At 42.8% G+C, this 1,153,433-nt stretch overlaps 8 protein-coding genes, 1 non-coding gene and 1 pseudogene across 17 annotated transcripts; 3 read left to right on the top strand and 7 right to left on the bottom strand.

Annotated features, from left to right (window-relative positions):
- Window positions 1-14,664: 14,664 nt before the first annotated feature.
- Window positions 14,665-21,942, bottom strand: CRIPT (CXXC repeat containing interactor of PDZ3 domain). The gene is made up of 5 exons (XM_012755848.3): window positions 21,777-21,942; window positions 20,242-20,307; window positions 19,482-19,536; window positions 15,851-15,954; window positions 14,665-15,577 (listed from the first exon to the last, which is right to left on the bottom strand). The coding sequence occupies exons 1-5, from the start codon at window positions 21,790-21,792 to the stop codon at window positions 15,513-15,515; spliced, it is 306 nt and encodes a 101-aa protein (XP_012611302.1). The 5' UTR covers window positions 21,793-21,942; the 3' UTR covers window positions 14,665-15,512.
- A 67-nt stretch (window positions 21,943-22,009) lies between these two features.
- PIGF (phosphatidylinositol glycan anchor biosynthesis class F) lies at window positions 22,010-53,648 on the top strand. Of its 3 annotated transcripts, XM_012755829.3 has the most exons (7): window positions 22,010-22,130; window positions 23,969-24,217; window positions 25,738-25,829; window positions 27,148-27,264; window positions 40,083-40,191; window positions 52,409-52,501; window positions 53,342-53,434. In XM_012755829.3, the coding sequence occupies exons 2-6, from the start codon at window positions 23,990-23,992 to the stop codon at window positions 52,499-52,501; spliced, it is 639 nt and encodes a 212-aa protein (XP_012611283.1). In that variant the 5' UTR covers window positions 22,010-22,130; window positions 23,969-23,989; the 3' UTR covers window positions 53,342-53,434. The 3 variants fall into 3 exon arrangements, with proteins under 3 accessions (XP_012611283.1, XP_075856830.1, XP_012611256.1); XM_076000715.1 differs by having other exon boundaries at window positions 52,409-53,648; XM_012755802.3 differs by lacking the exon at window positions 52,409-52,501 and having other exon boundaries at window positions 22,013-22,130; window positions 53,342-53,648.
- RHOQ (ras homolog family member Q) lies at window positions 46,877-92,313 on the bottom strand. The gene is made up of 5 exons (XM_012755841.3): window positions 91,595-92,313; window positions 90,980-91,038; window positions 57,648-57,812; window positions 57,249-57,344; window positions 46,877-54,008 (listed from the first exon to the last, which is right to left on the bottom strand). The coding sequence occupies exons 1-5, from the start codon at window positions 91,734-91,736 to the stop codon at window positions 53,853-53,855; spliced, it is 618 nt and encodes a 205-aa protein (XP_012611295.2). The 5' UTR covers window positions 91,737-92,313; the 3' UTR covers window positions 46,877-53,852.
- An 18,937-nt stretch (window positions 92,314-111,250) lies between these two features.
- On the top strand, window positions 111,251-118,680 carry ATP6V1E2 (ATPase H+ transporting V1 subunit E2). The gene is made up of 2 exons (XM_012756844.2): window positions 111,251-111,299; window positions 117,766-118,680. The coding sequence occupies exon 2, from the start codon at window positions 117,869-117,871 to the stop codon at window positions 118,547-118,549; it is 681 nt and encodes a 226-aa protein (XP_012612298.1). The 5' UTR covers window positions 111,251-111,299; window positions 117,766-117,868; the 3' UTR covers window positions 118,550-118,680.
- Window positions 118,681-145,143: 26,463 nt separating this feature from the next.
- Window positions 145,144-154,980, bottom strand: TMEM247 (transmembrane protein 247). The gene is made up of 5 exons (XM_076000448.1): window positions 154,751-154,980; window positions 153,338-153,706; window positions 149,237-149,425; window positions 148,857-148,884; window positions 145,144-145,265 (listed from the first exon to the last, which is right to left on the bottom strand). The coding sequence occupies exons 1-5, from the start codon at window positions 154,856-154,858 to the stop codon at window positions 145,144-145,146; spliced, it is 816 nt and encodes a 271-aa protein (XP_075856563.1). The 5' UTR covers window positions 154,859-154,980.
- A 73,522-nt stretch (window positions 154,981-228,502) lies between these two features.
- On the bottom strand, window positions 228,503-317,452 carry EPAS1 (endothelial PAS domain protein 1). Of its 2 annotated transcripts, none has more exons than XM_012755873.2 (16): window positions 316,892-317,452; window positions 266,649-266,839; window positions 257,407-257,558; window positions 256,887-256,971; window positions 253,336-253,454; window positions 253,030-253,235; window positions 244,988-245,094; window positions 238,872-239,019; window positions 237,993-238,207; window positions 237,161-237,351; window positions 236,501-236,611; window positions 234,694-235,184; window positions 233,680-233,806; window positions 233,435-233,549; window positions 232,942-233,115; window positions 228,503-230,717 (listed from the first exon to the last, which is right to left on the bottom strand). In XM_012755873.2, the coding sequence occupies exons 1-16, from the start codon at window positions 316,915-316,917 to the stop codon at window positions 230,566-230,568; spliced, it is 2,610 nt and encodes an 869-aa protein (XP_012611327.2). In that variant the 5' UTR covers window positions 316,918-317,452; the 3' UTR covers window positions 228,503-230,565. The 2 variants fall into 2 exon arrangements, with proteins under 2 accessions (XP_012611327.2, XP_012611316.2); XM_012755862.3 differs by having other exon boundaries at window positions 256,875-256,971; window positions 316,892-317,099.
- Window positions 317,453-382,177: 64,725 nt separating this feature from the next.
- PRKCE (protein kinase C epsilon) lies at window positions 382,178-860,715 on the bottom strand. Of its 3 annotated transcripts, XM_012755903.2 has the most exons (16): window positions 860,130-860,714; window positions 859,391-859,928; window positions 684,985-685,048; window positions 567,002-567,161; window positions 564,857-564,891; window positions 563,470-563,555; window positions 559,302-559,431; window positions 542,263-542,405; window positions 539,460-539,556; window positions 537,614-537,813; window positions 534,797-534,970; window positions 464,017-464,171; window positions 416,938-417,076; window positions 411,619-411,807; window positions 406,593-406,739; window positions 382,178-384,691 (listed from the first exon to the last, which is right to left on the bottom strand). In XM_012755903.2, exons 2-16 carry the CDS (start codon window positions 859,736-859,738, stop codon window positions 384,545-384,547), a joined length of 2,214 nt encoding a protein of 737 aa, XP_012611357.1. In that variant the 5' UTR covers window positions 859,739-859,928; window positions 860,130-860,714; the 3' UTR covers window positions 382,178-384,544. The 3 variants fall into 3 exon arrangements, with proteins under 3 accessions (XP_012611357.1, XP_012611348.1, XP_012611365.1); XM_012755894.2 differs by having other exon boundaries at window positions 859,391-860,714; XM_012755911.2 differs by lacking the exon at window positions 382,178-384,691 and adding an exon at window positions 400,046-400,075 and having other exon boundaries at window positions 859,391-860,715.
- LOC142870033 (small ribosomal subunit protein eS7-like) lies at window positions 759,336-805,888 on the bottom strand (annotated as a pseudogene).
- Window positions 860,716-897,836: 37,121 nt separating the features above from the next.
- LOC142870263 (U6 spliceosomal RNA) lies at window positions 897,837-897,943 on the bottom strand. The gene has a single exon (XR_012918696.1). It is a non-coding gene; the product is annotated as a U6 spliceosomal RNA (small nuclear RNA).
- A 3,660-nt stretch (window positions 897,944-901,603) lies between these two features.
- SRBD1 (S1 RNA binding domain 1) lies at window positions 901,604-1,136,061 on the top strand. Of its 4 annotated transcripts, none has more exons than XM_012755996.3 (22): window positions 901,604-901,662; window positions 907,077-907,156; window positions 909,969-910,149; window positions 912,533-912,919; window positions 916,396-916,562; window positions 921,909-922,026; window positions 923,070-923,208; window positions 926,124-926,220; window positions 927,547-927,682; window positions 934,787-934,890; window positions 941,338-941,445; window positions 945,439-945,596; window positions 948,202-948,292; window positions 949,005-949,112; window positions 1,023,174-1,023,265; window positions 1,030,587-1,030,669; window positions 1,086,410-1,086,516; window positions 1,087,744-1,087,920; window positions 1,089,550-1,089,729; window positions 1,110,052-1,110,236; window positions 1,113,526-1,113,755; window positions 1,135,768-1,136,061. In XM_012755996.3, the coding sequence occupies exons 2-22, from the start codon at window positions 907,077-907,079 to the stop codon at window positions 1,135,771-1,135,773; spliced, it is 2,934 nt and encodes a 977-aa protein (XP_012611450.1). In that variant the 5' UTR covers window positions 901,604-901,662; the 3' UTR covers window positions 1,135,774-1,136,061. The 4 variants fall into 4 exon arrangements, with proteins under 4 accessions (XP_012611450.1, XP_020144173.2, XP_012611423.1 ...); XM_020288584.2 differs by lacking the exon at window positions 1,135,768-1,136,061 and adding an exon at window positions 1,121,834-1,126,750; XM_012755969.3 differs by lacking the exon at window positions 1,135,768-1,136,061 and having other exon boundaries at window positions 1,089,553-1,089,729; window positions 1,113,526-1,114,423.
- Window positions 1,136,062-1,153,433: the final 17,372 nt, after the last annotated feature.

The following is a 1,153,433-nucleotide window of genomic DNA, read 5'->3' as shown; positions in this document are numbered from 1 at the left end:
ACTGAGGTAGGCAGAGCTGACCTTTGCAGAAAATGCATTCAAGGAGACAGCAAGTAAACTAGTCCTTTCTACTCAAGGTGTAGACCAAGAACCAGTGACATCGATGCCACCTGAGAGCTTGCTAGAAACGCAGACCCTCAGTCTCATCCCAGACCTCCAAAATCAGAATCTGCATTGTGACAAGATCTCCAGGTGATTTGCACATGCTCAAAGACTGCTTGGGATCAGGTGTTTGTATTCATATGTCTCTTTAAAAATGAACAGACTCTCTTTCATTTCGCTGTCTAGTTTTAATTTTGGATTTTGATTTGCTTTTAAAAGAATGGTACTTGGTGCTCAGCGGGGCATGGCCAGCTCGGTGCAGAGGGAGGAGTGGTTTATTTATTTTCTTTTTACTGTCATTTATTTTGTTTTTCCATCCCTTTCCCTGGCTCCTGGCACCTGTACCTCTGGACACTCCTGTCGGGGGATTAAAAAAAGTAAAATGACAACAACAACAAAAAAGGTACAAAAAAGAAAAAGAATGGTACTAAATACTCTAAGCTTCTGCCATTCTTCTCTATAAGAATCTATAGAAATTCCTGATAGCTAAATTTTCTGCGGTCTGGTGATTTATTAACTGGAAGGAAAGTTCTTATCCAAGCATCTTTGCATGTATTTACACAATGAGAATTGTTCAAGAAACTAGGCCTTAAAAAACCCAAAAGTATATTTTTTTAATCACTAAAGACGTTTACCTTATGTTCACTATAATTGGGTACATTCTAATTCTTTGCAGATTGCTAATCTGTCTATGGTATGTGATTGAAACATAATACTAGATCACATCTCATCAGGTCACTCCCTGCATCCCATACTGTCCTCCCATCCAGAATTCTAGATCCATGACATTTGTTGTAATGTGGAATTCGTGATAACTCTGATGGAGAAAGTTAGACACTTATGACACCAGCACATGGATAGGACTTGATATGACATCTCAGTAAGAAGTGATGGTGGCCCTAGGTCTAACCTTGGTCCCATTTCTAGTATCCACTCATGGAAGTTGGGTGAGTCCATTCAGAAAGGCAGTGTGGTATAAAGAAAAGTGGACTAGAAAACAGAGTGAGAAAAAAATAGGCTCAGGGCTGACACATGTCAGGTGTGTAGTGTCACTTCTCTGAGTCTCAGTTCCCACCTATAAAATGCAGGGAGGGGGAACTCAATGGTTGTTAAAGTTGCTTCCTGGTCTAGCATTACGTGAGCCTAGTTAACTATGAGTTAGCACATGGGTAGTTATTCATCAAACCCAGACTATATAATCCCCCAAATAGAAATGGCCACACAGTCCTTACATCCAGACACAAAAGTTGAGAAGGCTGGTTACCATGGCAACTGACCTTCATGAAGTCATTTATAAATTCAATTCTGTAAAGGGACAATATTATGTACTGGCACCTGCAAAACTCCATAATGTTTCCTTTGCTTTCATTCTTGCCCCGGGCTACAGTGCCAAGAATTGTCGTATCTGGAGAAGCAATCAGAGCTCTCAAGCTGCCTTTCGGTCTGCTAGAACAGAAGGTGCTGACAGGGGTGGGAGGAAAGGAAGGCCTCCGTTCAGTTTACTCACTCTGCAGCCGCCCTTCACAAACTCCAGCAAATATTTTGCGATGTTGCAAGGTGTTACGAGAAGTGAAAGGCAAGCTGTGATTCAGCTGTTATGAAGACTTTGCAAACAAAAAAGAGTGATCTGTTTTGCAGCAGACTATTATTTCTGCCAGAGCCCACAGACTGAAATACCAAAAGAGGGATTTCTGCAAGACATTGCCATCATACATATTAGATTTTCAAAACAAGAACAATTTTAAATTATTTGGCCTAGCAGGTCCCCACCAGGCGAACCTCAAACCTTGGGAGCTATGGAGTTACTGTAAGGTATGTGCATGTTTTGTCTATAGATTGAGTGAAAAACGTGCTCATCCATATGGATTATTTTTCAAATATGCATAAATGTCATTGTGATGAATCAGCTCATATTAAAAGTAGAGTTAATACCAAGCTTGGGTTTAAGAAAAAAAAAATATATTTTTGATGTTGAAATGCAGTCTCCATGCTTTTCAGATCATTTGTCTTGATTCTTGGGCCAGAGAATATGGACACCTTAACGTTAGGAGAGAACATTTTCCCCAGTTATTGGCTCTACTTTCATGGCATATGTTGGATAGTGTAGTCACCATTTGGTTTCCAGAACCTTAACACCTGTGAGGAAGACATTTAAGTGGCTAGTTGAGTACTGCTCCTCCATGAGATATGTCATCTCTGAGTATATATATAAGCTGTGAGCTGTGGATACAATTCTTAGTCCACACAATTGTATAAGAAATATAACCTAATTTTGATTTCCAGTCTACATTTGTTTGCAGCGTCAGAAACTTAATCGCAGTGAACTCATGGATGTCAACCTCCCCTTTCCCTGGGGTTGTGTCTAGATTCTGGGAGGGGCTTCTGAGATGCAAGGGGTGCAGCAAGGGGAGGGAAAGTGAGGAAGCTGGTCCTTAAGAGCATCCTTCCACACTGGCATTTACTGGGACATCCTTCGCTTTGTTTGCATGGCCCCTTCAGGTCCAAGAGCACCCTCCATTTCTCTGGCATCCTCTTGGGCACAAGGAGACCTGCTTCAGTCTCACTGGGGCGTCAAAAACTTTGCATGACTGCCTAAGTTCCCTTTAGTGGGATCCATTTCTTCTCTGAGTTCTTGTCATTTTTATGGGGCTCTACTGAGGAATGTGTCTTCTCTGCTCCGAAGTCCCACAAAAACTTCTGGGATTGTGTGTCGCCTTCCCAGAGTAAGCCTGGGGACTAGGTGACTGGACCCGGCAAAATGTCAGCCCTACCTGCCTTCCCACGAATTCACTTCCTCCCCACAAGAACAGGGAACCCTTTTCTACTTTCATTATCTTTTCTTTCAAATATTTTATCTGTGGCATGTTTGTTTGCTTCCTTCCCCTAAAGGCAGCTTCTGAAACCAAAAGCCAGGAAGACATTTTAATTCTCTGCCTCTGCTATCACATCTCTTCTGCGAGATAAGGAGCACAAACCTGGCCAGCTGCCTGAATGAGGGGAAGGAACAGGAGGCAAAGGAATCAGCTAATATTACTCTACCACATATAAAAATTATTATAGATGTTATGAATCCAGGGCTTGCAAGAGAGGAGGCCAGGCCCAGATGAAATCAGACACTGAGCAAAAAGTGAATTTTTATAGAATAATCAAAATAAGCCCCAGCCCTTGTATAGTTTTTCTGCTGACTCTTGATATTTTCTGCAGTGTGGCATCTAGAGCTAAGCGCCTGGACTTTTGGACACAATGCTGAAATCAAGAGGTCTTTCCTAAGGATTAGGTGAACATTGAAAGCTCCATCAGTCCTGTGTGAAAGTGCTTCAGCATGTTGGACTGGGGTCCTAGGAGAGGAAGGGTGGGGAGAGAAGAAATGGAAAGAAGCCTTATACTGCCAATGGCCACCACCTTGAGGCTTGCTTCCATTCAAACTCTCTCTGGAACTTCCCTGCCTCCAGGGCTTTTGGAAAGGCAGCTGCCTCTGACTCTACTGTTTCTGTCCCAGCCGGATCTGAAGTACCTTCATTCATTCATTTATTCTTTCATTCAAAACCACTGAATTCCTATGGTGGGCTATATACTAGGGAAGGAATAAACCTGTTTTAGTCTTGGCAAACTTATCTAACAGTCTCGTTGAACAAAAAAGACATGGTCTCTGGATTTGAGGATCGTACAGTTTAGTTGGGGAAGGGAAGAGCCCATGGTAAGACAAGGGAGGGGAGATTTCAGTGGTATGATGGAGAGAATACAGGTTGTAGGGAAGAGAAGGCTTCCTGGATAGAACAAAAAGGAACAAATAAAAACTTGAGAAAGGCAGTGACAGGCCTCTGGGGGCAAGGCAAGCTCTACAGGTCATGCCACAGGCTAGACCTCCTTTTAAGAAGAAGGCTCAGGGAGCAGCTGGTCTGGCTCTGGGACCAGCCCCAAATTTCCAGTAGCAATGATGACTATATGTTTCAAACTTGGTGATTATGAACACACATTTTTCTCATTTAAAAGAGCTAACTGCTGGGTGCCTAGGCAAAAAGACTCAACTTGTGATGTTTGAATCAGGAGCCTATGGGAGGAACACGGGGGTGGAGGGTCCTTCACAATGCGAAAGCCTCAAACTCTCTTCCTTGGAAGATCCTATATTTCAGGCAAAGAGGGGTTTGGTGTCAAAACCACAGAAGAGGCACCAGAGTGCAAAATTAGAGCTTTTCAAGCAATGTATTTTTATCATTAAACTCTCTATGTTATAATTCTAACAGAGAGGGTGGAGGAGAGCTCTTAGTGATCATTCAGGGCATTCAGCAGAGATACTAGAAGGGTCATGCCTTAATAGTGGGGCTAAACTATCCTTAGAGTAAAACCTACACTACATCCTCCCTAACAAAGCTCAAAGACAAGCTTCAAAAGAACAAACTTAACCAAACATAATATCCTGCAGGCGGTGGTGGTATAGTGGTGAGCGTAGCTGCCTTCCATAATATCCTACAAGAACAAAGCCCAATACTTGAGAAAAAGGACAAGAAAATACAAGTACTCAACAACATACTATTCACAATGTCTAGCATCCAATCAAGATTTACTAGACAGGGTAAGAAACAGGAAAATGTGATCCATAACCAGGAGAATAATCAGTCAATAGAAATGATAAATGTTATGGACTACTTCACACCCAGATACGATACAAGTTTCGGAATAAGCAGATAAGGCTGTTTAAGCAGTTTTTATAACTATGCTCAAGTATTTAAAAAAAACATGTACATTAGTGAAGAGAAAACTGAAAAATATAGTAAAGAATAAAATGGAACTTCTACAGATGAAAAATACAATATCTGAAATTAAAAGTTCCTTAGATGGGATTTAATGGCAGATTAGGCATTGCATAAGAAAATAGAGAAATTTGAAGACATAGCAACAGAAACTATCTACAATGGAGCACAGTAGGAAAAGATACTAATAAAAAGCTGACAAAGTCTCAGTGACGTGAGCAACAATATCAAGGATCTAATATACATTTAATTGGAGTTCCAGAAGGTAGAGAGAGGGTAGCAGATAAAAAAGTATTAAAAAAAATAATGGCCAAGATTTGATGAAAACAAAGAGCTATTATCACCAACATGCTTGCTGTCATTATCCTTTTATTTTTTTCCCCCTCAATCTGAACCCGACCAGGATTATCTGTATTTGGCTTGCTTACATCATGTCCTGGTGAAGCTCATGTTTTCTCCTCCATGCTTTACTGCTTAGATCAGCTGACAGAAGTGTTTCATCTTATAGAAGTGTTTTCTCTAACCTATCCTTGAGAGCTGGAGGTAGTTAAGATTGAGTTTAGGGACCAAATTCCTGCTGTACATGATCCATAGTACATGACCAGTGAATGGCTAGTACATGGCCTACAGTACAGGCATGCCCAGACCATAGTGAGTGCTGTGTTTCCCAATATTAACTCATTACTTTACCCACTGAATTCCCTGGAAGGTATTTTTGTATACTTTCCAAAATGTTGAAGCCAAAACTATGACTCTGTAGCTTATCTTCAATTAGGTACTTTTACTTTGCTCTTTCCTTGCACAGACAGATAGGTTTGTGCTTGCTCCTAAGATTTTATGTTAAAACTTTCATTCTAGTTTATATGTAAAAATTGCCAAAGAATATTAAACACTTGATAGTTTTGGTGACATTAAAAAATATTATATGAAGTAGGCTATTTCAATGATCTCAGCAGAGTTGGGGGTAGGCAGTAAGAGAAGAATGGATGGGAAGAATGCAGGGGACCCAAGGGAGTTTTCAAAGTACACATACTTCACATCTCCCCATAAAGACAATTTTCTTTCTCTTTTTTTTTTTTTTTGAGACAGAGTCTTGCCTTGTTGCCAGGCTGGAGTGCAGTGGTGTGATCATACCTCACTGCAGCCTTGAACTCTTGGGCTCAAGTGATCCTCCTCCATCAGCCTCCTGAGTAGCTGGAAATACAGGTGCATGCCACCACATCTGGTTAATTTTTAATTTTTTTTGTAGAGACAGGGTCTTGCTATGTTGCCCAGGCTACTCTCAAACTCCTGGCCTCAAACAAGCCTCCGCCTCAGCCTCTCAAAGGGCTGAGATTAGAGGTGTGAGCCATCATTACTGGCTAAAGATGATTTTCACTCTGTCCTTATGAACACTCTTCCCTCAGATCTAGAAATGCCCAATTCTGTCTGATATTTTGAGTTTCCGCTGTAATGTCTCTGCTTTAGAGGGGCCTTCTCTGATCACACCTTTCACTCAGTTACTCTCTGTCACTTTTCACACTCTGCAAGCATGTTGTTCGCTTGGTTACTATGTACTTCTACATTATAACCACCACAGTGTGAGCTCCGTGAGGGCAGAGAGCTTGTCTTGTTCACCACTGTATCCTTGGTGTCTGAAACAGTGTTTGGGAAATATTAGTCTCACAAACAATATTGTTGAGTGAATGTTAACTGAAGACAGTAGGCACTTCATGTGACTGCTATGGAAGCACAAACAAAACTGAAACCCCCCCTAAAAAGTTATGTAAATTTTGAAACATGTAACTTCATTCATATTTGTTCTCTAAAAGTTTTGCTTTTCATATCTGAGTCCTGAGTTTGATTATTTTGTGCATGGTTAAGACATAGGAATCCAGTTAGAATTTACTGAAGAATTTCCCCCCGATCTACAATGCTACCTGTATTATCACCTTTCCATATATGTACTCAGCTACTCCTGGTCTCTCTGTTTCTGTTTTTGTGTCAGTATTTCACTATCTCAATACTTGAGCTTTACAATAAGCTTTGATACCTGGTAGAGCAAGTTCCTCCAACTTATTATTCTTTAAAAATGCCTTTTGGCCCTTTGCTCTTCCATATAAATTTTATGATTAGCTTGTTAAGTTTTATCTCATGCAATAAAATATTGTAACTTTTTATATAAGTGACTTAGATACCTTTTCCTACACTTATTCTTCTATTTTTGGTCCTATTATACATGGTATCTTTTAAAATTAAATTTTCTGTTTTTGCTGTGTGCAGAAATGCATTTTACTTTTGTGTATTGATCTAATTTACAATAAATTGGATACACTAAGTTATTCATACTAATAATTTGCTATGGATTCTTTTGGGCTTTTTATGTAGACAATCATCTGCAAATAAGTGTTATTTCTTCCTTCTGATCTCTATACTTCCCCCACCGGCTTTGTCTTTTTTTAATTGCCATGGCTGGGATCTCAAGTACAATGTTGAATATAAGTGGTGATAAGCATTCTTGTTATTGATTTTAAAGAAATGCATTATAACAGTTGATATGATATTTGCTGTGGGCTTTTTCATGTTATTCTTTATTAGGATAAGGAATTTCTATTCTAGTTTACTAAGAATTTTCATTATGATTGGTTGTTGAATTTTATCAAATGCTTTTTCTTCACTTATGAGATGGTCATGCAGGTTTTTTTTTTTTTTTTCTTTGTTAATATGGGTAATTAGTAGATTTTTAAAATGTTGGCTAATCTTGCATTTCTAGGATAAAACCACATTGGTCAATCACAAAGTAATATTATTGTTATGCATTGCTGGATTACTTTTCTAATATTTTCTATCTTTGCTCACAAGTGATAACGACCTATTGTAGTTTTCCTTTCTTTACAGTATTTGGCTAGTTTGGGAAACAACGTTATACTAGCCTTATAGGTGAGTTGAGGAGTATTTTCATTTTTCCACTGCTTGAAAAAGTTGTACAAGTTTATAATTAGGTATTATTAGAATTTTGGTATAACTTGCCTATAAAACTATTTCATTCTGGTTTCTCTAACTCCTGATAAAACTTCTCTAATAAGACCTTTCAATTTTTTTTTATTTACTCTCAAGTCAGTTTTAATTATATTTTTAAAGGAAAGTTTCCATTTCATCTGTTTTAAAAAAATACATTGACATAATATGTAATCTTCTGTTCTCTTTTTGATCTTTGCTGTATCTATAATTGTGTCCCATTGGTTATTCCTAAAACTGACTCTTCCAGACTTTATCAGGCTTGCTACAAGTTTTAGAATTGTATTAGTTTTTACGAAGAACCATTTTTTTCTCCATTGAGCTCTATTTCATCTATTGAAATTTTGTTTTACATGTAATTCATTTATACCTTTTATTTTTATTAATTTCTTCTTCCTACCTACTTCGGATTTTTTGTTTGTTTCTCAGACAGGATCTCATTCTGTTGCCCAGGATCCAGTGCAGTAGCATGATCATAGCTCACTGTAGCCCTGGATTCCTGGGCTTAAGCAATCCTCCTGCCTCAGCCTCCCAAGTACCTAGGACTACAGGTGCTTGCAACCATAGTTGGCTCATTTTCATAAATTCTTTTTGTTTTTGTTTATTTATTTTATATCTATATATTTTTTTTTAAAAAAATGCTCAACATATCTAATCATCATAGAAATTTTTTTTTGTATAGATGGGGTCTTGCTATGTTGCCCAGGCTGGTCTCAAACTCCCAGCCTCAAGCAATCTTCCCACCCCAGCCTCCCAAAAGGCTGGGATCACAAGCAGGAGCCACTGAGACTGGCCTAAATTCGTTGTTTTTCTAACTTGAGTTCAATTCTTAGTTCATTGTCAGCCTTTCTTCTTTTCTTATATAAGTATTTAAAACTGTATGTTTCTCCTCTAAATTCCACTTAGCTGTATCCCACAGTTTTGATAAAATATTATCATTTGATTCTCTAATTTTCACCATGATTTTCAACTCATTGGTTTAGAAAAGTGCTTTAAATTTCCAAATATATGGCTTATAAAACTATCTTTCTATTATTGATTTCTAACCTCAATGTGTCATGGTTAGAGACTGATTTTTCTGATAGCAAATTTCTGTAAATTGTTGAGACCTGTTTTATAGTCTAGTACTTTTTGTAAATATTCCCTGTATGCTTAAGAAGAATGTGTATTATTCACATTTGGAGCAATTTTGGAGCAATATTGGAGCAATGTTTTATACATATCCATTAGATCAAACTTGTTAACTGAATTATTCAAATCTTACTGCATTTTAATCTTTTGGCTGCTTGTTCTATCACTATAAGAAGTATATAAAATTTTCCACTATAATAGTTGTCAATTTTCACTTTATATATTTTGAGACTATATTATTAGAAGTATATAATTTAGAATTTTATCTTCTTTGAAACTTGAACCTTTTATCAGTGTGTAATTACCTTCTTTACCTCTAGCACCACTTTTTGCCTTAAGACTTTTTCTCTATATTAATATAACTATATCAACTTTATTTTGGTTATTATCTATGTACTGATATTAAACGCACATTTAGTATATAATGACTGAAACTTTTTAAATCAATTTGATGATATTTATCTACTTTAAGTGGAAACTTTGGTATATTCATATTTGGATTTACCTCTCCTTCCTCGCTTTGTTCCTTCTTCTTCACTTTTCCCTAAATTTTCTTTTTTCCTACTCTTTTATTGACTTCTTTTGGATTTTTCCTCTTCATTCCACATATCTCTGGTTTGGAAGTTATACAATCTATTTTTATTGTTTAAGGAAATTTTAACATGTATTTTTTAACTTGACTAAGTTGAAAGTTTGTCAGTATCTCTTTCTTCTTCCTGAATACTTAATCTGATCAACTACACTATATTATTTTCTAGTGTATTAGTTCTCATCATCCATGCATTAGATATTATCATCTTATATAGTCAATGTTTGTCCACAGTTACTTACTTTTTTTTTTGTATATATATTAGTTGGCCATTTGATTTCTTTCTATTTATAGTAGAGACGGGGTCTCACTCTTGCTCAGGCTGGTTTTGAACTCCTGGCCTCGAGCAATCCGCCCGCCTCAGCCTCCCAGAGTGCTAGGATTACAGGCGTGAGCCACCACGCCCGGCCGTTACTTACTTCTTTACCATTTGAGTCTCACCATTCTTTCTTGGATTTCAGATCTTCCTTTTGAGTTCATTTTCTTCTTCCTGAAATATGCCTTTTCCAATGTCGTCTAGTGTGAATCCGTTCTTTGCCTAAAAATGTCTATTTCACTTTTAAAAAAACTATTTGTTATAAAAAGTTTTATATGTAAAAGTAGAGAGAATAGCTTCTTTTGGAACTTTGGATGTATGTCAGACCTCTACCTTTCATGTCTCAATTTCTATTTAATATTTTCTATCACTAGATCTTCATGAAGTTTCTGGAGAGGTTTTCAATTTTTTTCTTATGCATTCTTCCCAGGCCTAAGGCCATGATACAAAAGTGTATTTCTCTGTGTATACATGTTCTAGAAAACCACTAAAATCGTTGCTTTTCAGGGCTCCATGCTTTTTGTACACATCTCTGATCTAACCTCCCCACCTCGCTGAAGTCCTGGGCTTTGTCTTCCATGGATATGATGCCCTTTAAAACATAGGCTTTAGAGCGTGAGAGTTGGCAGATATTCCCAAGGCAAGCACTGGCCTTGGTGCTACTTTACCCTTTGAATTTGTACTTTTTTCCCCCTAGCCTCTGGAGATCATTACTTCTTGCCAGTTTAATTACACTCATATTTTAAATTTTTCCATACGTGTATGCATGTATATATATTTTTTCCAGGCTTTTTGTTGTTGTATGGTAAGTTTCTCTGGCAATCTTATTCATAATGCTGTTGGACACTTAAGTCCCTTTAGTTGATCTTTAAGTTGCTTTAGTGCAAATCTTTTAGCATCATGGCAAATTAAAAACTGAGAAAGAACATCATTGCCATCTGGTGGAGAGACCTACTATTACCACATCTAAATGAGATCCACTGTGACTCATGGCCTTATTACCTCCAGTTAGTCACTGGGTCCTGCTAAATTTTTTTATCAGGTCTTTCATATCTGTCCCTTTATCCATTCTTCCAGTTCTACTTTAGTCCAGTTTCTAATTTTTTTTTTTTTTGCTAAAATCATTGCTCTTGAGCTGGTCTCTTCTTTTAGTTACTATTCTTTCATTATATTTTCCTTGTTCTTAGTGTTGAACTTACTTTTACAATTCTACATTAATTTGATGCGCTGTTTATCAAGTTCTTGCTTATGAACAAAAATTTTGGAAACAATAACAACAGTCTGACCAGGGTTGAGAAGAAAGTAGAAGTCCAACAAATATTGGCTGAATTGAAAGTATTTAGCACCATTTGCTCATTTGCCTAATTCATCAGAGAGGCAGTATTTGCATAGAAATTCCAATATTGTTTTCTGTAATAACATTCAGATGAATGACACTGACATATGTAACACTCCTGTGGGCTTACCTAGATTTTTTAAAAATTATTTTTAATTACCAAAGGAATATATACATGTCTAATATAAAAAAATTCAGAGTTCTATAAATGAGTAATTATATTGATGATGCTCAGCACCAGGGTTCTCACCATGGAAGAAGAATATGGAATGGGGAAAGGCAAGGAAGAATCCTGTGTGGTTGGACTGGAATCAGAGATGTCAGTAAAAGTTGTACTTTCTAATATGTTTCCTAGCTCTTTCTGTCGAAGGGGCCGAAAAACAATGACAACCTAGGAGGCTCTGATCTTAGTTTCTAAACACCATTATCCATTAAAAGAAACTAAGAATCTTTGGAAACATGGCTCATTCCAGGGCTGATGTAGGAGGAAAAAAAACCTAAGAACAAAAACAAAGGTAAACTCGGAATATCCTATGCTGGAAAGTAAAGAATTGCTCAAAGAACAATAAGATCATGTCAAAAAGACCCATAAACCAGCTTGAAAGGTCTCCCACTGGCCAAATTTGGAATATGTTGATATTAAAACAAATGATAGTAATGGACTGAATAATACAGGAATCCACGAGTTTATACTAATATACTCAGAATGCCACCTAATATAGAGGAATGATAAAGTTGGAAAAATCACCAACAATTCAACCATGAAATATCACTGGATGTTAAAATTAGTACATGAAAATTTATTGAGAAACAGAATACTTGAGAGTCTCTAAGAATTTCCCCATAAAATGCTTATTAGTTTACTAGAAAAAATTAGAAAATTTACAATGTAGAAATCTAGTAGCTATCACCTAAGACAGGTGATCAGAATTAACATCCTTGTACGAGATAACTGACACCATATGATGCACATGAAAAGGACACAATGTCAACTTCTGTGGTACTCCTGCCAAAAATGCATAAATTCAGTCTAATAATGAAGAACCATCAGAAAAATCCAAATCAAGGGACATTCTATAAAAAAGCTGACCCATGCATTTCATGACTTTGACATTTTTGAAAGACTGGTTGAAGAATTAATTGTTCCAGATTAAAGGACATTGGAGACATGACAACGAAGTGTAATGCATTATCCCTGATTGGATCCCAGACCAGATTTGATAATAGTAACATATGCATGTAAATTTTCTAATTTTGATAACTGTGCTATGGTTATGTAGGAATACTCCCTTGTTCTTAGGAAATACAAACTTAAGTATTTAGGGGTAAAGAGGCATCACATCTGTAAAAAACACTCAAGTGGTTCAGAAAAAAGCACTTATTCTAAGCTGATGATAAAGGGAAACCTCTAAAGAATGACAACTAATAAATACATTAAGAATAATTAAAAAACAGAATTTTGCAAAAATTCTAGTAAAAATTTATTCAGACAAGTATCATCAAAGGATACTAAATCCCAAAGGGGCAGGTTTGATGAGTAATAGAATTATCAACATGGTCTCAGAGTTTCTCCTCACAAATTACCCACTAATCACAAAAGGAAAAACAGTAATATACAGTGGAGAAACTGGACATCTTACCTAAGTCATCAAAATTAACATTACCAATTAGGGACAAAGGGATCTTCTGTGCATCTGGGTGGGATATCTGGAAGACACATCACATACAGTATTTCAAGCCCCACTGTACAACCTGAATCTAACCATGAGGAAACATCAAACTGAGGGATATTCTGCCCTTTAGCTGCTCTGTATTTTTCAAATATACTAATATTGCAAAACACAAAGAAAGCCTGAGGAACTATTTCAGATTAAAGAGCCATGACAATAGAATATACAATCCTGGACTGGACTCTGTGGCTAAAAAAATATTACCAATAAACAACAAATGAAATTAGAATATGGGCTGCAGATTATAATATCGTATCAATGTTAAATTTCTGAATTTGATAACCGTATGTAGGCAAGATAGTATGCTTATTCTTATGACATATATATAGTATTAAAGGGTAAAGTGTATGAGGTCCATAACATACTCTCTAAAGGGTCAAGGATAAAAGTATACATCAAGAGATAGAAAATGATAAAGCAAACATGGGAAACGTTACAAAAGAATTCCAAGTACAGAATAAAGTATACATTTTTCTTCTACTTAAAATTCCCAAAAACAAATATATGCATATATGTGCATGTATATTTCTAAGACACTAAAATTGTTAGTACTTCCTACACTCCCCCAGGTAAGGGAACTAGGAGCTAAAAGGTATTTGAAGGTTGGCATAAGGGTTGTAAAGGGTTAAGTCTATTTTCTCAAACTTTAGACCCACTACCGAGAAAAACAGTATTACGTTTCCAGTGTTTTCCATATGGATACACTCACTTCTGCAAACATATGTAATTCTTCCATCATTTTGACAGCTATATATATTAATGAATGAATGTATAAAATTTACTTAAGTGTTCTATTGGTATTTGTTTCTAGTTATCTTTTTAAATACAATCTGAGATTTAAAAAAAAATAGGTTCTTTCATCAACTTTTACATTTACTTTGATAAAAGTTATGTTTGGCCTTAATTCTGTCATCTTATTTTGCTAGTGTCTGTTTTTATGCTTTTCATTTAAAAAATATTTTATTGGGGTTCCTTCTCATCTAGTAACTACTTCTACTCAATTTATGTCATATTATTATTATTTAGGCAGTATGAAGATTTATAATACTAACAAAAATCTTCATAGAAGAACCCCAGTTTGGCCACTGGCTCCATTTATGGAAGGCTACTCAAGGGGTGAATATAAAATATGAGTTGGGCAAATCTAGATTCCATTTGATTCCTGAAAAGAGCACGTTTCTCTAAGTCAACCAATCCAATCTTTAATGGCTCTGGGACATTCTCTGATCATGTCCTGTTATGAGTCCCTTGTGTTATAATTTTAATTAAAAACCTCAAACAGATCAAATCATGAGGAAACTTACTGCTCAGAGATATTATTTATATTTTATATATTCTTGTGATTTTTCTGGATATGAATAAATAACAATATATCCTAGAAAAGCATATTTGAAAAACCTTAAAGTTAAAAAGTTACAATTATAATTTTCAGAGTAATTTAAAGACAAAAATGCTGTATCTATATCATGTCTATATCATGTGATCATCTAATACATGATCACACTATTTATTCTACATATTTTATGGTGATATGTATTTATACACACTACAAATGGAAATAGGGAATACTTATTTGGTCTTCCATAGCAGGCTATAGGTTCTAAAAGCAGAAATCCTGAACTTCTGAAGGCAACCTAAGAAAAATATTCATTTGAAACCTTAAAGTAGTCCTTTTAGCAGTCTACATTATAACAACAACAACAACAAAAGAGTCAAGATGTTTGCTTTGTTCTATTTATTTCTTTTTGGAAGTCAAAGCAGGCAGCTAAAAAAAAGTTTGGTTTCTGCTTCAAAGAGCTTTTCTCAAAGAGTAGGGATTCATTTTCATTACACATCAACATGGATGAACACCATTCTTCTGGTTTTCATGACAATTTGAATTCAAGGTAATATGTATATGTTTTTCTGAAATCCAGTGTATTCATTTGGACATACGGGTGGGTGTACCTTGTGCTCTTGTTCACATATGGAAGGGACTAGCACTTTGACTTCAAGAACAACTTTAAAATCACAAGTCCAACTTGTCTTTGATTTGCGTCTGGGCTAATTACTAAGGAGCCATTCAGCAATAATGGCCTCAAACATTTAAATATCCTATGAAACTGCAATTAATTTAGAGAAAGCTGATTCTAAGCACTATGCCACCAGTAACAGAATGAGGGAAGAATTTTAAGTCTGGATGCCAAGTTCAGAGCAAAATATCTGTAATCTTCTTACTTTTGCAATATTTATAAATAAAGTGGGGGGGATAAGAATTATATGAATAATGTTAAATAAAAGTGCATACAAAACTGGGGAATGATTTTCAGTAGATTTGCCACTTATTCTAGTTCAATAAAATGCTTATAAAGAAAATAACCACTTAAAGCAGAAGACTAGTGACATTGTTGCTGTTTAGAACTTCTTGAGAGCAAAAGAATGAATATCAATCAACTTCCCTGGTTTAGACTTATTTGTCTTAAAACATGTTATTTTATAAGTTGAACATCAATGTTATGCCTTGAAAATTCAAAGCAGAAGGTAAAATTACATAGAAAGCCAAAAAACTTCATCAATACATCTAGACAGATGTTTGCTTGTAGTTTTTGGTATCTAAAACCTTTTTTCCACACATCGCGCAGATACCTGAAACAAAAGAAAACGTGAGCAATCAAATCATAATAGTAATTGTTTGGTTAATTTAAGTCAAGCTTAATTTAAGTTAAGCTTAAAACATCATGTAACAGCATCAGAAAATAAATATTTACTTTTAACTATTAACAAGTTTTACGTTCTATTTTGACTCAAAAAAAGGTTTTGATTAATATAATTTAAGAAAGGCTACTCCTTTTCTCTTATCCAAATCAGCAGCAAAATAGGTTTGATATGAATAAAAAATGGTATTTAAAAGGAACTTACCCTTTTTGTAGGCACAGCCCTGGCAATAATGAGAACCTGGTTGGTGCACAGAACTTTTACAAATTCTGCAAGTGGAGAACTTATTCTTTCCATATGGATCAAATCTAGAGAATTTTTAAAGATAGAGAAATGTATATTACACTAGAAATACTCATTAATAACCTTACTTATACAACACCCAGGATTAATCCCTGCTCTCCATTCCCTCCATCAAACTCTACCATTGACAGGCAGTCTGGCTCTTCCAGTTGACCACTGTCTAATATGCAGCACAGCTCTGCTCCATGTCATCTGTATGCTTATGAAGAGTCAGTTGTACAGTACTTATACTCAAACCTCTTCATATCAGTTGTATCTGCCATTCTATTTGCATGACATAAATATTATGGAAACTGATGAAATGTGAGTGCAAAAGAGTGACTGATTTCATAAAAACTAAATGACTGCTTTAGGGTGACAGATAAGTGTGAATTATTAAACCTGATACTGAATGAGGTATGGGTAAGACAACTGTTAAAAACTGGGGGAAAATCATAAGAAAAACTCCAAACTTTAAGTGTCAGTTTTTGCTCCACTTCAAGAATAATGAAAATATATATTCTGGTCATGATTTATGTGAGGATAATGAAGTAGAACTCTTATCAGCAGATTCATCCTTAAAAGGCCTTGTCTCAATATCAATGATTGATGAATGCATCTACTGTTACATGCTTTAATTTAAAATAAGGTATATGTATCTTTTAGTGATTGCCTATATTAACTGACATTTTCGATTAACTGACCCAATCCCTTTGGATAAAGGAGCTTTTACTATACAAAAATGCCATCTTATAGTGACTGGATTACAAAGTAACTTTAGAAGAAATACTTTCTCCTAAATTAGCAATAATACTCTGATGTAAAAACTGCTTCCCTAAATACAAAATGAGTTTTTGTAATAATCCTCATATACTGAATATCAACACTGTCCTAGACCTGGTATCCTCTCTTAAGGTAACAGCACAACAGCCCATTTTCAAAGATTAAGTTTTTCAAACCCAAGAGAATATCACTGTACTCCCCACAAGAGAAGAGAGACACTATCTTTCTTTTCAATAAGCTCAATTTGTTTGTACCTGTATGTCTGAGCATCATTTTTTTCTTAAAACCATATTTTACCACTCTAAGATATACAATTTAATCCCTGAAATCCTTCAATAAATTAGAAGAACTTTTTCTTTCTTAAAGTAATGATGCATTGTATAAATAATGGTATCATAGATTTAAAGCAATAAGTAGTAAGCTTTCTAAAGTGTGATATTTAGAGTACCCAAAAGTAATAGCTACTTTTTAATGATATCAGGGTAAGTTTGGGAGCATACATAAAAGAAGTATAGAAAACCATACAATCTGCACAAATAACAACTTAGTCAATAAAAATTGAATGGTCTTAGAAGACATCAATAAGTCAGTCAACAACATATAGTGTAACATTGCATAGGAAGACTGAATATACCATGATGTTTTATATCCATTGTTTAATAAGCACCTACTATGTGCCAGGCACTGTATGTAGTAAAAGCTTTGTTGCTATTATTTCTAATCTTTGGAATGATGTCATAAAACAAGTATTTTACTCATCCAGCAAATACATACTGAGTGCCTACTATGTGCCAGCTACCAAAGATGAACTTAATAGACAGGTCCCTATCCTCATCAAGCTGATATTCTATGAGAAGAGATAATAAGGAAATGGACATTCTAATAAAACAGGCAAGCTTTTCAGATAGTGATATGTATTACAGAGAAAATTCAAACAAGATACTATGGCAGAGATGAAGGGAGGAGAGAAGAGATTATATGCTAGTTAGGGAACCCTTTCTGAGGATGTGACACCTCCTCCTTGGGAGCTAAGACCCAAATAACAAGAAAGAGCCAGAAGCGTAAGCTCTGAGGGATGAGCTTGAGGAGGGAGTAATAAGTACAAATTGTTTTAGATGGGAGTGGGCTTGGCATATCTCATGAGGATGGTATGTGATGAATGTGGAGTGTGGTACAACAGAAGTGAGAAAGGACAGAGGGGTTATATCTTAGAGGACCTTGTGAAAACATGGTAGCAGGTTATTCTATGTGGAAAAAGAAGACGATTGGTGAGTTTTAAGCAAAGGAATTACATGACCTTTTTAAATGACCACTCTGGTTACTCTGAGGCAACTGTAGCAAACCAGAGACAAAGAAGCAGGGAGATAGAACATTTTTACAGTATTCAAGAAATAACAGTGGTTTGGAAGAAGATAATAGCAGCGAGATAGACAGAAGCAGACAGATTCAGGTTACATGTTGGAGGAAGGTCCAAAGAACTTGCTGATGGATATGGGAAATGGGAGAAAGAGAGGACTCAGTGAGAAATTCTAGTTTTTATGCTTCAACAACAGGATTAGACAGTGGTGCCACTTACTATGATGAGAACACTAAAGGAAAAAGAGGTGGCTGTCAGACATCAAATTAGGTATGTCAAGCAAGCAGTTAGGTATATTCTTGGAGCTCGGAGAAGTTAGGACTAGAGATATAAATTTGGGAGTCAATGGCGTACAATTTGAATTAAAACCAGTGGATTAAAGTCACTGTGGGAGAGTTTTGAGAGGAAAACCAGGAGAGTGTGGTATCCTGGAAGCCAGGAGAATAAAGAGTTGCCAAAAAGAGTTAAGAGGCTTAGTAAGATAAGAATAGAGAAGTAGCTATCAGTTTTAAAGGTCACTTGTGATCTTGACAAGAGCAGTTTGAGGGCTGTGGTGGGGATGAAAGCTTGATAGAGACAATGAAACTTAAGGAAATTGAGAAGTGTCTAGATCAGGCGTCCTCAAACTATGGCCCTTGGGCCACATGTGGGTGTTTTTGCCCGTTTGTTTTTTTACTTCAAAATAAGATATGTGCAGTGTGCATAGGAATTTGTTCATAGTTTTTTTTTTAAACTATAGCCTGGCCCTCCAACGGTCTGAGGGACAGTGAACTGGTCCCCTGTTTAAAAAGTTTGAGGACCCCTGGTCTAGATAAAGCTTTGGAAAATGTTTGCTGTGAAGGGAAGGAAATTGGATGGCAGTTGGAAGGATTCATGGAGTTTAAGACTGGATATAATAAAGCATGGTATCAAAAAACTGGTTTTAAGATAGCAGATATTTTTATCCCCATTCTCAGATGAAAAAGTGGGGTGGGGAACCTCTGGCCTCGGGGCCATGTGGCTTTCTGGATCCCTGCATGTGGCCTTTTGGCTGGATTCAAATTTTACAGAGCAAATCCTTTTCATAAATCCTAGACTCTAGATTAAAATTTAGGTCAGACTTCAAAGCTTATGATCCTTCCACATCTCTGTGCTCTTTCTGATTTATAGGACAATTAAGAAGTAGATTAAAAAGTCATGTTTTCTAGTGAAATTGTAAAAAGAGAGTAGCAGTAATACCTTCATATACTTATACAGTGAGGAGGAACATGGTAAAACAAGCAGGTTGTAATAGAGTTTGGCTTTGCCTGCTAGGAACTACCTAACTCCATGTTTTGTTGTGATGGAATGGTGCACACAAAATTCACTCAAGTAGGCTTGAAACTACAAAGAGTAGAAATTTATAAGCCCTCTTCTATGAATGCTCTTACCTACCTGGCTTTTTTTGAAGTCAAAGCTTTATTTTCATTTAGCTTTCTTCCACCACTTTCTGTATCAAAATAAAATACATTTTAGTGGGTTATTTCTATACATTGAACATATAACAATTACTTAAAAAGTTCATTCTTTGACCTTCTCCCAATGAAACAGCCTATATCTAAATTTTTAAAACCCTCATTTAATAGCTAGGTTAAGGCTCTACTTAAAAATAAAACAGAAGGGAAGCAATAAAAATTTGTGTAAAATACAAACTTTTGATTTCTCAGACTCAGAGTGGTACTTTAGGAATGAGTCTACATTTACTGTATGTACTGAAGCCACTACTTTGATGTCATAGACTTAAATAGAATGGAAGGGTTTCTTTTCCTTCTAAAACATATTTTACTATATGTATTTAATGATAATGAAGGTGAAAACAGTTTAAATGATTTGTTCAAGAATATGAAAATCAGGTGAAGAGAGGGGAAGTTAAATAGACTGTAAGCTGAATCAAATCAAATACAGTGATATAGTTATCACCTGAAAATAATTTACTACTTTTGCTATCTCCTGCCTACCATATTAGGAACCTGTACATGTAACTGAGAGAACTAAATAGAAGATATTAAATCATTGGTGGACACAATAATCTTTAATGTTTAATAGATGAAATACTCTGAACACATAATGTTCCATTTTACAAATAATATAAAAGTAAAAATGTTATTCACAGAAAGTTCTTGATTTAATTTCAATTTTCTAAAAGAAAAAATACCTGTGGTATTCCTAGCACCATCTTTCCATGTATCTGGAGTGATAACAGTACCAAGTTTCTTTTCACCTGTTATAACAAGATAGTAAAGGGGGAATTAAAATTTACTATCTAATAAATACACTACATTGTGTCTAAGGTTCACAATGGTATCAACACCCATACTACAGTAGGAGCCTGTTAATGCTGGGATAGGGGCCAGTGAACTGAGACTCAAGATATTAACTGTGGCTAAGTAAAATCTGAAATATAATAAGATAATTATAATGGGCTTTCACTGTTTAAACAAATCTGATAAGTCTACTCATTCCATAAACATTTACTAAGCATCTATTATGTAAAAACCACTATACAAAGTGCTGACAAAAATAAATCAATTAATCAGACAAAACTCTAGATTTCAAGGACATTATAGTACGCTAATTTCTCTAACAGCAGTCTTTAACCTGAGTTCCAAAGACAGACCTTAGGAGATATGTTAACAAGGGGGAGTTGTACACAAACCTTTTGTAGGTCTTTTTTTTTTTCTGGTAAGAGTCTATAGCTTTCAACAGGGATTACAGACTTTCCCCCCTCTCCAAAAAAGGTAAGAGCCATTCAACCAATATATAAGCTAAAAATAAAACGTATAACAATTGAGAACTAGAATAAATTTAGAGCTAAAGTACTAGGAGAAATTCCACGCAGAAAGAAATAACCCTGGCTAGGGAAATCCAGGATAGTTTTGTGGCGAAGACAACAGAGAGTATATGAATATGTGGCATAGGACTGTGAAGAAAGAGGAGGAAAAGAGGCTGAGGGCAAAATAAATAAAGGATACATCCTGAGGAAAGGCATGGAAAGCTCAGAGTACACATGGGCACAAAGAGTAATTTGGTTTGGTCTAGTCTAAGTGTGTAGAAGGTAAGGGTCAGTGAAGATGAAGTTAGAAAGATAAGCTGGGGCTTTATTGTGGAGGGTCTTGTATGCCAGACTCCAAAAATATAAACAACCAATTATTCACCGCACATTGAAAAAGTATTAAAGGTTTTAAGTTAGGGAAGTAACAAATTGTACTTATGTGGAGGTTCGATTTAAATATCTGCTAGGCTTACTCTAAGCCATATCCCGGCATAATGACGAGTAAGAAAGGGTAAGACGAGGTCCCTACCCTTCGGTTCTAGTGCCCAGCATTTGGCAGGAGTATATAATACTCGTTGCATTAACGAAAAGGAAAGGTTAGAAAATTCAAGAGGAAAAGGTGTAGTCAATGTTTAACTGAGCATTTTTTATGGAAGGGGGGACTGATGAGCTATGAGACTGGGGGGAGGCAACAGAAACAGGCAAAGAGGTGCAGAACTGAGACTGTTCTGAATACAAAATATACAGAACTATAAGGTCGTTGGGGAGGGACATGGATAGTTTATGGTGACGGTAGGAGGACAGAGGCTAGAATCAGCGACCTTTGGGCGAAAAAAAAAACAAAGAAAAGGCAAAGTTCCTGGCAGAGTAGTTAGGTGCTCCCAGCCTCCTCCCGCAGAAGCGGCCTCTCAACTCACATTTTTCGCACACCATCCTTTCGCCGTGTCTTCCCTAGAATCCAAAGCAACAACAGCTTGAAAACATCAACACTACAGCCTTCAAAGGATTCCCCTTCCGGGTTACGTTAATCCACTTCCGGCTCCGAAGCCCGCCGCTCTCGCCTATCCCTCACCAGGAAGGCCGCGGGAGGAATAAATGCGACGAATAGGCGCGACTGTTCCATTAGCCCGCCCATCCCTCTCTGCAATTGGCTCTGCGGCCCTGCGTCTCCGCCTTACAGACCTGCGCCTGCGCGAGGGTCAGGGCGTCCTGTGGTACCTGACGGTGGGAGGCAGTAGTCCCCCCTTCTCTTCCGCGGGCGGGAGAGTTAGGTAAGCCCCGCTGGACGCCCCCGGCACGCTCGTTTCCCAGGAGTGCAAGCCACCCCTGCCAACTGCCGAAGTGGCCGTGAGTCGGCGCCCGCGGCCCGCCTGCCGGCCGCTCGAGCGCCGCTCTTCCGGCGTGCCCCTGGGGCTGATCCGTGGATGGATCCTCTTTCCGATCCGAGTGTCATTCTCTGTCCTCAGTTTTCCCGTCTCCAACACCTGTGCTCTTTGGTTATGCCTCAGCGCGTTCCTCGCTGCGCACACTCCCGCCGGCTGAGGCTTGGGCAGAGTCCCTGACGACCCAGTTTGGGGTGGGGCTGCAGATGGAGGTCGGGAGGTTCCCGTGGATGATACTGTGGGAACGGCTTGGAAGCGCCTTCTCTCCGCTCTGCGCCTGTCTGACCGCCGCGCGCACGACTTGCGTCCTCGGGGGCACGCAGGGGTCTGACTTAGCGCTGGTTGCTCAGGAGGGTCAAACACTTTCCCTACTCTGGTTCCTTCATTCATTCAGCAGACATTTGAGTTTGGGTACTTCCCACTGTATCAGATCCGAGTCTGCTGATGGCTGCTGGGATTCTGAGAGTGGCCCAGAAAAATGTCCGTGTTGAGAGAATAGATTCCTGATCTTTTTGCCCGCTTACAATCAGATGGGGATAGAATCTGTGGGAAACTTTTTTATTATCATTATTATTATTACTCCCCCACCTGCCCCGATTCTGTGGGAAACTTTTTTCTTTGTCCCTTCTTGCCACTCTCTCTTTGCCCGATCCCTTTATATCTCTGTATATCTTCATATCAAAGAAATTAGCCTTTAAAATGGCTTTATCGGTTGGGACCTTGGGTGTGTCTCTCTAGCCTGTTTATCCAGTTTCCTTATAAGTAAAATATTTGCCTTTGAGAATTATTGTGTGAATTAAATGAGAGCTATTAGGATAAGACCCACCTCCACTCTAATACTTTTCACACTAGTGGATGCCCCTGCCATTCCCGTGTGTGTGTGTGTGTGTGTGTGTGTGTGTGTGTGTGTGTGTGTGTATGTATTTGTTTATATTTTTTTCTGGAATGTTTCTATTTTCTGAAATATTCACCAGTGCAGTATACTGAATATTACTTTAATAAAGTTCTTAGTCAATACAATATATGAACTCTCAGGTGATTTAAATTTATATATGTATTTAGAGACAGTAAATTTTTTTTTCCTTTTTCCAGTCATGTTCTACTTTTGATTGGAAATTAGCACCTGTACCTTCTCATTTCGGTATTTCTAGGGCACTGGGATCCGTTAGTTTAGCGTGATGCTCTTTGAACTTTCTTGATTGCACTGGCCACCATTTGAGTATTTGTGCACTTGGTGTCACTTGGCATTTCCTAGAAGATGTGAACTATTGTAATGTTAGATAAGGGTAAAAAATGCCAACAATTTAGCCCAAGTGTATCATGAGGTTTCTAGAATGCATAGGTTATATTTCACACAGAGGTGAATCATTTAATCCATAAAGTTAGTTTCATCTCTGTGATTTTGGCAAAAAAAGCAAAATGAATTGTTTAATTGGTTCTAACACATGATCCTTTTGCAGAAACCAGTTACAATATTTAAGAAATTAGTAAATTTGTCCTTTTTAGGCTCTGAGAGATATTTGTACCATATTAAGAAAATCATAAGTTAGAATAGAATGTTAAGTCTATATGTGGGTGTACACATGTGTATCTTCCTGTGTTTTGATATAAATACATTGCCCATAGAAAGTTGATTTTAGTTCACGGCTTATTTTTAGGGGTTGAAGCATTTAGAACAAAGAAAAAGTCATTATTATATATACTCTTCTTAATTTGTTTTTCATTAGGTAGCCACACAAGAAAACGCCATGAAAGATAATGATATCAAGAGACTACTGTATACTCATCTTTTGTGTGTATTTTCAATTATCCTAAGTGTCTTCATTCCATCATTCTTCTTGGAGAACTTCTCAATACTGGAAACACATTTGACATGGTTGTGCATCTGTTCTGGTTTTGTGACTGCTGTCAATCTAGTGTTATATTTTGTAGTGAAACCAAATGCATCCTATAAAAGAAGTTCATTATCACACAAGGTAAGGTTTACTTCTTAATAACGGATTTTTAGATGGAGCTAGTGTTTCTTTTAATGGAAGAATAAAATATTAGTCACATCCTCACTGGGTTATTTGCAGTATGAGAACCTGGTGGGGGTTTTTTCCAAATTGGTAGCCTGTTAGAATTGCTGGAAGCCTGCCCACAATGATTGATAGATCCTTGCCATGCATTAATTGTGGAATTATGACTCGTTCAGTGGCTATTATAGCATTGTGAGTCAATATAATTATTGTTTTATGTCACTATTGAAAACAAATACATGTGACAAAAAGAAAATATGAGCAATTTATATTCTCAAAAAAAATACATGTGGCAGTCTATTTTTAAAACTTATTCTGTAAGACATTATAATTTATTTTCATTTGTTTTTGCACTTCTGAAAGACACTTAATGGGTTTTTCAGAAACTGCCAAATAAGTGTTTGTGGTAACTCTCATTTTGAACATAGCCTTCCTTGACTAAACAATTAAAGTTTTCAGATATTAGAATCAATGGAATATTCACTGCATTGTAACATTTGGCTATTACTTTAATAAAGTCCTCACTTAACAGTATTTCATACTATGTATAAACTCTCAGTTAATTAAAAAACACCTTTACTGCCTTATGATTTAAAAAATTGAGTGTGCATTTTATAATTATATCTTAAGCTCCAAATCAAGAAGGTCCCATGTGCTTATTTGTAGACATTCTAGGTCTTTTTCCATATGGATCTTATAGTAATATGAATGTGGTTTGGGGGATTATTTAGTATTTTGCTTTTTTGGTGCAATTTTCCCAGGAGTTTTGTTTTAAAATGAAAAAAGTTATAGACTTTTTTTTGCAGATATTTCATGTATCATCACATGATAACTATGTGTTTTTGTATCCTATCTCTCTGTTATTGATAAATATTGATTAACAGCCTAGCTCAGTACATACCATAGAAACAAAAACTGTTTTTGATTCTAATGTTGAGTGGGTGGGTGGAATGGGGGGTTGATGTTTGCCTTTTATGCTTTTTACATTCTGTATTAAGGGTTGTGTATGTGTGTGGGCAGAGGACATATGTTCTGACTTGAGGATACTCAAATGCAAAGAACATTCAATACTTTTTTTTTTTTTTGAGACAGTCTCTATCTGTCACCCAGGCTGGAGTGCAGTGGCCTCATCACAGCTCACTGCAACCTAGATAGAACCCCTGAGCTCAAGCGATCTTCTAGCCTCAGCCTCCTGAGTAGCTGGGACTATAGGCCTGTGCTAGCACACCCAGCTAATTTTTCTATTTTTTGTAGAGATGAGGTCTCACTCTTTCTCAGGCTGGTCTTGAACTCCTGGCCTCAAATGATCATTCTGCTTCAACCTCCCATAGTGCTAGTATTACAGGTGTGAGCTACCACATGCAGCCATCTATATTTTTACACATTATGGGAATAAGTTGTATTTGTAGATAAAATGGAAGAGTTTATCATCCTTTAGGCATTCTCTTGAATCTCCAAATTATTCATTTCTCTTTTAGGTAACCAGATTCTTGAAATGCTGTATCTACTTTCTTATGTCTTGTTTCACCTTTCATATAATTTTTGTTCTGTATGGAGCACCACTAATAGAGTAAGTTTGACATTTTTACCTGAAATGTATATTTTAAAACACTCATTTACTAAACACTATGCTAACTCTTGGCAATTAGCAAAACCTGTGGTATGCTTAATTAATGGATCAAGTAAGGATACCAACATCATTGCCTTTCTTTAGCAGTGTTATTCTTTTAAAAATCAGTGGAATAACAATTCATTAAATGTTTTTATTATCTGGCCTTCTATTAATTGCATGTTGGGAGAAGGGAGGGTAGATGAGAAACTATACTATACCAATAAATGGGTGGTCCTTAGAACCTCTAAGAAAACTTACTATAATGATATGTATGTTAGTTATAATTAATGTATGAGATCTTAGTAAATGTGATTCCAAAGTACTTGAAAAGTTTGTTTTCTTAATGAAGGTCTACAGATTCCTTTATTCAAATAATAAGCCGATGTTTACGGTTTAAAGGTATAATTTAGCTCAATACTTTTTAAAAATGGACCCACTTTTAAGTTATTTGAAACCAAATTCATGAATATTTCTTATATAATGTTTATTGTAGCATGGGAAATGTCAGTTTAGCAATAATTAATGATCATAGTGACATAAATGATGAGATATAATTTTATATATTTATAAAATATATAATTATATATTAATACATTTATAATTATATTTTATAATTTATAATATATTTATAATTAATTTTATATATTTATACATAGCTATGCATACACTAAACTAACTGGTTATTCTTTTCTAGACAGAGAAGACAAGACCTTTGTTATGGAAAACGGTGGTTTTGGTCTAATCCATTTTAGTGTAGAATATATGTGTCTGGAGCAGTGCTTCTCAAAATATGGTCTTTGAACCAATAGTGTAAGCATTTTATTGAAATGCAAATTCCAGGCTTCAGTCAGAAACTCTAGGGGATGGGGCCCCCTAATCTTTAGTTTGTCCAGCTCTATAGGTATTAATAGTTCAAATATAAGTTAGAGTTGAACCACTGGTTGTAGAGAAAGTTCCAGAGATTATTAAAAAAGAAAGCTAATTGTCTAGAATTGAGTTTTTTCTTGCAATGGAAGTCTCAGTGAGGATCTTAGGGTCTTTAACACTTTTGACATCTATTATGAAAACCAGATATTTGCTAAATTTTTTGGCCAAATGCAAAAGCTTGCATTTTGATAATAAATTTATTTGTAGTCATTATTTTGGTGGGACTCATGGTACTTCTCAAAGTAAAATATGAGAAAATACTTTTATATTTATTTATGTAACAAATGTGATATGTGTATATGTGCACCTTTAACACTTTTTAAAAAATTAATAAAGTTTTTTTTTCTAGGTTGGTGTTGGAAACATTTTTATTTGCAGTCATCTTATCTACTTTTACTACTATACCTTGTTTATGTTTGTTAGGACCAAACCTCAAAGCATGGCTAAGAGTTTTCAGTAGAAATGGGTAAGTTTTAATTTATATTTTAGTGATGTTTGAAACTTCTAAAAATTAAAGAAGTATTTTTCTATTCATGGCAGTTTACTGGTTATTCCGTGTGCATTTTTCAGCATTTTATGGTTCTGGGAGGTGCCTTAAGGGGCTACTGTGGCTGGGGACTGAGGACAGGGAAGGCAGAAAGGACATAAGCCCCTTCCTCCAGTTCAGCAAAATCAGCTCGGCTTTTTCCTGTATGGTAGACTTCCACTTAGTCCTTTGTTTGAAAAAGTTTCTGCTACCAAAAGAAAGCTTTGAAAACCATTGCTCTGGGATAAATTGGTGCTGTGATAAAATTGCTACAAATGAAATTGCTTACACATATTTCATAATGTAGAAATGGGGTCCACAACCTAAAAATGTTTTGTATGACAGTGATAATTTCTTGTTTAGCCTTTTGCATGGTAAGATATCAGAGTGCAAGTTTTATAGGATTTAATTTTCTTATCACCCATATATATTTTCAGCATGGCTAAGTTAACATTTTAGTTTCTTGAAAGGCATTAAAATGATATGTACCAGAAATAGTTGAGTACAAATTAAGAAAACCAGAAGATTTTTTTATCCTCCTTATCACTCAGCAGCAAAAACTTCTTGAGCACTTACTCAGAGCTCTGTTATGCTAAACTATTTGTGGATTCTCAAGTATTATCAGGAAAATGCTTTCCCTGAGAAGCTTTCATGTTCAAAGGACAAAAATGAAATGAGCAAAAAATATAAAACTAAAATTGTGTAAACCCAACAATAAGTTCTGTAGGAATTCATAAGGGTAGGGGATCCATAAAGAATGGAGCTGCAGAGAGGAATGATCTGTGACAGACTTGGATCAGGAGTATAAGACTTGGTGAGATGGAAAAGGAAGGGAAAGACGCCTTATGCAAGAGGAATGAATGAAAGCATAGAAACTGAAATGAACAGGGTCTTTTTGTGTCATTTGGAAGGAAATGGCCCAAGGAGAGCAGAGAATATGTGCTAGGTAGCTTGGCTTCCATAAATTACTGACTTTTTCCTTTTGAAGTTACTACTATTTGTTTGCCTTTAGAACCATCTTCTAGTATTCATAAAGTCTCCTGAAAACAAATGTGTAACAACTGAAAACTTTTTCCACATTGTTATCATAGTATCCCAGATGGAATTAATTTCTTTTAGCATTTTAGTCTGAAAATTTTAAACAGTGAAAACTGATTAAAATCTTATTGGTTTGGATTGGTGATTTATCCAGTTTTAAATTCTGTGTCTCATAATTAATGTCTATTTGGGGGAGAAATTATCATGTGATTTTACAGTTCTGCTATAACATGGCATATATGTTCCTAAAAAATCACTGCGCTATACAAAATGGGCAATAAAAACCTCAGATTTTATAAGAAAGTTGGGGTTAGGGATGTAACATGCAAAAAATTGATCAATGACACATAAAAAGAACACGGGAACTTAAAAATGGTAGCATAGTTTTACACGTTATATCTGTGGTCCTTAAACCCCGGCCCAGTCTGTGGGATGTTAGGGACTAGGCCACAGAGCTTCACCACCCAGCCCTAGCACCTGGAAACCGTTCCCTGGTGCCAAATAGTTTGGGGACCACTGCATGGTTAAGAAATACAGCCATTCCTCATTTTATTGCACTTCATTTTATTTCACTTCACAGATACAGCATTTTTTACAAATTGAAGGTTTGTGACAACCCTGCACCAAGCAGGTCTATGTCATTTTTCTAATAGCATGTACTCTGTGTCTCTATGTTACAATTTGATAATTCTCACCATATTTTAAATATTTTCATTTATTTGTTACGGTGATCAGTGATCTTTCATGTTATTATTGTAATTGTTTAAGGGGTGACGTGAACTGTGCCCATATATGATAATGAACTTAATAAATGTGTGTGTTCTGACTGCTGTACCAACCGGCCATTCCCCTATCCCCCTTCCTCTGTTTAGGCCTCCCTATTCCCTAAAACATAGCAATATTAAAATTAGGACAATTAATAACCCTATAATGGCCTGTAAAGTATTCAGTTGAAAGGAATAGTCACATATCTTTCACTTTAAATCAAAGGCTAGTAATGACTAAGTTTAGTGATGAAGACACAGGAAGCAGAGATGGGCTGAAAGCTAGGCCTCTTGTGCCAGTTAGCCAAGTTGTGAATACAAAGGAAAAGCTCTTGAAGGAAATTAAAAGTGCTACTCTAGTGAGCACATGAATGATAAACCAGCAAAACAGCCTTATTGCTGAGGGAGAAACTTTCAGTGATCTGCATAGAAGATCAAACCAGGCACAACATTCTAAGCCAAAGCCTAATCCAGAGCAGGACCCTTAACTTACGCTCTTCAATTCTGTGAAGGCTGAAAGAAGTGAGAAAGCTGCAGATGAAAAATTTGATGCTGGCAGAGGTTGGTTCATAAGATTTAAGAAAAGAAACCATCTCTATAACAGAAAAATGCAAGTTGAAACAGCAAGTGCTAATGTAGAAGCTGCAGCAAGTTATCCAAAAGATCTGGCTAAAATGGTTGATGAAGGTCGCTGTGTTAGCTAAACAACAGATTTTCAATGTAGATGAAACAGCTTTATAGTGGAAGAAGATGCCTTGTAGGACTTTCATAGCTAGAGAAAAGTCAATGCCTAGCTTCAAAGAACAGGCCGACTCTCTTCTTAGGCGCTAATGCAGCTGGTGACTTTAAGTTGAAATCAATGCTTATTTACCATTCAAAAATCCTAGCGCTCTTAGGAATTATGCTAAATCTATGCTGTGCTCTATCAGTAGGACAACAAAGCCTGGATGATAGCACATTTGAAGCATGGTTTACTGAATATTTTAAGACCACTATTGAGACTAACTGCTCAGAAAAAAAGATTTGTTTTCAAAATATTATTGCTCACTAACAATGTACCTAATCACCCAAGGGCCCTGATGGAGAAGTACAAGGAGATTAGTATCACTTTCATGCCTACTAACACAATATCCATTTTGCAGGAGTAATTTTGACTTTCAAGTCTTATTACTTAAGAGATGTATTTCATAAGGCTGTAGGCTGCCAAAAATGATGATTCCTTTGATGGTTCTGGGCAAAGTAAATTGAAAACCTGGAAAGGATTCACCACTTTAGATGCCATTAAGAACATTTGTGATTCATGGGAAGAGGTCAAATATCAACATTAATAGGAGTTTGGAAGAAGTTGATTCTAACCGTCATATAGGACTTTTAGGGGTTCAGGACTTCAGAGGAAATAACTCCAGACATGGTAGAAATAACAAGAGAACTAGAATTAGAAGTGGAGCCTGAAGATGTGACTGAATTGCTACAATTTCATGATAAAACCTTAACAAATGAGGAGTTGCTTTTAATGAATAAAAGAGAAAGTAGTTTCTTGAGATGGAATCTATTCCTGGTGAAGATGCTGTGAATAATGTGGAAATGACAACATAGGCCTTAGAATATTATATAAACTTAATTGATAAAGCAGCAGCAGGGTTCGAGAAGACTGACTCCAATTTTGAAAGAAGTTCTGTGGATAAAAATGCTGTGAAATAACATTGAATACTATACAGAAGTCTTTCGTGAAAGGAAGTCAATCAATGCAGCAAACTTCATTGTTGTCTTATTTTAAAAATTTGCCACAGCCACCCCAACTTCAACACCCACCACCCTGGTCTGTCAGCAGCCATCAACATGGAGGCAAGGCTGTCCACCAGCAAAAAGATTACAACTTGCTGAAGGCTCAGATGATTGTTAGCATTTTTAGCAATAAAATATTTTTTAATCAAGGCATGTACATTTTTTGGAGACATACTGCCATTAGACACTTACACACTACAGTATAGTGTAAACATAACTGGGAAACCAAAAAATTCATGTGACTGTTGCGCTATTTGCTTTATCGCAATGGTCTAGAACCTAACCCTCAATATCTGCGAGGCATTCCTGTACATAAACATTACATTAAATATGGCTCTTTTCCTTGGAAAAGACTTGAAGTTTGCTTTTGGAAGTAGATGTGAGAAAATTTGCCTCCCACATGTTACTGCGAAATTATAAAGATGATTGTTGGAAATCTGAGGGAAAGTCAACACTAGATATGGATGGGTGTGGCTCATGACACATGTAGTAAACTGAGGTTGCTGGCATACAGTCTTTGTAAAAACAGTATTGAGAAATAATACACATACCATACATGTCACCTATTTAAAGTATACAATTCAATGATTTTTAGTCTATTCACATATATATTACCAGAGTCCATTTTGGAACATTTTTATCACCTCAAAAAGAAACTTTGTAACCCTGTATCTTTTAGCTATCACCTCCTTATCTCCCCACCCTGCCCCCCAAGCTGTGAGTAACCACTAATCTACTTACTGTCTCTATAGATTTGCCTATTGTGGAAATTTTATATAAATTGAATCATATATGATCTTTTGTGACTGCCTGCTGTTAGCACAACGTTTTCAAGGTTCATCCATGTCATCTGACATATGTCAGGACTTTGTTCCTTTTTATGGCTGAATAATATTCCACTGTATGTATAAATATATCACATATTGCTTACCCATTCATCAGTTGTTAAACATCTGTGTTCTTTCCACATTTTTATTATAAATAAGCTGGTGTAAACATTTGTATATAGGCTTTTCTGTGGACATATTTTTATTTCCCTTGGATATAGGCCTCAAAGTGGAATGGCTGGGTTATATGGTAGCTCCATGTTTAATCATCTGAAGAACTTCCGGACTGTTTTCAAAAGCAGCTGCATCATTTTGCATTTCCATGGCAGTATATGAGGGTTTTGCTTCCTCCACATCCTGTAAAACACTTATTATCTGATTTTCTGATTATCCTATCCTAGTGGGTATGAAGTGAGTTACCATGAGAGGGTAACTTAAGTCTTCATGTCTCCACCATACAGTAGTGATAGTTCAATTTCTTCTTAGCATTTTTACCATATTTCAAAAATTTACTATAGATAATATGTCAAATTTTGAATGAGGTAGGAAATAATTTGATAGATTAACTCAATAAACTTCAGAGTTGGCCTTTTTAAATGTTCACTTTTACACAAAAATATTTAAAAATTCAAAGATCTAATTGCTCTGCAATGATAACGTGAAATATAAAAAACCAATTACTCATATTGAAATTGTCCCAATATGCAGTTAGCATTATTTATATAGAATCACAACTTTAATTTCAAAGAATTGTATTATTATTTAAGCATGTTGTTCTAAATATGGGAATAATACCTTTTCCTACTCAATGATTTAGACCAGAATTTAAAATTGTAATTTGAAGTTCCCACAATATAGTTCTAATTCATAAAATGTATTTAAAATAACTTAAAAGTATTGATTGAAGATTTTAGAACTTTAAATATTTTTATCATTCATTCTGTTTTAATATATAAGATACAATAGAGTTTTATGTATTTTTTTAACTTAAAGGTGGCAATATGATTAATTCAGATGTTCGGTGTTAACAGGCCAATTTTGAATTAGCATGACACCTCACTCAGTGTTGAATCAGTATAAATGTTTTATACTATTTTTAGATGAAATAATTTTATATACCAATTTTTAATGCATTTGTTAACATGTTTATAGAAAACTTAATATTGACCAAATAGATGATAATCGTATGAAGACCAAGAACACAGACACTTTGAGCTGGAGAACTGTGTAGGAATTACATCCCAAGAGTAAGGGATCACTTCTAATACTACTGAGATGTAATACATAATTAAATGACACTATTTTAACAAGATTTTTCTTAAAGTAAATGTAAAGATACTCCAGGAAAACAAAAGAATATTACTGTAAAGAAACTTGAAACTTCATTTGGTTTCTTAAAATATTCTGCCAACTTCTTGCTGGTATACTTATTACTGAATATATTCAATTTGTACTAATTTAATTCAGTTTTTTGCCTTGGTGTTATAGTTATTGTGGGTTTTTTTCATTTGCAGACTTTATCATAAAGGAGAGTAATGATCTGACTACCATATACCGGTATTTTTCATAGAAGCGTACGTTTTGATTTGACAGTTCTTCTATTCAAATGTTTAAGTTAGAACCTGATCACTTTTGGTGAACTCTTTTCCTGAATAGGACTAAACACAAATCTGTGGTGGTCTTGCCAAAGTGAAAACACTCAATAAGACCTATTTGTGTAGACAAAGACAACAAGCCTCTTTTTGTAATCTTTGTCAAAATGGGCTTTATATTTAAAAAAAAATACGTGGACATTAAGAGTGAAAAGACTGTGAATGACCAAAGATTTATTCATATAAAAAATAGGTAATTTAGCCTGAATGTGAACACAAAAATTTAGTGACAAAAGAAGCATTGGTTTTAATATTCATTCAGTGGGGAAGGGAAACCTTTATATTAGAATTCTGTAAAATGTCTTTAGCCACTGGGAGGAGTTGTACAGTGTTTCATTTTCAGTTGAAGAGATCAACAGTTTCAAAGATCAAATCCATTTCAACAAACACTTTTGATAACTACCTATCTAAGCCACCAGTGTTTACTTGTGAACTACCCTCAGGTGCCTGATACAGCGTCTGGCACATAGTAAGCACTCAAAATGGTCTATTTCAATTAATGTTTGATATAGTGAATTCCAGTGGAGTTAAATAATTTGGACAGGTATTTGGAGCTCATTGTCATGAAGATTGTTCTGTAACATTGCTTTAGTGACTTTTAAAGTTTGTTCACAGTAGAACAGTGAGCCATTCTATTCTCAGCCCTATTGACTGTGCATATATGTTCCTTAACTGTGAAAAAATTAGCCAATAGCCATAGAATTCAGATGACTTAATTATGGAAACTTATAAATGAGAAAAAAATCGATATCAGTGATACTATAAATTAGTTAATAGAAAGGATTTTACCTATTACATTTATTTTATCTTAATCATTTCTTTATTATAAAAGAATGTATATATATGTGTTTAGAAAAAATTCAAATAACAAAAAATACAGAAACATCTTAATAATCCTGTTTTAGGCAATGAATGAAGAGGCAATGAATGATTACTGCCAGATTTTATATTCTTTTGATTTTACATATGCATATAATGTATATATAATTTTAAAACAAAAATATTAGTAGTTAAGCTAGTCACTGCTTTATAACTTGCTTTTTTCTCCACTAATATGAATATCTTTATATGTGTAAAATCTACCTCTTCTTGCATAATATCCTTAGTATATCTTTACCTATAAGTAACACAAAACTTCAGCTTATATTGGTTTGAGCAATAAGAAAACTGATTATGTCACTTGTTGAGTTTGGCAGGTTCTAGATACAGATAGTCAGGGTACGATTAAGATTCTTACTGATTCTCCTGGTTATTTTCCTCAGGCTGGTACTGAGATGGCAGCAGCTTCTCTTCTTTGAGTTTTCCTAATCTCAAGAGAATGGGATCCCCATGATTTAATTATTAATAGTCTAATCATCAGACTTGAGATGAATGTTGAGCAGTTAATCATCATTACAAGTATTCCATGTACTATGATTTGTTTATTTTCCTACTAAAGTTTATTATCAAATTTTCATGATTATAAATAATGTTGTTATGAACATCTTTGTACCAAATAATTTTGTATGCTTGTGCAAGGGTTTCTGTGGACTAGATTTTTAGGGTAGAATTCCTAGATAAAAGGAAGTTGATGGACACTGTCAAACTAAAGTTATAATTTAAAGAATATGTATATACCTACATAAATATTCCTACCAGTAGAGTGTAGGTTTCTTCAGGGCTGTTTACTTTTTCTCAATGTATCAGGGCTGCTGCCTACATGGCTCTGCCAAGGGGGCAGACTGTGTACTATAGTTGCTTTGTCTGATTTCTAAGAGGAAACATAAGCCCTATCCACCAATTTTCAAAAGTTTAATTTATGGAGCCACCATTTATTAAATTTCAGCTGAATATTACTGATTGTATCACAGAGATAACATTTATCTTACTCTGTCTCCATGCTCTGTCCCTGCCTCATGCTACAGAAAACTTGATAGAAAATAATAGCCAGTCCTCAAAAGGCAGCTTTGAGGCAGGGAAATTGGTGCTAGTTAAGATGGGAAGACAGCTTCAAAGATAATTCACTCTTTGTATCTGAGCAGGGAGGTAGTCAAAGCAGCCTGCCTGTGTGAAGTATCAGCAAGATAAAAAGAAATGGCACAGCAACCCTAAAAACACACTGTAGAAGAAGGAGGAAAAAAGGGCATGCAAAACACAAAGAATCTGGTCTGGAAGAAAATGCTACCCAAGAAACAAAAACTCCTCTACAGTTTACCGTGGAAAAATATTGTTAAGCATATGGATTCAATAAAATAAGGACAAAGATAATGAAACAATGAGGTGGAGAAGTTGATTACAGAATTAATGAAATAAATTGAGAATCCAAACCACACCATTACAGATCATCAATTAGAAACAGCAAGAAACATACAAGTTAGGGAATCAAGTTTTAGCATGGAGAAAAGAGTTGAGCTAATCAAAATGAATGAAGAGTAGAGAGGGAGTTTGGAAGAATAAAGCAATTAGAGAAGATATGATAAATATAGAGAAGAGACAAAAGAGATTCAAACATTAGTTAGTGCCCCTAAAATACAAAACAAAAAATAATTCAAATATATGATAGAAGATACTTTCCCCAAATGATGGAGTTGTTGACTTTGTACCTTATAGGGAATAGCTATATTAAGAATATATTGAATAAACTAGGGCTGGAGAAGAGAATATAAATACTATAAAAATAGCATAAGCAATAGAAGTTGTACAGTATGGCAGGGGGAGTTAGAGAAAATATAATTGTGCTCCCCATATACTCAACTATTCTTGCTGTCTCCAAATGCTGAGCCTGTTTGTTACAACCTCTTCAGGGAATAAGGATTAAATGAAATTCTACATGCTAAACAATGACTCCTCACCTTACACCTAGCCCTTCTCCCAGCTTGGCCCAAGTACTGGCAGCCAGGCTTATACAACATTTAGGCAGACTGTTGAAATATTTCTTTCTGGGGAAAATAGTACAAAAGAAAAATGTATAGAAATTGACATTTGGGGAAGTTCTAAGGAAAAGTCCAGGTTCCTGCCCAATCCCCAATACTGTGAAGCTCAGTACTAGGTAGTCATCTTACTCATACACAGTGACAATCCAATCAACTATTTAATGTTTCACTTTGTTGTTGTTTTAAAATGGCCTTACTGAAATATAGCTACATTCTGTAAAATCCACCCATTTAAAGTGCATAATTCTATGTTTTTTAGTATAGGCACAATTGTACAACCATCACCACAGTCTAATTTTAGAACATCTCATCACACCAAAGAATTATATTTATTTTGAGAAAAGAAATGTAATTGTGGTTTACTGTGTAGTTCATTGTGATTAGTATTTCCATAATCATAATATAGAGACACTGTGCTGTTGATCCAGCCAAAAGGGGGACATGTTACCATTGAAGAAGGGCCAGTGAGTCAGGAAGAAATGAGTATGTGGAGGTGAGGGCTTGTGGGTAATAGGTGCTAAATTCTCTTCTCCCATAGTAGAAAGCAGAAAGTAACTAAATCTTGAAAAATTTATACCTAATTTATATTCTTTTAAATTTGAGCCAAATAGAAGAAACAACAAAAAGAGTATCTGCCTCAGGAGCAGAAATCAGGAGTGAGGAGAGATAGACTTGGGAGGAAGGGATGGGTATATTCATACTTCATGGGTGTGGTACATACTGTCTGGGGGATGGACACGCTTGAAGCTCTGACTCAAGTGGGGCAAAGGCAATATATGTAACCTAAACATTTGTACCCCCATAATATACTGAAATAAATAAAAAAAAGACAGGCTATAGAGTTTTTCTAGTTTTAAATCAGGTCTTGGTTCCATTTTTTCTACTTTTATTATATGTAGGATCATAAGCACTCCTGGATACACCAAAAAAACAAAATAGAGGACAACCTTTTAGATGTTTGTACTTTTCATTTTAATAAACATAAGATGGCCACAAGTGTGCTGGAACAATAAAAAATGTGAAGACATGGATCTTGTCCCTTAGCCCAAGGAACTTGCCAGAGCTTAGAGGTTAGAAAGATAATGTACATAAATTTTCCTGAAACATCTCTGATCATGTGTTGCCTTGATTTAAAACCTTTAGTAGTTCCTTTAGTTTGACATTTAAGGTTTTTCTAAAATCCTAACCTAAATCTACTATAGTGAGATACCATTTCACACCCACTAGTATGACTGTAATCAAAAAAGATAATGACAAGTGTTAGGAGGGGGTGGAAAAATTGGAATTCTCATACACTGCTGGTGGGAATGTAAAATGGTTCAGCCACTTTAGAAAAGTCTGGCAGTTCCTCAAATGATTAAACATAGAGTTACCATATGACCCAGCAGTTCTACTCCTAGGTTTAATCCCAAGAGAAATGAAAGCACATATCCATACAGAAACTTATACATGGATGTTCATAGCAGTATTTTTTATAATAGCCAAACACCAAAGACCTAAATATCCACGAACTTTTGTAGAATGTCCATACAAGGGAATGTCCATTCAAGGGAATATGATTATAGGAGGGCAGAGAAGGGGCTGGGTATATTCACATCTAATGGGTGCAGTGTGCACCATCTGCAGGATGCACACGCTTGAAGCTCTGACTCGGGTGGGGCAAAGGCAATATATGTAACCTAAACATTTGTACCCCCATAATACTGGGGTATTACTGAAATAAAAAAAAGAAAAAATAAAAAGAAATATAGTACTGATTCATGCTACAACATGGATGCACCTTGAAAAGATACTAAGTGAAAGAAACCAGTCACAAAAGAGCACATGTTATATAATTGCATTTATATGAAATGTCTAGAATAGACAAATCCATAGAGACAAAGTAGCTTAGTGATTGTCTAAGGCTGGGAGGAAGGAGAAATGGGGATTGACTGCTAATGGGCAAAGGGTTTCTTTTGGGGTGATGAAAATGTTCTAAAATTGACTATGGTGGTGGTTGCACAACTCTGTGAATATACTAAAAACCATTGATTTGTATACTTTAAATGAGTGAATTGAATGGCTGGAAAAGGATTCTCTAGGGTAATATTTTACTATAATAAAATTGTTTTTAAAAATCCTAACTTTGTTTTTCCAACCTTATTTCTCATTCTTCCTCTCTGCTTCAACCAATTTCACTTATATTCTCTTGTCTGCAGTGCAGCTTTTTCTCCAGTTCTGTAGTTCAAAACCTAACACTACCTATTCTTTCAAATCCAGCTGAGCTTCCTCCTCTTCCATAAAATAGAGTAAATTCTTCCCAGCAAAAAGTAGTCTCTGCTCTCAACCTCTACCACACTTTATGTCTCCAGGCACATCACTTTATGTATTACAACATAGAGGAGTTATGTGTTAAGTGGAGGCTTAGTCAACATTTGTCAACCACATATAATCACAAATTATCCTAGAAAGTCCCTTAAATTGCCTGAACAGTACAATTACATTCATCTTGGCTAGTTTTTTTTTTGTTTGTTTGTTTTTTATCTTCCAAGTTTGGAATAGATTCTTGTTCTACTGAATGCTAGTTGAAAAAACTGACTTGCACTTATAGGTGTTATATAAAATAATAATAATAAAACCCAGCAAATAGTACAAATTTGGATATGCAGTGATTGGCTCCAATCTCTTCTCAGCCCCACTTCTTAAAGGAAACAAGCTAAGGCTCGCATCTTGTGTAGTTGAGGGGGAGGGTAGGTAGGGGATGCACAGGTGATGATAGAAGGATTGGTTTACAAACTGACTTGTTATCATTTGTGACTTCTTTAATTCAGTGCATATTTTATGTGTAATAATTGGCCTGTTTGTAATGAGAGAAATAATCTAAAAAAACAAATGTTTTCCCTTTTTTACCCATGCTAGCTGGAAAATGCTGCTTTTCATTAACTTCATAGTAACTCTACCCTGCAGTTTAAGGAATTGAATATTTGGACCCTACTTTATTGCATTGTGGTGGGTTTTTACTCTATTGTAAGCAGGCTCATGTTCCACACAACTAGGCATTCACACTGTGAGGGATGGGTGAAAACCAAGACCTACTAAAAGAATGGCAGAGTTATCTCTTTCCATCTTTATATTCTAATATGTGCACTTAGTAAATAGGAATGGTAGGCAAAATCACTGGACCTTTTGAAATATGTTGTTCTTATTCTCTACCCCTTTCCTACCAAATAGTTTGTTCGCTTAAATGAAATGTACTAAAGGAAACACTAGTTGAATAGATGATGCTCCATCTATAGAATGGACGTATATTGTAGCTGTCACCAAGAGAAAACAGAAAACCAAAACTGGTTTATAACTTGATGCATGTGAGTTTTATTTTGAAGGATGTGTGTGTATACATATGCATTTATGTAAATATGCATATATTCTTCAAAAAATTATGTATTTGTTCATGTATAAAATATTTCTGGAAGAATCTGTAATAATTTGGTAATAGTATTTGCTCTGGGGAAAGGACCAGGAGATGATGATAAGGGTAGGAGGAAGACTTAACCTGTCACTGCAAATGATTTCTGGTATTGTTTGATTCTTACTACGTGTACATATTACCTTTCTAATGGAAAAACATTTATATCTTCTTTCCAATTAATTATTCATAGTTCATGGTAAATATTTATATGTCATTTTGAGATGCTCATTTTAAATGAACAGAAAAATACATATAATTTGTGCTACTGCTTGTTTAATTCTTCAGCAGCTAAGATACATACCACCAGTGATGTACATATTTGTGTTTTACAGAGTTACATCCATTTGGGAGAATAGTCTCCAGATCACTACGATTTCTAGTTTTGTAGGAGCATGGCTTGGAGCACTTCCTATTCCACTGGACTGGGAAAGACCATGGCAGGTTGGTTTCAATTACTTAAAGCAAATGTTTGTACAATGATAGTAAAATTGAAGAAGCAAACTTAGTATGTATACATATACTGTTTTGTTGTTCAATTAAGTGGGGATACTGATTCCTTCTGTCACTGTAATTTAAACAGCTTTTTATTGGGGCCTGTCCCAGTGCCTCAGGTATCCAAGTTAGCCTGGTTCTATCTTCCAGTACTATTTTTTGTACATGTATCAATGAATAAACAAGCTTATTTTGTGAATACATATAGGAGTGTTTAAAAACTTAGAGTAGAAGTTGTAGAAATTCCCTATTTTCAATTTTGATATTCACTGCCCTTGTGGCCTTAGTTCATATTTTTTATATAGATTGATGGCCAAATTTGATATTGATCTTAAAATATTTTTTAAAAGCATATAGCGAAGTAATTTTTGAAGTACCATAATTTTTGATATGTGATACCAGAGGAAGCTCACATCAGATGTTTCATTTCCTATTACAATGAAATAAAGCTAATGTGCTAGGTAAAGCACTATGAGATAAGTGCTGTTTTTAGCCCCATTTCACAGATGAAGAAACTGATACCTAGAGAATGTGACACCAAAGTCACTGAACTAGTAGTTGATGGTTATATCTTTATCTTAATATTAATGTCTTTGTAGTATGTCTTCATATGGTTTCTTTATAATTTATTTAACAAATTCACTATTGATCATTTAGATTATTGACACTATGTTACTATAAAAACACTGCTGTGATAAACATCTTTGACTCTATAGCTTCATGAATTTTTCTGATTATTTTCTTAGGGCAATTATTCCCAAATAGAATAGTGGTATTAAAAATAAATATATATTTTCTTTTTCTAACATGAAGAGAATGTTTTTCTGATCACAAGGATAATATATATTTATTTAGAAATTTTAAGAAATATTAAAATCATTAAGACGACAGTAAAAATTATTTTTTTCCCAGCCACCCAGAAGAAACCTCTATTTGTATTTTGTTTTTTCTTTTGAGACAGAGTTTCTCTTTGTTGCCCAGGCTAGAGTGAGTGCCGTGGCATCAGCCTAGCTCACAGCAACATCAAACTCCTGGGCTGAAGTGATCCTTCTGCCTCAGCCTCCTGAGTAGCTGGGACTACAGGCATGTGCCGCCATGCCCGGCTAATTTTTTCTATATGTATTAGTTGGCCAATTAATTTCTTTCTATTTATAGTATACACGGGGTCTCACTCTTGCTCAGGCTGGTTTCAAACTCCTGACCTTGAGCAATCTGCCTGCCTCAGCCTCCCAGAGTGCTAGGATTATAGGCGTGAGCCACCGCGCCCAGCCTTGTATTTTGGTGATAATTTTTACAGTTCTCTCTCCATGTGTACAACTATTCATAATACACGTTATTTTTAATCTGCTTTTTTCCTCTCAACAGTATATTATGGAACTCATTCCATATCAGTGAAATTTACATATATGTAACATTCCATTATTTGAGCACACCAGTTTTTTATGAAAGGACATTTAGATTGTTTCCAGTGTTTATTATTAGTATTTTATTATTATTATAGTTATGCTTAAATATACATCTTTGTGTATTTGTCTAAGTTTTTCTTTAGGGTACATTCATAGGTATTGAATGACTGAATTAAATCTTTAATACATACCTCACTTGCCAAATGTGGGATCCAGCTTGTGTCTTGCACATTGCTGCCTACCTTTAGGTCCACTCTCTGTGCTTTCGGTTAGATGTTGTGTCTTCCACACAGTTGAGTTATTCTTTCATATTAAATAAGTATGTTGGATTTGACCTTTCCTATTGTGATTCTTCATTCACTATGTGAAATACCTGGATGGCAGTTTGTGATTTATAAAGATGTTGAAAGATTTCTAGTGATACCCAAAATCTATTGCCAATTTACTGTTCACATGTCAGATACAGGGTGCTATGCTATGTTATCAACACCATGTGGCAAGAAAACTTTGTTAAAAAAAAAAAGGCCTTCTTAATTTTAGCAGTGTATTATCAGTTAAAGATTATTAAAGAGAGACAGCAGAGCAGATTTAGAGGGAGGTGAATGTATACATAGCAACCAGGGAAGAAGAGAGCTTTATGAAAAAGTGACTAGTCAACAGTGTTGAATGTTCAGTGATACCTGAAGTCTCAGCGGGAGGTTTGGGGTGTATGGTGTCACAGACACTCTTCCTACACTTTTAGTGTTAGTAAAGGTTTCTTTTACATTTCCTCAGCCATCTCAGTGATTACTGGGAGATGGAAATTTGTACTCAAGCTGGTATCTTATGGCCATCATCTACACATAATTTCATTCAACAGAGTGTGAATGATTTCTAAATTGGGGGACAATCATAATCATTGAAAAGTATACATAGAAAAAATTTTTAAACTGTAGTAGATTCATGATTTAAAGTATTGCAATTAAATCTAAATACAGGTATTGATAAAGCACCATAGGACATCAGTTTTAATGAGTTGGTAAGATAATGTATCATAAACACATCAGTTTGTATATAGATAGGATAATTTGAACATAAATGTTTGATATCTTATACATAATTTAAGTCTTTTTACACAACTATGCAGAAAGAAATTGAATTATGGGGAGTAGATGTGCTTTATAAGATCTGAGTTTAGGTTTGCTTAGAAAATATATATATTAATTATTTATAATCCAATTATCCATTTGGGGATTGTTCAGACTTTTAGCTATTGACTCATTTTTCTACCTCAGTACTTGTTTACAATAAGGGGTAAGCGGGATCCAAATTGATGGTATCAGACCTTTAAAATTAATATAAAGTTTCCAATTGAATTGACTGTTTAAAAAGACCTTCTAACTGGCTAACTCAAATTAACAAGAGTTGGTCTTCATTATGAATGTTTCATTCAGCTGGAATATTACTGGCTGTTTAATTATCTTACTGTTGAGTTGTTTTTAGAGTATTCCAAGTTAATGACCCACTTATTCACTATCATCTTTAAAATTATGATACATACTGATAGAATTGATGTATAATTAAAAATCTTTTATTCATATAATACTTACCTGCCCCTGGCCCTTTTAGCAGTTATTTACTATTAAGCTAAAGAAATGATGAAGTTTCATTTTTTCTTTTACTTTTTATTTGCAGCAAAGTTTTTTGTTACTGTTATTTTGTAATAATTCTAACTACACAGAACAGAATCAGCCAAAGAAGAAATAACTCAGATAAGGGAATATGGCATTTCCTAAAAATAGAGATTTTGCCAGAGCAAAATTTTGTAAAATAATACTGTATACATTTTATGACCTAAAATATAACATGTATTAAGAAGAGATGTCAGTTCTTTGTTCGTTATAGCCCAATACAGATTTGGTATGTTTGTGCTGCTAAAGCAAGCTTTTCAGGATTGTGATCTGGTTTTATTTATGTTCTAGTCAGAGAAACAAGAGTATCTGGTTATACAATTATACTTTCTTTAAACACACACATATACAAAACCCCACAAAAACTATCACATACTATAATTCGGTTTTCTCAACTCTGAACTCAAATCGGATTTTGTATAACCTTCCTGAGGCCAAGCATAAGATAATAATGATATGAGTTCTGTAATGAGTTGTTTCAAGCATATTTATATTTTTAAAATTGTTTCTTCACTAAATGATCAGAAAGGCCTATTGAAAATATGTAATCTCAATGAAAAGGTATTTTCACTTCATATAAATATCAAGTGATTTTAAGTAATGACAAGTGATCAATGACATTCAGCATCTTTATAGTCAGAGGAAGCCTTGCCTTTGTAAAAGGCAGCACAGGGATTTGGTTAAAGAGAATATGGAAGGGTGGCTACCCACTACATTGTTGGTCATCTTTGTTGTTGTTGTTTTTAATATTTGAAAGTCATCTTGCTTCTCATCCCTGCTTTAATTATTTGTCTTAAAATGTCAGCAAGAAAATAAACATTTGAATTTCTCATAACCCAGACAGCCTCCTTCATAGTATATTACTGACAAAATAAATACTGGGACTGCAGAAAATCTTTGCACATTGTAATTTAATCCTTTATCTGTTGTAATTAAATAGCTAATCAATAAGTATTTGTTATTACTATGTGCAAAGCATATATTCTAAGTAAGTATAACAGATATTTAAATATCACCCAGGCCTAGAATTTAATCACTTGATAACAGTAATTTAGATTCAGATTGTGATTTAGATTTAGATTCAGATTTAATATGCTTTGAACATTTTGTAGAATATGTAGCTGTGAGCTGGAAAATGTCTTAATTTTTCCTTTTATCAAAACATGGGCTAATATTTCATGTTATAAAAAATTAGTGGAAGGTTAAGAAATGTTGGTTATTTTGAGCAAAGGAAAGTGACCATGAAGTTGTTAAACCCACATTTTATTAGTAGGTAGGCAGAACATGATGATTAGGAATTTTGGCATCAGATTACTGGATTCAAATCCTGGCTCTGCCACTTGCTAAAGAGAATTAAGTAATAAAATCCTTCTAAAATACTTAGCTCAGCACCTGACACATAGTTTTTGCTTAATTAATGTTATAGGCATTTGTGATCTATAAAGGGAGTAGTTTAATGATTCTATTTTTAGCATTCCAAAAAATGCAAATTTTATTATTTATTTGAGTTCTCTTGTTAGAAAGTATGTTCATTGTCTCAGTGTGTTGTTTTATTCTTTCTGCCCATCAGTCATTCACTTGGCAGAATAGACTCTTAATCTGTCTATTTCTCTGGTATTTAGTTATACCAATTTAGGGTATTTGGATTTCATATAATTTTCAATCCTGTCTGACATCTCATTAAGATAACAATAGAAAGAAAATGTAACACATGTAGCTCTGTGCATGGGACTTGGCACTATCACACAAGTTATTTAATCCTGACAACTGTAGTGCAAGGTAGTTTCATTCCCATTTGTACATACTAGAAAGTCAAAGTGGGGGAGGGGAGGAGTACACATCTTGCTCAGCATTACTTGCCTGGTAATAAGACAAGAGAGCCCCACTACTACACCAGGACTCTGGAAACACAGCTTTTCTTTTTTAAAAATGGTCATAGTTTAGGTCTCTTTGGAGTAACTTGAGTAGTTATTATATTGTATTTCTTTCCCCACATTGTTTCCTTTAAATTCCATGACCAGTCTGGTGTCTGTATTTTAGGCCATAATTTAATACATTTGTTGGAGAGTATTTAAAGCTAATATGCAATGTTTTTGTGCCTAAGAAACCTACAAATGCTTTTAAACTATGGGCTTCAATGCTACTATCTCTAAAAGGAATCAGACAACCAATTCTCTTCTAGGATACTTATTTCTTATAAAGGTAAAAAGAAAAATTGATATTATAAATTATTTTAAACTGAATTTGAAATTTTTGATTTTTAGACACTTAAGATTATCTTTGAAACAACTGAAAATTGTTTAAAAATATTTATACTCCCCCTCAGCAAATAGATGAGGCATTGTTGTATTTAAAAATCCTTTTTTGTTTTCTTCAGTTTTACCAGGTTAAAAATTTAATATTTGTGAAATATATATTCATTTTCTAAAGTCATAGATGTCATAAATAATGCTTTCATAAATTAAAACTAGAGATCATAAGATTATAACTAAATGAATTATTGCAAAATGCCAGAAGGAGGGATAAAACTAAGCTTATGGATTCGATTGATTAAAGAGTTACATGTTTTTAGGTTAATTGGTATTTGTTACCAAAGGGATTATACTCTGTTTTAGACCAAAATAAAATATTAATATGTATTATGATTTATAAGATTCAAGCATAGGAAAAATGTTTAACATTTAACTGATAAAAATGATTTTGGATTTGTAAGGTATGTTTATTGTAGGATAATCACATTGATAATGCTCTGCTAGCAGACTAGTGAGAGAGAGTAATGCTGGCCAAGTTAACTCATTTGCATGAATTGTGGCCAGCACCAGTTAGTGGCACTTGGACAAGAATTCCAAACCAGAGACTACAGTTCCACAAATAACTCTTCCTAAATTAGTATTCTTAGTCATAGGGGAGTGGTCAGATCATACACAGATAAGTGCAGATTTATAAGCAAAGGAATATATCCAGATGAGTAGATTTGTCTGTGCATGTATTTCTCCATTAAATAGTAGTATTTTCTTTAGGAATATCTGGAAAAACACATTGCTTAAGACCAAATTCAGAGAATATAAGTGATCATTTAAAACCAATAGATCAGCAGGCTTTGAAGGATGAATTCTGTCAGTCATGCAAAAATGCAAATTTGTGGTAAACACAATCAACGAAACAAACATTGAAAAGTACTCATGAGAGATTTAGAACTAGCTGCCTGGGTTTGATCTTCGTTGTTATCTGAAAAGAAAGCCAGTAATCCCAATGGTTGTGAGTTGTTCTAAATGTTTCTAGGTGTTCTGATCTGGAGATAAGTCCATTTTTCCATGTTTTCTGAAGCCCTCCAAAATTATAAGTAATTTTAAAAATTATATTGGAACACATTTTTTAATTTTATACTAAAATATGTTAGAATATGTCCAGAATTAAATAATTTAATCTTAGTTTATACCTTAACTGCTTGGTTTATAGTAGGGGCTCAGTAAGTAGTTTGAGTTTTTTTCCCCAGAAATTTCTTATGATTTTGACAATAAATAGTTTTGAATGAATGAATGGAGTCATTTATATGAGATTTTAAAAATTAACACAAATGTCTACCAGTGATTTTTTTTTTTTTTTTTTTTTTTTGAGACAGATTCTTTACTCTGTTGCCCTGGGTAGAGTACAGTGGCGTCGTCATAGCTCACTGCAACTTCCAACTCCTAAGCTCAAGCAATTCTCCCACTTTGACCTCTCAGAGTGCTAGGATTACAGGCATGAGCCACCGTGCCCAGTGTGGTTTAAAAACCAATATCTATACTTATTTTGCTTCTTAGAATTTATGAAAAATGACAGGAGTAGAGAATCACTCTTCTGTTTCTGAGGGGAGGCCACAAATGGTTAATGTAATACCAGTATGTTGTGTAGCTATTGAGAGTTTTCTCTTGCAAGCTTTATACTCCCCAGACATTTCATGTGAAGAATAAGAATGTATTAAAGATGATTGCATTCCAAGGGTAAGGGAATGGTTTCCACCACACAGTATAACACTACTCATGAACTATTCATTCTAAACTGCTGGTTCTACTTATTTAGCAGTGTCAGTGACCTAAGGAATAATTAGTGTTCACATAAATTTAATTTTTTCAAGTTAAAATATGTAACATACAGAATAATACTGCAACATGGTACTTTACAGCTTTCATGACAAATTTAAAAATATTACTTCATTTAAACAACAGTCCCACATTTTAAGTACAGTAGGTACTATTGTCCCTGTTTTATAGATTGGGAAATTGAGGCTCAGATATTAAGTGACCTGCCTAAGGTCATATGGCCAGTAAAGCGGCTGAATTGGCCCTAAAACTCAGATCATTCTCACTCCACTGTCCTTGCTGCTTCCAAGAAAAGCAAAGTAAAGCTCCCAAATAAAATATGACATATTTTAGAAAATAGTTTAGTATCTTAGTATAATTATTTTTAAGATTTTTGTTGCACATCATCTAATTCTAAGTAAATGACCATCATTATAGGAAACCTGCAGCAGCTTATAAACTGCCAGAATCAGTAGTGATATACCAAAATAGCTGTTATGTAGAATATCAAAAACTTGTGGGTATAATTTTAATGATATTACAAGTTTAAAAATCTGTTTGTACTTACTGTATATGAAAGGAACATAATAATGTGCATAATATAATCAAATAAACTGTATTTAAATTGCTCAAATCATGTAATTACAACCAAATGCCATCTGCATCATTGAAATTGATCCTTCAAATTCAGAAACCAAAAGTAAAGAGTCACTGTTAAAAAAAATACTTGTTACAGTAGAATGATGCATACCGCAGGGATTCTTAACCATAAGTCCACAGATAGGCTTCAGAGGTCTGTGAACCCCTGAAAATATATGTGCATATATACATATAGACACACCCACACAAACATATGTATGTGAAGATCACGTTTGATAAGGAAACATGAATTCTGTTAGATGTACTTTTAAAAAATGTTTTGAAAGTACTTTTAGGAAAGTACTTTTAGAAAATTTGGGTAGTTTTTTTTTTTATTAGGAGCCGTTTTAGAGGTTTTGTATTTGGGGAATGATGCTGGTCTAGATTGTAATGGCAACTTATTTCATATGTGCCTATTATGAATATAAAGGATTATTATCACTAAAGTTAACATGTACTGGTCAGTTGTACCATGTGCCAGATACTGTTACAGGTATGGTTCTAAGTACCGCATAGTGCATTATCTCATTTAATCATTGCAATCTCCAGATGATTTTTATGACAATCCTCATTTTGCAGATGAGGAAACCAAGGCACAGAAAGGTTAAATGACTTGCCCACAGTCACCTATTTAGTAAATGGCAGAGCCAACACTCAAATCCACTCTGTTTTATACCAAAAGTGGTGTTCTTAATCACTATTCTGTACTACTTAAAACATGCTTTGAAAAATATCAAATGCTACATAGAAATGTTAGTACATTTTTCTTTCCTAAAACATAAGCAGAGAGTTCTATAGCAATGCCTGATCAGAAACAAAACAAAATCAGAAGAGAGCAGTATGGTCTGCAGTTGGAAATAAGCTTATGTAATTTTGAAATGTCTTTCAACCAGCAGTAATATTGATTTATATAACAGAGAAAACATAAAGTTTACATCTGTATTTTGTATTATAAATTTGCATTATATAATTTGTATTATAAATTTAGCTTATTAAGGTGAAACTGTTTTATTTCTAAGAGAAAAATAACTTATTCTTGGTACCATATACCCAGACCCCATGCTGTGTAATATTGGGCCTTTGTTAATGTTGATTATTTTAAGAAAACACTGGCCTTTTTCAGTTTAAGTGATGAAGAAAATACATAAAAAGGTGTCATTTGACTTAGAAAAAGAACAACTATAGTGCTTTAAGCAGGATACATTTTTTCACATGATGTAACCACTCATATTTTAAAAGAGGTTTTTTTTTAGTGGTAATCTTAACAATTGTACCCACTTGAGTTATATTATATTTTTATATGCAACACAGGTTGTTTTCTTATTTAGTGATTTTTTTAAAAAACATTTAAATTTATTTAAAAATGGATAAAAAGATTGTCATTTTGGTGGCAAACACTTGTGAATGACTTCCTTTATATGAATGTCTTTGTATGTCTTTATATGAATGTCTAAGTTTTCTATTTTCCTCAAACAAAACCAGATAATTATATATAGCCATCTCAGATCACCATAATTTGGAGAAATGTTTATAGTAATGTAGGCAAATTGTCTGTTTAATAGATGATACCATTTTTAAAAAAAAAATCCTATTTGTAGCATGAAGAATGTTAAATAGAAACATTTCTATATGTGAGATCAAGAAATAGTTTTGTTTTTTTTTTTGAGACAGAGTCTCACTTTGTTGCCCAGGCTAGAGTGAGTGCCGTGGCGTCAGCCTGGCTCACAGCAACCTCAATCTCCGGGGCTCAGCGATCCTACTGCCTCAGCCTCCCGAGTAGCTGGGACTACAGGCATGCGCCACCATGCCCGGCTAATTTTTTGTATATATATTTTTAGTTGGTCAATTAATTTATTTCTATTTTTGGTAGAGACGGGGTCTCGCTCAGGCTGGTTTCGAACTCCTGACCTTGAGCAATCCGCCCGCCTCGGCCTCCCAAAGTGCTAGGATTACAGGCGTGAGCCACCGCGCCCGGCCAAGAAATAGTTTTAAATGGAAAACCTTAGGATCTAATTATGAAAATACATGATTAAGACAATTCAATATGAATTCTTTCATCATGGTGTAGTCTTTACAATTTAAAGCAATTATAAGAAACTTAGTAGGACATTGCTTGAGGAGTAGATATTGGTGGGCAACCTCCCTCAATTCCCTTCAACTGTTCCTTTTGTCATTCCCCATCTTGGTATTCAAAAATCATGAAAATTGCCCTTGGATAAAGAAATTCTCTTTAAAAAAAAATAACTGTGTTACAATAAGTAATGCTTATTTCAGAAAAGTACAAAGCCTGATCCATTATAGCAAACAGTCTTCTAAGCCATTCCAATAATTTAATTTGCTGATGCCATGGATTTCTTGAGATTTATACAACATTGAATAGCAAGTGTTCCAAGATTTAACCCCTCATTAGACAAAAATGTTTTAACCAACATTTCATTTTTGGCATTCTCTTGAAGGTGAAATATGGCAGTTTAAACAATGTGTGAATGTGTTTGAAAACAAAGACCTATACTGAAATTACAAAGTGATTAAAATACAGTTTAGTAACCCAAACTGGAATTTGGCTGGGACTCATGAGGGATTACTATTCTCCCTGTACTTTGACAGTGAGCTTCTTAATGAAGTGTAGGTACTCACACTCTGCCAGTGATGAATAGACTCACAGCATGAGAAAACAGAGGAAAGAATATTATCTCAAATGTTTACATAGGATGTTAAATAAAAGCTACTAAGGTAAAAAGTTCAATGCTTTACATAGATAGTAAACTATGCGTATTATTTTATTTGTAACCCCATATGTTAAGAAGGGACGCTGTTAAGGTAACAATCACTTAAAAAGCAACAACCAATAAACCAATATTTAACTTGGTATTTTAAATTAATAATTAAAAATCAAATGAAACAGCATCTAAAGTAACTAATAACAAAATACATTAATTCAAGCTCTACTTATTGGAAATATGATAATTCAATATGGACTAACCTAAAATGTACCTGTAGAGATAGAATATGGGAGCCCCTAAACTTATTTTTAAGAACTTTAGAACTAATTCTCCATATGCAAAAACTGATTAACTACAAATTTCTTTTAAGTTCATTCATACATGACATTATTTGAAGCAATGTATTTGTATTTCACTAGCAAAATTCATGTCAATAAAATATTTTTGAAGCATTTTATTTTCTAGATATTTCATTAGTTTGAAATAGTCATTCCAGGGATAAGTCTGAATTTCTATAGAAACCTAAGCATTTAATGAAGACACATTTCTGAAAATAAGGCAGTTTTTCTATAATCTGCTTATGAATAGAAAATAAATCTTTGGTTTTTAGTTAAAGTGGTAGGAAGGATTTTTGCAAAAAGAAATACTAAAGATCCAAAGCAATTAAAACGTTCTTAATAAGCAATAGGAAACTCCAAACCCCATCAAGGTCAGTAGAGTACCTAAGGCACCTCAGGTTCAGATAAGACAATCATCTTGCTTAGAGTTCTTGTAATCTATGTACATGATTTTTACCATCTTTAGAATGTGAAGCTGAAAAGGTAATGTCCAAAATGATTATTGTGAATAAGAGAAAATCATAAGAGTTGATAAATGGGAGAGACACTGGAGATCATCTGTCCTGCCTCCCATATTTATCATAAGATGAGGAAACTGAGGCCCAGTCAAGAAAACAGAGGTGACACCAGTTTATGTTTCCAGATTCCTACCTAGTTCATTTCTCTTAGGGCAGGACAAATTCTAGATTTTAACTTTCATTGGCTAGTAAACCAAATGTAAAGGGTTTCAGAGATGTGAATTTGAAAAAAAAACAAAACAACCCATCAAATCCCCACAGTCAAGTTGGAAATGTATAATACTTTACTGTCTTAATTCCTTTTTTACCATGTGTTGGACAACTTAGCGCATATGTTTAATTGATTTATACAGTTCCTTTCAATTCTACTAAAAATAACAGACCAAAATTAAATAAATTACATAAGATTCTATTTGAGCATACATAAGGCCATGATACTTAATGTGAACCACCATTTCTTGGGATAAAGATATCCAATGTCCAATTCAGAGAGAAAACTTCTCTCTACTCTTCAATGGGGAAGATGATGCTTATATTTTCTAAAAATCTCTACAAAGCTTACATAGAACAAGACAGTACATCCTAGATTTGTGACTGATATGAGCATTTAAGGCTGTCATTTTCAAGTATAAAAGTTTAGTGTTCCATTACCCAGTCTGTGCAGTAGACATAGTTATAAGCTAAAGTCATGGAAATTAACAGAGGCCCACCAAAGACATAAAGAAATCATAATTTAGGCAACAGCAAGTTTAAACATAGGAAAGACTAGAAAAAAATATGGATTAGATTATGTTTCTCTCATTTGTGTTAGGTTGTTCATACTGAAGCTCTAACACTATTGTCTGTTGCTTGGCATTTGGAATATGGCAGATCCACAGAAGACCAAACAAAGAAGCTGAATTAGGTAATAGAACTAGTAATTAAGATGGTTCACCTCTAACACAGTTCTTTGGCCTATTCCCCCCAGAGAAAGATTAGAAATGGCTCCAGTATACCAGATAAGCTTCACAGATGAATGTTAAAATTTGTCTCCAACTTTTTTTTTAAGCTGAGCCTTAAAGCTTGGGACCAACACACACTGCTTGTGGATGAAATAAATCAACATTACGTCTTGTTTGATGTACAATTTTGACATGTAATATGGCTGGATAAAATTGCTATCTGAAGCCAGTATTTTGTTTAACCTACACTCTAGGTGTATACATAAGTTGTAGTTTTAGAACTTCTGCTATAGTTCCAACATTTATGTCTGAAAAGTGGAAGCAGCTGCTCTGTTATAAATTCCATATGACATGCTTAGATTCTAGGTCTTTTCTCTTTAACACAATTTAAGAAAGTTTCTTGTGGTTTGGTCAGCATACACACTTCTAATTTCATTTGATATACACAGCCAATGTGGGACTTAAAAAAATACCAGCTAGTTCAGAGAGCTAAACTGAACCCAGGATTATGGCAAAATCTGACCCAAAATTTTAATTTGTAATTTTAGCATGTATCTCATGCAGATTGGGGAGCATCAAACTAAATCTACAATTGCCAGAAGCCTTGTTACAGTTTAATGCACATTAACTAAAATGTGTACATTTTTTAGTGTTCATGATAAATGCAGTTATGACCTTATTACACTTTTGGCATTCTTTAAGAAAGCACATTAAGCTTTAATATAGAAATATTTAGGTTACACTTGTGCTCAAGTAATAATAAAACATTTGTTCTTTTTTGATCTCATACATTCTCTCCTCAGGTATGGCCCATCTCCTGTACGCTTGGAGCAACCTTTGGCTACGTGGCTGGCCTTGTTACTTCACCACTCTGGATATACTGGAAGAGAAAGCAACTTACGTACAAGAGCAATTAGTTGGAGCAAAGGGAGAAGATACTTCTTTGTGCAGATTCCATATGGGCGGTGCAGAAATGTATGTGGTCAAAGGCAAGCAGCTCCATTTACAGCACTGTTTTTTATGTAGTAATATGATGTGATTGTAGCTTTTTAAACTATGAAACCCCTGAGAGATTGTACCTTCTAGTTGAAATAAAGTATTTATAATAGATTGTGGCTTCAGATGCTGTTTACTGCTTCTTAGACCTTTAAGAAACATTCTTAATGAACTTTACAGAATTCTGAGGACAGGTTTCTTTTTTTTCTTTCAAGTTTTAAACTGCTTCATTATGTATAAGAGGTCTGGGTATAGCTATAGCATTTCATCTGCTTTCTGAGAGAAATGGACAGTTTCCTTGGCCACTGAAGATGTTTCTCACGTGATCAAACAACAGTTTATACATCTTGATCCTATTCTTTTTTTTACTGTGTGTTTCTTTGGAGTTAAAATGGCTATGATAGCCTCATCAAAAACAGTCTTCAATCCCTTCTGGGTTAAAGCTGAACATTCCACATAGCAGCATGCTCCTATCTGGGAGGGAGGAAAAAAAACCACAAATATAAATTCTTTTTTATATAATTGGTATGATACAAACACATCATTATAAGGAAAATTATGAAATACAGCTATGCAAAAAAGAATAAAGTCATCATCCATATTCATATTCCCCAGAGATAGCCAATTATTAAAATACTAGTGATGTCCTCCTAGACTTTCCATGAAAAATTCTTTTATTCATCAAATGTTTATTGAGTATCTACTGTACGTCAAGCACTGTTTAGGTGCTGAGAGTACATAAATGCACTGAACAGAAGAGCCACATCCCTGCTGTGTGGCACTTAGAGTTGCTTAGGTTACACTGGGGCAGAAGCACACGAGAAGGGAATATAGAGCAGACAGTGGCAAATGCTATGCGGAAAAACAGAGTGAGGGAGCCGCAGAGTGCTGAGGACAGCGGTGGTGGTCAGGGAAGGCTTCCCAGTGGAGAAGTTTGAGCACTGAGGAATATCTAGGGGAAGAGCTCCAGGCAGGTGGGGCGACAGATGCAAAGAGCCTGATGCAGAAGCATGCGTGGAGCTTTCAAGGAACAGTATCACATTGAGAAAGTGATACTTGAGCTGAGACCGGAAAAGAGTGAAAGAGTGAATAACATTCACACAGGGAAGAACATTCCAGGCAGAGGGAGCAGCAAAAGTATAATACAAAGGTCCTGAGGTAGAACTTTGGGGGAATGGCAAAGTGTCATTGAAGGCCAATGTGTCTGGAGTACAAGTGAGGCCCTGATATGGACTTCAGCCTTTACTCTGCATGAGCTGGGGACCCCATTGGAGGATTCTGAGCAGAACATGGACCTGACTGGGCTGACACTGTTAGACTTATGCTGGCTGCTGTGTTGAGAACAGATTATCATGGGGCACAGACAAGCAGAAAGGAGAGTTGGAAGTTGTTCTAGTAATCCAGGTCAGAGATGGAGGAGGCCTGAACCAGGCGGAAGGAGGAGACATGAGAAAGAAGTGTCTGGACTCGATGTGTTCTGAAGGTAGAGCAATATGTTTTGCTGAAGGGTTGAGTGTATGGTGTGAGAGAAAGGGAGAACCGGGTTAGAGGGTAAAATTAGGAATTCTATTTTGAACATGTTAATTTTGAGATGCTTGGCCACCCAGATGGACTTGTTGAGTCAACAATTGGGTAACCAAGTCTAGAGTTTAGGGAATAAAGTGGTCCAGGCTGGAGACAGAAATCTGGGAATCTTCACTTGTAGACTGTTCAAACCATAAGACTGAAAGCAGCTCATCTAGGTCTAGGCAGTGGGTGTGGATATAGAAGAAAAGAGATCCAGGAAGCTGAGTGCTGATTCCTGGGACCTTCAACATTCAGAGACCAGGGAGATGAAGAGATGGAGGAGAGAGTTGGTTCAAGAAGAACTAACTGTGCCAAATGCTGCTGATAGGTCTAGAAATGAGATCGTATTGTTTTGCAATTACTCTTTTTCTCAAACTACATAGTAGATATTAACATCTCAATAGATATTTTAGTATGAATTTTTAATAGATACAGGATTATTTTGCCATTATAAACAATGTAGCATCTTTGTAGCTAAGCGCATCTCTAATAATTTTTTATTATAAATTGACAAATTATAATGTGTAAGTATTTATGGGGTACAAAGTGATGTTTTATATATATATACACAATGTGGAATGATTAACTCAAGCTAATTAACATCCATCACTTCAGATACTTATCATTTGTGGTAAGAACACTTGAAATTTACTCTCTTAGCAATGTTGAAATATGCAATCCACTATTATTAACTATAGTCACCATGTTGTGCAATGTATCACAAAAAACTTATTCTTCCTGTCTACCTGAAACTTTGTACCCTTGGACCAACTTCCTAATAATTTGCCTAAGATAAATTCCTACATATGGAATTGCCTGATCAAGTGTCCATGCTTTTAAGGCTTTTGCATATTGTCAAGATTACTTTGATTCCATGACCAATAGTACAACAGAGTGCCCATTTCCCTGCACCCTTGGAACATCAGGTATTATAATTAATTTCTCATTTTTTTGCCAGTTTTATTGGTGGAAATTCAACTTACATTTGACTACTAATAAGTTTGAACATACTTCTTCCTCTTAAACAGCAATCTGCATTTTTTTGGGGTGAATTCTCCATTGATGTTCTTAGACCAATTTTCTATTGGGATATGTATGTCTTCTTCTGATTAATTCATACACAAGGAGTTCCTGTATATTAAGGATGTTAACTCATCTTCCTACCATACATGTCAAATTTTTACTTTATTTCCGGCATTTGATGTAGTATTTTTTATGTAGTTAAATCATCAATGTTTTCATTTATGACTTTTACCTTTATGATACTTAGAAGTTCCTTCTCTCCCCAAGATTACAAAATTGAATATATGGAATTTCTAACGTGACTTGTTAGTGAAGCCATTTATCTTTTGCTTTAGGAAAAAGTGTCCTCCAGAAAGTTTTCTTGCTTTGTTTAGCCTCCTGATAGTACATTTTAAAAGTCCTTATTAGATTCTGTTTCTACAAAGTCCTATTAAAGTCACAACATTTAAAAAATAGAATCTAATAACATTAGGGCCAAATGGAGAAAAAAGTAAACCTAGCTTTGGGGTGAGGAAGAATATATGTTAAAATGTATGATGTGCATCACTATTACACATTTTTAAAATGCTAATATTTTCTACCCTCTTTTCAAAAAAGATTGGAGGAAATTTCAACACATTTCTTTTCAAACCTAACCATAATTGTTTGGTTTTAACCACAAATTTAAACTGTCATCCTATGTTGCTCCACTACCTAACTCAATGACTCTTAACAGAAGACAGAGCCTGATTTGGCATAGTATGAATGTTTAAGAAAGGCTGAAAATATCAGCACCTGCTTCTGATGCCTCTTTCTATATGTGACTCTTTTGAAAAATACTGTTGGCAGTGAAGCACAGGTGTAAGAGCCAGGGCCCTGGAGTCAGGCTTTGGAATGAAAACCATCTTTGCCATTTATTGCCTGCGGGACCTTGGGAAAGTTACCTGACATCTTCAAGCCTCTGTTGTCTCTTCTGTATAACGGGGGAAACAGACGTACCTACCAAGTCAGTAAGGATTAAGTGAGCTAATGCATAAAAAGTACTCAGCACAGTGCCTGGCATACAGAAAATGCACAATAAATGTTAGTTTCAATGACCTTAGCTGCTTCTACATTTAGTTTTAAATTCTGTTAATGTTCCATTACCTCTTTTGCTAGTTTCTGTCCTTGTTCCACACATATAGGTTTTTCTTTCATATCATTCAGTCTTGCTAAAGTTTTGGGGTCATCTCGGAGATCAATCTAATTAAGAAAGGTCAATAATGTCCCATAATATTACAAGTCTTTAAAGATAAAACATGTAATCCCATTTAATTCCCACATACAAAAAAAGATTAAACAAAAGAACTTAATTTTTAAAAACTAGTAATATAATTGCTTTCTTTTGACACTATTTTTTCCAAAAATAGATAAAACTTACTAACTTGCAGCTGAGATTGATTAAACACATGCAGCATTTGCTAAACCTTGGGACCATTTTTCTGAGAGCACCCCCACAACACACCAGAGTTTATTCTTAAATGGGGAAAATCAAACCAGACATACCTGAGTTCCTATTAATAAAAAGGGTACATTTGGTGCATATTCCTTAAGTTCTGGTACCCACTCCTCTTTGACATTTTGAAATGAGGCTGGATTGACCACAGAGAAGCATATAAGGAAGACGTCGGTCATTGGGTAAGATAAAGGCCTCAGACGGTCATAGTCTTCCTAAGGAACAAAGAAAAACCTCAGAACATATTTATATTTACATTTCTATAGTGTTAATAATGTGCACATCAGACTAAGTGGTCAAAGACACCAATTCAGGAGCATTCCACAGATGGAAAGTATAGCATTCCACATAAAACAAGATAATTCCACTTGTTTTTATTCTTCCTTTTGAAGTTCTGAGCACCAGTGGGGGAAAAAATAGGGCAGAACTGTTAACAACTACAATGCAAACTTTGAGAAAATACATTGTGATGAGTAACACTGTCACTAGTAACATTTTTAGCTGAAAAGTTTGCACAAAGAATCAAGTATAGCTAGATGTGGTCTAAGAATTATAATTTATAATAACTAATATAAACTGAATGTTTGCTGGTCTATATGCTCTCTCATGGATTATTTATTTATAAAATCTTGTAACAACTGTATAACAAAGTACCTACCCTTGTCCCTGTTTTTTCATTTGAGGAAACTGAGGTACAAAAGTTAACTTGTGGAGGGATGACAGTAAGTAAAGGAGCTGGGATTCACACCCTGGCAGTTTCTACTCCAGAGCCTACGCTCTTAACCAGTGTACAGCTTCGCTGAGATCTTCAAGCTTTGCTTTCCCTGTTTATATAGTTTTCTTTAGTGTGTGTGTGTGTGTGTGTGTGTGTGTATGAAAATTATTTAAAGACAGAAACATATACAGTAAAATCCACAAAAATCCCCCTTTTCTCCCCAACTTTCATTCCCTTTCCCAAACATTTTCATGTGTATCCTTCCCCCAGTTCTATTTTAATGCATGTATATACCTATAACTGTACATATTCACACGTGTACATAAATGAAATCATGCAATACCTGTTGTTCTGCACTTTCTTTGTCATGGAGGTCTTTTGAAATCAAAATATGTTAGACTTCCACATTATTTTGAACTGCTGCTTCGTGTTCTACAGAACAGATATGGTCTGATGATTGTTTTAGCCTCTCTCTACCATAAAAAGTGGTGAACGTCCTGTTTTGCACAGACCATTTTGTGTGACACAAAATTCTGCTTATTTACATTCTAGAGAGTGAGCAGAGTCAGGATTCCATTTTTGGCATGGCAGACTCTCATCTGGTTTCAAGGAAACTTTATTTTTAGCCTAGGCCACCTCCCCTCGTAAATGACCCACTTCACTACTAGAACTAAATGCATGTGGAACTAAGGGAATATTAAAAACCTCTTCCACTTGGAGTTTCAGCAGTAGTATTTCCCTCGTGGAACAATTTTCCTTTCACATCATCTGACATTTTTCTTAATATAACTTTCAAGTCAAGCATATTAATATCTCAAACTCTTGCCTTCAGTGGTTAACCCTTCTGTTTTTCTGTGATGCTTTTGAAAGGCACATCTATGATCTCAGCTGTGGACATTATAAGATTTCTCAGGTGTTGGCTATCACAGGACAAGAGGGGAAATACCATCCCCAATCTTCTGCACCTTTTATTTTTAAAACTGGAGGCCTCTAAATGGTTTGGACAAAAGCAGTGCTTTGGTGTTAAGAAATTAGTAATGAAGAAATCAAGTAGAGCGGGTATGAACCATGTTACAGCCCAGCCAGTTACTACAAGAAGACTACTATCAAAAATATAACATGTTTTTAAAAATCAGGTTGTGTTAAACAGTATGGTTGGATGCATTAAAGGTACTTCCTGTACTCTCCTGCCTATTTCAAACTGCAAGTCAGTGAGAAAAGAAAGAGACCGCATTTAATCCTGGCATCCTACCCATCAACTCTATGCTTCTGAGCAAACCTGCAGTTGGCATAGTCTAGGAATGGGGCGTTTTCGTTAAAAATCACTCCTCATCCATATTTAGATTTCCAATTTTCACAGAAATAGAAATGGGGATACTATCCCATAGGATTATGAGGAATAAATGAAATAATGCAGCTAAAGCACTAAGCATAGAACCTGGCACAAAAAGAACTCTACCAATGCTTCAGCATGAAGCTTCATTCTATGGGAAATGGATTCTCCTAGCCCTCTGCAAACCTATGCAAGGTCCCATGCATCCCACACTAGTCCTGGCTTTGCACTTCCTTCCAACCACAGAGAAGAAACTTCTTTGGTAAGAAATAAAATTCTCTACACTGGCATCAAAACAAATCAAACTAAAGTCTCTTGAGGGCAGTATGATTTTCAGATTAATAAAAGAGAATGACATATTATTAGTGTACAAATTAGTTATTTTGGAACTCTATATCCTTAAGACCATTTAAAATGTAACAAAGAAAAGGTTTATATTTTTTAAGAAAGCCAAATTAGATATTTTAATGAAAATTTTACTTTTCAAGCAAGTTTACCTCCTTAGGGAAATAGGATTGTGCACTTTCTCTAGGGGGAGATGACAAGAAATGAAAAGTAATTGAATGTTAAGTTCTCCAGAAATGCTTAACAATATTAATCCAAATATTCTACGGAACATAAATCTGCTGTAGAGAATCCTTTTATAACCACAGTGAAGCCTGACTTCAGAGAGAGTCTTGTGGGCACAAAGGAAGGCAATTAGACCAATCATTTCTAGGTATTTGTTAAACCACAGATTTTGTTAGAATAATTAAAATGTGAAGAATTGGAGTTATAAACAAAACAAAACAAAACAAAAACAAGTGTGTTTAGAACACCTTGGAGAAAAATGTTGCTTTTTAAGTCTAAACTATCTAAATGAACTCCTTCTGCGTGTCATCTCTGGCTAAATAATTGGCAGTTATTAATAAGAATGAGACCATTCTGCTTCCATTCAGCCTGAGTAATTAGAAGTCTAATAATAGACAGCAAATTTAAAAAATAAATTATCCCTTGTGCATACTTCCCTGCAACATGTAAAATGGTTTATACCCATTGTACAGTATCTTGAGTGCATTTAATATAAAATGTTGGATGCGGGGATAAATACATGGAAGCGTGCAGAATCTTTCAGCTCAAGCCATACATTTTAAATTTGAGAACACAGAGAACCTTAAATGTGGAGCAACTGCCCTTACTTTAAATGACCGCTTATCAAAGTCAGAGTTTCTCATAGCCAACTCTCCAGCGTCCTCCTAATTAACAAACCAATTATATTATAGTTCTAATAAAAAAAATGTAGGTACTTAAACATTTCAGCGTGGTAACTGGAACATTCTCAGGGGTAGACAAAAGCATATTAAAGACACCTGTCTGACATCAAGACCACGAAAAAAATGGTGCATTCAGTCAATAGGATGGTTGGACTGCTTAGTAAACTCTTTTATCTTCTTACTCTGACCAGGTACCAGAGTTAGCAATTTTCAAAAAGTATATTCTGGCAGCTTAGTGATTAGGCTTTCCATTATTGAAGAGTCCTCTGTATGTGAGAGTAACAACCTTAACCCTTAAAAATATCAAACACTTAACACCTGAAAAGAATCCACAGCCAACAAGAAAATGAAGAAATGTGCTCTGAGAGGAAACAAAAGACATTCCGATGCAACAGAGAAATGCAGCCAATGACCACCTGTTGGAGACCCCTCTTCACGTACAGCTCAGCCAGTGGTGCCCAAATGCCTCTCTACATCTGCACTATTCTCGTCTCCTTCAATGTGGACCGGGTGTTCCCTCCTACTTCAGTGATCTTTGTTGAAAATGCATGTTTTTAGGATGTCTATGTCTATTTAAAATGCATATACAAAACATGTATTTTAAATAAAACCACTCACATTGGACAGTTTAGACTCTACCATGCTTTGTTGGCTGGTATGCTATCACACAATGGCCATTTAAAAGCAATCAGCAGGCCTGGCGCAGTGGCTCACGCCTGTAATCCTAGCACTCTGGGAGGCCGAGGCAGGCGGATTGCTCGGGGTCAGAAGTTTGAAACCAGCCTGAGCAAGAGCGAGACCCCATGTCTACTATAAATAGAAAGAAACTAATTGGCCAACTAATATATAGAGAAAAAATTAGCCAGGCATGGTGGTGCATGCCTGTAGTCCCAGCTACTTGGGAGGCTGAGGCAGTAGGATCACTTGAGCCCAGGAGTTTGAGGATGCTGTGAGCTAGGCTGACGCCACAGCACTCACTCTAGCCTGGGCAACAAAGCAAGACTCTGTCTCAAAAAATAATAAATAAAAATAAATAAAAGCAATCAGCAAAGATTTATTGAGACTATACTGCATGGAAGATGTTCTAAGGAAGCATATGCACAAATAAAAGACATCATTGTGCCCTCTGGAGCTTACAGTTTAGTTGGGAATGCAAGACATAAACATATAAAAAGATAGTCATAGATGACAATGGGAGAAGCAAAGTGTAAACTGGAGTAGGTGAATATATAAATGCTTATTAATCTAAGAAACATTACCAAGCACTTACTATGTGCCCAGGAAAGTGCTAAGTGCAATCATCAGGGAAATGAAGGAAGGACAAGATTCAAATACTACCTAATTTTTAAAACATCTTGTAAACATTTGCAAAGCTCTTATTAAAAATCTGTATGTTAAAAACAAGGCAACGAGCTCGAATGAGCAACAGTACCCACAATGCGCCTCTGCAGACCTCAAAGCCACAGCCGAGAAGAAAAGAAGACACCGCCAGCTGGTGTGGGAACATGCCCCAGGTTAGCACCCGGGAGGAAGAATTCTCACTGGTGGGGAGATACACACAAATGTGGAACTGTCTTACCTCTTAAGAATTTCACATATGTTCATATAGTGAAGTTCATATATGTGAACATAATATTACAAATCAGAATATGGTAAATATCACAAGTAGAAACTAGGGGACACTAAGAAAAGACTTCGCAGAAGAGGCATCCGAGTTGGTCCTTCCAGAATGGAGAGGATTTGAAATATACAACCTACTAGCAACGTGGTCTTGGTCTAGCCCCTTATTTCTTAGTTTCTGTCTGTAAAATGGGAGAATGTCAGTGACAAATGCGGTGAAGACCATAAATGACTACAGGAATATATTACAACCCCAAGATAATCCAGGATGTCTACTTTGATTTAGGAAATAGTCATTTATCAAAACCTCCAAGAGCTCTCCTCCATAATAACCTAGAACAAGAAAAAGTATGATAGACAAGCCCAAGCCTTCCAAAATCTAACATAGCTTCTACTTTAAGAGATATATAAAATGTATAACAAGTAAGAATGACCCTGACAACTGGTGCCTTTGTGGCACATGAAGTAGCAACTCTCTGTCACTTCCAAGGCACCCGGTAGTAACCCCATCTGAAACACATGTTTCTAGTGAGAAGCCCAAAATAGGCACCAGGCGTGGCTCCTGAAACCCTCCATCTTCAAAGGGGCGATACTGAAGAGGACCGAAGCTAGTTTCTGAAAATGAAAAGTGTTGGGTCATAAATCTAACATATACTATAAGCATTTCCACACTAATTCTTGGTAATAGTAGTCTATGGAACCTCATTTCCTTTGTGTAGTCATTTTGCCACTTTTGAGTTCAATTTATATTTAACTTTGTGAAATGAAAATATCACTTTTCACTTCTTTAAAAATAGTACTACTACCTCCCCGTACTGTTGGATTAAAAAAAATTGGGAGAGAAGAAAAAAATTTTTTTAAAAGTGCTACAAATTCCTAAGAGGTAATTATTTTTCCAAAACTTTTTAAACATTTGGTGTTTTCCTTTTTAATCTTCAGTTCGGTTGTGAAATGGTATTTATATATATCACTGGCCTGATTAGTTCTTAGTAAAAGAATGCTTGACATTGAAGGTTTAGCTTCTAACTTTCAGCAACTGTCACCTTCATATATTTTGATTCATAACAAGTCAGTCTCCTAATTAATTTACTAATTATTTAGGGGCCAGTGAACCAGATCATGGGCTTCTTTTCCATTGCTACCTTCCTTTGGCCACCAGACCGGTCAGAACTCCTGCTTAGGTGAGCTGGAGGAAAAAAAGAGAAAATTGACATCTGGTGGAACAGAAAGAAACCAGCTAGAGGACTGGCCTTGTCATTAACTGTGTCATTATGAACCAGCACTTCCTCATTTCTAAAAGTAGGGAACTAAACTACAAGATCGTCCTGTCACATGGTGAAAAATGCTAAAACTAACACTTTTTACCCTCGTGAAAAGCCCTAGTAACAGATTTAATGTGGGAGGAGGTTCAAACTACTGGATAAAAATCAAGTTTTAGGATTCCATTTTATCTAAGCTGACCCCACAAGGCAGAGGATCAAGACTTAGCTAAATATGGCCCTCAGGCAAGCTTCATTTCCCCATCTGTGAAGGGAGAATAAATATAGCATACACATGTTAAGATAAATGAGAGAGCTGGTCAAGTGTTTTGAGCTCTTCAGCAGACAAGCCTGACTTTCCAAAAAAAGACAAACCACAACTTCAGAGCCAGTGCTATTTCTTTTGTGCATGGTGAGGTGACTTCCCTAGTTGTAAAGAATTTAGAAATAAAATTCTACATTGTGTGGAACTATAATGACAAGTCTCTTTCACTAACACAGAGGTCAGGAAGCCTTAAGCTTGCAGCAAGAAAGTAAACGTAAGGTCCCATTTCCATTCGGTATCCTCCCTTTTTAACTTTTCAGTACGCATTTCATGGTGATGGAATATTCATTCATTCATTCCAATAAATGTCTGGCAACTAGTGCTGAGCACTGTGCATATACGAGTGAAAACAGACATGGACACTGCCCCCATGGCGTTTAGAGTAAAATAGAGACGGAGGCACATGGTCTCAACTAGGGTGGTACAATTCTATGTCTGGGGGACATTTTAGACATTTGGGGGGTGCTTTCAATTATCAAAATGAATGGGGGGAACACTACTGGCATTTAGGGGTGGGAGCCAAGGGGCTATATATCCTGTACGGTGAAAACAGCCCCGGGCCCTGCATGATTATGGAGTCTACAGCCAGACATTCATAAATATGAAAAATGATTTTGTAGGAAAGCAGCCTCTGGTATGGCAAGAGTGACACCATCTTGGAGTGAAACTGCTGGGATGACCAATGTTTGACCCCGGCTCACCAAGGTGTTCCCCTAGCACAGACAAGCTCTCATAAAGAAACAAGCTTGTAGCACAGATAACCACTTGTAAAGATGCTTATCTCGCTTTCCCAGAGGTCATAAGTTTCACAAGAAAGTCCAGGACATGACCAGCTGCACTTGTCTTTATCCTAAGAGCCTGCCTTTAGAAAGGGTACTTTCTGGAGGATGGGTGCAGGGATGCACTGTCTGGCGGCCACCCTGAGACATCACTTCTGTTTGTAAGTCCCTGTTAAATATTTCTTTCTGAGACAGTGGATTTCTCAGCCTCTTTCTTCTCAGCTTCCTTGGCCTTTGGAGGTAGGTTTGCATAGACCTGCTTACCTCGGAATACCTTTTTTTTAAATTTTTTTTAATTTTATTTATTTATTTATTTATTTATTTATTTTGAGACAGAGTCTCGCTTTCTTGCCCAGGCTAGAGTGAGTGCCGTGGTGTCAGCCTAGCTCACAGCAACCTCAAACTCCTGGGCTCAAGCGATCCTCCTGCCTCAGCCTCCCGAGTAGCTGGGACTACAGGCATGCGCCACCATGCCCGGCTGATTTTTATATTATATATATTAGTTGGCCAATTAATTTCTTTCTATTTTTATGGTAGAGACGGGGTCTCACTCAGGCTGGTTTTGAACTCCTGACCTTGAGCAATCCGCCCGCCTCGGCCTCCCAGAGTGCTAGGATTACAGGCGTGAGCCACCGCGCCCGGCCCGGAATACCTTTTATAATTACAAGAATCTAGGACCCAACTCTGTGTATATATAACAATAAAGGCTTTTGCCTGACTTTAATGAATTTTCTAGGAAGGTGATTTCAGTCCAAATTGAAAGAGAAAGACTATATTTTATTTGAAACATCACAGGGGTTGCTTATCATTGTAGGAAATCACACACCCCTGGCAATATTGCTCTTAGAATCCAAGTCACCAAGAAAACATAACTATGTCAGTCAACATTTGTTGTTACATCAATGGTAATTCTACCTATAGGTGTGGGTACCTTTTTATATCATTATGGTTTCTGGAGTATTCAGCCCTGGAAATTAGGAATTTAATACCGGAATAAATGTTTTTATGATGAATTACTTTTATTTCTCTTTCTTATTCCTGCTAGGATGCTACACTGATTTAAAATCATCTGTATTGGGAGGTTATAATACCTACAGATTTCATTTTAGGATAAATAAGGGAGAAATACTTGTTATAAAAAAAAAGGGTGATGGGTCTGACATAGTTGAGGTATTGAGTCAGGCATTTAACAAACTGGGACAAAAATGACTATAAATGCAAATTGGGACATGTGCTATAGAAGGAAAAGAGCCAGGTTCTAGAAGAGAGAATAGCCAGGAAGACCAGCTTCAGTCTGGGCAGCCAGAAAGGCCTCTCTGAGGGGGCAACCTCTAGCCAGAGACCTGAGCCAGACACCGGACAGTGTGTGCAGAAGCCCCGAGGCAGAAAAGCCCTGACATACTGAAGGCCCTGGGACAAGGCCAGGGACAGGTGGGGCTGGAGAGGGAGCTGGCCAGGACCGTCAGGGCCTATATGCAGTCAAAAGTCATTAAAAGGAGAGACAAGGGAATCACAAAAGGTGATTTTTCAAAAAGACAATCTAGGCTGCTTTGAGGAGAATGCACTGGAGGCAGGCAGGAATGCAAAGGGAGAGGTTATTACAGTAATTCAGCTGAGAGAAGACAGAGGCTTGGACTAAGAGGTAGCAGTTGACAGCTAGAGAAATGGCAGATTCTAGATATGTTCTGGAATTAGTCTCAGACTTGGGTGATGAGCTGGATGTGGGGCTAAGGAATAATTTGGGTTCTGGCTTAGGCAGCTGGATGGACAGTATCTCACAGGGATGAGGAAGACTGAGGGTGAAGAAACACATTAGGGAGAAAACTCTAGAGGCCAGTTTTGGACATGTCAAGCTTGAGATGTTAAGCAGGCAGCTGGAGGAGATCTCCGCCTCTAAGTTCCAGTCCTGGCTCTAATATACGCCCCTTTTTGGCTGAACTGGAAGCATCTCAAATTTGGAATTTCTGAACTAAACTCATTTATTTCTTCCCCTTCGAATCTGCAACTCCTTCTGTGTTTACTATCTCAATAAAAGATATCACCACCCAATCAGGCTGCAGCAGCCAGAAACCTGGAAATCCTCAGGATCAACCCCAAATGCATGCAGAGCATCAAGTCCTAACCTAAACGCACATCAAATGAGTCACCTGCCCATCTAGTCTCACTGTCCCGTCTCCCTCTCCATACTTCTTCCCTGGGCCGTGCCTACTGGTCTTCCAGGCTTTGGTCTAGAAATCACTTCGCCCAGCAGATCTTCCCTGAATCCCCACGTCAGCTCAGGCGTCCCCATACTCCATAGTTCCATAGCACCATGGGCTTCTGTCATCCTGTTTTTTAACTGCAATATAGCTGCCTCTTTTCTTATCTGTATCTTCCACGGGCTCCCCGAGAGCAGGAGACTATTGTTCAAAGCCTGGCTCATGGTACCTGCTTATTAAATTCTTGCTGAATGAATGAGGGTGGCATGTGGGAAGGGACCATCAGAAAGGTTAGCGGCAGGCAGATGGCGGGTGGCTTGTACTGTGCTCGCCTGTACCTCCTTCTCTAGCTACAAAGCTGGAGAAAGTAGATCAAATACCTGAATTCTTCAGTAACAGGCTCATTTCCCAGGCTGCTGTCATCACTTTCAGCCAGGAATCAAACTGCCTCCTGTGATCAGGGCTGTTTTTCTGTGCCACACCAATGGGTCCACCCCACCTGCCTGAATAATGTGAGCTCTAAATAGGAGAGCCTCAGACTGAGTGATACTTTCATCATTTTGGTTCCTGCTACTGCTTTTCACCACAGCCTTCTTCTCATTGTCTTGACATTTATTAAATATTTTACCTAGGCATGAAGGACATTGTCTACGCAGCATCCTTCTCCTACTTCCTCCTGATTGAATTCAAGATCCACCCCCTCCTCCACACAGAAACATGCCCCTGGGGACCCTGACCCGAGACTTGGCTGTGAAGAGAGTCCCTGGTTGGATTAAACCAATCATTGGATTTTATTCCCCAACCTTGCCCCTCCCACACAGTCATTGGTTCTTGGGTGGGCACATGACCTATGTTGTCCAATCAGAACAAAGTATTCTGTGGCTTGTCTACGGTAGTTCCTCCCACGGCAGTATATAGGGCTTTGCCACTGATGCTCCTCTCCCCACCCCACCCCCCAGGATGTAAGACTGTAACACTCACTGGCCCCATCTCTGCTGCTACCTGGGCCAGTGCCATGGTCTCTCTCTCACCACCAGTGTATGTTCATGCAACAGCTCAGTCCCAGACCTGCACTTATGCCTGGGACCGGCTATTGGAAAGGAGACGTATAGGCCTGACACTTGCACCAGAGCGCCCCTCTCACCCTTTACAACGCTCGGGCTGCAGAGGCTAGTCTTTCACTGACATACATGCACACGTCCTTAATAATGCAGATGGCAAGCAGCAAGAAGACTCCACTTATTACACTGTGATTAAGGCTGAAATGCTGCTAGAGGATGCACATCTACAGGATGCAGCCAATCTGTGTGGAGGAGTTAAGCCAGGGTTGGGAAACCTGTGGCCTTAATTCAGGCCACATGTGGCCTTCTAGGTCCTAAGTGCGGCCTTTTGACTGAATCCAAATTTTACAGAAAAAAATCCTCTTATTTTTATTAATACCTTTTTGTTCATCTTTTAGATTTTTATTTTTTTTTTAAATGAATGTACTTAAAATACCATAGACTAAAATAAGTTTCAATGAAATAATCCTCCCAGATTGACTGGCACAATTAGAACATTAATAAGCCAAAGGGCTAAGTTGACAGCTGCTACACTCAGGGTTTAATTCTAACCTCCGCCACCTGACTGGTACCCTACTACCACATGAGGCTGGTTGGCAAGAGTTTATGGGGGTTGAGTACACCCGAGTCTGTCATAAGCTTTTAACAAGGAAACTGTGTTTCTATTTGAAGTGGAATTGTGAACAGTTGCAGAGCTTGACAGTATTTTTTTTCTTGTCCTTTTTTGAGACACAATCGTGCTCTGTCGCCTCAGCTAGAGTGCAATGGTGCCATCATATAGCTCACTGCAACCTCGAACTCCTGGGCTCAAGTGATCCTCTTGCTTCAGCCTCCTGAGTAGCTGGAACTACAGGCATGTGCTATTGCACCTGGTTAATTTTTCCTATTTTTAGTAGAGATAGTGTCTTACTCTTGCTCAGGCTGGTCTCTAACTCCTGACCTCTAGGGATCCTCCCGCCTTGACCTAGAGTGCTAGGATTACAGGTGTGAGCCACCGCACCTGGACTCAACAGTATTTTTTAATTCTGTCTGCTTAATAGCCCATCATGTCAAAAAAGACCAAGGGAACACTGAAGGAAGAAAACAGATTTTTTCATGGGGATTGGAAATTGTGATATTTTCTTGTTTCTGCTAAAGATAAGATGATTTGCTTGCTTTGTGATACTACAATAGCAACATTAAAGAAATTCAATGCTCATCGGCATTATAACACTCATACGGACCACAAACATTTTAAATTAGAAGGAGAAGCATGAAAGGTTGTATTACAGAAATGAAAAGATGAAAAGCAAAAGCAAAGAAAATTCTTTCAGGCAGCAATAAGACCTGGAAATAAAGCCACTGAAGCAACCTGTAAGGCAGGGGTCCACAAACTTTTTAAACAAGGGGCCAGTTCACTGTCCCTCAGACCATTGCAGAGTGCGCACTGTGGGCCCGGGACGAGTCGGCTGGTAAGCAGCACAGGCAGCAGTGGCAAAAACATCCAGGAGGCCGGATAAATGCCACCTGTAGGCCGTAGTTTGAGGATGCCTGCTATAAAGTATAATAGCTTATATACTTGGGAAAAAAGAGGAGCCATTCAGTGATGTAGAAATTGTAAACGAATGCATTGTCAAAGTTGTAGGATGCTTAGACCCCAATAATGTTTCAAAGTACAAACAACTGCCTCTTTTAAGAAGAACCATAACTGACCTATATAGTATGAATTAGACTTCAACTTAATAGAACAACTGCATGCAATACTTCAAAATGAAAACATACATTATTCAATTGTTCTGGATGAATCAACTGATACCACAGACTTGGCACAGGTTTTATACTTCATCCGGGTCATAACAGAAGATTTTCTTTGCTATGCAGTGTTACTGGCTTTGGGCACTCTTGTGAATAGAACATGGGGAATAGATATCTTCAACAACTTTCAAGATAAATGTTGTTAAGCTGTACTGAATTTGGTAAATTTAGTGAGTGTAAGTACTGACGGTGCACCTTCCATGACAAGAAAACATGAGGGTTTATTGCACAGATTAAAAAATGTATTAACAGATAAAGATGCTCTCATTTCTTTTCATTGTATCTTGCATCAGCATCTCTGTGCTAAAGCTACGATTTTAAATGACACTTGCAACAAGCTATAAGTATTGTTAACTATATTCATGCAGACGCAACACAGCATTGTCAGCTTCATAACATGCTAAAGTTGAACAATGAGATATTCAGTGGGGATTTGCCATATCATTCTAAAGAGTGTTGGCTATTGCAGGGACAGGTGTTAGCCAAAATTTTATATCTTTGAGAACAGATAAATTTTATGAAGAACAGGATCAACAAAGTGAATTATTGAAAGAAGCTTTCTATAGGAATGCAGCATTTCTGTGTGATATCATGTCAAATCAAAATGAATATTTCTTTGCAAGGTAAAACTAAGTCTACATATGATATGTGGCCCAAAAGCCCAAGCATTTCGGAAAAAGCTATCTTTTTCAAAACACTTCTTCACAAGGAAATTACGTATGAATATTTTCCTCAGTTAGCAAAGGTCACTGATGAGCAGGATGATATATGTGAGTCATTTGAAGAATATGCAGCTGTTATAGACCTATTAATTGGAAAAGACAATGAAAGGTTCACCGACTTTGAGAATCATGACATCATACTCGAATTAGCATTTCGGCCTCACCTAGTTGATATCACCAAGGCACCTAAAGAACTACAGATGGAATTGATTGAGCTCTCAGTAGATGACACTTTAAAGTCACTGACGCTAAGAAAGATGCAATTGAAATATGAAAAATGCAGAATACCCACACCTTTGGCAAAATGCCTGAAAAATGCTTTCTTGTTTTCAACCACTTATTACTGTGAATCTACATTCCCCCACCTAACTAACCCAAATCAAGATAACCCCACAAATGACTGATACCCATCTAGAGAATCAGCTGAAACTGCGGGACCTCCATGCTGCAACCAAACATTCAAATGCTTTCCAACAAAAAGCAGATATAACAAAGTCATTAACACATTGACTGCCACACATGGAAAAAAAAATTTCCCTGGGGCCACAATGTTTTATTAAAACAAAATGACCTTTTCTAATTTGTTATTTTTTATTGTTTTCTGTGTGTGAGTGATATGCAATGCAACCCATGTTTTTAGAATTAAATCTTATTAATTGTAACAATAGGAACATAAACAAGATTTTCAGGAACCAACTGCAGGGTTTTGCTACACGAGGCCTGCGGCTCAAAGCTAGCCTGAGTTAAATACAACTCCAATGGCAGTCAATGTGCGAAAAGGTTAGTTAACTTTAAAATTAACAAATGTTTTTCACTTTTTGAAATAATATTAAGTACATAATAGCTAGATTTTTACAAAATAATGTACGTTTTTAAGTATATCTAATTGAAGTTTCTTGAATGCGGCCTTATTTGAATGTAGCTAAGTTAATGCGGTGCTCCAGCAAGAAAAGGTTCCCCACTGACTAACAAACTCACGTGCAATCCGAGTACTTGAGCCCAACTCTGCTGGCGAAACACACACAGCACAGTCTGCCAGCTGAGGATGAGGAAGGCTTCCCAGGAGGCAAAATCAGGATGACCTCACAAACATCTGCATATAGCAGACCTTTTAAAAAATATACACAATTTCTGTTTGGGTGATGAAAATGTTTTGGAAATAGAGATGGTGGTTGTACAACATTGTGAATGTACTAAACTAAATGTCACTGGATTGTATACTTTAAAATGGTTAAATTTATGTGAATTACACCTCAATTAAAAAATACACAGATTCACAAGTGTGCAAAGGTGCGACCTTGCAGATATACACACACACTCTCTCTCTCTCTCTCTCTCTCTCACACACACACACACACACACACACACACACACAGACACGCACGCAGGCACAGATTTTCCTGTAAATTCAGAGAGGCGCTGCATGCAGAATTACCCTGTAGGAAGTCCCTGGAGCCCAACCCATCAGCTCCTCGCAACCTGCGTTAATCACCACTGCACACGCCACACTGCTGAGCCTGGCTTATCCTCCTTGCACAGGTCTGCTACCCTCCCTGTTCTGCATTACTTCTCTTCATCTTTTCCTCTCCAGCTCTGGCCTTTTGGCACTACAGAAGGTTCCCTGCGGGGCTCTTCCAGGCCTGTAACAAGCAGCCTCATCGCATTACTGCAGCCTGTTTAACTCACAGCCTCCTCGAGAAGAGTGCCTGCTCGCGCTGTCACGGGACCCTGACTGCCCACTGGACCGCCATCGTCAGCCTAGGAGACAGCGCAGCTCCCACTTCACTGGTGAGCAAACGGGGGCTCCAGGACGCTCACTCCATGTCTAAAGACACACGGAGAGTTGGGCAGAAGCGAAACAGGGTGCAGTTCTCCTAACAACCAGTTTAGGACCCCCTCCCACCCCTTCTGTTTCAACCAGGCAGTTATTGGAGGTTTCAGACACAGACCTTCTGAATCTTTGAGTTAGGCTTCCCAGCTATGTGACCTTAGCAAGTTACTTATCTTCTCTCTTTCGTTTATCTGCAAAACTGACCACTAACACATCCTCCTCTTAAGCTGCTGGGAAGGCAAAATGAGCTAAGGTATGAGAGGCACTTAGCACTGTGGTGGCTGCTAATTTACAAGCACGCCTGCCTGGTGGTGCTCCCTCTCCACTCAGTTTCAGCAGATTTGGGGCAGAGTAACAAAGAGGCAGAAAATGAGAACTGAGGGTAAAATCAACTTTGAGAAAAACAGGCAGAGAAGTTTTGCTGGTTTAAATAAGTGCATATGTTCACACGGCAGGCAAGGACCAAAGTTAGAAAGTTTATTTAAATACCTAGAAAATAGCTAAACCAATATACCTCAAACGTGTTCCTTAAAAAAAAAACGCTGGTTAGCGAGCCCTGGGAAGGGAAAAGAGTCCAGACGCACAGGGGCTTTGCCGTGGCGGTTGCGTCCCCCCGGCGCAGGCAGACACACGTCTGCACCAGCGCCCTCTGCATCCCAGGAGGATGAGCCAATGTGACAGCTGATTTCAAACTCTAAAGCGCCTGGCTAGGGAGACACATGCCATTCACCTGGGCACACCGAGAGCCAGTGAAACAAAATCAAAGAGAAGCAACCCTACAGACCAGCAACAACGACAACAAAACATAACTTGTAAGACAAGCACCAGACAAACTGTCATTCCAGTGCTTCACGTGTCCATTCTCTTTTGTGTACCCTCACAAAGCCCTCGGAGGGAGTGCTGGGACAGGTGCTGTCAGCCCGCCCTCCCTCCAGGGCGGTGAGGTCCGCAGCTAAGCCCAGGAACCGGGTGACGACGTGGTGAAACAGCTGGGCTGGTAGGGGTGGGAGGGGGTGGTTTCAGACGTAGAGGTGTGGACCCTGTGACCTGGTCAAACTGTACAGCTCTTAGCGTCACCCTGTGCTGCCCACCGAGTCCTGCAGTCCATGGTCAAGATTGTGTTATATGCTACCTGGAAAATCAAACAATGTATGTCTCCTGTCAAAGGGCCACTGGCTTAGTTAAGCGATCTAGTGAGACACCCGCAGCAGGGGGAGGTTACGAGAACAGAATGCAGAGCTGGAGTCAGACAGCCTGGGCTGAGGTCCAGGGTTGCCTCTCAGGGCCATGTGTGTGACCTTGTACAAGTCATTTCCCTGTCTCTGAGCCCACTTCCCCACCCATTAAAAATAAATAAATAAGGGCAGGGGGAAGGGTTGACCATATGACCTTCCTCATAAGGTCACCATTAGGATTAAATGTAGGTACAAGATTAATGAGGAGAGCCCTAGCTGCTAAGTGCCACGAGAATTCAGAGTGGAGAGAACACGTCCACCTTTGAGGACAAATTGATATTACCTGATGTTCTTTGCTAACCTCCCCATCAAGGCACCAGTCTCCAGAAGACTTGGCCAGCACCCCACTGCACCCTTTAGAAGTCCCAAACTCTGCAGCCGGGTGTTCCAGGGCTGGCTGTGCCAGGCATCAGGCTCTTTTTTCCACCTTAAATGTGATGGCTTCCCTGGTGAACACCTCCTCTGTAACCAAAGTGAACACAGGCTGCTCCCACGCTCTCCCCACCCACCCCAACCTCTGCCGTGTGACTCTTCCTGTGCTTTCTCTTGGCCTGGAAGATCTTGTTCTAGCTGTGCCCCCCTCCCACCCCAAACCCACACATACATGCCACCTCTTCACCCAGAAAAACTGTCCAGACACTCACGTACCATCCCCAGAGCTGGAGGCGCCCTTCCCCACCAACCAATGTCATCGACACTTAATGATACAGCCATTATATACGAGGGCTGTCCAGAAAGTATCCAGCCATGTAACCACTCTCAGTATATTAACAATGGCTGGATACTTTCCGGACAGCCCTTATATATATTAACTATATAGAACCTGGGGTTGATAGAGTAGGATACCCCTGTCATTTGAGATAAAGACACATTTTGAGAACTAAATTAATGAAAATCAAATTATAATGGTTATGGCAGCCTTTTGACTAAATTCAAATTTCACAGAACAAATCATTTTAATAAAGGGATTTGTTCTGTGACATTTGGATTTGGTCAAGGGGCCGCAGTTGGGGATCTGGAGAGCCACATGTGTCCTTCAGCCCACAGGTCCCTCACCCCTGGCTGTGGCCACTTTAAGTCATCTAAGATGACTGAGTCTTGAAAACACCCAAATCTAATCAAGGTGACTGAATGTAACTAAAGAAAGCTGTAATATAATAAAGTATGTTTTGGCTTGTCTGAAAAATATGTTAACTGAAAAGTCTTGGTCCATACAGACTCTACACTGAGTCTAGCAAAGTAGAAATTGCATAATTAAAATATTAGTGTCCACCCAGCTCTGCCCAATGGTAAAATGCTGGCCCTGGTGGACACAGAGATTCTGACCAGGAAGGCCATGCAGTTCCAGGACCCAGATGATATCCTATTCCTTTTGCTCCAAAGCCTGAATGCCAAGCAAGTTCCTTATGAATTCATTTCCCCACGTGCCTTGAGACAAGCACTGAAAAGCATATCCACCACTAAATTTTTCTCTTCATATTTATGTTTTATAACTATAAAAGAGGAAGACTTAATTTTCAGCCAATTGGACACACACACTTATCTTTGATCACTCTAAATCCTCTAACACATACAGTAATTTAAAAAAAAAAAACCCACAAAGAAAAAACAAACAGAAAAGGAGACAACAGCAAGAAAAATTTAGAAGCTAGACAGCAAAAGAACAGGTGGAACCAACTTAGCAGACCCAGGGAGGCAAATCCTGCTCAGCCAGGAGGGTACTCCCTGGGGGTCAGAAGGCATGGGAACCAGAGGAGCATGTTCTTCTGGAAGAGGATGGAAGTTGGAGCCACACACCAGAGGGTGGACTGAAAGTCTGTTTAGGAAGCAGTTTGATCCCAGGTCCCCTTCTCAGTCATGGTAAACTCTCTCCTGAACCCTGGTGAAAGGCAGAGGCTATTTATTCTCTGGAAAGGGTAGAACAGGGCTTTCTGGGTGGGAGAACCCAGGCCCACGCAAACACACTAAACACATAAAGCCCCAGCCCGCTTCTTCTCCTTGCCTCCCAGAATGCTGGCCGCCCAGCATGAAACCCTCAGGCAGCAGAGTAGACCCTTTTCTAGGGACTGTGACCAGCCAACGAGGAAAGGCCAATGTCACCTACTGACATTACAGGTTCCCAAATAAAAAGGACCCAACAGATCACCCCACAACAGTGGTTCTCAACTGGGGGTGGGGCAAGTAAAGGGTGACGTTGCCCCAGGGGAACATCTGGCAATGTCTGGAGTCATTTTTGATTGTTACAACTGGAAGAGGTGTGTTACTGGCATCTAGTGGAAAGAGGCCAGGGATGCTGCTAAGCACCCTACAATGCACAAAAACAGCCTCCACAACAAACAGTCCAGCCCAAAAAGTCCACTGTGCTGAGGCTGAGAGACCCAGTCCTGCAGGGAAGACCAGAGTCAGCCAGCCCCACCCACAGGCAGCGTCTCACACGCATGGTGCCTCTCTCGAAAATATGAATAGAATTTGACGAAGATTAAAACGAGAGACCATGCAGGCAGCCAGAAACTTCAAAAAGCGATCATTTATATCCTCAGAGAAACTGGAGAAGATATTCCTTCAGCAAACAAAACCTAGAAAATGCTAAGGCAAAAAAGGAACATCCAGAGAACAGGAAAGGGGTCTTAAAAATAAAAACGAGAATCACATTTCAAAAAAGGAATAGAAGTAAGAGATCATAAACTTGAGGAAATTTCTCCGATATAGAGAAAAAAGAGAGAGAGCACAAATATAAGAAAAGTGGGGGACCACTCCAGGAACTCCCACATCTAAACACTAGAAGTTCCACAGTAACAGAAGAGACTGACTGGAACTGAAGAAATCAAAGAAATAAACCAAGAAAATTTCTCAGAACTGAAAGACATGAGTTTCCAGACTGAAAGGCCTATAGTAGCCAATGAGACCCTACCCCAAAGCCTGTGGTTGTGAAATCTCAGGAGGGTGAAATGGCAGATTCTAAGCTTCCACAAAGGAAAAACAGGTTCCTGACAACGGATCCAGGATTGAGTTGGCAGAGGACTGCTAGACAGTGTAAACAGGAGACGAAAGACAATGGAACAATGCCTTCACAATTATGAAGGAAAAAAATATATTTTCAAATTATCAATCAGGTATGAAGGAAATGAAGGAAACATTTTCCAATATACTAGGTGTCAAAGAAGTTGCCTACAATGAATTTTTTCTCAGGAAACTAATAAAATATACATTCCACCAAAGTGAGGATATAAATCAAGAAGACATGAGTCCTGAAAACGAGGATCTAATACAAGAGATAAAAGCAAAGAGAATCCTAACAAAGATGAAGGGAAGCCCCAGGATAATAGCTGAGCATCAGGCAAGAGGCACCAGCACAGGTGGGAGTAGGTTAAAAGGCTCAGAAGAAATGGCTCAAAAGAAGAAACAGACAGAATGTCAGAATGTCAGTTGATAAGTCTAATTGCATGGAGGGCAAGTTTAGAGTCAAATAGTTAAGACAAGCAGTGAAAACTAAGCAAGGGAAGAAAGAAGATAATCATTAACTCCGGAGAAACAAAAAGTGTTGCTGTACAAGAAGGAAAAAATAATCATAGTATGCCATGTGGCTCAGTTGTGACAACATAGTCACAAAAATATAAACATTGCTCATTGGTCAAACTGAAATTGCAATATAGCTACTGGGAAAGGGGGGATGGGAAGTGGAAGGTATGTTTGAAAGAGCTAAAGCCTCATTATTCATGGTGTGAAGTCAATAGAGAGTACCTGTTATTAAAATAAACAGCTAAGAGCTGAAAGTGGTTACCTCAGGGGAGTGGGAAATGTCCTTTCTCTGGGGGAAGTGGATAGGGATCTTTTGTTTCCTCATAACAGGTCCTTCCAGAATTGCAGACTCTTTAAACCATCTGATATATATATAACTTTGATATTAATAAAAAATAAAATCACTTTTTTAAATTGGGAAAAACAATAAAGTATAAAGAAGTAAATTTCTGAAATTATTCAATATCACCTAGAGCCAACCCCTTTAACATTTTGACTATTTTGTTCCAATTTTTCCCCTGCATGTTATATACTCATGCATTTTCTTCAAAGTTTTAATCATGCTACATATATAGTTTTGATTCCTGCTTTTTCACACTTAACACATCATTAGCCTTTTCACATTTCCTTAAATATTTGTTGAAAGCACAGTTTTTAATGGCTATTACTCTAATATATATCATTCTATGATTTAACAAGTCTTTTTACTATGCTTCAATGTGTTTATAATTTATCAGTATTATAAACAACACTGTGAAGAATATTACTTTATGTAAATCTCTGTGAACCCTGAACGTTTTCCAGGTATACATTCATAGAAACAGATCACTGCAAATTCAAGGATCTTTGCCAAATTAAGCTCCAACTAGCTGTGTCAGTTTTTATTCCCAAAAATAGCCCATAGAATGTCCACTTTCTTATCTTCAAGGTATCAATTTTTCCCATCTTATCCAATTTGATCGGTGAAAAAAAAAGTTTTGTTTTACATGTCTTTGCATAGTATATTTCCATTAGCTATTTGCTTTTCTCCCTTCATGAGCTATTGGTTTTCTTTTTATGTCCATTTTTTCACCAGGACCACATGGAAGATTAATTCATTGGCAACCTCATTTATAGTCTGATCTCTTTGGAGTTAACATAAATGAGACTCAGGGTCCTGATGATCAGAAACACTCCAATAAAACCATTTCTGAGTCTAGGTGGCCCCACCAAGACCCTGCCAATCTGGCAGACTCTAGCCAAGTAGCCAGGTAGTCGGGCACCTTTGGGACACTTCTCATGCTTTACTATTTTCATACGTGTCCAATTTTCTACTTGCATTTTGGCCAGCTGTATACATCTTCTCTTCCTACTGGACTCTAAACCCCTATAGGAAGAGAACCCTATCTGATGGATCTCTGTGTTCCTCTCCTCACTTCCGTTTAATGGATACTCATATATTTGATGAACAAAAAATATCAGAGGTGGATAGAGATGGGAGAAAATGTGAAAAGAGGCACTGAGAGAATAAGAATACTGAACCGTAGTGGGGACACCTCCCCACCTCTACCTGGGGCAGGGATGAAGTCCACACTGGGAGTGAGTGTCCAGCAGAACTTGACTTTCTGCCTGAAACCTCGGAAATGGTTGGGGTGGGAGTGGGTGGCCATGTAAGCAAGACTGACAAAAAGGAATAAAAAGGAAAGGATTATTCAGCCATAAAAAGCAATAAAATATTGATACATTCTACAACATGGGTGAACCTTGGACAACATTACGCTAAGTGAAAACAGCCAGACAGAAAAGGACAAATATTACATGGTTCCATTTATATGAAATGTCCAGAATGGCAAATCCATAGAAACAGAAAGTAAATTGATTAGTGGTTGCCAGGGGGTAGAGGAGAGGGAAATGGGGAGTGACTGCTAGTGGGTGTGGGGTTTCTTTTGGGTGTGATGAAATTGTTCTGTGAATTATATTCCAATAAAGAAAGGAAAGAAAATGAAACTTACATGTCAAGCAGTTTGATTGACCCGGAATTTCTCTGAGTAATTACTTTCTTCATAACACCAGCTTGTTTGGACACTGAGACTTCCATACTGTCCTATTCGGGCAACAGGAGGCAGGAGACATTGAGGTCTCCCTCCCTGTCAAGGCCGAGCTGTGTGAGTCAGCCCCTCCCTGTGTCCCTCTGGAGGCATACCTGACAGGAAGCTCAGTGAAGGATCCTCCGGCTCCAGCCCTGCTGGATGGAGAACAGAACATTCCCACAACCAATATTTTATCCGAATAGACCTGGCAGCCTTTCTGCTAATGAGCTCCCTGAGTTAAGAAGTGAGTCCCATTGTACTTAAATGGGCAATTCATTAAAACCACCATCTATAACTTAATTTTAAAGCCCCTCAATAATGTGTAGACAAGTCAGAATCCCCTTTCAAAGGAGCTGATAAGAGAGCCAATACGGAGGTGATGTAGAGTCATGGGAAAGGTTCTTTCCATAATAATCCTGCCAATAGCCTCCCTAAATCTAACACACACCTAGTTCCTATGGGGCCCCCAAGCCTTGTACCAAGTGCCATGTGCCACATGCAGTCCCTACTGAAGGGAGGGAGGCTTACAATCCACTGGTATGGGGAGAGAAGATTTACACATGAATAAAACCAAAGGCTGGGTTGCAGCCAAAAGGAGGGACTCAGCCTCCCAGGGTGTCCCCAGCCTCAGAAGGACTTCTCACTTTCTACCGCCTGGAGGAAGAGAAGCTCCCACCTACATCAAAAAGCCCCAGAGTCCCCTTCCCATCCCTCCAGGGCCAGAGAGGCCACTAGAAACACCTTTGGGCAATAAGCTGAACTCTGAATCAGCTTATGGGGAAGACAGCCCTTTGAAAATTAAGCTGGAGTAAATGGAATTTTAATTGAACTGGATGGTCAGAATTAAATGTTCTCTCTCTCAGTGGCAGCTCTTAGAGGGGGCATACTTTGAGCCAACTCATTTATAATCCCAACTATGATGCCATTTTTTTAAGATGGTTTTTCTAGACAGCAATAAGTTTGGAAAAAAAGAAAAAATGTAATGGAGGAGGAGGGGGAGGAGGATGGAGAAGAGGAGGAGGCTAGCAAAGAAAGCTGAGGTCAGCTGGAGAAGGAGTAATTACTGCCCGAGATGGCTGTTTGAGTGACACAGCCCTTCCTCTCCCTCCAGCCACGCCTCGTGACCTGCCTGGGGAGTGTTCATACAAAAAGGGTGTCACTGCCCATCTGAGGCTTTGGAACTAATCTGGCACAAACCAAGCTGCCATACTTCTCAGGGTCAGGGTGTGTCACACCTGGAGTGGTGCCCTCAGTCATGGTGAAGAGACCCCAGTCCAGGTCTCCTCTCTGTCTGGCTGTGAGGGAGAAGAAATGGCTTGGCACTTAGGCCCCACCAAGGAACACCCAAGGAGCCTACTGGGTGCACAGCCTAGGCTAGACAGCACTCTACCAGAGCCAAGGGTGCCTTATGAAATTCCACTTCCACTTTCTCCCAACAGTGCTTTGGCCCAGCTCCACCAGGCAAGCTGGGTGGGCAGCGCCAGTGGCTGAATGATTCAATTCACTGCAACAACTATGGAGAGTCCCAACCATGTGTGAAGAACTAGGAATGACGGTGTACGGGGGTGTGTTTGGTGGGGTGGGGTGTTAAAAATGAATCAATCATGTTCTCTGTACTCCGGGGAGTACAGGGAGTGTGTGAGGTGGGGGTGCATGAGTGTGGCGGGGCGTGGGGGTGAAGGTGGCTTGCTAAGTAAGAGAAGGTACATAAGGACACAAGGAGTCAGTAGCTCAGTGACTCTGGCATTTTAGTCTGCACCTGAATCACCTGAAGGGCTTTTTAACAGAGTTTTCTTAGTTTCTGATTCACAGGATCTAGGGTAGAGCCTAAGCACTTGGATTTCTGCCAAGTTCTCAGGAGATGCATGTTGGTCCGAAGACCACACTTTGAGAACCGATACCATTATTCAAACCCTTGTTGAGGATCAAGTATATGTAAGAATCCGATCTGAGCACTTTCTCCACCTAAAAAGCAACTTGGAGAAGCCCTTGCTCAATTTAGCTCTTATTAGCACTTCATCTCCTTGGAAGGACAAACCCGGCCTCTTCTGTGTCCCTGGCAAACAGAACCTGGCTCCCCTCCCACCAATCATGGTGGACCAACCCTCCGCTGCACTGTGGGTGCCTCGGGCAAGGCCTGTGCCTGACCTATCTCGTGACCCCTGCCCTGGCACAGGCCTGGCCCAGATCTGGTGTGCAGGCAGTATTTGCTTGCTGGCTGGCTGAATGCTCTCATCAAGTCCTGACTGTGACCACAGGAAGCAGCCCAGGAAGGAGGAAGCCCCCGCAAGTGTGGTGGCAATGGGGATGGCCTGGGAAGCTGAACAAGGCAAAGAGGTTTTTGGGTATGTTCAGGTAATATTCAGATGAAAGAGGGACAAACAGATTTGAAGAGCCAGTTTTCCCCTAAATAAAGAAACTCTTAAGAGGAGAAAAGTCTGGGTTAGCCCCCGTGGGACAGAAAAGACACCTGTCATTCACAGGCTGAAGCTGCCATGCCTGGCAGCATCCCAAACAGCAAGCTGATGTCAAGTCCGAGGCTGGCAGGCAAAATAGAGCAGATAGAGCCCAAAGGGGCAGAGAGGGGACACTGCCTCCCTGGCTTGAGGAAAGTCTGCCTAAGCTTCAACATGGGACATTTCCCCATCCCTCCCTCCTGACAAGAGGCCAGAGCATTAGGCAAATGGCATGAGCTTCTTCCATACATTGATCAGCAACGTGGCCACCAGCACCACCCCAGGCATGCATGGTGATTTATGGACAAAATGACAAAACACCCTCAACTTCAGGGAGGGGGTGCAAAAGCTTTTATTACAGGAGCCATTTAGCAGCAGCCCTTACATGTTCCATCTATAGACACTGCTCCACCAACTCTTTTATCTAGAAAAGCAATATGCTTAGAATGTACTTTTCATGTGAAATATTCAACAATAGAATATATGCAAAGTAAAGGGGGCATTTCACATGGTCAAGCTGACTAGCACGAGTAATTTAACATCAAGAACCAGGACTTGGAGTCAGACAGCCTGCCCAGTAATCTTGGCTTTGCCTTATACCAAGTGTGTGGCCTGGAGCAAGTCATTTAACCTCCCCAACCTACAAAAACTTCCTTTACTCACAGAGCAGCTGCGAGGCCTCAAGCAGGTACCAGATGCAGCATGCTCTGCACTCTGTAAAAATGCCATTTGATGATGAGTGTGTCACTCTTAAGCCCCAAAGTCTACCCTGAGCTGGCAAGTCCGGGAATCTGGAGAGATGGCTGGTTCACTATTCCTCAATTTGAAAAGAAATAGTGACAGCAGTAAAGGCCCCTTCCCCCACTTTCTTTTCTTTCTATTAAAATCAACAAGCAACAGGGCACCAGATTAATATCTCTGTAATTACTAAGTTGTCAGTCACTGGGTGAAAAACTCCATAATTTAGTTAGCAACCCTACTGCACATGTTGACACTGATAGCAGGGATCTGGGGGCCATGAAAAGACACATTTGGGCCACCCCCATGCCTGCCCTTCCCACCCAGCATATGAGCTTTCTGCACCCCTCTGCCTGCATGACCTCATTTAGTCCCATGCTTCCCGAACCTTCGCTTCATAGCACACAGAGAAAATGTGCTGGGTGGGGGGGAGCCACGGATAAGTGACAGAGGTGGGACCGCTCAAGCTAGAAGGGACAACCTGAGCCCTAGGTTGTTCGGGAGCTGAGAAATTCTGATTTGATCTAACAACCCTACAAGAAGGTACTATCATAATCCCCATTTTACAGATAAGGAAAGGAGGTTTTAGGAGGTCAAGCCCCTTGCTGGGAAGTGGCAGAGCTGGGGTTGGACCCTGGCAATCCTACTCTACTGCCTCCCATCTCTTCCTGCAAACCCAGATCTTCCGAAAAGCTCCTCCCTGCCACCTCTTCCTCTTTGAAACCCTGCAGCACTCAATTTCACACGATGAACTTCCCAGTTGGGTAGTGAACCTTTCTGTGGTCTGATCCCCCTGTCTTCTCCCACAAAAGGTCTGAACCCAGAGCAGGCACCGAATCAACACCAGCTGAATGGAGACCGTGTGGAGCCCTCCAGGGCTGGCCTGCGCCTGCTTCTGGCTACCGCTGATTGAGCACCAGCCCATACAGGGCAACTAGATACATAACCTCTAGTCCTTACGGCGATCCTTCAATGTCAAAATATCTCCCCATTTTACACAAAAGAAAGAGGGACTCACAGAGGTGAGCTGGCTGTCTGGTAGTCTTACAGCTACAAAGAGGCAGAGCTAGGGTTCAAAGTTCATCTGGAGAATCTGAAATCCACACTCTTTCCATTGCCAAACTGCCTCCTTCTCAGGCCTGGGAGCAAGCAGTCTCAGGAAAGATGCAAAGGCCTGAGCCGGAGTGACAGTGTTAGGGGACAGGCCCACTGGTGACCGCGAATCCCCCTGGTCTTGTACAGGGACAAAAGTGGTGATCTGACCCATACCAGCATGCCTGTTACTCCTCGGAACCCTGGAGACTTTGACTGTATTAACAAAGCTTTTCTGGGCAAGGGGTTGTGCCTGAAGCTGTTACTTAGCAGCTATCACCTTAGACTTTGGTTAACCTTTTAGCAGAAATGAACTGACAGCCAAATTAGCATCAATTCATTTGCAGACATATTTGTTGCGTGCCTACCATGCAGCAGGCACTGGGCTGGGCACCGGAAATGCGGTAAAGAACGACAGATAACCTTCTTTCGTACAGAGTAAGAACCGGCCCAGGAGGTGCTGGTAGTGGGTGCAAGACACCTCTACCCGGGGAGCTGGGGGACCCCTGAGAGCTTGGACAGCCCAGCCCCCCTGCACGAAACGCAGCTACGGCCAGAAACTAAAAGAGGAACAGCAAACTGCTGAGGGCAAAGAACCTGGCTCTCTGCCCCAAGCACGCCAATTTAGGGCCCCTCAGGGTGAGGGGAAATTCAGCTGAGGGTCAGGAATATTAATTGTTAAAAGCCGAAAGGAAGGGGTGGGCTTCTGTTTTGTCTCTCTGTAACTGCTTCCACTCCCTCCCCCTGCAGTGCCGCTGCTCCGTGTCTGAGGCCTCGTGGTAGTACCCTCTGCTGCCAACACACGTGCCCTCGCTGGAAACTGACACCCCCGTGGAGAGCTGCTGTGTTCGTTTTGTTTTAATACCATTAGATCTCGTCTCTGGAAACCCCAAATTCCACAACAAAACCACAAAAGCCCGATCCTCCAGAAGACCTCTGACCCATGGGGTTTAAAGCAGCGCTTCTCACCCTTTTCATCCCACGGCACCCACAGCAAGCGACCACAGACGCTGGGCACCCTTGAGGCCGGCCACTGCCCCAGGCTCCCAGAGCTCAGAGGACGGCCTCTCCGCACACCTGTGACACTCGTGCCTCATCCACCTGTGGGAAAGCTTTGGTTCAAGGAGTGGAAATGTCACCAAACCTCAGGAGAATCACGATGGAAGTGGAGAAGACACACGCATCAGGGGCCAGGAGAGGTGAGGCACAAGCGGAGACCAGTGAGAGCCACAGGGACTGCCCTCCCCAAGGTCCCTGCCTGCACAACCCACACCCGCACCAGCGTCCGCGTCCGAAGCAGGGAACACAGGGCATTCGGTGACAGCAAAGGCTCTGGAGTCAACAAAGGCCGCGCACCTTTCCAACATGGAGGAGGAAACCAGCATTCCCATGTGGCGAGGCGCAGACTGCAGATATAAATAGCTCCTAAAAAGGTTAGCAAAACGCACAGATGACAAATCTACAGTGGGTTACTAAGGGAAACCAGGATGCTTAGCGCCAGCACCTCACCTGTTGCAGCTCACGTCTGGAAGGAACCCCGTGGCTCCTCCCAGACTCCACTCACTGGGCGCCTCAGGGATAGAGCATGGCGCTGCAAGGACCTGGAGCCTGGTGTTGCCAGTGGGCATTTCCTAAGCCGGCGGTCCCAAACCTTTTTGGCATCAGGAACTGTTTTCATTGAAGACGATTTTTCCGCAGACCGGGGAGGGGGAAGATGGTTTCAGGATGATTCAAGCGCATTACATTTATTGTGCACTTCATTTCTATTATTATTACAGTGTCATATATATGATGAAATAATTATACAACTCACCATAGTTTGGGGACCCCTGTCCTAAGCCTACTGATGTTCCCTGCAAGCTCTCTCCAAAGCAGGAAAACCTTTTTCCTAGTCACATGCCTGGTTCCCACAAGCCTACTCACTCCTAATTTCCTTATCTGGGAAAAGCCCACCTGGAAGGGTGTTGCAAGGATGCCCTGCCTGAAGCTGAGTGGCAATACCCCACCCTTTGCCCTTCCCCTTTCCTGTCTTACTGGGCCCTTGGGTGCTGCCCCATGAAAGGCAGCAGGCGCGCCATGGGAGGGCATGCTGACTGACGCTGCCTCCGGTGGAGATTCCCTTCTGTAGGGGAAGTGCCTCCCCGGCACCCAGACAGCTTGCAGGGCAGCCACAGCTGCTGGGTTATGTCAAGTGTGAAACAAATGTCACTTGTCATTGAAAAGGAAACCCCAGGGGACACCGAAGTAAAGGATATTTGTAGCTGTCATGGATGCATCCCTGAACTTGTATGTTTAAGCTACTGGCATAGCAACAGTACACCCCGAAGCATACACATGGACTTCCACACACTGAGACAGTGGCTAAATCTGGAACTCTAGGGATCCCAAACCCACCCCCAGCACATATCCTCCTGAGTGGATATTCTGGGACCTGGATAAACTGGGCTTCACTCCTGCCCTGCTCAGGGTATCAAGTTCTGCCTTTCTGCCAAGGATTAAGAGATCAGCCCGGAGCCCACAGCTAGAGAGCGGCTTGCCAGGCAGCTCCCCACCAACTTGTCTGGACGCAAGGAGAACTCTTCCCACTTCCCCTTCACTCCACTCTGTGCAGAGGCAGGAGGGAAAATCTCATCTCTCCCGTCCCTCCCCGCACAGCCCACGGGGCTGGCTGCTGTGGAGCCTGCACTGAAGTCCTGAAGGCCGGGCTAGAAAGGAGAAGCTCCACACAGGCCCAGGCAGGAAGCCAACCCTCCCCCACCAACACAACCCTCCCCCACCAACACACTGAGGCCCCCAGTGAGGAGGAAGGCTCCGCTGTCAACTTCTGCTCCAAAATGTTTGGCAGTCAAAATGTCACACTGCTCCTGGACCACCTGCGGGCTTGGCCAAAAGAGGGAGGGTTTCCCTTTGGCAGCTCTGCTGGTGCTGGTGAGTGTGCTGGGGTTGCTGAGGGATGTCCCCAGGCAGAGCACATGATGGGGACTGGTGTCCAACACTGTCTCACTCCCATTCTCTTTCTCTCTCTCTGCTAATAGCAGCAGAGGTCAAGTGGAAAGCAGCCTGCTCTAGAAGGCCAAAGGCCATCTATAACAATCATCCTGTGACTGGTAGATTCCCAAATATATAAATTGGGTAAACGATGCCTGTGGCTTTGAACTTGACTGAGGTCAAAGAGGGGGCCAAGAGTGAGCAAGCAGACTGGAGGTTCCAACCAGGGGGAGGCACCGTTGCTGTTATTCAAACACAGTGAGTACCCACGTGCATGAACGAACATTCTGAACAGAAGGCAACTGCCTTCCAGTGCCATAAGCTTCTTCCTCATCCTGTCTTACCTCTCTGAAACAAGAGCCAACTGAATCCTACATACCCTGTATGTTTCTCAAATTCTGCACAGAAGTCTGAGCTACTTCTCTTACATCAGTGGGGATGTAGGCTCTAGTTAAGAGAGAAAGCCGGCCAGGCACAGTGGCTCATACCTGTAATCCTAGCACTCTGGGAAGCCAAGGCAGGAGGATCTCTTGAGCTCAGGAGTTCGATACCAGCCTGAGCAAGAGCAAGACCCCATCTCTACTAGAAACAGAAAAATGAGCCAGGCATGGTGGTACATGCCAGTAGTCCCAGCTACTTGGGAGGCTGAGGCAGGAGGATCACTTGAGCCCAGGAGTTTGAGGTTACTGTGACCTAGGCCTAAGCCACAGCACTCTAGCCTGGACAACAGAGCAAGACTGTGTCTCTCAAAAAAAAAAAAAAAAAAAAGACAGAAAGCCATCTGACACAACAGGGTATTGATGGCAGAGAGCATTTAGCTTGGGCCCATTGGTCCAATGATGGGGACTAGGGGAATTATAAAGTGCAAGGCTGGCTCCATACCTCTTTTAAAAAGGTCCTAGGATCTAGCATTCTAGTGGAATTTCTATTGACACCAGGCATAATAAACTGTTATCTGCCACCTCCGACTCCTCCCCATAAAACTACCCATAGTGAAGTACCATATTCTTGTCAGATTTATTACAGACCTACTAGGCATGAAGAAGTATCAGCTGCTTTTACATATGTTAAAGAGTTTAAATCAGGCTGCAACCCTGCAATGTAGATTCTAATTATCCACATTCTTAGATCTCAAAGAAGGTAGATAATTTAGCTAGAATCATACAATTAGAGCAGCAAGGTGGAGATCTGAGCACAAGCCTGTTTGGTTCCAAAGCCTGTGGGCTTTCCTCTGCTGCCCATCAGGCTTAAGAATTTCTATACATATGTGCGTATGTATATGAGTGTGTATTTAATTATCATTATTATTATTGTAAGATGAATCTGATATGGATTCTAGAGGCATGGGGTCTTAAAGACCAAGTGCAACACAGGAATCTCCTATATAACATACATGAACAGGCATCTGAGCCAGACACTTCTACCTATGCCAGCAACACGGCATCAACCATGGTACATCTCTACCTTAAATTGATTCTTTGCACTCCCCAGGTGCTTAACATAGCATGAAGTATATGATGGGTACTTGTCACTTGTTCTCATTAGTAATAAACTCTCAAATGCTGAAAGATGAAATATCACTAATTCTGGCTAGGCATGGTGCTCACACCTTTAATCCCAGCACTTTGGGAGCCCAAGGCAGAAGGATCACTTGAGACCAGCCTGGGTAACATATGAGACCCTGTCTCTACCAGAAATAAAAAAAATTATTCAGGCATGGTGATGCATGCCTGTCGTCCCAGTTACTCGGGAGGCTGAGACAGGAGGATCACTTGAGCCCAGGAGTTGGAAGCTGCAGTGACCTATGATGGTGCCACTGCACTCTAGCCTGGGTGACAGAGCAAGACTCTGTCTCTAAAATAGAGAGAGAGTGAGAAAGAGAGAGAGAGAATAAAGAAATATCACTGTGATCCAAAAACGAAAGTCTTAGACACTAGAAGAAACACCAAGGGGGCCTAAAACATATCTTGGCCCACAGAGTTGATGTCCCACCACTGGGAAAAGCAGTAGTATTTGTGCCTTTCTAATATGTTGATCCTGCTTGGTATGCATCTCACAATCCTCCACCAGGAAGAGGAATTATGATGAAACATGTGAGTGGGTTCAACTTCGGGTGATTCTTTGGATCTAAGTCCTCTCCTCTATAGAGTCCTCTGTAGCCATACAGAGAATGGCTATGAAGATTCCAGGTACGTCTACGGGCATACAAACAATCCAATCAACCTGTTGGCAGCTCAGCACTCCCATGGCTTCCTGTGTGTATAACCACCTCTAACTAGAGCAGATTCAGACCCTCATCCTAATCCCAGCAACACCCCCAAGTAGCTGTGTGACCTCAGGCAAATAACCTAGCTTCTCTGAGTCTGTTTCCTCACCTGCAAAAATGGAGTTCCACTTATCTCACAGGGTTGTTTTGTGGAGTAAGCAAGGTAACATTTGCCTGCGGCTGCCCCAGGCCTAATATGTAGAAGGAACTTAGTAAATACTAGTAGGGTCTGAATGTGCTCAGAAAAGCTCTGACGTATATATGCCCTGTTGCATAGGAAGTGTGGTCAAAAATGATCTTGGTGACAAGAAAAGGAGATAAGAGAAGGGGAGGTAGTGAGAGAAGTTAAAATTAGAGGCAATTTTAAAAGCCTCCCTTCTTTCAACCACTAATGTCAATCTCTTGTTTATCAAATGTACTACTTAAAAGTTGGTCTTATTTGATTGAGTTCTGCCTCTTGCTCCCCACATCCTTTGATGAAGGCAGAAGAAATAACAGGTACAGGACAGGTTAACCAAAAGGGACTCAAGAAAGCTGAGAACTGATTGTACTGACCTGGGCCAGTTTGGTGAAAGGGGGTGGCCTCAGGCACCTTGAAGTGCCAGCAGTTCTCTACCCTCAGATGTTCCTCTAACTTAATAGTTTAGAAACCAGAGGCCGCCATCAAGGCATCTCCACCACAAGACATTTTTCAGAATCCAACCCAGACTCTAACCTAGTACCACAATTCAGAAATCCAGCTGTAGACAAGCTCTAAAGAACAACACATGGTGTGTGCCAGGCTCAGTGTTAAGCATTTGGCATACAATATATGCCCAGGAAGATGGTGTTTTGTTTTGTTTTGTTTTGTTTTTGAGACAGGGTCTCGCTCTGTTGCCCAGGCTAGAGTGCAGTGGCATCATCATAGCTCACAGCAACCTCAAACTCCTGGGCTCAAGTGAGCTGCCTGCCTCAGCCTCCCAAGTACCTGGGACTACAGGTATGCACCACCACATCCAACTAATTTTTTTAAATTTTTTGTAGAGACGGGGTCTCTACTCTTGCACAGGCTGGTCTCGAACTCCTGACCTCAAGCAATCCTCCTGCCTTGGCCTCCCAAAGTGCTAGGATTACAGGTGTGATCCACCGCGCCAGACCCATTTCACAGATAAGGAAACTCTACTACCGGACTTTTCTCAAAGACACTCTCTATGAGCCTTTGGGTCCTTCAGAATTGGAGTCTGCATGACGTGTGGAAACTTCTACCTGAGTCCTCAAATCTAATCATAGCTCAGTAGTCTACAAAACTTCACACACAATCATCTTAGTCCCAGAGCAAACGTTGATCTGGGAAGAGGTTGAAGCTGGGACAGTAAGATGAAGAGAAGACCCAATCTTTTAGGAGCACAGCCTGGTCACTTCTGATTTGCAAACACTGGCAAAAGGCTGCATTTTCTTTCTACAGAACAATCTCTCCCAAAGAAAACCCCGACAAAGTCACCTGGCCTTGGGGGGGGGGACCTCTTCCTCCAAGATTCAAATTGAACTTCTAACCCTTCTTGGCCCACACCCACCCCAGGGAGTGGCTGGATGGTTGTTGTTTCTTTTCTTTTTTCCCTGTGGTCCTCTGGTAACACCACAAATTACGTTTTCAGGGACTGGAGTCCCAGAGTGCAATGATGTTGTAATAAACATAACCAGGACCAAATGCCTTCCCATCATATTAGATGATGCCATTTCCCACCAATCAGGCTCCTCGGGCAGGCAGACCACTCACCAATGAGGGACCAGACAGAGGCTGTGAGGGGGAGACCTGGTCATCTGCAACTAAAAATAAGGGCGCTTCGTGATTGGTTGCTGCCACTTTGCAACAGGAGTTGGGACCCACACACCAGGCGCGCCACACAGAACGACCCACACAGGCAAAAACTTTCCCAGCCCAGGGGCTCACATAGGTGGGCTGATCTGGGTTGGTTGGTTTTGTTCGTTTTCCTAATTCACTGACTTGATAAAAGAAATAAAGACCTAATCCAGAGGGAGCCCCCAACAGACACACCCTCCCGCCTAGACACCTCATTTTCCAAGGCCCTTCGCAGCCACACAGAATTGGGGAAAGGGAGGGGGGTGCCAGCCAGAGTCAAGACACTCACCTGTCCCGCCGTGTCATAGAGTCCCAGGAGGTACTGCTTGCCCCCCACGGTGACGCTGACTGCAAGGACAGAAGTGGGGGCGGGGAGAGAAGCTCACAATGACCTGGGCTCTGGGGCAATTTCACTCCCCACCTGGACCCTCCTCTCCCAGCCCAGCTGGAGGCGTGTGGGTGCTCTCCGGGAAATGTCACCCATTTTTCCCTTGCGCCCTGCTCACTGTGAAGTGACATGGGGCCGGGGTGTGATGTGGCCCCAGCTGTCCACCCCAAGTCCCATAGCCACGTCTTGCCGGGCCCTCCAAATGTTTCTCCCAGGGGCTTGGGGCAACAGGGGAGGCGGCAGTGGGAAGGTCACGGAGGTCGGCCCAGGGCGCCGAGGGGGTTGGGGAGTGCGGGGAGCTGGGGAGGAGGGGGGTGTAGGAGGAGGGGGTGGATCCGCGGGCGAAAGGGTGCCAGCGGCAAAGCCGCGGGGGTGGGGCCGGCCGCCTGGCAGAGGGCGCGGCGGGGGAAGGGTGGGGAGCGCGCTCAGGGGAGGCAGCGAGGGGGCTCCGCCAAAGTTGCTCCAAAGTTCCCGGCCCGGGGAGCGGCCCCTTAGTCAGCAGTTCCCATGGCTTACCTGCGTAGTGGTCGAAGACGGTGGGCACGTACTCCTCCGGGAAGGCGTCGTTGGCATAGCTCATGAGTAGGCACGTCTTGCCCACCGCCCCGTCGCCGACCACCACGCACTTGAGCATCAGCGCGCCGGGCCCGTGAGCCATGCTGCGGCCGGCCGGCCTCCGGGCATGGTCCCCCCGGAGCCCCTGCCCCGGCCCTGGGCTCAGCCCCAGCCCGCCTGGGGGGTCCGCCGCCGTCGCCGCCGCTCGGCGCAGCAGGGCCGTCCCCCCGGCCCCATGCAGCGGCTCCCCTCGCCGGAGGGGAGGGGGCGGCGGGCCCGGGGAGCAGCCGCCGCCTCTGTCGCTGCCCCGATCCCCGCCCCGGCCCCGGTCGCCGCGCCCGCCCGGTGCCCCCGCCGCTCAGCGCCCGCGCCCTCACCCCGGCCCGGCCTCCCCAGGAGGATCCGCCGGATCATAAGACTGTCCGGCCCCGGGGGAGACGGCAACTTTGGGGAGGGCAGCGGAGGGGAGGGGCCAGGCGGCTCTCCCCGCCCCGCGCCGGCCGGCCCCCTCCCGGCTGGGCCCCGAGGAGGGCGGGCCCAGGCGCCTCCCCCGAGCGCGGCCGCCCGCCCCGCGCCCCCGCCCCGCGCCCCGCGCCCCGCCAGCCGCCGGCGCGCGGCCCTGCCCGCGAGCCCAAGCGCGACTCCCCGCCAGGGCTGCGCGGAGGGGCGAGAGGGAGGAGCCGAGGAGGAGGGAGGGGGAGGAAGGTGAGGCTGGGGGAGGGGGCCGAGAGGGAATCGCTCGGGAGGAGCCGAGGGCTCCTCGCGAAAGTGCCCGCAGCGCCCGGAAGCGTCCACAGGCCCCGATGCTGGGAGGAGATGAGGAGGCCTCTTGGGGAACCACGACGACTTGAACGATGACGCAACAGTCATGCAAAATTATACATATATATTTAAACTCCACCCGGAAGGCAAGAGCCATCCTTTCGGCCTCTTAAGTGCACAACGGAACTAGAAATCAGGAAGAAAGGCCATGAGGGTTAAATTTTTTTCTTTAATTTAAAAGGCGCGCAGGGTGGTGGGGGAAGGGTGACAGGGGCATCCCTGAGCTGGAAAGCAAGGACCCCAGGCTTATTGTTTGGTCCCCGAGCCACCATTGCATGCCTTTCACAGCAAGAGCTTGAATCATTTACTATGAGACCGGTGACTAAAGGACTACAGCATGTTGAGTCACTGAAGCACCCCCCACCAACCGCCAGAGAAGGGAGACCCCTTCGGCTCTGGACCGGGCAAATGTACCTGTGCTCCCCCTGGAGGCGACATTCTCCAAGGACCCCTTTCGGTCCCCAGTGTCCCTCGAAGGTATTCAGTTGTAATCCCGGAGAACCCTCACTCTCTAAAATTTGGCCTGTGATCGAGGTGGCAACCCCTGCCCCTCTGTCTGGCAAAGCCAGGAAACACCCGTCTGTCCAGGTCCTGTTCACTGGCCGAGAGTGTAGCTCGGAACATTGGCACTGGGGCGAGGGTGCACTCCACGCTGACACTGCACCCCCTCCCCCAGCTTGCTGGCTTGAGATAAATCTCTTCCTTTCATCGATTCTCAGCGTTATCGAAAACCAAAGCTGTGTTGAGACGCAGCGCAGAGGTCACTGGACCATCTCTCTGGGTTGTAGGTAGTGGGCTGAGACCTCGGAGGTGGAGTGGTTATCCCAGAGGCTCACAGCTGCTCACAGCGCTCAAGGACTTGGGGCGCGCTTTGGGAAATGCTCACTGTTACATTCCCCTTCCTCACTCTCCAGGCCTGAACTCAACCTGGCATCTGATTTCCACTCTCCCAGGAAGACTTCAGCAATTATTTCAAGTTCCCCGCAGATTCCCATTGAGCATGTCTCCAGGCCCCGCCCTTTGGCCCTTTGTGTCTGCAATGTGGGCGTTTGCATTGTGGGCGTTTGTATTGAGGGCTGCTTTAGATGTACTGAATCTGGAAGATACTTTGTATGTATTGAATGGCAGGTTAAGGAGGGCAATACAGTGCCTTGAGCTCAAATCTTGGTTCAAAGCTGGTCTCTGCGACTTCCTCAGAGGGGAGGAGAGGAGGGCTTGCCCCATTCTTTGCTGGCAGAACCATTTGTTCAGGCAGTATTTGCCAGGGCCAGTATTCTGAAAGGAGAGTCTATCAGAAGAGGTTAAGCTACAGGAGAGCACTCAGCCGGGAGAGCTGAATTTGATCCCAGCTCTGACACTGATAGCAGTGTTGCCTTGAGCATGTCCCTTACCTTCTCTGGGCCTCAGTTTCCCTACCTATAAATAAATCCAGGCCCCTGGGTTCTGGATGCTCTGGTAGAAGCTCTGGGAATGTCAGACCACGCCAAGTGGGGAACTGATGTCAGATGAATCATTCAGTGGTGACTTCATCGGTGACAGTGACCTCATTCTTTTGGCCCATGGAGATGCCAAAACTGATTGCCAGGAATACTTAGAGCTCTGGGGCCAATCCCATGTGGTGTGTATATGGGGTGTGTGTGGGGGGGGAGGTGATCCAGGATGCCCCCATGTCAGCCCATGAATGCTTTAGCTGGATGCACCAAACAGATCTCAACAGAAACCTCACTTAATCAGGAGCAATGAAGACAATGCCCCAAGTGGTAAGATAGTTCTCAAATTTCAAGGATTTGAGAGACAGGAAGCAACTTTGTTTCTGAGTGTCTCATAGGCTGTCTGCTTGCTCTTCTCCTTTTGTTTTAAAACTGCAAATGTTGAAAGAGATAGGTCTATGTGAAAATAGTGAAATTTCTACTTAGCCTTCTTCTTTTTTTCCTCTACTCCCTCCTCCCCTTCATTGATTCATCCCGTATTTCAATAAGCATTTATGGAGATCTATTAGATGCCAGGCTTTATTCCTAGGCAGGGATGCAGAGCTGGAGAGCCACAGTCACGCAAGGGGGGCGGTGGGAACTGATGAGCAAACAGGTAAGTACTCTGCAATGTGAGCTGCCCTGTGCTAGAGAACAAAGAACAGGCTTCTGGAAATGCAGTGGAGGCATTTAGCGGGAGAGTTCTGGGTGTGTTGAGGAAGCATTTGTAGAAGCCGTGTCATTGGCCTGGGGCTTAGAGGCTAATAGGAGTAAGATAAGAATGCCCAGGAAAAGCCAAGAGCCCTTCATCAGGGCAAAAAGAAACAGTACACAACCTCCAAGGAATGGCAACCTCCCAGGAATGGCAACCTCCCGGGAATGGCGAGCTGTCTAAGGTGGACAGAGTGCAGGGGTGCAGGGGAACTGTTTATATTTCTTTGGGAACCATATAATGCAGCCATTCTATGGCTTCTGACAGTGAAATGAAGAATGCAGGGCCCCACCCTGGTTGGGCAGTCTGTGCACTGTGCAAGGGCCAAGAGCCATGGCCAAGGGCACTGCTGGGGAAGTCTGGCCCACGTGCTACCCACAAAGGCACGGCCCCAGCTCAAGCCTGTGTTCATAGCAAGAAAGGGCATTTTTTGTTTCCTTATCACAGTTGAGCCCTCTGCTTGTCAAACCCTGTGCCCATAGGGGTGCATCTAACCAGAAGGAGGCACATTCTACTTAGCAAAAGATGAAGGCACTTATCTATGTAGGCAACAAGAGGCCCTGGGAGTGAGGAAGCAATGAAGGGAATAAACAAGAACTTGTAGAGCATCTGCTGTTACTATAGCTGTGTGCTGTACCCAGGCACTGTTCCTGGTATTTGATGCTCATTGGTAAAGGTCATCTTATTTCATCCCCAAAGCAACCATGCAAGGTAAGATTTGTAGAGAGTATCTGCTGGTTTGTCCATCCAGAACAGCTCCATTTGCTTCTGCTAAATGCTCTTTCTGATTTAATCTCTGTCATCATGTGGTTTAGATGGAAGCTGTCATCTTATTGCACATCCTGCCCCTATCTTCTGTTGATTAGCCCTAGGTGGGTATGTGATACAAGATGTGACAATCAAAGCCCTTTCCTGAGAATTTGGAATTTGGGATTCACAGCAGGAGTTTCTCCTCTTTTACTGACGACACTGGGCAATGTGAGCCATTTGTGTTTCGGCCATTCACAAAATAGCCAATCCAAAGAAGCGAAGCTAAAGTGCAAAGGGAAGCAAATATGGAAAGCCACACCCACTCTTCCCCATACCCCTGCCAAAAGAGGCCAAGAAGAAACAGACCATCTGTGAGTTCTTAATTCTAGTTATCCCTGAGACCCTCTTGTGCTACTGTCCTTCCATCCATTACTAGAGTTAATAAATCTTCCTCTCTTTTTGCCTAGTGAGCAGGGGTTAGTAATCTGTCACTGGTAACCAAAGGAATCCTGACTATCAGTCTTACCACTATCGTTTAGATAGGTGATGTGCAGAGAGATTAAGACACTTGCCCAAAGTCACACAGCTGGTAAGTGGCAGAGCTAGGTTTCAAAATGTTCTGTCTTCAAAGCTCATGCTATTTGCCGTGTTCCACGTTGATGAGGTATCAAAAGTTTTTGAGTAGAAAATGACAAGTTCAGATCTGTCATTTGAGAAGGTCACTCTGGTACTGCTGTAGAAAATGGATTTGGAGAGGACAAGGTGAAGGCAGAGAGAGTGAGGAAGAGACAGAACAAGAAAGTCTGAACTGAACATGGCAGTGGGTTTCAGAAACATTTAGATGACAGAATCCACAGACTTGTGTGAGGGAGAACAAGGATTCTAGATAACTCTGAGGCTTCTGCATTGTTGTGACTCCATCTACCTTCTCCTTCTTTCTTTTCCTTTTTAATCTCCTCTGTTGCTCTTCTCTCACTTCTTCTTGGGTATCTTCTGCACTTGTTAAACCTTTCCCATCTCCTGTTGATTCCTAACCATGCAACCAACTGCCTAAATCAAGCTGAGAAGTAGAACTCCAGAAGGACAGTAAGGTTCTAAAAGACATTCATTTTTGTCATTTCATGTGTCCCCTACATCCACTTAAGAAATGGAAGAATGGACTCCCATAGATCATTTGGTGTGGTGGAAACAATGCTTTAGGTTGCAAGTGACAGAAAAGCCAACACAAACCAGCTTCAACAACAAAGGAAGTGTGTGGACTTCTATAATGGAGAAAAATCCAGAAGTAGCTCAAGCTTCAGGTCATGAATTGATCAGAAGCCTCGTTCTTTTTTATTCAGCAATTTTCTTGGTTTTTCTCTTCTCTATGGGTCAACTTTCTACTTATGTTGCCTTCTCTCTTGGAAGCAAAAGGCTGCACCAGGTCCAGGCATCACCATCCATATACCACACTGCCCTGAAGGAGAGAGAGCTTCTCTTGACCCACTTATTGAGCAAAGCCTTGGACTTCCTCTGATGAGATTGTTTAGTTCATCCCTGAACTAATCATGGTGGCCAGCAAAACATCAGGTGGCAGTTGTCTTAGGCCTGTGACAGCGGTTAGATCTATCCTAATTGGGCTTGTCAGGCCCACCCCACAGGGGCTGGAGTGTTGCCTCCACCCAGATTCTATGGTTTCACACAGGGGTGGCAGGTACAGAGGAATGCATACTGGAAAGGCAACCAGCAATATCCATGACAACTGGGCTGTGGCTTACCACTCAAAGTTCCTAGGCATTCTCTAGGATACTTTGGAAGTAGAGAATTTTAGGAGAGAAGCAATGTGAAGAAGAGGGAGGTGAGAAGGATTCAGGTCAAATCCATGAGTTGTTCCGCATCTTAGGCAGTTGGTTTGTCAGTACAAGAGTCCATGCTCACTCTGAATCCCTGAGTCTTGGCCTGCTGTCTTCTCCCTTTCTGAACCACCTTTTTGGAGAGTATTGGTAAGGAGGTAAAATGGATATAATTCCTTTATCCTGCTGCTGCCTTACTCATCTGTCATGCTTCTTTCTGCCACATATGCCCAGAACCTTGAGACTGCAGCCTCTTCACCCACAGGGCTCTTCTGCCCTCCAGACTCCACCTGGCCTTCCATACGGCATAATGCTCTATGCCATACTTATCCCTCTTTTCCTACCTGTCACTAAAATCTCCCATCTGTACCCTTTTCTCTTAGGGCTCAGGTGTAACGTACATTTCACAATAATTTGAGCTGAGGGATTAATGGCTTAAATATTGCAGCAATTTCTTAAAGGTCACTAGTCCCTAATGGTCAGGATGATAAATAAATCCAATAAGATTGGCTCACTTGGTTTTCATTTCCAGTTAGAATGTATCTAGATCCCTTTTTCCAGTTCATTACATAACACAAACTCAGAAGTATACCCCAGCCTCTGAGACTTTTGGCTTGAGCACCCTTAATAAAGTTTTGCCATTTTCATTTCTAACTGTTTTCTGCTGCAACCTGAGGTCAGGAGACCAGTCATTGTGACTGATGGCATTGCCACACATTGCTGAACTATAGGAAAGGACACTTCCTTAGAGTTGCTGGTATGGAAGGCTCATGATCTGGGAGTTGTCCCCTCCTATGAGATCCAAAGGTTGCTGCATTACAGATCCCTCTTCCAGTAAGGAAATTAGTGATTTATTCTATCCTCCTAGTACCAACAGTGCCAGAAAACCAAGACTCACTTACAGTTGTTCCTCTAGAGTGAATATTTTGGTCACTAAACATCAGAACCACACTAAGTTTGGAGAATCTGCTACTTCATGAATCTCAATGGGAAGAAAACAGTATCTCTTATAGAAGCTGGAAATTACAGGCTGGTGCTTTCTTTGTCAGACTTAAGAGCTAGTGAAACTGAAGTTAAATATAGGGCACACTCTCTCTGGGGGTTGCAGCTTTAGTGGTGGGTACACAGTTTAGTTCCTGACACAGGAAGTGACACATCAGGGCAGGCAATGGTGGTGGTGTGGTATAATTGAGTTTCCAGTTCAGAAGTGACAACTGTACACATGGGTTGTCTAGAGTTTGGTGGCAGCAATGATACCAGAAGTGGGTTTTCTCATTGGAATAGTTCCTATGCCATGTGTTGGGCACTGTTCCTGGCTTCAGCAATGTCTCTAGCTCCCCCCTGCCAATCCTGTGAGCCACCTATGATCCTTTTAAGATTTATTTTTTGTTTAATCAGCCATAGACAGCTTCTGTTGCTTGCAACCCAGCCCTCTGAGAAGGTATTAGAGAAGGAGATCACTATATTAAATACGCTTTGTGTAGGGAGAGTAGAAATTTCTGCTTCTACCATACCCAAGATTTACTTTTCTAGTATGTAAGCAACTTGAAAATTGCACAAAATATATGAGATCACTCTTTCTCAGCAATTGGACAGCACAAAGCACAGGACTGTGATTCTTGAAAGACAGGAACAAATGGGGCAAACCTTGCTATCACTCTAACTTTCTTCTGGAAGTGCTTTCTGAATTGTAACACAGTGAACCCAAGGGTGAACCCAAGCAGAGCAGAGTGGGCTTGCTGAGTTGAGAAGATAACTGGGGAGACTTCTCAAGGCAGAGTATCAGAGAAGGATTATAGCAGGAAAAAAGTTTCTGGGATCCTTTTGAGTCTGTCACTGAATACTAGGTTGCATATGTGTAGGGTGAAACTTCACAGTGTTAGGCAAAGAACTACTAGGGAGCTGGGAGCTGATTGGTTCCCAGAGTTCACATAAGGTTGGGAGATGTTTGAATTTCAAGCTGCCTATGTGAAAAGACCTTGTTGAATGTCTAGAGAATTCAGGAGAAACCCCATAAGGGCTAAATTAGCTCCATAGTAGAGGTTACTCTAGATATCCCCCCAACAAGGCTTAGAAACAAGCCTCAAAAAGAACAATTCATCCACTATTACCATAACTGCCAGCCAAAACAAATGTCATCATTTTTTAAAGAACAACAAAAAAATACAATTAACAACATAAAATTCAGCATGTTAAAAATTACTAGACATTCAAATAAGTAGGAAAATGTAACCCCAAATCAGGAGAAATATCAGTCAATAAGAAACAAACCCAAACATAACAGAGATAATGAAGTTAGCAGACAAAGACTGAAAAAGGATATAAAATATACACAAATATTTAATGGAAAACATGAATCTAGTGAGGAGGGAAAGGAAAGATATTAGAAGGAACCAAATGGAACTTCTAGAGCTAAAAAATGCAGCACCCGAAGTGAATAACTCACTGGATAGGCTTAAGAGTAGAGACTGGACATTGTAGAAGAGAATATCTGTGACATTCAAGACATAGCAATAGAAACTATCCAAACTGAAACACAGAGAGAAAGAGAGAAAAGAAAGGAAGGGAGGGAGGGAGGGAGGTAGGGAGGGAGGGGAAACAGAAATATAGAGCCTCAATCACTTGTAAGACAACATCGAATGATTTAATATACATACATAATTGGAGTCTCAGAAAAGAACTGAGGGTAAATGGCAGCACAATTCACTATTGCAAGGATGTGTGAACAACCCAAGTGTCCGTGGATTATTAAAATTTGGTATATGTATACAATTGAATATTACTCAATTATAAGAAATGACAGTGATCTAGCACCTCTTATATTTTCCTGGATAGAGCTTGAGCCCATTATCCGAAGTGAGGTATCACAAGATCGGAAGACTAGGCTCCACATGTACTCGCCATCAAATTGGCACTGACTGATCAACACTATGGTGCTCACACAGTAGTAATATTCTCCAGGGATTAGGGGGTTGGGGGGGTGAGCTCACAACTGATGGAGACAGTGAGCATCGTGGAGGGGAAGGGCATGCCTCTAATCATCACTTGGGTGAGCAAAGACATAAAATGTAACCAAATATTTGTACCCTTATAATATCTTTAAATAAAAATAAAATAAAATAATTAATTAAAAAAAAGAACTGAGGATAATGATTTGAAGACATTATGGCCAAAAATGTTCCAAATTTAATGAAAACTATAGACATATAGATCCAAGAAACTCAACAAACTCAAAGCAGGATAAACACAAAATAAACCATATCAAACTGGGCACTTTGTAATGAAATCACTCAAACCCAGTAATGCATAGAAAAAAATTAAAAGTAGGAAGGGGAACAAAGATAGAAATAATTACAGACTTCTCATCAGAAACAATGCAAACCAGAACTTAATGGAACAGCATATTGAAAGTGATGAAAGGAATTAAAAAAAAGGAAAGCATTGTCAACCTAAAATTCTACATTCAGCAAAAAATATCCTTCACAATTGAAGGTAAAATAAGTGTTTTTTTAGACAACAAAAGGCTTAAAGAATTTTTTTAAACCAGAAGATCTGCACTACCAGAAATATTAAAGGAAGTTCTTGAGGCAGAAAGAACATGCTGCCAGATGGAAACTTGGATCTATAGAAGTGAAGAGCACCAGAAATGGTAATTATATGGGTACATATGAGACATTTCTTTCTCATTTAAATAATTTCTTTAAAAGATAATGGACCATCTATAGCAAACATAATAGCAATATGTTACATGATTTATAACATGTAGAAAGAAAATCTATAAGAAAAATAACACCAAGGAAAATCAGAAATATATAAAATCATGATATATCTTCTAAAATCTTTACATTATGCATTAAGTGGCATAGTATTATTTAATGTCTTCGTCCATTCCAGCTGTTAGAGCAAAATACCTTAGACTGGGTAATTTATAAATAACAGAAATGTATTTGTCATAGTTCTAGAAGCTGGGAGGTCCAAGATCAAGATGTTGGCAGATTCGGTGTCTGGTAAGGGCTCACTTTCTGCTTTTGAGATGATGCCTCGTTGCTGCATCCTCCGGAGGGGAGGAAACAAGTGTTATGTCCGCACATGGTGTAAGGGGCAGAAAAAGGGATGAACACACTCTGTTAAGCCCTTTTATAAGGGCACTAATCCCATCCATGAGGACTCTGTCCTCCCAAATCAACTCCCAAATTTCCTACCTCTTAATACTATCTCCTTGGTGTTTAAGTTCCAACATGAATTTTGAAGGGACACATGCACTCAAACTATAGCAAAGGTAGACTAGGAATAATTAAAGATGCATATTGTAAAACCTGGAGCATTCACTATGAAAATACAAATATATAAAACAAAGATATAGCTAATAAGCCAATAGTAAAGACAAAATGAAATAATAATAATAATAAAGGCAGGAGGGAACCAAGACCATCCAATAAATCTTGCTGAGACAGCTAGATAACCACATGCAAAAGAAGGAATTTGGATTCTTGCTGCACAACGTACACAAAAATTAACACAAAATGAAAGAACAACCTAAATACATGAGCTAAAACCATAAACTCTGAGGAGAAAACATAAGGATAAATCTTTATGATTTTGGATTTTGCAATAGTTTCTTAGATATGACATCAAACACACAAGCAACAAAAGAAAAAACAAAACTGGACTTCATCAAAATTAAAACAAATGTCTGCATCAAAAGAGTATTACCAATAAAGTGAAAAGGTAACATACAGAATAGAAGAAAATGCTTACAAATCATATATCTGGTCTAGCATCCAGAATATGTTAAAAATAAAGCTCTTACTACTCAACAATAAAATAATATGTATGTATGTATAAATGTAAATAATCCAGTTTTTAAAATGGGCAAAGGAGTTGAATAGACATTTCTCCCAATAAGATATACAAATAACCAATAAGCACATGGAAGGCTGTTCAACATCATTAGTCATTAGGTAAATGAAAGTGAAAACCATAATAAGGTATCACTTTACACCCACTAGAATGGCTACAATTAGGGGTAAGGGAAGGAAAATAATGAGTGTTGGTGAAGATATTGAGAAACTGGAACTTTGTACATTTCTGGTGGGAATATGAGATGGTTCAGCCTTTGTGGACAACAGTTGGAGGAAAAGTTAACAATTCTACTGCTAGGTATGTAGCCAAAAGAATTGAAAACAGGCACTCAAACAAATACATGTGCATGCATGTTCATAGAAACACTATTCACAGCAGCCAAAAGGTGGAGACAGCTCAAATGTTCGTCACTGGATGTGTGGATAAAGATTCCACACAATGGAATATTATTCAGCCATAAAAGTAATGAAGTACTGATACATGTTAGGATGTGGATGAACCTCCAAAACAGTATGCTAAATGAAAGCAGCCAGACATAAAAGATCACATATTGTATGTTTCCATTTATACAAAATATTCAGAACAAGTAAATCCATAGAGATAGAATACAGATTGGCGGTTGCCATGGGCCAGGGGTGGCAGAGCAAGAGGGGAAAACGGGGAGCAATTGCTTAACGGGGTTTCCTTTTTGGGGTGATAAAATGTTTTGAAACTAGATAGTGGTTATACAACATTTAATGTACTAAATGCCACTGAGTTGTTCACTTTAAAATGGTTAATTTTGTGTTATTGTAAAATTCACCTCAATTTCAGAAATGCACCCCACCAACCAAAAAAAAAGTGAGGAAAAAAAGGAATAAAGAACAACTGGGACACATAGAAAACAAATAGCAAGATGATAGGCCTAAACCCAACCATATTGGTAATTATATCATCTGTAGCAACACCTAGGGAGGGGGCTGGGACAGTGACCCTACTCTCCAGGGAAAGGGGGGAAATGAGAACCTTCGTGTTTGAGGACTTAAAGGACAAGCTGTCCTTTGACCTCTGAATGAGGGCTGGGGAAGGGAGGAAGATGTTGGTTCTGGGTCCTAAGTGGTGGTAGCCTGACCTACCCTGAGATAGTGGCAGAGTCTGAGGACATGACCGCCCCTCCCGCCACCACCATCTCATCCCTGTGCACAGGCCAGAACCTCCTCTAGGCTTCTGTTCTCCCTCTCCTGGAGCCACCCTGGTGTTTCACAGGCTCTAGGGAGCCAGGGGATCGTGGACCGGGAAGGGGAGAGGGTTCTGAACGCAGGTGGTCAGAGACTCCCTGCGTGCTGGAGATGTGTGTGGCAGAGCAGCTGTGGCCTGAACTGAGAGTTCCCCAGACCTTCAGTTAAAGGTGGGAATTTTAACCTTCAATCCCTTTGCAACAAAGTAACCGAACAGGTTATGAAAATACTGAAATAATTTTATGCTGGTTGCTAAACACTCTCTCCTTTGAGCTCCTGGGGTGCCCCAATCACCCCAGGCCTTTCCCTGGATCCCTCTGACCCCCTGGTTCAGTATCTAAAGGGTTACTGTCTGGCTGAGCAGAGGGTGGTCAGGACCCTGTTCTGACTGAGACAGGACCACTCTGGTTGGCCAGGCGTTAATTACACTGTCATCCCTGATTAGAGTGTGAGTTAGGCTGTGGGAGCCTTCCTGGACCTCCAGGTCACCTCTCTGAGTAGAATAGACTTAACCAGAGGGCCCCAGGCAAATTCATTTAAGTAACTTACAGTTAACAGGTTCCTCTTGAGCTCTGTCTTCCAGCAATGTGGGCTGGACAGGAGAAGCTTGTTAGGTTTAGAGCAGAAACCCGAAAGTATCATAAAGCCTGTGAAACAAACGCTGCAGGAGTCTGGAGAGTCCAAGGTTATAAATCTAACTCTGACCACAGGCAGCTGCAGCCACATCGCCATTCCTATTCCCCCTGATAAGGAGGAAGCTACCCCCTTCCCTATCTCTATAGGTGTTACTACCCAGCCCCCCAAAACCCTCTATGAAACCCAAGGCTTTCCCCTCCCTCAGGGTGGATGCTCTTTGGCCTCCAACCATCTCCACCCAGATTTCAAAATTAAACAGCATTGTGCTACACATGAGGCTTCGTTGTCTCCCTCTCGGCTCTGGACCTAACAAAAGTGTCCCTCTGTGGCAGGACACTGTGTCACCTTTGCATTCATTGTCTTCACCATTCCTCTTTCCTGTCTAAGACTGTTGACGATCTATAGGGGAGACAGTTTCCTTTCCCTTTAGGGGAGACAGACTGCCTGTCTATTCGCCTATGGGTCCAACAAACCGTTACTGTGAATACTAAGTTCCTGCCGTGTACTAGACTCTGTGAGAAGTGTTGGGAGATCAGGCAGGTGATGCTTGGCAAGTGACAACGTCTAACATTCTAGCTAGCACTTTACCAAGCTTGTTCGTGCCTTCTGTTATTTGACCTCCTTAGCTCCACCTTGAGGGTGACAGACTCCTCATTAACATCCTGATTTTACAGATGCAGTTTTGTGTCTTTATCAAGGTGAATTCCGGCAGATTGTGCGCGTTTTATCCAGATCGCCTAGCCTTTGAGTGACATCAGGACAGGGGTCTGAACCTCTGATGCCAAGTCCAGTGTGCTTCTCGTGACACCAAGCTGCTGCCCATGGAGCATCGGAGGCAGACAGAGGCTTCCTATTTCAGGGAAGGCCTGGTCCCAACCCTCGTCAAGGGGGAGAAGGGAGACCTGCCTCAGAGGAGTTACATCCTGTGACGTCCCGTGTCTACCCAACACACAGGCATGCCCACTATTAGCCATGTCAACTGCTTACACACCATGTAGCTAGGGTCTCGGGCCACACTCCCCCACCCCCTGTTTAGGGGGTGAGTGCTTTCACAAGTGGATTGAGTGGGTACATGAGACCTTCCAGGGATCTTCTTAAGTAACAGTAGATGGTTGCTTTCCTGCTTCCTAAGTAGGATGAATTCAGTCAACTTGTAGGGCAGGTTTTTCAAACATTTTATACTGCAAATGACAGTGACAAATATGTTTTTCATTGTGAACCAGAAAACATACATATACATATTACATTTGTGTGGGTATGTATAACAAGTAAAGTTGGATAAAACGGTACTTAACCTTACTGCCTGTAATGAATTCTGGATTTTCTATCCCATTTGGTTTCATTTCTTTTTATTCAGTAGTCTCATAGCCCACGAAAGGGTCACAGTCCACACTTTGAGAAACCCTGGTACAGGGCTGTGTCGGCTGGCTGAGCACCCTGGCAAGCAGCTCGGGCCGAGACCTCGGGACCACAGAGGGGTAAAGAAAGATCTCTGACAACGTGACAACAAAAAAAAAACAAACAACCTGATTAAAAAATGGGCAAAGAACCTGAGTTGACATTTTCCAAAGAAGATATGCAAATGGCCAATAAGCACATGAAAAGATGCTTAATATCACTAATCATTAGGGAAATGTAAATCAAAGCCACAATGAGATGCCACTTCATGCCTATTAGCATGGCTATTCTGAAAAAGAAAAAACAAAAAAACAAGTATTGGCAAGGATGTGGAAATAATGGGACCTCGTGCATTGCTGGTGGGATTGCAAAATAGTGCAGTTGCTGTGGAGAATGGTATGGAGGTTTCTCAAAACACTGACCATAGAACTACCATATGTCCAGCAATTCCACTTCTGGCTGTATATCCCAAAAATTAAAAGCAGTGACTGGAACAGATATTTGTACATTCATGTTCATAGCAACATTATTCACAATAGCCAAGAGGTAGAAGCAACCCAGTGTCTATGGGTAGATAAATAGATGAACAAAAGATGCTGTATATATGCAATGAAATGTTATTTAGCCTTAAAAAGGAAGAAAATTCTGACATATGTACAATATGATGAACTTTGAAGACATCATGGTAAGTGAAATAAGCCAGTCAAAAAAGGATAAATATCATATGATTCCACTTACAGGGTACCTACAGTAGTCAAATTCATAGAGACAGAAAGTAGAATGATGGTTGTCAGCAGCTATGAGGAGCTGTGGAATTAGTATTTAATGAGTACAGAGTTTTAGTTTGGGAAGATGAAAAAGTTCTTGAGACCGATGGTGGTGTTGGTTGCAAAACCATGTGAATGACGGAGGTGGGCGGATCACTCAAGGTCAGGAGTTCGAAACCAGCCTGAGCAAGAATGAGACCCTGTCTCTACTATAAAATAGAAAGAAATTAATTGGCCAACTAAAAATATATATAGAAAAAACCAGCCAGGCATGGTGGCTCATGCCTGTAGTCCCAGCTACTTGGGAGGCTGAGGCAGGAGGATTGCTTGAGCCCAGGAGTTTGAGGTTGCTGTGGGCTAGGCTGATGCCATGGCACTCACTCTAGCCTGGGCAACAGAGCGAGACTGTCTCAAAAACAAAACAAAAAGGCCGGGCGCTGTGGCTCACGCCTGTAATCCTAGCTCTTGGGAGGCCGAGGCGGGCGGATTGCTCAAGGTCAGGAGTTCAAAACCAGCCTGAGCAAGAGCGAGACCCCGTCTCTACTATAAATAGAAAGAAATTAATTGGCCAACTGATATATATATAAAAAATTAGCCGGGCATGGTGGCGCATGCCGGTAGTCCCAGCTACCCGGGAGGCTGAGGCAGAAGGATCACTCGAGCCCAGGTTGAGGTTGCTGTGAGCTAGGCTGACGCCACGGCACTCACTCTAGCCTGGGCAACAAAGCGAGACTCTGTCTCAAAAAAAAAAAAAAAAAAAATTTCAAACTAAATAGTCTGAAAAACAAAACAAAACATGTAAATGTATTTCAATGCCACAGAAGTACACACTCCAAAATGGTTAAATGGCAAAATTCATTATGTACATTTTACCATGATAAAAGAAACAAAAAGATTTTACTTTTATTTATTGTTTATTGCTTTGTTCATTTTCGAGACAAGGTCTTGCTCTCTCTCCAGGGCTGGAGTGCAGTGGTGTCATCATAGCTCACCACAACCTCCAACTCCTGGCCTCAAGTGATCCTCTCACCTCAGCCTCCCAAAGTGCTAGGATTATAGGCATGAAGTCACTGTGCCTGGCCAGATTTTACTTTTAAAATGGAATTTCCAGCTTGCCCAAAAAAGCAGATCTTATAACCCTCGGTTCACATTTTCTAAGGCAGTGAGGCATGGCCCTAGGTAGTGTTTGCCCCTATAGACAGGGATAGAACTGAAGGGCTTTTCTTTTGGGGGAGACTGCGGCTGGAAACCTTTAGTAATGTCACTTTGAAGCAAATGGCTCTTGGGGAGAGCTTGACTGCTTTGAAGTAACCTACCTGCCTTCAGATGTTTTAGAAGGAGAAATTAAGTTGTGAATAACATAGATTATTTTGGGAGAAATGTTTCTTCCCCTGCCTGTAGGCATTAGCTTTCTCTAGCCCTTACGAAAGCCCACTTTGTCACTGGGGGTGGAGTCCTTGGAATAAAATTGTATGTGGCCCTTACTCATCTGCAGCTGAAGCAGAGACAAAGCTTTTCAGGTACTTCTGATTTTCTCCCTAGGTGTCTCCTGTTACTTTCACACCAATGCACTCTCTTGCTCTGTTTTCTCTCCCAGATTACTCCCGAGGGAACAGGGCGCCTGTTCCTGCTCCCCCCTCCCCTTACCCCGGACCAAACTGCTCTGTCCTGTGTAGGCCAGACGCTGAGCCCCCAAGCCTGACACCTTGGGACACGTCTCCTTCCATTCTTAACACCTCATCTCATACACGGCACCTCCTCTGTGCAGTCTCCCCCCGGCATTGGGGTTATAGCCAGACTCTCCTGCCCCTGCCACCGCCAGGCTGGTGATCTTCCTGAACCCAGGTTTGGCCAAGTTTCAAGCCTGCTCAGAGCCTTTGATGGGCTCTTTTGCTTAATGCTGCAACTCTCAAGCTGACCTTTCCAACCTTGCCCAGTCTCACTGCAACAAACAAACCTGTTTAACCTGTACCCAGACCTCCTACCTCTTCCCACCACTGTCTCCTTGCCCACAGCATTCTCCCTGGCTAGACTGTCTTTCTTCTTTCTACTATGCCAGAGGTCCGTCCTTCAATGCCCATATTCCCTCCTCCTGCCTGCCTGACCCTGCGCCCACAGGACCACTCCCTCTCTGGAAACCCCGAGGCATTGCTTAGAGTTGGGTCTCTATAAAGACTTGATCGATTCTTGTCCATTTGGATAGATTCTCCTTAATGAACACTACCAACTTTCTACCTTTTCCAGGTGACTTGCCTGCAAGTTAAGGTACTATGTTGATGTGCCCTGAAACCTCATTTTCTTGTCTGAGTTTTCCTAAATTGATTTATGTCCTTTTATTCATCTCCATCCACCTCTCTCCCCATTGGTGTTCTAGTGTTACTGATGGGAGTTCTCAAACCACCCGCTACCAGGTTTCACTGTCTGCAGGGCAATGCATTATAAAAGAGCCCATGATGAGCTGGGAAGAGAGGCTTAGGGATGGGACCTCTTCATGCTTAGCCTTCTTGAAATTGCTGATTCCTGACACACCACACTGCCACGTAATGACCTGCTCATGGGTTCCTCTCCCTGCTACATTGTGGGCTTGAGGGGCAGACCTGGGATCCGCCTTGTTCTTTATTTCTGGTGCTCTCACAGTGCCTGCCACATGTAGGTGTTCAACAAATACAACAAAGACAGGAGAGGGGGTGCCCTCTTCCCACATATTTAATATTTGGAATCCCCAAAGGAGTCATTACTCCTGTGAATTTTCCCACCCGTTTCCTGGGCCCTGCAAGTTGCCCTGTGCTCCCAGCCCTGGAAAGCCCCTTCCCTTCCTCACTCTGCCATCTCTAAGTGTCTGGAGGCCCACGCTGGGTGCTGCCTCCCTTTTTGCCAGGGGTGGGGAGCCCACACCCAGACACGTCTGGCCTCAGACGTGCTCCCAAATCCCAGCTGGAATGAACAGTTGCTTCAGGGTCTGGGCAGGATCCAGGCTGACAGACACATTTTGCCCACCGAGCATTCCCACCATTCCTTCCTCCGGCGGGGCTGTGGATGCCGGGCTTCCGGATCTTCAAGTTCGTGTTTCCTCTAAGGCCTCTTCCTACGCCCACAATACACAATCACCATTTGGCACTGTCTCCTTCCCCGAGGCCATAGAGAGGGGCTTCTTGGATGCTGGCAATGTTCTATCTCATGACCTAGGTGGTAGTTACAGAACATTTGCCTCATATTAACTCATTAAACCATACATTTACATTCTAAGTGCTTTTCTGAGTGTGTATTACATTTCACAACAAAAAAGGCACAAAAACGAAGTCGTCCCTCCTGCTGCCAATCCATGTTTAAGGAGCACCTGTCTGCACCCAGCCCTGCTTGGGAAGGAGATTCTTATTCTGAAGGTTTCCTGGAGAAAGCAAAAATATTAATAACTGGAACAACAGAGGACACTGAATCCATCTCCGAGTTGTGTCTGGAAAACAGGCCACGCTGGCGTCATTTTGAGGAGGAGTCCGGAGGTCAAGGAGATGGTTTAAGGTGGGGCTTAAACTGGGCCTGAGAATGTGGGATTTATTTAGTGAGTGGAGGAAAGGAGAGCAGTGCATTTTAGCCAAGAGAACAGATGAGCCACAGCTGTTACGTGGGACTGAGCCTGATGTGTTTGGGGGCAACAAAGAGACCCCAGAAGTGAAGCATTTATGGGATGTGAGTCTGGCTTGGAGAGGCCGACCTGCGGCCCCAGCCCCAAGCACAGGCAGGGAGCTGCGGCTTGCAGCGCAAGCCTGCCTCGGGGAGTGGAGGGGTCTGAGCCTCCATGCAAGAGCAGACGTGCATTTCCCATTTTTTGGTTTGTTTTGTTGATGTGCTCAAGCCACAGGCCCATGTGGGCTTATAATTCCCATCCCAGACAGACTGGAAGTCACATCTGCCAGACATATTACACGGGCACGCGCATTCCTGCAGACACTTGCTCAATCCCTGAGCGCCCGCCCCACCCTGCAGCTGCCTTGGAGCCCAGCATTAATGAGCTGTTTAGAAGTGGAGGTGCAGGGAGGGGATGTGAGAGCTCAGGGACAGGGTGCGAGGTGTGTGACAGGCTGCGAGGTGACTCCACTTCACTCCCTGCCCAGAGCCCCAGGGTTGGGGAACTTCCCCCACCATCAGCAAGGATATGGTGACAACCTGAGATTTGGGCGAAGGTGCCATGAAGTATTGAGATGGGGTGTCCCTAAGCTCCAGGCAGGGCTACTAAGTTTAATGCAAGGAGGCAAGACTAGGATATATTTCTGCTTGAGTGGAAATCAAATCATTCATATATCTGACTGTGATGTGGAATGAAGCCTAAATCAGAGAAGGGATAATAATAATATTAATAGTAGTAGTATTAATAGTAACGATGATAGTAATAGCGACTACCAGGCATGAAAATTAACTATGGGCCCAGCATTGTGCTAAACATTGACTTCTCTCACCGAATCCTCACAATAATTCTAGGATGCGGGTGCTATTATTATTTGCATTAGACAGATGAGGAAACTGAGGCTTCTAGGGCTGCGCTGCTTTTCCAGAGTTGTACAGATGGTAAGTGCAGAAGCAGGATCCGAATTCCGGCAGTCTGGCTGCGCGGCCCGAGCTGCACAAGCTGGGATGCCCACCGAGGCCCGTCTGGGCCTTGAGAGGCTGCCCTCCCCCATGGGCCCGAGCACGGCAGCCCCCATGGCGAGTGTGGCTCCCTTAAAGAGCATCTGGTAGATTTTGCTTGTGCTGGTTTCTTATTAAACAACCATTGGATTTGGCCTCACGTGTGACTCACACACAGGGAAAGGGGGCCATGATCTGCCAGCATGACAGCTGTGTTTTTCATTTGTAAGTTAACAAATTGGCTGTCTGGGTCCACATACATATCTGCTGAGATGAGCCCACCCCAGAGCTGAAGCCCACCGTGTGCCAACTTAATTGAGATTCTAAGTGTGCCAGGACAGCCCCGGCCACGGCTCGGCTGCCAAGGAAATCCCTGTTGGCCTCCTCATGGCAGACTTGGCCAGCCTTCCCCAGTGACAGCCTGGCTCTTTGGATTCACGCTGCCTGGTCAGCCTGCGAGGGTCGTCTGGACAAAGAGGGAAACAAGAGTGCCAGGTTCCAGAGTGCTTTCCAAGTTCCACATTCTGCGTGCAGACTCCCGGCGCCGGAGCAGAGGCTGGCCCTTGGCAAGGGACTGGTGAGTGTTCTCTGGTATGTTTTTTCCTCCACACACATGTCCTGGAGCTTCCTGGATCTTGCATCCTTTCTGCTTTCATTGATGGTGGCTCCCAAAGCCGGTGACCAGCACGGTTACTCAGGTGCCAGTCTTTTAAAATCATTAATTGACTTGTCTTATTTAGGAGCAGAGATTGTTTTCCTCTCTTTACAAAAACACAGTTTTTAAAAGAGTACATCATTAAATAATGGGGAGTAGATGAGCTAATGAATTTTCCTTTTAACTTCCAATGACAGTTTATAAGGTTGAACCCAGGGGCTTGGCCTTTGTCACAAACACTGGGCTGTTTTTCCACTAAGCTCATTCAGTGATACCTCTTTCTGGGACATCCTTTTGTGTGTGTGTGTGTGTGTGTGTGTGTATGGTCCCCCAAAACACATAATGTGACATCTACCCTTGTAAGTTGTTAAATGTACAGTCGAGTATTGTGAACTACATGCATATTATTATACAACAAATCTCTGGAACTTTTTCATCTTGCATGACTGAAACTGCACACCCATTGAAAGCAACCCCCATTTCCCCTTCCCCCAGGCCCTGGTGACCATCATTCTATTTTCCCCTTCTCAGTTTGAGTACTTTAGATAACCCATGTAAGTGGAATCATGCGGTATTTATCCTTCTGTGACTGGCTTATTTCACTTAGAATAAAGTCCTCGAGGTTCATCTATGATGCAAAATGTGACAGGATTTTCTTCCTTTTAAAGGCTGAATAATATTGTTTTATGCATATGCCATATTTTCTTTATTCATCATTCATCAATGAACATTAGGTTGTTTCTACCTCTTAGCTATTGTGTATAATGCTGCAATGAATGGTGTGCAAATATCTCTTTGAAATCCTGTTTTCAATTCTTTTGGGTAAATATCCAGAAGTAAGATTGCTGGATCATATGGTTCTTCTGTTTTTAACTTTTTGAGGACCAGGGGTCCTCAAACTTTTTAAACAGGGGGCCAGTTCACTGTCCCTCAGACCGTTGGAGGGGTGTTGGAGAGTGCAGTGCACATTCCACACACGCGCACTGTGGGCCCGGGATGAGTCGGCTGCTAAGCAGGACAGGCAGCGGTGGCAAAAACACCTGGTGGGCCAGATAAATGTCCTCGGAGGGTCGCACGTGGCCCGCGGGCCGTAGTTTAAGGACGCCTGCTCCATACTGTGTTCCGTAGTGACTGCACCATTCTACATTCCCACTAACAGCACACAGGGGTTCCAGTTTCTGTACATCTTTGCCAACACTTATTTTCTTTTTCTTTCCTTTTTCTTTATAATGGCTGGTGTGAAGTGTGAGGTGATGTCTCATTGTGCTTTTGATCTGCATTTCCCTGATGATTACTGATGTTGAGCATCTTTTCGTGTACCTCTTGGCCATTTGTTTGATTTGGGGGGGGAAGTGTCCACTCAGGTCCTTTGCCCATTTCTTAATCAACTACTTTGGGTGTTTTGTTGTTGTTGTTGTTGTTTTGCTATTGAGATGTAAGAGTTCTTTATATATTTCAGATATGAATTCCTTATGAGATACATGGTTTGCAAATATTTTTTCCATTCCATAGGTTGCCCTTTCACTCTGTTGATTATTTGCTTTGCTGCACAGAAACATTTTAATTTGATGTAATCCCATTTGTCTATTTTTGCTTTTATTGTCTATTCTTTTGGTGTCATATCCAAGAAATCATCACCAAGACCAATGTTATGAAACTTTTCACCTATGTTTTCTTCCAAGAGTTTTATAGTTTCAGGCCTTATGTTTAAGTCTTTAATCAATTTTAAGTTGATTTTTGTGTATGTCTAAGATAAGGATCAAATTTCATTCTTTTGCACATGGACATCCAGTTTTAACAACTCCATTCATTGAAGAGATTATCCTTTCCCCATTGTGTTGTCTTGGCACCCTTGTTGAAAATCATTTGGCTGCAAATGTAGGGTTTATTTCTGGGCTTTCCATTCTGTTTCAATGCTTTATATGTCTGCCCTTATGCCAATACATACTGTTTTGATTACTTTAGCTTTGTAATATGTTTTGAAGTCAGGAAGTGTGAGAACTCTAGCTCTGTTATTCTTTCTCAAGATTGTTTTGGCTATTTGGAGTCCTTTGTGATTCCACATGAATATAAGGATTTCTTTTTTTCCTATTTCTGCAAAGATTACTATTGGGATTTCAACAGGGATTACACTGAATCTGTAGATCATTTTGGTTAGTATGGACATTTTAGCAATATTAGGTCTTCCAATCTGTGAAGGTGGGATGTCCATTTAATTGTGTCTTTAATTTCTCTCAGCAATGTTTTATAGTTTTCAGTGCACAAATCTTTCATCTCCTGGTTAAGTTTATTTCTAAGTATTTTTTGATATTATCGTCAATGGGATTATTTTCTTAATTTCCTTTTCAGATTGTTCGTTGTAAGTATATAGAAACAACTAATTTTTGTATGTTGTTTTGAATCCTGCAAACTCGCTGAATTTATTCATTCTAACAGTTTTTTTGTATGTGGAATTTTTAGGGTCCTCTGCATATAGGATCATGTGATCTGAAGACAGAGATAATTTTACTTGTTCCTTTCCAATTTGGATGCCCTTTATTTATAATTATTTCTTGCTTAATTGCTCTACCTAGGACATCCAATACTATTTTGAATAGAAGTGTCCAAAGTGAGCATCCTTATCCTGCTGCTGATCTTATAGGAAAGACTTTCAGTTTTTCATCATCGAGTATGATGTCAGCTATGGACTGTTCATAAATAGTCTTTATTATAGTGAGACAACTTCCTTCTATTCTTAGTTTTTATCATGAAAAGGTGTTGAATTTTGTCAAATGTTTTCTTGATATCTATTGAGATAATCGTGTGATTTTTATCCTTCATTCTGTTAATGTGGCACATCACACTGATTTTCATGTGTCAGACTATCCTTGTATTCCAGGGATAAATTTCACCTGGTCATGGGATCCTTTTAACAGACTATTGAATTCAGTTTGTTAGTATTTTGTAGAGGATTTTTGTATCTATAGTCATCAGGGATATTGGCTTATAGTTTAAAATTTTTTTCTTGTAGTGTCTTTGGCTTTAGTGCCAAGGTCATGCTGGCCCCATAAAATGAGTTTGGAAGTGTTTCCTCTTCTTCAATTTTTTTGGAGGAGCTTGAAAAGGCTTGGCATTTTTCTTTAAATATTTAGTAGAATTCACCGGTATTGCCATCTGGTCCTGGGCTTTTCTTCATTGGGACATTTTTGATTCAATCTCCTTATTATTTATAGGCTTGGTCAAATTTTCTGTTTCTTCATGAGTCATTCTTGGTAGGTTGTAGGCTTCTAGAAAATGATGCATTTCTTCTAGGTTATTCAATTTGTTAACAAATTATTGTTCATAGTAGTCTCTTATAATCCTTTTTTATAGCATCAGTTGTAATGTGTGCTCTTTCATTTCAGATTTTGAGTCTTCTTTTTTTCTTAGCCTACTAAAGGTCTGTCAACATTGTTTCTTTTAAAAAAAAAACCCAACTCTTAGTTTTATTGATTTTTTTTCTATTTTTATACTCTCCCTTTCATTTATTTCTGTTCTGATCTTTATTATTTTCTTCCTTGTGCTTAGTTATTTCTTCTCTTTCTACTTTTTGAGGTGTAAAGTTAGGTAATTTATTTGAGCTCTTTCTTCCTTTTTAATGTAGGTGTTTACTGCTATGAACTTCCCTCTTGGAGCTGCTTTTGCTTCATCCCATAAGTTCTGGTTTGTTGTATTTCATTTTCATTTATTTCAAGATATTTCCTAATTTTCCTTTTGATTTGTTCTTTAACTCTTGGTTATTTAAGAGTATGTGGTTTAATTTCTACATATTTGTGATTTTTCTAGTTTTCTTTCTGCTGTTGCTTTCTTGTTTTGTTCCATTATGGTTGGAAAAGATACTTCATATGATTTTGATCTTTTTAAATTTGTTAAGATTTGTTTTATGACATAATGTGATATCTCCTAGAGAATGTTCCATGTGCACTTGAGAAGAATATGTTGTGTGGAATGTTTTGTATATGTCTGTTAGGTCCATTTGGTCTATAGTATGGTTCAATACTGGTTCCTTACTGTTTCCTTACTGGTCTTCTGTCTGAATGTTCTATCCATTTCTGAAAGTGGGGTATTGAAATCTCCTACTATTATTGTGTTGCTATTTCTTCCTTCAAGTCTGTCAATTTTTGTTTCATATATTTGAGTGCTCTGACATTGGGTACATATATATTTATAACTGTTCTATCATATATGTGAATTGACCCTTTATCATTATATAGTGTCTTTGTATCTTGTGACAGTTTTTGACTTTATTTTGTCTGATATAAGTATGGCCACCCCTGCTCTCTTTTTGTTACTATTTGTACGGAATATCTTTTTTCCCTCCCTTTACTTTCAGCCTACACATGTCCTTAACTCTAATGGAGTCTCTTGTAGACAGGATATAGTGAGATCTTATTGTTTTATCCATTCAGCTACTTTATGTCTTTTGATTAGAGCATTTAATCTATTTACATTTAAAGTAATTACTGATAGGGAAGGACTGACTTGCCATTTTATTAATTGTTTTCTGTCTCATAGCTTTTTGTCTCCCTTTTCCTTTCTTATTGTCTTTGTGTTTTCACTGATTTTTTTGTAGCAACATGCTTCAATTCTTTTCTCATTTTCTTTTGTGTATCTTCTATAGGTATTTTCTTTGTGGCAACCATGGGCTTACATAAAATATCTTCTAATTATAGCAATTTATTTTAACCTGATAACAACTTAACTTCAGTCAAGTAAAAAAAACTCTTTCCCCCACCACATTGTTATTGATGTAATGAATTACATCTTTTTATATTATGTATCCACTAACATATTTTTATAGTTATAGTTACTTTTTATATTTTTGTCTTTTAACTTCTATACCAGAATTAAAAGTGATTTATATACCACTCTTACAGTAGTATAGTATTCTGTATTTGCCAATATATTTATCTTTACCAGTGAGCTTTATACTTTACTTTCAAGTTGTTGTCTTGCGTCCTTTTGTTTCCAATTGAGGGATTCCCTTTAGCATTTCTTGTAAGACAGGTGTAGTAGTGATGAACTTCTTCAGCTTTTGTTTATCTAGGAAAGTCTTTGTTTTTCTTTCATTTTTTAAGGACAGTTTTTCTAAATATAATATTCTTGGTTATCAGGGTTTTTTCTTTCAGCCCTTTGAGTATATCATCCCATTCCTTCCTGGACTGCAAGGTAACTGCTGTGAAATCCACTGGTAATATTACAGAAACTCTCTTAATTGTGACAAAACTTTTTTCTCTTGCTGCTTTCAAAATTCTTTATCTTTTGATAAAATTATAATGTGTCTCAATGTGTAGTTCTTTCAGTTTATCTTAGTTGGAGTCCATTAGACTTCCTGAATCTGATTATCCATTTACTTCCCTACTTTTGGGAAGTTTGGGGCCATTATTTACTTAACAGCTTCTTGTCTTTTTCTCTCAATCTTCTCCTCTTGAGGCTCCCATAATGTATATTTTTGTCCTCTTGATGGTGTCCCGTAGGTTCCTTAGACATTCTTCACTCTTTTTCATTCTTTGTTTCCTTTTACTCCTTTAACTGAATAATTTCAAATGACCTGTCTTTAAGTTCACTGATTCTGTCTTCTGCTTGATCAAGTCTGCTGTTGAACTCCTCTAGTGAAGTTTTCCATTTCAGTAATTGCATTCTTCAGCTCCATACTTTCTGTTTGGTTCATTTTTATATTTCTGTCTTTTTGTTGATATTTTCATTTTGTTCATACATCATTTTCCTATGTTTGTTGAGCATCCCAGGTAGCCATTTAAAGATATGGATTCCCAGACCCTATTGGTAGAGATTCTGATTCGGTAGGTATGGGGTGGGACCTGGAGAGCTGTGTTTCTTAAAGATCCCTCAGGTGATTCAGATACACATCCAGCTTTGCAAACCACCCCCAGTAAAAAGACTACCCTCAACTCCTCCTACCTCCCAGATCTTCTCAAGGTACAATTAACCCTTCTGTCTCCAGGCACCTTATGAATTGAATTCTGTCTAACCATCAGTTTCTTATGACTTTTCCCAGGCTTTTTCACCCAAAATGTGGATACACTTTCCATTTATGAATTAATTTTATATTTCTACTCTGTTGGTGTATTATCTAAATCTTAGGCCATCACTGCCTAAAGAGCTTCTGGATAGGTCTGCCCTAAGTGCCTCGTTATTATTTGATGACAAAAAGACAGCTAGCGCAGCAGGGATGGAACTCAGTAGACCCAGGTTCAAGCCTTTGTTCCTCTAGACTATGACCTTGGACAATTTATTTTCCCTCTCTGGGCCCCTGTTTCTTCATCTGTGAAATGAGGGGTGTATGTATGGTCTCCATGACCCTTCTCTTTAGGCTCTGACTTTCTCTCTCCCTCTCTTGTGCACTCTGTAGCTGAGGGAGTGGAACTCTGAAGACACTCCTGAAACTCTGCCCTAAATCAAAGGAACCAGAGAGTCCACCAGCGCTCCCTCCACCTCCCTTCCTGAGAGCAGCCATGGCACTGAGTGACGTCGATGTACAGAAGCAGATCAAGCACATGATGGCTTTCATTGAGCAGGAAGCCAATGAAAAAGCAGAGGAAATAGACGCCAAGGCTGAGGAAGAATTTAACATTGAAAAAGGACGCCTCGTGCAAACCCAACGACTGAAGATCATGGAGTACTATGAGAAGAAGGAGAAGCAGATAGAGCAGCAGAAGAAAATCCAGATGTCCACCATGAGGAATCAGGCAAGGCTGCAAGTCCTGAGAGCCCGAGATGACCTCATCTCAGAATTGCTCCAAGATGCAAAGCTGAAACTTAGCAATATTGTGGAGGACCCAGACATCTACCAGGAGCTGCTGGATAAACTCGTGCTCCAGGCTCTGTTCCGACTGCTGGAGCCTGTGATGATCGTGCGCTGCAGACCACAGGACCTCCTCCTGGTAGAGGCTGCAGTGCAAAAAGCCATCCCTGAATACATGATGTTTTCCCAAAAAGATGTGGAGGTCCAGATTGATCAAGAAACATTCCTGGCTGTGAACGCAGCTGGAGGCGTGGAGGTTTACAGCGGCAATCAGAGAATAAAGGTTTCCAATACCTTGGAAAGTCGACTGGATCTCTCAGCCCAGCAAAAGATGCCAGAAATACGAATGGCCTTGTTTGGAGCTAATGCCAACAGAAAGTTTTTTATATAAGCCTCCAGGAAGTGAAGCTCGTGTTGAACTGATAAGCCATAGAAGTCAAAGTTATTTGGGTAAAGGAAACTATTAATGTTTCCTCCTCTTTGCTGCTCTGATATTGTTCTATGTCTTTCATTAAATACTCTTTGAATAGCTGAATGCATTATAAAGTGTTAACTTTGGCATAAAACCCAAATTAGTGCTCAGAAATTGAATTCCAGTTCATCCATACATACCACACCTTCTGTTCTGTTCTGTAGTCTGGGATAAGGAAGGTCAAGGCATATGTTCTTTAGTTTGGCCTTGGGTGAGGGGTGAGTGGGGTTCCTGGCCTGTGAGTCTGGGTGCTCTATGTTTCTCTAATGTGAAGTGAAGCGTGATTTCCTTCTTTTGTTTCAGCTTCAGTATCTGAACTTACGTTATTGAATGAGGTTTAGAGGTCTTCTCTAAGTGTACAGGGCCAATTTCATGGGCATATGACCGGCATAGTCACACGGGAGTCCATGTTCAGAAGGACCCAGAACTTGGGGTTTCATGCTCTGTAGCTGCTGCCCTGAAATTCCTAATTTTATCTTTGGATGTGTGTTTTGTAAGTGAAGCTGGATGGACCAGCTGTGCCAGAGGTTTGCAGCCATGGCTCATGCATGGTGTTGGCTCCCAACACCTACTCACCTCCATGGGATGGGTTCATGGGCACCCACTTTCCAGCCCCCTGGTAGCCTGGACACCGCCTTCCCCTACCTCACGCAATGAACACTGCTGCCCTCTGCCTCTGGCCAGGGCCTGGTGTGCATGCAGGAAAGGCCACAGTGGGGTTGTGCACGCTCTGTGGACTTTCAGGGCCAGGCACAAGGGTCGCCATCTCTGTTCCTGCCTGGCAGTTTCATGACACATTCAGTAGGCAACTGAGGGAGGGTAAGTCTGTTGCCCACCAGATACTGAGCACATCTTGGTGTAGAGGTTTAAAAACCCCGAGGTAACCTGTCTGCTATGGGGCAGTCAGCTCACTGGAAGGGGAGATGCCCGGTTCAACTTCCAGATCCTGCCCCAGGCACCGTGTACAGGTCTGGTGGCTGGTGGGAAGGGGAACCCCACCATTGTCAAACTTGCAGGACCCTTGGGAGCTCTACGCTTGGCCTGCAAATGAGTTCTGTCCTTGTGCCCGGTGGAGTGCTCCCTTGGACAGTTCAGTGCCAAGAGGAACTTCAGCTCACCTCTTCTGCCCAGCTTGAGGCACCTTCTGGGAGGAGCCAAGAAACACAGATGGTGTAATTTTGGTTATTCTGCATATGGGCATTGCACAATAGAAAAATGAATGGTAGAATTCATGCTAATAATTTAAAATTTTAATTTTTCTTTACTTAGGGAGGCATTAAATAGAAAATAAACACTATGAAAAATCAAGAGAGAGTCTGCAGAAGAAAGGAAAAAGCTTTCTATTTTAGTGCCTTTAATGGTACTTCTTTTTGAACAAAGGATCTCATATTTTCATTTTGCTCTGGGCTCCACAAATTATTAATGTAAAGCTGGTTGTGTGTGTGTGTGCAATTTAAAGTCTAATCTCTGCCCGAGTATACTTTATTTATTAAAATAAAAGTTTTTTGAAGAAAAGAAAGCCCAAGCAACTCTGCTGAATGCAAAGCCACACACAGTCCTGTGTGGCTAGGACTGTGTAGGGAACAGAAACCCCATGAAACTCACACACGGAGTAGGGGACAGGCTACTAGTAAACAGGGACATGCCACAGGACCTAGGGGCAGAAATCAACCATGGTCTCAGGAGAGGGCTGGGATTGGGACTCAGAAAGCCATCTGAAATCCTCCGTATGGTCACTTCCCTTTCTTTAAGGAGTGACTTTCTCTGCTGTCCAGTTGAAATGGGGCAGTACTCATGCTACACGATGCCAAAGTATACCTGTTATATAGGTCCAGAAATAAACCGCTTTCTCTAGAGTCAATTCCACTTTCCTAGAGGGAGTCCATTTGGCCCAGCTGCGGTCAGATGTCTACCCGTGGTCCAGTTGGTGTCTGCGGCAGTTCCCAGAGAAAGAAGGAACTTTCTTAGTTGAACAGACTCCCCTAAGGAGAGTATCTTCTATGCCAGAAGATACCCCCAAGGGTATCTTCTATGTCAGATATTTTGAGTTTCAAATTCAGTTATTTGGTGAACATTTTCTAAATGCCAGTGAGGAGCCGGACCCCGTGCTGGGTGCTGGGCTGCAAAGAAGATGATGACTGGTCCTGTCATTAAAGTGGCAACAAGATAGTGTGGCAAGTGTCAGCCTAATGGTGGTGTGAGATCCTGTGGGAAGACAGTGACAGGAAGGGAGGGTCACAGGAGGCTTCCTGGGTGCTGGCAATCAGCTGGGGGAAGCACCCCAGGCAAAGGAGGGAGCATATGCAAAGGCCCTGTGGTGAGCAAATGCAGGGTGCGCTAGAGGAACTGTGTGAGGTTCAATGCGATAGGGTGTGAGGGGTGACAGGGAAAGGACTGTGGATGATCTGGGAAAGATAACCAGGGCCTTGTCATGGGGTGCTCCATGCCCTGCTCTGGAGTTTTGGCTTAATTCTGGTGGGTGGGTGATGAGGTCAGTGAATGACCTTACATATGAGTGAATGAGACAATGGGAGCTGCACTTTTTAAAAGATTATTCTAGTGTTGATGTGTGTGGGACACATCAGTGGAGGGGAGACTGGAGTCAGGACACCTGTCGGGGGGTAGGGGCGTGTTTGTCAGCCTCAGTGAGAGACGATAAGCAGATGAAATTCATGACACACAGGCCTGGGGAGACTGGAGTCAGTGACTTACGTCCCCTCAATCCCTCCTCCCCACCCTCCTCCCCAAAACATTTCTTCACTCATCCAGGGCTTGAGGCTTTATTACAGTTTCACATGATCTTACATATTTTTTCTTCTAAGGGTCCCCCTATCCTCACAGCCTTCCCCCTTCTCTCCTCACCATCGTCCCAGGCTCAGCCAAGCACCCACTTCCTGACTGACCAGGCCCCCCACTCCCAGGGAGGCAGTCCCCACTTCCTGCGGTCACCCAGGAGTGTCGGGACGTCCTTGGCTCACCCCAGCTCTGGCCTTCTGAGCCGGCCCCATCTGCTAGCAGCCCTCCACATAAATTCATCTCCCAAACAATGGCCAGTCATGGAGATTTTTATGAAAGGTTTTGTGGGAAGTTAAGAACTTTCCATGGTACCTACGGGTAGGTAGGTACCAAACATTCCCCTATGTCCCATTTAAACATCTCTATTTACAAACAGTGGATCACATTAAAAGAAAAAAAATTATGAACATCTCTATGTTTTCCCAACTATTCTATCTCCGGGAGCTGCCACATACTCTTTCTCCCCAACTTCTCCTCCTCAGCCTCTCAGCCCTGTGGGTTCCAATCTTCTCCCTCACCATGTCCCCTCAGTGAAGCAAAACCTGCTGGCTAATCGAGCTCTGGCTTCCCACAGTCCCTGGCTGTAAGGACAGCATCTCTCATGAAGGACTTTTCATGCACTGCCTTTATTTACTATTAGCTACTTTATCTACTCATTGTTTTAGACACAGTTCTCCCGGGGCAGGACTGTGTCTTGGTTCTTCTTTGCATCCGCTGCTGCCTTGTGCTTTTGTGCCTGACACTGGGTGCACACAGTAGCTTCTGAATAAGCATTAATGGCTGTTGCATTCTTCCGGGCTGGCCCTGGTTCCTGGATGGAGGACTCCAGGGTTTCTCTCCCCTTCTGGCCGGTAGATGAGGCCATAGCAAGGAGCAGGCGTGTGAGATGGGGGTCAGCGGCAGGTGTCTGCACTGTATTCCAGGGATCCTTCCAGGTAAGAAGAGCCTTGTGTACTGTTCCTGGGGAAAGTTTGCAGGATGGGAACAGCCTGAACTCCGGGCAGGCTATGTCCCTGCCTCTCTTCAATCCAGTGGCTGGTTACCTCCTTGATGCGCTGGAGCGTTTACTGCTTCCCTTTCCTCCCTGGGAAACTAACAGAAGGGCTTTTGCTTTGGACTCGGGTGCAAGGACAGGGGCTGCGGAAGGGCTGGGCCTGGTCTGTGTCCTCCACAGAGGCCTTAGCCGTGGTAGAGGCACATCTTAGCCTTCTAGTCTATGTGGCCCCCACGGCTAGACTTGACCTCTGGGTTGGGCTGCTTGTCCCCATTGTGTTGAGCACAGACCGCTGCACCCCTCTAGGGGTCTTTGCTTTAGAAAGGCTTGCACTGGGCACTTTCTGCAAGTTGACTGGCACAAACTTCCGTGCATTCTTTATTAGCACTAACATCCTCCCCTTGAGAAGCATGTTCCTTGTTGGAGTTCCTTGGTCCCGTGAGCCCAGAGGAGCAAACTGTTACAACCGCAGGCAGGCACAGCCCTTCCCCACACCTCCCTCCTCATTAGCACTTCTCCCCAGCTGCCAGGGAAGCTGTCTGCTGCCGCTGCAGAGGCTTTGCCACCCGTGTGGCTGCTGTAGCCTCGCTCTGCTGCGGGAATCTGAACGCACAGCAGGGGGTCCTGCCTCGCTTGCCCAGAGGCAGGCAGGGGTAAGGACTAGGTGGAGGCGGAGTGCAGACTTCCTTCTGATCCCGAGCTGCCTGGAGAGCCGGCCACGGAGAGGATGCTTTGACCATGTGGCTGTTAGCGTGGAAAGGCTAGTAGGTGCTCACGGCATGGGTGGAGAAGGATTTCTCACGCAGAGATTAAGACATATAAAAGTAAAAAGGTTTATTTTATCTTTTTAGAAAAATAGAACGACAGAGTGAAAGAGAGAGGAAAGGCGGGGAGAGTGGGGAGATGGCCTGGCATTCCAAAGAAAGAGAAGGGGGTGCCAGGGTGAGGCCAAGTGGCTTGCTGATTTTAAGGGGGCTGAAGAGAGAAGAAACAGCGATGGCTGTCCGTGGATAACCAAAGCGGCGGCAGGTAGATAATAAAACTGCAAGGATGTCAAAGTCCAAGACTTGGTTTCCTGCCCTTCCTTGGAGAAGCGATTATCACAGGAGATGTGACTCTGTCCTCAAGATATGGTTGAGGCTGTAGCTTATTTTCCTGCTGTTTACTCATGAACTCTGTAAAAGCAGATTCTCAAAAAACAATTTTGAAAGAGAGAGATTTACATCTCTTTTCCGTCCATTCAGCTCTTTTCAGAAGTTGTGCAAAACAGCACTCCTGCAGGGTGCCTGTTAGTGGGAGAACTCTTGGATTGATCTTTAACTGTTACTGGGGAAATGGTGGCATTAGATATTTTCCTGTTATTTTTGGAAGGCCACACTTATAGTGGCAGCACCTCAGAGAAGGCAGGGAGACCAGACTAATAGAACAGAAAATGCTGCAGGGCTTCCTTTCTGACCCTGGGGTCATAGGATCCCCAGAATTGGGTCAGCAGATCTACTCCGGGGCTCAAACACTCCCCCCAATCCTCAAGCCCCCACACCTCTGGAGGGCAACTGCAGCCACTTGCTGGGATCTCCAGGGACATTGCTCAAGTCTTTGTCCACTTCCTATGCTCTGGCCAGTGTATCCCTATACTCCTTCCAATTCATGATCTCATCTCTGAAACCCCACTCCTTGACAGTGCTGGGAAAGGTCCTTAGTCTCTCCTCCCACCCCTACCTCCCTATGCTCTGTCCTAAAGTTTGATAGACCCTCAGCCCTTCACGACACCCCATGCTTTCCTGCACAATCTCATGGCGCCTCTGTGGCCTTGTCCTACAGGACAGCATTCCTTTCACTGGGAGGCCGGTTACCCGACTTCCCTTGCAGGTGCAGCAATGGGGGATCCATCCTGGCTGACCCTGGCCCAGCAGCTTGCCGTCCTGGAGCCATGGGATTAAGCTTGTTGTCTACACTGTGAGATGAGCTTGTGGAGGGTGACATTTACCTCATCCCAGCTGCTCCCAACCTGAGTGGACTCATGTGCTTGAACCCCAGGAGGTTTAGAATGAGAAGGGACCTTGAGAGCCCAATGATTGTTTGAATCTGAAGCCCAGAGGAAGCAAGGAGCAGTCTAGGGTCATGAGCAGCCAAGTCTCCTGGCGCCGCAAACAAAAAGCCTGACAAGGCTGGGTTGTCATTCCTTTTATGAAAAGCTTACTGTATATGTTTTTCAAGAACTTTGGCTTCCAGCAGGACAGATATGATAGGAAATGCACAGCCACAGCGAGGGCCTTGGAAAATCCTCCATTTCTCCTTCCCAGGGTGTTCTGATCTCAGGGCTCAGTCACAGTGAAGGCCCACACAGAAGGGGTGCCTGTGGGTGATGCATGCGGGGTGTGACTTGAGGGGGCCCCTGAGGAGGTCAGCTGAGAGCAGGGTGGGTGCGAAGGTGGGCCCAGCACGCAGCACCTAGCCCAAGGCTGGCTCAGAGCAGGTGCTGGTGAGCCTCTGAAAGGAGGAGGGAAAGGAAGGGAGGGAGGGAGGGAGGGGCAGTGGGAGGAAGGGGTAGCAAGATGGATTGGGGCTCAACTGGTGGAAGGAGAATGATGGGGAGTGTTTGAAGATTCTTGTCTTTGCTTCTGTGGAACTGGAGCCCTGGATTTTCACTCAGGTAAGTTCATATCAACAGACTTTTTTATTCATTCATTCATTCATTCCACAAATATTTACTGAGTGGTCACCAAGTGTCAGGTGCTCTGCCAGGCACTGCCTCCCCTACAATGAACAGACAGCCAAGGCCTCGGCCTCCACAAAGGAGCGTTCTAATATGGATGGGGCACATGAGGGGTCGGGGCTCATGAGGGGACCCTGAACAAGCAGACAACAGATGGTTTGGAGGTGATCTAAGTACTAAGGAGAAGGGGTATGGGCAGCAAAGCCTTCACCGCCCCTGCTCAAGTAAGGCCTCTTCCTAGGTCTCCCTCCCACCTCAAGGATGAGAAGGAGCCAAGGACAAACACAGTAGTGGGGAGGAGGGGAGTGGGAAGACGGGAAGGCATTCTAAGCAGAGGGAACAGCAAGCATGTCGCATTTGCCTTGGTCTGCGCAGGGTGCTATAACACAATACCCTAGCTTGAGCAATTTATAAACAACAGAAATTTATTGCTCACAATTTGGAGGCTGGGAAGATCAGGGTGCCAGAAAATTTGATATCTGGCAAGGACCTGTTCCTTATAGATAGTACTGTCTGTGTCCTCACGTGGCAGGAGGGGCGAACAAGCTCCCACAGGCTGTCATTTACAAGGGCACCCATCTCCCAAGGCCCTGCTTTTCAATACTATCACACTGGGGATTGAGTTTGAACATATGAATTTCGAGGAGTCACAAACATTCAGGCCACAGCAACACTTGAACCTGAAGGGCATTGGGGCAAACAGAGCTGTACTGGTTTGAGGAGTAAGAAGACCATGGAGCTCCACTCCAATGGAGTGGAGCCAGATCTCACACTCGGGGTCTTGTGGGTGGTGTTTAAGGAATTTGGATTTATCTCAAGTACCATGGGCAGCCATTGGGAGCTGGCAGGCATGGAAGGGACATGGCCTTATTTTACCATGTGCCCATTTCTGTGAGGGACCCAACACAGCCTCATCCCTTACTTGCTCAGAAAAATCTCACCAACTCCACAGAAATAGCAAAGCCAATGCCCAGTCATCAGCCAGCTCAGACCAATGCATAGGTCTTTATATAGACCTTTAAACACTTGACACTTTAAAAAAACTTTTCTGTAAATAGCATTTGGGGCCAATGATATATCCTTTTTTCTTACAAAGAGTAACATTAACTTCACCCTTGTCTTCAGTAGCACAAACTGCTAATGTCATGGTATTCTATGGGTTCCACCCCAATGTGGGAACAAACAAATACACTGTTTGTAGAAATCCTTTGGGATGGCAAGTCACCTTATCCACGCACTGCCACTCTCCTTTCTCCTTCTAGGGACTTGCCTGCCAGCAGGATCGGTAAGCCCGGACTTAGCTTCCTTTCAACCTTTTGTGCCGTTACCACACTTGTGGAGTCTTTCAGTTTTCTCTTAGCTCTCTAAAATATGTTTAAATTTCTGAACTGCTCAAGTCCCATGTCTTTCTGCCTCCTTCTGCCTTCTGGAACCTTTCCCCGCTGTGTTCTGGAGTCTTCAGGACTCTCAGCCCATTGGTTTGTTTTGTGCGCTTTGGAGTCTGGGTCTGTATCCCTGGAAAGGTGGCCTCCCCTTTGCCTGTCATTTCCCAGGTTTTCTCTACCTTAAGCCATGGGCTTCACCTAATCCCATGAAGGGACTGGGGTCAGCGTGAGGAATGGGGTATTGGCTCTGGCCCCATAAGAATCAGAAAGATCTGGAAAGCAAGGATGGCACTGGGTTTATCTTGAATGAATGAATGGAGCCTGGCTCTGTGGAATCACAGCCTGGGCTTTGACTGATTCCTTTGGGCTTTGGGTCGGACTCAATTCTCTCTGGCTGTAGTACTGACATGGAAAATGTCGGGCGCCAGTTCGCGGCCGCTTGCCACCTCCCTGATGCTCTGCAGGTCCCCGGGCTAGCGCTGCGCAGTTGGAGGGCACGCTGCTGGGGCCAGGCCTGCAGTGGAGCCGCTGGGCCCCGCGGTGGAGCTGCCCGGGGCCCACGTGCATCCAGGGCCCCACGTGTCGCGTCGCTGGCCCATACTGGCATGCCCCCAGGCCCTCGTGCCACCTCCTGCTTCCAGCCACGTTAATCCCGTTAATCCCGCTGTTGTTGATTGGATGTTAAAGCTTGTTGCTGATTGGATGTTAAAGCTTGATGTTGATTGGACCAAGGGTATAAAAGCAGGAGGAGAACAAGGAAGGGGGGTCCGAAGATCAGAAGACAGGAAGAGAGCCGTAACACTAGGTGTGCTGAGCCTGCCAGAGGAATAAAGGCTGTTCTCCAACTCTTCGTTTGCCGGTCGGTTCTTTCCCCGGTCAAGAGCTGTAACACCAGCTGTACACTTGCCATAACATTTTGGTTCCCTGACCGGGAAAGCCGACCGAGCTGGCCCTTGGAAGCCACCGGGACGGCGGACGGCAGGCTACTAGCGGGCACTGAGCACCATCTCTCTCCTCAAGAAAAGAGAAGTGGAGCTGTTGGCCAAGGGCAAGCTTGCCAAGGTCTCGCTGAGGGAGGAGAAGCAGGGGCACTGACGTAGGCCATGCTGCGACAGGCCTCCTGGCAGATCCTGGCCTCCACGGTGCTGTTGGCCAGGGGCAATAGCAGGAGGCTGAGTGGGTGGGTGCCAGGCGGAGCGAGCTGGAGCTCAAGGCCAGGACGTCGGACAAGGTAGGGTCCCCGGGACCTGCCCGAGATAGGCCTGTCACTGGGACAGAAGAGGAGCCCCATCAGCTCCTAGTGGTAGGCCCGTCAGTGGGACGGAAAAGGAGCCCAATTGGCTCCTAGGATATAGGCCTGCCAGCGGGACGCAAGAGGAGCCCAATGGGCTCCTAAGGGTTAGGCCCATCAGCGGATGGAAGAGGAGCCCCATCGGCTCCTAAGGACAGGGATCCCCCAGGGGAGGGAATGTGTAACCTCTGAGTGAATGTGAGTGGAGGGAACAGTGACTGCTTGCGGTCATTGTGTCGGCAGCCCCACAGCTTCAGCTATGGGGTTTGTGTGGGTCCTAATCTGGGGTTCTGTGGCACGTCGGCACGACGGCTATTGCCAAGACGTGCCTAAGTTCTCTCGAGGGACGCAGCTAAGCGGACACCTGAGAGAAACCCCTTCCCCTTGTCTAGAAAGGGGAGGAGCCAGAGCAGGGACAAGAGTCTGGGCAGGGACAAGGTTCAGTAAAGGAGTGTTGTCAGGCAGTGTAGGGAACAGGAAAGCTGGTTAAATCAGTTGAAACATGGGAGGGTCCGAATCCAAGCCAACAGTTGTTAGGTGCATGCTGATAAGTTTCATGCGTTCAGTGTGGAGAGGTGACTGCGACTGTACCCTACACCCCACCACCATCGGCTTCTCCACCACTGGCATCTCCACCACTCATCCGCCAGTTGCGGTTTGCCCGGGCCTTCCAGATGCCTCTGCATGAAATGCAAGGTCCGCCGCAGGTTCAGGATGACAGAGCCATCCAGCCGGGGCAACCTGCCCTGTATTATCAGCCTTTCTCCACCACTGACCTATTGAATTGGAAACACCATACGCCGTCCTACTCGGAGAAACCACAGGCCCTCATCTACCTGGAATCTATCTTCCAGACTCACCGTCCCACGTGGGAAGATTGCCGACAACTCTTACTGGCTCTTTTCAGTACCGAAGAACGGCGCGGATCATGACTGGAACTCGGAAGTGGCTGCAGGAAAGGGCGCCGGTGGGCACCCTGGATGTGGAACAATGGGCATCACGAGTGGTGCCCGAGACCAACCCAGAGTGGGATTTCAACGCACCAGAAGGGCAAGCGGCACTCGAGCGGTACCCAGAGGCTCTTCTCCAAGGAGTACAGGAAGGGAACAAAGAGCCAGCCAACACGAACAAGTTGCCCTAATTACCCAGAAGCCAGAGGAGTAACCCTGTGACTTCTACGAGCGCCTCTGTGAGGCATACCAGATATACACACCTATTGACCTGCAGGCAGCTGAACACCAGAGAATGGTGAATGCAGCGTTCGTTGGGCAATCGGCCTCCGACATTCGGAGGAAGCTGCAAAGACTTGAAGGATTTGCATGCATGAGTATCACACAGTTAATGGAGGTGGCCCAGAAGGTGTATGTCAACCAGGACCGGACCGCTCTGAGGGAGAAAGAGCAGAGGATGGAGAAAAAGGCTGCCCTCCTGGCTGCTGCCCTCAGTAGACCTGACCCGTCCAAGAGGCCCGGAACCCCACAAAAGGGGAGAAGCAGAGGATGGGCACCCCTGGCAAGAGCCCAGTGTGCCAGTTGCAAGGGGTTTGGCCACTGGAAGAATGAATGTCCCCACAAGAGAAGTTACCTGTTGCAAGGGAGGCCCCTGTTTGGGACTAAACCAGAAGCCCAAGAGCCAGTGGGGCTCGCTGGCATTGACTCCAAGTTGGGCCGACCGGCTTCCTTCAATCTTGGCCCTCGGGAACCCATAGTCAAGATAAAAGTAGGGGGCCAGCAAATGACATTCATGGAGGACGCTGGAGCAGAACACTCAGTTGTGACATCCCCGTGACCCCACTTACAAAGCAGGAAACTATAGTCAGAGCTACCAGGACTCAGGTAGTCAGACCCTTCTGCCAGTCCCAAGTATGCCAACTGGGGGGTCATCAGATAAGGCACGAGGTCCTCTACATGCCAGACTATCAAGTGCCTCTCTTGGGATGGGACTTGCTGAGCAAGTATGAGGTAGACGCCATCCAAAGGACTGAGGAGCTGGAGGAGGCCAAAGAGAAGCTGGCGGAGAAAGATAAGGAGTGCGCTAACTTGAGGCACAACCACCAGCGGGCAGTGGAGTCCCTGCAGGCCACCCTGGAGACCCAGGCCCGCAATGAAGCACTGAGGCTCAAGAAGAAGATGGAGGGTGACCTCAAGGACCTGGAGCTGCAGCTGGGCCATGCTACCTGTCGGGCCACGGAGGCCCAGGCGGCCACACGGCTGCTGCAAGCCCAGCTGAAGGAGGAGCAGGCAGGGTGGGATGAGGAGCAGCGGCTGGCAGCTGAGCTCCGAGAGCAGGTGCAGGCCCTGGAGCGCCGGGCTGCGCTGCTGGCTTCTGAGCTGGAGGAGCTGCGGGCTGCGCTGGAGCAGGGTGAGCGCAGTGGGCGGCTGGCAGAGCAGGAGCTGTTGGAGGCCACCGAGCGCCTCAACCTCCTGCGTTTGCAGAACACAGGCCTCCTAAACCAGAAGAAGCAGTTTCAGGTGGATTTGGCCCAGCTGAGTGGGGAGATGGAGGAGGCTGCCCAGGAGAGGCGGGAGGCAGAGAAGGCCAAAAAGGCCATCACCAATGCCGCCATGATGGCTGAGGAGCTGAAGAAAGAGCAGGGCACAAGTGCACACCTGGAATGAATGGTGCGGGAGCTCCAGGCCTGGCTTGAGGCTGAACAGGCTGCCCTCAGAGGTGAGAGGCAGGTACTTATGGGGGTACTGGCGCAGACTGTGGGCCCCTGGCAGAGGCCTGTGGCCTGTCTGTCCAAGTGGCTGGACTCAGTAGCGTTGGGATGGTCGCCTTGTCTGCAGGCAATGGCAGCGACCATCTTGCTAGTCAAGGAGGCGGACTGGCTTGTGTTTGGGCAGGGTGTCCATGTGCAGACCTTGAACCCTGCCACCTTCCTTCCTACCGGGCCAGGGCCCCCTGACCATGACTGTGCCAAGGCCGTGGAGGAGGTCTGTGCAAGCCGGCCAGACTTGGGGGATGGTCCGTTGCCGGTGCCTGACCTGGAGCTCTACAGGGACAGCAGCAGCGACACCCAGGATGGCAAACAGTTGGCTGGCTACGCAGTCACAGGGAGCGAAGTCATCACATCAGCCCCTCTGCTTCAGGGATGGTCAGCCCAGAGGGCAGAGTTATGGGCGCTCATCCAAGCTCTCAGGTATGCCCAAGACATAAGCACCAATGTATATGGATTGTCCCTAAATCTGGTCAGACTGAATGGGACCACTGGTCTGGACTCTCATCGGAATTGGACTCAGGGCCTTCGCCCCAAGAGACTGGACTAACTTGCTTTGGTAATCCTTTTCTGGGTTTACATGGGGTGCCTCTGTGTTCTTGGTTGGGGCTCTCTGGGAAGAATACGTAAACCAATCAGGAATTGTAACTACCAAAGTCAAAGGGCTAAAAGATCCTTCTGATGGTAACCATGGGCCCCAGCTTGCCCAATGCGGTTATTAGATTCATAGAGAGGTTGATGCCTTTGTGTAAACTGATAAGGGCATCAAAAGGGGGGAATGACATGGAAAATGTCGGGCTCCAGGATGAAGGCGCTTGCCCCCTCCCCGACGCTCCGCATCTCCACAGGCCAGCTCTGCGCGTGGCCAGTTTGAGGGCACGCTGCTGGGGCTGGGCCCCGAGGTGGAGCTGCCCGGTGCCCTGCATGCCACTGCCTGCTTCTGGCCTCATTAATCCCACTGTTGTTGATTGGATGTTAAAACTTGTTGCTGATTGGATGTTAATGCTTGATGTTGATTGGATGTTAAAACTTGTTGCTGATTGGATGTTAAAGCTTGATGTTGATTGGATGTTAAAACTTGTAGTTGATTGGACGCTTTTTGAGCCCTACCAAGGGTATAAAAGCAGGAGGAGAACAAGGAAGGGGGTGGGGGGTCAGAAGATCGGAAGGGGAATAGAGAGCTGTAACACTTTCTGTGCTGAGCCTGCTGGAGGAATAAAGACGGTTCTCCGAATCTTCATGTGTTACTCAGTTCTTTCTCTGGTCAAGAGCTGTAACGCTAGCTGTATACTTGCTGCACCTATATGACCCTTGCAAGCCACATCTCTGTTAAGTGAGAGACCAGGGCCTGAAGACCAAATCTACCCACCCCCCAACCCTGCTAACCCCTGCCCCAGTGCTTGCTTCACCAGCAGTCACTGACTCTTGACCTCTTGGGTCCCTTATCCTCCTACTGGGGCAAGGTTGTACCTTAAAGGATGTGGGGGAGAATAAACTGCAAATCTACTGGCCTCTGTCTTCATCCAAGGGCAGGGTATGTTCCCAGGGAGACTGCTTTTGGGAACAAGGGTGGCTGTGTGTAGGGGGGAGGTGGGTGGGTAGAGGAGTTTGAAGGGTGGGTGGGAGAATGCTTTAGGCCTTAGGTGTTCCCACTCCAAAGACAAAGAGCATTAATAGGGCATGCTTCCTGCCTCCAGGCTCACCCTCTGGAGGGAATCCACACTTGGATCTCAGCATTTAGGGTCTTAATAATAGCAGTCTGTATTCTCCAGGCAGCGCTGTGCAGCCCAGTATGTAAGGGAATCAGTGTAGTTTGTAGGGCAGAGCCCTGGGCTGGGAGCGTGCAGGCCTAAGGTTCTTTCTGGTCCAGGGTTGCTATTCATTTGCTAGTTTACTCTAAGTAACTCACTCACTTTCTCCATGCCTGAACTTTCCTACTGGTAAAATGGGAGAGAAAATGCCTACTTTCATTGGGGTGTTTTAGCAATGAAATGAGATAAACAGGAAGCACTCTGAAAGGCAAAAGAAAGTCTTGTATGTTCTATGCTAATTTCGCTAATGAACCTCAACTCAGTGAAACTAATTTTACTATTACAGAAGGAATAGAAAATGTTAAAGAAGTGCAAAAATGTCTTTAAAATCACATATTATTTTACCATCCTGCTACAATAATCATTTTCTCTTTCCTTATAGATTTCACAGTGATATGGTCAAACAATTATGCATAATATATCTATCATTTTGTACCTTGATTTTTCACATAATGGTATCACTTGGTTTTTGTAATCTTCATTTTCAATGCCTGAAAACTATTGCAACTAATATATCTATATCTATATATCATAATTTACTTAACTAATCCTGTAGTAATTGACATTTGAGCTACTTTCAAGTTTTGATTATAACAAATAATGTTGTAATCAGCATATGGCTTTTTTAGTAAAATCAATCTGTATATACCATGTTGTCTAATTATTAATATACACATATTGTAGAAAATTTAAATCACTGGTAATTGCACCACTAAAGATGTAGTAAAAATGTAAGAGTCTGTCCTCTCATTCTTTTTCTCTGCATATACTGTGTGTAAGGACATATGGGTATATATACATGTCACTGGCCTGATGGTATATCTATCCTGATTTACTAGTTACTATTGTGGCAGGCAGTTAAGAGTTTGGGGGCTAAGAGGCTGGCCTCCAGACTCAGATTAACCTAGTTCAGACCCAGCCCCTGCCACTTGCTTAGCCTTAATAAACTCATTAAGCCTCAATTTTCACACTTTATTAGGGAGTCAACTTTGGGCAATTTTCTTCTCTAGGCCAGTTTTTAGAAGAGGAAGAATAATAGTATCTGTCTCTTAAGATTGCAAGAACCAATCCATATAAACCTTTAGCAGAACGTCTTGCACATAGTAAGTGCTCAACAAATACCAGCTATTGTCCGTTTTTCACGACGTTCCATGTCGTGAAAAATTCTTGAAAATCACCATTTTTAATGACTTCCTAATATTATATTGTTCTTTTATACCCTAATTTATTCAATCCCATTGTACATTTTGTTAGTTCAAGAATAAAGCAGTGAACTGCACCTAAATCTTTGCCATGGTTTGGAATATTTCCATCGGCAAGCATCCTAGAACTGAAATTAATGGGTTAAACAGTATGACGATTTAAAAAGACTCTTATGTCAAATTGCTTTGGGAGATTAAAGAACCTGGCTAAAGCATGCTTTCCAAACTGCAGCAGCAAGAAGTGCAATCTTAGACTTTTTTCTCCTTCTCTCCCCTCCTTTCTTAAATCTTAGCGTGTGGAGCCATACCTTTCAGATTCCTAGACTTTTAAGACGGTCCCTTGGTGTGAAAGGGGCCAGAGCACCAGAAAGGGAGGAGGAGGCAGAGCAGGTTTGAATGTCATAAACGCCCTGGACTGTCTTAGTAATTGTATCACAGTTGACAGATGCAGCAGCGGTCACATGACCCGAGCATGACCTCATAGTTGGGGGGGGCGGGGGTGCAAGGAGCCGGCCCAGCAGCCACAGGAGGAGGGGAGGGCGTTTTCAGCACCCCAAGTTGGCAAATTACTTAAAGGAGACCTGGGGAGTTGGGAACTCTCCTTGGTTGCCCGGGCAAAGGAGAAGGAAGCCGCTAGGAAGCCCAGACTTCTCAAAGCGCTGGGAAGCCACACAATTTAACAGCACGATTAGCAAGCATTTGCTAAATGCCACTCTGTGTCCAGTTCTGGCTGCAGGCCAAGCTCTGTGCCAGGCACTTTACAGACCTCATCTCACTTCATTCTGATTACCCACGTCTTCCTGCTGAGGAGACAAACAGACGAGAGAACTCTGGATTCAGCTGGGGAGTGAGGACTAGTCCAAAGTCACAGTCAACTGCAGGAAGCAGTGGGTGCCAATCTGCGCAAAGCGGGGTTGGACTGGGGCGAGGGAAGCCAGGGCCAGGTGGGGTGGGGGTACTGCCGGCTGGGAGAGCTTCCCAGAAGAAAGGAAAGGTTGAGGCAGGATGCAAAACCACAGACCAGAACTCCCCTTGTCCTGACAGGATGTCTGGAGTAAAGAGAATGGGATTTTAGAGGAGCGCTGAAAAGAAAACCAACGCAAGAGCAGAGGATAGTATAGATAGGGTGAAAGGGGACCTCCTTGGCTCTTTTCCCAGCCCCCCAGCACCAGTGAGCATTTACCCCTAACTTTGATGGTGCCCCCTGGTCCCCGAAACTCTTGATGTTTCCTCAGTTCTAGGCACATTTCCCTTGCCAGCAAAGTGACCCTCCATGATCCTGTGCTCTAAACATTTTTCCTGCAGACTCCTAAAAGAGTTTTGAAAATCTACATACCCCCTCGCATATTTTTAGCCACAAACACTTAAACATTTTTTACAAGTTTAGATGGGTACACAGAGTCTACTTTCTGGTGTATTGCAAATATTGACATTTTAAAATACTCTGAAAAACATTTCTAAATGCAATATTATAGTGATTAAATACCACTATCATGCCTTTTAAAAATACACGAACAAATTGGACAAATGTCATCTTTTTTTTTTTCTCTTTGGACTTATTTTCCATTCTATTAGACTTCCCCTACAGAATTTTAGCCTAATATATTTTTATGATTGAAAGTCTTTTATATATCATGCTATTATACTTCTATCCAACAAAACTATATAAAATGAATTCATTTTGAAATTTTTCTGTGACCATAGCCTCTAAATGTTAAAGAACATTTTGTTTGGATTTGTACCATGATGATTAGTACACAATCAAAACAAATGCTTTACACATTTTAATAGATAACAAGGAAGAATAAAAAATAAAATTTAATTGGAAATGCATCTTTTAAAGAGATGAAGCTTTTTTCCTCCACCCCAATTAGTTCATATATCCATGGATGAATATTACTTATTTTTAGAAAGGATCAGAGTTTGTCATTAATTCCATTTCTGTTTTTTGGGTTTTTATGGGTTTTGTTTTGTTTTTTAAGAGAGGGTCTTGCTCTGTTGCCTGGGCTAGAGGGCAGTGGTGTTACCATAGCTCACTGAAGCCTCAAACTTCTGTGTTCATGTGATCCTCCCTGTAGCTGGGACTACGGGCACATGCCACCATACCTGACTTTTTCTATTAATATTTTTTTGGTAGAAACAGGGTCTTGCTATGTTGCTCAGGCTGGTTTTGAACTCCTGGCCTTGAGCAATCCTCCTGCCTCAACTTCCCAAAGTGCTAGGACTAGGCATGAGCCACTGCGCCCAGTCATACTCTGTTTTTTTGTTGTTGTTGTTTTTTTAATATTAATGCAAGAGCTGAGCTCAGAAACTTTCTCCACATTAAGTACAAGGAAATGCAAGGGCTTTTGTATAGCAATGCCACTCAATTGCATAAACTTATTTTGAGTTATATGCCCAAAATCATATGGGCAGATCATTAAAAGTCTGTCAGCTGATAGCTAGAATTGATTCTCCTTCACTTTGAATGAAAGCAGAAAATTGGAAGCAAGTGGATTTGCCCAGTCATCAGAGTCACTCCTTTTCTCCACATGGATATGAGGATTGAGATTGTCCCTCTGCTTCACCAGACGTTCTCCCCTAAGTAGACGCACCATGGTGAGTCTGGGATGGGTAAGAGGTGTTCCTTTCTTGTAGGAAATGGGAGAAGGACATCATGCAGTGGGGCAGCAGGGAAAGCCAGTATCGTCGTCCATAAGCATGTCTACAGACAGGTCACCTGGACAAGACAGCCCTTGCAGAAGTTGAGAACTTGGTCCTGTGAGTCACTGAAGGGACCCATGCCACAATGTGTACCCTTCGGAAAGTCTCTGTCTCCTTAGGAGCGCCTGCACCTTAGTTTGTACTGGCTCATTGCTGGACTGGTGAGCAAGGGCAGGAAAGGCAACGTGCAAGGAGTTCCTGTAGGCTCTGCAGGTCTGTTTATAGGAAGAAAGGTCACCTGAATAGAAGTGACCTCCCTTAAGGGTGACATTCCCTCTGTGGGGCCTTTCTTTGAAGGAGCCCCAAACCCTAGACACACTAGCCACTGTTTCTCTCTCCACACCCAGACTCTTCTCTCAGAGCCTTCCTTCTCCTTCTGGTTCAATCCAATTTGAGGCCTTTAAAGAACTCACTTCTTTTTCTTCTGTGCGGTGCCTCTGAAGGGCAGGATGGGTCTGCACCAGACCAGTCAGAGTGGAGAGGAGAGAAGACGGTCGACTCGGGCTGGGGAAAGCTAGAGTTCTGTGAGACCACGACAGAATGCTGGCCTCCTTGGCTGGCTTGCCTCTCCTTGCCAGCCGGGGCATGCTCATTCCTGGGGCCATTGCTGGCTTCTGTGGCGCCTTTGTGTCCTTAGAAAAAGGACCCCTTTGGGGCAGATGCAGCACCACGAGCCCATGGGGTGTGCAGCACAGGACACCTTTGTGCTAAGAAAAAGGCTCTTCTTCTTCCAGGCTGATGCAACCCAGTGCCAACGGGCACAGCTTGGCCAGGGGAGGGTGGGCTGGATTCCAGCTCCCATGTGTCCCCTCAGCTGGGCACCTTTGGCATTGCACAGCTGCACAACCATATGGGGCGTGCTGCTTGTTCCTGCCTGTCTGCCTTGGAGCACACTGTTCCTCCTGTCTGGAGTTGCTGTCCTTCTAGCTAGATTAGCCAGATCCTCCTCATCCTTTAAGGCACATTTCAGGTGCCACCACCACCCTCTTCATGAAGCCACGTTTCTCTAGCTCACAATCACTCCCCCTTCTCCAGCTTCCTGCAGTGCCTTGAGTCCACAGGTGTTAATTACACTGGAAATGATGGGGGTTAGGTTAGAACAGTGGTTCTCAGCCCAGAGTGATTTTGACCCCCAGGGGACATTTGGCAGTGTCTGGAGACATTTTTGGTTGTCACAACTAGGGCAAGGGGCCTGCTGCTGGCATCTAATAGGTAGAGGCCAGGGCTGCTGCAAACATCCTACAAGGCACAGGACAGCCCTCTGCCCCTCCCCCCAACACACACACACAGTAAAGAACTTTCAGGCCCCAAATGTCAACAGGGCTGAGTTTGAGAACTGTGGACTGGATGATCTGTAGTCTTGAGAACATTTTGCATCATACCCAAATTATACTGTGGGTTGTTTTTTTACACTCTGTTTAAATGACTTCAGTATCAGTGTTAATTCCTCAACCAGATGGTGTCTTCTTAGAGGCCAGAGACCATGTGACTTGCAGTTTACTATCCCCAAGGACACTAGCACTGGATCCCCAGGGCTTGGACAGTCAGGATAGATGCACAAGAAGAATGAGGGGCTACTGTCTGGCCTGCCCCCAGCCCTGCTGTCAGATGTTTCGCATGAGCTTCTGGGGAATTCCCTGCCAAATGGACTCGATTATATAATATCTTAAAAAAAAAAGTCAAGAGGGCCAGACAGACATGGCATCCCTTGGCATGGCTCATAGAATCACCCCGATCTCCAGCCTCTGCCTCACTATATGCCCTGATCCTTGGACTTAACGGAGAAGATGTTATTGAGAGAAATCATTAAACTTCAAGGCTGCAGGCAGCTGTGCGTCAGCTAGCCTGGAGCAAGGGATCTATGCATGTGTTCCCCAAATCCATAAATGCAACCTGGGAAAACCTCGCACTAAGATTCACTAGAAAGAAAAGCTCTGATAGATTTCTCTCTTATATGTAGCACCTCCCCGCAGGTCAGGGCCTAATATTGGTGGGGGCCCAGGAAAAGAGGACAAAGGAGGTCTACAAATCATGTGTTTAAATATATTATAGCCATAAAGCAAACTGTCATATGATCTGGGCTCCTATCTTGACGAATAAGTCTTTGTAATGACCGAGAAGGTGAAGTTTGAATTCAGCATCCCATACTCCTTAGATTGCCATGCTGGAACCTGGTGGTTGTAGGGAGAGCTGGCTCCAGGCCTCCCCCCGCCCCCCAGCCCTCACCTCCTGTACTCATAGCCCATGGTCTGCTATCCTTCTCCTCCCACGTCCAGCTCTGCCTCAACCTTTGAGGGGCCTGGTATGGGCATTCCAGCCTATGTAGCCAAGTTCCAATCACACCTCGTGTCTACTCACCTGCAATTCAGTCTGCCCTTGGGAAGACGGACCTGGTAAAGAGGCCTCCAGGTTCTAGAGACAGGTTTGGAGCCATGGGCAAGGAATTCCAGGGTCCTGTATACCCAGAGTATGGTCTGTGAAGAAGGAAGTGTGAGTGTGTGTGGACGCGTCTTCTGGGTCCTATAGACTCCTTCCCACAGGGAAGGGTGAGAATGGAGGAGAGCCAGAGCGAGGTCCCAAATATGGATATCCAGGTCTGAGCGCAGTGCTGCCTCCCAGAGTGGCAGCAGCCACATGAGCTTCTGGAGGCCAAGCCCCTGCCCTCACCCCCACCACAGATGACTAGGCAGGAACCTTAAGAGCCTTGCTTTTTTAAAAAAATTAATTCAATTGCGATATAATTCACATACCATTTGATTCACCCATCTAAAGTGTACAATTCAATGGCTTTTAGTATATTCATAGAGTTGTACAACCAACCACTGCAAATTTTAGACCGTTTATCACCCCCAAAGAAGCCCTGTACCCCTTTGCTGTCACCCCCCAATCCCTCTGTTCTTCCAGCCCTAGGCAACCACTAATCTACTTTCTGTCTACAGATTTGCTTATTCTGCACATTTCATATAAGTGGAATCATACAACATGTGGTCCTTTGTGACGGGCATCTTTCACGTAGTGTAATATTTTCAAGGTTCATCCAGGTTGTACTTCATTCCTTGTTATTGCCAAATATTTTATTGTACAGATATCGCACATTTTATTTATCCACCCATCAGGTGCTGGACGTCTGGGTTGTTTCCAGGCCTTTCATGGACAACTTGCGAGCACAGTGCCTGTGTGTTGGCAGTGCCCAGCATATGCTTGTCTGCAGGGTTTCCCACTGGGCATCCCTTCTCAGCCGGGCCCTGCTGCCATCTCTTTTGGCACTGTCATCATTCCAGTCCCTCATGGCACTAGAGCAGAGCTGTTTTCTCTCAAGCATGGGGCTCCCTTCCCTGAAGGCAGACACACATTCTTTCATGTGCCCCTAAGCTCTCTGCTTCTCCCCATATCTCTCAAACTCCCTTGTTTAGGTTCATGAACTCATCTTCCTTCATGGAACAGGCTGGGGACAGATGCTATGATATCTCCTGTATTAGCTGTCGCTGGGCCCTGGTGCCAACTCATATAATGGGAAAGTCTTGCAGGATTCAGAACTCTTGGCTGTAAGTGACAGAAACCCAGTGCAAATCAAAGTTAATAGCAAAAATGGAAACTGAAAAGCTTAGGGATGTCTCTTATTTCAGGCAGATCCAGGGCCCCAAATCATGTCATCAATGACTCACTCTCTCTTCCTCCTCCTCCTCCCTGCTTCCTGTCTGTCTTCCCATCTCTTGGGTCTATTTTTCTCTTTATCAGCTTTATTCTCACATAGGCTTTCCCCAGGTGGAACAAGATGGCCAACAGCAGCTCTGAACATATACTCTACCAGCTTAGTTCCCAGTGGAAAGAGAGTTTATCTTTCCAAGATTTCCAGCAATGGGTTCTAACTCAGGTTTGAAACTCACTGGTCAGGCTTGGGTCATGTGTCAACATATGAGATCTCTGCTACACATGATACATAAATTCTTTACAAGACTCTAGAAATTGATAGCCAAGAAATTACCCTACTTGGTGAGGGTAATGTTCATGGTGAGGCTTGGTGAGAAATTACCCTACTTGATGAGGCTCTGTTCATGTCATTGAACATGAACAGAGCCTTTGTCTAAGAAATTATAGGCTTTATGGCAGGACAGTAGAGAAAATATTTTGAATCCAAGAGGCCTTTGGGAGACCCAGAGGCTCAGGAAGTAGGTACCCATTCATCACATCCAGGTTAGGTTCTAAATCTCTTTGACTTAATTTCCTAGTAATTTATTCATGCCAGGGATGAGCAGAGTCGGGATGGGGGAGGTGTTAGGGGGGCCAGGAAGTCTGAGACAAGGGTGCCTGGTAGAGAGGAGAGAGTTTGTTGTAGGCAGCAGCACAACATAGCTCTTCTCTGACATCCCCCTCACTCTTTCTCCCCTTCCTTGTTCCTTTGTCACCATGGCAACTAATGATGCTCCCTCCTCCTCCTTCCCTCTCTGGCTCACTCTGGTCCCCAGGCCCTACTTGCTCTTTGTCTGGCCAGCTTCACAGAGCCCTTGCCAGCCCCTCCCCGGATCACTCAGCCCGGACACCCAGCCTCTCCCTCTCCCACCTCATTTCCCTACTCCCAGGCCTCTGTCTTGCTCCTTCCTTCATCTTGATCCAGGCTTTAGCTAAATTCCCATCTTCCTTCCAGAAGTTGTATGAAAATTAGATCTTTGCCACTCTAACCTGATTTGAAATGCATTAAGAGATCTGTCTCTTGAAACACCTCAAGGTGAGGCAATTTGTGAAGGGAAGAAGCATCCCTTGCTGCTGCTTCGGTGCTTAAACATTGTTAGAGAGTGAATCACATTCTATTTTTGTACTAGGAGTGTCTTCTGTTTAAAGAAACCCCCCAGCGTGTCTCTGAGCGAAACAGAGACTCTATCATAAAGGAAATAACATCTCAAGTTCAGAGATTGTGAGCTGGTAGCCCCACAGACTTTTGTTAGGTCCACAGAGTGGCTAAGGAAAATTGAGCCAACATTTAAAAATCAGCAGGTATCACATACAAGTCAGAATCTGTGGCTGCCTTTGAATTGGACATGGGGCTGCATCTCCACATGGTGGAATGGGAGGGGTGAGTAGAGGCTGCTGCTTCACTGACTCTTCCTTCCCTGCCAGTTGCACCTGGCCAGCTTCCCTCTTGTCCCTGACCCACCTGCGCCCTCCTGGCATATGAGTGTCTGACCCCAGCCCTAACTGATCTGTTTGAGAATGAGAGGGGTGCATGTGTGTGTTGTACTTAGGGTAGTCATCTGGAGTTCCTTTGAAGTTCACCTGATACCCAAGAGCAGACGAGCTTTCTATCATCCACTATGCTTCCAGAGTCTTCCAACCATCGTTTTCTAGGAACCCACTCATGCCAGCTCAAATACTATCGGGCTTTGTATCTATGATATAGGAATTGCCCAGAAATGAAAGTCAGCAAGTGTGAACTGTAAGATTTCTCTCTTTAGCTAACCACCTCCTTCTTCTTTCATACACCTGCTCCAGTCTCAGATGGGCTGTGCCATCATGGTCTTCAGGAAAAGAGCCAGGCATGGCTGATTTAAGAGCAAAGATCCCCAGGCTGCCAGTTACAGATTCACTGTTCTGACTGGGGGAACCTGGGAGGGAACATGGGGTGGGACCCAGGCCTTTGAATATGGAGCTGCTGCCATGTACAAAAATGGCAGGTGTGGGGAACAGGTGGGCCAGCAAGTGAGGACTTACATCTGTCCTCTCTCAAAGCCTTTGGTGAGGGGGAATGTGAGCATGGTTAGAATAGAAGGATACATTTATAAAGAGAAAAAGTTTGAAGCTGCTACCCTCAGCTACACACATACAGAGAGACATATAGTGGGACCACAGAATAGCATCTGAAATACAATAACATATGTTATCAAAGCAGCTCTGAATCTTCATCCATGAACCCAAATTAAAAAGACACAGCATAGTTCTTTGCTTTCTTTACAGCAACTTTCAGCTCCTTGCCACACTAGGTCTCTGCCCCATTCTGGCTGAGCAAGCTCAGACAATTCCTGAACCTCTCACCTGTTTTCATTCTGTTTTCTCACCTGCCAAGTGGGTGTTTTGGGGAGTATTGTTTTCCTCAAAATTTGTATGTTGAAGCCCTAATTCCCAGTACCTTAGAATGTGACCTTATTTGAAGATAGGGCATTTAAAGATGTGATTAAATTAAAATGAGGTCTTAATCCGATCTGACTGATGTCATTATAAGAGGAGGAAATTTGGACAGAGGGGACACCCGGGATGCACACACAAAGACCACATGAGGACACAGAGAAGGCAGTCATCTGCAAGCCAAGAGAGAGGCTGCAGTAGAAACCAAGTCTGCCTACATCTTGATCCTGGACTTCGGCTTTCAGAACTCTGAGCAAATAAATCTGTAAAGCCACCCAGTCTACAGTGTTTTGTTAAGGCAGCCAGAGCAGACTAATACAGCAGGGGTGCTAAGTGCTCCTTCACGGAGGGCTGTGGATGACATAAAGTGCATTGAACAGAGCATAGCGTAGCGTTCCCTAGGTGGTCAGCAAATATGAGCTCCCTTTTGCCTTTTTCTAGAAACCTTCACAGAACTCTATAGTTCACAGAGACTTTCTCAGATTGCCTGTTGTGCCCTTTCTTTTGTTCATTTGATGGATCATTCAGTTTTCCTTTACCTACTGAGCTCTGCGGACTCACTGCTGGCCCTGTCTATGGGGTGGGTGGTCCATGCAGCCACACTATGAGCTGCTCTGGCATTTCCAGGGCCCAAACCTAGAGCTGGTGCTCAGAGAGGGGCTGCCCCCTGGCAGCAAGGGTGTGGTACTGGCCCTTGCTGGGGTGAGGGAAGCTCCTGAAACCCCACCCACACCTCCCACCTCCTGCCCAGAAGCTCCCCTGGCTCAGCACTTTCTGCACGGCTTCCTGGTGGCCGGCTTCCAAGGCCTGCCATCTGCCCCAGGACCTTACAAAGGCTCCTTTGATGAAAAGTTTGAGGCAAAGTGACTGAGTCATTTGACACAAGAGGTTTAAGGGGTAAAGAGTGTAGATTTCTTCTCCTATTTTTGTATTTTCTAGCCCAGAGAAAAATGATCAACTGAATGGGGCTAGGGGCATCCGGAAGCCTAGAGTGCAACCTGCTCCCTCCCTCTTGTTGGAGTCAAAGCCAAGGACAGAGCATCTCTCAGGGGGCAATTTGAGAGGTACCACAGAAGCCCCTTACCCCTGTCTGCTCCATTTCCAGGCGGCTTCAGGGGTGTGCTGCCAGAGCAGGGGCTCCCCAACCTGCACTCAGGGGACCCTGTGCACGGTTTAATGCTCTGCTGTCACTGTCTTGGAGATCCTTATGGTTTCTGAACAAGGGACTCTGCGTTGTCCTTTTGCACAAATGCTGGAGCCCATCCTCCCTACCTCTCCCGGTTCTTGAAATTCAGGTCAGCAACCACTTCCCTTCACCAGGCGCATTCAGCTCATTATTACACCGACTGTCACTACAACCCTGCGAGGGGCGGACATCCCTGACTCCGGGTCCTTTGTGGGGATTTGCCCAATGAGCCCAGGCCTTTTGATGCCACCCCTTTGCTCTCTTCGAGGAACAAAAATGCCTCCCTCCTGGTGCTGTCTGTAATCCCCTCCTGCTTAAGTGTAGGACATTTGCAAGTCCGAAACCCATCCTCCACTTGCTCTTAAGAGCCTACAAAGCCCTCTGAGGGCGCTTAATAAATACTGACTAATGAACCTGCAGCTGCTGCTCCTTTGGCTAATTAAATCTAAATAAGTCACAGACTTTAAATTATGCAACAAGGCTTGGCCAAAACAGCTTAAAAAATGTGGGAGCCCCAGCTTTTCTGCTGGGCCCTGTGGAAAAATCCCATCTTTTAATCATACTTAACCTTGGTGAAGGAACAGTGGCAACTTTTAAATAATGAATGAATGTATATTAGCAAGATTTCCCCACAGCTACCCACAGGAGTCAGATCAAAAAAGGGACAGAGGCAGACACAGGCCTGGGGGGATTCCGGAACTTTCTGGTGAATCCTGGAGTGCACAGTGAAGTCATTTGGTTCCCAGAAGCCCAAAGCAAGGACTGGTGAAAGAGCCCCGAGGGAGGAGGGGCAGGTGTGCTACCCCCAGGCTCAGCTTCCTGATGTGGCACCGGCCCCACCAGATCTCCTTGGAGCTCCCCCAGTGCTCTGGAGGCGACACACTCGGTCATTCTCCCTCTCTCCTCTTCTTCTGTTTTGCCCGCTCCCCCTCAGGACCCTCCAGGTCAAGAGCAGCATCTTCCCATGAGGATAGGTTCAACTGGGTCTCATCAGCTAGAGCACCCTGCCCAGGCTCTGAGGTGCGTGAATCGCTAGGGGATGTTGTCAAAATGCACCCGATTTCCAAGTCCGGGGTGGGGCCTGGGTGCTGCTTGTCTAGGAGGCTTTCCAGGCGAGGCCGTCGCCGCTGGTCCACAGATCGCACGCTGAGGAGCGAGGATCTAGGCTTTCCCACGCTGGCTACATATTAGAATAGACTGGGGCACTTTTAAGGCTAGTAAATCATCTGTGGACACCATCTCAGATCAATTCAGTCAGATTTTCTGAAATCAGACCCTTGGCTGTGGGTTTTTGTTGCTGTTGTTGTGGTTTTCTGGACCGAGCTAGAGTCTAGATAATTTAGAGGTCACCCACATGAAGCCTAGAAAGCTTAACCGACTTGCTCACAGTCACCTGCGAAACTAGGATTACAAACAGACATGGCAGGGCAGTGGCCTTTGGAACCAAGCCTGTGCCCCTTCCCTCCTGTGGATTTTAGCAGTCTCTGTGACTCCAGTCCTGCCCTTGGGCTCAGGGTTGCAACCTATGAGATTCCATTTGGAATCTCATAGGAGCAGAAAAGACGCTTCCTAAGCCTGCCTGAAATTTTACTCTTAGTGGTTCATTATTTGGGCAGAAGGTGAGCGGACCTTTGTCCTGAGCAGATCTGTTAGCAGCTCAGGGGCAGTGGGCTGCTCAGATCCCCCTTGACTGGCATTGGGCTGCTTTGTGGGATCTGGGATGAGGAGAGGGAGGGACCCTGGAGTCAAACCTGCCTCCTGTTGCAGCTTTGCCAAGGGCACCCAGCACAGAGAGGCAGGCCTTTCTAAGTCAGCTGCCCTGGCTGTGGAAGGTCATGGGGCCGCAGGCAGAGGGCAGGAGGATGAAGGCAGAGCTGCTCCAGGCATGTGTCCAGGGAAAGCCGTGACCTTCTGCTGTGGTATGTGGTATGTGGCACTCTTCCTTAAGGCACAGTGTGGTGGCGCCATGCCCAGATTGGTTACAGCTGTGCTACATTCAATGGCCCCCAACCCACCGAGGCTCTCATGCTCAGCATCCCGGGAAGGGAATGGGCGCTGGGCCTTAGAAAGTAGGGATGGTGGACACGCTGCTTATTCTCTACCTCCCCTCCCCTCATTCTGTTGAATCCTAATTTTGTTCAGGGCTGCAATCCTAATTTTGTTCAACTACCTCAGACACCCTACAGCTGGACACGGCCACAGGACCTAGGCCGACCAATGAGAGGTAAGCAGAAGGCCATGGGTGGGGCTTCCTGGAGAGCTTTTAAAAGGTAGCTACTTTTTTCCTCCCTTCCTCTGACCTGGAGTTGGGGGTCGGGTATCTGGAGCTGTGTTGGCCATTGGAAGATCATGAGGCTGGAAGCAGTGGGATGAGGTAAGAGCTGTGTGCTCAGGATGGGCTGGGTCCTTGACAACTTCCTAGAGCAGTTTCACCAGCCAGGGACTGGCTACCTGGGACTTCCTGCTATGTGAGAAATAGCAGAAATAGCATGACCTCTACTTGGTTAGGCCACTGTGGCTGTGTTTCTTTAACAGCTGAACACAATCCTCAAACTCAGGACCCCAGTAAGAACGTTTTTGGATTGGAAATGGGTAGGTCAAGGCAAGAACATGGTCCCCAGAAAGTAGAAGGGAAAGGAATCCTTTATTTTTTTGTTTGTTTTTTGTTTACCATCCCACTCTATAATCTTTAGTCCCTATTTCCCAAGGGCTTAAATTTGTATTCTTCAGACCAAGACTCTATAAAACTTGGCCCCAAACCAATTTTCCAGGTGTGCTACCCTTTATACCATTCACGGAAGAGTGACCCTTCTCTCCTGAACACAGACTGTACACTCCCACCTTGATCTTGGCTTGTGTGAGTGATCCCTCCTCATGTCCACCTGTTCCAGGTTTACCTACCCTTGTAGGCTGCTCCTTCAAGGAGCCTTCCCCTATCACCCCGGGCTGCAGAAAGCTCTCTTCCTTCCACCTGCTTTGTAACTGAGGTCTATATGCTGATAGCTTCTTTACATTTTCAGGTGTGTTAAACTCATCTCGCCTGCAAAGTTGGGAGATCTCCAAGGCAGGATTTTGGGAGCATGGTAATGTGGAAAGAACCTGTGCTCCAGAATGATCTTGGGTAAGTCATTTGACTTATTTGAACCTTGGCATCCTCATTTGTGAAATGGGGAAAGTACATGTTTCTACCTCCCAGGGTTTTGGTGAAGATAGCCTCTGTAAGCACTTTAGTAGGGTGCCGGCGCCTTGGCGTTGGTGCTGAAGAGGTGCTTGTATGTTAGCTTGTTGGCTTTTGTCTCATTGGTAACTGCTTTGCTGTGCCTTTTTCCTATGCTTTGCATCTCTCTTGCTTCTGATTTTATGTTTTGTATTGAACCAGGAGACCTGCTCTAAGTTTGGGGAGTGACCGTTGGGTTGCTCTCATTTTCCTAGAGGGCACATCTTGGGCAGCTGGCTTCAGTCTTCAACTATAATAGGAGGGCTGGAAGGGGAGACTTCATGCCCATGGATAAGCATGCGAGATAAGATGGTAACTTAACTGCTCAAAGGAGTTAACTGAGTCTTTCTCTGAAAATTTTAAAGGAAAATGAATGTATTTAAGTCCTGTTTTTACCTGGTCACAGGAGGATGCGCTAACGGACCTCATACCACTTAGTATTTTTCACAAACTCCCAATTCTGCCTGTTACAACAAGGTATAATAAATATGTGGGCCTTAAACTTTTTGCTGTTGTGATCTCCATCTTTTTCCTACACCATGCCAGAAACCCAGATCCAATAAAATGATTGTGAGAAGTGACTATAGCACAAAGTCCCATCGTGGAATGTTTAAGGAGAAATGACAGTTTTATCACCACCTAGTTAAGTACCTGCCACACGCAGCTATAAATGGGGATGGATGTATTGAATTGGGCAGAAAATGAGAAGTCACCATGGAGTTAAATGGCATGATAATGTGTGCTGACATTGAAGTCCCAAGGCAGTGTTTTTTCCATGTGGTTTCACTGAGCATCACTCAGAGAGTCCAGTGAGACAGAAACTCTTGTCCTGCTTAAGGCAGAGCCCTATGCGGGGAAGAGGAAGGGTCAATAGAGCCTTGAGCGATTGCACAGCTGTGTCTGGCCTCGTGCAGTCTGGCGCATTCTCACTGGAGTAAAGTCTCCTGTGGCATGGCCAGCCGTCCTTGCTGGGCTGGGGGGCCGGAACAGCTGGCGATCTGCTAGGCATTGTCGGAGAAGGGTTGGGGAGCTGGCCACTGGCCGAGCTGAACTCCTTTCTTTGTTAAATACATTCTGGGCAGCTTCATTTGTGCCGGCTCATGAGCCCTCTAGTGTTCAAAGTGAGTTCCTTTTGGTTGCTTATTTGCTGGGCAGGGAACATGTCCATTGTGGACTGTTTATTTGTTTTGTATCTCTGTGTGCAAGTTGGCGTGTTTGTTTATGGGTTAGCTTTCCTGCATTTTTGTAAGTCTGTGCTTAGGCTGGTGCATGGTGAGTGCGTTTTTTTTTTTCTCTTCCTACTTTTCCAGTAGGATAGTATCGATGACTTCTCTGGGCCCAGTTAGGTGTTTAATTCCTCCTTCCCTGGGATCCCTAGGAGGATGTCCTTATCTTGCCACCTGCCTCACCCAAAGATGCACTGCTCAGTGATGGGGGTGCCCTTTGTCCACTAGATTCTGAGGCCTGCCCCGGGCTCCCTCTCCTTTTTAATCACATATTACCTGAAGGCAGACCCCAAGCCTGCATGACTGGCTGTGTTCAGTTCTGCCAGGCCCAGTGCTAAACAGAACCTTGCTAATGGCCCGGTGATGATGTCCTAACATGTTGGCACAGCTGGAAAGAGCTCAGGAGTCTTGGCTCCTGTGTCAGTTTCCTGTTGCTGCTATAACAAGCCACACACTTAGTGGCTTAAAACAACATAGATTTATTCTTTTACAGTTCTAGAGGGTCAGGCATCTAAAGTGGGTTGGCAGAGCTAGTTTCTTTCTGGGGCTCTAGGAGAGAGTCCATATTCCTGCCTGTTCTAGCCGCTGGAGGCTGCCCACATGCCTGGACTTGTAGCCCCAGTCACTCTGGCCTCTGTTCCCACGGTCACATTTCCTACCTTTCACCTTCTTGCCTCCCTTGTATAAGGACCCTGTGATTACAGTGGGCCCACCTGGAAAATCCAGGGTCATCTCCCTACTTGGGGTCTTTGACTTAATGACATCTCAGTGTTTTCTTTTTGCCATATAAGGTAACATGTTCATGATTCCGGGAATTGGAACATGGACATCTTTTTTCAGTCTGGGACTACTCATCAGCCTACCGCAGACTTCCTCCACCTCAGAGAAGATCTAGGAATGTGAATCGATGCGGTGGTCATGGTGCAATTCTGGAAAGGCTTTCCAAACTCCTCCTTCCCCATAGACACCTCCCTACTCCACTAACTTGTGAAATCCTCCTCTCAGAGCATGAAGTCTGGTCATCCACAGTGAGAACTCAGACTCATACAAAGGGCCCGAACATGCTTCTTCTCACTCAGGTGTGAGTGGCTGACACCCCAAGAGTAGGTTCTGATTGCAGGGAGGCACAATGTGAGGGGAGGCAGTGCCAGGGAGGCCGGGGGGACAACTGGGATCATGTCCCGATAATACTCCGGCATGGGGGTGTGGTGGGGGCAGGATCCCAGTGATGGAGTAAAGGCACTTGGAAGTATGACCAGAAAGTTTTAATGAAACAGAGCAAAATGGCTGCAATGCAGAACAGGTAGTGCTTGGAGAAAAGAAAGAAGACCATCTCCTTGGTGACATAGATTATGTGAATAAAGATGAAACAGTACAGGAACATGGCAAACTGGTTCTGGGGCAGCATGAGGTCCTGGAGGCCTCCCGAGAACTGTGGGGGAGAGAAGATGGTGGAGCTGGTGGCGTCAGGCAGATCTTGGTTCAGTCTTGCTCTGTCCCTGCCCGAATGTGACCTTGGGCAGGTCCTTGGCCTCACCTAAGGAAGGGGTAATGGTGCCTACTTTACAAGCTCACAAGGAAAAAGAGTGAGACGAAAAATGAAAAATTCCTAGTAAAGGTAACTGGCATACAGAGGGAACTCATTATTTTGAACTTTGTGAACCTGCTGCTCTTCCTTCTGACTGGGACGCCAGGCCAACACCTTTCTTTCTCATCATGTTCCATACTGTCCATTGGAGTTACGAGTGTGGGCAGTCTCTCTCTCATTCCAAGCTCCCCAGATCTGGATGCTGGGATTTGGGAGTGTTCTTTGGACAGTTTTCCCTGACATACAACCTGATTTTCTAGACAAAATGGCACGATCAGAGGGTGTCCCTTGGGCACAAATGACTCTCTGGGTCATGGCATGCATCGCCGGGGTCAGTCCCTAGTCCCTCAGTCCAGGGTTTGGTGTCTCCTGGAGGCAGGTGGTGAGAGATGGGTGTTAGGGCCTCCCTCACAGCATTGGGCTGGAGAAAAACAGCTGGGCTTGTCTGGTTGATTGTGCCTGTGAGCTGCTCTTTTCTGGAATCTATATAATTGGGGTCTGACAGATCCCATTTTAACTGTAGAAAGCACCAATGTATAAATAAGGCAAAAGTTGATATAATGATTTTGATCCATAGTTAAGTCATTACCCATGGGTTATTCTTTAAAGTATTTTTAAAAATCGTGCCACATTTTTTTGAAAACAGCCAAGTGGCAGGGACTGAGATGCCCTAAACTGGCTAGAAACACACTCAGATTTTCATTGTATTGACAATACTACTTTATCTGTCCATCCATCTATCCAACCACCCACCTAGAAAAAGAGAAGAGGGGGAACTTCACGATCAAGTCAAATCCTTACCTTGATTTGACTTGCACAAAAAGCGAAACACTTTTGTAAACTATTACCAAAGGCTGGGGATGGGACGTATTATTGTTGAAATAGCTACATATAACGTGAGGGCAACTAAATAAAATCTTGAGGGCAGAAAGTGACTCCAGTGATGTTGCCTTTAAAATGAATAGCGAGGGAAGCCAAAGACCAGAGGAACACAATGTTCTGATGGGAGTGGAGGGCTGGACCAACCCAGCAGTTTTCTGTGGCTCAGTGTGGCTCTGGGCCTATGGACTCTGTCACCTTCCTGGAGTCTGTGTGTTTTCAGTCTGAAAGTGCTGGTGGGTAATCATTATATTTCTGATCACAAAACATGCATTTGTGAACCCTTTAGACTTTTCAAAATACTTTCAATGGTCTAACTTTTGAACAGAAGACAGAGACAGATAAGACTATACGCCAAGGATTTCCATCTCATCCAGCAAGGAGAGAGATTTTTCAGTCTAAAAATGGGAAATAAATATGGTTAGGAGGAGACACAGACCAAAGGCAAAGTACAATACCATATCTGCTTTAAGTAGTTTCAGGCTCCAATTCATGACAAATTTTATCCTAGGATACTAAGGAAAAGCACAAGTTTGGAAATGGAACTTAGGAGAATTAAAAAATATTAGGAAGTGTTTTGTCAGCATCTTAGATACAGGTAAATATTTTCCAGATTTTCAAAAAGAAGGGGGGAAAGATCTTAGTAATCTCAGTTCAATAAGCTTGACTTGGCTCAGTGAAATCATTTAGTGTGTAATTAAGCAGGTATTTTGTGAGCAAGAAAAAAAAATTATGACACCAACTTGTATTCATTAATAACAAATCATGCAAAACCCACCCCATTTTCTTTTAAAAAAAATAACCAGTCAACTGGGCAAATGCTATAGGTAATGTAAAATCTTAATTCTGGGAGACCATTGACAGTGTGTCTCAGGACAGGTTTTTGGATAAGGTAGAGAAATGTGACCTGGATAAAATGTAACTTAAGGGTACTGATTCATGGAACATTGCTAACCTGTAGGGAGATCTGTTAGTGGTATTTATTTTAGGTCATATCCTTCTCAACAATTATAGCAGCGACTTAGATAAAGACAGAAGGCAAGCTTCTCAGAATTGAGGATGACTCAGAGCTGGGAAGCATAGCTAATACATTACATCCTAATAAAACTGAGAAGTGATAAATGTAAGTTGCTGCATTTGGGTCAAGAAGTGAATTGCATGAGTACATAAATATGGTAATAGCTAGCATTTATTGAGTGCTTATCTAATGTGCTGGGCTCGTTGCAAAATGCCTTGCATGCATTCTCTCATTTAATCCTTATGACAACACTATGAGGTAGGTACAACCTCATGGATGAGCAAATCCCAGAGCTTAAAGAGCAAGAAAGTAATTTGCTCAACATCGCACAGCTCATAGATGGCATAACTGGGATTTTCACCCAGGACTGTCTGACTTTAATGCCTAGGCAACACTGCTTTAACAATGACATCTTCCACTATTGAGTGCTTATGATGGCCTAGCCACTGTGCTAAGCTCTTCACATCCCGTATAATCTCAAATAAGCATTCTTATCCTCATTTAGTACAGATTTGGAGAGAGCGGTACATTCTTGTGAAAAGATGGCTCGGCTCTTACAGTTGACTACAAGGCAGTGTGACCCAACAGAGTAAATGTAGACCTGATGGGAAGGAGATGGTTCTATTAAGGTCCACTGGCCAAAGCTGGGCGTGGTGGTATGCACCTGTAGTACCAGCTACTCAGGAGGCTGAGGTGGGAGGATGGCTTAAGGCCAGCAATTCAAGGCTGTAGTATCCTGTAAAGCCCATGAATAGCCTCTGAAGTGGGATTTGAGTAGTCTCCAGCATCACATTTTGAGAAATGCAGAGCTGGGGGCATGGCTCCTGCCTGTAATCCCAGCAACTGGGGAGGCTAAGACAGAAATATTGCTTGAGCTCAGGAGTTGGAGACCAGCCTGGGCAGCATAATGAGACCCTCATCTCTACAGAATAATAAAAAATAAGCTAGGCATGGTGGCGAACTCCTGTATCCCTAGCTACTTGGGAGGGTGATGCAGGAGGATCCCTTGAGCTGGGGAGTTGGAGGCTGCAGTGAGCTATGATCTTGCCAGTATATTTTAGGGTGGGTGACAGGGTGAGATCCTGTCTCTTAAGAAAAAGAAAATGCAGGCCAGGTGTGGTGGCTCACACCTGTAATCCTAGCACTCTGGGAGGCCGAGGCGGGTGGATAGCTCGAGGTCAGGAGTTTGAAACCAGCCTGAGCAAGAGCGAGACCCCATCTATACTATAAATAGAAAGAAATTAATTGGCCAACTAAAATATATATAGAAAAAGTTAGCTGGGCATATGGTGGCACATGCCTGTAGTCCCAGCTACTCGGGAGGCTGAGCCAATAGGATTGCTTGAGCCCAGGAGTTTGAGGTTGCTGTGACCTAGGTTCATGCCACGGCACTCAGTCTAGCCTGGGCAACAAAGCGAGACTCTGTCTCAAAAAAAAAAAAAAAAAAAAAAGAAAAAGAAAAAATGCAGAGAGGAATTGAAAGTGGTGGAAATTCGGTCCTAGAGGAAGTGTGGAAGACTTTCCCCTTAATTTTCCCTTAAGCTATCAAAAGGGCCATTGGGTGGGCGATGTGGTTTTGGGCTCCTCCTAGCCTCAGCTCTCCACGGATCCAGCTCACCACGGAAGCTCTGGGAAACAGAGCCATCCCGTGTAGGGAGGCGGGCTCTAAGGCCAGGAGCAGCCCTCTCTGGAAGTGACCCAAGCCATGACACCCTGTGTGGACGCTCAGTCCCTTATAGCGAGATCCGGGATGGGATCTGCAGGGCGGATGGCTGCCGTGCAGCAGGGAAGGGCCACCCCTGCTTGCCTGTGCCTTCCCTCCCAGCTCTTCCCTTCCTGTCACCTACCAGGTTACCTACCAGGTCACCTACCAGGCGTGATGCCCTCGGGGGTGACGCCTGCTGCTGCAGCTGCTCCATCACCTGCTCGTGCTGCCGCTGCCGCTCGTTCTCCTCATGCAGGTACTTGAGCCGGGTGAGCTCGAACTCCATGCGCATCTTCTCCAGCTCCATCTCACTGGCGGCGTTGTGCTCTGTCCCCGAGGACAGAAGCCACTCTGGGGATTCGGGTCCGTCACCTGCCTGGCCCTTGGTGGTGGTGCCAGACTTGGGGGACGGTGACTTAGGTGGCCCTGGATAGCCTCCTCCATCCTCACAAGTTTCCATCTCTTCCAAGTAGTCATAGGAGGAATCTGGCTTTGGAGGCTCTGGCTTCGGAGGCTCAGCCTCCTGGGGCAGAGACAGGAGAGGGGAGGGGGAAACAGAGAGGCCTCAGAATCTGTTGCCCACCACCCCGTGGCACTCCCGCATACCCAGGCCACAATGACTGGGGTGTTTGAAAGAGAGTCCTGAATTTAAACATCTAGACCGAGTTCTCACCAGAAGCATGCTTACCCGGAGCTGTCCTGATCTGAGAGTTGAGAAGAGAGCAAACTAACATTAAGGGGGCCCGAGAGTTGCAAGCGGAGACATTGCGTGTTGAGAGGGATGTCTGTCTTCCTAGAGGTTTTCAAATCACCACCTCCCCCCTCACCCCATGGTTAGGGGGACTGGTTAGACACTAGTTCTTCTGGGGGCTACAGAGGGAGAAGGGATCCCCAGGTCTGCACCGAAAGAGCCTAAACATATGGGCATCAGCAAGAGGACCGCGGGAGCCAGGTTCCATCCACAGAGCAAGGAAGGACCCCACGTGGGATGGCAGATGGACGAGATCAAAGCCAGCTTCAAGTGACTGACTTCGCCATCTTATGAAGGGCTACCTGGTCCCTGGTGACAGCTGGGTACCAGTGATGGGGAAGGGGTACATGTCACCTGCTCCTTTTTTTTTTTTTTTTTTTTTTTTGAGACAGAGACTCGTTTTGTTGTCCAGGCTAGAGTGAGTGCCGTGGCGTCAGCCTAGCTCACAGCAACCTCAAACTTCTGGGCTCAAGCGATCCTGCTGCCTCAGCCTCCCGAGAAGCTGGGACTACAGGCATGCGCCACCATGCCCAGCTAATTTTTTCTATATATATTAGTTGGCCAATTAATTTCTTTCTATTTATAGTAGAGACGGGGTCTCACTCTTGCTCGGGTTGGTTTCAAACTCCTGAGCTCAAACGATCCACCCGCCTCGGCCTCCCAGAGAGCTAGGATTACAGGCGTGAGCCACCGCTCCCGGCCTGTCACCTGCTCTTCTTGGCAGCTCTCTGGAACCTCAGCACTCAGCTCCAATCACGTGTCCCTAGAGTACCTCCCTCTCCCTCACTGGGGCAGTGAGAAGGGACACCCCCTTACCAAAGAAGCCCTTGGCTTCCCTTCAGACACGGAGTCCACAGGCACCGTCTTGGGGAAGGTAGGGCAGCTTTCTCCGGCCCCCCGAGTTTCCATCTCCTCTGTTGCCATCCAGAACACCACAATGCTGCTAACGGGGGCCAAAGGACATCTTTTGAGGCACTAACATTTGGCCTCACCAGATTCCACAGCCTGGCCACCATCACAATCCTCTGTCCTCACAATAACCCACATTCTACCTGGTTGCTAGGGCCCCTGTGGTAGAGAGTGTGACATCTTTGAGGTGTCATCAAGCACTGCAGAATGGGCCTTTACAGCCCCTAAGGACTGCTTTGAAAACTAAAATCCCACCACTTGAAATCCAGATTTCCACCATCTGAAGTCTATTCCCTTGTGCTACTCTTTTAAATGCAGATTTTATTGGGTTGAGTCACAATTAGCTCCATAAACCCTGTTAAGGGCTGAACCACATCCTGAACCACATCCCAAGTTCATATGTTGCAGTACTATAACCCCTGGTACCTCAGAATGTGACTATTTGGAGATAAGGTCTTTAAAATGTTGATTAAGTTAAAATGAGGTCATTAGAATGAGTCTTAATCCAATATGACTGGTGTCTTTAGAAAAGAAAATTCAGACCCAGACATGAACAGAGGAAAGGGGATGTGAAGATATGCGAGAAAGTGGCCATCTACAAACCAAGGGGAGAGACTTTGGATTAGTTAGAGTTCCCCAGAGAAGCACAAACAATAAAAGATATGTAAAATGATATTTATTATAAGGAGTTGACTCAGACAATTATGAAGGCTGAGAAGTTCCAAGATCTCCTGTCTGCAAGCTGGGGTCCCAGGAAAGCCAGCGGTATCGTTTCTGATCTGAGTCCAAAGGCCTGAGACCCAGGACCGTGAGTGCTGTAAGTCCCACTCCAAAGCCAGGAGAAGACTGGTGGCTCACCTCAATGTCGTCAGGCAGATAGAATCCGTCCAACCTTCCTCTGTCTTTTTGTTCTTTTGGGGCCCACTCCAGATTGAAGGAGACCCATCCACATTGGGGAGGGGGGCAATCTACTTTACCTAGTCCACTGATTCAAATGCTAATCTCTTCCAGAAACACCCTCAAAGACAGACTCAGAAATAATATTGAAGCAGACATCCGGGCATCCAATGGCCCATTTAAGTTGACACAGAAAATTAACTATCACAGATTGATCTCTCTCAGCTCTCGGAAGGAACCAACTCTGCTGACACCTTGATCTCAGATGTTTAGCCTCCAGCACTGTGAGCAAATGAATTTCTGTTGCGTAAGCCATCCAGCCTGTAGGACTGTTACAGTGGCCCTATCGAATGTGTGCAACCCCATCCTTCACACTCCCTGGGGGTAGAGTGGGTTGGGGGGAGCAGTAAAAGAGATCAGAAGGCTGGGGAATATATTTTGCCATCTTCCATTTTGTGAAAACCCCAACAAAACCTTTTTGGTATTTGAAGGCAGGGTTGCATTATGGAAAAAGGAAGGCTGCATTTGAATTTGAGCTTTGCTACTTTCTCTAGCTGTGTGACCAAGGAAATGTCATTTTACCTGTCTGAGGCTTAGGGTACTCATTTGTAAATGGGATGATGATTTATGTACTTCCCTACATTTCAGGACTGATGTGAAAATAAACTACTGTGTTTAGCCTACTCCCTGCCCATATGGGGACTAAGCAAACGATAACAATCATTGTTGTTATTATAAGGAGTGGGTTTGTCACTGGAGAGAAGAGAGTGCTCAAGGTTTACCTTCTGTCTTTCCTGCAAATACTTAGCTGAGGTGTGGCTTTTCTCTCTGGGCATTATGGTAGGGACCATGTGATCTATCTCACAGTTGTTGTATGTTGTCCATCCTGCCTCAAGCACTAGGAGTAGGATTGCCAGATAAATATAGGATGCCCAGTTAAACTTGAATTTTAGATAAATAATTTTTAGCATAAATTTGTGTCAGACACATTTCTCCTAAAAACTTATTTGTTGTTTATCTGAAATTCACATTTCACTGGGCATCCTGTGTTCTCATTTGCTACTCTGGCCATCTTAACTGGGAGAGACCTGCCCAAAGAAACAATTATATATGACCAAATAATTGAGGCAGCTTTGTTTCAGGTGTCTCTCATCTACTTGGGAACAGTGGGCTAGCCTGGGCACACTCCTCTCATGGTGATGGAAGAGGCACATGAGGCCTCGGAACTGGCACACTGTCACTCCTGTCTTACGCTGTTGGCCAAAGATGGTCATATGGCCAAACCTGGACAGAGTCAAAGGACGGGGAATGTGCTCTGTCTGTTTAGTGGGAGGAACTGGAAAGACATAGAATCAAAGGTGTGGCTACAGAGGATGTAGAATTGGGGCCCACTGGGCAACGTCCCGTGGGAGTCAGGAGGTCAGTTGTGGGAAGGTTTGGTGGAAGAAGTGACACGAAGGGAGGGTAGGATTTGGGTGAGAGGGAAGATGAGCATGAGCAGTCTTGACTAATGATGATTTTCAGACTGCTTCTCCATTTCTGCCCTCTGCCCTTCTCCACCCTGCCCTTTCCCTAGGAGGCTCACATCTGTGAAACTGCATTCATTCATTTAACAAAGCACTGTATTCCAAAGCAGAACAGAGCCTGGCATTCTCATTACCTCTGTCCCTAGATAAGACGATCACAAACCTGTCCTTTAGGGCTGGGAAGATAGGTCTCATGAGCCTCTGGTTGGTTTGGCACTGGTGGCCGCATGAAAAGAGCCTCCGCCTCCCCCATTGAGCTCAGGGAAAAGAGTCTACAGTACAGCCACACGTGGGGACAGGGGAGACAGGATTGCGTGGGAGCCCAGCAACAGGGATGAGGGATGACTCTGCTGGACCCAGGGCAGCTCCAGTGCCCAGCAGTCAGAGCTGCCATGCCGTCGTGTCTTACTCACTGTTAGAACTTGGCTGATTCTGGTATTTCTGCTCCTGTGTCCTCTCACTTCTCATTGACATCGTCCTCACTTTTTTTCCTGTGCTGTAGCTTCACTGCATGCAAGGTTTCTGCTTCCTCCCAATTTCAGCTTCAGCTTCTCATGGTCCTTCAGGCCCGGACCATATGGCCTTTCTGCCTCCTGTGTTGTCTGTCCTAACTGTCGGAGTTGCTTGTTATTTCCTAGAAGACCTTTCCAAGGGCAAGAGTCAGAATGTGCTGGCTTATCTCCACTAGGGCAGAGCTTTTTTTCACTGTAGCCCCGGGGCAGCCTACAGATTGGGAAGGTGGCCAGCCCAGTTCACTCTGCGGTGAAGCGGAAGGATGGGAGGGCAGGCTCACAGGGCACAGTGCACAGCAGGCTGGGGTTGTTGGCAGCAGGAGCTGCGGGTGGGTCAGTTTCCCTTAGAAAGGGCCCTGGGCATAGCAAGCACCATGCTGAAGATTGATGGGCATGTTCACAGGGCGATGTATCAATTATAGGCTTGGCAAATAACCAGGCGAGAGGCTTGTATATCAGTACGGTGCCCATAAGCTTTCATGTACATTTTCTCATTTGCTTCTCAGAATGCTCTTGTGAGGCAATTTAAAGCAGATACAATTACTGTACCTGATAAATAAGGAACTTACGTCACACAGAGAGATGAAGCGATGTGTGTCTGCTTGCAAACCACATTAGTGGTTGAGCCAGGACCTGAATCCACGTTTCCCATCTCCTTTCCCTCTGGGTTTTTTTTTTTTTTTTTTTTTTTTTTTTGAGACAGAGTCTCACTCTGTTACCCAGGTTAGAGTGCAGTGGTGTCATCATAGCTCACAGCAACCTCAAACTCCTAGATTCAAGCAATCCTCCTGCCTCAGCCCCCTCAAGTAGCTGGGACTACAGGTGTATGTTACCATACCTGACTAATTTTTCTTTTTCTTTTTCTTTTTAATAGAGATAGGGTCTTGCTATGTTGCTGAGGCTGGTCTCGAACTCCTGGCCTTAAGTGATCTTCCCAAAGGACTGGGATTACAGGCATGAGCCACCACACCCAGTCTCCCTGTATTTTTATACTAGATCATAAAGATGGTCTTTGGGGCTCCAACTCTAAGAAGTGAAATGACTTTCTGCTTCATAAAAAGAAAAAACTCAGTATGTACATACAGGTTTATTAATAGCATTGTTTATAACAGCAGAAAACTGGAAACAAATTTCCACCAGAAGGGATCTGATTAAACAGTTGGTGCTATATCTATCTCAAGAATACTATGCAGATGTTTAAAAGAATAAGATTAAAGAAAAAAGAATAAGATAGCTGCATCAGTGCAAATATCTTGTTCTCCAAGATACATTATTTACTAGAAGAGCAGGAGCAATGTTCCCATGTGTATCTAAATATGAAAATATACTATCCTCCTGTATACCTAGAATATGTCTGGAAAGACACATAAGAAGCTGGTTCATGATGGCCATCTCTGTGGTTAGGGAGCTGAGGGATTGGGGTTTAGGGTAGGAGGGGACTGATTCTTAACTATATATCATTTTGTACTTGACTTTTAAAAACCACACGCATATATTACATTTTTAATCAAAATTTTAAAAAGGTATCTGGAGGAGGGAGCCGTGCTCAGCATAAGTAAAGTTTGGAATGAATAACTTGTTCAAGTTGAGGACAGACAGGTATCTTCAAGCCACCTGGTCATAGCCTTGTCACCTTTTTTCCCTACTCTCCAATCCTGGGTTGTCCTACTTGATTAGAGATGGATGTCTTATTGCTAAAATGTCCTCTTCTTTTTCTGGCTCTTAGCTACATTCTCTGTTGTGGATTTCAGACACTTTCCTCAGGTGTGCTGGAGTATTTAGAGGATTATAATAGTAACAATTTAATGGGCACTAACCATGTACCAGGCACTGGGAATTTTTCATGGATTATGTGACTTAATTTTCAGAGCAACTTATGAGTTAGGTCCTATTATTATTTCTGTCTTTATAGAAGTCAAAACTGAGTTATGGAGAGGTCAAGTTACCTGCCCAGAGTTACACAGCGAAGAAAAGGTGAAGCCAGGATTTAAGCACTGAAGTCCTTGTATTTAATCCCTTCCTGCACAAAATACCTAAAGTGGTTTTTGGCCAATACAGGGGGTATCCAGGAGAAGAAGGTGACTCAAGGTGATTCACTGGGGAAATCAGACTGAGGAGGGAGCAAGGACTGCCCAACGAGGGCCTTCCAAGGAAGATGCAGGGATGTGTATGAATGCACGTGTTAGGAGTTTTGTCAAGGCCTAGTCAGGAGACAGAAACCACACAGTCATTCCAACAGGGAAGGTAGAATACAAAGAATTATTAACTAGCAATAGGCAATTGGCTACTACTTAGAGGGTAAAGAGAACTCTGTATATCTAGAATGGAATACATTTGGAAGAGGTGGCCCTCTAGGCTGAGATTCAGACCTCAGTGGAGAGGGTATGGCTGAGCCACTGAATAGCGCAAAAGTTTGCCGAGGTCAAGGTCAAACAGGTTAATGCTGGCAAGCAGGAAACTGCTTGCTGGATGCTAAGAAAACTAACTGGGAAGCTGCCTGGAGGTGTTGAACTTACCAGGAAGTTACTGATGAGAACTTCAGCTGGGAAACTTTTTGGAGAGCTGCCCCCAAGGTGCTACTGAAATTCTCTGGAGGTTAGCGCAGCTAGGTGTTCTGCATGCAGGCCAAGCATTGGCAGGTTCCTGAGAGTAAGAAAAAAGGCACTACAGAACCAGGGAGTGAAGCCCCTTCCTGCGGTGGTATCTCTCCAGTGCCCTCTACTGACACAGTTTAACGTCCTGCTGGCCGGCAAGAGACACGTGCACAGGGCTCAGCTTCAGGATCACGAGCAGGGCAGTCAAGGGAGGATTTGCAGCTGAGAGGCAATGAATTGAAAATTGGCATAGTCTGTCCATACCGGCAAGTCAGTTCCCTTTCAACACACCTGCCGCGTTGCCCTGGGGCAATGTTCTGCCTTTTGAGAAGTTCACTCAAAAGCAATATTTCACAAGCCCCTTCTGTGTTCATGACCCTGTGCTAGGCACTGCTGGGAAATATCAAGTTCATGATATGCGATTCTTACCTTTGTGGTGTTTATAATCGAGTTGGAGAGAGAGGAAATGCTTCCTGATGTTCCCTAAATACATCCATGCTTGCCTGCCTTTTCATGGTCAGTTTCCTCAGCCTAGAACATCCTCTTCCCCTTGTCTCCACCTGTGAAAGTCACCTCCAGCCTCCAGCTACTGTCACCTGTAAAACTGTGTGCTTTGCAGCTCTCTGGCTGCCTGGTGACAAAATGGTCTGGATTGATGTCATCTCTCCCACCAGGTTAGAGGTGGCTGAGGGCAGAACGCTCTACCTTGCTCATAGTAGGTGCCAGTAAAGGGTTGGTTTAACCAAAGCCCCTGCCAGGTGGCTGACTCCCTCCTGGGTAGTGAGTGTGACAAAGGCAGGAGGGTCAGATGGTCAAAGAGCTATCTATACCTTCTCCTTTTTGTGTTTACATACCCCGAGCAGAACCAGAGCCCTCACTTCTTAACCACTTTCCTACTTTTATCTCTCTACCTTGATGTGGGTGTGTATCAGCAGTAGATGAATTCCCACAAAGTGGGATGTAAATCAAAGTCGTATAAGTTTAATTCTATTTTAAAGGCTTGGCTTGTAGGGTGACAGGTGTGGGAACTTTGCAGTTTAATAGAAACTTTGTGCATAATTTAACAAAGCCACTTTCCCCAAATTTATGGAAACCCAGTGACCGCTCATATGCTGGGTTTGGTAAAGCAAAGCCCACTACGGTGACCTCGGAGAAATCTGCATAGAGGTACTCTTGGTCTCTAACGAGGTTGGAGCTCCCAAAGGGAGGAATGCTTCCAGGAAGAGCCTGTGTCAGGCCGAAATCCTGGCCTTTGGTTATGCAGAGCTGGAAGGAGCCCTGGAGACCCTCCAGCCTGGACACAGGTAGCTCCTGGTAACAACCTATTGATTCATTTGGGGACCAGTGGAATGGCCTAGACGATGCTGTGTAGCATTGAGGAGTCCTGGGCTTCTGGCCCCAGCGCTGCCATCTGCTAAGCCAAGACCGAGGCAGGTCATCGAAACCCTCTGTGGGCATGGCTTCTACCTGGGAAAATGGGGGCAAGTCGCAGCCCCACTCCCTATGGGTGGTACCATTGTCCCCACCTTACAGCTGCTGGGCTCGGAGAGTAGTCCTGCACGTGCTGCTGGTGCTGCTCCTAAATGGCCTTTTGCTTATTTCTTTCTTTTTAATTTATTTTTAACCCTCTACCTTGAGCACAATATCACCCGGGCTTTCAGAATGTGCGTTCTTGGCTTGGTGCTCAAACTGGCTCAGGTGAGTGAGGAAATGGAAGGTCTCCCCTATGACGTTGTTGGAATCTGCCTCAGTAAAGCCTCCTTGACTGTTTCATCTGACACCCTTTTTTCACTTTGCGTTAGTTAACACAAAGTAAACTTATTTCCGCAAAGAACTCTCTTCTCTCTGCGCTTCTCCATTCTCTCCCTCCCCTCAACAACAGGAGAGTGACCTCAACTCTGTGAAGAGTGTTGGCCAAGACTGCCCCCTGGTGGTTCCAGTTTGTCCTTGTTAAGAGGTTTTCAGCCCAGTTTTTCCAGAGGTTCCTGCTCCTGGCCCTTTCCAGAATTATCTGAAGGTCACCCTAGAAGAGCTGAGCCCACAAGATCGTTGGGAGGGATGTCAGCTCTAGAGAATGCCTGGTGACAAGCTGAATCTGCAGCACTGGCTTTGTGAAGGTCTGTGTTCCAGGCAGGAGATGAAGGCAGGGAGGAGTATGTCATGTGCAGGAATACCTGGGAGCTGGGCAGACCATGCCATGGGGCCAGAAGTGGGGGCCTTCAGCATTAGGGACATCTAGCAGGAAGCGGTCAGAGGCTGTCCCAGCAGGCAGGTAGAGCGTGCTCCCTGGAGGCTCCTTCCGGCAAGCAGGAGACATTGGCAACCAAGACAGCCAGCAGCTGGGTTTGTCCTGTGGTGTGGGGTAGGGCCCCAGACCTTTGAAGGGATGTAAGGCTAAGAGATGGGGGACAGAAGAATGAGGGAGGAGGAGGGGAGGATCTGGCAGGGAAGCAAGTTCAGGGCCAAAGAAATTACGTGAGGGGCTAAGAGTAAGTGTCAGGTCTGGACCTGGGGTAGCAGGTCGGGGTCTCAGTTTCCAGAATTGGGGAGTGGGTTAGAGTAGGCTCAGCTTGAGGCTGACCTGTGTTCATAAGTGCTGTGTGATCCCACAGGTGACTGAGAGGCCCCTGGACTGATGGGAGTCCCCAGAGATGAGCCACACCCGTGGGAGAGGAGTAGATGCCTCCAGCTGTATGAGGGGCCGTCACTCCAGGCCCGTTTAGATTTTTGTAAGATTCCATGTCAGACCCGAGCCGGGCAAATTCTGAACACCCTTAGCTTGGTAGCTTGTGTTTCTTTTCTTTTGGGGCCCTTGCTCCCTGGGACAGCTTAGGCCCTGCCCCTTCCCTAAGTGTGCACCTAGACACTGCTCAGAGCCCCAGGAACTTCCCTGCCCAGAAGACAAAGCTGCCGCTGGAGCTGCCACCCAAGAGGGTTCCCATCTAAGAATCACGCTGAGTCCTGGTGACTGACCTGCCACGCCACTCTTCCCAGGCATATGTGCGTTTGCACCAATATTGACACCTCTTAATGCCAGGAAGTAATTGTGGGTGCAGAAGTAGAATAATGGGGGAGATGGCTGGGAGCTAGGGGAAGGCTTCTCAGAACCCTTCCTTGTGTCGCAAGACAATGAACACCCATCAGCTTACAATACTTCACGTGGGACCCACCTTCAAAACCCAAACCGGGGCCATGGCTGAGTTGTCGGTCTGCTGGTGAAGACGCTGCCTTCATTGCTGGCAGGTTCAAAAACAGCTCCCTTTTCCAGGGGCTGTATTGGCACCTGGGTCTTGCTGCGGTTTATAGGAGTTTGGACCTACCTTTGCCTTCTGATGCCAACTTTAAGGCAGCATTCCCCAGAGAGTATTTCTCAGGACCCAGTCCCAAGGGATGTACATTGAAGTTCAAGTTTCCATGACCAGATAAGTTTGGGAAGTATTGTATACCATACTCTCTTGTTGGAAATTCGTAATTCCCATCTGTGTATTAAAGGGTCTGAGAAGCCTAGCATTGAAGGAACCTGTGCACTTTTGTTTAATGCAGATTTTCCCAAGTTTGTTTGACTCTAGACTCATTTTTTTTCCCTGTGTGCTCTGTGTTTCCTTCCCTCAGAACTACTTTCCCATGGAATTCACAGGGAACCTGTTTTAGTGACACTGGGATCATTATTTGAGGGTGGATCAAAATGAAGCTTTGACCTGCAGAAGCTGCTGGAAAGCCTCTGACCTTGGTGTGCACTCCCTGCAGCTTCAAGGGACTTCTGTGGCAACCCTAATCCACTTCTGTGATCTGCCTTCACTACCCTGGGTCACACTCACGACATGGGATTGGAATTAGGGTTGCCAGAGTTAGCAGCTAAAAATAAAGGAAGAACAGCTAAATTTGAATTTCAGATGAACAGCAAATACTGTTTTAATATGAGTCTTTCCCAAATGGTATCTGGAAGATGCCTGGGAGGTGTGGAGATGCCTCTGGGAACAGGTGAAGCCTGAGAGCTCTACAGAGGAACCACGCTGGGACCTTGGCATTGTTCCCTGCTACCGCCTCCGCCAATCATTCATTAGGGTGTGTATGGGATGGGCCTTGGGCTAGGGCTCCATGTGCATGACTTTGTTTCATTCCCTTCATGGGAGATTGTTATCACCTCTATATGCAAAGAAACTGTGGCTCAGAGAGGTTAAGTGATTTGCTCATGCCACACAGCTTTTAAGTAGCAAAGTTGAGATCCAAAATAAGGTTTGTTTTACTCCAAAGTCTAGTTTGTTGGACTTCCTCTTGGCCTAGGCACTGTCACACATCTATAGACTGAATTCTAAATTGTCTCACAAAAGATCCCATACTCTTCATCTATCTCCCCTCTCTGAGACACTCTCTAAGGTTCCTAGTGACCAGTATTCTACTAACTATGTTGCTGACCTATGGGGTATAAAAGAAGTGGTGGAAGTTTCCATTAGACAACATTTAATTGAACTTTCTCTGCCCTTGATTTTTGCTGCTCAATGTTGGTCAGATGTCACCTTCTCTTTGACCATTTCCCTTTTTTGCCCCAAGCAGACTTCCTCTTTTGGGGCCTTGTAGCACGCGGTACTCTCTCTAGTGCACTAATCACATTCAAATGTTACTATCAGCTCACGTGTTTCTGTACCTTTAGGGCTCAGGCTTTTGGGACAAGGACTGTCAGATTCCTGTCTACCTAGCATGGCACCTGGCACATAGTAGGTGCTCAGCTATACGATGCTATACGCTCAGTTGAACGATGAGTGAAGCAAGACATGCTGGAAATGGCAAAGAAGCATATCATGAAGTGCGTCTTTGCTATAGAAAATGAAATTTATTATTGATTTCTTGCCATTTAAGAGTAGTTTTTTTCAAGGCCCTTCTTCCCTGGTTCATTTTCAAGTTTGCCCTAGAAACCTGGGCCCGAGATCATCTCTGGTAGCAGTACCGCCTTCATCCAGGAGATGGCAGGCGAGGCCAGCAGGGAAGATCACAGGCAGTGGCCCAAACCAGCCTGAACAGGTTACCTTATTTCATGAAAGATGCAGAAACCCCCAAAATATTTGCCAACACTAAAAATGTGCATTGAGGATAAGAACTAGACTTGGGGGCAAGTTCTCTGTCTGATCCCCGTGGAAAGAGGCCTCTTGGAAAAGGTGCTTGAAGGGAAAACATAACAGCAAGCCATGAAGGGGCTGCTCTTCATAAGCTCCCTTTAAGTAGTGTCACTTGAAATGCCGTGGAAAAGGAACTCCATATAAAACTCCCAAACTCTAGATGACTCAGGAAAACATCCTTCTTGCCTGGCGAAGCTGGAAGCTTGTTTGCTTTGGAAATCACTCCAGCTCCGTGGCCCCTGGTGGCACCTCCTCCCCTCCCCGGTTGCCGGGAAGCTTCTGATGGGGTCACGGCCCCGTGGGTGAGTCTGTGCTGTCCACAGAGGTCAGGAAGGACTTTCCGACTGGCGCTAACTGGCAAAAGGTGACAGCCTAACAAAATGGCTTGGGGAATTTCCAGCACAGATGGGAATCTGCCAAACAGCTCTTTCGCAGGGCTAAGGAGGCCTCCCAATACTTTCTCCTGGAATCAGCTGTAATTATGAAGGTGAGGCCAACATTCCCACCCCGGGCCCCAGGGGGCATAGGCGTGACTTGTGGGAAGAGGTGAAACACATTCTCAAGCCTGTCCTAAAATAGACTTAAAGGCTGCAGGCGCCCCCACCCCCATTTTTCTTCTGACCTAAATCTTCCCCTGGAACCGAGCTGGGCTTTGGGCCAGGGTGTCAGCCACGGACAAAGGCGCCCTGTTTCCACGGCCTGGCCACTGTGTCTTCCTGCACTGTCCGACACATGGTGTCAGACTCCCCGAGTCAGCGTGATTACATAGAAATATACAAAGGTGACACTTGCCTCGCAGTCCTACCTCCCAGGAAACTAAAAACATCGCCCCCTCAAGTTTCTGCCACATGGCCGGGGCGTGTGGACAGGAAGCAGCCCACCCCCGCCCTGGGGCCGGCTGACCACGTGGGGGGTGCTGGGCTGGATTCTGCCATAGCCAAGCTTGCCCTATTTTTTCTGGCTGACTGGGAAGCCAACCATTACTCACTGCTTCTCCTCAGGGTCTTTGGACCGTGAGCGAGAGATGTCCTCGAGATGGCCCGACCTCCCTCCCCCGCTGCCACCACCTCCCCCGTGCCTGGCCCCTCTGTCGCTGGCGTTGCGGGGAGAATGGGAAGGCCTGGGCTGGAGACCAGACTACTTCTGCTGACCCAGCCATGGCCGGGCAACCGTGGGGAGCGAGTCCTTCAGCCCTTTAGGCACAGTGTCCGCTTCTGTGAAACAGGGATCATGACACGTGCCCTGCCCAGCTTGCCAGCTGTCTGGAGGCCACGGTGCAGGTGACAAACGGGGGTGCATGCACGACGGACATGCTCTCTGGGCCTGGGAGGTGGAGAAGACGAAAGGGATTTGGACGTGTGCACGTGGAGGGGCAGGGTGTGCCAGGCGGGGGGATGGTAGAAACTGGCACAATGACAGGAATCCATGGGACATTTCTTAAGGGACAGAGGGTACATCGTTCTGGCTTCACCAAAAGCGGTGCGTGTGTACACACAGGTGCAAGTGCACCCGCAATGGGGCCGTGCACCTGGAAGCTTGGTAGGAGGTCCAATTAAAGAGTGCCTTGCAGTCCTGGCCGATGACGCTGGGGAGTGTTGCAAGTTTCTAAGGAAGGGTCACATGCAAAGTAGTGTTAGGAAGGTTAATGCGGCTGTTTGTGTATGAGGGAGGGTTGGGGAGACCAAGGAGAGGGGCCCATTTAAGAGCCGATCGTAAGTTCTGGGCCAGGGAGAAGGTGTGCGAGACCGCAATGGAGCCCGGGGACAGATGTAAACCATTACACCTGAAGAATCAACAGGACTTGCCTGAATTTGGGCCTCAGAGACTGGGAAGGTGGTGGTGCTGTGGAAGGAACAGGCAAGGCCTGGCCCGGGCAGAGAGTTCAGCTTCTCGGGTATTGCACCTGAAGTAATCGTGTCTGTCTGGTCACACGTAGGCAGTGATTGGGGGGGGGGGAGGCAAGGAGAGCCGATGGTTGGACAGGGCTCCCCCAGCAGATTCTCCTCCTCATCCTGGTCTCCTCATCCTTCTAGAAGGTGTCCTCCACCCCGGCCTGGTGTCCTGACTCAGCTTCTAGCTGCCAGTCAGTCTAAAAAATGGGCCTGCCAGCCTGGCTCTCTGTGAGCTCTGCCCCTGGCCAGAATGAGCCGTGCCCCTGGCTGGCCTCGCGTCACCAGGGGCTAGTGCTCCTCCCCCTGCAAAGCCACGACTCGGCTGTTCTGAGGGTAGACGGAGAACTCAGCCATGTTTGGCAGGCTGTATTTGGGGAGTAGAGACAGGAGTTCTGCCCAAGGATAGGAGAGAGAGAGAAAAAAGGTGGTAGGAAATCTTCTGGGAAGAACAAAAGGCAGCGAGAGACATTTCTTTCCTCCAGCACAGGCCCTTTCAGACAGCTGCTTATATGATTGATGGAGACGTTTATTTGCTGCCGCTTTCTTGGAGTCACCCACCTCCACTCAGTGCTCGGCACTCCCAGGAGAACACTGCTGGCATTGTGAGGTGTGCATTTTCATTCTAAGGGAGTCGTAGGTGCAGGCAAGTTGTTGACTGAATGTAGAACTGGCAAGAGAAGGTAGCTAGAGCAGCTCACAAAAAGGAGTTGGGGCTGGGGGAGAAGTCTGAATTCTGCCGGTTCTGAGTCCCCTCCGCCCTCCAGACCTCAGTCTTTTCATCTGTAAAATGAGAGTGCTGGGCCTGACGGGCTCCAAGCTCCTTTTGTACCCCGACATTCTGTGATTTATTTTGTGCCATGGTCCCAGCCTGGAGCAGGGTTTTGTGGGCAACAGTGGAGACAAAAAGCACAGACTTTACCGTCTAGACACGACAACTACAGAATTGGCCGTGCCACGCCTATCAAACGCTTAGGATCAGTCTTGAGCAGCTGAACAGAATTCTGGTCGTGTAGGTCAGTATAAATCCTCACACTGTCCTCTGTTTGGTTCCTATCAAAAGTCTGTTTTAACAAATGACTTTTTTTCCATCACCTGAGTCAAAAAAAAAAAACAAAAAAAAAAAAGAAAGAAATTGACTTTTAAGAGAGATGGTCAAAGATTAATTTTCCAATATTTTTAAAAGCAATGAAACGCTTTTGCAAAGGAAATTTTACATGGAATTAAGAAAAGACAGATAAAACTATGGCTGTTTTGGCAGAAGGGATCTAGAGGCCAGGTCCGCAGTCCCTTCCTCACACCCTCCCCGCCCCGCCCCGCCCCGCGCTCCTCTGCGCGCTCCCTGCTTCCCTACAGAACCCACAGGCTTGGAGCAGCTTCTAAGTGGCCGACCTAAGGGTCAGACAATCCAGTGACAGATGTGGGGACAAGTGAGCTCCCTGATTCATGTTCGTGTGAAGCCTTCACCTTATATCAAAAGTCACTTGAAGAACCAGTATGTGAATTCTTCTGATTTGCCATGGAACTTTCTTTGAAGACACACGTGTGTTTTGTTGACCATCACCCGATATTTGCTATGGAAGGCCCTCCCCCTGCCCCTCTCATAAGACATTTCTTTCAGCAGGGAAAACTTTATCTTTTCCCCAGGAACTGAAATGTTTCTCAGCAATTTGTTCTAAAACAAACAAGCACACAAAACTTTCATCTCCCTCTAGAGAAACTCTGCCATCATAAGGCTCACATCACTCAGTGCCTTTCCCTCCTTGCGCCATGTTGGGGGGGGTGTCGTGGACCCTCACTTGGCATCCATTTTCAAACTCCTGTGTGTCTTCTGTACCTGACAGCCTGGATCACTAGCAGCAGCATTCCCCAGGTTCCCCTGCTCCTGGGATTCTAGATTTAAGTCAGTTTCCACCATTAGGTCCGCCAGTGCAATCTCTAGAAGGTGGACATGCAGTGGAAGCGTCTACATGCTCTGGCTCTTGCTGGTGGCCAGCGCAGTTCTGGGGTGTGGAGGTTTCTGCAGCAGTGACTCACTGTGCAGCTGCTAGCTCATGGTGTCAGGGCCCATCAGTGGGGTGCAGTGCTCCCCCCGATCCTGGGATAGGAGCTTTGGCAGTGTGTTCTTGATGTCAACAATTCCAGGAGCTAAGCTTTGGTTCTCTGCCCTTCTGATTACGGCAGAGATGGCAGCTCCCCTGCCGGGTGAGTTAGATGGCAGGGTTCTGGTTGTCACTTCTGTTCTTTTTTTTTTTTGAGACAGAGTCTCACTTTGTTGTCCAGGCTAGAGTGCTGTGGTGTCAGCCTAGCTCGCAGCAATCTCAAACTCCTGGGCTCAAGCAATCCTCCTGCCTCAGCCTCCCGAGTAGCTGGGACTACAGGCATGTGCCACCATGCCCGGCTATTTTTTCTATATATATCAGTTGGCCAATTCATTTCTTTCTATTTATGGTAGAGACGGGGTCTTGCTCTTGCTCAGGCTGGTTTCGAACTCCTGACCTCGAGCAATCTACCCACCTTGGCCTCCCAGAGTGCTAGGATTACAGGCATGAGCCACTGCACCCGGCCTGCATGTCAGTTTTGACTGCCCAGCCTAGAGCCCTCTTCTCCTGCCATGCCCGCAATCCATCGTGTAAGGTACACTAAAACCCCTGACTTCACCGCTATACAATTCATCCATGTAACAGAAAAACACTTGTACCCCCTAAATCTATTGAAAAATTTTTAAAAAGCCAACTAACAAGAGTAGATTCTGTTTCCTATTCTTGAACCCTAACTGATATCCTCAGTCACCAGGATACTTAGGTCCAAGTCTTTTTGTTTCTTGCTCCTTATTGAAGCTGCTTAGGGTCTCTGAGCCTCAGTTTCCACACGGATAGCTCCATGACAGCAACAACCCACTGAGATGTAATTGTTTCCTTGTCCGTCTCCCCATTGGTTCCTGCCTCCCTCAATGACTTACACCTACTGTGGCTTCACAGCTTCCCCAGCCCTTCCCCTTGCCTACCACCTGACCCTCACGTCCACATGGAGGTCAATAGCCAAGGTCTATCATGGTTACAAGGCCACAGGGTGATTGCTGTGGTGGTGGGGTATATACACGATATGGGAGCCGAGGCAGAGTGTTCTGGGTGGCGTGAAGGAGTCAGATGAGGCTCTAGGAGGACGGGGAAGCTGAGCTATAAAGAATGAGGTGCGGGAAGATGGGTGGGCAGTGGAAGGACTCGACCAGCAGAGGGAGAAGCACCCACAAGGGCGGGAGGTGTGAGCGTGGTGCCTGCAGTGGAGATAGCACGTGGTGCAGGACTCTTGCAGTGGGGCGTTGGTGGGGTGGTGGCCTGTGTGAGAGGCCTGCTGTGCCTACCCCAGGGAGCTTAGGTTCCCCCTCCAGATGCCTGAGCAGCTGGGTGAACAGGCTCTGGAGGAGGCTGTGATGGCAGCTCACATACAAGGTGATTAGGAGGTGGCCAGGGACCGGGGGTGGATATCTGAAGGTAGGTATATTAGAATTGTCCAATGTTCAGCTGGCAGTTGACACCTTGGGTGTGGGTGATTTTTTTTTTTTTTAATAGGGAGAATGTGAAGACTAGAGAGGGAAAGATTTAAAATACAGCTGGGAGGCACATCCATACTTGAAGAGAGACCTACAGTGGAGGCAGGGGGAAGTAGCTGGAGATAAAGAAAATTAAAGGAGGAGAGAGGTTCAAGGAAGATGCCATGGTCAGCGGTGTCAGAATGACAGGTATGACCAGTAAGGTGAGGACTAGAAAGTTCTCTTTGGCTTTGGGAGGACTCTGGTGACCTTTGCAATTCCATTCATTTTCCACAAATATACATTGAGTGCCTACTGTTTACCAGGCACTGTTGTTAGAGCTTAGGCTATATCAGTGAATAATTCCATTCCAGTGAGGGGAGATAGCTCATGAAGAATCAACACCACAGATAAGTATATTTACAGCATGTTAGAGTACATTGATACCTTATCTTAGGTAAGAGCTATAGATAAAAAATGTAGAACATGTGAAGGGGAAATCAGGAATGCTGGGCAGGGTTGCAGTTTTAAATATAGTACTCGTGAAGTTGCATTTGAGCAAAGACTTGAAAAAGGCAGAGAGCTGACCATGTGAATGTAGGGAAAAATTTCAGGCAAAGAGCATGGCCATTAAAAAGGTCTTAGGCCTGGCATGTTCTGGAGCACTAGCAAGGAAGCCGGGTGGCTGAGGAGTGAGTGTGGGAGAGTAGCAGGAGAAAAGTCAGCGAGGTCAGGCGTAAGGTGGAGGCAAGTTTCCAGGGCCTGGTGGGTACAGAAGGAGTTTGGCTTCGAGGAGCCACTACAGAGCTTTGAGTAAAGAAATGACAGGGTCTAAATTTGGCTCTAAAAAGATCCCTCTGGCCACTGTATTGCTAACCGGCTATAGGCAGGGTGACATCCTGTTGTAGTGATCCAGGCTTGTTGGGTCAGGGTGGTGGCAGTGGAGGTGGTTAGAAGTGGTCAAATTTTGGACATGTTTTGAAGGTCAAGCCATAAGGATTCCTGATGGATTGGGATGTGGGAAGCAAAGGAAAGAAGAAAGATTACTTTGAATCTCTTAGCATGAGCAACTGGCAGCATGGTATTACCTTGAACCGAGATGGTGAAGAGGGTTTCAGTTCAAAGACAAGAAGTTTGGCTTTGGACGTGCTGAGTTGGAGCTGTCCATTGGACATCTGAATGAGACGTGGCCCTGGCACTTTCAGTAGTGTGGGAGGGCTGGAAGCTGTGTTGGTGTCCCCATGTTTGGAGGCAACTGGGGAGAAAGTGGAGGCTGACACTGCAGACCAGGTGTCTGTGGGCCTGGCTGAGAAAGAAGGGTGAGCGGTGTGGAAAGTAGGGGGGAGGGGTCGAAGGAGACTTTTCAAAGAGAGAAGAGGCATGAGCTTGTTTACATGACAAAGTGAACAGTCCGGTGGGAACCCAGATGCTGGTGGTCACTGAAGAGAGCTTGTTCCCGAGGGAGCCAGGGCCCTGGGGAAGTCAGTGATAACAGATTCGTCTGAACGTCCAGAATGTCTTTTCCCCCAAGGAGGGGTGAGCCTGAGGACATACGCAGTTAGATTTCTAGGTGGCGAAGTCGGAGGGGCAGGAAGCTGAGAGATTTTACGTATCTGTAAAATTAAGAATTAGGCACAACTAAGAGAAGGCAGTTGGGTTGGGAACTTGAGGAAGAACGTAAATGTTTAGAAGAAATTTGCGGGGCGTCATTCTTCACTGGGGTGAGATTTTCTCCAGCAGCCCTACAAGTAACCCTGGTCTAGGAGGTGGACATTTAGATTAATCCAGGATTAGGAGTTTATCGGGAGGACATGCTGGGAAGACTGACTAGAAGGTGATAGAGCCGAGGTGGTTCACAAGGCAGCAATGGCAGCGAAACCCTCTATGGTGTCTGGATGGGGAAGTGAAGCCAGGAGGCACCAAGGGACAGGGAGGACCAGGTAGAGTCTGGACCTGCGATGCCAAGGTGAGGTCAGAGAGTAGGTGCAGGGGGAGGACCTGATTGAGAGCTGCAGGGATGAGAGGCTGTGATCTGGAGGGTACTGAGGCTAAGACTTGAATGACAAGGTCGTTCTTAGGGGTCTTAAAATGGAAGATGGGACTGGGGGATGGACGGCCCAGAATGGAAAGGAAGTTGTCCCTGGAGTTGGGAATGTTAAGGACCCGGAGCCTGGGATGTTAGATGTCATTTACACAGATACAAAATCCTCCCGTGATGGTACCAGGAATTGGATGAAAAGGAAGTCGGTGGGTCTGGAGGGTAAACGCCTCAATCTAAGTGGTGGAGAGGCCAGGTCATCCCTAAAGGATAGTGATAATGGAGTTGAGGTGACACTTGGCTTAACCACCAAGGTTGAGGGTTGAGGTTTGCCCAAAAGCTGAAGGGCAGCAGCCTGGTAAGTTTGTTCTGTTTCCTGAAGTCCCTCTGCTTACATCTGCACCTCTCCGACAGCCTGTGTTCCATTCGGCCTCCTGCTGTTACTGACTGCCCCCCCCCCATCTCTCTCTTCCATGATATTGTTAGGTCCTTGAGGATGGGTATAAATGTTGGTTTAAAAACGTAAGGTGGGCCAGATTGTGATTTCTGCCACACACACTGCCTGAAAGAAATGGCCCCAGCTTTATTCTTCTCCCATCAACCTGCATTTTCAAGAGGAACGCCCCGTTACCTCAAGGTCTGACGACTTCTGGCCTCATGTGGAGAACAAGAGAAATGTTAGATTCCCATGTCTCACCTCCTGAGACCTTGAGCTCTAGAAGTGTCCATGAAACCAGAGCTTGCTCAGGCCCCAGAGACCCGATAACTGATGGGGGGAAGCACAAGGAACTGGAAAAGATGCCCAGCCCAGAAATGGCTGCGGGGAACCAGAGACTCCCGCAGAAGGTTACTTGTGCGGTGAACAGCAAGCCGCATGCAAAGGCAAATGTTGAATTTGACGTGGAGCTTTGTTTCCTTATGTCAGAATAACAGAAACTTTGGATCAAAGCCTCTGGGACTAATGACAAAAATATTAAATTAAGTGTAATTATATGCCACTCAGAGACTCCTGGGAAGCCATTCAAATATGCAAGGGTCCTGTGAGAGGTGGGGTCCATTCTTCCTCGTGGAGAAAGGCTAACTGAGGACGAGGGGTGTGGAGTGGAGGTAATTGTATTTGATAAACTCAATTACACGTCTCCGCCACTGTGATGTGTTCTGCTTAAGCAATGGAAAAATGATTATGTGTTCTACCCCTTTGATGATCCAAGTGAACAAAAGTAGAAATAACCAAGTTTCTAGTACCTGGCAACGTGGCGGCAAGACCAGATCCGGAATTATGGAAGACACTTCAGGACTCATTAGTACATGTTGGACTGACCTACTTAACCTGCTGGTGGACAGCAGGTATTTGAATGCCAGGCACAGAGGGATGTCGGTTGTCCCCTGAAGGCCTCTATCTGTTTAATACTCTGGTTCCTCCTGCACTTACCATAGGCATTGCCCATCATTGGTTTGGGGAATGCTCTGTTTCACAACCCTGAGCAAGGAGGACTTGCTGTTTTTTGGATATAGTTGTACACACAGTTGCCTACATTATTTTCTCTTTGGGGTGACTGTAAAAAGGCAGCTTTAGGTCACACATCAATTCCATGCTAGCTCTTAGAGACCTAGGTCAGTAAAAATTAGCAAACAAACCAAAACAAAACCCTAGCTTTAGCCAAAAACTAGTTGTGACTTGAATTGGATTAGCAACATTCTTTTCATAGCAGTCTGAGTGCCAATGTTTTGCCTCCCCAGTTTTTAACCCCTCTATTTGTCCTACCTTCCAGACTCCCATGTCTTGCTATGCACTGACTGCTTCCATGGGCACTCAGATTCTATCCTGTCTTCTCTTAAACCTTCCCATTCTGCCCAGCTGGTCTCCCGCTCTCTTCCCCAGGGACCCCACCCACCTCTGAAGAGTTACCTGGACTCAGCGTAGTCTCTCAGCTAGTCCAGTGGTTGCCTCCCAAGTAGCCCTCCCCCACCTCTCCTCTCAGGTCTGCCCCCCCCCAACTCCAGCAAGAGTCACAGCGCATGCCCTTGTGACCGTCTCTGGGGCAGTGGCGGCCACCACCCAACTGGCCTCCTCAACTTTATCTTCTTGTCAACCTGCCATCTATGCTGTCCTTCTCTGCTCTTTGAAAGCAAAGCAAAACAACACAACATGTAAAGGACCACACTGCACATGGCACAGCGGTCGAGAGCACAGGCTCTGGATTTGGAGGCCCAGATTTCCACCCCAGTCCTACCACATCCTGGCTGAGAACCTTCGTTTCTTCACTGGTAAAACTGGGACTAAAAATAATCCCCACTTCAGAGGGTTTTTGTGACAGATGAGTGAGCAAGTCTATAAAGGACAGTGCCTGGTACAGAGTTGGCATTGAATGAGTGTAGCTGTCCGTAGCCTCATGGAAACCCTTCAGTGACTGACCGCAGCTCAGAGCCCTGGTTTTCACGTTGTGATTTAGGAGGCCTGGGATTCATTCTGTCAATGTCAGAGAAGTGGGGAGCATTGACATATAAAAGATTATTCAGGGTCTATTTTGGTTTCAAATTTTTATATTAACGTTTTCAATTAAAAACTAGTTTTCCCTTAAGCTTTTAAGTTTAGCTTGTAATAATCTAGCATTTAGAACCATGTTTAAAGGGTCTCCCATAATTTCCCCTAAAATATTCAAACTGCCTTTAAAATTCAATATATTCTATTTTTATTTAAGTGTTCCAACTGCGTAATTAATCAACACTATCTTCTGAAGTATTTCATAATTTTCAAAATATTTGAGATATATATGGTAACTCTGTTCTTTATAAACTTAAAGAATATTATAATTTTCAACTTAAAATTATACTAAAAGTAATAGACACTCTAAATTAGCATCAGAAGTCTAATTTGTTAGATATTCTAATATGCAAATTCTCTTAAATATATGGATTAAAATATTAAGTTTATACACATTGTTCCTAAATTTAATATCCTTTAGGTGGATTTGATTTATTTAATAATTTCTATACATAAGTTTAAATCTCCTAGGACTAGAAAGGCATTCATCTATTAAGAAAACAAATGTGTCATCTCAACTTGAGTGACTTGGATATAAATATTCTAAGTTTACTGACCAGAGAAAGACCCTGGCCAGGGCACAGGGCCTGACTCTTGCCTATGACACAGCAGCAGAGTTCCTGACTTCCAAATATCAGCTCATTCCTCAATATTCAATATCAAATTATGCATTGCCTCATATTTGGTCAACATCTATTACTTCACCAATATCACAACAAACTATGCTACTCTATTGGTCAAAGTTTCCATTTCTTTGGCTTTCTTAAGGTATATACATGTATTTTACTCCTGGCTCTTTATATCCTTGAAAAACAACTTCATCATATCTTTGAATTTTATCGTCTGATTAAAGAATAGAGAAAGTCCTGGCCACCCTCCCCTGTGTTTCACACTCTAGGATGGCTACCACTGTCACAGATGTTAAAATGGTATCCACAGTCCTGGCTTCCATTTCTGCCTAATATGAAGTAACAGGGACTAGTTTGATCCTCCCGCCTGAAACAACAACAAAAATCCCCAAGGTATGTGAAACAATGGTTCTGAAGACTTTGGACATGAGGCAAAAAAAGGACAGTCATCCCTGAAAGACAAAAAAAAAACAAATGAGCTGAGTCCTACAATTTCCATAGCTTATTGCTTGGAGAAAAATTTCAGGCTGTGTATTAGGAAGGGGGAAGCAGAAACTGTCCACCAGTCTCCCTGAGTTAAGTAGGTAGAGCTAGGAGTCTGAGGAAGCTAAGGTGGCTGGACTTTGCAGAACAGAGAAAGGGAGGGGCAACAGCTACACACAGAATTATAAATGTCTGTAGAGGGTCCTCAGGTTTTCTGTTGTGTTCTGATCAGAGCATGCATATTGAGGAAACTACTTGAGGCACCTGAAAGGACTTGTGGGCACAGTGGTCATCAGAGATCACACAGAAATGAGAAAAGTGCTTAGTCCTGATAACCAGACCAAAAACCCTCAAAACTTACAGTATATTGGGTAGATTGACTAAGCAGGGCCTTCCCTTGGTAATGGGGAAAATGAACACTAGACTAAATGCTGCTCTTATGCATAAAAGCAAGATCTGAAAGGATAAGTATTTCCAAGTAACTGTATTCCAAAAATAAACTTAAGAATAATTACAGGAATACAAAAATATATAGCACTCAACAAGATAAAAATCACAATGTCTGGCATCCAACCAAAAATACCTAGGAATGTAAAGAAGGAAACAAAAAATGCAACCCATTAAGAGGAGATAAGTCAATCAGTTGAAACTGATCAAGAAATGATAGAGATAATGGAATTAGAAGACAAAAAGCAATTATAACTATATATCATATGTTCAAAAAGCTACAGAAAAGATTGAACATATCAAGTAGAGAAATAAAAGATATTTTTTAAAGACTCCCCAAAATACACTAGATGAAACTAATGACAAATTATAAATTGCAGCAGAACTTGAAGCATAGTAAGAGAAACAATTTAAAACAAAAGAGAAAAAAGACTGAAAAAAATGAACAGAGTATGAGTGAACTTCGAGACAACTTCAAGTGGTTAAATATGCATGCATTTGACATCCCAAAGGTGAGGAAAGAGGGATGGACAAGAAAATTATTTAAAGAAATTATGACAAAAAATTTCTAAATTTGCTAAAAACTATAAACCTACAGAGACTCAATGAACCCAAGAGCAAGAAGCATGAAGAAAACTAAAGGCACATTACAATCAAATTGCTTAACATCTATGATAAAATCAACTGGACAACCAGGGAAAAAAGAGAAAGATAAGAATAACAGAATTCTCACTGGAAGTGGTGTAAGTGAGGAAAGAGGGGAGCAGCGACATTTTTAATGAAATAAAAAAAATGCTGACCTAGAATTCTTTACCCAATGACAATATTCTTCAAAAACAGTTATAAAATAGAGACTTTATCAGACCTTAGATGAAAGAATGTATCACCAGCAGACCTGCCCTATAAGAAATGTTAAAGGAAGTCTTTAAGCAGGAGAAAAATGATATCAGTGAGTAATCCTGGATCTACATAAAGAAATTAATAGTACCAGAAATACTAACTACCTAGGTAAACTTAGAGTTTTTCTTGTTATTTAGATTTCATTTAAAGATAGTAGACTTTTAAAGCAAAAATAATAACAGCATAATATGTTTTATAACATCTGTAGAAGTAAAATTTATGTCAGTAATAGCACAAAGGGCAGGAGGGGAGAAATGATTGTATACTATCATAGGCTTCTTAGTATAATATTTGAAATAAAGATGTGTGCTGTATAGGAAAAACAAAAGGTTATCATTTCTATACTCTCAACACTTATGACACCAAACATTTGTGTGTCATTTTTCACACCAAGCAATTCTCCAATTCTCTGTGGACACCAACTAAGTATCCTACGATTCAATTAAAATCTGACAGTATTTGCCTGGAGTTAGCCCCAACCTCACAGGTTAAGGGCTTAGTCCCATCCTACTGCCTGTGACTTCAGATGCCTATCACAAGTGGTGGATCCCCAGTTTACCCACAAATTCTGTCTGATTTGGCTACAGATCAGAGATTTCTATGAACCCCTCCTCAAGTGTTATCATTTCCTAGAATGACTCACAGAACTCAGTAAAACACCCATGTTTACCAGTTTATTACAAAAGATATTACAATGGCTACAGAAGAACAACCAGATGAAGAGATACAGAAGGTGAGATCTGGAAGTGTCCCAAGTGCAGGAGCTTCTTTCCTCATGGAGTTGAGGTGTGTCACCCTCCTAGCATGTGAATATGTTTATTAACCGAGAGCTCTCTGAAGCCTGTACATTAAGAATTTTTACAGAAGCTTTATCATATAGGCATAATTCATTACTAATTTAGTCTACAACTCTTCTCTCCTCCCCAAGGATGGGAGATGGGAGATGAAAGTTTTTAGTTTCTGATCATGGCTTGGTCTTTCTGGTGACCAGGCCCCATCCAGGAGCACACCAAAAGCCACTTCATTAGAGCAAAAGATACTTCTATCACCCAAGAAATTCCAAGGGATTTAGGAGTTCTGTGTAAGGAACCAGAGTCAAAGACCAAATATTAGAACCAACATGCTCCTAGCATTCCCATTGCTTAGGATATTATCAAAGTTCTTGGAGCTCAATGTTAGGAACTAGAGTCAGAGACTAAATATATTTCTCTTCATTTCACATTATAAACTCAATGGAGTCTAGCTAATAAGCCATCAAAAGAGATAACACAAAAACTCAATCCAAAAGAAGGTAGAAAAAGGAGAAAATGGGAGCAAAATAGATAAGACAATTAGAAAACAAGTATCAAAATGGTAGATTTAAACTCAGTCATATCAGTAATCACATTAAGTGGAAATGGTGTGAGCTCCCACATAAAAAGGCAGATATAAGATTGGATAAAAAAGCAAGACTCAACTACATGATGCCTACAAGAAACCCATTTTAATTATAAAGATTTAATCTTCACATTTAAGGATTAATATAAATATTTTAAACATAAAGACACAAATAGGTTTAAAGTAAAAGGATGAACAAGCTATCCCAACTTTAGTAGCTATATTATGATCAAGCACAGTAGATTTCAGAACAGTGAATATTACCAGAGATAAAAAGTCATTTCATAATGATAAAAGGGCCAATTCATCAAGAAGACAATAATCCTAAACATTTATGTACCTAATAACAGAGCTTCAAAATATATGAAGCAGAAATTGATGGAACTTCTAGGAGGAATAGAAAACTCTACAAAACAAATAGAAAACCAGTAAGGATATAGAAGACTAGAACATTATCACCCAACTGACCTATACAATAATTGATACTGTATAGATCATTTCACCTAGCAACAGCAGAATGCACATTTTTGTCATGTACACACAGAAAATTTACCAAGATAGAACATATTCTGGGTCTCAATACATTTAAAAGAATTCAGGTCATGAAAAGTATGTTCTCTGATCACAATGGAATTAAATTAAAAATCAAAAGAAATATGTATGGAAAATCTTCAAAATTTGTAATATATAACAAATAATATATAACACTTCTAAATGTAATATATAACACTTCTAAATAACACATGGATCAAAGAAAAATCAAAAGAGACATTAGAAAGTATTTTAAATGGCATGGAAATGATATTATGGGATTTCAAAATTTGTGGTATACAGCTAAAGTAGTACTTAGGTGAAAATTTGTCGCACTAAAATGCCTATATTAGAAAAGAAGATTTCCAATCAGTGATTTCATCTTTCACATTCTTAAGGTGAAAGCAGTATAATAGCAAACAGAACCCCAAAATATAAGCAGAAGAGGGGAAATTATAAAGATCATAGTAAAAAATACTAATATACACAGACTCAATGGAGAAAATCAAAAGTTGGTTCTGAGAGGTCAAGAAAAAATAAACCCATCACCAAACTTATCAGACAAAAAGAAAACACAAATGGCCAGTATTGGTATGAGAGAGATGATGTCATTATTAAGGGGATAATAAGGGATATTATGAATGTTATGACAGTAAATTAGGCAACTTAGAAGACATGGAAAAATTCCTTGAAAGACACAGACTACCATTTTTCCCCCACATGAAATGAATAACATGAATATTAAGTAAATTAAATTTGTAGGTACTTGAAGAAATTAGAACTACATTTTTAACAATATGCAGATTTTCACTAGATTGATATTTTTTTCCCAGTTTTTCAAGTGAATGTGTACAATTGTGTGTATTCATGTACAGGAAATTTTCACACATACTTTTCTTCAGTTAAAATAATTTTCAAGTTTCTGAACAAAATTTCTCCCATGAATGCCAAGTACTTGAGAGAAAGGTCTATACTTCCAAGCAGAGCTGCAGGCAGGAGGTTTCCAAGTACTGAATATCTATCTGGAGATATCAAAGCCTGAATCCCTGGATTCCCCTTCTTCTGTGAAACTACATGCTTCCCAGGTGTTTGCAAGGACTAAGAGTGCACTGCTGCGATGCTTGCGTTGTGAGGGACCCTTCCAGGCACACGTGAGGGGCTGAGCCACAGTCAGCCCAGTGACTTGGAGACCCCATGCTTCTCCGGGTCGCCATCTTCACTTCTGCACCTAGCAAGAGTTTCAAAGCTGAGGATGAGGCTCTCATGTAATATATGTGGGGCAGTTTCCCCAGAATCTTGAATGACTTGAATTTAGGACATGGTAGTCTGTTCCAATTTAATCAGTATAGAATAAGTTTAAGGCCCTCCTCAGCTCTAGACAGTCACTGGCTGGAAACCGGAGGGAGGCTGAACGAGTTCTTGTCTCTAATTGCTCAGAAATGTGTAGAGAGGAAAACAAGGCCATGATTGAAGGAAGACACCCAAAAGAAAACTCAAGGGGACACTGGCTGTTAGAGAAGCAGGACTGGAGACACTGGGGTGAGATGGGGAGAATAAGAAACAGAGTAGCAGCTATTTCCCAAAGGAAGACTAAGCTCAGGGCACTGAAATAGGTGGAGTGCCAGCAGTTTTTTTTTTGGTGGATGTTGATATTAGCGTTAAGTACACTGGTTGGCATGCCTCTTCCTGTTGCGAGGGGTTTAGAACCTTTCAGGCTAAGAAAACGAGGCATTAGGCTTATTGCCATTTTCTGTGGGATTTCTCCCATGTATGTAACCTTCAGAGTGAACAGGCTGTGGCAATATCAAAGAAACATCGGCTCAACCAAACCAGCTCCAGTTTACACGTCTTGGGGGAAGGGAACTGACCTCAAAAATGTAATGCTGGGAAAAAACCTAATCCTGAAATGATCAAATATTTGTTTCAATTATTATTAGCCATGCAAACAATTTTAAGAAATTAATGGAAATTTTAAATATCAGTCTATGGGGGGAGAGGGAAGAAGGAGAACCTGTCTATCAAATGCTTCCCTCAATATCATTTCAACTATTTGTCTTAAAAAATTTTTTTTTCACATCCTATGTATGCATATATGTCTTATGGGGTTATGACCTTATGATATGCAGTTTTTTTCCACATTGGCATTTTTACATAGTTGCTTCATGGATTTAATTTTTCAAATCATAAATTGATGATTTATAATTGAATAAATTTCTGGGGTACAAAGTGATATTATGATTTATAAATATAACATGGAATAATTAAATCAAGCTAATTAACATACCCATCACCTCAAATACTTAACATTTTTGTGGTGAGAACATTAGAAGCTTCACAGATTTTAAATGATTTTTGCTCACGGCTGCATAATCAATATATCTGAGCAGTTCCGAGTTTAATGAAATATTCCTCTTAGGTTGAAGAGCTAGGTTGTTTCTGCTCATTTCCTATTAGAAACAGTTTGGCCACGTTAAATTTGGCCACGTCAAATTTAATGATTTCTTGAAGAGGAATATTTTGGGTGCAAATTAAGGAACAATTTAAGGAAGGAAAGCTAAGCCAAAGTCTCAAAGTGGGCAAAGGAACTTGAAACCACCGCAACAGAAGGCCGTTGTCAGTTGTCCCCTACCTCCCTGGATGTCACCTGAGGTTGTATGTGCTACTGGATGCTTTGGAGTTTGTTCTGCATCCCCTCCACTGTCCTGTGTTAGGTCCACCCAGATGCTGTGTGAAAGTGACTGTATTTTATGCTCTTCTGTACAGCAAGAGAAGTGTGGGTTCCTCTTTTTAATACTCTGATCAGAAAAATCCAAAGTTACAACATTTTCCACTTTGCAAAGGGGGTAGTTGGCTTTACAAAACCTTACCTTTTAATTTTTAAATTTTCATTTCAGAATACTACAGGGCTGCAAATGTTTTGGTTACATGAATTGCTTTTGTGCAGTTTGAGTCCATGTTGTAAGTGTGCCCATCACCCAGATAGTGTGCATTGTGTCTGTTAGATATGAATTTACTCAACCACTCCGCCCACTCTCACCTGCTTGATTTCCATTGTGTTTTACTTCCATATGTGCATATAAGTGTTGATGGATTAGTTCCAGTTTAATAGTAAGTACATGTGGTGTTTGCTTTTCCATTCTTGCAATACTTCACTTAGAAGAATAGTCTCCAGTTCTCCAGTTCCATCCAGGTTGTTACAAAAGGTATTACTTCCCCATTTTTTTTTTGTGGCTAAGTAGTATTCCATGGTATACATATACCACATTTTATGAATCCACTCATGTTGATGGGCAGCTGGGTTGATTCCACATCTTTGTGATTGTGAATTGTGCTGTAATAAACATTTGAGTGCAAGTATCTTTTTGATAAAATGGCTTTTTTCCCTTTGGGTAAATGCCCAATGGTAGGATTGCTGGATCAAATGGTAGGTATACTTTTAGTTATTTGAGGTAACTCCATATTGCTTTCCACAGAGGTCGTACTAGTTTGCAGTCCCACCAACAGTGTGTAAGTGTTCCTTCCTCTCTGCATCCATACCAGCATCTGTCATTTTGGGACTTTTTGATAAAAGCCATTCTCACTGGAGTTAGGTGATATCTCTTTGTGGTTTTGATTTGCATTTCTCTGATGATTAGAAATGTTGAGCATTTTTTCATATGTTTATTGGTCATTAGTCTTTCTTCTTTTGAAAAGCTTCTGTTCCTGCCTCTGCCCACTTTTTAATGGGGGTGTTTGATTTTTTTCTTGCTTGTTTTGCTTGAGTTCTGTGTAGATTCAGGTTATTAGCCCTTTCTAAGATATATAGCATGCAAATATTTTCTTCAATTCTGTAGGTTGTCTGTTCGCACTATTGATCTTTTCCTTGGTTGTGTAAAAGCTTTTTAATTTGATCATGTCCCATTTATTTATTTTTGTTGTTGCTATCATTGCCTTTGGGGTCTTCTTCATAAATTCTTTGCCTAGGCCAACATAACAATCCTAAATATTTATGCATCTAACACAGGTGTGGCCAAGTCATAGGGCAAACCCAACTTGATATAACCAAATTGATAAACAACAGCATTTTAATAGCCAAAGACTTCAGCACTCCACTGACAGAATGGGACAGATCTTCCAAGAAGAAAATAGAAACAATGGACGTAAATGGAACTCTAGAACAAATGGGCCTGACAGACATTTACCAAATAGACATTTAGTTTCAGTAAAACTACTGAATATACATTCTTCTCATCAGCTCACAGAACATTCTCTAAGACTGATCACATCCTAGGATACAAAACATGTCTTAACAAACTTTAAAAAAATAGAAATTATACCATGTATCTTCTTAGACCACAGTGGAATAATATTAGAAATCAATTCCAACAGAAACACTAAGCCATACACAAGGACATGGAAATTAAATAACCTAGTTCTGTATGATTCATGAGTCAAGGAGGAAATTAAGATTAAAATCAAAAGATTCTTTGAACTAAATGACAAAGCAGATGCAAGTTATCAAAATCTGTGGGATTCAGCAAAAGCAGTCCTGAGAGGAAAATTCATAGCTGTAAATGCCTACATTGAACAGATAGAAAGATCACAAATCAATAATCTAATGAATTATCTCAAGGATTGGAAAAAGAAGAACAAATAAATCCCAAACCCAGCAGAAGAAAAAAATAACAACTCAGAAAGCAGAACTAAATGAAATTGACAACAAAAAAATTATATGGAAGATTAATGAAACAAAAAGCTGGTTCTTTGAAAAGATAAAATCAATAAGCCTTTCATTAGGTTAATCAGAAACAGCAAAGAAAGGACCTTAATAAGCTCAATCAGAAATGAAAAAGGTGACATTACAGCTGATACCGTGGAAATATAAAATATCATCTCTGAATGCTATAAAAATCTCTATGCACATAAAATTGAAAATGTGGAGGAAATGGACAAATTCTTGGAAATGTACAACCTCCCTAGGCTCAATCAGGAGAAAATAGATCTCCTGCACAGACCAATATCAAATAATGAAATTGAAGCAGCAATAAAAAACCTTCCAACAAAAGAAGTCCCAGACCATATTCTTTCACACCCAAACTTTACCGGATCTACAAAGAAGAACTGGTACCTATACTGTAGGAATTATTCCTTAACACCCAGAAGGAAGAAATCCTTCCCAACTCATTCTACAAAGTCAATTATCACCTTGATCCCAAAGCCAGGAAAGAACACAAGAAAAAAGAAAAAGTTTACAGACCAATATCTTTTATAAGTATAGGTGCAAAAATTCTCAATAAAATCCTAGCAAACTGAATTCATCTGCACATCAAAAAAATAATCCACCATGACCAGGTGGGCTTCATCCCAGAGATACAAGGATGGTTCAACATATGCAAATCTATAATTGTGATTTGCTACATAAATAGAGGCAAAAGCAAAGACTGTATGATCCACTCAATAGATGCAGAAAAAGCATTTGACAAAATATGAAACCCTTAAATAAGGAATGATCTCTGTTGTATCTGAAATGTTTTATTCCTGATCGGACTTCTGCTTGGGAGAAGAGACAGAAACCAGGGGAACTTTACCCCAAAGGCTTGGATGTGTCCGCTCCCTTGAAGATCTATGGAAAAGCCACAATATACAGTCACACATCATGGGATTCAGTTTACAATTCAGGAAGGTCAAACCAAAAGAGCTAGAACGTTTTTGCCAAGTTTCAGAGCCCACTCTGCAGTAGAACAATAGAATCTCAGTCTTGGAAAGGACTCTGTGGCCACTTGTCCTGCTGACTGAGGTCTCCTGGCAAATGGATGTGGAGCCTATTGGACTAGAACGTTTCCTGAGACAGGGAGATCAGTACTCCCATGAGCTACCTATGGATGCACTAATTGTGGGCAAGTTTTTCTAGTGACAATGTCATCTGCCTTCCTGGACCTTCCCCTGGTGGTCTTTGGTTCTGCCCTGTGGAGTAACACCAAATAAACCCATCTTCTCTGTCCATTCTTCAGTTGCTTTTGGCCATCACTGGGCTTCTCTGGAGCCTGCTGTTGCCCAGCCTGAACACCCTCATCCCTACTTGTTCCTCAGCAGACCCTTGCCATTCTGCTCAGTCTCTTCTGGGGAAAGTCCAGTTGGTCAATATCTGATGTAAAGAGTGGTACCCATCAAGATGTTTCTGGAATTGGAACTTGATGAGAAATCCCATTTAAAGTCTCAATGGGTAGAGGAAACCCCCCCTCCAGTGACTTTTTCTTCTTTATTGGGCAGTGAAAGTAACAAACAGAAAAAGTACACCTACTGATTCAACCCAACTTTAGTTATCTATTTTTGGCTCTCTGATAGGGCCAGTTACTTCCTGGGGTTATTAGGGAGTGGGAAAGGGAGAATGGATAAAGCAACACCAGAGAAGAAGAGCTGGGCTTGATTTGTCTCTTCCCAGCACAGAAAATGGGACCTCTTGTATTTGCAGTCCTAGAATGCAAGAGCTGCAAGATTCTTAGAGGTCACTTCCATCAACTTCCTGATGTATGTATGACAATGATGACATGAGAGATTTAACGATAAGTCCTAAGCCAAAGCCCAAATCTCTAGGGTCTTTTCCATCAATTTCTGCTGCCTCCCACCCCTCTTCTATGCTTGCTGTCATCTTCCACCTCTGCCTCTCTCCTGAGGCCCCTAATCCTTGCTCCCTCTGACCATTATTCTTACCTGAAAGCTTTATTTTGAAAACACAAGCACCAAAGTCATAAGTTACCTTGGCACCCCTTTTTCCCATGAGAATCTTTTGCACTGTGGTTTGTGGAGGAAGCTGACTTTAGCAATCTAGGTGATGTGGTGGTTTTGAAGAGAGAACCGTGGCTGCTAAGATAGCATATGTGTCTAAATCCGTCAGCAGGTGCAAGAGCTATTTTGTCCCATTGGGGCTACAGGAAATGTATTCACCCAAATGTGCAGGTCACAGATAGGTCAGAGAGATAGTACAGTACCAGGGGTCAAACCAGCCACAGTGTGGTTTCTATAGACATTTGATCTCTCTAAAGCCAGGGGAATAGAAATGCCCATCTCTAGAAAATGCCTTAGTGTTCACATGGGCACTCATAGGAAGAAAACTAAACAAAATTTATGGAGTGTCAAGTGCTATCTTTAATTTTAGACTCTGGTCTACTCACTGCCTCTAGAGTATTTCTTGGGCATTCCAATTTGTTTTATTTCTCTATGCTTTCATTCATCCATTCAATAACTATTTTTGAATGCTTCCTTTATGCCAGTGACTCCCCCTTTCCTGCCTATCTGAATTCTTCTCAGAATCCTTTAGGATTCTACTGAAATCCTATGTCTTTTGAGATGCCTTGGTTGTCCACTCCAGCCCACATATTTCTTCTGCTGTTTTTATTTCCTGTATCTCTCATCTGCTTTGAGCACTTAATGCTCTTATGTGTAAGCTTTGATAACTGGCCTTTCCAATTGAATAGACAACAAACTGAGCATTTGTTTAGCCATTTACAGCCAACCAAGTTCATATGCATCATTCTTATTACATCCTCACAACATTCAGGCTGCCTTAGTATCATTCTCATTGCAAAAGTGAGAAAGCCGAGGGCTCGGAGAGATAAGAAACTTGCTTGTCACACTACTGAAGGTAAGGGTGCAGGACTCAAAACTCAGGTTGGTTCATCTGCTCTAAATCTTCTGCCTTTTCTCTTTCATAGCACTATACTCGTCTAAACTTCCTTTTATTCTCTAGTGCAGGAGTCCTCAAACTATGGCCTGTGGGCCACATGCATCCAGCTGAGGACATTTATCCTGTCCGCGGGGGGTGGGGGGGTGTTTTTGCTGCCGCTGCCTGTCCTGCTTAGCAGCTAACTCATCCCGGGCCCACAGTGCGCATGTGTGGAATGTGCGCCACTCTCTCCAACGGCCCTCCGACAGTCTGAGGGACAGTGAACTGACCCCCTGTTTAAAAAGTTTGAGGACCCCTGTAAGTGGGTCTTACACATTAACACTCAACTACAGTCTCATTGATTCAATTGTTCTGAAATTTTCTGCTCTAGTTTGATAGCTATAGAAGGACATATTGACTTGGAAACCATCAAGGACATATGGAAATGTTGGATTGAATTATGGCCATTTCTGTTTCAGTTATTATCTGAGTTGTTTGGGTTGAGCCTGGCAGAAGACAAGAAGATGAAAATAAATACATTGCCACTATAAAGTAGCTTGTTAGTACACGTTTTAGCTACCATATCATGTTCTGCCCTCAGAACAGAAATCATTCTTTGAGGTGAGTACTCCTGTAGAGAGAGTACAATTGAATTGTCCTAAACAGAACAGGTGGGTTGATACTTGACATCTAGTGAAATTCTGTACTTTCCATCTAAGTGCTTTAGCATCCATATCAACTCAGTTCAAGTTTGCTATTTAAATTGAGAGTTCGGCTTTGCTTGTATGTGTGTGTGATTTTTTTTGTTTGTTTGTTTGTTTTGTTTTTTATGTGGTCTCTGGAAGGTCTCTATTCTAGCATGAGTTTAAGAAATTAGTTCTATTCTTTTAATTCAAAATTATGTGACCAAATTAGTTAAGGGTCCCTCCTACACTGGGTGCCAGATTGATCTATTTACATAGGTAATCATGCCATCTGTAAATAAAGATTAACTCATATCTCCCTTTCCTATTTGTACACCCCTTGTTTTATTTTCTCATGTTATTGCAATAGTTAGGGCTTCCAGTATGATGTTGAGAAGGAGTGATGAGATTGAGCATCTTTCCCTTGTCCCTGATGTTAGGGAGAAAACATCCAGTTTTTACCATTAAAAAATGATGTTAGCCGTAGGGTTTTTATAGATATTCTTTATCAAGTTGAAGTTTCCCTCTATTTGTAGTTTACTGAGAGTTTTACCATGAATGGGTGTTAAATTTTGTCAATTGCCTTTTCTGAATCAATTTATATGATCATATGGCTTTTCTTCTTTAACTAATTAATGTTATAGATTACATTGATTGATTTTCAAATTTGAACCAACCTTGCATACCTTGGATAAATTCCACTTAGTCATGGTATATAATTATTCTATACATTGTTGGATTCTATTTGTTAATATTTTTCTGAGGATCCAGATTGATCTATTTAAGCCACAGCCACAAATAAATCACTCCCTTATTAAAAAGCCTCGATGATTTCCAAGTGTTATCAACTAAAATCCAGATCTTTCAGTCATTCAAACCCCTCTATAACCTGGCCTCAATTTACCTTTCAGTACTTTTCTTCCACTACTTTCTGCGAAGTATATCTATTTCCTTAAATTTTTTCTGTACTTTCTCACCTTCCTAGGTTTGAATGCCCCATTCTGTTCATTTGGTATGTGGCATAGCAGTCAACTCTTTTCTACCCTCATTCTCAGAAATCTTATTTTTCTTCAATATCTAGCTCAATAACCCTTTTTCCATATTGGTAACTGTGGTGATTTTTTCCATCTTTGTAACTTCCAAAATACAGTATTTCATATATAAGGTGCTTAATGTGCACTTTCTGAAATGAAAGGAACCTGGAATTTATGGCCTTGTTTCTTAGAATATGACTTTCGGTCTTTGCTGTTATATTTTAGATATTGCAGTCATCTAGTTCAGGTTTGCAACCAGAGTAGCAATCCCCTTTAAATGATCTCACACAGAAAGCAGAAAGTTGTTTCCATGATGAAATGTTCACTACCTCATAATCTATATATTATTGCTGGACTTTGTAACTGGGGGGTGGTTTATGTGATATAAATTGAGCCAAAGCTTGTCGCCTGTGATTTCCATCATTGGTACGACAGTCACTGGAGGAACTTGCAGTTGTCATGAAGTGTAGGGAGATAGTCTGGTGGAGTAGAAAGAGTTTAGGCTTTAGCATTGGGCAGTCTTGGGATCAAAGCTCACTCTGCTACTTACTATTAATAGCTGTGTTGTCTTAGATGAGTCAATGCATTTGCCAGAGCCTCTGTTTCCCCATCTTAAAAATGGGGAAAATAATACCCATCTAGGAGAGTTGTTAGAACTAATGACAAAATATGTGCACGAAGTAATTTATGTAAAGCTTCAAGTACCAGACCCGGAAATAAAATGTTTCCCAAAGAGTAGCAATTATTGTGAATCCCCTGCAGTGCATGCTGTACTCTACTAGGTGTCATGGGGGAATCAAGAATATATGAACTAATCCTTTCTACTTAAGGCTAATTTGAATTGCATCCCAAGCTCATTGCTTCAGATGAGTAAGAGGAGAAACTTTGTTCCTTCACTTGCCTAGAGCATGAGTCCAGCTTGTCAGGCGAAGGTAGTGACTTCCAATGGGGTCAATGTCATAGTTTCTTGGGATCAGAGCTGGCCTCCTAGAACTAATTGATAATTGATCAGTTCCATTGAGGTTGCCAGTCATGGTTTGGGAAGTCCAGACTGTTAGTGTGATGTTTGTGTGGGAAGGAAAAAGTGAAACAGACCCTCAGGGTTTATTGGTGAGCTGTAGACAGTGGGGCAAGAGGGTGGAAAACAAATGAGAGTTCCTTAGAACTTTCTTTTCACATCATCGGAAGACTTTGTGGGAACAAGTAACTATTTTCAATGACAACAACTCATAGTGATATCTAAACCTATTTTGAAAACCATTGGTATACTCTTTCTTCTTCTTTCTCATACTAGCACTCTCATTTTATGACTTGTGAAGATAACTGTGTATGGCTCATTTTGGCTAGGCCATGCAATATTTTTCAGCTGTGAGCTGGTATTAGGATCTAATGTTCTGGGCACTTTATTAAATGTTTTGTGGTCTTAGCAGGTGATTTGTAATAGCTGCTTTGAACATATTCTAGGCTAACATGCTAGTGGCTGTTCTCTATGACATAGCTTTTGAAACTTTGCCACATACAGACACAGAACTAATTCCTATGGGAAACTTTGCTGTTCTCGTTGGACTGCTTCTGGGTGGAAGTTCATGGATTTTCTTGCTGGCTCCAATCCCAATTAGACTCCTTAACTTGGCAAAAGAGAACATTGGTCTGGTCCTCCACTTGCCAAAGCATATCTAGTCTCCTTTAATAGAAACAATAGACTATGGGAATCTCAAGCTTTTGCCTGATAGCATAACTTCCAATTCTGCAGCTCTATTCTTATCCAGAAGCTCATTTTTAAGAATTAATATTCCTGGAGGATTGCTTGAAAGATGAGCCATGCATCTCTTTCTTTATATTACAAGCATTATTCTTGGGTAAAAGGAGACTCATCAGATGGCTACAGACTTTAGACTGAATTGTCTTGGTCTTTCAAATAATTCATTTGATGAATTGAACTTTGATTTGTGTCATTAGTCTACATTGAGGAATTGAAACCTGTTCTTGTATTCATTGTGGGTCTTATTGAAGGTGGAATTCATCCCAAACCTGTACCTTGGGGTAGGTGAAAATTCTCCCTGGTTTCAGGACGAGGACAACCTGTGCTTCATTTGGCACCTGTTATCTTTTAGAAACCAGGAAACTTGCAACCAATATTTTCCTCTGTGAATTTGCCATGGGAAGCATAGTCTGACATTTGTGGCCCTCTCTTTACTTAGCATTGTGTCTTAGCCCCTTTATTTATTTATTTATTTATTTATTTTGCCTACTTTATTTTTCTTTCTGCCCAAATTTCTCATTGAGATAAAACTTTAATTGTACTGCACAAGTATCTCTAACTGCCACAAATCCCTTCATGAGCATGTTAGGTCAAGTCTAAATTTTTGAGAGCCTACTGTCCCTTGATGGAGGTCAGCATGGTATGTGGGAAATTCCAGAGGAGAGAGCAAAGAGGGGGAGTGTTTGTCTTAGAGAACAAAGGTCAGCATCTGTTTGCATCTCACTTCTGCAAAACCCTCTTCTACCTCTCATTGGTTACATGCAATGCACTCAGACCGTGCGGTTCTTCTTTCTCAGGAAATCATGGAGGAGTTCCAGAAATGGAAAGTCCAGGCGCATTTGCCAGAAATCCCATCATACTTTGTGGGCGATTGGGGTCACAATCAAAACTAAACACACCCTTTGTCAAGACCTGGTAGCCCCAGTCGGCCTCACATCTTGGGAGAACCAGCAGCTGCTCTGAGCATGGTAGAGTCTCACGCATCTCTGTGGCTCTGCTTGTAATTGCAGGGTTTTCTTATTTGAAAGACCAAGACAATTCAGTCTAAAGTCTGTAGCCATCTGATGAGTCTCCTTTTACCCAAGAATAATGCTTGTAATATAAAGAAAGAGATGCATGGCTCATCTTTCAAGCAATCCTCCAGGAATATTAATTCTTAAGAATGAGCTTCTGGATAAGAATAGAGCTGCAGAATTGGAAGTTATGCTATCAGGCAAAAGCTTGAGATTCCCATAGTCTATTGTTTCTATTAAAGGAGACTAGATATGCTTTGGCAAGTGGAGGACCAGACCAATGTTCTCTTTTGCCAAGTTAAGGAGTCTAATTGGGATTGGAGCCAGCAAGAAAATCCTGATTAATTCACCCACCAAAGAGCCAGGTGGGCCTGGGAGCTTGATAGAATCCTCATGAAGAGGTAGAGGGTCCCAGGATGACTCTCAGAAGTCATGCAGTCCTCCAGCTGACTATGTCTTCCTTGGCTGTGGCCTCTCCCCTTGGGCTCCCCCACCCCTGTGTTCTGTGCCCTTTGCTCAGCCTACAGTGGCTTCCCCTCTTCTTAAACACTCAAGTACTGTGCATCCTTTGGCACCCAACTGAAGTCCTTCAGATTTGCTCCATACCTCTGGCAGTCCCTCCACAGCTGGAACTCCTGCAGCATTTGGTTGGGAGCATGCTTGGCCCTTAAATTCTGCCATCCCTGGCAGAATTTAGAATTTCATAGTCATCCTATGACTAGGCCGGTTATTTGTCCATGGCTCCCCTTCAACTAGATTTTAATCTTCTAGATGGCAATGTGTATATCCTAACCTTTTCATTTCTCACATTAACATGATTCTGAGCAGCAATAGGTACTAAAAGTAAATTCCTCCTCCTCTTCCTCCTGTTGGGTATCGTTCTCTTCCTGTTCCTCCTGCTTTTCCTTGTTAGCTGTATATGGGACACTGTATCAGTCAGCTTTGCTGTGGTAACAAGTAGCCCCATACTTCAGTGGCTGTATAGAACTTAGATTTATTTCTGTTTCATGAATACTCTGAGTTTGCTGTGGCCCTGCACCCTGTGTCTTCTCATCTGAGCCCTAGCTGAAGGAGAATAAGCCATGGCCAAAGGAAAGTGCAAGAGAGCTGGAAGAAACTTTCATTGTCCCTCATGCTTTTCACTGTCATTTCCATTCACATCCCATTGGCCCAACCAAGTCACATGGCTGAGCCTGCCTTGGGCAAGGAAGCATAACCCACCCACAGGAAAGCACTCAAGTTACATGGCAATGGGTGGGATGTGTGATCATTTTTCAAGGAAGGGAGTCAAGAGTTGGGAACAATGAAATATTTCCAAAGACTCCTAGATGACTGGCTCTGCTTGGTGCATTACATAAGACAATGAATGTTCAGCTCCAGGTAAAGTAATTTATGACTATTTTATAACAAGGAAATGGAGACTCAGATAATTTAAGCAGGGTTTGAATGAATGAATGAATGCATTTCTTTCAGTTTCTTTGCCAACTGCTAATGCCCAGGTCCCACCCCCTAGTGACTCCAGTACCATCTTACAGTTTTCCACTGTGAGACTATAGACAGTGCCTTTAGTAGGTCCAAACAGATTATTTGTTATCTCTCAGATTAATATATTTACATATTAAAGAAACTTCTGGAGAGACCTCAATCCCTGATGATGAATCTGATGGTGAAAACTTCAAGCACTACACAAAGGAAAGACTAACAGAGCCTTGGACACTTTCTTATTAAATGTTCCAAATCACTGGTCTCAAACCATTGGTGGGTCTCGACTTGAAATTAATTTAATGAGTCATAAAAATATATTTTAAAAATGAAATAGAGTAAAAAGTATCAGACTGTATCACATATAAGGATAAGCATTGTTTCATCAAATTTATATCTTAGTTATATTTATATGTGTGGTATGTATACTGAATTGCAATGTACAATCTGTTTCTTGTTGAGTTGACATCAAAAAGGTTTTAAAAGCCTTAATACCGCATTCAGCTCATTCACTGGGTCCATCTTTTCTAAGGTCTGGTGCAATAAATAGTCTTGAAGGGCAAAGTCCATCTTTGTGTCCTATGCTGCCATGGAGAGCTGACCTGGAGGAGAAGAGCCGCCTCCCTTCCAGGTAGCCAGTGCATAGCCTAGGACTAGGCATGTTGTAGATTTCCAAACAAGATATGCTCATTATGTTTTATTTATAAAAACAAGATGGTTGATCAAGATACTCTTTAAGCCCACTTCCAACTCTATGATTTAGTGATTCTATCTCTTTTGTTACAGAAAAAAAGTCCACCAAAATACCTTATTATCTTCTTGATAACATGCACCCAAAAACATTTTGCATATTTTGGGTTCTGTCCTGCCTCACTCTTATGTCTGCGTCACTAGATGTTTTTAAATACTTGAATGTTTGCTGATATGTGAGTACGGTGGATATTTGTTGCTTTGGTCAGCCTCGCCCTCTCCCCTGCTAGTTCTGCTCCTATTTTCTATTAACAGTTTCAGCCCAAGTGGTTGAACCAATGGATACATGTGTGGCTCAAGCAGGGCCAATCAGAAGCGTTCCTTGAGGATCTTCTATAAGGAAGCTGATATGGAGTTTTCTCTTTCTCTGGACTCGTAGCTGGACACTTAAAATGGTGTTAAGCCTGGAGTCATTGTGTGTTTCTGCCCCCTGTCTGTATGAGGAGGCTATATGCAATAGGGATGAGGGGCATACTCAGGGAATGCATATGTGTGGGTAGTTTGAGAGTGAAAGAGAGACAGCACAGAGCATGCTAAGGGACAGATAGCATTGTTTCAGCTCTTGGTCCATCTGACTTGATGCCAGATTCACACCTTTTTTCTGAGTCACACGAACCAATATATATCTTTTCTTATGTGAGTTAGTTTCAGTTTGATTTGTGTCCCTTACATCAGAAGGAGTCTGATCAACACAATGGATATAACATTTGGATGGATTTTTGAAAATACCACTTTTGATCCAGATGTGTTCACATAACTTCCATAAAAACAACAACAAACAAAAAACAATTCCTTTTTTCCTTCCAGAAGTATTTACTGAGCACAAAAAATGTGCCATCCATGATGTTTGATCTGGACAATAACAACTCATATTTATAATATGTTGCACTACAATTTTTTTCTAATACTTGCTTAGTGTAAAAAAGTAATATAACATTATTAAAGAAAACTTTTCAAAGACTAAGATTTGGGTCTATTTCCATCAATGTATTTTTTTTTCAGTTTTCCGTGTTTTCATCTAGTGTTTCTCCATCTGCAAGATATATTATAGTTTTCCGTGGTTGTAATCATGGTGTTCCCGGATTTGGAACTCTACTTTTTCTCATAAAATTTCATATTAATCACATTTAACTTCTGTGTAACAGTTTCTCAATCTCAGCATGATTGACACTTCTATGCATTGCAGGATGTTTAGCTGCATCCCTGGCCACTCCCCATTAGATGCCAATAGAACTCATCCTTCCTCAGTTGGAACAAATAAAAATATCTTTAGACATTGTCAAATGTCTCTTGGGGGGCAAAGTCATCACCAGCTGACAGCCATTACCGTATACTATTCCTGCGATTTGATACCATAATTTTCTTAACCAGTGCCCTATTGTTGGACACTTAGGTTACTTCCAATTCATTGCTGTTATAAATAATGCAGAAATGAATAGTTTATGCATATGCCTTTTTATATCATAAAATTGACTTCCTGAGAATAAATTCAATAAGGTCAAGAGGTAGGAATACTTTTAGGGGTTTTTATACTCATCAATTTGCTTTTCAAAAGAATTCAGTCTCAGTACTAGGAACAATGAGTGAATGTAATAGTTTCTAGTTTCCTTGCTGTCTTGCCAGTGTATCATCTAATATGTTGCAATTTCAATATAATTTAAGCATGATGTGGTAAAAGGAATCTAGACTTTGGAGTCAGACTGGTTTGGACCAAAACTCCAAATAAGCACTGTTAGCAGGTTGACCTCAGGTAGTTATTAATACTTTATCTCTCAGCCCCTATGTCCTTGTTTACAAAATTGGTATAACAATTTCTACCTTGCAGGGTTGTTGTGCTTAAAAACAGCTATTATTAACTGTCATTATCCGTTATTGCCCTGGATGCTCGAAATACCCATGCCTATGAGGTAGACAGTAGAAGGTACTATTTCTGTTTGATAGAGGCCAGAGACAGGCAGGAATGTACTGGGATCACACAGGAGACCTGTGTTCCCACAGCGCTAGAGATTTATTGCGCCAGAGAGGCTGCTGCATTCCAGCCATCTATATGTGCTTCTACCGGGTGCCCATCCTGCTGGAGGCTGTGGGGGCTGCCAGAGAAATGGGTGGCAGAGATGACTGTCTGACACCACGCCTGGCAATGCTAAAGATTCCTGCACTCTAGGGATGAATTTCTGTCCTTCATTCCCAACACCTTCCCCGTCAGCAAACGGAGTGGGGAGGAGGCAGCCCTATCTGGACATATGTCCCAGTTGCCTTTACTTTCTCCTAACTCGTGCCTCGCTTCTGCTCTCAGCCCTCCACAGTCCACTCTCCACTCTTAATGGCCTCAGCCATTAAGAGGAAAATCAGATCTCATCTCCCCTCTCTCGGGTCCTAAGAGTGGCCTTCCATTGCACTTAGAATAAATGCCAACTGGCTACCGGAGTCAGCGACTTGCCTCAGTGGCTGTCCACCCTACCCTTTGGAATCACCTGGAATACTTTTTAAAAATATTGATACGTGGGCTGCCCACAGACCTATTAAACCAGAGTCCCAGGAAAGGGGGGAAGTTGTCGTGAGTACTTTCTAGAAGCTGCCAGTTGATTCTGTAGTGCAGCCGGGGTTGAGAGTGGCAGCCCGCATGTGGTAGCTGCCTGCCTCTCTTAACTCCCCTTGACCTCCTATTCATTGCCCACACCCCTGCCCCACTGGCCTTCTCTCTGCTCCTCAAGCCCAGATAAGCACAATGGGACCCGCATCCCGCGTGCAGCCTGGAATCCTCATCTCGAGATCTTCACTTGACTGGCCGCACGTGACTTGCTTCTCATGCAGTGCTCAGCGTTCAGCTTCTCAACTAATCTCTCTGACTCTGACCATGTTATCTGAAATGCCTTCCACCCTTCTCTCTCCAGCTTCTTTCTATCAAGTTACCCTGTTTTCCCTTCTTCATCGCACTTGTCAACATCTGAAATAAACCTTAAAAATCTATTTATGTCCTGTTTTATAGAAGAATGCCAATTCCACGAGAAAAGGGATGGTTTTTTGCTGTAGTCACACTTCTCTCCAGGATCCTGAACAGTCCCTAGCATTTAAATACAACCGAAGGCTTGCATCCCAATTCCACATCAAACTGTTACACCTTCTCAAAGATCTAAAGCATTAAAAAAAGCACTCAAATGGAATAGATGTGTTCAAAGGCATGGAATTTGAATATATTTTCACTGAAAATTCTAGCTCATATAAAAAAATAAATTCTTTCATACAAGTGTTTCAAAAACATTTTTGTTTCTTCTAAACTACGCAAAATTATTTACTACAGTAAAAGGCTAAATACAAATTATAGTTGACCTATTAAAATTCTGAAAAATTATTTAAACCTGAAACATTTGAATATTTTTAGTATTTATTTCAAACACATTATTTTTATAAAGATAGAACAAGTTTTGTTCTAGCATTCAGTGTTTATCTAGTTGCCAAGATAAAGAATCAGAATTACATTTAATGCATATTACAACTAGATCCACATATATACAAATTTAAGAATAATATGAATTGATTAATTTTACTAAATGTCTATCATGAACAAATATTGTGAAATTGACAGTAACTTGTGAGTACTTCAGAATCATTCGTTGGAAAACAAAAGGAATAAAAAATGGACATTGCACACTGCTGGGAAATATTTTTTTAATAATGGAAGGATCTCTTGAATTCATGACAAAACTTAGGATTTGGCAAGTTAATTAGTCTTTTACCAAAGTGCTTTGCTATTTGAATCCTCTCTACATTCTAAGAAAGTGTCCATTTCTGATGTTGGCAGTAGCAAAACCCACAAATCTTCCTGGCCTTCCATGGGTAGAAGAGATTCTCGGGGGTTCTGAATGGTGTTGGTAATGAGAATAAATGTTTAGATTATGAATTGTGTTGTGTTAGGACAGAAGTAATGGATAGACGTTACCATGTGTCCTTTAGTGTATGTGTGCACGTGTGTGTGTGTGGTGCAAGGTTTAGATGGAAATTCACTTTTTCTGCATATGGATATCCAATTGTTCCAGCACCATTTGTTGAAAAGACTATCTTTTTTCCATTAAATCACCTTTGCATGTTTGTAAAATATCAATTGACCATATCTCTATATGTTCATTTATAGACTCTATCTTATTCCGTTGGTCTATTTTTCTATTCTTACACTGTATTTTTTATAATGTCATTATTACTATAGTTTAATAATGTCTTGAAATTGGGTTGTGTAAGTCCTCCAACTTTGTTTCCAATTTTCAAGGCCATTTGTGTTATCATTTGAATTTTAGAATCACCTTACCAATTTCTACAAAAAAGCAAGCTGGAATATTGATTAGGATTGCATTGAATCTATGGATCAGTTTGGGAGAATTGACATCTAACCAATACCAAGTCTTCTGGTTTATGAACACATTATATCTCTTTAAGTTTTCTTTATTGTGTTTTTCAGCATGTCAACATGTTAATTTTTAGTGTATAAACACCTTTTGTCAGATTTCTCCCTATTTCATATTTTTGATGCTATTAAGGATATTTTTAAAACCTTAACTTATATATTCATGGTTAGTATACAAAAATGCACCAGGCTTTTTTTTTTTTGGTATATTGACCTTCGACCCTACAATCTTCCTAAATTTGCTTATTAGTACTAGTTTGCTTTTTTGTAGATTCTGTAGAATTATCTACAAAGGTTATCATGTCATCTGAGAATAAATATAGTTTACTTCCTCCTTTCCCATCTGGATACCTATCATGTCATCTGAGAACAAATATAGTTTACTTCCTCCTTTCCCATCTGGATACCTTTTATTTCTTTTTGTTGCCTTATTACAATGGCTAAAACCTCTAGTATCATGTTAACTAGAAGTAGTAGGAACAGTCATCCTTGCATTATTCATAATCTTGAGGGAAAAGAGCATTTAGTCTTCTGTCATTAAGTAATATGTTACCTGTAGGTTTCTTACAGATGCTCTTTTTCCATTTAAAGAAGTTTTCTTCTATCAGTTTGTTGAGAGTTTTCTAAAATCAGGAATGGGTGTTTAATTTTGTCAAATGCTTTTTCTGTGTATATTGATACAATCATATGGTTTTTCCTTTTTAGTGTGTTAAAATGAATCACATTGATTGATTTTCAAATGTTAAACCAACCTTGCATTCTTGGGATAAACACCACTTGGTCATCATCTATTATCCTTTATATAGCATTGAATTCAATTTGATGAAAGTTTTTAAAAAGGATTTTTGTACCTATGTTTATGAGGAACATTGATCTAATTTTTTTTTTACTTGGATGTCTTTGTTTGGTTTTGGTATTAGGAAAATGCTGGATTCCAATAATGAATTGGGAATATTTCTCTTCTTCAATTTTTTGAGACGAGTTTGTGTAGAAATAATGTAATTTATTCCTGAAATGTTTGGTAGAATTCATCAATGAAGCCATTGGAGCCTAGCAGTATAAAGCCATTCAGGTTATTTATTTCTTTTGAATGAGCTCTGGTATTTTGAGTCTTTCAAGGAATTTGTCCATTTTATCTAAGTTTTTAAACTTATTGGCATAAAATTGTTCATAATGTTCACCATAAGCAATTTTGAAATATACATTATTATTAACTATGGTCAGCAGGCTGCACAATATATCACTAAACTTATTCCTCCTGTCTGACTCAAACTTTGTACCCTTGGACCAACATCTCCCTTTTCCCCAGCCCTTTACCCCACACTTTCTGGTACTACCATTCTACTCTCTGCTTCTATGAATTTGACTTTTTTAGATTTCACATATAAGTGAGATCATATAGCATAACACTTTCCAGGTTCATTCATGTTATCCCAACCGATAGAATTTCCTTCTTGTTTAAGGTTGTATAGTATTCCATTATGTATATATACCACATTTTCTTTATACATTCATCCACTGAGTAGACCTTTAGGTTGATTATGTATCTTGGCTACTGTGAATAATGTTGAAATGAACATGGAACTGCAGATATCTTCTTGACATACTGATTTTAATTACTTTGTGTATATATAGCCAGAAATGGGATTGCTGGATATTATGGAAGATCTATTTTTAGTTTTTTGAGGAACCTCTATACTGTTTTCCAAAATAGTCTTACTAATTTATATTTCCACCAACAGTGTACCAGGGTTCCTTTTTTCCCACATCTTCACCAACACTTTTTAATCTTTTTGATATAGCCATTCTAACAGTGTGAGTCTCATTGTGGTTTTAATTCACATTTCCCTGATGATTAGAGATGTTGAAGATTTTTTATGTATCTGTTGACCATTTGCATATCTTTTGAGAAATGCCTATTCAGGTCATTTGCCCATTTTTGCATATATGTTTATCAGGGTTTTTCTTTTCTAATTTTTAATGTGAATGCTTAGATCACTGAATTGAGACATTTCCTCTTTTCTAAGAAAAGCATTTCAGTACTGTGAATTTTCCTTAAAGCACTGCTTTTGCTGCATCTCACAAATTTTGATATGCTCTATTTTCATTTCTCTTCAGTTAAAAATGCTTTCTAATTTTTACATTTCTTCTTGGACTCATATTTCTGAATATTTGGGGATTTTCTAAATATTTTTTTGTTATTGCTTTTTAATATAATTCCATTGTGGTCAGAGAACATATTTTATGTGACTTAGAGTCAGATTGGTTTTTAGCACAGAATGTGGTCAATCTTGGTAAATATTTTATGCATACATTATAATACATATTCTGCTATTGTTGGGTAAATTCTTCAATAAATGTCAATTAGGTCAAGTTGGTTGAAAGTGTTTTTCAAGTATTCCATGTCCTTACTGATAATCTGTCCACTTGTTGTACCAATTACTGAGCAAGGAGTATTGACATTTCTGAGTATAATTTGGATTTTGCAATTTCTTTTTACGATTTCATAAATTTTTGCTTTATATATTTTGAGTCTCTGTTATTAGGCTCATATAACTTTAGGATTATGTTCTCTTGATGAATTCACTTCTTTTAATGAAATGTCTCTGTTTATCCCTGGTTTTCTTTGGTTAGTGTTAAGTGGGGTATATCTGTTCGTTTACTTTTAACCAATTTTTGTCTTTATATATAAAGTGCATTTCTTACAGGACACATATAGTTAGATTTTGCTTCTTTATCCAATCTGACATTCTCTTTCATTTAAATGGAAGCATTTAGACCATTTACATTAATAATATTAATAATATAGTTTGGTTTAATCTTCTTTTTTATTATTTTCTATTTGTCTCATCTGCTCTTTGTTCCCCTTTTCCTCTTTTTCTCCCTTCTTTTGGATTTATTGTCTGTTGTTTTTTATTCTGTTTTATTTTCTTTGTTAGATTACAGTTATAACTCTTTGTTTTGCTTATTTAGTGTTGCTTTGGGGTTTATAATATACGTATTTAACTTATCACAGTTTATTATCTTCAAGTAATACTGCTTTATGTATAATATGAGAAGCTTACAAGAATTAACTTGCATTTCTCTTCTGGCCTTTGTGCAATTGTTGTCATACATTTCAGTGTTGTGTATGTTATGAGCCTCACAACACATTGCTCTTTCTTTTGCTTTAAATAGTCAATTATATTTTCAAGACTCTAAAAATTAGAAAAAAACTCTTTTTTATATACTGACATATTAATCCTGTCCTGTACTCTTTATTTACATATTAGCTGATATTTTCCTTCCACCTAAAGAGCTTCCTTTAACATTTCTTTCAGCTTTTATATTTCTGAGAAAGTCATTATTTTGTCTTTGTTTTTGAAAGATATTTTCATTGAGTCTGGATTGCCAGGTTGACAGGTTTTTTCTTTTTTCTTCAATATTTTAGAGATTTTACACTACTGATTTCTAGCTGACATTGTTTCCAGTGAAAATTCTGATGTAATTCCTACCTTTGTTACATCATATGTAGCATATCTTTTTTCTCTGCCTGATTTTAAGATTTTCTCTTTCTTAGTGGTTTTAAGTAACTTAATTATGATGTTTTATGTTGTAGTGTCATTCATGTTTCTTTTGCTTGGGGTTTGAACTTTTTGTATCTGTAGATTTATAATTTACATCAGTTTTGGAAACTTTTGGTCATTATTTTTTCAAATAGTATTTTTGGTATCCTCCTCTCTCCAATTACATGTATTTTGTTTACTTAGTTCACTGATCTTCTGTCCCCTCCTAGCCTCTAAGTTGTTTTTTGGGTTTTTTTTTTTTGTTTTTTGTTTCCCCTTGGATACTTTCTATGGCTATGCTGTCAAGTTCACAAATCTTTTCTTAGGCAGTGTCTAATTTCCTATTTATCCTATCCAGTGTTTATTTTAGACATTGAGGTTTTCATTTTTTGAGTTTGATTTGGGGTTTTAAAATATTTTCCATGCATCTATTTAATAGATTTAATTTTTCCTCCACCTTGAACATATGGAACATAGTTATACTAATTATTTAATGGTCTTCTCTACTAATTTTATCATTTGTGTTATTTTCATGTTTCTATTGATTGATTTCTGATTGTTTTTCCCCCCCTCATATGGGTCATATTTTCCTGTTTCTTTTCTTTTCATGTCTGGTATTTTTTTTAATTGAATGCCAGACATTATGAATTTTACCTTTTTGGGTGATGGATATTTTTGTATTCCCACAAATATTCTGGAATTTTATTCTGGAGTGCAATGAAGTTTTTTGGAATTAGTTTGATACTATTGAGTCTTCCTTTTAAATTAGGTGGGATCATCAGAACCTCTAGTCTAGGGATAAATTTCTCTATATTACTCAGGCAATACCTTTCTGCCTACTTTACCGGATATACCATGAATTATGAGGTTTTCTATTCTGGCCGATGGGAATACAAACCACTCCTGTCCCTGTGTAAGCTCTTGTGATTTGTTTTCTCTCTCTTTTTTGGTGGTCCGTTCACAGCCTCAGGTTATTTGCTCAGATGAATGCATTGATTTCCTTTCAGCTGAAACTAACAGGAAGTCTCTGCAGATCTTTGGGCTCTATTCTATGGACAAACCAGCTATATGGTAGGCACTATTATGCCCATTTTACAAAGAAAATTGAGGTAAATTTCATGCCCAGGGTGGGGGCAGGGCACAATTAGTAGCAGACAGAGCTGAGATTCAAATCCCACTGTCCTAACCGCTTTGCTATACTGCCTCTTTATATATGATAATTCAGATGGTTTCTAGCACACTGACTGCCACACTAGGAAAAAAACATTTTTCCTTGGGACCACAGTGTTTTATTATGAAAATAGAATAAAAACTTTGAAAACAAAATAATCCTTTCTAACTTAAAGAAAAATTTGTTACTTTTTATTGTTTTCTATGTGTGAGTTACATGCAACTTGAAAAATAGTTCTCGTAGCTCCCAAGGTGAAGAGACATGAGTTACATATGCTTCATGAGGCCCTGGGCTCAAAACTAGTATGAGTTAGATACAACTCACGTGGCAATTAATGTCCTAGAGTTGATCTACCTCAAGTATGATTTTTGTGGCTGAGCTCCTGAACGCTCAGATCCTCATTAACAAGGTCAACCAACTGCTCCAAATTATACAGAACTCAGACCATTCTGTAATTTGTCTCCATTTTCTTGCTAGTAAATGCGATTTCAACTTGAGAAAATGTCTTACCCCCAAGCCATTTAAGAGCTGCTCAGAATGTTGAGATCCAGTTCTTCCTTTCCTTTATCACCCCTACAGGCAGGGTCCTACCTGGTGTAGCCTTGTCCCTTTTTCAAAAGGCAGTCCTATACCCCCTTAAATATCAGCAAGTTAGCTGCCTGAACATCACTTCTACAATGGATGTTGGCTTTTGTGCAATGAATAGCAAGCTGGAGTTTCTCAGTCCAATCTTTTACAAGAGGTGCAGGCAGCCTCCAGCCCAGCTTCTCCCTTCAGACTGCATTGCCATACCTGTGGGGAAAGCCAGGTCAGGGGCATTAAAAACAGAGTCCTTGGTGTTTTATTCAGGACTGGAATCAGTTATGGTCTGAGCTGATAGAGCACAATGGCCATGATTGAAGAAGAATATCTGCATGACTTTGCTAACGACTTTAAAACTGTGGGTCCTGCGCTGCAGTAGCTTGTATTTTGCTTGGTCTGCTGGGATTCAGACCACAAGTTTCTTGGGAGATGAACCAACCTTCAGGAAATTTCAGGAAAAGGTACCTTATGTATTACTTGCCATATGCATGGCTAAAACCATTCCATTCTTGTTTGTTTATACTGGCTATTTAAAAACCCTAAATATAAATAAATATTCATAATTATAAAGCATGTAATTAGAAATCAATAAAAATAAAATGATAAATACTAAAAATAGTAAAATTATTTTGGACACTATTGTCAACATAATGTGGTGATGTGCTGATCTGATGATTTATTTTATGAAATGTCAAAATAACTTTTGGGCTCTGAAAGTCACTCTAAATCTGTAACTTTTGTTTGAAAAATCATAATTTTAAGGGCTGTCTATGACTTAGAACCTGCTTTTGGCTAATAACCACAAGTCTCTCCTTACCTAAGTGGATATTTTAGTCAAAAATTTAAAGGAAATATCAATATTTGGCTGAGGAGAAAGGGTTGGTCTATTTGTTATTTGCACAGTGGGCCTATTTATCTTATTTTTATGTTTTAAACCAGGAGCAACAGAACTCTTGGCTTTATTTCTTCCTGCCCTCTTTGAGCTGTTCATGTCTGTGCTTGGCAGAGAAAAGAACTTGGAGAAATTGGCTGCCCCAGTGTGTGATTTCCTGGTCTACCAGGGTGGGGCACGAAGCAGGTGCTCCTGGAACATTCACGGGTTGTCAGGTGCTTATAAGGGGCTCGGAAGGTGCCCACCTTGTCTACACAGCACAGCAGCATCATTTCCCAGTGCTCTGCTGCCTCCAACAACCTGGGCCGGTCTAGGCCTTTGCAGTTCCCTGTGACAGACACTGGCAGCTGGTGACATGTAGGGCTGACAGTGACCCCTAAACCTTGGAGATGAAGTAAGTGAAGACGCAGGGAGTGATGTGCAGCCGGAGGAGGCCGGTGTGCTCTGGGGTCTCCCCAGTAGCAGATGCATGAGGAAAGGCCTGCACTCACTTGGATGCCCGGAGGTGAGATGGGAAATGTCATTTAGGTCCAATTGTTAGAGCTCAGGAGTGTGCCATCTGTGTGGGTGGGGCGCATGAGATATAGGAAAGTGGGGGTCAGAGGAACAAATCTGGTAGGGGGTACCCAGCAGGTCTCCCCAGATCTATCCAGAGTAAGAGGAGAATCAAGTCTGGGGAATGGGGGGCATTTGGCTTTCTTTTCCAAGAGCACTCTGAACGTGTCTTTGGGTAACCGTCACCCACCCATAAGGACATGTCCACCGTCTGGCTTCTCAGCTAAGACTGTACACTTGGTGAGGGCCCTGGCTGGTCTGGGTCTCAGCTGGTTCTGCTGCTCAGCACCAGCTGTGGAGGGCCATGACCGGAGAGGTGAGCTGTGCCCCCGGGGGAGACTGCCTCAGCAGGGGGAGACCTGCCCTTCCTGTGCCCCACTCCTGCGCCCCAATTCAGACCTGCCTTGTCACCAGAGCATCCTCCTGCCTCCCAGAGGCTGTGCCCCATTTCTGTGTTGCTGCTTTTAGGCAGGGGGGAACATTCTGGTCACTATCACACATACTAAAGTAAATGGATACATTTAATATGGTTTTTATAAATCTCTTGCATTTGGTCAGCATCAGTTGGTTACTAATAAGTATTTTCATCTCTGTGTGAATGACAAGATCCTCTTTGTGGTCAGTTGAATCCAGACTTTGACCATGGTAAATTTGCCAAGAAATGTCAAAGCAAATCATCCCATGAGACCCCTTGGTCTGACCACCCTGTTGTCACCCAACGTGTGACCCCACCTCATTCAGTTCAAAGCCTTAATGCAGCTGGGAGCCTCCTTAATACAGGAGGGAGCTGTGAAGTGTGCAGGTGAATGTCTGGGCACCAGGGCTGCCAGGTTCAAGTTCTCACTCGAAGCTTCCTGGCTATGTGACCTTTAGCAAGTTAGGCAACCTCTCTGGGCTCAGTTTCCTCACAGGGATGACGACAGTTAATGAACTCAGCATGGGTAAGGGATTAAGTGAGTATAGACATGTAAGGACTCCACGCAGGGCCTGGCACACAGGAAATGCTCAGCAAGTGTTTGCTGTGAGTATTCGAATATTCCTGAGCATTGCTGCCCCCTGAATTACTTCTCAATAGTCATCTTTCTTCAACAAGGCCCTGAACCTGCCCTCTTCGCTAGTCTGTCCATCCATCCATCTCTCTGTCCATCTCCATCTAATAGGACCAACACGACTAGGTCAGCACAGCTATATCCCTGTTTCTGGGACAGCAAGCAGCATTCCGAGCCCTGTACGGGCAGGACCAGGCCTGTGTTCCTTCACGTCTGTACTCTCAGGACCTTGCTCAGGGGCGGTCCTGAAGAGGCGCTCAGGAACCTTTGTGTGGTAAAGAAACGTGCCCAGCATTTGTCATCCCAACTGGCCAGGAAGGCGTCCCTTCTGGGCACAGCATGGGCTGTTGGCCAGCACCTGCTCAGCTGTGCCAAAGGCAGAGGGTGGCAGGACACACGCCCTGGCCAGCTTTGGTAGCTGCATTAAGAATCCTTTCTTTGCTGGGGGGCGGGTGTTTGTAGGGGGGCTGATGATGGCATTCATACCACCAGCACGGCTGGGAAGCTCTGGTCTCTGCCACCCCCATGCCCTGCTTCCTGGGCACCAGCTTGAGGTAGGGGGAGGAGAGAGAGAAATTCAGTTATGCTACAAGGGGAACTTAGCCTAAATACATGGTTTGTCAAGAACTCTTAGCCAGAAAAATTCTAATCAGGCTAGTGAAGTGACATATGAATTTTAAAAAATAGATCAAAGCTTGTTTTAAATTTCTCATGGCTTCCAAAAAAGTGGATACCATAAATCCGTGCGGGAGAAACTGTGCTCCATTAGATTAACTCATGCAACAATTACTGAGAAGCCACTATGCTCTAGGCCTGAGACACCACAGTGAACAAATCTGACCCATCGGGCCATGCTGTGCCACCAGAGGACCCCTGGGGAGGAGGCACGTGCTCTAGGGCACCTCCAGCAGCAGGTGTAGGGGCGTGTGCATCATAGCCGCTTCCAGCCCTCCTCGTCTGGGGTCTGTGTGATGTAGGATAAAAGCGCTGAGTGGACACTGAAGGTCCTGGATTCTGTCCCTAGTGCGTCATTTACCCACTGAGTGGGTAAATGGACAAATAGTTTCTTCATGTGTCAATGGGAGAGTCGGACTAATTAATGGTCTGTGAGGGCCCTTGAGGACACACATTCTCTGCTCTCTGAAGCACACGACTGTATGTTTCTCGAGCTTTCTTTTCTGCTGCTGCTTCATGGCCCAACATCAGCCCTGTATGTGCCTGGACCTGTATGTGATGGAGGGGACAGGTGGAGGTCGGGAGTTTCTCCCTCTGCCTCCTTAGCCTTTCCTCCCCCCGACGTGAAAGTGCTGCAGGAATCTCAGCACTGGGGACGCAGCTCAGAAATGCCTGGCTCCCTGTGTGAGGGAGCCAGTTCAACCTCTGAGCCTCCGCCCACTCCACTCAGCGATGACCTGCTGGGTGTTGAGAGAAGTGCCAGGCGCTTCAGGTGGATTTGGCTGGGATTGGGTGACTCAGGGAGCTGGCTCCTGATGTATGTGTCTTCATGGGAGCTCACCCGAGCCAGTGACACACCCAAGTGGGACCGGGGCCAGTGGTCTGAGGTAAACACCTGAGTCGCTTTTGTCAACAGGGCCTAAGGTCCTGCCCACATGTGGACTGGGGACATGGCTGGGCCTCGCCATGGCCCAGGAGAGTTGGCCCACATCCACCTGCAGTGTGTGTTGCCTCCCAGAGCTGAGCCTAACCCTTTCAGTCCTCCGCTCCGGCCCCCTCTGGGGAGGAAGGTAATGCTGTCCTTGTCTCACCGGCTCCAGTGGTTACACAACTGGCTCCAGGCACCGGGAGGGCTCCAGGCCCGCCCGTGTTCTCTCTGTGGGCTGCGGGCAGGGCAGGCAGGCAGACAGGAGGCCCAGACCTGGGCCTGGCCCCCTGCCCTGTGGGCTGGGGAGAGGGAGGAGAAGGTGCCTGCTGGAGCCTGGGGGGCAGGTTCCTGGCTGGCCAGACCTCATACCCTCCCCAACCACCCCGTGACAGAGCCCCTCTTTCCACTTTCAGGCCCTGCCTTCTCTTCCCATTCTCCTACGTTCTCTGCCACCTCCTCCCTCCCCCGGCTCTGACTCCACCCGCTGCCAGCCAGGCTCTCAGGTGTCTGCAGGTCAACTGCGCAGGAGGGTCAGGAATGCGGGCTGTGAAGACCACATCCGGGCTCTCACACTCAAAGGTTTTTCAATTACCACGTTTCAGTTTTCTCATCTATAAATGCAGATAACAACTGTGCCCTTTTCAAAGGGTCAGTGTGAGATTTAAATAATTCCCGTAAAGCTCCAAGATTTGTGCCTAACACCCGTTATTTTATCATCTCTGCTCCCTGGCTCAGACCTGTTGCTGCCCCAGGCTCCCCAGCCCTGATGGGTGGCTCCGTGACCCCCCAGGCCACCTTGCATTCTGCCTGTTCTCCATCCCCACATCCAGTGGTCTCCAGGCCCCAGGACTCGCTCTGCCCCCCCGCCCCCCCATTCCTGTGGCTGCCGCTTTGCTTCTCTTTCCTACCACGGCGAGCTCCTGGCTCCTCACCTCCAGCTCACCTCTTCCTGCCCAGAGCCTTGTGATGTGATCACTGCATTTGATCGCAATGAAAAAGGCCGCCAGGAGCTCACTGTTCACTCCAGGATCAAGTCTCTGAGGTTGGGTGCAGCCTGGCAAGATCTGGCTTCTGCCCATCTTTCTGGCTTCATTTTTATCACTTGCTCCCTATAGCAGCCACACCAAACCCCAGCCCATGCCTCTACTTCCTGCCTTTGTTCGCGATGTCTTTGCTTCCCAGATCCCTTCCCTGTGTTCTTCTTCACCTGCCAAATGCCTGCTTTTTCCTCAAGATGATAATCTTAATAAATAAATTTGCAGGCACCACAATAACAGTGCTTTATGTGCATTCATGTGGTCTTTTCAACACCCTCATGAAGTAGGTACCATTTACAGATGAGGAAACTGAGGCACAGAGAGGCTAGTAAGTTGACCAAGCTCATAGAACTAGTAACTCCAGTAACTGGCAGATCCTGGGTGCGAACCCACGCAGCCAACTCTAGAACCTGCGCTTGGCTGCTACGCTACACCTCAAGCCCCTCCCAAGCAGGTGCTGCCCTCCCACCGAAGCCCACCTGGCCTCTACAGGCACTGCCTGATGCTTTCCCTTTGGTGCTGGATGACCGTTGCTTTGTCACAGCATTTTTTTGGCACATTGCTCCTTCCTGTGAGCCTTTGGAGGGCAAAGACCATGTTCTGATCATTTTCACATCCCCGCCTCCCCTAGTGCTTGGCACGTGGTGGGTGCCCCATACTTAGTTACTAAAACAGGAGAGCTGGCGGGAGTGGCAGTGGAGCAAGAGGGAGCCACCACCGAGGTGCTCCTTCTAAGTGCCAAGTGCTGGGCTGGGCTAAGCACCCTGCACACCTGGTCCTGAAACTCCAGGAGCTGGGGTGTCATATCCGTCGTGCAGAGGAGGAAACTGAGCCAGAATCACTTTGCCTGCCAAGTGTTCATCCCCCGGGAAGTCTGGCAACCCTAATGCCCAGCACTGAAGATTCAGTATGTGTCTGTTCAGTTTTTTGTCCCACCAGGTTGTGTGTGCCCCCAGCCTGTGTCTCTGCCTCAGCTCCCTGAAGGAACCAAGGCCTGGGGCATATTTTGTTCCAAGATGCTTCCTGCACCTTCTATCTCACACTTCTTGTGGAAGCTGAAGCTCGGAGAGAGCTCTGGAACCTTCTCTCAGCCATCTACAGGTAGCCATTTTGGTGTGGATGTGCCAACATGACCTTGTCCAGATATAAAACCCCTGGTTATCTTTTTCTTTTTACATTCCTGAGTTAGAAGTTCCACAGATCTCTGCGGGTCATGTCACCCTACCTCATCTTTCCCTTATCCCTTCCTCAAGCCCACCCTGCCCCTGGTGTGGCCAGGTTGGCCCCCAAATGAGGAGGGGGTCAGGGAAAAAGTACAGCATTTGCATGTTACTTGGTAACTTTTCAGAAGCTGCATGTAGGACTTGTGTCCCGTTGTTTTGGTTCTAGGTGGCATTAAAGTGTCCCCAATGTGGGCCCTGTTCCAGAGTGATATGGTGTGGGGATTTCCCAGGGAGAAAGGTGGGGGCTTCCTAGTCTTGACCTGAGATCATGCTTGGCTGTGGTGGTGGGTGGAAAGTCAATGTTCTTGGCCTGTGGGCCCAGCTGGCTCCCTTCTGGACAAGGGGAGGGGTTCTAGGAATCCCACAGGACACAGAGCCGGACTCGGTGTGCACTGGGCAGGCCACCCTGGGCCCAGGTGGGACTCTCTAGGACCTGGAGGGAAAGTGCTTAGCTGAGCCAGTGCAGGCTTTGGACCTAGACTGAGATCCAGCTTTGCCACTTAATGTCTCTGAGGCTTAGTAGGCTTATTCATAAAAGGAGGATAATGATACCTTTCCCTTAAGTTTGTCGTGTGGGTTAAATACCTATATGTTGCTAAAGCTGTTTGCCCTTTAATCCTAATCCAGCCATGGGCCTGTGGTTTCTCCACGCTTACCCTCGTTTCCTGACATTTCTTTAGCCTCCCTCCCTCCTGCCTGGCAGAAGGCAGCAAAATAGTGAGTCTTCCTTATTTCCAAGAAGGATTTCCATAGCGCAGTGGTCTGGGGATGAGGATATAAGGGAACTTTTTGGGGGTGATGAAAACGTTCTCTATCTTGATTATGGTGATGGTTTTGTAGGTGTAAACAAAGATCAAAAAGAGTTTAATACTTTAAGTATGTACAGTTTATTGAACCTTGCTTATACCAAAATGAATTTGGGGAGAAAATTAAAAAGATAGTTTTCAAATGAGCACAAAGGATGAAAAGGCACTTTCATAAACATTCACATTTCATTAAATTACAACGGAACACTGCAAAAGGAGCAGGAAGCGTCGTCAGTAGTCACCTCAACAGACGACCGGTTATCTATCTGTGTGCTGGCCCAGTATGTGCAGTATTAACTCATGAGGTGTGCAAGGACTGTTTGTGGTTATATTCTTCATGCCCAGCCCAGGTACTAGTGCAGAGTATGCATGCAAAAAAATTGATGAATGAATGAATGATTGAATGAATAAATGGACATGGAACCTTAAGAAGCTGCTGGACTTTGAAACCAGGTGTTCTATCTCAAGTCTACTTTTAGGCAGGAGAACTTTGCTAATAATTTCCTCCTGTTTCCCCATCTGGTCTGGTCTGTCCAGTATGCCACTGGGACCCCATGTGATTTGCCTCCCCTGCTCCCTGCCTGTCACTTGCAAGCCTACCCTCTACTCCTTCAGAAAACCTGCTTTTCCTGTGCATGTCTCCTGGGGCCTTCGCTGCTATCTGATAGCTTCATCTGCACTCAAGTGGAGGGGGGCTGGGGTCAGGGTGTGTTTTCCTCCTAGGTAGTGTGTGTTCCATTCTGAAGAAATGCAGACCATGGGTCCTCAGTCTCATCTGATGGCCTCTGAAGCCCTGCCCTTCTCTGGCATCCTATGGTGCTGTCACTCCTGGACTCCACTGTGAGGCCAGTACTGCGTTTCTGTTTTGATGAATGAGTTTATAGTCTGACATGGTACAAAATTCATAGGGCACAATGGTGTAATCTTTCTCTCACCCTGAGACTGTGTCCCTTAGTCCTGTCACAGAGGCGACCACCACTGCTAGTTCCTTGTGTGCCCTTCCAGAGATGTTTTAGCATATGTAAACCTAGAAATGTGACTTCATGGACTTGGCCCAGATTTGGCTGACACTCGTTTGTGTGTTTTAAACACTGGTATTTTATTGTTTAAACGCACTTGATTTAACGCATCAAGTTTAACGCACTTGTTTAAACGCATTTGATTTACTCAAATAGTCTCCCTGACATTTAGGCTTAAAATGATGCAGCTGTGAATATCCTTGTACTTGTATCTTTGTGTGCATGTGGAAGTATAACTGTAAAAATCTTAGAAGTACAATTGCTGGATCAAAGGATATATATGGCATTTCAATTTGTATAGATATGACCAAATTGCCTTTCAAATATAGTTGCAATTTATACTTCTACCAACAATATAGAGTGTCTGTCTCCCTACATAATTTCAATATTTTATTAAAGTTTTTTTTCCAGTTGATACAATTTTATTGTGGCACAAAATTCATGCAGAGAGGCACACAAATCTTAAGTGTTTGGTTAGATGAATTTTCCCAAAGTGAAACATATCCATGTAACTACCTTCTAGGTCAGAAATAAGAATAATAACAGTATCCCAGAAGCCCCCTGCCTGTCCCTCTTTGTCACCACTCTTCATTTTGGCAAAGGTGACCAATAGTGACTCTTAATACCATAGGTTAGTTTTGATTGTACTAAACTTTTACATAGAATTCATATAATTTTTGTAATCTATTGTTTCTAGTTTCTGACACTTAGCATTTATGAAATTCATCCACCTTCTTGCATGTGGCAGTGGTTCATTCATTTTCATTGCTATAGCATATTCCGTTTTATGAACACATCACAACTTGTTTGTCCATTCTACTAGTAATGGACATTTGGGTTATTTTTAGTCTGGGTCCATTGGAAATAATGCTGCTGTGAATGTTCTTAACCCTATTTTTTGCAGGACAAGTACACACATTTCTCTGGGGTATAGGTAAGAGGAGAATAGCTGAGTCGGAGAGTAAGCTTTATGTTTAGCTTCCCAAAGTGGTTGTGCCAATTTTCATTTCCACCAGTTGGAGACCTGAGAGCCCCAGTTGCTTCATGTCCTCTCTAGAAGTTGGTGTTTGGGACAGGCTTTTTCAACTTTAGCCATTCTGGTGGGTATGTAAGTGGTTTCTCATTGGGACTTTAGTTTTCATGCTCCCAGTGATTACTGAGTTTGAATACCATTTTATACTTTTGTTGCCTCCAAAACCTTTGTGAAATATCTATTTCAGTCTTCTGCTCATTTTTACATTGGATTGTCTGTCTTTTTTTCCAGTTTTGTTTTTTGGGTGGATTTGAGGAATTCTTTATATGTCCTGGATTCATATGAGTCTGAGTTAGTTGTAAATATTTCAGATATCTCCCATTCTGTGGATTGTCCTTTCATATTCAAAAAGTCTTGCCTACCTTGAGGGCATGAAGATATTCTCCTGTGTTATATTTTAGAAGCCTATTTATCTTTCACATGTAGATCTCTATTTGACCTGGAAATTTTATATTTACTGTAAAGTGAGAGCCAAGAATATTTTTTTTCCCAATATGGATATCCTATTAAAGCAGTACATTTATTGAAAAAACTATCCTTTCCTCATTGCTCTGCAATATTACCTTTGTCATATAGAGAGTGTCCATGTATGAGTGGGTCAATTTCTAGACTGTTTTTTTCTGTTCTATTGATCTATTGGTGTATCCTTATACAATACCATTCTGAGAATTTTTAAAAATATTTTTTTCAGACTACAAACCCACATGTACCTATAAACTATATTACTAGTATTCTGATTTTGATTGTGCTTAATATATATAGCTAAATTTGAGGAAAACTGACATCTTAGACATACTAACTTTTCTAATCCATGAACATGGGATAGCCCTTTATTGTTTTGGTATTTTATGTTTTTCAGTGTTTTCTAAAGTTCTATAGTTAGCATTCTTGTACATATTTTAGATCTATTTTTATTTTTTTTATTGATTTAGTACATGTCATTTAAAATTATAACTTAATTATTTCTTGTTGGTATATAAAAATATAGTTGATTTTGTATATTATCTTTGAAGTCAGAAATTTTGCTAAATTCTCTAATAAACCATAATGGTTTATCTGAAGATTCTTTGGCATTTTCTATGTATACCACCATGTAGACTGTAAATAATAAAATTTTTCCCCCTTTCTAATCCTCATACCTTTATTTTTGTTATTATAGTCATTGGTTAGTTTTTCTAGTACAATGTAGTATTAGGTCATTAAATATGAAAAGTCCAATTTCGAATCAACAGTTTAGTTTTTTATATCTCAAACAAGAAGCAATACAATTAATCAAATTATGCACCTAAACTAGTGACACAGTTTTGCCATCTTAACAGTAGCTTGTTTATGCCAGCAGCAAAGAAACATGGAGAGTGAGTGGTGATGAAATCACGAAAGATGTTTTCCACAGTTTGTTGAGAATTGAATATTTTTCCTTGCAAGAAGTGGTCCAAAGCCTGGAAGAAGTGGTAGTTAGTTGGTGCAAGGTCTGGTGAATACAGTGGATGACAGAGTTTCCAAGTCTAACTTCTGTAGTTTGAGCAGCATTGTTTGTGTAACACATGGTGGAGCATTGCCTTGCAAGAGGACTGACCTGTCTCTAGTGACCAATCTCGGCTACTTCGTTGCAAGCATCCTCATCATTTCATCCAGTTGGTTGCAGTAGACATACGCTGTAATGGATTGACCAGGTTTCATAAAGCTGTAGTGGACAATACCAGTGATGAATCACCAAACAGACACCATGAACTTTTTGGATGAAAATTCTGTTTTGGACTATGTTTCAGTGCTTCATCTTTATCCACACACTGTGCCACATGCCTGTGATTGTTAAAAAGAATCCATTTTTCATCACCTGTAGCAATACACTGTAGAAATGATTCGCCTTTATGTCATGACAGCAAAGAAAGGCAAGCTTCAAGCCACTTTCTCTTGTGACTCTCATTTAATTCATGCGGTACCCATCTATCCAGCTTCTTTACCTTGCTGATTTGTTTCAAATGGTCCAATATTGTTTGTTGGAATAGTAATGTCAAACTTTGCTGCTAATTTACACGTAGGTTGAGATAGATTTACTTCTACTACAGCTTTCAACTCATCATTATCCACTTTGGTCTCAGGTCACCCATGAGGCTCATTTTCTCTCTTTTTTTGAGACAGAGTCTCACTCTGTTGCCCAGGCTAGAGTGAGTGCCGTGGCATCAGCCTAGATCACAGCAACCTCAAACTCCTGGGCTCAAGCAATCCTCCTGCCTCAGCCTCCCGAATAGCTGGGACTACAGGCATGCACCACCATGCCCGGCTAGTTTTTTCTATGTATATTAGTTGGCCAATTAATTTCTTTCTATTTATAGTAGAGACAGGGTCTCTTGCTCAGGCTGGTTTTGAACTCCTGACCTCAAGCAATCAATCTGCCTGCCTCGGCCTCCCAGAGTGCTAGGATTATAGGCGTGAGCCACCGCGCCCGGCCGAGGCTCATTTTCAACATTAAAATCATCACAATGAACTTCTCAAGCCATTGACGTACTGTGTGTTCATTAGCTACATCCTTCCCAAACACTTCGTTGATATTTAGAGCTGTCTGTGCTGCATTGTTTGAAAACTCATTCAAAAATAATGAGGATTTTTGACTTATCCGTGGTTTCAAAAAAATTGCTCTAAAAAAAAATTGGAAAGATAATCACAAGCCAAACTATGTGTTTGAAAGACTGAGGATGTACCTTCACAGTAAACATAAAACGAGAAGTGTCAAAGTGAAACGTCAGACATCAACTGTCAAATTAGTACTTAAAGAAATTGGACATTTCATACTTAATAGCCTAAATATTTAGTCTTTCTCCCCTTTTCCTGAGGGCTCCTAAAACCTTTGGAATCTCCAGAGTAATAAGTGTCTTTTGTATGTTAGTGAGATGACTGGTGGCTGGGGCCCCCTAGACAGCATCAGGAGGGGGCGGGGCCAGGGGCTAGTCACCAGAAAGACCCAGGCATGATTAGAGGACTAGGATTTTCAGCCCTGTCCCCTACCTCTAGGGAGGGAAGAGGGGCAGATGATTGAGCTGATCACCAATGAACAAAAATTTAATCAGTCATGCCTAAGTAGTGAAACCTCCGTAAAAACCCAAAAGGACTGGGTTCTGGGAGCTCCCAGATAGCTGGACACATGGGAGCTTCTGGAAGGTGGTGTACCTGGAGAGGGCACGGAAGCTCTCTGCCCCTCTCCCATACCTCACTCTGTGCATCTCCTCCATATGCCTATTCATCCATATCCTTCATAATATCCTTTATAGTAAATGGGTAAACATAACTAAAGTGTTTCCCTGAGTTCTCTGAGCCATTCTAGAAAATTAATTGAACCCAATGAGGGGATTGTGGAAACTCCCAATTTACAGCTGGTCGGTCAGAAGTACAGGTGACAACCTTTTGCTTGTGACTGGCATCTGAAGTGGGGAACAGTCTTGGGGGACTGAGCCCTCAACCTGTGAGATTTGATGCTATCTCCAAGTAGATAGTGTCAGAGTTGTGTTGGATTAGTGTGAGACGTGTTGTGTTGAGTGAGTGTGAGAGGGGAGAATAGGAAAAACAAATTTAGTTTTTCCTATTGCACTTCATGTTGAATAAAAGTGATGATAGTTGGCATCCTAGTCTCATTTCTCTCAGAGAGAAAGCTCTTAGTATTTCACCATTAAGTATGATGTTTGATGTAAGTTTTTAATAAACATTCCTTGTCTGATTAAGAAAATTACATCTATTCCTAGTATGCTAAAAGTTTTTGGTTTTCCTTTTAAATACATTTAAAATTTTACCAAATGTGTTTTCTACATCTATTGAGGTTTCTTTCCTTTATTCTGTCAATATGGTAAATTACATCGATCAATTGTTAAACTAACTTTGTATTTTTGTAATAAACTCAGCTTGCTCACAATGCTTCATCCTTTTCATGTATTACTGGGTTTGATTTGATGTTTTGCTGAAGATATTTGAATTGATGTTTGTGAGAGAGATTGGCCTCTTCTAAGTTTCCTTTCTTGTAAGTTTGCTTGTCAAGCTTTATGATCAAGGATACACTGGCCTCATAAATGAGTTCAAAGTGTTCCCTCTTTTCATATTCTCTAAATATATGAGATGGAAATGATGTTCCTTAAATATTTGGGAGAATTTAATGGTGAAGCCATCTGGGACTGAAGTTTTCTTAGTGGGAAAATTTTATTTAAGGTTTTGATTTCTTTAGTAAATATAAAATTGTTCATACATTCTCTTTCTTCTTGTGTCAGTCTTCATAAGTTGGATTTTTTTCAAGGAGTTAGACACCTAGCTTAATGACATAAAATTGTTTCTAATATTCTTTTAGAATCTTTAATTTTAATTCCTGATATTAGTAATTTGTGCCCACTCTCTCTTTTCCTGATAAATCTAGCTAGGTTTTAATCAATTTTATTAGTATTTTCAAAAAACTAACTTTGGCTTTTTTGGTCTTTATCTATTTTGCATGTGTTTTCTATTTCATTAAGTTTTCCTTTTATATTTATTTCTTTTTCTATTATGTTTAATTGCTCTCTGCTGTCTAACTTCTTGATATAAGTACTTATATCACTGGTTTTAATTCTTTCTTCATTTCTAATATATCCATTTAAGGCTATAAATTTTCTCTTAAGGATGGCTTTAACTGAATCCTAGAAGCTTTGATACATTGTTTTCATTAAAACTCAAGCTATATCCTAATTTCCAATGTAATAATTTTTGATACATGGGTTAATTAGAAGTATATTTCTTAAATTTAACACTTGGTGATTCTTAAACTACATTTGGTTATATCTAGTTTAATTTCTCTATGGTCAGGGAATATACTCTGAGTTATTTTAAACCTTTGAAATATGTATGGCTTGCTTAGTACTAGTACTGTAGCCTAATACGTGGCCAATTTTAGTAAATTCCCCCGAGTACACTTAAAAGAATGTCTATTCCATAGTTATTTGGCACAGAATCTGTCAATTAGATCTTGTATACTTAATTGTATGCTTCAATATTTTATATTCTTGTGTATTTTCTTTATTTTTAATAGAGGTATAATTCACATGCCAAAATGTTCACCCTTTTACAGTGTAAAATTCAGTGGTTTTTATATATTAGCAAAATTATGCAATTATCACCAATATCTAATTCTAAACATTTTCACCACCCAAAGTGAACCTTCCTTATTTCCCCTTTCTCCAAGCCCTTAGCAATCCCTAATTTACTTTCTGCATCTATGGATTTATTTATTCTGGGCATATCATATAAATAGAATCATATAATATGTGGCCTTTTGTGTGTGGCATCTTTCACTTAGCATAATAGTTTCAAGGTTCATCCCTGTTGTTGCTTGTATCAACACTTCATTACTTTATATGGCCGAATAGTATGCCATTATGTGGCTATACCACATCCTGTTTATTTGTTCATCCATTGATGGATGTTTGGGTTACTTCTACTTTTTGCCTATTATGAATACTGCTAGAAACATTTGTATATGAATTTTTGTGTGAACATATATCTTTGATTCTCTCAGGTTTGTCCCTGGAGTAGAATTGCAGAATCATATGGTAATTCTATATATAACTTCTGGAATAATCACGTATTTTTTAAAGATTCCATTTCTCTGCTCTATTAGCTTCTTAGTTACACGTTATTTTACAGTTCTTCTAGTGGCCACCCTGTGACTACAGCATGCATCCTTGACTTTTTAACATCTAATACAGATGAGTACATTTACCACTTTCTAGACAATGCAAAGATTGAAAGCCACTTAGCTCCATTCACCCCTTCCTATCCTTTGTGTTATCATTTTTGTGTGTATTAATACCACATTTAAACCCCACAATTATTATTAATGTTTTAACAGCCAATATTCACTTAGATTTACTAATTTTTATTCTATTTTCTTTGCATCCCTCCTGCATTTTCTTGTTTTCATTAGGTATCATTTTTAGTATAGTTTTAGATTTACAGAAAAATGGCAAAAGTGTTACAAAGAATTACTATATACATCACACTCAGTTTTCCTTATTATCAACATCTTACATTAGTATAATAACTTTCTTATAAGTAATGAACCAATATTGGTACACCATTATTAACTAAAGCCCACACTTTATTCAGATTGCCTTAGTGTTTATTTAATGTCCTTTATTCTGTTACAGGATCCCATCATCTAAGAAACCACACTCTATTTAGTCGTCCTGTCTCTTTGGGCTCCTCTTGACTGAGACAGTTTCTCAAGCTGCTTTGTTTTTGATGACCTTGACAGTTTTGAGCTCTGATGAGGTTATTTTTTAGAATGTTCCCCAGAGGGCATTTGTCTGATGCTTTTCTAGTGATTAGACCAGGGTTGTAAGTTTTTGGGAGGAAGAACCACAGAGGTAACGTGTAATTTATATCACATCATGTCAAGGGGACATACTATTAGGGGCCCTTCAAAATCCTGATCCCCACTACCCACCCTCTCCCGCTGAGTGTGGGTAACTCAGATCATTCTAGAAAATGACCACATATCCCTGAGTAAAGATGAGAAAGGAATTGTAGATCGAATATTTTCTTGGGGAATTTCAGTCGCCACATCCCTCTCGAGATATGACCATCTTGCTGTGCTGGGTGTAGTTGTGTTGAGAGACACGTGTTTTCCTTACAACATGGTCTCTAGATATAAGCCTACTCTTTCATGTGATGCCCGTACAGAGAAACCACAATTGTCCCAACACTGGAGGAAAAGCTGACCGTGCTCGAGGGGTGGGGGTGGCAGTTTTCAGCATGCTCACACCTCCCTTGGGGATTCGTTCTCACGAGTTATCCTGGCTCTGGTGGTTTTTATGCTTTACTCACTGGCTTTAGATGTAACTCCGCAGTATCTCTCAAAGAGAACAGTAATTCTTAGAGATCATGCAGTCTAAATCCGTATTAAGGAAGAAAAACATTTTAAAAGCTAAATTCACCATAATTTGCGCTATTTCTTCTGCCCTACTTCTCCTCTGTTTGTCCTGGGTTTCCATGGGGACATCTGTCTCTAATGGCCATGGCTTATCTACACAAAGCCCTGAGCAAAGTTTTGAAATTATAGTTTTTCTTTGCCTTTGCCAGATATCCTTAGACAGGGCATTGTGCTCTAAATAGCTTTCTTTGGTGATCAGAGTAAAGATATTAGTTCCCTGTTACACTGAGAGAGCAAACACTGAAACATCAGGGAAAGGGTGCGGTTTGTTCTTGAGTACACTGGCGTGAGCTGAACTCTGCTTTCCTGCACCAATGGTTGAATGCTATCCTGTGGAGCCACCCAGAAAGTTCTAGACCCTACGCTTCTCCGGATATCTGAAGGTGGGCTTTTGAGCTCCACAAATCTCATTTTCTCCAGGAAAACTCCTTCAGCTTCTCCAGTCATTTTTTGTGACATCGTTGAGAGTCCCTTCCCTGTTTTAGTCACCCTTCTTTGAGTAAATTCCTGTTTATCCCTCTATTAAAACCTGGTGCCCAGAGGGGGATGTGATAAATTGGGGTGGCTGTCTACTATGGGATTATCAGTTCCTTTTTTCTCAGTATTGTTCCTTTATTAGTGTATTTCAGGGTTGCATTCTTACTATTACTATTATTTTAGGACATAAATGACTATAAATAGCCTATAAGATATTTTTCAAAACTCCAAACTCTATACAAAGGCACTTCCTCAGCAAAGTGAGTGTATTTCTTTTGTTTTTTGTTTTATTTTTTATTTTTTTTTTTTCAAGATTCTATTTGTATGGAAAAGTGAGTGTATTTCTACTAACATCTTGCTTTCTTCATCTCCGAATGGGAGTGGTTTTGATCCTATGAGCTCATAGAACTATTGTGATGCACAGATGAGATCATCTGTGAAGCGCAGCACAGGAAGTGATAAAGTTAGCTGTGACTTTGTGGCTGGGAGTACTGCCCCAAGTATTCCTACTCCCACCTCCGCCTCTCGGCGGTGTGCACCTACCTGGCAGAGATCCGCAGGGCAGGATTATGTGAGGGGACAGGTCTTCCTGGAGTGGTTTGAGAAAGGCCCCTTTCTCCTCTTTCATGCTTAGAAATACGCCCTCCAGGAGCCTGATACAATGCCCGGAGTCTACCTGTCACCCCTGTGAGTCATCATTGGACCACAGGAACTTAAAGATCAGTTGGTCTCATTCCCTGACCCCCACGAGGCTGCAGATGTGGCAGACGCTGACCCACAGCTGGCCACCAGAGTCCTCTAGTCTCTTTCAGAAGTTCTCCCGTGAGGGTGTGAGTGACCAGGGAGGGGTCCTAAAAGGGGATGCTGGGGCTTGGAGGGTCTCAAATGGCAATCTCCTACCAGTTGTGCAGTTTCTTTCAGAAATTGAATGACCCCATGACCAGTCCCAGGGCCTGAGCACAGGCCAGCAGGGCTCAGAGTTGGCCCCTGGCAGGTGGGGCACTGGGAGTGACTGGCCATCAGAGCAGAGCCATCTAGCCCGGCCGGCACAGCTGGTGCTGTGTGTTCCAAGACGAGCAGTGGCAGGAGTGGACACACGTGCTCTGGGCATCCCGAACCCATGCAGGCCCACCTACCCTCGTCTGAGTCATCTTAGTTGGAGCGCTGCTGTGGCCTTTTAGTGAGGTCCCCGAAACGATGTCAATGTTCATGCTCAGCTGCTCCCGCCTCAACCAAGCTAATGAGGTGGGGAAAACGTTCTTTGTTTTAGGCCAAGTGGGTCCTCCAACTGCAGCTGTCTTCCTTTTTTTCCGTATAAATGGTGGGCCCACCCACAGAGTTGAAAGCCAAGGTCAGAACAGAGGGGAAGGGAATTGTCCCCAGGCCACCTTCATACCTGCTGTTAGAAAGCAATGAACAAACACAGACCCACTCTATGTTCAATGAGCACATACATGTATGACAGTCCCTAGGTGCTGTAGGAGGGGTCAGCCCCCCAGCCTCCGGCTTGACCCCCTCAGAGCCCTTTGGAATAATATGCCATCTCTCTAACTCTCTTCACCCCAGCCACCAGTGCAGACCAGGCCTTCCACGTTATTGGTGACCGGTCACAACCTGGCCCATGTCCTGCGACAGTTCTATACATCTACTTATCCTCTCTCACCCTCCACCCCTCTGGATTTTTCACTGCACTCTCAAGAACCCTGTCTGATGTCAGCTGCCTCCTAAAGCCTCCCCTCTCGTCTGTGTGTGCCTTTACCCACTTTCACTGGAGCCTGGCCTTTTCCCAGGTCCCTGCTCCCTGCAGCCACTCAAGGTGAGGCTGGTTCTCTTCCCTGCAGGCAGGTGTCAGGCCTGGAGGTGGAGGGACGTCCTTTGCTGCTGCTTCCAAATCACTTCCCCTCCTTGCCTCGCCCCCTCCTGTCTCTCAGTCATCCTCCCTCCAGTGGTTTCAGCCCGGCCCCTCTCTCCCCTCCACCTCTCCTCTCACTGCCTCTGGCCTGACCTGGGCAACCCTGCCAACACCCTGGCTCCCTCGCCTCCACAAACTTCCTCCTCCACTGGGTTGCAGCCACCTCTGAAATCTCAGAATTGGCTTTCATTTTTAAAATGTTTTATGTTTACATACAGTCAAATTCTTTTTCTGATGTACAAGGCTATGGCATTTTTTACACATGCGTAGATTCTCACAGCCACCACCACAGACAGTAAATATATTTAACAATTCTTATACTCCAAAGAACTCCCTCACGTCGCTCCTTTATGTTCAAGCCTCTTCCACCCCTGCTTTTCTCTGTTCCTGTATTTTTGCCTTTTCCAGAATGTTGTATAAATGAATTATACAGAACGTACCCTTTTGGTACTGGCTTCTCTCACTCAACACAATACTTTGAGATTCATCCATGCTGTTGCTTGAGTCGAGCATGTTAACATTGACTGCAGAGTATAGTAGTCCCTCATGCGAATATACTATCTTTTTTTTTGTTCATACCCCTGTTGAAGAACATTTGGATTGTCTTCAGTTCTTGGTGATGATGAATAATGATGCTATAAATATTTGTGCACAGTTTTTGTGTGAATGTAAAATTTTCACTTCATTAGGATAAGTACCTAGAAGTGGGATTGCTGTGTCCTCTGGCAGGTGTATGTGGGATCTCAACTTTCAGTTTCCTCTCCTCTGACAGCTATGACCTGTCCACGTGGTTCCCTTCTCCAACACGTCACACTGACCACTCTCTGATGTCACTGAGACCTCGAATCCACGGAGCCTACCAGTTTTTCACTATCAACCTCTTCATTCCTTTTCTTTCCTTCTCACCCAACCTAATATTTCTGGTCTATGTCCTTCTCCTGGACGTTCCTAGCTCCCTCAAACATATGCTCCTGGCTGCACCACAACCTGGTAAACTCAGCAACCACCCGTTCAGCCTCCATTAGAGCAGAGCAATGTGACTGGAGAAAATCCACAACTGTGCTAGTGGGTTGATTCATGACAACACATGTCACTTGAGCTCCCAGTACTATCAATCTAACCTTCTAAAGGGACTATTCTATATTTGCATCTCTTCAAACCTCTGCCAACCTCCTACACCACTGAGGAAATAGAAGTGATTAGAGATTGCTGGGCATCTTTCCATCACCAATTTCACCTGACAGACTACACCCCAACCCCATTCTCTGGGTTCCCCACTTTAAGTCATGAGCTGCCCATGCTTCCACCCAAGCTGCCTCCCCACAGTGCACTGGATTCCATCCACACCCACCCTACTTTGTTAATGACTTCACTCCTGCAATTATTCCTTCTCTTTCCTCCTCCATCAGTCTCTCCCTTTGCTATCGCCACATAAACATTTCCTAATATAGTTTATCTTTAAAAATGACATCCTGTTGGATATAGTTGCTCACACCCATAATCCTAGCACTCTGGGAGGCCAAGGCATGAAGATTACTTGAGGCCAGGAGTTCAAAAGGAGCCTGAGCAAGAGAGAGACCTTGTCTCTATAAAAAATAGAAAACATTAAGCTAGGCATGGTGGTACATGTCTGTAGTCCCAGTTACTTGGGAGGCTGAGGCAGGAGGATCACCTGAGCCCAGGAGTTTGAGGTTGCAGTGAGCTATGATGATACCACTGCACTGTAGCCCAGGTGACACAGTGAGATTCTGTCTCAAAAACAAAAACAAACAAACAAAAAACAGTAATGTAACAGAAGAGAAACCTGACAAACACTGTCTTGGCTAAGTGATCAAGGTTAAAATCAACAGTGATAAGTCAGGTTGATAGCAAGTACCCTTGATGTAATGGGATGAGATAAGAATGGCACTTTGCCTCTGTGGTTTTCCTCCCCCAAACCCACAGCCCTGTCTAAACAGAAAAACATCAGAGGAATCCAAATTGAAGGATGCCCTACAAAGTACCTGACCAACACTCCTCAAAACTGTCAAGGTCATCAAAACCAAAGTGACATGATGACTAAATGTAATGTGGTGTCCTGGATAGGATCCTGGAACGGGAAAAAAGTAAAAACTAAGGAAACCTGAATGAAGTGCAGACATTAGATGTCAATGTACCAATATTGGTTATTAATTGTGACATGTGTTCCACAGTAATGTTAATAATAGAGTAAACTGGGTGCAGGGAACTCTTAGTTTTACAACTTTTCTGTAAATCTAAAACTATTCTAAAATAAAAGTTTATTAAGCCCCCCGCCCCGCATGCACAAATCCTCCTGAACCATACCTTCCTCCAGCTCCACTCCATTCCACTTCTTTTCCCTCACAGGGAACATTCTCGAAAGAGCCGTGTATTGTTCTATGCCCCCCCCAGCCAGCTCATTCCTTAATCTACTCCAACTAGGCTGCTGTCCTTAACCCCAAGCAAAGCTGCTCTTGTTAAGGTCAATGACGGCCTGCCTCCATGTTGGGCCACTCCCAGAATCAATGTTTTCCACCGTCTTACCTTTCAGTCCAGCGTGTGGCCCAGTTCTCCATTCTCTCCTTCCTGACACACCCTCTTCTCTTGGCTTTTGGGATACTACCCTCCTGGACTTTCTCCTATTCCTTGGCTGTTCCTCCTCTGACTTTTACCAGAGGTCCAGGCTCTGTCTTAGGACTTTGTCTTTGTTCTTTGTTGTCTATGCCCTTATCTTGTAGTTATATTTCATCCCATCTCATGCAATTAAGTACAACTTACCTACTGTCGATTCCCACATGGTACCTCTAGCCTTAACCCTATGAGGTAGGGACTCCTGTCATGCCCATGTGACAGAACAGTAGACACAGGCTCTCAGATGTTAAGGAGCTTCCTTGAGGTTACACAGCAGGGCTGGGATTTGAACCCAGGTCTGTCTGACTCTAGGCCTTTGCCTCAAGCTGCCAGGTGCCCTGCTGCCCCCTCCCTCCATCCCAGCCCCTGTCCCTACTGGTCCTGGGGCCTCCTGCATTTGCTGCTCATTCCAGCTTCAGGCTTTTCTCCCCCTGGTCCACTGCTGGAATGACCTCTTTTCTTGCCCCCACCTCTAATTGTCTTCTATCCGAGCTGCGGTGGGGAGTCCAGGCTGGTGTCGTCCAGCCTACTCTGAACTCTACAGGAGCTAGATCTACCCTAAAGCAGCCAAGGACTCATTTGCATCTACCATTATCATGCTTTCTGGCCCAAGTACAGCCACACACTTGGGGACAGGCAAGTACAGTAATGCTGGCACCATCGGGGAAAATGTGGGCCGTGGGCTGCCACCGTCACACACCATCTCATACAGTGATCTGAGTTACCCAGGGTGGCTTCTGTGTCCTCTCCTAGCTGATAAGGTTTTAGCGGGATCATGACTTCACAGAGTATCTAAAGAACTTCGTGTATTAGATGGGATTAGGGGAGTTACTTCAAAACCCTTTCTCCTGGGTCATGGGAGGCCAAGGAAGGTTCAGTTTAGGGATGAAGGAATTGATTAGACTTCACTGAGGTCACAGAGAGGCCAAGAAGTTCCCACAGGGGTTGCTGAGGTTAAAGGAACATTTGGAAGAAATAGGGGTGACCTGCGATCATGATCATTTTGAAAGAACTGAAAGTGCCCGAGGGACATGACAAGGAAGAGGCCAGGACTTGCCAGGCTGTGGTGGGAAGGGCGGGGTGGCAGGCCAAGTGCTGGCTGGGAAAGCGAGAAGAGAACTGACCTCGGGGCAGAGGACGGGGTCCCTCTCATTTGCATGGGCTCAGTCTCAGTCCCCGCAGTGCTAGTCTGGGCTTTGCCTTCCGCCCTGCCCTCAACTCACTCTGAGACTGCTCACTCTGTTTCCCTGGGCCTTGGTTTCCTCATCTCTAGAATGAGGAGGTTGAAAATACAAGTGAGAGGCTTGGGTGACATCATTTCTGGGTCCCTCTCAGCATCCTGAGTCAGTCTGAGATGACACATCCAGGGCTGTCTCACTGGCCCTGGGTCACCCCTGCCTCAGGAGAGGAAGAGCTAGGTTAACCCGACCATGTTATGTAGGCTTCCTGGTAAAGGTTCTTTTTCGCAAAAAGTAAGAGATGGGCAGGGGTCCAGGAGAGGAAGGCTGTAGGTGGCTGAGTCTTGCATGTTGTAAAGGAAGTGAGTCTGCATTTCCTTGATCTCCAGATAAACCACAGTTCATCCCCATCCGCAGTGGAGATGGGCACCAGAGACCATGCTGCAGAACGGGATCAGTTTGGCCCTGCATGTGTCAGAGGGGACAGGCTTGGCCTCCACCAGGTGGGGCCTCCTGGTGCCTGGGGTCTGAGTCCCCCCTTAGAGAGCTTTCTCCCCTGGAGGCTGCCAACCACGGCAAATGCTGAGATGCCACACCCACCGGGGGTTGCTTGCCTAGAGGGAACACATCTGCAGTGAGGAGGAGCCCCAGTGGCTGAAGGGTGCCCATTGTGTGCAGAAGTGTGTGTGCCTGCTTGGCTCCTCTGCCCTTGCACACCCGGCCATGCAGGCACATACCTACTCTGAAGCCACCTGCATTTCAAAAATAGAATATAAAATCAGGAGCAGGGCCAAACTGATTTAAGTCAGTCTTCACTGGATTGCTTGAGACAGAACATGAAGCAGTGACGGCTTGTGTGGGTCCTGTGTCTTATGCTTGAGTGCTGTAGGGAGGCTGAGACCCTTTAAGCCATCAGGAACCATGGTTTCGTTGGGCTCCCTCTTGATTGCTTGCTGGACTTGGGGGCAAGAGGAGCTGGGAGCTGCCTGGCACCCCCAGGGGCAGCAGGGCACACTCACAGCCTTCGTTATCGGTAAGGCCAGAGGTTTTGCCCAGGACAGCACTATGGACCCCATGGACCCACTGAAGCTGTTGGGGGCTGGGATGGTGCCCTTCCAGGCCTGAATCCTGAAGTTGCCAATGCTCAGAGGCATCTCTGCTCTTGAAGGATGCGCTGAGATGTGTCATTCACAGAAGAGCTTCAGAAAAGAATGGGGCAGGGAGCCTGGCAGAGCCCAGAAACCCAATCTGAAGTTCTGAGCCCCAAGTTTGGGAAGCGAAGAATGAGCAAAAGAACTAGGTCTAAAGGTTAAAGTAATAAAGACATGCATTTTCTATTTGAAAAAGATTCTGTGATAAGACCCTGTATTCAATCTCCCAGCCAGTAGTGTAGGATATGAAAGGAGAGAAGTTGTCCAAGAACTTATTTTTCCCATCAATAAGCTATGACTTGTGTAAATCACTTAGTAAGATTCTCAGTTTTTTCTGCAGAATGGGTGCTCATAGCATGGCTTAGATGGGATCAAGTGAGCTAACAAGGTAACATGTGAAACCACACCGCACGGACCAAAGTAGTACTAGGCACGATGCACGCTGCTGGAATGGCTAGTTCTAGGACTGAAAATATGAGCAGAGGGCAACAGGGTCTGCAGGTCACAATTTGGCAAAATAAAATTTAGGGAAGACATTGTGCTCATGTCTAATTCTGGGCTTGCACTGTACCATCTCTGGCCAAGGTTATCTTTGTTCTTCCCATCCACATTCTGCCTGGGAAGGCCCCATTCCACCCTAGCCCCCTCCAAGATGAAGGTCTTTCTGACCACTAGAGCCCAGGCTTCCCCCTTCTCTTTGGACCCTCTATCCCAAAGTGCAGTGTGTGAACACACATGGACCAGCATGGCTCTCAAACTGCTTTGTGTCATTTTCTGAAAGCAGGGACCATGACTTCTTTGCTTGGGTTCCTCACAGGGTACAAAAAAGCGGCCCCGAGGAAGATGGAAAAATACCAGCAGAAATATGGAAAATACAATATGGCTTCTCAGTCTTAGATAACTGCCAAGTATTAACAACGGCCTGTCCTCCCTTCCCCAGCTTCCTGGACGCTCAACTCAGTTGGCTTGTATGTAAAGGTCAGTGCCAATGTTTGTTTTCTATAAACTAATATATACTTGACATCGGTGTAGCCCATGATAAATCCACAGGAAATAAGAGCCGCCAGCAGTGGTAGGATCAGAATACTTTAATAAGATATCAGTGTCAAAATACATTTCCTTATAAAGTTAAGCTCCCATATAGTTATAATGTTGTCAGTAGGAATTCGACAATATAATAATGTTCATGAAAACGTTACATTGACAGGTAAGGTTAATATGAAGCCTGGAATAGTTTTCAGAGTGTTTTAGTAAAACTGCAAGGGTAAAATGCCCTTAATGCCTGGGCAACACACACAGGAAATCAAATGCCAGCGTTTACGTGTCAGTAACCCTTCAAGTCCTGCTGCCGTGTGTTGGGCAACGCTGTGCTGCTAAAATATGATTGAGGCAACATTATCACATTTTTTTCTCATATAACTTAAATTGGTTTTGAAAGTTAGTTTTTGTTTTGGGCAATAAGTCCATCTGGGCTTACCAAATTCTTGGCCTGATGTGCTTTGTGTGTGTTTAGAATCTTCCTTGTACCCATGACAGAAAAGTTCCACATAATTGGTATTTAAAAACCAAAGGGGTTGTCCCTCTTACCCAGTGAGTTACAGAGTGCTCTGGGAACACCGTTTTCAGTGCTTTCTACCTATACATATCACCACCTGTGACCCGGACACTCCGCGAGGGCGGGAGGCTGGGGGGGAGAGGGGGGTGTCTGCCAGCTGCTCGCCGACAGGGGGCGCTGCACCTCGGCCCCGCCGTCCTCCCTGTGCGTGCCCGCCCGCCCGCATCCAGCGCCACTTGCTCCTAGGTCGTGAGCTAGGAGGACGTGGCCCGGATCACTACACCGTTGCTGAAGCCTTCGTTTGCTTCCTGGAATTCCCATCTAGACCATTTCATGGTAGTCTGGAAATGCTCTCATGTGCCGCGTGAAAGACAGTCAGAGTCACAGAGCTCAGTGCACTTGAAGGGCTAGCAACAGAACCTTAAGAAAAGTCAAAGCACTTCCCCTCCCTCGGCATTCTGCCCACCCCCGCCCCGCGCCATCAGACCCTCCTGGCAGCGATAATAGTAATAATACATACATAGTACATAGCGAACGTGAGGAGACAGCGCGCAATTATCCCACTCAGTGACTCCACGTCTCGGATTGTTTTGTCACACCTATGGCCTATCGCAAAAGCAAGAAGCCACTAGAGAGACCTTGAGCAGTGTTAGTTGAGGCCCGCGGGAGTACTGTACAGTTCTGCAGTGTCCGCAACACCAAGAAAAATAAAATTAACAGCTTAAAAAAAGATCTTAAAGTGATTTTGTGAGCAAGATTCCATTTCCTAGTTTTTAGATATTATAAAGTACCCATATATGATAAACATTTAACCCAGATATAAATTTTCTTTTTTTAAAAAAAACTCACTTATGTTTTTGAATAATAATAATAATAATAAATCCACCGAATGGGGGTGGGGGAAACACCAAACAGTTTAGGAAAAGCCACACTGTGCAACCTTCACAGATTAACCACAGACGTTGGAGTTCACCCTTCACATTTCTTTTTGTCCAAAAGTCATATCAAAATTAGAGCAAAGTAGAGGCTTAAAAAAAAAAAAAGAGTTGAAATTTACAATATGGTGATTAGTTTTACAAAAGAAAGAAGAAGGGCGTTGAAAGGGGGGGAGCCACAAATCAAGTTTGGAAATCGAAATCGTTTTGTTTCTCTTTGGCAACAACAATAACAAAAAATCTTTTTGATTAAATGAAGCCAAAGCTTTCCCTACAGAGAACAAACATACACCAAATGTGTTAGTATCAATGTTTGTGTGTGGGGGGGAGAGGGAAGGAAAGAAAACCTATGGATAATATAAATTAGAAGTAATTGAAGGTTGGGAGAAAAAAATCTCATAAAATTTAAGAACATTTTCATTGACAGAGCAAAACGGAACAGGTAAAACACTTGTGTATTTTAAAAATATAAAGTGAGCATCTCAGAAAAAAGGCCACTGCTTGGTGACCTGGGCAAGTCTGCCAGGTTAAGTCCATCCTGTAAAAAGTGTGCTGGCGTTAGAAATACCTAGTTGCAAATACAGACGGAGAGAGTGAAGCTGGTGGGACGGCGTCGGCAGGGCTGCTGCCGGGCGGGAGGCCTGGCTCAGGTGGCCTGGTCCAGGGCTCTGAGGAGGTCCCCTCCTTGCAGGAGTGTGGAGCTTCCCGGCACGGGCACGTTCACCTCACAGTCATATCTGGTCAGTTCGGGCAGCAGGTAGGGCTCAAACGAGGGCCCCAGCAGCCGGCTTGCTATGCCTGCAAGAATGGTTGGTATCGTATCATATTTGTAAAGGCCCAGACCAAACATTTGGAAGAGTGTCTGTTCCATAAGAGTCTGGCGGGGATGAGAAGGGCATGTGCAGAAAGAGGCGTGTCCAGTTTTTGTGACTGGTGGGTAGGGATGGGGCAGCCCTCATTTAACTCTGCTGCCTCAGTGTCATCTTTCCTGTGACCTGCTCCATGCTCAGGGATGGACCCCGCAGAGAATGCATCTGCCTCCAGACCCATCCCCCAGGTAGGGTGCTGAGACCCAAGGAAGGGAGAAGCTCCAGTTACAGATAGCGGCACAGGTGGGGGTGGGGGAGCTGGGTAGAAGGCCCTCATGAAGTCTCCCAGGGCAGGGAGGATGAGGCTTTCGGAAGAGCCTGGGTTGCACACCCTGTGCCTGTCGTGCACTGGCAGCGAGGGATTTCTGAACCATCTGGCACCTGCACGTACATGCAAATATACACATGTGCACATGCATGCACACGCACATAGAACATACACACGGCCGCCTCTGAAATTCAAGGGCCTGAAAATCCAGTTTCTGATCAGCACCCTCAGCAGCCCCTCCTCCTTGCCCCTGGGCCTTTCTCAGAAAAGGTGGACAGAGGGGAGGCTCAGGCAGCAGCAAACGGCCTGGAAGTGGTGCATTCTGCTCCTCCAACGTGAGGGGCCTGCTTTCCCTTCCTTTCTTCACCTTGAACCTCCTAGCCCAGATCCTTCCTGGGGTCTACACCTGCCTCCCCAAGCTGGGACAGCTGCAATGGATCCATGCTCCCCATCCCTTGCTAAGTTCCCTCCTTCTTTTATTCATGGTCAGAAATAACCCTAAGTTGAAAAGAATATGATTTCCCCTTGATTTCAATATTCAAGGAAACTGTGGGCTTCATAACAGGAAGAATAAGACTGGCTACCTTCTACTGAACACACATGTATAGCAGTCACTGAACTCAACACTTGACATGCAAATCTCTCATCTAAACTTACATGGTCAACGGCAGAGCTGGAATTGGAGCCCTGGTGACACCACAGCCTGGACTCTGAAGCACAGAACTGTGATTTGGCCCAAAGTATGTTGCTGAGGAAATTGCCATCTTTTAGGACAGGGGTCTGGTATGTCTTTACAAAACCACAAATTATGTTCGTGCCAAACAGAAACCATTCTCGTGAAGAGATCTATGTTTTGCAAGATGCTGTCAGACTAAGGCAGGCCAGGGTCACAGGCATGCTGCAGCTGAACCTTCCAGAAAGCAAATCCTGTAAGGCAGGCCTGCCAGAGCTCTCAGTCTCCCCTCCCCATGGTGTGTTCTCTGGAATGTTCTCAGCCCAGCTCCTGCCTGAATTCAGTGGGGTCCCCAGGGTGTCAAAGGGGCTTTAGGCAGTAGGGCGACCTGAAGACCTGAGTAGAGGACTTGGGCTCTGGGACTCTCAAGGTGGAAGGAGCCCTGGAGGTCACCTGACCTGGGAGGGCTCCTTCTAAAGCACTGAGGACAGATGGCCTTCCAGCCTGTGCCGCACTACTTCTGGGGTAGGGGAGCTCGCTCCTCTGGGGTTAGCTGCCTTTCCCTGCAGCAAGCTTGTCCCCGCAGGGAGTCAAGATATGCTGCCTTGTGTAGTCTGCGCCTGTCCTCACCCCCACCGCTCCCCAACAGTTCCTGGCCACCCCTTCTTTTTTCTCCAAGCACTCTTGTCAGTCAATAACCCTCAGTTTTCAGAATAATGTCCTAGCGGTGGCCAAACCAGAGTGTGGCCTTCTTGTCTGCCTTCTCTTTTGCTTTCTCTAGCCTGAGTTTGAATTAGTTTTTTGCTGTTTTGTCATGTCTTAGACCCACCACCCAGGAGCCCTGTAACCAATATGTCAGAAGGAACTTGTGAAGAGGTACCCCAAATCTGAGGGGCCCTGAACCCTGGGAATCCAGCAGCTCTCTTGGTAAGTCATTGTCAACCACCCCCTGCACACTCCGGAAGAGAGACAAGGCGGGCTTGGCCCTAGGGGACCCAGCATCATGGCAGGCGGAGGAATCCTATGTATGGTACTCAGCATGGCACCTGGGAGCGGGCACTCAGCAAAGGCAATTATCATAAGTCTCTGATGCTTCTCCGAATGCTGAACTCCTGTTCTGGGAGGGTGCAGGCCCCTCATCTCCTTGCCCCCTCAGGCCTCTCACACACAGCAGACCCTAGGATATGGGTACCAGTGCCTGGGTGTACCCACCTGACACCTTGTGAGCCGGTGGCAGGCCATAGTCTTGGTATTGGGTGGCATAGCATGGCAGGGGGAACCCACTCTTGGCATTCTCGCCAGGACTCATGGTAGACGGTGGCTGTGGCGGTGGCAGGTGTCTCAGGGGCTGGTCCAGGCCCCGCATGGGGTTTTGGGGAAACTCATCTGAAAGACCAAAGCCAGAGAGTGAGGGTGGCACTGGCCCAAAGAGGATGGGAAGGGCCGCAAAGACTCCAGCATCCCCTTTCCTTCACAAAGGTGCTCCGAGCCACCGGGACTACAGCCGGCCCCAGGGCCTCAAGCCCAGAGATTTCTGACAGCCTCACCCAAGCCAGAGCTGAAGGCAGGGCAGAGGACACTGTCCATTCTGATGGGGCCCAGAGATGCAGGTGAGGCCAGCGGTGAGTGAGCAGGGGAACCAGGATGGGCCCCTGAGCCACAGCCCCTCCAGCAGAACCCCCAGAGGCCCCGGCCCACTGCTCACCATTGGGGACGTTTGTATTCAGTGGTTTGTCGGGCATCAAAGGGCAGCTCCCACCCCTGAGGTTCTTCATCCGTTTCCACATCAGATGTGAAGTGCTGCTGCCTGGTGGATCCACCTGGGTGTGGGAAGGGCAGATGTAGAGGGGAGAGGGCCGGGAACCAGTCCCCAGGGTGGGCAGGTGTGGACGGCTCCACACCCCACCCTCCCACCCAGCCTACCCTGTGGCCAGTCAGGGGATGGCTCACCCCACTCATGTCCTGGAAGGCTTGTTCCTCATACTCCAGCTGTCGCTTCAGCTTCAGCTTGTTGGAGAGGGCTACCATGGCTGGGCTCATCACATCTGGGCCCCGAGACCCATAGCCCTTTGCAGACCTGCCAAGCCCAAGAGAGCGGGCCGTGAGGGAGTCTGGAGCCCAGTGCCACCCCTGCCTGCGCCTGGTCTCGAGGCCTTTCCGGACCCAATACTCATGACTGTGGCAACTCGAAGACCCCGAGTGCTGAGTCTATGGGCTGAGTACCTGCCCTGCCTCCCTCCTCGGATGTGAATGGCTCGTGCCACCTCCCTGCACACGTGCCCACCTCAGCTGTCCCCAGCTGGGAAACGTCTGCCTTGAGGAGGGTTTTTCCTGCCCCTGTCTCTCCCTTGTCATGCCCAAACCACTCCCCTCCCTTTTGCTCCCACTGAAGACCAGTCAGGTACTCTGTGAAGGGCAGGTACCCCAGACAAGCATCCCCAGTGGACCCTGGGAGCTGCAAGTCATGGACCAACCACTGTGGTTCGGCCCAGCGAGCTGTCAGCTGGGTGAAATGGGGCACGTGGGGAGAGCTGAAGGGGAAGGCAACACTGGCACCTGGGCACAGCCCAGAGAGTCTGTTGCGGTGGGGGCCCCAAGCAGTCAGAAGTTAGGGAGGAGGCATGGGCATCTTTTCACTTTCTCAACCAGGGTTTCAGGGGAGAATTGAGAATATAGTCACCCCAGTAATTTTCTGTGTTCTGGGGCTCAGATGATGAACCCTGGGTGAGAAAGGCACATTTGGGTGTTCTGAAGGGAGACAGCCATACAGCTTCAGGACTCTCAATAAGCCCCTTCTTTCCTTTTCCTGTCCTCATCCCTGATAAGAACCGGCCTCACTTACTTTAAGGTGATCCCCCCAAAGCCTGAGCTGTCAAAGTGCAGAGAAGGGCTAAATGGAGTGTCAGCTATCCCCTAGCCTAGTGGTACCTCCCCGCTCAGCACAGCCGCACTGGTGCCACTGACCTTGTCTTGAACATGGAGACGTGAGGCGAGGAGATGGGGGGCCCCACTGGCGGTGATCCCAAGGACTCCGTGTGCTGATCCCCAATGGGCCACTTCGTGGGCCCGAAATGTAATGGTGGATCCGGGGGCCACTGTGTGTTGGATCTGCCCCCCATGGAAGAGAGAGGGGTGCTAGCCTGGCCACAGCATGGTGGCAGGGACGCCTTGGTTCCAGCATCAAAGAAGATAGAGGACATGGGCCGGTGCTCGGGCTCTGTCTTCTTGCTTCCCAGCTGCTGCTGATACTTGTCCAGGAGGAAGGGACCGTGGGATGTGGCAGGGGCCAGTGGCTGGAAGATGTTTGTCATGGTACTGAAGCAGTGCTGGGGGGTGGGCTGCGGGCTCTCTGGCAAGAGCTGCTCCTCTGGGCAGATGGGGCTCAGCTGGAAGTCTTCCCCGTCCATGGGGATGTAGGGTGCCAGTGTCTCCAAGTCCAGCTCGTTGAAGTCCGTCTGGGGAAGCAAAGCACGGCTGAGAGGCTCAGGATTGGCTCAGCCTCATGAACGTTATTCCAGCTTAGCCCCTTATGTTTCCCAGGCCCCTGCCAGAGCCATTTATCCCAAGCACAGCTTCTCAAACACCTCCACTCGCTCCCTAGGGCCTACCAGGAAGGCCTTCTATCTCGTGACACTAGCCTTTTGCCACATTTGTCCCCTCTACACCCTGTACTATGAATCTCCATGTTCCACACTGGTGCCACCTCCCCAACTGACCAGAAACTCCCCTCTCTCCAGTGGCCAAGCCAGCCCACCTCTTCCATAAAGCCACCCTGCCTACTCCAGCCTGCGCTGGTTCTCCCTTGACACTTGGGCATTGAGGACGGCTTGTCCTCCTCTGCCCTGGCATGGACCTAAGCAAGCAGGAAGTGCCTGAGGTATATCTGTGGACTCTCCCTGAGTACAGCCAGGCCCAGGCGCAGAGGGACTTTTGTTCCAATTAGTAGATACTCAGAGAGCATCCCTTAGGTTTCCAGTGACACGATGACAGTACAGGGAACACTCAATGGAGATGCAGAAGCCAGTTTCTGCCTCCAGAGACTGATGCCCTCCCTGGGGCAATGCTGCTTACTAATGAGTACAACTCTAGGAAGTGTTGAAGGAGCAGCAGCAGCCAGCTGTGATCAAGCACTAAGTGATAAATCCTATAGGAGAGAGAGGGCAACGGAGAAGCTGAAACAGGAAGGTTTGCTAAAGATCTGGAATTAGTGCCAGGTAAGAGACAGATTACAAACTGAGGAGCAAGGTGGACATCTGGACAGACAGGCCCAACTAAGACAACGGGGATTCGTGGTCTTCCCTGAGGTTTTGTGAACATGCACCCATCCGCCCTCTTCCTCCCTGGGTGCATAGTTTTTGCAAAAACATTAGGCCTTATGTAATAATGAATGTGTTCCTGAAAAGTTGTAGGTAAATGAAAATGTATCAAATAGATGTCAAACTGCATTTCAAATAAAATTACTAAAAAAAAAATCCCAAGATGAATGTCTTTGTGAAGAGATGAATTGTCCCCTATGTTTACAAATGTTTGATGAATCTGGATATGGTTTTGAAATGTAGAGCCTCCTTAAATTTTAAGTGCTATAGTTTTTTCGTGTGCACTGAGAAAGTTATCCAAGTAGGAGATAAATTGTGAGTTAATAAGGAACTAGATTTGACAGAGGGTGAACACAGGCTCCACTTCCCTACACCCACACCCATTTGGGGGACCTGGGCCTTTGCCCCGCCAATCGGCGGGTACGAACCTGCCTGATCTTCTGCATGACACCTACCTGGGTGCTGCATTGGTCCTTTGCTTCTGTATCCATGGCAAAGAGCTTCTCAATCACTTCAATCTTCAGGTTATCATCCAGAGAGGAGTAATAGTCTCCAGGGCTGCTGGGCTGGGGGCCAGGAAGGAGGGGGATGCAGTCAAGGATATGGCCCTAGTCTCCTCAGAAGTCCAGCACAGAAGGAGAACTACATCCTCGGACCCACAGATTCAACTCTATTCCACCAAATAAATATTTGTAGAGGGAACACTACTAACGAGCCATGTGAATTGTGTCAATGCATCAACGTCTCTGAATCTCAGTCTCCTCAGCATAAAACGAGGCTAGCATCACTTCACAGGTTGTCTTGAGCAAACAGGAAAAGGCTTCGACCCTCAGGGCTCTGTAAACTACACCCTGCACAAGACGGGCACTGCCCTGCACTGCGGCTGACCTTGGGGCTCAAAGCCCTTCAAGGAACTTATTTCAGTGGGGGTGGGTGATGGACACTAAAAAGCCAGGAAACACCTCTAATACCTGGCAGGTAAGCGCCCTGGCCACTCTAGGGGGTTCTGTGATCACTTGAGGAGGAAGAAGACAGCACTTCTGTCCCAAACAAGGAGTCAGGGGAGGAGCCCACCCTCTCCACATCCTCACCCAAAGCAGGCGGGGGGCGCTTACCGTGGAACAGCTGCTGTTGCTGGTGGCACTGGGGGTGGTGCTGCCCGCGGCAGCTGCCTGGGGCACGGTGAAGGCAGGCAGGCTCCCGGCCTCGCTCTGGGTGCTGTGGCTCCTCACTTCTGCCCCCCATGGCTGGCTTGGGGGCAGAATGGCCTTGCCGTAGGCTGAGGACTCCTCGAAGTTCTGGCACCCTGTGGAGACAAGGACCTAGTGGTGAGCTCCCACAACCCCTGGCTCACCCCAAGGCAGAAGTAGTCCAAATGTTGCACAAAACGTCCTACAAGGGTCTGGAAGGGCTGAGAGCCCTGCTGGGGACCACACTGACTTGCATTCCAAGGAACAGGCAGGCATTGTAATGAAGTTGTACACTTGAGGGCTTAATCCTGGGCCTCAATCTGTTCTCTGTCTGTGTTTCTGGAATTATCCCTCTCAGCCGCATTCTAGTTCAGCCCCCCCACCTAAACAAGCAATCTGTCCTTTGAGACCCAGGTAGAATCTGCCCTCTCTTTGTGATAACTCCCCTTCTTCTCATCTCGGGCCCTCACTGACTGTGGTTTAGAATCCACCTCTCGGGGGGTGTCCTCTCTTAACCCCTCCTTGCTCAGCACTCCATGGGGTCAGATCTGGGAGGGTGTTGCTCAGTGGCAGGTGTATATATTGCTCGTTTGTGCCCAGCAGCGCCTGGCCTCTAACAGGTGATTAGCAATAGTGGGGAAGGGGCAGGGTATCTTTGGTTAAGGAAAGGTTGCAGCCAGGCAGGCCTGGTAAGGTAAGAACTCTCCCCCACCCCCAAAGGGGATCCATGGGCCCAGCTCAGCTAAGAAGCACCCACCGAAATCCAGAGAAATGATGGCATCTCCCGGGGTTGGGGCCAGCTGGGCCAGCTCCTCAGGCTCCTCCTTTAGCTTGGTGAACAGGAAGTTACTCTTGTCAGACACAGCTATGTCACCACTGCTGTCAAAGATGCTGTTCATTGACATCAGGTGAGGCTTGAAGAGGGACTCTGTCTGGTCCATGGAGAACACCACATCGTTCTTTTCAATCTCGCTAATGGGACAAGAGAGCCGGTCAGGCCTCCCACATTTTCTAGCAAGATCCTTCTGCTCCCGCAGACACATGAAAACCCTGATAGCTAAGCTCTCAAACAAAAAGACGGTGGGGACCCTGTGTGCTGGCATTTTGTAAAGAACTACACAATGGAAGTGTGACTTGTGGGGGAGCCACCATGAGAGCAGCCCCTGAACGGGTCTGTTTCGATGCTGTTTACTCTCAGACTTGAGCAGGGTGGTGTGCAGAGGCGGAATGCTTTTGCTCGCTTGTTTCACCCTAGCCATGAATTTCTCTACCTTTCTTACCAGATGTTACAGGGTAAAGGTGTTACATTTTTTCCCCCAGAAAGCAAGAGCAATTCTTTTCCCTTTTTCCTCATTCAGAAAATATTCAAGTGACTGTGTGCCATCTGCCTCCCCCCTCCCCTGTCAGAGGCGTGGCATAAATGGCAGGTGGGGTGGGGAGAAGGGCAGAGCAAACTCTCAAGTGTCCCACTGTTCCCAAGCGTCCAAGGGAGGCTGAGACCCAGCGCAGTGAAGAGCTCCAGGATGTGGTACCGTGGGCCCTCCCTCCCCGCCTCGCACCCTCCCACCCTCCCACTCTCCCAGGAGCTTGGGCGCCCACACCCGGCCGCCGCAAGGCCCCGCCCTCTCGCGCTCACCTCAGGACGTAGTTGACGCACATGACGCATTGGGGCTGCAGGTTGCGAGGGTTGTAGATGACGGTCCCCTGGGTCTCCAGCCACACGTAGCCCCCGTGCTTGGCGAGCATGCGGTACTGGCCACTCACCACCTGCCCCTTGGTGCACACTGTGGGAGGAGAAACGGAGCAGGGCTCAGGAGGCGGGGGAGCGGCGGGAGACCCCACGGGAGGGCAGTCTGCAGGTGGCTGGACGGGACGGGGCGCCAGGACAGCGAGGACCAGGGAAAGTGACCTGGACGAGAGCTTGGAGATCATCCCAGCTAGCTCTCCATTTTAAATACAAGAAAAGGAGGTTGAGAGAGGTTAAGTGACTCGCCCAAGGCTGTCTAGTGAGACAGTGGCCCATCACCCATCCCTTTACCAGTGGCTCACAAGACCAGCTCAGCAGTAAGCAAGAACCTGCCCTATTTTCCTCAGGGGGTCCATGCCGGGTGAGGAAGGGCCGCCTCCGCCAAACTCCCAGGCCGTGGGGACTCACAAGAAGGCTACTTGGAGACAGCCCAACCTCGTTGCAGACCCACCACCAATGCCCTGCTTGTGAATAAAAGCCTTTTTTTTTTTTTAATTAACACACTTGATTTTTCCAGGTTATTGGCCATTGGTTTGTGACCCACAGCAAGGCAAACCACCCCACCCTTTCTAAGCGGGGTGGAGAAAGGGATGGGACGCCAGCAGCCTACACAGTTTCTTTATAAGACCCGATAAGTCCTTTACACTCCCTCCAACTGCCCAGTGAGGCTTCCAGATTGTTCTAAATGGTCGTTTAAAAGGTGTTTTTACCATCTAAAAACATTGGGGAGAGAGTTCCACACCCCAGACTCTCCTTCTCCCCCGTCCAGAGTATTCTATCCACTCCCATTAAAAAGGAATCAATATATCCCTTTACATTAAGGACTACTAATGTTAGAATTTCTGGTATTTTTCTGGACTCCCCATTGACTTTCATTCTTTGGGATTCATTCTTCAGAACTCTAGCTTAGAAGAGCATTGGGAAGAGGTATGGTGGAAGGATCAGGAAATCTTGCTAGCATGGAGACTTCGGGAAAGAAACAATTCTTCTTGGTTTTGGTTTTTCTCCTCTGCAAAATGGGACATCGATGATAATAGTAGCAATGATAATAACTATCATTATTAGCTACCCACTATACCACTGCTAGTTGTACTGAGCATCAAATGTACTTGCCTGGCTTATCAGGCACACACACATTGACTGAATGCCGTGGACAAATGTTATACAGGAAAAGCTACCTCCTTCCCAAAGCTACTAATATGTATGGTGCCCAGGCCCTATCACTGACAGTTTGTAACATGTTTGTAGATGATGTCCTGAAGCATCCCCGTGGGAGAATATCCAGGTTTTCTGTAAATACAGAGAGTCTCCTAGGTTCTTCTGGTAGGCTCATGGGCCACCTCCCCATTCACCAGCCCCATACAGCTGAGGAATGCAGCTTGGTTTGTACTAATGCTGCCTGTAATCCTTTACACTTATGTTTTGCTTGGCACATTTTACCCTCTTAGAAAATTTAACAAGCACTTGTAAGGTGCAGCAGTGACTGTAACTTACACTGAGTAGTGCTTTGCAGTTTCCAAAACTGTCTCATAAGATGAATTCATCTCTGCAAAGCAGTTAGAACAGTGTCTGGCACATAAAACACTTCAGAAGGGCCAGTGTCGCTGTTACCTCGTTTAATAAGGAACATCATCAGGTATCTATTATTATTCCTATTTTACAGTGAAGAAATTGAGGCTGAAAACTATTGAGTGATTTGCTGAAAATTCCCCTCAGTGGAAACAGCAGGCAGAATTATAGTCCCAATTAAAGACTTTGTCTAGGCTTTTTTTGTTTTTCATTTTAAAAAATCAACTTTATTGGGGTTTAATTTATCTTCCATCAAAACTACACCCATTTTAAGCACACAGTTTAATGAGTTTTGACAAATGTATGCACCTATGTAACTATCACCATGGTGAAGGTACAGAACTTTTCCATCACCCCCAAAATTCCTCATGCCTCTTGGCAGCTACTCCTCATTCCCACCCATGGTTCCAGGCAACCACTGACCTGCTTTTTGTCACTATATATTGGAATTGTCTTTTCTAGATTTTCATATAAGTGGAATCATACAGGAGTATTTACTTTTTGCCTGGCTTCTTTATACTCAGCATGATTCTGAGATTCAACATGTTGTTGTAGGTATTGTGGTTCATTCCTTTTCATCGCTGAGTAGTAGTAGTCCATTGCATGGATGTACCAAAATTAGTTTATTAACCACTTCAGTGCGAGCATCGACTATAGTCAATAGCCACAGATAAACATACACAACCGAGCATCGACTTAAGCCGACAGCTGTGATATGACTTTTCTAATTTTTCATTTATCAAAATAAAATTGTGAACATTTAAAAATAACGTAATAAAAACATATATATATATGTTACCTATTCTGATTTACATTACAAGTAAAGCTGCCTGTAAAGTAAAACAAGCTTTCAGTGCTTTAAAGCTTTCCTCATCACACAAGAACAAAACGGATCCGTCGTCAATGCACAGCACAAACTATCGTGCAGACTGTGAGTGCCGGCTGTGGGCAAGGTTTCGCGACCGGTAAGCGCCGTACCGAAGTGGTTAAATCGCCTGTTGATGGGTGTTTGAGTTGTTTTCAGTTTTTGGTTATTATGAACAAAGTTGCTATATATATTTGTGTATAAATCTTTGTATGGACAAGTATTTTCATTTCTTGTGGGTGCAGCTAGGAGGGTAATTGCTGGGTTATATGTTAAATATAGGTTTACTTTATAAGAAGCTGCCAAATTATTTTCCAAAGTAGTTGTATCATCTTAGTTAAGTCTTTTTGACAAAATGCTATGCTGTAGAGAAGATAAATATATCTTCTTTTAACACAAGGAAACAGGCCAGAGGATTGTGACTTGCTTAACATCACACAGGATGAATGACAGAGTCTAGGCTAGACAACAGGTCTTATGGTTCCTAGCACAATGTTCTCTTACTATAATACCTTGAGCCACATCTCACTGGGAAGATTAAATTTGCTGTTGTCACTGTCCTAAGCCATTGTGGGCTCCTCTGCCTAGGAAATAACTTTTGTCCTCTCAGCTCTCCCTTTATCCACGCTAGTGAGGCTTCCCTGCTGCAGTAAAATGACTCTTTGCACAATTTCAAGTGCCTGGAGTTAACTTATTTAGACGGTTCTTAATGCAAACCCAATTCAGGCTCTTATTCTTTTTGATCAAACAGTGCAGCAAGCAAAGGTTTTAACTGCATTTCTAGCAATTGCAGGCGAGGGCCTGTTTTGTCAGGAGAATATAATTAATGCCAGCTTTCTAATCATCTGCTCATTAATGCCAGCCATGGTGAGGGGCCTGCTACTTGGTTGATAGGCTTTTTATGGTTTTTAATCTTGTTTTCTTAAGAGCACATAATATCCTCAATACAACAAAGAGAAGCCAGCCTCCAACCCCCGCCCTCTGAGGATAACAATGTATAAATTATTAATCCATTTGGAAATTATGGCTTTCAATGATCTAAATCTGGTTTTGGACTGAGCTTCCCCAGTCATTTCAACCATACACCTTCACAGGCTAAGACACGCACATGCATAAATTTGGGAACACAGTGTGTGAACCTAGACCAGCCTAAAACCTGAGCCTTCACTTATTCCACAGCATGAACGTGAGTCTGAAGTGCAACTTTATTTGCAAAAACCCAAAGATAAATGGAGAGAGAGAAAGAGAGGCTCCTGTCATACCTGACATTAAATCAATTCCAGCCCATGTAGATCTCCCGTTGCTGGATGTGGGCTTGCTGGCTGGGCACAGGCTCAGAGCTCAAGGGGACTTTACTTGGCTCCATCAGGGCAAGACGAGAGCCTGTGATTTCGGTTTGGGCTGTCAATTACCTTTAAGTGTACCTAATGCTTAAATACATGGATTCACAGTAAAAAGCACCATAGTTCCCCTGGAGTCAGCAGAAAACCAATAAGAAAAATTTTTAGCCCAGTCCTTTTTATGGATCAAGGATATTCTAAGAAGAAGAAGAAGAAGAAGGGGGAAAAGCCCTTTTTATATGCCAAGCGAGAAGTCATAATTTTTGTTCCCTTTGACAGTAGCTTCTTCCGCTTTCCCATCCTAGAAGATAAAGTACAATGATGTTGTCCTCCAAGAATTCTCATAAACTTTATGTTTCTTCCCTGCTTTGGCTTCACCCTTGGCTTGTAAGGAAGTCTAGTCTTTCCCCCAATTTCACATCTAAAAGCAGGAAGGCCCAGACAGCCAGGCCCTGGGGAATCAGTATGTCAGCTGGGCCAGAGCCAGGGCCCCTGCGTCCCAGTGCCTGGATGATTCTGTCAACCTGCCTTTGGGAGCAAGAACCCCTCGGGGACCAGAAAAGTATGGGGGAATCCCAAAGGGAAGGCTGGAACCAGATCCTCCGATCTCAAAGCTGAGGCAGGTTACGTAGGGCTGGGCCACATTCATGGGCATACAAGAGTACCTCCACCTTCCTCTCCCAAACTGTGGTCCCTGAATGGGGCTGAATCTAGTTTGTTTTTTGTTTGGTTTGGTTTGGTTTTGCCAGAGAGCACAGTAAGAAACTTCTCTGAGATATCATAATGAGCCCTGCTGTCAGATCAAATTCATAAGCCACGGGGAAGCAGGGGAACCAATCAGAAGGAGACGCCACTCCGTAAGACAGCATTAACTGTGCTGGCAGCCAGCTTACAGGATTGCCGATCTGTCCTAAGGCTGGACTAGGTGGATGGATTTAGGAACAATGGAAACGTAGATGCACATCCATTTTTTTCATTGCCAGCAGGGCCGTTGGGAATCTTTTCAGACTTAATTTGCCCATTTGTAATCCTTCTACAGTCCCCTCAGCACCACCACTGTGGGCACTTGTTTTGAAGCATTCTTTTCCAAATGTAAGTTTTACCCATGGATTTATTATTCTTTAGTGCTTGTATTGTACCAGACACTGTGTGAGATACTGAGGTTAAAGATATGAAGATAGGAGCCACCCTGCTCCCAAGAAGCCCACGGTCCTCTTTTTTCCTCAGAAATAAGATCAGGGAAATTCTACCAATGTCTATTGCCCCCAGTGGGCCAAGAAGAGAGTTATAAGCCCAGAGTCCTTGCACACAGAGGAGTTGTATGGATTCAAGCACATTGTCCTGGATTACCTGCACCCGGGAAGACTGAATTGGGAACATGGCCAAGTCAACACTCTAGAACTGCTCTGTCCGATATGGTAGCCAAAAGCCACGTATGACTATTTAAAGTTAATCAAAATTAAATTTTAAAAATTCAGTTCCTCAGTTGTACTAGTCATATTTCAAATACTACAGATGCCATAGGTGGATGATACAGACACAGAACATTTCCAAAGCAGAAATTGGGCAACCCCGTTCTAGAATCCTTGCATAGCTCAAGTTTCTTTCAAGCTGCAGAGATTCCATTTGCCATCACTGGGTTACCCAGAGGGCCTTTTCTTGACCCATCAAGCTAGCTATCAGAGCCCCATGGCCTGCCTCTGCACATGCAGTAAGTTGGTCCCATACTATCTTCCTCTGTTCTGCTTGATCCTTCCTCATCCTTCAAGTCTAACTCAAGAGCCTCTTCCTCTCCCTTCCTTAACTCCCCCAGCCCTCCTCTTCCATGAATGTGTGTACTTGCACCTATAGTGCGTACCCAAGTTGATTACATGCTGTCTAATAGTACTCTCTACGGGGCTGTTCCACAGGGTGTAAAAACAGGTGATCACACAGGGACACTCAGTGGAGGTGTTATGTGGGACTGAGATTCAGCCTACCTTCCCCTCTGCAAGCTGTGTGCCCTGAAGTGAGTTTGTCTCCCTGGAAGACAGATCCTTTTTCTAAAGTGCATGAAGGTGTCATGTAGGCAGCCTTGTTCTCTAACCATCTTGAGGGCATGAGTCTGGTCTGCCACACAGGATGGTGTCTCTATGAAGGACATGACCTGGTCATCTTCTCACCAATCACATCCTACTCAAGGCCAGATTCCACAGACACAAGGAAGCTGCAGGGGCACTCCCGGAACTTACAGTTCTGGTGACTTTTGGTCATGTGCTCTGAGTCCAGCGCATGGTAGAATTCATAGGCTGAGCGGCCGAGCAGCTCCTCAGGATGATAACCAATCAGTTCTGTGATTCTGAATTAAAAAAAAAAAAGGAATGTGTGGGGAAGGAAGACCACATGAACTTGAGGTCTGTGGGCAGGGGCTCAAGGAGCTAAATCCAGAAGATCGATCAAATGCACACATTCAGATGAACACAATGCAGACTTTCTGCTTATGCCATTTATTGGAGCAAAACAACATTGTGCTCAACTTACGACTGTGGGTTTGCCCAAACACTATCTTCCCTCCCCTTCCTGATGTCAAGTCTGGGAGGAAGGAAAAGCACCTATTCAGAAGACTCCCTTCCTGCCACCCCAACTGCACACACAGGCCATTCTCCGTGGACCACTGGAAGGACTCACACACCCTCTCCCCGCAGTTTTTGCAGATGAGGGAACAGATATCCAAGGAATGCAGATGATTTGCTAGATGTCCAGAGGCAGAGCAAGAATGAAAACTGGGGCCTCTAGTTGCTATGTCAAGCTCATTCTAGTAGAAGGTGCTATAAATAAAAAGTGAAAATTATGTGGCCCTGGGTGGGAAAGCAGTATGGAGCCACCATTGTGTCTATGTTAACCACAGCATGAGGAGCTTGGGCAAGGAGAACCCATCTGTGCTTAAACCTTCCCCTCTACTCTCAGCATCCCCTCCAAACAGGTTAGCTTGCATACGTCTGTCAAGACTAAATTGTCCTAAAATACCAAGTCCACCTTGCCACTCCCCTACTTAAGCATCTTCTGCTTTCCCTTATTGCCAACCACATCAAGAGTAAATGCTGCTTAACTTCTAAGTTGCCCCAGATTCTAGTCTCTGTCTTTTGAGCAATTTGATTTTTCAAATCATCTGCAGCACGTCACGCACCCTCTGCCCTGGCAGACCCCTCTCCTTGCAGTTCCCCACACCTGGCAAGTTGTCTTTGCTGCAGAACCTTTTTATGCCTTCTCTCCTCCTTTCCTCCCCAAGCCCTGACTCTTGCAGGGCCAGCTCAAGGCCTCACCCTCTCCACAGAGCCCTCTCCAGTTCCTCCAGCCCTCACCGATGTCTCTCATGAAGTCCTAAGGGATGTGCACAATGTCACAAAGAAATACATTTGTCTCTTCACATTAGGCTGTCAACTCCCAAACCTGGGAGAGCTTTCTCCCTTTTGCCTCTCCTACACGGGCTCTTAGTAAATACCCGACAGCTGACTAGCAGAGCCCTGTCTATCCCAGCACTGCTAAGGAACCTGGGCACTGAGGATCTACTTATCTTCCTGCAACATGATTAACTGTCTCAATGCACACCATGTGCTCAGTCATACATACACACACACACACACAGCCTTCCACGGAACCCCTCATGACATTCAATCAGCCTTTCTTCATTCTACAGGGCATCTGGTTTTGAAGTGGGCAGAGAAGAGGCAAGTTCTCTGTCTGGGTGACTCTGGGGGTTAAAGCCTTTGTCAAACAAGGGGCGGCTCAATGGGGCTGAGAGGCTTAGGGCTCAGCTGATTCAGCCCAGTGGAGATTTCTCCAGTGAGATCCCAGAAGCTCATTTGTGCCAGCCAGCTGGTCTCAGAGTAGAAGGATCTGTCCCTTCAGTTGGCTGCAAGCAGAGAGGTGTCTGAACTCATTGGCAATGGACAAATTCTCTGACACCCTGAACCTGCTACTGGCACCCAAGGGTGGATATTGAGAGGAACAAGGAGACAGAATAGTGCTGGTCTTACAACCAGCAGGCTTTGCTGTTGGGTCAGATGCCTTTCAAGCTTAGCCTGGGAACCAGAACTGCACTGGTGAGTCCTGCTGACAATAGGCTAGGCATTCACAGGCTCGCTGATTTGCCAGATAAACTGCTTCTATTCCTGGGCAAGTCTAGAATTTTCTAGAGACCCTCCGAAATGAGTCTATGGGCATTCTGGGAAAGATACAATTCTACTCCCTGAAGAAATTAAATTTCCTTTCATGATTAGAATCTTTAAATTAAAATGTTCAAAGTAAATATTTGTTATAATCAGCCTCATAATAACTTTTTTAAAATTATCTAATTAACGTATCATCCATTCAAAGGGACACAATGGGCATGTTTTGGAAGTGGAAAAACAAACCTAGATTTCAGAATTGCCAGATATCTTCCCAGTAGCAGCTTTCATTTATCTTGTCAACTAAAATAAATATTTAATGTCTCTTTCTTCATTCCTCTAAACAGACTACTATAAAAACTGGGAAATACACATATCCCCAACACAATTGCAGAACATTTGAGTTGTCAAACTTCACAAAGCCAGGAAACCCCAACTTGAAGCTCATGGTCATTCGCCCCCATGTGCAGGCACGTAGACGCCAGTGTGGAGGTGAATGAACCGGGCTTGTTTATAAGGTCACTGCGACAGCACACAGCGGCCTTTCCCCGCTCATTTCCCTGGGCTCCTGACAAGCCTCCAGAGCCGGGCCGTGATAACAGTTCCATCTGCGCTCTCCATTGGGGCAGGGGAACTATTTTTTTCTTTCTTTCTAATTAAGGGCCCCTAACTCACTGGGGAAAAAAAATCAGTTTGGTATCACTGATAAATTTAAAAGTCAACTCAGTAGGGCTGTTCTGTTTTAAGAGGGGAGAGAAATGTAAAAGGATTGCACCAGATTGCAAAAATGAGAAGACACTTTTTAATAATGAAGTGGAAAAAGAGGTGGACCAAGAATGAAGTGAGGAAAGAGATGCAGACACAAGGCAGCCACAGGAGGCAGAGGAAGAAGAAAATAGAAAACACAGAGAAAAAAGGGTTATTAAATTCTGAAGTTAGTATTGCCCAAGTAAACATGTGGGTCAGATCTTTGGGCTTTGGACTTCAGAATGGGATATGCCTTCAAGATTTTCCATTTTACATTTCAGCAAGATTCTGCTGAAATGTAAAATGAATTATTCATTGCTCTTATTTTTTTTTATTTTTATAAAATTGTTTTTATCCTAAGAAAGGTTCAGAAGCTCTGTTCAAAATGAAGAACCTGTAACTGAGTGGTAGGAAGAAAATTATTCTCTTGGCTACAGCGTCAGTTGCTGTTGCCTCAAAAGGCAGAAGTCCAGCCAGAGCCCTAAGATGGCTGCTCTTCTCGTCCATGGGGGGCACCACAGCCACACTCCTGGCCACTGCCACTGCCCAGAGTCATGCAAGGACCGGCTGCATTTCTTGTCCCTGGTCCCTACATGGGTAAAGGATTTGTTGGTAAATTAATCAACTGAACAAGATGGTTAGAGAGCACTTAAACTATTTAAGAGGATAAAAGTTTTAAGTACTTCACAACCACCTATTTGTTTTCCAAAGAATGTGTTTGCTAATAAATACCTATATTACAGTCTGCTCTCTTTCCATCCACCCTGCTGGCAATGGCCTGTCCTAGGCACCCCTCGAGTCACTTCATTTTCTCTATATGTGGTTATAAACTTTGACACTGCCTTTCCTCAATAATGTCTGGACTCTTCACTACCTCAGGTTTCAGTGCTGTTAGTTTTCATATATTTTCATCCAGATTTTGTTAGCTTTACATAACAGTGATCAAGTCTTGCGTTTTCCTCAAATATTACATGATTAAATGAAATCTATACCACTAGCTCTGTAATTAAAGGGTAATCAGTTTCCATTCTGTCTGTGGAGTATTCCAGGCTCCCTGTGGGGGGAATTTATACCTAGGAAGGCTGTGTGTGTGTGTGTGTGTGTGTGTGTGTGTGTGTGTGTGTGTGTGTAGTACAACTCATGGCTCTTTGCGATTTTCTTTATTGATATTCTCTTTATGATCATCCACTTTTTCCTCACTTTACCATCTTTGCTATTCCCAGCTCCTTTGTACAAAAACAATTCATTGTAAGTTTAGCCACAGAATGTTGAATGCAGGCATCTTAACTTGTTCAACTGTCAGTTCTGATATGATTATGTCCCATGTTGCCTTAATTCAATGACAAAATAGGTTGACCTTAAATTCTTTATCTGTAAAGATTAAGTGACTCTCTTTCTTAATTTGAATTTTTAAATTTTTTTTAATTTGAATTTTTTACTGTAATTTTGAAATAATTTTCCCTGGTGATACTGCTCCTATCCACACAATTTGCTTTTATAATTTATTTCTAAGATACAGGAAGAATCATAAAACTAACAAAATTGCAAACGTGTGAATTAGAAAGACTGCCCAGCCTCCTTGACAGCCTGGCTTCCTTCACAGTTATTCTCTTTGGCCACTAGATGGCACCTCCACATGAATTTAAGAACCGCCCCATTTTAAAGTTAAGCTACTTGGGAACCACTTTTGCCTTCCTTTTGGATGAATGGAATGTTCTATTTTGTACTATTCACTGCAGTTTCATTAAGTGGCTTATACCTCAAGCTCTAAACTCTTGGAGATCATGAATCATCTTTTACTTCTTGGATATAACAGTCTCCCGCACAGGGTCAGACACACAGCAGATGCTCAATAATTTACAGTTCATTACTGGTTGAATACTGTTATACTCAAACAGAATAATGCCTATGTTTGAGTCATAAATGGAGAAGACATAATTAATGACACTGTTCTTTACCCTTGCTTCTTTAACCTTGCTACTCAACTGGCTCACCTGTCCAGTGCAGTTGATCACACACACATAAATGTGACTGACATTTAAATTGTTACAAAATTCTTTTAAAAATATTTCCTATGCTTCAGATAATTAAGATAGGACACAATATGTTCCTGTAATCCTTTGTTAAGGGGAGACCAAATGCATTTTAAACCATCCCTACTCCTTTATTCAATTTCAGATGTTTCAGAGCAGGCTGTTTAGGTTCGATTGATTTTGGGAAGCTGGGAGTTCAACACAAGATTAGAGTCATCTTTTCACTCTTCTTTTCTGTTTTACTTTTCTGCCCCCTTTCCTCTCTTTCTCCCTGAGCCTTTTATTTGATTGTGTCTGTGGTCTCAGTGCACCTAAGGAAAGTCTCAAACTGCTTCAAAAGTGATTCTGTGGATTCTAATTGCCTTACATTTTCTTCAGATTCGAACTTTATGGGAAAACAGTCCCCTTTGCGGGAAATCATAATCCCTCATGTGTGTCAGATGTCATTAAAACTAGCAAATTTCCTGATTAGCATGGACAACTCCACCCACTGTTGGCGTCATATGCAGGTTTTGGTTTCAGAAGCATTTGTCTCTGAAGGGTATTAAGGAGAGAGTGTGTGTGTGCACCTCTCCCTATCCCAACACAAGGTGTGAAAACAAAACAAGCTACCAAAACCAAAAAATCTCAGTCCTCATCAAAGCAATTGAGAAATAACACTTACGGATTAAGGACTTAAAATAGTCATTTCATAAACTGTCTAAGCCATGTCTGTGCCCTTGTTAACTAATCTGCTAATCGGTTAAACACAACTTCTGTGTGGCACAGCATTCTGTGTCTTTAAATGCCTCTACATTCAGTTCTGCAGCACCACTGAATGCAGACTTGGGGCCTTGTAATTAGGTTTATTGAAAGGCAAGATTCTGCTGAAAATGCAATGTGTCCTGCACAACTTATAAGCAATATCACCGTCCACACTATGACTCACAAAGCCCCAAATCATAGGTTCTTTTAAGCCTACCATAGGTTCTCTACTCTGCCTACCAGTCCTGAACCAAAGTAAGATGTCAGCACAGTGTCTCTCCCCTTTCTGTGTATACTTCCTCTCCCACCACATTTAGGCACTCAATTCTTTGTGGTTTTCCTCTCTTCTTCTTTTACTCAAAGGTTAGTGCTTTCAGAAAATTACCTGAAATGCATTCAAACCAAGATAATAAATAAAAGATAATGTTGAATTACCCTTTCCAAGGGATTTTTTCCCTCACTTTAACAAGAATCAGAGTTCTAAGCTCTTTACAAAAATTCCTCTTTTCTATTAGCTGGCAGGAGGTGGGGGCAAGTTATTTTCTATGACTGAGGGTTTTCCCAGTGTTTAAAGAGTCACATTAGGGATGTGCTTTGCTCACCAAGGGCTACATTGACTCTCCTCACCCACAGCACTGGAGACACTCCCAGGCCATGCGGCTGAGGCATCCTGAGCCACTTCACCTCAAAGCCAGTGACATGTGGGCTCTGACTGGGATTTTGCACGCCATCACAGAAGACTACTGAGAGGTACCCGGAATAAGGCTGTTTCCTTTGCCCAGAATGTTTATTTGACTATAAAGATTGCATCGGATAAATAACTTTACCTATATCATGGATTCCTCTGGTGTCTGCTTTGGGAGCAATCTTTCTGTCTAGTCGTCATCATCATCAACCATATTCACAACTATAATAAATGCTGACTGTGTTGAAGGCTAGGACAAAAGGCTTCACTCATGCCATCTTCTCTCTATGGGGTTAGAGCACCTCTTTCTGCTTATATAACTACCCACAACCTCCAAAACCCTTGAGTCTGGACCCCACTGTGGTCAGAACTGGGGCACAGGAATGACCTGGGGATACTTTTACAAAAGTTCTGGAACTGTGCCACAAGTAGTAGTCAATTCTAACAAGGGGCCAAACACCAACACCAGGTCAATCTGGAGTCACAGGGGAGAAAGAGATACCCACAGGATGCCCAGCTGATGGGACAAAGGTGGGTGGGCCTGGGGGTGGCTGAGCAGGAGCTCTCTCCCTGGGGTCTGGTGGTTTCCTGCTGCCCAGGGAAGACAAGGCTGATTCCAGCTGGTGGTCTCTCCTTCCTCTTCCAGGCCCTCCGCCACCAAATGGCTTCAGAAGTGATCTTGACTCCTTGAGTTTAGTAGGAGATTTTGCTTTGGGGGAGGCCAAGGACAGGAAGTAAGATATAAGCAATAACAAGAAGCCTTCCTATGTTATGGTGTTTGTACCTTTCAAAGTGCTCTCATAGCCATCACCTCATTCTACAATGACGCTAGAAGATGAGAGGGGAGTGGCGAAGATCTGCCACAGAAACTGTGACTCTGGCAAAAAAATGATGACTCTAGATACCGCAGAAAGCTGAGGTCAGGCTCAGTGACCTCTGCCTTGAAGGCACATCCAGGGATGTGAGTCAGCAGACATAGTACACTTACTCCAGCCAGGCCTTTCTCCTGGCCTTCCCTCCTTCCCTGGGCCCAGCCATTGCCTGAGGCATCTGTCTCCCTACCTGCCTCCTCCCATCCCTGGTCACCAGGCCCCACATTCCCAGAGGCAGGGCCAGTGGACAGTTAGGAGCTGCAGGGCAGTTTAAACACATCCTCCCACGATGCCCCAGCCTCTTCCCCACATGTTTCTACCCTTGCCTTGAGCTAAGAACTAGGGATGAGATGGTTTGCATGTACAGTCTTTAGGTGCCCTTTCAACAACTTTAATAAAGATGAGAGTAAGAGCTAACACTCAACATTTATTGCTGGATTTGAATTTAGGCTGTCCCTGCTCTTAACCACCACCACTACTATGTCCCCTAAGAGAACTTCCAGCTGGGCCTGGCCTTGGGGGTTTGAATCTGGCTTATCTCCCTCTACCGAAAAGCCTTTAAGATCAGTCTGGACAAAGGTCAGAATGGAGCTACACACAGGAGGGGCAGAGGTGGACGGAAAGCTCAGTCAGTAATGGCAGCCGTGGGTCAGTTTTCAGGCCAGAAGCCAATGCTCCAACTGACTTCCCCACTGTGAATACTGATGGAAATCTCCAGGCTCTTCTCTCCCTGGGCAGGATTCAGGAGCCTGATACATACATGGAGAAATATGTACACAGCACAATGATGACAACAGGGTTGAGTCCCAGAACAGCTCTGCAGACACACCCTGAAGCTGCGTCAATCAAGACCACCCAATACAGTACTGGGAACCTCTGAGATGCACGGGAGGACTGAAACAGTGACATAGGCCCACAAACATGCACCTGGAAATACCATGTTTATGCCCTGTCCCACACATTTAACACAGGCACAAGCACACACACCTGCAGGTAAGACCCAGCCCGCACTATAGACTTCAGCACGCACTATTGGACCCTCACCTGTCGTCACAGTAGGTGAACTTCATGTCCATGCTGTGGCGGCTCAGGAAGGTCTTACTGTCCAGGGGGATGTCCATGTGGGACGGGTGCTGGATCGGTTCACACATGATGATGAGGCAGGAGAGCAGGGGCTCCTTGTAGCCACAGAGGCTACTGTGAGGAGGGCAGTTGTCATAGACTTTTACCTGGCCAGTGCAGTGCAAGACCTGGGGACCAGCAAAAGAGGGTCAGACGTGGGGCTGAGAGTGCTGGGGCAGAAGCAGGACTTTAGGCATTCCCGCCCCCAGCCCAGGCCCATTGCCCTACCTTCCAGGTGGCTGACTTGAGGTTGACAGTTCGGCCTCTGTTGGTGACTGTGCACTTCATCCTCATGAAGAAGTCCCTCTCTGTGGACATGTCTTTGCTTTTCTTCCCAAAACCAGAGCCTGGATAGGGAAGGGTATATGGAGGTGTGGAATCAGTTGAACTTAGCTTTATGTTTATGTTCACGGGAGAGGCTCAGCTGCAGTTTTTCTGGGAAGCTTATCGTTTGTTTCCCAAGCATCTGCTCTCTTAGCTCCTGTGGCCTGCCGTGAGCACTGAGCTCCACCTTGGCCTGTGGACTGACAGTTTCTTATCTCCAGCTTGTCTCCTCCACCAAAGCATAAACTCCTGAAAGGCAGCAGCTGTTTTGTCATTTGATTTCCCATTGCACCTGGCACATGGTCAGTGGTCACATCAGAGCAGCAAGGCAATGAGGGACTACTAGCCACTGTCTGAGCAAACCTCTCCTGGGGTAAGACCCAAGGTTTCTAGCAGGAATTTCAAGGGACAGTCTGGGTGAGGCCACTCCCAGGGTATAACCTCACAGGTTAGAATGTCCCTCAGATACTGCTATCCTCTTTATAACCTGTCTCCTAGGAACTTAAACCCTCTTGCACCCTATTTGCAACCTGCAATAGCTGCATTTGGAATAATATGCCATTAGCTTCCTCCCTAAAGTGACATATACATCAAGGCTCTAGAGAGACCCCTGGTCCAAATCTCCTGGGATTTGGTAAGCAAGTCCACTTTGAAGATTAACTCAACATCGACTATATCTTCTCTCCGCCAGAATTAAATAAATCACCAAACGTATAGCTTTCTTCCTTAGAGTCTCCAAACTGTCTACTCACTCAGAACATTTTCCACCTCTTGTAAAACCAAGCAATAAATGCAATGCCATCTGAGTCCCTCTTGTCCATGTTTAAATTCTGCCCACACCACCATCCCTGTCCTGGGCTTGCCAAGGTACATTCCTGCCCCCTTCCAACATTACAGAATAATCTAGAACCTTGTTTCAAAGAGTCACACTCCTCCCTCCAGGCAAAGCCACCACCTCCGCACTTAAACTTTCAGAGAACCTTGATTTATTTGACTGATGTATTTCTGAAGAGCAATGTGTCAAAGGAACTGTGGCACCTACACTGAACTTAAACATCCTTAGGGGAGTCCACTAAATAACAGACTGAATGGTGAATTTTTTTTTATTTTTCTCCAAGAGAGTGTATTCCTCCATCATGGTAATAAGGCCATCTCTACCATTCTTAATTATGTTTCTTACAATTGTGATTTTCACAGGTGGGGTTTGCATCTAGTGAGATATGCCTATAACCTGGGGCCTGGCCCCACTGCCAGGACCAGCCCAGGTGTTAGGGACGAGGGTGCTGGAGGGATCTACTTGTGTTGTTTGGGTTATTATTGAGGCCTCCTAACTGGATTCTCCCCATTCTGACATTTGATCATGATTTCTAAGCATAGCTCCAAGCAGATCACCCACCCCATCCTTGCCCCAAAACTTCACAGGATAAAGTTCAAGGCCCTCCACCTGGCTTTCAAAGCCTCCCGCAATCTGCCTCATGGCCTTATCTTCCTCTCAGAACTCACGCTAACCCTTTACTTCTAGAACACAAGTCCACAACCGGCCAGCACCTTCAATGAGGATTTGCTGATGCACTGTTTGACAGTCCCAAGGCCCCGATACATGGACCAGGAGATCTGAAGTTCCACTCAGATCAATAGAGGCCACTTGGCTGTGAATCATGCACTTGAGAGTGGGAAGGTCCTAGACTTTGCCTTGTCCAAGACCATAAAAATGAAAAGAATGACTCCAAGGAACAAAGAAATGAGGAAATTGGTTTAGGTCATGGAGTCAAACTGAGACTATAGTCAGTGATTGAACTAAGAACCCAAAAGTCAAAGGGGTTCTGGAGTAGAAAAGACATCACAGACTTTTTGGTGTTCTCAGACTTCAAGCACCTGCTCTAGAAAGTGATTCAGAAACTCTGGCACCAAATGTTCCTCTCAACACAGACTTTCTCAGCAGCCCAGACAAGGCAGTGAATAGCCATGGCTATGGGGTGCTTTCCAGCCTTGCACTCTGGGAGCCAGGTGGCCCAAGGCTTTTGGGGGGCATAGCAGAGAGATGGGTGGGAGGGCAGTGGTGGTGGGGGAAGGGAGGCGGTTGTAACTCTGTGTTTTGCAGGCCCAAATGTGGATTGTAGGTTCTGTCTGCAACAAGGGTGGAGGTGAGCCAAATGAAACATCTGCTTTTGCAGCATGGGTACTAACAGGAGCAAAGCCTCGTAGGCTTAGTACCATTGCATCTGTTACTCAGCTTGGACAAGCACAAGCCCTATGGCAGTGACAGGTAAGGGAGGTTAAAGAGGACATCTAGATGTGGGCAGAATCTGCCCAGACCAGTGACAGAGTCTCAGGTTCAGAAGGGACCTTGACAGCCATTGAGCCCCTCTGCTGTCCAAAGATTCAGTCCTCTGGACAATATCCTCATTCATGCCTTTGCCTGAATGGCCCCGGTTATGAGAGATGAAGCTCTACTGTCATTGCAAAGTGCTTTCTGCTTGTGTAGGTCCTTTCATCCACTGGCACCTGCTGAGTACCCCCACAGGTAGGGTCCTGTACACTAGGACTTTAAAAATCTCTTCTCCATCAAACCTGCCTGTCCTATGTCTCCAAAGGTGGCTCCAATGAGCCACGCCTTCTGCCACTCACAGCCTTGTGTAGTTCCCTCCCACGCTGGCCTGTAACATCCTCTAACCAATAAAACAAGGCAGAAGTGTTGCTTTGCCAACTTCAGGACTAAGTCTTGGGAAGGCATGACAGCTTCCACTTTTGTACTTCTGGGAGCCCTGAGCTGCCAGGTAACATGTCTGGCTACCCTGGAGACAGCATGGGAAGAGGGAGAGGCTCTAGGATTCCACAACGTGAAAAAGCAGTCCAGCTCTCCCAACTTTCCAGCTGAGCCCAGGGTTCCAGCCACCTGCTACAAGGTCCCAGACATACGGGTGAGCCATCTTGATCACCCCAGCCTAGTCCATGCCCTGGATGACTACACCCCGGCCGGGTATCACTTAAAGCACAAGACCTACCCACAGAACCTACAAAATCCTGAGAGCTAATAAATGATTAAGTCCTATATTTTAGGTGGTTTGTTACACAGCAATAGACAACTCCAGTGGTTCCTACAGGAACTTTGGCTCACAGAGGAGTTTATTGGTTTGAGTGGCATCATTTGGCAGACATGCTTGACAACCAGGTGATGAAACCTCCTAGAGACAGTGTCCTAACCCAAAGGAGTCCCCTAAGTAGTGTGGGATCAGCAGGAGGTGTTTCTGAGCAATGCATCCTTTCCATGCCCCCCAATCTCATTTCACAGGCGACATGCTTACACAGAGGGCCAGCCTAACGGACTTTTTATGGTTGTCAGTTTTTACTGCATCATAATGGTCTTCAGCCATCTCTCCTATGGTCTAGACAAAGAGAAGGCAGGTTCCCTCCCAGGTGGGGCAAGAAGGAAGTAAACATACAGTTAAGGATACCATTTTTGAGACTCAGGTTTTCACGGATCTCCTCGTGGTCACAGGGATGAGTGAAGTCAAAGATACTGTGTCCTGTTAGCTCCACCTGTTTTGAAAACAAGGTTAGGCTCCATTATTCCTAACATCAAAGTAAAAGACCTGAGAGGAAGCTGAGCCACCTTCCAGATCTAGAGACAGGGAGGGGGTTGAACCAGGTCTTCTCATAATCCTAGTCCAGCGTTAGGTGCACAGGCATAGGGACGTAATAGGGGACCACTGATGAGGACAGGCTTGAGTCACGATGCCTGGCCTGTTAAATCCAGTCCACAGAGAGCTGCCCATCAGGACAGCCACAAACAATGCCAAACTCAATGCCAAGGAGAGGGAGCATGTTACTGAGACTGTGACCTGAGGTCAGTGAGGGTCAGAGCGGGCATGGGCAGGGGGCGGTCAAGGGTCATTGTTACCAGCACCTTTTACTACCTTCTACCCCCAAATGGCAACATTTCCCTTTTTTGAAAGAGACAGAGGAGGGCGTCACCTGTGTGAGTCCCATGAACTTGCTGATGTTTTCTGACAGGAAGATCATGTCACCATCCTGGGTCACCACAGCAATGAACCCCTCCAGGGCTTTCAGGTACAAGTTATCCATCTGCTGGTCAGCTTCAGCTTCAGACTCATTTTCAGAGCACACTGGAGAGAGAGGGGGTTACATGGCTCTCGTGAATGTCATGTAAAAACGGCCGTGACTGGCACGGGTAGGTGTCTGCTAGGGATGGCTCAGAGGCATCAAGTGAACTTTTCTGGAAACACACACTACAACCCACCTCTATGTCTGCCACATGCCCAAACAGCACAGATGAGCACTGCTACACAGAGGACACCCTGGCAGGGGCTTGGAGGACAGTGTGCTTGTAGTGACAACAGTGCTTGTGGTGTTAGCGGTCTCAGTGGCAGTAGCAGTCATAGAAATAACAGTCATGGTAGTAGTAGGAACAAAGATTTTAGCTGCTAATATGTATTGAGCAGTTACTACACGAAAGGTATTGCACTAAGCATGCTATACCATCTTCACAATGACCTACCCTGAGGTAGGTACTACTCTTCAGCATGTTTTACATACGAGGCTCAGAGAGGTTAAGCCATTTGCCCGAGGTTGGGAAGGTTGGAGAGCTAGCAAGCCTCAGCAGCTAAATCCAGAAGCCACACTGAACCATTTACAGGCTTTGGAGTTAAACATAAATTCTATTCCTAGATCAGCCTCTTATCAGACTATGACTTTGGGTAAGTAATAACCTCTATGAGCATCAGTTTCCTCATCAGCTAAACGGAGATAACAATTTCCATCTCTTTGAATGGTAAGAATGAAATATGTATGTAAAATGCCTAAAATGGTATCAACAATAGTGAATTCTTTCCCCCTCTGCTCCCTCCAAGACACTGTCACCTACCCTCAAATTACTCAAAGCATAGACGAGAAATATGTTGCACATAGAGATGCAAAGCGAAACAGAAGTTCAAGGGTGTCATAGTGGGGTGCCCAAGGAGGGTTACAGACAGTAAGTGCTCTGAGGATCAGAGGAGGAGAGGGTCGCTGTGGGGTGCTCAGAGACAACTGTACCAAAGAAGAAGTATTTGAGGAAATTAGTGAAAAATAGAGATTTCATTCTGTAGAATAAAGAAGGGCCTTCTGGGCTAGATAGGGTTGAGTGAACCTGGAAAACATATGGAGCAAGCTCCCTCCTAGGACTGAGAAAAGGCCCATGTAGCTGAAGAGAAAGATGTTATTTCCTAGTCTCAGAGATTGGACTGGTGAGATAGGTCTGGTATCCTGAAGGGACCTCACATTTCAGGCAAAGGAGCAGAGAAGTAGCACCTCAAGGCATTGCTTTGGGGAGATTAATCTGACTATGGCATGGAGAACAGTTGGGAGACAGTGAAGCCCAGAGGTGTCAGCCAGAGTGAGGAGGCAACTGCATCACTGGCGGCTGGAGAGGTGCTAGAAGAAGCCTGAGAAAACATCACCCCAAACCATCCACTTTGAATACCCTGGCCTATCAAGTATACCCCTGCTGTCTGCAGAATGTGGACTCAGCTCTGGTCCCAGACAAAACAACCTCTCAGGCCCCTGGCCCTTGGTTCTCATACTCAGGCCACAGACTTTACTTCAGCCCCTCTTTTTATAGTTCATTACTGAACTGCAAAGATACATTTACTTATGAAAATTTGTATTCATCCAGTGTAAACATCAATCCAAGTATGCCTCACTTGATTTCTAGAACAAGGTGATTAGAGAGTAATTTGTCACTCTCTTAACTAAAAGGAGTCTTTCAAATGCGGACTATTCTAGGGAATGTAAAATGCAATTCAATTTATGGGCCACTTGGCAAGGAACACATCAACGCTGTGAAATGTGGTTCAAGGCGCTTGCTGCGAGGGCACTGGACTTATTTCTCTTTTCTGTTTTTCCTCAAGCCCCTTACATTAAAGCTCTGGGCTATCTGCCATTATTCTTCAAGGAGAACAAATCCAAATTAGGAGATGTTCCTACCAAGGGGCATCCATGGCACCGGTCACCTTTTAGGACATAGGATCAGAGAATGTGCTGAAGTCACAGATGCTGCTATTTCTGCAGAGGAACAGAACAGGGCCTGTCCCTGCCTTCAGAGCCAAGAGTGAGGTTGTACAGGGGTTGTAGTGTCCTGTTGGCTTTCCCTGTTTTACAAAGATGGTAGAACAAAATGAGAGGAAGTCTTTCCTCTTCACAGTCTGGTTCAGGCAGCTAGCCTACGGAGGGGAGGACCACTGGCCAAGGCAAGGGCCTTATACTGCACACACCCCCACACCTGATCCCTGCTAGGGTCTGCAGATAGATCTGCTCTTTGCCATCTAACTAATCAGCTGAACCGATGATGAACTAATGTCCCAGGTGGAGGTGCTGCCACGACTAATGTTAGCTTTCCCAGGTAACATCTTCATTAAAATGGGGCTTCAGGAGAGACAATTACTTAACACTTCCAAGTATGAGTACGCAGCAAAATCACCTGCAGGGCTGGCTAATGCAAAGACTACCAGGACTGGGATTGCTATATAATTTGCGTGGCCCGGTGCAAAGAAAAAACACTGGATTTCTTATTGAAAACTTAAACCTCTCCTGGGACCCTTCTAGGTGTGGAGCCCTCTGAGACTGTACAGGTACATACCCACACACTGGCCCCACCCAAGAGTTCCTGACTCAGTAGGTCTCAGGTAGGGGCTGAGAATCTGCTTTTCCATCAAGTTCCCAGGTGATGCTGATGCTGCTACTCGTAGGACCACATGAGGAGCACCATTGCCTCAATTCAAGGTCCTAGAGTGACCCTAATGCTGGGGAGACCAGCCTATTTTGGCAGGTGGTGACTTATTTGGGGGATGGGTGAGAAGAGGTTTTCAGCACCATCTAAGTCACACCAGATAGCTGACCACCTTCTACAGACAAGCACAGGCCAGCCCTGTGGTTTCTGGCCTATTGAGAAGATATTTTTTCTTCAATTTCTTTGATCTCAGTGGTAATGCTGACTTCAAAATCTGGAGGAATCCCAAAACAACCCTATTTGGGTTAACTAGGCCCAGAGGAAATAGTCCTGCTTAAAATTTCCTGTTTTTAACAGTTCCAACACAACCAAACGGGTTTCCACCCATGCCCAGCACACTTGCTTCCAGGAGGTGGCGAAATTGGCTACAGCAGCATGGGGTCAGCAGGCCTCTGGGAGGAAGGGACAAGGGCACTCTAGGGCCATGAAGGGAAACAGAACGTCTTGAAACTGAAGGCACAATGGCTGGAGGACCAGGAAGCCAGCAGGCGGCCCCTAGGGACCCTGGGACAGAGGGCAGGGAAGGCCTTCCCTCTGCAGAACTCTTTGCTCTCGCGGCACCTGCCCATTCTTCTGAGAGCTTCTGCAGGAGCCAGGCCGGGTTGCTTGCATCTTGGGAGCTGAGAGTGAACTAGGTCCAGGAGGCAGGCCATCACCCAGGACACCAGGAGGCTCGTGCCATAAATCTGCTGAAGAGTCCTCTGCTTTTTTTCCTGTGAACATCATGTCTTCCCTGATGTATCATTAATAGCAACTCAGTGTTAGGTATGTGGAAAACTGCACTCATGCCCTACACAGTTATTATGTTTCTACCATGTACATACATGTCTGCCTTATGCTAGGCACAAAGTAATCTGTCCCCAAGTGTCACTTACTGTGTTCTCAGTTCTGTCCTAGGGAGACTCGGGGACTCTGAGAGGTGTAAGACAATCCTTTCCCTCAAGGAACCTACAGACTGGCGGGGAGGACAAAGATAAACCGCTGCAAGGCCACACAACAGTGGAGCAGAAACCCTCAGTGCGGGATAAAGTGAGGAGCCCACAGTAAGTGCTCAGTAAGCCACCAACCGGACCCTTAAATCTCTTTAGGCACTAGGGCTCAGTTACATGCTTCCCAGGAGCCTGCAGGGTCTGACCCCAAAGAAGGAGGACGGCCGTTAAATCCAGAGGCGCTCCGCAGAGACGGCACACGCTCGGCCTGGGGAGCACAAGATTCTTTAATGCTAAAAATAACCGCAGTAAACAGGCTTTGATGACTCCCCACAGCCAGGATATGCGCGGGCTGAGGTTTTGGAGCACTTTTTCCGGAGCACCACTCATTTCCTTCAGGCAGCACTGCCCCTGTGGGGCGGGGCCTCCCAGGCAGCAGGAGCTGTGCATGTGGGCTGAGTGGGCAAGACGGCAGGGCAGAAGCCCCCCGGCGGTCTCGAAGGCCAGGCTGCCCCCATGGAGCTGCTGGTCAGAACGCTGGCTACATTTTAATCCTCCAGGGTTACTTTCTTTCTTTGTTTCCTACTCTGAGAAGTTCCAGATCTGCTTTGACCGTACTTAAAGCCATTCTGATGGGGTCTTCCCAGTTGAGACGTCCTTGGCAGTCACCACTTGGTTATCATCACACAAGCTTTCCTGCTAAGGGCTTTACCTAAACTGATTCGGCAAACTTTGCCTAAACTCTCCCAGGGCCTGGAGCCCAACACCCACCTTCCTGGGTGTGCCAACTGCAAAAGCACTTACTGGATCATTAGCCACAACATTAAACCCCACCACTAGCAGGCTTGGGGTATGCTCACACCTTTGGCAGAAGCCACTAAGTCCTACCTGATCTTGCTGGGCTCCTAGAGAGTCCTGAAAGTCCACTAGTAGAAAGGCATCCCTCTGTTCTTCACATATCTTATTATCCTCTCTAACCCTCTGTGTTACCCTTCAAAAGATGTAGCACAGGGTGGGCTCAGCAAACACCTACTAATTGAATGGACTTTTTAGTTTTAGCTAAGGGAGTGATCTGAACGAGGTCCGTGTCTCTGGAAGAGATCGTACATTAGCTGCTCTCAGCATCAGCATCCTTGCATGAATCAGTGTATTGGCTTCTTTCCAAACAGGATGAAAAAGGCCTTGATTGGAGAGTGGGTGGGAAAGGGGGTGGAGCAGTGAAGATGTGGGGGAGAAAGCCTGGGAAAAGAAGTCTGAAAGTAGGGTGTAAGAGGGCACCAGAAAACATATCTGCCTCCACAATTCTGCGTTCTTTGCCCCACTTCTCCTGCATGGAAAGATTATAGTAAACTTTAAAACTCCCTTGTCCCACATTGGAATGTATTTCCCTCAGCAGTCTAAAGATCAGGAAATCAAATCTCTCCTTAAGGCTAATGCCTTCACTACACAAATGCCATTGAATCGATAATAAGCCTCCCGTTTCTTCTCAGAAACCTCACTTCCTGCTGATCTCCAGCTCCATATAAAATGAATTTGATTTCACCATCATGAGTCTGGAGAAGCCTGAAATCAATTTTACAGTGAAAATCAAATTTCGTGTATTTACTGCTGTCTAACGCCCTCAGAACGCAGACCCCCGTTGGGTCACGGTTCGTGGGGCCCATCCTGAAAGGGGATTTGAGACAATCGAGTGGTATTTCCACTGATGTTCCTGTGAGAGTGTTCTGTCGTCGCCCAGCGTGGAAGCTCATATCATAAAGCTATTGTTTCAGTTTGCTTCCTGTGATACGAATCTCAATTCGGCAGCCCAGACCCACAGCCTGAGTTTCTCAGCGCTGAGGTTTCCTCTCCAACATTCCCACACAGAACAGCCTACTGTGAAAATCAAAGGGAAGCGTGTTACTAAGTAAAGAAGAAATTTTCTAAAGCAAAACTTGGTATTTTTTAGCCTTTTGAACTCGGAGGTATGCAACCAGTTATTTCCTATTATAAAGTGAGCCAAAATTGGTACTCACCTTTGTTAGAAATGCTTAAATAATGAATTTGTGGTTTGTTTTGGCTTGGAAAAGCATGGCAACTCTGCATTTTCATAGAAATTGCTAAAAGGTGGGTAAGAGGACGGCAAAGGCTTACACTGGGTTTCTGTTTACATCATTTCTACAGAAGCCTATATTTACTATAAATCAATATACTTGCTTGTAATAATTTTTATTTCTGAGCTATAATTTTATTTCTAAGTTATAACTTACAAGCTTAATATGTGATAGGTTAGAGGATAAGATCTTTTATACCTATTATCTCAATCCTAAAACAACACTGCAGAGGGAATACCATTATCACCTTTGTGGAGATGAGGAAACTAAAGCTCAAAGAGAAAAAAGAAATTTGTACAAGGTTGCAGAGAAAGAAGGCAGCCAACTGAGATTCCAATGCAGGTCTATCTGCCCACAAATCCTATACTCCCCTTCATTATTCTACTTGTGTGGGAAAAGTAAAATATGATTAAAAAAGAAAAAGATGCTGCCTTACAATTTCTGATAACAATTCAACAGTTGGTCTAGAGCAGGGGTTCCCAACCTATGGTGAGTTGTATAATTATTTCATTATGTATTACAACATAATAATAATAATAGAAATAAAGAGCACAATAAATGTGCTTGAGTCATCCTGAAATCATCCCCCCTCTCTGGTCCATGGAAAAATTGTCTTCCATGAAAACGGTCCCTGGTGCCAAAAAGGTTGGGGACCACTGGTCTAGAGAATGTGTGGCAGGACCCTGGGAGAGAAGTCAGAGAAAAGGAGATGTTCTGAAGCCATCTCTTCCTCCCCTGGCTGTGCATGTTTTATGAGAACTTCTCCTTCAAGGACACCAGAACCAGATGGCCAGAAGTGGAAACTTTTTATCCTTTTCCATCATTTCTTTCCTTGCGACAGAGAAGACCACAGCTGACATGCTGAGGGCTGTGGTCTATCTGGGGTGAAGCCAGAGGGCAGGCAGTCTGTGTCCACGACTTTCAACAGCTCCTGAGTTGGGACACGTGATGTCCTGCCATGACCACTCTGGTCTTATCTCTGTGAGTGTGTCTAGCACACGAGGGTTCACACCAGCACACAAGGGTTTACACCAGCACATATGCAGGCAGATGTGCTCAGAGGGCCCGGCCCCCAAATGTGGCTGTCTCCAGGCCAACCTCTGAACCACTGAGGACAGCAGGCTCATGTATGGGCAAGCATGGAAAGCAAGGCCCTGCACCATGCAAAAGGATAGGAACAATGCTCTCAACATGTGAGGACCTCCTCCTCACCCCACAGCTTGCCGCCGGCCCTCAGGTGCCTCCATTTGACTTTGGTTCCCTGCTTTTCTCCCCTACCCTCAACCCCCATGCCTTCTACACATCTGTGCCTGACCAGGTTTGCAGAATGCTCCCATCACCCCATGTCTGTCTTTCCAATGGACCAAGATCCAAAGGGACCTGAATTCCACATGCAGGTTCACCATGTGCTAAATGTGTGACTTTGAGCAACCTTAATTTTTTTGTGCCTCACTTATCTGTGAAATAAGGAGAAACACTCTGCAAGTCCAAATTCAGTCAGATGGGTGTCTTAGGATTAATATACAGGTTGAGCATGCCAAATCTGAAAATCTAAAATCTAAAACACTCCAAAATCATACATGATACTCAAAGGAAATATTCATTGGCGCACTTAGAATTTTGGATTCTCAGATTAGGGATGCTCAAACAGTAAGTATAATGCAAAAATACTCTAAAGTCTGAAAAACTCCAAAATCTGAAACATTTCTGGTTCCACACATTTCAGATAAGGGATACTCAACCTGTATTACTCCTTCTGGAGCTTTCTGTTGGTGGAGGAGTGGGGGTGGTGATGAAGGAAGCAATAGTTAACCCAAAGGAATTAATATCTAAGAGTAGAATTCCAAGTACCATGGCAGAGAAGTAGAGAAGACAGTGCTGGGTGCAGGGAAGGGGTCTCCATCTAATCATCAAATCCTCCACTGTCTACTCTGTATATATGTAAAGATAATTCCAACATTACCAGACATTGCCCTCAGCTGTCCAGGAGTACAAGCCTCTTTAGAAGGAGGAGGTACACAAGTGCCCTGCGATGAAGTCTCTAAGCCTTTCTTACATCCATCCGGCAATCCAAGCCTAGCCAGCGCTTCAGCACAGGGTTCTCTTTCTGCAGCATCCATGACTATCAATCAGCCACTGCCCTGCACTGTTTCTTTGGAAGTATTCAGAGAGCATGTCTTTGCCCTTGGTTCCCCCCATCCTGCCTGCACAATGGGCCTCGTTAGGCTCACGGTACAGGCTTAGTCTTCTAACCCTTGGGCCCACTGAGCCGTCCTATTTTCTGAAAGTCTTTCCTCCATATCCTTCCTGTGCCGCAGGGCCCAGAATAGCACATGCTGGTCTGGCCTCCCCGCCTCACGCTGGATTCCCTCTGCTCAGGGTTTCTTTCCCAGAATAGCCACTTCATAACAGGATGGCAGAATCAACCCGTCTCCAAGGCACCAGCTCACTCAGGAAAACCAACCACAAAAGAGCCTTCCCTCCCTGACGGTCTCCCTCGCATTCACCCCCTCAGACACTGCCCACCTGTAGCACCAGACCAGCGTGGGGGGGGCCTCGTGTTGCCCAGTTTCCTTACAGAACTGACTCACTAGATGACACTTTCACATGGGCTCTGAAGCTGGAAGACTCCTCAGGACACCTCTCTCTGGTCAGGACTAACAGGAAATGGCTTTTTGAAGTATGTAACTCTCTGAGAAAAAAAATGTTTTGTGAGCTCCTGAGCCGCAGAGATAGCAGGGAGGGTGAGAATTAGTTGGTTCCTGGAGAGGGTGATGCTTCAGGCTGTCATTCGTCAAGGATGGCCCAGGGTGACTGAGTGCAGCAGGGCCAGGTGCTTTACAGACACATCTCGGTCAGTTCTCACAGGCACCCTGAGCAATAAGCATCTTTAACCCCACTTTACAGATAAGGAAACCAACATTCAAAGAGACCAAATGATTTGCCTGGCATATAGCTGGCTAGTAAGAGGGAAAAGATCGTTTGGGCACACCTCCTCGCCACTCTCAAGAAGGCAGTTGGAAAATAAGGATTAAAATGCTTCCTATGGATTCAATCTAGGGTGCAATACAGGTCTTATGGCCAGAGGGCCACAAATTGGGAAGTCAACAAAAGCTATTCTTGTTCTCACAGCCCCTGCGTTCTCCCAGCCTCCAGGTGCCCATGCTCTTTCTTAGTCCCGCCTGCCCCGGCCCTTTGTCCTTGGCTGGATTCATTGCAAAGGTCATTGCTGAGAGGAGATGTTTTGCATGGAGTAAAGCACTACTGAGGGCATTTCTGAAAGTTCTGCAGAATGAACATTCCTGGGAAGGAAAACTTTCCAACTCTTGCACAATAGGAGCCCCCTGTGTGTTGGGACATGCTGGTAAGGCTGCCCTCTGCCCAGCCTGGGGGACCTGCCAGCCTCACCTGAGGACAGGAGCTTTTGTGTTCGCAGGAAGCTGATAGCCAGCCGCATGATGGAGGCCTTGTCCAGATGGGAGCTCACGCTGTGAGGCAGAGGCAACTCGTGGGCCAGCTCGTAGAACACTTCCGTCTCCTTGCTCCGCCGGCACCTCGCAGCATCTCGGGACTTCTCCTTCCTCCTCTCCGAGCTACTCCTAAATTGAGAGAGAGGGGGTTAAGCCCTAAAAGATCATTGTCATCCTATTACATACCTGGCCAAGACATCCCCCTGGCCCCCCAACCTCAGTGCAGTCAGACTCTTCCACTGCACTGATCTGGGCCTACACCAGTCGTCTGAGCCACATGCAAGCCACATGAAACCTGTTTTATATCGTTTGTTCTGCCTCTGTGTGTACTGGTGTCCTCTCAACCACCTTCCTCCTCTTGCATTCCCCATGGTGTCCAGAACAGGTCTTCGCGTGGGTGGGGGTTGGGCAAAGACTTGCTGATTAAATTACTTAACTAGCAATGCCTTGGACCTGACCTGGTCCTGGGTTATCTGGGGACAGGGGTTGAGTATCCAGGGATGGAAGGAGAAGGGTGAGGAAGCTATCACCAGGGGCCCCGGTGGCTCTGTCAAAGGCTCTGGAGAACAAGATAAAAAACTATTCTCTTCTTCTGGATAAGACACATTGAGAAAAAAATGAAGCCTAGTACTGGACCTTAGATCTCATTTCATATCAGAGAGTGATTTCCACAGTAAAAATTCAAAATGCAGTTATAGCCCAAGAACACTGAGTCAGACATTCATCAGTCTGGAGTACCAAAGTGCATACCTGTCAAGGGTTAAAAGGGAGTGGCACAAATATGTTTTCTCCCTAAGCCCTGCCAGGACAGGCTGCCAGCCTGTCTCATGCTCATTGTCCTTTTTGTTGCAGGATGGAAAGAAAGGTGACCCACACTAAAGCATCCCTTTTTCAGGAAGTCCTCAAGAAATCCTGGATCTTCTTATAAAGCCCAGGTCCCATTCTAACACAGGAAAGTTTAAAAGGCAGAATGTCTGGGTTGGAATTCTAACTTTTCTGCTTGCTAGCTCTGTAAGCAAATTATTTAAAATCCTTAGCTTCAGTTTCCTAATTTGAAAAATGATAATAATGGTATTACACTTCAGAGTTATAGTGAAGACCAAATGTAGGAATTTACATAAAATCTTTGGCACCAGGCCTATCCCAACTATAAGCAATCAGTGTTAGTTAATACTAATTTAAAAATCTGTCCATGAAAAGATGATTATGAGAAGAAGTTACAAAATAGTACAGGACAATTCTATTTTCTAGAAATTTATGTATTATACATACTACTTCCTATAAACTATATAGGAAAAAGCCTAGAATAAAATAATAACATAATTATAGGTATCACATAGTACTTACAATAGTCCAGGTACTATTTTAAACAATACGTTAGCATCTTTAACTCACACAACTACCTTTGGAAGCAAGTATTATTATTATTTCTAATTTACAGAGGTGGAAGCTGGCCCCTAGAGGCTGGGTAATCTACCAATGGCCTCTAGCAGGTAAATGCCCACTGCCCAGGCTTTGCACTGGGCAGGTGGGCTCCAGAATCCAGGTACTTAACCACCAGTGACCGCTCTGTCTCTCTCTACTCAAAACTGTTAGTAGTCAAAGGGAACTGAAGTGGGAGGGGAGGGATGTATTTTTGTTTTGTTTTTTGCTTTGTTTTGTAGTGCTTATCAGTATTTTCTTATGTTTCCAAAAATAACCTATAATGCTTGTTTAATAAAGAAACAAGCTTGGTTTTTATTTTTTTTTAAAAGTGTCCAATGCAGTTGATGGCTCTCAAGGCCTCAGTCCAGCCAGCTCCAGCAGGCTCACTCTGTTCTGCCTTCCAAGATTTCCAAAGCCAGGGGCTGCTTCTCCTTTTGTTTGGCTTTGCAGCCTGTTATCTGGACAGAAGAATCAGTATTTTGGGATTTATGGAATGTTGGCATGCCTCTCAAACCCCTCAAGATTTGGGGCAGAAGCACTGTTTTGACTTTACGACATGCTTCACTTAAACAGAATGTCCCGCTCCATAGATGGGTGAAGTGTCATGTACTCAGACTGCAGGAAGAATTGACCAATAGCTGTTGATGGCCGGGGAGAACCTTCAGAAAAATTGTGAAATGAGCGAAACTGTTTTTCTTGTCCCATGTCCCTTTTCTGTTTCCTTTATCTAACTCCTGTTTCCTTCTCTCCCTGACTTCCAACTCTCAAGATTACCTACCCCTGCACCCCACCCTTTCCCATCCTCAGAACTTGCCCCAACTAAACCTTTAGTGGCAGTTTGTGTATTAGTCCCTCCTGTTCTCATTTTAACCCTGACCTTCGATTGTGGAGAAAAAGGTTTGGATTGCGGATTAAAGGTTTGCAGGCATTCTGGCATAGGAGAGGAAAGTGGGAAGGGGACGGGACACTGAAACTACACACACTACGCCGTGGGTCAGGAGGGCCGGGTAAAAGGTGCTGAATTCCATTCTCCAGCATTAATCCCACTCTCCAACAAAAGAATCATCAACACATAACCCAGTCATTGGGGGCACCTAGAGAAGCCATCCTGGAGTGGAAGAGATCCCAGCACAGGCTGTGGCACTCGCACCAACATCTACATGCACGAGCTTCCCTTTGCCATTGCTCCTTCTTATGAGTAGAAGACCTGACAAGGAAGAGAGGAAGAGCCAGGTAGGGGAAAGGCAATCAGAGTCAGTGCTCTCTCTGAGAATGGCATTTGACATTGGAGTCCTGCTATGTTCTTCCAACCATGCAAACATTTATTGACACCAACTTTTGTACCTCCTGCTGCACCAAGGACTTTACATATATTATTTCATTACAATCTTACTAACAGCGCACTATTGTAGGTATGGTTTGCACAATTTACAGATGTGGAAACCGAAGCTCAGATATAATGTCATTTGCCTAAGGTCACAAAGCCAATGCCCATAGAAGCCCTTGGAAGGTCGATAGCCAGTGAGCAGACATACTAAGAAGCGCTGAAACACACCGAGGCTCCCTAATTCCATCCTTGCAACCAAGGTGAGCATGATAGGCATTATCATCCGCCCCCTTTCACAGATCTGGAAACTGAGACCAGACCAGGCTAAGTTACATGCTTAGGGCAATCCAGCTAATCAGTGGCAGAGCTAGGGCTAGAACCCTCCCTCTTCCTGAGCCAATACTCTTTTCACTGCTTAACTGTAGGAGATAGTGGCTTTAGCAAGAAATAAAGGAGCAGCAACATCTTAACTTTTTGGAAAAAAAAAAAGATTGAGAATCTTAGGCAGTTTTTTGGTCTAAAAGCCAGGGAGGTTAGAATTTCAGCTGAACCTAGAAGGGCAAATCACAAAGTCCTTACAATGTTTTAGGGGTTCAGAAAGCACTTTTTGTTTTACATGTGTTATCTCATTTGATTCTTGAAACAACCCTGAGAGATAGGAACTATCATTCCCATTTAATAGATGAGGATGTGTAGATTTAGAGAGATTAAATAGTTTGCTACAAAACATTGTCTCAGACCTAGTTCTTCTGGGTCCAAGATCAAAAGTTTTTCCATTGGCAACAAGGAAACTATTATTTATTGTACAATTGTGATATGCCCAGTGCTGTGTTAGATAATTTCCCACAAATTGGATGTTCAAACACACTCTGGGGAGAAGAGGAGGGCTGAAATGAGAAAAAGATATAGTGACAAAAATTCTGTGGGGGAAGACTCTATCCTTGAGTACCCATTCACTTTAGGAAAAGATCTGGAACCTCAGGAGCAGGATTAAGAACCAGTGTACGAGTTCCAATGGGGTGTTGGGGGCCTCAGCAGATGCAGGCCCCTTGCTGTAGGGCTTAGTGTGCGGTGGGGTGTTATCAGATGCAACCCCACAGTGCTCTGTAAAAGCAGCAAGTCTGATCCTGCTGCAGTATCTATCCACACTGCAGGTGGAGGGAGAACAAGCACTTTCTGTTTTCTTTTTCTTTTTTGACATTTTAATATGCAGAAACATACTCACTCTGTCCAAGTTGGAAACTCACATTCTGAGACATTTGATCCCAACTAAAGGAAGCAGCCACGTAGGAACCCAGCAGCCAGTCAAAAGATAAAACAAAACTGACTGTGCAGAAAAAAACGACACCAGGTATGTGCTATAGCTTGACCAGGAAAAACCTCTTTGACCAGAGCTTCATTATCGTAAAAACATCTTCTTAACTTTTGGGTCATTGCTCCAAGCGTGGCTTAGGGATCCCTACTTAAGTCATTAATCTAAAGATGATCTGCTTTTGGTCAAGATGATCCTGGCTTCTGACTTCGACATGAACACAGCCTCAAGTGGGGCCCTAAGATGTCACCAGCTGCACCAAGGGGATGGTTGCTTAATTAGCTAGATTCCTGACATTTAGAGTGATTAGGACTCACGTGCCTAATGCCTGGGGCCATCTAGGTACTGAAACAATATGCCTATTACACTATACGGTTAAATGGCTTAGCAGCAGAATGGATTTCAGCAAGTCACTGAAGCTAATTAAGCCAGCTTGGGTCAGTCTATTGGTTGGTGGTGAAATTCTGTGCTGGTGCCAATTCACAGGAGGCTGTGAATGGAGGAGATGAAGGTCAAATGCAATTGGGAGGGATCTAGTGACCCTTCAATAGGGCGGTGTGGCTGCTGCACAGTGGCTGCCCGATGGGAGAAACACGCCCAGCTTCAGGTCCCAGAGGCCAGGAGGACCCACTGGCCCCCACCTTAGCAGCTGATTGCTTCATAGATTAAATTAGAACAGAACCAAAGCCGGTGGTTCTCAGTCTTGGCTGCTCACTAGAATCACCAGAGGACCCTTAAAAATCTGATACCTGGGTCCTATCCCTGGAGATTTGTGATTTAATAGGTCTGAGGTGCAGGCTGGGCATTGGTGTTTAAAAGCTCCCCACGTACAGCCAGGGCTGAGGACCACTATTCAAAGCAGTCTGTTTCAAAAGGGCTTTTTTGGGGGGTGAAGGGGGTGAAATTTGGAGTTAAATGTTTTTTTGAGATTCAAACAGCTGTGTCACCTTAAAGAGTAGGAGGAAAAGGATACTGGGGGCTAGGTGTATTTCAGAAACAATCTCGTTTGATCCTCCCTTAAATTACGCAGCGTTTTTGCTCTCATTGTGCAGAGCAGTGGTTCTCAACTTTGGTTTGCATCAGAATCACCTGGAAGACTTATTAACACAGAGATTCCTGGGCCTGTGATCACATATCTGCAGAAGACTGAAAACCCAGTTCACTTCTAAAACCTAACTACGATCTTTCTCCCTCTATTGCACGCTGCACCCACAGTCAGTGTCCCAGCAAATTTGGAGTCACTATTATAAGCCAAGCAGTTATTTATCTAGGAGCTGGTGTATCTGTATACCAGATGCTGTGGCTGATAGAAAGAGGGAGGTGACAATAATGAGACAGAGATTTGAAACAGAGGACACAAAAAAGGCAGCTACTCCCTAAAACCACCATCTTGGGAGAAGCTTATAACTTAGTCCCAGTAGGTGGCCATGGCTCTAAGAATCTAGAGAAGTAGTTAGAGTTAATTTCAGAGCCACGTAAGAAAATCAGGCATGACTCTTTGTAGGACACACTTCACTTGAAACTCCAAACAATATCATCCAGCCTACCCACCCCTTTAGTCTCCAGACTTGGCTGTGGATAGATCACGGTTGTTTGAAAGAATACAATGTGCCCTCCAGAGATAAGGCTTATGCCACAATTGAAGGTATTCAAAAGAATGGTCCTGGCTCTGAGAGCAATTCCAAAGGAGTGGCAAAAATGTTTTAGATGAAGGCAATGTTCCAGTGGCCAACTTTCTGGGTACATTCTGATGTTCAAAGCCTGTAGTGATTAGTAGGGGAATCTATTACACAGAGGAGGGAAAGGCGTCAATGTTAGCCAGTCAAAATAGAAGATGTTAAGTTAGCAAATTCAGGAGGAACTAAGCAGATCAGACAGACCTTGACAAGGGTAAAATGGCATCAATACACTTTAACATACACATATACGTCTTGTGAGGGCATGGACTCTGTCCTGAAGGACACCACAGCCCAGCTGGGAGGTTAATAATCCAGGCTAGTATATCAAAAGTCCTACAAGAGGCGACAAAGAAGACATGAGGGCTGGAGTGGCTAAAACAGGAATGGATGCTTTCACTCACCCTTTCCCTGAAGGAGGAATCCTGGAAAGTCTCCCATATCTCAACCTCCCCTCACCCCTCCTCTGGGGCTGAGCCGCAGTGCAGCTCCCTGACCTGCTCGGATGGTCTGTGTCCCTGGAGCGTAGGGCCTGGACTGCATTCAGAGTTGACAGTAATGTCTGGGGCCCACCCAACATGGCCCTCTAATGGTCAATTCTGCTTGGGGCTGGCTGGAAATGCTTATCTGCTGGTCTTCTCTGCCCTAGGCAGTCTCAGAGAAGGGAGCAGCAGATTCAATTACCAAGTAGCCCATCTGGGGCTCCAGATAACGCAGCTTCTTGCATAACCTCAGGACATGTGGTGTCCCCAGCCCAGCTGGGAAAGCTGTGCATGAACCGCACAGGGAAGCTGTGATGAACTGTCCCTGTGCTGTGGCTGATAGAAAGAGGGAAGTGAAAATAATGAGACAGAGATTTGAAATAGAGGACACAAAAAAGGTAGCCATTCCCTAAAACTACCATCTTGGGAGAAGCCTATAACTTATCCCCAGCAGGTGGGCACAGCTCTCAGTATCACCAAGCCTAAGCCTTAGCGGATGTTATGGTCTGAATGTTTGGATCCCCCCAAAGTCATATGTTGAAATCTTCCCTCCCAATGTGATAGTATTTGAAGACAGGGCCTTTGGGGGTGATTAAGTCATGAGGGTGGAGCCCTCGTGCATGGCATTAGTGCCCTTTTAAAAGGGGCCCAAGTAAGACCCTTTGCCCCTTCCACATGTGGAGACACAGTGAGAAAGCACCATCTGTGAGCCAGAAAGTGGGCCCTCGCTAGACGCTGACTCTTCTGGCACCTTGACCTTGGACTTCCCAGGCTCCAGAACTATGAGAAAGAAATCTCTGTCATTTCTAAGCCACTTGGTTTATGGTATTTGCTGTAGCAGACCAAATAAAGACAGCGGGGCACTCTTAATTCTACACATTAGTGAATAATACCACTTTACATCTGTATCACACACTATAGCTTATAAAGCCCATTATAAGTGAATCTGTAAATCTGTTAAGTGAATCTGTAAATCTGTTAAATAAATCTGTAAATTTTACACAGTAGGATAGAAACAGCAGCTACCATTATTCCCATTTTAGAGATGAGAAAATTGAGGCTTAGAAAAATAATGAGAATAGGTGAAATTGAAAATCCCCCGAGTTCTTTCTCAAGGCCCCATGGACAGACAGCAGGCTGCCAAGTGGCACTAAACATTACAAACAGACCTTCATTATCCATCCATCTGGTAACTCAGCTTTTTCTAAAACACGATTCTCTTTTAAAAAATGCTTTGGTGGAGATAAAAGTGATACATATTGAGTATAGGCAGCTTAAAAAACACAGAAAGGTATGAAGAAAACAAATGGAGATCTCCTTGGATTTATAGATTTTTTACTTTGCTCTTTTTATTCAACATTATGTCACATTATTAAGAATTCTTTCAAAATGTTCCTAAAAAGCCAGCAATAGAATGCTGTGCGGATGGATCACAATGCATTTTACTCTTCTTTTACTGCTGTTCAGTTATGGCTTCTAATTTTTAGCTGTTATAAATAATACTATGATGACTACCTTTATACCAGGTCTTGTTTTTTAAATTATGTTTTATAATAAAAGATGGTATGTATCCAGCTCGCTGCCAGCTTCCCGTAGCGACCTCACAGTGACACGCCCTGCCCTGCCCCTCTGGAAGCTGGGTGGAGAGATCTGGCAGCATCAGCGTCCCTGGGGCCACAGCCGGCATCACTGAGCCCGGGAAGAGGTGCTTCAGAGGGAGAGATCCGAGGGAAGGAACGCAGCATGTGCAACTGTCTCAGCCTTGGACGGGGGCGCAGCCTCCTTTCCCTATCTAGTCACTGGCTCTCTTGGGCTTCCTCCTTTCCTCATGCCATGTGCAGGTTAGACCATGCGAAGAGAGATGACCTGCTATGCTGAACTGGAGATCTCCTTTGACTCCATCCAGCTACAGCTCTGAGAAGATGGCCACTCTTCCTGGTCAGCAGGATCTCTTCCCCTGATGCAAACATAAAGTGTCCTTTCCATCTTCCCCGCCCCTCACCGTATCCAGTGCAGTGACATGTACAGAAGACTCGGTGGCACCCCCACCCATGAAAAGGGGGAGGAAGCAAGCAGCTGCGGGGCACGTGCCTGGCTCTCCACTGCTCCCTGTGGCCTCTCATGTTCGCTACCACCCAAGCCCTGACACTGTGCAGACTCCAGCTAAGGGGCTAATTAATTTCAGCAAGCTGAGACACTGCTGCTGCTACTGTACAACTAGGAAACATCCACGTATAGTACTGTCCAGGAATAAAGAACTCGTCATACTGCTCTAGTTCAATCCTGGAACAATCTTGTGATGTAGCTATAACAGCGTTCCCATTTTACACATGAGGAAACAGACCCCAAGGATGGGAGTGGCATGCCCTGCACCCTCACCAGTGACGGAGCCAGCACTCGACCTGCATCATCTGGCCCTAAATCCCACACTCTTGATTGTAATTGGGCAACCGTTCCCCAGATGCCAACAAGCAGGTCCCTCTTACACATTCGAAAGCTTTAGCTGAGCTGGGTATATTGGAGATGAAGCTCCTAGGATACTTAATTTGATGAGCTTTTGGATATATATACTCAGTCTGGGAAGCAGCAAAGCGGGACACCCTAGCCACCCTCTTGCCCTAGCTCAGACTGTCAACTGGCAAACTAGCCCCTGTGGGATAGTTTTCCTTCCTTGGCTTGGAGGTATCTGTTTTTTAAAAAAGCCAAAACCAAACTCTTAATTTTACTTTGGTAGTAGAGCCTACAGATGGCACAGGCTAAGTGTTGCATTATCACTAGACTGTTTTCTTTGGTGCCACTTCTCTGGGCTTGAGGGTATTTCCCCACACCGAAGCTGCTACCAGATCTGATTTAGACTTTTTTCCTTGGGGCTTCTACCCATCAGCAGCCTTCTTCCTTTGGCTCTTTCAGGCTTTCAACAGCACAATCTGTGGTTTGGCTCAAACCCTTGTGTGTGTGCAGCCATCCTGTTCCTACAACACTGCCTTCAGCTAAGTAAGTTGACAAAGTTGACAAACAAATCACACGGCAGCAGGATAAAGGAAAAGGTGGCTCAGGGGTTTGGGGACAGCAGCTCTAAACCGTAAGTAGAGGCCCCGCCCTCCAGCCTCACCTGTCGGGGTGGGTGGCCTGGCTCTCCGGGGTACTGCTCAGCCCTGGTGGCTCGGCCACTGGTGGTGTGTTGGGCCTGCAGGGGACTTGTCCACTGGAAACTACACCTGTAAGGGATGCTGGGACTTTGACGGGAAAGCAACTGCTAACCTGTGAAGATCCAATTACAGCAGGAGCACTGGCCAGAATGACCAGGCCAACATGGCTCGGCCAGATCAAGATTCGGAGGCCAAGAAGGACATTGGAATGGAGGTGCAGCTGTGGGCTTTGCCCCTCCAGGACCACACGACCCACAGTGTTTGCACCCTCACAGCCGGGCTTGCACCAACGGCTGCTGAGCCCCAAGGCCATGCAGCTGCAGTTTGTGCTTGGTTTTTATTCCAAGGATAGGCAGGCTGACACTGGTCTGCCCACCTGCCTATGACCTCGACCTCTTCACCTAGATGGGGCTGTGTGCTGCAGCTGCCCAGCTGTGCCACTGCTGGCTGGGGGCACCTGCCAGGACCAACCCACACAGACTTCATACTACTTTAATCACCTCTTTTGAAATCCCACCTTAAGGATCACCTGAGGTCAGGAGTTTGATAGCAGCCTGAGCAACATAGCAAGACCTCATCTCTACAAAAAATTTCAGTTACCAGGCATGGTGGCGTGCCTGTAGTCCCAGCTACTGAGGAGGCTGAGGCAGGAGGATCGCTTGAGCCCAGGAGTTTTAGGTCACAGTGAGCTGTGATGACACCACTGCACTCTAGCCCAGGCAAAAAGCGAGAGATCCTATCTCAAAGAATAATAAAAAAATATAATATAATACAGGAAGAGGTTAAGAATTAGTATCCATAGGAATACAGACATGACAGCTGAAATTTTAAGCAAGAAGTGTTAAAGTGATTTGAAAGACTTAATGCACTTCAAGGAAATTATTTCTGTGTTGGCAAAACTTGAGAATAAATTGGTCTTGAATCGAAAAAAAGTAAAGCATAAGTAGTACAAATTGGTACAAACTGGAGACATTGGATAAAAACCACTTCAGTGATTTAAGTTCTGCAAATTCCTCAAAGCCATTCACTGTTCTAGATGTTTCATAAGAATTCTAATCCAACTCTTAATTAGACTAAAAGGTTTCCATCTGGGAAGAGTCATGGGGCACACACAAAGATGTGTAGGTGTGCGCGCATGTGTGTGTGTGTGTGTGTGTGTGTGTGTGTTTTGTCAACTCTGAGTCAAATCTGGGGTCTGAACTAGTGCTGCTGACAGCTGCCTGTGGAGTCATGCACAGCAGCACTTCCCAACCTCTGCTGTGCACACGCATCACCCAGGGTCTTGTTACGGGGCAGCTTCTGATCCAGCAGGGTCTGGCTGGAACCCGAGGGTCTGCATTTCTAACCACCTCCCAGATAAAGCTGATGCTACTGGTCTGTGACCTCACACTTTGAGTAGAAAGAGACCCAGGGACACGTGAGATCTGGACGCCAAAGACACAGCGAAGATGCCTTATGGCAGGGTTAGTATTACCTGATGCCATCTTTATCCACAGGCACCTGAAGTCTAACAAGTCAGGTCTTCTCTTCTGCCAGGAAGAATCTTGTTCTCTTTATACCTTTCTTTATGGGATTTCACTAAGCCCTACTTTGATGTCCCTCCCCACTTCTATCACCTCACCCTCCCTATTTCTTAAAAATCCATCCCGAGGGCCAGCTCAAGCCCCACTTTATGCAGGAGAGTCCCTGGCCCCCTAGCAACTTTCCTTGTGGCACTTCCCATCCACATTACTTACTCCCTGGCCCTTATTAAAGGTCCCCTGTCTCTTGCTGGCTTTTCGATGCAAACATCCTGCCCCTATAACAGGACTGTAAGTAGAAGACACAACATCTTCTACTTTTGTGTATCCTTCACAGGACCTTGGGCCAGGACAGACAAACTGTGTAAATACTTGCTAATTGCCTGGAGGGACGATTCAAGCGTGCCCTTTACTCTTTTCCTTTCTCTCTCAGGAAAGAAAAACTGATCCCGGCTGGCTTGGCCTCTATCCCCAGCCCAGGGCCATCGCTCCACTCCCAGGAGCTGCAGCCGGGCCAACTTAGATTTCATGTTGCTCTCTGCAGCTCCTCTTCCCTTCAGTGAAGAGTTAAAGCATTGGGAAGGCTTCTTCCCGCTTGGAAATCTCCATTTCCTCCTGCAGCACGAACAAGAGGACTCTATGGACAGAGGCTGTGCGAGCCAACTGTGCAGGGAGTGAACTCATTCTGAATGGGGCTCTTCTAACGGCCGCCAAGTCAAGTCATTAAGATGCCATCCCCGAGGTACAGCCCCCAGCGTCACCTCTGGGTATCCATATCCTCGTGCCTGCCTGCAAAAAGGATGAATGGTGAGCACAGAGCTAGTGAAAGCAAGCTCTTTCATGAGCAAGCATGAGAGGACCCCGTCCTCCCTGCTGCAGTGGGGGTGGGGCACTGCAGAGGAGCAGAAGTGGAAGCCAGTCCTCCTCTCTCCCACCCACCCCCTTGACCACGCTGAACTAAAATGAACCCTCTGATTTACATGAGGTTGCTAAAGGATTGCTCCCCAAAAGGCAACCAAGGAGGTGGGGGAGGCTAATAACATTAGAGAAAATATCTGCAATGCCAAAAATAATCCCTGTGTCATGAGAAAACAGAGCTGGGCTGCCTCAGAGGCCAGCGCTGGGTATACTCAGGAAGGAGGGGGCAGAAGTCCCCCTGGCAGTGTCGTCATTCTGGGTGGAAAAAAGAAAAGGCCACAACTGGAATGGACAGTTGTCGGAGAGAACTCTTTTCAAGTACAGAATATGATTTTAAGGGGTCAGGCAGTTTAATTTCAAAGAAAATAACATTTGTTTAGTCTTTTAATTTATTTCAGACACTTAAATTTCAAAGAAAATAACATTTGCAGTCTTTTAATCAGGACTGATGCTTGATCACATGCTAATAGTGAAATATCCTACGATCTGCCTTACTAATCCCAATTTGATGCCAGAACTTCTGGTGCCTGGAATTTAAAGTATTTCAACACAGCAAGAGATGGGGGGAAAGCACAGGATCCCTCACTCTTCTGCCCCCGTCCCATAACCCCTTCTCCCCACCCTATTAAAGAAAGAAAAAGAAAAAAGAAAGCAAACTAAAAGGAAAAAGGAGAATGAGAGAAAGGAGCGTGTGGAGAATCTCTCCTGGGCTTTATAAAGCACCAAATTCGGGGCCCATTACATGGTTACATGTCCAGCCCTGTGGGATCTGGTTCACTGCCAAAGGGCAAGCCCTCACTTTCTCCCAACTCTTCCCCCTTCCACTCTGATGAGAAGTGAGATGTCTGGTCATTTGGGAGGCTATCCTCCATTCCTTTGCAAAGAAGTCATCAAAAGCCACAAGAAATGCTAAAAGTCTTTCCCAAATTACCATCATGTCAAATGATAACATTGAGCAATTTGGGACATGAGACTGTATTTTTTTTCCCCCAGCAATGGCTTATTCCCTCCACTCATTCAACAAATATTTATGATTCCCTCTTCACGTGCTGGGGCTGTGAGCACTAGAATGAAACGTGGAACTACGACTCCTGACCTCAGAGAGCTTGCAGAGAAGAGTTAAGTCCTGAAGGGACTGGCTTAGTAGTCAGTCAGTGCTACAGGAGTTTGAGAAAGCCTGTACGCCTAGACCAGACAGGGAGAGCTCTGTGCTGGAGGTGGGATTGGAAGGAGGGAGGTAATCAGGAGGGCAGAGGGATGACAAAGGCCAAGATACCACTGCAGGTATGAGCCCATCAGGGGGCAGGTGTGCTACTGGCCAGGCGACAGGCTACAGCAGGGTGGGGAAAATCCATTCATTAGACAAACCCTGTTGAGTATCCATGAGGTGCCAAGCACAACAGAGGGATTTAAAGAACAAAAGGACAGATAAATAAAGTCAGATGATCAGTTAACGGCCTATCCTGTTGATGAATTAGTGGCCAAGGTGCCAGGTGGTGGGCAGTGTGAGCACCCAGCCTCCATGCCCCTTCTGCTGGTAATACTTTTGCCATGCATTGTGAGAAACCCTCTTTTTTTGGCACCAAAGCCAGGGAAAATGAATCCCTTTGTCAGAAGCTCTAAATATGGCAGCAACACTTGGGCTGCCACAGACTACAGCTTTGGCATTGTCCACAGAGACCTCTGCAAGGCATTCCTGCTGAGCAGTAACTCATAAATGTTACCCATGAGATGGAAAACAAACTGCATCCAAGGCACATGCCTCCTCTGGCCCCAGCAGTGTTTCATTTATGTCCAGACTTTGGCCCCCGTCTTCCGGCTGTTTCCCCTTGTTCTCACGTACTTTACTGCTCATCAAGAATAAGATTTGAATCAGACCTTGGAGAGGGGGACAGCTCACAAGCCCACCACCCTTTCCCCCAAACCTCTTTCAGCATGGAAATGGCTCCCTGCTGCTCTCATGAGAAAGTCCAAGCTCGACATGCCCCACGGTCCCCCAGCTCCAACCTTGCTCTCCAAACTTACTAATAGCTCCCAGTGGTTGGTGGCTGTGTGCCTGTTCTAGCCAGACCACACAGTGTACCGACACCCCTAAACTCAGCACCCTTTCTGCTGCCCAGCCGTGTCCCCAGTGGACTTGTTTCACCTGAAATGCTCTCCTTCCTTTCTGACCTTCCAAACCCTGTACTTTGAGAACCAACCACCTAGCCTACACTGGTCTCTCCTCCACACCCCTGCCCTGAACACCTAGGGAATCAATCTGTGCCACTTAGCTGCAAGGTACCATCACATTATTCCTTATTTTAAAAGTCTCCTCCGAGGGCACAGGAAAATGTCAAACTTCTTAAGCATCACAGTATTTTGCCCCAACACTAAAGTGTCATGTAGATCCTTCAGACATGGTATAGTGAGCTGGAGTGAAGATTAAACCGGCCACCTGGTCGCCAGCTGTAGGATCAGCGTGGCAGAGTTCTAACGTTTCGGTGCTTTCCAGTAGAAAGTGGATGAATAAAGATGAGTGAGGGTGGCTGTACCCATCACTAGGTTTCTTAATACCTCATGACTCCTCACTGTCCCCAGGAAATAGATCCGCATATCCTCAGGATGTTTTCACACAGTAGTGGCTGGCTGTGCCTGCTGTCCACATCACAGGTGTGTTCAGTGAGCCAGCTGCCAGTCAGCTCTTACTGACACAGGTGAACAAGCCCTGACAAGGGCAGACCCCTCCCGTCCCCAAGAAGCCAGGGAAGTTTCTGCCTCAGATCCCACCTCCTTGACACAACGGAACAATCTGTTGCCTAATACCCCCGACTGCCCGGAGCCCCCACCTCACGTGTGTGGGTACCCTGCGTGGAGCCAGATTGCTGACGGATGGATGCCAGGATGCCAGGGCTTGGCCAACATTCCACCCTTTGGGTGATGCAATGTGGAGGTGAGAAAATGGGCCAAGACTCAGGAAAAAAAAACACACACACATACACACACCATACACACACACACACACAAGCTACTAAACACAAAAATCCTAAGAAACAAAACAAAACAAACAAAAAAACAAATTAAAAACCCAATGGCAATCCTAAAGACCAGCAAGTGGGGTTAAAGAATGACCCACACTTTGGAATAAACACTCCCCTTAGCCTAAACTTCAATTTTTAAAATTCTACTCCCCTAACCTTCTGCCTCTCCCCCAACCCAACACACACACACACCAGACCAGGAGGGGTTAACAGAACCCAGCTGCTCCTCTTATCTGTCTAACCTGCTAATGGGGAGTTTCTGCCACAGAGGCTCTGCCAGTGGTTTCTGCAAATCACTTTTATTAGAGATAATGTCATTTTTACCTCATTATCTAGCCCAGCAGTCAAAGAGAAAACAAATTGACATTTTTTTCTGTGAAACACCACTTCTGCCCATTAATACTGACAGGTGACAGGGAACTGAAACTCCTGGGCCACACTTCTCAGGAGCTTTTGGTTAAAAGACTTGGCACTTAGCGCTCCATTTCCTGGACAGAGCAGAGCACACCTGGAAGCCTCTTCGCAATGGTTGGTTTCTGTGTCTGTGACACTTGCTGCCCTGACTGCTCAAGAAGGGACCGGTGGTGACGCCATGGCCAGCCCGCCTGCACACTCAGCTCTGCCCCGGCAGATAAGACAGTTGTATAACACCCAGGCAGGCGGGCGCAGGAGCACTGTTAATTCTACTTTGTGGAAAGCAATAATTAACATGTGAGTCAGCAGCAGAGAAAGACTTTAAGCCTGGGGAAAAAACCACCCCAAAGTCCTGAAGCCTCAGAGGCAGCGCAGTGTTCGATTTGACGACTTAGAAGATTAGCCCCAGTGTGGGGGGACCAGAGTGGAGGTGGCTGTGTAACCCCATTGGTTCTCCTAAGTTGCCTCGCAGCTGCATCTGGGATATCCCAAATCCTGCTCCCAGTGGATAGAAAGAAAATAGGTTCATTTTTTCCAGAATCAACTAAAAAATGGTCTTTTCTGTTTTCCTTCTTAGTTGTTTCCCTTAATTATTTTAAAATGTTAGATTTAGCTTTGGATTCATTGGAGTGATTTCTGATGGCCATAAAGATTCTGACAAATGTATCTGTCCTTTTCCCATGGCAGTCTGCCACCCTATGCCACCTAGAAGAAAGTCCTAAAGCCACTCTCACTTAGATTGAAAAAAAAAAGCACTTCTCTGCACTTTAGCATTTTTGTAAAAAGTATGGCTATTTATGTTTGGTGAGCTCTAGCTTTCATTAACTTAACGTTTAGTGAGTGCCTACCACACACCAGGCACTGGGGACAGGTCCCTGCCCTCCGGGAGCTGACAGCCTAGTGAGGGAGATGGATAAGCAGAAAGGCCAAGGGCCACAGGCCAAGGGGCAGAGGCAGCTGGACTGCCTGGGCTTGAAGGCTCAGATACTTATTCTGTGCCCTGGAGCAAGTGACTTAGTTTCTCTCAACATCAGTGTCCTGTGAAACACTCTATATAACTACCTGCCTCATAGAGCTCCTGTGAGAATTAATACATACATCTAACATGCTTTGAATCATGTCTAACACATACCATGCACTCAACACGGTGGAAGCTATTGCTGCAGAACTCAGTAGCAAGTTCTTTGGGAGCAAAAAGGATGCCATAACCCAAAGTGGGAAGAAAAGGTGGCTCCTGGAGGGCTTTCTCAGTTGAGATTTTAAGGACAAGAGGGAGCCAGCCAAAACAAGGAGGTGGTGGAGGGGTCCCAACAAGATGGGGCAGGATCAGGCCTGGTGAGGAGCACAGGTTGTAGGCACACGGGCCTTACTGATCTTGCTGACCTCCAGAACGATGACCAGGGCCATCCCTCCTGAGGTGTCCCAAGGTACCCTCAGCCGGAAGCAGAATCCTGGGTTAGCTGAACCATGGGGCAACCTTATTGTGGTATTTCTTCTTTTTTTGCATTCCTTGTGCTTTGACAATGAGATGATTGTGTGGATATTACAAGAGGTGATTATCTCCATGGGCACTGAGCCTGTTTTAGCGCAAAGACCTTGCCATGCCAGAGCCAAGACTTCTGAGGTCACAGCTAAGTTGCCAATTGTAGAGAACCTCTGACAAACCTCAAGGCCACCAGGGACTCTGCTCTTTGCTGGAAGGGGCTTATTTTATTAACATAAGCTACACTGCACAGGTGCTGGGCAGAAGGTAGCCTGTGCGTGGGATAGCTTCAATTCAGGAACTGTGCACTAGACATCTATGTGTGCCTAGCTTTGTGTGCAGGGATTTGAGGGAAGAGAAAAGGCAGCCTGTGCTGTGAAGCGATAGCAGCTCAGAAAGGGAGCTGGATTCTGGATTCTGTAAGCCTTTTGTCCCAGATCTCTGTGGGAATGGGAGAGCATGGTGAAGCTCACAGGGGCCGGGGGCAGAGGGGTTCAGAGCTTGTTTGCTTCTGTCATGATTAAAAGCATTAACATAGAAACTTGGAGTAAAAGTTTCTAGAAAATATAAACAAAATATTATTGATACTTCTATGTGTTACAACAAACACAGGACATCATAAATGTTCTAGGACCTCAATCAGAATATTCTCAGCAGTTACACATTCTTAGTTGTTTTTAAGCCATTCTGTGACTGATTCATCTCCATGCCTGCAGGTGAACTTCATGGTTGTAGGGCAATAGCTAGGGAAATTAAAATGTGTAATATTCCACAGAGGCAGGCAGAGGTTATACAGACATCAGTGGTGTTTTTGCCTTTAAGAAATATTTTTTGGCTTTTTGAAAAATAGAAAGTCTACAGAGATGAGCACAGGCTAAGGAACAGGCAAGGTCTCCAGGAAAAAAGACTTGTCTTGGAGAACTTTGAGCATCTTCCTGTTTTATCCTGGATATCCCCTTACCTGAGACTAGGATAGCCTACATGTTCCTCTCCTACCTTGCAAGGACCATCAGAGTAGGGGCTGAGTCCTGGGAAGGAAAGAGCATTCTAGAAACAGTGGCTCCTACGCTGTGGTGGCCGAGCACTTAGACGACAATCCCGGAACCAGAGTTGGAAACCAACCCCAGCTCTCCACTTTCAGACATGGCCTAGCCATCCAGGAAGGATTTCTGGAACTGCCCTTATTAAGGGGAAAAAAATGTAATATGTAACTCCACTTAGAAAACCCAGAAAGCTCTAACACTCTATCTAAGTTCTTAAGACTTTTTCTTTTCTCCATAATCTCTGGCCAAGTTCAAAGGTGAGCACTTTCCCAGAGGCTCATTGGGAATAATGTCTATTTCATACATTTCAAGGTTGCAAAGTTTGATTCCATCTTGCTTATTTGAGGAAAAACAAAAGAAAAAACAATTGTTTATGAATGAAAAGGAGGAGGGAACAGGGTATCAGGCAAGGATACAGTTTGGGAGAGAAGAAAAAGGTGCTTGGAAGACTAGCCTGGAAGGCAGACTTGTATTCCAAGCTTGTTCCCCTCTGATCTGCTCTGAAGAGTTATAACGGGAAGTCACAGTGCCCTTCGCCTTTCTGAGCCTCCATGACCCCATCTGTCCTTCCTACTGTGGTAGGCGCTTGTGTGAAGGTGTGTTTTGATGCAAATATGTCTTTGTGCCTTCACAGAGGGGCTATATACATAAAAAGTAGTGACATGTCATCACCAGGATTTCTGGGTTCTGTACCAGGAAGGAAATTCAGCAGAGAGCTCTATGAGGGGCTGTGATCTGATCTGAAGCCAGGAAGTCACACACTGGGCCAGCAAGCTGGGCCATCACTGCTGACTTCTTGGGTGATGGGTAGGAATTGTCAGTCCATCAGGGAGTTCATGCTTGCACCTCATCTGTCATTTCCATCTCATTTCCTACCCCCCCCCCAATAAAGCACTAGATCTAAATGGACTGCTACCTCCCATGTTGGGTTAGTGAGGAGTGGGATGGGGGTACAGGTTGGGGGACAGGAAGTATTTGATGCCACCACCCATCTTAACTGCCAACTTGGCTTCTACTCATTCAAGGTCCACTCAAGCCCCTGGCTCACGTCTTCCAGAAGGAGCCCCTACTCCCTGCAAGTGACCTCACTCACACTTGGCACTTAGCAGTCTCTACCAAGTATGAAGTCTCTTGTCACCTGTGTAAGCCAGGGTCACTAACAGCCCAATCTGTATATAAACCCTGAGGAACCAGAGGACAGTTAGACTGCAGGAGAAACTTGGGGTTGTCGCCAAGTTTTCTCAGAACCTAAGTTCAGACACTGCTGGGGAGGGAGTGTCTGGGGCTCCCCGCCACCCCCTAAGGTGGGGAAATTTTAGGACACAGAAGAATTCATCTTTGATAAAGAGGGCTGGCTCAGGTGAGGCAGGACTAAGCAGCTGTGGCCAGGGGCTCTGCAGAGCCTCCTCCGCGCTGCCCTCCAGAGGTGGGGCTGAGAACCTCCAATGTCCGCAGCTGTTCCAAGCTGAATAGTGCAGACCACTGGGCTTTTCCACAAGTCACTACACAGATGAATTTTTTTGTGTGCCTACTTTGTGCAAGGCACTATGTTCTAATGGAATTATCATCCAAGAATATATGGAAAGCCAGTTTAAACTTTATAGTTTCAATTCATCCTATTGTTTTAGGCAAGAAGTTTTATAAACTTTGTCCTAACTTAAATCCCATATAGGAAACTTTTGTTTTTCTACAGTTCAATTTTAACTTAAATATTAATGCCTATGTTCCAAGCCTCAGAATTCAGGGATTTCGTAAACAGGTCTGAGCTCCTGTCTAAAGTCTTTGTGGATCTAAATATTGGACAGGTTGCTATGAAATCTCCTAACTACTCTGGTCCACTCTAAATTCTCTATTCCTATTTTCCCATGGTCCATGCCACCAAGTTTTTTATTTTTACTATCCTCTTATATTCTCCTGTATATTAATATTCTCTCCTCACTTAGATTATAGCTCCTTGAGAGCAGGAACCACATATTCTACTTTTTCTCTTTTCTATTATGCCTAGCATGGTGCTGGGCACACAGCAGGCACTTAATATATGCTCAACCACAGAACCACGGCATTTTAGAATAAACAAATGTTAGCATTTGTCCAGTCTAATCCCTTAATTGTGCCGATGAGGAAACAGAGATTTAGAGGTTGCAAGTCACTAACTCAAGGTCAGCGCAGCCTCTCCTTTCTGGTCTTAGAGCTAAGACCAACCTTTATGAGAATAAAGCCATTACCTTCTGACGTAGGGACTACAGTGACCCCTGTTTTATGGTCAGAGAAACAGAAGTACAGAGTGTTTAAGTAACTTATCCAAGATACCACAGCTAATAAGAGGAAGAAGCAGGCCTTGAACTTAGGCAATCTGGCTCCAGAGCCTGTACACTTAGCCCCCTCTCCTGTTTTTCCTTCTTAAAACCCCTAGAACCATTCCCATATTGTGGTACAGAACTTACCATCTCCTGCCTTGACTGTGATCACCTGTATGCCTATCTTACCCCTACCTGGCCCCCACTAGACTGAAGCTCCTAAGGGCAGGAACGAAGGTGTGTCCTCTAATTCTCTGACATCTTCAGCCTAGTGCCTGCCCTACAGTGGGTGCTTAGTGAATAAAACTCCAAGAAAGTACAAAGGAAGTATGGTAGGCTAGTAAGGCAATCAATTTCCTCCTCCTAAAATGTTGTGCAGAACTTTAAATACTTGTTTTTCCCCATGGAAGAGATAGGAATCTATCAGGAGTGCAAACACCTTTGCCAAGACCTCTCCACCCTGGCCAAATGTTGCCCAATTCTTGCACAACCATGAAGTCACATGGGAGGCTCATCCCCTAGGCAGGTGATCCAGCCACTCCTTTCTGTACCCATTCATGGTTTTTACCCCCATATTCTTTCATTCTGCATGGAGGACTTCATCCTGGACCCGTATTTAACTTAAGCCACATCAGGAAGTCTTAGTTCCCTTGATATTAGGCAGCTAGGACTGGAAGCCTAAAGGGAAAAGCAGATTTTGCACTCCCCCAGCTTCTCCCAGGAGTACAAATTGATCCCCTGCTGGGGGAACAGTCAGCAACAACTACACAATTTGAGTGCTTCCCAAATCCACACAGGAGGGGAAACTAGGCTATTCCCAGGAGAAACTGATGCCTGGAGAGAACTGCCCAAATCCCAGAAGCACAGAATCATTTCAGATTGAATGTCACTCTTTTCTCAAATATTCAAAATAGCACCCATGCTATTCCAAGGCTGCCCATTATGAAAAATAACGGGGCCCCATAATCACAGTTTTCTTTGCAGGAAGTAATCACTATACCTTAGCTATTTTCTCTCTTCAGGATTTAAATAGGGTAAGGGGCTTTCACTAACCTTGTAGATAACAGTTTTCTGTTTATTATGTATTTTATGTCTTTGTTTTAAAAACAAAAAGTCTTGGCCAGGTGTGGTGGCTCACGCCTGTTATCTTAGCTCTTTGGAAGACTGAGGCAAGAGTACCACTTGAGGCCAGGAGGTTGAGACCAGCCTGAGCAACACAGTGAGACCCACCCACCTCCACAACATCTAAAAAAAAAAAAAAAACTTGTGGGTGCAATGGCACGGCCTGTAGTCCCAGCTACTCAGGAGGCTGAGGCAAGAGGATTGCTTGAGTCTAGGAGTTCAAGGCTGCAGTGAGCTATGATCATGCCACTTCACTCCAGCCTGGGCAACAGAATGAGATTGTGTCTCAATTTAAAAACAAAAAAAGAAAGAACAGAAAAGAAAGCCCTAACATGAATTCTGAAAATCATCTTGGTAGCAGAATGTGAAGTTTTCTGCCATATTTATCCATGTAGTAGTTATGGATGAATATAAAACATACTGGAAGTGAGGGAGTTTTTCTGTGACAATTGGCAGGAACAAAGAAACAGGAACAAAGAAAATGGTTATGGAATTCATCCTCTGACACCTGACTGACACCACTAGCACAGAAGCCAGAATTCTCCAACTGAGCAATGGAAAGGCTGACAAACCACCATACAATTACCCTCTCCTGATCCTACCTGCCTGGATTCTCAGCTGAACTCCTAGGAGGTCACCACCAGAGTGAGTCATGCCATCCTTCACCTGCCTACAGGACATTCTTACATTGAGGTTATTAGAGCTTTTACCACGAATGAAGCACACCCTTGGTGCCTCTCCCAGTCCCTCAGCCCCAAGGAAACACCCACATCAGCAGAATTTTTCTTTATGCTATCTTGCATGCTCTCATTCCCATCTCCAATGGACAGGGCAAAACGGATTTTCCCACAAAAGGAACTAAAAAATTCCAAAGGATATTAATATTCTAATGCAATGTACTAATGGTTTTTAAAATCCCTTCTTATGTAAGGCCCTAATCTAGTATGTCCAAGAACCACTGCCCCCTAGAGAGCACTGGTTCAAGCTGGTTGGAGGCGCCTTCCTTGCATTAAAGAGCGGGCTCCTCCCAGGAGCCTGTCCTTAGGAGATTTTCCTGTTCCATCTGGAATGCTCAGTCCACCCAGAAGAGCTACAGAACATACCTATATATTAAACAACCTCTCTATCAATGGGGAGCTGCGGAATCCAATAGTATAGTGAAAAGCCTGTACCCGAGCTGGGTGGGACAGAAGACAGACTCAGGCAGGCTGTGAGGCTGGCTCCAGCCCAGTGTGTCTTCACTACAGAGCAGAAACATCAACCAGTTTGGATTTCTCTACCCTTGACATTTAACAAAACAGCTCCAAATGGAGGACTCTCCCTCTCCTGTTAAGCCTTTTATAAGGTGCAGTTAGTTTCCCACTTACGTAACTGCTTTTAATACACGCCTTTAAAACTTACTGCGGAAAAAGTCTGGCATATGGGAGCTGCCCAAGGATGACCATTTTTCATTCTAACCAGTCTTGTCCACCATGAGGCATGTCACAGCCAAAGTGGGACATGAATGCTCCTGGTAACTGTGTCCTGGTTTGGCCAGAGATAGCCCTGGGCCAATCTGTTCTCATGGTTACTTTTCTTTTCCCCACCTCCAACATACATCTATGCTTTGTATTTTCATAAATAAGATTTGTATTTTCAGATCATGAATATTTATTGGTCATCTACTGCACACAGGCCTTGCTAAGCACTGTAGGGAGCCCGAGACATATAAAAACAATTCATCCTGCCCTTGCTTTTAAACTGCTTACCAACAGCAAATGAGACAAGAGGTCACACTGTATACACAATAGCCATAGACTAAATATTTGTTGTTTGTAGTGATGAAGGCCAGACATCATGTGGGCTGGCACAAACATGCGAAAGATAGTGGTAGGTTATTTCAGAAAACAGGAGACTCAAACCCAATACAGTTTGATTTGATCACTCATGTATATCTTTACAAAATTCTGCTTTGCCTTCCCTTTGGAAAACAAATAAGCAAGTACCTTAGGGACGTAACAGTGGCAACACCTCATACAATTCACACCTTTTAGAAGGGGGAGGAAAAAAAGAATTATTCTTTTGATGAGTTTGGTCAGTTTTCTAACAAACTCTAATTTCATAAGAACAAAGAAAAGATGTAAATCTATGGATGGCTTGGGACTCAGATATTATGGAAATTCAAAGTGCTATTCCCCTGTTCAATCTTGTTTATTGCTCTTGTCCATTTGTTAGAGGATTTCACTGAGTGTGGACACAGTACCTCTGGCACCTACTTTATCTTTCTTACCAAATATTTATCGAGTACTATTTTATGTCTGTCACTGAACTTAGCCACAACTAATGGATTAACTGATTTTTAGAACAAAATGTAACATGTATGAATTAGACAAAATACGGCAGCTTTAAAAAAATCTCTTTATTACCTCATCTAGATTTTAAACTTTTTAACTCTAGTTATGATCCATGAGGTCCTAGCACAACTTGGGAATATTGTGCTTCTCACAGCTCCCGATCCACCAATCCCTTCCCCCCTAAGCAGCCTAGACTAGAGCTCAGGCAAGGTCCCTTTTCGGCTGTTAACAGATTGATCTGGTAACGTCTCCATCTGAGAGAGGCTGTGTGGGTTGGTACAGGGATAATAAACTCCAGTGCCCACAGATGGGTATATCTGGCTATCCAGAAGAGTATGTGAGGGATTCTAAGGCCACCTCTGGGCTCAGAGGTGCTGTGATCTATTAATACTGCCTGTCCCAGGGGTGGATCAGATGAAGGAACCTCCAATGCCCTTCCTAATACAATGGAAATAGCAGCAGCTTTGAAGTGAGGTCCCCCAGCTTCAAATCTAGGCTCTGGTACCCACAGTCTATAAGACCTGAGGCAAGTCATTTGGCCACTCTACATGTCAGCTCCTTGTCTATAAATGGAATAATACCTGTTTCACAGGGTTGATATAAAGCAGTGGTTCCCAAAGTGTGGTCCAGGGACCAGCAACATCAGTATCACTTGGGAACTTGTCAGAAACACAAATTCTCAGGCCCCATCCCAGACCTATTGAATAAGAAACTATATGGTGATGTCCAGTAATCTGAGTTTTAATAAGCCTCCCCCCCACCAGGTGGTACTGATACATGCTAAAGTTTGGAACCTCTGTCATAGAAAGTCATGTATCAAATTGTAAGTCCTGCAGTACTTACAAGGAAAGTAGTCATGTTTTTCATCAGCTACACAGTGATTAGCAAAGCGCCAGGCTTTTACAATAGGTGCTCAACAAATTCTAACTTCTTTTCCTTTCTTGTCAAAATACATGCTGCCAACATAAGAACCTATGGGGTGGGGAAGAAAAGGGGTTTGTATATTGCTTCAGGCAGAGAAATTAGCTAGTGGGGCAGTTCAAAGACCTAAGCAAACACTTGACAAGATTGTCTGGGTGATTTCCTCCCCAAGAAGAGGGAAGAAAATGGACTCAGGCTGCTGAAGCAGAGGACAATAGCGATTATTCTCAGGGAAGAATGTCAGGGAAAGGTACCGAAACATCGCCCTAAACCAGGAAGGATTATGCAGGGTACATCCAGCCCGCAGCAGGCTTGCCTTAATCTCATTCAGAGAGGTTTAGTTATTTAAGTCCCAAAGGCCTCTATTTAAAATAGTTTCACCTGCTGCACAGTGCAAACTTCGAAAACAAGTCTAGGAGGTGCCTATACTATATATAATAATAACATGGTGACTTCCTTCCTCCTGACACCTTTCATTGACAACAAATTTCATTACTTTGAAATCTCTCTTGCCTCACAGGTATAAACAGTGGGGCAGTGATTTTCATTCCCACACAGGCCATCATGTGTGTGCATATGCATGTGTGTGTGCGCCTGGGGTGGTGGTGGGGACAGTATGTTTACAAAGACAAATAAATCGCTAATCATTAGGAAAATGCAAATCAGAACCACAATGAGATGGAACTTCACACCCACTAGTATGGCCATTATGTAAAAAACAAAATGGCAAGTGTTGGCAAGAAGTGGAGAAACCGGAACCCCTGTGCATTGCTGGTGGGAAGTAAAATGGCATGGCTGTTGTGGAGAACAGCACCGCAGTGCCCCTGAAAATCAAACAGAATTACCATATGACCCAGCAGTTTCCTGTGTAGGCATATGCACAACAGAACTGGAAGCAGGGACTCAAACGGATATTTGTACACCCATGTTCACCATTATTCATGACAGCCAAAAGTGGAAACAACCCAAATGTCCACTGACAACAGAATGGATAAACAAAACGTGGTATATACATGCAATGGAATATTATTCAGCCTTAAAAAAGAATGGGATTTTGATACATGTCATCACACTTGGATAAACCTGGAAAACATTATGCTAAGTAAAACAAGCCAGACACAAAAGGACAAATATTTTATATTTCCATATATACGAGCTACTTAGAATAATCAAATTCATAGAGAAAATAGAACAGTGGCTGCCAGGGGCTGGGGGGGGGGGTCGTTAGGGGAAGAAGCAAGAGGACTTATTGTTCAGTAAGTACAGAGTGTCGATTTTTTTTTTTTTTTTTTTTTGAGACAGAGTCTCGCTTTGTTGTCCAGGCTAGAGTGAGTGCCCTGGCGTCAGCCTAGCTCACAGCAACCTCAAACTCCTGGGCTCAAGCAATCCTTCTGCCTCAGCCTCCCGAGTAGCTGGGACTACAGGCATGTGCCACCATGCCCGGCTAATTTTTTTATATATATATATCAGTTGGCCAATTAATTTCTTTCTATTTATAGTAGAGACGGGGTCTCGCTCTTGCTCAGGCTGGTTTTGAACTCCTGACCTTGAGCAATCCGCCCACCTTGGCCTCCCAGAGAGCTAGGATTACAGGCATGAGCCAACGCGCCCGGCCCAGAGTGTCGATTTTGAATGATGAAAAATCCAAAGGGAAGCACAACAATGTAAAATGTACTTAATGCCACAAAACTGTACACTTAAAAATGGTGTAAATGGTAAATTTTGTGATATGTATATTTTACCACAGTAAAAAGAAGAGTAGTTAACCACCTTAGTCCCACTACCACCACCAAAGGTAAAAGACAACCCCATGCAAACCTACAGTACTCTTAAACTCCCACACATTAAAGTCAATGTCTTGAATAGAAAGGGCTCTGAACCATCTCCATGCTTGAAATGCAAAATGATAATAGTAGATACATCCTTTCAAGGCAAACAGTTTTCCTAATTTACTTTGGCTTGCCACACTCCAAACATATCTGCTGAAAATGGAGATCTGGCTGTGGCTTTCCGGTGTGTTTCCCCGGTGGCTTCAACATCCCATCCTCCTTTCCATTAATGAAGGTTTGCTTCGACCTTTCCATTAGCCCACAAACGACTATTAAAAAAGCCATTTATCACATTAACACTGGGTACTGCAAAAGTCATCTGCAAGCAGCGTGCACTTTTCCACGTAGGAGTTGCCATGCCAACAGCTGCTCCATGTTTATTGTACAGAAGTATCAATTTCAACAAAGTCTTGTTTCATAATTCCGAGGACGAATTCAGTCTTTTTGTCCTTCTCCACTCCCCAAATGTGCACACATGGCAAGGACCTCACCAAAATCAGGTAATGACCAAGTAAGGGAGCAATTACAAAATCAACTTGCTAAATTTCTACACACTGGAAACTTCGAAAAGTAGGCAAAGATTATTATTTCCTCTCTTTAACTCTTATTTCCATCCTCATTCTTTAGGAGCACAGAGTCAAGGAATTTGATGTAATAACAGTCTGGCCAGTAATTCTAGAAAAAGGAGTCCGGGGTGAATAAACTGAAGGAGAGACTATAATTATGCAAATTGCTGAAAGAGATCATTTGCCTGGAGAGCGGACAACTATAAACAAAATGAGGTAAAATCCTTGGATTCTACTGCTGCCAAATTTTGTTGCAAATTTTTCTTTAAAAGATACCTGTGAGCTTTTAAATAAATGTGTTTAAACTGAGTGGCATTATCATGCTCTTTGATTTAGACAAAAAAATTCTGAAACAGAGAGTTTTAGGAATCAATTTGTCTTAACTAAAAAGTAAACCTAACAAGCAATTCCCAACCATAAGCAATTATCCCCAGCCTCATACTAAAATTTCTGATTCAATAAAAGAAATATTCAATCCAGTTAAAAAAAATGAATCAAAGAAAGCAAACAAATGCTAACTTCATTATGTTGAAGTTTACTGTAAACCTTCTGCCACACTTCCAACTACGACCATCAGTGGAAGAGAAAAAGCTAATCACAACCCTTAAAAATACACAATTTTCAAAGATGAGATAGAAACACTGTGTTGACAGAATCTTTTTCAGGTAAACTATTGAATTTTTAAAATAATCTCCCAACTGTAAGCAATTGGAATGATACTATATATTCTTTCAAGTTTTCAATATCATGAAAGCACTACTGTATAAAGAAGAAATGTGCCTTTTTAGAGATAATGGATTGTGTCACAAGATTTCAGGAGGGCAATAATCAATTAGAATTTAAAATGGAGCTTATTTGAAATCTTGGTCAGAGGAACACCACTTCAGAAAAACTTGTTCTACCAGGTAGTGGCTCCTTGCTCAAAACACACACATGAGCCATGTTGGGAGATCATTTTATCCAGAGTGAGACCTAGCCCAGCCCTGGAAGCTGTCATCATTGCATCCTCTTCCTATGTAATCAAGTGAATTATTCTAAGCCTACAGAAAGGCCTACACAGCACATAACCTTTTATTTTGTAGTTATTTCTGGGACATCAGAACTAACACATTGGTCAGAAATACAGGAGAGATGCTGCTTTGCAGGTTTGAAAATAATCTTTGGGCTGGTTATAGCTTGTTTTCTGAGCCTGGACATGTCGATGAATAGGGGTTTCATTATGATACTTCTGCAAGTGGAACTTAATACAGCTATTTATTAAATCTTTCTATCTTGATAGCAAGAGATAGTTCTGACATACTGCTGTATAGAAAACGCATTTTCACAACAGCATATAACACAACAGGTACACCTCATTTCACGGCACTTTGCTTTACTGTGCTTTGAAGATACTGCATTTTTTACATATTGAAGGTCTGTGGCAACTCTGTATCCAGCAACTCTACTGGCACCATATTTCCAATAGCATGTCCTCACATCCTATCTCTGTGTCATATACTGGTAATTCGAATATTTCAAACTTTTTCATTATTATTATATCTGTGATGAGTGATCTTTGATGTTACTATCTTAATTGTTTTAGGGCACCACAAACCATGCCCATATAAGACCGAGAACGTAATAAATGTGTGTGTTCTGACTGCTTCACTGATCAGCCATTCCCCCATCTCTCTCCCTCTCCTGGGGCCTCCCTATTCCCTAAGACACAACAATATTGAAATTAGAGCAATTAATAACCCTACAATGGCCGGTAAGTGTTCAAGTGAAAGAAAGACTCTCAATGTCTCTCACTTTATATCAAAAGCTAGAAATGATGATGCTCAGTGAGGAATGCATGTCCAGCCGAGTTAAACTGAAAGCCAGGTCTCTCCTGCAAACAGCCAAGCTGTGAATGCAAAGGAAAAGTTCTCGAAGGAAATTAAAAGTGCTACTCCAGTGAGCACACAAATGATAAGAAAGCAAATTGGCCTTATTATTGATAGGGAGAAAAACTCAGTGGTCTGGATAGAACACCAAACCATCTGCAACATTCCTTTAAGTCAGAACCAAATCCAGAGCAAGGCCCTGACTCTCTTCAATTCTATGAAGGCTGAGAGAGGTAGGGAAGCTGAAGAAGAAAAGTCTGAAGCTAGCAGAGGTTGGTTCATGAGGTTTAAGGAAAAAGCTGTCTCCACAACATAAAAGTACATGGTGAAGCAGCAAGTGCTGATGGAGAAGCTATGACAAGTTATCCAGATCTAGCTAAGATGGCTGATGAAGGTTGGCTACACCAAACAACGGATTTCCAATGTAGAAGAAACAGCCTCTATTGGAAGAAAATGCCATTGAGGACTTTCATAGCTAGAAAAGAAAAGTCAATGCCTGGTTTCAAAGCTTCAAAGGACATGACTGACTGTCTTATTAGGGGCTAATGTAGCTGGTGCCTGTAAGTTGAACCCAAGGCTTATTTCCCATTCTGAAAATCCTAAGGCCCTTAAGAATTATGCTAAATCTACTCTTTCTATGCTCTACCAATGGAACAACAAAGACTGGATGACAACACATCTGTTTACAACATGGTTTACTGTTTTAAGCTCACTGTTAAGACCTACTGCTCAGAAAAGAAAGATTCCTCTCAAAATATTACTGCTCTTTGACAACACACCTAATCACTCAAAAGCTCTGATGGAGATGCACAAGGAGATTAATGTTATACTCATGCCTGTTAACAACAACATCCATTCTGGAGCCCATGGTTCAAGGAGTCCTTTTGACTTTCAAGTCTTATTTAAGAAATAATATTTCACTTCCATGAATAGTGACTCCTCTGATCTGGGCAAAGTCCATTGAAAACCTTCTGGGAAGGATCCTCCATTCTAGATGCCATTAAGAACATTTGTGATTCATGGGAAGAGGTCAAAATATCAACATTAACTGGAGTTTGGAACTCCAAACTTCATGGATGACTTTGAGGGATTCAAGTCTTCAGTGGAGGAAATAATTGCAGACATAGTAGAAATAGCAAGAGAACTAGAATTAGAAGTGAAGCCTGAAGATGAGACTGAATTGCTGCAATCTCATCATAAAAGAATCATGAGGAATTACTTCTTAGAGATGAACAAATAAAGTGGTTTCTTGAGATGGAATCTATTCCTGGTGAAGATACTATAGGGAAATGACAACAAAGGATTTAGAATATGACATAAACTTAGTCAATAAGGCAGTGGCAGGGTTTGAGAGGAGTGACTCCAATTTTGAAAGTTCTACTGCAGATAAAATGCTATCAAACAGCACTGCATGGTACAGTGAAATCTTCCGTGGAAGGAAGACTCGACAGATGCAGCAAACTTCGTTGTCTTATTTTAAGAAATTGCCACAGCAACCCCAACCTTCAGCAACCACCCTGGTCAGTTAGCAGCCATCAGCCTCCAGGCAAGACCCTCTACCAGAAAAAAAGATTACAACTCACTGAAGGCTCAGACGAACATTAGCAGATTTTAACAATAAAGTATTTTTAAATTAATGTGTGTACATTATTTTCTAAGACATAATGCTATTGGACACTTAGACTATAGTATATAGTGTGAACATAACTTTTATATGCACTTGGAAACCAAAAAATTCATGTGACTGACTTTATTGTGATATTTGCTTTATTGCAGTGGTCTGGAACCAAACCCACAATATCTCTGAGGTATACCTGTATTCTGTAATTGTGTATCAATATTTATCATACAGAAGAAAGTGTGTTCACTAAAGTGTTAACAGTGGTTATCTCTGGGTGGTGGAATTTTGGTGATTTTTATCTCCCTGCCTTCTTTTACTATGACTTTTTATAGGGAACATGTATATTTTTTATACTCCGAAGAAAACAACTTGGCTACTTTAAAAATAATTTTACAGGAGACGACTCATGGAGATGGGCGTGTGTGTATGTGCACATAAGCTCGCAGGGTCTCCCTGACTCCCTCTGTGCTAAAATCTTCCACCAAACAGTTTGGGGAGCCCTGCCCCTCCTGCCCTCAACCCTCTGGGCCCAGAACACCTCTGGGTGACGTTCACACTCCCCGTCCTCCCTCCACATCCTGCCCTCCCTATCCAGCAACGTCAGGGAGCTGCTCCTGCACTAGGGCCAGCCATTCAAGAGGCAAGGAAATATTATGCAAGAGCACAGGAAGTCAGAGGAGACAGGATTCTGGGCAGGCCTGGCAAGGAGTCTGTGTGAACTCCAGCGAACAAGCAGACTTTGCTCAGCGGGGCCGAGGCCAGCAGAAAGCCTTCTCAGGGCAGCAAAGGAGAGCCGTCTGCCTCTTGTTTCTGGACAGTGGGCGGCTATCCAGAACTTCATGTACCTGATGTAAGGCAGATAAACCCAAGTCCCAGTATTTCTACTTTTTTGGCCCAAGTTCAAGGTGACTCCCCGACACTTATGTGCTGTGACTCACGCTGTCCCACAGTGTAGTCCCCCTCCCCCAGCACAATATGAATATGACTTCATTCAGTAATTTTCAAACCTGTTGCTCTCATGGCCACCAGCTCTCTGGATCGGTCCTCTCTCTCACTGCCTCAGACTGAAGGACACAGCACCTCCAGGCTGCTCGGAACAATCGTCTCACATGAGACAAGTTTACATGTATATATGTGATATATATTGTTTTATATTGATATATATATATATGTATGAATCACAATAATGACCCCTTCTTTTGAAGTAATTTACATTTTCAAAGCCCCGATCCAACTGGCAGGGCAGAGCTCACAGCAGCCATCTGCTAGACGTGGAAACCGAGGCTCAGAGGGAGCTGCAGCATAGTGGTGTCAGAGTCAGGAGCCACGTCTCCTAGTTCAGGTGCTCTCACTCACCCGACGCCTGCCTCCCTCTGCCTGGCATCAGGCGATGAAGACACAGCCCCTCTTGCAAACACAGCTGGGCCTTCTTGTAGAAACCACTGGGCTGCCCACCTTCTGTCACACCTCAGCCCACTTCCTTCTTGAGCATGGTAGTCCTGCTGCTGTCACAGAAGTGGGTCGGGCCACACCCCATAGCGACTTCCAAGTCTCTGCCCCTCCACTCTCACAGAAGGGGGAGTTCCTTTCTCCAACCCCTGCCGACCATCTTTACTCTCCCACATTCCCCCTAAGAGAGCAACTGGAGCAGGAGTCAGGACCAGGTGCCACTTGAAATCCACCTTATAGTTGGAACCCTAGAAGGGATCTTTGAGCCCTTCTTGTCTGGTTCCCACCTACTGTCCATTCTGAAGATGGAGAAACTGAGGCCCAGAGAGGTCATTCAGCTGGTTAGCACTCCCCTTCCTGTCCAGCAGGCTGCAGGAATTCTATTAGACACACAAACCGTACATTTTCCCAAGCAGAAAGTGCCTAGATGTGAACGGAGCGAGAGCTAGGGCTGGGCAGAAATGGGCTGTGGTCCTGGGAGCCCCCTCCCCCGACAACTCTGCCTCTGTGGAGGAACAGGCAGCGGAGTTTCCAAACGCAGGACTGGTGACACAGGGAGCAGCACCCTCCCAATCACTGCCGCTCTCCTGACAATTGGTAATTGTGGTGAGAACCACGGTGGCGGTGGTGTTCTCCTGGGACTCTGCTGTGTATTTCCAGACACCACCAACACACAATGGCCTTTACTCCTCCGGTACAAACATTGCCAAATAAGACAAACAATAACATCACCACGGCAGAAAAATAAGGTGCCAAGAGAGGTAGCACGGGTCCGTGGAAAGAGTCTAGCTAGGGCTGGGAGCTGTTCATGTAGGCGCTGCCATTCTCTGGTTCTGTGACCACATTGTTGTGCCTCGATTGTTTCATCTATATGACGTAAACAACTGCTTTAATCTCTATCAAGAGCTTTGGGAAAAAATTAAGCACTGAGCACATATAAGAAATGATAACACTGAGGACAAAGACTCAGCAACCCTGGATTAGCTATTTCACTTAACAAAATATTTAAGCAGCAGCTCATATGTGCCAGGCACTGCCCCAAACACTAAAAATACGGTGGCAAGCATGTAATGTGTGGTCCTCACCTTCCCTGATCTCACAAACTGGGGGAGGGTGTGTGGGAGTGTGTGTGGGGGGGTGTATGTGTGAGATAATAAGCAAACAAATAAATTACAACTTGGAGGAAGTGTTGTTAAAGAAAAAAATGAGAGCAGGGATGGAGATTAAATGAGGGAGGACAGAAAAAGCTTCCCTGAGGAGGTGATATTTAAGCTGGGACCCCAACTCGGCTGGCCAGCCTCGTGGGTGGGGCTGAGGGACAAACTTAGGCACAAGCGGTATGGAGATGTTACGGATGATGGATCTGAAGTGAGAGCTGAGTGACCCACCAGGTCTCACAGTCTGCATGCAGCAAAGCCAGGCTTCTGCACCCAAAGCCCCTTTCCTACTTCTAGTAATACCAAGAAGCCAAAGTATCTTCTGGGTGTCAGTATGCACTCTGTTTCTAGATCTTCCAATAGGCTGTCTGATCTCTTAAAGACCTTGGGCAAGTCCCTTACTCTCTTTGGGAGCCCACAATTAGTCCTTGCTCATAAGACACAAAGCAACAGGCAGGACCGGAGAGGATGGTGCAGAGAGAGCCCTTAGGTCTAGAGATTTGTGTGTGCTACATGGGAGGCGAATTCCCATTCTTGACAGGGTCCCAGCTGGCAGGAACCTTCTCCATTTCCACAGGTGAAGGGGGAACTGACCAGACATGGAAAGGGGCATATCTGAGGCCAGATCACTTATCAGGAGTCCTGGGAGTTTCCTCTATCTCTTGGTGTTATCAGATTTCCTCACCTCTCACGATCTGAGCAAAAACATAACTCATACCCTGAAATCATTATTGGCAAAATCCCATAATCCTGAAAAGCCCAGCCAGGGGGGAAATTTAAGGCCCTGAGAGCAAGAGTCTCCTAGATTCTCCAAAGGTTCCCTGCCACCTGCAATCAAATCACTTCAGCAGGTAATAATGTCCCTAATGATTATATTGCTGTGCTTGTTAATAATGATGCCTTGAAGGTCTGCACTTTATACTTTTCAAAGGTCTTTCTATTGAGATAATGGCTGCAAAGTGATTTTAAAAACACGCTTTAAAAATGTATGGTTTTTGGCCGGGCGCTGTGGCTCACGCCTGTAATCCTAGCTCTTGGGAGGCCGAGGCGGGCGGATTGCTCAAGGTCAGGAGTTCAAAACCAGCCTGAGCAAGAGCGAGACCCCGTCTCTACTATAAATAGAAAGAAATTAATTGGCCAACTGATATATATATAAAAAAATTAGCCGGGCATGGTGGCGCATGCCTGTAGTCCCAGCTACTCGGGAGGCTGAGGCAGAAGGATCACTCAAGCCCAGGAGTTTGAGGTTGCTGTGAGCTAGGCTGACGCCACGGCACTCACTCTAGCCTGGACAACAAAGTGAGACTCTGTCTCAAAAAAAAAAAAAAATGTATGGTTTTATTGAAACTCTAGCTCATTTCAATCTCATAACAGTACTCTGAGAAGAGTAAGGAAGAACGTATGTCAAACTCCCATTTAGAAACATGCAGAGAGGTCACATACATTAGAGAAAGATCTAGAATAGTCTTTCTGACTCCTCTGAACCTCGAACAGAGGCAGGCTTTGCCAGGGACATGAAAAAACAGAAGGTGACTTGGGAGCATTTATAATCTGGCAAGACAAAGGCCAAGAAACACAGAACCCTTGTGGTCATCCTGACACTAATTTTGGAGGCAAAGAAATTCAAGTGGGTGAAAGTTTGTCCCTCTCCAAAATAAACATGTACTCTGCCTTGGCCCTGCAGATCTAACTCAAGAAGAATTAAGCTGTCGTCATTACCCTGGTAATATCTGGACCCATACAAGGAGCGCCAGGTGGCCCAGAATCACAGGCTTACGTTTGGTTTCAAATGTGCTCAAAAGGGTGGCTCTGGAAAGAAGGAATCAATGCTCACAGCTGCCTCAGACTCCCTCCTGCCTGGGTGCTCTGGTCACCGGCTTTCCCAAGGCCTTGGGCTGGCTGGTGGCCACAGTGACCACACCTCCTACAGGTGTCCCCAGGTCCCACCACCTCATTAACTGTGGTGGAGAAAGGAGCTTGCAAAGAGTTCAGCAGAGGCAAGGTGGCAAAGTGGAATTTTTCTAAAGGACTTTTTTACTTTGGAAAGGAAGAGAAAAGAAAATGAACACAAAGGAGTAGACACGATACCTACTCACAGATTAGCTTGGTTAGGACACCTTCCTCTTCCTTCCTGAGGCCTACCTGGAGCTGTGAGAAGGTAGGTACTAGACTCAAATTTCTAGCGATGGCAATATTTGGGTAAACACTTTCTAGCCTACAGAGTTTCTTTGGGCATCCCTGAGGCAACTTCCCAAGGAATGCCCAAGGCCCCAGACAGCCCCCTGGGCTGGGCTGGGCTGCGCTGTGCTCCAAAGGTCTCTGGCATCTTTTGCTGTTCCTAACAGTCCGGGCTTCTTTCCTCCCGGCTCCAGGACTCAGCTCCCCTAGACTCAAGTCTGGTCCTCAGCAGCCTGCACACAGTAGGCCCTGTGGAGTGAATGGCTGCAGAGCCAACCACTGAACCAACCAATCCTGCCTGGACGGGGCAGCAGTTTCCCAGTTTACCAATTACCAGAGGGATAGAAAAGGAATAAGAGACCAGACATGTAGTTGTCATTATGAGGTTAAATTCTAAGCCAAGAGATTTTAGGAGCTATAGCCTCCCTCAAAGTACCATTGGGCAGAGTGAGCTAAAGTGACTTGGATGAGACTTGCTGGCCTCAGCTGGTCCCTAGAGTGGGATCTTCTCCAGTGATTTGGGATCTCTGGCCAAGGCCTGGCCCACAAGTGTTCAGCTGTGACCTTAAGTGCTTCTAAATTCCTCCAGGGGAAAGGTTACACCTGCTGGGGGAGGGGAAACGCCCAAGTTGCCTAACCCAGGTGACTCCAAAGAGACAGCTCTTTTTTTTCTCTCCCTCTTCTGGCAACACTGGCCCAAGAACATCAGAGCCAGGGCTTTAGGAAAATGGTGTGGTCAAATACCAGGAGAGGAGAAGGTCAAGGAACAGACTGGCCACAGCACCCTGTACAGGGCATGTAATGAACAGTTATTGGTAGAGAATGACAAAAGGGGTGGTCTGACTTGGATTTGGCTGTCTTATTCCCTACGAATAGTGGGTGTTAACGGGACTGCCCTAACTTTCCATAATGATCAGACTCAAAAACCTAGAATCTGGATGAGAAAGGGCAAGAAGGAATAAAATGAAGGGCTTATCAAATCACCAAGAGGGCAAAGGCTTTACCAACAGAATGAGAACATGGGGATAAGCATCATTGCTATTTCAGATGTGGCCATTCTATTCCAGCTCCCACTCTGCACACTGGGAAACTCACACATGGCATTTATTACCTTAAGGGGTGGTATGGTCCAAAAAGAAATATATACCAGAATGATTTGGGCACATTCACAGATGACTGATTTCCTAGGGGCTTTGAGGTCAACATTATGGAGGATGACCATGGCTCCTCCAGCCACCCCTTGGTGCTCACATGAAAGCAAGGCTCCTGGGTGGAGGGAGAGTGGGGGTTCCCTGAGCAGCTCCTCATGTCCCAGAAGAGGCAATGCACTCCTCTCCTGCAGCCCCAAGGCAGCCAAAGATTCCACCACATGACTCAGGGAAGCCTGTCCCTAAACTTCTCAGCACCAGCGCAGGCCTGGTCTTCATCTTCTGTCTGTTAACAGAGCTCCAGATTGAGCTCCAGAAGGAGCCGGCTCACCAGCCCTGGCCTGCACACCCTGTTTATTCCTGCCTCCTCATTTTATTCATGCTGCTCACCTCAACTGGAACGCCCCATACCCTTCTGCCTACCCAAGTTCTACCTAATATTCAAGACCTAGATTTTAATGCTCCTCCATTAAACCTCCCTCTAATCTATGCTAATCACTTCTCTTTCTAACTATCCCCAACACACAAGATCTATTTACCCTTATTCACTCTCACTTAATTACTGTCAATCTTCCACAGTGTGCTCAATATTTTATCTAAGCTAGTTCTGATTTCCTAACAAGATGGAAACATCATAAAGACAGGGCTAGGACACCCATTAACATAAAACATCTTACACTGGTTTGAACAAATCATTCTAGGAGACTCTGGGTACAAGGTCCATCTACTGCCTCTTTGTAATCTCACTGTGTAGTGAGCTCCTAAAGTAGTAGTGAGTAGCACAGCTCCTTAATTTGGTAGGTAACCTACAAACATTTACACACAGTGATGATGCCACAAACCTCACTACTGCATGGTGGATATCCAATAATATGGGTTATGTTGCTCTAAGCAAAGGTGTCTGCCTATGCTTCCAATCCTCCATACTAAGCTCCCAAAGTTCCTGACATAGATAGAATTACTCAATCTATAATTACTGAGCACCTAAACAGACCTCTGTTCTCAAGTCTGTGGGAAGAAAGAACAGAATAAGATGACTGGGTCCCTACTCTCGAGGGACTTACCATCTAAGTGGTGATCAAGGACGAATACACACACACACATATATACACACTCAAAAGCAAGTTGTAAAAGCATCATACAAATAACTAAATACAGTCTGAAGACTATATAAACACAGGGTAACCAATGTGCAGCTAATCAGGGAAGGCTTCCCAGGGAAGATGATCTCTGAACTGAGAGCCAGTTCCCTAGTGTACAACTTCTCCACTTGGCTTTTTAACCTTGGGATTAAGCTGGAGCATTTCTGTTTGGTTGGTTCTTGCCTTAGTGTATAGAGCATTCTTGAAGTGAAGTGCTGACATAGTACTAGCTTGATGTTTGCACTGATGTAAAGTTATGCATTAACAAGACCTGCCTGTGATCCTCTCAATTTTTTTTTTTCCTTTTCAAGGGAAATGAGTAAAGGGCTCAAATCCACATGAACAGAGAAAGTAGAGCCCAAGGGGAAGGCTTTCCAAGGGAAATCAACAGAGAAAGTCTATGATTTTTTTTTTAAACTGAGCATGATTTCAGAGCCTAAAAAATGCAAGGTATTACATGACACATCAAAAAATTAGACATCCCTGCCCTTCAGCAGCATGCAATATTGTTAGAAAGGCAAGAACAAATAAAATTTCATTAGATAACAAGGAAATATAATCAGGCTCTTTGGCAAACATAACCAAAAGCTCGTAATGCATGGAGGAGAAGGAGGTGCGAGTGTCAGAATTATTATGCTATGGAAGGTTCTGTGTAAGTTGTGGAGCTTGGGCTCAAAAGAGGAAAGTGGGAGCTATTTGAGTCGGAAGAGAGGAAACGGGTGGGAATGAGCACTGCAACACTGCCTTTGGGGCAGAGGGAGGAGGTTTGTATATCAGGAACTCAGGAGCACACTGGATGGTCAGGAAGGGGCAGAGAGCCAAGGTGGGGTCCCTCATTGACAGCAAAGTGAACTCCCACTGCCATGTAGGCGGCCTTGGGAAGAAAATTAGGCCAAGGACCCATGTCTTCATTCAGGCTCTGAGTGTCTGGCTAACCCTCCTCCTGAAGAGAAACACCCAAATCCACAAAAGATACCCACTTACCACTCTGAAGATTTTCTGTGCTCCAGGACAGGGCAATCCTGCCAAGGAAGCCTAAAATAGGGGCCGAATCGGCACCATGGAGAACTCTTCTGAGGGTATGGGAAAGCCACCATGGGAGCCAGGATGTCTCCCAGTTGGTCAGACAGCAGGGAAATGCATAGGGGCACCGATTCCCATGGAATGCCAGGAGAGTCAGGGGAAAGGGGCACATGGTGGCCTAGCCACACAGACCAGGATCTGGCCTGAATTCCTGACCACTACACAGGACCTCCCCCAGAGGGAGGGGCATGTCAGCTGAGGCAAGATAAGCAGAGTGGAGGCAAGGAAGCCAAAAAGCCAGAGAAGAGCCTCGGCTCCCATGCCCCACCCACCATTAATACCCCTAAATCCCGGGCATAGAATAAAAGACAGATTCCTGTTGCACAGCGATATGGTTACATTTATAGAAGCTCCCTTGTCACCAGCAAAATGTGACCTTCATACTTTCCTTATCTTAATATCTGGGTAAACATTTGTTGTGCAAGCACACAAATAAAGGTTCTAAAGGTGAAATGTGGTGTGTCTGGTACACCGCGCCACTCCAAACCCAGGCACCAGAAAGCCCTCTTGGCTCTGCAGATGCCTTTACCCAGGGCACCAAAATTAGCTTTCGTCAACCTCAGCCAGTGCTGCAGTAAATGCTGCCATTCCAAAATAGCATCTGAGAACTCTTGGAAACACAGGAGAAAAATACAAGGGTATGGTGGCTTACGGAAACTTACTGAGAAGGCAATTCCACTGGAGTGCTTTTTTAACTAAATATATAGGAAATGAGCATTATGAGGATTTATTCTGGGAATCTTTTATGGGGTGAATGATATTGTTCCAGCTTACTGAATTCCCGCATTTGGCATATATTATATATATATCCTGATTTACTCTGTTAAGCACAATTGTTTTCATTCAGAAAAATATTGTCGGGGTAATATGTTCATAAAAGAACATTTATCAAATGACCTGTGCTTTGACCAAAATTTGACTTTCCTAACTTTCCAGAGTCCTATTTGTTTCTAGAACACTCTCTAAAATCAGTTTGTCCCGTTTTCCCAAACATGTGATAGTCCATAAGTGATTCTTAAAATTTTGTCTTGAAATTCAGAAGAAAGGATTCTCAAACAGCCCCTGCATAAGCATAATTTTCTGTTGTTTCTACGTGGAATTCATAAACAAAGCCAAGTAACTGATTTTTTTCTGTGTTCTTAAAGGCATTCTTTCCTGCAACTGTATATGACGTATTTTTCCAGGACAATCTTTCTCGATATTCCAAAGTGCTTTGGCAACAGGAAGTCATAAAAGGGGCCTGTAAATATTTGCTGTAATTATTCATTAGTAATGAGAAGAGTGGACATGGAAGTTTGAGTCACCCCCTCTATGCTCCTGGCTCATTACCTGCCACAAGGGCCCGAGGTAGTACACGGGGGTCCAGCCTCACCACCACACCTGGGCCCACTGCAGACAGTGTGGTTTGCCTCTTTCAGCAGCTCCATTTCACAAATATAAAATGAGGAAAATGTGTTGCTCTTCTTTCTCCCTGCCTCCTACTCAGACGCAATCAGGACAAATCTTATACAAAGTGGTGACAGCATGAAAATATATTATCAAGAGTAAAATATGTGTATTTGTTAATACTATATTAACACCACATCAAGAGACAGAGAGACAAACTGGCTAGACACACGGCACAGTGATTTAAATGATTATTATCAAAAAATACTCATATATATATATTTTTTTAAGAGAGAGTCTCACTCTGTCACCCAGGCTGGAGTGCAATGTGGCACAATCATAGCTCATTGCAGCCTCAAACTCCTGGGCTCAAGCGATCCTCCTGCCTCAGCCTCCCAAATATCGGGGACTACAGGCCTGACCTATAACCTTGGCTAATTTTTCATACACACATATATATATATATATATTATATATATATATATATATATTAGAGATGGGGTCTTGCTATGTTGCTCAATCTTGTCTTGAACTCCTGGGCTTAAGCAAAGCTCCCTCCCATGTCGCTGGTAGTCATATACTTTAATTGATATATTTTAAAAGATTTATAAAATGCTTCTGAACTTTCTCAGACTAAATCTATGCATCCTATTATTCATAGAAAACTACTCACTCCATGCAGTCATAGGCCAAAATCAGGCCTATGGACTAAACCATGGACTAAAAATGAGACCACAAAACTCAACTAAAGCTGTTACAGACCTGATCAACGTCTAAGCATACTATTAGGCCATACTCTCAGCATGTGGGGCAGCCAACACAGCAGTGGGGATTAAACTCCAGCATCACAACCATGGGTATAGCATAATGGATCCATTTTCCCACCCATGTGCTTGATTGCACCGCCTAACCAAATAAAATCACTACATCTTTTATGATTACTAGCACTTACCTCTTAGGTTTGATTTTTTTTTTTTTGGTTGGAGGGTTCCATTGGAGAAGGGGTGTTCAGGAAGTCACTGAGAGTATATAAGAGACTTCTAACAATCCACTTCCATGGCTTTGTAGAGTTGAGAAAATGCCAGATGGGTACATGGCAAATAAATACATTTTTAAAATGAGGTCATTTACCTTTTTGACAAGCCACCTTTCTGAAATATTTTTCCACATGAGAAAAGGATCTACTTCTCAGAGTCATTATCTGGCATAGAAATTACTTGTAACTTTAAAACTGAAAACTCTTTCCAAGTTAAGGGGGAGGGAAATGTACCTCCTGGGAGCATGGGAAGCTTCTGGTGGTGACACCATGTATAATAAGAGTTTTGCTGACATGCAAGAGGCCCCTATTAACAGCCTAAGGCAGTTAAGCAAACCAGTATTTCTTGAGAAATTAGAAAAAACAAAGCCACTTAGAAGTAGATGACATTCTTGTCCACCTGTCTCTTCGGCTCCAGGGATCTCAAAGGGCCTCTCCGCTCTTCTTGAATTTGTGCTTTCAGGTCAGTTCTGTGGCTTCCAACAGTGAGACCAGACACCTGGCACCAAATTATGCCCAACCTCTACTTGAAAATCACAGATGCTGTTAGTGGCACGTACCCATGAATGGCCACCACACAGACTGTCACGTGCAACTGCCGACATGGCTGACTTCTCTCTCTGTTATGATCTGCGTCAGTGGGATCTGTTTCACATCACTGGGAAAACTCAAGAAGCGCTCCAGGTTCACAGTGCAGAGGCCAACGGCGTGATGACTGAAGGCTCAGAGCTCATGAGAGAAAGGGCTCTATGAAAATGTAACACATTATTATTGCAACAATCGGAGCTATTCTTTATCCCCCCATCCATTCCTTCCTGTGCTTGCAATTTCAAAGGATCAAAAGAGCTAGAGGAAGTCCTGTGCATCTTGATTTGTAGATGGTTCTTCAGAAGCCACAGAGGAAAAGCTTCTAACAGGTTCTCCTGCACAATGGAATCCAAAGGCTGAAGGAATTATTGAAGTCTTGCCACCAGCAAAAGGTGGGAGGTGGAAAGCTTTGAACTTCTTGGGGTAGTTGAGAACCACCTCCTGTCAGAGTTGAGGGAAACCCACAAAAAATAAGAAATTTCAAGAGTTCTAAGTCCACCCTTCAGATCTTCAATCCCTATCTGCTTGTGAGGTTTGATATAAGTGATGAGTCATAAAAGAGAAAAGTAATTATGATAATTATAAATGCAACAAAGGCAGTTATCATTTATAGAGTACTTACACGAGTCAGTCATGGTATTAAATACTTTATAGCTATCCTAGGTAAGGTAAGGAGGTATGAACGCTGGTCGGGATTCAGACTGGAGACACCTTACCCAGCTCTGCCCAGGCTACCAAATGACCCTGGGCAGTTAACCTCTCTGTACTTCAGCTTTCCCATCAGTGAAGTGGGGATAACAACAAGGCTTACCTCACAAGGTTGTGATGAGGATTAAAAGAATGAATCCATGTAAAGTTCTGAGAACAGTGCTGACAAATAAGACTAAGTGTTCAGTTTTTTGTTGTATCTTACTGCACATAGGATTTCTATTAAGGACACGTACATTCTTGGTACAGGAAGGCCCTCAAAATAACTATTTGAGGATGATGGAAAATGTGAGGATAAATTTATTTTCACAGCCATTTTTGGAAGCATTAACAAAATGAATCACATCAGGCTTAACCCTGTGCAGGGCACTCGGCTCCCCCACCTTCCAAGACTGAGGGCAGACGTTAGGCGTACAGGCTGCCAGGGACAAAAAAGGTCACACTGCACTGCAGAATCTCCATTAGATGCACACACCACCATCCTCTGCCCTAAAACAGGTAAAGACACTGGCAGTGCAATGTACTGGGACCTGAGCAGAAAGATCCCGAAACATACATAAGACAGTCACCAAATCAGACATCCAAGAGCAAGGGCTTGCCTTTTCCAGATCATAGAACCTTTGAAAGGCTATTGAAACTTGAACAGATTTCCTTCAGAAAAATATGCTTATATACATAATACCTTGCACACAGTTTCAGACATTCATACATCCCCCGAACCCCATTCATAAAGCCTAGTTAAGAAGCCCCGTCTCCCGCTTCATGGCCTTTCTGGAGTCATAGCAGTCTCCGCTGTTATCCTTAGTGGAACAGACACCTCTGGCCTATTGTACATGGAGTCCTACCAGATGTCCCCTCCACTCCTGCACCCAAAGCAAGTGTGTCGTAAAGAACAAACATTTGATCTGGGGGGCCTTTCTGTCTGCGGTGTAAAGTGCACGATAGGGAACACATGATAGGGACCCTCCAAGTTTTCTTCTCTCTCACTGCCCCAAACACTGACTTCCCCCATTTGACCTTCACTGGGCGCCAGTCTGTGCCCTGCTGGTCAGCACCTACCCTATTTGGTTCCAGGGACACTATGAACCAACTTCTCCATCCCCAAATACAACACACTTAAATAATTGTGTGTGCTTGAGCATGTGGTTACTACCCGAAATGCTCCTCACAGCTTCTTATCTTTAGCTTCAAAATATTTGATTCCTACAGAAAAGTCACATGCAAGCTGCCAGCTATGCATATTTTCAGTTAACTTCCTGCGTCTCTGTTTTTTCCCCCGAGTCTAAGCAACTTGATGACAAGACTATGTGCCCTATTTCTTAGTCTTCTCTTCACCATTTTAGCTAGATTAGGAGGTGTTCAGCACACATTTGCTGTCTCATGTATTTATATCCTGGTATGGATATATCAGAGCTGGTTTCCATGATGAGAATATGCAGTCTGGTCCTGGGGGAGAGGGGGGTGTTGCAGTAAAGGGCACTGGGCCCAGGGAGCAAATATTGCTAACTTGACAATATTGGTAAAAGCTAGACCTGCTGTGAACTACCAGTGATGGTCAGTACTGAAAGCCACCAGCAAAGGGAAGATTCATTTGGCTAACATGAAAAGGGAAACTAGCATGTTGGTATAGGACAGAACTAGGGAAAACACAAAAAGCAAATGCTACGAGATAGAATAGACTTCCTGAAAAGTAGAAAAGCCTAAATCTTGAAATAATTAATGACAGCAAGTATTTTCAAGTGTATTGGGCTAAAATCCTGGAGCACTGATAATTATCTAATTGATTCCTTCTATTTCTAAACACTTTACACAATAAATTCTTAGAAAGTTGAGAATCATCCTACACACACAGAAACATACACACACACAGATTTACATTCTAAGTAAATTAAACTGTTATAGTCTCATAGTTTCCACTCCTAGTAAAAATGCCACCTCACACAGTGCAAGAATCAACAGCCTAGGACAGAGGTGGGGAACCTATGGCCTTAAGGCCACATGTGGCCTTCTAGGTCCTTAAGTGCACCCTTCCGACTGAATCCAAATTTTACAGAACAAATCCTTTTATTTTCATTAATATATTTTTGTTCACGTTTTATATTTTTATTTTATTTTTTAAATGATCATAGCTAAAACACTAAAGAATAAAATAAGTTGCAATAAAATAATCCTCCCAGATTGACAGGCACACTAGAACATTAGTAAGCCATGAGGGCTAAATTGACGGCTGCTACGCTCATAATTTAGTTCTAACTTCCACCACTTGGACTGGTACCACTACCACACCAGGATGGTTGGTGAGAGTTTATGGGGCTGGAGTACACCAGTCTGTTACCAGCTTTTTATCTCTGCAAGAACAAATAGTTAAATTCTAAGAAAAATAGAATTAGCAATGTGAATTATTAAAAGAGAGAGGTACAAAAGGTTGTACTGCAGAAATTGAAAGATTAAAAGCAAAGATAATTCTTTCAAGCAGCAATAAGACCTGGAAATAATGCCACAGAAACAACTTATAAAGTAGCTTATATACTCTGGAAAAAAGGGAACCCATTCAGTGATGTAGAATTGTGAAAGAATGTATTATTGATGATGTAGGATGCTTAGACCCTGATAACATTTCGAACTATAAACAACTGCCTCTTTCAAGGAGAACCCTAACTGATTGGCAACATGGATTAGCCTTCAAATTGATAGAAATTCTTGCAGTACATCAAAAGGAAAATATATATTATTCGATTGCTTTGAATGAATTAACTGATACTACTGACTCAGCACAGGTTTTATACTTCACTCAGGTCATAATAGAAGATTTTCTTTGCCACAAAAAGTTACTCTATTTGGGCACTCTTGTGAACAGAACACAGGGAGTAGATATTTTCAACAACTTTCAAGATAAATGTCATGAAGTTGGACTGAATTTGGTAAATTTAGTGAGCATATGTACCAACAGTACACTTTCCATGACAAGAAAACATGAGGTTTATTGCCCAGATTAAAAAAAGGATTCACAGATCCAGATGCTCTCATTTCTTATATCTTGCATTAACAAAATATTGTATGCTAAAGCTACTATTTTAAGTGACACTTTCCAACAAGTTATCAGTATCGTTAACTATATTCCTGCAAATGCAACACAGCATTATCAGTTTCCTAACATGCTAAAGTTTAAAGATGAGATATTCAATGTGAATGTCCATATCATTCTAGAATATGTTGGCTATTTGCAGGGACAGGTATTAGCCAAAATTTTATCTCTGCAAAAACAAATAGTTAAATTCTAAGAAAAATAGAATTAGCAATGTGAATTATTAAAAGAAAATTTCTGTAGGACTGCAGTATTTCTGTGTGATATGTCAAATCAAAATGACTTGAATATTCCTTTGCAAGGTAAAACTAAGTCTATATGTGATATGCGGCAAAAAAATCCAAGCATTTTTTAAAAAGCTATTTTTTTCAAAACCCTTTTCTTCAAAAGGAAATTCTAGATGAACATCTTCTCCAATTAGCCAAGGTCATTGATGAGCAGCATGATATATGCTAATCACTTGAAGAATACACAGCTGTTATAGATTTATTAATTAGATAATACAATGAAACATTCACTGACTTTGAGAATCATGACATCACACTCAAATTAGCATTTCAGCTTCACCTAGTTGATATCACCAAGGCACCTAAAGAACTACAGATGGAATTGATTGCGCGCTCAGCAGATATTTTAAAGTCATCGTTTGATGCTAAGAAAGACCCAATTGAAATATGAAAAGTGAAGAATACCCATGCCTTTGGCAACATGCCCCCAAAATGCTTTCTTGCTTTTCAACCACTTATTGCCGTGAATCTATATTCTCCTACCTAACCCAAATCAAGATGCCCTTAAGGTCACAAATGACTGTTACCCATCTAGAGGATCAACTGAAACTGCAGACCTCCACGTTGCAACCAAATATTCAAATGCTTTCCAACAAAAAGCAGACACAACAAAGTCATTAAAATGTTAAGTTAACTTTAAAATTAACAAATAGTTTTCATTTTTTTGAAATTATTATATACATAGTAGTTAGATTTTTACAAAATATTGCACATTTTTAAGCATATCTAATTGAAATTTCCTGAATGGGGCCTTATTTTATTACAGCAAAATTAATGCAGCCTGCCAACATGAAATGGTTCCCCACCCCTGGTCTAGGAGCTGCTTGAATGTTCTCTACTTCACAAAGCAATCTGCTCCATTGGCGAGCAGTCCTTGGTTTTGTTTAATGAGGCCGACCTATGTACCGTAAATATATTTTTGTTTTCTAACTGAAATAAAGGGAGAGCACTACGACAATGAATTCATACTTCCAAAAGTTTACAGACACTGGGACCAGCACCAATTCTGCTTCCTTTCTGTGCAAAAAACAAAGAGAATCACTCCTGCTGCAGCCTGAAGGCTTTTATAATTATCTAGAAAAGCAAATCTCCTTTCTATAAGGTTCAGTGGTTTGGGGGGTGTAGTGAGGAAGGGTGTTCTAATCCTTTGGAAATCATCCTGTCTAGAGGCATTTTAGGGCTGGGAATACTCTTTTGTGAATAGCAAAATCCATACTTAATGAAAGTAATAAACCAGGGTTCTGATTCTTACCAGCACTGGAGAAGTCATTTAATCTCTCTGGGCCTCAGTTTTCTTACCCAGAAAAAGAAAAATTTGAGTAGATGGTTTCCACGATCTCTTATAAAATAAGTCTAGGTTCCCCTTAAACAACACTGAAAAACCTGAAGCCACGGCATTCTTTTGAACTTCATGAAAGCTGTATGAATTAGTATTTAAATATCTGAACCAATAATGTATTATATCAATTTTGTTTTATCCTGTGTTTCTGGTAATGCCACAGAACTATATCAAGATTAATGAATATTTATTTAAAAATGCTTAAATTGAAAAAACCCATCTAGCAATATTTTTCCCTTCCAAGTTGAAAAATGGTAGAATTTGATTTGATTTTAGCAGAGGAACAACCAAATCCAGCTGTCAGGGGTAGGGAGAGGTAGCTTGAAAACCTCTGCTCCAGCTGTCTCCAATTCCCCCTCCATGGCTCACCCTGCACTAAGCAATATTAGATAAGCATTCCTGGAAAGTGCTTGGAACTCAGTCTGGCTTTGGAACTGGACTTTGAGCCCTGATTATCCAGGACCTCATTTACATTTACATGACCTATTCTCCAGTCCTCACACATCTAAGGACTTCCATACTCTTTTCTCTCCCAGAGAAAGGACTCAGAAATTGTTTTATCAGGAGGCAAGTCACCTATACACTTTCTAGCTCCTCCTAGAATCAGGAACCCTGGCTGGTTAATGAGCCTTCCACTTCACTCCTGATTGATGGGTGCAGAAAAAGACGAGTAAAAGTACAGTACCCTCACCAAGCATCGGTTCTGATATCTTTGATGTCATTGCAAAGGCCCACTGCCACCAAAAGTCTTCTATCAAGACCAGCCAGCCAGCTAAAGTTCAGAAAGCAAACTCTTCATTATCAAACACTAACATATCCATCTGCACATGAATGTTATGGGACAAAATAATCTGCCCATTTCTTGAGGGGCTATAGTTATTATAGAAGGAACACTGAAAATATTCTGTGCATTTTGAGTTTTCGGGGAGAAATGGCTCAGTAGAAACAAAGAAGCACGAACATTTAAGAACTACCTGGTAGGCAGAATCATTGAGGGAGAACTCCCTTGGTGTCACACCGCTCTTGTGAGGTGCTCAGGAAAGCTACACTTTCTTGACAACGCCAACTTTCAATGTATTGGTTCACATATTTCAATTACATCTTGGTCCCTAAAGAATCCCCTGCAAACATAGCCAGGCGTAAAGAAAATGAATCTCAAAACAATTAGTTCAACAGGAATTGGACAACCTCACTGGACTCTGGATGGTGCGGGCCACGCTGTTTGTTCCGCCATTCTGCTACACAAAAATCCAGGCAGGTCGCAGAGGGCGGACAGCCGGCGCACTCACCAGCCAGGTGCCCCAGCTCGCACGGCGGCCGCTCGGCGTTTCGCGGGCAGTCCCCGCAGTGGTCTTTAAAGCGGCCAGCCCGCCAATAATTTGGAGTCTAATTAGGCAACTTTCTTCCCGCTCCCACTCCGACTCCCTCTCTCTCTCGTCAGCCCGTTAAGGAAAGAGGTACTGTAGCCAGGTGTGTCGCAATAATTTTTCCCCTGCTCCCAAGTTTCTCGCGACGATTAATATGCAGCGCAAAACTGCACAGAACCCGGCGCTGAGGCGCGCAGGTGACGCTGACATTTCACACATTTGTCAAGATTACCATCAGGCCCCACCTTGATGATTGCGGATTGCGACATTCGCTGATAGGCATCGCAGTTGTAAAATGTGCAGTTTAAGTTCCCTCGCCAACTCCGGAGCAGAGAGTGCTCGCAGTGGGGCTGTCTGTAAACTTGTATTTGGATTGTTTCATCAATACTTTTGGCATTATGATCGGTTTCACAAGATGCACTAGAATCGTAAACTCTTCCTTGCTTCGCTGTCCTCAAAAGACCCCCCTCAAAGGACCCCAGGGCCACTCCGAGGGCCCCGGGAACCGCCAGCCTCAGTCTCGGGGCTCCCTCGCTTGTCTCAGGCCTTGGGGGCGCGATCGCGAGCAGGGGGACTGGGCCGGAAAGAGGGATGGGACCCAATCCCCTCCGCTGGCGATCCCGCAGTGAAGGGCCTGGGCGCCTGGCCAGGACGCGCGCGATGCGCTCCCGTTTATCAAATCCTTATCGGTGCCTGGAGGTGGGAACCCGAGGACATACGGCGTCTGGCGCCGGTCCCGCAGTGGCAGTCAGCACAGGCGCAAATTAACCCAGGCACTGAGCCCTCAGGGCCAGTCACCCCCTCCCTTCACGGCTCGGTCCTCCTCATCCCCGCACCACCTCACCGCCTCGGGGGTCTCCAGCCGCAAGTTCGAGCCCAGCCCCCAACAGGCTAGCTCTGCCCAGCCGCCGCCGAGTGCGGCGATGGAAGCTCCAGCTCACTGGACAGCACGAATGGAGAGAGGAGGAGCGAGGGGCCAGGTGGCAAGCCGCACACTTTTGCGGAAGGTGAGGCCGTAACCACGTCTGGCGGCAGTGCTGTGCGCTCCCACCCTAGCTCAGAGAGAGCCGGACCGGGAGCGGCCGGGAGGGGGCGGGAGGGCAGCGAGAGTTGGCCGTAGTTGCCTCTCACCCAGTGCCGGGCGGCTCGCGAGGGCGGGCAGGCGGGCAGGCAGTGGCTGCCCTTCTCTGTCCTCTTAGGAGACAGACACCCGGACATGCCAGGGGGGCCCAGTGTCGCTATCCCTACCCTGAATACCAAGACACCTGCCCCCGCAGGGCAATCCAGGTCACTACCCACTCTCGGGCAGAGTCAAGGTGCAGGGTGAGGGAAGGGGGTTCTACAAGCTTCAGTGGGGTGTGGAGCCCGGGAGCGGGGCCCACCGCCGCGTCCCGACAACTCGGCGGGGGCGCGCACCTAAGCCGCGCTCCGCCCCGGCCCCTTGCCAGTGTGGGGCTCGGCGCGGGCATACGAGAGCATTTGGAAAGACCCAGAGTTAAAGATAAGAGTGGATGCTGCCCCAGCATAAGAGACCCGAGAAGTCGAGACCACCAGCCGAGAAACGTTTCAAGCCCTGGCCACAGTTGTCTGGTACAGGGGCTGGGAGAATTTGAAAGGCACCGCGGGAGCACCTCCGACCTCCAGGGCCATCCCCCTCGGCCTCTTGGCCTCCCTGCACCCGCGGATTCGCCACTCCTTTGAGCCACAGAACTCTCCACTGCGAAGCCGAAGCTCCGCGTCCCAAGACGGGGCACCTGCTCTCTCCCTCAAAACTCTCCAAACTGATCCTCGGGCCTCGAAGACCTCCCCACACTCCTCTCCCAATCGCTCTCGGTCGCGCCAGCCCCGCGCACCCCCGGCCATTGCTACAGACCAGCTCCTTCATTTGCTTGAACGCCCGCTTACCTTTTCTTCTCCTTGTCAGCTGTCATTGTCGCTGTGGCCCTTTGAAAAGCCGAGCACCTGGGCTCCGCGGCGGGTGGTGGCTGCAGCCGCTTCCTTCGCTGTGGCCCTCGTCCGCTCCCCGCGGTCCGGGCGGTGGTAAAGGTCCTAGTGCTCGCAGGTCCCGAGCGCCCCGCACAGTCAGGTGGAAGTTTGCGGGCGTCTGGCTAGGTGCGGGGGAGGGGGGTGAGGAAAGGTGACTGGGAGGAACCTGCGTGCGGAGGCGGGGTCGGGGAAAGGAGTGGGTGGAGGTTGTCAGACGCGAAAAGAAGCGAGAAAGGAACTGAAGTTCCTTTTTCCCTTGAAAAGGAGTCGCTTTTCTGGGTTTTCAAAAAAAGAAGTGGTTCGAACGACCGGAGCTGGAAGGAGTCCGAGGCCGGGCGGGAGAGGCTGCTGAGATGACCATACAGTCTCAGGACACTGCCGAGGATTGTACGGCCGCCTCAGGATCGCTGGGCGGGAGGGCGGCGGGCGCCGGAGCTGTGCGGCGGGCCGCTCCCGAAAGTAAGGCTCCGCGGCTGCCAGCCCACTTTAAAAACTCCGGCGGCCGGCGCAGGGGAGGGCGCGGGGGGCGCGGGCGCGGGGGCCGGGGGCGGGCGCGCGCCGGCAGGCCCCGCCCGCGCCGCGCGCCCGGGCAGCCCACTGCCTCCGGGCCAATGGCGAGGCGCGGCCGCAGCCTCTGCCCTGACCCCGGCCCGCCTCCTGCCCTGCGCTCCGCTCCGCTCCGCTCCGCTCCGCGGCGGCCCGCCCGCCCCGCCTCCTGCCTCCGCAGTTCTCGGAGTTTGTTTATGAGGTCGCAGGGGTGGCGGGTAGCGGGGTGGGATCCCACGCTGCGGAGGTGCAGCTTGTGCGCGGATAAGCGGCGGCGAGGAGCGGGGCTCCGCGAGTGCGCCACGGCGCCGCTGTCCTCCCACCCACGCGTGCCCTTGGGAGAGGACAGACCCCGGGCGCCGAGCGTCCCGCGCCGGCCGGGCCTCGCAGAGACACCATGCTGCCCTCCCGCGTCCTTTGCCCCGCGCGTGGCCCCTCGGTAGTTACGGGGTGGGGATAGTTACGAGAAGCCCAGCGGCCGCGTTCCGGGCCCAGGCCTTGCGCCCCTTTTGGCGGACTTTGCCGTCTGGGAGGAGAGGCAGGGAGATCTGCTGTGGGTGTGGCCGCGGGAGAAACAGTGCGCTAATAATACTGTGCTGGGGCTGTGCCAGCTCTTCCCTTCCCTCAGCCAGCACACCGGTTGCTTGCGGGCTTGTGCTGGGCGGTTTGGTTTTGGCGGGACGCGGGAGAGGAGGGCCTTCGAGCCGTCTGACCTGCCGCCCCCTGCTCTTAACACCCCGCCACCAGAGCTCCGGAACAAGCGAGTTCAGAGTTGGAGAGATTAGCATGGCTCCACAGTGTGCTCGCGAGCTGACAGTTGGCCCCGTGTCCTCAAGTCACTGCATCTCCAGCCTGCCCTTTGCGACTCCGGGGTTCAACTGAAGTCCTAGGAACGTGACGGCTACAGGTGTTGGAGACTAAGTTTAAGGGCTCAGGCAGGCAGGCAGAGCTTAGGGATTTTTCAGCTGCGCCTTAAACGCTGCCTTAGACGCCCGCCGGCCGGCCCTGGTGCGCCTGTGCCCCGCGGTGAGCTGCTCTCCCATTCCCGAACTACATTACAGTGACCTGGCAGAAACATCTCAGGAAGGGACTTGGGAGGCCCTTAAAATTGTGAAGCCTGGGGAAGGGCCCTTGGACTTCACAGGTGTGAGCTGAGAAGAGCCAGAGAAGTGGTGCGCACTGGACCGGAAACTGTGCTGCGGCTCTCCCTGCAGCCTCTTGCAACATTTCCTATTAGAATAATCTATTAATACATAAACTGATCTTCGGGGGAGGGTGGGTTTGTTTCAGTGCCATGTTACACAACAAACACATATTTCCCCCCTTGTACGCAGGAAGAGGGTTGGGAATACTTTTCAGGAGCCTTGGGAAGGTGGAAAGGGTGAAAATCCCCGGCGAACTGGGCATTAGACACATTTTCACATTTTCCTAGCTCAGAAAATTTCTCATTTCCTGAGCTCTATGTATACAGACTTCGAAATCAAACATCATGCCTGATAGTCAATAAATTCAAACGAAGATTGCAAATCTCTCTCTAAGGAGCTATTTCTTGGGGCTGGTGGTTTCAGGAATGAGATAATTTTGTACTGGGCTTCTCCAATCAGCCAATTCCAGTGGACACATTTAATTATCTAGTGAGGAATTCAAATTGGTAGACAGTTCTCTCTTAATCAACCATAAACTTATTTCCCTCACTTGTGACTGGAGGAGGGGGAAAAGGCATGTTGGTGGCTTCCAGGTGCCCAAAGTCGTTTGCCACAAGAGCTTCTGATTCCTGGGCTGTGCTTGGCAGGTCACAAAGCAACACCTCCAACCCACAGAGAACATTTCAGCAGGATTAAGTTTATGAAATTAGCTTTTTAAATTTTTTTTTAAAGAGGAAAGGTAACAGGTCACTCAAGAGCACATCAACTATATTAATATAGCTCCTTCCCCAGGGCCAACCTGCCTGCTTTCCTAATTGGGATTTTGCCCTATAAGTGAAAGGTCCCCAAGCTAAAATAAGCAACTGGACAGATTTTGTGGAAATCCCAGACTTTGAAGAGTCCGAGATTTTGGCAGTGTTTGAGATTCACCAAAAGCCCTATATAATTCCCAAAAGGATTGGACCCAGCCTTGCTTAGAGTGGAGCTGGGTGGCCCAATGACCTCTTAAGATTTCTTGCAGGATTCAGTTCAAGAACCTTTGCAGGAAGGAGCTAAGAGTGTAAACCAGATGCAGGCTTGTGGCAGAGTGCCTATTTTACTTTTTGGAGCTCATGGAGGACTAAAGAGGAAACCTTTTTGAAAGGTGATGGTGGAAGTGGGGGTGAGGGAGCTGGGTCCCAGGGTTTAGAGGGGTGTGTCTCCAGAGACGTTGATGTTTTGGCCACAAGGGGCAGCAGAGGACACTGGTAAGCAATGCTCCCTAGCTGCTTAAAATGGGAACAAACTGCCTACCTCCCAGCAAATCTCCCCACCTGTCTCCTGACTCTGGATTGGACAGCTTGGAGACAAAGGCTATGGTACCAGGGGAACACCTACTTGTTTTCACTAGGGCTGAGCCTGGGTCTCTTGCTTCCTCTCTCCTTTCTAGAGTGTACCCTTGAGAGGACAGGGTAAAGATAAGGAGTTAACTTACAAAATTGGTAGCAAGCAGACACCTGAGATGCAGTGGGCTGGTGGGAGAAAGATGGCCTTAGTGGTCCCATCAAAGTAATAGTATGGTCCAGGATGTGGTTGGAAATGAGGTTGGAATGGATGGGATCTCAGAGGGGAAGAGATCTTGCAAGGCTGGGCTTTCCCATTAGCACTTTACAAATTCTAATGCATTGTCACATACTGGGCCTGGGACCAGGAAAGGCAAAAGAGGCCCCTAGGGCTCAAACTCTAAAGAGCACTCTCAGGGTTGTGCCAATACACCAGTCCCTGTGCTGCTACATGTGTGATCTCACGTAATACCCATCTGACCCTTGTCTAGCCATTTAGCTGGTTTTGGAGTGGGGGACATGGGAGGTAGAAAGGAAGGACAAGTTGGGAGAGGCCACAATTCTTCCTCTATGAGAAGCTTTGGCTGAGTCACTCCTTCCCTCACACTTGCATGCTACTCCATCCAAATGAAACTAACCCCTTTTGTGACTTTAAGAAAAAAGTCTATCCTTATACTCCCCGTCACTTAACTCCAGGACTAGAAAACTATATCCCCCTGCATTTGGCTTCAGGCCAATGCCATGAGATATTTCACACAGACATATGCTATATCAATTGTTAAATGTTGTGACTTTTGACCCCACAAATTCAGAATTTGTCATCTTTCAAAAGGAGTTCAGTGATTTATTTATTTTCTTTTGAGGAAAGGGTCAAACTTTTTTTTCTACTTGAATTCCTAAGTGCTTACTGATAAGAAGGAGGCAGTTTAGAGACCCCCAGTGTCCTCACCCCTCACACCTGGGTTACCAATGACTTAGAGACTAATGTCTCCATTACTAGGTCTAGGGATGAGGTTTTGCCCAGGAAAGGTCTTCTGTGTTTATCACACTGTCATCTAGACAATCGTGAAGGAGTCATTGGTCCAGGGCCACAGTGCATTGCCTCGGGGAAAGTGCAAAGCTTCAGTCTAGTAGAAGCACTAATGGTTTCCTTCCCTCCAGGAGCACATTTGATCACACTCCATTTACAATGTGTATTCATAATCACTTCGGAAATCAACACGCATCTGTTAATGTGGTAATGATTCTCTTTTTCTCCTCCAAAATATTTTTAAATTAGCAAATATATACAATTGACAGACTCTTAAAATTTTTAAATATGAAAACCAAGAGCAAAATCATATAGTCTAAATAACAGGTGTGCTAAGAATTTAGTGGCAGTGGGCAGGAGAGTAGAGAGAATGAGTAAGCAGAAAAATCTGGATTCTCAGCCATATCCACTGCTAAGACCCAGAGAAGCCTCATCTGGACTGGCCCAGCTGCCAGGCTGATAGGTGTGACCTCTGAGGTGGCAAAATAGCACCCGTGTGGGAGGAATGGCCAATAAGAAGGACATGCCAGCCCCACCTTAGGAGAAGGCATGAGCAGAAATGAAGGTGCCCTGTCACTGAAAATGATGACGTTGGGCCCCAAGCATCCAAGCTGCCCTGGAGCCTGGGTAACCGAGAGTGACACAGAGTGGGAGGTCAGAGACACCCTCCTCATCCTGTGGTGTGGCTTTGGCCTGCAGCAGGGTTTTAAAATGGGACTCTCCACCTTGATTTCAACTGAGATCCCAAGACAATAGGTGCCAACTACCCCCACTTCCAAAATGCACAACATAAGAAAGAGCTCCTTGAAAATGGCTTTGCATGCCTTCTCTAGCCACTGTCCACCTCAAGGGAGTACATGGATGGATGGATGTAGAAGAGGACTAGAAGCTAGAGTTCTAGAATATAGTTGTCAGTGCTGTGGACACTCCCCCTCCCCATACCAGGGAGAAAAGGAGGATGTTCCTTGCTCCTCTCTCTGTGCCAGTGACTGGAGCTTACAGGATGCCATGTGGAGAGCTTGATGCCTGCCCCCGGGGCTCGAGGGACACAGGAGACTGCCTGCCACTGGGAGCTGGCTGCAGTGGCCGATTGCAGGGGGCTGCATGTGGAGGTTACTCCCTCTTGCCTACATCATGGCAATGCAGCATGTGGCAGGTTGGGTTCCTGGAAGATGAAGGAGGTTTGTTAGGGAGTGTTCTTAGGATAGCAGCTGGGGGAGGGAAGGGGAGGAAACAGGATAGGAGAGTTAGAGGGAAACCCCCCATCTGAAGCTGAGATGGCCTTTCAGAGTTGTCCCAAGGCAGAGTGAAGGGGCCTTTCCACCCCTGCACTGATCTGTCATTGGTACTGGCTGGCTTTGGGGAAGGGCTGTGACCTTGGGCAACAGTTCCTGGGGAAATATGTCCTTCGTTCCTCAGGGGGAATCTGGGCAGTGATCACAGGGTCCAGTATGGTGCATGACATCCAGGAACCAAATGTGGAACCCACAGAGGAATAACCACCTGGGACTTTTCAGGGGGTCCTGTTCATGTGAGCTTCTTCAAGGAGACCTTGGTAGAAAAAGGTGGAGGTGCCACTGGAGGCAGAGGCTGAGGGGGGACCGTAAGTGGCTAGCTGAAGGAGAGGCCCTGCTGGAGCCATGATGGATAAAGTCGCAGGGAACTGGGGTGGAGGGCACATGCAAGGACCCCACAAAGATACCAAAGAGGGAAAGACCCGACATGGCCAGGGAAGATCAAAGAGAAATTGCACCCATGCAAGAAAGGAAGAAAGGAAAGGAAGAAAGGAAGCAAAGAAGGAAGAAATGGGTGAGGGGAAAAAAGAGAGGGAGGGAAGAAAGACCTTTCCTACTCCTTACTTTCCCTCCCCCAGGAGGGGCTAAGACAGGCCAGTTTGGGGCTGGGGGTAGAGGTGCTAGTGGGGGAAATGTTGGCATCCTCAGTGTCTAGCAGGGAACCTGGCATAAAACAGGCACTCAATAAATAATATACAAAGAATGTAGAAAATGTGTGCCCCTTTATGGTTTCCAGTGGCTGTATAAGGGCTTTCTGTATCTGCATCATTCTGGGGCCTGAAGGTGTTGCTGTTACAGGGGAGAGGGACGGGGGCAACGTCTAAAGCTCACACTGACATATCCCACATGCGCTTGCATGCACATGCGCATACACACTCATGTACCTCCCCAGGTCCCAAGGCAAGGAATAGGTTCCCACACAAACTTCACTGTAAACTTTTCATTTGTCTTGAGTACATACCTCTGTCTTTGCCCTTTGAAGAAAACCAGGGATGCAATGCTGAGAATGTGTCTGTAAATACTTAAGAGTTTAAACTCTGAGGATTTCCTCTTGTTCTCATCAGAGGGTTGTGGTGTGTGGTGCATGAATCCTGGGGTTGCGAGGCCAGCGGTGCCCACTGTTTCAGTGATCTGCTGCAGTGGAGGGAGGATGAGACACACACATTTCAAAATCTTTAGACAATGAGTCTTAGCATGCCCTTTCTTAATTGTTAATTTTAAATCATAGCAGATTAGCTCTCCTAATTATTTTTATCTTAAGCTAAACTAAAATGTATCCTGATCATATAGTAATTTATGATGGAGAGATGCCTTCTGGTCTAAAAACATACCAGTGGTAAAGCTTTAAGTAGATGACTCCAAGGTAGAGAGCCCAAAGTGAAGTTCATATGCCCGAGGTTTTAAAGAATAATTAAGGCCCTAATTACAAGAGTACTGGAAAGAGAATCCCAAGCTATTATAACTTTACCTGTTAAGAGTAAGTAGGAAGCTCATTTTATAAATAATAAAATGATCATGTTTACACAACGCAGATTTCTTGAAGCGTCATACCCTTTGACTTCATGCCTTCTAATCTTTGTGGAGTTAATTAATTCATCCATTCATTCTATTCTTCAGCTTATTGTCTAGTCCATACTCATGGATGTGGTTGAAACTCAGCTGAGAAAGATGAAGGACACTTGGCTCTGCCCTCTAAAGCTCACCCTCTACTGTTGGAAACACTTCTAAACAGATAAAATACTACACCTCCAAAATGAATACCCTGTTTTTTGGGTGCTCAGAATGGGAAACAACTCTATCTTGGGATGGGAATGTGAGGGAAAGAGAACTTATGGAAATCTTCCAAAAAAGGTGACATTTTGGCTAAATCTTGCAGGGTGACTGGGAGTTTCCTAGTCAGAGCAGGTAAAGAAGAGCATTCTTGGCTGAGACTAGGAACTGAGTCTTCTTTTAAAACTCGTAAAGCAAAAGACAGGCCGTAAGAAATGACTCAAAAGACCCTTTGTGGAGATTTCATTATTATTGTCCATCCTAGATCATCAGCTGTTACTGACTTTCTACAGTACTTAGAACACCTGAGCTGGTGTCTGATAGGGCATCTGAGGATGGCAGGAACACCTGTGCTGGAGATGAATGGGCTGTGACCCTCATCTTTTAGCCATGACATTTCAGCTTTCCCACCTTGGATTTGTCCCCAGTAATTAAGTGGCCATCACAGCAGTAATGACCAAAGCACAGCAGTGAGTATTTCTCTGCAAACTGTAGGGGCATCTATGGAACTGAGCATGAATGTTCTTGACCTGTGCGGCTCTTGGCTCAGGTTACTAGGTACCTTCTTCAAGTTCTTCACAAGAAAAGTTTATCTTTCTTGTTTGACCTAATTTTTTACAAGATTGTAATGTTCTCTTTACACTGAAATTTTGCACAATACACATTAGCATCAGAGCAATATTCTTGTGAGGTCTAGAGTCTTCTAGAGTAACCCCCTCTAAGCAAGGAGCCAATTATTGCAGCCCTGAAGTTGGAGGGGACACCAGTTGGTATGAGTGGCCCTGGAAGTGTAGACAGTTGGCTGTGGAGGCAATGGCATCTTGGGGTCAAGGGCAAATCAAACTCTCCCCTCCCCATAGCCCAACTTGGGAGTTATTCTTAGGTGTAAACGACACAAGAGAGGCCCCTAGAGCTGGGACAAGTGGCCCTAGGCAGAGTCCTTGGGCCCTGTAATTTTCCACTAAATTCCTTACCTGGACATTGCCCCCACCTGCCCTCTGTGCCCATCCCTTCTCTTCTTTCTCTCTTCTCTATTTCTTCCTTTCTTTTTCTGCATTCCTCTTGCCCAGTGAATATGTCTTTCCCCCCCCCCAGAAGTTTCTACTGAGTTCAAAGGTTTCAATGACCAGACTGTCCATAACATGGTGATCACAGAGATAAGAAGACCATTTCCATTACTTTCTCCAGATGAGAGACAGCAGAATTAATGAGGCTCCTCTCTCCAGGCCTGGCTGGACTGTTTTAGAGATGTTGGAGGGAAAGATGAGTGGCTTTAGGTCACTCAGGGCAGTACCAAGAACACAACACTGTGCTGCTGGACCTTGAGGGTGACACTGTCCTGAATATGGGGGACAAGAATACTGCACAGGTATGGCAGAGAGAGCCCCAGAGATGGCATTAGGAACAAATGATGAGGTCCAATTTCCTATTTGTTCCTATATTTATTTTTCTGCCAAATTAAAGGAACCCTATCTTCTTCATACAGTAGAGAAGTAAATGAGACATGGGATAAGGAAAGTCTAAAGCCCAGTATAAATATAAGGGCTTGAACCCAAGGGCTTGAACTGAACTGGTTCAAGGTGAGCTGGCGTAGACCTGGAATAGAAGGCAGTTTCACAGTTGCTTCTTCCTCCTTTGGGGCTATAAGTCCCTGCATAAGAGGGTGCTGCAGAGCTTGGGGAGGTGGGAGTGAGCGGTGGGCTGAGTGTGCCTTGGAGTCTGAGGCCTGGAGCCCAGGTTCAGGTCTCCATCAACCTGACGACCCCTCTGAGTCCCGGTTTCCCCATCTCCAAGATGGAAATTCTAATATTTCCACCTCGCAGACTTAGGGGCAGAATCAAATGCAATACTGAGCCCCAACTCACTGTATAAAAATGTAATACAAAGGTGGTTATTAACATCCTATCATTAATATCATGGTGTTTCTTTTACCATGATGGATTTCTAAAGGGGGAGCATTCACAAGATCATATAGTCTCAGAAGGAACTGAAAAAACTAAATCTTTCCCACTAAGGAATATAAATCCAGTACATTTTAAAACTGAGTTTTTATTTAAATAATCTAACATCAGTTTGTATTAACATTCGGAAGCATTTCTACACATTCAGCAAGCCCCCTCTCCCTGGAGTGCGCCCTGGCTGAGCTGGAGGCTGTCCAGGTGAACTCCCTCCCTTCTCCCTGAGCAGATGGGCGGGAGCATGGTGAGCTTCTGGTTATATTTCTAAAATAGTGTTGAGAGAGAAAGAGAGGCAGGCAGGCATGGAGGCTCACCTGACAGGAAGGGCAGGTTTTCCTGCCCTCCCTCCCCACCTGCCCCACCCTAGTCACCTCGTCACCTCAGAGGAGCTGTCAGCCCAGCCCCAGGAGTTAGAGGGTGCTACACTGCCCTGGCCCCACAGTCTTTCTATGAGGCTCTGTCATTCCTCCTGATTTCCCCTTTTATCCACCATCCTCCCTGTACATAGAAAGAAACTCCTTCTCCTACAGCCAGGGGGTTCTCCAAGAAACCCCTTCTCCTACAGAAACCCCTAGTTCCTACAGCCAGGTCCTGGATGGGCTCAGGTGCTTATTCCGCCACTAGCTGGAGCTGGCAGTGCTGAGGATGGCTCTGGAAGGGAGGATGAGGGGCCACCTGCAGGAGCCTGAGGAGTGGTTGGCCAGGCTGTGCTTGGCCCTCCCAGTGGCACTGGCCTGGCCTTCCCCTAGGCTCCAGAGGGACCCAACACTCTGAGTCCCAGGCCCCAGGAAGAGAAGCAGTCAGGCTGTCTGACTTCTCCATCTTCCACCAGCCCCCCTGCATCCCTTGACTCAGCCTACCCCCAGCCCCTGGTCACTGCTCCTCTATGGGGCACAGACATGGCTGCGTGTTGCTCGTGAGTCATTCTTCGGGATGCGGGGATGCGTACTTCCTGCCTGTGCCCATCCTCTCACACAGCGCTCGATGCATACTTGCTAGCTGACTGAGCACTTGTCTTCTGCTAGATTGAATGGCAAACCAGTCCCAGGAGGTCTGAGCTTGTCCTCAATCGTCTCTGGCCAGAGAGGTTTCCAAGGTTTGGGGAGAAATAGAGAGTGCGACAAGTGTTTTAGGACTACACACCTGAGGACAGTAAGGAGAGCACAAGGTCTTGGAACCAGACTCACCTGGGCCGACTCCCTGCTCTGTAGTTCATCTTACAGCCTTGCACAAATCCATTAACTTTTCTTAGTATCAGTCTCCTCATCTGTAAAATGGGGAGACAGTTGCCTCCTTCAGAACGTACTGTGAGGATTAAGTGATCGCTAATGCACATTCCATGTTCAGGCACAAAATCCACCCACAGCACCACTCAAGGTGGATGTGTGGATAGGGTCTGTCTTCTTGCATGTTTTTGTTGTTGTTTGGTTGGTTGTTTTTGCTTTGTGTATGTGTGTGTTTAAGCAAAATGCCCTATCACTGAGATCTGGCCTGCAGGGCCAGGGCTGGACACAGATAACATACTGCTGGAGAGATACTAAACCCTTCCTTGATGTGTCACAGGCTTTATTTCTCACTGAGGACAGCAGTGGGTCCCTCGGCAACATCAATAACCCACAACTAACATGTGGTGCCCTCCCCAGGGGCTTCCGCTGACCCCCCGTCCCCTGATTGTGTAGGAGATGTGAGTGACTCAGCCGTGGGGCCGGGCTGGAAGCTGGTCTCCATACTCAGATGTCACTCCCATGGCTTACACAGGGGCAGCCTCCGCAGAGGGAAAGCCACAGGGAATGACCCTCGCTCTCTCAGTGGGGCTTCTGGTGATCAGTGACACGCAGTTAAAAGATGTCCGATCAGGCCCTTGGAGCACCCCTGGTCTGGGAACGGGAAGGAAGGGTCTGGTTGGCACTGGGGTTACCTGGTTGAGTTTGGCCTCGTTAACCAAATGAGCTAAACAGCCACTGTGCAAGAGACCTCTTAGAAGCCACAGTGCCCATGGAGGAAATTAACTCAAATTATTGTTACACAGATCCCACTTAGTCAATTGCATTTAGCAAGTGTCCAGTATACTGAGAAGGAGGAAAGATCGCCACAGCCTTTGCTTTTGTATAGCCCTTTGTTCTTTAAAAGTAACTTTTTAAACAGCATGTTAGGGATTCCCGCCTTGGCCCTCTGAGATAACCCTACAAATAGATTACAGATAGAGACTAAGTGACTCTCCAAGATCACAAGGCATGTTGAGGGATCCAGGGATCCTATCTCTCAGTCCTTTGTGTGTTTTGTTTGGTTTTTCTCTTGTAACTGCCACAGGCTATTCTCTACACATCAGCCAGAGTCATCTTTTAAGCCTCAAAGGAGACCATGTCATTCCTGCTCACACCCTCCAGTGGCCTCCCGGGAGAGACAGAGCACAATCTGGACAGCTAACCTGGCCCCTCCCCCCTGCACCTTCATGCTGCCCTCCTCCCCCACAGCTCTCCACAGCCTGCCTCCTCCTCCTCGGCCCCAGGGTCTTCCCACCCTCCAGGTCACTCTGTCCCACTGCCTGTTTTCGGCTCTCTGGAATCATTTGCTTACATGTGTGTTTCCTGTCTCCCCCCAGCAGAGCAATAGCTCCATGGGGTCGGGGGCTTTGCTTTGTTCATGCTGCATCCCTAGTCTCTAGAATAGTACCTGGTACATAGAAAGTCATCAATAAAGGCTTTCTGAATGAATGGATATTGTACTGCATTGATAAAAGAAAGTGAAAAAGTCCAGGGAGAGAGACTGAGGAAAAAGAGGATGAAAACAGTGAATAGCTACTATGAGAGACTGCACCAGCTCTGCTGTATCAGCCCCGCCCCACCCAATCCTACAGATCTGATCAACAAACCAAACAGACAGTGATCCCAGAGCGGACTTTGACTCTAGATGGGCCCTTATCCCTAGGCCTGACTGCTAAAACTAACACCTTCTCTAACTTTAACCCTGCCCGTAAGCACCACACTTAACTTGGTACCTTAGTCTCAATGGCAAACCCAAACCCATATGCCTGAGCCCCTCTACTCAATAGGCCTGTCCTAGACCCAGGGAGCCAGTGGCCCTGACCTTATCCCAGTCCTACCATAGGTCACCTTAACCAACTCCACCTTACTTCCCTAACTGGAAAACAATAGGGGGTGTGGACTAAAATCAGATACTCTGAAAGCTGGAAAAGACCTCAGAGATCATCTGTTTTCTTCTCTTTTTTTGGTTAATATTACAAATTAATATATGCTATTATTGAGTTTTTATTTGTCCCATTGGTTCTTTGTTCCCTTTCCTTGCCCTCTTTTGGATTAGTCAAGTATTTTACCTTTTTTAGTGTTTAGTATTTTTAGTATTTTACCTCCTCCATTTTACCTCCTCTATTTGTTTTTTAGTTAAACTCCTTTGTTTCATTTTCTAAGTGTTTGTTTGAGGGATTACAATATGCACCCTTAATTTATCATGTAGTCTACCTGGAATTTGCATATAAGAATTAAACCAGGATAATTCCCTTTGTTCTACTGTCATCATATATCTTAGTCCTGAGTATGTTATAAGCCCTATTATTGTTATTGTTGTTGCTTTAGATGATTGTCTTTTCAAGAAATTAAGAGCTGAAAAGATTATTCCTTTAAAGTTACCACTATACTTGCAATTTCTGATGCTCTTCATTCTTTTCTGTAGGTCAAGTTTCTGTTTTGTGTTATTTCCCTTCAACCCACAGAACTTCACAATTCTCTTCCCCCTCCATGGACACTGCAGCCGCTCTCTCCTTCCATCCCTGTTCCACAAAGGCTCCAAAATCGGCAAGTTTCCATCCATTTCCCACAGTGCAGTTAACTGTCAAGATAAGTTTTTAGGCATTTCCAAACTCCCTAAGCACACGTCCAGATGGAGCCATTAGAGAGAAGAGAGGGCAATTAATGTCACCTTCCCCTAAAGGTCTGGAATACAAGATTAAACTACTGGATTTATCATCTTTTCACCTTATTTCCTTCCTGGAGGAGAAAGGAGAGCATCACACCCTTTTCAGCAGCAATCTGGTCCCCTGCAGTCACCCTGGGTGTTCATCTAGCCCCTCTCAGCGCAGGCCCTTTGGTAGCTGAGGAGAAAAGTGGGGGTGGAGCGGGTGCAGAGTGCACTAGCTGGGAGATCACACGCACCCATCCCAAGGAAGTTAGCAGTCCAGTCTTCCCTTTCTGGTGCTTCTCCTTCTTCTCCCCCCTTCTTTCCCAGCCAAGTAGCAAAGATCAGCAGAACAGTGGGTTGGAATAAATATGATCAGGTAAGAAAAGACGGTCAAAAGAAGTCCTTAGATTCTGGGCTCTGCTGAGGATGTTGACTCTGAGGCCCCTCCTATCCCTAAATATCAGTGCAAGAGATAAGAAAAGGCCCCCTCAAAGCCTTGGGAATCTACAGGTGAGGGTGAATCAAAGGTTGTGCTGCTATACATATGGCAGATTTGGTGAGGATGTGGGTGAATGGCTGGTGGCTGTTCTCTGGAGGGTTATGAAGGATCAAGGGATGCTAGGAGTTGTCCCTAAGTTTGGAGGCAATGATCAGAGAGATGCACAGCTGGCACCAGGCCAGGCCCCTGCCTGGCTCCCAAGTGCCCAGCATTTTGTTCCTTCTCTTTCTCCATAAATGTCCTCAACCCCTCTAACAGCTGACCCCTCTAACCCCTCTAGTCATCCTACAGAACAAACTCAAGTTCAATGCTTAAGACTTTCATAGCTACTGGTATTGTTTCCTTTCCTCTTATTTCTTCTGATCAAGAGCTCTGGAGCCACTCAGACATGAATTCAAATCCCAGCCACTAACCAGTTGACTGTCCTTGGATAATTCACTTCCCTCATTGAGGCTTGGCTTCCTCATCTGTAAAAATAGGGATATTTTCTTTATTTGGAAAATTCTTCAAGAATGAATATAACGGACATTGAGTTAATATCCTTAAAATATAAAGAGTTCATCTAAAATGACAGGAAGTACACTAACAATAAATGCACAAGGGTCATGAAGAGATAATTCCAAAAGATTAACTACAAGTAGCTAATACATTTCAAAATATTTAACATTATTAATAATAAAAGTAAAAATTAAATAAATGCACATTTTGCTTATGAAAGGCTACTACAGTTTTGAATCTATAATAGTCAGTATTGGCAAGTGTGTGGTAAGAAGGACAATCTTCTGATTATTAGGAATGCTTTTTGGAACACTATTTGGCAATATGTACCAAGAGCTTAACAACGCTTGTACACTTTGACCTAGTAATTTCACTTCTAAGCATCTGTTTGAAGGATATAATCAGAGATGAGGTTAAAGATTAATATTCACAGATGTTCAGATGTTCATCATACAGTTATTAAAAGGAAATTTTTGGAAACAAAAATATAAATGCCCATGATTAAAAGAATGCTTAAATTGGTTATAATGCCCTCTTAAAGTGGAATCACACAGCTATTAAAAATAATATTTTTAAAGATTGATAATACACTGATTATAATTTAATGCTTGCTGATAAGCAGGATGTGGTATTGTATATAACATATAATCCTACTTTTATGTAACCATATTTATTTACACATATATGTATGCCATTAGAAAAAAAAGACCAAGAAATAAACACCCCAAAATATTAATAATAGTAATTTAAAAGGTTATGGATGATATTTTCTTTTTAAAATTTTTTTTATAGATTTAGAGGGGATAAGTGCAGATTTGTTATAAGATATAACTCAGAGTGGTGAAGTATGTTTTCTAAATTTTTCACAATAAACAAGAGTTACTTGTAAAATTAGAAAATAAAACTGGTGTCTAAAATCACAATTACACTGTTTGACTCAGTAACTCCTCTTCTTCAAATCTATCCTTTAAAAAAATCAGAAACTCAGTGAAAGATATTGGTACAAAGATGCTATTGAATCATTGTTTATACTTTCAAAAGATAGAAAAGTGGCTATCTAGCAGTTAGAGAATGGTTAAGAAACTAGTTGTGTCACCATATAATGGGACACTGTGAAGCCACTAAAGATGCTTTTTTTAGAATTTTTAATGACATGAAAATATTTTTGTTATAAAGGTCATTTTAAAAATAATATAAAATTATATATATAATATGATATCACATACTTTTAAAACAATTTTAAAACCTAGAATATACACACTTAAATGCTAACAGTGGTTTATCACGAGATTATATATGATTTTTATTTTCTTCCATATACTTTTATTTTTATGTACCATATTTATAACGAACACTAATTACTTTATGACCAGACCTTTAAAAAAAAGAAAAAAGAACAATGGAGAAAGGGTGGAAGAGGAAATAAACTTCTGTGTTTGGTAACGGAGCTAATGGCAATTATTAAGATTGCTAGGAAGATTTGATGGCGTAACATGCATGAATGTGACTAGCACATAACAGGTGCTCAATAAATACAGGTTCATTCCCTCCCCCCTTCCATTCCCACACTCATCTTCCTCATTCTGAATGAACTCCATTGCCGTTGACAGTCTGTCTCACTCTCCTTCGCTTGAGTAATGTTTGTCTCCCCAGCGGGTCTGTTGGCCCAAGTGGACTGAGCTAGCTCCTTCCCACAGCTCTTCCTTCGGGGCAAGGTGCCAACAGGAGCTCCAGGCAGCCTTGCTGACTAGGGACAGAAGAATAGGGACAACACCTGCTTCCTTCCACTCCAATAACCTATGTACATGTTTTCTTCTCAGGGTGATACCTAGAGAGGTAAGGTTTGCATGGAGCTTAAGTGAGAGGTGAGCTTCCTTGTAAATGGTTCCTTTCTCCCCTTCAACCTAGAGCTGGCAGAATGGTTAGGGAAAGAAGGCAGGGAGATGGCTCCAAGAAAGGTTCCTCCCTTGCTGATAACTGGTATCCCACCATTAAAACTTAACTAACGACGGTTATGTAATACTCTTCCCATGCACCTTGTGCAATGCAGATTTCCTTTGGTGGACAAACACATTAAGGCTGTGGAACTTTAATATGCATACATTTATCAGCTCCCCTTCAGAAGGCAGGTATGTGAGGAGCCCAGCATGTGGGAGCTGAACAGGGAACTACTAAGAATAAACATACCTGGGGATTGGGGTTTGGAATGTTTCTATTAGCAAACTGGTACTGAGTCTCCTGCCATGTGCCAGACACTGCTACAGACTGATATAAGGCAAGGTCTGGTTCTCAGGTCTCTGACCCTGTAAACGAGAACTAAGACAAACGTCTGAAAAATAACAGCAAAAACACATGGTAGAATAGAACTGCAGGACTGAAGGAACCTTAAAAGCTTTCCAGGTTGACTGTTTAATTGGTTGTCAAATGACTGTTGCGATAATAAGCACAGGGATACAGGGCTCAGAGATGACTTGAGCCAGGACCGCCTGGGAAAGCTTCAAGTGCAGAAGGATTGTTAGGACCAGGGAGGCACAGACGATTGGGAAAGGCGCTCAGGACAGAGCTGAGAAGCACAGAGCTGAGAAAATATTTGAGGGACAGTGTGTAGACTGTTGGAAGGAGGTTGGTGAAAGGGAGAAATAGGAAAAAGTGCACTCAAGGGAGTTGAGTTTTCAAAGGACCCAGGATGCCAGGTTTGGGTGTCTGGACTTTGTCCTTTGGACAATAGAGGCCCTACAGGTTTCCAAGCAAAGAGGTGACTTGGAAAAGAGAAGTCTGTCAAGGTGACTCTTGCATTGGCAGGAGAGGGTAGGAACTAGTAGGAGTTCGAGACAAGGTGGTGAGTCAGTCATTCCCTGCCATCCAGGTGAGATGATGAGGGCGTGGAATAGGATTGGAGGTGGGAATGAGAAGAAAAGGACAGTGGCAAGGGACTTCCAAGGGAGGACTGGTCAGGCCTTGGGGACTCTGTGGGGGCCAACCTGGCAGCCTGGTACACTCTGGGTGTATTTTGGCCTCAGCTGCTGAGGCGCCACTGCCCCAGGAGTGCTCAGAGTCCCTGGGGGAGCGAGAGGAAGCACATTTCTGACCAGAGTTTCCAGGAGTTGTGCACCAGCCGGGACTGGCACCCAGGGCAGGGGTGGAGTCAGGGAGAGGGGCGGCTTCTCCTATTCTCTTGGACAACAATGCACCTCAGCCAGCCATTTTCTGTGGTTAGAATGAAGGCCTTTCTCCCCGCCAGTCCCTCACCCGCAGGAAATCCGTGTCCCGGGAGTTCACAGCTGTGAATACAGCCTGTTATATAGCTAAAGACAGGCGGGGGCAGGCCTCTGGGGCCCTCTCAGGGACCCAAACAGCCAAGCTCCTTTACCGGGTACCTGAGGACACGGAGGGAGCAAAGCCACGGCCCAGTGGGGCTGCAGACGAGTCAACACACTGCAATGTGGCCAGACACCTGTGGCCACACAGACGGTCAGTACACCTCTCTGCCAGGTGTCATATAAACAGAGAATGAAGCTAGAACATTCAGGGGAAGTGAAGAAAGGCTTCACAGAGACAGTGACGGTGACTTTGAACAGAATCTTGAAGGGAATGGCAGAAGCTTGTCAGGTACATTGCATTCCTGTCCTAGTGCCTGAAGCATCGTGGTGCACACAGAGAAGCCCGAGTCACAGGCCACGCTGCAGGGTACAGTGCAAGTGGAAAGGAGGGTGGGGCGGGATGGAATTGGAGAGGTAAACAGGGACGTCTGCGGCATGCCAAGGTGCATCGATCTTAACCTGAGGATCCTGGGGGGCCACTGGAACTCAGACGTGGCCACTGCCGGCACCCCCTCGGATATTTTTTTCCTTTAGCTGAGCCCTGGGAGTGCAGGTGAGGCACAGATGGCTGAGGGAGAAAACCAGCTCTGTGTAACTCACCTTCCACCAGGCAGCCTCCCACTTCAGGGCTTTGCACGACCTGTCTCCTCTATCTAGAATGCTCGTCCCCTAGACACCTACTTGGCAGCTCTCTCACCGCCACCTGCTCTGTTATTAATTTCTCCTGCCCTCCATTCTTTCTTGTCTTCTTTCCATGGTACTTACCATCTACTGTAGAATATCCTCACTTATTGTGTCTATTATTTACTGTCTCTCCCTGCTAGAATGTAAGCTCCAGGTGAGCAAGGGTCTTTACCTATTTTGTTCCCCAGCTGTAACCCCAACATCTGGAACAGTGCCTGGCACATACAGACACTCAGTAACTATTTGTGGAATGAATGAATGAACGAATGAAGGCAGAAACCACTTTTGTAAGCCCAGTGTCCAGCACAGAGCTATAAGAAGTGTGCATGTATGCAGGAAATGCTACTATCATTAGGGGCCCCCAGGCTCCCCAGCAGACCTGGCTAGGGCTCCCCAACCTGGCTCGAGTTCCCCCATTGCCTGCTGCCCAGCAGGGCACTTGGCATGGCCTGCAGCGAACGTGCCACTCAGAGAATAAAGTGCTTCCTCGGCATGGCCGCCCTGCCAGGCTGCCCGGGCAGGGCCATGGGTCCCGGAAACGCCTCCCCTGCAAGGCCGGCGCGGTCCTCCCAGCCAGCGCGCAACAATGAGTGGGCTGGCAGGAAAAGCCAGCGGCCAAGGAAGCCTGGGCGGAGTTTTCTAGGAAGCGGCCCTTGCCTGCCTCGCTGTGTCAGCCTGGAGGAGAGAACTGGGGTCGTCAGGCGAAAGCCCCGTTGGCTAGCCGCCTCTCTGCTGCGCGACAGGTCTCTCTCCCGCCCCTGACTCCCTCTAAATAGGGCCCCAAGCAATGAAAATATCCCAGTGTCCTGCTCCCCATTCATGATTTTAGAATTACCTTATATTTATTTATATAAAAAGAAAGCTACACAAACATATAGAAGAATAGGATTGGGGCATGAATACAAGGCCATTTAGCTCTATCTGTAATGTTTATTTCTTGCAAAATAAAATGGTTGAAAACAAATGTGAAAAAGAAACCTTAGCTTAAATTTTAGGTGGTGAAACTATGGATGCTAGTTATATTATTCTTTTCACTTTTCTGTAACTTTAAAATAACTCAAGATTAAAAATAAAATACACATAAGGAAGAGCAACAAAATTCATATTTTCTTTTGCATGAAGACTTGGAGGTTAGCTGCATTAATGAATGTCCTGGGTTCCAGCGAGGCGTTGCTGTGTAACCAGTTGGGAGACACAGGCACCATGCGGTGTGGTGGGGCAGAGGTGGTTTGCTGGATGGGGGTCAGGATAGGACACGGTGGGACACAAAGGCACTTTCTAAGTGTCTCCCAAGTCTCACCTTGTAGAGAGCCACCTGTTCTTCCCACATAAAGGGCCAGCCTTAATTCTTTGGCTTCCTGCATGCTTTATTTTCTGTCTCTGTCCTAGACCTCAATTATTGCCACATGAATTGGATGGTGGAAGAGTTGGGTGAGCAGAAAACAAGAAAACCGGAGAGAGGTCTCTGGCAATAAGGGGCAGCCAGTGTCACTTCCTGATAATTCAGGTCTGTGTCTATCACTGCAATCTCCAAGTGACAGGGCATTTATAAGGGTGTTCGTGGACTCAGGAGACCCACTGAAACCCAGCATACTCTCACTCCCAGGCCAATCTTAAATAGCACCCTCCAGATTCCAGGAAATATATGAAAATTTATCAGATCTCTATTTATGCACAATCCAATGCAAGTACAAGCCATAGGAGGTTTTTTTCCTGTTTTTGTGAGGAGACAAGGGAGTAAGCCTTTTTTAAAAATAATGTTCAGGGGATCTCATAGGATCTCATAAGGTTGCTGTAGACTCAGCCCCATCTCTTTAACCTTCACGAAATTGATGACTCTCAGGTGGTGGCTTAGTCACACTGTGGTAACCATAGGCTGGGAGACATTTATTTCCCACAGTACCTGAGGCTGAGAAGCTCTGGTGTCTCTTCCTCTTCTTATAAGGGTAATAGGCTCATCCTGAGGATTCTACCCCCATGACCGCATCTAACCCTAATTACCTCCCAAAGGCCCTGCCTCCTAGCACCATCACATTGGGGTTTATGGCTTCAACATATGAATTTGGGGGGAATACAGTTCATAACAGGTGGGAAGTGTCTTGAGAACCAGCCCTCATGGATGACATAAACAACCCCTGTACATCCTGACTAATGCATATGGAGTCTTTCTTTGAATTTTCCCATGGCAGGAAGCTCCCCCGACCCTCCATCCAGGGACATAGTTCTGTTCTCTGGGATGTACCAGATTTTTCTAGTCCTTCTCATATTTGTAGGCCAAGTTGTCCTTTCTCTAGATAAATGCCCTGGTGCCATAAGTCTCCTACTTTCTTGGGGGACATGTCTGTGCAATGGGAATGCTAATCCCAACAGTACTCTGAAATCCTAAGAGATCCTGAAATACCTCTGACACATCAGAGAAGGATGGGGAAGGCTTGCTTGACAGAGCTGTTGTTGTTTGAATATTGGTAAATGATCAATCCACTAGCCAAGGAAGTGAAGGTTTGGGGTTAACCAAGCTATATAATCACCCAGAGCTATTTACTTCCTGGTCAGCTGGATCATAGAGTTGGTTGAAGATAGACTAGCCTCCTAAAATTGTTTAATTTAGGGCTCACATTTGGCTCAGAAATTTCAGGACTTCTTTGTAGGAATATCTTTTAAATCACTGCCCCATGAAAGTGTTCAAATATTAATTCCTCAGGAAATGGAAAGCTAAGAATCCTCCACAATTGGCTCAGAAAATACACACACTGACAGTTTAGTCCAACCTAAAATCCTTAAGACACACGTTTTAGATAGGTTCAGATGGCCCTTCAGAAGTACCCACTTCAGGGGTTGGACACAGAATTCAGCTCTAGCAAATGTTTGTTCTGAACAGGAAGTGTTGGCCAGTATTCCTAATCTGCAGAGAGCTGGCTGGGTGGGGGCTCTAATTACAAAGGAAGAAAGGGTGCAGGGGTGTCTGGACTTTCTTCCTAAGCCACCTCATCCTCCTTCCTGCCTCACCCAGAATCCAGCTCAGCTCCCTGGTGGCCCCTTGGTATCTCCCCCTCTGCGCAGAGATTTCCTTCAAGAGACTGCAGGCACAGGGAGGGAAGGCCTGAGTGTGGAGCCACAGTTTTTAATCTGGGCTGCCTGCTGACTCATTTTGACCCTGGGTAATTGCACTGGGCTGAGCACAGCGTCTCATTCAACACTGTGCAGCTCCCAGCGCCCCGCCAAGCATCCGTACATGTCAAGAGGCCTCGGGAGAGAGAGCATCCGGGAGAAGATTTAGAGACCCAAACAGCCACTCTGCAAAACAGGGCTCCAGCTTCCCATGTGCCTCAGGGCCACAGGACAGCTCTTAAAAATGCCTCTTTGGGTTTCTTTCTGGGCCTGTGTGGGCACCCAAGTTCTGAAATACAGAACCAGTAGATGGAGGCAAAAATGTCAGCTCTGCTGTGCACAGAGCTGCTGAGGACCAAGGACTTCCTAATGGGATCCCCAAGAAGCCCAGCCTCAGCACACCCCCACCCAACTACCAGGCCCCAGTCAGGGTAGGTCCTTCACTGATGCCCTGGCTAGAGCAAACAGGGAGCGCCGGCCACCACTATGAGGCGTGTCTGACCGAGTCGGCTGTTCACTCAGTCAACTCAGGCAGTTCACCTGCCTGTCATGGCGGGGTCCCGGGCAGAGTAAGCAGCCCGGAATTCCCTCCCCATGAAAACCAAAGAGTGGGGAAGAAACCACCCCCATCTCTAGTAACTTATTTCTGAGGAAATGAAGGTTGAGATGTGGGGTGAGGAATGTTGGTGAGGAATTGTGGGGAGTTGGAAAGCAGCCACTGAGGGAGGCTGGCAAGTCTCTCGGGCAGGCAGGGCGGAATTCAGTTCAGCTCTGCAACACTCGTGAGCACCCACTTTGTGCCAGGCACCATGCTGGAATACAAGAAATGCAAGATCCCTGCCTTCTGCATTCGCAACTACAGCCAAGTCACATGGTGCGGCCTGGAACTGAGGCATGAGTAGGGTGCAGAGGGAGGGGTGGGAGCGACGTCCCTGCAGGAGACATTCTGAAGAAGGTGAGCATATATGGCATAGGCCTGGTGAGAGAGAAAGCACAGCTGCGCTGGGAAAACCACATAGCTTAAATGACAATCCTGTCTAGAGGCAGGGGACTAGGCTAGTTAGATCACCTCTTAAAATTCCAGACTGTCACTGCTGGGGTGTTTATGTTTAGAATAATCCCTCAAGGAGAGAAACAACAGTCCCACCTAAGTCCCCAATCAGCCAGACTGCTTTACCCAACGCCCCTGCACTCAGTGTGGCTGCTTCCTGCAGAGTTTCAGGAGACACTGGCACCCTGCTTGTGTGTGTGTGTGTGTGTGTGTGTGTGTGTTCTCATGGCTTTCTAGGGTGATCTGCTCCCCAGGTGTTCTTGCAGAAGCTTTGGAGGCCTCACATCAGTCCCCAAAGGAGCCCAGGTTGTCTTCCCAACCCTTTTGTAAAACTGTTCTGCAGAAGAGACCTTGAAACCAAATGGAAAATCAGGTTTGGGGAAGTTTCTCGATCTATTAGTATTCTCTTTGTTAATATTAGAATTGTCTTCCCTTTGGGACAACATGTGCTTTAACCCTAGAGAAGGGACCAACCTTGTCCAGTGGCCCTTCTCAGTCACAACAGTCACAGCTCCAGACAGTGTGACTGACAAGATCTCCCAGGTCTTGACAAATTGCTCCAGGCTACTGCCGCTGCCACTACGCCCAGGTAAACCAAGGTGCTGGCTTCTGTGCCCAGAACACAATTGTGCCAGCTCTGCACAGCTATTGCCCTCACTAGTGCTCACATGCAATTAAGGTCCGCCCTGATTTAGTAAGACGTTAATGTTGAACAACAGCAAGGGATTAACTTAAGCACATGGGCTTGGACACTCCGTGTGCGGAATTGATTTGTCTCATCTGGGGCCACAGCCTGTTCTTTGGCAGGGCTGGGCCTGGGAGGCCACAGGGTTGGTAGAGAGGGTCATATCAGCCAAGGATGACTTCCAAGGGCAAGTGTGCAGGGGAGGAGTGGGTGGGAATTGTTTGTAAGGCAAACACAGCCCAGCAGCTTCTAGCTGCCAAGGGGTTTATCCAGGGGGATACGTGTGGAGCTGGATGCAAAGAGGTTTTAGCCAGGTGCTGTGTGGGCTGGGGCCAGAGGCCTAACCTCTCTGGGTCTCAGTTTCCTCTCTAGGTCTTTAGCCAGGAAGCTACTTGTCCAGGGAGGATGTCATGCAAATGAAATGCAACCTTTCAGTCACATTGTAAACTCCTAGCAGGGAGTAATGGGTTGAATCTTCTAGGACCCTTGGCACTTAGAAACTAGGCAGCCAAACAAATGTTTATTGAACAAATGAATGAATCTGTTTCCTCCCTGTCAGAAATCCCCCATCCCAAAAAGGAAGCAAGTTTTGGGTGAGTCACAATTATTCCAATTGTTGTATCCAAGACCCTCCATTTCCATATTGTCTATAGTTCTAGGAATTCACTGAGAAACATCAACAAAGTAAGGCTTTGCTTTATGAAGGAACAATGCTCCCAAAAAGCTGGGTGTAAGTCAGATTTTTTATGAAACAATCTGGTATTTTAAATGCACAATGAAAACTGGCTATTTTAAGAATGCAGTGAATTTGTATTAAAAGCGAATAATGTACTACATAAGTGTAAGGTAAAATCCAGCTAAATCACAGAAATTACGCACATACATAGACACACTTACTGCACCTTCCCACATCTGTCTTTATCTGTTGCTAAGCGTCCGATTTCAAATAAAGATTACATTACATTATTAAAAAGAAAAAAAATCACTAGTGCTGTTGCCTTTAAAAATGCAAATGATGGGTAGGGATTCTCCTAATCTTCCAGGATTGCAGCTACTGATTCCCAGTAGGGTGAGCGGGGGAAACAGGCTGGAGAATCACTAATCACCAGTTGCTGATTTGCTTCTGGGAAGCCAGTGAGTCATGGGGGGGCTCTGTGGGCACCTCACCAATGACAATGAGTCCTCTCCCAGAAGCAGCAGGATGGGACCCCACAGCCATCTGGGCAGACCCAGCCTGGAGTGTGCAAATGGAATAGGAAATGAACAGACTCCCTCCATGGAGGGCAATGGTGCAATCTCTAAACCCAAAACAAATTCTCCTAATTGGGCTTTGTGGTCTCAGCCGCGGGAGGCAGAGGCATTGAGGGTTCTCTCAGTGGGGCAGAGTGTGTGGGGGCTGGGAGAGGGGCAGGCATTCTCTCAAGCCCCAAAACTTATTCCCTGGGGGTGGGGGGGGGTTGGCGGTGGAGTGGGGGTGGGGGGAGGGCAGTGTTTGGGGGGGTACTGGGACAGAGTGGTGGATTGTATTACCGTTCACCAATAATAGAGAATGCTCTCCCTGCAGGATTATAATTTCTTACCTACTTTAAGCCATGTGACATGCTTTAGCCCATGAAATGTGTGCAGAAACAACCTGGGTCATTTCCAGGCAAAGGCTGCAAGAGCCAGCACCCACAGTCACCACCATGTTCCAGAAAGTGGCTGCGGCATCATCCTGGATCCAGAGGGATGATGGTACCGAGAAGACACCCCCCCCCAACCTGTGGTAGACACGTACAAGGAGCGAGAAATAAACCTTTGCTGTTCAAAAGCACTGAGATTGGGGACTGTTTATCACCATGACATAACCCTGCCTACATGGATGGGTTCATGCATGAATACAAATGGGCTAAGGGTAAATCCTGTGGGAAGAGCCCACAGAACCGAGGACCACAGGTAACCTGGGCTGAGTCCCCTCAGGGGGGCAGGCAAGGAGGATGGAGGGCCCGCATGCATCTCCCAGGTTACTTCTGAGCACAGAGTGGCCAGGCCTTAAATATCTGAAGGAGAAGGCTTGTCTTGTCTCTGGGAGATTAAGATAATCTTCAAAGAATCCTTGTTAATGGTTTCCCCCAAAGGGACAAATATGGAAAGCTTTCCTTTCTGTACTCTGACCTTTCCAGTCTCCTGCCGATCCCTATCTGTGGGCTGAGCAGAAGCTGATACCCAGCCCTGTGGCTCTGCCTCACAGAACAAGGTGCGTTCCAGACCCAGATCACACGGACCCTTGTTGGGAAGAAAAATCGAACCTGCAAGAACTATGTGGAAGTGAGATAGTGCAGAACTGAGTGAAAAACTTTGCAGTCCTTTTTTTTTTTTTCTTTTTAAAATAAGATATGCATAACATAAAATTTACCATCTTAACTATTTTAAGTGTACAACTAAGTGGTATTAAGAACATTTACATTGTTGTGCAACCATCACCACTATCTATCCACAGAACTCTTTTCATCTTGCGAAAGTGAAACTCTATACCCATTAAACAGTAACTCCCCATTCTCTCCTCCCCCCAACTCCTGGAACCACTATTCTACTTTGTCTCTATGAGCTTGACTACTTTTGGGTATCTGTAGCACTTTTTGCTCATGCTGAAGGACAGTGGTCTCCAAATATTTTTAACCATGGACTCCTACCAGTTAAATATCCTCACACACATACCATCAATATATGTATAATTGTTAATTTATAAATTAGGGGCTGGGTGCAGTGGCTCAAGCCTGTAATCCCAGCAATTTGGAAGGCTAAGGCAAGAGGATCGTTTGAGGCCAGGAGTTTGAGACTAGCCTGGGCAATTTAGCAAGACCCTATCTCTACAAAAAGTAATAAAATAAAATAAAATTAGCCGGGCATGATGGTATGTTCCTATAGTCCCAGCTACTCAGGAGGCTGAGGTGGGAGGATCACTTGAGCCCAGGAGTCCGAGGCTGCAGTGAGCTATGCTTGCATCACTGTACTCTAGCTTGGGTGACAGAACGAGACCCTGTCTCTAAAAATGAAAAAATAATTAATACATGTATACCACTTTACTAATATATTATATATATTGGAAAACATACAGAGAGCAGGGAAGTTTTTACTCCTTTTTAAAACATTTAAAAATAATTTTAGACTTATAGAAAAGTTGCAAAAATAGGACAGAGTTTTCACATACCCTTCCCTTAGTTTATCCTAATGTTAATATCTTCCATAATCATAAGACACTTATCAAAACTAAGATAATAACATTGGTACAATACTATTACCCACACTGCAGGCTTTATTTGGATTTTTAGTTTTCCCACTAATATCTTTTTTCTGTTCTGGGATCCAAGCCAGGATCCCACATGGCATTTCGTTGTCCTGTCACTAGCCTCTTGGCTCACTCTGGGATAGTTTCTGTTTTTCCTTGTTTTTTATAACTGGGACATTTTTGCAGAATGTCCCTCAATTTGAGTTTGTATAAGGTTTTCTGAGGTTTCGGTTGTGGTTACACATTTTTGGCAAGAATACCACAGAGCCAATGTGCTCTTCTCAGTGTATCATATCAGGGGCTAATGGGGGGGGCAAGTGTTTTATTACTGGTGATGTTGACTTTGATCAGTTGGTTAAGGTGGTGTCTGCTGGGTGTCCCCACTGTCAAGCTACAACTTTAATTTGTAATGAACAAATATTTGGGGGAAGACACTTTGAGATTTTGCAAATATCATCTTTCTCCGCAAACTTTTGCCTACTAATTTTAACATCTGTCATGGATCTTGCCTTCAGCGAGCATCACTGAAGTGTTCTAAGGGCGATTTTTCTATTTCCTTCATTCCTTCTACATTAATAGTTGGAATTCTTCTAAAAGGAAGAGATGTCCTTTCACCCCCATTTATTTATTTCTTCAATTATTTATTTATCTATAGCAGTATAAACTCACAGATATTTATATGGTTATAATCTAATATTATTATTATTATTTCCTTCATGCTGCCTCTTTGTCATCAACTTCCTCCACCCTCTGACAATCACTGATCTGTTCTCTACCCTTATAGTTTTGCCTTTTCCAGAATGTCATATAATTGGAATTATACAATCTGGAGACTCTTGGCTCAGGCTTCTTTAATTGACAAAATACATTTAAGATTCATCCATGTTGTTGTTTGAATCAATACTTTATTCCTTCTTTACTGCATCCATTGTACGGATGTACCATAGTTGCTGGTCCATTCACTGTTTGAAGGACATCTGAGTTGTTTCTAGTTTGGGGCAATTATAAATAAAGCTGCTATAGGCACCTAGCCATAGGCTTTTATGTGAACTTAAGTTTTCATTTCTCTAAGGTAAATACTCGGGATCTGGATCACATGGTCAGTGCATGCTTGCCTTTATATGAAACTGCAGACTGTTCCCAAAGTGGCTTGCCATTTGCATTCCCATATTAGGGATTTTGTAGTTGTCTTTTGTATTATTTGTTTACTGTTTAATGGGTGTGTAGCGGTATCTCATTGTGGTTTTAATTTGGTATCGCTGATGACTAATGATGTTAAACAACTTTTCTTTATATTTTAAGATAAAAATAAATGTGATTTAAATGCCTTGGTATTTTCTAGCTTTACCCTAACATTATGTAACCGTTGATTCTTTAGAGGCCAAAGCTATAGGGGGTGAGAGGATGGAGAACTCAGCCAGGTGAGTCCAGCAAAGCACCCGGGTGGTGGGCGTGGGGTGGGAGTGATGTTGTTACACTGGCCCCTTAGCAGTGTGGAGGGTCTGGCCCGGCAGAGGCCAGCCCACTGCTCCCTGACTCAAAGTCCTTCAAAGGAACAAAAGGACAGCAGCAGGCCTGAGGAGCAACCAACCTCTGCTTCATTCTCAGACCTAGTCACTACTGTCTCCAATATGTCTGTTCCTTTCACACCACAACCTCCTTCATTCTTCCAAACCACCCTTTGAGGTACTTATCGTGGCTATTCTTGTTTTAAAGATGGAGAAGCTGGCTGGGAGAGGTTAAGTGACTTGCCCAGGCTTACCCAGTTATAGGCAGCAGAACCAGGGCTCTTGTTTAGGTTAAGTCATTCTAGAGCTTATGCTTTTGCCATTATCCGTGTGTGTGTGTGTGTGTGTGTGTGTGTGTGTGTGTGTGTGTGTCTGTGTGTGATGGTGCTATTGTTTTTCACATTCAATTATTAATAGTTTAGGCTTCATTTTCACAGATAAATTCATGTACTCTAGAAATATTGCTGAGTGTCTACTACAGGTAAGCAAGTCATGTGGGGGTTCAAAGATGAATAGTTTAGATAGATGCATAGTTTTTTTTGCCCTCGTGGATCTACCCATATACAAATAATATAAATTCAATGACTCTGGCCTGTACCACTTCCCACAATGCCATGCTCATATCCAGCTGCCTACCTGACATCTCCACTCAGATGCCTAAGAGATTTCTCAAACTAAAATGTCTAAAGCCAGACTCCTTGCTCTTCCCCAGGCCCCACCAGCCCCTCTTGTGTTCCCCTCAGTCACTGGTCACCCCTCCCTTCCCCATAAGCCCTGGAGTCACCACTGACTTCATTCTTTCCATCAGCAGGACTGTGGGTTTCACTTCAGAACGTATCAGAAGCTGAACACTTCCTACCTCCTGCATACACCCCACCGCTCACAGAGCAGGGCCCACTTCCCCTTGCTGAACCGACTGCTTTCAAAGCTGAATCTAATTAGCTGGGATTTTGTACCTAAGCAGAACAGTGAAGACTTCCTGTCCATATCTTTCCCACACCAAAGAAATGTAAAACAAACCCAGAGTGAAATTGCACAGCTTTAAAGTGAGAGTTTTTCATGTCCCCCCATGAATCCATGCACAGTGGCTTTGGAGGCTCTTCTGCCAGGTGGCAGGTGTGGTGTGGAGTTTCTCAACCCTGCCGTCTATAGCCATTATTAATCCGGTTACATTGCCCAGCTGGTGCTCACATCACTGGGGTGTGAGAGAGGAAGGCTGCCCAAACCAGAGTTCCTCCTCACTACAGAGCAGAAGGCCTCCCTTTCCTTCAGCCCAAACCCAAGCCTTTCCTCTCTGCTCCCTGCACTGTCCTACTGTGCAGAAGAACTTGGCTGCTGGTACCTGTGCCACCTCCTCAGCAGAGACACACCCACAACCCTGAGTCACTAACGCATTGTCTCAACACACACAAACTGAGCTCCCACTGGAAACCAGTTCCAGGACAGAGCTTCTTGATTGTCCATGCAGGGCAAGGGAGACAGAGAAGGCCCATTCTTGCTCCTGTGGAAGTCCTTTGGCTCAAGTGTTCAGCCTCAACCATGTAAGGAAAGCCATGCTTGCCAGCTTTAAGAACTCCAGGATGGGAAGTAAGGAGAGATAATTGAAAAACAAAAAATAGACTAGATGACCTTGGAGTAGGGAAGATATCTCTAGGGAGAAAAAAATAACAATACAGTCCCCAAATAGTATATCAATATCATGTCAGTACTTCTTAATATTTTTCAAAACCTTCCTACATATTATCTTATTTTCTCATCACAACATCATGTTAAATAGGCATGGCAGGGACAATTATCTCCAATTAATTGATGAAACATCTGGGCTCAGATAGGTTAGTGTGTCACCCAACCCTGCAGAGGGAGTCCGTGGTGCAGCCGAGACCAGAATTGGAATTTTCTTTCTCCTCTACCAATGACAAGGACATTATCCTATTACGGTGATGTCATGTGAGGCATGTATGTGTGTCTCCTAATTAGATTCATCTTAGCCAATTAAGCACCATAATCTTCTGGGAGGACATTAGGTGTTGCTCTTGCCCCAGCCTGCTTTGATGTGTGATTGGTTGGCCGAGATGATGAATACCACAGTGACAGGTTGGCCACCAATAGCCCACAGGCTTCTGCGTGAAATATTTTGTTAGGAGTAGTCTTTATGAATGTTGGTGTGGCCAAAATTCCTGAAATGTTATTTGGGTGCCTGCAGTCAATTATGTGTGCCTTAGCAAACACCTGTCTTTGGAAATAATATAAGGGCAGAAGTCTGTCTGCAGTCTCTGCTCTCAGGAAGGGTCCCCCATCTGAAAGAGGAGGCTCAGTCCCCATCCTAGCAAGTCACCTGTGTAGAAGGAGTGATGAGTTCATGCTGTCAGGTAATGCTGCTTTGGTTGGCCACCCAACCTGCTCTGTAGGTTTCTGAGGGCTTTTGGTCCAGAACCCTCTCCTTCCCCATGTGGAACTTGATGTGAAAATTTTCCTGCTCTAGGCTTTCCTGGTCAAATTCTGCTCCTATACTAGTCAGTGTAAGAGCCTAGGCATGCATTCTTAGAGTGGGGCGGGGGACATTTTAAAGCAGAAATAAACTACTTAGCAACACCAACTGCTGCCCTGCCAAAAAGGAGGGGTTAGTGTGGCCATATCTGATCATTTTCTAAAAATAGTTGGAAATTAAATTTTTTATTTTTTAGAGACAGAGTTTTACTCTGTTGGTCAGGCTACAGTGCCGTGGCATGATCATAGCTTACTGCAGCCTCAAACTCCAGGGCTCAAGCGATCCTCCTGCCTCAGCTTCCCAAGTAGCTGGGACTGCAGGCATGCACCACCATACCCAGCTAAGTTTTCTTTTTTTTGGTACATGTGGGATCTCACTATGTGGCCCAGGCTGGTCTCAAACTCCTGACCTCAAGAGATCCTCCCACCTCAGCCTTCCAAAGTGCTAAGACAATAGGCGTGAGCCACTGCACCCAACCAGAAATTAGATTTTTAAGTGAAATCTCCCAATATTTAAATATTGCCCCCCCCAAATTTTAAACACTGTAAAGCTCAAATAATACATTTCTATAAGCTAGATTTGATTTTTCCTCTAAACTTGTTATGTTGAAAATTTTCGAATCCAGGAAAATTAAAAGATGAGTAGGATGAATATCCATATTCCTTTTACCTACACTTGCCTACTATTAGTATTTTATACATTTACACACTTGTTTTAATCCCTCTTTTTCTCTCTTTCTATATGCACATCTTTTTGGCTAAATGGTTTGAGAGTAAGTTACAAACATCGTGATCTTTTACCCCTAAGTACTTCAGCATAGTATGTCCTAATAACAAGACATATTGCTACATAGCCATAACACAATTGTCACATTTGAGAAACTAACCATGATGCAATATTATCCAATACACAGTCCATACTCAAACTTCTCCAATTGTCATAATACTTTCCTTTTTCTTTTTTAAATCCATCATCTAACCTCAAATCACACAATGTACTTAGCTGTCAAGCCCCTCTAGTGTCCTTTAATCTTTAACAGTTCCCTTGCCTTCTTTGTCTTTCATGACATTGACAGTTCAGAAGAGCCCAGGCCAGTTGTTTGAAGACTGAGTCTGGATTTATCATATGTATTCTTGTGACAGAAGGTCAGACATTTTTGGCAAGAATACTATACAGGTAATGTTATATCCTCCTCTGTGTATCACATCAGGAAGTAAATTATGTCACTTTGTCCCATTATTGATGGGACAAGTTTTTGTTTTTTTGTTTTTTGAGACAGAGTCTCATTCTGTTGCCTAGGCTAGAGTGCCACAGCATCAGCCTAGCTCACAGCAACCTCAAACTCCTCCACTCAGGCGATCCTCCTGCCTCAGCCTCCCGAGTAGCTGGACTACAGATGCGTGCCACCATACCCAGCCAATTTTTTTCTATTTTTTAGTAGAGATGGGGTCTGGTTCTTGCTCAGGCTGGCCTCAAACTCCTGAGCTCAAGTGATCCTCCTGCCTCAACCTCCCAGAGTGCTAGGATTACAGGCATGAGCCACCACCCAGCCTGGTGGGACAAGTTTGGCCACATTGTTAAGGTGGTTTCCACTGACTTTCTCCATTGTAAAATAATCCTTTTCCCTTCATAACTAATAAGTAATATTTTGAGACTGTCACGTCTGGTTCATTTAACACCTTTGCAGGTGTCTTGGGAACACAAAAAGAGACAGTGGTGCAACAGTTACCAGATGCCTGGGTTCCCAAACACTAATCTGAGGCCAGCTGCATTGCAACCCTGGTGCCTCTGCAAGCTGGGGCCCCTGGGCCACTGGAACTGAGAATTGTATTTTTATAAAAAAGCAGAACATTGTCAGTCCAAAACATAAACACAAACTAGTGTAGATACAAGCTTAAGTGCAGTTATGTCGGACTATAGCTATATACACTGGGCACATTGGATTGTAGTAGCATACTTTGGACATGCATGCAAAATAGTATAGACATAAACTCAATTATAGTTACACTGGGAGGGCCATACTTACTCTCTCCTTCTGGGCCTCAATGTCCTTATTTGTAGTATAGATCATGTTATGTTTTTTCCAAAAGTCCATTTTAGCTGTAATATTTTCATTTTTTAAATTATTAAATAATAATAATTATTATTAAACTATGTGTAATGAATTTTCCCATATTATATCTCATTTAAGTTGCCAAGAGCTCAGTTTTCACACATGAGGATTTCTGAGGCTGAAGAAGGCTAACTTCCTATAGTCATAAGCATAGTCAGCAGTGAATTGGGATTTGAATCCTTAACCCATATAGAGGCAGAAATGGATTAGTAGTTGCTGGGGCTGCGAGGAGCGGTATGTGGAGTGACTGGTTAATGAGTACAGGTTTCTTTTTCTTTTTCTTTCTTTTAGACAGTGTCGCTCTGTTGCCCCAGCTAGAGTGTAGTGGGGTCATCATAGCTCACTGCAACTTCAAAGTCCTGGGCTCAATTGATCTCCTGCTTTAGCCTTCTGAGTAGCTGGGACTACAGGCGCACGCCACTACACCTGACAAATTTTTCTATTTTTAGTAGAGACGGGATCTGGCTCTTGCTCAGGCTGGTCTTGAACTCCTCAGCTCAAGCAATCCTCCTACCTTGGCCTATCAGAGTGCTAGGATTACAGGTGTGAGCCACTGCACCAGGCCTAATGAATACAGGTTTCTTTCTGGGGTGATGAAAATATTCTGGAATTAGATAGTGGTGATGGTTGCACAACATTGTGAATGTACTAAAAGCCATACAAAGTACCCTTGAAAATAGTTAAAATGGTGAATTTTATGTTAGATAAATTTTGCCTCAACTGAAAAAAGAAAAACAACAAGCAAAAATAAAGAGTGTGATTTTCAGCCGGGCGCTGTGGCTCACGCCTGTAATCCTAGCTCTTGGGAGGCTGAGGCGGGCGGATTGCTCAAGGTCAGGAGTTCAAAACCAGCCTGAGCAAGAGCGAGACCCTGTCTCTACTATAAATAGAAAGAAATTAATTGGCCAACTGATACATATATATATATATATAAATTAGCCGGGCATGGTGGCTCATGCCTGTAGTCCCAGCTACTCGGGAGGCTGAGGCAGAGGGATCGCTTGAGCCCAGGAGTTTGAGGTTGCTGTGAGCTAGGCTGACGCCACGGCACTCACTCTAGCCTGGGCAACAAAGCGAGACTCTGTCTCAAAAAAAAAAAAAAAAAAAAAAAAAAAAAAAGAGTGTGATTTTCATAATACCATGTTGACTTTCTGGTCAAAGATTAAACCAGAAATTAAACAGAAATATAAACAGAGTTGTGAATGGATGCCAGTTCCATTGCTCTTAAAATTCATAAAAGTGAATACTTGGAAATAACCTAAATATCCAACAAATAGGAAACTAGTTAAATAAATTTTGAGCTAGCAAATGAAGAAACATTATGGAGCCATTCCAAATTATGTTTTAAAAAAGCTTTTAATGACATAGGAATGTGCTTATAATGTAATGTAAAAGGAAAAAAAGGAGGGCACAACACCATATATAGTTCCATACAGTACACATGTGTGCTTAAAACAGCTCTGGTTGGAATAAACCAAACTGTTAACATTTGGATATATCTGGGTTGTGAGATTATGGAAGATTTGTTTCCTTCTCTACACTTGCTTGCATATTTCAAGTTTTCTCTAGTAAGCATTTGTTACTTTTATATTAAGAAAAAAGTACGATGAAAGTTATTAAAACAAATTTAGTGAAGTTTTCCTTGCATTATCTCTGGCTCTGGATATAGTTCCCAGGACCCCTCCTCCCCTGCACCCTGCCCAGATAAATAACAAGCAGATAAATATTTCAAAGGTCCTGATCTTAGATGCTGCCCAATTCCAGCAACAGATTAAAGGGACACTGCCCTGCTCTCAGGCCCAGAGCTGGTTATGGCCCCGGAACGCTGTCTGTTTTTATGGCTGGAAGCCCTAAAGCTTCTTTCAGGAATCTGGACAGGCCTTACAGGAAGCAGCTGGTCACCCATAGGCCGGGGAAGAAGGGGGCGTGGAAGCTCCTCATGTTCGGGGCCAGGGATGTCCTGTTAAAAAGCTAACTGGCACATGAAACATTGTCAGTCAGTAACATCTCAGCATGCCTGAGCTTGTCAGCTTCCTGAGAATGGGTTGATAAGAAGAGAAGGAAATCACACCCCCAAGAATAATGACAAAATCAAAGTTAAATTTCTTTAGCTCCTTAGGCATTGACTCTGAGAAGTGACTTTTATAAATATACAAAATTAGCAAGAATTGAGGTCATTTCAGGGCCCTGGGCTCTCTGCCCTAGCTGTACACTGGTAACAGCTGGGAAGCTTTATTTAAAAAAAAATACCAATGCCCAGCACCACCCTCAGAGATTCCAATATCATTGCTCTCACGTGGGACCCAATCATCAATATTTTCTTAGCCCCCCACCCCTAAGATTCCAGCCAGGGTTGAGAAGTACTGGATTTATGTATCTCCTTCCAACAGCTCTTTGCTTTTAAAATAAAAGTATAGTGGACCCTTGAACAACAGGGGTTTGAACTGTGCGGATCCAGTTATACAGATTGTCTTTCACCTCTGCCATCCCCAAAACTGCAAGACCAACCCTTCGTCTTCCTCCTCCTCCTCAGCTTACTCAACGTGAGGATGATGAGGATGAAGACCTTGAAGATGATCCACTTCCACTTAATGAATAGTAAATATATTTTTCTCAATAACATTTTCTTTTTTCTAGCTTATTTTATTGTAAGAATACAGTATATAATACATAGCAGGCAAAATATGTGTTAATTGATTATTTATGTTATCAATAAGGCTTCCACTCAATAATAGGCTATTTAGTAGTTAAATTCTGGGCGAGTCAAGAGTTACACAAAAATTTTTGAGTGTTGTTCAAAAGTTAACTGTTATTTTTAAAGTGCTGCTAATAAAAGCATTTATAAGCACTTGACAATAAGGGATTTCTGCTTTTCTGAGGAACAATTTACCTTAAAAAAGAAAACCCTACCTTACAGTTGGACATAAGCAGGATTCATAGCCTTAGACCCCCTCATGCTACTGTTCGACAGAGAGCCAAAGGAAATGATCAGAGATGCAAGCAAAGATTTGGAAAGATGCTATTTATAACATCAACATTTTTGAGACAACATTATCATCTGTTGTTTTCGATTCCCTGAAACCTGGAACAAGTTGAAGTTGGTCAAGAAGAAACTAAGAAAACAAGCAGGTAAAAAAATTTAATACTAAATTTGTAGACTTGGGCATGAGGATGGTTGTTTACCTCTCTGTGTGAATTGGGTCCTTCTCTTTGCAAACAAAGGAGACATGAGGGTTAACTCAGCTAAATGAGGGTTTTTTTTTTTTGAAAGAGTACAGAGAAGTAAAGAACAGGAAACAACCTCAAATGCACTACACAGCCAGATCTCAGGGAGCCTGAATCACCAGTTGGAAAATATGTTATTGTTTAGGAACAACACAGCTGGAGCAACATGGGTATCTGGTTACCCCCTTAGCAACGGATGCTGAAGTTCCTTCTGTCAAACTCCATCGTTATGGCGACAGGGCCACTCTCGTCCTCTGGCTGCCCTGAGCCTGCTGATACTGACTTTCTGAGCCTTTCCAGGACACACTTTCCGGAAGGACTCTCATTTGCTCTACCAGTCTTTTAATTCATTAAATCAAAAAATTTATATTAACTACCCTACTAGGTACCAGGCTGTTCTTAGGCATCAAAGATGAGGCATTAATGGCCGGCGCGGTGGCTCACCCCTGCCATCCTAGCACTTTGGGAGGCAGAGGTCATTGCTCAAGGTCAGGAGTTCGAGACCAGCCTAAGCAAGAGCGAGACCCCGTCTCTACTATAAATAGAAATAAATTAATTGGCCAACTAATATATGTAGAAAAAATTAGCCGGGCATGGTGGCACATGCCTGTAGTCCCAGCTACTCGGGAGGCTGAGGCAGGAGGATTGCTTGAGCCCAGGAGTTTGAGGTTGCTGTGAGCTAGGCTGACGCCACGGCACTCACTCTAGCCTGGGTAACAAAGTGAGACTCTGTCTCAAAAAAAAAAAAAAAAAAAAGATGAGGCATTAAGCAAAACACACAAAGTCCCTGTGCTCATGGTGCTTACACTCGAGCAGAGGAAGACAGAAAACATCACATCTCTCACACCTCAGAAGGGAGGCTCGAGGAGAGCGAGGTGCAGAGGGCAGACACCAAATTCCCCATTTTGATTGTGTAGACATCGGGACTGCAAAGGTGCCAATGTCCCTGGAACCCACAGAACTTTCTGGAAGAAGTGTGGTGAGCGAGCCTCACAGAGTGACCCAGGGTAAGAAGGGCAGGGATTCTCTGTGTGCTCTGGGAAGCAGGTGCTGTGACGGGACGCAGAGTGGCCGGGGTGGGCAGACAAAGCCAGTTTTCCAGAAGTAGACTAAAGCCACGAAGAGGATTGTGCTGAGCCCGAATGTGTTGAGCCTGACGGCGAGCCGAGGGGACGCTGGCGTTAAGAGAAGCAGGCGCTGTGAATTGGGAGGCCATGAGAGGAGAAAGCCCCAAGTGACCCAATTCTAAACCTCGTGAATTTTCTGCTCATTTCATTTTGAGGAGAAAATGTTGCAGCCATAGAAAAATGACCTGTAGGAAAATACAGCAATATTCTTACTAAAAAATAAAAATAAGTCAGGGAGTGCTCCATGCATAGAAGAATAAAGCATCTGTGAGGGAGAGTGAGAGGGGAGGGGCCGAGTCTCCTGAGCTCTGACAAGCTGAACTTCAAGGTGAGGTCTGAGGACAGCAAGCAGAGGGCCAGGATACTGAGTGCTGGGGTGGGGGCAGGGACTTGCTGTGTTTGAGGAGGAACAAAGGGCCCGCATGGTGGGGCACAGTGAGGCCACACAGGCCACACCCACACAGGCCACACCATGTGAGGTCTTTCAGGCCATCATAGGGGCTCTGCTTCCCTCCTCCCCAGGAGAGATGGAAGCCCCTGGAAGGTTTAGGCCACAGGAGTGATGTGATCTACTTTTTTAAAAAATTAATACACTCAATTTTTTAAGAGCAGTTTTAGGTTTACAGAACAATTTCTGGGAAAGTACAGAGTTCCTACATGCCCCCAACCCCCTTTCCCTATTGTTTACCTCTCGTGTTACAGTGGTGTAGTTCTTATCACTGATGAACCAATACTGGTATGTTATTGTTAACTAGATCCATAGTTCATAGTAGGGGCCACTCTTTGTGTAGTACAGCCTCTGAGTATTGGCCAATGCGTGTCGTGATCTACTTTTATGTCATGAAGGACCATTCTGGCTGCTGGGACGGGCACATGGGGACGAGGATGGAGCAAGGAGAGGGCGGAAGGCTGCTGCAGGTCTCTGGGTGGGGCACAGGTGATTCGGGACTGGGTGGTGGCTGCCGAGGGGGAGCCAACAGGAATTGCTGATGAATTGCACGAAGGCGGGTAAATGTTGGAGAGGAGGGATGCGGAATGTCAGGAGTCTGGTTTTGGTCATACTTAGAGATGCCATCTAAGCGGCCATTTGGGGTGGGAATGTAATACATGGGTGGTGTTTACGGGAAAGGTCTGGACTGAAGTGTACATTTGGGATTATCAGGACATTCATGGTCAAATACGGGACCAGATGACCTCAACTACAAAGTGAGTATGAATAGTGAAGAGAAAGAGCACTGAACTCTGGGATCCGCCAACATTCAAAAATCAAGAAAATAAGTGGATCCTGCAAAAGAGACCAAGAAGGAGCAGCCAGTAAAGGTGTAGGGGAACCGAGAAAGGGGGTTCCTGGACACCAAAAGAAGAAATGCCTCAGGGAAGAGACAGTGATCTGAACCACTGCGTCAACTGCTGCTGGGAGGTGGAGGAAGATGGGAAGTGACCACCGTGCATCATTTTGCAACACGAAGGCCAGTGGTGGCTCTGACAGGAGTGGAAGGATGGGGGCAGAAGCCCACCTGGAATGAGTTTAAGAAATGACTGGAGAGGGGCTCCTCCTTGTCGGAGACAGTGAATTTAGACAGCTCTTTTGAGGAGTTTTGAAATAAAGTGGAGCAGAAGAATGAGGCTGTACAGGGTTTGGGGTAGCAGGAAAGTTTTGGGGTTGAGGGATGGGGTTGGAACACCATGTGTCGTGGGTCACCCAACCAGCATCCTGCTGAGCACAGCCCTAGGGCACAGAGAGCTCATACCTGCTACCTTGCCAGCTGAGGGTTGCCCACACCTGTGCCTTGTGTTTTTGGCTGGGCCAGATTGAGGGTGTCATGTGGCACCAAGCCTGATGACCCCCTGGATGGGAACTTCCTGGGGCATGGGCACTACAGCCACTCAGGCATCCAGATAGAGGGAAGTGTTTCTGACCCACACTTTGTATGGCCATTCTGGGATGATCCCTTTCTTTAAAGCAAATGATACCCTTTTAAAATAAATCTGAGAAAGATACCTCTTTGTTTATAAAACTGAGCATCTATTATTCTGAAATATTGCAGCTCCTCTTCACAGATGATCATAACACCTTTCTCTGTAAGAGAACTTTATATTCTTCTAAGCTTCTTCACAGTTGGGTTACATTTAGATCTCTCAACCCCCATGGTGTAGGAAGGGTAAGTATTAATTTCCTCATTTTACAGTGGAAGCCCAGAAAGGTTAGAGACTTGACCAATGTCAAACAGGAAAGCTGGTATTAGGGCCCAGGTGTCCTGGCCTTGATTTTCTCAGGTTGTCTGGGTGACCAGCCTGCCCTGAGGCATATCACAAAATGCCTTGTCTACCCTGAGGTTCAGGTGTCCTGTATGTGATCCACACATACAGCTTTGACCCGATTTGACAAACAGGACATTTGAGCCCTGAGAGCAGAGTGACACCCAGCCCAGTTGCCTCTTCTTTTCACAAATTCTCCTGGATTTCTCAAAGTCCTGACAGCAACGGCCATGAGAGCAGCGTGGCCATGTTCCAGTTATTTGCCCTGTCACTCTCTCAGGCGCTGAGCCCTGCCGGAGGGAGGTTTTCTCCCTCGCGGGGGCCTAGCCCCCTCAACACTGGACGAAGTCTGGCCTCTGCTGTTACCTCCCTCTCCTTTCCAGGCCTTTCCATCTTGCTTCCCAGGCCACCGGGAACACAGGACCTGCCCTGAGACACAGAGAAACTGCTTTTCCTCCTGGGAGAAATCAGCACTTACAAGCGAGGGGCTCAGAGGGCATAATTGTTGCTGAGGGCATTTTGGGTAGCTCCTGAGGCTCTCTGGGGGCAGAGGACTGTCCCCGGAAGCATCAAACACCCGCTCTGCCCCATGCCATAAACGCTGACCTCTCACCGCCAGCTACCCCGGCAGCCTTTATTGGCTCTCTCTGTCTCTGTCTCTGTCCTCCCTCTCTTCCCCCGGCTCTGCACCCATCACACTGACTGAGTCACCTGGAAAATGTGAGAAATCACTTAATAAAGAACTGCCCTGGGGAAATGGGCAGGTAAAAGGCTTTAAATAAATGATTTCATCTCATGCTTAATTTAATAAGAAGTATGCCCACAGTACCTCCGCTAGAAGGAAGATAGACGGCAGATAAGTGGACGAGATGAACACGCTGTCAGTGCTGGAGCAGGTAATCCCCGTGAGCCGAAGTTTCCCTCTCCGGATACGAATGGGGCCGTGCCAGGGAAAGCAGCTCTCTGCCTTGCCCGCGGACAGGAGCAGGGACTGGGAATCAGGCCAGCCTGATGTCGCGTCCAGATCCAGCTCTTACTAGCTGTGTGACATTGGGGAAATCACTTGGCTTCTCTGAGTTGCATCCAGGAAATGGGGGTGTCAATACCCATCCAACTTGTCAGTTCCACATATATATATATGCCAAGTGCCAGGGACCATGCTAAATGCTGGAGACACATAAGAAGGACCAGCATTTCAGGAACACCACAGGCTGACATGAAATGGCAGGAACACTGGAACACAGGGTAGGGGCCACTTCACAGAGGGGCTGGAAAGCCTTTCCCATCGCAGAGGAAGAGGTGTGGTTGGCATTTGGTGGCAGAGAGTGAGACATTCTGGAAAGACTCCTGTTCTGCTGATCATTTCTACTCTCTTCCTCTCAGCTCTACAAAGTTCCCACTGAAAGGAACAGGAATGAAATAGGAATCAAAATTGCACTTAATAGCGGCATCAGTGCAAGTCTTGGGCAAAAGGTGAGTTGGAGCATGGGGCTTGCACTCTAAGCTGAATAAGACTTCTTATTTCTCCCTAGCCCTGATCCAAAGTTTGTGAGCTCACCAACTCGTGGCTGGGGTTGCATGGCAGAAATCAAGGGTAGAGGGGAATCGTATGACCAGGTTTGTAGAGTAAGATCTGGCTCAATTTACTAAGTTAACTTACCCATCAGCTGGATGGAGAACACATGATGCTTGTGATCCATTAATGCTCAACTCTTCTCTTACCTCTGTATGGGACCAAATCAGCAGTCCTCAGCGAGAGCATTCAGGCTAGCACCTCTCCTTGGGAGTGAGCTGGGAAGAAGTAGCAGATAAACTTGGCATAGGCTATTGGTTATCAAGAAAACAAATCAGATCATAATGAAACACTGTTTTACACCTATTCAATTGGTAAAGTTTTTACAAGTCTGGCAATACCAAATTTTTAGAGTATGTGGATCCACACCCATAGGGTGTCTTGTACATAGTTGGTGGGAGTATAAATGGGTAGCTATTTCTAAAAAACAGTTTTGTGTGATTTTCTAAAGTTGAAAATGAACATAATCTATGTCCCAGGTTTTCACTCACTCACATGTACTCAGGAAACATGTGCAAGAGTATTCATAGCAGTACCCTTCACAATAGCAAAAACCTGGGAACAGTCCAAATGTCCAGCTACAGAGAGTGCAAGATTATACTGTGGCATAGTCTCATATAAGGGTTAACATAAGTAAACTGTAGACAATATGAATAAACCTCAGCAGTGTAACATGACGTGAAAAAAGTAAGTGCCCTCCCCAATTACATGTAGCAAATTTTTGCAAAGTTACAGATAGGTAAAATTTTAAAAATATTTTAGGAAGATACAATAAGACTATTAAAAAGGAGTACAAGGGAACGAAGGGTACAGGATTTAGGATTAGTATTACGACCTAATTGGTAGCAAGGAAGGGACAGTTAGCTGTGAGGAGTGACCACACCACTGGGTGTAATTCATAGAGACAGAGTAGATTAATGGCTGCCAAGGGCTGAGGGGAGGCAAGGGGGGGAAGTGATTGCTAATGGTTCCAGGGTTTTTTTTTTTTTTGGAGTGATAAAAATGTTCTGGAATTAGATAGTGGTGATGACTGTACAACTTTGTCAATATATAAGCCCCACAGGATTGTACACTTAAAACATAAATATATGATATGTGAATTATATATGATATGTGAATATCTTAATTTTTAAGAACACTATAAAACTGTAGTAAGTAATATAGTGTGTTTGATTTAAAAATAGATAAATCGATGGAAAATTATAGAGAGTCCAGAAATAGATCCACAGATATATGGCTGAGTGATTTTCGACAAAGGTGAAGAAAGGATAGCCTTTTCAACAAATGATCCTGGAAAAACTGGATATATGTATGCAAAAAACAAAAGAATTTTGAGCCATACTTTGAACCATATATAAAATTTAACTCAAAATGGATCATAGACCTCAATGTAAATTCTGAAATGATAAAAGTTCTGGAAGAAAACATAGGAGAAAATCTTGCAGTTCGTCCACACTGCCTAGACTGTGCCAGGGCACAATCTTGTCTCCCCAGAGCCAGTCTGGTAACCAAGACCAACCTTGTCTCTCCAGAGAGGCTTGAAGATTACCAAGGCCATCCCCTGCTTCCCTCATGATACACAACACAAGGCCAAATCATAGACATAAGTCCTTTTTTCCCCAATTTTTTGCTAAAATATGCATAACATAAAATTTACCATATTATCCATTTTAAGTGGACAGTTAAATGGTATTCAGTACATTCATAATGTTGTCCCACACCGCCAGTACTAGCTCCATAACTTTCCATATCGTAAAGCAGAAACTCTGTACCAAAGGCCAGGAAGCTACATGAAACATCCCTTGTGAGCAAGTCACGCTTGACACTTTTCACAGATCATTTTACATTTGAGAGGCACAGAGGGAAAGTGACAAGCCCAAAGTCACACAGCCAGGAAGTGGCAGTCTCTCCTGTCTGTGACCAGTGAGAGTGGACGATTGTGTTGGGAACACCCTGTGTGCCCGGCTGCAGAGGACCCGAGTGCCAGGCTAAGACATGTGTGCTGAGGAACATTTTGAAGCCCTTGTGGACACTCCACAATGCAGTCATCATGCCTCCAGATGCTCAGAGACTAAGGCGCTGCGTTTCCATTTAGCAGGCGCAATAAATCCTGCACCGCAAAAGGGTTGCTCTGAGACATGGACACATGCACAGGTGCAGACGCACACAAGCCCATGCAGTGGGACACGCATGCACACAGCAGACACACAGAGATGCCCAGAGAGCTGTGCGGTCGAACAGAGCCTCCCTGTGATCACGGAGAGACCTCCTCTCGCCCCAGATGGCACGGACCTGCGTGCAGACAGAGGCCCCCAGGCCAACCCATGCACAGCATAGTGGGGGCCCTTCGGATTGGAGTTGGGGGGGTTGTTTGTCCTTCTGCCTCATGCTTTGTCCCAGTAGGTGCCCACGAGAAGCCTAGGCCAGCGGTCAGCAAGCCAGGCCCTTGGCCGTGAGCTCCCTTAGGCCGTCAGAGCCCTTCCCTGCACCATGGTGTTCCTCTCTCTTTGGGAATGAGAGAACTTTCTGGGGAGATGGAACTATTCTATAACTTGGATGGTAGCTGCACCCAAATTGTCAAAAATTATCAAATGGATATGTATATTTGAGTGTGTGTTAATTTATCAACTGATATCAAGTTGTGACATCATTATGCCAGTTATATGGGAAAAAGAAGTTGAAGCCTGCCTTTGGTGGCTCTTTGAGCTCAATGGGGGCTGGAGTCCCTCTGCGGCTCTGTTTGTGGCAGTCCTGGGGAGGTGCAGGGACCCCGATGGAGGCTTCATCTGCACCTGCTGTCAGGGTGTATGCTCTTGCACACACAAGCACAAACACTCATGTACACACCTACACCTAGATGGAAGGAGAGAGAGGCAGGGCAGAGGAGCTGTGAGACACTAGCAGCTGAGCTCCCAGGGATATTACAGTCTCCCGTTTGCCCACAGGGCTGGGCACCGTGGAGGCACTGGCAGTATGTGGGGGGGGGGGGAGGGGACAGAGAGGAACATGCCCCGGGCTGCAGCTAGAGTGAACTGGCCATCGCCCCAACTTCACTGTCTGTGGGCCATGTTCCTGGCCTCCCCCTCCTGGGAGCCCTCCAGAAGCCCTGCTGGGCTGAATCAGCTCTCTGTCTAGGAGCGGGGCATTCATCCACAAAGCGAGATGCTGGAGCTGAGTCAGAGCATGGGGAAACTTCGGGGACGTGAGGGAGAGCACGGGGGAGCTGTCCACACCTCCCACCCCACCCAGGCCACCACAGCCGTCCAACCACATCCAAGGCTGCCCTGGCAGGACCTCCACGCACAGCCCTGACACTCAGGCTCCTGCACGGCCCACAGGGACAGAAAGCAGGACCCTAGTTCTGACTGAGGAGGAGCTGGTGCAGGGTGAGGGGGGGAAGGGGGTGGTCTTAGAGCCCTCAGGGTATTAGTGTTTAAAATAATTGTAAGATGCATCTAAGAAAAAAGAGAATGAACTTTGGGACCATCTATTATGTGGAATTATCCAGATCATTTATTCACTTATTTGTCCAACAAAATATTGCCCAGAAAGCTTATTATATTATATGCAGTGCTCTGTGTTAGGCACTGGGACTGTATGCAAAGATGGAGAAAATAGTCTCTGTCTCCAGTGTTTACAGCCCAATGAAGGGGACAGGCTGGCAACAACTCACAATAAAAGAAAGAAGGAAATCAGTGCTAACAAAAAGTTGTGGTCGACTAGCAGTAAAGACCTAGAATGAGGGGTTCATTCTAGCTAGAGGGGTTTCGGGGAGGCTTCCTAGGAGGGCAGGAGGGGTAGCATTTATCTGAGCTTGAAAGCTGAGTGTCCCTGGTTGGGGGAAGAGCATGGGCAAGATGAAGAGGGCTGGAAGGGTGCCATGTGATCTCAGCAGCTGGTCCCCTGGAGGTGGTGCCTCGGGGCTGGCTCTTAGAACGCCGGCCAGTCCACCGCAGGATGAGAAGACCAGCTTCAGAAACTGTGTGACCCACCTCCCTGCTCTTATTTTAGCCAATTGGATCAGCCTGGGCACCTGCTCCAAGTCCAGTCGGGGCCTGGCGAGAACATGGAATATTGGGACCCATTGGATCAATAGATCCTTTCCCCAGGGGATTTTGAAGTAGTGAGATAGAAAAAGAAAGACAGTGGGCTGGTAGTGAGAGCAGAAGGGAAAATGCAAAGAGAGAAGCAGAGGGGCGAGTGTCCTGTGGGGCCAGAGCACAGAGCTGAGGAGCAGGTGGCCCCGCCTCTGAGCCCCTATCTGTACTCCACGAGCTCTGACCCTGCTGTCTCCTCCAGTCTCCACGAGCTCTCACCCTGCTGTCCACCTTGACCTTTCTTGTGGCTTGTCCCAGTTTTTGCCAGAAGGTCTAGCCACAGGTTGATCCCCTGTGCAGCCTCACCTGTCCTCCCAACCCACTTCAGGAAGCAACCTGATCTTACATGAAGGGATCTTAGCATCATAATGAACAAGCCTGGGAGGGCAAGGTGAGGCCTGGAGTTCTAGTTCAAGGACAGTGGGGCACTGGGGAGGTTTTGGAGGTGTTTGGGAAGTCCCTTTGGTGGCAGAATGGAAAGTGGTTGGGAGGCATTCCCTGGCTCCAAGGGCATTTGAAAGGGATATGGGGCAGGGGCTGTGGAGGGACAGACTGAAGGAGATGGCATAGACCAGACTTGGTGACAGGTGGATGAAAAACAGTCAGAGCTTCCCAAGTGCAGAGACCATGAGGAGGAACAGGTTTGGGGAATGGGAACTGGTAGAGTTGGATAACCTTATAAGACATGATTGTGCGTGACATAAGCAGGGAGCTAGCCCAGGGAGTGGGTCAGGGTGGAAGGAAGGAGAGAGAGAGTCCAGGTTGCGCAGCCCAGGCCTCCTTCACATCAGCAGGTAATGGAAGGTGTGTGGGAGGTCTGGAGCTACAGCAAAGACAGGTGGGAGAAGCAAGAGGTCTGCACCCATTCTCTTTGCTTGGCCTTCTCAGAAGACAGAGTGGGAAGGAAGGAGGCCGTATTCATTTCCTAAGGTGGCCATAACAGAGTACCACAAAGTGAGTGACTTCAATCACAGCAGAAATGTATTGTCTCATGGTTCTGGAAGCTGGAAGTCTGAAATTGAGATGTCAGCAGGCCACACATAGTCCCTGTAGGAACTTGGCTTTTGCTGCAACACACCAATATCTGTGATCACATGGTGTCTTAGTCTGTGTTGTCATAACAGAATACGAGAGACAGGATAATTTATAGAAAACTGAAATTTGTTTTCTTACAGTTCTGGATGCTGGAAAGGCCAAGATCAAGGGGCAGGCAAATTTTTTTTTGCCTAGAAAGTATCAGGTCTCTGCTTCTAAGATGGCACTTTGAACGTTGCTGCTTCCTCCAAAGGGAAGGAGCATTGTCCTCATGTGGCAGGTGGCAGAGGGGCAAAAGGGGTGAATTCCCTCTGTCAAGCCTTTTTACAAGGGCTCCTCATCCCATTCATGAGGATGGAGCCGTCATTACTGAAACATCTCTCAAAGGCCTCACCTCCCAACACTGCTTCTTTGGGGATTCAGTTTCAACATGAATTTTTGGAGGACACAAAACATTTAAACCACAGCACATAGCATTCTCCTTGTGTCTGTATCAAAATGTCTCCTTCTAAGTGCACCAGTCATGTTGGATTAGGGCAACCCTAATGTCCTCATCTTAATTGCATCTTCAAAGACCCTCTTTTCAGATAAGGTCATATTCACAACTACTGGGAATTAAGACTTCAACAGATCTTTTGGGGGCATAATTCAATGCATAACCAGGGCACCCTAAGACAGCTAGGGGTTATCAGGAAGAGGAGAGATGGATGGGCTCTTGATAAGAGGAGCCCGATGAGGTTAGAGGGGGAAAGAAACAACTCCACCCATCCCAGTTTGTGCCTAGGATTGACCCACAGACCCCCTTATCTTCTCCATGAAGGAGTCATTCCCTCCCTCCTATCTTTGTCCAGGGCTTCTGGTTTTCTATGGACTGTTCCCTAAACATAGCTCCAGGATATAGAGAAATGGCAGGGATGAGGAAGAAGGAGCTCTGCCCAGACTTGAGAGCCCTGACAGTGTCCTCATGGGACTGCAGTGGTGGCCTTCCAGCCATCCAGGCCATAGAAAAGCCAAGTACTACCCTGGAGCAAGGCAGGAGCTGGCTTTCAACCACAAAGACTGACCATCCTCTCAGGTGGGTCAAGATGAAGTCACAGCTGAATGACTCTGGCTGGAACTCTGCCTCTCCTCTTGGGTCTAAGTAAGGAGGCTTCAAAGGGTTGAGGAACAAAGACATCCAACAGTGGTAGAGATGACCCAATTAAAAAATGGGCAAGTGACTTGAACATGAACTTCATGTAAAAGGACATCCAAATGGCCAATAAATATGTGAAAAGGTGCTCAACAAGCCCACTTCTAATATTTGTGGGGCCCAGAACCCCTAAGTCTAGCTATATAGTCCAATTAACATTTCTCAATATTTCAAGGTTATTGAGTTAATAAATTATTAAGTAAAATATATTCTATCCTCCTAACTTTGCAAATATACATTCACAGTGACCTGGAAGGCCACATTCAAATTCAGAACTTTCAGGTTCCTGGGAGTTCCATGCCCAAATGTGTTGTTCAGGAAGAAGAGGCCCCCTGGCCTCAGCTTCCATCCCACTCCCCTTGTATTCTTGCCCTCTGCAGAGGACCTCACACTTACATGAAGGGATACTCCAGCCTACGTGTCCAAGCTCCAACCTCACCCCAGCCAACTTTTGTCCTACGGCTGCCCTGGAGATTATAGAGGATGAAGACACATGGTTCTGTCTACCCCAGGAGGATGGGCCTGGGGAAGTAGCCCATGCAGGCCCTGGAACCTGGTTTGGGAACATTTGGCTGATGGATTCCTAAGTACCAGCCCCACACCTGATGAACTGGATAACTTAACCTCCATCAACCTCAATTTAGTATAAAGACTCTTCTAGTGGGTTATTATGAAGTAAAAACATTATCTAACTCTAATCCCAATTCAAATGTTAGTCCAATAAATTTAATGATGCTGGGCTGGGTGCTAACCTATCAGCTTGGCACCGGGCAGGGAGGTTCCACCAGGCATAGGTAACAAGCTGAGATGGGGCCAGGCGCCAGCCAAAGCCCTCCTGTATCTCCCTGTGGCTGACTAGCACCAGCCACAGTAGGAGCCTAGGCTGTGCCCCTGGGGCCCCGTCTGGCCTCAGATTGATCCATGGCCTTGGCTGGGAGGCCTGACAGGGCACTTGGGGACCTGGCACTGGCCCCTGCAGCTGTGTCTGCCAACTGGGCTGGCTTGTGTCTTGGATGCGATGATGTGTGCTCCAAAAGTAGGAAGACCTATTTTTGCTCCATCCACAAGCCTGTGTCCAGAAAAAAAAGTTAAATTAAGCTGATTTTGGTTTTTTCTTGGCATACAGAGTCCAACTTGCCTACTTTTTAACAGAAGTAGTGATTTGAGAATCTCTTGAATAGGAACAATGAATCCTAAATGCACAGGTCAAGGAGGCCAGCAAAGCAGGGACAAGACATGAGGAAAAGGGGAGTAAGAAGGGCTTGAGGAGAACTAGGGGGAGAGAGACTGATGGAGAGAGACAGGAAAAACAGGAAGGAGGAAGAAAAACTAGTACAGATGCATATGGATACCCCTAAGGGCCACCAAAAGAAGAACAGACACCAAGAAAGACAAATGGACAGAGAAAGAAAAGTGACTCTGGGCTTTGAGGAGTGCATCAGAGAAGTGGTGAGGTGATGTGTGTTTGGACGGGACTTCATCCTGGTTAACCATTATTCAAGCTCTTCAACTATTCTACTCTGTGAACCTACACAGGGTCCATTCTCAATGAACCAACCCAAGTGGTACATAAAAGAGGAGTTAGTCTCTGTTCTTCCAAGTGCTGTCTCAAGCCAAAGGGGCACATTCTTCTACAACATCCCTGCTGTGTCCTTGAACAAAGGCAGGAGAAGGGTTAACCTGGAGCAGACAGGCCCTTGTAGACAGAGTCCATCCTACCTGGTGGTGAGGACAACTAGAGAAAGAAAGTTAACGCCTTCTAAATAGCCTTTCAGAATAGCAGGGGCCCAGGCCCAACCAGGGCAGGTGGGACACCTGGGCCCAGTGGGCCACTGCTTCACAAGGTGAGATCTGAGAATGCCAGGGAGACAGCCTGCCCCAGAATATCTTGGCACATGGCTGTTGTCTTGGGAAATCCTTTCTCCATCATTCTGGGGATTTCCTTCTCCTTTTCCTTGTATTGAATCCTTTGTTTCCTGGATCCTCTGTTTTCCCAAGGTTTCTGAGAAAGGGTGTGTGGGAGATAATTTCTCTTAACTTTCATATCTAAAACTTTCTTTATTCTACACTAAAACTTGATTGATGATTTTTCCTGGGTATTAAATAATAGGTTTAAAATAATTTTTTCTCAGAATTTTGAAAACATTGCTTCATTACATCTTCATTGTCTCACATTGACTTTGAGAATTATGGAGTCATTCTGATTTTAAACATTTGTATGTGACATTCTTTTCCTTTTTAGAATCTTGTGAGATTTTTTTCTTAGACTTTCAGTGTCCTGAAATTTCACCATGTTGAGCATTGGAGAAGGGTCTGCCTCGGTCTACTGTACTAGAAACTTGAAGAGCCCTTTAATCTGGAATTTCATGATCTTCTCATATTGGAAATTTTCTTCTACTATTTCTTTGATTGTTTTTGCCCCTTCCCAGTGATTCTTGCTTCCTACAATCCGTGCATTGGTGCAGTCTCTTCCAATGTTGAAAGGGATGACCTATGTGACCAGGAGGATATTGTGAAGGTGACAATGGATGACATCAAGGCTAATAATAAAAGATATTTCAATCTTTTTCTTGGACCACTCACTCTGGGGAAAGCCATTTGTCATGCCATGAAAAGACTCAAGGCACCTTATGAAGAGACTCAAATGGGGAGCAACTGAGACCTTCCACCAACAAAGGACACAAAGTTGCTAGTCACGTGAATGTGCCACCTTGAAAGATACTCTAGCTACAGTCAACCTTAAGAAAACTTCAGCCCTGGCCAACATGCAACTGAACCCCATGAGAAACCCTGAGCCAACCATTTGGCTAAGTCTTGAACTCATAGCCACAGAAGCTGAGAGAGATAAAAATGTTTATTATTGTTTTAAGACACTAAGTTTCGGGGTAATTTGTTAAGCAGCAATAAATTATTGATATATACTCTCTTTCTGTAACCTCCAGTTATTGGGTGCTGGATCTTTTGAATAATTTCTATAATTTTCTAATTGTTATACTTATATTTATCATCTCAGTGTCTCTTCATTCTACTTTCCTGATAGTTTCCTCATCTTTAAATTCTTCTGTTTAAGGTCATGATGAAGTAGTCAGCATCTATTAGTGAGACTAACCTGTTTGCCACACACACACATACACACACACACCACTAAATATTGAAAAATATAACCACCAATATTTTGGGGGCACTGGATACCTAACAGTGCAAGGTTGCAAACCTTAAGAAAAGGGAAACATGTAAAATGAACTCTATATTTACTCTGAATTCCTTCCTGGAGGCATTTTCCTAACTATGATACAAGAAAGTAGAGCCCAAGAAGAGAGAGAAAGTCATGCTGGGTAGAGGAAATAGCTATCAGAGTTTGGGGCTGCTAGGGTCAAGGTTGGGATTTGGAGGGGCATGATGTTAAAGACAAGAAAGTCACAGAGAAGGAGTATTAAAAATCTGTGTCAGGGTTTTCTTGAATCCTTAGCTTAATCCTCAGATGTGGAGGCACAAACTGAGACCCCAGGAGGTCTAAAGGAAAGAGCTGTGGGGTAGGGCCCACCAAATGAACAGAGATTTTAGAGATTGCCTAGAGCTGGGGAGGAATTAGAGATTCTTCATAGCCCAAGTGAAGAGGTTTTGATGAACATCTTCAGCATTCAATAGAGCCACAGAAAAGCCATGTTCTAGAAGTAAGAGGCATACTTTAAAATGGCAAAAATCAAATAGACCTGCCCTAACAAAAGTGAAAATCAAGGTTCAACTGGAAGAAGGTGGTCCACAGTAAAATAACTGCCTTTCCAAATAAAATTCAACACTCTTTGACCAGAGGTTGAGAAATATTTCTATAAAAGATCAGAGAGTAAATATACTGGGCTTTGTGAATTTCTATTACAGCTATTATACTCTGCCTTCATAACATGAAAGCAGTCATAGACAATATGCAAACAAATGGACATGTGTATGTTCCAATGTGACTTCATTTTAAAAGCAGGCAGCAATTTGGGCTGTGGGCTATAGTTTTCTGACCCTTGCTTTAGATAAAGATAATATAATCCTGAGCTTCTCAACTGTGTCATCCACAACATCCAACTTGCATTAAAAACTTAGTAATCATGCAAAAATCCAGGAAAGGAGGATCATCAATCAAGAGATAAAAGAGTCAATATAAGTAGATATAATCATTGAAGGTAGCAGACAAGACTTTCTAAATAATCATAGTTCATGTAATAAAAAAAAATAGGAAAAATGGATAAATGGATTAATAATGATGTATTTCTACAGAGAATTAGAATCACTAAAAAAAATCAATGGACTTTTAAATAATAGCATAATGCATATCTGAAATTAAGAACTCATTGGACTAGGTTGTCAAAGGAAGTTGCCATCATTTGCTACATGACAAAAAGCTGAAGGTATTGTGCAGTTCTTATGAGACATATTATCTCTGAGTAAAGCATAAAGTTGTTCTTGTATAAGGTTGGAGAAGGGTGGAGTTCAGGACTGGCAGAGTTGTAAAAGTAGATCTATTCAGGAAATCATTGGCTTTTGGCTATGGAAGCACAGATTCTTAAGTGAGGCTGTTACTGATTGACTGGCATTGAGAAGCATGGTTACTGAAACAAGTTGAAATCAGTCAATTAGGATGAATATAAAACCAGTTTGGTGATTGCTTATTGCTGGAGAGTATAGTATCTTCATAAGAAAATAGGAACGTTTTTATTCTCAAGCTGTGTGGGGCGCGGTGACAACGCCATTACAAGATGGCGCCGATTTCCGGTGGCCCGCCTGTAGTAAACAAGTTCAGCGCATGCGCAGAGTAAGTCCTGGCCTGTTCTATAAGTATGCATATGAAGGATCTTAGCTTGGCCTATCAGTAATAACCCTCGCGCGCTTTTAACCTATCCCCATCACTTCCCTCCTTCCTTAGAGTATATAAGTGTGTGAGAGCTTGTGCTCAGGGTCTTCCGCATCATGTAAGTCTAAAGGGAACCCCATTAAAGCACTGTCAGAAGAACTCCAGTTGCCGCGTCTTCCTTGCTGGCGAGGCGGGCGCGACAAAGCTGAACTATAGATTAGACACAGAGAATACAGATTTAAAGGACTCAAGGAGAAATTAAGAAAAAATTTCTAAGCTGAAGCACAGAAAGAAAAAATAAAGGGGGAAAAATCCAGAAAATAGCATAAAAGAGATATGAGACACAGTAACAAATATCCAAGATATATATAATTGAATCCCAGGAAGAGAAGGGAGTTAGAATAGGAAAAAAAGCAACATTTGAAAAAATAATGGTCAAGAATCTTCAAGTCATTTTATTGCACTTTTTTTTTTGTGCCATCATTTTTAAGAGCCTTTTTTGGAGGGTTGTTGTTTTGAATCCTTCACCCCCTTTAAAAATGATGTATTATTTTCATTTTAAAATTGCAAACTTCCTTATCTCTCTGAGGATATTAGGGATAATACTTTTTGTATGTATGATGTTTTTTCTCCTTCCAAAATAATTTTTGTTTCTGGTTTTTTTTTTTTTTTTTTTTTTTTTAGACAGAGTCTCACTTTGTTGCTCAGGCTAGAGTGAGTGTTGTGGTGTCAGCCTAGCTCACAGCAATCTCAAACTCGGGGGCTTAATCAATCCTGCTGCCTCAGCCTCCCAAGTAGCTGGGACTACAGGCATGCGCCACCATGTCTGGCTAATTTTTTGTATATATATATATTAGTTGGCCAATTAATTTCTTTCTATTTATAGTAGAGACAGGGTCTTGCTCTTGCTCAGGCTGGTTTCGAACTCCTGACCTCGAGCAATCTGCCCGCCTCAGCCTCCCAGAGTGTTAGGATTAGGATTACAGGCATGAGCCACCATGCCCGGCCTGTTTCTGTTTGTTTTCTAAGACAATCTGATAAACACTTTAAAATATGTATTTTAGGATATTCAAAGAACCAAATTAAAAAAAAACTTTTATCAATATAGAGAAAATATAGTCAAAAATAAACCAGTTACAGGTAGACATAATAAAAGAAATGAAGACCAGCAATCCTTGTTCACATTCTGAAACTCCAAAACTTTGAACACTTGGAGAAGTATAACATAGACCTACGGACAACCTCCAGATAGCTTGGGGTAGGGATTCTCAGAGAATTCTGTCAGAAATTTACTCCTGGGGATAAGAGTTCCACCTTGCAGTGATAAGCATGTATCCTTAAACACACATTTCAAGATCTGTGAAGGACAGAGCAGAAACGAGACAGAAGTCATGGGCAGAAGTGGGTGGGTCGGGGGAAGCGTGTGAGGCATGGGTAAAGTACAATAAAATACTCACAGAATAATAAGACCGCCTCAGGATAGCACATTGTAAAAAATTATAGCAAAAATAATCCCATGAAACTACCTCTTATAAATTGCTGGGCCAGGAGAATACAACTCATTTGGGAAAGGGAAGTAATTATTAATATGGTAAATTATATAAGGCAACCAAGAGTTCAGGTCTTCTTCCCAGCCATTTACCCAGGTAAATTATCTCAGGGCCATCATAGCTTGGGGTGACCAGGCCTAACCTCCAAATTTTTCCTCTCCCAATAATTCCTCAGCCTCTGGCAGGCTCTTTGATGCTTCTAAGAAGATTTTTTATTTTTATTTATTTTTATTTTAGATAAGATTTTTAAAAATGTTATATGCTGCTTCTTTAATTTTTCTCAGCAGCAGGGTAGTTTGGAGTTACTTAGTCCACTATGATCAGAAGGGAACTCCCACTATGTAACTTTTCATGTCTTTTGATTTGTGAGCCTTGTTGAATGCCCCACCTTTCTAAAAACTTTTTTAAAAAAATAGACAATGCTAAAAAATTTGAAAACTTGAATGAAATGAATACATTCCATTTAGCAATATAAATGGTAAGACGTTTTTCATGAACAAAACTTAAACAAACCAATGAGATCTAAGCAGGTCAATCAGTAACCAAAATCCTTCTTCTCCCAAAAGGCACCAGGCACAGATGGTTTTACATGGAAACTGTTCCAGAGAATAGAAACATACATAAATTGTTTCAGAGAATAGAAAAATATGAAAAAAATACAACTTATTTTACAACATATATTAGTTAGGTTTTTGCTTTGTTCATGCCTTGTAACAAATAACACCCTGAAACTCAGTGATTTACAACAATTCTCACTCCGTTGTCTATGGATCACTATACATCATATAGTTATGTCAGTCAATATAGAAAAGGCACTTAATAAAATCCAACACTGATGTTAAAGCAAAGAAACAAAACAGACTTCATAGTACATTGATATTAGAAAGATGAAAAGAGATACCTTTCCAAACCTGTGGTAATCATTATACTTAATGTTGAAGCTATATATTTCCCATTCAAACCGGGAGCAAATCAAGACTGTCTACTATCATGGTTTCTATTCAAATTGTCCTGATTTCCCTTACCAGGTAGGAGGTAGGAAGATTAGGAATTCTTTGACTAATGGCTTTATTTTTCTCATGAAGCGTGAGGCAAAGTCATCAACTGCAAGTGGGTGAGAAGCTGTCAGAGGTTTGATGAGAGGAGAGGGGAAGGTATTGACTAGTCATCTTCTAGAGTGGGACAGCACGCTTACTCAGGGACCACTGAAAGATTGCCAGGAAAAGTTAAATGTCTGCTGTGTTTTGTGGTGATGAAGGGAGGGGGGAACCCGTGAGCTAGAGTTTGCGATGTTCCCAACCAATACTTAGTTGCTCAGGGATAGGCGTGGTGAAACCGTCAGGTTTAACCAAGTCTAGGGTTTTTCCAGGTAGTAACACAGAGTCACCAGGAAGCTGAGAGTGTTTGAAAGGGGGTAATAATGAGGTCTAAGCTGGGCAAAGAGGCATGTGAAGACAAAAGGATGATCGTGAAAAACTGATAGGATCCAAGGATATGAAGCCTCCATAAAGTAGAAAACTCATCGAGAAGACACAAAACTGGGTGCACTTTAGGCTAGAAGGCTGCGGCATGAGGACGGGAGGCTTGTGGTTGTGTTTTAGAAGTGCTGTGGTCACTGGTATTGAATAGAAGTGCTCCAGCTCTGGGGGCAGGAAGGGTGGCCCAGTTAGGGTTGAAGAAAAGTTGGAAGGAAGGAGGGAACTAGGAGATCAGGGGGTTAGAGTGGGGTAGCCATGTGAATGTTAGGGTCTCATAGAATGAAGTCAGGAGAGAGAAACAGTTAGTCTTCAATGACAGAGGGGAAGGGCTGAGGTCAGCCGGGGGAGGGCAATGGCAGATGATATGGGGAAATAGATTGAGAGCCACAGGAGCTGGGATCTTGAAGGAAGCAGGACGAGGCTTGGGAATGTTAATGGAGGGCAAGGAAAACACTCACCCCACTTCTATAGCCCGAGGAAACCAGCCTCCACAGGGGAGGGCTCCGGACAACAGGTGGGTTTCTGTAAGGGTGTGAAGGAATGAGGGGTCTCAGGGCAGGTGGGGCTTTCTGAGGTGGTCTTGAGGTCATGGAGGTCCAATGGGGAGGTTTGAGAAAGGAGGAATAGGCAGGGCATTGGATAAAACTAGGCCTGGAATGATCAGAGCAGCAAGACTCTGGAGGATGCTGGGCTTCTGGTGAAGGTGGCAGTAAAAGGAGGTTAGTCAGTCTCACGGGAGGGCTAGGAGAAGACAAAACATTGTAAACCGCCATCTTAAATCCTTGTCTCGGGGGCTTTGAGGCTGGGGGTGACAACAGCCTTATCAACGCAGATGGAATTGATGGTGGAGGTTGAGCTGGCTTGGCAGAGGTTCCCCTCAGGGGTCCTGAGGGAAGTTTCCAGAGAGAGCCAGGAGGGCAGGAAGGAGAACTCTGTGGAGGTGGGTATGAATCAGCAGGCCCACAGCCCAAATGCAGCTCATCCGGTGCAGTGACTTCACAGGGCAGCACTTGGGCAAGTTTGTGTTTAAGGTGCTGGGAGAGATAAGGTCCAGAGGAGATGGTTTAACCAGCAAGTGGTGTCCTGTCCTCTTATTCTTGCTAATAAACAACAGACTCCAGGATGCTACTCGCTTCACGTAAACACTAGTTCCAAGGAACCCCTCGTGGCTGGGGAGGGAAAGCCCTAGGAAACGGCTGCTGCCCACCTTCCCTTAGTTCCCAGAGACGGGGCTGAGAGGTCTCTCCCTACACGCCCTCACTGGGCACCGCCCTGGGGCCTGTCTTTCCAGGCGCCACACTCTCTTTCCTCCAACAACTCTGTGAGGCAGTGGTGAGCGTCTCTACTTCGCCAATGCAAGGAACTTGCCTAGTGTTATAGAAAGTGGCAGATGCCTTAGACCTGGCCTTCTCACACTCTGTTTCCCTACCTCCCATTTGATTCTTCAAACATGCCTGGGCACTGTGGCAGTCACTCAGAAGCTGGGGACACTCTGTCCACAGGAGGACAAAGTTTTACAGCCCTAGTTGCACATGAGTTCACCTTTAAAACCCTCCACCCTCAAATTCCTACTTCATGAGTTAAGGGGTGGTGCCCAAGAGTTGCATTTTTACTTGAACATATTTGGAAATGATGATTTCAATTTATGGAAGTTGCCTTTTGTACAGGGTGGGAGGCCCTCTTGGGCCACCAGCAGCTGAAAGAGACCATTTAAGAAGCAGAGTGGCCTGGCTTGGGTCTCCTGCAGCTCACTGGGGTGGAAGAGACAGCCCAAGGCCTGACAGAAGCTCCCCTCCACCCTCCACCCCATCTTCTCTGGGGGGCCTAAAATCCCACTGCCAGAGATTCATTCCTTGGGTTGAGGTTTGTCTCCAGCTAAAAAGCAGAGCTCTCTCAGCTGAGGGAGTGGGTGGGCGGTTTAGGGAAAGGAACATTAGCCATTAACAGTTGAGCGGGGTGAGTTTGCCAGAGCAATGCACAGCTGGAGATGAAACAACAGAATAGCTGATGCTTACTTGGGATCAGTGGTGCTGGGTCCCTGCCCTGGCAGGAAAGAGTGACTGTGAGAAAACCTGACAGGACCTGGGCTCTGGAAGCAACTAGGGGGGAGTGGGGAGAAGAGCCCAGAACCCAGCTCAGTAGAAGGAGGCCTGGGACCGCCTGCCCAGATCTCCTGCAGTGGAGCACACAGGGAATCTGGAGGGACAAGGATGGCTCAACCACGGGGCCAGCTACAGGGGTGGGTAGAGGGAGAAGTACAGAGGGAGATGGGGTGAAGCCTGGGAGAGGGGCCCTGGGGAGGGGGTACTATGGACAAAGCACCCCCTTGGCCTTGGCTAGGGAGGGCCAGGGAAGGCTTCCCAGAAGCCTTTTGATGGCAATCAGAAAAAACAACCCAATGAAGTGGAGGGTGGTTGAGAAACAAAAGGTGTAGCAGAGACCAGCAAGTGCACCGGCACCCGAAATGACATATGGGGAGGTGGGGTGGGGTGGGCTGGCCGGGAGGGGAGGTGAGGCTGGGGCCTTGCTTGGGCTGCACTGAGGCTGGGCTGTGGCCCACGGCACTTGTGAATTCCTGGTGCCGCTCTCCATTTGGCAGCTTCAGAGGAAAAGGAAGGTGGAGGAGCATAACTGATGTGTTGCTGCGCTCTGCAAACCTCAGGGCAGGCCCTCCCTGACCCCAGAGAAACCCGCCTGAGGCTCTGTTGCTTCCCATGACCGTCCACACTGGTGCTCAGCTGGCAGAAGCTCTTCCACATCTTCTACAAAATAATTCGGGATTTTAAAAGACTTAGTTTACCTTGATGGAAACAGGAGTTCAATCCCTGTGCCCAATTCCTGGGAGCCTTTAGCTCCAGCCAAGGACCTAGCCTGCTCTAGCAATATTTTTTTCTCCCTTTCTCAGAGGTGCCTGGGGGCCACTGTGCCTCTCTGGGCAAAATAAAACGGCAGATTAAAGAATTACAACCTTAAAAAAAAACACTAAAAAAGAAAGTCCAAGAACAACAGGAAGTTGGACAGGAAGTTCCCATAGAAGATGAAAATATTTGAGAGTCATGCTGAGAGCCGAGGGCTGAGGACTGGGGGATTTCAGGGACACGTAGTTTTGGAGGTGGTGGTGTTCCGGGCCACCCAACCCTCTACCATCCCTTCATTTCATGGGGTGTCCCTAGATCTGCTGGCTTGGCCCCGTCTACTCCAGGGTCTACTCCAGGGCCTACTCCAGGGCCTCCAGGCATACTGTGCTTAAGCAGGCACACGTGCACACATGCCAACTTTGGCAAATGCTTGGCAGATGCACCCGTGTGCACATGTATGCACATACTCATGCCACACCCCCGCCACACTGATGTGTGCAGACTGAATCTATTTGCACACAAATGCAGAAAAGACAAACACACTCAGAGACATCGAGTGTACAAAACTGTAAAGAAAGTAAAAGTTGGAATCTAGGCCCTTCCTCTTCTTTTGGTGCTTGCCCACCTCTTTCCCAGGGTTCTCACCCTCTGGTGATACCTGGCTGCTGGAAGGCTTCTCATGGGCATGTCCCCATGCCACCAGGGCAGCCCTCCTGGGGCAGTATTCTAGTTCTTTCTAGACCAGTGGCTTTCAAGCTTTTTCATCTTAGGACACTTTTATATTCTAGAAAATTATGAGGACCCCAAAGAGCTTTTATTTACTGAGCTATATATCTATTAACATAGTGGCATTGCTTTACATTTTTATAAATCTCTTCAATGTGCAGGTGAATAGAAGGCAGCTGCATTCTTATATCTGCTTCTGCATCAACTGCCTTAAGATACGTTTTAGTTGCAGCATATGAGGAACATCCAGTACCACAGAGATACGTGGTTGGAAAGAAGAGGACCTCAGGGATCCTTTATCTGGCAGCTGATGTCTCTCAGTGAGTCCCACACCCCCACCCCACATCCACATTTTGTGTGATCTCTTCCTGTCACGTGCGGGCTGGACCTAGTGTTTTGCTTCTGAGGAATACATGTGCAAAAGCGACGTGATATCACTGTGAAGACTGAGTTGCAGAGGGACTGGCTTCCATCCTGAGCACGCCTCGTTTGCTCTCTTGCTCTGAGGGAAGTCGGCTGCCTGTTGTAAGCTGTGCTGTGTGTGGAGGGACCCACCTGACGAGCAGCTGAGGGCGGCCTCCGGCCAGTGTCCAGTGAGGAGCTGTGCCCGCAACACCATGGCAGAGAGTGTGGAAGCAGATCTCCCCTCGTGGGGCCTTCGGATGAGACTGCGGCCCCCGCTGAGCCTGCACTGCAGCCTGTGGGAGACCGAGGCCTCCAGCTGGGCCACGCCCAGACCCTGGCTTACTGTGAGATACACATTTTGGTTCTAAGCTGCTATGTTTGGGGGTGATTTATATTAAATAACTAATACACCCATGAAAGGATCTTAGGGACTTCCAGGGGTCCTCAGACCTCACTCTGAGAACTGCTACTCTCGGTCTGTCTTCACCTGCTCCCAGTCAGCGTCCGTTTCCTCTTTCGGTGTCCTGCTGTCAGCTGATACGGGGAAGAGGACTAGTAAAGGGGCGAAGCCCTGCGTGGGTGGGTGACAGGTCATTCCAGCCCCAGGGCTGGGGCAGTGCCTGCATGTAACCTTGCCACTCCCTGACGGTGGACTTCCAGGCTGTGTGCGGCAGGTTTCTCGGGAGTGGCCCGTTTCCTGCTCAGCCTTCCCACTCATTCTTCCCTACCCCAGCGCTCCCTGGGGAGTCAAGCATGACCTTGCAGCTCTCATGCTGGGACTTAGACGGCCATAATCGCACCATCGTCCTATTTCTTCTGCCTTCTGGGTCAACACATGGATGGCCAGAATCTGACTTTGTCCTCCCATGGGTGAAAAGTCTGCTATCTGAATCAGCACATGTTCCTACAGGTCCACCTGCCCCGCCTCTCAGTGCTTGAACCACTGGCATCCACAGCTCTTTTTACAGATGAAAAGAATCTGGACAGGATTCAATGGACTCCATGGAATCCCGTCAGGATAGTGGCAGGATCAGAAAAATGACATTTGCATGAAGGGACTCCTGAAGCCTGTCTGCTGTGCAGAAGTGGAAGGGCCTGTGCTCTACAACCTGCCCCCTGGAGTAACCCCAGCCCCGGCCATTGCACCTCATGCCCTCGGCCACTTCCTGCTTTCCCCTGCCGGCATGTGCCATGGAGGGGATGGGAACGTTGAAAACATTTGGGCACATTGTGTCAGTGAAGAAGAACACATGGAGACCCTGGCCCTGGGGATGATGTGACCAACCCAAGGCCACTCGGCAAGGTAGAGACAGCGTCGGGGTCTCAAACAAGACTTCTGCTCCTCGCCTTCCACCACGATCTGCCTGAGATTAGAGCTTCACAGTGGGGCCTACCGCCTCCCCCGGCCATAGGGGCCGTGACAGCTGTGCTGGGCTCACAGGACCTGGCACTCCATAGCAGCTCAAGAAATGACTGGGAATAGCTGTGTTCAAGTTTGGTCTGTGGCCAGGGTTAGGTTGCTGGGATCAAAAGTTAGTTTCTGACAGGGTCAAGGTTAGAGGGTTGGTCTGTAGCCAGGATGGGGGAGTCAGCCATAGGAAAGGGCTGGAAAGTCAGTCTTTGTTGGGGGCTCAGCCAATCTCTGGGTTTGGAAGTCAAACTGGCTGGGGTGAGAGGTCAGCTGGGTGAGGTCTCAGCCCATGGTCAGTGTGTTCCTTACAAAGCTGATATACCTCCCTGGTCCTTCATGCAGTGTCCCTGGCATCCCGAAAGTCCAATTTCTTGAGCAGGGGATGAAGGAGTCAGCTCCACCTCCAGGGTAGAGGGAGCTGATGGGACCACACTCCCAGATTGGCGTGGCCTTGCTTCTAGGGCTGTCCTCAGCAGCTGGCCTGGGACGCAGACCCTGCATGAAGTGCACAGCGACTAAAGAGATCTCAGGCCCTTGGAGGCATTTCCTGTTTTCCAGTGAGCTGAAAACTCAGCTTCCTGCTTAGAATAGTCCATAGGGATGGTTTCTTTTTTTGATGGCGGGCGGGGTGTCTGGGGGTGGAGGCTTTGTTGGACTTGAGGACAAACTTTCAGGGCCCTGCTAGGAAGTGGCAGGGGAAGAAGGGTGGGAAAGGAGAGAAAGAACCCCCAGGCGCCTCAGCCTGTGTTCTGGCTGTCCCTTGGTGCTACTGTCCAAGTCCTTTAGACAGACCAACACAAGTCTAATTGCACATCAAACAGTCATAGACATCTCACACGGAAGTGAAGCTTCCCTGGACAGAGAAAGCAAAACTGTGCAAGAGGACCTGTGTTGGGGTAATGACCTGGAGTGCATTGAGAAGAACTGGGTCTTTGGTGCCACCCAGACCCCGATTCTAATCATGGGCTTGAGCACTGATCTGCCCCTGTGCTGGCTGTGCTGCTTGAACAGCCGCCCAACCTCTCTGAGCCTCAGAGCCTTGATTTCTAAAACAGGGCATCCAAACAGCCACCCCCCAGGAGGAATAGTGCCCGGCCTATGGCATGCACAATGAGAAGCAAGTCTCCTTCCTTCCAGCTCAGCGCAGAGGGGAGAGGGACACAAAAACACATCTGTTTCCCAAACAATCCAGGCAGCTCCACTTCCACTAAAGTGAGGGCTCCAGGCTGGTGCTGCTGTCCCCCAACTCCTCAGGCCTCCCTCCTACCCCTGCAGGCACGCTCTGGCCCCTACTCAGCACTCAGCTCAGCTCTGGCTCTTGCCTCATTGGGTGGCAATTGGAGAGAGGGGCAGTGGGAAGACGGAATTTCCTACGTGGCTCCGCCCACCTCGCCTTTAGCTGCGTTTATCCTCCCCAGCTGAGACTGTCCGTTCCTCTCCCCCTGCCAGGGATCACCCAGGAGTCTCCCCCACCTGCCCTCTGCAGGCTGTGAGGGAGGGTGGACAGGGCCCACCAGCCTGGCCCATGCTCGGAGTTCACCTGGCCCTTGGCATACTGTCTTTTGCGTAAAGTCACCCTTGCCTCTGGGTGACTGGCATCCACTAGAATGGACCCTCATCATTGCCTTTGGAAAGGAGCCTCCATAGAGCAGCTGGCGGCACCAAGTCAACTGACTAACCACCCAGGGCAGCGCCCAGCTGAGGCCCACAGTGCACCTGAGCAGTGAACAGCCTAACACCCCTCTCAGTCTCTCTCCTCCCTCATTCTTGCCTCCTCCTGGCCCCCCTGCCTTTCTTTCTCAGGACAATAAAGCAGGAGTAAGGTAGATTTAGTACATCTGGCAATAATGTGAAAATTTCTATTAATATTGTAGATGCCCACATGCGTAGGTATCTTGGGTGGAGGCAGAGCCTGGCCCAGTCCTGGTGGCTCTGGGTTAGCATAACCCTAGATGAAAGTTCTCTTAGAAAACCAAGCCCTCCAGGGCCCCTGAGAACTCAGAGGTGAGAGTGGACAATAGCATAATCACAATGTTGTTCTGCTCCAGGAAAAGCCACCACCCGGATGGGCTCAAAATCTCAAAGGAGGGTCTTTGGGAAGGTCCATTTGATTTGAGACCCCAGAAGAAAAACAAAGGCCCAGCAGGCCCTGGTGTGCATTGGGGAATCTACCCATTTCTCTTACCTCATTCTCCCGTCTGCTCTCTGGGACGCTTCCAGGAGCACAGGTTCATTCATCCGGACCTTCTCTCAATTGCATATGAATACAGTTCAGCCTTAGGGAAATCACAGCCGCTTCATGCCTCCCTGTGATTCCGTTGGTGTGGCTTTATTGCTTCTCTCCATTGCACATGCCGGCTCTCAGGACGGTTCTAGATCCAGGCAGAGTGATCCGCCCCAGGCCCTGCAATTTAGAGGTAGCCCTTCTCCAGCTGCTCCCTTTCCAAGGGTCCAAGTGAACCCACCTGTTTGGCAGCTCCTAGTTCAGGAAACACAACTAGCACCCCAGAAGCCCTTTGTGTCACCTCCTGTTGTGACCTCTCTTCTCCACAAGGGTAAACGCTAGCCTGACTTCCAGCAGCACACATCACACTTCCTATGAAGGGAATCATGCAGTGTGCACTCCTCTCTGCCTGGTTTCTTTCACGCAGCATCGCGTTGCGAGATTCGCCTGTGTTGTTGCATGTAGCTGCCACCCATTTACTCTCATGGCTATACAGTGTTGCATTGAGTGCATGCTTCGCAATTCATGTACTCGTTTTACAGGGTAGAAAGCGCCTGGCTTTCTCTCCAAGAGTATCGTTGAAGGTGGATAGAGAGCAGTGGAAGTCCTCTTCCACAGCAGGGATACTGAAGCAACTGACCTTTCTCACAGCTTCAGTGGGGTTTGAGGAGCACAAAAATTTGACAGGATGAGTTCCCTCGCCTCCAGGACTTTGGGGCTCTTCTCTGCCAGGGCACTGGGCAAGGGGAGAAAAGACTGGGCATATCTCATTCAGTGACATGCTTGCGGATGTCTTCTGACCTGCCTAGAACGGCTTTTGTTCTCCTGATTTTTTTTAGCTTTATTCAGTTATAACTGACAAAGAAAAATTATATACATTTATGGTGTACAAAATGTTTTGATATATACACACACACATATAGTGAAATAAATCAAGCTAACTGACATGTCCATCACCTCACATACTTATTTTTTGTGGTGAGAACATTTAAGCTCTTCTCTCTCAGCAATTTTCAAATAAATCCACAGTGCATTATTAACCATAGTCACCATGCTGTACAACTGATCTCCAGGACTTGGCCTAACTGGAACTCTGTACCCCATGACCAACATCTCCCCAATCTCAGCCCCTGGCAACCACCGTTCTATCCTTTACTTCTATGAGTTTAATGTTTCTTCTAATTTTTGTTTAAATTCAGGAAAAGACAGACAAGCTGGTAGGAAACTTGCTTCTCCTTGGGTGATCACTTATCTAGAAAGAGCTGCCCGAACTGGAGAGAAAAATGTGTGATAAACATAACTTTCTTGGGGCGGATGTGGAAATTCATGCTTACGTCTCCAGAGAGGCAGTCCATGTTGCTGATGGGGGAACATGGTGCGGGGAGAGGCCTTTCTGGATGATATACCAAAGCCTTGGAGGATTTAAGAAGAAGTGACTTTGTGGGCTGAAAGAGTGACAAGTTAGGCCATCCCTTTACCTTAGGATGATAAATAGTAAAGCTGCAATCATTTCCATAATTTTAGGGAACGAGGAGTTTTGGTCAACTGAAATTTCTGGTGTACTTCTGAGTTTCAAACATTCTTGAAAAATCTGTGTTGGAGAAAGCTCTCTTGCACCACCTTGCAAAACCAGGGCAGCAGGAGTGGAATGACAGAAAAGGAGCCCCAGAGTGCAAGAGGAACGTGGAGAGCCCAGGGGTCACCAGGATGGCCACAGACATCAGCTGAGCAGGGGAGGTGGGCCCCAGCCAAGCATGGAGCCCCGCTGGCCAGCCCAGTTCCAGGCCAGCCTGCAAGGAGCTCCCAGGCTAGGAGGAGCTTCCTGGCCCCTAATTCCTGAAGTTCTGAGCACCAGGCAAGAAACTGAGTCCCAAAAAGGCTTGAATGGGTGTTGGTTGCAAGGAGGTCCAGCATTTGCCTCTCTGGAAAGATAAAAATACAAGTGCCCTCTGCTTTCTCGGCCATCCCCCAGCACCCCAAGACAGACAGGCCATGTCCGTGGAGAGCCATGTCTGATGTGTACAAGTCCCCAGTATCCTGTCTGGCAGCACCAGCAGCGGAGAGGCGGGCAGGGGTGGGTCAGGGGAGTAGGCAGACATGGTCATTGGCAGCCTCTGTGCATCTTCAGAGGAAGAAGCTAGAACACATCCAGGTTTTGAAATTTTGGAATCTCTAATGTACAAAAGGCAAAAAGCTTCATTAGTGCCACTTTGCCTCTCGCAAAGCAGATAAAAATCCTTATTGGGACTGAGAAATAAGACTTAATGTCATTGTATTTATTAGGTTCTGAAACAATACACATTCACATCCTTTTGAATACAGTACATTTGGCACAATAATGTTTACAACGAAATAACACTAATGAATGGCAAGAGATTAAAATTACATCCAGAAAGGAAAAAAATATACAAATAAAGCATCACAATACAAAAAAAAAAAATCCCTAAAATTGAATATACTTTATAGCCAGAATTATTTTGCACATAATTTAAAAAGAGGTAATTTTTTTAGACTTCCTTTTTTTATTTTTAAAGCAAGAATGCATTTTTTTTTCACCTTTGGAGGAAAAAAATTATGTTTCCACTTCACAAGGTCCATACTGAGAGAACACAGGAGAACAACAATCCTTCATATATTTTTTTGGCATTTTTTTGCACTCTTTTTATTTTGAGAGAGAGAAAGAGAGAGGGAAAGAGAGAGAGAGAGAGAGAGAGAGAGAGAGAGAGAGAGAAGGGGGTGGGTGTTGGAAAGAGTAGAAAACTGGCAGAAGTGTAACAGTGTGTCTGCTTCTAAACTCTTGTGAAAATGAAAATGAAACAATGATTACTCGAGGAACACACTAGTCTTTTTCTACAGACCTATGCTGGATTTAAATTTGCCTGCCTGAGAATTTCATCAGCCAGAGGCATCCCAGCCAGCCTGGCTTTGGGTGTGCAAGGGGGACTCTGGATCTGGCTGGCTGCCTGCCTAGCTGCCGGGTGGAATGTAGTATTTGACTTCCCAGCAAAATTGCCAGTTGTCCTGTAGGAAGGGCCCAATCCCCGCTGCCATGCAAACACTACCAAGCCCTGGGCCAAGGCCATTTGGCATTGCACTTAGAACTTGCTTGGTCATCCAGAGTTCATAATGGTGACAGAAGCAGAAGAAAGATAAAGCAGTAGTTACACGTAAGTATGATGGGCAGTATTGTCATGTCTTCCTAAAAAAATGAGATGATGCCACCGTGAAGATGTTTCTGTGCTTGTACTCAACTCCAGAAGAAGTCTCTCCCCAGCATGTCAAGTTACCGAAGATAAATTAAATTAATCTAATGTTCGTCATCACTTCACTGGTATGCCAAACACATGAATTGATGTAGCATAATATTTAATATTTGCAGTTATCATAAGAACAGATAATAATTACACCTGAGTTTTTAAAAAATAAAAACAAAAGAGAACTGAATGTCATCATTAGTAACAAAGGCTATGACCAGCCAGATGCAAATACGGACACGAACTCTCCATGGGCTCGAGATCATCACTGTCCAAGCTTTGAAACTACCATCACAAACATTCCTTTTTCTCCTCATGTCTATCAGGCAATAATAGAGCATAGGAGAAGTATATGTGAGATTTAATATAGCTTAATATATGTTTACATCTTTTAAAATAAACCAAAATGAAATAAACAATACAAAGAACCCCCTCCCCCTCCTCCCCCCAAAAGGAACACACCTATCTCTTGGTAACTTGAACCAATACGCTTACAGAGTATTGCACCTAGACATTATTATAATTATTCTTTCATAGACTAAAGTTTTTATAATATGCCTGAACATGCAGCAGTTGATACCTCTATATTCAATGAATTAATTCCACAGGCCTTGCAGCAAACACTATATACAAAAATCTCAAATGTACAAAAGGCAAAAAGCTTCATTAGTGCCACTTTGCCACTCACAAGTATATATATTTAGGGGCAGCTGGGAAATCCACGTGCAATAGTTGGAATGGATTCCATTCCCTGCTAAATCAGTTCAGTGAAATAGGTAATCAAATGACCTCCGGAAACATATACACAAAGCCACAGAGAACCCTTGGAAATGAAAGAATGTAACACTGTTAGCATATCTACAGGAGATAACATCACAGCTGTTAAATAGTGTCCACATGAGTTGTCATTGCATGTCACACAAAAACAAACCTCTGAGTATATCTTGCACATTGTCAGTTTTCAAAGGAGTTGCTTTGCAGTCTCCTGATACCCTTTGCATAACCCATGTGTAGCCTCATTCTGCTTATTCCAAAAGCAGATATTTCATACATAACTTTACATGTTTAATCTGTAAAAACCACGACACAGTAGTACTACCATTTTGTAGAAGTACACAAAAAATAACACACCGCTGCAGAAAATAAATAGCGTTTATGCTAGGAACTTAGAGAATTTGGGAGCCAAGTTTTGCTAGAACCCCAGGGTCTCGGCCATTGCCGTGTGGCCTTGGTGTTCCGAGAGAACTTTAATAATGGGGATTACTGCTTGTTTCCTCTTCTCTCAATGCACACAGCCCCCACGTGCCACGAAAGCACTGATAGCATAAACCCTGAACAACTGGTTTCTCACTGTATAGTAGCCCTTTAATATCTACCTGTATTCAGATTGGAATTGATATCTTATGGCCAATTAGAAAGCAAATCTGAGAATCTATTTTTCAAATGTGAATAGAGTTCAAAATCAAATTTCTTGTTCCACAAAGAGTGATATTTTTTTCCCCACAAGATACAAACTTACATGACTTCGGCATGCTCAACTGCTAAAACCAAAGCAGGCAAGAGTCAGCCACTCTAGAACAAACCAGCAGCTAGCCCACCGTGTGTCTCGGTCTCCCTCCCTCGCAGGGCGTGCCCGAGGGTGCCGACCCCCACAGCAGCAGCACCCGTCTCTTCTAGACGGAAGGGCAGGGTGGCAAGCCAGGGCGCAGGAGGGATGACAAGCGGGGGGGTGGGGGGGTGTCACGATTCTATGTCCCACGGCAGAGCCAGAGTCTTCTTGGTTGCTTTCTTTTTTTTCCTTGTGGTACAAGAACTGAAGCTGTGGCACTGCCAGGAACCCCCGCGGAGTGGAACCAGGCTTGCCAACGGTCCAAACACGGCAGCGCGTGCAGCTAACTGCTGTGTTACTGGTGAGACAAGAACCAAGAGCGCCTTCTGGTCACCAGGTGGGCGAGGGAAGAGGTGGCCTGGGGTGAGGGAATGTAATAAATAGAGAGTGGAAGTGGGACTGGGCTCCAGGGAGGAGGAGCAGTTCGAGACTTTCTGGGCCTCTGGAACACAGGAATGTTCTCGGCACCCCTTCTGCAGCGTCAGCAAGCGCCACCCGGAGCGGCTTCAGGGCATGAGGTCTTCGCCAAAGTAGGAGAAGCCTTTGAATTCCTCCTGGTTGATCTGCTTCACAATCGCTTCGTCCACAAGCGTAAGGACTGGCTCTTCCCGGGTAAAGTCTTGGTCAAAGTTATTGACATCTCTTTTGGTTTTCTGTGGGAAGAAAAGAGAAAGCACTGAGTCGAGGCTGGCCTCCCTCCCGAGGGCCCCCCGCGGGGAGTGGGCATCTCGCTGACCAGCCTGTGGCCGAAGCGGGCCTCTAGCTACTGACAGCAGACACGGGGCTGTTCCAATGAGGTCACGATGGATGGCCCCAGGACCAGGAGGTGACAGAAGAGGAGAGGAAGAATGAGTCAAGGTGAGAAGGAAGAAGGGGTGAGAGGATATGATGGAAAAGCAGGGAAGTGGGATTCCAACAGACTGTGTGTATGTGCACGTGTGTGTGTGTATGTGCATGTACGTGTGTGGGGGGCTGTGCACACGTGCGTGTCTGGGGAGAGTGGGATGCAAAGCTCCCATCTCACACCAGCTTCTAGCAACTGCTGTAACCTTCTGGCTTCAATGAGACCCCCTCCCTGTGACCCAGGGAACAAACTTGAATCCTCTTCCCACAGTGTCCCTAGTGGTCTTTCTCCCCTAGAGGTGGACCCCCATAACCTTGCCATGTCTGCTTCATATGGGGTGCTCTCTACAAGTAGAAAGATGGGGAGTAGGGCAGGACCATCTTCTGGGAAGTTGGCCTCAACCCCCACCTGCTCTCACCAGGAACTGTATTTTGTGCTCTCACATTTTTTCTATTATTTCACTCAACACACTGACTTGCAATGATGTGTTTATGCTCTTGCCTAGACCAAGAGCTCCTTAACGGTGGGGACCTTGTCTTACTTAACCCTGGTTTCCCATCAGTTCCCCTTCAATAAGTGTCTATTGAATGAAGTGAGTAATTTCACTACTGATTCCCCAGCTCAGAAGGACATACACCCAGTTAGAGGTTCAAGTTCCCAAGTTCAACTGTGTGGCTTATGGTTTCTGGGGGGTTAGAGGGCATAAATCAATCAACCCACAAATAAATCCTAGAATGGGGAGAAAATCAGAAAGTATAAATTATGCTCTCTGCCATTAGGGGCTTAGTGTCGAGTTGGGGAGTCAGTATTCCTGTCTAGAACACACTGCATTAGTTAGAAAAACTTCCATGGAGAAGTCAGGGCTTGGGCTAAGGCTTGAAGAATGGGTCACAATTGCGTAGGTAGAGACGGGAGGAAGGCAGCTTGGCAGGAAGAAAGACAGAACAAAGGCAGGGGGCAGGAGCACAGAAGATGTAAACGTAGGACAATGGGTTGGCCAAGCTCCTGGGCAGAGTCCAGCGTGGGGGTGTTGGGAGGCCAGGCTGGAGTCCAATGGCAGAGGCCTTCGACTGTGGGTCCCCTCTCCCCCAGTACAGAGCACAATGCCAAGCAGATTGAAGACACTCCAGCAATACTCTTTCAGACACTGATTAACTGGTATTACCCAGGATTAGTGACCTGGATAGTAGAATAAATCTTGTGGAAGCATTAGCATTGTTATTTGTAGGAGAAATAATATTAATATATGCTGTACCCTATGGAAACCAGTCATCTAAAAGATGTTAATAAATAGTCCATGAAGAAAGTGGTTTGGAGACAAAGCTATATTTTGTACTCCGCTCTTGGAAATTGGCCATGCACACTGGCAAATTAAAGTCTCTGAGAAATTCTAGAGTAAGAAAACCTGATTCTCTTTGTTTAGGCTAGTCTTCCTCAAACTTGACATAAACTTTTCTTTTTCTTTTTTCCTGAGTAGTTTATTAAAACCTCTGCTGAGAGCACAATTCTATGGAACGCGAGTTAGGAAGTGTGGGTTTACAGTTTACAAAGCATCTCCACATTCACTTGCTCATCTATCTTGCACTTGCAGTTGTGATAGTCCTGATTTTACAGATGAGGAAGCTGCGACTCAAAGAGGTTTGGTGATTTGCTCGGTCACACAACTAGGTAAGGGCAGAGCCGGAACGCAAATCGGGCCTCAGCATGGTGCCTTCCACAGTGTGGAAGGTCTGGAAATCTGAACAGTGGGGAAATGGGAAGACACAGCAAGGGTGAAGTTCAACCAGGAGACATTTAGCTGAAGCCCCTAGGCTAAAATAAAGCCAGAAAGACCTTCTAGTGGGCAGGCACGGGGGGAGAGGGTTGTGGGTTGGGGAGAGAGTGGGGAAGGTGAGCCAAGTGGGCTGCACAAGGGGTCTGTTTTCAAATGGCCCCAGATTGAGATCAAAATTTCAAATGGCACAGAACAGGGGCAAACTAATTTTTACCATCTTTTTGCACCACCAGTCCTGCTTGGTGTTTTCTCTCTGAGCTTGAGCTGTACAGTTCAGTAGGTCTCAAAGACCTTGGAAAGGGGACAGAAGGGAGACACAGAAAACCCAAGGGATTTGCAGAAATAACAACCTGCAGCTGAAGGACACCTGTGTTGCCCCTTGAGATGGGACAGCTCAGGAGTGGTCATCTCTGCCAGGAGGACTGCCCAGGGCAGGAGGACTCTCTGTTCTCCTTCTCCAGTGTGTACAGAGCAAGAGGAAAAGGAGGGTCCTGCTTGGCGAGGGACTTGAGAGAGGAACAAAGACCATCCCCACAGTGACGCACATTGGCACACTTGAGGCTGGCGGGTGGTGCCTGGGGAAAGGGTGTGGTGACGTCTCTTCTGAAGATCTCTATCGAAGGAGGGATAGATTCACTGATTGAGGAGGGCCACGGAGTAGAGGCCCTGAGTGCTGGTGAAATGAGGCCAGAGGGAAGGACTGGGGTGGGAAGGCAGCTGTTGTCAGTGTCATCTCGGGAGGCGACCATACTAGCACTGGAGCAGCAGGGGTGGCGGCAGGGTGAGGAAGAGAGTCGGAAAACCTTCTCAGTGCCACCACTAAGAACGGGCACGCCCAGGTCTATGGTATTCTCAGGGGCAGAGATGCCTCCTTCCCAGCTCCCTCTCACCTAGTGCTAACAAGGGGAGAACGCGTATAAAGACCTTGGAAAACCCATAAACTCCCTGGCATTGGCTCCCAGTTTACATAATTGTTCGTGTTTCACCTACTGGTCATTAGAGTCTATCAGTTGTAGAAACAAGTTCCATTTCCTGAGGCCGACTGGGCACAGTAATGAAGCTAGATGCTATAGGATGTCTGAGTTTTACAACTTGCTGTTTGTGTACCAGGGACCCAGGCTCAGTCAACACAACCAGGGATGTTGTTCCCAGAGGACCTCTAGCTCCATGGCAGGCTAGCCTGGAGAGCCACCGAGCTCAGCTCCAGGATTCTCAGGGGTCCCAGACTCATGTGTGGCATTTGAGAGAACACGCCATTCTTCGTGCCCTCCAGACCTGGTTTACTCATGCCCCTGCACAACTTGGCCCCTGCCCTGTTTTCCTTGGAGACATTTTAGGTGCGTGTCAGTTATCCATTTCCAATTCAAGTAACCAACATCCCCACTGTGTGCAATTCCTGACTATTAACATTAGAGGCTTGGGAAGTTCTCCAAAGCAAGTATGTCTGGGAAAACCTGTCCCCTATTAACGGCATGTAGGCAGCACAGCATGCTCAGGTTTGGAAAGGACTGCAGATTATATTTTTTACTCACTGACTTTATTCTTTGAAAAGCTACTACCTCCCTCAGAGCAGGCACAAGGCTTAACTTCAGGGTTCCAAGGGGCAAACTCTCAGAGACACCTGTTTATCCTGATCCCCCGTCATCCACATGCCTCCCCTAATGCCCACATGCCAGACCCGCGGCCCACTCTGCACAGCCGCAGAGATGACGCCAGGACCCGAAACAACACTCTCACTCTGCAGACCTTACCCCCACCCCCGGGAGGCCTTTCCCACACCCTGTGGCCCACACTTAGGGAAGGCTGCAGAGAGTAGGAGAAACATCACTGGCTGGCCTCGCATCTTGGTTCGATCCTTTCCTGCTTATATGACAGTGGGAAGTTAACCTCTTGAGCTTTGGTTTTTTCATCTGTAAAATGCAGGTGGCAATAGGCCACCTTTAGGGCTGAGTCAGGTGTGACATCAATTGCCTTGCACATAGCAAGCACCCAATAGATGTGAGTCTCTACCCTGCCACCAAATCTTAGCACTCACGTGAGCAGGTACTCACGGCTTGGCTATTAATCAACACAGTCCATGTGATCTGCCACTGATGAGCTTCTAGAAGGTCATGTCTGAGTCTTATCCTTCTCTGTACTCCAGATCATGAACTAGTGCTGCACCAGGGCCTGCCTGAGCACCTACTTTCCTCTAGTAACCGAGATTTCTCCATGGCCCCCCACTGCTCTCGGGACACACGTACCTTCTTCTAAGGCCGGCAGGATCCCGTCCTTGCCTACTGCCCCAGCTTCATCTCCCCAGTGCTGCAGGAACACGGGGTTCTCTGGACTCGCCCACTTCCTCTGAGAGACCTTTGCAGATGCCCTCTGTCTGGAACGCCCTTCCCCCTCCTTACCTCCTGCCCTGTGTCTACTCAATTTCCCTGCCTCGACCTAAATGCCCTTCCTTTAGGAAGCCCTCTTTGCCCCCCCCCCCCAAGGCTGGCTTGACTCTCTCCTAACTTATCATAGCACTTACTACACTGAGGAGCTGCCTCCTTTCAGCTAACCTGTAGTTCCTTGCAGGCAGGGACAGGGCTGGGCTCATTCTATCCCCAGCCTAGTGCTCTGCCTGGCAAATACTGAGCACTTGATAGATATCTGCTAGAAAAAAAAATTAATAAATGTACCTCTCCTACTGCCACTTTATCTAGAGCCAGCAAAGTGATCTGGGTTCAGGGGCAGGGGCTACTATCCTGCCAGAGGGTTTTTTCATTTGGGGAAGTGGAGGCAGAGAGGAGGGAGAAGGTTGAGGTCTGATTCACGCAGGGCCTGGGGCAAGGCAGCCTGGATCATCACCAGGCTCCCTGGGGTTTCTCTCCCAGCACTTGGGGCACCAGAGTTCTCTAATTGCTGATATGAGATAGAAACAGAAACAGGTTCAACCGGGGTTAGGGAACATTCCATCACGACAGTTGCATTTGAAGACTGGGTAGGTATGTCCGTGGCTGGTGTCAGGGGAAAGCAGCATTCCCATGCCCTTCAGCATCTCTTTAGAAACAAGGTCTTGGATTTGAAAGACTTGGGGCTGACATTTGGGGAAGGACACATTTCTGGTGTCTGCAGTGGCAGAGGGAGGTAGAACTTAAGGAAACATTCTCAGGCCACCCCAGATCCCGCTGAGAGACTGTGTCTGAGAAGCAAGGCCACTGGGCTGCCGTATAAATCAGGCCTCGCCAAGGCCTGGGCGCAGCGGTGGCCCCACACCGAGACGGGCAGGCGGCCCGGATGCTCGGGATGCCCTCGGCCTGTCTGGCCAGCAGAACCTCTCACGGCTCTCCACCAGGAGGTCGTAAACACAGCTGCAGTCGCAAACACAGCTTGTGGAGCAGCCAGCCATCGCTGCTTCTGTCTTCATCTGACGACCAGATCAGTAGGTGACTTTGTCCTACAGCGCTGAGAAAATTCTCTCATCTTACAGGCCGGAGCCTGGGGCTGGCTTTTATGTCGCCACCTTGCTGGTCCCTGCCTTCTTCCTCAACTCTGCTTGGCATGACAGCAAAAGCATAAATAGCAGAGTGACCCCAAGCCAGGGGGCCTCTGCCTCATGGGTGTGCCCAGAACTAGGGAACATGCTGTCTCTACATGGTCTCCAACACGCCACTTCCTTCTGTGTCACGTGTCAGGCTCCAACTCCCCCTTACGTCTCCCCTGACACCAGCCTCTTCCTACCTCACCCTCCTCCCAGCTCCTGGTTCATGCATGAGGTCCCTTCCGATGTGTGTGTCATGTTCCCTTCTCATGGCCCTCTACCTACCGCAAGGCAGCAGACACAGCACACACTTCATGTTCATTTGCTAGAAATAATTTTATCCACTGTAACAGTCAACCCCCAAATCCCTCCTAACTTTGAAATATCAATATTCTTATGTAAGTTCCACTTTTCTCTTTTAAATAATATTCTAAAAGAAAAAGAATTTAAATAATTAGAATGCCATCTCAACATCAATTAACTAGACCTTTACGTATTAATAGATACATATATTCATTATACCCACACATTCTAATTCACAGAGCATACTTGCACATGTTTCTATACACACTGGCGTGTGAAGTTAAATGGAATAAGGAGAGTATCACTGTTAGTGCCTTGCCTGGCAAAAAAAAGAGGGTTGGAACAGAATTTAACTCACAAGTTAAAAATGTCTCTGAACATAATCCTTCATCCTTCTCCCCCTTTACAATTCTGTTAACCAAGAATTGTTCATACTTTTGGGTTTTCTTTATAGGAAACAGGGCAAAACCTGCCTGGCACTGGGCTGCCTGTGGAACTTTCTATAGCACCCATCTTGCCAGGAGCTGTTGGTAGTGCCCCATTGTTTTTTCATCCATGTTCTTCTTAGAAGGTGGTGGCTGGAGCTGACTGTTGATTGCTGACTCTGTGGTCTCAGGAATGCTAAGTGTAGTGGCATTGCCCTCTACTTCCTGGGAGCACTTAAATTGGTGTTGTTTGTCTAAGATAGTATCAATGTTTTATCATTTCTTAAATAGCTATTAATAAAACACTGATGCTATCTTAGTGGTGCTGATCCAATTTAACCCTATCATGGGTTGAACTATGTCTCCCAAAAAAGCTATGTGAAGTTCTTCTACACACCTGTCCTTCAGAATGTGACCTCACTTGGAAATAAGGTCTTTGCAGGTGTGATCAAAGTAAGATGAGATCATTAGGTGGGCCTTAATCCGATAGGACTGGTGTCCTGATAAGAAGGGGAAACTGAACAGAGACAGACAACACAGGGAAGACCAGGCTGGAGCGTGCAGCTGTAGGTCAGCGAATGTCTGGGTTTCAGAGGCAGCACGGCCCTGCTGACACCGTGATGTCAGACTTCCAGCCTCCCAAACTGTGAGACATTTCTGTTTTCTAAGCCACCCGGCTGTGGTACTCTGCTACAGCAGCCCTGGCATACCGATACAAACCCCAATCTTATTTTTCTGAAACTGATTTTTTCAATCTAAAAGTAATCCTTTGCACTTAACCTTGATTTTGTCTTACTTTGGGGGACCTATTTCTAGCTGTCACAATCACCAAAGGTAACGACTCTGTAACTTACCTCTCTGGATCTCAGTGTATTCATCTAGGAAGTGGGGATAATGAGTACACCTGGCTTTCTGAGGGTTATAAGACCATATAGGTAAAGCCTGGGTAAACTTTAAAATAGGATGTAAATGTCATTTTAGTTCTGTCCTCCATCTTATCTGCTATATTCTTCAGCCTTATGACATCCTAAAATTTGATTGGCATGCCTCCAGTTTCTCTATTAAGACATGTATAAAAATATTGGTTAGGACAGGGTCAGGCCCAGAGCCCTCTGACCTGCCTCTACAGCAGCCCTCTCGCAAAGGGGACAATGGGTCCCACCCAGTACTCTTTGGGGGTATTATCACTGAGAATTAATTAACCAGCCACGGTCACTTTTTTCATCTTGCTTATGAGGATGATATCAGAGATTCTTTCCATTGCTTTCCTTTTTTCTTTTTATAAAGATATAAAATACCTGCAGCATTTCTCTGTTAGAAATGAAGTTAATTAGCTCTAAGTGATTACCGTCCCCCCCCCAAATGTCCATAAACTATCATCTCATTAAAAACTCCTAGAGACTTGCTTTAACAACATCCACCTCCAAGTATCCCAAATCCACATTTTCCCCATTTCTAAACACTGGGAGACTATTGGCCTGTCTCCTACAGTTTGGTCTCACTGCTCTATCCCCTCATGTCCAAATGACTGCATAATAGGCACAGCAGAGTTTTCAGTAACCTGAGATGTAATTCACCTGGGTCTCCACTAGAATCACCTGGGGGAGCTTTAGACAATTGCGATGCTGGTTCCACTTCAGAGATTGTTTAAGCAAGAGACTGACTGACTTTATAAATGTTGCCAACTAATTCAATTAAAAAAGTGGTCCCCTGGCTGAATGGGTCTCACAGTCCTCCAGTTTGGGGCCTTTATGCTATTCTATTTAAAAGGTGTTTATTACACATTTTAGGGGAGATGAAAACGAAGACTCATTTGTTCTTTGAGCACAAATGATTAGCTTCATGGCAGTTAAAAATGGAAAGCCGCTCAGTTCTGGCCATTCCTGGGTCCAAAGGAGGGGGTCCTGGCAGGCCAGATTTGGTCCATGGGCTGTAGTTTGCCGACCTCCATCCCAGAGAATGACTCCAGGGCTTCCACGAACCTTGCAAACAAGTGTGTTCTGTGTGTAGACATACTTGGATTTTCCTGGAGAGTGTACTGTATCAGCTTCCCAAAGGGGGTTAGTAACTCCACTGCTAAGAACCAGGGATTTAAACATTTCCCTTACTAAAAGCCTGACTTTCTTATTGTACTCAGAGAGTACAATAACTCTCTCTGAGGAAACCACATAGAGAAGCCAGCCCTGAGAAGTATTTTCAGGACCTGAAATGTCCCTTTGGCTTAAGTCTTTCAGACCACGGGGGTCCCCAGCACAGCACATCCCCTCTGGCCCCAGCAACCACACGGTGCTCTGCGGGGAAGGCTGGAGTGTCCCAGATGACAATGGCTGAGAATGTCCCCCAGATGCAGACTGTGCATGTAGGCTCTTTCCAGAGGTATCATCTAAGTGCAGGTGAAGGTGGGGCGCAGTGGCTCACGCCTGTAATCCTAGCACTCTGGGAGGCCGAGGCGGGCGGATTGCTCCAGGTCAGGAGTTCGAAACCAGCCTGAGCAAGAGTGAGACCCCCCGTCTCTACTATAAATAGAAAGAAATTAATTGGCCAACTGATATATATAGGAAAAATTAGCTGGGCATGGTGGAGCATGCCTGTAGTCCCAGCTACTTGGGAGGCTGAGGCAGGATTGCTTGAACCCAGGAGTTTGAGGTTGCTGTGAGCTAGGCTGACGCCATGGCACTTACTCTAGCCTGGGCAACAGAGTGAGACTCTGTCTCAAAAAAAAAAAAACAAAAAAAAAAAACAACGTGCAGGTGAAGACCATTATCTCAAAGCATTAGCCCCAAACACATTATTGCTCCATTCTTTCTAAGGAGGGAGGCATTTCTGGGCAGTTCTGAAGGGTGGTGCTTATTCCTGTTCCTCAGACCCTCCCAGGCCCACCGGGCCCACACACATGCACAGCTTTGGCTGCGACACCAGTTGACTCTAAAATTTGGTAACAAAGACAGAAAGCACAAGTTCCAGCTAGGAGGCATTTGGGGCTACATGATCACAGCGAGTCCACGTTGTCCACAGTGCACACTGGCCCTGTGGAGATCCAGTCTGGGGCTTTTACGTGGCCTGGAGCTGTCTCTATGTGGCCCAAGAGTCTTGGCTCCCAGCGAGGCTGGCAGCGCTGGGGGTGAGGAGGGCCTAGGGCGTCTGTCTCCAGCAGTGCCCAGCTCAGCCCAGGCTGGCAGGCTCTGGCTAACTGGAGACCCTGGGAGTCCCCAGGGGACAGCAGAAAGCAATGGGCTTCTCTCTGCAGTGGAGCCCACTACCCCTCCAAGAGCAGAAGTGAGAGTGTGAGAGGGCTTGGTTTCCTCTCAAACTCTGCAAACGGGCTCTGAAACTGCTCCTGAGGCTACAAAAGAGAACGGTCTGGTGCTGCCATGTGGGAAAGGAAATGTCCCTTTCTGGGAGAACCACCCCCAAGCCAGGCTAGTCTCCATCCTGCACCTTGACACCCCCTGCCCCCTTCTCTTTCCTGGCACTTGGGTAATGAGGGATAAATGATGGCTCAGGTAGGTGCTGGCTTGTCCACTAGACTGGAGCTCCACACGGACACCTACCTTGTAGTTCCAGTGCCAGGGCAGTGCCTGTTCAGCTTCAGGTGGAAAAAATATCAAAGCTCGTAGACAAAGACTTTGCCAGGTGCTGTCACTGCACAAAGTGCCTTAAACGCCTGACTCTTGTAACCCGCACACCCACCCTACAGGGAGGCGATGCAGCCGCAGCCCCATTGCAAAGACGGGGAAACAGGCTCGGAGGCGATAAACAGCTTCCCCAAGGTATGCACAGGCCCAGCGAGGGGTGGGGTGAGGACCTGAGCTGAGCTTGCTCTGACCCCGAGGCCTGTGTCCCTGGCGTGTGCCATCCTGCCTCCCACTGTGAACTGCTGGGAGGCATCGATGCGGCCACCTGTGCTAAGGCACAAAGCACTGTGCCCAGCACAAGGCACCAGTTCAGTGGTTTCTGTCAATAGCGGGCTGCTGTGCTAAAAACAAACAAGTGCATCCTTCCATGTACCCCTCATGGTGCCTGAGGCCACCAACTCCACTAAACCTTTTGGGGTCATTTCTCAGACACCAGGGGTGAAGAGGGGCATAGCCCTTTGACATTGTGTATTATGGCCAACAGTAAGAAATATATTTTATTTATAACCTAGTGCGCCAGCCCCAGGAAAAGTGTAGCCAGCTGTACTTTGTCTCCACTCTATGTGATGCATTCGGTGTGCTAGGCTATATTCCATTCTCTTGTTTCTATTCTGTCCTATCTTATCCATCAGCTTTTTTTGTTTTTTGCACCTGATTCACTAAATTGATTTTACAACCCACTAAAGGGAGACCTCAGGGTGCCCGAGACTAAACATGACGCAGAAAATGCTATGTGGATTTCCAGGAATCAAAAGCGTGGGAGGAGACAGCACCCTGCCTGCCAGGGCTCGCCTGGGGCCTGCACTTGCTGGCGAGGCTCTCAAGTGAGCTGGCCCCACCATAGCAGGGCGAGGGGGCTGGACCAAGCCTGGCGATGCATCTTGTGCCCGTGTCCCCAGCCGGGAGCGGGCAGGCAAACAGTGGCGACCTGGACTCACTCTGCTTCTAACCGGGGGCCCTTTTTCATTTATCATCTACTTTTCAAAACAGTGTCATTGTCAACAGCTGTTAGAGTTTAGCTATTCCAGGGATATTTTTGGTGCCCAAAGAAGAAACTTTTCCAATCTGGTCCTGGCAAAGTCCATGTTCCTACATGTACCCATCTCTCCCCCGCTTATTTATGAAAATGTTCCAAATAGAGTTGTCCTGGCCCAGGATTTATTATTGCACTGCCTGTTGGCTTTGAAACGGGAACTATTAATATAAACATTCTAATATGTGACTTGCAAGTCAAGATGAGGTCACCCTCCTCCTCTCACCATTCAATAATAATTTCAGCTCTCCTTATGCAGGGTCTTATGACCTCAAATTCCCAAGCATATACTGGAATTGATCTTGAGCCATAAAGAATAAGAAAATAATTTAAAGATGGAGCTGGAAAAATATTATAGGTCTACAGAATTCATTCACTCATTCCACAAATATAGATTGAATGCCTACTATGTGCTGGGAATTGTTCTAAGTGCTGGGACACACCTGTGAACAAAACAGATATGACTCCCCCCCTTGATAGATGAACTATGCATTGCAAATTGTTGACCTTAGATGAGGGACACACGAGGATTCATGAAACGGTTCTCTATACTTTTGTATGTGTACGAAATTTTCCTTAATAAAAAGTTAAAAATTTAAGTCCCAAATCTCAAAAACATAATGCTGAGTGAAAGAAGCCAGACACAAAAAGTGCATGTTCTGTGGCTCCATTTACATGAAACTCTGGCAAAGACAAGTCTAATCTCCAGTGACAGAAAGCAGAACAGGGTTGCCTGGGGCTAAGGGCACCAGGGAACTTTTGGGGAGGATGTAGATGTTGTATATATTCGTTGTACTGGAGGTTATATGGGTAGATACATTTTTAAAATGTATCAAAATGTACACTTTAAATGGGTGCATTTTACTCTACATAAATTTTATTGGAATAAATTTGATTAAAAAACCCTGCAAATCTCCACCTTCATGGTGCATGTTGACGCGACTGAGGATGGAATCAATCTTAGGGATTACTTAATTCCCTCATTTTACAAGAAAGAAGTAGAGAGAGTCAGTGACATGCTCAGGGTCTCAGAGATTGTGACAGCAGGTACAGCACCCAGCTCTGTCCAGCCTTTCCCCTTAGCTCTCGGCCTGTGAGACAGGCTGGGTGTTTAACTCTGGAATGCCATATTTTGAGGTGACTATATTCTCAATTTGGTAGAACACCCCCACACCAGGTAGGCTGAATCTACCATGCCTCCCCAGAAAGGCTGCGGGTCCTGCTGCTGCGAGAACTAGCTGAGATGCCCGCTGCTGCGGCAGGAGGAAGGAGTCCGGCTAAAGCCCCAAGTCAAGGTCTGGTTTATTTCCTAAGTCATCTCAGTTGATAAGCTCCACTCTGGAGGGCTTATCTTCCCATCTCCCTACTTAGAGCAAGTAGATTTCATATTTCACTGGCCCAGTCATTTCTGGTCCCTCTTCCATGCTCAGCTGGGCTCACACACCTTAAGTTCTCCCAACATGCAAGCTCTGCACTCCAAGACGACCTCCTTTGAGGTGCAGTAGGTCCCAGAACATGCAGGGTGGGTGGTCACAGCTAAGTGGCCAGGCCTTCTCCCTTTGAAGAGACTGAGGTTGATGTGGAACCTTAAGGGATCTTCACAAACCCAATATGCATTTGTTAAATCCAAGAATCCTAAAATAATGTTTGAAGTTCAGTGTAGAACAAATCTAATTCTGTAACTGCCCCCTCCCCTCGAGCGCAAATAATGGGAAATAAACAGGGCACTAGGCCCCCCAAATGCTAACCTGGATTCCCCAGAGCTTCTTTCCTCCATGATAGGTGTGCCCTTGGAGATCTAAGGCCCTAAACTTGGAGGTTGATGTGGGCAGGGAACACTGTCAGCTTGAAAAATGCCCCTTGGGGCTTGTACCCTTCCAACAGCAAATGCTGGCTGGAGGCTGAGCCCCTCTAGGGGGAAGCCTTGAGGCTCTGCCTGCCCTAACTTCAACACACGTGAACCAGGCTCTGACCACTGACCCTCTGTTCATGGCTGCTGGACCATCCTTTAGCACTGTCGCAGAGAGGGACGGGACAGCCCTGGATGGGTGTTCTGCAAGACCAGGGGTGGGAAGTGGCCTGACACAGATCCAGGCCCCAGGAGCCACCCCTCCCAGGCTGTTTGGGGTGGGGGTGGGGGCTTCGTCTTCACGACATCGCTCCCCCTCTGGCCTCTAACCTTGAGAGGCAAAGCTCAAAACTCCTCTTCCAAATGAGCACCCTGCTAGGAGCCAGGTCCTGGACTTGACCCTACTGCTTATTATTCCTCAAGCATCTCGTGTTCCCAAGTGAGTCTTCTCCTGCCATCTGAGCTTCTCAAGGTGGAGATGTTAGGGTGGTAGCAAGGGATTCCTTCCTTGTTGTCAACCTTCCCCTCCAGGGCTCCACAGAGGGCACAGAGTATATGCTCAATAAATCCCTGTATTGGAACTGATCTGGATCCTGCCTTTCCCTTTCTCCCTTCCTACCCTTCCTAGCTTTCTCTGCCAAGGCCCAGCTCCTCTGGGAAACCTCCCCTGATTTATTCAGCTCTCCCCTCCTTCCATCAGGCATGGCCTAGCAAGTCTTCCCACACTCCTAGGTGGGCTGTGCTACTCCAAGTGCTGGTGGGGCAGCGAGGAAATGAAGTTCAACAAACAGAGGTTTGATGAACCCGGGAAGGCCTGGCCCAACCTAACAGCCATTAAGTCTCAAAGGAAAACTCAGGAGTTATAGAAATGCCCCACCGAGCCCAGGCCAGCCCACCCCAGGGCTCAAACTCCTCCCTGGGTGGAGGTGGGGATGGGGGCTCTGAAATGTCTTGTCAGTCAGTGCTCCTGCCCCAGGCCACAGGAGTGCTCCAGCCGTCAGAATTCTCCGACAGCAAAATCTCTTGTGCAGGGTCAAAGCTTCTCCACTGAGGCTGTTTAGCTCAGAAATATTTGGGACCCTGCTGTGCTGGAACCGGGTGTTGGGGACCACTGCCATTTCAGGGCTGGGGCACTGACCGCTTCGCACTGAGAATGAAGGCAGGAAATGTAAAGGTGGTGCACAAGTTCATAGAATAAAAGGGGAACTGATGACTTGGTGAAACTTGGGGTGCCACCCTGAGAAGCAAAGAGGCCGGGGGATGCTAGCACCTGGGGTGAGGCATGCTCTCGCAGCACCTCCCTCCTCCTGTACTCCCCCAGCTCCAACCAGTGGCTGTGCTAGAATGACATCTCTTCACCCTCCCCTGCGGACTCTGCACTGTGCTCCTAACCAGACGCCCTTCTGCCCTGTAACAGCTGGTGGCCGGCTGGATGGTGCATCTCCTTGTCTGAACTCTGGCCCCTCTGTGCCTTGGGAACAGGAGTTTTATCTAGTCCGGCCTCCCTCAGCCTCCGATCCCCTGCTGCTCCCCTCACTGTCAGCACCCACACCACCCAAGCGCTCAGTGGATATCAGGCACTGTGCTAAGCATTTCACATAATTACGTTTGTTTACTCTTCACAGCAACCCTGAGTGGTACACACGTGTTATCCCCATTCTATGGATCAGCAGACTGACGCTTAGAGAGGTGAGGACTTTCCCCAGATCCCACAGCCCAAGTTGGACCCTGGTTGCATCTGATTCCAAAGTCCAGCCTCCAAATGCCATACCACCTCCTGCAATCCTTAACTCTTGCTTCTTGGAGTCTTGGGATGAGTCTTACCAGGCTGGGGTGGGGGGTGGTGAATGCAGGGAGAGGAACTAAAATGTACTGAGAGTCCACAGTGCACAAAGGAGCTCAGGTTTGTGACCTAACGCTGTTTGAATTCTAAGAGGGAGGTTGTCTCATCCCATTTTACAGATAAGGAGCTTGGGGCTCAAGGAGCTGGGGTGAGGTGGCTTCTCAGCATCACGTGGCGATCCTGTGATAACAGTTTTATTCCCACCCACGTCTCTCTGAAGTCAAAGCCAGTATCTTGTCCACTGTGCCATGCTGTCACCTGAGTCAACTACCAAAAACATATTTCTGGACTTTTCCAATGTCCTCCACCTCCGGGCCAGAGCCCTGGCTGTGGGAAGGATCTTGTGGCCTGTTGAATGATGAGGGCTCCCCCTCCGGGACGGACACCGTCCTGGGGCATGTCCTCAGGAAGGGCCACAGGACCCGGCCTCGCTCATGCCCCGGCTCTGCCAGGATGGAGGATGAGGATGGCACCTAATGGACCTCTGCCCCGTGCTCTCAGGTGGTCCCTGGGCAGGTGGGCTGGCTGTGGGGGAAGGGGCTGCCTGTTCGGCAGGGCTCCTCCTCAGGCTGCTAAGTTGGTGAGGTGTGAGGGTCTCGAGCCCACTTCCCAGGTTTTCTGTCAGCACAGCCCGGTCATGCAGGAGCATGCAGGAGAGGCCTCCCTCGGGGTCCCGCCATGCTGCGCGGATGGCTGGATGGAAACGGATCATGAGGTTGGAAGGGGCCTCTGTGTCACCGGGCCTGAGGGCTCACCTACCTGGAGAGACTCCCCACTCTGGAGGCCTTACCTTAAAGAGGGACATTCACACTGAAGCAAACTTGAAAAGAGAGAACACGTACACAAGAGAAGTTTACTCGGCCAGCATTTCCCTCGTTGCCTCTGGCTCCCACTGAGGGCAGCTAGGTTCCTGGGGAGGCAAGTCTCCCCCTCCTACACTGGCTTCCCCCCGTTATGGCGCTGAAGCCCTGGGAGCCAGAATCTCAGAGCCGGGCGCGTTTGGAGGCAGGGACGGGCACACAGGAGGGAAGCCAGCAGGGAGCAGAACATCCCCAAGGTCTCCCAGGTCAGATGCTGCCCTTCAACCACACTGAACATATCACTCTGCCCCCTACGGCCGGTCCCCAAAGAAGGCAAGCCCACTGTAACACAGACGCTGAATGTGCTTTTGTTGGCAATTAGATAATGCCACCATCTAGGGACAGAATCTTCAATGGAACAGACCAGTCAATTGTACGCGTGGAGATTTTCTCTGGTATCAAGGGCTTTGGCTCCAGCTGGCTTTCCTACTCCCCGCCAGTCCCACTGCCGGGGGCCCTCACACCAAACATCCCCGCCACCATGTGCCCTTACCCTGAAGCAAGCCACCCCCCTAAAATTGACTTGAGTCCATAACGGTGCAAAGTCTTTGGCTTGGTGTTGATGACATTTCACTGGCCCCAAATCAGCTGAGTATGTGGGTGGACAGAGGGTAGACAGGAGGAACACCGAAAAGCAAGTGGGAGGAGGGAGAATACCTAAGAGAGCTGGGAGGACCAACGAGAGGAAACTCTCCACACTGAAGCAGGGCCTGCTGGAAACCATGCCGAGCGGCATTAGCACAAAGTGGTGTTGACCTAAACTCAGGAAACTCGGTGAGACTAATGACAGCGAAGGAGTCAGGGCAGGGGTTAGGCAGGCAGGCTTAGGAGCCTGGGGACAGAAACCTCAGTTTAGCAAACATCTCAAGAAGGCGAAAGCCTGCAGGGGATGGCAGCCAATTGAGGTATGTGATGGAACATGACCAAAGGCCAAATTCCAGCTAGGAATCTGGACAATCTCCTTGGCGATATCTCCAGGGGGGCGAGCCTCCTGTGGAGGGGACGGAAGTCAGGCCCACCAGCTGTTCTGCTGCCTCATGCTGAGCCTCTGCTGTGGAAGGGGGGTGGACTAGGGACCCCCAGCCTGCAGCCAAGCCACCCTGGGCAGGCTCTGCCACAGAAGGGCTCTGGAGAAACACGCCACTGCGTCTCCACTCTGTTAGTCCTAGCCTGGGTGACATGACCGATCTTAACCTCACCTCCAGCGCCTACCACCTGACAAAACCAATTCCTCCCTGAGTCAGACAGGCATGACACCTCCGGGCTATGCAGATTCAGTGCAGTCAGCAGGTCCCTGGGGATTGGTGGCTTTCTGGTGTGATGCTAACAGGACATGGCTCAGGAGGTGGTGGAGCTGGCCCAAGACACAGCAACCCTGCAGCTCCCGCCCAGGCCCCACATGTTGGGCAGAATCGCCCTGGAGGTCTTCAGTCTCACCAGATTAGGGGCACCTGTGCATCTGGTTTCCTTGCTCATTTAAACACAAGCCCAATATCTCCTTGAAGCCACCACCAAATCGTAAAGCTGATGATGTTTGCTCATAGATTTGATCCTTTCCCTTCTCACAGTGTTTGTCCCTTGACTCAGAGTCTGTCACTAAGATACAGGATCTGAGAACCTCACACCATCCTTGGCTGCTTGTGACCCACTATCCTGGCTGCTGCTTCTCAGTGTTGGGCTCCAAATCAGCTTTCCCTCCTCCTCCTGCCTATCTAAGCCCTTTCTTTCCCAGCTGTCCTAGGAAGGCATCTGATACATCCTCAAAGCATTGACACCTTAAGCCCAAGGAACACCTTGCCTGTCTTGTGATGGAGCCCTTTGCTTCCCAGTGTCTCTCTAATGATCTCCTATGGGTGACAATCTATTTTGCCTATCGTCAAGCTGACTCTGCTTACAGATAGTAGAGCTGTCCTCACTGCTGTTATCTGAGCTATGCAGGCACCCACATCCCTGGAGTTAACCCTGAATTGGTTAGAGAGGGGTGAGTTTTCCCATTAGTGTTTTGTTTTATTTTATTTTTGGAGACAGAGTCTTGCTCTGTCACCTAGGCTGGAGTGCAGTGGTGTGATCATAGCTCGCCATAGCCTTGAACTCCTGGGCTCGAGCAATCTCCTGCCTTAGCCACCCAAGTAGCCGGGACTACAGGTGTGTGACACCATGCCCAGCTAATTTTTTTCTTTTTCTTTAGAGACAGGGTCTCACTATGTTGCCCAGGTTGGTCTCTAATTCCTGGGCTCAAGCGATCCTCCTGCCTGAGCCTCCCAAGTAGCTGGGACTACAGGCATAAGCTACCATGCCTGGCTTCCCATTAGTTTGCAAGGCTATCTGACATGAGAAATACAGTATGTTCATCACTGCAGTGGGCTTTAATCCAACTTCAAATACATTTCTGCTACACATAAGCCCACAGATGACTCAGACTGGTGCCACTGACATTTTTCAGAAAACAGCTTTCAGCATAGGGACAGATTTGGGACACTTTTCCAATCTGCTAACCACATGTGGAATATTCTTTTCTTTTCCAATTTTGATATTTTTCCTGAGAAAAATCTCTAGTCCCACAGATGTAAATGTGATCACACATTTAAATAACTTGAATAAGTCATTAAAGACCTATAGCTGAGAACGTGCTAAGGATTAACATTACTCAGCTCAGAGTGGGACCAGAAACACCTCTTGCACAATGTCAGTTTTCCATTTTATCTTTCCTTTTTCCAGATGTTCTAATTTTCTCCTCCCAACTGAATTCAAACCAACCTAATGAATGCCCTCTCCCCTGACCACCCCACAGCATCGAGGTTAATTCTGAAGGTCCGGGGAGGTGGGGAGAGTAGGAACATGCACAGGAGATGATTTCCAAGGTCATGATGAAGTCAGTCTATAGGAAATCTGACTAGGACAGTTTTGAAATTAGTGGGAGCTCCTGGGTGGCCCCGTCCTCTCTCTTTGTTCCTGAGAGCCTACTTGAGCCCCTGGCAATGGACATGAGCAGGGTCCTGGCCTCTGGTCCCAGGTGAGGGCCTCTCCAGAGGCCAAGGAAGGAAAGCATGAATGCCTTGTGTTTCAGGTGTCCAGGTAGCAGTGGGGTCCCACCTGACCCCCTGGTGGACTGACCCCCGACCCAGGGATGTACTTCCTCCTGCTGGTTCTCAGGGCCATCTTGCACCCCTGCCCACAGGAGCACCTTCACTCCTGCCAGGGACAGCATTACGGGGGCCCCCCGTCTGCCTGGGCTGAGGTGAAGCCTGCATGTTAGTGGAGTTGGTTGCTGCTGGCCGGCCTCCCTCCCCATTCATTCTTCCCTCTTTTCCTCTCTCCTGTGTCCAAGTTCTTCCCCATCCCTCAGGGCCTCACCTGCTCACCTCATGCCTATTCTCTGAGGCCCTTCCTCATTCTTCCCACACTCTGTGGGGAAGCCCATGGAGGTACTGCTCAAACCGGGACTCCTCTCAGAAGGTCTGCACTTCCGTTTGGCTCAAAGTCTCACACTAAAGGTTGGAAGCCCCACTGAGGAATTCCTGGTTTCTGTTCATTGGGCCTGGATTCTCTACTTGGACCTACTTCTCATTTTTTTTTTTTTGGGTTGATGAACTTAGATTAAACAGAAATTAAAATTCACCCTCACATCAGAGCCTGTAGTTTCTCTTCCCCTTCTGCTAGGCTTCTGGCATCCCAACTCTCCCATTTTGCTGGGGGCACAGCTAATCCTGTCCCAAAAGGCCAGAGACCCTCGGCCATTGGGCAGCCTGGCACATACATGCAGGGATCCCTGTGGGTGGGCAGCAGGGGACAATGGCCTGAGGAGCTTGGGCCCCAAACCCTCCAATCTACCAAACCCACAGCATGGGCTCAGCATGGTGGCCTGGAGCTGTGGTGGGGGTGGGCTGGAGTGGAGGTGACGCTGACAAAGAAAGAAGGTGAACATAAATCTAACCTGTCCCAGGGTGTGTGCTGTCTAGTGAAAACCATGAAGACCAAAGGAGGAAGCACATGAGGAACGGAGACAGGACTAGCGTCCAGAGACAGTCAACCCCACCTGCTCAAGTGTGGCTGAGGTCTGGACCACACCTGCCCACTGAGAGCTGCTCTCCCCAAGCCCTCTGTGGAACATTCCTAAGAATTCCCTTGTTGTCCATAATGGCTCCCCAGAAAACCTTTCCGAATAGAATGGAATTCTCCTCTGATGGTTTACAAAGCACAGGAGGGTCTTTTCTGTACTTGGAGGTGGGGAGAGAGGGCTCATCTGACAGAATGCCAATGACCACAGCTGGCCAGATGATCTCAGGTGTTCCCTGCCTGGGATCCCAGCCCCACAGCCCTGCGGCTCCTGCCCAGTCAACTCTTGTATTACACAGTCCCCTTCCACTCCCCATAAGCCTGCCAGATGGCTACCCTGATTTTCAGGCTGAATAACAGATTGCCTCCTTGGGTTACAAAGCAACAGAATTAAGATAAACATACACACTCTAACTTTAGGGAGTACACCATGACCTTCTCCCCACTCCAGCAGAAGGCCACCGCCAAGACATGGTCTTTGTTCTATCAATCCCAGATTTCAGTTCTATTCCTCTTTTCAGGCTCTGAGCTTCAAATACCCTTTACGTTAGGTTATTAAGTATGAAATGTCTGATTTCCTTAAGCACTAAGTTTGATAGTTGATATCTTTGACATTTCACTTTGACACTTCTTGTTTTATGTTTATTGTGAAGGTACATGCTCAGTCTTTCAAACATACATTCTGGCTTTTGATTTATCTTTCAAAAATTTTTTAAGCACAATTTTTGTGATACAATAGATAAGTCAAAAATTCATTATTTTCAAATATGAGTTCCATCATGGAATGAATGCAATGCAGACAGCATGAAATATCAATGAGGTGTTTTAGAAGGATGTGGCTAATGAACACATAGTACATCGATGGTTTGGGAAGTTCCATTTTGGTGATTTTAATCTTGAAAATGAGCCATGTGGATGACCTGAGACCAAAGTGGATAATGATGAGCTGAAAGCTGTAGTGGAAGTGAATCCATCTCAACCTATGCATGAATTAGCAGCAAGGTTTGATGTTACTATTGCAACAATATTGGACCATTTGAAACAAATTAGTAAGGTAAAGGAGCTGGATAGATGGGTTCCCCATGAACTAAATGAGCGTCAGCAGAGTTGTCTTGAAGCTTGCCTTTCTTTGTTGCCACAACATAAAGGCAAACCGTTTCTATACTGTATTGTTACATGTGATGAAAAATGGACCTTTTGGTCAATTGCAAATATTCAGCACAATGGTTGGATAAAGACGAAGTGCTGAAACACAGTCCAAAACCGAATAGTCATCAAAAAAAGCTCATAGTGTCTGTTTGGTGGTCCAGCGCTGGTAGTATCCACTACAGGTTCATGAAACCAGGTCAGTCAATTACAGTGGATGTCTACTGCACCCAATTGGATGAAATGATAAGGATGCTTATGACTAAGTGGCCATGACTGGTCAACAGAGACAGGCCAATCCTCTTGCAAGACAAGGCTTGATCCCATGTTGCACAAACAACACTGCTCAAACTACAGCAGCTGGCCTTGGACATTCTCTGTCATCCACCATATTCACCCGACCTTGCACCAACTGGCTACCACTCCTTCTAGGCTATGGACCACTTCTTGCAAGGAAAAATATTCAATCCTCAACAAGCTGTGGAAAATGCCTTTGGCGATTTCATCACTATTCACTCTCTCGGCTTCTTTGCTGCTGGCATAAGCAAGTTACTGTTAAGATGGCAAAGCTGTGTCAATAGTTTAGGCGTGTACTTTGATCGTATTGCTTCCTGTTTGAGATACAATAAACTACACTTCTGATTTGAAATCGGACATTTCATACGTAATGACCTAATAATGCCCTCCCTCCAGTGGCATCACAACAGGCCCAAGAACCTGGAAGGCAGAGGGGAGAGTGGGGCGGAGACGGACAGCCCTCCGAGAGGGCCACGGAAGCGAGGTGTCCCGGAGCAGGCCTCCCAGAGGCTGCCACCAGAGCCGGCTTCCCCAGCCGCCAGTCACCGAGTCCCACCCTCACGCTCCGTGCTAGTTCCACGTAATGACCACAACTATTATTTCGATACTATTTTCCTTTAAATTGGGTCATTTAGAAAAACCCAGTTATTGATAAAGAAACCTTATTCTCTACCACACATGGCAAACTTGTATCGTTTGTAATTTTCCATTAAAATAAATAAATCTCTATTAAAACCAAAGGCTTTCTCTGTGGCCCATACAAGTCATAATCTTGGTCCCTGCTGCAGGTTACGCATGTGTGGCTGTAAATGCTTAGGGCCTAAGAGACTCTCTCTCAGGGAGAGTCTTGGTCACCTCCCGCCTTTGTCTTTTAGGCTGTAAAACATGCCCCCAGACCACTCTCCCTGGGCACATGCAGCCTGCCACACGTGCCCAGGCCCGACCCGCGGTGGGGAACGTGTGTGGGGCCCGACTTACAATTCGTGGCTTGAAGGGTGGCTTGATCTTCTTCTGCTCCAGGAGCACCCAGTCGATCTCTTTGAAGAAGGGGTGCTGCTTGATGGCGTCCTCGCCGTTCTGCGCTGCCACACAGCCCAGGCGCTTGTGAGGGTTCTTCGTCATGAACTGCAGGGACGAGGACACGAGTCAGGGTTAGTGACAACAGCCTGGCTGGCACAGGTTGTGAGGGAAAGATGGATGTTGGCAAGGGCAACGTCTTCAGCGTCACCTCCCAAGTCTGTTCTCTGTACCTTCAGGGACCTCACCCCTTGGGTTTTCTTTAACTCTGACACAGAATTTACCATGTGCCAGTCACCATCCTGAATGTAGCATGCATATTAACTCATCTCATCCTCACACAACCCTGCCAGGAACTCTTATTATCTCTATTTTATAAGTGAGATACTCGAAGCACAGAAAGGTGAATTACTTTGGCCAAGGCCACACAGCTAGTAAGGCACCCAGCTGGGATTAGAAACCTAGGCTCTTACTAACTCTCTGATCCCCTCAGCCTCTCAAGTCTTCTCATCAGGGAGACTGAGGTCTGATAAGCTCATTTACAGTGAGAGGGAAACAGTCCTTCTGGACAAGGTAGGGAAAGAGGGCAGGGCACGCACGTGAAGGTAAATCAGCAGACGTACCTCCAGCTGCTTTGTTTTTCCTGAACTGGCCTTTCTCCACTTTTTCTATATTTGAATTTGGAATCTCTACGCAAAATGCTTATGTTAGTCAAAAGTTAAAAAAAAAAAAGGCTTATTGTTTTTCAATGCTCATATGTAAAAATACCACATCGGTGTGTTGATATTTTCTTTGGTGCTAGTCATATTTTGGTTGGTGTCTTGTGATCCCTACACACCCAGGTGAACTTATTATTCTGATTAAATGAGTCAGTCCTGATGGTAAATATTCATTTAATTGAGCAGATGTATACCAATATCACCCTGAACAAAAGTGCCAGTAGGTGGGAATGGTGCTGACAGCCACCCAAAACAAAGGCGTGCATGTGTGTGAGAGACAAAGGGTTATGTTTCGCAGTGTGAAGGTTGAGTATATATATTTTAGAAAGGAACCTGAGAAGACAAACTACAACCCAAAGGAATAAATTTGTAATGGTAGAACTTCAAGCTTCATCCACAAGGCAGATTTTCTGGGACAGGGCGAGTCTCCTACTGTCTCTTGCCTGGGGCCTCGAAACCAAAGCACATGGGCCCAGGTTAAAAGCTACTGGCCTGGGAGAGCCACAGACAAGAGAATGTGGAGAGTAGATGGGAGTGAGGAATGGTCCCACAGCATTTCACTTTCCTAATCCAACCTACAAGTCAGCAAGGTGAGCCTGCTTCAAAATCTCCGGTGGCCCACACCGTAAAGTCCACATTCCTTAGTCTGGCACACAGAAACCTCTCAGACTGAACCCTGTCTACCTTGCTGGCCTTTTGCACACTTTATTCCCTCTGGTTGAACGCCCCTCTCCAGTCCCTAGACATTCTCTAGGAATCAGGCGAAATGCTGCCTCCTCTGTGAAGCCTCCCCAGATTCCATCCTCTTTTGATATCTTGGACCCCATGTTTCTTTTCTATTTAAATTGTCATTTATCTAAACATCTCTTTCCCTTGGTGAGCTGTGTGATTTGGGAATCAGTCCTATCTGCCCAGCACCTGGCTCCCACTGTACACTCAGTAAACCGTCATGACTGAGTAGGGGGCTAAAGGCTGGGCTTCAGGGCACAGTGCTGAGGAAGGGAGGCAGCAGGATGGCCACGTCCTGTTGCATAGGTTGTATACTGCATAATTGCATAATGCTATGACATAAATGGTCTTCCCTAGAGTTCTGTTCCACCTTCACATAGGCAGCAGCCCTCATAGACATGGCTCAGTGGCCAGAGTCATGGGCATCCTGGCCTAGCCTTAGAATCAAGTGACAATGTAAAGAAATGAAGTGTTTCAAGTCCAGATGAGTAGTAGACTCCTAACTTCCTCAACCTATCCTGTCCTCACTCTTTCTGGAGGGGAAGTCGCAGGGCCAGAGGTAAACACAGAGGTCTGAACATCTTAGGAAGCTACCTCGGAACCAGAGGCTCTTCTCACTTTGCCCTCACTGGCTAGTTAACATAGGCATAACCTCGAACTTCTGAGTCTCTGTAGTTCAAAGTTTTCAACCTTGGTGCTATTAACATTTGGACTGAATACTTCTTTGTCATGGGGGCTTGTCTTGTGCATTGTAGGCTGTTTAGCAACACCCCTGACCTCTACCCACTATGTGCTAGCAGCAACACTCTCCCACTTGTGACAACCGAAAATGCCTCCAGACTTTGCTGAATGCCTGGTGGCAGGGGCAAACTTGGCCCTAGTTGAGAAGCACTACTCTAGGTCCCCCAGAATGGAAGGGTTCAGCTGGGGTGGTGGCGGAGAACTCACAGGGAGGTGTGCTGGGCTGGTGTCAGGGCCTGGGGCGGTGGCCAGCTCTGCTGGGCATGGTGTTCTGGCCGCCTCGGGTGCTGGAGGTTTTCCCTCAGCTATTCAGGTGACTTGGGACAAGATGGGGCTCTGGGAATTAGAGAAGGCAAAGGTTCCCGTGTCTACCCCAGGGCAATTGCCCAGAAGAGTCCTCTGTAGAGGTTCAGAGTTGTAGCTCCAAAGTGCAAGAAGCAGAACCAATGCATAAACGTGTTGAGATATATCACCAAGTGGAGAAAGCAAGATATGCTCAGCATCCTAACATTTGTAGGAAAAAGGTGAAGAAATAAGAATTTATCTTTGTATTTGCTTGTATATATCTAAATAAAATTCTGGAATGGTATATAAAAAAGTCTAAAAACAGAGGCAGAGGGGATAGGAAACAGGCGGATGGGATCAAGAGTAAGACTGAGACCTTTCACTGTATTCCATTTTATGCTTTGTGCTTTTTAAAAAAGCATATGTATAAATAAGCAAGCAAATAATTTAATATATAAAGCCTTAATATATAAACTGGACAAAAAAGTATTACATTTGAAAAATTGGATAAACTAGTCCCCCAAGCAAGATTCCTTCCCACTGGGTGATGTGCCCTTTCTAAAAAAGGCTCTGCTTCCCTGTAGGAAAGGAAAACGGAAGATGTGGGGGGAAAGTCAGGCCAAAAGAGCCACTGTGGAGTACTGAGAGCCTGGCCTTGCAACTGCCCAGTGCTTGTCTATTAATGTCCCTTTTCTCCTCTGGACATCCGTTAGTCTCTTCTCTGCACCAATCGCTGTGATGAGTGACAAAAGACATGCTCCCTGCCCTCATGGGGCATGCAGAAAAGGAAGGGAGGCCAAGAAGAAACATAATTAGGCCAGAGAAGCAATTAATCGAGGTGGTGATGAAGGGCAGGAGGGAAGCGCAGCAGGCTCTGAAGGTGCAATGGGAGACGCCCCTCTTGGGCAGGAAACTTGGCTGTTCCCTGGGGAAGCAACATACAGGCTGGCACCAGAGGAGGAGCAAGAAGTACCCAGGCAAAAAGGGGAAGGCGGAGAGTGGTCAGGGAAAAGGAACACCAGGGACGTGCATTCTAGCACCTGGACTCTGGCCAGCGTGGCTGGAGCCCAGCAGACCAGTGGGGACAGCTGAGGGGTAGACAGGGCCCCACATAGGACCTTGGAGGCTACATGGGTGTGTATCTAAGCACAGTGTGTACTCCTCGATGAGTTTAAGTAGGGCACAGGGCGTGAGATGGTCAGACTGGGATCACTGTGATTCTCCCATTAGGAGGCCCTGCACTTCACCAAGGGAGAGGCGGTGGTGGCTCCCGCTGGGGTAGATACGGTGGGGGGATGGAGACAGGTAACTCTACAAGGCAGGGTGACCGACGGCTGTCACACGCACCAACACTCACTCACCATCTAGCACATGCCTGGCATGTCAGAAGCACTCAATAAATAGTATTTCAATGAATCGATGAATGGGAGAAGGGAGGGAGCATGAGGAAGAAAGGGAAATAGATCAGGAAGGGAGAGAAGGAAGGAGGTGAGGGAAAGAGGGAAGGAGGGAAGACAAAAGATCTACAGAGAAGAGCGGCGTGTATTCTGATTCCGCATTTTAAAAAATACCGCGCACATGTCCCTAGACACCTACTAAATGGTCTTAGGTCTCTTAAGTCTTTTCATGTAATGACTTACGTTAATTAATTATGGCAAGTCATACTGATTTTTCACCTATAATAATGACATAAAATTTCTTTGTAAAGCACATATAATTAAGTAACTACTCAGAGTCAGTTAAAAGAACCCATAAAGCAAATAACAGTACAGAAAGCCCTGGAATATGGCAAATTTTGCGAATGTGGTAATCTGATGGGTGAAAGCAGGCAGGGCTGGAAGTCAAGGTTCCTGGGCCTTCACCCTGGTCCTGCCTCAGCCCAGTGGGTGACCGTGGGCAAAGTGGTGGGTTAAAGTCCCCACACGTCAGCTTTCACGGAGTCCAAAAGGAGTAGGCAGCACCCCTTACTGATACAGTGCGAGTTACATTGCAGAAATGGCTGTGTGGAGAAAGTATGAATGCATTTCCACACATGAGGGATCATCTGTAGGGGCAGGGACAGTCTATGACATGTCTAAGTCTTGTCCAGGCCTATCCAGGTTGGCTGTCCAGCCACAGTGATGGATGCAGGTGGGCAGTGCTCCCCAGTCCCCATCACAGGCCCCGATGAAGGCAGGCCACAGGTGGCATGCAAGGAAGGCGTGGAAGAGGCAGAGGTGATGTCAGCGCAGTTGGGTTGGTTCTGCTCCCTTTGAAATGCTGCTGGAGGACACCGATGTACACGGTGCCCCATCCCAAGCACAGGCACGCCGTCCCTTTCCCACAGGCAGAGCAAGTCACCCCAGACCCATTCTCTTGGAGGCAGCCCTCTGAACTCTGCCTGAACGCCCAGCGGGACCTGTGCTTAGCTCCTCCCGTTCAGCGGTGAGCGAGGCGGGAGACAGAAAGGGGGAGAGAGTGCAGGGCGGAGGATCCCACGGGAGCAGAGCCGCGGGAGGCGCGCAGAGACTCACGGCTTTCAAGATGCTGACGGCCTCCTTGCTGAGCCAGACGGGGTACAGGACGTCATCATGGAGGATGGACTCAAACAGGTCGTCCTCGTTGTCAGCCTCAAAGGGGGGCTGCCCGGCCATCATCTCGTACATCAGCACCCCCAGAGCCCACCAGTCCACGGAGGGGCCGTACTCCAGCTCCTGCAGGATCTGCTCATGAAAGACAGGCAACATCAGGGACCACCAGTGACTCCCACCCCCGACAACACCCAAGCCACAGACTGGCGAGGGAAGGCCTGCATCTTCATTTCCAACTTGCTTCTTTATAGAGTGGAGCCCCATGTCACATACAGCAAGGTTCTAAATTAGCAAATTTAGTAAAAATCGAGTTTGGGAGGCACTGTGTTGGGGCCATTTCTCCAAAGTCAACATCAGCAAGCAGTCCACCCTCCAGTGGGAGCAGATGGCCATTTGAGTGCAGCAAGGTCAGGTCTCCCATCCCACTCGGTCCAGGGCATGCTGCATCTCATTCCTTCTTAAATGGTGACAATATTGGATTTACATGAGCCCTGAGCTCCTGGAAAGTGCAGTTAATGTGTCTCTGCACCCTTCAGCATTCGCCCCACAAATGCAAGACCATCACTCTGCAGCATATTCCAAGACAGGCCCATCTCTCCATCATTCCTCATGACTCCCGTGTGACTCACTGATGAATCCCTCTTTCACCTGCCTCTGTAAGCCCCAGGCCCCCTTCCGTGCCTTTGGGGCCATCCTCGATATGAACATTCTCCCTACTGCCATAGCATCTCCTTGACTGCCTGGTGCATTTTTTGTCTTTGACAACGGTCACTTGTCTTTATCTATTGTCTCTTTGTCCCTTGCTTTCTTCCCTCTGGCTAAATGTGTAGAATCAAAATCACTTAGATGACATGCACGTATGACACGATGCTGCTGAATGCGACACGCCATCAGCTTCCTGTAGAGTGGTATGTAAGGACTGAAGTGGTATAGACTGAATCATCATTTCAACACAAGAGAAGAATTCTACTTAAAGTTGAGAAGCTGCAGGGCCTTTTGAAAGCAAATAACTGCCCCTTCCTAATTTTCCTGGAGCACTGGCCCCGTGTTACAGTAGGTGATGGAAGACCAACGGGATATTTACATTCCATCCCAAGTCTGGTACTAAATTTTTGGGTGATCTCAAACCAGTCAATTGACTTCCTCACTTATCAAATGAGGCTCAGATTTTCAGTTTCATCTCACAAGATTAATTCAGGTAGAAGAGTTTAAATGCATACTGTAAAATACAAAGCGCTATCTAAGTTTTTTCTCATGTATCATATGTGTGTGTGAACCAGATCCAACAGGAGAAACTTGAATGTAATACCACCTTTCAGTTGTATAGAGCTTTGTGTTTTGCAGCATGCTTTTAAATATTATATATATATGTATATAAATATGTAGCATGTCAATGATGTGTGTTTGGCTCAGAGGAAAAATAAATGCTGAGCTGTCCCCATTGCTAAGGAAGGGATTGTGAAGTGACGTCCCCATTCCGCAACTATTTTCTCTTCTTATCAATCAGAGCAGGATTAGACATGGCCCTGCCCAGAAACAGGAGGACAGATGAGATGACCTCTCCAATTCCATAAATCATTCCAAAAAGTGAAGAGTACAGAGGAGAGGCAAGGCTGGAAAGCATGTCTCAAAAGGGGGAACCCTTTGAGGATCCTGAAAAAACAGGCAAAGTCCATGTCTTGTCACTCCAGCTTGCAGGACACCTGGAGCAGGTAAATTCTCAGGCCCGGGACAAGGCTCCAATTTAGTTCTCGGATTGCAAGGTGGCCAGGGAAAAGGAGGCTTAATTTGAGAATCCGATTTTTCTGTGGTCTACTGAAAACATTCCTCTAGAGGTTACAAATTGCGTGGGACTAAATAGAAAGACTTGGATAGAAGCATTTGAAAAGAGTAAAAACACTCACGGTTTAGGAATCTTCTGAATTTACAGTGAAAAGGAATGTGAAAGAATGCAGCCAACTCTAAATTAGTCAGGGCTGATAACCTGTTTGGTTAGCACCTTTGGTCTCTTAGCACAGTGCTTTGTGTGCACTATCCGTAAGATCAGAGCTGCAGGCTCCACTGTCCTGAGGGGCCAGTGATGCTGTTCTGTGATGATACAAAGCCAAAGCCAGCTCCTCCCTCAACCTTGAAAGATCCAGCACCCAATCCAAAAGCCTGCCTGTTCCTAAGATTTGCAAGCACTTTCCACATACTACTGCCTTTTTGTTATTTTTTCAGGGCCCACTGTCTCCCCTATGCATCCATAAAGCCAGAGAGAAGGGGTCTAGCATTCTCCTGAGCCCACCACTGTGATCGGCCCACTCTGTCACCCAGGAGACAGCCGACGTGTCGTGACTGGCTGGCCCGTGTGTCCACTCTGCACATCTCACTGGGCATGCTCCCTTCTCTCCTGGGCTCAGGGTGCTCTGGGTGCTTCTCTCCATGGGGTGGGGAACAGTGGCCACCAGGTGGCCTGTGTGTGCTCAGACTGATGGCATTGGGGAAACCACAGAGTGGCCATGCCCACTCTGTGCCAGGCCCCCTTCAGAGCCTTCTCGTTTTAGGTGGCATCTCTTGTAAAATTCCTTTTAGGCTTGGCCCTAATTATCTGCTTCCTAATCACCTTGTCAACAGTGGAGCTGGTGGGAAGGCAAGGCTTTGCACACCCTGGGGAGGCATGCAGCATGGCAGCCACCCCCTTGAGTGGGTAAGAGCTGGAGTGGAGGAGAAGGGCTGGCACTGGGTCTGAGGACACCAGGTGTCACCCACGGCTGGCAGCCACCTCCTGGAGAGCAGGGACTGGGTGTGGACAAAGGAGAGGGTGCCATGGGGGTTTGCCAAGGGAACATGGTGGGAAGGGACACTCCAGGGCAGAGCCAATGCCTCAGAAGGTGTCTCTGGTTTCAGGGTTAGCCCGGCAACTCCTAACCTCTCCTATTTGAATAGAGGTTTATACTTTCTGATGCATTTCCACACTCTAATCTTATTAGATTCTCAAAACAGCTCGATGAGGTGGGTAGGGCGGGAATTATGACTCCCATTTGAAAGATGAGGAACCCGAGGCACAAAAACATTTTGTGACTCTATCGGGGTCACATGGGAGCATTAGTAGTCAAGTCTGGACTTGAGTCTCAATTCTCAGAACTGTCCCACCCCGTGACAAGGCCCAACAATGACACTGCCGATCCAGCTGCACTGAGTATGGACCAGGCACCATGCTAAGTGCTTCAGAGGGGTCACTCCATTTAGCTTTCCCGAGACCCTGGATGAAGGCAGCGACACCTTTATCAGCCGTAGTTTGCCTGCAGTAAGACCAGGCATCCTCTGTCACCTCCAGGACAGCGGTGACTGCACAGGGGGCCCAGAGGGTGGAGCGGTCAGAGCGTGTCTACGCCTCGACACGATCAGAGAGTGAAGCTGCTCTCTCTGAGTGTCCCCGAAGGGCTGCTCTTCATGGGGATTGAGGGTGTTTTGTTCATTGTAAAGTCAATGTTTGTCTCGCGCTGGGCCCGGAATGGCACACTGGGCTCTGGCACTGACTCACAGAGGGCCTGGAACCAAGTATCCTGATGACAAACAACGAACGAGGAAGAGGAGAAAAGCAGGGCCCTGTTGAAAGCTCTCACTTTCATTTATTTCTCCTTGAAGGTTGAATTCCTCAGTGTTCTTGTTAAGGGAGCACACTAGCAGAGAGACTGGAATCGCTACTCTTCAGATCTGGTAGAAGATGAAGGTTTTGAACAGGATTTACCTATTCCTCACCACCCTCACTCCTAGACCTTCCTTACAGTGGGGTCTCCTGTGTCCCATTTGTCCCACACTGCTGCTGCTTGTCTTCTTCCCGGACAGGTCTGATTAGGCCCCTTCTCCACTGGAACCCTCAGTGGGTCCACCAATCCCACAGGATCAAGGCCACATTCTTTTCTCTTTTACTCTAATCTCATTCATTCTATGAGCACTAAAACTCCTAGGTTCTAGCTACTATACTTTTTAACTTTTCTGATAAAGGCCAAGATGGTTTCATCTCTTGGCCTTTGCTCTTGTTGGCATGTCACACGTTCTTGTTTACTCATTCGACAAACCATTACTAAGAGCCTGATTTGTGTGCTGGATCCTGGGAGTACCCAGATTAGAAACACAGACCCTGCCCTCAAAGGATCAGAGCCTGGGCACACCGGAACCTTCTTTCCCACCTTGCCCCCATCCCAATCCTCCCTGCTGCTTTGAGGAATGCCCTCTCACCCTCTCTGCTAAAGGAAAACCTGGCTGTTTGCAACTGATTCATCTGCCAGGTGCTCCAAGCAGCTTTCCTTGATCCCTGAGGATACCAACTTGTTTTATGTACCTATTTGTTTTGCTTAATAGGCTGTTTACTCATCTGTCACTCCCTTTAGACCAAAAGTTCCTTTAGAAGAGGGAACAGTGTCTCAGTCAATTCTTTATCCCCACGTTGCTCTGTGTCTAGCAGGTGCTCAAACAATGCCCGCTGAAAGGAACGGAGGCTGAATGTGCTAACTGATACCCATCCACCATGGGCAGTACTCAATGGGAACTGGAACTTCCTTCCCATCTTGCGAGCCTCAGAGCCATCAAGATCATTTTGAGTAAGTATTTTTTGAGTAAGTAGCTAGGACAGGCCACATCCTCAATCTAAATCATATCACACTAGGTCTCTCAGTTTGGCAAGACTGATCAGGGGAACTCAAGGCAAAAAGCACTTCACAATGTGCAAAACATCCAAACAACTTTCACGACAGGCATCCGCTGGTGAGGCTCACAATGACATCTGATCTCAGGTATAAGGAGGCCCAGCCACTCTCCTCTTCCTGCTCCGGATGCAGAACTGCCCCTCCACTGGAAAGGGCAAGTGATTCTTGGTTTTACTGTAAGCAAATTATAGCTGATAAAGCCACGTGCTTCCTTTATCAAATATGTTCCTTCATTCTGATTGTTAAGACATGAAAATAATGATACAAGTCAACAAAATTCTCTCCGTCCGAGATTTATTGGTGGTTCTGGACTAGGATGGGGCAGTGACGTTCAGTGAGGAGTTGCCCAGATTTGGGGAAGAGCCTCTTACTCTCAGTTCACTCGCCATCTCCCCCATCACTGAGGCTTCCTTATAGAGAAATCAGCAAACCTTTTACTTCCCCTTTTCTTCCTCCTCCTTGGAATCCATCCTGGTTTTCCAGAGCCTTCTCCCAACACCACCAGATGACCCCAGTGCATGGGGTTGGACCCCTGCCACCAGGAGGAGGAGGCCTTTGCACACGGCCTTACCTCGGGAGCTATGTAGTCAGGAGTCCCGCAGAATGTGGTGGTCGTCACTCCATTCAGAATCCCTTCCTTGCACATCCCAAAGTCGGCCAGCTTGCAATGACCTTCTGCGTCCAGAAGGATGTTGTCCAGTTTCAAATCCCTGTAAGACAGGCCAGGACCACATGGTAAATGAATGCTTCACTCACCCAGTGCAGTCTTCTTGAGTTGGAGAGACATGCATATCCTGGGGAAATCTCTAGAAAAGAAAGCCCTGAAGGATGCTTGACCTGCCTGAACCCAATCTCAGCCCAGAGGCTCTGTCTTGAGTGGGCCAGTCTCCTGTGTGCCTCCATCCTCCTAGCAAGAGGGAAGAGCTTCTGTAACCCCAGGGATATGTCAAGACTGCTGAGATTTAATAAAGTCAGTAACTGCTTAAGGAAGCCCTACTATGCCCTGAAATTCATATTAATCAGACCCTGCTATGAAAGAAAGAAGTATCTATCCCCATCCTTCATGAATTAACCACAGGATCAGCTGGAGGACCAGCCTGTCACATGTGAACATCAATGCATCGGACAAAACCACCGAAGAGCCAGGTGCTACTTTACAGGGCACTAGGTGAGCTGCTACATTTCAGAAGGGAAGACCACGGCCAGCTAGTGCAGGCAGTGAAGGCCTCCAGGAAACAGTGCCCTCAAGAGCAGCTTAGATAGAGGGCAAGGGTTGGCCAGACCACGAGGAGGGAAGGCAGGAGGGGAGAGAAGGCTGACACAGCAGATGCAAAAGGCAATGAAGAGACCAGAGAATTGAGCCCCAGGGAGGCAAGACAGGCATGTTAAAACCTACCTTCAATAGTCTAGAGTGCCAGGAAAAGGGTTTAGGAAATTCACATGGAGAGCGATGAATGTAGCCTGCATGAGCACAATGTGTTTGCAAGATCAGTCTTCCAGGGGCAAGCAGGCCTGGGCAGGGGGCGAGGGCAGGAAGGAGGGTGCATGGGCCTCCATAACCTGGACCTCCAGAACCCACGTGGTCCTTCACAGTGAGTGAGGGCTATAGAGGCATGCTGGCCTCAACCAGCACAGCCTCCTGGGGTCCATTTTACTATATAAAATACAGGGTGCTGGGTAAGAATTCCCCCCTCCCCCCACCATGCCTGGAGACCCAAGACTTGACCCTATAGAAGAACCTGGACAGGATGGAGGTCCCCACCCTGGGCCCCCTTAAGCAGCCACTCTGGATTGGGGGGGTCTTGTAGAGAAGGCCCACCCCTCTGCATGCAGAGAGTGGAAGAGGCCTGCTAGCATCGGGACTTGAACTTCAGCCCTTGTCAGGGATCTAGGTCTAGGTGCAAAGGAAGCACTTTAGGACTTGTCTGCATTGCACCTGTAACCCCACTTCCGCTCACAGCTGGGACTGCTTGAGAAAAAAGAACACAAAAAATGTGCTGCTTTAAGTGAATGCTCGAGGACTACAGAAAGAACAGTGAGAACAACCAACCAAGCTGAGCCACCAGGACCAGGGCTCCCCTGTCCTGACCCTGGTTGCTGTGTGTGGTCAAAGCTCACCTCTAGCTGTGGGTGGGACAGCAGTGACATGAACACCAGGCTGAGCTGCAGGAGGCTGGTTGTGCCTTGGCCCTGGTAAAGTCACCTTGCTGGTTGGTGGCCTTATCTGTCAAGTGGGATGACACATCCCTGCTTGCAGGCTCGTTTGAAGGACTAATGAAAGTAGAAGGTCTTTAATGCCAACGCACCCACTTCCTTCATGCAGACACTGAGTTGGAGGGAAGTAGGTGTCCGTCCTGTCTGCCCATTTGCAAATGTCTGCGTCCTCGGGAGGCAAACTCTTTGGTGCCCACTGAGTCACGCACCCCTGCACGCCCTCACAAGCAGCACAGCTGACCCCATGGCACATGCAATAAGCACAATGTGACACTCGCTGTGAAAGGAACAATGATGCTTCTTCAGCACCTCAGTCTACAAACCACATTCAAGTGAGTTGGGAAGAGCACGCTCGGCTACCACTCTTGCAAGGATAAGTGAGTGGAAACCAGAAGGTGGCCAGTGACGTAGGTGGTGAGGGCTTCTGTGTGCGGCACTCCTCGGCCCTCTGTCTCAATGTGGGTTGACTTCTTCTGGTGCTGGCCACCAAGCCCAACCTTATAAAATACCCCAATGCCACCCCTCTGAGCACTCATTTTTCCAGTCTTTATGTCCAAAGGAAGGCCTTGTTCTAATTTTGTATGAATGGGATGGATTCAGAACGTTCCAAGCAGCCTGAACCTCGCCCCCATTCTGACTCAGGGGGCAAGGCCTGGCCTCTCTGCTCAGGTGCCTACTCCTCTCAGGGAGGGGTGAGAGAAGGTGGGGACAGCCCCAGACACACACCGTGCCTTTGCTGCCTGCCCTCGCTTCTCCCTGCCCCAGCCAAAGGCCCAGTGTGGCCACCACTGCCAAATGTGTTCTGCAGCTGTCGTCTGACACAGCCAAGATACTTCTTCCCACCGTCCTGCCACTGAAGCCTGAAAGCCGGTCTGTGGTCACCTCCTCCAATTCCCTCTCCACTGTCTGCGTTTCTTGAAAACTCTAACTCTCCACATAACACCAAATACAGGAAGAGTCAGAGACTTATGTTCCTGCCCTTTAGTGACAGAAGAAAGTGTGGTTCAGAAGACCTCGGGGAGCCAGAAAGGCCATTGCTAGAACTTTATTCTGCTGGGGTTTTTCTGTTCTGTTAAAAAGCAAAGTGTTTATACCTCTGGGACCAAACTTGCCTGGCAGTGGGCTCTCAGTGGGAAGCAGTTCTCAAGTGGTGGGTTTCAGCAGATGGAAGAGCTCAGGGCCATGATTGTGGGGGCTGGGGACAGGAGAAAAGCAGTGGGGAAGAGGGAGAGAAAGGAGGGGAGGGGAGAGAAAGGAGGGGAGGGGAGAGAAAGGAGGGGAGGGGAGAGAAGGAGGGAGGGAGAAGGTGGGGGAGGGAAGGAGGGAGGGAGGAGGTGGGGGAGGGAGAGGTAGGTCGACATTCCCTACAAGATTTCCTCATGGTTTTGTTACCCCTAGAACCCTGAATTTCTACTTCTTATTCCTGCCTCAGGATTCTCCCACCTGTAGGTTTTTAATTCTGCCTCTCCAAATGGGGTCCTTTAGGCCTCCCTGGGGAGGAGGGTTGGGAACAGTTGTTCCCCAGCCTTACCCACCCAGAGGTGGGCTGGCAGGCAGGGTGGGGGGGTCTCTTCTGGAGCCTTCCCATTGGTGCTTGGGACAATATCAGTTGGTTTTCCTCAAACTTGTTGACAGCTTTGCAAACAAGGACAAGTGCCTAGATATTAGTCCCAAGCTACTTTTGAGGATGGAGACTTTTTTTTAAAGGAGTCACTTTTTTTAATAGAGGGTGGGGGGAATCCAGCAAAATCCCTTTCCTTATATATGAGCCATTTTGACTTTGACTTACACAATTTTTTAATAGGTTCATTCAGTTTTTTTCAATAGGTGATACATTCATGTGTTCAAAACACCAAAAAGTATCCAAGGGCATATAGTAAAATTCTCCTTCTCACATCCATTCCCGAGATATCCCTTTTTTTCCCCTATGGATAATTGCATTTTATTCATTCCTTATGTATCCTCTTGGTCATATTTTATACATAAATAAGAAAATGTGAATATATATTCATTTTTCCCCTTTTAACTAAATGGGAGCTTTCAATATATATACTTTGAAACCTTACCTTTTTCACTTGATATATATAGTAGGTCTTTCTGTCTTAGCACTAAAGAGCCTCCTAATTCTTTATGGCTGCATACTATACCATATTTATTGGAGAACACTTAGGATGCTTCCAATATTTGCTATTATCATCAGCACTGCTGTGAATAACCTTGTACATGTGACATTTTGCACAGGTGTGAAAGTAACCATACACATTTCCTAGAAAAGAAATTTCTAAATCAGACACTCAAGAATGTGAATTTTGATGGACATTGCCAAACTGCCCTCTTTAGGGATTGAACAATTTACACTTCCATCAGCAATATATGACAGTTTCTGCTTCCCACATTCTTGCCAACATGGTGTAGTACTAAGCTTTGGTAGTCTGTTGAAAATAGTATCTTGTATATTCTTAAGTTACTTTGTAAGTTTCAGCATCTTTTCATATACTTAAAAGAGATCTGTATTTTTTTTTCTGTGAACTGCTGCTCATTCTTATTTTGTAGCATTTGCTTTTTATTGATTTTTAGGAGCTCTTTCTATATTAGGAAACAAACTGTGTGTGCAATAGGAATCACAAGTACTTTTCCCAGTTTATTGTTTGAATTTTGACATTGGTTATGGTGGTTTGTCCTTAATATTATTTTTATGTACTAATAATTGATGTTTTATTTCATGGTGTTTAATTTTGATGTTTTATGAATTGATGTTTTTGGCTTTTATGTCTTAATTTGAAAGCCTTTACCCATTTCAAAGTTATAAGAGCATTTTTCCCAAGATTTCTTCTAGTACTTTTATGCTTTCATTTTATAAACATAAGTCTTTGATGTATTTGGAATTTGTTCTGACAAAAGGTGTGAGGTATACATCTAATTTTACTTGTTTCCAGATGTCTAATTAAGTTGTCTCAATGCCAGATATCTAATAGTTTATCTTTTCCTCATTGACTGAAACACCACCTTTATCAAATACTGATACTAAATCTCCATATGTACTTGGATTTTTTCCTGTACACTTTATTCTATATCATGGCTCTATACCACACACTTTTAACTATTATAGGTTTATTGTATGTTTTAACTCCCAGTGGGGCTAGTTTCCTTATTATTCACCTTTTCCAAAATTTCCTGGCTATTCTCACTTGTTTATTTTTCCATATGGACTTTAGAATCATTGCTCTAGTTAAAAACAATCCTGGTGATGTTTTTACTAGGAACATGTTTAAAGTTATAAATTAACTCAGGGAGAACTGAATCTTTATGATGTTGAGTCTTCTCATCCAATAACACTGTTTGTCTTTCCATTTGTTCAAGTCTGGTCTGCATCCCTTAGGAGCATTTTAAAGTTCTCTCATATAGATCTTGTACATTTCTTGTGATATTTTATGGCAGACTGATTGCTGGTTGTCCTGATATCCATCTCACTTTCTTCCTTTGTAAGAGAACATTGTTTTTTTTTTTCTTTTTAAGCCATGCACATAGCTATGAACTAGAATTAAAAGCCACCCTTCGAGCTGAGTGTGGTTATGTGACTAGGTTCTACTAATCAGATGTAGGACAGTCTCTTTAAAAGGAAGAATTTTACTCTTTTTTTCTTTTCTCCCTCTATCCTTTTGCCTGAATGAGGATATAATGCCTGGAGTCCTACAGCAGCTATCTTTGACCATAAAGACAAGGACCAAGCCCCAGGAAAGGTCACTGGACTGTCCCCCTCCAGATAACTTTCATAGAAAAAAGAAATAAAATTGAATCTTATCTAAAGCACTTTCGTTATGTTAATTGCAATGGAACCCACTTCTAAATAGTACAAGCTATTATAAATTCCCATCATAGGTGACACTCATTCTGTATTATAAAATGAGGTGTTGCTCAATACAAAACAAATTTTTAAAAATAGATTCTTACTGTAAATGGGGTAATTTCTTCCATTATGTATAATATATGTTTGAAGGTGTATTCTTATTGGCTTCTGTTTATCATCTTCTGCCCTGCCACTAGACTGAACTGGTTTTATTTTTGTAAAGGCATTTTCCAGTTGACTTTCCAGGATTTTTCAAACTATCTGCAATTAATGATCATTTTACCTCCTTTTCAGTATTTACATTTCTAATTCATTTGTCTTTCTGATTTGTGTTGACTAAAACCTCAAGAACGATGCTAAATAATAATGGTGACAGCCATTCCAGCATTTCCTGCTCAGGCAGAATGTGCCCGGGTTGATGGCTACTTCACTGCACTCTCCACTGGACTGAAAACTTGTGAGAACATCCATGGAATCACACTGCTGTCACCCCAGCTGCCAAGGGCCACACAGGATGTGGGCTGTGGGAAGGGGAAAGGAGCAGGCTCTCCAGCACCCCTCGAGTCCAGGGTTTCTCAACCTCGGCACACTAGGGCCACACTGACATTTGGAGCTGGATAGTTCTTTGCATGGTAGGGGGCAGTGTCCTGTGCATTGCAGGATGTTTAGTAGCATGGCAGGGGGCAGTGTCCTGTGCACTGCAGAATGTTTAGTAGCATCCCTGTTCTGTATGTATTAGATGCTACTAGTACTCCTCCCCCACCCCGTGTGACAACCAAGGTCTCCAGATATTGCCAGATGTCCCTTGTAGGGCCTCTAGTGGAACACCACTGCTCTAATCTAAGTCTTAAGCAGTGATCAAGGCTCTGAGATGGCCTGGCCCAAACCACTAAGCCAAATAGAGATTTGGGAACAATACTCTGGCTACAAGGAAAGGATGCATTTGCCCGGAGTGTCCTCTGCAATTTATCCCGGGGAGACAGGATCCTGACTGTACTAACCCTACTAACATTGGGCATCAACCACCCCCCCCACTTAAATGCATGATGAAAATAAAAGAAAAGGTAACATGACCACTTGCCCAAGGTTACACAGCTGGTAAGAGGCAATGTGGAGCTGACCCCCCATGACTGCCTGTGACCACCTCTATTTGGTGCTTGGATGAAAATTCCTTTGGGCTGGGAAAAGATGGCTTTGTGGTGAGGAAGAGAACACAGAGCCTGAGAGGTCACAGCCACTGACAGGGATGGCTTGATTTAGAGGCGGGATGGTATAATCAAGGCTCCCCTGGGGTAGGAATGCAGATCTCTTCCAGAAAATCAAAAGACGTCAAGAAAAGGAAATTCCCTAAACAATGTACTTTAAAAAATTCTGTATACCCTATTTGAGGGGAAAGAAAAAAACATTTTGTTTTTAGGGAAAAAACAAAAAGTTTGACTTATAAGACCAACTCAACTGTACTTACTACTTTTTTAGGATACAAAAATGGAAAAGGATCGTAAGTGAGAACAAGGATCCCTCCAGTGACTTTGCTGTGAGGTGGGGAAGAAATGGTCTAATGCTCGGGGAGAACTGGCATGTAGTAAGGTCTTAATATTGGGGACAGCTGTTGGAGACAGGATGAGACCAGTGGTGGGTCAAAGTGTACCTTTAACACGACGAGAAAGTAACCGTGGATGTCTCTAGCAATGTGTCTGGATAATCTGAAATGCAATTTTGGCTTCTAAGAATTGCCTCTCAGGCATAGCTATGTGCGCATCTCATTCTGCGTACGATGGTTTACGTATAAGGGGCAGCTGTCGGTGCCTACGTGCTGGGATCTGAGACGCGGAGCGGGTCCTTCCACTCCTCTCTAACCCATACTCGGACAGGAAGTGAGGCGGTTCTGAATCTGCCTCCTAACCCTGCCGCTTACCAGCTGGATGACTCTGGGCTGGTCCCAAGTATCTCTGAGACTCGGTTTCCTTGTCTGTTAGGCGGGAGATGATACCGAGGGCCATAGCCTATGTCAAAGCTCTGGCACGGTACCTGACCCGTGGCGGTTACCCCGGAAATTCTTCGCCAGGGGTCTCTCACACTCATTTCTTGAGACACACATCCTCTCCCAGGGCGAGTCACGAAATCCCTAACACAGTTCTCAAAGAGTACAGAGTTATTGCCTCTCATCGTGTATAAGCCACTGAGACAGACACGGAGGGAGGAAAATGTGAAGCGCATACAAGTGTAACACACGGGAGAAAGTGGCAAATGTTGAGAGAATGTGAATCACAACAAAACTGAGACGTTCAGCCTAGTCTAGTGAGAAAGTCACGGCATTCCTTTCCCCAGGGCTGGGGAATGACACAAAGTTCCCCAAAGAAAGCAACGGTGGTGAGTGTGTGCGCTCACGGGTAGGGGTGAGGCCGCACAGGTGCTACGAGTCAGGACACATGACAGCTGCTCAGGACCAGCAGCCACTGGGGGATGTCACAGACAGTATCCTCTCACTCCCCTTAGCAGCAGCCCTGGGTGGCGGCAGCATTGCCCACAATTCATCAATAAACAACTTGGGGGGTAGCAAGGCCAGTGAGGTGGCTGGGGCTTGAACTCAGGTATTTAGTGGAATCCTGTTTTCCTCACACTACACTTCAGCTGTCTCATCTGAATTCACCCCTTTCCCATCCGGAAAAATGTATTTTCCCAATTGGAGAGTGGATTCCCCAAGAATAAGGGCCAGAAAACTCTCCTTCTGTAAACCACACAGCATTTAGCAAAGGGTTGGCACACCTTAATATATCAGAAATAATGAAAAAATTTGCCATAAAAGCACCCGTAATGCCACTGTAGTCACACATTTTATTTTCTGATGCCCTCACTCGCCTGGCATGCTAGTTCCACAAAGCTGAGGCATGAATGCTACACACATGAGAGCAAAATTCCTCCAGTTACTTGAAGATAAAAGATTAGAAAAATTACTTCACTTCAGAGAGCAGGCCCTCAAGGGAGACTGTGAAGAAACCCTGCTTGTTTTTGGACAAATAGTGGAGACTTGTGAATGACTGTGGTTTAATCAGATGGGAATAGAAGCCCTTCTGGAAGACTTTACCAAACACCTTCATGAATTTAATGATATACTCAAGAGAAAGGCAATTTTTTTCCCTCAACATCGTGGCAAGTGCTGGTGACTGGCAGGCACTCCTCCCAGCATCCTCTGCGTCAGTACTTCCCATCACTCTCAGGAACGCCAAGTCCCTCAAAGACCACCCTAGGCCAGCCGTGAAGGCAAGCAAAGTATTCTGTCACCTCTCCGTGAAAAAGAAAAGCATAATTTGTTTCAGAGCCCAAGATAAATGATTTATAAAGTCTCCATTGCAGTGCTCATAACTAAGAGTCGATGCTATAATAATATTTCATTCTGGACCAATCTGCAGGGAAAACTGCAGGGAAAACTTTCAAGTCTTTTCATAGGAAAATTCAATCATTTAGGTGCAAAATCATAGCTACATGCCCCTACCCACCTCTCAAAGGCTTCTGTATTCCCAGCTTGGTGTCAAGATTTTTAGTGCATTTCATGCCACAAATACTCCATGAATCTGGTCAAACTATTATTATCCCTATTTTCTAATGAGGACAAAGTGTTTGTGGGGTTATTAACTGCCCAGGACACACAGGTGGCGAGTGAGTGACAGAGCCCATCCTGCCTGATGCCATCGCTATGCTCTTAACCACTTTGCTATGTTGTTTGAGGAGAGAAAAAAAAAAGATATCGTGTCCACACTTTGTCCTCTCGTGGCTAGAGAACACAATTGTTGCTGCCAGGGTGGTGCTTGTTTCTAACTCAGAGAAAGACATTTATAAGATGCAACTGATAAACTAGACAGTGCTATTTTCACCAAACAGGTGGCCTCTCGTCTGGAGAAAGCAGACTCTCAGCCACTACACGGACAGCTGGAAGCCTGAGGTGTCCAACAGCGTCCTGAGGCAGAGCCAAAATAAATAGCCTGCTACCTGGCTCATCCTGCCAAGGAGAAAAAAATAATAAATCGCCTCTGGCTGTACCTGGGCATTAAGACTTGGAATCACTGCAGAACAGCTTATCTGATTGCATGATTGTCCAGTTGCTTTTTTTAAATCAGCAATAATGTAAGTATGTTCTTATCCCCAACGTTCATGGATAAAATCCTGACCCTCACTGATGGGAAATAGGCATTGCCTTGTGGCCCCAGCATGTGGATGAGCTGCCCTGGCATTCACGACACTCATATCTAGTCCTCTCAGCCCTCTCCGGGCCAATCCACTGGCTCGTCAACACAGCCGATGGGGCTGAGCCCAGGACGGGGATGACCTTGAGCAAGTTCCTTTTCTGAGCATTACCATCCTCAAGTATGAGACAAGACGGCTGGATGAGTTAGTCCCCAAGGACCGTCCCCGTCCAGGATCCTGGGAAGTGAAGGCAGCTGGAGCCCATGAAAGAACTTGCTTGAACTTGCAATCCTGAACTCGCACACCAAACGTTTCTCTTTCCACTTCGGAGCAAAACTTCGCCAGCAGGCATTTTTATATAACATGTAAATCAGATGATGCTCTCCTGCTGCTTGCCTTCCTCTGCGGCACCCCAGGAACACAGCTCTTCACATGGCGTGAGCAGCCTTTTGTGGTCTCCGCCAGTCTGGCCTACTGGCCTCACCCCTCACCACGCACCCTCATAGTCCAAGATGGGGGCCTGGGGCCTTCGGGGGTTTCTGTCTCCTGCCCTGATATCCTAGCACTAGAAACACTGCCACCATGAGCATCTGTCCCCCACAGCGGACGCTCTACGAGGGCAGGGGCTTCGCATCCCCACAGTGCCTGACGCAGCCCGGTGTCCCCCACCTGCTCGTCAGATGCGTGAAGGAACGAGTGAGTAGAGAAGTGAAGTCAGGATCTGACGCCATGCAGCCACGTGACCTGAATGCACATTCCCAGATAACATAAGCAACTACTAAAACATTTTAATGGAAAACCATTAAAACGAAGGGCAACACCATCAGAGGCGACTGAATCTGACATTCTCTTGCACCCTCCAACCCATTCTCCCCACTATACTCGGGAAGAGTCCCAAACAACAGGCTCCTTATCATTTGCGTCTGTGCCTCCATTCCCTTTCCCCTCTTGGCCACTCTACAGCCCATCATGTCACCCATGACCTTTCTTCAGTCACAGCACTTTGGTCAGTTTCTTCATGGCAATGATCACAGTTTGTCATTATTCTGCTTATTTCCCTGAGCATTACTGGTTTCCCTCTCATGAACATGGCAATAGGGACTGTGCCTTTGTGTTTACAGCCTGGTCCCCACAGCCCTGCAAAGTGTCTGGCACTTGATGTTCTTGGAACATCAGGATGAAGTAAGGGGCAGGGTCTCTATGAAGTCCATTTTAGTGACAGACTAGTTGATGATGTGATTACAACTACTAACATCCACTGTCTACTTGGCCCTACGATGGAATAGTTCCATAATATTTCCTGAGTTCTACTAAGAGTCTGTTTCCGTGCCAGGCATTGGGGACACTGGGAGAAAATACATAAATACCTGTCCTCAAGGAAGGGTCTGGGGTCTGGAGGGAGAGACAGACACGAGGCCAGAGCACTCAGGACGGCAAGTCCTACACCAGAGGGACAAATAGGACATCATTGCTGCACTTAGAAGGCAAGGGCCGCTAGTCTTGCCTTTTTTGGGCCCAGCGATTTGCAGCTCCAAGTCTGGCCAGAACTCTGTCATCACAAAAGGGCCACTCCAGCTAAAAGACCAAGAGTAACCTTTCCGAGGGTGTGCCTGGAGCCTAGCGGAAGTGGACTGTAGCACCCAGAATTCCCGGACAGAAAGGCCAGAAAACCATCCTTCAAGCTCCCTTGTCAGGGAAGCTGCCAAAGAAGCTGCCAGAACCAGTAAGCATATGTCTCCCGTGTCCAGCCACATAAGGAGCCACGTGCGAGGAGATTGGTCAGCTCCTTGTAGGTCACTCCGGCCCAGATAAGGAGCAGAGGAAACACAAATGTAACTCTGCACAAGTTGAGGGGAATGTAGGGAAGGCACGTCTTCCTGGAAAACGGGGGTCACCCAAGTCACTTGGAGGGTATCAGAGGCCTCCTGCCAGGTCAGGGGGCTGAAAACGGACTGACCTCTAAAGGGATAGAAAACAGATTTTATTATTCTTAAAAAGGAAGTCTTACATTTGTATTTGTTTAATTTGGCCACAGAAGGTATTTAATTTAGGACCATGTGGGGCTTTTCAGCTGATCAGAAATGTGTGAGTGTGCGCTCACGTGTGCGCATATGCATACATGCCAGTAAGGAAGAGCAGAGGACTGAGGACTGCAGCATGCCCACGCGCATCTGCGGTCCTAGAACTGTGGGCTAAGCGGGGAGGTGGGTTAAGGAGAGTCCTCCTCTTCATCAGGGAGGTTACGATCTGGGAGAGTTACAAAACAAAGGCAAGTAGAGCTACAGGCAGCCTCCACTGCTCCATTTGGTAGACATTTACTGAGTGCCTGTCAGGTACTGGGGAGGTCCAGGTTTTGGAGTGAGATGAGGATGTAGCAACTGCTCAGCTCACCTATGCTGAGTCTGGGGTGCCTTGGAGACATCTAGCTGGACACGCTGACTACATGTCACGTGTGAAGCTTTGGGCTGGAGAACATAATGATGTGAGTGAGATTTTCTGACAGAGGGTTCACATAAGTGTGAGAAAAAAGAAGAGGCTAGAACTAATCTGCAAGCAAAGCCCAATGCTCGATGCCCATGACCTGCAACAGAGTAGCCAGAGAGGAGACTCAAGAGACTGGTGGCCAGGAAACCCAAGAAGAGGGAGAATTGCAACCCAAGAGTGTGGTCAGTTAGTGACAGGGATCTTAAGTTCCATGGTCCGGAGATCTTTTTATCCAACTGAGGTCCTTCATTGCTTTTTCTTTTTATGCTCTAAGGCTCCAATTTAGGAATAAGTAGTAGTAGTTGTACTTTTTGAGAAATGCCTTTCCAGACCAATACTGTCTCATGTACCAGCGGCTGCCCAGTGAACAGCTTTAGTAGAGAAATGAACTGTAAGTCTCAAACCTGCCAGTGGGAAAGGGGAAAGGGATTTCCAGAATTCCACCAGGGAAAAAAGAAGAGCAACAACTCTGCAGGTGATACTGGGAGCCGTGCCCTTGCACAAGGCAGTAGCAGCCCCGTGTGAAAAAAAATCATTCAGAGAAGACTCACGGGTGCTCCATGTTTCTCCACGAGCCTTCCATAGTCCTCCAACCAAGAAGGGTCCTGGAGCTTCTCTGCCTCCTCTTCCCACCCCAGGCGGTCCCTGAGGAGCAGGGCAGCCAGTGCAATGGTGCCCTATCCCAGTAAGTCCAAAGTTCAGCATTTCTGTGCCCCATCTTTCTTCTCTACTCCCCTAGGCCCAATGCATACTGGTTGCCCTGATGGCACTCACTCCCATCTGGGAGCGTGCCTGTAACCTTGACATTTCATTACTTCCTTTTCATTAAAAGTCATCCTCTCCCCAACTATGAGGTCTCCTGAACAACTTGCCAATCTGTCCAATCTCATTGAGCTACAGTGGACACTTACAGCTTGAAACATAACCTCCCCCAAGGAACCTGCACAGATCAGGAGACCTGGAGAGTCAGCAGACGTGAAGTGACATGGGGCACAGCTGCGATGCCACTTCTCAAATCCTGGCACGAAGGCTATGGATTTCCCTCTCTGGGGCCCTCCTTGCCACCACTGCCTCGGCCCACCCACCTCTGAGTCCATCCTCAGGCAACCGCTTCCTTTTTTCTCTTTTAACCCTAGGATCATTCCTGGAGCAGGATTTGGATTTTCTTGATGTCATTCAGCTAAAACAGCTAGAACAGAGTGCTGTTCATTCCCTGACTTTGCTGACAATTAACAGCTGAATTTATCCACACACTAGAGCAGTTTGTTTGGCCATAGATGTGGATGAAATATTGGTAAGCTATATTCAACGACGGGAGGTACTCTGAAAAGGTTAATCCATTCTCTGCTTTGGGAAAAGTGACACAGTTTTTAAACAAAGTCTCTCACTTACAATTCAGGTCATGTATGTGTACCGAGGGCATGGGGCGCACACACAGACTCTAGCAGACCCTCACATTTGGCATTTACAGTTCTACTCTTCTCAAACTGCCCTGAGGGTCCACAACAAGCAGCAACCTCTCCCTGTGCAGAGTACATATTTTAATGTGCGTTTTAATGAAGCTACGTGTGGGGTAAATCAGCCGGTGAGCAAATGAGCCAGACCAGTGGAGACAGCAACACAGTCTGTGAAAGGAATATTTCTCAGCCAGAAAGCAAGTGTCTTGACAAAGTTAAACACAGTAATATGGAATCTGTTGGTGGTTCTGATCAATGAAAATAAGTCCTTTAAGTACTCTATTCTGAAATAAAGAAACAACGATTTGTGAATTTATTTTAGCAAGTGCTATGGCAAAAACTGAAAAGCTTCAGTGAAAATTAAAAAGATGGTTAACGTGCTATAAGAACGTGCCCAGGAAACATATAACTCTCGGCATCTGTATGTATTTCCGTCACACTATATACTTTATTATATATACATAAAGTACATATTTAGTATATAATGAAGTATTGTGTGCTGAAATATATAGTATGCTTAACATAATAGATATATAGAAAAAGAAAGATGTTGTGAGTTATTGTTGCCTATATATTTTATATATATATGTGTGTGTGTATATATATATAATGAAATATTAACATATATGTGATATAGTAGTTATCTGGTATGAGAATGAGCCCAAGCAACATATAACTCATATCTTACTTTCTCTGTCTCATCTGTTAATCACACTATAAACTTTATTATGTACATGAGGTATATATAAAGTACATATATAATAAATTATACAGTATGATTAATATATACTATATATAGATGTTGAAATTTTGTTACCTTATATACATACATAAGAAAATATATATGTAATAAAGTATATATAGTATGATTACTACATATATTTAGTATAATCATTTATATATACATGTTTCATACAATATATAATACATGTACATAATATATATTATTAATACATAAAATCAACAAAAGTTTAATTGTAAGTGACTTACTAGATTATACTTGGTGGTGTTGCTCTCTTCACAATTTTGTATTATTTTTACCAACCCAATGGTTCATGCTAATAGACATGAAAACAACAAAAACTACTCTTGAAACCTTAAGAATACACAAAAGCAAAATCTGTCATCTTATCAGGCTAAAAAAAAAAAATCACCATTCTCATGTGCTAACAGTCTCTAATGGAGGTTAATTAAACAAATGCTAATTTCCTAATCTGTTGATGACTGTCAAACAGTTTTTATTGCCAGAGATTAGCTGTTATGATATACACCCACAACCATACCTGCTCTTTTTTGAAAACATAAATGTTCTGATTTAATGGAAAATCACTGCAGGGCATAAGTATAAACTATAAAACAATTAAAATAATAAATCCAAATGGCAGCAATCCCCAGTGAGTCTTACAACATCAAGCTAAGCAGCTGCCATCCGCAAAGCTGTGCCCTGGGCCCTGCAGGTGCTGGGGCAAGGAACAGGCACAGGCAGCTTCCTGTGGGTCACCTTTGGCCAACAAGAACCCGAGGCTGGCTGGAGTCCCTGGTGAAGGAGTGAAATGGTCAGCCTGGGGCTCAGGCGGTTTCAGGGCAGAGGTTGCCCACAGGTTCCTAGTCAGCTCGTTTCCTTTCCTAGAAATAAAATCATCCATTCCTGCATTCAAATGTTTATGGAGCAACTGCTATGTGACATGCATTGTTCCTGGCACTGTGGAAACAGTGGACAGTTCCATGTCCTCTTACAGTTTACATTCTAATGTAGAAAGACAATCAACAAATACAGCAGTAAATAACCTAATGTTGAAGAGTGAAAGTGCTATGATCACTTAGGCGGAGATAACTCTGGACCATGCCCTTGTTTCTTTCTCATTAATCAGCAGATATGTATTGAGCACCTTTCACATGCCCCGGCCTTTGTGAGAGGATTTGCAGGAGACAGAACTCTAAGGCTTGGCTTCTGCCACCCACAAGTGAAACAAGGAGAAAAACATAGACACTGTGCTCAGTGATAGTGCTTGGTGAGCATTTACTAACGTGCCTCGCATAGATGACCTCATTTAATTCTCCCCAAAACTCTCTGAAATGGGTATTATCACCTCATTTTAGAAGTGACAAATCTGAGGCTTCGAGAGGGTGGATAATCTGTCAGAAGCCCACAGCTAGTGTGGGGATGGGGAACTGAAATTTGGAACCCATGGAGCAAACTCTTAACCACGCCCTCCCTGCATCATGTGGAGGCTGGGTGGTAGAGAACAAGTCTTGAGAAACCATGAGTTTCCTGTAGAAGGACCCACACCTGCTACACCATCCACGTCCACATTCTCAAGTCCATAGTGCCTACTCTGGTCACCCTCTGATGGTCTCATTTCAGGATCACCAAAATTTCCAGCCCAGAAGATCTTTAGGGATGTAGTCACCCAGCCTTGGCTTCTTCTCAATAATGTCAGTTCATTGGTTTATCAATCTTATTTTTAATGGTCAACCAGAGATCTAGACTTGGAGCCCACAGAAAAGTGGTTAAAAGATCAAGGATTAAGGGACATTACCAAAATGGGGATTCTCCACAATGCCACGTAAGGGTTGGTAAGGAAGAGGTGCCTAAGACTGAGCAGGAAAATGTGACGCCTCATGCACCTGAGTTTGATGATGCCTCTTATGATTAACAGTGTGTGAATATGATGATTAATTTCACTGGGGCTCAGGTTCCTAACCTGTGAAATGGGGATAACAATGTTCATTTCAAAGGCTTAAGTGAGATAATACACAAAGGGTTTCTAACAGTTCCTGGCAGAGTGGGAGCTTGACAAATATTCATTCTAATTCCCTTAACATGGGCAATTTCCAAACTTGACCATTCAAACCACTAGTTTCTTACTCTTCTCACATACAAAAAAAGTACTACTGTCCATCACATAGATTTGAATATCTGCTCCTTTTGACTGACCATATTACAAGTGACATGTAACAGAACAGCACAACAGCTAACCACCACCACCAGAAGGAGAAACCAGAATGAAGATATATAACTTGGATCTCATTTGAATGGTTAGCCTAGGAATTGTAGAATGGTTGCCGTACTGGATTGATTTTATTTTTATTTCCCCCTGTTGCAGACTTTGTCACAGATAGGGTTGTACCTCGGTGTTAGTCATGTCACACAGGACACCAAGGCTTGCCCATCTTGATACTCCTGTGACTTTCGAGGCAGTGGCACCAAGACTAAGGGCTGTGAGCTGACCAGGGTGTGGTTTCCCACCGCGGTGGTGTCCGACCTCCTTGGTCCCTGCCCATTTTCCCACTGATTTTCTAGTTTGCTTGTTGTGTCTGTGAGCTGCTCCATGTTTCTCTAGCAAATTCCTTATCTGTGCTTGTTAGCCGGAGCTATGGTTATGACGAAGCTCTCTGACCAAACCCCCTAGTCCCAGGGCCAGTCTAAAAACCCCCTGTTCCTCAGTGGTAGCAGGTGTCCCATGATGACAGGCACTCGCTGTCACAGGCTCACAAACTCGGAACTATCTTGGGAGCCAGGTCAGTGCATCTGAAGGTGGAGAGGCCCTGTTGGCCATCACACATTCACAAGTGCACAGCACTGGTTGAAAGCAGGGACCGACACTGTGAAAAGCAGTCATGGGCAGCACGGCCAGCACTGCCAAGCGCATCAGGTCTCCATGCCCAAGGCCGAGACAAGCATTAGTCACTCGATGTATGTTGACATGACCACAAACATTCAGAAGCTGGGAGGTTAGGATCACATGCTGGTCAGGGCACGCACATTCTCTTATTAAAAAAGAAAAAAAAGTCTATACAGCTGTTTCTACTCCAGCTGAGAAATAAAACATTAAGGGTATTATTAAAACCTGGAGGAATCACTGTGGGGGATACTGTTTTGGATCCTAAGAATCCAGCATTTCAGTGATATGTGAAGAAAATATCAATGACAAATTGTTTAAGGGCAAGGGTCAATGATTTTGAACTTAACAAACCTGAGAGCTAAATATAGAACGGACACTGAAACGCTCACGCTAACCGGAAGGCCCAAATCTGCCGGCTCCCTGGCCCTTGGGCCTTTCTCCTTCCATATTTGTCCCTTAACCCCTAGGCTAAGGTCTAGAGGCTTAGAATAGCACCAAATGACTTACATTTTGAAGCTCACCACCACCCATGTTTCAAAGGCGCTCACCTAGGTAGGATAAGTCTGTTAACGCTGGGTCTCTAGAACACTGGGCACCACTGGGGTGTCTTTACTATCTGCAGGCGTCCTCAAACTATGACCCACAGGCCACATGCGGGTGTTTTTGCCCGTCTGTTTTCTTACTTCAAAATAAGATATGTGCAGTGTGCATAGGAATTTGTTCATAGTTTTTTTTAAACTGTGGTCCAATGATCTCAGGGACAGTGAATGGCCCCGTTTAAAAAGTTTGAGGACCCCCGACCTATAGCCTTCCGCCTTCTCGCCCTGGGCTGTCCTCAGTGGTGCCCCTGACCCCGCCTTCAGCGCCTACTGCCTTCCGTGCTCTTTGTAGCTCTGCCCTCGGGCTCAAGGCTGTGACAGCAGCACTCATCCTCCACTGGCAGTGCTCGAGGGAAGAGGGGGAGAGTTCACAGCTGGCAAACCCTTACCACATACCAGGTTCTGCCATAGGGCCTACAGGGAGACACACCAGAAAGCTATGAAATAATTAACACTAGGAAAAGGCTTTTAATCTGGTGTTAAAATAGGATATATGTGTGTGTGTGTATTTAAGTATGAGTAAATATCAAATGAAAGGTATAAATATGAAGTGTTCATTTCCAGGCTTTTGCACAAACTGCTCCTTCTGCCTGCAACACTCCTCCCCTCTCTTTATTGGCCAACTTCCGTCACTTCCTGTGGGACGCTTTCAGGGACTGCCGCAGTTAGGGTCAGTGCCCCTCCTAAGGGGTCCAAAGCACCTGGACGTCCCCTGCTAAAGTATTCACACAAGGAAATGTGAATTCCCTCACTAGGCAGTGTGGTCCACAAAGAGGAGACACAGGGGTAGGGTCTGGTTCCCCACCATCTATCCCCACAGTGCCTTGCACAATGCCTAGCATATAGGAGGCACTTAATAAATACCTGATAGCTAGGAACGAACAAAGAGGCTAAGAGGAGAACCAGAGAGATCTCTGTGGGCTGAAGGGAGTCCACTTCCAAGACAGCAGGCTCCTTGGAGTGCTTACTAAAGAAACATCCATTAAGTAATTTTCTTCTGGAAACAGCATTGCCTGTGCCACAGCTTGGATGGCAAGCTGGTAAAACAACACTGCCTGGGCCCACTCGACAAGAACCAACCTGCCAGGGTGTTAGTACCCTGGCTTGGCAGTCCAACCCTGCCGCTTACGTCTGCCGCGCTGTTGGAGCAGATTAATGTGTCTTAAATCATTTCTAATCATTTTAAACAGGTACTTCGCTTAGGTACGATGAAGACACGTACAACTAGATTTTGATTCACACTCCATTTTGCTATGGCAATAATCATGTATGGAATGGACTTTGATTTTCATGCTTATTTAATCCTAATGTGAATTAAGAATGACTCACTGTCATTGGCTAAACATTTGTTTTTCTCAGAGACTCCTTACTTATGTACCTACTAAGTGTCTCTATGCTGCAAATGTATTTTTATGACTTTATTTATTGGCATATGTATATTTAGAAGAAGGAAATTATTCAAAGACACCAAAAAGTGGAAAAATTTCATCAGCTGGACTTTGCTAGATGAAGTCAATGACTAATTCATTTCTCTCCTGATGATAGATAGTTAACCATATCTAAGAAATCGATACTCCTTACCTAGCTCCTTTTAAGGCTTGCATGTAACAGCCACCTCTCACTCAATATACCAACTCAGAAAAGATTCCTCTTTTCCAGATAAACTGATTCCCTTAAATTCAAACTTTTATTTTAAATCCAATCAGTGTAACCTAAAATGTACCCTCCCTCAAAAGTCACTGTTACCAGCTGGTTACAAAGAACTTTCTAGAGGAGTAACCAAACAATCCCCTTTGTCAACCACATACTAGGGAAAATGCCAATTTTTCTTTTCTATCAGATTTGGACTAGTGAGTTCTACAGACTGCACGAACTACAGTACTGACCAATTCATCTTCCCTAAGCTATTTCTACAACTATTGGAGAAATGCAATTGAAAATAAATTAGACGCCAATTTTCCAAAGTTTATATATATATATATATATATATATATATATATATATATATATCTAAGCATGCCAGTGAAGAACTTGAGAAATTGTTACAGGGAGAAAGTATTAGGCAATTAGTAGCTGAACTAGGCAAGACACCATTGCAAATAATTACCAAAGTGTCCATTTGTGCCACTGTGAGATAGGCCAAGTGAGACATCTTTTATTCCTGGTAATATTTAATTGTGTATAAAAAATTCATCTTAAGACTCATCATATTTACCAATTCAGTGGAGGTTTCTAGTGAAGAAATATTTTTAATTGTTTAGGACTACCTGATATCTATAATCACACAACACTGTCATCTTTATCATTGCCCACATTGACTATGTAAGGATCTTTGCTAGATACAGTGGAAGATCAGAGAAATATAAGACTGGGAATGATCCCAGTCTTTAAAGAGTTTGTAGTTGTCAAATGTAGATCATTAAGTGAAGTGTTGGGTACAAAGAATGTGCTCTCCCTTTCTTCTACCTATAAGCACAAACATAAATGCAGAGCCATGGATTTACACAGTCATTTTTAACTTAAGTAGGAGCCTTTAATTGCAGAACGAACACTAAGTTATAGAGTAGTGTCAAGAAAACTGATCAAATGAGGTTTCACAGGTGGGTGGGGACAGGACTTGCTTATATTAACATCAGTTGGTAAAGTTGAACTATTCTTTAAAAGGACATTCTGTATAGACAGTGATCTATTCATATTCCTTATTATGTCTCAGAAGGTACCACCACCATTAAAATTAGAGATAAGGATAGTGTTAGCTGCCTGACACTAGTATCTCTTTATTAACAAGTAAACATTTTAAAATCACTTTTCAAACTAATGCAGCCTGGTGAAATTGCTTGACAATTGCCAACTGCTTGAACTCAGCATTGCCTTGAGTTTGCTTCCCTTCGATCAGTCATGTGCTTCATAAACATTTGATTCTTCTCTCATTGTTGGTAACTTGATTTCTTTGCACTTGCAAAGGCAATAATCTTCCCTACCAAACAAACACCTGAGAGGGTTGAAGAAGGAATAAGATACTTACATTTCCTTTTGATCTATGTGATATGGAATAGAATTCTTAAGGATTCTAAGAGCAAACAGGCCAAATCATTCATTCCCTCTACAACAGTAATTCCTCGCTTGTGTGCAGTGCCTTTGACTTCCCCCTAATTCTTTTATCCTCATTATTTCACTGATCCTCATTTCAGCCTCACTACCTCCCAGTTACTGTCCCACAGTTGGAGGTAATAGTTCAAGACATGAAAGTGTGTGATTTGCTTATCTTTTTACTCTGAGTTTCCTCTAAGCAGTGTGTAGACAAAAAAAAAAAAAAAAAAAAAAGCTCAAGTGTTTTCCTTTGTAAAGCTTTTCCTTTTCTTATATTTGAACATTTTTGCAGTGAACTTGAGCAAGCTTTCTTCTTAAAGTTTAAACATATATTTCAGAGAGAGGTTTCAGAAAAATCACGGCCATTGGCAGTGATCTTGCTGCAATGAACAGTGGCAAGGTAGTCTGGTGAAGTTTTCTGGAATATTTTCTCAAGTTTTACTAGGGAGAATGGAAATCGATTTTATATGAAAACTAATCTGGCTTCACTAGGACTCTCCCAGTGAAAATGGGGCAAATGCTTGTCGGCGCAGCAGAGAAAACGCATGGGGCTCGGTTCCAATGCTGCGCCCACACTTCCTGGCCATGAGACCTTTTTGCTTCATGTTACAACCTGGAGCTTCAGTTTCTTCATTTGCAAAATGGGATCAATACAATATCTCACAGGCTATGTTCTTGAGGGTTAAATGAGAGAACATACAGAGAATGCTTACTGCCAAGCCCATTTTAACCCCTCAGTAATTATTACTAATTGTTATTGAAGTCAGTAGCTTCTCATATAAACTCAAACCTGGGCAAGGTCAGAGGGGTACAGTGAGGGCTTCTTAGGGTGATCACTAAGGTCAATTTGCAAGAAACCTAAGCATAAAACTTACCTATGGTCAAAATGGTGGTTGCTTCTCCAGGGGTGAGGGAGGTATGGATTGGAAAGAGCATGGGAGAGCCGACTGGGTGCCAGAAATACTCTCTATCCTGATTTAGGTTATATAGGGGTATATTTATGTAAGATTAATTAACATCTAAGAACTGTGCGCTTTACTGTAGGCCTATCATAACTTAATATGAAAAAAGAATGTGAAAGGAAGGAGGGAGGGAGATAAGACAGGAGGGAGGGAGGAGTGAAGGAAGAAAAACAAAAGGGAAAAAAAGGCAGGGGTGAGCCTAAATGAGTTTTCTCTTGGCCTGATTTGCTCCTTTGAAGTTCCCCGCAAACCTAATTCAGGAGAGGCCCTCTCAATATGTGAGCTGAATGGCAAGAGAGAACATTGGTATCTTTATTCCACAATCAGATCCTAAATTCCTGTCCAGAGGCATTCATGAGCATCACTTTGATACACATGTAGGTGCATGAAGCCCTGGGGGTATGGATTCAGAGATGGCATGCCAGTCTGTTTTCAATCCAAATGTGCTCAGTGACATGTGCTGAATGCCCAGTGCTATTTGATTCTTGCACTGCAATTGTTGAGCCTAACCATGAACCATGAACTCCTGTTAACCAACTGGCCAACATTTGTTAGCCATCCCCTACAAGCCCGGCACCATGCCAGGTCTGGTACATTCATTATGGGCATCTGTAACATCTCACAGTGCACTATGTGCTTCTCCACAGACTGGGCAGGGAGCTGTAGGTACCTGCATGTCAAAGACAGGAATGACTTCACTGGGTACCCCAGGGTCAGAGAGAATAGAACCAGGAGACTTCTCTGGGTGTGCAGGCCTATCTCAGATCATGGGGATAGTTCTTGCTTAGACCCATCTCATGCCATCAAACTTTCAGGGCAGTCTGGCCCCAAGAGGCCATAAACAATACAATGTCTACTTTACAATGGGTGCGGAAAGGTGGAAATGGAAACTTTCACCTGTGCATTCTTAATCGTTTTAACCCCAAGAACATCAAACTATTATTGGCATAAACCTCCTCACAAAAGATGCTAAAAGGGTAGGTGAAGATATTCTGGTTAGATCAAGCTGTGATGATTAAGTGCCTTTTAAAAAAATTGTTTTGTTTGAAACAAAATTTGTCTGAAGAGAAATGGTTTTGGTTTGGAAATGAATCCAATCAGTTCAAAAGGATACTATGCTTTCTTAGATAATAAATTTTACAGCTTTGACTAAGTTGGGCTGTTTAATCATCTTCCTGATCATGTAGGGCAAGAACTACATGTTCATGTTGAACACGCATGAGGGCCACAGTGGTGGGAAATTGATGGCAATGGTTTAGTAAGAACAGAGGATTATATTTAGACTATTCCAGTTTTTACAGTATGGAGAGATTAAACATCTTTAATTAATATTTACAGAAAAACAAAACCCCAACCCTCAGGTTTTTCAAACATGGGTAAAATCCTTTGAAAGAAAGTTCAATATAATCTGAGAGTTTAAGTTGTAAAACTTGTTGAGTAGAGAAAGGCAATGAAATCAGAAATGGAAGTCTCTGCCTTATGCCTTTCTCCTATCTTCAGAAGTATTCAAAAACATTTACCATCTCAATCTGATTTCTTCAGGGTCTAAAAACCTGTCAAATCTGACTGTATTCCACCTAAAGATCATGGCAAAATTTGCATAAGACTATGGCTGATGAGTGAACCTGAGTTCAGCCATTTTTTTTCCTCTTAAACAATGAATGCTGCCACTAAAGAACCAAATTCTATTTTTGACTTGAGCTCCTTACTGGGAAACTGAGTTTTCTAAGCCTATTGCCCAGAATAACAGCATCTCTTGGAGCCTTGTGAACAAAAGAGCCTTGGGGCTTAACAGAAAGAGCACGGGCATCTCCTAGAGGTGCCCAAGTAGTTTCCCAGCTGCGCATTCCCAGGGTCCTCACCAACTGAAAATCAGGAGAATCCCACAAGTTCCAAGGGAACATTTTAAAAGACACATGATAATTACTGACTGCAACAGTTCTATCTAAATTCCAGCTGCAGGAATTGAGAATCCTGAAGCCAAATTTAAGATGTGCTAAATGAACGGCACTCACAGACTGGGTGGGTGTTCCTTGCTCGGCTTTGATGAGAATCTAGCGTGCTCTCCCTGCTGCTGGAACAATGTGTGTTTCTCTGTCTATTCGCTGAGAGGGTCTCTTTGCAAGTGTTTCTTTACTCGATAAGCAGTGATGGGTTCTGAAAAAGAAATTGCTGGAAACAGTATTACCTCTCCTATCACTAATGCAAACCATACTATAAAATGAGGCACTATGCCAGAAACTAAATTCATCCTGTTCAGCCTAGAGAGATTAGAAATTGGAAGAATTAACACAAGTCCCCAGGGCCAATAAACCATACTTAGAACCATTTTGTGTTTTATACTCATAAGAATTTTATTTATGATAAGAATTTGAATGTCTTCCCCCTGCTTTATTTATAAAGATTAAGTGACATCATTTAGCTAAACAATGCCCTAAAAAGAACTAATAGCCCAAGTTGTTTCTATCGTTTAGGAAGGGGGGGGGAAATACCCTAACAAACACTGTTTTTTTTCTCTTTCACAAAAATAACAGAAGGAAAGCTGCTACTGTAATCAGCAGTGATTGCAGGCATTTCCTGTATTTTTATATCAAGCTGGTTGTTGTTTTTCCATTACATACCCAGTGAACTCCAGTTAGGTCAAGACTAAGGAAAAACAGGACCAATTATGCCTTCAACCCCACAAATCTGCCTACTTAGCTCTGCTAATTTTATCGTGTTGACTCCCCGATTCCAAGGGGCCAGAGACAGGAAGCCCCTGGAGGGCCAGTCGCTCTCTCCCTCCAGGAGGGGCACCCCTGCACGTCCCCTCTGCTGCCCCAGTTACTCTCCAGCGTCCCAAGACGAAACTTCTGCTCCACCTGTCACGGGCTGTGGTGCAGTCAGGTTGGTCAAACGAGAGGGACTTCGGTCAAGTCTCTGCTTTCTGAGAGGCTCCCAGGGTCAATGTTACTGCCGTCAGATAGGTCAATGCTAAAGCCTCCAGAGTCCATAGTTAACATACGTCCATCTCTAGGAATCTCATTCTTATGCTTTATCTGTAAGAAGGGCAAAAATCCTCTTCTTTATGCCTCACTTTCCATCTCTTTGGCATTAAGTCCCTTTCTCCTTGCTCTGTCTTCTGTGGTTACAAGAGGTTGCATTAGGAGCCTCTTCATTGGAGTCAATTATTATGCAGTAATAATGACATAATAGCCTCAGCTCCAGTTTTCTATTTTGTCACCTCAAGGCTTTCCATGAAAAGTGTACTCTGCTGTGTCTCTGCATCTTTTGATAATATTTAACACCTTGCTTGTAATACCAGATCGCACTGGCTCTTGCAGCCAACCCAGGGTTTTCACAGCTGCCAGTAGCTAGTCTCTCTTTTAAAGCTTCAGAAAAGCTGTGAAAACCTTCTTTATCAATTTGAGATTATAAAAAGATGACAAGCTCTTTGGCCTTTGTGCGGTTCCTTTCTCCACCCTGCCCCACGGCTACCCAAGTGCCCACTCTGCGCTGAGCGTGGGACCGCAGGTAGGTTTCCTCCTGGTGACACCGCTCATGCTCAAGTTAGACAATTAGCTCATTGTTTTAAAAGATGCCAGAGGAGTCTCTCCAGTTGACGACTGCACACAACTGTCTTCTAAGCTGTTCCTCTAGGGTTACTTGGCTCTGACAGTTTATTCTGCAATTATCCATGCTACTTATCAATCCACAGTTTTTATTTTTCACATTAATTCCATTGTTTTATGTAATTCAGCATTACAATTTCACAGACTATTAGAGCTGGGGTAGACCTCAGAGGTAAACAAATGCCATTTTGAAATAGTTTTACAGGATGGAGGATTAAAAATGTTTTTCTAGTCCTTCTTCAGTTACCTCAGATGACCCTACTCTTCAAATACAGGTGTACTTTCAAGTCAGAACCTGACACCCTTAGCAACAACCTTGCAGCCAACTGACAAATATTTAGTGATTACTGGCCATGTACCTGGCCCCATGTTATGGTATTATAAGGGAACAATAATAACAAACACTTACTAAACCCTTCCTATGTGTTTTCCCAAGCATTACCTCATTTAATATTCACGATAATCCCAAGAGGCAGGTATTATTACGATCCAAGTTTTAAAGTGAGAAAATTGAGGAAGGACAGAAGGTGAAAAGGATGGGCCGATGATCCACCTGTGGAGCCAGGGTCCCATCCCAGGTGTGTCTGGCTCATGGGTGTGTACCCCACCACCCAGGCTGCGTGTCGGCTTCCCCAGAGAGCACTGGACCTCCTTTACACTTTCTTTCAGAATCCATCATCTCAAAGCCACTCAGAAAAATCAGAGTTTTTTCTATATACGCACATATAATTTTTGATACAAAAATGATTATCAGAAATCAGATTTATCTCCAAAGCAAGACTGTTAGCCTCAAAAGAGACTACGTCTTCACATAAAAACCTAGAGAGGAATCTGAAAGTATTCAAAGTAAAAGCAGTATTTTTGCCCTGAGAACCAAGTCTCCCAAGAGGACACTTAAGGAAGAGGACAATGGTCATTTGGATGTGTAAACTCTGGTATGTTTGCTTAAAAAAAAAAAAAAAAAAAAATCAGTCTATTTCCTTATGGCGAAATTGGGAAACTCCCAGCCCCCGATGCCCTCATGTACTTTCTGGAAGAGCTAATTTGGTATAATCTATAGTACTCTGATAGTCAATTGTTTCCTTATTTACGAAATATCGAATTGGGTTCCTAGCTGTTAATGATAAAATCTTTTATTTCATGTTCCTTTTTATATGAAATTTGACCGATAATTTTCTTTACTCCTGGCTTCCTTTTAAACAACAGCAAGAAAAGCCACCACAGAATTCTTCAGATTCTCCAAGTGAAATGTGTTTCTGCTATCCACAGTTTTGTTTTCCCCTCTCCAAACCTAACTACTGAAGTTCATTCTCAGTTACTACTCTTTCTCCTTCTCCTAATTCCAGTATAGGAGGTTCTCCCTCCTCCTATTTCCCTAGCCAGTTTTCAAGGAGTTTTTTTCTTTGTATAGGCAGTATTATTTGTGATTGTGGAGTTAGCATCTCTGCCACCCACAGTGGAGAGTAGGGACAAATGTATAGACCATGAGCTTGGCTAGCAGGCAAATGGAAGCTGTGGGGTTAGTCTGGTTGCTGGCACAGACCACATCCCATCAGTCGAATGTCCCACTTGACTTCAGTTGAGGGCAGATAGCAGGGGTGGAGTGGGAGGGGTGGGGAACACATTCTGAGGAGAACCCAGCCTTCTTATTTCATAATTGCTCCATGGTGTCAACAGTTCCAGGTTACCTCAGCAGTTCTCCAGTCTCCTTTCACATTGCTCTTAATCATCTTATTTTATTTGCAACTAGGATAAAAGTAACCAGGTCACAGTTACCAAATGCTTTTTACTCAGTCATAAGGATGTTTTAGATCAGAATCCTGTGGATTGTTGCAATGCCCACCTGTGGACACTGACTCCTTGAGCAGTTCTACAAAGCAACTCTCATTTGACATTCTGCATCATGGAGGAATGTGGCCGCCTCCCCAAGCAGGCTTGAGCTGCTACACAGCCCTGAGCTGGGTCCCTGGGAGGATCCGAGAGAAGGTGAGGCCACGGTCTCTGACCTCCAAGGACTAACAATTTAGTTGGGAAGATGAGACTAAAAAAATATTTTGAGACTGAGCAACTATTGTATCCCTACCCGCACTCCAAAATCCCATTAGCCACAGGGCAAATGATCATTCACCTTTTGGGGAAATCTCACCCCAATCCCCCTGCCCCTGTAACATTATAAACAAGCTCTTTCCCTCTGTAACTTTGGTTGACTAGGAACCACAGGTTTCTAATAGCAAGGAATTTTGTTTGTCTTACATTGAAAAAGACAAACAAAGATGAAGAGTCATACACAGAGATAAAAGCAAGCAAATGCTGGGAACACGATCTCTGAGCAGAGTTCCCCAGGGTACCCTCTGTGATGGGGCGCTAATTACAGAGGGGGAAGCAGCCTGTGTCTGTTCCAAGCAGGTTCTAATTATAGTTGTGTATCTTGCTTCTACCTAAAACACTGACTTATAATTCAGACAAACACACTAAAAGAACATGGTAGCTTTGAAGCAAGCACTGATGCACACAGATTATTTCCAAAATCTGGTCTCATGCATGCAAGGATGTGTCTCTCACGGCCAGACACTGTGTCATAGACACATAAGCGTTCCTTGAGATAGTTATGGGGTCCCCACTGGAGAATGCTGGGGAGCTTGTAGGAAAACAGGGCTTCTGGGTTCTTTACATCCCTCCGCTTATTCTTCCAGCCATGTGCTTTATCTCTAGACAAGACAGACTGAGTGGAAATTTTTCACTGGGGATTTGGGTTTTATGAGATATGCATTTTTTTCTGCAAAATACAATTAAGGTTTACAGACTCTCACCAATAGCAATCACCTCCCTTACCTCACAGGAACCTGGCAGCGTCTGGGAACAGGCCCTGAGGAAGCGCAGAAGGCCAGGTGGTAAGAATCCAAGGTGACAGCCCGAGCTTACGACCTTTATTCTGCTTTGTATAGTTGATTATTTCATGTTCATGGGCTAAAAGGCTCAATATTATTAAGATGTCAATTCTCCCCAACATATAGAACTGAGAAGTACAGGTGTAAAAAAGAAAAAATAATAAGGCAAAAATTATTAAATTAAAAAAAAAATTCTCCCCAACATAATTTATAGATTCAATATAATCCAAATCTCATGAAGCTAATTTATAGATATCAGCAAACTTATTCTAAAGTTTATATGAAAAGGCAAAAGACAGAGGAGAACAACACAACGTTTAAGAAGAACAACAAAGTTGGAGGACTCATACTACCCAATTTTAAGATTTACTATAAAATTACAATAACCAAGACGGAATGGTATTGGGGAAAGAATCGTCTTGTCAACAAGTGGCGCTTGAAAAAGCAGACATTTACATATGTAAGTAAAAAAAAAAAAAAGAACTTAGACACAGACCTTACACTTTCCATGAAAATAAATTCAAAATAGATCATAAATCTAAATATAAAATACAAGCTATACAACTTCTAGAGAACATAGGAGAAAATCTAGATGACCTTGGGTTTCGTGATGAGTTTTTAGATACAACACCAAAAGCACAATTCATGAAAGAAATAATTGGTAACTTAGAATTTATTAAAATTAAGGATTTCCACTCTGCAAAAGACACTACTGAAAAGGCAAGCCATGAAGTAGGAAAAATACTTGTAAAACACATATGTGTTAAAAAACATGTATTCAAAATACACAAAGAACTCAACAATAAGCAAACAACTCAATGAAAAAAATGGACAAAAGACCTAAAAAGACATCTTGCTGAAGAAGATATAGATGGCAAATAAGATATAAGATGCTTAACATCATTTATCATTAAGGAATTGAAAATTAAAAACAATTAGATACCATTACACACTTACTAGAATGGCTAAAATCCAAACACACCACTATTTACTGGAGAAGGAGGCATAGAACAACACACATTATTGATGGAAATGCAAAGACAATTTCTTACAAAGCCAAGCATAGTCTATCACATGATCTAGCAATGGCTCTTCCAGGTATTTACCCAATTGATTTGAAAATGTATTTTTACACCAAAATTTCCATGTTTATGTTATGAATAGCAGCTTTATTCATAATCACCTAAACTAGAAGCAATCAAGACATTCTTCGATAGGTGAATGGGTAAATAAACTGTGTACATCCATAAAATGGAATACTGTTCAGCAATAAGTGGAAATGAGCTGTCAAGCAACAAAAAGACATGGATGAATCTTAAATGCATATTGCCAGATAAAAGAAGCCAGTCTGAAGAAGTTAATACTGTATGGTTCCAACTATGTAGCATTCTGAAAAAGGCAAAATTATAGTGTTGGTAAAAAAAAGGTAAGTGGTTACTAGGAGTTTTGGGGAGGACTGAATAACCACTGGAAATTTTTTAGGCAGTGTAACTATTCTGTATGACATTGTAATGGTGGAAATATGATACTATGCATTTTTGAGAATCCATACAAAGCCAGGCATGGTAGCTCATACCTGTACTCCCAGTATTTTGGGAGGCTGAGATGGGAGGACTGCTGGAGGCTAAGACTTTGAGACCAGCCTCTGCAACATAGCAAGACCCTGTTTCTACAGAAAAATTAATCAGGCATGATGTCACATGCCAGTAGTCCCAGCTACTCAGGAGGTTGAAAAGGAGGATTGTTTGAGCCCAGGAATTTGAGGAATATGAGTTATGATCATGCCACTATCTCTAACTGGGGTACCAGAGTGAGACTGAGATCCCATCTCAAAAAACAAATAAAATAAAAACAAATAAAAAAAACCCCAATAAGACAATAACCAAAACCCTACAGAACTTCACAACACACAGAGTGAACCTCAAAATACACAGATTTTAAGAAATCATTTAAGAAGTTGAGAAATCCCAGGATGGAATGCAAGATGTGACAAAATAATCTATCTGTATTACATATATACGAAACAACTTCTTGAAGGGTATAGGGAGAATGTGCTCACCTTAACAACTTTGGAAATTAGTGGAGTCTATAAGACTTTATACAAAAGAAACTGCATAAGCACTATACTTGATATGGGCTGCTTTGTTTCTCCCAAAATTCGTATGTTAAAGTCCAAACCCAGGACCTCAGAATATGATTGTATTTGGAAATAGGGTCTTTAAAGAAGTCACTAAGTTAAAATAGGCCATTAGAGTGGATCCTAACCCAATCTTACTGGAGTCCTTATAAGAGGAGGAGATTAGGACACACAGAGAAATAGCAGGGAGGCAAGTGCAGAGAGAGGGGACTGTGAAGAGGCACCAATAGGGCAGCCATCTGCAAGCCAAGGAAAGAGGCTTGGAAGGAATCCTTCCCTTATGGTCTTCAGAGGAAATCAACCCTGTTGGCACCTCAATCTTGGACATCCAGCCTCCAGAACTGTGAAAAAATAAATTTCTGTTTTTTAAGCCCCTCAGTTTGTGGTATTTTGTTATGGCAGCCCTTGCAAACGAATACAGTACTCTAATTGATAAAGTTGTTTCCCACGGCAGTATGGGTGAACAATTCTGATATCACTCTACATGTGTTGGAGGAAACAATTAAATAGACGGCAAATGGTGGGAGCCGGGCTTCTTACTGTTGCAATGAGAGGAAGCTAGAATGATCCACATGGTAACAGATCAGAATTAGAAATACCAGTATGAGTTGATGTTTAGCTTAATATAGATGCAGATGTTTCCATATAGAAATATTTATAGACATGTGTATATATATAAGTATACATATAATTTCTTGCTTTGCCATGTGAGAAGACCTAAAAGATATGACACCCCAGTAGCAGGGAGCATACCTACCACCCAGATCTTGGTTTCTATTACCATTCTCCAATAAAAGGAGCCAGGGGGATCCTCAGAAAAATACCTAGGACTGGGGTGAGAAGTATACAAAAGGAGCTTGAAGCATTTTGTGGTACCAGAAAGAAAGGATGTACTCCCCCGCCCACCCCTGCAAAAAAACCCCAACATAAAACAAAATGAAAAACAAAGAAAACCACAACAAAATACTCAGCAATGATGGAGGTATGTCAAAGAGACACAGGAGCCAACTAAAAGAGCTCCCAGTGAGCAGATCTAGCACAATTTGAGCAACAAAATAAAGTAGTATTGGATTATAATCCAAAGTAAAAAATAACTATCTAGGATCGACCTTGGTCACCTGGCTGAGATACTGTTTGGCAGGTTTCTCCATTCTCTTTTGCCCCCTTTCCATACTGTATTCTTTGGAAGGAAGTCACTGTAGGAAGCCCACACTTAAGGAGTGAAGATTATGGTCTGTTTCCTTAAGGGAGGAATAGTTATTTAGTATTTTTCTAAAAGGAGATTTATCTCCTCCCTCATTATTTATTTGCTCATTTATTTATACCAGTATGGTATAAATCAAGGTCGATACCAACACTAATAAGTCATGTTGAGAGTATATTCCCTTGAAATGATGTGATGAAAATGGGAATTCACTCCTGTGGTCATTCTCCCCCAAATCCATAATCACAGTCTAATCACAAGGAAAACATCAGACAAATCCCAACTGAGAGATATTCTGCAAAACATCTCAAATTGTTAGGGTCATAAAACAAGGAAAGTCTAAGAAACTGTCACAGCCAAGAAGAGCTAAGGAAACATGACTAGAAAAAGTAATGTGATATTCCAGATGAGATCCTGGGCCAAAAAAAAAAAAAAAAAGGTATTAGGTAAAAACTTAGGAAATCTGAATAAAGTATGGGTTAGTTAATAATAATACATCAATATTGGTTCATTAATTGTGACGAATGTACCATCTGAACATAAGATGTTAATAATAGGGAGATCTGGGTGTGGGGTATATGGGAATTCTCTGTGCTATCTTAGCAACATTTCTGTAAATCTAAAACTGTTCTAAAATAAAAAGTTTGTTTAAATAAAAATGGTGTACCTTAAAATCAAAAACATCTTAAATTTATTGAACTATGGCATTATCCCCACTGTACAGATAAGGAAATCAAGACCAAAGATATGAAGTAGCAGAGTTCAGAACAGTTCTTATACGGGACAGTTTCTCTTATCTTCCTGAGGAAGTTTCTGACTACTGGTCAGTGAGGACTGTATGCCCCAGCGGTATGCTGGTAAATGCGTAACAGTGGCTTTCCAAAGGGGGGAAAAAACCTTGATCTGTAGTGTCTGCTGATTTTCATAGTATAAATACTCTCAGGACTGCTGATTTGAAACTACCAACATTGAACACAGGCTTGGGAAGAGATTGCACAATCAGCTTTCCCAGTGGGTGCTGTAGCTGGCTCACACCAGCTCATGAGCACACTGTTAAATCTTCATAACTCTGTGAGCTGGCTGTTAAATATGGGTAGCTTGCACCTGGACCCAGGGGAAGTATTCACATCACAGAAATCCTCAAATGCTACAACAAGTCAGAGTTTGGGGTATTTTTTGAAACCCAGTTTATCAGCATATCATCAAAACACCGGAGTGGCAACTCAAGGTTCCGTCTGTGTCATTAAGAGACCAAGTGTCCTTGGACAAGTTACACAGTGTGAGGAGTTTCAGTTTATTCATCTATAAAAGATAGAATGAGAGTAGCTAAGCTCTCAAATATTCTTCCACCTCTGATATTCTATTAAATAGTAGGCTCATCTTTCACAGGTCCCACGTGTTGTCCAGATACAACCCAGGATACGGCTGCTTCCAGTGCTCTGACAGTCATCCTGCAGCCCTCAGGCTGGGGTCCTGGCCTCCCCTCTGGCCCTATTGCTCACCAGGCCTCACCTTGTGCTCTGAGTTCCAAGCAAATAGAAATTCTTTAGACCCACAGACCCATTTGGTGTTCCCCCCTCCCCACAGCAAGCCTTCCCACATCCTGTTCCCACTTTTCTATGTCTTCTTACTCTGGCCAACTCCTTCTTATCCTACTGGGACTCTCTGGGAGAGGTCGCTTCCCCCAGAAGGCCTTCCTCGACTTTCTGTAGGTTAGCTGAGGTATCCCTGCTATGTGTTCCCCGGCAGCATGTTATAATTCCCCTATCATAACTCTTAACCAGTTTCTGCTTTTATTGATTGTTTTAACATCTGCCATCCCTGCCCAAATTCAAGTGCTGAGAGGGCAGAGATTTTGCCTCTTTTCCTTACCATGGCATCTCACAGGCCTACATCTGGCACACCAACAACTTAGTTGTCGTTGACCGAATAAATGAACATCTGCTTAAACACACTGATCTCCAAAAACAGACTTTTTTCTGGATTGCTCCTCAAGACAGATTGTATAAACTCAGACAGAAATCCCCTTCCGATAGCCGCTTTTGCATAAGCAAATTCACAATAAAGGAGGGGATTTCATCAGAAAGATGCACCACTTCCGAGAAGGTGTTGACACATGGGTGTGGGATTCTCAATTCCGACAGGACCAGGACTTTCTAAGCAAGCATCCCCTGCCCTGTGCCAGGAGTTCTGGCTCATGTGGTCAGTTATAGCCCTTGAGGGAGCTCTGCTCACCACAGGGATAAATACTTAACTTGGCAACATCAGAGCCTCAAAATGGTATTTGTTTTAAGAAGGATGATTGTGGATAAATTAGAGAGGGAGGAAAACCCATAGACCGTGATTTGATATGCAGACAGCAGAGCATGGGACCACCTGCCAATGAAGTCCCACATTCCAAGGAATTGCAAGAATCATGTGCTAGCATCTCTAAATTCTCCTTCAGGGGCACCTGGGCATTCTTGCTACTTAGCTTCAGTTACCCTCTCGAGCCTTGCTGAGGTCATTTTGAGACAGCAATTTTAGAAATTCATTTCTTGATTCTGTTCAAGGCATTCCAAAACTAAACAATCTTAGGATAACAGAGTTAGATCATTCAATCTGGCCTTCGTATTTTATGGGCAGGGAAACTGAGGCCCAGAGAGGAGAAGACTAAGGCCATCCAGCCAAGGCAGAGTTCATCAGGGTTCTGGCCCCTGAGTCATAGCCTGGTGCTCTTTTCATTGAAGCAATTCATCAACCAGACATTGTGAAGACAAAAAGACATGTGGAGTGGGGCAATGCACACAGGAAGGAGGCCCAGGGAAAGGCTGGTCCAGCAAGAAGTCCATTAGAAAATGTCTTCTGTGGCCAAATATATTTAGAAAATCCCCCCCCTTACCCAGAAATGTTTTCTTAATAAATTTGAACAGGGAGGTCAAGAAATCATGGGCCATTGGGTACAATAAAAGATTTATCCATAACCCGTGGAAGCCCTATGGGATCATTCAACCAAGAGTTACAATGCAGTGCAAGAAGTGCTAAAATATAATGTAAGGGATGCGACCTTAAAAGGAGGAAGGAATAACTAACTTTGCTAGAAAGGGCTAGGGAAAATGAGCTGAAGCTGAATCTTAAAAGAGGAGAAAGAGTTAATGAAAGGTATCTTGTTCCAGGAAAGGGCATGGCATTCCTAAGCAAAGGTGTCAAGCGGTGGAAGGATGTTGTGCCGTGACTGTTGATGCTCAGGATCTAGGTAACACACGCACATTGTGTGCGGGTGTGCCACGGGGTCTGTCAACGGGCACCCACGTTAGGTTCGAGACGTGACCTGGAGAGGAACTTGGTGAGTAAAGCCCTTGGGAAGATAGGAGGGGTTATCATGCAGGGTAGAAAGTGACCCGTGTATGATCTGAGATGAAGCCAGTGACAGGGTCAGCTTGTGGATGGCTTTGAGTAAGCAGCAGAAGAGGTTGGACATTATCTGGAGATAACACAAAGTCACTGTAGGCTTCTGAGCAAGAAAGTGCTCTAACTCCTTGCTTTATGAGAACTAAGCGGCCAGGAGTGGTAAGAGACGAGACCCAGAAAGAGAAAGAAGGTGGCAACAGCCAGCAATATTGCTCTTCAGCCTGTTGCCATGTGACCAAGAAGAGAAGCAGATTAAGTGTGGTCCCAACAGCCTCCACTCACTATAGCACCCCCTACTACCCCCCCCCAGCCTGAGTCCCCTCGAAACCAGCAGCCAACTGGGAGGGACCAGCTTCAGATCCTCCTACAGGACTCTGCTTACCATGGCAAAGCTGCCGATTGTTTGCTAAAACAATTCCCATTTTTAGCAGCTCAATCATTAGCCAAAGGCATTAAAGAAACAAAAATACTATGACCAAACCTTGAAGAATTTAGTCTCTGCTGCTGAACACATTTATTATTAGTAATATTTGTTCCAAGATCTCTGCTTTCTATAGAACATGGCATAATCATAAAATAAAAGTAATTCACAGATAACAAATTTCCCTTTACAAGACAGGTGTTGATGTCTCAAATGAGCCCTTGTTTGGACGATTCTACCCAGGCAAGGCATTTCCATCAGTTTGCCACCGGCAGAATACATTTGTGGTAAGATTTTTTGAGATGGACAAAGTAAATCTTATCAACTGTGCGCTTGGCCACTAGCAGCAGCTAATATTTAGCAAGCATTTACTGTGTACCAGACACAGTTGTAACTGGTTTAGTTTTATTGACTCATTTTAGCCTTGCAATATCTCTGTGGGGGAGGCAATAACCCCATGTTACACATAAAGAAACTGAGGTTTAGAGAAGTTAAGTTCCTTGCACAAGATCATACATCCAGTGAGTAGCAGAGGCAGTTTAAGCCCAGGGTTTCCAGAACTGTTCCTTAAGCATCGTACTGGGTCTTCAGCTTTTTGCTAGGTACCAGGCGACATGCAAAAAGCAGGAGATGACAGAGTCCCTGATAACTTTTTCTTTGAACACACATTACTAGCTGAAACACTCAAACAAATTTAATCAGGAATTTCCCCCTGGTTCCAAACTTCCTGTTTGCTCTGAACCTCTGATGTCAATGGCAGTCAGAATTCTACTTCTGAGCTGGGCAGCAGTACGGTGGCTTTCTCAGAGGAATGTAAACTTGGCTCTCATCCCAACCAGCTCCGTTCTCCTCTCTCCTCCCTTCCCCTTTGTCATGTCACAATGATTTCAGCCCCCATTATTACCAGCAGGTAATGCTGCATGACATCAGTTTGGGTATAGATGATCTCACCTGCAAGTAAATTTAAACCCATAAAAAAGTGACCTGAAAAACTCCTGAAAAATTCATGTTAGTATTTAGCATTCCTCTGTTAAGGGGCCGAGCCCTTCAATGATACAATACAGTAGAGGGACAGAACGGGTCTTATTACTCCAATGCACATTTCCAAAGTCAGCTTCTTTACTGGAACAAGTCCTGGAGCGGGTGGTGGGGAGCTCATGAAAGTGGCCGAGTGCAAAGGGAGACTGATGGGGAAATCGAGGCACCAAAAATACTGTAGCTTTCCAGTGCAAACAGAGCTGTCAGCTGTCCCAGGCCTTGGTTACTGTCATGCACATGTATTGAAATGGAATTTTGCCTGGTGGTGAGATCAGAGCCCTGCTGTCGACTGGTCCTTAACTTGCACAAGAGACACAGACTGGCACGTCCACAAGCCTGCTCCTCCCTACAGGGGCGTTACTGCACTGCCATCATTGCAGGTGTGTCTGCACCCCCGCAGACGTGGGCTCAGCCCCCAAAACAACCTCCAGGAGCATTTTTATGCTCAGCAGCTCATTTAGCTCTTACAATTTATGTCAAGTCCATAAGTCTGGCTGTATTTTTAAATATTTGTTAGTAGCACCATTTCATAGAGGAAGAAACTGTGCTCAGAGAGATGAAGTCATTTGCCCAGGGCTACACAGTTAGTAAGCGGCAATAGTGGGACTTGAACATAGGTACTCCATATTCATTTGCTAGAACTGCCATAACACAAAACTACATATCAGGTCACCTAAACAACAGGAATTTATTTTCCCACAGTTGTGATGGCTGGAAGTCCAAGACCAAGGTGCCAGCAGGGTTGGTTTCTTCTAAGGCCACTCTCCTTGGCTTGTCTCTTTTCTCCTGGTGTCTTCACATGGTCTTCCCTCTGCTTGTCTGTATCCTGCTCTCTTCTTGTAAGGACACCAGTCATATTGGACTAGAGCCCATCCATATGGCCTCATTTTGCCTTAATTACCTCTCTAAAGGCTCTATCTCCAAATACAGTCAACAGTCTGGGGTATTGGAGGTTAGAGCTTCAACATATGAATTTGGAGAGGACACAACTCAGCCTATAACACTCTCTGACTCCAAAACTCTATGCTCTCCATTCATCCAACCAATAGTTTTAGAGTTTACTAGGTGCTAAAGATTGTACTCAGCAGGTCTGCAAATGTTTTCTCATGTAATTTTCTAAATAGTCTAAGGAGGTCCACATTAGAATTCCCACGATACAACGAGGAAACTATATTTCCAGCATTTTAATTATTCTGCCCAAAACACAACGAAGATGAGGCAGACCCAGGATTCAGTCTCAGTCCTCTGACCCCAAACTCTGTGTCGTCTCCAATATCCACCTTAGCTTCACATACAAAACCATGGCTGGCAGCAAAAGGGACAAGGTGACACCCAACAATGGCACCCTCAGCTGGTGGTGGGATATGGCAAGATCTCATTTTTAGAAAGATCATAAATCCTAGGGATAACAAAAATATCTACTTTATAGGACTGGTGTGATGATTAAATGAGTTAATATATGTAAAGTGCTCAGAATAGGGTCTGGCTCATAACAAAGGCTAAATAAGTATTTTGCTATTATTGTTGTTACTGCTACTGCTACTGTTACTATTAGTATTGACTTCTGCATAAAGAAGGTAGATTTTGAATACCCACAACTACTTTTCTCCCTTCCCACAGAGATGGGGAGAACAGAAAAAACAAAAACAAAAAAACAGCAACACAATTTTGGAAGCTGGGAAGCAAATGGATGAGTGGTAACTCACTCAGTAGACCCAAGAAAACTGAGTCTTGAACCAGCAATGGGGAAAGATTAATAAAATTTATGCTGCAGAATTCCACCCCCACCCCCAAATCAGGCATAATCAGTAACAATTACATGCAGGAATGAGGGTGATGTGGAAAGAGATAAAATAAAGAGATGTGGCTGAAAAGCTATTATAAATCCAGATTCTCTTTTTCTCTGCTCCAGAGGTTTATGGGTTTTTCTCTGGAGAAGAGAAACAGGGTCTCCAGACTGGACGGGAGCAGGCGTGGGCACCAGGGTACAGCACTGAAAACAGGAGGATTAAACATCCGTGTGCTCCGGAAGCTGGGTCCTCCAACCCTCTTCCTTCGCTTGGCTCCAGAGGTGCTGGCTGCCAGGCCCTCTCCCTTCTGGAGGGACAGGACTCTGGAAGAGTCTTCCCAGGGTAATCTAAGGACTCCAAGAGGAAAGGCTTAAATATTTTGAAAGACACACCCAACTAAGTGGTCAGCCAGATAAATCCATAATGAACCCCAAGTTGATGAATCTAATATCTGAATGATAGTTCCAGAAAGAGAAAACAGAAGAGATGGAATCATTAAAGGAATACAAAAGACATTATCCAGAACTGATTTTCCAAATTGGAAAGATCTTACCCAGGGCCCAGTTCAATGAATGAACATAGACCTATACCATATCATTGGGTAATTTTAGAATAATGGTGACAGAAAGCTCTAACTCGCTTCTGGAAAAAAAGAAATAGATCCATACAAAGGATCAAGAATCAAAACCGCGGCTCCAGACTTCTCCATAGCAACACTGAGAACTGGAAAACAATGGAACAATGCCTTAAAATGGAATGAAAATGGCTTTCAATCTAGAACCCTATTGCCCAGTTAAACTCTTCATTGAGTCTAAGAGCAAAATAAAGATGATTTTTAGATATAAAAGGAAGGTCTTGAAATTTTACTTCCTATACATTTTTTTCTCAGAAAACTCCTGGAGGTGCTTCACCACATTGAGGGACCACACAAAAAAAGAGGCAGACATGAGATACAAGAAAAGGAGCTTCAGCTGGGAAAGAGGGAAGAGGAAGCTGAGGGTAACAGTGAAGGGAGAGCCCGGGGACAGCTCTGTGGCAGGCATGGAGAGCATCAGACAGACTGCAGCAGCTGAGAGGTCCCAGGAGAAAGCCACCCAAGAATGAGAAACTGACAGAATACTGATGGCATCTAAATATCCTAAGGGGAGACATGGACCATCTGTGGAGAGTTGGTGGTTGAAGCAATTCTATGTACATAGAAAACAAAGAGATAATTATTAACTTCAGGGAAAACAAACAAAAAGTATAGGAAAGAAAAAGTAATGCCAGCATATCACCTGACAATACAGTATTCACAGGCATGATATTGTAGACAATATATATTCATTTAATTTAAATTATAGTAAACTATTAATATATTGAGAGGACAGGAGGTTGGGAAGGGTGGATAGTGGGTGTGAAATAGAACTGAATCCTCATCTTCCTAGTGGAAAGTCACTAGGTAATGCCGAAAATAAATTTTTAAAAAAGTAACAACAAAATAATGTTATTTAGAAATACAGAGGTCCATGCCAGAAGAGTGAGCTACAAGAGTTGAAGGTGGTTGCATTTTCAGAAGGGGAAATGGGGAAAGGGAGGTCAGAAAACCATTAATACTTTTTATTTCCCTAAACACCTTGTAGAACTGTTTGACCCTTTATCTACATATGTATCTTTGATTAAAATAACATCTAAGCTTTATACTATCTCATTGTGTAATCCTGGGTGAGTTACTATCCAATTTTGATTTCTAAGTTCTGCATCTATAAAATGGAGGAGTTGGATTGTAGTCCCCAAAGATATCCTTGATTTAACATTCACTTGTGATTCCAGCCACAGTAGCTGATATCCTCCCATTAGAGACTCAGCCCTTACAGCCTTATACGTTTTATGTTAAAATGTCATTTTCTATAATGGGTAGGGGGACACTGACAGCTGAGAACAATGCTCTGCAGGGAAAATGATCTTCAAGGACCCTCAGGGACTCTCTAAGGGCCAGGTCCTAGAACCCTGGCAAGGCAAAAGAAGGGGATCACCCTACCTCCTTCTGCTCCCCCACTTTGTATCAGTTTAAAAAACTTGACAACGTATTGAAAGGAGATGGGACTAAACATTAGACCTTCCAGTTACTAATGCAGGTTTAAACGGAGGCCTTCATCAAGTCAAGAAATCCCTAACTGTGCCAATGGCAGGACAGGATTCCATGAACAGAGGCACACACTTGCCCCTCTGACGAGCAGGACAGCGGGACAGAGTTTATATCATAACTCCATATTCATTTTCCGGGGAGGCCCAGCTTGGCAAGCACAGCCAGGGACCTTGTACATCCCCCCAGCTCTTTCTAGGAAAACCCCACCTAAGCCCTGCTTTCAGGCCTTGTCCCTAGCTCTGGAGAGAAGATGCCACTTAAGACAGGTTTATAAGGTACACTGAGGTCTTGACTAAATCTTTGTTCCTTGCTTTTAATTCTTTATTTGTTGTTGTTACATTTTATATCTTTGCCTCTAACCCTAGCAAGGGCTAGAGGTATGCCCTTCCCCTCCACAAGGCTCACCACAGCCCTCAGATGTGGGTCTACCCCCCAAACCCCCAAATCCCTGGCGAGCACCACCACCATCTGAGCACCACAGTGTTAATCAGTCAGTACCAATTTGATGGCGAGTATATGTGGAGCCCAATTTTCTGCTCTTGTGTCACCTCACTTTGGATAATGGGCTTAAACTTAATCCAGGATAATATACCTTGCTTTTAATTCGTAAGTGACTTTTTATAAACAACATGGTCAACAAGGAAAGCCTTTTCTAAGCACCTCCCGCGTGCTCAGGCAGAGGCCGCGCACAGGTGCCCTCTCTCCCCCTTGTTTCCCCACTGCCCGATTGTGGTGCCAGGCGCCGGGAGGACTGCTCGCGGGGAGTGATGGCAACGGCTCAGCAAGGGTCCAAAGGCTTGGACAACTTAAGGAGCAGGAGAAGTTTAGAACTTACAACTTCCTCCTTTGGTGGATAAAGACCAAATTTTAGTGCTGGAAATGACGAAATGTTAGTCATGCACAATACATTCCATAAATAAAATGCCTTGAAGTTTCCTACTTGTCTTCACATCCGCTACCATACTCTGACTTCCAGCAACCACTCTCGACTACCTTTTGGAGGAGACGAGGCAGGTATTATCTGAACTTCACACCAATGGAAACCGGTCACAAAGAGCTTCTGGAACTCTGTCAAGAAGATTTCTTGGGGGATTCTCTAGAAACTCTTAAACTGTTTTACCCTTGCGTGGCTATGAGGTTGGTGAAAGGAAACTAACTTAATGTCTTGCTTTATTGCTTACTTTTTCCTTTTTCCTATGACTACTGCTTTTATAATTTTTAAAAAAGAGTTTTAAAAGGCAAGAAGGATTAGGAATCCCTTTTTGGAGCCCAGGTGGGATGGAAGATCTGCAGTGTCCTTTGAATAGATATTAATAAAAATCAGTTTGAAGCACAATAGACTAGTTAACATTTATTGAGGACTTACTGTGTGGCAGACATTATTCAAAATTATTTAGACCTATTAACTCATGACATCCCTACGACCTCGTGAGATAGGTACAACTATGAATCCCCCTTATAGACGAGGACACTGGGGCACAGAGCCCTCGGCCAGGGCTGTGGAATCTACGTCCTTCACCCCCCTCATGCCGCACAGTGCTCCTGGCCTCTGGACCATCAATAGTAAGACGATGCGGTCATCTGCCATGTTTTTCCCTCTCCTCCCAGGGTCCCCAGCTCCCCTTGCTGTCTAAGGCAGATCACAAGATCTCTCTTCCATGACACATGGCCAGAGGAGCATTCTCTGAGAGTCATTGAGCCCACCCATATGACCTTATTTTGGAAGAGGAAAGATCCAAAATTTAAATAACATGCATGAGCGCTGAGCATTAAATAGAGGAGGAGAAAGTTCCCTAAGTCAATTTAAGGCAGAAGACTAGCCCTTCAAAACCTCCACCTCTCATGGTGTGTAAGTGTGTAAGGCAGGGAGTAGTTTAAAAGCCATGGTTAGGAAGAGTGCAAACAGATGATCGAATGCATTCTTCCACCACAGCACAGAGGTGGCACAGGAAGCCCCAGGAGGGGACACAGAGACAGAGCCCTGTGGCAGCCTGGGGTGGGGAGCCTGACCCCAAGAGGGACCAAAGGAAAGGGGGCTGTGCCTATCAGCATGGGCTCTCTTTCAAGTGTGAACCACTGGCCAGAGGAATGACTTCTCTCAATTCTTGGACACTGGCCAATTAGCTAATTAGTTTGCATATAAATTCCAACAGGAAGGCTGGAAAATTCAATCTTAGCTTCAGCGATGAAGTTCACCCTCCAAAACCTGGCTTTGCCGATCTCCCAAATAAATCTTCTCTATCACACAAATATCGCACAAAATGTGATCTCTGCCTGGCTTCGGAATATCCAGAAGCAAACGGGCAAGGACACACACAGCCTGTCAGCCTCACACAGGCCACCGCACTCAGCCTTCTGCTGGCAGCTTGAAACATAGTCCTCATGAATCTATAAAATAAGAAGGAATGGGGTCCTTTTCTTCCTTGTAGGGTCAAGGAAAAAAATTGTGTTGTATATTAGGAATGCTTTAAACAGAGAATTTCAAGAAATACACACCTATGAGGCAACCCACTGGGTTGGAAAACTCTGGAGCAATACAGACTGGAAGAACAAATATTTATTGACCACTTACTACAAGTACAGCATGGTCTCAGGCCAACTAGGTAAGCTCTGTCATGTGGAATTCTCAACACGGAATAGGTGTCATGAGCAAAAACACAAGGTCCGCAAAGGGAACCTGCTAAACGCATGTACAGAGAGACACTTTGTCGCTCAGAGAAGGCGTGCTCCACCGCAGGCAGGGTGGTCGGGAGGGGGCTGTGAAGAGCTGGGGTGCTTGGCACCATCCTCAAGGCAGAACAGAATTTCTCTCAACCTGTGATCCCCAATCACCTGGGGCACACTTTAAAAAAATACAGATTCCTGAGCCCCATATATCAGATTCATTGAATCAAAAGCTTCAATTCCAGAGTGTTGCCCTAGAATCCATATTCTTTCATATTATGATGATGGCAAAAAAATACACAAAAGTAGAGAGAACAATGAACTCCATGTGGCCATCGTCCAGTCTCAGCAATCACTAGCCCAGAGATGCTCTTTTTTTTTTTTTAACCTATATCCTTATGTACTTTCCCTCCTCCAGTGTTATAAAATATATATACATTTTAAACTAGGACCCTGAGGCAGTCAGACCATGGATGTGAACTGGGAACCATTGATCAAGATGCATATTAAGAGCAAGGGAATCCCAGGAACAGTGGGCACAGAGGCTCAGAGGAAGGAAGGAGAACAGTGTTAGGGGGAAAATGGCAAGTCATTTGGGGTAAGTACCTACATAGAAGGAATGGGGGTAAGGGCCAAAAGACCGGGGGTGGACAGGGCTCTGTTAACACATATGGTGTCTTTCTGAGAAGCACAAAAAGGCAGGTCCTCTGGGCAGAAAAAGCGCCCCTTTCCCGGGGCTGAAGCCACCCAGGCAAGGGGAGTGGGGCTGGATACCTTTGACTTCCATGCCGGGCCCAGACCACAGAGCCGTGCACCGCGGCCCCAGGGCCAGGCCGTGAGGGGTCTGGGCCCCAAAGAGGTCTGGACTTTATCTGGTGAGGGTTGAAGGTGCTAAGAAGGAGAGCGTGTGATGGTCTGTACTTTAAAAGAATACTGGACAGCAATGGAGGAGGCGGGGGCGGGGGGAGGAGGAGGGAGAAAACCAAGAGGCAGTGAGTGGGTTGAGTCAGTCAACTACTGCAAACCAGCCAGGGAAGAAGGGAGAAGGCCTCAAGGTCAAGCCTTGGTGGGGGGAGGTTTGGGGGAGAGATCTTGTGTGGGGTTCTGGGGATAACTGGGGACTGGCAGAGAGAGATGCTGGATTTAGCGATATGTGAGTCACTGGCCTAGGGAAGTTATTTGAAGCCGTGGGAAGATTGTGATTGCCCAGGGAGAGTATTTAGGGTAAGAATAGAGGGATGAAGGCCCTGGGGAAAACCGGCCTTTGAGGATGAAGGGTAGGAAAGGAAGGAGAGCCAGCCAAGGTGGTGGAGATTGAGGAGAAATGGTCGAAGGAGAGAGGGAGAGAGAACAGCACATAGAAGCCACAAGAGCAATTGGTATGGCGAGAGGAAAGCATTTGTTTAAGGAAGCAGGGATTTAAGGGAAGGCTGAGTTTTAGAGTACCTAGAATGAGAAGCTAAAGAGCTTGGAGATGGGCTTGAAAAGGCAGAGTGACAAGTGTTACAGAGTATAGCAGACTTGGTCAGTCAGTTACATTTCCTATGTCCGTCATTGACTGAGTATGGCCTTGGACGAATTATTTAAGGTGAGTCTCTGCATCCTGTTAGTAAAATGTAGAAGGCTGTACCCACTCTACTAGGGATGGCATGGGGAAGGCATCTCAAGGAATGGCAGTTTTTTTTCTTGTCATTGGCACCTAGCGATGCATCGTCTTGTTGTATGATCTTCCACATACTCAACTCCTGCATCCTACCTAGCTTGTAAATTGCTTTGGGGATGGGGACTAGGGTTTGAAACTAACTAAAGTCAGTGGTCATATGCTGGTATTTACTATGCACAAAACAAGAACAGGTTGAATAAAAGAAGATGGAGAGTTTTAAAAAAAGTAGTGGTCCTTAAGAGAGTCTGCAATTTAGTGAAGGATCCACATTTGACATCTAATCCCAACACAAGGCAAGCAGTGGTAGGTATAGCAATGAAAGTCTCAAATTGCAATTCATTCCCAAATGAGAGTGTGAGGGATAGAGAGACCTCGCTATGGCCAATGGGACCAGGCAGGTGGTATTGCACGAGGCTTCGGGGCTGGACAGAGGAGGTGGAGAGAGAGAAGCACAGCAAAGTTGGGAGTTGGCAGGTGAATTTGAGGAAAGTTAAGAACCCTTCATGGGTTCAAAACACAGTGTGTGGGAAATGAGGAGAGAAAGGTGTATTGGGCTGTGGCAGACACAACCTAAGGTGACCACCAAGAAGTCACACCCTGGAATAATCCCATAACCCCCTTCCCTTCCTTTGAATATGGTAGAACTCACAACTTACCTCTAACCAACAGAATAGAGCAAAGCTGATGTGATATCACTACTTTAATTATGTGACATTGTATGGCAAAGGCAAAGGGATTTTGCAGATATATTTAAGGCTTCTAATCGTTTGACTTTGAGTTAATCAAAAGGAACATTATCTTGGATGAGCCTGATTAAAACCATTGAAAAGAGGGTCCCCGAAGTAGAAGACTTAAAGCAGAAAAGACTTGCTCTCTTGCTGGCCTTGAAGAAGCCAGCCACAGGAGTTCTACAGCCTCAAGGAAAAAAAGTTCTGCCAATAAGCACATGAGCTTGGAAGACAAGCCCAAACTTGAGACGAGAATGCAGCCTGGCTGACACCTCAACCGTAGCGTGTGAGACCCTGAGCAGAGGACCTAGATAAGCCACGCCTGGACTCCTGACCATTAGAAACTGCTAGGTAATAAGCAGGTGCTCTTTGAAGCCTCTAAGTTTGTGGTAATTGGTTATGCAGCAACAGGAAACAAATCCATGGACTGGTGTTGCAGAGAGCCACGAATAGGAGGCTAAAAAGTATGGGCTTTATTATATGGGCTATACCAAAGCACTGATTATTTTTTTACCTTGCTCTGGGAAGCTAAGAAATGGCAGAAGGAAGAAAAGCCTGGTGGGGGGGTTGATCAGACCTCCTCTGAAGAATATGTAAGCCAGGGCATAGTTCCCAGGAGGTCAGTAAATTTTAGGTGAGTGACTAAGTTCTAGGTTAAACCAAACCAGCTACTCTTCTACCCAATTAAAGAAAAAAGGGGGGGGGGGAAAGAGGAAGAAGCAAAGACCAAGAAATTGGCAGCCAATGAAAAAAACCTTAAGGAACTTCAATGTCCTTGTTGCTAATTATAAATATTTACTCCTCCCAGAATTCCTGACCTCACAGAATAGCCTACGTCAATAGCCTTGCTCCCTTACTGGAAGATCAGCGTGCGCGTGCACGTGAATGTGTGTGTGTGTGTGCATGCGCGGCGAGTGTGTGTGTGCGCCTGTGTGCGTGTTTCTTGGAAGGGGACTGAACAATAATAAAGGACAGGACGATCTTCAAAAAGTCACTTCCTGTCGGACATTGCCTAGTTCCCATTCTCCACCCCCGACCCCAGATCATAAACCCTCCAGCTCCCTAGCAACTCCTCCTTCCCTGATTCTATCTGCTGGAGACGACTAAGCTAAACAAACTCAGGAAGTGGCAAGAGATTGGGAAGGGGAGGAAGCTCATGGCACACAAGGAAGAAGTAAAGAGAATGCCCTGGTATTCAAGGAAGAGGGTGGAGGAGAGAGAAAAACCAAGGTCGAGCCAAGGTCACCTGGCGCCAAGCCTTTAAAATGTCCTGCTCGAGCTTTAAATCAAAACTGGCACAAACAGTGGGTCAAATCTCCTGGGGCCATTCAAATATTAACGTCCACAGTGATAAACAGCCCCCAAAAAAGTCCTCTGTTCGCAAATTGGAACAAACAACTACAGCGGGTTGCTAAGAGACCACTTGGGCAGGAGCCAAAGTCAGTTCATGTGTCTGATGAAGTTTTTATTTATTTTTTTTTTATTTTCACTTTTTGCTTTCAGGAAAAAGAGGAGAGAAGAGGCTACCTGTAGATGACTCCATGCTGGTGGAGAAACATGAGGGCTGACGTGACCTCCGCAGCATAGAACCGTGAACGGGGCTCGTCGAATTTTCGGGAGCGCTGAATCTGAAACATGAGGTCTCCACCATTTACGTACTCCATGACGAAAAAGAGGCGGTCCTGAAAGAAGAGAAGAAAATGCCATTTGGGTCATTTCACTGCAGCCGCCCCCACAGGCCAGCATCGAGTGAGCCCAACGCAAGATAACCAGGACTCGGGGGGAGGAGCCTCAGAGGTGGCTGAACCCTGGTAGCACCATCCAGAAAGAAAACAAAGGAATAAAGCACACGAATTAGGGTAGGAAATGTCTTACTTTCGTGGACATCAGCTTGATCTAGTGGAAGCAGCCTAAAATGGATACAAAGGGGACTCAAGCCTTTGATTTCTGTTACTACCTTCAAGTGTGGCCTTGGACACGCCTCTGCCCTTTTGGAGGCTCCAGATACCTTTGTACATGTGGCAGGCTGAATAAAATCCTCCAGGAGATACCTAGGCCCTAATCCTTGCAGTGTGTGAATGTTACCATATATGGCAAAATCGGCTTTTGCAGACGTGATTACGGATCTTGAGATGGGAGATGACCGGGGACCACCAGGGTGGGCCTTAAATGCACCCACAAGCGTCCTCATAAGAGGGAGGTAGAGGGGGACTCGAGAAGGGAGGAGGTGGCCGAGTGACCACAGAGGCAGGGTTTGACGTGATGCAGCCACAAGCCAAACAACACGGGTGGTCACCGGAAGCGTTCACCGGAAGCGGTAAGGAACTGAACCTCTGGAGAGAGAACAGCCCAGCCAACACCTTGACTTTGGCCCAGCAATGCCAGACTTCCAGCCTCCAGAACTGAGAGAGAATAAATTTCTATTGTTTTAAGCCACCAAGTTTGTGGTCATTTGTTAACGCAGTCTTAGGAAACCAATACATTGTGACACGGAACAATGAGACTGAGAGACCGCCGCCATTCCAGCGAGGGCCACATTTAACCCTGGAGGACATTCCTGATAGGATTCCTATGGACTCTTCCCTCTGGGCAGCCTTCAGAACCACCAGACCACAGTCACACTTAACCGGAGATAGTCCCTTCTTATCTGCAATCCATGATAACGTGGAGAGGATGCACTGGAATTCACTTTGCACAGTTTCTCCACTTGTCTAAGATCCTACCCTGGGGAATGTTGGGTCAGGCAGCACGCAACGAATGATAAGTCATCACCACCCTGGGGCTTACGGTCCAGGGCTGGAGATGGGAAACACACACGCGAGGCATGACAATGCATTAAAGACACCAGGAGCTGACGGATTCAGAGGAAAGGGAGCTCTCTGACCTAGGGGCCATGGAAGATTCCAGATGGAGCTGGCCTTGAGAGAAAGAGAAAGTCAGGGGTGGCAAGAACCAATGCCAGCATGTGGGAACAGAGTGAGCATGTTCAGGGGCCAGAAAACTGAGCAGCTCAGCGGGGGACAAAGGCTGACGCAGTCAACGGTGAGGCGTAAGAGACGGGAGGGGTGGAGTACATTCTTAACATACGTAGTCCACGTGTGGCTTCCAGGAGGATGAGAGTGTTATTTTCCATGAAGACTGAGTAAAACTTACCACTGATACTTCTTTATGCTTGAAGCATATCTAATTTATTATTGACAACTCTTTGAAAATAAGTCCATAGTTAAGAATTGTTACTAAATCAATCTACCTTCTCCCCAACCACAATCTCCAGAATTATGCAAGCTTTACTGGTATTCACAAAGGGCCCAAGGTCTAGCTTCTCTTCCGTTTGTCTTACCCTTCTCCTTCAAGGCCTGCCTCATTTTCTCCCCACAGTATATTCTGTACCCAGAAGTACTGGGCTGCCTCGCCGACTATTCGTTCAATCATCCATCCGCCATTCGAGTCCTCATTTCAAAGTCAGATTTGCAGGCCAGCCCCAGCCCATGAACTCAGAATCCCTGAGGTGGGACCCAGGCCCAGTAGCTGTTAAAGCTCCTCAGGTCACTCCAACGTGTAGCCAGGGGTGAGAACCACTGACTTTTGTGTATCTAGTTTTTCTCAAGGTATTTTGCATCTGTGCCATATATAAGGATTATAAAGTATTCCAGTCTTTTTGTCTTTTCAAACATTTCCCCAAGAACAAGGGTTTTCAGACTTATGTATCAGAATCACATGGGAGTCTTGTTAGAACATGGACTCTTGGGCCTCTAACTCGGAGTTTAATTAAGATTAAGATTAAGAAGATCAGGAAGAGACTCTGAAAATCTGTCTCTGCAACAAGACCTCAGTGGTGGGTGAGGTTGACGCTGCTGGTCCAGGGACCACACTTTGAGTCCCTCTACACTAGAGCACTTGGGGACAAACCTTTCACGTGGAAAGCACAGCTGTATCATTCGTTTAAACACTGCCCTGGTCTAGCTCAACCACACGACCAGAAACAGCTGCTGATGTGCTCACTCTATAGTCACCAACCCTGGATTTGGGGTTTAGCAGCAATGGAATATTTTCTTGACTGTGTTTGAAAAAAATCCAGATCTTTAAAGTGGAAAAATCCCCGCTTTGCACCTTCTTCCCTGGTGGATTTTTGTTCTACTGACACTGGACACACAGTTTTTAAGAATAGGGGCTGTGGAGTAAGCAAGAAGAGCTTCCACGCTGACTTTGCCACTCACTGGCTGCAAATGACTTCGTCTCTCTGGGCTCAGTTTTCTGGTCTGTAAAAATGAGGATGACACAGAAACAGGACCTGCCTTACACACCTCTTACGAGGATCAAATTATAGGTTAAAATGCCTGGCTCAAAATTGGCGTTCCATAAAGATCGTCTATGACTATTATTAGCAACCATATTATATTAATAGCTGTTATTATTTTTATTATTATCGAGTCTTCATTTTCTCTGATCTCTCAGCAGCTTTCTTCCCCAACCACCTCCTCTTCCAACAAACACCTGTTTCCTTTGGCTTTCGGGCTGCATCTCTCCCTACGTTTCTGGCAGGGTTTCTTCTGCTCTCATGGGGGCTTCTGTTCTTCCCAGCCATTAAGTGCTGGAATCCCACAAGGCTGGGTCCTAGGCCCTCCCCTTCCTTGCCTGGTGCCCACTGGGGGACTCATCTACACCCAGTTTCTAAGGCCCCTCTATGCAGAATGACTCAGAAGCTTGGCCCTCCACCCTAGACCCCTGCTCCACGCTCCAACTCACCTGTCCAACTGTGGTTTGTTCAGACATCTCCCTCCAGGTGCCTCAAAGGCACTCAAACCCAACGTGTCCAAAACCGACCCCATCATCTTCCTCACCAAACTGGTCCTTGCCCAGGGTTGCCTGTCTCAGGCAGGGCCTCCCCGTTCAGCCAATTTTATAAGTCAGAAACCCAGAAGTCATTCTTAATATCTCCCTCTCCCTCATCCTCACATCCCTCGCTGAGCCCTCTCGCTTTACTTATTGTGCCTTTGCACCTGTAAACTTCTCTGTTTCTCTCCAGCTTTACTACCGTCAGGCACACCATTCTGGCCCAAGCAACAACAATCTCTTGTCTAGATTCTTGCAAGCGCCTTGTCACCAGTACTTCCCACAAATGCAGATCACACTATTGGCAGAAGAACCCTGCTGAAATGGAGATATAATTGCAATGCACCCCCTTCCTCCTCTCATCCTACTGCTTAATTCTTAAAAAAGGCTTCCTGTCACTCTTAGAACACACAGAAAACTCCTTAACATGCCTCAAAGCCTGTGTGATCTTCCGAGTCATCTCCCTTCCAGCTGTCCCTAGTTCCCTCTGCTCCAGGGCCTTTGCTCATGCTGTTCCCTCTGCCGGGAATGTTTTTCCCTCTCTTTTGCCCTGACTAATCCTTCTTCACCCTTCAGATTTCAGTGCAGCCATCTTTTCTTTGAGGAAGCTGTCTCTGACTTCTCAAATGAGCTCAAATCCCCCCTAGCGTGCTATGCCCTGTCGCAGCATTCAGCACAGTGAAGAGTTTTATTAATATCTGTGTAATTAATTTTCAACTTTCTCCCCCAGTTGTCTGTATGCTTCATGAAGGCAGAAACTGTTGGTAATTCTGGCCTGCTGTTTTTTAAGGGAATTACGTTAACACATAAAAAAAAGCTGCTATAATTCCCCTTAAAAACAAGCACTGGCTGAGCACCATGGCCTATGCCTGTGTAATCCCAGCTACTTGGGAGCCCAGGAGTTTGAGACCAGCCTGGGCAACAACATAGTGAGGCCCAGTCTCTAAAAAAGAAAAAGTTTAAAAATAAAAAGAAAATTAGCCAGATGTGGTGGCATACACCTGTAGTCCTGGCTACTCAGGAGGCTGAGTTAGGAGAATCCCTTGAGCCAAGAGTTGGAGGCTGCAGTGAGCTGCTTGTGCCACTGCACCCCAGTCTGGGCAACAGAGTGAGATCCCATCTCTAAAAACCAGTAATCAAAAAATTAAAAACAAGCCCTATGTGGATAGAAGAACTCAAAAAAGATTAGGGGGCTACAAGCAGCAGAGTGGTCTAACACTTGCATCTGACAATTTTTACTGCTAGCTAAATGTGAGTCAGCCTGTTGCAGAGAGCCTGTTGTTTGCAGAATCTGGGGATAGGTGTCTACTCTGAACACTTCAGCCACAGAGGGTCTGACTGTATCAACAACCCAGTATTTGGTGACAGCATTGGACAATTGTTTTGCTCCGTAGATAGATGTCTTCACGTCCCAGTGACATGGTCAGCTCTTTAAGGAACACATCTCATTCTTCCCAGCAACCCCAGTTAACACTAGCTCAAAACTCTGTACCTGGGGAGGCACTCAGTAAACATCTGCTCATCCAACATTCAGTAAACATCTGCTCATCCAGTGAGCGTCACGAGAGGAAGAAGTTTTGTTGTTTAGCTCCTTACCATATTCCCAGCAACCAGAGCTGAGCCTGGCCTAGCGGGTTCCTGGTGCGGAAGGCCTGAATCCTTGGACACCCACTGTGGACTCGGGTTGCTAGAAGCTCAAACGTAAACCAGAGTTGGCTTCCCCATGTTACTTCTGTCGTTATTTGGAGCTATTCTAATTTTAGCCCATTTTGAACTTGAGTTTTAATCTGCTTTCTACTCAATACAGCTCAACCCACATGGCCCCCAAAGCATAAGTAACCTTTTTTACACATTAGGGGTGTTTGAAAGCAAGATACGTTTTTTACTTCCTCTCCCTCTATTCAGTGAGTTTGGATTGCTCCTGACCTCCAAATCTAACACATTCGAGAAGCATGTTTTGATGTAGAGTGAGAACCTCAAGTCATTCTGGGAACTGCTTAATTACATAAACTGAAATCAAAAGCAAGCTGGCAGCCCAGCGGCTACTCATTAATCCTCTCTTGGCATGGGTAGAAAACAAAACAAAACAAAACACCAACTTCCTGGTAAAGTAAGCAAATATGTTTTCTGAAGTAATCAAAGATTTTAAAAGCCTTATTCCACCACCTCCTCCCTTAATCTCACCTGAATGTCTAAAAAGTTGCGGTCTTGTGATAGCAGGTAAAACAATAAAATTAGGAAAGAGATTATGTGTCACGGCCATTTAGGGTAAGAATAGTTAATAATGACCTACAAGCTGGAAGGGCCACACGTGTATGTAATTCCCATTGGGTTCCATTTTCCCAGAGCACTAACCTTTCCTGCCTTTGAAGGGAAACCAGGCCCGCCCTGTTCATCTTTCAAGGTGTGACGGGTAGCCTGAGGCCTCCTCTCAGCAGCGCCGCGTGTCCTGCCAGTTAGGGGTATTTGGACGCACATTCGCCATCATTTGTTAGCTGTTTTTAATGTGAAAAGATTCTATACCTTTCAAATCAATTTCACAAGAGTATCCGACAAAATACCGGACTAGGAAGAGTCCCCCTTTGATGTGCCAGTGACCACATGGACAATTTCCCCAGCGTACCATCTAAGGGCATCACGGGTCCTCAGTCCACACTCTGGGACATCTCTTCCCCTCCATGTCTACATCACCTCACCTATCAATTCAACAGGTCTTTCTTGGGCCCCCAGCCCTCAGTTGGGTGGCTGGGGGATATAGAAGATGATAAGCCATGGCTTTGGTTTCCAAGAGCTAGGAATTGAACCCAGGAAAACGTAGAAAGCAACACAAAATGCTGTATCATTATGTGCTAAACTCTCCCGTATCGAATCAGATTATGAAACTTATGCATCTGGATCATATCTTCTTAGCCCCTCCTAGAAAATAATCATCTATCACCCAGGCCTTAACACTAACAGAAGATCATTGTAAAAAACAGTCATGTGAAAACTCCTTCTATATTTTCTGCAATACAACTGGTATTGACGGAACTGGCCATTGTTATAGGAATTTGGTTGAGATAAACCCAAACTGGAGCAAAGACTACAATACACTTGAGTAACCTCCAGAACTATGTGAGGTGAGGTGGGAGGGGAAGGCAAGTAAGAAGCACTTGCCCTAAGGGCACAGGTAAGCAGAAAAGAAGTAGGAGTGAGCCCAGTAAAAAACAAAACAAAAACAGAACCTTGCTATTTAGGAAACAGTGCACAGCCCCTGAATGTAGGTAGGAAGGAGACAGATGGGCTGGTGGGTGGTGGGGTGGCTCTGAAAACACAGGGAAGTGAAGAACCCTAGAAATCTTTTGAGTCGTAAAATACCATAATTAAAGTTGATTTTAAGGACAACTATTCTGGCAGCAGGGTTTAAGACCGATTGTAAGAAGGTAGCCTGAAGTTATTCTCTCTCTTCCCCATTTCCACTGCTCTAAATGTTTTATCATCTTTGAAAAAGGAAAACAAGCAACCCTCATCCTCACTGCTAGTCTTCCTTGGTAGAACCAAAGGAAAGATTCGACCACTTGAGCAAACTTGACGAAATCAATTTCATTTCTCCATTTCTGAACGTGAAGCCGCAAAGAAAGTACAGCTGTCGTTACAGTAAGTGAAAAAGTAGTAAATAACGAGTGGGGCTTTCCAGCTCTCAGGCAGACAAGCCATGTGTAAACTGCAGGCAGAGCCCTGTGTAACTGGCATCACAGAGCCGTCAAGTGTGTGTTGTTGGAAGGGTGGTATAGAAATAAAATGAAAGGATCTTTTCTCCTTACTGGGGACTTCCCTGCCAATTCTCAGAGAATGAAAGAGTCTTATCTGAGTAAAAATTATTTTTAGTGATATTAATTGTCCTAGGCAATAACAAAAAATAATCCTCTTGATGCTTAAAAAGTCATTTTCACACTTCTTCTAATAGGCCTTCTCCCTGTTCCACCTGCCATGGTTCAAGGCCTTGCATGAGTGTAATGACCTTGTTGTGGTCTTTCCCCAAATTCAGAGTTATCACAGCCAAATTCCTATCTATAGAAATGACCATTGCATCCACACCAATAGTAGTATGGGAAATACAAAATGGGCTTTCACATGAATTTTTGTTTTCTTTCTTAATGCAATATTGTTGTTTTTATTCATTTCTCTTTTTAAAACTACTTTTGAGGCCAGGCACAGTGGCTCATGCCTGCAATTGTAGCACTTTGGGAGGCTGAGGTGGGAGGATAGCTTGAGGCCAGGAGTTCGAGACCAGCCTGAGCAAGAGTGAGACCCTGTATCTACAAAACATAGAAAAATTAGCTGGGTACGGTGGTGCATACCTGTAGTCCCTGCTACTTGAGAAGCCGAAGCAGGAGAATCACTTGAGCCCTGGAGTTTGAGCTTTGCAATAAGCTATGATAATGCCACTTATACTTTAGCCTGGGCAAGAGAGTGAGACTCTGTCTCAAAAACAAAACACCCCAAAACACATACACAAATTAAAAAAAATAAAAAAGACTACTTTTTGAGACTGGATTGACATACAAAAATACTGTACATATTTCATGTGTACAACTTGATGAGCTTGGAGATATGTACACGCCCATGAAACTGTCACCAAATTCATACCATAAACATATCCATCACCTCCATATATGATAAACATATCCAACACCTCCAAGTCTCTTCTCATTCTCATTATTTGTGCGCATGTGTGTGAGAGAGGGAGATAAGAACACTTCACATAAGATCTACCCTCTTAGCAAATTTTTAACTGCACAACACAGCACTGTGGAACTACACAACACAGACACTGCACAGCGGATCTCTAGCACTTACCATCTTGCATAACTGAAACTTTGTACCCTCTGACTAATACCTCCTGATTCCCCCTCCCCCAGCCTCTGGAAACCACCATTCTATTCTGCTCTCTGTTTCTATGAACTCAATTACTTTAGATTCATCATATAAGTGGTATTGCATAGTATTTATCTTTCTGTGTCTTGCTTATTTCACTTAGCATAATGTCCTCCTGTTTCATACATGTTGTTGCAAATGGTAGGATTTCCTTCCTTTTTAAAGTTTATTCTATTGTCTGTAGATATGACTGTTTCTTATAATCTCCTATAAGCCAGACAGGGTAGAGGCTGGTCTACCTTTTGGTAAAAGAGGAGATGACTTTTTTTTCCTTGGGGGAAAATCTTAATCTGATTAGAATTAGCCAAATAGTAAAAATTCCACACTGCTGTCTGCTGGTTGAGAAGGTATAAACTTCATTTATGCACATCTGATATTTGTTTCCAACTGCTTAAAACTATGATTATTTGACTTAAACGGGATATCCCAAGTTTAAAGTGACCTAAAGCTGCACCAAACTGACTCACCCAATAAAACTCAAACATTTCCTGTCTCTAATTAGAGCTAAGACCCAGGGAACAATCTCCAATGACTGTCACCCTGACCCACACACTTGCATCTGTGTGTGAGAGCCAGGAAAAAGGAGAAAAGTTTTGGTCCAGTAGATCAGAGAACACTTCCTTTTACCGGGGTCACTGGCACCTATGAAAAAGAAGTTTCTATCACACGATAAGACAGTACAAATGGAACAGCCCCCAACTAGGCTGTGTTTGGTAACACCAGCCACCAGAGCAATCTGCCATGAATAACAGCAGCATCTGAAGTTCAGCAGGAATGGTGTGTCATTAGTGTCCTCTTGAAAATGACAGAATTGAGAGAGTTTAGACGGGGAACCCGGCCAATAAAAAGCACAGTGGTGCTGTTTTTTGGAGGCTCTTTCTTTCCTCCCATTGCATGAGCAGCATCAATGCTCCGGCTGAATCATCATTTTCCAGCATCCTGGCTTCCTCCTGGTCTCACCCCACTGGCTGCTTTCTCCATAATTGCCGTTCGTGGGGCATGGCATCTGGCTGCCGTCCTCTGCCCCCAGCTGTTCACCTGGACATCAGAAAAGCAGTAGGATGTCAGGAACCTTTCCCTGCGTCATCCACACAACCTTGTGGCCTGATCATCTTGCAGAGGTTTCATGCTCTGTTGGGGGCCTGTGGCCTACCCTATTATGGCCAAGATGATGACATAGGCCAAATCTGTCTTTGATGTTACCAAGAGATAATTTAAACAGAAAGAAAAAAAAAATTAGTTGCTCATAAGGGCCCACTGGCACCGGGAGTCAGCTGTTTGAAGCCAAAGTTAAGGATGTATGGGATGTTCCTTGCAAGACTTTTTAAAGTAGACATAAAAATATTCATGTTCCAATTCCATTTCCCCAGCCCAGCCAAGGCCCACATGATAGTTTGCCATCTACCAATGCTCTTCCCGGGAGCTCAGACGGTTCCCCACAATCCAGTGCGTGGACTGCAAGCTCTGCTTGTTCCCCACATGTATGCCTTCCTGTGTCCCCAGCAGGACAGACGCGGCCAGCAGCTGGTGCTCACAACACCCCTTTCTTGTATATGCCCATCTTTCAGCTGAGCAAAGAACTAAGGAGTCTCTCTCGCCTCCCACTGATGTTGGAGCTGGGCGCCACACAGAACAGCCCACGTGGCCACTACTCTGATTCCAGAAACTCAAAAGTCACCTTATCACTTCCTGTGCCAACAGAAAAAGCTCCTACAGATGCCGTGCTGGAGTTCTGATCTCATGTACTGAATACCGTTGTAAATAAAGCCTGCAGTACTGGGTTAGGTCAATCCCGGAACCATTTTATTGCTGCTGCTGCTGCTGCTGCTGCTATGTTTGTTGTTGTTGCTGCTGTTTCTTCTATCTTTGTTTTTGTTTCTTTGCTCGCTTAAATTCTATTTAGAAAGAAATCCTGATTACTAACCAGGGGATTAGAATGTGCCCACATAGATATTAAAATGACTGGTCGATTCAGTGAAAAACAATCAAGGAAACGTTTTTCAACCTTTTGTACATAAAACAACCAACCAGTTAACTGTAACTTCACTTTACAACCAGCTGCCAACATCATCAGAGTTCTTTTCTTTCCTAAGAATATGCAAAGTTCTTGTGACAGTTTTAAAGATAAACAACATGCCAGGAAGCTGACCCCCACATAAAGAGGTACACATCAATATTTCCCTTCAATTGTTGGAAGGAAACATAACTTGCTTAGATGGAAATATTTATGCTGCTCACATCACATAAAGAGGGGGAAAAAGCTGCCCCCTCCTCTTCTTTCTCCCCTTCCACCCCACCCCAGTTGGGTGTGACAGTCAGAGCTGAACCTACCTCCAAGAAATGACACGTGAGAGCAACTGTTTAGCCTGCAGACCAGATAACACGTGCACACTGTGGCCTGTTCAGCAATTATCCAGGTATCCAACGAAATGGCATTTCTCCACCTGGAATGCTGGAAGGACGGTGTCTCTTTCCCATTCCAAAGTGCACTCATTCACTAGGACATGACTCATGCCTGGTAAATTCAACCACACTGACCCTTTCCCTTCCTGATCTGCCACAGGGCTTTCTGTCTGCACCAGTTCGGGCCCTTGATTATTCTCAGAACAGTCTTTGGGAGGAGCAGGACGGAGTCTGGAATGCAGGAAGCAACTGTTCTCGTTGGGTTCTGCTGGTCAGATCACACAGTCAGCGTGGTGGCCGATGCTGGGCACCGCATCTGACGCTGACAAACTAGAGCTGGCCCAGAGGGAGGCGGACAGACGGGAGGGTGAGGAAAAGCCAGGAGCTACGAGGAGCAGCTGAGGAATGTGCCATGGTCCAGTCTCAGCCGGAGACTGACAGTCTGAACTGAACCGATGAACAAATGAGAGAACTATCAAACAAAGGAACACACTGAAAGGAAACTCTTACAACGTTTGAAGGATTTCCATGTTGGAAGGAGGTCTGGTCTGTGTCACTGCAGAGGGCCAAACTAAGACAAACGGTAGAAGATACAGCAAGGCTCCCACCACCCCGCGCCTCATTCTGCGGGGAGCTCCTTCCGCACTGGGGATGCCGGCCTCGGCTGGATGACTGCTCTTGCAAGGCTGTTGACAGAGATACTTCTTCCTGAGAGGCTGCAGCAGATGGCTGGCTGCCCATTAGAACCTCGTGGTAGCATTTTAAAGCATACAGATTTTCAGACCCCGCCATCAGAGCTTCCAACTCTGGGCGGGCCGTTGACATGTGCATTTATTTTTAAATTTCCCAGGTAGTTTCCTGATTAGCGAGGTTTGGAAGCCAGTGAATGGAGAAATTGCTGGGGTGCCTTCTAACATCAAGATTTGGTGATTCTTTGATCAACACCTAAGTGCAGATACGGGAATGACATTCATCGGGCGTCAGGCAGGTGGAGGGGGGAGAAGGGGATGGGTATATACATACAAATGAGTGCAATGCGCACAGTCTGGGGGATGGACACGCTTAAAGCTGTAACTGGGGGCATTGGGGGAAAGAGCAATATACGTACCCTAAACATTTGTACTCCCATAATATGCTGAAATAATAATAATAATAATAATAAAGATTTGGTGACTCTATTGTATCTTTTTTCTTTTGGCCTGGCACGAGATTTAATTCTATTGCATTTTGTTCTGCATCTTCCACTAATAGTTTCATGTATTGGTAAATCCACCTAGAGTATAAATTCTTGACCAGGGGTTCTAGTCTTCTATCCTAGCACACCAATGGACAAGGTGCACTCCCACCAAAGGCTTTCTACACGAGGGGTATCTCGTGGTGTTACTAGGGCCAAGTCTCCTGCATCTGGTCATGCCCCTATAGTGCTTAACACCATGCTGGGCTCCTCCAAGCCATTCCAGGAATGCCATCATAAAGCACTTACTGTGTAGTTGATACTATGCTATATTGTGTGTAACTGTGGGGTCATATGAAATGAAATCAAGGGCCTGACATTCCCACCCATATCTAGATAGCTGTGGTTTCACTCCACGATTATATTTCTTGTCCCACTTGGCTGACTTTTAGTCTTATAGATGTGTTGTTGGATTCACATGCATGGCTGCCCGGAACCAAGTAAACCATTTCATGATGGCAAGAAAGCGTGGTTGACATCTCCACTCTGCTAAATCCCCTTTCATGTGTCTGACTCCTTTAATAAAGCCAAAATCAAAATGTGCTAAGCCAGGGGAAACTGGCAACTTGGAAATAATATACTAACACACACATACAACTCAATCCTGTGGATTCTGAACACTTGATCACATTGTTTTAAATCTTAAGTGGTATGGTCGGTGGCTGCAGGCATGCTGAAGAGGATTTCCATACCACTTCACTAATACTTTCATTTGGTGACAGATAGAGCATGAAAAGGGGTTTTTTGTGTGATTATTAAATTCTTTGATCTCCATATTTCTATTCAGGTTTACTCTGAATGCTGAGCAGTGTGGTGAGATAAACTTATGTTTGGTATAATAGCACAGGGTCCTCTGCAAAGAATTGCTGAACCATTGTGCTCTTGTAATGAGGTGAATTCCCACATGTGTTTATTTAAAATACATGAGCACTGGCTCCAGTCAATACCATGTAGTCTACATGAAGCAGGCACACATAGGTACGGTAGCTGTAGAAGCAGAACAAAAACAGCCTGTGTTTAATCTGTTCACAAATCTTTTGTTCTTAACTACCTGGACAGGTGGTGGCGTAGACACAGCAAAGGAGAGTTTCAGGACTGGGTTGAAGCCTTGACCCTGACTGAGAGCCGAAAATTTGGACAATAGGCTGGTCTCTCTCACTGTGGCAATCCATGATCTCAACATACTTGTTAATGCCTAGAGGAATTATTGGGAACCTAGACTGAAACAGTTAATGATCTGTTTGCCATTAATTCCTGTTTGTGTTACTCTTTCTGAGAGTACTCTTTAAAATTTTTGGGTCGCTTTCCTTAACCTCATTGTCACTCACATGGCGTGTAGTGGTCCAACTCAGCCTCCGGCCCATGACTGCCTGGATTCAAATCCTGGCTCAGCTACTTACTGGCTCTATGGACTTAGAAAAACTGTGGGGTTGGTTTCTCCAATCTGTAAAATCGAAATTCAATAGTAGCTACTTCATGGAAAATCAAAATAGCCTATGTTTAGGGTGGGTACGTAGCCCATAAAAACTGCTCAGGAAAACATGTGCTCTCATTTTTCACTCACAGGCTTCCCTTTAGTAGCTGCATATGGCTTGGTGAGGAACAAATCTCAAATCACTTGATTAGTGTGTATTTCTAGAGGGCTTCAAGAGCTACAAACTGGGTTGGAGGAATGAGAAACTCCAATGAAATAAAGGTTAACATCACAGGATAGTATTTTATTATTTGGGAAGGAAGGCTCCATGGAAAAGCTGGGACTTAGAGGGTTGGGGCATCAAAAGGAATAGGGTTCGGGGTCTTCCTGGAACAGAAAAACCAGGAAGACAGAGAGATCTTCATGCATTTTGTACACTTCAAGGACAGTGATGAGACGTAGGTGTTTGGAACAAACCAACTCCATCTTGGCCTTTCTGTTCCTTAGAAAAGTATAATCTAAGGCAAATGTGAAGACACAATTAACAAGATTAATAATAGTTTAAATTTATTGAGCACCTGCTATATGTAAAGCATAAGCTGACTTTTCCATTGATGCAAGGATCTTGAGAGCAAATGCTATTATCCACATTTTATGTGAAGAAGCAGAGGCTCGGAGCAGCTGCCTGACTTTCCCAAGGCCACAGAGCTTGTAAGCAGTACAGCCAGAATGTGAGCCCACATGGGTACCCGAACCAAGGTTTTTTCCATTGTACCAAGAGTCACCTACAATAAGGATGTCAAGAAAGCTCACGTTTCATACACACACAGAAAATAAAGGTGCTCGAGGCTGAGGTTCAAGAATGTGCATCCAGGCCTGCACACGAAGCCTATGCTCGGGTTGTATATGTAGGTGGTCTTGAGTGTTTAGGAGACAGACTATGCTGCTTTTTGGAGAGAGACAGTTTTTCTTCCTGTGGTCATAGGACCCTTGGCCTTCTCTAGAGTCAACCTAGAGTTTAGGTGAACATAATATCATATGTTTTATACAGTGGTCTTTTTCCTAGCAAACTCCACCATCTGGACCACCACTGTACATCTATGAGAGAGAAAAAGTCTTCTGAGTGGGAAGGAAAACTGTGGTGCCAAGATTCAACAAGCTACACAACAGCAGAAGCAAACACCATTCTCGAATCCATTGGCCAAGTACCACTTTGTAGCTCTGTAGGCAAAATTCAGGTTAATATTTTAGCCTTAAGAAAATTCCAGCTCATTAGAGCAGAAAGATGGGAAATTAGGGTATATGTGACCACTAGAATTGCCCAAAAACTGTTAATCTGGGACTATTGAAATAGGAATGGCAGTCCTGACTTCTCATACCCCTGAAGGCATTATTATACCAAAGTTACCAAGTAACACTAAAATAATATTCAAAATTCTTTTTACCAAGAATTAAAAACATGTGCTAGCTTTATTATTACACCAGCAATGCTACTGGTATGAATGCTTATGCAATGATTTAGTTTGGAAATTTATTTCCTATCAAAGTGGTTTCCTGGTTTATAAGGGCCCACATTAACTTTGCAATTTGGAAATCTGAATTTCCTAATAAATCCTAAATAAATTAACATATTCAAAATAGTAGAAACTTTTTTAAAAGATTAGAAAACATGAATGAGTTTTATGTTCTAAGCTATGAGCACCATTTAAGTGTGTGTTCTTATCGTTGATTTAAAATTTTTTTTGAAGTATACACTTTCTAAAAATCCCTACTTATAGAAATATACCATAGATGTATTATCCAGCCAAGGCCTACTTTCAAACTTCAGAAACCACTTCAGAGAACAGTTATATGAATTTCAACTTCAACAGTTATGTGATGGGCAGTCTGGAGAGATTTCATCCCACAGGTGGTGAGCAGCAGGTAAGTGAGAACACAGAAGAGGCTACCATGTCAAAGATAGTCTTCTAAACACCCTGGTTTGCTCACTAAAGAACATGCCACTTCTCTTCTTCAAAGATTCTTTGAAGAATCTCCATTGCTATTCAGATCAAAACCTCAATTCTCTGCAAGAGTGCTTTTTAAACTTAACCATGCATAAGAATCAACTGGACACTTTCGTAACACACATTTCTGGACCACACTCAAATATTCTGAGTCTGTAGGTCTAGGTGGGGACCTGAGATTTTGCATTTCTAAAGAGCTCCCAAGTGACTGATGCAATGCTGCTAGCATAGGATCCCACCTGGAGTAGCAAGGGTTAGACCTGCCCCTATCTGGTAGAAATCTAAATTTCAACTTGATATTTCTCAGCTCCCTATTGAGTTGATTTCTTTGCATGTCACCACCACTCCTTGCTCTTGGTTACTTCTGAATCATCAATCAACATCTTCAAGTCCCACCTCTCTGTGTGTCAAGCACTTCCTGTTCTCCTGCTCCTTGGTGGCACCTTTTCAAATGAAGACAGCCCTTAGAGAATTCTTTCTCTTCTGAATTCATGGCAACTACCCATCTGATGATTAATCCTATTCTGCATATGACAACCTTATACCATTGCCTTATATTGTTGAGTCAGAAAAGGGTTTTTATAACTTGGTGTTATTTTTCTATCAGTCTTCATGAGCAGGAATTATGCCTGAACATAACCAATAAATAATTACTGATTAATTAGACATATCAATCAGTATATTTAATCTAATTCTGGTTCTGCTTGGCTAAGGTTGTCTGAATTGCCAAGGTGGGTGAGTATCATTACTCTAGACAATCCAGTTCAACACTGTTTTATGGTCTTGGTTCCCAGGCCAGTCCCTGAAGTCTCTTTTTGAATCCTTTACTGGCCCTAACAGAGGAGGCAAGCTCATAAATTAGATAGCTGATTACTTAAGTGGATTCACCCAAGTAGATTACTTCTCTTTATCCCGGATACAGACCAGCCATGACCTTCCTTTGAAGAATCCTAAAGGGGGATTCTATTCACCAATGATATGAAAGTGCAAGCAGACGACCAGAGTCTCATGAACAATGAAAACAAAAGGTTTTTTAATGCCTTCTGACTAATTCCTTAGTGATACAATCAGTGAACCAATGAGAAAACCCTGCCTTCAACCACAGTATGATGTAAAAAGTGTTCATTCTCTTGCAATGCTGACCTACAAGCAATCCAATGCCAGGAAACTCTAAACAAATGCCTGGAAAACTGATATTCCAGATTCACATGACTTTTTACTGTACTCCTACCTTGAGTCATGTTCTTGGTTTGTGGAGTTAGGAGAGTAGCCAAGTAATTGTTATTAAGTGAAGTGGCTTCATAAGGATGGGCAACCCCTCTACTTTGGACCTCCAGGCTCTGCTTTAAACTAGCTGGAAGTTTCATGCATCAATTTCATGAATGCCAATCAATCTTTAGCAGATGTTCTGTGAACATCTACTAGATGTAAGCAGTGTGCCTCCATCACATAAACTGCTCATGCTGCTGCTTCTTATAACTCCAAGACGTGTCTACCCTTGAAATTATACTTGGCATTTCATTTTGTACCATGTAGGCTGGGCCCAAAGCTGAATATGCACTAAACACGCAGAAGAGACAGAAGAGACGGCCAGGCAGCAAAGGCCAGGCCACAGCGCAAAGTTCACTCCCTAGGGCCGACGGGTCCTCCCCTCCCCTCTGTCAATGCCTCTCAGATGCCACATGGGCTGTTGCCGATGACTCTCAACCACTGCTTTAAGTACTATTCTTTCCCCATAATCCAAACCGTGTGAACCAAATTATTCTGATGGATGAGGACTCACTATATAGTACACGTCATTCATTTGGCACTTGTTCAAATAGGATATGGTGATATCACATATAGGACCAAGCTGAAAATTTATCTTTGTAAAGAAATACATTGCTTAGGTCTATTAACAGCCAATTCAAATACATAAAATGTTTTAATAATTTAAGAACAGAAAGAGCTGTTTGAGCACATCAGTAATGCCCATCTATTTAACAAATGTGCTGACTAAAATCACTCTTATTCTTTTATCATGACAAGCTCTTCAGAACCTCTTCCTAGAGACAATTTGCTAGCAATTCTGATTCCCGTCCATGTACAGAATACAATGCCATCTCTTTGAACACATTACATATAATTTAGATTAACTACCAGTTCTAATTGCCCAAATTAGTTTTCTTTGCCATGTATCTCTGTTTAGATAAGATAGAACTCTGCCAACTTGGTTAAAACAAAAGCACTGACAAAAGAATAATTATTCTTTTGGTTTCCTATCACCGGGAAGACAGATCTCACCAAAGAACTAACTCTCCTCCTGTCTGCGAAGCCCAGGACATAGTTCCCACGTACTTATAACCAAGGGTCAGCCTGTGACAACAGTTGTCTGCAGCCTAACATCACAGTGAGAAACTTCTGTCCTGCTCAGAGCATCCAAATGGAAAATTTATGAGAGATACAGACACATCAGTTCACAGACTATGCCCCAAGCACTAGAAATAACTTATTTTCACAATTTATTTGAACAAAATGTACTGGATAATATAAAGTTGTTAAATGAATATGAGTCTAAGATTCCTAAGTGGAGCAGATGGTTCTCTGTCCTCTTGCTCTGGAGACTGGAAAATCAAGATGCCAACATATAGCACTAGCCTATTCAACCTCTGCGTATCTATTTTCATTCATAAATTTGTGGGAGGCTGGGGAGAAAGGGAGGGAGAGAAAGTGAGATATAAAAAAATAAAGTGAGGCAAGTGACTCCCATTACTTCAACGTTGTCTCTGGGGTGACTTCAGCCAAGCCTGCATTCAAGTGGGTATGTTGGCAGAAACAAAGAGGAAAACAGATAAACAAAACAAAGGAAAGGAAGTTGATAAATGCTCCCCCTCATCCCCAGGCCACAGACAAGGACGGGTCTAGGTCTATGGCCTATTAGGAACCGGGCCGCACAGGAGGACGTGAGTAGCAGGTGAGCAAGCAAAGTTTCATCTGTATCTACAGCTGCTCCCCATTGCTCGCATCACCGCATAAGCTCCGCCTCTTGTCAGATCAACAGCTGCCTCAGACTCTCACAGGAGTGCAAACTACTGCAAACCGCGCATGCGAGGGATCTAGGCTGCCCACTCCTTATGAGAATCTAATGCCTGAGGATCTGGGGCGGAGCTGAGGCGGTGATGCAAGTGCTGGGGAGTGGCTGCACATATGCATCATCATTAGCTAAGTTTGACTGCACAATAAATATCATGAGCTTGAATCACCCCAAAGCCATCCCCGCCCCCACCTGTGGAAAAATTGTCTTCCATGAAACTGGTCCCTCATGCCAAAAAGGTTGGGAATCGCTGCTCTAGATCACAACCTGCTACTCCCACACCCTTCAAGGGAAATGCCAAGGGAAATGCCAAGGTTAAAACAGTGGTTGGTCTATCAGCATCCAGCCCCTTGGAAAGTGTGTGAAATAGTCTCTGGAGGCATGCTAGACCTTTGCAAATGGGTGGCTGACCAATACAATACCAGAAGAGACAGTTAAGGCAAATTATAAGCAGTAGCATTCTACCAGCCCCATAGGTACAAGGCAAGAGTAGCTTAGTGTCCCTAGAGACAATGCCATCGGCTACAGCATGGATCAATTGGTCTATTTTCCAAACTTTCATAAATACATTCCTGGACTCAGTAACATGACTCAAAGCACCTGTGATCATTTATGGCTTGGAAACATAAGAAAGATATTTTAGGATAATTTTCCAATGGGAAAATATTTAAATTTTCTTTTTTATATACGTTTCTGACCTCTAATGGCATTAGATCTTAATCATGAAGATAAAGCGAAGACTGATTTTAGAACAGGAAGGTAAAAGAGATTCTGCTAAAACCTGAAAAGTAATTTCCCTAAATTTAGTCACAACAGATCTTATCTGAACTGTGGCCCTCACACACAAATAACTTTTGGCTGTTCAGATGGGAAAAACAAATCTTTTACCAAAATATCCGTGTTCTTTTTTTCTTTCTTTCTTTGCTTTTCTAACTCTAGCTTAACTGGACAGATGAGAAGATGGCAGGGCTCTTGTTGGTGGAGTCAGAGAGTCTCTGCATGAAACGTCTACTTTCACTTGTTGGGAAATAGACTATTTCAAGAGCGTATTAGAAACTGTGACAAACCCCAAACACTGTTTCTCATCTGGATTCTTGGAGCAATTGCTTAGTTCACCCACAGACACACTCCCTAACCCCCAGATATTAGATAAACAACATTCTTTCAAGACACAGGTCTTAAAAAGTCATTTCCCGCTTTTCTCTTTCTTATGAACAGGCTTTCGGGTTTAGATTGTCCGGGAATTGCATTACCACCCCCTTCTCCCATTCCTTTACCTGTTTAAAAAGCAGCTTGGAGAGTTAATATCATATCATCTATGATTCCCAGCTCTGAAGTGTGGAAGAATTTAAATAAAATATTTTCAAGGGTCAAGCATGTACAAGGGTCAAATAACTTAAGAGCATGGTCATGCAAGTTAGAAAGTCAACACTTTCTCCATATTCTGGTTAAAAATGAAGAGCAACATCTGCAGAAAGCTTAAGCCCCCCATGAGCATCAACAGTGCCCCTCCCCAGCCATGTGGGAAGGCAGATAAATTCCACAAGCCATGGATTTAGACAAGCAGTGAGACAAGCGAGCATCAAGTAGCAAAATTCTCTAACCCTAAGAAGCGTGAAGTGAGAGCCCAACAGAACAACAAAATTCTGTAAATGTAACTTTGCCTCCTGTCCATGCTTATCATGTTACCAGTTTTTTTTTTTTTTATTTTTATTTTTTTTTTATTTTTTTTATTTATTTATTTATTTATTTTTTTTGATTAGAGACGGGGTCTTGCTCTTGCTCAGGCTGGTTTTGAACTCCTGACCTTGAGCAATCCGCCCGCCTCGGCCTCCCAAGAGCTAGGATTACAGGCGTGAGCCACCGCGCCCGGCCATGTTACCAGTTTTAGACCAACAGTTGATTTTCCAATGTCCATAGTTTGTACAGTCACCAAAATCAGAGTATTACCATCCTTAGAACATGTTTCCTTGTATCTCCCTAATTCTTCTTTTTATCTAATCTAGAAAAGAGATAGTATTCAGTAAGACTTTGCTTCTGGTGCAGGCTGCTGCTGATAATCTAAACCCCTTGGGCTACGATTTAAACATGTTGCCAGGACTGTCCTTTCCATTATCATCTAATACCATTTATTAAAGAAACCATTAGTGCAAGGAAATCTGATTAATTTGGAGTTACCAATTAGTCAGTATTGAGAAATGCACCATTAATTGAAGTTTATGTGCACTTCCAGTGTCAAAGGAGTAAGACTATATTTTTAAAGGTGGTTAACCATTTTTATAAACAAGAAAACATTATTAGCAAATGAAAACTTTGAGGACTAAAAACCTTATGATAGTTAACAACTCTTGGGGCTTAGAGAAGACCTGGGATTCTGCAGAGTAATTAGAAACGAATATTCTTTTCCTTGATGCAAAGGTCTACGAAAAAATAAAATTTAAATAGAAACAAAAGAAATGAATATTCTACTTCCTTTCAGGTTGAATAATTGTATCTTAAACGAGTTTGATAGGAGAACGCTACTACAATTTAGGCAGAAGAAGAGTCACTAGTAAGGATTTTTACCCCACAAGGAAGTGAGAGATTAGGCTTTGTCTAGCCAATAAAAAAAAAAAAAAAGAAAGAAAGAAAGAAATCTTTTCCTGTCCCTTTCAAGATGGTCACAGTTGCTGAGTTCTCTGTGCTGGGAGCATGCTTGGCTTCCATTTGCAAATGCAAGAGAAAACAAACAAACTTGGGCTGCTTCACATAGCTTTTCCCAAAGATGGGTTCCATCCCTCACCAGGTGGGTTTCTGAGGGCCCAGACCACAGAAACTGTCTGGGAGTCTGTACTCAAAAGCCCAGAACAATTCAGAAATTATTTCAGCTGTTTTCATTTTATAAGGAAAACAAAAACACCAAGTAGGAACAAACACATGCTTCTATGTATCTATTTTTAAAAGAAAAGACAACTCTGCCCCTGACTTGTAGTCTATTTTTTTCTGTTAAACTTCAGGATCTTGCACATAAAAGAAAAGTATTGATACAATGCTGGAAACAGGGGCAGTTCCAAAATGTCTTCTCCCAGAACATCACACATTTGCTCACCTAGATAAAGCATTTCATGTCTTCAGTCTCCTCTTCCTGGCACTGGACCCATCAAACATAAGGAGCTGCTACTTCATCAACATCCCCAGGTTCAATATTGGCCCACTCAGCTCTGCCTCTCTAACCGTGATCGCCCTCTAGTGGCAAAAGCTGTTAACTGCAAGCTACTCAGTAACTTAATTGTGAATACAAAATGATCAGCTCGCCCACTGGGCTGTCTTTGTGATTTCCAAGAATGCACTTAGTAAAATGAGAGAACTTCCAGAAGATGTGTGTGTCATTGTTTTAAGTGTAGGAAAACCTACATTAATAAGCTGAGCTTTTATTCCTTGATTCTAGTTAAAAGTCGGGGAGGGAGGGTACGGAAGGGATGGTCATTCCAACAGTAAAGAGAAGACAGATTATTCTTGCATTGCAAAGAGCCTCAGGCATCATTCTATGTAACTTTCCTATTTATTTCTAAGTCCCCAGAGTTAGCGTCTAGTCCCGAATTCCCAAGGATGGGTTTGGAATCAGAGCAGGGCATTCTTGGCATGCCAGCTTCTTGTGGCTTCCTAAGGGAGACATTCTGGCTGAGAGTTGCTACATGGAGGACACATCTGCCCAGAGAGCACCCATGGGGATGACCTGTCACCAGAACACACACGCTAGCCTGTGCACTGGGCCAGAGTTTGCTCCTGAAAGGCTAAAACCCTATCCTTAGCAAGAGAGTGGGGGCCATGTCCGTCTTACTCATTTCCATGTTCCCAGCATCTGGCACAGTGCTTTATACCTAGGAGGAGTGCAAGAAGTGCTTAGTTTATGCATGAATGAGAGCAAGATGCTGAAAGGGTGCTCAGGAAAGCAAGCACAATGCTAACCTCCAGGAGACTCTGATTTCCGCAAAAACTAAAAAGGGGGAATTAAAAAGTCTACTCCAGGAATGCTTTACAGACACAAGGACACACCTTGGAGGCCACCAGGGAGGCAAGTCTCCTGCTCACTTCAGTGAAAGAGGGATTCCCCTTTTATAATTTTATATAGGGAGCCTCTCTGCAGGATTCATTTTAAGGAAGGATTCCATTAGTAAAACCGCCTGAAACTACTGCTCTAGGACATTGGCCTCCACACAGTAACAATGAACCTGAGAGAACTGGTTTCCTTTGGAGCTACAGAAAAGGATGATAACTAAGTTATAGGGGGGAAATAGAATGCATAGAAAATCACTAAAGAAAAAAAAGCTGACTGTAAGATTGGCAGGATTAGATAATTTCTTTGGGTCTCTGGGATGGACATGCAGATGCAGGTATCAATGGGAAAGCACTGAGGGGTGTCTTAGAAGGGAATTCTTCTGGGGCCCTTTTCCCACTTGCCCACTGGAACTCAGTGGCGCTGGAGGGAGGACTATTTTGTGCAGCTAATACGAGAGGAGACTGTTTGCCCTCTCTGGTCTTGCCCGTTTCCCTCTGCAGGACGACTCTGCCTTGGTATGCGTGGCACTCAAGGGCAGGAGAGCTCTGAGACAACTTACTTAGCCCTGCACTGCTTGGCCTGCCCCAAGTCTCGTTCACAAGAGGCATCATGAAGGCTTGGACAGTCTTCTCTCTTGTGGTGGTGGTTCTTGGGCTGCCCAGGCAACGCTCACGGAAGGAAAGGGCTGTCTGACCTTGCGTATGGTGATTGTACATGAACTTGCCACCTCAGTCATTCATTTTGTTAACTTCTACTTTTAGGGGCTGAAAATGCATTTCTAAATTGAAATCGTATGTTCTCTAGAGAAAAGATACACAACAAAACTGCTCTTCTCCCAACTTTTGATAGTATGCAATTCAAAGCCACAGATATGCCCTGATGCTCTTTAATAAATTACAGAATAATTCACATTCAATTTATTTAGTATTTTTTCTTAAGTCCTCTAGTTTTTTAAAATTTGGTTTTAATTTTTACCACAAATGTGGTATTAAGGCAAACGCATGACCTTGAGCACAAAGCAGTAAAGAAATCTGCAATAAGAAACACTCTTGGCTAATGTCTATAAAGTTGTCTTGAATTGACGTTTATTTCCAAAATAATTCAAATACTGAACTAAATGAGCAAATTATAAGTGGCAAGCAAATGGCCCAAACCAAACATTGTCCTTTATTATTATTATTATTTTTAGAGATGAGGTCTCACTATGTTGCCTGGGCTGGAGTGCAGTGGCTATTCATGGGTGCATTCATAGTGCACACAGCCTCGAACTCCTGGCCTCAAGTGATCCTCTCACTTCAGCCTGCTGAGCAGCTGGAACTACAGGGGTGTGTGCCACCACGCCTGGCCTCTGGGCTTTGAGAATCTTGAGATGCACAGGCATGGTGGGGAACAATGAAAATGGTTAACTACCTCACAAATTTGCTTGGAAATATTAGCAGAATCACTAATCTCTGCAAACGTAAGACACTAATAAATCCTAACGGCCTTGAAGATGAGTTTTTCTAAATCAGATTCTGGAAACAGAATAGAGAAGACCTCATGCCATAAGAGCTGACCAATCATCTGCATTGTTGCTGGTTAAAGGAGTTGAGTGGCAAGAATCGTCCTTGCTTGGTACAATGACTTATGTGCTGAGGCCACTGTATCCAAGTTTTGCAGAGGAAAACTTATCTGATGAAAGGAAAACAACTAAAGTGCAGGTAAATAAGCATTAATACTATTTTACTTAAAAGTGTCATTTTAAGTAACAGAATACAAGATCCTTCAATGTGACTAAACCATCACCATTTGGGACATCTGGAAAACTGGAAGCATCTAGGCCCATCCTGCCTTGGTGAGAAGTCCAACGTTCCCCCCACCGGGTGATTCGCAGAATGAGTCTTGCATTAATATCCTTACCATAATTTTCTGATTTGAAACAACTCTCACCTCTTCTTCCCCACTGCCTGTTCTTTCCAAGCCGGGTTTATGAGAGTTAAAATTCAGATCCTTTGGCTTCTTCAGATGAAGTTTGGTTTGATAAAATAAATATTTAGTGTCCTAAACAATGAGCCAGTTCCCTCGGGAACATTTCATTTCATCCCCACACAATGAGCATCTGGATCCCAGCCAGTCCTGTTCCGGCCTTCCAGAGGCTGGCTGGATGGCACGGCCAGCTGATCTCCTCTCGTCTTGCCCAGCCACGGGCCACTGAGCCCTGGGCATCTGTGTCTCGCCAGGAGAGAAGGCCCAAGCCCACAGAAGCAGCAGACACTAGTCTCCCTGCAGCCTTGCCCGACACCTGCACGGACTTGCTCAGGCCACGTCACCTAACAGCGGTCCAAACAGGTGATCCCGTAGGTTCCTCACAGCTCGAACTATAAAGTGCCGAGGAAAGCATGAATTTGTCTGTTTTGCTGTCACAGACTGAAAAGTGAGGGCGGAGGGCTGGGGACTGAGTTAGGAGGTAACTTGAGGTCTGAATCAAAACTTTGGGTCTTATTTGGCATCGGCTAGCAAATGGTCTCTTGCTTTTCTGTGTTCCGGCTAATATGGAAAAAAAAAATCACTGTAAATAATCCCAACAGAGGTATTTATACTCAGATCTTTTCATGAGTTTCTGCTCATGTGATCCTCAATCCTCACAACAGCTTGGTGAGGGAAGCAGGGCGGCTACCCTGGTCCCCATTTTTATAGCAGAACAGACTGACTCCTGAATGCTTGAGTAAAATACACAAAATCAAACAAAACAAAAACACCAGATCATATAGTCATTCGCAAATTTAAAAAGTTTGGAGACAGAATCTTTGTTTTCTTATTCTCTTTCTAATACTTTATATTAATAACTTTAAACTGTGTGTTAAAGAACCCTAAATTGGGCAGATCAGTTGGGGAGAAGAATATATTTTGCAAAGATCACTACAGAACTATTTCCTATTCCACACGTCCCTGGACACAGGGTGGGCTTTTGTGGCAGAAATGATGCCATGTGACTTCTGGGCCTAAGTTATAGAAGGTAATGTAGTTTCCACATTGTTCACTGGAATATTCTCTCTTGAAGTCTTCAGCTATGCTGTAAGCAGTCTGACTGCCCTGCGGCCACCATGCTATGGGGAAGCCCAAGTCATGCCACGCAGAGACCACGAGGAGAGGCTCTGAGACTCCACGAAGAACACGAGATGCCCACAGCCAGTCCCCGGCTGCTGCCGTCCCCAGCCCCCACCATTCAAAGCACCATCTGACTGCAACCATACACCGGCCCTGTCTGAGCCAGAACCAACCAGCTGAGCCTCTAAGTGTTGAGGTGATTACAATACCTTTTATAGCAATAGTAATCAAAACAGCTCCGAGTTCCCCCTTTAAGTCAGAGCAGAAGTGTTTTCATCTGTTTATATACTTAGGTTGTCTCATTAATATTAGAACCATGAATTCCGCCACCTAAAAAAGTTTGAAAGCTGTCTTTAAGAACAGGAGAAGGTAATTTCAGCCCTGCCACCTCCTCCTGGAAGGACAGCATGATGAAGACAAAACCTAGCTCAGGCTTGTCTGGTATCCAATATATATTTTTAGATAAAGAAATAGTTATTCCTAATGCAGAGTAAAGCTCTTAATGAAAAGAGATTCAAGAGGGAAAGTCTAAAATCTGGAAACACCAAAACTCACTAATTGCTGCTAAATTTTTGTCTTAACACAATATCTTTTGAGAAAGGAAAGATGAAAGGATTTGGGGAAAGTGCCATACAACACCTCCAAATAACATAGAGGGAAGGAAGAGCTTATAGAAGAGGCCTCTATTAGGAAAACTTAACTTCATGTAAAAGTTACCATATGCTGAGTTTACACATGGGCAGATGGGCTGGGGGTACTGAACTGGGCTCTGGCTTCAGATATTTGAAGACAAAGCACACCCACAGGAAACAGATCTAAAAGTGATAAGCCTGAAAGTGATGTAGTAATGAAAAGGGTTCGTGAACCAGAAATATTAATAGTGAAAAAGATTAAGATAGAATGTAATTATTGTTTCCAAACATGGTAACAGCAGATACAGCCGATTGAGTTCCCACTAACTTTGCATATCTGATTCACACCTCTATACAGTTTGTTTCTATTTTACAGATGAAAAAACTAAGGCCTAAGGTCACAGACTGTGTTTATAGCAAAGACAACAAACTCAGGAAATTGAACTCCTAAGTCTTGTGTTTTTAACCACAATGGGCTGGCATGTCAAAATCAGACTTACTGAGCACTGTTCCAAAGGGCAGAACCGGGACTGAGAAAGGAAGCCGCAGCAAGGCTAATGCCTGCCATCAGTGGCTCACAGAGAGGACTGTGTACCTATAACAGCAGGGGTAGGGAAGAATTGATAGTTACAGGCAGTGAGCTTCCTGTCACGGAAAACACACAAACAGAAGCTAGATAACTAGCTTTGATGAGAGATTGAACTAGAGGATTTCTAAGGGACTCCTTCAAACCCTGGGATTCCGTGCACGGTTGAAGTTGTAGGGACTCTAAATGTGTATACACACTGTCCTAAGAACTGAAGATTTCTCATCCTCCTATAATTCTTCTCTAATACTTTATATGCATGGATGTACACTCCTACCAGGCAGAGGTTGGGGGAGTAGACGACATGGCAGAAAAACACTACAGAAGTGTCAGGAGACCCTGGCTCTGACACTTAACGTGCTCTGCCACCTGGACAGAATCACTCATTGTCCCTGCACTGCAGTTTCCTCAATGATCAAATGCCAGTGATAAGAGGTGGTACCCAGCATGGTGGAGTCAGTCCCACACCAGACTGAATGACACCCCAGTTCTGCATCTCACTAGCTGCAAGCCACAGAGTCACATTTTGCCTCCATTTCCTTATCTGTAAGACAGAAGCAATGGTGGCACCCACCTCCTAGAGCTGTGGTGAGATCTTAATGAGTTAATAATCTCTAAAGTGCTTAAAACAAAGCCTGCTGCATAACCAGCACAAAATAAGTGTTAGACCAGGAGGCTGTGAGAGAGAAAGATGTACACACAGGACAACTTTGAAACAAGAAGCAACCGTTTGTGCTGGTAGGAATGTAAAATGGTAGAGCCTCTATGGAAAACAGTATGGTGGCTCCTCAAAAAACAAAAATAGAATTTTGATATGATCCAGAAATTCCACTTCCAGGTATATATTCCCAGAGAACTGAAAACAGAGTGTTGAAGAGATATTTGTACACACATGTTCATAAAAGCATTATTCACAATAGCTAAGATGTAGAAGCAACCCAAGTGGCCATTAACAGGATGAATAGATAACCAAAATGTGATGTACACATACAATGGAATATTACTCAGCCTTAAGAAGGAAGAGAATTCTGACACAAGTTACAACATGGGTGAACCTAGAGGACATTATGCTAGGTGAAATGGGCCAGTCACGAAAAGCCAAATACTGTATGATTCTATTTATGTGAAGTACTTGGAGTCGTCAAAATCACAGGAGAATAGTGGTTGGCAGTGGGTAGGGGGAAGAGGGAATGGGGAGTTAGTGTTTAATGGGTATAAAATTTCAGTTTTACAAGATGAAAAGAGTTATGATGATGGATGCATAATATTATGAATGTATTTAATACCACCAAACTATACACTTAAAATGATATATTTTATGTGTATTTTACCACAATAAAAAAATTGGGAGGAAGTAGTAGCAATTTTATATTAAAAAGTAACAACATGGTAAGGTCCCTTTCCTTAGTTTTTTCTAGGTCCAAATTTCTTAGCCTGCAAATGTCTACTGGAATCCAAATAGCTTTCTCTTCAAAGTGGAGATTCGCACTGTGTTCATACTGTTTTCTCTCTCACATCCAGTTATTTCTTTGAAATCAATGAAGTCTCTGACAAGAAGACAATCTCATCCTCCTGCCCATCTCTCTTCTGCCAGTGCCCTCAGCCTTCGACCGCCTCATCCTCAGAAGTCCACAGGCAGTGGTGTGACAAGCTCTTATGTCAGGTTTATAATCTACTTGGTGTGAATTTTTGTGTCTGGTATGAGAGCAAGAATTAAATGTCTCAGTGCCATAATGGGGTGGGGAATCTGCGGCCCTGGGGCCACATGTGGCCTTCTGGATCCTTGAGTGCAGCCTTTTGACTGAATCCAAATTTTACAAGTTTGGATTTGGTCACGGGGCTGCATTTGGGGATCTGGAGGGCCACATGTGACCTTGAGGCTGCAGGTCCCCCACTGAAAAATTGACTATAAACATAAGGGTTTATTTCTGGACTCTAAACTCTGTTCTACTAATCTGTCCACTCCTTATTTGGGTACCACACTATTGCGATTACTGTAGCTTTATAGTAAGTTTTGGAACCAAGATGTATAAGTCCTCCAACTTTATTTTTCAAGATTGCTTTGCCTATTTCTGAGTCACTTGAATTTCCATACAAATTTTAAAAACAGCTTGTCAATTTCTGCAAAGAAGCCTGCTGGGATTTTGCTGTGGATTGCATTAAATGAAGAGGTCAATTTGGGAAAAATGGCCATTTTTAATAATAATTCTGTGTCTTCCTATCCATAAATGTGGGCTGTTTCTCTATTATTTAGGTCTTCCTTAATTTCTCTTAGGAATGTTTTGTATTTTTCAGTATATAAACCTTCAGCTGATTTTGTTAAATTTATTCCTGAGCATTTAATTGTTTTTGATGCCACTATGAATAATGCTGTCTTAATTTTGCTTTTGGATTGTTCACTGCTAGTATATAGAAATTCTATTGATTGTTATATCTTGATCTTCTATCCAGTGGCCTTGCTCTACTTCTTTATTAGTTCTAGTAGGTTCTTTTGTGTATATTCATCAATATTTTCAGGGTTTTTTTGTTTTGTTTTTTTTGTTTACTTTTTTTTTTTTTTTTTTTTTTGAGACAGAATCTCACTTTGTTGCCCAGGCTAGAGTGAGTGCCGTGGCATCAGCCTAGCTCACAGCAACCTCAATCTCCTGGGCTCAAGCGATCCTCCTGCCTCAGCCTCCCGAGTAGCTGGGACTACAGGCATGCGCCACCATGCCCGGCTAATTTTTTGTATATATATTTTTAGTTGGTCAATTAATTTCTATTTTTAGTAGAGACGGGGTCTCACTCAGGCTGGTTTCGAACTCCTGACCTTGAGCCTCCTCCCGCCTCGGCCTCCTAGAATGCTAGGATTACAGGCGTGAGCCACCACGCCTGGGCTTCATCAATATTTTCTACATATAAGACTGTGTTATCTGCACACACTACCTTTTGAAAGTGGCTCTAACCTTAGATACATACTCAACTACTGGAAGGAAGAGGCTGTGCTGAAAGTGACACAACTTTAGATTATACAGCTTTTCCACTCCCTTTCCACACACTGAAAAGCACCACTGAATATTTGTTCCTCACTTTATTTCAGTAAAGTAAAAATGGGGGGCAGGTAGAGAAAACAATGCCTACAAGTAGAAAAACCTCAAAGAAAATAGGAAACAGCCCATAAGCAACTCACATGCAGCATGTCCTCAGAGCAGGTGCTAGATCCAGGAAGTACCTTCCAGGTTCCCCCAAGAAGATAAGAGCCACCTTTAAATCAGCAGCTTGCGAGAATGGCAAAGGCACTCGGGATCAGCCATGCCATGGGCCACATAACTTCTCTTTCCTCATCTGTACAAGAGAGATGGTGACATCTGCCCTGCCCACGGCTCCCTGACCTTATCAGTCATGGCTCAGAGAGAAAGTGACAGTGTATATATGGTGCACTGGGGTATGTGGACAGACCCTGCCACCAGAGATCACCAGCCCAGGGACTACCACCCTAGGCCACCCCTGGGCTGTCCCCAGAGCAGAGAGGAGGAGACACATTGCCACCTGCCTGAAACCCACCCATAGGATCCTGGTTGGGAAGGTCAGATTTGAGCATCAAACAACACGAGCTGAAAGGTGAAGGTGTTTTGCGAATTGTAGTAGCACAGAGAACTTGTCATCTTACTCCTGTGGGAGGACATGAAGTCATCTCAGTACTGAGTAGTGGTCTTGCCTGAGAGAGCAGCACCCATGGTGGGGGTACTAATTTCTCTAACCTGACATGACATGCAAGCTGTCCTCCTTTTCCTTTCCCTCTCACTGGGTGTGGGGAATGGAGAGAGAAATGAAGTGACAAAAGTGAGGAGAGGTGAGAAGAGGGGGTTACTGTGACTTAAGCCTCCTCAGATGGTGCATGGAGGGCACTGGAAAAAACCACGGTTTTTTTTTTCTAGAAAAGAGTAAGGCTTTGACACAAAAGAAGGAAATAGAAGAAGATGCATCCAAAAATGTATCAGTGTGCTCCTAAATTATTCCCATGGCTGGAAATAAAGAAAATCAAAGATCTGACCAGTCACGTTCTTTTCAGGCCATGGGTGGCAGTGTCTGGAAACTGTCCCCAGTTACCTTTGGAACCTCACCTGGGGGCCAGTGCTGGGGTCATGGGGAGGGGACAAAAACCTCTCTTCTTTCCCAACTCACAAGGTCACACCTAATATTTTATAATCCATTCAGCTCACAAGGGAGGGGCAAGGAGAGAGGAGGTGAGGAAGGCAGGCAAGGAAGCCAAAAGACTAGAAATAATGTTTTTTCTCCACCACAGCCCACACAGTTTAAATCCATTAAACTCTGAAGTGATTACAGAAATTAGACACCTTTTAATGAGCGGAACACTGGGGCCTAGGTGTGCCACAGCCCAGGCATGCAGGGACGGCTCGGCAAATAAACCCTCAGACAGCTTCTCACGGCTCAGGGATTAGAGGGAAGACTGTTTACTTAAATTTCATAAACTCTACAATCACAAAGGGCTCCTAGGAAATTACCAGTGCTCGAGTCTTGGTGGCAGTGCCTCTGTCAAGCTTTCCTGCCTCGGCCCTTTTCTTGAGAAAGGTAAACGTGATTTAAGGGAAATGACTTTAGAGACCTGGGCACGGGCATCCACGCCTCCAATTCTGCAAGGGCTTTAGGTTCCCCATCCATCCGTGGGGGCTCCATCCTCCATCCTCCCGCCTTGGCCATGGTGACCTGGGTGCAGGCACCTCTCAGAGGACTCCCCTGGGCTGGCACTGTGCTGGATTTGGTAGATAGAAGGACCTGCCTGGGCTTTGCTCCAAGGGTCTTACAGTTGTGACAGGAAAATATAGATAATATGAAATCAATTGCAGAACACAAAATGGCATGTTCTCAACAGCTAAGCTCATGTGAAACACAAGGAATCAGGCAGAAGGAAGCCCATGACGGGGGTCAGAGTGGCTTTCTGGAACAGGAGGGACTTAGGAGATTTCAGAGCGGAAAGATGAGGGGAAACCCCTCAACATTTGGTGACCTCCATGAACTCAAGTGAGAATACTTTGCCACAGCTACAAGGAAACGAGAAGGTATTTTCTGCAGCGAGTATAAAACTTGCGGATGCTGCCCCAACCACAGTACTTCTCCAGAAACACTTCAGGCAAAAACCAGGCTGGCTGCCCAAGGGCTGGACTCTGGTCTAGGCTCACACTTAATTGCAAAATGTGTATGTAAAAGGCTTTGTACCAATCTGGAATATGTTGTCCCATCTCCTGCTGTCCTATCTTGGGCCACATTAAGTCAACAGAAGCTTAAAGGATCAGAGGCCTAAGAGAGAGAGCTGGGCTGTGTGCACTGCCAGGACTGGAAAGAAACCAACCAGTGCAGAATTAGTCCAGTGATAGCAGATCCATCACACTCCAAACCCACTCTGCAGGCAGTGACTAGTCAGGAAGCTTCTAAGCAGAAATCCTGGGGCCCCTGGAGACCATCAGATAGAGTAAGTGTAAGGGTTATGGTAACTCAAAGTCCAGGAAGGATGGGCCTGGGCAGATAATCTGATCCCAAGTCCTAAAGGAGAAAGAAGGTCCTTGTCTCTTCCTCCTGTCCTTCCAACGCTGACTATGAAGATCAGAGTCACCTCCATCAGAGGACTCCAAGGCAGGCCCTGGGACTCTAGACTGCAGAGAAGAGCCTAACAAAATAGCTCATAGAACCTTTCCTCCTATGTAGGTCAGACAGAGGCATCACTGGAGGGCCACTATGATCCAGGCCCAACTATCAGCCCCTTTGGATGTAATAAATGGTTATATCATAAATTTCAGGATACAAAGTTAACATACATAAGTCAACTGATTTCCTGTATAGCAGTAATCAATTGCAGTTGAACTTGTGATTAAAACACAATATGATTTACATTGGCTCCAAAAAAGAAATACTTGAGTATAAAACTAACAATATATATGAGGAAAACTACAAAATTCTGTTTAAAGAAATGAAAGAAAATATAAATAAGTAGAGATATCCCAGTTTTATGGATGAGAAGACTCACCATTGTCAAGATATCAGTTCTTCCCAAACTGATCACCCCCTTTGATTTGTGCACATGGAGGGACATGAACATGCAGAGCACATTCTCTCTGGTCACAGTGAACTGGGTCTTGCAGGATGAGCGGCATTTCCCCAGGTGGAGAAGGTTCTGAGCTCACTGCCTGGGCCCAGTGCATTTCCTACCCAAAGGAAAAGCTCACCTGTCAGCCACAGGGTGCCCCCTGACCAGAGAGAGAACTGGCCAAACGCCCCAGGCAGAGATCACTTCCAGCTGTCATCTGACTCCTCCTGGAGAAAGATCAAGACAAAAGGGGATCAAGGACCACTGGGCAGATCTCAACACTGGGCAAACCTGCCCCTCTGTGCTAAGACCTGAGGACCTTGCTCAGAAAGCCATGTGCCCTGTGGGAGGCACTGGCAGAGAAGTTCTGTCGGGACACTGAGTCCAGGGAATCCCACATGGGTCCCTGTTGGAAGTGAAGAATCCCTGCAAATGGGAAATTGATGGGGGCTGGAAACAAAAGGAAGACACAGATGGGACATTCCCATTTTATTAACACTCTTGGGACTTTTCAAAATGCTGTCATTTGAGCCTCAGGACATCTCTGTGAATGAAGCTGGGAAGGAATATTGTCCCCATTTCACAGATGAGGAAAATAAGGCTCAAAGATATCATGTAGCTGCCCTACAGCTAGGCAGAGAACGAACAGAAAATAGAACTTCATTCTCCCTTTTTCCCATTTGCCCATAAGCAAGTCACTAAACCTTACTATGGGGGGCAGGTGGACACATTTGTGGAGTTCCTGACCACTGTGCAGTAGACGGGTTAAATTAAAAGACAATGACTTTATGACTATTGGTGATAATTAACATGTGTTGGCCTTCCAATTTTCTAAGAACTTTTTACATTTAATGAGTTACCCAGCTCATCCTTGTGAAGCCAAGGGAGAATTGCATTTTAAAATCAAATTCAATTTTCCAGGATTTTTTTGGTACTTGACAGAAAACTTCCTGTATGTCGGTTAAAGGTTAGCAATCAGTGGAAATGCTTTGATGGGATTTATTTTAGGCCAAGACATCCACTCTATTGAAATTTTTTTCCTCCAAGTTTTTGCTTTTGAATCATTTATCACCCTTACTCAAAAATAAACAAGTTAATTAATTAAGTAAATAAGGGGAGAGGAATAGGGAACCACTTTGATTTGACACTTTGACTAAACAACATTGTCCAGAGTCTGTCTGATCAAATTCAGAGTTTTGAAATGCACAGCTTCCCAAACATGCAGCATCTAACATGGACCAATTGGCCTGAGTTTTGTCATGGTCTCTAACTCAGCAAGCTACCCAGGGGGTGCCAACTAAACCCTTCTGCTGACTACACAGCACTGTGAGCTCGCAGCCTATGGGGGTGTGTGTGTGTGTGTGTGCGCGTGCGTGCGCGTGTGTGTGTGCAGATGCAGAGGGCATGATCACCTCCTAGAACAATGTCTTCCATGATGTGTTTTTCCTGCCTCTTGTTCCAGCCACATGTCTCACTGCTCTATAAAAGAGCACCTGCATCACCAGGTATCAGTTGTTTTTATCAACACCCAATGAGATCTTGTCAAGTTCAAATACTCAGGATACCCTGGGACAATTGGAGATAAGATTTTCATACTCTTTTTCTAGTGAGTACTTAGAAAATGGTTTATCCAAGGAGATATCAAACAACACAGTTCAGTGAAAGTCCTTGGTCACTCACTTGCCTGGCCCAGCCTACTCTTAATCCTGTACCTTGAAACTTCTCTAACTGGGAATAAATATGGCCAGGAAGCCTGGGTCTCCAGGGAAGAAAATGCCACCGAATTCCTGCCACAAGTAGTTTTTGGATATCAGATACCTCTCTCCTGACTTAAAAAGAATTCACTCCAGAAGGGACAGTGAACAGGCTGAGAATGGCCCTTCCCTGCTGAGTTGAGGACAAAGGCAGAAAACTCAGGGTCTGGCACATGATGAGCCTTAAAGAGCTGATTGCTAACTGGTAGATGAAAGTGGAAATAGGGCTATTCTAACAATGCTCACTCAATGACTGCACTGGGAATGAACAGAGAGCGTGGAGCCCTTCCTGAATCCCATCCAGGGGGACCCTGGCTATTGAAGTGTTCCAAGTTCTTATTCATAGGATGGTGTTTTCAAGTGGATTCCTGAGGGTGTCTTGTCTGTGGTGTAGACCCTAAGGGCAGTGCTCTAGTGCTGCTGCGGTAGGTACACAGTTGGTTTCCTCCACTTCTTCTAAACTTTCAACCAACTATGTACACCTGACCAATAAGAAGAACCCCAAATTAAGCCATCTTAATTTTTTAATTTAAAAAGTGCCATATGCTTAAACTTTTCCATTTTTCCATATGAGATGTATACCAAAGAAACCCTAACACTGAGATTCTCAAACTTGAACATGCAGAAGAATCCCCTGGAAGGCTTGTTAAAAATCACCTGGGCCTTGTCCCAGAGATTCTGCTTCAGAAGCTGATCTGGATGAGAAGCAAGGGTTCAGAGGGCCTTTGAGGAACACTGTCCTATGGAGCTAGGTGTTACCACATACTGCTGGGAAAAATGACCTCTAGAGCCACAGGTAGGATGAGCGCAGAGTCCATATCCAACAAGCAGCATGCGGAGACAGGATGGGGACAGGAGATGGCTGCTTGGTCAGCCTTTGAGCAGCTGGTTTGTTCTGAGCAAAGAGTGGCAACGGATCCTTTAGGAGTTGGGTCTGCTCTTGTGGTTCTTGCCCAATACTTCTACCGGGAACGAATCTCAGCCATAGCTTGTGGGGTGAGTGCGGCCCTGACCTCTCCGGAAGGAGGGGAAGCATTTCATTTATTGTCAGACAGCATCTTCCTGTGACAGTCAAGGATGTCCTCTGTGACTCAGGCCTCCTTCCAGGCGATGTCCTTGCCCCCCAGGGATGCTATTTTAATCTGTCACCTGCTCAGTTCCCTCTGCCAGGGCCCCACGCTGGAGGTTAAGACCTACAGTCTAACCTGCTCCACTTTCTGTAGCAGAGGGGATATCCTTTGGTACCCGAGAGGAAGAAGAGAGAAGGAATAAAGCAATGTGCAGATCCTACTCATCAGAGCCCGAAAAGTCCCGCCAATACTATTACAGTAGCCTGAACATCTCTGCCAACCAGTGAAGTCAGTAATAGCCTACCTTAGGCAGGAACGAAAGACAAATAAGTCAGCATGAAGCAAAATCCTGCACATGTCAAAGAGGATAGTCAAAATTACTTTGAACATCTCTCAAATATCTCAAATTTTTTGTTTCTCTTTAACCATAGCACACAATACTGATGACCTAGTAGATATATATGTATAGACACATGTGGCCAACTTATTCACACATGGAGGTGTGTATGCATGTATGTGGGTGGGACATTGTATATGTGTACACACACAAGTAACTGAAATTAAAAGTTTGCCGGTATAATTCTTATTTTTACTGTATGTGTTGCAGTGTCGTATTTTCTATCTCACTCTATTTCGTTAAAGTAAAAAGGCTCATGGAGACACACTAAATGAATTTTGTGATCTACTGGAAACACACCTTGGGAGTTTGGAAAAATGCTGCTTTAACTTGCCTGTGGAGTACGGGCTGTGTGGCTTTGTGTCTACTGCTCTGGAAAACATGAGAATATATGCTATGAGCAATAAAGTACAATACAAACTAATAAGGTACAAACACATTCTGCAACAGTCACCAGGAACCACGCTCGGGGGGGGGTGGTGTCTTCTGTGGGAAGAGGTTCCCAGCTTGGAGAGGTGAGAGGGGCTGAGCAGGTCCACAGCTCCAACAACATGCCCTCTCCGGAGCTACGTGCCAGCCACCTTTGATTAAGTTAGCATAAATTAAAGCCTTGCGTGTGGTGACCCCACAGTGGTCCTATTGCTATCAGGAGCTGTACAGCGTTCCAGGTTTCCACAGGACTTTGCATTTAAAATTCTAAAAGACACAAACCCTAAATTTAATAACAGCATGCTAAATTCGCATCCCCATCAGCTCAAGAGTAAGAAGAGAACATTCTAAGCACAGTGTAAATATGTCTTTAGCACAGCTAAAGACAACCATATTCTATGAATGTCTCCAGCCAAAAATTCTGTGATCACACTTGAATCAGAGGCCACAAAGCACCGGATGAGCTCAACTTAACGGCCTCTGCTGGTCCTGTCGGACACATACCAACCGTTTTAGGAAATAGCACATGCTGGGTAGAAGAACTAATAGAGCCACTTGCCTGAGTATTTTGTAAGGAAGAGACTATTATGAGAACGGCAAAGCTGTTAAGTGTTGCCATATGCTACCAGTACACACCGCTGCGGGGCCGCTACTCAGAGATGGAGATCTAGATCTGCCGGTGGAGTCGCACTTGCTCCTCCAGTCAGAGGAATCGGGTGGACCAAATACCTTCTGGCTTTGTCCCCATGTCATCCAGGGATGAGGCAGCCTTTCCCCACAGTGGGACCCACAGGCTTCTATCATCTGGTCTCAACCTACCCGCCCAAACTCTTCTTCCTCCCTCCTGTCCCCATTCTGGCCAGGCGGGTGTCCTCATCATCTTCCCTAACTCTGACCCTCCTCTACCATACACAAGTCCTCTCATTCTCTCTCTCTGCTCATACCCGTCCTCAAGTCATCACTCTGGCCTGAATGTTCCCCCACCAATCACCCCAGGGAATTCCGGGATGCCATTAGGCCTCCTCGGTGAACTCCTGCACTGACTACCCACTAACTGGGACTGAAAGTTGCCCTTTAATTATTTCATGTAGCTACGTCTTCCTTACTAAATAAGAATGCAAGAGCCAAGCCCAGGCTGTCTCATGCATCCATTCAACAAATACCGTGTACCCACTAAGCACCAGGCTACCCTTCTCTTACAATCTCCTTAGTCTCTAAACCAGGGTTTTACAGAGTCCCAGTCTATATGTATATTATAGAATTGAATTTAATTCACAATTTGGTGACCAGGATTAAAAAGGTACTTTGGTCCCCAATCCAAGGTGGCTGGCATGAAATCCTAGCAAGGACAGAGCCCATGATGTCACTCATCACTGCTATGTCCGGGACACTCCAGCCAGACACTCATGACCCTTCCTATGCAGAATGGTCTTCCCCTTTCAGAGTTCCACATTTGCATTGAGATGGTTGTCATAAGAATAAAAGGGAGACTCCTATATAAGAAGCCACTATATATATGTCAATCATAAAACACCCACATTTTCAGGACAAATTGAGAAGAGTTATGACGATTCATGGACATAGAGACATTTCTCTCTGATTCCTTCCATCTGGAGTTCCATAATGGAGACCCGGGAGAACAGTCAAAAGTAACAGGACCCTTTCTTACTTTACTTTCTCTGAGACATCATCTCAGTTACCCAAAACCCTGCCCCATGCCCCTCCTCCACCTCATCCCACCACCTTTACACACAGCCAATAACTCTTCCTGTTTATGGATAATGACGAAGCTCAGTGTATGTTTCCATTATTTGCCATAATACCTTATAGGCAACAATTGCCTGCCTCTCCCCCCAGCCCGTGTGTGTGTGTGTGTGTGTGTGTGTGTGTGTGTACTATGTAACTGACCTCAAAGTTAAAAATTTGTAATGTGCTATATATTAAAAAAGACATCAACTAGGCATTTCTAATGTTACTTAAAAAAAAAAAATGAAACAGTTACCACATGTATGACTCTTACCCTCCACTGTTGGACTGAAATTTGTTTCTCTTGCCATATAGGCATGTCTACAAGAAGTCCAAACAAGCTGAGTTATATAACATAGTTCATATTTTTAGGGGCTATAATTAGAGTGATAAGATTATGGCAATGATCCTAGAACAGATTAAGGACATCATTGTGATGAAAGAGGGCTTTGGGTCAGTGGAAGTACAGATCTGAAACTGTTTTTTTTAACATGACTGGCACAAAGATCAGTAATAAGCCCATATTTACAGAACACCGTTAAAACACTTTTTCTGAAGGCCCCACAAAGCTTCCCCACTTCAAATGTTTAACTTGGATGGGAAGTTGCCTTGTGATAGAGAATGAAATCATAAAATAAAGAGGGTCCCTCTCAGGAAACTACCACAGTTCTACCAGGGCTTTAAAAGACAGGAGCTACAGAGAGGCAAATACAGTTTCTGAAACTTTCTCCTTCTATTAAAAAATGCTAGAGCAAACAGCAGTGCTGACACAGTGATGTCTGGAAATCAAAATGCTGACCAGGGCGGTGTCAGTGAGTAAGGATGCCCGGGAAGAAGTCTGGAGTCAGGCCGGAGCCACGGTACTGCTCGGCCAGGGAGAACTAGGCGAGGGTCTCTCTGGCTGGGCTTTTGGGAGTGCGCCTCAACCCTTCACCTCTGGTGTTTTATAATATGGACAGAAACCTCCCACGGAGGCGGCCTGGGGAGATCTCTTCTCCCATTAGTTACTTAACAGAATAGAGTTCAGGGCTCACGCCATTCATTGAAATTAAACAGAAGGACCAAGAGGGGCTTATCAGCTGGGCTTTCAGTGGGGGCATTTGCCACGGTTCTTCAGAGGCGAAGGGAAGAACTGGAAGTGGACGGAAGTAGCTCTGAAGCCCGGCCGGCCAATCTACCCTGCGGTTAGACCTGGGTTAAATTTGGAACAGAATCTTGGACTCTAACCTCTCCTGTTTACTTTTGTTTGTTTTCTCTTCTTACCAATGTTCCCTGTAAAAAAAAGTGCAGCTTGTTTACCAGGCAGTAAACAAATGGAAACATCTTTTTTCAAAAAATAAAATAAGAATAAAAAGTGGCAGCATTATTCTTCTGGGACATCGGGGCAAAGAGTGAACAGGAAGGGAGAACTCAGAGACCAAACGTGGGTCAGCTGTGAAAGCTACTGGGGGATCAGTGAAATCCACACACTGTAGAGACCAGCAAGCCCTGGTCCTCCACAAACTGCTGATTTGGCAATCTGGACTTTTCCTTTTCACATTAACCTGCTATTTTCAATAACATCAACATTAACTGGCTGGTATTTCCAGTAGTCAGAATTTAGAGTTTAGCTACAGCTCATATATTAAAAACTATAACCAAAAAATAAAATAGGATTCCTGGAAAGGGGACTGCCATGTCAAATTACATCACCACCATTGATACAGAAGTTGTACATTTTGATAACTAAAAGTTAACCACTGAAAAGAAACGCTCATGCCACGTTTTCAGTGTGGAAAGTAAGACTATTCGAGCTGAAATGTTAAAATGGAGGCTGGCTTTTTCAACATCAAATTGTTGGCAGGGCAGTGCAGTTTCAGGGCAAATTTCTCCAGCTGAAAGACTTTTAAATTTAAGTAAACAGTATAATGTAAGCTGATCTATACAGTACTTTGCCATGATGCATATGGAAAGGTATTCACAAGGAAATACTTCAGTATAATGTTGTTCATTCCACATTAAGGAAAAAAGCTATTATTTGTGACTTGGCAGTTAACTTAGTAGACAAATCCAAAGTCACTGCCATCATGGTTACTTGGGCCAATACTTGTGAAGTTTATCCAAGACAATGTGCTGAGATTCCCACAGTTCCTTCAAATGCTGCAACTTTCCACACTGAAAACTTTTCTGCCTTTCTTCTAGAAGCCAGCACAGATCTGACATGAGTTAGGGTGGGAAGAAATATGCACATGTGTTTTTCTCTCTTTAAAACCCAATGTGTTCCCAAAGTCAGTGTATGTGGCTCTATAAGTATATTTGACTTAGGAAATCCAAACATCAGGTAATGACTTATGGAAGGAAAAAACAGTAAACCAATCTCTACATGCAAAGCATTTTAATACTGCTTTAAAATTCTGTCTTGGGACATGGGTGTACACAATACTCTAAGATCAAGGGTAAATCCTATGTCTCAACTACAGGTACCAATAGGGGAAAGGGTGAGACTGTGTCCTTGCAGTAAACTTGAAGGCCTGTGGGTCACAAACCTACTTATGAAATGAATGATGCCACTTACTCATGGACAGAAATGATTTTCAAAAAGTCAGAGTGTGACGGTTATGCAGAATGATTTTGAATACTGGAAATATAAGCAGTACCCTAATTAACTTGCAAATTTCTCATTCCTGGTACATATGGCAGCTTTAGCTGTGACCTAGATAAAGAGCAAAGTCTGAACTACATTTAAACTTGAGATTAGTGTGTTTGCAAGCTTTCGGGAAATCAACTTTCACAGTGCAAAGCTTACAAGTAGGGGAAAGGTAGGGGCAGTGAAGCTGTAGATTTTATCACGGCCTGCCCGAGTCTTACTAGTCCTTACTGTTAATTCTGTGCATAAACAGATCTCTTTCACTATGGTTTTCACCCAATTTCCTTCTAGGTTCACTCTAAAATTCTAAACTCTAGGTTGGAAGATGTAGGGGCAGATTCTGCCATTTCCTTGAGACTGTTAGCAACCTGCAGTAAAAGAGGCCTGGTGTGACACTCTCCCCACACCCTGTTAAGTGCCCCTAGAAGTCCTAAGCAGTGGCCCTCAACCCCCCCTCCAGAATGCTCCCCCAGTCCCCACTGTGGGGATTCAGTCTCAATTCTGAGGTGAGCGAGGAGGTACTGTGTTTTTGAAGCAGCCCAGGTGATTCTAACTGGAGTCAGGGCACACAGTACTGTCCTGAGGTATCCAAAAAACTCTGCCATCTGCCATCCTCTGGTCACCCTCCAGTATAACTAAATTGCAGTCCAATTGCTGTTCACCTTCACAATTCCTATGTCCCTCCCCCACATCTTCCTCTCACGTGGGTCCACTCCCCAGAGTGCCCCTGTCTCTCCAGTGCTACCAGCTAAAACCCTACTCCCCCTCCAAGGCCCAGTTCAGTTCAATTCAGGGAACATCCCCTCGGCATCTACCGGAGCCAGACTCTGTGCTCGGCTCTGGAACACAGAGACACACGACACGGGCCCTGCCTTCAGGGAACTTCCAGCCACAGTTGATGGATGTGTTGACCAGGCCGAGAAATTGAAATCTTCTAAGATAGTCACTCACATTGAACGTCTTCCCTCAGTAGGTAAAAATGGCAACTCCAAAAACAGCATAGGCCCTCGAGCCCAGCAGCCCATGGGCACAACCACAGTCGATTCATGTAGAGGATAAATAAATTCTAGGACACTGTGGACACCCACAAACGACCCCAGCAATTGTAGTCTTTGGTGTGAGCCCAAACATGGGCCACAAAGGGAACTAGACACTGGGCCTTGTGACTAATTGAGAGGCCTCATATATGTCTCAGCCTGAACGTCAATATCGTATCCTTAATGATGTCTAGAATAAACAACGGGAAGGATATTAGCCAGAGCAGGCTTCTGGAAGAAGAAGACTGAGCCAAACCAAAGATTTGACTTAGACCCTGGAAGTGTTTTTTGTTTTGTTTTGTTTTTTCATAACATAAACCAATAATGCAGCTAGGAAAACACGGTCAGTAGAGATGGAAGGACAAGCCTCGGGGGAGATTTATTTAGCAAGAATGTTCTGGAACATAAGTGTGGGGACCTGAAACTCTGATGGGAGGAGCTCAAATTGTGAAGAGAAAACGGCCCCAAACTGGCAGCTGGTTTCCAAGCTCCCTGGGCCCACTGCTCTCCCAGGACAAGGTGAGACAGATGGAGGACCTGGGTACGAAGCGGTGAGCAACACATGGGAAACCGGAAGAGAGACCAATACTAACAAAAAGCATAGCAAATTACGCATGTCACATACTTCACTCTGTATCTACTCCCGTAATCCTCAAAATCAGCCTCTCAGAGGAGATTATCTTCGTTCTGCAGATGAAGAAATTGAAGCAGAGACACGCAGCTTGACCAGAATTGTCCAGCCCGTCAGAGCAGAGGTGGAATTTCAGCCACGTTAACCACTTACGGCTAAGTTCTCATTATCACACTGAACTGCATTTTAATCGCATCTCAGATGCCTGCGGAACTAGGAGGTAAACTGCACTTAAAAAACATGTTCTGAAGGTACGCTAAAACCCAGGAACCGAACTGTCACTTCAGATGTTAATCACTGAGATCCAATGCCCAACCTGAAGATGTTCACACAGTTGTCACCACAAAAAGTAGGAAACTTCAAAGTAATTAGCCTTTTCCCACCTGAAGATGTTCAATTGTTGCTACTGCAAAAAGTAGAAAAACTTAAAAGTTAATCAGCATTTTTTAAAAAAAGAAACCTTAATAAACCGCCTATTTCTGTCATTCCCCTATTTGGAGTTGGTAAAGTAGCTGCGTTTTATCTTTACGAAGTATGGCTAAGCCTAGAAGCTTGATGTCACCGAACAAGACTGTCACAGGAAATATCTGTGTATTTGAAGTTATTGCCATGTCTTCATTCCATCTTTTCAGATACTTAACACCACATCACTGAGGACCGTGGCGAGTGCTGGGGAAGATTTGGGAGGAAAGAGCATTTGTGGGTCAAATCGTTTCTCAAGCCTCTTCTGAAACCGGTTCACATTAAGTTCACACTTCACTTGGGAGCTAACAGTGGTGTGAACTTTTGGCCTGTGAGATATCCTGCCCACTGGTAAGCAAATATGTAGTGGGGACAAATAGTTTTTATATAACCCTTCATTGTGGAATGATAAGATCTGGGGAAACTTTTTCGCCCTGGTTTAAATTTCTTTATTCAAATGTCACACTCAGAAAATTCCCCATCCCGCTTTGCCAAGACCCGCCATTTGCTCTCGTCTTCCCAGACGAGAAGTTGGCATTTGCTGCCAGTGTGTCTTTTAAAAGAATTTTACATGCTCTATAGCCTCTTGATTTTTCCCTCAAAATTACACCAAGAGTATAAATGGCCTATAAGGAAGAGAAATACGGAGGAGGGCCCCCAGCCAGGCAGTGCTATACCCGACCTCTCCCCTCTCCGTCCCTCGGGCTGACGCTGGACACAACAGAGACTGCTTCTAAGTCACCATGGGAGGCACCTGCACACACATCACTGCAGCCCAACCTCGAAACCACCCTCTGAGATGGCCGTTATCACCCAACCCCCACTTTTTTAAGATGGGGAAACTGAGGTTCAAGGAGTTTTAGTAATTTGCCCAAAGTCGACCAACACCAAAATTAAAGACCACACACTTATCTGGCTTTGAAGGCAGCGATCGCTCCCTGTTTGCTAGAGCTAGGCTGCCACCTGTAAGACTTTCTCCCTGACTCCCAAAGGCCTCCGGACACCCTGTCATCTGACGGTAGCTGAGACCAGTTTCTGTAGGTTGAAGGGTGGCCTGAGACGGAACAACAGCCCCACAATGTCCTGCCCTTGGAAGAAAGGTTTGGGAATTGTGGTTGTTTCCTTCAAAAGTATTGTTACGAGGCTGAATAATGGCTCGGGTATTTTTCTCCCTGTTGAAAATGGCAAGTAACACAATACTTAGCTATAATGTTACCGACCTGGGGACATAAGCATCAACCTGGGGATATTTGAACTCCTCCAGAGTGGCTTATGTAACAGTGCATCACTAAGCCAAGTGGCATTAGTGGGCAATCCCTCTTTGCCAGGTCTTAGAGTCGCAATGCCCCTGCTTTTCTCACGCGTGGGTAAGGAGGACCCACGGAAGGCGGGAAGAAGCGAGCCCGTCCCAGGGATTGCTTGCAGATAAGGAGTTTGGGGACCTTATCTCCAGCTCTGGCGTGCCTTTTAAGTCCAGAAACCCACAGCAATACTTTTCATAAGAATAGCTCCCCCCACTGTCCCCCGCCTGTGGGATTCCAGTGGTTCCAGAAAGGCCGAAACAGAATTCCTGCAGACCTCAGAGATTTACGTCTGGGGAGGGTGTCTGTGGCTGGGAGGGGACCCTGGCAGAGTGATAGTCATCACTGGAAGGGGTACAGGAAAGTTTGAGTCAGCAAGTGGAGGGCCTGGACCCAAGTGTCGTGCACGGCAGCGGGGGGAGGCAGGCGGGTGACGGGCCGGGGCAGCACGTGGGGAGCTCTGAGAGCTGGCGTCTCAGCCCGCCGGGAAGGAACCTCACGCCGCCAGGCTGACTTTCCCGGTCCTCGGAGACCCTCTAAACATAGCCCCCGGCTCTGTCCCTCTAGTCCCTCCAGCAGTCCTTCCACTAGGCCCCCAGCAAACTCGCCTTGGGGCCTTGTTTACTCTTCTCCTGGCAGGAGCATCCTCACAGGGCTCACTTGGCTTGCAGTGTCCCTACCTCTTGCAGGAGGCCGGCCTTGACCGTTCCAACCCAGAGAGGGGCTCCCTCCCGAGTGTTTAAAACTGCCTGCACCCCTCAGTGTGTGCGTGCCACGTCCTGCCTCGTGTAGTCGCCTACCTTTCTATGCAACTACATTCTTTCTTTCCTAAGATGGTCAGGTGCCTGCCTGCTCTGACCCCACCTGGGCCTCCCCTCCCCTCAGCTCATTCTGCCTCCAGCCATGCTGACTCTGAAATGCCCCGCACTCTCTCACCACAGGGCCTTTGCACTGGCTGCTCCCACTGCCTGGAGCACTCCTCCACCAGGTTTGTGAGCGGCTTGCTCCCGCACCTCCTTCACGGCCTTGCTCAGATGTCACTATGATTGATCAGAGACCGCTCTACACCAAAACCCACCTCTTCCCAGCAGTTCCACCTCTCCCTGCTCTGTTGGTCTCATTTCTTATTACCTCTTGACATCACGAATTCTTAATCTTTCTTTCTCCCTCTGCTTGAAGCTCTACAAGGGCAGGGTTTCCAGCTGTTTCGCTCACTGCTGGCGCTCCCATGCTTAGGGCAGTGCCTTGCTGGTGGTAGACACGACAGGTGCTGCACGAATATCTCTATTATTATAGCTCCTTTGCCTACATAACGTTAGGTTATATGCATGTGTGGAATCAGACTTACTACATATATAACATGCCATGTATGTACACTGCACATAGAAATTTATATTTACCTTACTGTCTACTATATATGGCATATACCACACATATGCACATATGTATGTGGTCAGTGCTCAACTGAGACTGGTTATGAACGTTATTCTCTTCCTAGGCTCAGACCTCTGTTGGTTTTTCATTTCCCATGCTCCTTCCCCCAGGCTGGGAGGGCACCCTTGGACTGAAGAGGAGACATATGGGTGAGAGCAGAGCAGGCAGTGAGTGGGAAGGACAAATGTCCTGTTTCAAGTTAGCTGGATCTGCCTGAGGGGAGCCTGCACTTGGGGCACGGTCCGGTCACACGAAATGCTGGCCCTGTGTGTCCGCCTGCCCACAAGGGAGGTCTGGGTCTTGTTCTCTGTGAGAAAGGAGTTCAGGTTCCTGGGGCTACAGGAAGGGCTCTGGGCTTTCTGGCCACCTTTAATGCTGATATTTAATTCTGATATTTCTATAGAATAATCAAATCAACCTTGAAATGTGGTCTCATGAGTGGTGGGCAGGCCTGTTAGTATGTGGGGACAGCTGGCTGATAGAGGCCGGGAACATTCTCTGCTTGAAAGCTCTGAGATGAGCGTTCAGCCTGGTTTTGCCGAGCCAGGGTAAAGGAGACTCCGTCTGAGGGAAGAGGATGGGCGAGACCTTCAGCTCCAGAAGGACAACCGTGTGACCATAGGCTGCTTCTAAGAATGGACTCCCTTGGTCAAATCCCCTCCCAGAACCAGGATCTGCAGAGACTACACACAGTGGGGCTCTCTGTGTGGTCACTCTAGTGCTGCAGCCCCCAACCCCAGGTACTGGTCCATGCTCAGTGAGGAGCTGGGCGGCACAGCAGGTGGTGAGCAGCAGGCAAGCGAGCAAAGCTTCATTTGTACTTATAGCTGCTCCCCGTCACTCACGTCATCGCCTGAGCTCCATCCCAGCAGCGGCATTAGATTCTCATGGCGCAAACCCTGCTGTAAACTGCACATGTGAGGGATCTAGGTTGCACGCTCCTTAGGAGAACCTAACGCCTGATGATCTCAGGTGGAGCTGATTTAGCGCTGGGGCGTGGCTGCAAATGCAGATTATCATGAGCAGAGAAGTTTGACTGCACAATAAATGTAATGTGCTTGAATCATCCTGAAACTGTCCCCTGCCCTGTCTTTGGAAAAATTGTCTTCCACAAAAGCGGTCCCTGGTGCCAAAAATGTTGGGGACTGCTGCTGTAGTGCACAGGAAGAATGTGCCAACAAACAAGCAGTCCCCAGAGCTGCAAACCGCAGAACATACCATCGGTAATGAATCAGGCTACTGCTCGTCAGCCTCTGGTATGTGTATGACACTATGCTAGAAATCATCTAATCTTCCCAACAAGCTTCCAAGGTAAGGCAGAGCAGTTCATCTGCCCAAGGATTCCCCGTGGTTAGGCAGCAGAGCCTAGCCAGGACTCCTGACCCGGGTTCTGTCCAGAATGCCAGGCTGCCTCTCCTAAGCCACGGCCTCAGGGTGCTCCCAAGGCCATGGGAGGGGAGGGTTACAGAGACTGAGTTACCGTGGAGTCCCTCCAAGTGTGGGAGGGCGGGCTGCGGAAAGGAAGCAGCAATTCTGGCATTGAGTTTTGATGGATTGGCGGCTAGAGAGCTACAGGCAATGTTTTCAAAATTAAGAATTGGAATGGAAGATATTCGACAAAGGTAGAATACCAAATATGCAAGCATGAGCACACAGCCCACCTCAAGAGATTAGGAGGGTAAGCCCTAATTACTGCTACATGATTTACTGAATGCTTCCTATGGTCCCAGTGCTGTTGGGTGAGTGCTTTACCCAAGTTAGTTCATTTAAACCTCCCTACAACCCTATCGGCGGGGATAGCCCCCATGTAAGGACCACATGGAAGTGAGTGCTTCAACAATCTGTAATAGATAAGTAGCATTAAGGTACAAGTACTGACATGCTGGACTCTCACAGGCCACAATCTTAGCTCTTGGGAAGCCCCAAGACACCCTATATTTCAGAGCAGAGCTTCCCAAAAGCTCAGTGTTGTTATCTCCAGCATGGCTTGGGCTAAGACCTCTTCTGCTGATGGTGGGCGGGGCCATCTGCCTAGACTTGGTACTGGTACCAGGTCCTTTAATGACAAATTTTAGGAAGCCTTGGCTGATGCTCTCTGAGCCTACGGCTTCTTCCCATGTGAAACATGTGCCTTTAGGCTGATGAAGTATCAAACTTGAGGCTGCCCTCACCCTTCCTCAGCTTATTCCACTTATCAGAAATGCTCTCTTCCCCCTCTGAGTCATCAGTGCAAATCCCGCAGTCCTCCAGGCTCCTCTGAAATGCCACCTCCCACGCCCAGTTGGCCCCGACTCTCCAGCCGCCCAGCATCAGAGTCTGTCAAATCCTGCATTGCTCACTCCATTTCACACATAGCTTCTTGAGGACCTCATAGCATATGGATCTTCTCCTAATCCCACCAGGCCCAGGCAAGTCACTTGCTCACTGATTTTCCAAAGCCAACTCTCCAACACTAGGTGGCTACAACATTATCAGGTACTATTTCTTAAAGTGTGATCAACATCCATTTTGCTTTAAAAAAAAAATGCAAATCCCTGAGCCCTAGAATCAGTATCTCCAGGGGTGGGACCTATGATTTTCCATTTAGCCAGCTCCCTGGGAGACCCGATGCACTAATGTTTGAGAACTCTGCCATAACGGACAATGCAATAGTCCACTTGGACAGCAAGATCCATGTCCAAGGGCCACCTGAAGACAGGGTGTGGAGCTCTGCCGTGAATACTGAGGAGGGACTTCCCACCACCATGCCCAGTGAGGAAGATGAGGAGCGATGGGTACATGGCCCCTCTCTTGCTGCCCAAATGGTGATGTGGTGATGTGTTACTGTCAATGAAAATGATACGCCTAAGTCCATAACTAGTGTTTGGTTTACCTTTCCTCCTCTCTAATCCTCACAGAAATATCTGATCTTTGTAAATACTACACGTAGATTTGTCGTGGTGTCATGCGTGGAAGCCACCTGATCTATGCATCTATGCTTTTCACACTGATCACAGATGAGAATGGGCCTTTCTATTCTATCAGTTCCACAAACGAAACCTTGACCTTTACAATGTACAAGCAGCACTGACAATGGCTACTTCAATCCATACTTTGTTTCTAGCACCTAATGAATTTTTGGCAAAGAGCTCTTTTCTCGAAGCTGAAAACACTGAGAGGCCACAGATGTGGATGTCTCAGCTGGGAAATATGAAGTCTTGATATCCCAAAGAACACACACCTTGGAAGAGAAACTTAAGCCATGACTAATTAGTCATTCTTTAAGAGGAAATTATGGAGAGGATTAAAATGTTTCATCCCTTTCTCTCAGCTTCCCGATTAGAACCTTCTAGGGTTACGTAAATCACTTCTTGCTCCAGGCAATCTGACTCCAGGCATCCATGCACCATTGTTGCCTGGGTATTTTTCAGCCTAGCCAAACTCCCAAGTCCTCCTGGAACTTTTGGAGATGACCAGGATGCCAAAGAACACACGGTAGCCTCTAACCAGCTCACAGCTAGAGGCAAGCAGGTGACAGTTCCGGAAGGCTGGGGGTGAAGGGGTGACCTGACCATAATTAAAGGCAAGTGCTGCTGATAGGGCAAAACCCCCACCCTAGGGCCCCATGGCTGAACTCACTACCGATTGGATGTTAAAGTTTGTTGCTGATTGGATGTAAAGCTGGTTGCTAATTGGATGTTAAAGCTGGTTGCTGACTGGACGCTTTTTGAATCCTACACCAAGGGTATAAAAACTGGAGAACAAGGAATGGGGGGTCAGAAGTTGATGCTGAGCCTGCCGCTCGGTTCTTTCCCCAGCCAAGCGCTGTACCACTTGCCGGAACACTGCCAGCACACTCGTGCGCATTTCGAGAGGGTTGGCAGATTTCTCAAGCAGAAGTCAAGTGCTAGGGCTCGTTCCATAGGCAAAGGCTGTCCTCTCTCCCCTTTCCAAAATGAACATTGCCAGGAAGAAGAGGGGCATGGGAACAAGTCAGGAAAGATCCAGTCCCAGCTCTTCATGAACCCTGGCCCCTTGAAGCAAGTCCCCTCACTGATTTGTGCCTGTTTCCTCATCTGTCAAAGAAAAATATCCCAGCACCCTGCCTATCTCAAAGTAGCATGAAGACACGGTAAGAAGATAGTGCTCAAAGGACTCCACCAAGCAGGTTACAAGTTATATGCACACCACATGCCAGGTGCTGTGCCTCGGGCTGCGTATGTTATAAGGACTTCTCAAGGCAGGCCTTGAGGGCAGCACTATCTCCTCTCTATAAGGAGGTTATCCAGGTTCACTGGCCTTCGTAATATTTCCTGGAAGTTTTACAGACAAAATAGGTCTCTGGAAACTAAATTCCTGTTCAAAACGATACCTTATTCCTAAGGAACTGTCGGATGAGTTTGTGTGTTGGGGGAAGGGGTTAAAAGCAAGTCTGGGTCCTCACCCATGCTAACTGCAACCAAGTAGTAGAGGCTGTGAGCAGCACGTGGGACGTTCGGACTCTATAGCCACGTGCTGAGGGGGAAAACGGCAGACTGGCAGTGAGCAGCTGTGAAGTCAGCTGATTTTAATTCCATAAATGACTCCTGCCAAGCGCGATCGCACTGGCTTTCCCTACGTCACTGCCACAGGACACGCTCACTGAGCACTCACCCTGCTAAGTGGGTTTTTCCAACACACAGAACGATATAAAGGCTCAGGAAATTTGTGTGTCTTTGGATGTTTATAGTTGGTTTGGGGAGAGAAGACGTTTCTGCGTACAAATCTGAACAGCTATTCATGCTGCCCACACTGAGTGTCGAGCGAGATAGGACATTAATAAACGCTAGAGGGGTTCAGAGGGACGGAAGGGTTCATGAAAGAGGCAGGATGTGAGAGTGGCGGGGCTGGGTCATCCTAGGGAGAGGGAACAGGCAGGAATTCACGTGCCAGCGTTTCCAGAAACTGGGCAGTGAGATTGAAGAGGGCAGACTGAGATCCAAATGAATGAGATTGACATTTTATTTTACAGGCCATGAGTGATGCCCAAAGTCTCAGCACAGAATGCCAAGAGTGAGAAGAGTGAGCAAGCTCACTGGGTCTATTTGTAAGGCTCCCTTCCATGAGTCATCCTGTTTAAAGTAAAAATGAAAATGGCTATCCCACTCTAATCTGTCACTCCAGTTACGATCCAAAGAGGCACTGAAGTATTCATCCCTGCTCACATGGAGCAGGGAGCTTGCTACCCCGCACGTGAGAAGTTGTTTAAAAAGAGGATGCCCTGCAGGTAATGAATGATACATATGGGACCTCGCCAGAAACACACACTCCAGAGAAGTTCCCACCAATCACAAAAGGAAACAAGATGAAAACTATCTTTAGGGAGAAGAAATGTACTTATGCCAATGTGGATGGCAGAGATGGCAAGGATCCTAAAGTTTGTGGTGCAGGAAGACATCACACAGGACTAGGAGGGACAAACGATGGATTAGGAGAGGAGGAAAAGGTCAAAGTCATTTCAGAGAATTCCTTTTTGTTGGGATGCAATTAAACTTGGTATAGGCAAGTGCTACTATAGCAGCAAGCCTAGGAGACGTTGATTTCAGACATCCTAAAGGTAGCATCTTCACACCTGGTGTGTCCCCAATCACACCTGAAAGATGCAATCGCTTCTCAGAAGGAACAGCGATGGGGGGGGCAGAGACGGCACTCCAGGATCCCCAGGGTGGGGCCAGGTGGAACAGCCATGTGATTTTGATCGTTGTGTCTTCTGGCCCACTAGTCATCCCTTCCTTTCCCACACATGGCAGGTGGCACTGCCCCACTGCCCTCAGGTATTCTGGGAGGACAGGAAAGGCTTACGCCCAGCCAGGGAGCCAGGAAAGCCCTCCAGGGAGCCCCATGGTGGGTTTAAAGGTCATGGGCATTAGAAAAGGTTTGTGTCTGCCGTACTGTTGAGAAAATAAGCTTGTTTTCTGACAAGTCTGCTGTCTCTGAGCGTATCAAGAAGGTTCTCCAATGCTGTCCTGTCCATGCGCAAGGGGACACCTAGAATATCGTCCCTGTACTCAGACAATGAAGACATTGAGGACACTGTGTTCCCAGGACTTGAGGACTTCAGGGAGCGATCAGCTCAGTCACCCACTAGTTTATCAAGTGAGGGCTTTTTTCACTCCCTGATAGGAAAGAAGTAGCTTAACTTTCAGCGGGTTTACAGAATCTTCTAGCCGTGTTTTGCTGGTGGATTTTCCTCCTCACAGAGAGGGCGTTTAGAAGAAAGTACAGTATGGGAAACACTCACTCAGGTACGCCACTTGGGAAGGCTGTCATTATTCATGGAGCCTTGTGTTACGAGAACCCCAGCAAATCCCCCTCAACATTTCTTCCCACTTACATCAGAAAAAAAAGAAAGTGAGCTGCAGGAGTTTGACATTTTCTTACAGTTTCCTTTTCCTGACTCTCTCTGAACGGGATGATGTAGTTGTTTGCTTTAAGGCTCAGGAGTCAGCCAGTATTGTATGAACAGCTTTCCCACCAAAAAACACCCGTAGTAAGACAAACTCCTCTCCGTGATGTGTGAGCAATTCGCAGTGCATGAACAGGCTTGCTCACACGCTTGGTCTCGGACCTGCTCCGGCTCCTTCCTGTTGCAGGAACCACTTGCCCTGGGGTGGGGGGATGCAGGGAGGCCTTTTCATTTCATCAGCGGTGGTGTCAGTGGGGGAAATGAACAAACAGGATCTTCACTGGTCCCACCTCCAGGCCACTTTAGTGGCTCCCTCTGCTGTTCGCCCCTGTGTGGCATGAAATTCTGAACCTCAGTATGCTTATCCAGAAAGTGGGGGAGCAGTAAAACCATCAGAAGTGTGGAAAAGACGAAACCACATCTGCAAAGTTGTTCACGGGCTGAGGCAGCCCCATGGGATGGTGAGCGCCAGAGGAGGGGAGCAGAGACTACTTGGATCACAACACGGTCCTACCACTTACTAGATGGGTGATTTTGGAGACGTCATTCTCTTTCCATGGCTCAGGATACTTACCTCCTAGGGGCACTGCAAGGATTAATCAACATACATAAAGAGCTTTAAAAAATGACAGGTATGTAGTAAGTGCCATAAAAACGTCAGCGGCTATTATTGTTGGCTTATGGAAAACATTCTATAAATGTGAGCTACTAGTGATGGCAGCAAGGAAAGCTGTTACTTCCAATCGGTGGTGGGGACAGGGGAAGGCAGCACAGCAAGGGGCCATGTCCCCATGGAGAATATGCCAGAATCTGGAAATAACACATCTACAGACTAAGAATAGATTTTGTGTATAATTTTATAGATTAAAATGGAAGATATCTACGATTTTCATAATATTAACTGCCAAATGAAATGTTTGACCATACCTTAGCTATAAAATATGGCTAAAAAGATGCTGAGAAACACCAAAGCTGTGGCAGCTAGGAGAGATTTCTTCCCTTCTCAGAGCTGCTTGTTGAAAGACACTGGGCCAGATTATTCTCTAAGAGCCCTCAACCTTTGAGAGGGAGGCCCTCAGGTGGGCCAGCATTTCTGTGGCAAACCCCTAGTCTTCAGCTCCATCATGGTCTTGGAAAAAGGACAGGGTTTGTGCTTCATCCTTCCAGCTAAAACCATGTGACCAGTTGCCACACTTCCTGTCCCTGAGACAGACCTCACTGCCAAAGACAACAGGAAAATCAAAATCCTTGGGCATGGTTTTTATTAAAGTTAGAATTTTCTTGAGGGCATGCCTTTGTTTAAGATTTTAACATCTATGACAGTTTAGATACTTTCATGTTCTTGTTCTCCCCCATATTTTATTGTAAAATTTACCTACAAATATATAAAATGTACATATGTATTTTAAAGATCAAATAAAACAAACTCCTTTTTAGCCGTGACCTACCTAGACAAATAGAGGACGGTCACCGGTCCTCAGAAGCCCCTTTAAACCTCTAATGGCATCACCTCCCTGCCCTCCCCAGGGACCCAGGACTTTCCTGGTAATCACTGCCTTGTTTTCCTTTATAGTTTTGTCACCTACATATTCACCTCTAAGCAATATATTGTTTAGTTTTGCCTGTTTGGGGACTTTATATAAATGGAAACACACTGCATGTATCTTTCTGGGACTTGCTTCTTTTGATCATTTGTGTGCATAACTCTTTTTAAATTACCAGTTCTTAGGGCTCATGTCTCTCTTCTGAAGGGGTGTCATTTTCTGTTTTAAAAGTGCTCTTGAAAAACATCCCTCAAACATGACCCCTTAAAATTCATGACACAGCAAATAAGCTGATTCATTCTGCTCCCTTGGATTCAAATTGTCTGCTGCAGTGAGGGAAGCTGCGGCCAGTTTCTTACCTTTTCGATCCAAATACCTCCTCACATCAAAGAGACATTTTTGGAAGAGTTAAAGATCAAGGAAATGCATTCAAACTTTCCAAAGGGTACTGTCTTCCAAAAAGGTAACTTTTTTCCAAGCACCATATTCCTAAAATCTTTGCACAGTCTTTCATGCTTCTTCCTGGTTTTGTGCAACTGCCCACACCACACTCCCTGTTCTTGTCATTCTTTACCCATGAGGTGTCAGTGTCCCTTTTAATGGAATTGGGATATTAAGTTTTACATCTTTTGAATAATCTTCATAGCTTTTATAGCTCCCTAACTTTGTGCCCCGAACTCCAATAAATGTCTATTCCTTTAAACAGGTTTTTACTCCCATAGTCCTGCAAACTGTTAGTACCATTTCCCCCATGGAGGAACAAACATTTGAATATCTGTAGTTTATACTAAATTTAGTGTCTTCTAGATTTAGGAATTAACAATTAGCTCCAGGAGCTAAACAGAATGATGTACGAGAATCACAGCTTGGGAGCTAGAAGCATCTGTCATTTTCAGTTTTTGGAAGGCCCCAGCTTGTTCCTGCCTATGGCATTTGCAAGGTTCTGACTTGGTGTTTACCCGGCGCCTAGAACACAGGCTCTTTGGTTCCCACAGCAATGGGCTGATACTCGCCCCCTCAACCCCTGATTAATGTGATTTAAGGCAGTAGAGGTCAACACTGGCCAGGCAGTGGATGGGAGGATTCAAACTACACAAACATCCAGATCTGCCTGGGACAGGGTTTATTCCTTTTATCACAGTATTACAACCCCACGGGGCCGAGCTCCTTGGTCCAGAAAGGATCTCAGCGCTGTGCTCCTGAGGGGTAGGCGGTACCCAGGGTTCTTGCTCCTGTGACAAAGTCCTTCATTCAGGAGAGAGTGTCCCTGAGGGAGCACCTCAATACTTATGCCTCGGATGTCTCCAATTTTTGTAGTATATTTACTTCAGCCACTCCTTCCCTCTGTCCTTTCTGACTTTCTAAGATGATTTCTGCAGCACATGTTTTCACACCAAATCTCTCATATTCCGGTTCACCTATTTTGCTTACCTTCCTGGGTAGACCAGCACTTCTTTGGACACTGGTACTAAGCTGAAGACCATACCAGGTATTTAAAAATACTGCCTGTCTAATGTATGCTGACCCAGAACACGCCTCCCTGGCTGGCGGCATGCGCTCCCGACGTCTCAGCGTCTCTGGTTCTGCTCCTCCACTGCTACTGTTTTTAATGCTCCAGGTTTCAGTTACTCTGCCACCCCTCAGCTGCCCTGTCCAACAACACAAATGGCTCTTGTCAACCCAGGGACTTTTCTAGTGAATTATTTCATAAACATTTCATAATAGAAGTTGGCTTTTGTAAGGTGAACGATCACACCTGAATTTGTTTTTTCAAGTCAGATTTTCAAGTCTTTTTTTCCATGGAGCCTGCTGATACTCCTATGTGAAGTCTGTCTATCTCCCGTGTGTGGACTTCAGAAAATACTTCCCAGATCTCTAAAAAACTCTCCCAAAGGAATAAAACTCGGGGTGAGTTAGATCATGGAAGTATTTCAACATTAATGGCAACATGTTTCATTTTGTTGTGTTCATGTTTTTAGTGTTAACGTTGGTGAATCTAGAAAGTCTTCTTAAATTAGGGCTTGATAAAAGAGGTTGGATTTAAACTATTACCTGACAGAAAAAAGAACAGGCATGGGTTGGATAAATAGTGGCAGAAACATTGAGAACAAAGATCACTTTCCCCAACCACTCTTGTCTTCAGATTCTTACTGCACCTTCCCCGCTCATTTTTCAGGGCTAGGGAAGGCCACCAATTTCTCAGGCCCAAATCCAGTCAGCTTGACTCGAAGACGCAAAGCCAGGAAATAAGCTTAGTTCCCTGGCAACCTGCACATGAGTTTCCCCATAAAATGGATTACCAATGGCTGGTGAAACCCAAGTGAAAATCATACTGACTCAACAAGGAGTTAATTTGTACCTCCTGCCATATTGAGGGGTCTGACTGAGAGAAATCTCTTTGCCTGAGAAGTGATCATTCCTGGCACTGTCCCTGAAACATCGTGGTAAACACAAAATGCTCCAGTGAGGTCAAAAGTGGATGTTTCAACTTCCTATTGCCTCTGCAAAAAACGTTCCCATAACAGGAAACAGAGGATCTATTTTCCCCTCTATTGCTTTCCCAGTACAACTCAGATTGCTTGCCTAAACCACCACCCCTAAAGGGTTATTCCAGGGTGCCCTGGGCAACACACGTAAGTAAATCAGTCACCCCGACATAAATCTACCAATTACCATGTTATTTACACCTTGATGTCTTGGAAGTTTGGTTTATCTTCAATCTTCAGGAGCCTAATCTCCCCTGGGAATTTGGACAAAATGAGGTTTCTGGAAGCTTAATAACTGGGTCTAGACCTAGGCTCCACCATGTCCAACTGCGTGACCTCTCTTTGGGATAACAGTCCTACCTTATAGGGTTGGTTTGAACACCAATTGGGTTAATATACATAAAATGCTTGCAGTTGAACCTGGAATGTAACAAGTACATGTCAGTTTTTGCCACTGTTGTCACTGGAGCCAAGGATGACCCTGAAACAGAAAGCAATGGCTTGCCTCTCTCTTTTCAGGCTACACCAGCAGCCTCCAAAGAGAAACCCCCAGGGTGTCAGATTCATCCAAGTTGTCCTTCACTGGAACCAGTAACCTCTTCTTCCCACATTGAGGAGCCAGCCCCAATGTGTGACTCCCCTCCCAGTGAGGCAGGCAGAAAGAAGAGTTACCCAAGCTTTAGGAACATACAACCAAAGATGTGGCCCTCACATTAACCAGTTCCAGCTCTAAATTTATAAACAGATTAAGCAACAAAAAATGGTATGACAAAGGATTCATCTCCTAACTGGGTATAACTTCTTGGGAGATAAGGGATGCCCTCCTGACTAAGCCCTTGTGAGATGACTAGACAGGTTACAGGGTTAGGTCATAGCTATAGTTAATGACAATATGGGCTCAGGCTGGCAGATGGGTAATATATATTTTTTTCTTTATGAAACAAGTATGCCCCTGTGGGGGCAGTTTTGTCAACAATGGTTTCTCAGTTCTGTTTCATGAACAGTTGGCCAACTGGCCAGAATAGGTCATCATCACAGGCAAAGAGAAACATGGCAAGGCTCTCAGTCCAGCTTGGGGTCTATCTGTATAAAGGATACTGAAACCACTAACTGGATAAGACAGTAGCTAAAATGTATTGTGCTCCCTGCATGCTAGAAACTGTGTTGTGCTTTAATGACACAGTAACTACAGGTAGATCTTCTGATGAAGGGGCATCAGTCATTGGAAAAGTGAGTTTGGAATCCTAACGTAGACAGCCTTGTGAACAGAAAGGCTTCGATCAAGGTAGAAGCACTTACTGAATTGAGCTCTGAAAAAGAACACTAAACAGAAGTTCACTGATTTTTATCATTGTCCTTTTCTTACTCATGCATTAGCAACAGATAAATCTGTAGTGATCCAATGTATGGTTCTCAGTGAGTTCCATTTTCACAGATTTTTAGAATCAGATTCTGGAGGCATCTTATAGATCATGTAGTCTGAACTCCCCTTCCTGTGTCTTCCCCGAATCTTTCATTATGAACGAGAAAATCAATGTCCAGAGAACTGTCTCAGGGCAGGCATCAGGAGTGGCAGAAGCCAGGGCTAGATGCAGAGTTTGGCTCCTGATGCTCTCTTTGTGGTATTTCGTGTTCCTTACAAATCAATAGGGCACACACAAACACAAATAGCCAAATGGGCTGTACCCACCGCCTGGCAAGATCTTCAAAGTCAGAGCATTAAGGGCCAAAAGGGTTATCTAAAGTATTGAGACCACCAGAACAAAAAGTTCACGTTATATGAGGAAAACCAATTGCTTCTGCCGAGTCATCTCAACAGGCTAGGCCGGAGCTTCTCTACAACATCAGACCACTATCAAAATTCAACATGCACCTAAAAATAGACACACAAAAAAAGGTAAATCCTGAAATCCAATAGATGGCGGGTGTTGGGGAGACACAGGAGGTCTGACGTCAACCATGAGGAAACTGGCTTTGTTTGGTGAAAGGGTTAGATAACTTGGGCCTCTAGTTTTGGATTTCAAGATGAAACTTTTTATTTAAATTGGATCACTGTGTACGCACTGAACCATGGGCGAATGACACTTTAGAAGTGTGTAGATCACTTATTGCAATTGGCAGCAATCCACGTTCTCGTTTCTAATCAGTCCAGGGCTTCACAATCAATATTTTCTAGAGTGCTCAGTGGACTACTCTGCTTGCCTCACAAGCAGGCTGGCCTCCCCAGATGCAGCGGGGAAATCCAACAGCCATGGCAACTCTTCCTGCAGAATGTGTTCCCCACTGCCTCTGGACTCTTGGGTTATTGAAATGCCCTCCTCACCAGTATCTCTGCTTTTCATTTCTCCCTTTAATCCAGGCTACACAGAACTGTCAGGTTGCATTTTCCAAGTCATCACTTCCTAGAATATCTTTAGGGAATCTTTATGACTTCTAAAATAAGTCCAAACTCCTTGCCTAGCATTGCAAGAACTCCACAATTTAGCTAGAACCTTGTGAAGTTGTCTTGCTCACAGCTTCCTAGCCTTAGTCTGCTGCTCCAGCAGGACATGTCGTCACACTCCCTAAACGAGAGGCCCGTTCCTGCAAACTCCTTCCTCCCCACCCCCAGCAACCACCCTGCAGAGCACAATGCTCCTTCACCCTGTCCCTGTCACAGTGGCCCTTCTCTCCCTTAGAGGGCAAAGGTGGGGTTTGCTGGTCTGAATCCCAGCTCTATGACTTTTAACTCTGTGTGATCCTGACTAAGAGGCTAAGCCGCTCTGAGTCTCATTTTCCTCATTTGCCCAAAGAACTGGCAACAGTACCTATATCCCATGGGACTTGCGTAAGATTTATGAAATTAGCTATTAACCACTGCGTGCAAGGCTTGCCACACAATAGGTGCTCTATGAATAGAAGTCTCTCTTTCCTCGTTAGCACATACTGCCTTTATTCTAAGTTACTGTTTGATGTATATTGTGTCGACGCTCTCCTTGAACATAGGGTCCCAGTCCCCAAAGGCACCTAAAGATGTTCTGGCATGGAGCAGATCCCCATGATCCATGGAAGAGTGTCATATCCCAGTCACACTGGCCTCTGTCTGTGCCTGTCAGCAGTGAGCCAGAAGGCTGAAACACGTTCTTTTGCATATCTGCAGGCACTTCTGTGCGTGACCCAACCAAATGAAAGACGGCACTCACGCAGAATGAGAAATTCCGAAATTTCATCACTACCAAAATCTCGGGAATGTGCCCACTTTAGTAATGGAAGGACATCTGTAACAGAAACCTCCATGAAACGATGCCTGTACATATATATTAGGCTATACAGGGGTAGGTTTAGAAAAAAAATCAAGACTCACTCTAAACTCTCAGTAGAACTTGTAGTGGTTTGAAACTTTTTTCCCCCTGAAAATGAAACCCTTTCTTCAAATATTATCTTCCTTGGAAGACTAACACGTGCAGCAGTTGGAAGCAGGGCTGCTCTGCCGGGAGGAGGAGGAGTATGCAGGTCCTCCCGCCACAGTGCACACAGGATCTGTGTGTCCACACGTGCACACACAGGTGCACACCCTGCAGCACTGAGGCAGCTCCACAAAACCTACTGTGACAACTGGCCACTTTAGAAGAATAAGCAAGTGGTTTAGGGGGAGTGGGTAAATATGCTCCTTGGTGGTGAAAAAAAAAATGCTCACTAGCCAAACATACACAGTAAGTTCTCATTTAATGTCACCAATAGGTTCTTGGAAACTTCAACTTTAAGTGAAATGACGAATAAGGAAACCGATTTTACCACAGGCTAATTGATATGAACAAGAGGTAAGTTCCTATGGCATAGTGCTGGGCACAAAAACGTCGAACTTCTAAAAAGTGCTTAGAACACTTCTACTAGTAAAACGGAAGTAACACATCTAATATTACACATTGGAGTACATGTGAGCTATACATTTAAGAAAGATTAATAAAAACAGACAAGAGCATTATTTACCCACTCACTCCAGTTTAGGGCGCCCTCCCGTCACGGAACACGCTGGCACACACACTCTCTCACTGGGATCACTTAGACACGGCGACTCATGTAACACGTACAGCCCTGGCATGTGGGAGAAAACCAGAGTGGCCTGGAGAAAACCCAGGAATGCCTGGGGAGAACGTCAGACTCCACGCAGACCATAGCCCCACCAGAGAATCGAATTTTTTTTCTTGTCAACATTATAACAAACCGACATTATTCGAGGATCTGCTGTGTGTGTGTGTGTGTGTGTGTGTGTGTGTGTGTAATGTCAGAGAAATTTAAATCTTGGTTTATGTTATGTCAGTGTCAAATAGGCTGTTTGCAAGTCACACTCAGGTTTGTGTCACACAGAGAGATACGGACAGGAGGAGTCCTGCTGCGGCGGTAACCGCCAGCCCGGGACACTCTGGGCCACGCGCCTGGCTGGCTGGTGCTGGCGTCGGCTCCACGGGAAGCCACGCACTGACCATCGCCCGCATCCCCCGCACAGAACTTCTCTACTAGAGGCCCTCAGGTGCTGCAGAACCCTGGAAATCACCCGGCTGAAGAATGTTTGGTGACAAGAAAAAATAGTTATACTATATTTCTTAGGTGAAACAGCTTACCATAGAGTATGATACCAATTTTATAAACAGATATGTGGTTTTCAAAAACTGGAAATATACACATCAAAATGTTAGCAGCAGTCGTTTGAATTGTTCTTATTTTCTTGTTTGTCCTTTTCTGATTTTCTAAATTTTCTATAATTAAAAAATATTCTTTGTGATTTAAAAAAATCATCTTTTTTAAAAAAGGCCAACAGTTTCTAAAAGAGAGTAAAGCATTGAGTCCTGGGCAGGAGTAGAGGCCAGCACTTCTCACACGTGGTGCAATGAGCATGCTCCCACTAGGCTTCAAGTTCACGAGAGTAGGACACATGCCTACCTCTTCCCTGCACGTCCCCGTGTTGTCCTGGCAGGGCCACAGCAGGTGCTCAAGAACCAGCTGTGGCTGAAAAGACAAGTGTGAGATCCTCGCCCTGCTCCAGCCCATTTTGGATAATAATTCCTGTGCCCACACCCCCTTTCTCTTCCCTTCTTGTGCTTTCAGAAAACAGAACCATTTCCAGAAATGGGCTGACCAACCCAGCTACTCTTGCCAGCATAAGGGGAGTTCATTTTTTTTTATTCCAGTCTCACTGAGCCCAAGTAAAACAGAGCTGCCACCCTCAGACTCTTTCTCATGTGTGACAGTAAATGGGGGCTGAGGAGAGGGGATGTGCAGGTGAGAAAATGTGAGGGAAGAGTTGGAGGAAGAAAAACGACGTGAACAACAAAGGCTGCTGGGAAACCTTGATTCCAGTCTGGATTCTACTACCAACAAGTTACAAGTCCTCACAGGGCCTCAGTTTTCTCATCTGTAAAATGGAGTTATCATGAATCTCTAGGGAAATGCACACCACAACTACAATGAGTCATCAGAGTGGCTACTATCGAAAGACCAGAAAATAACAAGTGTTGGCAAGGCTGCGGCAAAATCGGAACACTTGCACACTGTTGGTGGGAATGTAAAATGGTACAGTCGTGATGGAAAATATTTTGGAGTTTCCTCTAAAAATTAAAAATACAACTGCCATATGCTCCAGGAATCCTACTTCTGGGTATACAGCCAAAAGAAATGAAAGCAGGATTTTAAAGAGATGTTTATACACCCATGTTCATGGCAATACTATTCATAGTAGCTAAAACGTGGAAGTCAAAGTGCCCATCCATGCATGAAAGGACAAACAAAACATGTTCTATACATAAAATGGAATATTATTCAGCCTTTGAAAGGCAGGAAATTCTGACATATGCTACAACAGGTATGAACCTTGAGGATATTAATGCTAACTAAAACAAGCCAGTTACAAAAAGAACATCACTGTATGATCCTACTGTATGATCCTACAAGGTACTTAGTCAAAATCATAGCGACAGTAGAAGGGCTGCTGCCAGGGGCTTGGGGGAGTGGAATGGGGAGTTACTGTTTAAAGAGTTTCAATTTTACAAGATAAAGAGTTATGGAGATAGATGGTAGATGGATGCATAATATAAATGCATTTAAGACTACTAAAGTGTCATCCCAGGGATGCAGGGATGGTTCAACATATGTAAATCTATAAATGCAATTCACCACATAAACAGAAGCAAAAACAAAGACCACATGATCCTTTCAATAGATGCAGAAAAAGCTTTTGACAAAATTCAACACCCTTTCATGATACGAACACGTAAGAAAATAGGCATAGAAGGGACATACCTAAAAATGATACAAGCCATATATGACAGACCCATAGCCAACATCATACTGAATGGGGAAAGATTGAAATCATTCCCACTTAGAACTGGAACCAGACAAGGCTGCCCACTATCTCCACTTCTGTTCAACATAGTGCTGGAAGTCTTGGCTACAGCAATCAGACAGGAAAATGGAATCAAAGGTATCCAAATAGGGGCAGAAGAGATCAAACTTTCACTGTTTGCTGATGATATGATATTGTACCTAGAAAACCCCAAGGATTCAACCAAGAAACTCCTGGAACTGATCAATGAATTTAGTAAAGTCTCAGGATACAAAATCAATACACAGAAATCAGAGGCATTCATATACGCCAACAACAATCTAATTGAGAACCAAATCAAAGACTCAATTCCCTTCACAATAGCAACAAAGAAATTAAAGTACCTAGGAATATATTTAACCAAAGAGGTAAAAGACCTCTACAGGGAGAACTATGAAACACTGAGGAAGGAAATAGCAGAGGATGTAAACAGATGGAAATCCATACCATGCTCGTGGATCGGCAGACTCAATATCATCAAAATGTCTATACTACCCAAACTGATCTACAGATTCAATGCAATACCTATTAAAATCCCATCAACATTCTTCACAGATATAGAAAAAATAATTTTACGTTTCGTATGGAACCAAAGAAGACCCCGAATATCAAGAGCAATTCTAGGCAACAAAAACAAAATGGGAGGCATTAATATGCCAGATATCAAACTATACTACAAAGCTGTAGTAATTAAAACAATATGGTATTGGCACAAAAACAGGAATATTGACCAGTGGAACAGATGTGAGAATCCTGATATAAAACCATCCACATATAGCCATCTCATCTTTGACAAAGCAGACAAAAACATACGCTGGGGAAAAGAATCTCTCTTCAATAAATGGTGCTGGGAAAACTGGATAGCCACCTGTAGAAGGCTAAAACAGGACCCACACCTTTCACCTCTCACAAAAACCAACTCACGCTGGATAACAGACTTAAACCTAAGATATGAAACTATTAGAACTCTAGAGGAAAAAGTTGGAAACACTCTCCTAGACATCGGCCTGGGCAAAGAGTTTATGAAGAAGTCCCCAAAGGCAATCACAGCAGCAACAAAAATAAATAAATGGGACATGATCAAACTACAAAGCTTCTGCACAGCCAAAGAAATAGTCATGAAAGTAAACAGACAACCTACAGAATGGGAGAAAATTTTTGCATCCTATGCATCCGATAAGGGACTGATAACTAGAATATACTTAGAACTCACGAAAATCAGGAAGAAAAAATCAAATAACCCCATTAAAAAGTGGGCAAAGGACTTGAACAGAAATTTTTCTAAAGAAGACAGAAGAATGGCCAACAAACATATGAAGAAATGCTCAACATCTCTAATCATCAGGGAAATGCAAATCAAAACCACAATGAGATATCACTTAACCCCAGTGAGAATGGCCTTTATCAAAAAATCTCCAAACAATAAATGCTGGCGTGGTTGCGGAGAGAGAAGAACACTCCTACACTGCTGGTGGGACTGCAAACTAGTTCAACCTCTGTGGAAAGCAATATGGAGATACCTTAAAGCGATACAAGTGAATCTACCATTTGATCCAGCAATCCCATTGCTGGGCATCTACCCAAATGATACAGTGACACTCTACAAAAAAGACACCTGCACTCGAATGTTTATAGCAGCACAATTCATAATTGCAAGGCTGTGGAAACAGCCCAAGTGCCCATCAATCAAAGAATGGATTAATAAAATGTGGTATATGTACACCATGGAGTACTATTCAGCTCTAAGAAACAATGGTGATATAGCACACCTTATATTTTCCTGGTTAGAGCTGGAACCCATACTACTAAGTGAAGTATCCCAAGAATGGAAAAACAAGCACCAGATATATTCTCCAGCAAACTGGTATTAACTGAGTAGCACCTAAGTGGACACATAGGTGCTACAGTAATAGGGTATTGGGCAGGTGGGAGGGGGGAGGGGGCGGGTATATACATACATAGTGAGTGAGATGTGCACCATCTGGGGGATGGTCATGATGGAGACTCAGACTTTTGGGGGGAGGGGGGGAAATGGGCATTTATTGAAACCTTAAAATCTGTACCCCCATAATATGCCAAAATAAAAAAAATAATTAAAAAAAAAAAGACTACTAAAGTGTATACTTAAAAACTATTAAGATGGTAAATTTTGAGTTATGCATATTTTATAATTAAAAAAACGTTGGAAAAGAAAAAAGGGAGTAACCATACTTACCCACAGAGACAGAATCAGGCAGATGTGAGATGACTGACAGAAGTGAAGGTATTTTTAAAGCAACGGTCCTATTTTTATACACGTCCTCCTTATATGCAAAGAGGTTACATGAGGCAATGGCATCCAGATCCCCAGCCAGCACACATCCCCTTCTGTCCCCAGGGCACATGAGCAGTAATAACCTCTACCACCGTTCTTTCATCACACGATTGAATGCTCTTGTGCATGAAGACCTGGGTGAAATCCTCCTGGCTCCATGAAGCCTTGCCTGAGTGTGAAAACCTGTGATCTCCCTTCTCTAACTGGCTGGGGCACACGCAGCCCACCTTGCACACACCATTCCTCCTCCAGAGGAGAGAGCATATCCCCCCACCCCCAATAGTTTGACCAAAGGCCCTACCATAAAAGTCTCGTTACGCCCGGCAAGGATTTGCACACCACAAGCACTCACTAAAGATGGGTTACTTGGCTGATCGGAAGAAATGGCATCATTGTGCAGCCCACTCTCCAGCGAGGACTGTCTGCAGAGAAAGGAGATGGAGTTCCCCAGAGGCTGCTTCTGTTGGTAACTGATTCCACCAACACCAAGCTTGCCAGCTCTACCAGGGATCATCTTACTGAAATCTGTTGCAAACTACTGAGGCCGCCTCCATTTGAAGTCTCTCACTGGCAAGCAGACTGATCTCTGGGTGGCTGCCTGACCCATAAACCATCTCAGTCTACTCTCTCGAAGCGCCCTCAGGTCCTGCCACAAACTCTCCAGCTCCTTCAAAGTCCCGCTGCCCAAGACAGACAGCCTGATCTAGCAGGAAACAGACCCATACTTTATTCAACTGCTTTCACAGTTCTTTTAGATTTAATTTGACATAGCCATCTCTTAAAAAAAAAAAAATCTACCAATGGCCTATTTTCTTACTGTGTTTCTTGCCTTAGTGTTTGCTGTTCTTTGGAGTTAGAAATCAAACTAAATGTTAGTGTTCCTTGAAACTATACTTTTTGCCTCATTGTCAACACCCCTTCTCAGAGGTTCTCCGAACTGCTAATGCAGATTATTAAAACTCGTTTCAAAAACATCCCCAGTCGCTTTTTAAGGATTTTTCCACGCTGCTGCGTTTTCCCCAGGGCAGCAGGGAGGTTGGCCAAGGGAGATTCTCTAGGAGTTTACCCTTTGTTTCCTCTGCAGCAAAACCCTCCAGGATTTGGCTTCCCAGGCCTGGCAGGAAATGCCAAAGGGTGGGGGATGGGTAGGACTGTGTGGAGATGAAAATTTTTAAAGAGGAAAAATCATGGGTGAAAATTATCCAAGACAGGTTTTGTGGGATCCTGTTGGAGAGAAAGGATTCAACGATAGGGGATCATAAATGCAAATACACAGAGATCTAAAAATCCAGGAATTTTATTTCCTGTAAGTTCAAACACAAAAGCAAAAACAAACCTACCTCTTAGTGGCTGTCCTGTTCCTAGCGGTGCATGCAGGGGATTGAAGGAAGAGGTGATTTTTGAGGTCACTTCTCCCCCTAGACCCTGACCAAGCCCACAACTTTTCAGGTCTACCAGCATGGTGGGGAGGGCTCCCAGCTTTACCTGCCCCTCTCTGCCAGCCAACGTCTGATCTCGAAGACACAGGAATCTCCCACCTTATTTCCTAAGCTCCCTTTCTTTCTCCCTTTTCTTCCTTGCTGTGGTCCAGCCATTATCATTTCCTTGGAAGAAGTAGGAGACAGAATGAGTTGGGAGCTCTAGCACTGGAAAAATAAAAATGAGATTTGGAAATAATTTTTAGGTTTTAACTACTATCTCTTTGCCCCTACCCTCTTCTGAATGCTTTCCATGCTTCCAGGTCCGGGTTAGTTTCTACCTCCACCAGGAAGCCTTCCTGACTGCCTTCTGCAGAACTTTAGGTGTGTCACCTATGCGGATCCACTGGAAGAGCTGCCATGCTCTAGCACATCACCTCTTGTATGTCCGTTTCCCCAGTCTCTGTGAGTTCAGAGTTAGTATGTTTTTAGCTTTGTAGCCCCAGAATCTAGCAGTGTTTGGCACATAGTAGATGCACAATAAAACTTGCACATTCACTGAATTAATTATAGGCCATAACTTTTTTTTCAAGCAAAAAACTATATATATGAGAAAATATGTTCTTTTTCATATGAGAAAATATTAAACACTACTGACAGTAACTTAATGTCATCCATTTAAAAGTCATCTGGCAGTTGTAAATATAAAAATTTTAGTTTCTCATCCATATCTAGAAATAGAATTCTTTATAGCTTTGCCAGTTTCCATAAGCATAATACCTTTATAAAAGAAGAATCATGTCCAGAGTTTTTTAGTTGTAAGTGGGAAGACATGGGATGAATGACGTTACTCTGTCTTAGCTAGGACCAGAAGTCCCTTATCGCCTTTTCTGTACCTTATGCTCTGACAGCTAATTAAAAAGAATTTGTAGAATTCCTTCCTTGGCTCAGGTTCCTCTAGCATCCTAAAGAGCATACTGCGTAGTGTGAGCTCAAGTCAAACATAATGGTTTGAATTTAACTGAAATTAAAGTACCAGCTTCATTTATTGGCCTGTCTGCCTTTTCTCACTAGCACAGGGAAGCTCTTTCACTTTCACTTGCTCTTTGTCCGTCCAGATCCCGTGGAGAATGCCCAGAACATACGAGCTGAGGGCAAGTAGACTCAGCACAGAAAAGCACAAATCACTTTTCAGCTTGGTCTTTCTGTGCGCTGCGGTGGCCAGAACTGACTACGCCATGATGACTGACGCCAACGTGTCTGCACGATCGTCACCGCCAGTTGACATATAAGACAGGGTACCCCCACTTCACACGCTTCTAAGTCCTGCAAAGCAACCTGTAGCACGCAGGACACGGCCTGAGCTGTGTGCCATTTAACAGGAAGCTCTCAAAAGAATGTTTCCAAAAGGACTATTTCTTCCTACAAGCTAAAAAATAATGTCTCACCTACAAATAATTAAACCTGACTTAACATTATTGCTGCTGGGTCATAATTAAACAAGAATGAAAGAACTCTTAATAGGATTGCGATCAAGTCTTTGTGTTCCTGAATCATGTGTTAGAGTCTTAGTTGAAACCAGGTTTCAGAGGAAACACCCTTTCCTTTGAGGAAAAGTGAAACTCAAGCAAGATCGAATTCTATGGCTACCAAATCCAGCTCCCATTCCCACCCAAATCCTGTCCAAATCCTCCTTACCCTTCAAATCCTGGGGCTTCAGACCCCTTCCTCCACTAGACCTGAAGACACACCCCGCCCTAAGTCCTCTGGGTTTGAATACTCCCACGCAGAGTACAACTACTCAGTGCTGTCTGCTGTTCTCTGTGCTTGTGGCAGTTAATATAACTTCCCAATCCCTTATTCAGTAAACTTCTCCACTTGGGAAGCATCTTCCTTTTGCTGATAACTCCACACCCAGCACCTACCTTAGAGTTAGGTGAATAATAGCTACTCTTTAAAACCATGATTGATCATCATAGGAAAAGTCACATATTTTTAAAAAGCTGGGGGTTTATAAGATGATTCTTCATAAGATTCCTTTCATAAGATCCTTCAGTGAGGTTGAAATATGATTCTCTTAAGAAAAATTAGGTGAATATACATCTGTTGTATAAAGCAAAGTATTCTACTAAGTAGTGGTTAGTGCAAAGTAACCATGCCTATCTATAATCTCTGAACTACAGAGAAAACTCCTCCTCTCCCACCCTCCCCCTCCAATCATCCAGATCTCAACATCCATGTCAGTTTGATCATTGTTCTGCCATAAAGAAAATCCATGGTGTCATTCAACAGCATTTTGTGCTCCAAAGCTCCCATACAGTAAGGAACCTCAGCCTCATGATTCTACAGTGCACAGAGGAGAACACTGCTGACATTGAAGATACTCATTCCCACTCCCTCACTCAGTCACCAAGCTGACCTTCATTCAGCTGCACCTTCCCAAGATCTACCATGTCCGGAGATCCAAACAACCAGACCAGGCCCCTCCTAAGATGTTGGACCTCTTGGCAATGTGTCCAAAGACAGAATGCCAGTGTGACTCTCTTCCTGGGAAGCCACCTCTGACAGAGAGATGGCTATCTGCTGGGGACAGAGGGGTAAGAGGGTTTCCCCATAAATGGGACACTGTGCTGGGTCAGGCACAAGAAAGCAGAAATGTGATATCACAGCAAGGCTTCATTGGCTTGGGAGTCCCAGAGACCAGATGAAATGCCAGGTCTGACTCTGCCAATATGGAGTTTCTGTGGTCAGAAGACTTTTACTTCTATGAAACCCAGTTTTCTCACTGGTGGGGCAGGAGGGGGTGGAGAGAGAGAGAGTAGAAAATGTGGCTTTGAAAAAAATCTTTCAAGCCTCTGATTTTGACAGTGAGCACCTACTAGGTGTGAGGTCCTACGACAGGCGCCATGGACATAAAGATTATGATACATTTTTCATTAATCTGGAATTATGCTCTAGTGGAAAAAAGAAAGTTGACTCCAGCACTGAAACTCTCTTATGTTAGACTCTGTATATGCACATACACTCCAAACCCATAAATGTCGGGCATTACACAACACACATCAAAAATGCAGATAGCTATTAAGTCTTATACTTGTTCAGAGAAAGGGATAGGTTATTATTAAATGGGGGTCTCTGAGGAAAGTTTCATAGACAAAGAAACATAAGTGTCTTTGAAGGATAGCAGAATGATTTTCAGAATATATTTCCTATTCTCCTCAGAAATCAGAGGGATAGAAAAAAATTCCATCAGACCAGCGTTTCTCAGTGTGGAATAGGTGTGGGGAGGTGTATGTGAGAGAGAAATGGGGAGCTTGGGATCAGATAAGTTGAGAAAAAGTAGACCGAACAAAGATAATTTTTCCCCATTACAGGTCTCCTCAAGAACTCCAACAAACAAACAAATATGTGTTGAGACTCTCCAAGAGAGGTCAAAAATACAGTGACCCCAACTAAGGGCCAGAGAGTCTTTTTTTTTCTTACAGCTTCTGAAGAATCCAGCTTCTCAGGGTTCCGGCAAATACCCTTTGAAGAACAGTGTACTGAAGAGACTGTCAACTCCCTAAGGTCTGGGCCTGGGTCTGGTTCACTTTAGCACCCGGTATGGCACATGGGAAAGAGTCAATGAAACATCATAAAATGCAAACTTGCTGAATGACCTGATGAGTAGTCACTGACTTCTAAGTGAAGAGACCAGCACGCCCAATGACACAGAGGCAAGATTACGCCCGGGAGCAAGACATCACCTCTCTGCGACTTCACCCCCACTGTCCAAGCTCCAGGTGGGCACAGGTAGGAGTTTCAGGTGAGGTTGTCTTTACCTTCTCAAGAAACTAACTCCTACAAATCCATTGGTCCTCAAAGACTAACTCCCCTTCCCAAAAAGGATAATAAAAGCTTCATGGAAAATGTTGGCATTTCTTTTCTTTTCTAAGAATGAGGAATAAATCCGTTATAATATTCATAGGACAGACTCTAGGATGTAGTGACAGATTTTCTTTGTTTCTTTACTGCCACCTTCTGGTTTCCAGGCAACTACGTGGCAAACTAAAAATGCCACCTCATATTTGTATTTCACTATGAAATTTTAAGCATTTGCTCACACCCTTTACCTCATACGCTATTACATGAGTTAGAAGTGACCGGGGTGGCCTTTACTCTTTTTCATTTGACCCAAAAGTAACATAAAATTTAAATGATTTGATTAGTGATAGAAAGTTAGGAGCATACCAAGGACTAACCGTGCCTGTTGGTTTTTCCAATGAGCAAACACTGGGTTTTAGCCGTTTGGCTTTATCCAGCTAGATTTGCAAAGAGTTCCACTGTTCTCTCATCCCTTCACAAGCACAACCTTGAACGGAAAATCCCATGCCCTTAAATAAAGAAGATGATGCTGTTCAAATATACCCTGATCTTTTCAAGGGTAAAATCCATTCCACTTTACAAAGTCTTTGAGAGCACAATGTAGAGGGTCTAAAATTGATATTTTATCTGATAATCTAGATACCATAATGCCCTATGCAATGCTACCTCAAGAAGGTCGTTAGCCAGGTATGCTTCCTGAACATACCTTGGTCTGGAAGCAGCAATAGAGTTGGGTTAGGTACGGGTGTTTCCGTGCCAGAGCCAAAATCCTCTTCTCTGTCATCGTGCAGTCCACGTCATCATCCTGAAGGATGACATCCTTCTTTAAGACTTTCACAGCATACACTTCATCTTTGCCCTTGAGTTCCGCCAACATGACCTGCAATTGATCAAAATGGCCCCATCAATCTATGCATGCATAAAATCAAAAGAAACACAAGTTAAATGCCACATACTTTGAAAACTAATTTTTTCCCTTTAATTTTAAATACCACAACAGCATTAAAAAATGTTTAGGAAAAACTACTCATTCTTATATAACTACTATAGTTTATTTATTTTTAATTTCTGGCACAGTGCCCAGGCATAGGAAAAAGAAGTCCAATGCACATCTATCTACGATTAGTCATACCTTCACGTATGCTCATCATATTTACAATATAGTACAGCAAACAGAGTAATTACTTTTAACTGAATGTTACTTTGTAAGCATTTTCTACATGCTCTCCATTATTATGGTTGCTTATACTCAATTCAAATAAATACACTATAATTTATTTAACCATTTCCCTCAAATCAGACACCTACGCTATATCTAATTATTAAGTATCATAAGTAAATAGCATTGAGTATTTTGTACATAATATTTTCCTGTTTCTTTTGGGTTACATGCTTAAGACAGATATCCACAGAAGTAGATTAAAGAATTAAACATTTTGCACATTTCCTGACTTATTTTTAAAAAGGATGTGTAATACAATGTGCCACTAGCAACACAAAAGTGTTTTAGTTTCATGCAATTTATCAACCTTGAGTGCTTTCACTTAAGTTTTTTTTACTCATTTAATAGGTGTGAAATGTTACCTCAATGCTATTTCAACTTGCACTTTTTTCTTTCTCTTTCTTTCTTTTTTTAAGAGATGAGGTCTCACTGCATCACCCAGGCTGGAGTGCAGTGGCAGGAGCTCATTTCACTGCAGCCTCGAACTCTCCAGGGCTCAAGCAATCCTCCCACTTGAGCCTTCCAAGTAGCTAGGATGACAGTGGCCAGCCACTGTGCCTGGCTCTGAAACTTTAAAAATTTGTTTTCTAGCTATTTCTTTTTATGTGAATTATTTGTGAACTAGTTATCTGCAATGTTATTAATTTATTGCAAATTTATAAACATACGATAAAGATATCAACATTTTATTTTCTGCAAAGATTACTCTAAGCCTGTTTTATGATTTTTTGTTATTTTTTTCTATTGAAAAGAATCATTTCTCTTTATGTGCTTGAATCTATCCTTGTTTGCCTATGGTTTCTTCTACAGCTTTAAAGCTGGAGACATGATTCCTTTTGCAGAGAGCTAACTAACAGTTCTATTTTCTGAAAACGTTCCTGTATTTGATACTTTTGCATTCATTCACCTACAAATGTCACAAGCCTTTCTTTTTTTAAATAACTCCTTAGTATTCTAATGGAAGTTGTCAAAGCTAAAAAGCAGCCACTCAAAATCTTGCTGAGGGCACTGGGGATGATAACCTGAACACCCTTTGTCACCCACAAGTCACTCACTCTTTAAAACTGGCTCACACTTTGGCTGTGATTTTTCCTAAGAAGCAACCTAAACTCTCCAGAGTTAAAGTGCTTATCCTGACTACACTATATGGAAACCTGGAAACCGAGTCTGATCGTTCCCTTTGAATCTCACTCAAAATTAAATCAAGTCCTGTCCATATCCCAGAGTCATGCCTAGCCAGAGGACTGGGGTCTGCTTCTTATTTAGCCCGTCTCTAAGGAATGTGATTGCTTCAGCTTTTACTGTTCAAGTAAACTCTAGTTACCTCCCGCCACCGTGATCTCAAGATGAGATAGGGGCAGGTGAGATGGCTGGGAACCAGCTGGAATGGGCCTACAGCTGTCACCTTCAAGAGTGCAGCGCACGCGAGGGCATGTGACCCCCAAGAGCCGCCTGGTCCCGGAGGCCCCAGAAACATGACACCCAGGCACAGCTTTGAGAAGAGCCAGGGGAGAGCCAGGGTGAAATGCTAACCAGATTCCTGAGCTCTCCGCCCTCCTTTCTTCTTAATGAACAGGGTTTTTTTTTCCCTCTTCCATCTCACCCAGCCATCAGGATGGTGGATGATCACCATCAAGGCTTTACTGAGCACACTGGAAGCCACACCCCACACCACTGTGTCTCCAAGGGGAGCAGGTATGGGGAATTGGCCCCAAGGGCAGAGGACATGATCCAAGAGATGATTACTCTCATTCTCTTGCCACATGAGGAGGATAAACAAAACATGTATTAAGTGTCAGAAAAACCGTTAAATAACATTTAACTTCCAAAGTAATGCATGCTAAGATTTGCTTTGAACCCTAAGTTCACTGGAGGCAGAGATTCTAGAATTCATTTTCAAAGTCTTCATAATCAAATAGAACAGAATTTCAGATGATGGATCTCTGAAGGAGGGAAGAAATGTATTGATACTATCATTGACGATGGAATGTTCAGTATATATACAGCACTGTAAACTTTTTGAAGTGCTTTCCAATCCACTGTCTCCCTTGATTCCTGTCCCCATTTGACAAATAAAAAAAAAGCCCTTAACTCTAAAGAGGTTAAATCACTACACTAAGGTCCCATGGCCATTAACAGTTGAGCCAGGGGTCCCGTGTGCTTGGCCTCGGGCCATTGCCACCCGACAAGGAAGGACAGCATAAGCCCGCTGAAAGGTTCTTCTTTAATCTTAGGTCCACCAGAGGCGGCATTGCCAAGGGGCAGAGGAAACCAGCACTTCCGCCCACGCGTGCCACAGACCTTGCCGAAGCTGCCTTTGCCCAACACCTTGATGAAGTTGAACTCGTCCAGGCCCAGGCGCTTGGCCTGGCCTTGCCGGACTTCCCCGTTCTCGCCAGGGCCCGCCAGCTGCCCGTCAGCGGACGACGCTGCCCGGTGCTCCTCCCCTCGGTTGTCGAATGACAAGGCCTTCCGGATGTTGTTTTCAAGTTCTTTCAGTTCTAGGCCAAGGGCAACAAGATGCCGAGTTAGTGCACAGCTCGCGAACCCTTCCCGTTTTAGGACTCATTCCCAGAATTCCCCGTGAGCTCCCAGCCTGCTGTCTGGGGCTTCATAGCAACAGACCCAGAGTGGCATCCCACACGCCTTCCTTTCTTTGCTCAACACATGCTCGTTGGCACCTAACGTACAGCAGGGCCCAGCTGTGCAAAGAGGACGACATAGTCCCTGCCCTGTCCTCACAAGCTCCTTCAGATCGCACCGGACCTGGCCGCCTCGCTGAAGCCTCCCTTGCCAGGTGGCCCCTCTATTCTTCTAAGAGTAGCACAGGACTCCAGGCCTTCCTAGAGCGCTGTGGGGTCAGGGGCAGCAAGGACCTCCCAAGTTTCCTTTGAAGATTAAAACTAATCGACATCACAGTAATCACTGGTGACGCGATTATTTCAACAACTGAGACTAAGAAGGCTTCACACCTCCCAAGGTCTTTACCTGGCCTTGTTGCTGGGTTTATTCTACATATCCATCTCACGAGATTATCTAACAAAATGAGCAACGGGTTCATCACTAACCAAAGAATTGCTTCCCAGGGTGATGTGATGCAGATTATCTCCTATGGGGAGGGAATTCCCCATAGGAGAACCATGAGACGGCCTTGTGCCTCCCTCCTGAGCATGTGACCTGAATTACCTGCGGCTGATAAGGCTGGGTGCTCCTCTGACCTTTCCTATGTGAAGAAGCTTTGCGGTTAGCTACTCATTCCCCAAGACACACACTCTACTGTGCAGGAACGGGCGTCTTGAGCAAAAAACAATTTTAAGAGATGCTTGAGAATAGCTGGGATTACAGACAGGGAATGTAGACTAGTAAGCCCTGGGAGTGAGAATCAGGCAGGAGTGACCACATGCCCCTTGACAGAAAGATCTTCAGCTTCTTTTCAGAAGGACAGAGGCCCCTGAGGGCTCAGCTCACAGAATTCCGAGATCTTTCTTAGATCTGGAGTTTGGCTCCTCTGGGATGTGCTGGCTCGCTGGGGAGGGAAGCGGGGGAGGGGCAGCGGAGTCCACAGCTATTCCCACACCAATTCAGCAGCTACCCGTCACTCTTAACGCAGTGTAATTTTTAATCTCACCACGGAGCTAAACGTTTCTGTCATTAAATGGATTTTGGAAGGCAAAACTAAGCGTTTGGGGACTAAAGGCCCTGACTCAACCTGATCTCAGGTTTGGGGTATGACAATGGGAGGGGTTGTCAAATTCAACTTGCGTGAGTGGTCTGACTGGTCTAGGGCCAGACACTGGGCAGAGAGCTAAGAAAAGAAGCTGGACCGCTCTCCATCCCCTAAACCAAGAACCAGGGAAAGGGGCCAGGGACACTAACAAACCGTAACATCACATACTCTCTCTCTCTCACCCTGTCCTGGAAGGAATTTAAGGCAGGCATGGCCATTTAAACGCCCAGCCCTCAAGAAAGCCTTGCAGAGTGCAGAACAACGATTAGATCGACAAGGAAAGGGTGTCTGAAGACCTTCCAAGGTGTCTCTAGCTGTGTCCACTAACAAGGTCATGCCTAGGTGAAGAGGCCTAAGTGCCTGCCTAGGTCTTTCCGGTGACAGAGCTCAGAGGTAAGGAAGCAAATCTGAGGCTCTCACCCTGGTCACAAGGGGAGGTGGGTGCTGACTTGGACCGATCGTCCTCGGACGGCGAGCTTCCAGAAGCAGGCTGCGGGGACTCAGCACCAGCAATGAGCTAGAGAGGAGAGAAGGAAGGAAAAGCCGTCAGAAGAAAGGGTTCAGGATATGACAACAAGCGCTGCGCGGGCCCCTGGTGCGCAGTGGCACTTGCTGGACTGATATTCTGGAAGACTCCAGGCTTCAATTGCCAATTAAAGGGAAGAAAAACAAGAGTATCTATTTGTTCAATTTTTATTCTATCCATTCTATCCAAATACAGGTGACCTTTCCGAGCAAAGCTCAAACCTTACCTCTTCCAGAAAGCCTCCCTCTGTCTATCCAAGCAATGCAAGTTATCTCATCAAAGCAACGTGACACATTGTCTCCAACACCTGTTTGGTACTTACTATCTTCTTCAGCTTTATACAGTTAGTATCTTTATGTGTACATTGTGTGAGAGCGGGGTTCTCTCCTCAACTGTAAGTTCTCTGAAGATAAGACTGCCCAGTGCTTTTATCACCCCCAGTGACTTGCATAACAGACGCTCAGTAAGTATTTTCAGACGTACTGAAATTGTTGGCAAATTTTAATAGAACACTCTCAGTGACATTTATTTCTTGGCACAGCCACTTAAGTTGCCATTAAAGTCAGCAGTTTGGGCTAAGTCACACCACAAACACGTCTGGTCCCTTTCACTCTTTTTCCGCCCACTGTGAGCATGTGTCCTTTCCGGATGGCGGGCTCTTGTAAGGGGCAACACAGGGAACCAGAGCCCCGGGAAGGCTTTGCCGTTTCCGGCCCAGGGCACCCTCCCCCATCCTGTTAGACTAACTCGAGCTGTGATGTGGCTTTTTCCAGCTTTTGCATCAGGAACATCGCAGCAATGAAGACATCAGGACTTCTGTCCTGCAGCCTTTCGCCCCACACCTTCCTCAATTTCTCCACGCTGGCTTCTCACTGTCATGTCCCCCACATCCACAGTGGCAGACGCTGTCCCACTGCTGACATCACAGCCCGTGCACGGATGGCAGAGAGGGCAGGTACTGCGTTTCTTCTTTCAGTGTTTTAGGACAAAGACCCTGTCTTTACCTCTAACCAGAAAAAATAAAGAAAGACCCATATCTCCTGAAAAGGACTTGCTAGGGCTCAAACGTGTCTAACGCTGTCATCAGTGTTTGCGGGACTCTCCTCTCCAGCGGGGGCCCTGGCGTTCTTGGGGACTGACATCCCGGCTCAACGCTGACGCCTTGGGTCAACAACCGACGTCCTGTTCCCACCAGTGGGATTTACAGAGCCGAGAAGAGCCACCAAAACTACAAAATCTCACAGTTAACCAGGGAGAAGAGAATTTTTTCTCTGAAACCCTTGTAAACCAGCTTTGTTTATTGAGAACCGAGCGAAGGAGAAGTTTAAGAAAATGAAAACAATCCCTCCCTTCCCACGTAAGAGAAAAGGCTCTTCTGGGAGGCAAAGACATGGGCAGGTTCTAAAATGAGCAGATAACTAGGAAACTCGGGGCCTTTAAGAAGGTGTTTCAGGGCAAACTTCAGGGAGAACATTTGGGAGTCCAGACTGCAGGGCACCTAGAGTCAGACTTGCTTTCCTAGCAGAGAGCCCGGGGCTGTCTGACAGGGAGCCTCCAGGGCCGCTCCCCCTGCACCCTTTCACCAGCATCTCCTGCCCAGTGAGCATGTTTCTGATTTTCTCATAAGGTACTTTTCAAAGACCTCTTCAATTTTCTAGGCGAGGAGCCAAGGCTGAAGAAGAGCCTGTAAACAAAGTGCTACAGATGCCTTCAGCTCTATTCACATCTGTGGGCCCTCGCTTGGCAAAGTACCATTTGAGCAAACGGATCTCTTCCTACTGATATTTGGAATGTCACACAGATCGGTCTCCAAAGAAAGGTCCAGATGTTTCATGTCATGGAATATTAACAATATTCCTCAGGCAGCTCAGTGCTGGTACTAGCACGGATCTCTTTGGCTTTCTCCCTAGAAAAGAATGTGGTTCCAACTCTTCCTCCATTTATCCTCATTATAATAATACCAGGGGCAAAGTTCAGGAGCTGACATTGCTTTCCATGCCAGTTCTGGAGGCAGATAAGTTTTTTTTTTTTTTTGGTCTCGAGTTAACCTTTTTCTAGAAGAAATTCCAAAGTCCTCATCTCAAAGCTTATATTTCTCTGGGAAACATAACCCTTGAGGGCTTGCCTTGTTTTCACCCCACTTTTGGAGCTGAAGGAGACTTCAATGTTACCTGCCTGGCCTCTTTTTTTTTTTTTTTTTTTTTTTTTGTAATTTAAGCACATACTGTTTACAGTAAAATACCTCAAACCCACGAATCATTTTTTTTTTTTTTTTTTTTTTTTGAGACAGAATCTCACTCTGTTGCCCGGGCTAGAGTGCCGTGACGTCAACCTAGCTCACAGCAACCTCAAACTCCTGGCTCAAGCAATCCTCCTGCCTCAGCCTCCCGAGTAGCTGGGACTACAGGCATGCACCACCATGCCCGGCTAATTTTTTCTATATATGTTTTTAGTTGGCCAATTAATTTCTTTCTATTTTTAGTAGAGACAGGGTCTCGCTCTTGCTCAGGCTGGTTTCGAACTCCTGACCTTGAGCGATCTAGCCTGCCTCAGCCTCCCAGAGTGCTAGGATTACAGGCGTGAGCCACTGGGCCTAGCCCATGAATCTGAAAACCTCACTTCAGAGCACCCTCAGGAAGCCAGCACAGAGACGCTAGCCCAGAAGTGCTCCAGAAATGCTAGCAAATAGCCAGTTACCTTTTTCCTCCTCTGGCCACTGTTTGTGATTTTGTCTGGCGTGACACCCAGGTCGGCCAGCACTTTGGCGATTCCTCTGGCGTCCACGCCACAGTTGGGGGCCACGTTGGTCTCACATCGACGGTGGACGTTCATTTTGCACACTGTTAGGAGACATGGAGAAGAGAGTTCATGGCCTAAAACTACGGTTTTATCTGATTGTATGAGATGTTCATGAAATGCTACATGTTCATTTGACATTGAATTTGGAAAATGCAAAAAAGAAAAAGAAAAAGAAATACCACCCATCATCCCATCACACAGAACTAAAATAATCTATCAAACCACCTTGTAGAGACAACCACTGTTTCTAGTTACTTCCTTCTAGCCATTCTTTCTACACATATTAAGTATAGATAAATAAATATCACATTTGTATTTCCAGCCAGGGAGAATAAAGACTCTAGGAGAACTTAACTCCTTTCTCTGAAACAAAGTTATTTTGAATTTTGGACCCAAATGGATCATATGTATGCAGTCTACCCCATTAATCTGCTAAATGTTGGAATATTCCTGAGAGAGGAATGCCCACAGTTGAACTTCTAAAGCTCCTTTCAGATCTACAGCCTGAATTCACTGAACACTTTTGTTTTTCCCACATCACTTGGTTGTCCCTGGGGTAGGACATCAAAGGTGAAAGCATAAACTGCTCACTTCCAGTCAGCATGTAACCAGCTTAGAAGCCAGCACTCCATTCTAACAAGTAAAAAGCTGAACAAATTATAAAATCAACAACTCTTCTTAGAAATATCTGTGAAGCAAGCTGCTGAATTATCCCAGGGCAAACGGCTGCCCCCAAATTGGACAGCCCACCAGGCAAACACAGAGAATGACAAGTTACTGGAGCAGAAACCCCTGCAGGAACAGCGCCAGGGGAGAAACACTTGAACTGTAACTGGCCAAGTGCTGGGGGCTCGGTGCAGACAAGCCAGAGTCAAAGGCTCTAGGGGGGATCCAGTCATGGGGGGACCCCAGGCTTTTGTGCATTCCGCCCCCAGGAGTTCAACCCGATTCTGACAGTAAATATGAGAAAAATCCCCTCATGGTTTCAGCAAGAGGAAGGAGAAAAAGAACCACTTTTGAAATAGGCCAGAGCATTCTGCTACTCTTAAGGCTTTCCCTTAGGAGAAGCTATTTTACCAGCACTTAAGCTACTGGGGTTTCATCAGCTCCAACTCCCAGCCCACTCTAGCCACCCTGTCCCACCAAAGGGAAGACTGAGAAGCACTTTTGAAGTTCACAGTTCAGAAGCACAGGCTCAGTGAAGACCTAATCGCGGGCCTGTAGACTGCTCTCTCTCCCTGCACACCTTACCCCCACATTATGAAAGGCCTGTTTACTGCACTTCCTTTTATCTAGGACGTAACATCTGGCTAGCAAGAGACAATTGCAAGGCATACTAAAAGGCAAAAAACACAGTTTCAAGAGATAGCGCAAGCATCAGAACTAGATTTAGATATGGCAGGGATTTTGGAATATCAGATTGGGAATTTAAAATAGCTATAATTAATATGCGAAGGACTCTAGATAAGGCACACAGCATGTTAGAACAGATGGGCAATGTAAACAGAAGTGGAAATTCTAAGACAGGCTCAAGAAGAAGTGCTAGAGATCAAAACCACTCACAGAAATGAAGAATGCTTTTGATGGGCTTATTACTAATAGTAAACTGGACATGGCTGCAGAAACAAACTCCGAGGTTAAAGATATAGCAATAGAAACTTCAAAAATGAAACAAAATAAAGAGAATAAAGACTGGCGGCGAGGGGGGGGGGACAAAATATCCAGAGACTGTGGGAAACTACAAATGGTGCAACATGTGCATAAAGAGAATACCAGAAAGAAAAGAGAAAGGAAAAGAAATATTATATAATTAATGACTGGAAGTTTCCTCAAATTAATATATGACACCAAACCACAGATCCAGGAAGCTCAGGTAATAGGAATCAGGATAAATGCCAAAAACAAGCAAACAACAACAACAAAAAAAACTATACCTGGGAATATTTTCAAACTACAGAAGATCAAGACAAAAAAAAAAAAAAATCCTGAAAGAAGTCAGAGGAAAAAGAATCTTACCTATAGAGGAAGAAAAGATATATATATATATATATATATATATATATATATATATATATATATATATATATATACAAACCATGCTACCCAGAAGAGAGTAGGGTGAAGTATTTACAATGTTGAGATTAAAACCCCACCAACCCAGGATTCTCTATCCTACAAAGATATTATTCAAAAGGAGAGAGATGAAAGGTGTGGGTCTTGTTTCAGTCTTCTACATGTGGCTATCCAGTTTTCCCAGTACCATTTATTTAATAAGGATTCTTTTCCCCAGTGTATGTTTTTGTCTGCTTTGTTGAAGATTAGTTGGCTATATGAGGATGGTTTTATATCTGGGTTCTCTGTTCTGTTCCACTGGTCAATGTCCCTGTTCTTGTGCCAGTAAAAAGCTATTTTAATGACTATAGCCTTGTAGTATAGTTTGAAGTCTGATAAATTGATACCTCCTATTTTGTTTTTATTGCCTAGGATTGATCTTGCTATACGGGGTCTTCTCTGGTTCCATATGAAGTGTAAAATTATTTTTTCTATATCTGTGAAAAATGATGATGGTATTTTGATAGGGATTGCGTTGACTCTGTAGGTCACTTTGGGTAGTATAGACATTTTAACAATGTTGATTCTGCCGACCCATGAGCATGGTATATTCTTTCACCTCTCATAAAAATCAACTCACGCTGGGTAACAGACTTGAACCTTAGGGGTGAAACTATTAGAATTCTAGAGGAAAATGTTGGAAATACTCTTCTAGACATTGGCCTAGGCAAAGAATTTATGAAGAAGACCCCAAAGGCAATCACAGCAGCAACGATAATAAACAAATGGGACGTGATCAAATTCAAAAGCTTCTGCACAGCCAAAGAAACTGTCAAGAGAACAAACAGAAAACCCACAGAATGGGAGAAAATTTTTGCAAGCTACACGTCTGATAAAGGGCTGATAACTAGAATCTATTTAGAACTCAGGCAAATCAGCAAGAAGAAATCAAACAATTCTATCAAAAAATGGGCAAAGGACATGAACAGAAACTTCTCAAAAGACGACAGAATAATGGCCAACAAACATGAAAAAATGCTCAACATTTCTAATCATCAGGGAAATGCAAATCAAAACCACAATGAGATATCACTTAACTCCAGTGAGAATGGCCTTTATCAAAAAGTCCCCAAACAACAAATGCTGGCGTGGATGCAGAGAGAGAGGAACACTTCTACACTGCCGGTGGGACTGCAAAACTAGTTCAACTTCTGTGGAAAGCAATATGGAGATACCTCAAAGCAATACAAGTAGATCTACCATTTGATCCAGCAATTCCACTACTGGGCATCTACCCAAAAGATCAAGAGTCACTTTATGAAAAAGACACCTGTACTCGAATGTTTATAGCAGCACGTCACAATTGCAAAGCTATGGAAACAACCCAAGTGCCTATCAATTCATGAGTGGATTAATAAACTGTGGTATATGTATACCATGGAATACTACTCAGCTTTAAGAAACAATGGTGAGGCTGGGGGTGGTGGCTCTCGCCTGTAATCCTAGCACTCTGGGAGGCCAAGATGGGTGGATTGCTCGAGATCAGGAGTTCGAAACCAGCCTGAGCAAGAGCAAGACCCCATCTCTACTATAAATAGAAAGAAATTAATTGGCCAACTAATATATATATGGAAAAAGTTAGCCGGGCATGGTGGCACATGCCTGTAGTCCCAGCTACTCAGGAGGCTGAGGCAGGAGGATTGCCTGAGCCCAGGAGTTTGAGGTTGCTGTGAGCTAGGCTGACGCCAAGGCATTTACTCTAGCCTGGGCAACAAAGCGAGACTCTGTCTCAAAAAAAAAAAAAAAAAAAAGAAACAATGGTGATATAGCACCTCTTGTATTCCTGGATACAGCTGGAACCCATTCTACTAAGTGAAGTATCTCAAGAATGGAAAAACAAGCACCACATGTACTCACCAGCAAATTGGTATTAAAGGATCAACACCTAAGTGGACATATAGGAATAACATTTATTGGGTGTCGGGAGGGTGGGAGGGGGGAGGAGGGGATGGGTATATACAACATCAACGAGTAAGATGTGCAAAATTTGGGGGATCGACACGCTTGAAACTCTTACTCGAGGGGGGAGGGGGGCATGGGCAATATATGTAACCTTAACACTTGTACCCCCATAATACGCTAAAATAAAAATAATAATTTTTTAAAAAGTAAAGGAGAAATAAAAACTTTCTCAAGACACACAAAAATTGAGGGAATTTATGGGCAGTTGATCTGCCTTGAAAGAAATGATAAAAGACATTCTCCAGAGAGAAGACAAATGACATACCTGAGAAACTGGGATCTACATAAAGGAAGAGCAGGTGAAGAAATGTGAAGGGGTAAGTGAAGGTAAAATAAAAACTTGGTTTTTTTTTATTCTTAATTGATCTAACAGATAGTAGTTTGCTCAAAATAATAACAATGTGTCCGATTATATGTGATCGTGGTATATATAGGCTACATATGTTTACACGTAAGTGAAATAAATAAAAGCAGTGAGATAAGGGATGGGATTGGAGGAATTAGGATTACTGTTATTATAAGGTACTTATACTACCATGAAGCAGTATAGTATTATTTGCAAGTGGACTTGTATTACTTCTAAATGCATATTGCAAACTTTAGAGAAACCACTAACATAAATTGAAAGAAAAGAAGTATAACTAATATGGCTAAGAAAGGAAAGAAAATTAAATCATAAAATGAATGCTCAAATTAAAACCACAGAAAGCATAAAAAGAGTAGAATACCAAAATAGGATAAAGAGCAAGGGTAACAAATAGAAAACAGTATCAAATATGGGAGATATTAATTCCACTGTATCAATAGCTGCTTCAAATGTTAATGATCTAAATATACCAGTTAAGAGAAATCATCATAGTGGATTATAAAACAAGACCTAATCATACATTGTTGATAAGAAACCCATTTTAAATATAAAAAATCATAGATTAAAAGTAAGGACCTGGAGAAAGACATACTGTGCTAACATTAATCAAAAGAAAGCAGGAGTGGCTAATTTCAGACAAAGCTGACTTCAGAGCAAGGCAAATTATCAGGAAGGGAAAGGGGCATTTCTTCAAGAAAACGTAATCCTTAATGTGCAAGTATCTAACAACAGAACATCAAAATAAGTGAGGCAAAAACTGGTAGAACTACAAGGAGAAATAGATGGCTCCACTATTACAGCTAGAGACGTCAGTACTCTTCTATATGAAGAGAACAGCAAGCAGAAAATCATCAAGGACATTGTTGAACTCAACATCATCATCAATCAACTGGATATAACTGAAATCTATTGGTGACTTCATTCCGTAACAGCACGATACATATACTTCTCAAGTATATGAAATGGACCAATTGCTTGAAAGATAATCTACCAAAAGTCATGCAAGAAGAAATAGACAATATAAATAGGCCTATATCTAGTAAAGAAATTGAATCAATAATTGATAACTTCCAAAACAGAAAACAATAGGCCCAAAAGGTGAATTCTAACAAACATTTAAGGAGGAAGTTATATCAATTCTCTATAATATCTTCCAGAAGATAGAAACAGAGGGGATACAACCAAACTCACTTTATGAGGCCACCATTATTTTAATAGCAAAAGAAAACAAAGACATTACAAGAAAACTACAGACCAATTGCTCTTATTAACATAGATGCAAAATTCCTCAAGAACTTATCAGCAAATTGAATCCCACAATGTACAATAAGAATTACATATCATGCCCAAGTGGGATTTATCTTAGGCATGCAAGGCTGGTTCAACATTTAAAAATCAATTAATGTAATCAATCATAGATTGATTACACAGGCTAAAGAAGAAAAATCATATAATCCTATCAATAGATGCAGAAATAGCATTTGACAAAACCTAACACCCATTTATGACAAAATATCTCAGCAACCAAGGAATAGAAGGGAACTTCCACAACTTAGTAAAGAACATTTACAGAAACCCTACAGCTAACATCATACTTAATGGTAAGAAAACAGAAGATTTCCTGCTGAGATCAGAAATATGACAAGGATGTCCTTTCTCACTACTCCTTTTCAAGATTATACTGGAAGTTCTAACTAATGCAATAAGATAAGGAAAGGAAAAAAATGTATGCTAATTGGAAAGGAAGAAATAAATCTGTCTTTGTAGATGACATGATTATCTATGTAGAAAATCCAAAAGAATCAACAAAAACTCTTGGAACCAAAGAGTGATTATAGCAAGTTTGCAGAATACAAAGCTGACATATGAAAGTTACTTGTTTTCCTATATAACAGCAATGAACAAGTGGAATTTAAAATTAAAAACATAATACCATTTTCATTAACACCCTCCAAAATGAAATACTTGAGTATAAATTAAATACAACAAAAACGTAAAATATCTATATGAGGAAAACTACCAAAACTTGAAAGAAATCAAGGAAGAACTAAATAAATGGAGAGCTATTACATGTCCATGAATAGGAAGACTCAAAATTGTCAAGATGTCAGTTCTCCCAAATTTGACCTATAAATTCAATGCAATCTCAATCAAAATCCCAGAAAGTTATTTTGTGGATATTGACAAACTGATTCTAAAATTTTTATGAAGAGGCAAAAGATATAGACTAGCCAACACAATATCAAAGGAGAACAATGAAGTCAGAAGACTGACACTACTCAATGTCAAGATTCACCAGAAAGCCACAGTAATCAGGATAATGTGGAATTGGCAAAAGAATAGACAAATAGATAAATGGAAGACTAGAGAGCCCAGAAATAGGCTCATATAAAGATAGTAAAGTGATCTTTGACAAAATAACAAAATCAACATAATGGAGCAAAAAGTAGTCTTTTCAACAAATAGTGCCAGCATAACTGGACATGCAAAACAATCTAGACACAGACCCTATACCCCTCACAAAAATTAACCCAAATGGATCACAGACCCAAATGTAAATTGCAAAACTATGAAAGTCCTAGAAAATAATGTAGGAGAAAATCTAGGTGAGTTCAGCTATGGAGACGACTTTTTAGATGCAACACCATGATGCATGGACATGATCCATAAAAGAAATAACAAGCTGAACTTCATTAAAATCAAAAACTTTTGCTCTGAAAAAAGAATAACTATCAACAGAATGAGAAAACAGTAACAGACTGGGAGTAAATATCTGCAAAAGACATATCTGATAAAGGACTGTTATCCAAAATAGAGAACTCTTGAAACTCAACAACAACAAAATGAACAACCCAATTAAAAAATGGGAAAAAGACCTGAGCATAAATCTCATCAAAAAAGATATTCAGATAGTAAATAAACATTTGAGAAGATGCCCTACATCACATGTCATTGTGGAATTACAAATTAAAACAACGAGATACAACTATGTGCCTATTAACATGGCCCAAATCCAAAACACTGACAACATCAAATGCTGGTGAGGATATGGAGCAACAGGAATTTTCCATTCATTGCTGGTGGGAATGCAAAACAGTACAGCCACCTTGGGAGACAGTTTGGCAGCTTCTTACAAAACTAAATATGCTCTTACCATATGATCCAGCAATTGTGCTACTGGTATTTGCCCAAATGAGCTGAAAACGTATGCCTATACAAAAACTTTCACATAAATGTTTAAAGCAGTTTTATTTATAATTGCTCCAACTTGGAAGCAATCAAGGTATCCTTCAGTAGGTGAATGGTCAAACTGTGGTATATCTAGACAATGGAAAATTATTCAGCCTTAAAAAGAAAGGAGCTATCAAGCCATGAAAAGACATGGAGAACATTAAAGGCTTACTAAGTGAAAGAAGCCAATCTGAAAAGGCTACACTCTGTATGATTCCAACTATATGACACTCTGGAAAAGGTAAAACTATGGAAACAGTAACAGAATCAGTAGTTGGCAGGAGTTAGGAGAGAAAGGGATGAATAGGTAGAAACACGGAGGATTTTTAGGGCAGTGGAACTCTTCTCTAAGACACAATAATGGTAGATTCATGTCATTGTAAGTTTGTTCAAACTCACGGTAGAGTATGACACAAGAGTGAACCTTAATGTAAACTCTAATCTTGGATAATAATGTGTTGATTAGGTTCATCAATTGTTTCACATTGACTATTAACCAATGTACCATTCTGGGGCAGGATGTTGACAGTGAAGAGACCATGCATGTGTCAGGGCAAGGATATATGGGAAATCTCTGTACCTTCTGCTCAATTTTGCTGTTAACTTAAAGCTGTTCTTAAAAAAAAAAAAAAAAGTCTATTAAAAGTTTTTAAGAAAACAAAACCATCCCTGGAATGAAACCAGGCAGGATGGGGCAGACCTCCGGAGTGCTCTGCAAAATCTGATTACTGATGGCACGACACCCCTCAACCAGGCTTGGAGAGGTCAACTGGGCCACTGAACCAAAGATGCCCACGGGCCACAGGCAGGGTGGGTGTGGTGGTGGGCGGGGGCTTTCTCAGGCAGCAACACCCGACAAGAAAGCACCACCACAGCCAGGCCATGGCGCTGGCTCGACCAATTGAGCTATTGCTAATGACCACCTGAAAACACCACCTGAAACACTCTGCTTGGAATTTTCCATCCTACTCCCCTTAGCAACAGCTGCCCTGGACTCTCACTCATCTTACCTGCTCTGCCCACTAAGCCCATGAAGGCCCTCCTCCTCTGCCTCTTTGTGAGATGACAGACATGGCGAGAATAGAGCCAAAGGGAGAGAGAATTTCGTGGCCTGGGCAACTGCTCTAAATAACTTAACCACCAGCGCCCTCTGGTGTTGAAATGCTGGACCTGCCTGTCCTGACAAAACAACTTAGGCTGGCTGGTCAGCAAAGCAGAAATAGTTTTGAGGACTTCACTTTTGATTTTTAAAAAGTATTATTTTTTGCCATTTCTCTGGGATACCTACACAGCCAACTCAGTATGTAACAAAAAAATTGCAATCACACGTCAGGTAAAATAGACGACATGAGACAGTGACTCTGAAAGTGCTTTGAGAATCCTGGAACCAGGGACACAGCAGGCCTAGGAAGGGGAGCCCCAGACAATCCAGGCAGTCCCAGTGGGAGCACAGGCCCTGAGGGTGTCACTGGAAGGCTGCAGACCAGCAAAGGAGAGTGGATGTGCCAGGTGGAACCAAAAGAACTCTGAGGGGCACTCACATTAACATGACCAAAAGAACACCCAAGGCCCTTCCCCCATCACTACTGGGGAGCACCCTTTAAGGCCTCTCTTTCCAGGATACTTCCTATTGCCCACTTTCACTGGATGAAGTTGTGCAGGGAAGCAACAGAGCAGCTTTGCCCAGGGCCGCCTATAAAAGGAGAATCGCTATTCCGCTACTGCACCCAGCTAGTCACCACGTATTTGTTGAGCACCTGCTATGTGTTGGGTGGCATAGCACAATTCTATTAGGACAGATTGGGCGGCTTGGGCACACTGACCTTCATCTTCTATACATATTCTACTGTCACTAGGAGAGACTTTGTTTCCATCTGCTTTATAGCCGAGATTGATGACCTGAGAACAATGACAGAGCCATGCCAAGCCTGAGAAGACACTCAGACCTACGTGTGCTGCAGGAATTTCTTTATCTGAGGGTAATTTGGCCCTTCAGGGTAAGCCAGGGCAATGGCTTGATTTCTTAACAGGTTCCAGTCAGTCATGCCATGCTCAGAGACAGAAAGCAAACAATAGTAAATAGGAAACTGCACGCTTGTGTAATAGAAGTTGTCAGGGTGTGGGGCAGAGTCACTGACTGTAGCATCTCAGGCAAAAGAGGAGGAAGAGGTTAGAGCAAAGCCCACTGGGGTCATGCTGGGCCAAATGTCACCAGAAAGAGATTTGGGAGTGCTGACCACAGCGGAACCATCACTCAGAGCTTTCCAAGGACCACGACTGGCCTACCGTTTGCTACTCAGCATTCCCCAGACAAGAACTCGGACTGAGTCTCTCACCGACCTTCAGTGTGTGTGGGGAGGCATTCGTCGTGGTCCCCAAGCATTGCCAGGTCCCACTGCAAAGGACCTCAAATCGACTGAGAGCACTCCCATTTGCTCCCTACTCCCCATCCCAGGTCTCTCTCCTCCCTCAAGGTGTGGCTCAAGCCCCATCTCCCTTTCCTGACCACCTGGCCCTGCTGCCCCCTTGCCTGTGAATTGCTCCCCATTATTTCCGATTCACTGCCTGAATGATGGTCCATTATTTCATTTGTTATATTTAGTGCCTGAGTACAAGTTTCTAGAAGGCTAAAGAAGTTCTGTATTTCCAAGTTCTCCATCACACCTTGCACAAACCAAGGTGTTTTTCAGTGGGTTCTAACTCTATGAAAAGTAGTAATACTTAGGCAGCATAAACAACTATCAGACCAGACCCCAACAGAGAAACCAAAACTCTAAACTCACATGAGTTTGTGTTGTCCACAGAAAATTAAACGTCAACGCAAAAGAAGGTAAAGCAGTCCATTAACACAACCTGAATTAAAAACCAACCAACAAAAGCACCTTTGTGTCATTCCCTCCTTGTGTAATTCAACCACCAAAATAAAAGGGCTTAAAGTTCCTCTTGGACTTCTAGGAACCTTTCTTCCATAAATATTTATACATATGCACAAAGACGCATGTATGAAGATGTTTGCAGCAGCATTGATTAAAATAGTGATGGCACAGAAACAAGTAAATGTCCATCACGAGGCCAATATTTAAATACTCCATGGAGCATTGATAATCTGGACTTTCAAGCAGTCATTAAAAAGAATAAAACAGACTTCTATGCACAGCCTTGGAAAGACCCCGAGATGTATCGTCATAAAAGAAAATTACAGAACAACACATACAGGATTGGATTAAATATCGACTGAGTACCAAAGTTCAGGCTATGTTCTAGGTAGTAGGACAATAGCAGAGAAAATAGATAAAAATCTCTGCACCCGTGGAGCTTATATTCTACCGGAGAGAGAGAAAAAATATGTAATTTAGAATGTGAGAAGGTGGTAAGCACTATGGTGAACAAGATCAGAGGAAGGTGATGGAAGGTAAGAGATGAGAGCTTCAGTTTCTGAAAGAGTGGTCAGCGTGGACCCCACAGACTGGACAATCCTGTTTGTGGGGTGGGATTGGGGGTACTGGTGTGGTGGGCAGCCCCGAAGCTGGTTCCTGGTAATCCCTGCCTCCTGACATTCACATCCTGACGGCATTTCCTCCCACTGAGTATGGGCTGGACCTGGTGACTGTCATCTAATGAACAGAGAATGTCAAAAGCGATGAGATGTCCTTTTTGAGGTTAAGTTACAAAAGACTGGTTTGTGTCTTGGGCATCCTCTCTCACTTGCCCGCTCTGAGGAAGCCAGCTGCCACGCTGTGAGTTGTCCTGTGGAGAGGCCCACATGACAAAGAACTGATGTCTCTGGTCAACAGCCATGTGAGCGAGCTCAGGGTGCATCTTCTTCCAAACTTTCAGATGAGACCACAGCCCCCACTATCAGCTTGACTGCAACCACACGAGACCCTGACTCAGAGGGATCCAGCTAAGTTGCATCCAGATTTCTGACCCACACCAACTCTGAGAAAATAAATATTGGTTGTTTTATAACAATAAGTTTTAAGATAATCTGATATGTGGCAACAGACACTAACACAGTGTGTGTATAAGTGTCCATGCAGGAAATGTATATTAAAAAGCCTGAAGGGACCCATAGCAAAATGTTAGTAGCAGTTGAATCTGAGGATGGAAGTGGAAAGAAAATATAAAGATTTTCATTTTTTTTAACATATCTAACTTAAGTCTTGCTTGAACCTTTACAGTGAGAACAGTCAGAATGTATTTATGTATTGTGCTCTTTACAATTCTAAAAATAAAAAGTTGAAGGTATGACAAAGGGCCTAGTTGTTAAAAATAAAAGGACTGACATTTCCAGAAATGCTGAAAATTAAAAATTATTTTTTGTTTTTAGTGTTTTTAAAATACCCCAAATACCTTTTTTAAGAAAGAAAGGAGGGACAAAAGGAGGCAGACAGGCCTTTACCTTTATGGCTTCGCACAGCCTCCACGAGGTACATGGCTAAGGTTGCTCTGTTTTTGTTATTTTCATTCCTATCCTTCAGAAGGCAACAGGGCTACTGGGGTTAAAAGTCAGGGACGCCAAGCCAGGGTGACCTGCCTGTGATCCCCGGCCAGACAGTAAGAAAACCAGGACAGCTCCCCCAACTTCTGGCCTGTGACCTCCACAGCAACCCCCCCCCAATTCATTACTTCCTGGCGAGTAGGTGGCACCCTGCCCCTTAGCACACGAAAACAGCCTTGGACCAGAGTGCTTAGGATAGTTATGAGAGAGAGGCAGGAGCCGGGAAAGTGATTCACCAGGAATGTGCAGGCCAGGCCTTCCCAGAACACACCTTCTTCCCTGAGCTTTGCCCTCATCCAGGTGGACAGGGAGGTGCAGACAGCCCACACCAGATAGGGATGAGAAAGAAAGAGGACTTCTACGGGGCCCTGCAGGACAGACAGCAGGCTTCGTAAGCAGGTCTGGCTTTCCTGTGAAATTTCCCTCAGCGTCTAATGACTTCAGGGGTAAGTGTGGAGGGTGGGCCATGGGGCAGGTGAGAAGCCCAGATCTTCTTTAAGGAAGGAAATAGCAATCGTAAGGGATTGGGCATCTTTCCCTCTGGGGGAACCTGACTCCATGTGTCAATGGAAACATAAAACACAGGTGGAAAAGGGCCCGGGAGAGGCTCACTATGCAGGTGAACACGAGGCTGGAGGCGGTGACACTGTTAAAGTGGAGAATGAAAAGGATCTGGCTGCCCCAGAGGCCAACTACGCTAACACTGGAACCTTGGAAGCTAATCTGTGGACTGGGTAGCGATGCTTGGAGTGTTCAGGAGGATCCACGAATGAGTGTGGAGAGAGTGTCACACGGCAGGTGCTTGAATCATGAAACAAAAGAAAGGAAATATTTTACTTGTTTGCTTAGTGCCAGTGTTTTTCTGCCTTTGATTAAGGAGCTCAGTTACCCAACAACTGTGTGAGCATCCTCTGTAGGTCTGGCCCCCACAGCCGTGAGCAGGGGAAGGACCCCCCCCCCATGATGCAGGGAGCCCCCACAGTTCCTTGTTGTATGCCTTTGTGCACCCCTACTCTCACCAGTAAAACAGAGGCAGTGTCATTACATCTACCTGGCTCATACAGGGACAGTCCCCAGAAAGAACATACACAATGCATTCTTGAACCTGTGTGGCTTGGACACTTTTAGGTTGAAAGGAGAGTGACTTCAGGACAATCTCATGAATCCCTCCTCGTAGAACCAGCTCTTGAGAAACCTGTTCTGCTGAAAATAGAACCTATCCCAGCAGTGGGAACAGTAACAAAGCTGAAGACACAGACCAGCTTCCCAGATGGTCGATCTCCAGCCAGGACAGGGACACTGGGTCTCCCCCCGGGAGGCCCCACCAGTATGGTCCAGGAAGAGCACCAGCCCAAGCCAGGCACGAGACCAGCTCCACCGGGCCTTGCTGAGGGACCCACGCAGGTCACCAAGTCTGGATTTCTTTCTCTTAGTAACCACAGCTGTAGAGCCAGGCTTACACCTGGGCACAAGCAGCCCCTCGGCCCATGCTGGCCTCTTCTAGCCCCAACCCCTCTCTAGATTTCTTACCCACAGAAACCCTGAGAAAGTATTGGTTGTTTTATACCAAAAAGTTTTAGGATAATTTGATATGCAGCAAAAGACACTAATACAGCGTGTGTATAGCTATCCATGCAGCAAATGTATACATAAAAAGGCCTGAGACGACCCATAGCAAAATTTTAGGGCAGGAAGTCTGCAGAGCCAAAAAGGCTTGTGGGGAAAGGCTCTCAAGACACACATAAAACGGAAGATTGTTCAGGGCAAACTACTCTGTATGATACTATAATGTCAGATACATGTCATCGCATATTTGTCCAAACCCATGGAACATGCAGCACGGAGAGTGAACCCCAAGGTCAACTGGAGACTTTGGGTGATGATGATGTGTCGTGCAGGTTCATCAGCTGTAACAGACGCACAGCTCTGGCAGGGACGCTGAGTGGCGGGGAGGCTTTGTGTATGGGGCGCGGTGGGGGAGGTATATGGAATTCTCTGTTCTTTCCATTAAACTTTACTGCTGTAAACCTAAAACTGCTCTAAAAATTAAGTCCTTTAATTAGGAGGGAGAAAAGCCACAGGAGGATAGCAGCAAGGGGGAAATGGCCCGGTGACAACATCAGAGGGACGGAAGAGGGAAAGTCTGTGGACTTTTGCTGGGGACCTGCATTCTGAACAGTCTTCGCCTTTCAGCCTGTGTGTGGCCGACTCCCCTCCCGGTTGCTGGGCTCCCGTGCACGGATATCATTGCTCCAGGCACCCTCATTCTCCCCTTTCTTTCCTCGAACAGGGAAAATAGCATTTCCTGCCTAATGAGGGCTGAACACATTGTCCCTGGGCCCTGCTTTCTTCTGGGTCATCCAGGGATCCTCAGCCCCAGCAGCAACATCTGGGCTGCTTTCCTAAAGTATCAATATTTATGAGGTGATGGTATCTTCATTTAGATTCCCTAGATACATCAATAATTAATACACTTACTAAAAACCAGACGTCGCCTCGTCAGAGTCCTACCAGAGCGGCTCTGCTCCCCGGTAACCACACTCATCTTTCCAAAAACACATCACTCCTCCACCAAGAACATTCAAGATTCCCACTACCTTTCTTTTGTCCTCTCCCTTGGTTTTCATCTCTCCTGAACGATTTCAGGCAGACCTTGTTTCGTTCAGGGTCTAGAAAGCATTAGACAGGATCCTCGAAAGGGAGGACGGAATGGCCTCCCTCCGGCCTCCAGAGAGGCTGGAAGCCCCCACGGGACAGAGGCTGTGTCGACAGTCGGCACGTCCTCACGCCCAGGGTCAGGACCATCTTCACTCCCCACAACAGCAATTCCCAACCTTTGCCACCCTCTGTGTGCCTTTTCCACCCCCAATTCTCCTTCAACTTCACGAAGAACCTCCTGTCTCAGAAAACAAGGGAAATTGTCATATAACACCCTCAACAGGTTAGAAACTTCAGTGATCGTTTTGCCCACTCCCCTCCTCCCGGGTTACTAATCTGGACACAGAAAGCCATCTGCACCAGGCCTGGGGGAGGGATACCATCTTAACTCCTAAGGCCCACCGCCTGCCCTCCCCCCCTCCATCATCTCTCATTTTTCACTTATCCCTAACTAATACATTCTGAAAGTACTTCCCTCTCCATTTTCACTTCAGCCTACGCACTTGGGCTTCCATCCCACTGTCCCACTAAGACGGCTCCTGCAGAGGTCACTAGTGGCCTCCTGGTTGTTAAATCCAACCCCATGTTTTATGTCTTGTCTTAAGTAACTTCTTGGGAGCATTTAGTACCACTCACCACTTTTTAAGTTTTAAGACTCTGTGCTCTTTTGGCTTCCATGGCGCCCCTGTCTGCTATTCTTCCTCCTACCTGTGAGGTCTTTCTCTCCCACTGTCCTGGCAGGCTCATCCTTGGATGCTGGTGACCTCTCCCTCCCTAGCCCACCCACAAGGTTCTATCTTTGACTTTTCTCTGTTCAAACTCAAGGTACTTAACCTTGGAGAGTGACATCTACTTTATAGCTTTAACTGCTACTTGGATATTGACAAATCCCAAATCTAAATGCTCAGGCTAGATGGTCTTCTCCCCCCAATGTCAGTGGGAATGCTCAACAGTTGGACGGCTCCATGAACACATCCAACGGTCGCCTCAGGTGAACATGTCCCCACCTCAACTCCACCACCTACCTCTGCCTCCAATCCTGTCCTCCCTGCTGTATTCTCATCTCGGGGGCTGGTGTCACTATCCTTTCAGTTGGATCTGGTCACTTTGTCGAATAAATTCATCCTCCTCACTCCCATTCCAGCCATTACCTTATTTCTTATTCTCAGAATTTCTCACTGGGATCCCTCTGATGACCAATTTTTTATGTCCTCAATTTATTTTCTTATCTACTGCCTATTTTTCCACAATGGGAATTTATTAATACATTTAGTATGAAGAAAACACTATTTTAAAGTAATGCCCATGCAATATTCCTGCCCACTAGTTCATGGCTATCCAAACCTGTGAGCAGGATGAGCCAGCTTATAAAGCTGGACACTCCCCACACTCCCAAAATATGTTCCCACCTCCCTGCGTTACGTTCTGTCCCGTGCCACTTATAGGGTGGACGACTCACAGGCATAACAGGAGACAGAAGGAGAAACTCAAACTCAAAAGTCAAGATTCAAATCCAACTTCTGCAAATAAGCTGTGTGACGTGAGTGGTTACTCAGTCTTGGAGCCTCAGTTTCCTCACCAGGGACATGAGGATAGTATCGCCTGTGCTCCAAGCCTGTGAAGGATCAGTAAGATTCCTTATGTGACAGTGTTCTGGCACCGCTCCTCTCAAGAGGAAGCTCTGAGCCATGGATCGTGACAGAAAAGCCCAATTCATATCCACCACTTACTTCATGTCCTCACTTCAAAAATATTTCTTCCCCTCTGCTCCCACGTATCTTTTCTTAAATTATTTCTATACTGTTGTAGACTCATCTTGCCTCCCCAGCTTGTTAATTATCCTAAGAGGTGGTGGGAGGGGGGATGTCACACCCTCCTCCTCCTCCTCGGTGTTTCCCATCACAGAGTCTGGGACGGCCTCAGCCCAGTGATGTCTAACAAATGCTCAGAGTTGCTAAGGAGGGCTTAAAGAGGGCTTGTGCTCAGTCCTTGTCCATATCTGGATTGTACTTCCTAGGCTACAAGAACAGACAAGGGATTTTTATGAAGAGGAGAAGTGGGGGCGGGCAGGGGCGGGGCCTGAGGGTGGGGCAGGGGGCAACTTACCTTTACACTGCAAACCCTGCCGCAAGAGGCCCCAGAGCAAGGACCCACAGTGGTCGCAGAAGGTGGGGACCTTGTAGTTGTGGATGCCGAACTTGTGGGGCATGTTGACGCTGAACCGCTGGGAGCCCACCTGCGGGAATGGCAAGACACAGGGTCACCGCCCAGCTCCTTTCTTCCCTGGAGTTCTCGTCACCGGACTCTTACAGAACTTCTCTCCCAGATGGCATGTGTTGTCGTAGGTGGCAGCCCTAGCGTGGCTCTGAAAGCTTCCCTAGGTGGGAGGTGAGGCAAAGGGAGGCTCCACCCTGGCTGGACCTTCACTCCGGGTGGCCCGTCAGACCTGCCAGTCCAGGCCTGCCCCCCCTATTGGCCACCCCACACCAGGACTTCAGGCCTCTACAGGACCACAGCACACAGCCCTCGATTTGCACCTCACACTTGGGCTACTCGTGAGATGTCACCACGGGCCTTCAATGCTGCTTGTGCATGGAAGCACCGCCCAGGCAAAGGGTCTTCCAGCAGCTCAACGGGGGACACGGCATTGGATATAGCAGCAGGTGAACTCAGCATAGTCCTGGAAATCATGGGTCATCTGTTAGGACTAATAATAATTGGGATAAAGATAGCCAAATACAGAGTGGTGACACTAACTTGTCAGTGTTGATCACACGCCAGGCACCATCATCTCAGTTAGACCTCACCACCCCTCCATGGGGTGGGCCCATGGTTACCCCGAGTTCACAAACAAGGGAAGAAAACATGGTGGGACTGAGAAACGTGTCTATAAACCGATGAGAGGCAAAGGCAGGCTTCCAGCCTGAGTGTGGACTCACTCAGACCCAGGCTTTCCGCCTATGACGCTGCCTCTCGCTGAGTACTGAAGGGGTACAGAGAAGGCGGCAAGATGGAAAGGGAGAGAGGTGGGAACAGTCAGGACTCCAGGCGTGGGACCTGTGGGTCTGAGGTTGCCACAAACCACCGGGGTCTCAGGTAAGCCCCTTGATGCCCCCCAGTGCCAGGTCACAGGACCGCGGGGTCAGTGAGACAGCAGGGTGGAAGAGGTGGGAAACACCAAGAGCCCCACAGAAGCAAGGGGTCTTCAGCGTGGGCCACTTCCCTGGGCTGCCTTTGCCCCTCCACAGAACTACCCTCTGCTTGTGTCTCTAGTGGAACAGACACCTGAGACACCTGTGGGCAGGGAAGGATGTCGCTTTTGCTGCCCTGGGAGTTAGGAAGTAGTCAGCATGCAACTAGGCAGCGGGGCCCTGGCTCCCTGTGAGTGACAGGCCCCTGTGGGGACTAAGGAGAGGGGAGGCAAAGGCCGGACAGGGGCCCAGGCTGGAAGGCAAGCATAAAGGCACAGGTGCCCATGTGCTCTGTGTCACCTGACCTCACACCACGTTCCCCATCGCCCAGCTCCAAGGAACGGCTGGTCCTTCCACTGGACTAAGATTTTACTGATTCCTGCTTCGGATGCACGGGCTACCAATTAGGGTTCTTGCCTGAGTACAGGATTCCCAGGATTTATTGAAAAAAATTGAAAAAAATTGTACTTGCTCCTGCTTGGATTCATAGCTTGGGTGTGCCTATTTGTGAATACAGACGTGTCAACTTTGTAACTGCCTGCCTCACCGCTGAGGATGTATGAGATCACTGTGCCCACTCCATTCCTGCTAATCCCAAAGACACGGCAGCTCCCTGAAAACAGAGTCCTGCTCTCCTCCCAGGAATAGCCCCAGCGAGAGAGGAATGACAGACTAAGGTGGGAAGGTGGGAAAGCTGTCCCAGGTGACCGGGAGATTCAGCGTGGGGTGGAGAGCACTGTGTGGCCCTCAGGTGGGACCACTAAAAACTCTACGGTATCAGAACGGTGGGAGGAGATGAAGGACACACACGCGAGCACACCACGGAGTCAGACAGACTGGGAAGCAAATCCAAAGACTGAACGGCGCCGGTCGGATACACACACGCTCCTGCTGGGGAAGACAGAAAAACAAAGGGGCGAGCAAGACTCAGAACACAGAGAGATCAGAAAGACAGAACTGTGAGATAAAAAGAGAAAAGAGGAAGGTGACAAAGGGAGACAGAGCATTCCTTGGTTATCACAGCTGGAAGCGCAGGGAGGGTGCGAGTCCTCAGCTAACACAGACACAAGACAGGGGGGCTCACCAGCTATGTGCTCCTGGTGCCAAATATTTAAGGATCCTGTCCTCGGAGCACCTTTGATAGGGAGGAAGGCATTAGAAGCATGGTGTTTAAGGGTATCTGTGTTTGCGGTATGTGTGTACATATATGTGTGTGCACATGTATCACACTAAAGGTGGTCACACAGAAGAATGAGCTCCGAGCTTGGTCTCCAGCAGAGGTTTGCCCATGGCCCCAGAGGGCCAGATAGGCTGCCGCTGATGGAGACTGGCCTTGGGAGGCTTGAGACAGTGGCAGGGAGAACCAGGACAGGTCATCGACCCTGCCCAGCTAGGAAACCTAAAGCCTCCCTTCCTCAATCCCTGGTAATTTGTCCCTTGGGATACATGCCAAATCAGAGGACACACCTCACTGGAGAGTTTTCACTGCTCAACATGCCAGGAGAGACAGTCAGAAGAACTAGATCACAGATGAAGCTGGGTTCTGGCATTTCCAATCTCAACTCTGTAACCTGAATGGCATGGACTCTTACAGGACTTTTCCCTCCAGGGAAGTGTGGACAAGCTTTAGAAACCTGCAGAGCCTCACAGGGGATGAGGCCTGTGAGATCCTTGAGGGTTGGACTCCTGTGCTCCTTAGTTCCCAGGGGACATGGCACAGTGCCAGCCATATAGGACATGCCTAATAAATGTTCACTGCAACGTCCACAGGCAGGCAGGCAGGCAGGCAGGCAGGCAGCAAGCAGAGCAGGCCACGAACTTGGGAAAGCAATGGGGGTAACAGTGTGCTTGGACCACGAGCCCAGACCAGGAGTCAGGAAACATGGGTGGCTGACTTGCAATTGTCAGCGAGACAGGAGGACCCTTGTGAACAACTTGGGCACTCCTGGCTCAGTCTAAGCCTGTCCCTTGCTGCTTCCCAGAGATGGTGTGAAAGCAAAAGGAGATAGAGGATAGGAAATGCCTCAATACCAAGATGCTATTTGCTTGAATTATTGTCTCCTGTTGGAAGCCAAACTGTAGACCTTCTTCATCATAAACCAAGCTGATTATAAACCTACCCAGGGCCCCTCTCTTTGATCCTCGACTCTAACAGGCTGTGATGATACAGTATTATTTCACCTAGAATTGGAAGCATGCCTTTGAAACTAGCTGTTCTGAACACAGAACACCTATACCCACGTTCACACTTGTCATCTTCCTCGAAAGGTTTTCAGTCTACCAGTGGTAGCTTCATTCTCCCAACCACTCAGTCAGGGGAAATGTAGCTTTGCTACTGAATTTTCTTGCTTCCTTATCCCAATGATGTCCTTAATAGCCCATGTGACAACAGTTCCTGAGAGTCAGAGGCAACACAGTGCAGCGGTCAAGGGCTCAGACCCCAGGACAGACCACCCAGGTTTGAACGTGGCTCTTAGGCATGTGATTTGGGGCAAGTTAATTTGACCTCTCTGTGCTTCTCTCTGTTTTAAAATGAGAGTAACATCTACCACACTGAGGTTGTTATGGAATTAAATAATATATGCTAAAGTGCTTAAATCAGGGCACGAAAGTGCCCACTGGCTGCTATTATCATGGTTATTTCCGCCTCCTAAGTACTCCTTGGGCTGCTCATTCCACTCCATTTCCCCATCAGCTCATTAAAGATATGGTCCCTGCTTGTGTGTCGTTCTATCACTGTTTAGCGCCTGCGTGGAGCGGGTGACACATCAGCCACTTCAGTGTTCCGATGAGATAACAAAATAAAAGGATTCACATTTTCCTTGTGGGTGTGAGCTCTGGGATCGCACGGTGCTTGGCATAGTAACGTCCACAGGGACGAGACTGACCTGGAGCTGCTCTCATCACACAGACCCCGCCTCCTGCCAGGAGACCGTGGACAGCTCCCTTTGGTTTTGGTCAACACATCCAAGAAAGTGGTGGGGTCTCAGAGAGAGGTGGTTTTCTCGGGGACCACAGAGCAGGCAGTGAAGGGAGGGGTTGGCAGTGAGGAAGCCCAGTGCTCCCATGTCACAAATACTTACCTGGTCGGGAGTCTCCTGTCTCTTTAATCCAGCGCACTTGGTGATTATGAGCTCGTGACATCGCTTGTGGACCACGCAGGTGCAGACTGCAAACAGCAAAGATGGGATGGTTGAGTGACAAGGGAGCACCTGTCCCAGGGTCCAAACAGGTCTCAGGGGAGGGACAAGGGGAGCCACGCCCCTTCTGTCACTGAGCCCTAATACCCTCCCCAAAGCTCATTATGCAGTTATTTCAAAACACTCTGCCACCAGAGCCATCAGGATTTTTTAAATGCTCTGGAGAGCAATGACACATTTATAGTCAAAGGCATCAGCAGATTTCTCTAGTTCAGGGAGTACTGATCAATTTTCTCACTTCCATATGCCAAGGTCAGGGAACAACTTCCTTCCCATGGAACACTGTCTACTAAAGGTACAGTTGCCCCGTGCTCCACTCCGGATCATGCCAGGGAGGCTGACGTGATACAGGGAGAACTGCAGCAGGCAGCACAGGAGCTCTCAGGCTTTTTTTATCTGGTTGAGCCCTGACATGCCAAACTTCAAAGTTCCTGTTGCATTTAAAATGTCTACAAGGAGCGAGCTGTAGCTCTGTCTCTAGTGCCATGTGGCAGTCTGGGTGATAGGTAGCCAGGAGGTAAGTATCTCTCTGTCTGTACACACGTTGTCTGAGAGACACAGCAAGCTCCCACAGAACCTGCCCAAGTTCCCCCAAGGGTGAGACCCGAGTTAAACAGCACCGGGCAAAGAGACGGACTGACTTTCTTGTTCTAACCGCATAGAAACCTCAATGTGACCACATCATATTTCCACCCTCCAATTCTGTACAGCTTAACCTTGCATTTGTAGTCAATTAACTGGAAAACAAAATAATCTTAAATACCTTCAAGGGAGATTTAAGATTTTAAGAGCTAATGATTCTACAGAAGAGACAAGAAAGCGATCAGCAAGGAGTATTCAGTGGTACTGCATTAAATGAGCAGGGTGGGGAGCTGCTGGCGTACACAGCCTGGCTCAGGACACAGCAGGACTTTCAGGCAGCCTCTAGGTGAAGCAGGATGTCTCATTAGGAAAGACGAAAGTGCTCTCTGCTCCAACAGGTACTCAAAGGTGGGGTGGACTGGGGGCTTGCTGAGACCACAAGGGCACCTGGAGATGGGTAGCACCTGCAAGGTGCCTCCTGTATATATGCTCCTATCTATGCACATGGGAGTAACAGCCAGGCAGGGACAAAGAAAGCAGGGTCCTGCCACTCCGAGATGAAGCATATGCACACAGACTGTAGAGAGCTTCCAAATGTGATGAAACCCAGCATGTGCTTCCTACAAGCATTACTGATCTGGAGCTAACCGTGGGCCTCTAAAGATTTAGTTCATAAAATACCTCTTACCTTGACATTGGTATCCCTGCTTTCCTATGACACCCCTGGAAAAGAAAATACAATCATTTAAAAAAAGTAACATTTTACCAGGTCAAAAAAAAAAAAAACAAACAAACATGCAAAGCCATGCAATTCTGGCCCCTACCCACCTCACACCAGTGCATCGAGTCCAGGAGCAGTGCGATCTTACTTCTACTTGCAGGGTGCCTTAAAATGCCTCTTTCTAGAAGGCCACAAGAGGGCAGCCCTGGCATTTGGAGAGGGTGAAGGTTTGGCCAGTGTCAGAGCTTGGTTTCCTGTACAGATAACCACTCCAGCGGGGTCAGCAGTGTTCTGGAAAGCCACAACGACCCTGCTCGCTCGGGGCAGGCCTCGACCAGTCACACATCCCTTCCTCGTGGACAGCAGGGGCATTCCTTGTCTCCCAGCACCGGGACACGCTCCGCGGGCTCTCTAGCTTTCCCACTGTGGAGAGGAGCTGCGGCTGGCCTGGGCGTTCTAGAGACCACCAAGGGATCGGGGCCAGCCTGTGGCCAGGACTCAGGGTCCAATCCACCCTTTAGAAGTTCCTTCCATGGCCAGAGTAGGGTCCCCAGGGCAAGGCTGAACGGCAGCATGGACACAGATCAAACCAGCCGGGCCTCGCCCTGTCCTCAGTGTACCAACGCCGTCTTGTCAGCAAGCTCCCTGCGGTTCCCAGCCCAGCGGGAGAGCCAGAAGTCATTCGGCTACACCCCAGGGAACCTAGAGCTCAGCAGTGCTTGCCCTGGGCTTAGAGGACACCTGGATCTACCTACGTAAGGCCAATCACTCAATTCATGACCAAAACATGGAACGTGGAGGTCAGAAGGCCAAGTCCGCCCCGGGAATTAAAGCTGTCTGTGGCTGGAACGGGGTATTATTTGTGCTTCGGTTGGGCTGAGCTTGCTCTGAGCCGCGTCGTCTCAGACGTCCATGCCAACCTTGGTGACTTGCTCGATAACACCATGGGGATGAGACAAGAAACTCTCAGATACTTCAGGCGGCCAGGGGGTCCTCAGAGCCCAATTCAAATGTCCCCCGGCTGTGTTCACACTGAAACCTGGCCTCACGCACCCTCTCCTGTTGAATCTGTGTGTGGGGAAACCTCTATGTCAGCTCCGAGCAGCTCAGAGAGCTTGCCAGACAGGCTAGGGGGCATACGGAAAGCGTGACGGTTACAGACAGGCTAACTGGGGGTGGAATCGTGACACTCCGACACTTCCTAGCCAGAGGACATCAGGCTAGTCTCATTTTCATTTCTGAGCTTTGGTGTTGTTAGTGGAATGGTTCCTAGTTCATAGAATATCGGGAAGATTTAATTAGATATTTCCAGTGCCTAAGATAGAACCTGGCATATGGCAGATGTTCATTAAAAGTCCTCCTCCAACCCTAAGACAAGTGCTCCATATCCTTCTCTACCTCCCAAAAGGCCTACTATCTACCCTCTCTGCCTAGCAAATTCCTAGTCATCATGAAAGGAGACATGCCACCTCCTCCAGGAAGCCTTCCCTTACCACTCCAGCCAACACTGTTCTCTCACTCCTGTGATATTTCAATAACCTAGTAGAAGCACTGTTAGAACAGCTACTAAGAATTGCTTTGTATTACAGATATTGGCAATTGAATATTTTTAACTTCATTATGAAAAAATTCAAAGGTATAAAAGTAGAGTGGCAAATATAATAGATCCTCATGTACCCATCACCCAACTCCAACAATTTTCAATACATGGCCCCTAGCCTCTCTCCCCTCCTTCCAGAACTGGTTTTTGAAATAAATCCCAGACATTATATCGTTTCATCTGTAAACAATTCAGCTTGCCTAAAAGATAAGGATTCCTTTTACAAAACAAAATCACAATATCATTATCGGCTATAAAATCTTAACTCCTTTGATATATAACTCTAGGTGAAAAGTCACTAAGAATCATCATTTCTTTTTCCCATTTATTCTCCCACCCCATGCACCACACACACACTTAGCTCCCTCCCCGTAGAAAAATCTTCTGTAATTGGATAAGGAAGAAATAAAGCACATTAAGCACCTTTTACATGAAGTTCCTAGCCTCTCCCGCCCCATCCCTGGCTCCTTGCCGAAGCCATAACTCAGGGTTCGCAGGAGAGAGGCGCTTACCAGATGAAATCTCTGCAGTGGGAGCAGTAGGTGGGCTGCCGAAGATAGGTGGCCATGAACTTGTGGCCATTGACCTGGTGGACCCTGCGCCGCACGGCCCCCTGCCGCTTCCTCGGCCGCATGCGCTCCCGGAACACGCGCTCCTCATTGTCTTTAGGGGCTGGGGAGGGACAAGAGCAGAGAAGACCACAGAGTCTGGGTTAGTACGCCTTCGAATGACCTCCTGCTGGAGAGTGACTCCGTCCTTGGGGGGGTGGTAGGCAGCCTCCCCCTGGGGAGGGGTTTGAGGGTCCAAGGAGTCTCACCGCTCAGCCGCAGCGCGTGAGCGCACACGGGGCGGGGCTGCCCAGACCACGCATGTCGCGCTGCACCCACGCCGCACCCTCGGGTCCGTCCCCGTCCGCATTCTGCGCCCTGCCGCCCGCCTGCCGCACGTTTCACGGGCCCGGGGTCAAAAGGCTCAAGGTTTAAAGCTTAGTGCGGTTTCTGAGCAGAACGCCCCTGGACAGACAGCATTTCCTCGCCCTGAGCATCGGAGGGCAGCGAATCCCCACACCCCAAGCCCCCTGGCTCAGAGAAGTAGATGCCTAATACAACTGCCTTCTGCCGTCTCCCTCCTACCAGACCAGGACAACCCTTACCAGAACCCAACCATGCTGGCACCCTGGCCTTGACTTCTGCCCTCCAGAACTATGAGAAGTAAACGTCTGTGGTTTAAGCCGCCCAGTCTTCGGAAATTTGTTATGGCAACCAGAGCTGAGACGGCCATAGTGGGTAATGTTTATCGTGGGCTTACACTGTGGCAGGTGCCATGCTAAGCGCGTTACATGTAGTAACTCACTGAACCCCCACAACAACCCTACTTGGAGGGTACTACTTTTATCCCCATTTCACAGGTGTGCAAAGTGAGAAACAGAGAGGTTAGGTAACCTACTGCTGTTAACTCAGCTATTAAGTGATGGAGCCCAGATTTTAACTCAGAGAGTCGGGGAGAAGCCAATGTTCTCCTGTGCACACACTGCCCTGCCCACGCTGCCTTCAGCAAGTCCCCGAAGCTCACATCACAAAATAGTCGCACTGCTCGTAGCATCCGAGGGCAGAGCGGGCAGGCTCTGGGTTCCCTGCCAGGCTCCTAACACCTTCACGCAGGCCACAGAAGGCCCCCCTCCACAGCGCTGCACAGCTTCACATGCACTGGATGGCTTCGTGTCCCCAAAGACCTCCTGCACCAGGGAGGTCGGCCAGGGCCTGACCTCCCACCCCAACAGCGCCAGTCTTCAGGGGAAGCAGCTCTGCTCCCTCCCGGGCCTCTCTGAATGTGAGCTTCCCTGCAGGGGCAATATCAGGTGTGACCTGAACAGCTCACTAATCCAAGGGCACCTTGTCATCTAGAAGGGGTAGGGCAGAGGACAGTGAGACTAGAGGAGGAAAAGGGCAAGAAGGGGACCAAATGCCCAGCATGTGCTTTTAGGAGAAGCAGCCTCCGAGCAAACAGGGAGCTGTCCCCTGGGTGTGCCCTCGGCACCCGGGCTACAGCTTGAAGGGACTCAGCTGGCCCAGGTGGGGGTCTGCTCCCTGGCCCCCAGCCTGCCTGGGTTTCCTTTTTAACTAGTGATTATTGCGTCAAAGAGTGTCTGACTCTGACCACCTTCTGGGCACAGAAATCCCATCCCACTTCCTACTCCTCCCCCACCACAACCTAGGGGCCTCAAGCTGCTGTCCAAATTCTCACAGGAAGACCTCAGTTTGTTTTAATATAGAGACATCTATGCACGTAAACAGACAGACACACACACACACACACACACACAAACCCACAGAAGCATGCCGAAAATCATTCAGTCCTCCACTTACAGGTGATTTTTATTTCCACTTTGTACTTTCACTATATTTAGAATATTCTCATAAGCAGAAAAAAAATGCAATAACCAAAACCCCAAACCTATTCAGCGGCCCTTGCTGCAAACCCATCTACAAAAATCTAATCCAAAAACCTCAGTCCTGGGCATCTGCAGGCAGGGGATGCAAATTCTCTGGCGTCTTTCGCGGAAGGGTTCACCACGGAATACGTTTAAGCAGTAAGCCAGTCGCCTAATGCATTTAAGATGCGATCTGATTCACAAATCTCTCAAATGTACTAGTCGTTTTCATCCTGGAAAACTCTATTTTCAGTTAAAAGGGCGACGAGTCCAATGTAATTTTCTCAGAGGCACACTGCCATGATGGTGGTTGGAGTTCTCCCTCCGAGCCTTGTTTCTCCACTTTTTACAGAAATGAATGATGAAAAATGCTCTAAAGTATGTTTACATTGATTTAATGGGGCGATATGGCAAACAATTCAACTGCTTTTATTTTTAAAGCCCTCCCAGTGGGTGCGCTGAAGCTACGGAAAGTTGAGGGGTGGGGGACGGGAGGGCCTCAGGTGCAGAGTGGGAGGCAGACAGCCAAGGACAACTCCTGCTACGTCAGGGTCTGAGCTCAGCCTCCCCAGGGGTTTCTACTGCTCCTCTCCAAGAGCTCGGCTGCATTACCTTTCAAGTCAGATTCTATGTCAAAGAGCTGGGGGGAGAGAGGCTATGGGAGGGGAGGAAGGAAGCCACACAGCAGGCAACGGGAGAAAGGAGTGCAAGTCTGTGGCTGGTGTAAACACCTCCAATTCCACATTCCTCCGGGTAGGGAAGCCAAGGGTCAGCCTATAGTGTCCGGCCCCAAGCACAGAAGCCAGCCAGCCACAGGGTTCCCCAGCCCCCAAGAACCTCACAGCAGGGGCCTTGAGTCCACCACCAGGAATGAATGGGGTCCTTCAGCATTTCCCACTGCTGTGGAGTGGGGCTCTTCCAAAATGCAGTTCCCATGTATGCATGGATTTATTTCTGGGCTATTTCATTCCATTGGCCTGCATGTCTGTTTTTATGCCAGTATCACACTGTTTTGATTATTGGAGCTTTGTAATATATTTTGAAATCTAGAAGTGTGATGCCTCCAGCTTTGTTCTTCTTGCTCAAAATTGCTTTGGCTATTCAGTCTTTTGTGGTTCCATAAGACTTTTAGGATTGTTTTTTCTGTTTCTGTAAAAAAACTTGCCTTTGGGATTTTGATAGGAATTATGTTAAATTTGTACAGCTCTTTGGGAACTATGGACATTTTAACAACATTAATTCTTCCAAATCATAAAGAGTCCATGGATCTTCAATAAGGGTGGCAGGAATATACAATGGGGGAAGGACAGTCTCTCCAATAAATGGTGCTGGGAAAACTGGACATTCATGTACAAAAGAATGAAATTGGACCCTTATACCATACAGAAAAATCAACTCAGAATGGATTAAAGACTTAAATAAAGACCTGAAACTGTAAAGCTCCTAGAGGAAAACATAGGGGGAAAAGTTTCTTGATGTTGGTTGATCTTGGCAATGATTTCCTGGACATGATATCAAAAGGCAACAAAAGCAAAAATAAACAAGTTGGACTACAAACAAAAAACTTCTGAACAACAAAGGAAAAAATGAGCAGAATGAAAAGGCAACCTACAGAATGGAAGGAAATATTAGAAATATTTTATTAATAAAATAATGGAAGAAACCATATACCTATTAAGGGTTAATATCTAAACTACATAAGGAACTTACCACAATTCAATAGCAAAAGACAAATAATTCAATTTAAAAACAGGCAAAGGAACTGAATAGACATTTTGCTAAAGACAACATACAAATGGCCAATAGGTATATGAAAAGATATTCAACATCACTAATTATCAGAGAAATGCAAGTCGAAACTACAATGAGATATCACTTCACACCTGTCAGGATGGCTATTATCTCCCCCCCCCAAAAAAAAAAAACACACAACACCCAAAAGACAACAAGTGTTGGCAAGGATGTGGAGAAAAGGGAACCCTTGTTCACTGTTGGTGGGAATGTGAACTTCTATAGCCACCATGGAAAACAGTATGGAGGCTCAAGAACTACCATATGATCCAGCAATCCTTTGGATGGATGTACATCTAAAGGAATTAAAATCAGGACCTTAAAGATATATCTATACTTCCATGTTCACTGAAACATTATTCACAAAAGCCAAGACATGAAACAACCTAAATACCCACTTATAGATGAATGGATAAGGAAAATGTGGTATATGTATACAATGGAATATTATTCAGCCATAAAAAGGAAATCCTGCCATTTGGGATAACATGCATGAACTTGGAGGATATTATGCTAAGTGAAATAAGCCAGGACAAATACTACATGATGTCACTTAGAAGCAGCAGCTAAAATCGTTGAACTCATAGAAACAGAATGCAGAATGGTAGGTGATGGGAGTTAGCAGGGGACTCAGGGAGGTATTAGTGAAAGGGTACCAAGTTTCAGCTAAGCAAGATGAATAAGTCCTAGAGATCTACCGTGCAGCATGGTGCCTATAGTGAACGATACTGTACTGTGTACTTAAAATTCTGCTAAGAAGGTAGATCTTACATTAAATGCTATCAAAAAAATAAAAATAAAATGCAGCCTTCATGGCAGAGGGAATACATCATGTGTGTATAGTGAGAGAGTGTGTATATAAATGTGTATGTATATATTAAATATGTATGATTTATATAACATATTGATCTAGGATAGTATGTTATATATAATATACACATAGTTTTGTTAAACTGTTTGAAAGTAGCAGGCGTAGTAACACTTTGCCCCTAAATACTTCAGCCTTTATCTATTACAAAGACATCCTCCGACATCAGAGTCGAGAAATGTAACATGCTATGACATTATGTAATATGTTGTTCATATTTAAATTTTCCCAATTTGATACCCAAATGTCCTTCATAGTTTTGTTCTTTTTAAAATTTTAATGCAGGAGCTAACCAGAGCTTGTGTACTGCATTTGGTTGCCATATTTCTTTTGTCTCCTTACTTTAGAACAGTTTCCTTTACTTTTTTTCCTTTTTTGATACATTATGGAAAGTTCAAGATGTCATTTTATGGAATGTTTCACCATCTGAATTTATCTGATTGTTTCCTTGCAATTAGTTTCAGATTAAACAGCAAGACAAAAGTTCTATGTATCTACAAATTCAAATATCTCCATCAAGATTCCTGTAGACAACTGTTTAAATGACATAAACATAAAATTTATGGAAGAAAGATAAAATCACACTATTAGGAATTTTTAAAATGCAGAGCAGAACAGTCTTGTCATACTACTAACATACCATTCAATACCTAGTTAAAGCAACAAATATGTTTTAAAATGGTATTATCCATGATTGGCAAGGCTACTATGAAACTGATTTATTCATTATTCATTCATGCTAGAGGCAATGTCAGCTGACACAACGTTCTTAGAAAGTAGTATTACAATACAGAGCAACCACCACAAAGAGATTAACATCCTTTGATTTGGCAATTCCTTAGGAATTAACTTTAAGTCAATAATTAAACAGAAACTAAAAGCTATACTTACAGATGTTCCCTTTGCATCTCTGTATTAGCCAAACAGAAATAACTTGACTAACATTAGGAGAATGATCCAATGAATTATATCACATCTACAGCAATTTAGAAGTGGTGAGGAAAGACCATAGAAACAGGGAAATGCCACACAACACCGTGAAAACAGAATGCACAATAACGCAACCCCATTTAAAGCATAGTTGCAGTTTGTAGGTAACATAAGATTTATGCTCCCCTAGGATGATGGAATTATGTATTCTGATATTTGAAAAAATGTTCTCTAATGCTCTTTAATGACTTTTTAAAGCTTTTGCTCTGCCCAAAGCATTTGGTAATGAGTGGCTCCCTCGCGCTGCGGCAGCGGGGGCTCCTTGGCATAAACAGGAAGGGAGGGCACCGGAGGCTGCCTCAGAGAGCAGGAGGCACGAGACAGACTTCGCCAGCTTCCCGGTCGCCTGTGGCTCTGAACTGGTACCAGACCCGTCCCACAGCACCTCTGGATCGCTCTGAAGGACGCTCGTTGCTGTCACTGCCATGCTCGGCTGGCGTGGTTGTTCATTTGCTGTGACCTCCGAGGCAACACCAAGGCTGGCTGGCCTCCCAGAGGGCCCACCTGGCTCTTTGGAGGCCCCTTATTTTATGGCTGCATCTGCCACACTGAAGAAGGGGTGACCTTGAGTCGAAGAATGGCTGAGACAAAGCTGGATAACTTTTGTGAAACTTTCCATGGAAATGGAGATCTTGGCTGTTCAGATACAACAAGAATTCGCTAAGGCTTAAAGCCAGGCAGAGATACCCTCTGAAGCAGCTTCAAGATCCACAGGAACCCCAACCTCCAACAACATTCCAGGAGTGTTTTCTACTTGATTCAATCAATCTACCAACTTCAAGATGCTAGGAGCTTTGTAAAATGAATGCTTTACAGCACCAACGCACAGAAGGCCCTATGACAGGCTTTGGGCAGGTGCCAAGAACAGCAAAAAGGAGTCTGCACCTTGCACTGATTATTCGGTTTATCTAATCTCACCTGGCCCTTTTCTTCGGGATGGGGGAAAGATTTCTCAGTGTAGACCAGAACAACACTCAGAGGCACAGGGAGAGGCAGACCCTGGCACACACCTCTTATGTCCAGTGTGGTCACTGAAGGTTTCACTGCTCTGCTGTCATCTCCCTCACTGGCCACCTCTCTTCCTGCACACGAAGAGAGTAGACAGAACTGAACGCTGCCCTCACACGACATCATGGGCACCTTCAACCTCAGCGTTCTTGGGGTGACTTTCAGTTTAAGAGTATCTAGCAGGCAATTTGAGATAGGCTCAGACTTATCTGGAACTCCTGGACGCCAGCACTTCCCCAGGGTATGCGTAGCAAAGATTGCCCAACTCAAGGGTCTATCTTGTCCCGACCAGACTCAACGATACCCAGTAGGCATGACTGGCACCTCTGGGCACCACTGCCATTCCTGCCTTTGTGTTCAGGGCACACAGGTCTATCCACAAGCAGGTGTGCTGTGGGGTCTTCCTTTTTCCTGAGCCCTCTCTTTTGACCCCCCTCCCCCATTTCTGCTAGTGTGGTTGAATGAGGTGTCAGGAGACTGGACAAATTTTGCCTTTATCCCAAACTTGCTTTATGTCCTTCAACAACTCACTAACTCTCTTTGGGCCTCTTTTCTGCTCTATCAAGGGGAAGGGAATGCAATGGCTCATCCCAAACCCCAGGCTGGCAGGAGCAGCACAGAGTCATGTTGGAGTTTGAGGCAAAAGGAAAAAGTCATCCTGATATATCTTTATTTAAAATTTTCGATATTTTCATAATTAGTTTTTTAAAACTCTATTAAAATATTTATCTTGTCATCCCAGGGATGCAGGGATGGTTCAACATACGTAAATCTATAAATGCAATTCACCACATAAACAGAAGCAAAAACAAAGACCACATGATTCTTTCAATAGATGCAGAAAAAGCTTTTGACAAAATTCAACACCCTTTCATGATACGAACACTGAAGAAAATAGGCATAGAAGGGACATACCTAAAAATGATACAAGCCATTTATGACAGACCCATAGCCAACATCATACTGAATGGGGAAAAACTGAAAGCATTCCCACTTAGAACCGGAACCAGACAAGGCTGCCCACTATCTCCACTTCTGTTCAACATAGTGCTGGAAGTCTTGGCTACAGCAATCAGACAGGAAAATGGAATCAAAGGTATCCAAATAGGGGCAGAAGAGATCAAACTTTCACTGTTTGCTGATGATATGATATTGTATCTAGAAAACCCCAAGGATTCAACCAAGAAACTCCTGGAACTGATCAATGAATTTAGTAAAGTCTCAGGATACAAAATTAATACACAGAAATCAGAGGCATTCATATACGCCAACAACAATCTAATTGAGAACCAAATCAAAGACTCAATTCCCTTCACAATAGCAACAAAGAAATTAAAGTACCTAGGAATATATTTAACCAAAGAGGTAAAAGACCTCTACAGGGAGAACTATGAAACACTGAGGAAGGAAATAGCAGAGGATGTAAACAGATGGAAATCCATACCATGCTCGTGGATCGGCAGACTCAATATCATCAAAATGTCTATACTACCCAAACTGATCTACAGATTCAATGCAATACCTATTAAAATCCCATCAACATTCTTCACAGATATAGAAAAAATAATTTTACGTTTCGTATGGAACCAAAGAAGACCCCGAATATCAAGAGCAATTTTAGGCAACAAAAACAAAATGGGAGGCATTAATATGCCAGATATCAAACTATACTACAAAGCTGTAGTAATTAAAACAATATGGTATTGGCACAAAAACAGGAATATTGACCAGTGGAACAGATGTGAGAATCCTGATATAAAACCATCCTCATATAGCCATCTCATCTTTGACAAAGCAGACAAAAACATACGCTGGGGAAAAGAATCCCTCTTCAATAAATGGTGCTGGGAAAACTGGATAGCCACCTGTAGAAGGCTAAAACAGGACCCACACCTTTCACCTCTCACAAAAACCAACTCACGCTGGATAACAGACTTAAACCTAAGATATGAAACTATTAGAACTCTAGAGGAAAAAGTTGGAAACACTCTCCTAGACATCGGCCTGGGCAAAGAGTTTATGAAGAAGTCCCCAAAGGCAATCACAGCAGCAACAAAAATAAATAAATGGGACATGATCAAACTACAAAGCTTCTGCACAGCCAAAGAAATAGTCATGAAAGTAAACAGACAACCTACAGAATGGGAGAAAATTTTTGCATCCTATGCATCCGATAAGGGACTGATAACTAGAATATACTTAGAACTCTCGAAAATTAGGAAGAAAAAATCAAATAACCCCATTAAAAAGTGGGCAAAGGACTTGAACAGAAATTTTTCTAAAGAAGACAGAAGAATGGCCAACAAACATATGAAGAAATGCTCAACATCTCTAATCATCAGGGAAATGCAAATCAAAACCACAATGAGATATCACTTAACCCCAGTGAGAATGGCCTTTATCAAAAAATCTCCAAACAATAAATGCTGGCGTGGTTGCGGAGAGAGAGGAACACTCCTACACTGCTGGTGAGACTGCAAACTAGTTCAACCTCTGTGGAAAGCAATATGGAGATACCTTAAAGCGATACAAGTGAATCTACCATTTGATCCAGCAATCTCATTGCTGGGCATCTACCCAAATGATCCAGTGACACTCTACAAAAAAGACACCTGCACTCGAATGTTTATAGCAGCACAATTCATAATTGCAAGGCTGTGGAAACAGCCCAAGTGCCCATCAATCAAAGAATGGATTAATAAAATGTGGTATATGTACACCATGGAGTACTATTCAGCTCTAAGAAACAATGGTGATATAGCACACCTTATATTTTCCTGGTTAGAGCTGGAACCCATACTACTAAGTGAAGTATCCCAAGAATGGAAAAACAAGCACCAGATATATTCTCCAGCAAACTGGTATTAACTGAGTAGCACCTAAGTAGACACATAGGTGCTACAGTAATAGGGTATTGGGCAGGTGGGAGGGGGGAGGGGGGCGGGTATATACATACATAGTGAGTGAGATGTGCACCATCTGGGGGATGGTCATGATGGAGACTCAGACTTTTGGGGGGAGGGGGAGAAATGGGCATTTATTGAAACCTTAAAATCTGTACCCCCATAATATACCAAAATTAAAAAAAAATTAAAAATAAAAAAAAAAATATTTATCTTGATTACTGAAACTTTGGATGACCCTTAAATTTTGCTCCTACCCGAGTCCTGACCCTGGGAACAATGGCTGACAAAGGTCTGTGTGAAGTCTTTTTTTATTATTTTATTTCAGCATATTATGGGTGTACAAATGTTTAGGTTACATATATTGCCTTTGCCCCATCCAACTCAGAGCCTCAAGCATGTCCTCCCCAGATGGTATGACACCACACCCATTAGGTGTGAATATACCCATCCCCTCCTCCCCCTGCCACCTGCCCGACACCTGATGAATATTATTACTATATGTGCACTTAAGTGTTGATCAATTAATACCAATTTGATAGTGAGTAGATGTGGTGCTTGTTTTTCCATTCCTGGTATACTTTACTTAGTAGAATGGGTTCCAGCTCTATCCAGGATAATACAAGAGGTGCTAGATCACCATTGTTTTTTGTGGCTGAGTAGAACTTCATGGTATATATATATGATATTTTGTTAATCCACTCATGGATTGATGGGCACTTGGGTTGTTTCCACATCTTTGTAATTGTGATTTGTGCTGCTATAAACATTCTAACACAGATGTCTTTTTTATAGAATGTCTTTTTTTCCTTTGGGTGGATGCCCAGTAATGGGATTGCTGAATCAAATGGTAGTTCTACTTGTAGCTTTTTGAGGTATCTCCATATTACCTTCCACGGAGGCAGAGGTTGCACTAGTTTGCAGTCCCACCAGCAGTGTAGGAGTGTTCCTATCTCCCTGCATCTACACCAACATTTATTGTTTCGGGACTTTTTGATAAAGGCCATTCTCACTGGAGATAAGTGATATCTCATTGTGGTTTTGATTTGCATTTCCCTGATGATAGAGATGTTGAACATTTTTTCATGTTTGTTGGCCATTATTCTGTCTTCTTTTGAAAAGTTTCTGTTCATGTCCTTTGCCCACTTTTTAATGGGGTTGTTTGATTTTTTCTTGCTGTGTGAAGTTCTTTCTGTGTACTCCATGCTCCTCAGAGGGCAGAGGGAAAACTGCCTAGTGCCCCCCACCTCATCTAGTTTGTTGTGGGATGGGCAGGGGAGCCTTCCAAGACCCACCTTCACCCTGGGGCACTGCAGGATGGTTCACAGAACTCACAGGGTAAGGACCAGAAGTGGAAGAAAAGCAACATTTTACTGCCAAAAAAGTGATGGGTTCAACAGCAACTGTTGAACCTCTTCTGGCATACATCAAAGGAAAGGTTTTCCCCTGCTATGATCAGGGTGGTGGGGCGTAGAGCACCCTCTAGAGCCTGTTGTATGCATCGTGTCTCCCCACATCTGGGGCGTGCATGGGGGTAGCTGCAATGGCTGCAGTGGGTGTATTTACAAGGAAACCCACAAATGCTACAAACCAGGACTTTCTTAGGGAGCTTGTTGTTAACCATGTACCAGCACACCACTGCTCCTGAGGAGATTAGACAAAATACAGTCATAGTTTGGGTGCTCTCCCCCCTTTACCCTTCCCAAACCAGGCTGCATCCACGGAAGCAGTCATCCAATACTGACTTCCAAAACCCCTGCTTCTTTCCCTCCTGCCCTGGAGCCATCACAACACCTTTCTGAGAAAGAATGAAACAGTCATCATCCCCATCCCTGCAAAACCTACACTGACACACCCACTGCCCCCACCCTGCTGCAGTCCAGCTGCCTCCAGATGTGACTCACTCGCCACCATAACCAAGTCAGCATTATCTCCCCATCCATCAGGGCCTTTGTGAAAACAGAATCCAACTTTAGACTTGGAAAACCAACAGGAAGATAGGGTTGGGTAAAGGAACACTAACTTAGCTCTAGAGCAAAAGCAGTAAGAAATTGACTTGTTTGAAAAAGGCTTTTCTTGGAACCCAAGCAAAGAGAGATTCTAGTCCTCAAGGTAATTTCACAACATAAAGAAAACAATTTCATTGCCTACACAGGAAGTATTATTACAAATATAAGATACCTTTACATATACGCGGGGGTTAATACAAATACATGAGATATTATCGCTCATCTACACAACATGTAAGCACCTTACGTACATGCTCTAATACCATGAGATATTATTATTCTTGACTTACAAAGAAACCAAGGCTCCCAGAGGTTAAATGTGTATTGTGCTGATGGTGATGCAGCCAACAGCAAATATCAGCTCAGGAATTCCTACCCTGGCCGGTCCATCCATCCCTTCCACAGATGGCGGAATGGCTGGGGTCCCACTGTGTGTGAAGAAGTACCTCCCGGGTGCTGACCACCCTCCCCTGCACACGTCTGCCCCTGCTCTCTCCTAGAGATGTAGACCAGAAAGCTGAAGGGGCTGATTAAATCATAGCGCACCCACATAATGGAATTTAATACAGCAGTTTAACAAAACAGATATGCTATGACCACCAAGAAACTAGTATGTGTATATTCATATAAAATGAGAAAAATACATATACTCAAACATACATAAGCAAAAATACTCATGAAAATTTCTGAGAGGGTATATAATAAGCTATTCATTCTAAAAAATGTTTACTATGAGGATACCAGATGCCAGGCAATGTTCTGGGCATAGACCACACTACTCTTGGCCACAAAAGGGCTAGTCCGTGGCCATTCCCTCAATTTTGCTTCTCAGAAATTAATAGACAGGTCTCCACTAACAAAGCATGGAACTGCCACAATATTCCAGATGACGGTGGTTATGATTAGCAGGTGCTCCTGACAGAAGTGAGAATGGAACCTTCCTCCCTCAACCTCTGGAGAGTTCCCTTAATTTTCCCTTTCAATCACTCTCTGGTTTAACCTTATGGGCTTATTGGTTAAAAATAAAATTGCAAGGTCAAGGGAAGGAAAAAAAAAACTAGGTACTAAAAATCAAAGGAGCATTGCCTTTTATTTTCCATAGAAAAAATAGATAACATTTTCAAGTGAAATAAATGCTTTATGACAGTGAGTTTTAAATATTAAGTAAATATTTATGTGACACCAAAGAATATGTTCTATGTGTTGTCCTCTCACAATACGTTAAAGAAAATTTCTGTTCAAAACAGGAAAGAGGAAACGGCAATTAATTCTCTCAGAGAGATTATTCTGTGCTGTGTCTTCCCAGAGACGTCTGAGCGGGGAGGCCTGAGATTGTCTGCGTGTTTTATTCTGTGTGTAATCTAATCAGAAGAGAACTGATGGCATGTCAAGATTAGCATCTCAGATTTAATATAAACTGTTTGCTTCCTCTACATTCTGAATGATCTGTGCTGTGGGCATGGCAGGACTTATGCTCTGTCTAGTTAGGAAAACAAAACGGTGGTTACTTTGTACTTTACAGGGGAAAAGAGTGAAAACCTCAGGCGTGGATAGGTTAGGGAGAACAGCGCTAGAGAAAACATTGGCAATGGGAGAAACGGGAGGGTGACGCCCAGTCCCACTGTCCCATGGTTCCCAACGCCGAGCACATGTATGCAACCCGGGGAAGCATGGAAGGCAGCGATTTCATTTGTAGTCATTCATTCACCCCTTCCTTGTTCATTCCTCCCCCGTCCATTCAAAGTATCAGAGTCACAGTGGACCTTTACTGCATGGGCCTGGCACCCAGGAAGAGTCACTACTTCCAGGAAGAAAGTACAGAACAAAAGCCCTGCAGGCAGACCGGCGGAAAGCTCAAAGAGCAGCCTGGGAAACCAGCCAAGTGGGGCACCAGCCAAGGGTGCGGCCAGAGTCCCCGCTGGTGCCAGTGACGGCCTGGGATGAGTCACAGGAAACTGAGCTGTCGCTGAATTCCTGGGTACCTGAGCACCGTGGTGCTCATGTTCCATGAGGTCAGATTCTGTCCATTATTCCTGCTCCTAAAATATTGTAGTAACACACGCCTGAGGGACGGCAGCGCCAGAAGTCCCAGCAGGGTGTCTGTCTCTCTGTCCCCAGGGGGCTAGTTGGTGGATGTGGGGAAGGGGCAGGGGCAGTGCCAAGTTTGACATCCCCCCCCTCAAATAAATAACAAGCCTCATAATGCCACTGGCACTGCGGACAAAAAGCTTATGGGGTTATTTATTGAAAAATCCGCACCCTTCCAGTGCTGCTTGTAGCAGCCATTCCCTGTCACCAGTCAGCGCAGGCCGGGTGACAGGTGAAGCAGAGAGAGCTGAACACCACGCCCTGTCGCTGCCCGCCTGGCTCCCAGCTACCTCACCCCGGGCTCCGTGCAGCATCTCAAAAGTGAGTGCCCACACAATTTCCTGAAATACCACAATGAGCTAATCTCATTGTTTTCCCCAACTCTTTCTTTCCTAAGGTGGTTTTGAGCTTTTACTAATTTTAAAGCTAAAATTTAAAAGGGAAAATCATGGCCTCTCCCAAAGAGAAGTGGAGTCCTGGCAGGCTTCCCAGGAAGCTGACCTGTGGGTACTTCTTATTACACTACCCGGGAAGAAAGCAGAGTTGCAGCGACTCACAAGATAAAAGCAGGAAGTAAAAGGCAAGAAGGGTAAGACAAAGGAGATGGAGAAAGAGACAAAGAGGATGTCAAGTAGTAAAAATGATTATTAAGCCACAAAGTGCAGGCTGGTAATTGACTAAATGAACCCCACACCTTCCCAGGAAGGAGAAGGATTTGTTTTATGTAATACAATTAATACAATCTACTCTCCCTGGTCCTTTGGTTCCTACTGACCAAGAAGTGAGCTCGCCTCCTTCCCACCCTCTCTGCATTAACCTGGGCCTACCCAGTCTCTAGGGCAGGGCACTGGGGAGGTGGACCTTCCTTAGGAAGCTTCGTGTAGGTGAACAAGCCCCAAGACTTTCTACAGAAACAGCTTCAATGGCCACAGGGCCTGTGAAACTTATGTCTTTTCCTTGTGCTTCAAAAACAAGCTTCAGTTGAACAACTTCTTACAAGTTTTGTGTTCCACTGAGACTAACCAGAACTTTGCATGTGGAGAGGAGGTTGAGAAGGTCAAAGCAATAATACTTTTAATAACTGAGAGCATCCCCTCACCCAGCCCACGCTCCTTTAGGGCTCGCAGGCTCTAACATGCACACACATGCACATGCATGCAGTGTCACTCTCCTACCCCTGCCGCTGGCATCTCTCCCCAGCCCAGGGAGATTGTAGCACAGGAAACTTGCCAGAGTCCCAGTTATTCAGGCCTTAGGGCCTTGGCAACTCTCATCTCCCCCAAGCTGCCTCCCATAGAGGTATGAGAATGCTGGGAAAAGAGTTACTGCATGTGGGGAAAAAAAATCTATTTTTAATAGCTCTGCAACCAATAGAGCCATCAGCCAAACGTGGGGCTGCATACCTGTGAACTCCCATACAGAGAAAATGAAAACTGCCAAGAGGAAAGGGGGGGGGGTGTTCTGAACCTAAGCAAACATTCTGAGGCCACAGATGCTTAAGAGAAATCCAGTTAGCTCAGTTTGTAGTGCTAACAAAGAAAAACTAGAGATTGAATTCCCCAAATGAATGAGTTATCCTTATCCAGAAGAAAAATATTACTGGCCACAGGCCCTATCTTGAATCTCAGCCAGACGTCTTGTAGATTCCTGGTCACCAGGTCTCTGGGGGGAAAGGAGGAATGGTTCAGTATTACCTAACTTCTTTCCTAAAGTACAACTCCCATCCTACACCTCACAGACATCAGGGCAGCCCAGGAGTGTGTCTTTACTTACAGAAAGTGTCAATTTCCTAACCCCCAACTCTCAGACCTGCATGCATTGCAGTCACCTGCCTTCCCTTTCAGCTGGTTTTGATTTAAGCAGTAACTGGGAAGAGGTAGCAATGCTGGGTGGGGGTTGAGATCTCCTGTACAGTCTAAGGCCTCTCGAGAGTCCCTCACAAGGGACTGGCACTGCCTCCGGCCAAGGCAGGCTCCCAAGTGTCAGCACGTCTGGCTGCCCAGCTACAGCTGCTCCTGATTCCTGACTCAATGAAAGACATATCTGTTATTGTCTTAAGCTGCTAAATTTGGGATAATTTGTCATATATCGATCGATACTTAGTTCAAGAGGTAATAGATAAGCCCACAAGAGATATGCAGGGTAAACACTGGATACAATTTTTTTTTTTTTTTTAAACAGTGAGACTTGTTCATTCACTCAACCAATATTTACTGAGTGCTTCCTAGGTGCTGGGTACTGTGCCTGTACTTCCTGTTACACAGTAATTCTGCCCATGGAGAGGGGCAGAAAAGCCAGACTATGTTAGAATCACTGTCACTTGGAAACCAGTTCCTGTGTAAATTGGGTTAGGCCGGCCTGGCTCCTTACTCATGGCAGCTGGGCATTCAGAGGCACTGGCAAAGTGCTGTTATACTAAATAAAATGATCCCTACTGCTCCCAGCTCCTGTGTGAGCTTTATCCCCTAAGCTTGAAGCTTTCAACCCTGTCGAAACATAAATCCTCTGGGAAGGCCATTATGAGTTTAATGTAGGTGAATTTCAGATCCTTTTTAGAGAGGTTGTGCTGGGAGGGTAGGAAAACTGTGGGGCAGTAAAGGTCATAGGACCTGCCAGGACAGTGGTGGCAGGAGCTAAATTTTGGGAATTTTACAGTCCAAGGCTGATGAGTCCTTGGGATATCTATAGAAAAAAGATGAAATCCATTAAAAATCATGTATTAGAAATAATATTTACCATTTGTGGTATAGTAGGTGATTAAGATGTATTTTTTCTCTCTTGAAATGATCCTACAAGATTGGTATTAATATCATCATCTCTACTAAACAAATGAGAAAACTGGGGCTAAGAAATTCTAAGTGACTCACCCAAGGGCACATAGTGGTGGCGGAGCTTGGTGTTGTACAAGTCTGATTTGGAAGTTCCTGTTTTCTCCACCGTATCACACACATTAAAAAATGAATTAGACACCTCCCTCTTTTATCTCATAGAAAAAATAAGCATGCTGTTTATCTTTCTCTAACAGGTGGTTTAAAGATTTTTTTATATATAAATGAATTTTCCTTCTCAAATGCTAGAAATGAAAAAGCTATAAAAAATTATTAGCAGATTGGAACAGCAGAGGCCAATTTCTTTTAAATGCATATTGGGTCTGACAAAAAGTTCCCAAAGTTTTTTTTGGAAACTAGCCTGCTGGCAAAGAAAGAGAAAAAATTAGAACTCGCAGAGACAATTCCCTCTCAGGCCACGATACACACGCCGGGGAGCACAGAGGGGTGACAGAAGACCAGAGGCCCTACTTTTAGTTCATTTGTACTGACAGAGTTTTCAAAGGCAGGAGGATAAGCAAGGCGATATGAGAGCAAATATAATCATCACACAGGCAACACCCTCCAAGAACACAAAGTTTATATCTGCTTAAGACAAGCAAGGAAAACAATTTCAGAGCAAAGTGTTCCCAAAACCCAATCCAAGTGGTCCTGTATCCAGTAGGAATACCTGGCTATGAAGAAAAGGTCTATTTTCTTCTCTAGGTTAGTCCCCTCCCTCGATCCTGAGGCTACAAAGATTGACGTTACTGCCTCTAGTTTTACTTTTCTTTTCTTTTCTTTTTTAATCATCATCCTTGTTCTCCAAACAGAAGAGTTAGCAAAGGCTTCAGATCAAATATATTACTGGGAAATTAGAAGTGAGAGTTTAAAGTATTGCGTATGTCTGTGTTTGTGTGTGTGATTTAAGGCAGGGGAGATAAAACAAGGACATGACATTATATCTTTTGTTCTTTCAAATCACCTGTCTGAGGAAAAAAGATCGCAGTGCTCGAGAAGGCATCCGTCCTTCATTCTAGAGACACCCTGGCCTCTCTGGCTGGCAATCCTGCCCCAGGTGATTTGTCAGAGAAAGTTCTTACTGCATCTACTGTCAGAAACAGCAAGAGCACAGCAGCCACCGTCCTCTTGCCCTGGGGAAGCTTGGTGCTTTTTAGAAGCCCACACAGTGTTGGTCCCCCTATTTGCAGTTCAAGAGAACTCCAGCTGATTTCTGGGTGACGACCACCTGAAACTTATAAGATCATTGACCAAAAGAGCTTCAGAAGTTGATCAGCTGACCCTGACATGTGTCTGCCTGAAGTTGACACCCTGCTTGAAACCTTTTCTAGGGATCAAAAATGAAATCTCACTCCTTAAGAACTCATTTCCCATGGGACTGTGGTGGCTAAAGGATTCTAGAACAATGTTTTAAAGGCCAGAGGAGGAGGGGAAACAGTTCTTTAAAGCAGACAATGGCCACACAGTCTTGTCCAATATGAATTAATAGAACGTGGAAGAACTTAGATTAGGTCTATTAACACAACTTCATCACCAATATCTTCCAAATGAACTAAATTCTGAGGTTCTCTCCTTCTTAAATTAACAGTGAATTTCAAACTTCAGTATGCATCAGAATTACTAGGAGGGTTTGCTGAACCACACATTGCTGAACCTCACCCCCAGAAATTCTAGCTCAGCAGGTCTGGGGAGGGGTTGGGTATCTATCTCTAACAAAGTTCAATGGTGATGTGACCAGGACCACATTTTGAGAACTGTTTAGACCTTATTATCTGAATTACCTTAAAATGATCAACTTATTTATTCAAAGTAATTAGAGTCCTGATTAAAATGTAGAAAGCTAGAAAAACTATCATTCCCATAACAAAAAATTAGATAGACATATAGATCAACGGAGTCCAGAAATTAGTTCATATATGCATGTTCAATTGACTTTCAAAAGTGCAAAGGCAATTCAATGGATAAATGACCATCTCTTCAACAACCGGTGCTGCAACAATTGGATGTCCATTTGCAAGAAATAGGCATAGACCCATACCTTGTATAAAAATAAACTCAAAATGGATCATAGAAATGTAGAACTTAAACTATAAAACATTTGTAGGAAAACAAAGTCTGTGATTTAGGGATTAGGTAAGGATTAGCTATGACATTAAAAGCACAATTCATAAAAGATAAAAAGGTATTCAACATTAGTTTTCAAAAAATGTAAATTAAAATGACAATGAAATATAATACCACTACATACTTACTAGAATGGCTGACATTAGAAAAGTAATAAAGCCAAACTTGAAACTATCAAGTGCTGATGAGGACACAATGCTACCACTGCATCTTTCCTACACTCCTGGTTGGAATATAAAAAGGTTCTGCCACTTTGGACAATAGTTTGCAGTTTCTTATAAAATCAAACACACATTTACCATACATAATCTAGCAATCCCATTCCTAGGTGTTTATTCAAATGGGAAACTTATACTCACACAAAAACCTATATGCAAATATGTATACCAGTTTTATTTATAATCACCAAAAACTAGAAACATCCAAATATTTCTCAACTGGGGAATGGATAGCCAAACCAATTGGTGTACAGGGGTCCTCAAACTTTTTAAACAGGGGGCCAGTTCACTGTCCCTCAGACCGTTGGAGGGCCGGACTATAGTTAAAAAAAAACTATGAACAAATTCCTATGCACACTGCACATATCTTATTTTGAAGTTAAAAAAAAAAAATGAGCAAAAACACCCGCATGTGGCCCGCGGGCCGTAGTTTGAGGATGTCTGAGCTATACAGTGCAATTCTACCTGGTGTGATTATGGACATGGGCAACAACATGGATCAACAACATAAATCTCAAACGTTCCATGGTAAATGAAAAAGAGCCAAAAAGCTACACATGTCATATATGAGTCTACTTAAACGGCATTCTGGAAAAAGCGGTGTTACAGGCACTGACAAGATCAGTGGTTGCCAGAGGTAGAAGGTGGACACAGGGTTTGACTACCAAAGGGGAAAGAATTATGGTAGTGGTTGCATGAACACATGTATTTGCCAAAGCCCAAAGAACTATATGCTAAAAAGAGTAAATTTTTAATGCAAAATTATTTTTTTAATGAGAGAAAAATTGGGGCAGATGTACTATATCCTCAGTCCTGTGTTAGGAGCTGCCAAAGATACAAAATATGGCCCTGAGAACAATTTAGAATAAACATATGCCTAAAGTATGTATGTATGTATTTATTTACATTGAGATGAGATCTTGTTACATTGGTCAGGCTGGACTCAAACTCCTAAGCTCAAGCGATGATCCTCCTACCTCAGCCTCCCAAAGAGCTGGGACTGCAGGCGTACCACCAGCATGCCAAATGCACATGGACAGCCTACAACAGAGAACTCAGCTGAGCAGAAAGACTAGAAACACAGGAGCACAGAGGAAGCTGGGATATCTGGCATGAATGAGGTCCCCTCAGCTCTCTGGTTCTCCTTTCACTCCACCTGCTTTCCATACTTCCTCTCAGGCTCTTATCACCCCAACCAGGTGAGCCCTGCCTACGCCTCTCTGAAGTCATGCTCCTCCCTCCCTCCTAGCTTCTCACCTGGCCCTCCTTCCTTCCTGGGCCCTCCTCCTAATCTAAATCCTTCCGGTCCTTTAACTCTTCTATGAAACTTTTCCTTATGAGAGTAGTCAGGGATCTCTTTTTCTTTGAACTGCCGTAGTACTTGGAGTCTTTACTATTCAGTTTGATACTCAACCATTAAACATTTAATTATACACTTTGAGCGCTTGATGTGGGGTTCGTATTGTTTCCTCAGCTAGACTGCTAGTTACTGTAGGGAAAGAAGGAACCCTGAAGATTTCTTTTGCATCCTTTCCCCCAACCTCACCCCCAATACCCCCACTGCCTACTTCTAATCATTATTAATTGAATGAAATACCCAAGTATTAATAATGGTAGGTAAGAAAAGCAACATGGTATCAAACATATTGTGTAATTCATCCACTTATAGCTCAAAGTCACTGTGTTTTTCTCCTCACATACAATATGATGGAAATGTCTCTTGACAAAATAGAAGCCATCCTCCATTCTAAACAATTTAACAATCCCTACAGGGCCCACAATAGCATGCAGTAAGTACACATATTTCTTGGTATGTAATGTTTCCATGCATAAGATTCCTTTCATGATAGCACACTGAAATGAAGGTTCTCTCCCCCACTTTATTTTAAACAATAATCAAATTCTATACATTTCTTTTCTAGAAGTCTGTGGCCAAGTATCTTGAATTAATATGTATCCTGTGCAGATGTTTCCTGTTTCCATGCATGCTTATGTTTCAATTTGATAGGCTGATTTAATTAGTCTTTTAATCTGCAGAACAGTGATGCAAGAACAACATCATGCTGGGTTAATGTCATCACATTCAGAGTCTCACGTTACGTTTCATTACATGTTCTTTAGCTACTTTACAGTAAGGGATAAATGTACAATGCAATATTCATAAGGAACTATTTGATTACAAGAACATTATCTTTTCTTTGGAAGTTTTCTACCTGGCTTCTCAACTCTTGACTATTAAATTTTTAGTGATAAGATAATGGCCAGTCCTCCTTTGGTTTGGATATACAAACTCCTTTCAATAATAGAACATGCGGGAATGAATTTGAGAACTGTTTTTCTCTCTGCCCAGAATTACTGGGGCCACACAAGGACCCCATGCACTCTAAGGCCCCTTCAAGTGGGGGCAAAGAGATTTGTTTTTTCAAAAGTCAGAGCTATAGAACATGACATTTGAATGTCTTAAGATTTTTAACAGGCGAAGGCACTAGATCAGACTGCAGAGGAGGGGTGGGGCAGCTTATATGCCTTAGGAAAACAGCTTTTGTGAATCCATTCTCCTTTCTGAAACGTCGACCCTGTCTCTGCTTTGCCCACATCAACTGGTAGAATGGATTCAGCAGGTACATAAAAACAATTAGAATGTTGCATGACACGGACTCTCAACCCTGGCTGCACAGCAGACTCACCTGGAGAGTACTGAAATACACCTGTGCCCGGGGTCCACCCAGACAACTGAATCACAATCTCTAGGGTAGAGCCAGGCACTGGTATTTTTTTTTGAAGCTCATAAGAGGATTCTAATGTGCAGCCAGTGTTTAGAAGCACTGACAGGAAGAGTGGGTGGTAGGACTATTAAAAATCAGGAGAGGCATCGAGGCATGACAGCATCCATCCAGTGGCTCTGACTCAGCAGCAGCCAGTGACACTCACCAAGTGTTTTGGGTTCAACACCATTTTGGAGCACAATGCATAGCTGGTTACGCCAGGAGAGGTATTCCAGAGGAGAGGAAGGGGGAGCTGGGTGTTCAGGAAGAGGAAAGGGAATGGGGAAGAAAAAAAGAGGGAGGGGGCTAATGTCCCAGCCCAATTAAAGAGCGTATGACAAGTGCCCTGGCCTGGGGTTCCAGTCATCGGGGATAGCCTGGGCTCTGACTCGTGTCACAGTCAGATATGTGACCTCTGGGTGAGGCTCTTGGTTTGGCCTCATCTTCCAAGATAAAATTACACGAGATAGTTCTGTGTTTCTCAAGTCCTTTCTGTTTCTGAGATCCTCCAGATTTGTCCCATCAGAATTACCAGGGCATTAAATATGCACTGCCTGGACCCCATGGCAATGGGGAAGGGGCTTCAGCACTGAGTACCTCCCCAGGTAATCTAATGCAAGTGATAAAATGTGAGCATTATCTATGGTTATTTTAGAGCTGTCATTACTTGAGAATTCCATTATCTCAAACACCGCTCAGTAATGTCAAGAAAGGCAACTGGCTTGACCTTCCTGTCCATGCAATTAGATTTCAGGGTGAACTCAGCCTACCGTGAAAAGCAAATTCTCATCCTGCAATCTATAGTTTTATTTGGCTGCTGTGTTTTGTCCTGTTAGGTTAGAAGCTCCTTGAAAACAGACCCCAGTTGTCTAATAGAATCTTAGTGTTATGTGGCACATTATGGCTTAAACGAAGCACTTTCAGTATTCTTACTTTTTCTACAAAAGTTGTGCTCCTGGAAAGCTACATGCCAATGAACTTTCCATCAATCAAACCAAATTTTCAATGTGCAGTACATTAAATTCTGTCTAAGGGAGCCCCTGTGGTGAGTGCTTTTGAAAAGTGACTAAATCTTTTGGTAATGCTAATAATTACACCTTAATTCAACTGTTTGGTAAATCTAAATTTTAACATAGCAATGTCAAGGTAAAATAGGGGTTGCTTTATGCTTGTTTAATTTGAACCCTTAACAAGAGCCTGGAGTAGTTTATGATAAGTTCTCTTGTAGTTCATGCTCCTTTAGAATGTATACTTTCAGCAAAAGGGTGGTTTTATTAAAGTTTGCGGTGCTTCTGTGTGTTGAGCCAGTTAGAGAACAGCACAGTGACAACTTTTGTATGCTTCCAAGGCCCAAGAGCAGCGTGGTATAATTAAAGGAGCATAATCATGGAGCTGCGGTCTTAGCTTCTTCTGCTCACACCACCTAGTTGTGTGCCCTCAGAGGGATAAGGAGTCCCTTATCCTTCTCTGGGCTTCAGTTTGCTTATCTGTGTGGTGGAAATATCAGACAAGGTGATTTCTAAGTCCTTTTCAGCTCTAATATTCCAGGATTCCAGGATCAGGTGAGGTTGTCATGTTTTACAATCCTAAAACCACTCTATTGGTATTTTGATTCAGCTTGGCACAAACTCAGAGGATGAGGTGTGGGAGAACCAAGTTCACCATGGGTGGCTATACAGGTTGTGCATTGCACAAAAGTATTCGGCTTTTGCTACATTTGCCTCCAACACAGGGCTGCACTGGCTCAGTTGGGACCCTCATTTTTGTTAGGTGCCGATGGTCAAGTTTGGTACTAGGGAGAGCAGGACATTTAGACCTAAGGGCAGCCTGAGCAACAAAGTGAGACTCTGTCTCAAAAAAAATTAAAAAAAACAACAAAGACCTAAGGGCAGCAGAGCACAAGTGTTGTGGTGCAGAACCACATTTATTTCTGCATTTCTGTTGAGATGCAGAAATAAATTAATGGCTAAGTGTGGCTCAATGCCAAAAGGACCATCATTCCAGGCTCAGAGGAGCCTTGGCTCAGGTGTGGAGAGCTTGGACACATAAGTATTGCCTAGTTTCAGTGAGGAAATCAAGGTTAAGAGAAAATGATGAAAGCCCAAAGACTTTCAAGACAAAGGGTTGGATCAGTGACGACTGTGACAGGAAACATGATTTCCTGGGAGGTCTATATGAAGCTCTTTCCTAGATGACCTGGTTCCTCCCTAAAACCTTAGGTTAAGGTTGTCTAGGCAGGCGTCCTCAAACTACAGCCTGCGGGCCACATGCAGGTGTTTTTTGCCCATTTGTTTTTTTCTTCAAAATAAGATATGTGCAGTGTGCATAGGAATTTGTTCACAGTTATTTTTTAAACTATAGCCTGGCCCTCCAACAGTCTGAGGGACAATGAACTGGCCCCCTGTTTAAAAAGTTTGAGGACCCCTGGTCTAGAGCATGCTTCCCAATTCTGGCCACTTATCAGAGTCACCTGGGAAGCTGGTGCAACCACAAACTCCAGATTCCATTGGGTGACGCTTGAAAATTTGTAACTTTAATCAGCTCCTCAGGAAATCTGTTGCGTCCAGCACAGCACTAGACAACATGCCAGTGTCTGAAGAACACTGGTTTACAGCGATGGTCTGGGCACTAGGCATTTAGCCACGGGAAGGAGTGGAGTGCAATTCATAGTCATGACCAGTGATCAACAACAGGGGTTGGGATGTGCAAGGACACTATATCTGGGGCTTTCTGTCATGGTGGCCCAGTCGATATAGTCCCAGGTCAGGGGGCCACCAAGTAGACAAAGATACGCCAAGGAAATGAGTCTAGTAGTTTAAGGACTTGATTACAGGAGCCAGGTTCTCAGAGGTCCTCTAGGAACACTAGTTGTCCCACTTGTCCATTGCTGCTGCTCCCTGTCCCCAAACACTTCTTATTTTGAGCCAACAGAAGTATGAACAGAGACTGGGGAGACACAGAGCTGATCTGCATCCTGCCCCAAGATAGCCATCTCTCTCTGCCCTCCATGTGCTTGAAGTAACCTTTTTCATTCCATGGCTTATTAGACACTTGGCCTGGGACATCAAAGCAGGCATCTTGTAATCCCTGAGGAAACTGGGGCAGAATCCAAAATAAACTCCGCTAATGACCTTGAAAGCTATTTTCTTCTCACCCAGCCAGAGTTCCTTATGCAAATGTGCTGTGACATCTTTATCAGCTATCTTCGAAATTAGAATGTGAGATGCAGAAATAAATTAACTCTCAATGACAGTCACTGAAATTCTACCAGCAAATTTCAAGTTAAAGCTTTTCCTAATCAAAAGAATCAAATGCATTCATCTAAAGACTAGACATTGGCTGATGTCCATTATATAATAATAAATTACCTGATCTATAAAGCAGTGATCTATTTTAACTAAGCATTAGTTTTAGGTAAACAGATTTCATTAAAGGATAGGAAAAATAACCCAACTTAGCTGAAGACAGCTTCAGCCTTTGGTCAAAATTTCATTTCATAGAAAACTCTTTTGTTATATTCCCCAAGATACCAATTAGGGACATATTTTCTAAGAATTCAGTTTGGGCAAGTGTTCTGCTTCATAAAACTTAAAAAGAAATTAAAAACTTGAGTAGATCTATAATCATTCTAAAAAGTCAGGAGTTCAAAGTCAATGTATTTCCAATTTAAATCTTAATAGGTTTCTCATGGAATAAGAAGCTGATCCTAAAGTTAAAAAAACAATGGGCCAAAGAAGGTCAATAAATTTAAAAAGTTGATAAATAAAAATAGTTGAACTTCAAGTTCCTTAAAAAAATGGAAGCCTCTTCTATTATATATCAAAATTTTACAGCTAAAGCAATTAAAACAGTGTATATTAGCTTATTGGGACAAATATACCAAAAGAATAGAACAGAAATCAGAAATAAGAGGTTCAACAAGGAAAACAGACTGATGAAAACATGGTCCTAGGTGCATAGTTGTCAAATTGGGAAAAAAAAAAAATGAAGAATTAGACCCAGGTGTAAAAAGCAAAACACCAGGACTTTCATTTTAAAATTAGGAAAGTATTTGCATCATTTAGACAGGGAAGGATTTATTAGACAGAATGCAAAAAGCACAAACCAAATAGAACCATATTAAAATGTAAAACTTCTACTCAGAAGATGCCATAAACTGTGACAAGCTACAGATACTGAGAGAAGATATTTGCAACAGATGACAGACTCAGATTTGGTCCAATATATCTCAAATACTCCTACTGTCAAGAATAAAAACCAACAACCAAAAAGAAAAATAACCATAACATATAAATAATTTCTTTCAACAGGGAGATAAAATTGGCCAATAATGCTAAAAGGATCCTCAACTTTAAAGGTAACCACAGAAATGCAAACTAAAGCAATGGCATGCCACATCACATTTATTTGTTGGAAGAAATTGTAATCTGATGTTACTGAGTGTTGGTGAGGCTGTAAACAAACTTGTGCACACTGCTGGTGGGGATATGAACTAACACAACCACGTCGAAGAGCAATCTCACAATAGGTAACTAAGCTCATGAGCTATTCTACAACCCAGCAGTTCCTTCCAAAGTGTATCTCACAGAGAAAGGTGTAAGACGTATACCCAAGGAGACACATACAAAGATGTTCACTGGAACACTCTTTGTGGTAGTAAAAAACTGAAAACTTAAATGTCCACCAACGAGTGAATGGATAAATACCGTATTATCGTATACGGAATACCATAATACAAATGAACCAGATCTACTATATCAACACATAAACCATTAAAACAGTGTTCCATTTAAAAAGTTACAAAAGAATATGTACAGTATACCATTTATATAAAATAAAATTCATAAGACATTTACAGGCACACATTTAAAAAAAAAAAAAAAGGATACACATATGAATGGACTAAACACCAACAGCCCACTAGTTTCCTCCGGGGTGAAAGGAATCTCTCCCTAATGGGGAGATTTCTGTGCTTCAACTATCTGATGTTTTATTTCTTCAACAAAGCAAATGAAAAACATCTGAAGCAATTTTTTTATATATATTTGCTAACTATGGGTAACGAGGTAATTAGACTGTCACTAGATTATTCTTGCTTTTTCATCTATGTTTGAAACGTTTCCAACATTTTTTAAAGGTTCTGTAGGTCTATGTGCCAGTGAGCATTTGTTTTGAATGTGCCACACTGTGGTATAGCACAGACTCAGCACACTGAATTTGAAAAGGTGACACAAGAACGCTAGTGATTGTCCTGCACAGTACAACTTTAAAACAGATGCAATTCATAGATTAATTCTTCCCCAGAGCTGTAGTGACTAGCCAGTATCTAGCACTTAGACATAGGTAAGCAGTGCCTGAACGTGGTCTATGACAGGAGAGAGGAGGGAGTTTTATTACTGCACAAAGAGGACACCACTTCTCTAACTTCCTCCTGCCTCTCAACCATTTTTATACTTCCAAACTTTACTGGGTAAAATAGGCTATGAAAGGGACATAAGTTTTATAGCAAAAAATTTTGACTTCAAAGAAAATCCTGAAGAAGTTTTCTAGTTTTATAGAAACCCTGTCTATAGCAAGCGCCACCACAACAAATTCAGAAACTCGATGCCTATCAATAGGTAGGTAATTAGAAGGTAACCAAGCAAAATGTCAAAGTGACAGAATGATGATTATAGAGACTAGGCGACAAAATGGACAAATGTTTGCTAACAAGACAACTGAAAACAGCACACTGTGACTAACCACATAAAGATGTCTCCAAATAGCCAAAGATCAAATGATGACATGTAAACACTAAAACTGCTGTATCAGTACTGTATCATAAACATTAATTTCTTCTTTAACATTTGGCGGTTTTCTTAGTATGCATCATTTATGTCTTTTCTTGGTAGCAGTTTGAGATAATTCACATACAATTCACCCATTGCAAGTGTACCATCAACTGTTTTTATTATATTTACAGGGCTGTGCAACCATCCTCAAAGTCGATTTTAAATATCTTCATCACCCCAAAACCTAAGCCTCATACCCTTTACCAGGCATCTCTTATTGCCCTGGCTCCCTCCCCTGGCTCCTGGCTCTAATTTTCTTTCTGTCTGTATGGATTTACCTATTCTGGACATTTCATTATGAATGGAATCATAAGTGGTCTTTTGTGACTGGCATCTTTCACTTGGCATGGTGTGTAAGGTTCATCATGTTGTAGCTTGTCTCAGGACTTCATTTCTTTTTACTGCTGAATAGTATTTGATTGCATGGATACATCACTATATGTGGGAAGGTTTTTACAACAACAAACACACTGGGTGACGGGGAGAGGTTCAGAGAGTTTTCTGTGTGCCCTATTCTGTGAATTACTTTCAATGATACACATCAGCGTCTAGGTCTTCTGGGTTTGCTGAGAACACATATCAGTCAGCAGTTCTTAGAGCTCCCGGCTGCTACAAGCCAACAAGAGGCCACTTTCTATGCCCAGGGTACACAGCAGCTGCAACCCCTCTGTGGAGCAGTGACAGCTGAGGCTTGCACTGGCACAGCATTCGGAACTGTTCCAGAATGTGGTCACGCCCATGTTTATTGGACTTCCCCCAGAAACCCCTGAAGCAGGTAGGGGAGGCATTGCCCCAGCAAACCACACTGGTATCTTTATCACAATCTGGTTCCACTGACCTTTAACTTCATCTCTTCCTCCAAAAACCTCGTACAACTGGCTATCTCCCAGGGCTCCGGCACAGATCTCCCCGAGATTAGGGGCAGTGAGCTGGCAGAGTGACTCTCATCATCTTTGCACTTCTTTGAACAAGAGCTATAAGGCTGATGTCTTTGGGATTAGACAAGTTCTCCAGGCCCTTGCCTATTCTTCCCTCAAACAGATGTTTTAGCTGTGCCCTGCGAACCCCAGGAAGAGCTGAGCCAGCGTGTCCCAAGGTTCATGACTTGGGTCATTTATAACCTGTATCGTTTCCATAAAATTTAAATGGAAAATGGATTCAAGTGAAGTGACCCAGAAAACAAATGAGAAAGCAAATAGGCCGAATGGCCTTATTGTGTGGTTAGCCACAGTTGACTGAGCGTGACTCATGGCCACCATGATCTTATCATGGGTCCTGCGGTCTCAGAGCCCAGTGGGAGGCGGGGATTGAGGAGATGCAGCAGGGTTCCTTCTGGTTCTTTTAGGGTGGTTCTGCAAGCTCTGGCCACTGTGGCAGGTATTCAGCCAATATCTTACATGCTGGGAGGGCCTGTGCCACGTTTATAATCAATCCTGGCAGGTGAGGATTAGTGACAGCCCATGTCATTAATAAGCACAAAGTAACTTATACATGCAGAGGACTGAATCCACTCCATTTTTTGGTTTGTCATCACCACCACCCAATGATGGCTTCACACGTAGGTGTAAGTGGCCATTCGTGTGGTCTCTTTTTAAAAAGAGAAGCCCTTCACCAAATGGTCTTCCCACCAGTGCCTGACATTCACCATCAGCAAGTCATCCCTTCCTCTCAAGAGGCTGTACAGACTAAGAGTTCTGGCTTTGGGGTCAGATGCCTGGATTCTAATTCTGGCTCTCACAGACTTGTAGCCTCTCTTGAAAGTATCTCTAAAGAAGGAGTAAAAACAAGAGTATCTGCCTCACAGCAGACTGAGGGTTGAACCCGGTAGCTCACGGAAAGCACTGAGCACAGTGCTTGGCACACAGTATGTGCTCAGTGAGTGACAGCTGTGGGTGGTGTGCAGTGTGGGCTTCCCCAGGTCTCCCCTAAGACTGAAATCCTCCCCAAACACTTCCTACTCTTAGTGCACTGGTGTGTCTGTCATTCTCCTGCCTAATGAGATGGATCTGTGGCAGCTGAAGGCTCAGGGAAGTGGAAGGACCATTACTGGAGAGAACGAGGGCACTGAAAGGCTGGAGACATGAAGACAAGTGTCCCCACTTTACTGAGGGCCACCTCCCTAGCCATTTGCAAAAGGGTTGAAGGGAATTCACCAATCTACATGTCCAAGAATGTATAAATGAGGTCACTTGAGGTTCTTGCATTTTTGTTTTTAAATTGAGGATTAATTTACATAAGGAGGAATGCATAGACCTTAAGTTTACAAGTCAGTGAGTTTTGACAACCATATATACCAGTGCAACCTGGGCTGTCTGTTGTGTACTGTACTGGCTCAAAGGCATTTCTTGCAGAGCTCATCCATCAGGAACACCTGCTGGGAAGACACAGAATCTTTCCCTACAGTGCTGGTACCCTGGGGCAACCCACAACATGAGGAACAAAAGTAGCATTAAAAAGTCCAAATGGAGCAAATGGAACTACAATAGTTAAGCAGAATGGAGAGAGCTGAGTCACCAGTGGAGTGACTCAGTCCTAAAAGGCTTTGGGGTCAATGAATCCAGGCAAGACTAAGCATACAACGGCCCTGTGGGGTTGCCCAGGTGGCTGAGCACTGGAATAGACTCCTAACACCTCTGTTCTTTCCACACCTGACTCAGCCATCAGCCCACCATCGATCTGCCTTTGAATAACTCACATTGCAGCTCGGTGCCTTCGTTTCCAAACCTATAAAACAATGCAAGCAGACCAATTTTTTGTGTGTGTCTTTTCTAGCTCTAGCAACTTAAACAATCCTGTGTTGATTATCTGAACAGGGCAGCTTCCCTCCCTGGTGACTCCAATTTCTCCTTTGTTTACTTAACAGACACAGCCTTCCCTGCAGCTGTCTGGAGCTTTCTGCAAACTGGGGGCTCTTCTGATAAGGAGGACACAGAAAGCAGGAGAGGGAAGGCTTGGTTTACTCTAAGATAGAGTAACTTAGCCGACGCATGAGAACTTTATATTCCTGTGTCCTCCTCAAAGGCATTGGGGACAGTGGAACTGGAAAGCATTTATAGGGGGAAAAAGGCTCTGGAAAGAGGACATTCTGGCCTGTGTAATCTCAATGATTTTGCGTCTTGGTAGGAAAACTAGTTCTCGTCTTGTATGACTAAATTCTAACCAACCTGCAAAGTTCACTTCAAGCGTTGCCTTCCCCTGGAAGCCTTCCATAAGCCCCCAGCTCCAGGGGTTCACGGCGAGTTCCTGTGGCCCTCTACCGCACCCTCCTTTGGGCACGCATGATCTGTGCTGTAGCATAACTCCGGCCTCCTGGCTGAAATGCTATGGCTCTTTTACTTTTTCGTAGGCTAGGTAAGTGCTTTGTACCAAGTAAATGCAAGATCATTTTTTTTAAATGGAGGAATAAAAAGAATGAATGTTAGTCCATGTCTTTTAAGAAATTCACCTCTTATAATATTCAAAAGCAGAAAATTACCTAGAATGAGCTTGCATAGTATCCTGAATCTTCACTGCTGAATCACAGCCCCAAGGATGCAATTATTCTCTTTGGCCAACATGATTCATCAACATTCTGTGGCATTATAAGATGCCACAGAAATTGGAATATTATCTGAAATAATTATAATCACATGTATTTGTGTAGCACTTTGAAGCATATTAAGAAAAGAACTGCAGCAGCAGCTAACTCTTGGAAAATGGAAGCAGTTAGGCAGGGGGGCAGCTTTTCTTTTACACCTTAAAGCAGGGGTCCACAACCTATGGTGGGTTGTATAATTATTATAACAGTAATAACAGTAATAAAGTGCACAATAAATGTGATGTGTTTGAATCATCCTGAAACCACCCCCACTGCCCCGTCCCTAGTCAACGGAAAAATTGTCTTCCATGAAAACAGATCCTGGTGCCAAAAAGGTTGGGGATTGCTCCTTAAAACACTCTTACTTACTGTTAAAAATGTTTTATAATAAGCATATATGGTTTTATTATTTAAATGTTTAATTAAAAGAAGCTTACAGAGAATGTTGATATATATGCTCATTTACTTACATATGTATTATGCTATATATCATGTATTTTATTGTTGAAAAAACTGCATCAAGATTAAGTGACCTTCTCAAGAATTAATTACAGAACCAGAAAATAGCATGCACTTAAGCAACAAAGCACAGGAAAGAGGAGAATTTGTATTCCATTTGCATTCTAAACCTTCCGATGGGGACCTGGTCATTAGACCAACAGCGATTTACTGAGTGCACACCCTACACCAGCTGCTCCCCTGGGAGACCCGGGGACCTTTCAGATCACAACAGCTGTGTGCTCCTCATATGCAACATGTCACACATGACATATTGGTTATACTGAAATTTACAAGAGGCTTGTTCTTTTATAACCCCTAAATGGATTGCAGGAAGGAATATATTATCTATATTGTATTTTTCCAACCCCACCTGCATAATTTGGAAGTTGACAACCAAGGTTATGTTATTGTCCTAATTCACACATAAATTTTTCAAGGCATCTCAGGGTACAACCCAGATAAGCAATATCTTTGGCCAGAAATGTCTCTTTAGTTGGTGCTTTTGGAACTTCACTAGCACAGCAATTCATTCTGTCAACACGTAACAGGTAGAACTAGAATCAGTGTTTTATAGGAACTGTGTTGGGTGGACACAAGACAAAAAGTTTTTAATGCCTGGTCCCTACGCATCTCCAAGCAAGAGTGTTCACATCCCATGAACTATGCCAGAAGTGTCATGCCTCAAAAAACAAATTGAAAATAGCAATTAGGTTTTAGCTCCTAAGAGTTTGCTTTGACAGCTCTCTGGAAAGAAAGAGCCAACCTGGACAAAACTTCAGCTACTTGCAGCAGCCTCTTGCCTGGTTCTCATATTTTCATCAGTGTTGAAGAGTTAAATCTGTCCTGCAGCAAGTGTCTTTCATTCTAGTGAACAGCCCCCCTCCTGTCCCCTAAAACCAGTGAATTTATCACTTTTTAGCAAAACCCATCCAGGGAAGGCTATCGTGTAATCATAAAATCCTAGGGGCTCAAGTGGACCTGAAAGGTTATCTAGGTCAATAGCTTGAAGTTCCTCACAGGCTTCTCCATTGCATGCTTGAATTGCTCGATGACCAAGGCACCACCCCAGAATAAGCAGGTCCTCAGTCCCGCTGCAGAGGGAACTGTGCTGACTGAATCTCCCTTTCCCCTTATTCAACTGTTCATCCTTCGAGCTCTAGCTTAAGTCCTGCATCCTCCTCAGGGAGGAAGTCCTGCATCCTCCTCATCCTCCTCTCACTACCCCACCCCTCCACGGCCCTCCTGGCTCTGGGCTGCACTGTGCAGCACTTTATAAATAGTCATCAGCGTATAGCTTGATGTAGGGCTGTATTGCATCCCAATCCAAACAGCACTACATTTCTTAAGCCTGGAGAGCTTCTACCTGCCCTCAGATCACCTAATGCGGTAGACAAATATACTAATGGCGTCTACTCAATACTTGAACATGCAGATAATGCCTAGGTCACTAAGCTCCAGTCACTGCGCCCACACTGTCTGCTGGCTTCTTGAGGCTCCTGGCTGATCTCCGCCAGTAGAATGGGTTACGTCAGGCAGCAAGTGGCCACATGAGGGCTTCTCCAGGGGATTAACTATGCCGCTGTGTCCCTCTTTAGGTTAATACATAAGTCATTTATTCACCTAGGAATTGGTATCTATTAAGCATTCAATGACTGTAGATTACTAAGCAAAGGGTATGTGCTTGCATGTGAGAGTGAGTTAATGTGTGCTGTGCATGTGGTGTGTGAACACTTGTGAGTGTGCAGATGTGCACTGTGCGTATATATGTACCCAAGTATATGTACATGCCCCTGGATACCAGCCATCCTCTCTGCTCTCTTTGCAATTGACATTCCTGGTTTTTCCATTTCTTCAACCTACTTGGATCTGCTAAGCCAGAAGTCTCCAAATATTTTTGACTGCAAATATCAGCAAAAACTTATGTGTTTCTTCTTATAAATTATAAATATATATTGCTAGCAATGTATACATGAAATATTAAAGCTACATCACTTTGTGTCTTAGGTAAGAAAGTAAATATAGATAGAAGGTCTATTGTTTGTTCCTCAAATCCCAGTAGCTTGTCTTGCCCAGCATGTGCTGTGTGCAAATCTGGTCATTCACCCAACTCCTAAATGCACGCACACGTACGCTGCTGAGGGTTAGTGTTGGAGTACTGGAAGCAAATATCGGGTGATGAACCAGATACGAGTTCTTTTGTATAGGAGATCAACCTCTAATTTGCATCGCTCACTGATGCCAGTTTCTAGGAGCCAGTGAATGAGTAGGAAAACGGAAGGCGGCAAGAAGATGCAGAGATGGGTTTTAAAACATCAAGTCAGCAAGCAAGGAGACGCATGGAGGTTGTAGCGGAGGCAGGGGAGGGTACTCCTGTTTTCCGAACATACTTGGCGGTAGTTCACAGCCAGCCCCGCATGGTGAGGGGCTGGGTTACACCCACATCTCAGAAATCACGGCAGACTCCAGCGATTCACAGCAAGCATGCCTTAAAAGTATGTTAGCTAACTGCTCTGGAATCACTTAAGTAAAACTTTAATCTATTGCATTTTTTCTTAATGACACGGAGTTGAAAATTCCTCTTTAAATGTCTTAGTAACCTAGTCAAAGAGAGGTGCCCATATGCTACCCTACAGGAGAATATGGCACAAAATGATCAAAAAGCAGTGAGTGGAGAAAGATCAGTATGAAGGCCCAACACCCCCCCCCCCCCCCAGCAAGGCTTATTAGGGAATGAAACGGCGACCCCAGAGAAAGGTGGTGATGCCGGTTTTATACAAGCCTGTTTCTTGCCTGTTGCTACTGAGATGCTACGGAAATAAACTCTTAAGATCTTTAATATTAATACTTCACACTTGTATCATACTTCTCTCTCCCAAAACACACCAATACTCATTACTTCATTGAAGCTTCCAAGTGACCCTCGGAGGGTATAATGTATAGAGATCTGTTTTTGTGTTGTTTTCATAGTTTACAGGAGAAAAAATGACAGGCAGAGTTACAGTCTGGCACCTCCTCCCGCTGGCAGGGTGCTCTGGGCGGGATGATTTCAGTGAGGACAGCAGGGTTGGATGAGGTTGAGCCAGCGTGGAATTAGCCTACTGCACTGGATTCCTGAGTGTTGACTCAGCCACAAAACTTCACAAGGACAGAGCGCTGAACAAGCTAGAATGATTTAGGAACGAGATGCCCGCCATGCAAAACTGGGTAAGAAGACCCAGCGTCTGCCCTCGGGGGCTTACAATCCAATACAGCCCCAACGCTTTATCAGGGAACTGTAAATAAGTGAGGAAAAACCGGCACAACTTTGCAAGTATAAGCTTTCTCAACTTAAGCAAATTTGTGCATTTGTTTAACTTTGTTCCGAAAGTTGCTAAAAGAGGCGTGATACAATGAATTTATGGTTAATAGGCAACATTGAGGCAGCAGAGAAGGGATCCATGAGTTAGGAAAGAATACAATTTGAAGGCCAGAAAAAGTTTGCAAGCGGAATGAAAAGCTGCTGCAAGGAAGGGTCAGAGTGTGAGGGGCAGGTACTAAAATGTCCAAAGGGCCCCAAAAGGTCGATCATGGGGGTAAAGTGGGGAATTTAGGGATACAGGGAGAGGGTCGGGAGTATACAGGCTCTAATTCACCTCAGATAGTCCCAGATTGGCCTGTTTTCTCAAAGTAATTATGAATAGTGCTACTTTTCATTCTCAACTGCATCCTTTCTTGGAGGATAAATCAAGTTGTCACTCTAGTTCTCAAAAACTCACAAGATGCATTGAATTGCCAGATAGGTTCTCTCCAGCCAAGCCTTTTACATACAAGCTTACTTCCACATTTCCACAACCTCTAGGGAGCTAAATACCTCCCCCATTAGCCCTGCCCTGAGGCAAAGAGCCCTGCTGTTTTCTCTTCAGCAGATGGTTACCTGAGTGTGAATAGTCTTTCTTCATTTCTGGGGCAACACTGACTCCTGAGAATGGTGCTCCTGAGGGGCACCAGAGGTGGAGAAAAGGAGGTGAAAGAGGAGAGAGACAAGAGATGTGGGGGTTGGGACCCTCTGATCAACATTAACAGCTAGTAACAAGCAGAGGGCTCTCACTGCAGAGACACCAGCATGGTGGCAACGAGAGTGAGTGGACCTTGGGTCTGGTGAGATCTGTGTTCTGCTCCCAGATCCCGTGGCCATTTGCTGAGCCTCAGTTTCCTCCTATCTTTAAAAAAAATAGGGAGTATAATATCTACCTTCCAAAGTTTGTGTGGCATTTAGCACATAATCATATAGTGTACCTGGCATGAAGTAGGAACTCAATAATGGCAGCTATTATTAGAACGATGATGTATATATACCTAAGAAGAATTTTAAAACCAAACCACCCGAGATGTGGGGCCTGTCAGTTTCAGCCTCCACCCCATAACGCTGTGGCTTAAGTCACCAACAGAGACATAGGAAGCCCTAGGTGACCTCTGTGGTGGGCCAAGGGACACAGCTGTGGCTGGGACACCAACAGCTTCAGACAATTTTAAAGGAATAGATACAACATGAATGGAAAGTTGGGTTTGTCCTCATCCCAACCAAAGGGGATCACCTTGCTTGTCCCTGGGAGCGTTCTTCTTTCATGATCACTGCCCGAGGAGTACATAGAAGGCAGCCCGCTCATCTAGAGAGTTCAAAATCCAGGCACTGTGAGCCTGTGTCTGCACCAGGCTCTGGTCTCAGTGCTAGAGATTCAACATCACGGCCCAGGCAGGTGTTTGGTAAATGTCTAGCTGATTATTGCCTGAGAGTAAGAGGGACTGGCAAAGCTATAGCTTTTGCCCCTGCCTCTTTTAACAAGAACACACCCCTCCTGCAAGAAGCTGGGGGTTGGAGGAAGTCTCCCACAACCGGGAGGGGACATGCCCTACAACAATGGAAAATCTGTGTGCTCCCAAAAGCCATGCTTCACAATTCAAGTTACACTTAACTGTTAAGACAACAATAATAAAATAGTCAGAGATTATGCAAGAAGCAGAGGTTATAAGGGCTGCAGGCTGCCTTGGTGCATGCTCTGGCCTCCCTGTGAGGTTGGGAAAACCCGACTGCATTTTCCGAACCCTTCCACCAGGGCCACACGGGGGCACACGAGTCAACACTTTGGATCCGGGCTCCTGCTGGCTGCCTCTCTGTACAGAAACACGTTGGAGGAAGAGGAAGACACTGACGAGGGCAGAGGCACTACTGGATGATTCCTCACTTGGCCCACTGCCACTGAGGCAGTGACTCAGGCGGATCGTCCTTGGAGATTTCACAACCATGTGGGTGCCGGCCCAAAGGTTTCCCTCACTTTCCAAGCATAGTCTCAGCACTTAGGCACGGGTTCCTGAGTTCTTACTCAGGGGGAGGAGGCAGGGAAACTGTGTAAAATAAACACAATGTCCAAATAAAATAACCTCCTGATACCCAGGGGAGCAAATGAATAACCTGCAAGGAGGGCCTTGGAGGACGGTGGGGTGGGCAGAGCCATAGCCTGCTCTCCAGCGGGTCACGCAAGTGTCATTGACACGAATGGCACGCTGGCCCTCCGCGCCTGCCCTCTCAGGGACAAGAGCCTCAGCTGCAGGGCAGCAGGCTGGCTCCTGACAGCAGCCCCCCACGCCCACGGGTCGCTGCCTCCACACCGCCACATATGGGAACCTCAGGGGACAGACCCCTGGTGTCACCAGGCCCGGAAGCCACAGGCAAGCCCACGCTCCAGGGCTGCAGTACAGCTGCCTTCCACAACGGGACCGACCCAAATGCACGCCGACACGGCAGATGCAATGGGAGGCTATTGAGATCCCCACCTTCTATTAAGAGTTCAGCTGAGCTGCGATTTTATGTGAAGATTTTAGAGAAGAAACACTTTCTTCCTCACCATTCAAGACTTTCCTCTCTCACCCTTCCGTACCAGAACTAGACGGAGTTTATCACTAGACGCTCATTTTTGTTTATAAACATGGAATAATATGTACATTTTGAAGTACTTTTTTTCCTAGATAAAACTGTACTTCAAAGTAGTTCTTAGCTTGAGGCCATCTCTGGGAGGAGGGGGTTCATTCCCTTCTGCCCTCCTTATCTGTAGTGAATGGAACAGTGTTTGGTTAATAAGTAGATTGAAGCAGAGTATCATTTGAAGTAAGGGAATATGCACTTTAAATATTTTAAGCTTAAAACATCTAAAAGCAAATATGTATACTCATTTACCAATAGCAGAAGGCCACGCTCTATAAGGGGTGGTCCCTGTTTTGAGTTCTGCATGGCCTTTCATAGATAATGGATTATCTAGGATTTCCAATTTTGGTTTCTTTTTAGTGGAGCAAAAACTTAATGACACTTTTCAAGTAATCTGAATTCAGAATCTTTTTAGAGATAATCCATACTTCCAGCATTTTATTCTTCTCACATGTAATTCAACAGTAATTTTATTAGCAATTCATCCTTATTGACATTTTCCATCATTCGACTTAGTTTTTATAGGAATTTCACTCTTCTCTCATTAGTTTACATAAGATTTAATCAAAACCATGTAATTGCAATAAGAACAAACACACGTGACTTGATAAATATACAACTAATGATGGGGCAGATCTGGGAGGCAGGAGCAGAGAGGGGGCTGTTCCACCACGGGCAGGAGCTCTCGGGTGTGCCCTGAGGCAGAGTCAAGCTTAGCAAGTCAGTTAAAGTGGAGTCTGGTTGAGAGAATGCCTCCTAAACTTTGATAGAAATGTATGAAAAGTTACAGACTCAGCATTTATAATAAGGTAAATTCACTCGATATAATTTACATGCAACTGTTCCGAAAAAACAAATGTGTACCTGAAGCCAGGAGTGATTACACCATGCACTCCTCTACCAACCCCTGACCCTATTACCACCAGCCAAAGTTAACATGATTTCACTACAGTGCTGCCCAAACCCTATGTTTGTGCCGTAAGCAGCCTAATTGCCCTAGGGTCAAAAAACTACCACCAATTGAAAAAGTAGTCACATAAGGGGAAAGGGGAAAGCAAAGCTTTTAGAAGAAGTCATGGATGAACATCTCTATGACCTTTCGGTAGGAAACACTTACTTAAACAGAACAGAGTACAAACCATAAAGGAAAAATAATTGATAAATTGGACTATGTTAGTTGGAAACTTCTATCAAAATATGCTCTTTAGGATTAAAAAGGCAAGCCACAGACGAGAAGGTATTTGTAATTCATATATTCAAAGTCTCATCTGAAATCTATAAAGACTGCCTATAAATCAATAGAAAAAGGCAGACAGTCTAATAGAAAAATGGGCAAAAGACTTGAGCAGGTATTTCTAAAAGGATATCTAAATAGCCAATACTCATATAAAAAGGTGCTCAAGAAAAATAGTAAGTTGTCAGGAAAATGCAAATTAAAATCAGAATGAAATCCAAGGATGAATGGATAAACAGAATGTAACATATGCATACAATAGATTAGTCTTAAAAAATGAAATGCTGACACATGCTACAACATGCATAATGTCCTCAGGGTTCATCTAAGTGAAATAAGCCAGCCACAAATATATAAATACTGTGCCATTCTACCTATGAGGTACCTAGAGAAGTCAAATTCACAGAGACAAAGTAGGATGCTGGTTGCTAGGGGCACAGGGGAGGGGGGAATGAGGAGTTAGTGTTCAATGGGTATGGAATTTCAACTTGGGAAGATGACAAAAGTTCTGGAGATGGGTAGTGGTGATGGTTACCCAATAATGTGAATGTACTAAATGCCACAGAACTATGCACTTAAAAATAGTTAAAATGATAAAAGGGTTTTTTATGTTTTACCACAAGAAAGATGATAGAACACACACCTACTACAGCTACAAACAAAAGCGACATCAACAATACCAAGTTTTGGCCGGGTTGTGGAACAACTGGAACTCTCTCAGCACTGTTGGGAGTATACACTTGTGCAGTCATTGTGGAACACTCACACTGTCTACCAAGGCTGAGCAGCGGCAGCCTTCTGACTCAGCAGTCCTATTGCCAGGTATGCATTCAATGCCAATGCATACACATCTGTTCACCAAAAAGACATGAACTAGAAAGTTCATAGTAGCATTACTTGTACCACGCCTAACCCGGAAATAACTGCATGTCCATCAACTGCAGAATGTCCAGAGGCATTCCCACAGTGGACTACGCTACAGCAATGAAAATCAAATCACATACAGCACGGATGAACCTGAGAAATAGTGCTGAAGGAAAGAAACCAGACAATATACACCCTATGAATTTATTTAAAATTAGAAACCAGTCAAAACTATTCCATGTTCTTGGAAGTCAAGAAGGCAGGGCGAGGGGCATGGCTAGAGGGGAGAATTGAGGGGGCTGGTCAGGTTTGCCTTCATCTGGATGCTGGCTACATGGTATCTTCGCCTTGTGAGCTATACGCTTACCAGCTACACGTTTTTCTGTGCCTGTGTTACCTTAAAAATATTGGCAAAGTCAGTCATATGCAACATCCATATAAAAGATTAATTATGGAATATTTAGAACGCTAAGAGCATGGGGAAGTTAAGCCCTGATGGAATAGTGAAGCAAAACAATGCATGTGGCTTCAACTAGAGTGTGATTTACCATCAGGGGGTTTAGGGAGTGGGGAAAACAGGTCATTGAGATGATAGCACCAGAAGGTGCTGTTAGACCATTCCCACCAAAATCATTCCTCTTGACATCTAATCACATGGAACCTTGTTTTGTTATTAATACTTAAATATTTGGGGAGTTTTCACCTTAACTATAAACTCCCCGAAAGCAGGGACTCTGGGGTGACTTCTCTAGCACAAATCACAGCAACAGGCCAGGCACAGTGGCTCATGCCTATAATCCCAGCACTTTGGGAGGCCAAGGCAGGACGGTTGCTTGAAGCCAGGAGTTTGAGTCCAGCCTGGGCAACATAGCAAGACTCCATCTCTACCAAGAATTTAAAAATTAGCCAGGCTTGGTGACATGTACCTGCCACCAGTAGTCCCAGATACTCAGGAGGCTGAGGCAGGAAGACCTCTTGAGCGCAGGAGTTAGAGGCTGTAGTGAGCTACGATAGTGCCACTGCACTTCAGCCTGGGTGACTGTGAGACCCTCTCTCAAAAAAAATTAAAGTAAAATAAATCACAGCACCGAGCACAAAGCCTGGCATTCCCTAAATAACAAAACCACTTATTTAAAAATATACTGTTATACTAGAATTAAATGACAGCAAGTTAGATGTGTTATCAACAAATGCAAGGACTTAACAGAAGTATTAAAATATCAATCCAGGGGCAAATTTATTTTAAGCAAAGAGCTTAGGCTTTGCAGCATGACATATCTTGGGTAAATTATATAATGTCCTGGCCTCTGCTTTGCAACCTCACAGTGGGGATAAGTAGTGACCTCAGATGTGGTGTGAAGATGAAATAAATTATGAAGTACATCTGAAGAAACAGGGGCTCAGAGGGACAACTATGAGTCCAGCAGCACCCAGGCAAGTATGGTAAGTTGCCATCTCCTAAAGGCTGTGTACAATCTGCCCTGAGCAGAGGAGGGGGCAGAGGAGGAACCTGTCTGCCTCTCTACGCTACATCTCCTCAAGCCTTCCTAAAGTCAGCTCTCAGGGGTCTGCACACGAAGCCTTTCTAATCTGTCACCTGGAATCCCTTCTGCAGCCACCAATTTGAGTGAGACAAAGCCAAGGAAACAACGGATGCATTTAATGGATTCTAGGTGCAATAAATAATGCAAGTGATAGTGATCTGTTCTCAAGCATGAGGCAGCAGAGTTCATTATGAGTAACTACAACTGCCGGGCCCTTCACAGATAAAATACAATTGCAAGGTGGGCAGCTAGAGCCTTACTTTGGAGCCCGTCTGCGGGACGTTCCCTCCTTCACCAGTGAGAGGCAGGGTGGTGTCTGAAGATGATTGGATTCTGGAGACATGCCCTATGCTTGTAAGATTTATTGAATAGCCAGCATGAGCCACCACACACTGTCCAAGATCTGCCACTAACAAATCATATATAACTTTGGTCAAATTTTCTGAACACCCTAGGCCAGGGGTCCTTAAACTTTTTAAACAGGGGGCCAGTTCACTGTCCCTCAGACCGTTGGAGGGCTGTTGGAGAATGCGGTGCACATTCCACACGTGTGCACTGTGGGCCCAGGACGAGTCGGCTGCTAAGCAGGACAGGCAGCGGCGGCAAAAACACGCAGCAGGACGGATAAATGTCCTTGGCGGGCTGCATGTGGCCCATGGGCTACAGTTTGAGGACGCCTGCTAGGCCTTCATTTCGTCATTTTTAAACTGGGAAGCAGTACCAGGCCATCTTTGGGTCTCTTATCAACCCATGATTCTCTAATCCATGTGCTTTCCAAACACCAAAGTTAACCTTCCTCTAATTCACTCCATGAAGTCTTGTTCTGCTATCTTTAGAGTCCCCATGTCCTCATTTGTGGGGTGTCACACAGAACAGTAATCAGGTAACTGAGCTGGACAGACATGCCATCTGACTGCCAAAGCAGACCAACATCAGACTTGAATGCAAGAGCAGAGTTCATCTTTCACACCACAATTTTTAGAACCATAACAGCTACCTGAGGAGATTTGTCCATTCAGAGATTCAACGAATGATTCCTACACCCAACAAGCCTCTATTTGGTGTCACCTTGGCCCAGGCACTACACTGGGTGTTGGGGAACTTGCGACAGTGGGTTGAGACAAAGTCCCCGCCCTCAAGGTGTGCGTGTCATGTAAAAAATGCAGACACTAAACTCGAATCACCCACAGCATGGGGCTGCAAGGGAGGGTTGAGCACATTGTAGGCAGAGGGGAAGCAGCCAGGAGAAAGAGAAGGGAAGGAGGTTCTGGAGATGAGGGAGGAAGAAGATAGGGATAGAGCTAGAGGAAAACAATATTCCCTGCAATTCTTACCAAAAAAAAAAAAAAAAAATCCCTACTAGTAACCGATTTCCAGGCAGAAAGAACAATTTGATAATGAGTTTTCTAAGTGTCTGGCTTTGAAAGAAGTCAAAAGTGAGCTTGATTTAGCATCTTAACACCTGGCCACCACCCAGACACTGCCTCCTTCTGCCCTCCAGGGGCAACAGCTCCCTGCATCTTCTTTTGAATTCAGTCCCAGCCCTAGTGGGGGGTGGGGGAATGACTGGGAATTGAACATGGTTTCAAAGCCACAAAATGGAGAGTACACACCAGAGTAAAAGCATGTATATATGGGCATCTTCCGCTGGGAGGAACTGCTCCCCTATCACTCTTTGGTATCTCAGACTAAGACTAAAGCACAACTCCTTTTTCGCTTTTCCATTCCAATTAGCTGCATATTTTTAGCACGTGTTATATAAGGCTCATCTGCCCAAATTCGTTGGCTTGGGGCCTTTCTTTCCTTTCATTTCACTGGCAGATTGACCCGCGTGGTAGGATGACGAGCAGATCATGACAAGTCTGTAAATAGCCTGCCCGAGGAGGGGTGGACGGGAAGAGAGCTCTCGAGATGAAGTGAGGGTTTGTATTTGGCATGCCAAGGCTAAATCCATCCCTTCTAAAAGGGGAAAGCAGAAAGAACTTGTAATTCCAAATCGAACTGCAGCGCAGCCGCTAGGAAAAGGCTGCTCTGTCTACAACAAGCACAACAGGCAGGCGGAGCCACGCACCCACAGAGGCCCCCAGACCCCCAGTGCGGCAGCCAGCCTTGGGCACAAAATGCTTCAGGGGCTCCTTCAGCTGCAGGAAAGTCTAATTCTGGCTGTCCGTGTGCTACATGCATCAGTTACAAGCCTTTCTAGGAAAAAATGCCCCTCTGCACTGCTAGTGGAAGGCAGGGAAAAGCATGATATAGAATGGGGAAACCTTGCCTTAGCCCCATAGCCCCACCTCTGCCTCAGTTTCCCCCGCTCTGGCAGAGATGCCTCACCTGTCTCAGGATCAGCATCCTTGTGTTAAGAATATCTACCATCACTTCTACACACGGGGCTGTGGGAGGATGAAAGTGGAACAATGAATGGGTCCAGAAGAGTATGAAGTTATACTCAAATGGGAAGCATCATCCTTACAGGTCTGCACCATACCTGCAATCACATGCCCCAGGCAACATGTGCAGAGGTCCCTGGGGCTAAGCCTCCTCCTCCCATAGACCACAACAGAGAATGAGTTCTTCTAGAATCAGTTACTTGCAGAATTAGAGCCTAGCAAGGCTTGGAAAAAGGAGAGAGGCTACTCTGTAAGCCAAGGACTTTTAGTGCTAGGAGTACTACCTTAGAGCCCAAAGGAACACACAAAAGCCAGACACCCTTTCTCAGCCCCGGGCTCACTACTACGTATGTTGTCAGCACCACGCAGGTGCACCCACCCTCCCCTGCCTCCCAGCCAGTAAAAGCCACGCAACAGCCAACACTCACCTGGAAGGCACACATCTGCGTGAAGCCTTGGGTATCTCAAAGACTATTTTAAGTCGCTATGGAAAAGCTGTTCTAGAGCTAAAGAAAAATAAAGCTGTATTATTCCCCTCAGCATACACCAGCAGTTAGCAATTACGTGTTTACCTATTTAACAGAAAAATACTCACATCCCCATCACCCTCTATGAGAGCAACGTGGCTTTCTGCTGGTTTACAATCGTGGAGACAAAATCCGCCCTCCACCGCCTCTCGGCCTGGGCTACAGAATCGAGTAACGTCTGCCAGGCCGCATAACCCTCGGAGCAGCAGCTGGTCTCTGCACGCTTGGTCCTCGTTAGGCACCGGACACTGTGGATATATACAGCCCTTGCGGTCGGGAAGACCTGGATTCATGTGGCTTTCCTACGTGACCTTGAGGGAGGTATTTTGTTTTGTTTATTCCATTTTCAACTGTGTAAAAATGGAGGTGAGAATGCCTGCTCCCCGGGGAGATGTGAGGATTAAGTTAGATGGAGTATACGGGAGTGCTCGGCGCAGTGAGGGAGGCCCACGAATACTAGGCTCCTTCTCCAGGTTCCAGTCCCAGAGAAATCCAACTCAATTTGTTAATTCACAAATTATGTCTCCACTTTTTCACATCCCCTTTCTCTGACAACACTGGCCTCCCATAACCCCCCACATATATATACATTCTATACTTCTCACTAGCCTGTGTCCTACTTTTCAGCCCAAACTTCTAAGCTCAAATTCTATTTCTAGAAACCCCTTTGGTGCTTCTGGCCCACAGGAACCCCTCTGTCTCAACGCTTCTAGCCATGGCTGTCCATGTCACGCAATATCCATAGACAAGAGAGACAGTGTCTTAATAACTTTTTTTAAAAAAGCACTGACTTACAAATCCTCCTCAGCTTCCATCTTTCAAGTGGAGATAATGCCTGCTCTGTCTACTTCATAGCTTTACTTTAGGATCAAGTAAGATTACCTGCATGGAGGAGCTACATGTAATCTGCCAGTATTATGCAAATGTGACGTCTCCTCCTCTTCATCACCACCACTATCATTGCTGCCACCATCCCTCCAAAAGAAGAGGTCTAGGCGTGGCACTCACACCCCTCACTGATTTCACCAGCCCCTTCCTGACTTGCTGGGTAATGGGAACTCCCTCGTGATGGGCTTTTCTCTGAAGAAAGTGGTTGTGGATATGGCATTGCCCTGAAATAAGTGTGGATCCTCCCCCTTCTCACACCCACTGGCCAGGGCCCTAGAGAAAGGCGAATTCAAAGCTAGCCGAGTCTCCACGCATACCACTGCAAGCCCTGGCCGTCAGCTGCCAACCAGCGGACTGAAAACTCACGTCTGCCAACCTTGTCATTTCTCAAAATTTCAGTTATTTATATTTCCCCAGTTTGTGAGGTGCAAGTCCCAGTTTCCTGGGAGGCAGAAAAAAATGGACACAATATTCTTTTAGAAACTCCCAACCCAAAGTGGATGGTACTGAGATTTCTAATATTCCTCCCCCCTGAAGTCTCCCAGTCTGATTCAACCTGCCCAAGTTAGCCTTGCCTGCCCCCTGAAGCCCACCACTCAGGGATCCCCACATCTGGGCCAGGAGTGACTACCCCATCATTCTGTTTGCTGACGCAAAACCTTTAAGTCCTACCTCAAGTCCCACCCGCTGCAGGAAGTCTGCCCAGGGTTCCCCAGCACACAGTGACTGACAGCTGCCTTCTCCACCCTCACTCCTAAGAGCAACCTCCGTCGAAGTGACCCTTGCCCAGCCTGTGAGCTCCTGCAGCACATGCTCCAGAATTCTCCCTTAGGTTCATCACTCAGCAGGGCGTATCTTAGGTATACAGCAAATACTTTCTGACAAAAATTCATAAAAATGCAGGCTGCTTTGACACAACAGGTGAAATACGTTTCAGGACCTGTAAGACAAGGAAAAGGGAAAGCCCAGACCCTTCAGTACAGCCCTAAGTCTCAGAAATGAGAAACCGGACATCCTAAAGAGTCATCTTTGAGTCCAGGCTGCCCACGTCAGGCTCCAGATCTCTCTCTTCCTGCTCTGAGACCATAGGTGGCCTACCCTTGTGGCAGGCTGGGTCCCTTTAAAACACCCTGCCCAGTATCATGTGCCCTGGCCCCCTTCTCTGTTCCTCAGTTTCCCCTCACTGAGGATACCCAAGAACTCTGGCTGCTTAGCCCTGGCTGCCACGGGCCCACAGGCTGGTGCCCTGGACTCAGAGCTGTCCACATCCCAGCTGGCTGAGCACCGAGGCACCCAGAACTCTGCTAGTGTCTGCACTGCCCAGGCCTGGCTTTGGTAACTGGCCTATGCCCTCCACCATGTCTGTCTGTCCTCAGTGCAAGTTTTCAGCCAGCCATCCTCTCCTATGCTTTAGTTCCTGTGGAACTCTTTGCTGCCACCAATATAGACTAGAACATTCAGGGTTTTTTTTTTTTTTTTCAGCACTGTGCAAGCCAGTAATATAATAGCAGCACCTCTAACTTTGAGAGCACTGTATTTGCCAAGCACTTTTCTATATACTTTATGCATATTAATCCTATTAAGCATCACCACAACCGTTAAGGTAGAGAAGTGGGTCCTGTCATTCTCCCTCTTGAGTTCAGTAACCAGCCAAAGGTCCCACTGCTATTACAGAAGGTGGCAAAGCCCAGATTGCGTCTGGCACAGGAGCCTGTGTGCCAGGCCTCTGCTGTCCTGCCTCCACGGAATGCCCACATACGGAGAAGATGTTTCCTCTCGACCCATCCCAACAACCACTGTTTTCTTAATGTCTCCCCTGCCTTCAGCCCTTCGGCTTCCTCTTTAAAAACAGCTGGCCTGGTAAAGGGAGCCTCGACTTTGGCATAAGGACTTCTTTCTCTGGCAGTGAATGTATTTGTTTTACCTCTCCTCAAACAAAAATGTGCCTCACTCCCTGTTACAAAGATCAAGAAACAAGTTACTCAGCACAACTAACTTGCCAGGCCGGGAGTGAACAGCCCAGCCCCCGCCCGTGAGGAAAGGACTCCTGGAGGAGAAGAAGGAACTCGGCTCAGTGGGATGGGTCCGTTCGTTTATTGAGAATTACAGCCTATGGAAAGAGTGTTTGCTCCCCCGTCTCTGTCAGTATCTTCAAGGAGCCCAGGACATGCAAACTCATGTTTAAAGGACTCATTCACACCTCCTTTCTCAAAGCTGGCCGGAACCCCACTCCCCCCACTGCCTGCTGCCTGTACCCAAGAATGCTCCACTCTGGTCAGTTTGGTCCCCTACATTCCTGTCACATGCCAAGCTCACTCCAGCCACCTCCCTCTGCTCACAGAAATCCATCCTCCCAAGCTGACCCAGACCCACCTCCCCACGGAGCCTTCCCAACCCCTTGAACTTGAGGGACAGTCCCTGCAGCCCAGAGCCTGCACTACACCCATCAGCACACAGTTACACACCCTCGTGCAGTTTCACCTGTGTCTTCTCAACTTGTCTGGAAGCAGAAGCCTCGTGTCTTATGCTTCTGTATCCGCCATACCACCTAAGGCAGGGCTGAGACCACAGGAAAGGTGACAGCCACACACCTGGCTGGGTGACAGAAACTAGAAATGTCCCTGGGCTCTGCTCCACCTCTAAGGCTGGTTTCAAAACGACAGTTTACAGGCCAGAGGCACACATCCTATTGACCCACTTGGCATCTCTTCCTCACAGAACTTCAGGCCCCACTCTGTGAGCCTCAAGGGTCGGGTCACGGCTTCCCTACACAGGCACCTGTCAGCTGAACGACTGGTGAAATACTCCCAGCTTATCCGGCTCACCTATGCCCTGTCTCAAAGCTGTCAAGATCTCAGGAAGAGGTAAATGTGTCACAGTATCAGCCCAGGGACCTATAATTTCCGCATTTTCCAGGAGACTTTTAGTGCCACACGCTTTCCCACCAGAACTTTCCAAAACACTCTCCACTCAGGCCCATGTCTAGTTATTTGCCCCCATACAAATCAATACTCAGAAAATTAAAAAGCACTGTTTTCCTCCCCTCCATCAGAAGCACAAAGTTCAATTTCTGTTTCTTTCCTTTATTCAGCTTTACAGTGGGTGTGTGGTATTTTCTCTCCTTATATCTCAAGAATCATCGAGCCCTGTAAAACCGGGGATATCGGAACATGATCTTTTGTGCACTTACTATTTCCAGTGACTAATACCTGAAGGATGTACCCTCAAGTTACAGGGATTTAACATAAAATCGGAATTGCAAGAGAAAGGTTTGGTGGTTCTTGGGCGTTCGGGCACATCCCAGTGCTGGATGAGATACACGCGTTTGCACTGTGTGGTCTCAACTCCGTGATAATCTCCAGGCAACCAAAAGCCAGCTGCTTAGCAACACAAGCCGGGGAATCAGCTTGCACGTCTCTATTAAGGAGCTGCTCCTGCCTGGTGGTGAGCACAGGCCTGCGCTGGAGGAGCCCCAGGCAGCCGCTGCCAGGCAGAGACTGGGCCACATGGGCTGCGGGTGGGGGCAGCCCCGGGGAAAGGGTTTAACAAAGACAGTGGGAAGGGAGTAGGTGGCAGGTTGTCCAGAAGTTCAAGGAGGAATTAAAAATGCAGCACAGGCTACAATTCTAGGGCAGGCAGTTAACCCTCTCTACAGAGGCTCTGAAGCACTTGCTTCTACTCTTCTGTCTCTGCTCTGGATGTTCCTCCCTTGGGGGTGGAAAGGGGCTTGGCCTTATAAACTAACACAGGTGCTTAGCAGCTCAGCCAGTACAAAGAATCCTGGAGCCTCTGGTCCAGCTCTTTCCCCCGACCCATGCTAAATACGATAGGAAAGCTAACAGGAATTTATGAAACTGCTACTTAAATTTTTACAGAGCTCAAGCTTTCCCAGATATTGTTGAGGACAGAAACAAGAGTAGAGGGCCCAAGAGAATGTGGCGATTTTGGATCTGGATACCTGGGCTGGAGACCAGACTCTACCATCACCCAGCTCTGGAGCCTTGAAGAAAGTGCTTCCCAAGCCTCACCCATAAAAGGAGGATAACGATACTGACCTCCGAGTACCCCAGCGTAGTTGGGGGATCAAAGAAGATGTGCGTCTGGAAGAAGTTTTGCCTTTCTGCCGAGCTATGCTATTAATATGATAAATCAAGGCACCTCACCTAACTGGACGGAAAGAGACGTCAATGTATGAGACAATGTGACATAGTGACAGCTGTGTGGCAAAGGCTGCTCAGGCTGCACAGACAGGGAGTCAAGAGCCTGGAGTCTTTTTCCTGTTGCCTATTTGCCAACCTCCTGCCTGAAAGCTGGGTGGAGGAAAGTACAGGAAAGGCAATTCACACCAGTCCAGAGGGGTCTTTGGGGACAGCTCCTTTGCAGTAGGTGTTAGCTGGTCTCTGTCTTGAACTGATTCTATGGATTTTAATTATCCAGGCTACAGCAATCCCCCAGAGTCAGAGATAACCTCAAATTGATGTCAAGGGAGAGACACTCATGCTATCTCCACCCCAGATCTTTCAACTTGACCTCCCGAGGGAATATCGGCTCATTAGCAAGCACATTCACACCAAGGACTGACCTCAGGAAAATACAGTCCCACAGAGGAAGAATTCCCCTACCCAGAGTTTGCTTTTGTGATCTCAGAAACCTGCCCACCTATAATCTTATCTGAATCTTAGTTCAACTTCCCTATATGAGGGAGCATGTGGATGTGAATCTAATTTTATCCCTACTACTAGATATCCAAAACAATCTAGAAATTGCCCAACTGCCTCCATTTATTATTCAACCTAATTCAGTCCAAAGTGATAAATATGGATTGAGCCCTTTCTGTGTGGCAGACATCACACCAGGAATATGTCAAAACGAAGACAACACTGTCTCCTCTCAAAGGCCTTGCGGAAGAGCTATAGTGCAGTCTCTCCTGCCTACTATAAAATGGCACGTGGAAAATGACAGTGTTTGATCTGTATCTTGGGGTAACTGGATGAAGTACTCACAGCCAGAGCTGAGTGACCCAGGGCTCTGGCCAATAGGCCACCCTCTCTCTGCCACCTACCAGCTGATGGCTTTTAGCAAGTGACCCAACTACTCTGTGACTGAGTTTCCTAATCTAGAAAATGAGGACAATAGTCACCAACAACTCACTGGGTTATTGTGAGGAACAAGTATGCTAACACACGCAAAACTTAAAATGGTATCTGGCACATGAGTGCTCAATTAAGGTCAGTGGTTGTTATTTCCCCCCATTCCTCTTGGAGGGGCTCTGTTTGCTCTTTTTATGCAACCATTTCCATTTCCTACCATCTTTGCCCACAACCTCCCTAAGAGGCCCTAGGAATTCCAGCAGCTCTATAACTCCACACCCCTTTTCCTCTGGGCAAGTCTCCTCTTCCCGAGAAGTTGAGGAATTCTACCAAGGTCTCTGCTGTGTAGAATAGCCACCTCTCTGACACCTTTACCTGGCCTGTATTCTTCAGTCTCCTTTGGTCCACTGAGGACCACAGCTCACATACATAGGGATGAACTGAGAGTCTGGCTGCTTGTTGGAAATGCCTGAGCAACAGGCATACGAGTGGGGTGGAGCACTGGAGGAGGAGGGAGGGGGACAATTGTTCGGTTGACTTTTAAAAACAGCTTTATAGAGATATCACATGTCCTAAATTCACCTATTTAAAGTATTCAATTCAATGGTTTTTAGTCCATTGAGGGAGATATGTGCAACCCTCATGCAACCATCACCAGTTGTAGAACATTCATCACCTCAAACAGAAACCCCTTTTCCTTTAGTTGTCACCCCCTATCCTCCAACTTCCTATCCCCTGCCCTATGCAACCACTAGTCTACTTTCTGCCTCTACAGATTCCCCTAGTCTGGGCATTTCACATGAGTAGAATCATCCAATATGTGGTCTTTTGTGCCTGGCGTCAGTTACTAGCATGAGATCTTCAAGCTTCATCCATGTCAATACTTCATTCCTTTTTATGGCTCAATCCTAATCCCTTGTACAGATATTCTGCATTTTATTTATCCATTCGACAGCTGATGGACATTTGGGTTGCTTCTGTTTTTCAGCTATTGCGAATAATGCTGCTATGAACATCCCCGTGCATGTTTCTGTGTGAACATGCACTTCTATTTCTCTTGGGATTACACCCAAGAGCGGAATTGCTGGGTCCTAGGGCAACTATGCTTAATCACGGAGGAACTGGAAGACTTTTCTAAAGCAGTTGTGCCACTTTCCACTCCCACGTTCAGTCCATTACTGAGGGGCAGTTAGAAGGCCTCAAGCTGCAGCCTTGACACACTCACCATCACCTTCCAGATTGTCACTCTCAGGCTAGTGTCACTTTCCTTTCCTCCCTGAGACTTCCAGGTATATTTTTCTCTTACCAAACAGAAGCTTGATTGAGAATTGTTCAGAGCCTGCCTGAAGGTTCTTACCTACCAGGGGGCTACTAGCTCTGGAGATTAGAGTGACCAGCATGTCTGGACCAGCTGGGGCCATGTGTGCAGGTGGAAGATCTGCAGGTCACTCAGCAGCTGGCCAGGATGAGGAAGGCCAGTTCTTGGGTTCTCAGCCCCTACCTCCCTCACTGTCCCCAGCATCTTCCCTGCACCCACCCACATTTTCCACACCTGATGGACACTGGTGCTAGGGTTTGCCTGCGCCACAAAACGCCCTGCACTCTTGGGGAGCTTCTGACATTTATTTCACTCTGTTGTCATCTGTCAGAAGGGACCCCTTGCATGCCATGGCATATGCCCATGGGTCATTTCCTGTGCTTTTCTCCAGCCCACACCCTAGAGTCACAGAAGCCCTGGATTTTAAAAAAAGAAAGGCATTTTGTGAAAACGACCTGTGATCTTTCCACCGACTTCCTCAGTTTTTCCGTGGCCAGCTTTGTCTCCTGGGAGCCTTCCTCACACTACGTTTCCGTGGCGTTCTCAAAAGTGTGAGCCAAACAGCACTGGGTACCCCTCCGGTGCCACCCTGGGGAGAGGGGTAGAGGAGAAGGACCCCCAATTCAAGCCAAAGATGAGGCAGAAGCACACACCTCGGCAGAAAGGCAGCAAGTCAAGAGACTGGAGGCAGAAGGCCAGCACCTTCCATGCGCTGGCTTTCCTGTAGTCTCTCACCAAGTAATTGCGGGATCACGTGCCCTGGAAAGGAAGCAGCTCTGCGGTGCCAAGCCAGTGCTCCGGTGCAGCTCAGCCTGCCCACACTCTACGCGCGTGCGGACAGCTGGCCTGTCCGTGTTCACTCCCTTGACAGGCTGCCTGTACCCATAAGCTCAGGAGCCCAGGTCACCGACTCTTTTCCCGTGTCCCCCCTTCCTTATCTCCCCATCCCTGACGTCTTGTTTTCAATTAAACTAAAGTGAAACCAGCTGTTTCCGTGTAACAGCCTTGATTTACATACACCTTACCAAGCCCACATGGGCCGGCCTCTGGCCTAGCTGTTCTGACGCGCTATCCGGGTGGCTGTCCCCCCCCAGCCGGGACACCCTGGCCATGCCAGCTCTGCTGGGGCATGCACCTCGCCTCGAGGCCCTTGAAGTTGCTTCTGCTTCGGTCCCTCAGCACGCTTCAGCCCAGCCCACGCCTCTAACCCACGCAAGCCTTCCGGGGCTGCGGCCCACAGTGACCCCTTCACTCACTGTCAGTGCCACCCCTCTGGCATTGCTTGTCATCCATCTGCAGGCCTGTGATGTCTCGATATTATGTGTGAGCTACACGCCGTTGGTATTTTATTTCCCCTCAGGGGTGTGTGTGTTCGTGCCATAGATACCACACTGCTTAGCTTTTCAGTGCTGCCCCTCCCGTGCTCTTATTGACACAGGCAGCTCCTTGAAGACTACGCTGCCTGACAGCAAAGGGGGACACGACTGAGGCAGAGCAAGGAGCCTTGAGATTTCCAGCCTCTGCAACAGTCTATATAACACAGCCTGTTGTCCTCTGGCTTCTGCAACACACAAATGCATGGGACAGGCTCTGAAGACCTGCGCCTCTCCCCTCCCCTCCCAACTCCCGCTGCCAACCTCAGCCCCCCCCAAGCTCCCACGGCGCCCCACTCCCAGCCTTTGCAGGCCCACCATGGAGGACTCAGCCCAGGAGAAGTAATTCCTGTGTGCGCCTTCGGTTTCCAGCTGGTGGACAGATTGGTTTACTATATACAACCATAAAAGCTTCAGGGATTTGGTTGAATTTAAGTCATCTGGTCTTAAAGTAACTATAGAAACCTAAAAATGATTTATATGGCGATTTCTCTCTCTTCCAATTGCATTTACTGTCTGAACCCTGTTCTGCTCTGGTCCTGTTCTCCAGTCCTTGCAACATGCTAGTTGAATAGAGGCTTAATCTCAAATACATATTGTTGATAAAACTGTGTGGTACGATCGGAGCTTAACTAAAAATACGTGAGTTATAATACAACTTCAAAGACAGCTAGAGTAAAGCCCCATTACCAACTAGGTAAGAGATAAAGCTAAAGCCCGCATTACATACTACCCACCTGTGGGGAAGGGCATATACCACCTACCGCTTCTATGGCCAGCATAGAGATTTCACCTAAGTCTCAAATAGATTTATGAACAAGACACTCTAATGGGGCTTTACTGTGTCTGGATAGTGTGCTCTTTTAAAAATTCTATAGCCTAGAGAGATCAGAACATCTCAGAGTCTCAATTTGGCTAACGTACTCAATTTCAGAAGATGTGAAAATTGTCCAAATAAAACATTTTTTGTGGACTTTGTCAAATAAGAAATTTTCCCCAATGCACAGAGAAGAACAGAACTATTTCTCTCTCCTGTCATAATACTACACCTTAGACAACTTCGGAGGAATGAGTAGAGATAGGAAAGACCAGCACAAAACCTACCAGACAGCACACGCAGAGACCACGCTCTCCTGTCTGTGTTCTTTCTTTCTCAGCACGCCATCTCTCACCTGAGCCCCAGCATCACCCTAAACTCTGCAAGTTCTGCCACCTTTTCACAGTAAGTGAAGACTCTCCCAGACAAAACTGTCCTAATTTTTCTCCCTGATAATCCTGTTTTGAGAGGATGTCACTGCTGCAGAACTAGCCATGGTGACACAGACCCTGCTGAGTTTTCTTCCAGGTTTCTTTGGTCCACCCACGTCTCTTGCCATTGCCCCCAGGCCAAGGGCACAATGACTGAACCGACACCAAAACGAGGCCATGACTGGGCTCCGCCTGCACCGCCCTCTGCTGAACAAACCAACCAACATGGAAAAGATCGTGTGTTTGGGAAAAACTTGGCAGAGACTTGAAAATCTTCATCCATCTCTAGGAGGCATCAGTGCTTTCCGTTTGTCCTTTGTTTGCCCTTCAGGTAGAAGGGACTAGCTCCTGGAAAGGCCCTGAGGGAACCTACATCTCTAATGATGAGGGGCTGAGTTCTTCGGGATTCACTGGATCCTCAGTAATTTCTACAATACTCAACAACACACACCTCAGCCAATTCCCAATCTTAATATTTAAACCCTTTCTTCTTGCAAATTCATACCATAGATCTTAAAAATGTGCTTAGAAGCTAACAACAGATGTGCTGGCTGAACACTTAAGATCTATCCACTCCTAAAAAATGAGATAAAAAATACTCTCCTTGTGCTGAGAGAACAGCATGCCCGACTCCTCCATTGTATTATTTTGCAAAAAACTTCAGGTGTTAAGGAAAGAACAAAAGTCTCTTCAGTCTGAGATACACTACGGAAAATAATGGCAAAAGGATACTTTTTTCAGTGGCTGATAATAAGGGCCTTTGGGGCGGGAAGACCAGGAGAGTTCCCTATTGGATACGCATGGGTGATCCCCCACAGCTGGATGCTCCTGGATGGTTATACATGCCATTCATGACTACCTATGCCAAGCCAATAAAATCAACATTTGATTAATTCGCCATCAGTGAATGATGCTACAAACTCTACAAATTCCTAATCTGATTATGGCTCATTGACTTTAACACAAAAATGCCACTATTTGCTGTTAAGAGCCGAATACCCACCTCCCAGTTAATAATCAAAGCAGAGGTCTGTAGAGCGGGCCACTCAGCCAAGCAGCCTCACTTTACAAATGAGGAAAGCCAGGCCCAGTGACACCAGTTAGCTTGCCCAGGATCGCGTCAGCAGGAGCAGAAGCAGAACTCCCTGCTCACAACACCAGTTACTCTGTACTTAGTGTACTGTGTTCTTTTTGACAAAAGAGTAGTTCAGAGATGCTAAAGTAGGACAAGGAAAAGTGTTGCTAACATCATGAAGGATTGTCCGGCCCGAGCATTGCTTAGCTGGGGAAAAGGAAAGCTTTAAGAGAAAACAAAAGCTGCTTTTTATCCTCTGAAGGGCTGTTAATAATGGATTTGTGGAGCCCCAGGGGGATTGATCAAAGCCTGCAATGGTGAAAGTCATGGGCAAGCAAGGTGTGAGGAAGGCCCCAGAAGTTTCTAATAAGATGCATCCTACAAAGAATGGGCTGCATTAAGCTCTGTGAGGAAGGGAGTTCACCAATTAGGCTCTTAGTATATCTGTCTCCCTGGTGTGAACAGGGAGAGAATGTTAGCATCTAAAGCAGGCGACCTCAAACTACGGCCCACAGGCCACATGTGGGTGTTTTTGCCCGTTTGTTTTACTTCAAAATAAGATGTGTGCAGTATGCATAGGAATTTGTTCATAGTTTTTTTAAAACTATAGTCTGGCCCTCTAACAGTCTGAGGGACAGTGAACTGGCCCCTGTTTAAAAAGTTTGAGGACTCCTGATCTAAAGGCTTGGCTAGCACCTGCCAGAAATGCAAAAGGAAATTCTCTTTTACGTAGGAGTTTGAAACAGAGCAGATCTTAAATTTGGTTGATAGTTTGAATCTCTGTAAATACCTTCAAATACAGATTACTAAAGTCAGTGGGTGAAAACTGGAGTGGAAATAGGTAAATTTAAAAAAATTCTTTGTATGATTCCAACAACTGGCTAAATAAGGAATCACTAAAATAGATCAGTAGCTCTCATACCTTTTGGTCATGACCCATAGTATGAAAAACATTTTTACATGAATCATCAGGATATACACATATTTATATTAGTGTAACAAACAGAAGTTTCACAAAAATAATTGTTGTTCCTAATGCATTATGTACTTTGATATTTTCCATTTTTTCAAGTTTTTTTTTTAAAGGTCAGTTGACACTCACTAAATTCATTATACAACCCACTAATGAGTCATTTTAGAAAATACTGAACCATGTATCACAGTAAAGGTGAGAAAAAGAAGGTGCCCACAGAAAAAAGGAACCATGAGTTTAGATCCACTCGGTGTTCTGCATGTGGTTTGGTTGTTTTAGGTGCAGAAGAGATGGGGCCAACGAAGACCTTGAAGAGAGTGCTCATTCAAAAAAATGCGTTTAAAGAGGTGGTTGTTATAACTAAAAAACATCACTGGGTGGGTAGTTACTGGATCCTTTAGAAGCAAAACATCTGAGAAGCCCATGCACATGACTTATTTTCCCTTGGAGAGCTTTGGAGAAGCAAAGATCAGGCTAATCTATCTAGCTTAATTATGCTAACGACTGGAAGGGTGTTTTCTTCCTTTGCATCTGATTATTTGAAGAAAATGGCTGTTAATTAAAAATGCAGCAAAACTTGCCCAGAGCTCCATGTGCTCCATCATCCTATGGTGAAGGAGGACTCTGCCTCCGGCTCGGGCCGTCTTTGCCATCTCTGGTGAAGGTGAGCGCTTGGAGGTCAGCCGAGGACACCAGATGTCTCGCGCCATTCAGAGAAAGGAAGTTGCATGTCTCTCCACAGTTCTGCTTTTGTCAGCCCAGTAATTCAGGTCCTCTGCCTCATACCTGGGTTACTAAAACATAACATAGGGGAAAGCACAATGGCTTCTTACACTTTAGTGTCCACGTGCATCACCGGGGATCATAAGATGCAGATTCTACTTCAGTAGGTCAGGTGAGGCTCCAGTCTGTTTCTAGTCAGGGCCCAGGTGATGCCCACGATCCTAGTCACTGGGCCGCACTTCGAGTAGCAAGGACCCAGCACTCAGAGTCAAGTATATTGGGATTTGAATCCTACTCTACCACTTTTTATTTGCAATACCTTTGGAAGACATTTTTAATAACCTTTGCTGGGATCAGGTGGGGGTTTCTGCTTATAACAGTAATGTAGAAAAGGGGAAATTATTTTACCTCTCTGAGCTCAGCCTCCTCTGTAGACAGAAAAACATAATCCTCATCTCAGGGGTAGGGTGTTGAACGCTCTCACCTGTGCTCTTTCCTCGTAGTCCTGAAAGCGGGGTCTCCCTGCATTGCTCAACTGCCCCCTCTTTCTAGCCAATTCACTGCTATCTCACCTCTGCCCTTCAAATTCCCTTGCCATTGCTCTCTCCCAGGGCACCAGTGTCCAACTCCAGCTCCTCAGTTCTCTTTTCCACCACTCTTGAACACCTGAGACTGGTAACTATGCCTTTGGTCTTAAAATGCTCTTTGGTTGGGGGACCAGCCCCCACCTCCAAGTTTCCCTCCTGCTCCTCTGGCCAATCTTCCCCCATCTGCTTCATAGGTTCTTCTGCCCATCTCATGCATTTGGGGATTCCTCAGACTCTGTCTTTGGCCTGGCTTTCCAGAAGATTCTTTCTAGACACACTTCCTGGATCATCATGGCTTTGGGATTATCTATATGCTGATAATTCCCAAATCTAGACCTACAGCACAGAACACCCCTGAGTGAGCTCTAGAATCAGGGATCTGCCAGTCCTCCAGATAATGCGTCCAGTAGATATCCAACTCCACTGTCCAAACAGAATTCTCACCCCTTCCTCTGGTGCTCCCATAATCAGTCACTGGACACCTTATTAGCTCTTCTAGTTACTCTGGCATTTACCCTCAACCTGGTGTGTAGTATTATTTTTTAAATTCACATATGAATTTATTATCTCCCTAATTAGATAGTAAACTTCTTAATGCCCTCACAGCACCTAAGCATGATACTGCATGCATATTTGTAATTTAAGTTGCCAGTAAATTATATCAGGACTGGAAAGTGAATTACACTTCACTACAAGAAAATGGTAAAGAAAACCGTATCCGCTAACAGCTCTCAGCATTGTTAATGGCTTCCACCCGGGAAGAAAAGTATTAGGCTCCATTAAGTTTATAGGCCACAAATAAAGTCTCGGTAAATTCTGCATCAAGGGAAAAAGAAAAGCAAGGATATCCCGGTTTTTCTAAGATTCAAGGACTAGATGCTCGAGTTGGGCTGGCCGGCCTCATCAGGAAAGCCTTTGATCCTGGACGACAGTAAACACCGTGTACTGTGATGTGTCTGTCTGTGTACCCGGCGCCTCTCCCTGACCGAACACCAAACATCTGGATGGCAGGGGCAGTATCTGCAGGTTATGTCTCAAGCAGCCTAGGATTGTGCTTAATACGTTATTTGTTCGAGTGAGTTAGTGAGCAAGTGAGTAGATAGAAAAATTGCCTACTGATGTTGAAGTAGGTCTCTCGGCAAGAAGTCCTTCAATTGGGAGCTGGAGAGATTAGGCCAGGCCACAAGACTGCCAGCAGCTCTCAAATGTGCACGTGGCCCTTCCCCAGATGCTGAAACTAAGTCATCCAGTCGGGAACACCAGAACCCAGAGCTCCACTGCACAGAGTCTGCACCAGGAGCCAAGAGCTCTTGTCTAGCAGAATAAAAGCAAACACTTCTCAGGAGCATCTCCCCGCATCTCATAGCACCTCTCCCTACACGAAGTAGTCACGACACCCGCCACCTCACTTCCCTGTAAATCTGTGAGTTACACCAAACATACTTGATGACGGCACTTCTTTAGCCCATTCATTAAGGGGCCCCTGACCATGAGTTCGAAACATTTCAACATCACCATGTAACCACTGTGTCTCCAGAGTGGCCAGTGCAGAGTGGGCTTGACCTTCATCAGGACATTCATTCTGGGCGCAAGTGTGGCTCACTCAGCGGCCCGCAGAAGGTGTCGAGGCAGCAGATGGCAAATCCGCATGTGGCCCATTTCTAGAACCTGAAGCTAAGTCAATTTTGTCATCATTTCCAAACCCTCCATCTCACAGAGTTTTTTCATCAAAGCTTTCTCTTTGAAATCTACTCTGTTAGAAGCCTCCAAGTTCAACCTGGCTGAAACCAGGGGCCAAGAATGGGTCCTGGCTGCTCCAGCGGAGGTTTCTGGCGAGATATATTTCTAAGGTGCACTCCTGAGGCCACTGCATGCCACCGCAAAGTCCGTCTCTCCTGCTCCCCCGGGAGGCTCCTTCCAGCCTCCTGAATGATCTCTACCAGCAAGAGCTGTCCAACGCCTTCTCCTCGGGCTTGAGCTGTGAGCCTCACCCCTCCACAGTCTGGGCCCCACAGCATGTGGCAGAACCCCAGCTCCCATCCACTCGGCAGGAAACGATACTCCAAAGCAAAGCATCCCTCCCTCTCTATCCAACTGAAGACAGCAGGCCCCGGTGACGGCCATGCACGATTTCATTCTTATTTTTCCTTCTACCCTCCTTGCCCCTGGAGCTTTCTCCCAGGACAGTGCCCAGACCCTGCAAATGGAGACATGGGGACCTGTATCTGTTACTCATTAGCCAGCTATCTCCAAGGAGGGCATTTACCCCTTATCATCTCTGACACGGAGTAACCCCTTCCCTGCCCATCTTTCAGTGTTGTGGATACCCCATGAGATAATGAAAGTACTTTGAAAAATACTTGCCATTATTTGTGGTATTATTTTTACTGCTATAACAGCTATGCCCCGCTAGCAAAACTAGGGAAAAGAAAAAGGCCCTGAAACACATTCACTGCCTTAAACTCAGTTATCAAAATGTTTAGGAAGAATTTTCCCAGCAACTTGGCAAACTAAAAAATCTCTATTTCCTTCTAGTTTGTCTTCCTCAATAAAGACAAGAATAATATGACAAAATAACACCACCACCATGAAGCAGCAGCTGACATATAACATCTATTAAGACATATCAGAGACTGGGGCCATTATAGCCTCATAACAATCCTACCAGGTAGGTACATAGGTGTTATTTATTAAATGAAAAAGTTAAAACTTGGAGAAGGTAAAGTAACAGAGCTTCCAAGCAGCAGTGTAGATAGAACATAGGCCCACTGCCCTATCTGCAATCACTGCCCGGCCACCCCTCACCTTCCCTGCAGCCAGATAACATTAGCACCTTAGTTACCCTGAGGCCTGGAGGGCTCCTAAAGTCAGAGGAAATGGACTGACAAAGACTGAGGGGTCACCTCATCCATCCCTCCCTCTGCCTCCAGCTAACAAAGAATATTCTTTTAAAGCAATTTCCCATCTGATCTCCAGGGCTTAGGGGAGACAGGACTACATGCAGCCCAGAGTTGTGGCTTCCTAGAAAGTGAAAGTCCCAGCCCTTTCACACCAACTTGGACATTTGTTGACCTATTATCCCAGGAGACTCTTTGTACCAGCACCATCTGCTCCATGGCTTGTGTTCTCAGTGATTTGTTTTTGGGGAAGAATGGTGGAGAAGATTGTGTAGGGCTGAGGCTGGGCAAGGTGTTTATGGGAAAAAAGGACAACCTCAAAAAAAAAAAAAAGAAAAGAAAGAAAAAACCTTGTCTACCTAACGTTGGTAAGCATTTTCCCCGGGTTGCAGTCAGAAGAAATTTGGAAAGAAAACCAGGCCAAAGGTTAGTATCTCCTGGGTAAGGGCAGAATCCTCAAGGCTTTGCTCAGGTTTGAATGAAGTACACAGATGGGAGCTGCCTGCTGCACTCAGCCCTGCTCTCAAACACTGAAAAAGCCCACGAATAGGGACCCTAGTTTTTCACTTTGTGATCCGCATCACTTCTCGCCCTAATTCCCATTCCCCAGTCTCTTCCTACACATCCGCGATGCTCAAACCCTCCTCGGCACTCGCTCCCTGGGGGGCCTTCATGCTGCACAGCTTGCCACGCGGCAGTCAGCGTGGGCCTCCGTCCAGCACATCCTGAACTACTCATGCCCCCTGACCGGGCCTGCAGCGCCACCCCCAAGCCTCGCCTATGCTCTCCTCCACCCTTGCAAACTTCTTTCCTGCCCCTTCACCACTGACGCAGCCCCCTCTAATAGGTGGGAAAGAGATAAGGAAAGGAACCAGTGTTCCTGGGCACAGTGCTGGCCTCCCCAACAGACATTAACACCCAAGATATTAAGAAACCCACCCAAAGACCCTGAGCTAATAACTGGAAGAGTTAGGGGCCTGTGGGGCCCCGTCTGCCTGTGGATTGTGCTCCCAAGTTACCCTTCTACTGTACGCCTTGTACCCCAGTGCAGTGCTAGGATGGAGAAGCATATCTGTGTACACAAATGTCCCCCCAGCGGAGGGCACATCCTTGAGGGCAGGATTCCTGTTCTCAGCACTTCCTAGCCTCCGCACCACCACCTCCTCCTCATGTCCAAGTTACTCCAAGTCTGTGACTCTGCATGCAGCCACTGGGACTCAAGAACCACTGGGTCACAGTGACAATGGCCTTCAGAGACACTTACGGCAAGGCTCGGGTTGTACGTGACATTTTCTCCTTAATACAGCAATTTAGCAGTGGCATTCCTAGAATCATTAACTACAAATGGAACTGCAAATCATTATTCTTAGGTGTCTTGTTTTGCTTTGCTTTTTTAAGTACCTTGTGGCATGGGTTTAGGTGCCTTGCTAACACACTCCTGGGCACTCGGCTGGGGCTGAATTTACTGGAAAGGGCCATTTACAAAAATGCCACTCTGTCACTTATACCTTGCACATAAGCAGAAGTGTGATTCCGGTTCTATTTGAGGAAGAAGGCAGTAGTCTGTCTCCATGGCAACCCCAAGCAGCATGTGGAACTACAGCCTAAATAAGGTTTGGGGAAAATTGTGGTTTGGGGAAAATTGTGGTTTGGCCACGTGTCTGTCCCACCTTGTCATGGGCAGCGGCTTGGAATACCTGCCCAAAGGAAGGAGACAGGTATAAGTGACCTGGAGGGGACATTCCAGGAAGAATTCCAACAAGTGCTGCCCCACTGACTCCTGTCTGGGTGGCTTTCCTAAATGCCTCATTGTGGAACGTTAGCTTCCCCAGGAAAACTAAGCACAGAATGTGTGTGAAAGAAAGAGGTAGGGGGAGAGGGGTTGAATAATATAAAACACTTTCTAGCTGATTTTCCCTATGGTTTTTTTGTTTTTGTTTTTGTTTTTTTTTGTTTTTTTTGAGACAGAGTCTCGCTTGTTGCCCAGGCTAGAGTGAGTGCCGTGGCATCAGCCTAGCTCACAGCAACCTCAAACTCCTGGGCTCAAGCAATCCTGCTGCCTCAGCCTCCCGAGGGGCTGGGACTACAGGCATGCCCCACCATGCCCGGCTAGTTTTATATATATATTAGTTGGCCAATTAATTTCTTTCTATTTATAGTAGAGACGGGGTCTCGCTCTTGCTCAGGCTGGTTTCGAACTCCTGACCTCGAGCAATCCGCCCGCCTCAGCCTCCCAGAGTGCTAGGATTACAGGCGTGAGCCACCGCGCCCGGCTTCCCTATGGTTTTTTATTTTGCTGATTTTTGTTAGCTTTGTTTGCTATTTTAACATCTTCTAAGTGTGAGAGCACTTTCAGCTATGCCCTTTAGGAACAATATGACCAACATCATTCCAGGAACAGTCATGACATAGGTGCAGGCTGGCTGAACCTTTAGAATTTCACGTGATATGGAATCATGATGTTCCGGACAGGGCAAATCATGACCCGAAGTATCAGCACGTCTATTACAATCGTCAGTATCATCTCCAGTAAGAAAGCAGCATCCATCCCAGCTCTGTTATCCACCACCTTGTGATCTTTGGCATCCTCAACCAATCTAAGCCTCATTTTCCTAGGGATGATAACTTTCTCTCTCATCTCATAATGGCATTCTGAGTACCAAATAAGATAATGACCGACCATGAAAGCACTTTGTAAAATATAATCCACAAATGGAAGGGAGTGGTACTATTATATTAATAAATGTGGGATGTAATGCAGAAATGTTGCATTACTAATGATGTTATTTTAGCAAAATGGTTTGGTGTTTCTCTCCACCCACCTTCTTCTAAGTTTGAAAAAAGATGGTGAAAGAGAAGCCTCCCTGGCAGGCTGGCTTCAAGGTTAAGGCTCAGTCATGCATTTCTACGTGGCACAAAGAGTGTCTAATCGATTGGGTACAGAAATCGGAGTGCTAAGTAGAAAGCTGCCCGAACAGAGGACTGTAGGCTCAGAGCAAGGACGGGAGGTATGCATGTGTCTGTTGCTCAGCCTGCCTGCTTCTCCCCCTGAGGTTTTGCCCACCCTGGAGGATAATTCTTCCCACACAGCGAAGCTAGAGCAGCTCTCCCAGAGCAGTCCTCCACCCTGCCTCAGTGGGATCTCATTAGTCTCACCCAGTCATGCTCCCATCTGGCTGGTGTTGAGGAACCTGTGAGTGTGAGAAGGAAAACAGAAGTAGTTCACAAGGACTGATGGCTCTTGCTGGCAAAGATACCCAGGCCATGCCAATGTGCCCTCAGGACCCGCTACTCAGAGGAGGTCTGTGAACAGCAGCATTGGTCAGGGAGCTGGTCAGCAATGCAGAACCCGTGGCCACAAGCTTCCCTGCTGGATCTGAATCTATGTTGTCCCCTGCATTCACCAGGGGACTCACATGCACAAAGTTGGAGAGGCTGCGCTACTCTGGCCCCTAAGAGTGGGGGTGGAGTGGTGGCCAGGGTGAGGACATCCTTGGGTAGGGCATTTGGTGAACTCTCCCACCTGCCTTGATCCTGAGGAACTGCTGCGGGCCCTGCATCCAGATCACTTCGGGAAGAGGAGTGTCGCCCAGGGCACAGCAGTTCCCAGCAGGAAGCCAACACGCTGGCTCAGCCCTTGGGACAGTGACCTCTTTCTTCCTACCTGGACAGCCTACAGCCTTGGCTCTTTCGCACTATGGAGAATGCAACTTCCCAATTGCCTAGGCCTTTATCGAGAGGGTGGGAGGGTGGATGGGTCACTTCCGGTCACACTTCCTTAGCAGGTGGGAGCAGACTGGGGCTCTAGGTCTTTAAACCTCAGTACCTCGAGCTCCTGGTCCCTTCCCTGCCAGGCTGTTCTCCTCTGCACACAGCCCAGGCCTGGCTGCCTCATCAGCACTGGCTTCTTCCCAGCACTTGGGTGCTATAGTATCTGTTTCCCTTTGCCCTGTGTCTGGAAAGCAGGCCCAGGAAGCCAGTGATGAAACTGGGAAACCAAGACCACGAAGGGAAACGAAGGCACCACAAAGGGCTGCAAGACCTAATTAACTCCTTCCCCTCCGAGTGGAGCAGGCCAGCACCCAGGAGGCCTGGGCCCCACCCTTGCCTGTCCATTAGCCACCTGCACTCTGGAAGAGACTCTAAGGTCTCCTTGTGCTTCCCCTACCTCAAAACTGGAGTGATAATTGCACTCCCCACCTCAGAGGCTCGAGGAGGATGAAATGTGACAGAATCCTGTGAAGTGAAAACTGGAGGGACGTGAGAGAATGTTCTAGACAAGGTGTTTTAATACAGACATCAGGCACTGTTCTCAGCACTTTGCTAATACGAGCCCATGGAATGGCACAAGGCTATGAAGTGGGCACTACTGTCACGCCCGTTCCAGAACCGCCTTGGAGAGGCGGCCACGGCAGATCTGGGCCTTGTGCTCCCCCTGCCCGGAGAGAGCAGCCCATAGGACAGAGACCGTGAACACGGCCTGTGAGGGACACATACGTGTTGTAGCAGGGAGCTGGGCTCCCCACACCCTCGCTGTCTCCACTGCACGGAGAGCCTGACTGAACCTGGTGGAGCCCTCAGAGGTGTGCTCCACCGTCACCACCGCCCCGTCAGGGACAGCTCCTTCCCCAGTTCCACAGGAGGGTCACCACCAGGAGCTATTCAGAGAGCACCGTGGAAGACCTCAGAGCCCTTCTTGGCTCCCAAATCCAAACAGTCTAGCACATTCAAATGTTCCCTCAATATCAATTTGCCTGCCTGATTCCTGAAAGTCACTCGACAGGGGCTGCCTTGTCTCTCCTCTTGCCGGCTGCCAGTCCACTTAAAGCCTTTCTCAGTCAGACGCTGTGATATTAAAGGCTCATTTTCTCTTCTCTCAGGCTTTCTCCTCCTTTGCCGACCTCATCACGTAGACAATTCTAGCGTTTTACCCTTGCTGCTGAGCAATTTAACACGCTGAGTGTCCCCTGACCTCCTTTCCTCCGTCACCACCACGCTCAGACTGCCACTGCCTTATGTGGGAGCCGGTCAGGACCCACCGGCATGGGCCCTGCAGTACGCTGAGGGGAGACGCTGCCTGTGTCCCACGTGCACTCAGTCCCACCCCCGCGTTCTCTGGGACTGGCAAGCAGAGGCCCAGTGTGGCCCCTCAGAGAAGGGCAGAGACCCGCAGGACACCACCCCAGCCAAGTGAGGGGTGTGACCCCTCTCCAGAGATGGTCTGAGAATCAGGAGTGCCAGTCAGTGCTGGCCCCGGGCCTCTGCAGGACAGGCACACACAGCAGGCACCTCAGGAGCTGCTCGGCCATCGGTGCCCAGAGCTGCCGCCTGCCGGAGGGTGGGCTGGCCGTGAGGGATGGAGGCCGCGCCTCCCGCTGCCCTTCACACGAGGCAGGCGGACAGGAGCATGTGTCACCTCGTCCAGGCAGAGGCAGCTTCCCCCAAGCTAACCCAGCAGAACGAGATCAAGGGCCAGCCTTTCCATCACAACAGCCAGGCCTATGTTCAAGATCAGAGGAAAGATGTTCTGAGAGAACACTGGAAACCTCCACCCTCCTTCCCCACCGCCGACTCCAGCGGAGCCAGGCACGAGCACTATGGGTAGAAAGGGCTTGCTTTGGTTTAACCATGGTGTTTCGGTTTTGTTTCAATAAATGCACAATTTTAAGTTAGTATCTCAGAGCAATTCTGTGGCTGGAGATCTGTAGTGGTTTAATTAACCCAATTGCCTTCGACTTCCTGCCTCCAGAAACTTGTTCTCCGCACCTTGGCAGCGTCCTGCCCCACGCAGAGCCGCCCGTGCCTCGTGAGCAGCGCAGCTTCCCGCGCTCTGCGCATCAGCCTGCCTGGCGGTGACCCGGGTGACCAGGAGATGCTCAGCAGTCCAGGTGGTCAGGATTTCAGCCCCGGTGAGCAGCTAGTGGCCTTCCCTCCCCAGCTTTAGCAGTGTGTCACTTGACAAGCAGCAAAAGAGCAACTGGCTTTGGGTCTAACTAACTAGGATAACTCATACCAGATTCCAGTGTGCTACCGGAATAGCAAGTCATGCTCTGTGCCTGGGTCACGTGGTGGGGAAGGAGGGTTGAAGTGCCACCCTCCAGGCCCATCCCTACACGTGCACACACATGCACAAACACATCCTTCCTCCCAGCGAGCCTCTTGGACTAAAGACTCCAAGGACATTACTTCCCACTGTGGGAGCCATCTCTCGCCCAATCTGTAACCCTGAGTCCTGAGAATGGAGCTGGGTAAGCAATTCAGGTCCATGTGTGTGTTCAGGGACTGAGTGGCACAAGCCAGTCCCCATCCACCCTTCAGTAGACACCTTGTCTTCGTGTTACCGGCAGAGTTCCACCCCCTAGCCTCCGCCCATCTCCCGCTGCCCACCATCCCCTACACAGCACCAGCAGAGTTTCCAGCTGGGGCCCTGGCCAGCCCATCAGTCCCTTAGTAAAGACCTGGAGGGCCCAGAGAAAATCCTGCTTCACCGGGCTTTCAGGAAAACACAGGGCTCCAATGGGCTTAAGCTGTGTTTTACTAGATGGCAGGGTGTTTTTGGCCAATTATTAGAGCTACAGTCTACTACGGTCCATCAACAACCAATTTGGACTCAGTAAAATAGATTCCAATTCCCTCAGCACTCGTCTCCTAGCAATCAGCTCATCGATATACATAATGTTTAGAAGCTGGATATTGATTGTGGAATCTAATGGACTCATTATTCAGGGTTCAGTTTGACCTCAGGAATAACATTTATTGGAGCTTCCTTCTCCTCCCACTACCAGATTCCAAAACCGGGTTAGGGTGGGGTGTGTTGGAGAGCAAAGAGGCTCCTGGGGCTTGGCCACACATCAAGGATGCTCATGACCTGGGGTTTGTCCCAGCCAGTGTGAAGTAGCCTGTAATGCTGCCTGCCCCCAGCATTACTCCGGATTAACAAGGAGCTGCTGTTGCCATAGGAGACAGCAAGCACCAGGTGGATGATTAGCATTGGTGGCAGCCAGTGAGTCTGTGTGGCACCGTGCCTGAAGTGATCTGGAAGCTCTGCTGGAGTCTGTGCAGGGGTCAGCAGAAGCTGCAGGCTCTCCAGCTTCCACACTCTGGCTCATGCACAGCCCCGACTGCCCACTCCCTGGGCTCCCCCACATGGTCACAGCACAGGGGCTCCCTGTGTCAGCAGCACATTCCACACAGGGGGAGGGGAGCGGGGCACAGCTGGGCCAGGCAGTCCAGGCACCTGGCAAGTTGTGGGAGACCTTGTCCAGAAAGGGATTAGTTTGAATTTTTTTTTTTTCTTTCCTGCTGAGCGATCGCTGAGCAGAGCCCACTTACAGTAAGCCCTGGCCAGTTAGCGATTGTCACTAAATGTAGAGCTAGGACATTTTACTTCTTGGCGGGGGCAGGAATACTCAGAGCCCAACCCACCAAGCACACCTCTCTCCCTTCTCAAAACGCTCATCCTATCCAGAGTCAATACAAGGAGACATGGCTTTTTAAGCCATTATCTTGTTTTTACAGTGAAATAATTTGGTGTCCTTTATTACATTTTAGATTCCAAAAATGGAGGGTGGCTGATGTTAAGAAGCCTTATCTCCTCCGCACCGAGAGTTGCCCCCAGACATGTGCCTACCCCTGCATTGTTCACTGCAGGCAGGAAACTTACCCTCTTGGTTTCGAGACTCTTAGATTCACACACAACTGGCTTCTATGAACCCATAAGTTTTTTCCATTCAAGAGAATCTGAAATGTTGAGTTTTCTGGAAACATTTTAGATCTTACATTTGTCTTTAAGAGCATGTGAGCAAATAAAATACCTGCCAGGATACAACCTCTCATATACAAATGCTCCCAAACTGAGTGGGATGTGACAAAAGCCATGGGGGTGGAGAAGGAGCTGGAAGTATTAACCTGTCTCCCTGGGGGGGGGGGGGGCTCTCTAGAACTTGCAGTCACTGTGTCACCTGCTACCTTGCCTTGGCATTTTACATCACTTTCTGGCCCGTGTGTCCAGCTTCCTCCAAGCACCTGGCACAGGGTTGCCAGACATAGAAAAATACAAGATGCCCTGTTTTGATTTCAGAAAAAAACATGATTTTTGTACAAGTATGTCCCATGCAATATTTGAGATATAGTTACACTGAAAAGCCATGCAGAGTTGATCTAAAGTTTAAATTTAACTGGGTGTCCTGTATTTTATCTGACAACCCGACTCCTGCCAGTTCTTTGAGCTTTCCCTTCTGTCACAGCCCAGCTGCTGTGACCCAGGGCTCTATTGCAATGGGATGGTGAGGCCACTTGTTTGAGGCATAATCTTTTCCCCTATCTCAATACAAAGAAAAGGATAACAGTGCAAAAGCAGTTTTTTAAAGCCTGTGTTGTGTGTCTATTAGTATAGTTAGGAAAAACCCCTGAACTGGGACAGTCCTGGGGCATTTCATTCCAGGCTGGGATCCCTAGGAGGCCATTCAATTCACTGGTTTCTTTAAACGAAGCCCCTCTGACTTTCTTCCAATCAACTCCCTTGGGTGTTCAGACCACTGAAAACATGACTTTTGATCATGACTTGCACTACAAAACACACTGGAACAAGATCATTTAGGCTAGCATTTCCTTGGATCCTCCCTGGGGGTGGGGGGATAACAAAACATGGTTCTATGAATAAGCAGGAAACTGCATGCTACACATGCACATCTGGGAAAATCACTGAACATCAGCATGTGAAAGGCCTGGGGAGTCTTGCAGTGTGAGAACTCAGTTGCTTAATGCAGCACAATCCAAACTGATTTGGCCAGAGCCCACTGACGTCCACTTCCCCCTGTTATTATACCTAGCAGAGCTACAGAGAACTGGATATTAGAAACTTGTAAACATTTTCCAAACATGACTAGCCCTTGAGTTAATATTTCTTTCTACCCCCTAGTTTAGGTCTGAGGATATGGATTCTTCAGCTGTCTTCCCAGTCAAGCTCCAGACCAGCTCGGTCATAAGTCTTGCTTGAAAGTCTTACTCAAGTTCCACCTCTAAGAAACTTCCCAGACCACCTGACCTTCCCTACCCACTATGATCACTTCTTTTGTTTGTTTTGACTTTTCATCAAGCAGTAATTCCCAGCACACCTGTCACCTCCCATGCCCTCAAAGTATGAATCCAAATATCCTGATTTGGCTCTTTCCCTGTTGTTTTCTGATGACTTCGTGTCTCTGTATTTGGGTCCTCTCTGCAGACTTGAAGCTGCTTGGGGGCAAGACCCTCCTGCTGGACCAGCACCTCACGGGAGAGGCGGTGGGAGAGGCGGTGGGCAACCTCTCACGGGAGAGGCGGTGGGAGAGGTGGTGGGCAACCTCTCATGGGAGGGGCGGTGGGAGAGGTGGTGGGCAACTTTTCACAGGAGAGGTGGTAGGAGAGGTGGTGGGAGAGGTGGTGGGCAACCTGTCATGGGAGAGGCGGTGGGAGAGGTGGTGGGAGAGGTGGTGGGCAACCTCTCATGGGAGAGGTAGTGGGAGAGGTGGTGGGCAACCTCTCATGGGAGAGGTAGTGGGAGAGGTGGTGGGCAACCTCTCATGGGAGAGGTAGTGGGAGAGGTGGTGGGCAACCTCTCATGGGAGAGGCGGTGGGAGAGGTGGTGGGCAACTTTTCACAGGAGAGGTGGTGGGAGAGGTGGTGGGCAACCTGTCATGGGAGAGGTGGTGGGAGAGGCGGTGGGCAACCTCTCACGGGAGAGGTAGTGGGAGAGGTGGTGGGAGAGGCGGTGGGCAACCTCTCACGGGAGAGGTAGTGGGAGAGGTGGTGGGAGAGGTAGTGGGAGAGGTGGTGGGAGAGGTGGTGGGAGAGGTGGTGGGAGAGGTGGTGGGCAACCTTTCACAGGAGAGGCGGTGGGAGAGGTGGTGGGCAACTTTTCACAGGAGAGGTGGTGGGAGAGGTGGTAGGCAACCTCTCATGGGAGAGGTGGTGGGAGAGGCGGTGGGCAACCTCTCACGGGAGAGGTGGTGGGCAACCAGGAGGCCTCTGGGAAGTCCTTGTGGGCAGAATTACGCTTATTTACGCCTCTGTGTTCCAATCTTTGCAGGTTTCAGAGACAGTGGATGGCTTTTTCCAGAAGAGCCATAGCTAGCTTCTCTCATGCACCAGGGGACATGAAAGATTAATCCTGAAGCTGCCTTTTCTGAGCACCACCTCACATCAGTCACCACGTCCTTGGCAAACACCCTACTCCAACAAAAGGCAGAGAAAGTGGGAAATGACCCTGAGAGGGTCTGAGAGTGAGATAATTTCCCAATTAGTTTGTAAATCAAAATTCCCAAGAATTACAGCATCTACGACCTAGAAATTCAAATGATTTCCATTCTGTCCTGGGAAATAACAGTTTGCAATCCTAAGGCAAAGATGGCCATGTGCTCTTATAGAAAGAAGAGACTGTAAAATGACCTGTTCTTAAACTCTGAAGTCACCATACTCTTATTTAATGTGCCTGGCTGCACTTCAGAGTTTTAAAGACATTGTGCTGTGAGCTTCACTGCAAACCAAGGCAGGTACAATCGAGACTTCTAACGATTCAACTGTGTTTCCATATTCTTCAGGGAGCTTTCATCTTCTACACCCTGAGATTTTTGACTTAGAAAAATCTGGGGGAATAAAAAAGAAAAGAAAAGAAAAAAATGATCTGAGTAACAACAGGGGAGTCTCTAAGACTCACAATGGGAAATCTAAACACATTGTACAAATCAACTGCACATACACTTCATTGTCCCAGAAGCACATTTCTTTCCATCTCAAGTCAATTATAAAAAATTCTTCAGACTCTACACGCAGAGCTTTAAATAAATAGCCTCAGTTTCCAAGGTGAAACAGACTGTTTTCCTTCTAAATGATAACAAGTAACAAAAATGAGTAATAATCTTTTTTTTTTTTTTTTTTTTTGAGACAGAGTCTCACTCTGTTGCCCAGGCTAAAATCCCATGTCAGCCGAGCTCACAGCAACCTCAAACTCCTGGGCTCAAGCAATCCTCCTGCCTCAGCCTCCCGAGTACACCTTGGACTACACCACCATGCCTGGCTAATTTTTTCTATTTTTAGTAGAGATGGGGGTCTCACTTTTGCTCAGGCTGGTCTCGAACTCCTGACCTCAAGTGATCCTCCCACATTGGCCTGCCAGAGTGCTAGGTGCTAGGATTACAGGCATGAGCCACCACACCTGGCCAATACACTGATTTTTAAATCAATTATTTTCTAAAAGGCATAAAAGTCTTTCCAAGAAGGCCTAAGGCAAACTTTATTGGATCTACTTCCTAAAAATATTAAGTGAGAAATATGGAACAGACTAATATATTTCCTGGGTGAAGACATTACCATGTTTGAGCATTTGGTATTCAGTAAGAAACATTTTAACATTCTAAAACACTAATGCCTTGCTTGTCCCCAGCTCAATAATCAAGCAACCAATTAGAAATGCAACACAGACATTTGTTGTATTTCAATTGCAAGCACAATTTGAAGTTCTACATTTTGTAGCAATTTTTCTATTTCTTAGACATCTCAATGAGATTTCTAGTAAAATGGAGTCTAAGTATATACAGTAGGGTTTTCTGGATCAAATAATTTCTAATCATTTGGGATTTGGCCCAAATGTCAATTCTTTAGAGTCCTTCCCTGGCCATCACAGCTAAAACATCCCTAGCCCACACATATACCACATGGCTTTCTACCACCAAAGATACCCAATTTTTCAAAGTTCTTGTGGTACCTGTATTGCCTTACTCATTTGTCAAGTGTTTATCATCCGTCTCTCCTCGTGGGAAGCCCTCTATTAGAAGATCTCCTTGCAGACAGACCGTCTGTCTTGTTCAATTCGGTATCCCAGGGCCTAGAGCAGGGCCTGGCAGCATAAGTTTGTGAACCAATTACATTCAGGAATTTTGTTTTACCATGGTAAAATATGCATAATCATTTTAACCATTTAAGTATACAATTCATTGTCATGAAGTATGTTCATGGTTCACACTGTTGTGCAACCATCACCACTATCTATATCTCCAGAACTCCATCTTCCTACACTGAAAATCTATACCCACTAAATAATATCATCTCCCCTCCCTCTAGGCCCTGGTAACCACCTACTCTATTTTCTTCCTCAATAAATCTGCCTACTCTAGAACTTCATCTGTGAAATCATGTTGTCTTTTTGCAACTGCTTTTTGCCCAATGTCTTCCAAGTTCATCCATGTTGGAGCACATATCAGAATTTCCCTCCTAAGGCTGAATATTCTATTGTATGTATAGACCACATTTAGTTAATCCATTATCTACTGACATTTGAGTTCTGTCCACCTTTTGGCTACTGTGAATAATATTATGAACAATGGTGTACAAATACCCATTTGAGTCCCTGCTTTCAGTTCTTTGTGATATACACCCAATAATGGAATTGCTGGATCATGTGTTAATTCAAATTTTTATTTGAGGAAACACCATACCGTTTTCCACAGCAGTAGTACCATTTTGTATGCCCACTAGCAATGCACAATGCACAGGGGTTTCAGTTTCTCCATATCCTTGTCAATGCTTGTTATTTTCTGGTGGTGTTTTTTTTTTTTTTTTTTTTTTGCCAATTGTGTTTTATCTGAAGCAACAGTTTCCACTTAAATCTGTTGTAGATTAGAAGATCTAATAAGAAACTGAACTGACTTGGTTTATCATGTAATATATAGTCAGAGGTCACAGACAGCTAAATAAAAATAATTTACCTGTCACAGTTCAGCCTGAGCTAAGAGCACAAAGATTTTTGGATAGAGTTGCTTCATACTGAAAATATAACAACAATGAACTGATTTCTGTGTAGCTTTCTCCCCATGCCTGTGGGCAGCCTCTTCTGCAGGTGGCCCCCGTCTACAGCAAGTGGAACCGCAGGTCGAGCTGCCCCGTGCAGCACTAACTGAAGGCCCCGCCACTGCTGGAGAGCACGCAGGGCCTTTGGAAACCACGTGGGGTTGGCCATGAAGGCTTGGAAGGAGGGAGGAGTGGCAGTTACAGTCATCTGAATGCAACTGCCTGGCTTCATCTTCGCCCAACACTCTAAGAGCCTAGGAATATCGGTGGGGGGAAGAAAGCTTAATTTCCAAACAATTTCCAGAGCTACGTGACCTCTGATGGAATAAGACCATCTGAGAAAGCTGTTTCCTGAAGCTCACATCAGGCTTAGGGAATGAGGTGTGAGCACAGATCCAGGAATGAACATACATCCTGAAAGAGTCCACGGAGGGATGGCCTACCTAAGACGGGGGCTTGCTTTCTTCTTTGCACATCTTGCCCTAACTGCTGCCTTTCTCGTGGACTCCGCCTTAGTGTTCCACTAGTCTCCTCCCCATCTCAGAGCCTCCCCTAGGACATACTGATCTGGCTACAATAGTAACCAATTCCTCCTGTCCACTCCACCTATTTCTGTGTCCCACCCCTCCCATCACCCAGACTGGTTCTCTTTTCCAACAGTAACACCAGTGGTGATGACAGTAACTGCCAGCATCATTTATTGCACTACAGTTCACACAACACTGAACTGCATTCGTTTATTTGGTCCTTAGCATAACCTGATAGGAAAGCCAAGGGGATGTCTGACTCACCAGCATAGGTGAGCAATATGCAGTAGAACCAAGCCTCTGGGCTCTAACGACCCAGTCCCCCTTGTATTAGTGGCTTCCTGTTTCTTAAGTGTCACCCAAGTACATACTATCGTGGAAAGTCAAATTCCCTATTCTTTGGGACTGCTCTCCATCACCAATGCAAACAAAGACAGCTCTCAGTGGATAGATCCTAGTCACAGGAACATGCGAGGACCGAAAAGTGATTTCATGTGTTTGTGGTTGTTCTAAAATATATCCACAAGTTTTTTCGGACTCCTGTCCTCAAGAAGTGTAGCTTAATCCCCTCCCTTCTAGTGTGGGCTAGACTTAGTAACTTGCCTCTAATGAATAAGGTGAAGTGATGATGTGAGACTACAGAGATTGGGCCACAAAAGCCATGTGGCTTCATTTTAAAAAAAAAAAAACAGAATTAAGCTATTACCAGTGATCTCTATCACTGATAAGCCTGTGGTGGAGAATCATACGAGTGCCTTTTGTATGCCTGCCCACACACATCCTTGGCATAAGCCCATGGATGCATGGACAGATGAATAGAACAGGTTTTTTTTTGTTTTTTTGTTTTTTTTTGAGACAGAGCCTCACTCTGTTGCCTGAGCTAGAGCACTGTGGTATCAGCCTAGCTCATAGCAACCTCAAACTCCTGGGCTCAAGCAATCCTTCTGCCTCAGCCTCCCAAGTAGCTGGGACTACAGGCATGCGCCACCATACCCAGCTAATTTTTTCTATATATTTTTAGTTGTCCAGCTAATTTTTTTGTATATTTAGTAGAGACGGGGTCTCACTCTTGCTCAGGCTGGTCTCGAACTCCTGAGCTCCAACAATCCACCTGCCTCGGCCTCCCAGAGTGGTGGATTACAGGTGTGAGCCGCCGCGCCTGGCCTAGAGCAGGCATTATTGCCTATACTTAAGCTAGAAGTAGACAGCTTTGTAGATAATTTGAATGTTTAATACAGTTACGTATTTCAAAAGATGTTATATTTAATAACACCAGCATAGTTATTAATGGTCATTTTCTTAGACATCCTTGCTTTGAAGGCTGCATGTGAAGTTCTAAAGCACACTTCTGTCACCTCTGGCTACTTACAGACATGTGTAGATTTAATCTCAGGACTTGCCAACTGCATATATTTTCTCTGCAATCCAGTCAAAGAAAAGTATTTGTAGACTTCACTACTTTGATAATGGTATTATAACTCAATTGCCTATTGTCTTGTAAGGAAAATCTGTATATTATACTATTTATCAAAAAAGCCAATTTCTCAATTCAGATATGTAAACATAGTACATAAAAAAACAGGAAAGAGGAGTTAGGAAAAAAGCTGAAGGTTGTAGGGGGAAGGCAACAAGCACATAGGTGGTCACAACATCCTTTGGGAATGATACTTACAAGATGACAGGATAGAGCAAAGTGGTTCTTAACTCCTTCCCAGCCATGGTCACTTAAAGTGGCCTTCAGCACACACCTGTAGTCCCAGCTACTCGGAAGGATTGCTCGAGTCCAGGAGTTTGAGGCTAGCCTGGGCAAGATACTAAGACCCTGTGTCTAAAACTCAAAAGAAAAAAATGAGTCCATGACTTTCAAATTTCTTCTTCTTTCTTCTTTCTTCCCTTAGAGCCTGTGCACATCACCTTCAGGCAGGATGGGTAACTGTGAACATTTAACCAACCTACAAAGAGCTATGTGCACCTAAGATGAGGTGAAGCAACCTGGTCAGGCAACACAGCCAGGTTCAAGTCAGGAACTAGGACCCAGATATCCTCACGCCACAAAGGGGCAGTATCTAGGCTGGCCAACGCTCCTTTGCGGGTGACTGCACGCTCTTCTGCACGTCTAGGACTGCCATCGCAAAGTGCCAACATCTACCTAAAGTGCCCTCCTCCGCCTGAGGCTGTCCTCGGGGACACATTCACAGTGACCTTCGGCCACAGCCCAGACACCAGCTCCTCTGGGAGCCCCTTGCCCGTGCCCCCACCCTTCCATATTACACCCCACAGCGCCTCCTCTACCCCCACAGGGGCCTCGCCTTGCCAGGGCGACTCCTGCTTCCCTAATACACAGGGATGGGAGCCATGTCCTCCTCTGGGCTTCCCCGGCCCCTACCGCGGCATGCGAGCTCAGTACAATTTGATCCAGCTGAGACGGAAAAGCTGACATCATGTACCCTGCATGCCATAAGAGTGACTTCTACTAGATGAATAAAACATGATCATTCTGTATAAACTCAAAAAAGCATTTTTTTCTCCCTAACCAGATTGCAGATTAATTGGGCTTTTCCTGGTATCCCACAGTTATTCCCCTAAGTCACCGCATGGCTGCCTTGCTTTGTGCGGCTGTATCGTTTCTCCCCACCATGCGGGACCTGCCAGATGATATCAGGGACACACACGGCCAGACCTCCCCTCGATATACAGTAGAGGCTTTCTTTGTTTTTTAAAGAGAAAGAAAGTCTTCTTTTTCCTCCCACTGAAGCTCCCTTAAAGTCAATATAACCAGCACCAGGCTCACCACGGCTGGGAAATGACTATTCCCACACCTGCATGTGTTCCAAAGGGTCACATCTACAACTGGGAGTGACCAGAAGTGAAAAGAATGGGATGGAAGTCAGCCTGTGAACATGTGCCTAATCTACATCATTTAGCCTGGGAAAAACTTATTTTCTCAAGAGACACTGGTAAGCCATAGCATTCTCCCTACCGTGAGGCCAGATCCTTGTAACTACTGCCCTTAACAAGTAACCCGGTCTTCTTAAATTCTAGAGTTTACCCAGGTAGAAACATAAGCACTGATGAGCTCACTTAGAAGAAATTAAAAAAATCCCAAACACTTTTCTCCACTCTAGGGGAAGTGGAAGGCAATTACTGCGTGCCAGGCAGCAGGGAGAGTTTCACATACACGGCAAAACTCGTCCTCACACAGACTCCATGAAATGGCACCACTGCCACCTCCTAGGGTGAAGGGAGCTGCAGCTCAGGCAAGTTAAGTAACTTGCCCAAGTCCGCCTTCCTTGACGCCCTAGCTAGGGTGCCCCACCTTGACAGATCCTTCAGTGTTAATGCAACACTCAAGATCCCAGAGCATTCCATCTATTTCCTCCTTAAGTTACCCTATTAATTTTTACTGGCTTCTTTATTGGACTGTTAACTTCCTCTCCCTAAAGATGTCTTCACCTGGTGTTAACCAGGTAGTCACTGTTCAAAGTAATCAGTTTCTTTAATCTTCTTTCAAACAACCTGTTTCCTCAATCACTCTGAGTGGGATAAGTTCCAGGCCTCTCCTCAATGATTCTGGTATTGACTGCTTGCCAGCTAAAACCAGGGCCCTAAAAGAGACCTTCAAAACGGATATCATGACAACTCATCACCTTTAGTCAATAGACATGCATTTATTGAACACCTGTTATGCACAGCCCTGGGTGACAATGTGTGTGCTGATCAGGGTGGTGTTTGAATGCTTACTATGTCCAGGGACATTATACGTGTTACCTTTCTAATCTGGGCTATGTTTACATCCATTGTACACGTGAGCATACCAAGACTTAGGTCAGCAGTCCCTTGCCTAGAAGCAGAGAGGCTGGGACTGTGGCCTTAGCGCTCCAGCCTCTCCAGGGGCTCCCACGTGCTGCTTGGCACAGAGCTAAGAGTCCGCAGGCATACTAAGAACAGACTAGCCCCGGTCCTCAGGGGAAAAATAACTGCAATTCAAGTATTTGCAGTGGGATCAATGCACCAAACGAGCGGAGCCTGAGGTGGGAGGAGGGGACGCTGGAGATGGCTCTGAGCAGAGGTTCGTGCGCCGCACTGTGCTGAGGGCACAAAGGATGATCCTGGGGGACACCTCCCCCTCAGAGCCCCCATCACACCACTCTGTTGCCAAATTTCCACAAGTTCAGAAGAACACGTCACTTCTTTCTTTCCACCCAACTGCTCAACTGAACTCTGTGCACACCCTGACCCTTCACAACCCTCCCTCTTGTCCTTCTGTACTTGAACTCTGCAGTGAATGTGGCCTTCAGGGTCCTGTGAGGGACACAAACAGCCCAACTCAGGGGCCCTTTTCAACACTTCCCTGAATGGCAGAAGAAGCTGAAGGGAAAACGGGCAGGAGGCCCGGGCTGACTCCCGTGGTGAATTCCCTGAGACCACTGGAGAGGCTGCCGTGGAGAAGTCCCCGCAGTCAAGAGCAACCCCGCGGCCTCCATTACCGACTGCTGCGCTCCCAGCAGCTCTTCCTGCAAAGAGCACAGCGATGCACGTCGGAGGCTCCGTGTTGGTGCAAGCTGTGAGGACAATCCATTTGCTACCGGTGTGTGTGGGTAAATCCATATCCCATTAAGCAGCCAATTTTGCTCAAGCACATGCCACTTTTACTTCTGTTTCTACAGACACATGCCTGAGTCTCGGAAAACCATGCTCCTTGATGCTGGGCTACTGCCAGAGCATCCTTTAAACCAGGTGGGCACTGCCAGTGCACCTGGGAAGCATACAACCTGAATCTCCATTTGGTTTGTACAACAAACAGAGCAAAAGCTTAACCACCCCGCCGTTCCAGACTCACTCGTCACCCCCGCACCTCCTCCACTGCAGCTCGCATGAGTCCTCAACTCACCTATGCTCAGCTTATGACTTATGCATTTCACATTTTAGTTTCCTATTCCTTTTTTCTTTTTTTTCTTCTACAAAAAAGAGGAAGCATCAAATATCTAACAAGCCCCCATGTGTCCAGCACTGTGCTAGCCAGTAAGAGAAACACAACAGACAGTATTTCTCTACGGCACACTGCCCAATGATTTTATCCATCTCAATAGACAGACGTGAGACACGAAAGGGCTTGATGAGCAACGACCACAGGGGCTCAAAGAAATCGCTCATCTGTGCGGATGTCAGTGGACCCAGGTGGAACAGAGATTTTGTTAGGTAGAGAACAGGGCCTTCTGGACAACAGAACTATCAAAGAACAGTCATGGAGGTACCAAGGTACAGACTGTGACTGGGGACATGCTTAACTGGAGAGAAGAGCTTCTAGAATTACAGATAAAGTCTGAAAATGGAGACCTGATGGCAACTGTGGAAGGGAGGGCCAAGATAAGGAGGTAGCATTTATCTTCCTGGTGGAAGATACCAGAGATCTGAGCCGCATACGGTCTTGGTGAATACTCATGCAGCAGTGGCACCGTGTAGGAAGGATTGGAGATGGGAGCTACTGGAAGGAGTCTGCACAGGAGATCCTGGGGCACCTGACAGCGAGGAACACCTGGGCTCTCAAGCAGTTGCCATGGGAATGGAAGAGCAGGAGCAATAGCTGCAAATGGCATTTTCAAGGAAAGTGAAGACTTTGTGACTGCTGAGAACAAGGGAAGGGAAGCAGCCCAAGGTAACAGTGATATTCAGAGTGGACACTTATCTCTGTGGGCACTTAGTGCTGACACCCCCTCTATCTGGGGAGATCCCATTGCATAATTCTTCCTGAGAGGCAGAGCCCAGGTCTTCTACAGAAGCTGGAGGGGTTTGACACTCCTTTCCTCCTCCCACTGGAAGCCACTGTTCTAGTGTGTGACCAACCTCCAGACAGTCCCACCTGGGACTTGGAAAGTTGAGGGGGTGATGAGGACACAGGGATAAGTTAGGATTCAACCTCAGAGGCGCCCCCCAGCTGTGATGGCATCAGGGGTGGCAGCTTTGGTGGCTCAGCTTAGGCTGAGCTTCCTGTGGCATGGCAGAGTGTGGTTCTCCAACAATACCCCAGGCCTGGCCATTCTTTAACCCAACAGGCTTCCGATAAGTTCCTTTGGTTAGAATCACTGTCCATTGCTTGCTGACAACTTACTAGTATCTGTGCCTCTCCTCAAAGCCTTCATCACCGACACTCAGACCACATACAGCCTAGCTCTGAGCAGCCACAGCACACGTAGACAGAAACACTCACTGAGCACCTAGTTTGTGCTCACTTCTGCCAGCCAACATTCCAAGGCCCAACTGGACTATAAGCACTTTCAGGACAGGGGCTGATGTCGTCTCCTAAACTCACTTCTGTGGCCTCATCCCACTCTGTCTAACAAAACCTGATTTTACCCCATCCCTTCAGCTAGCAGAGTGCCTTGTGCAGGGTAGGCACTTTATATACCTGTGGAGTGACCTGAATTTATTCTAAGCAAAATCTGAAGAGCCCCTCATAAGAGTTAATAGTCCTTATTGCTATGGTGCTAAGAAAGTTTGGTAAAAATATGAAGACAAAGAACAGGGACAGCATACAAATATATCTTTATGATAATTTATTTCAAAATTATCCCATGGGAAGAAGAAACAGGTACAGGTACAGATGAAGCAAGACTGGCCATGAGTAGGTAACTTTTAGAAAGTTATCACAGCCAGGAATAGGAACATGGGAATTATGATTTTATTTTTGATATTAAAATTTTCTATAAAAACTTTAAAAGATTAAATCATCACTGTCAAAATTAAATGACTATCCTTAGGAATCTAAGTGTGCATGGAGAGGGAACTCAGGCCCCCAGTAACTGGGATAAGTAATTGGTCCAGGACAGATAGTAAGTACTAAGCACAATGTTATTAGGAAAAGCTGGGATTTAGCAGTAACACCAAACCTCCATTTATTAAAGTGCTTGCAGGGGGAAAAGGCACTTCAGTAAGAATCAGTGTGGGATTTGAGCCCAAGAGCACAGAAGGGGGAGGGTTGGTGATCTAGCCACTGCCTAGCTCATGCCATTCCTGCCTGCATTTTGATCTTTATGAGGACGAGGAGGAGTTGACCTTTGTGTACATATGAAGCTGGTATCTGTCTCATAACTTCAAGCTCAATAAATCACGACACAAAAATTTAGGGAGCCAGAAACATGTCTTCAGAGTCGTGAGCATAATTTCCACCTTTTGACAAACTAATTCTGTAACTGCCATTTCCTTATTCCTGGGCTACACATAATCTATTTAAGGCACGTCTGACTTCCTATGGGAACCCACCTAGTGTTAAGCCAAGGTGTATACTCAAGTGTGAGCACTCCCCTCTTCCCCAAACAGCCAGTACCCTGTGTAAATGCTTAAACTGAGACTTCAAGGACTAGAGAATGATATATATGTGCTACAAATTCTTTGTTAAATAGTCAAAGTAGAAAGTCAAAAATCAATGAAAGATTTATTGTAGGACATGAGCTTATCTTTGAGGGTGTCTTCTCTTTATCGTCTGCATCATCTGGTTTCTGGAGGGGCCTAACAACTACATTTACACCAGTCCAGTTCTCAGCACTGCCCCTGGAGCTTTGCCGTCCTGGCCACAAATCTTGATGAGGTGGGGTCTGCCTCCTCCAGCCACCAGGCTCCCTGCACTCATATCCGTGGTGTTCCTTCTTCCACCCAGGACACTCTCAGACACCCAGACACCTGCTCTGCTGCCCTTCCCCTCCTTGAGCTAAATGCAGCTCCTTTTCTGTAACACCATCTGCTTTTATAACAGATCAACACAAGTGAAATGTGGTCTCCGATTGATTAGGATTTTATCGTTGTAATTTCTAATCATGATCACAGGCTGCCTCGTTGGAGGACTCTAAAGATGACTCTCAGGCTGTCTGGATTCCTGAGAGACCCCTCTGTCCACGCAGGCTGGTTTCACGGGTCTGGGTCACCTCTCTTCTGGGTCTCCCTGAAGGGCAGAGCGCCACCTGCACTTCGAGAACGCCTGTCATCTTGACGGTAAAGGCACGTGATGGAGGCCATTGCAAAGGTCGACTCCTCCCAGATACAAAACCTGTTCTCCGTGGTACTCTCTGGCTTCCTCCTCGAAATACTGTTTCCCACATTTGTTGGGAAACACTGCTTCTGCTTTTTAAAGTGGAGCTTTCCTGTGGTCAAATAAGTTGGGGAAACCCTTGTGTGCTATATCCATATCTAGAAGCTAACATTAGTGTAGTGAAGGCCCTGCGATTAAGGCAACTTCTTAACATTGTTTCCCCAAACAACATACAGTGAAATTAAGAGTTCTCTAAAGCTCCCTTTGAAATGTTGCAATGACAGCTTAACAGTCTCACAGGAGCTAAGCAAAAGCCAGTGGACAAACTTGTGGCATTTTGCTAGTTTTAGTTCTTTGCTGCCTGTTATACCAGGGTCACCCATACATGCACACTCCCAAAAAGATCCCATGTTCTAGCTATAACCTCAGTTCTGTCCTCCTCAGCTGACTCTGGAAAACTAGGTCTGTTTCCACTGACCACAGAGCACAGATGATATGGGGCACTGGTTTTCAACACACGTTCTATCTTCCTTCTAGTGTGCCCACCTGTCCTAAAGAGGGTGGGCAGCTAAAACCCCATTTCTCAGAGCCTTTGCAGCAAAAGTTCCAGGTGTGATTTGGGTTTGGTCAATTAGACATATTTTTATGAGATTTAGAAAGTGAAGAGAGGCAGAGACCACACCTTGTTGGCAGCTACTATGTGCTCAGCAAGCAGAATCCAGGAGACACCTTGCTCTTCTATGACAGTTTTAGCCAACATTCCAGCATCCAGGTACCAACATCATTAGGTGCCTGGAGGCAGGGCCAGGACATCACTTGTAGGTGCTGATCACAGCAGATGTAACATGGTTCCAGAACTGCCAATGTCATGGCTCCTGATCACGGGACCCTCTCAATCATGACGGTTGCAATGTGGGTCTGGAGAAGCAGTGTCATGATTGTAGGAGGGGCAGCAGCTTCCTTGGTGGTCTAGTTTTACAGCATGGTTTGGGGACACTTATTCCTATCCTAACTACCACCTAGAGACCTGTGTCTTCAGAACTCTTAACAGTTCTATGAGCGACTTAATTCCCTACAGTAAATCCCTTCCTCCTTAAGTTTGCTATAGTAGATTCTGTTTTCTGCAACTGAACCTTGACCCACACCCCAATTAAGCTGTGTTCCAGCAAGGATGATCTCAGTCTCACCTTGATGGCCATGGAATTTCAGACAGGTCACTATGTTCCTTCTAGGTAGAAAGCCTCCTACATGGCCGAATGTAGCCAAAATACTGAAAGCATAGCCTACAAAGCTGGCTTTCTGCAACCAAGCACACATCCTGGGGCAGGTCAACACAGATGTCTGACTCCCAAGCACTAATGAGACCTAACTTCTGAGTAGCAACCTTGTTATAAACCACCATAGCTAGGAACCCAGGCAGCAGAGTTTACAAGGAGGAGCAATACACCGTGGTTCTAACTCCATCCTATGTTACTTAAACCTAGTTTCAGACCCGTTCTTCCACATGAGGACAGTGACAACATCCACTCATAGAAGATAGCAAGGAAGAGAATAGACCCAAAAGGTCTTTGAATAAAATTAGAGAATGACACTACTGTTAATACTATTATTACTTGCATCCAGAAATTACAACCAAGAGAAGAGGACCTTTTTCCACACTTTTAAAGATACTCGGTAAGTCTTTAATACTTATAACTTTTCAGCACATTGGCATTTAGAGACAAAGGTTTATGAGCATCATAAAAAGCCAGCACTCAAAGTGCTGTGTTTCCTTTAAGATTACAGCCAAGCACTGGAAAGATTTTAAAGAAATTCATTTCACTTCAGCTGTACTGTCAAGACATTGCAGGGTTGTTGTTTTCATGTTGGTCATCTTTTTGTGCTATAGGAGATGGCTGGAGTAGTTCCTTTATGTGTACAGTTATGGAGTTCTGGGGTTTTGTTGTTGGTGTTTTGTTTTTAAGCAAGTCTGTTTCTTTTGTTTTGAGGAGACAAATCAGTATGGCAGGTTTGTTTCCCTGGTAGCCTTAAATGGCCAAGTCCCCTCTGGGTCAATCCTCTTCATAAGATGTCCAGGTGTACCCTAAGATAGCAGACAGCCACAAGGCAGGGGTTCCCAGGAAGGGATAGTCAGGACAGGAGGGAGAACAGGCAGCAGCCAGACTCAGGCTAAGGAGCTTGAGCTCTCAGTGTGCAGAGGGACAATGGATTAGGAATTGGGACACCTGACAGATGGGAAATGAGGCACCTGCAGCCAGAGCTCCCTGGGCTGAGGGCGGCTCTGCAGTCAATTTACCAAGCACTCTAGGGCCAAGAACAGAAGCCGTCCAGCATGTGGAACCCAGAGCCCATGTCCGGGACAGATAAGAGTAACACCTGCCAGCAAGAACTGGGTCAGTGGCAAAAGACCCAGAAGGGCCCTGGGAAAGGAGGCAGTGGCCACTGACCAGGGAGTCATCTGGTGGGAAGACTGCAAGCTCTGTAGAAGACTGGGCCCAACCTTCCTGCCACACCTGACTCTGACATTACTGGAACAGTCTTCATTAAAAACAGACACAACCATATAGGATTCCTTGGAGACTCCCTAATACATTTAAAAATAAGACCATTTTTTAAGTTGTCTCCTGTATAACATTTTGGGACAATAGACATAATAAAGGAAGCAAAAACCCACACACAGGTTTCTGGATTTTTTTTTTTTTTTGAAACCATGAGAGAAACCATTTCATACTGCAACATGAAATCATGTTGTACTATCCCCAAGATATTCACTTTAGGATGTTTGAAATGTTTGCTTTAGCTAGAGAACTAAATCCCATTTGTTGTCAATGACAGGCAAAGAAATCTGGCTGGGCTATGACTATGCACTACCCAAACTGCCAGCCAAGCCAGATGTAGTCAAAGAGATACGAATTCATGTAGATTAACTGTAAGTGAAGTTGACCGGGCTTGTTTTATGTGTAGGAAGACATTTTAAGATATACATAGCCACACTTCTACAACCCAATAGCAGCTTCCTCCAAGCACACTGGAGAATGAGCTACAAACATAAATGTCCCAGGCAGAAGGGCTCTGAAAAGCAAGGGCTTCTGAAGTGAGCTTTGCTGTATTCTCTAGGGTCTAAAAAATGGAAGCTTTGTCAGGTCCTTCCCTACAGACACACACATTTATTTGGAAGTCACATGGCATGATTAAATTTAACTGGGTGGAGCAGTGGAAACCCACAGTATTAACCACATAATTCTTTCTGAGGAGAGATTCATTCTGCCAAGTGCAAGAGAGATAATTCTGAAAGCTTTGAGCCACTGGCTGCTTTGAGCATTTGTTTTAAATCTAGAGGGACCAGGATATAAGTCAGTATACCTCTGTTCACTGTGATACTGTTTATAATAGCCAAAATACTGGGAACTACCTGGGGATCTTCATTTGGCCTCTTGGTTAAAAAAAAAAAATTATGGCCCATCGAATAGATCACGTGCAGCTCATAATTTGATGTTTGTGTGCCCATGTGTACATGCACAAGTGCAAACAATTTCTGGAAGGACAGAACAGAATTCACCTCTGGAGAGTAGAACTGGCTGGGGGGAGGGGTTTCTTTCATTCTTCACCTTTCTGTACAAGTTGAGTTTTTACCATGAATATTACTTCTATAATTAGAAAAGCTAGCCACAAAAAGTAGTTTTTAAAAAGTCGTTTCAAGAGCCCACAGGCAGGGAGCTCTGAAGAGTTCACGGTTAGCCTGCTCAGTCACTGACAGGCTGTAAAGGTAGAAGCGTTTTGCAGCTGTAAAATTCCTTACAGTTTACAAGACATATGCTACTCCTGTTATTCCTGTAATATTGTCATGGGTGTCAAGACGAGACACTTCCTGCAGCAGTTACTGCTCCCACTTTAACTCCACAGAAATGGGGGTTCCAGAGGCTAGATGACTTGCCCAGAACCGCAGGGGTGAAGCAGGGGGACCTGGACTTGAATCCAGGCCTCCTTCCTCACCACCATCCTATCTTCATACCGTGAATCCAGGCAGGTCACTTTTGATTTACCCAGCAATAAAATGGAGACATTATCACAGCCATCCTTTCAACAAGGGAGACAATAGCAGCAGTTCTCTTTTCCAAAGAGGAAACTGAACTCAGAGGTTAAGTAACTTGTCCAGCGACAGAACTGGAACTCAGAACGTTCTCACCCCAACCTCCTGGCTATCATGCCAGGCCTCTCCAGACTTCCCCCTCTACCTGAAACGGTAGTTTTAGGAACCCAGATGTCCACAATAGTCCTGGTTTGTGACTATATGCAAAAACAAGTATTCTAGAAACTATGGCAGGGAGGGGCCAGATGGCAGTTCCCAAAGCCACCTACTTTCAAAGCATTTGCCAAAAGACAGCTCTGCACCCTAGAAGGCCCCAAGCAGCCTTATGGAGTCCAAGCTCTCTGCGGAATAGGAAAACTCCTCAGCTCTGCAAAGCTCTGGTGATAAGAGAAGCAAGCTCTAAGGAAAGATTCCTCGGACCTCCCCCCAGGCTCGAGAACAGGGACTTTCTCCCACCCACTCTGCCTGTGCGGCGACCCCACACCCTGTTCCCACAGGGCTGTGCAGAAGTGGATATGTCAGCTCAGCCTGCTCTTCCTTCCTGCAGGACAGGGAGGGGAGGGAGAGCCACTCCTTCATGAGGAAGGGGCTAGCATTGTGTAAGAGTGTAAACTGGCATTGTGGTCATGGGGACTCACGTTCGGCACACACAAGAAAAAACATAAGTATGTGAAAACTACGATGTACACTTTAACTCCCCCCACCTCCAAAAGGCAAAGTCCTGCACAGATGAGCAAGGGGAAGGGCCAGTCAGGATGGCACATGCAGAGAGGGGCAGTTCTCCACTACTTTGCCACTGGCACAGGGGGCTCACCCTCTAGGAGCCTCCCACGGCTGGCTCCTCCAGACCATCAGACACTGGTCACAACTCAGTCAGTAGCAGCAGCTATCATGGGCTTCCCTCGGCTACTCGCCCACACCACGGGCCAGCCAAGAGTCATCCCTGCAGGGGCACCCCTGAGTCCTCTCTAGTGGTACTGCAACGCTGCTGCTTTCCATCAATGCAAACTCAATGACCAGTTAATCTCTACAAAATCAAAATCCATACTTGGCTCTATTCACGAGCAATCTGTTTAGAGCAGTCCCCAAATGGCAGGGTTGAAATGCAGTGCACACGCGGACCAATGCACAGAATGGCTGGCTGGAGGAGTCAGTACCCAGAAGAGTACTATGATGTGACTGTGAATATATGAAGACTTCCCTCTCTACCCCCCCCCCCTTTTTTTAACCCAACTAAGATTTAAGCCCAGAGCACCAAATATTTGAGCAATGACTGGCCATCGAAATGCATTGCTATGGAGTGTGGTTTCAGTTAGGCTTTGCCAGATGAACACATGTCAAAAACATGCATTTCATAAGTAGTGGCCAGCTTTGTTAACAACTTCTAAGTCCTTCTGAATGGAGCCTGCCTGCTTCCACAAAGGTATGTCCTGCCAGAGGCAATGACAGAAGCCAGAGCTGCCCTGGAGTCAGCAGACTCAGAGGTGCCACATGAACATTTGGAAAATGAAGTTCCGTGCAGGGCCAAAGGGGAAAGCGGGATCATGGGTTCCAGCTCTTAACGAAGGCTCTTTCCATTCACTTTCTGCCAGACCCTTCTCCATTGCTGGGCAGGTCCCCAGGGTCAGGGAGTCATTGGGAATTAAGTTAGTTTTCTGGATAGTTCAAGAAAGAAAAAAACCTACCAAATATTAAGGTAAGGAAGGGCATCTAGGAGAAAGCCAACCAATGACTTTATTCTGCAGTGATGATTTTCCAAACACCATTTTTCTCCAGAGTAGTTGAACTCCAGTCCCTAATACATCTTTGTAGTCTGCAATCCCATCAGCTTCAGGAGGACCCAGTATTATAGGGTAACTCATCCACTGAGGCAGCAACCAAGGCCACTGCCTCAGACCACTTATGTGATTGAAGGCACCAGAGCAAAGATGTTGCATTAACCCCAGTACGATGTTTGCTTACAAACAGCAACAGCATACACCTAGCACTGCATGGACAAAGAAAATATTCCAGCCATCTGGTGGGACAGCACAAAAGGACAACTGAGATGAAAACAAATCCTATAACTTCACAGATTCTATGTGGAAATGTATTAGCACGAAAACTTTAACCTGAGATTCAGAACCTGGTCTCCACATTCATTGGTTGATACAAAAGTAATTGTGGTTTTGGACCATGAATTTTAAATCATTACAACTAGGCTCAACCACATCTTTATTAATCCAAATAGGAACCATTACAAACAACACATTTTTGCCAATGAGAAATAAAATTGTTTATTTCTGTAGCATAAAAATCCATGCTTTGGGATTCCATGAACTCTTGGGAAGCATTTTCACATCCTGCTGGTTGTGGAAGGGTTTTCCCTGCAAAAAGTTGTCAAGATGCTTGAAGAAGTGTTAGTTGGCGAGAGGTCAGGTGAATATGGCAGATGAAGCAAAACTTCGTAGCTCATTGCATTCAACTTTTGAAGCACTGGTTATGTGATGCGTAGTTGGGTGTGGTTGTGAAGAATTGGGCCCTTTCTGTTGACAAACACCAGCTGCAGGCATTGGATTTTTTGGTGCATCTCATCAATTTGCTGAGAATACTTCTCAGATATAATGGTTTCACCAGGATTCAGAAAGCTGTAGTGGATCAGACCAACAGCAGACCACCAAACAGTGACTGTGACTTTTTTTGGTGCAAGTTTGGCTTTGGGAAGTGCTTTGGAGCTGCTTCTCATTCCAACTGCTGAGCAGTTGTCACATACAATCCACTTTTCATCACACATCACAATCCGATCATGAAACGGTTCATTGAAACCTGCAAGACGATGGCACTTCAAATGACAATTTTTTTGATTTGCAGTCAGCTCGTGAGGCACCCACTTATTGACCTTTTCCATCTTTCCAATTTGCTTCAAATGTTGAGCAACTACGGAATGGTCCACGTTGAGTTCTTTGACAACTTCTCTTGTAGTTGTAAGAGGATCAGCTTCGATGATTGCTCTCGATTGGTCTTTGTCAACTTCCAATGACTGGCCACTGTACTCTTCATCTTCAAGGCTCTCATCTCCTTCACAAAAATTCTTGAACCACCACTGCACTGTAGGTTTGTTAGAAGTTCCTGGGCCAAATGCATCATTGATGTTGCGAGTTGTCTCTGCTGTTTTCACAACCCATTTTGAACTCAAATAAGAAAATCACTCAATTTTGATTTTTGTTGAACATTATCTCCATAGTTCAAAATAAACATTAAATAGCAAGTAATAAGTCATTAGCAAAATAAATAAGGTGAGAAATGTGCATTAAAAGGATGTACATAACCACATTTATTTAAGAATGTATTCCAAAATCAAACACATTTCAACAATGCTAAAACCACAATTACTTTTGCACCAATCTAGTAATGTTTGTGGGCACTGCAATATAAATAATTAGCAAATAATCTACTACATGGTCCTACTACATATGACTCACATGCAGCTTGTACCACAAACAAGCCACTGCATGAGATCAACACAACCCAAACCTGTCCATACCCAACTCAATAAGACAAGTCCACTGATGTTGCCCTGGGATGTTTATGGCAATGTTGAGTTGTCATAAGAATTTGTAAATACTTCCACTCAATTTCTGATCATCTCTCTTCACTGAGCAGTAGCAGACAGTTCGCAGACTGTACCATCCTTGGGTGTGCTCTGGGGATTAGGCTGGAGGACAAAGGAGTGGCCATCCCATATGAAGATGGTTGAAAGTGTATGTGCAAGGGCCACCTCCTAGTGTGCTATTAGCAAACCCAGCCAGTTTTATAGCTCCAGTAAAAACACGGTAAAGAAGTATCTGGCTGGGCCTTAGATCTGGCCTTTAATTCAGACTTTCCAACTGACTCAAGGTATAACCCTTCACTTTCACATGAACTTTCCCCTTTGGAAAATGACAGGCTTGTTCCTGGTAGCCTCTGAGGCCCAGGCCCCTAGCTCCCAGGGGCCATGCTCCCCTCTAGACCACCTATATGCCCATGATTCCTCATGTCACATCTCTAACACGGACCTCTCCCAGGAATGCCAGAGCCATGCATCCATCCCTGACCATCTCCCAGACATCTCCGGTTTGACCTGGTTGAAATGGAGCTCCAGAGCAGGCCCCCACCCCTTGTCCTCTCCCACATATAAGTTAACAGCAACTCCATCCTGCCAGTTGATCGGACCAAACACCTTGGAGCCATTTTTGATTTCTGCCTGTATCTCACAATCCACTTCTGGCATGCCAATAAAATTCATTTCTACCTGTTCAAATATATCCAAAAATGTAACTACTACTTATCTCCACCACCCTGACCCAGGCCTTTGCCCCTTGCTGTCTTTTCTTACTCAGCAGGCAGAACAATCCTGTTCAATCTCGGGTCAGTCAGCTCCTCTGCTGAGAGGCCTCCAACAGCCCCTACTTTACTCCAGAGACTTAACCGGCCTGCAGAGCCCTGCACACTGGCTTCTGAAGCCTCTCCCATCTTGCTTTCTACCCTGTGCCTCTTCGTGTTCCCTGCTGCGGTCACACTGGCTCCCATGCACACTAGGCCTTTGCACTTGTTTTCTCTGTACAACTTGCTCTCATTCCTGCATAATCCGCTTCTTCATTTCCTTCAGGAAGTCACCAATGGGTCTCCCTGTTACCCTAACATCTCAGGCTCCCTATCCTCTACAGTTCATACCCCCCTTTACTGCTTTATTTTCTCCATCCTCGTCTATGGTCTGTCTCCCCAACCAGAATGTAAGCTCTGCAAGGGCAGATCTTTGTGTTGTCCACTTTCTATCCCCAGTGCCTACTGCAGTGCCTGGCACAAGGTAGGTGCTCAATGTACTTGTGAAAGGGTGAAGGAGTTCTGCGGGTCACTGGTCTGGCTGGTCCAAGGTCCTCAGGTTGTCCCCTCTCTACTTGGTCAGACTCAGAAAGAAAACACCTCAGTGTGTGAGGGCGAGATTCTGGCAGGTGGCAAAGAGGGCTATCACCTGTCTGAGAAGAGCGAGGTTGTCATTCCGTAAACCCTCACCACCGACCTGGCTCCCAAAGCCACCACTCTGTACTCTCATCTCTGCAAAGGAAAACACCCCATGGGGATGGGGTTTTTAAAACTTAATCCCATGTAAACCCTTCAGCTGTTTACCTGAATCCCATTTAATCTCCTATAGAGATACCTCTAAGTCATCAGCTCTCAAAGAGTCAAAAAATGCAGTCCTTCTGAAGGTGTTTTTATTGCTCTTGCTGAGAAAACACGCTTTAATTTCTATCAAGAGAAGTGCAAAGGCACAGAGCAATTATTTATAGTCTCCCCCACCCCCACCCATTATCTAACCACAGGTTCCCCAGAGCATTTGATCTCCAACAGGCACAGGGTTTTATCTGCTGAAGTGCTCCTCTGGACAAAGAGCCAGGGCCCCAGCTGCAGCTGCATGTGTGAACCTGCTCGACCTGCCACTTGTCCCCACCAGGGAGGGCATGAAATGCACTCAAAGCTAGAGCCAAACACAAATGGGATTTTACTTGAGAGGGGGCGAGGCCAAGAGGCCAGGCCAGACACGGAGGGAGGGGGCTTTCATCTCCGCAGTTAACTGAGGTGCCTGTTTTATCTGTCCACATGCGGCCACAGTCTCTCTGGAAGGAACAGGATACCCTGGAACCTTTGCAAAAAACAGCATTTGTAGGCCCCTGGAGCAGTCTTCACTCTGAGAAACCTTCTCCAACATCCCTGACGGCCAGGCCTCACTGTTTGCCCAAAGCTTCTGGGGACAGGCGGGCTCTGGGAACCCAGTCACCATCTTCTGGGAAGCCTGTTCCTACTGAGCGCGGTTGGTCCCACCCAGGGTTTATTCCCTTCAAACTCCTGAGGTCTCGGACGTCACTGAGTGCCGTGTGCCCAGCACTTCTCAGCTCACCTCATTTAATCACCACAAGCCAAGGAGAGAGAATTAACATTCCCATTTATTAATACGAATGAGGAAGTCCTGGTTTAGAACTGTTACAGAAGCCTGCCTAAGGTCACACGGCTTCGGGTAACCAAGAGAAATTGGATTTGAGCAAAGTGTGTCTGGCTCCAGAAGCTGCATGCTTGACCACAGGGCTCTTCCCCCCCACCCCCGACCCCCACCCTCCACACACCATTTTCAAAACTGATTCCAGGATGCTAAGAAGAGGCAGGCTGGAATTTTGCCCTGCATGTCTGATAAGAGAAAGACAAACAAAAATACCGACAGTGAAAAACTTGCCTGTGAATTTTTATTAAGAGCATAATTTAAATGCCCAAATAAATAGTTGATGTTAAAATATGTAAATAATGACTGAGAAGGAAGAACTTTTTTCCCAGTTATAGTTTTAAAACAGCTCAGCATCTCAAGAACAGACAGACACACTGGAGCACGCTGCTAATAGCTCAGTCTGCACAGGACCTTTCTTCTTGGAAAAAAAGAGTCAGACCTCTTTCATGGGATCCCCTTATCCCCAAGCACATCCCAAAGTATGCTGTCTTTGCATTTCTAGCCTGGTCAGTCACCAAGTCCCCTGACATTCTCCCTAGAGTAGAGTAATACTCCAGAGCACTTCAAAAGAAAAGACTTAGGGATGAGAGGAGTCCTTACCTCCAGGCAGCTGCAATGGGCCTGAAGGGAGCGGCTAATCCAGAGGCTTTCCCTTACAGGTGAGGACACTGAAGGCAGGAAAGGAGAGAGCCTCGTCCTAGGTCACAGAGCTCCGCCACAGAGCAGCACAATGAACCGTGGAGACAGACTGTCCAAGCCAGGACCCCATCTGAAGCAAGCTCACTGGGTGTGCCCTTTAGGTACTCAACCTCTCTGCACTCGGGACAATGGAAAGAGTGGTTGGTCCGACCTCATCCAGGGCTGTTACAGGGGCAGGGAGAGCAGGAGGCACAGGTAAAAGGCTCAGCACTGTGCCTGGCACATAATAGGTGCTAAATGAATGGTAGATTTCTGTTTCTTATCATTATGACCAGTATTCTGTGGTTTTCATTGTTATTAATATTAGCAGTTACTAGCAGTACTTTCAAGTAGGACAGAGGACTTATTCTCTGATCTAACCCTCTCTTCCCTAAGGACATGGCTGGAATGCACAGTAACTCAGTCATAATGACAGTAACAACAACTAACATTTAGTACAAGAATGATCTAAAGCTATTAGTGAATCTCAGTCACTAACAATACCGAGTTACTCATCTTTATTTACATTTGAAGTATTTCAAATACTGTACAAATTGTTTCTCCAAATTCCAAATACTGTACAAATTGTTTCACCAATATTTCTACCATCTCCTAAAGTTGACTACCTATCACAAAGAACCTAGAAGGACAAGAAAACCCCTGTACCAAAGGAACTTTTCTTCTCCTGAAAAATTCTACCAATTATTTTAAAATGCAAAAGTTCAGGAGGGGAAAAAAAGGCTCAGGAAAGTGGAGCTGGCAACCACTCACATGGCACTGTAAATGAATTTGCTCAGTTTTCCTTCCTCACTTCATCACCCAAGACAGACTGACTGCCCAAAAAAGGGAGTAGTGTTTGACAGGAAAGGGAACTCAGAATTCTGGTGTTTTGAGGTTTTAGGATGGATGTTCTTAAGCCAAGCTGGCCCTTAGAATCACCTGGGGAGCTTTAAAATAAAAAATAAAGATAATGCATGCTATATATATATACACATACACACACACGCCACACGTTTTGTTGTAGTGGTTGTTGTTAAATCTTTGCAGATAATTTCAGTCTGAAGCCAGGAACTAGGGAACCATCATTATAGGGAGGACAGGACAGCCCAGGTGACAGCTGTGACCACGGGGGTCTATGGGAAGACCTGGCTGGAATGAAGGGTAAACACTTTAAAAACTTAAGTGGACTTCCTCGGCTGACTGGGAGAGGTTCAGGAGCAGAAACAAGTAGCCTTGGGCCGTCTGGCACAAGTGAGGAGGGAGGGAGCGCCGTGCTAACAGCCCACAGTGCTGGACTTGGGCCCTCCCACTCCCTCCTCCACAAGGATGACACACAAGAGACAACTGCTTGTCTGTATGCCAGCAGTGAACAATTGGAATTTGAAATTAAAACCACACTAGCACCAATGGGAGAGGAAAAAAAGACAAAAACCCTCAGACATAATTCTAAAAAAAAGACGTACAAGATTTATATGAGGAAAACTATAAAGCTCTGATGAATGAAGTCAAAGATATTGACGGAGATTCCTCCATTGGATTTTAAAAGCAAACTGTCCAATTGTGTCTTGTCCTGATCGCCTTCACAATGACAACTGACAGAAAAATTCCCCAAACAAAAGTAGCCCCATGATCTGCAGCTGCAAATAAGCATCTCCGGCCTCCACCCTGTGGGCTGCAGCAGGGAAGGAAGCTCCGAAGTAGGTTTGCCAGACAAAACACAAGGAACTTGATGGTATAGTTATGTCCCAAATATTGCATGGAACAGATCGATACTAAAAAAGTTAGATTATTCATAGTTTGTCTGAAGTTTGCATTTAACTCAGCCTCCTGGGTTTTTGCTATATCTATTTGCCCTACTCCAAGGCCTCACTCTTGCATAATTTGGAACAAGGAAAAGCAACAAACCTCTTAGGTGTATACATGCGAGTGCTTGACATTTTCCAAAGCCTTTTTTCCCCTACGCTTTTTCTCTCTGGATTTTACTGTATGTCTGAGAGGAAAGCAGGACAAGTCCCCCATCCTTATTAACCCAAGGAGACAAAACCAGGCCCCAAGCAACAGAGTGAAGGTCACGTGTGTCAGGAACACAGCTGGGCTGAATCATTCTTAAGTACACCTATTCAATTAGCCCAGCCAGGCTCGCCCCTGGCTGTGCATTAGAGACACCTGGGGAGCTGCCAAAGCAACAGATTCTGATTTAGTTTGTCTGGAGTCAGGCCTGGCCATCTTTTTTTAAAAACAGTCTACCATGGAAAAACTTACAGATACATAAAAGTTCATAAGGATAGTGAACCCCCAGGGACCCAATCGCCCAGGTTCAACAATTACCAACTCATGGCCAATCTCGTTTCTCATACCAGTGCTGTCCAGTAGGATTTTCTATAACGATGAAAATGTTTTATAGCTGCACTAATATGGTAGCCCCCAGCCTTATATGACTATAGAGCATTTGAAATGTGGCTGGTGTCATAGAGAAACTAAATTTAACTTTTTTAAAGTTAACCTAAATAGCCACAGGTAGATAGTGGCTATTAGACAACACAGACCAATGCTCTCACCGGCTTCTCCTCCCACCATGTTATTCTGAAGCAAACCGCAGGCATGTTATCTCATCCATACCTTTTAAAGCTTCCAGATGACTCCAATGTGAAACCACAGTTGAAAAGCAAAGACTAGCGGTCTTAGCCCATTTGTGCTGCTGCAACAAGATACCTGGGACTGGGTACTTTATAAAGAAACAAACAAACAAAATACCTTATTTTCTTACAGTTCTGGAGGCTGGGAAGCCCAAAACCAAGGCACCTGCAGGTTCGATTGTCTGATGGAGGCTCCCTCTACTTGCAAGATGGCGCCTTACTGCCGCGGCCTCGGGAAGGGAGGACACGGCACCCCCACCTGGCAGAAAGGCAAACAGGCTGGATGCTGCTGAGAAACCTCCTTTGTAATGGCCTTCATTCCATTCACCAGGGAGAAGCCCTCATGGATTAATTACCTCTTAAAGGCCCCACCCTTTAATACCATCATGTTGGCAACACCTGAATTTTCGAAGGGACACATTCAAACCATGGCACTAGTCAATCAAATATTCAATACTATAACATTCCACTTAAAGAACAGACTTTCAGCAACCTTATAACCTTGAAAACAGGATTCTCAACCTTGCGTGCACACTCAACTCACCTGGGAAGCTATACCTACATCCAGGCTCCACCTCCGGAGATTCTGATGTATCTCTTTGGGATCTATGACCCATATTTCTCCTCCTCCTCCTCTTTTTCCCACAAGTCTCTCATATGATTCAAATGTGTAGCCAGGGTTAAGAATCACCGCTTGAGAGTCTTTCTACATAAAGCGTGCTCCATCACTAGCAGAATTGGCATCACCTGGGAGCTGGTAGCGGCACAAAATTTTGGGGTCCACCCCAGACTTTCTAATTCAGAATCTGTATTTTAACAAGGTCCCCTGAGTGATTTATATGATTTATATGCACATTAAAGTTTGAGATGTACTACTCTAAAACAGTAGTTCTCAAAGTGGTTCCCTGACCAGAGGTCTCAGGTTTCCTGAGACTTCTTGTTAGAAATGCAAATTCCTGGCCTCACCCATATCTCTGGGGGTGGGGACCAGCAAGCTGTATTGTAACAGCCTCATGCTGTTAAATAAAGTGATGCTGATGCACACTCAAGTTTGAGACCCACGGCTCTGGAGCCTAAAACACAGCTCCATGTTACTATGGATCTATAGCTCCAAGCAACAAGAAATGATTGTGAAAACAAGTACTTTACTTCAAAAGAGAAGCTGAAGCTCAGGCTCCCACACAATTATACAGAAAATATCTCTTTATAATCCATATGAATGGTGGGGAGGAATTAAGAAAGCAAGCAATCCAGGGTCCTTTGGTGTAGGGACAAATCCTACACCCCTCACACTTCTTAGAAGAGCACAAGCCAGTAACTGATGTTCATAAAAATGTCCAAAACATTAAACACTTAAGTTCTGTACATTCTCCTTAAAAAGGCAACTAAGTTCACATTTAATAAATATTTCTATTACAACATCTTACATTTCCTTCAAGTGAAAAATAATTGCTTAGAACAGTCTACTGTTCCTAAAAATGTTGACGAACAAGAAGAAAGGTTACATCAGGGTGGTATGGTAGGGGGTACCCAAGGCAATTCTCCAGAGAAGTCGTTGTTGGGCTTTTAGATGTCTTGAGTTCTTCTGAGAACTGGTGCAAAACTATGAACCTTCTTCCCTTAAAATACACATCCAGAACATAAAGAAAAATCTTGTATAAAATACCAGAGGATTCAGGACCCTAAAGGCCAAAGGGTCTGATGTTGAAGGCACCCATTCCGCTGCGAAAAGCAAGCAGAGAACAGAATGGGGCTCGCTGAGGGGCAGAGCCATTCAGACCCAGGCTAAATCCCAGCTTTCTCCCTAACCAGCCAAATCAGAGCCTGAGATTTCTCCTCTACCAAAAAGTAGCTGTAGAAAGGGCAGTTTTATTGTTGTCATTCCACAAATAGGGAAAACGAAATCTGTAAAAGTGGGGGGCTAGTCGAGGTGAGCCAGTGGCAGGGTCAGACTTTCAACCTCAATGGCCTCCCAACTGGCCAGTCCATCACCTGGCAGGACACAACACTGCCTTTCAGACATCTCCAGTGCAGCAAGCACACTGTTCCCATCGCTGCTGTCTAGCTCAGCCCCACCCACCTTTACAGCCTGTCTCCTACACGTCCAGATGAAGTCTGCCATCCGTGACCACCTGTTCTCTCCCCTGTAAAAAAGACCCATCTCTGCTTGCAAGCCTTATTCCAAGCCAAGAAGAGTTGGCCAGTCCATCTGTTAAGTCTCAGCGAATCCCAAGCAGAATGAGCTCCCAAATGCACTTACCCTGTTTAAACACCCATTCCTACTACTAAAGCATGAACTCCTGGAGCGCAGGGACTGCCTGTGGTGCATCTCTGCATCCCCAGAGTTGGCCCATGAGCACCTAATGAGGGAGGGAGGGAGGGTGGGAGGAAGGTACCACTCCCACCCTCACAGATAGCACTCCTGTCTGAAGGCCTGATTCATAGCAGAGCAGCCTTTGGGCCTTTGCGATGTGATTTTACCCTGGTATTGTTGTGTTCACAGGCAAGCCTGTCTCCAGGACTAAATTCCAAGCCCTCTGAGGATGCAAACAAGTTTTCCTACCTTTATGTAAGAAGTATCAAGGGCCGCATTATACAAGCCCTGAGACTTTCCATTTTCCTAAAAATCAAGTTCTTCCAAACAAAGTAACCCCTAGACTAGGGGTCCTCAAACTTTTTAAACAGGGGGCCAGTTCACTGTCCCTCAGACCATTGGAGGGCCGTTGGAGAGCCGTTGGAGAGTGTGGTGCACATTCCACACATGCGCACTGTGGGCCCGGGACCAGTCGGCTGCTAAGCAGGACAGGCAGTGGCGGCAGCAAACACCCGGCGGGCCAGATAAATGTCCTTGGTGGACTGCATGTGGCCCGAGGGCCATAGTTTGAGGACCCCTGCCCTAGATGGGAGGGTCTAGGATGAATGCTAATGAGAATTTCAGGAAATGGGGAGCCTAATTCTGCATCCCCAACTCCCAGGAACCCTGAACACTTTAACTGGACAAACTTCAGGTCCAGCAGGCCTCTCCCACAATCCCCCAGTCCCTCAAACCACACATATTGTCCCCAACTGCTCCCTTCTCCTGGAGCAGCGGGACCCCAGCCAGCAGAGGGAGTGGAGCCTGCAGACACCAGGGAGCAGAAGAGAGAACAAGAAAGTCTGTCTTTCAAAATGGTTCTCAGCCAGCATGCTCTGCTCTGGGGCAGGAAGGTGCCTAAGTTTTCAGTGTGCATGTAGCCCCTGCCAAGCTTTGAGTCCAGAAGCACACTGTACAGTGATCATGAGTGTACGTGTGCACGCACACACCACACACAGACACACAGCCTGGGGCGGGGCAGCACAGAGCTGACTTTTGGTAACAAGCTGCCTGTGCCGAGTCCTAGCAGTCCCCAAAGCCGTGAGCATTGCAACCTATTCCCATCCTCTGTAGGCTGATCCGGCAATAGGCTTCCTAGCACTGCAGAGGTCAATGACTCAGAGTCCAGGTCCAGGAACACAGGAAGCCTATGAGGCAGCCAAAGGGACCCCCACCCCTCAGACTGCACAGGCAGGTAATGCCTGATGCCTTCCTGTACCCAGTGCCACATTCACTTCTGACAGTCTGGTTGGGGGCGTTGGCACAAAGAAACAAGGCACAGTAACCTCAGCAAGGCCCCATGAATCACTAAGCGGTTTGTGACCAGGAAGTTTCGTGGCTCTTCAAAGGAAGCCAAGCTGCACTGGAGAGGGCTCCAGGAGGTGGCAAGACCTGGAAGGAGGAGGAGGGGGCAGACTGTTGGGCAAAGAGGAGGAGTCATGGTATAGAGGGAGGCAACGCAATAAGGAACTCAGAGTAACAGATTTTGAATACTGTACACATGTATACAGACTCCCGGCAAAAAACACCAGTGAGTAAAGGGATGGGGGTGGGGGAGCAAAAGTCCCTTGGTCCTTCTTCCCACTTCTCAGAGTAAAAGTCTTTGTGCGTCGACAAAACTCCAGCGTGTGTTTCCTCCTTTCCTTCTACACAAATGGGATAACAGTATACCTACTATTCCAACTTACTTTTTTTACTTAACCATTTATTTTTAACATCTTTCCTCATTAATATATAAAAATAAGCCTAAAGCCTTATAATGATTGTTTATTATTCCATTGTGAGAGGCACGCAATGCCCCTTAGCTGTATTCATGTAGCTTGTTTCCAATATTTCGCTGTTTTGAACCTGGCACTTTGTCTCTGTGTTACCTGGGCAGGTTCATCGGTGGGATAAACCTGCAGCAGAATTTTTGGGTGACAGAAAACTCCGATTTCATTCTCACCAACAGTTCAAATGGCATTTACTGAGTACCTACAATGTGCAAGGAAGAGGTAAGAATAAAAGAGCATTTATTTTAGTAACACTGAAAAGAAGCTAGTCTTGGGGGCATGACCCCAGTGTGATGAGGCCATTAATTGAGAGATGGGTTAAGGGCATGTCTACTCTATGTTTTTGCTAGTGTGTGTGCATGTGTGTACATATATACATACACACATGCATACACACATGTATATATACAAACACATGTGTCTGTATGCATATATATTTATGATAAATATTAAATGTGTAACTTAATACACGGGTAACAAAACATTACTGCATGACAGTAATGTTATATGGCATATTTATCCCCAATTTTTACACATCATAAGTTCTTTTCACTGTCTTCAGCACAACCCAATGTGTTATAAATTATGTGCATAAAAAATCACCACGCACAGTTTCAGAATTATCTCCCAGGAGTTTCAAGGATTGCCTGTGGAGGTTAGAACCAAATTAGTCTCTTGCCTCAAGCCCACCCCCACCCTAATACCAGCCCCAGCGTCAAGGAGCATTCGCATCAGGCAATAGCTCAGCTTGCTGCTTTCCCAGCCAGAAAACCAGTGAGTAGGAAGCAGGCCGGCCCACTTGAGTTCTGATTTCCTGAAAAGCCACATTCTCACTGCACTCCCTACCCAGGACCCTTCTCTGCCCCCACCCTTTCATCAAAAGTGAAAGTGTTACAGCAACAGCACATGAGCCCTGGCATCAAAGATCTGCGTTATTCACTGGTTCCCAGAAAAACACTTGTCTGGGACACGGGTTAAGGAGTAGCCAAGAAGAGGTCATTGATCTCTGTCTCCAGGGCTCCGCGGCTTTGGCATGGGGAGGGGCCCAGGCTTTCCAGATGTTCCACTGAAGGGCTGGACCGGCGCCAGGAGAGTCCTGCAGATCTACAAAGGGATGCCTGTTCCCAAGTGTGCACCATGCGAAATCACAAACTCAGCCCTCCAAAGTGGGCAGGGCCTTCAGAGAGACTTGTGTGGTGACCGTCTCTGTCTGCCCTCACTCCCTTCACATCCACGGCCACCACATCCACTGCACCCCTCCCCCTGAGCCCTCACGTGCACACACATTTCCCCTACGCTACCAGCTCTGGTTTCTATAGCAACAAAGCAAAAGCCAACAGGGTTTGCAAAAGCAGCAAACTTGCCAGCAACCATCCAGAAGGGCGAGGAGAACAGCCTGGGAAATTCTGGCCTCACCCTAGCAATCTGCCCTCAGAACAGTGCCAGCCCATCAGGGGGCCCAGGCTACCAAGCTAAAAACTGAGCTCTTAGCTCCCCAGGGTATAATTCCTTCCTCTGGCTCCACCCACCCTTCCTGGAAAGGAAAAAGCCAGAGATACACAGAATAATACACTGTGTAAGTTTACAAGTTATCTGAACAGGGTCAACCCCTAAATACAGCATTTGGGGGATTATGTAGCAATGATAACATGACTAACTCCACTGATTTTGTCATTCACTGACCAGATATTTATTGAGAACCTATTATGTGCCAGGCACTATGCCAGGTTGCCAGGGATACCATGATAAACAATTCAGATAAAACTCTTGCCCTTGGGAGCTCACATTCTAAAGGGGCACATGAATAAGTAAACAAACAAATAATAGTGTCATAAGGCACTAAATGCAATTTTAAAAAAACAGCTCAAATAACAAAAAATATTCCTACAGAGTATATTATGTATAAAAATAGAAGCAATAGGATGATACAGAATGAAAACTAGACTTTCTACATAATATATACGTGATGCTCTGCTTTCGAAATGAGCATTCACACACATACCTCATTTTGCCATTGCTAACACTGAGTGAGTGTTAGCAATGGTAGATGTTCCACTGGTGAGAATGCATCAGTGTGTTCATTTACCCAAGCAGAAGCATGTCTGGAAGCCTGATCATGGGAAATGATTTGTTCAAGATCTACCAAGTTCCACTTTACAAATGTTCATGAATCAGACAACCATATATAGAATGCAAAGATTAGCCACAAATTAGGGAAAGATATTGCAATATATATGACTGCCTCTGAAATAATAAGAAATGCACAAAAACATAGAAAAATGTGTGAAAAGAGTGAACAGACATTTTGGAAGAAAAGTTGAAAACCTGTAGACACACAAAAAGATTCTTAATATCATCAACAGTCATAGAAATAAAAATTAAAACTATAATGGTACATCACTCACTATACTGATAGAAATTTAAAAGTCTGATAATACCAAGTATTCCTAAAGATATAAAGCAATGGGATACTGCAACCACGTCTGATGGTAGCATCCATGGATATAATCACTTTGGAAAACAATTCATCATTACCTTGTAAAGTTGAACATACACATACCTATCAAACCATCAATTCCATGCCTAGGTAAATAACTTAAAGAAACTCTAGATAAATATAAGTGTGTCCCAAAATATAATATTGTCCCTAATAGCAAAAAATTGAAAGTAATCCACATGCATATGAATAGGAGAATAAATGAATTTTGTATATAACAGAATAATGTACAGCAATAAAAATGAAAGAACTCCAGCCACACACACATCAATATAAATGAATCTCAAAAGTATAACATTGAGTGAACCATGAATTTATATAGGATGACACTATTTAAATGAAGCTCAAAAGCAGGTAAAACAAATGAGATATAGGTGGTAAACATACATACAGACAGTAAAAACATAAAGAAATATAAGAAAATAATCAATACAAAATTCAGGGTAGTAGTTACCTTTGGGGAAAGAAAAGGCAAAGACAAGATCAGTGCCCAGGGGGCTACAAAAGCACCAGAATGTACTTTTTCTTAACCTGGATCATAGGTACGTATGACCCACGCTATGTAAATTTAGAATAAAAATAGTGGGAGGGTAAGGCTGATTTAAATTAAACTCCAAGGACAGACTGATTGAAGGGAGGAAACAAATCACAAGGGGTATTTTTTCCTTAAGTCGAACAAAGAAATCATCCTTTGTTTTCTAAGGCAAAGAAGCCTGGTGAAAATCTCATGCAGTTAAATCCAAAGGACCCTGGTTTTACTTACATTTTAAAATAAAATATTTTACATTTCATTTTGATTTATGTTTGATTTACATTTTAAAAATAAAAGCAAAATAGGTTCCTCTCCAGGCACAGCCAGGTGTTTCTAGTTGGCCTGGCAGTGGAGTGGTCACAAGGGCCATAATTACAGCCAGGGAGAGGCCGAGAATCTGAGGGACGTCTGTAATTAAGCAGGTGAAGTCTGTCTTCCAAGCTCCAGCCTCTCTGCCAGTGGCCCCGGTGACCCCAAACCCACCTATTACAGGCAGTTCTTCATCCCTTCAGCCTTCAAACAACACACGGGCCAAACATGGACGCTCAGCTGTCAGCTGGCCGTCACATTGCATGGGGGTGCTTTCTGCCCAACTGAGCCACCTCCAGAGCTTCGCCATTCTTACCTGGCACCATTTACAGCAGACATTCCTTCATTCATTTAACAAATATTTCCTAAGGACCATGTATCCTGGCTCCATGTTAGGCCGTGACATTACAGCAGAGATTAAAATAAACACAGTTCCTGCCTTGAGAGAGCTTAGATTCTACAGAAAGTGTTGGTGCAATTATTTGAATATTTTATTGCCTTGTACACTTTCTTAAAAACTATCAAAATGATAGGTAAGAAAAACATGAACTTGTTGACCCTTGTGGTGAGAAAGAGAGATCTCTTCTACTGAGAGAATAGAGGCTACTAGAGCAAATTGTCAAACCTGTTGTCTCAGCTGGACCCTCCCAGCACTTAAGCAGGTTGACGGGCTGCCCAGATGATTAAGTGAAAAAATTTTTTAAATAAATTAAAAAAAAAAACAATGCTGGAAACATTATCAAAGATTGTGTCTAAACAATGAGACATAATGAGAGGATTGTATAACGCAATTTACTTCTCTGGTAATAGAATCCTCCATTATCATGTTTAGCTGAATTATCCAACTTTCACTCCTTTGACTTTCAGATGCATCTTTAGAAAGCATAACATGCAAAATTAGGGAACTAACTGCCTACAAACCTAGCTGTTGGTCCTTTATTCGCACAGCCACTATGGATAACAGTATGGAGGTTCCTCAAAAACTTAAAAACAGAACTACTATATGATCTAGTAACCACATTACTGGGTGTACATCCAAAGGGAATGAAATCAGTATGTCAGAGAGACATTGGCGCCTCCATGTTCACCGCACTGCCCACAATAGCCAAGACACAGAATCAACCTCAATCCCAACTAATAATGAATGGAAAGAGAAAATGGGATATATACATAATGGAATATTATTCAGCCATAAAACAAAATGAAATCCTGTCATTTGTGGCAACATGTATGAACACGGAGGACATCATATTAAGTGAAATAAGCCAGGTACAGAAAGAAAAACACCATATGATCTCACTCATATGTGGACTCTAAAAAAGTTAAAATTCACTTATTTTATGCAGAGATGGAGTCTTGCTATGTTGTCCAGGCTGTTCTCAAACTCCTGGCCTTGACCAGGCACGGTGGCTCATGCCTGTAATCCTAGCACTCTGGGAGGCCAAGGCGGGAGGATTGCTCAAGGTCAGCAGTTCGAAACCAGCCTGAGCAAGAGCGAGACCCCATCTCTACTAAAAATAGAAATTAATTGGCCAACTAAAAATATATAGAAAAAATTAGCCGGGCATGGTGGCGTGTGCCTGTAGACCCAGGTACTCGGGAGGCTGAGGCAGAAGGATTGCTTGAGCCCAGGAGTTTGAGGTTGCTGTGAGCTAGGCTGACGCCACAGCACTCTAGCCCAGACAACAGAGTGAGACTCTGTCTCAAAAAAAAAAAAAAAAAAAAAAAAAAATTCCTGGCCTCAAGTGATCATCCTACATCTGTCTCTCAAAGTTCCGGGATTACAGGCCTGAGCCACTGTGCCCGATCTATTTCACAGACTTTTTTTCCTCTATCTTTTTATGGCATAGGCCTTAGGTTTAAAAAAACCAATCAATAAATAAGCATTTGCCTTATTATCCTCCATTTGTGTATGCTTATGAAAGTTATGTGTTAGAAAATTCAGATCTTACAAAAGACCATTAAAAGAATAGTCTCCTAATGGAACAAATGGAAACATCTGTTCACTAAAATCAGAAAAAAGAACTGCAACTACCCAATCCAGCCCTCCAGCTAATACATGCCTATTTTCTATAATATTTTAAAATGTTCATTTGGTCTCCACTTGAACACCCCCAGAGACAGACCACTCCCCACTTACCGTTCAAGTATATTTAACTGCTGGCAAGCTCTGCCTCTTAGAGGCTTTTTCCATGTACTGAACTAAGCTCAAATCTGCCTCCCCGTAACTCCTTGTAACCCCTCTGGTCCTAGAGCTGCCTAAAGAGCCACAGAGCAAGTTCTACTCCCTCTTCCACTTGGCTACACTTTAAGTTTTTAAAGATACCCACCAGATCTCACCTACTACTGCTAAGGCTCCTGTTCTTCAGCCAAGAATAACTGGCCTGGCTGCCTGGTGGCAGCTGTAAGGAGTGATTAGAAAACGTTCTCATTGACCCACACCTGTAATTGAGAAAGTCTGCAATGTGAGAAGCCACAGTCCTGAGCACTTGCTGAATCATAGCATGTGAATGCTATCATTGCAATCCAGTCGTGGGTCCGAAAAACCCAGAGATTTGCTCACCTTCAGTGGGCCAATCAGCAGCATGGCCAGGAACAGAATCCAAGTTTCTGATTTCAATAAAGGGATTACTCTCACTACACCTCACCGTGAAGCTGCTTAAGGCTAAATTCAGTGTATCCAATTGGAGGCCTTGTGCCCAGCACTATTCCTCAATAGTGCTTGCACTAACCAAGGCTCCCACAGACTTCCTCCGTGCCTCAATGGAAACCTGTTTTGCACTGGGTTTTGGTGGTCTGTCTCCATGTCTGGTTCCCCACTGGACTTAGAGGCCCCAAGAACAAAGGTGGTCCTTGTTCCTAAACTGGTTCTATGCAGTCAGAACGGAAGGCTGGTGCTCCAGGCTGGGCACTGCCAACCATGAAGGCAGCAGGGAGCCACTGCACTGAGCCAGCCCTGAGCTCTGGGCACATATTACAGAAACCTCTGCCCTCGAATGGCTTGTGCCCTTGAATGGGGCAGGCGGGGCACAACCTGGACTGTAGTTATAGATATGCTGTAAATGCGTGAGTATTTGGTTGCACAGAAAGACAAAGAGGAGCAAGGGGGCAAATCCAGTGCCACGAACCAGCAGAGATCAACTGGCGGGGTGGGCCCGTGTGGGAAGGCTCCCAGGAGGAGGCAAACTTAAAATCAAATTTTGAAAGGAATAGAGAAATAAACAGGGAGGGAACAGGGTATTGTAATTGGGGACTTGGTGTGCACGGAGGCACAGAAGTGGCCTTAGAAATCCCCTAATAAATATCTGGTATAGAAAGCTTAAACATTATGCCCACGCCACCCATGAAATTGATTGTACAGTGGAATATGAAATAAACGATTACCCGAAACAAAGTCAGTCCAAACACCTTGTTTATCTCCATAGTTTGTTTTAAAAGTGACAGCTTTTCCTGTTATTTTCATTTAGTCACACATTCATTTATCCAACAAGTAAAAATTATGCCCTTACTGCGTACCCAGCACCTGATTCAGAACTCTGTCTCTGCATTTCCCCTTCCATCAAAAGCAGGTGCAACCTGCCTACCTCAGAGAAGGATCACACAGAGGTAAGTTCTAGCAAGGTCCCTGGGTGAGTTATTTTAATTAAAGCCCCAGGAACCAGGAGAAAATTAGCACAGTGGGATCATATTCAAGCACCACTCAATACTTCAGGGTATTTATAGAAAAACAAACACAAAAACAGAAAATTCAATATCCTGACTGGTTGCTTTTAGAAGGGTTACTTAGTGCTTTGTTTTCCTGGTATGAACGGTTTCTTGTTCCCATCTCTGAAGAAGACCGATGCTGTCCATTTTGACCTTCTGCGGGCTATTAAAGCCAGAACAGAAACCAAGGCCTGGGCATTGCCCAGCCTCCCTGACAACACTGAGTGCCTTCTCAACCCCTTCCCCAGAAGAAAAGAGGACGGGGAGAGGGATGAGTCCGTACAGAAAGGGACTCAAAGGCATTGACTTTGAGAGGGATCAAATAAATGATTGGGAGTTGGGGAAGAGAGAACTCTGTACATTTCCATCTTAATTTTCAATCAAATAGAAGCTGGTGTCTGCTCAGCACGGGTCAGAGGAGAATAGCTCAGGTCGTACGAAGTGTGGTCCAAGGAGCAGCAGCAGGGGCATCTCCTGGAAGCTGGTTAGCAATGCAGAATCTCGGGTCCATCCCAGGCCAACTAAATTATCTGCATTTTCCTAGGGTCCCCAAGTGATTCACAATCATACTCTTTAAGCCTCATTTTTCCCCAAATGCAAAATAGGGCTCCTAAAACCTCCCTGGCAGCTCCACTTAGGCTTAAATAAAATAATCTCTGTATAGAATGGGAGAAAATTTTTGCATCCTATGCATCCGATAAGGGACTGATAACTAGAATATACTTAGAACTCACGAAAATCAGGAAGAAAAAATCAAATAACCCCATTAAAAAGTGGGCAAAAGACTTGAACAGAAACTTTTCTAAAGAAGACAGAAGAATGGCCAACAAACATATGAAAAAATGCTCAACATCTCTAATCATCAGGGAAATGCAAATCAAAACCACAATGAGATATCACTTAACTCCAGTGAGAATGGCCTTTATCAAAAAATCTCCAAACAATAAATGCTGGCGTGGTTGCGGAGAGAGAGGAACACTCCTACACTGCTGGTGGGACTGCAAACTAGTTCAACCTCTGTGGAAAGCAATATGGAGATAACTTAAAGCGATACAAGTGATTCTACCATTTGATCCAGCAATCCCATTGCTGGGCATCTACCCAAAAGATCCAATGACACTCTACAAAAAAGACACCTGCACTCGAATGTTTATAGCAGCACAATTCATAATTGCAAGGCTGTGGAAACAGCCCAAGTGCTCATCAATCCAAGAATGGATTAATAAAATGTGGTATATGTATACCATGGAGTACTATTCAGCTCTAAGAAACAATGGTGACATAGCACATCTTATATTTTCCTGGTTAGAGCTGGAACCCATACTATTAAGTGAAGTTTCCCAAGAATGGAAAAACAAGCACCACATATACTCACCAGCAAATTGGTATTAACTGAACAGCACCTAAGTGGTCACATAGGTACTACAGTAATAGGGTATTGGGCAGGGGGGAGGGGGGAGGGTATATACATATATAATTAGTGAGATGTGCACCATCTGGGGGATGGTCATGCTGGAGACTCAGACTTGTGGGGGGAGGGGGGGAAATGGGCATTTATTGAAACCTTAAAATCTGTACCCCCATAATATGCCGAAATAAAAAAAATAATAATAATCTCTGTATAGTGATCTGGCTTGAAAAAGTTAGTTTTCTCACTTCCTCTTTCCAGGCACCCAGTTGTGTGCAAATTTCTCTTGACTTTGACCCAGAACTACAGAGCTAGAAGGAGCCCTTAGTGCCTGCCCGCTCGGTACAGAGCAAGCCATCAGGCCTAAATAGAGTAAATGACTTGCTGCTGGATGTCCCCTAGGTTGGGAGCTCCTAAAGGGCAGGGCCTATGTCTTTTCATCTTTGTTTCTTCAGCCTTTAGCATGGTGCCTGGCAGACAACAGACTCTCAGCATAGGTATGTTGAATGAATCAGTCAGTCAAGTAATTAACAATTGTGCAGCAGGAACTAAAATGCAGGTCCTGATAATTCACAGTTACACCTGAAAGTGAATTTAACTCCCCCTGAGTTCACACTTCCTGATATGTTCACAAGAATTCACACTTGGCTAATAGAGATCATGGGTTCCTGTTGCAGAGAATGTCTCTCTCTTTGAGCTAAACATCACCATTATTTTCTTTCATTTTTTGTTTTTGTGGGTTTTTTGTTTTTTTGTTTTTTTTTTTGATACTCACTCTGTCACCTTGGCTAACAAACAGTGGTATCATCATAACTCACTGCAACCTCAAATTCCTTGGCTCAAGCAATCCTCCTGCCTCAGCCTCCCAAGTAGCTGGGACTACAGGTGCATACCATCATGCCTGAATAATTTTTCTATTTTTTGTAGAAATGGGGTCTTTCTCTTGCTCAGAGCTGGTCTCAAACTCCTGGCCTCAAGCAATCCTCCCACCTCAGCCTCCCAGAATGCTAGGATTACAGGTGTGAGTAACCATGCCCGGTCACCATTATTTTTAATCTCAGGAAACAATCAAACTTGAGTGCCTGGGAAGTAGGTACGGCCCACTGGCAGCTGGCTTGCCCTGCTTAGCTGGGCAGAAGGCACCAAAGCTAGTGGAGCCACTCAGTCTGTGGAGACTGACAAGCCTGGGGCAATCTCCAGCAGATGCTACCTGCTGCATAAAGTTCCACCGAAAATGCCACGGGGGATTGTCCTTCAGACCAGGCGTGAGCAGGCTCCCTGGACTGAACGCTGAGGGGTCTTGCATCACCCACTCTGCAAGAGTCCAGGCCACTTACCACCTGCCTCTGCACGGCAGGAGCACTCTGTCCTCGGTGACAGGCACAGTCTTGGGGAATCCCTCATTTCAGTGTATCCTTTACATATTAGAAGTGTCTGCCAAGCAGTAAGTAAGTGGAGAGGATTATTTCTGGAGTTCCCTGTCCTTAGCCATGTTGTTCTGCAGATACAGTGAGTCACTCCTCCCTGACAGGGCTTTCCGGAGCCTGTTGTAGCCTCTGGCCATGAGCAAGTCACTGTCTCTGAGTGTATGGGAATGGTCACATTTCCATCTAATTCTTGTCTTTTTTTTTTTTTTTTTCAAAATTTCTAAGTAATTTTTTAAATAGCTCAGACACATACACGGGGAAGAAAAGTAAAATGATAACCTCAGCAAATGTTCCCCCCTTTTAAGATTCTCCCTTTCCCTTTCCAGAGACAACCACTGTTCTCAGTGTGTTATATAGCCTTGCAGAGACAGCCCGCGTGCGTGTGCACACACACAGTCACCTGCACGCGCAAACACACACACGTGTGCGCACACACACACGCATGCTTGAATGTCAGCCCCCCAGGGCAGGGAGGATTTCTGTTTTTATTGTTCACTTCTTTGCCCCCAGCACTGAGAAGAGAACTCGCATACAGAAGGTGCCCAATAGCTACATGTTGAATGAATGTATAACTTAAACATGTTCTGGAAAAGTTCAAATTTTGGTCAATCAAGTCCCAGTTCCCCCCATTATTTTATCTCCTGTTTGGATGAATCGTCAGCAGGCAGTGGCTCTGTTTCCCCACCCAAGGAAAGAGACAACTGTTACTGCCTGTCAGGGTTGCCATGGGGATCTAATGAGACGGGGTGGAGGTGTTAGTGGCTGCCATTTATTGACTGCCTACTCAAGGGTGAGCCCTCACATGGCAGAGAGGCTACCTGGTGGCCCCACTGCCCCTTGTCCTACCAACAGCTACCCAACAGCTAAAACACAGTATACCAGGGTTTGGTATATATTAGATCAAAAAATATGATGCTTCCAACTAAAGAAACTGTGGATGAGAGGGAGGCAGAGTAGCTGGTTCAGAGACATTCATTCTCACCTGTGTGCACATGGGCAAATATTCACCCCTACCCTGGCCCCCACAAGCTCACACCAAAGGTTTATAATAAAGGAGGAGGATAAAAGCCCCAGTGTTAACAGCTCAATTAAAGATGGTAAATGCACTGGATTGTGAAAATGTGAATGTTTCAACAAAGCTAGGTAATAAGGAACATCAATAAAACTGTTAGCACTGGCCAATTTCAACTGGATAAAAGAATAAAGTAATTGGTCCTGAAAGACAACTCTCTAAATTGGGTTAGATGCATGGAAATACCCTTTTCTTTTAAGCCAAATCATAAGAACATCAACAACAATAAATGATTAAATTACAGGCCACTTTGACCCAGTATGATCTGAACTGCGAACAGGAATTTCCTGAAACAATCTTTGGAGGACGCAGAAATGATATATAGCAGGACAAGAGAGACAGAATCGGAGACCCTGTGAACAAACATGGATCCTTGACTAAGGATCTATTATAAACCCACCCTTTCTGTAAGCTTATTTCTTCAACATGATGATTCCTTCTTCAATTGCTTCATTAGTAAGACAGGCGCACAAGTCAACAGGAAACATACATCTATGCTCCCATAATGGCAGAGGGGAAAGAGGCTCTGCTCTCCAAACACTCGGGATTCAATTCTGTTTTTCATCTGCTAATGGCTGGCATTTGGTGTTGTTAACCGTGGATGATTCATTTCAGAGGAACTGCTGTGCATCTCGAGGCTATTTGAAGGGAAATGAGAGTTTCTTGGCTTATTTCTCATCAAGCATTTTAGCAATGTCTCTTTGTGACATTATAAACTCCTTAATGGGGGCTCAACGTTTTCAAGCTGATTCCCCTTGTCTCATCTGGTGCATATGGTCACTCCTAGGAACAAGCAATTATTCCATCAGGACAATGCCCGAAATATGGAGAATAACGGGCCTGCTGCCCAGGTCTGAGTATCAGTGGCAGCAAGCAGTTATGCTGGGGGTGAGGGGTAATGTGGGTGTAGATTGTAGGGTCAATGTTTTTGAGCATTTGGATTTTGTTATTTTGTTGTTGTCTGCACTCCACGTACCACTAGGGCATCTGACATGTCCACGCATGTATGGACAACCCATGGGATGAGCAGGACCAGGATCGCATTACCTAAAGCACATCACAGGAGGGAGACGTCAGCACCACAGAGCTGGTGCCCAGCTTTGAAAGCCCTTGTTTGGGAAGCTGGGGGCTCTCCTTAATCTCTCAAATAAGGTTTCTTATTAGAGACAGAACAGAACTTGGAGAGAAAGCATGGAGTTCCTGGGCTTGATTTGAGGACATCTTACAAAGGCCAGAGAGGAGGAGAATGCTGAGGATGGTTGAGTGATTACATAGGACTCTATAAGAGTACTAAGTGAGAAGAGACAATAAAGGGAGGCTATACCTGGGCTGGCTCTTCTAAATGCCTCAGTGCATAATTGTAAAATGTGCTCTATCCAATGTCTCAAACTTCTCTAAACCAGACCTAGAGCACTCCTCCTCTGATACAGTATGGATACTTTGCCCCTCAAAATCTCATGTTAAAACTTGATCTCCAATGTTGGAGGTGGGGCCTAAGGGGAGGTGTTTGGTCATGGGGGCCGATCCTTGGTGACATCCTCCAGTAATGAGTTCTCCCTCTATTATTTCCTGGGAGAACCGATTGTTAAAAAGAGCCTAGCACCTCCTTCCTCCCTCTCCTTCTCCCCCTTACCCTCTTTCTCTCTCTCCTTTCCTTCCTCTTTCCCTCTCTCTCCCACTCTTTTTTTTTTTTTTTTTTTTTTTTGAGACAGAGTCTCACTTTATTGCCCAGGCTAGAGTGAGTGCCGTGGCATCAGCCTAGCTCACAGCAACCTCAAACTCCTGGCTCAAGCAATCCTCCTGCCTCAGCCTCCCAAGTAGCTGGGACTATAGGCACACGCCACCATGCCCGGCTAATTTTTTGTATATATATATTAGTTGGCCAATTAAGTTCTTTCTATTTATAGTAGAAACGGGGTCTCGCTCTTGCTCAGGCTGGTTTCGAACTCCTGACCTCGAGCAATCTGCCCGCCTCGGCCTCCCAGAGAGCTAGGATTACAGGCGTGAGCCACCGCGCCCGGCCCCACTCTTTCTCTTATATCATGTGATCTGCACATACCAGCTCCCTTTGCCTTCTGTCATGAGTGGAAGCTTCCTGAGGCCCACACCAGAAGCTGAGCAGATGCCGGCACCATGCTTCTTAAACAGCCTGCAGAATCATGAACCAAATAAATCTCTTTTCTTTATAAATTACATGGCCTCAAGTATTCCTTTATAGCAACAGAAATGGACTAAGACGTCCCTCTTGGAGGTCAGGGTGGGAGACAGACCTTGACCATGAAGTCACATCCAGAAAGAACTGCCTTTGACCTTAAAACACAGATTAATCATTGGAGGCATTTCATTTTCTTGCTTACAGAGCATGAAAATTTCTGCCTGCAACACTGATGCCTGTCTTTGTTTGAACATTCTTAGAGAGTACAAACTGCAGCCATTTAATTTATCCTGCCTATCCAGTCATACCCAAAAATAAGAGCTTCAAAGCTATCTTGATGGCATGATTCCCTCTGCTCACAATGGCCTCTCCACTCCTTCCTCGCCAATTCAGCCTAAGCCCTGCTTCTTCCTTTAAGTTTTCCTGGGTTATTACCATTTGGAGAACTCTTGGTAACACCAAATTAAGCATTCAATGTGATAGTGCCTTGCATTGTCTGCTAATGCTTTCATCTTGTAGGTCTTGGATTCTTAATTGAATTGCAAGCTCCTCAAAGGCAAGAGTCGAGTTTGACACTTATATGAATGCCATCTCTCCTTTTCCACTTCCCTCCCCACTTCCCAATCCCTAGACCCAGCATAACACCGAGCTGGGCACATTTGCTGAGATGTGTTGGCAACTATTGGTCATTGAAATGAATGGTTCTTTTTAATTCTCTAATAACCAGAGGCATGGGATTAAATAATGTAGAATTTAGAAAAGAAGTGGAATTCTTAGGAAGTGAAGCTTCACTGGGACTTTGAAATCTAAAAGAGCCTATCTAGATATATCCTGCCCACTGGCTGAGGCAGAGTTTCAAGAGAAAGTCCCTCTCCACCTCCATTTCTACCCTGGAGGCACTGTTCTAATGCCTGCCATCGACACAGAGTCTTTGGGTACAAAACCAATGACTTTAACCATGAAGGCAGGTAGATCTTTCAGTAGGAAAGATCACTAATGCACTGGGATTTGAGTCAGGTCTAGTTTCAGACCAGGGATTAGTTATGGTCCATATTCCAGAGAGCCTGAGAAGGATCCAACCATTCCAGAACTGGCATCAAGGGAGCTTTCACTTCTAAGAGAGTAGAAAAGAGATCTGCTTATTTCTGAAAGGGACTCTCTGGGTTGCCTTTGGACTCAAAGCTGAGAACTTTAGCTTTATATTTCTATAAAAAGCTTTCTGAAGAAAAGAATGAAAATAAAAAGATCAGTGGGGAGGTCGCTGCCATGTGGCAAAATCATTACTGGTGCCTGGACCATTGCCTGGGGCCTGGGCCAAGTAGGGCCCCCTACTCAACCTTTTGGCTTAGAGCACATCACCTGACTTCTCAATTTTACCATCTCCCACATGGAGGTAATACTTTCAGGCACTTACTAAAGTTAAAATCTCTACACACACATTATTACTTCAGAACCAGGCAAAGCTGGTTTGATCACGTCTTCCTGTGCAACTTGAAAAAAGTACAGAAGAGAGTTGCTAAGATGACTTGAGATTTCTAAAATATCTCTTCTGAAAGGTTAAGGGATTTGATTGATTCAGCTTGACCTTAATAACAGTGTTCAAATATATGAAAAGCTTTTTACTCATGGGCCAAGGAGAGTATGGGGACCACATGTTTTCAGCCCGCACTGAGCAAAGATGGGACAAACCCAGGCTCTGACAAGGAGAAGTCTCTGACAGTAAGGGCCACAGGACACAAAAGTGTGGCTCAGAGATGCCACAGAATGTCTTTCTGGGAATTACTTCCTTCAGGGAATGGTGAGGAATAAAGAGAGAAGATGATGGGGAAAACTGTGGCAAGGTCTGAACTCTGCAGAGAGCAATCTCCTAGCCCCTGCCAGATATATTATTCTATCAGTTGCCTCTTTGTTTCCTTCCTCTGCTCTTGGCCCTTGTGAACATGCCACACCCCAAAGTCAGAAGGCTGCCCTGGAACTATTTCCCGGAACACCCTGACTGCTGCTCCTTCATGGGCACTGGGTAGAGCTATGCCCACCTCCTGCCCTCAGGTCTAGAGCTTCAGTTTATTTGTTGAGCATCTCTCATATGCAAGGGCCCTGTACCAAGGCACTGTACTCATAACAATCCTATCATCGCACCTGTCATAGGTACTATCATCCCCATTTTGTGGGTGAGAAATCTGAAACTCTAAGCCAGTAAGCACTAGGGCCTGGATTTCAATCCAGGTCTGATGGGTTCCCAAGGCTATGCTCTTCTCCTCCATCTGTTTGGTCCCAGAGAGGAGACTGACCACTTTCTGCAGCATGTATCTGCAAAAAAGGGTGGGGGGTGCATCCTGCTCCTCATCTTCTGCTTCCACAATATGCAATATCTCCAGAACTCGATTTAACTACATTATCTGTGATGTATGTGTTGCAAAAATCATTCAAATCCTTTTGTATCCCCACATTTCATTGGAGAAATAGGAGCTCCAAACATACCAATGAGGCCTGCTACTTGTTATTAATCTTTCTATTGGTTTAGACTCTGAAGGACTCTCTGAGATGAGTATAACACCAGAATGGAAGGCAGGGAAAGAGGAGCCTATAAGTCCCCAGGTGAAGCTCTGACCATCTCTCATCTGGAAGTCTGCGAATAATGGTGCCTTGCCATATTATTATAAAGAATATGAAATAATATGTAAATTGTGTGATATCAAAGGAAGAAATACTAACGAATGTGCACAGCAGGAAGCAATCATTTGCACACTTGAGAATTACATTGCCATGTATGCTCCTGTTACCAGGGCTAATTATGCCTTGATTTAAGTATCTGGTGAGCCTAGAGTGCCATGCTTACTGGAAACCCCTGTGATTATTACTCAGGATATTAGTAAAACACTAAGCAGTACCTGAGACTGGAGCCTCACATAAGAGCATTCTGAGAAGGTTTGCAACTTGCAATAATGTAGGTAAAGTGCCTAGCACCATATCTGTCAAAAAGAATCCATTTCTTACAACTCCTACTTGCTGTGGATATTAGCCACTGTTAGCTGTGAGCTCTGACAGATGTCTATTCAAATTGTACCAAAGGATAAAAATCACATGACCAGAAATGACCTTAACTGTTATCCTTAAATCTGGGGTTAGGTTGCCTGGTTTAGCTGAAGCACACATCGGTCAAATCCTATTAGGTAAACTGCACAGGACATGCAAGCAGTGGAATTTTATTAGACAGTTAGAATCACATTAGCTCCAGCTCTAGCAGACGTAAATGCCCAGGCTTCCTAACAGTATGTTGGCAAGAAAAAGAATCCTTTGGCACATCCGAGAAGAAGGGGGTGTATTCACACCATCTCACCCCCACACCTTTCTCTAAGCTCTGTGGAATTTGCATGTGTTGTAAAGTGTGTGCAATTCCTATGAATATATCTTTTCCCATTGATGGGGCTGGAGCATTTGAGATGGGGGAGCCGAAGGGATGTTTGATGGCAGAATAATGGAGTAGTGGAACTTCAGCTGTGCTTCATTTCAACTGTCTTTTCCCCTTTCACAGAATACAGAGTTAGGTATTTTCCCTAAAGAAAGGGACTTACACAAGAATCTGTAAATGTACACAGTCTGCAAATCCAAGAGGGTAGCTGTGACAACCATGCTTCGCCCCAGACCCATCTCATGCGGTCCAAGTAATAAATGCTGTGGTTTCTCATCCTCTAGGGCCTCCCCTCACCCTCCCAACCCTTCCAAAACCAAACCGCCCCCAGACTAGAGTTCCAGCAACAGGATCGGCAGAGCAGATGTGCATGACACAAACAGCAAGATCAGCTTCCGAGCAGGGATGACTGAAAGTCCTACCCACCATCTGAAGAAAGGATCCCAAGTCCAGGAAAAGCAAGAAAAAAAGAGTAGAAAAATTTCTTCTTTTCTTCAGAGCAACACATGCTAGCACTTTACAGATTCTGGCATGTGTCAGCGTTGCTGAAGTAAACTCTGTTTTCTTTAGATGAAAGAGATAAAAAAAAAGACTCAGAATTTATCCCAATGAAAATTACTTTGGCTATTCACATGCAATAAGCTGTAGAAGCAAGAAGAAAAAAATCAATTGCTTCTGATTTATTTATTCATTCATTTGTCCATCTCCTTTCCCTCTAACGTAAAAAAGGATGTCTTCTATAATTTTGCAACCAGTTTATTTTTTCAAAGAAAAAGAAAATAGTCCAAGCCTAGGTTGCCCAGCATCTCAGCACAGGAAATACATATTTAATTAATTATCATAGATTATGATAATTAATTCCTTGCACACAGATTATGCAAGGAAAAAAGGGGTTTGATTTTGCCCATCAATCGCTTGGCCAGAGTCTATAACTGGACTGAAGTCTGGTGACTTCAGATCACTGGCTGTGTTGAAAGCAACTGCAAGGCTTCACCTCACTGGTCACTTTATTACTTAATCCGGGTGGTGAGTATTAAGTATACTGGTACTCATTTTATTTTTCTTCAAGTCCTTTGGTAGGTCTTGAATATTTCATACTAAATATTGTTACATCCTCAAATCTTCTACAACGGATTCTATTCTGGGCTGTGCAGAGCTGAGAGCAGAGAAGGGAAGTTGGAAATGCCAAAATGTAATTGCAATAAAGAGCAGAAAATGTAAGCATCCAATTCTGGAAGGATGTTTAAAGTTTTAAACCTATGCCAAATAATTGAGAGCTATGAAAAGAGGGCTGAATTCTATTATAATCCCCACATACACACAATTATTGAATTATTCTGAACACCTGTTGAGACTGGGGGACACATGAACTGAATGGAAACCACCAGGCACCACTGTCCAGAGCATCCCTTGACCTGTTCTTTTGACTTTGCTCATATAAACTCTCCTCTCACCCTGAACCTTAGCTAAACATTGAGTATGGGGTTGTGACTTTCTGCTTATGATTCCAGGCCCAGGTTTCTCAGGCAGGACAACTGAGGGAGTTGAATGTCCATCTTTCCTTTGGAACACTGCCCCCAAACACCATTTTTTCCTCACTGCCAAGAGGAGCTACCGGTGGTATGGCAATCTCTCTGCCATGTCATGAAAGCCAGTGGTCTGTCCCCCTGGCCCCAGAGAGAGGAGGAGGAGAGGAAGGACGGTCCCAATAACTAAATTTCAGTCCTAATCCCCAGCCTTCCTTACAGCTTAAGCTGCTGCCATCTCCTTCCTTGTTCCCGTTTGAACAAGGTTTTATTTTCTAGCCTTTTTTCCTACCCTGACTGCTCAGTCCTCACCGCCTAGAAAACCCTTAAAAGGTATTAAGCGTATTAAGTGAGCAAAGAAAGGATCGAAAGATGAGGGTGTGAGAGGAAGAGAAAATCTATACGCTGTCTAATCAGCCAGTGGGCAGCAGATGTTCCCTCGCCCCATTACTTGTCTTTAAGAGCAGAGCTTTTGCCTGCGTAAAGAGCTGATAAAAGAAGTAGCACTTCTGTAAAAGCTCTCAAGAAGTAAGATTCTCAAGTTTGGCACCTTATTTGTTTCATTTTTGAATACCGTTAGACCAACTGGTTTTACTTCCTTCCCGCTGCACACACACAAGCCCCACAGGAGCCTCCCGGGAGAGGCTGCCACCCCCCCCCCCCCCGGCACGCAGCAAAAACGCCTGCTTGATTGGCCTCACTTGGTAAGTCAAAAAGCTTCCCTCTGCTTCCCCAAAGTTAACAGATGGCTGGTCCCTTTTGGTACACAGGCGTAAGCATCTTCAAAATAACCTTTTCAAGTATGCCAATTAATTAAATGTCACTTTAATATGTCCCAGCCAAGGAGGGAAAGGAGAGACCCAGAAGGCAAAGGGTCAATGGAAGGGAACAAGAACAAGAGGTCACACTCTCCTCCTACCTTCACCAGATGACCCCGAGAGATCGATGATCACATACACTTTTCCTTCTGGCTCCAGATCAATCTGCAATTAAGAAAATGACAGTGACTCTGTTAGTGCATCGTGTGGGCAACCTGAGAGTTCCACCACATTTCCACCCCAAACGTAATTCATCAATCTACAAGGTGTCGAATGCTAGGTGAATTAGGACTGAAAGAGAATCGGCATTGACTGGATGTCTACCGTGTTCCGGGTGCAGTCCTGGGAGGTCGGATGCAACCCAATGCATAACGTCATCCTCTGGTTCTCAACCAGGAGTGAGATTTTGCTCCTCGGGGAACACTTCACAAATGTCTGGAGACTTTTTTTTTCTTTTTTTTTTTTGAGACAGAGTCTCGCTCTGTTGCCTGGGCTAGAGTGCTGTGGTGTCAGCCTAGCTCACAGCAACCTCAAACTCCTGGGCTCAAGCAATCCTTCTGCCTCAACCTCCCAAGTAGCTGGGACTACAGGCATGCGCCACCATGCCAGGCTAATTTTTTCTATATATTTTTAGTTGTCCAATTAATTTCTTTCTATTTTTTTAGTAGAGAGAGGGTCTCGCTCTTGCTCAGGCTGGTTTTGAACTCCTGACCTTGAGCAATCCGCCTGCCTTGGCCTCCCAGAGTGCTAGGATTACAGGCGTGAGCCACTGTGCCCAGCCTGAAGACATTTTTTAATTGTCATGACTGGCGAGAGAGTGCTGCTACTGGCATCCAGTGGGTAGAGGCCAGGGAGGCCACTAAACATCGTACAGTGCAGAGGACAGCCCCCCACAGCAAAGAGTCATCCAGCCCCAAACATCAGTCATGTTGAGGCTGGGAAACCCTGCATTACCCCGTCTTATACATAGGGAAGCTGTGCGCAAAGTTCCAAGGTAAGTAGCAATGCTGAGATCCCATGCCAAGACTGTCTAAAGAAACCCATATTCTTTATACTATACAAACTGCTCCCCAGGGAACTAAGAGAAGCACAAGACACTAACTAATCCTGTTCTCGTGGTATTTACAATCTCATTGGGGAGTTGAAAACAGAAAACAATGCTGAACTCAGCTTAATGATGAAGGACAGAGAACAAATAAAGTATGATAAAGTATCTGATGAGCCTGAAATCAGTATAGAAGAGCTATCTGGGAAGTCTTCATGGAGGCAAGAAAGGAAAGGCGTGCAAGGTGGAGGAGACAACATAGCACGGTACAGAATGTGCAAGGCACTCACGTGAGATGGCTCAGGTCATGTTGACTGCACATGTGTTCTGCAAAGCCCATGTTCTACCAGGGTTGTGAAGAGAGAGTCCACACTGCTAACTGCTTACCTCTGACCACCTCCACCCACCCGAACCTCCTCCCTTCCCATCCCAAATCCAGCTGACTATGTATAATATACAAAGCCAGCCTGGTGCAATCACATGGAGGGAGAAAAGCCAGAGGGCCGGGCCTCTGGTAGCTAGAGCCATCTTTGCAAGGTCTGAACTATCCTTACAAAACCGTGTTCTCCACAGGAGAGAGTAGTAACTCCGGAAGCCCTGGATCACCACGTACCCCCGCTAGCCTCTCCCGCCTCCACAATCCCATCTGTCTGCACAGAGCTTTCACTGGCTCACGAGTGCCAGCCTCTGTCCCCAGCAAGCTGTGAATTTCTTGAGGGCAGGAACCGCTATCCCCTCCCTTTCTTTTTCTGCTGTCCCCAGCAAAGAGCAGGCACACATTTAGCAAGGAGGAGTCAATCTGGTAGATACCATCTCCTCCTCCTTCAAGGTCAAGGTGAATTATCACCTCCTCTCTGAAGCCTTTCCAGATAGGCCAGGTCAGAATTAATTACCCCTCCTCCCTGTTCCCACAGTACACCAGACACACCTTACTTGTGACTCCCATTAAACTGTGATATGTTGTCCCTGTATCTGTCTCCCCTGCTAGACAGAAAGTACGACAACCATATTAGCATTTGATCTTCAGCTCACTGTCTCTTAGGAAACACCCAGTATACATATTGTGGAGGTGGGAGCAGGCTCTATGTTCAGAACGTCCGCAGTCTATGCTGGGATCATTCACTGCCCCGCCGCCAGCCCCCTGCCACAAAGCCTCTGTCCCCCGGAAGGAAGCAGGCACGTGATCTACACTAAAAGGACATTTGCTAAAAGGACATTTGCACAAGGGAGAAGGGAAGCCGAGGAGGCTATACCATGAGCCCCACACACTCCCGTGAGGCAAAGAAACCCAGCCTGCACGGATGCTCCCCAGGCCACCCGACGTGTCACTCCACACACAACCAGGTCCCCACAGCCGCTCTTTATTTCCTGCCTCAGCCTCCAATGTGTGGGAGCACTTAAGGTTTCCCTCAAACTTTCATTTTCATCAATGAGGGTCTCCAATGCCTCGTAGGTGAGGCCACGGGTGACAGCGCAGGGGCTCTGTCGGGACAGGGAGTGAGCACGTCTGCACTGCCCCTCAGGTGCCCCCAGGGGCACTCACCTGAGTTTGGGATCCTGAGTTTAGGATCGTGATGGGAACCAAGTAACAAACTGATAATTCCAGGAGATGAATTTTCTCATCCCTCCCACACCAAGAGCCCTTGATTCTAAGTTTCTGGGGAGAGAAAATGTTGTCCAGAGCTCTCAGCACTAGCATTGGCCCTCACCACGAGTATGACCCAGCCGTACCCTCGATACAAACAGGAACACCAACAGCCAGCTCTTCTGAATAGAGCCAAACCAGAATCTTGTCCCTACCAAAGTTCAAAAATATCAGAGGCCTTCTTGCCCAAAAGCATGGAATTTAAATAATGTATGCCTTTTAGAGATTAGATCATCCCTATTAAACCCTGCTGGCAAAATGAAACACTTTCTCATATCCTCCAAGTCAAAGATTTCCCACGACTGCGATCTCTATTGCCAAAGTACAATGCTATCTGTAAAGCTGCGAGGGAGACGGCCAAGGAATGAGACGTCTCCGGGGGCGTCCACAGGCAGGCAGCATGCCTATCTTTGCAGAAGGGGAGTGAGAACTCGTGGCAGGGAGGACAGGTCATTGACGATAAAATGTATTCGGATATTAACATTCAAGATAGCAATCAGATACCATTTTAGCACCCACTGCAGCCTCCATGCTGGCGAACTGCATTCTCAAACAGAAAAATAGGAATTAAGCTATTAAACATGCCAAAAGCAACAAAGAGCTATGCAGCCTGCACAGATGGCCGCAGAGCACTGGCCCAGCCCCCAGCCAGCCCAGTGAGGAGGCTCTGAGATTCCATCTAGGGTGGTGGGACTTCAATGCCCATGACTGGAGGGGTCACCAGAGTATAAAAGGTGGAGAAAGTGATGCAGCTTCATGGCCAAATTGGTGTAATCACAAATTTTGCTCACGATGACACGGTCTGGATAACGAAACAAGGTAGGCAGATGCTCAGCCCTGTGCAAGCCTGCAAGCTGTCAGTCGGCATCAGGACCAGGCGGCCGCAGGACACAAACACAGGCCTGCTACCTCCGCCACCCATTCTCCGAGTTTGCTCTGAAGCCCTTCTCCTGCGTGCCAGCTGCCTCCCAGTTCTTCCTATGTATCAAATCTCCTTGGACCTCGTATCTTTACTTGACGCATCTTCCCAGCTACTATCTCTGTTTTCTTTGACTCTGATTCTCTTTCATGCTACAGTGCCTTTGGCTACCCCTCTAGCTGGGGCCAAGGGCCAGGAGGTGGAACAGTGGGGGAGATAAACACACCCTTTGGCATCAGACCAAGGCTGAATCTCGGTTTTGTCCCTTAGTATCCGAGTAACCTCAGGCAATTATTTATTCTCCCTGAGCCTCAACCTCTTCATCTGTGAAATGGGTTATCATGAAATTCCATGAGACATGCACACGCTCTTGGCATTCCCGAAATCCCCAGTGTGTGGTGGGTCAAAGAGAACTTGCTGGCTGTGTGTCCCGAAGCAAGAAACGGCCCTCTCTAAACCTCAGAGTGCTTGTCAGCGAAAAGGGGCCAATAACAGGCCCAGTGTCCTTTGGGCTGTTGTGAGGCTGAATGAGATACTCCATGCAAAGCACTTAGCATGGCACCTGGCCCAATGTTCTTTCTACTATAACAAACTTTCCCCCAACAAAAAAAGTATCTTCTTGCCCAAAGTTGATATTATTACATGTTATTCAAGGATATCTTGTGACTTTGCAGTGTTCTTGTGAATATCAAATAAAGAAGTAAGGTGAGATTATTGTACCCAGCCTCACAGAAAGCCAGGGGCAGGGGAGGCCATACCCCGGACCTCAGAAGGTCCTGAGGTGCTCATGAGAGAAGGGCAAGCGCCAGGTGATCACGTATTTTCTGAGCCCCTACTGTGCCTCAGACACCGTGTTGGCCGCTTTACCCGCATTAGTTCCTAAGTCTCCTGTGGGACTGCAATATTCCCCACTTTCCAGGTGACAAAACTGGCGCTCTGACGCTTTCAGCCAGGAGTCCCACCCAGGTCTGCCTGGGGCACACGGGAGGGGTTGACAGAGCTCCCAAGTCACACTCACCATCCCCAGCCCCGCCCAGCCCACGGGGGCTTCTTTGATGACCTGGGCACCTTCTCCGTCCTCCAGCCCACCTGTCTCTGTTGGGTCACGCTCCTGTGCAGGTGTAACCGGCTTCCCCGGCCCAATCTTTAGACACAGCAGTGTTTCACATGCCTGGACCACCCCAAGGGCCCTGGGGGAAGATCTGGGCAGAAACAAGAGCCCCACTCATGTGAATTGGGAACAAAGTATGGGGAAGAGCCAACACTATAGGAACCCCCAAAATGACAATCTTTGAAAAGCAAAAATATAGGGACTTTTTTGGGGTGGTGCTCGACCATTTATTTATATTTTTTTATAATTTTTATTTAAAATTATTCCATTCTTCTTTTTCTTTTTTTATACTGTCTGACCTTTCAGTGTACATCGACCATTTAAGTACAAAGCCCTTCATATATGTTATTTCATTTATGCCTCATGATTAATCTACAAGGTGACAAGTGTCATTAGTGCCATTTTATGTCTGAAACAGCTGGGGTTAAGGAAGATAAGTGACCAGCTACACGACTCCAGGGCCACCATGCACTCCTGCGGCTACGAAGCAGTCCCCAGGAGCTGGACTGGCAGAGTTCAACTCACACCCTCCACTCCTACCATCCCACGCCTGCCCAGCACAAACTCCGACCACCAGGACAGCACGAGCGGAAGGACCCCACCCACGCAGCATCTTCAGGCCACCAGCTTGTGTGCTGCTGAGAGCGCCCTGTGATCCATGGGTATCTGCCTCTCAGTTTTGGGGGTGACTGGGTTCAAGCGACGGTGGTCAGAAATCAAAGTCAAGCTTCCCCCTAACCATAGGCTCACTTTTCACCGGAGCCCTCTAAGCAACCATTCCTCAGGACAGCCCACAAGGTCACGCAAGCAACGTGAGTTTCACTTCCGTTCCCATGTGCTGTCAGGCACAAAGGCTTGGAGAGAGGCAAAAAGTACCACAGGACGATCGTACAAAGATGAATCCAGAAAGGATGAGAAGGAAGAAAGGAAGCTTGCATGTCTTTGTTCCATCAATAAGGTCCTACATAATCTATCGCTTGTTCTTTCTCTTTTTTTACTTGGAGGGTGGAAGGGAAACCACCAAAGGAGAAGCCTCAGGCATTCATTCCCAGAGCAGAGGACCCACTGTCCAAATCCTGCACCGCCTTCAGGGATGGACTTTCTCCCCTGGAGGCACCGTGGGCGGCACGCTCCAGTCCCCAGAGCCGCATGGCGTGGAAGAGGGAGAGGGATAAAGCAGGAGACATTGGAGCGGCAGGCCTCCTCCCAGCCGCTGCTCTGGGAAAGCACAAAACACTGAGACGCTACAACGGGCAACTCTTAAGCATCGGCTGGGTGCCAGCTTTGAGGTTAGAAGCTAATTAAATCAAAGAGTCTTTATTTGGGGTGGAATTTGCTACTAGCTTTATTGGTGGAGTGTACTGACTGGTCAAAAAGCAGAGGGTATACATGTAATCAGATATTTGCAGGGGTCCACTCTGTTAACAGGCTTATAATAGCACTTACTTTCATAAAATAAGGGGAGGGGAGGATTATTTAATTCCTCAAACACCTTCCATTGCAGTGCAAAGATCTGCAGGCTGAAGAATACATCCCTGCAGGGCGGGACCCTGTCTGTCCAGCACGTGGAAGGGATCCAATACGTATTTGTACATGTTGGCTCAATGAACGAATGCCCTAAGTTTAAACTACTTCAATATATTCATAAAACTGGATGTGCACAGCTTAATTATGGAGATGATTTACTTGGGAAGCCATCCGCCTATACATAAAAGTTCATGGTAGCTTCATTCCTAACAGCCCCAAACTGGAAACAACCAAATGTCCAATGACATAAACAAACCATGCTGCATCCATGTAATGGAAGTTTGCTCAACAATAAAAGGAAAGAACTGATACATGCAACATGGACGCCATGGGAAAGGAGGCAAACACAAAAGAGTATGTACTGTGGGATTCTGCTTCTATGATGTTCTAGAGCAGGCAAAATGAATTTATAGTGACAAAAAGTGCATCCGTGATCTCCTGGAGGTGGAGGTGGCCAGTGAATGCCAAAAGGCAGAGGGAGACTTGCCGGGTGGTGGGGGCATTCTACATCTTGATTGTGGGCGTGGTTATATGAATGTATACAGTTGGCAGAACACATCAAGGCCTACACTTAAAATGAATGCACTTAATTGTATGTAAATTATACCTCAATGAAGTAGTTTTTAAAAAAGGAAAAGAACTTATTTCACAGAAGGATTCCTGCACAAGTTTCCTTTAAATAACAAATCATCTTCCCACCCTCAGAGCATTTAAAGTTTCTTATTCCAATTTTAAAACTAAAAGGACTCATTCAGAGTTTTTCAAGAGCACATCTGCCACACAACAGAATGTACACCTACCTGTGCAGGCGCACACGTTCACACACCCACCCACGTGTGCAAACACACGCACAGCCACACAGCTGAGCCACCTTCTCCTGTCTTCTGTGATCAAAATACGGTAATGGCAAGAAAAACACAACCAAAATGTAGGTTCGAGCGTCTGCTGAATTATTTAAATCTGTCTGTGTGTTTGTGGACCTGAATTTCCTCATAGATAAAACAAGATAATTAGACCAAATGCTCTGAAAGGGCTTTTAATGACCTTAATGACCCAAATATCCATGAATAGGAGATGCTTTCAACAATTACGGGACATTGTATGGTAGATTGCTATGCAAGCCCTCGAAAAGAATGAAAAAGATCTAAACATACTGACTGATAATGGAACTAACTCTGCAATACATTAAGTGGGGAAGAAAAGCAAGACACAATGTGTTTATTAAGCCGCGCCGCCGTGTGACTAAAATGGGTGTGTGTGTGGGTGTACCCGCCACACACACACTTGTTCTGCACAGATCACCGCTAGGACTCTTAGCCAACAGGAAACGAGGGCTGCCTCAAGAGATTTATGCCAGGACATGTGAGAGGACCAGGAATCAGCAGAGGGAGGCTTATTCTTCACCCTATGCCCTTTCGAACCATTTGGTTTTTAAAACTGTGTTCTGAGCTAACTTGTTAAAAATGTAAGTCAGTATCTTTTTTAAAAAATAAAGTGTCCCTTTTACTTCACTGGCTATTTCTAATCTCCAGTCCCCCAGAGGACAGCTTGCTCCATTTATATCAGACACACCTTAAATAAACACCCCTCAAAACTGGCTGAAACATTGCTTTCCCATCACGGGTGACCAGGTCAGGGAACCAACTTAGTGGCAGCTACCGTCTCCTTGTGAGCTCCTCCTGTTGGCTGGACCGGAGGCCTACGTTGCAGATGCTGGCTCTCAACACACCGCAAACAGAGTCAACTCAAGTTGGCACCTGCTTCCTCTTTTCAGCAAGCTCAGAAATGGCCCGGAGAAGTGGCTCCCTTTGATGACAGAGGTGGCTAAAACAAGTAACTCTACGAGTACGCAAATGCTTTCCTGGGCTGGGAAAACATCTAAAGGTGCCGAACCTAGCAAGAGTCATCTGGCCACAGCATAGTTTGTCTATCGGCTTTGAGAAAATGGCAGTGCATGACTGTCTACGCTCAGAGGAGGTAGTGAGTGCAAACAGCAGGAAATGTAACCACTTACCCCGAGCATTCTGAAGCAGATACCCTACTACCAATTTGTACTTTGCATTTTTGAATTTTGTTTTGCAATGATCCCTATCACTGGCTGTATTTGAGTGTATGTGTTTTATTTTACATTTCCTATTTCTCACACCCAGCCAATATATTGCAATGACCGAGAGTAAAGGCTTTAAACCTAGCCTAGCTGGGCTCCAATCCCAGCTCTTTCTATCAGAAGTTCTGTGGCACTTGTTCTGATTTCCTCATCTTACAAGTTGAGAATGTCAGTAGAACCTGCTTCAGGGTGTTGGGAGGATTAAATGGGATGGTGAAGCACTTGGCACTGTGCCTGGTACAGAGCTAGCTTTCTAGAAACATTAGCTTTCAGGTCATTATTGTTGTTGTTAATATTTCTCATCTAAACTGTGAGTGCCAGTCTAGCAGGGCCATGTCCTTCCTTTGAGGGTCCACAGTTCTTGATCCAGGGCCAGGCATAAGATGGGTAATCAATAAAGTCTCCAAGTGGAACTGAATGAAATCCATGTGGCACAGAGGCAAGCTCAGGCAGGAGCTCAGGATTTTGCAACCAGAAAAATTATCTCTATACCATGACCTTTTCTATCTCTGTAATACCACAACCTGGTAGACTCTTTCACCAATGGCTACTCACAAAGATATTCAGCTCTTGGTTCTCTTCTAGGACATTATTGCTGTTTCCTTTCCTTCTGAGCTCCTCAAGAAGAGAGACTGTTCTATTAATAATAATTACAACTCTAATAAACACCCTTTATGGAGCACTCTATATGTGTCACCTATGTGAAGAAGGCAATATCTTTATTCTTAACCATCTCATGAGTGATAAAACTGAGACAGGGATTTAAATAACTTGCCCACATTCTCACAACTGGAGGAAGAGGAGCACGGATTGAAGGAAGGCTCTGTAGCTCCAGACCCGATGCTTCCAATTGCTACTTTGGGGCATGGCAAGCGGCCCTGAAGATGGCAGGAGCCCCAGGAGATTTTGAGGCAAGAACACAGTGTGAGCTGTTCATGGAGACCAATTGTGTAGATAATAACAGAGTTGCTTCTTGAACGCAAGAGCAATGGAAATAAAACTCCTCCATTGTCCTCCTGGTGCCCACGGTTCTAAGGTACACTAAACCCACAGCAAAACTGATCAGAGGCTCAGATGATGAAACAAAAATAGGAAGCAGGATGCCCAACTTCAAGGAATAAATGCACTCCAGGGAATATTCCTGTATTATAATATTCTGTGTAGCAAGTCCTAGTCACCATTACTTTTCATCACATAGTTGGAACCATGTCCTATGAGAAAAAGAATCGTTTTATAAAAATCATGGAAGCATGAAATTTAAGAGTCAGAAGCAACTTAGAAATCCCTTGGTTCAAATATGCAAAGAAACTAAAACAAAGGCTAAGATGTTTTTTTTTTTCTTTTCTTTTCTTTTGTCTATCAAATAAGCCAAAGTTTCCTTTGGTTATGTAGTTCTGTGTTATTTTCTTATTAAAATATAACCCAAACTAACTATTGTGATGTGTTCAGTTTTAAGAAACCAAAAACTATGTGTCTGTCTGCTTGTAGTGAAAAGCAACTGTTTTCTGCCCCACCATTCCCCAGAGGGAACCAATTTTAAGGATTTCATTTGGTTTTTCTGGTGGTCACTGCTACAATTCTAAATAAAATGTTTGTACCTCAATTTCCCGATTTCTTATTTTAGACATTCTCTCTTGCCTTGCCACTGTGATACACGAGGATTTAGTTCATTTACCATCTCCCTCCTCTTTCCCCCTCCACAAAATAATTATACATTACAAAGGCTCAGTTCCTTCTCTGTTCTCTACAACTACAAAAAAAAAAATCTAAAATAACAATATATCCCTTGACCCTCTATATCGTAACCAGAGGACATTAGCATTTCCAGCGTTCCCCACCCCCTGCCCCTTCCACCTCCATCATTTGTCACTTTACCATTAGACTATCAAGGTTGACAACACTGACATTCTATTCTCTAGCCATAGTTAAGGTCCAGGTTTTGTGTATATATTGGTTCTAAAATAGGACAATAGTATTTACTTATTATGATTTTGTAAATAATATTGCATATATTTTCTTTTCCATGGGCCCAATATGACGACCTACCTGCCACTCAATGGAGAATATACCTAACATAAAATTCAAATGGAGTCTTCTTTTCTAATTCTATCAATTGACCTCCTCAGATCTTAGGGCCCTCCCACAGTCCTTTTCTCTCGGGGTATGCTCATCTCAAGCCCCTACTATCCTCTTCCCCCTGATCTGGGGTGACAGTCTCTGGTCTGCTGCAAAATTGTCATGATGCACATCTCTTCACTGATCTGCTAGGCACAGCCACTGTCGTTAGAATCCATTATCTTCCTTGTTCGGGGCTATTCCCTTGTTTTTGCCGGTGAAGTACATTCTGACTGACATATTAAGAGTGAGGAGAAAGCCAGCTTTCTAGGCTCTCGCCTACCTGTCCTCACACATAATTGATAGTTTGGTTGGATATAGAATTCTAGGTTAAAAAAAATCATAATCTATCAGAACTTCCTTCTAACATCAATATTGCTGATGGACTCTGAGGTCAGCCTGATTATTGTTGTTTAGTAGAAGACTTTGTTTTTACTCTCTGAAAGTTTCAGAATCTTCTTTTTTTTTTTTTTTTTTCTTTTTTTTTTTTCTTTTTTTTTTTTTAGCGACTGCAATCATCTGGCACCAGAATCTTCTTGATCTTCAATGTTCTGTAATTGCACACAGGAATGTGTGTGTCAGGGTGCCTTTCTGGATTCATTGTGCCCAATGAAACTGAATTTGTGGGAAGTGCTCTTCTACTTTTGCTTTGTTATTGGCCTCTTCTCTGCTTTCTTTCTTTTCTGAAACTCCTATTATTCAGATGTTGGACCAGTAGGATTGATCCTTATGTCTCTTACCATGTGTTATATTTATTTCCCTTTATCTTTTTATTCCATTGTCTGGGAGATTTTTCCTTGACTTTATTTTACAACCGTTCCTCTGAACTTTTTTTATGATAATAGGTTGACTTTCCAGAAGTGCCTTCTTATTTGCTCATAGTTTGCTCTTCTGTTTTTGCTTTGTAAATGCAACATATTTCTAAGGATACCAGCCCTACTTTCAGTAGGGTTAGATGGTGGGTGGTGGGAGCTGGCCATTAGAGCAGGAGACCCCGGAATGAGAAATAGTTTCTACTGGAAAGCTAACACCCACACTGCTTGGCTAATTCTCCCCAAACCAGTATACTATTTTCTTTTCAAAGAACTTCCAGTTTTTTACCTGGGAGGGAATCGCAGTCTGCCTCTAGGTGCTTCTGTAGTGAGAGTGGAAAGTATACAGTTCCACATACAGACCTTCCAATTGTCCCTTGTTTTCAGCTGCACATCTCACTCCTACCACCTGGGCTAAGTGTAGTCTCCAAGCCTAAATCCTGTTAAGGCTCTTCAGAGAAACTGGCACTATGCCAGGTTTCTGTGCCCTCTGCACATGTTCTGGGCTGTGGCTCCTGAGTGCCTCTCTTCTGCTCCATTAGTTGCCACCATACCCTCTACTTTCATCTCTCAGAAATTGGCTGAAATCATTTGATGATGGCCTCTTTCTATTCACCTGCTTATTACAGACTCCCCTGCACCTTTTTTCCATTTTCTTTTATTTGGTTGGGGTCTTGGGTAGGCAAAGAAATAAACACATTTGCTCCAAAACCACCTTAAATACAAATTCCAAAAATGTGACATTTAAAATACTATTCCGCAGTGCTGGTGAGAGTGAGGGAAAGATAAACACTATTACACGCTGATGATGAAGTGTAAGTTGGCACAAAATTTGTGAAGAGTGTTTTGGCACTATATAACAAAAATTCTCTGACCTTGCAACTCCACTTCTGGGAATTTATCCCAAATCACACATGTGCAAAAAGATTTAACTAGAAGAATGATCATTACAGCATTTTTTAAGAGTGTAATATTAGAAACTATTGTTCGATAATAACAAATTATTTAAATAAATTGTTGCATATCCAAACCATTAGATACCATGCCATTATGAAAAAAAAATCTTGTTGAATTATATTTAATAACATGGAAATATATTCACAATATGGTATTAAGTGGGGGAAATGAGATTATAAAGGAATATGCACTTTATAATCTAATTTTGTAAAAATGAAATGTGTATGGGGTAGGTACATACACAAAGGATAAAAGTTGGTCTATGGGGAGTAGAATAATGTGTGATTTTTTTTCTTTGTGCACATTTATAGTTTCTAAATTTTCTACTTTTCTTCTACTTTTCATTATAACTTTTGTGTAAATAAATCTGTTGTTGCTTTAAGAACACTATGGAGCTCAATCTCCTCAATTACAGGTAAGGAAACTCAAGCACAAAGAAGTTAACCAAGCCATTGAGGCACCTGAACAAATTGCCCACGACTGAGGGAGGGAGGGAGGAAGGAAGGAAGGAAGGAAGGAACGAACGAACGAACTGACTTTCAGATCTTTAAGGTACAAATTAAAAATGAAACAAATTATTTTAAATTTACATATTATAATATTTCCTGAAAAGTGTAATTTTCCAGTCAAATGGTAATAGCACTCAATCCTAGTCACCAATTATAAGCGGTAAGTAGCCAGGTGTATTCCTTAGTTGGATAGAGTCTGAACTTCTTAAACAAAAGCTACAGTCGTAGCTCAATAGATTTTTTTAACATATTCACTGCCACACTAGAAAAAAATTTTCCCTGGGGCCACAGTGTTTTATTAAAATGATCCTTTCTAATTTGTTATTTTTTATTGTTTCTGTGCATGAATTATATATATGCAACACAATCCACCTTCTTAGAATTAAATTGTCAATATTAATTATAACAATAAGAACATCGACAAGTAAGATTTTCATGAACCAACTATAGGATTTTGCTTCCCAAGACCCTGGGCTTAAAACTAGCCTGAACAAAATACAACTCACACAGCAGTCAATGTGTTAATAGATTTTTAATCTAGTTTTAAAATCCTTTGCTTATATCAAATTTACTTCTCTATATGATATTGTTCCTTCACTTTTGTGAGGTAATCTGCCACATTTTTATAGTTTATACAATGTTACCATCAAACTACATTTTATATAACAGGCTGTTGTAACAACATAGATTTCCTTGATCAGGTGATTAGCAAACATTTCCACTATGACATGACTCTATAGCACCTATCACCTACTTATCCAGAGTAACCATCCTTGTTCCTACAGGAATCTTTTGAAACATATTCTCCTATTTGTCTTGAATGTTTTACAAAACAGGAAAAAAAGAAAACCAAATAATAATTTTGATTCTCTATGACAACCAAGCATAGATCTCAAAATTATTTAGTGTACAATAAAATAGAATTTATTAGGCATGTCTAAATCAGTGACATTATACCTTCAATCCAATATTCATCAGTTGACTCTGTTTTAAATTTTGAAGGAAAACATCAAATTTTTAAAACTTAGATTTTGTATCAAAATGAAGAAGATATAAATAAGAAGTGTGGCATAATTTTCCATTTTCTGGGACAGAGCCTATTTTAACATGTAATCTAAGGAGTGCATTGGAAAGTCCAACTGGGTTTTCTTCATAACTAAGTGAATATATGAGTTTTCAGGTAAAAATTATATATGAATGCAGTGACTAGCTATTTTCTGAAAATGGGAAACCGTCCCTATACATTCTGTGCTTATTTTCCACATCAATATGAAGTCCTGCCTTTAAAAATGAACAGGCGAATACAGCAGGACCACAAATTAGAGTTCCATGTGCTAAAGCCCACAGCAACATCTGACCTAGAAGGAAAGATATTTCCTGAAGTACATGGCAAAGAGGGCCTGAAAACTGTTCCAACTCTGAATATCAGAATAGTTCCTTCATTTGTGGCTTTCTAACTTGGCTATTGGATTGCCATGTGATATGTTGGGCAAGCCCAGATAAGAGTGATATCACATGTACGATGTGTTGCACACTACAGGAGAGGGATTCTATGAACTTACATCCACTTTGTGAGGACAGTTTAGAGCCACTGATAACAATTAATTAAGAGAGGCAGGGCTTGCTTGGAATAAATAGAAGAAATAAACCACTCCTCAAGCACAAGGAAAAGTGCTCAGCCTTTCAAAGACATCGAGGGAAAAGGAAGTTTAAAACTGTCAAGTATATCCTTATAATAGTCAATGCCTTGTTTATTGCCCAGTGTAGATATAACTGGGACCTAGTTTTCATTAATAGATCTTTTCTAACATGTTGAACCTTCTCTTGGTTTTCATTTAAAGTATCTCCTGCCTTGTTTGCGAAAAGGAAATTTTCAAAGTTTGGGTTTGGAGAGTGTGTTCACTAATCTAAGGGCATCCAGGAAAGCTTCCTGGTTTCAAAGAAGTGAGGGCAGCCCTGTGGCTATCCGGGGGCAGAGAGAGAAGCACATGCAAAAGCTCGGGATGGGAGAGGACCCGGCCCTTGCCGGGTCGAAGGAGATGGGTATGATGGGAGCAGGGTGGAGTAGTTGGGGATGAGGGCAGAGAGGTGGACCACAGCATGTACTTTAGCTTTGGCTCTGGGTGAGATGTGGAGCCAGTGTCAAGGGCGAGCAGAGCAGGGACATGTTAAGAGTCACATGCCAAAGGATCCCTCTGGCTGCGTGTAGAATAAACTTTAGGCACCAGTGGGTATGCCGGGGGACCATTTAGGAGGCTGTGGCAGTAATTCAGGGAAGAGACAGTGGTGGCTGGGAAGGAGGAGGAGTAGTGGTGATGGGAATTGGTCAGATTCTGGATATAATTTGAAGATATGGCCAGAAGCATTTGCTTAGGGACTACATGTAGTGCGTGAGATAAAGAGAGGGGTCAAGGATAGCTCGGCGACTTCTGGCCTGAGCAAAACACAGAGCTGCCCTTGGCCAAGCTGAAGACTGAGCAGAGCAGGGTGGGAGCGGGGCACAGGGGCAGATCTGGCACAGGCCACATCGGAGTCCCTTATGAGACAGCTGGGGACAACTGCATCTATGCATCTAAGTTGAGGGGAGAGATCCATGCTTAAATCTGAATTTGGTACTCACCAGCAGGTACATGGCACGGATCCACAATCCCTGACCCACAATCCTGACAGCCACAAAGCTCTAAAAACTAAAAGTTTTTCTGCAGTCTGGGTCAAAATCATATGGCAACAAAATCTGACCCAAACTAACATCAGGCTATTTATTGACTATATTGCTTCCACTTAATATGAATGTTTACATATCTGTGATATAGGAATATTAAAATTTTTCCATCATGAAGGTCTGCCCCAGAACCTACTGGGGGTCGGTATGTAATATACAGAATATACACTATCACTTCTAAAATCCAAAAAAAATCTGAACTGCCAAATAAATCTGACCCTAAGTGTTTTGGATAAGGGACGTGGACCTGTAGTTTGAGCCATGAAACGGAGGAATGAGGTCCCACCACACAGATCGGGAGGCTGAGGAGAAACCTACCCAGGTGTCTGAAAAGACCTCGATACACAGGCCCGACCTGTACTGCCCTGGGTGGAGTCCGCTTTCACTTTCCCTCCTTCCTCCTTCCTAACCACCACCACTAAATATACACACTCGTCACTGACATGTAGCTTATAAAAGCCTTGATTCTTTTAACTTTCTCTATGTCTTCAAAAGAGATGGAGAAAAAGAAAAATTTCTATCACACCCCCCACCCACACCCGTACACAAACACACACTGTAATTTTTATTCAACCAGTTGTAACACCAATTTCATGTACCATTAAACTAACCGCAGTTTTTGCAAGGTGGGGTTTGTGTGGCAAGGCAAAAAAATGTCGAAAAACCGAATTTATGCTTAAAGTTAGCATAAAGCCATTTCCTGTTGCTGAGAAGCCTGTCTGCCTGCTACTGTCACTCTAACACGTTTGAGTGTCCCACCCCCACACCACTCAACACCCCAAACCCCCACATTCTGTTAGGACACAGCGGGAAGGTTGCAGGAGGACACCCCAAGTCCCAAGCCTGTTGCAGGAAAATATTGGCTTGTACCTGAACCCCCTGCCCAGGGTTCCCACTAAGTACAGCTCATGTTTTAACGCAAGACGCAGAAAGGGGTAAGAAGATCAGAACTGAGGCCAGGTAACCATGACGCCGACAGAGCTGCTGCCATGGAAGCCACTGTTCCACATCTATTCCTGGGGAATAAAAGTGCTCCAGACCTGGCAGGTCTGCTGGAGGTAAGTAGCCTTGTGACCAGTGACAAATACAAACAAAAAGGTGATTCCACTCCCCACCAAATGGACACACGTCCTACTGCCTCTCCCCGCTCCTGCCACCCAACCAACTACTCCTGCCCTGGCTACGGCTGCTGCCGAGGCCCAGAAAACCTCCACAGCGACCTAAATCATGGGCCCATTCGACTCCTAAGGAGGAGGAGAAAGATGAGATGATAAATCTCTTCAGAATATCGAGGAGCCTTTCAGTAACAGATGAACAGCACGCAACTAATAAGAAAAACCACACAGAGGGAGGAGGTGGTGACAATTAAATACCCACTGGAAAAGTGGGCATTGGTCACGGTAACTGCAGAAACTGGGTGGTAGAGATACGCGGGTCCATTATTCTGCTCTGCTTCTGTATGCATTTGAAAGTTTTTGTAACAAAATGTAAAGAAAATAAGGAGAAAGAGAAGGAAAGGGAGGCAAGGAGGGAGGAAATGATCAACTTAAATGCCCCAGTTGGACTGTCGCCCAAAGGCTACTTCTAGGTACCATCAGGCTCTCAATCTGGGATGGAGTCCTCCCACCAGCACAACCCAAAGCCCCTGAGGGGACAGAGGGGTGAATAAAGCCAGGCCACAGCTGGCACTCTGGCCTCATCACACCCCTTGAAGAGGCTCTGCAGCCCTCGCCCTGGTCCTCTCTTGCAGACATAGTAAGTGGCAGTTGTTTTTAGTGCTTTGTTCAAGATTCACAATGATAAATGCTTTGGAGAAAAGGAGTGGATCCCTTCATCTTTTCCTTTCTGACTTCAAAGGCTGTTTACCGTAGATGATGCAGAGGATTAATGGGACTAATTGTTTTGATGGCAGGACTGTCCTGCCGGAGCCTGCAAATCATCCTCGACTCCCTTCTTTGCCACAAGGTTACGTCACCACCGCCGGCCGAACCTGGTGAGCCTGCACGCGGCCACGCCAGGTGTGCAGAGTCAGCAGCACTGTGCAGGATGGAGGCCGTGGCAGCCCGGAGGGTGAGAAATAAGCCTGCCAACCCCCAGCGGTGCCCAGGCAAAGCCAGTGATCCAACGAGTGCATCCTGCAAATGCAGCGCTCAGTCCCCGTCAGCCAAGCCAGACCCGTATCCTCACTCCTCCCAGGAGCTGCGAGCCTCTGGGCAGGCATCTATGTGCCAAAACTCCAGCGTCACGGGGACAGATCCAGCCGCCCGGAGCACACGCAGCTTGGATGCCTCTGTGGCTGCCAGCAGCAGAGCTGGGCACACCCTCAGCAGTGGAACCTGGCCCAGGGAACAACCTGGGAAATCACAAAGTGCAGCTACAGCAACAGTAGGGAACACCTGAAGCTCTGTCACAGGCAGGTGGACGCTGCTCTGCGAGGAAGCCTGCAGGTGGCATTTAAGGCACGCAGCTGGGGGTGCCCGCCCACCATGGCCGGCTCGTGGCTTCCTTTCCGCCTCCCCCCGCCTTGACTGCTGTGGGCTGATCGTCCTGCAGTGTGACATACACCCTGCTACCCAATTAGTCAAATGTGAGAAAACCACCACTTACTTCTCCTGGAAAGTCAAGTTACTCTCTGATTCCTTAATTCACTGATCTCTCAGCGAATGGCTGGTTTCCTGATTGAACAGCATCCAAAGGTTTCAATAGCCTGTCTGAGAAAGTGAATTCAACAGCTCAGCCATTTGGTGTGAAACAGTTTCCACCCAATTTCAATTCGTTTTCACCTGTTTATCCTACTGATGAACCTCGGAGCCCCAGGTGCGTTGTCTGAGGCAGTGAGAAGGGCGTGGTTGCCGAGGCCAAACTTCTCAAGCCTCAGGAATCACGGCCTGGGAGTCCACCCCAATATTCAGAGTCCCAGTGGAGCCCCTTCATTCTCTGCCAAGTGGCCTAGGGCACAGAGCTTGTCGGCAAGGGACAATCTCAGTAGGATCCTGGGCTCTTTGGGCACAGGGCCCCACTCATCTTTGTCTCCCCTGGCCCTAGCGGGGTGCCTGGTGGAATGGAGTGGGACTGAGGGTGTAACAGGTGTGAGTGACAACCCAATCAGAAGACTACATAGGTAATCACTTATCTGTGATTAGGATCAGTGTTTTGCCCATTACATATCAATTATAGGCCCTTTAGTGGGAGATAAGAGTAATTATTAACACGAGTTTGGCATAAGGGAATCATTACCAAAATTAAAAGTTAAGAAGCAACTGTCCTGACAGAGACAGAAGGTTAGAAAGCAAATGCTCCTAAGGCAGAGAAGAGAAGTCAGTCTTACGGGAAAGATTTAGCCCTTGATGATGCAACTCATTCAGTGAGTGACACAGATTCTGCATCGCCAAATGCACCCCCCACCACCACCACCTAAATTGCCAGGTCATCTTAGCGAAGTAAGTTGAAAGTGCAAATTCCACGGCACAAAGCTCTCTCCAGCCCGGAGTCATTACAGGGCATCCAAACCAGGCAAAGAGAAGCAGGCAACCTCACAGAGCTGGGGATTGCTGACAGTCACCCTCACATCCATGTCCAAGAACCGACGCATCAGCAGACACCCCTGACGCTGCAGAGAGCTTGCGCCCCGGACTCGACCTTCTCTGCAGGGGCCGCCTGTGGGTGCACAATTCAGGCTGCTTTCTAGTTTTTCCCAAGAGCCCACAGCACTTCTCTCCAGGGCTGGCTGTAGTTTCACTCTCTGTAAACCAGCGGTTAAAATGCTACGAGCCTTCCCCAAACCGCAAAATTACTTTTCTCTCTTTTGGAGGTGACAGTAACATTTCGCTTCCCTGTCTCTGTGTGCCTTTGTACGCACACAATTTGATGTATACAATAACTGATATATGCTGACCTTACACAATAATTTCTGAAAAGACACACACAAAGGACTCAGAGAGAGCACGCTGGACAAGCGCCAGAACCTTCTGCAGCCTGTTCTCCCGGGCCCTGCATCTGGAGCCAACCCAGGGCCCTCCCACGCCCGCCCCATATCCAGTCAGCCACTAAGCCCCCCACAAGCCATTTGTCATAAGGTGCTGTGCCTACCCTTTGGTTCCATCCCCAGCCCTGGTGCCAGTCCTCACAGCCTCCGGCCTGACAGCTCCTAGATCCTCCCTCGCTCTCCAAGCGCGAGTCCACACCGCAGGCAGAGACATGCCAGTGGCATGTGAGGGAGGGTGCAGGCAGGACAGTGGACGGGCAAGCCTGGCATTGGCAGTGGTACATAGGTACAAGAGGAGCACGGGCACAGTGCAGAGGACATGGGTCGCTGCGTTGAGGAGCTGAATGTCAGCCCGAAGACAGAGGGCGGTTTAGGGCAAGAGGCATCATGACGGCAGCCATATTGTAGACCGTGCTCCTCTTGTACCTATGTACCACTGCCAATGCCAGGCTTGCCTGTCCCCCGTCCTGCCTGCACCCTCCCTCACATGCCAGTCTCCAAACCGGCCTTACGTCAGGCTCCAGATACATTCCTTGTGGGGCCCATCCTGACTCCTCATTCCCTCCCCCAGCACTGAGCATCAATGAGGTTACCAGGAACTCCCTTCTACCTGTATTACTAGTCCCCAGGTAGGCTCCACAGGTAGCTCTTTAGGGACATAACCCACCCTATACCCCACTTCCACCATCCCTCAGTCCCCAGGGCCTGGCAAAGGGTCCCACATGTAGGAGCTGATCAATAGTCATTTGTTGTTTGTTCCACTCCAGGCTGGGATGCTCTAGCTCTTCCTTTGGCATCTACAGCTTAAGGGAGATAATGACTTCAACTTCTAAATACTCAATGTGAAGTAAAGTAATTCTAGACATAAATAATATTTTTTAAATGCTGCATGCACCTCCTTTCCAGCAATCAAGAAGTTTCTACACTGTGCAACAAGGGAGTAGGCCTGCAGCCCACGAGATGACCATGGGGCACCAGAGGCTTGCAGGGTGAATTGCCCAGACCAGCCTTGGAAGTTCTGAGCACAGAGCCTCCCCCACCTCCCAACCCCAAGCTTGGCACCCCCACCATTGAGGCTCAGAGATGCTGTGCAATCTCTTGTGTAAGAGGATTTGTCACCAGACCTTAACAAGCTTTCTAGGGATGTGGGAGTGAGAGATAGGACCTCATAAGATTTCAGCTTGCTGCCATGGGGAAAAAGAGACAGAAGGCCAGGTTTCTTGCCTTGCTTCTGCCACTAAAGTCCATGCAAGCCAAGACAGTCTCTCAGAGCCTCAAATACCTCAACTGTAAACTCTTGCAGGGGCAGTGTAGAAATCTGCAAATCATGCATCAAACAGAAAGTTTAGGATGATCAAGAACTCAACAAAGGAAGAGAGAAAAGCTTTTGGTTTGAAAACTCCAGTGGCATTTGTGTCCTGAAACAAGACTCTAGGACAAAAAGCCTCTAAAATTTTCAACTCTGTAATCCCTACTGTCACAAGTCATTTCTTTTGCTGGCATTTAACATCCTTCAAAACCCAGCCCCAGCTGACATCCCCAGCTCTCCCACCCCCTTATGCTGCAGCCATATTGCCCTCCTACTCATCCAGGCCTTCCCCATTCTGCCCTTCCTGAGCACAGTTTGTTCTTCCCAGACTTCCCCCTCTAAAGAGTCCAAATAACATTTACCTAAAGGTCTGGGCCTATTTGCACCTGGAATCTGCTTCCCTCTCAATGCTGGAGTCCCTCGCAGGCACGTCTACACCTACATCCTTCCTGCTGGTCCCTGGAGGTTTCCCTATCCCCACAATTCCCATGGAACATTGCTGGGCACTTAAAACATGCTCAGTAAACTCTTGTTGGTTCAATGATACAATACCAAGAAGAACCAAAGCACCATGAAGTTTCCATTACATTCAGCTGGAAAATCCCCTTGAGGATTTTCACCCCTTTGGTCCAATCCACTTAAAATATCTCCTTTATTTTGCTCTGAGCTCATCTCAGTGCTGTGAAAGTTGTACATCCAGGCTCCATCTGCAACCTCAAACCAGTGATCATTCCCCACCCCCATTAAACTCACTATTACTTTTCAGAGAGGCAGCCACTCCAGAATCTATTATGAAGGCAGTGGCTGTGCAAGGACACAGCCCAAAGCCATCGTGATGCAATTATTTCCTCGTGTCGCTGCTTCCCTGTAGTCGTACCATTGTTCTTCATTTACCCAAAGAGCTACATCTGAAGCTTTATAGGAAAAATGAACATGGCATACTATACATTCCACGTTTCCCAGTGAACCACCACGGGCTTCAAAGCCTCAGTTGATGGCTCTCAAGGCTTGCAGTAGAACAATCTCACAAACCAGCTTGCCACACAATGCCATCCGGATCCTTTAACCTCCCACATCCCATCTGTAACTAGGTGTGTGCTTCCTTCCAATCGCCAGAACTCTCGTCCCTGGCCCAGGAACATGAAAAGCCACATGCTGCTAACCAGTCAGCTTGGCAGAGAGCAGGCTAGAGGAAGAGAACCATCCCAGAAACCACAGTCTTGGAAGAACAGAACCGCCACTCAGCTCCGAGGCTAAAACAATTAAGGACAATGTGTCCTCTTGGACTCACACTATAGACCCTGCCTCACAACAGTGGTGTTCTCACTGACGGCCCCAGAGGAAAGGCAGTGTGCCAAGCCAGGTGAGTTCTCAAGACGAGAGGAGAAGGGACACCATGTAGGACTTGAGAGCCAGACTGCCTGGGCTCCAGCCCCACTTAGCAGCTGTGTGACCTTGGGCAAAGCCATTACTCCTTTCATGACTCACTCTAGATCTGCAAACCAGGAACAACAGCACCTACCTCCTAGGGTTAGGATGGTTTGATGAGTTAAGTTACATAAACATGCATTGAAACTACACCTAATAGAGTAAATATTTACCATCCTCATCACCATCACCCTGGTTATTATCATCATCATTATTATTACTTAGTCCCCTTTACTTTGTTTAGGCAGGAGAGCCAATGCCTCACTCTCAGTCCAGAGCTTCCTGTCTCAGGAGGCTTCACCTAGAAAAATCCTTTTTCCTCCCTCCCTCCTTTTTGGCTTTTAACATTTCAAACACCAAATATCCATTGTCCATTCAAGCCATCTCTTACTTGCTTTCTCTCCTCAGCAAACACCCTGGATTCTTGCAAGCTACTGAATACACTTGGTAGCAAATGCAAGAATGTTGACACAGGTTTTTATCATTACACATGTTTCAGAACATGCGTGGTGAATGCTGAAGCAGGGCAAAGGAGAAAATGCGCAAAAAAGATCAAAAACAGGTCGCCACCTCCTCGTATTACAACTGCTGTGGTCATTCTCTGCTGAAGCCAGGGGCTCTTTTGAGTTTTCTGTTCTTCTGAATGCAAACTCCCAGCTCAAAGAGCTGGCTCGAGAAGGAGATAAGGCAAATGGGAAAACCAAGGATGAAAGGAGGGTAGAAGGGTTGAATCTCAAAGTGCAAGATGAACCCTTTAGATGTTCTCTTTCAATAACACAGTTTCTGAGAGACTTGGCCACCAGAGTCCTGTCCTTCCTAAGCACACATCTGTTACGATGACTGAGACCCAGGATAGTTTATTCTTTCTCTGCTAAAACTTCCGGTGGGGTATTGATCTCACAAATGTTATCCTTATGGCTCAGTTGAAAGTCAACTTTCAAATCCAGAAGGAGATGTGGGGCAACCAGTTCATCCATTTTCTGAAGCCAAAAACATAGAAATCTACAAGTCACAAGACTGATCTTTGTTTACGCCTTCAACACCAAATATTTGGAAGGAACACTTTGATGTAACAAAAGCATGTTCTGTGAATGCCAAAGGAGAAACAAAACAAAACAAAAAACAACAACAACTTAAACTTCTATGTGGCAGATAATAAATTTTACCTTATGGACCAATTGATGATGCAAAATGATTATAAAATTCCTATTGCGCTAAAAGGGAGAAAGTCACAGAATTATAAATGTGTCACCCTCTTTTCTCCTGTCATGCTGGAAAGACCAAACTGATTTAAACCCTGCTCAGCCCTGGGACGGAAAAGGACAAGTTCCCGGGAGACTGAGCCTTGTCTGATTGCTGCCACAGCTGGATGAATCCTGCCTCCAGCTTGCCCAACACCTCGAGAGCAGGCAGTGAGCTGCCCACCCGGCTCCTCCCGCTGTCTGAGCGCAGGTGGAGAGGGAACCAGACTTACCTAATAAGGCAGGATTCCTTTCCCAGCTTCTCCCTAGTCAACAGGGTGACTTCAGGCAGGCCACTCAACCTAGCCAAGCCTTGGAGCTGGCTGAGTTTCAGGGTTATGTGAGGATTTTAAAAAAATAAGATATTTGATTCATGATAAGACATAACCTTGACTGAAACGGATGATGCATTTCTATAATTAAATAGGATTACTCTGAGATTAAAAAAATATATTTTTTTAAATAAAAAAAATTAGGTATTTGAAAGTTGGCACCTGGCAAACTGTAAAGCCCAATAAGAAATTAGCTACTGCTATCATTGCAAAGTCCAGGGGTGCAGCTTGGAGTGCAAAGAGCTGCCAGAAAGAGGTCCCTCCCCTGGGGCATGTCTCTACACACACAAACACTCTCTACAGACAGTGTATCATTTGAGTCTTCCCAACCCCCTACTTTCCATGCCTTGACAGATTTTTAGTAATACTTACTGTTACCATAAAAGTTTAAAGTAGTAATTATAGGAAACATGTTTCTAATCATTTAATCCTTGCAACAACCCTTGAGTAGGTACTCTCTTTAAAAGTGCTACACCTCTGAAAGGAATTAAACCTACCCCCCCATTCATACCTCGGGCCAGCTCAGCCTCTAACAATGAGGGGAAGGGAGGACTGACAGGAAAATCAAGGAGGTCAGAGGGGCCATCCACACTCGGGGTGGCGCTGGGGGCAGGCAGGGCACAGGAGTAGGGCTGTGCAAGACAGCGCAGAGAGGAGAGGAAGAGTGTTCCAAAGACAAAGGCCTGGCGCTTGACAAATAATTATAATAAAAATATGGCAGGAATCTAAGGCTAAGGAAAGAAAACAAAACCAACAAAAGCCAGGAGTTTCACAAGAAGTTTGGAGTCTGGCCATCGCTGGGTTGCTCTGTCTCCCTGCTTGACAAAGAAAAGCAAGCACCTCTCTGGCGTTAGGACCGGTGAGTTATCCACCTATATGCTACGTCCTAGAGAAAGTGCATGTAGTCTCAGCCCCATGAAAAATCACTAATCAATTGCCCCAGGACATCCCCAAAACTTTTCTTTTGGAGACAGGATCTCACTCTGTGCTGGGGTTAGAGTACAGTGGCATCATTACAGCTCACAGCAACCACAAACTCCTGGGCCCAAGCGATCCTCCTGCCTCAGCCTCCTGAGAAGCTGAGACAATGGCCACTTATTCCCACACCTGGATAATTTTTCTGTTTTTTGTAGAGATGGGGTCTCGCTATGTTGCTCAGGCTGGTCTCAAATTCCTCAAGCCTCCTGCCCTCAAGCCTGACCTCTGGCCTCAGCCTCCCAAAGTGCTAGGATTACAGGTGTGAGCCACGGCACCCGGCCTACCCTGAAAATTTTAAACCTCACTACAATCCAAGGGAGAGTGAACAAATACCATTCTGCCTGGTCATTTAGGACAGACGGTCCTTCCACATTCATAGTTGGTCTGGAGCTCAGAGAAGAGCTAAACAGAGCCTCCCTCCAAAGCAGATCCTGGAATGACACTCTCACTGGGAAACGCCAAACATTAAACTTTTATATTATGCAGTACCAGGCCATGATCACAGTAGGAATTTCGGTAGTTGTGATAATGCATGAACAGATAAATACGTACAAACATACTTAAAGATATGTCTTTCCAGTAGTCCTCTCAGACCAAGAGAAAATGGTTAAATGGGAGCCCCATCTATACTTGGGATATGTCTTGCTTTAACTGCCAGATTCATAAAGGTGCCATCAACACTCTTAGCGTCTCACGTGTACTTCTTGGCAGTCACATCCTTCAGCCCAGGGCTGCCATGGGCTTGGTGGAGTGGATACTAGTGCTCCCACTTTTCAGATGAGAAATGGAGACTCAAGGATGTTCTACCCAAGGTCACCTCACCCGAAGGTGGCAAAGGCAGGGCAAGAACCTATCAGTTCTAACAGTAGCAGCTGCTAGTAGTGGTGATTTTCTGCTCTACTCCATGTCATTCCTCAACAACATCCCCAGTTCTTCCTTACAAATAAGACATAGAAAGTAGTATATTAGCTGGAATGTTCTATCAATAAAACATTCTCCCTGCGTGGAGACTCTGGTTGCAAACACCTGGTTGTTTGCAATCGTCTCGGGGACTTTCGCTCCGGCTGTCTCTACCCTGGAGTCACTGGTCAGGAAATGCTCCTTGGGCGCTGCTCTGTCGAGGTCTAACGGAGGGGACCTGAGAAGGAAAAGACGAAGCACCTGTGGTTGGAACCTGAAAGGAGACAACAAAATGCGAAGAAGCGGGGAATGGAGGCCACAGGGCAGAGAATGGCTCGGCTGGGGCAATCTGGGAATCTGGGAAGGGAACACCTGAGCTTGGAGGAGAACGAAGGACTCAGGACACCCTGGAATCACACCCTGCCTGCTATGGCCACAGCTCAAAGAACACACTGCTTTCTTTTGCCTCTAGAACCAACACTTTGCCAAAAGCATTTCTTGGTAAACACTGTAGAAAAGAAAAATCACATTCTTGACCCTGAACCAACAAAGAAAGACCAAAGAAGAGAGGGGGCAACTGGTGTATCAAATTTCCTGTATAATCCTCTTATGAGATTAGTGCCTTCTTAAATGGTAATGAAGTTCTGGCTTGGGGACTAAATTATCCCACTGAGTAATTCTTCTACGGGGAGGAGGATACTTAATTATTTGAAACAGGGTGGGAACAGACACCCCTGCTCTCCTGCTCTACGCAAGTACAGCTGGAGCCATGTCCAACCAGGCGCATGGAGCTTTACAGCCAAATGGAACTTAGAGGACACCCAAACCGACACCTTGTTGGTTCATTTTTGGAAAAGTCACATTGTCACAGCTTCCATGCCTGGGATCCTTCTTGGGTCTTTTCTGTTCATAAGGGCCCATCAGGACAACTGCAGCCTGTAGTTAAAGTGCTGCAAAAGACTCCTCTCCCTCTCCCTCCAGCAAGAATGAAGTGTCCTGCAGGACACTGTCCAGGGCTAGGATATTTCAGCAACTCTGTTGGTTGCATCAAATATTCTTGGCACCTAAGCCACCTCCCGAATGCACCTGGGGTAGAAAGAATCAAGATGCCTGGCTCACACCTCTAAGCAGCTCCAACCCTTGGAGAATCGGGGCTCCTCATTTCCTCCCAAGCCAGTGGTGATGAGGGATTATCTATCCCTCCTTTTCCACTTACAACTGCATACTTTGTCCAGGAGTTTTATTTGCCTTCCTGGTTTTCAGCATAGAAGATTCCTAAAATCCCATGGGAGGAGGAGTGAACTCAGACCCCAGCAGGGGTGCCAGGGGTGAAACCTGAGTTCTGGACAGAGGCAGGGTTCTGGCCGCCAGCTGCAGTCAGCAAACTGCCACCTTCCACGAAGGGAGCACTTCTGCAGAGTCCCCCATCTACCCTCGGCTGCAAGGCAAGGGTACGGCCGTTTCAGTACTTAGGTCTGTGGTTCTCTAGGAAAATGGCTCCACATCATTCCTGGTGGGCTGATTTGATCAAATCCACTGGATCATTTCCAGCCTCCAGCTCTGGCTTCAAGACTCTTTTCAACCTGACACCAAAGTCACGCTTGGGTTCCTGTCACAGCAAGCCACATCATGGTGGCAGGGGAGTAGTCACCCTCCAAGCAACTCCAACCTGAAATCCACCTATCCAAAGCCCTCCTTTTCTCAGAACCAGTCCCTCTGGGGGCGGGGGTGCTGCAATTACCCTGCCCACCCTGGGGGATCCGGTCCCTGATAAGGTCAATTTATGAGATTCGTGTTGGACGTACACTGACGATACTCAGGTTTGAATTTACTGCCTGTGTTCTTGGAGGTGTAGATTTCACAAATACTCAGCCAGTCTCAGCTGTATTTATGCCCCAACAGAAGAGAACCGATGCGGACGTTCTGGAGCACGTGCTCCATGGGCTATGCCGGGCACCTCACATGATCTCGGTGATTCCTGACAAACACCCCACAGGGGCATTTCCATTTCACAGAGGAGGACTCACGGCAGGCCACAATTTAGACCCTGCCCTGTCTGCCTTTCTTCCTCCTTGCTGTAGAGTGTGGCCTCCAGGACCAGGGCTCTGAAGTCGTGAGTGCTGGGCCTGACTTGGCTCAAGTCTCTGGGTGATCTTCGTGCTCCTCCCTGGACCTCAATTTTCTCTTTTGTGAAAGGGGAGGGGTGGCTTCTGAGGTTCCTTCCAGCCCTAAACTCGCACATCCCACGTGGTGTCTCGCAGGAGCTGGGCACATGGTTGGAAGGAAAGGGGAAGACAAAACTGCTGCCTCCTTGTACGCCCTGCCTCCTCTCTGCTCAGTGAGTGACAGGCCCCTCCATTAGCACCCGAACCTGCTTCACAGCGAGAGTCACAAAGTGCTGGGCATCCAGCCATCACCCCAGCATGCCCATTCCTGCTAATGCAGTCAGGGAGTCACTTTAAGGCCATTTTTTTAAAATGACCTGTGTCCAGTGCAAGGCCCTGGCAGAGTGAAGCCAGCAGCCCAGCCCAGGCCCTGGGAGGCAGCTGCGCTTCTGAACGCAGTGAGATAAGTGCCTCAGGAAGGTGTGATGCCTTCCTGGCTGGTGATTAGCACTGGATGAGATAATGCAGAATTCCCTGAGGTTTTGCATCCTGGAACCAGACGCCAAAAACTTATGAGCTCCATCCCAAACAAGGCTCGCTTCTGGGCTTCTAGCGGGGCCAGGAAACCCCAGAAAAGAAATTTCCAATAGCCATTTTCTTCCAATTCTTGTCCTTTGTGTTTTTCGTAACCAAGCTAAAAACTTTCCTTAAAGGACCTGCCAAGGCTTAACAACACTAATATGCCCACTCAGTATATGAATGCGTGCCTGGTGGACTATTCCTTTTACTGGTGTGTGTTGTTTCACGTGAGTCTTTCCACAACAGATTGTAAGTTACACAAGAGCAGACACCAATGCCACTAACAATTTACTTCTACTCCTGCCACCACTACCACTGCTGTGATTCCACCTCCACGGCTCCTGTCCCTGCACTGGGCACGTTAAAATCAGTAGCACATTTAACTATCATAAACTACTGAAGTTGGTATTATTATTATCATTTCACAGCATGCACTTTGTGCCAGGTGCTGATATTATGTGTGTTTTACATCTATCAGCTCAGTTAACCCTAATAACAAGCCTGTGAGGTTGAGTATTAACATTACCCCCATTGTACGGAAGACACTGAGGCACAGAGAGGCTAAGTCACCTGCCCAAGGTCACCCAGGAGGTGGGAGGGGAGCCAGCACTGTGGAGTCTGGGCTCTTGACCGACACCGTCTACTGCCTCCCACGTGGTCCCCAGCACAGGTGTGGCACACGACAATGCCCCATAAGTACTTGCTCTACTGGCCGACGGTTCAACAGTCCCTCTTTAGTCTTCGTGTTTCAAGCAGCCTTTCTGCTGCCAAGAATAGAATTTCCTACATGGGATGTGTGGCTCCTCTCTCAGTGGGTAATAACAATCCCTTACATTTGAACAATGCTTTACATTTCTCACAGGCGCTGACACGTCCCCTCCCCTCCAAACACAAGTCTGGAGGACGTTCCTGTAAGGCAAGCAGCACCAGTGCAGTGAAGCTGTCTTACAGAGGCAGGATCTTTACTCAGAGCATGGCGGTGACTCACCCGAAGTCACACCGCTCGGCAGGGTGGAGGCTGAGGCTAAAACCCAGGCTTGTCACCTCTTGGTTCACTCTTCTCCCCACTTTAAGAAGAGATGACTACAAATAGTGCAAGAGACTCCCCTGTAGTGCATCCCCCAGACAAGCATGAATGAACGAGTAAACAAATAAATGGCAGGGGGTGCACGTGCAGAGGTGTAAATATCTGTAATAGCTACCATAGTTTCCATTTTTTCTTTAATATTTAAGGTTTTAAAATAACATTAAACCCAAGTAGTTCAAAATTTAAGAATCACAGAAGGATATGGAGTGAAAAGACTATCTTGTGTTTTTATTCTATGGTTCCATCTTCTCTAAGCCTCCCGTTCTCCCCATAATTGGGCGACCTATCGTAATAATTTAGAAACCTCATCCCCTTCCCAGCCTCAGACTAACTTCAGTTTTTTTTTTTTTAGAGCCACACATAGATGGTGAATTTTATTTTATTGACAAAAGATAACACAGGACCATGGTATAAGTTCAAAAAGAACTAAAAACAAGTATAATGCAAAGTTGGTAGCCTCCCTCTTTTCTCTGGCCCCCAGTAACTCAGAGACTACTAGTCCTATTTTTCCTTTCACTGAGACCCTATGCATTGACAAGCACATTCATATTTTTTCCCAGCTCAAACAGTAGACTATCATACATACTCCTCTGCATGTGTTTTTTCACTGAACATTGTATCTTGGAGATCTTTAGATTAGTACTTACACATCTGCTTCCTTCTTTGCGTTGCTACATAATGTTCCATTCTATGGATGTCCCATAACCTACCTGACCTTCGGTTGCTGCTCACTGCTTGCTATCCACAGCAATGCTGTAGGAGACAGGGGTGGTGGCTGAGGCAGAGGCTGCTGGTTCCCCCTGCCCTATATCTGTGTTCCCTTTCTCCCACACAACAGAATTTTCTAAAGACCACATTTCCCAACCTCCCTTGTAACTAGCTGTGGCCATGGGACTAAATTCTGGCCATGGGATGTAAGGAAATGCATATGTGGCCATTTTAGGCATTTCTTTAAGAGAAAGCAGAGGTACTCCTTTAACTCTTCATCTTCATCTTGTGGGGAAAAACTGTGAAGGACTTTCCAATGGACAAAAGTTATGACTGGGTGTCCTATCTAGTGTTCTCTTCTGTGTTATCTCAGACTTTCATTGTCTCTGAGCTGTTTTACAACTCTTTGAGTGAAAGAATATGATAATAACACAAAGGTGTCCTATCACAAAATTGAAAATTTCGCATAATATAGCTGAAGTTGATATTGCAGTGGATAGTGATCAATTTTGCATCTAACTATAGGTTCATTCCAGCATTCCTGGTGGCTTATATATGTATGTGTGTTTAGTTTTCCTGTGAACCAGCTATCACATCTTACTGGTTCCCTCATTAATTAATGAGTTAAATTAAATCTTTGCCAGGTGTTTATTTTATATTTGTCTGACAGTCATGATTTTATCTTTTTAAAAAAGTATCCTTTAATAATCCTTTCCTCCATGCTGCTGCCTAGAGGAGAAATGCCACTATATTGCACAGTAAGACTGAGACTACCCCTAGATCAGCAGTCCCTAGTCTTTTTGGCACCAGGGACCGGTTTCATGGAAGACAATTTTTCCACCGAGGGTAGGCTGGGTGGCAGAGGGCAGCAGAGCCCTGAAGATTGGTCCCTAATAGGCTGAAGACCAGTATCAGTCCAGGGTCCAGGGTTGGGGAACCACAGCCCTAGATGAAGAAGCCCACGACTCTGTGACCTCAGGGCACAGTGCCCACCTTGGGCTTCCACTCAGACATTTATGTGTGGAAAAAATACACATCTATCTTCTTTCAGTCACTGTTATTTGAAGTTTTTGGTTACAGTCAAACCTAACAATGAAATGACTTCCAGGAGAAATTTTTACTAATAGCATATGTAGTGATTTCATCTCTGTGCAGCTGCAAATTCTCCTTTATACTGTTCTTGGCAGACATCATTAATCAATCGTGGTGCTTTTTCCACCCAAAGCTCTTACTCAAAATGCTTCTCAAGGTCATATTCTAGGTGGCCATTAGTACCAAAAAGAGTTATGAATGACATTTAATTACCATTCTTGCTACAGGATAACAAATCGGTACAAGTTTCACAATTATCCAGGTTCTAATACAAACTAACTGATTAATATGGCTCTCATCCCTGGGAGGATTTAGGGCAGCAAACTATAGGGACCTGTAGAGTGTCAGGATGAGGAGGCGTCTCCACGATCCCACCAGCCTAGGTCCCTCCCTGCAGTGAGCCTCTTCCCAGACCCACACTCATGTAAATTACAGAGGAAACGCATCACCAGCATAGCTGGGGACTACTGGGTGCTAGATTCTGGGCAGACTGGGGCAGGGTACAGTAGTCATTTAGGAAGACTGGCCTTGCAGTGGGAGAGGGCAAGACATATGCAGAGACTCCCAAACTCTTCACATATATAGTTCTACCCCAGCCAGTGCCAGGGACTGTTGGAGAACCAGCACCAAGCTAGGAATCAGGTCCGATTGGCGGTGTGACTAAGCAAGGCACTTTCCCCCACTGGGCCTTTCTCCATCTGAGACTGGACTAGACGCTTCCCAGCCCTAAAATCATATACTTCTTTCTACCTAGAACAAAACAGTCTCAGCCGCCTTGAGCGCACCTTTAGCTCAGCAAGGCCAGGTGCAGAGACAGCCCTGCCACTTACCCCAGCTCCTCGCCACGGGGGCTCTGATCCTGGCAGCTCCCGGGCAGCTAGCTCAGCAGCCGAGGGAAGGGCTGGCACCAGCAGTGACTTTGGCGTTTTTCAGACTCTACACAAACAGGAAGCCAGGGAGGGGTGATAATTGTTTAATCAGCTCTCCAGCAACACCTGTTGGGTTTCCTCTAATGATGTGAAAAGTCCTGCATCTAGGGAATAACAGTTTCTTATGCTTGTTAGTGTTGATCGTGATGTACCAGCAAAGATGACAGGGAACAGTATTCTCCAGATAATTTTCTATGGTTCTTTTTCTCTAACCTCAAAGACTGCAAATGTCAATTCATCAACTAGGTATATTTTGAGTGTCTACCATGTGCCCTTCACTGGCACTCACAATGGTAAAATACACATAGAATGCTGAAGGGGAAACAAAAAACTGGTTGGCCAACCAGGCATTTGCAACTCTGACTTGGGGTACAAGACCAGTTAATTGGAAATAAATGTGGCCATGAGGGGGTCAGATTAGAAGGGTTACAGATGATCAGAGAAGGGGAACCACTGTGGGCTGTCACGACCAGGAGTAGTCTGGGTGCACTGAGATCTGAGGGTGGCCTTGGAGGATGAGTGGGCATTCAAGAACAGTCCAGGTGTAGGGGGTGGCCAGCAAGGGAGACCAGTCCAGGGGAGCAGGGAGTGTGTGTCAAGCAGTAGGGAGAGAGTGTAGAAATGGCGTGGGACAGGGTTGCAGCTCCCAAACTTAAGCTTGCATCAGCACCACCTGGAGGGCTTGTTAAATTGCTGGGCTCCACCTACAGTTTCTGATTCAGGAGATCTAAAATGAGGGTCTCAGAATCTGCATTTCTAACAAGTTCCTAGGTTATGTTGATGCCACTGGTCCAGGGATCACAGTTTGAGAACCACCAGGCTAGACTGTAGAGAACCATGAATGCTGAGCTATTGGGAGCTCGGGAAGATCTTCCTCAAGGAAACAGAAATGAAATAAGAATCATGATTTGTTTAATGTGCACCTTGCTCTTTTCCATTTGTATAAATGGCCTTTCTGTCCCCTTTATTGTTTTCTGTTTCTCTATAGATGGGATTAGTAGACATCAACTACTACCTACCACATCTATTCATACTCTCACTTCTCATTTCTGTGTGAAACACATTGCTTTTTAAGAAAAATTAGCAGCCGTGATTGTGGGCCATCAACAAAGAGCAGAAAACATGGTCCCGTTGGAGATTTCATCTTCTTTAAAAGTGCCAAGTATAAGAAGCCCATCTTTGGTCATTCCCCTGTCACTATATGTGAGTGCCTACTATGTGCTAAGCACTATGCTTTACACATTATCTATTTTACATCTTTGCAATAACATTGCAAGGGAGAAAACCGAGGCCGAGACAAGCTTAATAGCCCAGTTGGTGCCACCCCTGCACCCTGTGGCCTGTTCTGGTCTATCCACCCAGACCTGCAGAAAGCTTTTGGAAGCTGTTCCAGCACTGTATTGTCAGCCTCAGCAAGGTCTACCTGCAGTGGCTCTCTAGGCAAACTGTCCTCAGAGACCCAACTACTAAACAAGCCTCACAGAGGCTCTGAATGGCAAGCCCAACCTACCTGCACAGGACCCTGGGGTCTCAGAGCTTCCTGACCCTCCCCTCCTATGTCCCTGACACACACATACACACACACACACACACACAGGCCCTCCTTGCACACTCACTTCCTCACCTACCCTCGGGTCCTCCCTCATCTGCACTCAACCTGAAAATAATTGAAGGGAAAGAATCTAATTATCTAAGTGAAATAAGCCAGTCATAAAAGGACAAATACAGTGTGATTCCACTTACATGAGGTCCTAGAGTAGTCAAATTCATAGAGACAGAAAGTAAAGGGTGGCTGCCAGGGGCTTGGGAAGAGGGGAAGGGAGGCTTAGCATTTAAGGGACATGGAGTTTCAGTTAGAAGATAAAAAAAGCTCTGGATGGATAGTGGCAACTGGACAACAATGTAAATGTATTTAATGCCACTGAACTCTACACTTAAACATAGGTAAGATGGTAAATTTGACATTATGTATATGTTACCACAATTTTACTTAACTAAGCAAACTAATTAAATGAATGAATGAATCAAGTGAAAGAAGAGCACTAACTGCTGGGGGAAGGGCCTGGTTGAGGGCCACACTGCTGACATGCAAATCATGGAGTAATGACATGTAGATTACATCTTCAGGTCTCAGCCCTGCTCATTTACATGGGCTTGTCTGGTTGATGAACCAGCCAGGATTCCCAGAGCAAAATTCTTCTATAATCTTCACTCTCCATGCCGTATGCGTGGATTAAAAACTTTCTCCGGCAAGTCTGGGATGAGGGCCCCAGTCTCACCTCCTCCGATATCCAAGCAGCTAAAAGCCTGCACCACAACTGCTAGCCCGAGCTCAACGTAGCAAACATTTGGCGAGTCAGAGAGCAGGGAGCTCAAGAGCATGCAACACGGGCACGCTAGATGGCTGTGTAACCTTGGGCCAGTTCCTCGACCTCTCATTCCTTTCCATGTAGAGCAGGAGAGCTGTGCGAGGACAAATAAAATAATGCATGCACGTGCTTGGCGTAAGCTTCGGTAAGCGAATATTCTTTCAGGTTAAGTGAATATTCTTTTGGTTGCCAGGGTCTGTGCTGTACGACCCACTCCTGTCCTCTGGGAGTCACAGCCCAGGGAGGCAGATGAGGAAAAAACAGACCCAAGTAAACAACACCATGGCGCCCGTTGTGTGTGGGCACGAAGGAGAAGGGACACTGAACCCAGCCAAGAAAGGAGGACTCATCTCTAATTGTGTAACCTTCCCTCACCAGGCACTAAACTTCTTAAGGGGACTTATGCATAGTGGCACTATGAGCACGAAATCATGCTCTCACTCTGGGTTTGAATCCAGCTGTGTGATCTTGGGCAATTATTTACCCTCTCTGTGCCTCTTATCTAGAGTTTACTTATCTATAAAATAGGGATCATAATAATAGTGTCTAACTCATGTGGTTCCTGTAAAGATTAGATAAATTAGTGCTCAGAACAGTATCTGAAAAGGAGAGAAATATATTTACGGCTTAGTTATTCTGATGCTTAGTCAGGGTTGAGACCCACTCCATTATTTTTTCTAACAGCTCTTGGCACTGGCCACACTGAACTGAGCTTGCTCCTACTGGCTGTTGCAGCTTCATAAAGCACTCACCAGAGTCATGCATTGAGCACCGATGGCAGGCATGACACTGGGCCGGGTGGTGTGGGGGTAGTAATGAATCAGCACAGACAGCCCTGGCAACCCAGGACCTCCTGCCAAGTAAGGGAGAAACAAGTTCCTGCAAGATAGTGCAAGATCTGAGGCTTGGCTCACACTGTGCGGCTCAAGGTCCCTCTCCCTGATGGGGTACAGATGAGGGCCTGGAAATCCTGACTTCTATCTTTGCCCATTAAACAACATTCTCTCTACAGAATCTCTGCAAGTTTAGACAGACTGTTTTATGGGACCCTCCCCCACAAAAGCATACTTCGTTGTGTAAAATTAACTAAGTTTACAGTGTATACAATATTGGGGGGCGGAGGGGGAAGAAGCACTCCATTACTAAAACATTTCAAAAACAATTTACTAAACATTTATTCCATTGACCTAAATAGAGCATAACCCACAGTGACGAGCCAGCACTCATTATTGCTGAGGATGGTGACAAACCCATGACTGTCCAAATCCAAGCAGTCAATAAATATTAAAGGCCAACTACAGTTGGGAACCAGAGAGGGATGAAATTTAAAAGCATCCCCGTGACCACTCTCTTAACTCAAATGTGACAAGCAGGGCCAGGGGGAGTCTCGCAAACCCTTCCCACTATCTCTGATAACGACAGTGGGAAAAGCGTAGTTGCAATAGTCGCAAGCTACCTTCCAATGGTCCCACACGCCTAAATGGAGCAGAAACTGTCCATGTGGCAAAAATTCCAGTGGGAAACAAACACTGGAAATTTGACTGTGTTTCGGGTTGGTACCAGCTCCTATAATGCCAAACTCCAAAGTACTCACCCAACATTCTTATCCTGGGATTTAATTTCAGTGTATTATTTTGTGGTGCAAAATGGTCATGGCTAAATGACCAGATCATCTTGTACAATTCAAACCCTTGGGTATGGACCAAATCTTGCTCTCTTGAGTCTAAATATTCTCCTTTTCATTCAAGGCTCATGGTGTTTGTTAATGATTTCTCTAAGATCCACCACTATCTGAGACATATTAAATTATGAATTTCTCCTTAAAATTGGTTTGGAATACTGTATAGAAATCAAATGCCACCTTTCAAGCCATGTTTTCCTTTTATTGAAAAAGATAGGCATCTGTCTCCACAAAGCTACATTTTGTGATACCTTTCACACAATTTGCCAAATGGTTCCAGTCTAGGCTGCTTATAGTTTACCTAACACTTGAGCCTTCCTCAGTAAACAGCTGACAATAACAGTGACATTATATCGTATCCAGATGTGAGCTGTGCTCTCCAGTCAACTCAAAAAGTTGAACAGTCAAGGAAATCTTAAATCACCCATGCAATATAGTGTATATATGTATATGTTCATACTTCTACGTCCACTGATCTTAATTCACACTGAAGTTTGAGGATCACTGAACTGATCTCTACGGAAGCAATAAAAGGGAAACCTACATGCATCCAAAGCTTTCTGGCTTTAGAGATGTACCAAATCTCTAAATCTCTGTGAAGGGGGGCAGAGTGGAGAGGGGGGCAGAGTTCTAAAGTGGCCTGACCTCCCCAGAGAGTTTACTCCATTTGCTTTTAGAATGGTGCTTTAATCTCATCTGATCTCAGAAGCTAAGCAGGGTTGGGCCTGCTTAGTACGTGGATGGTAGAATTGTGCTTTAATACATTTTAATTTGTTTGTTCTTGTGAAGATTAAGCCAGAAGACAGAACCTCATCTTCAGTGAGAGGCAGGCTGTCAAAAGCCTTATAATAGTCTACTCTGCTGAGATCTTTAAAACACATTCACATTAATTACAGTAGTTCATCTAATCTAAGACACCATCATTCTAACATGGATCATTATTTTATGCATCATTAAGAAAGAAAAAAATGGGGCCAATTAAAGTATAACAAGCTACCTCTGCAAGATGTATCTGGAATTCATAGATGTTAAAGGGCGAGAATACGTCTTAGACTCAATGAAATCCAGTGTTGCTTTCAAATCTCGGCCTAGGTGGTGAGTATTGTTATCCCCATTTTGCAGAAAAGGAAAGGAGAGGTGCAAGATTGACCCCAGCAATAGACTAGTGTACGCAGCAACACTGAAACTCTGGCTTGGGTTTCTGGACCAGCTCTGAGCACCATCCTCAGTCCCACAGCGGCCTCCCTCAGGCTTAGCAACCAGCCCACAGTGCCAGCCAGGAGACATCAGGGAAGCATGCCCTCCCTGGGACTTCGCCTCCCACAAACTCCCCCACTCTGGCTGTGCCTCACAGGCCCTCCACAGCCTCCTCTCTACCTGGCTTCCAAACTGCACTCCCCACCTTCCCTCCCAGCACCTCGGCCCAAATGTCCACCATCTCGAACTTCACCGAGCCCGAAGCCTGGGAAGCAGTCCTGCTCCTCCCTCACCCTCAACACTCAGCAGACCTGCGGGTTCCACCCTGCCCCAGTCCTCCCCTTCCTGTTCCAGTGACACAGCCGCAGGTCCTACCCTGGCCACCTTTCGCCTGGATCCTAGAACAGCCATCTAACTGGATTCCCTCCTCTGGCCTTCTCCTCTTCAAATCTATCCCTGAACAATTTCATCTTTAAATCCAATGTCTAATGAGGCACTAAAAATGGTCTTCCTAAAATCCAAAATTTCCTGGCCACTTTTAAACTTAAAACTCTTCCATCATGGCTTATGAGATCAAGGTGAGACAGTCCTGAGCCCAGAAAAACAGTCCCCAGGTGTAGCCGACTCTTCTTCCTCACATCTCTCACCACACCCCATCAAAACTTGGCACACACAATCCAGAACACCCCAGTGCTGCCACCCACCTCTCTGCTTTTGCCTATGCTGTTCCCCCTGCCTGGAATGCCCTTGCCCAGGCTCATTCTTCTGAGGCTTGCTGAGGAATCTATCCTGACCCAGGCAACTGTCGTATGTCCTTATGAGTGCACTAGTCTCAATGTAGTGTCATGATTTGCTCTTCTGTCTGTCTCGTCCAGTGGATTCTAATCACCGGGTGAGGGTGCATGAGCTGGAACCATAGTCCATGCACACTTGTATGTCAGTGCGTGGTACACGGAGACAATGAATGTAGATTTGTAGAAGGAAGGAAGCCAGCTTTACTAGTAGCTCTACTCCAAATCCTTTCTCTAGTTTCAATGGTGGGAGTTTTATTTTGTTCTGCTGCCTTGAACCACATAGGTCAAAACTCTTCATGGGGTGTAAGGCATGGACTTGACCCACTGCCCAGCAGCCCAGTTCTGCCAAGATTGTGGCTCTCCCTTGTCCTTCTTTCCAGCCCTTTGTCCTTCTGGGGAATGGGGGCTGCCCTTGATCTCCAGCCCAGACAGGGTTCTCATTGCCTGTTGACGGAGTCTGTAGCCAGCTGCCTATTATAACCTCCCTTGGCACATGCCAGGTGCCAGGGGTCTGCCTGGGCTCCAGCCACTCCAGGCCTGGCCCCAGACCACGGCTGATGACACAAAGAAGCTGACTGCTCTCTGGGGTCAGAGCCCCTTGCGTGGGGCTTTAAGGAATGGCTGCTGCCTGGGCAGAACGATTTCCCATGCTCTCAGGGGTCACCTCCCGTGCTGCTCATCCTGGCCCATGGAGCTCTTTCTTGTCTTGTGAAAACACTCTGACCCGCACTTTGCCCGGCAGTGGGGCCTGACTGCAGAGTTTAGAGCACGGCTGTGTGCCTTTGCTGTAACACACCATCCAGGCTCAGGCAGCCGAGCACTCCTGCACCACCACCACCCCTCCCACCTCCCCCTGCAACCATGTTTTCATCCACTCGACACCATACAACCTAGAGCACTAAGGGGGAAACGCCTCCCTGATTGGTCAGCCTGGAGGGGACTACTCACATACCAGTGCTCCCCCTCCCCAGGGCCCACCATGGGAACAGTCTCCCATCTGGGCTTTCCTTGCCTGTGGACGAGAAGTCCGTATTTTCAGACGCTAAGGACTTAACTCATACCTCACTGAACTGCAGCCTGGTGACACGACTCCAACTCCCTCCTGATCCTGCCTCTGCTGGAAAACTCTGGCCCTGGACTGGGCCGTGATTCTGAGAACTACTCCCTATACCACCTCGGCAAGAAGAATTTGAGTCTGTCCCTTAGACAAACTAAATGTGTGAGCAGTGCCACCCAGTAGATCAGGCACAAGAGGACCTGCCCTGGGCTTCATGCTTTAGAGAATATTATTTTTAATGTTCATTAATTATATCAACATGTGCCTTTTAATTTTGAATATTTTAGAAGAAAAATAACTTTTTTTGAAACCATCAAAATAATTTTAATTTTTTAATTTTTTTTAAGAGGCAGGGTCTCGCTATGTTGCTGAGGCTAGAATGCAGTGGCCATGCATAGGCGTGATAATAGCACACCATAGCTTCGAACTCCTACGCTCAAGGGATGCTCCTGCCTTGGTTTCCTGAGCAGTTGGGACTATAGGAACATGCCACTGCACCAAGTCAAATTTTTGCATTTACTACAATTTACCTATTTGCTAAAAGTATACTTGATTTTTGCATACCTTGAATATAATTACATTTCATCGTGTAATTGTTTAGATCACTCAAAATGAGCATAAGTTGAGATCATGACAGAAACGGAAAGTGGAGCTCAGAAAAAAAAAGGAATTGAAAAGAAAGAAGATAGAAAATCAATAATGAATGAAAATGCTTACATTTTTAAAAATTGAAAACAATTAAAGAAAAGAGACTTCTGTTGAACATAGCCCACAAACGATTTGAATATTATAAGTTCTTGATTTAATAAAGACTCAAGACTTAATTACTGATCAAAACAATGAAAATTAGCAAGAAAAATACTCCCATCAAATTTGCAACTTGAACTTGATATTTTGCTGACTTTCAAGCACATAAAACTCTGGCTTCAGACATTTTTTTTATTTTGTTCTTCTGAAGGTACATTTGTTAAGCTAGGAGGCTAGAACATATTTTAACAGTCTGTTTGACTTATAACGTTTCAATATTTAGACACATGGTATGTGGCTCTCCATTAGCACCTACCCTGGGTCCCACAGAAGCCGGGGGCAGGCGTGTGTGAGGCAAAGGAGGAAGCCATGTGTTTCAGTGGTGCGCGCTTGGGCTTCAAGTTCAAGCCACAGCCCTGCTACTTACTAGCTGGATAACTTTACTTTGGGGATCCTCAATTTCCACGTCCGTAAAAAAACATAGTAAAACCCAGCTCATATTATATGTTCCATAAATCCAAATTCCTCTTTTTTATTTTATAACTATGTATTTTTTATTTTTCCCATCTGCCTTTTATAATCTCATTTAGACTAATCCAGTGGAATGGTATTTTCCACTGCATACTTTATTTGCACAGATGACTTTGCTGCGCTCCTTGAGATCAGGTGGGAGACAGTACACTCATTGATCCCGGTCTCTCTACCCAGTACGCCAAGGACCGTGCTCCTGGGTTTATAAAATGAGGACATGGGAACAAGCCTATATTCCTGGATTTGGGTGAATTTAGGAACTCAGTAAGCCCAGCGTCCAGTTTTGCTGTGTTGGCAATTTGCATTCTCCTTCTAGCTAAATTCCAGCTTAATAGCAGAGTTCCAGAAGGAGACCTGTATCCCCTCAACCCTTACTGAAGTAGAGCACATGTGAGAATAGCAGCATTTATGCTGAAAGCACCAAAGGTGCCCAGGTGGTCTGAAAAAGAGGGGGCTCGGAACAAAACAAAGCTGTGAAGTGCAGCACAGACCTTCCCGAACATGTGGACTCCAGCCATCCATGCCAAAGTGTCCCACCCCAGCAGGGGAGATCTTCTGAGACATTCCTGTTTAAATGCTCTGAGCAGCCCCGCCTCCTCCCAGAGCTTCAGCAGGCTTGGCTGTTTTGCAGGGAGAATTATTAATAATTGAGGGAAGCAATGGCTTCCGCCTGGTGCCTGCAAGAAGCCTGCTGGCAGGAGACAAAATACGGTTTAAGAGGTGGCCCCTGGGCTCCGGAAGAGACATTTCTGAGAATGAACAGGTTTTTGATGCACCATTTAGCTGGGTCCACAGGTGCGAACTGAGACCGTCCTGGGCAAACCAGGATGTGTGGTCACTTCGGTCATGGATTGCTGAGTAACCCTAGTGAGGATTCAGAGATTCGTGGCTCCCCCACCTCCACCCACTAGCTGTCTCGTGTAGGGGGTTCGCTCAGGGAAGGCCAAGCAATGTGGCAGAATGAATAAGGTGGCCTGGCCAGCTGTGTGATGTCGCCAAAGCAGCTTGGGGTGCAGTGTCCCTACGTGGACAGCAAGGCTTATGACACCTGTCCAACCTGTCACATACAGGCTGTCACAGTCAGTCTGTGAAAACATCAGACACTACACAGCAAGCAATATTCTCTCCCTCCCTCCCCCACAAGGTTATTTTGTCTGAAACATTGTTTGACACTCCTAGGTACATACTCTCTTACATGGTTATATCACAAATAAATTGTAAACAGAGCTACACAATCTTCAGCGATAACTATTCTGCGATCTTTATCTGTAAGGTTAAAAAAATCTCACAACCTCTGAAGTGCTTTCTAGCTCTATAAGTTTTGACCCGAGCCCTGGAGGAAATGCACAATAGCTAATAACGACGGCTTACCCTTGTTGAACACAGCAACATGCCTGTATTTTTACTCGTTTCATCCTCCCAGCTACCCAATGAGGTAGATATCATGGCACCCCCATTTTGCAGATGGAGAAACTGAGGCCAGAGAGGTTAAGTTAACTTGCCTGGAATTAGTCTACTCAAGTCGAGATAGGACAGTGCCTCTGCTCAAAAAGTTCAAGCTTAGTGATAATTTTAGTTTGGTAATACTAAATGTTATCAGAAGAGATGTAACAGTAGCCATGCTTATATAAGTGGCACCTACTATATACCAAGCACTATCCTCATAACATATATTAATTCACTTAATGTTCATTACATCCATTATCATCATCTGTTTACACATGAGGACACTGAGGCACAGAGAGTTGAGCAGCTGCCCAAGATCCCACAGCTAGGAAGAGAGCTGGGATTTGAATCCCGGCAGCCTGGCTCTGGAGTCTGCTATCACCCGCCATGCTACACAAATGACACCTGAACATTTTGTTAACCTAGATGAGGACAAGAAACCCAGGCCAGGCATTAGAGTAGGGATCTTGGAGACGACGTCGAGGAATGAGCTGGAGTTAGTTAAGTAAGTAGAGCAGAGAAGGGCATAGGACACTGAAGGAACAGCATGAGCAAAGGACAGAGACGTGAAGGATAACTGCTTTCAGAGAAATGCACGTAAGCCCAGAGTGAAGAGAGATGGAGGACAGAGATAATGAGCTGGGTTTACTTTTCTATTCTCTTCAACTTTTCTGAATGCTTGAAATTTTAAAAAGCGCTGTCAAGCCTCAGTGGGGGTCATGCTAAAAGCAGCACAGGTCTGATGTGGACAAATGCACGGGGTCCAGTGGCATCGGCCAGCTCTGCTCTGCTCCTGGCCATCTGGGCAGGCCTGGAGGGAGAGTGACATGAGAAGGGGCAAGGAGCATAGGGACTGATGGCCAGGAAGCCCCCTGCTGAGGGCATCAGAGCCCAGGTAGCCAGTTTGTGTGGTTTGAAGTAGCTGACTATGGCCTTTGGGCCAAGCAGGGAATCCAGTATGGGCAGGTGGCAGATAATAGACCAGGGAAACTAAAAATGTTTGAGCATTTAAGGTTTGAGAGATAGCAGAGCACAGCAAGGCAAAGGGTGGGGGCTGGGGATGGGAGAGGCGGGGCGGGGAAGGGATGAGCAAGGATGCTGCAGTCTCTGGAAACCCAGTGGGGTCCCTTGAGAAGAGAAAGTGGTGCTGGCCTCACCTCCTCAGGAAGGTGACCCAGCAGCTGTCATAGTGTACCTCCAAACAGGCAGGGCTGGGTGGCATAGAGATTAAGGGAAAGAGTTTAGAAACCAACACAACAAACAACAAAAATGGGGTCTGAATCTCTCTGCTCTCATTAACTCTGTGATCCTGACATTTCTACTTCTTGGAGCTTCAGTTTCTTCTCCTACCAAAAAGGAGCCCTTCCCCCATAGGGTCCTATAGGTTCAATACATGATGGCTATGTTATGGCTAATATTTCAAATAATTAGAAATGCAGATGGCTAGTGTTTTCACAGTCCAAAGTTGTTCCTGGGAAAGGAAGACAGGAAGTCAGAGACCCTCGGAAGAAAAAGGAAAAAGCAGTGAATGGTTGGCAGAGAGCATCACACACCTCCCTCTGGGGACGGGGTTGTCAGGCAATATTCACACTCTTCCTGAGATTTCTAGCAACAGCAATGCCCAAGTTCTTCCCCAGGCACTTCAAATCACAGAAAAGGCTTGTGTGAGGGTCTGTGCTAGAAAACTGCACGAGTAGGAACAAATGTAGCACTTTGCTTTATCCAGGCAGGTTGCCCTTCCCTAAAAGATAAGAAGATACCCAACCCAAGTGTAATTCCTTCCTGTCTGTCCTGGAAATGCATTTACCATTTTCAAAAACAAAACAAAACAAAACAAAAAAACTGGCCCTGAATAATTCATTATTCAAAGGAAACGCCAGCCCAGAGTGCTTCACTCCATTTATTCTGACATAAGAGCTCATCTTGGGCTGTGTGTACATGTTTCTAAAAAGGATCCACATGAGGAATCGCTTTTTAAAATGTCGATATCCGAGAAGGCAAGCAGAGAGTTTAAAAGGGCCATAATTCATAAATCAATGACGCCACACACTCGTGAGGAAGAGTTCTGCATCAACTGGTCAACAATTCCATTTGCAGCCAGCTGAAACATCTGCGTCTCCCTGCGTCTCTAGCTAGGGTCCCAGGGCTGCTGCCCCACAATAATGAGGCAAGGTCTTAGGGACAATCAGAATCATATTCTTTGGGATTCAGGCATGGGGATGGGGGATTTCTGCAGATTTTATCTAAACCTATTAGTTTCTGTTAAGTGTCCCAATAACCAGAAGCAATGAAACAAGCAAAACAACAGCCATCTGAACGCTCATGACTCAGAGTCCTTTCTGCCTGGCTGTTTAACAAGTGGACAGTCTTAGTGTGAGACCCTGTCTTTGTTCCTCGACAAGCACCAGGTTTTTGGTGAAGCCCAGATCTTGGTTCCAAACCTATGGGGGGGCAGGGGTATATAAACAATTGTTGCCATTGTTAATGGTTCCTGATGGCCTCAATCAAAGCATGGTGGCTGGCCTTGATCACAGCTATAGAAACAGAGCTCCATACCTGGAATTGTCTAACTGCCTGGAGGTACACTTACACAGAACTCAAAGCAAGAGCATCAGAGAGAAAATCAGTTAGCCGAGGCTGCTGTTTAGAATTACTTTTTGACACAAACCTTACCAGTGCTAGAGGAAAACAACTTGAAGCTTGGATTCATCAGTAATTCTCACTGCAGAAGAAACAAGAGACAGAACACCTGTCAGCTCTCGGGCTTTCCAAAGAGCAGGGTTCAGGGAAGTCTAGGTAATATAATAATTTCCTCTTCCTTCTTCCTCTCCTAGCTTTCTTCCCTCCCCCTGAACTGTCTAATCAAACACAGAACACACAAGGGCAGGGGAAGCAAGAGAACAAGGGAGAAAGAAGAGCAGCAGCCCAGGAAACAGATGCAGAACCGGGACATTCAGAGCAGTATGTTTGCACCATTCCCTCGAATTCAACAAATAGGAAGGCCCCTCCGCAGCTCTCCCATGGCCAGCAAAGAGCTTTCCAGACATCTTGTCTATTGAACATCTCTTCTGTGCCCTGCTTAAATCTATTCTGAAACAAGAAAGGGTAAATAAATTCACTATGCCACCTACCATGTATTGACAAGATGAGTGTATTTATACCACAACAAGATGGTTGTATTTATAATAAGCATTGTCTTATGTAATCCTAAAAACAAACCTTGGAGAAAGAAACTATTCTTAAGCCCATTTTTCAAGGGGGGAAACCCAGGCATAGAAAGGTTAAGTAAATTGCCCCAAGTAGAAGTGGGACATGGGACATGAACTTGAGTGGCCAGGTGCCAGATGCCACCCTCAGCCAACATGCTGTCCTATGCATTAGAGCCAGCAGAACAGGCTGATGGAGATGAAGGGCTGGGAGGGGCAGTTTCTCTGGCTTTGTGCTGCTTGGGGTAGTGATGGGAATGGCTAGTGACAATAACTTAACTTTTACTGAGCACTTACTATGTGCTGTGGTTTCAGTTTGTCCTCACCAAAACTCATGTTGAAATTTGATCCTCAATGTGGCAGTATTGGGAGCTGGGGCCTTATGGGAAGTGTTTGGGTCCTGAGGACAAATCCCTCATGAATAGATCAATGCCTTCCCTGGGGGTGAGGGGTTCTTGCTCTGGTGAGACTGGACCAGTTCCCACAAGAGTGGGTTTTGCCTCTTCGCTGGTGTCTGTTTCTTCCTTGACCTTCTGTCATGCTGTGACACAGCACAAAAGCCCTCATCTGAAACCGAGCAGGTGCTGGCACCATGCTCCTCGAACTTCCCAGCCTGCAGAACCGTGAGCTAAAATACCTCTTTTCCTTGTCAATTACTCAGCCTTGAATGTTCTGTTAAACCAACACAAAATGGACTAAGACACCATGTGTCCATTAAGCACCACCAGCAATGTGGTCATTTACAACACCCTATGGAATGGGGCCATTATCCTCATCCTATGGATAAGAAACTGAGGCGCAGCGTGGTCCTGCGGATTGAACACTCTCAGGCCAGGATTCCCACCCAGACAGCTGGGTCACAGCCTGTGCTTTAAGCATCACGCTCTGCTGGAGCTGCAGCCAGCAGTGGGCATCTGAGCCTCAGTGCTCCTCCAGCTGACGTCAGCAACAAAGCCACGCGCACACTAACCTCACGGCAAGAAAAGGCCATCTTAAAGCAAAGTGCAACCACTTTGCGCAGCTGCCCACAAGATTCTGAGGTGAAATAAGCTATCGGGATTTTATTCAGTGGGTATTTAGTCAGGCTTCTACTTGGTTACTCAAGATCAATTGATCCCAATTTTCAAGAAAGAAAGGAAAAGAAAGGATAAGGGAGGAAAGAAAATAGGGAATTATTGCACCACAGCCTAATGCTGATTCTATCAGCCCAAAGCAGAGGCTGAAACTAGAAGGCAGTGAAGCCTGGTGGGCGCAGCCTGGGCCGAGGCCTGCCCTCTGCACGCCGTGGGGAAGGGCTCTGGCTGGGATCTCCACCTACTTGCCACAGCCTTTCCCCACCAGAAGCCAGAGAGCTGGACGTACAACTCCTGGAGTCTTTTCCACCTCTAGTGTCCTGTTACTCTTAGTGGATTTCAGTCTTTTGGCAGCCGAAGCCTTTTTACCAGAAAGCTAATGTCTAGAAAGGTCATAAGGGAGCTGATCAGGAGGGAATGAGGGGGTCGGCAGAGTGTAGGTCACTCTCCTTCCCCACAGGCCCTACGACCAGCCAGAGCCGCCTCTACAAGCCAGTTCAGAAGCCTCCACACTAATCAAACCTTCCCTTTGTCACTGCTGCTGTAGACTGTGGGTTAGAGGGGCTGGAACATTCACCTGCACTGTCTCCTTGTCAAGGTCTGGAGGTGCTGGCCTGACCTTGCAGGAGGCACAGGCACCTTTCTAGACGTCTCCAATCAGGTCCAGGTCTCCAGTCTCTGAGAGCTGTCTGACACATCCCCCACCCCTGCACTACCACGAGCAGCAGGCCCACAAAATCATGCTGTCAGCTGCTTGGTTAGAGAATCCACAGCCTTGAAAACTTCTCAGGATTATGCAGAGATACAAAGTATATTCACAAGTCAACTTCCCAGAGCATAGGACATCCCTCCTCAAGCCCAACAGCCTTCAAAAGTCTACAGAAGATGAAAAAGGAGCAGACAAAAGGGAAGGGTTACCCAAGGTTGCAAGTACAATGGGCAGAGCGCGTGTAAATACTGGACTGGCCTGTGTGCTTTGGATTCCCTGATAGAATGGCCATTTCCTGCAGCCCCACTTCCTCTCATTGTATTTCAGTGGAACAAAAATGTTATAGTGAGCGGCCGCTCAGTCACACAGGTTATTTTAATAGATACATCCTACAAGCCCTGAAAACCTGCTCTAGGCTCTCTGATAACAAGGCTAAAAATATCACAGGCCCTATTAGCGAATTTGAGAATCCAAATCAGTGAGATTGGAACACACGTGTGTGTTTTTGTCAGCACATCCTGCAAGTATTCCCATGTGCTGCCCGGCTCGACACACTCACATGTTAGCTCTCCCCCTGGATCTCAGTGAAAACCACTGCTCTCATGCAACCCTGGAGATGCCTGTGCTGTTGTTTTATCTCCTCAGCGTCTCTAGTTCAGCTGTACATTCCATCTGAAGGCTGCTCTCGTTTACGTATATGTGCATCTTTGCAAACACAAACGTGTGCCATAGATAACACTGAAGGGCTAGTTACACAAGACCTGTATGTCCAGATACAGCCATCACCGAAGAGCTGATCTTCCACAAACCATTTGTGAGCGCCCACCAGATCTGTGGTTGAGGCTGCTCTCGAGACGTCCACTCTCGGGACCAGAGATAAGTTTGGTGTCCCAGATGTTTGATCAAAGCTCTTCTTCCCTTCACTATCACACCAACATGAACAAACACTACCCTTTGGATGTTAGATTTGTAAAGCTAAAGAGAAAGGTTTGTCATTATCTTCAAAAAGACACTGATACATTAAAAAAGAAATTTCCAAGCCTCTCAGAAAATGTAGATTGACGAACATCAATGTTACGGGCAAAATATCTTAAAATGGTAATTCTCAGCCTGGAATGTTCATTGGAAATGCCTGCCGGGGGTATTTTCAAACCATCTATAGCCCCTTCAGGGGGTTTTCATGGGCAGCCCAGGTTTAGAACCACTGTCTTTGGGGAACACATGTCTTCAGGGTCTTGACATTGCAAGGGTCTAAATCAGTGGTTCTCGACCTTGCTTATATATTCAAATCCCAAGGAGATTTTTAAAAATACCAATGCCTGGGACTCATCCTCAAAGATTCTGACTTACTCGGTTCAGTGGGGCCAGGTCCTGGTACATGAATATTATGTGAATATTCAGCCAGAGTTGAGGGCCCCTGGTCCAAGTCACTGCCCTTCTCTGATTGACTTATTCTTGAACACGCAAAGACAACGAATCAGGAAATGTATCTTCATATATTTCTTCAGATCTCAAAATCCCAAGGACAGCACTACTTTGCCTAATGCAAGTAATAAAAGCATTTGAATAGACAATTAAATTTGATGTCGTGACGTCCCCATACATCCATTTCAGACTGAGTGTCCCTCGGGTCCCCATGAAGAACATGTTTCATTTCAGTGGATACACTGTTGAAACAAGATCATTTATCTGGTTTCTAAACCAACAGACAGCCAGTCAGAATCAAGTGAATCAGAAGTGATGGAGGGGCCAGGTAGAAAAAAGGAGACAGACTGTTAGAAGCAGGTCCCCTGATTGCAGTGAGAAGTGGATGCTAATAGGAAGAGACAGGAAAACCAAAATAAGCAGACACTGCACAGAAAAGCATTGAACTTAGGGTTCTTTAATGAAGGGACAATTACCTTGATGTACCCCAAATGACTCTGTGGACTCTGCATGGCAACATCATCACCAATACTCCTAGGAAAAGCCCAGAGTCACTAAGGACAAGTTAAATTATGCTCATTATAACCTGTTTATGCAGGCTGGAATATGTGTGATGACTTCCATCAAAAATAGTAATAATAAAAAGCAAGTGCAATTCAAGGGATGGACCTTTAGCTATTTGGAAATTGCAGCCACTCAGAATAACTCATTCCCTGAGGATTGCAGGTAGTCACAGTCTTCTATGGGAAACATTTTAGCAGGAACAGTTTCAACTTGGCCGGGAAGAAATTCCCCTCCCTCTCGGAGTCAGTACACAGTGAGGCCTGAGTGGGGGAGAATAATATGGATGATCCTGAGCCTCGAGGTTCCTGGGCACATACAAGGTACTCTGAACTTTCATGGAAAGCCTAAGATCAGACACAGCGAAGGAAGGCACAGGGACAGTAGTGAGAAGCCTCCTTGGCGAGTAGGACTGGAATGCTCTGGGTGGGCCTCTGATTAAACATACCTCCCCTGAACAAGGTCTCCAGGCCAGCAATTCCTCTGCGAGAATGTCATCCCTTGAGGCCATACATCCCACTCTCCAGACACTTCTTTCAGATGCAAGACCCATGGGATGAGTAAAACCTGAACTGCCAACACTTAGCCACTTTGTCAGGTCTCCTTTGTTTATACGATGAGGCCATTGTTTTAAATATTTTTCCCGGCCCGGTCGCGGTGGCTCACGCCTGTAATCCTAGCACTCTGGGAGGCTGAGGCGGGTGGATTGCTCAAGGTCAGGAGTTCAAAACCAGCCTGAGCGAGACCCCGTCTCTACCATAAAAATGGAAAGAAATTAATTGGCCAACTAGTATATATATATATAAAAATCAGCCGGGCATGGTGGCTTGTGCCTGTAGTCCCAGCTACTTGGGAGGCTGAGGCAGGAGGATGGCTTGAGCCCAGGAGTTTGAGGTTGCTGTGAGCTAGGCTGATGCCACGGCACTCACTCTAGCCTAGGCAAGAAAGCTAGACTCTGTCTCAAAAAAAAAAAAAATATTTTTCCCTTCTCCAGATGAAATCTTATCTAGAACCCAAATATACTACAAAGATAAAATGTGACACCCCAAGTTGAAGGGCTCCCAGCAGCAGGAGTTTTATCACTCTTCCCTCTCATCAAAGTCCCATGAAACATCGGTTAGGAAACCATTTGGAAAAGACCTGCCTGACCCCGTCACCCACAGCTGAACCACCCCTCCCACACCCCCCTATAGGCTCAGTCCCACTCTGTGGCCAGTGTTGCCCAGTGTTGATGGCTGGTCTGGATCCCCCTCAGCTGCTCCTCTGGCCAGGATATATGTGTGTGTCTGTCAGTCTGTCTGACTCTCTCTCTCTCTCTGTCTCTCTCATTACACTTTATTTGCTGAGGCTTTCTATTTGTTCTCCAAATCCATCCCCAAACCTTATTCAGGTCTGATAATTGAGTTTTTTTGCTGGGAACCCCGTTTTGGCCAAGCTCCTAACTCTGAGCTGAGCTACCACAAAATCAAGTTGGGAAGCTCAATGCTCCCAACAGGGCCTCCAAGCTACAGCCAGGCTCCTCCCTGCTTGGGGGATGACACCTCACTGCCAATGGCGGCATGCAGATTTTCTCAAATATGCCAGCAGGTAAGATTCACTTAAAGGTCTCTATTCAATGTGCAGATTCCCAAACCCACAGGATCACAGTCTCCCATGGAAACACCTGGAGAACCCCAACTTTAACCAAAGGCTTAGGTGACTCACCTGGTCAATTGAGAAACACTAGCTTCATGGTCAACAGCAAGGATCTGGAACCAAACTACCTGGGTTTGAATCCAGGCTCTACTATCATGTGATTTTGTGCAATGTACTTAAGCTTTCTAGCCCTCAGTTTCCACACCTGTAAAACGGGTAACAATAGTGGCTACCTCCCTAGTTGTTGGAGGATTAGGTAGCCTAGAGGCCGCATAAAGCACTTAGAGCACATTCAGCACATGGTGAGCCCCAGGAAGGTTTCCTGCTGTTAGGTGACAATGAACTTAGACATTTGCCACCTTAGTCTTTGAATTCTCATGCAAAATACTCTGCCTTCCCAACGGAGCCTTCAGCGCCAAGGCCTGGAGGGTGCTAAGGCCTGCCCCGTCCCTGGGAGAGGGGCCTGGCTGCTGCAGGTCTTGTTGAAGTGAATTAGGTAGCGCACAGATGGAAACTAAAGATAAAATGGCTGAAAGCAGATGCTAGGAGCAGCCAGAAAGAGACGGAGTGGGCGGGTACAGAAACGGAAGTCGGGGTAGGGAATACCAACTTCACTGATGTCGCAGTTTTCTTGGAACCACACAGATGAGGCGGTTAAACAGCAACTGTCACTTAAACTGTCTCTTTACCGTAACTCCTCCTGGAGGCGTGGGACGAATTCTGCTGTGTGGCCAGGCCGGGAGACGCAGAGACACTGGACGGGCCACCTGGAACGCCCAGCGTGCCCTGGAAGCCAGAAGGCAAGGAGCAGCACGCAGCGTCAGTCAGTCACTGGGGACTGCGATGTTCCTTGCCACATCGTCCACTTCAAACAAAGGTCCCCAGCAGGTGTCTGTGGAAGGCCACAGGTGCAGGAAGAGAAGGGGACTCTATTCACCCCCACGACGACCCAGCAGAGCTGCGAGGCTGGCGGCCCTCAGGCAGCGCTGGGGCAGCTTGGCCATAACCTGTTAAAGGTGGCGGAGCCCTAGACGATGCTGGGTGTCAGCAACACGTGAGTACGGGGGTGGGTTCACCGCAACTTCCTGACCCCACTGTCTCCATCTCTCTCCAACAGACAGCGTGGTCCCCTCCCAGCTGCCCAGGGCTGCACGCCAGGCACAGGCCACCGTCTTGCTTCCTGGTGGAAATGCTCCCATCTGCTGTATTTCCTGGGCCTGGATTGACTTGCCTCCAGTTCAGCACAGATACCCTAACCCGACAGCCATCTCTCCATGCCACTGGCTCTGAGGGGAATTGTCACCATGAGGTTGAAAAACAAAACCAAATCCCCAAGGGGTGCCCAGTAAGAAGAAGAGAATGTTTTTTCAGAAAGAACCTCTCGTCTGTCCCACGGGGGTACCCTGAAGGTGTAACCCCCATTCCACCAGCATCTCTCAAGCTTCTCCAGTTTTTACCACACCACCTCAGTTTTCACCGTGTATAACCACCACTTACGTTTCTTTTTTCTTGAAAAAATTTTATTTTTAAGGAAAAAATATAACATCACTTAAGAAAACTAGTATGATTGGCCATAAATATTTGTAATGCAATAAAAACAAAATAATATTATTCCAAGGCCTTCAGCCTTTGTTTAAAAAGGGAGAGAGATCTTAATGATACTCTGGCCTCTGGCCCCACCCAGAGAGTTTCTTCTTGATATGAGGACTGAAAGAAAATTAGAAGAAAGAGAGGAAGAGTAACTTTGTGTTTTGAGATATAGTTGTATGCAGTGCAATCCCCAGATCTCAAGTGTATACTTCACTGAGTTTGACAAATGCCTACACTTGTGCAGCCAACACCCCCACAAATACAAGGAACATTATTATTATCCCAGAAAGTTCTTTTCACCCCTTCCCAGTCAAGTGCCCTCAATCAGAGGCAAACACCGTTTTTATTTCTATCCCTATAGGTTACATTTTTCTGTTCTTAAACTTCTTATTATTGGCTTAGGGGAATGGCTCTGTCATTGCTAAATCAAAGTTCTGCTCATGTTCAACTTTTGTAAGTGTTTGAAAATTTTAATAAAATGTTTTTTAAAAAAAAGTTATGGGATGCCCTGTCCACACTTAGGTTACCTAAAATCTTCTCTGGATCCTCTAATGGGATGAGACCTACAATTTGGGACACCTTGAACTAATGAAATGGGAGAACAGCACATTAAGGAAATTGGATTCTGACTCTGAAAATCCCAACGTGAAGCTGGTGATAGCACTGATTTGATAAATGTTCTTTTTCAATTCTCAATTAATCTGATTATCTTTTAAGCTCCCCAAAAGGAAATCTTCTCCTAGATGAATAGCCCTTCATAAGTCACACAATTCTTCCTTCTTCTTCTTTGGTAGGTTCGGGTCCCACCTCACCTGCAGGTGGCCCTCACGGCCCCTGGACCTTGTCCACACTGCACCCTACACAGGGCCCTCAGCATCCTACCCAAATCCAACGTCTCTCCTCTCCTTCAAATTCGAGCTCATAACACAGCTGCACTCACATTTTTTGCCCTGCATTTTTCCTTTTTTTAAAATATGAGTATACCTTATCTCTTCAACTAGATTCTGAGCTCCTTGAGGGCAAGTGCTGAATTATCTTGACATCGGTGAAAAGATACTGGAGATACAGCGATACCAGTGGGTGAGCACATATGTGACTGGACTGAAATAAAAGCTGCCTACAGGATGGATCCTAACAGGGTTCAAAGTCTTGTAGATGAAGAAAGAAATAAACAAAGGCAGCAGCAGTCCCTTCAGGGATGGCCTTTTATACACAGATGTCCACCGTTTCTGTGACTTTCCGATCACAGATTCCTGAGCCCCAGCAGTAGAAATTCAGATTGATCAAGCACTCGAGAGCTTGCGCGTTCCCCAGCTCCTAGAAGACGCTAATGCTGGTGGTTCCTGGACCACACCCAGAGGACGCAGCCGTGTGACGGGAGAACAGGGCAGGATGCTGAACATCTCCTTGTTCAGTATCCTGAACGGGGGAAAGTAGGTTTCTGGCTAGCCTGAAGCCGAGCTTGTATTCTAGTTAATTCTACCTCGGTCACTGGAAGTGAGATGAAACAACAAGAAAACCACCTCATACAACCAAAGGTGAGTATGAAATGTAAAAATGCAGATAGAAGTAGATCCCCAATGAGGGAAAAGCTGAAACCCAGCAAATGAGACCACAGTTCCTGACCTGAGGCCTTGTCCTGATTTCCTCATAACATCACCAAGGGTAGTGATGTTTTTCCATTCCTGGAAGGAAAACCAACAGTAAGGTAAGCTTCAGGGCGCAGCCTTGGGAGGACGGGGTCATAAGTGTGCACAAATGCACGCAGTGATTTAAACAAGTCTTTACTAAAACGACTAACCACAGGACGGCAACCAGTAGGATGATGCCAAGAGAACCATTCTTACCACAGAAGCATTGGTAAGAAGCATTCTTACCACAGCTAATGAAAACCCCGAGGATTTGGCCTGTGCAATCAGGGAACAAAGGGGGTTTTGAGCCGGCTCTCTGTGAAGGAGGTGGAAGTCATTCCAGCACTTCGAGCTTCCATTGAAAATAAACAAACAGCCCGAGCCTTCCCAAGGACCCAGGCCGCCCAGCGCCAGCCCGGGAGCGCACGTGGGCCGCCGGGCCAGCACACTGCGATTCATATGTGTAATCCAATTTGGATGGGGAAGGCGCAGGAAAATAAATTGATTATCTTGAAACTGCAAGAGCAAAATTTGTCGGGACAAAAGGTAATGAAATAATAAAGAGGAAGTACCTGAGTAGGTCATCTGAGGGGATGTTTCTCACGAACCGTTTCCAAGCCAGTGTGCTTTCTGGACTCATGTGAGGAACCTGTGGCTGATGAAGTGGCAGAAATCATATGCCAACCTGCGGGTAGAGGTTTGCTGGGTTTCTTCCCCTTTTCTGTGCGTGTGCGCGCGTGTGTGTGTGTGTGTGTGTGTGTGTGTCTGTGTGTGTGTGTGTGTGTGTGTCTATATAAGCAGTCAACCAAAACAACACTTGAGAGATTACATGACAGAGAGTTGGTTATCTCAACTCAGTGTATAGCTTATGAGGAAAAAAAGTAGATAGTTCATGAAAAACAAGCATCTTCCCCAAATCGAAGGGTCAGACACAAGCGTGCATTATCCTGAAAACACTGGCCTTCTGTCTTAGGTCTCGCTCACCCTCTTTCCCCAGCGGCTGGATTCGACTCTGCCTTTCCACAGCAACAACGGCAACCATTGACCAAGCAAGGGGCGAGCACCGCAGGCAGGGGCTGCGCAGTCTGGAACGGGCATGCCAGCCTGGGACGGGGCTTGGCACCCTACTTTAAAAATGAAGAAACTCAGGATCATAATCTACGTGACTTGCCTAACACCAGCTTGCTTCCAAATGGGGAGTCAGGATTTGAACCTAAGTCCTTCCAGGGTTTGTTTCATTACACCACGCTGCCTCTGAAAGAACCTAAACAAGGCCTCTGGAGTCCACACAGACTTCCAAGAAGTGGGCAGCTGGGCCCGTGAGCACTTGGCGGGCTGGGGTCAGAAGAAGGGTGTGAATGCTGGTATCTTCGTCAAGAAAGCATTCTTCCCTTGACTCGGCTCAGAGGAGTTTAGAAGGCAGATATAAGGAGTAACACTCCCATTTCACAGACTGCATCCGTGAAGCCCGCCCCTTAACATAAGCTTGATTTCTGTGGGCAAATCATATAAACTACAAGAATTTTCATGAAGCTCAACCATACATAATCAAAGACTAGGCTCAAACCTCACCTCCATTATTACCTACTGATTCTGAGAAAGGATGTAACCTGTTTAGGATTCAGATAACAAGGTTTTTTTTAAGTGAAGGGACTAGGGAGAGGGGAAGATGAGGCAGGACCCTGGGCCAGCCTGGCTCCTGTGGTCCTCGCCAGCAATGAGATTGATGATTCTAATAGCTAGAAACAGTGACCCCACCCTGTGGTACCCCAGATGTCTAGGAGCTCAGGAAAATGATGATGAGGACTGGGCACGGGCCTGTAGTCCCTGCTACTCAGGAGGCCAAAGCAAAAAGATTACTTAGGCCTAGAAACTGGAGGCCAGGCTGGGCAACATAGCAAGACCCCATCTCAAAAAAAAAAAAAAAGAAAGTGATGATGAGGAGCTATTGTTAATATTTCTGAAAGCCTAAAGGAGAGCATATGTTTCACTGAGATACTGAGATAGGACTGCACAGCCAACTAATTTATCAGATTGAGTGCTTTAATATCATGTCTGGTGATGAGTATCTATGGTTTGAGTCTTTGATTAACAGAAAAGAAAAAACAAATTATCATTAAGAAATGCAATTTATTCCCACAGTGGGGGGAGGGGAGGCTAATCAAAGGTATTGAAGAACTGGGTATGATCATTTCAGAAAAATGTGACTGAGGATGGGCTCTCTGGGAGAGGGGGAAGCAAGATTCAGGGATAGTCATTTGATTTCTAAATTAAGTAGTTCTTCAGGAGTTCGTGATACGATGTGTGAAGCGTTTTAAGAGCACTGGTAAGTCCAGATTTTTCCTGGCTCGGAGCTGAGATATGAGATAGTTAAGCTATCCTCCGTGGCTCAGCAGTGTCATCTGGATGAACTGGCTAAGAATTGGAAAGAAGAGCATTTTTATGGTTTTTTTTTTTAATAGAGACATATTATTTATGGGAAGAAGGGAAGAAAGCCAGTGCAAAACCACAATGAGAAGAGGAAGCTATGACTTCCACTTGTCCTGAGAACAAGTTGCTGGTCGGCCCCAGCTGACAAGATCGTGGGATCGGATGGCCCCAGAGGCCACTCCTGGAAGGCCCTGATGATATGTGCCCCCCCCCCAGCAACTGCACACCCCTGAAGCCAACCCTATGGAGGTTTGGGGGTGCCTGCCTTTGTCTCCCACCTGTGCCTAGGGAGAACAAAGGAAAGGGATTGCTTGGGGAGGCTCGTGACATGTCCCCTCCTTTCCTAAAGCCACCACTCTGGCCCTTGGTCTCCTCACTCTCCTGCCTAAGAAGCTCCAGTCTTTCTGCCCAGAAATCAAATCTGATTCTGCTCAAGCCCCTAGAACTAACTACGAGTTTACAAGAAATATAGGGACAGAGGAACAGGTTAAAAGACACCATGGAGATATAACAAGTAAAACCCAAAATGTGGGAAACTTTACAGGACAAATAGCTAGTTTCTTCAACAAAAGAAAATTGGTAAAAACAGGGGGGAAAAGGAGAGAGTAGAAACCTATGAATGAAATGAGTCTTAAAAAGCATCACTCAAATGCAATGTACAGACTTTATTTTGAATCATCACTCAAATATATCAGCTGTTAAAAAAAATTCTAAGACAATTGAAAAAATTTTAATGTTGATTAGATATTTGATTCATGCTTCTTTTTATGTGATAATGGCATTGTGGTTATATATTTTGTAAAAGTGTCCTTATCTTTTGAATTAGATACAGACATATTTACAGATGCAATGTAGGATGTCTGGAGCATTATTTAAAATCATACAGTTTGGGAAATCTATGGAAAGGCATACAGATGAAGCAAGATTGGCCATGTGTTGATAAATGTCAAAGCTGGGAAAGTGGATTTATTACACCGTTCTATTTTTGCATACATTTAAATTATTCCATAGTAAAAATTTTTTAAGTTAAAAGATGACTGTGATATATTTTTGAATTTTTAGAACAAGGATATTATAAAATAGTAGCAGTTAAAATATAATCCCATTTAAAATAAATCACAGTACATATGCATGTATTAATTTATAGATATATGAATGGACATATATATCTATAGACTTTTATAGGCATAGGAAATAATCTGGAAGCATATACACCAAACTTTTAACTATTAATCCTACTTTCTGGGGAGAGAATGGGCCTGAAGAGAGATTTTCTTTTTCTTTTTTAACTTTAAATGCTTCTGTATTATTTAAATTTCTTCTATCAAGCATATTTTACTTCTTAATTCACAAATGTAGCAAGGGACCTAGTGACTTCTGGAGCCCCCAACCTAAAGGGATCTATATTCTGGATGCCCCCGAGCTGCTGCAAGATACCTGGCATAGCTCAAGACCAGCAGGGCTCTCCTGCCCACAGACATTCCCATCAATAGTGCCATCTGTGCCTTTACCCGCCTAACAGTCTCCTCCCATGCCACATTCCAAATCCCGGCTCCAGACCCCCCTCTTCCATCCAGGCAGTCTTGCTGCACTTCCTCAGTGAACAGGGGTCTCCCCTCCTTAGCGAGTTGGCCAGGATCTGACCACACTGTGCCATCGTTTCTGGATAGTACATTCTTAGAGGAAAACAGGCCACAACCCCCATACTACCTAGGTAAGCCTAGGACATGGTAGGGCATGCATTAGGTGCTCAATAAATTTGTAAGTCCCTTAACCTTTCTGAGCCTTGGTTTTCTCACTTGTAAAATGGGGGTACAGGTGCCCACCTCACTGGACTGCTGCAAGGAACGGTCAAGGGAAAGTATTAATAGGTCAGGCACCTGCACCTGTTCCAAACGTTCTGTCTGGTGTACACCAACTCACAACTGCAAGTTTTAAGAGAATGGGAAGGAGACCTGAAAATCCACCTGGATCCACACGCTGGGAAGAACACTGTGCTCAGAACTGCCCATTAGTTTAAATATTAATATATAACAGAAATAGCGGGCTGGGGTCAGGAGGCGGCTCTCTGAAGGTCGCACTGTGAACTCCCACTAGGTGGCAGTATTGTTTCCCTGCTGTTATGCAAATAGAGGGAAGGGCCCTCCCAGAGGAGAACACCTTTCTGAATTTGATGATACAAAGGAGGAAAACTCTCTATTAATTTCCCCAGGACAGGGGAACAGAAGTTAGGTGGAGGAAACGTACCAGTTTAGAAGCACATCCACTAACACCAACAGTGAAATACCACTGAGGAGCGCCCGGTCTCTCTGGGGTGGGCAGCAATGTTGGGGTAAATGTGGGCATCGGGGACAGTGAAAGTAGAGGTGCTGTCTCAAGAAGGAACACCAGCCAGAAGTGAGAACCTGCTAGAGGTCCAAACCGTGACTCAGCTCTCCACGTCTGAAACGTAGTATTAACATGGCCAGTGGAAATGAAGACGTCCCTGTCGGGGACTCCCATAGCACAAACTCCACGAACCTAAGCGGCCAGGCATGTCCTCTGGGAGGTCAGGCTCCAGAGAAACACGACAGGAGGATAAAGTGCTCTCCGATCCCACCTTCCCAAAGCAATACTCTCTTTTTCACGTACAGCGGCTCAAAACCTCTCACTGGCTCCCCACTGCCTCAGGACAAAGTCTGAACTTTTCTACCTGGTGGCAAGACAGCAGCAACTAGTCTCAATGCCACCCACCGGCCAGTGGACTTCAGAGAACATTGGCCCACCGCTTCCCACCAACACTCTTCCTAGACATTGCTGACGAAGAAAATGAAGCCCGAGAGACAACTGACTTGCTGTTCCCGAAGCCCACCCTCCTCCGTCCTGCAGATTCTCTCTGCACGGTGACCGCACTTCTCATCCCTGTGACACGGACTCTGTGTCTACCGAGCTGCTGTCCTGCTGGAAAATGCCCGCCCACCACTCGAGTCCCTGGGGCTGATATTCTGTCCCATCCCGAGCACCTTTGGTTTGGTATCTGTTGACTTGTCTTTTCTCTCCAGAAAGCCCAGAGCTCCCCGAGGGCAGGGAAGTGTGCGGTTCAGTGGAAATACCGCAAACCACGATTCTGCCATGGGAAGGACAGCGCAGTGATCAGGACGGTGGGGACTCTGCAGCCAGACTGGGTCCAACTCCCGTCTACCCTTAGCTGTGTGAGGTCCCTTTGAGTGACCTCACCTCCCTGAGCCTCAATTTTCTCATATGAACAAGGAATAATAATAGTATGTAGTCCCTAGTATCAAGTGCAGATTAAATAACACATGTAGGGTGGTAGAACTGTGTCTAGCACATAATAGGGACAAACGTGGCTATGTGTTCTAGTCCCGGTTCTACTGCTCATCAGCTGCGGGGCCTGGGCAAGTCCCATTAGCTCTTGGGCTTCGTTTCCCTCCTTGGCAACACTGAGGAAGAAGGAGGGTAGAGGGTGCGTTATATAATGCACACCGAAGTCCACTGCGGCTATAAAATGCCATGTTCTATGGGACTCTTCTCTCACGTTTCCCTGTAAGACCTAACTGGTCCATGAGTATAAGGGGAGAGCAATCCAGGTGCTGACCCTGCCTACTTAAACCTAACCATCTGTCAACACCCAGCTCAAACTCGGCCTTCTCCAGGAAGTCTTCCCTGACAACCCCCACTCCTGCCCCACCTCCTTCAACCAAGTTAGGTCTGGCTGTTTATGCTCTCGTAACACCCTACACCTTGCTTTGTAACATGGGTCCCAAATGTCAACTGAATTATTCATTTTGGGTTGCATTCCCCATTTTGCAGATAAACAAACTGAGGTTCTGGGACCTTATGTTATTCACCCAAGAACCGCACAGTGAGTAAGTGGCAGGGCAAGATTCAAATCCTGGTATGTTTGACCACATATCCTGCAGGTTCTTTTTTCTTTACCCTCACATGGCTTATTATTTCATATGTCATACACGCAAACAGGTATTTGTATTATCTGTGTGAGTTATGAAGCATAACAAGAATTCCAAGAAGCTGAACAGCCAACCTAAAAACTAGATTGGAGTATTGAACCTCCCAATGTACGTCTCTCCAACGCCTTCCTCCTGCCTGCCCCCACCCCAGGTGGGCACCACTGGGAATTAGTGTTTATTGTTCTCTTGCTTACTTTCTCTTCTTCACTTTGGACTGAAGTGGAATACATTCACTGAAAAGTACACCGAGTGACAACACCTGTGTAGCCAGCAGCACCATGAAGAAATAGAGTCCGCTGTACCCCGCCACCCTGGTACGCCTTCCAGTCACGAGACCCTGCGCTCTTCTCACTGGGCCACATTGCTCCTGACGGTTCCTTAGTTCTATCTAATAAATCAACACATTTTCACACTAAGACTGGGGTTTTTCTCTCAGTCGAGATATGCAGATCAGTAGGAAGGCAGGCCTCGTGGGCTCTTTGGGGAAGTTAAGAATTAGAATCATACACAAGAGGCCATGAGGCTGGCCCCTCCAGCAATCTCCTCCAAGGCCCTGGGACCACACTGGGCTTCTTTAAACAGAATGAGAGTGGGATGGGTTAGGAGCAGGCCAGAGTAGCATCATTAAAGCCTCATGTGTGGTTTTGATTAGATCATCTGAATTAATATTTCTCACAGGCAGGTCTTGATTAAAAACAAATAAATTTGCAAGCAGACCACCTACTGGAAAATATTGAGCTTAAGATTTAAAGTCCCTTGAGCAAAAGCCTGCAAGATTATGTGGGTGAGATTCTGGGTTTGGTCGGTTTATTAGGACACCCTGAAAAAGCCGCCCTTCATCCTTTTATCTGCAAGTTCATGGTTATGTTGTTCTCTTCAGTGGACAATGGCAGTTTCAGTTCCTCTCAAGTAAACCAGCACCTACTGAGTGTGTATAAGCGCCGAAACTCATAGGAGATTCAAATAACGATGTCTGATCCCAACCTCAAGGAAAATGCCAAAGGAATGGCTCAGAGTTTAAGTAGGGTTTCCATCAGATTGCCTCTTCTCAGAAGTTTCACTATCCAGGCCCATGTTATGCATGGAATTCATTGTCTAATTAATTATACTGGAAGGAAGAATTATAAATCTATAAAATTCCAGCAGTTAGTAAAACCCAAGTACCACAGAGGGAAAAGTAGCCCAGTACTGCTGTGCTCTCTTCTGATCCTTTTATGTACATCAACTCTTTATTTTACTTTATTTTTGAGACAGAGTCTTGCTCTGTCACCTCGGCTAGAGTACCAAGGAGTCATGATAGCTCACAGCAACCTCAAACTCCTGGACTCCAGTGACCCTCCCACCTCAGCCTCCCAAGTAGCTGAGACTACATGTGTGTACCATCGTGTTTGGCTAATTTTTCTATTTTAGTAGAGATGGGGCCTCACTCTTGCTCAGGCTTGTCTCGAACTCCTGACTTCAAACAGTCCTGCTACCTTGGCCTCCTAGAGTGCTAGGATCATAGGCGTGAGCCACTGTGCCGGTGGCGCAGAGCCTGAGGCTGAGGGCAGTGAGGAGCTCTGGTTCCTTGGTACCCAAGAGCAAGCAGGGATGAGAAATGTCCCTGAATTACCACATGAAGCTTAAAGGAAGGCTTCCTGTCTCCATGGAAACTTCCAAAGCCTTCACTACATTGGAACCCAATGTTCTCAAAGGTGTGCTCAATGCCCCTAATTAGCCCCCGCTTAGTAACCACCAGGAGGGTGTCTCCTGGCCTCTCTGGGCACAGTGGACATCTACTTCCAAAGAATATGAGCTATTACAACCCAGGGCTTAGCTTGGGCTATCCTGGCCCTTTAAATTCAAAGACGCTGCTACCCTGTCAAAACCTGTAGTCAGGTGTGTGGCCCTCATCCTACATGGACACTGACACTGTACTATTTAACACCTTGACTGCCACACTAGAAAAAAAAATATTTACTTGGGGCCATGGTGTTTTATTATGAAAACAGAACAAAAACTTTGAAAACAAAACAATCCTTTCTAATGACAAATGTAAAGAAAAACAAAATTCATTGACTTCTATTCATTTAATCCACATTTTTAGAATGAATTTGTCAATATTAGTTGTAATAATAAGAATATCAACAAGTAAGATTTTCACGAACCAACTACAGGGTTTTTGCCCAGTTTTTGCTTCATAAGGCTCAAAACTAGCATGAGTTAAATACAACTCACATGGCAGCCATGTGTTAAGAACGTCACATATTTATATAGTGCTTTTCACTTCCAAGCTACCAATTGAGGAAGCCTACAAGGCACACAGCTCATGGCTTATGATTATGTCCCTTTTTTGTGGATTTGTAGTCTTAATAATTTTATATGGTAGTTCTAACCTCCATGAGTAGAAGGGGAACAAACTCCTTGCATCAAAGAAAGGAATTCACCCTTCACTGCCTCTGTCTTGGCCCCCAACAGGATTGGACAGTGAGTCTTTCTATAATGTGCCCATCCAGAGAGGAGCCTGGAGGACAGTAACCACCAGTCAGCCTGGGCAACACCCCCTGCAGGCTCCCCTCGCAGAGCCACCAACAAAGCGTGGCTGGAGAGAGGAGGGCCACCCCTGTACCCGGGCCCTGGAACTGAGCAGCTGGCGTGCCCCTCGATGACTAGCCAAATGCTGCAGCTGCTTTTATCCACCCTCCTGGCTGGCTTTAGCGCAACAACTTGGGCTGACACCAGAACCTGACTAATGAGTGCCCACACAGAGGCAGCCACGGCCACCCAGGACCTCAGAGGAAAGGAAGAGCAAGACAGGGGACCATCCCCATGTCATTTAAGGAGAGGGGCAGGTCCCAGAAGACGTGGGCTCAGCATGGTCTTGTGTCCCCTGCAGCTAGCAGGGATGTGAGGGGCAAGAAACCAGGTGCGCAGTGCTGCTTCCCCCAGGGAGGCCTCCTAAGGGGGCGTGGAGGCCAGACAGACCTGGACCCAGACCCAGCGCCACCCCTGAGTACCTGGGGCCATGGCACATCATCTCTCTTGTCAGAATCTCACTTCCCCCAGGCAAGATGGGAAGACCGCATGAGATAATATAGATAATATAATATATACGCTGTGCCTAGCACAAATGTCACACGCCATACCTGTTAGCGCCCTTCTGCTTTCTATGTCCACATTAACTTCCTGATTTCACTCAAAAAATATAATTGTTTTCTTCTAACATAAGACACTTGGGGCAAAATCTCCATCTTAGGAGTAAAAGACCAGGCTTCCAGTCATGACTCCCTCACAGACCTGATGTGGTGTCATTCATTCAACCATTTACCTTGCTAGGTGCCAGGCACTGTTCTAGGCACTTAAAATTTACCCATGAACAAGAAAGGGGAAGAAAAATTACTATCCTTGTAGAGCCTACATGCTAGCGGTAAATGAGTAAATTATGGGATATCTTAGAAGGTGCTAAGTACATACTGTGGACTAAAGAATAAATAGCAGAGGGTAAGGAGGGCCTGGGTGCAGGTAGGGGGTTGCAGTTTTAAGTAGAGCACTCAGGGCAGGCCCCATTGTGGGGACAATGGGACAAAGACTTGAAAGGAGGGGTTCAGCTATCAGAAGTGTCCCAGGCAGAAGGAATGGGCAACAGGGAGGTGGCCTAGTATCTATGGAAGAGCCAGAAGGCCAGAGAAAAATACAAAATGAGATTGGAAAGGTAGAGGCAGGGCCTAGACCATGGAGGCCTTGTAGGTTGTTATAAAGATTTTGGTTTCCACGCATGATAAGGGCCCATGTGGGATTCGAAGCAGAGCAGTAGCAAGGTCACGTCGGCTCGGGCAGCGGGGAGAGTGCCAGGGCAGAAGCAGAGAAACCAAATAGGAGGCGACTGCAATTATCCTGGCAGATGGCGCAGGCTCGGGCTGGGGTAGTGGAAATGGGGGGAAGGAGTCGGATTTTGGATCTGTTCCCTCCTTTGGCCTCAGTTTCCCAGGAACAAGAGCTTTGGTACCCCCGTCCATCTTCCAGGAAGGTATGAAAATACATGGAAAACAACAACCACACAGAAATGTTTGGGGCCTGTTTGATTTTTAAACGGCCCCAGAAATGCACAGAAGTATGAATAAACTCTTCCTGGTGGGGGATTTCACAAGCCTCAAATGCCGTGAGCACTGCACGAGGCATGAGGACGGGCGGTGCGCGTGGAGTCCACCTGTCCCGTGTCTGCCCCACGCACACACGTGCACACACACAGGGCACACTCCCGCAGCAGGAAGACAGTAACCCCTGGGGAGACAGAGACTGTCGCAGCCGGGCTAAGGCACTTTTTAACCAAGTGACCATGAACAACTTATTGAAAGCCAAGAGCCGCAGTTCCTTATGAGCAAAGAGTGGATAAAAACATGGACAGCAGGGCTTGCGGGCCAGAGACACGAACGAATGTGGGTGGAGCGCCTGCCACAAAGCCTGGAGCACAGTACGGTCTCAATAAATCGTCGTTCCTTCCTTAAGACTGAGCCCCCTGGGGAAACCAATTCCATCTCGGGGAGGAGAAAGCCATAGATCATCCAGAATGCAGAGGAATCCACTTGTAAATAACTGAGAAGTGTCTACGTTGCTATTGTTGTTTTACTATCCTGTTTACCATTAAGAAAAACAACTTCCTTTACCACACCCTGCCGGGCCCATGTCCCTGTGCTTCCTCAGGTCAGCATGATACCCTGGACTTGGAGGCAGCCCGAGGAACAGGAGGCTCAGGGGCTCTGGAAAAGGGTGCCCTGGCCCCGGCATGTGCAGCCGGGCGGGTCCCTTCGGGAGGGAGTCCAAGTCAGGGCTCCCAGGCGTCCTGGCTTGACTCATCTATCAGAAGGCAGGGTTGGAGGTCAGGTGGCCCCAGAGACCACAGCCCGTCTGTCTCCCCGGGCCTGTGGCTTCAGGATGTCACCCTTGGTGCAACACCACTCCTCATGTTGCCTGCTCTGCAGTTTCACACAAAAAGCCACACCCGACTCCTCCTCACAGCTCTCCCCGAGGCAGATCACCTCGTGGGCGGAGAGGGGGTTACAGGGTGCTTTGGCACAATGGAGAGAAGACAGAAGAGATGGGGAGGGAGGGAGTTCAGTGAAAAGACAGAAAAAGCAGGCACTCAAGTCCTGAAGCTGTGCTCAGTGTGCCTTCCCGGCCCCCTGGAAGGATTCTGCCTGTTCCGGGGTCCACAGCTCAATTCAACACGTAGTCAGGGGGGCATCTTCACAGCGGAGGTCTGGAAGCTGCAGAAGGTATGAGGAGGCCACCCTGCCAGGCCAGCGTCGGCTCAACTTCCGAGAGGCTGTGAAGCAGCCGCTGTGAGAGGGGACGCCCCGAGCCTGGGATCCGACCGCAGCCCCTGACCACAGGTGTGGGCAGCCCAGCGCCCCCCGCCAAGGACAGCCCCGGAACTGCCAGGCTGGCACGTCCCTGGCTTTCTCCAGCCCCCTGTGCCTCTGAGACTGGCCCCGCCACCTAAGACAGCACAGGCGGGTCCCCCAGATGAGCAGCAGCAGAGCGGGAGGGAGGACTCGGCCCGGAAGGGAATTGCTATTTCTAACCTGATGTGGCAGTCAGCAGCAGCTGCGGGATGACAGCGGCAGACAGCTCTGACGCGCTGCGAGAGCACAGCGGGCACGTGCTGGGACCCAGTCTGCCCCAGCACACCTTCCCCGGGGCTGGCAGCGGCGGGTTTACCCAGAGCACTGCCGGGGGGCAGGCGGCTCTGGGTGGCCAGGGCAGAAGGGAGTTGAAAAACAGGCCCCGGCTGCTGTGGGGCGAACAGGGACTCAGCAACTTGGGTCTCCTCCTCCCCGTCACCTCTAAAACATCATCATCCCCAGGGCCTTTGCCCACTTGGGAACACCCCAGCTCTGGAATTCTAGAATGACGGTGCCAAGAGGGGCCCAAGCTGTCCAGTTCAAGGCCTAATCTTACAGCTAGCAAAGAAAGGCCAGGGGTAATCGGTGCGGAGGTCATGTGGCCTAGTCATTAGCACAAGGTCTTCAGAGGCAGGAAGGCCGGTTCGAATCTCACCTCTGCCTCTTGGTGCCGTGAGCTCCGAGTGCCTCTGACGGCCCTCCCTCGCAGAGCGGCTGTGAAGAGCAGGCGTGTTGCCCTCTGGGGAGGGCTGAGCACAGGCCCAGGCTCAGTGAGCGGGGACTGTGGCCACCTTCGTCGTCATCTCCACACACAACGTCCCACAGCTGGCCAGGATTTCCGCAGCCACCACTCCCACAGTGCCTCACCCTCCCACAGCCTGGGTGGCCCTGCTCCTGGGGACAGTGACATGGCCTCTTTGGCTGGCCCAGCCTCCAGAGAGCAGAGCTGGAGAGCTGCGGGTCCCAGGAGCCAGAGAGGATCTATCCGGGCTCACAGCCTTCAAAGGCCCACCCTGAGGGGGTCCCGCTGAAGAAACAAACGCCACACAGGGGCCCTGTAGCCAGCGCCTAAGGAATCCTGAAGGGGACGAGGCAGAGGAGCCAGAAGGACGTCATCAGGCAGGGCTCTTGCCTTCCAGGGAAAGACAAGCGCCACTCCCAAAAAGCCCTCCGAGTCACACCCCACCCGGCCACCCTCACCGCTCATTCAGGAGAGCTAGCTCCTGAGCACCTGGCGGCCGGGCTCAGACCGCTCACTGGCGCGTCACATGTACAGAACACGCTTCACATCTCTCCAGTGCCTTTCCATGCTGAGAATGGGAAGAGACACCTTGTCCTCCTCAGCTCCTGCTCCTCTTCCCCGAGACGCCCTCCCAGCTGCCTTCCCCACGCAGAGCCTGCTCCCCGCAACCCTCCACTTTGTCCTAAATGGTGCCGAGCACGTGGCACGTGTTCAGCTCACGTTTCTGCCATAAACAACCGTTTGCTGCTGTCACTTAACTCACCCAAGCACGGATGTCCAGTGTAGGCTGCAGGCTCACTGCAGGAAGAACCCGTCTCCCCTGAGTCTCAAGTGTCCCCAAAGAGCCCAGAATCGGGCCAAGTGCCCAGAAGATGATCCACTGACTAGTGACAGTGACCGAGAAATATAAGGGCAAGCTGACAAAATCTGCATGTCCTACGAGAGATACACACTTACTGCATTTTATTCTCACCATGCCCCTTGGGGGCAGCTATGAGAACGCCTCTCCCCAGCCCCACCACCTCCCTTTTCTCCTTCACATCACTCTCTGCTTCTCTTTCTCCTTCAGCTACTTTTACTCCCCCACTTTTCCTTTGTTATCTGGTTTTATGAAGAGGAAACATTGAATTGAGTGCCAACATGTCTGGGTACTAATTCTGACTCTGCTACTCAAACTACCTGCTTAACTTGGTTAATAAGCCACTCAGTCTCTTTGGGCCTCAGTTTTCCCTGCTGTGAAATGGAGGCAATCACATCTCCAAGAGCCATTAGAGGTAGGAAATTGTATGAAGAGGGGTTGCCCTTCCCTCTCACACTCCATGGGTGCTTTCAGAGAGTTGGGGGCTGTGGTTTGGCTCTCAAATGACTGGGCAGGCCACCCAGGATGCTGGTCCCACTAACCCTGCCCCAAGCAGCCTATGCAAGACTGGGAAAGGTTTCCAGCAGGGACAGAAAGGGGCTGGGGGTCCCTGGAGAGGAAGGGGCATAGCCTGCCTGTCACTGGTAGCAAGCACCCTGACACACGCACGTACACACACACACACACACACACACACACACACACGCAATCAATCAATCTATGGACTCACTCCATGTCCCTTGTGTCTTAGACAAGTGCAAAACCGGAACAAAAGTTCTAAGAAAAGACAAAGGGGGAGGAAGAGGAAGATGGCCAGGATTTGGTCCACGTCACGGTGGGCGGCTCTCAGAAGGAGGAAAAGCCGGGCTGCAGGGCACGTGTTGCAATGTGCCTGCGCCTCAGAGGAGATGGGGCCAGCGCCGGGGACCGTGGGGAGAGAGGTCAACCTGAGGCCGGCAGGTTCCCCATCTCCACCCACTGGGGAGGGCAGGAGGCCGCGCCAGGGAGAAGGAACCTCTCATTAGCTGTCTGAGAGGCTCTTCCTCAGCAGACTACTAGCAGCATCTGCCAGAAAAAGGATCTGCTTAATGCAAGCTCTCGGAGCCCTACATAAACAGATCCTGCTCCTCCTTCCCTCTTCGCCTTCTTCCTGAGCCCCTCCCTGTGTTTTCCCTTCAGTTTCCAAGTCCTCTAGGTCATCGCCATGTTTGCCACAGAGGGCGAGAGAATCTCAGTCTGGGCAGGGAAGCTGCACTGACCAGCCTCTCCTACCCCCACACTCCCTGTGCACCAAAGGCTCCTTGTCATCCCAGAACTCAGGGTTCACCTGCTCTCAGCACCCCAGAACACAGAGGACGCTTGCAGAGAGCACGACAGCGGGCTTCTTAAAGCCAATTGCTAATGCAATCAAACCGGCCAGCCTAAACAATGACCAAACTTAAATATTTTCCACCCACATTAATCAGCTCAATAATTCCTTAATGACTTCCTAAGAAAAGTGTTAAAGAAAAAAAAAAGTCCCTGTTTGTTTTGATTTGGTTGGTCGTTTTCACCCTTGGTTAAGGATCTCATTGTCTCTGCATGGCAAGAAGCAGCCTGGATTTTTAGGAAGGAAGAAATAATCTGCTGCGGCCGGGCCGGTGCGGGTGACCTGCAGGTCAAGAGAGAGGGTGCGGCTAGAGCGCCGGCATCTCAGCCCCTGGCTTCTCGCTGTCTCAATTTCATCATCCACCTATGAAGTAAAGATAACTATAACCGCCACTGCCCTAAATCACAGGGTGTTTTTGTGGTTTTGGGGGTGGTACCATGGCTGTGCCCTGCCTGGTCCTCCTGTGAAGGTACAAATCTCAAGCAATATTCAGCCTGCCATGAAAACAGTAAATCATCTTTCTGCAAGCCCCAGCAACACAGCAGAAGGGACACCATATATCTGCCGTCTCAGAACCTATCTCAAAAACTACAATCTAGGTGAATGTGAAAACTGTGGGCAATACTCATCCTTTTGAAACAGAAGAGCAACATCATGTCCCTAAAATTAAAAAGCCTCAGCCAATGTTGTGTTTCCAGACAGAGTGACCGTGATTTTCACCTTCCCGATGCATCTGTATAGTGATTCCAGATTGTCCTTGACTGCTCAGCACTTGACCCCACGGCAGAGGAGCAACTCCACAGAGGGGATGTGCAGTGGGACATTGCCCACCGGGACCACAGTCCCTGAGAGAGGACTGGAGCTCACATTACTCCTACACCATCTGCTACTACAGGAACCTCCCAGGAGAGGGGAGGAGAGACACAGGCTATTTACCTGTGGGCACAAAGACCGAAGAGCATTTTATAGCTCTACCTCTTGCACGAATCCTTTGCGATGGCTGTGCATGAGTGTTCACCTGGCACCCGGCCACGTGTGAGTGACTTTGACTGAGTATGGGGTATACAGGTGCATGCCCCATGGGACCATAAGAGATTGCGGCTGTGCACATGTTTCTGCTTATCTGTCCTCAGAAGAGTCCTTCCCCACCCCCCTACTATTTTATCCAGGCACCTGGAATTTCAGGATTTGGAGACAAGTATGCACTTAGCAAGGCTAAACATCCACAGGTCAATCTCCATCTGACTGATCCTATACCCTAAGTATGACCCCAAGAAGCAAAGCATATCAAAATACATGAGCGTGGAATATAAATTTCACATTCAGGGCAAACCAGCTTAAAGCCTAAAAGCCCATAGAGGAGAAAATAATGTACAAAATCATGAAATAGAATCTTTCTACAATTCTGTAGCACAGGTTAAACAAACTTAATGTCAGTGAGAAATAAACTAGTCTCTGGTTGAAAAATTATTAGTTTTTCACTTTGCTGGGGCCCAAGATTGTCAGATGCCATGTTTCTCAGACTGCTCACCAGCGGCCGTGCACAAATGCACGCATGCCCAACACAGGGGTCAGATGCACACGCAGAAACACACACACAGGAGAGTATGTATATGTGTATGTACACGTATATACATGTGCACAGGCGCATACACACAGATGCAGATGTGCACACACGTGCACACACCCCTCCCAGTCCTGCCAAAGGGAGGCAGCGTGACTGTGAAGCCCTAACACCTAACAAAAGAGGCAGAAGAAAACATGGCGTCTACGATGTACCCATGGGAAGAAGGGAGAAAAGGGCTCCTTGGAATGCAGCTTGACTCACAGTTTTTAAGGCGTGAGGTGGGCGAGGATGAAAAGACCTCCGTCGAGAGTGCACAAAGGAAGTTAGTGGAACAGTTGGGCCTTGCTGGCTCCCACACGGAACAAACCCAGCCAGACTCCAGAGCATTAAAAATGAGCTAATCTGATTAGAGAATTTTAAATTTGGATTGATTGCCCAGTTCACCGATAAATGGGAACAAATAACTTAAATCTCGCCCCACAGCTCTGCTGCCAAAATTGCCCAGAATCTGCCAAGCGTTGAAACCAGCTTTTGAAGAGATAAATGTGTCAGTGGCAGAACAATCAGATGATCAATAAATATCTGTGGCTAAGCCCTGTCCTGGCAATGTGGGGATATCAAGATACCGGTACCACCAGTTCTGGGCTCCAATAGCCTCCTGCTAGGTGGAGACATGATAATCAGACATAAGAAGTAGTAGCCAGGGACAAAAACATCTGTACCCCCTTAATATTTTGAAATTTAAAACGAGAATAAGAAATAAAAATCTGATGATGGCAAAGAGTAAAATAAAAGTGGTAGCCCATTTATAGGTGTAAAATTGTGTTAAACTGAGTGACAAAGACTATAATTGCTATACATATTCAGAGAAGGGACAGATAACTAGAGGTGAAGATGGGTTTTCCTCCATCTGGCACATGAAGGGCACAGAGGATTTGGATAAACTGAGAGGGGAAAACAGCATAAGTGGTCAACATCCATTCTCTGTTTGGCCCCATTCTCTTCAGATGTGGCCCCGGGTAAGAAGGAAGAGAACCCCCTAGCAGCATCTCCCAGCCCTGACTATCCCTGCCTACCTTACCCTTCTATTCCCATAGCCAACTACAGGCTTTTAGGGAAGGAAAAGAGAGAAGGAAAAGCTAAAACGTCTTCTATTTCTCAACCAAACGGGATAGTGCCATAAAAGAAGGGAACCCAACTAATGAAATGTGATACGGTTCTGAACTGTTCCTTCCAAAACCCATCCCCATGGACTCACACATAGACCGTGTCATTTGGAGTTAATCAGATGTCTCTGCAGATAATTAGAGCCAGGCCAGGATAGGGCCGAAGAAAAAAGCATTCCTACAATGAGCATTTAGAAATGTCACAGCTTTTGGAGGCTCTTTAATGGCTTTGATTTCTTTCCACTACCAAAATTGTCAAATTTCCTGAAAGGGCACGTTCACCCATTGGAAAACATCTGGATGAGCAACGTGTGAAAAGCTTGGCCATCTCAGAGTTCCTTTGCCATGATCTCGGGCATCTGGGTTTGGGTGACCATCCACAAGGCCTGGCCGATGTTTCTGCTTCTCGCCAGGGCACTGGCACCACTGCCAAGGAACAGCTCCTGTCTAGAAAGCTTCTGGAGTCCCAGCACTCAGGGTTTTAGCTCTTCTGCTTGATATCAGACCAAGGTTTGCTATTTGGGGTATTTTTATGTGGATCACTATTTGTACAAATGTTTTCTATCCCTTGCTGTTTCTTGTTCACCATGCTCTGGGAGGTACACAGTGACACCAGGAAGAGTAGGATAAGAGATGTCCTAAAACTCCTAAAATAAAGCCCTAGGTCTTCCTCTAGAAAAACCACCCAATAAGCAATCCAGCACACGGATCCTTCCCAGTGAACACGCATGCCAGAGTAGGCAGCAAGTCCACAGAAGGTCTGCTGGGATTGAAGGAACATTCTTTGTAAGGCTGTTCCTTGGATCCTTAAGAAATCTTGAGGGCAAGAATGGAAAAACAAGCACCACATATACTCACCAGCAAACTGGTATTAACTGAGTAGCACCTAAGTGGACACATAGGTACTACAGTAATAGGGTATTGGGGAGGGGGGAGGGGAGAGGGGGGCGGGTATATACATACATAATGAGTGACATGTCTACCATCTGAGGGATGGTCATGCTGGAAAATCAGACTTGTGGGGGGAGGGGGGAAAGGGCATTTATTGAAACCTTAAAATCTGTACCCCCATAATATGCCAAAATAAAAAAAAATAAAATAAAATAAAGAAATCTTGAGGGCAATGGTTGGAGAAAAGTGTGCCCTAAGAGTTTGAGTGTGCTGGCTTATAAAATTCTCCTGGAGCCTTTAGCATTAGAACGGCTATACCAGTGTCATCCTGTGTAAACTCTCTGCAGTGTGAACTTGGTGGATTACACACTCTCTTTCTACATACAATTCCCTTAGAAAGAGAAAAGGCAGGGATATGGAGACTTTCAGATAAGCAGAACCAAGATGCTAGATGGAACATATGTCTGACATAAACACTCTTCCGAGTCTGAAAGTGCTTGAAATTGCCCATTGAGAGGCTGGTTAAAAGGGGACATCACTATGTAGACTTTTTATTTTCTTGTTCCTTTTTCTGAGCAGTTACAAAGAACATCAATGTATTAAGTTATGGGGTTGGGTTTTATAATTCCTCTCTGCCCTTGTTCCAGAAAAAGAAATTATTTGAGAAAACTCTTGCCTCCATCTTATTTTTGTGATAATTATTTGCCTAGATCCCTTCAAAATAGAAAGTACATTTCCTGAGAAGGCAAATACAAAGACCAAAATGGAATATGGCTATGCCATTTTCCCAAATTTACTCACAGGAAGTCAGACTTCTTTTGCCCCACAATTAAGAACTTGAATGTCAGTGGAAAAGACACCTATGAAGTGTGATGCAAAAGGCTCAAGATACACTATTCTCTCTGCCCCCCAAATATCCCATCCGTGGGCTGTCCTAGGGTCTGCATTCCACTGCGAAGATGTCTTACTGTGGGTTAAGTAGTGACACCTGGGCTCTTCCTTTGTATTACTGTGATTTATATATCACACTTCTCTCACTACCTCTCTCTGCATCTCCATTAATTCTCCAGGAATTTCCCTAGTCTCATCCAAACTAAAAGAAAAAATCTGCAGGCTAGAGAAAAAAAAGAGAGTGGAACCAACCCTCAGGTGGCCGCAGGGCTTTCTCTCTCACTCGGTGAGAAAGCACTAGGTTGACTCCTCACTCCAGTCTTCCTTTAGAATTGACAGAGGTATGCACAGCACCCAGAACCATAAGGGTAATAGAACATTCGTGCCCATCAGATGAACAAAAGCCTCCACTTCTCCTTCCCCCAGTTGATTATTTTGGCCTGAAACTTTGGGATGAGCAGGAAACTTATTCGACTATGGAGTCTACAGACCTACGCGCTTCCATCTACCACAGCTCAACACTGCAAAGCCCCATAAACACAGATAAACTTGGGTACCTGCCAGCCACACAAGGGAACTGGTATGCTCGCCAGAGCCCTGAAACAATCTCTCCCATCTCCAGTACCTCTTTTAACTTTGCTAGTTGCCGCCTGGAGGTGGGGGAGGGAGGGTCAGGTTGGAACCAACTTCTGAACTTGCAGGTTCATTGCCATAAGGTTCTTAGTTCTTTCTGCTGCCCACAGTTGCCCAACTTGTCATTCTCTTTCCTAAACTTGGACAGTCACTTCTGGGTGGAAGTGGGAGGAGGGAGGATGGCAGGAAGAAGGAGAAATCCCCTTCCGTGCATTAATGCTCTATGCTTTGAAAGGAAAACCCTGCCAAGAGCCCAGTTCTGGGAAGCAGCTCTAGCTTGCAGCCCAGGATCCTGCTGGGTGGTCTCATCTTTGGACCTGGGGTGTGGGGGTCAATAGTCCAGAGTTCTATTTCCAGCACCATCAGAACTTCAGCCAAGATACTTGACCTCTTTTCATAAACCCTTTCCCCCACATGAAAGGGAAAAAGAGAAAGAGCAAGAAAGAAGTGAAAGAGAATGACAGCACCATGGAGGGAAAGATGTGGTGTTGGATGAAGACCACAAAAGGCACCGATACACAGAGCACACCAAGCGCTGTGGAGCACAAGTAGGATTCAAGAACAAGGCCAGTTTGGGGATGGTTATCCTGTGGCTTTTATGCACCAGGAGGTCCAAATGAAGCATCTCCTCAGAACTCTATCCACAGTTCATACCTTACAACCCAACCTGGAATTAAAATATATATATATATATATATATATATTTTGGAGACAGAGTCTCACTCTATTGCGAGGGCTAGAGTGCCGTGGCATCAGCCTAGCTCACAGCAACCTCAAACTCCTGGGCTCAAGCAATCCTTCTGCCTCAGCCTCCCAAGTTGCTGGGACTACAGGCATGTGCCACCATGCCCGGCTAATTTTTTCTATATATTTTTAGTTGTCCAATTAATTTCTTTCTATTTTTACTAGAGATAGGGTCTTGCTCTTGCTCAGGCTGGTTTCGAACTTATTTCCAACAGAATGGGTGGCAATTTCTTTCCATTCCAAAGATAATAGTAACCCCTACCTTTAGCCTCTGGCATGGAAGTAATAATTTGAATTTACTGCTAGATAGGCTTACCAAATGAACAGATAAATCTTTCTCAACTTTATTCATTTCCAGAAGAAATGGATAAAGAGAAATTCAGAGAGTTGAAACCTACTGTCATTTACCTCTTTCACTCAGCCTCAGATCTGAATGTCCCTTGTTGGGTTTGGCGGCCATGCCTGTCATTCTACGCACATTTGAGCAGCAGATGTTAAGTTTCACATGCATGTGTACACATGGGTCACACCTAAAGACTGAACCCTGGTTGCAACAGAAACCAGTTAGCATATTAATTAGTTGATTATTTAATCAATTAATTTTTAAGGTCTCATTTTGGCTTTTATTGTCAATGATAATCATTTCTTTCTCTGAACTAAAATCTCTACCTTCATTTATAGGCTAGTAGTAAAACACGTGTTTGAATTTCCTCAAGTGGGTTAGATTTTCTTCCTTCTTACATTGCACAAGTGTAATTTAAATGGTCCAATGTTTTCACCTATTGACATTCACACAGGTAGGCTTTGCTTCAAGAAAGTCAAAACAAGAAAATTGGCATTTTAAAAACAGATAAATTAAAGACACTCTTCTATTGTGGAAGCACTCTGGTTCCTCCAAAGATTCACCAATAACAAGAATTCCTGGGGATTGTAACTGAAGCGCCAGCCTCAACCCAACAGTGCGTGCCCATAAGCCTATCTTGATAATGACAATGATTCAAACGATTATCTAAAGACTTTGCTCTGAAGGATTGCACTTCAGGACATCAAAGTTTCCTTCTAGTTCTGAGATCCTGGAGTTTGATACTAAAAATCAGAACCAGCCTAAAATGTAAGCAAGATGGCAGGAGTGGGGAGGGAATTTAATTAAGGAAAAGAATTTCAGATCTAAGTGGAGAAATCTCAGGCGTGCAGGGAAGAATGCACCGAAAACAAACAATAAACGAAGCTCCCCAATCCATTCAATTTGGCTTGGGATTCTTTTAACAAGGTGTGTACAACTTTTCCCTCCACCATGAAAGAGACCCTAGAGCTGGCCTTTTCTCTCCCCCACTGATAAAATGAGTAGGTTAAACCACATGACCCCTTAGGTCCTTCCTAACTGTAGGGCTCACCGAGTCTGGGCAGGAGGGCAGCAAAAGAGAGCAGAGGCACCCTGGGGCCGGAAGCAGCAAGAGCAGTCCCCCCACGGGAGATTGGAGAATCAAGCCCTGCACTGGATGTTACAGAGTTTAAATGCTGAGAACTGTCAGAGAGGAGGAGAAATCAATGAGGGCTGAGGTTGTTTGAAGGAAACATCAGGGGAGAGACGGGATGTGACCAAAGCCTTCATATTTCTTGCACTTGGCTGTACAGAACTAGGTCTGAGTTTGGAGGGTGAGGAGGAGGAACATTTCAAATCATTTCAGCCCCTGCCCTTTAGCATAAGCTTGGGCTTAATCACCCACCAGACAGGTCTCTGCTGGTTTTTGCTGAAAGGGTTTCTTAACTGAGGAAGAAATGCCTCTTCCATTCACAGACCCAAGGGAAAAGCACACCCAAGATCTACATTCCCCAAAGAAGGAAGTTCAAGGGTCACAGCTTTCTCCCAGCACCTGCAGCTTGTTCTTTGACTACTCTGGGTGTTACAGCTTGAGGGCCTCCGATAGCACTGGGGGTTTCCATCCTGGTCTTGCCACTTTCTCATCTGTAAAGTGGACTAATAGGTGTCTATTAGGTCGCTGGGTAGATTCCATAAGCAAATGCACTTAATGCACTTAGCACTGTACCTGGCACAAAATGAGCACTCAGTAAATGGTGGCTATTATATCAATGGAAGAAATGAAGCTATCCATGCAACTTCAGGTGTACCGGCCCAGGGAGAGTCACTCACAATGCATCTTTTAGGCCAGGGGTCCCCAACCTATGGTGAGTTGTATAATTATTTCAATTATCTATTACAATGTAATAATAATAAAAATAAAGCGCACAATAAATGGAATGCACTTGAATTATCCCAAAACCATCCTTCCCCCACCCCACCCCCGGTCTGTGGAAAAATCGTCTTTCACAAAAACGGTTTCTGGTGCCAAAAAGGTTGGGGACCACTGTACTCTAGGCAACCATCTTCCTTGCCTTCCCAGGATAGCCCTTCAGGATAGAGCCAGACATAAGAGTCCACGTTGAACCACTGAAAACGCGATTCTTCAAAAGCTTTAAAGCATAAAAAAGAGCCTGGTGTGCCACAAAGGACTCTCCTCCAAGCCTCTGAGAATGTGACTTAGAGGCCACCCAGCTCATCCCATCATGTTTCCAAGTGACAAAGTTCAGCTGGGAGCAAAAGAGAAGGCTGCACAAGGGCAAAGTCAGGAATTTTGCCATGAATCTGAGTAGTACTGAGTTGGTCACCAGCTTTCCCAACACAGAGGAATCCACTGGGCAACATCACCAGATATGTGATCCCTTCCAATAGCAATAAATGTAGACTGATCACAGTGGGCAAAGGTAGCAAGAGTCCTGAATCCTTCGGAAGTGAGAGGGCTTCACAAATGCTGTCCTCCTCCTCCTCCTCCTCGTTCTCCATTGATGAGAGCGAAAATTTTAGTGTATTTTAAAAACACTTTTAATATGATCAAATGGCAATGGTGTCTGGCAGCTACTCCCATGGAGAGGGGCTGAGTGGAGCACACCAACCGGGGGAACCCAGGTGAGAGGGTGGGATGGAAACTCAGGCTGGGCAAAACCCTCCGATGCCAGATCCATAGTAGCTCCTGGACGGGGAAGCAGGAACTTGCTGGGTGGTCCTCAAGAGAATGCAGGCTTTAAAAACAAAGAGAGATGGACTCTGCCTTTCTGATTCTTGGAAGGGACTGATGAGATGCAGACAGCACTGGCTCGAGCAGAAAGGCTGAGAAAGGGCGTGGCTCTGGGGACAGAATATGGCAGTGTAGGGCCAGTAGAGAACCTTTGAAACAGACAGGAAAGTGCTTGTCTCAGACAAGAGCCCAAGGACTTGCAGGAAGTCAAGGACAAGCCTAGAAGACCCTGGCCAAAGAGGAGGAGCACGAGACGGGGGAGAGAGAGATCCACTGCCAGAGATGAGACTGGGAGCCAAGTCTGGGTCCAACAGACTCAAAAGTGAGGACAGCTGGCGTCTTCCTCAGACGGGGAGCTTGAGAGTGTATCTAAATCTCCACAAGCCCCAGTCTTTCTGATACAGTGGAGACAATACAGCATTTACTTCTGGAAGTTGTTGTGAGGATGACATAAATATCATGCAGGTAAAGTGCTTGGGACAGAGCAAGCAATCAGCAAATGGCAGCTAGCAATAGTATGAATTGTTGCAGAGCCAGCCAACCAGCATGTATTCATTCTGTACTTTGATTTTTTTTTAAGTAAAATCACGCTTTCTACACTTCAAATTACTTACGAACTTGTCAAGGTCAAGAGCAGGTGCTTCAATGCCTCAATTAACAGTGACCAGGGAATAGTGTACTAAGTGTTTTGGTAAAAAGACAAGGCCAGCTGTGCACTCTGAAATCAGACGTGTGTTTCCTTTTATGCCCCTGGACGCCAGGACACTTGGCACCAAATCCGATACCCAGACAGGGTAATTATATGATGGAGAGTGGGAGCCCAGGGGGAGGGGAACATCCACATCCTTTCGCTCAATATAATCTCACCAAGGCCAATGAGGTTTCCCCTCTGAATTTCCACTATAAACGCTCCTTCCAGAATTTGTCCTCAGTCTACTTTTCTAGGGAAGGATTCCAAGTTCATTTTACATCAAGTCTCAGTCCCCCAAAGCCACGTAACTGGACCTTGCCAGCTTAGCCACTGGCTGGATTACCTTCTTTGTGTCCTGCCTTGGTGTTCAACCATCCACATTTATAAAGGCTTTTGTTGTCAATGGACCCATGTTTATTGTGCCATTGTGTCCTTTATGTCAACTCCCACATGAGAAAATGATTGTAGAAAAATGTGCCAGGAAGAATTCTGCCTCCCCTAAGGAGCTGGCAGACTGTCCCCTTTCTGATCAAGAGAGCTGTGCAATTAACCTGGTTTCCATTATGTCCTGGCTGCCAGGAAGCGCAAAACCAAATTCAGTGCTCAGAGCAACTACATTAGCCAATTTCTTTCTTTTTGCTGGCTCAATTTTCTATTTGTGTGTTAACTTCAGTATACAAGGTGGTTTGCAGTAAGAGGACTCCCTCCTTAGCAGACAGGCAGGTCAAGAACCAAATAGAAGCAAAATATTCTACCCCTAATATATCTTCACCTCTTCACAGCCTGCCTCCCCCAGGAAGCCTTCTCTGATTGCCCCAGTCCAGAGATCTCTCTCTCCTCTTATTTCAGTAGCTGTTGCAGCCCTTTTGTGCAGTACTTTCAAAGGCATCCTCCTATCGGTCCATCGTTATTACACCTCCTAACTGGCACGTAAGCTAAGGCTCAAGGGCTGCCCTTTTAGTACCTTGCATAAAATCTAGCCACACATTAGGGACTCAAAGAACATGATGGGCTTGGTGGATCACCTGGAACGGAAACAATGAGGAAACAAGCCTGGATTCCCCTAAGAAATTCTACCACTCCTCCCCACATCTCTAAATGCCGGACTCCTGAGCATTTACTCAAACGTTAAACCGCACATAATGCCGCGGCAAGGATGCTCCTTGTAAATGCTTTTAGCAGATTACTCACCAGCACTGACTAGCTATTTCTGTCTTACTCCCGAGATCATAACCGAGGCACTTCTATACTTAAATCAAAAGAGTGTAATAACTGACATTTCAGATTACAGCTCAGCGGAGGTCTGCCCTTACAGGGATGGCGCTAATTGCTGAATTTGAGGAACAGCGAGCATCTCCCAGCCGCTGCCGCCCTTGCTTCCTGCGGCAGCTCAGGTGCGAGGGGAGAGGCCCAGTCTCCTGAGGGCTGAGCAGCGCAGGAAGCCTGGCGGCAGCGTCCCAGGTCCGCGGCCCTGCACTGACACGGGTAAATCAGAGCCATCTGGCTGGCTCGGCTCCTTGCACGTGTGTCAGCCCCGCGGCAGCCTCCACGCCCCCTCAGCCTAACGCTCTCCCAGTGCACGGAACCGCAGTGGCTGCCTTTCAACGCGGAGCAGCTCGTGACGCCTTAGACAGATGACCCCACATACCGCTCATTTGTCATTTATGGACACGGCCTTGTTCCGGCATGTTCTTTTCCTGCTTGTGTCTAGTGCAGACATTCTCAACGCAGGGCAGGGGTAAGCATCCAGGCTCCACTGGGGAGAGGGGAGAGTTTGGAAAGTCGTATTCAAAAGTACCTTTAAATAGCTGAATTCACTTGGTGATTTCAAACGTCACGTGGGAGGCAGGACACCATGCTCTGATCCTCTCCCATGGTCGCTTCATCAGATTGCTCCCTTGTTCAAGAAATCATACCTGACTCCCCACAAAATCACTTCGCCTTCAAGGTGGAAGGAGCCAGCAGGTGTGCAACCCCTGCAATCTACACATGAGGAGACTGAGGCCTGAAGACACTAGGTGACTCACCTGAGACCCAGCTTAATAAGTCTTTCAGCCAGCAAATGCTTAATGAGCATCCACTGGGTTCCAGGAAGTGTTCTAGGCTCAAGGCATACAGCTGTAGATAAAACAAAGGCCCTGTCCTTATGGAGCTCACAGAGCCTACATTCTAGTGGAGGACGGAAAAATAAGCAAATAAACAGACACTTATCTATGTTAGGTGGAGGGGAGGAAGGGACTGCAATTTTCAATGTGATGGCCAGCAAAGGACTCTCTGATGGGGTCCCATTTGAGCAGAGACCTGAAATGTGTGAGGGAGTGAGCCAGGTAGACATCTCAAGGAACAATGTTCTGGGAAGAGTTGTCTCAACAAGTTCAAAGGCCCTGGGGTAGGGGCAAGCTAGAAGTAGTTCCTTAAACTTTTGGTCAGGGGTTCTCCCTACTGTATCCATTGCTTGTTTCCTAATGATCTTGTCATTCAGGGTCCTGCCCAATAGCAGATAACAATAATAACAATAACAACAATAATAGTAGCAATACCATTTATTGAGCACTTACATGCCAGGCATGGTTCTAATGCTTTTCATACATTAACTCATTTTCTGTTCACTGCAACCCTGTGAAGTTATTCCCATTTTACAGATGAAGAAACTTGAGGTACAGAGAAGTTATGTCATTTGCCCAGAGGTTGCCCAGCTGCTGAATGGTACAGCCGGGACATGCAGCCAGGCAGTCTGGCGCCTGCTCCCATTTCCTTGACCACCGGCCCATCTAGCCTTAGTTCTTGACTTTAGCCTTTGCCAACATGTACCCTTGGCCTTCTCCGCACCGGCCTCCCCTGGTTCCTCGCCACAGCTTGTCGACTCTGTCTCTGAGGCCGAGCTTGTTTGGCGCCTCACTGCCTTCACCATTCTCTCCGCTCGGCCAAGCGATCCGACGGGGATGTGGATCTCAGAGCTCTCCCTGACTGTCCTCAAAGGCAGATCCTTTGTTTTCACCCGCATCGGCCTCCATCAAAACTGGCCTCGTGTTCAGTTGTAACAGTGACCTTTCCCTGCCACCCTGAGCTCCCAGAGGCTGTTTTTCTCCTCTCACTTCCGCTGAAATGAATTAATTCCGGCTTAGGGATGGGAACATATAAGTTCGCAATAATGGCTTATTTAACTGAACTGCACCAATCTCTCAATTATCACTTTTATTTATGCTTAACAGCTTTACTGAGGTACAATGACACACAACGAGTTGAGTATACTTAAAGAGTAAACTTCAGTTTGGGCACACATGTACACCTGTGGAACCATCACCATAAACCAGCTTATGAACACATCCTCCAGCCCCCAAAGTTTCCTCATACACCGTTATAACCTCTCACTCCCGCCCCTCCCACACAACCTCCATCCCAAGGCAACCACTGTTTCACGTTCTGTCGCTACAGACTAGTTAGCATTTTCTAGAATTTTGCATGAATGGAATGACATAGTATGCATTCTTTTTTGTCTGGCTTTTTTTACGCAGCATACTTATTTTGCGATTCATCCATTCATTGCTTTTTACTGCTAAATAGTATCCCATTGTATGGATATACCACTACTTGTTTATCCCTTCTGCCTTGATGGACAATCGGGACGTTTCCAGCTTGAGGCTGTGACAAGCGAGGCTGCTATGAAGGTTCATGCACAAGACTTTGCGTGGACAAATGCTCTCATTTATCTTGGGTAAATACCTGGGGGTGGAATGGCTGGATCACATGGTAGGTTTATGTTTAACTTTTTTAAAAACTGCCAAAATATTTCTCAGAGAGATTATACAATCTCCACTTTTCTACGCCTGAAACTTTGCACTTTCTCATCCTCTCCAATCCACCCCAGTGTGTCTGTTCCAGCTGAATCCCCTGGAGCCCGGGAACAGGATACCCTTAATCCTCTTCTTCCTCTTTGCTCCATCCTCTGGTGTTTGCAGATATGCTTTTTCGAAGTCCGGGATCCTAGAAAACAGGGTGGATCTCCATCTGATAAGCAAATGTTTATCTCTGTCTTAACCTGACTCATCTCCATCAGTCTCACCAAGAACTGGAGTCAGCATCATGTTTTAAGAATTCTGTTGCCACCCTTCCCTGCGGTCAGTCTGTATAGTCTTTGGCAGTTCATTGTGTGTCTAGTAAACGCCCAGAAGCCTGTGGTTCCAAACTAATTAGCTGCACCTCCTTATTACGCCCAGCAGTGGGGATCTAAAGTCTCCTCTGATCTTCCCAACATGGGATCTGCTCTCCGTCCCCCTCCCTGCCCCACCTTCCCCAGTTCTCCGAGTACCACCCAGTTCCAGCTGCCTCTAAACAACTTTCTCCTGATGACTGCAACGCCAGGGAGCTCTCCCCCCTCTGAACTCAGAGAGCCCCTGTCTGCGCCAATTCTGTAGTACTCGCTAAACACAGCAGCCTTGCATTTCACTGGGCAACTGCTTTTGAGTCGCCGATAGATTATGTAAAGCCCAGCGCCAGGGCTAAGGAGGCTAGAGAACAAAACCAAGTGTAAATGCTGCCCGCGTACAAAATGAAGCCCAGATCAGGGATTAAACACAGCTACAGCTGAAATAGTTCTAAATGTCCTGGTAATTGCCATAGGAAATTTGAGCCAAATATAGGAGGGGGGGGGTGGTTGGCATTGCCAAGCAGGAAAAGGTGAGGAGCAGGAGGCGGATAAGCATTTCCCAGCAAAACAGCAGCCATTAGTGGTCACGGCAGAACGAAGCGCAGCAGCCTGGGCAGGTTAGATGTGCTGTGACACTCGGGACCGTCTCTGATGTGCTTTTGCACTATGTGCTTAACCCAACTCACCACAAAGACGCTTCCCTTCCCTCTCTTCCCTGGACTGCAGTCATGTATTTCTTGCACATTTATTGAGTGCCACTGTATACCAAATAGCCAATGGTCTATATCACTGCCCCTGAGGATCTTCCAGTCCAGAGGAGAGTAAGGACAAGGCAACAGCCATTACAATCCAATGTGGTCAGTGCCCTGACTGGGGATGCCCTGTGGCCACAAAAGAGGTGCAAAGAGGACTGTTAGCACCATCCCCAGGGGGGCAGAAGACAGTTTGCCCTAACATGAGGCCATCAGCCCACACACGCCCCTCACCCAAAGCCGTCCTTGCCGAGGCCTGGCCACATTACTTGCAGCACCCTCGTGCAAAGCGTTGCTGCTCCCCCACCTCGAGCCAGTGGTAGAAATTCCCCCGATGCCCCTGACGATCAGGTCCCAGGGAAGTCCTCCCCTCCTGGCAGCCTAGCACCTCGGCCACCTCGACGCTGGCAGCCTCTCCTAGCACCGCGCTGTGGGCCATATGGCAGTGCAGCTGATGCCGCGTGACGCAGGACAGCTTTGCTCTCCAGTCCACGTCAGCCCTGGTCACGGGTACAACGTGGCATTTAAATTGCAGCGAGGGACCTTTGGTTCGGATGGGGAAGCTAAATTAGAAGCCTGTAACATGTTCAAAACACCTACGTGACGGATGAGCACAGAGGCCGGCGCGAGGGGGGCGGGCACGCACATCAGCATTTATTTATCATACTTCTGGCCAGAAACCAGGCCACCCAAGCGGACTAGGTGTGTGGGGGAGCTCATGGAGCCTAGAGCTCAAAGGACTATTTTCCCTCCAAAGAGCCTCAGTGAAAGCCGGAATATTAACAGGAAGAGAGAGAAACCCGTGGAGAACAAATAAAGCGCCTGCCCCAAACACTGTGGACGACAGCTACAGCCCGGAGTCCTCGGGGCCAACAACTCCTCTCCCTACCCTGGGCAACTTAGTTGCTCTATAAACATTTTCTAACAGCTACACACTCACACGTGAAAGCAGTTCACCAAAGTCACATGCCTAGCCTCCTTGCCTCTCCAGATCAAAGGAAACGGAATCAAGTAACAGCACCTGAGCTGGCAACCAGGCTTGCGTGCTCCTCCCAGATCAGAACCCCAAACCTGCTTCCTCTACCTCCAGATGCATTTCACCAGCTCTGGGGAACCAGCAACAACTATCCCCCCAAGCCCCAAAGAGCAAATTCTAAGGGAAAGGTACCTAACAATCAAAGGCAATGTGAATATAGGCCTTGGCCATCTCCTTGTTGAACTGGGAAGAGTTTTTTTGAACAACTGGGAAAATTTGAATATGGTTTGAGTATTAGACGATACTTAGGAACTATTGTTGGATTTATTAGTTGTGATCATGGTTTTGTGGTTATGCAAGAAAACATCTTTATTATTTTAGACATGCAGTCAGAAAAATATTTGGGAGGGAAATGTTAGGATGTTTAGGGTTGGCTTTAGAATAATTGTGCAAGAAAAAGAAGCAAATATGTTAAAAATCTAGATGATGGGATATGGGAGTTCATGATTCAACTCTCCATATTTTTATAGGTATGAACATTTTAATAACAAAGTCGTTTGTTTTTAAGCTTCCGACAGGGAAGAATGCTACAGGCACACCAGCTAGGGGGAGGGTAGCAGCCTGACTACAAAGGAAGGATCTGAAAATACAAAATGCAAACCAACACCTCACATAGCCTAGGTCAGCCTTGATGGGTTCTTGGTCTCAGGACATCCTGAATCACAGCCAGCCACAATAATTATATTGTAATTGTGACTATGGATCAAGAAGATACTAAATTATTTTTCAATATATTGGAATACAAATGAATAATTTCTACTTAAAAACATGACAAGAAATGTTTTAGTTTAGTTTCAAGTTAGCACTTAAAGGGATGTAAAGTTTCCTGTAAAAATTCCTGTAAAAATTCCCTGGTACAGTGGTTGTGTAAGTATGGTCCCTGACCCAGCACGGTCAGCTTTACCTGAGAACTTGTTAGAAATGCAAAGTGTCATGCCCAGAGCTGCCCAGGACCTCCTCTGTCAGAAACTGGGTGGTGGCGGAGCAGTCCGCTTTAACCAGCCTGCAGGTGAGCCTAGTACTCGTTGTCCTGGAGAGCTAGGTGACCCAGACGTTACTCCGAGCCTGTTACACACACAGCAGAGGGTATACATACACACACCGTGCTCAGATAAACTCTGCCCTGGCCAGGGAAGCAGGTGGGGGGAAGAAACAAACCAACATAGCCCGTGTTAAACGTGTGTGCCACGGGGAAGCCCCCAGAAACCCCGAGGAGCCTCCTCCTAAGTCTATACTCCAGGAAGCCCCATAAACAGCCGGTGCCCCATCCGCAGTTCAAAGGATGCAAACTCCATTAAAATGAATCGTAAAAGGCTTATATAACCCATTAAGTCCCAACTACTCAAAACTCCACTGACTGTTCTCGCTGGAGCGGGCTGCCAGCTTCTCCAGGCACACGAGGTGGGGGAGGCACCTGGGTCAGGGCGACCCGACTGCCTGCCTGCATGGCACAAAGAAAGGATAATGCGCCTGCAGGTGCAGGACACGAGGAGAGGAAGGAAGGACATGGCAGAAAAGCCAGTCCCTGCTTTCCCTGCTTCGATGTTTAATTCATGAAATTACAGAATGTTCTAGCTTAATAACAGAGATCACTGAGGCCAGCTTCCAGATTTATTGATGAGAAAACAGGCTCAGAGAGGTGAAGTGATTATCCTAATGCCACACAGCCAGTGAGTGCAGAGGAGAAAGAAAGTCCTGCCTCCCTGAGTCCCAGTGCTGAGTTGGCCCCGTCAAACGTGGGGGGAGGAGAGGGCGGGAGGTATCTAGGTGGCTGCTGGAGGTAAAGAGGAAGGCACCATAGAACAGAGTTAAGGGTATAGACCCTGAAGCCAGGCTGCTTGGGTTTGAAACTCAGCTCCTCTACTTACAGGCTTTGTGGCTTTGGGTAAATTAATTTCTTGGTGCCTCAGTTTCCTATTCTGTAAAGTGGGGATAATAACAACATCTGCCTCGCAGTGGGAATGAAACTAAATGCGAGTGAAACCAGGTGAATATTTAGCATGTAACAAGCATTCAATAAATGTTAGTTATTCCACGGGACATTCACTTGTTTTCATGTTAACAGTGGTTAGCTTTGGAAAATAGAGTTAGAATGGACTGGGGTGGGGTTGCAGGAAATTTCTGTACTTTCAAAAATGTGTTTTCAAAAATATGCTCTGGTAATTTTTAAGTCAGTTACATTCCTTGGGTGTGTATTAATCACATTTCTGTCTGCACAACCTGGTGCTAAAAGCTGTGGGAGATCCGAGAAGAGGAGAAGCCACAGGCCTTCCTTTAGAGGCCTGACTTCTTTGAAATGTTTAGAGAAATAAGTTAGACACAGGAATTGTTTAGAAACAAACTTAGTGCCAGATGTCAAATGAAGATTTTATTTATGTATACATACACACACATATGTAATATGTATTTTATATGCATAAACACACACATATACATGCTTAGCACTCCAGGTCAATGGCGGGTACCATTTTAATTCAATTCAATAAATAACATGGAAACTTTCTCTGTGCAGGGCCCTATGCTAGGGTATAAGAGGGATGTAGAGATTAACAAGACATGGTCCTGTTCTCAAGAAATCTGCAGTCTAGTTGGGAAGGCAGGTATGTACAAAGAGTCCTAATATATGATATGATATGCTATGATGATAACAGAACAATTACCAGACGGCACTCACACATACTTTATTATCTCAGTTAATATCATTATGCATGATGAATACACTATACATAATATTGTATATAATTATATCATATAGATAATATTACAATATTCACTTCAGTCATGTATTATATCAGTTAATCCTCAAAACAACCCCATACTATTACACCAGATGAAAAAAAAACGTGCAAAAGAAATGAGCACAGCTTTGCCAGTGATGGTATGCAGGAGGTCATTCCCAGCAGAGGGAAGAGTATGAGCAAAGGCACAGAGGCTGGAAGGCCCAGGGGATTTGGGGGACCCAAGGTGGTCGGGAGGGGTGGAAGGGAATGGGTTCATGGGGAACAGGATGGGAAGAGAAACCAGAAGGGAAAGGAGGTGAGATGCAGAGGGCCTTAAGTGCAAAGCTAAGGAATTAGAGCTCTCTAGTCTCGGTGGTGGGGATGCTCAGAAGGGTCCTATGATGAGCTGTGCATGATCAATGCTGCTCTGGTAACAATATTCAGGATGTCTTTGAGAGTAGACAGGAGAGAAAAAGACCACTGAGGGGCCTCCATTACTGTTCCAGGAAATGGTGTGGGGCCTGGTCTAAATCATGGCACCAAACACTTGCCATGTACGTGCTACTAGTACGTGTTTAGCAACTCCCACATGCAGGCACCGTTCTATGTACCTCTAAACCTCGTAAAATCCTCAGAACGACCCAGTGATGAAGATACTATTCCCATCTAATGGAGGAAGAAAACTGAGGCATAGACATATTGAATAACTTGCCCAAGGCCAAAAACAAGGAACTTAACACCATTTCACTTAATCCTCCCAACAACCAAAGTCACAAAACTTGTCCAGGCACTTTCCCAGCAAGTTTCTCTGATCCCAAAGCTGCACTCACCTTGGGACTCTGCCCCTGGTGCTGTGGCACAGCTCTCTCTGCACCAGGGCCTTGGGACTGTCTTAGCGCCCTGGCACAGCTCTGCACCAGGGCCCTGGGACTGTCCTAGCGCCCTGGCACAGCTCTGCACCAGGGCCCTGGGACTGTCCTAGCGCCCTGGCACAGCTCTGCACCAGGGCCCTGGGACTGTCCTAGCGCCCTGGCACAGCTCTGCACCAGGGCCCTGGGACTGTCCTAGCGCCCTGGCACAGCTCTGCACCAGGGCCCTGGGACTGTCCTAGCACCCTGGCACAGCTCTGCACCAGGCCCATGGGACTGTCCTAGCGCCCTGGCATAGCTCTGCACCAGGGCCTTGGGACTGTCCTAGTGCCCTCACACAGCTCTGCACCAGGGCCTTGGGACTATCCTAGCTAGCGCCCTGGCACAGCTCTGCACCAGGGCCTTGGGACTGTCCTAGTGCCCTCACACAGCTCTGCATCAGGGCCTTGGGACTGCAAATTTTGGTATGGGAGGAAGGAACTATGAAAGGTATATAACAGGACCCACAAGGCCACACATATTGTATGATTCCATCTATATGAAATACCTGGAGCTAGCAAACCCCTAGAAACAGAAAGCAGAATAATGTTTGCCGGGGGCTGGGGAGGGATGAACAGAGACTTACGGCTTAGTAGGTACAGGGTTTCCTTTTGAGGCGATAAAAATATTCTGGAACTAGACAGTAGTGATGTTTATACAACACTGTGAGTGTACTAAATATCACTAAAGGTATATTTTATATGTATCTTACCACAATGTTTTTAAAAACCCTAACAGGACAGAACAACTCTTTGGGTGTAGGGACAAAGGAGCTGTTGGAGATGACACGTTATTCACCACTTTTACTTCAGAGCACAGGAAAATCAACCATGCTGAAAGAGCTCAGGCTACAAACAAATAAGGTCTCCTTTAGTACGGAATACACGTTCTCCTCAGAAATGACCTCATCCTTTCATACAGTTTTTGACCCCTACAAATATCTCTGGAAAAAATACCAAGTGTGGGTAAAAGTTAGAGGCACTCATCTTGACTTCCTTTTTCAACCTGTGTCCTACCTTCCTGTAGCACCTGTAATGAAGAGGTGGCTTAATGCAGCATGTGAGAGCAAAGACTTCGGAACAAAGCAGAATCATGTTCACGTCTGAGTTCCATCGTCCACCAGTTGTGAGATTCTGGAGAATTCATTTTGCTTCACTAATAATAGTACCTACAGTTGATGTATTCTTACAAAAATTAAATGAGATAGTGTTCATAAAATATTTATTAAATGTTCATTATAGGTGCTGTAATGTTAAAAAAAAATACACAACCCACATTGTATGAATGTCATTTCCTATCCAGTACCATGGGATCCATCTTTGAGACTGGTGAAGCCCTGTCATAACAACTTCCCTTAATTTATGTTGGGCATTCATCTGAGTGCTGGGCTGTGTGCTATAGCAGAACTGCATCCTCTGAGCTACAAGCCACATGCCAATCATGCCCATTCGATTCCCATGTCAACTGAGCCTAGGGGCTAGAATAACGCATCATCCAAAGATCACATCTCTTGGCTATGGGCCGAACTGTACAATTTGTTTGTAGCATATATCCTTCCTAAATATGTTTTGCTCAGCCTAATGTTAGATTGGCTTTTCTGAGCACATACCTACAGTGGGTCAGGGAATGTGGTTCAAGAACATATTAAAATCTTGTTCCCTCTCTGTTTTCAGAGTTCTGATAGCCTACACTACACCATTTTACTTGGTTTTCAAAAGCACAATATCTCTCATTGCCCTTCGGTTGCCTTTGCCGCCCAATCTGGCACCCCTAGAGTCCACTCCTTTAGGGCGGGGCGGTGTCTTCCCTTCCCCCTGAATCCAGCACACTGAGCCTTTCCTGCCCAGTACAAGCTTCCTGTTGAATGGAATTGATTAATGTGGGTGAGCAGCTCTGAGAAGACCCAAGCTAGAAACAGGAGAGATGAGTATCTGATCTCCCAGTGACGACTGGGCAAAGGAACCCCAGGTATGTGAGTCATGCCGACACTCAAACGTGGATGAAGATCGCGATTTGCAGAGTCAGGGATGCTGGCAGTGGCCTGCTTGCCAGGCACAGGGGTTTCTTTAATGAAAGCCAGAGAAGAAGAGTGATGAGCAACACGTGTGTGAAGCTTGCTTGCTCTCTCTCACGCAGCCTGGAGGTGCAGGGGGTGACGCAGGGAGTCACATAGAATCGGCTTCACATCCTGGTTCTGCCCCGTACTAGGCCGGGGAACCCTGAATAAATTATTTGACTTCTCTGAGCCTTAATTTCCTCATTTGCAAAATGGAAGTGACACTGCATACCTTACAGGGTTGTTGCTGGTTTTACATGAGATGGAAACTAGCATATATCCATACATTTAAAACATTTCTTTCGAATTGTCTGCCAGCTAGCATTTCAGGACCCTGAGTCCGGTGCAGGCTCCTGCAATACTCAGTCAATGATTACCAATGCGTTCCCTATCAAAAGTACCTAGTTGTTGCAAATCATTTATCTGATAACGGGTTAATATCCAGAAAATATATATAGAACCCCTGCAACTCAACAGCAACAAGACCTGATTTAAAAGTGGGCAAAGGTCTTGAACTGTCATTTCTCCAAAGAAGAAATACAAATGGCCAGTAAGCACTTGAAAAGATGTTTAATATCACTCACTAATCATTACAGAAAAGCAAACTGTGGCTACTATAAAAAAAATAAAAGAAAAGAATTGGAACCTTTGTACACAGGTGGTAGGAATGTAAAATAGTGCTACCACTATGAACGATAATGTGGCACGATAATTTTCCTCAAAAAATTAAAAATAGAATTACTATATGATCGAGCAATTCCATTTCTGGATATATACCCAAAAGAATTGAAAGCAGGGTCTCACAGAGATATTTGTATACCCCTGTTCATAGCAGCGTTATTCACAATTGCCAAAAGGTGGAGGCAGCCCAAGCATCCATCAACAGAAAAACAAACTGTGGTCTGTACATACAGTGGAATATTATTCAATCTTAAAAAGAAAGGAAATTCTGATGCATGCCATAACACGGATGAACCCTGAGGACCTTATGCTAAGTGAAACAAGCCAGTCACAAAAAGATGAATACTGTATGATTCCAATTATGTGAGATATCTAGAGTAGTAAACTTCAAAGAGACAGAAAATAGTAGAGTGGTTTCCAGGGGCTGAATGAAGCGAGAATGGAAGTTAGTGTTTAATGGGTCCAGAGTTTCAGATTTGCGAGGAAAGGTGTTCTGGAAATTGGAGAACAATCAACAATGCAAACATACTTACTATCACTGAACCACACACTTGGAGACTGGATGCACAACAATGCAAACGTACTTAATTTACACTGAACTATACACTCCACAATGGGTACAATGGTCAATTTTATGTTATGTGTATTTTACCAGAATTTTGTTTTTTAATTTGCAAAAAATAAGGACCCAGTTGTTTCATATTATGTACTATGGGGATGCAAGAGAATGAGAAACAAATGTCTTGGCCTCAAGACGTTACAATCTCTAAGGAAGTGAGATGAGCACATGCGAAATGAAGCAGGGTGAAATCCAGTGTGGGTCAGTACAGGAGAAAGCAGAGAAGCATGTGATCTGTGCAGCTGCACGGATGGGGACCCTGCAGGGGGTCGCACAGGGATCGAGGCCTTCAAAGGTAGGAAGAGTCTGGCAGGGCTTAGGCCATAGAGGAGGGCATTCCAGGAGAGGAGACTTACAGGCAGGAAGGTGATGGCACGTTCCTGAGACAGTGAGGAAGTCTGTCTCCTCGGAGGGAAGGAGCACACTGAGAAATCACTTGGGTAGACAAGATAGAGATGTGTCACGCAGTCTTGAATTAAAGCTGGGTAAAATATCCATGTGCAGCTGCAGGAAAACAGGGGCACTGAACACTGGAGAAGGTGCATGATGTAAGGCCTTGCATTTATACAGCACACATCTCTCCTAAGTCCTGGCACAAGCCATGAAAGATTAAGTAGCACCATCCACATTCTAGCCAGGTAGAGCAAGGTGAGCAACTCATCTGATGACATGCACCTTCTTGGCTACAGAGTTGGGAATGGATCCACTCCTGACTCCAAGCATTACAGTATAAGCTTTTCATAGTCTTATTCTTCCTTGTGTAAATATTTATTGGGCACCCATTGTGTGCCAGGTGCCCTCCATGACAGTGAGGATGAGGATGGCAGAAAGAGCAGATTTGGGGAGGAAAACCAGGAGTTCAGTTTTGCATATCAGAAGTGTGAGAAGCCTGATGGACACCCAGACTGTTGGATATATGTCTGAAGTTCAGAGGAGAGGTTTGGACAGCAGTGAAAACTTGAGAATCATCAGTATATAGGAGATATTTAAAGCTATGGGACTGGATATAGCTGATAGCGTTCCCTACAGATACAATGAAAAATGAAAAGAAAGAAAAAGAAGGGAAGAGGAGGGGAGAAGGAGAGAAGGAATGTCTCAGAAAGCAGAGATGGCATACTTAGGATTGCTACCTAATTTCTGTCAGTTCCACTGCCCGATTTCTTTTGGCTATCACTTGTGGGTACGTGATAATTGGCATATTAATTTATGGAAAAGAAAAAACATCTTAGCACGATAAAAGCCCACAGGCTTGTGACTCCATCTATAATGACCTCTTAGGCCATCCATTTAAATCAGTGCAGTGACCCAGGGCTAGAGAGAATTGAAATATGGTAGAAAAGAAATTAGATGCGGAGCAAATTAAAATACAGAAACTGGAACTCTGATTCTCAGGGAGAACCCTGATATTGTTCTGATTTCCCCAACTCACCACTGTTCCAATACTGGGGACGTTCTCAGGAGCTGGTCCACAGGTATATCCCTGTCTTTGGGCTCCGTGGGAGACAAACCTAGAACGCTGCTCAGGGTCACCTCTCCATTTCCCATTAACCACCAGAAACAAACTTAACTGGGATGATAGGTAAGATTGGAATTTTCTTTAAGACCATACCCAGCTCTGTTTGGGGGGCAGCCTCATTTCAACAAGAAAGCTTCCCCAAATTACAGCCAGCTAGAAGTCAGGTCCCACAGGACAGAGGGAGTGATGCAGGCAGGGTTGAGGGCAGCAGGGATGAGCAAGGGAAACACAGCAGAACAGATGGGTAAGAAAGCTCTCCAAGGCGGGGACTCCAGGCAAAGTTTTGGAAGTGCTGCCGAGAAAGGTGGGGTGGGCCTGCCTGAGCACAGCGGGATGAGGGCATCTGTGTCCCCGGCCGCCTCAGCCCCCAGCACTAGCGACCCAGCACCATCTGCCTCACGCGCTGCAGGAAGGAGGAGGAGACACAGAATGGAGTGGATTCCAGGACCCCCAGAACAGACAGCGATAATCACAAGATGTGATTGATCTCAGAGTCCCCAGAAAATGGCCCTCCCTGCCCTGCAAACCTGCCCTCCCCACCCCACCACCTAGCATCCCGCACCAGTGCCTGAAATTCTGCTCAGGGAAGGTCATTCCTTTGGGTTACACCAGCAGGCACGTCACCAGGAGCACTTTGAAAAATACAGATTCCAGGGCACCACGTGAGACACACAAATCGGAATCGCCAGGATTGAAAAACCAGGCAAATGTATTTTTAAAACCACTTCATGGGATTCTGATGTGTGGCCAGAGTTGAGAGAAAAACATTGCCTTCTCTAGGAAATTTCTGGAAAGAAACACTTGCAGACTCTCCCCTCGATACGGTCCTAATAACAATCGCTACCACTGATTGAGAGTTTCCCGGGTTCCTGTTCCTGAGCTATGAACTCCACACACATGGTCTCTATTATTTCTCATGACAAACACCATGGCTGGTGTCATTATAGTCCCACTTCACAGACAGGGAAACTAAGCTCAAACACATAAAGCAAGTAACCCAAGGTTACTCAGTTTGTGATGGTTCAGGATTTGAAGCCAGGGCTATCTGCCTCTTTCCTGTGAGTCATTTTTATTAGATGCACTATCTAAAAAAACCCAGCCAAATCCACAGTCCACTGAGCTCCCAGCAGCCAGGCTCGTTCCTGCACACTCGGGTCTCTGCGCCCTTTACCAGGCCCAAGGATGAGGTCACTCTGGCGCTCGGGCCGTCTCTGGCCAGGCCAGCTTCCTAGTTCTAGGGCCCAAGAGCCGACAGAACATCTGTAGGGACCAGAGCCGGAATCCAGCTCTCTGTGGAGTCTGCTCAGGTGGCTGGGTTGGCAAACCATTTGGACTAAACAGTCTTAAAAGCCTCCTGCTTGGGGCAAGGTTTTGAAAGAATCAGTCGGGGAGAAAAATACCCACGCCCACAATACGGATGTGAGGAATAAGTAAATGTACACAGATGTGGCCGGGCAGGGCGGGATCTGAACGATAAACCAGAGTTGGCTCAGTGGGAAGGGATGAGCTAACTTCCTACATCAGCTCCTCCTGGCTCCTTTCTCCCGAGCAACTTCAAAGGCAAAAAAGCATCGGTCTGGCCTCAGAGGCTCCCGCACCTCTGTCTGTGACGGGTGGGAAACAGCACGAGAAAAGAAAGACTTTATAGCAAGTTGCCCTGGGCTGAGTATTTTTTTCAACTTTATTGAGGTTTAAAATTGTCAAATGAAAAAAATTGCTTATATTCAAGTTATACGCCATGATGTTCTGATACATGTATACGTTGTGAAATGATGACTGCAGTCAAGCTAATTAACATAGCCACCTCACCTAGTCACCTAGTTTTTTTCTGTGTGTTGAGAATACTTAAGATCTACTCCGTTAGCAAATTTCAAGAATATAATACATAATTATTAACTATGCTATACATTAGCACCATGCTGTACATTATGTCTCCAGAACTTATTCATCTTATAACTGCAAATTTGTACCCTCTGACCAGCATCTCCCCATCACCCCCACTCCTCAGCCCCTAGTAATGATCTTCCACTCTCTGTTTCGAGGAGTTTGACTTTTTAAGATTCCCCATGATGATGAAGTGAGATCATGCAGTGTCTGATTTTCTGTGTCTGCCTCATTTCACTTAGCATAATGTCCTTCTGGTTCATCCATGTTGTTGCAAATGGCAGGATTTCCTTCTTCTTTAGGGCTGAATAATATTCCCGTGTGTGTGTGTGTGTGTGTGTGTGTGTGTGTGTGTATAAACATGTTCTTTATCCATTCATCTGTCAACAGACATATAAGTTGTTTCCAAATCTTGGCTGTTGCGAATAATGTTGCAGCAAACATGGGTGTGCATATTTTTATTTGAGATAGTGATTTTATTTCCTTTGAATGCATACACAAAAGTGGGATTGCTGGATCATAGCGTGGTTCTATTTTTAATTTTTTAAGGAAGCTCCACACTATTTTCCATAATGGCTGTACCAATTTACACTCCCACCAACAGTGTGTAAGGGTTCCCTTTTCTCCACTTCCCCGCCAACACATTATCTTTTGACTTTTTGATAATAGTCATTCTAACAGGCGTGAGTGGTATCTCCCTGTGGTTTTGATTTGTATTTCCTGATGATTAGTGATATTGAGCACCTTTTCAAATATCTTTTGGACATTTGTATGTCTTCTTTGGAAAAATGTCTATTCAGGTCCTCTGCCCATTTTTTAATCGTATTATTTATGTTTTGCATATTTAGTTGCATGAGTTCCACATATATTTTGGATATTCACCCCTTATTGGAAATATGCTTTGCAAATATTTTCCATAGGTTGCCTTTTCATTTTGTTGATTGTTTCCTTTGCTGTGCAGAAGCTTTTTAGTTTGATGTCGTCACACCTGCCTATTTTTGCTTTTGCTGCCTGCACTTTTGGTGTGATGCCTAGAAATTCCGAAGGAGATAGAGAACGCCTGGAACCAAGAATACAGAGACTCCACGATCTAAGCACAGCCTGCCTGCCTTCTAACATCCCCTCCTGCACAGGATACACACTCAAGTACCCCCAAAGGCTGAGCAGACAACAAGCATTACAGGGGACTGCAGTCTCTTTAATGATGAGACCCGCAGCATCCCATGGCCTTCTGGTAGCTCTCTACAAGCTCCCTGTTGAGCTTTTCGGCTCACTGTGGTGGCCATGCTGGTGACCTTCTGGGGCAATCCAGCACAGGCTGTATCAGCACTGAGCCACCCCCCGAACCTGCCCTTCCAAGACCACGGTTGCAGCCTGTCAGCAATGCCGGCCAGCCTGGGCAAGGGCCCAGAACATGCACACGCCCACCTGCTGGGCCGAGCTGGCAAGGTCTCTGATCTGATTGGTGGATTCTGGCTGGGGACCGTGTCAGAGCTGGCGAAAGGGACTCCTTCAACCGAGGCATCGCTGGCTGTCCTCAGAGGAGCCTTTGCTCTCTGTCTGCCACAGCCACAGCCAGGCCCCGTTCTGCTGCTGCTGTTGGCCCCAGGAAGACCCTGATATTTGTCCCCAGGCAGCTCAAGACTCTGTCTCACTCCCTACAACTGATGGGGAGTTTTGTGCATCTTTAAAGCCGGAAAGTGTCAGATGTGTATATGCTGGAAGCAAACTATAAACAACCGCCAGGAAGTGTTCCTCAGAAGGTTTATTACAGCTAGACGTCAGCTCCAGCCGCACGGCCAGGGTACGCTGTTCGGTCTGAGACCCCAACTCAGCAAAAATATCCCCTTGTTGCTGAACACACAAAGGTCTGCCCTGGCTCTGGGCCTTCCCTGCTTTCATAATCAATGGCTCCTTCACGGGCACAGATAGAAGTGATCGCATTGGAGACCACTGAGACCAGCTTCCTAACTCCTCAATGCCACCACCAGAGCTTCCCCATTTAATTTTAGTAATTGGTGAGCAACTTTTTTTTTTTTTTGCAAAAAACCATTTCAGCAAAAATAAAAATGTGTGCAGCTTATATATATTTTTTAATCAGATGTTTTAAATCAGAAAATGTGGTATCTATAACTGAAAATATTATTTTATTACTTTCCCTGTCACAAAAGACTTTCAGTGAGCAGAAAGCTACAAAAACTTCAGAAACCACTATGTAATTTGTGCATTATACAGTATCTCCTTGTGAAGCTGTACTTTTTTGTTTTGTTTTTTGAGACAGCATCTTGCTCTGTTGCCAGGGCTGGAGTGCAATGGCGTCATCGTAACTCACTGCAGCCTCGAACTCCTGGGCTCTAGCGATCCTCCTGCCTCAGCCTTCCAAGTTTCTGGGACTACAGGCATGCACCACCACGCCCAGTTAATTTTTTAAATTTTTTGTAGAGACTGGGTCCACACTATAGTCCAGGCTGCTCTCAAACTCCTGGCCTCAAGTGATCCTCCTGCCTTGGCCTCCCAAAGTGCTAGTATGATAGCCATGAGCCACTGCACCCAGCCTTTGAAGCTGCACTTTTAAACAATCATGATCTGAGATGAACCCAGGTAGAACTGGAGTAGGGCAGGGAGAGATGGACATTTGGGAGTGCAGTGTTTTGAAGTGAATAATCAGACACAAATGAAAAAGCAAAATGCCTAGATTGTAATGAAATGAGCTAGAACTGACTGGGGAGGCGTTTAAGAGAATGGAGAAGCCAGACACTGGCATAGAAAAGACTGGAAAGACAGGTCCCTGTGCAGACTCCTGGAGCTGGGGGTAGGCTGTAGGGGCTGGCCTTGCAGTGGGTAGGGGGAAGAGCACATCTGAGTGGGCCCTAAAGAATGTACCAGGTGGCAGTGGGGGAGCAGTAGGGGGAGGGCCATCCAGGCAGGGGACACTAAACACTGAATGCTGGACCTTCCCACTGCCCTCCAACCTATCAACTGCCTAGGAAGCATCATGCGTGCAGCAGTGTTGGGGTAGAGGTGATAATGCTTCCTCCTGAATCTTTATTTGTCTCAGCTCTGTCACCCATGCTGTACCCTAAGCACTCTGCCTCAATCCCAGATCCCACATTCCCTAGGGAGTACCCACCCTGACTCAGCCCGAGGGAGGAAAGTTGAGGACATAGCTTCACGGCCCCAGTCAGATGGCAGCAGCAGAAGAAGGGCCGCTGGTTTACTCAGCTCAGGGACAACTTGTCCAGTTTCCAGTAAATGAGAGTCAATTACTCTTTTTTAACTCTTTTAAATTTTTAGGGATGGGGTCTCACTGTGTTGCCCAGGCTGACCTTGAACTCTCAAGCTCAAGAGATCCTCCCACTTCAGCCTCTAGAGTAGCTGGGACTACAGGCGTAAGCCACTGTGTCAGGCTGAGAGTCATTTATTCTTGAGTGACTCTAATACTTTGTGATTTCTTGTTCTTGGTATTAGATCATGCTAGTATCCCAAAGCTACTTACAAAGTTCATTACAGCCTACAGTTTTGATGCTCATTAAGATGCAAATCCCATTGTCACTCAGGCTTGAAGAGGATCTAAGGGTTTTCTTCTTGTTGTTGTTTTTATTCAAGTATAATTTACATACTGTAAAAGTTACCCTTTTTAGTATACAGTTCTGTGCATTTTGACAAACATATACAGTCTTGTAACCACCACCACAATCAAGATATAAAACATCCACACGAGTAGAGTTTATAAAAAAAAAAAAAAAAGATATAAAACAGTGTGTTACCTCAAAAAGTTTCCCTTGCCCCTTTATACTTAATCCCCTGCCCCTATCCCACTCCTGATCTGTTTTCCAACCCTAGAGTGTTGCCTTTTTCAGAATATCACATACATGGGATAATGCAGTATATAGCCTTTGAGTCTGGCTTCTTTCACTTAACATAATGATTTTGAGAACAATGTCAGGATTTTAAAGAGGAAGGGGAAGAAACAGAATGTGAAGGGACTGGGCATTAGCTGAGTCCTCGGACAGGCTGTAAAAGGGTACAGAAGAAGGGAAGAAGAAGCCCAAAAATACAATCTGCCACCTTTGCAACTGCGCCAACGGCTGCCTGTACTGTAAAAATGGCTCACACATAGACACGAAAAGGCATTGGTTATCCAAGCACAACTTAGGGTCATTCAAAGAACTTGAACTTTGGTCAGAAGACCGGCACTTCAGTCTGCTAAGTGATCTTGGAAAAGCCACTTAGCATTTCTGATGTTTATAATTTTGTCCTCTGCTCGCTCAGGTACAGACCAGCCAATCAGAGCACCGTGTCTCCCCGGCCACAGCAATGGACTCAGAGATGGACACCCCCCTCGCTCCAGTGACTTCTGCTGAAATTATCAGAAAAATACGCTCTCTTGTCATTCTGTGGGTCCCTAAGAATAGTTGAATTTAAACCTGAAGTTGCTAGTGGCCATTTCTGCCACTGCTTGGGAAGATCCTGTCTGAAAATATAGCCAACCAGAAAACAGCAGCCTAGAGGGACAAAGACAACAATGTGATGATGTCATATGACCACCCTGATCCAACTTCACTTTCTTCTATCCCTGGTCTGGTGCATGAGCCAATACAGACCCTTAATTTGCTTAATAAAAATGACTTATAAACAATCCATTACTTAGAAGAGTGAAAATAACCATAAAATAACACCTGTGATAGAGCCGGTATAAACTACACAAATGTATGATGTTAAAATGCATCTATTTTAGTCTCCAGAAACATAATTCCCAATCCTGTACCTTTAAGAGCTATCATATCTTAACTTCCAATAACTCTAAGGCCATGGCAAAGCACTTATGCCACATATGACAACCAAACACCTAAGACTTAGCATCAATTAGGCTTTTGTAGAAACTCACGCTGATTCTTCCCAAGAGGCTCAAATTCAGTACAATTCAGCCAATACCGAGAACAAGGTACAAGCTGGGATCTGTGCTTACACAGAGATTAAGATACAGTCTCTGTCACAAAGCAATCTGAAAGAAAGAGAAAACACATCTGGTTGGGAAAATCAGAAAAAGATCCTTGAAAGCAGGTTTTTTGTTCATTTGGACTTTTTACCATGAATATACTTTAGTCATTTTTGTTTACTATGGAAACTCTGGGAATTCCAAATTAACATCATCACCCGTGAGCTGCTTATAGACACCAGAAAAGTTTCAGCCTGCGTTCCACATTATTCTGCTGTGCTTTGTCCAAACAGACCTTTATGAGCTGGCTGCCATCGGGTTTCACACAGAATCTCTTGCCCACAATTTCACTTGGGAAAAACAAGTCCTCAAGGATCGCATCCTGCACGGGCAGCTACTGGGATGCTTTTGCTTATTTTTTGCACAGCTTTTCCAAGTTGGCTTAGGTAGAATTCTCTTCTGAGTACTAAAGACAACGTGCTTCCCATTGAACTTTTTTTCCAATTCACACACTAGCCAGACTTGGATTTTCGGGAAAGAGTTCAGTTGGGGAATGAAAAGCAAAGATGATGATAGCCTTCCGACCACCCCCAACTTCGGTTTCCTTGGTGCTGTTATACTCAGCTCCCTGAGCTGAGCCTTGAGGTCTGAGTTCATCTCCAGCTCCAGAAGAGCCTGGGAAATGCCAGACTCAAACTCGTCTGGCTTCTCACTGTTGGCTTCGTGATCTTGGCGCTTGAACTGAACATGGCCTTCTCCTTGCTGAGCGCCACTGTAGGAAGAGGCTCAGCTCTCACGAGAGCTCATCAAACTCCAAAGGCAGGTTATTGAGAATGTTGGGGTTTCAAACAGCGGAGGAGAGAAGGGAGAGTATTTAGGGAAAGGCAAGGCACAAGCAAAAGCAGACAGGAAGGAAATACGCAGCTTACTCAGAAAATAGCAAATAAGCTCTTTTGGCTGAAGTATACTTTATCTACAGGTGTAAAGAAATTAAGTCAGAAAGACTGAGTAAATACTCCAGAAGTCTCTAGTTGCTAGGCAAGAAGTCATTATTTAATTCTAAAGCAAAGAGAAAATCCTGAAAGATTTGAGAACAAAAATAACATAATTAAAACTGTGTTAATTAATGATTTTGATTAACATAATTAAATCCATAAATCTGCTAATAGTTGTGGGATAAAGCTAGAGGCAGGAGAGATTGGCAGCAGGGAGGCCAGCCAGGGGGAAACTACGGAACCCAGACACAAGGTCAGAGGCACCTGTAGCAGGACGGTGGGAGGAGGCTGCTCGCGCAGGAGGCTGCCGAGAAACCACAGGTAGGACCCGCGAGGAGGTACCGCCAACAAAGGGTAAAGGAATGACACGAAGGGTTCAAGCCAGGGATACCAAACATGGGAAGTGCTGCTATAATCAGGTAGGGACGTGTGAGGGGAGAGATATAAGTTCATTCCTGGATTTGCTGAATTCGGGATGCCAGGGTGCAATACCCAAGAAGCACTAGGGAATGCACACAGCCCCGCAGACGGGGTAAGTGACAGGCCCCAGATGGAGGCGGGGGGAGCTGTGGGCACGATGGGGTCTGCAGACAGAGCAAGGAAAGCAAGAGGGTGGTGGGGCATGTGGTTGGACACGACTCTTCCCATCCTGACAGTCTATGTCTTTTGGCTGCAGGGAAGAAGGGACCCCAGTAATGGCAGATGCGTGGGGAGCACCTACATGTCAGGGGCGAGAGGAAGAAGCAGAAAAGGAGCCAAGCATCCTCTGCCGGGCAGCTGTGCGGAAGGAGGAGCCCCTGCGCTGCGTCTGCCGCATGTGAACAGGGGCGCCGGCTCCTCTCCGTCTCCGTGGCCCGCCCGCGTGAAGGTTGGGCAGGTATGATGTCTGAGGGCTCTGAAGAAGAGCACGGAGTGTTCCAGGACTTGGCAGGCCTGATTCCACCAGGCTCCAGGCAAGGGGGTGGAGGATGACTCCAGGAGGAGTGTTCGGGAGTTCCTGGATTATCAGAAGGATGAGAGAAAGCTCAAGCAAGCAGGCAGCCTATGAGCGAGCCGAGACGTGGGCCAGGGGTAATTCATGCTCGCTCGCTCGCTCACCCGCCTCCTCATCAGGACTTCATTTTGAAGACAGCTGCGTGGGAGGAACATTTGGTCTCAAGTTGGCAAGGCTGGCATATCCACACTCCCCTGGGGGAAGCGTCCAGCCCCCACCCCATGCCTTGACAGCACACGGGGGAGAGGGCACAACGACTGACACCTGTCCCTCCCCCCGAAGGTGGCCGTGCCTCTCTTCCTCCTGCTCAGCCAGCCCCCCCAGTCACTCCCACTCTCCAGGATCGGGGTGCAGACATCACCTCCTCAGTGACGTCGCCCCTGATCACCCTGCACCAAGGTGATCCTTACCTCCAGCAGGTTTCTGCAGCACCTGCAGCTGCAGAGTGGGCGGTCACTTAGCACCACGGTCTAGTGTTCCTACGCGCTCGTTCTCTCCACAAAACTTCTGCACACCTCCTGGAGGACACTCAGGGAAGAGCCCCATGCAGTACAGGGACAGGAAACAGGTGTGGCCTTTTCTGCTCTCCAGAAACGTGACTATGTAACAGCAATGAGCACTGCCCCATGAGTAACCACAGCACCTGGCAGAAAGTGAGAGGACACCTGACATGGATGGAGATGCAGGCACCATCAGAGAAGCCAGGAGCCAGCAGCAGATTCCAGGGCAGGGAAACTTAGGGAAGGCTTCCTGGAGGAGGTGGCTCCTCTGTGTCTGATTTGCCCAACAGATTGATTTATCTGTAAGCAACTGATTTCCTCCCCATGCCCCTCCGGCCCTGGCACAGGAAGGCACTGCAGAACAAAGCCTTAGGCAGTGTGATCCAGGACAGGAACATGGACCCAGTTGTCCCCCACACCTGCCTTCCAATCCCCACCTATCAAGCAACAGTGCGTCTGTCAAATGGGTAGGGTAAGAAACAAATGGGACAATATAAGGAAAGACTTGGCACAGTGCCTAGCACATAGCAGTTATCCAACTCACGTCAACTCCCTTCCCCCCCAGCCCCCAGGGCTGTAATGTCAAAGCCTTGGTCTTTATAGTAGCATCCCCGGTTCTTACCCTGGCTGGCATCTCTGCTCCCAGAATAAGCGTCTGACCTGCCTTCCTCATTCATCCCCGTGTGCATCTTCAGACAAAATACATAAAATGTTCACGTTCTAGGAGTTATTTTATCTTTGATACTCTACATTTTTCTTTTCTGCCACTCCCCGTCTCCCCTGAGCACCTTTCCCTTCCTACGAATCTGATAAGAGCCAACAGGTAAGCAGGTGTGGCCACTTCATCTGCAAAACAGACCTGTGAAGTGGGTGCTGTTTTTACCACTGTGTCTCAAATGATGAAGCTGGGATACAGAGAGGTCAAATGACCTGCCCGTGGTGACCAAAGCTAAGATGCAGAGGAGCTAAAATTCAGACGCACGGTCCCCGCTAACTGTCCTGACTCATGTGTCGTGCGGCTGCTTTGATTGCTCCTGTTTTGCAACTAAATTTTTCTGAGATATTTGTTCACATGGAAGTGACCATCTCTGAGGACTCTCTGAGCCAAAGGAGAGCCTGCCTCAAGGAGGACAATGTTTAACTCGAAGCGAAGCTGTAAACCTCCAGTGGTGGGAGATATGCGTAGACACCAAACCGTCCGCAGGGGTGATGGACCACACACACTGTTGCAATCACATCATGTCCCTGGGGCTTCGAGGGGTCTGTCCACATCACAGGCCATTGTTTCCGCCAGATGTTAGCCTGGCCAAGTGACTCAGAGATGCAGACTTGCACTGGGGACTGCCCTCAGGATCAACCCACAGAAGGAGGCATGAAAGCAGAGCTGAGCAGGGGGGAGCGCGGTGGTGACACAGCTGCAACCAAGGTCCCATCCAATCCCAGGGGCCCTCTTTAGCCAGGATGGACTTGCGGAACTGCCTCAAACTGGGGCAGGAGGGCTGGGTCTTTCCCCGTAAACCAGTCATTCGATGTGGGCTGCCCTCAGGAAGCGGCAGGACCCTGGGCCCCCGTCAATGAGGCAACAGTCTTGGGGAGCGGGGCTCAGCTGCAGACTGTCATCAGTCAACACCCCTATAGGGGGAATCTGTGTGTCACAAAATCCACCCAACAGTCAGGCTCAGGAATTATCTCAACACATGCCAGAGACCCAGGCCAAAAGTCCCGCTGCTCCAGGAAGGGGGAGCACACAGACCTGGGGACCTCATCTCCTCCCCTTGGCCTTGCCTGACTCCCAAGTCGCATTACAAAACCACCTCTTCCCCTGCTGACGTTTGCTAACTGCACACAGGCAACCCCCCTTTACACAGAAGAATGCACTGCCTTTAATTGCAATCATTAGGTACGATGAGGTTCAACCACAGACATGGAACTGAATTTCAGAGTTTGATGTTTTCCACTGCATTGCACTTCTAGCCATGCAACCCAAACAACCTAAACTAAGCACTTTGTGCTCATTTCATATTTACACAGCTTCATCCGCCCATCCCACATGGTGCCACCTGCTATATGGCATACATAAAAAGTATAGGAAGGCTGAGACCACCCCACGACACCGTAACAACTGCAACACACTGAATGCCATGTGGCGCTGGCTCGAAGTGAAATTGTTGTTCTGAGAAGGCAGGGGTGAGCAGGCCCAGAGTGAGTGGCCTCACGACTCAGCAGGACAGAAAGAGACCACAGGGGCCACCAGCAGAGTCGTGCCTGGAATCCAGGTCTCTCGAAGCCCGCACTCTTCCTCCAACACTACTTTGGGGAAGAGAGACTCTTGCTGGGGCGTGGAGATGGTGAGAGGGAGGAGAAAAGGCATTTCTCTTTCCATGGGTTCAGCTACTTGGCTGACCCCATGACCTCCTTCAAGTCTTCGCTCAAATCTCAGCCCCCCATGAGGCCAACACTGACCAGCCTAGAGAATACTGCAAGCTGCCCACCCCACACCTCCCCAGGGAATTCCAGCGCCCCTGAACCTTGCTCAAAACTGTTTTCTTTTCCCGTGGCCTTTATCATCTTATTACACACGACATTATTTATTGTTTATTGTCTGAGCTCCGTTGCTAAAATGTGAGCCCCATGAGGACAGGGATCGTGTATGTTTTCTGTCCTGATGTATCTCAGGCTCCTCAAATGATGCCTGGGACACAGCAGGCACTCACCAAACACTTGTTGAATGAATAAGCGAACACAAGCTCGTATTTTCTGAGCACTTACTATGGACCAGGACAGGCCACCAGCAGGGAAAAGCTGGTGAGCAAGCTGGAGTCTCTGTCCACTTCGAGCTCACACTCAGTCTGCCTAGCACCCCCTTGGGCAGAGAGGAGTAAGCCCTAAAGCCATATAAGGTTCAGGGAACCATAGCCCAGGGCCAAACCTCAGCCACGGCCTGTGTTTATAAATAAATCCACTTATTTGTATTATCTATGGTTGCTTTTGTGCTACGATAGTAGAGCTGAGTTATTCTGAAGAGACTGTATAGCCCACGAAGCCAAAAATATTTATTCTCTGGCTCTTTAGAGGAGAAAGTTGCCAACCCCTGATCTAGGGCACCCATTAATTATAGTGATTTAACTTCTCTCCTGTTCATCTAAAATCGTACGTTATGTACCATCCTTAGGAGAATTGAGAAAACAGTCACTCGTGTCATTTTTTTGTTTTGTGGTCCAGATGAGAAATCCTATCAGGGAAAGATAGTGAAAGAGACAGGCAAAAAAACCAGGAAAATACCAAATAGTGTGTAAGGTACTGACTGGGGAAAAAGAAGTTTTTCTGTGGTATTCTAAGATACCACAGAAATGCATAGGAAGCTGCATGTAACCTGACTTGGAGGATCCCAGAAGGCTTCCTGGAGGAAGTGGCACCTAAGATATTATAATTATTATTGCTTGCACCACTACTACTGTCCAAAATAAGCTAGTCATAAAACATATAACAATATAGACTGACCTGAAACTTTTTTCAAAGAGGTGGATATCAATGAATGGATAAACCTACTTAACATGAGCAATGACCCATAATAGTATATTTCATTATTTAGTAATCTCATAGTTGTATGATAGGCATTGTGAAACATAAATCTGCCTTGTGAGTTGATACTAATATATCCAAATATTGTAACATTATCAGCCTGGGTAGAATGTACTTACAGTGGCATTCAGAAAAACCTATAGAAAAGCCTATAGAAAAACCTATAGAAAAACCCAAGCCCATGAGAAATTTCTGTCCCCCCACGTGGAGCCCTCTGCCTGCCCTGGGATGTCCAGGGCACCTATATTCTCCCCTCCCCGGCAATGACAGTCTGTCCCAAATAAAGTTCTCAAAAATTTCATTTATCCTGATGTTTTAAAAGATTAATAAGGTGGTGAGGTTCTCCTCTAGGACATCTGTACTTTAACCTAGTCATAACAAAATTTACATTTCAGGAAGGACCTTCTCAGGGCAGGATTTCGAGGTCTGTGGCAGACCGTGGGAAAGGGGTCCTGCAGAGCGGGAGGTCGTCCCACAGCCTGGCTGCACCGCAGATGGCCGCCTGCAGTAGCAAAAGGCCCAGGAGTGCAGGAGCCCCTCCCTCGATTTTAAGGCTTAGGTCTCCCACTTAGCAACCACATGATCATGTCCAAGACACTGCATGTCTCTGAGTCCCTTCCCCTCATCGCTAAAATGAATGTGAGGACTAAGGAAGGAGACTTAACTTCTCCCGGTTTCCGGAAGACACCAGTAAATGAAAAATCTCCAGAAAAGAAGCTTATTAGTCTCACATCACTCCAACTTTCTACCCCTTTGGGCGTCTCTCCCAGGCCATACATTTATGCATCAAACACACGTGGGCCACAGGACTGATGGTCCTAAACTATTGACCAAAAAACCCACAGGGAATGGTGCTGCTCTAAGTGAATGCTCTGGGCCCGAGAGGCTGAGCGTGAAAGGCAGAGAGTGGCCCCATCCTTACACCACGTGTCCAGAGCAGGCAAAGACCATGTATCCCTCTGTAAGCCACAGCTCACCCTCCTGACACTGGCTGCAATAAACCACTCTCCTCTCTAAAAACAAAGGCAAGTGCTAACTAGTCACGGAAATCAACTGGCCCTAAAACTCCCCAGTCCCCAAACTGTCCACAGCAGCTGCCTTCTGCCTGAGAGCTCTCCGTGGTTCGAAAGCACCCAAGCTCCCACCATTTCCACATTCCTGTTTCCTTCACCTCAAAAGGTTCATCGATAGACCCCACGTGTTCCGTCACACAAGTGGGATTTGGTTTCCTTTCAGGCAAAGCGGAAGGAATATCATTGTCATGTTCCACGAATGTAAAAATTTATTTTAAAAAAGTTTTACAAGTAACAGCTCTCTGTCACCCACAATCTGCTGGGTAGACATGCAAAGTGAATTTTTCTTTAATGGAAACTTTCTTGGGAGAAGTGTCTCTTCAGAGACAGAAAAGAAACTGGTGGCTCTTGACAGTTAAAAATGTCATGCTCTGTTAAGCCCCAGACAGCTCTTTAGGCTCAGTGTCCTCGGCAACAGGACTGCACCCTCAGGGCTGCTCTTTTGATATGTGGTTTTCATTTTTCTTCCTCTTTTCTATCCAGAGTGAACCAAGGGACTCAAATGCATCCATTCTTTTTAAGGTTGTTGAACTATAAAATTGTAACCCTATACTTAAAAAAAAAATGCAAACTATGCCCATGACCCAAAGACCTCCTCCATATGGATGTGTTCCTCTTGTACATGCACCCCACATGCACCCCTGGACCTCTGGCCCCCTGAACTCCAGGTTGGTGGGTTCCTAAGCCATCGCCAAATCCTCTCCCCTCGAGGCAAGGTGAAGGTACCAGTTCTTTCTCCTGCAAACGATGGCCAGAGAATTTCCCAGCACCAGCTCTGGCCTAATCAGAGTCAGCAGGCAGGCTGATTAATTAGACTACCAATGTACCTTGGAATACTTTCTGCTCAAACCTGTAAAATAAGCCCCCATGGAGGATGAAGCCTCCAGCACAGCCTAGAATCACTTGTACAAATTGAAAAGTATTAATAGCTGCATTCCTGAGTATGTAGATCTCTTCAATATTGTGTAAAAAAGTTCACACAAGCCAGGGGTCAGTGATCATAGCCTCACAGGGTGTGAGTAATAACCTTCAGGCCACTGTTGTAAGAAGAAGAGAAGGAAAACACAAAAACAGAATGAAAGGAGGACACACAAATGCATGTGGCAGAGGCTCCAGGTAGGAGCCCCTCAGCTGCCTTGGTATCATATCTGCACTGGCTGTCTCATAAGAGTACTGGGATCATACTCTTTGATGATAAAGATACTGCAAGTGACCCCTGCTAAGAGCACATGCGCGTGAGTTAAGGATGGATTTCCTGGAAGCTTCCATTCACTTTCTCTCTACTCTATCTTGCTCAGTCTCCCATAACCAATGTAAGAACAGACTGCCTTGTGCCCCCCACAGCCCTGTCTGAATTAACCAGCCAACGACTCCTGATGTGTAAGTGATGTGGCATCAGGATAAGGACTCTGAACCATGAAACAAGGCTCTAGAGCTCCTTCCTTTGGAGCCCAGGCTTCTAAGCCATCCTGGTAGCCATGGTCAGAATCCTACCTTAGCAAGTAGAGAGTGAGGTCCCGGGTGGGGCACTGGAAGAGTAAGAGGGAGGGAAGCAGGGGAAGAAGTGGAAACAGAGAAAGCCTCACTTGGAAGGCACAGTGCAGCACAGCCTGCTGCTTAGGAGATCGTGCTCCAGAGCCACTGCATCCTGAGTTCAAATCTCCGCACCATTATGTACTAAAAAACACTGACTCTACACACATTTCTCAACCTCTCTAACCTTGAAGAAGTTGTTATGAAAAATAAATGACATGATATGTGAAAAGCACTTTGCGTGAAGTCTCAATAAGTGGTAGCTGTTATTTCTCGGATACTGAAAAAAAAAAAAAAACCCACGAACTGGTGAAGAGAGACCTGGACTTACAGTCAGACAACCTGGGTTTTCAGTTCCCCATTTGTAAAACAAGGAGCTTTAATGAAAGTTCCTTCCAGCTCAGACATTCTAGAAGTCTGTGACTAAGATGTAAAGATTAAAATGTCATGTGGGCATTACCACTGTACTATAAAATGATACCCAATGGCACACTGGCTGCCATGGAAGGAAGCAACATGCACAAGAGGATACCGTGAAGAGCGTGTGAGAGTGTTTGGAGGTGGGAGTGTCGGGGAGGGGTGCTGGCGGGGTTAGCCACCACTGCCATTGCTTATATTGTTATTCTTTGATTTGCTAAACCAGCCTCTAGGAAAGTTTCTGGCCATTTAGGTGTCAGGCAGGCAATTAGGGCCTTATAAAAAAAAGTTCCCCTCAAATGAAGAGAGAGAGACCTCTCCTTGCCCTAACCTTGGTCCTTTGCCCTTTGAAGCTAAAACTGTTAGTATCTTTAATTTATATAGCATAAGTGGCTTCTCACCCATCATCTTAATCCCTTGATGGGATACCAAAGGCTTTCTGAAAGGATGTGAAGTCACACTTTAAAAAATACACTTAAACAGAGAGTGAGGTATGGTGTTTACATAAGACAACACCTCCCTCAGCCTCGTTTAAACGAGTGAGAGCTTTAGCTTCCTTCTCAGCTTCCCAGAGTTCTGGTATGCTATGGAAATGCATGCCCCAAATGTGAAGCCGAGAAGTAGAGACCAATGCAATGGCAAGAAACCAGAATCATCAGGGCTCAAGTGACAGCCAGCACATCTGGGCAGAATGACAGATGTTATACAAAATCTTGCTCAAATCCTCTAAGCTACCTGGAATTCCCTCCCTCCCAAGTTCTAATCCTCTTATCCTTTAAGGCAGAGTTCAAACCCCCCTTGTCCCAAGCCTCTAAAGATAATAGGGCAACCCACTGAGACACCCACTCCCACTCATGTGCGCTGGTTGGACATACAGATCATTCTGCCATTGCTTGTTTTCTACTATCAATACACATCTCATTCACATGAAAGGATTTCCAAAGGGTTTTACCATTTCTCCCATATCACTGTGCACTTGGCTCATGCTGAATAAATAACTGTGGCCTTAACAGGTAAGTAAGCCATTCTTATACACACATAATTTTCTACTCCAGAGAAGACTGCACTATTTGCCTAATAAAGATTAACTATGCCCAGTCACATAAAATTAATTTCACCTTGGGCAGATAAGGGACTGTACTATGATGCACATCCAGGCATATATCTTTACCTAGAAAATTTGCTCAGCAAAAAGCAGGTCTATTAATAAGAACTCTAAGGCCAAGTCTGAAGCCAAATGGAGCTTGACAATACTAAGCCTTCATATAACATTCTTAATCTTACTTCCCATGAGGAAATTGAGGCCCAGAAAGGTTAAGTGGCTGGCCCAAGGTCACCCAGCTAACAAGCAGCAAACTTAGTTCTGGAATCCAGTTCTAATTCCCTTTTTATCACCCTATAGCCACCCTACAAGCCTTCTATGTCATCTAGGAAAACAGGAGGGCTAATGAACAAGGTGAGAGTGTCAGAAGCTAAAGGCCCTTGAGACATTTCTGACAGCTTAAGTTGGAAATATTTTTTATAGGAAGAATATATCTTCAGAATCAAAACTACAGGCACACCTCAGAGATACTGTAGGTTTAACATCTTCCAAACTCCTATTAATGTTGGTATTTTGAACTCCTCTCATGAATTATGAATGTTCTTAATGGCACCTGGGATAGAGAATCCTTTCCAGAAGATTTCCAATTTACTTCGCCCAGATCTATCAGATGAATCACTATGTATGGCAGCTATAGCTTATGAAATATATTTCTTAAATAAAAGAATAAGACCTGAAAGTCAAAATTACTCCTTGAACCATGGGCTGCAGAACGGATGCTGTGTTAGTAGGGATGAAAACATACATCTCCATCAGAGCTCTTGGGTGACCAGGTGCCTTGTCCATGAGCAGTAACATTCTGAAAGGAATCTTTTTATTTTCCCTGAGCAGTACGTCTCATAGTGAGCTTAAAATATTCAATAAACCATGCTGTAAAGAGAGGTGCTGTCATCCAGGCTTTGTTGTTCCTTGATAGAAGCACAAGAGAGTAGATTCAGCATAATTCCAAGGGGCCCTAGGATTGGGTAAATGATAAGTAAACCTCAGCTTCAACCTAAAGTCACCAGCTGTATTGGCCCCTAACAAGAGAGTCAAACTGTCCTACTAAGCTTTGAAGTCAGCCATTGACTTCTCCTCTCTAGCTCTGAAAGTCCCAGATGGCATCTTCTAATAGAAGGGTGCTTTGTCCACATTGAAACTCTGTTGTTTAATGTAGCCGTCTTCATCAATTACCTTGGCCAGATCTGGATAACTTGCTGAAGCATCTGTATCAGGATTTGCTGCTTTCCCTTGCACATTTATGTTATGGAGACAGCTTCTTTCCTTAAACCTCATGAACCAACCAACATCTGCTGGCTTCAAACTTTTCTTCTGCAACTTTCTTACTTCCCTCAACCTACATAGTATTGAATAGTTAGGGCCTTACTTTGGACTAAGCTTATACTTAATGTAATGTTACAGCTGGTTCATTCTTTAACCAGCAATGAGGCTGTTTTGCTTTCTTATCATTCATGTGTTCACTGAAGTAGCACTTTTCCTTCAAGAACTTTTCCTTTGCATTCACAACTTGGCTAACTGTCTGGTGCAAAAGGCCTAGCTTCTGGCTCATCTCAGCTTTCAACATGCCTTCCTCACTAACCTTAAACATTTCTAGTTTTTGATTTCAAGTGACAGATGAACACTCACTTGAACACTTAAAGGCCCTTGTAGGGTTATTAATTGGCCTAATTTCAATATCATCATGTCTCAGGGATTAAGGAGACCCAGGGAGAAGGAGAGAGATGGGGGAATGGCTGGTCAGTGGAGCAGTGAGAGCACACAAATCATTTATTGATTAAGTTCACCATCTTATATGGGCATGGTTCATAATGCCCCAAAATAATTACAATAGTAATATCCAAGATCACTGATCACCATAATAGATATATTCAAGTTGAAAAAGTTTATACACACAGATACCAAGATGGGGGGGGGAGTTTGAAATATTGCAAGAAGTATCAAAATGTGACACAAAGACACAAAGTGAGCACATGTTGTTAGAAAAATGGCGCCGACAGACTTGCTTGACTCAGAATTGCCACAAACCTTCCATTTGTAAAAATCACAATATCTGGGATGCATAATAAGGCAAAGTGCCATAAAATGAGGTATGCCTGCATATAGCTGAGATGCCAGTACACTGTCCAGAATCTGTAGCCAGGCAGTAGCAATTGGAGATTCTAAACTATTCAAGCTGCTCAAAAACAAGAAGTGAAAGCAGGGTCTCCTGAAAGAAGCCCATGTCATCACAGAAATGAAGAAATTAAAAGAACATGTGTTGGAATGTCAAACTCAAAACCAGTGAGCTGTCCTGAGTAGCAGAAAATCTACAGTGGGCAGAAGGGAATGGTGAATCATGACCATCAACAGGCCGAACTGGTTAAGAAAAAGGACAGTACCTTTCCAACAAACGGCTCCAAGCAGGCCACATTTAACCTAATGCCCAGAAGCACATCTGTGTTGAAAATTAACACTTAAACCTCAGGCCCTGGAAGATTCCTGAGGCTAATTACAGGCTCCCTCTAATTACTACCTTGGAAATACATATGAACTAGATTCTGGCACTCACAGGGGCCCCTCTTCCCCCCTTGCATATTTTTCACAGGGAAGATTTTCTACCAAGAATTGCTAGGGATGGAATAACCACGTGTGTAAACCATGCAGACCAAAAGCTCCAAGAGAGCAGAAGTGGCCACTCACACACTACTTGTTTCCCTCCATCTGCAAACAGAGGATAAATGCTGCTAACTTATCTAACCGACTACAATGCATTTCTGGGTTTCTACCAAGAGAACCATGAGGTGCTTTTGTTACACACAAGCTGAGATTAGCACTCCAAATGAAAATAGGCCAAATCTCTCATCACCACTGCATCACACGTGGTTAGTACACTCAGAGACAGAGAGAGAACCTCTGATGGTCCCAGGAAGTGAAAAGATAGTGACCCATCTGCTTTCCCTCATCTCCTGTTTCCCAAGAGTGATCTAGCAAGACTCAAGTTCCCACCCAACTTTAACACCCTCTCCTGCCTAGGTTTAAGTATAAGCAGTGGTTCCCCGGTTTAAGTATAAATGTGGTCTAGGGACCCTTAGGGATCTTTGAGACCTTTTCAGTTTGTCTGCAAGGTCATAATTATTCTCTTAATACTAACACATTTCTTGTCTCTTTCACTTTCATGCTCTTAGGAATGTACAGAGGCTACAAGACATGTGATATGACAACAGACTGAATGCAAAAGCAGATAAAAGAATCCAGCTGCCTTCTTTTAAGCCAGACATTACAGAGAGATTTGCAAAAAATATAAAACAGTGCCACGCCTCCAAGATTTTCATTTTGGAAATATAGTTTATTTCATAAAAAACATGCCCTTCCTATTAACATTCAACGGGCTTATTTTTTAAATAATTAAAAAATCTATTAGTTTTAATTTTGATGTGGTAAATATTGATAGCTATAGTCCACATAAATAAAATATCTATGGAATCTTCAATAATTTTAAAATATTTAAATTTAAATAATTTAAGTTTTGGTCTTGAGGCCCAAAAGTTTGAGCATCACTAGTTCAGAAAACAAGAAAGATGAAAGATGCTCGCATTCCATCTGAGTTTCCAGAGAAACTAAATCAGAACCACCCTGCTGCTTTTTGTCCATTAGATTCTATGCATCTTAAGGGTCTGGGGCCAGCTCCATATCCCCTATCAAATGCTGATGACCCAGACCCAGCCCTGTAAGAATATACCTTCTGAGCTCCCCTGACAACTAGTTTTTCTATGCCACCTAGCATTTCATTCACTGCCTGGTGACAGCCACTGCACTATTGTCCTGGGTTATGTAACTCCTGTTGTTATTTAACTTTCCCCGTGGGTGTGGCTTGCTTCCCCAAGGCAATGCGGAACTGTGAAAATAGGTCTAAATCCCAGCTCTGCCTCTTAACTAGCTGGACCTTGGGCAAGTCACAGACCCTCAGTTTCCTCATTTCTAAAAAGCAGGAGTAGCCAGATTTCCTGTGAAACCTAGGCAATTACCTATACCTAGCTCAGGATTTTTATGAGAATTAACTGATAACAATCTTGAGCACCAATCTTCTTCCCAAATGCACAGCCATGACAAGCAGAAGTGACCTTAACTCTCACCTGCATGAATAATTAGGTGAATGAATGAATGATGCATGAATCAATATATCAAGCTAGGATCTCACTAGAGGACAGCACTACCCTTCTAGGGGGACGTCAGGAGATAAGCATGGGCAAGAGGGCTACTGGCTTTTAGTGAACAAGAATTATTGGCATTTACTGGGCAGGGACACATCAAAGACTCCATCTACCCAAATGCCACAGATTTCTAGCTCAGATATGAACTTTACAATCTCAGCATTCTGATATCCCATACTGTGCTTCTCACTCACTCATACAAGAGGGTCCCCAGTATTGCTCCCCCCAGTATTGCCCCAAGCCATCACTGGTAGGGGGGCAGGTATTGGGGAATTCTCAAATCCCTAGGAGGAATAACCATTAACAACCCCAAAACTAGTGTTCCTTGGAACTCCAGATTAAACCATGGAATTGCTGAACCCATTTTCTTGACTGATTCCAGCATTAGAGTTGAGTTTTCTGCAGAGCTTGCCTCTAGAACTGTAACAGGTTAACCAATTGATCCTAGAATCCCAGTTGGCATAACACACAATTCTCCTTGTAACTTGAACTGGCATACTGACTTTATATATAAACAGTTGCAAGCACTTGGTTACTATTAGCTCTCCCCAAATGTCTGGACACTCTCATGTGCTAACCCAGTGGTTCTCAACTAGGGGCAATTGTGCCCTGTAGGGAGCATTTGGTAACGTCTGGAGATATTTGTGGTTGTCGCAACTGGGAGGAGAGTGCTATTGGCATGTAGTGGGCAGAGGCCAGGGATATGACTAAACATCCTACGTTGCATAAGACGGCTCCCCACAACAAAGAGTTATCTGGCCCAAATATCAATAGAGCTGAGGTCGGGAGCCCCGTAAACCCACGGTCTTAGTCCACAAGCCTGAGAATCTTGGTCAATTTACCAAAACAATCTGCCACACTAAAAGAATTCTTGGCAACCAGCCATCAGCCTTTTCAGGGGCCCACATCTGCTCACGTGCAAAAGGAGCCTTTTAATGTCCACAAGAGATACTCTCTGGGGCTGGAGCACAATTGCCAGTGACACAGAGAGATAATCCGTGATACTGGGGCATCCTCTGCCCAGTCCTCTACCCATAGTTAACAGCCACAGGAGACCATTTACACAGTTTGACTCTTTTGCTCAGAAACTAATGACCAGCTTATGGGCGTAGCCAGACCAGTGGGTCCTGGGACCCTCCGCTTCCTCTTTATCCTCAGAAGCCCCCAACACAGGGGCAGAAGACAGAGTGTGGATGTCCCCAGCAGACTACTTCAGTGGGCTAAATATCATCACCACCAATAAAAACACAAGCTATTAGGAAAGAAGCCTCAGGATCCTCTTCTTACAGTCAAAATAGATTACAGAACTCAGAGAGAAGGGACGTATCATGCCCCATGGCACCTGCAGATATGCACACAGCATGCATTATGCTTTAGGAGGAGCATAACGTAGGTTTCCTTATGCAAGCAAAACCCTCCAAAATATGCATGTAGCTGTGTCTATGTGCAGGAGCCCATGCATAGATAGATTAGAAAAAGATGGATGATGAATAGGGAGACAGCTGATTGAGAAAGAGAAGAGATTGCAAAGCACTTGGTGTCTAAGTGCTGCTCCTTAACCCACAGGTCCAAACCAGACATGACAGACACACAAACAACCTGGAAGCAAGAGAAGCTGCATGGTGGGAGGCGAATGAGGATCAGACTCCTCCTTCTTCACAGTGGTTACATCACCCTCGTCTGGGCCCAGCCTATTCTGGGAGGCAAACGCAGTGGGATCCCCATCCTTTCACTCAAGGACCTTGGACAGGTTCAGGACAGAAGGGCTATTACCATGGCACCAGCCTTGACCTTTGAGAGCTGGAGAAACAACCTTTCCCAAGAATCCTAGTTCTGCCTCGGCCCTGTTCAACTGAAGGTGAATAAGAGACAAGTGCAGAAAGACAGGGGAGGGAAAGGAAGCACTTGCAGGTTTCAAAAGGCACTTTTGAAGTTAAAAACTGAAACAGAATTTTAACAGGTAGGACTCGGCTGAGGACCTGGGCCCAGGCATGGGAGCAGAGACTTTGGGGCCACCATCCAGGAGGGTGGTTCAGGGGTGGGAGGAGGTACAGAAAGGGGAGGAAGAGCTGAAAGCAGGATTTGTGGACTTCAGTTTGTCTTCAGTGAACACTGCTCCACCTGTCCAAACCATCAAACCTCATGCCGCCCCAAAAATAGAAGCAGAAGAAATAACTGAGTCACCAAAGACAGCCAGTTTATGAGGTGAGGAGAGGTGGCAAGAAACAAGAAAAATTGAACTAGCTGCCAAGAGACAGAGTGGGGGAGAAACAAGATGACATGGGCCACATTGAGGAAGAAAAACCCAAATCTCACTCAAAGCCATTACTCACCAGGAACCCATGAGAGCACTTAGCTCAGCGCAGGAAAGGGGACACCACGGTAGGGTGGTGCGCTACAGGCTCTGGAGCCGAAAGCCCCAGACTCAAACCCTGGTTCCGACATTGAGAAGCTGAGTGACCTTGGGCAAGGTGGTTTACGTCCCAAGGCTCGGCTTCCAGCTCTGCAAGATGGGAACGACAATGCCTGTCCCCTCCAGCTCTGAGGCCTGACATGACACAAGCAAGGCAGAGGGCTCTCCAAATCCACCCCTATGTAAGGAGTCCCCACTCACCTCTTCTTCATCCCCTCACACCCTGCAGATTTTATTTATGGAAGGGATTCTACTACTTAAAGCATACTAGCTTGGGCTAGGCACCAAGCCTATAATCCTAGCACTTTGGGAGACCAAGGCAGGAGTATTGCTTGAGGCCAGGCTCGAGCCTAGCCTGAACAACATAATAAGACCCCATCTCTGCAAAAAATAAGAAAAATTGGCCAGGTGTGGTTGTGCATACCTACAGTCCCAGCTGCTTGGGAGGCTGAGGCAGGAGGATCACCTGAGCCCAGGAGTTTGAGGTTGCTGTGAGTTATAGTGACACCACTGCACTCTAGCCCCAGGTGACACAGAGAGATCCTGTCTCAAAAACCAAACCAAAACAAACAAACAAAAACCATACTAACCTGTAGACTGACACTTGGAGAAAATTCCAGAAGAAGCCAAGTTTTTGGGAGAGAGAGGCAGGAGTCCTTGCTTCCCAGGAGCCCCATGACAATGAAGGACAGGGGACAGATGAAAGTAAGAGGGGAGGGATTTCCTCCAAGAGAAGTCAAAATAGGTCATGGAGAAAAACGAAGCACATCTTCAAGGACTCTGAGTTCCCTGAGGCACCAAAAATCAGTGACAGAATTCAAGATTCGTTAGTGCCCACCGGGAATGTCAAAGGGTCAGAACAGGAGGAGATGAGACGCTTCCTCCCACCAGAAGCTTAAGCCTGGCAGAGGTGACAAGGCCAGTACACACGGGGACAGCCCCAGGTGAAAGACGCTATGTGTCGAGGAGGGGGGTCATCTGATGGCGGGCACTCCTCTACGCCCCACGGTACCTGCACAGCCACACGCACACAGCTGCACGCAGCCGACACTCAAGAAATACTGGCAAGTGAGTGAATGAGTTATTCATTCAACTCACAGCTCGGAGTCGCTTGCCCGCAGAAAAGCTCTGAGAAGCCCAGTCTCATTCTCTGCCAGGGAACAATTCCAGCCAGTGTCAGGGAAAACAACAAAGCCTAGGGAGGAACCTGCAGATGCTGGAAACCCAGAGGCCAAGAGGTGAGACGCCGTGTGGTTGCCCTCTCGCCCTAACACCCAAACCGCGAGGCCGCGACCAGCCTATTCACATACGTGAAAGTTATTAATACTCTCAGGCCAGTGGCCAATGCCTCGGGTCCACCTGGGTTCTGAGGGACACAGACATTAGCGTCCACGAACACCAAGCGGATTCCAGGACAGGTTCCGCAAGCTCAAGGCCCAGCGTCCCCTGCGTCAGGGAAGACACCCACTAAGTCGAAGCCTGAGCCCCCTGCTGTCCTCCCCACACGTAAAGGACAGCGCCTCTTTAACAGAATTAGTAGTTCTGAACCAAGAAAACCTTTCATTAGACCACAACAAAATGAGGCAGGGGGCAGGGAGGGAGGAAGAAACGCAGAAAGGAAGACAGAAAGACAGATGTTGTTGTAAGTTTTCCTAAAACTGAATGTCTTTCACTTAAAAGGGCCATTCTTTATTCTGAGACGTGGTTGTCCTACTTTCTCTGTTTTTTTACCTTGAGCACACCCAGTTCTTTCCCACCTCAGGGCCTTTGCACGTGCAGTTTCCTCTGCCTGGAAAACACTTATTTCCCTTTCTATATCCTGCTCCTTCTCTCCCTCTGGGTCTCGGTTTAAACGTCTCTTCCACAGAGAGTCCATCGCTGACAGTGCCACTGAAAGGTGAGCCTCCTCTCCTCACCTTGGACTCGGCATCTTGCCTTTCCCCAGAGCCCTTTTCACACACCTGTGTTGCTTGTTTGGTGTCCATCCTCCATCCGACCCGAAGTACCACCAGGGCGGGGGCCACGCCTGTCTTGTCTGCCATGAAACAGCCACACTGCTTAGCACAGTGGTGGGGGCACACTGGCTCTCGATAACTGCTCATTGGATTACTGAATTAAAAAGCTTTGTTTTTTCATGAAATAATTAGGATAATAAATTTATTATTCAAATTCTTACTTGGTAAAATTAAAAGATCATAACTCTGGGTCAATCCCCTTTCCCTTCTGGAAGTGGGGATGGGGGAGGGGAAGGAGGTGTTTTACTGTTTCAAGAAATGCAAAAGTTTGCAAACCAATGCTTTATAGAACCAAAGTCCTTTCATGTAAAGAAAATTGTTATGAAAGTTCCTCTGTTAAAAACCACAGACCTACTTCTGAAACAGGTGCCCATAAATGGAATGTCTGCAAATCCAGATCTATTTCCAGAGAGAGACTCACTTTTTCAGAGGCATTTTATCTTCATTTCTCATTCACCAGCAGTGGACACCAATACCACAGCTTTAGGTTTTTCTGTCTTTCCCTTTTCTGGTCCGCCACATTCATTATTACGTAGGTTTTAATTTTTCAACCTATAAACAGTCATGGGTTCCTATTTAAAGAAATGCCGGCTGGGTGCGGTGGCTCATGCCTGTAATCCTAGCACTTTGGGAGGCTGAGGCGGGACAATCACTTGAACTCATGAGTTTGAGACCAATCTGGGCAACGTAGCAAGACCCCGTTTCCACAAAAATTAAAAACTAGCCAGGTACAGTGGCTCGCACCTATAATCCCAGCTACTTGAGAAGCTGAGGCAGGAGGATCACTTGCACCCTGGAGTTCCAGCCTGGGTGACTGAGTGAGACCCTGTCTCTATAAAAAAAACAAAAAATAAATAAAAAATAAAAAAATGCCAATGGATCCTTTCTCCAAAGAAGAGCCATTTTGATTGCATTAACACCCCTCCATTGCTCTGTTGGTTTGCATGTTCACATACTGAGTTTTCTTACAGCAGTGTGCATTGGAGGGCTCTCTGTGGGCTCCGCCTCCAGATTGGTAACACAGGAGGAAGATGCACAGCCCGCACATAGGACATAATGAGTCTTACAGCTATCCATTACCACCAGGCATTGCACAACTATGTAGGGCACAGAGAAATACACATTATTAGCCACCCTCAGGCTTGTGCTCTCCTGTGGCTGTTCCCATCTGGCAAGGTGATCAGCTGTGGAGTCCAAGGGCAAGATGTGCAAAAACAATGACACCCTCTGTATGTCTAGAGCTTGATTCCAAACACATTCTTAAATAAGCATGCACTTTACCTGTACAAGAGTCTTGAGGTAAAGGAAACTATAGGTCACCCACAAGTAGAGAAACTGAGGCTCAGGAAGATGAGCCAGCTTACAGAAGATGGCGCTGCATGTCAGCACCAGCCCAGGACCAGGATGAAAACTCGAAGGTGTGAGAGTTTTCAAATAATGATGTGCATTACAGATGCAAGGCAGCAGTGCTATAATTATCATTATTATTCATCTATTCAAAATCTCTGAGCATCTACCATATGCCAGATGTACTTCTAGGCTCAAAGAGGTGGAAGTATGGGGTGAATACAAAGATAAGTGACACACCGTCCCTGCCCACCAAGGAGAGGGTGTGCTGGAGGAGTTGAATGTCTCCTAAACAAACAAGGACCACACGATGGAATACTAGCACCAAGCAGATGGAAGCCCAGAGCAGGGCAGCCTGACTCTGTCCATAAGCACAAGGAGGAGCTGACATTCCAGCTGGATGAAGAAGCAGCAAGAGACCATTCCAGGCAGAGGGAACTGCATGTCCAGGCCAGGGAGGTGCGACAGATCACGAACACAAATGTTGGTGATCAGCCAAGGCCTATTGGCCAAGAGCCTTGTAGACCTTGCCGAAAAGGAGAGACTCTCCTGGAGGCCACCAACAGGACTGGCCTCCATCAGGGGCACTAAAAAGGAAGAATGGCATGATCAGATTTGGGTAGCAGAGGACAGGACAGGCAATTGGGTGGGGAGAGGCTAACAGGATTTCCTGGGAGCACGGAAACCAGTCAGGAGGAGATGTAATTGTCCACTCAAGTGACAATGGATCTAAACTGAGGGTCTGCCCCTGTCATTTAACTTTTCATCTGCAGAGTAAAATAAAAGTATTTGTCCTGCCTCCTTTATAAGACTGTTATAAAGTTATTAATAATAATAAAAAGAAAATAAAAATAATAGCCAACATGTATTAAGCACCTTTGTATTTTATTTAACAAACAGCATATGCTAGCGACCAGGCATTCTTAGCAGTTTACAAATGCTAATTCATTTAATCCTCACAATGATCTTGTGAAATACGGACCTTCGTTAGCCCCATTTTACAGATGAGACAATTGTGACACAGAGACATTAAATAACTGATACCAGATCACACGGGCAGTAAGCAGGGGAGCTGTGACCTGCAGCCAAGCAGTCTGTCCCTGCTCTTGGTTACAACACCCAGGACCTCTTGCTTGTGGCATGCCCGGCGCTGTGGTGAGGACTTTACAGCCGTTATCTATTACTTCGATCCTCAAGAATCCTAGGAGGTAGGCACTGTTCTCCATCCCTGTATCATAGATCAGGAAACTGAGACACAGAGAGGACAGGTAGCCGCACATCTAGTAAGTGGCTGGGTTGCAAATTGGTCTGTGGACTGCAGAGTTTGTGCTCTCAACTCTCTCCCCACTCCCTTCATTCTGAAAGTACAAAAACCAGGCGGGGGGGGGGGGGGGAGGGGAGGGGCAGGGGGAGCAGCAACCTGGAACAAAGGCTGAAGACGGAGACTAGTGGGCGGTCGGATGGAGTATGCTTTCGTCTGGCCAGATTTTCCCACCCGATGTCAAGCAGAGCGGAGAGGAGGCCAGTTCCCCTCTGTGCCAGCACCCCTGGGTCAGCCTCCCAACAAGTCAGGCCGTGTCAGTTGGGCGATAAAACACCCCGGGCCTATGGGAGGGTCTGGATGCAGCCTCAGCGCTGGGAACAGGGGTGGCAAACAATGGTGTCTCAGTCAGGCCCCCGGGCTCCACTGATTGGCCCTGGCAAACACAAGATGTCAGTTAGTAACAGCTGTAAATTCCTGTGACAGCAACTCCCCAGGCCCCGGGCACACTCTGGGCCACGCTGGAGCCACAATGTCCAGAGCCTTCTCCTGCCACCTCTTGGGACTAGGAGTCCTGGCCGGGGGCCTGACGATGGAATCATTAATCTATGGGCAGGCTTCATATGGTGAAAAACATGCCGGAAATTTTACAGAATAAACCAGAGCTAAAAAATAAATTCACCAGGCTTCAGCTGAGACCAGACCACCTAGGACTGTGGTTCTGACACAGAGAGCAAAACCCCAGGAGGACATAATACAGGCTCCGGAGGATGCATGGACCTGACAGAGCACTTACGAGGGGCTGCGTGTCCCCGTGGTCACGGGCATGGGTTTTGAAGCCAGACTCTCTGGGTCCAAATCCCAGTGTGGCCTCTTAACTAGCTGAAAGATTTGGGGCACGTTCCTTAATCTCTCTGGGGCTCCGCTTTCTTGCCTGTCACATGAGGATAATGACAGCACCTACGCCATCAAGTTGTTATAGGAATTGAGTTAATACATAGAAAGCTCTAAGAACAAGGCCAAGTAGCGAGGGGCAGGGCTATGTATGTGTTGATTATATAAGATAAACAGGTATGGGGGAAACATGAGACATGTCTCCCCAGTGAGGGAATCATAATTATCCAGGTTAAACGAGAGGGGAACTGGGGGTGAGATGTTTTCTATTTCTTTTAAAAGAGCTTGAAAGAGGTTGAATTTGGAAGTCACTGGCTTTAGGGTCACAGGAAAGCTAAAGTGCTCTCCAACAACACGCGGCAGCGGCTATAATGAGGCAGAGCCACAGCTCTGGAATCCAGGATTGGGGGAGGGGGTGGCCCAGAAACTCCAGACACTCCTAGGGTATAGTCAGGACTAGTCTGTACTGAAGCTTTCAAAATTCACACTCAGAGCTCCGCAATCATCTAGTCCATGCCTGGCCACTGCAAAAGAAAGGGATCACACTAAGGGCCCGAGACCCTTGTCCAGGGCCACACGGTGGGCTGGTGAGGATGTGGAACAAGAGCCAAGACCTGCTAAAACTGGGGCATCTTCCTCCACATCAGCCTTCTAGCCTTGACCCAGAAAGGCTGAGAGCCCAGTGCACGAGTCTTGGCCTAGCTGGAGCAGCTGCCACCTGGCCTGGCAGGGCCTGCAGGTGTGCTGGACCTCCACAAGGGTACTCGTGATCAGCACCTGCCACCCAGCTTTGGCAGTCCCCAGGGGGGTCAGGCTCAGTCTCCTCTTCCAGAAGTAAGGACTAGGAGGTCCTCACCTCCTACTCTTTCACACTCAGGAGTGGCTGCAGGCCGGGGCACTAATCCAGAGGAAGCAGCCCTAATACATTTCATAAACCTCACTTGTCTTGTCCAGACAGACCCAAGCCAGTGTCCCTGTCCCTGAAACTGGCATATTAGGGTAACAGATAAATCCCCAAATATAAATGGCTCAATGCAAGTGAAGTTCAAACTGTATAATCCTATCCACACAGGAGAAGCTCTCCTCCAAGCAGGGATTTAGAGATCCCTCTTCTGACTCTGCTACCTTCAACCTATTGTCCCCAAGAACTGGCTGCTTCAAGCCAACAGAAGTGGAAGGCACCTGGGCCATTCGTCTAGAAGAAGCACTATTCCTTTCACCCCCATTCCACTGGCCAGAATGTAGCCACACGGCCACACCTGGCCATATTTGGCCACACTTGGTCAAAGGGAATGAGAGATGTAGTCTAGCTGTTTGCCCAGGATGTAAGCTTTAGTGGACACATGGGCCATCTGTGCTACAACTGACCTCACAGTTTTGCTCTGTGGCACTTGACAATCCTGGACTGGAGCCCAGTCCCGGCTTAAGCCAGCAACTTGTTCCACCCAGGAAGACGTTAAAGGGAATCTGATGGCCCTCAATGTCCAGTCTATGATGTGCAAAAGGAGTAACAGAGATGGACTTTGCGGGTAGGCTGGGAGCTCACTAGAGGCAAGAACTGTGCTCAGCTCCCTGAGGCCTCCCCGGCATCCCTCACTCCCTGCCTGCCACCGAGGAGGCCCCCAGTACGTGTTTGCCTTATGGGGGGCTGTGGCACGAATGCAGCCCGCAGGGGCACCAGGCACAAGCCGGGCTGCAGGAGTACCACAGCCTGGCTAAATGCAGCTTCGCGCCTGCGACTCCCGGGTCCACTTCCTGGCTTGGCAGCTGGGAACCAAGGAGAAGGGGACAGCCAGAGCCACCCGCCCCCCGAAGCTGGCTCTCACGTCAGAGGCAGACTCAGCTCGTCTGTGTGGGAGGGAACAGGAGCTGTTTCCATTTTATTTTATATTCGTCACGAACTGTGTCCCACAGACAAGAGAAGCCACAGAGGAAATGTTCTCCCTCCCCCACTGCAGCTCCTCAAAAGCAGGGGCTGGGGGGAAACTGAAGGGAACACCCTTGACTGCCGTGAACAGACAGAGCCTCCCCCAAAGGGGGACAGCACGGGGGAAAGAGCCAACGCAACGATGGCCACAAGTTCGCGTTGTGACCTTGAGCAAGCGATGAATCCTCTGTGCCTCCATTTTCCCCCATCTGTCAAATGGAGATAATAAAGGCAGCTCCGCAGTTGGAATGAGATAATCGATGTTTAAACGGCCCTGGAAAGTATAACGCTTTATATGGGAGTATAAGGTGTTATTATCCACTCACCCTTCCTACCTCTCCAGTGAATTCAAATGTTTGGTAACAATTACAGTCTTGGCTAGAGCTCAGTCTTGGCGAACAGAAGAAATAGACGCAGCAGCCTCCATATTTAGGAGATGGGGGACGAGACACAGGCCTGGTAAGTTCTGGGACACGTGCTCTAACCAAGAAATATCTGCCCGTGGAGTAATGGCCTGTGATCCACGAGGGACTTCCACCGCACCCAGCCAAAGGCAGCTCTTGCGGACTCAGACGCGGTGTCTGCCGGCCTGTGAGGACTACAACAGTCATAAAATCGCAGCATTCCAGACTTGGCCAGGAACCCCGTCCTAGGGGAAATGAGCTAGTTCCCAAGTGAAAGTGGAAAACCGACTCAATTTCCATGACCTGTGAAAGGCAAAACAGGTTTATGTCTATCATCACTTAATTCGGTTTGGGATCTTGAGCAAATCACTTAACCACCCTCTGCCCCAGTTTCTTCCTCACAGGACTAAGGAATGGGAAAGTACTCTGGTAACTGAAAGACACAGTTCAAATGAAAGGTATTTCTTGCTATCGACGATCAAATCTCTTACCTATGAGTCACCTGCAGCGTTCTCAGATTCTCTCACACACACAAGACAGGAGTTCCCATTTTCCTTCTCCCGGAATTTAATTCACTGTGGTGGGGCCAACCTGTCACGCAGCCAAAACAAATACCTCAGGATGAACAGAGGAGAAGATGCTGCTGGGATGAGACACCAGAGACCGTGACACGTGCAAACTATTAATTAATTCAAAGCAGAAACAAGAGCAAAGATCCTTCTGAATTCCAGCGTGACTCCCGCGAGGGTGGAGCCCAGGCTTCCCAGACACCTCTGGCCAAGACTGGTCGACAGACCCTGCTTCAAGCTCCTCTGATCTAGCAGAACCACAGAACGAGCCTGAGACAAGGGCCGGGAGTAGTCAGGGAAAAGGAGGGAAAGATGAGAATGAGGGAAAACAGGACACTTTCAGAGCCTCATTTTCTCATTACCATTATTGTGCATTTATTTCCTCTGTTGGAAAGAGGGAAAAAAGTTTTCCATTGAGAGTCTAAGGGCAATCCTGTGTAATATTTCACTTCATGGCCTCTTTCTCTGGCCAACAATGACAGCAGCTGTTAAGCTATTCTCCTGGCCAGGCCTGTGGCATTTCTACTTCAAAATCAACTCAGAATCCTTTCCCCCGAGTACTTCTCTTCCTTCTCACCCTATCCCACCCCGCAAGCTTTCACCTGGACCTGTTTCTGTTCAGGTGAAACCTCTGGTAGAAATGGTTTCTAGTCCTCAAATAATAGGAAATTCAAAGGCCAACTGCAGAGGACCAGAGATCCCTTTATATGCGACTGTGACCCGTGGGACCGAGCGAACAGAGGCTGCAAGGCCAGGTGCAGAGCTCTGAAGCAAGCATCTAACCTGAAGCATCTGACAAAAGCCCTGCTCAGCACCCAGGCTCAGAACTATCTTCAAAAAGCCCCTGGGTCCCACCAGCCACAGAACTGGACAAAGTCATTATCTTTAGCTCCAAGGCAAGACAGAAGGCTTAATGAGGTCAGCTGCATTTGATCTGAAAATAAACACCTTCTTGACACTCCGTGGATTACAGGAATTATGCCTAGTATAGCTACCTATACCACCATCATGTCAAAGGATATTCAGGGATATTCAGCTGAGGGGAATAATTACATAGTCAAAGGCTATCAAACCCACAAAAATGAAAGCAAGCCCACCCATCACGCCAGAAGCCAAAGCCTGGAGGTTTACCTGACAGTGGAAGAAACCTGACAATCCCTCCGATTTTTCATGCCTCTGTCCTTCCACTGAGCCTATAACCCGTACACAGGGGGTGTTGGGATGGCGTGGTGGGGGATGCCGGGCAGGGTATGGCATGGTTGGCGTCACACCCAGCCTTCTCTGGGGTTCTTATACCCCAGTTTGCAGTCATTCCTGTGTTTTCTGACAAGGCATCATTTTCAGCTAAAATTTTCCACTCTTGGACTCAGCCCAAAGGTGAGTTTATTTTGGAAAGTCTGAGCCAAATTTCTCTGCAACTAGAGTTTTAAGCAGGTGAAATAAAGGTTGCTGCTTCTCTCCATGTAAAATTGTGTCCTAAGAGTGCAACAATAGTTCAGACCCCTAGTGTTAGTGGAGCCAGGCTCCACAGACCCAGGGACAAGCGCGAATTAAATGTGGTGTTAAAAGACCTGCCTGCAAAGAAGATACTGAATAAGGAACTTAAATTTCATTTTGACACAGCCAAATAGTGATGATAGTAAGTCTCTGGCACTGGTAAGCTTTAGACTTCTCGAAATACTCCACCCCCATTACCTCATCTGTGCCTCACAGCTGGCCTGGAAAGAAGGGGACGCTCGCTGCCTGGGCTCCCATGAGGCAGATGGCACAACGGGAGGGAACAGGGTGCCGAGAATGACTTATGGCCACACTATCTGTTAGTTGGCAAGGTCAAGACCACCCTCTTGACCCCTGGTCTTCCTTAGCCAAATCTGATAGCCCTTTAATAAGTAAAGGAGTTAAACAGAATATGGCACTGAACTGTGTGATCCGAGTTTCTTAGGCATAACATTTTGGTGAAACCTGCTGCCTGTCATCTCGGGAAGTTAGAGGGAAGGAAGAGTCGGACATTGCCTGAGCATCCACACCTGCCAGACGCTGTACCAGACGGTTCATCCTCAACACAGTTCTACAAGACTTGGGGACTGTGCTGCCCATTTCTCAGGTGAGGTCGCTGAGAGGCCCACACATTGACAGGCAGAGTTAGTGTTAGGGACCCAGTGAGTCCTCTGACAAGTCCATCTCTCACCGTGTCACCATACCATAATGTCGGGCTAAGAAGACCTCAAATACCCCCATGTCACATTTTATTCAGGAAAGTCACTTTAGGATTTCAGTTCTGAACTCGTCTTTACCCAGATTGGCTAGCAAAAAGCAAAACTGAAGGCTCACCCCTCGTATCCTGTCCTTCTCCAAAACTGTCCAATCTCTGATGAGGAAGGGACAGAGAGGTTCAGAAGATTCAGGGCAGGAGAGAAAGAATGAAAAGTGAACCATCCACAAACCAGAAAAACCAACCCCTACATATTAAACCAATAGTTGCCTTGAGATCTACTACACTGAAGAGGCACATACAGTTTTTTCCCCTATATTTAATCCTAAAAACAATGAATGAGAATAAGCAGAGGTAAAATGCTAATAACCCCACATATTAGATGCTACCCCCTGCTGTGAGTTCCTTGACCTTTACTGAGTTATGTATCGCCCGTGGGTCTCTGAACCTTGCACTAAGTAAATGCTCAAGAAAGATTGATGAATAGATAGATGGCTGGATAAAATAATAATGTCAGAAATAATGCCTCCTAACCCAGTAGAATTTAAATCTGCATTGTTCTACCCATTTGATATCTGGAGACATATTTGTCATTTTAATACCAGAAATATAAAACAAGCTATTTCGGCTTTATCTTCTGTGAGCATATGGATGAAAGAATATGAATATTTTTTTTGTTACGCATGAACAGGCTGCATAGTTGAAGATAGTTTTCCAAAGAATGTGACAGAAGCCCAATTATTGTCTTTTAAAAACCAAAGCAAAATAAATGTTCTAGGAAAGAATCTTTACAAGAACAAGAAAAGATTTCCATTTAGGAAAATAAAAGGAAATCCAGAGAAGAATCAGCTCCTCTCACAGAGGGCCCATGTTTGTCCTTCAAAGTGGAATGTTCTCTGGAGACCCCAAATGACATGCCTCTCCCTTCAAGGAGCTTCTAATCAAGTTGCTTATTTATGGGCCAGAGAATACAGCATAAGAAGAAAGCAAATGCCACTGCAGCCTCTAAGTCAGGGGGAGAGACACAACAACAGTTGTCAGAAATACAAAAATAATTAAACAGAAGCTGAGGTCCAGCATGCTCTGCCTTCACTAAGGCAGCTATATTGTAAGACTTTTAGTTAGGAATAAGGACTGACTTCCTGGGGAAAAAAATGCTTTCCCCAGAAAACTTGTACCACAGGAGAGGCTCTTATCTGCTGAGGCTGTTAGCTGTAACCTTACCAGCCAACTGAGGAACCCTAAGTCCAAGAAGTCTTTCTGTGGAACAATGCTCTTCTTTCAAACTCCAGTTCCAGTAAAGTTTTCAGTCCTGCTCCCAGCATAAGATGTTCAAATGGCTCCTTCTAGGGTATTGTCTGAAGGAGTGGGGACAGAGAGGTGATTCTTGCCCTGCTTTCAACAACAGAGGCTGCTCTTAGATTTACTTTATATGCTGGGGTACCCCTAGAGCGGTATTTTGCAAAAGAAGGGGGGGCATACTACTAAAAGAAAGAATGGTAATTCAGATACCACCGTTGTAAAACATTTGCTAAATCTCATTCAATAGTCATTCAATAAATATTTATGGAACCGGGCACAAAACTAGATGCTTTAATTGATCCCAGAAACCAGCCTTTAGAGGCATAAAGCCCTTGGCTCGGGATAAACACATTCAACTAAAACTGCTCATGTCCATCTACGATGGGCCTGACAATCAAGTAGGCAGTTTACAGATGCTATCTCCTCTGACTGTCACTCAAGAACTGTTTATAGAGGGCAGGCATTATTATCCCCATTTCACAGATCAGGGAACTGACACTGAGGAAAGGCGAATATTAACAACTTGCCCAAGAGCTGGGCCCAGTACCCCAGGGCTGCCTGACACCAAAGACTTCTCATCAGCTGCCAAGACCAGGCTGACCTCTATCTACGCCCATCCCTCAGCAGGTTGGACGGTTTCAAGTTGATAACTCATCTTGGTGTTTGCTTTGTGATGGTGAGTCCTAAATTTCACATACTAAAAGACGAAGGAAGGACAATCTAGACTTATCGATATCTCTAGGGATGTTTTAGAAAACACCTATGTAAAAGGTGAGGTTTTATCAGCCTAGAACTTACGTGGGAATAGGAAGCAGCCTGGACCAATGGAAAAATTCTGCCTTCATCTGAGGCCATGCCTGGGTGTACCTAAGAGGTGGGCAAAACTTTCTTCTCTACATTATCCCTTCTGGGATGTCCTCCTCTGTATTTTAGGTCTTTATTGCCCTGATAAGATCTGTGCTCTCCCCTCTTGGTATCAAAACTGCCCCTCAAAAGGGATCTAGGGATTAGTCATTTGCCTGTTAGTTTGTCTTCAGGTCAATGTGACCCACCTGCAATTAAAGCCCCGTCTTCTAATGAAAGGGCTGTAGACCTCATCAGAGAGAGACTGAGGGCATTTTTGGGAGCATAGGTAAATAAAGGATTCTCTAGGGTGCCTACCAATTATATCTTATATATGTGTGTGCATGTATATATGTGTGTGTGTATATGTGTGTGCAAAAGATGTGTGTGTATATCCGTGTGTGTAGGTATGTGTGTGTATATATATGGAAGCCAAATTTAACCTTTGAGTACTTCCAGTTTTTCCAAAACAAACCAAAAAAAAAAAAAAGAAAACCTCACCTCCCACACACACGTACAAAAATAACATCTGCCCCTCTTTTCTACCCAATGAGATAACAATAGTTACTGTTCACTGAGCGCCTATTATGTTGCAGGCCTCGCTCTAGGTATAAATATATTCTATTTAATCCTCACCACAACCCTTTGTTTTTCTTCCTTCCTCTACTGTCTTAGTTTCTCGGGGCTGCCATAACAAAGAACCACTAACTAGGTGGCTTCAGACCATAGAAATGCACTGTCTCAAAGTTCTTGAGGCCAGAAGTTCAAAATCAAGGTGTTAGCAGGGCCATGTCCCCTCAGAATCCTCTGAAGGAGGGTCCTTCCTTGCCTCCTGCAGCTTCGGGGAGCTGCAGGTGTTCCTTGGCTTGCAGCAGCAGGAAATCCCTGCCTCCACCCTCATCTTCTCCCTGTGTCTGTCTCTGTGTCCAAATTTCCCCTTCTTATAAGGACACCAATCAAGTTGGATTAGAGCCCTCCCTCATGACCTAATCTTGACTACATCTGCAAAGACCCTACTTCCAAATAAGGTCACACTCTGAGGTACTGGGGGTTAGGACTTCAATATGTCTTTTTTGCTGGGACACGATTCAACTTATGGCACCCACCTGTGAGAGAGTGATGACCTCCAGGTCATACAAGGTCTCAGTCAAAGCAAAGTTGCGTTTCATTTCCTAGATCATCCTCAATCAGGCAGAAGCACAGACTTGAATATCTGAAGGAAATCTGTCCTCTCAAAGACTGATAGTGCTATGCTTCTTCCTGCTGTTCCCGCTGCTTGTGACTTCTCTCTTCTTCACCTAACTACTCCTGCTCCTCCTCTGCTTCTCAGCTCATGCATCCCGGCTCCAAGGCGCCTTCCCTGACCTCCCAGACCAGGTCAAGACCCCTGCCTAGGATCTCTGCACACCACCTCTCTCCCCCTCCTTGTTCTCATCACCACCCACACATTTGCAGGTTTCCATTTCTTTAGTGATTATTCGATAGATGTCTCTCTTTGCCATCAGATTTCAGTCCCCTGCAAGGACAGAGACCTGTTTGTTTTGCTTGCAGTCCTATTTGTACCTTTCAGCAGAGTCCCTGGCTACTTGGAAGGAGAACTCAGGTACCCATTTCATCCTCAGCACCAAGCAGCCTAGTTAACTGCAGCTGTTCATCTTGCGGCCCACACCTTCCACCTCCACAGGTGATGCCCACAGCTGCTGCCTACCCTCTCACGCCTGCAACCAGAACCAGAACACTGTCACTCCACGCTGCCTCTGGATCCTTCAGCTCCCGCCCTGCCTCCATCTTTCATCAGTGTGAGAACTGAGGGTCTCTGCTCCCACTAGACACAGGGGTGTCCACGCTGGTGCCTTCCAGGATGGCCAGTAGCAATGGCGCAGCCTCCTCTAGGCCACTCCTTTCTGAGGACCCAATTTCATACCCCTAACACCCCACCCTATACCACATTCCCCCCCCACACCAAATCTGCTTCTGAAATCCTCCAGGACCATAGAAAACAGCAGCGCCTTCCCTGGGATGGGCTTTAAACAGTTGCCACAGCTAAAACGAGCTTGGCCTGTGGACACATGGGGACAGCAGAGCCGCGTCTACAGGGACCTGCTCAGCATGGGGGCTGGTCTGAAAACTTGCTGGCCCCTCAACCAAACAGAGGGGCTCCGTGCGGTGTCACAGAACAAAGCCATCTGGCCATCCCTCCATTCCTTCACTTCCTAACTCATTGTGAACTCATCCACGCCTGCTCAGACGACCTGGATTGAGTCCTGATAGTGTCGGTGGAACCAGCTGGGGCACTGGGGTTGACAGAGAGAAAATAAGAGGCCCATCTTGCTGCTGTATCCCCAGCATCTTCACTCGAGGGGCCACAGACGAGGAAGCAGATAACAAGTAGTGCCCGGGCAGAGGTGAGCATACAGGGCTGCAGGGTGACACCTCTGGGGATTAGAGGAAGCCCCTCCCTTGCCTGCCAGGGCTGGCTGAAGGGGAGGAGGGGAGGAGGGGAGGAGGGGAGGAGGCGTTAGGCAGGCACAAGGCAGGGCTTCCAAGCAGAGAGAAAGAAAGATATGTTACAGGAACAGCAAGCCTCACCATTTGCCTGAGGTATAGGGTGTGTATTAAAAATAGAAATAGGTGAAGCTAAAAAAGATAAAACTGGGGGTCAGTTTATAAAAGGTCTTATAAGCTCACAAGACATAATTTCTTACCACTTCCTTGACAATACATAAATTTTAATCTGCTACTAGTGGTGAATTTTTAAGTTCATGGATGTTACTTCTCTCAAAAGGGAGGGTAACCACACATACTTTCTGTATCGAATGCCTGTTCTGCCCACATCTACGGACACACCAGACCCTAAGAAACCCAGACAACTCCCTCCACACTGCTGTCCTTGATCACCCTCAGGGCGTTCTCAGATGGGCTGTTTTTCCAGATGGCTTCCTAGGGTACACGGCATTCGCAATCAGGCGCAGATAGGAGAATCTGGATTTGAAAAAGTGGACCTCATCCCTGTTGTTTCCCACTTACACTGCTAGCCGCCCTGCCCCCTCTCTTCCCCTCTTTCCTCTTCCTCTCTCTCTTCCTTTACAATATTTTTTTCTGTGCTCACTGCCGTTTGCAACAGCTGTTGAATTTCACATATCTGGGAAGTCCATTAACTTGTGTTTACTCGAGCTCCACATCATTAGCAGAGACGTGGGGCAAAATCCAGTCCCCCACCCCCAGGGAGCCACATCCCACCGCTGGGACACACCCTCCAAACAGCCTGCCCTTCACTCACTCCCATTACTGGAGATTTATATTTTAAATCAAGCCAGGCTATATTAATTTTGCTAAAAAGTCCATTTTAAATATGATTTGGGATGCTGATAGAAAAAGATTCCACCCAATCCACCTACCACTAATCTGAGTGCTTTCATATAAATCTATAAAGTCGATCATTACACACAAAACCCTATTTTAACCACTTTTCCAGAAGCTTGCCCCCAAAATGAGCGTGTGCTGCCTGACCTGCAGCCAACCGTTACATTTGCATGTGGCACCCAATGGAGCATTTGTGAAAAATAAAGCCGGCACAGACCGATGTCCACTGGAGTCATAGCTGCCTGGAAATTGAAAATAAATCTACAGGGAGATGACACACGCTTGGCAGCTCGTTTGAAACTGGTCTCTCTCCCTTCTGTCTAAAGGCTGCTTTCCATTCACTCTGGCTAGGAAGGACGTACACAGGAGGTTTAATGTTCTCAACTTCTTCCAGTGTAAAAAACAAATATACACAATTAAAGAATTGGGAGACAAAGTTCACCTACCTGCAGGAATAGCTGGGAGCTGAGTCACTAAAAAACAAAAGAAAATGCTGGCTGGGAACTGGGGTGGTCAGTGGAGCTAGTCTGATCCTTCAGTCTGGACATGGGAACCTCCAGGCAAGAGCAGGGCTCTGAAACAGGAAGTGACTTCGAAGCAGCCCCTGGGGCTGGTGGCAGGTGAGGGCCAAGGGCCTCCAGGTAAAGGTGACAGCTATGGGGAGGCCGTCTAAGGAGTGAGGCAATCAGGGCTGGAGTGAAAGAAAGAGCTGGACATGCCCCCACATGGTGCCAACCAGTCTATACTAAGGAAAGGGGGGCCTGTTTCAGCCCCCTGACTACTTTGCTTTTGCTGGGGGAGGTTTTGGTTGCCATTTCCACTCTGGTTTTGTTTTGTTTGTGACTCCTCATCTGTCCTGGCTCAATGAAGAATAAAGTGGATTTTCATACATATTTTGGTGAGGAACAATAGAGGTTCAGAGCACCATTAAAAGGCAGAGAGGGCAATGGTGTCAGCTAGACCAGAACTCTCTGGAGCCCCCAGAAAAGCGCAGGAGCAGAGCCAAGCAGAACGTGGGCAGCAAGGAGGGCAGGGCCAGCAAGCTGGGGAGAGAGGGTGCTCCCCTCCCCACCTCACGAGCCCTTGCAGGTAGAGCACTGGCTGTTTGAAAGGAAAATGTAATCATCATCGGCTACATCACAGCATTTCATTTTGTTTGGCAGCATCTTCCTGGGCATTAGAATAATATCTATCTTTGATCTCAGGGGATAATTCTGATCTCAGGGGATAATCTTCAATATCATCATGGACATTAATGGAAGAGGGGTCATAAAAGGATTTGCTTTCAGCTCTGTACCAAACATGGGCCTTGGTGGCAGGTACCAAAGCCCAGGGGGAAAAGAGGTCCAGAATGAAAAAGAAGTGGGGCATGGACCCCGGGAAGAGAGCGGGGAACTGTGTGACCAGGGTGCTGTGGTCACAGGACCAGTCACGTAATCAACAGAGTCCTCAGCAAGCACATCAGGGTTCTCACCTGTCCATCCAGGGGCATCAGAGCGTCTTTGAGCTCTGCAAAGAGTCTAAAAGTCTAATGAAAGGCCTGGTTCTGGGACAAGGGGCCACACGGTGGCCAGATCTCACTGTGCGAACAACCTTACAATCAGCATCCTGAGGTTCCCAGGAGAAGATTCTAGCTGGGTGGGAAAACTGACACTCAGGTTCTTGGGCCTCTGCTCACCCCCACTGGCTCCAAAGCTCCCCATCATGCCTTTTGCTTATTCAGAAAGGCCTAACTGTTCCGAAGCAAATGAAAAGATAACAAATAGCATCTTCACCCACCAGGCAGCCCTGTGGGGAAGACAACACCAAACCCTGAGATGTGAAACGGAGAGACTGGAGCAAAGACACACAAAGCACCTCAGTGGATGGCAGGGCGAGGGCAAGGAGGGAAGGGCACCCCTCCACTGCCTCCTGCCAGACCTTCCGTGGGGACCTGGGAAAGCAACGTGTCTCACTGGGGGCCCCAGCAATTGCAAGGAACTGCAGCTGGTATTTAACAGGGCCCCAGAAAGCCTTTTTGATCATTTTAAAAAGTAATTATTTTAACCGCCGATGTGTATAATAAACTCTTGTCAGCCTGACATTAAAATCTGTTTCTTTTCTCTGCTCCCCAGCCCGTTCCCCGTGAGCCCTTACATCCCACAAGCATGGCACGTGTTCTATTATTGTTATTTTAGGATTTCTTCAAGGAGCTCTGTGATGGGCAGTTATTTTGTGAAGTGGCGGCACATTTATCTAATACCTACACCATCTCCCTGCAGGAAAGGAAAGAAAGATTGTATTGCAGTCCACCTCTCAACCTCCAGCCTGACTCTGGGTGCTTTTTCTGTGGGTGGTGACAGTTTCACTGAGATTGTTGTGGGAACAGGGAGAATCCGAAGCGGAGTGTTGCCAAGCTCCTTAGAGGGTAAGGGCAAGAGACCAAAATCGAGCGGAAAAGAAAGAAGAGGAAAACTGAAAAACAGGTTTTTCTCCTCAAGCTTTACAATAACCTGCATTCTGCTTGGATTGAAGGTATAAATCCAAGCTCCTGGAGGAAAATTTCCTGACTCAGAGAGGAAAGACAGGAAGGAAGAACAGCCCTTCTTGTACGTGAGGTCCACCGGGCAAAGAACACGGCAGATGCATCTTGCGCGAGGCGGTCAGCCCGTCACAGCCGAACTGAGGTGAAGGGACTGACCTCATGCGACCCCGCTCCCGGCCATTGTCAGGAACAGCCCACACTACGCAGCCCTCCACAATCCAGGCCCACCCTACCTGATCACAGTTCTCTCCCAGGTCCGCTTACCTCTAATCTGCTGGGTCTCATTGCCTCATGGACCCGCCACACGGTTTCCGGCATGTCAGCCATCCATCCATCCACCCGAGGTGCTGTTGCGTTTCTTACCCATTTACCCAAACCGCCCACCATTCACAGTCTCACTACGCCCTCCATGAACCCTCCTCAGCCACTCTAGCCAACGCTGACCGTGCCTCTCCTTTGCCACGAGCACCTACGCACTCCCAGGGAACTCTCGTCCCCCACCAGCGCAGGACAGGCTGTAAGTCCCAAGAAGACAGGAAGCCCATTCCTCTTGAATCCGCTGGTACTTAGCATGGGGCTGGACTGACTTGATGCCTTGGGACCCCATAAGCCTGAAGCACACTCCAGGCTTCCTGAGCTCACCCTCACTCTCCTGCCCCATCCCCCGAATCCAGAAATTCGGATCTATAGAGAGGGAGGGTGAGGGGAAAGCGTCATCCTTCCCCTGGGTGGTGATGGAGGGAAGATGACGTGCTATTTCCAGGGCAGGCTCCTACAGCAGTTTTGTTTCCTAGAAGAGACATTTTACTTGGCTTTAGTACTTGGGCTAGAGAAGGCCAATCTGGGATGCCAGAGCTGCCCCTTGGTTCTGGAAATAGCCACATGCCCAGCTGGGTGTAAGCCTTCAGTGCCCAGGTCAGTAGGGTACAGTAGAGATCAAGAACCACAAAATCTGTGTCTTCAGGTCAACCAGTCATTCCCCAGTCTCCAGGGAGGGCTGTGAAGTCCACCTGCAAGAGTGACCCTCATGGATTAAAAACCTCCACCTGAGTCAGTCATCTTCCACACAGGGACTCCCTGTACTGTTCCCAGCTTCCCCCGAGAGTCTCCCTGCTATCGATGCCACCACCTGCTGTCTTTTCTACAACTCAACTCATCAATTAATTATCCTCCCTTTCCAAGCTTCCTTCCTAACTAAAAAGCCCTTCTCTTTACCCCACTTGCTCCCTGCCAACCTTCTCAAGGCTGGCAGTCCACCCCTCCCGCCTTACTTCTGCACCTCCTGCGCCTCCTGCAGTTGGGACTCTGCCCCAGTCACTTCACTGAGAGGCTGTTCTTGAGCTCAGTCCCTCGGACAGAACACTAGCCGTCAGGTCAGACAGCCCCCTCTCCGCTAGCTCAAGACAGGACCCAGCCCACTGGCTGCCCCGCCGCCTCCTCACACTCTCCTCCCTGGCCCGCCGGCCTGCACAGCCTCCTGCCCCTGTCCACCCTGTGGGCACCCCCACGGCCCAGACCTCTCCGTGCTCTCCTCTGCCTCTGTCCACTGTCTAGGTCACCCCAGCCACTCCCACGGTCTCGACGGCCCACTGGCATTTCTGCCTCCAGCCCAGAGCTCTCCTCCAGAAAGCCAATCTCACCTTTCTAACTTGGTGCTGGGCACCTGGAGCTACAGTTACCTCAAACTCAACACATTTACAGGCAAACTTATTTCCTTCCTTTATGAATTTGCTCCCCATCCTGTCTGAAGGCTTCACCATCCTCCCAATCAATCTACCAGAGGTCTGAGGGTCAGCTCCCCTCTGACTGTCTCCTGTCTGCCCCTGACTTCTCATCCCCCCCCCAACTTCCAAGTTCAGACCTCTTGCAGAATCTCTCAGCCAGCCTCCAGTCTCCAGCCCCGCAATCCTTCCCTCACCATTTTACTAGAAGCCTCTTCCTCCCCAGGCCTGAGCAAATGTGCTTTTGTGACTTTGCTCACACTCAGCTTGAAATGCCCTTCACCGCTCACTTCTCTATGACTGAACTCCGCCCCCAGGCCAGGGCAAACTGCCCCACGGCGCCCTGAGAGCTGATGGATGCTGCGTCACCCGGCAGGCGTGTGTGTGGCGTTGCTGGGGTGTGGGGTGTGTGCACGTGCATGTGTCCTCCCTTGGACCCTTCAGCACGGTGCCTGGGCCCTCTGCAGCACTGAATCCACCAAATTTTCCATCAGTTTCTGCCGCCGAATTAACAGCTTTCTGACGACAGGTGGTATTATGGGATATGGTGAAGCCCTAACCTCCGATACCTGTGACTATGACCTAATTTGGAAATAGGTCCTTTGCAGATGTCATCAAGTTAAGATGAGGTCATTAGGGTGGGCCCTAATCCAATGACTGTCTGTCCTTATAGGAAGAGAAGAGGGGAAGGAGGAAGGGAGGGAGAGATGACCGCCACATAAAGACAGAGCCAGATGGTGGAGCTGGTCTAGCACAAGCCAAGAAATGCTGGGGGCGAGCAGAAACTGGAATTGACAAGGAAGGATTCCCCCAGAGCGTTCAGAGGGAGCCTGGCCCTGCCAACACCTCGATTTTAGACTTCTGGCCTCCAGAACTAAAAGAGAATAAGTGTCTGCTGTTACAAGCCACCCAGTTTGTGGTACTTACCATGTTTCCCCAAAAATAAGCCCTACCCCGAAAATAAGACCTAGTGATGGGCGTGGCTACGCAGCGTGTCTGCACAACCCATGCATTTCCTCAAGGAGTGGTAAAGAAGACGAGCAGCCCTTCTCATCTGCCCCATCGTGACAGCTACTATCCCAGAGGTGACCAGAAAGGTGCGGGCAGCCCCACCAACAAGGTCTGCTCCCCCTGTCAGGTCCTGGCCATCCTGTGCGTGCTGCAAGCTGAGGCTTTGAAGGGAAAATAACACATCCCCTGAAAATAAGCCCTAGGGTGTCTTCTTGAGGAAAAATAAATATAAGACCCTGTCTTATTTTCAGGGAAACACAGTAGTCACAGCAGCACCAGGGAACTAAGACGGGCGGGGACCGTGTCTCACAGTTTATGGACCCCTCAGTGTCCACAGAGTCCATAAAACTCATTAACGTCTTGCTGAATTCATGAACAAAAACGAACCATGCACACCAAGGAACTTTTGCCATGAGTGAAGATTTTTTAAAAATTAATCCCTGAGACTTGAATGTTATATTCATACTTAAACCATCATTTCCTAAGATGGAACTACTGACACACAATCAGTAGAACCTCACATCTGGGGTTTGTGTCTGAGATGGGCTGAGTTTTAAGCCTCCCGTACCCTCTTCACCTGGCCTTCCCGTACTTCATGCAAAAGCTGGCAAAGCAGCTGGCGGGGCCTGCAGGTGTCTGCTACAGGAAAGCGACTCTCTCCACCAAGCAGAGCGGTGACCTTGTACTCATTAGCACAGGGCTCTGTTCCACTGAGCTAATGACCTCAAATACCAGCCAGCAGGAATTAGGTTCGCTAAAAGGGGGGTGGGGAGGGAAGGCTGATAAAGACCGTGTCTCTCTCCACATGCAAAGCAAGGCAGTGCATCATGACTGAGATGTCAGAATTGACCCTGACGCGCTTGCAGTTCAACCAAGTGGACACTTGAACCAAAAGCCTTTTAGGAATGAACAGGCTGGGAAAGAGGCTGCTGAATGCGCAGTGAGCTCTTCTCTTTTCTCTTTCTGGAACAAACATTAAAAACCAACATGTTGGGGGCATTCCAGAAAAACCTTTGATAGACAGCGGGGAAACACTGTCTAAACCTGCGTCACTCAGTCCGTCTGTCGGTGGCCACCAGCTTGGTGGCCATAAATAATACTCATGAGTCACAGTGAAAACTCACAATCTCTCTGGAGACGCAGCAGACCAGCAACAGGTGCACCCAGCCTGTTCCTCCAAGGAAATCAAATCTGGGGGTGGCAAAACCACTATTCCTGCCACGGAAATGCAAATGGTTCGTTCTTCCCTGCCTGGGTTACAACAGAGAACTGCCCACTGCCCAGCGGCCTGGCCACTGATGGACAAGGCTCACTGGTTTTCAAAGGTCCCCTACTTAGGCCTGGTTACAAGCTTTAGATCCTCAGCCCCGAAACTGGATGCTTCCTAGCTATGCCATTTTAAATACAACTAATACTAAGCCAGAAGAGAAGGAAGTCCAACAAAGTTCAGGCTTTTCCCATGATGACCACTTTGAAGCTTTTTGGCAAATATTAAACATGAAATTCTTTCCAAAATAAATGTGCAGTGCCCTTACTTTGCTGGCACCCTAAGGTGTGTGTTTTATCTGCCCCAGGGTAACCCAACAGGGCCCGTGCCAAGTTGTTCCTGAACCCTGGGAATACCTGGATGCTCCATGACTGCTCCCCACTGTCCCCCAGTCCAACCTCTCAAAAGTCATACACAGAAGGAAAATCAGTCGTCCCCTCTACCCCCCTAATTCCACAACTCCCTTACTTCCAGCTCCCACACTATATATGTAACCCTCTTTTTAAGGGGTTCATCTGTAAGCACAGATGATTTCTTTAAACTTTTAAAAATGAAAACACCTCGTATAGATATATACTGTTTTAAAAGGCAGTGAAGTTTTTGTGTCCAATCTGATTTAATCTTTGATCAGTAACCCAGTCATGAACAGGAACAGCAGTTCTCATATTAGTAAAATTGACTATGCAAGGGGCCTGTCCCCACTGTGGATAAATGTGCTTCTTCCATCTCCTGCCTCTGCTGACATATGGACTCATGTTTCATCCCTTGCCTTACTCTATAAATGTCCGCAGTCAAGGACTGATAACGGACGGGCCTTAATCTCCCAGGAGAAGTGACACATGTGATTTGTAACAACTATTTTTTTTCTTACTCAGACACCTTTTTAACTTATTAATAGATGTTAATGTCATAGACATTTAGAGACATAGGGAACTGGAGATCTATAAAAATAAATGAAATATTCACCAAGACATTAGTTAAACTAATTATTGAACTACAGATTACTATTCTGTAGTCTTTCAAAAGAGGAGAGTAGATCACTACGAGCCTATCATAACAATTTCCAGAGTTGTTAAGCAAAAAAAAAACAAGAAGCAGGGCGGTGTGTATGATGATCATTTGTATCCTTACAGAACACATAGAATATTTCTGGAAGGATACCCAAGGAACTAGCTTCTGGAGAGGAAGGTGAGAATCAGGGATAAGGGGAAGATGAACTTTTAACCATTTGCCTTTTCAATGTTTAGATTCTTTACTGTGTATATTTATTAAATGTTTTAATATTAAAAATATATACATCTATAAAATATAAAAACAAATAAAGCATAGATTATAGTATTAATTTTTAACAAGGAGAGAGACCTTGAAACTCTAATTTCACCAATGAGGAAAACAAGGTCAGGAGAATGGCCGGGGGCATGGGGTGGGGAGGCATCGCTGGAGGTTGGACCCAGGCCTTTCAGTTTAGTTCTTTCTCCTCCTGCACAGCATTTCCTTATTTATGATCCCATTCTGGTTGCCCAAGGTTACCTGAAATCTTCTCCCCAGTTAAATGAAGCATCACTGTTCTTTATTTTATTTATATGGCATGCTTCAAACACAGAATCTGTGAACTAGATGTTTTTCTAAATCAAATTCTATTCCCAATGTGCTACAAGAGTTGTACTTAAATCATTCCCTTCTTGTAAAGCAAAAAAAAAAAAAAATTCCTAATATACTAGGTTTCTTTAACCCTGCTTTTCTTTAATGAGGTTTGCTTTAAACAAACCACCTGCTTTTGGCTCATTTGTACCTGCAATGTTCTGTTCATTTTTCCTTCTGCTCTTGTGTTCTAACCACATCAGTGCTGTCTGCTTTGAAACATGAGCTCCCAAAAGGCCAGCATCAAGTCTCTTATGTCACTGATGTGCAACCAGTGAATTGCGCCTCAGACAGGCAATTCGGAAGCCTTCTTATGTGACAGTCTTTAGCTAATGCACATTGACCCAAGGACCAAAGTGCATTCACTGTAGGTGCAATTTATAAAATTAGCACAACAAATAATTAGAAAGTATATTCTTCCAACCCTGATAGATTTATTTCAAATCCTGTTCTTTGTTCCTTATTTTTCTTAATTTACCAATGCAGTAGCTGGAACGTTACATAAGTCAGGGAGCGTCTAAATACTTAGTCTCTTTCAAGAAAACCCACAAAATCAACACAATCATTTGGTGGTTTAGGCATTTGCCATTAACAAAGCCAGAGTGATGCTCAATTTCTCATGCATAATATATCGGTACAAGTTAAATTCTTTTCATTTTGCTAAATTCTAGGCTGTGCTCTTTATCAACTCCCAGAATGATTATTTTATTAGAACGTATTTTGAGGCTAAGAGGAAAAAAAGAAGAAAACCTAAAATAATATTTTAAAGAAGAAAAGAGCTTATAACCAAAATATGTCCATGAATCTCAGCTTACTTGCTTCTAATATAGACCCTTTTCTGGACAGATAACAGCTATGACATCTTACTCTAGAGCATTCTCTTTTTTTTTAATACTAAAAAAAAATCTACCTGCCCACCCATTAATTAATTGAAAATATTTCCTTCTGGCCTCCAACTGCTCAGGGACCTCTCTTAGCAATTTCCTCACCTATAATTATGCTGATGGGCTGTGTAACAGGTTGCCTCATTATCTGAGTCAAATTAATATTGGTGTGAATGTAATGTTGTCCAATCTGAGGGCTTCCCACTTGCTGGGACCTAACATGCCAGCCCTAGAGGAGCTACCCTCCTGAGGCACTGCCAGAGAGCCAGAGCTAGATTCTAAGTGGGGAGATGCACATCTTCTGGGTGCTGCTGTCCCATATGCCAGAGCCCAGTGTCATAAAGGCCACTAGCCACCCCCATCACACTGGTCTCCAAAGTGTTTCCAAACAGGACCCTTGAGGCCAGGGTACAGAAGCAAGTAGAAACCTAGCACAACTGGGCTGCCTCTGCCCTGGCATTTCAAAGCACAAAACAATTACCTTATAATTAGGACTCTTTTTTTTTCTGAAATACCAGAATAATGCCCTAAATTTAGAGAATACCATTCTTCTTCTTTCTGGTAGCCTAGCCTGCTCTGAGATGCTCTTATATCAGCCATTTCAAGTGTCAGGAAACTAGAATCATTATTCCCACCTCACAGACGAGCAAAATGAAAACATGGAGTAATAAAAGACATTTAGATGCTGCAAGGAATATTCTCGTACATGTCTTTGCACATAAATATTTCTGTAGGATAACAGTGCTGAAAGTGGGATTACTGTGTTAATGGGTATGTGCATTTTTCATTTTGATAAAGATTATCAAAACACTCACTCTAGAAGTTATACCAATTTATGCTCCTATTATCCATGGATGTCTGGTTCCTCCATCCTCAATGATAAGATTTTTTTTATGCTTATCACTCTGACAGTTAAAGAAAAGATAACTTATAAATTGAATATCTTTTTGTATATTTGTCATTTATTTCTTTTTCTGTCAATTATCTATTTATGTCTTTCCCCTATTTTTCCATTATGTTATCGATCTTTTCTTATTTATTAGAACTCTCTATAAATTAAGGATATTAGTCTTTTGGTTTTGATATGTGATTCTCAATTCATTGCTTATCCTTTGACTTGCCTCTGTTGGTCCATGAAGCTTTCAGGGACTCAGTCTCCAGGCAACCTGGGTTTTTGTTTTTGTTTTTTTAGTTTTTTGAAATTTAATACATTAATCTTTCTTATTACCAGGGTTTGTGTTATACCTAGAAAGACCATGCTACTGAAATAGTTTTCAAATTTCTCTGTAAAACAAACTTAAAGGCTGGGGAAAAAATTTAAATAAAAAAAATCTCTGTTTTCTTCTACTACTTTTAATATTTAAATTTTTGTCCCATCTGGCATTTATGTTGGCCTAAGAAGTGAGATATAGATCCAAAACACTACCCAGTTGTCACAAAGTATTTATTGAATAATCTATCATTCCTCACTGACACAAAATGCCACTAAAGACAAGTTTTCTATGTATATCGGTATCTAGTTCCATATTCTATTCTGTACTATTAATCTCTCTGGCTATTCAAGTATCAATACTTTATACTTGTATCCAAGTGTATAGTATCAATACTATACGTAATATTGTTTAAAATGTGTAATATGTGGCAGAGCTAGTTCATCTTTTTTATTCTCCCTTATCCTTACCATGAATGGGGCCTTTGCTTCCATTCAGTTTCCTTTTTTTTTTTTTTTTACAAAGTTTCAACTATAATAATTTTTGGAGGGGTAATACATTCACATTTAAAAGTACATAGGGTTCTAAGAACACAAGTACAGATAAAATTTTTTTTTTAAAAAACGTACATAGGGATATAGAGTGAATGATCCTCCTAGCATGACGTGTTTTCCAGAAACCCAGTTCCCTCCGTGGAGGTAACCATTATCAGTTTCACACCGTAATTTTTTTTTTTTTAAGAGATGGGGTCTTGCTATGTTGACCAGGCTGGTTTCAAACTCCTGGCCTTAAGCAATCCTCCTGTCTTGACCTCTCAAAGTGCTGTGATTACAGGTGTGAGCAACTGTGCCCGGCCATTTCAGAATATTATAATCTATGTTCTACTCAATTTAGAATTTCTAAGCCCTGGGATACGCTGGTGAGCAAGATGAGGCACTGTTCTCATCTTGTTTAGCTCCTCTTCAGGATCCTCTAAAACCAAATAGACCAGTAAACTTAATGGTTCCCATAGAGGTTTGAGCTGAGGAGCTCACTACCTCTTTTCCCTCTTTTCAACTACTTCTAAAAACATTTAGAGGAGGAAGAGCACAAATCTACACGTCTTAAATTTGGGTTCAAAGGTAACAGAGGCTCCATAGCTTGGTAGTTACCAAGGCTCCTTGGCACCATGCGTCTCTTCCATTCAGTTTTCTACCTGGTTGTTTTTCCTCTCAATTTTTGTATTTTAATTCCACATCAAACCACCTCACTGCATTTTTTGTTGTCTGTCATAAATAGCATATCTTATAGTATACAAGCATATCATATATGCATAATGATAATCCCATCTCTCTCTTTCCAAATATATACTTTTTTTTCTTTTGGCTAAGTGCATCAAGTGGTACCTGTGGAATAATGCTTACCAAATGCAGTAGTGGTAGACAACTTTAGTATGTTGGCAGCATGGCCCTTACAAATATAATCCTGCTGCCTCTGTATTCTGCAAACTGTTAGGGGAGGAGAAAAGGGGGGAAAATTAAATTGCTGATTGCAGCTCTGGGATCTAGGTGAAACAGAACAGAAGCAGGAAGATCATGAAGAGGGAAAAGTTTTTCTCTAGCCCCTCCAGCTGCATTTCCCCTTCCAAGGCCCTTTGGGTTTCTCCCTTCCCCTCCCCTTTAAAACTTGCCCTGCTTTATAGAGCCAGCTGTGTGTTTCACAGAGAACAAACACAAGATAAGGGACTAGGATCCCATTCTAAGAACTTCCACATGTGATTCTCTATATTATTCCTGAAAAATGTCCTGTACTTAAATTTTAAAATAGTAATAATAACCAAAACCTGCTAAGCTATAACTTGTCTTGTGGAACTACTGGGTGGTGAGGGTTCTATCAGTGGGTAGGTAGTGACCAAGCTGCTAGAACAGGACCTTTGCAAGCTCTATGTGGCCATATTTGTCACAGCAATGGGGTCTAGTTTCCGGTGTACAGGGGGTCAGCCAGTCTCATCCAAGTGCCTTTCAGTCCATGAAAGCCTGAATCACATGCCACCCGCTTACAAAGCTTTCTCACACCACTGCACCCCATACCTGGGGAGAGGCTGCTAGTTGCCTACCTCAGTACTCATTCTCCCCTTTTCCCTTAAGAATATTTCTCCCAATTTTTGGGTGTGCACATGACTACCTGGAATAAAAACTGTATCTCCCAACCTTCCTTAAAAGGAAGAAAGCGTACCCTTCTTCTCCCCTTTCTCCTGGAATACTTGATAGCTGGAGCTCTGGCAGGCACCTGGGACCATGTGAATGGAGGCCACAGTCTAGGGATGATGGAGTGGAAAGTTGGAGAGAGCGTGGATCCTGAATAACTTCATGGAACATCACATCAGCCCTGATCAAGACTTGTTATTCTTGAGAAAATAAAATCTGTGTCGTCAAGCCACTGTTAATTTAGATTTTCCGTCATCTGCAAATACCCTTAATCCTCACTGGTATAGACTGAGTAGAACCTTTACTGATCACATAGTAGCAGGTCTCAGGGCCCTTTTTGGTGCTTGCACGTGAGTAAGCCTTAGCTTGTCCTCAACTCTGTTCCTCAAGGGAAGGCACCTGTCGGTCCTACCTCACCCTGGGTGCCTACTCAGTATCCAGGGACATGGACACACAATGAATATTTGTTGAATGACAAATCTCAGTGACAGAAACTAAATGCCTTCACATGCATGTAAAGCAGCTCTACATGGTGCTATCAAGAGCACGAGGGGAAAAGAAAATTATTTTCCTTAACCTACGGAACCTGGCAACTATTTTGCTAATGTTAATTAACTCCCTGGCACTCCCTCCTGGCACGATGGTCATTATTTGAATTATAGCAGTGAGTCTTCTGCTTGCAGGAAATGTACACTTAGTAAGGAGCTGGAGCTAAAGAAAAATCAGAGAATTCAAATGAGGGCATTCATGCAAATAGGCAAACCTCATCTTTTACAAAAATCAATTATTGTAATTCCACAGTGACCATAAGCAGCCATTTAAACAATATAGTATCTTGCTCAGTCCCAGGTACAGAGAAAGATTTCAAAAAATGGTTGGTCAACTTAATAACAATATTTTCCTTTTTTAACAGAGAACTGATCTTTATTTTTCCATGCACATAGATTTTAGCTCTTCTCTTCAGCCAAATCTTGATTCTCTTAAGAGTCACTGGCCAGTGTTTAGGTAACATGAACCCTTTTCTTCTCATCTCAGCTCAGCACCTTCCTGATATTTTGGCCAATTTTCAGACCACAAAGTAAAGGGGAAAGGGGTGTGAAGAAAAAGCCTGCAACAGATACTCTGACCAGTGCCATAGCTGTGGCGGGTGTCCCTTCTCCCTCTGGATCTAGCCTCTCCTCACCTGTGACATTCCACCTTCTGTTTCCTCTATGTGATACATACTGCCAGCAGGCTGCTGGCCACACAGATGCTGCGTAGATTACAAATGGGGGTGGGGTGGGCACACAAGTTCCATGCATTCCTTTCTCGGACACGTGCACCACTCCTTATGCACATGCCAAAAAGCACCCCTACCCCTGGCAGACCCAGCCCTGAGTCTGGGTGCCCCTTTGGCAAAAGAAGTGAGAGCCCCGTGGCAGCTCCAACAGCCCTGACCAGGCACCCAGATGCAGAAAACCCAAACAGCCACTTGGCCTGGCCCCATAGGTCATGTGCCAATATTGGTTGTGAAATCAATTTAGTAGGTCCAACCAATATCTGTTTAAAAGGTGAAATAATAGGTCATTAAAATACATTAAATGTCTCTCATGCAGTAAGGGTAAGTGTTGTTCTGCTGTTCCTTACATGTGCACACTGTGCCGCAAGGCAGAATGTATTTCCTGCTGCAGGTGTAGGTCAGATATTTGGAAACCCAGCCTTAAGCTTGCCCCTGGTACTCGTGTGAGCACGCATGAAGTAGGCCTTTTCCTCCCCAGTGCAATGTCAGAATCATGCCTGCCAATCCCCTCAGCTGTGGTTCCTTCACCAGGTGCCAAGGCCATCCAGTTCATCAAGGAGGCCCAGATCTAAAAGGCAAATTTCCTGAAAAAGAGAACCCACTGGCTTATGTTCACACTGGGCTGGAAATGGCTGGCTGCAGATATTCCTGAGAGCAGGTTTCAAGGAGGTGAAAAGAGACCATCACGTCACCAAATGGAAAAGAAGGGAATAAAGAAATTCCCCCTAAAATTTACAATTTTCTCCAGCTCTGGCATAATTTCTCACCCCCCAACACCAAGCCAGTTGCACTCTGAAGCGGTTTCCGGGTGTTCACTGGCAAGGAAGGCTGAAACCTCTGACTAACATGGCCTCGGGTTGATCATGGATTTAGCTCCCACATTATTTCTGCCCCACACCACCACAGATGATTGATAATTGGCTACAAATTTAACTACCCATCAATGGACAACATACGTGTAGCCAAGGGATGGAGAAACAAGAACATCCTTTACCAAAGGCGGATGCTGAATCCCAATGGAGTATGGAGGGATGGAGTGCCTGTGGACTGTTTGTTTTGTTGGATTTTATTCTTTTGGCATAGGCATGCAATTCCAGCTCTAATGACTTGTCGCAGGTAAGAAGATGATGCCTTCTGAAATGACCATAAATTTGCTCCCAAGAAACATTTCCCCAGCAACCAGAAAGCAGTCAGACTTGATTACATCCCATATCTCATTCTTCCCAACTAGAGTCAAAGGGATTGGAGAGCAAAGACCCTCAGCATCCTTCCCTGCTGCACTGAGCCCACAGTTGGGTCCAGAATGCACACTACCCAGCAGCTTGTTTCTCGGGTATTCTTTTCCTCATCTCACTTCCTCTCTATTTCTGAGAAAGGCAGGACCTGCAGAGACTGAGCCTAAAATAGTTTTGCCTCTTTGATGATTCCAAAGAAAGATGTCTCTCTCACATTTCCTAATGCCACTTGGCTGACTGCTTGGGGGAAAAAAATTGTCACAGCCTATGGGGGTGCTAATTAGAATCAATTAAAACTCAGCCGGCCTAGCTGGGCGCTGAATTACCTTGCAGGACTCCCTCAGCTCTTGCGCAAATCAAAGAGGGATCCTGAGAGAAAGACACTTTGCAGCAGTGGGAATAGCAACCTACTTTCTTAATGGAACCTGGACTTGGCCAGCAGCATCCCTGCGCTCAGGAAGTGAAATGTTGGTCGGATTTATCAGGAGGATAAAACGCACTAAGTTACTGAGGTCATATATACCACCTCCCATTGAAAAATAAACAAATAAAAGACATAAGATATTCTTTTTTGTAAAGGGCACAGAGGTGAAGACTTGACAACGATGTACATATGACCTTCAATGAGCAGGATTTATTGCATGCCCACTGTAGGCCAGCACACCTCAACTCACCATGGCAAAAAACTAGAATCTGAAAATCACCTGGGAACCAAATTACCCCCTTATCAACAGCACAAAGTATCATTTCAAAATTCCTACCTCATACTCTCAGATAGTCAACTTATATAAAATCAGTGCTCCTTGAACATTATTTTGGGGAAAAAAAATAAGAAATCATGTTATCTGAAAAAACTGAATAATAAATCATGGCATCAAGTTCAAACGTATCAAATTGCACACTATAAATATGTGTGTTTATTGTGTGCCAATGATGCCTCAAAGCTGTTTGTAAAAAGTTCAATAAGTCAATTTATAACTATTTGAATAAATAATACTTATATTTTATTATGATAAGATAAACATCACCGTTTCATAATTATTCAAAAGATGAAGTTTGCTCCCCATAAAGAGCACCGTTGAAGAATCTGAATGGAAGAAAACCTGTGTGCGCACGGCCGGGGAGGCGCAGCTGGGAAGAAGAAACAAATGCATGCAAAGGTTACTAAAAACCCAAGACAGGATGTAATAAGTGCCAAATGAGTGACTCAGACAATACATGTTACAGGAGGAGTGGCTGCTGACCATGCACTTAGGGCGAAGCAAGCCACGCTGCTGTTTTCAATACAGAGCACGCATTCCTTTCAGTCCTCAGTGTTTGCCTTCCCACAGGCTCTGCCCGTTTGTGTCTACGCGTGAGCGCATGGCAGCTGTGCACCAAAAAAATAAACCCAGCTCTGGTCTCTCTGCTCTCACCCATAGGCCAAAGAAGGGATAACGAGGGGAGCCAGATGAAGTAGGAATAGAATTCTAGACGAAATGGCTCAAGGGGTCAAATGGGGCGTGAATCACAGGTATAAACACCCAAACCAAAACAGACCTGACCGGCCTCTACTTAGGCACATCGTAAACTCCTACCTGGGCCCTATGAAAACTTCCTTCATGACTCAGTTTATAGACAGGTATAATGGGACCATTTTCCAAATGTCAATTTAAAAACTACCTGGTTAAAGTTTAGGAAAACTACATTGCCCTAGACACTCGATCACAATTACTTTTTACTAGGAGGCAAATGAAGAGTGGCTATTGTGATTATATGAAGCAACTGCTATGTCTTTAAATGACATTTATATATTATAATGCCTAAGTTACTGGAGTTTTAAAATTTCTAGCCTCTAATGCAGGGCCTGGAGCACAGCAGGCAGGCAGCAAATGTTTGCTGAACGAAGAACATGCTATATGAGCACGCTAGAGTACCTAAGACAACTCTCTAATTGTTTCGTGTGTGTTAGTCTGGTTTTTGTTATGAGCACCTTGAGACAAACCATATCTTCTTATTTATCTCACAAGTTAAAAGGTATAAGGCTATTGGGAAGTCGCTATAATATGCGCATTTGTTAAAAGGTTTTCAACAGCAAGATGTCCTGGGCATGCCTGTATGTATCTACCTGAGAGGGCGTGAGTTTTGGCCCAATGGCAGGAGTCAGCTGTGCTTTATCAGCCTGTCTTTATCTTACTTTCCCAGTTTAGCTCTCCATGTCCTGAGCATGTAAACAGTCCAATTTTAATGTTTAACTCTGGGTACCATAAAACTATCAGTCAAAGGAATAGTGTTGAGGGCAGGAGTAAGCCCCCCTACCCCAGATTCCCTCATGTTGGGGCTGTCAGGTGCCCCTCGTTTTCCATTCCCACTCCTGGCAGGGGGAAGGGGCACCCAGAGCAGGAGTGTGTGTATTCTGTTCTATCAGCCTTAACAAGCCAGGATCTCCTAATTTGGAAAGAACTAGTCTTATTGCTAGACCTCCTAAGATTGCGCACGCTCACCATTCAAATCCAGCAAAGCTGGCAACCTCTGGAAGCTTGTAGCACCCATACCAAACCACCCTTTCAGGGTTTGTCCAATGACTTTTATTGTTTCTAGAACAGCCAGCACTAGTCTGTGAATGCTAGCCTCAAACCTGTACCCTCACTCTTCATCCCAACACACCCTATTAACTTCTGCTTCTTTCTTTTTGCCTCTCTCTTTTTTTTTTTTTTGAGACAGAGTCTCGCTTTTTTGCCCAGGCTAGAGTGAGTGCCGTGGCGTCAGCCTAGCTCACAGCAACCTCAAACTCCTGACCTCAAGCAATCCGCCCGCCTCGGCCTCCCAGAGTGCTAGGATTACAGGCGTGAGCCACCTCGCCCAGCCTCTTTTTGCCTCTCTCTTAACAATTACCATAACCTCTCTCAAAATACTAGTACAGAGAGATGCTAAATCTCTTCCCAGATCTAAGTGCATGTAATGAAAGTATGGAGACAGGCACAGCCTAGTTTTTAAAGTCTAAAGAGACTTCTCATGCCCTTTGCTCTACAAGGACTTCACCTTCCTGTTGCATAGTCCTTTGGTCAGACCTGGAAGAGCTGAGCTGAGCCAGTCCTCTTCGTCCCAGCTGGAAGGAACCCAGATGAAGGAAGGTCGAGGTGCCTACAGAGGTCAAGCAACACCTCCCACGGCGGGGCCCCACATATATACATCTGCACACTCCAGGCTCCCTGCTCCCGGCAGCCCCCAGCTCTCCACACCCCCTCTTTGTGTAAGTATTCCACGTGCACCCACTTCCATGCATTATCCCAATCCCCCCATCTTTAACCCATCATTCAAATTCTACTGTTCTTGGGAGGACTTCCTGACTATTACAGCCCACACACCCATGAGCTTGACCTCCTTAGAGCCACAGTGCTTCCTGTCTGTCTCATCTACTTGGCACTTAATACAAATAGACTTAGATTTTAATATATGTGCACTTTATTTTCCCCATTGGATTGCAAACTGAGGATTTTTCCCTAGCAACACCACCTTTCACATAATGGGCATGCTGAAAAATTTATGAATTAATGTGGAATAGAGGTGAAGTAAGAGACCTTGCTTTCCCTAGTATAGATCTTAGAGGGAAAAAATGCTCAATCCTCATGGAAATAGATGATTAGGCTCCAAATACTGTGTTTTTCTTTTGGATATATTATGTGTGCCTGTAGTCCAGTGTTTACAGCAAGGTACTGTGCATGGAAGTCCAGGGGCAGATTCTATTGTAGCCACATTGCCATGTGCTGCTTGCATATTTATGAAAAATTATCCTTTCAGGATGAAATTTTCCATGACTGGGTTCAGATCCAAAATAAGGGTGTTTCTCTCTCTCTCTCTCTCTCTCTTTTTTATTTTGGAAAATTTGAACAATATCCAGTCAGCCATGTAGAAGTTGGGCATTAGTGAAAAAAACAATGACATGTTTTGTCTTTCAAAATCAATGTAAGCCTTTCTTTTGTATGACCAATTAAAAAACAACTAACTTCAAAATGAGAAACTTTCCACTTGTCTAAGTCTCACCAGGGATGAACTTTGTTGATAATATAATAGAATGGGAACAGAACACGAACAAAAGGAATATGTATCTCTCTTCACTGTACTTGCTTTAAGTTTCATAAATTCCTAAAGTTATATTCCTCTTCTCATGACTTCTGAAATTGAAAAATGCACCGTATTTGTCAAATCTCAGAGTCCACTGAAGCTGTGCTAAAGCTCAGAGAAATGAAAAAACTTTCTATATAATTACAGGATAAACTTCTGGACAGTAAATAACCTAGTTATCCTGAAAGAAGGGTTCCCTCCAAATTTCCATTAATATAGACTCTTATGTATTCTAACTTTTCATCTATAAAATATCCTCACATAGTATTTGTTTTAACACTCTGAATCACTCATGTTCATCCTATGCCTAACAACTGGAAAAAGGTTTTGAAATGACTGGTCACCTTAAACTAGCAAATGCATTTTCAATTTGGCAATAGGAGCTGAAAAACATTTGTAATCCGCTGAATGAAACAACATTGGAGAAATTTTTTAAACCTGATCCCTCACTAATGTTACCAAAATTATACACCACAACCAGTAAGAAATACCATAATAAAATAAAAAATTTTAACTGGCTGGGCACGGTGGCTCACGCCTGTAATCCTAGCACTCTGGGAGGCCGAGGCAGGAGGATCGCTCAAGGTCAGGAGTTCAAAACCAGCCTGAGCAAGAGTGAGACCCTGTCTCTACTAAAAATAGAAATTAATTGGCCAACTAAAAATATATAGAAAAAATTAGCCAGGCATGGTGGCCCATGCCTGTAGTCCCAGCTACTTGGGAGGCTGAGGCAGGAGGATTGCTTGAGCCCAGGAGTTTGAGGTTACTGTGAGCTAGGCTGATGCCAGGGCACTCTAGCCAGGGCAACAGAGTGAGACTCTGTCTCAAAAAAAAAAAAAAAAAAAAATCTTAACTTTGGTTTCTTTTTTCTTCTAATTTACAAAAAGATATTTTAAGAATGTTTTACATTATATAATTCAAAAAGCTGTATTATATATTCTGAATACATTCAAACATAGGCAGAATATTAAGGATTTAAAATTGAAAATGCACAGTTTCAATATGCAGTACGTATTGACATACATATACAACCAGCTCTGAAGAAAACCAAAAAGAAATAGGAAAGGAAGTCAGGGAAGCAAAGTGAGTAGAAATTCCCGTGTTACAACAAAGAAACAAAGCTTTGCCCTGGATCGGTGGATGAACCACCAACTTGTCTGATGGGATTCTAAAAGATTCCTTAGCTCCGTGTAAAATAAAGCTGACGTTTACATTGCAGTGGCAGAGCAAAGGGCAGGGAAAGCTACTGATGTGTTCCTGCCAGGTCCCACGGCCTCTTCAGAACTTCCAGCATGTAAGACACCCTTCGATTGCCCTCACGGTTGCCCATCTGAAATGGCCGCATCTCCAAAACAGAATTTCCCAGAGCAGATCTAAAGCAGTTGCCAAAGAAGCTAGTAAACCTCAGTAAACAGCAGGCAACTGCCGGCCACAGTATCTTTACCCGACTAACTAACCACAGCAGTCTGCTAATTTGCTTTATCTATCCCTGTCCATTCTCCAGGTGATAAAATTCAAATCTGATCAGGGTAGTTCCCTCCTTAAAGACCCTTCGCTGGCTCTCCCCTTACCCTCAGGATAAAGCCCAAATTCCAGAATCCTATTCACCTAAAGTGATCCCTCATGATTCCCGGGTTAGATCAGAGAGAAAGAAAGAGCGAAAGAGGATGGGAGAGAGATGACAGCTGACAATGGGGTCACACCAAACTATTTCCAGTTTCTCCTTTCAGGTCTCCTTAAGTGCCACCTTCTCCCAGAAGCCTTTCCCAGCTCCACACGTCCAAGTCGGAGCCCCTTGCGAGCGCTCCGGTGGTGGACGTCACAGGGCTTTGCAGGCCCTATAATAATTGCCCATTTGCTCATGCCTCCCAAATTGAGTGTGAACCCTCTGAGATCGGGGTCCCTGCCTATCATGACGCTGGTTATATCCCCAGGGCTAGCTTGATGTCTGGTACATGGCAGGGGCTCCCTAATGATTTGTTGAATGAATGAATGATCTAGAAACTATGATGAAAACAGGAAAGGATGGAGATGCGAGATACCCCTTCCTTCCCCAACTAGCAGTGACTGAACAAAGAAGGATGAGTATGTGCTGTCTTTGTCGGTCTTCCCCTTAGAACCTGGGCCAAGCTTTTTATTGTCCTCTTTGTTATAACAACATTTTGTCACAAATGGGACAATGGGTGTGGCCGGTCAAGAATGCAATAATAGGCAATGGCACTTGTACCAACTGGTGCCACTTCTGTGTATGGATCACAGTTTGACAATAGAACCATCCTCTTCTCTATCCACACTCTGGTCTTGAGCTTAGTTTTCCTCCTAATGTAAAAATATAACTCTTATTGATGTCATTTGAACTGCAGGTATTGAGAGAGAAAAAAGCTCCTGTATCCTTTAAGAAATTATTAAAATGTTTTATATGGTTGCACTTGTTTTGGTTTTTAAAAATCTCGTTTGTAGAGCAACACTTCAATCACTGTCATACTTGCAGGGTGAGGCAAACAGTTACACGAAACAGGCAGCTGGGGAAACCTGCGCAGGTGAGCGACAGAACATCAACAGAGCCCGACACCCAGCAGAGAGGCACCAGGGGTTCTATCTCACGACTAGGAAACTCACCACCGTTAATGACCAGGTAATGACACCTGCAGTGAAACCATCCTGGGGCTCCCTGAACTTCTCAGGGCCAAGAAGTTCCCCCCACTCCAGGGGTAAACAACTTCTCAAAACAAACAAAGAAAAAAAACCAAGTGGACAGTTGGTGCCCATTACCCACTGTGATTGCAGAGCCATGGTGGAAAATCAATGCAGAGCTGCTGCCAGGGGCTGAGGCTTCTCATGTCAGAGCCTGGGGGCAGGCAACAGCTCAGAGGGAGGGGTGTACAATTGGGCAATACTTTCATAACCAGAGCTTACCCCCTCCCCAGCCCACCAGTCCTGGAGGCTTCCTGGTGGAGGGCTGCCTCCCACTCAGGTCCAGGTCCAACTGTGAGCTAAAGGCCAGCTCCCCAGGGACCCCTGGGAATTGCAGCTGGTGGCAGCTGACAAGCAGGGAGGGGCCTGATGGCTTCTGGCACGACCTTGGGCCCAGCCCCTCCGAACCTCCCTCCTCCGCCAAGCCAAGCACACAGGCATGCTGAAAAGGAGCAAGGTCGGAGGGAAATCAGGAAGACCAAACCAGGAAATGCACCGCTGAATTTCCTCAAACCACATGGACCTTAAAACTCGTCAGACCGGTTTAAAATTAGCCAATACCCAGGAGAATCATTTATGAAATGCAACTGTTATGATTCATTTAGATTCACTCCAACTCTGAAATGACAAATGACAGTGCATTTATTAATAAATGACAGTGTATTTATCTCCCTAAAACCAGTCACAAGCGCCCTCACTGCTCCTGAGTAAAAGATGGGATAAATGCATGAAAGCAAGGACTTAAAAACAGCATCATTTTTATTCACCATAGGAAAAGGTGAGCTGAGGAGAGTTGAAGGCTTGGGCTACGATGCTAAAGGGCACGCTGGGTTTTCCAGGTCTGAGGAAACATTTTCTAGAAAGGAGACTGCTTAATGTTTGTCTACAAAGTGCTTTCTCATGCTGGTCTTATTTTGTTTTGCAACTAACAAGTTCTGGACTGTTCTGTTTGTTTGTAATTGATGATGAAGTCCAGTCCCCAAGATCTACCTGCCTGGTCAGCCAGCCTCAGACACTCTCACCTCATCCCTTCCTTTCCTCCTCTGACATTCAACCAGCATCAGATTGGAATCACTTATATATGGATGACCGGAAGCAAATAAAAATTAAGATACTGGATTTACAACAGGCATAATCCCACCACATAAAATCTTGCTCCCAAAGATAATCATGTCTCTCATCCATTTCCCAAACAGTTCAACTGCCTGCTGCACTTCACCTTCAAGTTCATCAAGATGAAGCCCAGAACTCTCAGAAACTCCTCAAGGACACCAGAAAGGCATTTCTGTAGACTAACTCAAGGTGTCCTTTCCCTCCTCTCCCACAAGCAGTGCCTGCCTCTTTTCAGGAAGCAATCTCTCTTTTCCATTTGCCTTTCCATAAAGAAGCTGGAGTTTTATTTTTCCTTGGCCTTCAATCTGAGCTTTGGGCTCCGCCATAAAATTCCTCAGTGATTTATGGCCTGTTTTTCCTTTAAAGTGGAAAAGCACTAATCTCTCACAGAGTGGGAAGACAAGTATTTCAAATGTGAGGTAATCTAGAAATATATCCATCCACCATAAGCCAGTCAGGCCCTGACGCCCCGTGGAAGGTTTATAGAAAGACGCCAGCCCCTGACATAGAGGATGGTCTCAGTAAGAGCCTGCTCTCAGGTGACTTCCTGGTTCGAAAGAATCCTCCTGACCAAAAGAAATTGATCTTCACCTGTCACTGATATCTGAAAATTCCAGACGCTTCAATGTCACCCTCTAAGTGCTTTCACTTTAAGGCCGCCTTCACAGCACTCTTGTAAAACTCATTATGTCCGTCCACCTCAGTATAAATCAGTTTCCACCTGAGGAACCCTGAATGGGGCCAGGCTCAGAAGGGCTTGGAAGCGGAAGGTCAGGGCATGAAAACCCAAAATCAGTCTTTGCCTACCTCATGGTTTTGCTGTAAGTCAGCCCCAGTGATCACACTCACATCTTTGCAAGCAGCTTTTTAAAAACCTTTTCCAATAAACACAGTGAAATGGAATATTGAAGTACACCTTCACAACACAGTTGATGGGTAACAAACAACCTGGGTCCAACCAAGTAACAACTGATTTCTGAGGAGAAGGAGCAAGAGTTAAATTGCACTTAAATAATATTCACCCTGACCTGATTCAGGAAGGAGGACGACAGCAGGCCTCGGGCCTCAGCCCATGTAATTCTATATGAATGGTCTCTAGAACCATAACACTGGCTTTGCTGCTGCTTTATAAATGTCACTGGCTAAAGACAGAACAAGGATAACCCCCATAATATCATTTAGAAAATCCTGCTAATAGAGGCCCTATTTGCACTCCTATTTTCATATACCATACAAACATTTGTTCAACCTAAGCTTTTCTCTCTTCTTTAGAGTCGGATGCCTATAAACAATACTTGGTATCCTACTTTAAAAAACAAAGTTTTAGTTTCTATAATAAAAATATTAACTTAAATAAATAATAATCCTTTCTTGTTCACCACATTAGTCTCCCTTGGCCAATAGCCCCAACTATGTAGTCTCATTTTAAATATCAGGGGCCAGATTCTAAGACAGTGCTTCCCAAATGACATCACGAGATATAAGTACTGTCCCTAAAACAATGTCGCATGATCAAATGAGTTTGGAAACACTGCTCACTCAATTGCCATCCAGGAAACTGATAGAACCTAGCTATCGAATGCTATGAAAAGTCCTGCAATAAATGTTTAGCTTTATTAATCCACTGTTTTCCAAATTTACTTGATTATAGCATTTGTCTTTGACTTATTAACTTCTTTTAAGGTGTGGAACACATTTTGGAAAACGCTGCTCCAAGAGAAGAGTTACAACTCAAAAGGAAAAATCTTGCCATTGCAGTAGGCTGACAGAGTTACAAAAGTAAATGTTTCCTGACATTCTAGAAAGTTCTGGAAGTAGGACAAACAAAAAGGATATAACAAAAAGAAAAGAATTTCTTTAAAAAAATTCTTCCTAGCAGTTTTTACCATCTTCTTGACATGTAAAGACCAACTGCTGAGGGATAGGCAAATGGTTATCTCAACCAAACAGACAAGTTTCAGCTTTTGTTAGCCCAGAGGGTGGTCTGATCAATTGCCCCAGTCTCAATTACCTTTAATTTTCTGAAGGACAAATTTAAAAATAATAATAATTATTATTATAAATCAACCTCCCTTACTAAAAATTCTAGACACATGGTATTCACATTAGCTATATGACCAATAAACTGACAAGCTATCTGGATGGAAGGATGGATGAATGGATGATGGATGGATGGATGGATGGATGGATGGATGGATGGATGGAAGGATGGATGATGGATGGATGGATGGATGGATGATGGGTGGATGGATGGATGGATGATGGGTGGATGGATGGAAGGATGGATGGATGATGGATGGATGATGGATGGATAGATGATGGATGGATGATGGATGGATGGAAGGATGGATGGATGGATGGAAGGATGAATAGATGGGTGCATGAATAGATAGTTGGAAGGATGAATGACGGATGAAAGCATAATGGATGGACAAGGTTTGGGTCCAGTGTGGCACAGCAACACAAGCATCCTTCTAGGAATCAGGAAATCCATTTCCTCAAATTTCATCTATAAACAAAGATTTAATGAATATCTGTTATTAGATAGCAGTTTTTATATTTTGTCAATTGGAGAGAAAATATTCCATGAAAAATACTGTGATCGTTCCCTAAGAGAAATAAAGATAGAGAGAGGAAAAAAAGGAAGGAAAGGTAGGAAACAAGAAGGTAGGAAAGAAAGAATGAAAGAAGGAAATTTTGTTCATTTGATTGCCTTTTTAATAGCACTTAAATGCATAAATGTATAATGGTATTAAATGTATAATGATACTGATATCAATACCTTCTGGACCAGCCCCTGGGCATCCTGGACTTTGTGTATTTGGGAGACTAAGCACCTGTGCATGTGAAGTAAATAACCCTGTCCTAAAAACCGAGACCCAGGTGGTCATTCATCTGCCTCAGTCATCAATTCATCATTTAATTTCCCTGGGCCTTGTCCTTAAATGACAAGAGAAAAAGCATATATTCAGTACCCTACAAGTCTGATAGGAGAATCAAGAGAAAAAGTACAAATTGTTGAATAAATGTATTAACACTGTACAGTCCCATAAGGGGTGAGGCCAAAACACCTTATCTTCCAAAGCATTCCTCACCAGAAGGCACAAAACTCTCCTGTGCTGGCTAAAGTGTAGCCAGTGCAAGGGAAACCCACCATGTGTCATAGAGTGTGAAGCTCTCTAACCTCGATTTTCCAATGGTTCCACCCAGGAACCCTGATGCACCACTATCTGATGTTGAATGCCACTTGCAGGGGTTGCAAGAGATGGGGGCTCTCAGAAAACATAAGGTATTTCAGTTCATCAGGGCACCTCTGCATTCTTCATCGTTAGGGACTTGTTTACTGAGGAGTAGTCAGGCAGGTTTTTCAGAACCAGTCTGTCCCATCCATCCTTCAAGGCCCAGGTCAAAAGCCACCTCCTCCACAAAGCCTTTATCAGTCCTTCCCTGGGCAATCATAACATATCTGCTTTTATGGAATTGTTTGGGTTAGCAAATTATAAGCTTATTGAGTACAGGGAACCCTATCTTTACTTTCTTATCTCCATTTTACTGGTACTCATTAAAAGTATGTTGAATGAGAAACTGCATTCAAGGGCAATGTTTCTCCTTTTCTTTTTTTTCTTTATTGGGACACCCAGTAAGAATCAAGATCACATATACTCACATAAACAAAACTGGAAGAGATGTTTTATAAAGTAATATCTACCCTTTTGCATACAACACACTCTCATAATTTCTATATTGTCCAATTTCCATATTTAAAGTTGAGATTCACTTGATTGCTTTCATGACCTTAATTTAGGGGTCCTGACCCATAGTTTGAAAAACAAGGCTCTAGTCAAGACATGCCTTTATTCTCTTTTTCTTATGTCTTTGCCCCTCAAAAAGAAAAATAGAGCCTGTACAAAAAGCATATAAAACCCTAAAGGTTCTTAACTAATTTAAATTTGGGAAGGGTCAAATGATGCCTCACTTGCCTGAAATTCAAATCCCATTGAGAAGTCACATGACAGCCTTACTGCATGGGGGTGTCCACAGGGCCACCCCGCAGCTGGCAGAGACAAGCTGTGGTCTGGATCTTAAGTGCTATTACTGTTTTACACATATATATGACTGACAACAAAAAATGAAAAACTGATTGCCTTGATTATAATATACATTTTAATGTTTACAGACACAACCTGTCAGGTTGCTTCTCCAAAAAAAGGCACCACTAAGTTATACTTCTAACAAGAGGGTAGGACCAGACCCAGTTTCCTCTCGCTCTCCCTGAAACTGATGTGTCAGTCTTTTCAAGTGGTCATTTCTCGCTTTTCTATTCCTTAGGGTCAAACACCAAGACCTCTCCTCGGAGGGCGCAGGGGCCCCGGCCACGCTGGAGGGCAGGAGAGCGCGGCGCAGTGCTAATGAGGCCCTGCCCACGTGAAGGACTGCTCCGTCTGGGCTTTAAAACACATTCCTGATGGGCCTGATTTACTCTCCAGGCGCTAAGGAGGCTTTCTCAGTCTAAAAAAACTGCTGTAAATCCCATCCATAAAGGGGACAACCACATGACTCCATTTTCCTGCTTGTTTCTGAATCGCTGTCTTATCTGTCTTCCTCTCCTTTTCCCCTTAAAATAGTTGGCTTTACGGTTGTCTGTGCACAGTCATGTGATAAGCAGTGATAAAGACAAATTTTTAAAGAGCCAAGTAGGGCTAGGGAAGCGGAGAGAAAGCGACGTGCTCTCTTGCGCGAGGGGGTGGGCTTCTAAGACGCCAGTTTCCTAGGAACAAAGCTCACAGATCACTTTTAAATCTTCAGCCCCCAAAACATGAAAGAGTGGGGCAGACTGTTTGGCTAAGAAACCTAAACACTGCTCAGTGTGATCAGGGAGTCGGGGAGAAAAGGTCTGAGTCCCACTCTAGTCCCTGCCAAGAGGCACCCTCCATCTTCAATGTCCCCATTTGTAAACTTCGATGCACATGCCATGCCCCTCCCCGATTCCAGAGTGGTTCATCGTTATCACTACACACGCGGGACACGCTGCACTCTTCGGAGCTATATTAAATGAGTCTCACAACCCAATGAGGTAAGCAGAGCCAATAAGACTATTCCCATTTTATAGTTGAGGAAACTGAAGCTCAGAGAAGTTTCATTTCATCCTCAAGGTCACACAGCTCATTAGCCATAGAGCCAAGTTGGTGAAGAATAAATAAGCAAACTGTGAATGCAGCACTTTGTGACTATATACTAGCCTATAAATGCTTGAAAGCGGGCTGCAAATGCAAACTTAGCAAACCACAGCCATTTCCTATGTAACTCATTATAATGAGAACTACCATCTGTCCAAGACACATCCTTCAGATGAAAAGCAACCCCTAACCCCAAGCAACCCTCCGTCACATAAAATTAAATCAAACGGATTCTTCGACAACATAATCAGCCCCAAACCACATAATCTACAATTTACTTTTTACAATAGAATTAAAATAACAATAGCCAACATTTTTATGTGCTTACCATGTAACAAGCACTTTCTATGCATTATATTATTTATTTCAAACAACACAATTAGATAGATATTACTGGCTTTGTTTTACAGATGAAGAAATAAAGGCTCAGAGAGCCTAGACAATTTGTCAAATTTTCGCACAGCCGGTTCCGTGGTGGAATCAGGATTTGAACCCACCTCCTTCTCATGCAAAGCTCTTGCACTTAACCATGGTTCCCCTTGTTGCAATATCTGGTGGCTGTATTGCATCCTTTTTTCACTTTTTAAAAAAGTTAAAATAACAAGAGAAACTATATGGAGAGGGAAGGGGACATATGGGAACTCTCTGCACTTTGTGCTCAATTTTCCTATAAACCTAAAACTGCTCTAAAAAATAAAGTTAATTAACTTTAAGAAATAATGAAGAAGTAAGAGATAAAAGTCCTCCCCATGTATCAACATCCTCCCTTGCCTTTTCCTTTTTTAAAGTACATTCAGGTGTGTGTGCGCACATACATGCATGCACGTGTGTAATTTTTTTAATGCTATATTAAAGTAAAATACTACTAAGACATTGAAGGAAAGAGACTACCCCAGTGCAAATATCTAAAGAACATCTGTTATTTATATAAACATTATTATAATTTCATGTTAAAACTTTATTTAACCAATCAAGTATCTATTATGTACAAGGCAATATGCAAAGTGTTAGCATAAAAAGGCAGGAGTTATCTGGAGGCTTTGTTGGAAAAAAAAAAAAGGCAGGAGTTTTACTCTCAGGAGCAAACCATTTCTGTCTCTGCTAGAGAACAGACAGAAAGCACGCAGTCATCAGCGCTAGGTATTTTTTAACGGAGGGCACAAATAGTGTTACTGCAAGTCCCAAGGACCGAAAGAGCAGAAGCCTGGGGAGTTGTGGCAATGATTACCCAAAGAAGAGGGAGATCTGGATGGGTGGTTAGAGTAGTCCAGGGATGGGGATATTGAGGCATAGAGCACAAAGAAGGGAAAAAAAGAAGCTGGGTATGGAAGACAGAAACAAGTCCTCATGCAGGAGGTTCCTGCCCTGGAGGATGAGGGATCCACTGGGCAGAAATAGAAGTGGGTCTGGGGTACAAACCATGCTGGGCCCTGAACATCTGGCAAGAATGCCTACTCCATTCTGCAGGCAAGTGGGGCTGGGCAGGAGAGGATCATTGCTTCTGAGCACCACGAAAGGGTATTTAGTGTCATCATCTGGCACAACTCTTACCCAAATCCCCTGGATTCCAGGGAACTAGACGAATAAAGACACAAAAAACAATCCTAAAGTCCGTCTCCATGAATTAGTACTCAGGCACCTGGAGCTTAAATGAGATATTCTTTTCTAAAAATGAAGAAAATATTTTTTAAGCCAGGTAGGTGGTGAGGACCAAAGATTATGTGCCTTCTGTGAGCAGAGCCCTGATATTCACCATGGGGGGAGGACAGATGTGGGGTCCTACAGCTGGCAGGGGGAATGAATTTCAAACATTAAGGCAGAGGGCTCCTCCGTGACTCCAGGGGCTCTAGAAAGGGGTCCCTGATCAAAAACACATTCTCTACTTTTGGCTAAGGCTGGGATTATTTTAACATGAAGCTAAATGTCCCTCCTCTGCCCTCAGAGTGACAAGAAGGCAAGCAGATCCATTCCTGGGCATGTTGCATTATTGGGGCTGTAGGGAACAGAGGCCCAGGTTGCCAGCTTTAGCAAATAAAAATAGAAGGCCCAGTTACATTTGAATTTCAGATACACAATGAATACTTTTTTAGTATAAATATGTCCCATGCAATATTTAGGACATATGGATAGCTAAGAAAAAAAAGTATTCATTGTGTATCTGAAATTCAAATGTAACTGGGCATCCTGAATTTTATCGGGCAACTATGGGCTCAGGGGACCTGCAAGAGATATAGGATGGGTGTCACAAAGAAGCAAAGGAGACAAAGGAGCTTTGGTACCAAATACAAACTTTTTTACCTACTTCAAGATATGGAGACTCTGCAGAAGCTCACAGTAGCTCATCAATGGGGCACAGAGTTGATGCTTCAGTGCCCCACCACTTTGACCTGCATTTATGTTATTTAATCCTCACAGCAACTTGACAAGCTATGGAAGATGACGATTATTAACCCTTTTCATAAATTAGAAAAGAAAAGTTTAAGGAGCTTGAGTGAATTTTTTCAAAGTCACAGAGCTACAAAGTAGAAAAACCAGACCTCCTGCTCCTGGATGAATTCTGAAGGTTTTAAAAGAAGAAAAAGGACTTCCTTTTGGTTGAAAAGGAGAAGAAAAAGCAATTTCTGAGAAATAGTCTCCAACAAAAGTCAAATGAGCTATTTGCTACATTTGTTTTTGTTACTTAAATGTAAATTATCTAAAATAAAATTTGAGCTTAAGATAAAGTGTCTTCACAGACAATTAACAAGTAAATGCACAGTTCTTATGAAATTACACAGTTCTTATGAAATCTTTTCAAAAGGCTGACTATTCTTCAGCTCCTTAGCCATTCTGACATCACGGTCAAAAGCAAAATCTTGCTCTCTAAATGGAGCACCCTTGTGCACTGCCCAAATTTGGGCTAGGACAACAGAACAATTGGTGTGCACTGCTTTAGAGGTTGGGCTTATATAAGAGACACATGGTTGGAAAATGAAGTCAGATGCTTTGGCCCAGAGAAGTGGAACATACACCTGATCCGCAGAAAAACGGGCTGTAAAAAAAGCCTCAAACTTCAGTTGCCACACTAGGCCAACAAACTAATGCAAATGATGTTTAGGTCAAAATATCACACTGCCTCAGCTTTTCAAAAATGCAAGAGGGAGCGATGTATCAGGTATGCCCATCCACTGGGATGGAAGTCATTCCCCAGGCAGGTAATCCCTGTTCCCTTTACCTCCTACCTTAGGAGCTGCTTAAGAAGCAAAAATGTGGAATTCTAGTTCTGCACACTTGTAATTCAGCAAACCCAATTCCTGCTGCTAGCTCATTTCAGAGAGGGAGGGAAGTAGAGACTGGAAAAGGTTTTGCTGGCAACGTCTCAGTTGGTTATTATTAACAAAATCTTCAGACAAAAGCACAATTTTACCTGTATCTAATAATAAATAGTAGCCACAGATAATTACCAATAATATTATAGTTACCACTTATGGGGAACTTGCTGTAAGCCAGGAAATTCCACATATTTTATCTAATATTACAATAACACTACAAGATAGCTATTATTCCCATTTTACAGATGAGGAAGACCAGTACAGATAGGTCAAATAATTTGTCTAATATCATGCATCAAAAATGGATAAAACTAGAATTCAAACCCAGGACTGACTGACTGCAAAGCCAGGCTCCTTTTTTAGATCCATGGACTTGGACAAGCCACCATCCAATTACATGAAGGATGCAAAGTTACTCTCCAGCCTTATCAGGCCTATCAAGAAACAAACAAAAGAAAATTAACTAGAAATGCAGCACGGGAGATTAAGGTTAGCCCTCAGCAGAGATTTCCTTGATAAGCGAGAGTTCAATATATCATGAGTGATTTTGTTCAACTTTGCTCCGAGCTAAGTTCCTAGAACATGGAAAGTATTCACTATGTATTTGTTGAATGGCTGGCTGGCTAGATGGATGAATAGATTCATGAACGAATATCCATTCTATCCACTGTTCTCTTTCTTTGGATAGCTTGTTTTGGGGGAGTTTTTAAAAAATGAATCAATTATTTTTGGATTGCTTTCCTACTTCAACCTTACTGCTCTCCTGACTTCCCTCAGAAGTCAAAGTGTGAACATCATTTGGCCAGCATTTTCTATGTTCTTCTTCCAGTTTAGAGGGGCTCCCTCCCTGGTCTATTTAGATCCCATTTTCCTCAAGGCCTGGCTCAAAGTCTCACCAAGAAGCCTCTGCCAACTGTTAGAACCCACATGAATCCCCCTCTCCTTTGAATTTCCATAGTTCTTCAAATTCAGTTTCATAAAAGCATGTTAATCTTGATTTTCCAAATGGCCCACTTGAGGAAAGTCCGCTTTTGCTTTTATCTAATTATAAAGTTTCCAAAATATGTCCACAAAACACTCACTCTTAATGTTTCCCAAATCAGAGCATTCTGCAATGAAATACTTTTGGGAAATACCTAAACAGAGGTGTACAACTCCTTTTGCTATAGAACATCTTGAAATCTTTAATATCCCAATGTGCATTCAACTCTGTAACATTTCCCAACCTCTTTGATCACAGAGACCCTGAAAATACTGCAGAGCTCCTGGAAAGGCAGCCTAGCAAACCCTGGTCAATTATATGCTCCATCCTTGATGGCTAATTGATGCTACTTTGAGCTACCTAAAATGGTTGAGATAATCATCAGTGCAGAAGGTAGAGAGAGAGAGATACATAGACCTTACATTCTAGAAATCCTGTTTGCTTGCTTGTTTTTAGAATACTCTTTGAGTGGCTCAAGGATACAGAGAGAGAGCTCCATTTAAAAACTAAATTTATTTTTTGTGGGCCTTGAATAGTAGGTAAGAAGCAAGCTATCAAAAATAGCTTTGTGATTTCAATTGCAACAATGAAGAAGGATGAGGAGGGGAAAAAGCAGAAGCTGGCAGTTTTGCAGGGGAGATAGGACTTAGCTTCATGGAGAACAATAAAGATGAAATATTACCAAGTGCTACGTTGAACATAGTCAAGACCCAAAATATAGGGTGCAAAGAACTGAATCAGGGTCATTGTTAACAGGTGCCTTACAGAGCATCTAGACCAGGCATCCTCAAACTACGGCCCACGGGCCACATGCGGCCACCAAGGACATTTACCCGCTGGGTGTTTTTGCCGTCGCTGCCTGTCCTGCTTAGCAGCAGACTCATCCCGGGCCCACAGTGCACATGTGTGGAATGTGCGCCACACTCTCCAACGGCCCTCCAATGGTCTGAAGGACAGTGAACTGGGCCCCTGTTTAAAAAGTTTGAGGACCCCTGATCTAGACTATCCTCACTCCTCATTTCACAGATGTGAAACCTAAGGTCTAACATCACTGATCAATGGGAGTCACCTGACTCCCCATTCAATAAATTTCCCAGGGAAGAAGAATGGTATTAGCTAATCCAATCCTGAAGAGATGTCTAGGTGTACCTAGGCTCTGAAAGAATTGTGATAAGCTCTTCTTCTCAGTTGTCATTTGACATACCAGTATCTTTATATTATTCCTTAATTAATATTATGTTTCCTACTAGACTATATGTTCCATGAGAGCAAGGACCAGCTCTTGTCACCGTGCCTGGCACATAAGATATTCAATAAATATTTGCCAAATGGATGAAAGGATGGCCAGAACAATGAATTAATACACCACTCTGTTCACTGCTTAGAATCTTTTGTGAATTCTACTATTTTTTTCTTTTTCAGCACTGTACCAGAGGATGAACTTCTAAGAACACAATCTAAGTCTGATTAAAGAATGCTTCCTATCTGAACTTCTACAAGACAGACACCAGAGAGGAAGCCATTTTCATTCAACCAACAGATGAATAAGTAAATGGCTCCTACTCTGATTGGAGGGGATACTTCCTGCTCATGAGATGCATACATTTGCCTAGGGAAAGAAGACTGGCACCAAGAGATGCTATAGTCTTAAAAAAAAACAAATTTGTTTAAAAAGGGTATAAGCAAAATCGTAGACTATTTTTCTCTTTAATAATTAATTATAGATTAACCCACCATAGATTTTTTTAAACCTTTTTTGAGCCTGATTTTCAGTCTTTTCTATCTCTTGGGCTCAAGAGCCCAGTGAGTCTACTTGCTGGCAAATAAAGGTGACTTTTCATTGCTTAAAACTACCTCTCTGAGACTTCAAGCTGAGGTGGAGGGGACAGGGATGGGGGTAGGGGGGAGGTCCTCATTTCAGCACTTGGGGCTGCTGCCAGGCTCCTGTTTTTCCTCTTCCTCCCCAGCCCAGTGTTACAGATTTCATTTCTATTCCCTCTGAAGTTTCAATTTTGTTTAGATGTCAGTGAGTTACAATGACAACAGTATGTTCCTGTCCTCTTGGTTCTCCCAGCACAGTGCAGACTTTTGGCCAGTTCACATGTTTCTGCCAGAAAACTAAATTTCAAACAGGTGCAGCCCTGCTGATTAGCATTATAATAGATTGTAATTACTTAACAAGTCCATATATACCCGGAGGAACTTGGAGAGAAATATAATGTTTTGCCAAGTGTAACTTTTATTTATGTAAAATACTGCAGGCCTGCTCTGGAGTTCTTTTAGCCTAAGCGAAACCCCTGGAAGTTTTGTCTGCACATGTTTCAATGAGCTCTGTGAGTTCTGGTGCTGGAATTTGAAACTTCATTTCTTGTTGCTGCCAATCACAAAGGGTTTTGTATTTAAAGCCCTGATTAAAAAAAAATGTTCAACTTGATTTAAACTTTGCAAATGGAGGACAAAGTGGACCCTTTTCTTCCCCCCTCACTATAGCACCTTGCACAGGCCCTGGGTACCCAGAAGGATTGTTTAAGGAGTTCACTCAACTGCTTACCATCCTGGTGTCCCCAACTAGATTCCATGTTCCGCAGAGGCGGGAACTATATATACAAAACTTTTATTTTACCAAACTCCAATATCTACCATAGTGCTAGACCACAGTAGGGGTTAGGGGAATACACACTTGTTTAATTAAATTCATTCATTAATTCAAAAATGTGCCAGAAACTGTTTTGGGTGCCAAAAATGCAGCAATGAACAAAAAATTCTGCATTTATACAACTTCTGTTCAGGTGTTAGAGATAAACAATAAAGATATATAAGATGTATAGTGTATAAGGTAGAGATAAGAAGGAGCAAAAATAAAGCAGGAAAAGAGCATACAGTATAAAGAAAGAGAGTGAAATTTTAGATAGGATTGCCAGAAAAGGCCTCACTGAGAATGTAACATTTGAGCCAAAGACTTGAGCCATGAGAATATCTGGGAAAGGGGCATTCTAGAAAGATGGAATAGGGAGGGTAAAGACTGAGGCAGGAGCATGGTGAGTACGTTTCAGGGGTGTCGAGTGGGCCAATGTGTCTGGAGAGGAATGAACAAGGGGAAAAGTAGTGAGGTGTTGGGGTCAGAGAGGTCCTAACAGGAGGCCTGGCTTTGTTGGTTTTGCAGATTGTGGTAAGGACTTAAGCTCTTACCCTGAGGGATCTGTGAGCAAAATGACAGGATCTGAGAAGTCAAGGCAAGGTGGAACCAATTAGGAGGCTGTTAACCCAGGAATGAGATTAACAGTGGCTTGGGCCTGAGTGGTGTCAGTAGAGGTACAGAAAATGATCCCGATGTGGGATACATTCTGAAGGCAGGAACTACAGATGTTGCTGATGGATTGAATAGGAAGCATGCAAAAATGAGGGGCATTAAGGATGGCTCCTCAAGGTTTTTGTCCTAGGCAATTGGAAGGAGGGAATTGTCATTTCTTGAGCTGGGGAAGATGAGCTTACCTTGGGGAGGAGGAAAATTGGGTATATAATATTAGACATTTTGAGTTTAAGATGCCCTTTACACAATCAAATGGCCATGACAAGAAGGCAGTCCCATATATGAGTTCTAGAGTTCAAGAGCAGATATGGGCTGGAATTAGGAATTTAGAGTCAATAGCATTGAAAATGTATTTAAATCCATGAAACTACAAGGAGGTTGTACAATAAAACCAAAACACCAGCTTCCAAATACCCCCATTTCCAATTACTCATATGCTTCAATAAGTAATTAACCTTTGTCTGCAATGGCCCCAATTCCTAGACTTTCCAAAACAATCTCATTTCAAGTAATTCTATTATTTTCAAAAGGGCAATTTGTTAAGTGTAGCTAAATTAAATTTATTTTTAGACTATGTAAGACTTTTCATATAAATACATTCACAGATCAAGGAGAAAAATATCTTTTACTGAACCATATGTTCTGATTTAAGATTCTAAAACTATGAACACACACATAACTCTTCAAATATTAATAAAATTGCTGAAATGTATTGTAGCCAGACCTCTTCCTAAAAGCTTTACAGTTCTTTATTTAATTCTCACAACAACCCTTAAAGGTAAGAACTATTATATTCCCATTTTGTAGATGAAGAAACGGGCTTAGAGAGCCTAAATCATGTGCCCAAAGTCACACAGCGAGTGGGGGGCAGAGACTGATTCCAGGGAAGGGGTCTACCGAGGAACTGGGAAACGGATGTTCTCGAATATTCACTAAATCTGCTCTTGGTCAAAGACATCAAGAAGGAGAAGCCAGAGAGAGAAATAACCCTTGACAGCCCACGAAGCTGGAGCTGAGTGTCTCACCTCTAGAGACGCACTGACAAGAGGCTGCCTGTGATTGCACTGGACCAAGCGCTACCACTTCAGGTAGTTGTTAAACACCCAACTATGCACCAAGGGGGGCAATACTGAATTAAATGCTATTATAGGAGTAAGGAAAAGGGAGAGATAGCTGGACCAGTCAGCAGCTGGGGGATGAGTTCAGAGGGTAGGAGCACACAAAGGGGGATGTGACCATTCCCAGCCCTTCCATACCTCCTCAACAGGCCCTTCCCACCTCACTCCTTTCAATGATAAAGGAGATTTTCAGAGATTCTTCATGAAAAATTTCCTACAAATTTCTGAAAGATAAAGATTTGCCCTAGGGCAATATATCAAAGTGTGGTTAGGCCACCAACCAGAGGAGACTCAGCAGGGGGCCTGTCTAACCCAGGCTCCATCCTGTGCATCACAATCGGAACAGCTTGGGGCTGTGCCCTGGCATTTGTGTTGTAAGACTCCCCCCTCCCCAGCAACTCTGGTGGGCCAAAGGGGAAGCAGCCCCGGAACCCAACCTCTCCAACCCAGATACAGGTCTATCTCCCAGGGTCAGCAGGGGTACAATAATTTGGAGAAGTCCTGTCAATGGGCTACTTTGGAAAAATGTAAACACTTCTAGTGTCCCATTCATTGCCAAATGAGACCACCACACTGAGTCGAACTATTTCGGAGCCCAGGAAAAACTGGCTTCTGCAGGACCTGTACAATAATCAGCTCAGTAAAAAATCCTCTCCAGGGCTGGCCCCATGGCAGGTTTAGGGAATATGACAATAATAATTGCAGTAGTTAAACATTCATTGAGCAGTTACTAAGGGCCAGGCATCAGTCCCTGCACTGTATGTGTATTAACACATTTAATCTCCACAACAACCCCATTTCATTATAGGCAGGTACATTTACTATCATCCACTTTTTACAGAAGAAACAGAAAGGTTAAGCTGCTCGCTAAAGGTCATGAAAGTGGTAGGTGGTAGCAGTGGGATTCCAGCCCCAGCAGCCTGAGCTATGCCCTTAACCACTCTGGGGAAGAGTCTCTCAAAAGATGACTTTCTATCATTACCGTTGTATTATGAGTGTCTTTCCTACAGGACAAAGCAAGGGAGTGACACAAACCAAAGATGTCTTCAGAGTAGAACAAAAGGGGAACTGAGCTCGGAATATAGACTATTGGGGCAATGATAGAGCAAAACCCAGAGTGTGAACAGACGGCCGGCTGTGACCTGCAGGCAGCCCTCAAAGCCCCGCCCCCCTACCCCTGTCCTAAATGCAGTGCTACTCCATGTAGCCTTCATCCAGCCTCTGGCTCTAACACAAATCCCAATACTTCTAGTTCACACGATTATCCTTATAAATCCTGCTTTAAGAATTATAAAACTCTACAATAAAATCTCAGGACACATCTATATATGAAAGTCTGATCCATTAATTACCTGGGGCCCTCTCCTGCCTACAATTTCTATTCCATCCTGAAGTTTCTCAAGACAAGCCAGAATCTCCAGGACAGTTTGTTTAAAATGCAGATTCCCAGCACTTAGCTTATCCCAAACCACAGCATCAAAAGCTCTGAAGGTGGGGACAGAGGATCTGTGCCTTTATCACGGATGTGATTCTTACCTGAGTGGTGTTATTATGTAGTTCCTGGAAGCTCTCGCTACAGCAATAGTGTTCTAATAGATTCTGCTTCAAGCACCAGCAAAATCTTCCCTCCTCTTTGTAATGAGCTTTCTCTAAAGCAACCCCCTTTGTCATCATAACTGAAACATCTCTCATTATCTGGAGCATAATTAGCCGGGCTTTTACACATTCTAGAATCCACCTCAGTTTTCTAAACTTTCTCCCACTCCAGTGTTTCAAAAGCGTGGCTCCACATAACTAATGATGTGAAGAGGCACCTGGAATGAACTTTTCATTTTAGAATCATGTTTATTTTAATATGATAAAAAAAAATTGTAACCATAATAACCAAATCTGTGATTTCATGCATAGTGGGGATTAACAAAAGACTAAGTAGAAAATAAAAGAATCCATTTTTTAATACATTACAGGCAGTACTCAGATAAAAGTCTTAAATTTGGAAAACCTTATCCTGCCTTGTTCTTCTTGGTAAGTACCCTTGGTTTCAGCCCTAATTATCCATGCTGCAGCCCCAGCCATAGGCATTCTCTGTCTTTATTCCAACAGGGTCTATCTCCAGAACACTTGTAGATACTTCCTTAAATGTTATCTACTATTGCACACCTAGGTCATGCCTCCTACCAGGAGTCCTCCTGGATTCTTCTGGCTCTCCTAGCACACTCCCTTTTTGAACTCTTAACATATTTATGGTAGCGCTCATTTGGAACCTAATTGCTATTTAGGTGTCTACATCAATCTGCTTAGTGTCATTTCTCTAGTGAAATGGAAGCCCTTTGAGAGTAACCCACAGCCTCTCCTACCTCTGGATTGCCTACAGTGCTACGCTTCTCTGGTTGGATCTGAGCACAGAACAGGAGCTCCATGAATACATGTGAATTCCAAGTGCAGTTGAATTCAATGTTCTGCAGCAACGAGAGAGAAGCAGCGGCTTCCTGCTCTCCACATTGCCTTACTTCAGGCCAGATTTCTCAGCTACACCTGAGAAAGGGTGTGTCTCTCCATTGCTGCCACGTAAGGAAGCAGAGGCCTGAGCTCAGGCAATTCTACGAAAAGGAGTGAGTCTGTGGGTGTACCCTGGATTACGGGAATGGGAAAGGTGAACTTAGCCCAGTTGCAACTTGTCCCTGTTTCAAAGGGCCAGTCACCTATGCCAATGCATCCCCATGTTCAGTCTGGGGGAACCAGAGTGGCCACAGCATCCTCTAGCGAAAACCACCTGATGAGCAATCAGAACCAGCTCCACTACTTGACTCCTCCTGTGATTTTGGGCTTCTCTGTGTTTCATGTTTTTTAATCTGTCCAATAGCTGTCATACGTAATTCACACTTGTTATAAGGCAAAAAATATAATGATTTTGAAAGCACTTTAAATTATCACACACAATAAAAATGTCAGGGACACAGCATATGAATTCAGTGGCTCTGTTTACCCCTCCAGACAAGTGATGGACAACAGGAGGTGAGGGCCCTACTTCCAACCCACCTGTGCTGGTCGTGTGACCTTGGGTGCCCACTTAGCTTCTCTGGAACTCACTGTCCTCATCTGTAAAACTTGCCCATGCACTAGGTGATCTGGTCTAGGGCCAAGTCCAGCATGAATTTAAGAACCTTGGAGAATGATAACCAAGTAAGTAGTTACCACTATAGGCTTCACCGGAAGTGCTGAAGGGCTCAGAGTCTGCGGTGGACCCCAGCAAAGCATCACCGGAGACACACAGATACTCTTCCTCCAGCTGACACGCGTCCTGTGGGAAAGTGCAGTCCTGACGTTCATCTGCCTTGCTCTGCCCCACTGTCATCTGCACACACTGCAGAAGGCCCCATATCCTAGCTACCATAGTCAAGCTGCTTTCTTCCTCTTTCTGGTCAAAAACAACAACTTCAAAATCACAGGTTTTGGCCAGTTTCAGTGGCTCAAGCCTGTAATCCTAGCACTTTGGGAGGCTGAGGAGGTGGGAGGATTGCTTGAGGCCAGGAGCTTGAGACCAGCCAGGGCACGGAGAGATCCCCAACTCTACAACAAATAGGAAAATTAACTGGGCATGGTGGTTCGTGCCTGTGGTCCTAGCTACTTGGGAAGTTGAGGCAGGAGGATCGCTTGAGCCCAGGAGTAGGAGGTTGCTGTGAGCTAGGCTGACACCACCACACTCTAGCTCAGGCAACAGAGTGAGACCCTGTCTCAAAAAAAAAAAAAAAAAATCACAGGTTTTAGGTTTGGCTCTGAAATTAGTTATCCGTAAGGTTCCATGGTGTAATGGTGAGAACTCTGGACTCTGAAATTAGTTATTCCTTCTACCACTCTCCCCCCCAGACATGCACAGATTCCATGAGTAAAAGGCTGAAATGCCACGTGTGGAAAGGAAGTGGGGAATGAGTAGGAACTCTGGTGGGAGGAGAGAGGCGGAGGTGAGGGGCATCTGTGAAATGGAATGGAATGGCACTGAGTCCTTTGGGATTCCATAAAGGTTTGCTCGCTTCCCAAAGTGCAAGCCACACCTTTCCTAGAGTTGTACTCGTGTGACTTGTTGGAGCTTCCCTGTGAGCCCCGTAACCATGGTTTCAGGCAGACTACATCACAGCCTTGAGCATAAAAAGAACAGACTTTTTTCCTATTTTTCCCTAAATCTTCGTGTCCTTGAAAAAACATGTGGGGTGATATGCCAAGATGATTCATACACAACCCCTGACCTCTAGAACACTCATGAAGTTATCCATTTTTCAAAAGATAGCGATCTACATCTCTTCATGAGACTCAGCTATTATCTAGCTATCTCTCTTTCTGTTTATACCAAAGAACCTGAAAATATAGACATCCAGAGCAACACTTGCTCTTGGTGGAAACATGTAACAAACCTGAAAATACAGAAATCCATTTCCTGATTTAACACTTTCCCTCCAAGAACAGCTAAAACACAAGCTTGCTTCTCTCTGTCCAAGTGCCAAGGTTGAATGCATTTGGTTTATAGCACATTTCAACAAGGCCTGTTTCCAACTCCCTAATATTTTTGCAATGTAATCACTTAACAATTAACTCAATCTCAGACGTAAAAATAGTATTTCATTGCACAGTATCTTGACAATCAAAACAGAGAAACAACATAACTTTCAGATTCAAAGCACTGACTTCCAGTTACCCACAAGCAAAACCGTTTTTTTAAAATACCAGATTCATTTTGGATGGATGGGCAATGAATGAGGCAAAACAAGCTCAACTGATGTTTCTGGGACCCTAGAGAACACATTTTTTCTTCCTGGATGTCAGAAGATGAGCTAACCACCATGGAGTAGAATGGAAACAAGCAAGCTTCCTCCAGGAGGGAAAAATAAAGTGACTCCTCACTGGGCTACACAGGACAAAGCCAGGACGTGCAAGAAGCCTTCAGTCTAAGGCTCCACGTGCCTCTCCAAGGACGGAGGGACCCACCCACACACAATCACACACAGCCAGCCGCCGCGCGCCTGCGGAAGACGCCAGGTCCTCGGCCAACCTTCAGCACCGGCGGCTGGGCTCTCCTCGCTTGCCAGCCCCTGCAGCACCCGCCGACGGGAGGGCACGGAGGGCACGAGGGGGCACAGGGCCATACCCTCTAAGTCTCATCTTCCTCTCCCCAGTGCCTGTTTCTCCCCAACTACGAAGTGAAGCGTGCCTCCCCCAGGAAACTGAGACTTACATGCACACACACACCCCAGCCGTCACTAAGTCCCCGAGCCCCAAGACCAAGGCCGGCGAGTCTTTCCCAGAGACCCCACAACCCGGTTCCCGGAAAGACCAGGAGGCGCCGAACTCACCCAGTCCTCGAAGTGGCGGCTCCCGTTCTGCAGCAGCTCCTCGAACTGGATGGTGCAGTTGGCCACGAAGTCGTCGTAGCCGATGGGGGCATCGTGAAAGACAGCCAGCTCGATCTTGCGCCCATTGCACACATCGGTGACGAACTCGTCGTGCCAGGCCGGGCTATTGGTCTTCTGCTTGGTGGCCGTTTGGCCGATCCGCGAGTCGTCCACGTTGAGAGCAATGTAGGGGTCGAGAAGGAAAGTCTGTGGCCGGGGTCCCACCGCATGGCGCAGCGACCAGGCTGTGGGCTTCAAGCTCACGGCCTCGCAGATTTTGATCTTAAGAAGGCCATTGAACACTACCATGGTCGGGGCGGGGACTGGGGGCCGGGGTCACTCTGTCCGCCCCGAGGGCAGGAATGAAGAACCGACGGCTCCAAGCCACGGGGACTCCTGGGTCCCCTTTCGCCCCACCCCACACACTCCCTACACCTTGTGGCGTTGCGCCCTGGAGCGGGCGATTGTCAGCCGGTGCATGTATTTCCTCGCTGGGTTCCTAACGGAAAACAGGGAGGGGGGGAGAGCTGGGGGACGTCCGTGTTTAGAGCAAGTCTCTCCCCCCCTGCCACCCGCGGCACCTCCAGATGAGGAGAAGAGCTGTCGGCTCCGCTGCCACCGCGGGGGCTGCCTCTCCGCCTCGCTGGCTCTCCGGCTCCGGGCTGCGGGGAAGCGGGCGCCGCGCCCGGCGCTTACCTACCTTTCCGAAACATAATCCCGGGAAATTTCGATTCCGGGAGCGGGAGGGGGCAGTGGGACGGGGCGGGGACGAGAACCGGGGGCGCAGATTTCAACCCGGATCCTCTTCGCACACCCAGCGCCTGCCTCTGACCGCGCGGGGCGGGGGGTGGACCGAAGGATGTTCAGTCTATCCGGAGGGATGCATGTCGAGAGGAAATGGTCCTCCTCGGAGCCAAATATTTAAAAATCCACAAGCCACACAGCCTGCCCCGGCCGCCGCCTCCTGGGCGAAGCAGCGCCGCGCCGGAGCCGGCGATCCGGAGGCGCCAGGAGCCCGGAATCTCACATCCGCGCGGGCTCGGGAGTCGGGGTGGCCGCGGCTCGGGCTCCGGGCAGGCCGGCACCGGGCGGTGCGCAGCGCGGCGGCGGGGCCGGGACGACGACTCGGCGCGGCCCCACCTCCTGGACGCCGGCGCCCGCGCGCCGCGCTCCCCGCGTCCCAGCTCTCGGCTGCTGCTCGCCCGCCGCCCGCCAGCCCGCTCTCCCCCGCGGTCTCCTCGCCCTCCGTCGGTGTGCGAGCGATCGCCCTCCCTCTAATGCAGGAAATGCGCAAAAGACGTCAGTGTGTGTGTGTATGTGTGTGTGTGTGTGTGTGTGTGTGTGTGTGAGTGTGTGTGTGCACGCGCGCGCGCGCGCGCGCCAGGGTTTAGGGAAATAGAAAGTTTTGCCGGTTGGGGGAGCAATACGGAAAAAGTGAGCGGAGGAGAGAACTGCAGAGATCGGGGAAGGCTGCCCGAGTCGCGGCGGCAGGCGGCAAGCTGGGCAGGGACCCCTCGCCGGACCCCGGGGAGTGGCGGTGTCGGGCGGGGGCGCGAGTGCGGCGGGCTGTGGACACGTCCTCTGCGGTTTCCACCGGGAGGCCAGCGGGCTGCGCATCTCTCGGGGACTCTGCGGCCAACATTGTCTTTTAAAGCCCAGGGTAGGGGTGTGGCGGGGGCACGCGGGACCCTCCCCCAGCCCAGCCCCACTCGGGCAGTGGCCCGAAAGAGCAGCCTGCAGAGGATTGGCCTGTCATTCTGTCCGGGACGCTCTGCTCCGCGGCGGTGGGGGAGGGGGAAGAGGGAGAGAGGAGCCACGCTCGGTGTGAGTTTTTAAACATGATTATTCGCTCTTCCCTTTCTTTGGGGACATTCTCCCCTTTGGGATCTGTCGTGGACTTCTCAGGCTGCGAGAACTTGTTGACAAGTGAAGGCTTGGTAGAACTCCGGCTGGGTTTGTGTGTCTGTTTATTTTTTACAAAGCGACTCTTCCTATTTAAGCTGGACCTAGTCTGTGCCCCTTTGGGGGACATCGGCTCTCATCAGCGCGCTGACAGCCGCCGTTCGGGCTGCGCGGAAAATGGGGCGCGCCCTTCGTGGGCGAGTGGCTGTGCCCATGCTAATTTCCTCCGTAACCTTTAAACTCTTGCTGGAAGCCGCGGCGGCGGCTGGTCACGTGAGGTGAGCCCTGGGCTGCTGGGGAAGAATTTCCTCCGCGGGAGCCGGGACTGGGAAGGCTGCCGGAGAGGGACTGCCCCGCGCCTGGGGACTGGGAACCTGGGAGGGCGGGGCCGCGGCCCAGCTGGGACACCCGTGAGGGTTGCGCTGGAAGGGGTCGTCTCCGCAACCTGGAACCTGGGGAGTTGTGCAAATGGAAAGCAAACCTCCACCGTCACCCGTATGCCAAGTCAAGTCGGGAATTTGTAGGTATGGTGGCAAGCTGAGCGTTCATCTGGCAGGTCTGGCTAGTGCAGACCAAAATTTAAAGTCCGCCTCCCGATCACTTTTTCCTCAATGGAAAAAGGTTATCATTGCCTGTGGCTTAAAGGCTTAAAAGTCTTAAAGGCAAGGAAAGAGGCATTGCCGCGGAACAACAGACTATCAAGTGCAGCACACAGGTCCCAAAAATGGTCAGAAAATTCCCAAGGCCACCGTGGCAGATGCTCTCATCCCAGAAGAGCACACAAAGTCCATGCCTGCAGTCACCCTGGCGCTCACTAGTATGGACATTTCTCCTGGCCCGCCCTGTTGAATAGGGCAGCTGAACAGGGAGGGTGCTAAGATACAGTCCCAGGGGCAATTGAGTTAATGCACATGTAAAAAGTCAGGGTTTGTAAGTTGTGCCTTACGTGGCCACTCCCATTAGCTGGAGGTTTGATATGTTATAATGTCAGTTTGACAAAGTATAGGCAGGGATATCTCCTTGCTGTTTGATTTTTATTTCCTTGATCATTAGAATTTTTCTCTCCTTGCTGCTTCCACCATTCTAGTCTCAGAAGCCTTTTCCCCCTTCTCGGGGAATGTGATGGAAGGCAACGGCAAATAGCACTCCGTCTTCTGAAATGCATTTGTAAGGTAGGGCCAGCACTGAAGTGAGATGAGTGAGATACTTTTCAAAGAAGCAAAAATTAAAGGGTATGAATAACTTCACTAATCAAGAGTTAAATGCATTTTTGGTTTTTTTGAGACAAGGTCTCATGCTGTTGCCCTGGCTAGAGTGCAGTGGCATCACAGCAACCTCAAACTACTGGGCTCAAGAGATCCTCCTGCTTCAGCCTCCCAAGTGCCTGGGACTACAGGGAAACCAAATATCCGGCTGATTTTTTTCTGTTTTGTGGAGATGGAGTCTTGCTATTGCCCAGGCTGTTCTAGAGCTTCTGGCCTAAAGTGATCCTCCTGCCTACTCATCCTCCCAAAGTGCTAGGATTACAGGCAAGAGCCCTGCTCTGTAACTAAATGTGATCTTTTTAAAAATAAAAATGTCAAAATCCAGGATGAACATAATATCCAATTTTTTTTTTTTTTTTGAGACAGAGTCTTGCTTTGTTGCCCAGGCTAGAGTGAGTGCCGTGGCGTCAGCCTAGTTCACAGCTACCTCAATCTCCTGGGCTCAAGCAATTCTCCTGCCTCAGCCTCCCAAGTAGCTGGGACTACAGGCATGCACCACCATGCCCCGCTAATTTTTTTCTACATATATTAGTTGGCCAATTAATTTTATTTCTATTTATAGTAGAGACGGGGTCTCGCTCTTGCTCAGGGTGGTTTCGAACTCCTGACCTCAAGCAATCCGCCCGCCTCGGCCTCCCAGAGTGTTAGGATTACAGGCGTGAGCCACCTCGCCCGGCCCCAAATTTTAAATAATTTTAAATATTGCACTAAAATGTTGTTTTTATTACTGAATTTATTGACACCCCTTAAATTTTGTACTCAAGCTGCATGCTTTATTTGCCTCATCCTAGTGCTACCCTGTTGGGAAATCTAGAAAGTCAAGGATTTCATGAAGTTAGGGATCCTTGACTAATTGGTGTTTCATACCTTCTCACTACTTGCTTTGGGTGGGTCCTATCTTATATGCAAACAGAAGTACACGGGATTGAAAAACATTGACCTAAATCTCTCCTCTTTAGTATGTTAAACAGAAAATAACTTTAGAATTAAGGACACACTGAACTTGAACTTTTTGCACATATATTCTCACTGCCCTCTCCCAGGTAAGCCCCCCCATATATGTTAAATATAATCTGTTACCATCTCTATGACTGTCTTAAAACTGATAACCAGCCAGGCATGGCGTCTCATGCCTGTAGTCCCAGCTACTCGGGAGGCCGAGACAGAAGGATTGCTTGAGCCCAGGAGTAGGAGGTTGCTGTGAGCTAGGTTGACACCATGGCACTCTTGCCTGGGCAATAGAGTGAGACTCTGTCTCAAAAAACAAACAAACAAAAAAACCCCCTGATAACCTACAAACTCCCAACCCCATTTCCTTGTGCCCTGGGTAAGGTTATAGGAAGGCAGCATCTGTCTCTTAGTAGGACATGACCCCATGTGAACAATTAGACTGCAGTTCTCAAAGATGACTAATCTAGTCTCTTTTCCACACAACAACTCATTTGGGGCAGGGGTACTAAAAGACTTTGCCAAACAAAATGCCTCTTCTGTATTTGGATAAATTGAATAAAAAGGAAGAATGTTTGTACTCTGCATGCAGACATTGCTAGTCTCCTGCCCTTATTACGTCCTTGTTTCTAAATAAACCTCTGACCTTCCCATCCTCAAACTTGGCCAAATGGAAATGTGTATTCTCCAGGGGCACCATGGAGATACCAGATGTGAACTTGTTTAGGAGAAAACCTTTAAATTTACCTGAGGAGGGCAGGCAGCTCTAAAACAACCCCCTGCTCCAGATTTCCTGTGAAAAGGAAAACAAACCCTTGCAGGGGGGTGGCTTAGAATGTAAAATTCCAATCAATAATTATTGCCTGCCTCACATTTCTCTTGTCCCCTGTAGACAATCCTGCAGGCAAAGACAGTGATTGGCATATACATTGAGTAAAGTGTCCTTCGGATTCCAGCTATGGCCTAATTGCTTTGTAATCTTCGAGAGAGGGAATAGAAGAAAAGAGAAAGAGGGGGAGGGGGCAATGGGCAATATATGTAACCTTAACACTTGTACCCCGCTAAAATAAAAAAACAAAGAAGAAGAAGAAAAGAGAAAGAAAAATGATAAAAGAATTAAACAAATATGACCAAGATGGAGCCCCTCTCCCTTCACAATTCAGGCTTATGGGGACAGGACTGATAGAACAGCATCATGCCCAGGGCAGTGTGAACAATGTTGCGATAGATCTAGGGATGGGAGTGGCACAGAGGAAGCATCCACCCTTTGCCCGAGGGAGCTGGGGAAGGCATCCCCTAGCAGGCTCCTTTGAACCAGTGTAGGCGTCCCAAAGGAGTTCTAAGCAGCAACGAAGACCAGGAAGAGCATTGGAGGAAAAGGGAACAGAGTACGCAACAGACAGATGAGAAGGACAGTGGCTATCTGGGACAAGTAAGCAACCAGGTGTGCCTGGCCCGTGGTAGGTAGTAACACGAGATGAGGTACGTTGGAATCTGATAGTTAAGGCCTCATAGGACCCACAGATGGGTTTGAACGTTTTCTTGAAGAAACACTGAACATTCCAGCAGGGAAGCGGCATAACTGGAGTTGATCCTTTAAAAAAGCCATTTTGTGGCAGATAGATATTTTTCTCTTCTGTAATTCTCCAGAAGACTCACCTCAAAACAGAGTGTTATTCTTTCCACTGGGTTTAAGAAAAATAAAATTTAAAAAAACAATCCAGAGAGAGAAATCCAAGTCGGAAGATGATTTATACTCTGTATGGTCAAAAATGAAACTGTCTGGGATACTGTTTAGATCAGCTAAAGGAAGCAGGAGAGGAAGAGCCAGAACCTTAGACTACCATGTTAATATTCATGTCCTTGTTGTTGTGCTGGTTGTTGCCATTTATAGAATGTTAATGGACTTCTGCAAAGGTCTGCTTGGGCAGGGTCTATCATACATTCCACACATGCTCCCTTGAACACATCCAGCCACCTGGACCGTGGGGTGGAATGCACAGTAGCACAATGATACAAAACCTGCCAGGGCTCTGTTGCCTGCCCCATCCTAGCCCCCACCTGAACTTTGCCCCACGCCCACCCTCCTGTTGCTGCCTGTTGTGTGGCCTGCCGTATCTGCTTATTTCGGCCCCATATCTGTGCTGAACTCTGCTGTAGTGACTCAGAGGCCAAACTTCCCTTACACCTGCCGAGACATGGTAGGATCAGAGATAGCCCCACAGAGCTAGACACAGGAGGAGATGGCCTCCTGCCCCTCCTTCGTCAGTGCCTTGACTGTGAGCCCCATTCTCTAGGGCTCTATATGGAAAATAGCATCACATATCTTCTCTTCTCCAGATCAGATGTTGGGCTGTGTCTTGAGACTTTTAAGTACATGTAGCAATCCAAGGGGCTTTACCAAGCACCTGCTATGTACAGGATACTGGGGCAGGTGTCCTAGGGAGGACAAATAGATATAAGGATGATTCCTGCTCCAGTTGGGGAGAGAGATAGGTCAATTCAGTTGGTCCTTTATTTAGCAGTTGGTAGTAAGTGTCATGTCATTCTGGAGCACTGGGGAAACAAAGATGACAGCACACAATGACCTTTTATTAGGCAGGATTGGCTAGATCATGCTGCTATAATAAGCAATCTCCAAATTGCAAGGTCTTACAGGTTTCTTCTCATGCATGCTGCAAGTCCATGGCAGCGAGGCTGCGCGCTCTGCTCAGCATCAGCGTCATTCTCCCTCCCGGATCCAGGCTAGCTGAAAAGATACTATCTGCAACATAGCTGGTCAGAGGTGGAGAGCAAAAGGATGGCTGGAGGGTCTTACACAGGCAATCAGACAGCCCACCTGGAAGTGTTAAAGGTCACTTGTGGCCGGGCGCAGTGGCTCACGCCTGTAATCCTAGCTCTCTGGGAGGCCGAGGCGGGTGGATTGCTCAAGGTCAGGAGTTCGAAACCAGCCTGAGCAAGAGCGAGACCTCGTCTCTACTATAAATAGAAAGAAATTAATTGGCCAACTAATATATATAGAAAAAATTAGCCGGGCATGGTGGCGCATGCCTGTAGTCCCAGCTACTCGGGAGGCTGAGGCAGGAGGATTGCTTGAGCCCAGGAGTTTGAGGTTGCTGTGAGCTAGGCTGACGCCATGGCACTCACTCTAGACTGGGCAACAAGTGAGACTCTGTCTCAAAAAAAAAAAAAAAAAAAAAAAAAAAAAAAAAAAAAAGGTCACTTGTGCTCACTGGTTGTTAGCTAGAACCAGTCTTGTGAACCCCCTGCCCCAACCCCAAGGGGGCTGGGAAGTTCTACCAGCTACACAGGCAAGAAACCTGGAATATTTGGTGAATGGCACTGAAAACTGCCATAGACTATTCTGAAATAACTAGTGCAGAAAGGTAATTCAAGGTAGCATATAAGAAATGGCAGAAAGCTCTGTAGAAACTTAGCAGTAGCAATGATCACAATAAGAGTGGGACAGTTGACACTCCCTCCCCCAATGGCCACTGCTTCAGATGATGCGGAGACTCCCACCTTAGATCAGAAGTAGCAGCCACCAAAGCTCCTTCCCGCCCCCCTCATATTCCCAACCTTACAGGACCTGCAGTCCTAAAAGCCACTTTAGAACCAAGACAGCACTAAGTGCATTTGGACACAACAGAACGGAGAAGATTTGTTTGCCATACTCTGCAGTATTTGAGAGATCACCTGGTCTGTATTCTTTATTGTTATTAAATTCCTCTATTAACTGAGAAAACTGAGATTTAAAAATGTTAACTGACTTGCCAAAATAGAAAAAATAAAAAATGCCAAAATACCAATTAGGCTCAAAATACTGTCTAGGCTCAAGTTTTATACCTTCTAATTTTACTTCTTTTTCTACATTGTAATTCAGAAACCAATGCAACACCATTTAATGACAATAACTTCAATTACATTTTAACTCCTCAAAAATAAAATTTATGTAAATGCAAGGTCTAGGTTTGTTTTCATTTATTGGTTCCAAATTAAACTAGCCTTAGCACAGTGTAATATAATTCTTATAATAATATAAGCTATGACAATAGTATAATTATAATAATTTTCAGGGGGATTGTGATGATTGATAGAGTTCTTCCTTAAGTTGTTTTGATGATATAAGTCTTTAAAAAAGACTTTGTCAACGTTTATACTTTTGCATCTTCTCTCCTAGTATCAATAGATGTATTGATGTATTTTCAGCATATGGTTTTATACCTGTACCAAGTGTAGCAGCTGTTTCCACAGGCTCCCCCGTGGATGTGTTATCAATTAGCAGAGTGACTGATGGACTGTTCAGACTAGGTTGTATATCTCTGTCACATTCTGGACATCTGATTAATCCATTTCTATTTCTGATTTACCTACAGGATCAATAAGCAGGGGCTGGAGGGCAGGGAATATTGCCTTCTGTCACTGATAATCATTTAGGTAACAGAATGTGTAAGCAGAACCGGTTGAATTCAGGGTCCTGTCACAATACATGTGATGCCGACTCTGCCTGTCCTTTAAGGCCCAAATCCTATGGCGTGGGCCTCATTCCCCTAGCTGAAGCTATAGCGCCTCCCCGAACTCTACTACCACTTCGTCCTAACTTCTTTTTAAAGCCTCTGCCTACTATACGGCAGTAGAGTTATTTGGTCCTGTCTTAAATCTGCCACTTCCCTAAAAGTATTTAAGTCTGCAGACCCAGAATGACTCATTTTGGTACCCCGGTGTCTTGGACACGCTAGATGCAACTTTGTGCTCTATGTACATTTGAAATAAGAGTGTCACATATAGTGCTCTCGTGGGTCTCTCCCCTCCTTGCCCAGGTGAGTGCTTTGGGCAAGGTTGGGCCTCCCAGTCCGCAGGACCCCAGCCCGCAGTAACGAAGCGCTGGGCCGCCCGCGCCCGACTCCGCGGGCCTACAGCGCCCTCTGGTGGGCGCGGGCGCGCCCGGCCCGGACGCTCCTGAGCTCCGGGCGGCGCCGGCCTCAGCCCTGGGCCAGCCTGGGGAAATGACCCTTCTACGTCTCGTCTGGCTGCGGCTTGTTTCTCTGTCCTGGGCTCTCCAGTCCCTAGCGCTGCCCCAACCCGGCCGGCGCGGGACGGAGAGGAAAGGAGACCGCCCTGCGTGCTAATGAAGGGTCCCGCGAGTCTGTCATCCCGGTTTGCCGGGTCACGGGCAGGCGCAGGCGGCAGTCCCCAAGCTCTTCGCCGTGGAGGGGCTTCAAGGCCAAGCGGGATGAGCAGGCAACCGGCAGAGAGGGGACAGGAGGGGGAGCCACAGTCCCAGCAGGACTCCGAAGGCCCCAGCGTAGAAAAGCGCGGCAGCCCTGGGGGAGAAGGGGACAGACCCAGGGAGGGGCTGGTCGTGAGGCTTTCTGGTACAGCACGACCCTGGGGTCAGAGCTGCCCTGTAATTCAAGCGTTGTGACTTAGGTTACCTACCTTCTAGAAGCTTCTTTCCTCTTAAGTGGGGATAATGATACCACCTGGGATTGTTCTGAGGCTTAATGGACTATTGTTAACAGTGTGGAAGTGTGGAACAGTTAATTAATGGACTATTGTTAACAGCCTGTGGAAGTGTCCTGCATACAGTGTAGGGCCACTAGGATAACTCAGCAAGCTGGGGGGATAAGTCAGAGGGAAGACCACAGGCCTGGGACCATTGACTCTATCCACACTTGCCCGTCATGGGCAGGGGACAAGAGCAGTCCCTTGCGGTATGCAAAAGCTGCCTTTTTCTTTTCTTTTCTTTTCTTTTTTTTTCATAACTAGCCTCAAAGTGAAGAATTCTGTCTCCTCACCACATTAGACCAACAGGCCATCTATTTGGCAGTTAAACCCATGCTGGGTTCGGGAAAAACAGATATAAAGGAGTTGTGGTCCAGGTTTTCAACAAGCTAGAACTTGAAGCTAAAGGAATTCTAGGAGCCTCCAGGCAGACCAGAGTCCAACTCTGCATTTTTCTTGAGACTACAGGTCAGCTCCTGAAGCTGAGGTGAGGGTTGTGAGAAATGGCCATAGAACCCACTGGAGATGCCACCCCAGGGTGGGAAGTATTGGGGGTGGGAGTGGATCAGTGCCTGCTCGGAGGTTGCTTCTCTGCGTTCTGACAGATATTAATAACTGGGCTTCCTTTCCTGAAAAACACAGAAGCCACCCACTGGGGGCTCATCCCCAAAGCCAACAACCAACTTAGGAAGGAAGAAGGGATGAATGCCGTTCCTCCATCCCACCGGTTATCATGGAAGCAGGTCCCTTGGCGCCGGCCTCCACTTGTGTCCTGGACCCATCACCCAGCCCAGCCTCTCAGGGGCTCCACCGTATTGATCACCCCTCACTTCTCTTTTCTCTTCTTCAACCTCTTAGCCTCTACCAGTTCTTCCCTTTCAGTAAGTGTGACCCCTCTTAACAATTTTTTGTAGCCCTTTCTCATCTCACATTTCTCTCCGGCTACCACTCAGCCCTCCCCAAACTTAAGTGTTATTACTTTTCACTGTCTTCATTTTCTTACTACCCACTCCCACCTCAGGCCACCCCATTGGGCTCACAGAAACATCTCTCATCTCTCACCCTGCTAGGACTAATTTTTTGTGGTCGCTACCTTATTCCACCACTCTCTTTGCAGCAGATGATGCTGTTTCCCCTCACCCCTACACATGCTCTTCTTCCCTAGTTTCCATGACATCTGAGCTCTCCAAGTTTTCTTCCTACTCCCTTGGCTTCTCCTTTTCAGTTTCTTTTGTTTCTCTCTTCCCCTGCCCATCTCTTAAATGCATCATTATTTTATAGTTACACTGCAGAATGCTAAGACAATAATGCAAAAGTTGTCCCAATGAATAGTCAGGGAGTGACCATAAGGTTCTGTGACTTTGATGGAAAGAGGGATAGTTCCCTATGGCCTAGAGCACTAAGGGAAGGCCCTATGAAGAAAGAGAGGTAGAAATTGGGAATGGCCAAGGGGGTAAAAGCTCAGAGGAAGAGAAAAAGAAAATGGATTCTCTTGGTGGAGGAACTTCCCACTAAATGCACAGAGGGGTGAACATAAGATTTAATTCAATGACTAAAAGCATCTCTTTGGGGCCAGCACTTTGCTAGGCATGGCATAAAATAGAAAAGAAAAATGTGAGCCCCTAGTTTAAATTTTAGTTAACATTCCCACCAAATGATTAAATAGCGATCTAGGTAGCATTTGATAGAGGCAAAGGTGCTAGAAAAGAAGGAGAGATCACCGTGGGCTTCCTAGAGGTGGCAGGCCCCATGTGCTGTGCTGATCTGTGTGAATTAAGGTAGGATAACTGCTCTAACACATAGATCTCCAAATGTATACAAGCTCAAACACAATAGATATTTACTTCTTGCTCACCTAACAGTATTGTGTGGGTGAGCAGGTCAGAGGGGTGACACTGTCCCTGTTTCTCAGGTTTCCATAGTCACTCTGGGGGGTATTGCCAATGGAACCATCCAGAAAGAGAAAAGATTACTAAGGAACAAGCCTGGGAGGTTTTTATGGGTCAGGTTACTTGCATCCTATTGGCTAGGACATGGCCACCTATACCGGCAAGGGAGGCGGGGAAGCATGGTCCAGCTGGGTGCCCAGGAAGAAGAGAAGCGCCTGGCTTTTTGGTGAGCAGGAGGCAGTGTCTCCTACTAGGTCCTTTCCCCCTTTGCTGGAGATTAGGATGATCTGTTTGGGTTAACCCTCGGTGCAAATTCAAAGCCCTCCCCATTTTCCTCTCCCTTTCCCCATCTTATGTGTTAAAAAAGGACTGCAAGGACTCTGTGGTACAGGTGAAAAAAGACAGAGGTACAGGTGGGGTCCAGGGTAAGCATGATGAAGCATGATGGAGAGGAGGGCTGTGTGCCAGGATAAGGGTGTCTAGAGAGGACACTCTCTCTATGTCCTCTAGCTCCTCTCCCTCTCTGCCCATGAAGATGCCAAGTCACCCTCAGCTCTGCTGCGAGCTGTGGCACGGTAGGAGCGAAGGAGCCATTCTCATCCCACAAGTGAATTTTGGTCGAGGTCCTCCCTGCAGGTGGAGGAGCTGCCGTGCAGTATTGGCTGATGAGTGAGTCACCCAGCCCAGGCTTCAAATGTAATAATATTCTGTACTTTGAACTTTTTAGGGAGCTTTTATATCCATCCTTCCTTTATTCCTCCTTTCTCAACCGCAAGTGTAGGGCAAGTATTATTCCCATTTTGCAGATGGGGTTACTAGAACTCAGAGAAGGTAAAGGACTCAGGTGCATCATATCCCAGAGGAGAGCCTGGTTCCCAGAGCCCTAGATGAGGCTTCCCCCAGGACCAACATTGCCCACGTGCATAATGAGTAAGGCACCAGTGCATTTTTCCATGACTCTCCTGGAATCTCCGTCTCCAAGGAGGCCCCATGGCTCTGCCAGGCAAAGGTTGCTGCTCCAGCTGGCGGCTGCTCGAGGGCTTCTCATCCCCTCTCCGCTGCCTGGCCTGGCGCCTGTGGGAGCTGAAGAGGAGAGCTGGCTGGGGTCCGATCACATCGCAGTTCCAGAGCAAGGCAGCATGCTGCACACGGGAGGGAAGAAGGTACTCAGAACACCATTATTGCCCCTGAGGAACTTGGAGCCACCAGGGCACCCTGCTGAACACTTTCTTCCTGAGGGGCACGGACTTCATCCCCGTCTCTCAAGTTCTTCCCTCTCTGAAGGATTTTCTGTTTAGTCTTTTCCCTGCTTCTCTCTCTTCCTCTCCACTATCTTTTCTCTCTGTAAGCTTGCTGCACTTCACGTTGAATTCAGACAAAAGAAGCTTTTCTGGATCGCTTTATTCCTGCAAATGAAAACATAAGCTAATCAGGAAAGCAAGGCCAGGCACAAATGATGCAGATTGCCTTTCTTGGAGTGTGGGGACCAAGCATGGGCACCTTCCCTGGGACCTGAGATTTCCCAGGGAGCTTGGAGAAAAGGTGACAGCCCTGCCTAGGACAGGGTCCTGCTAACCTCCAAGATGGGCACTCAAGGCCCTGCACTTTGGGACAGTCCCTGGTCTAGTGAAGGGAGGAGAAAAGGATGCTGTCCTCCTCACCTCATGAAAACCAGGCCAGCTGCTTTGCCTTACCTGGTCCTGCACCTGTTATTCCCTCTGCCAGGACTCCCAGCCTACCCTATGGGTCTCAGCTTAGGTGGCATTTTTTCCAAGAGCCTCCCCTGATCCCCCATCAGCCCTGAATATGTTTTACTGTGACGTCTGGTCTACTTGTTTTCCCCAAAAGCAGAATTACATTGATGGTAAGAAAACTTGACCTTTAGGGCCCTCATTTGCTTGTGCTCCCTCCAAGGCCCTGTTCCTAATTTTGTGCTCTTTTTCATAAAGAGGGCTCTTGAAATTGTTCAAGCTCCAGGCCCCATGAAACCTGGGTCCACCTGTGGCCTTTCCCACCACTCTGCAAACTCCCTGAATCAGACACCATGTATCAGATTCCTTGGGGTATCACATGCTAGGCTCCCAAGCAACTTTTGTTAGATGCAAGAATGCTAGGAAGAAAGAACCCTTGGCTGACCAGTGGTTCTCAGGGAGAATCCTCAGCACTGTCACCTGGGCAATCTGGATGGCTAACATGATGTGCCTGTCCCTACAGCACAGCTTAGTGTGCAGGAGAAATCCAACTTGGAAGCTGAGGCACGTAACTGTAGGATCTTGGACAAATTACCTGCCTCTCAGTGGGCCTCAGTTTATTCAAATATAATAGATGTTTGTAACAGCAAGCTTATGGGATAAGAATAGGCATTGAATTACAGATAGGTACAGTACCTGGCATCAGTAGTTCTCAGGAAATTCTAGCTTCCTTTTCTTTATATACACTCTCCCTAGGGAACAATCCATACTTAATTATTTTATCTCTAGCACTGACAGCTCCCTCCTTCCCCCTCTGGCTCCTGGATAATGGGGTTTTGGTGTGAAGGGTCAGGGCACACAAAAGGATTTGTCCTGGGCCCCACACCCCACTAAGGACGGCCCTGAGACTAGGTCTGGGTACTCCCCTATTCACTGCTCCTTCCTACAATAAGATATAGAACTGCATGAAAAAATCCAAAGAATTTGAATAACAATATAAATAAAAATTAAGAAAACAAATAGCATGGCTAACTGGCTTTCCCTTGCAGGTGTGGTTGACATTTAACCCAAATGAAACCCTAATTTATCTATCTCCCTATCAGCACTGTAAAGCAGTAATTATTTATCTCTGTCTCACAGAGAAAAAACTGAGACTGAAATGAGCTTGAGGCACGTGCCTAAAGTGCCATAGTTGGCGAGTGACAGACCCAGAACTGCAGTCCAGGTCCGGGTTTTTGCCACCCTGAACACGGACACCTGTCCCCCATCCTTCAGGGCAGGATGCACACGCTGCTCAATTAAAGTTCCCGCCCTGCCTCACTCATCTCGTGAGAACCAGCATGAATGCTGACGCAGGCTCTGACCCTGCCATGAAGGCATTTAGCATGTCATTGCGGGTTCTCTCTAATAAGAGTTGAGAAGTGGTAAATGTTTCTCTCTTTGTCCCCTGGTGACATCCACACATTCTGTGTTTGCATGTGCCAGAGCTTGAAAATTCAACAACAAAGTGGGCAGGGCCTGCAGAAGGAGGATGGGGTGGGATAAATTTTACAATTAATAATATTCCAATACAAGATCCACTATTCATTCTTAAAATAGCAATAGTAGTAGTGGTAATAATAACAATACTAATCATAGCTAACAACTTTTGGTTGAAAACTATGTGCCAGGTATTAACATGTAACAACTATTTTCAACATCAACATAGCCCAATGAAATAGGTATTAATATTACCCTATTTCTACAATTCTAAAACATGCATTTTTTAAATCACATATTAGCATCTTATAATCCATGATACATGATAAGAAAATAAGATAAGAAATTACTGTTATACTGTAATTTATGATGAGTTTTTTTTTTTTAATTTCTTAGTAGTACATAAAATTAGGGAACATTTTACAAATGAAGCAACTAAGGTGGAGAAAACTAAACAATATTCCCGGGGCCCACAGCCAGTCGCAGAGCCTAGACTCGTAGATGAGTGGTCCAGCTCCAGATCCCACCCATTTGTTTGTTTGTTTTGCAATCTCAGGCTTCCTGCAAACATCTCCCCACATAGTCAGCCATAGGCCTGTCCATCAGGAGATGGTGGTGGTGTTTTATTTTTAGTTGTTCTAATACGTGTGTAGTAGAATGTTATTATGGTTTTAATTTTCATTTCCCTAAGGACTAATGATTTTGAGCATCTTTTCATGTGCTTATCTACCACTTGTGTGACTTCTTTGTTAAAATGTTCATTCAAATATTTTGTCTATTTTTGAAATAGGGCTGTTGTTTTCTTACTCTTGAGTTTTGAAAGTTATTTACATATTCTGGATATAAGTCCATTGTTGGATATGTGATTTGCTAATATTTGATCCCAGTTTGTAGCTCATCTTTTAATTCTCTCTCTTTTTTTTTTTTTTTTTTTTTGAGACAGTCTCACTCTTACTCTTGCCCAGGCTACAGTGCCCTGGCGTCAGCCTAGCTCACAGCAACCTCAAACTCCTGGACTCAGGAGATCCTTCTGCCTCTGCCTCCCAAGTAGCTGGGACTACAGGCATGTGCCACCATGCCCAGCTAATTTTTTCTTTATATTTTTAGTTGGCCAATTAACTTCTTTCTATTTTTAGTAGAGATGGGGTCTCATTTGCTCAGGCTGGTCTCAAACTCCTGAGCTCAACTGATCCTCCTGCCTCAGCCTCCCAGAACCACTGTGCCTGACCTATTTTCTTAGCACTGTTTTCTGCAGAAAAAGTTTTAATTTTAAGTCTAATATATCTTTTTTTTTTTTTTTTTACAAATTGGCTTTTGATGTCATATCTAAGAATTTTTGTCTAACTCAAGGTGACAGTCATTTTCTCCTATATTTTTAAATAACACACTTTTGGGTTTCATATTAGATCTATGATTCATTGGAGGTTAATTTTTTATAAACTCTGTTATATAAGTCATAGTTCTTTTCTTTTTTTGCATATGGATGTCCAGTTGTTCCATTTGTTGAAAAGACTACCCTTTGTCCATTGAATTGCTTTAATACCTTTCTCAAAATTTGTTCATAAATTTTATGCTTAAAAAATGTTTAAATGATGTATTTTTATGTTATGTCAATTTTATCTCAATAAAAAGAATGTATCTACAAAAATCAATTGATCATATTTGCATGCATCTATTTCTTTTTTGTTTTTTTTTCTGAGGCAGACTCTCTCTCTGTCACCCAGGCTAGGTGCCATGGCGTCATCATAGCTCACTGCAACCTCAAACGCTTGGACTCCAACTATCCTCCTGTCTCAGCCTCCAGAGTAGCTGAGACTATAGGCACCTAGTACCACACTGGGCTAATTTTTTCTATTTTTAGTAGAGACGAGGTCTTGCTCTTGCTCTTGCTCAGGCTGGTCTTGAACTCCTGAGCTTAAGTGGTCCTCCCGCCTTGGCCTCCCAGAGTGCTAGGATTACAGGCGTGAGTCATAACACCTGGCCTGGTTCTATTTCTTGACTCTGTTTTGTTCCATTGATCTATGTGTTTCTCTATTTTGTTCCATTGATCCATGTGGTATATACTTTCACCAATACCACACTATCTTGACTACTTAGCTTTAGATTGAGTTTTAAAATCAGTTACTATGAGTGCTGTAACCCTGTTCTTCTTTTTCCAGAGTTTTTGGTTATTCTAGGTGCTTTAGCTTTTTATATATTTTGGAATCAGCTTACCTATATTGAAAAGAAACAATCCTGCTGGGATTTTGAGTGTTATTGCATTAAGTTTACAAAATCAATTTGGGTCTTGTAGGATTGCCAAATAATATACAGGTCATCCAGTCAAATTTGAATTTCAGGTAAACAACAAATAATTTTTAGCATAATGGGACATAATTATACTAAAAAATTATTTGTCGTGGACCAGGTGTGGTGGCACAGGCCAGTAATCCTAGCACTTTGGAAGGCCCTGGTGGGGGGGATAGGTTGGTGGGGGAAGGGGAGGATCGCCTGAGGCCAGGAGTTTGAGACCAGCCTGAGCAACATAGCAAGACCTCATCTCTACAAAAAATAGAAAAATGAGCAAGGCATGTTGCCACACACCTGTAGTCCCAGCTACTCAGGAGGGGGAAGGTTGCTTGAGCCCTGGAGTTTGAGGTTGCAGTGAGCTATGGTGATGCCACTGCACTCTAGCCCAGGCAACGAAGCAAGAATTTGTCCTCCCCCACCCCAAAAAAAAGCTTAAACAAATTATGTGTCATGAATGGATGTTGAAATTTATCAAATGCTTTTTCTATGACAATTGATAAGATCATTTTTTCTTTAGTCTCAATATAGTAGATTATATGATTCATTTTAAATTGTTGAGCCAGCCTTGTCTTTCTAGAATAAATGCTACTTGATCGTGGTAATTATTATTTTTATATATTGGTATACTTGATTTGCTAATTTTTAAAGAATTTTTGCATCTATCTCTAATGCGGAGATGGTTAGAAATAAGAAAAAAGAAAAAACAAGTAAAAACAAAAAAAAGAATTTTTACATCTATACTCATGAGAGATATCAATCTGTAGTTTTCTTTTTATTCTTTTCTAACTTAAGCATTTAGAGCTAAAACTTTCCCTCTAACCATTGCTTTAGCTGTATCATTTTCATTTAGTTCAAAATACTTTCTAATTTCCCTTGACATTTCCTCTTTGACCCATGGATTATGTGAAGGTATTATTTGGATTTCCAAGTGTTGGGGGATTTTCCAGATAGCTTTCAGTTATTGAGATCTAGCTTAATTCCATTATGGTCATAAAATATACTTAGTATTTTTTCAACTATTTTAAATAGAAATAAAAAGGGGCCCCTTTGGGGTCTTTTCAGTGGAAATCCAGGGTTTTAGACGCCTTGCTCTGCCATTTCTTTCCTGCAAGAGAGTCTACCTCTGGGAACAAGCAGCAGGAGGATACACAGAGAAAAAAAGCAACGAGGATTCTCTCTATATTTTTAGGACCACAGTTCCAATGATCAGAGAGAAGAATTCCTCCTGTTCTGGGTTTTAGGTGTTTATCGGCAGCCACTGCCGCCACTGCCCGGCTGCCATCCAGTCATCTCAGGATCATAGTTTTGTGTCTGGGGCTTGCCTGGGCTGGGATAAGAGAGCAAACTAAAAAGAGAGAGAGGATTTTTCCCAATTCTCTGCATCCCATAGAGTACCCTCCCTTCCTGCTCCTCGGACCAGAAAGAAAAGGCTTTCCTTGGGACATGCCTGGTGCACAGTTCTTGGTTTTGGTCTTTGTTCAAGTTCAGACTGGGAAATATGAAAGAGAAAAACATTCAGAAAACTCACCACCAGGTCATTAGTGCTTCTAGCTCTGGTTTCCCTCTCTCATACGTCTGCTACCATTTACTTTCCAGAGACTTCAGATAGCTTCTCCAAGCATGCTATTTAGGTTTTTAGTTGCTTACTCCATCTTTCTCGAACTGGATGCCTTAATCTATCTAGATGTAACTTTCAATACATTTTAAACATGTACTATTTTATTATGTGAAGTAAAAATAAAAATGACATTTACAAAGAACGAGAAAAACTTATACTTCCAAATAAGACAGAATAGCAGAGACAGGATTTACCCTCTCAGCTGAAACAACCATAAAAAGGGCAAAGTATGTGAAACAATGATTTTGCAAGATGCTGATGACAGGCAACAAGGACGAGTAATCAGATGAGATGGAAAACAAACAGGGTGAGCTCTATAATTGGCCTGGCTTGATGCATCAAGAGGGTTTCCAGGCTGGAGTGCAGTGAGGGGAATGCAGGCACTGCCTGGTAGACTGCTGAGCTGAGGAGACAGTTCCCCACGACGTGGGGAACTGTCGTGTTTGCATGACACAGTGTTGTGGAAGCAAGAACTGCACACAGGGGCTTCTCTGCATATGTGAAGTGGGCTCCCTCAAGTATTCATCTGTGTACTGACCGGTGCATGTGTGTGGGGAAACCATCTGAAGCCTGGGAAAGAACCACCTGACGGGACAAGAGGACATAGTGCCTGTGCTCTCACAGGATCGAGAACAGTGCCCGTCTCCCATCAGCCAGAATGGAAAGCTCAGGATTCACAGCACATTGAGTAGAACATTTAGAAAGGTCTTGCATTAGTGGTGAAGAATAATCAGACCTAGACTGAGCATTGATCTAGCTCTGTCTAACAATTTGAAAAACAAGATGCAAGAGGCCAAACTATTTCCAAGTAACTTAACTGTGCCCCAGAATAAGGCTTAAGAATACTAATATTCAAGGGAATATAAAAATGCCCATTGTACAAGTTAAAATTCACAATGTCTGGCATCCAGTCAAAAATTATGGCTGGATATGGTAGCTCAAGCCTAAGTGGGAGGATTGCTTAAGGCCAAGAGTTCAAGACCAGCCTGAGCAATATAGTGAGACCCCATCTCTACAAAATATTCTAAACAAATTAGCTGGGCATGGTGGCACATGCCTGTAATCCCAGCTACTCAGGAGGCTGAGGCAGGAGGATGGCTTGAGCCCAGGAATTAGAAGTTGCAATGAGCTATGATCATACCACTCCACTCTAGCCTGGGTGACAGAGCTCTCTAAAAATATATTTTTTTAAATTTCCAGTATGCAAAGAAGCAAGAAAATATGTCCCATAGTAAGAAAAAAAAAATCAATCAATTAGAACTGATCTAGAACTGGCATGGATGTTAAAATTAGCAGACAAGGATATTAAAACAATTATTATAACTGAATTCCAAATATTCAAAAGGTTAGAGACAAAAGAATAATAATAATCAAAAGACCCAAGTAAACAATCCAAAGATATAAACTATAATATCTAAGAAGAAAAACAATATTGGGAGGGATTAATGATACAGACATTGCAGAAGAAAAAATTAAGTATATTTGATGGCATAGCAATAACAATTATCCAGAATGGGCCAGGTGCTATGGCTCATGCCTGTAATCCTAGCACTTTGGAAGGCCAAGGCAGGAGGATTGCTTGAGGTCAGGAGTTTGAGACCAGCCTAAGCAAGAGCAAGACCCCATCTCTACAAAAAATTACAAAAATTAGCCAGGCCTAGTGCACATACCTGTAGTCCCAGCTACTTGGGAGGCTGAGGCAGGAGGATTGTTTGAACCCAGGAGTTTGAGGTTGCAGTGAGCTAAGATGACACCACTGCACTCCAGCCTGGGTGACAGAGTAAGACCCTGTCAATAAATAAATAAATAAGAAGAAAGAAAAAGAAAAAACAAAGTATCCAAAATGAAACACATAGAGAAAAAAAAGATTTTAATAAAAAGGGCATCACTGAGCTGGAGAAGAACTTTAAGCAGCCTAATATATGTGAAATTGGAATCTAATTGTTTAAGGAAGAGACACCATTCTGAGGATGAAATGATACAGAGTCTAGCAGCTCACTGGAGACCCGAGCTGCTCAGTTACTCTGGGACCACCGATCACTCCGAGATGAAAAGATAAAAGGAGTATTTGCCTACCTCAGCCTTTGCGGCTTGCTTCTACCCAGGGCTGGTGACCAGCACAGGTGTGAGCCAAAAGTTTATTTGGAAAAGGAGGCTGTGCTGTTGACTTTTCCTATTTCACCTCTCCTGTGCTCTCCCCCCGCCCGCAGAACACGCTATCCTGGAAACAGTATACTCACCCTATTTAAACTGGGCCATTAGCTTTCAGGGGTGGCATAACTAGGAAGGAAGCCAGAGTCTTCCTTTCCCTTCAACACTTTAAGAAATTTCCTAGTGAGCAGCAGCTAAGCTTTTTAAGAGAAAAAGGTTCAGCTTACTACAAGGAATATAAGGGTTTTTGTTTGTTTGTTTTGAGACAGAATCTCACTCTGTTGCCCAGGGTAGAGTGCCATGGCGTCAGCCTAGCTCACAGCAGCGTCAAACTCCTGGGCTCAAGCAATCCTCCTGCCTCAGCCTCCCAAGTAGCTGGGACTACAGGCATGTGCCACCATGCCCGGCTAATTTTTTCTATATATTTTTATCTGTCCAATTAACTTCTTTCTATTTTTGGTAGAGACGAGGTTTCGCTCTTGCTCAGGCTGGTCTCGAACTCCTGAGCTCAAACGATCCACCCACCTTGGCCTACCATAATGCTAGGATTACAGGTGTGAGCTACCGCGCCCGGACAAGGAATATAAGGTTTTAAATCCCCAATTTCCTGGTTATTATCAACAATTTCGCTCTTGCACCTCAGAGTTTGGGAAGATCATTCTTTCTTCTCCTGGCCTCCTATTGTCCTTAGGAGATAACTGTCTTTTTCCAGGAAAGGAAGCTGTGCAAGCGTCTAATTTTCAAATCAAGCAACCACGCACTAGTTCCTTCAGTTAATAAGATTGATTTAGAAAAGGCAGGCGACAAGCTGTCTCTGGAAAAGTGTTCTGGAGATATAGGTTGAGACCCATCTCTCCTTCACTGGTTTGTTCGCTCTAATTAGCTTTGAAGTTTACCAAAGACTTCTCTGGTCACTCCCCGAGGCCCTGTCCCCACCACCCAGTAGGATCTATTTGCCTGCAGTTCAGCTTTCATGTGCCATTTCTCTGAGAACAGGGACAGGATCCAGGCTTAATCCCTGCCCGACTAGTTGGTTACCAGCTGTGTGATTCCTCATGAATCACTTAATGGCTCTGAGTCCCAGTGTCCTCATCCATACAAAAAAGGCTACATGCCTGCCGCCGACTCTCAGTGTTGGCTGCAAAGCAGAGAGTGTATGTGAAACACAACGAAAACTCTAGAGGCGAGCGCGGATGTAAATAACATCACTGAAAATGAAATGCTTGCCCCACTGAGATGTTAGTTGTCTGCCTCATGGTTCAGCAATCAGCACTAGGCAGAGATCTTTTTTTTTTTTTTTTTTTTTTTTGAGACAGAGTCTCGCTTTGTTGCCCAGGCTAGAGTGAGTGCCGTGGCGTCAGCCTAGCTCACAGCAACCTCAATCTCCTGGGCTCAAGCAATCCTCCTGCCTCAGCCTCCCGAGTAGCTGGGACTACAGGCATGCGCCACCGTGCCCAGCTAATTTTTTATATATATATATATTAGTTGGCAATTAATTTCTTTCTATTTTTATAGTAGAGACGGGGTCTCGCTCTTGTTCAGGCTGGTTTCGAACTCCTGACCTCGAGCAATCCGCCCGCCTCAGCCTCCCAGAGAGCTAGGATTACAGGCGTGAGCCACCACGCCCGGCCTTAGGCAGAGATCTTGAACTCTAATAGTTTATAGTTTAATGTAGAGAGAACATTTCTCTATATCTATTTAAGTTAAGAGCTCAGCTGTGGCCACTCTGAGTTGCAGATTGAGTATTCTAAAACAGGGTCCCAAACCATGGGCTGTCTAGGAAGACATCCTCTCTTCCCATGTAGGAACTTCTGCAGCAACATTTCTGACAGCGCCAGCAAGTCACAGCAGGGACCCTGCTGTTAACTCTCCCAAAGGGTTCCCTTCTCATGTGGTCAGTTATGACCATCATTATAAAATTACTCTTTTTTTTTTTTTTTTTTTTTGCAACAGAGTCTTGCTTTGTTGCCCAGGCTAGAGTGAGTGCCATGGCGTCAGCCTAGCTCGCAGCAACCTCAATCTCTTGGGCTCAAGCAATCCTGTTGCCTCAGCCTCCCGAGTAGCTGGGACTACAGGCATGTGCCACTATGCCCGGCTAATTTTTTCTATATGTATTAGTTGGCCAATTAATTTCTTTCTATTTATAGTAGAGATGGGGTCTTGGTCTTGCTCAGGCTGGTTTCAAACTCCTGACCTCGAGCAATCCGCCCGCCTTGGCCTCCCAGAGTGCTAGGATTACAGGCATGAGCCACTGCGCCCGGCCTAGAACATTATTCTTAAATGAGAATCCAAAGCTACTTCCACCATTATTTTGCCTACTGGAGTCATATAGAGAAGGTCTTCCCTCTCCTTCATAGGCTGGAAGACACTTGCACACACCTGCTAGGTCCTCATTAGAAACAAATTAAAACCTAATGGCTTAAAGATATGAGCACACATTGTCTTACACCGATTCTCAGAGTCAGGAATTCAGGAACGGCTTAGCTGAGTGGCTCTGCTCTGGGTGTCCTATAAGGTCCCAAATGTTGGCCTGATTGGAGTTAGATGGGAACCTACGCCATACTTCTTCATTTTTTCCACCAATATATATAAAGTAAAAAACATCATTCTACTTACATCTGCTAACTCTAGGTCTTACAGATTCTCTTGACCTATCAGTTATAGTTAAAATGGAATTAATATTATAGAAAGAAACTTAGGAATCAATAAATGTAATTCTTCTTATTTCAGAGAAGGAAAAACAAAATGATTTTTCCTAGGTCGTTAGGTATTGTCAGAAACAGGACTTGACTCCAATTCCATTTTTCACCCTGTTAGGCCTGTTGTTCTCCATAGTGTGATACTCAGAGCATTGGTGGGGAAGTTCCACATACAGCACAATCATTTAATTATTTGCCAAAGCAAGTGTCTCCCCAATTCCCCACACCTCAACTGCAACCAGGCCATGGCATAATATTTCTGGAAAATCTATTCAGGTTCCTTCTAAGCACTTCCTTTTCTTTAAATTAAAAAAAAAAAAGCATGACATTTTTACTCTTTAAATGCTAATAAATCATCTGTTTGATAATGTATTTTAAACCTTGTGAATGGGAAATTTTACTAGACTGTGTTTCCTGTAATCTGCATTTTCCACATTTGTAAAAATCTTTACCTATCTTCAATCCCCTCTTCTTGTCTTCATTATTTCACAAAACTCCCCAACAATGACTCTGTCACACTTTTGTGTTTTAGTGGTGAGATTTGTATTTGTTCAGACTCAGAGACTCTAACTCCTGTTAACTGTCCAGATATCATCTTAGTATTTTTTTCTTTTATGTCAGATTTGAATCCCTCTTCATGGTATTTGTTTTATACTTTCCAATTTGAAGATCTTTATTCTCTGAGAAAAAAGAGACAAAATAAGGGCCATTGTGATTTTTCTTCCAGTAATCTGCAGTTTATTCACTATCTTTTCCAAAGAATGTGCTGTTCCTTCCTTCCTCATTTTTTTACTTAGAACATACTCTTTAAAGTCTTCCTTTCACTGCTCTGCCATAAAAGGAAAGAGGAAATGCCTTAGGTGATGATTTGGAATAAGCTTCAAGATGTATTGGTGAGTGAGGCAAGCATAGTGCAGAATTATAAACAGGCTATACTATTTTTGTGTAAAATTGGAAGAAAAGAATATAGACTATATTTCATTGATTCTAAGATGCACATATTTTCACATTTTTGTTATCTCTGAAAGTATAATGCATTGCATAACAGATGTCATTTCATAGTTTAATTGGCAGGACTTTTTAAACATTTTCTTTTGTAGTAGTATGTATAATATTAGCACATCTTACAATCAATGACATCTTAGGTTTGATAAAATATGTTATTTGCATTTGTTTGCATATGCATAGAATTTTCTCTGGAAGGATTCTCATGAAACCAGTAAAATAGATTGCTCATAGGGAGGGGAATTAGGTGGCTGGGGAACAGAGGTGACAAAATTTCTATTGCATTTTCTTTTGTATCTTTCACATTTTGAATCACATCACTGTGTTAACAAATACAACATTTCAACAATAGATTCCTGGCTGGGCGTGGTGGCTCACACCTGTAATCCCAGCTTTCTGGAAGGCTGAGGCAGGCAGATTGCTCAAGGTCAGGAGTTTGTAACCAGCCTGAGCAAGAGCCAGACCCCGCCTCTACCATAAATAGAAAGAAATTAATTGGCCAACTGATATATATAGAAAAAATTAGCCGGGCATGGTGGCGCATGCCTGTAGTCCCAGCTACTCGGGAGACTGAGGCAGGAAGATCACTTGAGCCCAGGAGTTTGAGGTTGCTGTGAGCTAGGCTGACGCCACGGCACTCACTCTAGCCTGGGCAACAAAGCGAGACTCTGTCTCAAAAAAAAAAATTGATTCCTATTTACAAAGTAAAACTGTACATGAGTTCTTTTAACACCACCACTTTCTATAAATCTGCACACAGTTCTGTTTGTTTCTAGCACTGGGCGATAAACACTGTGAAGGCAAGACTGTGCCATTGTGCATACTGCTCTCAACACAGAGTCCAGCAGGGTGCCTGGTCAGGGGCTAACTCCAACAGGTATCATTCATCTTTCCCAACATTCTGGTCACTTGTAAATCATTAACCAGATCTTTGTTGGTTAAAACTAAGTTCAATATAGCTATTTTCCTCATTGCTTCCTTTACCTTCCTGTTGATGAAATTTTTCCATAAGGCAAGGCATAAATATATCAATTGCTTTGCTTTTATTAGATTTTGACTTCCTGTAGAATCATCAAACAGCATCCAGGGGGATGAGGAGAGAAACATCTTGAAAGGAAAAGAAAAACATTTTAATTGGTGCCAGTGCACTTAGCAATAATTGAGTTACTATGATAGTGCATATGCAGTGTTTACTAAATGAACTAGGAGGCCGCCACGAGTGTTACCCAAAGTTCAGCACTTATCCTCAAGGCCACAGCAGAAGAATGAACAAGTGTTTTGAGGAGAAGGAAAGAGAAGTTTATTACTTTGCCAGCAAAGGAGGAGGATGGAGACTTCTGTCTGAAGAATGCCATCATCTTAACAATAAGCAGAAATACAGAGCTTTTCCATTTTCTTTTCTTTTCTTTTCTTTTTTTTTTTTTTTTTTTGAGACAGTCTCACTCTGTTGCCTGGGTTAGAGTGCCATGGCATCAGCCTAGCTCACAGCAACCTCAAACTCCTGGGCTCAAGCGATCCTTCTGCCTCAGTCTCCTGAGTATCTGGGACTATAGGCATGTGCCACCATGCCTGGCTATATATATTTCCTATATATTTTTAGTTGGCCAATTAATTTCTTTCTATTTTTTAGTAGAGACAGGGTCTAGCTCTTGCTCAGGCTGGTTCCCAACTCCTGAGCAATCCTCCTGCCTCAGGCTCCCAGAGAGCTAGGATTACAGGCCTGAGCCACCAAGCTGGCCCAAATACACAGCTTTTAAAGGGTGAGTTCTCAGCTTTAGGCAGCTGCTATTCAAGTACAGTTGATGATTCTGATCATCCCATCTCCACTGAAGACAATCCCGTTACCTCTACCCAGGACCTCCCTCCTTCTGAGCAGAGCCTTCTTTTGTAACAAAAATAACAAAAGACTTATTAACCAACCTGCTTTGCTCCTCCCAACCACTGGCCTGAGGCAAGGATGCAGGTTTTGGTTCTCAAAAAGGAATCCAAGAAGTTTTAAAGAGACAGAAAATATTTTTGCCATTTTATCAGGCTACTCCTTATCTTACATATTCCCCACTGTCAATATTTCCCTTCCATATCTGTGGGAGGAAGGGTGACGACCCTGTTACACCAGGGATGACTGTAAGATGTTGGAAATCATACATGCCACTAAAACACCACTGCTGACTCATTCTTGTTGGTGAAGATAATTAGAAACGCAAATAGCCACTTCCCAGATCACTCTGGATGTTACACACATGCAAAAAGTCATATTCAATTTCAAGAAAGCAAAATCAATCCTAGCAATTTTGGGCGGAAAAGAATGACTGATAAGCAATGCAGAGCTAAGATACCAAGTCTATCTCAAAAAGAAGTCAAAAAGTTTAATATAGAATAGAGGTAGAATTTTCAGGGCCAGAGCTTCCAAGCTTGACAGAGATGGGATCCAGACCAGTGCTGGTTGGGTGGGGAAAAGGACAGGTTCTAGGGTAATTATTATCAATTTATGTTGGCATTTGTGGTTCACTCTTATTGGTACGCTGGTACAGCATGAAGCAAGCCTAAGATCCAGCAAGAAAATCAACAAATTGTTTGTGGTTCCCGTGTTGTAATATAGACACAATAATAAAATTTCCTAGAATTAGGGCAGACTTAATTTTATATAAATTTACTTTTCAATAAAACTGTGATTAAATGTGTAACTAACATAGAACATTTCAAGTAATAACTTCCCAAATTAAAGAACAATTGGTTCTGTTACAGAGGGAATGGCGTGTGAAAAAAAGGCAAAAATATTTTCTGTCTCTTTAAAACATCCTCCACTCCTTTTTGAGAACTAAAAACTGCATTCCTGCCCCAGGCCAGTGGTTGGGAGGGGCAGGATAATGTCTTTTGTTTTTTGTGCTACAAGAGTTGGCTTTGGAAACTGCTGGCCCCACCTAACTGGGCAGTTGGAGGTCCTGGAGGTCTTGGAGGTCTGGTGGGCCTCCCAGGTGGGCGGAGGTCGCAGAATTATCTTCAGGGGAGATGGGACATTCAGAATCATCAACTGTAGTTGAACAACAATTGCCTAAAACTGACACCCACCCCCATTAAAAGCTCTGTATTTCTACTTATTATTAGGACAATGACATTTCAGACAGGAGTCTCTCTCCTCCTTGTTTGCCAACAAAATAAAAAACTCCTCTTTCCTTCCCATCAAACCACTTTTCCTCATTCTTCTAATGGGGCCTCGAAGACAAGTGCAGAGCTTTTGGTAACAGTTCCAATCTATGGTACAGGACATAAGGTTTTCTTATTTAAATACCAGATCGTAAGTATTGCTCCCAACATTCTTTCTTATAATTTCCCTTCAAGAATCACTGGGTTGCCTGTTCCACTATGGCTTTTCTTTCTCTGTCACACGTTTTATACTCTATGGTGCAATTCTTCCATAGGTTCTGTGCTGGATATCATCTGTTTGTCCCTCCAGATGCACTAGCCACTTTTTTTCTTCATACTCCCCATCCCAGGACGCTGACCTCAATGGGCAACCTCAAAGACTGTCACACCCACCAGCTTCCAGCTGAGTTTGACTCTTGGGGATCTCTGGCAGGAAACCCAGGGAAGGGAATGAAGTCAGGGTACTTCATTCTCCACCTTTGCCAGCTCAGATTGGCTATGTCTCTCCCTCAAGGAAGCCAACCGTACAGGACTTTCTCCAGCTACAGTAACCATTCATTTCCTCCCCTCATTCTCCAGGCCTAGGGGGTATAGCACCAGTCTCTTACTGTCCCCAGTGTCCCCCTCACTCATGCTTGCATCCTCACAAATAGTTTATCTTACTTTGAATGTACTATTTGTCTCCTGTTGGGACACTGACTGAGCTTTCCCATGGAGCCCTAGCTTAAATTTGACCAAATGGAAAGAAATGTCCCTTCCCCCCAAACCAGGGTTTTAAAATTGTGTCTAGTAGACAATCCATATCACAATCATTTGGAACTTGATTAAAAAGGCAGATTCCCAGGCCCCACCTAATTCTATCTCTGGAAGTCAGGGTGCGGAATATATATATATATGTATATATATATATATATATATATACATATATATATATTTTATTTCGGCATATTATGGGGGTACAGATTTTAAGGTTTCAATAAATGCCCATTTCCCCCTCTCCCCCCACAAGTCTGAGTCTCCATCATGTCCATCCCCCAGATGGTGCACATCTCACTCATTATGTATGTATATACCTGCCCCCCTCCCCCCTCCCACCTGCCCCATACCCTATTACTGTAGTACCTATGTGACCACTTAGGTGCTGTTCAGTTAATACCAATTTGCTGGTGAGTATATGTGGTGCTTGTTTTTCCATTCTTGGGAAACTTCACTTAATAGTATGGGTTCCAGCTCTAACCAGGAAAATATAAGATGTGCTATGTCACCATTGTTTCTTAGAGCTGAATAGTACTCCATGGTATACATATACCACATTTTATTAATCCATTCTTGGATTGATGGGCACTTGGGCTGTTTCCACAGCCTTGCAATTATGAATTGTGCTGCTATAAACATTCGAGTGCAGGTGTCCTTTTTGTAGAGTGTCATTGGATCTTTTGGGTAGATGCCTAGCAATGGGATTGCTGGATCAAATGGTAGAATCACTTGTATCGCTTTAAGATATCTCCATATTGCTTTCCACAGAGGTTGAACTAGTTTGCAGTCCCACCAGCAGTGTAGGAGTGTTCCTCTCTCTCAGGGTGTGGAATATTTTAAACAAGCTTTCCAGGTGATATCTAGACACCACACAATGGGAACTTATCACAGAAGTAGAAGATTTTTAACATACACTGCTAATGAAACTAAGGTTCTTTCAAATCTTAGTAAGGCATTACAGCATTATCCCAGTCTCCCACTAGGGCTCTAGATTGCCTTCCAAATCTCATCAAGAAGCCAAAAATAAAATTAAGAAAACTAATGCAAGATAATGACTAGTGTGAATTGGTCTTTCAGGGACTAAGAGACCTTCTCTCAGGATGAGAAAACTCTTTCTAAATATGACATAAATCCCAAAGGTAAACCATATAAACATGAAAAATTTCTGATGGAAAAGTCATTATAAGCAAAATTATTAGCAAGAGACAAATGAGAAACTGAGAAAAAATGTTTGCAGAATATATCAGAGAGCTTTGAAATGATTCTCTTTGATAATCGTTTCCAGTTTTTTAGATGGGGAGGGGAGAGAGGATTTGATAACCTCTTCTCTTAACCATAACTGGAAGTCCCATTTGATTCTTAAAAAGCAATCAAACAAACAAAATCTCAATTGTCTTCCCACAATGCACCTGACAAGTAGTATATTTAATATGCTTGAGTTTTCCCTGCCCATACCCTGGTGAAGATATCAGCAATGAAATAGTCTTCTATGACCAGGAAGGTGGAGGGGGCAACAGAGTGAGTGGGAGAAGTAGTCAGGGAGTTCAGCAGGAAGAGTGAGTGGGTAAATCAGCTTCTCAGCATTTCAGGTTATATTTTAAATTACATTTTAAAAATACAATTCCATTAACCTCAACCTTGCTATTAATATTTCAAACATCTTAAAAAAGAGTCACAGGATATTTCCTTGGTGACCTAAATTATGTCAAAACCTCTTTTACTTTTCAAACATTTACTCTATGTACCCACCTGTATTGACACCTGTCAAATCAACTCAAGAATCCCTTTGAATCGACTCCCAAGGACATGTGCACTGAGGAAGGTTTGCAGAATTAGAATGGCAGCCTACAGCCAAAACAATTTCATCTCCCACCAACCCCACAGACTGCTGTTGGGAACTCCATGAGGATTTCTGTTTTCTGTTAGAAATATCTGTGACATATCATCATAGAAAACAAGTTGGCTTTGCCCAAGTTCTAAATCTGCGTGACTTCTCAAAACCACCAAAGAGGAATAAACTTGAATTATGTTTCTTCTCCTCTTCCTCTTCCTTTCACCCCCTTTCTTCCCTTCCTTCCCTTCCATTCCCTCCTCTTTCAACTCCCCCTTCTCTCCTTCCTCCTCCTCCATCTTTTGCTTCTTCCTCTTCTTCTTCTATTAAATTCAGACTTTTTCTGGCATTCATTTGGACTGTGCACTATTCAGATGTAGCACTCTTTCCCCCTTTCAATTGCATTGACACTGTCAGTGTAGTATGGCTTTCTTGTATATTATTAGTAAAGCCTTTAATAGCATTATTCTTCTACCGAATGAAGTCTACTTCTTTTAAATAAAAAAAATTACAACAACCAAAATTCTTTTTACTATATTTTGAAATAGTCTTGGGATATTGTTTTTAGTATATCTTTGAATATGCACTCTTCCTTATCCAGATTCTGGCTCTGGCTCTCTGGACTATAATTCATGTAGTGTGTTTGCAAGAGACCCAGTGAGTTATTTAAAATATTTACAATATTAAAAAAATATTTGGGGGTAATATGTTTGCAACAATAGATTACTAACATGTAAAGGTTTAATTAAAATAGGTATTGCATATAACTATTTTTAGTTCTTGAGGTTGATTATTTAATTATGCCCTATATCTTTAATTACTTAAACTTCTTAAATTTCAGTTTCATCATCTTAAAATGGGAATAAATATATCACCTATCTGCCTCAAAAGGTTATTTTAAAAACTAAAAAACAAAGCAAAACAAAAAATTTTGAAAAACTAAAAAAACTATATAAAGTGCTTATTGCAGTATATTGGAAATCGTAAGCAATCTGTAAGTGTTAGGTATTTTCATTATTTTCAATTAATAAAGTATACCATAGTAGTTGGTGTAGCCAGTGGGAACTATGAATACATAGTCTACCTTTTGGAAGGGCATGTTTGGGATTAAGCCCTATAAAATCTATAGTATTCAGATACCACATTGCTACAGCTCAGCCATCTAAGTTTTATAAATCAAGTTCACATTAAGAATTACACCAATTCTTTCTATAGTGCTTAGAACACCCTATCAGAATCACCACCTGGTGTCCTCATACATATGACTTGTTAATTTGGGCTTCCTTATAATCCATGTCTGAAATTTTTCATCTGTCATTTTAATATTCTGATTTTGGGTGGTACCCATTGCTACAGAGCTGGTGTTCCCTTTTGGGGGTGTCCTTTCATTCTGATTTTTCATACTTCCCAAGTTCTTTTGCTTATTCTCATCTGGAGCAGCTGTTGCTTCTTACCTTTGGGTTTTCTTTTGTTTAGATAATGACATACCCAATTCAATCTCTGAGCCACTCTGAGGTGGTATTTGTGGGTGAGAATGGACCACACTCCATACAATTGAGTCAGTAAATGCTGTAAAGGGCAAATTGACCTCCCTGTCAGTAGGTGGCACTTGCCAGAAAGAATAGTTGTAGTGTTGTATTCTGGGTCCTGTGACCAGCTCTAGTTTCTCCGGAGAAGCCCTTAAAAGCCCCAGGTGGTGGGTGGGGCCCTGGAACTTCCAGGTGAGTCCTTATGCTCCACCTCAGCAGGGCTGGGTGGGGCAGTGAGGCTGGGCAGGGCTGGGTTGGCTGAGCCTGCCCTCGAGCTCCACAAATGCTGGCAAGGGATCTGCTTCAGCAGGGATCAAAGGTCTGCTCTCTGCCTCTGGGCAAAGCTGCTAGGGAGGAGCTGAAGTGGCCCCACTCAACCAGAAAGTCTGCATGTCTGTGGAGGTAGAGTCTTCTGAGACCCTCAATGAGGCAGTCTGGAGCAGACCTCTCTCTTTTCTCTCTTCCCTATTCTGAGGTTTCCCCTGGGCCTCTGCTGGCAGGCAGGACCTCAAGCCAGCTGAGCTCCCCATGGCTGTGATGCTGGCCAGCAGGTTCCCTGCCCAGGATCTATCAGAGCTGGGAGTGAAACTTATTAATCTGGGATCTTGGGGGCTGGGTGCTGACAATTGGCATTTAAAAGAAGCTCTGCTGGTGATTCTTTTGTGCATTAAAATTTGAGAAGAACTATTAATAGCTAAGGATGTCTAGAAACAGGCCTGAAGGTTACAGGAATTGCAGACCTGGGAACTCCTGTCAAAAGCTTAAGACAGAAAGTCCTGAAAGGCCTTTGGATATGCTATACTTACTTCTGTTAAACTGTGTTGCAAGCCAACAGGAGTTTCTCATTAAAGTATTTGGATTTTCTTATAGTCAAATCATGATCCAGTATGAACAAAATATCCAGTTATACTATAAGAACACTATGGACTATGGCTTAGCTAGCTTCCCACATTATTTGCTAAAACTTATGAGTGCCACTTTCTCAGTTTTAAAGCATTCATTTAGAATGATAAATTCATGTATTTTAAGCTCATACTTTTATCATCTTTCACTGCGAAACTAGGTAATTTTTCTACAAAGAATGTTTTCTATTTGCATTGATGTTGGTGTCAGGAAAGTTCATGTGTATAAAAATTGTTAGTGGTTTTAATTCTACCTGTCAGCTTTTTGAAGGACACTTGGCTATGGCTGAGTTTTCTTTGTGGTCAGTGAAGGAATCATTTTTCTGTATGCTATTAATACTATAATACATTGGCAGCTGCCTGTGATAACTTACTATTCTTATAGCCAGGTATCATATTTATTCATAATACATAAAGAACTCTCATAATTCAATAACCAAAAAAATCCAATTAAAAATTGACAGAAGAGTCAAGACACTTTGCCAAAGAAGGTATATGGATGGCAAATAAACACATTACTAATAAACATCATTAGTTATTAGAGAAATGTGAATTAAGACATTAATAAGGCCTGGCATGGTGGCTCATGCCTGTAATCCTAGCACTCTGGGAGGCTGAGGCAGGAGGATTGTTTGAGCTCAGGAGTTCGAGACCAGCCTGAGCAAGAGTGAGACCCCCATCTCTTTCTAAAAATAGAAAGAAATTAGCTGGACAACTAAAAATATATAGAAAAACTTAGCCAGGTATGGTGGTGCATGCCTGTAGTCCCAGCTACTTGGGAGGCTAAGGCAGGAGGATTGCTTGAGCCCAGGAGTTTGAAGTTGCTGTGAGCTAGGCTGACACCGCCACACTTTAGCCTGGGCAAAAGAGTGAGACTCTGTCTAAAAAAAAAAAAAAAAAAAAAAACAACAACAAAAAACAAAACCCTAAGGAGATAGCCTTATACCTATTAGAATGGCAAAAATAAATAAATAAAAATGCACTAACAATATCACATTCCACAAAGGATATACAACTGAAACTCTCATGCATTGCTGGTGGGAATGCAAAATGGAATAGCTAGTTTGAAAAACAATTTAGTGGTTTCTTATAAAATTAAATACACACTTGCCATATGATTCAGCAATCCTATTCCTAGGCATTAGTTTACCCAAGAGAAATGAAAGCATATGTCCACACAAAAAACTTGTACATCAATGTTCATAGCAGCATTATTCATAATAGCCAAAAAGTGGAAACAACCCAAGTGTCCATGAACTGATGAATAGAGAAACAAACTGCTATATCTACACGATGGAATGTTAAGAGGCAATAAAAAGAAACAAAGTACTCATGCATACAGTGACATGGATTAAACAATATGTATTATATAAGTGAAAGAAACAGACTCAAATGGTCACGTGCTGTGTGATTCCATCCATATAATATTCTGGAAAAGGTAAAACAATTGGAAGAGAACAGATTAGTGTTTGCCAGGGAATTGGGGAAGGAGAGGAGATTGACTACAAAAGGGCATTTGTTTTTACTTCGGGCAATGCAAGTGTTCTGTATCTTGATTGTGGTGTTAGTTACACAACAGTTGTGTGTTCCTCAGAATGAAAAAGCTGAGTTTTACCTTAATAAACCTCAATAAACTTTACTTTAAAAAATTATACCGCAATAAACCTGTCTTTAAAAAAATACATACAAACTTGGACCTAGGCTGATCTGATACACGATGCTTTTCAGAATTTGAATTCTAGTTAGTATGTGAAGACCCAGGTATTAAAATTCTGACAATAGGCATTCCTGGATGAGTGTTTGTTTCAGCAAGCACTTTTCATGATAGTTTTAGTTTATTAAGGTGGAAGATGGACCAAAGGTACTAGATATAAAATCTAGTTCTAATGTATAGTCTCCAGGAATGGTTTCCTATGGTTAGTCTAGATTACACTAAAACACACATGGCTCCACTATGCTGCCATTCATCCCTTCCTTGCAGCCAACCAGCCACGCCGACATTAGGCTCTTAATGAGCCCTCTGGGGTTTCCATACTTGGATCTCAGGCTGTTTAATGGATGCTGTAGGCCATTGAGGTAGTCCCTGGACACTACTAATGAGAAACCCACCAAGAGAAAATTTTTCAATATGTTTGCTCATGAGTGCAACCAACTGAATGCCTCTCAGCCAGTGAATTTTCCAGGGAAGTGATGACTCAAACAGTGAACACCATGCAATAGATACAATATTTCATATACTAATATTATTCATGCTTTTTATGAAATCTTATCTCTCGTTGCATTCATTACAAAATTTGTAAAAAAAAAATAAGTAGGATAAAGCACTGCAAATTCCAATTTTCAGCTGAAGATAGAATTTATATTCTAGTTTGATATGTAGATCCCATAATTTTACTTCATGTGAGATAAATTTAAATGTATGTGATACCTTTGATTCCAATTCCTTGAAAAATTTGTACAATTAATTTCCTTAGGCTTAACTGATGTATCCTCAAGATCCAATCAATTTTTAATTGAGACTCAATATTTTAATCCCTTGCATCTTTCTTTTTTTAAAAGAAAGACTGACAAACTTACTCTGGGCTAAAACAATGGCCTCAGCCCTAGACTCATGCTCTGGAATTATGCTGCTGCTCCTAGCCAGACTGAAAGAGTAACTTGACAGGCCAAGTTTGGAAACCCCATCTATCAGCCTGGTCCACCTCACTTAGTAAGACTTTACCCTCATTTAAGAAACAGAAGCAGTTCGCTCTCTGCTTACCAATCTCTTAGATTTTGCAGGAAATACCTACATTCCTGGCCGAATTATTCAGAGAAGCCCATTAAGTTTTAGTGTTTAAGGATGAGAACTTCTGATAGTGGGGAAAGAGGAGAGGCAGAAGCTAACAGGCACACTTAGGAAACAGTGCTCAGTTTTAGTTCATGTATTCTCAAATCTGAAACACACTCTTCCACCTTTGCTAAGTGGATTAGTCAGAGTTCTCCCAAGAAACGGAACCAACAGGACCAATATATAGATTTATGAAAGGAGATTTATTAGAGGAATTGGCTCATGACATTGTAGAGACCTAGAAGTTTCACCACAGGTGTCTGGAGCTAAGCTAGAGAACCAGAGAAGCTGCTGGCGTGGCTTAGTCCAAGTCCAAAGGCCTCAGAACTAGGGAAGCTGATGATGTAACTCTCAGTCCAAGTCTGAAGGCCTGAGAACCTGGAGAGGCTGCTGGTGTAAGTCCTGGAGTCCAAAGGAACCTGGAGTTCTAATGTGCAAAGGCAGAGAAAAAGGGTGTCCCAGCTCCGGAAGAGAGAGAATTTGCCTTTCCTCTGCTTTTTTGTTCTCTCTGGGTCCTCAATGGATGAAATGTTGCTTGTCCACATTGGGTGGGGGCATACCTTCCATACACAGTCCACTGATTCAACTGCCAGTCTCTTCTGGAAACACCTTCACAGACATACCCAGAAATAATGCTTTACCAGCTATCTGAGTATCCCTTAATCCAGTCAAGTTGACACTAAAAATCAACCATGACATGAAGTGATTGACTCTAAGGGACAAAATGTTTGAATTTTCAAAAGTACACTTGATTTTTTAAAATGGTAACCCACCTTTTGTGTGGCAGGAACTTTAGCTTACTTTTCTAGTATAAGGAAGTATTTTTCTTTACTCTAGGTACATTCTTGGGTCTAGGAGGTACTCTACCATTTAATGAGCACCTATTATTTGTCAAGCATATTTAGGCACTGTATGAGTGGAGGGAGAAGTTGGAGAGAGAAATATAAAAAATGACCAAGACTTAGTTTCTAGATGCAGCTATCTTACAATTTAGTGAGTGACACAGTTCCATCTATATTAATTTTTGTTCCCATGGAACTTCAATTAGTTTGAAGCCAATAGAGAGGATGGCTTCGCTATGTTTCAGGTGGTTAGATAGTATATGCCTACCTTGCTTTATTGCATTTTGCAGATATAGGGTTTTTATTACAAACTGAAGGTTTGTGGCAACTGTGAGTTAAGCAAATCTATTGTTATCATTTTTCCACCAGTATGTGCTCATTTTGTGTCACATTTGGTAATTCTTGCAATATTTAAAAATTTTTCATTATTACAATATCTGTTAGGGTGATCTATAGTTAGTAATCTTTGATGTTACCATTATTTTGGGTACTACAAACAGTGCCCATATAAGACGGCAAACTTAATTGATAAATGTTGTCTATGTTCTGATTGCTCCACCAATCAGTGGTTTTCCCATCTCTCTCCCTCTCCTTAGGTGGAAACACAACAACTCCCTGAGACACAACAATATTAAAATTAGGCCAATTAATAACTCAATAATGATCTCTAAGTGTTTAAGTGAAAGGAAGAGTTGCATGTCCTTCACTTTAAATCAAAAGCTAGCAATGATTAAGCTTAGTGAGGAAGACATATAGAAAGTCAAGATAAGCTGAAAGCCAGGCCTCTTGTGTTATACAGTCAACTTGTGAGAGCAAAGGAAAAGTTCTTGAAGAAAATTAAAAGTGCTACTCCAGTGAACACATGAATGATAAGAAAGTGAATGAGCCTTATTGCTGATTGGGAGTCTTAGTGGTCTGGATAGAAGATAAAACCAGCCACAACATTCCCTTAAGCAAAAGCCTAATCCATAGTAAATTCCTGACTCTTTAATTGTACCAATGCTAAGAAAGGTGAAGAAGCTACAGACAAAGAAGTCTGAAACTAGCAGAGGTTGGTTCATGAGGTTTAAGGAAGGAAGCTCTTTTCATAACTTAAAGGTCAAGGTGAAGCAGCAAGTGCTGATGGAGAAGCTGCAACAAGGTATCCACAAGATCTAGCTAAGATCATTGATGAAAGTGGTTACACTAAACAACAGATTTCCAATGTAGATGAAATGGCCTTCTATTGGGACTTTCATGGCTAGAGAGAAGTCAATGGCTAGATTCAAAGCTTCAAAGGACAGGCTGACTCTCTTGTTAGGGGATAATGCAGCTGATGGCTTTAAGTTGAAGCCAAGGACATTTTTACCATTCCCCAAATCCCAGGGCCCTTAAGAATTATGCTAAATCTTCTTTGTCTATGCTCTATCAGTGAAACAACAAAGCCTGGATGATAGCACATCTGTTTGCAGCATGGTTTACTGAATATTTCTATTCAGTTGAGACCTACTACTCAGAAAAAAAGATTCTTTTCAAAATATTACTGCTCATTGACAATGAACGTGGTCATTCAAGAGCTCTGATGGAGATATATGTCATTTTCATATCCATTCTATAGCCATGGATCAAGGAATAATTCCAACTTTCAGGTCTTTTTATTTAAGAAATATATTTCATGAGGCCATAGTTGTCATAGATAGGCCGGGCGCGGTGGCTCATGCCTGTAATCCTAGCACTCTGGGAGGCCGAGGTGGGCAGATTGCTTGAGGTCAGGAGTTCGAAACCAACCTGAGCAAGAGCAAGACCCCGTCTCTACTATAAATAGAAGGAAATTAATTGGCCAACTAATATATATAGAAAAAATTAGCCAGGCATGGTGGCGCATGCCTGTAGTCCCAGGTACTCGGGAGGCTGAGGCAGTAGCATTGCTTGAGCTCAGGAGATTGAGGTTGCTGTGAGCTAGGCTGATGCCACGGCACTCACTCTAGCCTGGGCAACAAAGCGAGACTCTGTCTCAAAAAAAAACAAAACTTAGTTGCTACAGCAGTGGCAGGATTGGAGAAGATTGACTCCAATTTTTCTTTCTTTTTTTTTTTGAGTTTTTTTTTTATTTTGGCATATTATAGGGGTACAGATTTTAAGGTTTCAATAAAAAAAAAATGGAACGCTTCACTAATTTGCATGTCATCCTTGCGCAGGGGCCATGCTAATCTTCTCTGTATCGTTCCAATTTTAGTATATGTGCTGCCGAAGTGAGCACCAATTTTTCTTTTAAATTTACTTTAAGATGGGGTCTTGCTATGTTGCTCAGGTTGGACTCAAACTCCTGAGCTCAAGCAATTCCCCCCTCAGCCTCCTGAGTAGCTGAGATTTAACTCTAACTTTGAAAGACGTGCTACTATGGGTAAAATGCTATCAAATAGCATCATGTGGTACAGAGGCATTGTTCGTGAAAGGAAGAGTCCATTGATGTGGCAAATTTTGTTGTCATATTTTAAGAAATTGCCACAGCCACCCCCCCCCCCCCAGCAACTGCTATTCTGATTCAGCAGCCATTAGCATCAAAGAAAGACCTTCCACCAGCAGAAAGATTAGGACATGCTGCAGGCTCAGATGATCATTAGCATTTTTTAGGAATAAAATATTTCAAAAACAAAGTCTGTACATTGTTTTTAAACATGTCATTGAATACTTAAACTACAGTATAGCATAAATATAACTTTTAAATGCACTAGGAAACCAAAAAATTTCTGTGACTTGCTCTATCGTGATATTGTCTTGACTGTGGTAGCCTGGAACAAAACCTGCAATATTTCCAAGGTATGCCAGTACTTTATCTAGTGTATTTAGAGATTCACCAATTCCTAAGCATCTTAAGAATTCAGAATTTTGCACTGGGCACTACAGTAGAAAAAGAAAAGATATTTGCTTTGAGTTGGTGATACAGTTGGCCCTCCATATCTGCATTTGTGGATGTGGAATATCTGGATACAGAGGACCAACTTCTTCTATTCACAATTGGTTGAATCTAAGTGACTTATGGTAGGTAGATTTTCATATCTGAGGGGGGCCTGGAACCAATCTCCCAAAGCCCAGGAGGACCTAATATACAAGAATGTCTTTAACAGTACTGGCTTTGGAGTAAGGCAGATCACTGAGTTTGAATCCTAGTTCTGGAGCTGATGTAATCTTGGATGAATTATTTAACTCCTCCATACCTCGGTTTTCTCATTTATAAAAAGGGGATAATAGCAACATCTTATTGGGTCGATAAGTGAATTAAATACACAAATACATGTAAAAGCATTAATTTAGGTGATGGAAGGTGATAAACAAAGATAAGTTGTTACTATTATTATTAATTCTTTCTGGCGGGATAGGCCCCATAGGGAAAGAACTTGAAAATATAGATGATAATATACAATGAATATCATGGGAAGAGCTGTATACATTGGAGTGATAAAACAACCATCAAACTAATGCAAAACATGTTTTTATTACTCCCAAACCCTATTGTATAATCTCAGGTGGGTGTCCAGATGATTCCAGGCTGTGAATCTAATCCATAAATTTCTTGGAATTCATCACTTGAGATCCAAATAAAAATAATAGATTGGTCAAAGTCCTAGGCAGAAATGCCAGTTTTTGTGGTGGGCCTGGTTTATACCTAAATGATTACAAATATTCCTTGACAGCTTGTAGTCGGAGGGACTCTTTTGCAAAATTCTAAGGGAAATGTTTTCCAGACAGTCTTACTACTTGCCTTTGGAATAGGCGACCCCCTACATATATTAATTTTAGAGGACTCTGCTTCAGGTTTTATTTTTCCCAGATGTCTAATGTCTAAAACCTTACCAGGTTATTTACTTTACCTTAGTAAACTTTTTTTTCTATCCCCAGTTGAAAGGCAAATATCCCTGGTAGGAGAGAGGGGAGTCAAGGTTCAACACTATGCTGGCCAACCTCTACTCTCCTCCTCACTGTGCACTGTGGCTACTACCTGTATAAACCAACCCTTCAATCTAGACTATCTTGTTTGGTTGGGTCTCTCATTGCTGTATCTAGTCCTTAGTCTTGTTTATAAATTCCTCCAAGGTAGGAATTATTTCGAAAGACTTTGTATAATATTGGTTTGCCTTGACCTTTACTACCTCTTTTATGGTTTGAATGTCCCTTTTAAAACTCATGTTTAAATTTATTTGTTTATTTATATTTCTGCATATTATGGGGGTACAAATGTTTAGGTTATGTATGTTGCCCTTGCTCCTCCCCCCATGTTTAAATTTAATTGCCACTGTAACAGTATTAAGAGGTGGGAACTTTAAGAGGTGATTAAGTCACCAGGGCTTTGCTTTCATGAATGTATTAATACCATTATTGCAGTAGTGGCTAGTTATTTTGAGAGTTTGGCTCATTTTCTCCCTTTTACCTCCCTCCTCTCCCATGTGATACCTTCCACCATGCTTTGATGCAGCAAGAAGGCCCTCAATCTTGGACTTCTCAGCCTTCAGAACGGTGAGCCAAATAAATATCTTTTCATTATTGAGAGCTGAACTCTGATCTTTTTCTTTGCCCCCGCCCCTAAAAATATTCTTTTCTAAAAAATATTCCTTTCTAAGGGGGCCTGTTGAGTCATGCCTAGAAATGATAACAACCAAGCAAATGGGTTTTTATGATGTTGTTTACTTCCCAACCTGATTCTGGTGTAGCATCACATGAAAGACAGAAGACACTTACACATTCCTTTCAGCTGATTCCTGGTCTTTTGGACAAAACCTGACTCTTTCAGCCAATTGTCAATTAAAGAATCCCTAAATCCACCTATGACTTGCAAGCCCCTGCTTCGAGATGTCCTGCCCTTTTTGGGCCACACCAATGTATGCCCTCCATGTATTGATTTATTATTCTACCTGTAATTCTTGTCTCCCTGAAAATGTATAAAAATCAAACTGTAACCCAATCACAGTGAGTTCACTTGCTCAAATTTGGCTTGGAATAAACCTCCTTAAATTATTTTACAGTTTGTCTTCTTTTCTGTGGACATTATAAATTACCCAGCCTATGATACTCAGTTATAGCAGCAGAAAAAACGGACTAAGATAACTCCTACCTTAAACCTCTCTAGCACAATGCAATATTAAAAGTAGGTGCATAGTAAATAGTAATTTATTGTTGATTTTTATGACCTGGTTTCTCTTCCTATAATCCCAGACAGTAATGTGTTCTCTAGCATTATTTAAGGATAATAAATTGTGGAGCGGACTGTGATTGTAGCAGACAATTCCAGACCTGAAACCAAAGCAAACGGCAATATAAGATTGTGCAGATTAAGAATGAAAAAAATCCCTAAACAATGTCAGAAGCTGATCTTTAGATGAGACTTCCTAAGTTTTAAAAGAGACTAGCTTTTCTTCCTATCCTAAAAATTATCTAGTAAAATCTTTGTTCACTTAGGGCTCGATATGTAGCAAAGCACACTCATGTATCATTTCAAAACTTTGCTAGGCTCCTCAGTACTCAAGAATTACTGGAAATGAGTCCTTAGCAGTGGAAAGCTGCTTTTTAGAGTCTTCTAAAACAAATCCTAGAGGTTTTAATCTTCAGTTCTAATGCAGACTAACAAGAGACTTATTTTCCTAATTTTAAAACAATCCAATTTCTTTGGCCGTATCTGTGAGTTGAGAGTTTAGTGTGCTTCGTAAAAAACATAAAACTGAAAAAAAAAAACCAACCAAGTCATTTTTCACATCTGCAAAGAACAGGTCCCACCCTAGCACTCCCTCGGGACCCTCGCTCCAGCTCGCCTTGATAAGACACGGCTCCGCCCCACACCCATAGCCCAGAGTCCTTGGCAGTTTGTTGCTAATTTGGTCTCGGAGAAGCGAGGCGGGACTTCCGTTGTTTGAAAAACTTCCGGCGGGAACCGGAAGGTGCGGTGCCACACAGAATCCCGGGTGTTCTGACGAGCCCGGCGGGAAGGTGAGCTGTTTGTGCGCCTTGGCGGTCTTTCTGAGAGCTCGTGCGCCCGGCGTCCGGGCTCCGGTATTTGTGGGGCCATTTAAAGAGTTCTGAGCGCTCATCTGGGAAATAACACCCCCCTCCATTTTTAAAAAGTGAGAAGTATCATTACATTTTACTGTCAGCAGTCTGTGTCTTACAACCTGCACCCGGAAAAACCCTCCTAGCTGCCGCGTGTCACCTGGCGCGTCTTCTCAGTCAAATTACAGCAGTTCTTAGTGCATAGGAACAGACATGAGAAAGCCAGGCAAAGCTAGGTTGTTTTTGAACGGCAGAGTACTGGAGATGGGGGAGGAAGCACCCTTTTCACTGTCAGATGGTGGACCTGTCTGAATCAGCTGCATTTTCAGCAGTGTGCCTGGCATTTAGGAGGCGCTAAATAACTGTTGAGGAAAGGAATGAATGGAAGCTCCCTAGACAACTTTCCTCGAACCTCCCACATAACTGTATGCCATTAACATAATGTATAAGAATGGGAAAGAAGGCTAGTCTTGGTGTTCTGGGCACTGGGGTCGAGTCCTTTGCCACATATCTCTTCCCTTTGAGTAAAACATTTCACTTTATTGGACCTCAGGCTTCTGAATATAGCAGAACTGTCTGATCTTAAAGGCTCTAATATTTTGTTTTTATGACTTAGAGATCTGTGCTAACATTCCAAGCACTTCTTTAGGTCCTTCAGGGAAACTTATTTAGGTGCCTCTTAAGATGTTCCCCTCTGCTCTCCTTGAATTTTTAAATTGTTGTTTTTCCAGTTTGAATTTAACATTTATATGTGTACAGATCCTTTTGCCCCTTTCTCCTGATTTTCATTTGCCCTAGTTTAGTACCTCCTTCCTTAGGAACATCACAGCAACCTCAGGATTATTGATTTGGGTTTTTGTTCATGTGCCCACAGTGATAAGAATGTTTCAAAGGAGGGAAAATCGCAAGTCACTAAATAATAGGAATGTTCTTATGTGCCATCACTTTTTAAAGAAAGCAGTGAGTGTGATGTATGGCATTGCCTAATAGTGATGGAAAATAAATGTAAATTCCTCTATAGAGATATTTGTGTATGTTCATTTAATAAGTAGTTATAGGACAGCTGTTTAGTGCTAGGCACTGTGATATGTAAGTGAAGAAGCCAAATGGTTTCCTGCATGGTGTTTACTGCCTTGAGGGCAATGCAGACAATAAGTAAAACAAAAGGATAATTATAGATTATGTTACATACTACTGTATAAAGAAGTAAATAGAATTCTTTTTAAATATAGTATAACTGAGAAACCTGTTGTAGGCCTAAAATGTTAAGATCTAAGGGATGAGAAGGAGCCAACCAGTTGACAAACAGGGAAAGAGGGCTCCAGGTGGAATGAGCCTGAGGTGGGAAAGAACCATGCTTGTTGCAGGGCCTGAACAGATGTTGTGAAGAGAGCTGAGGAGCTACAGCAAGTGGTGACTGTGGTTAGAAAAGTAGACAGAACTGAGTCCTATGGGGCATTTTAGAAGGCCAGGGTAAAAAAATATGGTTTGATTCTAAGTGAAGAATGGGGCGGGAAGTCATTTAATGTTGTTAAGCATTTTCTAAATGTTCTTTTGCATTGATATGTGGTGAATGGGTTGTAGGAGCAAGAGTGGAAATAGGGAGGACAGTTAAGAGGCTATTGTAGTAGTCCAGGTGAGAGATGTTGAGGACTAAACACCTACTGGACCTCGTAGAGATTTAAGATAAGTTTTGGAGGAAGAATTCATGATTTACTAATAGTCTGGATGTGGGAGATGAAAGAAAGAAAGATCTGCCATGTTTTGGATTAGAAATTGGAACTTTGGAAGATGATGGATATGTTTATTATCTTGATGGTGGTGATGTGTATACATGTGTCAAAACTTAACAAATTTGTACAGTTTAAACACGTGCAGTATGTTGCATGTCAATTATACCTCAATGGAACTGTTTAAAAATATCCAAGGTTCCGGCTTAGCAAATAGGTGGATGGTGGTGCCATTTACTGTGATGGGAAAGGCTGGAGTAGGAACGGGTTTTAGTGGCATTGTGGATGCATTACGTTTTTGATAACTGAGGCATCTAAATAGTTTCAGAGGCAGGCGGTTTATTATGTAAATCTGAATCATAAAGGCAAGGTTTTTTTTTTTTTTTTTTTTTTTTTTTGAGACAGAGTCTCACTTTGTTGTCCAGGCTAGAGTGAGTGCCGTGGCGTCAGCCTAGCTCATAGCAACCTCAAACTCCTGGGCTCAAGCGATCCTCCTGCCTCAGCCTCCCGAGTAGCTGGGACTACAGGCATGCGCCACCATGCCCGGCTAATTTTTTATATATATATCAGTTGGCCAATTAATTTCTTTCTATTTATAGTAGAGACGGGGTCTCGCTCTTGATCAGGCTGGTTTCGAACTCCTGACCTTGAGCAATCCGCCCGCCTCGGCCTCCCAAGAGCTAGGATTACAGGCGTGAGCCACAGCGCCCGGCCAAGGCAAGGTTTTAATAAGTGGATGATGTAGGTATTTAAACCCGTGGAAATGGGTGAGATTTGGGTTAATCTAACAAGTTTTATGATACAAAGTAAGAGGACATGGGAGAAGTGGAGATAGATAAACAAGCCCCAACAACATTGGTCTTTAAATTGGAGTATACCTAGCCCTGGGAGTATACCTGGCATAGTTACTAGAAACAATTTCTAGGTCCTCAGCTTCTAAATCACTTTCAAAATCTGATCTGCTTGAAATTGGCCTATCTGTTCATGCAGATTCTGCTTTCCCGCCCCCATCCCCTTTACACTTTTTTTTTTTTTAGCTTATAAATAACAGAAATTTATTTCTCACAGCTATTTGAGGCTGGGAAGTCCAAGATAAGGCACCAGCAGATTTGGTGTCTTGTGAGGGGTTGCTTCCTGGTTCATAGATGGCATTTTCTTACTGTGTCCTCACATAGTGGAAAGGGTACACTAATTTTTTTTTCTACTTGTGAAAAGAAATGCTTACATCTTACTCATCTTTTCATGGTATGTTGCCTCTGGGTGCTTAATAAAGGGGCAGTTGGAAATATTTGTTTCAGGGAAGCCTTTTTTAAGGGTAATGGTTAATTAAAACATAAGCCTGCTAAGGGTTTGCCTATTCCTCTTTTAAACACATTTCTGTTAAGGCTGAAGTGTGGAGGTAGAACTGATGTGTGGTCTGTGTGGAAATGTTCTGAATTTGGGTATATTGTAGAATGGGGTGGCGGAAGTGCTTACAAGGTGATCTGGGTGGGTTGTTTGATCGGGAGCTTAGCCCTTCAGGATTTTACTCCTGGGCTGGTCAGATTCTACAGAGAAAAGCCTTCCCATTCTCCTCCCTAGAGGGTGAGGATCTGACTGGTAGCATTTTGGGAACTTAGTGGGAGAAGCAGACTTGAGGTTTTTCGTATTTAGCATTTAGTCTGTGTGGTTCCCATGCCTACAGTTAGACTTGGTGTCCTCTGCTCCAGAGACTGTTTTACCTTCTCCAGAGAATGTACTTCTAGATTTTTTCCTGGGGGCAGTTGCCTACTATTAATGGCATGTAGTAGAATAGGGCACCTACCCTTTGTGTCAGACAGCTTGCACCCAGCCCTAAACTCTTCATTAGTTCCAAAGATAACAGCTATGGTTTCCTGTGAGTTTTTTTAGGATACTGCAGGATAAATTGGTTTGATTTGAAAATGCTCCCATTATTGGCTAGTGATTTTAATTTTTATGTAATGAAATCTGTTAATCTGTTTGGTTTTGGAATTTTGGGTCATCTCCAGGAAAAATTTCATTTCCCTACCCCTACTCAAGATTATGCAAAGAGTCACTGTTAATTTTTGTAGTTTTTTGTAGTTTTATTTTGTACATTTTTAAATCATTGGTTATTGGGGAATATATTTTTGTTCATGGTGTGGAGTTAGGGATTAAATACTGATTTTCCTTCAGAGAAATGGCTTGTTATCTCAATACCATTTATTGAATAATGCATTTTTGCCCTACCCTGGTGTGAAATGCTACCTCTATCATACACTGACTTCCTCTGTTTTTTATTGTGTAAGATGTATATAACACAGAAATCACAATGACGTGTTTCTTTATATCAGTATCTAGAAGTACTCATTTGAGGAAGGATGGCCTATATAACTATCAAATCCCAAAAAGAGTGAAGGAAATGAGAGAAGCTTATCCTGTCTATTTTCTGGAGACTACTTTCTTTTGTTCTCCTGGTTCCCTCTGAGCACTATTCTGCCTGGCCATTCTACACTTACTGGACTGTGTTGAGCCATAGCTGTTGGGAGAACATGTTCCCTTTTTGGCAACCCCTTTAGTATTTCTTTGAGTGATTCCTTCTTCCTCTAAGTGGGTGTTAGAACCAGAGGCATTATAACATATGACTGGTTTAGGAACTTGAATTGTTCCAAACTGTCAGAGTCTAATGCTGTTTTTATCGTTTGACAAACATTCTGTAGGTAATGAATCTTATCAGCTAAAGTAAATTTATTTACTTCCTGTATTATATTATATGTGGCTATTTGTCTTAATTTTTTTTAAAGAGCTGGGCCTTTGAATTTGGTAACTATTTTATAAGGGAATGGTTTTTTTTTTTTTTTTTTTTTGAGACAGAGTCTCTATTACCTGGACGGGAGTGCTGTGGCATCAGACTAGCTTACAGCAACCTCAAACTCCTGGGGTCAAGCGATCCTCCTGCCTTAGCCTCCTGAGTAGCTGGGCACATGCCACCATGCCTGGCTAATTTTTTTGTTTCTATTTGTAGTTGCATGGCTAATTTATTCTATTTTTAGTGGAGGTGGGGTCTCGTTCTTGCTTGGGCTGGTCTCGAACTCCTGAGCTCAAGTGATCTTCCCACCTCAGCCTCCCAGAGTGCTAGGATTACAGGTGTGAGCCACTGTGCCTGGCTGGGAATCGTTATCTTGTTTCAGGAAGAACCTGACTGTTTATTCAGCCCATCAGCATAGTTTATTTCATTGCTAACTTTGTAGAGAAGCCTCTATACTCTAAAAAGATACAGAAGAGGGAAAAATGTTTCTGTCTTTGAGATATAGTTTAATAAAGGACTTTATAATTTACTGCTCATAGTATCATCATCAAATAACGCAGAATACTCAAGCACACAATTCTAAAAAAACTAAAAATTGTCATCCTGTAGGAGCTTATATTTTTGAAAATATAGCCCACACTCTTAAGTTTTTTAAACTATTGGAAGCTGTTAGCTGTTCTTTTAATTGGCATCTACATAGCTGGGGAAACCAGTGCTTGGGCTTGTGAATAAACTTTTTTCTATGAAGTGTGAGTTTTGAATGACACATCATTTTGTAACTGGGTAAGTGATCAGACTATTCAATTCATGCTGATTTCATGTTCTGTTTCTTCCAGATGTCATCATTGCCAAGAAGAGCAAAAGCACAGGTTCAGACTGTGGTATTGAAAGATGAATTCTCTTCCTTCTCTGAGTTGTAAGCATATTGACTTAATATGGGGGTGGGTAAATGATGATTATTTTAAGGAGTAGTGCATTCTGTCAACTAACTCCTTACGTGATTTGGGTGGAAGAAAGCTGTGTCTTTTTCATTCATTCATGGAATGAACATTTGTTGAACTTATGCTATATTCCAGACTCTGTCTAAAGATAAAGTGTTGTGATAAAGTATTGAATAAGGAGAAAGTAACCAACTTAATATATAAGATAATATTTACATTAGAATGTAAGTTCCATGAGAGTAGAGAGTTGTATATATTGCTTTAGAACAGGGTTACTCAACCTCTGCAATATTGACATTGTGTGCATGATAATTTGTTGTTGTGAGGGTTCTCCTTTGCCTTGTAGGATGTTTAGCAGCATCCCTGGCATCTACCGATTAGGTGTCAATAAGATACCCCCCCCCCCGGCCAATTTTGACAATCAGAATGTCTCCAGACATTGCCAGATGTTCCCAGTTGAGAATCTCTGGTTTAGAGTACCATGTTAGGTGCTCTAAAGATATTTGTTAAATAAATAACTTATTAATGTTAGGCAGTAATAAGTACCATGAAGAAAAATAAAGCAGGGTAAGGAATGGAGAGCATGTTGAATAGTTGTAGTGGGGGAACATTTTGGATGGAATAGTCAGGGAGTTTTTTGAGAGGATGCGGCAAGAGAGCTAAATGAAATTTGGGAGTGCAACTTGCAAAGATCTTGGGGATGGGTGTTCCAAGTAGGAAGAGCAGCAAGTGCAAAGACTCTGAGGCAGGAATGAATTTGATGTGTTCAGGGAACAGCAAGAAGACCAGTGTGGCCAGTCCAGAGTCATCAAAGAAGAGTGATAGAAAATGAGATTGGAATGGGTAGGTACTAATAGGCTATGACAGGGTATTAGGATTTTATTTGAAGTGTGTTGGGAAGCTACTGGAGGGTTTTGGACAGGGATGCGGCATGATCTGGTTTGCATTTATTAAATATCATTCTAGTTTCTTGGGGGCAAGAATGGAAGTAGGGGAGTGAGTTAAGCAGATAGTTATAGAAATCTAGGGTTCTAAAAGTGAAAGTGATGAGAAATGGTCTAATTTTGGATATATTTTGAATGTAGAGTAGACAAGACATGCTGTTAGATTGGATTTGAGACACAAAGGAAAGATAGGCATTTTGGGGAGACTGGAAGAGGAATGGGTGGGAGGGGTGGTAGAATTGGGGGTTCTATTTTGGATTTGGTAAGTTTGGGGTGATTGCCAGACATCCAAGTGAAGTGGATATGCAAGTCTTAAGCTCAGGGGAAAGGTCAAGGTGAAGATACTGTATGTATAAAACTGAGACCCCTGTATTGAGCCATAGGACAAGATCAGATCAGCTAGCAGGAAAGCATAGAGAGAGGGGAGGAGAGGGCTGAGGACTAAGCCATGGGGGATTTCAACATTTAGAGGTTGGGGAGAGAAGGAGGAGTTAAAGGGATTAAGGAGAAGCTTCCAGAAGTAGGATGAAAACCAGGGGAGTAGGGGTTCCTGGAAGGCATGTAAAGGACATGCTCTAAGGGGTGCCAGATGCTGCTGAGAGCTCACTTGTGAATGAGAGTTGACTCGTTGCTTCAGAACTGCTTCATGTATAATAAAATGATACCTGTGCTTGTGTTTTCTTCATAATAACTAAAAGCCCTTTAATCTTGGCAATATTCCTATATGATATAGGGTTAGTCAGTAATCCTTGACAGGTGATGAGACTGAGGTGGGAGGAGGCCATCCTGCTCAGTTTGTTGATGGTGTGAGTGAAACCCTGGTTTTCTGATTCCTTGGTTTTCTAATTCTAGTTCCTTTTGATTCTACTGGTATTGTGTTATGTTATTCTAATGATTCCTATTTATTTGTTTTTGCTTACTCTTGGACTTATTAGTATCTACCTCTGAAGGGAATTCACTTTTAAAACACCAGTGGTTTGACCTATCAGAATTATGCTTTCCTAGAGTATAATTTAGTTAAGAAGTCCTTCAATCAGGTTTTTGCTTCCAAGCAGAACTTAACATTTAAACACCCAGACATCCCTATTCACTAGTCTCAGTGAAGGGAGTGGTCATCCTCACTAATATTTCTCTGTTACGTTAGGGTAGAAATAGAATGAACTGGGTTGGCAGGAGAATTATATTCCTTTAACAGAGTTCACTTGGCTGCTTTTTCACTGCGTTTGCTATGAGTTTAATTCTTTGTTGTTAGAAAAGTACTGTAGCTATGCCTGATCCAATCTGATCGGGAAACAAATCCATTCTTTGAAAGGAAAGAAAGGGTTAATTAAATCAGTTAGAAGCATCTTAATGCTGGATTTTTATGTAATGTAGGGTGTTTCCTAGAGCCATTTCTCACTCCTTTCATTGATTTGAATAACTTATTAATAATATAATTTGAATGAATTTAATTAGCACTTAGGAACTTATTTAAGTGCCTTTCGCTGTTATAATTGAAAAGCTCATATTGACTATGATGTGACATGACCCAGTAAATTACTTAAGGTAATAAATGATTTTTTTATGTCTTGAATGTATGTGTATATGTGTTTGTTAGGTGAAAAGAGAATGGAGATACCTGTGATTTACAGCATATTGTGGTATTTTTACATGGGTGCCTGATCAACTCTGTTGGTTCAGTTCTTAGCAGTGACAGTTCATAGCCTTGTGTGCTCCTATCACTCCATTTTATATTAAACATCTCCTACTTTATCATTTTTTCAAAAAATATGTCTTTTTTTTTTTTTACCCTTGACATTTGTTTTTGCTTTTCCTAGAAATTCTTTTGTCAATTTACTCCTAGATCATCTGCCTCTGAAGAAGATGACAAGGAAGATAGTGCCTGGGAGCCCCAAAGGAAAGTTCCTAGAACCCGTAAGCAGCCTGCTCCCAAGGAATCCAAACCAAAGAGGGTACCTCGGGTGAAGAAGAATACCCCACAGATCAGTGCTGGCACAGAAGGCATTTCTGTTAAGGAGGAGCTGGTAGGTGCTGTAGCTAGATAGAGGGAAGTTTCTAGTGTTCTAGTGTTACTTTCTCTTTATACAGAGTAGGACAAAGCATGTAAATGGCAGAAACTGCCCTGCCATGAGTCTTTATCTTCAGGTCTACTGTATTTCTTTATTTCCTTTTCTTACTCCTAGGAGGGGGTCTCGGTATGGTAATGGTGGTAATGATGGCGGCATTAGCAAATATTTGAGCGCTTACCATTAGCTGGGCAACTTGGTCAACATTTCATTTGAGTGATTTTACTTGATATTCATAATAACCATTGAGGCAGGTGCTATTATTATCCTGACTTTATGGATAAGAAAACTGAGGCAAGAGATGTTCAGTGACTTGCTCATGGTATACAGAGAGTAAGTGATGTTAACTGTGTTTCTAAGTCAGGAATATGGTTTTGTCAGCATTTCGGAAACTGATATATTTCTCACAGGTGTTTTTACCTCAGCCATGCTAATACGAGTGATATATACAATGAGTGCTAGCTTAATAATTAATAGTTGGAAATAATCATCTCAAGGACTTAAAATTCTTATGGCCCGCACTTTTTCTCTTTGGAGGATGAACTAAGTAGGGAATTAAATAATAATCAGAAATTTGCTTGATATGCATGGACTCAGAATAGGAGGATTAGACAAATTCATTCATTTGAGTTTATTGAATGTTTACTGTGTTCTAGGCATTGTGCTTGTCACAGTGACAATTGAACGTTTTAATTGCATGAAGCTAAGGTAGTCTGAAGTATCCATCTCACAGCAAAGCTTTCTTATCAGTGGGATGAAAATACCTCAGAATCTGTTTGCTAAGCTTACCTCTCTTTCATACATTACTTTGAAGAACGCTGATCATATTTGCTTTTTGTAGTTCTTTCTCTGCTTCTTTGTAGCTGACAACCCCCTTTATGATTGACACTTTCTTTACTTCTGCCAATTCATTTGATTAGGTTATTATGAACTCTTATAGGCCTGGGGGTCATTCTTTGTATCTCTGCTTTGATCCTAATATTCAGTAATTCTGGAAAATATATTTGATAGGAGAGAAGATTGCATTTTGACTATAATTTAGATTGAGAGTTATTGGTGTTTGTGTTATCTGTGTCACTTAGATAATGGAAAACAGGGTATCCTGTGAAACTATAAGCTCCTTAGGGACAGGTCTTTATCTTTTTTACCACTCTGTCCCGTGTGTCAAGATGAGTGCCAGGTCTCTTTCCTTCACTCCTGAGCTATCACTTAAATAGGGGCTGGCGAGGCAGTAGTGGTGCAGAGAGTAGTTCTTAGACTTTTGTGTGGACTCCTATTAGAGAAAAATGCCTGACATTACTCTGCTGTCATTCTTCTTTTGTCCTCTAGCCTTCTGTATAAATTAGTAGCAGGTGAAGCTTGTTGAGTTTTCTGAGCGTGTGAGATTCTTCTCCCCCAGTATGGTTGGCTTTGATTGCAAGTTTTTTTTTTGTTTTATTTTATTTATTTTTTTGAGACAGAGTTTCACTTCTGTTGCTAGGGCTAGAGTGCCATGGTGTCAGCCTAGCTCACAGCAACCTCAAATTCCTGGGCTCAAGTGATCTCCCTGCCTCAGCCTCCTGAGTATCTGGGACTACAGGCATGTGTCACTATGCCTGGCTAATTTTTTCTATATATTTTTAGTTGGCCAATTAATTTCTTTGTATTTTTAGTACAGTCGGGGTCTTGCTCTTGCTCAGGCTGGTCTCGAACTGTTGAACTTGAGTGATCCTCTCGCCTTGATTGCAAGTTTTCATTTTGGTTTTCTGGCATATGTAGACCTATGCTTTACTCATTTTTAAAAAATGAACTTCTTATTTCTAAATAATTCACATGCAATGGTAAAAAATAATAGAGGGATTCTATGTACCCTTTATTTAGTTTCCCCCCAATGGTAACATCTTGCAAAAGTAGTAAAATATCACAACCAGTATATTGACATTAATAAAATCAACTGATCTTATTTAGATTTCTCCAGTTTTACTTGTGTTCATTTATGTATGTATGTGTGTGTGTATGTGTGTATTATTTCTATGCAATTTTATCACATGTGTAGGTTTATGTATCAACCACCACAGAACAAGTGTTGCCCTTGTATAGCCACGCCCATCTCTCTTTTATTCCCTTCCCACTGTCATCTCTGATCCCTCCCAAGTACTAATCTGTTCAGGAATGTAAGTAAAATCATATAGTATGTAACTTTGAGGTTGGCATTTTCCCTAATCAACATAATTGTTGATACTTGAGATCCTCCCAAGTTATTGTGTGTATCAATAATTTGTTCATTTTTGTTTCTGATTAATATTCCAGGGCAATGGTTTTTATCATCTAATTCTCATGTTTTCTCCTTGTGGTTTGATAGAATAGCTCTGTGGCTATTGCTGAAGGTGATTTGGAAGACAGAAAAAATAAATTGGATACTGTACAGACACTGAAAACAGCAAAGACAAAACGGAAAAATTCAGCTCAGTCATTTTCAGCTCCAAGGACCAAAAAGCTGAAAGTTGATGAAGAAACCAGCAAAGCCGGCAACTTAGAGGGTGGGAATAACAGTACAGAGACACCGTCCACAAGCACCATGTGGGAAGGTACATATAAGAAGGAAGAGAATGAAGATGACTTTACGTTTGGTCAGTCCCCTTTAAAGAAAATGAAGACTGAAATGTGTCCTCAAGGGCAGCCTGTCAAGTTTCCACCAAATGCCAGCAATATTAAAGAGGAGGTAGAAATGAACTGGGACATAGTACAGGTATGTGCAGCCTTTTCTGTCACTTTAGGTGGTTTGATTCCTTTCTTTCTGACTAGCATAAGGGTTGTACTGGCCAAGGGAAGGGCTGGGAGTTTTTAATTCTCTTTCCAGTTTTGTCAGTGATTTCTGGAGACTTTGGCTGCTGGTTCTTTTCTTGGGTACACTGTTTTTTGTTATGGCTTCTCTTCATCAGTTCTTTGGCTGAGAGCTCTGATCTCAGTCAAGGTAGGTCTTTGCGTTGGTGTTTTAGTGAACATACACTGTGTAGACAGACTACACCAACAGATTGGGCCTTCAAAGTTTTGTTGTTAACTTTTTATTTGAACTTGGACTGTATTTCCCCATAAAAGTAGTATAGGTGATTAGGTCATTGGCTGTTCATATTAATGCATCTATTTACCTTTAGCATAATGTTGTAATATACTACAAACAAGGCCTAACAATATTTTAAAAGAAAATTCTATAAGAATTCCAACTTGAAGTGCCAGAATTATATGTCTTACTACAAAAGAAATCAGATTTCTCCCACCTTTTTTTTGACTGGCTTTGGAGACATTAGAGGGGACCCGAAGGGTGGCTCATGAGCAGTGATTCTCAACCTTTTGTCTGCCCCACACACTGTGCAACCATTTCAAACTTAATTATTTATGGCAGTGCCCCTCAGAGTAGTTGGGGGTGACCTCCCTCCCTATTGTCTGCCCCATGTGATTCTAACATGTACGCCTTTCTCTGCTCTGTATGGTGGCTGTAGCGTCCAGGGCCTCTGCTGATCCTAATACTACTTCCCAGTCTGGGACTGGGAAGTAGTATATCATATTTTTTCTTCAGAGGAATGTCTTTTTTGCTCATGCTGCCTTTTTTTATTACCTATTAGTAGAATGTCACCAGTTGTTTTTAATCGTGATTTTTCTTCTCTCTGGCCTAGTAAGTAGTAGGATGTTACTTCATAGCTTTTCCTCTCACTCTTGTTTCTGAACACAGTAGAAAGAATTCAGGGGAAGGAAGACGTTTTAGAAGTTCTCTTTGCATCCTTGGTGACAGAGTAGATGGGTGTAATAGAGAACCCATAGTGACACTGATGCCATTGATTAGAATGCTTTTGGTTACAATTAAAGAAAACAAATTAGTTTAAGCAATAAAGGAAATTTATTGACCTACATAACAGGAAAGTTTCAGTCAGTGCACTGAAATAGTCTCTCTCCTATTCTCTTAGTACTACCATCCTCATGATAGCAAAATAGCTATAGCTTTGAGTTTCTACCACTACAAACGGTATTTCTCCAGAGGAAGAAATTGTACTTGGGTTCTGAGTTCTAGTCCAAATCTTGAGCTTCATGCTGATTGGGCTAATCTCTTTGGCCAGGGCAATACAACACTCTGGCTATTGTTAATTCTTAAAACAACACTTGAGCCAAGTGCTGTGGATCTGGACTTGGGTCAAATGCTGTCAAGCCACATAGCTGCTATATAATGGGGAGGTAACCACAATAACCCCGAAGGTTTCTGTGGTAAATGATGATGATATTGACTGAAATAAGAGATAGGAAAAGGTACAGATTTGAGGGAGAAGATGCTAATAAGTTTGATTTTTGTAGAGGTTAGGGAAGATAACAAGCAACAGGAGCATTTCTGAATGAGGCAGCATCCTCAGGAATGCCTCTTAAGAGGGAAGCATGTGGGCTTGATCTAGGAACTGAGAAGGCTGTTGGGCTGGCTTCTAATGATTGGGGAAGACTGGATAAGATGAGGTTGGAGAAAGAGGCTGATGTCTTTGGGTCATGGTAAGGAATTTGGATTTCAAATGCAATGTGAAATCAGTGACAGGTAGACATGATCCAGTATACATTTTGAAAGGAACATTCTTGTTGCTTTATGGAAATTAGAATAGACGGGACTTGGAGAGGACACAGGGAGAACAGTTAAAGGATATTTCAAGAGTCCAGGCTAGAATTAGACTGGAGTGTGGGGCAGAAGTAATGAGGAACAATGATAGACAAAGGAAACATTTTACCGTTTGAGTTGACTGGTTCTTAAGATGGATTAAATTTAAGAGTTGAAGAAGATGGACAAGTTAGACTCAGTTTTCTGGCTTAAACTGTTATTCAAATAGACATCATATGGGGAAAACTAGAGGAGAAATAAGTTTGGGAGGAAGATCATTTTGCAAATGCAGGATTTGAAATGCCCATTAGATTTCCAAGAGAATATGTCAAATAGGTGGGCTAAGTGAGCCTGGAACTCATAGAAGAGAGTCAGGGCTGGAGATGTGAAAGTATCGTCCTTATGAGAAATTTGGGGGATAAGCTGTTGTCTCAGGATTTAAGATGCCTGGAGAATGAGGTATCCTCTATAGTCTCTGAAGTTTAGCCATTTATTTCATTAAGTTTTGAAATTCAGTCTGTTATATTTTGACTTGATTTTGTTAATCAGTTGATTATGGTAATTCTTTAATAATATTTTCCTGTTTATTTCTTCACAGTTTTTGGCAGGTTATAGACATAAAGGTTGAAATAATAATAAAACTTATTCCTTTTGTTCCCTACTTTGAAAAAACTGCTTAGGTTTTTGAGGACAATTATAGAAATTGTGTTTTATTTTTTCTCTTCTCCGGGCTGATTTTTCTAAACTTTTCTGCTTACATGTACATTTTCCTGAGACCTATAGACTTATTTTTAAAATATAATTATTTTGAATATGTAACTTCTGTGCATGATATAAAATTCAAAAAAGTCTTTCTACTCTAATGCTCAACCAACCAGTTACCTTTCTGTTCTCAGTTCTTATGAATTATTCTATATCAGTTCATATAGAGCTGATTGCATGGTTGCACAGTATTCTATTATAATATCGGCGTATTATAATTTATGTATCAGTTCCCCATTATAAATTGAGGTTTTTGCTGACCTTTACTGTGCCAGAAACAGTTCTCAAAAAAAAATCAATAATATCATTTTCTAGAGGTATATATATATTTACATATATATATATCTCAGGATAAATTTCCAGGAGTGGAATTTTGTGGTCAAAGAGTTTATGCATTGCAAATTTTGATAGGAATTGCCAAATCACTCTTCCTTCAGAGGTTATTCATTATACCTTTTCATTAATATGATTAAAAATGCCTTTCCCCTATACTCTTGCTGACATGGTGAGTTACCAACTCCTTGATATTTGCTGTCAATCTGAGAGAAGAAAAGTGCGTCATTGCATAATTGAAAAGTGCTCTCATCGAACACTGTGAAATTTGAATGATGCAGTGGTTTTGATTGAATTTTCCTGAATTGGTGAAATGTCTGTTTTACCATTATAATTGTTAATATATGTATGTATTTTATATAGTTTTTTATAAAAAAAACACAGCAAGGAGTTTCTAAGTGACTAGAGAACATTATTTGATACTACATTTTAAATTATATTTTACAATATAGATGTTTAATTTTTGGTATTTTAAATCACTGAGTGTTTTTGATTTGCAGGTTTTATCTGAGAGAACTAATATTGAACTTTGGGTGTGTGCCAATATCATTCGTCTCTTTAATGATGATAACACAATTCCCTTCATTATACGTTATCGAAAAGAGCTCATTAATAATCTTGATGCTGATTCTTTGAGAGAAGTTCGACAAACACTAGAAGAGCTACGGTAAGAAACCTAGAAAGAGATGAACCTAGTGTAAGGGGAAAACGGTATGTAAGCTAATGAGAAGAAACTATGAGGAAGTGAATGACAGTATATTTTGACAGTTCCAGTGTTTTGCTTCCTTGAATTATTGTAATCTGGATATAGTCCTATTCCTATGGAGAAAGTCTTTTCTGTTTTACTTATTTAGGGGGTGTATGGAGTCCCTCTGCTGGTGAGTTTATGCATAGCTAGGGCATGTGTCAGATAAAAGGTGGTTTGCAGTGAAAGTATATGCCTTAGAATTTGACAGTTGTCTTCTCTCATAGAAAAGATTGGGCATAATGGCAAAAGTAGTACTGTCAGCAGGAAACTCTGAGAAGTACATTTTAGTCTAAATCTTTTAACAGCTTGTGTAAAATTGTCCTGTTAATTCCATAAAGTTCCTAAATGGAGAGTTCTTGGGCAGTATAGAGTTTGGTAGGCAATACATATGTTTCCTTTTTCCGTTCTTTTAATGGTTATGGTAATTTAGTATTTGTGGATTGTAAGTTTTTTATACTTATAGAATGGAAAGTACCTTTTAAAAAAAATTAAGCCTCTGAACTTAATTAACTCAGAAATATGTGTAGAAAGACCATAAGGCTGACCATATGATTCAATAGTGCTTATTAAAAGACTGTTCACCACTCATGCATTTACTGCATGTCTTCTGCAGGTACTATGTTAATGTGTATGTTCTTCAAGTCTACAACAAGGATCTGATTAAAATTGGGTATAATCTTACCATCAAGCTATTCTAAAAGTAATTAGGGTTATTTTTACTTACTAATCTAATGGTCTCAGATGTATCATGTATTCCATACATGTATATGTATCATGTATTCCAGGGCCAGGCTAGTATAATCAAGAATGGGGGATAAGAACTGGAGATTACAACTCCTGTCAAAGAGGGAAACCCTAATTATCTCCTACAGATTACTGTCATACAGAGTTTTCTGCCCAGTTGCTAGATCTCTTTATTTCTGAAAAGAAGCTGGTAATCTGGGTTTCTATGTAAGAAATTTCTAGGCCAAAGAAAACCATCTACAGGTCACATCTTTAAGGCCAGCAGTTTACAAATTCTGACATAAGCTTTTTGTTTGGTAGAAGGCAAAGTAATGAAGAAAGTCTGAGGGTTTGGGGACCTGAAATTGAGAAAAATGTCACAAACGAGCAAAAATCGTTTACTGAAAAAAATTAAAGGTATTCTAACAATATTTGGTTGTGTAGGAGATAAACAGAAGCTTTATATCAAGATTATTATACTATTTTTCATGGTGCCTTGGAGGCTATCAGCTGCTTCAAGATGAAACTGTGTATCTCCTTCCCAGCTACTGGCTGCCAGAAACTCATTGAAGTGGATGATTAATGCAAACCTCATGCTTTTTATGAGATGCGTATGGCTACAGAAGTTGCTGCTGATGCTCTGGGTCAAGAATGGAAAGATTCTCTGGGAGGCTGAGGCGGGTCATTGCTCAAGGTCAGGAGTTCAAGAGCAGCCTGAGCAAGAGCAAGATCCGTCTCTACTAAAAATAGAAAGAAATTAATTGGCCAACTAAAAATATATAGAAAAAATTAGCCGGGCATGGTGGTGCATGCCTGTAGTCCCAGCTACTTGGGAGACTGAGGCAAAAGGATCGCTTGAGCCCAGGAGTTTGAAGTTGCTGTGAACTAGGCTGACGCCATGGTACTCTAGCCCGGGTAACAGAGTAAGACTCTGTCTCAAAAAAAAAAAAAAAAAGAATGGAAAGATATGTGGTCTGAATCAGTGGTGGGAACAACAAGCAAGGTTTCTTCATGAAGCAGGGTGTCTTGACCTATGGCCATATCTGCCTGCTACTGAGTAAGGGGCATTCCTGTCATAAACCAAGGAGAACTGGAGAAAGAAAGCACGTATCTTTTTGAGGTTGCATTGTGGTTGGCAATATGAATGTTTTCAACTTGGTTATTGTGAGAAAAAGAGAGAAATATATTCTGGATTGACTGATAATATGGTGCCTCATCATCTGGGGCCCAAAAGAGCTAGCAGAATCCATACACTTTTCAATCTCTCTAAAGATGATATCCACCAATATTTTGTAAGAAAGCCCTTAAATAAAGAAGGTAAGAAACCTAGGACTAAAGCACCCAAGATTCAGTGTCTTATTATTCTACATGTCCTGCAACACAAACACCAGTGTATTGCTCTGAAAAAAAACTGTGTCAGGAAAAATAAGGAAGAGGCCACAGAAGATGCTAAATTTAAGGAGGCCAAAGAAAAATGCCAGGAACAGATTGCTAAGAGACTCAGGCTGTCCTCTCTAAGAGCTTCCACTTCTGAGTCCAATCAAAAATAAGATTTTCTGAGTAACACATAAATAAGATCAGATCAAGGAAAGATTATCATCACTATTTTCTTTTTCTATAAAAAACACTTCTACTGCAAAAGAGTTCCACTCCCTGGGTTTCCATGACTAGAGGAATAAATTGAATATTAGTAAAAGAATATTCCTTGAATTAGGCAAGGATGTTGACTACGGCTTAGAAGATCTTTTTTCTGTAAGACTGAGATTTCTTTTTGGTAATGAGATATGGTCTCTATTTTTTTTCTTAAGTTTAGCATTTTCTATAATTAGAGCATTGGTTTTCATTCTGTTAATTGTGACCCATACATGAGAAGTAAAACCAATTTAATAAGTCATGCCACTTAAAAAATATGAAATAGAGAATAGAAAATATGAGTTTCATGAAATGTTTCAATTATGTGGTATATATGTATATGTATACTGGATTATAAGATAAAATATATTTCTTAATATGGGTCATGATTAAAAGTGAATTATTCCTAAGTACTTCAACATATATCAAGGATTATGATATCTGAAAAAAATTTTATAATGAATATTTTGTAAATAAAGGTACATTTAGCTATAATTTTCCATTTTCCCTATGTATGGCAACTTTTGGGATATCCTGTATTGTCATTTTAACATGGAAGTAAAAATTGTTACTGAGAAAAAAAAAAAAAGTGAATTAAAGAGTATGGTTCTGGATAGTAAGATGTATTTTTCTCTAAAAGTGCTTGTCATCTTCTTTATGTGCAGGCCAACAGGAATTGGTCTTTAGTCAAAATGACCATGATAGGCTTTAGGCCTTGAAAATAGTCTTGGGCTTCCAGTACTATAAAAGACATAATCTAAGAGGTTGTAATATAATCTAAGGACTATATTCTGCTTTTAGTGTTTTTATTTTTTAAATATATAAGTAGATTTAATTTTCTTTTCCATCAATCATTTTTTTTTTTTTTTTTTTTGAGACAGAGTCTCGCTTTGTTGCCCAGGCTAGACTGAGTGCCGTGGTGTCAGCCTAGCTCACAGCAACCTCACACTCCTGGGCTCAAGCAATCCTCCTGCCTCAGCCTTCCAAGTAGCTGGGACTACAGGCATGCACCACCATGCCCGGCTAATTTTTTCTATATGTTAGTTGGCCAATTAATTTCTTCCTATTTATAGTAGAGACGGGGTCTCGCTCTTGCTCAGGTTAGTTTCAAACTCCTGGACTCAAACAATCCGCCCGCCTCGGCCTCCCAGAGTGCTAGGATTACAGGCGTGAGCCACCGCGCCCGGCCCCCATCAATCATTTTTAATAATTCTCTAACTTTTGGCCATCATTTTAGTGATGCCATTATTAGGCAGATCCTATAAATAAGAACAAGTGATGAAATAGTATCAGAAGCATTAAATAAAACAATAGAATTATATAGTCACAGTGAAAAACTTTTGTAAAGCAGAGGAACTGCTGTACCTACCTCTCTTTTTGTCCATGCTTGTATACTGATCCCTATATGTTGATTCCTGGAATCGGCTTTTTTACTTGGAATCTGGTGGTTTTTTGTGGGGAATGGTATTTAGAAACCAGTTATGGGTGGTGCTAGGTATGCCTTTCTTGAGCAGTGATACTGCAGTAGCAATGAGTATGTCCAATACCCATAACTTGGTTTCTAAGTACCATTCTCCTGATTTCAGGGCTTGGGTAGGGAAAGTAGAAGATGAGCCTGGGATATCTTGTGCCAGAGAATAAGGAAGTGCTCATGGAATGACAGGGATATGTCAGAAGGACACAGAACAGAAGCTAGCTAAAAGGGGCTACTTCTGGCCAAACCTGGAATAATTTGAACATTAAAATGCGATAGCAATGGATTATAACCACTGAATAAAATAAGAAATGAGTCTATAGTGATATAAATAAATCAGTGAATAAATTGAAAGTTTAATGAAGAATGGGATAATTACATAGTTTCCAAGTACCTCTCCACAAAATACTTAATTACAAGAGGAATAAAGAGTACCTGTGTCATGGAGAAACCCACAGATACTACCTTAATTGTCATGGTCAAAGTTAATTAGCAATGGGACAAATCAAAATCTTTTGCCACCTAATAGGATCTAGTGAGAAGAACACAGTGTCACTTCTACAATATTCCTGCCAAAGATGCACCATCTGAATTTAATTGTAAGGACACATCAGAGAAACCCAAACTGTGGGACATTCTTCAAAATAACCGTCCTATAGTATTCAGAAATATTAAGGTCTTGAAAATCAAGAAGAGGCTAAAATACTGTTTTAGTTTGAAGAAGACTATGGACATGTGGCAACTACATGCAAACCATAATGCTCGGCCGGGCGCGGTGGCTCACGCCTGTAATCCTAGCACTCTGGGAGGCCAAGGTGGGTGGATTGCTCAAGGTCAGGAGTTCAAAACCAGCCTGAGCAAGAGCGAGACCCCCCGTCTCTACTATAAATAGAAAGAAATTAATTGGCCAACTAATATATATAGAAAAAATTAGCCGGGCATGGTGGCACATGCCTGTAGTCCCAGCTACTCGGGAGGCTGAGGCAGGAGGATTACTTGAGCCCAGGAGTTTGAGGTTGCCGTGAGCTAGGCTGACACCACGGCACTCACTCGAGCCTGGGCAACAAAGTGAGACTGTCTCAAAAAAAAAAAAAAAGAAAAAAAAACAACCATAATGCTCATCTGAATCCTCTGTAAAGGACATTATTGGGACAATTGGTGAAACTTAAATGAGGTCTGAGGATTAGATGGTACTAATATATCAGAATTAATTACCTGATATTGGTGGCTATATTATGGTTATGTAGGAGAAGATTCATGTTTATAGGAAATGTACCCTAAAGTATTTGGGGGTGTTGTTAACTTATTCTCAAATGGATCAGAGAAGAAAACAGTTCCTTTTACTTTACCTGCAACTTTTCTGTAAGTTTCAGATCGCTTCAAAAAAAAAGTTTTGACATATAAATTTTGTATATTATGAAAGTTTTTATTTTCAGGGCTGTTGCAAAGAAGGTTCATAATACAATCCAGAAAATTAAGAAGGAGGGGAAGATGTCTGAGTGCTTGTTAAAAACCTTGCTAAACTGTAAAACTTTTGAAGAACTAGAACATGTGGTAAGTTACCCTTTTTATCTTTTAATATAATACCTGAATATATTATGATTTGGATCTTTTTATAGTTAAAGACAACCAAGAAGTAAAAAGCTAAAATATTAGCCACCATTTAATTGAATGAAATATTTATTCTTTATTCAATAGATATTTAGAGAGTATTTTTTTTTTTTTTGCTAGACACCTGAGTTTGTAAAGATGAATAAATATATAATCATTATCCTTAAGGAATTCTCAGTTAAGTGGGGAAAGAGAGTTGATAATACAAATGTGAAAAGAGAGAGGGCTGAATTGGAGAGACCTAGATGTAAGTGTGTTCAGCCTGTAGTTGGTACTTGAAACCATGAGAATAGAAGAATTCACTCAAGGAGAGTTTGTGGGGTGAGCAGGTCAGGATTGACCACTGGGGAACATCAACTTTTAAAGTGTGGATGGAGGAGGGGAGAGCCTGAGGAGACATGGAAGAAATGGTCAGAGAGGTATCAGGAGAATTAGGAGATAATGGTACCTTGGAACAGGAGGGAAGAGAGTTTTAGAAGGAGGTAATGATCAATAACTAAATGTAGCAGGGGGATTTGGCAAAATAAGGACTGAAAAAAATATGTTTGATAATTAGGGATCATTGTGGATTTTAATGGTACCACTTTCAGCAAGGTGTGTGAGAAGAGAAGCCAGGTGGTGGCAGGTTGAGGAGTGAATGTGGATTAAGAAGTAGAAGGCTTGTGTGTAGACAATTTTTAGAGGAGCTTGCTGGAGTTGAGGAGAGGACCGTGGCATCCAGGCAATGAGTTTCTAAGATAAGTGAAACCAAACACACAGGTAATATAGCATATAGAAAAGCATGAAGAATAAGATAAGGCACACACCATCTTCATACAGTAAGTATTATCTAGTTAGTATTACTTCATCTCTGAAGGAGGAAGAAAGGGTTGAGAAAAAGATGTCTTAAGCATTCTCAGCATGGCTTCTAATTTTATATCCTAGTTTTAACTTTTGCTTTTTAAACTGAACCATATGATATGTTTTCTGCCTTTTTTTTTTTCTAGTCTGCTCCATATAAAACTGGGAGCAAAGGCACTAAAGCGCAGAGAGCAAAACAGTTGGGATTAGAAGGAGCAGCCAGGACACTGCTTGAGAATCCAGGGGCGCTCAATCTGCTCTCTTACGTTAGACCTGTTGTTAAAGGTACCAGCTTTACTTACAGAGATCATCTTTGCTTTCTTTTTTTTTAATTTGAAAACTTATGTTTAAAAGTTATTTCATTTAGTAATGACTATATAAAAGAATATTGCAGCATATAAACAATAAATAATTCTAGTAAAATAAATCTTGATATACCTATTGCTTAGCCACTCTGCTTTCCTTTTTTGATGAAGTCCCTGTTCTAGTCTTTTGCTTATTTTTCTATGTATTTCTCTTTTTCTTATTCATTTATAAGTATTTTTTAGATAGTCTTTGTCACTTATGTGTTGCAAATCTTTTCTCCCAGTTCATAACTTGTCTTTTCATTTTCTTTATGCCATCTCTTAGTATGTGAGGATTGAATGTGGATTAAGAAGTAGAAAGATTGTGTGTAGATAATTTTTAGATGAGCTTGCTGGAGTTGAGGAGAGGACCTTGGCAACCAAGGAGGAAAACTAAAGAAGGTTTTAGTTTTATTATAGTTAATTTATTAATCTTTTCTTTTAAGATAATTGCTCTTTTTCTTTTTAAAGAAATCCCTTCATATCCCAAGGTTATAAAGATTCTCCCATATTGTCTCCCATATTTAAAAAGCTTTTAAAGCTTTTATTTCTAAAAATTTTTTAGTTATAAAAGTCATATTTACTCTTTAAATAGAATTTCAGCAATTCTGACATACACGAAGTATAAAGTGAAGCCCTACTCCCACACTTCTAAGAGTAAAGTTATCTTCTTCTGAAATTTACTTACAACTGTATCTTTCCATTGTGTATTTGTATGCACAAGAGAGAATGAGAGTGAGAGATGAAAGGTAAGATATTTCTAAGAAAAACCCAAGGAGAATGACAGTTGATACATGCCAAGATGCAATGGTTTTATTGTCAAAATGAACCTTTGAGTGAGAACCTTCTGGATAAGACTGGCTTTTTTCAGGAGTTCTCTGTTAGTGTTGAGTGGGGGGATTGATGCTCTGGTGATCCATATTCTTTTAAAAATATATTTTACTAAAGTATTTTAGAAAATTGTATATATTTAACATGTCCAAGATGATGCTTTGATGTACATATACATAGTGAAATGAATACCGTAGTCATTCAGTACTGTACATGATAATCAAGCACTTGACTTGTCTATCATCTCACAGTTACCTTGTTTTTGTGGTAAGAGTATCTGAAATCTACTCTTTTGATAAATTTCTAGTATACAGTACAATATTATTAACTGTAGTCTTCATACTGTACATTAGATCTCTAGTCTTATTCAGCCTTCATAACTACAACTTATTACCCTATCCTTTCATTCTCCCTCTCCATTCCAGTCTAGTTTCTTTTGTGCTTCTGTTGATTCTTTAGGTTGGGAGATATAAATGTCTGTAGGGGGCAGTCTCTGATAACAAAATCCACAGTACGTACTGAACTGTAGAAAATTGTAGCACACCATAGCCTGTTTTTGTTTTAAATAATCCAGCAAATGTGAATTTGTGATTTAAAAAATTGAGTAGGTATGTCTGTAAAATACAAATATCTGTTCATACTCAAACACACACATCTTAATATGTTTGGAAAAGGATGATAATAAAAGAAAAAAATAGGATTATTTGAGTTTAGAGATGGGTTGAAATGAATAAAATTCAAATTTAATTTTTAATGTGTATTTATAATTAGATTTACAAATGGTTGCAAAATTTAATATTTTAATGATAGCTGAGACTGTATAGCTAAGCATTAAAGTTAACCACAGTGAGAACTATCTGTGCCCAGTCATGGTATGTTTTATTAAGATTTTCAGAATGTTAGATGTATGAAAGTTTATTGACTGTTCCTATTTTTATTTTTCTTGTTATGACTGATTTCCTTTTCTTCTACTTCCCGTCACTTTTGGTACAAAGGTGTGAGTTCTCACATATACTGAATTCCTACTAGGTAGGTTTTTGATAACCGTATTGTCATAATGGAATACATGATCATGGACACTTGGTGATACTTCTGATAATGTGGATAGACTACAGGCATGTGCCACCACACCCAGCTAATTTTTTCTATTTTTAGTGGAGACGGGGTCTTGCTCTTGCTCAGGCTGGTCTTGAACTCCTGAGCTCAAGCAGTCCTCCCACATTGGCCTCCCAGAGTGCTAGGATTACAGGTGTGAGCCACTGCGCCGGGCCCCCATAACACCTTTAATTTTTGCAAACACTTCATCAAGGAAGTACTATTATTATTATTCTATTTTTATAGGAAAGTAACTTTAAAAGAAGGTATAGAGAAGTCAAGTAATTTGCCTAACGTCTCATGCTTGGTAAGGGACAGAAACAGGTTATACAAGGCAGCTTACTCCAGAGCTACATTTTTTTTTTTTTTTTTTTTTTTTTGAGACAGTCTCATTTTGTTGCCCAGGCTAGAGTGAGTGCCGTGGCGTCAGCCTGGCTCACAGCAACCTCAATCTCCGGGGCTCAGCGATCCTACTGCCTCAGCCTCCCGAGTAGCTGGGACTACAGGCATGCACCACCATGCCCGGCTAATTTTTTGTATATATATTTTTAGTTGGTCAATTAATTTATTTCTATTTTTGGTAGAGATGGGGTCTCGCTCAGGCTGGTTTCGAACTCCAGACCTTGAGCAATCTGCCCGCCTCGGTCTCCCAAAGTGCTAGGATTACAGGCGTGAGCCACCACGCCCTGCCTCAGAGCTACATTTTTAACCACTAGGCAAGAGAGTATGTAAAGGGCCTGTATTATTGCTTTTGGAGACTAGTTTTTGTTGCAGAGGGAAGCTAGTCACTGCTACTGTACCTTTCTGTCTTAAGGTTGTCAATTTAAGATTTTATTTTGACCAAATTAATTTACTGTGATTTAATTATAGAATTTAAAATCAATCTTAAACTTTTTTGTTTTTGTTTTCCCTCTTACTCTTCTCTTAAAGGGCTTTCAACACTCCAGGATATTGAAATAGGAGTACAGCATATTTTAGCAGACATGATTGCTAAAGACAAAGACACGCTTGATTTCATTCGGAAATTGTGAGTAACTCTTATGGAGTTTTCTGCTTTGTGGACTCATGCTGTTAATGGTTATATGGTTAGTGCTAACACTGGTGTTCATTAAAAACTTTATTTTCCAGCTTTTTTTTTTTTAGTAGCAGAACTCTTTGTTGAAACAACAGAATCTTAATATATAAAACAGATAAAGTAAGGTTTTAATTGAATTCTGGGCAGGGAGCCTGGAATTCTGCCTACTCATGCTCCTTACACTGAGGCATCTCAGTGAAGGGCGCTGAAGAACACAGTTTGAAATTCAATGCATTACATAATATATACTAGAGAGAGTCATGTTCATTTGGAGTGGGTAGCATTGCTTTTTAAACCTGTTGATTGTGATTTATGCTTCATTTTATAATATCTCATTTCTTGTGTTTAACAATAATTGGGTTTACTTGAGGATGTATAGTATCAGGTATGGATAAAAGTGCTGACCTCAAAATGAATTTTGGCTTTTGAGGAGAGCAGTTTATCCATGGCATCACACATCAAATTTATAAAGAGATTAAAGCTCTTTGACCTAGAGCCTATTTGGGCTTATGGGTTTTATGCCTCATTAAAAAAATGCATTAATTTAAAACCCTATTTTTATATACTCTGTTCTTTTTCTGCTGTGTATCAAGAGAGAAGACAGGTTTCTGCCAGAGGTCTGCCCTTCCTCTCTCTCTACCCACATCTCTCTAGCTGTGTGAGCTATATAGAGGAGAGGGAAGGTGGAGATGACCCAATTGATTACTGTTGATTGTCAGGGTTTTTGTTAATACAAGAGAGAGAACTTTTCTATTTTCTCAGTGGTCCCAGTGGGAATGAGTTGAAATAGGAGAATTGCTCAGGTTTTAAAATGTGTTTTTATAAGTAATTAATGCTGCTTAACTTTGATTCAGTTTTATAAATTGTTATTGGAAGTTGTCCTGACACATCCTTTTATTTGCCTTCTTTTTAGTTTTTAATTGACTGTGACTACCATACTGGTTAGAAAAGGAAGATATTTAGACTAGAGTAATTGGTCTGATTTTTATAGATAGTTTTGGTCTCTTGCAGATCTGTAAATCATATCCAAATTTATTTGGATATTTAATGGAGGGGGTTGGGTTGATGTTCAAATAGATCAGTAGGACCTATGCTAGCATGAATAGACAGAGTCCTCTTTTGATGGGTCACATTTTCATAGCTGGGCATCATTAAAAAGAAATCTTCTTTGGTAATGGCTTAACTTTTTTGCTATCCTTATTTCCACATAATGTGTTTCTTTACTAAACCTCATATTAATAACTGCCTGTTTTTTTGAACATTTGTGTGTCTGAACAGGTGCCAAAATAGATACATTTGTATCCAGTCATCTCTGGCAAAAGTGTCCTCAAAAAAGGTAAATGAGAAAGACGTTGATAAGTTTCTTCTCTACCAGAATTTTTCATGCAACATAAGAAACATCCAACATCATCAGGTAAATAAGAAAACTCCTTGTGCATGCTGACAATAGTAATAATAACTTTGCATTTGCCTGCTACTTTACTTACTAAGGATTTAAAGAATTTCATGTCAGCTCTTTTCTTTTTATAAATTTTCATGTACTCCCTATAACCCCCCATTTCACAAATGAGGAACTAAAGACCTGGAGAAGTTAGTAAGTGACACTGAGAATTATTAGCAGAGCTGACAACATAACAACTCATATATCTTGACTTTCTGGCTGGCAGTCTTGTTAGACCCTGCTTCCGAGTATGTTTGGATTTGAGATCAATTCTGAATCTCTTCCAGGTAAAATACAAACCAGATACCTGATTCAGGATAAAGTGTGAGAGATCTTATTTTGTTTTGTAAATCATACTCATTGTATCTCAGTGTTTTAATGTGATTTTTTTTTTTTTTTTTTTGAGACAGAGTCTCGCTTTGTTGTCCAGGCTAGAGTGAGTGCCGTGGCGTCAGCCTAGCTCACAGCAACCTCAAACTCCTGGGCTCGAGTGATCCTTCTGCCTCAGCCTCCCGAGTAGCTGGGACTACAGGCATGCGCCACTATGCCCGGCTAATTTTATATATATATATCAGTTGGCCAATTAATTTCTTTCTATTTATAGTAGAGACGGGGTCTCGCTCTTGCTCAGGCTGGTTTTGAACTCCTGACCTTGAGCAATCCGCCGGCCTCGGCCTCCCAAGAGCTAGGATTACAGGCGTGAGCCACAGCGCCCGGCCTGATTTTTCATTTCACTAATTTTTTTCCTAAATGTAGTCATAGGCTGTATGTATATTGTAGAATGTGGTTTTTAAATCACATAGGGGGAAAAAAAGAGGTGTTACAAACCAAAAATGCATTAATACTGGTTTTTATATTTACATATGTAGCTACCATTACCAGTGTTATTTCTTTGTACGTTCTTTTTTTTTTGAGACAGAGTCTGGCTCTGTTGCCCGTGTAGAGTGCCATGGCGTCAGCCTAGCTCACAGCAACCTCCAACTCCTGGACTCAAGCACTCCTTCTGCCTCAGCCTCCCAAGTAGCTGGGGTTACAGGCATGCTCCACCATGCCTGGCTAATTTTTTCTCTATATATTTTTAGTTGTCTAGAAAATTTCTTTCTATTTTTAGTAGAGACAGGATGGGGTCTCACTCTTGCTCAGGCTGGTCTCGAACTCCTGACATTGAGCAATCCTCCCGTCTTGGCCTTCCAGAGTGCTAGTCTTTGTATGTTCTTGAATTACTGTCTAGTGTCTTTTCATTTCAGTCTGAAGGTACTTATTATAATATTTCATGTAAGGCATGTCTTCTAATGACAATCTCCCTAGGTTTTGTTTTTCTGAAAGTTTTAATTTCTCTTTTTTAGAAAAACAGTATTTTTAGTTACAAAATGCACATAACACAAAGTATACAATCTTAGGCATTTTTAAGTGTACAGTTTAGTAATATTAAGTATAGATAGTCACGTTGTGCAACCAGTCTCCAGAACTTTTCATTTGGTAAAGCTGAAACTCTATATCCATTAAACATTTCTTTCATCTTTGAAGGATAATTATTCTGGTTATAGAATTCTTGGTTATAAGGTTTTTTTTTTTTCTTGTAATACTTTGATTATGTCATCCACAGCCTTATGGTATGGCCTCTGTGGTTTTTGATGAGTTGTCAGCTATTAATCTTACTGAACCCTTGTTCATGACAAGTCATTTCTTTCTTCCTGCATTCAAGATTATCTGTCTTTATCTTTTGACAGTTTGATTTTAATGTGTCATGTTTTGGGTCTCTGGGTTTATCCTACTTGAAGTTCATTGTGATTCTTAGATTAATGTTTTTCATCAAAATTGGGAAATTCTTGGTCAAAATTTCTTCAGATATTCTTTGTGCTCCTTTCTCATCTCTCTTGGGACTTCCATTATATGTAATGGGTATGCTTGATAGTGTCCCACAGGTTTCTTAAGCTCTGTTCATTTCTTTTTCTCTCTTTTCTGACTGTATAATCTCTATGACTGCCTTCATGGTTGTTGATCTGTTCTTTTGCTTGCTCAAATTTGAGCATATTTAAGACAGTTGATTTAAAATTTTTGTTTGATAAGGCATGTCTAAGCTTCCTCAGGGACAGTTTTCATTAATTTTCCTGTGAATGGATCATACTTTCTTGTTTCTTTGCATGGCTTGTCATTTTTTTGGGAAAAACTGGATATTTTGAGTGTTATAACTTGGCAACTGTAGAAATTGGATTGTTTCTTCTCCTAAGTGTTGGTGCCGCTTATTGTGGGTTGTTGGCTTTCTAAACTATTTTTGTAAATCTGTATTCTTTGTCATGTGTGGCCATTGAGGTCTCTCTTCTTTGCTTAGTAACCAGCTAGTTATTTGATAGAGATTTCCTTAGATGCCTGGAGCCCAAAACAAACAAACCAACCCCAAACTCTCCCAGGTTTTGTAGGCTGGTTCTGTGTTGGGGCACTCCTTCAACCCTTGTGAGGCCATTAACAACTCTGCCTTAGCCTTTTCTTCCTGTTTGCATGGAGCCCAAAGGTCATTCAGAGGTGAAACATAAGGTCTTCTTAAGTCTTTTCAAAGCATGGGCCTAGCTCTGAGCATGCAGGTGGCCTACTAGAGTCCCTGGTATACACAGGAATTTTAAAAAGCCCCATTCCCCTCAAATATCTCATTTCTCAGCTTCTTCCTTCACAAGTTTTTGATCTGTTAGTAGCCCCACTGTTTTTCCTTACCTCTCATGGCTATAGGTAGTACATTTGCCTTTAAATGCTTTTGACAAAGGCCACCTGAGGAGCTGTTTCTGTCCAGAGTGAGCTCTAAGGCAGGTGAAACAAAAGCAAGCCCTTTAGTCAATCCCTCAGAGATGCACCAGACAGATTAAAACACACAACCACAATATTTGAGAATAAGATCCATACTGCTCCTTATAGTAGCAGCAACCTGCCCTAGGAATTTGGGCTGTCATCTTCATGGCCAGTGCAAATCTGGAGAGTGGAGGATGGTAAACAAATCAGTTAGAAGTGTTTATGGAATTTCTTTTGGAAATTCTGTAGCTTCTTTATTCTTCAGGTGTTCCTCTGGTTGTTGTAAAGTTTTAATTAGATTTCAGAATTTTGAAAAAGCAACATCTTTAAAGTATAGTATCTATGCCCCTGTTCTATTCCGAAACCAGGATGTGACTTTTAACAATATAAAATTTCCTTCTTTATCTTGTTTAATGCTTTTTATCTTGAAGTCTACTTTGGTCAGGATTGCAACCTGTGCTTTCTTGATGGAAATTGACCCCACTCTTGTTTTAATCTTGGCCCTACAATTATGTGAAATGCTTGTCCTTAGTCCTTTTGCCAAAGCTCTCCAGTCTTTTGGGTGAATGGAGTTTATTCTCTAGTCTAGTAGGAATTGGTAAACTTTTTATGTAAAGGCCCAGTGAATAAATATTTTAGGCTCTGTGAGCTTTTTTTTTTTGCAACTACGTGACTGCCATGTAGCATAAAAGCTGTCATATACAACACATAAATGAATGAGCATGGTTTTGTTTTAATAAAATTTTATTTACAAAAACAAGTGGCATGTTGGATTTGGCCCATGGGCCATAGTTTGCTGACCTCTGCTCTAGTGTATGTCTTAAGAAGGGTATATGTGGCCAGGTGCAGTGGCTCAAGCCTGTAATCTAAGCACTTTGGGAGGCTAAGGTGGAAAGATCCCTTGAGGACAGGAGTTTGAGATGATCCTGAGCAATATATTGAGACCCTGTCTCTACAAAAAAATAGAAAAATTAGCTGGACATGGTGGTGTATGCCTGTAATCCTAGCTACTCAGGAGGCTGAGGCAGGAGGATTGCTCGAGCCCAGGAGTTTGAGACAAACATGGGCAACATAGTGGGACTTTATCTTAAAAAAAAAAAGAAAGAAAAGAAAATCAATTCATTTTAGATGTATAGGTTTATTTCTAGATTCCCAAATCTATTCCATTGGTCTGTATGTCTGTCCTTATGCCAATACCATACTGTCTTGATTACTGGGGCCTTGTAGTAAGTTTTGAAATCGGGAAGTGGGAATCCTCCAAGTTAATTCTTCTTTTTAAAGATTGACTTGGCTATTCTGGTCCTTTGAATTTCTATATGAATTTTAGAATTAGTTTGTTAATTTCTGTAAAGAAACTAGCTGGGATTTGATAGTGACTGAATCTGTAAATAAATTTGACAAGTATTACCATCTTAGCAATATTAAGCCTCCTCATCCATGAACATGGGATGTCTCTTCATTTATTTAGGTCTTTCTTTAATTTCTTTCAACAATGTTTTGTAGTTTTCATAGTATAGTCGTCCCCTGGTATACACGGGATTGGTTCCAGATTGGTTCCTGGTATACACAGGGGATTGGTTCCAGATTGGTTACACCTCTCTCACAACCAATACGTGGTTGAAAAAAAAAATCCACGTATAAGTGGACCTGTGCAGTTAAGACCTATGTTGTTTAAGGGTCAACTGTATAAGTTTTGCACTTTTTTTGTTAAATTTATTCCAAGTATTTTATTCCTTTTGGTGCTATAGTAAATGAAATTTAAAAAATTTATTTGCAGAATATTTATTGTTAGTGTATAGAAATTGATTTCGTATATTGATCTTGTATCCTGCAACTTTGCTGATCTTTTTATTAGTTCTAATAGTTTTATAGTGGGTTCCTTAGAATTTTCTATATACAAGTTGATGCTCGCTGCAGATAGAGAAAGTTGTACTTCTTTCTTTCCAATTTGGATACCCTCCCTCACTTCTTTCCCCTTTCCTGGCTAGAACCTCCAGTACAGTGTGGTGAGAGCAGACACCCTTGTCTTAGATGGAATCCAGTTCTTCACCATTAAATATGATGTTAGCCCTGAAGTTTCTGTACATGCGCTTTCTCACATTGAAGAACTTGCCTTATATTCCTAGTTTGTTGAGTGTATTTATCATGAAGGGGTGCTGGATTCTGTCAAATGTTTTTTCTGCATTGAGATGCTCATGTGATTTTTGTTTTTTATTCTATTGATATAATGTATTATGTTAATTGATTTTTGGATGTTAAATCAACTAGTCATTCCTGGAATAAATTCTACTTGATCCTGGTGTATAATTCTTTTTTTTTTTTTATATATTTCTAGGTTTGGTTTGCCAGTATTTTATTGAAGATTTTTTTTTTTTTTTGAGACAGAGTCTCGCTTTGTTGCCTAGGCTAGAGTGAGTGCCGTGGCATCAGCCTAGCTCACAGCAACCTCAAACTCCTGGGCTCAAGCGATGCCTACTGCCTCAGCCTCCCGAGTAGCTAGGACTACAGGCATGTGCCACCATGCCTGGCTAATTTTTTCTATATATATTAGTTGGCCAATTAATTTCTTTGTATTTATAGTAGAGACAGGGTCTCGCTCTTGCTCAGGCTGGTTTTGAACTCCTGACCTCGAGCAATCCGCCCGCCTTGGCCTCCCAGAGAGCTAGGATTACAGGCGTGAGCCACCTTGCCCGGCCTTTATTGAAGATTTTTATATCTATATTTATAAGATACACTGATCTCTAGTTTTCTTATGAAGTCTTGTCTGGTTTTTGTGTCAGGATAATACTGGCCTCATAGAAAGAGTTGGGAAGTTTTCCCTTCTTTTATATTTTTTGGAAAAGTTTGTAAAGAGTTGGGATGAATTCTTTTTTAAATGTTTGGTGAAATTTGGTGGTGGAGCCATCTTGGACTGGACATCTGTTTGTGGGAAAATTTAAAATTACTGATTGAATGTCTTTACTTGTCATAGGTCTATTCAGATTTTCTATTTCTTTTGTATTTGATTTTGTCCGTTTGGTTAGGAATTTGTCCATTTTATCTGTTATATAATTTGGCATACACTTGTTCATAGTATTCTCTTATGATCCTCTTTATTTCCATAAGGTCCATAGTAATGGGCCTCTCTTGTTCCTGATTTTGGTGATTTGAGTGTTTTCTTTTTTTTCTTGGTTAGTCTAGCAAAAGGTCTGTTAATTTTGTTGATATTTTCAAAGAACCAACTTTTCATTTTGTTGATATTCTCTATTTTCCTATTCTCTATTTAATTAACTTTCATCCTATTATTTTTTTATTTCCTTTCTTCTGCTTGCTTGGTTTTGTTTGTACTTCTTTAAGGAGTGTTTTTAATGTGTTTTAAGATAGTTGCTCTTTTAATATAATATTAACAGCATGGATGGGTTGATCTGAGTTTAATTTTCTCCTTTGTTACTTGCTACCTTTGTGATTTGGTACAAGTAGTCTCAGAAAAATTATTATATAAAAGGAAGACGATAATACACACATCACTGGTGGCTGTAGGATTAATGCTCAGATGGACCGTAAAATTTAGGTGCTCAATAAATGGTAACAATTAGTAACTATTAAATATTCCACTTACGATTTCACATGTTTGTATTTATCCTAGTATAAGTTATTTTTGCACATTTATAAAAAGTATACCCTTCTAGGCCAGGCATGGTGGCTCACACCTGTAATCCTAGTACTCTGGGAGGCTGAGGTGGGAGGGTCACTTGAGGTCAGACCCTATCTCTACTAAAAATAGAAAAAAATAGTATGTGGCATGTACTTATAGTCCCAGCTACAAGTGAGGCTGAGGAAGGAGGATTGCTTGAGTCCAGGAGTTTGAGGTTGCTGTGTGTTAGTCTGACACCATGGCACTCTACCCCAGGTGACAGAGTGAGACTCTTATCTCAAAAAAAAAAAAAAAAAAAAGTATACCCTTCCAACTCCAGATGGTCAAAAATTTTCAATTAGTAGAATGTGAAATGAGATTTTATATCACCAAAGTCTGTTCTTGTGAATGTGATAGATTGGCTTTGTTACTGTATTTTATTTTTAAAAAGCATGTTATGGTTTTTATTATGAGGGAGGTAGGTTACTTGAAAAAAGTATAAACAAATTATTATTTTGGATACATTCATGGTAAATAAATGAATAAAAAATTGATATACCAATTTTTACTAATAAGTCTTGGCTAGATAGCTACCTGATTTGTTTCAAAAATGTTGACTGTTTAAATTTATCATTTATATATTTTGTGAGTTATCAGTCTTTGCCATATATGTTTGTGCCCAGATTCTGGCAATTAACCGTGGAGAAAATTTGAAGATCCTGACAGTTAAGGTCAACATTTCTGATGGAGTGAAGAATGAATTCTGTAGGTGGTGCATCCAAAACAGGTCTGTTTATAGATTTTTATAGAATTTCCTTTCCTTTCTAAAATACCATGCTGATATCTAAAGGAACTGACATGGGAAGATGTTATTATGTTAAATAAAAGAAAATGATAGAAAATATATATAGTGTTTCTTTTGCATATTTAGAAATAAATGAATAAATGTACGTGTTATATATGTTTAAATAGAAAATATCTGGGAGAGTACATAAGAAATTATTGATAATGATTATCTCCAAAGAGAGGAACTTTTACTTGAATTATATTCTATACCATTTGAATTTTTTACAAAGAGCATCTCTTTGCTTGTAAAAGGTAAATAAATAAACAAAAACATACTTTATATAGCACATCTGAAATGTTTAACTCATTAAAGATGATTGAAACAAAAATTTAACTTATAGGATATGATAATACACATCTATAAATGTACTATATATGATTTACCTAAAATATTTTGTACATTAAGGATGATTGAGATAAACATTACATTTATTAGATATTTTAAAGAAAATTTTAAACTTAGGTAATTTTTTATTATCCTTTTCATTTTTTTTTTTTTTTTTTTTTTTTTTGAGACAGAGTCTCACTTTGTTGCCCAGGCTAGAGTGAGTGCCGTGGCGTCAGCCTGGCTCACAGCAACCTCAATCTCCGGGGCTCAGCGATCCTACTGCCTCAGCCTCCCGAGTAGCTGGGACTACAGGCATGCGCCACCATGCCCGGCTAATTTTTTGTATATATATTTTTAGTTGGTCAATTAATTTATTTCTATTTTTGGTAGAGACGGGGTCTCACTCAGGCTGGTTTCGAACTCCTGACCTTGAGCAATCCGCCCGCCTCGGCCTCCCAAAGTGCTAGGATTACAGGCGTGAGCCACCGCGCCCGGCCTATCCTTTTCATTTGTTAAAAGAACGTTTTTAAATAGCGCTAGTCATTTGTATAGCCTTTTAAATTTTAGTTTTAACTTTTCAGAGGTATTTGATCCTCACAATAATGTATTTGGTTGGTAGAGCAGATTTTGTAGCCACTATTTAATCAAACAGACAACCAACCCATAGTCACAGGTGTAAGAAGTAATATAATATATGACTGAAGTGAATATTGTAATATTATATTATATTATTATATACAATATTATGTACAGTGTATTACTTCCTACACCTGTGACTATGAGTATGTTACTTAATTTCTTTCTCAGTTTCATCATCCTTAAAATGGTGGGTAATATCTTCCTCATAGACTTAGAGGATTAAGTGATTTAAAAAAATTTTTTTTGAGACATAGTCTTACTGTTGCCTGGGCTAGAGTGTGGTGGCATCATCATAGCTCACTGCAACCTCAAACTCCAGGTTCAAGGGATCCTCCTGCCTCAGCCTTCCAAGTACCTGGGACTAGAGGCATGCACCACCATACCCAGCTAGTTTTTCTAATTTTTTGTAGAGATGGGATCTTGCTCTTGCTCAGGCTCATCTTGAACTTCTGGCCTCAGGCAATCCTCCCACTTCGGCCTCCCAAAGTACTAGGATTATAGGCATAAGCCACCTTGCCCAGCCTAACTGATACTCCATGTAATTGTGTAGCATGATACCTGGTAAAGAATAAGCCTTTGATGGTATATGTTATTACAAAGTGGTACGATTATTGTGTCAATTCTCTTTTTAGAGAAGTAATGGTAAATAAATCACAGTAAATTGAAGACAACTTCTGGCTTATTTTCCTATAAATATTCATAATACTCAGCATCAGAGTCAGTCCTCAGTAGTTAAAGAAGTATTAGTTATGCTTTTAACCTATTATTGTTATACTAGGTAAATGTCAAGGAATGGTTTTCTTTATGGTGATTTTTTTTGGCCTACCTATATATCACTCGGTTCTACTCTAATGGAGTAATTGGTGATATTATTTAACCTATAGTATAACATTACATCATTATGCTATAGTAATATAATTTTTAGTCAGGTTTAGAAGTTTTTCTTCATATAGATAATTCCAAGAACTATGCTTTTATGGGAACTAAAGGACTTTTCTCAATTTTTTTCTTTAAACATATTCGAATAACTCTGTAGATGCTTACTCAATGAATCTTTTCTTCTTTTTTTATTCTCTTTGTTCCTATTTCTTCTATCCTCGTCCCCAACATACTCATCCATTCAGGTTTTGTGCTAGATGTTGGAGATTTGCTTGTAAATTAGACAAATATGCTACTGCCTGTCCTTGGTGATAATGTAGTTTACTGAGAACAACATTGAGAAAATAGGTAAGAATGCATTGAGTTATGAAGAGGTGCAGTATACTTGTAAGTGCTTGTACCAGAGAACTCTAGCATGAGCTGGACACAAAAGTAGGACAGAGACAGAAGAGGGAAGATAAGTGACACGAAGTGAAGATTGAGATATTGGCATGGGCCAGATCATACCTAGCTTTCTAGATATGCTAAGGATTTTGTTTTTTATTTTAAGGGTGGTAAGACCCAATAAAGGTTTTAAACAGAGGAGTGTTATGATCAGATTACATTTTAAGAAGATCACTCTGGCTATAGTATAGACAATTATTTGGAAGGAACCAAGAGTAAATGGGGAGCAAGAGATGATGGTAGCTTGGACTAGGGTGGTAGTAATAAGAAATAAGTAGACATATTTAGGAGGTAGAGTCTATAGGGGTAGAACAAAGTATCTGATTAAATGGTGGATAGCTTGGTCAGGGAGAAGTAAAGTGAAACATGACATTTGTATGACTTGAACAAGATGATGGTACTATTTGCTATCATACTATAAATATATAAACCACTGTATAATTAGGGCAAAGAATGATTTAAATGGAAATCTTATTACCTAACTCAATTAGCATTAACAAGGAGGAATTTAACACTAATGTATTAGTATTAAAAATAATATTTAGATTCAAATCGGCAACTGACAATTCATCATTTGTAATTTTATGATGCTAGTACCAGAGGATAAGTATGAGAGGATTTCTAAGTTTGTCAGATGCTGAAATAGTTGTTATGTTGTCAGAACCCCAATAATCCAAGTTTCCACATTTGTTGTTTAAATAAAAACATATGTGAAGGAATGATCTCAGTAGTTCTTGTGCGTGAATTGGATTATATGGTCACCAGAACTTGTCTTTTTGAGTTTGTAGATTTTTGTGTCTTTGACTTGATAAGTAAATTTATATTCTCTAAAATGGTGCTGCTGTTTTTCATGTAGTAGATTTAAGGGGAACTATTTCCTGTATCTAGTTCTCTTTTATTTTATTTTATTTATTTATTTATTTATTTTTTTTGAGACAACGTCTCGCTTTCTTGCCTAGGCTAGAGTGAGTGCCGTGGTGTCAGCCTAGCTCACAGCAACCTCAAACTCCTGGGCTCAAGCGATCCTCCTGCCTCAGCCTCCCGAGTAGCTGGGACTACAGGCACAAGCCACCATGCCCGGCTGATTTTTATATATATGTATATATATTAGTTGGCCAATTAATTTCTTTCTATTTTTATGGTAGAGATGGGGTCTCGCTCAGGCTGGTTTTGAACTCCTGACCTTGAGCAATCCGCCCGCCTCGGCCTCCCAGAGTGCTAGGATTACAGGCGTGAGCCACCGCGCCCGGCCTAGTTCTCTTTTAAATGTGGCAAAATGAAAGCTACGTGGAGAGAGCCTATCTTTATCTTATAGATAAGAAATGGAGAGAGCATATTTCTTTGACAAAAAGGAGAATATTTCTTTGTGTATAATGGGTGAACAAACATATCTCTGTCAAAACATACAGTTTAGTACTTGGGTATTTTTGGTTGTTTATAGTACTATCCTGGTCGTTATAGGTGTTTGAGTTTGTGACCTCCACCTTAATTTTGTGCTTTCTTGTGTACATCTTATATAGTTTGTGTTTTGTATTGTGGAATTTGGTTTAAGTGAAGTCCTTCTTAGTTTTATTAAGAAGTATTTAACTGTTGAATCAGAGGAAGAATCAAGTTTTGAGATGATATCCTGTAAGGCAAACCCATTATATTTACTTTAAGTTTATAGATACAGTAGTAATATATAAGTAAGTTTATAGATACAGTAGTAATATCTGTTAATTCATTATACTGTTTCATGTTCCTTAGTGTGGTAGTCCTGTGAATAGTTCTCAGCAAGACAGTGAAGGGGCAGAAATTGTTAGATAAGGAACCAAAAGGAGTTCTTGTAATATAGGAGGTGGATATAGCTGTTACATAGTTTTCAGGGTTGAGTCTGATTGAATGGATATAATTGAGGCATCCTCAAAAATAAAATGGAACCACAACACTCTGTTCCAGGGAAGAGAGCAGAGCAGTTCAAGCTGAAGAAGGATCTTAAGGTTTAAAGACGACTATTGGGGCTTTGCGGGAATGGGCAAGTAATATTAAAGATTTCTGGCTTTTTCCTGCAAGCAATGGGGAAACTTTGGCTTAAAGGTAATGACCCTATCCGCAGCAGATATATACATTAAAAAAAAAAAATCACTCTGTTTGAGTCTTCCTGCCTCTAAGGACTATCTTCTTAGTATATTGTTCTGGAATGCAGGACTATATTCTCTCCTACCTGGCCAAGCTCCATAGCATTGTGTATAAGACTCTTTATGATCCAGCCACTACCCTATTTTCTAGCCTCTCCTCCTGTCTCCACTTGATCCTGCCTCTGAGCTTTTACATATGCTATGGGTTTTTTCTCAGAGTGGGCTTATTGCTTTGTCTTGCTTGGTGAATAAACCACAATTCATTTTTAAAACCCCTCTCAGATGTTTCGTATAAGACATCTTTCTTGACATTGAATGCCCCAAAGTAATATTAATAGCAACATGTGTCAGACACCATTATAAGTCACTTACATATATTAACTTAAAACAGCTCAATGAAGTAGGTACTATTATTATTTCCATTTTACAGATGAGGAAATAGTAGCACAGACATGGTAAAGTAAATCTGCCAAGAAAGTGGTAGAGCATAATATGAACCAAGGCAATCTGGGTCAGATCTTAACTTTTAACTAGTGTGTTTGACTGCTACTACTCTTCCTTTTGGGCTCTCTGTATCTTTGTCTTTTACATATTTCTGTTTTTCCATTTGTTGTGCTATATATTTGTTCAAATATTTGTTTCATTGAAAATAGGGCTTGTGTGTAATTTATTTTCTATTCATTTGTACCACTCATTCCTTAAAGTAAAGGTGAAAGTAAGGAGTAGCAGGGATTTGGGTGGAAGGGTACATGTCCTGCCTAAAAACACCTTCATTCAAATTTAAAAACAAAACTATATGTTGCTCAAATAACACCCTTTTAAGGAAGGGATTCAGTTAGTTGCTATTATGTAAGCTTTGTAAGTTACAAAGGTTGTAAATGCTTAAATATTTGTTCACTGAAATTTAGTTCATTTCCTAGCCTGAGATAAGTAAGGGAGATGAGAGTACCCTTAAGATATGTTAATAGTTTAGTAGAAACCATTAATATTTTGTTAATGGTTTCTATTCAAGCTCTATTGAAGGACAAGGACAGAGATGCAGTAAATAGATGCAAACCCAGAATGGGTAGGGCTACATTTGTCCTTTTAGCTTGAGCTTTTCTATTTTTTCCCCATGTCCACTAATAATTAGTTCTGTGGCATTTCACTCCTCAGTATGTATGCAAATGCTGCCTGGTTAGAGCAGTATGGCTTGAACAATAGAGTTAAGTTCTACTTAAAAATGGCAAGAAGCAAGGGTGAAAACATTTTCTCCTTTGCTTAGTCAACTTTAACTCTTGGGAAGAGACAAAGACATGAGAAAAGAAAGATATGGTACTTGTCTTAGCTTGGATTGCTGTTTGTTACTAAATACCATAGAGTGAGTGGTTTAAACTACAGAAATTTATTTTCTCACAGTTCAGAGCCTGGGTAGTCCAAGATCAAGGTGCCATCCATTTAGTTTCTGGTAAGGGCTCTCATCCCAGCTTGCCGAGGGCTGCCTTCTTCCTATGTTCCCACATGGTAGAGAGGGAGAGAGAGCAAGCTCTCTGGTGCCTCTTCTTATAATGATATGAAACCTAATTATCTCCCAGAGGACTCATCTCCAAATACCATCACATTGGGGATTAGGGCTTTAATGTATGAATTTGAGGAGGGACACAATTGAGTCCATAGCAGTGCTATAGTAAATTTTCGATGACTTTCTTATATCTTAAGATTTTGGCCATTATTAATAACAGTTTGGAGACATGTCACAGAAGAGGAAATTTTTTTCCCTTAAGTTTTATGTCTGATTATAGTTTCCAGGTTTTTAAAAATAAAAACTCCAGATGTCATAGTAATAATTTCCAGACACCACAACCTCTCCTCACAGATTATGTTACATTGGCTTCAATAAAGATTTCTTGTCCTTCTCTATTTCACCTCCACCCTTCTAGGAGCCCTTTCATAGTCTCATTATTGTTACATCAGTTTTAATATGGACTTTTCTTTTTTGTAGGTGGAGACCACGTGGTTTTGCAAGGCCAGAGTTAATGAAGATCTTACATAATTCACTGGACGATTCCTTTAAACGCCTTATTTATCCTCTTCTCTGTAGAGAGTTCAGGTATGCATCTTGTCTTGTTTGATTTCGTGTACTGTTTATTATGTATGGTACGAGTCCTGTTATAACATGTAGTAAATATTTGTTGATAGATTAATCAATTCAAAGAATTTAGTCAGAATCACAGAGTTAAATTTAAGCTTTGATTTCAATCTGTCGATGCATTCATATGTATAGATCATAAAACATGGTTCTTAATTACAATATACTTTTCAAATCTTGATCACTTAATGCATACCCCTTCACATCCTACAGTACTAGTCTTACAATTTAACAACCAAGCCAAACAAAAGGTTTTATTGATTAGAGATTCTGCCTAAATATATGTAACCTTAACACATGTACCCCCATAATATGCTAAAATAAAAAATAAATAAATTAAAAAAAAAAAAAAAGAGATTCTGCCTAGAAGCAGCAACTGAGAAATTAATGGAGAAGTTAGTTGGAGGAGGTTTTTAGAGGTAAGAGAGCCAAAAAAGGCATAAAGAAATCAGTGGAGGACATGATAAATTTATTACTATAAAGAGAGAAAGCTAGTATGTTTTTAATTCCAAATAGGAATTGTTTGGATGAAAAATTATCAGCAATGATGCATATTAGCAGATTATTGAGGTGACCATGTAAATGGACTAGTTACTAGATGGACTAAGTAATAAAGATGAAAACTGCAAAAGAATGAGGTGCAGAATTGTTTTCAGGGGAGAAGATGGAAAGAAAAGGAATGTAGGAAGGCAAAACCTCTGTTTCTCACTTTTTTCTAGATGTCTTTGTATCCATTCTTTAGGAACTAGCCATTCCCTCATACATTCTTTTCTATTTATTATATTGATTCTCTCATTCTCACAGATTTCAGCAAGGGCTACCTTGGCAATGTAGATTTCTAGCCATTTCATCAACCTCACTAGAATTTCTAGCAATCTGTGTAATGTTTGTCTGTTTCTCTTTTGCTGTACTTGACCATCAAGTTCAGAGTTGTTCAGAGCAGGGAGCGAGTAGGTATTATTAAAAAAGACACATAGCTGCATTGTTTGATTTCTTTTTATTAAATTCATTCAATCTTTTATTTCATCCCTTTGAGCCTAGATGTGTGCTAAAAATATTGTTCCTTTTGGAATTCTACTTCATTTTAAATTTGTTTGAAGTAATGTTGCTTGCTTTTGAGTGTGAGGGCATGAACTTTAAAAATAAGGAATTCTGATCTTAATGAAGGAAAAAAAGTTATTTAAAATGTTAATTCATTTTTGTATTTCTTAAAAATTTCTTAAAAATTTTATTTTCTCATGTTGCATATAATATCCAGTGGTGCTTTTGACATTTTTGCATATATTTGATTCAAGTAGTTTCATTGCATGTATAATAATTTCATTAAGGTTTAATGTATAATCTTTTTCTGATTTCTATTAACACTGAGCAAGCAAGAGTATTTTCCTTCTCTCTTTCTAAAATGCCTATGGTTAAGAAAATAGAACTTATAGTTTCTAAGTTAGTTTGCAGATTTTGTCTACAGATATATCTCTTGATAGAAATGCTTACCTGAATAGCAGGAACTCCCAGTCGATTTTTTTAAAATAAAAATACTTTATTTCTCTAATTAAAAAGGAATTTTTTGTAATTGTAGAAAAATTGAAAAACTCAGTAAAGTACAAAGGAAAGAAAACATAATTTTACTGCCTGGAGATAACCATTGTTAACCACACTTTTCCCCTTTCATGTGTATATATTAAAAGAGATTGTATAGACTATATTATTTTGTAGGCATTTTATTATTTATTATACTTATAAATTTTTATTTATTTATTATACTATGCATAGCCTAATTTCTTATTCCTGTGACTGTCATGGTCATTCATCCATGTTTTTCACACCTATTTTATACCTATCTCATCAATCCTACATTGTCAGTTACCAAGTGTTACCTATTTTGCCATATTTTATTATATCTTGAATTTTTCCTCTTCTTTATCTCCATGATCTTTTTTTTTTTCTTTTTCTTTTTTGAGACAGAATCTCACTCTGTTGTCCAGGCTAGAGTGCCATGCGTCAGCCTAGCTCACAGCAACCTCAAACTCCTGGGCTCAGGCGATCCTCCTGCCTCAGCCTCTCAAGTAGCTGGGACTCTAGGCATTTGTCACCATGCCCGGCTAATTTTTTATGTATATATTCTAAGTTGTCCAGCTAATTTCTTTCAATTTTTTTAGTAGAGATGGGGTCTCACTCTTGCTCAGGCTGGTTTTGAACTTTTGAGCTCAAACGATCCTCCTGCCTCAGCTTTCCAGAGTGCTGGGATTACAGGTGTGAGCTACCATGCCCGGCCTCATGATTACTATCCTAATTCAGGACATCATTATTTTTTTGTTTGGATTACTGAACTAGGGTTATAGATGATCTTGGTTTTCTGTCTTGCCTTTCCAATACATATTCCACATTGCTATTTTAGAATTCTCATCTCATTATTTTGTGCTTAAAATCCTTTAGATGGTCTTTTTTGTCTCCTGGATAAAATCCATGCTCTTTAGAAGAACATACATGACCCTTTGCAATCTGTTTTTTCTTGCCTCTATGGGTTTATGTCTTGCTATTTCTTTTTACTTTAGCATATTAAATTATTTGCTTTTTTTGTAATGAGCCATTAACCTTTACATATGCTGCTTCCATTATCTGGGGTATCTTCTCCCTGCTTGCCATTTACTGTCCCTACCTTTGTTTGCATAGTGGTATTGCTTTTTCTTCTTGGTTTACCTGAGAAGACATCTCTTCTAGAAAGTTTTCCTAGTTTAGCTATCCCTCCTGTGAGTTCCCATTAGCATGACACTTATCATTGTTTTGGACTTGTCTGTTTATGTTTCTGTTTTTTCCACCAGATAGTATTCTTCAGGGGAGGCATCTTGTCTTTTCAGCTTTGTATCTCTCACACCAATCATTGTGTAAAAGACTAACAACAAATACTTGCCTAATAAAGTTAAAAGATTTAGAAGTACCTGTAATGTTACTTTTCATCTTGTTTCACTCAATGCAGGGAGAATGATAGTGAAATTTTAGAGAAGAGAAAAGCCTTATGAAAATGAATTGAGCCAGAGAAGCAAATAGTAGTTAGCTGTGTGCATCTTCATAATGTAGATCATTCTACATCAACACTGATAACAAAATGTGCTTTGAATAGCTTTTGTAATTTGAATTTTCTTGTGGCCAATGGCATGCATTTTTTTTTTTATCTCTTCTACCAGTAAAGACATACTTTTTATAAATTCTTATGAATTTCAGGAGATAATATATTGAGAACTTCTGTTGAGTAGATGAATAGTATAAAACTTGGTTTTTGAATGACTTTAAGCCCATTATAGACACAGGTTTTTATCCTAGAAAGTCTTAAAATTAGACTTTTAATAACTTCTCTGATAAAACTGGGAAGTTGTTTATATGAGGCATGGTTCTGGACTGGCTGTTAGTATCTGAGATCATGTCTCATTACTGTGAGAATGACAAAGGCATAGATGTGAAGAATAGAGTGGGAAGATGACATAGAGATATTTATAGGTGAAGGTGTAAAACTAAATATTGTTGTAGAGGACTACTTAAATTTGATGATTTGTCATTCTCATTTTCTGTTTCTGTTTTAATCAGTTGATAAACTTTAAGTTGACATCTCGTAGGACATCCAAATCTGTATACTCTTGTCTTTCTCACGCACACACAGATACACATGGGTTTTGTATATAATGAAGAGCAGATACGGAGTATGGGTATTACAAACTCATAAGGTTTGCTTCAGAATTGTTTATGATACCATGTATTATTACTGTGATTAGTGAAAATCAGTAATATGATTTTCATATGACTCAATATGATATTTCAATATAATGTTTTTTCCCTTAAGTTATTTTGCCATAATAAATGTTCCTGTGAGGAATAACTATACAAAACGAATTCTCCGTTTCTGGACAGAAAATTTTGGTGAATGAAAAACTAAGTACTTTTTCTTTTCTTTTATTTCTAAAGAGCTAAACTAACATCAGATGCAGAGAAAGAGTCAGTAATGATGTTTGGACGGAACCTTCGTCAGCTCCTTTTAACAAGCCCTGTTCCAGGACGCACCTTAATGGGAGTGGATCCTGGTTATAAACATGGTTGCAAATTAGCTATAATTTCTCCTACCAGTAAGTTGTCTTTCAGCTTTTCATGTAAGAGTTGTTTGGTTGGTCATAAGTTTCATTTCATACATTTCATGAGGATTTGGAAATAATGTTAATTTTCAAGGCTTAGAAAATGATTTTCTTAAAAACAGGAATATTGGGAACCAGAGAATCAAAATTCATATTTCTGTTATTTGTTGATCAAAACCTTGAACATACGACCATCATTTATATCCTTCCTTGTGTCATAATGGAGGATTAACTAGGCTCAGACTTGAACTCTATTAGCCCTTATCAACTTCTATTTATTGTGATGCATTTATGTATGATGCATTTTAAATACAAAAAGACACTTTTATTGTTTTGTCTCATCAATATTTTTTCTTATTTACTCATATATTTACCTTATCCCTTATCTATTACTGTTTGTTTCTTTCTGTTTTTCTGTGTTTTTCTTTGAGAATTATTTTATTTCTGCCTGAAGAACCCTAGGCTATCATCATCATTATTATTATTATTATTTTCAAGGCAGGGTCTCACTCTGTCGCCCAGGCTACAGTGGGGTGCCATCATCATAGCTCGATACATCTTCAAACTCCTGGGCTCATGTGATCCTCCTGCCTCAGCCTCCCAAGTAGCTGGGACTACAGGCATGTGCCACCACACCCAGCTCATTTTTCTATTTTTCGTAGAGACAGGGTTTCTCACTATGTTACTGAGGCTGTTCTTGAACTCTTGGCCTCAGGTGATTCTCCCACATTGGCCTCCCAAAGAATTAGGATTACAAGAGTGAGTCACTGCACCTGGTCTGTTGCTTAGTTTTACATAAAACTAAGCTTTTCCAGAGCTTTTAGAAGGAGAGTCTGGGTCAGGAAAGGTTTCCTAGCCGTTTATCTTTAGAACTTTCCCTTATATGTTTTCCAAATTATTAAAAAACAAAACAAAACAAAACAAAACAAAAAAAACCCACATAGCTAGAGAGAGAGTCTCATAGTTTCTAGAATCTGCCTGTGTTGCTTTTCTCTCTTTTATCTGGGCTTTTTCCTTTGCTTTTACTATGCTTACTTAGCTCAATTTGGGAGTGATTCCCAGATGTTTCTCCTCAGTGTGGGATTTTTGTCTTGAAAGATGTCTTCTACTAATTGGTTTCAAGAGTTCATAGAGATCAGAGTTTTCCAATTCTTTCTAATTTTTGGTGGGCAATCTTTATGCTGTATCTCTCCCAGTTTCATTTAGTTCTCCAACTGACTGTTGTGATTTCCAGGGAAGTATCTTTTTATGTTTGGGGGATTCTCCTGTTGTCAGGTCCATGAGCTATTCCACTGCTTCTCTCTGGTTCCTCCCACACAGATGCTGATGTGTGGAGGTCTTTTCAGTACATGGTTCCCATCTGCTCTGTTTGTTTTGTTACCATTATTATAGATATAGTCATGGGTTTTTGGTTTTGTTATCGTAATTGTCTTTTTATGCTATTCATTTTTACAATAAATGGGAAGTATATTTTATCAGTGTTTTTCCTGCATCTAATGAGATATCATATGGCTTTTATCCCTCAGTGTGTTACTGTGATGAATTAGATTATTAGATTTTTTAAGAATGTCAAATCACATTCACTTTCCTTAGATTAAACTCAACATGGTCATGAAACTTTCTTCTGGATATGTTGATGGGTCAGTTTTCAGTTATTGTATTGCTTATAGGATAAATTCTTTTTAAAATTTTACATACACACACATATACACATAAACTCATATGTAGCCTCAGTCTGTTTTGGTAATATTTTTTTCTAGGAATATATCCATTTTATCATTTAATCTTATTAACATAAAGTTGTTTATAATAGTCTTCCTGTATTTTTTTAGTCTTGCTCAATCTCTAGTTATATCTTCTTTTCATTTCTAGTATTGGTGTATTTGTATCTTCTGTCTTTTCTTTTTCTTGATAAGTATTGCTAAAAGTATGTATTTTTCCTATAAGTGCTTTTTAACTTTAAACTTTGTTGATCTTTCCATTGTATTTTTTTCTTATTTTGTTAATTTCTGCTTTTATCATTGCCTATCTTTTGCTTTCTTTGGGATTATTCTGTTCTTTTCCTAACTTCCTAAATTGGTCTCTTAGCTCATTATTTCTAGTCTTTAGATGGTTACCCTCACATTTTAAAAAATATTTTTACTTAAAAATAAAATATTTTGTATGTAATGCAATACAGAAAAGCTTATAATTCTTAAATATGCAGCTCAAAGAATTACACAAGATAAATAAATTTAAACCAAAAAGAAGAAATAGAATAAGACAGTAGTGTCTGATGTATAGTAAGTATTCAGTAAATATTTGCGTTTACTATTATTAATGTTAGGTGTTAACTGAAAACCATTTCTCTTTTAGGTATCATGGCATATTATCCAGTTAATAATGGTTTTGTGTAGTCATATAGAATCCTTGAGACTTTGTAAGTAATAATATTTCAGTGTGCTTAGGGACAGTCTTATTTAGAGAATATGAAGGATTCAGACAGCATTTTAAAAGACAAGCCAGTCTCCTTTTCTGTTACAGCTTGCTTAATCAAATTATTGGTGTGATACATTTTGTAATTTTTTACAAAATGATTTATGCTTTTCATTTTTTAAAGGTCAGATACTTCATACCGATGTGGTTTACTTGCATTGTGGACAAGGCTTCCGAGAGGCAGAGAAAATAAAGAGGCTTTTGCTGAATTTCAAGTATGAAAATAAGTAATCTTTTGAGTATTTCAATGGGCTCATCCAGAGATATCTTTGAAGCCCCTAATTTGGAGGGAGGGATTAAGGGAAGTACCTTGGTGAGAGAGAAGGAACCATGTAAAACAGTGCTGGGGCAGATTGCCAGAGAATTCTACTGTGGAGACTCTGGAGGAATTCTCCTGTCTACCCCTTCGTAAATAAAGGTGGTAATATGGGCAAATGTGAGAATTTCATTCTTCTGTTTGGGTTCCCTCTTTCCCTCCCTCTATCTTTTCTCCCTTCCATCTTCCTTCTTTTCTTCCCTTCCCTTCCTTCTCTTCCTTATGGATCTGAAGAAAGAATGTAGTAGTAGTTAAAAGCTTCAGAAATTGACAATATATAATTCAGTCATAATGTCTTTATTATGGCTTAGCAAGCTCCAGAGTTTACTTATGTCTAATTTTGGTTCCTTCTAGATGGGAATAAAGCTGACTATTTTTGAGACAGTATGACAGTAAAATATTTCTCCACTGCCTCCTATACCTAATGCAGGGACAGTATCTTTTATTTTACCTAAGTCTGTGTTTGCCTTTTCCAACAATGGACAGGTTTCATGGATATATGAGAGAATAAGAACATCATATAATAGTATTTGTGCGTTCTGTACATTTTCTCTGATTGATTTCAAAGCATGCCTTGAAATTCAGTTTCTCATTCTTTTTCTCCTTTGAAGCTGCAGCACAGTGGTGATTGGAAATGGAACTGCTTGCAGGGAAACAGAAGCTTACTTTGCTGACCTGATAATGAAAAATTACTTTGCACCACTGGATGTTGTTTACTGGTAAGGATGTTAGGTATGTTTGTTTTTCTGGAAAAGCATGGGAACTTCTAAAGTTCCTTTTTTGATGAATTCCCCCTTCTCTTTCTAAAATATACATTTTGTTTGCCCCCTAAACCACCTCTTGCTGTTTATAAGAGCTTTTCAGGATAATGTAAAGTGTCTGACTCTTAGAGAAATTTGAGATAGGAATGATTAGAGCAGGGTAGTGTCCTGAAACCTCTTACAAAAGCGGCACATGAGGGCTCACTTTGTTTCATGAGATCTTACAGGCTATACATTGTGTGAGAGCTCTAGTTAATTATCGAATAATAAGTAGGATGATGTTCCAGGCAAGCAAATATATATAGACTGTTGATAACTTAGCCTTCTTTTCCCTAAGTTTTGAAACCTAGGAATCATTGCCCTTCAAACTGAGAGCCAAGGTAGGTATTATGAATTAAAAAATATTTCTTATACTTTTCTCATTTGTCCCTTGGTCATAAGCTTTCATTTCATATAGGTGTACATATAACTTCTGAATAGATAGCTTGGGATTAGAATGACCCAATTTCTCTAGTTTTGTACCTGCATCTGTAGTAGTTGTGCTTTCATTCACCATTGTTTCCCCACTTTCTCTTTGGCCTTCAAATAGCCAAGTCTGCCATTTCTAAACTACCGTAGAATATTAAGTTCTAAAGGGTTTGATTTTAGGAGAGAGGATAGTTACAATGGCTGATTTTTAGGGGAGAGTGCTCAAGAGCCATCTCCAACTGCTAGAGAGAAACTAAGTGTAGTCAACTACTGAATAGGAGACTGACAGGATCAACAAAACAAATTAAAAAGTAAAATCCAACACAGGAAGATATCTAGGATTTGTTTAGGTAGGCCAAAAGGGAAGGGCCAGGTGTTTAGTGTAGTATTCTGTATGCCAGGAGTATAATCAAAATAAGTCAGGAAAACAAACCCAGGCTAACCAAAGGGGATTAGGAAAAGGTTAGGGACAAGGAGGAGGTTGCAAAGTTTGCTTCCGCTTTTTTCCCTCTCCTCCTTCTTGTTATTCAAGTTGGCTTGAGAAATACTGTGTATCTTCCCTATTTTGGGAACTGCAAACATGGACCTAGTCCTTTTGAGAATCTAATATAAGCACCTGACATAGCTGATTCGGTTTATTTCAGGCAACTTCTTTGATTTCTTTTTAGCTGGTTCACATTAATTTGATGTAAATATTTTGAGTACATTTGTAGTGATTATAAATACAACTCTCTAATCATAAAAAATAAGTAGTAAGGACATCTTGGATTTCATCTGAATTTGCTTAAGGAATATCCCTTTAATGAAATTTTAGCAGTGTATAGTATTAAAAAGGACGAACTATGGAGTCAGACAAATCTGGGTCCCTCTTTTGTTTTCATCAAGTTTAGAAGTTATGCAAGTCTAGAAGAGTTATTTAATCTCTGTTAACTTCACTTTCATCTTTAAAATGGAGAAAAGAATACCTATCTCATAGGATTTTTAGGAATTTTATGTTATGAAATAATATATGTTAAGATACAACACTAAATGCTCTAATAAATGGTATGGTGTTTGTGTTTATGAATGTTTGTGTTTACTTATGTACATATTTTATCATAAATAAGATACATATTATTTAAAATTGTTATTATGAAATCAGAGGCAGTTTTCCTAGACAAATTAATAAACCTACATAAAGTTCATTTTTTACCTTTATGTAATAGGGATAATAATAATATATATCACTCTGGGATAATAAAAATATATCACTAGTGTAAAATAATAGAATCTATGTATATCATGTAGTACCCTTAGATATTCAGTTTTATTATTGGGTATAAATAAGGTGCCATTTTTGTTAAGCTTTATGATAGATGCTATGGTATAATGAAAATTGGTGAGCTCTGGAGACAGACCTGGGTTCAGAGCCTGCCACCTACCTACTACCTCTGTGATTAACCATAAAGTTTTTACCCTCATTTAGCTTTAGCTTTCAAGTATAGGAATAATACTTATCTATTAGCATCATTGATCACTGAAGATTTGAAATACAATGTGTTATGTGTCTTCTATTTTTAAAGTTATTTGTAATACATATTTTAAATATGGGCTAATCTTTGAGATAATGTACCTCTTAACTGGATCTCCTATTAGACATAACTTAGTGCTTGGGGGAGGGAATCTGGTTATTTTGTCTTAAAGTTGTGATATTGATAATACTTTCAAAATAAGTTGCAGTTGTCCAAGAAAATACTATTGCTTTTTAATTTTTCCACTCCAACCTTTCCTCTTCTAAGTATTTTTTCACTTCTGAGATGAAGCATTGGCAAAACCATTCATAAACAAGATGACTATCACATGCCTTCTGGTTATGTTGCCAGAACATGGACAGATAAGTTTTGTTTTTGTTTTTGAGAACATGTGGCTTCTTTGCCCAGTACACAATGCCTGGCTTTATCATATGCCCTGCAGCATTGCCATGTAGTACCAAAGTTAGTCTGTCCTTCTAAATTTTATTCTCTGGTTCCTCCTTTGCACTTTTATGAATGTAGTTTCTATTGGGCACCCTCTTCCAGAAGAGCGAGGTTTCATCGCAATTAAAGACTGCTTTGGATGGTATCCTTTGTGCTGTAATAATGTGGGATTTTTGATCTGTCTATATGATGAATTATAGTAGTGATTTCCTACAGTTGAATCACCTTTGGAGTTCTGTTTTGAACTCCACTTTGCCATAGTGTTTTATTATTTTAATGTACTTTTAGAATCTGTTTGCTAATATTCTATTATGTGCTTTTAAAGTCCTTAAATAGTGCAAATATCTAATCAGAATTTATAGTGAGTACTTTAGGAATATCAGCTGTTTGATTTCATTTTGTTATCATTTTACCAGTTCAAAGTGCCTGTTTGAAGAAACCATGTTTTCTCATCTAACACTTTGAAGTTACATTGAAGTTGAAGTCTTCTGGCTTTCTCTAGCAGTCATTTTTAGTACTTCCTGAACAGATAATCTGATACACATTTGTATAATCTTGTCAGCCACTCATCCTGAAAAACCTTTCCAAGGCATATCCACCAACATATTCCTCTTACCTGTTCCTTACAATACATATTGCCTTGACATGCTGCTGTAGGTTAACACACACCTTGATTTATATCCTAATTCATAAACTCCATGTGACCTGACCCATTCATCTCCCTTTCTCTCATCTGTTTTTCTCCCTACCCTTAAAGTACCTTACAAACTCTGATATTTATATATAGTATGGAGGAAGTCATCTAAAGCTTCAAATACTAATTACCAAAGGTGAAAAAAACCCTGGAATTAGAGGAGGATCAAGATGGCGGACGAGAAACACCACCAGAAAGAGTGTCTCTGCAGAAAAGACAGATTCTAGCAGAAATTAGAAAAAAGAAGCAAGAAGGCGAGCATACAGCAGACGAGGGCCGGAAGGAGGGGTATCTGAGACCCTGGGAGACTCCACGGGAGGAGGCTGTGGAGGAGAACTGGAAGCTGAGACTGCGGGAGCAGCCCGGAGACCAGCGGGAAGGGTAGGTGGATAAATCACCTTTCCCTTCCCCTGCATTTGGGACTGCTGGTGGGCCTCCCAGCGGGTGGAGAGACCTGCGGACACCAGCCCAGAGACGGCCGCCATCAGCTAGCGGTGAGCCTGTAGCGGACACGGCACCAGACTCCCAAATCCCTCGGGGCACCTCCGTGTGCACAGACCCGAGCCGCGCGGCAGGTGCCATATTGCCTCCTTCTCCCCTCCACCGACCCTACCTGTGGCTGCCCAGAGAGACAATACAGCCACCAGCCGGAGGCACCTCCAGGGAACGGGACCTTCCCTTTTGGGACCCTACAGCTGACTCAGGGGAACTCAGACTGTGAGCTCCCTACCCGCCAGCCCTCCCAGGTGCTGCTGGCACGGTGTTCCCAGGAGAACAGTGCCGACTCAGAGGCTGAGAGACACAGACACAGCTTGGGCTCCCTGTGGGTGAATTGGGACCAGAACTCCTCTCCCTGGTGGGGATACAGTTTGAACTCTGGGACCCAGAGGTCAGACCTGCAGACCAGATCCCGTGCACTGAGGTCTAGCATTCCCTGGGGCACAGAAGGGATATTTGTGAACAGCCAGCTGAGGTGTGTGTGCCTCCAGGGGCAGATCAGCGTCTTAGAGGGCAACCCTCCCACCAAAGGGAGGCCTTGCGCCCAGCCCAGGCAGCGTTTCTGCGCAGGGAACCTCCCTGCCGGCATCACAATCCGGGGAGGCCGGGTGGCGTGCGGTCTGGCCTGCTGGCAGAGGCCCAGGAGTAGCTGCGGAGTTGGGGAGGGTGGAAAGAAGCGAGGCCCGCTCCAGACTGGGTCTCAGACAGCCCCACCCCCACAAGCAGACTTTCTGGCTGAGCAGGACCATTCCAGCCCCGCCCTGACAGCTTTTCCTGGAAGCAGAGAACAGAACTTTGACCCCTGCTAACTGCCTGAGGGCAGGCTTACCCAACCCAGCTCTGCCCAGATCAACAGCTGATAACAGGACACAAAATCAACAGCATAGCCTGTTCCTCCAAGCAAACACCACCTACTGACAGGGACGGCATCTTGCACAGCCTTTCCACGGCACCCACTGACTCAATATACAGGGAGTGGTCCAATCTCACCCACAGACACCACCTAACGCCTCAGAAACTAAACAAGGTGTGTGAATACCCAAACAATAACCTAAAAGAAAGAAACAACAACTGATCGACATGGGAAGAAATCAGCAAAAGAACTCAAAAAATATGAAGAACCAAACGGAAAACACACCCCTAAAGAGGAGCACCAGCCCCCTAGAAACGGACACCAACTCAAATCAGGCAACCAAAATGACAGAAGAGGAATTTCGTATGTGGATCATAAGAACACTCACCGAGCTGAAACAACAACTCAATAACCAACACAAAGAAACCACAAAAAGCCTCCAGGATCTGGAAAAAGAAATGGACACAATGAAGAAAAGTTTAACCGAACTTCTGGAAATGAAGAATCAATTCAGGGAACTACAAAATACAGTGGAAAGTCTCAAGAACAGGGTAGATCAAACAGAAGAAAGAATCTCAGAGCTGGAAGATAACACCCTCCAACTAAATAAAACCATCACAGAGATAGAACAGAGAAACAAGAGAAAAGAGCAAAGCCTACAAGAGATGTGGGATTATGTGAAGAAACCTAATGTGAGGGTCATAGGGTTACCAGAAGGGGAAGAGGACAACACCCAAGGGTTGGACAAGCTATTTGAAGATAAAATAGAGGAAAATTTCCCAAGCCTTGCTCAAAATCTCGATATACAAGTTCAAGAAGCTCAGAGGACCCCTGGGAGATTCAATGCAAACAGGAAGACGTCACGACATGCAGTCATCAGACTGACCAAAATATCAACTACAGAGGCCCTTCTAAGAGCTGTAAGACAAAAGAAGCAAGTGACATACAAGGGAAAGCCAATTCGAATAACACCAGATTTCTCTAATGAGACTTTACAAGCAAGGAGAGACTGAGGCCCCATTCTCACTCTTCTGAAACAAAACAATGCCCACCCTAGAATCTTTTTCCCTGCAAAACTAAGCTTCATATATGAAGGAGAAATAAAGACATTCTCAGACAAGCAAAGTCTCAGAGAATTCACCAAGACAAGACCAGCCCTACAAGAAGTACTCAAAACAGTGTTACGCACAGAAAACCATAATAAAAACTCACGAATATAAAAACAACCAAAACCCAAAGATTAAAGGCCAGATAGTACAATGGCTCAAGAGAGAAATCAAAGCAACAACATCCAACCCAACAGAATGAACAGTAATCTACCTTACCTATCAGTTCTCTCAATAAATGTGAATGGCTTAAACTCTCCACTCAAGAGACATAGGCTAGCTGAATGGATAAGAAAATACAGGCCAAGTCTATGCTGTCTTCAGGAAACACATCTAACCTGCAACGATGCATATAGACTAAAAGTAAAAGGGTGGAGATCAGTATTCCAAGCAAGTGGAAGCCAAAAGAAGGCTGGCGTGGCAGTTCTAATTTCAGACGATTTAGTTTTTAAACCAACAAAAGTAGTGAAAGACAAAGAGGGTCATTATATAATGGTGAAGGGCACAGTTCAACAAGAAGAGATAACAATTTTAAATATATATGCACCCAACTTAGGTGCACCCAGATTCATAAAGCAAACTTTACTGGACCTAAGCAAAAGGATTAATAGCAACTCCATAATCACCGGAGATTTCAACACCCCACTGACGGCACAAGACAGATCCTCCAAACAGAAAATTAATAAAGAAATAAGGGACTTAAACAAAACTCTAGAACAATTGAGTCTGACTGACATTTACAGAACATTCTACCCAAAATCCACTGACTATATGTTCTTCTCATCAGCTCACGGGACATCTCTAAGATTGACCATATCCTAGGACACAAAGTAAACCTCAAGAAATTAAAAAAAATAGAAATCATACCATGTATCTTCTCAGATCACAGTGGAATAAAAGTAAAAATCAACCATAACAGAAACTCACATTTCTACACAAAAACGTGGAAATTAAACAACCTTCTACTAAATGATTACTTCATAAACGAAGAAATCAAGATGGAAATAAAAAAATTCTATACTCCTACACTGCTGGTGGGACTGCAAATTAGTTCAACCTCTGTGGAAAGCAATATGGAGATACCTTAAAGCGATACAAGTGATTCTACCATTTGATCCAGCAATCCCATTGCTGGGCATCTATCCAAACGATCCAATGACACTCTACAAAAAAGACACCTGCACTCGAATGTTTATAGCAGCACAATTCATAATTTCAAGGCTGTGGAAACAGCCCAAGTGCCCATCAATCTAAGAATGGATTAATAAAATGTGGTATATGTATACCATGGAGTACTATTCAGCTCTAAGAAACAATGGTGACATAGCACATCTTATACTTTCCTGGTTAGAGCTGGAACCCATACTATTAAGTGAAGTTTTCCAAGAATGGAAAAACAAGCACCACATATACTAACCAGCAAATTGGTATTAACTGAACAGCACCTAAGTGGTCACATAGGTACTACAGTAATAGGGTATTGGGCAAGGGGGAGGGGGGGTATATACATATATAATGAGTGAGATGTGCACCATCTGGGAGATGGTCATGCTGGAGACTCAGACTTGTGGGGGGAGGGGGGGAAATGGGCATTTATTGAAACCTTAAAATCTGTACCCCCATAATATGCCGAAAAAAAAAAAAAAAAAAAAGAATTACAAGCCAACAGCCTCTCATTAAAAAAAAAAAAAAAAAGGCCGGGCGCGGTGGCTCACGCCTGTAATCCTAGCACTCTGGGAGGCCGAGGCGGGCGGATTGCTCAAGGTCAGGAGTTCAAAACCAGCCTGAGCGAGACCCCGTCTCTACCATAAAAATAGAAAGAAATTAATTGGCCAACTAATATATATAATATAAAAAATCAGCCGGGCATGGTGGCTCGTGCCTGTAGTCCCAGCTACTCGGGAGGCTGAGGCAGCAGGATCACTTGAGCCCAGGAGTTTGAGGTTGCTGTGAGCTAGGCTGACGCCACGGCACTCACTCTAGCCTAGGCAAGAAAGCGAGACTCTGTCTCAAAAAAAAAAAAAAAAAAAAAAAAAAAAAAGGTGAAAAAAACCCTGGAATTAAATTGTACAATGTAACTATGCTAAGGCTCAGTTAGCCACATACATTTAAAGTTCAAAGTATTTGTGAAAAATTTTATATTATTATATAGGTCATTTGTTTAAAGTATATGCTAGAATGATTTGTAATTTTCAATACTCTGGCAAATAGTAGACACTCATCCTATTTTTTGAATATCTGAATATTTGTTTCTATTCATGTTGAATTCCCAAGCTGGATTAGTTCTTATCATTTACCCCCCCTTTTTGGTATAAAATCGTGTTTTCTTTTGTGTAATCATGGTAAAATTTATTGAAATGTAGAAATGGATTAGCTCCATAAAGGACTCTTATGTGTCTATCTATATGTTATATATCCAGATTTCTCCTTCATTGAACCCTTAAATCAGGAGACCACGTTTTGTTTATCTCTAACCCCTTCACATGAAAGCCGTTGCTTATAGGTCTATCATGATAAGTATTTATTAACTTGAATTCTTAAATATTAAGCACAAAATTAAGACTATTGGCCAGAATTACTATATGCAAAAATTATGGAAAATTTCCCCTCTGCTTAATATTTGGTATATCTATGGCATACTATTTTCTCTATTTTTTTTTATTGACACAGAAATTTGCAATTGCAGGTTATAGACTTTTGCCAAAAATAAATGATGATTTTGGAAATTAAAAATATTACATGGTTAGAGTTGTATATTTAATGAACTATTAAAGAACTAAAAGTAGTCTTCGAATATTTGTTGTCTTATATTTCAAATTCTGACAAAATTTATGTTAAACATTGCTAAAAATGACCACATCGTGTGCATTTTGTAGCATCACATATACATGAGGCCACTTAAAACCTGGGAGTAGAAAATAGAAAAGAACATTTTGTACTGTTATTTCAGACCTTGTGCTTAATGTTTCTGCTTTGAAAATTGTAATATACAAATGAATTTGAACAGGCAAATATAGAGAGAATGAGAAAAGAAATTAATCTTGCTTTCTAATGACAACTTTCATTGGGACAGTGAAAGAATTAGAAAATGAAATGAACTGAGAGGGTTTGGGATGTGATGAAAGAATGAAAGAAGGGAAGGAGTGCTAAAGTGGAGAGCTGGGGACATGGTTCTGGAGGCTGTATGTATGTAATCAAAGGGCCTGATAAATGGCTAGATCATACTAGGATAAAAGGTGTGGTGCTGCACATCTGTGAAATATACATTGAAACTCATTCTTTTTCATTCCAGTGGGATACCAACCACTTAATAGAAGGAAAATATAATTTAAGGAATCATAGCTTTGTTGATGTACCTTCCAGAGTTTCTAACTTAATTGCAGGGAATAGCTTGAGCCTTTGAACGGTTAAATTAGTGAAAAATACCTGATAGTGAAGCTAATGAAAATCTTTTGCTTTAAAATTTAAAAAAAAACACAAAACTTTTTTCTTTGAAGATACTAATATGTTATAGATTAATTGGAAAATACAGATATGTGATAGGACTTTCTATTACCTAAATTATTTATATCTTAGAGTATATTTCCAGATTTTTCTTATATGTATATATTATAAAAACGAGCTTACACTATACATTTACATCCTTTTGGTCACTTAATATATTATCAGCTTTCCATGCCAGTAAACATACTTCACAACATCATTTAAAAATTACTACAGGTACACTGTTATATGATCATATTGTATTTTAGTTATTCCTTGACAGCTGGATTTTTCTAATCATCACTATTATAAACAAAGCTAAAGTGAATGTCGTTGTGCTTAAATCTTCATACATACCTTTCTTCAGAATACATTCTACAAAGTGGAGTACAGGTTTAAAGAGGCATGTTACCACTGCTCACAAACTGAAAATTGCTGGAATACCAAACCCAATCTGTTACTTACTATCCTCCATTTCTGCTGCTTCTGAGTGTGTTGGCTAATTTGGGATTCTGTTATTTAAAAAGGTTATGTCACTAATATATATAAAAGTCCATATGGAAAGGGAAGAAAAAAAGGCATTTTTTTTTGTGGAATATTTCAAAATGTAACAGAGACGGCCGGGCGCTGTGGCTCACGCCTGTAATCCTAGCTCTTGGGAGGCCGAGGCGGGCGGATTGCTCAAGGTCAGGAGTTCAAAACCAGCCTGAGCAAGAGCGAGACCCCGTCTCTACTATAAAAGAAAGAAATTAATTGGCCAACTGATATATATATATAAAATTAGCCGGGCATAGTGGCGCATGCCTGTAGTCCCAGCTACTCGGGAGGCTGAGGCAGAAGGATCACTCTAGCCCAGGAGTTTGAGGTTTCTGTGAGCTAGGCTGACGCCACGGCACTCACTCTAGCCTGGACAACAAAGCGAGACTCTGTCTCAAAAAAAAAAAAAGAAAAAAAAAATGTAACAGAGACTATATAACCTGTATACAATTCAAAGAAGAATAAAATGAGCATTTTCATTCCCAGCTCTTAGGCTCTCTAGGAGTTTTTTCCTTCGATTGACTCTTTCTCTGCACTCCTCCCGTTATCCCGAATAACGACTATCTTCAATTTTGTGTGAATTATTGCTATTGCTTGTTTAAGAAAATTAAATTTAAAGCTGTACAGTTTTAGTGTTTTTGAAATACAATGCCATGTTTTCTTCCGGAAGGACTGTGCCAGTTTATATTCCTACATGCAATGTCTCTACTTCCATTACTCTGTGACCTTGGGTATTAACACTGTGCCTGTTTGGTCTGCCATTTTTTTCTAATCCCCTATTTATTGTCATATGGTCTATCATTTTGGTTTTAATTTGCATAGACTGTCTTGAGTTGAAATCCCAGAAGCACTGTTTATTAACTAATTATGTGACCTTGGACAAGTTACTTAAACTCTCTAATATTATAGTTTCTTCATCCATAACATGGAATAACAATAGTATCTATCTTATAGGGTTGTTGTGAAGGTTAAGGGGCACATACTTGTTATTATTATTAATGAGGTCAAATATATTTTTATATGTTCATCGACCATTTGTGGGTTTTTTTGGGGGGGTGGCTTGTTCATTTTCTGTGTTCATTTTTTTAATTGGGGATTTGCATCTCATTTATTCATTGATTGATTGATTGATTGAGACAGAGTCTCACTCTGTTGCCCAGGTTAGAGTGCCGTGGCAGCCTAGCTCACAGCAACCTCAAACTCCTGGGCTCATTCGATCCTCCTGCCTCAGCCTCCCAAGTAGCTGGGACTACAGGCATGCGCCACCATGCCCAGCTAATTTTTTCTATATATGTTTTTAGCTGTCTAGTTAACTTCTTTCTATTTTTGGTAGAGACAGGGTCTTGCTCTTGCTGAGGCTGGTCTCGAACTCCTGAGCTCAAATGATCCACTGGACTCAGCCTCCCAGAGTGCTAGGATTACAGGCAGGAGCCACCACACCCAGCCATCTTATTTATAATGATATGTAAATGTCATTCTATATTAATCTGTTATAAATTTTGTATTGATCTGTATTTCATAATTTTTGCCAGTTTTAGAAATCATTTTCACCATTTTGTGTTTATAATCAAGCTTTATTTCACACAGAATTTTAAATTGTATTTTCTTGGATTTATGCCTTTTTGTTTATGGATTTTAAGTTTTATATTTTCCTTGTTTGAGTTTAGGATATTAAAAAGTATTATATAAGTTTTTGGAGAAAATGTGAACCTGTCATATGTCAAGAAATATCAAGTTTTAGTTTTTTAAATGCAAACCTCTCTCAAATTTTTATTTCCCTAACTTTTCTTTAAGTCTTCTGACTTTTCTTTGTGAAGCCACAAAACCTCATTATTCTCTCACTTTCTATGGTTGCCTTGAAGTTTTATTCTCTAAAAGAAACCAAAAATTAACTAGAGAACCTGAATCAGCTTAGATAACAGAAATAGAGTCTAGAAAGCTGTTAAATATACCTGAGAGTAGTTTTGAAGAAAAGAATGGATGCTGAATTTTCTCCTTCTTTCTTAAGATCTTTATTCACTCAGCTGTGGTATTTTATACAGCAGAGCCACCTGATTTCATCCCTTCCTTTTCCTCCTCTCCTTTCTTCCCCTCCCCCTTCCCTTCCTCCTTCCTCTTTCTGCTCCTTCCTCTCTTCCTCCATATTCTAGTCATCTCTTGTTGTTTGACAACTGGGTTATTCCCAATCTCTGATGCATCTTTAGTTCTAAAACTAGTGGTACAGACTTGTAGACAGTAATTTCATTATTTATTTTCAGACATATTTAGTATGGTGTTTGTAATGAGCCAGGGAGAAAAAAAAGGTCTGTTTTTAAATTTACCACTGATGATTCAATTTTAAAAGAATATTATTTAATAATATGTTGATAAGAAAATGAAATACTATATTAAACTGTTCTTTTTGCCATTAAGTAGCATTGTATACTGCTTAATTACACTCATAATTTATTGGAATTGTTAAATCTATAGGGTGATATCTTTTAGTTCTTCCAAATTTCAGCCATTTCTCTTTAAATATTGCCTCTGTTAAATTCTCTGTTCTCCCTCAGAGATTCTAACTGTATGTATATTTAGTCTTCTCACTCTATCCTCCATGCCTTTTAACCTCCCTCTTTTCATTTTCCATCTCTTGTCTGTCTGGGCTGCTTTGTGGTTGATTTCTTCAGGTCTTTTCTCCAGTTCATTAGTTTTTTCTCTAGCTATTACACCCATACATTGAATTTTTAATTTCAGTTATTATGTCTTTTACTTCTAGAAGTTCTATTTATTAGTTTTTTTTAGTTTTATTGAGAGATAATTGACATATAATAAATTGCATATACTTAAAATCTACAATTTCATGAGTTTTGACATATTCATAGTACCATGAAGCTATAACCACAATCAAGATAATGAACATATTTATTACTCCCCTAATTTCCTTGTGTTCTATTTTAATATACCTTTCCTTCCCTGCCTCCTTCCTCTAGGCAACCTCTGATTTGCTTTTTATAGTTACAGATTAGTTTGCATTTTCTAGATTTATATATAATGGAATCATACAGCATGTAATCTTTTGTTGGCTTCTTTCACTCAGTTTAATTATTTTGAGATTCATCCATGTTACAGAAACCAGCAGGTTTTTTTGTTTTTTTGTTTGTTTGTTTTTAACTATTGAGTGGTATTCCATTGTATGGCTATATCACAATTAGTTTATTCATTCACCTGTTGATGGACATTTGGGTTGTTGCTAGTTTTTGGCAGTTACAAATAAAGCAGCATGAGCATTCTCGTTCAAGTCTTTGTGTGGACATATGTTTTCATTTCTCTTAGGTAACTAGCTGTGGAAAGGTGGTATTGTATGGTAGGTATATGTTTAACTTAAGAAACTGTCAAACTGTTTTCCAAAGTGATTGTATCATTTTATATCCCTGTCAGCAGTGTATCAGAGTTCCAGTTTCTCCATATCTTCAATGGAATTATAAAATTATGGTAAATACTTGTTATGGTCAGTCTTTTAAATATAGATATTCTAGTGGGTGTGTAGTGATATCTCGTTGTGGTTGTAATCTGCATTTTCTTAATGACTAATAATGTTGAGCATCTTCACCTGCTTATTTGCCATCCATATATCTTCTTTGGTGAAGTATCTGTTCAAATCTTCCCATTTAAAAAAACTCAGTTGTTTTCCTTCTTGTTATTGAATAAGAGTATTTTTTACCTATTCTAAATTCAAGTCCTCTGTCAGATATATGTTTTATAAACTTTTTTCCCCAGTCTGTGGCTTTCTACTTTTTTAAAACATAGGATCATTTGAATAGCAAAAATTTTAATTTTGAGGAAGTTCAATTTATCAATTTGGCATACTTTTTGCTTTTTGTTTCCTATTTAAGAAATGTTTGGCAAAACCAAGATCACTATGATTGTCTTGTGTTTTGTTCTATAAGTTTTATAGTTTTAACTCTTTCATTTAGGTTTATAGTTTAATTTTGGGGAAATTGACATCCATCCATTTAATTTCAGTTATATTTTTAATTTCTAGAAGTTCTGTTTTGTTCAGATCTACTTGATTATTCTTAGAGTTTTTTTTTGTTGTTCCTAAATGTATTTTCAAGCCTTTTATTTCCTTTACCATATTAAGTGTTATATTTTAGTCTGTGTGATAATTCTAGTATCTAAAATCCTGGCAAGTCTATTTCTGCTATCTGTTGTAACTGCTGGTTCTGCTTTGTGGTGCTTTGTTTTCTTTTTTGTTCAGTTTTTATTGCAAACTTTTTATTTTTATGGGACGTTATCTGCAGGAATTCATTGAGGTCTGAATTGATTGTGAGTCCCTTCAAAGAGGATTTGTACTTGCTTCTGCCAGGCTCCCTTAGATACTACCAGTTTGGTATCGCTTAAATTAAATTCTTGGCTTGAATTTTTTTCTGACCACCCAGGTAGTGTGAATTTAGGTTGCAAACTAGAGAGATGAATTATGGTTTCATTTTCTCATCAGCAGTTCACCCACCATCAGCCATATGATAAGGTGTGAGAAAGTCTATTTTCATTTTGGTTTCCCAGAGGTAGAATATAGTGAGTTTATTTCTGTTTTACCCTTATACTGAGAGTTTAACTTAACTTTGCGGTCCTGGCTTTATATGTGTGAGGGTAGGTGGGGGAATTTCTTGTTAATGCCTATCTTAGGTGGACCCTGGGTTTTGTGTTTTATTCCTCTACTTCTTTGAAGCTCTGTGAGGCCATGAAGGTAGAGAATAAAGTTCACTTGGTTTAGCAAATGCCTTCAGCTGAAAGCCAGCTTCAGAAATCAAGCTTCCCACATGTACTTCATATTTTTTAGCTTGAGTCTTTCTTGCTCAACTCACTGATGCATTTAAGAAGATGTATCATGTCTAGGATTTTTAGTTGTGTTCAGGAAAAGGTCAATCCAGGTAGCTAATTTATCATATTAGTTTTCTATTGTAAATTTCTTTTAAATTTAAAATTTGGTATTTTCAGACACCAAAGACATAGATCATGAGGGAAAAATAGATCATTTTTAATCATCTCAGTTTATACTTTTGAGTTAAGAATTACTTTTTCCTTTCCCTTGTTTCTTCAGGATATGAATGCCTATTGAAATATATATATAACATACCCTTCATTCTCTTGCAATCTAATATGTACTTTTTTTTTTTTCTTTTTTGAGACAGAGTCTCGCTTTGTTGCCCAGGCTAGAGTGAGTGCCGTGGCGTCAGCCTAGCTCACAGCAACCTCAAACTCCTGGGCTCGAGCGATCCTTCTGCCTCAGCCTCCCGAGTAGCTGGGACTACAGGAATGCGCCACCATGCCCGGCTAATTTTTATATATATATATATCAGTTGGCCAATTAATTTCTTTCTATTTATAGTAGAGACGGGGTCTCGCTCTTGCTCAGGCTGGTTTTGAACTCCTGACCTTGAGCAATCCGCCCGCCTCGGCCTCCCAAGAGCTAGGATTACAGGCGTGAGCCACCGCGCCCGGCCAATATGTACTTTTTAAAGTATGCTTAAGGGAGATATTTTGAAAAATCCAGAAAAATACGAAAAGTAAAAGTCATTTGTAATCTCACTACTCAGAATAGTATTAATAGTTTTATGTGTTTTCATCCAGCTATTTTACTTATGCATTCATTCATTCAACAAGTATTTATCACATGTAAATGTCAAATTGAATGAGATAGACCTTAAAAAGTGCAAGAAGATTAGCAGAATTCTTAAGAATAAAAAAAAAAAAAAAAGTGCAAGAAGAGACCAACTTTTTTTTTTACTACCTCCACTCCTTATTCAACTTAGTTTGTATGAACTCATGTTCATACATGGCTGAAATAATGGATAGGTCTCAAAGCTTTTTCAGTCTGTCTTAGTCATTAGAACAGTCTTCATTTCAGCAATCTGAGAATAAGGCCCTCTGGTTGGCCCAAATACAATTGCTGATTCTTTCTTTCATGGAGTGTTTGAGGAATTTTTCTATTTGTTTTTGTTTTCTGAGATCTCCCCCACTAGGAAGCTGTGATGTGGCAGATATCTTTTTTGGTAGACCAGCATGGCTTTCTTTCTCTAGCCCTAGGCTTCAGACAGGCTGCTCTTGTCTGGATCACTTTGCTACTCAGCTGTCTTGGACATAATCTCTTGAATCCTACTAAAGACTTCCTCTTGCAGGCCCATTTGGCTCACACCTCCTTGCCTGCTCTCAAAGGAGGATCAACAATTTATCCTCAGCACAGCTTTCTCTCCCCTTTTTAATTCTCTCTCATATGCTTGTGCTTGCATCTATTCTCTTTCCTATCCATCCCACCATTTCCCCTTGTACTTTCTTTTCTGTGCCCTCACTGGTAGCTCTTGCTTTTCATTTGTGAAGTTCATGCAGTAGTTGTTCTAGTAAAGCCCCTCTCACTTGGCATACAATGAATGAGATATACCCTTCTTCATGAAATGTTGGGACAATGGAAGAAATGCCAGAGCATTTCAGCCATCTTCCTAAAGAAATTTTCTCTCTCAGCTCTTTAACTTCTTCCTCTTCCTCCCCCCAAAGTATACCTATTATATAGGACAGAGGTAGGTGATTGCCAATGTTGGGTAAACAGGCATTTGGTGCTTTATCTAGAACAAAACATCCCATTACATGTGCTTTCATACAATGAGCGAAGTGTCGCTCAGCACCCAAACTATTGTCTTATTGTCAATGATGATCAGAAAAGTTGGAGAAACATTGCTGTGTGAAGTCCATTTTCAAACTGTGGCAGTACTGTGCACTGGGAATAAGAGCACTGAATAAGACAAAGTACCTGCCCTCTTGAAGCGTGCTTCACATATGCTCCCCAGAGTATGGGGAGCTGAACATCCCTTAGAAAAATGAAAAGCGTCTGAGGACACAGAAAAGAAAGTACAAGGGGGAAGGGTGGGATGGATAGGGAAGAGAATAGATGCAAGCACAAGCATATGAGTGGGGAAAATAGACAAAAAGGTAAATGTGTGTGTATTTACCATGTACATATAATACCATGTATTTATAATACATGGTACTAATATTATGGTATTTCAGTGGTAAAATCTATGTAGAGAATTAAAAGCAAGATAAGGAGATACAGAGTGACAAGTACAATTTTTATAGACAGATTAGGTATAACAGATATTCTTAGTGAAAGGAATTCTGTTTGTGTGGTATGGTATATGAGATTCATTGTAAGAAAGCCACAATGCTGAAGTAAAGTGTGATGAATCTATGTCCTCCTTTATTCATATCACCCAGATTCATCATCATCTTTTTTTTTTTTAATTTTTTTAGATTTTAATTAGTAGAGATGGGGTCTCACTCTTGCTCAGGCTGGTCTTGCACTCCTGAGCTCAAGCAATCCTCCCACCTCAGAGTGCTAGTATTACAGGCAGGAGCCACTGTGCCTGGCCCAGATACATCATCTTATTGCTCTCATTTTCCATGTCATATGAGCTCTCTAGAGTCATGTTTTTCAAATTGTAGGTTGCAACCCATTGGTGAAAGGTGAAATCAATTTAGCGTGTCCCAGGCAGCATTTAAAAAAATTAAATAGAAAAGAATAGAAAGTAAAGTACACCTCATGTAGTAGGCTATTTATTGCCTCGTGAATATTTGTTTTGGTTACAAATAAGTATTGTGTATTGGGTTGTGATGTAAAGTATATGTATCTTATTGTCAATGATGATCAGAAAAGTTGGAGAAACATTGCTGTGTGAAGTCCATTTTCAACCTTTAAAAATGGAAAGTTAAGAGAAGTTTGGCCTGCAAGAGTCTTTAATGAGAAGTTGGAAAACTCTTAGAAATAAAATTCAGACTATCTTATAAAGTCACAAAAGATCTTCTATTTTTTTTTTTTTTTTTCTTTCTACACAGCTGTGGCTCCTACACAAAAGATCTTCTAAACAGCGGTCCCAACCATTTTGGTACCAGGGACCATTTTCATGGAAGACAATTTTTCCACAGACTGGGGAGGCGGGGGATGGTTTCGGGACAATTTGAGTGCATTGCATTTATTGTGCACTTTATTATTATTGCATTGTAATATATAATGAAATAATTATACAGCTCACCATAGGTTGGGGACCCCTGCTAAAGGAAAGAAAATAGGGCAGTGGTTCTTAGGACAACATATTAGGATATATGAGGTGGACTAATATGCTCTACCAATAAAATCACGAACCATGATTTTTTTTTTAATTTTCTGGAAAAAGTTAAATTAATGCATAGAATTTTCTCACTTAAGGTTCCTCATGTCAAAGAAAACTTCCCAAGCACTTTAGTTATTAACACATGTTAAAGTTTTATTATAATCTTATTGTAAGGGAAGAGGCTTCAAGTAGGCCACTTCAGAGATGCATTTTAGGTAACAAAATGATATGGAAAAGAGAATGTAAAATAATTATAGTAGGAAAAAAACAAAAGTGTTTGGGTGATTGAATTGCTAGACAAGTCTTATACTCCTTAAAGCGTATCAGAAAATTGTTTAAGCCTTCTATCAAGAAAGCTTTTTTTCCCCTTGAAGAAAGTTGTGAATTACATTATAGAAGAAAGGTTCTTTACCAAACCAAATTTGGAACAATTTTTATTTTACACTTATACATTTTCTTAATTTTTGATGTATACTAGTATCTAGTATTTGATTTAGTTCTCATACTTAAACATATTGTTTAATATAAAAATATTCTATCATGTTCTGAATTGAGCACATTGACTTCTAGGGGCTTTGCCTCCAGAAAAAGATTGGGAACTAAAAGAGTATATTGACTGCAGACTTCTTGCCAAGTATGGATTTTACAAGGTCATATACAAAGCTTAAAAAAGTGTAAGTAACCAAGGATGTGTGTAAGATGGGAGCTACTGATCTGCTGAAAGTAGTTCTGGACGACTAAAGTCTAAGGCCTGAATCCCTCCATTAACCGTCTCCCCTCAAACATAGCATAAAAGTCTTTTAATGATTATCTTTGGGAAGATAGAGTTAGAAAAGAATATTTCATTGCTTGTAGTTAATATCTAATCTTAATCAATGGATAAGAGTGGAATTGTTCAACTCCTCTTTTAATTTGTGAGATAGAATGATTTTGGAGCTGAAAAGAGAATAGTATCAATAAAATAAAACTAAGATGTAATTAAAATAAGATGATATTAAGAGAACTTCTATTTCTCATTTTATCTTCTGGCCCACATGAAACATTTTCTGGAGGTCTGGGTGGACTTGTGCATAAAATTTTGATACCACTGTTGGTAATTGTTGAGAAATTGTGGAAGCTTGGAAATAGACAGATGTTATTCTTATGTTTCAAAGGGAAATAAAGTAGGTCATGCAAATGACTGAGTGTGATCTTGATCAGGCAAGATTATTATTAAATTATAAAGGGATGGTTTATAAGCACTTAAGAAGGGACAATAGAGCAATAACCACTGGAAGTCACCATGCGTTTCTTATAAATAGAGCATTTTGGTCTTATCCTATTTCATTTTCTAGGAAAACTAGGCTGGGAGACACATCTGTATCTCAGCACAGCTTTTGATAGTTTCTTTCTTTTTTTTTCTTTTTCCTTTTATTTCATCATATTATGGGGGTACAAATATTGTTAGGGTTACGTATGTTGCCCCTGCCACCCCACCAACCCCCCAACCCCCGTGCCAGAGCTTCAAGCGTGTCCAACCTTTTGATAGTTTCTTGATACGCATATGAACAAACTACAGATTTGCATATTTGTATGTGGCTCCCCAAAAGGTGTTGATTAGCTAATAGATTGATGTCTGGTGTGAAGTATGAGGGATTAGTTAATGTTTCAGTCAATAATTTAGTCAAGGTTTGGAGACATGTTTTTGAAATTTGTGGACATTGAGGTATATTAGAATCAGGATCAGAAAAGTTTTTGAAAGACTTGAGTTTTTGGACCTAACCTAACAATATGAACTTTAGTAGGGATGGCACTTTTGTGATGCCAGAGGGAATTTTGGTAGAAATTTGACAAGATGATTTTTAAGGTAACTCTGACCGTGGATGATTCTATCAGAATAACAGCAGATCTCTCCTGCCCTGAACCACCTGGACCTTTCTGTTTGGTTTAAAGAAACTTATTTTCTAACAAATCAAGAAGCTTAACTATACACCTTTAGATCTATCTAGCTATGTAAAGTTCATAATGTTATGAAGTTAATACTGTTTTATATGGAGGATAAGTTGTTGCGGTTGCTGCTATTTACTTCTCACTAGTGCAGTGGAATGTGAAATCAAGTTTTTTGTATTTAAATATCCTGTTTCCTCCATGATGAAGGCCATAAATTAGCCTTGGAACTTGGGATAACCTAAATTGTTTTCTGGATATTAAAACTAATAAGCAGATTATTAAGACAAGGTAATATGGTATTTAAACTTCTCACTTCTTTCCACATTGTTAGCTTAAGAAGATGTACTGTGACATTCTACAGTTTTGTTTCCTTTCACCTGTTTATATCTGTCTCTCCATTTCTGTGACTATTATAAGCACTGGACTCTTGTTTATAAGGTTTCCTTTCTGGCATGTTTATGATTTTATAGAATCAGTGTAATTTATGTTCATTTTGTTGCAAAGTGGCATTTTTTAAGAAATACATATTTAAATAGACTGTTTTAGTGAAGCATGTTGGGAAAGGAGGCATAAGGAATGAATAATGGGGGGAGGGGAGGACTATATTTGGCTTTAAAATACTGTTTGGATTTGAATTCAGTTTGACAGTTTTTGATCAAAATAAAATGTTTTACCAGTTTTATAACCCATGTGTTTTTGTGTCCTTAATTCCAATTTAAATATCTGCAGGAGTTACTCCACCCTTAACTGTAGCCCCTCTTGCAGATCTTTGTTTATTGACTTAGATTAGAACTGGCCCAGAGCCCAGTGATGGTCATTTTGTGTCTTAAGGTTTTTGGTTACAAATCTGCTTTTGTTGCCAGGTCCAATAAAGATTCTTGATTGTTTTTGTTAGTTTTATTGTAAGCTCTTGCCAAAGATACAATGTATTGTAACTAAAACAGATGTTCTGTTTAGACAAGTATATTTGCTAATACGGAACCTAAAATGTAAATTAAACAATATGTTCAGCATTAATGTAACAATTGATAAACTTTGGGATTTTATGAGTGTTTTTGATAACCTTTAGAAATGGAAGAAACAACACCTTATTTTGAGCAATTGTTTTACATGTTTTCCTTTCTAATTTCAGTTTGTATATGTACAGTGTTACACTCCTAGATACTCCTCCGAACTGAGGAGTACCATGATTGTGAAAATATAGGATTCACCAATTTCATATATACATGGTTGTTTACTTCTTAAGGCATGTACCTCAGATAAACAGTATTTTCTGCCATAGGGTTATCAGTTTAGTAGAAAATAATAGATTTTAAGACTTTAATGCTTATAAATAGATGGGTGAAATAATTATACATAGACCTTTCCATTAACCGTGTTCTTGGTGAAGTTAGGAATCATATTACAGGGTGGTGGTGTCTACTTTTTGGGACTTTTAGTGACCATCTCTGTGAATAGTGTCCAGTGCATTCTTGATTTATGTTGAATTCTATGTTTTGGTGAATACAGATGTGTAGCAAATACAAAACAAATGTATATATTAAGTAATTTAGCTTTTTTTCCATCATTCCTACAGTAAATTAAATGTGTAAGGGATAAGACTGCGTTATTAATAGTTACTAATGGAACCATTTTTATTTTGAGATTGTTAACTCTTTGGCGTATTCTTACTCATATTTTCCTTTTCTTTGGCATTAAACAGCCTGCTGTTTTCCCTCACTTTTGGCCAATACATTTTTAAAAATGTGTTCAATTGATTAATTGATTGTAGAAGGAACATTGTTTTCTTATTACAGCTGTTTGGGTTGTACATAATAATCACTATGGTTCTCTCTCATTTCAGTTGCATTAGAAGAATTCAAAATTGCTAGAATCCTTTGTTGAGATCCTTTTTATTTGGTTGTATAAGACTTGGGGATTCAGGATCCAGAAACTGATATTTGAAAATAGTAGTTCTTGAATCCACCTTATTTGTGTTTTATATATGTTTTTTGGCTAGAGGACAGGAGGATACCTTTTGATGCTAATGTATTTTATGTGGCTAAATCTTTGTATTATGTTCCTCTAATTTATTGAAATATCACTTTTAAGTTCCCCACATCTGTACATTTCTAAGATTACGCCCAGCTTAATTCCCATTACTTTTCTGCTTCGTAGCACTTGCGTTTTGAAGGCATCCTAACATTTGGGTTCACATTATGATAATTAGGTTTAGGGACATGGAGGATTAAAGATGTCTCAGGTCTAGTTGCAGAATAAAGTTCAGAAGCACTTTTAAAACTTGCCTGATTGGTGGGTAGAGGTGCTTTTATTTATTCACTACTCATGCAGCATTAATCCCTTTTTCATCAGGTACCTACAGTGCTGTAATTCTAGACGTGACCTTGGGTCTTGATTTACTTCAGCTCCGTTTTCTTTATTAATGTGCCATGAAAGAGGTACATGAAAGATAGCCAACATCAAAGCACCTTTTAAAGTAAAATGGTTGATAGTAATTCCCTGGTGTTTAACACTGTCTGTCAAATGTTTCAGCTGGTTTGCATCCTTTTACAAGCTATTGCTTGCTGCACTAAAAGAAATTTAAAGCAGTTGTTTTAAGTCGTGGGGGGAGGGGAAGGGTGATGGTGATGGTGTTGGTGGGGTGGCAGTAGTTAGCCAGAGAAGAGAGTAAATGAGAAGGCAAGAGCATATTCTTTTTCAATTGTGCTCCTCCCAAGATCGTTTTTGTGTTTTTCTTTGCGTTAGGGATTCTTTAGTGTAATACAGTGCTTATGGTTAGAAGGAGGAGGCACTCATCTTGGTTATCAGAAGATTGCAGAGGGTGGGCAAAGACAATTCAAACCTTTGTGAAGGAAAGAATAAAAGGCAATGTCAGTATCTTATTCAGAGATGGTTTAACCAGTTTAACTTCATAGCCTATTTATTCTTTACTGAGCCATATGAGAAAAAGCTGATAAACACAGTAATGTGGGAAACTGAGTCTGAAGAAAGAATAAAGGAAACAGAACTCAGAGAAGAGTTGCTATATGTATTATAGAATATTTTTCTGTAAACACATGTTTTAGAGGCTGTTGTCTCTGTTCTAGGCTGAATATATAGGGGTAGAACTTCTTGTAGCTAAGTTTTGAAACTTCTGATTCCTTCTTTGTTTCATAAATATTAGTTGGCTATTTCTCCCTACTTAAGAAAAAATATTTAAAAGCATTTTACTTTTTAGATTCCCACCAGGATTGTCTCTGGATCTAGTCCTATCATCTTTACCATAGAACTTTCTTAATTTGAATAGTGAAAAATAGAAATTATGGTATGTTTTAGAAAATGACATTTACTTGCCTTTAAATTTACATTTTATTTTCAACTTACTAACATAACCTTGACTTGTAGAGGTCTTTAAAAGCTTTATTGCAAATAGTATCTGCTAATGTATATTTATATGGTATTAAGATGCTTTAAAATAGTATGATTTCTTGAGGTTCTGTAATTTTATTTGCACTTATCTCCTTAACTTTTTATTCATGTATGGTGGTTATGAAAATAAATTTCAATTCAGACCTGGGACTTGGTGGTTTATTGAACTAAAGACTTTGGCCTGTAAAGTATCAGAAACCAACAGTACAACTGATGCAGATGAGTTTGGTAATGACCTTTTCAAGAAAAGCAGATATTTGAGACGAATCGTAACTGTCAATCAATGTACAATGGGCTACAGAGGTCTCTTTGGGGATTTTATGAAGCGAAACAGTCTAGTATGTATGGGGAATGAATAGTGCATGTAACTTATTTGGGATTTGAGTGTGTGATTTTTTAATTTTATTTATTTTATTTTATTTATTTATTTTTAGGGCAGCAACTTGGATGCATGTGTGATTAAGGAATAAGGAATCACCTTAGGAAGGTGATTAGGAGAGGTACACCTTGCCCTTTTGTTACCGCAAGTTTAGTACTTGTCTCTGAGGCCAAATCAGTGAGAGTGAAAAATGAGGACAAGTGATTTGAGAAAAAGGAAAGAAAAGTTTATTAATTTGCTGGCAAATGAGGAGGATGGTAGACTAGCATCTTGAAAGACTGCTGTCCCACCTTTAAGCAGAAATATAGGGCTTTTAAAGGGGGTTTTCAGAGGTTGGGATCAGGTCTATATGACTGATGTCGCATGTCATGGCTTTGGACTATTGTTGTTTAACTGTAGTTGGTAGTTTTGGTCAAATTTATGTCTGGTGGAGATGGTCTTGTGACCTCTGCACAGTTCTGTTGAGTCATCTCCTGTGGCTTTAAGATACTAGACAACAAAGAACAAAGGACATTTTTCTGCCCCTTTGATTACTGGCATTGGGCAGGAATGCAGGTTTTAATTCCCCAAAAGGGTGCGGGGTTTTAAAGAGACAACTTATAATACATTTTGCCCCTTTTCAGACCTTACCTCTGTTACATATTCCCCACTGTCAATTTTGTTCTTCTATGTCTATGGGAAAAGGGATGATGTAGTCATTGAGCTACTTCCTGCTAAATTGGGGTGATGTTTTAGATGGAAGGTTTGTGCTTTTTTATGCCATTGCTCTTTCTGGTTTGTCAAAGCTTTGGCAGTAAATTTACAAAAATAATAAAGAATGCAACAGATTACCGGGTGCAAAAGGGCGTAAGCAACAACTACAACAGTGAGGATTGACAAGGTAAAATTGAAGATACCTGATAGGAGATCTTTTACCCTGCTTTGTATCTAAGACACCAGTAGGACTGTGGGTCCTTACTGTTGCTTTGTTCATAATGTCTGATAAAAGGCTGGGGAAGAAAGAAACATGGGGCCTCTGAGTATGGAGCTATTAGTCACAGTTGCAAACCCGGCAGGTAGACAGATCAGCAGAAGACGTGATAGTTTGGGAAAATCCTCACTAGGCAGTTGTCTCTTCATTCTATAGATGGAACAAATAACCAAAGAAAGGCTAGCAAAAATATCAATGTTTTCGTTTTCTCTTCTTCTTAAACAGATATTTTAGATAACCTAATTGTTGCCCTATCCACTGGGGGCTTGTATCCTCTTCCACGGGATACCTCTTTACTCTGGTATGATAGACCCAAGGTTTTACTCTGGACAATTTCAATGAGGTGTGAGTTGTTAGAAGCACTTCGTAGGGTCCGTTCCATTTCTCTGCTGGTTGTTGTTCAGGTTCTTATTCTTTCCAGGCTTTAAGCAACACCAGGTCTCCTGGTTTAAAATAGTGGAGGGGTGCTTTCAACTGGCATGGGGACCTGAAAGAGGCAAATTCATGTTCAATGTGGTTAGTGTTTGATTTATTTTTTTGACATATTGCTTTACTCTGTTTTCTTCACTTCCAGTTTTATTGCCATACTTAGGGTGCTCTGAAGAGTCTCGCATAAACTATTCACAGGAGCTTAACTTAAGCCTACTTCGAGGGACTACTCTTATCCAGAGTAGGAAAAGCGGGAACACCTTATCCCACTTTAGATGGGTTTCTGACATCAATTTTGCTCTAGTTTTCTTTAAAGTATGATTCATTTTCTCTGTTTTTCCTGTAGATTGAGGTCGCCAGGGTGCATGCAATTTCCATTGTAGATGCAGAGCTTTACTTACTTGTTGAGTTAGCTCTGGTATAAAGGAGGGCCCATTATCATTTTGTATGGAGGAAAGGAGCCCATATCTCAGAACAAGTTCCTTTAGAAGGATTCAGGTAACTTGAGACGTTCTCTCTGTTTGGATAGCATAAGCCTCTACTCAGTCTGAAAAGTTATCTACTAATACAAGCAAGCATTTGAAGTTTTCAGTCATTTTAGGTATCTGAGTGAAATCAATTTGTCAATCATTGAAAGGGTGGGCCCCCACATGTTGTGTTTCCTGTGCAGCAGGTTGCTTTTCTGTTTCTGGATTGTTCAAGCACATATAGGGTGGCTCTGGGTTATTTGTTGGATAGTTTGTTGCAAACAGGGTCCTCTTAAATGGGGTCTCACCAAATCCATTAAGGCATTAGACCTGTATTGTGTGCATTCATGTAGGTGCCTCATAAGGGTCTGAACCAAGGCTTTGGGTAGAAGAATGAGTCCATGAGGATGCTATGTCCACTTAGCTGTGTCTTCCCAAGTGTTAAAGCCCCAGTCTTTAGCTCTCTCTTCATCCTCATCAGTATAGTGGGGTTTATACTGATCTACGTCTAGCTGGGGTATCAAGGCCTTGAGGAACATATCACCTTTAGCAGCCTTCTTGGCAGCCTCATTAGTGTCCTGATTTCTTTTTGCAATGTGAATGCTGCAGTTTTGGTGGCCAGGACAGTGCATGATGGCTATCTGCTTGGGCTCAGTCGTGGCCTGTATCAGGACCATTATTTCAGTCACACAATATCTTTATTTCTGCTATCAGGAGCCCCCGTTCCTTCTAGATGGTACTGTGAGCATGCATGACCATAAAAACATATTTAGAGTCTGTATAAATGTTTACCTTTTTCATTCTGGATAACTGAAGAGCCCTGGTAAAAGCAATTAGCTCAGCCTTCTGGACTGAAGTCCCAGGCGGTAGTGCCATTGCTTCCAGTACCCATCGTTCTGTGACCACAGCATATCCAGCCCTTCGTTGTCAATTGTCCATAAAGCTTCTCCCATTGGTGAAAAGATCCCAATCTGGCTCTGGCATTGGCTCATCTGACAGATCCATCCTGCAAGAATTTCTAAACAGTCATGCTGTAAAGGCTTATTCTCTTCAGCTGGTAACAGGGTGGCAGGATTGAGAGTAGTAGACATAGTCTTTAATGTTTGGATTATCTAGAAGGATGGCCTGGTATTTTTCTAGCCTTCCTGAGGTCAGCCAATAACCTCCCTTCTGTTCTGACAAAGTCAGAACTTGGTGGGAGGCATATACTACAACAGGTTGTCCCAAGATGAATATTTTGGCCTCTCATAAGAAGTCACAAGTAGCTACCACTGCCCAGAGCCAAAGAGGGCATCCTCTCACATTAGTGTCCAGTTGCTTTGACAAGTATACCATCAGCATCTGTAATAGGACTCCAAGGCTCATTCCTTGTTTTTCATGAAAATATAATTTAAATTCTTTCTGCAAGTCAGGAAACCTGAAAGTGGGGGCAATCATAAGACTCTGTTTTAGTTTTGCAAAGGTGTTTTGACAGTCTGTAGTCCAGATCAGGAACTCCACATCTATCCCTTTCAGGACCTCATACAAAGCTTTGCTATTAGTCCAAAGTTTAGGATTCAGATGCAACAGAACCCTGCCATTCCTAGGAACATGAGCAGTTGTCTTTTATTTTGGGCCACCTTAAGATTCAAGATGACGTGTTTTCAGTCTGATAGTACGTTGTGGGTTCCCTTGCTAATTTGGAAACCAAAATAAGTAACCTACTGTTTGCAAATATGTGCCTTTTTGGGGGATACTTTATAGCTACGCAAAGCCAGGTGATTTAGCACAGGCACTATATTTGCGAGACAATGTTAATAATCGGGGCTGGCTATAAGTAAATCATCCACATATTGTGACAGAATCCCTTGGTCCAATTGTAGGTTCCAGAATAATCTCGCTAAGCTCTCACTAAACAGGGTAGGAAAGTTTTTAAATCCCTGAGGCAACACAATCCAGCAGTTCTGTGAGGTCATCCTAGTCTCAGGATCTTGCCATTCAAAATGCAGAAAGGAACTGAGTCTCTTTTTCCGAAGGAATTAAAAAAGTGTCTTTTTAAATCTAGTACTGAGTACCATTTTTGTCACCTAGTACTGCTGTCAAAGAGTGTATGGGTTTGGCACCTTGGGATGTGGGTCTTAAACAATATCATTAATGGCACATAGAACCTGGATGAATATATACTCATTGGTATGGGGCTTCTTGACAGGTAAAATTGGTGCATTATGAGGGGACCAACAGGAATGAATTAGTCCATGCTCTAGAAATCTATTCAGTATAGGTTGAATTTCTACCAATGCTTCCTTTTTAAGGGAGTATTGTTTCTTATGAAGGTGTGAAACCCCTTCTTTTAACAGAATGGTAATTGGTGTGGCTATTATGGCATATCGTGGGGTCCCTTTGGCCCATACAGCCTTACACACTTTTTGGTAGACTTCGGAAGGAATAGAATTTTGTTTCTTCTTCTTTGTCAGTGAGTAGACATTGAAATTGGAGAGCATTTTTTTGGTGAGACCTGCAGGTGGAGTTGTTGCTTCTTTGGAGAAAAAGTTATCTGGGCACTTATCTTACATAACAAATCATGGCATAGGAGACATATATAAGAAACTACGTCTCAACTTTTGTTCTCCCAGTTGGCACTCGAGGTTGGAGCATGGGTCATTGTTGGATCTGACCAGTTACCTGGACCACTGCCACTGTGTCCTCGCTAAGGGAAGTTAGTTTAGAGTTTAGAATAGAAAAGGTAGCTCCTGTGTCAATTAAAAAATCTACTAAGGGAGTCCCCACAGAAGCCCCAGTGAGGCATGGAGGCCCCAGTGAGGCATGGAGGCCCATGCCCCAGAGGCCCAAACCTCTTCATTCATCATCTGAGTCCTAGACTCAAGAAACCATTTGTTCTCCTGGGGGTTTCTTACTACTTGGAGCCTTTGCAACTTTGGGCAGTGTTCTTTTTAATGTCCTTCCTCTTTACAAAAAGCACACTATACTGCAACCTAGGGCAGTTTTTTCCACCCTCTTCTTTTGATTGTCTCAAAAGATCCTTGATTGGTGCAGCTGCCAGAAAACATGTAGGTTTCAGTTTCTGTTCTTCTATAGCGCCATATACTTTAAATGTGATATGAACCAGCCGTGAGGGATTCATACCACTTGCCCCTTTCCTCCTTATATCTGGAACACTCTGCCCTACAAAAGTCATATTAACTATGTACATATTTTCAAGGGGCCTCCAGATCTGCATCTGTATATTTCCGGTATGCCTGATAGATGCATTTCAGATATTCAGAGGGATGCTCATTAGCTTTTTGTTATTATTGAGCCTTGTTTATTCTCTACTGTCTAGTTACTCCCCCCCAGAGGCCTGCCAGAATACACTTTTGGTAGTGATTTATTCTTACACTGTCTATGTCTGCATTGGTATCCCAATTTGGTTCTGCCTTTGCAATGGCAGCATTGAAGTCTGGGGTATGATTAGGATCCTCACCATGGAAACACTGTGCCTTCTCCTTGGCCTTGTTCATCACCAGACTATGCTCATCTGCAGTAAGTAATATATTCAGTAGGGCTATAAGTCCGCCCAAGTAGAGCGGTGCATCACAAAGATGTTTGTGAATAATTCTATTCTTCTCTGAGGGTCCTCTCTATAGGTTGGGTTTGAGTTTTTCCAATTCAATAAGTCAGAAATGGAAAATGGGGTGTAAGTCCAATAATACCCTGCTGGCTGTCCTTGTGCATTAAAGACCTCCCCATCAGATATTGCTGTAATGGAAAGTGCCTTGCCTTGGTATGGGTACCTTCAGGCCAAATTGAGTTCCCTGCTGCATCTTGGAAGGAGAGACCATTCCCACTTCTGAGTCATCACCTAGTGGGCATGGGACTGAAGAATCAGGTCTACTCTTGATTTCCCCAACCATGGGCCCTTCCACCGGCAGTGGCAGGTATAGGGTAGCTGGCAGTGGGGAAGAGAGTTCTTTGAGGTTTGGATTGAAAGTGTTCTTGAAATCCAACCTGGTTAATTCCTCCTCAGTTTTATCACCTGGGGTCTGACTATCTTCCCACACTGGTGGCGGAGGTTTCATTTCTACCATTAACTTTGTCCCAGGCCTTTCAGTCTCTTTATTATGTAATGTCATGAAAGACTATACATATGAAATCTAGTCCCATTTACCTGACCTTTGCCAAAGTAATTCCAATTGTAAGATAGTATAAAAATTTAAGGTTCCATTCAGCAGCCACTTCTCCTCACACTCTAGCCGAGCAGTATTACAATAAAAAACCATTCACTTTTTAGACATAGGCTTATAGCTATAAGTTGACCATTCAGCCAAGATTCTCCCCAAGGGAGTTTCAGATGGAATAGACAGAGCTTTGTTAAAACAAAACTCAGAAACAGCAACAATAAACACAAGTTAACAAGTAGACAATACAGGAAATTCCCAATGCAAACAATCTCAATCTCAAGGCTGAGGCCTACCAAACAAATGGGAACCATACATAAGAGACCTGAATTCTCCTAACCCAAAAGGGGATGAATCCCCCAGGTTCCCTAGTTCCATTCAACTATGACTTCCACACCTATGGTGCCATACCAGAAAGGCTGAAGTATTGAGACTTCCCAAATCCATTTCCTTTTCCTCAGTGAGGATCAGGTTGCATGCGAGGAATTGTGTCTAATTAAAGGAGGGAGATACAGGAGTTCCCCTGAGATAAACAAGCTCCAGCAGCTCCTGGGGTGGTCCCTCACTCTATCACAAAGAAAAGATGCTTCTACTGACACACAGCTTGACCTGGGGTTGCTCCCCGCCTCTTCCAGACATGGCAGCAGTCACAGGGTGCTGTTCCACTGGGGTCCTAATGGGCCCACCCAGGGACACCAGATTTTGTTACCAAAAGTTTGGTACTTGTCCCCAAGGCCAAATCAGTGAGAACCAAGAATAAGGACAAGTGGTTTGAGGAAAAGAAAAGTTTATTGATTTGCCGGCAAATGAGGAGGGTGGCAGATTAGCGTTTTGAAAGACCCCTATCCTTCCTTTAAGCAGAAATACAGGGCTTTTTAAAGGGGGATTTTCAGAGGTTGAGCTTGGGTCCATGTGATTAGTTTCACATTTTGTGGCTTTGGACTACTGTTGTTGAATTGTAACTGGTGGTTTTGGTCAACCTTATCTCTGGTGAAGATAATCTCGTGACCTCTGAACAATTCTTTTGAGCCATCTCCCATGGTTTAAGATATTAGAAAACAAAGGACATTTTTCTACCCCTTTGATTACTGTGGCATTGAGCAGGGAATGCAGGTTTTAATTACCAAAAAGGGTGGAGGGTTTTTAAGAGACAAGTCATAATACATTTTGCCCTTTGTCAGACCTTTACCTCTGTTACAATTTGTTGATAAAGGCAAAGTAAAACTTCTTGCTACTGTTGCCATATACCATATATGGCTTACCCCTTATATTTGGAAGGGGGACCTCTGGGTTTAAGGGAAATGGATATTAGGAACGTGGTGGCAGAATAAAGGCTGGAAGAAATATATCTTTCTATTCATGCCACATTTCCCTTCAGCCTCTGTTCCGTCCCACCCCCCTTCACAGTTAACATCTTCTTTCATAATAAAGGATATGTTTATTTAATAATTCGATATGTCCCATCATAGTGACAGATAATTGGTAGGCGATGAAGCATGATCCTGCTTAAAAAGTCATGAAGATCTTATTTCGTAAGCATTTTAACTCCTGAGGCATAGAGTGGTGGAGTCCTTTGGTTGACTTGTGACTGAGGTTTTTTTTTTTTTTTTTTTAAGATTCTGAGGTTTTGAGGTTTTTTTATGCTGACTCTCAATCCCTACCTGATTTAGAGTCAGCATAGTTATAACACATGAATTGGCTCTAGTATATATTGTCATTCAAACATTCTAACTACAAGTTTGTCTAAAGCTTGATTGGTAAGAGTCAACATAGCCCAGGAGTGATATTTATTAATATTACTTACTGATAAGTATCACTTGCAAATGAATCACTGTGTTAGCAGTTGGTGGATGTATGTTTGACTGATTCATAGGTTACTCAATTAATTACTTTGCTTACCTAAAATTCCTACTATTCTTCAACACATTTTTATTTTTCCTTTTAATATAATGATTTACATGACTCTAGGACTATAGGGGATCAGAAGAAGTTTGATAGACCACTCTCTTAATTCCCAACAGGTTTGAATTCAGATAGTTCCATTGTTGAAGCCATGCTGCTGCTTTCATTGGCATTGGCATATTCTACTTCCTTTTTTAAGTTGTGCTCAGTAGCATACTTGCCATATTTCTGGCTCATAATTTAGATATGATATTGCCAAAACTTCAAAGAATGTAGATGTGAAGAAGCCTCTGTAATGTCTTCAGTAACAAGAAATGCTTTAAGAATGTCTTTCTCTTCAAACTGCATGCTCTAATTTCTAGGATTCATTGATTTCCTTCTCCTCAAAGTTCTAGACTTATTTTGAATTCACTGTTTATACAAGAGGAACCCAGATTATTTTCTTTATCTCCTTTCCTATTTTGGGAGCCCTGTACCTCTCAAACCCTTTGGAAGACTCTACATCTTATTCTAAATAGGAAATGCTACTTTCATGCAGTTTAGGCTTTGATGAGAAAAGTATTAATTAAAATTTCTACCATGAAATAAGTCTTCTTCTATTTTAATGAGTTTTTGTTGGGTACAGAAAGACTGGCAAGATGTTAGAGACCTGAGCTCAAATTTTCAGATTTGGGGCTTGACATTTTTCTCATTCAAGGTCTTTGGCAGGGAGGTATGAGAATTGGATAAAGAAAGCAGACCTGAGAATACCCCAGGAATACAGTAGGCTTTTGAAATATCTTAGATCTTTCAGGTTTGATTTGATTCTACTCTTCTTTATTTTTTTACTGTTTTTTTTTTTCCCCATCTTCCTTATGACTACTTTTCCTTAGTGAGAAGTGACAGGTTTGTGCTTAGTGGAAAAATATAAAGTGTATCTGTCTTGTTCAATTTAATATCTTGGGGGAAATCTGTCTCTAAAATCTAGTATATGCATAGCATCCTTTTTTGGCATTACATAGAAGTGAAATATTTTGTTTAATTTCCCCTGCACAGTTAAGCCTGAGTTCTTAACTATTGTATCAAAATTATTGTCATCTTCATTAACATATTTAGGAATCTTCTGGTTATATTGGATACTGTACAGGGTTGGGGAGCCTGTGACCTCAAGGCTATATGTGGCCCTCCACATACCAAATGGGGCCCCTTGACTGAATATAAATTTCAGGGATACAAATCCCTTTATTAAAAGGGTATTTTCTGTAAAATTTTAACAAAGGGATTTGTTCTGTGAAGTTCGGATTCAGTAAAAAGGCTGCACTCATGGATCCAGATGGTCACATATGGCTCCAAGGCTACAGGTTCTCCACCCCTGTGCAGGATTCAACAAATATTTATTGAGTATCGTCTATGGTAGGCACTGTGTAATCAAAGATTCATAAACTATATCCAGTGATCATTTTTCCTCAATCCAGCAGCCTCTTCTAAACTCTAGCCTATCTGGACTCCTTTTCAGTCTCATATTGATGTTTTTCCCACCCTCTTTTGATAGTCTTTTAATTTACTTCTAATTCTGTTAGCCATTTTTTGTATGTATTCTTGTACTTCTTCTTTGATGTTAAATTTAGACAACGCTCCACATATTTTCCTCATCCCCTTTGTCTTCTCTATATATCCCTTTTCCTTGATGATCTTTTCATCTGCTTCTGGAGCTTCATCTTTTGCATCTATGTGGATTCTAAGTGTACATTGTTAGCTTTAAGTTCTCACCAGAGACCTGGACTCAAATTCAATGGTTTGTGCTAGTCTCTAGAGCAGGGGTTCTCAAACTTTTTAAACAGGGGGCCAGTTCACTGTCCCTCAGACCGTTGGTGGGCTGGACTATAGTTTAAAAACAACTATGGGCTGGGCGTGGTGGCTCACGCCTGTAATCCTAGCTCTCTGGGAGGCAGAGGCGGGCGGATTGCTCAAGGTCAGGAGTTCAAAACCAGCCTGAGCAAGAGCGAGACCCCGTCTCTACTATAAATAGAAAGAAATTAATTGGCCAACTGATATATATACAAAAAATTAGCCGGGCATGGTGGCGCATGCCCGTAGTCCCAGCTACTCGGGAGGCTGAGGCAGGAGGATTGCTTGAGCCCAGGAGTTTGAGGTTTCTGTGAGCTAGGCTGACGCCACAGCACTCACTCTAGCCTGGACAACAAAGCGAGACTCTGTCTCAAAAAAAAAAAAAAAAACAAACTAACAAACTATGAACAAATTCTTATGCACACTGCACATATCTTATTTTGAAGTAAAAATACAAACGAGCAAAAACACCCGCATGTGGCCCACTGGCGGTAGTTTGAGGACTCCCGCTCTAGAGTATTCCCTTTGGTACCTCAGTTTCAACCAAATTTAACTCCTTTCTTTGGCTCCCAAACCTATTGTTTTTTATGTACTTTTTGTTCTTTCATAATTTTCTCCTTTGTTGATGGGCTAACAAATCTCTTGGTCACAAAATTTGTAATCTTTGATTTCTTATTCTGTTGTATACCCCATTTAAACTGCCATGAAATCCTATTGATTTTTTCTCTGAATGTTTCTCCCATTTCTTTCTTTCCTTCAATGTCTCCTGTTTGCCACGCCTCTTCTTTTGAGATATTAAGACTTTCATGAGCTGGGCTCGACCTACTTTTTCAGTATAATCTCTTGATACTCACTTTTTAACACCAGACATGGTTTTAATCATTTAAGCATTCATAATCTGAGTCTCTATAGTTATCTTTATGTTATGGCATTGATGCCGTTCATTAAGGAATCATACAATTTAAAAATTATAATATGTAATCAACAGTTCATTCATTATAAGAATTAGAGTTACAGTTACATTCTATATTTTATTAAACATAAGCTAAAATAAATCCATTTCAATGTTTTATCTTTCAAGGTAGCCTCTCCTTTAAATCCTCTCCTGATCTGCCCTTGTTATTTACAATGAAATTTTGGATCCTGTTTTCAGTAGCTGCCATTTAAGTTCCCTTTCCCTTCATACCAAGTATTCTCAGGTACCAGTATTCCTCTATGCCATGTAAATCAGCATATTTGTTCTTTGAACATGTGTGGGGGTTGTTCCCTACCTCTTTTGTAGTTAAGAGCCTAGGCTGTGGAACCAGGTTCAAATTACAGCTTCATCCTTTACTACTATGATGACTGTGCTTAAATTACTCAATCTCTCTGTGTCTCTTCATCTCTAAAGTGAGGATAATAATAGTATCTACTTTATAGGTATTTTTTTAAGATTAAATTGAGTAATACACTAAAAATACTTTGAATAGTGCTTGATATATACCATGCAATCAATAAACATTAGCTGATATTATTTTTATTATAACTACTAAATATATAATAATAATTATTATTGCTCATATTGTTTTCTTACCTTGGAATACCCTTTCCTCATCCTCTGCCTATTAAAATCTTACCTGTCCTTCAAGCCCTGTCTCAGATACTGCATCCTCCATGAAATTCTCTTAGTTGTCTCGGGTTGGAATTAATCTTGCCCTCGTCTGTGTTTCCTAAAACTTTCTATGTACTTATGTAACACTTAATATATAGCCTTCATCGTGCTGTACTTATTTGTGTATGTTCTTTGGAAAATCATTTATGACCGTGGAGGTCATTGTTGTTCATTCCCTTACAAGGGTACTTCGTTCACTGTTTTGCCTACGTTGGCCCTCAGACATTTGAATTGATTTAAAACTATTCCCTGCAACCTGCACATATTGTATATGGAGAGTATGTATATATATTTATGTGTACATACAGGACCCTTCTTTGCATAAGGCACTCTCATAAGAGCTATGAAGTTTACAAAAAATAAAAGAGATGTGCTTTTTAGATTAAACTACATATTTAAAAACATTAAAAAGCCCCTATAGAAACAACTTAAACAAAAATGATGAAATGAATTAAAAAATTAGCCCAGCACGGTGGCTCATGCCTATAATCCTACTTGGAGGCTGAGGCAGGAGGATCTTTTGAGTCCAGGAGTTCAAGGCTGCAGTGAACTATGGTTGTACCATTGCATTCCAGCCTGGATGACAGTGAGAACCTCTCTATTAAAAAAAATTTAAAAAAATTTTTTAAATGATGCATGAACTGTGTCCTTACTACTCAAGACATACAATATTATCAGTACATTTGAAGCCCCTGTCTGTTCATTTTCCTTCACATCTCTCATCTCCCTGTCCAGAGATAGTCATTCTCCTGAGTTTTGTGTTAATAATTCCCTTGCTATTTTGCATGACATCTCCTTTATATAAGTAGAATCCTGCTGCATATACTCTTCTGTGAGCTGCTTTTTTCTCAAGATTATTTTATAGATCCATTCATTTCAATACATATAACTGTGATTCATTCATTTTCAGTGTTGCATTACATAGTTACGCAATATTTTTCTGTTTTATAGTTGATGGACATTTGGGTTGTTTTTGGTTTTGTTTGTTGTTTTTGGAAGTCTCAATTCATTTATTTTGTTTAAAGAGCAGTTTTATTGAGATATAATTCACAGATTATCTAATTTACCCATTCAAAGTTCAGTGATTTTTAATATAGTCACAGATATGTGCAACTATTACCATTGTCAATTTAAAACATATTCATTATCTCAGAAAGAAACCTGTACATTTTAGCTACCACTCCCTACTCCTACATCCTTCATCTCCCTGCCAGCTCTAAGCAACCACTAATCTACTTTCTGTCTCTATAGATTCCCCTTTTCTGGACATTTCATGTGAATGGAATTATATCATGTGGTCCTTTTAACTGGCTTCATTCATTTAGTATAATGTTTTCAAGATTCATCCATGTTGTAGCATATATCAGAACTTCTTTCCTTTCTACAGATGAATAATATTCCATTATATGGATATACAACATTTTGTTTATTCTTTTGTTAGCTGATGGACATTGAGTTATTTCCACTCCAGTTGTTGGGAGTATCAAATAAAGACTATAACGTAAGTATGTTGAATATATTTAAGAAATTTAAAAAGTGCGAATGGGCCGGGCGCTGTGGCTCACGCCTGTAATCCTAGCTCTTGGGAGGCCGAGGTGGGCGGATTGCTCAAGGTCAGGAGTTCAAAACCAGCCTGAGCAAGAGCGAGACCCCGTCTCTACTATAAATAGAAAGAAATTAATTGGCCAACTGATATATATATAAAAAATTAGCCGGGCATGGTGGCGCATGCCTGTAGTCCCAGCTACCCGGGAGGCTGAGGCAGAAGGATCACTTGAGCCCAGGAGTTTGAGGTTGCTGTGAGCTAGGCTGACGCCACGGCACTCACTCTAGCCTGGGCAACAAAGCGAGACTCTGTCTCAAAAAAAAAAAAAAAAAAGTGCGAATGGATTAGTCAATCTTTGGGGGTGGGAACATGATGAAAATCATGCTTAATGAAAGATACTTATGTAAATTCCTTAAAATGGCCAGCACTGGGGACCTTGCAAATGTAACAGGCCAAATGAACTTTTTGTTTCTTTTTGTGCATTGGAAAAAATCTTTCTTTCTCTGGGCAGTTGGAGGCCAAAGTTTAGTTTGAAAGGTGTGGAGTGCGAGGTGAGGTGAGGTGGTGATGAGGCCAGAGCAGTCCCTATGTTGTACAGTTGAGGACCTGGGAGTATGATGAGGGATATTAAGTTGTTTCATTGTCTTTCTGGGAAAAACTAATATTTTTACTTATTCAAATTTGAGGAAATAACATTTTTTTCTTTTTCAGTACCCTCCTTTAATTAGGATCTATCTAGTTTAACTTTTTTAGAGCTATAAATATGATTTGATTAAAAATTATAGCTTATAGTCATAGCTAGAATATCTTTAATTTTTGTTATAGTTTTTTGTCTTATCTATCAATTTTCTTGTCTTTCTCAATAGATTTTGCTAGAAATTCCATTAGACAGAAATGGTGAGATTCCTATCTTTTTTTTTCAACCTTATTCATTTTGAGGCGCTCACCTTGAGAAAGCCATAGAGAAAGCCCAAGTCTGCTATTTCTGTCTGGGCAAAATGAAATTTAAATAAGTTTTTTTAGTTGTATAAACTAAAAAGGTACATGCTTTGGCAGTTTGTAAATTGTTGACTCATTGCTGTAAACAAGATAAGTCAAATTAGATATTTGTGTCTGAAGAGATTTAATTGCTTGAATATAGCTGTATCCTTTGTATAGAAAATTCTCAGGTCATTATTCTATGATGTGTCCTTTTCCAGGCTATCTATCTCCTTTACAATCTGTCCAAAACATAAAGAAGATGTTTCCAGGCTATCTATCTCCTTTTTCAGGCTCTATCTCCTTTACAATCTGTCTAAAACATAAAGAAGATGTTTCCTTGGTTGATTCTTGAGAAAGCCCCAGGCATGTTGTAAAAATGTAAAGTGGAAGATTACTACCAACTTGTCCTTAGCTGTGGTTTCCAAACAAGGTGCTGTGGATTAAGGTAATGGGAGGCATGACCTGGGGCTTTCTCTCAACCCAGGAGAGCCCTCTGCCAGTCTCTCAGTTCTTTTTCTCCCTCCTGCTTTACTCAGCATACAACTGGATTGACAAGTGCTGCCAACTTAGTTTGGAAATTATTGTACAATACTGTTCTGTCATTCATTCTGCTCAAAATAATCTCATATATAGCAGCGCTCAAGTGAATTGCAACATGGTTGTGGTGGATAATTACTTAAATATTCAGTAGACTCTTTGAAGGGGCAATACTGTGTAGCAGAGCCAGATTTCTGGATTCCAGATCAACTTTGATATTTTGCTAGTTTTATGCTCTTGGGTAAATTGCTTACCTTTCAGTTTTTCTACCTGTAAGAAAGATAATGATAATAGGATTATTGTAGGGGCTAAAGAAATATTATATTTCAATGAGTCTAAGGTGTTATGAATTTTAAGACGCACCATTTTTTAGGTACTTTTAAGAAAAAAACTTGCCTATTAAATTATGACATTACTTTTTCATTACACAGAGGTTTTTGAGTTATCTAGATATAAATTTTCACCCTAAGTTATTCTTGTACATAAAAATAGGTAAAATATAAGATAAATAAAATTGACTAAGTTATTTCTGAAATCCTGTATTCAAAGACTGACTTGAGAGTTAAGTTTTACTTAAAGTCAGCAGGAAATTTCTGACAAATTAATGCTCAGTGACTTAGCTGTGTGTAGACTTGGCTCAAAGCTTGTCATACCGGGCAGAGAGCGCGATGAGACACGCAGCGGCCAGTTCCCGCGGGGCCGTTGGGCCCTCTGGGCCTTCCAGGCCCTCCGGCTCCGCTCCAGGTGAGCTGGGGCGCCCCCCCCCATGGGCCGCGGCCTCTGCCCTGTAGACACCCGGAGCCCTCGCTGTGGGCTGCCCTCCGGAGAGGCCCAGGCCTAGAAGCGGCGGCGAACGTCTCTGGCAACCCCACCTCGGTGACCTGATGATGGCGGCGGCCTCTCTGAGGCCGGACTCCGCCGGCCGCCTGGTCTTTTGGCCCAGCCCTGCCCGGCCTAGGCAAAGCCCCTTCCAAGCTTACAGAACGCGGCGCCTTTGGGAGGCCGCGGGTGTGGCGGGGCGAGAAGAATGGCGACCGCCCAAACGCTGCGGAGGGCCGTTAGGGCTTGGAGAGCCCCAGAAGGCCGGTCTGTGGAGGGAAGCTCGGTCACCTTGGGCCGTGGAGCGGCGCAGATCCGGGTCTTGCTGTGCCCGCTCGGTACCAAAGGGGCGCGCCCCGCTTAGTCCTGACAACGACGGACAAAGGCCTTAACAGCCTGGAAGGTGAGCGGAGTCCGGGACGACGACGGGTGGAACGGTTAGGGGGCCTTCGGGCGGTTGGTCTTCGCTCTGCCACCAGACAGAAGGAAAAAAACATAACCACATTTGGAAATGCCCACCACCCTTTGGGAAGATTTACTGGCCAATTATAGAAGAAGGCCTGTGTATATAATATGAAAAGGCTGCTCTCAACTTTTCCCCCAACCTTTTAAAAGAAAACGTTTACTACATCTAATCCTTCTAGAGGTAAAGAGGTTGCCGACGTATGATAAAGTAGAGTTAGAAAATAACACATCTTGTAAATGCCCATTTAAAAAAAAAATCATAGGAAAAAAAATGTCTTCTAGAAATGACTTTTTGAAATGGAATTGTTAGACCACCTCTGGAAGCGACACTTGGCTGCGTTTGTTCAGTGGGTTAAAGGACATGGAGCGGAACACCTTGAGAAGGAAGAGAAGATTCTGTGCCAGACTGGTCATATTTAGAAGACATTTTCATATCATAAGCATTGTTTTGTGTTTCCATTTTATCCTCATTACTGTATATATAGTTCACAAACTAAGTACTTTTTTGAAATATCTAGTCTTTCTAGATGTTCTGAAGTGCCTGATATATGTTAAAAGTAGAAGTAGTAATACCCTTTGTAAATACCTTTTTGTTAAAATTCATATGAAATTTTGGGGGGGAGTGGCCAAACCACCTCTTGAGTAGTACACATTGTGTTTGTGCAGGGGTTGAGGGGAGGAGGGGAGGACAAGGAAGAGCTCTATGCCAGTGCGCTTATAGTGAGGCGAGATTAACCATAGTTCCTATGTCTGTGCATTTTCTCTTACCTGGGTATATAGTGTATATAAAGGACAAACAAGTCCTAATTTACATTTAGTCTTTCTAGATGTTAAAAGAGGTTGCCAATGTATGACAGAAGTAGAATTAGTAAACTAATATAGTTTGTACATTTTTGTTTTTAAATTCGTAGGAAAGATTGTCTTCTGAAAATCTGAGCATTAATAGCCCACTGGGTTGGTGGAGGAGGGAAGGGTTCTAGGCCAGAATGTTCATATTTTGAAGACACTTTCAAATTATAACTGTTACATGTGTGCAGTTTATTCACAACTGCTGTGTATATAGTGGACAAATAAAATCCTTACCCAAAACATCTAGTCTATCTAGATGTTTAGAAGTGCCCAACATATGTTAAATGTAGAGGTAGTAAAATATCATTTTGTAAATATCTTTTTGCTGAAGTTCACAGGAAATACTGTCTTTTGGAAATAGAATTGTTAAACCATCTCTGTGAGCAATATAGTACCATCTATACTCATTCAATGGTTTGGAGGCGGTGGGAGGGAAGGAATTGGCAAAAGGTAGTATGCCAGTGTGTTCATACTTGGACATTATCAGATATCAGTTTTCTTATGTTTATTGCATTTTGTTTTGCTGTGTGTATATATGGATATATATAATGTATATAATGGATAAATGAGTCCTAATTTTGCAATATCTATTCTCTAGATGTTAAAGAGGTTGCCAGTGTATGATAGTTAGTAAAATTAGCACATTTTGTACACTTTCTGTTGAAATTCATAGGAAAGCTTGTCCTCTGTAAATTACTTTTGGATATGAATTTGTTCAACCATTTCTAAGCATTACATACGCCTGTACTTGTCCACTGGATATAAGGCAGAGAAAAGGAAATGGAATGGTTCAAGGCCAAAATGGTCATATTTAGATGATACTTCAGATTATAACCATTGCTATGTGCATGCAATTTTATTTAACAGTGCTGTGTACATAGTGGACAAGTTCTTATATGAAATATCTAGTCTTTCTAGATATTTAGAAGTGCTTGATGTATTTAAAAGTAGAAGTAGTAAAATAGCACTTTGTAAATAGCTTTTAAAAACTGATGGAAAATATTGTGTTTGGAAGTGGAATTGTTAATCCACCTCTGTGAACAGTACAGTCTCTACTTGTTCACTAGGTTGAGGGAGGTAGGAGGGAAGAAATTGCAAAGAGTGTTTTGCTTGTGTACACTAGAGAATTTCAGCTTATCCATTGCCCTGTACGTTATGTGCATTCCATTTAACTTTGATGTATTGTATATATTGTATATATACCGGACAGATGAGTCCCAATTTTATAATATCTAGTCGCTAGATATTAAAGAGGTTGCCAATGTATGACAAAAGTAGAGTTAGTAAGATAACATTTTGTACATTTTGTGTTAAAATTCATAGAAAGGCTGTCTTCTGAAAAGGACTTCTGGAAGTGAAATGATAACATCACATCTGAGTGACACATGTGCCTATTTCCATTGGGTTGTTGGTGAAGAAGAGTTGGAAGAAATGAAGGATTCTAGATCAGAATGTTCTTTTTTATAAGACACTTTTAGCTATAACCATTGTTACATGTGTATATTCAACACTACTGTGTATATAGAGGACAAACTTAAGTCCTTAATTGAAACATCTAGTCTTTCTAGATGTTTAGAAGTGTACAAAGTATGTTAAAAGTAGAGGTAGTAAATAACACATTTTGTAGATAACCTTTTGTTAAAATTCATGAAATACTGGCTTTAGGAAATTGATCAAACACTTGTCTGAGCACTATAGGATATTTGTGATGTTCAGGGAGGAAAGAAAAGAAAGTGCAAAGGGCTTTATACCAATGTGGTTATGGTGAGGTGAGACTGACTATTGTCCCTTATGTCTGTGCATTTTATTTTACTTTGCTGTGTACATAGTGTATATAAAGGACTAATGAGTCCTAATTTACAACATCTAGTCTTTCTAGATAAAGAGGTTGCCAGTGTATGACAAAAGTAGAGTTTAGTAAACTAATGCATTGAGTAGACTTTGAGTTAAAATTCATAGAAAAGATTTTTCTTAAAAATACTTACTGAAGTGAAATTGTTAAAATCCCCTCTAAGCATTACAGATGCTTAGACCTGTCCACTGGATTGGTAGAGGGTAGGAAGGGGAAGAGTTCTAGGTTAGAATGTTCCTACTTAGAGGACATTTTGAGATTGTAGCTTTTGTTATGAGTGTGCATTCAATGCTACTGTGTATGGTGGGAAAAAACTTAAGTCCTATTTGAAACATCTAGTCTTTCTTGATGTTTAAAAGTGTACAACATATGTTAAAAGTAGAGGGCTAAAGTAATACCCTTTGAGTGTTTTTTGTTATTTCATAGGAGTGGTTGCATTTGGGGAATGGAATTGTTAAACTTGATGTCTTAGAGAGTATGCTGTCACTGGGCAGTGGGGGGAGGAGAGGAGAAAGTATGCAGAGAAGGGTTCTATGCCAGTGAGTTAGATTAGTTAACCATTGTTCTATATGTGCATTTTAGTTAATATTGCTGTGTATTAAAGTATAAACAAATCCTAATACTCAAAGTATGTTAAAATTAGAGCTAGTTAAATAATCCCTTTATATATGTCCTTTTGTTAGTTTTTAGGAAGGACTGTCTTCTGGGAGTGACTTTTGTTAATTCACCTCTTAGAGCTAGACTTAGTCCTGTACTTAGTCGCTGGAGTGGGGGAAGAGGAAGGGTGAAGTGAAGGGCTCTTTGCTAGTATCACCATATCTAGAAGATGGCTTTAGATTATAGCCCTCGGTCTATATGTGCATTTTTAGTAAAGTATCTGTTTATTATGGACACAGTTCATTATTTTGCAACACCTAAGCTTTGGAAGATGTCTTGAGGTATGATATGTATGATAAAAAGAACTAGTGAATAGCCATTTTGTGATTATCTTGGTAATAATTGATAGAAGAGATGCATCTTGGACATGGAATTGTTAAACCCTCTCTGAGCAGTGTATATCAGGACTTGTTCATTAGGTTGGCAGCAGAGGAGCAGAAGGAAGTATGAAAGGAGAGAAGTATGCAGATGTGTTCATATTTACATTTTGATGATGGCCATTGATGTGTGTGCATCCCTTTTGGCTATACTATAAGAATATATTCAGTAATTCAGTAGAAACATACCTTCTTGCTAATACTTTAATGATATAGATCTGATAATGAATTCTCTTAGAAACATTACATTTAGTGTTCTCTATTGCTTTATGTTTGATTTTAAATTGAGCATTAAGGGAATGAAGTATTTTAATCGGAACTCTGCCAGTACTTTTATCTAGAGGCCTGTTGCCATTTTTGTCTTCTATGAAATTTTCGTCCCAGGAAAGGCAGGATTACATTTTTTCCTAACAGATTGAGTTGGTGTAGTGTATTCTTGGTTATCAAAATACTCACATAGCTTTGGGATTTTCGATTGGTAAATATTCATGATGTGTGAAAAAGCATGATGCATACTGTACTGTCTCAATCCCATAAAATTGGATGTTGTGTATGTGTCAGGATCTAGAAGGACATGTCCAACTGTGAAATGCTTATGATTGTGGATGACTTTGTTCTTTGCTTCTCGTGTTTTTCAGTTTCCTATATTGCATATATTAACTTTAAAAAATATAAAGGTTATTTTAAGGTGAAAAAAAAAAGCTTGTCATACCTCTGTGCTCTGAAATAGCTTTTACTTATTCCATGGGATTTAGCAGTTTTTCTTCCATTTAGTTGCCTTGCTGTAACCTACTTGTTATAATGAAAACTCTCACTAATATAAAAGTTGAATTCTAATTGAAATTAAACATATTACAAAGCAGTAAGACACAAAAATAGGAATAGAGATCAATAAATATATTAGAAAATGCCAAACAGAGCTAACTATTTAAAAGATAAAATACACATAGCAAAACTATGGGAAGAAAATATGGTTCAGTAATATTTGAACTGATTTTTTTGAATGTTTAAATAATATTTAATGCTGATGAGTGTGTGATGATACCTTCATATACTGTGTATGAATTAGTACAACCCTCCTAATTTTTTTGGTAAATTAAAAATGTTTTTGCTATGTATTTTTATTACTATATCAGTATATATGTTTTTAGCTATCGAGTATTATATTTTCTTAAATTTAAGGATTAGTAAATATTTATTAACAAGCTCCTTGAGTACAGGGCATATTTTGGAATTTATTTCCTGGTATATCCACAAACATAAGAGCAGTGCCTAGTACATGGTACTCATATATCCAATGACTAAATTAATATATTCTGTATAACCATAACTCATGGATTCTAGTATATTTTATTTTATATTTACATTAACAAAATGTCTTTTCCTACAGAACCACTTTAAAATTTCCTACAGCACATATATGGTGGGAAACTACTTAGCTTTCTTTAAAAAAACAACTTTTTTTTATGAAATTGGAATGTGTCTTCTTATACCTGTATAGTTTATATACTGACAAATTGAGAATATTTTTATTGTTTTTATGGAAATACATGACCCTATAAGCAGTTTAAACAGTATAGTCCAAAGAGCGTTGTAGAGAATTATCTGTACTCGACTATCCAGGGGCAACAATCATTATTATATTGGTGAACGTGATTCCAGATGTATCTCTGCTGTGTGTGTGTGTGTGTGTGTGTTTTACAATTTAACATTAATGGGTACCTGTTCTTTCCTCCCCTCATTAATATGTTGCAGATAAACACCGTTTTTAAGGATTATCATTTTTAAGGACTGCTGACTAGTATTTTATTGCATGTATTTATTTTATGGTACTTTTTCAGAATATGGATTTTTTTTGACAGGGATACCACTAAGATCCTGCCTCTCAGAACAACTCCAGCTACTACTTATGCTTAATATTTATTTTTGAAAAATAATATTGTACTGTCATATATTTTTGTTTATGTATTTGGAATATCCCTTTTGTCCCTTCTAAGAGCAAAAGATTCTCATTTTAACCCTTGGTGCAGTCTGTATACTTAGTAGTATATCTCAAAGCCTGTTTTTGAATTGAACACACTAAGTTCATGACACTTTGAAATGAGCTTATTAAATCTCTCTCTCTTTTTTCCCCCATGTTTAAAGTCAAGACTAGGTGCTTGACTAGGAATGTTTTTGGAATGGAAGAAAAGATACTGGTAGGTAACACAGAGGACAAGACAAGGTTGCTGCAGAATATCATAGTTACACCTAGGGATTCCTTTTAGACTGTGTCTCTGGGATTGTCATGGAGTGAATCAGCCATCATGCACAGTGATTATGAAAAGGTGAATTTATGACCTGCCTCCTGATGATAGGTTTTTAAAAAATTGTTGACAGTAGTCTTTCTATATAGAAGTGACTTAGAAATATCACAATACTGTACTTAAATGATCTTTCATGTCTTTCTTGGCTGCTGGTTTTTCTTCTTCACATAATTTATTTTGGTTTTCATGCATACCCTATTATGGCAGTAGTCCAGTGAGATAGAGGAGGAGAAATAAGTATCACAGCAATTGGTGAGAGTTGTACAGTGGTGGTAGAGTCACTGCCTCCTTAGGAGATGATACAGTGCTACTAAGTCCAAGAGATAAGTATAAGAGCATGGAGTTCAGAGTCATCAGTCCTGAGTTTGAGCCTCCCCTCTGTTCCTTGCTAGCTTTCTGACTTTGGGCAAGCTTCCTAATTTCTTTGAGCTTCAGTTTTCTAATTAGAAAGTGATAATAATAATAATACTTGCTTCTCAGGAATATGTGGATTAAATGAGATATCTGTCCTGTGCTGAATATATTAATAGTATATAGCTCAAAATAGTGGTTAAAAATATGGGCTCTTGAGTCAGACTGTGTTCAGATTCCAGCTCTGCCTTTTACTAGTTATGTAAGCTTCAGCAAATTACCTAACCTATGTTTACCTCAGTTTCCTCAGCTGCTCTATGGGATAACATTAAGTTTGTTGTGACAGTTAAAGAAACTAATACACATGTAGGACAATAGTGTCTGACCCTATAAGCTGTAAGTGCTAACACTCAGTAGCTCATAAGAAGTCTCCTTTAATCCTGAAGTGATTCCATACTATATGTCTCTAGTATATAATTTCATAGATTCTTTCTTGTTCCCTTATTCTCATGGACTTTGCTGTTCTTGATCTTGAAGCACTATTAATTTCCAAGTGTTTTAGTCATATTGCTCAGTGATATATTTTCTTATGAGGTACAGAAATTTCTTGTAAAATTAAAGAGTGGCATCTAGTGATTAAAGCACTGAATAAGGATATTTGATAAAGAATATGGTCTGTCATAGCTGTTCATAATCTAAGACAGACTTGGAGTTTTTGGATGAAAATGCTTTGAAAATTGTTAGTGCTATAAAATTTGTAAGGCATAAGGAAGTTGTTAATAATTTTAAAAGTGGTTTAAATGAGAATTGGAATACTTTGAAAAGTATTTAAGCCAGAGAGACTGTGATGAAAATAGATATTTCCTCTGGAAACCCTGACTCAGAGTATTCATTGTGTTCCATAATGATGGAGCCAGAAGATCTCAGACAGTTCCAACATCCCCCATTCCATTTTATTTTTGCTGAAAAGGGTCCAGAAGTGTCCCATGTGTTTGTCTTCATTCTAACCATGTATTTGTTATATAGGCATGTAAGAAAAATTATTTTTCTGCCTAATTTTAAAAGCTATTTAAATTACCTGTGTTGGAATGTTTTTGTGAATAATGTTTTTTCACTTTAGGAGATAAAGTGTAGTACTAAAGTAATATTTTTTCCTTTTTTTCATAGCTGAGTTGTGAAATTAATTTTTTTTCTCACTTCTGTTTTTTGTTGAGTTTCATATTCATTTACTTGTGAAGTTATATTTGAATGATTTAGAACTGCTAGTTAGCCTGGATGCTACTTCACCACAACAAATTACCCTGCTTTTTTGTTTGGGCACTAGGTCACCAATTCATAGAATGCGATTTCATAAACTGGGAATTTATAAAGAAGTTATAATTTCTTATATATGTATAAGAAATTAATATTCTTAATTAGTAAGAATGTCAAATGTATTTTTCTTAGCGGCAAATAAAAGTAGATTTTAGTAAATTCTTTAATTCAGATTTTATTGTAATATTCCATGGGTTCACTGCTGTTTATAAAGTAAATTCCAAAATATGCCCTGTACCTATTCTTATTTATCTCTTACAGTAACCCTCTGGTTGTAAGTATTATTCACATCTTGTGAGGAAACGAAACTGCAAACTGATAAGGATTAAAAAATTTGTGGAAGGGAAACTTAGGTCCAAGTCATCTGATTTTTAAATCTCATGCTGTTTCAAGCATACCATGCTGACTTTCTACCTCTCTGTTGTTTAAATATGGTAGCAGTTACCAAAAAGTATGAATTAAAGGAATAAACTTGTCCTTAGCACTCTTAATTTTGCCTTTGATTTGAAGAGATAATAGCGAAAAACAAAAACTGATCAAGACTGAATTTATATTCAGATTAATGAGTTTTCATCTGTTTTTCAGCATTAAGGAATTTTCCTAAATCATATGTTACATAGTATTGGAATAAGAATACCCTCAAAGATGTAATCCAAATCTTCATTTTCTAGAAGGGACCTGAGAGCTCAGTGATCAAACCATCCAGAGTTTGTTCTTTATGGGTCCTAAAACTTTGTCAAATAATTTATTAAGATAGTAGAATGCAATACCTCTTGAATTTTTCATCTTCTTCAACTTTTAAACATTTGAGAAGCATGAACTAAATTTGTCTGAGTGCTAGGATGAAACTTATTAACTATTTTATTAACTGGTTAGTTTTTTTTAAGGGAGCATTCTAGAGGAGAGGAACTTTCAGAGGCTAATCTAGCCCTTGTTATGTAACTAGACAATGTGCCGTATGTTCTCGTCATACCTGGACATTTCTTGAGCCTGAAATCTCAGCAGAAGGCAAGAAATAGCCACTGAGGGATTACCTTTGGACTAACACAGTTTTATAAGATGAAGAATGTGGGGGAAGAAGATCTCTCAGCCACACCTGGCATGCTATCCTGTGGATATGACTGTGCTGGAGCAATGGGATAAATGTTACAGAAGAATAATGTCATGGCCAGGAAGGAAGGAGTTTCAAAGTTGAGCTTGATTTGTTTTCATTAACTGAGGGGCTTGTGTTCCAGGGGTCATTTGTATGTGTTTATTGTTTGCTTGCTTGGTCCTACTCAGCGTGAGATCTGTGTCTCTTCATACTTCCTTTAACATAAGCTAGATGTAGTTAACGTTAAGGGGGGCAGACCTTTCTTTTTTCTAGCAGAACTTGGAAGTCTTCATTTCTATGGTTAGCATAGGAATGATATAGGCATAAAGAAAAATATTATTCACTTATGCACATTCTAAATACATAATCACAAGTTAAAAGCTTGTAAAAGGAATGATCAGTGCTTTGCTAGTGAATTCTTTGTATTGCAAAAAATTTCACTTTGTAGTTTCTTTAGCTAGTGAGCTCCCTTGTTGCATTTAAAATGCATTTAAAATGGAATTTAACCTATAAAAATTAAGTTTAAGAGCAGATTTTCTTAAATTCACCTACATATAATGCAGAATTATTATCTTTGTGTTTAAAGCCCAAGTTAATTTTCACATGGAAATAGTAGAGTTCAGTATATTAATATGTTCCTTGTTATAAATGCCTGAATTTGTCATGCCAGAAAATTGTGTTATTCTTTGAAATTTAAAAATATCTTTCTTTAACAGATAAGTATAATTTAATATGTTGATTGGGTTATCCTTTATAGATTCAGGTTTTACTGGGTGAGTGATGAGTATTCTCCCTGAACTACACTGTACTGAAAGTTCCCCAGTACAGAACTGTGGTTAAGGAGTAGGGCTCTGAAATTAAATATATAGTACTCAGGTCTTACAAATGTATGTAAACTAAGGAAGTCCAGTCGATAGGTAGAAAAGTAGGAGAAATGAGAGTCAACTACATTAAAATTTTCTTCCTCCTTCTTTAAACAGCCTGTAGGTTTAGAAGCATACTTACAAAAACAATGTTTTAACTATGAAAATCCCTTTGTCCAGACTCACATCTTGACAAAAGTAAGTTGGTCTGCATACAACTTTGCATAAGAGATGGATATGGCAGTAACTGTGGGGGAGGAGTGAGGATTCCAATGTATTTCAGCCTCCTTGCAGGATAAGGCAAAGCGAAGCAAATAGCCATGCTGTGTGTCTCAAAGGGCTCTTGTGTGGGTATTTCAACTTGAAAGGAGATTAGCATCAAAAGTCTGTGATCATGTCATACATTTGTAATTGAAGGTGGCTGTTGAAAATAATTCTTTACGTAACTGGACTAGCAGTCTTGTTGAAGATGAGGTAAGTGGAGTGAATAGAAAATGATCTGTTTGTCATCACATAGCCACAAAACTCAGAAACTTGGTATTTGGAAATGGAGACTCTAAAAAACATCAAGATTGGAGAGTATATGATAATTCAAGTAAGTCTGAGAGGCTTTTTATAAAAAGTGTGGAAAGAATATATGCATGGGAATGTATACCATTGAATTTTTGCTATTAACGTCTTTCACACAGTTAAAATTGAACCTTTTGATTATTCTCATAGCCATAGGTCATATAATGACTTTTGTCAAACCACAAGCCTAGGCAACTTAAGTCCATGCTTCATGTAAATAGTTTTATACTGTGAGCATGTTTGTCCTGTTGCTTGTATTTCTATTCCTTGAAATTGACTTTTGTAATTTTTTGGGGGGGACATTCATGTACAATCATAACTCTTTCTAGTAGATGAATGTGATTTTCACTTCTGTGGGTAAATTATAAATGTATTATAAAAATTCATCTGAGGCTGGGTGCAGTGGCTCACACCTATAAGCCTGACACTTTGGGAGGCCAAGGTGGGAGGATGGCTTGAGGTCAGGACTTCAAGACCAACCTGGGAAACATAGCAAGGCCCTGTCTCTACAAAAAAAAAAAAAAAAAAAAAATTAAAAATTAATCTGGTGTCCTGACCTGAGGTAGGAAGATCTCTTGAGCCCAGGAATTTGAGGCTACAATGAGCTTTGATTTTTTTTTTTTTTTTCCACTGCACTCTAGCCTAGGTGACAGAGTGAGACCCTGTCTCTTTAAAAAAAAAAAAGAAAAAAAATTCATTTGCACTTGCAGGTGAAAAAGATATAGTGTGATTGGCTGCCAAAGAACATCTATTACATTTGCACATTTATGCTGCTAATGAATGAACATTTATACGAGTGATACACAGCTTTTGGAAAACAAAATGAATGGGAAGTATTTTTCTTAGAGGATATTATTTGCTTGTCCAAGGCAATAGAGAAACATTAATGATTTGTGGTGGATTTTATTTTCCTGGAGCACTTTCTACAACCTGCAATTCAATCAGTTATTATGCTAAGGGCTGGGTGCACTGACCTTGTCAAAAGAGTGAGCAAGGATTTCATTTGACTTTGGTTTGTTAGTTCACAATACTCGTGGATATCTGGATCTCTAACCTTGGCTTTTTATAACTCTGTAATCCTAGGCAGTCATTCACTATGAAAACACTTGTGTTTCTCTTTTTTCTTTGTATTTGTTCATTTGAAAAACCTTTCAAAAGGAATTGCAGCCTGCATGTGATTATAGCTATCAGTAGCACTTAAACTAACTGCTGAGATGAAACTTTTCTTTTTGGACCCTGCTAATTTCACATATCAATAGAAAAAGACATTTTTTTTTTTCCTGTTAAAAGGCCTGACTTTACTAATTGGTAGCTGCTCTTTGGATTGAGCTACAATCCTTAGGGACAGCATTTGATAGAATAATTTTTGACATTTAAATTTGACAAGAAACAATTCAGTGAAATGACTTAGACTTGTGCCTGAAGTGGAGTCTTCTCTTTCTATGATTGTGCTACTCAGTGCAGGGAATGCCTTTGAAAGTCTGCAGTGCTTTATAAACCCTGTCATCCATTAAATATGATAGTTCATGCTGCTTGGCAGGTGTTTTCATAGGAGCTTCACCTAAAATGCGCTTATACAATTGAAACACTTTTCTATAGATATTAGGATTTGGGGGACAATGCAGTAAATTCTAATCTTTGTGACAAAAGCATAGGTTTCCAGAAGGACAATACACTTAGGTATAAAATGTGTAAATTGTATGCTCCTTTATTCTTTATGCTATCATCTATGTCTTTGTAACTCAGCAGTATTATTTGTTTAAAATTTTCTCCCAAAATTAACACTTGAAAATGGTAGAATAGATTAATTTCAGTCATGAGGTATTTGTGTGTGTGTGTGTGTGTGTCTATGTATGTATGTGTATGCTGTTATTATCTCTATGGAGAACTTAAGTTTTTAAATAATGAGGTTAAAGTTGAAGCAAATATATACTGTGTACACGCACACACACATACAAACACACACACTGACTTGTTTCTCAAAAATTATCCTAGAAATCTGCATTTGTCCATGTATTTTGGGGAGTATTTAAATGGCCAAATTGAAATGAAATAGGCGTTTGAAAAATATCTGGTAACAGAAGCCTGGTTTCTAAGCCTGGGAAATAGGTTGAAATAAAAGGAAAGTGTGACTTTTAGTTTCTTCTGTGTGTGTGTTTGTAATATGTGAAATTTTGTTTAACTGCTAGATAAGGTTAGAAATTGATAGTTTCAAAACTTGCTCATGATGATAGTGATTTATTACAGGTGAGAAAAAGGCATTCATTTTACTACCAACATATCTCCCCCCCCCCCCCCCGCCCTGAGATTGGGATGGATAGATGATTTGGAGAGGCAGACTGCTTAGTGTCAATTGGTTGCCTTCTTTTACTTCTTTCCAGCCATTATTAGTTGGTATCCTATGTATTTTAGTGAAAGAAAAAGTTTTAATGGATTTGCTGATCACATACTCGTGTGTGTTGGCACCTGTTCTTTCCCTTCCTTCCTCCCTACTCTCTCACTCTCTTCTGCAAACATTTATCTGTCTGCCTTTCTTCCTCCTTCCTCTCTTCCTTTTTTCTTTTCTCACATTTAAATATGAGGAAAAGATTAACATCTTTTGTATCATTGTGTAAGAATGCCTATCACTATATTTTGTTTATGAAAATTTGTTTTAAATCATTTTTACATTTATTTTTAGTAAAATCATTTATTACATTTAGCAATGCACTGGGTAAAATTGCTCATAAAGAAGAAACATCACTATTCAGTTTTCCTGTAAGAAAAACAATCCTAAGAATAAAAATGTCAACATAGCATATATGTTAACATAGCATATATCACACACTTAAGTTTATAGTCTAACATCTTTTTATTTAACTTTCAAATGAAAATGGTGTTTGAATATGACTCCAAGTGTATGATATGCTGCATTAATACTACTTTAGAGATTATAATTGTGCAAAGTGTGAGTTAGAAAACTTAAAACTAACAGGAAAAATTCACTAGAGCCTTTTAATATAAATATCATATTTTTAGAATAACATCAAATCCTTTAAGATTTACTTTGGAATGGAGATTACATACTTAAACTTAGGGGAAATAAACTAGTATTAAAAAGTTTTTTCAGCCATTGTGTATAGTTACTATTAGAGGTGATTTCCAGTACTGGGGAGTCAGGAAGTCTGTAGTTCAAATTTTTCAGGATCAGATTATATTGCCCATTTTGTTTACATGTGGTGTTAAGTACATATTAAGTGACAGCTATAACTTTTCTTTTCCTCTCTTACCTTTGGGAATTTCAAGAACATGGCTTTAGCTTTCTTCTATTTTGTGTTATTTTTATATTTGTTTCTAATTTTCAAGAATATATGACTTTATAGTGTGATAAATATCTGAACAACTTTCTAAATTTCCTTAGTATATTGTGTATTTATTTATATTTTTGAGACAGGGTCTCACTCTGTCACCTGGACTGGAGTGCAGTGATGTCATCATACCTCACTGTAACCTGAAACTCCTGGGCTCACGCCATCCTCCTGCCTCAGTCTCCCAAGTAGCTGGGACTACAGTCATGTGCCACAATACCCAGCTCATTTTTTACTTTTTATAGAGACAGGCTTTCACTCTTGCCCAGGCTGGTCTCAAACTCCTGGCCCCAAGTGATCCTCCCACCTCAGCTTTCCAAAGTGCTAGGATTACAGGCGTGTGCCACTGCACTGGCCTGTGTTTTTAAAATAATATAAATATCTATGGGCCAGGTTTTAAGAACTTAGAGCAGGAAACTTTAAGAAGGAATGGTAGAGATATCATTGCTTTTACATAACATTAGACCAGAAAGTTGTGTTTACTTACTTGTTGGTTTTAGGTTCTTTTTCTGCCACTTATGATTTTATCTTGCAGGCATTTGAGAATTATTGAGATAAAATACATTTGTCAAAAATTAGGCCCACCAATTCAGTTTTTAAATTGCCAGAGTTATCAAAAGAGGTTTTAAAAGATTTTGATGGTTTGAAGGGAGGATTGACTGATTATTAAGAAAATGTTCAGTGATTTTATAAGCGCAGTTTTTGTGATTTGGCTTAATCCAAGAGGTTTCTATAAGTGTCATTGTCCAAGTAATATTTAAGTGTCCTAGTTTGTTCACTTGATTTTTTGTGGGCTGAAAAAAACTGATGACTGTTAGTATGATTCTACAGTGACATTGGAAATTATGAGATAATTTATGTCTGGCTTCACTTAGTCCTGCTTATATTTCAGTTGAAATACGTACCAAGTACAAACCTTTTCAATGCAAACCTTTTCCACTTCGTGTGTCTTTTTACCATTTGCATGATTTTGAGCAATAAACATTTCTTGACAACAGCATCATACCTTGTTTTTACCAATACTCATATTTACTGTCCTCCAAACATGAGGACAAATTGGTTTATATGCATGTTAATGACAATAAAAAACCTCTCTATTTCAATGTGTAAAACAGAAAAACATGAGATGCTTAACTCGTTTTACAGAAATGGAAAGCTGGAGACTGAATAAGAAATTAAGTTAATTTGGAAAACACTACTTTCATTTAATATGTATTTTTATTTATTTAATACATTTGATTTTCAAACTATAGAATATATATGTGAAAGTTCTCTTAGTCCTTATATGAATGTACATCTGTGTTAATTGGTATTTTTATCCTTTCCACACTGTATGTTTTAATTATCCTTAGAAGAAGATCTCAAAATATGAAGATAAATCACTTGAGCAACTGCACAGAGTTGAAGAATAGTACTTGCCAGTTGATGACAAGACAGGATAATGTAGGCTCCCCTGGGTTATTTTACTGTGAAAATAGGCACAAGTGTTTGGCAAATAAATAATGTCAAGGGTGTAGTCATGGAAAGTAAAAATGTTGCAGAGAAAAAAAACCCCAATTTCTTTGTGAGATAATTAGAAGACCATGCTTATTCTATTTGCTTCCAAAGGCCCTCATGGTTACACTATTTTATGTTAAAGAATTACTAACTTGAATTTAAGTGAAGTCCTGGCTTTTTTTTTTTTTTTTTTTTTGAGACAGTCTCACTCTGTTGCCTGGTCTAGTGTGCCGTGGCGTCAGCTTAGCTCACAGCATCCTTAGACTCCTGGGTTCAAACGATCCTTCTGCCTCAGCCTCCTGAGTAGCTGGGACTATACAGGCATGGACCACCATGCCCAGCTAATTTTTTCTATATTTTTAGTTGGCCAATTACTTTCTTTCTATTTTTAGTAGAGACAGGGTCTCACTCTTGCTCAAGCTGGTTTTGAACTCTTGACCTTGAGCGATCCACCCGCCTCAGCCTCCCAGAAAGCTAGGATTACAGGCGTGAGCCACCACACCCGGCCAAGTCCTGGCTTTTGTTTGTACTTTGTCTCGTGAGGTATGGGAGGAAATCAGGTGGTTTTAAAGTATTATTATTAAATACTTTAATGTATTTAAAAACTTTGGCCCAGTGATTCCTTTATATATTTCAACAGAATATAAAAACCTAAATGATACTGAATTTGCTTTTTCTATGCATAGATTGCATCGCTAATTGTTCTGTACTTCTGGGTGAATCCTAGCTTGTTTAATTTCTGGTGAATCTAACCAGATGGCTTGATAATGAGTGGTCCTCCCTAAACAAATCACTTAATGGTATGCTTCTCCAGCATCTCCTGATTTGAGTATCCCTCACACATCAGTACATTTTCTTAGACAACGGATCTGAGGAGAAACAAAGTATACCATCATGTCAGTAATGTTAAGCTATGGAAACAAAGATGCTAATTGGCTAACCTCCACAAACAACTTTTAAAAGCCTGCAAAACTTACTTATTATTGGAGGAACCAGTGAAAAGATAATTGTTAGGAGTGGGCAGAGGATATCTAAATAGAAAGTAGTCTGGCATAATAGTCCAAAACCCATGTTGTTCTTTTTTATTTATTTATTTTTGAACATGTAGTGCCATATATGCTATTTATTTAGAAATTATATGTTTTATAAATTATATGTGTGTGTTGCCACATTAATATATCGTGCATATTATAAACATGCAAAAAGAAATTTAAAAGATAAAATAACATTGATGAAAATACTTTTAATTTTCCTTACTAGCCTCCAAATAATTTTGCTTTCTGTATTTTGTGATTGTGTATAACTATTTATTTATAAATCTACAGTATACAAATGTAATTGTGTATATAATTATTTTTAACAAGTTTAGTTTAGCACTTATGATACAACAAAGTTATTTTTTTTTTAATAATAAAAAGATTTTATTACTTTCACATACATTTGGAAATTTTTATTTTTTATTTTTTTATTTCAGCATATTATGGGGGTACAAATGTTAAGGTTACGTATATTGCCCATGCCCCCCTCCCCCTCCCACCTGCATGACACCCAATAAATGTTATTCTTATATGTCCACTTAAGTGTTGATCCGTTAATACCAATTTGCTGGTGAGTACATGTGGAAAAACATGCTGGTTTTTCCATTCTTGAGATACTTCACTTAGTAGAATGGGTTCCAGCTCTATCCAGGAATATACAAGAGGTGCTATATCACCATTGTTTCTTAAAGCTGAACAGTACTCCATGGTATACATATACCACATTTTATTAATCCACTCATGTATTGATGGGCACCTGGGTTGTTTCCACACCTTTGCGATTGTGAACTGTGCTGCTATAAACATTCGAGTGCAGGTGTCCCATTTATAGAGTGTCATTTAATCTTTTGGGTAGTTGCCCAGTAGTAGAATTGTTAGATCAAATGGTAGATCTACTTGTATCACTTTAAGGTATCTCCATATTGTTTTTCACAGAGGCTGAACCAGTTTGCAGTCCCACCAGCAGTGTAGGAGTGTTCCTGTCTCTCCACATCCATGCCAACATTTATTGTTTGGGGACTTTTTGATAAAGGGGATTCTCATTGGAGATAAGTGATATCTCATTGCGGTTTTGATTTGCATTTCCCTGATGATTAGAGATGTTGAGCATTTTTTCATATGTTCGTTGGCCTTTATTCTGTCTTCTTTCAAAAAATTTCTGTTCATGTCCTTTGTCCACTTTTTGATAGGGTTGTTTGATTTTTTCTTGCTGATTTTCCTGAGTTCTAAATAGATTCTAGTTATCAACCCTTTAATGGATGTGTAGCTTGCGAAAATTTTCTCCCATTCTGTGGGTTGTCTGTTTGCTCTCTTGACAGTTTCTTTGGCTGTGCAGAAGCTTTTCAATTTGATCAGGTCCCATTTGTTTATTTTTGTTGCTTCTGTGATCGCCTTTGGGGTCTTTTTCATAAATTCTTTGCCTAGGCCAATGTCTAGAACAGTATTTCCAATATTTTCCTCTAGGATTCTAATAGTTTCCCACCTAATGTTCAAGTCTGTTACCCAGTGTGAGTTGATTTTTGTGAGAGGTGAAAGGTGTGGGTCTTGTTTCAGTCTTCTGCATGTGGCTATCCAGTTTTCCCAGCACCGTTTATTGAATAAGAATTCTTTTCCTCAGTGTATGTTTTTGTCTGCTTTGTCGAAGATTAGTTGGCTATATGAGGATGGTTTTATATCTGGGTTCTCTGTTCTGTTCCACTGGTCAATGTCCCTGTTCTTGTGCCAGTCCCAAGCTGTTTTTATGACTATAGCCTTGAAGTAAAGTTTGAAGTCTGGTAAATTGATACCTCCTATTTTGTTTTTGTTGCCTAGGATTGATTTTGCTATACGGGGTCTTCTCTGGTTCCATACAAAGTGTAAAATTATTTTTTCTATATCTGTGAAAAATGATGATGCTATTTTAATAGGGATTGCATTGACTCTGTAGGTCACTTTGGGTAGTATAGACATTTTAACAATGTTGATTTTGCTGATCCATGAGCATGGTATATTCTTCCACCTGTTTACATCCTCTGCTATTTCCTTCTTCAGTGTTTCATAGTTCTCCCTGTAGACGTCTTTTACCTCCTTAGTTAAATATATTCCTAGGTACTTTATTTTCTTTGTTGCTATTTTGAAGGGAATTGCGTTTTTGATTTGGTTCTCACTTGTACTGTTGTTGGCGTATATGAATGCCTCTGATTTCTGTGTATTGATTTTGTATCCTGAGACTTTACCAAATTCTTTTATCAATTCAGGGAGTCTCTTGGTTGAATCCTTGGGGTTTTCTAGGTATAATATCATGTCATCAGCAAAGAGTAAGAGTTTGATCTCTTCTGGTCCCATTTGGATGCCCTTAATTCCTCTCTCTTGTCTGATTGTTGTAGCAAGGACTTCCAGCACTATGTGAATAGAAGAGGAGATAGTGGGCAACCTTGTCTAGTTCCAGTTCTAAGTGGGAATGCTTTCAATTTTTCACCATTCAGTATGATATTGGCGGTGGGTTTGTCATATATGGCTTGTATCATTTTTAGGTAAGTCCTGTCTATGCCTATTTTGTTGAGCGTTCTTATCATAGAAAGGTGTTGAATTTTGTTGAATGCTTTTTCTGCGTCTATTGAGAGGATCATATGGTCTTTATTTTTGCTTCTGTTTATATGGTGAATTACATTTATAGATTTGCGTATGTTGAACCATCCCTGCATCCCTGGGATGAAGCCCACTTGGTCGTGATGGATTATTTTCTTGACAAGCACCTGGATTCGATTGGCTAGGATTTTGTTGAGAATTTTTGCATCTATATTCATAAGGGATATTGGTCTGTAGTTTTCTTTTTTTGTTGCATTCTTTCCTGGTTTTAGTATCAGGGTTATGTTCACTTCATAAAATGTGTTGGGGAAGATTCCATCCTTCTCAATGTTGTGGAATCATTTCTGTAGGATAGGCACCAGTTCTTCTTTATAGGTGTGGTAAAATTCGGGTGTAAAACCATCTGGTCCAGGACTTTTCTCTTTAGGAAGGTTTTTTATTGCTGTTTCAATTTTAGTACTTGATGTTGGTCTGTTCATGAATTCTATTTCTTCCTGGTTGACCCTAGGGAGGGTGTGTGTTTCTAAGAAATTGTCTATTTCCTCCACATTTTCCAGTTTGTTCACATAGAGGTTTTTGTAGTATTCATAAATTATATCTTGTATCTCCATGGCATCGGTTGTAATTTCTCCTTTATCCATGTTGTTCTTTTTAAATCTTGGTTTTATTACTTAGTTTCAGATTATTTTGGTCCAATTATTTAATAACTCTTTGGATCTCTCTTTCTCCAAATATGCAGAGATTACTTATGATCTTGACTTTCTAATAGGGCTATATGTATTAAAATGAGTTAGTTTGAGTTAGTAGATCTTAAAGCACTTTCAGAGAGCTCTTCTTATTATTCAAATGCAGGAGATTCATATTATTTACTTTAGAATAACTAAAAATGACCTTGAGAAAATAATACCCACTTGTAGACGAAGCGAAGAATTCTGTGGCCATTTTCTTCTCAGCATAAAAGGAGCTAGCTTAGCCAAATTATTATACAGACAGGACATGGACAGGTGCCATTGTGCTTAGCTATTTTCCTTTTACGAGAGCCTTGACTCGAATGTTTCTCTGGGCACTTAATGCCCAGATGGTACCACATCTTTGTTCTGATAGTGGCATCTGGCACTAGATTGATTTAACTGAGTTTGAGGTTTGCTCTTTTCAGAATGTGCTCTCTAGGCAGCTTCTGTGTGGCTCTGACATGACCACATGCTGCTGCTGCTTTTTCTGCCTTCTAGCCCCACACATGAGGCTAAGACATTATGACACCTGCCATTGGAACCTTTATTTGCTGAAAAATGTCAAGATTTCCAGACAAGTTGAAGACAGATACAACCGATTATTCTTCCCTTTCTCAGGAATAGGCTGAGGGCATTTGTTCATAGATGGATGAATTGCTGAACTGGTATAGTTCCGTTATTTTTGAGACAGCACATGGGTTTTGTGTAAAATATTCAGTTGCATTTATATGTTCTTATTCTCCTTTGCACCTACTCGATGTGATACTAATTTGCTATTTGTATAAGCATACATTTTGGTGATTATATTCTGGATTCCACTGGATATTGATGAGTATTGAGGGGAGTATTATCCTTACTTCTCACTTTTATTAAAAACCTCACTAGGAAATTACAGATTTTTGAGGATGGGCTGTTGTTATGATAATATGCCATATAGATGCACACACTGATGACTGTCACATCTAAAATTGACAGGAGTAAGATGACCTTGACATTCTTGCTGCTTCCTTTTCCTGTTTTCCCCTTGATCTATCTTAGTCTTCTAAATTGAGAAGATTGATTGGTAGATAAAGGACAGAAGTGCTTAATTGACAACTTTATTTCTCCTAGTAACTGGTTGAGGAATCTACCTGATTGAGGAAGGAAGTTGAATTCTGGTATACAATGAAGGCTTAAAAAACTATTATTATTTTACTTACTCTTACGTTTCAATCGTATGGGTAAATTATTATTGACTGCATGCTGTTGAGTAAACTGTTTCCTCTGTTTCTCATATTTTGGTCTTTATCTTAAATCTCAAGTCCGATAACATTACAGAGATGATGATAGCCTACTTTGGTGTAACTTGGGAAAGAAGTTCCAGTGACTCTAGTCTTTTTGAATTGCAAAAAACGTGAAGAGGTCGTTTTTTTGTTGAAAGTGAGACCATGTTGAGAGACTGTGGATCATATGTGGAACTATATCCTCTGGCGTCTCTTTGCAAAGCTTCTTCTCAAGTGGCACGGTGGAAAAGGGAGAATGAATATTGGCCAACAGGCTTGTCCTTTGTAGTGTAATTTATGAAGACTAGTAGAATACAAAATCCACTTTTAGTCTTCACTGAAAGGCAGTGAGGACTAATGGCTTTAATGTTCTCAATAGGACCCATGAATTAGAACATAAATATTTAAAAATATTCTGCAGTAGAAACTTGGTATTTCTTCAGTCAACAAAGCTGCTTGCTTGGAATGCTAGGTTGACTTGAATTACATAAAGAAGAATTCTTATTGCAAATTTAAACTTAATTCAGCTTTTAACTAGGTTCTTCCTATTATAACAGTTTTTTCATAAACTCACAAAATATGTGTCTCAGTTTGTAGTTATAGAAATAGCATTCATATAAGCATCTCCATCTTAGGATTTGTGTTTTGGATGTGGATAATCATCAAGGAAAAGACATACATTATTTTGGGTTTCACCTTGGAAATGAACAATCTTAATATTACATCTACCTGAGTCAAACATATATTTCTTGAAATATGTTTCATTTAGTTGCAAGTTATGGTATTAGACAATATTCGAACTTTAGCTGCCGTCTTTGGTTCTTCTTAATTTAAGGTACAATAGATATTCAACAAAGAAAGGGCTGTATTGATATATGAATTATTTTAAAAGGCCCTGAGGTGAAGATGACAAAATTAGACAAAAATACCAAGATAAATCAATTATATCTTTTAGGTAATATTATATCTTTTAGATAATATGCTCTTTCTCTGTAATCTTTACCATGGTGTACCATTTATCTATCTTTCTATTAATGTGAGGAATGGACACATATTTCTAACATATTTAATAATCATGGTGTCAAAAGTCATAGGACTAACCAATGATTCTGAAAACACTTGCTTAGAAGTCTGTATTCTTTACTGCCAACATTCAATCCGGTGTTCCCATGTAGTAGCTCAGGCCCATCAATAGCTGAAATAAATGAAGATAAACTTATTCATTTCATAACGTATTAAAGTCCTAACAGATACAATGCACACTGTCTGGGTGATGTACACTCATAATTTTGACTCAAACTGCACAAAAGTAATTCATGTGACCAAAACGTTTGTACCTCCATAACATTCTGAAAAACAAAGATAGAAACAGAACAAAAATAAATAAATGAAATCGCCATCTTGCTCTTTCTGTTTTTTTTTTTTTTTTTTAAATCAGTTGCATGTTCTGTTTCCCTTAATGAAAGTGATAAATATGTTTAGGATAATAGTTATGATAGGCTTTGCTGAAACAAAACAGAAACGCAGTTGTTATGAATGACATTTAGGTACTGCTTAGGCAGAAGCAGAACTACTAAGCTTTCTTAATTTCAATGGCTTGGTATTTCTTTTGAGTTATTGAGGCTTTTAAGTAGTTCTCAAAGTATAGCCCCAGACTTCATCAAAATTAAAAACTTCTTATGTTTCAAGTAGGATTCATCCCAAGGATGCAAAGATAATTCAACATAAGCAAATCAATAATCGTAATATATCATGTCAACAGAATCAAGGACAAAAACCGTATAATCATTTCAACAGATTCTGAAAAAGCATTTGATAAATTCAACATCACTTCATGATAACAACTCTTAACAAATTGGATATGAAAGTAACATACCTCAACGAGATAAAGGCCATATTTGACAAACCTATACCTAGTATCATACTGAAAGTAAAAAATTGAAAGCCTTTCCACTAAGATCTGGGATAAGACAAGGATGCTTTCTATCACCACTTTTATTCATTATAGTGTTGGAAGTTCTAGCCCTAGCAATTAGATGAGAGAAAGAAAGAAAGAACATTAAAATTAGAAAGGAAAAAATGAAATTGTCCTTGTTTACAGATGATATAATCTCCTTTTTTCTTTTTTTTCTTTTTTTTTTTTAAGAGGTAGGGTCTAGCTCTGTCCCCTAGCCTAGAGTGGAATACAGTGACACCATCATAGCTCACTGTAACCTTGAACTCTTGGACTTAAGCAATCCTCCCACTTTAGCCTCCCAAAATGCTAGGATTACAGACATGAGCCACCATGCCTGACTGACATGATCTTATATTTAGTAAAACCGAAAGCTCTACTAAAAATCTTTTAGATAAATAAATTCAGAAAAGTTACAGGATACAAAATCAACATACAAAACTCGGTAGTGTTTGTGTAAGCTAATCTGGAAAACAAATCAAGAAAGCAATCCGACTTATAATAAATAGCTACACAAAAATAAAATACTTAAGAATAAATTTAACGGAAGTAAAGATCTCTACAAGGAAAAGCATAAGATGCTGGTGAAAGAAATTGAACAGGAATTCAACAGAAATTGAACAAAACTATGGAAAGATATCCCATGCTTATGGTGTGGAAAAAATATTGTTAAAATATCTGTACTACCCAAAGTGATCTATGGATTCAGTGCAGTCCTTATCAATACACCAATGACATTCTTCACAGAATAAAAAAGCCATCATAAAATTTGTATGGACCCACAAAAAACCTCGAATACCTAAAGTAATCCTAAGCAAAAAGAAAAAGCTGGAGGCATCATACTACCTGTTTTCAAATTATACTACAGAGCTATAGTAACTAAAAGAACATGGTACTGACATAAACAGACACATAGACCAATGAAACAGAATAGAAAACCCATAAGCAAATCCATGCACGTAACAGCCAATTCATTTTTGACAAAGTTGTCAAAAGTGTACACTGGAGGGAATGGGGAATGGATAGTCTCTTTAATAAATGGTGCTGGAAAAACTGGATGTCTGTATGCAAAGAATGAAAGAAATGAAATTACATCCCCATATTTCACCATATGCAAAAATCATCTCAAAGTAGATTGAAGATTTAAATGTAAGACCTGAAACTGTGAAACTACTAAAAGAAAGCATTGGGGAAATGCTACAGGACGTTGGTCTGGAAAAAGATTCTTTTGGGGTAAAGCCTTTATAAGTACAGGAAACCAAAGCAAAATAGGTAAGTGGGATTTCATCAGCTAAAAATCTTCTGCACAGCAAAGGAAAAATTTAACAAAGCAAAGAGACAACCTACAGAATGGGAGAAAATATTTGGAAACTCACCATCCAACGAGGGATTAGTAACCAGGATATATAAAGAATTCAACGTAATAGCAAAACCCCCAAATAATCTGATGCAAACATGGGCAAAAGACCCAAATAGACTTTTTTTTTCCAAAAGAAGACATACAAATGGCCAAAAAGTATATGAAAAAATGTTCAGCATCACTAATCATCAGGGAAATGCAAATCAAAACCACAATGAGGGCCAGGCGTGGTGGCTCACGCTTGTAATCCTAGCACTCTGGGAGGCCGAGGCGGGCGGATTGCTCAAGGTCAGGAGTTCAAAACCAGCCTGAGCGAGACCCTGTCTCTACTATAAAAAAAATATAGAAAGAAATTAATTAGCCAACTAATATATATATATATATAAAATTAGCCGGGCATGGTGCCGAATGCCTGTAGTCCCAGCTACTCGGGAGGCTGAGGCAGAAGGATTGCTTGAGCCCAGGAGTTTGAGGTTGCTGTGAGCTAGGCTGACGCCACGGCACTCACTCTAGCCTGGGCAACAAAGCGAGACTCTGTCTCAAAAAAAAAAAAAAAAACACAACAACAACAACAAAAAAGCCACAATGAGATATAATCTCACCCCAGTTAGAAGGCTATTATCAAAAAGACAAAAAATAACAAATGCTGGTGAGGATGTGGAGAAAGGAGAAAGCTTGTACATTGTTGGTGGGAATGTAAAGTAGTATAGCCATTATGGAAAACAGTACAGAAGTTTCTCAGAAAACTACAAATAGAACTACCATTTGATCCAGCAATCCCACTGTTGGATATATATCTAAAAGAAAGGAAATCAGTATATCAAAGAGATATCTGCACTCCCATGTTTATTGGAACACTATTCACAGTATCCAAGATATGGAATTGACCTAAGTGTTCATCAATCAAAGAATAGATAAAGAAAATGTGGAATATTTTCCACATAATTTCACAGGAATCTTATTCATAAAAATGAATGAAATTTTGTCATTTGCAGCAACATGAATGGAACTGGAGAGTAGTATGTTAAGTGAAATAAGTCAGGCACAGAAAATCAAATATCACATGTTCTTACTCATATGTGGGAACTAAAAAGTGGATCTCATAGAGATAGAGAGTGAATGGTGGTTGCCAGAGTTCAGGAAGGGAAGGAGAGTTGGGGGAAGAATGAAGAGAAGTTGGTTTAAAGAGTATAAAAATATGGTTAGAAGGGATAAGTTCTAGTATTCAATAGCATAGTCAGGAAATTATATTTAATAGTTCATAGTCATTTATTGCAGATTTTAACATAGCTAGAAGAGAAGAATTGTAATGTTCCCTATACAAAAGATAAATGTTCAGGGTGATGCTTATCCCAATTACCATGATTTGGTCATTACACATTGTATACAGGTGTCAAAATATCACAGGTACCCCAAAAATATATACAATAAATATATATGAAAAAATTTTTAAAAATTAGCACACGCATACAAACTTTTATATTTCAAAAGACCTTTAAGAGAATGAAAAGTCAAGCCAAAAATTGGGACAAAATAATTGCAAATCATGTATCTGATAAAGGACTTGTATTTAGAATATATAAAAAATACTTATAACTCACAAGCCAATTAAAAATGACTAAAAGATTAGATATTTCACTAAAGAAATCTGTATCTATTCTAGGAAAGGCAAATAAATACATTGAATAAATGCTCGTTATTAGTGATTAAAGAAATGTACATTTAATTACAAGTAGGTACCACTTCATAACCACTAGAATAGCTATAGTAAAAAGGACAGATAACAAGTATTGTCAAGGATATGAACAAACTGGAGCCTCATTCAATGCAGTTGAGCAGTTGCTTAAAAAATTAAACAAATTTACAACCCAGCATTTCCACTGCTGGGAATCTATCCAAGAGGACTAAAACATATGTCCACACAAAGACTTATATATGAATGTTTATACAGCATCCTTCATGATGCCATAATACTGGAACAACCCAAAAGGCCATCAGCTGGTGAATGGATAAACAAAATATGGAATATCCATAACAAGGGAATACTGTCCAGCAATAAAAAAGGAAGTATGGATGCTGTAAATCACAAAAACATTATGCTAAGTGAAAAAGCCAGACACAAAGGATCATATAATTCCATTTATATGAAATGTTCAGAAAAGATGAATAGAGACAAAAAGTAGATAAGTGGATACCTGGGGGTGAAGATGGAATGAGGAGTGACTGCAAATGGGTATAAAGGATCTTTTTCAGATAAAAGTATTCTGAAATTGAATTTTGAGGATAGTTATGCAACCTTTACTACATGTCATTGAATTAGACACTTAAGGTGGATTAATTTTGTGAAATGTAAATGATACCTCAACAAAACCTTAAAGCTTAAAGTGTGGTCCTAAGACTAGTAGTATGAGCATCACCAGTGAACTTGTTAGAAATGCAAATTCTCAGTCCCAGTGAAGCAGACACTCTGGGGGCCCAGCAATCAACACTCCAGCTGATTCTGATGCAGGCTCAAGTTTGAGAATTGCTGCTCTAGAATCAAGGATAGTTAAATGGAGATGTGAGTAGTTTTTGGTACAGTTTGTGTACATTCAGTCTACTCTTCCTGTAACTGCAGGAAAGGTTTGAATTAAGGACTGATCTAGTAGAGTTAAAGGAAATTACAGGGCAATGGGAATAAAAATAAACTGGCCTTTCATGTTCTTGATATGTCCCCATGAGAAGTTTTATGATTGTGGTGTTTGTGTACCACATATGTTAGTCAATTCCTGTGTTCTTTTAGGCTCGCTGTTATTTAACAAACATAGCATAAACAGGTTCATTTGCCATAACGACAGTGGAAGTTTAGATCCTTGAAAGGAATTATTTCTCCTAAATATTTACACAGTATAATATAGCAGAGTCAGAAATGTGCAGTGATCCCCAAAAAGTAAAGATCTGACTGTAAAGGAGTAAATGGAGCAGCCAGCTGAGCTGAGCAACTCATTCTCTCTCTCCATCTGTTCAGTGTACTTTAAAAGCCATGATTAGAAAAGAGGTTGATCTATGATAGCAGACTTATACATAGCATGTGCTTGCAGGATTTTTTTCAGCATTAGCTGGGTGGCCAAAAGAAATTCTAAAGGTGGAGGCTGCTCAAGAATAGGGCTTGGAGATCCAAACTGAAAGCCAGTTGGTAAGTATTTTAGATGAAGTTTATAGATAGGGTCTCCTTTGAGTGGGGGCGGGGGGCGGTGATGAATTCTGCTGAGGTATAAGTTCACTTCAGAGGGAAGTAGAGGTTGTGGAAGAAGGAAGAAAACAAATGCGAGAGAGGGAAGAAAAGGAGGAGTGAGAAATGATATGTAAACTGATGAATATATGTCATTCATTAGTGAAGCTCACTGAGATCAATAATAGTACAATTTAGAAGAATATTATGGAATGTTGCACAAGCCATTCAGATTTCTAAAACTTTTTTGAGCTGTAGGTAAAAAGAACTGGGTTATTTGTTGCCAGCAAAGCGTATTTCTGCTTCTTTCTCTTTTTAATTATTATTATTTTACTTCTCAATGTCTCTTTCCCTTTTCTTCTTTTTGTTTGGGATTTTCTTTTTGTTGTTATTGTTCTTTTAAAAATAATCAGCACTATTGGATGCTTATTAGCAAAATATTAGCATATTATGTCCTCTAAGTTGGTCATTTCAATTCTTCCGTTTGTTACTGGATGAATAATAAAGGAGTAGAATAACTTGCAATAATTTTAATTCTAAAAAAAAATCTATGCCATAGCAATTCAAATTTCTTATATTTATTATGGAACAAAATTTCATAGATGTATTTAAGTTAAAAAATATAGGAATGGTAGAAAAGAATAAAACAAACTTCTCTTTTTATAAGAAAATTTTATTGCTTATAATTCTCTGTGCAACTCTCAGATTTATATGTGAACAGAATTGCAGTTGAACAAGAATAAACAAATGCATATAATCTCTTATATGAGTAAATACAAATTGAGTATATAAAAATTGATAGTTTTAGAGTTAACTGCAAATACAGGAGAAACATAACTTTTGGATGTTTTGGGGGGGGGGTTGGCAGGTAGGTTGACAGATCATGTTTTTTTAAGTCAATACATTTCAAAATATTGACCAAAGAACATGTTACTTACAAAATCAGAACGGTGTTTATTCCCTGCCCTCTTAGGTTTTGTATCTTGTTAGCAGTGAACATGGAATGTTAACAGTACTGCTGCAAACAACAGTGTCTTCCACAATTAGCGTTCTCGTCTTTGAGCCTGCTTCTCCTGTCCCAGAATCAATGGGATCCTTGCCCTTTGCCTAGCCTGACGCCACTTGTTCACCAGGCCTTGTGATTGGGCCTGTGGCTGTTTTATTCTTGAATTCTATTAGTGATATCATTGCAGTACTTGTAACAACTTTATGATGCTCTCAGATATAGGCAAGGAAAACAGAAATTAAGGAGGGATTTTTAACATGGAAACCAGAGGAAGGTGAAGGGAAGGGAGAGAATAAAAAAGATCTTTACTGTGGAAAGTGGTAGAAAATGACAGTTTCTGCTCATGCCAGTCTTAGTCAGAAATTGTTCTTACTTCAGTAGAGGGACTTAACGTACAAATCAAAGAGAAGCTCTCCATCTTCTTTGTCCTTCAGTTTGTTGATTTGCTTTCCCTATGATGGCATTTGAAGGTACCATTGATTTTGTCATCTCCATCATTGAATGATCCACTGACAGCAGTAAAAGTAATTTAGATACAGTATTTCGATACATTGTAGTACACTGTAGCAGCTCAGCATCATTGTGAACATAAACCAGTAGTGCTGAATGGCAGAATCAGATTCTTGGGTTAAATATTCTTTATGGCACGAAAAGATAGGTAGCTGGTGCTTTGAGCAACTCCAAACTCCAAATTAAAGTTCTTGGTAATGCTAATTCAGGTCTGTTTTTTAAAGGTTTCCTTTGTGGCCGGAAAGCATTCTTTTCATCAATATAGTATGGGGCATTGCAGGAAAAATAGCCAAGGTAATACTGCCCTGTGGATAACAAATGATATGATGTTTGGGAGTAGGCTTAGATCTTCTGGTTGGTAAACTTTTAAAGTTCTCCCAGGCTTGTTGTGGATTTTCTGTGTGATAACTTAACCATTGCTAGAGTTGTTCTCTTTGGAAAATGCTTATCTTTTTTGAAGATAACTTAGATAACTTAGGCTTTTTTAAAAAAAACAAAACTGAAGAATTGCTTGAAGAATTGCTTCTTCAAAAAGAAGAATTGCTTCTAACTAGTCTTCCACCAGATGGTGCTAGTGTTACATACGTAAAGGTAAACTCCTTTGGTTCCACTGAAATGAGGTGGTGTATTTTCTGTCTTTCTCTTTTTGTGCTTAACCGTATTTTGCCCTTAGTGGTTTTTTTTCCTATACAGTACTTTCCTTGTATACTTTTGCATCATTTCACATCTTTTATGTTGTGGATAGTGAGCTGATTGGTGATCATGAATGATAACATGGGAGATGGATTCAGGACTTTATGTACAAGGACTAAGTAAAATTTAAAGATATATAATATGTAATTTCTTGTAAAATTTTTCATCCTTTATTTTCTTCTTATCTGGCCTGTGTATAAAAATTGAGAACTTATTCTTTACTTCTTTGCTTAGCTATGATTCTTTTATGTTATCCTAACAATATCATAAAATGTTAAAATTTAAACTTTTTCTGATTAGAAATAAATATTACATGATTATTGCAGAAAAATTTAAAGAATGCAATTAAAGGAATAATTCATGTTTAAGTGCTGTTAACATTGTATTACATAAACCTGTTTTTTTCTTTTTATGTATATTAAAAATATCAAAATTGGTCTTAGTTTTATAACCATTTTTTTACTTAATAATTTATCATAAATATTTTACATGAGATCAAGATATTTTAAAATAATAATTTTTAATGACAGCATAGTTTAATGAACCCTTTAATGATAGGCATTTTGGTTTTTAGTTTCTTTCAGTCACATACAAGTGTGCTATGATGAATAGTGCTGTTTAATTTTTTGTGTATTTTTAGACTTCTTTCATATAAATTCTTAAAAATGTGATAGTTGGTTCAGAGAGAATGTACATTTTTGTGACTTTTGATCCAATTTTCAGATCACCATGTAATAGTTCTATAGTTTAAACAGCTTAACAATATATGATTTTGCTTGTTTCTTTGTATCCTCTTCATCACTAAATTAATTTTTAAAAGTGACTAGATATTGCTCATTTAAGACTCCCTGATATGATTATTGATTGTTAAATAAAGCAATTTAAAATTGCTTTGATATTTTCTTAGAAATAAGCTGTATCCTTTAAGCATTAAATTCTAGAGGCCTTTCTACTCGTGATAATTTGATTTTTGGCTTTGTCTCCTATCCCTAAAACACAAACAACGATTCATTCTTTCATACTTCAGAACTGGTTAACTCATATGCAATGAATTAAGATTTTCTTAAAAGAGGTGTTGGTTAATATTTTTAATGCTTTCTTTTACTTATTGAGAAACTTAAGACAAATCATTTAACCTCTCTTGATATGAATGTTTGTTAGTCTAAAAAGTTGAAAGAACAGTTTGTATATAAATTATTTTTAAAACTTTAAAGTAATAAGCAAGGCATTTAGCATAATAGCTAAATACCTATTTTGGGGAAGGCAGAAGGAAAGAAAAGAGGAAGATGTTAGATATTAATAGAGCCTGAAGAATTTTAGTATACTTTTGTAAAGAATTGAAAACATATCATTCTGTATTGATTAAGTAAATGCATCCTGGTTGATTTTTAAATAACTGCATTTTCTTTTAATTAATTAACTTTGAATTAAATTCTCCTGTTAGCACAAAGAAGCATGTAATTTAAGATCAGAAAAAACAATAAAGATATTTTGGTATTTGGAAAATGGATAGAGGGCAGGAGAGTCATAACAGAGACTTCACATAACCTTGTAAATGAATGTGAAAACTATTAGCCCAAAAACTTAAAAAAAACAAAAAAAACAGACAAGCTAGTTTTTCTTACTCATAAAAAGAATCCTACTCTCCCATCTCAATTTGGTAAAAAACAAATCACTATTTTCTTACTGTCAGAATAAATAGTCACTATAGGAAAAGCTCTTACAAACTTGGTTTTAAAAAGTTCATCAACATACAATCTGTCAGATAGAAGAGACTTAAAAACTGTGGAGATATCAATTTTGTAATTTAAACACATATCTTTTTAAAAGAAAATAAATTATATTAATGATCAGTTTTATGTGAGTAACATTGCATTTTACTTAAGATAAAATTTAGCATTTTTAACTTATAGAGCTTTTATAAAAAATTTTTAAAATGAATTTAAAAGTGAATACCTCTATATTATAGGCATTTTATTTGTTTAGATTATCAGTGTGTGGTCTGTTGTCTTAAAAAGACCTAAAAAGTTCCTGAAATTGTGCTTAATTAGATAAAATGTTTTAAAAATTACTAATTTAATTCTAGAGAATTAGCGTATTAAGATATAGAGCTAGTAAAATATAAGTCTGATGGTAGCTTCTGAAATGTACTTTCATATGTTTAAAGCTTGAGATGCTATTCTTATTTGTTTAGGTGTTGGTCTAAATTGTAGCAATTTGAAGGGCCTTCAGAGTACTGTAATAATCTTAAAATATTAGTTCATTTACAGCTGTGTCAGTTAAAAATCCCTCCAAATAATAAATGCTGCTGAGAGTCTTGTCTGCTTAATGGCAAAATACATAAAATAATCAAATTACTAAGATTTTTGAGCCTAATTTGTTTATACCAGAGAGAAATTTGTTTTGTGAAATGTAATACTTATTAAATCATTAAATATATGAATTTTATACCAAGATCATTTTTATTTTCTTCAAAATATATTAGAGATAATTGGAATAATTTCCTAATAGTTTATTGGGAAACTTCCCATTAAATAGAAAGTGCCTTATAAATCTAGCATAATTTCTGATGAATGGCTATTCTTGAATTCTAAATATGAATAAAAAAGGGAAGGAAGGCATTATAGCTTTTGTTCTTAACAACTTCTCCTGGAAAAAATCATCACCACTCCCAGTTTGATTTGTTTCATTTAATTCTTACCACATATACAACTTAGGTCCTTATGTGTTTTATATTGAAGTAATCAGTGTTGAGGTTTTTCTGTTCATTTAGATTATTTAAGCTTTCTGATCTATGCTCAGTACTGAACTGTTTATTGGACCCATACTGTTCAATAACTAAAGCATATGAAATTTACTACATTTTATATTGATTTAATATTAATGTTAATCTAAAATCTTTGGGTGCAATGTGTCACATCTGTTTTATATTCCTCTGTTTAAAAGAAGTGGCAGTATGGTATTTGGAGGAATATTTATTATCTGAGTGTTTTTCTTTGCAATAGTTTCCTTCAGTCTATTGAGAATTATAACCTCCAAGAGACAGTGAATTGCCCAGCAAATTCTCAGGTACCCAACTACTAAAGACCACAGTTAATTGGAATTTTTATTTACCATTTAAGTTCTCTTAATAGTGGTAACTTAAATAGTTGTAACTTTGGAGACTTCTGGAAATGATAGAAAATAAATTTGTAGTGAGATTTTAAAATATATTTTTTTCTCTTAGTAATAGGTCCAGCCTGTACTTCATGTATAGTCTGGTGTTTTAGAAAAGACTTTGTTAGACTGAGTGTTGATTTGTATTTGAAACTGAATTTTCTATAGTTAGTTACTAAATATTCTTATCCTGTGGTGGTGTTTATTAACCTTTTTGGCAGTCATGGATTTCTTTAAGTAATTGATAAAAACTATAACCCCTTTTCCTAGGTAAAAACATATGTATCTATACACACAAACATTTTGCATATAGTTCTAATTAATCCTGCCTCGTCCTGCCCAGTATTCCAGGGGTCCCAGATTAGGAAATTCTGCTATAATAGAACTGAAAAATCACTTCACATATGTTATTAATAGCTTCAACATCATATTATTATGCCATACTAATAATTTTCTTCTAGCTTTATTTAACATTACATATTCTTTTTGATCATTATATATTAGAATATAAGCATAATCTAAATCTTATTTTGGAGAAAAAGCATAATTACCTTTTAATTTTAAAGTTGGTCTCTGAAGTTATAGAACATATTTGACCTTCTGCATACTCAAGAAAACAAAACTCACTTTATCTTTTGATCAAAGGTGAAGGCAATGGAAGAGAGATATGAGTTCTTATGGTTCTGTTGATTAAGAAAGTAGTTCTTCCTTAGATAAGATGTTACATTTGTTGTTTGGCACAAAACATGGGCTCTCATTTTAATGAGAGGTTGCAAAAATATTTAGGAGTTACCTAGTTGTACTGGTTAAGAGCTCAGACTTGGGAATCAAGCAGGTTAGGGTCCAAATCTAGCTCAGTTGCGTATCAGCTATATGACCTTGGGCCTATTACCTATAAAGTAGAACCTACTCCATGAAATGAGATAATGTCTGTGAAGTGTTTGATTTTGTACTTTGTATATAGTTTGCCTTCAGTTACCTCTTACTGTATCATGACAATGTTGATGAGAAACAGGATGAGCAGCCTTGCTGTTTGGTTATAGTGTTTATTTTTCCTATTATTAAATTTAGGATACTAAATCTTGGTTACAGAAAGACAAATCTTGATGTTCCCTAGAGTAATCTTCTCAAGTTTTGGTGGCTTACAGTTTTCATCAAAATTTATTCAAGAATTCTCCAAAGATGGGGGTGGCAAACTAATTTTTCCACATTTTACTTCTCTGTGTTCACTTGTTACAAAGGGGCAATACGTTAAAAGTTATCTACTAAACTTGTCTCATGTAACTGAAGTAAATACTGAGGAGCAAAGAAAAGGAAAAAATGCTAAGAGTGGATTAAAAATTGAGCTCTAACATGTTTTTGTTTTTGACACCTAGATGGTCACATGGTATAGCACCATAAGTATTGTATATGTTTAGGGTAGATGTTGTTTCTTTGTATATTATGTCATAAAGGAGAAGTCTAATTTTAAAATGTTTGATAAACATTTTGATTGATGTTTGATAAACATCAATCACCATACAAATGTGAGCTTTAAGCCAGTGTTCCCATTGTGGTTTGTAAAGTGTTTGGAGCCAAAAAAGTAAAGAAAAGGATGATTTGTGTGATGCTTTGATTAAATAAATGATGAAATGGTTTAACACCTACCTGAAGTGAAAGGCTTTGGGTTCACTGAAAGAATGATTTCAGACACTCCTAAAAAGAAGTGAGATGACATCCTATCTGATCCCTTTCTTTTTCACATTGCTGTTGCTAATTATAATAAGATAATAATAATAGCAGTGTTCGTAACAGTGGTTTTTTTGTATGTCTACACGTGCATATATCCACACATATATCTATATGCTTTCCAAGATGCTTTTGAATGATTAATTCAGATGGGTGCTATAAATGTCAGTCAATAATGGATTATAAGCACAGGAGAAGCTAAGTGTGTTCTGAAAATTTTGAAGTTGGCATGATGGGAAAATATTCATTGTGTTCATCTATAACCCATCTCTTGTTAACAGTGTCAGAGAAAACAGCTGAATGAATTCATCATGGATTTAAGCCTATGTAGTTCCTACAGGAAGAAAACAAACATTGCTTAACCACTTTATATTAATGAAATATTAGATGCTGTAGATATTATTGCAATATGAAGAGAGTACCTTGTCCTGCTGGTTTTTCTCTTGTAATACCTAGTTTTATTCATTTATTTTCTTTGGCCAGGCAGAAAGTTTAGAAAATGGCATTTTCCCTTTTCTTTCTTCTCAGTATCATCAGTGAAGCAGGAGCATCAATCTACAGTGTCAGCCCTGAAGCTAACAAAGAGATGCCTGGGCTGGACCCTAATTTGAGAAGTGCAGGTAAGAAACTATGGGCCATCACTAAAGCATGTGATTTTGATATTTTGGACATGCATGTATGGCAAGCAAAATATTTTAAATATCCAAGAAAATTTAAAAGATGTACTACATTCGTAAGAGTTGGCATATTAGAAATAGAAAGAAAGTGGCTAATTGGACTAATAATTGGAATTATGTAAAAGAAGAGGAAGAATATTATACTGTTTTTAAACAACACTGCATAGTATTCTGGAGTATAGTGGAAAATTAACCCAAAAAGTCTTTAGTAAAATTAAATGCCAGAGAGTTTAATAATAAAGGTAATAAAATACTCTAAGATCTGTTATTACTGTTATAAGATATAAAGTTTAAAGTCTTTTGTTCACAAAAAGTAATAGATTAACAAAAATATTTGTAGCACCAATGTATGAATATACACAGTCTTTCAGTTTATTTCTAAGTATTTATCAAATGATTAGGCTCTCTTGTCTTGCTAATAGAAGTTGTCATTTAGTGATAATATTCCTTAAAACAGCCTGCTTTGATTTTAGTCGTATTTGATTGCTTTGATTTCTGCGATGTGAGATAGTCAAAATCTTGTGTGTGAAGAAATTGAGAGACTTCGATACATTTAGTGAAAACAAAATACTAGATCTGGTCAGAAAATTTTTCTGTATAATAGGTGGATATTTAGACGACTATGTTAGTAATAGACCTTTTATTTCAAATTTTTCTTTAAATATTCTTAACAGATTTCATTGGTTATCCTTGAGATCTATACCTGAAGATATAAATTTGAAAATTTTTACATTAATCAAAAACTAAAAACTTTCTTACATCCAAAAGAGCTTGTAATTTCCCTTCAATTATTTGTTCCGTGACACAGTCTCCTGTCTAAAAAGATCATCTTCTCAAATTCAAATTGCAGCTCAAAATCTTGCTTCTCCTTTGAATTTTTTTCTTATCACTTCAGCTCAGCATTGTTTCTACCTCCATACCATGTGCTCTTTTGGTGCTTGCCCTGTAATAGCAGTAGTAGTCATAGTGGGAGCTGCTAATATTAATTTTTTTTAATTTTAATTTTAAAATATTTTATTACTTTTTTTTGATGAACATTTACCTTATCAGAACAAGTATTAATTTTTTAAAGCACTTATTATATGTGAAACATTGTGATAAATACATTATCAGGATTACTTAATTTTATCCTAACAATTGCCCTGTGAGACATGTATTATTATTCCCACTTTATAGATGAAGAAACTAAGGCTTAAAGAGGCTATACAGCCAGTAAGTGTGTACATATTTGCATACCTAACTTCTATAATAAAAAGATACTTTTTAAATAAAAAAATAAAATGCAGAACTTCTCAAGTTGGCACTGAAAGGATATCTTCCAACAGAGTGTTGGAAAATAATATTTGGACCATATTTTCTGAGAGGTAGCAATCTCTCAGGGCTCCCACTGCTTAACAGACTGCTGTTTCTTCTTAACCACTGGCCCATGTGGGTGCATAATTGTCACAGTATTATAGGGTGAGACAAGATTATAACATTCCAACAAGACTCTATGAAAATAGAAAATAATAAAGTGAAGAATCATTTTGTGGTTCTAATTATTTTGATTTCAAAGTCTGGCTGTGTGTCTTTGGTTTGTGATTAATTCACTGTAGGTGTGCCTTCCTTCTGTGTCTCAGCATCCTTTTATGTGTTAGTGACCATGTTTAATTCATTTCAACTCAAAACACCTACCTAGACACTTTGAGTCTTTAAAATCTGGTCTTGGAGGCCAATATTCAAAGAAGTTTAAGTCTCTACTCTTGGTTTTTTAGGGTCCACTTCCTTTTCAATTCCTGTGTCTGACTAGAAATCTTTCTTTTCCTTAGTGATTGATTCCAGGGATGACTTTATACTTTATTTGAGATCTGAGCCACCTATAGGTGTGGATTTACCTTTAAACCCTCTATAAGTATATATATCAGAATATAACAGAACCTCAACATTCATATATGTGTTAAAAATAAGTAAGAAAATGGCTCTCATATTACTACATCTCCCTAGCCAGTTTATCAGCTTATTGAAAACAGAAGGTGTCTTTATATATGCTTATATCCCCCACAATAAATACATTTTACATGGCATTTAAATTAAATAGATAGATTCATAGATGGATAATATTAAAATGTTTATTATGGATTTCAGATTTAAAACAAGAGATTCGAGTATACATTTCATTCCTTTATTCCCTTCTGAAATTTTATTAAAATGATAGCATGAAGGTTTTAACACTAGGACAAAAGAATGGAAGAAGAGGTAACAGCAACAAGTTTTTTTTTTGAGACAGAGTCTCACTCTGATGCTGTGGTGTCAGCCTAGCTTACAGCAACCTCAAACTCCTGGGCTCAAGCAATCCTTCTGCCTCAGCCACCTGAATAACTGGGACTACAGGCATGCGCCACCATGCCGGGCTAATTTTTTGTATATATATTTTTAGTTTGCCAATTAATTTCTAGTAGAGACGGGGTCTCGCTCTTACAGAGGCTGGTTTTGAACTCCTGACCTTAAGTGATCTACCTGCCTCAGCCTCCCAGAGTGCTAGGATTACAGGTGTGAGCCACCATGCCCGGCCCAACAGCAACAAATTTTAAAGCTATAAAACAGACACATGAGTAATAAGTGACCTTGCCAACCTGAGAAAGTTGAATCCTAAGACAGCATTGTAGAAAACAGAGAACTAACCTGGTGGGGATCGTGGAACCCCTAATGCTTTAGGAAATGTTACCAAGTACCTTTGGAAGTATATTAGGAAGGCCAAGGGTGGGTCCAAAATAAGAGGATTGGTTGAAAGTCCATTTAAAAAGCAATGAGAACAAGTTAGACATAGAACTACCATATGACCCAGCAATTCCACACCTAGATATATACCCAAAAGAATTGAAAACAGATACTCAAACAAATACTTGTACATAATACTCATAGTAGCACTATTTGCAGTAGCTACAAGCTGAAAACAACTCAAATGTCCATCAGCAGACAAATGGATAAACAAAATGTGGTATATCCATACAATGGAATATTATTCAGCCACATAAAATAATGAAGTACTGATACCTGCTACAACATCATCTGTACCTCTAAAACATTATGCTCAGTGAAAGAAGCCAATCCCAAAAGACCACATATTGTATTATTACATTCATATGAAGTGTTCATAATAGATAAATCTGTAGAGATAGGAAGCTGACTGTTGGTTGTCAAGTACTGGGGAGATGGGAATAGCTAGTGACCAAATAGGTACAGGGTTTTCTTTTGGCATAATGAAAATATTTTGAAACTTGATAGAAGTGGTGGTGGCACAACATTGTAAGTACATTAAGTAGCACTGATTTCTACACTTTGAGATAGTTATTGCTATGTATAAATTTCACCTCAATATAATAACAATAATAACAATGAGAACTCCCCTTCCACAGGTGAGTAATTGTCCTTTTTCTACCTTTGCGGAAGACTGGAGATTTGCTCTCTGGAGAGGGTTAAATAGAAGGTTTCTACAATGGAGTACACAGGTTATAAAGAGGAGTAGAGATACCTACTGAAATAAAAGGGGATTAAGTAAATATATATATGCTGTCATAGAGACCTTAGAGAAGAATAAACCTTCTGTGCATATTAGGGACTAACACGAGAGACAACACATAAAGAAACTGAGATCAGAGGTTCCACAAAGAAATGGCTGGAGCACCCACAGAGAAGCCACAGTTGACAAGACTTACCATTGGGCAAACAAAGCACTTACAGTCAGCCTTTTAGTACCCTGTCCCTGGTGGACAGTCAGGGGTCACCTAACACATAGTGAAAACTTACACTATTAAAGACAGATGCCAAAATACACTGTGGGTAAAAAAGCTACTTGGGGGAGATAGAGACTATACAGACAGGAGAAAAATAAAAGTTTAACATTCTCTGAGAAATAGAAAATATTTCATATATTTAGAGATATATTGATATAAAGTAAAATTCACCCTTTTTAAGTACTCTATCTGAATTTTGGAAAACTTATACGAGTTGGGTAATCCCAACCATCTTTATCATAGCCAAGATACAAAATGTTTTTTATCAGGTTGACATGTTTCTCAGCTTCTTGTTCAAAAATGTAATTATTAATTAGCAGGTCAAGATTATAACAGATTTGCATCTAGACTATTAAAACTATATTTTAATGTGCTTTGTAGTGAAAAAAATTCTAATTTGAAGTTGTTGAATGAAAAAGATAGCATAGAGGAAATTTTACTTATTTTCCTCTGTTCCTGCCTGATGGCAAGGTTGGAAGGGTAAAATGAGATGAGTATTAGACTTTAAACATAAAAATCTCTACTTCGATATTGTTAGATAACAAATTAAGACAAATTTTAAAGAGAGTACCATTTAGTATAGTCTTTAAAGCCAAAGTTGATTTACTCTGCAAGCTTTAAGATTCTAGACATTTCATAGAACTTAAAGGCCAAAGCTCATGAGCCCTTTTTATCCCCTGGATATGATACATGTTATGGTTAAGTGTTGCTTTCAAGGCTACTGCATATGGGCATAGAGGTGGTACACTGTACAACTGAACCATATGAAGTAGCTCTGCTTGCTTGCCTTTCAAGGTGATAATCTTCACTCAATCTGGGCTCCCTTCCCCACTTTTGGTGTTTATAACACAATTTTTATATCCAATACATACTTTTTTGTTTTAGTATCCCATATTAATTGTTTTCACTTACACATTGAGCTATATTACCATTTAATAAATTATCATTTATTAAAATTAAGATCTCTATATATACTTTATGTCCTCTTTTTATTGGTATGTCTAGTTTACCATAATGCAAGACTTTCAGTTTCTGTGGTTTATGATATGACTTGCTTTAATTTTTTCAAATTGCATTTTTCTTATCTGTTTTTTTCCAAATAAACTTTAGAGCCATTACGGTTGACCCTTTATATCCAGTTTCACTTCCACAGATTCAACCAACTGCAGATCAAAAATATTTGGGAAAAAAAATAATACAAATTAAAAATAATACAGTAAAACAACTAGTTATGTAGCATTTATATCATGTTAGGTATTGTAAGGAATGTAGAGATGATTTAAAGTATCTGAAAGGATGTGCATAGGTTCTGTGCAAATACTACTCCATTTTATATAAGGGACTTAAGCATCTACAAATTTGGGTGTCCATGGGGGTCCTAGAACTAATCCCCAGCTGATACTGAGGGACGACTGTACTTTTAAAAGTCTGTAATATATAGAGTGAAATTCTTTTAAATTTATACTTCTATCCCAGTTCTGCACATTTTATTTTTATTATTCATGGATTATGTGTGTATATATATATACATATATATATATATATATACATATATATAATTATATTTTGAATGGATTTTCCTCAATGCCTTTTAAATTTTTTATATTTTAATTTCATCATATTGTACATTAGGTCTTCAGAATTTATTAATCTTATAACTGCCAGTTTATGCTCTTTGACTAACATCTCCCCATTTGCTATACTCCCCCACCTCTATGTTATTGGTTGTTGATGGCATATGATAGAGCATCAATTCTTACCTGTGTGTCTTCAAAGCAGCCAACTAATTGGAATCTTATTAGTTCTGGTATTTTTTCATTGGACTTGCTTGGGTTTTCCAGGTAGATAATCATCATCTGCAAATAATAACAATAATAATCTAGTGTGTGTCATTTCAATATTTGTATCTTTTTATCAAATTACAATGACTAGAGTTTTCTGAACAATGATGAATAGTGGCAGTGGTACAGCAAGGTATTGATGTCATATGTGGGTAAAATAGTATTTGGCACACATTTGGACATACTGCATTTAAAAAGTATATAATACCTTCATTGAGATATAATATAATGTAATTTCATAGCATAAAATTTACCCTTTTAATATGTACAAGTCAATATGTTTTAATATAATCAGAGTTATATAACCATCACTACAATCTAATTTTAAAACATCTTTACCACCAAAGGAAACCCCATACCCATTAGCAATCACTTCCAGTACTTTCCTCATTCACCACTCCTGGCAAACACTAATCTACTTTTTATATATATGGATTTGTCTGTTCTGGACATTTCATATAAATGAAATCATAAAACATGTGGTCTTTTGTGACTGTCTTCTTTCTCTTAGAATAATGTTTTCAAGGTATCCATGTTGTAGCATGTATCAGTACTATCTTTTTATTGCCACATAACATTCTACTGTATGGGTATACCACAGTTTGTTTATCTATTCTTCAGTTGATGGATATTTTGGTTGTTTTTATATTTTTAGCTATTATGAATAATGCTTCTATGAAAATTCATTTATAAGATTTTATGTGGACATATGTTTCCATTTCTTTTGAGTTTATACCTAGAAGTAAAAAATTGGGGGCATGTGGTAACTATATTTAATATTTCCAGAACTCTTTTTGGCTTCTATTACTATGCTCATCATTCATTCTCTGCCTCTTTCACTGTTTTCTCCTTTTTTTCCTCTGTCTTAAAATGTAAATGGTCCCCAAATTCAGGGCAACAACTCTTCCTCTCTCTTAATTCTTTTTATCAGCAATACGTTAGACTCCTTTCTCCTGAGCTACCTCTCTATCTCTTACTTTGAAAAATCTGTTGTCAGCCTGATCATTCTCAACCTAGAGCTCTGCATTATTGCTATCTACTAAATAACTCATTCTTGATTAGAACTGTGTGGTATGTTAAGAGACAAGCAGTTGGGATTCAAGAAAATCAATTCCCAAGTCAATCTTGCATTCGTATTCAAAGCCAGATAAGTGTATCCCTTTCTAAATGACTTGGTATCTGTTGGCATTAAGATATGATTCCATCATTTATTCATTATTTTCAGAATCTAGTCCAGTAAGCATATTTGACATAAATATGTCTTATTTATAATCAGAATTATTTAAAAGTAGAACAAATATTTACTTGTACTTTAAAGCCCAATGTATCCTATTTTGCTTTATTTAAAGAATGAACAGATAATCATGCAAGTATAGGAACTAAATACTTTGTCTTTTCAAATCTATAATCCCTTCAATCTATTTGTGGTCAAGAATGCCTAGGAGTTCTGATGACATAATTAATTCTGAAATTTTGCATTTACTTTTTGGTTGGGAAAAAAAAGGGAACTTTGAAACTTAGTTAAATTTTTTGTCTTTTGGAGGAGCGGTAAGGATTAAGTACTTAGATTATGAGGAACTAACATAAGTAATTATCTGGGTACTGCTTTTCACATTAAGTCATACTTGTTTTCTGATTCTGTTTTTTCAGTTTCCATAGCAAGACGTGTACAAGATCCATTAGCTGAGCTAGTGAAAATTGAGCCGAAGCACATTGGAGTTGGAATGTATCAGGTAAAACAATGTGGATCGTTTAATTTATGAAATCCATCAACACAAAGAACAGTACTCAAACCTGGCATAGTAATTGTCATTGGGAGTAGATTCCCATTTTCAAGGTTGTACAGTTTGTGGGAAGGTAGTTAGGCGTTATTAGAGAAGGAGAGAATTTTTTTTCCCTCATTTTAATGATTTTGATCACGACTTAGAATTAACTATAGTCAGATTTAAAGATTATTAAAACATTAGATAAAACTAGTAACTTAATTTGGAGAGCCTCTCCTTTTAACATTATTATAAAAATGAAGACAGTATGGAGCAAGGGGGATGTGTTAGCTCTTTGTATAAACCAGTATGAACAATTGATCTTTATCGACCTTTCAGGAAGAAGCCTTTGGTACCTCCAGTGCCTTATTTTTTCCCTATGTTTTCCATTCCTATTTGACTATTATAGTTAGATTTAGTCATTACCCACAATAGTCTAACCTTCCAAATGTCACTGTGTAGTAGTAATTATAATAGTAGTACTTGTTTTGTTGTTACTGCATGTTTAATTCTTGAGATTGTATGTCTTCATTGGGCAATTGAAGACAGCACTAGATCTTGGCAGAGTGAATTTCTGGTAATAGCAGAATGGTATGTGGGGCTTAAGTTGTCTCCAGAAGGCTCAGGTCAAAATTTTTTCCACTTGATAAAAACCCTTCTTAAACCTGAAATAGAGTATTACCTTCTATATAATTTTTATGAGATTTTAGCGATAGATACCATACAGTACTTTTTGTAAAGAAAGATTATTTTAGGTCATGGAATCTGTGACTACAATAGATGGAAGAGACTTTAGAAATCTTACAAATATATACCATCATTTGACAGAAAAAGAGGTTGTGTCCTAGAGTAGTTAGGATTTTTACCCAGGATCACATAGTGGCAAAACTCAGATTAGCCTCAGATCACATAATGGCAAAACTCAGATTGAGACTCAACTGGGAGTATTCTCATTTTATAGCAAGTGGCCTGAGGCATTCAAACCTTTAACTGGACTTGTTCATTTGACAGAGATAGTTCCTAAAGGGACTGATCTAGCTACAAGTAGATAGAAATGCCTGGTACCTAAAGAGTACAACTTAAATAGTTTTGTGGTATAGGCATTGTAGTGGGGAGGAATTTTAGTTGTATTAATTCAAGATGAAGTTATGGGGCATCTCAGCAAGGTAATGGAATAAAGAAAAGAGAAATATTTCAAATTTATGGAACCCAAGCAAGCTAATAAGCTATTGGCATCAAAGAGGTCTTTAAGTAAATCTCAGAGAAATAACCTCCATATTGGGATTCAGAGATAGCATTTAATGTGAAAAAGTTTGAAATTTATTCCAACAGAAGTAAGAGAAGTTTTAAGCAAGGATATGACATGATCGTAAACATTGTCTCCAGCTTTCTGGGAAGAATGAATTAAAGGGAAAGAAGAGAAGCATTGAGACCAATTAGGAGGCTCTTAACACTAGCCCAGGTGAGAGATGATGCTCGAACAAAGTTAATGGCAGTAAAGATGGAAAGAAATTAAGTTTATTTTGTAAGGACTGCTTGGTGATAAGTGAGGGAAAAGGAAAATAGAATTTGCCCCAGTGTTCTAATATGTGGATGATGCCTGAATAGAGCACATTTGGTGGGTTAAGACCAGTAATTCAGTTTTGGACTGAATTAAGTTTGAGATACCTGTAAGAAATTCAAGGAAAAATGTCAAATAGGAGTTGGATATATAGTACAAGTCTGAACTTAAAAGAAATAGCCATGTTAACATTGGTACACACTGTTGAGCAAATAATGAAATTGAAAAAGTGATCAAGATGGCTGAGCTCATGATATTCTTTATCCACAATACCACCACCATTGGCATAGCCACAAATCTAAGTTCCATGAGATGACAGAAAATGTGGACGTGTGTATCTGTACCTATATATATACATATTTATATGAATAAATTGATAATACACTGGGAAAACAAGAAAGGGTCCCATTGGTGGATGGAAATTTCAGGAATTCCTGAAAGATATTAAGCATGAGGAATCATATCCTTGGAGAAATAAAACCTGGTGGAATCACAGCTCAAAACATATACAGATCAATGTGCATCAGTAGGTTTTCAAGGTAGGTGCAGTTGCAGATGGATCCAAGCTAGTCAGATTCAAATAGCGAGGAGAGGGCCTGTAGTACTAGATAAGGAGATGTGTATAGAGTAGCTAGGCCTATAGTAACTACCTTCCTCAATAGACTCTGAATTCAAGCTAGAGCACTGAGCTTAACACAGGTTGGAGAAGCTGGGAGATACATCAAGAGGCCTTGATTGGATTGTCAGGAAGTTCAAGGAGCCTTGTCCTGAGAAAACAAACTCTTATGATATATATGACACCTGGCATGTCCCACATTTCCCACATTATACCTGGTGGCAGCAGTAGTAAAAAGAAACAGCATACATAGACAGACAAATAGGCAATCTGAAATGATCTCACTACCAAGAATCATTGAACATTTGAGGAAAACCTGTAATAGAAAAATGAGATATCAAATTTAATAAACAAAAAATAACACCCAATGAAACAATGAATAGGCAACAGAGACTCTGAAATAAGTAAAAGTAATATTCACAGAGGCATAAGGGAGGTTATTGCATTTATAGAGCAAAGATAAGAAAGAATGAAATCAACAATCAAATATCTTAGAATTTAAAAATATGATTGTCAAGATAAAAATGCATAAATGGGCTAAATAGAATGGACACATTTAAAAGCAAATTAATGAATTGGAAAATTGAGCTAAGAGATTCTTCAGAATATAGTTTTGAACTGAAAAAGGTAGAAAGTATGAACAAAAAGTAACGTGATGTAGAAGACATTCTAGAGTTTCAACGTCTATCTAATAGTAATATAAAATTCAAATAGAAAGAATGGAGGAGAATGATAATCATAGAAATAATAGGAGGACATTTTCCCAAACTGAAGACAGATAAATCTTCTAAAAACACCTAATAAGTGCTGAATAAAAGAATAACAAAAAGCCTACACTCAAGTGCCTACTTCAGAAATTCAGAATACCAGTGATAAAGAGTAATTGACTAAAAGCATCCAGAGAGCAAACATAGTGTATCTCCACAAAGAAAAGAATCAGATTGTCATCAGTACTATTATTGTTAAAAAAAAAAAAAAAATAGAAGATAGAAACGGAGTAGTTTTGAAGTTATGAGAAAAAGATTTTGAACAGAGACTTTAAAATAAATAAAAGTAATATTCACAGAGAGATAAGAGACATAATGGGGTGGATTGAAATCAAATATACAATGTAATTCTATATTCAGGAAAATCATCAATTTAATGCGAGAGGAAAATAAAAATATTTTTGAAGCAATGATTCACCTTCTTTGATCGATCCAGACCTTCCTTGAAAGAACTTATGGAAGTACTCCTTTCCAAAAAGCGTGGGAAAGTGTCCAAAGAAGGAAAAGACATGACATGGGAAACAGCAGTGAACTTTACCAAAAGATACAAACACAGTAAAATATATAGTTGAGTCTAATAGTTTTTAAAAAAACCTACAGTGTTAGTCTTTAAATATTTAAATTTTGATCTGATTGACTCAACATGGAAAATAGAAGAAAACTAAGTGATAAAGTATTAGAATTCTTTTTCAGGAAAAAGATTCAGATATAGATTAACTCTAGAATTTGATTTTAAAATGTAATCTGAAATATATGAAGAATAACCACAAATAAGGTATTGAATATAAATCGTGAGAGTAAAATATAAAAAATTTATCATTTCAACCAAAGGCAAAGAAAAGAAAATAAGAAAATGTTAGTAAATAAACAATAAAATATAAGGAAATAGGAATAGGTAATAGGTAAAGGTGAATATGTTAAATTCCCCTATCGATAGAGTTTCAGACTTTTAAGATAAAAATACAGCACTAAGCTGTATATGTATAAGAGTCACATCTAAAGAAAAAAGCAACCTTGATATTAAACATTTGGAAAAAATATTCCATATAAATGAAAATGATAGTCATAGCAATATTAGACAAAATAGAATGTAAGGCAAAATGCATTTCATAGGTCAAAGGAGGATTTTTCATATTAATATGATATCCCAAAAAATATAATTGCTCTGAGCAATCTGTTATCTAACAACGTAGCTTCAAGAAATAAGTTCATAATCACAAAGGTGTAGAAACAACCCAGGTGCCCATCAATATGTGAGTGGATTAATAAAATATGGTATATGTATACCATGGAGTACTATTCAGCTTTAAGAAACAATGGTGATATAGCACCTCTTGTATTTTCCTGGATAGAGCTGGAACCCATTCTACTAAGTGATGTAGCTCAAGAATGGAAAAACAAGCACTAGCAAATTGGTATTAACGAATCAACACTTTAGTGGACATATAGGAATGACATTTATCGGGTGTCGGGTGGGTGGGAGGAGGGAAATGGGCGATATACGTAACCTTAACATTTGTACCCCATAATATGCTGAAATAAAAAAACAAAAACCCAAAGATCTAAAAAAAAAAAAAAGAAATATGTAGTAGTATAAGCTTTTCTAGAAATTAGAAAATGAGACAAATTGTTTTTGTAGCAGTCTTGATAGACTATTGTATATTAATATGTACATTTTTAAAATAGCCTTAACTGTGTGGTGGTGCACACCTATAGTTCCAGGTACTTGGAAGGCTGAGACGGGAGGATTCTTTGAGCCCCGGAATTTGAGGCTGTAGTGTACAATGATTGTGCCTGTGAGTAGCCACTGCACTTCAGCCTGGGCAACATAGCAAGACTCTTTAACTTAAAGCAAACCAGCTTTATTGAGATATAACTATATATCATATAATTCACCCATTTAAAATGTCCAAGTCATTGATTTTTAGTATATTCATAGAGTTGTGAAAATCAAACATTTTTATCACCCCAGAAAGAAACCCTGTACTCATTAGCAGTTACTCCTTTGCCCCTTCTTCCCTAGCCCTAGGTAGCCACTATCTACTATCATCTGGAAATTTGATATACATGCAATCATGTAATATATGACTTTTTATGATTGGCTTCTTTCACTTATAATGTTTTCCAGGTTTCACTTATAATGTTTTCCATGTTGCAGTATTTATCAGTACTTCATTCTATTTTATGGCCCAGTAGTATTCATGCATGCATGTGCATGTTTGTGTGTGACATTTATTTGATGGGCATTTGGGTTATTTCCACTTTTCAGCTGCTGTAAACATTTGTGTACGAGTTTTTATGATGTATGTTTTCATTTCTCTTGGATGTATACTTCAGAGTGGATTTGTTGGGTCATTTAACACATAAATTTAAAGCCAAATGATTTGGGAAAATTATTTGCCACAAATATGTATGTATTTATGATAATTACATACTTTATTGATAAGGCTTTATTTTTTCCTTATTGATTTGTACACATTTATATGTTGGTTTATATAAAGCACTTAGGCTCTACATACCATTTACCAGAGAAGAAATCAAAATTTCTCTTTTTATCAAAGTAACCCATATTTTAAAAGGTGATATTATTCCAATCTAACAAGTGAAGTTGTAATAAAATGATAAAAACCTGTGCAGATTGGACGGATTCAGTAAAATAAGCACTTATATACACTGCCGGTAGAAGTATAAATTGCTATTTCTAGTAAATAGTCAATACCTATCAAGATACACTTTTTTTTTCTTAGTGCTTGGGGAGAGATGTAAAAGATACACTTTTAAAAAATGCATCCCTTTTAGTTTTCTCTTTAGCTAGTTCCAAGGCAGTAATAAGACCTGGTGTTAAGATTTATTTATTTATTTATTTTTTTTTTTTTGAGACAGAGTCTCGCTTTGTTGCCCAGGCTAGAGTGAGTGCCGTGGCGTCAGCCTAGCTCACAGCAACCTCAAACTCCTGGGCTCGAGTGATCCTTCTGCCTCAGCCTCCCGGGTAGCTGGGACTACAGGCATGCGCCACCATGCCCGGCTAATTTTTTATATATATATATCAGTTGGCCAATTAATTTCTTTCTATTTATAGTAGAGACGGGGTCTCGCTCTTGCTCAGGCTGGTTTCGAACTCCTGACCTTGAGCAATCTGCCCGCCTCGGCCTCCCAAGAGCTAGGATTACAGGCGTGAGCCACAGCGCCCGGCCTGGTGTTAAGATTTATATTAGTACAAGTTTGCTGTGACAGCAAAATGTTGGAAACAACTATAGTAGGATAATAGTTTTTAAAAAATAAGGTATCAATTGAAACAAATTTTAAATAACCATTAAAAACTTAGGCTTTCAAGGAAGACTTAATAACATGAGAAATTGCTCTTGACATATATTTTAAAATTTCAACAAAGTTGTTGATACAGAATAAAACTAATTTGTATTTTTAAAATATAGATATGTATTTATGTTGAAGAAACAAACCCCTGGCAGGTACCTGATATTTATCTTTGTTGGATATGATTAGGAATTTTTTCACATTTTGTTTTCAAGCTTTTTTGTAGTAAATATTTATTAGAAAAAATTATTATAAAATATATATCTATTTCCATACCCTATCCAATAGATCACTTCTTTTTAAGCCTTGATACAATAGATTTCCCTTGCAACCAGAGTGGGAATGAATTTCTTTTTAGTTGGGACCTCTAAATGCTTTTAGTACAAACTTAATACTTATGTTCTTTTTTATTTAAGATATGAGTAGATGGTTAAACACTGGTGATTTAAAAAATGAAGGCTGTTCAAAGTGAGAATGTTAAATAGTTACATGAAATAATAGAAGCTATAATATTATTTCAATAGAAACTAAAATACTTTGGATTTAATAACAGCTAAAATGCTAAAGGCAGCACTCCAACCCTTGTCTTAGAAAATGGGGAGAGCTGATTTTAAAAACACATGCCTGTCATTATTTCTGGAGAGAGAAGCAGCCAGTGTGGTCGGATGACAACATATCCCTAACTGACCCCTAAAGATTTTGCTGGAAAGTGGCTTGGTGTTACTCCCAAGAAAACACTCCAGGGTGAGAGCAGGATGATGCAGGGTTGGCTCTGTTGAATTCTCTGGGACGTGGGGAATGGTGGTTTAGGTTGGCCTTGACATATCCTGAAAGCACAACTAAAATATGTTGTATTTACTTGCTATTTATTTCTTCTTTGGGTTATGTTTTATATACTTTGATGCTCATTAACACCTTCATTTGATAGTGAACATGCACAGTAAAGTAGGAAAGACTCAAAAAAGCCATCTTTCGTCCTTTTGTGCCTCTCTGTTAGATCATTTGATGATGTTAGAGAATGAAATGGTTGTCCAAAATAAGTTTTTGGAACCCTTAGTGGATTCTATATCCAGGCCATCTTTATTCCTCATTATTGTGGATAATGAGTAGTCACTGTTAAAGGAAAATTGTCTTCCCAGCTGAAATTTTTTATTGGAAAACCTCAAAGGTGGGAATTTGCATTTATTTTGCCACCTTCTCTATGGGATCAATTCTGGGTAAAAATAAACAAACAAAAACCCAAAATAATGATTTATCTGGGTGACATTACTCTGTTAAAAACTATTTTATAGTTAACATATAGGGATTATGAAATGTAGTTTTAGTTTAGGTCTGGAAAAGGTAAGGTTTCTCATCTGTTCTATAATGTTGTTCAAATCTTTTAAAACATTTTAATTCCTTAATTCACTGTACAGTGGGATACAGAAAAGAGTCTGCCTGTGGGCATTCACTTAGGTGACTTTTCCCTGGATATTTGCACCCTACACAAAAGCAATATTTTGAAATACAGAAAATACAAAGGTGAAATAGAGAACACCATTCTAAAACTGAGGCACTATTTACATTGGCAGGTGAATTCCCTGCCAAAATGGTTTTGCAATCTCGTTCCTTGATTCTAAGTCCCAAGATATGGGCTGTACCCAAATCTCTGCTTTGCAAGGGTATTATGAGTGAAATTCAAACTGAGCCTTACAATTCAAATATTTCGTATTTCGTTCCTTTGTGACAATGCAAAGACCTAACTGAATGAAAACAAGTGATTGACCTTGTGTAGGAGTATGAACCAAACTCATGCATTGGAATTTGCTAATTATTCCTTAAGCTTCAAGTTGTAAAATTTCTATTCTATTCTATTTAGGACGAATTATGCTTCCTATGTTGAAATATTAGCTTTAGTTTTCTGAGGTTCCTAGAAATCACCAACAATGTAATAAGCCATATATCCTAGTGTAACATTATTACATTATCCTATAATAAACACATATCCTAGTGTAACACTATTACTTATCTTTAAAAGAAATGTGGAATGTTAGCATGGTTTGAAGAACCTTTTAGCAATAATGCCTTAAATTATTAACAACGATATATCTAATTTCCTTTATCTTTTGTTTGCTTACTCTTTGTATGTCATTGACCTTGGCAGTGAAACTAGATCCATTTCAGTTTCTACTCAAGTTCACCTTCTGGTTTTCATACATCAGCACAAAAATCACTGTTACAACTTTTAAAACTTTAAGGTATTTTCAGTGTTTAAAACTAAGAATTATGATCATTGAAAAAAATTACATATAACTTTAAAAATACTACCATAAAGTTAAAGATTAATAAATTCTGCATTAAAATCTAAAATGTCTCTGAATCAGAACCCAATCCACAGACAGGGAGAAAGTATTTGTGCCACAACCTGTAGATGATCCAGAGTATATAAAAATCCCCTACAAATCAGGAGGAAAAAAAGACAAACAATTCAGCAGAAAAATAGGGAAAGGATATGAACAGACAGTTCACAGAAGAGGAAACACAGAAAAAAAAAAACATTAGAGATATGGAGAAAATTATCAGTCTCACTAGGAATGGAGAAAATGCAAAATAAAGCCATACCGGGAATCCCTTCAGGTTGTCAAAAATTTGTCTGCCAATTCATATGTTAACAAGCATGTGGAACATTGGAAATCTTGTACATTATTTGTAGGAGTATAAAATGGTGTAACCACTTTGGAGAGCAATTAGAAATTAGTAAAAGTTAGAGATAGGGATTCTCTACAGCTCCACAATTCTGTTGCTAAGTATACATAGCCTAGAAAAATTCTCTTACCTGGGCATAAGAAGACATGCACAAGTTCATTGGAGTGCTATTTATAGTAGTAAAAATTTGAAATGGTGTGTCTATCATCTGGAAAATGGAAAAACAAACTAGTATACTCAGACTATGGAATATTATATGAATAGCAGTGTAAATGACCCAAGTAGAGCTACCTATTAATATATTGATATAGATAAACCTCCTAAGATATAATGTTGAGAGAAAGTTGCAGAACATGTACAGTATTTATGGAATTGATATAAAATTTAAAAATATGAAAAATAATACTATAGAGCAGTGGTCTCCAACTTTTTGGCACTAGGGACTGGCTTCATGGAACACAATTTTCCATGGATGAGCAGTGGGGGGAGGAAGGCAGAGCTCAGGCAGTGATGTGAGCCATGGGGACTCCCCGCTTATTCTCTGACAGGCCCATGGCCAGGGGTGGAGGACTTCAGCTACAGAGTATTTATGAATACCTGTATATGGTAAGAATATAAAAATAAACACAGAATTTAAGATGATAGTTACTTTGGGTGGGGGCACAGAATGAGAGAAAAAGGGAAGTAGGTGTTTCAATTATATTTATAACATTTTATTTAAGTTGGTTGGTGGGTATATGGTATGTTTTACACTATATAACTTTTGTTAAATATTTTATAATTTTAAAAAATGATGCAGGAAAGCTTGGTCAAATGATAAAGGTGCTTTAACTCAGGAAGTTTGGCTTTCAGTTGGTTTTAGCTTCTTCCTTATACATTTCTGTGTGTGCATGTATGTTTTACAATGAAGATTTATTTGTATAATCAGAAAAAATAAACCTATTTTCATTTTTAGTAAAAATGAAAAAAATACATTTAATATTGTAGATTACATTTCCTTTCATAATATTCTTACAAACTTTCTTCAGGACCCTAATGTTGCACCAGTTTTGACACTATAAATTTCAAGTCTCACAAATGTGGGTTTTTGTTCTGTGAATTTTAAGAATTAAACATAATTTGTTTTGCTCCTATGGTCATTTTAAAGAATATGGCCTAGGACTGTTAAATTTTTAGTGCTTATTTACAGGGCAGAGTTGGGTAGAGCAGATGTTTAAGGAATTATAGTATAATATGGTGTAATAATGGTACTATCATTTAACTAGCATTCATCCTACACTATTGTCTTTTCATCACTACCTCCCACCTTCCTTCCCTCCTAAATTATCTAAATTACAAACCTTAAGATTAAGCAAGGGAGCTTTAAAAAATACCTAGCCTGGCTGCATCTCCAGAGATTTTAGTTTAATTGGTCTAGGGGTGGGGTCCACATGCCAACAAATTCCACAGATGATTCTAATGTGCAGCCAGTGCTGAGAACCATTGGTTCTCAAAATATGATACAGACCAGCAGTGCCAGTATCATCTGACAATTTGTTAGAAATGCAGATTTTGGCACCTTCTTCCTAGACCTATATAGTATCAGAAATTCTGAGGGTTGGGCCCTGTAATCTGTGTTTTCTTGGCTTAGGTTTGAGAACCACTGGTCTCTAATACTTCTCAAGCTTAATGTGCATATAAAACCTCTGTGAGGTCTTGTTAAAATGCAGATTCTGGTTCATTTGATGTGGGGTGGGCAGTGAGGATCTGTGTTTGTAGTAAGCTTTAGGTGATAACTGTGCTGCTGGTCTGTTTTGAGTAACCAGAGACCCTACTCAAAGCCTCTTGGGCCCTTTCCCTGGCCTGATAAATCCGAATCTGACTTTAACAAGATTTCCAGGGGCTTTGAATGCACGTTACAGTGTTTATTATATAGGAGGAAAATCAGGCCATGCCAGTATCTAAGGGTGAGAGTTTGAAGAATCAAAAATCAATATTTTAAAACACTGCAAAGATAAAGTAGGATTTGAACTGAAAATGTGTTTGTCATATTTAATTTAAAAAATGATGGTGACCATAACAAAAGTAATTTCACTGGCATGGTGGGGGCAGAAGTCAGATAGAAGTACATTCAGGACTGAATGAAAGGTGAGCATTTAAGAGAAAAGTGTATACAAATCTTTAAGGAAGAGAGTTGTTTAAGAAAGTCAGGATTTTAATGTATTTAATGTCACTAGGTAGGAGGTAGAAGGAGAGAGCGAGAAGTTAAAGATGCTAGAGAAGGAGGAAGCTGGCTGCTGAGGAGACAGCATCCACAGGATGCCTACAGAAACAGCCTAAGAAAATGGCTAAGAATAATTCCAAGGAGAGAAGATGGTGGGGTAGTGGGTAGCTGGGAAAAGGTGAAAGACAGCAGGACTGTGAAGGGTTATTCCCCTACCTGATAGTTTTTATTTTCTCTGTGAAGCAGAATTCTGCTATTTTAAACCACCCCCAACCCCAGCCCCCCCCCAAAAAAACAACTAGTGTTTATGAAATCATAGTATTGATTTGCCTACTGCCTGTCCCTTCTAATGTAACGTAAATGCTTCTTATGAGGGCAGAGTGTTTCCACCTCTGTATCTACAGCTCCCATAACCTGCCACATGGTCGATATTCACTCAGTATTTCTGAATGAATGAATGGTAGATTATTGATATAGTTGATCATTTGTTGTATTTTTAAACTCTATTTATTATCAATACACCATAAAATTTTTTAGCCTTTCACTTAAAAGTTCTGTACTGTCAGTTACTAGTTTTTTTTTTTTTCTAATGAAACTTTTTTCAGGGAAATGTCTTAAAAATCCTCATTTTCCTTTCCAGTTTTCCTTCAGTCCTATATTTTGACCATTGTAAGTTTTAAGTTCTTTATCTTCAAGGTAAGAATTTGTTCAGTTCTTGGTCTGGACAAGTACCATGGTCTACTCCTGCAGTCTGCACCAATTTCTATCAGAATTTTGACTGTCACTTTTTTTATCTGTATATCTATATCTATATCTAGTCAGCCTTCCATATCTGGGGGCTCCATATCTGTGCATTCAACTAACCACAGATTAAAAATATTCAGAGAAAAAGAAAAGAATTGTGTCTCTACTAAACATGTGCAAACTTTTTTCCTTGTCATCCCTTAAACAATATAGTATTAACAACTATTTACATATCATTTACATTGTATTAAGTATGTAAAGATGATATTAGGTATGTAAAGTATACGAGAGGATGTGCCTAGGTTAAATGCAAATATTACACACCATTTTATATCAGGAACTTAAACATTTATGGATTTTGATATCTGCAGAGGGTCCTGGAACCAATCCCCCACAGATACTGAGAGGTTACTGGTTTGTGTGTGTGTGGGTTTGTGTGTGGGTGTATGCGGGTGTGGGTGTTTATAATATCTCAAACATGACACTTTCTTTTTTAAAAGTATTGGTATTCAGTTTATTAAGAACAGTTCCAATAAATGTTTAAAGATGATGGTGAAATCACTTTATTATTTCATAAATAGCCTTTTTTTCTTATTTTAAGTTGTATTTGGCATGTAAAAGTCATTAAATATGGAATGTCCAATTTCCTTAAGTACTAAGTTTGACAGTTGATATCTCTGATATTTCACTTTGAATTTCACTTTCTTTTTTTTATTGTAAAAGTATATCTTTATTCTTTTAAATACATTTGGCTTGTGATTATCTTTCAATGTTTTTTTAGAGCAATTTTTGTGAAACCATGGATAATTTAAAATTTCTGTTATTTTTGAATATGGATTCTGTCATGGAACCAATGCATCACAGACAACTCAAAACATCAGTGAAGTGTTTAGGAAGGATGTGGCTAATGAACACACAGTACATTGATGGTTGAGAAGTTCCATTCTGGTGATTTTATTCTTGAAAATGAGCTGTGTGGGTGACCTGAGACCAAGGTAGATAATGCTGAGCTGAAAGCTGTAGTGGAAGCAAATCCATTTCAACCTACATGTGAATCAGCAGCAAAGTTTGACATTACTATTCCAACAATATTGGACCATTTGAAACAAATCGGCAAGGTAAAGCAGCTGGATAGATGGATTCACATGAATTAAACAAGCATCAGAAGAGAAATTGTCTTGAAGCTTGCCTTTCTCTGCTGTTGCAAAATAAAGATGAACCATTTCTACACCATATTATTACCAGTAATTAAAAATGGAGTCTTGGCCGGGCGCGGTGGCTCACGCCTGTATCCCAGCACTTTGGGAGGCCGAGGCGGGTGGATCGCTCGAGGTCAGGAGTTCGAAACCATCCTGAGCAAGAGTGAGACCCCCGTCTCTACTATAAATAGAAAGAAATTAATTGGCCATCTGATATATATAGAAAAAATTAGCCGGGCATGGTGGCGCATGCCTGTAGTCCCAGCTACTGGGGAGGCTGAGGCAGGAGGATTGCTTGAGCCCAGGAGTTTGAGGTTGCTGTGAGCAAGGCTGACGCCACAGCACTCACTCTAGCCTGGGCAATTAAGCGAGACTCTGTCTCAAAAAAGAAAAAAAAAAAAAAAATGGAGTCTTTGTGACAAATGCAAGCATTCAGCACAATGGTTGAATAGAGATGAAGTGCCGAAACAGTCGAAAACCAAATATTCATCAAAAAAAGCTAATTTTGTCTGTTTGGTGGTCCAGTGCCAGTATTATCCACTACAGCTTCATGAAATGTGGTCAGTCAATTACAGCGCATGTTTACTGCAGCCAATTGAATGAAATGATGAGGATGCTTGCGATTAAGCAGCTGAGACTGATCAAAAGAAACAGGCCAATCTTCTTGCAAGAAAACAATAGACCACATGTTGTACAAACAACACTACTCTAACTAAGAAGTTAGACTTGGAAACTCTCTGTCATCCACCGTATTCACCAGATCTTGCACCTACTGACTACCACTTCTTTCAGGCTTTAGACCACTTCTGGCAAGGAAAAATACTCAATTCTCAATAAGCTGTGAAAAATGTCTTTTGTGATTTCATCGCCACTTGCTCTGTAGGCTTCTTCACTGCTAGCATAAACAAGCTACAGTTAAGATGGCAAAACTGTGTTGATAGCTTAGGCATATACTTTGATTAATTGTACTGTGTCTTGTTTGAGATATAATAAACTAAACTTTTGGTTCGAAATTGGACATTTCATATTTAATGAGCTGATAGCTTTTTAGAGCCTTAATATTATGACCTCATTTACCTGAAAATATGCTGTCTCATTTACACATTCTATGATCTGGAATATTGATCCTATCTCCAATTTTGTGCCTGTGTTTTTTTCCCCCGTGTAAATTTCAAGCTCTTGGATTTGCTTTATAGTGAGTGGCTGGCCTTGTGAAGGCCTTGTTACATATTCAAAATGTAATCTGTCTCAAAGCTGAGATAGTAACCAGAATGACCAATGCCACATTATTTCCATTCTTTGTGATAGAAAGCTTTGTGTAGTCCACTGTGTGGAGGTGACACTCGACAGCTCTTTACTAATTGACCCTTTAAGAATACTATTATTTCTTTATTATATGTGCCATTTAACCAATGACCTGAGGATATGAAATGCTTTTTTCAAAAATGCCTTTGAACATTGTTTTTCCCTACTGAATTTTAATTAAAATCAGGAGTTGAAAAGTAAACAGAGTTGATGCTAATTATAGTGAATCAGCAAGTAAAAGGTTCTATCCCTAGTGGGATAGAGGAGAGCTGTCTTGCACACCTCATCTCCTTTCTGTTTTCCTTTGACTTGGATCTTTCTGTGGGAACACTGTGTGTGAGCTCCTGCACTGAAAGGTATGTGAGAATTTAGGGCCAGACAGCATTAGAATGGCCATGTAGTTGAAGTGAGAATGACTGAGGAAAGTGAAGAAGGATTGCTCTTGATGAAAGAACTAGAATTCTTTAATTTAGCATACATCTCTTGTTCCTTTTCCCTCTACAATACATATTCTCTATGGAAATAATTCTTACTGGGACAGATCAGAGGGAGAACATTTATAAAGCAATGTTCTTTGATTATAACTAAATTGATAATAAGGACCCATAACTAATATAGGGTAATATCTTTATCAAAGAAAAATCCTTGTTGCAATGGGATTCATTGGAACAGAATTTTTTCTTTTAAGTGAAATTGTCTTATTAAAATATTAGTTTATGGAAGTTCTTAATTTTATTTTTGATGAAGAGTGCTAAGAAAGTTTTTAATATACTGGTCAGGTCTGTTATTGGTTGTGTGTGGGTGGATAGTTTATAGACTAAAAGTTAGTGGAATAAGATTATTCTAATGTTTAATTCTAGTATTCATATAGCTATTACTTTCTGTTTTGCTGAAATTTTAGATATAATTATGTGGCATGCTAAGGGATAGTCTTAGATGTAATTTTTTAATTTATGACAAAAAACTATCTTTAATATGTCCACATTAGAAAATAAATCATTGAAAACCCAAATATAGGATTGTGGTAGATAATTACATCAATTGAGAAAAGAAAGAAAATATACAAAGAGAGCTACTTATGAGAATTTAAAAACTGTATTCTGAATATCAGTTAGTGTTATTTTTTTTTTCCAGGAATAGTGATTAAATCATTCAGTTATTCCATATATTATTAAGATATGGGTGTTTGGGGTGGGTGTCAGTCATAGTCTTTAAGAATAAATAGCACAGGTAGGCCGGGAGTGGTGGCTCACACCTGTAATTCTAGCACTCTAGGGGGGCCGAGGTGGGAAGATCGTTTGAGTTCAGGAGTTTAAGACCAGCCTGCACAAGAGCAAGACCGCGTCTCTACTAAAAAAAAAAAAAATAGAAATTAGCTGGACAACTAAAAAAAAAAAAAAAAGAATAGCATGGGTAAATTTAATTACTTATAAGATTGTTATGTTTTAAATCCAAAGGGAAGGCATTATCATTATCACAGTGACAGTATGTGTTAAATGCATGATCTTGCAGAAAGGACTATGAGGTTTTAAAGAGTTGAGGTGAAAAAAGAACCCTGCCTGCAAAGTGATTATAATGTGGTACAGAGACAGGAAAACTGGCCTCACTGAATTACCGTGTGAGTTCACTCATGGCATCTTTCTCTACTCAATTTATCTTCTGCTATGGACAGTTGTATTATAGCGTCTTTCTGGTGATCATGGAAAGGAATTCTAAGGGTAAAATTCTGTATTGAGGGAAAATTATATTGGCGAGAGATTCCTCTATACACATTTTACTCTGGATTTGTATAGAATGAAGATTGTTTTTCATTCCACAGAAAGAAATACCTGTGTTGTTTGTCATTTTGAACAACTAACATTAGAAAATATCTTTGTTTTGAGTGAGATAATAGGCTAGTTGGCTGTCTTCTTAGTGTTCTGTTAACTCTGATGATATATATATATATATATATATATATATATATATATATATATATATTTATACTCCGGATCAAGGTATCCAAGCTGTTTATTGTATAGTATTACTAAAAAGTTATTTTTGAATGCATAATTAAAAGGGAGAATTTTCTTCTGACATATACTAGGCTTTTGTTTCATTATTTACTTGGAATAAATGGGGCCACAGGGTATGAGTGCAGTTAGGTTTTGTTGGATGGGGGCTCGCAAAGACTTTTTGAGGCATGATGTGCAAGTGAGTGTTTTTAAATCTCGGAGGTGTGATTATGTCATAACAGCCATAACCTCTGGGCTTGCTTTATTACTTTTATTAAAACAAATCTGTATGGGGGTGCTATGTATATTTTGGTGATGAAGGAAATGAGGTGGTTAATTTATTATGTGAACAGCACTTTCAACTAACCACAGCGTGATTCACTGAGAGTGCAGTGGAAAAGCCTAGCTCTGTAGGAATGACTGCTTTTTGATTTGTGGACCTTAACTTTCAACACCATAGCATGAAGTTTATCTACAAAATGATTCCTTTTTTTTCCGTAATTTTTTTGTCTAATTTTAAACTCAGAGTTTTTTTCTTCATTTTATTGTGGCCATTTTCTGAATATGAAGGGTCTAAACAGTCCTTGCCAGCAAACTGAAGGGGGAATGAGTGAGAGAAGATCCATGTGTTAGGGCACTAGAGAAGTGAGTAGCATCTTTACAGTTTCCAAGTAGGTCCCACATGTATCTCAGAGGACAACTCTATGGAATAAATCAATATTTTCAATCCTCAATGAATGAGTATAACTGGAATCAGGAGTCAAAGAAAAGTGAGGTACCTATCATTCTTCCCTTTTTTAGGATAAATTTTTAAGCAGATACACAGTGGAAAGGAAAGTCAGTCTCTTGCAAAAGAGACTCTGAGAAACATTTGTTTGCAAGTGGGGGTTGGTTACGGGAGGAAGTGTACCGCACAGAAGTACATGCACTACGGAGTGGGATCGAAAGAAGACCAGTCCAGCTAACAAGTTCACAGTGTGTATAAAGCACTTGTTGTATACTCATAAACAGCCATTGAAAGACCAAGAAAATATTGTTTTCCTTGGAGTGGAGCCATATCCAGCATCATCTGGTGATGTGAACCTGCCTAGAGAGAGAGTGAAAATAGGTCATCTTCCCAGCAATATTTTTGAAAGATCCCTTCATTTTCAAGATGTGCCAAGTACCAGTCATTTACAAACAGAAAGACTTGGAAATCAGTAAGGCATTTAATTAATTAAGGCATTTTATATCTGGAATATTATAAGGCTCCTTGAAAGTAAAGATAACAATCAGTTTTATATTTTATCTCTGCTGCTTTGGAGTGGCACACCACATTTCTCTTTAGAGCTCTCAATTTACTGTAAAAATTACATTGTTTCTTCATAGTACTTCCCTAGCAGAGTTGGTAAAGGCTGGGGAAAACATTATTTGTGCAATTTAAAGGCAGAGTGTAGAGGAGGGAGGTCCAGGCCTGTGGTTTCGGTAAACAGGGTGGAGTAGGAGAGAGCACTAAGACATGGTTCAGTTGCCCCTCAGCTGTCATGACCTGTCAGTTCTGGTGACAGTGTGTCTACTTTGAAACTACTTCAATCATGGCAATTAGTAATGATCATAGTCCCAGACTGTGGTAGAAATTTAATTTTAAAAGAAATTGGATTGCAGGCAAAACATTTTAATGATAATAGGTTGGGCCTCTCAAACTTCCAGATATCTCCACTAGTAGAATAAAACTATATTTTGGACATTCCATGAGACGTCATATTTGACGGTATATGAGCTAGCATTTAATTTATTAAAAGAAGATTTGTGTTCATAACAGTTTTGCTACTTTTTAAAAGATTGAGATTTATTATTGGGAGTTGGCTTTAAAGAATCTTACTCTTCCTCCCTCCCTTCTGAATGTCCACCACAAACCAATGTAGAACATAACAGTTATTTTTAAAACATAGATATTAAATAAAAGAGAAGTTGTAATTCCAAGTGTGCCCTCCTTTCTTCCCTGCCTTCCTCAACATTTCCTTCTGCTATGTCCACTTGCTTACATACCTCTTTCTTGGATTCCCTTGCAACTTCCTGTGACCTGCCTTTTTGGTTTATTTTTATTTGTTTGTTGACTGAGACAGGGTCTCCCTCTGTCACCTGGGCTAGAGTGCAGTGGTGGCATCATAGCTAAGTGCAACCTCAAACTCCTAGACTCAGGCAATCCTCCAGCCTCAGCCTCCCAAGGTAGTTTGTTCTCCATTTCCTCACTCTGGCCCCTCTTTGTATGGTGTGAAATACAACCAGGCTTTTAAAAAAGTGATCCAATCCTCGTTTACGATTTGAAACCTACTTGGATATGTGTTGACAAATTTAAGTAAGTTTTTGAGGTTTTTCAAAATTCAAGTTTATGGGCTTGCTACCAAAGTTAGCATTAACTGAACACAGACCCAGTGATGGCAGCTGAATACCAAAGATATCCAGCCCAGTCGGCTAGATGCTAAGGGCATGATTATAAATAAATTGCAGTTGACAGTGAGCCAGGAGGTGCCTTCTTGTGGAGAAACTCCGTGTTTATCATTAAGTTTGTAAAACAAAATTTGGATTCTAGATTAAAATACTTGGTTAGTCACACCTGGGGCACATAATTATGCTCATTGACCAATGCCCATCCTTGCAGGCGGTAATTATAATTCAGGATGTGTTTAATGAAAATTTCCCTGAAAAATAAAGATCCCACTATAGACAGGGAAACTGCCTTAAACTAAAATTGTATACATGGTCTCACTGGCACCATCCTTATTGGGTGTGGTTCCATGGTAAAAACAGAACCTGGGACACCAAAGGGAGCTGTGGCCTTACCCTGCTTTAGCTACTTTTGCCATGTCACCTTGGGAAAGTAATTTTACTTCTTTATGCCTCATTGGAAAATAAGATAAAGGTACCTATATACTTTATAAGAAGGAGTGTTAGAAGAAAACGAAAAAAATAGACATGAAAATGCCTGAAGGTGCAGATGTGACAGTGATTTCATTTCATGATGGGACCATCGAACAACCAGATACTATTTATTTGTTTTTATTTTTGTTTTTAACCTTTGATGTTAAGGTCCTGTTTCTTCCTATTATTTATAGACATGCTAAGCTTATCAAATATTCATTTGATTTCAAGTTACAAGGGATCTTCTAGGTCATTTAGTTCATACCTGGCAGGTATAAACATGTTCATTCCCTTCTGTTGAAAGGGAGGACAGAAGAAGCCAATGGGGAAAGCTTCCAGAACAAAGATCAGAATGGCTGCATTGCTGTGGTCATAATCTAGGAATGAGGAAGTGGAGCCCCATTGCCTGCATCTTATAAATAGTAATGACAGGACGTGTGGCATCGGGAAAGAGGCATTTGAAGTTGAATTGGAAAGTACACATTAAGCTTCTATTAGTTATTACCTACAGAATTTTTTTTTGTAAGTCTATAGTGCTGCTTATATTTATATATCTGTTTCTTCTGTTGTGGTTTACATCTAATGTTTAAATTGACTCATCTAATGTTTAAATTTATTTTGGAGGTGGGAGTGGAAGAGGGTAGAATGCTAAAAAACAAACTCCTCAGTTTGTTGGGATGCACATTTGCTGGGATGCATGTTCTAGTATGGGTTGACAATAAGAAACAGCTGTTTGTTTGTTGACAGCCTGCTTTCTTTTCCCATAATCAAGCTGTTTCTTATCATGTAATTACCAACTCTTTAGTATTTGAGATTTGTTGTGGGTTTATAGTTGGCTGTATATTGTTTGCCAAAACGTCATAGTTTAGATAAAAAATTAGTGATTCCCCTGTAGTCATTCTACTGAAATATGAATGTGGGTTGTAATAAAAGAAAGATGCCTGAAGAGACTTCTGAAATTCATTTCAAACTTAAGGAAATGTCAAGGATGTTTTTTGCGTTTTCTAAGGAGAGGGTATTGGTATAACTCTTCCTTTTCTTTGTAGACTCTATTGCCAATCTGAAAAGCATTCTGTGTTCTGTTTTCACACATGTAGTAAGGCAGCACTGATGTGGGTAGTAGGATAGATTTTCTGATCCAGAAGGACATAGTTGCTTGCTTGCTTTCTGTTTGTGTGTCTGCCTTTTTTTTTTTTTTTTTTTCTTAAAACACTGTTCTGATTTTGAAGCCAGGAATGAAAGGAAATAAAGTTAAGTTAAAGTTCTCTGAGAGTCCAAGGTGATGTTTCAGCCTCCTGGGTAGCTTTACTAGCTGGAAAAAAAAAAGCTGAAATGTGCCTCCTACTCTAAAGAGACTTATCTAGGCAATTTTATAAACAGACCGCTTTTCAATCTGGATTATGCTGTGTGAGGCCCATTTTGAAATAAGGGTAAACCTGTGTTTTAGAAAAACAAGCCAGAAAGGTGAGGGTTCTGTTGCTTCATTTGGTTTTATTCTTCAAAATAAAGCAAAAATGTTTTCTAATCATGTTGAAGTCATAGCTTCTCTAGGAGTGGAAAAGTTTCTTTCCTTAATCTTTTCACATTGCAGAGTTACTTCAGAAAAATCCCCTTAAAAATACAGTGCCACAAATTTTTATTTTCATAAACTCCAAAGAAACATAAGAATATTTCTTGGTTTGATAGATTTAAAATTATAATCAATTTTAGAATATTTTTTGTAATTTTCTCTTTGATCTCAAAGGAATTACATAAATTAGTAAACTTTCTCTATATGAATATGTATTTTTAAAAGACAGAGTATGTATATAGTGTTTTTTTTGTCATAGGAGATGTGACTAGGAAAGGGAATAATTTAGTTTAAAATTTGTAAAAGTCAAATTTTTTGAGGAGAGCAGTATATTTTATATGAATATCATTTTTATTCCCATTATTTGCATTGTATTCATACTATATTTTCATCTGAAGTCCACATGTACTTTTTTTCTAAAAGTATAAATCACAGATATATTTTATTTTAAAAGCATATGTCAAAAATTCTTGCTTTCTTAAAGCCAAATGATCCCAAATGTTAGAGGGAATTAGACTATCAATGATTTCACCAGGTGGCTAGTGACAGTTAATACTTAGAGTTAGTATCAGAATATGAAATGTTTTGTGGGTTTTTATAAAATATACCATGAGAATGACATTTCTTAGAGCTACCTTGAACTATTTTATTGCAGTTAGTATCAAGGCCAGATTTATGTCTTTATCTTAAAATATTAGCTATACCATGAAGTCGAGACTCAAAAGATTATGTCTGGCTTAATTGGGGAAGGTAGGAAGTGATGGAGTATAAAGGTGAATATTTTCATATACACAGTGATACATATATTCTTAGGGTCCTAGTAGCCAAAACCTCTTTTGTTAGTAGTGCTCAGGTGCATAATTCAGTCAAATGAATCACAGATGATCCATTTTAAAAGCACTTAACTGTTTGGGTGTTAGGGAAAGAATATTTAGTTGTAACTTTAAGAACTTCATCCCTAATCATTTAATGTTATATTTAATTTTAGCAGCTCCAAATCTGTGTGGACAAAAATTATTTAGTTATAAATAAAAGATGTGTAAATCCTTACTCCAATGGCCTTTTTAGGGGGAAGAGGAGTATTAGGAGATATACAGGATATTATTATAATTTTCTATGTTGTTTCTCTGTGTTAGCTTTTTCTAGTTGGTAATGCTTTCTCAGAAATGATGCTAAAAATCCGTTATTATAGAACCATTAAAAATACAGGTTTATTATTCCGTGATTAATATCCATGACCTTTATTTTTGGATCAGCTTCATAAATATATACGTTTTTCTATGTCAGTCATTGTCTAGAATTTCATTTTTGTTCTGCTTTCCATTACATACCATGAATTAAATGAAATTAATTTAATCGCTACTACAAACAGAAATTAAATGTGCCCTAATCCAGAGTTACGTTGTTTGCTTTTACAACTGTAAGTCATAAGTAATTAATTTTCCTTGGAAAATTAATTCACTTACCATTCCCAGTAGCATCATATGTTGACACAGGGTTATAGATAGTTTAATATTTTTCTTCAGCATGCTGGCCTCAACTTTAGAAGACCTTAAATGAAAACAAATTAAAATTTACTCAACTGTATATAATTTGGGGTTATTTAAAATAAGTGTTGTTGTTATTGATATCATCCAGGTGATGACTTGAAAATTATATTCAAACTTTTAAAAATGCCCATTAGTATATTAGCAACTCTAAAACAATATATTTTTTTTAAGTTAATCATATGACAGTAGCCATTAATACTTTCTGTCTCTCAATTCTGAATAAACCTTTTATATGACGGCCATCTGACAGGAGTAGCATGGAGAGTTTTATCATCACTGAATTGATAGAAAAACCAAAGTAGTAACTTCCTTGTTGGACATTTTGATCACCTAGGATAACAGGCCATAATATCTTATTCTTGCCAAGCTTATTTTCAATCTCTAACCTCAGTCAGTAGAAAGATTTGCATCAAGGTCATCTTTCAACATAGAATATAAAAGACATCTTTTAATCTGCCCCAATATTTTTTATTGTATTGATTGCCCTTCTCTAATTCTTTAATTCTTTCCTGTTTAATACTTTTCCCCCTGACTTTCCAGAAAGGCCAATGTGGAAAATAAGTAAAGTCTTTCAGTTATGTAAGTTATGTTTCCCCCACTGCTTCTTTTATTCTGAGGACTCAAAATATGTGCAAACCAAATTTAGCTTTTGCATTTGCCAGGAGGTTATTTAGTAAGGTGATTTTTTTTTTCCTGGTTCATAGAAGTCTATAAAACATATAGTGTTTATTACTTTATGTATATTTATTTAAGTCACTAAGGTGAAACTCTAGTGATGGTAGCAGTGTTACAGTTTTAACAAGTAGGGGCTTATTTTATAAATGTGCTTTTGTGGCGATAGCCTTCAAAAGTGCACGGGGTTAGCAGTGACATATTCTTTATGCCTTTTAGAAAGAAAATTTGCTCTTCAATCCCAGTGTAAAAGTACTACTAGAATACAGAATCACCAGGGGTTTTTTTGATGTTACTATTCATTGTTATATTCAACATTTTGATCTGTACTCAGAGAATTTAACTTCATATATTACAAAGTTGTGTCAGCGAGAAAATGTTTACTGACTACTTCTATCATAAGGAGGATGATAGAGGAATCCCCTCCTCTGTTGCTTCAGAGGGTTTTCCTGTCAGAGTAACCTTCAGAATTAGGATCATAGCTTTCTTCTTTATTATCCTCGGACAAAATGAAAAAACTACACAGGTCAAGTCATGCACATTTATGTTTATACTCTGGCTCAAATAAAGATTATTATATTTGATATATATATTTGTTATATAAGGTTTAAGGCAAAGCAGTCGTATGATAATACTGCATACATTCTTACAGTTTTAAAATATGCCTCTGCCTTCTTTCTGAAGTGAATAGATTTATTTTATCCTGGTTTTGAAGTGGAACAGTAAATGTGTCCTTATAGAAATTTACTAGTATTAATCTGCATTTAAATTTCACAATATATTCTCTAAAAAAATTAAATTTAAATGAAAGGAGTTTGTCACGTTAACTTTTATTTTGTGTCAGAATGAATATCTTTTAAAAAAATGTTTAGCTTCATAATGAACTAAGAAGTGTACAGGGGTTGTGTGTTACAAGAGGAGGTTGTAAGAATGTGGAGAAAAGAGGTGGTAAACTTGAGCTACGTGGTATTTTTCCCAAACTGGCAAATGAAAACTTTTATGTTAAAATATATAAAAGTTAGAGATTCAAAAGACAAAATTTGGAGAATTAAAATTTTTTACTTTCCATGGCTATTTTGTTGATTCATATTAGAATAGAAACTTTGTGATTTAAATGTTGTTTTTAAAAATTATATAATGTTAAGATAGTATAAAGTTTATAATTTTCTGAATAATAGTTGTGACACATGAAAAACTGGGCTATTTGTGAGAAGTAGACAGATAATTGTGTGTTGAGAACTGTAAGGAACTTGAAGCAAAATCTGGCTTGAGTTTGGTCAATATGATTTTATTCTTAGTTTGCAAGCAGAGTGTAAATATTTATAATTATTCCTAAATTGCTCACTAAAGTATGGTAAAAATGGGATTTCCAGACTGCTGATACCTGTTAGAGAATGAGATTGATGTTTTATAACATGTTGCTATTCAATATAGTCTTTTGCAATGCCACTGGGTGGAAAAGTAAATTTGTACCCATAGAAATGTACAACTATTAATCTGCATTCTGTTCCACACTTTTCTTTCAAAAGACTAAATTTAAATGAGTTTGCACGTCTATTCACAAAGATAATAATAAATTAAGATAATATATAGAAAGGTAAAATGGCAATTTACCCCTGCCTGAAATTGACAAAACTCTCCCAGGTGTCCTTCAAAGTGAATCATGCTCCTGATCATTATCCCATATGACCTGATCTTATACATTGACAGTGGGATATATTGGGTTATATTTTTGCCTTTACTAGAAACTTAAATCACAGGCAAGGCATGGAATAACACATTGGAATAACTTACTTTTATGTTTCTGTAAGGGCAGTTCATTAACCTTTGGCTGTAGAAACTAGCTCACCTAGATATTGCTCTTTCCTTTTGTAGCACCATTCATATACATAGTTGGGGACCATCTTCAATTTGATATGTAAGAACCCTGCTTCAAAAGACTGTGTGTGTATTTATAAGAATATGAAATAATTTAAAAGGCACCTTTTGATGGATTTAATGAACCAGAGATTTGTGTTAATTGCAGTAGATGAATTGCCACATTTGTCCTACTAAAGCTGCTTATCAGAAGATGAAAAGAAACAGAAGAACCTTTAAACAATGTTTTATCTCCATATTGTTGTTTCATATTTGCATATTAACCCAGAACATTTTTTCTATAGTGTGTGTGTGTGTATCATTTCTGAATTGTCTTTCATCTAATTTCCAGTGAAGATTAAAAACAAAAACAGAAAGAACCTCTTCCCAATAAACATTGCTACTATATTTAAGTTTGTAACTTTTAGAAGAAAGTAACACTAAATAGAAGATATTTTAATTTTTTTGAGCTTTAGTATTTGACAAATTTGTAGGAATCCTCAACATGTTATTGTTTTACCTTTTTTCCCTCCATATATATAAATAGAATGGAATTAAATTTAACTGGTGATTTCTCCCCTAGAGTGATATTAAAAAAATATTGTTTATTAATAACAAGTGTGAACTTATTTTTACATTACTGTACATTTTGTATGCTATAACATGGAAAAAATACTTAAGGAATATGGAGAGAAATAGACTATTCTAGCTAATAAGAGTGCTTAACTCTGGAGGGGCCACCAAGGAGTCTGTCATGATTGACAAGCATTCTAGTGGAGTCTTTCTTTTCTTTTTCTTTTTCTTTTTTTTCCATATAGCAGTGTTGAAGTCAGTCAAAGTATATATACAAAGCTGAGTGAATACCAGTTTCCCCAGTACAGGGGCTATTTTTTCAGGAAGTCTAACTCAAACCAGATGTTTTGCCTAGACCTAGAGTTTGTTGCTGCCAAGCATCTCATCAGAGGTCAGAGTTCTGGGCTCCGGGCCCTGCTAGAATTCTTTCACAAATTGCTATTCGGTGAGGTTTTAATCCTAATGGAAAGAATAATGTGCTTGTAAAATCTGCAGTTATTACAAACACAGTATACATATTGTGGACTTCAAATGACTACATATTTCATTCCCATAAACAGGGAATGCAGATGAATGCCTTGTGTGATAGCTTTAGACATTCTAACTAGAACCTAGTATACAGTTTATACCACATTAACCATTTGCATTTGTAATACCCCAATAAAAGCAACTGTTATTCTTGGGTGACAACTGGTAACCAACTTGTGCCCCCACCCCCTCCACCACAACCAAGTTTTTTTAACAAGCTCTACAATCTCATACAGCTGTTTGAAGGTAAGAATTAAAACCATTCAGGAGTAAATATTGGATATTCTCATAGGAAGATCTATGAATGCTACATTACTAGATGAAAAGTTCTTAAAGTAAAAGACACCATGGTGCCAAGACTTAACTACCCTATATTTGGAAGCACATGTATTAAAACCAAATTCATTTACTCAACTTAGGTGAAGAGTATTTTTCTTTGTAATGGAGGATGTGATTGGTATATAGCTAAAGATGAGTTATGGCCCTTTGGGAAAGATTAAGAAAGATTGCTGAGATTTATTAGATCACTGGTTAATTACTTTTATACACAAATATTATTAGATGCTTACTTAGGGGCTCTGCTATTGCTGATTATGAGCCCAAAAGAAATTCCCAAGTAGATAAAGGTGTTTGAAACCAGAGTCACAATTTGGCTAATAGTTAAGGATGTTAATTATTAGACTATACCTACTAAACTTAAATCAGCAGTTGAGATAGATGTGGCAAATTTTTGTGTGAACAACATAATGAAAGTCCAAATTTCTGAAAATGAGAAAATGAATTTAAAAAAATTTTTTAAAGGACAGATTCTAATAACCCCAAATTATTCCATAGCATATGAAAGCGCTTTTTGGTTTGAACAGTTTGTAGCATTTGTTTGGGGGTGGGAGTCTAATTTCTAAATATTTTTTGTTTTTATATGTAAGTAACAACAATATAGACTATAATAAATTTATAAACAAAACTCTAGTCTCTAAGTCTTCAAAACAAATAAAAATTGGTTAACTGTGGGAGCCCCCCAAATTTTAATAAAACGTTTATAGTATGGGTAGTGCCTTTTAAACTACTGTTTTGATTTTACCTTTCATTTCTATGAAAGAAAATCAACATTGATATCTTTATCAATGCACAGACAGACAGTTACATTGGTGTTGAGAGGAGTCATCATTTCTATGAACTTAAATTCTCCTAATTGCTGCCAGCGAATGACAAGAAGATTTGTTTAAGAGGACAATGTAAAAAGAAAATGTATGCTGTACTACTTTCTTAAAGTTGTGGAACAATTTTAAAAATCTATTTTCTGATTAATCTTTCTGCTGTTGTGTGCCTTTGAAGATACAGCACAGTAGCAGATCTTCTGCAGAGTCTTATTTTCTGATGTGCATCTCACTGAGTGAGTACTCTCTCTCTGTCACGAAAACTCTCATAGTATATCATACTTAGCACTCTACCATTTAGTCTCACTTTATTTCATAATTGCCTGCAAGGGACTTTTTCATAGAAGAAAGGTGCAATATTGATGCACAGTATTTTTATCATCTTTGGTATTCTGGAAAGTGAAATAACATTTCATTTTTATGTGTTCATAAACCATAATTAGTGAATTTTCCCCCATAAAGTCAAGAGATACCATCATCAATTTCTGTAAAGAAGTTGAAAATAAATGTCAAAACTTGAGGCTACATTTCATTCTATATGGCATAATCATTCAAACACAATTAAAAAAATAGTCTGAATAGCCTATGATCACTTAATGAGAAACAAACAATTTCATATTAATGAGTTCCCATTTGCCAATAATTCTGTCATTTGTAACTTGAATCAGTCATCACTCTGCAAATAGCCCTTTCAAGACATTATTTGCAATTTTGTCTTCTGTTTTCTGTCCTTGATGTTGTGAAAATGGCCGTCTACTGTTACAGGAATGAAAAGAGATCCCGTTCAAACATCTTTTGTGTTTCCACTTTCAGTGAAAAAAATGTTTTTCAAACCTGCAGCTGGTTATTTCTGCAGGAGTTCCCACTTATGCTCAGATTTGATTGACATTTTGAAATGGCAGCTTTTCATGAAAAGCTGTTAACTTGTAGAATTCAGTTATGGTACTAAGACAGACTGACTTTGTTCTGTGGCTGGGACCTGTCCAAACTAAATAGAACCCTGCATCTGAATTTAATAGTGGTACTCAGCCAAGATAGGGCACTTTTGCCTTTTTTTCTTCAAAACTCTGATGCTTCTTATGTGTTATGTGCTTCTTAAAACTAACTTGATGGATATTCATCCCAACATCTTTCTGTTCTGTAATTGCTTTAATTGACATATATAGTCATTCTCTTCTTCCCTTTCTTGAAGACCTAATGGACTAGGACAAGTGCTTCATTTTAAGATATAATGCTAAGTGAGAAGAACTTCTTAATTTGCAACTAATGTTGCAGAGCCCTCAACATTTAAGAATATAACTTTTTTTCTAGTATGGAGATCTAAGATTTTTGTTGCTACTAGAGCTATAGATTCATTTATTACGTGAAAAATGTTTTGCATATGGTACTATACAAATATAGTTTGTCAACATTGTTTATTCATTAACTCAACAAATAATTATACTTGCAATTTCAAGGACAATATGTTTTAAACTATGGAAATCATGAAGTACATGATCCCTGCCCTTAAGGAACTTTGAATTCAGTATCTTCTTGTTATACTTAGCTGATAATTAATGCTTCAAAATGTGCTGATTTGTAAAATTATTTAGTGATAATGATCTTTAATTTTTCAAGCACCCAGTTCTTGTATTTGATTTCCATATAACACTCTCATGAGATTAATAGGAAAATTTAGTATCCTCGGCCTGTTGTGCTTTTTTTTTGGTGGTCTCATGCCATCTGTTGGGAAATGTAAAAATCTGGTTTCACTTCCAAGTGTTTGGGTATTATTTGTTGTGTTACATGGGGCCATTAACCCTGAATATCTATATGAGATACCTGGTTTCACTTTTCTTAAGACAGAGCTGCAACAGATAATCACTACAGATCCTGATCACAATTATGAAGCCCTGATCTTTGCCATCTCAGTTCACACAGCTGAAGTTCGATTGAAATAGCAGACTTAGGATAATTACCTAGTTTGTGTTCATTGTAGCTGGCTGTGTAAGGTAGCTAGACTACTTTCCGTAGCACATCCACAGGAGTGTAAGCTAATGCTGCATAGTATGCTCTCTGAGAATGTTGCTGTAAAATACAGTGCTTTAATTTTTATTCTTATAGCTCTGAGAAAGCAAAATTTAGGGAAAATATTGGCCAAAATGACAGTCTTAATATTATCTGTGGATTTTAATATCCCACTTTTGTTTTGTTCTCCAACAACTTAGGTAAATTGAAATGAAGTCATATATATCCATTTGTAGTAATGCATTTTTAAAATAATGCATTATTTGTAAAATGTATTTATAATGCATTATTAGTAGAAAGTAATATAACCTTTTTTTTTTTTTTTTTTTTAAAGAGATGGTATCTGACTCTATTGCCCAGGCTGGAGTGCAGTGGCACAATCATAGCTCAAGGTAACCTCAAACTCCTGGGCTGAAGCAGTCTTTCCATCTCAGCCTCCTGAGTAGCTAATTTTTGAATTTTTTTGTAGAGATGAGGTTTCTCTATGTTGCCCAGGCTGATCTTAAACTCCTGGCCTCAAGCAATTCTCCTGTGTCAGGTAAAAATAATGCAACTTTGAAGTATAGTGGCATTGATTTCAGAATCAAAATTACTTTTTAAATAAGAGTTTAGACTCATTTTTCCTATATTGATGTATAAGAAACAATTTTGTGTAAACTGATTTAATTGTTTCAAGTGTGCAGATTGACAGTGTGTGTCAAGGTCCTTAAAATGTTCTTTTTTGTTTTTACCACGTAATGAGAACATTTGGGCATTATGTCCTAAGCAAGCAAGTTAAGTTTTAAATGTTATGCATAAATATGTTCTTATAGTGTTACCTATAATAATTGAAAACTAGAAAAGCAAAGAAAATATTCAGTTAAAAAAAACCATTAAAGTGTATCCATATAATTGAATAATCTGCAATCATTTAAAATTAAGCTTCTAAAGAATCTTTAATAAAATGTGAAAATAAAATATTTAAATATTTAAAAAGCTGGATTTATATTTGTATTACAGAGGAAAATATATGCCTAGGAAAAACTGAAGGAAAAATCTCTAAAAGTTAAGATGAGTTACCTCTGGGTGATAAGATTGTGTATATTATTTTCTTCTTCTCTTTATGCATTTGTGTACTTTCCTGATTTGCTATAATTAAAACATATAATCTTTTTCTTTGGAAGAAGAAGGGATTTATTAAATGAGAAATCTAGAAAAAAATAGTAGTGACACATTGGAATATAAGAATCTTGTTTTCTGATTTCTTTCAGGATAGCTTGGATAATGGTCCTAGTTCAGGAGGTGAAAAATGTTACCCACAGGCCTTATTCCACCTACAGAGGATTTTACTTGGCCAGCACTTAAAATGTTTAAATAATTTAAATTTGAATGCCATTAGGAGAGGGCCCTTGCCTCTCAAGTTTACCAGAAGTCCCTACCCATCTCTCTTATACCTGCCTGATTCATACATTTATGTAACCTCCCAGGCCTCTGAGATGCAAATGTTTTATTTTTCCAGCTGCTGTGCCTAATGCCCAATACTTTTGTCATAATAGTAGAATGTTCCACTCCAGGTTTTGTTTTTGTTTTTTTTTTTTTCCTCACTCAGCATATGATAATGGTAGTGGTGGTGTTGATCTTAACATTAGCGTTTGTTGAGCCCTTGTATAGTAGTTGGTTTATAATAAAATGTACCTTAATTATTCTAATTCTTGCAACTCTATAGAGCTAGGTGCTGTTGTTTCCCCCATGTAAAGATAAAACAACTGAAGTTCAAAGAGGTTAATCTGTTATTAGTAGAACCAAGGTGGGAAGCTAAGTCTACCTGTACTTGAAATCTGTGCTCTTAATATTAATAGCAGAGTTATATGCATAAGGATTATATTTTAGCATCACTAGAAGTCTTTAACCAATAATAACATTATATTATTGAAGAGAGGATTCAGTAACAATTGTTTTTCTTCTTTTTGCATGTCACAAATGGAAGGAGATAAAGTTCCTGGTATTATTCTTTAATATTCTTATAAATGATAAATTATTAAACAAAAATTAAATTATCCTTGAATATTCTTATTAAATAATAAACTATATTATTTTACTTTTAATTTATAATTATACATTGTATGTTAAGATATGGAAAGGAAATACTAGTGTTTACCATGGAAACTTGATATAAATATTATTTCTCTGTTTCAAGGAATAATATACCTATTTCTTATATAAAGTTATGGTATCTTCAAACATGTAATTCTGGTATATTAGCTCCTGTTACATGGAATATTCAGGAACATAACCCCTACAATAAATGTCCAAGTGTATAAAAACAAAGCTCTCTGTTAAGTAGTTTAATATACAACTTGTCTAGTTTTATATGCCTAATGCCTATTTTCTCAAATATGTTTTTTGTTTTGCCTTTTGGTTTTCTTTTGGCAAAAGAAACCAATTTTGGGGATTCTGATTAGAGGGATAAAATTGGCTTCTATATGGAATAAAAAATACATGTGTTCTAAATCTGTATGTGTTCTAAAATTTGTAGTATTCTCATGAGGGTTAAGTCACTTAACTCTTTGTATGAGTCCCATTTAGCAAATGCAATATGCCATTTTAGAAGTATTTCTTTATAGGTGATGAGTAAAGGAGGAAAGTCACCATGATCTCTGCTTTAAACTCTTTAAGGATATTTATAAATCAAATACAAAACATTTATTACACCAGGAGAACATGGAAAATTGGAAAAGAAAAGTAAACAAGTAAAACCCTAATACTGATGGGTAACTTTGGAGGTGTGTAGGAAGTAAATGTTCTCAGTCCATGCATGTCAAAAAGGTATTTTGTTTTCATGCTTGAATAATAGTTTTACTGGATATAGAATTTTAGATTGAAAGTAATTTTTCCTTAGCATTTCATTGCTTCCATTCTATTATCTTCTATCACCCAGTGGTACTGATGGTGATCTGATTCTCATTCCTTTGAGAGTGACCTGTTTTTTGAATTTCTGGAAGGTTTTTCCCCTCCTTCTTCCTTTATATGCTTAGGTGCTTGCCTTTTTCCATTCATTGGGTACACTTCCTGTGCCCTTGTAATTTAAAGATGTTTTTCACTTCTGGGATATTATCTTTTGCTATATTTTTAGTTTCTTGCCCTCTGCTTTCTTTTCTGTTTCTATAGCTCCACTAAGTTGGATATTGGACCTGTTAGGTGGAACATCTTTGTCTCTTATCATTTTTCTAAATTTTTCAGCTCTTGATTTGTGTTGTTGTTGTTGTTCTGGGAGAGCTTCTCTACTTTATCTTCTGATCATTTTATTTTGAATATTTCATTTTGGTAGTCATATTTTTAATTTCTAAAAGATACTCTCTTGATCTCTAATTCCCTCTTATTATGTTCTTATGTTATTGTTCATTTTTTAACTACAAATTTTATTTAATTTTTTTTAAGAATACAAACCAGAAGGATTTCTCCTCTATCTCTGTTTCTTCAGTTGTTTTTAACTTTTGTTTTCCATTTGTTATATGTCTCTCAAGATGGAGACTTTTTCAGCTTCCTATGAGAGGCTTGATGGTCCCTTCCTACTTAAGAATATGACCATACAATGTCAGATCTCTTGAAATTTGTCATTTGATATTGGAATACATTCTTTTTTTTTTTTTTTTTTTTTTTCGGCATATTATGGGGGTACAGATTTTAAAGTTTCAATAAATGCCCTTTTCCCCCTCCCCCCACAAGTCTGAGTTTCCAGCCTGACCATCCCCCAGATGGTGCACATCTCACTCATTATGTATGTATATACCCGCCCCCTTTCCCCTCCTCCCTGCCCAATACCCTATTACTGTAGTACCTATGTGCCCACTTAGGTGCTGCTCAATTAATACCAGTTTGCTGGTGAGTATATGTGGTGCTTGTTTTTCCATTCTTGGGATACTTCACTTAGTAGTATGGGTTCCAGCTCTATCCAGGAAAATATAAGATGTGCTATATCACCGTTGTTTCTTAGAGCTGAATAATACTCCATGGTATACATATACCACATTTTATTAATCCATTCTTGGATTGATGGGCACTTGGGCTGTTTCCACAGCCTTGCAATGATGAATTGTGCTGCTATAAACATTCGAGTGCAGGTGTCTTTTTTGTAGAGTGTCATTGGATCTTTTGGGTAGATGCCCAGTAATGGGATTGCTGGATCAAATGGTAGATTCACTTGTATCGCTTTAAGGTATCTCCATATTGCTTTCCACAGAGGTTGAACTAGTTTGCAGTCCCACCAGCAGTGTAGGAGTGTTCCTCTCTCTCTCTGCATCCATGCCAGCATTTGTTATTTGGAGACTTTTTGATAAAGGCCATTCTCACTGGGGTTAAATGATATCTCATTGTGGTTTTGATATGCATTTCCCTAATGATTAGAGATGTTGAGCATTTTTTTCATATGTTTGTTGGCCATTCTTCTGTCTTCTTTAGAAAAGTTTCTGTTCAAGTCCTTTGCCCACTTTTTGATAGGGTTGTTTGATTTTTTTCTTGCTGATTTTCGTGAGTTCTAAGTATATTCTAGTTATCAACCCCTTATGGGATGCGTAGGATGCAAAAATTTTCTCCCATTCTGGGAATACATTCTTAAATAAATGTGGTTGTGATATACATCACTTTAATGTGCACTTTTCACTTTATTTATTTATTTATTTTGGTAATGACTTATTACTTATTGTTTATATTTATTTTAGACTATGGAAATGATGTTACACAAAAAAACAAATTCGAGCGATTTTCTCTTTTAAGTTCAAAATAGGTCATAAAGCAGCAGAGACAACTTGCAACATCAACAACGCATTTGGCCCAGGAACTGCTAACTAACATATAGTGCACTGGGGATTCCAGAAGTTTTGCAAAGGAGACGAGCGCCTTGAAGATGAGAAGCGCAGTAGCTGGCCGTTGGAAGTTGACAACAACCAATTGAGAGCAATCATCAAAGTTGATCCTCTTATGGCTACACGAAAAGTTGCTGAAGAACTCAGTGTTGACCATTCTACAGTCATTCGGCATTTGAAGCAAATTGGAAAGATGAAAAAGGCTAATAAGTGGGTGCCTCATGAGTTGACCAAAAATCAAAAAAATTATTGTTTTGAAGTGTCATCTTCTTTTCTTGTACACAACGAACCATTTCTCGATCAGGTGGTGACGTGCAACAAAAAGTGGATTTTATATAACAACTGATGATGATCAGCTCAGTGATGAACCGAGAAGAAACTTCAAAGCACTTCCCAAAGCCAAACTTGCACCAAAAAACGTCATGGTCACTGTTTGGTGGTCTGCTCCACTATAGCTTTCTGAATCCCAGCGAAATCACTGCATCTGAGAAGTATGCTCAGCAAATGGATGAGATGCACTGAAAACTGCAATGCCTGCACCTGGCATTGGTCAACAGAAAGGACCCAGTTCTTCTCCACAACAATGCCCAACCACACGTGGCACAACCAGTGCTTCCAAAGTTGAATGAATTGGGCTACGAGGTTTTGCCTCATCCAACATATTCATCTGACCTCTCACCCGCCAACCTAATACCACTTCTTCAGGCATCTCTACAACTTTTTTGCAGAGAAAACGCTTCCACAACCAGCAGGATACAGAGAATGCTTTCCAAGAGTTCCTCGAATCCCAAAGCACCAATTTTTATGCTATAGGAATAAACAAACTTATTTCTCATTGGCAACAATTGTAATGATTCCTATTTTGATTAATAAAGATGTGTTTGAACCTAGTTATAATGATTTAAAATTCATAGTCTGAAACCATAATTACTTTTGCACCAACCTAGATATGGTTTGTTTCATTAGTAGGCTTTACTCTGTTAGAATCTCAAAATCCTATTCTTTTTTTTTTTTGAGACAGAGTCTCGCTTTGTTGTCCAGGCTAGAGTGAGTGCCGTGGCGTCAGCCTAGCTCACAGCAACCTCAAACTCCTGGGCTCAAGTGATCCTTCTGCCTCAGCCTCCCGAGTAGCTGGGACTACAGGCATGTGCCACCATGCCCGGCTAATTTTTTTTATATATATATATCAGTTGGCCAATTAATTTCTTTCTATTTATAGTAGAGACGGGGTCTCGCTCTTGCTCAGGCTGGTTTTGAACTCCTGACCTTGAGCAATCCGCCCGCCTCGGCCTCCCAAGAGCTAGGATTACAGGTGTGAGCCACAGCGCCCGGCCTCAAAATCCTATTCTTAAAATCAGAAATGTCTACATGGATGATTTCAGAGGACTTTTTCCTTGGGCTCTTTCTAGTCTTCTTAGTGAAGAACTCTATAATTTTTTTCCTCTTTGCTGGGGGAAGATGGAATAAATATTTGGCTATGTGGGTGGAATAAATATATTAGATACTTTCTGCAGTGAGTTTGGGGTGTATAGTGGTCAAATAGTATCCCCGCAAAATTCACATCTACCCAGAATCTCAAAATGTCATCTTATATGGAAATAGTATCTTTGTTGTTATAATTAGTTAAGACGAAGCCATAACGGATTGGGGTGGGCCCTAATCCAGTGACTAGTATCCTTATAAGAAAACACAGACACACAGAGAGAGAACACCATGTGAAGACCGAGACAGAGAATAGAGTGATACAGCCACAAGCCAAGAAATACCAAGGATTGCCAGCAACACCAGAAGCTAGGAGTGAGGCATGGAATAGATCATCTCAGAGCCTTCACAAGGAATGGACTAATGACGTCTTGATTTCGGACTTCTAGACTCCACAATTCTGAGAGAATAGATCTCTATTGTTTGAAGACACCCATTTTGTGGTAATTTGTTATAGCAGTCCTAGGAAACTAAGGGAGGGATATGCAGCTAATAAGACTTGATGGCCTGACCAGCGTACTTACCAGGCCTTTTCAACAGTATCTCTTGCTCTTTTAGCCTGTGGTTCCCAATCCGTGGGCCACAGCCTGGTACTGATCTGTGGCCTGTAAGGAAATGGACCACGCATCAACACCTGAGCTCAACGCCCCCTTCCCCCAACACACACTCCACCCCACCCTCCGTCCCATGGAAAAATTGTCTTCCATGAAACCAGTCCCTGGCACCGAAAAGGAGACCGCTCCTTTTAGCCCTTTGCATTTGGGTACTATACAAGAAGTTTAAATGACCAGACTTCATACTATTCAGACTTGGGAAAAGGATTCCCAATCCTTAGGCCATGAGAATTTTAGGTTTAATGATTAGGGAAGAATTGAGAAGATTCAATCATGATAGGGTATGACAGACTTTTTGCCTTAGTGTATTCATGGTTGGGGGGTGCCTGCTCTTTCCCAGTCATGATAATGGGGACTGGAGTTTCAAGACTTGCAGTTCCAGCATTGGAGACATCATGCAGCAGGGACCTGATTGACCACCTCAGCTTTCTGTAGAGATGTCATAACCTCCTATTCCCGTGGCACACTGTGAAGCCAGCCTGTTGCGAATCAGTCATTGGCATGTTAACTCTTACCTCTCTTAGGAGGCAACTGTTTTATATTCTGACTTTGAATTAATGCCTCAGATCCTATTGTCTCATATTAATGCATATTCCAAGCCAGATCTCTCTAGAGGTTCTGCCTGACTTATGATCTCCCTCTTCAACTGTGTTCTTGTTTAGGAATGTGTCAGCCTACATATAACTTCTTTCTTATGACTTTTCTTCCTCAAGCCACTTAATTCTAAGGCATTGAGGCAAATATCTGCTCCTAGCTGGTGCATCATCTAGGATTTGGCAAGGGGAAAAAAAACTCACATTTTTTTCTTTTTAAAGCATCTTTCTATTTCTGTTGAACTTTACTAGGGAAAAGTTAAAGAATTCAGTCCCTACTGGCATGGAAAAGTTTCATGGGTGAGTTGTCAGTAGTTGAAAGGCATGTCTACTCTTAGTAATAGCCATTATTAAACAACTATGGACGCTGGTATGGTTTAAGTCACTGACAACATGTGGTTTTCTAGGTTGTCTGTACATTGGTTTCTTTAATGTGTTTCTTTGTTCCATGGCTGGACTAGCACTAATTCCTTTTCTACTTTTTCTTTACCTCTGGGAAGGTATTGCTTTTGTAGATTTCATATTGTAGAGAAAAACCTGCCTCATTGTGACCCCTAACCTATGTAGTAAATCAGCTAAAATTAATTTTGGTTCTTTCTGATCTGTGCCCCATGTGACTCCCCCCAAGATTTCATTATTAGATTTTGACAGCCTTTTAAATTTGTAAGTGCCACAAATTTGTCACTAGAGATGAATGGGTAAAAAAAAATTCCTTGCAGTAGAGGATATGGGTAAAATATTTCAAGTGACAGATCTGCATCAATAATGTTAATGTTTATGGGGTGATGAAAACCATATAAGTCTTAAGCCAGAATCTTATTTCAGCTGAGTCCCAGAAATTTTGACCACAGAAGCCAAGGCACATTCCGTTTATCCCAACAAATGTTTTTTCAAGTCTTTTCCAACTATCTGGAAGACAATTGTCACTCTTGAATGCTTAAACTTTAAATGCTTTTTCTACTATATTAGTTAAAAGCAATGGAAACATTGTCTCCTATTCTCAAAATGACTCCTGACTTGTCTTGAGTTCCTAAAATGGAGAGCAGATTTGGCAATGTTATTCTGCCCTCTACTTTGCATGTTCATCTTCTGGCAAGGTTTTGAGAAATATAGTATCATTCTTTCTGACTGACTTCTGGCCTTGCTTTCATGCCATAGGATTGCCTTTACTGAATACTGAGCGGTCACAGGGCTAGGGCTTTCTTTGTCTTTTACTGGTATGAAAGGAGTTCCTCCACTTGAGTGACTTCTGATTCTGGGTTAGTATTTGAGAGTATATTCAGAGGAAATCTAGAAAAAAGATAACTGAAATTATCCCAAATATGATGCCAGCTAGCATATGTGTGTTGTTCTTATTATTTTTAACTAAAAGAGAATAATGAAGAACTTTAAACTATTATAGTATGGTCTTTTGTTTGTTTATTTGCACTAAGCTATTATAAAGTTTCCTTGGGAAATTAAAAGTGGTTCTTAGGAGAAAGAAGAAAGAAAGAAAAAAACAAGGTAAATTACTACCCCCCATCTTCACCCACATGTGTATAGAAGTTTTCCATGACTATAGATATTAATAGGCTTATCATTTCTCTACCAAAGTTATCTGAAAGTGATACCATAACAATATAGTAAGCATAATGATTTTATACCAAAAATTTCACTTTACATAAAACATTATTGTATCATAAGCTGATATGAAGACACGTGTCTCATAATGGTCCATTGCAATGTAGGAATGCCCTAAGTCAATAAAGAAAACAGTTAATTAGTATTTATGAAGTGCTTAATAAGGATAGGATTATTCTCTCCATTTTACAATTGCTGAACAGTAAGGCAGCAAGATGTTATTTGATTTACTTAGTCTTCTTTACTACCTCTCATTTTCAGTTATTTCCCAAGGTTAAGATAGCATGGGGTCTGCATTCTAGCTGTGTGAGTTCAAATTTCAGCTCTACCATTTAGTAAACTCAGGCAAGTTATCAAATTGTCGTCATCATCGTCATCATCCCTAATGTAGAATTATAGCATGTTAGCACTGAAAGGTCTAAGAGACTTATCATTGTCAAGCCCAACCCCCTTATTTTCTATAGAAACTGAAGCCCAGAAATTTAAGTAACTCAATTCACCACTTGTTAATGTTTTAGCTATAGCCACAACAATATTCTTTTAACTTTATTTTTATGTCCTTCCTACTACAACAGTGGTTTCCAGACTTTTGATTTCATGGATGACTAAAACAATTAAAAAATAAAATTGTGGGAGCCAGCCTTTAAGATAGTCCACAGCAATCCATGCCTCCTGCTATTCACACCCTGGTGTAGTCCCTACATTGTACTGATCTTTGTGAGCAGTAGAATATGGCAGAAGTGATGGCATGTCACTTTTGAGATTTAAGTTGTAAAAGACCTTGTGGCTTCTGTCGTAGATGATTTCATTCTCATGGATCACTCACTGTGAGGGAAGCCAACTTCTATGTCATGCGCAGCCCTATGAAGAGACCGATATGGGCTCCATAGAGAGACCTCTAGCCAACAGGATGTGAGGAACTCAGGCCTTCTGCCAACAATTACAGGAGTTAGCCATCTTGGAAACAGATCCTTCAACCTGCTCAGGCCTTCAGGTGACTGTGGCCCCAGACAACATCTGTACTAACCTCACCTCAGGAGAGCCAAAACTACCCAGATAAGCTGCTTCTAGATTCCTGCCCTTTAGAAACTGTGTGAGGTAATAAATGTTTATTTTAAGCAGCTAGGCTTTAGGGTAATTTGTTACACAGCAGTAGATTGCTGGTGCAGTGGGGTTATGGAGTACTGACATTTCTAGAGTTTTTCTTTGTCCTAGACCAGGATAAGAGAAAGGACTATTTTAGCACCAAAGTAGTAGGAATGTCATAATTGCACAGTAAAGTACAGTCATTTAAATTAAATACATTTATCTTCTTGAAAAACTTATCACGTTGTTCTTTTCCTCATTTTACTATTGACCACTGAAAACTTTGTCATGAACTGGCATTTGGGATCATTGTACTTCATGCTATATTTCAGTTAGTAATTTCCCAACTTTGCCTTCTTTTGTGTCCTCAGGTGTTTGGTGAATAAAGGAAACTTTGTTGTCTTTTGAATTTCAGCTATAGAAAAACCAAACTGAGGAAACTCAAGTTGTATTTCTTACTTGTGGTGGAAAGTATAATAACACAGAAAGACACTTTAATCATCTGATCCAGTTTCTCTCTGCTTAGATTTTCTCCTCTGTGAATTGAAGGGTTATATATACTATATGATCTCTCATATGCCTTTCTAGTCCTAAAATTTTGTGATTCTAAAAGAAGAACTTTGGATATTAATTATTCTTTCCTCCTATATTGTTTACCAACAAAAAGGAAAAAGGTGGTAATCAAGAAATCTTTGCTTTTTCCATTTTAAAAGAAATTGGAATCTCATCAAAACAAATACAATTATCTAGAAGGGAAAAGAAAGAAAACTGCCAGTTTGAAGGGACATATTCCTTTTCCTCTGACTCTGCCATGTGCATACTTAAGTCCTAGCCTCCATGCTTAATCTACTACTTCAAAAATAAAATACATAAAGTCAATGGGTTTTCTTTGCAACCCAAGCAAGCAAGCTAGATTTTTCATTGTTAGATCAAATAATATTATTTTACTTATGTGAAACAGAGGGGCATAATATTATTTCAAAGTTTATACTCAAGAGATAGAGCCTCTGTGCTCAGCTATACCCTGGCAATATAATTTTGGGTAATTAACTTATCTGTGCCTTGGTTTTCTTTTCTGTAAAATTGAGATAATAATAGTTTTCACTCTGCAGAGTTGTGAAGATAAATTAAGTTAACATTGTAAAGTTCTAAACATCTATCAACCAATACAGCTTAAATATTTTCTGGTATTCTTACTGTACAATGGATTTTCTTATATAGAGATATTGAAGAACTTTGACAATTTAACATAGATTCTTTGTAACATTTTGTATTTTGCCCCTCCATGTGATAAACAACTACACCAGATTATGAATTCTGACCTAGAAATTTAGCCCTGTCATAAGCATTTACTTAAGGAGTACCTGTTGTTAAAGGTTAAGCATCTCATCCAATGAAAATTACTAGATACACATAAGAAGGATTCTGGAGGCAATACTCTTTTTTAAAACAAGTGGCTAATTTTCACAACCCTTTTAAGATGAATTTCAGAATTATTTGTATATAGCAATTGCAAAAGGATTGTGTTCAGTTTTTTTTTATTTATTTAGCTGCTTATAATATACACATTTCCACTTCTATTCTTTGATGTTACTGGATCCCCTCCTGAGGTTTTCGATGTTTATAATGTTCCTCCCACCTGAAAGCTAGACAGTTTGTACTTTAAATGCTTTACCATAGATCTCTCTCCTCAACACCAAACTCCATATATCCACCTGCCAACTTGACTTTTCAGTTGGAAGTCTAATAGGCTTCTCAAACTTAACATGTCTATAAAAGAACTCTTGACCTTTCTCCACTAACCTCCCCATGCCTGCCAAAATTTAAAATTAAAACCACAACACTTTCTGTCCCATCCTTCCCCATTTCTGTTAAATTGTCATTCACTGAGTAAAGCTGCAAACGTATTAAAAACTTTTTCATTAAAATTCTGGATTCTTCCTTTTGCTTCATCATCTCCCAGTATTAACTCCATCTGCTTTTTTCCATCTTCTTTCCACTCCAACCACCTGACTCTAGACAACCATCATCTCCCTCTTGGAGAAAGTCTTCTTCCAGGACTCCTTATTTCCACTTTTGTCTTTTTTAAATTCATTTTCTACAGAATAATATTTTTTAAATATATGTCAGATCCTATCATCTGTCTCATTGTAGTTGGAATAAAATTCAAGCTCCTTGTCATACAGACCTGTAAAAGCCGTGTCTACAGCCTTGTTTCTTAGCCTTTTTCACTCTTTTCCATTATGTCCCAGCTGCATTGCCCTCCTTTCAGTTTCATGAGCACTGTAGCTTGTTTCTACTCTGGCCATTTAAAACAGGAGATATTTATTATAAACCTACTCTTATGAACCAAAGACACTACTGCCTCAGGACAAGGAATGAAGTTTTGTTACAATGTTGTAAAAGGGAGGCACATAAAGAAGGTAGCTAGACTGCCTTTTCCCTATTTATTCTTGATGTCAGAAAAAAACCTTTCAAACTGAAATGAAAATAAGTTGCTGATTCACTTTAAAACCAAAACTTGTTTAAAATAAACTAGCAGTTCTAAACTGAGATTTACTCTAACAGACTATTCCCCTTGGTGAGTTCAGAATGAATGAAATGAAGAATTATTAGTATTTGGGTCCGTATATTGCTCATATAGCTGTTTCTTTGAGGGCCAGTCTTTGGTTCTGTCTTAGGATTCTTTCCATGGTGAATAGGAGTTAGTAACATCTGTGTCCCTTTTCTACATTCTAGAATTCTTTAATTTGTATTTTCTTTTAACTCTAATACATAGCCCATGTCCCTGACCCAGTTAATCTATGGGTCCAATAGGTATGATTTTGCCTAATCCTGCCCTAACCCACAGAGATACTTCAGGAAAAGGAGTCCTACCTACTACATTGAGCCTTAATGAAATGATTGTGTCTAAATAAAACATTTTCATATCAAAAATGTTTTCCAAACTTATTAATTATATAAGGTATGTACTGGTATCCCAAGTTATGCTATTTGACCTTTCTGGTAGAGGTGCTTAATCAGTTTCTAATCATGTCAGTTATAAGAGAAAGAACCTGTCTGTGGTAAATGGTGTCCCATAAATGAGTTCACAAGGCTTGACCTGGGAACTAGCAAGTCAGGATGCTTTATTCTTAGTGTTTCTTTGCATTCATGTTCCAAAGCTCCCAGCTTCTTAAGTGTCTTTTTATTATGTGACAAGATGGGACACTTTAGCTCATGTTTGAAATGACAGAAGCTTAAGTTTTGAGTTCCCAGAAAAAGAAAGACTTAATTAAGCATTTCTAATTAAAAGCATCAGAGATTAGTCTGAGTAGGGTGTAAGTTAACAGGAACTCATTATTGGCCTAGAAACCTACCCAGAAACTATTTGCATGAGAATTTGGCAGCTTAGAGTGGGAGGGCCTGTGGCCATGGTCAGTCTTAACATGTTATGCTAAGGCATCTTAGATTTCACTTTAAAATTTCTTCTTCTGGCCAGGCATGGTGACTCATTCCTGTAATCCCAACACTTTGGGAGGCTGAGGCAGAGGCATTGCTTAATGCCAAGAGTTTGAGACCTTGTCTTTACAAAAAAAAAAAAAAACACAAATAAAATACATTAGCTAGGTATGGTGGCATGTGCCTGTAGTCCCAGCCACTTGGGAGGTTAAGGCAGGAGGATCGCATGAACCCAGGAGTTCCAGGCTGCAGTGAGCTATGATCATGCCTCTGCACTCCAGCCTGGGCAATAGTACGAGATCCTGTTTTAATCAATCAATCAATTCTTTTTAAAAAAAGGTACATAAAATTTCTTCTTCCGACTTGCTGTTGATTGATACCTACTAAAAAAAAAAGTTTTTCTATAATATGAATTTAGATTGTGCTGCTGAAATAACCTCAAGCAATGCCATGTCACCAGTATCTCTTTTTCTTAAACCTGATTCCCAGCTTACAAGCAACAAAAATTCAAAAGCTGAACTGCTAGAAGTTTGCACCTAACTGTTCCTTCCTTTTTTGAGTAACTACCGTGTACCAAGAAGCATGGTATGAAGAAATGGATGTATAAAGAAAAGTCTGAATAAATGGACAATAAATGCACACAGATCCTCAACTAAACCAATACTCAAGCAGATTAAAACTCGAGCAGATTAAAACAACAGTAGGATTGAGCTCCTACTGTGTAGCAGGATATAGCAATGAATAAAACATATTTATTTACTTACACACATACACACCTGTGTGCATTAGATAATAATAAGTACTGTGGATAATAAAATAGGAAATGGGGATAGTAGTGGTATGAGAGGCAGAGTTTTAGAACCCAGTCTTCACTCCCATCAGTGCAGGATGCTAAATGTGGAGTGATTGTTGCACATCACGTGGTACACTTGGGTGATCTGTTGCCATGGTCATGTGGAGAGAGGCGACATGGAAACAAAAAGGAACCTTGCCTTTCCATATTAACGTTCCGACTCTGTAGAAACACATTAATGTGTATCCTGGGCTGGCAGTGTCAGCCCCTGGTCTAATTGGGAAAAGTTTGCTGTCTGTAATAATGGGCTGGAAGCCAATTTATATCTGACTGCATGTGTGGTCACATGCATGTCTGTGTATTTGGGGAGAGAAAATGTATCTTTAGAACTTATTGGAAATATTGTTTCTACATTTGGGGAAGAAAAACCTTTTTATTACTTTGCATTAATACCCCCTTCTATGTCCACACTCTGCCCTCTCAAACAAACAGTTTAAAGACTAGACTGTCACATTTTCTGTGCATGAAAAGAGTGCCTGCCTTTTTTCCTTACTGCCCTCCCCCCCTTGCATGCACATATACACACAGCCATAGTTTCAGATCAGATTTCTACATACTGTTTTACTTTTAATTTATTAGAAGGGAAAATTCTTTCTTGTGGCTGAATCTTTGCACCCTAAATTTTTCTAAAGTCTATTTTTATGACTAAGCTATAAATCTCTAAAAATAGAGATTTACAGTGGAAATGTTGACTCCTTTGTATTATGTCAGGTCAAAATGTATGGCTAATTGGTGTGCATTTGTTCATGTATATGTCATGAGCCAGGATTATGTTTTAGCCCAGTGACCACACATGGGGCAGATAGGTGTGGTCCAATTCAGATATGTTCATGTTTTCTTCGTTTATGGTAAATTAGAATAGTGCAAGCCATTGGTTTGGAAAAGTATGTGGGCAAGGTAGGCATTTAGGATTTATAGACCTTTACTTAGCCAGTATTGCCCCTATCTTTCCTCCACCATATCAATGTGTATCCACTAGGGGACATAAGAGTACCTACTGGAAGATAGAATGAAAGCCTGCCTAAATTAAAATTTAAACACGATATTCTAGTGTTTATGATAACATATGAAAAGACACATTTTTAGTTTCATGATGTATAAAGAAGTTATACATTTTGTTTAAACTTTAATCAGTCATCACCAGAAACTTTTTAAGGCAGTATCAGTATCTTATGTTGATAATTATGGAATGAGAACCAAACAAGCAGCTAACTAGCAAGCTCGTGTTATCTAACTGCATGATCTTTTTCATTAACTGAGTTCCCATGTTGTCTACTGAAGCTACGCTGAGAATAATTCTGGCTTTGCAAATTATATAGAAAAGAATTGCCTTTTAGGGTCTTGGAGGTAAGACATCTGGGGAGGACATCTACTATCAGATTCCAATAGACATAAATCAGAGTGTTCTATATTTTGTACCCCAGCCACCTGCTGTAGAGTTATGAAACCCAAGAGGGAGATGTAGTTAAGGGCATCGCTGTTCCCTTCTAAACTGATTATCTAGCCACCAGTTTAGAAACTTAGGTTGTATTTTTGTTTACTTGCAGTTCTTTTTTTAAGATACAATCTACATACAGAAAATGCAAAGATTTTAAGTGATATGATCTTACAATTTTTGCCTATTATTTGGAGCATGTATTTCTCTGACTTTTAATGTAAATTTTGATATAGTTGAATTAAGGTCTACAATTTTATTTGCTTTCTATTTGTCCCATTTGCTTTTTGGTCCTCTATTCTTCTTTTTCAGCCTTATTTTGGCAGAAAATCAAATAATTTTTAGTTTTCCATTTTAATTCTATTGACTTTTCACCTATATTTCTTTTAATTTTCTATTGGTTACTCTAGGAATTACAATGTATATTCTTACCTTTTCACAGTCTGCAATGTCTAATATTATAACACCTCACCACCTTATTTTTTGTGCTATTGTTTTCATATATATATGTAAAAATCCCAAACTACCATGTTATAAATTTTGCTTTAAATTGTTATATGTCTTCTGAGCAAAATTAAAATACACACACACACACACACACACACACACACACACACACACACACACGATTTTGTATTTATCCACATATTTTCCGTCTGGTGTCAATATTCTTTAGCCTGAAAAGTTCCCTTTAACATTTTTTGTAGTGTAGGTCTACTGGCAATGAATTCTTATTTATCTAAAAGTGCCTTTATTTTTCCTGCATCTTAGAAAGATATAGAATTTGAGGTTGACAGGTTTTGTGTGTATGTGTTCTGTTTGGCGCCGTAAAGATATCATTTCATCATCTCCTGGCCTCTGTTGTTTCTGATAAAATGTAAGCCATTACGTTGTTCTTCCATATGTAATGTGTACTTTCTCTCTAGCTGATTTCGTGTTTTTCTGTTTATCTTTTTTTTCTAGCAGTTTAACTATAACATTTCCGGGTATAGTTTTCTTTATTTTTTATCTCTCTTGGGGTTCACTGAGCTTCTTGGATCTATACATTATGTTTTTGAAAAAATTTGGAAAAGTTTTGAAACTACTTCTTCAAATATTTATCTACCCTATTCTCTCTTCTTCTCTCAGGACTTCGATTACACATATTTACATATTTTGATCTTGTCACACAGGTCACTAAGATGCTTTCGTTCCCATCTCCCTTTCTTTTTATCTCTTTTCTTCAGATAGGATAATTTCTGCTTATCTCTTCATGTTCACTGATTTTTTTCTCCTACTCCAATCTCCTATTAAGACCATCTAATAAGTTTTCATTTTAGGTACTGTATTTCTTGATTATTTGGTTATTTATTATAGCTTTCATTTTTGTACTGCTATTTACCATCTATTTGTTTGTGGCCATATTTTCCGTTAAGTCCTGGAGCTGCTTTGAAGTTCTTTTGTGCTATTATTTCCAACACCTTGGGTCATCCTAGGTTGGTTTCTGTTGAATGACTAGTCTGCAGCCCCATTATTCTGTATGGGTCACATATGCATGCTTCTTTGTAAGTCTGTTTTTTATTGTGTGGTGGACATTGTGGATGCGATATAAGCTTTGGATAATGCAAATTTTATTGCCCTCCTTTAAAGATTTGAATTTTGTTTGGATGGATAATTAACTATTGGATCAGATTAAATCATACAGGGATTTTTTTTTTTTTTTTTTTTTGGAGACAGAGTTTGTTGCCCAGGCTAGAGTGAGTGCCGTGGCATCAGCCTAGCTCACAGCAACCTCAAACTCCTGGGCTCAAGCAGTCCTGCTACCTCAGCTTCCCAAGTAGCTGGGACTACAGGCATGCGCCACCATGCCCGGCTGATTTTTTCTATATATATTAGTTGGCCAATTAATTTCTTTCTATTTATAGTAGAGACGGGTCTTGCTCTTGCTCAGGCTGGTTTCAAACTCCTGGCCTCAAGCAATCCACCCGCCTCAGCCTCCTAGAGTGCTAGGATTATAGGCGTAAGCCACCGCGCCTGGCCCAGGGATTTTTTTTAAAACTTTATTTTTAAAGCATTTTTAGGTTCACAACAAAATTGAGCAGAAAGTACAGAGAGCTTCCATATACTTCCCCCCCCCCATATATGTGCAGCCTCCCCACTGTCAGCATCCTGCACGAGTGGTACATTTGCTACAATTGATGAACCTATATTACACATCATTATCAGCTTAAGTCTGTACTTAAGGGTGTAATGTTATACATTCTATGAATTTGGACAAATGGGTGGTAACGTGTATCCACTATTATAATATCCTCTTAAGCACCTCTTTGTTCTCAGACAGAAAGCTGGAAAATTATGGGGCTCATCCTAGGTAGTTCCCCTGTCTCTGGGGACATTGTACTGCCTGTTGTCTAATGTCTAAAATCAGGTGCCAAGTATTAAGGTGCACATATGTAGGCCAAGACTCCACGAGGTCTGGCACAGAAAAGCTGCTAGTGATTTGTGAAATGAATGTACATTCCAGAGGTTACACAGTGCCCTGGAAAAATAGGAATTCAGGCTGCCCAGAGTGGGGAGACCTCACTGAACAACTGTGTCCACTCATTTGATACCCTAGAAGGTCCATGCCTTAAGAGTAGGGCTATTTAAGACCTAGAAGGTTGGATTTTTAAAAGTAGTTTCCATTTGTCTGGTGCAGGACAGATAAGATAATCATCCTAAGGCTCTTTCTGTCAAGTTGGCTTGAATAATTGATTTATATTAAATAGCATACATTCATACAAACTGGATGCTTAAATACTGAGTTAGCAATAAAGGAGTCCTCAGCTTATCTTTCATATGTTTTATCCGAGGAGGAGGATTTGCAGTGATAATCTCTTCCTGTATTTTATTCCCTCTTATGACCACTGGCCATACTTTATGTTTCCAGATCTGGAAAAATCCTTTGAGTGCTGATGTCCATTGCTATCTTAACTGTAGAGCCTTATAGGCACAATGAGTTGTTCATTGTTCAGTTTATTCATTTAAAAAATAAAAATGTTCTGCTAGTGTTCAATGTATGTGTTTGTAAAAGAATGTGTTTATGAAGTCTTTTTCACATCTTTTTTTTCAAGATTATTTGTCCCATCGTATGTAATTACCTGTGATCAATGAAGGTAGGATATGTACGTTTTTAAAAGGTTAAATGAAGTATTTCTCTTTCTGAACATTGTCTTAGTCTTTAAAGGAAGCATGTAAAGATCCCTTTGAAGAATTGGAGGAGGAGCTTCCTTTAAGCACACACCATTCTGTTTTCTCAAATGTTTCCCATTCTCCGGTCAGTTTTATCTTTCATGGGTCATTCAACACACATACTTCTGGATGACTCTTTTAAACTGTCACATGTCAATCAAAGAAAAGTAGATAGGAGGTGAGGAAGTAAATTTGCTTTATTTGAAATTGGGTAGACTGTCCCTATAAAGCTTTTTTTCCCATGGTTTAAGCTTAAATTTATTTTTTGTTTAACTTGACAGATGACATTGTATGTATTTATCATGTGTAACATCATGTTTTGAGGTGCATATACATTGTGGAATGGTTAAATCTAGCTAATCAACAAATGCAGTATCTCATAGTTACCATTTTTGTGGTGAGATCACTGGACATCCACTCTCTTTGCATTTTTCAAGAATACAATATATCCTCATAATTCTAATCACCCTGCACCCATAAAGCTTTTTTTTTTTTTTTTTTTGTCTTTCATTTTCTAGCTACATTTTGTGCTTTGGCAACAGTAAAGGGGCAGGAAGGCATATGAGTGATGATCACTAAATTAAAAAGACTTCAGTAAGACTACTAGGAAACCACTTGGGAATAAACAAAGTTTAATATGGGATATGTAAAGTGAAATTTTATTGCTCTAGAAGCTGTAGTCCACAGTGTTTTATCTGGAAGGACTTTTTAAAAAAAATTATTCTGAGCTAATATTAGTGCTTCAGGGTAAAATAAAACACAGCAGTTTGATGAGCAATTCTTAAGAAGTTTGTGGTAGAGTAATAATAAAAATGCAGATTCTGACGTGAAAAAAGCTGACTAGCATAAATGATCACTTATGTTTCTTTTTTAAAATCTCATAAATTTTAGTAAAAATATAATGGCCCAAACAGTATTTCCTTGAATTCATGAGAGACTGTTTATACAATTCAAGCAACTTGCCCAAAATTCAGAGTTGGAAAAGTTCTATTTATAAATGGAGCAGTCCATTTTTCCTGGCTTGAAGTCCTTGGGGATTATTAGCACAGTCAGTCCAGGGGCCTCTCACCTCTGGTACTGGTGACTGCCAACAGGGTGCTGTGTCACACCTCAGCTTTCAGCAAATCTAAATGGAGCTTCTTGAAGATCTGGAATACATACGACTTTTTCTATACTTTCAACACCTCACACAACGTGCACAGTGTCTGGTACATAATAGTTGCTTAGAAAATGTTTTTAGAATGACAAAACGAATGCCTCACCTTTAATGTCAAAGACATTATTATTGTGGAGGCAGTATGGAGTTTTGTTTAATATTTGCTCCCCCAGATATAACTTACAGAAATTTCTCTTACATATGTAGCTGCTAGAGGAATTTGAAAGTATATTTTAACTCTATGTTATCTTGGACCTTTTTCCTTGTAAGGTGTTTTGGTGAAATAGGTGGTTTGCAGTGTGTTTTTGTTTTTTTTTTTTTTTTTTTTTTTGAGACAGAGTCTCGCTTTGTTGTCCAGGCTAGAGTGAGTGCCGTGGCGTCAGCCTCGCTCACAGCAACCTCAAACTCCTGGGCTCGAGCGATCCTTCTGCCTCAGCCTCCCGAGTAGCTGGGACTACAGGCATGAGCCACCATGCCCGGCTAATTTTTTTTTTTATATATATATCAGTTGGCCAATTAATTTCTTTCTATTTATAGTAGAGACGGGGTCTCGCTCTTGCTCAGGCTGGTTTTGAACTCCTGACCTTGAGCAATCCGCCCGCCTCGGCCTCCCAAGAGCTAGGATTACAGGCGTGAGCCACCGCGCCCGGCCCGCAGTGTGTTTTTTAATGACCTCATAATAGTTCACTCTGGTTGTTCCCTAATTTATTTGTGTGAGTCCCCTTTGGATGGATTTTTAGATTGTACACATACAAACACACCCTTAACACATGTGTCTTGCTGTTTCCTTAGAATAAATTATGATATATGAAGGTCCTGCATAAAATCATATATACATTTCTTAGACTATTGTGAGGATTCAATTAGATGCTATTATAAAGCCTTACAACATCACCTGCCAATAAAATCTCAAGTTTTTGATAATATGGTCATTGTTGTTTCCATTGCTTCAATCTTCCCACTTGACTTTGAGCTCCTAAATAAAGTCACTGCATCAGTTAGAAAAACATCAGAGATCCCAAATCAAAGTGGCTTGGACAATACGGATATTTATTATTCTTTATTAAACCATAAAGAAATTTTGTTACAAGAAGCCCAGAGGAAGGGTGAGTCCAGAACTAGTTAATTCGGAAGCTCAGCAGTATCATGAAGACTGATATAGTGCTTAGCCAGGTTCCAGGAATCATACTTGAATCAAGGGAAGAAAAGGCTGGCTCTTCATAAGACTCTCTATTTAAGAGCTTGGAATTCTTTTTTCCGAAGTGCCTGGCATATTTATCCTCACATTTGCCATTATTGAATAAATGGAATGGGACTACCATGATTGGCTTAGACTATTGTTTTTCATACCTTTTGATCATGACACACTAGAAAATACATTTTACATCATGACCAGGGCACCCATTACACATATATTTGAATATATCTATATGTCTCTTTTATAATTAAACATAACTCAAAATAAACGTTTCTCAGAATAATACAACCAATCATGAAGTTAAATGCTATTTTATTTATATTTAAATGTAAGTTTTTAAATATCCAAACATAATAATTAGAAAAGAATTAATTTAATGTATAGATACAGGATGTTCATGAATTTTTTCTAGTCCAGAATATATAAGAACAGTGCTGTGAGAATATATGATACAATGTTGAGCCTGTTTTTTAAAATTTTATTTGAGTTAAGATTGAAAATACTTTTTCACACCAATAGGTCATTGTGAGTGGTAAAATAATCTTAGTGATTGATTTAAACAAGATTCATCAATGAATTCTACATGCAATAGGAGAGGATTACACAAGTGCATGAATACCAGGATTTGAGGATTGTGGGGAACCATCTTGGAAGCCGCCTACCACAGAGTATGAAAAGTAAGACAACTAAATCCAATGTGTGATCCTGGATTGAATTCTAGATTGGAAAGAAAATGCCGTAAAATAGAATTGGGGCAATTGATGACATTTGAGTATGAGCTATATGTTAGATAGTATTATACAGCAATAAGTTTCCTAATTTTAATAATCATACTATGGGTACAACAGTGTTTTTGCTATTTGGAAATATACACTGAAGTATTTATGTGAGAGAAGGCAGTAGGACAGCTTTGGTACTACTCTTGCATTTTTTTTCTAAATTTAGAATTATTTGAAAATAAAAAGTTAAAAATGTTGAGAGATTATTTTCAACTAAAAAAATGTAAGTCTGGTTCTTAAATTCATACTTACTGAATACATTATATCTATGTCATGGTGTATAATCCTTTTAATGTGCTGTTGGATTTGGTTTCCTAGTATTTTGTTTAGGGTTTTTGCATCAATATTCATATGAGATTCATCTATAGGGTTTTTTCTTTGTGGTATCTTTGTTTAGCTTTGGTATCAGGGTAATGCTGGCCTCATAGAATGAGTTAGGAAGTGTTGCCTCCTTTTCTATTTTTTGGAAGAGTTTGAAAAGGACAGTAGTGTTAACTCTTCTTGACATGTTTGGTAGGATTCACCAATGAAACTATCTGCTTCTGAACTTTTCTTTGTTGGGAAATTTTGATTGAATCTCTTTGTTTATAATGGGTCTATTCAGATTTTCTATTTCTTCTTGAGTCAGTTTTGGCAATTTTGGTGTTCCTAGAAATTTGTCCATTTTTTATTCCTTTATAGTTTATCTAGTTTAACTTATTAAACAATAATGCATTTTTACATTATATGAACATATCGGATTTAGTTTTATATGAAGTTACATTTAAACCATATAAAATAAATCTTCAATAAAATTGCCTTGCCTTGCATATCTGACCTACAGTGTACTTATCATGATAATGTTTTGAGCATTACAGTTGTTCCATATCCATATCAGTACTTCGTATGTTCCATCTTTTTCATTTTAGCCATTCCAGTAGGGCAGTTTAAGTGGTTTTGTTTGTTTTTTAATTTTGAAGTTTTTTGTGTGTTGGTTTTGTTTTTTAGAGACAGGGCCTTATTCTTTTACCCAGGCTGGAGTACAGTGACCTAGTCATAACTCACTGCAGCCTTGAACTCCTGGGCACAAGAGATCCTCTCACCTCAGCCTCCTGAGTAGCTGGGACTACAGGTACCCATCACCACACCTGGCTACTTTTAAAAAAAAATTTTGTAGAAACAAGGTCTCACTATGTTGCCCAGCCTGGTCTGAAACTCTTGGCCTCAAACAATCCTCCCTGCCTCAGCCTCCCAAAGTGCTGGAATTATAGGAGTGAGTCACCACCCTGGTCTTAATTTTGACGTTTTTAAACTGTCATCTACAAGAACTTACCAACAGTACATCAGGGGTCTATCATTTTTACTGTTTTGTATATTTTTGCATATTTATAAAATAATTTATTAAATCAAGTTTAATTTAAAGTCTTATAATTATTCTTTTCTATTTAAAATGTGGCTGGAGTGAAGTGTAAGATTACTGATCGGAGTCAACATTTTCTCTTAATTTTGCCGCTATTAAAACTTCCAAATCTGGTAGTTGAGCTTTCCTCTATAGGTTTTATTGCACTATCATTTTTTCTTCTAAGTATAAAATCATTCATTTTAAGGGCAGCTTGTACTAACTCTGTTAAAATATTACAATTGCTGAGAATTTGAAAAATGTTATACTCAATATCCTTTTTGAAAAATACACTGAAAGTTTGTAAGTAAACTTGATTAAAAGAATAGCACTTTGCCAATAAATGATTAACTTCTCACATACTTTGATTCATAATTTTGTAAAGTTACTCTTTAACCTCTCCATCAATCAGTTGGTTAAACTGACCATCATGTGTCAGAAGATCAAATGAGATATTAGTGAACCAAATACCTATTCCTGACCACTTAATGTTATATTCTTGTCACATGATAGTCTCAGTTGGCTGCTTTGTTTTTTGTATTGTTCATTCCATGTTAAGGGTATGTGCAATATGCTTTATGTGGTCTATGCTATTTCTTTCTTGATTTTTTTTTTTTAATGCTTGTACCAAGCCATCAAATTAATTTTATGGCCCACTACTTGGTCACAACCTACAGTATGAAAAACACGGGTTTTAACTAGTGAGTATTGTCTGCTGGAGGTGGCACCAGCTTCCTCAAAGCATATGGCCTTACAGAAGTGAGGTAAATGCATGAAACACAGTCAGGCTTCTGTTTGAAAGGGGGAAAAAGGGTTGAAGGCTAGAGGTAGGATAGGCAATCAAGATTGTCTGCTACGGAGACTGTAGCTTACTCATTTGGCTGTCATAACCATCTGGTGTGCTTTGCAGTACTAGATAGACTTGTTTGTCCTTATTCTTATGGCTCTCAACTATTACTCTTCCTTTTTCCAATTTGATTATATTTTTGTCTTTTTCCTCTAATATTTTTTCTTATTGCTATCATTGTGCTTCCTTTACATCATCATCCTATCTCCTACCCTATCATTTTTAAAAGATCCCTTTTCATTTTGCTGCTTCTCATCTACTTAGACAAAGAAAAGACTATGTAGCTGCTTAAAAGCTGTGGCTCAAGAGTAATCAGGTTCACAGTAAGATCTCACATTTCACTTTATGATCTTTTTCATGATTGTGTTTGTTTATTAGATTTTAAAAATTAGATCCAAAATTTTTAGCTGTGGCTTGGATAGTTACCAGCTAAGCTATCACTGAAATATAGGAGTATTCCCAGAACAAAAACTCATGCTGTTATTAAATAATAATGTAATCACAATACTTGGGGACTGTATGATATTGTCTTTCTTGTTTCCTTGAGATATTTTGGAAAAGAGAAGTATGCTGACCCACAGTTTCATAACTGGGAACTAGAAGATCATTAATTTTAGAATTATGAGTAACATCAAGTGTATTCATTGTTTTAATTTGGCTTCAGTTAGTCAACAAATATTTACTTGCAGATACTTCATTTCATCAGTTGTGAGAGGAACATTTTCTCATACTTTAACATGTCTGAAATCAGGATGCAGCTTACAATTAATGGTGTCCTACACTTGCTGTTGGCCCTGTGATAAATCATGATATATTAGTAGTTTCTGTATGAAGTTGGTTGTTAATCCTAGAGACTCCTCACTGTTGTAGTTAGCAAACCATTGAACAATAAACCATTTAAAGACCTTTCAGGAAGGAATAGGAGTTTTGTTACTATCCAACATCTCTTCTGTTGATACCTTCTGTTAAGATTAATACCAGGCTACTATCATCAAAGCTTGTAAGAAGGAGCACTTGAAGCTTGAAAGAAAATCCCAGAAACAGTAGAGGATTACTCTATTAAGAAATGCCACATTACCAAGGGTCCTGTTAGCATGAAGATCATACTGTAAAGAAAACTTTGACACCTGGGACTTTGAGTATAAACATGATTCAGAAGAGTTAAACACTAAATGTGAAGAAATTTTAGGGACACCTTAGTTTAGATTATATTTTTTTATTTATACATGATATGTTACTTTTAGAATTTCTAAATGAGTCTAAAGAGCTCTTTCAATATTTAAAAATTAAATAACTTTAAGCAATAAGAAAGCATGTGTCTTGGTTTCATTGACAATGTATTTTCTTTCTTAGTGGTATATAAAATAATGGTGCTTCATATAAACAATACTGTCTTTAATTTGATGAAACATAAGAGTTTGATTAACTGTCTAACTTATTATTACTGTACTGCTTCCTATGTTTTCTTAAGAACTAAGCAACAGAATATATATGCAAGCGAAGTTAACACTACAAGGCAAGGCATGAATGACAGAGACCAGTATGTCTCAAATTGTGGTCTGGCAGCCACATTATTACCTGGAAACTTGTTAGAATATAAATTCTCCGGCCTCACCTAGACCTACTGAATCAGAAATCTGGATGTGGGGCCCATCAGCCTGTGTTTTAATAAGCCCTACAGGTGATTTTAATAGAAGCTAAAGTTTGAGAATCACTCTGCTCTAGGCAGAATTTCAGACAAGGGAAAAATACTCCTGCTGTTACATTAAAGTCAGGTGTATGAGTAGCTTAAAGATTAAGAAAAAACAAATTCCTTGAATTTGGCTCAATTACATCTGCTAACAATGTCTTAATGAAGAAATTTACCATGGTGTGTATTAGCCAACTACCAGGAATACAGGCAGAGTAATGGAATAGTCCAAGAACTGTATCTCCTTCACTTTTGATTGATATTTGATCTTTGTCTTTTTCAGCATGATGTATCCCAGACTTTACTCAAGGCAACACTGGACAGTGTTGTAGAAGAATGTGTCAGCTTTGTGGGAGTGGATATTAACATCTGTTCAGAAGTTTTGTTAAGGTGAGTCAAGAAGTCTGTGGCTGAAGATCACAGAATCTTGCGTTTAACTGGCTATCTAACCCAAACTCAGCTAGAACAAGGGGACACAAGTGTATAAAGTTGTCAAGTGTAAAAAATCTGTGGGTTTATACATTGCATTAGGTAATAAGTCAGAGGGGAAGACATCATTTAAGAAAAGAATTGTAGCAATTCACATTATCATTTTTAATATTACAAGTCTAAAGTGAAGAGCATATGGTAACCATTGAGTGCATTAGTGTCGCTAATAGAATTTAAATAAGGCTAACATGGAAAATAGCTGTTTCCCACCACATAAGAGTAGATATTTTTCACTAGTTCAGTCTCTTGCCTGCATCTGTCAAAGCTTGCAGTAACCAAAAAATAAATTCTGAGAGTTCAAGGTATGGTTACCATATTTTTACACTAATTCCACAAGTCACCTGTCAAAATTCCCATCATAGTATGATCACATCTTAGATATACTTTTTCCCCTGTGGTTATAGAAGAGTTGCTTTTTTTGTTATTAGTTTTGCATTTATTATACAAGTCTGCTGATACAGCATGAAATTCCCTGATCTGGACATTTTTCATTGTGAAACAGGTATTGTGGAAAATATCCCTTACATTTAAGGTGTTGCTTTTTTACCATAGCTACAAATGTTTCATAATTCCATATATGGAATGTGATAGTAAAATTAAGATTCTCTGAATTTTTTAACTAACCCCAAGCAAACTACTTAGTTATATAGATTTCATATTGTTATATTAATTGTGGCAGTCAAGGATAAATATCCTTCTGTAGTTCAACTCCTATAAAACAGGCTGACCAAAAAAATGGGGGATAGTACAACACAATTGTACCTATTGTAACTTCTGCTGATTCACTTTATAAGCTAACCAGAAATAGGCAGAATTATTACTTGATTCAGAAATACAAGGAATGTGAATAGTGTAGAAATACTGTGAGGAACAGTTGTTTTTCTTGCATCAGCATCAACCAGTTTACCAACATCTTTATGATAGCTACTGTTTTGTCATTATTTGTCATTCTGTTGTTCATCTTTTCTCTTAGACAAGTCTTTCTTGTTTGTCCTTTTTATTTAATTCCCTTTTGGATTAATTTAGGCATATGACAATATGTCATTACAATTGTTTCTATGATCCAAATGTTTTATATCATTGTCTTTTCACATGAGATGTTTAATCATTTTGTTTATTTTTTTGTAGGCATATTGCAGGACTTAATGCAAACAGGGCCAAAAATATTATTGAATGGAGAGAGCAAAATGGGCCCTTTATCAACCGAGAACAACTGAAGAAAGTGAAAGGGCTAGGTCCAAAATCCTTCCAACAGTGTGCTGGCTTCATCAGAATCAACCAGGATTATATCCGAACATTTTGCAGGTGATTCTTAAAGTGTACGCTTTTGGTTCTGTTGTCAACCTCCTCTCTTGTTATTGTTACCCAGTCTTCTACGACTGGCATAAATTCTAGGTGTCCGTTATTCATGGCTTCATTCAATAAGTGTTGAGTGTCTGTTCTTTGCAAGGCACTGGGAATGTAGCACTGAACAAGTTAGCAAGTTCCCCATTCTTATGGAGTTAAATTTTAATGTATGAAATAAACAATAAACAAACTAGTAAAATAAGTAGTTTCAGATGGTAATAAGTGCTATAAAAATTAAAACAGGGATACATGACACTGTCTTGGGGAGCAGTACAACTTCTTAGAATGAGTTATTTCTTTAAGAGTTATTTGAGCAGAGTTTTGAATGAAATGAAGGAGCTACCTACACAAAGATCGGAAGGAAAGCATTCCAGGCAAAGCAAACACTAAGTGAGCAAAGTGCTAAGGCAGGGCCAACTTTGGGGTGTTCAAGAAATGAGGTGAAGGCCAGCACAGTTGGAGTGCAGCAAGAGGGAAGGAGTGGTATGAGATGAGGTGATTAAGGTGACTTCACAACAACCACTTCATAATGACATAGCTTACCCTAAGCACAGATGGGCTTCCCTACTCCCTCTTCATTGCAAATTGACCAAAGCATTAATTATCAGTACTTTAGATTAAAAGCCAAATTTTTACTTTCTAATGCTGGTAGCACATAGGTCTCTCTGTTCTCCCAGAGAAGGCTAGAAACTAAGGATTCTTCCCCATTTTCCTCTCTTCAATTCTGTTTACTTCCCATGATGAGGTGACCTGAGATTTTAGTTTCAGACTGTTCTTTTTATATGTATTTTTTACATTATTCATGAGCAGTTATTTAACTTAATAAGTTTTTATGATTTCTGTGTTCATCACTGTTTCTTACAGCCCATGTTATCATTTCTCTTGAATTCATTGTTTTTACTGGAGTTTATCCTTAATAAATTATTTTTAGAGAGAATGTATGAGTTATACTAAAGTTCTTAACATGTCTGGAAATGATTTAATTTGCCTTCTTACTTGAATGCTAGTTTGGCTAGGTATATGATTTTAAATGCAAAATCATTTTCTCTCAGAACTTTTAAGACATTTTTACACTATGTTCTAACATCTGATGTTTGCCAATGAGAAATCTGATACTAGTCTGATTCCAGATCCCTTTCAAAGTAATGTTTTATTTTTCTCTCTTGAAAACCTTTTGGGATTTTTAAAATTATTTATTTTCTAAAGTTTCATCATAATATGTCAAGTATGAGTCTTTTTCTGTTTATCCTATTCTACACTCAGTAGGTTCTTTTAAGAACTTGTGTTTTTCTTTAGCTCTGAGAAATCTTATTTCATTTCCATTCATTTTTCTGTTCTCTATTGAATGCCAGTTATACAACTGAATCAGTTAAGAATGTTTTTGGCTTTAAGCAACAGAAAACCCTATTAGCAGTGGTTTAAACAAGTAGGTAGTAATTTCTATGAATTGAAAAGTCAGAATCTGGTTGCTGTTTTTTATATATTTGTATGGCAGAGAAATAAGTACATTTTTAATTAAAGACACTTTTCTGCCTAACCTCCCCTTTTTTAATTTTTTTTTTTCCTCTTGGTTATAAATGGCTATAGTAGTCAGCAAACTGAGTCTTCAGGCCAAATTCAAGGAGTTGTGACATCTTCAGCAGGTGTTGAGGTCACAAATGAGAAGCAGGGCAAAAAGAAGAGCAAAACTACAGTGAATGTTTTACTGAAGCCAAATCCTTTGGACCAAACTTGTATTCATCCAGAATCATATGACATAGCAATGAGGTAAGTCTGCAGCCCATGTGGGAATTCTCCATACCCAGGGTGAGTTCTTTATGGCAAATGACCTTTGTTTTGACATAATGGAAACTGAAAAATATGACCGTGTTTAACGTGACAACATTTTTCAGAAGTTCCGCATTGCTGAGTTATGTGGCACATTATTTTATTTCAGTGAGGAATGAAACCATTATTCCTGGAGCAGTGTCAAACTAATAAACCCTGGTACTAATGGTGAAGTGTGTGTAATGGAAATTGCATGGCACTCTCTTCTGTTTGTTTTGGAAATTAACAAGACACAATTGACTAGCACCTGGCATAAAACTTGTGCTTTTCTAAAGATAAAGCTCTTTTGAAAGTAAACAGCCAACTCAGTTTTCCTAAGAAATGTCCTGTTTGATGATTACAGAGTCTAAGAAATGATGTACTTTTAGTGAGCACACATTAACACAGAATGATATTGGAGAGGTTTTTGAGTACAAGGGAAGTTTAATGTGAGGCATTAAAAGAAAAAAAACTTTTTAATAGTACATTTAATTAGTTTTAAATTTTTTTAATTAGTTCAAAAACAGTGCCTTGCTACATAACCAGATTTTCTGAAGGGTCTTACTGAATTTTATGACAGTGGATTAAAAATAGTGAATATGTTAACTTTCATTGAACCTAAAATGAGATTTCTAACTTGTTTTGAAATCATTTATATTTGGTTTTCATAAATGTCATTGGTTTGCTTTCTTTTAAAAATGTTTAAAATTAAAAAGACAGTTGCACATTACAGAGAACTTAGAAAATAGAAAAAAGGAAAAAAAAATACATCAAAACATCAGTTCCTGGTTTTCCCCCCAAATTTTATTATGATACAGAAAAATTGAAAAAAAATTAGTGAATTCCTATGTATCACATCTAGATTTTATCATTGACATTTTACTATATTTGTTTTTCTACATATCTATTCATCTATTTGTCCATCAGTCCATCTTATTTTTTTGATGTATTTCAAAGATATCTGTAAACATCAATACACTTTACACTAAATACTCCAGCATGCATATAATTTAACTACAATTAGATCATTCTTTATCTTTTTTTTTACTTTTGAGGTAAAATTCACATATAATTAAATTTTAAATGTTCGTTAGCTGAATTTTGACAAATATCTATACTTGTGCAACCTAAAGATAGAGGTTGCATCATCAAGATAAAGAACATTGCTATCATTGAAACACATTCCCCTATACCTCTTCTACCAATCCCTGCCCCAACCTGCGACAAGTAACTGCCTATTCTAATTTTTTTTCTACCAAAGATTAGTTTGCTGCTGCTAGAACTTCATATAAATGATACCCTACAGTTGTACTCTTTTGTGTAAGGCCTCTTTCACTGTAATATTTAGAGATTTATCCATGTTACAACAAGTACCAGTAGCTTGTATCTTTTTATTGCTAGGTTTATTCCACTGTATGAATATACCACAGTTAGCTCTTCTGTTGATGGAATCTAAGAGATATAGGGAAAAACAAACTATTTTTCATATTCTTTACCTTCAAACAACATAGAACACTTCTGTGACTTCTGGTCACCAAAATATTTGGGGATTTCTCCCCAGCAACAGTCAGTCACTTCTGTAGTTGATTCCCCAATGGACACCACCTGAATGTCCTTTAATTTATGTCAATTCTGACACTCCTATTAACTGGAGATAACATCAGATCCCACAGGTTGAGGGCTCAGTCCCACAAAACTGCCCACCTCCCCACCACACCAGATGCCAGTTGCAAGCACAGATTGTGACCTCTGCCTCTGACAAACCTGCTATAAATCTGGGTTCCCAAGATACCTTCCTTGGTTACATTAATTTACCAGCTTACAGAAGTTAGGGAAACAGTTTACTTACATTTACTTGTTTATTATAAAGGATATTACCAAGGATACAGATGAACAGCCAGATGGAAAAGATACACTCCCTGTGTGTGCCACCCTCTAGGAACCTCAAAGAGCTCAGCTGTGTGGAAGCTCGTCAGAACCCAGTTCTTGAGTTTTTTGGGAGGCTTTCTTACATAAACATGATTGATTGCATCATTGGCCATTAGTGACCAACTCAACCTTCAGTCCCACTCTCCTCTCCCATCTGATCAAGTGGCTGGTGTTTTGGGTGACCAGGCCCCTCCTGAAGCTGTCTAGGAGACCCCAGCTTTCAGTCATCTCATTAGCAAACAAAAGACTCTCATTACTCTGGAGATTACAGGGGTTTTAGAAGGTTTTTAGAAGATTAAATTTATATTTCCCACTATCACATGAACTTTAGCTATTTCTAGTTTTTGGCTATTCTGGGTAAAACTGCTATGAACATTCTCATACATATTTTTGTTGCCATTGGCATTTGTTTGGAAAACTACCTATGAGAGGAATTGCTGAGTCATGGGGTAGCCGAAAATTCTTAAAAACTTTGGTTATACCATTTTATTAATACATTTTACTCTTCCACCTTGACAGTTCTGGTTACTGCACATCTTTGTCATCATTTGATATTAGTCTTTTTTGATTTTAGCCATTCTATTGTGTGTGTAGTATCTTCATGGTTACTATCTTAGTAGATACTTAGAGATATCTTAGTATCTCTTCATGGTTTCAATTTGCATTTCCCTGAAATCAGTGAGCATTTTCTTGTGTTTATTAGCCATTTGTATATCTTCCTTTGTGACATATCTGTTCATATCATTTTGTCATTTTCGAATTGTTTGCCTTTTTATTATTGAGTTTGGGGAGTATTTTATATATTCTGCATATATAAAAATTTCCTTTGTCAAATATATATTTCATGAATATTTTTTCCCAGTTTGTGACTTACTTCTTTATTTTTTTAGGAACAATTGATATCTTAATATTTATTGTGTGTTTTGGTCCATGAACTTATTATGTCTCTCCATTTATCTAGGTCTTCTTGCATTTCTCTAAGCAATTTTTTTCAGTTTTTAGTGTATAGGTCTTATATGTGTTTTATTGAATGTATTATATGTTTTTTTAATAGTATTGTAAATGGAATTTTAAACATTTGCCACTTGTTCTTTGCTAATTTGTAAAAATACAATTGATTTTGTATAACCTTGGATCTTGCAAACTCACTAAATTTACTTACTAGTTCTAGTAGGTATAGATTCTTTAAGTTTTCCTATATAAGCAATTGTGTCATCAGCAAATATATTAAAGTTTTACTTCTTCTATTTTAATCTTTATGCTTTTCAATTCTTTCTCTTTTTTTTTCTTTTCCATTACATTGGCCAGGACCTTCAGTACACTGATGAATAGGAATGGCAAGAGTAGGCATCCTTATTTTATACTCAACCTTAGGAGATAATTCCTATTTTTTTATATCAAAAAATACTGTGATCTCCTAGTGATTCTATTTTTAGTGTTGAGAAGATGTGTATGTACACATGGATTCACAGACTTCTTGCAATAACTCTGATGTCTCCATGGGAACTAAATTATTATTTTGTTCTGTACAACCCAATATCTTTTTTAATGAACATTTTGGTTTGTTTCCATAATGTAGTTGTAATATGGTTTATAAATTTTTCAGTTCTTTTCAATTTGTTTTCTATTGTTAAGCACAATCTTTAAAATTTTTACATATCCTTCTTGTTAAAAGGCTAGATAATATTTTGTCAAGTGATTGAACTATAATTTAGTAACAGTAGTACTAGTAATAGTTCCTTATAATGGATTCCTAGAAGTGGAATTACTCTGCCAAAGGATTTGAAATTTTTTGTGGTTCTTGACATATGTCACCACGTAACGTACTCATTTATAATGCCATCAGCAGTGTTAAAGCCTGAAAAATCTTGAATTTCTCCTGTTAGACAGGACTGTTCTGCCACTTTTCATATAAGCCAGTTTCTGCATGTGAAACAAAAATGCCCTCCTAGTGACTTCACTTCTCTCTATGCTTCCTTTGGGAGTAGCCTTGTCCCTCACAAGCAAGGTACTTGTAGACTGTTTCATATAAAATTTCTTCTGTATGCAGTTTGACATCTGACCATTAAAACCTGAAGATAAAATTGGTAATTTATCTAAGTAATCTTGCCAACCTCATTATCCAGTTTGGAACTATGATAGTTATTTCTATCTTACAAGTACACTTCTTCTAGATATCACTCAACATAGGTAGTTCATATTCTCATATAGTGTCACACAGGTGTCTTCCTAGGGAAGAAAAAAAGCCCATTAAGGATGTAATTAGATCATCATCCGTTTGACTTCAGTTCCATAAAATTAAATTCCATTGCAATATATTTCATTTTTTGTTATATCAGAAAACTAATAGGAAAGTATTAATAAATGGCTTTAATATCACCCTACTATAATATCACCTACAGAAATACACCAAAATATGAAGTGATTCTTTTTACTTTTGTATTCCTGGTACTGTCTTTGTTATATTTGTATTGTGGGAAACTGAGATCATGATATTTTGTAGCCTGAATTAGTTTAGAGTTGGTCAATTTTTTTTTACTACTTTTATTATTTATATTGTTTTTAAAAGTCTTATTTATATAGAGGTTCTCTGTATATTATAGTTTTTGTTGTATGGGCTGAACGTTTTTTCTAGTTTACCTTTTATATCTGCTTCTGATGATATGTTTTTAAAATATGAATGTTTAATTTTTATGAAGTAAAACCTATTATTCTTTTGATTGTTTTTATGCAAGATATTAAGATTCCTGATCTCTTAAGATCAATTCAGTGCTCCTCATACTTTTTCTATTTGTGGTTCCAATGTTTATGAATTTTATTGATGATGATTTTATTTATTACTTAGAATTTAGAGTATTATGGGTGGTAGGGCCTGAACATGAAGATGAATAGAGGTGATTTATACTGTTATGGAGTCTACCAAAGTAATAAAGATAAAACTTATATTCCCAGATATCATAATAGTGGTCAATAATTAGTACCCTTTGTGAAGCATAAAATTTGCTCCCAGTAGAAAGAACTCATTTCCAGATAGGGCGATCTTTTAAGGTTTCATACAGGAGGTTACATTCAGGCTAGGTTTTTAAGGATTTTAGTCAGTAGAAAGAGGTGTTTTAAAGGTTAAAGACAGAAAAATATAGGTCAGGCCAGTTTAAGGAATAGTTAATAGTCCAGTAAAAGCAATAAACATCCATTGAATACTTCCTTATTCCCAGGTATGTTAGAAGGATTATCTTGTTTAAACCTCACAGCAACCGTGTGAGATTGCTATTATTCACACTTCTTAGGTACACAGGGCCTCAGATAGGGTAAGTAAATTTTCTAAGATAACTCACCTGGTAGAACCAAGATTTGAACCCAATCTATGTCACCTCACAGCCTGACCTCTGAACTAGGTTACAGTTAAAAAGCTAGCTTGAAGCCAGATTTGAATGTAATCATAATGGTCTTTCCGATTAAGGGTATTTTACCTTTAAAGACAGTATATGTTGTTTCATACAGAAAATAATAGGACTTGTGTTACATGTGCTTCTTAAGGAAAAACAAAACTGAGTATCTGGAATATGCTGGCTTTGAGTGTTATTCTCTGTCATCACATGGTTGAAATTAGACTCTGCCTTTCCTCTTAAGAATGCATTACCTCCTCCAATAAATGAAATTTTGCCTATTTATTTTATTAAGGGATCTGTAGGAAACAGAGTCTTGACTAAAGTGTGTTGAATTTTGCTATTCTGCAGATATGGTGTTTCCTGAATATTGCACTAAAAAGAATTCCCTTCCATTATGTTTTTTAGAATGAGGCACATGCATTTCAAAGTAAGCAGCTTAATAGTGACTACATTTGCTATCTTCTCATCTCAGGAGAGAAACAGGGGTATAGAGCAGGAGTAGCATGTTCATCCTAGAGCCAGACAGGTTTTTAAGTGAGGAGTGGGGGGTAGAATGTCAATTAATAGAGATATGGTAAGAGAACATATAGAAGACATAAAGAGAATCTGAGATTAGGAATATTACTCTACAGTATTGCTGCAGATAGATTTTTACTTCAATAGTCCTTTGAAGCCATTCTATTCTGAATCCCTTTTATTTCAGGGTCTATCACATTCACCTGGTGACTTCAGTGCCTACCTCACTGAAAAAATTCACAACTACCATACATTCCCCTTCCTCAGATTGTCTCCATGTTTTCACTCTTTCTGGCCCATCTTCCCTAAGCTGATTTTCCATTTTTTTATTCTGTTTCCCTCTCCACCCTCACTTCTCCCATGTTGCTGATGAGAACTCTTGATCTTGGCCATTGTCTTGATCTCTGTGTTGTAATTGCTTCACTTCTAAAATTAAGGGGGAAAGTAGCAGCTAAATGAATAAAGTCTTTTGGCTTTATAAAGTTTTATGACTGTCTCTTGTATCTTTAATGTCTTCTCCACTTCTTTCTATTGTTTTAGCCCACAGACTTAGGATTGCTGGGGTCTCCCCATTCCTCACTTCCTAAAAGCTAAAAGCTCACTTTCCCTGTGAACTTCTAATCTAACCCATTGCCCCTTCTTTTCATTGTCAAACTTCTTAGTAGAATTATCTGTTTCTAATTTTTTCCTGCCTACCTTCTCTATACAGTCCTATACAGATTGGCTTCCATCCTTACCTCTCTTATGAAATTACCCTCTCAATAATGGCATCCTGATTATCAAAACCAGTGACCTCTTTCCATCCTTAAATTTTTTGTCCATTCTGCACATTTGACATCAACTTATCTTCCTATGACTTTTGTTGTCATATTCCATCTTCTCTTGTTTTTCTTTTTCCTCAGGCCTTCTAGATATTTGAGTTTTTGAGCTTCACCTTCTTTTCTTCTTATTCTACATGTTCCCTTGGATGATTGCATCCATTCAAATAACTATTTCTATCACCTACTTCATACAATTCCAATCCTATATCTTAACATCTCTAGTTCAGGCCTTTCTCTGAAGCTCTAGCTCAACCTTCTCATTTATTTTCAAGAGATTTTCTCATGAGTACCTTAGCAGCTCAAACTCAATATATCAAAAACTGAGACTTGTACCCGCCTTTCTCCCCAGCTTTACAATTCCTTCTTCTTTGATCAGTCCTCCTCACAAGCCTCACACAAAAAGAAGATAAACTAGTAAACAAAAAGACTTGGTCTTCCTCTGTTTTCCCATAATGAATAGCTAAAGGCACTACTATCTTTCTATTAACCTAGTCTAGAACTGACAAACCCATTCATTCATTTATTCATTAAACAAATGTCTTTTGAGTGCCTGCTTGTATTCCAAGTACTGTTATGCAATCTTGAAATACATTCAAAGATCCCTGCTCTGAAAAAAACAGACAGTATACAACCAGCATAATAAATGAATTACACAGTATGATAAAGTGCTGTGAGAAACAGGGAAAGAGCAGAGTAGTGGGACCAGAATAGCCAGAATTATGGGTAGGGCTTGCAAATTTAAATAGTCATTGTAGTCCTCATTGACATGGTGACATTTGAGACAAGTCTTTACAGAGGAAAAGATCTGTGCAGATATCTGGAGAAAGAGTTCCAGGAAGAAGAACCAGACAATGTGAAGGTCCAAATGTGGAAGCAGGCCTGGCATAGTCAAGGAATAGCGAGGTGACCACTGTGGCCAGAGCAGAGTGAACAAGGAAGGGAAAAGTAGAAAATTAGGTCAAAAGAGCATTGGGAAGGTATCACAGGGACACAGCCTTAATTCTGGAGCCATGGCTGTGTTTGAGCTGAAGAGTGACATGATCTGATTTACATGTGTAAAGGATCTCCTTGTAAGAGATAAGAATGGGCAGTGGCAGAAGCAGAGAGACCAGTTAGACTAATTATAGTAATTCAAGCGAAAGTGATGATGATAGCAGAAGTGGTGAGAAGTGTTTGGGTTCTGGGTATATTTTGAAAGTAGAGCCAATAGGATTTGCTGACAGATTGTATGAAGGGCATGAAAGACAGTAACTGTGGTTATGAATGACAGAAATAATATGAATACCAGAGACACTGTGAAGAAGGAAGTGGAACCTCAGTGTATTGGAAGGGGGAGCAGAAAAGGAAGAAATTAGTGAACTAAACGATGATCACTCCCCTGTTAATCTCTTCTAGTCTCCTGGCCTTAAGGACTGTCATAAGCACGTGACTCCTAAATTTGGACTCCTTAGTTCAAACCACTCTTCCAAACTTCAGGTACATATATTAATATCTAATTGCCTACTCAACATTTCAAATGTAACACGCCTAAAACTGAACCCCAGGTCTTTCCCCAAAATCTTATTCCAACTATGGTTAGTCTCAAATGATTTCAATTCGTCCTTTCTGTTTCTTAGTCCAAAAGCCTTAAAGTCATCTTTGATCTTATGAGATATCCCTATCTGGAAATGACCTCTTTCTCTTTGAACAACCTTTGTGCCTTACAACAAAAGGCACTTACTAATTATTGACCTCTAGTATGGTGAATATAAGTTTTATTCTCTCTGCTTTGGTAGGTTCTTTGAGAGCATAAGTCACCTCTATTCATTTTTTTTATTTTTCAGGCCCTACCACAGTGCTCTGCACATTCTAAGTGATGAATAAAATCATCACCAACAAAATTCCTAGAGTAAATATAAAAATCCTAAAGAATACAAAAAATTAGGGGGAACATTAAACTGATCCTAGAAATCAGGGATCTTACAAGTAGACCCATCTTGCATAAAAGCAAGAAAAACAATGTTAAAATTTTTTGGGCTCCCTTTGATGTACCTCAGTACTCCACTTTACCCCACTTACTCATAATAGGCTTAGATCTGCAGTTCCCAACCCTCAGGCCGCAGACTGGTATGCAGACCTGTGTTGATCAGTGGCCTGTTAGCAACCATGCCACACAGCAGGAGGTGAGCAGCAGGTGAGCAAGTGAAGCTTCATCTATATTTATAGTCGCTCCCCATCATTTGCATCACTGCATAATCCCCACCTCCTGTCAGATCAACAGAGGCATGAGATTCTCATAGGAGCATGAACTCTACTGTAAACTGTGCATGTGAAAGATCTAGGCTGTGCACTCCTTATGAGAATCTATTGCCTGGTGATTTGAGGTGGAGCTGAGGCGGTGATGCTAGTGCTGGGGAGCAGCTGCAATACAGATTATCATTAGCAGAGAGGTTTGACTGCACAATAAATGTAATTCACTTGAATCATCCCCAAACCATCCCACATACCCACCCTGGTCCATGGAAAAATTGTCTTCCATGAAACCAGTTGCCAAAAAGGTTGGGGACCACTGGCTTAAATGATTAAAAAGAGGTATGACACAATAGCATATTGTAAAGTAAAGCTGTGAGCCTCTCCAGTTATCCTGTAAAATAAATATTGCATAGGAAAATCTGGCACCAGATTTGCTAGGCTAGAGGCAATTTAATAATAATTTAAGTGTAGGTTGTGAGCTCCAGTCGAGTGGGGACCATAAGAATCTGATTTACGTCTCTATCCCCAGCACCTAACAAAGACTGATATGGCACTATTTGTTTAATTAAAGAATAAATGATAGAAATAGAGAATGAAATATGACTCAGAACATTGAGGAAAGGGAATTATTCAGGAATTGATAACTTTGATAGAACAAAATGAAATGTTTAGCTTTAGCTCAATTCACATATTTTTTCTGTAGTCTAACTGGCTGAGGTCAATGTTTTGTTCTGTAAACAAAACTGGTGGTAGAACATCTAGACCACCCTTTCCTAGCATTGCCTTTCCTATATGTTGAGTAAGTACTTCTTTCAGAATCCCTTATGGATTGAAAGGATTTTAGGACTTTCCCAAACTGAATCCCATTTGCCTTCACAGAGCATTATGTCCAGGGCCCTGGCCATCCCAGATTTTATAGACTGGAAAAGCAGAGACAGACCATGAAAGAGGATTTCTTACCATTTCTGTCATCATTCAGAAATTGCCACAACTTCCTTATCTATGATTTCATTGTGTTGGGTACTATAAGCCATGAGTAAAATTGCTGCTATATTGTGAGTCGAATGAGGCCCAGAAACAGCCTATTTATAAATACTATCTACCCCTTGCTATGCCTCTTCTGTTTTTGTCCTACCATTTTGGTTGATCCTGAGAGCCAAGGCAAGTATCTGATTTCCCCCTTTTCTTCAATAAGGTGCCAGGAGGTAGTGCTTTGTGCTGCAGATTATGCTGATTTGTGCGTGTCACAGTGAGACTTGGCACTTTCCCAAAGAATTTGCTGCATTAAGAATTTGATTCACTCCAGATAGTTAAGCTTGAAAGTTGTTGTGCTCTTGATTTGACTTGAAAAATGCCAGGAAATTTAATGTCAAGACTGTCACTCGGCACTCTTTTTGATAAAACATTAGGTAGTATTTGTTATTTCCATTTTGGCCATTAGAGAGAAATTTTAAAAGACTAGTCTCTAGAAGTAGTTAACAGCCTATGTAGCAGGAATGTGACATGCAGCGCCATCTGAATGAACCAGGTAAATGTATATAAGGGCTGATTTGTATCTATGGCTGTGCTGTAATATTAGTGCTGTGCTATTCCCTGTGTTTCTGCTGGTATACCCATTTCTGATCCTGACAGTGTAGAATAGTATGTTTCAGAGAGTACACAGCCATGAATTTAAAATTCAGGTCTAAGACAGGAATAATCATATAATCTGGCAATATATTTACCTGGGGAGGGGAGAAACTTTGGTACAACAGCCAGGCAATGTTTACTTTACTAAAAACAAATCAGGTTTTAAAACTTTTAAACACCAAAAGTAGAATTAACCCAACAGATAATACAAGGATACCCTGATGAGACAAATGGATCCTAACTAGTGCCCTTGGGCCAAAAGTAGTTGGGGTAGGATGAGGCCCTTTAGAGGTTCTGCCTTGCTTCCTGCCATAGAGCTAAAACAAGTCAAGCCAGAGAGGAAAATACGGCGAAGACTGAAGACCCTTACTGAGTGGGCACAGCTCAGTCTCTCTCCCTTTCCTGTTCAAGGATCACTGTCTTTGAGAATTGCCTTCAGAGGTTTTATCGCCTTCTCTCAAACTTTAGCTTGCTGCTCAGCAAAGAAGTCTTCTAGCTAATAAGCAGCAGTAATGCAGGGAGTTTAAATTGTTTTTGTTTTAAAAAACAGCAACAGTAGACCCTTGACATTTACAGATTGGATATTCATGTTTTGACTGTGAGCAAATGGAAGACCCATGACTTGTGTGTGATTTGTAATTCTTCTGAGGGGTGAGTCCCTTAGCCTACTGAATATGTCTAGCACACCTCCCCAGGTCTTAAATTCACCACAGGTTTGTTCTACATTGGCATGCCAACTAACTCCCACAATGATAAAAACATGTTTCTTTGTGGGAAACTTGCCTGAAAAGAAATCCAACTGCAAATGCTGTGCAATAAAACCGATTAGGTAAACAGACCTGAGAGATTATTTGCAAATTTGAAAGAGCTCAAATTTTTCTGGACTTGCCTTATAAGAATTGGCAGCATTTGAACATGAAGATTAAGCCAGAATTGTTTCTGGCTTTTGATAAGTGATAACTTAGAATGTATATCAATTAGTTATCCCACATTAATTTCTAATGGCACTATGGTTAGACAATATTAGATTGCCTTTTCATAAAGAGACATAGCACCATAAAAGAGAGGCCAAACCTAAAATCTAAAAATGTTAAATGGACAGATTACTATGTTGCCCAGGCTGGACTCAGACTCCTGGACTCAAGCAATCTTCCACTTCAGCCTCCCAAGTAGCTGGGCCTACAGACATGTACCATCACACTTGGCTTTGTTTTTTTCTTGTTAGTAGTTAAAACCTAAACATCTTAACCATAGTTCCCAGGAAGTAACATTCATATTTTCAAAAGTGCCCTCACAAAAGAGAAAAATGACGAAAGAGAATTCATCTGCCTGAGGATTATATGATCAGACTATGGGGTTCTGATTGATTGTTATATCTAATGTCATGTTCCAAGACACAGCCCAGATGATGTTTATGGCAAAGCTGGTAGAGGAAACTAGGAAGTTCAAGAACCTGAGACTGTACATAATTTTCCCCTCATTCAGCCTGTAGGTAGTGCAGTGTCAGACTACCTGGGTTCACATCATGGCTGCTTTACTGGGAATGTTACTTAACTTCCCTGCACCTCAGTTTTCTTGTCTGGTAAGTGGGGGTAATAATAGTACCTTTCTCATAAGATTACATGAGTTAATATATGTAGAATACTTAGCACCTGGACAGAGTAAGATAGTGTTGCTATAATTATTAATACTGTTATTTTTATTGTAATTGAGGAGGAGCTGTCAAACTGAGTCATAGAAGACAGGGGATTACAAGGAAAAAAAATGTTGTTTTATCGTGTAATCGGGATGTAATTTGGGCATTTAACATTGTTAATGAATATGAATACTGGTTCTTGAGTGTGGAGAAACCTCTGGTTTCTCTTCTACGTATCTGGAGCAACCTGTCAGTACTCAGTGGAGGAGGAATGAGAGAGCGTTGCTAGCCAGCCATGAAGTTGTGCTTGCTTCAGTCTCTTCCATCTCCAAAGTGTTTGTCTGCCCTTCTTCTTTTCTTCTCTTTGTCAAGTTTAGACCACTCAGTCTGGAGCCTGAACTCAGTAGGGTATTGATTTAGTCTCCCGTTATCTCCCTCCTCCCGTTCCTGCCCTCAGTCTAGCTATGGATTTTAACCTTAGCCTGTCTTCTAATTCTCGATGTCACCATAAGCAAGTTACTTTGACCTCAGTTGCAGATTCTTTAAATGGAATAACAGTGTCTCTGCCCATTAAGAGGACAATCAGGGATTTATTGAAATGGCAGATGTTAAGCATTGTCAAATTTTTTGAAAGGAACATTCCTTGACAGGACAGCATTTGTAGTAATAAATTATTACTATTTCCCAGGGAAGAAAGTCCTTTACCTCTGATACATTGGCTTTATCCTGTAATGGTGCCAAAGCTGTTTAATTTCAGCTTTTCATTACAATCCTGTATGTTTTTGAATACTACTTTTTTATTTGTCCTCCTCTTTCAGATATTCACAGGCTCTAATCCACGTTATGGCTTTACAGGCAGTAAATTAAATTATATTAATTCTAAACACAGTGTTTTTAAGCTGTAGAGAGTCTGCAGCCTTTGAAACCACTAACTTAATTTTGTACAACTCTTATTCAGTAACTCAAAAAGAGCCAAAGTTTTTTTTCTTTGAATTTGGTTTAAAAAGTAACAATAAATTGCTCCCAGGCAGTGGTCCTGGGTGCCAAATTTTATCAGAGATCTAGATCCTCTGTCTGCATTTAAAATCCCACAAAATAAAGGGGTGGAAGCGCTAATGAAGAGTGCTAATGTGATCTATTATGACTTTTACCTGAGCTGCTACAACTTTGTGGTCTCAGTTGTGTTACTTTGGGCAGGTCACTTAATTTCTCTGAGGTTTGGTTCTTTATCTGCAAATCTACATCCACAATAAATTTTTGAGAGAATTAAATGAAATCATCTTTACTAGGCAATTTCAAAATATCTATTTATCTGCACATAAAATCCTGCTTCTAAAATAACAGATATAAATAGAGGGCTATTTCAATTATGCTGTCATTACTTAAAATTAGACTGCAAGCTCATTCAAGGTAAAGGCTCTATTATTTTTCATAGAGTCTTCCTACACAGTAAAGAAATGTTTATTGAATAAAGCTGAGTACAGTTTTCTAAACTAATTGTAATTGGCTTCAGCATTTTGTCACATTCATTTGAAGAGCCTTGATTTTAGCAAATCTTTATCATGGGGTGGTGTTTAAAACAATTTGACTCACTGGAAAGAGAAAGATCAAACAGGTAATACTGGGTTTTGTTTTGTTTTTTTCCTGTTTCTCTTTTTGGGGGCCTGGTGGTTTGCTATTTTTTAAAATGTGAGAAAACTGATTTTTTTTGTCCCTTATAAATTTGTTTCTAAGACAATTCCTAAAACAGTTTAGACATCTTTAGAGCAATAATTGCAATATTTCAATATATGATACCTTTCTATTTTTATATACTTGTACTCATTTGGATGCATATGTATATACATTTGTTTTTTAAGTTTTAATTATAGTTTAAATTATATGTTAATTACACAGTATATAATACAAAGCAAGGCAAGTGGTTCTGAAATAGGAAAAACTACATAAAAATAATCAGTACTACTTATTGGTTATTATTTCAGTGATCCTAGATACTTTGATGTAACCATGTGATCACTGTCTTCAACTATTTCTAAAACGATCATCCTAAATCTTAAACTTTTAGAAAACTCCCATGTAAGGACATTTTAACTGGCACTTTTTTTTTTACAAAGTTAATTCTCTGTACTAAATTGCTAAAGAATATAAATTTTAAAATAAAACAGGTTTCTAAGGATATGTTTTCCTATATACAATGAGTGCAACATGCAATGAGTATCCAGTTTCTGTGCATGTATAACAGATCTTTGAAAAAGAAGGAAGCATTTAGGAAGTTCTTCAGAAGTTAGAAGCAGGTAATAGTCTGATGATTATAAACCGAGTCTTCTGAATGACAGACTACATTGCTTAATCTATAACAGGAAATCTTTCTCCTTTTTAGTTCTTATTGGTTATTTTCTGCTACTCATAGATGCAGAAGATGTTCTAAAGACACTTCAAGTGGTACCAAACAATAACATTAAAAATGCCCCCACCCCTGCCGATACCTGCATACAATTTAAAACTATATTCTGAGGTAGGACTCCCTAAGAGCTCTTTCAGAACAATCCCATTGCCTTTTCTGAAAGGATTACATTTTTCAAATGTTTATCTGTAATATGTTAATTTTAAAAGCCAGTGAGCTGTAAGTTCTAGTGGAGAACTATTTGCTCTAACTTTCTGTCTTTGATTATATGCTAAGAAAAGCCATTTAAAAATCTTATTTTCACCAAATATCTACTAACTTCTCAAGTACAATAGGTAGTTCTGTGGGCCTCTATATAGTGCACTCTACTTTAATTTACAATTACTTGCAGATTTTGTACCAACAAAGATTTTTAAGGATTCTGGCCCAGTTCAGTGTCTTGGTTTAACAAAGATGTTAGAAGTTTGAAAAGATACCTTGATGATGATTAAAGTGCAATTCACTCGGCTGTCCCTTTGATTTGACTGCTGGAACAGCAGCTGTGGTAGACTCACCTGTGTAAATTCAGTTCCTTTGTAAAGGATATAAAAGGAACAGCAGGTTTTCCTCGTTTGCCACCCTTGAATTTATATTCAGTTTTTAATATTAAGAGCAGTAGATTTGAAAACACTCATACATGTAGCACCTGTGTTTTTTAGAATAACAGATTATTGCTGAACTTTAATTTGTGTCCCACTCCTTAATCTACAATCACAGTTTGCAAGGCCAGATTTTCTCTTAGAGTAAGTATAAACTCTCTTTTTAAATCATTATGTCTACTTGTATTACAAATTAAGATCTGCTCTGTATGTGTGTATACCTATTCATTTCTAAAATGATGTGCTTCTGCATTTAGCTTTTTGCTTGTTGATGTAATTACTTTAAAACCGAATAAAACTAATGGATAAAAATCAACAAGTAAGAAAGTCTTTTAAAAGTGTTGAGAGTGCGTAGACAACTAGAATCCTTTGCCCTTATATCATGGTTCTTAGTGGAGTTATAAATCATATGTGTTTTGCCCACAAAGCACATGCTAATATTAAGTTGTTTTTAAAGTGATTGTGTTGCATCACCCTGGTTCTTCTGTGCTCTGTAGGGTATCATGTTGCTTTAATGTAATGAACCGAGTCCTCAGCTCCTAAATCTCCATGCTGGAAATGATTACATAAAACTGAATGGCGATGTCTAAAGTCTTATGAATCTTGAGAATTTCTTATTCTTTGAGAAATGTCTTACTGAGACTTTTCTTAGTCTTAGAGGGGAAAACGTCTACATTTATAACTAGTTTCTGTTGAAAATATCAGTGATTTTAGCTTATATAGCATTCTGTTTTAAAAGTAAGCATCATCTTTGCTGCAACGTCTGTATTTTAACTTTGTACAGATGTGTGCTAAAAGAACATGATGTGCTTATTTGTTGCATTTATGCTACTTTCTTACTTTAAGTAAGATGGATGAAATTACATATTAAATAAAAACAGCAGCTCAAACAGCAGTCCTTAGCGAACTGAAAAGCCTTCCAGAGACAGTGGAGAAAATGAGAATATGACTTTAATAACTCACTGACTTTTGAGAGAAATGTCTTTTTTAAAGCATGTGTATAATAATTTCTTTATGGGATTTGTTCAGTGTTAACTGTTTAACGTTTAAAAGTAATCTGACATAGCCGGGCATGGTGGCTCATGCCTGTAATCCTAGCACTCTGGGAGGACAAGGAGGGAGGATCACTTGAACTCAGGAGTTGGAGACCAGCCTGAGCAAGAGCAAGACCCCATCTCTACTAAAAATAGAAAAATTAGCTGAGCAACATGGTGTGTGCCTGGAGTCCCAGCTACTTGGGAGGCTGAGGCAGGAGGATTGCTTGAGCCTAGGAGTTTGAGGTTGCAGTGAGCTGTGATGACACCACGGCACTCTACCCAGGGCAACTGAGCAAAACTCTGTCTCAAAAAATTAATAAATAAAATTTTTAAAAATAATAAAAGTAATCTGACATTAAATTGTGTTAGTAAAATATTACTGAAAGTATTATTTTCTATCTTAACCAAATACAGCACTTTAATTTTTATATACCTTCAGTTATACACAGACACATACATTGTCTATAGCATGAAACTGCAGTTACTAAGAAGAGCTGCATGACCTTGGGCAAGTTATTTAACCTCTCTGAACCTCAATTTTCCTTTTCTGTGTCATATACCTCCCATTAGGATTATTGTCATGATTAAATGAGAATATCTATCCACCATAATGTCTGACATGTATTTATCAGTATATGTTCACTTACCTTCTGTATTCCAAGCTTAATAAAGTAGTGTATTTTTATTTGGTACTTTCAAGATAAAAAATACTTTGTATTGGCCGGGCACGGTAGCTCACGCCTATAATCCTAGCATTCTGGGAGGCTGAGGTAAACAGATCGTTTGAGCTTAGGAGTTCGAGACCAGCCCGAGCAAGAGCAAGACCCCATCTCTACTGAAAATAGAAAGAAATTAATTGGCCAACTAAAAATATATAGAAAAAATTAGCCAGGCATGGTGGCGCATGCCTGTAGACCCAGCTACTTGGGAGGCTGAGGCAGGAGGATTGCTTGAGCCCAGGAGTTTGAGGTTGCTGTGAGCTGGGCTGATGCCACAGCACTCTAGCCCTGACAACAGAGTGAGACTCTGTCTCAAATAAATAAAATAAAATAAAATAAAATAAAATAAAATAAAATAAAATAAAATAAAATACTTTGTATTGAGTATTAATCATCACACTCAATTCTAAAGTGAAAATTTACGTAGAATAAATTTTTCTTTGAATATTTAAGGAGCATATGTTTATTGAATGGCTACTAAGCATAAAATATTGCTTTCTATCATATACAGTTAAATACATTTGAAATTCAGTAAGGGAGAGATCAATCTGAATGCTATTCCAAGTTCATTTTATAGTCCCCCTCCCTTTGCTCTTTTTTTTTGTGCCCTTGTTGTTAACTTTTAAAAAGTTTTCAAAATAAAAAAGCACTTGACTATGTCCTGTAGTCATTTAAAAATAGGGTTGATCAATATGAAGCACTAGCTAAGAGTACAACTTGGTGCTTTTTTATTGATTTCAGTTACCAATGCCCTCAGGCTTATGGTGTGGGAATGAAAATGATATATGAAATATGCACCCAGGTTAAACAGACCAATTTTCTTCTTACATCTGCAACCACTATAAGCAGAATTCTTTATATGGAAGTGACTTTCATAGCAGTTAGTGTTCCTTTCTCATACACATATACCCCCACACCCTTACCCTTAAAACTCCAAGTAGCCTGCTGAGCCGATGTTTTTGCTATTGAAGCCAAGACTTGTACAGTTCTTTGGGAAGTTTCTGCCATTTAGTTGCTTTTATTAATAATAAAATGCTATTCAAAGTTTTAGATTTACAGCCCATGAATACACTTTTTGGCATTTTAACAGATGATTATAAGCCAAAATCTTGAGGATTTGAAAGATGTTCTGCTAAGTAGCCAGTTACAGACCAATAAAGCCAAGAGGGTGAATACCAGGGAAGCCTGCTCAGCAGGGCATGAATTATTTAGAAAGTTGTGTAAGGAAGTTGGCTGTGGGCAGAGGTTGTCATGTGTCATCTGCCCCGTCAGTCAGAGCTCCAGCAGCTGTTCCCTGTCACCAGGGCCCTTGTGTGCTACTGCCCATCCATCAGTGCTAACAGATACCAGCTGCCTCTCCACTGTGCTAAGGAAGCCACAAACACACAGACTCAGTGTGTATCTCTCACTAGCCACTGGTTTGGATGGAGGCTCATTTCCAAAGAGGGAGACCGAGCACTAACTCCTTGGTCTTTTATTACACTATTAACCAGAGTATATTACCAAGAGAATTGGCTGCATGCTGGAAAATCTGTTTTTTACCAAAAATATGGCTATAGTAGTATATGAGGGTTACATATTTAAACCCAGAGAGATGCTCAGTGAGAGATGGGAGAGTTTTCTCCACTAGATACCAAATTGTCAGCATCAGAGTATCACTGAAGAAGCCTTTTCTGGTTGAACACAACAACAATGCAGAAAAGATTGGAATGACAAGCATGGCGTTTATGATGATGCAGCAACCTCCCAAATAGGATACATCCCAATTCTGATTATAGACAAACCTCCAACAGTTCCTTTTTCCCTTCTTGTATTCTAGAGATACCCTTAGAGGAAAGGGTTTGAGGGCATTAGTATCACTATCTGTCTGATTACTGTGTTGACATTTTTAAAGTGCCATTAATCATAGGAAATGGAACTTAATGGTGTAGAAAAATAGCCAGCCAAGGAATGTCAAGAAAGTAAGCTACAGCCTGATATTCACATGAAATTGTAGGGAAATGCATCTTAACCCTTTAATTGTTTTTTGTTCATCAATTTATTATTGAATTCAAAAGCTGGGTATTAATAACTGAGAGGCAGCTGTGCAAGCAAAAGAAATGGTGATCATAGCAAAAGGAAATTTTAAAAGGTGGGTATTTTTTTGCAAATAGGGCAGCTATGTAATATATAACATGAATAAAGATAACATTTATCTTTAGATTATATAATTGAGGTCTTCCATTTTGGAAGAAAGTTACTTTTTATTTTTGATATCCCCCCTCATAATTTTTCTGTTGACTCTGAATACTCAAGGCACTTGATAATGTGCTACACAGGTAACATTCCTGTCACGGCCACACAGAAGTAAAAAGCAGTGATATGGCACATGAATAGAGTTATACATTTGTCAAAAGCTGGGACTGGACACAGTAGTTCACACCTGTAATCCCAGTGCTTTGGGAGGCTAAGGCCGCTTGAGGCCAAGAGTTTGAGACCAGCCTGGGCAACATAGTGAGATGCCTATCTCTATAAAAAAATTTAAAGATTAGCTAGGTGGGGTGGCATACACTTATGGTCCCAGCTACTTAGGAGGCCGAGGGAGAGGGTAGCTTGAAGCCAGTTCAAGACAAGCCTGTGCAACATAGCAACATCCCATCTCTACCAAGAAAAAAAATTAGCTGGACATGGTGGCTGATGCCTGTAGTCCCACCTACTTGGGATACTGAGGTGGGAGGATTGGTTGAGCCCAGGAGTTCAAGGCTGTATTGAACTATGATTGGACCACTGCACTCCAGCCTGCATGACAGAGTGAGACCCTGACTCTTAAAAAAAAAAAAAATTGGCAATACTTGATGCGTATTTTATTGTTGGTATCATCATCATCATCATTATTGTTGGTATCATTATCATCATCATAATTTGGTATCACCAAATAATTGTTTGCCTGTTTGCTAATTTAAATTCAAATAAGTTTTCCTAACTGAAATTTCAAGAAATGAGGTAAATATAGATAACCTTATTTAGAAAATATATATGACACTATAAATATATATGACACTAAACTATAATGAACATTACACTGTAAGATGTTTTTGGTGTTGACTCTGAGCAGGTACTTTATTTAAAAAATAGCACAAGAACCTAAATCAACCTCCTTCTCATCCCTCCACTTTTTTTCCTCACGACAGATCACCTATTTATTATAACATGGGATACGTAGTATATTTTCTGTAAAGACTGATTGAATGATGTGTGGATCCGAGATGAATGGATTTTAGGGTGAGCTGAATAAGTAGATTAGAAAAGGAGTAATATTGATAAGTGTTGGGCTTTTCTTTTCTCTCACTGCAGGTTTTTATCATCTGTTGGAGGGACAGTCCGTGAGATTGGAAAGCCTGAAATGCAACAAAAAATAAATTCATTCCTTGAAAAAGAAGGAATAGAGAAGATTGCAGAAAGATTACAAACAACAGTCCATACTTTACAGGTGATCATAGATGGTCTCAGCCAGCCTGAAAGTTTTGACTTTCGAACAGGTAAACAATTGAACTTGAATTATGGCAGTTTGCATTTATAAAGCTCATATTATCTCCTTGGATCCTCAGAAAAATCCTATGCCATAGGCAAAACAAATACTTCTCCCATTCTATACATATAGTGTCCTTCCTTCAAAGTCATTATAGTTAATATCCAGTGACAAAGCTGGAAGCCAGGTGGTCTCCAGACTCCTTATCCACATGTATTTGCCATTATACTAGACTACATGCATCATACATATACTATTTGCATGAAAGCACACATTTTTCATGATTTTTTTAAGCTGTTTTTATCTCCTAGGAGGCAGAAGTCTAAGGTAAATCATTCATTTCACAAGCTAAAAAGTGAATCTTCCTAGATTACAGTCTTCCAAGTTCTTGGATTCTGTGTCACTGAATCCATTGAACAAATAAGATAATATCTCTCTGTTGATTTTCCTTCTAATTAAAAGTGCTCTCTACTTTCAGCACAGATAGATGGTGAGGGAAATATAACAGCCATAGTTGTTGAGAGCAATGACCCGGTGAAAAAGAATTACGGTATCAAATGACCTACTTCCCAAGGGAAGTTTGAACAGGAAGCCCTGAGATTTAAATGAATCTGCACGCTCATCTCATAACCATTTTTGATGATATCATATTTAGGGCTTGGTGCTTTTATTCTGATTTAGGATATGTTGAGGTGGTTAGATATGTTTCTTTGAAAAGGTTTAAGAGAATTTAAAAACACACTCAGAAAGTTCGTTGTGCTGTTCCCTTAACTATTCTGTAGGTTTTAAGTTTTTTTTTAAAAGTTAAATAAAATAACACCCAGTAAGATCTATGCCAAAAATGTGGGAGCAGAAGTCTCCAGATGGTCCTCCACACAAAGTGGATGTTTCAGCAGACAAATCCATCTCCATTTGGAGCCCTGTTATCCCTTTATGGGAATCCTATGGGTGTTGTCTAGCAGGGATATACCAAGTAGAGCAGTGGTTCTCAAAAAGTGTGAGATGTGCACATCCACTACATCCACTATATTAGAAGGTTGGCAAACATACTCTAACTGCAAGTACCCTGTACTGGATTTGCATGTCCATCTTCATTTTTTTTGTCAGGGTGATGATTGCTCCATTATCCCAGTCTTACTATAGACTCAGAGCAAAGATCAACACTCTAAATATATGGTCCAATTAACAACCAACCAAGTTGAGCAGAAACACAGATGTACCTGGGCTCTGGACTGAGCTTTCCAGTTATTGCAGGGTTTATCAGTGTGACAAGTGAAATTTCAGATAGGTCTATTTAAGCAAACTTTGGAACTGACCTTTGCCCTAATGTAAGTCACAATTTTCAAGATGTCTGAGAACTTTTGTTTTACTGCTAAACACATCCCCAAGAAGGAAGGCAGATGAACCATACTTTTGAGGGGGCAGATAGTATTTTGGGTGTTTCCACATTACAGTATTTATGTTACATCTCTTTTCTCCATTGTCTCAAGAGTATTTCTTTTCTTAATGCCTCATCCTTTCCTCATACTCATCTTGTCTTCTGTTTTCTCAGTGACATAATCAATTCTATTTTTATTAACACTCTGGTTACTACTTAGTTTCCCTAATTGGGTTTATCAGAACAGCCTGGTGACAGTGGACTGACTGTGCAGCCTTGGCTATGAAAGTGTTAAAGTTTGCATGGTGCACAGAGGATTTTCTGATTTCTCAGTGTCCCAGACTGTCTTCAGGAACAAGTTAAGTAGTTCCTGACTGTAATTTTCTATGCAAAATTAAACTGTGAGCAGCTGATCAGGAACCCTTTGGGAATCTGTAGCAGCTGGACTTCTGTAAGAAAAGAGAGGAAAAAAGAATTTCCAAGCATAAAAACAATGCCTCTGGTGCCTCAGAGACCATCCTACCCCTGGCCGTGATCAATGACTTAGTTTCACTTTGCTTTGACACAGTCCTAGCCCAGTGTAATATTAAATTACATTGCATTAGGTTTCTTGCTTTTGGAATTCACCATTTTAGCGTCAGGTGAAATTCTACAGAATCAATTCCAGCTTTGCATATTCTTATTTTATGAGGAAAATGAGATCTGGGGTTTAAAGAGGGTTTTTGTTTTGTTTTACGGGAAAGAGCTTAATTTTTAAAACATCTTGGTTTCAGTATGGTTGGACTAGGGGAGGGGAAGAAAGGTGACCAGTTGTTAATACAAATGTAAAGGATAGCTTTAACAAGTAATCAGGATAAAGCCAACAGCTGTGGAGGAAAAGGAAATGGAATGGGTGGAGGGGAGAATGAGGTCTTAGTAAATGGAGATCCAAGCACAGAATGTGTTCTTTGTTATTAGAGTCAACACTCAGTAATCCTAGGAAAGGGGGCCCTCGTTTAGAGCATGGATAAATGGAGCCCACAGATCATCAAGCCCCATTTCAACTGTTAGTTCTAAATGTCTCCCTCATAAAACCTTTGTTGTTGTTTTTGTTTTAACTAGAGCCATAATGATTCCTTGGCATGCTTTATACCCACCTTTTGGGGGATAGTGTTAATCAGCAGAGAAACAGACACTGAAGCAAGCAAGAAAAGAGGGCATAAGGAACTTGAGAACAGAGATCTGAGTGTCCTCATCTTTGTATCTCTAGCACCCAGCAGAGTGCCTGGCTGGGAGATAATAATAGGAGTAAATAAATGTTTGATGAATTGAATTGAAAGAAGAGAAAGATTAGGTACTAGTTGGTTTCGGTTTCTGAGCCATAGATAATCAAGAATCCATGAATTTTGAGTGTATGAATATATTTGAAATGGATAGGAATTGCTTTTCTGAGTTCCAAATTTGTATGAAGAAATAAGGAGACAGAACATCTGAATTTCATCCATATGTAACCAAAAGTTGATGTATTTTCTACCACCTTTAAACAATTTAAAAACCAAGCACTGGATGGGGTTGGGGCACTCCCAATCTCCTGTCTTCAAGGATCTTACTTTCTCAGTGTTTGTGATTTAGCCTTGTATATTCATTGAGCAAAGATATATTCTCATCATCTCACAGAAAGAAAAATAAGACTCTCTACTACTCTCTGTCCTCATGTACAGTGATAGTGTGTACCTGCTAGTGAGATAGAGTTTAGGGAGAAGAAAGTGTTTGAGTAAATTTTTAAAAATTGTTTCTAGTGTGCAAATGCTGTTTCCTTGACCAGGATGCATTTTCTCTGAAGGCAAGCCTGTGTCTTCAGCTCCTTTTATGCCCCTACTAATGTGCCTAGGAAGTACAATGCCTTATTAGTTACTGCTAACTTTTCTTCCTTTCCTTATAGATTTTGATAAGCCTGATTTCAAGAGAAGCATAGTGTGCCTGGAAGATCTGCAGGTTGGGACAGTTCTTACGGGCAAAGTCGAAAATGCCACTCTGTTTGGAATTTTTGTGGATATAGGAGTGGGGAGATCAGGGCTGATTCCCATACGAAATGTAACAGAAGCAAAACTTTCTAAAACAAAGAAGAGAAGGAGCCTTGGACTGGGCCCTGGAGAAAGAGTGGAAGTCCAGGTACTCAACATTGACATTCCCCGATCTAGGATTACTCTGGACCTCATTAGGGTGTTGTGAGTGTCCCACTGAAGGCTAAACACTGGTTTTATTGCCTCCTTTCTAAAGGTTGACAAAGATAAGTCAGATGTTTGTGAAGTCTAGATAGCAGGTGAGAAAGTCTTCACTTAATATCAGGAATATTTTCCAAACACTTTCTTTATTTGTCCTTCTGAATAAATAGAAAACAAATAGCTTGATTTCTTTTCCCCTTAAAGAAAACAACTAATAGACATCCTTATATGGCTTTATGTAGTAATGGTTTTCTGACCAAAATTTGATTTTTTATTTTTTGTAATTTGTTTTTAACTCTATTTGCATTTTGTATAACAGATTGCTTCACTTCTACATGCCAACATCTGCCTTGTTAGAATTGTATGGAATTGTCTTCTTGATTTGAATTATACAATGTTTGTTGACACACTAGGGCTGGTAGTATTTGATCCTCCCATTTTATAGATTTTTTTATGATTCATAATTTTGCAATAATCTTTATTTTCCCTTGCCAAGCAAACCAAAAATATATTAGTACAACAGATTCTGATATGTTCATAACCATCAAGTGACTGGCTCAAAACATTTCTCAGAAGGATATATGTATTGATTCCAACAATAAAGTTTTGTAGCTAGTGACTTGTCTTTGCTGTGCTGATTCAGCGAACGACCTAGAAGTCAATTTTGATAAAGAAAGATGTAATTCATGTGATGGCACCTTTGGGGAAGAGAGAAGCCTCTGGAAATTTGAAGAATGGTTTTGTTTGACTTAGCACAGAACACTATATTGTTTCTTAAATCAGGATTAATCTTTAAATGGGGATAGAAATGGCCTTTTTAAAGACTAAATATAGATCATGTGTGAAGGAACAAGAAAAATAAGTAGAGGCCAGGCATAGTGGGAGGCCTGAGGCCCATGTAAGAGGATCACTTGAGGCCATGAGTTCAAGACTAGCCTGGGCAACATAGCAAGACCCAATCTCTACAAAAAATTTTTAAATTACCCAGGTGTGGTGGTGTGAGCCTATAGTCCCATCTACTCAGGAGGCTGAGGCAGGGGAATGCTTGAGACCAGGAATTTGAGGTTATACTAAAAAGCAAAAATAAGTAGATAAAGGAAATGACTATATTCTGTTTTTATTCATTGGAGATGATAAGTATTGGTGTGACCATTCAGGGTCAAAATGACTTAATAAAGCCCACATAGGACTGGTATCCTATCCATTCTGACAAGTGCTGTTGTTGTTGATTTGCCTAATGAAGATATTTGTATGACTGAATGAGTACCTGGTTTTCTCCAGGCATAATGAGTGGAGAATGGTTACTAAAAGGGTGAGCAGTCCTGTTTGTTTCCCTGGGACAGTCCTGGTAAACACCCATTGTCCTTGCATAATTTTTAATGTTGCCTCTTTTTATTCTCAAAGTGCCCCATTTTGGATAATAAATCATGTAATCATCTAGTAGTAATAACTTACAAAATAGTAAAAACAACTGTGTGTTTCATGACAGTTCTGCCTGGTGGTTTGCAATTCTCAAAATGGCCTTCCAACTCGTATACATAGATCTTTTTAATGCAGTAGACTCCTTAAAAGTTGTATATCTCAAGTCCTATTTGCCTAGCAATTTCATTTCTGAAGTGCTTTTTCTGTGTTTCTTACTGGTCTTCAACCAACAATGGATCTTAATGTTATAACTTTAAGTTGATTTTCCTACTCCTCCCAGTGATCTTCCTGGTTCATAATTTGTAGATCAGTAATGAGTGATAGGCACCTGAAGGGTCTTATTCTGAAGCCTCAGATGTAATTTCAAATGAATGTTTTTGGGAAGAGGCCTTCTCCCTGAGCATTTTGGATACAGAAAGAAGAGCAGCTGACAATGTGAAGATGCTCTGTTGACCTAGCAGCTAAGCCTGTATGGGCATAATAAGGGCTTGACATTGCACTAGATTGTGTGGTTTGTCCTGTCCAGCCCAAACATGGCATTGGTACTAGCTTAGTGAAGGCTCTCTTAGTCCTAGCTGGAGAAGAAGGCGCACATCTCATTTATCATTACAACTTCAAAACTGGATCAAAAATGGATCAATAGTGATCCATTATGTTTTACCATTCCTAGTCCCTATTCTACCAGTAATCCATGTTGTTCCTTTGAACTGGTATCTTTGCCTCTGTAGGCCTCCTTTTCCCAAGTTTAAAATGGGGGTCATAATAATAAAACATTTATTCCCCTAAACATTTATAGGTGGCCTCCCATGTGTCAGGCACTGGACACTGACCATACAGTTGTGATAGAAATATAGACATTATCCCTACCCTTACGGAGTTTAGAGTCCATTGACGAAGAAAGAATCATTAATTGAAGAATTATATAAAAATATACCATTACAATCATGATAAGTGATGTAGTGGTGACAGCATATAATAGATGAATTGACTTAGAAAAGTCAGAAAATGTTTCAGTGGGGTTTGACTGAGTTGTGAAAGATGGTCAGAAGTTAACTAGAACTAATGCTTCATTGACCTTAATAAGTGTTGTTTTCAGTAAATGGTGAGGATGGAACTTATTGGATGAAGCTTAGAGAGAGTGGAAGGAGTTAGATTGGAGACAGTAAATATAGACAATTCTTTCAGGGAGTTTAGCTGTAAAAGAAGAAGAGAAATAGCATAGTGGCTAGAAAGGGGAAATGGAATCAAGCAAGGAGTTTTGTATTTTTTTAAGACAAAAGAAATAATGTATACAAATGGAAATTATTCAGTAAAATAGGAAAATATGATATAGAAGATGAGAGAATTACTGGAAAGATATCTTTTATTATATGAGATCAAATGGAATCTAGTGCACAAGGGATTGGTCTAAGATAGGAATACACAGAGTTCATTCAGATGAACAGAGAAAAGAGTGAATAAGTGGGCACAGGTGCAGGTAGATAAGTGGGGAAGCTCATGGGGAAGTCTCTCCAGATTTTTTCTATTTCTTTCATTGGAATATGAAGGAATGTCATCATATGAGACTGAACATCAGAAGGAAAAGGAGTTGGAGGTTTGGGAAGAAAGGAAAAAGTAAGAAATGGATGAGAATGACAGTAAAAAGCCTAGGGAAACAGAGAATGATTTCCAGGCAGTGTTAAATGTTCTACTTGAAGTTAGTGATCGTGCATGGAATGCAGGATCAGTCAGCTTGATTATATATTTTTCTCCAGCCACATCAGCAGTGTGGGTGCAGGCCCAGGGTAGGTGACGAGGTGATTTTATCAGGTTTGGGAGTTTACCCAATGAATACAATAGAGAGAGGGGCAAGGAAGTTGAGGTCATGTGAACAAAGAAATTATTGACCATGGAATTTAAGCTCAGTAAGAAGAAAAGTGAGTATAAGGGGAAAGTGAGGGGCAGTGGAAAAGTGTAAACTTAAAGGATTATGGGCCCTGAGGGAGTCAGAGGGATGTTGGAGTGGGAATAATAGAGGACATAATGGGTAGATAAGAGTGGTTGGCAGAAGTGGGATGCATAATCTTGAGATTCTAAGAGGGGTTGCAGTTTTTGGTAATGACAGTATAGGAAATGATGGTGGAATAAGTAGCAGAAATAGAGGATGAGGATATGATCATTAGAGAAGAGGAGGTCAAGAACTGAGAATTCAGAAGGATTAGCTATGTGGACAGTGATTTTAGGAGGCTGTTACAGTAATGCAGGCATAAAATAATGGTGACTGGAATCAGAATGTTAGTGGTAGAAGTGGTGAGAAATGGTGGGATTCTGGATGTAGTTAGAAAGTGGAGGTAGAACCAAACAGGATTTCCTGGCATAAGATGTGAGAGACAGTAGTCTAGGATGGCCTAACCAACTGTGAGTATAGAATTATCTACTGAGGTAAAGAAGACAGTGGGAGGAACAGTTTTGGTGAAGGAATTCATTTTGGACAGGTTAAATGTGAGATACTCATTAGACATCCAAGTGCAGATCTAAAGTTCAGAGGAGAGGGCTGGACTAGAAATGTAAATTTGGAAGTCGCCAGCATGTAATTGCACTTATAGCCATGAGACTGAATGACATCACCAATGGAATGAATAGAGATAAAGTAGAGGAGAGGTCCAAGACTGAGTTGTTGAAAATCATCCAAGACCCTCAGCTCAAAAATTTTTGAACTTCTCCATAAGGACAAGAATTTTGTCTTGTTGTGGCAGGGCAAGCCAGATGCTTATTCAGATTTCTCCTATTCTCCTGATTTGAGGGGAGCAGTAAAGTGGCTAATGGAAATGGATGTGGCCAGTTGAATGTAGGTAAAAGTCATGGGGTAGGCTTCCAGGAAGGTTAGAATGAGTGGGGAGATCAAGCTCAGCTGTCATGCTTTTCTTCCTTTGCCATTGCCCTCTTTCCTGCTTGGAATGCAGATAGAATGCTGGGAATGCTTGAGGTCAAACAGTGGCTAGCACCCAGTAGAGAGTGCTGGAATGTTCCTGAATCCATCTTGGCATTGTGGAGTAACCAAAGGAGCCCTGAACTGCCTACTTAGGATTTCACATTATGTGAGAAAAGCAAAATTCATTCATTTAAGCTAGGGGAGGAGGTAAGGGTTTACAGCAAAGTATATTCCCTAATATACATTTGTGTTGTCCCCTACTGTGTCCCCATATGTAGGAAAATGCCCAGCATGTGATAAGGACTCAATAAATGTTGATCAATTAGATGAATAAATGAATGAATTTATTCAATTCTAATATTCATTCTAATTTATTTATTCATACAAAATAAGAATTCAATAAAATGGTAGAATATAAAATAAATGCCCCCAAATCGTGTTAGACAATGTGATAGAATAAAGATTTCTATTTATTATGACATTATTAAATATTTAGAAATGCTCTAACAAGGAATATAAAAGGTGAATATGAAGAAAAATTATAAAATGTTACTCATGAATATAAAATAAGAGCAGAATACATTAATGTATACCATGTTTCTGGATGAGAAGACATGGTATTAGAGAGAGACCAGTCCTCCAAAAATTCATATATATATTTTTGCCAAAAATTTTAATTGTCATTCCAAGTGGCTTTGCTTTTGTTTGTATGGTTGTTTATTTAAACTTAAAAATAAAATTTATATGTGAAAAAAGTCAAATCAATACTTTAATAGAATAATTTAATTGGATGATATGGAGGAATTTGCCCTATGAGATACTAAAATATACTCTAAAGCTGCCATCATTTAAACAGTATGTTACTAGCATAAGAATGGACAAACAGAAGAACAGAATAAAATGGAATTCAAAATCAGTGGGAATTGAATGTATGTTAAAAAGTGGCATTTCAGATTGGGGCAAAATTATATTGCTACGCTACACACATAAATTCTCAATGGATTATACATAAATTATTTTTTAAAATTACATGCAAACATGAGAGGACTTTGAGAAGTGATTGAATAGCAACAGTTGTGGAATGTGAGAAAAAATACAGGAAACACAGGCCTATAGACCTAAGAGTTCCATTCAGAAGACATTTCCTGGATGCCTGTAAGACGCTGTGCTGGGTACCAGGGACAAAAGATGAATGCATACCTTTTTAGGATGTATTCAGCCTAGAGGAATTGGAATTTAAGCTGTAGCAAAGAGTATTTTAAGTTCAATATCATGGGTATTTCAGAGTTCAGCCTGGTGGTTGCCTACTTCATAATATAATAGCATCCCATCACATTGAAGCTTAGTTTTGGATTAATGGAGTGCTCACGTTCGGGTGTCTATATATCTGACCTTGATCTCAGAGTTAGCACTTATGTTAAAATTGGAGATGGCAAGAAGGGACAGGATGGAAAAACCAAAATATATTTAGTCAAGCTTTTCATTTTGGCTTCCTGCCTAAAATCAGTCATGAGTTGGATTTAAATAACAGATCATGGAGAACTCCTGAATGACTGGGCTCATTGCCAAAGCAGTCTGTTCCACAGGAAGAAAGATTAGATTTCTTCTCACTCACTCACTTTATATGGTGAGGATGATTCTGTGTATGAAGGCTGCATTTCTTATTTAGGGAGAGAGTGGGATAAGCAGACTCTGGTCCTGTCAGCACTAAAAATTACCTTTTTAGAATTTAATTTAAAAACCACCCCCAGAAAGATCTCCCGTTCTCTTGCCTCATATCAAGTATCTAAATAAGGATTATAATACCCACCCCTCAAATATGTTCAAGGAGAAAACTCTCCTCCTGAAGAAAGGTAAATTATTAATCTAAATGCCTCAGGGAAACCTCTCAGAGACTAGAGAGTTTACCCCACCTGTATGGCCCATCTAGTATGATGGGCCTGAAATGCTATGTAGCCCAGACCTAGCAGAAAATTCTAAAGTTAAAGGCACAGTGGTGAAGGGAGAGATTGGGGGAGAGAGAGCAATGTAAAAAGCCCCGTGTTGTTGAGGTACCAAGTTTTGAGAGTACAGTTTTATCCAAGCAATTAGGCCAAATAGAAGTCTCCAGATTTATTACAGTACTTTGTAAAAGCAATCAAGTAACAGATGGATGAAAGCTTGCTAGTGAAAGCTTTTCACTTCTGATAAAACTTTCCACCCTTTTTATAGCCAGGCCCACAATAACTAGGGAAATTTCCCCCAAGGAAGCACACCTTTGGATGGCTTTCTCCAGTCCCACTGATTGGTTCTTTGATCATTTGGCATTTGCCCACCTGCTTCCCAGGTTTAAGTCTCTTGACAATGCAGGAGAAGGTGGCACTAGTAAAAATCAAACCTAAGATTTTCTCAAATTCTGTGTTTCACAGGATTAAATCATAGGTGATGATTCCATGAAGCTAAAATTCAAAATGCCAGTTTAGTCAAATGTGGTGTAATTTGCTACTTAAATAACCAAAACAACGGAATCTCTAGTAAGGTACGCTGTTGCTTTACCTGTATTAGCACCCATGAGAAACATCTGAAGCAATTTTTGGCCAGTTTGTTATAATTTTATTTTTATGATTTTTTTCCTGATTAAAACAGTAATACATGTAAGTGCAAAAAGTACAAGTAATAAAATATAAACATTGGAAACAAAAATCTCCTGTAATTTCAGAAAAACACCTTCTATAGTTTGTGTATATCCCCAGCCCTTTCTCTATACATATACATCTCCATATATAAAGATTTTTAACAAACTGGGATTGTATTATATTTACAGTTCTACTCTTTCTCTTCACAATAGAGCGGGCACATCATCTCACATCAGCACCTACATATCTACCTTAGTTTGTTTCACTCTGTGTAAACAACTGCAAACAATGCTACAGTGAACACCACAGTACACTGGGCCAGTGGCATTGCTGTGTCAAGGCACATGCACATGTAAATGTCAGTAGCTATTTCGAGCTCCCTCCATACAATAAGGATAAATATTGTTTCATGAACTTTTGTTTCAGTTGTGTGTGTCCATATATGTGTGTTGGTTACTGGGTTAAGATGTAAAATATATTGTGGGTTGAGATTTTTTTTTAAAGTGAGAGTTAAGGCTGGGGGACACCTTTTTCTATGAAAGGAGTTCTTTCTGTTCCCTAACTCAGCATGTTGCCTCTCACTAGAAAGCCTTTGTGTCACTCCTTTTGCCTGGAGTGAGCCTCCCCTCACTCTCACCTCCACCGGATTATCAGATTCCAGGATTGGATCTCACTGCAGATGGCATTTTCTCAGAAAAATCTTACCTCCCAGAGTAAATCAAGTTCACTGTTACAGGCTCTCCTTGCACCACATAACTTTCCTTTGCTTCCTGCACATATGCATTTACATGCATGATAACAGCATTTAGTCATGTCCTCTTCTGCTGACTCTATGAGGACAGACACTTTGAATATCTACCACTATTTGTGGTGATCAGGAACCCCACCCTCTTTTATTCATTCCTTGCTTCCTCTGATTTTGACCCTATCTTCACCAGATTTTCTGAGTCTCCCATCTTCTTTGATTCTTCCAGATATGGTGTTTGGCCTTTGTCTCTGTCTTAACTCACTTTTTCTAGAGAACAGAGCATAAGGAAAGCTTATATACTCATGCTTTATTGGAGATTATAATCCCAGGGCAGGAAGAAGAGAAAAAGGAAAGTGAGCCCAGGAAGCAGAGAAAGCACATGCAAAGAGCTACATTACTGAGCTGGTTGCAGCCTTGTAAGGAAACGTTGCCAGTTTCTTAGTCACCAGGTTGTCTTGGAGGAAGTTGTGTGGAACGATGGAATGAAGGTAGGAAAGAAGAGTTTATTTGCTGTCTCCTTCCTTCTTTCTCACTGATCAGTGTTCATCTTACCAGGCATTGATTCCCCCATACTTGCAGGTTTTATTACTTGGCTTCTACAGACAGCTGCTAAGGAAGTGGATGTGGTTAGATCAGACCATTGTGCTGGAGCTACTTTAGATCACAGCAGGTAATTACAAAATTACAGCAGGCTTGATGGAGGCCATTCTAAAAAGTCTGGTCCTCACCCCTGACTCCCAGCTGAGGTGAAAGCACGCAGTGTGACTGCAGTAGCAACCAGGCTTCCCACAGAGCAATTGGCTGAGGATGGGAGTGGGGTGATGCAGGCGAGGCTGAGTGAATCTGGGGAGCCTCATAAACAGGTCCAGCGTAGCCTTTGGAGCATTAGCATTGAGGTTATTCCAGGCAGTTTACGTGAACTATCCCCCACCACCCCAGTTTTTCCTCCAGTCATCCCTTACTCCTGTACTTGTGGAACTCAGTCTAACCCAGGCTACCCAACCAGCTCCTAGGCAAGCCAGCCTCAGAATATGCTCATCCGTGGCCTTACAATTGTAGCAGCACTGGATGACCAGGTGCCAAAATGTGTCTATTCCTTCATTGTTTACAAGACTCCCTTGAATCACTTCTGTCCCACCTAGACCTCTAAGAGCACTGAGCAGCAGCTGCACATCCATTAAAGAAAGAAAATTAGAAATTCAGAGCAGTGAGATCTGTCTGGCTCATGGAGAGTTTGGCTCCTGTGTGATTGATACTGGAAGCGGTTGTGGTTAAAAATGGACGTGAGTCAGGGGCCAAGAAAACTCAAACTGACAATTGGCCCTTAACCCAACACATCTTTCAAAAAGGAAAATATATCCTCCATGCCCCTCCTCATCCCCAAGATAAAAACATCAAAAACCCTAGGAGAGGATATGCAAAACTAAACTGTGTATGTCTAATTTGACAAAGGGTTATTTAAAAATAAATTGCTCAGGGCAAAGCACAGATCAAGAGAGTTCCTTTGGTCTTTGGCCAACTCCTCACTAATATAGTCTGCTGGCCCCGGTGAATAGGGCCAGGACCAAAGAAAATAGTCTGCAATATAAACTTTTGCCTCCAGAAACTTTACCTTGCTCTCGTTTTTTTAAACAGCTTTATTGAGATGTAATTCACATACCATGCAACTCACCCATATAAAGGGTACAAATCAATGGTTTTTAATATACTGTGTTTCCCCGGAAATAAGACCTACCCATAAAATAAGCCCTAGTAGGATTTCTAAGCATTTGTGCAATATAAGCCCTTCCCCAAAAATAAAACCTAGTGATGGGCATGCTACACAGCATATGCGCATAACCCATGCATTTTGTCACGGAGCGGTAAAGAAGACAAGCAGCCCTTCTCATCTGCCCCAGCGTGACAGCTACTATCCCAGAGGTGACCAGAAAGGTGTGGGCAGCCCCACCAACAAGGTCAGCTCCCCCTGTCAGGTCCCGGCCATCCTGTGTGTGCTGCAAGCTGAGGCTTTGAGGGGACAATAACACATCCCCTGAAAATAAGCCCCAGGGTGTCTTCTTGAGGAAAAATAAATATAAGACCCTGTCTTATTTTCGGGGAAATACGGTAGTTACAGAGTTCTGTAACCATTACCACAACACGCTTTAGAGCATTTTCATCACTCCAACAAGAGACCTTGTACCCATTATCAGTTGTTCCACATCCAACCCCCACCCTATCCCTGGGCAACCACTAATCTACTTTCTGTCTCTGTGGATTTACCTATTCTGGACATTTCGTATAGACAGAATCATACAATATGTGGTCTCCTGCAACTGGTTTCTTTTACTTAGCATGTTTCCAAGGTTCATCTGTGTTGTAGCATATATCAGTAGTTCATTTCTTTTTATTGCTAAATAGAATTCTGTATGAATACATAACATCTCATCTATTCATTGGTTGATGGATGTTGAGTTGTTTCCACATTTTGACTATTTTTATAAATTATTCTGCCATGAACATTCATGTACAAATTTTTGTGTAGACATATTTTCACTCCTGTAGGGTACATTCCTACAGTGGAATTACTGGGTCAAATGGTAACTTTATGTTTAACCTTTTGAGGAACTGCCAAATTGTTTTCTAAAATGGCTGCACTATTGTGCATTCTCACCAGCAATGTATGAAGGTTACAGTTTTCCCGCATCCTCATCAACACTTGTTATTGTCTGTATTTTTTTTATTATAGCCGTACTAGTGAGTATGAGCTAGCTTTACACTGATTTTATTTTTTTTACATTGATTTTAATTTGCATTTTCCTCATGGATAAAATTTTTGCACATCTTTTCATGTTCTTATTGGCCATTTGTATATCTTCTTTGAAGAAATGTCTACTCAGGCTCTGACTACTTTTTAAATTAAGTTATTTTTTCTACACTGTAGGAGTTCTTTGTATATTCTAGATACAAGTTTCTTATCAGATATATGATTTATAAAAACTTTATCATATTCTGGGTTTTCCTTTCACTTTTTTGAAAGTGTCCTTTGAAGCACAAAGTGTTTAATTGTTATGTTCAGTTTGTTTTTTTCTTTTGTGTCTAAGCTTTTGGGGTCATATTTAAGAAACTTTTGCTTAATTCGAGGTCAGAAAACTTATGCCTGTATTTTCTTCTAAAGGTTTAATAATTTTACCTCTTACATTTAGGTCTTTGATCCACAGTGTGTGGACTAAAGTAGGGGTCCAAATGATTCTTTTGCCTGTGGATATCCAGTTTTCCCAGAGCTATTTGTTGAAGAAAGAATTCTTTCCCCATTTAATTGTTTTGGTACCCTTGTAAATAATTAATGGACCATAGATGTATTGATTCTATTCTATAGACATATAGATCAATTCCAATTCATTGATCTGTATGTCTGTCCTTATGCCAGTATGATGCAGTCTCAAACACTGTAGCTTGGTAGTAAGTTTGAAATTGGGAAGTGTAAGTCCACCAACTTTGTTCCTCATTCTCAAAATTGTTTTGGCTATTCTGGATCCCTTACATTTTCATATGGATTTTAACATTAGCTTGTCAATTTCTGCAAAAGAAGTCAGCTGAGATTTGGATAGGAATTGTGTTGACTTTGTAGATCAATTTGGGGAATATTGCATTCTTAACAATACAGTTGGCCCTCATTATCCATGGGTTCCACATCCATGGTTTCAACCAACCACATGTGGAAAATATTTGAAAAAGTCGATGGTTGCATCTGTACTGAACACAGTCTCCTTCAAATATCAAAATCCATGGGTATTCAAATCCCTTATATAAAATGATATTTGCATATAACCTATGCATATCCTCTTGTATACTTTAAATCATCTCTAGATTACTTATAATACCTAATACAACTGCTGTGTAAATAGTTATGCCCTATTGTTTGGGGAATAATCACAAGAAAAAGGAGTTTGTACATGTTCAGCACAAATGTGACCATCCATTTTTTCTTATATTCATTTTTTGAATGTTCACTGCAAGTATATAGAAATGCAATTGATTTTTTATATTGATCTTGTATCCTGCAACCTTGCTGAACTCATTTATTAGTTCTAATAGTTTTTTAGTGGATTTTTTGGATTTTCTATATATAAAATTATGCCATATGTGTATGGAGATAGTTTTATTTCTGTCTTTCCAATCAATTCCTTTTATTTAATTTTCTTGCCTAATTGCTCTGACTAGAACCTCTAGTACAATGTTGCATAGTAGTGAGAGTGGACATTCTTGTCTTTTTCCTGATCTTAAGAGGAAAGCTTTCAGTCTTTTATCATTAAGTATGATGTGGGGGGATGGGGATGTGGGGGTTGTGTGTACATACCCTTTATCGGCTTCAGAAAGTTCCCTTATGTTCCTATCATTTTTTAGTATTTTTATCATGAAGGGATATTGAATTTTGCCAAATTCTTTTTTTGCATTTATTGAGATGATCATATGTGCTTTGTCCTTTATTCTACTGATATGTTGTGTTAATTAATTAATTTTCAAATGTTAAACCAATCTTGCATTCCTGGAATAAATTCCACTTGATCAAGGTGTGTGTTGCGGATTGAATTGTTTTCCCCCAAAATTCATATGTTGAAGTCCTGTTAGTTGCAAATGGGGTCATTGCAGATGTAATTAGTTTAAATGAGGTCACATGGGATTAAGGTAGGCTCTCATCTAAAATGACTGATGTCCTTATAAAAAGAGGAAATTTGGACATAGACATACACGCAGGGAGAATGTCATGTGAAGTTTGGAATTATGCTGCCACAAGCCAGGGAACCCCAAAAAGCTAGGAGAGGCCTAGAACAGACCCTCCCCTAGTACCTTCAGAAGGAACCAACCCTGCCAACACCTTGTTCTCAGACTTCTAGCCTCTAGAACTGTAAGACAATAAATTTTTGTCATTTAAATCACCCAGTTTGTGGTACTTTGTTATGGCAGTCCTAATAAACTTTTATAATGTATGATCCTTTCTATATATTACTGGATTTGGATTGCTAGTATTTTGTTGAGGATTTTGGTATTTGTATTCATAATTGGTGTTGGTCTGTAGTTTTGTTTACTTGTGATGTCTTTGTTTAAGGGTATGTTCTTAGTGTTTCTCTAGGCTTGCCGTGTACATCTTAACTTAGCAGAACTTACTTCAGAGTTATAGTAACTTATTCCCAGTGAGACATAGAAATATTCCTCCTATATAACTCTATTCCTTCTTCCCCTTTTTTGTATTATTATTATAATGTTATATTTATTTATTTTTTTCTTTTTTTTTTTTAAACAACAAGTGCTGGTCTAATATAATGTTATATTTATTATATTGTTATTACATCTATATATATGTTACAAACCCAACAATACATTGGTATAATTATTACTTTATATAATTTTATATTGATTAAAGAAGTTGTGAAAAGAAAGCAAGTACACTTGTCCCTTGATATCTGTAAGGGACTCGTTCCAGGACCTTCCTAGGATACCAAAATCTGCAGATGCTCAAGTCCCTGATATAAAATGATGTAGTATTAGCATATAACCTACACACATCCTCCCATATACTTTAAATCATTCCTAGATTACTTATAATATCTAATACAATGTAAACGCCATGTAAATAGTTGTTATACTGTATTGTTTAGAGAATAATGACAAGAATTGAAATGGTCTGTACATTTTCAGTACAGATGCAATTTTTTTTCCAAATATTTTTGATCTACAGTTGGTTGAATCCACAGATGTAGAACCCACAAATACGGAGGACCACCTACATATTCATGTAATTGTTTATATTAATCTTGTAATCTACCATTTCTGGTTCTCTTCATTTGTACCTTATTTTCTAAGCAAAGAGGATCCACTGAAGATTTTAGGTCTGGTGATTTGAGGGCCTCCAAAGGAGGAGCTCTCTCTTGGCAAGACTCTGCGGAGAGTTTGAAGCCTAGCAAGTAAAGCCTGTCCCAGGACATGGTGATGAAAGTAAATTGCCAAGCAGTGTGTGAATAGCAAGGGGGCTGGGGGAGATGAGGAGAAGAAGAGATTCTGCCCCATGCACGTGCCCCTGCAGCTGTCAGGGATGAGGTTACAGACCGTGGAAGAGAATGCAGAATTCTCCTTCCCTTTTCCCAAACAGTTGACCTTTCCGAAATTAAACAAATCAATTCTGTGTCCTCAGAGGAAACATGTTGACTGCCCTGATTCAATGGACTCTATTGTTTCAGGTGAATCCAGGTGATTGAATTCATCATTGATACCCTCCCTAGGAGGTTTTGTTTGTGAATTTTTCCCTGGAATAATTTTTGAAGATCAGAATTAGTCACTCCACTATATACAGTTAAAACAACAAAAATAAAGGACAAAGCATTCTCCCTGTAAAGACAGCATTGGTGCTATAGATAGCGTGTAGTGGTTATTCTAGTCCAAGACAAGGACTGAATAAGCCAGTAGTGTTAAAGGTTCACTTGTGGAATGCTCGTAGAGGTAATCCAGGGAAGCAAAAACCAGCAATAACAAAGGTTTGGAAATTTAAAAATACTTCCAAATTCAATTGAAGTTGAAGTGAAAATTAGAAAATACTTAGAACTTTAAAATACGAAGAAAAATATGACCTCTCATAACTAACACAAATGCTCCCTCTCCCTGCTGATTTCATACCACCTGAGTGATCCTCAGTTCCTCCAACCAAGAATATCATTTAAAAAATGACTGCTCCTTGAAAATTGCTGGAGTGAATGCAGATCTTCTCTGAAAGAGAATTCTCTCAGAAAAGTTCGAAAGAATATGACAGCACAGTCAAGAATCTAAAAACAAAACAAAAACAAAACAAGAAACAAGCTACTCTGAGTAAGAGCTGGCAGGAAAAAAACAGAGCAAAGTGAGATCACAAAACCTTCCCATATTGGAATTACTAGAAAGAATCATAAAATAAGTATATTTAATATGATTAAATAAAAGAAGGGGTTGAACACAAATCATTTATGTAAGGAGGAAAAGAATATTTTTTAAATGACCAAGTAGTTCTGATAAAAAAAAGGCTAAGTTAACATTTGGAAATGAAAAATATAATTGAAATTTTTTGCCATAAAGAAAATCAAAATTTTATAAAGTCAAAATATAATGTTTGTTACCTTTGTGGTTAATTTTTCCATTTAAATAGTTTATCTATCTGGAATTTATTTTGGTGTAAGGAATGAAAGAGAGAATTCAATTTTATATTTTCCAGCTGACTACCCTCTTATCCTAGTTCTACTGATTTGAAAAGCTAACTTTATCAGAAATGAAATCCCAATACATATTCTCATCTATTCTGCAATATCTATTCTATTCCATAGATCTTCCTGTTCATGTGGTGGTACCAAACTGTTTTAATTACTATTAATATTATGTTTATAATACTTTCCAGTACCTGGTAGGGTTGATCCTCTCTCATTACTTTTTCCTTGTTTTATTCCCAAAGTAATGGTGTTCGTATTTTTATTGAGAAAGTTAAATTTATATATTTATTTAGAGAGGATTGCCATTGTTACCATTATCTCTTTATCTAAAAATATGATACATCTTATTATTTATACAAGTCTTTTTAAATAGCTTTAAGTAATGTTTCCAAGTTTTCTTCCTGTGAATCATGTACATTTCTTAGGTTTATTCCTAAAAGAATTCTATCATATTTCTTATAATTGTAAATTGGATATTTGTTTCTATTATACTTTCTTGACAATTGTTGTTTATAAAGAAAACTATTGATTTTTGTGTTTTAATTTTGTTCTCGGCTACCTTGCCAAATTATCTGTTTGTAATAAAGATTTTTTAGTTGATTTTTTTTGGACTTTCTGGCATAGTATCATCTCATTTGCAAATAATAATGTTGCTTTTCCTTTCAGATCTTACATATTTTCCTTTCTCTTCTCTAACAACGTTGGCTAGTCTTACAAAGTGTAAGTAATAGTGGTTATAATGTGCACCCTTGTTTTGTTTCTGATTTTAATGGGACTCAGTGTTTCACTGTCTAGTTTCTGGCCTTTGAAATGAAATATGTATATTTTTCATGTTATGAAACTACCTATTAGTATTTTATTGATAGTTTTTTTAATTCAAAAGGGATATCATGTTACTAGATGACTTTTCAACATCGATAGGATATTTATGCAATATTTCTCCATTGATCTATGTGTAAGTTTTATTATAATAATTTATTGATCTTGAACCATCTTTGCATTCTTGTCCTTGCTTGGTCATGATATATGTTTGATTAATATATATGTGATTTATAATAATAGACTAGAATCAACCAGCTAATATTTTATTTACAATGTTTAGGGATCTGACTGTGCCAATGCTGAGTTGATAAGATTCTGGAAATTTTCCTTTATATACTCTAGAGCCATTAAATAATATTAAAGTTATATGTTCCTTAAAGATTTTATAGAATTCACTTGTAAAAGTTTTTAGAGATTGATTTATTTGTATTTTCTTCCTTTTGGGGGGTCAGTTTTAATCATTTGTATTTCCCTACTTAATTATCTATTGCATATAATTGCATAAAGCTGAGGAATGTATCTTCTTATAGTTTAATTTCCTTACTATCCTTATTTCTCCATATTCATTTTTAGTATTTATGTATATATTCCCTTTTTATTATATTGTTTGATAGCTTAGGTAAGGGTTTACTCTTTTATTTTTCCTTAATAATGTTCTCTAGGTGATACTTATTTGTCCTACAATCTCCGCTTTTCTAATTTTTTAATTGATGCTTTTATATTTGCTAGTATCTCCTTTCTTTTGCTCTTAAGATTATTGTGCTGTTCTTTTTCTAACTTATTGAACTGGACAATTATTTTCATTCTCTTTCTTTCAATGGACAGGGCTATTTTTTAGTAGTTAGTAGTTTTTTCAAGAAAGAGTCCAAGGAATTGTGTTATTTGAATATTTGTATATTTGAAATCATCTGCATGTTACCTTTATGCTTGAATTATACTTTGGCTGGAAATATTATAAAATTCTTGAGTTAGAGTTTCCTTAAGATTTTTGAAGATAGTGAATTTCTGCAATATTAAATGTTGCTTTAAAGAAGTATGAAGACAGACTGATTTCTGTCCCTTCCACTTGAGGCAATTTGATCTTCTATCTAAATGACTTTATCTTTGAGGTCCAGTAACTTTATTAGAGTAATCTCTTTTTCTTTTTTGGAATCACTAATACTCGTATTTTGTCAAAAAGTTAATGAAGTTGCTTTGTTTTATAAATTTTCTCATAAAATTGAATTAATCTTTTTTTTTTTTTTTTGCTGGTGTTTGGTTCAACCCTATCTACATTTTATTTTATTTATCTAATCGACAAATAAAAATTGTACATATTCATGGGGTACATAATAATGTCTTGATTTGTTACTTCTTTCTGGAAGATGATGTGCCTATTTAAATCTGTAGATTCATGTGTTTTATTTCAGAAAAATCTTCTTGGATTATACTTTGGAAATTTTCTGTAGCTTGATTCTTCAGTTGTCTTCTAAAAACGTATAATTGAATATTAACTCTTATCTATCTCCTATATATATGATTTTTTTCTATAAGTCTTTAAAACTTCTTATTTTGCCCAGTTTTCTTAAGCCTGTCCTCCATTTCTTTAGCTTATTTTCAACAGTATCTATTATTCTTTCTGTGATTTCCATTTCTGTGATGTTATCACTTTTCTCTTCCACATGTTTCCTGGGCTCACTTTTAAATGGTTCCAATTTTGTCTTTTTATATTCTCTTATCATTTCTTCCTTCAGTCCTTTTATCTGTACTTTGAACTCTTCATTCATAAGTTCTTTGAGTACCTATGAAGTTATTTGGTCACAATTTTCACTAAGTTCTTTGAATCCCTATGAAGTTATATGGCCACAATTTTCAACTATTCTACAATAAATTCTTTTTCTGACATATGCTGAATTTGTTTTCTTATTTCTTTTGCCCTTTTTCCTGCAATGTGTTTATCTTCTGGTTCTTTTTTTTAGTTTTATTGAGATATAACTCACATACGATGTATTTCACCTACTTAAAGTTTCACAGAGTTGTAGAAGGACTTTCCTTAGGGAAAGAAAATGTGAGAGAGATATCAGAGGTTTTGAACAACCTCTGGGCTAACGAAAGGTCATCCTAACTCACAATGAGGCCCTACATATATGAGGTTGGGTGGAGTGTATTGTGAGTGTGGATTGAGACTTCATAAAATTTTAGTTTAGTAGAATTGGTAGCTTCAGGATCACCTATTAACCTTAATTTCTCTACTGTCTCAAAATTTTTTCTTGCAGAAATGTCAGATGTATATTGTTTCAAAGTTAGTCATATCACTAACTTGGAGCACTGTGCTCTGTTGACGCTACTTGAGATCTGCAACCATAGGCATTGTCTCTTGTCAGCTTTTCTCACTCTGATCTAATTTTACTGCACTTTGAAGACCTTCTTTATAAATATTAAAGTTGAGGTCATAGTTGTTTCCTGATTTCCTACTAGATTGAGTTTTTAAATCTATTTTTATTCTTGTTGTTTCTGATTGGTTTTAGAAAGCAAAATGGGGTCAGAAATTTCTTTATTTCTCCATCTTAAAATGAGAGACTGATAATTTTATTCATAATTTAGTTCTTCTCTTGGTTGTTTTGAAATTTTATCTAATATGCATACTGAAACCTCCATTTCTTGCCCACCAACTATAGAATACATATATATGTAATTATATATAAATAAACATATGTCACTTTGTAAAGTAAGAAAATAAACATATCTATAATTTTTTCTGCCGTCTTTCTCTTGCCCTATAACATCTGGTAGTATTTCATTATTTTTACAACACTGATATTTAAGTTATTTATATTCTTTGTAATTATAACTGGAAAAAATAGCATTTGATTAAATTATGGCAGGCTGTGAAAATATGGTAAACGGTGATATCAAATAGTGTTATTGGAACCTCAGAAGAAAACATAATTTTGTTACTAACTCTTGAAGGAGAATGTTCCAGGTATCATGTTAAATAAATAATCCTTATACTCTGATAATTTAATTGCTTCACATATTTTTAATTGCTTCACATATATTTTAATTGCTTCACATTTCTTATACAGTGCTCCCCCCGGAGTTTTAATTATCTTTCCTTTTTCTTTTCAATATATACATTTTACACATTATTTACAATATATAAAATACATACATTCACTGTAACATGAAAACATCTATCTTCTTCACCACACTACCTTTTGATAAAATCTGCTTCTTTCTAGAAGACAGCCTTTCTGTGGTCTGACTGGAACTAGTTGCTTTCTAAGCCTACTGCTTATCCATCATCATGGGATTTCTCTTTATCACGCTCTTAGGGAAGTGTCACTGTTTCTTGAAGCATTAGTCTTCTTTTTTGCACTTCATTTTTTGTTTAACTATAATACATTCTCATATTTTATCTCATATACATGAGATGTAAATACTTTGAGATTTGCATGTTTGAATATCACTAATCACTAATCTGTCTTCTCACTTGATTGCTAGTTTAGCTGAGTATAGAATTCTAGAATAAAAAAAGTATTTTTGAGAACTTTCAAAGTATTACCCTATTGTATTCCAGAAAATGATTTTACAGAAAAGAAACAGAATGCCACTTTTATTCTTGTTCCATTATGGGTAATATACATTCATTGAGCAATAATTAACATACAATATATTGTACTTGTTTAAAATATGCAATTTGGTAAGTTTTAACATTTGTATACACCCATGAAACCATCCTTTTTTCCACTTTGCTTCACTCTGAATATCTTCTAATGATATATTTCTTAGTTAATCTTCTTTTCTGTGTCTATTCAGTTCTTAATTTTAATAACATTTTAATTTCAGTAATTTATATTTTTCAGTTCAAGAATTTACATTTGATTATCTCTTTTCATTATTACTGATTCTAGTTCTCTAGTGGAAGTTATTTTAAAGTCATGCTTGGTAACTCCAATATCTGTAGCATCTGTGAGTCTGTTCTAAAGTCTGTTTTATTCCTTGGTTTTGGTCAATTGATCCTAACTTTTGGCATGCATGTCTGGTAGTTTTTTGATTGAAAGTCAGACATTATATATGAAAATCATAGATATATTTGAGGCTCTAGCTGATGTTTTTATTTTCCAGAGATTTACTGCTATTTGGCAGGCAGTTAGAGTAGGGATAGATTTTTTTTTTTTTTTTTTTTTTTTTTTTTTTTTTTTTTTTTTTTTTTTTTTTGAGACAGAGTCTCGCTTTGTTGCCCAGGCTAGAGTGAGTGCTGTGGCGTCAGCCTAGCTCACAGCAACCTCATACTCCTGGGCTCAAGCAATCCTTCTGCCTCAACCTCCCGAGTAGCTGAAACTACAGGCATGCGCCACCATGCCCGGTTAATTTTTTCTATATATATTAGTTGCCCAATTAATTTCTTTGTATTTATAGTAGAGACGGGGTCTCGCTCTTGCTCAGGCTGGTTTCGAACTCCTGACCTCGAGCAATCCGCCCGCCTCAGCCTCCCAGAGTGCTAGGATTACAGGCTTCCCATATTCTAAACTGCTGCTTTTTGCATTGTTTCTTCACCTCTTGTACCTAAGCCATTTAAGATCAGCAGATTGATTGAAAGGAAAAGTTGCACAAAATGTACTACCCTTCTCTTTGGGATTCTTGCCCCTTAAGGCCTGTCAATGATCTCAGTTTCCACCTTAAGAAACTAGAAAAAAAGAGTAAATGAAACTTAAATAAGTAGAAGAAGGAAAATAATACACGAGAACAAAAATCAATGAAATAGAATAGGAAAAAACAATAGAGAAAAATCAATGAAACCAAAAACTGATTTCTTGAAGAGGAAAAAAAATATAAACTTTTATCTAGACTAATCAGGGAAAAAGAAAAAACAAATTTCCATTATGAGGAATGAGAGAGGTAACATAACTACAGAGTATTTGTATTAAAAAGATAGAAAAAAAAGAATAAAACAACTTTATAGCAATCAATTCAACTATTAGATGAAATGGACAAATTCCTTCAAAGCACAAAGTACCAAAGCTCACTCAAGAAGAAACAGATAACTTGAATTGTGCTATATCTGTTAAATAGATTGAACTTACAGTTTAAAACTTTCTTACAAAGGAAACTTCAGGTCCAGATGGCTTCACTGGGGAATTTTACCCAACATTTAAGGAAAAAAAATTACTAATTTTATATGAACACTTCCAGAATACTGAAGAGAATACTCCCCAACTCATTCTATGAGGCCAGCATTACCCTGATACCCCCCCAAAAAGGAAAATATATGGATACATATAATGAATATTGACTGTAAAAAAAAAACCACTTATTATCTCGAGATGTTTAAGTAGAAATGAAATTCATGAAAATAATAGCACAAAGAACAGGAAAAGAGTAAAGAAATCTAAAGTATTCTACATTCCTTGCTTTGGTGAAAATACAAATTTATGTCTGATTCTAGCAATGAAGATGCATGTTGAAATCTCTAAGGGAACCACAGAAAAGAGTAGTAAAATAATGTATAATGAGCTAATCAAAAGGGAAATACAATGATAAAGAATAATCTGATTAATTTTCTTCTAAAGGACAAGAATAGTGAAAAAAGCCTGTGAACAGATGGGAAAAATAAAAAACAAATAGTAAGAGTTAAGCCCTACTACATCAGTAATTACTTTAAGTAAATGCTTTGATTAAAAGGCAGAGATTATTTAGTCTTAATAAAAACAAAAACAAAAGCTGTGACACTGGAGCGGAAGAGCATGCAGAAAGCAGCAGAGAGGATCATTCTGCAGACTTCATAGCAGCCTGGCAAGTGTTTCTCAGAGTTGAAGGACACATCCTGAAGTGCGAGACCTAAGGCCTCTGGGCACCATGGCAAGAAGAAAATGCATAGGCTGGTAGCAGAAGTTTCCTGAAACTGAATTTGGTTTTGAGAAACAGGAGATGAACTAGACAAGGAATCCCACATTGCAGTCCAACAGGGTATGCTACTGATATGTTTAGCAACTAGCTCTCCAAGTATAGTTCTGACATGAGTGTTGATTGGTATTTTTGTTTACAGTAACAAGTAAGGTGACAAGTGAAACGATGAAGACATATGTTGGAATTTCACTTGTTCATCACTTGTCGGTAGTATGTGTGCCTTCGTTGCTGAATTGGATAATAGTCACTGAATACTGAAAGAATTCTTTTTCTTTTTCCTTATTCACAATGTAATGTCTACAGACATGAATTATTAACATTTTTTTCTATTACTTTCTTAGGTCTAGACCAGGGATCAGCAAACTACAAATCAAGAGCCACGTTAAACTGCTTATATAACTCTTTTAAATTATCCACTCAGATCTAAATATCACAGTGCTTTGATATGTACCAAAATATGTGAATGAGCTGTTCAGTAGTCAAATATTATACATTTCTTTTTTCCTTGAACTCCTGTTTCCTTTCCACTTCTTCCATAAAATAAAGTATAATATCTTTATGCTTAAGAGATGTTTATTGGTTACCTTGTCATTTTTCTCTGCAAGAAAAATCATATATTGCAGTTTTTAGTAGTATATAATTAAGCAAAATACATGTTATAAACTTTGACAAATAATGATTAAATTTAAAAATAAAAGCCTATTAGAAAATTATCACTTAATGATACTGGATGAGGCATTTTTCAATTAGTTCACATATCCATAGGCAAATATATAAATATCACTTATTTTTTGAATGAGTGACACTTAGCATCAATGCTGTTCCTCTTTTCAGTTTTTATAGATGTAAGATCTGAGAACCCTTGTTCACATAAATAACTACGTGGAAGTGAAAGGAGTTTTTTTTTTTTTTTTATGTTGCTAAAGTCTCAGAAATCCTCCCAAGTTTGCCAAAATCATGTAATGATCAGCCAACATTATTTTTAATACTCTGTAGCTGATAACTTGATTAGATTCTCTCTCAATTTTGTTGGAACCCAGGAGTTAGAACCCACTCAACCTGAAAAAGATTTGTTTCCTAGTCTTTACCGCCATTCAGTTTCCCAATTTCTGGTAATTTTGCTAAAAAGGTCTTTTCATGACTTATCAAATCACTATTAATTATTGTTATTTTTAGAGAAACCTCATTTTGGTGGCTTACGTTAATTAAACAGAGATTTTTTTTAAAGAACATAAAATTTTTTTAAAGAACATAAAAAGGTGGTAGCTCACGCTTGTAATCCTAGCACTCTGGGAGGCTGAGGTGGGTGGATTGCTCGAGGTCAGGAGTTTGAAACCAGCCTGAGCAAAAGCAAGACAGACCCCGTCTCTACTATAAATAGAAAGAAATTAATTGGCCAACTAATATATATAGAAAAAATTAGCCGGGCATGGTGGCGTGTACCTGTAGTCCCAGCTACTCGGGAGGCTGAGGCAGGAGGATTGCTTGAGCCCAGGAGTTTGAGGTTGCTGTGAGCTAGGCTGACGCCACGGCACTCACTCTAGCCTGGGCAACAACTCTGTCTTAAAAAAAAAAAAAAAAAAAAAAACATAAAATTGGGAATTATAACTCTTTTGTGAAGAAAGCATAGTTATGCTGAATTTCAGTTTCCTAGGACATCTTAAAATGTCTTTAAAAGGCCAGACAGGTGGACAGGGTTGGATACGACAGTTGTTATATAGAGATAAGTTAGCAATTCACTTAATGGTTGAAAAGAAGCCTATTTATAATTATACATTTGATATTATTAGAAAAGCATATCAACATCTGAAAGAGAGGAATTATCCCTAATTAAATAAAGTTGGTTTTGTAAAGTTCAGGATATTATGTTCTAGTATATGTTTTGGGAACATTTTATCCTACACCTGTACAGAGGTAGATGTACTATTTTTAAGAATGCAATTTAAACTACTTTATGGAAAGTAACACCAAAAGGAAAGTACTGGGCCATCAGTAATTGGAAGACTTACAGAAACTTAATAAGTTTTGCTATTTGTATTACTTACAATGGAATCTATATCATATTCCTATTATAATAATATAAATCTAATAACTTCATGACAAAAAAAGAATTGAGCAGCAAGTGGTTGACTAGCAGCAGTGAGAGAGAGGTGTATGCTCAAAAAATAAATAGGAGTTTATAACATCCCATAATTTGTTGGCAAAAGTTAATGAAAATGTTTCCCCCACCAATCTAAATAAATGTTTAAGAAAATACGAAACTCTGACTTAGGTATATGTTTCCTTTCCAGATGTAACACTTATCTCCTGGGAGCATAGGAAATTAGTGGGGAACTGTTTACTTCCTCCTCCTCAAAGTCATGTCCATATGTACCTGAGATGAACCAAGGCGTGGGTGCATGAGAGTGTCCTCTCAGCTCCATCACCAAGCATAGTGGAAATTCAGAAAGAATGATTTGTGGCAGATTGATATATCATTTAACAATAAATATTAATACTCAAATTCTTAGGTCAATGGCTATGTAGATAGATAAGAGCCAGGGCTTGTCATAAATATGTCCCCTAGGGGCTCTCATAGGACATTCCCTAAGAGGCAATGCATTCTTTGACAATAGTTATGTATTGGAAGAGGTGAAATTAGTGAGCGAAGTTCGTCATCTCTCTTGTTGCCCACTTGACAGTGAATTCAGAACATGCCAACACAGGCAAAATTCTGAGTTTCTAACGCCTTGCTTCAATGTTAATATAAATATATGTGAAAGAAGGAAAGGCATGAAGCCCTACCAAGGGTTTATGGTGCCTTGATTAAAGGAGGCTTTACCAACACCAATGATGAGTGATTGTGAAGGGGGAGATGAGAAAAAAACCCCACAAAACATCTCGACCTCTGGTGTATTTTCTGGCAGATCAATTTTGGAAAGAATGCATATGGAAATTGAGAATATGGAAATTGATGCCCTTAGTAAAACTATCTATGCTTACATATCCTTACAAAGTCTGCCTGGGGTATCCATTCCTCACTTAACACTACTAGCATAGAGAATAGGAATGAAAAAAAAAAATAACAAAATGAAATGAAAGCAAATGAATGAGTAGAAAGGCTCAGAAGAGAAATGATATTATGAAATACAAGCCAAGGAGGGTCTTCAAAGAAGGCAGCAGAAATAATGAACAGAACAAATATTTAAAGATTTAATTCAAAAAACTTTTCAAGAAATAAAAGAAAGGTATAAGTATTCATATGGAAAGGCTGCAGCCAGAAAAAATTAAGCTGGATGGTCAAATTAGGGATATATCCTCATAAAATTACTGAACTTCAAAGAATTCTTTGGGAAAGCAGGCAAAAAAAAATTGAGTTACTTATGGAAGGGCAATTTACAAGGCTTATTAGACAAACTTCGGCGTAACTAAAAGAGAATAGAACATACTTTCTTAAGAAAGTGTGACTCAAGAATTTTATTCCCAGCCTATCACTCTAATACTGTACTAAAGCAACCAACAAACGATTGTGAATATATAAGAACATAGTAGATGGGATATTGTTTCATTGAACCTTTTTGATAAATAAGAGCATGCATTTTAATTACTTAAGAAAATTCTTGATGGGGAAAACTACCATAAAATAATCTGACAGTGAGCACTGAATCTATTTAACTGCAGAACTAAAACCAAAATAAATCTGAGGTTTTTGATTACAGAAGAGATTATAAATATAAACATAGATAAACCAAGATATTTTGAAAATGGAATAAAGTAACAAAAGTTGGGAGGAGAAAGGATAAAGACATGAATGTTATAAGTACAATAAAACCTTTAAAAGCTGAGAGGTCAAAAGATATGTAATATAGAGATGTATATATCTTATATAAGAATATTTTTAATGGAAGTAAAACAGATATAGAAAAATACAGAAATTATATGTGTGCATATTGTTAAATTTTTGCAAAGTGAATATATGAATGTACCCATATAAAAAGGATCCATTAGTGTGAGTTCTTTATCTCAAAAAAAAAAAAGAAAATAAAAAGGATCCATATCAAGAAATAGAACATTCCCAGCACACAGAAGCCTCACTCTTACCTCTTTGTTGTTATTATGCCTCCTTCAAGGACATCCACTATCCTGATTTCTAGCTGAATATATTAGTTTTGTATGTTGTATAATAGGATTAATGTGCTATGATGTGTTATGTTGTTATGTGTAACAATAGTCCATTACATATATATAATACTGAATTATGTGAGTATATCACAATTTATGTATCCACTCAACTATTGATGTACTTTTAGGTTAGTTTTACCGGCAGTAGGAGGCTATTGTGAATAATTCTGCCATGAACATTCTTGTATTTACCTTCTTGGTGAACAGGCATGCTTTCTTGTTGGGAATAATTATTTGAGGGGAAAAATAAAATGTATTAATTTAATATTTGCAAAAATATTAGCCCTATAATGTATAATGTATATGTAAACTGTGACTATTGATTTAACCAAAAAATTATAACTATAAAAAGTAAAATGGAGGAGAGGAAGTAGATAGGTTTAAGAGAGCTGTCACTTTACTGAAATAAGAAATCTATAGATAATACTTAATATTAATAAAGATTATTACAAAATATATTATAAAGGTTATACTTCAGTACTTACTATTTATAATATTCAGGCCAGGCACAGTGGCTCACGCCTGTAATCCTAGCACTCTGGGAGGCTGAAGCAGGAGGATCGCTTGAGGTCAGGAGTTCAAGAACAGCCTGAGCAAGAGCAAGACACCATCTCTACCAAAAATAGAAAAATTAGCTGAGCACAGCGACATGTGCCTATTGTCCCAGCTACTTGGGAGGCTGAGGCAGGAGGATTGCAGAAGCCCAGGAGTTTGAGGTTGCAGTGAGCTATGATTATGCCACTGCACTCCAGGCCGGTTGACGAGATGAGACTGTCAAAAAAAAAAAAATATATATATATATATATGTATAAAATACTGAAAACCAAGTTCAAATATTTTCCAATACAAAACCCAAATTACCTTAAAATAATTTATGTAAGTAAAGTTTTACACATCCACATGTATAAACTTTTTACATATCCACAAATTTTTTGACTTAAAAAGTGCAGTATTAAGACATTATTTAAAAATATGGAGATAAATGTCAAAAGAAATTGCCAAAATAATTGAAAGTAATGATCTCAAAGGAGTGGGGAGGATTGGTTTTGATTACAAGTCTTGTATAATAGTATAGATTGAAGATTCCTTACAGAAATGCTTGGGACCAGAAGGGTTTCTGATTTCTGATATTTTTGGATTTGGAATATTTGCATATATGTAATGAGATATCTAAATGTAAAATTTATTTATGTCTAAATACAGAATTCATTTATGTTTCATATATATCTTACACACAGAGCCTGAAGGTAATTTTATACAAGATTTTTTAATAAATTTGTTCATGAAACAAAGTTTGTGTACACTGGACCATCGAAAAGTGAAGGTCTCACTATCTCAGCCACCCATGTGGACAATCTGTGGTCATTTGGCGGGCGTCACCATCATTCTTGCCTCCAAATTTATATGCTACCACTAAGCAATCATGTTCTTACACTTATTCACACATAAGTACTTACCATTAAAAAATATTATGTACCATTAATACAGTGAAAAAATAACGTATTCAGGGTAACCGAAGAGCACAGTAGCATCACCAGAATGCCTGGGAACACTGAATAAACTGTGTTGTGTGCCTGTGTTTTGGCTGCTACCTTTTACATGAGGTCAGGTATGGAACTTTCCACCTGTGGTATCATGTCAGCAGCACTCAAAAAGTTTTGGATTTTGGAGCATTTCAAATTTTGGATTTTTGGATTATGGATATTCAACCTGTACTGTCCAACTTTTCTCTAAGCCCCCTGTGCTATTTGATTTGTTACCAGATACATATGTTATTTGAGTAAAATTAAGGATTTTGTTTGTTTTGTTTTTGCAGAAAGATAGCCAGCAATAACTTTATACTGAAGGGATTAGGAATCCTATAAACATATCTCACCAAACCCCAACTAAATGTACCCCCAACTCAACTTTCTTTTAGCCAGATCCTAAAAATGCCCTCACCCACTTGAAGGTCACCCAACAGGAGGGGAGTGAGTCAGAGAGGAAAGTTGGAATGAAAAGACAGTAGTTTTAACTACTGTTCACTATCTTATATCTGCACATATTACAAAAATTCACGACCATATATACACAACACCAGGGCCCCTCCCAGGCCCTTGGAAGTTGTGGAGCAAGTGTGCTCCCAAAGCTTAAGCATCCAGATCAACCCACTCCTGGGAGCAAAGGGAAGAGAGTAGAATAAAAGGCCCAGATTCAAGCTCAGCTCGGCTCTTTAGGAATTATGGGATGTCGAGTAGTTTACTCCATTGCTCTGCACCTCAGTTTCCCAATTTGTAAAATGGTGATAATAAGACCTCACAGTTTTATGCTCAGACACTAATAAAATAATGATGACATCATCTTAATGAAATGCAAGCTAGCTTCAAAGTCAGCAGCAGTTGTCCTGAATTGCATAGAGAAGCCTGTGATCTTTGTATCTGTGGCGCAGTATGAATTTAGAAACTTCTGTTTGTCAGTGGGTCATGTCCTTAAGTAGCTCTGATCTAAAGTAGTTTAAAGAGAAAAATATGAAAGTCCAACTTATACTTTATATATTTTGTTTTATTTTTTTACTAACATCTTGAGCCAATTTACTAGAAAATTTTGTTCCAAAATCAGGCCTGCCTATGATGTTCTGTATGTCTCCCCAAAATTACAGTGACAGAAACAGGTTCTGACCAGGATCTTTTTCTACCCACTTTTATTATGTCTAGGAGTAAGAAGGCAGAGCCGACCTATCCATAGTTGGTATCTTGGAACAATATGTTAATTAGCAAAGTCATATAAAATTCAGGTGTAGGAAAAAGGATAAAAATCAAAGACCTAACACCCTCCATTTGGAATTCTTGCAGCAGTTTTACCAGGTCTATCCCATTTTGCTTATCACTTTTTAATAAACCATTTTGTTTTGTTGCCTGTTTTATGCTTATGGCTCTATCAAGGTACAGATTGTATCTTTTTCATTACATTTCATTCAAGTATTTATTAAGTCCATAGTATGTATTGACTATACTAGGTAACAGGGGCAAAAAAGATGATGAAAACATTTTCCTATTCTGAAGGAGATTGAAATCTGGTTGTGGAGCATTTCCATTCCCCAAATGTTACCAAGTTATATTAGGAGGATATTCATTGCAGCATGTTTGTAATCAGAAAATAAAAGGGATGAGGGGACAACCTAAATGTCCAACAATACAGGACTGGTTAAATGTTAGTTCACCATACTCCACCAGCCTTCCTTAACCCAGGTCCTCATCCAAACCCTAGAAAACAGAAAGTGATCTGAGTGATTGTTTCCTTAATTTTACCAAGGATCGTACATGACTAGTGCCATTCTGAGTGCATAGAAGAGAAGTTAATTCAAGACATTCATTGTTGCTTTAGAGCATTCAGGCTTAATTCTTTCATGGGGCCAAAGTTAACATGGAAGTATTTGTAAAGCATAGTGTAAGGTGAAAAGATTTAAAATGAAGAAAGCAAGGTAGACAACAAAATGTCTAATTGATCCCTTCTGTGTAAATAAAAAAGCTATGAATGAGTTGCTTATATGTGCAGAGACTTAGGTGAGCTAAGGCTGGCTGCTGGGCCCAGATCTCTAGCGCTGAGATGGGAGACAAGAATGGCCACGGTTAACGAGGAGTTCGGTTCTTGCAGGTACAGGCCAGGGAGACAAGTCCTCTGTCCTTGGCACAAGCCAGCTCTGGCCTTTCTTTCTTGCCTCAGGTCCTTTTCCACCTCTTCGATAGGGCCCCACTAATTTGTCAGTTTGAGGATGGATTTAGTGTGTGTTGCACAGGAATGAAATCAGTGGGAAAATCAATCTGAAGGAATTTCCATTTGGTCCTGACGCCTGCTCCACGCGGCCCCTGCCCCATCAGCCTTGCTCTGGGATTGTGTTTCAAGCCTCTCCTGTGCACTTACAAATAAAACCAGGCTGCCCTGGGCACACTTGTGAGGTGATGCCTGGAGCCTCACAGGGTTGGGCCAGAGATTGATACGGTGTGTGCACGCCTGGGCCAATACAATCCTTTTGATCTATTTCCGAAGGCAGATTTTTGCCTCCTGCTTCAAGTGATTGATTAAGTTAGGATCGCTTTTAAAAACTCTCTCCACTCATGCCTCCTCATGGGCTCACAGTGAGCCCTGCCAAAGTGAACTCTCCTTTATGCTACAGATTGTTCTATTCCAAGTGGGTAAATGGAAACTTTTCCTAATATGCAGTCAGTTACCTAGTTCTTTCTATGCAATCAGTTACCTTGGAATTCCTGTTTTGCATTCCTTATGGTACGGGCACCTCTTATCACATCATCAGTCATGTTTCTAGCAAAATTTTGGCCTTATGGTTAGGGAGGAGCTTTGCTCCGGAGCTCTCCTTCCCCTCTGGTCTCCCCCCTCCCATTTCAGTGTGAGAACCATGGAGAATCCAGCGTGATCCCATTAGTTTTGAAACAAGCCAGTGCACATGTTTGTAGACTTCCAAAGACGGCAGAATGTAAGCGGACGTCGCTGGTGTTCCGTAGGCCCCAGCTGGAGACATGGACCTTGGTTCCATGGGTCCTGGTGGGATGGAGATCCGAGGTGATAAAAAAGCACCAGCTTTGCCGTCTTGCAGACCTGTTGCAACTCCTGCCCCAAGCACGGTGTTTACTTGTAAAAATGGGGTAGAGTTTCCATCTTGTGTGAGTGGTGAGGAAGACTGACGTGGACGAGTGAAAGTACAAGCACATTGCCGTCTTCATTTCTAAGTCCTTCTACCTCCCAGACCTTCTCGTCTTTTCCACAGTGTCTGTCCTGGGACATAAGTGACTGGCCCTCAGTGGGGAACATCTCCCCGCAACTGGTCTGTGCCTCGCTCACAGCCTTCCCTTCCGTTTCCCTGGGCCTCTGGTGCCTTGCTGAAACGTTCCGGTGTGGTCTCAGCTCAGCTGGGAGGAACTGTTGTTGGGGTGCAAGCAGTCACGGTCCAAAGCTCTTATGGGGGAAGGACCTGCAGGTCAAGAGCTGGACGAGGAGGTCCAGCGACACCCCCCGTGACACACTTTTCCAACCTTGCAAGCCCTGCAGTTTGCATTATTAAGGGAGCTGGGCATGGTCTGTGCTGTCCTGTCAGCAACCCTAGTGTTTTCCTGTGTTTCTGGGACCATATTTCCCCCACAAAGAAATCCAGTGTTTTTTAATGACTCCATGACAGTTACTGTGTGCATGATAATGAGGATAATAATGGCTCCTTAGCTTAGAGATTATTTACCCATTCTCTAATTTATTCATTCAGCCAATCTTCCTTGAGTGCCTATTACGTACCAAGCGAAAATGCAGGCACAGGGAAGTGACAGTGGACAAAGAGAGACAAATCCCTACCTGCGTGGCCCCTATATGGGGAAGATGTTGATACAGAAAACAGAGTTTCAGACAATGACGGTGAAGAAGAATGAGTGGGGAAGGGAGGGTAGATGATGGATCCCTTTAGGAAGGTGATATTTGGGTGGAGACGAGCGTGAAATGAGGCAGGGAACTACACAAAGATCCAGGAGAAGAACACCAAGGACGTGGAAAGGCCCTGGGCAGGAAACAGCATGATGTGTTCAATGAAGAGCAGGAAGGCCACGTGACCAGAGCCCCGTGCACAAGGAGTGTGTGGCAGGAAATGAGGCCACATCAGGTGGGGCATTGCCCACCACGGTAGGGCTTTGGGATCTTACTCCAGGCGTAAGGGAAAGCCATTAGAGGATTTTGAGAAGTGCATTGACATGGTTTGATTTATGATTTTAAAACATCACCATGACTGCCATGTGGAGAACAGCCTAGCAGGGAGCAAGACAGAGGCGAGGTGACCAGCCAGACAGTGGCAGTCACTCGGGCCAGAGCTGCTGGCGGCGCTGCACACGGCCACAGTGGTCAAGGCAATGAGAAGCTATCGAATTCAGCGTGTCTTTTGAAGACAGAGCCAACAGAACTTGCTGAAGGATTGCATGTGGGGTGTGAGGCAAAGTGAGAACTCAAAAATGACTCCTAGGATTTTGGCTCGAGCAGCAGGACAGGGATGCTGTTTACTGAGAGAGGGAAAGGTGGAGACGGAGCCTGTTTGGGACAGGAATCAAGAGGTGTGTTTTGGATGTGTTAATTTTGGGGTATTTATGTGGAGCTCAGGAGGAGATTAAGTCTGGAGCTGTAAACACAGGCATTATCTGCACGTTGGTAATATCTGGGCCGTGGGACCAGACAGAGTCATGTGGGGAGTGAGTGTAGACAGAGAAGAGAACAGGGCCAAGGACTGAGCCATGAGCACTCAAACACTTGCAAATGTGGGAGAGAAGAGCCACGCTAAGCTCACCCCTCATTGTCTAGAGGTTTTACAGGAGCCTCCACCTGGTTTCCTGACCTCCCTGTCCAGAAGCAAGTCTTATATATTGGTGGCTTAAGGCTCCTGCCCATAGGGACCTTGGAAATCTCATGAATCTATTCCCAGCCTGGGTTCTGGGGGCCTCGTTATCCTCTAGGCAGGAGCCCTGGGTCCTCCGTTGCAAGGAGGAGGGTCTGCCTCTGGACCTAGAACCAGCAAACTGATGGCTTCAGCCCCATTTAGAGACTTTCCATTTTGTGTCTGAACCACAGAGTTGATGATTTTGTTTTAGAGAGAGGATATGACTTTCTGTGGCATTTGCTTTTAATCCACCAAGTTATGTTTTTGGGAACTTGGGGCAGGCCATCTAGGAGGCAAGAGACGTTGCTGTCCTGACAGGGGCATTGACATTTGGATTTTCCAGAGCTTGTTTGCTCCATGGTCCAACCTCAGCCCTTAAATCTCTCCAACAGCTGGTTGTCACTGAACCACTCACTCATTTAATTGACAGATGCTATGAATATTTGCAAAACATAGAATAAGATATGGTTCCTGCTCTCTAGGAGCTTAAAATCAAGTCAGGCAGTGAAACCTGCAAACATGAAATAAAGACTGACACGGTGTGTATGTTCTCCTATGGAACCGCCCTGGCACAGGGTGTGGCACGTAGATTTGCAGCAAGTGTGAAAGGAACAGTCCACAGGGTTTGTCACTGTCCAGTGAGTGACATCTACCTAAGAGGAGGAGATACGTAAGGACTAATGGAGCTGGAGAGAGTGGAGGGAGATACGGAGAGGAGCCATGAGGTCAGGGTTGGGCGTTAAAGAAGGGCAGGCTTGGGGCAGGGGACACGTGCAGGCCAGGGAAAAAGTGAAGACATGGGAGATCTAGCTGGACTCGAGGAATGAGATCAGCCTGCGAGGAAGGGTGGGGACATTTGGGGCAGTAGTAGGCACATACTATGGGTCCTGAAAGCCAATTTAGGACCGGGAGAGGACTTTGCCCTTCTGTGGGGTCAAACTCATTAGGAAAAGAAGTTGTGACTTCCTTCAAATTGGAGTGAGGAGCAATGTCTGAGTGGCCTTGAGGGACCACAGGTTGGAAAGGAGAAACAGACAGGGAAGGCTGCCACCCTGGGGCCGCAAGCCCAGCACCTGGGAAGGTCAGTGCTGTACACACAAGCCCCGTGTACCTGTGGCCTGCGCTGGCAGCGTCTCGTCCGAAACAAAACAAGCAGCCAAGGCAGCTGCCTCGAGACCACTAACACGAAGTCATGAGAAGGTTTGCTAGTATTAGTAATAACAAAATATTCTTTTCCTTTGACAGAATGCTCTAGACTAGAGCTTAAAATGGGTTTCCACCTACCTTTTATCTCTTAGTTTTCACAAAAACTCTGTGACTTCAGTAACTGCATCCCGCCCAAGAGAAGGAGATGTGCACTTTTAGACTGACCCCGGGCCTGCTGATTGATGGTGACGTTGGCAGTTTGAGCACCAGCACCCCGTGGCCCCTGCTCTTGTCAGTCTTTCAGGTGGAAGATACACAGTGAGGGGGGTGTGACAAAGTCCAAGGCTGGGACCCAAGTGGAAAGTGGAGGGAAGGGGATGGATGGGGTTCTAAGGTTTCTTACACTGAGTGTGGACGCGGGTGTCCAGTGTACCAGGGGCTGGTCTGCCCAACACGCAGGCCTGGATCTCGTCTAGCTCTGTCCTTAGACCCTCGTGCCTGTGCTGAGGAAAGGAAATTGCCTTTCAAAAGCTAAAAAAAATCCATCCTCGTGCTTTAGGGCCCTTGGCTCCAGATCATTTCATTTCCTACCTCACAAGAACAAAATCCCAATTTAAAATAAACGCTCAGTTTACCAAACAGAAAAGGAAAACAGTAGATGATAAGAAAACAAAACAAAAAAAGAATATGTTCTGAGCCATCTTTGTTCTATTATCATCATATTTTGTCTTCCAAAGGAAGCATCTTTATATGCAAATCCATTTTTGTGTATTTTGAACTGATTGCTGGCAAGACAGACATAAATATTTCTGGAAATGGACATGACATAAACATATCATTAGCAGGGCTGCAACAACTTTGTATGTGTGTGGGGGGGGTTGAAAAGATGTTTATGGTGAGTTCAGTCAACAGACCCTCCCCTTAAGGACCTGGGAGCACCAGGCTGGGAGAGGATAGATGGGAAGTGTTCTCAGAGTTTGAGGAACATTCCAGATCTTAGGCATTAATTAAGTTAGAAACCCACCATCTGTGCACTTGCTCGTAACCCTTCTGATCATATTTCTTAATTTCTAAACGTATGAAGTGTGTTTAGGTATACCCCATGACGCTGATGTTGCTTTAAAAATTCCAGCTGTTGCAGAGCTCTTCCCAACAACTACGGCGTTACTAGGCAACCTAGCCACTGCGAGGGGGAAGGTGTTTCTGACCCCAAACTCCAGCAGATTTCAGGCCTGTAAAATACATGTAAACAGGCATTTGCGACTTTTTCTTTTCCTTTTTAAAAATCAAACCTAGTCACAATGAGGCCCTGCTCCGAGGCAGGAGGATTGAGATGGGAGTGTTTTCACGTCTGGGATATATTGCTTTGTCTAACAAGGCACCCCAGCAGGCTTCCAATTGTGGTCTCTCCAGACCCTCCCAGCTGCACGGGCTGATTGACAGACTGTGGGCAGATGCGGTGCCAGACTCCAATAAAGAGAGGGCCTTGGGAAAATATAAGGCAATTATTGATGGGCAGCAATCCACTAATCAGACAATTTCAAAATTAATCCCATATTCCCTTACTGTATTAGCTTTCTTTCTTGTTTGTATTTATATAGCAAATTCATGACTTCAGTGAAAATTCTTCCCTCCAGCCCAATTATATCTCTCTGAGGGCATTAAATTAAAAAACAAGAGATATTGAAAGTGGCTTGCAATTAGTTTCTTTAGTTAAAGGTGCTGCATGCACTTAGCGACAGTGGCGTTCATAACAGGATGCATAATAATAAAAGTAAACACTCGTATTTCTTCCTCATCTCAACAGGGCGAGGGGCTGGCAAGAATGATACGCCTGGCATTACTCTTGGACCAGTGATAGTGGGTTAAATAATTGTGATTTGATTTGGGAGCTGATTAGATTTGCATAAAATCCTACTCAGATGTCTTGACAGGCTCCAAGCGTCTTGAGATACTCTGCCCTCCTCCGTGCCGTGGTCCTTCCTGGTGGCCTCCTTCGACTTCCCCATGCCTCATTAAGAATGTGGGGTTTTTACAATAAAGTTATTCAGAGAAAACCCAGCCAGTTTTCTATTACAGGTTTCCCATGTAGGATAACCTTCCAAGTAGTGATATAAGACTTTTAAATATGCATGAAGAAATGTCTAATATTTTACAGGTCATAGAAGCCAATCTCTCTGTTACCATTTTCATCCTCATTTCATCTCCCTTTCCTGTCCCCCTAGTTTTTATGGAGGTTTTTTGAGCTGAAACACATGGAATTCTTTTTGTTGTTGTTGTTTACTGTAAAATTTGCTCTTGCAACGTGCTTCCTAATTGCATAACTTTACCACTGGAACTGAGCAAAGTCAAGGATCAGCACAATTGGGGGAAGTTATCAATGGGCAAAGGCTCACTTTGGCCTGAAGACTGTGGCCTTTGAGTTCCGCCTGGGCTTCCAGCCTGCATTCCCGCCCTCCTCACACCCCTGCAGGCTCACCTTGTTGCAGTCTGCCCCGCCCGTCCTGCCCTTTGGCAGGAGGGACTGACGCAACTCTGGTCCAATGTTGGGACTCAACAGCTTCAAGCGCTATCGAATGCTCTTCCCATTCTGTCCTTGGCCCCAGTCCCAGTGACAAACTCTGTTGTTAGTCTGGAAATAGTTAAACTTCCTGCCACATCTCTTCCCTCCTATGCCTGGAGTAACATTGGTGGTCAATCATGATGCTCCTTTCTGGAAGCAATCTCAGAATCTTGTCTTAGACTCTGATGAATTGGGTGTTGGGGGCATCCAGTCAGCTGAGCCAGAGGTAAAGAAGCTGAGAGGAGAGAGGAGGCCTCTCCTGGAGTCCATTCCAGATTGTGCGGCTGGGGAGTAAGAGAAGCAGAGGGACAGGAGAACAAGGGGTAAAGTAGAGAATATGCAGAGTGTGTGGAGGGAACCATGGGAAGCCCAGCCTGCCTGGACCAAAAAGGGCAGAAATGAGGCTGCGAGAGCAGGTAGAACCAGATTTAAAAGGCCATGGACACCAGGCTAAGGAGAGAGGCCCACTCTAGTAGGCATTGGAACTTCTTCAGTAGGAAGCCATTGGGAAGCCATTGGAACTTCTTGAGTAGGACACCGATATGAGAGTTTGTATAAATCTCTGAGATATAATTTGTCCATGTGGAAAATCCATTAAAAAGAAAAGCACCTCTCATGGATGTCAGAGGTGGTTCCGGTGGTGACAAAGAAAGGCTTTAATAACCAACCAAGTTGGAGTTGCTTTGTGAGGGGTGGAACCAGTGGAGCATATATACAATGTATACAAAAACTTTTAACTATGAGATTCTGGGCAAAGGTCCTGAAATCCCAACATTCCCTTCTTCATTTGACTCCTGGTACCTCATCAGAATAGAAGCTGACCCCTCCAAAACTAGTCAGCTTCAACAGACACAAATACAATGACCTTGTCATTTTTTTTTTCTGTAGTCACACCAAATCATTTCTTCTTAAGGCTGAAAGTGACCTTAAAGTCATTGACACCTCCATGTGAAGCCCAAATTCTGATGTAACATCCTTGCCAAACTATTGTCCCGCCTCTGCCTGACACCTACAGTGACAGGTTGTCACTATCTATTGGGACAACCCTCTCCATCTTTAGAAATGTCTGGCTTTTAGACACTATTTCTTTAGATAAAGTCAAAGCCTGTCTTCCCGTGACCTCCATTCATTGACCTCATTCCACCTCTTATGGCTGCTCAGAATCACGTTTGCTCATTCTTGTAGATGACATCTCTCCAGTATCTTAAAACTTCGATTGTATCCTTGACACCTACTCATCTTAACACCTGGAATGGAAAGCCCTCCTCTCTCTTCTCAGCTCCTTTACATATGGCCCTTTTTTCTTAACCCAGTTGGATGCCCCCAACACGTGAATCATCTTGATACATAAAAGCCTCTGAACTTCACGGGAAGCCTTCTTCCAAATGGAGTAGGACGGAGGCAGAAACTAGTGAAAACAAGGACTTCCTTACTGCTCCTTGTTTGTTCGAGGTGTTTAGTCAAAGTCAAAATCAGTGGGACATCCAAAGGAGCACCTGGCAACTGATAATGACTCCTGTTGCAGGTAAACTCCTTGCCTGGGTGAAATGGGAATTGGGTGATGCATTTCCCAGGTCCTGAGTGTGCAGCTCTGTCTCTCTGACCCATGGGACGTGCACGATGGAGCCCTGGGGCTCAAAGGATCAAGAAGGCTGCACATGTAGCTCTCAGCTGAGGGCTGAAATAAGAGGTAAGTCAGCACTCTGGTGGAAATGGCTCGCTGTTGTGATGAAAGCACTATTGATCAAATTGGGTGTCATCAGTAGGGAAAATAGACGGTGTTGGAGTCTGAAGGCTTGCATTTAGTTCCAACTCTTACACTGGTTAGCTGGGTGATCTTCACCAAATCTCTTCATATTTCTGAGTTTCAGTTTCCACATCTGTAGAATAGCGATGATAATACCTGCCTTCATGGCTGTTGAAAGGATGAAATTGGAAGGTGATTTGCAAGTCGTAGAGTGTTAGAAAAAGTCCTACACTGCGTGGGCTTTACCTTGACAACACTTGTTGGTTCTGGGCCTACACCACAAGTTGACGCAGGGGGCCTTGCAGGGGGTGCGCATATGAGCGCAAGGGAGTGAGTGCTGGCTACCAACCACTGGGAGTCCAATATACTCTTTGAGATACAATTCATGTAATAATAATTCACAGCTTTAAAGTGTACAGTTCAGTGGCTTTTAGTATATGCACTATGATGTGCGACCATCACCACTACCTAATTCCAGAACATTTCCATCACCTCCTCAAAAAAACCTCATGCCCATTAGCAGTCTCTCGATATATCTCCCCCCACCAGCTGTACGGGAGTGGGTAGGTATAGTAACCACTAATCTCTATGTTTTTGTTCTAGACATTTCATGGAAATGAAATCATATTATACAACATGTGGACTTTTGTGTCTGGCTTTTTTTAATTTGCATGTTTTTAAGGTTCATTTGTGTTATAGCATGTATTAGAGTTTCATTCCTTTTCATGGCTGAGTAATAGTCCACTGTATGGATATACTTCATTTTGTTTTCCAATTCATCATTGGCAGATATATGGGTTGTTTTCACTTTTTGACCATTGTATATAATGCTGCTATGAACATTGGTGTACAAGTAGCTGTTTTTAATCTTTGGGGTATATACTGCTTAGGTCTGAATGTTTATGTCCCTCCAAAATTCGTGTTGAAACCTGCCCCCCATCATGGTGATAGTGGTATTAGGAGGTGGAGCCTTCAGGAGGTGATTAGGTCATGAGGGCTCTTCCCTCATGAATGGGATTAGTGCCCTTATAATAGAGGCATGTGGGAGCCCCCTTGCTCTTTCCACCATGTGAGGACACATAGAAGGATCCATCTATGAAAAACAGGCCCTCACCAGATACCAAACCTGCTGGCGTCTTGGTCCCGGACCTCCCAGCCTCTAGAAATGTGAGCAGTAAATTTCTATTGTTTATAAATTGTCTAGTCTAAAGTATTTTCATTGTAGCAGGATAAACAGACTAAGACATATACTTAGGAGTGGAATTGCTGTATAAATGGTGATTCTATGTTTCACTTCTTGAGGAACTGCCAAACTGTCTTCCACAGTGGCTGTACCATTGAACATACCCACTAGCAATGTATGTTCCAATTTATCAACATCCTCTCCAACATTGTTATTTTCTAGTTTTCTTTATTATAGCTGGCCTAGTGGGTATGAAATGGTATCTCATTGTGGTTTTGATTTTCATTTCCCAAACGAGGAAGCCTAATACATTCTTAACAGAACTGAGCAGACTATGAAACAGGATAGCCTAAAAGCTGCTCAGAAGGCCTTCCTATAGAATTGGAGGCTCTGAGGTTTACTTGTCACGTCCACTTCTACCGCTGCCACTTCTGCTCCTATTAGCCAATGCTAAAGATGCTTCTATGTGCCAAAGACTGTGCTACATACTTTAAGGGTAACAGCTCCATAAGTATTATTATTATCAACCCCTTTTGCAGCCTTGGAAACTGAGGCTTAGAGATGTTCAACAGCTTGCCCACAGTCATACAGCTCAGTGGTATGGCTGCTGGGATTTAATTCCAGGTCTGTCTGATTCTCAAGCCAAGCTCTTAACCACAATGCCACAGTGATTTCTACTAGAGAAGAAAACGATCGAACAGATGCTCCACTCTTTCAAAATTCAACAAATGCTTCTTGAGTGCCCATTATGTGACCAAATCTGTGCTGGGCTCTGTGGCCATGAATGAAGCTGCTCTATGGGGAAGC

Source organism: Microcebus murinus, chromosome 3, assembly GCF_040939455.1.
Source record: "Microcebus murinus isolate Inina chromosome 3, M.murinus_Inina_mat1.0, whole genome shotgun sequence".
Lineage (NCBI taxonomy): Eukaryota > Metazoa > Chordata > Mammalia > Primates > Cheirogaleidae > Microcebus > Microcebus murinus.
Note: the sequence above shows the minus strand (reverse complement) of the source record. Positions and strands in the feature narration are given on the sequence as shown.

What these genes read in the sequence shown, in the direction of transcription:
- CRIPT (XM_012755848.3), bottom strand. An exon ending in TGGTGCTAGGAATACCACAG is followed by an intron (nt 19,537 to 20,241) that starts GTATTTTTTCTT and finishes ATTTTGATACAG; the next exon opens with AAAGTGGTGGAAGAAAGCTA. An exon ending in GGGCTGTGCCTACAAAAAGG is followed by an intron (nt 15,578 to 15,850) that starts GTAAGTTCCTTT and finishes CTTTTGTTTCAG; the next exon opens with GTATCTGCGCGATGTGTGGA.
- PIGF (XM_012755802.3), top strand. Translation starts at nt 23,990, where the DNA reads ATGAAAGATAATGATATCAAGAGACTACTGTATACTCATCTTTTGTGT. An exon ending in GAAGTTCATTATCACACAAG is followed by an intron (nt 24,218 to 25,737) that starts GTAAGGTTTACT and finishes TTTCTCTTTTAG; the next exon opens with GTAACCAGATTCTTGAAATG. An exon ending in ACTGGGAAAGACCATGGCAG is followed by an intron (nt 40,192 to 53,341) that starts GTTGGTTTCAAT and finishes TTCTCTCCTCAG; the next exon opens with GTATGGCCCATCTCCTGTAC.
- RHOQ (XM_012755841.3), bottom strand. Translation starts at nt 91,736, where the DNA reads ATGGCTCACGGGCCCGGCGCGCTGATGCTCAAGTGCGTGGTGGTCGGC. An exon ending in TTTTATTAATAGGAACTCAG is followed by an intron (nt 57,345 to 57,647) that starts GTATGTCTGGTT and finishes TTTCTTAATTAG; the next exon opens with ATTGATCTCCGAGATGACCC. An exon ending in GACAGAAACTAGCAAAAGAG is followed by an intron (nt 54,009 to 57,248) that starts GTAATGGAACAT and finishes CCTCCCTCCCAG; the next exon opens with ATAGGAGCATGCTGCTATGT.
- ATP6V1E2 (XM_012756844.2), top strand. Translation starts at nt 117,869, where the DNA reads ATGGCACTGAGTGACGTCGATGTACAGAAGCAGATCAAGCACATGATG.
- TMEM247 (XM_076000448.1), bottom strand. Translation starts at nt 154,858, where the DNA reads ATGGCAACAGAGGAGATGGAAACTCGGGGGGCCGGAGAAAGCTGCCCT. An exon ending in CACGCCTGGTAGGTGACCTG is followed by an intron (nt 149,426 to 153,337) that starts GTAGGTAACCTG and finishes TCTCCCCCACAG; the next exon opens with TTCTCGGGAGGCCTCCAGGA. An exon ending in CTTTCTGGTCATACTTCCAA is followed by an intron (nt 148,885 to 149,236) that starts GTGCCTTTACTC and finishes TCACATTCCTAG; the next exon opens with ATCTTCTCTGAGGTGGAGGA.
- EPAS1 (XM_012755862.3), bottom strand. Translation starts at nt 316,917, where the DNA reads ATGACAGCTGACAAGGAGAAGAAAAG. An exon ending in TCAAGTCAGCCACCTGGAAG is followed by an intron (nt 253,236 to 253,335) that starts GTAGGGCAATGG and finishes GCTGGTCCCCAG; the next exon opens with GTCTTGCACTGCACTGGCCA. An exon ending in TGCGTCAACTACGTCCTGAG is followed by an intron (nt 238,208 to 238,871) that starts GTGAGCGCGAGA and finishes TTGTCCCATTAG; the next exon opens with CGAGATTGAAAAGAACGATG.
- PRKCE (XM_012755894.2), bottom strand. Translation starts at nt 859,738, where the DNA reads ATGGTAGTGTTCAATGGCCTTCTTAAGATCAAAATCTGCGAGGCCGTG. An exon ending in GACAGGAGACTCCCGACCAG is followed by an intron (nt 559,432 to 563,469) that starts GTAAGTATTTGT and finishes CCATTCCCGCAG; the next exon opens with GTGGGCTCCCAGCGGTTCAG. An exon ending in CACCCTTCAAGCCACGAATT is followed by an intron (nt 384,692 to 406,592) that starts GTAAGTCGGGCC and finishes TTCTTCCCACAG; the next exon opens with AAAACCAAAAGAGATGTCAA.
- SRBD1 (XM_020288584.2), top strand. Translation starts at nt 907,077, where the DNA reads ATGTCATCATTGCCAAGAAGAGCAAAAGCACAGGTTCAGACTGTGGTA. An exon ending in GAAACATCCAACATCATCAG is followed by an intron (nt 927,683 to 934,786) that starts GTAAATAAGAAA and finishes GTTTGTGCCCAG; the next exon opens with ATTCTGGCAATTAACCGTGG. An exon ending in TCATATGACATAGCAATGAG is followed by an intron (nt 1,089,730 to 1,110,051) that starts GTAAGTCTGCAG and finishes CTCTCACTGCAG; the next exon opens with GTTTTTATCATCTGTTGGAG.